Here is a 1,153,433-nt window from a genome sequence, read left to right as displayed (position 1 = left end):
AGGCACCGGGAAGGGGGGGTTAAGGGTAGGGAAGAGAGAGGGTTAGGTTTAGGCTGCAGGGATGGGGAGGTTACGTTTGTCACTAGGGGGGAGTTTAGGTTTAGGCACCGGGAAGGGGGGGTTAGGGGTAGGGAGAGAGTGAGGGTTAGATTTAGGCTGCAGGGATGGGGAAGTTAGGTTTTTCACTAGGGGGCAGTTTAGGTTTAGGCACCAGGAAGGGGGGTTAGGGGTAGGGAGAGAGAGAGGGTTAGGTTTAGGCTGCAGGAATGGGGAAGTTAGGTTTGTCACTAGGGGGGAGCTTAGGTTTAGGCACTGGGAAAGGGGGGTTAGGGGTAGGGAGAGAGAGAGGGTTAGGTTTAGGCTGCAGGGATGGGGAAGTTAGGTTTGTCACTAGGGGGGAGTTTTGGTTTTGGCACCGGGAAGGGGGGGGTTAGGGGTAGGGAGAGAGCGATAGGTTTAGGCTGCAGGGATGGGGAAGCTAGGTTTGTCACTAGGGGGGAGTTTAGGTTTAGGCACCGGGAAGGGGGGGTTTGGGGTAGGGAAAAAGAAAGGGTTAGGTTTAGGCTGCAGGGATGGGGAGGTTAGGTTTAGTCACTAGAGGGGAGTTTAGGTTTAGGCACCGGGAAGGGGGCGGTTAAGGGTAGGGAGAGAGAGAAGGTTAGGTTTAGGCTGTGGGGATGGGAAGGTTAGGTTTAGTCACTAAGGGGGGATTTTAGGTATAGGCACCGGGAAGGGGGGGTTAGGAGTAGGGAGAGAAAGAGGGTTAGGTTTAGGCTGCAGGGATGCGGAGGTTAGGTTTAGTCACTAGGGTTTTTTTTAGGTATAGGCACCTGGAAGGGGGGGGTTAGGGGTAGGGAGAGAGAGAGGGTTAGATTTAGGCTGCAGGGATGGGGAGGTTAGATTTAGTCACTAGGGGGGAGTTTAGGTATAGGCACCGGGAAGGGGGGGTTAGGGGTAGGGAGAGAGAGAAGGTTAGGTTTAGACTGCGGGGATGGGAAGGTTAGGTTTAGTCACTAGGGGGGATTTTAGGTATAGGCATCGGGAAGGGGGGGGTTTGGGGTAGAGAGAGAGAGGGTTAGGTTTTGGCTGCAGGGATGGGGAGGTTAGGTTTAGTCACTAGGGGAGAGTTTAGGTTTAGGCACCGGGAAGGGGGGGGTTAGGAGTAGGGAGAGAGAGAGGGTTAGGTTTAGGCTGCAGGGATGGGGAGGTTAGGTTTAGTCACTAGGGGGGTTTTTAGGTATAGGCACCTGGAAGGGGGGGTTAGGGGTAGGGAGAGAGAGAGGGTTAGATTTAGGCTGCAGGGATGGGAAGGTTAGATTTAGTCACTAGGGGGGAGTTTAGGTATAGGCACCTGGAAGGGGGGATTAGGGGTAGGGAGAGAGAGAAGGTTAGGTTTAGACCGCGGGGATGGGAAGGTTAGGTTTAGTCACTAGGGGGGATTTTAGGTATAGGCATCGGGAAGGGGGGGTTAGGGGTAGGGAGAGAGAGGGTTAGGTTTTGGCTGCAGGGATGGGGAGGTTAGGTTTAGTCACTAGGGGAAAGTTTAGGTTTAGGCATCGGGAAGGGGGGGTTTAGGGGTAGGGAGAGAGAGAGGGTTAGGATACTGACTTACAAGTGTCGGAATCCTAACCCGGTCAGGATGGCGTAATCAGGATTCTGACATTGGGGATCTAGAGCACCAGCATCCCGTACCCAACCCGAATAGACAAAATATGAATACAAATAATGCCAACCCACCTAGGTGGCACAGAAACCATAGGAGGAATAACTTTACAGCCTACATATAACCTTCCTAAAAAAAAATCAATATATAAAAATGTAATAATTATTTTTCATTCTTGGCTTCTTTTCTACTGCAGCTGGTTTCAGTGCACAGAATGGGTGAGTTTTTCCTGCCACGTGTAACAGCTGTCAAACATTACTCTTAAAATAGATTTGTATTATAATAGATCTTGTCAATATAAATTGTACCTGTGAAAACTGTTAATTTTATGCACATCTCGGATCTTCTTTGTTGACTGAATGAATCAGTTTTTCTGTTTGTCCACTGACACATGAATGTTGCCACTAGTGATGTATTGGATTCGGCAATGACTGAGCCTGTTAGGAGCTTGCAGAGAAAACTGCTTCAAAGTGAATACTGAACTTATACTCATCATCAGCAAGGAAAATATAAACTGCATAAAGAACGGTGTCCAGGGTACTTCCCATTAAACTTGAAAAAATGACACTGCTCCTACATGAGGATAGAAGTAGTTATACACAGCTCTAAAAAACCCAATTAACAAACAGGAATATCATGTTCATTACATAACCACAAAATATTACAACCATGAGAGCAACCAACATTATCTGTAGTAGAGATGACCATGGGGAATTGTCACCAGCCCAACGTAGAGTGTGGTGAGTTTCCCAACTAAGGCAAAACACAAGAATAATTTACTCTTTACAGAGAAAAAAATATTAAAGGAGGGGGGGGGCGCTTTCCTCTTATTTCTACTTCACAACAATTGTTACTTATAAATTAGTAATTCATATTAATCATTAATCATAGTAATTCATTAATGAATCAAATAATTATCTGTATGGTCTAGTAATTCACAGTGCGGCACAGAGTAAACCCTAAGTGGGCCCCACTTTCTAAGTGCATCACCCCACTACCTCAGGGGTGTTGTCCAGACTGCCTAAGGCTATTGCCGTGGTGCAATGCCCCTTGTTTTGTTTTTTATATTCTAAATATAATCATGTCATCATATTCCAACACTCTCTTCCATGGAAAGAGAACACCAGTTATATGGTGCTGGTGGCTATGCAGTTGATAGCAAAGATTATGGTACTGTGTGGCATGTAAATGGAAAAGACATTTGCACTATGTGGCAATTGAATGGCATGTTGGGCGATCAGGAGGCATGTAAGAAACATCTGTTTGACATGTGGGGAGGTCAGAGTGGCATTTGTGGTAGGTCTGAGTGGCAAGTTTGGATGTGTGAGTGGCATGTAAGGAGGTCTGAGTGGTATGGGGGCATATGGTAGGTTTGATTGGCACATCGGGTAGTCTGAGTAACATGGTGGTCCTTTGAAGAGGTCTGACTGGCATGGGGGCTATGTAGCCTAATGTCAGATGTGGGTGAGATTTGGAGTACTTGGCAGACAGGTGGCGCTATTTTAGTGCAAGTGGCAGGTCTGAGTGGCATGTTGTAGAACTTTGGAGCAACTGAGGAAAATATGGGTATATTTTGGAACTAGTGATGTGGGGGTGCCAAGGTTTTTTCAAGGTTGTTTTTTATTCTTTACATTAAAGGTGCAATTATTTTGGAGTTTGGAGGCTACACATGCAACCCTTGAAATATGCATGCCCTTTACCCAAATGATGCCCATCTAGCAGCTTGCCATACCTCTCTGTCTTGAAGACTGGACATGGAGGCCCCAAAACTGAGTAGATTGGTGTTGGGAGCTCTAAAACGTCTACTACTGCTAGAGTTCAATTTTATCTTAATCTGGCTCAGTACACACATGTTTGTGCTTTACAGGCTTTTCAAATACACTGATATTGTGGACTGGGGCAATACCTCGGCGGGAATACTGTAGCTGTGGTTTTACTGTGGGGGCATATTGTAGCTGTGCTATACTGTGGTGACATAGGATCTGGTTGAAAGGTCGACAATCAATAGGTTGACACTAAATGGTTGACATGCAATAGGTCGACAGGGACAAAATATTGATAGGTACAAAAGGTTGGCAGGGTTAAAAGGTTGATAGGTTCAAATGGTTGACACACAAATGGTCTACACAAACATGGACGACACATGTTTTTATGGCATTGCTGTAGGTCTATATTGTGGCTGGAGCACTACTATGGTGGCATACTGTGGTGTGGGGCACTATTGTAGGAGCCCATTGTGGTGTGGGTCACTACTGGAAGGGCATATTGTGGATGAGGCACTACTGTGGTGGCATATTGTGGTGTGGAGCGCTACTGTAGGAGCATATTGTGGACTGTGGCAATACTGTGAGGGCATATTGTGGATTATATTTCTTTGTTTCTTTTTGTGGAAACATTTTTTAATAAAAGTAAGGAATTTTATTTACATTAATAATAGTATTATTCATAAAGTTTGATGGAGAAGGGGGGAACACGCTCCAAAAACTCTCCCACAGGATGCTAGTAGACCTGGGGCCAGATCTGCTCAATGGCACACCGTGGAAGATTTGTTTGTCATATAACCGAGAATAATAAGTAAGGCAATACATAGTGGAGGTTTTCCTACATTTATTCTTTAGACAAACACAGTGGTATGCAGTCTAAAAGCATCATTGAACTGAGGGGGTCATCCAGACCCGCTCACGAGCGCAGGACGCTCGCAAGCGGGTCGATGTTACCCCAATGCGCATGTGCACGACGGAGGGAGCTCCATCGTGCGCATGCGCGAGACCCGGACAGCGACAGGCAAGCTGTCGCTCTGGGTCTCGCACCAAAGGGGCCGTGCTGTCGATGGTGACTGACAGCACGCCCCCTTTGGTGGGCGTGCCGGGGGCGTGGCTACCAGATGGAGGCGTTCCCATGGGAACGCCTACCGTCTGGGTCCGGCCCCACTGACATCACTAGTGATGTCAGTGGGAGTGATTTTGGCTCTGATAGAGCCAAAATCACTCCAGGGCTTGCGGTCACCGAGACCCTACTGCAGGGTCTCGTTGCAAGCCCGATGGTCGCGATGGTCTTGACCATCGCGACCATCTTTTTGGCCACTCGCATATGCTGTGGGTGGTCATCCACAGCTATGCGAGCAGCCAGGAGGCCGCTCCATTTTTAGGTAGGAGGGCACTGATTCAGAGCGAGCGCTCTGGTCAGAGCGTCCGGCTCTGAATCAGGTCCAGAGGCCCTGATTCAGAGCCGGACGCTCTGACCAGAGCACTCGCTCTGAATCAGGGCCATCCTATTTAAATGTGGAGCGGCCTTTTGGACGCTCGCATAGCTGTGGGTGGTAACAGACCATCGCGACCATCGGGCTTGCGACGAGACCCCGCGGTAGGGTCTCGTGGCCGCAAGCCCAGGAGTGATTTTGGCTCTATCAGATCCAAAACCACTCCCACTGACATCACTAGTGATGTCAGTGGGACCGGACCCAAACGGTAGGCGTTCCCATGGGAATGCCTCCATCTGGCAGCCACGCCCCCGGCACGCCTACCAAAGAGGGCGTGCTGTCAGTCACCATCGACAGCACGCCCCCTTTTGTGCGAGACCTGGAGCGACAGCTTGGCTGTCGCTGTCCGGGTCTCGCGCATGCGCACGACGGAGCTCCCTTCATCATGCGCATGTACATTGGGGTAACATCGACCCGCTTGCGAGCGTCCTGCGCTCGCGAGCGGGTCTGAATGAGACCCTGAGTATTTTAATTTTTTTATTATTAATATTTATGTATGTCCTGAACGTTGAATTGGGTACCTCAGATATTTACCTAGATGTTTTTATCTGAAGGTATTTTTGCATTGTTGGACTTTTTGAATAAACATTATTAGTATTATTACTTTCATCCCTGGTGGCCTGACACATTCTCCTCTGACTGATTCATTAACAGAATGCATTAAAGTGACTGAAAAGCAGTTTATTAAAGAATTTAGAAAGACTTCACGAGGAACCTGATCTCTGTGAGTGCTCCTGTGTCTATGTGTGTGAATCTCAAAAGATCGACAGCAGCTGGCTGAAGCCATTTCAAGGTACACTGACAGGGCGATGGCATTGAGAAAGGGCCCTCTTTAATGTGGTACTGACAGCTTTTGGCTTCTGATGTTCTTATGACTCAGAAAACTCTTTGAGCGCCACAAGGGAGATAAACCAAGTGGCATTTGCCTAGTGCAATATCTTTTATTTTCAGTTTGTATTCAATGGAAGAAACTCACACAAAGAGGCTTCATGCAGATTAGTTTTGGCCTTTGCTGCACCAATAGTCTCTGCTGAATTCATCCTGTTACACATTTTGCAGATACACCTGACACAAGAGATGTGATATAGTAACTGAATTTTATTAGCATGTATTCATATTGGTTGTTACACTGCCTGTGTTTATATAGAGAGCTAATTAACAGAAGCCCTCTACCTCTATGTTCATTTAGTGCTTGCTGGCTTAGCGAGCGAGATTATTATCTATTTACCACACGGCTCTGTTAGTCTATTATAAAATTTCATTAAAATGTGAATTCTGCTGGTTGAATATTTCTGTGAAGTCTCATGGGACCTGTAGTGGTGTACATTTTCCTTGTGTTTCACCTCATAAATGTTCTATTGGGAGATGTTTACTGACATGTGATAGGGTTATTAAACCATAATCAGTGGCATTTATAGGCAGTTTAGATGTGTGATATGAGGAATCAATATTACTGCTCCACAGAGTCAAACCAGTACTAGTCACAGTTTTGTGAGAGAAATGATTAATACATATACTATATGAAACGGAATACAAAAGCCATTGCTTTAAAAACTATTGGAAAGAAAATAGTTTGCGTGCATAAATATAGAGTTTTATAATTCTACTCAGGGGCGTTTCTAAAGAGAAGGGGGCCCATGTGCTTTCTCCAACACGGGCCCCCTCCTCTCCATCCGGCGGTCATCTGCGCACTAAGCAGTGCGCGGCCAACACTGCATTTATAGACTCTGGGCACTAGAATGTGCCCAGAGTCTATAGCACATGCACAGGTCACCGGGAAAATGGGCATTTTCCCTGTACAGCGCATGCGCAAACGACGGGAAAATGGCCGCAGAGGCCATTTTCTAGCCATTTTTACTGGCGCAGACACCGGAACTGACGTTGGACTCCGTAGGGGTAAGTTTTATGGGTGCAGGTTGTGCGGTGCGGGCCCCCCCTGCACCCAGGGGCCCGTGAGTGACCCGCACACCCTGCACCCATTATAAATATGCCCCTGATTCTACTGTGCCTCATTTGATTATTGACTTTTCTTTATACTGAGGTTAAGCTCAGAATGCCAGTGCCGTAATCCCGACACCACTCAGAATCCCGGTATCGGCATCCCGACAGTAAGTATTGGGATTAGAGGGAAGGTTTGGGGTTAGGGATAGGCACTAGGGGGAGAGTAAGGGTTAGGCACTAGGGAGGGAGGGTTAGGTTTAGGCTGCAAGGGGGAGGTTAGATTTAGGCTGCGGGGAGGGAACGTTAGGGGTAGGGGAAGGGTAATATACTTACCTTCATCTGCATCCATTGTGACCCAATCGGGATGCCGGCATCAGGATTCTTACCGCTGAGATTCCGAGTGCCGGCATCCCAAACCCAACCCCTTTATATTAACCTAGCAGCTCCACTTGTAGATTGAGGCACAATTCTGGGCCTATTTATAAATACTGTGATGAGCTTAAAATCTGAAGAAAATGCCTGTTTTTTCATTAAAATTGTGCCACCCATAGTCCTATTTATCAATAGGTTACACTGGTCCAGCCTTAAGCTATATCCAGGGCCGTTTCTAGGGGCAGGCGACCCGTGCAATCGCACGGGGCGCGCTGCCTCCTACCCCTGCTGCAGAAACAGCCTGTTAACTGCCGGGCGCCCGCTGAGATTCAGTTACCAGCGGGCGCCCGGCAGAGCAGCCGGAGACGGAGATGGAGACGGAGGCTCCTGCTTCCGGCTTCCGGCTCCGGCTCCCACAATGTGCACTATGGGAGGACGTCATGACGTCTTTCCCATAGTGCAGAGAGAGGAGCAGCCGAGCGGAGCGGACGCCAGAGCGGGGCGAAGGTAAGTATTACTGTTTTGTTTTTTTTTGTGTGCAGGCAGCCTGGACAATACTTGGGGGGAGGCACTACCACTGGGGGCACCCGGGCACTACTACTGGGGGCACTTCTGCTGGGGGAGCCACCACTACTGTGGGCACCTGGGCACAGCTACTAGGGACATTACTCTGAGGGCACTTCTACTGGGGGAGACACCACTACTGGGGGCACCCGGGCACTACTACTAGGGTAATTACAAGGGGGGCACTTCTACTGGGGAGACACTACTACTGGGGGCAACCGGGCACTACTACTAGGGACATTATAAGGGGGGCACTTCTACTGGCGGAGGCACTACCACTGGGGGCACCCGGGCACTACTACTGGGGAAATTACTCTGGGGGTGACACCACTACTGGGGGCACCCGGGCACTACTACTGGGGACATTACTCTGGGGGCACTTCTACTGGGGTTATTGCTTAGGAGGCACCACTACTGGGTGCATTACTCAGGGGCAAGGGGCACTTCTACTGGGGGCACTACTACTTGGGGCTTTTCTACTTGGGGCACTATTACAAATGGAGCATTACTATTGGGGGCACTAATACAGGGGCATTAATACTGGGGAATTTATAAAGGGGACACTACTACAGGGAGCATTACTATTGGGGGCAATACAACTGGGGACACTACTACTGGGGCACTACAACAGGGACCATTACTATTGGGGGCATGACTACAGGGGGCACTACTAATGGGGGCTCTGCATAAGTTACACTACCACTGTGGGCACTGCATAAGGGGCATAAATACAGGGGACACCGCATATGGGGACAACTACAGGGGGCACTGCATAATGGGCACTTTTGCCTGAGAGCCAGTGGGGGGGGAGCCTAAGACCTGTCGGGATGGAATGGCAAGGGAGGGGGCTGGAATGAAGTGTGTATTATGTGAATCATGTTTTTTCAATGTGTTTTATGTGGTTCTGGATTTAATAATGTATTTGAGGTGGATGTGGTTTTAAAACGTAGTTTATGTGCCTCTGGCTTTTCCAATATATTTTATGTGGAAGTGGTTTGTTGCAGTGTATTTTATGTGGATCTGGCTGGGCTCGCTCCCAACGCGACTAAAACCGGGTGTGATGCAAGGTCATACTTCTGCAAATGTCACACCAAAGGCATGCACACAGAAATGCGGCGTGGGCTTGTGACAGCTAGGTCACACCCCATTTTTTGAGCGCGCATGCTGTCTATCTTTTGTTTAGCTACATATATTTTTCAGCGCTTTGCCTCTGACAGGTTAGACACCCCTGTACTCAGTAGTCACGGTGGCTGTCATTCTGTGGTCTTTCTAGATCACGCTCCCTTACTGTGATACCACACCCCCTCACGATGACGCCACGCCCACTCCACAATATTACTGCTTCGAGGGGGGGTGGGGGGGGCGCATTTTGACTGCTCGCACTGGGAGCCTCAGACCCTAGAAACTGCCCTGGCTATATCCCAAAGTTCAACGACATCCAAATAGACCTCTGTGTGGACAAAGAACTGAATCTGTTCATCAAATGGCAATAAGCTTTTCTGTTCATCGTAAATTAACATCATCTCATCTCAGGATGGTACAAAAATTCTTTATATACAGTCGGCGACAAGTTTTTGCAGAACAAAACAATTTATATCATAACTTCCAGAAAATATACCATATGAGGGTGTACAACATTTCACTTGTGACAAAGAAAAATCAATATTCACATTCTATACAATTTCAGAGAACAGAAAAACACTTAAGATGGTTTGTAACGAGTAAAAAACATCCTGAAGCACTAGGAGGCTAGGAGGCTCAAAAGACTGAACCACATCACACAGTATACAAACGCCCTGGGTTTGAATCGGGATGGAGGTTAATTAAAGTGCTGGAGTTGACACTTACTATCCTTCAAATATTGCATGGTCTGTTAATGTTAATTATTTTATACATATACATCTGCTAAGAAGCATGGTTAAAATATGGAATGACAGTGGACTAGTGTGTCCCCATAGATGATGCCAACACAAAAACAAAGTTATATATGTTATAAATGATGAGTGTATAAATTGAATTGCTGATCTATGTGTATAATTTTATGAGTGTTTTTCTATATACTTTTATAATAAATATTTTTACTATTATTACACGTATTGCAGATAACAGTAGTAGGTGAGCATATCCTACGGTGACACAGATGAGACCACTCACATAAAGGTTTCTTAAGTATCTTTAGACAGAATCAGGATGCCTCCTGTCAGAATACCAACAGGGCATCCCGATGGTTTGTATCCCGACAGGGGTAAGGTAAGTATACATGCCCTCCCCCCTTTCCCCCCTAACCCTAACCTAACCCTCCCCCCTTAGTGCCTAAACCCCCCCAGTGGTGCCTAACCCTAACTCTCCCCCCGAGGGATGCCTAACCCCAACTTCCCCCCCAAAACCTAACCCAAGCCCTGCTACACTCCCTAAACCTAACCCTCCCCCCGAGGGATGCCTAACCCTAACCTCCCCCGCAAAACCTAACCCAAGCCCTGCTACACTCCCTAAACCTAACCCTCCCCCCGAGGGATGCCTAACCCTAACCTCCCCCGCAAAACCTAACCCTAACCCCGCTACACTCCCTAAACCTAACCCTCCCCCCCCCGTAGCTAACGCTAAGGGCTTCCTGGACTTACCTCATTCGGGCTGGCGTCCTTCGGCGTTCCAGCGTCGGAATTTAGATAGGCGTCTGTATTTTGACGCCTATCTTAAGTCCCTTGTCGGTATTCCCATGTTGGTATCGAAACCGGCGGCATCGCGACCACTGGTCTCATACCTACATTCCCTTTACACACCCGTGTCCGATGTCATTGTGGAATCGTTATCACTGGGGACTTCGACTTGACCCATATGTACTTAACTCCAAAAAGCGATGCTTTTCGAGTTTAGCCACGGTAGTTTACACTATCTTCAGATGGTGTAAACTACTGTTTGCCTATGGGGGCTCCCGGTGCAGGATAGAGATATTTCGATCTCTCCTCTGCAGCCCCGGCCAGTCCCGGAAGCTGACGCTGAGCAAGTTTTAAAGGAGATGCAACAGAGGTGTCCACAGAGAATGGTATGACCTGATGAAATGCCCGGACTGCTGTCTCTACAGGTGACACAATGCCTCTGCTGCAGATGTCAGAATGGAAATCAATAAATTACAACTCTAAATATGCATCTTTTTCAAGGTGCAGAAGTAGTTGTTGAAACTTGTTAAAAAAAAATAGGAAAAATTCCTAACATAGAAATAACAATAAAATGACATAAATATACTGTACATTATTATCATCATATAACATTGAAATTACAAAACCATTACATACTTCCTTCAAAGTAAGAAAAATCCAAAAATAAAATACAAAAAGAGATCCAGGGGTAAATTTATCAAAGGTCGATTTGACTTTCGTTGTGAAATTTGATTTAGCTCACCTCAAACCGATTCAAATCCCTCTGAAATCCCCTTATTTACGAAGATTTGATTTGAGAACTCCCCAGGCCTGGGCTGACTAGCGATCAGGACTGATGCTGCGGCTGGGGGGCCCAGTGATAGGGTTCCCCTGGCTGTGGCATCAGCCCCCTGCTAGAAAGGGTCCAGGGCTGGTTCTGGAACTTACAGTGGAACCCTACGTGATTTTTTTCCCTGTAAGTCCCAGAGCCCAGTGCTGGTTGTATTAAGTACAAATCGAATTCAATTTGGTTCAGTTTGGAACAGTGATTTGCTGTTCGATTTGACATGTTCATGTTCAAAACCGAACTGCAAATCCCTGTCTGAACATGAACTGCTACATGCTTTCACTTTCAGTATGAGCAGTTCGTTCTCACACAGATACATGCAGACATCAGTGAGATGCCTGCATGTATCTGACTGTAAACAGCTTATTAATAGTTACATTTTGAAAAAAAATTACATGTGGTGTCCCCCCAAAACAGAACCAGCCTCGAACTTTTTATAGCTAGTCTTGGTTGACTAAGTGCACAAAAAAATTGCGTAGGATTCCCCTGTACTTAGTACAACCAGCACTGGGCTCTGGGAACCAGTCCTGGTTCTGGAATTACAGGGAAAAAATTGCATAGGGTCTCCCTGTAATTCCCATAACCAGCACTGGACCTTTCTAGTGGGGGACTGATGCCACAGCCAGGGGAGCCCTATCAATGGGCCCCCCAGCCGCAGCATCAGCCCTGACTGCTAGTCAGCCCAGGCCTGGGGAGTTGGGCACCCCCCCAATAAAGGGCCCCCCCTCTCCAGGGCTCCCCTGGCCTAGGCTGATAGCCCGAGGCTATCCCCGCCACCCCTGGGCGGTGGGTGGTGGGTTGATTGTGTAAATGTAGTGTAAAAATAGAAGAATAAAAACATTGTTTTTAAAGTAGAACTGCAGATCCCAGCAAGCCTCTTCCTCCTTTGAAGGTCCATATCTGAGCGTTCATTGGCTGAGAGAGGTCAGCTTCCGCCTCTCTCAGCCAATGAATGGCTCCCTCCATTGGCGAGCCGCAGGGTAACTAAAGTTTATACTGTGGTTCCCATCATTGAGTTCAAATGGAGGAAGCCGTTCATTGGCTGAGAGGAGAGGGCTGACCTCTCTCAGCCAATGAACGCTCAGACACGGATCTTCAAAGGAGGAAGCCGTGTCTGAGCGCTTAATTCGGGAAGTAATAACCATCCTTGTTAAGTATGGTTATTACTTAGTGCGTGGTTCGTGTTATTCATTTTTTTTTTTTAAGAAGACCTTGGATGCTTACAGGGACAAGGGGACCACTCCAGATAATGTAGGTGAGTATGTGTGAATGTCTATGTATGTATGTATTAAACTTATACTGTGTACGGTGTGTGTGTTTAATTCAACATTTAATTACAGGTGAACTACAGGTACCAGTGGGCCCTTAATGCCCCGCATGCTGGTACTTGTGGTTCTCCAAGTACCAGCATGCGGGGGAGGCTTGCTGGGACCTGCAGTTCTACTGTAAAGACAATGGGCCTGATTCAGACCCACTCGCAAGCGGCTGTCCGCTCGCAAGTGGGTCGATGGTGTGCACTGCGCATGCACACGATGGAGGGAGCTCCGTCGTGCGCATGCGCCAGACGCGACGAGCGAAGGACTTTCCTTCGCTCGTTGTGTCTGATCAAAGGGGGCGTGCTGTTGATGTTGATTGACAGCACGCCCCCTTTGGTGGGCGTGCCTCCCAGACGGGGGCGTTCCCAAGGGAACGCCTACCGTCAGAAGCCGGCCCACTGACATCACTAGTGATGTCAGTGGGAGTGATTTTGGCTCTGATAGAGCCAAAATCACTCCGGGCCTTGCGGTTCAGAAACTCAACCGCAGGCTCCGGCTCGCAGTGGCGATGGTCGCGATGGTCAAGACCATCGCGGCCATCAACCTGCACGCTCGTATAGGCTGGGGGTGGTGACCCACAGCTATACGAGCGTCCAGGAGGACGCTCCATAATTATGGAGGACGGCCCTCATTCAGAGCGTGCGCTCTGCTCAGAGCGTCCGGCTCTGAATGAGGGCCAATGTTTTATTCTTCTATTTTTACACTACATTTACACAATCAACCCACCACCCACCACCCAGGAGTGGCGGGGATAGCCCCGGGCTATCAGCCTAGGCTAGGGGTGCCCTGGAGAGGGGGAGCCCTTTATTGGGAGGGTCCCGAACTCCCCAGGCCTGGGCTGACTAGCGATCAGGACTGATGCTGCGGCTGGGGGGCCCAGCCGCAGCCGCAGCATCAGATAGGGTTCCCCTGGCTGTGGCATCAGCCCCCTGCTAGAAAGGGTCCAGGGCTGGTTCTGGAACTTACAATGGAACCCTACGTGATTTTTTCCCTGTAAGTCCCAGAGCCCAGTGCTGGTTGTATTAAGTACAGTGGAACCCTACGCAATTTTTTCCCTGTACTTAAACAACCAGGACTGGCTTTCAAAAGTCCAAGGCTGGTTGTGTTTTGGGGGGTACCTCACGTAATTTTTTTTTAACATTTAACTATTTGTTTGCTTTTTACAGTTAGATACATGCAGGCATCTCACTGATGTCGGCATGTATCTGTGTTAATTCGACCTGCTCATGCTTAAATCAAAAGCATGAAGCAGGTCTATTCACTTGGGGATTTGAAGTTCGATTTTGTGTTCGATTTTCACGATGTTCGATTTGAGGTCGATTTGACTAAAATTCGATTTGAAATTGGATTTTACATTCGATTTGGCCTTTAGTAAATGCCCAAATGTAAAATTGAATACAAATCGAATGCAAATCGAATGCCAAATCACTCAAAATGCAAAATCGAACCTTAGTAAATTTACCCCCAATGTTCTATGAATTCTTTTGAGAATTTGTATTATACTTACAAAACTTAAACCTAGTAGGTTTAGCATATAGGATAATTAGGTGTTCTCCCTTTTTTTTTTTTAATGCAGTGATTTATATATTTGCACCTTGAAGACCTATCCTTTTTTCACTTTTTCACCATCTCAGGATGACTTTAGCTTACCTCTTGCATGGAGCATGACCCACTGCCCAGGTAAAAACTGTAGTGACTAGTGAATACACATTACAATTAGGGGCCTATTTATCATGCATTTTTTTCATAACATTTCTGCCTAATGTTATCAATTGATGCTATGTGCTGACAGCAGGGCCATTTCTAGGGGCTGGAGCTGCCAGTGCAAACAGCCAAAATGCACTCCCACCTAAAACAAGCTTAAGATAGTAAGTTTGTGGGTGCTTTTGGCATGCGCGCACCAGAGTGGGGCGTGGTCTGCCGATCAGGGCGTGGTTGCACATTAAGGGGCGTGGTTGCACAATAAGGGCCGTGGCCTCAATATAAAAAGACTACATTATGAATGCATAACATTAAAATAACCATAGGATTATTTAAAACTGTTAAAATTTTCAAGGCACACCATCTGTCATTGTCCCCACAGGAAAAAAACCACATTGCTCCCCAATAGAAGAAATAACATTGCTCCCCACAGAGCTGAATAACATTGCTCCCCACAGAGATAAATTACATTGCTCCCCACAGAGATAAATAACATTGCTCCCCCACAAAGGGAATAACATTGCTCCCTACAGAGAAAAATAACATTGCTCCCCAGAGAGATAAATAACATTGCTCCCCCACAGAGATATATAGCATTGCTCCCCCACAAAGGAAATAACTTTGCTCCCCCACAGAAAAAAGCACATTGCTTCTTTTGTGTCCCCAGCAGCCAGCCCCCCTTCTGTGTCAACAGCCAGCCAGTACCCCCTTCTGTGTCCCCAGCCAGCCAGCACCCCCTTCTCTCTCCAGCTAGCCCCACTTCCATCTCCAGCCAGCCCCCCTTCTGTTACCAGCCAATCCCCCTTTCTGTCTCCAGCCAGCCAGCCCCCCCTCTTGTCTCCAGCCAGCCACCCCTCCCTTCTATCTCCAGCCAGCCCCCACTTCTATTTCCAGCCAGCCCCCTTCTGTCTCCAGCCAGCCAGCCCACCCTTGTGTCTCCAGCCAGCCCCACTTCTGTCTCCCGGATGAGGCAGCCAAAAAAGTCAACAAGAATAATGTAGGAACTTTTGGTTCTCTAAGTGCCGGCTTACTGAGACCTGTAGGGCACCTGTAAAGAACAATATTATCATACCATAAACCCCGTACCCACCGCCACCAGCGGTGCTGGGCATATCACTGGGCTTTTAGCCCAATGCTGGTTGTTGATCAGGAGTGGGGATGCAATTTAATTATTTTGGGGATCCTCACTTTCCAAGGAATTCCAGCACTGTGCTGACTAGTTTAGGGGTGGTTAATGTGATGGCAGGGACCCCCACACTGAGTGGCATATCCAATTGGGTGCGAGGTTTAGCGAAGTAAAAAACCTTGCGCCCTTCGCGTCCAATTTTGGATTACCGTTGGTACTTACATGTCCGGGGGTCTCCGGTGGTCTCCGCATCTCCCGGTGGCCTCCCCTCCATCTTGTCACTGGGAAGGGGGCTGCTGGGAGTCCCGGGGACTGCTGGCAGGCTCCAAGGGTGATGGGAGGCCCAAGGGCTGCCGGGAGGGTCTCGGTATGAAATACCGCCAGACATGCGTATTCAAATCCTGATGCTGGAAGACCGGCAGTGAAGATCCGACAGGTGGGTATTTTAACTATTTACTAACCTACTCCCACCCTAACCCTAACCCTCCCTTAGGGGTGCCTAACCATAACCTCCCCCCAAGTGCCTAACCCTAGCCTGGTGTTGGCTACTGTTAAATAAGGGAACCCTATGCTGTTTTTAATTGTTAAAGGGGAGGGCGGGATGTTAATCAGCCAGTGCCTCCCCGGCCATTGACCTCACCGCACGTCACTGGAATCTGACACTAAAGTATTTTTTAAACTTTTTTTGATAGTTTACCTTTGGGAGACTGTCCCAAAGGTACAGGGGAGGTTTCCGAGGTTTGCACCCCAAAACCACAATTCTGCACTTTTTGTCGACACCTATTCATAGGCGAAACTTTTTTGAGGTTCCATTGCATTGAGTTCCGCACCGACGAAAATTCTCCGGAATTGAATACGGAGGAAACTTTTTGCATGGCGAAATGATGTCACTTGCGATACTTTAAAAAACGGCATTTCACACCTAATTGAATACGGCCCTTAGAGTCTGATAAATAAGTATTTCTTGCTATTGGAACTAATATAACTGCTTTGTCAGTATGCTTATTGTTTATTATTAAATTCTTTGGCTTTGCGATATGAAAAACAAAATACTAGTTTGCAGCATACAGCACCGGACCAGGGTCACAGTGCAGGAGCACGGAGACCAGCTGACCGGGGTCCCAGAGGACTTCACCGGCGCACTGATCACTGGGCAGGTAAGTGTAAGCTAAACAGGGGAGGGGAGGGGGGTCACGGTGGGGCGGATGACCTAAGGTCTGAATGTGGTCCTAGTGGGATCATATGCAGCTCTCATTATTAGGATAATGTGGCCTTGTTTTGTCCTCTTACTATTAATCCTGATGCAAGAGTGAGCACAGTGTAGTCACACGTCTAGTAACAAGATATTCCATGACTGGATGGTAATGTTGTTTCATCTGCTAAACTCGCCAGCCAGAGATTACCCTACAGTTTGTGCTTTGTAAACACTTCATACAATATATCTGATCTGCTGTTGTCTCCTTACCTGTGGACTCCGCAAAGAATCTTTAATGTAGATTTACTAAGGAGCTGTTTGTCAAAGCCGCTAATCATTGTTGGTTTTTAATACAATGTAGTTTTAACATAGCATTAGAATAAGGGCGGGATGTACTAACATTGTGTGGTACATCCTGCCAGACATCGCATCCCTACTGATCGCATATTTACTGACATATGCGATCAGTACAGCAAAGGACAGCTCTTACGATAAGAGCTTGTCCTTTGCGATCAGCACTGCGCCCTAGACTTCCGGGTTTATGACCCAGGACTCCATCTGCACATCCGCAGAGTGATGCGGCGGCCGCGGGGCATGCTGGGAGGGATCAAATCGGTTCCCTCATACCAGCGCAATGCGGTAGAAGCCCATAGGCTTCTATAGGGTCCGCATTTGAGCCCCAGCGGCCACACAATAGTATATATGGAAAATGCTGTAAAACCCCGAAAATGGGGCTTTATTGCATTTTCCATTTAGTACATCCCGGCCAATATGTTAAACAAGGCTTTTAAAACTATCCGTCAAAGCCACCCATTATTGGTGCTTTTGAAAAACCGCTCCTTAGTAAATCTGCACATTGGAGTCTGTACCCTTCTGAATGTATTAAAAGTAAATGCCCATTTCAGTAACTTACCGTTGAAGCATTAGCTTGTGTTGTAGATATAATAATATTGCTGAAAAAAACTCTATTAAAGCACACTATATGCCGAAATTATCTTATGCTGAAGCTACACTATTTTCTTACACGAGTGATAGTGATATATTTACTAGTGTGAGCTTTTAGAAGTGGAGATGTTGCCCATAGCAACCAATCAGATTCTACTTAACATTTATCTCATACCTGCCTACCCTCCCAATTCCTGCGGGAGACTCCCGGATCAAGGCACAGTCTCCCGATGCCCCGGAAACTTAATTAAGTCCCCCGCATTCCTCTGCTGTCGGCAGTTGTAGAGCACCTTCTCTAGCTGTAATAGCAGCCGGCGGCCACCAGGGGGAGAGCATATGAAAGAGAGGTGTCCGGAATTGTAGAGCTTCAGCAACATGGCTGCCACCCTTCTGCAGTGAGGGCACTATTTACCCTCTCCTCTAGTTATCCCTGCTCTCTGCTGCTGGACACAGGGACATGACAGATGCTGTATAGCTGTGCTACAGGTATAGCATAATAATGTATTACTGTACTGTATGTGTTTGAGTCTGGCACTATGCATGTGGGGTGTGTATGGTGGTACTGTATGAGTAGGGGGCTGTATGTTGGGCACTTTGAGTTTGTGGGTATAGTTGGTGTATGTTGATCACTGTATGGGGGTGTATGATGGGTACTGTGTCAGTGTGGGTATGGGGTGTGCATGCTGGGCACTGTATGGTATATGTATATACTGTATCAGTATGGGAGGTCTATGCTGAGTGTAAGTATGGGAGTGTCCATCACGAGTGATGTCAGGGGGTGAGCTTCCGGCTCTAATATAGCCGAAAGCTCACTGGGGCTTGCGGGAAGAGACCCTACCACAAGGGTCTTGTCGCAAGCCCCGATGGTCGCGATGATCGAGACTACTGCGGCCATCACCTGGCCGCTCGCAATAGCTGTGGGTAGTCACCCACAGCTAAGCGAGCGGCCAGGAGCGTCTGGCTCTGAATCAGGCCCAGAGTTTTCTATACAAATGAATCCTAATTAAGGAACCTAGATTTTTTTGTAGCAGATTTTTTAGATTAGTCTGCACAGACTTCTGGTAAATAACTAGTTCACATTAATACAATTGTTTTATTGTATGATGATATTGTATTTCATTGTTTCTATTAATCTTATATAAATAACTATTTTTTAGTTTACATTGGTGTTTTGACTCAAGATTCTGCCATGTCCAGTGAGTAATACAATTTGCATTTATTTTTATTTAAGTGCAACACCTTCAGTATAGATTCAACTATAGTAAATATACCCCACAGTGTATATTATGTTTTTTCTCTTCTCTGAAAGTAACTGTACAAAGAAGTTTTGAGTTTAGTGAATTTCCCTATCTTTTCCTTAGGATAACTTATGGCTGGATAGAAAAGAAAGCCTTGTGCTATTTTGAATCAGTGTCCTACAAAAATGCTGCTTAGCAAAGAGCTTGCAATTATCCACTTGACTAGCTACACCATGCGCCTGTTGTCTGCCATCTTGGTAGTGAGATTGCTTAAATGGTTGTTGCTGAGCTTGGCCATAGAAATAGATAAACACTGACTGAACACGGCAGGCTCAGATGTCATGCACACGGGGGGGTGATTTAATTAAAAGCAAAGAGAAACGGATTACTAGTAGCATGCCAAAATGGAGAGCTCAGGAGAATGTCATTATTGACTAGGCAGCCGAAGCTCACTCACTGGCTTCAGTAGCCTATTAGTAATTCAGCCAAAATTTGTGTCTTCCATTTTCTAAAGTTTTATAGATATTTCCACATACATAGTAACATTAGAAAGATCAATAAGCTGCACTGAATTATAGCAATGTGAGTAGGCTGCATGCTGGAGTAATATAAACTTCTGTTAATTATTTGGTCAAAATTTACTAGGTTGCGGGTTCTAAACCCTGGCGGTTTGGTGGTGGTTTGGCGGCGGTTTTGCTATTCCACAGAATTACTACTGCAAAACCGCCATCAAAACAAATTTTAGAATAGAATAGAACAGAGCTATCATTTAGAACCCGCCGTGAAACCGCCACCAAACCGTCGGTGTTTAAAACCCGATGCTTAGTAAATTTTGCCCTTTGACTTTATGTATATTATTTTAGTTTGATCTCTATTAGCTTACTTCCGAACTGTACCGATTTTGGCAGGACATCCCAAAAGGATCTCAGAAGATGTGTGGCTTGCCGCTTGTAGGAAAAATGGGAGATTACATCATAGTGGACATTTTGGTGCAGCACGAGGCAGAGTTGGGGGTATATTTTGTCTCAATTTTGCGTACATTTTGGGAGGTATGCTTTAGATTTATGGGCATATACTGCATATACTGCATGATGGGCATATACTGCAGGCTGTTGCATGCTACACTTTAGAGTTGAGCTAGAATGTGCTCACCATAATTCTAAATCAAGGTGTGACTACATTTTATCCACTGCAGTGCAAAAAAAAAGCAAATTTTGCATTCACTTCCTGGATTTTCTCCCAGCTGTAAATTTGCCCTATGGTGTTTATCCTGGTGTCACTATATTGTGTGTGATATTGTCAGGGCCGGATTAAGGTCTATGGAGGCCCCTGGGCAGCAAACTTGTGGGGGCCCCTATATACCACCGTTTATTGTCACCCTAGGAATTCTTTTTTCTTTCTATTCACCTTAATGCCCCCAGTAGTAATGCCCCTCTTGCAATGTCCACTGAAGAAGTGCCCCTTATGCAGTGTCCCCAGTAATGGTCCCCCCTATGCTGTGCTCCTTATGCAGTGCCACCTGTAGTAGTCCCCCCCTATGCATTGCCCCCTTTAGTAGTGCCCCCAGTAGTGGTCCCCCCTATACAGTGCCCCCAGTAGTGGTCCCACTTATGCATTGCCCCCAGTAGCTGTCCCCCCTATGCATTGCCCCCAGTAGTAGTCCCCCCTATGCATTGCTCTCAGTAGTAGTCCCTCCCTATGCATTGCCCTCAGTAGTAGTCTCCCCTATGCATTGCGCTCAGTAGTAGTCCCTCCCTATGCATTGCCCTCAGTAGTAGTCCTCCCTATGCATTGTCCCCAGTAGTAGTCCCCCCCTATACAGTGCCCCCATTAGTAGTCCCCCCGTATACAGTGCCCCCATTAGTAGTCCCCCCTATACAGTGCCCCCAGTAGTAGTGCCCCCTATACAGTGCCCTCAGTAGTAGTCCCCCCCTATGCATTGCCCCTAGTAGCACCCCCCCATACAGTGCCCCCTTGAAGTGGCCCCCCTATACAGTGACCCCTGTAGCGGCCCCCCTATACAGTGACGCCTGTAGCGCTCCCTCCCTATGCAGTGATAGTGCCCCTTATCACACACACACAAAAAAAAAACTTACCTGAATCCCCGCTCCTGACGCAACCACCGCTGTCTGCTCCAAGTCCCAGCTCTTTTCCTGCACTACAGTATGGGAGAGACATCATGATGTCTCTCCCATCATCCGCTGCGGGGGAGCCGGAAGGCGGAGCTCATGAGTGAGCTCCAGCCGACTCCCTCAGTTGACGCAGCAGCCAATGAGAGTCTGTCTGACTCTCATCGGCTGCTGTAACATACACACAGAGTCCGTTGGCGGCTGTGTGTATGTCACTGTGTAGTGTGGCCGCGCTCCCTGCGGTCTACACTACACTAGCGGAGGGGACACTAGCGGCAGGTGCAGACAGCGGCCGCTAATGGGGGCCCCTCTGTGTGTGGGGGCCCAGGGACGACCGCCCCTGTCGCCACCCCCCTTAATCCGGCCCTGGATATTGTTTTATAGTCCTGTCACTATTTATTTAAAACAAACTACAGCATTATGTAAGGAGGTGCGGTGTGGAGCGGGATAGACAGCTGCCTGGAGGATGATGTTGTAACTGGATACAGTGCCAAAGGAGATCCATCAAGTAAGTTGCTGTTGTTTCTCCAATGGGAGGCCAGAGCAGCAAGCTAGTTTGAATGCAATACAGGTCTTTTGAATTTGGCACCATTGCAGGAGGAACTGCATGAGTCAGATGATAGAGAGGGAGATGGCAAAATCTCTCGAAGACACAAAGAAAAAAGGAATCACCTATTGCAATAAAGAAAACACTAGAAAGAAGAACATGGATGGTGGGCAGCAAAAGCAAAACACTGCAATCAACATGAGAAGAGCTGGCCAGGACAGGTTAGTTGAAGAAGACCCAAGAATAGAACATTGAAGCCCTGGAGCCATCACAGGGCTCTTGAAAAACAGCTGACAGTCACCTTTTACTGCCCAGATGAAGCCAAGGTGAGTAAAGGTAACAAGGCCCACCTGAAGAGCAATGCTGACATCTGTAGGTAAGGGCTAGCAGAGGGGCACACAGGAAAAAGAGCTATCCCTGGGGTCTTCTGTGCCCAACAAGGTCAGCCTATTGGGTCATCCCCAGTGGAGGACCTATCTTTCTATTAGTTCCCAATGATTATGAGCACTAGTCTCCAAGGGCTCATAGTAGGAGATGCACATTTGTGCACAAGACCTTGCATAATAAGTGGCATTAAGTCCAATTGTTGATGGCTTTCGGCCCTGTGTGTTTTCCCTAGGTTATGTATTAGGCCTTCAGTTCTGCTGCACATCAGAACACTAGGCTTTGACCCTTTTTAGCAGTGATCATCATTTGTATTGGGATAGATGTCTATGGTGGGGGTTTTCTGTGTCCTGTTTCAGAGATGCAGTGGACAACCATCAAGGTAACCAGAGGGGATGTAGTCGGCACCCCGGCGTGTGAGATGCCAATGTTCTGAATACCGGCACCAGTATCCCGACCGCCGTCATCCCGAAGGTAAGTATCACGGTGTTAGGGGGAGATAAGGGTTAGGTAGCGGGGTTAGGCATTAGCGGGAGGGTTAGGATTAGGACTCGGGTAGAGAGTGTTAGGATTAGGGAGCAGGGAGGGGGAGGTTAGGTTTAGGTACTATGGAGGGAGGTTAGTTTTAGGCACCAGCAGAGGGGGTGCTAGGTTTAGGGTACGGAGAGGGGGTGGTTAGGTATAGGGACTGGGGGGAGGTTAGGGTTACGCACCAGGGAGGGTTAGGGTAGGGGTTATGATAGGCATTAGGAAAATACTTACGTTCCTTCCTATAGGTGTCAGGATTCTGGCTGTCAGGATGCCGCTGTCGGTATTATGCCCAGCGGCATCCCAACAGCTGAGATTTCATACCCAACCCAACCAGACTTATACTAGTGAGTATTACTGGTTGTATTCTCCTTGTAGACCAGGTTGTATGCTAAGACAGACCTAGTGTTTCCCAGTAGGCTGGTTAACACTGTCTAGTGGGTGCTATAGAGGATGTGAACACTTGATAGGTGAAAATAGGTGTTGAGAAACTTGCGCCATGGATGATCTATACTGGTCCCGGCAATAGGTAAGTAGTCTTTGGGATATTCCCCATGCTGTGGATGGGTTACTAATGTTAGGGCCTAATAGTCTTTTCTATTCCTAGTGTTGCCTGAACAGTATTCTTGGTGGTTTATGTAATACCCTGTATTTTGCAGGCATTGGCGAGTCTCGTGTGAAACTGCCCGATGTTTTAAAGTAGCAGACCTTTAAAAGGCAAATGAAGTGATGAAGAAATTGGTTGAAAATCAAACCGGTCACAGACTAAAAGTCTTGAGCTCTGACAATGGAGGAGAATATCGCAACATGGATGTGGAGTTCTTCGTAAAGAAGCATTGAACATCAACTAACCATCTATCTCGTACACGCTGGAAAGGAGTGAACATGCAAATCATACATTAGCGGAGAGAGCCAGATGTAACCTAAACAAGAGTTTTTGGGTGGAAGCAGTGTCTACAGCAGTTTATCTGAAGAATTGTGTTCACACAATTTCCTTAAAAGAAAAGACACCAATGGAAGTGTGGTTTGCAAGAAGACCTAGGGCGAGATGCACTAAATGGAAAATGCGATAAAAACCCTGTTTCCAGGGTTTTATCGCATTTTCCATATGTACTATTGTGTGGCTGCCGGGGTTCCGATGCGGAGGGTAATGCCAGCCTATGGGCTTCTACCGCATCGTGCTGGTATGAGGGATCCGATCAAATCCCTCCCAGCATGCCCACGTCCACCGCATCACTCTGCGCATGCGCAGATGGACTCCCGGGTCATACACCCGGAAGTCCACAGGGCGGTGTGGATCGCAAAGGACAGCTCTTATCGGAAGAGCTGTCCTTTGCTGTACTGATCGCATATGTTAGTGCATATGCGATCAGTACGAATGTGGTGTCTGGCAGTAAGTACCGCACTATGGCCCTCATTCAGACCCACTCGCGAGCGGCTGTCCGCTCGCAAGTGAGTCGATGGTCCCCACTGCGCATGCGCATGACGGAGGGAGCTCCGTCGTGCGCATGCGCGAGACTCGACGAGCGAAGGACTTTCCTTCGCTCGGAGTGTCTCATCAAAGGGGGCATGCTGTCGATGGTGACTGACAGCACGCCCCCCCACGCCTCCCAAGGGAACGCCTACCGTCTGAAGCCGGCCCCACTGACATCACTAGTGATGTCAGTGGGAGTGATTTTGGCTCTGATAGAGCCAAAATCACTCCTGGCCTTGCGGTTGAAAAACCCAACCGCAGGCTTTTGCTCGCAGTTTCGATGGTCGCGATGGTCAAGACCATCGCGACCATCATTCTGCACGCTCGTATAAGCTGTGGGTGGTGACCCACAGCTATACGAGCGTCCAGGAGGACGCTCCATATTAATGGAGGTGGGCCCTGATTCAGAGCGAGCGCTCTGGTCAGAGCGTCCAGCTCTGAATCAGGGCCTATGTTAGTGCATCCCGACCCAAGTGTTAAACATCTTTGAGTTTTTGGGTGTACATGTATATGTGTATATCCTCAAGGAAAGAAGACACATACTGGGTTCAAAGTGTATAATGCTTGGAGACTAAAGGGTACAGACATTTGTAATGCAGAAAAGACTGCTGATCTTTTAGTTGGTTTAAACCTTTTGGAAGCCACTTTATATAAAGGTGGCTATAGCATTTGGACTTGCATGTACTAAATGAAGGGACTGGTAAATTACATTTCTGTCTGTTTATTATGCAAGCATTCATGCATAGTATCTACTGCATCTGTCACAGAATCCACTGCAAACAATAGTTGGCCTGCTACAGAAGTAAAAGGGCAATATATCTACAGTTTTTAAGTAGCAGAACAATACTAGCTAAAAAAAAAATCTAAAGGGAATACAACTTTTTCTTAAGCAGTCTCTCTAGCTGCTTAAACAAACTGTGCATAAATTAAATTCGTCCAATGCTATCGAAAGAAAGCCGAATATTTGGAATAGAATAGGTAATTAATTAAATATATTTTATCCCACATACAAAGCTCATTAATGTGAAATTTGACTGTGTCAATCAATGTTCCAAAATCTGCACATACAGTGAAAGGGTTATGTAAGCCAGAGCATGTTGCTAGGCATGAAACAGTGCAGTTCCCTTATTTGGACCAGAAGAGGGCAGTGCTGCTTCAGCTCAATCATTTTGTAGAGCTGTATTTTTGCTGTTAGTCAACCACCAATAAAGTAGATGATGAAACTTGAAGAATGACTAACAAAGCTCCACATTTATAGCCACTTTAATTCTATTTTTGTGAAAACCTGTTTTCTAAATTGTTGTTCATACAATTTTTTAAGCATACAATACAACAAAAGCTGACTGGGACCTGACGGACACTTTGGTGCCCTTAAGCACCTTCATCATGGGGCTAACTATCTCAGCCTGATTTGCACGTACATGCACTTTTTTGTGACATGATGGCATTTATGACACTTTACTATGTGATTTGATATTTACCCCATATTCTTCTATTTACTTACATATATATATAATTTGTGTGTACATATGTGTGTATATATAGATATAGATATATGTGTATATATATATACACACACACAGTATATATATGTATATAGATAGATATATATATATAAATAATTAGACTAATGAAAATGCTTAAGTTAGTGCATTAAAATGTTGATAAGCAACCCTAGTGTCTGAGTGATTTGTTCCTTAAGTGCTGCCAGCATCTGCCTGTCTCTACTTTGTTTATATAACCTGGAGGGCAACTGGGTTAAGTTCATCTGCTTCTAACAGTGATTGCCAGTACACAAACAGTTATACTGTATATAAAAATACAGAGAGGTCCACACTCATGTCGTAAATCTCAAATACCTGCTGGGGTGTCAACCCAATCAGGACCAATCGGTCTATACACAGAAAACAATGGATATAAGGGGTGCACTCACCAGTCTTCTTTAAAAAGATCAATTTATTACATACCAGCAAAAGAGAGATGGAATGCATTTTATATGCAAGTAGTAAATGAAACCACAGAGTCTGTGGTCTGCCTCTGGACAATCATGGGTTAAGGTTTTTAGTGAGATAATGGGGTGAGGAGTTAAGAGGGGGTCAGCCTATTGAATGGTGTTGTGAGAGGAGTTTCAGGGCCATTTTGTGGAGTGATTCAGAATCCATTTTGGTGTGTTTTCTGGCTTGGAAATCGGTTGGAGCAGGTGCTGTTTTGTGGATTGAATAAATCGTTTCTGATACTTTTCGCTTATTGCTTTTCTTTTATTTACTATCAAACTAGTGATTTCCCTCTTTTCTCCTTCTTTTTCCTGATACCCCCTTTTTCTTTCTCTGCCCTCCTTTTCTGTGTTAGCTGCCTTTCCTTCTATCTTTCTTTTCGGTGTAATTGTATTGCTGGTGTATGCTATGGGACATAGCCCACAGCACCGCATTTCCCTGGCCGCCCGTTACCTGGACAGTGTTTATAGCAGGGAGGGTGCTGGGATGGCTCCGGTGGCCAGTGGTCGCCCGCGGGTCACCAGCTGTGGGGTAGCGGTGGGCCCGTCTGCACACGGAGCGGCTGTGGCCATGCGCATGGGTAAGGAGGATCTCATTCCTCAGATTCGCGGCAATCGCACGGGCTCAGGGGGTGGAGGGTGGCGGGCTGTGACGCAGCTCGACCCGCTGTTTCTGGCTGCCATAGCAGGGTGTCTTCAGTGCGCAGTTCACCCTGAATGTCTGTTATGAACTCGGGTGGCTCCGGCTCTGAGTCCTGGCTGGGCTCAGGGGACTCATTAGAGCCAGAGTCGCCCGAGGCGGGGTCCCTCCACGTCCGTTTTAGGAGTCAGAGGTCATCTGTCTCCTGTGTTGGCAGCAGACTAGTTTGGGAGCTGGCCACAGTACTGTTGGGGGGGCTGCATTCCTGGGCTCTGCAGTGGGTCCTGTGGGAGTATTGGGGGATAGGGTGCTGACATATGCGCAGGTGGTGGCGGGCGCTCCCCTCTTTCTGTGGAACCTTCTTTGGCACCTTCTCCCATCCCTTTGGCGCCTGGCGGGTTTGCCCTGCATCCGCAGCTGCGAGTGCGGCATCAGCTGCCCCCTCCCCCCTTTCAGTTCTGATGTCTACCATGGCTTCTGCTGTGGCGCTGCTGCTCGGGGGATCACATGTTGCACCACTCATAGGGACATCTGTTCCGGCTTTAGATTTGCAGCAATTGGGGATTGAGCTGGCACCACTGGTTGTGCAATTCCTGCAGATTTTAGTGACGGCTTTAGGTTTACAGGGGTCTCTAGTTCCCGCGGGGGGTTCAGTGGCTACTTCTGGGGGGGCCCCTGCTGCTGCTGATAGTGGCATTGCTCTTGCATCTGCTCCCTCAGGGGACAGTTTGGTATGTGCTGTGCCGGGTTCGGTTGCTCCCTTGTCCATTTCTATTCCAGATGCTGAGGCTGCGGTTCCGGAGACTGGCGTTCCCGCCAGGGTTGGGGTGGTGACCGAGGAGGCTGGAGATGGTGTGCGGGCAAGTGGTTCTGGTGAGTCGAGTTCTTCATCAGATGCGGATTGGGAAACTAACTCCGCTTGGGCTGGTAGTGCTAATGCAAATTCATCGGATTTATTGTCAGAGGTTGCTCGGCACAATTCTCAATGGGGATCCCGAAAACGTAGGCATAGGGGACGTAGGCCCAAGAAAGGCCATTGGTGATCGTCATCTTCATTCACGGACTCCTCTTTGGAGTCGTCAAAGGATGACAAGGTGACATTTAATGGCGACGGAGGCGTCGGTCTTGTAGCCTTAGCTTCTCTGATTTGAAGGACCCAGAGGAGGCGGTCCATTGTGCCAACACGGCCGACCTCCGGGGTCTTCGTCCGAGAATAATGGAGCACATTCGTGTGGGTCGTTATGTCGATGTTTTTGCTTTGACCTCTAAGGCCTGTAAAAGCTTGGCGGCCATACAGAAGGAAAAGTGTGAAGACTCCTATAAGTGTTACATGAATTGGTTTAGTGGGTTTTGTGTTTTTATGGCGTGTTACTTGCGAACGCAGACCGACGGGCACATGAATTTGGTCTGATACTTACACCTGATCCATAGCCTGTATAGATCGGCTAAGGGTGAGGTGTGGCGAACTTACAATGAGGAATTCCGTCACAAACAACAGGCGGTCGGTCATAAAATTTGTCTCCAAAGATGTAGAGGTGTGGTTGGATGTGACTAAGCCTCAGCGGGTTGGAGGAGAGGTAGTGGCAGTGAAAAAAGTACAGCCAGCTGGGAAAGCGGGGCCGTCCACTGCGGGTGCAACGACGAAGGGGCGTTGCTTCGTGTTCAATAATGGTCATTGTCCCTTTGGGTCGAAATGTCGGTTTCGACACCAATGTTTGCGCTGTGGGGGAGCTCACCCGGGAAAAGACTGCAGTCGGACAACAACTGCCTGGGGTGGGGTCCCCTCGTCGGCTAGCCAGCCTGGGGGTTCTAGCACTAAATAGGGCTCCCACGCCGGTAGATGTAGCCGCCATGTCGCGCTGGCTTGACATCTACCCCAGGCGTTCTGAAGCGGCTTTGTTGCGGGATGGTTTTCTTCATGGCTTTCATATCCCAATCATTGGTGAGGTTCGCACGAGGTCGCAGCAGAATTTACATTCTGCGATTGACTTTCCCGCGGATTTGCGGGAGAAGGTCATGAAGGAGGTCAGTTTAGGGAGAATGATTGGCCCCTTTTCGGAGCCGCCACTGCCGGATTTGGTGATGTCTCCGGTAGGGGTTGTTCCAAAGAAGATTGAAGGGAAATTTTGACTTATCCAGCATTTGTCTTGGCCTGAGGGTTTTTCGGTTACCGATGCAATCCTGGACGACCTATGTCGAGTGACGTATCAGTCATTTGATGAAGCTTTAGATATGGTTCGGTCCGTTGGGGTGCTCATGGCCAAGATCAATGTGGAATCTGCCTTTCAGCTGTTGCCTTTGCATCTGGATTGTTTTCGGTTCATGGGTTTTTGGCTGCAGGACGGATTGATGCCTTCCCATGGGATGTTCAATTTCGTGCGATTATTTTAAAAAATGTAGCACGTTCTTGCACTGGTGTATCACGAGCCAGATGGGGGAGCTGGGAGTGGGAAACCATTTGGATGATTTCCTTTTGGTGGGTCCCTCTGGATCACCTCGTTGTTCTCAGCTTTTAGCAGAGGTCCTTTCGTTGTTTGCGGAGTTCGGCATGCCCATTGCCTGTGATAAGACCGAAGGTCCTTTTGCAGTTATGTCCTTTTTTCGGGATCGAGAACGATACTTTAAAAGGGGTGTGCCGTTTACCACAAGAGAATGTGAACAGCTTCACGAGGTGCTGGTGTGGGCTTTCGCATCCAGTAAAGTTACTTTATGCCAAGCTCAGTCTCTATTGGGACTTTTGAATTTTGAGTGTCGGGTGATACCTATGGGAAGGGTGTTTAGTTGTAAATTGGAGCGGACTATGTCGCGGGTGCAAAAACCGCATCATTTTATCCGGCTTTCGGCGGAGCTTATGAGGGACCTCAGAGTTTGGGTGGAATTTGTGTCTGCATTCAATGGGGTATGCATTTGGATGTCGCCAGGGAAGTCCAATTGCGTGATCCAGTTGTTAAAGGATGCAGCTGGCTCCTTGGGTTTTGGGGCTTACTTGAACGGCAGATGGCGCGCTGCCCCTTGGCCTGAAGAGTGGATGACCAGGGGCTTGACGAGGAATCTTCTCCTTCTAGAGCTCTTCCCTATCATGGTTTCCCTAGAACTCTGGGGGTCCCTTTTGAGTAACTGCAGCGTTATTGTTTGGTGTGATAAACTCGGCGTTAATTGCGCCATGAATAGGCAGCGTGCTGCTTCTTTGCCGGCTTTATGTTTGCTTACCCAAATTGTTTTGCGTTGCCTACAATTTAATATACTGTTTCGGGTGCAACACGTCCCGGTGGAGCAAAACAAGATCGCAGACGCATTGTTGCGGTTTGATTGGGTGCGTTTCCGTAAATTGGCCCCTGTGGCTTCGCAGGTCGGTGAGTCATGCCCATCCTATGTCTGGCAGGTTATCGAGCAGGCATGGAGGGGCTAGCTCATCAGTCCCTGGCTCAGGGGACTATGTGAAGTTATCAATCTTCCTGGTTGGAATGGCGGCGATTCACAGCTTGCACAGAAAACCGATGTAAGACCAATCGGAAGCGTATTCTCGCTTTTGTATGAGTCAGGCAGGTCCAGAGCCATGGCGGCTAAGGTTTGAGCGGGTTTGTCACATTTTTTTCAGATTAAGGGTCTGGAGGATCTTTCAAATACTTTTTTAGTCAAATAGAAAGAAAGGTGTCTGCGCAGTTGTCTATACACAAATACCAAGGCTGTTGAATAATCATATAAATTTATTGCACATATAAATGAACTGCAGTTCAATATAATAACATTATATCATCACATATAAAATAGCTCTAGGGTGTAACTATTGGCACATTGTGACTAAATGTTGATACAATAATAAATGCCGTCCCAAAACAAATATTATGAACAGTAACAGATAATTGTTTCAGATAATTGTTGTTTGCCTCTAGACATTGAGAGGGTGTAGATATATTAATATGTATATGGGTATCTATTGTATAGTCACCAATGAAGACCCCAAAAGCAGAGGCTGGTGTCCCCGATATCCAGGCTAATAATATTCACAGCGCTTGATGTTGAAGTGGAATATCAGGAGGTCTCCTGATTCAATCCGTGATCCCCTGTCTCCCTTCTGGCAATGAAATCCTCGTGAGTACCCTAAATGGACGCCGCTCCAGCGGCTCCTCACTTGAAAAGAGAGGGTTCATGTGTATAGTGGATCCCAATGCAGCGCTGCTCCAGCGGCTTCCGACTCCAGTGTGTGGGGAGAGAACAAAGTCCGGCTGCTGGTACAGCACACTGCATTAGCACTGTGGACCCCAAAGTTGCGCCGCTCCAGTGGCTAGTAACTCTGGCATGTGGAGGTGAAGGTAAGGTCCGGCTATTGGTACAGCACACCGCATTGTTGGTCAGAGTGGTAAGGGGATGGTGCCTGCAATGAGTCGCTCAGTAACCGCTGACCCAGAGGCAACCACTGGTGGAAGTGTAGATGTATATGGCTGGTGTGCCAAGAGGCTGGAGGGGGGTGATAAATGAAAAGCAGTCCACTGCGATCCTTCCTTGATGCGTTTCTCTCCTATAACAGGAGTTTTTTCAAAAGGTCAATACTGAACAGTAGTTGAGCAGTCAAGCGCACCTATTTATTCTTTGGCTCTTCCCACTATTTTAGTCAAAGAGGTTTTGAAGGGTTGGGCCAGGTTAGCCCCCGTCCTACCGGACACATGTCGCCCTATTGCTTTGAGTCTGCTGGCACGGTTATTGCAAGTGCTGATATCCATTTGTGTTTCCGATGTGGAGGCTTGGTTATTTAGTGTGGCTTTTGTCATGGCCTTTCATGGGGCGTTTCGGTAAGCAAGGCCTGCTATCTCTTATATTTTCTGATGTTTTTGTGGAAGATTCAGCCGTGTTGTGTCGCATTCGGCGATCTAAGACGGATCAGTTGGGAAGGGGTCGCTGGGTTTCCATGTGGGCATGCACGAACGCAGAGGTTTGTCCAGTGGTGTGGGCCAGGCTTTAACGAGATCATTGTCCATCCACAAAGGGAGCGTGGTTACAGCATGCAGATGGTTCCCCAGTGACCCATTTCCAATTTGCTTGGGTGTTAAAGCAGAGCATGGTGGGTGATTTTGGTACCCAGTCATTTAGAATCGGGGCGGCTACATCGGCTGCAGCGTCAGGTTTTTCCATCGATCAGATTAAAGCCTTGGGCCACTGGAAGTCTGCGACATATATATCGTACATCAGACTTTGCTATAATTTTTTGTTGATCCTAACTTGAAGACTAGCTACTCGCCATCGGGGGTCTTGAGGAATTTTGTTTAACCACTAGTTTTAATTTCGGTTGCATGCCCGCTGGTGGAGTGTTTGTGTTTTGCCTCAAGTCAAGTTAGGATCTCATCCCCGCCCCCCTCTCCTCTCACTGTCCTAATTTTCTGTTTTCTCACTTCTTCCTTCTTTGCTAACTTTGTATAATGATTTGTTTATCTCATTTTATAGGTGCTCATGTTGGTGTTTGTCCTGTCTGTATTGTGGGGCATTCCTTTGTGTTTTGGGCCGACCGGTCCAATTTTGCGCAGTGTTTGGATTTGTTCCCTGTGTTGGATAGGGTTAGGTGGTTGGGAGTACAGGGCATGCTTTGGGCTTTGTTATTGGAATGTTTACGTAGGTCCATTAGAACTTTTGGGTTTCCCTTGGTTCTTGTCATTCATTTGGGGGGCAATGATTTATCATCCCGTACATTTTTGGATCTGAGGTTGTCCATTTTGGCTGATCTGGAAGCGATTGTGGCGATGTGGCCTTTTTGTAGGGTTGTGTGGGCCGAGATAATTCCTCGGCGGGTTTGGAGGAATTGTGTTTCCCCCGGGGCTCTGGATGTGGTGAGAAGGAGGATCAATGTGGTGGTCGGACGGACTGTTTGGAGCCTTGGGGGATTAGTCATTCCACATTCTTTATCAGGTTGCGGGATATCCATCTGTTCAGGTTGGATGGTGTGCATTTGAATGCTGAGGGTTCTTTTCTTTTTATTGAGGACTTAGCTAGGGATATTCAGGGGTTGGTAGAGTATGGTATGGTGGTGGTGCGGTTTTTGAGGAACCACTTTTGTCGGGAAAGAACAGTTGAAGTCGCTATCTGTATTTTGCAGCTTGAGGTGCTCTCCCTTCCAATACATGGCTTACGCTGATTATACCGTACTGGGGTCAGCGGCAACCACCTGCGCCACCATACTGTGTCTATCCTTTCCTTCTTCTACCTTTATTTAGTTAGTTGAAAACCTAACTAATAGGTTAAATAGTTAATAATTCAATAAAGCTGACCTTTCTTTTCTATGTGTCTTTATTTTATTATTGTTAAAGTGTTAAGATGTTTTACTCATTTTGGTAGGAGGGAGCACATATCAGACGATGGGGAGTTTAGAGAGACGGAATGCATTTTATATGCAAGTAGTAAATGAAACCACCGAGTCTGTGGTCTGCCTCCGGACAATCATGGGTTTAGGTTTTTAGTGAGATAGTTGGGGGAGGAGTGAAGAGGGGGTCAGCCTATTGAATGGTGTTGTGGGAGGGGTTTCAGGGCCATTTTAGTGGAGTGATTCAGAATCCATTTTAGTGTGTTTTCTGGCTTGGAAATCGGTTCCCACCCGCACTCCCTTGGATTTTGTTTTGTTAGGTGTCAGCTTTGTTATGGTGGGAAAGAACAGTTGCAGGCGCTATCGGTCTTTTGCAGCTTGAGGTGCTCTCTCTTCCAATACAAGGCTTAGGCTGATTATACCCTACTGGGGTCAGCGGCAACCACCTAAGGTGGGCCTTATGTTGTGTCATTGGGGGGAGGTGGATACCTTGAGGATGGTAATGGACTGGCTGCTCGCCTCCCATTTGGAAGATCTGAATGTGTGTGCACAATTATTTTTTACATGTTTTATTTACAGGTGATGGGGACAGCCATGGGGATCAGGTTCGCCCGAGCTATGCCAACCTCTACATGGGAGAGGTGGAGGAACATCTAGTGTGGAACAGTGGCTTTGGCACAAACCTGGTCTTCTATGGCTGTTACATTGATGATTTATTTTTCATTTGGGAAGGGGATCACAACTCTGCACACAAATTTGTTAGTTTTCTTAATCTTAATAAGTACAATCTTAAGTTCACACACATTTCACGAATATTGGACCAACTTCCTGGATCTGACCCTTGAAGTCAAGAATGATAAAATCCATACATCAAACTATTCCAAAGAGGTAGGAAGAGACGCCTATTTACATTATAACAGTGCACACTATCCTCCGTGGAAGAGGAATATCCCTAAAGGCCAGTTATTCTGTCTGAGACATAACTGCTCAGAAATGGGGACTTTCGAAAAACAGGCTGGTGATATGATGAATTCCTTCCAACAGCGGGGATACCCTGATAATATCATGAAGAAAGTATTTGAAGAAGTTAAAAGCACAAATAGAAATAGTCTCTTAGAACAAAAATGAATAACTACAACAAAACAAGACAATAAAGACAAACTTGGGGAAAGGGAAGTAGCATTTACAGTATATCCACTTATAATCACTTTTTTAAAATTACAAATATTGTACAGAAAAATAACAACATCCTACGACAAGATCGTGTATTAAATGATCTGATTCCAGAAAAAAACATTTTTATTTAAAAAAAAAAAAAAACAAATCACTGAAAACCTTATTAGCACCAAGTTTCTTAAAACCTATAGACACCCTAAAAGAAAAATTGGTAGTATTCCATGGCTACAACCTAAACCAAAAGGTTTTTTCAAATGTGGGGGAAATAAGTGTCTAACCTGCAATCATGCAATGAACAAAACGGCCTCTTGTGTCTAATTCCGAAACTAAAATTTATGAAATTAATAGTTTTATCAACTGCAATATGAGATTTGTTTTATATATGCTGGTATGTGACTGTAACTTGAAATACATTGGCAGAACTACAAGAATGCTTAGAACTAGATTCCTAGAACATCGCAGGAATATCATCAAGAAGATACAGTCACACAGTGTGTCAAGACATTTCTGTGACCACCATAATGGAGATCCTAGCTGTCTAAAATTGGTAGGAATTTATTTCATCCCACTCACTAAAAGAGGAGACAGATATAGAAATCTGTGTAAACAAGAGGTGTTCTGGATGTACCAAATGAATTCTATATATCCAGAAGGACTTAATGAAGCAGTAGAACTGAATTGTACTCCATTTCGGAGTCAGATGACTCACTGTGTGCACCAATATGTAAATGTGTGAATATATACGAATTGAAATGTTATTCTGAAGGAATTTTTCTTAATTCAACTACATTATGGTATATGTGTATGATGCTAAAACCCTGAAGATGTTCAAACCTTTCAAATGTGGACTACATTTCCCATAAAACATAGTTCCAATATTGAGCCAATCAGTGATAGGCTTGGTGACCCCATGTGATCGGAACTCCAGGAAACGTTCCCCTGGCAACTAACATACAAAAGTGAATGAAATGAGCTGCAATCACGTTTTCTGGAGTATGTGGTCACATGGGCTCACGAAGGTGAACGGGGTCACATGTTCCTTTGAACATGTGATCACGTAGACCAATGAACACAGGACATTGCCATTTCCTTGACAATGGGATTATATACAGTCTGAATTGCACCTTCTTCCGAAGTCAAGTGATTCACAATGTGCATCACGTGACCGGGAACGCAGCTACAGAAAGATATGGTAAATATGATTCTAATATTCAAAATGTTTTTCCGATAAACGGATATACTTAATTATACATATAAGTCTGTCTCCTAAATATTTTTAGAATGTTTTTATTAATAGATGGAATAGATGGATGAAATAGATGGATGATTGTCTCCATGTGTTAATGAGCAACACTAATTAGAAGTGTATTTAAAGACCCTCCAGGACACTCTACTACCACCTTTGAAAAAGCTGCCACTTTTAGACAGTGAAACGCGTCAGTTGACTCAGCCTTTGCCTTCAAGTGACTTTGTGACTTGCCTACTACAAGCCTGGACCAACTTCCTGGATTCACCACTAGGATTTTACCACTTTGGGACTCTGGGCCTGATTCAGACCCACTCACGAGCGCTGACCGCTCGCAAGCGGGTCGATGTTGGGCCAGTGCGCATGCGCACGATGGACCCGGCTCCGTCGTGCGCATGCGCGAGACCCGGATAGCGACGGGCAAGCCGTCGCTATGGGTCTCGCTACAAGGGGGGCATGCTGTCGATGGTGAGTGACAGCACGTCCCCTTTGGTGGGCGTGCTAGGGGCGTGGTTGGCCAGACGGAGGCGTTCCCATGGGAACGCCTACCGTCTGGGGCCGGCCCCACTGACATCACAAGTGATGTCAGTGGGAGTGCTTTTGGCTCTGATAGAGCCAAAAGCACTCCTGGGCTTGCGGAAGACGAGACCCTACCACAAGGGTCTCATCACAAGGCCGATGGTCGCGATGGTCTTGACCATCGCGACCATCTTTTTGGCCGCTCGCTATAGCTGTGGGTGGTCACCCACAGCAATGCGAGCGGCCAGGAGGCCGCTCTAAAATCAGGAAGGACAGCCCTGATTCAGAGCGAACGCTCTGTCAGAGCGTCCGGCTCTGAATCAGGGCCTCTATTTTTGGTTCCTGCACTGGATTTGTGCACCGTCATCTGAGGACTCCGAGTGCTGCATATGGTTATTATGCCAATAGGCACATTCCTCTATAGGTAACAGGACTTGGTAACTATACATACTCATTGGAAAGTCCCTTTCTCTTGAATGAGAGTGGTGTTTTCTGCATCGTGACCAATACGCAGTATGCATTTGGAAGTATACATAGGAACAGGCTCCAATATTTAACACTCACGAGGGGGAGACGCATGTTTGCTCATATTGTTTTATGCAATTGCTTATTGTTGTATGTAATTAATGTTTTTATATTAAATTCATCAATTCTGATTATTATATGCAATCATCCATCATAGCGCTACACAATTATCATTTTTTTCTTCGTTGTAATACACTATAGCACCATCTTTGGCCAGTGTTTTATGTGCCAGTCTATTTTATTTTTATATAATAGTTTTATGAAGAAAGAGTTTTGCTTGCTATATGAGTACGTGTGGAATGTGAGTCTGTATAGATTTTGCACATATGTCCCCAGTGAGCACGATTGTGTGAGTATATGGGCGTTGGATATGTTTGTGCTATATACAGTATTCCTTAGTGTACCAGCTGCTGTCTCAGGAAGGATATGACTGTGAATGTCGTATTTGTGTGTAACATTCAGCACTCACATATCACAGGGCATAAGTGTGTCTGCACCATGCATTAGTTCAGTCAGTAGTAGAGTGGAACTGAGTTATTTGTCTTGCTGGATGAAGGAAAGCTTAGCAAAGCCTTGTAGTTATTATGTAAACATTACGATCTTAAAATGGAAGTCAGTCTTACAGGAGGTCAGGTAAAGAGTACAGTGTGCGTGGCTGCAAAGCAAAAATAACACACAACAATCTGATTCAGTTCATAAATCTAAATTTATTCTCAGGCATTATTAAATGTTTTAGCTTTCTTACAATTTGCAAAAATTCCAATCATAGAGTGTTCACGGAAGCAAGCAGCTCATTTCAAATAAAACGGCATAGTAACATAGGCAATATAAGGATTTCCCAAAATAAGGACTTTCCACAAAATATTATTAGGTTGTGATACACCACATAACATTGTTGTTATGTGTATAACATACTAGGGGTGTGCACCGGCCACTTTTCGTGTTTTGGTTTTGGATCTGGATCTTTCTTCGTGTTTTGGATCTGGATTGGTTTTGCCAAAACCACCCTTCCGTGTTTTGGGTTCTGGGTTTTGTGTTTTGGATCTGTATTTTTTTTAAAAAAAGCATAAAAACAGCTAAAATCACAGAATTTGTTGGTTTCTCTGCTCCTATGCTATTATTAACCTCAATAACCTTAATTTCCACTCATTTCCAGTCTATTCTGAACACCTCACACCTCACAATAGTGTTTTCATGTCCAAAAGGTTGCACCGAGGTAGCTGGATGACTATGCTAAGCGACACGAGTGGGCGGCACAAACACGTGACCCATCTAGGAGTGACACTGCAGTGGCAGACAGGATGGCAGTTTGAAAAACTAGGCCCCAAACTGTACATAATGCAAAGAAAAAAAAGAAGTGCAAGATGGAATTGTCCTTGGGCCCTCCCACCCACCCTTATGTTGTATAAACAGGACATGCACACTTTAACAAATCAATCATTTCAGCGCCAGGGTCTGCCACACAACTGTGGCTGAAATGATTGGTTCGTTTGGGCCCCCACAAAACAAGCTGGCAATTAATGTGTCCCTGCACAAACTGGCTCTACGGAGGCAAGATGTCATCCTCATCCTCCTCATCCACCGATTCCTCACCCTCTTCAGTGTGTACATCCTCATCCTCACAAAGTATTAACTCGTCCCCACTTGAATCCACCACCACAGGTCCCTCTGTACCTTCTGGAGGCTGGTCTCCCTGGAAGAGCTGATAATTCATTTTGATGAACATCATCTTCTCCACATTCTGTGGAAGCAACCTCCTACGCCTTTCGCTGACAAGGTTCCCGGCTGCACTAAACACTCTTTCGGAGTACACACTGGAGGGGGGGCAACTCAGGTAAAATAGAGCCAGCTTGTACAGGGGCCTCCAAATTGCCTCTTTTTCCTGCCAGTACAGGTATGGACTGTCTGACATGCCTACTTGGATGCTGTCACCGATGTAATCCTCCACCATTCTGTCAATGGTGACAGTATCATATGCAGTGACAGTAGACATGTCAGAAATTGTTGCCAGGTCCTTCAGTCCGGACCAGATGTCCAAACTTGGTCCTGCCTGCCCTGCATCACCGCCAGCGGGTTGCTTAGGATACCTAAGTTTTTTCCTGGCAGCCCCAGTTGCGGGAGAAAATGAAGAAGGAGCCGTTGACGTGTCACGTTCCACTTCAGCTGACAGTGTGTTCACCAGCAGGTCTTTGCACCTCTGCAGGCTTGTGTCGGCCGGAAAGAGAGACACCACATAGGCTTTAAACCTAGGATCAAGCACGGTGGCCAAAATGTAGTGGTCTGATTTCAACAGATTGACCACCCTGGAATCCTGGCAAAGCGAATGAAGGGCTTCATCCACAAGTCCCACATGCCGAGCCGAATCGCTCCGTCTTAGCTCCTCCTTCACTTTCTCCAGCTGCTTCTGCAAAAGCCTGATGAGGGGAATGACATGACTCAAGCTGGCTGTGTCTGAACTGACTTCACGTGTGGCAAGTTCGAAGGGCTGGAGAACCTTGCACAACACAGAAATCATTCTCCACTGCGCTTGAGTCAGGTGCATACCCCCTCCTTTGCCTATGTCATAGGTGGATGTATAGGCTTGTATGGCCTTTTGCTGCTCCTCCATCCTCTGAAGCATATAGAGGGTTGAGTTCCACCGCGTCACAACCTCTTGCTTCAGGTGATGGCGGGGCAGGTTCAAGAGTGTTTGCTGGCGCTCCAGTCTTCGGCACGCAGTCGCTGAATGGCGAAAGTGGCCAGAAATTTTTCGGGCCACCCAAAGCGTCTCCTGCACGCCCCTGTCGCTTTTCAGAAAATTCTGCACCACCAAGTTTATTGTGTGAGCAAAACATGGGACGTGCTGGAATTTGCCCAGATGTAATGCCCGCACAATATTGGTGGCGTTGTCAGATATCACAAATCCCCAGGAGAGTCTAAGTGGGGTAAGCCACTGGGCAATGATTTCCCTCAGTTTCTCTAAGAGGTTGTCGGCGGTGTGCCTCTTACTGAAACCGGTGATACACAGCGTAGCCTGCCTTGTAACGAGCTGTTGTTTATGAGATGCTGCTACTGGTGACGCTGCTGCTGTTGCTGCGTAAGGTGATACATCTACCCAGTGGGCTGTCACAGTCATATAGTCCTTAGTCTGCCCTGTTCCACTTGTCCACATGTCCGTGGTTAAGTGGACATTGTGTACAACGGCATTTTTCAGGACACTGAGGACACTTTTTCTGACGTTTCTGTACAGTCTCGGTATCGCCTGCCTAGTGAAGTGGAATCTAGACGGGATTTGGAACCGGGGACACACTACCTCCATCAATTGTCTAAATCCCACTGCACTAATGGCGGATACCGGACGCACGTCTAACACCAACATAGCAGTCAAGGCCTCAGTTATACGTTTTGCTTGAGGATGACTGCTGTCGTACTTCATCCTCCTCGCTAAGGACTGTTGGAGGGTCAATTGTTTAGTAAAAGTAGTGGTGTTCCTACTTCCTCTCTGGGATGATGAACGACTCCCAGCAGCAGCAGCAGCGGCAGCAGTAGGCGTAGCAATGCAGGATCCTCCAGAGGAATCCCGGATAGGAGAGTCAGTCATGCCAGTGACATGGCCTGCAGGACTACTTCCGATCCTGACTAAGGAGGAAATTGACGAGGAGGGAGTTGACGGTGTGGTTTGCAGGCGCTTGGATACAACAGGACAACGGGATTTAGGTGTCCCTGGACTGCTTACGGTCTTAGCCAAAGTTTCTGAACTTGACAGTAACTTTTTATGAACGCGCTGCAGGTGCCGTATAAGGGAGGATGTTCCTAGGTGGTTGACGTCCCTACCCCTACTTATTTCACCTTTACATATGGTACATATGGCAAGACAGTTGTTGTCCGGATTTGGATAGAAATATTGCCAGACCAAAGAGGTGGAATGTTTGGTCTTCTGCCCAGGCATGACCGTGATGGGCTTTTTCATCCCACGGACAACAACTGTCTCCCCCGGAGCCTGATTTAAACAAACCACATCACCATCAGAATCCTCCTCGCCAACTTCCTCCTCAGCGCCAGCTACACCAGTATCCTCATCCTGTTGTACTTCAACAGTGACATCTTCAATTTGCATATCAGCAAGTGGACTGTGGGTGCTCCTTTCAGCACTTGCAGGGGGCGTGCAAATGGTGGAAAGAGCCACCTCTTCCCGTCCAGTGCTGGGAAGGTCAGGCATCGCAACCACCACCACACTTGGACTCTCCTTGGGGATTTGTGATATCTTCTTAGAAAGCACAGTTCTTCGCTGTGCTTTTGCCAGCTTAACTCTTTTGATTTTTTTAGTGGGAGGAGGGCTTCCATCGTCATGTGAAGCTGAACCACTAGTCATGAACATACTAGGGATCGACCTTAGCCGTTCCTTGCCACTCCGTGTCTTAAATGGCATATTGGCAAGTTTACGTTTCTCTTCAGCTGATTTAAATGTCTTTTTCAAGGTCATTTTCCTGAACTTTGCCATTTGGGATTGTATGTGCCCTCTACTATGACATTGGGCATCGGCCTTGGCAGACGACGTTGATGGCATGTTATCGTCTATGTCATGACTAGTGGCAGCAGCTTCAGCACTAGGAGGAAGTGGTTCTTGATCTTTCTCTATTTTATTTTTATCGGAGAAAGTTTGGTCCTCCATTTATGTTATATCGATTTGATATATACGTGCGGCTAAACACAGAAAATAATTTTTTTTTTGGTTTGGACTGGAGTGTACTTTGGGGGTTACAGCACCCTTTAACGGTCAAGCCAGCCGGCCCTTTACTTATGACACAGGCGCACTCTTGGCACTACTTTGTTGATGCACGTGCGGCTACTGCGCACACAATTCACAAACACAGAAAATAATTTTTTTTTTGGTTTGGACTGGAGTGTACTTTCGGGGGTTACAGCACCCTTAACGGTCAAGCCAGCTGGCCCTTTACTTATGATACAGGCGCACGCTTGGCACTACTTTGTTGATGTACGTGCGGCTACTGCGCACACAATTCACAAACACAGAAAATAATTTTTTTTTTGGTTTGGACTGGAGTGTACTTTCGGGGGTTACAGCACCCTTAACGGTCAAGCCAGCCGGCCCTTTACTTATGACACAGGCGCACGCTTGGCACTACTTTGTTGATGCACGTGCGGCTACTGCGCACACAATTCACAAACACAGAAAATAATTTTTTTTTTGGTTTGGACTGGAGTGTACTTTCGGGGGTTACAGCACCCTTAACGGTCAAGCCAGCCGGCCCTTTACTTATGACACAGGCGCACGCTTGGCACTACTTTGTTGATGCACGTGCGGCTACTGCGCACACAATTCACAAACACAGAAAATAATTTTTTTTTGGTTTGGACTGGAGTGTACTTTCGGGGGTTACAGCACCCTTTAACAGTCAAGCCAGCCGGCCCTTTACTTATGACACAGGCGCACGCTTGGCACTACTTTGTTGATGCACGTGCGGCTACTGCGCACACAATTCACAAACACAGAAAATAATTTTTTTTTTGGTTTGGACTGGAGTGTACTTTGGGGGTTACAGCACCCTTTAACGGTCAAGCCAGCCGGCCCTTTACTTATGACACAGGCGCACACTTGGCACTACTTTGTTGATGCACGTGCGGCTACTGCGCACACAATTCACAAACACAGAAAATAATTTTTTTTTGGGTTTGGACTGGAGTGTACTTTCGGGGGTTACAGCACCCTTAACAGTCAAGCCAGCCGGCCCTTTACTTATGACACAGGCGCACGCTTGGCACTACTTTGTTGATGCACGTGCGGCTACTGCGCACACAATTCACAAACACAGAAAATAATTTTTTTTTTGGTTTGGACTGGAGTGTACTTTCGGGGGTTACAGCACCCTTAACGGTCAAGCCAGCCGGCCCTTTACTTATGACACAGGCGCACGCTTGGCACTACTTTGTTGATGCACGTGCGGCTACTGCGCACACAATTCACAAACACAGAAAATAATTTTTTTTTTGGTTTGGACTGGAGTGTACTTTCGGGGGTTACAGCACCCTTAACGGTCAAGCCAGCCGGCCCTTTACTTATGACACAGGCGCACGCTTGGCACTACTTTGTTGATGCACGTGCGGCTACTGCGCACGCAATTCACAAACACAGAAAATTATTTATTTTTTGGTTTGGACTGGAGTGTACTTTCGGGGGTTACAGCACCCTTAACGGTCAAGCCAGCCGGCCCTTTACTTATGACACAGGCGCACGCTTGGCACTACTTTGTTGATGCACGTGCGGCTACTGCGCACACAATTCACAAACACAGAAAATAATATTTTTTTTGGTTTGGACTGGAGTGTACTTTGGGGGTTACAGCACCCTTTAACGGTCAAGCCAGCCGGCCCTTTACTTATGACACAGGCGCACGCTTGGCACTACTTTGTTGATGCACGTGCGGCTACTGCGCACACAATTCACAAACACAGAAAATAATTATTTTTTTGGTTTGGACTGGAGTGTACTTTCGGGGGTTACAGCACCCTTAACGGTCAAGCCAGCCGGCCCTTTACTTATGACACAGGCGCACGCTTGGCACTACTTTGTTGATGCACGTGCGGCTACTGCGCACACAATTCACAAACACAGAAAATAATTTTTTTTTTGGTTTGGACTGGAGTGTACTTTCGGGGGTTACAGCACCCTTAACGGTCAAGCCAGCCGGCCCTTTACTTATGACACAGGCGCACGCTTGGCACTACTTTGTTGATGCACGTGCGGCTACTGCGCACACAATTCACAAACACAGAAAATAATTTTTTTTTGGTTTGGACTGGAGTGTACTTTCGGGGGTTACAGCACCCTTTAACGGTCAAGCCAGCCGGCCCTTTACTTATGACACAGGCGCACGCTTGGCACTACTTTGTTGATGCACGTGCGGCTACTGCGCACACAATTCACAAACACAGAAAATATATTATTTTTTTAGCACTTGGGGGGAGCACCCCTGATGGACAGAGCACCCCCTGGACAACACTACAGCACTCCTTTAGGACTGGGACACTGCACAGGACTTTGGAGTGGACACAGCCCCTATGGAGAACTGACTGCACAACACAGTCCAGCCAGCCCCTATGGACTTTGAAGTAGTGGACACAGCCCCTATTAACAACAGCAGCACAGCACAACACAGCCAGCCCCTATGGACTTTGAAGTAGTGGACAACAGCAGCACTACACTACACTACACTACACAGCCCTAACTCCCACCCTCCCTCTTCACTGTCCACAGCCGAGTGAGAAAATGGCGCCGACGCGGGTACCTTATATAGGATCCAAAACCCGCGAGACTCGGAAGGCGGGATGATGAAGTTTTGCCTCGATTTCAGATCCGAGTCAGGCGGGAAAAGTCGAGCCTGACTCGGATCAGACTCGGATCGGGGGGGCTCGGGGGGGTTCGGATTTCAGAAATCCGAACCGCTCACCCCTATAACATACTGTACATATTATATACATAAGCTTGGTATACGTACATGAAATAATACTCTCCAGTATAACCTACGTAGTATAGTGTGTAATAAATAGGCTCTTTAATGGAATCATAACACATTTTATAATTGGATTAATATTTGGACAATGGCCCTCATTCAGAGCCGTACGCTCTGAGCAGAGCGCACGCTCTGAATGAGGGCCGGGCTCCATTTTCATGGAGCGTCCTCCTGGACGCTCGTATAGCTGTGGGTCACCACCCACAGGCTATACGAGCATGCTTTGTGATGGCCGCGATGGTCGAGACCATCGCGACCATCGAAATTGCGAGCCGGAGCCTGCGGTTGAGGTTTTCAACCGCAAGCTCCGGAGTGATTTTGGCTCTATCAGAGCCAAAATCACTCCCACTGACATCACTAGTGATGTCAGTGGGCCGGCTTCTGACGGGAGGCGTTCCCGTGGGAACGCCCCCGTCAGGGAGGCACGCCCCCGGCACGCCCACCAAAGGGGGCGTGCTGTCAATCAACATTGACAGCACGCCCCCTTTGATCGGACACAACGAGCGAAGGACTTTCCTTCGCTCGTCGCATCTGGCGCATGCGCACGACGGAGCTCCCTCCGTCGTGCGCATGCTCAGTGCATAACATCGACCCACTTGCGAGCGGACAGCCGCTCGTGAGTGGGTCTGAATCAGGCCCAATATTTCTGCACTTGAGGAATTAAAGACACATTTCCCCCTGTCCCCACCACTAACCCCACATGTGCCCAGGACAGACCTGCAATTACCAAGCAATTGTTTTTGAAGGGTGTGATGCTAAGGGAGTGACATATCCAGAAACCTATTGTTTTCCAAATAAGTAATTTGTAATGCTGGGCATACACTGCCAGATAAAATGTCTGTCAGACCGACAGACATTTTATCTGGCAGCCTGCCAGCCACAGATGTCGCCGGCATACACTGTGAGAGAAATCTCACAGTGTATAGCCCGACATCTGCGCTCCGCCCCCGGGGGAGGAGACATTTCCCTGTTCCTTCTGTTGAATCGTGCAACTGAACCTTTAGTACATTCCTGCCTATAAACCTCTAAGATTCACCTGCCTAGAACCTCTAAGACAAAACCTGCCTATACCTCCTAAAACCATAAGGTGTCGCTAATTAGCGCTGTGTTTTAAATATACCATTAATAAGACTCTAAGACAGTGGAATAGCGGTCCAACGCGCTAAAGATTATTATTCAGGTAAAAGTACAGATGTTACCACGCTATGATCTAACAATGAGCGCAAACTAAATTGTACAAACATTTAGGTCATAAGGTACAGTCAATACATACGCGTGCGCTCTGGGACCAGATACCGGCATCAGTAATGAAACCTTCGTCGAAACAGCATAACAGGACCACCGCAGACTGGCATCTCGTTTCAGAGCACTCACATATATACCCGTACTGGGATAAGCAATACAATAGAATACGTTGGCAGGTTCTCATTGGTTCCTCTTCTTGCTTCTTCCGTTACGGTACAATTCATAGGTCAATGCAAAGACTCAAACCAGCCTCTAACAGCCTGATTGTGTCCACTTTCCCGCTGCATAATAAATCTAGTCTAAACTATGGCATACAACATTTCAAGGAGTTATTCTCTCTATCATTCATATTTCATAGCCGCATGTTCTGATCTCCTCACCGATGCCACTGGAACGCTGTGGGAAAAGAGTAGATCAGTACGGCACCAATCACGGTCCATTTGCCATTTACTAAACCATAGTTACATAAAACATTCATTTCTTCATATGCTGACATTGCGATTAAACCAAATAATACTCATTCCTTTCGTGCTGCGGGACCATTGCTTTTAAATGTGTATGCGGGGAGAAATGACATTAAATTGTGTTGTGCGTTTGACGGTCTGTGGGGCACTTAGCGACCAGCACTAAGTTGGAAAGGCTTCTGTGTATGTGTGTGAGCATGCCAGTATGGGTTTGGGAAAGATCACTAAAAAGCTGGCTGTGCGTCTAAATAGCTATTTTGCGTTGTCCTATGTTTAACATGATGTGCAGGGCTTTTTGCTACATCGCGTATGTGTTAATGTGAATGCAGGGGAAAACACCACTACTTTGCTACTGCTCAAATATGTTTGTGGTGATTTTAATGTGTTGCAAAGTTATTTTATGTCTGCTAAACACCGTCGGTAGGTGTTTGGGGAAGATTGTGAAAAAGCTGTTCGTGCTACTTTTTAGCAACTTTGCTACTTTTCAAATATAAGTCTGTGATGATTTTAATGTGTTGCAAAGTTATTTTATGTCTGCTAAACACCGTCGGTAGGTGTTTGGGGAAGATTGTGAAAAATCTGTTCGTGCTACTTTTTAGCAACTTTGCGTTGTGAGTAGCAAAATTGCTACTTTTAGCAATTTTGCACTGTGGATTGTGTACTATGTATTTTTGACAAAATGGCGCTTGTGTAAGCTTTCTTTTCTAAAATGGAGTCTTGCTGCCATTCACAAGATGGTGTCTTGAGGCCAGTCGCAAAATGGCGTCGTCGCGATTAAATTTTAAACTGAACTTGTCTCAGCCAATTATTCAGCTTCGACACTTCCGTAGGAAGGAACACAGGAAATGTCTGTCTGTCGGCTGCGCTGGGCATACACTGCCCGATGCGGCCGACAGTTTAACGGGAAATATTGCATCGGACGGGCATGCTGGACAATCCAGCATGCCCGACCGAGCAATATTTAACCCTCGGTCGCCCCCCCCACGCTACAATTATCGCGGCGATCCGCCGATATCGGGCGGTTCGTCCCGATAATTGTAGCATGTATGGCATGTATGGCCAGCATAAGTCATTGTTTCTCTGAACAAGTACTTTGGGATTCCATACACTACATTTATTTATACTTGCCAACTCTCCCTCATTGTCAGGGAGACTCCTTGAAATAGTAGCAATCTCCCTGACTCCCTGAAGAATCTAGCAATCTCCTTGATTGCACCGTACCCCCAGTATGGAGCTTTTTATATATATATATATATATATATATATATCCAGAAAACCCGGCACTCCATGTAATGTACAGCAAATGCTCTGGTGCACTCCAAGGTTGTAAATTACAGCCACATGTAGATAATTCAATTGAGAGACACTCTGGAGACTTTCAATAGTGAATAAAAAACATCCTTTAATCCTACGTTAGCACCATAATTGCTCTCACCTGTAGGACGCCTGTCTGGCATCTCGTCGGCAGGTGTCCTGCAGGTGAGAGCAATTATGGTGCTAACGTGATATTGGTGGGGGTATTTAAGTATGTTGTTTTACGTGTTTCTTCATTCTGCTTGTCCCTGACAATGGGGTAATACCCGAAACGTAGGATTAAAGGACGTTTTTTACTTACTATTGAAAAGTCTCCAGAGTGCCTCTCAATTGAGTTATCTATCTATCTATCTATCTATCTATCTATATATATATATATATTAGGGGTGTGCAACGGCCACTTTTCGTGTTTTGGTTTTGGATCTGGATCTTTCTTCATGTTTTGGATCTGGATTGGTTTTGCCAAAACCATCCTTCCGTGTTTTGGGTTCCAGGTTTTGTGTTTTGGATCTGTATTTTTTTTTTTTTTAAAAAGCATAAAAACAGCTAAAATCACAGAATTTGTTGGTTCTTCTGCTTCTATGCTATTAATAACCTCAATAACCTTAATTTTCACTAATTTCCAGTCTATTCTGAACACCTCACACCTCACAATAGTGTTTTTATGTCCAAAAGGTTGCACCGAGGTAGCTGGATGACTATGCTAAGCGACACGAGTGGGCGGCACAAACACATGGCCCATCTAGGAGTGACACTGCAGTGGCAGACAGGATGGCAGTTTGAAAAACTAGGCCCCAAACAGTACATAATGCAAAGAAACAAAAGAGGTGCAAGATGGAATTGTCCTTGGGCCCTCCCACCCACCCTTATGTTGTATAAACAGGACATGCACACTTTAACAAACCAATCATTTCCGTGCCAGGGTCTGCCACACGACTGTGGCTGAAATGATTGGTTCATTTGGGCCCCCACAAAACAAGCTGGCAATTAATCTGTCCCTGCACAACCTGGCTCTATGGCGGCAAGATGTCGTCCTCATCCTCCTCATCCACCCATTCCTCACCCTCTTCAGTGTTGTGTACATCTTCATCCTCACAGAGTATTAATTCGTCCCCATTGGAATCCACCACCACAGGTCCCTCTGTACGTTCTGGAGGCTGGTCTCCCTTGAAGAGTTGATAATTCATTTTTATGAACATCATCTTCTCTACATTTTGTGGAAGCAACCTCCTATGCCTTTCGCTGACAAGGTTCCCGGCTGCACTAAACACTCTTTTGGAGTACACACTGGAGGGGGGGCAACTCAGGTAAAATAGAGCCAGTTTGTACAGGGGCCTCCAAATTGCCTCTTTTTCCTGCCAGTACAGGTACGGACTGTCTGACATGCCTACTTGGATGCTGTCACCGATGTAATCGTCCACCATTCTGTCAATGGTGACAGTATCATATGCAGTGACAGTAGACATGTCAGAAATTGTTGGCACGTCCTTCAGTCCAGACCAGATGTCCAAACCAGCCCTTGACTTATGACACAGGCGCACGCTTGGCATTGCTGCTGTGTTGATGCACGTGCGACTACTGCACATACATTTCGCACACAAACACAGAAAAAAAAGAATTGTTTATTTTTTGTGGAGTGCACTTTGAGGGTTACACCACCCTTTAACAGACTTATGGGGCACAGGCGCACGCTTGGCGCTGCTCCTTTGTTAATGCACATACAGTGCACACAATTCACAAACACATAAGAAAATGTTTTATTTTTGTTGGAGTGCACTTTGGGGGTTACACCACCCTTTAACAGACAGACGAACGCTTGTCGCTGCTGCTTTGAGGATGCAGGTGCGGCTACTGCGCATACATTTCACACACAAACACAGAAAAAAAGAAGATTATTTTATTTTGTTTGGAGCGCACTTTGGGGGTTACACTACCCTTTAACAGACAGACACACGCTTGTCGCTGCTGATTTGAGGATGCAGGTGCGGCTACAGCCCACACAATTCACAAAGATAGAAAAAAATAAGAATTTTTTATTTTTTGTGGAGCACACTTTGGGGGTTACACCACCCTTTAACAGACAGATGCACATTTGTCGCTGCTGATTTGAGGATGCAGGTGCGGCTACAGCCCACACAATTCACAAAGACAGAAAAAAAAAGAATATTTTTTTTTGTGGAGCGCACTTTGGGGGTTACACCACCCTTTAACAGACAGACGCATGCTTGGCGCTGCTGCTTTGAGGATGCAGGTGCCGCTACAGCCCACACAATTCACAAAGACAGAAAAAAAAAATATTTTTTTTTGGAGTGCACTTTGGGTGTTACAGCACCCTTTGACGGACAAGCCAGCCGGCCCTTTAATTATGACACAGGCGCATGCTTGGTGCTGCTCCTTTGTTGATGCACGTGCAGCCACAGTGCACACAATTCACAAACACAGAAAATAATTCCTCCACCATTCTGTCAGTGGTGACAGTATCATATGCAGTGACAGTAGACATGACAGAAATTGTTGGCACGTCCTTCAGTCCGGACCATATGTCCAAACCGGCCCTTGACTTATGACACAGGCGCACGCTTGGCGCTACTGCTGTGTTGATGCACGTGCGGCTACTGCGCATACATTTCGCACACAAACACAGAAAAAAAAGAATTGATACATTTTTTGTGGAGTGCACTTTTGGGGTTACACCACCCTTTAACAGACTTATGGGAAACAGGCGCACGCTTGGTGCTGCTCCTTTGTTGATGCACGTGCAACCATAGTGCACACAATTCACAAACACAGAATTTTTTTTTTAATTTTGTTTGGAGTGCACTTTGGGGGTTACACCACCAGCCAGCCGGCCCAGTGGCAAACGCAGGATTTCTAGAGGGGGGTTTCAAAATGCTTGATTTTTAGAGTGAATGTGGACAGTCCATGAAGAGGGTATAATTAGAACTTATCCAGCTTTAATATGCGTCATACAAAGTATATTGTGTGTCATAATTCCAGCATATAGAGGACCAGCAATCACAGAAGCCATTATATGCAGCAGTAGAGCCATCCTGCCTGAGCTAAATGGTTTTATTTTAGATGTGGGCACCATTCCAGAGTATTAGAGCAAGCCCGGGAGTCTGGGGGAGCAGCAGAAGAAGCTAGCACTGCCCTGGACATATATGTACATATTGGGCTCTATAGCAGCATATCCCTAATGCTGGGCATACACTCTACAATTATCTGTCAGATATCTGTCAAATCTGTCTGGTGGGAAGGAAAATCTGGTCCATTTTCTAGTTTTTGGGAGCAAATTTCTATTGTTATTTGCTCCCATACATTACCAGATTTTCATTCCAACCAGCCAGATTGGACAGATATCCGGCAGATAATTGCATAGTGTATGCCATACTTGCTTACTTTTGAAAAATAGTTTCAGGGAGATTATAAAAATAGAGGGGGCGTGGCCAGCTCTGCCCAAAGGGCGTGTCTATCACCACCTATGGGCTTATCATTTGCCACTCATTGTAGTAGAGATTGGCTCCTTTTTACAATACTAGATTGTCAGACCCAAATGCTAACATGAGAAAGGGAAGAATGTGGGTGCTGAATATCACAGGCATTACCTGCCCTCAGAAAGGACACTCACTGACAGCCATGGAATGAATGGCTGTCAGTGAGTGCCATTTCAGAGTGCAGTTAATATCTGTGACACTCCCCACCCAGCCACTATGGACCCCTTGATGCAGTTCCCTTATATTTTAGCCACCGTGGTGGGGAGAAGAGAAGGGCCACCACTGCATGCCTGCCACCACATCCTCCGTCGCCGCCAAGCACACTGTCCAACACTGCTAGCCGGCCACACTGCAAGGGGCTGGCTGGCAAATCTTAGCCTGGGGGGCACACACACAGTACTAGCCCACAAGCTTCAAAAGTAGTAGCACACAATGACACAAGGAGGTAGCATCATGGATACAGGTGATAGATGGAGGGTAGTAGCTGGGGCACAGGTGACAGATGGCGGTAGTAACAGGAACACAGGTGACAGATGGCGGTAGTAGCAGGGGCACATGACAAATGGCAGTAGTAGCAGGGGTATAGGTGACAGATTGTGTTAGTAGCAGGGGTATAGGGGACAGATGGCGGTAGTAGCTGGGACACAGGTGACAGATGGGGTGGTAGCAGGGGTATAGGTGACAGAGGGACACAGGTGACAGATGGGTGTAGTAGCAGGGATATAGGTGACAGAGGGACACAGTTGACAGATGGGTGTAGTAGCAGGGGTATAGGTGACAGAGGGACACAGGTGACAGATGGGTGTAGTAGCAAGAGTATAGATGACAGAGGGACACAGGTGACAGATGGGTGTAGTAGAAGGGGTATAGGTGACAGAGGGACACAGGTGACAGATGGGGGTAGTAGCAGGAGTATAGGTGACAGAGGGACACAGGGAACAGATGGGTGTAGTAGCAGGAGTATAGGTGACAGATGGGTGTAGTAGCAGGAGTATAGGTGACAGAGGGACACAGGTGACAGATGGGTGTAGTAGCAGGAGTATAGGTGCCAGATGGGTGTAGTAGCAGGAGTATAGGTGACAGAGGGACACAGGTGACAGATGGGTGTAGTAGCAGGAGTATAGGTGACAGATGGGTGTAGTAGCAGGAGTATAGGTGACAGAGGGTCACAGGTGACAGATGGGTGTAGAAGCAGGAGTATAGGTGACAGATGGGTGTAGTAGCAGGAGTATAGGTGACAGAGGGACACAGGTGACAGATGGGTGTAGTAGCAGGGGTATAGGTGACAGAGGGACACAGGTGACAGATGGGTGTAGTAGCAGGGGTATAGGTGACAGAGGGACACAGGTGACAGATGGGTGTAGTAGCAGGGGTATAGGTGACAGAAGGACACAGGTGACAGATGGGTGTAGTAGCAGGAGTATAGGTGACAGAGGGACACAGGTGACAGATGGGTGTAGTAGCAGGGGTATAGGTGACAGGGACACAGGTGACAGATGGGTGTAGTAGCAGGAGTATAGGTGACAGAGGGACACAGGTGACAGATGGGTGTAGTAGCAGGAGTATAGGTGACAGATGGGGGTAGTAGCAGGAGTATAGGTGACAGAGGGACACAGGTAACAGATGGGTGTAGTAGCAGGAGTATAGGTGACAGATGGGTGTAGTAGCAGGAGTATAGGTGACAGAGGGACACAGGTGACAGATGGGTGTAGTAGCAGGAGTATAGGTGACAGAAGAGTGTAGTAGCAGGAGTATAGGTGACAGAGGGACACAGGTGACAGATGGGTGTAGTAGCAGGGGTATAGGTGACAGGGACACAGGTGACAGATGGGTGTAGTAGCAGGGGTATAGGTGACAGAGGGACACAGGTGATAGATGGGGGTAGTAGCAGGAGTATAGGTGACAGAGGGACACAGGTAACAGATGGGTGTAGTAGCAGGGGTATAGGTGACAGAGGGACACAGGTGACAGATGGGTGTAGTAGCAGGGGTATAGGTGACAGAGGGACACAGGTGACAGATGGGTGTAGTAGCAGGGGTATATTTGACAGAAGGACACAGGTGAGAGATGGGTGTAGTAGCAGGAGTATAGGTGACAGAGGGACACAGGTAACAGATGGGTGTAGTAGCAGGAGTATAGGTGACAGAGGGACACAGGTGACAGATGGGTGTAGTAGCAGCAGTATAGGTGACAGATGGGTGTAGTAGCAGGAGTATAGGTGACAGAGGGAGACAGGTGATAGATGGGTGTAGTAGCCGGAGTATAGGTGACAGATGGGGGTAGTAGCAGGAGTATAGGTGACAGAGGAACACAGGTAACAGATGGGTGTAGTAGCAGGGGTATAGTTGACAGAGGGACACAGGTGACAGATGGGTGTAGTAGCAGGAGTATAGGTGACAGAGGGACACAGGTGACAGATGGATGTGGTAGCAGGAGTATAGGTGACAGATGGGTGTAGTAGCAAGAGTATAGGTGACAGAGGGACATGGGTGACAGATGGGTGTAGTAGCAGGAGTATAGGTGACAGAGGGACACAGGTGACAGATGGGTGTAGTAGCAGCAGTATAGGTGACAGATGGGTGTAGTAGCTGGAGTATAGGTGACAGAGGGAGACAGGTGATAGATGGGTGTAGTAGCCGGAGTATAGGTGACAGATGGGAGTAGTAGCAGGAGTATAGGTGACAGAGGAACACAGGTAACAGATGGGTGTAGTAGCAGGGGTATAGTTGACAGAGGGACACAGGTGACAGATGGGTGTAGTAGCAGGAGTATAGGTGACAGAGGGACACAGGTGACAGATGGATGTGGTAGCAGGAGTATAGGTGACAGATGGGTGTAGTAGCAAGAGTATAGGTGACAGAGGGACATGGGCGACAGATGGGTGTAGTAGCAGGAGTATAGGTGACAGAGGAACACAGGTAACAGATGGGTGTAGTAGCAGGGGTATAGTTGACAGAGGGACACAGGTGACAGATGGGTGTAGTAGCAGGGGTATAGGTGACAGAGGGACACAGGTGACAGATGGGTGTAGTAGCAGAAGTATAGGTGAAGAGGGACACAGGTGACAGATGGGTGTTGTAGCAGGGTTATAGGTGACAGGGGGACACAGGTGACAGATGGGTGTAGTAGCAGGAGTATAGGTGACAAATGGGTGTAGTAGCAGGAGTATAGGTGACAGAGGGACACAGGTGACAGATGGGTGTAGTAGAAGGGGTATATGTGACAGAGGGACACAGGTGACAGATGGGGGTAGTAGCAGGAGTATAGGTGACAGAGGGACACAGGGAACAGATGGGTGTAGTAGCAGGAGTATAGGTGACAGATGGGTGTAGTAGCAGGAGTATAGGTGACAGAGGGACACAGGTGACAGATGGGTGTAGTAGCAGGAGTATAGGTGACAGATGGGTGTAGTAGCAGGAGTATAGGTGACAGAGGGACACAGGTGACAGATGGGTGTAGTAGCAGGAGTATAGGTGACAGATGGGTGTAGTAGCAGGAGTATAGGTGACAGAGGGACACAGGTGACAGATGGGTGTAGAAGCAGGAGTATAGGTGACAGATGGGTGTAGTAGCAGGAGTATAGGTGACAGAGGGACACAGGTGACAGATGGGTGTAGTAGCAGGAGTATAGGTGACAGATGGATGTAGTAGCAGGGGTATAGGTGACAGAGGGACACAGGTGACAGATTGGTGTAGTAGCGGGGGTATAGGTGACAAAGGACAAAGGGACACAGGTGACAGATGGGTGTAGTAGCAGGGGTATAGGGGACAGAGAGACACAGGTGACAGATGGGTGTAGTAGCAGGAGTATAGGTGACAAAAGGGACACAGGTGACAGATGGGTGTAGTAGCAGGGGTATAGGTGACAGAGCGGCACAGGTGACAGATGGGTGTAGTAGCAGGGGTATAGGTGACAGAGGGACACAGGTGACAGATGGGGTAGTAGCAGGGGTATAGGTGACAGAGGGACACAGGTGACAGGTGGGGGTAGTAGTAGGGACACAGATGACTGCTTGCACTGATAATAGCAGTAGCAGAGATTGGTTGGGGGTAGTAGAAGTGATACATTTAATCTGTGGGGGGTGTAGGTAGTAGCAGCAGCACTGACAGACATCAAGTGGTGGGGTGGTAGTAGTGGTAGGTGGGGGTAGTCGAAGGGACACAGAAGTGAGCTCCGATTAATAAAAGTAGTAGGGTCACACAAATGACAGTGGAGTATAAAGTTGTCAGTCAGTACCTGTACTTCTTCTTGAAGCAGGGATGCACCGTCCTTCATTAGGCTATATGAGTCTGTGTGGGGCAGCTGCAGGGGGTGATTGTGCTCCTCTCTCAGCCTCTCAGGATCTTCCACACCAGTAGAACTTTGCCTACCCACATCCCCTCCCATGTTCTGCGGCAGCTGCCGGGACTGAGCACCACAAGAACTGCGGTCTGTCACTCTGAATCCCCACCTCCTGTAGGCTTTGGTCAGGAGGTGGTGGAGACAATACTAATTACCCGCTGTTGCTGAGACAATGGACAGAGTGCCGCATGGGCTGCACACACACAGTCCGAGATCGCATGCACCTATTGTGTAGGATACTAGGTGGCCCACAGCAGTGCAAGATGGTGCGAGCCAGGTGAGCACAATTTCCCCTGCAACCCGGCAGAGTCCGCCCCTGGGACCTGGGTATTTGCGGTGGAGGGGGGCCGAAGACAGGAAGAGCGGGGCAGCTGGTAGAGGCAGTGTGAGTCAGCCGGGTACTGCTGGGGCTAGGACTAGATGCGCCGCGGTGGTGCTGGCATATCTTCGTCTCCTGTTAGGCCCCGCCCCCTGCATTTCCAGACTTGCGCATGCGCAGTCCGGATTTTCACAGAGTGCCTGTAAAACTGGGAGAAGTAGTATGATTTGCAGGGCAGTGGGAGGCTTAATTAATAATCGGGAGACTCCCGCTGAATTCGGGAGGGTAGGCAAGCCTGGTGTATGCCCAGCATACCAGTGAATGTTTTGCAGATGTCCTAGTTGGTGCAAAGGTTATTTATTACTGACTGATACGTATTAAAAGGAGGGGGGGTTTCCAGGCAGACGGAAACCCCCCTGCGTTTGCCTATGCGGCCCTTTACTTATGAGACAGGCACACGCTTGAAGCTACTTTGTTGATGCACATGTGGCCACAGTGCACACAATTCACAAACACAGAAAATATTTTTTTATTTTGTTTGGAGTGCACTTTGGGGGTTACAGCACCCTTTAACGGACAAGCCAGCCGGCCCTTTACTTATGGGACACAGGCGCATGCTTGGCGCTGCTCCTTTGTTGATGCACATGCAGCCACAATGCACACAATTCACAAACACAGAAAATATTTTTTTATTTTGTTTGGAGTGCACTTTGGGGGTTACAGCACCCTTTAACGGTCAAGCCAGCCCTTTACTTATGACACAGGCGCACGCTTGGCGTTACTTTGTTGATGCACGTGCGGCTACTGCGCACACAATTCACAAACACAGAGAAAAAAAATAATTTTTTTTTGGAGTGCACTTTGGGGGAGCACCCCTGATGCACAGATCACCCCCTGGACAAAACTACAGCACCCCTCTAGGACTACAGCCTTTATGGGACACTCCACAACACAGTCCAGCCAGCCCGTATAGACTTTGGAGTGGACACAGGGCCTGATTCAGACCCACTCACGAGCGCTGAGTGCTCGCAAGTGGGTCAATGTTGCCCATGTGCGCATGCGCACGACAGAGGCCGCTCCATCCTGCGCATGCGCGAGACCCGAATAACGACGGCCAAGTCGTCGTTATGGGTCTCGCACCAAAAGGGGCGTGCTGCCGATGGTGATTGACAGCACGCCCCATTTGGTGGGTGTGCCGGGGGCGCGGCTGCCCAGACGGAGGCGTTCCAATGGGAACGCCTACCGTCTGGGGCCGGCCCCACTGGCATCAATAGTGATGTCAGTGGGAGTGCTTTTGGCTCTGATAGAGCCAAAATCACTCCAGGGCTTGCGGCAGATGAGACCCTACCACAAGGGTCTCGTCGCAAGCCCGATGGTCGCGATGGTCTTGACCATCGCGACCATTATTTTGGCCGCTTGCTATAGCTGTGGGTGGTCACCCACAGCTATGCGAGTGGCCACAGGCCGCTCCAAAAAGTAAGAGGGACGGCCCTGATTCAGAGCGAGCGCTCTGTTAGAGCGTCCGGCTCTGAATCAGGGCCACAGCCCCTATGGACAACTGACTGCACAACACAGCCCAGACAGCCCCTATGACAGCAGCACAACACAGCCCAGCCAGCCCCTATGGAAAACAGCAGCACAACACAGCCCAGTCAGCCTCTATGGACAGAGTGGTCACAGCCCCTATTGACAACAGCAGCACAACACAGCCCAGCCAGCCCTAGCTCCCACCCTCCCTCTTCACTGTCCACAGCCGGAGTGAGAAATGGCGCTGACGCGGGGACCTTTTATAGAATCCAAAACCCGCGAGATCCGGAAGGCGGGATGATGACGTTTTGCCTCGATTTTCAGATCCGAGTCAGGTGGGAAATGTCGAGCCTGACTCGGATACGACTCGGATCGGGGGGGCTCGGGGGGGTTTGGATTTCAGAATTCCGAACCCGCTCATCCCTAATATATATACACACACAGTATATATATATATATATATATATATATATATGTAACCCCCCTTAATATTACAGAAAGGATATAAGGTTACTGCTATTCACTTGGATATAAGTGCCTCCACCCAAACTACTATAGGGTGTCTGGGAAACCCGGTAAATTAATGGTGTGATGCACAATGGTAAAACATGCAATCCTAGTGTATGTGTACAGTCATTTAAGAAGCATATGACATATAGTAATGCTTTATTTTAGATTTACCACCGGAGTCCTTTCTTCTTTTGTAGGAGGCCGCCGACCGGGTTCCTTCCTGACTTACAAATAAGTAAGTATAGTTCAACAATTAACAATTACCAGTTCTTAGGCCCTCATTCAGAGCCGTTCGTTAACAGCAGTACGCTCGTTGCGTTCCGATGTTGACTAACCGCGCATGCGTCGGTGTTACACTGCGCATGTGCGTACGGCAGATTGCGAGTTTTTTTTGTCTCGTTCGTCAAATAGCGTACAGGAAGTGACATGTCAAATGTGATTGACAGAACAGGGCGTTTTTGGGTGTTGACGGGGAGGAGATGGAAAAACGCAGGCGTGGCGAGGCGTTTTTGGGGCGTACATACATTAACAAATGCGAACGTCAAATGTGTTCGTACCAACTCATACGTCACTGGATGATCCTCTTTCCCTTCAAAATGCTCGCACAGCTTAGGGTCTGGATTACTCGACCACATTGGCGATGGCCAACTCCTCCGTCCTGGCACTCCTCGATGTAGCATCGATTAATCACGGCTTGTCAGAAAATCAATTGGTGTTGGATTGAAAACCGGCTTGGTATGTGTTTGGAAATCAGTTTTTTGGGTTAGCACAAAACCGAACGCAGGTGGAAATCATAGCTGCTAATGTCAGGATTACACAATCAATTTGCGTGCATTTGTGGGGGTTTATTTTGGGCTCAATTTTTGGTTTTTGGACTATTGTAACAATAATGTCATCATGTTTAGGGTTTTTTTGCCATTTTGTTTTTGCCAGGTGAATTTGCATCCTTAGTTACATTTTTAAACGTTCCTTAAAGAGCCCTTTTTTTTTCCATGTAAAATGTTTTTGTTGAACGTTGTTGCCTTGTGGGCCCGGATTAAATGTAACCCATTTTGACAATAATGTCAGAATACAAAGTCGTACATTTTATGTAAATTTATTGCTATCCAAAAAAAAAAACCATGCACATATTTAACACAAACATTTTTTGCAGTGTTCATTCCACAATATTTAATAATTGTGCAAACATAAAATTTTTGGTAAACGTAAAGCAAAAAATTAAAAACAATTCACAAGAAAGGAGAGGGAAGTTTTGGCCAGAAAGGAATATGAGGCAAGCACAGAAAGAGTGTGGGAAAAGTAGCCAATGCTGTCAACGTTTTTTCCCCCGTTTGGCTGGGGGAGGGAGGGCGCCAGACCGGGTCCGGGATGTCATCGGGCTGGCCCGTCCAGAGGCAGATGTTGTGGCCTCTGGACTAGGCACAGGGCTAGGCACATTTGGAGGATTGGCTGATGTTGTGCCAGAGGTGGAGGATCCTGATGTTCCGGCAGGAAGGGAGGTCGGCTCCACCATGTGCTGGCGAACGAGCTGCTCCAGGGCATTGGCGATGCGGATGTTGGCCCTGGTATTTTCCGCCAGGGCCTGACCAATGGTCACGTTGGCTGCAGCATTTTGCTCCAGGGCCTCAGCCACCCGTACCAGACTGGCGTCCATCCTCTGCAGAATCTCCGTATGGAAATCCGATTTAAAATTGAGTTCTGTGAGGAGGGACACTGCCTGCGAGGGGGACTGCCCTGGACTGGCTTCTGCAGGGTCCTCAGCCGGTTGTACTGGTTCCTCCCCTGCAGAGCCAGCAGAAATTCTGCGGCCAAGGCTCCCCTCTGGAGCAGACTCATCCGCCTGTGTCTCTGTTGGAAAAATGAGAAAAGAGTCACATTAGAATCTACATATTGGCACAATAACATTTCAGAGTTGGTGACATCACATTATTTACCTGGGACAACATGAGGAGCCGCAAAGTCTGGCATGTTCGTATCCATGTTGGACACGCCAAACACCTCCACAGGCTGCACACACCCCTGTGCCAGCTCTTCTAAATCATTTAACTCCAATGACACAGGGGTGGGACCCCCACCTGTCCCCCTTGCATGCCTAGCCCTGTCCGCCAGTTTTTGCTTCAGGCGATATTTGAAGTCGGCCCATCTGTGGGTGAAATTGGAACCATTATCCTTTTGTTTAAAATGGGTTTTGGTTTTAGGGGGGGTCAAGTGTTTACTTACCGCCGTTTGACATCCCGGGCTAGACGGACATAATCACCCACCCTATTGACAGCAACAGCTACCTCTTCCCACATTCTCAACTTCTGGCTTGCACTCATATTCCTGTCTGCCTGTGGCAGGATGTCCACACACTTCTGAATCAAAACCTCCATCTCCTTTCTTGTGAATTGTGGCTGCCTTTTCTTTTTGCCAGCTTTGCCCGGAATACTGGGCCCGGCAGCCTCTTCCATGTCATCCTCCTCACCTATTTGTTTAAATTTTGAGAATTGTCAACTTCACAACTTGCACAATATTATGTTTCTAATTAATCATTGAGTCAAAATGCCTGAAATACTTACCGCCAGACTGTTGTCCATTGTTTCCCTGGTCTGTAGCCATGTCTGAGCTCCAAACAAGAAATACACCAGAATGTTTGGTTTGGCTCGTGACGTATTTATACATGCGTCCTTATTTTTCGGCCGCATCATTGATTGTGCGTTCCTATGATCCCTCCTTAATTTGTGCGGGAAACGAAAAACTATTTATGGCTTGGGGCATCTCGAGTCGAGGTGGCGTTTTTGGATTGTTGGAGGTTACATTGGTCGGAGTTGATTGTTGGCGGGTTTTGGAGTTTGCGTTGGTGGAAGTAGTTTTTTTTTATATATTTTCTTTTTTTTTTTCCATTCGCATTTTTTCTGTTGGATTTCTTTTTGGGGTTTCTTGTTTTGGTAAGTTTTTGGAAGTCTAACTTTGGTTCAATTTGTGTCTCCTTCTGTTTCTGAATTTTCTAACGTTTTTTTGGCGTCATTTCATCTCTCTTAGGTTTTTTTTTGGCTCTGCCCCAAAGACCTTTTGATCCGGAATCTTATATATTATCTCTTGGTAAGTTCATTTGTTTAATTGTTTTGTAAATGTTCATGTTTGTCTTTACGCAACTTTGTGTGGCCTTACACTTGTAACCTTTGTTTTTCTTACTCAGAAATGTTTTAAAAATGTATTTTTTTTGTAGCTGCGTATTTTGTAACTTGTATTTGCGAACTAATTAGCGCATTTTTAACAGTTTTTATTGTGACTTGTATTTGCGAACTAATTTGCGCATTTTTATCAGTTTCTATTGTGACTTGTATTTGCGAACTAATTAGCGCATTTTGAAATGCTTATTCATCCCGTTAAATTGTTTGTGTTTTCCCTTTAGCATTTGTTGCTTACATTTGTCCCCAATTTGATGTAGTGTGCGCAATGTCGTTTTGCTCTTTGGGCAAATGTGTGTTTCTCCCCTTTTATGTTTTTTCTTGCACAAAATTTTGAAACAGAAATGCCCAGCATAAAATGATGTATTTTTATTTTGTGATTATTTCCAGTTTGCACGTATCATGACAATACCCCGGCATGTAAGCATCAATGGATGGTATCATCAAGCTAAGTTATTTTTTTTTGGGGGGGGGGGGTTAAAAAGCCTTACATTCAAATCTTGCCATTTCAGGTTGATCTGGGTCGGATTGTTCTGGCCATGCTCCCGGAAGCCGACCAACCTCAATCTCGTCCCAGGCGTAGGCAACATAGGCATGCAAGGCCCCAGATATTTCGAACACGTGTCACCCTTTTTGGAATGCCCGATGATGAGGTTTTAAGATGCTACCGTCTTCCTCCCAAAATCATCATAGACACTCTCTCATTAATAGAGAGTGATCTTGATCGGCAAATTGACAGTCCTACAGCAATACCACCACTTACGCAATTTATGGCGGTGTTACATTTCTGTGCCTCAGGATCGTTTCAAACAAAGGTGGGAATAGTGGCGGGCATCTCACAATCCTCCTTTTGCCGGATCCTGAGGGCAGTGATGGAGGCACTTTTCCAGCACCTCCATCATTTTATTCAAATGCCTTTGGATATGGGTGCCCTTAGTGTGGCCAAGGCCAATTTTTACCAAATAGCTGGCTTCCCACACATCATAGGGGTTGTGGATGGTACTCACATACCACTTCAGCCTCCAGCACGGCTGGAGGCCATATTTCGAAACCGGAAACACTATCACTACCCTGAATGTAATGGTGGTATGTGATGCCTCCCTCCAGATCCTGTCCCTGAATGCAAAATTACCAGGAAGTGCACATGACTCCTTCGTCATCCGGCAATCAGGGATATGGCACAAATTAACCAACCTACAAGCTGGTGATGCGTGGCTCCTGGGTAAGTGGAGACCTTTAGTACATAACAATGTTAAGCTTCATACAGAGTGATCCTGATGTTGTCTATTCTTTTTCACAGGAGACAGTGGCTACCCTTGCACGCCCTGTCTGCTCACTCCTTATTTGGCTCCCACACCAGGGCCACAAAGTGAGTTTAATGCCGCACTTACAGCCACCAGGCAAGTGGTGGAGCACTGTATCGGCCTTTTAAAAGGCCCATTCAGATGCCTCCACCGCTCTGGTGGCGAGCTCATGTATTTGCCGGATATGGTTTCGAAAATTGTGGTCCTGTGTGGGATATTTCACAACATCGCCATAAGGAGTGGTGTCCCAATGCAGCCAGAGGATGCCTTACCTGAGGATGGCCCCCCCGAGGTTGGTCGGAGGTCAGTATGTGGGGGGGCCATACGCGATGATGTGGTGGCCAGATATTTCAGGTAATTATTGTCAAAACAACAGTGTTTATACCCAATGTGGTACGGCTTGTTTGAGAACATCTAATTAATTCTTTTTTTTTCTCCATCTTCTGTTTTTTTCAATAATCTTTGGGACTCCAACAATGACTACTTCCTGCTACCCTTAAAAAACCTTTATGTGGCAATTTTGGGGATATATTATGGAACCCATATTGCAACGCCATATTTGTGGAATCATGTTGGCATGGTCCTTCGTCAACCAGTTCTTGATTTGTTGTGGGTTTTTCTTGAGTTTTTGGTATGTGTTGTATTTATGATTATCACTGTGTGTTTTGTTTGTGAGTGACCACTTTGATTTTGGAGTTATATTGTGAATAAATGTCTTGAGAGTGTAATTTTGTACCTTTTTTTGAACGTTACAAGCAAGTGTAACCAGGTTCACACACGTTACATTTGCCTAAGGGGTAATCCAGTAATGACGCAAGTTGAGCTAAAATGTAATATGTTTTCAGGGTCCAAACCAACACCCAAAGGAATCCTGTACAATCAGTTGGCTTCGTAATATCGGCCTAAGCAGCTTGCACCCCAAATAGGAACCTGTAAAATGTAGTAATATCTCATTTTGACTACACCAAAAAAGGGAAATGAGATTGTTACTGTTAGGTGTTTCTTGTGCCTGTTTTCCTTAAAAATACAACACACAATCTTAGTGACAAAAATTGCAAATCCTTGCTGGAAAAGTCTACTTATGTCAGTGTAAACAATCTCTGATTTTGAAACAACGAATGAGACAGAACGTTAATTTGAAAATATAAATTTATTTACATTTAGCAAAAAAAAAAAAAAAACTAGTCCCTAAGGAGGACCGACATATGGTCAAGGACCACCAGCAGACCGATTATAGGTTCCCGCATACGGGCCAAACAGCCGGCTAATTCAGCCCTACGCCTCTGTTCCTCTGTGGATTAGAAAAGTGTGGGGATTAATACAACAATAATGAAACCACATTAAAAAACAAGCCAAAACAAACAAACCAAAACTAAAAATATTTTGAAACAAAGCATAATTACACCATTAAAACCCAGCCCCCCAAAATGGTGTAGCCCAAAAATACACGTCCAAAAAACAAATTCCGACAGGTGTGATATGTGTATGGTGAAATCAGCAGTAACAGGTAAAGGCAACCCGAAAATTCCCCAAAAGTCTACCAAAAAACACAAAAAAAGGGAACGACACACGATTACATACAAACAGTTTGTGGCGAAAAAAAAAATAATCAAAAACACCGTTAGAAAAAACGGCAGCTCCAGAAGGCACTCCGTCGTCTTCCTCGGAGGTGCCTCCATTCCCCAACGATCTGGGCGGGGAGATTTCTGAATCCGGGGAGGGGGTAGTTCGAAGAGGGGTGGTTGGAGGAGAGGGGGAATTGGGACAGAGGGGAAGGAGCCCCGAAATATCCGCCACAGGGTCTTGGCAGGCTGGGGAGGAGTGGGAAATAGGGGAATTTGGGGTTGTGGAGGGTTGGCTGGGGGTTGGGGAGAGTGGGCGTGAGCGCCGTCTGGGATGACGATGACGCCGTAGTCTTCGCTGTGCCCCTAAAAGATGTGAAACAAATTGTGGTTAGTTTCAACCCAAATCCGAGAAAAACACTATTTTATGACACAAAAAATCGAAAAACATGGCCATGCAGATATGAGTACAATGAATAAATATGACATACATGAAAACATGCCCATGCAGATATGAGTACAATGAATAAATATGACATACATGAAAACATGGCCATGCAGATATGAGTACAATGAATAAATATGACATACATGAAAACATGCACACGCAGTTAGGGCCACAAAGATAAACATGAAAACCACAGTCCCTAAAACTTACTTTCAGCGATCTGCATGCGAAAGCATGCCAGCAAGCGGGGCGTCCGCCGTTGCAGGTCCGACCACCTGCGCTCCAGCTGCCCGATCTGGCGGCATGAGCCAAAGGAGAGCAGGCGGCCCCGTACCTCCGCATATGCGGAACGCTTTTCGCGATTGGTGATGGGTGGAGGCTGGCTGGTGATCCGCCTATCCATCACCTCCGTTAGCACCAGCAGCTCGCGCCTGGTGAATGCCGAGGCTCTCATGATGGCAATGGTGTATTTGTTAAAAATCATTTTTAATAAAGAGCCAAAAATAATTTTGATTGGCTAATGTATTTGGGTAATTAACAGGACCAATTCTATTGGTTAGTGTATGAGTCATGTGTTCGACAGGGCCAGAAATCTCTTGAGAGTTATGATAGGCTTGATGCAGTGACATGCGTAAGCAAATTTAAATAAAGAAATGAACCCCGGGAAATATGCGGGGAGAAAAACAAATAGAACAATTGTTTAATTGGGGCTAACATGTATTTTGACAAATAAAAGCGAATGTTTAATCTGTACGTATTATGCGGGTAAACACAAACACGGACAAGATTAAAGTTTATTGCATTGTGTTAAAAAAAAAAAAAAAAATTAAGCTAATTGATATATTGATTGGCACGATACGATTGAGGGAGGTAGGCAGAATAAACGTGCAGTTAATCGAAATCTGACAGTCCCACTTCCGGGTTGTACTTGTGCGTGCGTTCCCTTCAAGCCATTTCGGGGATGTACGCTCGCTATTTGGCACGCTCGTTAGTTAGAGGAGGGGTCGGTTGAGTTTGGGGAGGATGTTTGGCTGCGTTCGAAAATACGAGCGAGTGCTTGTATTTACATATTTTTTTACGTACGCCGAACGTACGAACGGCCACTTGCGTCCGGGTCTGAATGAGGGCCTTAGTCTTTATAAGATGATAAATCAAATACATACACAGATATTACACTCTTGCAATATAGTATCGATTAAAGATTATAATATTGTTCTCATCAAACATTTCTATAGAGTCCTTTACCCTTATCAAGTTCTGTTGTACCTAACAGGGAATGTCTCTTTTAAATATCCCGTGGTATTATGTCACTTTGTTAACTGAAAACACAAAGTCTTGTTTATGTCTCCCTTGACTGATGTAAAGTCTCGGCAAAAATTATACTTTCTCCGGGATTATCTTGCTCAGCAACTCATAGGTATAAAGTAATTCAACCTTCTTGAAATTAAAATACTCCCCTGTGGGAAATGGGGCAGAGCCAGAGTAGTAAGCGATATGATATATCAGTATTTCAATAGTTATAGGATGCTAGGGAATATTACCAGGAACTTTAAACTCCCACCTCTCTGAAACGATAAATCCCCGGTGGCAATACTGGCTGGTTTCATGAGTCGGTATTATTGGCTGCTGTTGGAAAGAGAATCAGTGTAATCTGCTAAATTGTTATTAAAGATTCTTCTTAATGTTGGCTGTGGACTCCTATATTTCCTGTACACAATAGTCTGCTCCCTTGTATATATTAATCCTCCGTTAATATAACGCCTGTAATTTATGAGATTCTTAGATTAAAGGATAAGAGTTAGTTTTGATTCAAAGTTCCTTGCTTAAAACTGTGGAACAGTATATATGAATGCCCTGTGGCTGCTTTACCTCAGGGGCTATAATATCCGCCTTCACTGTCAATGTTCCTTGCTTATAACTGTGGAACAGTCTATATGAATGCCCTGTTGCTGTTTTTATCCTGGGACTATATATATTTCTCCTTCACTGCCATGAAATATATATGTGGGTGTGAAGGAATGAAGTACTCACTCACTACCACTGCAGCACTGCTGGGTATAGTGAAATCGCCTCCTGAGTCCTTTCATACACGTATATCTTGGAGCTGCTGCTGCTGCTGCTCTAGCATTTCAAAGCCCCACCTCTGACTCCTATTGGCTGCTGGCCGATCCCCCTGTGACCATCACAGAGAGTTCCCTGTGACCACTTCCGCCACCTCTCTGTGCGGCTAATGGCTGGGGAAGGTCTTCCTGTCGCTCCCTCGTCCTCCGGAGCCGGACCTCACCAGCGCACCTTGCTGCTGACACTGCGGGTCATCCCTGGCTCCCACACAGAAGCCCCACGCTGGCACCGCTATCGCCGACCAGAGCGCTTATGCCCGTAAAGGTCAGTGCGATGCGGTCACTGGAGGGGGGAACAGCAGACTAACTCGGTGGCGCTAGCGCAGCCCTTAAGTACCTTCTCACTAACGCCGCGCGACCTCTCTGCCTTCCCGCTCTCCGCGCGAGCTCCCTGTCTCCCCGCTCGCGCTGCATCTGGAAGCTTCCAGTACTCGCGCTCCCTGTGTCAAAACAGCCCAATGTAGGTGTTCTAAAAAATAGTCCTCACTGCTTCTGCTGTGGCTCTATCCATCCCCTCACATGGGGCTGCTCGATTAGGTAAAGTTTTCCGTAGGACACAATTTCCACATGACTTACAGTAATTCTCGACTTCCGCTCGCATATTAGGCCAATAAAACCTATCCACCACTAATCCATAAGTTTTTTCTATTCCTAAATGGCCATGGTCATCATGCAGGGCATGCATCACTGTCTTCCTATACTTATAGGGTAGCACTATTTGAGATTTCTTGCTTTTTTCCATCTTGGGATCAATTCTGTATAGGAGTCCATTTTTTATTAATAATCTGCTTCGTTGCTTTCGTAACAATTTAGCTTCCCGGGATGTATTGGAAGAATTTGTAGATATAGCAGCATGTTGGTTCAGTTCTTCATACAAAGGTCCTATCTCAGGATCTTTCAGTTGTTCCCTTTGTAATTTCCTATGATCCACCTTGGGTACTCCTTCTAACTCATCTACACTCAACCAGCAATATGAGAGAGGCAGAACTTTATCAGATGCCCCCAGACTGCTCACCATTTCTTGGCAATTTTCAATGTCTATTCTCATGTTGTGGCACATTCCCTTGACATCCCCAGCTGGCACTTCTATCCATTCTTCTCTTAACTTCTCAGCCACTTGATTTGGGATTCTGGACAAAAAGTTAGCATCTGTGTTATTAACACCAGGCCGGTATTTCAGTTTAAAGTCGTAGAGGGCCAATGCCGATAACCACCTATGCCCTGTAGCATCCAGTCGGACAGTGGTTTGAATGTAAGTTAACGGATTATTATCCGTGTGCACCACAAAGGAAGCACCATATAGATAATCATGGAATTTGTCCACAACACACCATTTTAGTGCCAAAAATTCAAGCTTATGAGTGGGGTACCTTTTCTCACTGGGTGACAATCCCCGACTTACAAATGATACTGGCCTTAACTGGTCTTGTTGGGTCTGGTATAATACCCCGCCTATCCCGTCTTGGGAAGCGTCCGTATGCAAAGTATAAGGTAGCAGGGGGTCAGCATATGCCAATACAGGTGCCTTTGTTAGACATGTCTTAAGTTTCACAAACGAATCTTCGCATTCTTGACTCCATCTGTTCCCAAAGGGCTTGTTTGGCTGGTAATATAATTTGAGCTCTCGCAGAGATCTCTTTTGAGAATTACCTGTGGGTGGGTACCCCTTAATCAGATCTGTCAGAGGTTTGGCTATTTTAGAATAGTTAGGTACAAATCGGCAGTAATACCCGCAAAATCCCAAAAAAGAACACAGTTTTTAGTTTTGTGGGTATGGGCCAGTTATTCACAGCTTCAACTTTGGAAGGATCTGTGGCTATTCCATGCCTGCTGACGATATGGCCCAAGTATTTCACAGACTCTTGACACAGTCGACACTTATCTAATGACAGTTTTAACCCTCCTTCTTCCAGTCGGTCAAGGACTTTCAATAACCTTTGGTTATGTTCTTTCAGTGTATGTCCAAAAATTATTATGTCATCTAAATAAACAATGGCTTCCCTATAGTTCATGTCTCCCATGATCCGATCCATTGTTCTTTGAAAAGTGGCTGGAGCTCCCTTGATACCCTGGGGCATCATCAAGAATGAAAAAAATCCTAGGGGGCATATAAACGCGGTTTTCTCCCGATCTTTTAGGCACATGGGTATTTGATAAAACCCACTTCGAAGGTCCAACACAGAGAACCAGGTACTCCCTTATAAGCAGTCTAAGGCTTCATCAATTCTTGGCACCACATATTGGTCTGGCACGTCCTCTGATTCAACGTCCGGTAGTCAACGCACATGCGTACGTCACCAGCGCGCCTTGCTGCTGACGCTGCGGGTCATCCCTGGCTCCCACACAGAAGCCCCACGCTGGCACCACTATCACCGACCAGAGCGCTTATGCCCATAAAGGTCAGTGCGATGCGGTCACTGGAGGGGGGAACAGCAGACTGACTCAGTGGCGCTAGCGCAGCCCTTAAGTACCTTCTCACTAACGCCACGCGACCTCTCTGCCTTCCCGCTCTCCGTGCGAGCTCCCTGTCTCTATGGTCGCGCAGCATCTGGAAGCTTCCAGTGCTCACGCTCCCTGTGTCAAAACAGCCCAATGTAGGTGTTCTAAAAAATCGTCCTCACTGCTTCTGCTGTGGCTCTATCCCTCCCTTCACATTCTTAACAATAAATATATACACTTACATATGCAAACCTTATAATAATAATAAATCAATGTATACATATCCTACCCCTATATATATATGGGTATCAATGTGTTAAAATGCACCAAGGAGCCAGACAGCACTTTTGATGCATTTAATGTATATCAACCCTAATATGTACTTATTCTAGTTTACCCTAGTGTCAATAGAGCTACAATATCTCCCCCTGGTAATCTATGTCATTCCAGTGAGTAGATTACCATCACCTAATATCATTCTAGTGACTACTATTAGCAATCCCTATCCTCCGGTCTCCCTTTAAATGCAATCTGACATCATCAAAATCTGCAGGTGGAATTCGGCGGGAACGTTCTCGGAAGGGTGTTTCATTCGTCAACTTGATTTGATGCTCTGCCCCTTTGGCTACTCCCAAGTCCCATTCCCCTAAAGAGAAAACGGATTTTCATTTTTCTAACTCACATATTAAGTATTCCATATCTGGGAGGAAAATATCGCTATGGCGGAAACAGTCAGCAAACCCACTCTGTCCATCACACTCTACACCTCCCATCCCTGTCTGCACCTTCCATGTATTAAGTGAAGGTGTTGTCTCATTTTCTTGACACCATTCAGCAAGCCTGTTATATATGTTGGTGTTAGTCCCAATTATAATAGGAAGTTCACTTCTCCCTCCTGGGATTTCTGGGCATATTAGGGCAATAAACGGTATCTGAACTTCTTTGCCATCAGCACTGGTCACTTCCAATATTACTTGGACATACCCTAGATAAGGCTATTTCTCTGTACTTAACCCCTAAATTACTAGTCCGGTTAAGGGCTTGATGGGGATTTCAAACATATGTTCCCGATACCATGATTCAAATATTATAGACACCTGGGAGCCACTGTCTAATAATACATTACAAGGGCTCCCATTCACTTTTGCAGACACAATTGGGGTGGGTCCTAATAAGCCTTCTGGTAGAGCGCCATTCCACCAAGTGTTCCCCATAGCACATGTACTAATTTCTAGGGGGCCTGTGAGGGGGTCACAGACCTCCCCCGTCCGTTTCCCAGCTCCCTGAGATCTCTGTCCTGTTCAGGATTTTCATGAAAATTATCATGCACAATATTCTGGGGGCATTCATATGACAAATGTCCCCTCATTCCGCACCTGTAGCACCCCCTATTTATAGGCCAGATTCCTCGGCCCATTCCTCTACTTGAAGGGATAGGAGTATTCACCCCTCACCGTGTTTGATTGGCACTTTGTGAAGCTATAAACCTATCTATTTTTGCGTTCTGCTCTTCCATCATTTTAAGTATTCTTTCCTCAAAGGACGTGGGTTCTATGGCGGGTACTACCACTTTTACTTTTAATCCCAGTGAATTATTAAAATCTCATAAAATTGAGGAATCAACCACCTTCAACTCCACCCCAAGTCCAAAAAACAAAAAATATATATACAGATTGCCTGGCATCCTCCACCTGGCGCCCAGGAACAGGCCTTTGTGCATGTTGGAAAAAATGAATTATCGCTGAATCTGGAGCTCTTCACACATGTTCTACTTACATCTTTTCAATCTCAGCAGTGCCTCCAAAATGTAACCCCCCTTAATATTACAGAAAGGATATAAGGTTACTACTATTCACTTGGATATAAGTGCCTCCACCCAAAATATTATAGGTTGTTTGGGAAACCCGGTAAATTAATGGTGTGATGCACAATGGTAAAACATGCAATCCTAGTGTATGTGTACAGTCATTTAAGAAGCATATGACATATAGTTATGCTTTATTTTAGATTTACCACCGGAGTCCTTTCTTCTTTTGTAGGAGGCCGCCGACCGGGTTCCTTCCTGACTTACAAATAAGTAAGTATAGCTCAACAATTAACAATTACCAGTTCTTAGTCTTTATAAGATGATAAATCAAATACATACACAGATATTACACTCTTGCAATACAGTATCGATTAAGATTATAATATTGTTCTCATCAAACATTTCTATAGAGTCCTTTACCCTTATCAAGTTCTGTTGTACCTAACAGGGAATGTCTCTTTTAAATATCCCGTGGTAATATGTCACTTTGTTAACTGAAAACACAAAGTCTTGTTTATGTCTCCCTTGACTGATGTAAAGTCTCGGCAAAAATTATATTTTCTCCGGGATTATCTTGCTCAGCAACTCATAGGTATAAAGTAATTCAACCTTCTTGAAATTAAAATACTCCCCTGTGGGAAATGGGGCAGAGCCAGAGTAGTAAGCGATATGATATATCAGTATTTCAATAGTTATAGGATGCTAGGGAATATTACCAGGAACTTTAAACTCCCACCTCTCTGAAACGATAAATCCCCGGTGGCAATACTGGCTGGTTTCATGAGTCGGTATTATTGGCTGCTGTTTGAAAGAGAATCAGTGTAATCTGCTAAATTGTTATTAAAGATTCTTCTTAATGTTGGCTGTGCACTCCTATATTTCCTGTACACAATAGTCTGCCCCCTTGTATATATTAATCCTCCATTAATATAACGCCTGTAATTTATGAGAACCTTAGATTAAAGGATAAGAGTTAGTTTTGATTCAAAGTTCCTTGCTTATAACTGTGGAACAGTATATATGAATGCCCTGTGGCTGCTTTACCTCAGGGGCTATATTAATCGCCTTCACTGTCAATGTTCCTTGCTTATAACTGTGGAACAGTCTATATGAATGCCCTGTTGCTGTTTTTATCCTGGGACTATATATATTGCTCCTTCACTGCCATGAAATATATATGCGGGTGTGAAGGAATGAAGTACTCACTCACTACCACTGCAGCGCTGCTGGGTATAGTGAAATCGCCTCCTGAGTCCTTTCATACACGTATATCTTGGAGCTGCTGCTGCTGCTGCTCTAGCATTTCAAAGCCCCGCCTCTGACTCCTATTGGCTGCTGGCCAATCCCCCTGTGACCATCACAGAGAGTTCCCTGTGACCACTTCCGCCACCTCTCTGTGCAGCTAATGGCTGGGGAAGGTCTTCCTGTCGCTCCCCCGTCCTCCAGAGCCGGACCTCACCAGTGCACCTTGCTGCTGAAGCTGCGGGTCATCCCTGGCTCCCACACAGAAGCCCCACGCTGGCACCGCTATCGCCGACCAGAGCGTTTATGCCCATAAAGGTCAGTGCGATGCGGTCACTGGAGGGGGGAACAGCAGACTGACTCAGTGGCGCTAGCGCAGCCCTTAAGTACCTTCTCACTAACGCCACGCGACCTCTCTGCCTTCCCGCTCTCCGCGCGAGCTCCCTGTCTCCCCGCTCGCGCTGCATCTGGAAGCTTCCAGTGCTCGCGCTCCCTGTGTCAAAACAGCCCAATGTAGATGTTCTAAAAAATCGTCCTCACTACTTCTGCTGTGGCTCTATCCCTCCCCTCACATTCTTAACAATAAATATATACACTTACATATGCAAACCTTATAATAATAATAAATCAATGTATACATATCCTACCCCTATATATATATATGGGTATCAATGTGTTAAAATGCACCAAGGTGCCAGACAGCACTCTCGATGCATTTAATGTATATCAACCCTAATATGTACTTATTCTAGTTTACCCTAGTGTCAATAGGGCTACATATATATATATATATATATATATATATATAAAAACCAGATATATACATTCAAATGGGATAATTAGTATACTTTCCCTACAATGGTTATTAGTAGGGATGTGCGCCAACCCCCGTGTTTTAGTTTTGGATCTATATCTCCTCGTGTTTTGGATGTGGATTTGGTTTTGCCAAAACCGCCCTTGCGTGTTTTGGTTTTGGATCTGTATTTTTTTTCAAAAATTGATAAAAACTGCTAAAATCACATCATTTGGTTTTTTTTTGTTCCTACAGTATTTCTAACCTCAATAACATTAATTTCCACTCGTTTCCAGTCAATTTTGACCACCACACAGCTCACAATATTGTTTTGATCCAGTTTAGGCCCAAAACTTGCACCAAGCAAGCTGGCTGGCTAAGCTAAGCAGCAGCAGTGGGCGGCACAAACACGTGGCAGTTCAATTTCAAACATGGCACATAAGGTAACATATGTTTTCATTAATCAAGAGGCCTGAGGGAGTTGGAGTATGTATGTAGTTGAAGGCAGGGACAGGAAGGGTTGATTGGTAGTAAATTTACAAAAATATTTTTGATTCCGAAGCAAATGTATGAGGAAAAAGGGGAGAGCATGGGTGAGCAATATGTCCAATGTTTTGCCCACAAAATCAACTTAGTGTTTCAGAAATTTTTTTTAAATTAAAGGGGCATGCTGTCTGTGGCCATAAACATTTCTGGACATTTTTGGCATTCAGCAACCGCATGTCAAAGATTGTAGCAGCAGTGGCAGTTCAACTTCCAACATCAGGAAACAAATGTTTTTGTTATTCAAGAGGCCTGAGAAAGTTGAAGTATGTATGTAGATGAACGGAGGGAAACAAAGATTTGGTTAGTAGTAAATTTTTGGAATGATGTGCTGCAGATGATGTAACAGGGAGGAGATTACTAGATGATTAAGGTTTCTACCTCTAATTTCTCTGGCTTTACAAAGGGTACAGATGACTTGACAATTGTTGTCCGGATTTGGGTAGAAATAATTCCATACATAAGAAGTGGATTTTTAGTCTAGTGCCCAGGAATGACAATGGGCTTTTCCTTATCATGGGCAATAACTGTTTCTTCCACTGGTGCCTGATTTACACAAGCAACATCCTCATCAACAACATCCTTATTAGCGTCAGCAACACAAATATCCTGCTCATCCTGGTGCACTTCCACATAAGCATTCTCGATTTCTATGTCAGCATGTTCACTTTTGCTTACATCATTATAAGAGACAGAACCACCAGTCATAAATAAAGGCCAAGGCCTTATCCTTTCCTTGCCACTTCATGTGGTGAAAGGCATATTGCCAATTTTAGGTCTTTCTGCAGCTAACTTTTCCTTTGATGTTTTTTTCTTTGCCACTGTAAAAGATTGAAAAGAAAAGAATAACACACTACGCTACCACTTAGTGTCACAAGATTTTTTATGAGCAAGAAAAGAATAACACACTGCACTACCACTTAATGTCACAAGATTTTTTATGGCTTAGAAAAGAATAACACACTGCACTACCACTTACAGTGTCATAAGATTTTTTAATGAATAAGAAAAGAATAACACACTGCGCTACCACTTGCAGTGTCACAATATTTTTTTACGAATACACTGCATTTTCCACTTACAGTGTCGCTTTATGTTGTACGAATACACAACATTTTCCACTTAGTGTCGCAATATTTTTTATGAATACACTGCATTTTCTACTTACAGTGTCACAGCCCCTGTCGCTGGATGGACATAGAAATCCCTAGATGGACAAAGCAGCCCCTGCCCTGGATGGACACAGCAGCCCCAGGATGGACACAGCAGCTGCTGGATGGACACAGCAGCACCTGTCCCTTGATGGACACAGCAACCCCTGGATGGACACAGCAGATCCTGGATGGACACAGAAGCCCCTGCCCTTGATGGACACAGCAGCCCCTGGATGGACACAGCAGTCCCTGCCCTGGATGGACACAGCAACCCCTGGATGGATACAGCAGCACCTGCTCTGGACAGATACAGCAGTCCTTGGATGGACACAGCACATCCATTCACTACACTCTCCACAGCCGGAGTGACATGGCGCCGATGATCAGGTACCTTTATAGTACCTAAAACCCGCGAGAATCCGACAGTGGGAGGATGATGTTTTTGCCTCGTTTTGGGATCAGAGTAAGGCGGGAACTCCAGAGCTGTGCTCAGATCTCGGCTCGTAACGTGAAGTTCGGATGGGTCTGGTTCTCCGAGAACCGGACCCGCTCATCTCTAGTTATTAGGCACAATGATCCCTATGGCTACATGCATTTTCTGAAAAGTATCAGTGTGTTTTCATCAACAAATAGCTCTTACTAACTGCTGTGGGGCTCATTTACGATGATGTAAATCAATTATATGACACAGCTCTCAGATGTAGCACTATACGTCCATTTTAACACGCGCTCATAGGGGTTGTTTTCACAATCTCCCTGAAAAGCTCTTTCAAAAGTAGGCAAGCATGCATTTATTTCCATTATTCATAGTATTCTCTTTGGTCTACAGTGAATTAGGTTTCTCTGTCTAATATTAAAAAAACCTGTCCAAAAACAAATTTATATTCGATAAAGTGCTCAGTGACAAAAGGGCCTGCAAGATTTTATATATATATAATATAATTTTGGGGTTCCTCAAGTTGACATCCCCGAATGCCACAGACTGAAATCATGGAACTGAGATTTAATGAATATGATCTGTTCCTCCTGCTGGGTCTACATCAATAACATCAGGTCACCTAGTGAGACAGAAGCAAATAATAAATGGAGCCAAATAAAAATAGGGAAAATCAGCTTTAAACTTTCCCAGGGCCCAGCACGGCAGGCAGCTCATTAGAGTCTTTTATGTTAGAAAGATAATCCCGAAAACTGTCAAAACCAGGGGCAATTGGTCCTTAAAAAATATTGTTTCTTGGTAACATAAGTATACATAGGTCTTCCAAGTAAAGAATTATATTATTTATTAGATCCTTCTGTAGTAGGGCAGCTATAGATTAAGGTGATTATATGTTTAAGCACGTAATGAACTCAGTTATTGTGTTTTCTCCACATTCATTTTTCAGAACCTATAGCTCTATGAATTGCACTGTAAACTATGGTTATGTTCTAAACATAGCATAGTAATAAACTAACTATACCAATACTGTTATACTGTGTATAGGCCCCCATACATCAACAATCGAGTGTGGCAATTCTGCAATTTGCAATCGATTGTGTATAAAAATCTGCAATGTATGGGCTTTATCGCAACCAAAAGTGATTGGAATTGGTAAATCAGATTGTCCAACATGTTGGATTTCACAGATGGATTGGAGCTGTAGAATGCTAGTGTATGGACATGATCAGCAGATTTGCAGACCGTTCCTAATAAAATTATGGGCCTTTCAAGATTGGCAGATTTGTGTTTGCTGAAAATGATCTGCAAATCATTGATAAAGATCTGTAATGTATGGGTGCAGATTGCTAGATTGGGAAATCCTAACATTGGGCAATAAATCTTCAAATTGTTCAATTGTGGTTTTCAGATTGCTGATGTATGAGGGCCTTAACTTTCTTTTCCATGTCCTTCTACATTATCACAAATGAAGGTATATTTCACCTACAAAAGATTTATTGCCTGTCTGTTATTTTTACTTAATACATTCATTTTATGTTTTTTATTTTGTTTTGTACTTTCTAACAGGGCTGAAACTATATGGCCATTCAGCAACACCTGTCAGTTTTCTGTTTATACTCATTCTCACTAGTAAAGGCCCCCATACGACAGCAATCTGAAAACCACAATTGAACAATTTGAAGGTTTATTGCCCGATCTTAGGATTTCCCAATCTAGCATCACAGATCTTTTTCAGAGATTTGCAGACCATTTCAACAAACACAGATCTGCCAATCTTGAAAGGCCCAATCATTTTACTAGTAATGGTCTGTAAATCTGCTGTTCATGTCCATACACTAGCAATGCCTATGCTTTGTTGCTTAATTGGGTGTTATGGCCACCTATGTATCAATGTATATTATCCATGTCCTTGTCCTTCATTGTATTGTATTTTACTGTAAGTCACTTTTTGGTTATGTACCTTGTAAGGCGCTGCAGAACACTTGTGGCGCCATATAAATAAACAATAATAATAATAATCTACAACCCCAATCCATCTGTGAAATCCAACATGTTGGACAATCTGATTTAACAATTCCAATCACCTTTTGGTTGCAATCTGCGATTTGTGAAGCCCATACATTGCAGATTTTTATACACAATCGATTGCAAATGGCAGAATTGCCACAATCGATTGCTGATGTATGGGGGCCTTAACTTCATCTTCCCCTCTATCTCCTTGCCACCCCTATCTCCTAAACAAGAGAAATGTTCCCTGCATAGGCAGGCCAAGTGGACTATTTGTTGGGGCACTCTTAACTTACTGCAATAAATGAAATGGATTATGATATGATGAATTAATAGTAAAACATCGATTTTATTGATATTCTCATTAAAATATTAGTGCTATATAGCACTGTATGACGAAACAAAACATCCGACAAAAACACTAAACATACAATAATCTAAAATTATTAATCCTGGCTGAAAAAATACAAATAGATTGTTATAGCAGGAAGAGAATGTGGGCGAAATAATTAATGGGTAATAATCATCTCTTGTATGTAGAGATGAAAAACTCTGGCATGCACATACAGAGATTAAATCATTAATCAGAGATGCAGTAATAGCAATAAATATTCTGACTCCCACTAGCAGTAAGAAAAACAACAATACATATTGTGTTCACATATATGCTGGTGATATTTGCACAAAAAAACACAAATTAATCCAATGCATACCAAGCAGATAAATCTCGTTTAAAGCATACCAGTGCCTGAATTCATTGCATCACCGGTCATCAATTAGTCACAATCAATGTTGTTAAGATATACACAATAACCATGCATCTGATGTGCAATCAACAGTGAAAAAAATGTGGGACACATAGGATAAATCACAACACTGGTTCAATGTGTTCCCAAGAAATGAACCCTTATATCATCTGCTGATATACAAAATTCATTGCATCACAGGTCATCAACTAGCCGTAGTTCAAAAGAAGTTTGAAATGCTTAAATCAACCCTGTATTGAATGACTAATAGACATTTGACATGATACATAAAATGTGTAATATACCAGGCTGAAAAAAGATAAAGTAAGACACATAGAGTGTCTCGCCACTTCTGCTTTCACTCAGGATGGTGCTGGCCGAGTGATGAGAGAGTGGGGAGATCAGTGTCTATAGAAACAACAGTAAGGTGGTGTTTGTTAAGGATCTGTTGGGTGTTAGGTGAGCTCTGTTACCAAAGGCATTGCAGAACCCAAATGCGCCCCAGATCAGTCAGATCACCACCAGAGGGGATAGAAAGATACCTGTCCAGTCATGTGATATCTGCCAGCAGGAGATTGCCTGTGCTGTGCTGCATTCAGCCGTCCGGTCACCTGTGGAGAGACTCTCTGTCCACACTCGGTATGAGGTATAGAGTGTGCAGCGTCTATGATGTGTCGCTCGGTAGCGGTCACCCTATCTCCTCCCTGGCCGTCTCCCCCTTTATCTGGCCACCTGCTCAAGCACCTTCAGTCACATCCTCCTTTATTTAAGTCACACATTTCAAACTACCCGGGACACTTATCTGATGGCAGTCAAACCCCATACACATGGAGCTATCTGCTCCTGCAAATCAATAATACGAATTCTAACTATATAAGGCACAATATACTTTTGTAAAAAAATAATCAGCATTGCAGCTGAGCAGATCTATGTAGTGTATGGTTGCAGGGGATTGGCTGTGTGCTACACACTACATACATCTTTTCAGCTGCAATCGTTTATACTGACAATTATGAATAAGGTGGTACGTGCGCTCCTGGGTAGTGTTGGTATAGGTCTGACCTACACCAACACTACCCAGGAGCGCATGTACCACCTTATTCATTTCTGACCTTCAGTAGGATCCGTTACACCCTATTTTTCCAATATACTGACAATCACAAGTAGCTTCATATAGTTAGAATTGGTATGCAATCGGGAAGCCGACTGCCTAAATACCGGCAGCCGGCTTCCCGACTGTCATATCCCGGCAAGGGTGAAATACCGGGCGTCTAGATGTAGACGCCCAGCATTTCCCCGACGCCGGGAGACCGACGCCCGGACAGCCACGGGGGGGGAGGGTTAGGTTTAGGGCTCCCGGGTGGTCTTAGGGTTAGGCACCCCACCGGGAGGGTTAGGCTAGGGGGAGGAAGGGTTAGGGTTAGGCACCCTGGGGGGGGAATTTAGGGTTAGGAACCCCACCGGGGGACTTAGGTTTAGGCAGCAGGGAAGGGGGTGGTTAGGGTTAGGCACTTAGAGGGGGGATTAGGGTTAGGCACTTGGGGGGGAGGTTAGGGTTAGGCACCCCTAAAGAGGGTTAGGGTTAGGGGGGTTAGGTTAGGTTAGACAATACTTACCTATCCACGATTGGGATTTCCAGCGCTGTCGGGCTTCCGCTGCCGGGATCTCTGCTGATGTCGGGCTGCCGGGAATCGAATTCCGTTAGAATTTGCAGGTTTCCATTGCAGGAACAAATAGATCCATGTGTAAGTTGTCTGACTGCAATATTAGCGGTGATAAGTTTGAGTCCCAGATATGACAGTATTGAAACAATGTGTGTGTTAATGATGTTTGTAATTCAAGGTGCCCATAAGCACTTATAGGTGCATTCCTGCCAGTCAATATGAGGTTCAAGTTCTGGGTATGATTGCTAGGAAATGTGTGATTTAAAATATAGGGTGATGTAACTGAATGACAAAATGCTATCAAGTTAAGTACATCAACAGGTAAACCACTGTAAACCACTGCTTTCCCTCACAGCCATTAGACTGCACCTTTTATCAGTCACACTGTCCCAACAGCAGTTGTAAGTTGGTGGGGCTGACAGGAACATAGTCAAACATTGACGCTGCTTCCACTCAGACACTACGTAGACAAGCCTGTCCCTCAGAATTCAGCATCAGAGCAAGAAGTAACTAGCCTGTAGTACAGCAACAACATAATGAGGGAAATGTAGGAATTAAAAAGTGAAGGGCATTCACAAAATGTTCAAAATGGGAAACAGTTACATGTAATGCATACAAATCATCAAGTCAGCAATAGCACAGGGTATAGTCAATGTACTGTATGACTATATACTTTGCTCTACATCACTATTTTGTCCATCTGTCTTCACAGAGGGCCCTAATGGGTTTGAAATATTGACTATGCCCTGTGCTGCTGCTGCCTTGATGATTTGCATGCATTAAATTAAACTTTTTAAATTTTGAAACAAATGGTGAGTGCCCTTCCCTTATTGCATTAATAAACAAACACATTATACATATGTGAAACCCTACTGGTACTGTGGTACACAAACATGGAGTACCTGAATACTGTCTCTCACCTCTTCACGGTGACCCTTCTTTGCTCCGGCTATGGTGTGGGTATGGCATCCATGACCAGCAAGGCCCCCAAATACTCGGGTGCTTAGCACAAAGTACCTGATGGAGGGAACACATGTGGACAACAGGTGCAGTGCAATAAAGAAATGTTGGGCGCCAGACCATCTCATGAAGCAATAACAGGAAAACTTTATTTAAACTCCTCCATATCCTCCAGCACAGTAAGCGTAGAGGTTACAAGCTCTACTTCGCCAACTTCCTCACAATTCTTGCACCAGATGGTAAATGCTGTATTTTACGCTTAATGGTTACAGAAGATTAGTTACATTCCACTCCAAAAGAACACCTCCAGCGCAGACTTAAACATATGACACAGCAGTGAAATAGTAGCACATACCCGGTGTTGCTGGGCTCAGTAGTTCTACGCATGTCAGTCCAACAAAAACTTCATACAGCATACAGGGGACTCCAGATTCGAAGTTCATCGCACTCATCTCTATCCTCACGAGAGACTGCTAACGTGCGGCACATCCCATTAACACAGGGACCCTCTCTCCTTCCATCACCCTGCTACACTTTCTTCAGGCATACTAACGTCCGGCATTTCCCAGAACTCTGCCTCTAGTACAAGTCCCACTATCCAGGGACCTTTCATCTGACATGCTGGCAACTTCATGCAGACCATTAACCCTTTCACTGCTGGGCTTCTCTACTTCAGCACATGGTTACACAGGACTCTTCCCTAGGACTCCCCTCTAGCCACACTGCCATTTTGCACTGAGCCCTCCCTCACTATGGGGCACTTCTCCATGGGCTATCAACCAGGGATCCAGCATTACACATCAGACACTCGCCCTCTCATCACATGGGCTGTCTCTTCACAGGAGATCTCTCATCTTCCACTGTGGCACCAGGCAGCACTTGCCCTGAGATCCTCTGCAGTGACTTCCTCACTGAACAGGCACTCTGCTTCCAGCTGCTACCTCTGCAAAACTCCCCAATCCTCTTCTTAAAAGGGGTTCAGTATCAGTGGGACTGCTTTTATCCGCAGCTCCCTTGCAGGACTGTGGGGAGGGGTGACTCCCCCCCTTGTCTGTACCCAGGGGCTTCTCTAAGGCTCCTTATAGCCTAACTGCTTCTCGCAGGGGACCCTTTCTGTATTACAGGGGCATTCCCCTGTACATATAACATGTGGCTCATGGCAGCTTGCCATGCACCCTCCCCTGAACATCAGGGAACCGCGGGACCTCTCTCCTCCCGTCCCGCGGCCCCAGCCTAAGATGGCCACCCTTCTTCTTCTCCCTAAGGAGCTTTTCGCGCTCCCGTGAGGCCACGCCCCCTTTTCCCTGTGAGGCCACGCCCCCTTTGTAGCCTGCTTCCTCCTGTCCTCCTGGTGATTGACAGATGATGTCACCAGGAGGTGGGGCTTAATTATGGGGGCGGAGTTTAAGCCTGGCTCTGCCGGGTATTACATTAATCCCCCTCTAAAACTAGGCACTTCCACTATGCCTACTGTAGCGAAACTGGCACGCACACATACGCACATTCATACCCGTTCACATCTGACTCACACAGGCATACAATAGAAAAACATAGATCACATATTGAAAACACATAAAAAAATACACAACAGAAACATAGCATATCAATATAGAAATCACAGGAGCATGTAAAAGGTTCTGAGGCAATCCAGATATTAGGACATCACCCACAATGCAAAATATGACCAGCTCCCCCTCTTAAACTAACAACGTGAGTCACCGGTGTCCTTCTTAGCTGAACTGCTAGGTTACTGCAAACGCATGACAATTTTTCAAACACAGAGAACCTGCCTTCGCCTGCCCTTGTCTCCCCCCGCCTGGGTCAAAAGAGGCAGGTGGCTCTCATGGGCCCCTCCCAATAAACAAATTTCCCAAATTAAGCGGGGACTTCATTCCCCTATGTCCCTTGGTATCTGCGGACACTTTGAGATGGCCAAAGAAAGTGCCCCCAATGGTGTTGCTCCGGCTGGGTGCACTGCACAAAGTCTCGAAGTCCCACACATGTGCTAACTCCGCCTCCACAAATTGTTGCCATATGCCCCACGTTGGGTGCCAAATGTGAAACCCTACTGGTACTGTGGTACACTTACATGGAGTACCTGAATACTGTCTCTCACCTCTTCACGATGACCCTTCTTTGCTCCGGCTATGGTGTGGGTATGGCATCCATGACCAGCAAGGCCCCCGAATACTCGAGTGCTTAGCACAAAGTACCTGATGGAGGGAACACATGTGGACAACAGGTGCAGTGCAATAAATAAATGTAGCCTAACTGCTTCTCGCAGGGGGCCCTTTCTGTATTACAGGGGCATTCCCCTGTACATATAACATGTGGCTCATGGCAGCTTGACATGCACCCTCCCCTGAACCTCAGGGAACCGCGGGACCTCTCTCCTCCCATCCCGCAGCCCCAGCCTAAGATGGCCACCCTTCTTCTCCCTAAGGAGCTTTTAGCGCTCCCGTGAGGCCACGCCCCCTTTTCCCCATGAGGCCACGCCCCCTTTGCAGGCGGTTTCCTCCTGTCCTCCTGGTGATTGACAGATGATGTCACCAGGAGGCGTGGCTTAATTACGGGAGCGGAGCTTAAGTCTGGCTCTGCCGGGTATTACACATATATATTGTGGCAAGATCAGGTCAAGGGGTACCATTTCTTAGGGTAAATGGTAGCACTTCTCTTGCAGCAGTTGATTAAGAGTACACCAGTCCAGTGCTTTGGTACAAGTACCTACAGCTAGTTTTATTTTGCAGCACAAAATAAAAAAAACAAATAAAGCCTGGCCTGTCCAGCAGTATATACATATATTTACAGATTATTCTTCAAACAAATTTCTGTCACCAGACAGGAGTGCCACTGATGCCCCTTTTAATAAACGAATTAAAAAAAAAGAGAAGAGGGGTTTCCTTCTATAGTGCACCTACCCCCAGGTAACATACAATAATTATCCGTTCTGTGTATTGATTAATCTAATTAAAAACATAACCTTTATTCATTTAATCTCTTAAAATAAATAATTTTTAATTGCAGTGAAAAATCTATCTTAGAAACCAACAGTAGTGTGTATAGTTAGAAAAAGTGATTAAAATCTTTCACTTAAAAATAATTACCTGAATACTGTCTCCCCAATACTGTCATACCCAATTTCCTATTCAAACTCCTATGAGAGATTATTACCGTTCGACTAGTAGATAAGAAATGTATTATTTATTCCATTGTTACCATTCTACTAGTTGATAAGGCATCTGTTATGTACTCCTTATATGAGATGTCTTATTTATTTCAATTATTTCATAGTAATTTAGGTATACAGTATATGGAGCCCCCATATACAGTATATACAGTATAGTATATACAGTAATTTAGGTATACAGTATATGGAGCCCCCCTGGAGTATACAAATCCAGCCCCCCCTACCTTCAGCTGGGGGGGCTGGATTTGTACCTCTGTCTCTCTTCTTGGAAGTTGCAGGTTCCTAAGCTTTCCATCCTCTTCAGAAGCAGTTTGCTCGGAAACCTGACATATGAACTTCCCTCCTCGGACAGTGTTGTTTCTCGGCTCCTTGGAGTTTGTCTTTGCTGCTTCAAGCTCTTCAGTTGTCGCCCTTTGAGCCCTTGGGCTCTGCTGACATTTGTTGGCTTACATGGATGACCGCTTTCCTGCTCCCGGCGAGTGTTTCTCTGGGGCATGTTGTCATGTCCCTCCCCATGGGGTTGTTTCACTGGGACCGTACTGTCCTTTGAATTTCCTTAGGCTACCTTCCTTTGGTGGTCCCTCAGGTTTCTCATCACCAGGACTGTTTGGTTCCTGCACTCAGGCACCTATTTTTCTACAAAGGAGGCCTCTTTTATTGTGCTGGCCCTCCGGATCTTTGGGGTTCAAACTCGAATTCTTAGTGGGAAGGCCCTACTTTATTCCAGCATGATTTTATAAATGGGACAGGCCAGATTCCACATGAGACTTAGCCAGTTGGGTCCGTTTGATGTTCCGTTACACTTGTGTGATGGCGGTCCTTTCTGTTCCATCTTTACAGTCAGATTTTTTCACCGGATTGTGCTTCTTGGGTGGCTCACCAGTGGTGCCTCGGCTGAGCAGCTTCATAAGAGAGGCCTTATGGTCCTCCACCCATTCTTTATTCTGGTTCTGTTCATTTGCCATCTTCGCTACTGTGGTTTTTGGCGAAGGGGTTCTCAGCACAGCTCCAACGTGTCTCCTCCCATAATGGGATAGCTTTGGGGTGTCCCCTATGGTTCGTCAAGAAGAAAAGAGAACTTATGTCTTACCTGGTTAAGTCCTTTTCTTCAAAATCCATAGGGGACACAGGCCACCCACCCTGACGCACCGTGCTGGCAGGAGTATTTACTGTGCTTCCAGTCCTCCTACATGAGGGTAGTGGAACAAGAAGGAGTGAAAAAGTTCCCACTTGCATCTGTGACCAGTGGCGTAACTAGGGTATTTGGAGCCCAGGGCAAATTTGAAAAAGGAGACCCCCCCCATGTGCGCGCGCGGCAAAAAAATGGGCATGGTCACTTAAAAATGGGGCGTGTCAACATGACACACCCCTTTATTTTCAAACTGAACATTCCTATCCATATGCACCTTAACCCCAGTAGTACCCCCAGTATGCAGTTGTGGTCCCTCTCATGCAGGCCCATAGTAGTGCCCCTTATACAGTAGCCCCAGTAGTGGTCCCTCTTATACAGCCCCCAATTAGTTCCCCTTACTCAGTACCCCCAGTAGTGGCCCCCCCAAATGCAGTGCCCCACGTAGTGTTCCCCCTTATGCAGTGCCCCCAGGAGCAGTCCCCACAATGCAGTGCGCCCAGTAGCGGTATCCCCTTATGCAGTGCCCTTTTATATAGTGCCCCCAACAGTAGTCCCCCCCATGCAGTTTTCCCAGTAGTGGTCCCCTTATGCAGGCACCATGTAGTGATCCCCCCTATCTAGTGCCCCCTGTAGTGGTCCCCGCAGTGCCCCTAGCAGTAAGCCCCTTATATAGTGCCCCCAGCAGTAGTGTCCCCCCTCCCATGCAGTGCCCCCAGTAGTGGTCCCCCTGATGCAGGCTCCCAGTAGTGACCCCCCCCCTATCCAGTGGTCCCTGTAGTGGCCCTTCCTATTATTGCCCCCATTAGTGGTCCCCCGAGTGCAGTGCCTCTAGTAATACTAGGCCCCTTTTAGAATGCCCCCAGTGGTAGTCCCCCCCAAGTAGTAGTCCCCAGTAGAGTAGTCCCCAGTAGAGTAGCCCCCCCCCAGTAGAGGTCCTCCCAATGGCACCCCCAGTAGATGTCCCCCCCAGTAGATGTCCCCCCCAGTAGTAGCCAACCCCTCCCCCGTTGTGCATATAGGTTTAAAATAAATAAATATATATATAAAAATATACTTACCTGATTCCACGCTGCTCCAGTCCGCGATGCCGATGCCGCTTCCGCCCTCCAGTCCGCCCGGGCTGCCGCGCTCAGCATTATGGGACTGACGTCATGACGTCAGTCCCATTACCCACTGCAGGAGCCGGACGGAAGTCCGGCTCTTGCAGTGGGTGCTGCAGCAGTCAATGAGAGTCTATCTGACTCTCATTGGCTGCTGTTTAACACACGCATCGCCGCCAGCGCTGGCGGCGATGCGTGTGTTATGCACAGCCTGAGCCCGCCTCCTGGCGCTATTGGACAAGCGCTCAGGGGGAGGGAACGGGCTCAGGCGTGCATCACAGGACCGGCGCTGGAAGCCTAGCGCCGGTCCTGTGCAAATGTGTAGCGCTGACCGCACTCATTGCGGTCGGCGCTACACTGGCTAACTAGGGCGGGCGGGCCGGTACCGTGGCCGGCGGCGCCCCCCCGCGCCGCTGGTCCAACGGCGCCCCCCCGCGCCGCTGGTCCAACGGCGCCCAGGGCACGAACCACCGCTCGCCCTGCCCTAGTTACGCCACTGTCTGTGACACACTATAATTTATCCAAAGATGAATATATGGCTTTAAAAAGGTTGTCTGAAAATAATAACTTGATCTTTCGTCCGGCAGATAAAGGTGGAGCATTGGTTGTGCAGGATTTGAAAGCTTACTGCATGGAGATTGAAATACAATTTAGTGATGATAAAACCTACTGTAGACTGACATAAGACAATTTTTAAGAATAAACTTCAAACGAAGTTAGATGAAGCTGTTTTTAATAATGTTATTCCAAAGAAATTATGGGATGCATTGTTATCAGATTATCCGGTTGTACCGCTTATTTACACTTTACCTAAAATCCACAAGTCTGCCATAAAGTGACACGGTCGTCCGATCATATCGGCAAAGAATTCATTATTTCAACCTACAGCTGTCTATCTGGACTCTCTTTCCCAACCTTGTGTGCAAAGTCATCCTAATTTCCTTCTGGATACTACAGCATTATTGAATAAGCTCTGTAAATTACTGCCCCTGGGGGAGATGTAAGAAGCCCTGAAGCGGTATCAGCGCACATTATGTGCGCTGATACCGCTTCTCCCCGATGCATAATCAGGGGTCTTGGCGGTAAATGACAGAGGCGCTATGCACCCCTGTCATTATCGGCGCTGCTATCTACAAGATAGCAGCGCCGATAGCCTGAGCCATGTATGAATGGTCAGATTGCCTGACCATTCGGCCCACTGTAGCTGTCGCTATCGACAGCTACAGCCTGGCACTGCCCTATCTCCACAGCAGGGACAGCGCTGTGCCTGCTGCGGTGGCTGCCGGCTCCAGGCTGCGCGCAGGGATCTCGCGATACTTGCGAGATCCCACGCATGCTCAGTGGAGCCAGCCGGGACTGACACACATCGCATCAGCACTAGGCTGATGCGCTGCAGTCTCTAGTGAGTAGCGCCGGAGGGGGAAGTTAACACTCCCCCTCTCTGGCCGATGAGATGTTCATACATCTCATCAGTAGTGCTTCCTGCTTCACCTCGGTAAAGAGGCGAAGCGGGAAGCGTTATAGCGGCACGTTAAGTGCCGCTATCATACATCTACCCCACTGAGTGGTGAGATATGGATGTGCAGTGTAGATGTTAATAGCCTCTACACTGTTGTTCCTCACCAAGAGGGTATTATTGCTGTAAAACGTTTTTTGGAAAACCATCTATGCTGGTCCTAACCTTGATTGGGTACTTAAATTATTACCTATGATACTAAGGATTTATTTTTATATGCTGGTAAATTCTTCTTACAGACTAGTGGTTGTGCTATGGGATCCTCAGTGGCCCCGGATTACGCTAATATGTGTAGTGTCGAGCAGGATGTCTTTTTTAGTGCTACTATTGCCTCTCAGATATCATTTTATACTCACTTTTCTAGACGATTTATTGATATTTTAGCAGGGCAGTAAGGAGACATTTATCGAGGTTATGGATCAGCATAATTCAAGAAATGGTCCTATTAAGTTCACATATATCATGAGCAATATTAAGATCAATTACTTGGATGTTAAAATTATTAGGTACGGTCAAGGTGTAAGTACAACGCTATTTACTAAAGTGACAGACCACAATAATTTATTGCAATATGAAAGTTTTCACCCAAAACCTTTAAAATTCGGACTACCCTATTCTCAGTTCCTTCGGGTAAACAGAATTAATACTGATTCAGTAGTAACTGAGGCTCAAAGATGTTATCAACATTTGTGAAAAAGGGATATAGCCAGAATGTGTTCTTGCAGGCTAATAATAAGGTATTGTCATTAAGTAGAGAAGAATTGCTTGGTACTAACCTGAAGAAAACTAAAACTGCCGCTATGCCTTGGGTTAAATCCTTTAAAATTGGCAGTGATTGCATTAATACGATTTCTAAGAACTACTGGCCCCTAGTTCAGTCAGATGTTGATTTAAAACTGTCTGATGTAAAACTTATGCCATGTTATACTAGAGGGCGGAACCTTTGAGACTATGTTGTGAAGACCGATGTTACCCCTTTTTTAAATAAGAAACCTGAACACTTTCTAAAGACTCTAAAGAATCAAATGGATATATAGGAAATTAGATGGCACTACACAGCAAAAGCTGCAGCCTACGCCTTACTGCAAAACCTACCCTGTGGGTCTCAAACAGGATTAGCAAAATAGAAAAAAATGAGTAAGAGATGGTGACGCTGCTCTTGGTTTCACAAAGAAGGTAAATAGATAGAGAACGTAATGGGGAAATACTTATCTGAGAATAAATTTCCCTCGTTATTTGTGGTCTTCATACATGGATGGTTAGTCGTAACATGCGAATGAAACAATAGTACATGTGTAGTTCCTTCTATACTGACATTTACTTATTCTTTTATATAAACAAATGGGTAGGGCCGTAGCTAGGGTAGTGCGGCCAGTGCCATCGCACAGGGCACCACAGGTGCCTGTCAAATTTCTGTTTATTATCATTCTTGCTTGTAGCTTCCTCTTATTTCATCCCCAGCATATCCTGGCCTCTCCTATCTCTTCCCCGGCTCTTCCCCATGAAGCCATGGCCCTTTTTTTAGTGCATTATGTCCCTTTGAAAAATGAGGGGGCGCCAATGTTCTTTCTGGCACAGGGCACCAAAAAGTCTAGTTACGGCTCTGCAAATGGGCTCACCCCAACTCCAACTTAGAAATATTACTTTCTAACCACTGTAAGGAATGGTTGTTTTAGATGTGGGTGTACCACTTGTCAATACCTTATAGCGGGAGATATTTTTCAACACCCCCACTTCGGCAAAACCTTTTATATTAGACATCATCTGACATGTGTATCCAAATAATTTGCCGCTGTGGTTTGATGTTTAAGGAAAGGATGACAGCTCATCGGTCTACTATTAGGGCAGCTATTAGTTCTGGATCTAGCAACCAACCTGTCACCAGACATTTCGTAGAGGCAACTCCTAGTTTGGCATCTTTAAAATATCATATGATCGTTCAGGTACCAGCCTCAGTGAGAGGTGGTAACCGTGGTCTAAAATTGTAACAATGTGAGACAAGATGGATTATGAGACTGGGCACGCTAGTCCCTAAAGGTCTCAATAACCATCTGGGGCTTAATTATTTGACATGATATTTTAATTAGGTTGGTAATGTATCTTTAAAAAAAAAAAGTTCCCTGTTGAGGATCTATATGGGATTGTTTTTACAATATGATAAATATGTACAGTTATTATTATACGATGTGATTATACAATGTGTGTATTATTTAAGTGATTAAGTGACTTTTGTTAGAACAATAGTGGAGTAGCGTTCTTTATATAAATATATATATATACTGTATATATAAATAAATACACTGTATATATATAGCGTGATGACATCATCGTTATGCGCCGCTGACTAGGTGTGCAGTCTGCTGTCAGTGAGGAAGCCTACAAGGTGCATATTCTATTTAAGTTAAGCCTGTTTTGTATTTCTTTATCCCTGATGACAAAGTAAAGAATTTTGAAACTTTGAAAACCAAAGCTGGTGTACGTGGATTCATTGAAGCTACGAGTGCCGCACAATTACTGGCTTTGTATGCATCCTGAGGGCACTGGATATACTCATTTCTTGTTCACTTATTAGTTTATGTACTCTGTAAGGTGCTGCGGAACACTTGTGGCGCCATATATAAATATATAATATATAAATAAAGTAAAATAAAAATCATAATAATATTGCAGTGATAATTGGAAGTGGCAACCCATTTGGTTAATGAATATAATAATATATATATATAATATATTGTGGTGACAGGGGTGGTCTCTCACCTGAATTGGCCACATTTCTGTGGGATCAACTCCCTCCAAGGGAGTCTAGAGTGAATCCTGTCCAGTTTGCAGCAGCAAGGGAGATTTGGAACTCCAGGTTTTCACAGTTGCACAAACCCGGCTGGAATCATCACTGGAGGACAGGAAGAGTTTAAAACTCTCATCCGCCTGATGCTCTGTGCACTGATGCTGGCAAGCTTCCAGTTTAGTAGGCCAAAGTTCTCAATACTGAGTTTCAAGGCTCACATACTGAGTTTCAATTAACCACTGCATTGCTGGGGGAAAAAAAGCAGTATTTTCTTTTTCTGTGTTAAACCTTAATAACTATTGTATTGCTGAAAGAAAGAGAGAGATTCATTTTTGGGAAATACTGGCTTGTTATCTAAAAGCACCTAGACTTGTACATACACCTCCCACTGTAAAAATGGAGGAAGATTTTCGCACTATAGTAAATTTGTAGGCCTCTCACCAAAAGACAGAGGAACAAATGTTGCAGCTGGTGACCCTGTCAGTGGGCACGTCAGATGCAGGGCATTAAAATAATATGTCTTCCTCAGATGACCCACAGGCGTATTTGCTGATATTTGAAAGGGTGGCACAGTACTTAAAGTGGCAAGCAGATTCTTTGGCTGATAGACTTGCCCCCTAACTCACTGGTGAGGCTCAGAGAGCCTATGCTGTTTTGTCCTTTGCTGATGCGGAGAAATATGACCTAGTCAAAACTGCCATTCTGACCAGGTCAAGTCTCACTCCTTCTGGGAAAGCACAGCGCTTCCATGTATGGGCCCTATTACCAAGGGTCCCAATTCGGAAGCAGGTGGCAGAACTCGCCAGTTGGTTCCAGCCAGAAGACTGCACTGCCACTCAGATTGTAGAGATGGTGGTTATTGACCAGTGTATAAGAACCCAAGGGCGGAATCTGCAGCGCTGGGTCATACACGATGATCCTCAGAATTTAGAGGAATTAATAACAGTATTGGAGTGGGAAATATGACAAACATGGCAGAAAAAAACCCAGGGAATGGCACTCAATTGGCCTGTGACTCCGACTGCCACCCCTCCTCAAGAAAACACCACTGGAGATGCCAGGGTCGTTTGCTATGAGTGCAGAGAGCCAGGTCATGTAATACGGGACTGTCGGAGCCTATGGAGTGTGGGGTTGCTAGTATGGGTACTAGGTACTACCCACTTTTTGCATGATGGTACCCCTGGATTCCAGACCCCTGTTAATGTGGGAAACTGTGTTACTGAGTGGCTGAGAACCCAGCTATTATAGACTCAGGGAGTGAGACAACCCTGATCTCAGAGGCTGTCCTGCCCAGGCCAGTGGAAAAGGTGCCAGGGTTAGTTGAAGTAGTCTGCGTTCATGGATCCACAGAAAACTACTCCCAGGTGTGAGTGAGCCTCACCTTAAAGGGGAGCACTTATGAGGTGGTCACCACGGTTGGTCCTAAGCTCCCCTATCCTATCCTATTGGGATGCAATTTCCCAGGATTTGTTGAGCTCATAAAGGAACCACAGAGACAATGCCAATATACAGTCTCCAAGGCCCTACCTGAGAAAAGGGAGAAGAGTGAAAAAGCACGGCCATTCCTCTTTGATGAAGGAACATCTGACTCACCAATATTAATTGGGGATAGCCCCAGTCCAGATTGGGATACATTGTCGGCTGACATAGACCTGCAAAGTTTTGCCTGAGATCAACAAAATGATGCTGCCCTCGGGAATTTCATGTCTAGTGTCATAGAAGTTAATTGCATCGCAAAAACTGCTTTCCCACTGGAGGGCACTCCATATTTAGTCCTTAAAGCCGATCGACTATACAGGGCAGTATTCAATATGAGCCGAGTCGCGATACATTTTCGCAGCCCGGACTTTTTGCCTACTTCGCCTGTTTGGCAGGCGGAAAAGTATTGCGCGCTTGCACACTTTACCCTGTATTCAATATGAAAGTATGCGAAAACGGCACCCGACGAAACTGAAACAGGCAGAAAGTGCTGTCAGATTTGGGGAAATCAGTCTGACACCCCCCAAAAGATGCTCTGACATGGGGGTTCCCTATGATTTGGCTTGCTGAAGGTATTTTGGGTTTTTAAACGGGCTCAATAGCTGCTAAATAGCGTTTTTCCATACGTGGTGCAGAATAGTATTCAGGATAATTTTTTTATAAAAATAACTATTCCCAGCAAATTTGGGGTACTTGAAAATGGGGGTCTGCATATTTAAAAGTTGCTAAAGCGTACTTGTAAAAATCGTGAAAAATCCACCTGCCGCAAGAACCTGCAATCAAAAAAAAACTTGGAGCATATTTGGGGTTTCCAGTTTGCAGCAGCAAGGGAGATTTGGAACTCCAAGTTTTCACAGTTGCACAAACCCAGCTGGAATCATCACTGCAGTACAGGAAGAGTTTAAAACTCTCATCCGCCTGATGCTCTGTGCACTGATGCCGGCAAGCAGCCAAATTAGTAGGCCAAAGTTCTATAGTGCCAAGGACTCATGTTTGGCTATGCTGGAAGAGCATGGCAAATTGTGGCTGCAGGCCATTACAGAAAACTGTATATTGGCATAATTTGCTGTATATTTCTCTTTAATTTCTGAGCGGTAGTCCATATCAAGACGGACATCTACTTACAATTTCCAGAAGACTGCGCTTCTTTGGACCACTCAATTGTTTTTTGCATTGTAGCAAACTGACCTCTAAGCACTGGAAGTGATGGGACATTTACTTTTGTTTGTTTACTTGTGTTATATGCCTGTGTGTCCAGGTCTAAGCCTATGCATTCTAAAGTGCAGTGTCTGATGCTATTAAAGACACTGCTTTACAGAGTACCTGCCTGTCTTGAGTCCTCATTCTACACCCACTGTAGATGCCCCACCTATCCATAATGCACTGATTATTGGGAGTGCCAATCCATTTGGCTATTGAATATAGTTCATCAAGACAAGACTGCCTCAGTGTCTGCACTCCGGGTCATACTTACAGCTAGTATTCCTTGTGTTCCTGCTGTATCTAGATCCTGGTCCCTGCAACCTGATATCCTTTTGCTTCTCATGTCAAAAATATTGGTTTCGATAAACACCTGATGAAGTCCTATTAAGGATGAAATGCGTTGGGTTATTTTATCTTTGGAAACTTCGAAGTTCACAATTGTGAGCGGTTCATCTTAGAGTGCTGATGCGGATGTTAAAACCTAATTACAGTCAAAATATTCCATCTTTTGTGAAAAAAATAGTTTTTTAATGTAAGCTGGTTCAACATTTATTTCGACTAATTGTTTTTCTGTGGAATAAATATCTTAGAATATTAATGGTGGCCTTTGGGCCTTATTTGTCTGGGTGATTTTCTGGTGCGAGGGTCTATTGCAGAGCAATCAAAAGGAAGGATTGAATATTCGGAGGAATATATACCAGATTTTCCAATTACCTACAGAGAATACTGAAGTGACCTATTTCAACTACACAGTGGCGCCGAGAGGGGGGGGGGAGTGGGTACAGATTACCCGGGCCCGGAGCATAGCAGGGGGCCCGACTGCTGGAAGCACACTGACGGTTTTTTTTTCAACTTTTTTTTTTTGTAATAGTCCCTTCTTAAACCAACCATCGCTGTCAGTGGATGCCGGGTGGCGGCCGGGGAGGGGGGGGTCCAGTTGTCATGGCCATGATCGCACACTGTCTGTGTCAATTGTACATAGACAGTGTGTAACTGTTTACACGCTGCAGCCGCGCCGCTGCGGAGCACTCGTGAGATGATGATGTCATCATGTCGTGAGGCTCTCATCACCAGAAGGCAGCGCAGCTCCGTATGGCAGCGGCGGGCGGGGCCTGAGGGGATTACACAGATAGAAGAGGTGAGCGTGGGGCATGGTGCGAGCATCCATGTTCGTGTGGCGCAGGGAGACAGCACCTACAAGGGAGAGGGTGACTGGTGTGAGACTGGCTGCACTGAAGGGAAGAGCCTGAGCGCGCCACCGCCACTGACTGTCTCTGCTGTGCTGTGAACCTGTCTGTGAGTCTCAGAGTCACTGTCTGTGACTGTCCATCAATTGCATATTAGATATATATATGTATATATTTAATATATATATACAGTCAGGTGCATAAATATTGGGACATTGACAGAATTTTCATATTTTGGCCTCTATTCACCACCACAATGGCTTTGAAATGAAACAAACAAGATGTGCTTTAACTGCAGACTTTCAGATTTAATTTGAGGGTAATTACATCCAAATCAGGTGAATGGTGTAGGAATTACAATGGTTTCTATATGTGCCTCCCACTTTTTAAGGGGCCAAAAGTAATGGGACAAACTAAACAATCCTAAATCTAACTTTCACTTCTTAATACTGTGTTGCAAATACTTTGCAGGCAATTACAGCCTGAAGTCTGGAACGTATAGACATCACCAGACGCTGGGTTTCATCCCTGGTGATGCTCTGCCAGGCATCTACTGCAAATGTCTTCAGTTCCTGCTTGTTCTTGGGGCATTTTCCCTTCAGTTTTGTCTTCATCAAGTGAAATGCATGCTCAATCAGATTCAGGTCAGGAGATTGACTTGGCCATTGCATAACATTCCACTTTTTAGCCTTAAAAAACTCTTTGGTTGCTTTTGCAGTATGCTTCAGGTCATTGTCCATCTGCACTGTGAAGCGCCGTCCAATGAGTTCTGAAGCATTTGACTGAATATGAGCATATAATATTGCCCGAAACACTTCGGAATTCATTCTGCTGCTTTTGTCAGCAGTCACATCATCAATAAATACAAGGGAACCAGTTCCATTGGCAGCCATACATGCCCACGCCATGACACTACCACCACCATGCTTCACTGATGAGGTGGTATGTTTTGGATCATGAGCAGTTCCTTTCCTTCTCCATACTCTTCTCTTCCCATCACTCTGGTACAAGTTGATCTTTGTCTCATCTGTCCATAGGATGTTGTTCCAGAACTGTAATGGCTTTTTTAGATGTTGTTTGGTAAACTCTAATCTGGTCTTCCTGTTTTTGAGGCTCACCAATGGTTTACATCTTGTGGTGAACCCTCTATATTCACTCTTGTGAAGTCTTCTCTTGATTGTTGACTTTGACACATATACACCTACCTCCTGGAGAGTGTTCTTGATTTGACCAACTGCTGTGAAGGGGTTTTTCTTCACCAGGGAAATAATTACTCTGTCGCCCATCACAGTTGTTTTCCGTTGTCTTCCGGGTCTTTTGGTGTTGCTGAGCTCTCCGGTGCGTTATTTCTTTTTAAGAATGTTCCAAACAGTTGATTTGGCCAGACCTAATGTTTTTGCTATCTCTGATGGGTTTGTTTTGATTTTTCAGGGTAATGATAGCTTGCTTCACTGATAGTGACAGCTCTTTGGATCTCATATTGAGAGTCGACAGCAACTGATTCCAAATGCAAATGTCACACCTAGAATCAACTCCAGGCCTTTTACCTGCTTAATTGATAATGAAATAACGAGGGAATAGCCCACACCTGTCCATGAAATAGCTTTTGAGTTGATAGTCCCATTACTTTTGGCCCCTTAAAAAGTGGGAAGCACATATAGAAACCGTTGTAATTCCTACACCGTTCACCTGATTTGGATGTAATTACCCTCAAATTAAATCTGAAAGTCTGCAGTTAAAGCACATCTTGTTTGTTTCATTTCAAAGCCATTGTGGTGGTGAATAGAGGCCAAAATATGAAAATTCTGTCAATGTTCCAATATTTATGCACCTGACTGTATATACACAATATATATATATATATATATATATATATATGTATCCCTCCAAGATGCAGCATTCCGAGCAAATAAATACACTGCAGACAAGGCTGAGAGATCAACGTTTCAAAACCTGTAATATCTGTATTTTCATCAGGTCCTGCTGAAAATACCGATATTACAGGTTTTGAAACGTTGATCTCTCAGCCTTGCTGCAGTGTATTTATTTGCTTGGAGTGCTGCATCTTGGAGGGATACATGCAATTTTGAATGTGTGCAGGCAACCATGGGGGGGGGGCAGGATTTCTCTTGGCAGCCCTGCAACTACAGGGACATACTTTCATCTATCATATCATCTATCCAGGATGGATTTGTCTTGAGACTTTACTTACAAAAGAACTATCATATTTTTTATCAAAGTGTTACATACAGCTAGGAGGTTTTACAATAATACAAACCATATACTGTTGTTTACTAGCGCCCTTTCTTTTTTCCTTTTCTATGTTATTTTAAAGGCTCATCTAACAGGGGGCCAATAGAGAGGTACAGTTGATATCGTATACTGTGATTTAGAATTTACTTCACTTATTACTATATTAGCGCATAATTAGGGGCATTTATTTTATATATATATATATATATAATATAAATAAAATATATATATATTATATATTATATCTTGGTATATATTATATATATACCAAGATAGATAGACGGCAGGCACTCATTACTTGCAAAACTACTTTAGTAGTATGTATACTTTTTTCAAGTTTGGAGTGCTGGCATCCTGGTGTGTAAAAGTCAGCTGTTTGCTGACCATTCTGGAGGACACCTGCCGAGTACATGCATGTGGAACCATTGAGTGCCGGACATACCTAACTGCTATATATATCCCACCTGTCGCAAAATGGGTGTGGTTACATTTCACGGGGCATGTCACAACTCACGGGGACCTGGCCTTGCGGCACGCTTCCATATTCTACTATAGTATCCTGACCGAGCAGAGCGCCAGGAGGCGGTGCTGCTCGGGAAGGATTACCGGTCCATCATGTGAAACGGGTGCTGCGCTACCGCCACCCCTTCCCTCCCCCTGAGCTCATACCATGAACTCCAGCAGGACGGTGGAGGGCGGGGACACCTCCAAAGTCTGGAAGGTGACTTCCGCCTTGTGCAGCGGCAGCCTCACTCCTTGAGTCGGCCCCCTGACGCCATTTGCCAGAAGTGCCAGATGGCCAGTCCAGCCCCTGTATGTATATATATATATATATATTAATTTATATAAAACAAGAATGACGGGCGGCACTCTGACCGACTTCAGTAAATGACAATAGGGTCCCGAAATTAGAATCAGCGTTTCAAAACTCTAATTGTTCTTTCTCTTCAAAGAACGATTAATGTTCTGAAATGTTGATTTCTTCCTTGAACCTTTTTTCGGTCAAGGTAAGTGGAGGGCACCGACCGCAGTCACACATTTTTTCAGCAGAGGAGTACCGGCTCCAATCCACATATATATATATATATATATATATATATATATATATATATGAGTGGATCAAAAACTATCCGCAGTCTGGCTGTAGAATTTATTTTAATCATCTTTCAGAAGAGACAAATTCATTATTTTTCGACATAATCTCCCTGCTTTTCAATACACTTTGTCCATCTGTCAACAAGCTTTCGCATTCCCTCATAAAAAATGTTTTAGGCTGAGCTGCGAGACACGAATGCACCGCTGTCTTCACCTCTTCATCAGACTTGTATCTTCGTCCTCTTAGGGCTTCTTTCAGGGGACCAAAGAGGTGATCGTCCGATGGGCGAGATCAGGACCATAGGGATGATGCTTTAACACCTCAAAACTAAGTTTTTGGAGAGTGTCTACAGGATGAACAGCGGTGTGCAGATGCAACAACACCCTTGGATAACAGTCCTCTGCGTTTTGTTTGAATTTTAGGCTTAAGGTCATCAGTGAGCATCTCACTGTAACAAGCACTGTTAATTGTTGAACCTTTTTCCTGATAATATTCCAATTCTGGCCCTTGAGATTCCCAGAAAACCATAAGCATCAATTTTCCAGCTGGTGGTTGATTTTTGAACTGTTTCTTTGTCGGCGATTGAGGATGTTTCCATTCCATACTCTGCTGTTTACTCTCAGGTTCATAGTGATGAATCCACGTCTCATCAGCAGTAATGATTCTTTTTAAGAAATTTTAATTTTTCTAAAGAAGTATACACACTAGATGATATGCTCCCTGAGTGATATCGTCTAGTGTGTCCCTGGCAGGGTGTGCTCAATGTCGTTCATGACATTGAGCACACCCGCTGAACGATATCATTAACGGTATCGATAAGCGTCTGGCTCTCTCCCCCATTCCCCAACATGCAGCAACCTGACAATATCGTCAGGTTGGCCTGCATGTTTGCCCGATGAACGGTAAAGAGGAACGACCTGCGGGAACACGCATCATTCATCGTTCTCGTTCATCATTTAGGTAAAAAAATGGATGATAAAGTGAATGATAACGATATTGTTATCATTCAGTCTTCCACTTTAATCGCCCAGTGTGTACGCACCTTAAGAGTATCGGTCCAAATTTGTTTGCAGATGTCCAAACGCTTCTGTGTGTGCTCTTCCGTGAGTTGTTTCGTTACCCATCCACACAAACCTTTCGAAACCCAAGTCTGGCTGATTTGCAAATGATTTGCAACATAATCCACTGTCACTCGTCTATCCAACAGAATCAGTTCATGTGCACGCTCAATGCTCTCATCAGTCGTGGATGTGGATGGGCGTCCGGCTCCTTCTTCATGGCTTACACGTCTGCGATCTTCTTTGTACTTCTCTATCCATTCATACACACTTCTTTGCGACAAAACACTGTCTCCATACTGTGCATGGTCTTCGATAAATATCGGCACCAGACACCCGTAGACCACAAAAAACAAATCTCTGCACACTGCTCTTCTATTGTGCAAATCACAAGTGGGGCAGCCATTTTTTCTTGCACTGCAGTCACAAATAGACTGACGTAACACATTCAAACCTGCACAGCAGTGACTGGGGAGACATCGACCTAGTACGGAAAGCGTTAATAAGACAGTGCGCTCAACAGAAATTTTAATATAACTGGATTGCATATAATTTCAGCTGTTTCTCCTGACCAGGTTTCTCAGTCACTTTCTGCTCAGGAAGTGAATACTGTACATTGTATTGGATTATTTGTAAACAGAATTGTAGAAGACACAATGTCGCTCATACCATATCTGGTGAATTTAGCCAGAGACATTTCTTGTGAGTATTTGTACTCAAAGCTGACAGCACTAATAAACAACGCTGACTTCAGACACAGGAGTGAGATCCACCAAGCAAATGTGACCCAGCTAAAGGAAGAACTGCTGGAGGTGGTCCAGGACATCACTGCTGTAGACAAGAGATTTAGGCCCTCATTCAGAGCCGCTCATAAGCGGCCGTACGCTCGTAGCGGTCCGATGTTGTCAAACCACGCATGCTTCGGTGTAACAGTGCGCATGTGCGTACGGCTGATTGCGATAATTTTTCCAGTCGTTCGTCGAATAGCGAACAGGAAGTGACATATCAAATGTGATTGACAGAACAGTCCGTTTTGGGGCGGTGACGGGGGTGGAGATGGGAAAACGCAGGCGTGTCGAGGCGTTTTTTGGGCGTACATAAATTATCTCATGCGAACGGCCAATGTGAACGGAAAAAGCCATACGTCACTGTCTGATCCACTTTCCATTCAAACTGCTCGCTCAGCTTGTGGTCTGGTATTCTCTACCACAATGGCGATGGTCTCTTCGTCCCTCCTGAGTCTCATCGATGGTTTTCCGATTTATCAATTGAGACCACAAAAACAATCAACTTAGAATTGCAAACAAGCTTGTAATGTGTTTAGCAAATCGTTTTTTTTTTCTAGCACAAAACCATACGCAGGTGAACTACTCAGCTGCTAATTTCTGGATTAGACAATCAATTAGTTTACCAATTTTTGCATTAAATATGTGTTTTTGGTTTTTTATTTTTTTATTTTTTATGCAACAATATTGTCAGTATGTTTAGGTTATTGCTTCATTTTTAAGGGGCCAAGAAAAATGTTGTTTTTTTTAGGTTTGCAAAGTGTTCTTTAAAACTCCTAAATAGATTTTAACCCTTTGGTTTCGAAATCCAAAATAATGTTTAGATTTCCCTTCTATTGTTTTTGAATTTTTATGCAGGATTACCTATTAACCAGTTTTGGAAAAATTTCACAATACAATTGAGCAGATTTTACAGATGTTTTATTTTTGATACACATTTTGTTTTTAATGTGTAATTTGCATATTTCACACCTGAATAACGTAAATAAAGATAAAAAATAATAACAAAACACACAAACACAAATAGTGGCAGTTGGCCAACACAAAATAACACAAATTAAAAACAATTCACAAGAAAGGAGAGGGAAGTTTTTGCCCTTAAGGAATATGGGGCAAGCACAGAAGGATTGTGTGAAAATTAGCCAGTGCTGTCAGCGCCTTTTGCCACGTTTGGCCGGGGTAGGGAGGGAGCCTGACTGTGTCCGGGAGGTCCTTCGGCTGGCCTGTCCAGAGGCAGATGTTGTGGCCTCTGGACTAGGCATAGGGCTAGGCACATTTGGAGGGATGGCTGTTGCTGTGCCCGAGGGGGAGGGTCCTGATGTTCCGGCAGGAAGGGAGGCCGGCTCCAACATGTGCTGGCGAATGAGCTGCTCCAGGGCATTTGCAATCCTGATGTTAGCCCCAGCATTGTCGGCCAGGGCCTGAGCAATGGTCACGTTATCCGCAGCATTTTGCTCCATGGCCTCCGCCACCCGTAGCAGACTGGCGTCCATCCTCTGCAGAATCTCCGTGTGGTGATCCGATTTAAAATTGAGATCCGTGAGGAGGGCCACTGCCTGCGAGGGGATTGCCCTGGACTGGCTTCTGCAGGGTCCCCAGCCGGATCTATTGCTTCCTCCCCTGCAGAGCTAGCAGAAATTCTGCGGCCAACGCTCCCCTCTGGAGCAGACTCATCCGCCTGTGTCTCTGTTGGAAAAATGAGAAAAGAGTAACATTACAATCTACATAGTGTCACAAACACATTTCTGAGTTGTTAACATTACAACATTTACCTAGGACAACATGAGGAGCCGCAAAGACTGGCATGTCCGTATCCATGTTGGACACGCCAAACACCTCCTCAGCCTGCAAACACCCCTGTGCCAGCTCCTCCAAATCATTAAGCTCCAATGACACAGGGGTGGGACCCCCACCTGTCCCCCTTGCATGCCTAGCCTTATCAGACAGGTTTTGCTTCAGCCGATATTTGAAGTCGCTCGATCTGTGGGTGACAAAGTTGGCGTTATTCCTGCAGTATTTGGCCCTGTAACCAATTTTTTTTTTAATGTCGTTTTTACGTACCGGCGTTTGACCTCCGGGGTTGTACGGACCAACTCACCCACCCTATTGACAGCACTGGCTATATCATCCCACATTTTCCACTTTTGGCTTGCACCTATATTCCTATCGGCCTGTGGCAGGATGTCAGTGCACATTTTGACTAAAACCTCCATCTCCTTTCTTGTGAATTGTGGCTGCCTTTTTTTTTGGTAGCTTTTGTTGGCCTACTAGGCCCAGCAGCCTCTGACATGGCATCCTCCACTCCTTGTGTATAAAACATATTTTAATTTGTGATGTCAAACGTTCACAAAACTAAGGTTTAAAATAATCCTATTACCCCAAAAATCCAAATACTTACCGTGCGCCTCTTGGCCATTGCTTTGCTGCTCAATAGACATTTTTGTTTTTGAAGTCTCACTACAGCAGACCGTTTTCGGATTTCCGTGATGTATTTTTTTACCTGCAGCCGCATTACTCGTCCGCATCATTGATTGTGCGCTCCTATTGTCCGTCCTTAATTTCAGCGGGAAAATAAACACTATTTATGGCTTTGGGTGACTCGAGTCGTTATGGCAGGTGGCGAATGGTGGATTGTGGTTGTGGATTTCGGAGTATTTGGCGTTATTTGGAGTTTGTTGGCGAATTTTTGGAGTTTTTTTTTGTTTATTTTGGGACAGTTTATTTTTCTTTCCGTATGCTTTTTGCTTTTTGGATTTTCATTTTTGGTTCTTATTTGAGTAAGTATTTTCTAAAAACTCCTTTAAAACTAATCGTATTTGTTTTTGAAAAGTTAGTACTTATGTTTTTCTTTTTTTTCTTTTACCAGTTATTTTGGCATTGCCCCCGTGAAGTTTTTTGACTTTGGGTTATTTGTCATTTTTTGGTAAGTCATTTTTAATGCCTGAAGTTACAGTTTCGATGTGTTGGTGTTCGCATATGTTTGGCTAAGTAATTTGTAATTGTTTCTTTAACCAATCCTGTCTTAACACGAAATATAGCGTACTCTTTGGCGTAATATTGTTTGAGTTGTATGTAATTTTGACCTCCTTACAAAATTAACTCTCTAATGTCTCCTTATTCCCCATGTAAAAATGCGAACTATTTAGCGCACTAATGTCTCCTTATTCCCCATGTAAAAATGCAAACTATTTAGCGCACTGTCTCCTTATTCCCCATGTAAAAATGCAAACTATTTAGCGCACTAATGTCTCCTTATTCCCCATGCAAAAATGCAAACGATTTAGCGCACTAATGTGTATTTGGCTTAAAAATTGGACAGTCTTGTTTGTCCACTAAATGTAGCGTGCATTTCCTAACTAATGTGTGCTCCCTTCTATCTTTTAACGCATTTAAAAAAGTGTTTGGATTCAAATCTGACAAACAAAATTTCTAAAACTAATTTCTATTTTTGAAATGTAGGTTGTTGGACTCATGACAATACCCCAGCCTGTAAGCATCTTTGGATTTTTGGCAAAAGATAAGTATATTTTTTGTTTACCATTTGACTCAAACATTAACTACCTGGCTTACCATTTCAGGTTGATGTTGGTCGTATTATCTTGGCCATGCTTCCGGAACCCGACCAACCTCAACCTCGTCCCAGGCGTAGGCATCGTAGGCGTGCAAGGCCCCAGATATATAGAACACGTGTCACCCTTTTTGGACTGCCCGATGATGAGGTTTTAAGATGATACCGTCTACCTCCACAAATCATCATAGACACTCTCTCATTAATAGAGAGTGATCTTGAACGGCAAATTGACAGTACTACAGCAATTCCACCACTTACGCAATTAATGTCGGTGTTACATTTCTGTGCCTCAGGATCCTTTCAAACCACGGTGGGAATAGTTGCCGGAATATCCCAATCCTCCTTTTCAAGGATCCTGAGGGCGGTGATGGAGGCCCTTTTCAAACACCTCCATCATTTTATTAAAATGCCATTGGATATGGGTTCCCTTAGTGTGGCGAAGGCAAATTTTTACCAAATAGCTGGCTTCCCACACATCATAGGGGTTGTGGATGGCACTCACATACCACTTCAGCCTCCAGCAAGGCTGGAGGCTATATTTAGGAACCGCAAGCACTATCATTCACTGAATGTAATGGTGGTATGTGATGCCTCCCTCCAGATCCTGTCCCTGAATGCCAAATTCCCCGGGAGTGCACATGATTCTTTCGTCATCTGGCAATCAGGGATTTGGCCTAAATTAGACAACCTACAAGCTGGTGATGCGTGGCTTCTGGGTAAGTGGACACCTTTAGTTGAGGGTAAGTGGACACCTTTAGTTGAAACCAATGCAAAGCTTGATACACAATGATCCTGATTGTTGTATTTGTTTTTTCACAGGAGACAGTGGTTACCCTTTCACGCCCTGGCTGCTCACTCCTTAATTGGCTCCCACACCAGGACCACAAAGTGAGTATAATTCCGCACTTACAGCCACCAGGCAGGTGGTGGAGCACTGTATCGGCCTTTTAAAAGGCCGATTCAGATGCCTCCACCGCTCTGGTGGCGAACTCATGTATTTGCCGGATATGGTTTCGAAAATAGTGGTCCTGTGTGGGATACAACATCGCCATAAGGAGTGGTGTCGAAATGCTGCTCACTCCTTATTTGGCTCCCACACCAGGGCCACAAAGTGAGTATAATTCCGCACTTACAGCCACCAGGCAGGTGGTGGAGCGCTGAATCGGCCTTTTAAAAGGCCGATTCAGATGCCTCCACCGCTCTGGTGGCGAACTCATGTATTTGCCGGATATGGTTTCGAAAATAGTGGTCCTGTGTGGGATATTTCACAACATCGCCATAAGGAGTGGTGTCCCTGGCTGCTCACTCCTTATTTGGCTCCCACACCAGGGCCACAAAGTGAGTATAATTCCGCACTTACAGCCACCAGGCAGGTGGTGGAGTGCTGTATCCGCCTTTTAAAAGGCCGATTCAAATGCCTCCACCGCTCTGGTGGCGAACTCATGTATTTGCCGGATATGGTTTCGAAAATAGTGGTCCTGTGTGGGATATTTCACAACATCGCCATAAGGAGTGGTGTCCCTGGCTGCTCACTCCTTATTTGGCTCCCACACCAGGGCCACAAAGTGAGTATAATTCCGCACTTACAGCCACCAGGCAGGTGGTGGAGTGCTGTATCCGCCTTTTAAAAGGCCGATTCAAATGCCTCCACCGCTCTGGTGGCGAACTCATGTATTTGCCGGATATGGTTTCGAAAATAGTGGTCCTGTGTGGGATATTTCACAACATCGCCATAAGGAGTGGTGTCCCAATGCAGCCAGAGGATGCCTTGCCTGAGGATGGCCCCCCCGAGGTTGGTCGGAGGTCAGTATGTGGGGGGGGCCATACGCGCTGATGTGGTGGCCAGATATTTCAGGTAATTATTGTCAAACATTTACTTAATTGTCACAATGTCGACATGTACGATTGTAATGTGCCTTTTTAATATTTTGATACTTTTTTTTTCTTGTCTTCCTTTAAAATCCACCAAAAACCGATGCCTACTACCTGCTCCACTAAATTGTGTACATGTTGCCACATTGGATCAAACTTTGGGAACAATTATTTCATCGCCTCATTTGTGGATTTATGTTGGCCTGCTACTTATTTCAACAGTTCTTGATTGTTTCTTTTGTTGTTTGCTTTTGGTGTTGGTTGTTTTTTGTAGTGTCTTTTCACTGTGTGAATTGCTTGTCACAATTCACTTTCTGTATGTGTTTGGTGTGTATTCAATTTATGTTTGCCATTAAAAAGACTGTTTTTTATAAAATTACAAGCACGTGTAACCTGGCACAAAAAATGCCACCTTTCGTAATGCCTAATCCTGTAATGTGTGAAATGGTTAAGTCTTTGAACATGCTTTGTGTCTTTCAAAAAACAACAAAGGTATTATGTTGAATCAGTAGGTTTTCTAAACTAGGCCTAAGCAGGTTTCATTTTCTATTTACATTACCCACCCAAAGAAAAACAACAAAATGTTTGAATTTCTACAAAACTATTGGTATGGTGAGGTGTTTAATGTGGCAGCTTACATACTTACTAGCGCTTTGTACAATCTAATTTACCTTACTTTAAAGAACATGATCAAATAGTCGACTTATGGAAGGTTAAACAATGTAATATTTTCAGACAAGGAATGAGACTCGATAAAATACAACGCAATTTTATTTTCAAAAAACAGTTTGGGCATAATACAAAATTATACAAAATTCAACTCCGAAGGACCGCCGCCATGTGGTCAAGGACCACTAGCATCCCTATGACGTGGCCACGCAAGGCGGCCAATCCCTCCTGCATAGAATGCAGCCGCCTCTGGTCCTCTGTTGGAAAAAAAAGGGATCCTTAATAAAATGACACCTTACATTAGAAGTTTACAAAACAAACTAAACAAAAACATCTAGTTTAAACAAAGATCCAGTTGTGCTGAAAAAAAAGTACTGGCAAATGCAAAGATGGTATATAAATACTAAATTAAAAATGAACATACAAAAAGGCGACCACAAAAAGGACGAAGTACCCTTGGTAGGGTAAACAATAAATACCCAAGTATGAGTGTTTGGACATGTGTGCTATGTATCAGTGGAAAATAACAAAGACATTGTCTATCAAAATAAAAATGTCTCCAAAAAAAAACCCCACAACTTTTAAAGGGAAACATACCGGTCATTGGGATTGCGGGTCTTTAAGGCCCTCCATCCTCCTCCTCCTCGGAGGTGGGCCAGTGCTGGTGGTTAGACGGAGGGGAGATTTCCGATATGGTGGACGGTGATGAAAAGCGCCGGGGGGGGGGAGGGGAGGGTGAAGAAAAGAGAGGGGGGGGTGGAGTGGAGGGTGAATTTTGGGGGTGGTGCAAATTGGGAGAGGGAGGGGCCTCAGGTAGTGGCCAGTCAGGGGTGGAGGGGGAATTGGGGGAAGGTTGGGGAGATGCGTTTGTGCTTGGAGTCGGCGTCAGGGGACGAGCCCGGCGTCTTATTCGGCGGCAAGCCCGGATTCTGCGTTCAGCCCCTAAATGATGTTTGAAAAATGTTTAGTCTTTTTTTGGGGGGGGGTTTGGCCACAAATTTAGAACTCCAAAAATGTAAAAACATTCAAAAAAAGGAAAACATGCACACGCAGATAGGGCCACAATAAACAAACAGGGCTAGACTGAAAACATGCACACGCAGGCCTGTCCACAAACAACAAACAGGGCTAGACTGAAAACATGCACACGCAGATAGGGCCACAATAAACAAACAGGGCTAGACTGAAAACATGCACACGCAGGCCTGTCCAAACACAACAAACAGGGCTAGACTGAAAACATGGACACGCAGATAGGGCCACAATAAACAAACAGGGCTAGACTGAAAACATGCACACGCAGGCCTGTCCAAAAACAACAAACAGGGCTAGACTGAAAACAAGCACACGCAGATAGGGCCGCAAAAAACCCCCAGAAAATACCAAAAAAAAAAACTTACTTGCAGCGATCCGCAGCCGCAAACAGGCCAGCAAGCGTGGCGTGCGGCGGCGCAGATCCGACCACCTGCGCTCTAGCTGCCCGATATTTCGGCGTGAGCCGAAGGAGCGCAGGCGGCGGTGAACCTCCGCATAGGCCGTTCGCTTCTGGCGGTTGCTGATGGGGGGAGGCTGGCTGGTGATCCGCCTGTCCATCACCTCCGTTAGGACCAAAAGCTCCCGCCTGGTAAACGCGGAGGCTCTCATGATGGCAATGATTTATTTTACACCGAACAGTTTTAATAAAGGCCAGAGAAAAAATTTGATTGGCTAATGTACTTGGTAAATTAACAGGAAACATTCTATTGGTTATTGTATGAGTCATGTGTCCTCCAGCCTCAAAAATATAATGTGAGTTATGATAGGCTTGATGCAGTGACATGCGTAAGCTAATTAAAATAAAGAAATGAAAAAAATAAAATATGCCTATCACAAACACAGGAAACCAATAGGATCATTGGTTAAAACATGTATTTTTGATAAAGTAAACCATTGGTTAAACCGTAAGTATTCTGCGGGAAAAATTACACATACGGAAAAGAATAAAGTTTATTGAAAATTGAAAAAAAAACGGATTGCAAACATGTGAAGAGCAATTAAGCTAATTAATATATTGATTGGCATGAAACGATTAAAGTATGTATGCAGAATGAACGAGCAGGTAATCGAAATCTGACAGGTCCACTTCCGGAATCATCCAAAAGCAACCAAAGAGGAGACGAACGGTCGCTATTTTGAACGGTCGCAAGCTAGAGGAGGGGTTGGGAGAATATGGGGCGGAAGGTTAGCTACGAGCGAACATACGAGTGAGCGCTTAAATTTAAATTTTTTCGCTCGTACGGCGGACGAGCGGACGGCCACTTGCGTCGGGTCTGAATCAGGCCCTTAAACCTCTGTTAATTGTCCTAATAAAACTTAAGTTTTAGGGCAAATTGTGTTGTTTAGTTATATATTATAAAAACATATTGAGTCTAACTGTGTAGTAATTATATTTATATAAATTAATAAATATTTATAAAATGTAAGCAATTGAAGTACAGTGAAATACCTGAAATAGTTTAGGTTATAAAGTAAAAAAAGAATGCAAATTTCAGAGCAATATAAAAAGGATTTTTCAGAGAACACTTAATGGGTTAAAAACTTACAGCTGTTCTGCAGCAATGAAACAGGGGCTTGCCTGTGCCTTGAAGGACCACGAGTGGACTACTGAAGACCGGAAAAAGGTTTTAGGGACTGATATATCAAATTTTTTAATCTTTGGTTAATCACACAGGGTTCTTTTACACCGCTGGGTAGGTGAAAGGATGGTTCCTCAGAGTGTGGGGCTAATTCGGCGAGCAGCAGCTTGTAATAGCTGCCTCTTCCTGGTATTTTTAAAGGGCAATGCTTTTAATAGCAAAACACCCCATGTTTTTCTATTAAATGCATTACTCTTTTAAATTTAAGGCTTAAACATGCCTAGGAAACAGCGGCTCTTACAAGACTGTGCTTATTAAATAAACCTCTTTGACACCAGCAGGATGCGTGATAGTCAGCTACTTGCACAGAGTGACAGGCACTCTGAGCTAAAAGGGCTACCACAGCATTTTACAGCACGATGCAATGCCTGGTGTTTCAAGGGTTCATCCTACAGCAAAATAATGACCCAAAATATACCTATAATATGCCGGGGAGTCGATAAAATCCTTGGTGGGCCCCACTGATTTGTATCCACGCCCTCTATCATGGGAGGGCAGGGCCTACAGCGATGGCGACATGCACTATAGAAGTGCCAGGCTGCAGTACAGCTGTAATACACTGTGGCATAATGTAACGACACTACAGTATGGCATAATGTAGAGTCAGTACAGTAAGTGATAATAAACATCTAGGCAGTGTTGTGGGAATAGGTGCAGGCACCACAGGGTTAATATTGCCTAGTTACTTTGTTGAGAAGGGCAATTGGCCCTGCAAGTTGCTGCGATTCCACCTTGTTTGCGTACGATGGGCATTTGTCATGGTTTCCTGACAATCTTTCTATGCCATCATAAACCTTTTTTCTTTTTCTTTGGAATTTCAATAACAGTGGTTGGCCCGTTTGAATTCCATATTGCTGGGTGGTGTCAGATAAGTTAACTTAGTTTGTTTTTAGTTGCCAGTATTCTGATTAACATAACAGATGTGCCGGTAGGACGTTAATGTAGGGGCAGTACAGTGTGGCATAGTGTACGGGCACTGCAATGTGGCATAATTTGGAATCACAGTGGCATAATGTGGGAGGCACTATAGTGTGGCATAATGTTAGGTTCATTACAGTGTGGCATAATGTGGGGGGGCACTTACAGTAAGACTTAATATAGGGGCACTATAGTGTGCCATAATGTATGGGTACTACAGCGTGGTATAATGTGTTTATATTTCCTGACAATGGAAAAAAATATGGACATGTGGAGCACATTTTAAAATTTGAATGGGGGATACCAGTGGTCTCTCCTGCCCAGGCTATTACAATTTCTAGTTAAGGCTTTGCTGGTCCCACTGGTGTGGGCATCAGGCAGACAGGAGGAGGCAGACCCAGAAGAGCCAGAGACAAGCTAAGAGGACGAAAGGAAGGGCAAAAAGCGGCATCGAGGTTGGACCTGATTAAGTATATTAGTACATGTGTAGTGGTCTCATTTACCCACATTTGGGCAGCATTGCAATGGTTACTGGGTGGCTCACCACTTCCTCTCTAACTCCTCCAAGCACACCACTACCTCCCTGACCCCTCCATACTCACCACTACCTATCTGCACTACCTCCTGACCCCTCCATACTCATCACTACCTATCTGCACTACCTGCTGACCCCTCCATACTCATCACTACCTATCTGCACTACCTCCTGACCCCTCCATACTCACCACTACCTATCTGCACTACCCCCTGACCCCTCCATACTCACCACTACCTATCTGCACTACCTCCTGACCCCTCCATACTCACCACTACCTATCTGCACTACCTCCTGACCCCTCCATACTCACCACTACCTATCTGCACTACCCCCGGACCCCTCCATACTCATCACTACCTATCTGCACTACCCCCTGACCCCTCCATACTCACCACTACCTATCTGCACTACCTCCTGACCCCTCCAAACTCACCACTACCTATCTGCACTACCCCCTGACCCCTCCATACTCATCACTACCTATCTGCACTACCTCCTGACCCCTCTATACTGACCACTACCTATCTGCACTACCCCCTGACCCCTCCATACTCATCACTACCTATCTGCACTACCCCCTGACCCCTCCATACTCACCACTACCTATCTGCACTACCTCCTTACCCATCCATACTCACCACTACCTATCTGCACTACCCCCTGACCCCTCCATACTCATCACTACCTATCTGCACTACCCCCTGACCCCTCCATACTCATCACAACCTATCTGCACTACCCCCTGACCCCTCCATACTCACCACTACCTATCTGCACTATCCCCTGACCCCTCCATACTCACCACTACCTATCTGCACTACCTCCTGACCCCTCCATACTCATCACTACCTATCTGCACTACCTCATGACCCCTCCATACTCACCACTACCTCCTGACCCCTCCATACTCATCACTACCTATCTGCACTACCTCCTGACCCTTCATACTCATCACTACCTATCTGCACTACCTCCTGACCCCTCCATACTCATCACTACCACTCTGCACTACCTCCTGACCCCTCCTCACCAAACACTATCTCTCTGCACTACCTCCTGACCCCTCCATACTCACCACTACCTATCTGCACTACCTCCTGACCCCTCCATACTCACCACTACCTATCTGCACTACCTCCTCACCCCTCCTTACTCACCACTACCTATCTGTACTACCTCCTGACCCCTCCATACTCATCACTACCACTCTGCACTACCTCCTGACCCCTCCTCACCAAACACTATCTCTCTGCACTACCTCCCTGACCCCTCCATACTCACCATTACCTATCTGCACTAGCTCCTGACCCCTCCATACTCACCACTACCTATCTGCACTACCTCCTGACCCCTCCATACTCACCACTACCTATCTGCACTACCTCCTGACCCCTCCTTACTCACCATTACCTATCTGTACTACCTCCTGACCCCTCCATACTCATCAATACCTATCTGCACTACCCCCTGACCCCTCCATACTCACCACTACCTATCTGCACTACCTCCTGACCCTTTCATACTCACCACAACCTATCTGCACTACCTCCTGACCCCTCCATACTCATCACTACCTATCTGCACTACCTCCTGACCCCTCCATAATCACCACTACCTATCTGCACTACCTCCTGACCCCTCCATACTCACCACTACCTACCTGCACTACCTCCTGACCCCTCCATACTCACCACTACCTATCTGCACTACCTCCTGACCCCTCCATACTCACCACTACCTATTTGCACTACCCCCTGACCCCTCCATACTCACCACTACCTATCTGCACTACCCCCTGACCCCTCCATACTCACCACTACCTATCTGCACTACCCCCTGACCCCTCCATACTCACCACTACCTATCTGCACTACCTCCTGACCCCTCCATACTCACCACTACCTATCTGCACTACCTCCTGACCCCTCCATACTCACCACTACCTATCTGTACTACCCCCTGACCCCTCCATACTCATCACTACCTATCTGCACTACCCCCTGACCCCTCCATACTCACCACTACCTATCTGCACTACCTCCTGACCCCTCCATACTCACCACTACCTATCTGCACTACCCCCTGACCCCTCCATACTCATCACTACCTATCTGCACTACCTCCTGACCCCTCTATACTGACCACTACCTATCTGCACTACCCCCTGACCCCTCCATACTCATCACTACCTATCTGCACTACCCCCTGACCCCTCCATACTCACCACTACCTATCTGCACTACCTCCTTACCCATCCATACTCATCACTACCTATCTGCACTACCTCCTGACCCCTCCATACTCATCACTACCTATCTGCACTACCCCCTGACCCCTCCATACTCACCACTACCTATCTGCACTACCCCCTGACCCCTCCATACTCATCACTACCACTCTGCACTACCCCCTGACCCCTCCATACTCACCACTACCTATCTGCACTATCCCCTGACCCCTCCATACTCACCACTACCTATCTGCACTACCCCCTGACCCCTCCATACTCATCACTACCTATCTGCACTACCCCCTGACCCCTCCATACTCATCACTACCTATCTGCACTACCCCCTGACCCCTCCATACTCACCACTACCTATCTGCACTATCCCCTGACCCCTCCATACTCACCACTACCTATCTGCACTACCCCCTGACCCCTCCATACTCATCACTACCTATCTGGACTACCCCCTGACCCCTCCATACTCACCACTACCTATCTGCACTACCTCCTGACCCCTCCATACTCACCACTACCTATCTGCACTACCCCCTGACCCCTCCATACTCATCACTACCTATCTGCACTACCCCATGACCCCTCCATACTCACCACTACCTATCTGCACTACCTCCTGACCCCTCCATACTCACCACTACCTATCTGCACTACCTCCTGACCCCTCCATACTCACCACTACCTATATGCACTACGTCCTGACCCCTCCATACTCATCACTACCTATCTGCACTACCCCCTGACCCCTCCATACTCACCACTACTTATCTGCACTACCTCCTGACCCCTCCATACTCACCACTACCTATCTGCACTACCTCCTGACCCCTCCATACTCATCACTACCTATCTGCACTACCCCCTGACCCCTCCATACTCACCACTACCTATCTGCACTACCTCCTGATCCCTCCATACTCATCATGACCTATCTGCACTACCTCATGACCCCTCCATACTCACCACTACCTCCTGACCCCTCCATACTCATCACTACCTATCTGCACTACCTCCTGACCCTTCATACTCATCACTACCTATCTGCACTACCTCCTGACCCCTCCATACTCATCACTACCACTCTGCACTACCTCCTGACCCCTCCTCACCAAACACTATCTCTCTGCACTACCTCCTGACCCCTCCATACTCACCACTACCTATCTGCACTACCTCCTGACCCCTCCATACTCACCACTACCTATCTGCACTACCTCCTGACCCCTCCTTACTCACCACTACCTATCTGTACTACCTCCTGACCCCTCCATACTCATCACTACCACTCTGCACTACCTCCTGACCCCTCCTCACCAAACACTATCTCTCTGCACTACCTCCCTGACCCCTCCATACTCACCATTACCTATCTGCACTAGCTCCTGACCCCTCCATACTCACCACTACCTATCTGCACTACCTCCTGACCCCTCCATACTCACCACTACCTATCTGCACTACCTCCTGACCCCTCCTTACTCACCATTACCTATCTGTACTACCTCCTGACCCCTCCATACTCATCACTACCTATCTGCACTACCTCCTGACCCCTCCATACTCACCACTACCTATCTGCACTACCTCCTGACCCCTCCATACTCACCACTACCTACCTGCACTACCTCCTGACCCCTCCATACTCACCACTACCTATCTGCACTACCTCCTGACCCCTCCATACTCACCACTACCTATTTGCACTACCCCCTGACCCCTCCATACTCACCACTACCTATCTGCACTACCCCCTGACCCCTCCATACTCACCACTACCTATCTGCACTACCCCCTGACCCCTCCATACTCACCACTACCTATCTGCACTACCTCCTGACCCCTCCATACTCACCACTACCTATCTGCACTACCTCCTGACCCCTCCATACTCACCACTACCTATCTGTACTACCCCCTGACCCCTCCATACTCATCACTACCTATCTGCACTACCCCCTGACCCCTCCATACTCACCACTACCTATCTGCACTACCTCCTGACCCCTCCATACTCACCACTACCTATCTGCACTACCCCCTGACCCCTCCATACTCATCACTACCTATCTGCACTACCTCCTGACCCCTCTATACTGACCACTACCTATCTGCACTACCCCCTGACCCCTCCATACTCATCACTACCTATCTGCACTACCCCCTGACCCCTCCATACTCACCACTACCTATCTGCACTACCTCCTTACCCATCCATACTCATCACTACCTATCTGCACTACCTCCTGACCCCTCCATACTCATCACTACCTATCTGCACTACCTCCTGACCCCTCTATACTGACCACTACCTATCTGCACTACCCCCTGACCCCTCCATACTCATCACTACCTATCTGCACTACCCCCTGACCCCTCCATACTCACCACTACCTATCTGCACTACCTCCTTACCCATCCATACTCATCACTACCTATCTGCACTACCTCCTGACCCCTCCATACTCATCACTACCTATCTGCACTACCCCCTGACCCCTCCATACTCACCACTACCTATCTGCACTACCCCCTGACCCCTCCATACTCATCACTACCACTCTGCACTACCTCCTGACCCCTCCATACTCATCACTACCTATCTGCACTACCTCCTGACCCCTCCATACTCATCACTACCTATCTGCACTACCCCCTGACCCCTCCATACTCACCACTACCTATCTGCACTACCCCCTGACCCCTCCATACTCATCACTACCACTCTGCACTACCTCCTGACCCCTCCATACTCATCACTACCTATCTGCACTACCTCCTGACCCCTCCATACTCATCACTACCACTCAGCACTACCTCCTGACCCCTCCTCACCAAACACTATCTCTCTGCACTACCTCCTGACCCTCCATACTCATCACTACCTACAGTACGTCGCCCGCAAATGGACGAAGTGGAGGTTGGTGAGTGCAAAACAGAAAAAAAAGCATGACATTACAACCATCCCATGGGTCACGAGTGTATAATGTAACATATTAATTTCATTACTATTATGACATTAAGATTTGCAAGTATTAAACGTTGTAATTATTGTGTCATGATACAAACACGCTGATACATAATGTAGAAACTTTTACAAAACTTGCCATCCAAAATTCCCTTAAAAACCATGGCCCTCATTCAGAGCCGTACGCTCTGAGCAGAGCGCACGCTCTGAATGAGGGCCGGGCTCCATTTTCATGGAGCGTCCTCCTGGACGCTCGTATAGCTGTGGGTCACCACCCACAGGCTATACGAGCGTGCTTTTTGATGGCCGCGATGGTCGAGACCATCGCGACCATCGAAATTGCGAGCCGGAGCCTGCGGTTGAGGTTTTCAACCGCAAGCTCCGGAGTGATTTCGGCTCTATCAGAGCCAAAATCACTTCCACTGACATCACTAGTGATGTCAGTGGGCCGGCTTCTGACGGGAGGCGTTCCCGTGGGAACGCCCCCGTCAGGGAGGCACGCCCCCGGCACGCCCACCAAAGGGGGCGTGCTGTCAATCAACATTGACAGCACGCCCCCTTTGATCGGACACAACGAGCGAAGGACTTTCCTTCGCTCGTCGCGTCTGGCGCATGCGCACGACGGAGCTCCCTCCGTCGTGCGCATCCTCAGTGCATAACATCGACCCACTTGCGAGCGGACAGCCGCTCGCGAGTGGGTCTGAATCAGGCCCCATGTTTGCATTGTTGAAAATGGAATAATTTAATGTAGTCCCTACTGGATGTACCTGCGCTTAAGCATTAAGATCTACATCACATGCATTGTTAGGTGGCCTAAATTTCTAGGAACAGTGTTTTTGTACAGTACACATATGTTTACTTATCATTATTTTTCTCTTTAGTTACATAGGATGTGGCATCAAAATCTGTTCTAAGAAAGTAAAAATATTGACTTTCAATAACAGAAAAAATAGAGCGAATATATTGTAGAATTATCCCTTTAATTAGAAAAGCTGGGTTTTCTTTTTTGCAATTACATTGCCCGAGTTGTATGTAGAAAATGAGAAAACATCTGGATACGAGTTTGGCCATTGCGAGTTACGGGAATGCGAGAAACATGCGAGTTTACATGTTCCCGCACCCTATTACATGTGCGAGTTTACATGTTCCCGCACCCTATTACATGTGCGAGTTTACATGTTCCCGCACCCTATTACATGTGCGAGTTGAAAAAAAATGTGAGTTTAGAATTAAACTCACATTTTTTTACAACTTGCACCCTATTACATTTAGCTCTTGATCTGACATCATTAGATCAGCTCACAGTGCAGTTATGTTGTCTTTTCATGTTTGTATTGCATTAGTTGTATTATAACTGCATTCCTTTCTTTTTTGTTTATAGTTTTACCATTAAATTCATCAATTTATCCTATTACTACAATAAAGTCCATTATTCAGATCTTTACATCTAGATTGGATTATTAAAAAGTAGTAATGGTTATGCTGTCTCCCTAATTATATAGACCAAAGGGAAGCATATATTGAGGAAAGAATAAAATCAGTAATAATATATCAGCAGATTTTAGACAATTGGATTGTTTACTGCAAGAACTTTTGTTCTTTAACAAAAGCCCTTAGTGATGACGCCAGAATATCTGATCAATAACGTATAAAGGTTTTCTTAAGGCTTTGTAACAGGTGAAGGAAAATGCCCTCCGGGAAACTAACACTCCTACCTTGAATTAATATGTAGAAGCTGTGATGTCACATTTTGTCCTGTGTGAGATGTTAGCAGCACAATATTGACAGCAATAAAAATGTGCTTACAACAAGAATTTCTGTGCTGTATAGCCTGTGCACAGTACTGTACATGATAAAGGTTTAATTCCCCAGGCTAAATATGGGGTGCGGAATCTGAGGTGATATAGTGTTATTGTGTCTGGACTGGAGATGATTTATTTAAGCTGCCAATAAACCTAAAATACAAGTTCCAGTCAAGAAGACCAAACCAAGATTACTTGATGTGTTGATGTTTTTTTTCCTGTCCTGTGGGCAGCACCTACCCTGCCCCACAGTCCCCGCTTTTGGCTACGAGGGTGACTGGAATGGACCCTGCTGCCAGAATCGCTGCTACAGTGTCACCCAGACCATCCTGCATATAGAGCCCCTGGAGCATACCGAGGATGCTCCAGGCACTGGCACCCCACCGCATGAAGTCATGCATACAAGGGGGAAAGGGGGGGCACAGGGCATAAGTCAGCCTGTTTATAGTGCTATACCTTAAAATGTCATAAAATATCTATTTTTTATTGTTTCCAGCCATTTCATGCACTTTTCTAAAATATCTCAAAGTGGATCAAATTCAGGACCTGATTCTGTAAGGATCGTAATTGCAAAGCTGCTCGCAGGCTATAGATATGATGTATGCACTCAGGCAGCTTTGCGATTGCGATCCTTTGCAGATACGTAATGCACAGGAGGCATCACGCCCCCTGTGCATTACTTATCCGGGCTGCATTCTTCAACGCAGCATCGGTTAATCTGCGTACCATCGGCCGGCTGTGGTGACCGATAGGGTCCCACAGCCAGCCGCCGCAGTTTAGAGGAAGAGGCCAGGAAATCTCCGTCAACCGACGGAGATCCTGGCCTCTTCCCTCCCTCCCAACAGGGGCGACACACCTCCGTGTCAGGTAACGGAGGCTGTCGCCGCCCCCTCCCCGCCCCCAAATGGCAGCAGACTGTCAATCACTGACAGTCTGCTGCCAGTTTGCAAGCGGACCCGCAGACCCATTCTGCACATGCGCAGAAAGGGTCTGGCACCTGCGCAGATTCCCAAACATCGGGAATCTGCGTTCAGCAGTGCACTAGTGTGCACTGCTGAATCAGGTCCTCAATTTGATTATTATTAGACTTTTTTCATATGTTGGTGCCACATACTTTGCAATATTATGCGAATTTCACAATATGAAGGGTGATATGATAAGACAGGTAAATTGCAGTGTATAGCAAAACAGCCTTTCCCCCTCATAAGAACTCAGACTTGCCTCAGAAGCAGGAGGGTGGCGACAAGGACGGGGCCTTATGATTCACGTAATTAAGCCCTGCCCCCTCTCTGTAAATGACAGTGACTGGCTCAAATTTTAATAGGGGGTGGGGCCAAATGACACAATTCATGAAGAATCTCATCATTAAGCCCCACCACCTACATGGAGACCCGCGATCACCGCGGAAATGCTCCCCATTCTGTCCACTTCACTAGGAAATGGGCAGAAATGTGAGAGAAATACCTACCCTTCCGGGGGTGCGGGGGATTACCTGAAAATTCGAGAGCCTCCCGTGAATTCCAGGAGGGTAGGCATGTATGTAAGAACTAGGTGTCAAACATATATTTGGGGCTATCCATTAACAGCACCAACCCAGGGGCAGTGCTATCATTATGTGGACATGGATGGTCACCAGGGTGTAGAGGTGCTTACATCACTGAATGGGTTACATAATGCTAGGAGGGGAGGGGAGTTGGAATAGTGCTGTCACGATCTTACTAATTCTTTCCATATTCTCCTATGTCCCGGATGACAAAGAGCCTGCACTGCATTATCGCATCCAGCTGGCTAAGAGGTCTGTTCATACTGTTCCTGCTCTATGCTCTCAGTGTGTTTACTCAGCATGCTAGCACTCAGGCTGCACACCAGTTTCCTCCAAAACTCAGTAAGGGCACAGCCATGTTGGATTCAGTCACATGACTCTCCTCCACCACTCAGAGTGCTGCTCCCAGACCAGCTGATTGCAGCATCCAATCCCTGAGGATTCACCCCTATAAATTCCATTTTTTGACTGACCTCCATTGCCAGTAGAATGTCGCCTCTGCTGAAGTTACAGCTCTGTGCTAAGCTCCCACCTAGGTACTCTGTATCTGAATGGTTCCAGTCCGTGTAATTCCAGTTCTAAGAGTGGTTGCAAGTTTCCATTCTATCTGTGCTCCAGTCTGGATTATCCACTGAGACTTGTTCCTAACTACAACCATTGGTCCCAGACGATATCTCTAACTATCGGTCCCAGACGATATCTCCAACTATCTGTTCCAGCCAATATCTCCAACTATCGGTCCCAGCCGATATCCCCAACCATCGGTTTCAAACCAATCCAGTACTGCAATTCATCATCGTCCCCAAACTAGCCTGTCTGCTCATTACCTTTATGCACAGGACTCTGCTAGCCTGTCTGCTCATTACCTTTATGCACAGGACTGTGGCCCTCATTCAGAGACGCTCGTTAGCGGCAGTACGCTCGTTCCGAGCGATGTTTGCACATCTGCGCATGCGTACGGTTTTTAGTACGCATGCGCGAACCAGTCAGTGCGGCCAAAAATCGTTTGTACGCTATATAGCGAGTGCCTGCTATTTTGAGTGACAGAATGAGGCGTATGTGGGTGGTAACAGGGGAAGGTGCTTGAAAATGGGGAGTGGAGATCCGAACGCAGGCGTGCTTAAAGGTCAAAACGGGCATATTATGGGTGTGCATAATTAATACAGCAGCGTCATTGACCACGTCACTGGGTTATTTTATAGCCAGAACTGCTCGCAAATTTGTGGTAGCAAACACCAACCACAAGAATAGCGAGCAGTTCATACGCTGGTCGATGTACTCGATTAATCTAATAAATAGCGGACATGACGTATGGTGCGAGTGGCCAGGGGGCGTTTTTAACAAATAAACGAGCGTATGTTTTGCTCGCTCGTTCAGACTTAGAGGTGTGAACAGACTGCAATTTGCGAACGGATCATTTGAATAGCCACCCCTTGTTTTTGAACGAACGACCGCAAATAGCGAACGGCTCTGAATCAGGCCCTGTGCTAGCCTGTCTGCTCATCACCTTTATGCACAGGACTGTGCTAGCCTGTCTGCTCATCACCTTTATGCACAGGACTGTGCTAGCCTGTCTGCTCATTACCTTTATGCACAGGACTGTGCAAGCCTGTCTGCTCATTACCTTTATGCACAGGACTGCGCTAGCCTGTCTGCTCATTACCTTTATGCACAGGACTGTGCTAGCCTGTCTGCTCATCACCTTTATGCACAGGACTCGGCTAGCCTATCTGCTCATTACCTTTATGCACAGGACTGCGCTAGCCTGTCTGCTCATCACCTTTATGCACAGGACTGCGCTAGCCTGTCTGCTCATTACCTTTATGCACAGGACTGTGCTAGCCTGTCTGCTCATCACCTTTATGCACAGGACTGCGCTAGCCTGTCTGCTCATTACCTTTATGCACAGGACTGTGCTAGCCTGTCTGCTCATCACCTTTATGCACAGGACTGCGCTAGCCTGTCTGCTCATCACCTTTATGCACAGGACTGTGCTAGCCTGTCTGCTCATTACCTTTATGCACAGGACTGTGCTAGCCTGTCTGCTCATCACCTTTATGCACAGGACTGTGCTAGCCTGTCTGCTCATTACCTTTATGCACAGGACTGGCTCATTACCTTTATGCACAGGACTGTGCTAGCCTGTCTGCTCATTACCTTTATGCACAGGACTGTGCTAGCCTGTCTGCTCATCACCTTTATGCACAGGACTGCGCTAGCCTGTCTGCTCATTACCTTTATGCACAGGACTGCGCTAGCCTGTCTGCTCATCACCTTTATGCACAGGACTGCGCTAGCCTGTCTGCTCATCACCTTTATGCACAGGACTGTGCTAGCCTGTCTGCTCATCACCTTTATGCACAGGACTGTGCTAGCCGGTCTGCTCATCACCTTTATGCACAGGACTGGCTCATTACCTTTATGCACAGGACTGTGCTAGCCTGTCTGCTCATCACCTTTATGCACAGGACTGTGCTAGCCTGTCTGCTCATCACCTTTATGCACAGGACTGGCTCATCACCTTTATGCACAGGACTGTGCTAGCCTGTCTGCTCATCACCTTTATGCACAGGACTGGCTCAGCACCTTTATGCATGGACTGCGCTAGCCTGTCTGCTCATCACCTTTATGCACAGGACTGCACTAGCCTGTCTGCTCATCACCTTTATGCACAGGACTGCGCTAGCCTGTCTGCTCATCACCTTTATGCACAGGACTGCGCTAGCCTGTCTGCTCATCACCTTTATGCACAGGACTGCGCTAGCCTGTCTGCTCATCACCTTTATGCACAGGACTGCGCTAGCCTGTCTGCTCATCACCTTTATGCACAGGACTGCGCTAGCCTGTCTGCTCATTACCTTTATGCACAGGACTGCGCTAGCCTGTCTGCTCATCACCTTTATGCACAGGACTGCGCTAGCCTGTCTGCTCATCACCTTTATGCACAGGACTGCGCTAGCCTGTCTGCTCATCACCTTTATGCACAGGACTGCGCTAGCCTGTCTGCTCATCACCTTTATGCACAGGACTGCGCTAGCCTGTCTGCTCATCACCTTTATGCACAGGACTGCGCTAGCCTGTCTGCTCATCACCTTTATGCACAGGACTGCGCTAGCCTGTCTGCTCATCACCTTTATGCACAGGACTGCGCTAGCCTGTCTGCTCATCACCTTTATGCACAGGACTGCGCTAGCCTGTCTGCTCATCACCTTTATGCACAGGACTGCGCTAGCCTGTATGCTCATCACCTTTATGCACAGGACTGCGCTAGCCTGTCTGCTCATCACCTTTATGCACAGGACTGCGCTAGCCTGTCTGCTCATCACCTTTATGCACAGGACTGCGCTAGCCTGTCTGCTCATCACCTTTATGCACAGGACTGCGCTAGCCTGTCTGCTCATCACCTTTATGCACAGGACTGCGCTAGCCTGTCTGCTCATCACCTTTATGCACAGGACTGCGCTAGCCTGCCTGCTCATCACCTTTATGCACAGGACTGCGCTAGCCTGTCTGCTCATCACCTTTATGCACAGGACTGCGCTAGCCTGTCTGCTCATCACCTTTAAGCACAGGACTGCGCTAGCCTGTCTGCTCATCACCTTTATGCACAGGACTGGCTCATTACCTTTATGCACAGGACTGTGCTAGCCTGTCTGCTCATCACCTTTATGCACAGGACTGTGCTAGCCTGTCTGCTCATCACCTTTATGCACAGGACTGGCTCATCACCTTTATGCACAGGACTGTGCTAGCCTGTCTGCTCATCACCTTTATGCACAGGACTGGCTCATCACCTTTATGCATGGACTGCGCTAGCCTGTCTGCTCATCACCTTTATGCACAGGACTGTGCTAGCCTGTCTGCTCATTACCTTTATACACAGGACTGCGCTAGCCTGTCTGCTCATTACCTTTATGCACAGGACTGTGCTAGCCTGTCTGCTCATTACCTTTATACACAGGACTGCGCTAGCCTGTCTGCTCATCACCTTTATGCACAGGACTGCGCTAGCCTGTCTGCTCATCACCTTTATGCACAGGACTGCGCTAGCCTGTCTGCTCATCACCTTTATGCACAGGACTGTGCTAGCCTGTCTGCTCATCACCTTTATGCACAGGACTGTGCTAGCCTGTCTGCTCATCACCTTTATGCACAGGACTGTGCTAGCCTGTCTGCTCATTACCTTTATGCACAGGACTGTGCTAGCCTGTCTGCTCATCACCTTTATGCACAGGACTGCGCTAGCCTGTCTGCTCATCACCTTTATGCATGAACTGTGCTAGCCTGTCTGCTCATTACCTTTATGCACAGGACTGTGCTAGCCTGTCTGCTCATCACCTTTATGCATGGACTGTGCTAGCCTCTCTGCTCATCACCTTTATGCACAGGACTGTGCTAGCCTGCCTGCTCATTACCTTTATGCACAGGACTGCGCTAGCCTGTCTGCTCATCACCTTTATGCACAGGACTGCGCTAGCCTGTCTGCTCATCACCTTTATGCATGGACTGCGCTAGCCTGTCTGATCATCACCTTTATGCACAGGACTGCGCTAGCCTGTCTGCTCATTACCTTTATGCACAGGACTGTGCTAGCCTGTCTGCTCATCACCTTTATGCACAGGACTGCGCTAGCCTGTCTGCTCATTACCTTTATGCACAGGACTGCGCTAGCCTGTCTGCTCATCACCTTTATGCACAGGACTGCGCTAGCCTGTCTGCTCATCACCTTTATGCACAGGACTGCGCTAGCCTGTCTGCTCATCACCTTTATGCACAGGACTGCGCTAGCCTGTCTGCTCATCACCTTTATGCACAGGACTGCGCTAGCCTGTCTGCTCATCACCTTTATGCACAGGACTGCGCTAGCCTGTCTGCTCATCACCTTTATGCACAGGACTGCGCTAGCCTGTCTGCTCATCACCTTTATGCACAGGACTGCGCTAGCCTGTCTGCTCATCACCTTTATGCACAGGACTGCGCTAGCCTGTCTGCTCATCACCTTTATGCACAGGACTGCGCTAGCCTGTCTGCTCATCACCTTTATGCACAGGACTGCGCTAGCCTGTCTGCTCATCACCTTTATGCACAGGACTGCGCTAGCCTGTCTGCTCATCACCTTTATGCACAGGACTGCGCTAGCCTGTCTGCTCATCACCTTTATGCACAGGACTGCGCTAGCCTGTCTGCTCATCACCTTTATGCACAGGACTCGGCTAGCCTATCTGCTCATTACCTTTATGCACAGGACTGCGCTAGCCTGTCTGCTCATCACCTTTATGCACAGGACTGCGCTAGCCTGTCTGCTCATTACCTTTATGCACAGGACTGTGCTAGCCTGTCTGCTCATCACCTTTATGCACAGGACTGCGCTAGCCTGTCTGCTCATTACCTTTATGCACAGGACTGTGCTAGCCTGTCTGCTCATCACCTTTATGCACAGGACTGCGCTAGCCTGTCTGCTCATCACCTTTATGCACAGGACTGTGCTAGCCTGTCTGCTCATTACCTTTATGCACAGGACTGTGCTAGCCTGTCTGCTCATCACCTTTATGCACAGGACTGTGCTAGCCTGTCTGCTCATTACCTTTATGCACAGGACTGGCTCATTACCTTTATGCACAGGACTGTGCTAGCCTGTCTGCTCATTACCTTTATGCACAGGACTGTGCTAGCCTGTCTGCTCATCACCTTTATGCACAGGACTGCGCTAGCCTGTCTGCTCATTACCTTTATGCACAGGACTGCGCTAGCCTGTCTGCTCATCACCTTTATGCACAGGACTGCGCTAGCCTGTCTGCTCATCACCTTTATGCACAGGACTGTGCTAGCCTGTCTGCTCATCACCTTTATGCACAGGACTGTGCTAGCCGGTCTGCTCATCACCTTTATGCACAGGACTGGCTCATTACCTTTATGCACAGGACTGTGCTAGCCTGTCTGCTCATCACCTTTATGCACAGGACTGTGCTAGCCTGTCTGCTCATCACCTTTATGCACAGGACTGGCTCATCACCTTTATGCACAGGACTGTGCTAGCCTGTCTGCTCATCACCTTTATGCACAGGACTGGCTCAGCACCTTTATGCATGGACTGCGCTAGCCTGTCTGCTCATCACCTTTATGCACAGGACTGCGCTAGCCTGTCTGCTCATCACCTTTATGCACAGGACTGCGCTAGCCTGTCTGCTCATCACCTTTATGCACAGGACTGCGCTAGCCTGTCTGCTCATCACCTTTATGCATAGGACTGCGCTAGCCTGTCTGCTCATCACCTTTATGCACAGGACTGCGCTAGCCTGTCTGCTCATTACCTTTATGCACAGGACTGCGCTAGCCTTTCTGCTCATCACCTTTATGCACAGGACTGCGCTAGCCTGTCTGCTCATCACCTTTAAGCACAGGACTGCGCTAGCCTGTCTGCTCATCACCTTTATGCACAGGACTGGCTCATTACCTTTATGCACAGGACTGTGCTAGCCTGTCTGCTCATCACCTTTATGCACAGGACTGTGCTAGCCTGTCTGCTCATCACCTTTATGCACAGGACTGGCTCATCACCTTTATGCACAGGACTGTGCTAGCCTGTCTGCTCATCACCTTTATGCACAGGACTGGCTCATCACCTTTATGCATGGACTGCGCTAGCCTGTCTGCTCATCACCTTTATGCACAGGACTGTGCTAGCCTGTCTGCTCATTACCTTTATACACAGGACTGCGCTAGCCTGTCTGCTCATTACCTTTATGCACAGGACTGTGCTAGCCTGTCTGCTCATTACCTTTATACACAGGACTGCGCTAGCCTGTCTGCTCATCACCTTTATGCACAGGACTGCGCTAGCCTGTCTGCTCATCACCTTTATGCACAGGACTGCGCTAGCCTGTCTGCTCATCACCTTTATGCACAGGACTGTGCTAGCCTGTCTGCTCATCACCTTTATGCACAGGACTGTGCTAGCCTGTCTGCTCATCACCTTTATGCACAGGACTGTGCTAGCCTGTCTGCTCATTACCTTTATGCACAGGACTGTGCTAGCCTGTCTGCTCATCACCTTTATGCACAGGACTGCGCTAGCCTGTCTGCTCATCACCTTTATGCATGAACTGTGCTAGCCTGTCTGCTCATTACCTTTATGCACAGGACTGTGCTAGCCTGTCTGCTCATCACCTTTATGCATGGACTGTGCTAGCCTCTCTGCTCATCACCTTTATGCACAGGACTGTGCTAGCCTGCCTGCTCATTACCTTTATGCACAGGACTGCGCTAGCCTGTCTGCTCATCACCTTTATGCACAGGACTGCGCTAGCCTGTCTGCTCATCACCTTTATGCATGGACTGCGCTAGCCTGTCTGATCATCACCTTTATGCACAGGACTGCGCTAGCCTGTCTGCTCATTACCTTTATGCACAGGACTGTGCTAGCCTGTCTGCTCATCACCTTTATGCACAGGACTGCGCTAGCCTGTCTGCTCATTACCTTTATGCACAGGACTGCGCTAGCCTGTCTGCTCATCACCTTTATGCACAGGACTGCGCTAGCCTGTCTGCTCATCACCTTTATGCACAGGACTGCGCTAGCCTGTCTGCTCATCACCTTTATGCACAGGACTGCGCTAGCCTGTCTGCTCATCACCTTTATGCACAGGACTGCGCTAGCCTGTCTGCTCATCACCTTTATGCACAGGACTGCGCTAGCCTGTCTGCTCATCACCTTTATGCACAGGACTGCGCTAGCCTGTCTGCTCATCACCTTTATGCACAGGACTGCGCTAGCCTGTCTGCTCATCACCTTTATGCACAGGACTGCGCTAGCCTGTCTGCTCATCACCTTTATGCACAGGACTGCGCTAGCCTGTCTGCTCATCACCTTTATGCACAGGACTGCGCTAGCCTGTCTGCTCATCACCTTTATGCACAGGACTGCGCTAGCCTGTCTGCTCATCACCTTTATGCACAGGACTGCGCTAGCCTGTCTGCTCATCACCTTTATGCACAGGACTGCGCTAGCCTGTCTGCTCATCACCTTTATGCACAGGACTGCGCTAGCCTGTCTGCTCATCACCTTTATGCACAGGACTGCGCTAGCCTGTCTGCTCATCACCTTTATGCACAGGACTGCGCTAGCCTGTCTGCTCATCACCTTTATGCACAGGACTGCGCTAGCCTGTCTGCTCATCACCTTTATGCACAGGACTGCGCTAGCCTGTCTGCTCATCACCTTTATGCACAGGACTGCGCTAGCCTGTCTGCTCATCACCTTTATGCACAGGACTGCGCTAGCCTGTCTGCTCATCACCTTTATGCACAGGACTGCGCTAGCCTGTCTGCTCATCACCTTTATGCACAGGACTGCGCTAGCCTGTCTGCTCATCACCTTTATGCACAGGACTGCGCTAGCCTGTCTGCTCATCACCTTTATGCACAGGACTGCGCTAGCCTGTATGCTCATCACCTTTATGCACAGGACTGCGCTAGCCTGTCTGCTCATCACCTTTATGCACAGGACTGCGCTAGCCTGCCTGCTCATCACCTTTATGCACAGGACTGCGCTAGCCTGCCTGCTCATTACCTTTATGCACAGGACTGCGCTAGCCTGTCTGCTCATTACCTTTATGCACAGGACTGCGCTAGCCTGTCTGCTCATCACCTTTATGCACAGGACTGTGCTAGCCTGTCTGCTCATCACCTTTATGCACAGGACTGGCTCATTACCTTTATGCACAGGACTGTGCTAGCCTGTCTGCTCATCACCTTTATGCACAGGACTGTGCTAGCCTGTCTGCTCATCACCTTTATGCACAGGACTGGCTCATCACCTTTATGCACAGGACTGCGCTAGCCTGTCTGCTCATCACCTTTATGCACAGGACTGCGCTAGCCTGTCTGCTTATCACCTTTATGCACAGGACTGCGCTAGCCTGTCTGCTCATCACCTTTATGCACAGGACTGCGCTAGCCTGTCTGCTCATCACCTTTATGCACAGGACTGCGCTAGCCTGTCTGCTCATCACCTTTATGCACAGGACTGCGCTAGCCTGTCTGCTCATTACCTTTATGCACAGGACTGCGCTAGCCTGTCTGCTCATCACCTTTATGCACAGGACTGCGCTAGCCTGTCTGCTCATCACCTTTATGCACAGGACTGCGCTAGCCTGTCTGCTCATCACCTTTATGCACAGGACTGCGCTAGCCTGTCTGCTCATCACCTTTATGCACAGGACTGCGCTAGCCTGTCTGCTCATCACCTTTATGCACAGGACTGCGCTAGCCTGTCTGCTCATCACCTTTATGCACAGGACTGCGCTAGCCTGTCTGCTCATCACCTTTATGCACAGGACTGCGCTAGCCTGTCTGCTCATCACCTTTATGCACAGGACTGCGCTAGCCTGTCTGCTCATCACCTTTATGCACAGGACTGCGCTAGCCTGTCTGCTCATCACCTTTATGCACAGGACTGCGCTAGCCTGTCTGCTCATCACCTTTATGCACAGGACTGCGCTAGCCTGTCTGCTCATCACCTTTATGCACAGGACTGCGCTAGCCTGTCTGCTCATCACCTTTATGCACAGGACTGCGCTAGCCTGTCTGCTCATCACCTTTATGCACAGGACTGCGCTAGCCTGTCTGCTCATCACCTTTATGCACAGGACTGCGCTAGCCTGTCTGCTCATTACCTTTATGCACAGGACTGCGCTAGCCTGCCTGCTCCTTACCTTTATGCACAGGACTGCGCTAGCCTGTCTGCTCATCACCTTTATGCACAGGACTGCGCTAGCCTGTCTGCTCATCACCTTTATGCACAGGACTGCGCTAGCCTGTCTGCTCATCACCTTTATGCACAGGACTGCGCTAGCCTGCCTGCTCATCACCTTTATGCACAGGACTGCGCTAGCCTGTCTGCTCATCACCTTTATGCACAGGACTGCGCTAGCCTGTCTGCTCATCACCTTTAAGCACAGGACTGCGCTAGCCTGTCTGCTCATCACCTTTATGCACAGGACTGGCTCATTACCTTTATGCACAGGACTGTGCTAGCCTGTCTGCTCATCACCTTTATGCACAGGACTGTGCTAGCCTGTCTGCTCATCACCTTTATGCACAGGACTGGCTCATCACCTTTATGCACAGGACTGTGCTAGCCTGTCTGCTCATCACCTTTATGCACAGGACTGGCTCATCACCTTTATGCATGGACTGCGCTAGCCTGTCTGCTCATCACCTTTATGCACAGGACTGTGCTAGCCTGTCTGCTCATTACCTTTATACACAGGACTGCGCTAGCCTGTCTGCTCATTACCTTTATGCACAGGACTGTGCTAGCCTGTCTGCTCATTACCTTTATACACAGGACTGCGCTAGCCTGTCTGCTCATCACCTTTATGCACAGGACTGCGCTAGCCTGTCTGCTCATCACCTTTATGCACAGGACTGCGCTAGCCTGTCTGCTCATCACCTTTATGCACAGGACTGTGCTAGCCTGTCTGCTCATCACCTTTATGCACAGGACTGTGCTAGCCTGTCTGCTCATCACCTTTATGCACAGGACTGTGCTAGCCTGTCTGCTCATTACCTTTATGCACAGGACTGTGCTAGCCTGTCTGCTCATCACCTTTATGCACAGGACTGCGCTAGCCTGTCTGCTCATCACCTTTATGCATGAACTGTGCTAGCCTGTCTGCTCATTACCTTTATGCACAGGACTGTGCTAGCCTGTCTGCTCATCACCTTTATGCATGGACTGTGCTAGCCTCTCTGCTCATCACCTTTATGCACAGGACTGTGCTAGCCTCCTGTCTGCTCATCACCTTTATGCACAGGACTGGCTCATTACCTTTATGCACAGGACTGTGCTAGCCTGTCTGCTCATCACCTTTATGCACAGGACTGTGCTAGCCTGTCTGCTCATCACCTTTATGCACAGGACTGGCTCATCACCTTTATGCACAGGACTGTGCTAGCCTGTCTGCTCATCACCTTTATGCACAGGACTGGCTCATCACCTTTATGCATGGACTGCGCTAGCCTGTCTGCTCATCACCTTTATGCACAGGACTGTGCTAGCCTGTCTGCTCATTACCTTTATACACAGGACTGCGCTAGCCTGTTTGCTCATTACCTTTATGCACAGGACTGTGCTAGCCTGTCTGCTCATTACCTTTATACACAGGACTGCGCTAGCCTGTCTGCTCATCACCTTTATGCACAGGACTGCGCTAGCCTGTCTGCTCATCACCTTTATGCACAGGACTGCGCTAGGCCTGTCTGCTCATCACCTTTATGCACAGGACTGTGCTAGCCTGTCTGCTCATCACCTTTATGCACAGGACTGTGCTAGCCTGTCTGCTCATCACCTTTATGCACAGGACTGTGCTAGCCTGTCTGCTCATTACCTTTATGCACAGGACTGTGCTAGCCTGTCTGCTCATCACCTTTATGCACAGGACTGCGCTAGCCTGTCTGCTCATCACCTTTATGCATGAACTGTGCTAGCCTGTCTGCTCATTACCTTATGCACAGGACTGTGCTAGCCTGTCTGCTCATCACCTTATGCATGGACTGTGCTAGCCTCTCTGCTCATGACCTTATGCACAGGACTGTGCTAGCCTGCCTGCTCATTACCTTTATTGCACAGGACTGCGCTAGCCTGTCTGCTCATCACCTTTATGCACAGGACTGCGCTAGCCTGTCTGCTCATCACCTTATGCATGACTGCGCAAGCCTGTCTGATCTTCACCTTTATGCACAGGACTGCGCTAGCCTGTCTGCTCATTACCTTTATGCACAGGACTGTGCTAGCCTGTCTGCTCATCACCTTTATGCACAGGACTGCGCTAGCCTGTCTGCTCATTACCTTTATGCACAGGACTGCGCTAGCTGTCTGCTCATCACCTTTATGCACAGGACTGCGCTAGCCTGTCTGCTCATCACCTTTATGCACAGGACTGCGCTAGCCTGTCTGCTCATCACCTTTATGCACACACAGGACTGCGCTAGCCTGTCTGCTCATCACCTTTATGCACAGGACTGCGCTAGCCTGTCTGCTCATCACCTTTATGCACAGGACTGCGCTAGCCTGTCTGCTCATCACCTTTATGCACAGGACTGCGCTAGCCTGTCTGCTCATCACCTTTATGCACAGGACTGCGCTAGCCTGTCTGCTCATCACCTTTATGCACAGGACTGCGCTAGCCTGTCTGCTCATCACCTTTATGCACAGGACTGCGCTAGCCTGTCTGCTCATCACCTTTATGCACAGGACTGCGCTAGCCTGTCTGCTCATCACCTTTATGCACAGGACTGCGCTAGCCTGTCTGCTCATCACCTTTATGCACAGGACTGCGCTAGCCTGTCTGCTCATCACCTTTATGCACAGGACTGCGCTAGCCTGTCTGCTCATCACCTTTATGCACAGGACTGCGCTAGCCTGTCTGCTCATCACCTTTATGCACAGGACTGCGCTAGCCTGTCTGCTCATCACCTTTATGCACAGGACTGCGCTAGCCTGTCTGCTCATCACCTTTATGCACAGGACTGCGCTAGCCTGTCTGCTCATCACCTTTATGCACAGGACTGCGCTAGCCTGTCTGCTCATCACCTTTATGCACAGGACTGCGCTAGCCTGTCTGCTCATCACCTTTATGCACAGGACTGCGCTAGCCTGTCTGCTCATCACCTTTATGCACAGGACTGCGCTAGCCTGTCTGCTCATCACCTTTATGCACAGGACTGCGCTAGCCTGTCTGCTCATCACCTTTATGCACAGGACTGCGCTAGCCTGTCTGCTCATCACCTTTATGCACAGGACTGCGCTAGCCTGTCTGCTCATCACCTTTATGCACAGGACTGCGCTAGCCTGTCTGCTCATCACCTTTATGCACAGGACTGCGCTAGCCTGTATGCTCATCACCTTTATGCACAGGACTGCGCTAGCCTGTCTGCTCATCACCTTTATGCACAGGACTGCGCTAGCCTGCCTGCTCATCACCTTTATGCACAGGACTGCGCTAGCCTGCCTGCTCATCACCTTTATGCACAGGACTGCGCTAGCCTGTCTGCTCATTACCTTTATGCACAGGACTGCGCTAGCCTGTCTGCTCATCACCTTTATGCACAGGACTGCGCTAGCCTGTCTGCTCATCACCTTTATGCACAGGACTGGCTCATTACCTTTATGCACAGGACTGTGCTAGCCTGTCTGCTCATCACCTTTATGCAGAGGACTGTGCTAGCCTGTCTGCTCATCACCTTTATGCACAGGACTGGCTCATCACCTTTATGCACAGGACTGCGCTAGCCTGTCTGCTCATCACCTTTATGCACAGGACTGCGCTAGCCTGTCTGCTCTATCACCTTTATGCACAGGACTGCGCTAGCCTGTCTGCTCATCACCTTTATGCACAGGACTGCGCTAGCCTGTCTGCTCATCACCTTTATGCACAGGACTGCGCTAGCCTGTCTGCTCATTACCTTTATGCACAGGACTGCGCTAGCCTGTCTGCTCATCACCTTTATGCACAGGACTGCGCTAGCCTGTCTGCTCATCACCTTTATGCACAGGACTGCGCTAGCCTGTCTGCTCATCACCTTTATGCACAGGACTGCGCTAGCCTGTCTGCTCATCACCTTTATGCACAGGACTGCGCTAGCCTGTCTGCTCATCACCTTTATGCACAGGACTGCGCTAGCCTGTCTGCTCATCACCTTTATGCACAGGACTGCGCTAGCCTGTCTGCTCATCACCTTTATGCACAGGACTGCGCTAGCCTGTCTGCTCATCACCTTTATGCACAGGACTGCGCTAGCCTGTCTGCTCATCACCTTTATGCACAGGACTGCGCTAGCCTGTCTGCTCATCACCTTTATGCACAGGACTGCGCTAGCCTGTCTGCTCATCACCTTTATGCACAGGACTGCGCTAGCCTGTCTGCTCATCACCTTTATGCACAGGACTGCGCTAGCCTGTCTGCTCATCACCTTTATGCACAGGACTGCGCTAGCCTGTCTGCTCATCACCTTTATGCACAGGACTGCGCTAGCCTGTCTGCTCATCACCTTTATGCACAGGACTGCGCTAGCCTGTCTGCTCATCACCTTTATGCACAGGACTGCGCTAGCCTGTCTGCTCATTACCTTTATGCACAGGACTGCGCTAGCCTGCCTGCTCATTACCTTTATGCACAGGACTGCGCTAGCCTGTCTGCTCATCACCTTTATGCACAGGACTGCGCTAGCCTGTCTGCTCATCACCTTTATGCACAGGACTGCGCTAGCCTGTCTGCTCATCACCTTTATGCACAGGACTGCGCTAGCCTGTCTGCTCATCACCTTTATGCACAGGACTGCGCTAGCCTGTCTGCTCATCACCTTTATGCACAGGACTGCGCTAGCCTGTCTGCTCATCACCTTTATGCACAGGACTGCGCTAGCCTGTCTGCTCATCACCTTTATGCACAGGACTGCGCTAGCCTGTCTGCTCATCACCTTTATGCACAGGACTGCGCTAGCCTGTCTGCTCATGACCTTTATGCACAGGACTGCGCTAGCCTGTCTGCTCATCACCTTTATGCACAGGACTGCGCTAGCCTGTCTGCTCATCACCTTTATGCACAGGACTGCGCTAGCCTGTCTGCTCATCACCTTTATGCACAGGACTGCGCTAGCCTGTCTGCTCATCACCTTTATGCACAGGACTGCGCTAGCCTGTCTGCTCATCACCTTTATGCACAGGACTGCGCTAGCCTGTCTGCTCATCACCTTTATGCACAGGACTGCGCTAGCCTGTCTGCTCATCACCTTTATGCACAGGACTGCGCTAGCCTGTCTGCTCATCACCTTTATGCACAGGACTGCGCTAGCCTGTCTGCTCATCACCTTTATGCACAGGACTGCGCTAGCCTGTCTGCTCATCACCTTTATGCACAGGACTGCGCTAGCCTGTCTGCTCATCACCTTTATGCACAGGACTGCGCTAGCCTGTCTGCTCATCACCTTTATGCACAGGACTGCGCTAGCCTGTCTGCTCATCACCTTTATGCACAGGACTGCGCTAGCCTGTCTGCTCATCACCTTTATGCACAGGACTGCGCTAGCCTGCCTGCTCATCACCTTTATGCACAGGACTGCGCTAGCCTGTCTGCTCATCACCTTTATGCACAGGACTGCGCTAGCCTGTCTGCTCATCACCTTTAAGCACAGGACTGCGCTAGCCTGTCTGCTCATCACCTTTATGCACAGGACTGGCTCATTACCTTTATGCACAGGACTGTGCTAGCCTGTCTGCTCATCACCTTTATGCACAGGACTGTGCTAGCCTGTCTGCTCATCACCTTTATGCACAGGACTGGCTCATCACCTTTATGCACAGGACTGTGCTAGCCTGTCTGCTCATCACCTTTATGCACAGGACTGGCTCATCACCTTTATGCATGGACTGCGCTAGCCTGTCTGCTCATCACCTTTATGCACAGGACTGTGCTAGCCTGTCTGCTCATTACCTTTATACACAGGACTGCGCTAGCCTGTCTGCTCATTACCTTTATGCACAGGACTGTGCTAGCCTGTCTGCTCATTACCTTTATACACAGGACTGCGCTAGCCTGTCTGCTCATCACCTTTATGCACAGGACTGCGCTAGCCTGTCTGCTCATCACCTTTATGCACAGGACTGCGCTAGCCTGTCTGCTCATCACCTTTATGCACAGGACTGTGCTAGCCTGTCTGCTCATCACCTTTATGCACAGGACTGTGCTAGCCTGCCTGCTCATCACCTTTATGCACAGGACTGTGCTAGCCTGTCTGCTCATTACCTTTATGCACAGGACTGTGCTAGCCTGTCTGCTCATCACCTTTATGCACAGGACTGCGCTAGCCTGTCTGCTCATCACCTTTATGCATGAACTGTGCTAGCCTGTCTGCTCATTACCTTTATGCACAGGACTGTGCTAGCCTGTCTGCTCATCACCTTTATGCATGGACTGTGCTAGCCTCTCTGCTCATCACCTTTATGCACAGGACTGTGCTAGCCTGCCTGCTCATTACCTTTATGCACAGGACTGCGCTAGCCTGTCTGCTCATCACCTTTATGCACAGGACTGCGCTAGCCTGTCTGCTCATCACCTTTATGCATGGACTGCGCTAGCCTGTCTGATCATTACCTTTATGCACAGGACTGCGCTAGCCTGTCTGCTCATTACCTTTATGCACAGGACTGTGCTAGCCTGTCTGCTCATCACCTTTATGCACAGGACTGTGCTAGCCTGTCTGCTCATTACCTTTATGCACAGGACTGCGCTAGCCTGTCTGCTCATCACCTTTATGCACAGGACTGCGCTAGCCTGTCTGCTCATCACCTTTATGCACAGGACTGCGCTAGCCTGTCTGCTCATCACCTTTATGCACAGGACTGCGCTAGCCTGTCTGCTCATCACCTTTATGCACAGGACTGCGCTAGCCTGTCTGCTCATCACCTTTATGCACAGGACTGCGCTAGCCTGTCTGCTCATCACCTTTATGCACAGGACTGCGCTAGCCTGTCTGCTCATCACCTTTATGCACAGGACTGCGCTAGCCTGTCTGCTCATCACCTTTATGCACAGGACTGCGCTAGCCTGTCTGCTCATCACCTTTATGCACAGGACTGCGCTAGCCTGTCTGCTCATCACCTTTATGCACAGGACTGCGCTAGCCTGTCTGCTCATCACCTTTATGCACAGGACTGCGCTAGCCTGTCTGCTCATCACCTTTATGCACAGGACTGCGCTAGCCTGTCTGCTCATCACCTTTATGCACAGGACTGCGCTAGCCTGTCTGCTCATCACCTTTATGCACAGGACTGCGCTAGCCTGTCTGCTCATCACCTTTATGCACAGGACTGCGCTAGCCTGTCTGCTCATCACCTTTATGCACAGGACTGCGCTAGCCTGTCTGCTCATCACCTTTATGCACAGGACTGCGCTAGCCTGTCTGCTCATCACCTTTATGCACAGGACTGCGCTAGCCTGTCTGCTCATCACCTTTATGCACAGGACTGCGCTAGCCTGTCTGCTCATCACCTTTATGCACAGGACTGCGCTAGCCTGTCTGCTCATCACCTTTATGCACAGGACTGCGCTAGCCTGTCTGCTCATCACCTTTATGCACAGGACTGCGCTAGCCTGTCTGCTCATCACCTTTATGCACAGGACTGCGCTAGCCTGTCTGCTCATCACCTTTATGCACAGGACTGCGCTAGCCTGTCTGCTCATCACCTTTATGCACAGGACTGCGCTAGCCTGTCTGCTCATCACCTTTATGCACAGGACTGCGCTAGCCTGTCTGCTCATCACCTTTATGCACAGGACTGCGCTAGCCTGTCTGCTCATCACCTTTATGCACAGGACTGCGCTAGCCTGCCTGCTCATCACCTTTATGCACAGGACTGCGCTAGCCTGCCTGCTCATTACCTTTATGCACAGGACTGCGCTAGCCTGTCTGCTCATTACCTTTATGCACAGGACTGCGCTAGCCTGTCTGCTCATCACCTTTATGCACAGGACTGTGCTAGCCTGTCTGCTCATCACCTTTATGCACAGGACTGGCTCATTACCTTTATGCACAGGACTGTGCTAGCCTGTCTGCTCATCACCTTTATGCACAGGACTGTGCTAGCCTGTCTGCTCATCACCTTTATGCACAGGACTGGCTCATCACCTTTATGCACAGGACTGCGCTAGCCTGTCTGCTCATCACCTTTATGCACAGGACTGCGCTAGCCTGTCTGCTTATCACCTTTATGCACAGGACTGCGCTAGCCTGTCTGCTCATCACCTTTATGCACAGGACTGCGCTAGCCTGTCTGCTCATCACCTTTATGCACAGGACTGCGCTAGCCTGTCTGCTCATCACCTTTATGCACAGGACTGCGCTAGCCTGTCTGCTCATCACCTTTATGCACAGGACTGCGCTAGCCTGTCTGCTCATCACCTTTATGCACAGGACTGCGCTAGCCTGTCTGCTCATCACCTTTATGCACAGGACTGCGCTAGCCTGTCTGCTCATCACCTTTATGCACAGGACTGCGCTAGCCTGTCTGCTCATCACCTTTATGCACAGGACTGCGCTAGCCTGTCTGCTCATCACCTTTATGCATGAACTGTGCTAGCCTGTCTGCTCATTACCTTTATGCACAGGACTGTGCTAGCCTGTCTGCTCATCACCTTTATGCATGGACTGTGCTAGCCTCTCTGCTCATCACCTTTATGCACAGGACTGTGCTAGCCTGCCTGCTCATTACCTTTATGCACAGGACTGCGCTAGCCTGTCTGCTCATCACCTTTATGCACAGGACTGCGCTAGCCTGTCTGCTCATCACCTTTATGCATGGACTGCGCTAGCCTGTCTGATCATTACCTTTATGCACAGGACTGCGCTAGCCTGTCTGCTCATTACCTTTATGCACAGGACTGTGCTAGCCTGTCTGCTCATCACCTTTATGCACAGGACTGTGCTAGCCTGTCTGCTCATTACCTTTATGCACAGGACTGCGCTAGCCTGTCTGCTCATCACCTTTATGCACAGGACTGCGCTAGCCTGTCTGCTCATCACCTTTATGCACAGGACTGCGCTAGCCTGTCTGCTCATCACCTTTATGCACAGGACTGCGCTAGCCTGTCTGCTCATCACCTTTATGCACAGGACTGCGCTAGCCTGTCTGCTCATCACCTTTATGCACAGGACTGCGCTAGCCTGTCTGCTCATCACCTTTATGCACAGGACTGCGCTAGCCTGTCTGCTCATCACCTTTATGCACAGGACTGCGCTAGCCTGTCTGCTCATCACCTTTATGCACAGGACTGCGCTAGCCTGTCTGCTCATCACCTTTATGCACAGGACTGCGCTAGCCTGTCTGCTCATCACCTTTATGCACAGGACTGCGCTAGCCTGTCTGCTCATCACCTTTATGCACAGGACTGCGCTAGCCTGTCTGCTCATCACCTTTATGCACAGGACTGCGCTAGCCTGTCTGCTCATCACCTTTATGCACAGGACTGCGCTAGCCTGTCTGCTCATCACCTTTATGCACAGGACTGCGCTAGCCTGTCTGCTCATCACCTTTATGCACAGGACTGCGCTAGCCTGTCTGCTCATCACCTTTATGCACAGGACTGCGCTAGCCTGTCTGCTCATCACCTTTATGCACAGGACTGCGCTAGCCTGTCTGCTCATCACCTTTATGCACAGGACTGCGCTAGCCTGTCTGCTCATCACCTTTATGCACAGGACTGCGCTAGCCTGTCTGCTCATCACCTTTATGCACAGGACTGCGCTAGCCTGTCTGCTCATCACCTTTATGCACAGGACTGCGCTAGCCTGTCTGCTCATCACCTTTATGCACAGGACTGCGCTAGCCTGTCTGCTCATCACCTTTATGCACAGGACTGCGCTAGCCTGTCTGCTCATCACCTTTATGCACAGGACTGCGCTAGCCTGTCTGCTCATCACCTTTATGCACAGGACTGCGCTAGCCTGTCTGCTCATCACCTTTATGCACAGGACTGCGCTAGCCTGTCTGCTCATCACCTTTATGCACAGGACTGCGCTAGCCTGCCTGCTCATCACCTTTATGCACAGGACTGCGCTAGCCTGCCTGCTCATCACCTTTATGCACAGGACTGCGCTAGCCTGTCTGCTCATTACCTTTATGCACAGGACTGCGCTAGCCTGTCTGCTCATCACCTTTATGCACAGGACTGTGCTAGCCTGTCTGCTCATCACCTTTATGCACAGGACTGGCTCATTACCTTTATGCACAGGACTGTGCTAGCCTGTCTGCTCATCACCTTTATGCACAGGACTGTGCTAGCCTGTCTGCTCATCACCTTTATGCACAGGACTGGCTCATCACCTTTATGCACAGGACTGCGCTAGCCTGTCTGCTCATCACCTTTATGCACAGGACTGCGCTAGCCTGTCTGCTTATCACCTTTATGCACAGGACTGCGCTAGCCTGTCTGCTCATCACCTTTATGCACAGGACTGCGCTAGCCTGTCTGCTCATCACCTTTATGCACAGGACTGCGCTAGCCTGTCTGCTCATCACCTTTATGCACAGGACTGCGCTAGCCTGTCTGCTCATCACCTTTATGCATGGACTGCGCTAGCCTGTCTGATCATTACCTTTATGCACAGGACTGCGCTAGCCTGTCTGCTCATTACCTTTATGCACAGGACTGTGCTAGCCTGTCTGCTCATCACCTTTATGCACAGGACTGTGCTAGCCTGTCTGCTCATTACCTTTATGCACAGGACTGCGCTAGCCTGTCTGCTCATCACCTTTATGCACAGGACTGCGCTAGCCTGTCTGCTCATCACCTTTATGCACAGGACTGCGCTAGCCTGTCTGCTCATCACCTTTATGCACAGGACTGCGCTAGCCTGTCTGCTCATCTCCTTTATGCACAGGACTGCGCTAGCCTGTCTGCTCATCACCTTTATGCACAGGACTGCGCTAGCCTGTCTGCTCATCACCTTTATGCACAGGACTGCGCTAGCCTGTCTGCTCATCACCTTTATGCACAGGACTGCGCTAGCCTGTCTGCTCATCACCTTTATGCACAGGACTGCGCTAGCCTGTCTGCTCATCACCTTTATGCACAGGACTGCGCTAGCCTGTCTGCTCATCACCTTTATGCACAGGACTGCGCTAGCCTGTCTGCTCATCACCTTTATGCACAGGACTGCGCTAGCCTGTCTGCTCATCACCTTTATGCACAGGACTGCGCTAGCCTGTCTGCTCATCACCTTTATGCACAGGACTGCGCTAGCCTGTCTGCTCATCACCTTTATGCACAGGACTGCGCTAGCCTGTCTGCTCATCACCTTTATGCACAGGACTGCGCTAGCCTGCCTGCTCATCACCTTTATGCACAGGACTGCGCTAGCCTGTCTGCTCATCACCTTTATGCACAGGACTGCGCTAGCCTGTCTGCTCATCACCTTTATGCACAGGACTGCGCTAGCCTGTCTGCTCATCACCTTTATGCACAGGACTGCGCTAGCCTGTCTGCTCATCACCTTTATGCACAGGACTGCGCTAGCCTGTCTGCTCATCACCTTTATGCACAGGACTGCGCTAGCCTGTCTGCTCATCACCTTTATGCACAGGACTGCGCTAGCCTGTCTGCTCATCACCTTTATGCACAGGACTGCGCTAGCCTGTCTGCTCATCACCTTTATGCACAGGACTGCGCTAGCCTGTCTGCTCATGACCTTTATGCACAGGACTGCGCTAGCCTGTCTGCTCATTACCTTTATGCACAGGACTGCGCTAGCCTGTCTGCTCATCACCTTTATGCACAGGACTGCGCTAGCCTGTCTGCTCATCACCTTTATGCACAGGACTGCGCTAGCCTGTCTGCTCATTACCTTTATGCACAGGACTGTGCTAGCCTGTCTGCTCATTACCTTTATGCACAGGACTGCGCTAGCCTGTCTGCTCATCACCTTTATGCACAGGACTGTGCTAGCCTGTCTGCTCATTATCTTTATAAACAGGACTGTGCTAGCCTGTCTGCTCATCGCCTTTATACACCAGCCTGTCTGCACTATTTTCTTGACTCATCCTCAATGCGCCAAGCTCTCTGCCCATCTGCAGTTTGTGTCAGCTTCTGTGCACACACCCAGTGAGCTTCAACCTTTCTGTCTGTCCCCAGTCTATGTCAGCCTCTTGCCCATACCTAGTCTGCATCAGTCTATCTGCCCTTTCGATGTGTGGCAGTCTTGCTCCCTCCTCTATCTGTGCCATCCTTTCTGACCTTTGCACCAGCCTCTCTGCCCTTGCTCTCTCTGCTCCAGCCTGTCTCCATCACCTTTCCCCTTACTTACCTATAACTGTTATTTCACAAGTAGTGCAGTAGTCCTCGTCCTTCCACCTGTCTACACACGGCGACCTGTTAGTCTCCAGGGAAGCTCTGTATGTACAGTATGTACACATACAGTGCTTCTTTGTCTGCTGACGTGGGTATTTGTTTTGTTGTGAAGCCCCTGGATGCCTACTGGAGAAGAGGACCGACCAGCTCCATGGAGTAAGGGTAAGTATGTAGTGTGAGTGTGCGTGATTGAGTGAATGTGTGATAAAGCGTTAAAAAAATCTGTGTCCATGCACTGTTTTTTTTTTTTTTTTCAATATTTTCTTCAGAGTGGGGGTACAGCGGCACTTTCAGCCCTGGGCAGGTTGATCTTCAGGAGGGGTGAACCCAAATTATTTTGGGGGTCCCCACTTTGTGAGGATTGCCAGCCCTGGGCTGACCAGTTTGGGGCTGGTGAATGCTTTGGCAGGGGAACCCTACGCTGTGTGTCTCTCTGTTATGGCATTACCACCCAGTTGGTTCAGCCCGGTGCTGCTTATAGGAAAATTAGGGGAACTCCACACCATTTTTTTCCCCAATTTTCCTGTACCAAAATGGGCTCAGAGTTCCAGGTCTGGTTATGCTTTTGGGGAGGGGGCCCCACACCATTTTTTATTTCAAAATTACTATTATTTTATTTATTATATTGCTTTTAATCCTAAGAAGCATGTACAGATCATAGTGATCTGTGCAGTGCTTCTTCCCAAACACGACTGCCTCAGGAAGGTCTGTTGTTTGTTTGGTTGATTTATCAGTTAGTATTTGGTATGATTTTTGTTAGGTTTTTAAAGCTGACTGATAGTAAATCTGTGGATCCTGTAGTCGTCTATGTAAAAGTATTGATGTTTGGTCAATATTCAGTTTTATCGTCTATTTTATAGTCTGTTTTGCCTTTAGTAAATCTTTGATTTGCAAAAAAACAAATGAAAATCGACTATAAATAAAACAAAAACCTAAAATCGACCTTAAAGATACTTCCGACTGTAGCTTGTTCAGAGTATTTTTTAGCGCTGTCTACCTTTCAGCACTGTCATGAAAATCCACATCTTGGATTTTGCCTATCTCTTCTCATGCTTGTGTCCAATGTCTCCTGACTACCTCCTTATCCTTGCTCCCTTTGGCTACGTACACACTGCAAAACATCTTTTATGCATATTAAAACACAAAAATGCATGTAATTCGCTTTGCTATTATTGATACATTTATACATTTAACATGTCTTTAAATGCATTTAGAAGTGTATCCAACTTGCATTAAAAATGCATTTGTAACAGAATAGAAAGTTGTTACCTTGCTGAAGTCAGATGCATCTGAAAATGTATACTATACAATATGTAAATGTATCTTATCCACAAAATTGTGTTTACAATGTGCTCCAATTGAGATTAAGGCCAGATACACATTATAACGATGTGTATCGTAGCTGACCTGCTGCCCAATCTAACGATATAGCCAGCCATACACATTGCATGATGTGATGTACGACCGCCCGATATATCATTATCTCGCCCAACTTACTTGCATGGCATAGTTACCCAGGTCAGTCCATCTGATGTGCAGCACATCAGCTAGAACGAGCCAAAGGTCACTGTGCGCAATTGTGCTTACACATTGTGCGATCCGCACAATATGTCATTTCGATTTGCCTCAAAACGATATATCGTGCCGATACCGGCCTAGGGTGCATCCACCCACCCTAATATAACTTTTCAATTGGTCTGATGTTCATTCAATACACTGAAATGTAAAATGCATTACAGCACAACACAAGGAAGTAGGAACTGCATAAGAGCCTTGTACTGTATGTCAGGTCTCAATGTGCACTTATTTTTATTTTCAAAGCTGCTTAAAAGCACTTGAATAGGAAATGCATCTTACATGCAGAATGTTATGTCCCATGTAGCCTGAGGCTGTTTTGTTTGCTCTTCTTGGGCCTGATTCTGAGTTAGACACAGATGCGTCCAGTCTTGTGTTTTTTGGAGTAGTCGCATCTGCAACTTTATGCTAATACCACTACAAAGCCCTTCCCTGGTGTACATCTGTGCGTCCCAATGTCTATACATGCTACATTGCCGTCTGGTGCATCTTTAGACACACCATCAGTCACACCTATGGCAGGTGCAGTTTCTATGTCTGAGTATGGCCCCCTGTGTGAGCGATGAAGCATCTTTGTATGCAACCACATACTCCCATACGATGCAGCATCTCTGCGCATCTGAATAGCCAGCCTCCTGTCACTGCCCTGAATGCCCAATACATGTTTAATACATTTCAGAGACTGTGCATTTGAATCTGTACTATGCTGACTGTGTGCGCTGATAATCAGAACACATGCGCAGTGTGACTTAGATGCATGCGTAGTAGAAAAACATTGCTGCACCATGATAATGCGCACATGCAGATCCGGTCCTGTCATGTTGCCCCAAATGTTGCAGCATGATTGACATGCTGCTGGCGTTTGGGGGGCGGTAACAGGGCGGAGACACAGCTTCACTGCATGATCTTACCGGACATCCTGAGTAACCTGAAGGTTAGTCAGATGTCCGATGTTCACGCAGTTGATCTGATGTTGCGTCATTTAAAGAAGCAATCGGATCACAGAAACTGACATTGAACGTCTTTTTACTTAAGACACCTCCTGCGGATTTTGCTTATGTTAGCACAGCCGCTGCAGACAAAGATGCAGTGGCTGTGGTATAGCGTCCATATCTGAATCAGGCCCTGAATCCCCATCAGGGAACAAAGGCCCTCATTCAGAGCCGCTCGTTATCAGCAGTACGCTTGTTGCGTTCCGATGTTGACTAACCGCGCATGCGTCGGTGTTACACTGCGCATGTGCGTACAGCAGATTGCGAGCTTTTTTCGACTCGTTCCTAAAATAGCGTACAGGAAGTGACATGTCAAATGTGATTGACAGAACAGGCCGTTTTAGGGTGTTGACGGGGGTGGAGATGGAAAAACGCAGGCGTGGCGAGGCGTTTTTGGGGCGTACATACATTAGCAGATGCGAGCGTAAAATGTGTTCGGACCGACTCATACGTCACTGGATGATCCTCTTTCACTTCAAAATGCTCGCACAGCTTAGGGTCTGGATTACTCGACCACATTGGCGATGGCCTTCTCCTCCGTCCCGGGACTCCTCGATGTTGTTGCGATTAATCGCGGGAGGGCAGAAAAGCAATTAGTGTTGTATTGAAAACCGGCTTGGTATGTGTTTGGAAAGCAGTTTTTTGGGATAGCACAAAACCGTACGCAGGTGGAACTCAGAGCTGCTAATGTCAGGATGACACAATCAATTTGCGTACATTTGTGGGGGTTTATTTTGGCCTCAATTTGGTGGTTAGGGCCTATTGTAACAATAATGTCATCATGTTTTAATTTTCTCACCATTTTATTTGTGCCTCTTGAATTTGCCTCGTTATATGAATTTTTAAACGTTCCTTAAAGAGACCTTTTTTTTTTTGGCCAGTTTTTGCCTTTTGGGCCAGGATTAAATGTAACCCATTTGTACAATAATTTCACAATCCAATGTCAGATTTTTTGTTTCAATTTATTGCTCAAACAAATAAAAAAACAAATAAAATATTGGGGACATATTTTTTGGCCAAAGATATGTTCCCAAATCAAACAAATTGGCCCAACATAACTGTTGACATAAACATACAACAACAAAAAAAAAAAACATTTCACAAGAAAGGAGAGGGAAGTTTTGACCAGAAAGGAATATGAGCCAAGCACAGAAGGATTGTGGGAAAAGTCACCATTGCTGTCACCGTTTTTTCACCCGTTTGGATGGGGGAGGGAGGGCGCCAGACCGGGTCCGGGATGTCATCGGGCTGGCCTGTCCAGAGGCAGATGTTGTGGCCTCTGGACTAGGCACAGGGCTAGGCACATTTGGAGGATTGGCTGATGTTGTGCCAGAGGTGGAGGATCCTGATGTTCCGGCAGGAAGGGAGGTCGGCTCCACCATGTGCTGGCGAACGAGCTGCTCCAGGGCATTGGCGATGCGGATGTTGGCCCTGGTATTTTCCGCCAGGGCCTGACCAATGGTCACGTTGGCCGCAGCATTTTGCTCCAGGGCCTCAGCCACCCGTAGCAGACTGGCGTCCATCCTCTGCAGAATCTCCGTATGGAAATCCAATTTGAAATTGAGTTCTGTGAGGAGGGCCACTGCCTGCGAGGGGGATTGCCCTGGACTGGCTTCTGCAGGGTCCTCAGCCGGATGTACTGGTTCCTCCCCTGCCGAGCCAGCAGAAATTCGGCGGCCAAGGCTCCCCTCTGGAGCAGACTCATCCGCCTGTGTCTCTGTTAGGAAAAAAGAGAAAAGCCTCACATTAGAATCTACATATTGGCACAATAACATTTCTGAGTTGATGACATCAAAAGATTTACCTGGGACAACATGAGGAGCCGCAAAGTCTGGCATGTCCGTATCCATGTTGGACACGCCAAACACCTCCACAGGCTGCACACACCCCTGTGCCAGCTCTTCTAAATCCGTCAACTCCAAAGACACAGGGGTGGGACCCCCACCTGTCCCCCTTGCATGCCTAGCCCTGTCCGCGAGTTTTTGCTTTAGGCGATATTTGAAGTCGCCCCATCTGTGGGAAAAAATGGAAGCCATTATCCTTTGGTTTAAAATGGTGTTTGTTTTTAGGGGGGGCAAGGGTTTACTTACCGCCGTTTGACATCCCGGGCTAGACGGACATAATCACCCACCCTATTGACAGCAACGGCTACCTCTTCCCACATTCTCCACTTCTGGCTTAGACTCATATTCCTGTCTGCCTGTGGCAGGATGTCCACACACTTCTGTATCAAAGCCTCCATCTCCTTTCTTGTGAAATGTGGCTGCCTTTTTTTTTTGGCCGCTTTGGCCGGAATACTCGGCCCAGCAGCCTCTTCCATGTCATCCTCCTCACCTATTTGTGTAAATTTTCAGAATTCACAAAATCACAACTTGCCCAATCTTATGTTTCAAATTAATCATTGATACAAAATGCATGAAAGACTTACCGCCTGACTCTTGGGCATTGTTTCCCTGGTCTGTCGCCATGTCTGAGGTCCAAACAAGAAATACACCAGAATTTTAATGTGTTTTCGTGACGTATTTATACATGCGTCCTTATTTTGCAGCCGCATCATTGATTGTGCGTCCCTATGATCCCTCCTTAATTTGTGCGGGAAACGAAACACTATTTATGGCTTGGTGTGTCTCGAGTCGAGGTGGCGTTTTTGGATTGTTGGAGGTTACCTTGGCTGGAGTTTATTAATTGCGTATAAAGGAGTTGGCGGTTGGAGATTCTTTTGTTGGGTAGATTTGCGTTTTTATTTTCCGTTCTCTTTGTTGGTTTATATTTTTTGGACCTCGTTTCTTGATTTGGTAAGTTTTGTGAAGTCTAACTTTTGATCAATTGTTGTTTCATTGTGTTTCTTCTTTTTTTAAAATTTTGGATCCATAATTTCTTCTATTTTAGTTTTTGATTATTTTCGAACCAAAAGACCTTTTGATTTGGACTCTTATATATTTGCTCTTGGTAAGTCCATTTTTCATCTTGTATTTGCGAACAAATTTGCGCATTTTTACTACTTACTCTTGTGACTTGTATTTGCGAACTAATTAGCGCATTTTTAATACTTACTCTTGTGACTTGTATTTGCGAACTAATTAGCGCATTTTTACTACTTACTCTTGTGACTTGTATTTGCGAACTAATTAGCGCATTTTTAATACTTACTCTTGTGACTTGTATTTGCGAACTAATTAGCGCATTTTTAATACTTACTCTTGTGACTTGTATTTGCGAACTAATTAGCGCATTTTTAATACTTACTCTTGTGACTTGTATTTGCGAACTAATTAGCGCATTTTAAAATGCTTACTCTTGTGACTTGTATTTGCGAACTAATTAGCGCATTTTAAAATGCTTAATAATCATTTTAACTATTTTGAGGTTTCCCTTTCGCTTTTTGTGCAAACATTTCAACCCATTTTGATGTACTGTGTGAAATGTCGTTTTGCTGTTTTGCCAAATGTGTGTTTCGCATATTTTAAGTTTGGTCTAGCACAAAATTTAGAAACAAAAATGCACAGAGTGAAATGTGTCAAATAATTTTTGTGTTTAATTTCAGTTTGGACGTATCATGACAATACCCCGGCATGTAAGCAGCAATGGATGGTATCATCAAGCTAAGTTGTTTTAATTTACTTTTGGGGTGGGTCAAAAGCCTTACATTGAAATCTTTGAATTTCAGGTAGATCTGGGGCGGATTGTTCTGGCCATGCTCCCGGAAGCCGACCAACCTCAATCTCGTCCCAGGCGTAGGCATCGTAGGCATGCAAGGCCCCAGATATTTCGAACACATATCACCCTTTTTGGAATGCCCGATGATGAGGTTTTAAGATGCTACCGTCTACCTCCCAAAATCATCATAGACACTCTCTCATTAATAGAAAGTGATCTTGAGCGGCAAATTGACAGTCCAACAGCAATACCACCACTTACGCAATTTATGGCAGTGTTACATTTCTGTGCCTCAGGATCGTTTCAAACAACGGTGGGAATAGTGGCGGGCATCTCCCAATCCTCCTTTTCCCGGATCCTGAGGGCAGTGATGGAGGCACTTTTCAAGCACCTCCATCATTTTATTCAAATGCCTTTGGATATGGGTGCCCTTAGTGTGGCCAAGGCCAATTTTTACCAAATAGCTGGCTTCCCACACATCATAGGGGTTGTGGATGGTACTCACATACCACTTCAGCCTCCAGCACGGCTGGAGGCCATATTTCGAAACAGGAAACACTATCACTCCCTGAATGTAATGGTGGTATGTGATGCCTCCCTCCAGATCCTGTCCCTGAATGCTAAATTACCCGGAAGTGCACATGACTCCTTCGTCATCCGGCAATCAGGGATATGGCACAAATTAAACAACCTACAAGCTGGTGATGCGTGGCTTCTGGGTAAGTGGAGACCTTTAGTACATAACAATGTTAAGCTTGATACACAGTGTTCCTGATGTCTAATCTTTTTCACAGGAGACAGTGGATATCCTTGCATGTCCTGGCTGCTCACTGCTTATTTGACTCCCACACCAGGCCCACAAAGTGCGTATAATTCCGCACTTACAGCCACCAGGCAAGTGGTGGAGCGCTGTATCGGCCTTTTAAAAGGCCGATTCCGATGCCTCCACCGCTCTGGTGGCGAGCTCATGTATTTGCCGGATATGGTGTCGAAAATTGTGGTCCTGTGTGGGATATTTCACAACATCGCCATAAGGAGTGGTGTCCCAATGCAGCCAGAGGATGCCTTACCTGAGGATGGCCCCCCCGAGGTTGGTCGGAGGTCAGTATGTGGGGGGGCCATACGCGATGATGTGGTGGCCAGATTTTTTAGGTAAGTTTTTACAAAACAACAGTGTTTATACCTAATGTGTTTGGGTTTGTTTGCGAACCTCTAATTTTTTGTTGTTTTTTTCACCATCTTCTGTTTGTTCACATAATCTTTGGCACTCCAACGCTCACTACTTCCTGCTACCCTTACCAAACCTGGATCTGGACATTTTGGGAATATATTATGGAACCCATATCACAACGCCATGTTTGTGGAATCATGTTGGCATGGTCCTTCGTCAACCAGTTCTTGATTTGTTGTTTTTGGTTTGTTTTTGTTTGGTATGTGTTGTATTTGAGATTATCACTGTGTGTTTTTTTTGAGAGTGACCACTTTGATTTATCAGTTATGTTGTGAATAAATGTTTGTAGAGTGAAATGTTCTTCCTTTTTTTGGACGTTACCAGCAAGTGTAACCAGGTTCACACACGGTACATTTGACTAAGGGGTAATCCAGTACTGTCGCCAGTTGAGCTAAAATGAAATATGTTTTCAGGTTCAAAACCCACACCAAAAGGAAGCCTGTACAATCATTTGGCCTAAGCAGCTTGCACACCAACTAGGAACCTGTAAAATGTAGAAATATCTAATTGACACTACACCCAAAAAGGGAAATGACATTGTGACTGTTATGTGTTTCTTGTGGCTGTTTTACATACAAATACAAAACACAATCTTACTTTAAAAAAATGGAAATCCTTGCAGGAACAGTCTACTTATGTCAGGGTAAACAATCTTTGGGTTTGAAAAAACGAATTAGCCGGAACGTATGTTTGAAAAATACAATTTATTTTGAAAAAGAAAAACCAAAAATAAAACTATTGGCGAAGGACGCCAGACAGACGGTCAAGGGCCACGAGCACCCCAATTATATGTTGGCGCATCTGGGCCACACAGTCTTGTACTTCTTGACGACGCCTCTGTTCCTCTGTGGGTGAGAAAAGTGTGTGGATTAATACAACAATAGGGAAACCACATTAAAAATTAAAAAAAACAACGAAATCACTCCAAAAAAAAAAAAAAAAAAAATGGGGGCTGCAAAAAATACAAGGCCTATGTACAAATTCCCCCAGGTGTGATATGTGTATGTTGAAATCAGCAGGAACAGGTAAAGGCAATCTGCTAAATCACCAAAAGTCGACCCAAAAACCCAGATTAAATACAAACAGTTTGTGCTTAAAAAAAAGGCTAAAGAAAAACATACCGGTTGACAAAACGGCAGCTCCGGAAGTCCCACCATCGTCCTCCTCGGAGGACCCTCCATTCCCCAAAGATCGGGGCGGGGTTATTACGGACTCCGGGGAGGGGGTAATTGGAAGAGGGGTGGTTGGAGGAGAGGGGGAAGTGGGACAGAGGGGAAGGAGGCCCGACATTTCCGGGAGAGGGTCTTGGAAGGCTGGGGAGGAGTGGGGAATAGGGGAATTATTGGGGGTGGAGTGTTGGCTGGGGGTTGGGGAGAGTGGGCGTGACCGCCGTCTGGCCGGACGGTGACGGTGTAGTCTTGGCTGTCCCCCTAAAAGATGTCAAACAAATTGTGGTTAGTTTCAGCACAAATCCTGGCCAAAAAACAATTTAAAATCACCCCCCACCAACAAAAAACATGCAAATATGAGGAGAATGAATAATTATGAAATAGAGGGAAAACATGGCCATGCAAATATGAGGAGAATGAATAATTATGAAATAGAGGGAAAACATGGCCAGGCAAATATGAGAATGAATAAATAGGACAGACATGAAAACATGCACACGCAGTTTGGGCCACAAAGACAAACATGAAAAACAAAATACATAAAACTTACTTTCTGAAATCTGCATGCGAAAGCATGCCAGCAAGCGGGGCGTTCGCCATTGCAGGTCCGACCACCTGCGCTCCAGCTGGCCGATGTTGCGGCGTGAGCCGAAGGAGCGCAGGCGGGCCCGTGCCTCCGCATATGCGGAACGCTTCTGCCGGTTGGTGATGGGTGGAGGCTGGCTGGTGATACGCCTATCTATCACCTCCGTTAGCACCAGCAGCTCGCGCTTGGTGAATGCGGATGCTCTCATGATGGCAATGGTGTTTTTCCTAAAAATCATTTTTGATAAAGTGGCCAAAAAATTACTGATTGGCTAATGTATTTGGGAAATTAACAGGAGCAATTCTATTGGTTAGTGTATGAGTCATGTGTTCGACAGGGCCAGAAATCTCTTGAGAGTTATGATAGGCTTGATGCAGTGACATGCGTAAGCAAATTTAAATAAAGAAATGAACCCCGGGAAATATGCGGGGATCCAAAGCAATAGAACAATTGTTTAATTGTGGGTAACATGTTTTTTGAGCAATAAAAGCGAATGTTTAAGCCGTACGTATTCTGCGGGTAAACACAAACACGGACAAGAGTAAAGTTTCTTGCATTGTGTTGAAAAAAACAAAAAACAAAAACTAATTGATACATTGATTGGCATGATACGATTGATGGAGGTAGGTAGAATAAAGGAGCAGGTAATCGACATCTGACAAGGCCACTTCCGGTTTATACTTGTGCGTGCGTTCCCTTCAAGCCATTTCGGGGATGTACGCTTGCTATTTCGCACGCTCGTTAGTTAGAGGAGGGGTCGTCAGAGTTTGGGGAGGATTTTTAGATGCGTTCGAAAATACGAGCGAGCCCTTGAATTTAAATATTTTTGTACGTACGCCTAACGTACGTTCGCCCGCTTGCGAGTGGGTCTGAATCAGGCCCAAAGTCCTGGAACCCCTGCCAGATCAAGTAATGAAAAATGGGGCCAATTGGGAGGACTACACATGAGAGTTCTCTGCACACCGGGCCTGATTCAGAGCTGGGAATAGAGTAAGATAGAGCGGGTAACTGTGCATCTTGGTAACACAATGCTGCACGGTAGGTGGGGCAGATGTAACATGTGCAGCGAGATATAGATTTGGGAGGGTCTGATTCAGCAAAGATCGATATTGCGATTACGCACTGCACTCACAGAGACTATACAGACCCATCACAGAGTGATTGACAGGAAGTGCCGTTTGGGGGGTGGTGGCGGGGGGTCGGCAAAACGCAGGTGTGCCAGTGCGTTTGAACGCCATTGCAAGGGCGTGCATAAATTAGCTACTGCGATGCCATATGTAGCTTGGGCTTGCACTGCTTGCTATGAGGTTAGCAATTCCCGAGTAAGGACAGACCTTGTGCAAGTGTGCGTGAGGCTCCGATTGTACTCGATGTTACCAATAGTTTTGCCGTCTTTCTAATTATTACGGATGTGTAAGGTAAAGTGGGCGTCCTTATGTTAGGCTGCATATGGCATTGCAATTGCAATCATTAGCATATCTTCACAGTGAGGCTGCTTGCGTAATCGCAATAGCAATCCTTGCTGAATCAGGCCCTGAGATCTAAATTGCAGTGTAAGAATAAGGCTGTCCAGCATTTGTGGGCTACATGCAAAAACAGCCAGTATTTACCCTGCATGCAAAAAAATTGTACGTATTTGCACCCCTTGCATTGCCACATGGTTTGCACAGGTACACAGTTACTTGCTATTTCTTACTCTTACTTCAAAAGGTAAGCTGCAGGGTCTTGACAAGACACAGGCATGGAGTTAGGATGGACACAGGAACAGGGCAGAATCCAGCAGGACACAGTGGACTGAGACTGGGAGCAAAGATATACAACGGCAGGATACTGAACACAGGAACATAGGTTAGGAAGAGAGGAACTGCACAGCGTGCAGCGACCACGTGAACATCCACTAGGAAGAAAACTTAGTAATATCACCAGCAGACAGGAACAGACTTGAATCGCTAATGAAGGGAGAGGTCTCCTGTGATTGGTCACTTTGGCTGAGGTCAGGTAATGAGACTACCAACAGGTGAGTAACTGCACGTAGCAGCCAGAGTCCAGGTAGTTAGGATAACCACTGAGAACCAATCAGGAAAAGAGCCGCAGCGGCACATGTAACACCTATATGCTGGTTTCTCTGAAGAAACTGAGCCTCCCTAGGCTGTGGGACTTCTGTGCAAGGACTTGGTGGAGGTGGAACTAGTTCCACCTACCATTAGAGGTGACGGAACTCAGTTCCACCCCGTTCCTGCCCACTTTAACCCCTGCCTATAGCAATCAATCAGATTCTAGCTATCAGTTTTCTATTGCATCCTAGAAAATTATAGAATATAATTTCATTTTCAGACGCTTTAGTAAATTTACCCCAAGGTGTGAGGTGACAGGTTCTCTATTACAATTGGTTGTTGAAATGGACCTGGGCAGGGATTCAGGAATACTCAGTAACTGAAACCTGTTAACTTGTATAAGGTTCCATCTGTAACTGTTGGGCCTAGTCCTGGTACTCTACCAAGTTTAACAAAACACGCTGGGGTTTCCATGTGCACAGGCTGACCAGGTGCAAGTCATTTATACAGTGGGCCTGACTCTGAGGTGTGCACACTGCCGATGTCAGACGTAGTAGAGTGGTTTTATTGCTACTGTGCGTACGTCTAAGTCGTACCACTCATGCTTGCCAATTGTGTCCGCACAGAGTCGCAGTTGTAATTTCAGGTGCGCGCAGGGAGAAGTGTATTGAAAATGTAATGGTCATTCCTGAGCAGTGACAGGTAGGTGCTTTAGTGAACATATGGAGATGATCTATCTTATGTGCAGGTTATGGGAGTGACTCAGGCATGTCAGTGAAAGTGCTCAACTGCTTACATAGGAGGCCATACTTGGACAGAGAGATTTTACCTACAATAGAGCTGGTGCAAGTTTCAATGGTGTAACTGATAGTGGCGTCTAAAGACCACCAGGTGGTATTACAGTGTGTATGGATGCTTAAAGTGAGTGTCTCAGCCCTTGCACATTCATACGCACGGATGTACACAAAGGAAAGACTTTGTAATGGTAATTGCAGAAAGTTGCAGAGAGGTGACAGCCAATAGGCACAACTGCGGGCACTTTGGAGTCCATCTCTGAACCAGACCCAGTGTAATGCCGCGTATCCACCAGGCAATTTAAATAAGCAATTGAATGATTACGACATCGTAATCATTCAATCGCTCATTAATCATGCACTATAATGTCGGAAACGACTAGCGATGCACGCTCCCGCTGGTCGTTTCTGACATCTATCATCACCTGAACATGCCGGTCAATCTGCCGATAACGACAGATTGGGCATGTTTGGGTGTGAGGGAGGGTACCTGCACTGAATGAAATATGAAATAGGCACTACATGGGAAGAGGAATGACTGTATGATTACAATGCTGTAATCGTACTGTCGTTTCTCTATCTGCTAATGGATATGCACCTTAAGAATCTGTCGTAGCTGGACTTTGATCGCTGCCTGTAATTGGTCAGAGCACCATGCACACCTGGTTCCACTTGCAGCTGAAGATTACATTTGTCAGTTGGTACAGTATCACTGTACTCTGGGAGTATTTATCATGTACAGGAGTGCCAAGTAAAGATCTAACCATCTCTGGAACATTTCTCTAGAAGATGCTTTGCTGAGCAGACTGCTCTTACAGCTAACTCATTCTACTGTGGGTACCTGGGGCTACTGTACTTATAACCTGCAAATGGCATTATCCATGAACAGCTGCTGGGTATGGTGTGTACAGAGAAGTGCCTCTTCACCTTGGATGGTGTGAGCTGGAAAATTGTCCAGCTCAAACCATCCAAAGTATGAGTCCACTGTCACCAGCTTACACATGACAAATCAGCAGGAAGTAATCTTATTCTACTAGTGCTAGTTCCCTTTCCCAGCAGTTTGTTAACAAAAAACAACCCCACCACACCCCTTCCAGCCTTGATGCTGGTAGCACGCGTTCCATCTGCTCTGCCTATGCTACCCCTTTGCCTGGTGTAGACTAATTTAATTCACTCTGTACAAGGGACTGTTTGGTCGCAGAACACGGGACTGTTTGTCATCCTGTCTAGGCTTTGACCTGCACCACCTTGCAGTGTGGCTGAACTTGCCACAAGCATTGCAGCATTTAATGTATGCTGGACATTTAGAGTAGTCAGAGTAATGGAGGACACCACAATTCACACAGTGTTGTATGTGGCTGTGCTTGATGTTGGATGTTGCATACATAAGCTACCTTCCTAAATTCCTGTACATTTTTGCTGAATTGTTGATGCAACCTACATATGTGAATGGCAGATTCTAAAGGCAGTCCCTTTTTCCCATAACAGGTGTGTACATGTGGTGTTGTTACATATGCCACATACTAGTCTGTACCTTAAATGTTCATCGGTGAATGCTCTGTAATCACATTTTAATGCTAATAATTTTAGCCTGGGCACCAGGGGCGCCACACAACGTTTTTAGGTTGGGGGGGCCAAAATATAATTTCATTTAGGAGCCCCAATATAAATATTTATATATATATATATATATATATACACACATAAATATATGTGCTGCAAGGGGGGGTCAGAGGTGTCACGAAGGACAGATTGGGGGTTCTGCGAGGGGGGGTATCAGGGGCACCATGGGCGGGTTGGGGTGCCAGGCACATGGGGGTGTTCAGGGGTGCTGTGAATGGGGGAGGTGTTTGGGTCCAAGGGGGAGAGAGAATTATGAAGGGGGAGCTGAGGGGTAAGAAGGGAGGAATATATAAAGTGGGAGGGGAGAAAGCCACAGCACTGGTCTCAGAGGAGGGGGCAGCCTGCAGTTACTAGCCACTGTAGGGTCGGAGCTAAGTGGAGGGGGGAGAGGAGGTGGGCAGAGAAGGGCTGTGGGGAGGCAGGAGGTGGAGCAGCTGGACAGGGAAATATGTTTGGGGTTTTTTTGGGGGGGGAGTCACATCCTAAGCCTTCATAGCACAAGCTGCAGCTGGTCCCTCGGAGCCCCTTGCCCTGAGTGCGGTACGCCATTGGTGAAGTCGTGGATTATATGAAAATATGCAGTAATTACAATTTCTAGATGCATTTAAACAAACATAAATTTATGGTAAATTTTAGTTAAATATAAAAACTTTCTTTGTCATTAGGTTATAGGTAATCAAGGTAATATTGGAATGTTCTCTGTTAGAATACAATGTAAGAGGAATACTCAGAGTTGAGGGAGACGTAAGATGTGAAATCGCTTGTGAGATACTCCTTATGTCAATGGTTTGGTTTTCTTCTGCTTTTGTTATTAAATTTACACAGTACATCATAGACACTTGCTATCAGTGCAGGTTGTGTTTGTTGCATTTGCCCAAACACACCTAAAAACAATGTCATGCAAGTCTGGTCCAGAATGATGTGGTCATCAATGCTGGCTCAGTATGATTGACTTGCATACTTGCCTACTCTCTCAAAATGTCTAGAACCCCCCCCCCCTCCCCTCCCCCCAATTTTGGGGAGTGCTCCTGCAATTCTGAGAGAGTAGGCCAACCTCCTGGGAAGTGGGCATTCCAGGGGCTTTATGACATGATTTGTAGTGAAACTTGTCATCATAGCACCAGCCCCTGCTATCTGATGATGATGGGGGGCGGGGCTGTGATGATGTGATTCACAGCTCCACACATCCTGCTCTTTCCCTTCCCAGAGGGCATAATTTAAAAGTAGCAAAATATTCTAATTAGTCAGTCATGTATTATCACTACAGAATAAGGCCGGTATCCAATTAGCCACGGTAAATTACCGCGGCTAATTACCTTGGCCGAGGCTATCCAATTATCCCTGATGCTGGCACTTATCAGGGATTTTGTTTTGCCGGCCTCAGGAAGGCAAAACCAGATCCATGATAAGAGGCTGTTTTTCTCCTGTGGTGGCAGTGATAATACATATGTCTGCCACTTTTCATGGATCCTATGTGTTTTCGTGAGGAAAACAAAGTTTTCGGACGTAAAAACAGAGTTTAATTGGATAGCAGTCGACGAAAAAGACACAAAAGTATGCAAAGAAAACCTTGTTTTTTGCGTCCAAAATTTTTTCGCAACTCATTGGATACCGGACTTAAAACAACTGGCTAAATAACTATTCGGCATCATATGTGTGGCACAAAATTTATTACCATGACACAAATTTCTTGTGACCAAATATGTCAATCATTTCACTTGATTTGTATGATTTAATAAGTGGAATTTTGCAATCTTGTTATTTTTCTTACGAAATTTTGTATTTTCTTTTGTTTGTTAGGAACTAGAACCACATATTTAGCATTAGGATCAAATATAAAAATAATACAATGAACAATATTAAAAACAAGTAGGGAGCAGAGGACAATGAAGCAAAAGAAGAGAAAGGGAGGAAGGATGGAAGAGGACTGGAGGGTGGCTGTGTACCATTAAATAGCTCCAATTACAATTTGAATCACAGGAGGCTGCTGAAGATTAATAAAGTTGTTGGAGGAAGGCATGAAAATTAAAGCTAATAATTAAATTTTATATAACTAATACAGGTGGTTTATTTATCACTCAATGGTTTTGCCACAGGATTTAAAGATAAAATGTTTTAAATGAATACTTGCCAAGCATTTGTTTTTTTAAAAACCTGCTACTTTAAATCCCACAAACAAATTGCAAAAAGCTGCAAAAAGATTTATAAATAAATCACCAAAAATCTTCAGAATACTATTGTTTGCCTAGGATATTACAAAGAACACAGAAACAAGTCAGGTATTACTCTGAGATAACTCTAAGGCTGGGTAATTAAATATTAGCTCATACTAGTATATTTCAACAGCTAATAGTTGTTATGAGCAGTGGCGCATAGAATCTCCGTATATTTAATCATCGGCTATGTGAATTGTGCCGTGTTTCACTAGGTGCGTACATAGAAAGTTTTTTGCAATAAGCAGTTCAATTTAGTAAGTACACATGATCGCGTGTTACAGCATATAATATTTCTGTGACCGGCGGCAGCACGTGGAATGCCTACACGCGTTTCGCCAAGCGGCTGCTTAGTCAAGGCAGTGCCCCTTGGCAAAACGCGCGTCAGTGTTCCACGTGCTGTCACTGGTCACAGCAATATTATATGCTGTAACACGCTATCATGTGTACTTACTACATTGAACTGCTTATTGCAAAAAACCTTCTGTGTACAGAGCTTGTGAAACACGGCACAATTCACACAGCCGCTGATTAAATATACGGAGATTCTATGTGCCACTGCTCATAACAGAGCTATTAGCTGTTGAAATATACTAGTATGAGCTAATATTTAATTACAATGTATGCTGGGATATTTATGTTGCTTAGAGTTGGAGCACCATTAAAACACTCAGCACATATATCAATAGAGGGATTATGGAATTATTCCCATTAATACTGATTATTATACTACCAGATATCAGAAACATATTACTCATATTTGCCAGCTGAATCCTTGAGTCATTGAAATTGCAACAATGAAGATACTCTCTAACGACAAATAGCAACATTGTAGTCATTCTAGTGAACAGCAATTTTATAATACATAACACAATTGACCATATAATATATCAAGCCATTTATTAATAATAAATAAAAGGCAATAACATATACTGAAATAACGGAATTAATGGCTGAAAAGGTCAAAGAAGTGCATGAAATGAAATAAAACATAATTCTAGCCCGAATCAGAGTATTTGAAAATACATAATTATTATAAATAAACACAAGAAGGTAGTACACTAATAAAGAGGTGAACTGACCGATAACAGTCGAATTTTATCATTTTGGTAGCACTTTTTCATACTTATTCACTTCTTCCTGTATCTTTACTATGTTTTAATACTTTGCCTAATTATTGGACTATGCTTTCTTTTTTAATATCAAGAATAAAAGTTATATTTTATGTAATTCCAGATAACATTGTTTTGATCAATAATATATAAACCCCATGAGTGCACCAAATATATATCTTGCTTTTCTTTTCTGGAAGATCTACGTCAGCTTCTAGAGACATATTACGGCTACACCAGGGCAGTAAATCTATGGGTCAATGGGGCAGATGTATGGAGGTCTATGAAGTGATAAAGAAGAGAGTGATAAACGACAAGCCAATCAGCTCCCAACTGACATTTTTCAAACACAGCCTTTAACATGACAGTAGGGAGCTGAGTGGCTGGACGGTTATCACTCTGCACTTTATCACTTTTCAGAGCTTCATACATCTGCACCTATATGTGATCCAATTTCAGACTTTAGCATCAGAATTGCAATGGAACGAGGAAGCTCTCATAGCCACATTTGGGAATGGAGTTTCTGACAGAGTTAAAGATGAATTGGCAACCCACGATCTCCCATCTAAATTGGAGGCCCTTATTTCCTTGTGCATCAAAATTGACTTATGCCTCCAAGAGCGTTCTGGTATAAAAATCAAAAACAAGGTTTTTTTTCTACTCCTGTGAAAAATTCCACGCCTGATACAGAACCTATGCAAATTGGTAGGTCCAGTCTCTCGTCTGAAGATCGTCAAAGACGACGTCAGTTGAATTTATGTTTATATTGTGGTGAACTTGGATATATAATTTCTTCTTGTACCAAACGACTGGGAAATGGTCGCTCCTATCTCTCAGAGAGGGAAAAGATTAGGAGGAATACATCCGTCTTCTCAACCACTTGACTCTGTGATTCCTGTGAATCTTATTCTTGCCAATAAACATTGTTCTCTTTCTGTTCTTCTGGATTCTGGTTCTGCTGAGAACTTTATAACACAATGCTATGTCATCAAGCATGATATTACCACTGTGACTTTGTCCCATCCAATGTCACTGTCGGCTGTGGATGGCAGTCTGATTCCTCATGGCTCCATCACTGACTGCACATCAACTGTTAAACTCCAGGTAGGAGCATTGCACTCTGAAGAAATATAATTTTTCATCATTCCTAAGGATACCCATGCTATTGTACTCGGACTTTCTTGGCTACAGAAACACAATACCCTGGTCGAGTGGTCTACCATGCATTTCCTGTCTTGGGGTAAGAACTGTGCTAAAGCATGTCTGGAGAAAGTGGTTCCCATCCGGGTCTCTGATAACGACCATCTCAATACCATTCTTATCTGGCTGTTTTCAGCAAACAGGGGGCTGACATTTTGCCTCACCACAGGGAGTGGGATTGTCCAATAGAGTTACTACCTGGAAAAACGCCTCCCTGGGGTCGGACTTATCCGTTATCCATGCCAGAGACAAAATCAATGACCAAGTACATTCAAGAGAATCTTGCGAAAGGTTTTATTCGACCTTCATCTTCTCCTATCGGTGCAGGGTTCTTCTTCGGTAAGAAAAAAGATGGTGTACTTCGCCCCTGTATTGATTATAGGGGACTCAATGAAATCACCATCAAGAATCGCTACACATTACCACTGATCACAGAGCTCTTTGATAAGGTGAAAGTGTCTACGGTCTTCACGGAATTGGATCTAAGGGGTGCATACAATTTAATCCGTATTCGCTTGGGTGATGAATGGAAAACTGCATTCAACACTAGAGATGGGCACTATGAATACATTGTCATGCCCTTTGGTCTGAGCAATGCCCCAGCCGTATTTCAACATTTTGTGTACAAAATTTTTCGTGACCTCCTGTACCACTCAGTGATTGTATACCTGGATGATATCCATATATTTTCCAGTGACCTTGCTACTCATCATGACCAAGTGAAAGAAGTCCTCTGAAGACTTCATACTAACCAGCTTTATTGTAAGATCGAAAAATGTGTGTTCGAAATACCAGACATTCCTTTTCGAGGATACATCATTTCAGGTGCCAGCCTCAAGATGGATCCTGAAAAGGTTCAAGCAGTACTTTCCTGGGCTGAACTAACAATATTAGAAATGAACCTCTATATACCCCTGCCTGTAACTTCTAAAATCCTTCCTATAAACCTCTAAGGATGACGCTAATTTGCGTACACAGTCACACCATAAATAAAGACTTAGACATAGAACCTGTGGTTCCAAAGCACAAGTGATATTCAGGTAAAAGTTCAGACAGTTACACGCAATTGATCAAGACACAATTTAGGCGCAAAAGTAAATCATACAAACCACAAGTACAGTATACATATGCAGACGCTTCTGGACCCAGAGATAGGCTTCAGCAAGAGACCCCTCATCATTCAGCATTCAGCACGAAGACTCCCAACTAGTGTCCATGCACCCATACTTATACCCCCCCAGTATAAACAAGACAAAAGGTATGTCTGTTGCTGATGTCATTGGTTCTCAGAGGTGAAGCATCTGTTACAGTGCATCTAACAGGCTGGTTCAAACAGACTTTCCCTGAGGGGTCTTCCTCCTCACGCCTTCGTCAGCATCCTAACAGTTGAATCTAAAATATACATTTTGGTTGCTTGTAGGTTCTGCGGTCCATAACTCGAGAATGCATGATGCGATCTCCTCATCGATAGCACCGGGAAACTGTGGAAAGAGTACGCATCAGAACAACTCCAAGAATGCCGTGTTTATCTTGTATAATTCCTTAGTTAACAAATATCTTTATTTCTTAGCATTTAAACTAACTGAACCTTCTTGAATCATACACTTTAAAGCTTATTGAACCTTATGTATGAATATGAAATGTGTGGGTATTCGGGGTTTGATATAAAGACATATTAATGTGTGTATGAAGATGGGTGCATTTGATTCTAAAATTTTAGCAGTGTGGCATGCTGGGCTGGATAGTTCTACATGTCCTGTCAGCAAGCCCCCCCATCTTTCCTGTGTTCAAAGGAAAGATACCTCTTTTGTCCTCCTAGACTCTTTTGTGAAATGCAAATGTATTATCACCTCAAGCTGTGAAGTTTTTGGGACCATCCTGTCTAGAGTTCAGACAGATCCAATTGTGTATATCAATGCCTGGATTATACTACAATTGTCACAACTTTACTTTATCTGCATCCAGGGATTCCCAATTTGTATGTAAAACTACCCATTGTCTATTTCTATTTACTTTTACTCAGAAAGCTTGTTTTTCCAGTTGCCCTTGGTCTTAGCTCCTGGGTTATAACTTGAAATGACGTTGGTCATAAAAATGGCGTCTTGCAGATTCTTGTTTCTAAAATGGAGTCTAGCTGCCATTTGCAAGATGGCGTCGCGCACGCTTCAATTTTAAACTGATCTTGTCTCAGCTAATAATCCAGTTTTGACAGTCCACCCTTTGATAGCGAACAACATGCTATCACAATCTGCTATTTAAATTTAATTTATGCTTACATTTACATATTATTTAGTGTTATTATGGGATGGCACAAGATGGTTCTTAACCCATCAATAATGTGTCTCTGGGTGGGGACATAAAACTACTATTATACGCACACCGCGGACCTTGGAAGATCATGTGAAAGGTGTGGGAGTGCACCAATCTTATAATAGCAGTCTTGAAAGGGAATTGAGACTTTACATCATCTGAGGTGTTCTATGAATAACATTTCAATAATACATTCTATGCATGTCTAAATATAATACACTAAATGATTGTATTTCCTAGTTCAGGGTTGTAATGCAGTGCTACATTTACCTCGGTATACATATTGTCATTACTAACCACCATCATAGTTTAATTATTTCGTTTCAGTCTGTTTTTACATTTTCCATACTTCAACACAATAGGAACACACCGGATGCATATGCCAATCATTATGATGACCATCACTATAAGGATCAAGAATTTGCCTATGCTGGCGATCACTTCCTGGACCCATTCCCCTAGACCTGAGAACCATTTCACTGGGTTCAGCCATGACACCCATCCTTCTATCTTTTCCCCTACTTCAGCTACTGAAGCGTTATGGTTCTTGCGAAACTCCCACTTCAGCTGCAGAATTTCATCCATCTTATCACCTCCTTAGGATCGCTGGTATCATTAGTGACATAGGTGCAACATTTTACTCCAAATTGGGTGGCCAATGTTACGCAATACCCTCCAGTAACAGTAGTTAAATAATTCAACACTAGCCTGTGTTGCACCAGTTCTTTCTTGTACGCTTGCAATTCTTTCCCTGTATACCTAAATGTGTCATCGTACATCTCGGTGATATTATCTATTAATTTAGCAAGTTCCTGGACATATCTAAATTTAATGTACCCCGAGCGATTCTGGTGGGATCCAGTGCGACTAAAACTTGAAAGCCAGTTGTCTCACTAATTAACTGAGCGGCTTTATGCATATCACCAGGTACCATTTTTCTCTTGCCTCTGTGTTCATATTGTGTGTGAAGATATGGTGACGGTGTGTTTATGTATTCCCAACATTTCAACATGTGTGAGGGTCATAACTTCTGGAAGTATTCTTCCCAAATAACATAACAATTACAATACTAAAATTGGTCAGAATCTCCCCTGATTGGCATTGCAATCCGCCTGACTCCACTCCATCAGCTCCGCCATCAGCTCACATCTCCTTTATCGGTCCTCCATCACAGACACTGAGTATCCCCAAACAGATCATCATGACAAAAACTCTGGAAAGAAAAAGAACTAGGATGACTACAGCAGACCACTCCATTGCTGGAAGCACTGATCTACACATTTCTTTAGCTCAGATATCTCACTGTCACCTTTTTAATTCTTCCGACACAAGCTCGCAATCGACAGGTACATGTTATCGGCCCTGTCTCTGCCTTGTATCTCCACCGGTTGGTTAACCTCCCTATAGTGAGTGGAATGGACCCACGTATCTTCCCCGCCCACCCTTTGAGGATGCTGTATCGGCAGATACGGACCATTCCACCGATCAGTCAAACGACCTGAGCTAAAAAAAATTCTTCCAGATTTTGACATCATGACAGTTTGCATTAGACATGTTAGTTAATAACACTTTCAATTTCAGTTATTCTCATTCATCTTCGTGAGACCCTGCACAGTAACCTCATTATCATATTTTCACATGAGGCTGCCTGTTTGAACAGTATCTCAAAGGGGGGCAAATAAAGGAAAAGACAGTTTGGGATAATCTCAGTGTTTTTACCCATCATCTTACACATGTTCTTGGAAACGTCACCTGTAAAATAAGTCCCCCTATCATTTTTAATAATTCTAGGGATATAGTATCTGCATACAGGTTCCTGCAATTAAATCTTGTTATTAATAGCTACTGTTCTAAGTAATGCCTCTGCCACTGGGTTGGATAATATTCCGAGTAGTTGACCTTAGCCTGGCATGGCTGCCATTTATCCTTAGCAACCATGTGTCCTGTGAGTGGGAGATAAAGCACAACAGTTTAATATCATTTAAACATGACCTAAAATACAACAATAAATCGTCCACATTTTACATTAGAACAGATACATTGGCAACTGATTCCAAATGCAAATGTCACACCTAGAATCAACTCCAGACCTTTTACCTGCTTAATTGAAAATGAAATAACGAGGGAATAGCCCACACCTGTCCATTAAATAGCTTTTGAGTTGATAGTCCCATTACTTTTGGCCCCTTAAAAAGTGGGAGGCACATATAGAAACCGTTGTAATTCCTACACCGTTCACCTGATTTGGATGTAAGTACCCTCAAATTAAATCTGAAAGTCTGCAGTTAAAGCACATCTTGTTTTTTTCATAACAAAGCCATTGTGGTGGTGAATAGAGGCCAAAATATGAAAATTCTGTCAATGTCCCAATATTTATGCACCTGACTGTATATATGTGTGAATTAATATATATATATATATATATATATATATATATACACACACACACACAGTATGTGTGTGTGTAATATAAATATACACACACAATAGGGATGGCCACTGACCGTCGATGTTTTTCAAACCATCGATAGTCAACAAAAATATGGTTTAGCCCTGCTGAGGCACCGATGCTGCTCATCGATGGCAGTCCCCAACCGATGTTAAGGCAACATCGGTGGCTGCGGTCTCAAATAATCAATTAACTTTTTTATTGATGGTCTCCCCACTGACCATCGATGGTACACCTGTCAATAGCTACCAGTACAGTATACCATAAACATTGCTATTTTTATGGTATACTGTGTTAAAAAAAAAAAATAATAATAAAATCGTTTTAGATAAGTTTTAAAAAAGATGTTCTTGACCTAATTCAATCATAAAAAAAACAACAATTTTTTGGAAAAATTATTTGTCAGTTAAGTGGTTAAGCAATTAAGTATGATCCAAGGGCCTGATTCAGACCCACTCGCAAGCGGCTGTCCGCTCGCAAGTGGGTCGATTGTGTGCACTGCGCATGCGTACGACGGCGGGAGCTCCGTCGTGCGCATGCGCCAGACGCGACGAGCTCGTTGTGTCTGATCAAAGGGGGCGTGCTGTCGATGTTGATTGACAGCACGCCCCCTTTGGTGGGCGTGCTGGGGGCGTGCCTCCCAGACGGGGGCGTTCCCAAGGGAGCGCCCCCGTCAGAAGCCGGCCCACTGACATCACTAGTGGTGTCAGTGGGAGTGATTTTGGCTCTGATAGAGCCAAAATCACTCCGGGCCTTGCGGTTGAGAAACTCAACCGCAGGCCCCGGGTCGCAGTGGCGATGGTCGCGATGGTCAAGACCATCGCGGCCATCAACCTGCACGCTCGTATAGGCTGTGGGTGGTGACCCACAGCTATTCGAGCGTCCAGGAGGACGCTCCATAATTATGGAGGACGGCCCTGATTCAGAGCGTGCGCTCTGCTCAGAGCGTACGACTCTGAATGAGGGCCCAAGTTCTCAGTGTTCTGTGTTTCAGTGTTTTTCCAATAATGTGTCTGTTAGAATAGCTAGAAAGTGAGCAATCTCATAGCTTTCATTCAGACCATGTGGAGACAGCGTATTAAGGGCCTGATTCAGGTTGGTTTGCAAGGCTAATGTTTGCATTCTGCACATGCGTATACATCGCAGTGCGCGTGCGCGAACTGACTGCTGCGATCGGAAAACAATCGCAGTAAGCATGCAGTCCTATTACACAGTGATTGACAGGAAGTGACCATTTGGGGGTGGAGAGGGGGGGTGGTCAGGCGAACGCAGGCGTGCCTGTGCATTTGAACACCGTTACAGGGGCGTGCCTAATTAAGCCCCTGCGATTGTATACGTAGCCAGAGATCTAGTTGGCGACAGGAAGTTTAGCAGTTTGTGCGGCAGGTCACGGTCAACCACAACTGTGCGTATGGGTTCGATGTTACCGATGTTTTCGCTGACTTGCGGATGCATGTCATGCGAAGTGGGCAGGCTTTATACAGTGGTGGGCATCTTGGTATAGTGCTGCAGTTGCCGTGCAATTGCATTCATTATCATAATTTCGCAGCGAGCGGGTGCGTGCGAATGCAGCCATGCGAACCATCCTGAATCAGGCCCTAAGCTCAAAGATCCAGTCGTTTTCCCTCTGGGATAATAATAGCTAGATCACCTCCCTGTGGAGCTAGGGTAACGTGTTCAATAGCCCTGAACGTCATATTGTCCACTGAGGAATTATGATTCGTTAAAAAATGTCTGGAAACTGACTGAGGCGCCTATTCATCATTACATAATTATCACAAGTGATAATTATGTTTTAAACTCGCTGCGAGTTTAAAAAATGTTTTGGAGGCATTCATCATTCCTCCCTAACAAAAGTATCACTTCCCGAAAACTGCTCTTTTTGCGGAGTCAGTTTTTCGGAAAAGTGATACTTTCCCCTCTTACCACCGAGATATCCATAAGGATTACCTCACTGCCCAGACCCCCTTCACCCCCATAGCCACTGGTGTCCATCCTTAACCCCCCTCCTCCACTGCTGCTGCTCTACGTGACCCTGGCCGTGCTGCTTGTATCTTTTCTAGCCCCCACTTACCTCCGCGCCCAGTGTCCATTACCCCGAGGCCGCTGGTGTTCATCCCGCCCCTGTCCCTCCCCCCTTCCTGCGAGTGGCCACTGGTGTCCTTCACCCCCATCACAGCCCCGGGTGTTCATTCCCCAGCGCCCGGCATCTGACCCCCCTTCCCACCGCGGCTATCGGTGTACATAACCTACCTCGTGTGGACGCTGGGGAATGAACACCCGGGGCTGCGGGGGAGGCTTAGTTATGGGGTCGCCGGTGTTCATCCGTCTCCGCACCCACTGGTGTCCCTCACCCCCGCTGCCTTCCCCTTACAATCTGAATAGATCCCTTTTGCTGCACAAGCTGCCGTGTAAACGGTATGAGTTTATAATGCTGGCGGTCGATATGCCGACCGCCGGCATCTCCACTACAGAATCCCGGCGAGGGTTAATTAACCTACGCCGGGAGACCGGCATCCGGCATCCCGACCGAAGGGATGCCGGGCACCGAGCACGGACAGCTGAGGGGGGGGGGGGATTAGGTTTAGGGTTCCGGGGGGAACTTAGGGTTAGGCTAGGGGAAGGGAGGGTTAGAGTTAGGCACCCCGGGGGGAACTTAGGGTTAGGCACCCCCCCGAGGGACTTAGGGTTAGACGGCGGGGAAAGGGGGGGTTAGGCTTAGGCATTTAGAGGGGGGATTAGGGTTAGGCACAGGGGGGGGGGTTAGGGTTAGGTACCCTAAAGGAGGGTTAGGGTTAGGGGGTAGATTAGGTTAGCAATTACTTATCTTTCGGACGGTCGGGATTTCCTTCCACGTCGGGCTGGAGCGGCCATGGAGCCGGCGGAGTTACATACCGATCCCGTGTAAACTGCAGCTTGTGCATGTTATCGGATGCTGTACGCCATCACATGGTGGCAAATGGCATCACTGTCAAGTGCCGAAAAAAATGCTTTTTCGGAACTTGATGGATTTCAGAAAGTGTGGGGACTGTGAAAATTATCTGGGCAGAATTGTAACCAGGAGATATCTGTGAGATATCTTGTGTTACATGCTTAATGAATAGCCCTGAGCCTTAATTTTTACAAAAGTATGGGAAAATGTTCATTTTCATCCTCTTTTGTAAGAATTAAGTGATGATGAATAGGCCCCTGAGTGAGTAGACAACTTATTTTTAATATATCTGATATGTTCCTGTATCCGAAGTTTAAGTGGACGTTTGGTTTTCTGTATGTATTTTAGCCCACAAGGACACTCCACAACATAAATCACGGAGGTAGTATTGCAATTCACAGACACTCCACAACATAAATCACGGAGGTAGTATTGCAATTCACAAACTGTTTCATGCGGTATTCCTTTGTATTATTGTAATTAAAGAAACATTTTATGAGAGAGGGGGGTCCAGGGGTACTCACCACCCGATCCCCACCCATAATCTGGCTCTGTCTGCAACGTATCTTCAGGTCCTTCACTAACCAAACTGTTTGCTCCTACCTACCCACTGCCAACCAAACACGGGAGCTGGCTTCATTTTTAAGACTATGGGGCATATTTATTATAGTGTATTTGTGCCATATCCCCTGAAAACAGTTATTTTCAGGGGTACCAACTACCCGTAAATATTAAGTATCCCCAAGATGTAAGAAGGAGGGACCCTATCATATAGCTTTTTATGGGGGCTGCTCCAGAATGCGAATTGGGCCCTTCCTGCTAACGCCATCTTTAGATAGTATACATAAAAAAAAGTTAGTGGGCTGCGCTTAGTGGAAGTGGTGTTTAATAAGCAGCTGTAGGAGATACAGGGCACCCTAACCCTGTTATGGTAAACGTATAGAAAAAAAAAGAGGACTCCAGTCCAAACACTAGAAAGTGTGATACATGATATTAATTATATTATTGTGTCTCTTATAATATATGCACTCTTCAAAACAAATGTCATTTATTTATTAAATTGTATTATAGAGAATGATAAGATACTAAAATATATTAGCCTAATAACGGTATACAAACAATAAGCATATCACATACATATATCATCACGCTCTGGACTATCAAAATCACTTTCTTACCGCTCCAGTGCCTGTCCAGGATAGCACAGAGGTCCACTCACGCTGCACATCACTCCTGGCAGGTGCTGAGGTCTGTCTGTGCTGCTCCTGCCCCGTCCACTCAGGGTCCTGTTATTGAGCATGGAGATGGCTCTCCCCAGCCTCTTGCTCACAGCATGTCTTCCCAGCATGATGGCACACAGGCTGCACGTCAGAGTTCCCTCCTAAACAACAGTATGGGCACAGCCATGTTGGACTCCCAGACCAGCTGATAGCAGCCTCCAATCCCTGGGGATCCTCCCCTATAAATTCCATTTCCAGACTGGCGTCTGCTGCCTGTACAATGTCGCTTCTTGCTGAAGTTACAGCTCAGTGCTGAGCTCCCAAGTGCTCTATATATGAACGGTCCCAGTCTGTTTTATCCAGTTCCTATATCTGGTAAACAAATCTCCTATACCATCTTGCACACCAATCTAATTTTTACCACTGATACTTGTTCTTACAGCCAACATCGGTTACAGCCGATACCTCCAACCATCGGTCTCATCCGATGCTTCCAACATTGGACTCATATTATTAATTAAGTTCCTCAATTCATCTGCATCGAACTCTTATCAATTGACATAACAAGCGCATAACACACATAAAGGTATACTGTGGGCCTGATTTAGACCCGGTCGCAAGCGCTGAGTGCTCGCAACCGGGTCGATGTTTGCCCACTGGGCATGCGCACAACGGAGCCGGCTCCGTCGTGCACATGCGCGAGACCCGGCTAGCGACGGGTGCTTTCGGCTCTGTTAGAGCCGAAAGCTCTCTGGGGCTTGCGGCCACGAGACCCTACCACAAGGGTCTCATTGCAAGCCCGATGGTCGCGATGGTCTTGACCATTGTGACCATCAACCTGGCTGCTCGCTATAACTGTGGGTGGTCAGGAGGCCGCTCCAAAAAAAAAACAAAACGCCCTGATTCAGAGCGTCCGGCTCTGAATCAGGCCCTTAGTTCAATAGCCAGTTCCACTCTGAATGGGTTAAAGCCAGGGGCGCAGAGAGGAGGGGACGAGCAGGTACTGGCCGCCCCCCCACTCCCTCACAGCAGCCCAGCACTCAGCGTGTGCTGAGCTGCAGTGGGAGACTGCTCGTGGCTGCTGAGAAGTAGCCACAGCAGCCTCCTATGCCTATGGGGGGAGCAATCACAATGATCGCACCCCCCTTGGCTTTGAGCAGGGCTGAGGAGGCACAGCGCGCCCCCCCAGTTTTTGTTTTTTTACGGGAAGGGGGCATGGCCATGCTTCCCGTGATTAGGCCACACCCCCTCTGGCTCTTGGCAGGCCTGGTTAAAGCTGCCGGTATATGTGATACAGTGATCTTGTGACGTCACTATATAGTAAGTGAAAGCGGTTTGGCTTTTGCATGAAAAGTCCCAGGCCGAGTGAATATTCCACGCACAACAGATATTTGTACACGTACAGTAGGACGCGTGACATGCTGCCAGGCGTTTTACTGACCCTGGTCAGTAGATGTAGTTCCTCTGGTATAGTATCTCCACTCTGGAGGTTGGGATAGTCTCCTCCTGATAGCACGGATCTCCTATATAGTATTTTCCGATCTCCTGTAGTGTGTGGATAGTGAGCTGTGTCTATCAAGTTTCTAGAACACCGCGCTAATGCTAGCTATATGCTGAAAGCAGCTCCACTTTAAAAGTACATAAATAGATATATAATAAGGGGCATTTGTAATTATGTATTGGACAAATGTGTACGCAATACCTGTAAGGGACTGTGGACCTCATTCAGAGCCGGTCGCACAGAGTGTGCGGTCGGTCTGAATGAGGGGAGGACGTCTTGAATTTTCAAGACGTCCTCCTTTGCGGTGGTAAGGCTGTGGGTTAACACCCACAGCCTTACGACCGCCTAAGGTGATGGTAGCGATGGTCAAGACCATCGCGACCATAGGGGCTTACAACGAGACCCTAGGGTAGGGTCTCCCTTGTCGTAAGCCCCGGAGAGCTTTCGGCTCTGTCTGAGCCGGAAGCTCTCCACTGACATCACTAGTGATGTCAGTGGGGCCGCCCCCAAACGGTAGGCGTTCCCATGGGAACGCCTCCGTTTGGGCTGCCACCCCCCCGGCCCGCCTTCCAAATGGGGCGAGTTGTCAATCAACATCGACAGCTCGCCCCCTTTGGATCAAGACCCGCTATGACCGGCACTGTCGGTCGTAGCGGGTCTCACGCATGCGCACGACGGCGCCGGGGCCGTCGTGAGCATGCTCTGTGGGGGGCCATCGACCCGGTCCGAGTGCATCAGCGCTAACAACCGGGTCTGAATGACCCCCTGTAAGCTTCTAAAGGTCCCCACACACGGTACGATTTTTTAAAACAATTTGGCCATTTGCGATTGATTGGAACGACTAATTGTTTAAAAACTGCAGTGTGTATGCTTGATATCGATGCCGATGCGCGCTCTCGCTGTCTCTGATCGTGGTTGCTGATCTCTTGAACATGCAGAAAGATATCGACCTATCTTTCACAATTTGGCACACATCGTTTCGTGTGTATGCACAATGAACAAAGCGATGGACGATGATCGATATGTTGTCACTTTTCCTTGCTATTCCCCTCCTCCAATTTGAGCCAGACGACGAGGAGGATCAGCAGCGTGTATCGTCTGGGGAGAATTTGACAATTGTTTATAGTGAGTATAGCATCAATGTATTCCACTGCATCCCAATGTATTCCACTGCACCACCAATTCCACTGCCCCACCAATGTTCTGAACCCACTGCACCACCAATGTTATTTACCCACTGTACCACCAATGTTATTATAACGCCACTACCCCACCAATGTAATTAATCCACTGCACCACCAATGTTATTATTATGCCACTGCCCCACCAATGTTATTTACCCACTGTACCACCAATGTTATTATAACGCCACTACCCCACCAATGTAATTAATCCATTGTACCACAAATGTTATTATTACACCACTGCCCCACCAATTTAATTAACCCACTGCACTACCAATGTTATTACGCCACTGCCCCACCAATGTAATTAACCCACTGCACCACCAATGTTATTGTTACACAACTGCCCCACCAATGTTATTAATCCACTGCACCACCAGTGTTATTATTACGCCATTGCCCCACCAATGTAATTATCTCACTGTACCACCAATGTTATTATTACGGAATCGGTATGTAATACCGACAGACGTGATCCAGGCGGTCATAATCCAGACGCCTGGATCCCGACAGGGTTAACATATTGACATTTGGTGGTCAGCGTACTAACCCTCCCGCTCTCCCTACCCTAACCCTCCCTGGTGCCTGAACCTAACCTCCCCCCCAGTGCCTAATCCTAACCCTCCAACCCCTCGGGATGCCGATGCCGGGATTCTGACAGGCGTCGGTATTCTGGCACCGGTAAGGTAAGCATCGGCATTATTACGCCACTGCTCCACCAATGTAATTAACCCACTGCACCACCAATGTTATTATTACGCCACTGCCTCACCAATGTAATTATTACGCCACTGCCCCACCAATGTTATTATTACACCACTGCCTCACCAATGTTTTTTTTTAAACACCCACTAATGTTGATGTTAAATTTGGTAGTAAAATGCAATGTAATATTTTAAAACACAGAAAATTGATTTTTAATGTATTTAAAAAACATAACCAATAAACATATAAACATTTAAAAAATGTCAAACAGTAAAAACATTAAAACAGTAATAACATTAAAATAATAGGTGTATATAAACAGTTATTTCTCTCTTTTTCTACACAGACATGGCTAGTGAGAGAGAAAGGGAATTTGTGACTGGATTTCTAGAATTATACAGAAGCCATGAGTTCAGGGCCAGTGCAAGGTGTCTTGGCACCCTAGGCATAGCATCATCCTAGCGCCCCCCCCACACGGTTCTCTCGGATAGCTACACATATACAGTAGCTTATACAGTGTCCCCAGTAGTGCCCCTTATATGGTGCCCCCAGTAGTGGTCCCCTCTATGCAGTGCCCCCAGTAGTGGTCCCCACTATGCAGTTCCCCTTATATAGTGAGCCCAGTAGTGCCCCTTATACAGTGCCCCCTATACAGTGCCCTTAGTAGTGCCCCTTATACAGTGCCCCCAGTAGTGGTCCCCTCTATGCAGTGCTCTCAGATGTGCCCCTTATACAGTGCCCTCAGTAGTGCCCCTTATACAGTGCCCCCCAGTAGTGGTCTCCCCTATGCAGTGCCCTGTACACATAAAACAGACACACAGACAGACATTAAACATTATACTTACCTGAATCCCCGCTCCTGCGCCCGTAGCCGTCCGCTTCTCTGTCTCTCCCATCACCCACCACGAGAGCCGGGTTGCAGAGCTCATGAGTGAGCTCCAGCCCAGCTCCAACAGTGGTCGCAGCAGCCAATGAGAGTCTGTGTGACGGCGGTGTGTTTGTTACCGTGTAGTGCGGTCCGCACTACACTTACTGCAACCACGGACATGTTTTTTTTTTCTGGAGCCTAACCTCTCAAGGGGGTGCATAACCCTAAACCCCCCCGGGAGCCCCCTAACCTAACCCGCCACCTCTTACCCCGGCTTACCGATCGAAGGTGTCGGGCTCCCGGCGTAGGTCTAATGACAGTCGTCGAGATTTCGACGCCTGTCATTAGTACCACGCCGGGATTAGAAAGTCGGGAAGCCGGTGGTCAGGATTTAGACCGTCGGCTTCCTAACTACATCCCCCACACAGAGCGGATAATATATAAAACAGTCATAAGGGATAAAACAAAACAACTGGCAAGCACCACAAGGCTTACTGACGAGCCTCTGCCCCAGCCAATCTAGATGATTGGTCCCTCCCCATCATATTCTAATCACCCAACCACCTTCTAGCCCACAACACTGATGGGTCCAACCCCATCCCGCCTTACTCCCCAGCCACTTACCCTACTCCCCAACCCACTTACTCCCCCACATCCTCAGAGGCTCTCTACAGAGCCATGTTGGAGACGGACGAGTAGCCACCTCAATTATTTAATTTTTTTAAAGTTTATTTAAATTTTTATATTTCACGTAAAAGTATCAACAGGTTTTATCTCTCCCAACAGCTACTCTATGGTATATGGTGGTGATGAAGCAGATTGGACACGGTCACTAAACACATGGCGTAAGGACAGATTGTTGGAAGCCGGGGCCACAATGAGAACTTGCACCATGTGTTTCTTGGCCTATTCAATCCGTCGTCTGACCCACCATATATCATAGAGCAGCATATTTATTGGGACAGATCAAACTTGTTGATAATGCAATTTTTATATTAACATTTTAAGCCGTGTTGGTTTACATGTTAAGAAAATGCAACCATGTTGGTTGCCACATTTCAAATGTGCATCCATAAAGGTTGCCATGTTGCAAATATACAGCCATGTTGGTTGTTTATTTTTTATATTTTGTTTAAAAAAAAAAACATGTGTAGTGTTATTACTTACCTTAAAGTACATTCACTATGGCTTTGCAGGTGTCCGGGATGATGATGCCCAAAGCCTAGGGAAAATGAGGGTCTTCCAGGGACATTCCTGTAGCCAGGAACCTCAGCAGGAATGGCCCTTCGCATATTAGTATTCTGCCTCCAGATATAGGGGTCACAAGACGCAGCAACTCCTGGAAGATGGCGTCATCCATGCGCAGGTAGTTACAGTAGTCGTCCGGGTTGTTCCCCCCAATCTCCATCAGCAGCGGCATATGGGAGCGAATGTCCCTCCTCATCAGCCATTCTTTCGTCCAACAGGACCTCATCCTCCTCCTTTCTTCAACTCCCTCATCTCAGCTTCATATAGCCATAGGCTAGCAGAAGCTTATAGCCATAGGAATCCATCACCACAGAATAAAATGCAGGAAAAACACACTTTGTTAAAGGCAAGCCAAAAACAAAGCAGAGCATAATAGCAATGTATAGCGTTCAGCAGGTATAAACCAAGCCTCACTAGTCACAGAGCAGAAGTGCACAGACCTAAAATGGCGCCTGCTTTATATATCCCCTTGTTAATCCCTCCCATTATTTAAATTCCAGCAGATGCATTGTGACATTGTTTGCTCAAACAATATATTGTTAACGATTTGTAATCGTTAACGACCCATTGTGATGTTCTGGTTCTGTTGTGGACCCAGGGTGGTATAAGGAGCAGACACTGGAGCTGACTTAAAAATAAATGTGGAGTTTTTAATAAGTGGTTTGACAGACATGAAAGTGGCAAAACAGAAAGTCCGGGTTTAGCACTAAGCGCACTTGTGAACTGTAGTGATGCAATGGGAAAAAGTCCAGGTAGTGATAACATAAGGTAATCCAGTATTCCGGGGTTTGAGAGGCTGAAAATAATTGCAGACTGAAGTGAAATGCTGACTGAGGTGATTGGCAGGCTGAAGTGAATTAGCAGACTGAAGTGATAATGTCCAGAGGAAATGCAAGTGGAGGCAGGGTGCAAGGCAAACGACTGACACAGGCACTCAGGCAATAGAAGGAGGCAGGGGAATCCAGCAGGGTTTAGGAGCAGGTGCAGGTGAAGCAGGCTTAGGCAGAAATCCAACAGGCAGGCAGACTAGCTCAGGAACTCTCTCAGCTTGCGCTGAGAAACACGTTGTATTGGCAATGCAAAGGAGCTCTGAACGCCCCTAAATACCCAGTGCTAAGCCGTGACTGGTCAGAGAGTGAGCATGTGACACGCCAGGATTGGCCGACTAGGTCACATGGCTGAAAGCAAGATGGCGGCGCCAATGCCAGAGCAGAATGGAAGCACCGCCAGGCCTACCCAGCACAGAGTGACAATAGGCCCAGGTAGGACCACACACAGCCAATGCTCCCCGCCAGGCATCAGCACCACTGCCAGATGCCCCCCGCCACAGCATCCTCACAGGTAACACCCGGTGACCACCATGCCGAGAAACCCTGTTCGTGACACCCATCTATATCGTTTGATCGTTTGTACAATCGTTCCATGTGAAGGCACAATATTGTTTGTCTGGGAGTGTACAGGAGTTCAAGGAAATCGCAAACGAGATTGGATCATTTGCAAATCGTACCGTGGGCCTGATTCAGACCCGCTCGCGAGCGCTGAGCGCTCGCAAGCGGGTCGATGGTGCCCTAGTGCGCATGCGCACGACGGAGGGAACTCCGTCGTGCGCATGCGCAAGACCCGCATAGCGACGGCCAAGCCATCTCTATGGGTCTCGCACCAAAGGGGGCGTGCTGTCGATGGTGAGTGACAGCACGCCCCCTTTGGTGGGCGTGCCGGGAACACCTACCGTCTGGGGCCGGCCTCACTGACATCACTAGTGATGTCAGTGGGAGTGCTTTTGGCTCTGATAGAGCCAAAAGCACTCCTGGGCTTGCGGCAGCGAGACTATACCACAGGGTCTCGTCGCAAGCCCGATGGTCGCGATGGTCTTGACCATCGCGGCCATCTTTTTGGCCGCTCGCATAAGCTGTGGGTGGTCACCCACAGCTATACGAGCGGCCGGGAGGCCGCTCCAATTTTAGGTAGGAGGGCCCTGATTCAGAGCGAGGGCTCTTGTCAGAGCGTCCGGCTCTGAATCAGGCCCCGTGTGTGTACCCACCTTAAGAGCTTATTGTCTTCTATACATAAATATGCTAACTCCACACTGTAATTATGTACCTATGTGAATTTATATCCTGTCTATATTTATGTATTCAGTTGAGTTTTATCCCTTTAAACGTCACTACAGAACCAATGTGGCTCCTTATAAAGAAAGACAATAGTAATAATAATGTATGAGCATGGAGATAAGTAGAACATTCTATAAAGTTATTGGGACTGATGCAGAGTGGAATTTATGCCTGTTTGTGTGTCTGCACCAAAACTCAGAGTACACAAGTACAGCAATTCAGAGTCCTGTACTTTTCAAGCGCATCTATGCTTACAAATGCAGAGGTGTACCTGGGTTGTAACAGGGGTGTTTTCACATAGGCAAAAGTTGACGCAACAGCGGCTTCTGCAGCACTGGGCATAAGCCATAAGCATAAATATGCTTGTTTGGAGATGTGTCTTTTACATTAGTATAGGGTGGGTGCAACTTAGCTCTCACTGATGATGACAACTAGTAGCAAACCAAAGGCACAGGCATGGAGTGGGTGCACCACAAGATGCATGCAACTCTGCAGTGCAGTATGGGAGCTTTCCCGCCAAATCTGCATCAGGCCTACTGTGTTTTCATCAAGGTCATTATATTAGTAGTAATAAAGTATAAACCAAAAAAAGGCTGCTAAAATCCTTCTTTAGACATAAGCTCTGGAGAGTGATAAATTGGCTAGTGATAAACTACCAGCCACTCAGCTCCTAACTGTCATGTTACAGGCTGTGTTTGAAAAATGACAAGAGCTGATTGGCTGGTAGTTTATCACTCTCTAATTTATCACTTTCCAGAGCTTAGTACATCTGCCCACTAAACTGCTAGTTTTCATTCACATTTGCAATATGCACTACATGGATCTACGTAAGAGCTGGTTGACGTAGATAACTTGTTTAAGGAGTTGCTGGGCTCAGCGACACTGCAAGTCTTCACATGTACAGGGTGGAGAACATCAGGTGTCTGAATTCCACACAGTCTATTCTTCCAGTCATTAACATCTGCAACGCACAGACAGGAGGAACAGACTAGATTTTCTTTGGATGGATATACATCTGACACAAGAAGTACGAATAACATAATATATCAAGAACTAAACTAAATATGCACAGCTCCAAGATCATGAACTACATATTAAATGTAAATTAAGTCTATGAAAAAAACTGTCCCTAGTATATCTAATAAATTGTACTATCCGTTAGTTGTTTCTGGACTACAATTCCCATGATGCTTAATGGCTTGCTTAGCATCCTGGGAAATTTGATCCAGTATCGCCATCAACTAATGTAGCAAAAAGTTACAGTAGTGGATAGATCCCCTTCCGTATATGTACCCTGACGTCATCAGTAACTGTCCAACGTCATTCCTTACCATCCACTTGGACATAGAGGGAGCATATAAACCTCAGATGAGCGAAGTGAGCACTCAAGGGGACAAGTTTCTTCATTTGGTGGACTTTATGGGTACAGAACTGCACTTCCGCCCTCACTCACGTCACTTCCAGGGGATCTATACACGACCCAAAAGTTACCCATCCTTGCTGTAACTCAAGCATCTGACTCCTGTCTGCAGCATTGTGCTTGCTATGACCCAGCACAGAGCTTTACTCTCTGTCAGCCTCCAGCAGAGTGCTCTATCCACTGGCATAGAAGAAATGTTTCTAGTCACTGAACTGTCCCCCAGAGACTGAGCGTTGCTAAGATTTATGTGCTGACTGTTATTGGAAGGTTAAGCTGCATAGTTTTATAGGGCATTTGTGGCATGCCAGTGAACTAAAGTGTATTCCACCAACGCATAAAATCTATGAGGCAATGACAAATAAAACTATCTTCCAACACATTAAACACTAATATTTATGTAAGAGTAAACCAATTAATTGATTAGCACTAATGTCATTCTGGGTTCACATCCAGAAAGACTTAACTTGACGACTTCCAATGTGACTACACAAACTGACCTAGCTGCTACTCACTATAAAAGCATAATTAAAATATTCGTAACGTGCTATAGTGAAAAGAGTGGTTACCTGTTTTATAGTGCGGTGAGTGTGAATGAAATGTGTCTATTTTAGTGTAGTGTTATTGTATGTGTTTATATGTGCATGTTTTAGTGCAGAATGGGTATCTGTGTTTTAGTGCAGTGTGTGAGAGTAAAGCTGGTTTATATATGTGTGATGTTTTTCAAAGTTTGTAAAACTATTTCTATTGACATTGGCACATTTTTTCTATAGATGTGGAGGATGGCAGCCTTCTCTTAAGTTGTCTTTATCCCATGTTCTGCATTGTTTTGTACTGTTAAGGTGCCTACACACTTACCGATATTTTCCCCGATCTGCCTGATTCCGATGCATCGGAACGACAGATCTTGTAAAATATGCCCAAATCATGAGTCCCCACTCACGATCACGATGCGCGTCCCCGTTGGTCGCACATCACATCATCAGATCTGCCATGCTGTAGGGGAGATCTGCCAATCTGGGACACAATGCACTGGAAAAAAGTCCCGGATGCACGATGGATCGATTGAAGATGGACCAAATCGTGTGCAGAGCTGCCGGGGAGGAGTTTCAAGGGAAATCGTACACATCGTCGGATTGCGTGCAGATTGGAAAGTCTGTAGGCACCTTAAGTCTTTCACATTTTCTGTCACAGTGCCGCCGAATCCAGGTCCCTCTTACCTGGTCCGGCGATGCTGGGTTCTTGGCTGGTGTGGGACAGCGGGCGGGAGATCCCCGGCGCCCACTGTCAGCTGTTCTCCCTCTCCTCCTCTGGCGGATTTGTGCAGGCGACCACGGCATCCATAGGAGAGCGCGTGAGCCACTCTGCATAGGATTTAAAGGGACATGCACACAAGTTAGTGTAAACCACAGAAGGTGCCAAAATCAAGCCCTGCCTATTTAAGGAAGTCTAGGAGAGCATTCCTGTGCCAGAGTGTAGGCTCCATTACCATTCTCCAGCATTCCTGTGCATATCCTGACTATTGGTTCTGACCTTGGCTTGTTCATGACTCCGATTCTGCCTGACCCCTGGTTCCACGTTGATATCTGGTTCTGACCTCGGCTATTCCCTGTGACCCTTTTACGTCTGCTCCCTGGTACCATGTCGTCTGTTTGGTTCTGACCCGGCTAGTCGACTATGCTAACGTCTCCTTCATTCCAACTAAGTTTGCCAGCTCCTGTATCAGGAAACCTAACCTGAGGGCCGCGACCTGTGTGTCTGACACAGCCAAGTCCATACGTTCTCGCGAGGGTCCCTGGTGAAAACCGCCGCCACATTAGACTCTGCGCCTCAGGAATAGGTCTAGCCAATTCCCTGAATACGGGTAGCGTCCACAATCTGAGAGTTTGTGACAGAATACTCTGGCCCAAAAACATGGATGCTGCTGGTAACCCATCGCCCCGAGACTTGCTCGAGAATCTACTTGCTAGAGTTGTGAAACAAGATCAAGCTCAGATTATGCAGTGTCTGCAGACCCTAATGCAACAAGTTGGTACCGCTCAGCCAGCACCGGTACAATCAGCCCCACCTCCAACAGTGACTGTACAAGCAGCCAGTGCTTCTGCATCATTATGCATTCCGAATCCCACGAAGTTTGATGGGAACTCAAAAGACTGTCGAGGTTTCTTGAATCAGTGCTCAATTCAATTTGAGGTTCAAGCAGCAAATTTCCCGTCAGAAGGACAAAAGTGTCTTATGTAATCTCGCTGCTGTCTGGTCAGGCTCTGGCTTGGGCTTCTTCATTATGGGAGAGAAATTATCCTCTGGTTAACAATAGCGCAGAGTTCCTGAAGGTTTTTCGAAGGGTCTTTGACAAGCCCGGTCGAGTATCCTCTACGGGAATGGCTATTCTACAGCTGAGACAAGGCAATCAATCTGCAGGACAGTATGTGGTGCAGTTCCAAAACCTTGCTTCAGAATTGGGATGGAACAATGAATCCTTAGTTGCCGCATTTATGCAGGGTCTGTCCGATCAGATCAAAGATGTTCTTGCATCCAGGGAGCTGCCAACGTCTTTGGATGACCTAATCTCCTTGTGTATCTGGGTGGATCTTCGCCATAGGGAGAGAGCAAGTGAAAAGGAACAGTCTCATTGGTTTACTGTTAAGCTCGCTCCACGTTTCACGGCACCAGTGGAACCTCCAGAAGAGCCCATGCAGGTTGGAAAATCTCACCTTCCTGTTACAGAGAGAGAAAGTAGATTTAAAAACAGACTTTGTTTATATTGTGGGGAACCTGGTCATCTTCTCCCTGGCTGTCCAAAATGTGAAACAGGAAGGCCTAACTGATCGAGGGGTGGTCAGATTAGGTACATTTCAACACACCCCAAAGAATTGTGCAGTTTCCCAGTTCTCTATTAATGTGACCCTGGTCCTGGAAAAATTCTCTGAAGTCATTAGGGCTTTCCTGGACTCAGGTGCCGATGGCAACTTCATTACAGCTAAGAAAGTTCAAGAGCTAGGAATTCCTATTATGTCACTTCAAACACCTCTCAATATCATCGGGGTGGATGAGAATAAACTTCCTACAGCGACCATCCACTCTCGGACAACAGAGATTATCATGCAAGTAGGGGCTCTCCATCGAGAATCAATAGCATTCTACATACTTCCATCAGCCGAGAGTCTTGTCATCCTGGGTCTTCCTTGGCTTCACAAGCATTCTCCTGTTCTAGATTGGGAGGAACCTCAAATTCTGTCATGGGGTCCTCGAAGCCATGGCTCCTGTTTGTCATCCATCAAACCTCCCCAGCGAGCCATTCGGAGTTCAGTCCTCTCTCCAGAAGTTCAGCTTCATACCGGTCCTTCCAAGATGTCTTTAGTAAGAAAGCCGCAGAGACTCAGAGTATATCAGGAGAATCTGGAACGCGGGTTCATCAGGGAGTCCAAATCACCCACGGGTGCCGGTCTTTTCTTTGTCAAAAAGAAGGATGGAGGTCTGAGGCCATGCATTGATTACCGGGGCCTGAATGCTATTACCATCAAAGACCGGTTTCCATAACCTCTGATATCTGAACTTTTCGACCGAATTAAGGGAGCCAAGATTTTTACCAAGCTAGATCTTCACAGGGCCTATAATCTGATCAGGATTTGGGCTGGAGAGGAGTGTAAGACAGCCTTCAATACTCGTGATGGTCACTTTGAGTACCTAGTCATGCCTTTTGGGTTAAGTAACGCTCCAGCTGTCTTCCAAAAATATATGAATCACATCTTCAGGAATTTGCTCTATAAATACATTGTAGTATATCTAGATGACATCCTAATATTCTGAGAAGAAGTTGCCTGCATGTATGTGAAGTGCTGACATGACTTCGGGCCAACCAGCTGTTTTGCAAACTTGAAAAATGTTCCTTCGAGCAAAAAGAGCTAACGTTTCTGGGATACATTATTTCTTTTTCCTGCCTTCAGATGGATCCTGCAAAGCTAGCTGCCATTACTAACTGGCCTCTCCCTGTTGGGTTGAAAGCGATACAACGCTTCCTGGGATTCTGCAATTTCTATCGCCAGTTCATCAAAAATTACTCAACAATAGCAGCTCCAATTACTGTGCTCACCAAGAAAGGACAAGATACTCGGAGATGGTGTCCTGCAGCTGAAGAGACCTTTGTTCTTCTAAAACAGTGCTTTAAGTCAGCTCCTATTCTAAGACAACCTGACTGCGATCTGCCTTTCTTCTTGGAGGTGGACGCCTCCACGGTGGGAGTTGGGGCAGTGATGTCACAGAAGGATGAATGAGGCAAGTGGTACTCCTGTGGTTCTTTTCCCATAAGTTTTCTGCTCCAGAAAATAATTATGCAGTTGGGGATAAGGAGTTACTAGCTACTAAGCTGGCGTTGCAAGAGTGGAGATATTTGCTGGAGGGGCAAATTTCTGGTGACAGTTTACACAAACCATAAGAACCTCACTTATCTCAAGACTGCTCATTGCCTGAATTATCGCCAGTCCAGGTGGTCGCTGTTTTTTGACCATTTTAACCTGGTTATTACCTATCGTCCAGGGTGCAAGAATGTAAAAGCTGATGCCCTGTCTTGAGTATTCAACTTGGCCCAGGAAGATGAAGTAAAGGAAGACAAACTATTTTAAATCCTGGGTGCTTTGTTGCAGTTACTAAGATCAAGATCCCGCCAGGGAAAACATTTGTAGCACCCAAACTCTGATCTAAGGGCCCGATTCAGACTCACTCGCGAGCGCTGAGCGCTCGCATGCGGGTCGATGTTGCCCAAGTGCACATGCGCACGACGGAAGTGGCTTCGTCGTGCACATGCGCGAGACCCGAATAAAGCACTCCAGGGCTTGCGGCAGTGAGACCCTACCGCAAGGGTCTCGTCGCAAGCCCAATGGTCGCAATGGTCTTGACCATCGCGACCATCATTTTGGCCGCTCGCTATAGCTGTGGGTGGTCACCCAGAGCTATGCGAGCGGCCAGGAGGCCGCTCTAAAAAGTAGGAGGGACGGCCCTGATTCAGAGCGAGCGCTCTGTCAGAGGGTCTGACTCTGAATCAGGGCCTAAGTTACTCCAGTGGGCCCATTCATCACGTTTTTCAGGTCATGCGGGAGTGGGGAGAACTTTGGAACTGATCCTCAGGAGCTATTGGTGGCCAACGGAGCGTTGTGATGTGAAGGATTTTGTGGCAGCTTGTACAACTGTGCTCAGCATAAGGTGCCTCCTCAACTTCCTGTGGAGTTTTTATGTCCGCTTTCACTACCTGATCGTCCTTGGTCCCATATATCCATGAACTTTATAACTGATCTTCCCTCCTGTCAGTTGCCCAAGTGCACATGCGCACGACGGAAGTGGCTTCGTCGTGCACATGCGCGAGACCCGAATAAAGCACTCCAGGGCTTGCGGCAGTGAGACCCTACCGCAAGGGTCTCGTCGCAAGCCCAATGGTCGCAATGGTCTTGACCATCGCGACCATCATTTTGGCCGCTCGCTATAGCTGTGGGTGGTCACCCAGAGCTATGCGAGCGGCCAGGAGGCCGCTCTAAAAAGTAGGAGGGACGGCCCTGATTCAGAGCGAGCGCTCTGTCAGAGCGTCTGACTCTGAATCAGGGCCTAAGTTACTCCAGTGGGCCCATTCATCACGTTTTTCAGGTCATGCGGGAGTGGGGAGAACTTTGGAACTGATCCTCAGGAGCTATTGGTGGCCAACGGAGCGTTGTGATGTGAAGGATTTTGTGGCAGCTTGTACAACTGTGCTCAGCATAAGGTGCCTCCTCAACTTCCTGTGGAGTTTTTATGTCCGCTTTCACTACCTGATCGTCCTTGGTCCCATATATCCATGAACTTTATAACTGATCTTCCCTCCTGTCAGTTTCTCCAATGTCGCTCACTTTGTCCCATTGAAAAGTTTACCATCGGCACCGAAGTTAGCCAAGGCGTTTATAAGAGAAATCTTCAAGCTACATGGGTTTCCCAAAGACATTGTTTCCGACCGTGGAGTACAGTTTACTTCAAGGTTCTGGAGGGCGTTATGTAAATGCTTTAATATCAACTTAAGTTTTTCATCTGCGTACCACCCTCAGAGTAATGGTCAAACGGAGCGCGTAAATCAAGATTTAGAGAATAGCGTTCCTGCTAGGCTGTTCTAGCGGGGCGCGGCGCCCTGCCCTCCTTCTGGAAGGCAAAAAGCGCCCTGCCCTCCAGAAGGAGGGCAAAAAGCGCCCTGCCCTAACAGCCTGCGGGAGCAGTCTTCACCCGCGGGTCGCAGTGTCCCGGGTGAAGAAATGTGCGGTGACCCGGTCACCGCCGGAGAATAGACGCCGAGCGCATGCGCCCGGCATCTATTCTCCCTGTCTGCAGGGCTTGGGGGCTGCCCGGCGTGTCCATAAGTGCCGGGCATGCCCCCAAGAGTGACGAAAAGGGGACGCGTCTTATAGACATGCCCCCTTTTCGATAAACCACGCCCCGAACGTGCCCTCTCTAGCTCCAGCGCCCTGCCTCACGCCGGAGCTAGAGTGAACACTAAAGAAGTTCATTCAGATATATGTCCCAGCTAATCAAGACGATTGGGTTTCCTTATTGCCATGGGCGGAATTTGCTCACAATAATTTGAACCATCAGTCATTGGGGTACTCTCCATTATTCATTCAGTATAGGTTACATCCCATGATACCAGAAGTACCACCTCTTCAGTCAATATCTCTTCCAGCTGTTGGTGGCACAATGAGTCGGTTCTTCAGGATTTGGAGGGAGGTGAAAAATAATTTGTGTAAAGCCTCTTCCAGGTATAAGGGGGTGGCGGACAGGAAAAGAAGGAGGGGTCCTGTGCTGAACCTCGGTAATAAGGTTTGGTTATCCACTAAGCACTTGCGATTAAAAGTTCCTACCATGAAGTTTGCTCCCAGATTCATTGGTTTCTTCCAGATTGTTCAGGTCATCAATCCGGTGGCTGTTGCTTAAAACTTCCCGGTACTCTTAGGGTTCCCAATGTATTACATATCTCTCTTCTGAAACCATTGTTGCTTAATTGATATTCGAGACAATGCAACACTCCCACTGCAGTTCCAGTGGACCATCAAGAGGAGTATGAAGTTAAACAGATGATAGATTCCAGAATGTCTCAAGGTTCAGTTAAATTTCTGGTGGATTGGAAGGGGTACGGGCCAGAGGAATGTTGTTGGGTTAAGGCCTCAGATATTCATGCACCTCAACTCCTTCGTAGGTTCCATCAGAAATTTCCTGACAGGCCATTTGTGGGGTGTTCGGTCGACACCCCTAGAATGGGGGGTAATGTTACAGCGCCGCCGAATCCAGGTCCCTCTTACCTGGTCCGGCGATGCTGGGGTCTGGGCTGGCGTGTGACAGCAGGCGGGAGATCCCCAGCGCCCGCTGTCAGCTGTTCTCCCTCTCCTCCTCCGGCGGCTGTGTGCAGGCAGCCGCGGCGTCCATAGGAGCGTGGGACAGCGTTCTTGGCTGGCATGGGACAGCGGGAGATCCCCGGCGCCCACTGTTAGCTGTTCTCCCTCTCCTCCACCGGCGGATTTGTGCAGGCGGCCACGGCATCCATAGGAGAGCTCGTGAGCCGCATTGCATAGGATTTAAAGGAACATGCACACAAGTTAGTGTAAACCACAGAAGGCGCCATAATCAAGCCCTGCCTATTTAAGGAAGTCTAGGAGAGCATTCCTGTGCCAGAGTGTAGGCTCCATTACCATACTCCAGCGTTCCTGTACATATCCTGACTATTGGTTCTGACCTTGGCTTGTTCATGACTCCGATTCTGCCTGACCTCTAGTTCCGCATTGATATCTGGTTCTGACCTCGGCTATTCCCTGTGACCCATTTACGTCTGCTCCCTGGTACCGTCTCATCTGTTTGGTTCTGACCCGGCTAGTCGACTATGCTATCGTCTCCTGCATTCCAATCAAGTTTGCCAGCTCTTGTATCGGGAAACCTAACCTGAGGGCCGCGACCTGTGTGTCGGATGCAGCCAAGTCCATACCTTCTTGCGAGGGTCCCTGGTAAAAACCGCTGGCACATTAGACTCCGCGCCTCAGGAATAGGTCTAGCCAATTCCCTGAATAAGGGTAGCGTCAACAATCTGAGAGTTTGTGACATGTTCTTGTTTTATTTGTACAGTTTCTGCTTATGAACTTTTTAAGATGTTGCAAAACCCCTATGGTGCCATATAAATAAAGAATAATAATAATAATAATAATAATAATAAGAAGAAGAATCATAACAACAACAACAACAGTATGTTAACAGCACTGCCACTACATGAAAGCATATAGATATTGCATACCAAATATATAAACAGTACAGCTTATCTCATCTTCATAATGCTATTAACTCAGGGCCTGATTCAGAGCCGGACGCTCTGACCAGAGCGCTCGCTCTGAATCAGGGCCCTCCTATCTAAAAATGGAGCGGCCTCCTGGCCGCTCGCATAGCTGTGGGTGGCCACCCACAGCTTATGCGAGCGGCCAAAAAGATGGTCAAGACCATCGCGACCATCGGGCTTGCGACCAGACCCTGCGGTAGGTTCTCGCAGCCGCAAGCCAGGGGTGCTTTTGGCTCTATCAGAGCCAAAAGCACTCCCACTGACATCACTAGTGATGTCAGTGGGGCCGGCCCCAGACGGTGGGAACGCCTCAGTCTGGGCAGCAACGCCCCCAGCACGCCCACCAAAGGGGGTGTGCTGTCAGTCACCATCGACAGCACGCCCCCTTTGGTGCGAGACCCATAGCGACCATGTCGCTATGCGGGTCTCGCGCATGCGCACGACGGAGCTCCCTCCGTCGTGCGCATGCGCATTAGGGCACCATCGACCCGCTTGCGAGCGCTCAGCGCTCGCGAGCGGGTCTGAATTAGGCCCTCAGTCACTGCGTCTTTGGAAGCAGCTTTTGTGCTAAACTGTGCAAATGTTGCAGGAGGCATCTTCTCCCAGGTCTGGGAGGGGCAATGGCCACACTCTCTTGCAAATATTGTTTTTAAAAAAAAGGTACAATGCTCAGCTGGGAAAGTGGGCAGATTTGTCTCCCTCAGGCAGGGGGTAGGTCCAAGGGAGGCGAGATCAGTGCGATCGCCCACACCTCGTAACACTTGCAGGGAGAGAGAGGAGGCTGATACTGCTCAGCAGAAGAAGTCTTCCTGTACCCTCTGCAGCCCAACACACAACAGCATGTGCTGGGCTGGGTAGAGAGACTACTGCCACTGAGTAGCAGCAATCTTCTCTGTTTCCCTGACCAATGTGCTACTGGCAAAGGCTCGGGCCCAGGTAAGTAGTACGTGCTCCCTCCCCTCTTGGCGCCCCTGGGCGTCTTGTGTAAAAAGACGCCTCCTCCTGGGTTCTCTGATTCGCAGTTGCATCCAAAGACGCAGCATCAGATCAAACTACGTGAACAATGGAGATCTTAGTAACCCTTAGGTTACTCAGGATGCCCGTTAAAATCATGCTGCCGAGGCTAGTGAAGCTGCTTTTGTAGTTGCATCCACCCACTTCGGCATGCCCAGAAAACAGGGCCAACACTCCAGGGCCAACACTCCACGAGGTGGCTCCAGAAAGCGTTTTCTAGGACGCTTCCTGGAGCCACCTCGTCGCCGCCTTCAAATGCCAGCAGTATGTCAATCATGCTGCGGCATTTGGGGCACTGCGAGCGACATTACAGACCTAGATCATGAGCAGTGCAGCTTCTTCGCATCCACAGATCTCAAAACATCAGAGCTTTGCATAAACATCACAATTATGTAAATCTCTGAATTAGGCCCTAGGTCTCTTCTCCAAAGCAGCAATCATTTAAAAGGCAAAATCAGGTTAGCTTTGCCTTTTAAATTACTGCTACTTTAAAACATAAGTCTGACTTGCCGATACCTGCCTTTCACAGTGACGTGCGGTGAGGTAAATAGCTGGGGTGGCACTAGTTAGTATCAGAGCCAGATTTACAGATACATATATAAACCCGAGGGTTCATGTTGGCATTATACAATGCCCCCTCAGCAAAAGGTGCAGCAGTATATAGTGCTGGTAATTTGGTGTGTTTTGATGAGGGATGTGTGGAGTTTTGACTATAAAAATGATTTGAATAATACAAAGAAGATATTAATAATATTTTCTTTATTTTTTTCTTATCATTTTTATAGCCAATACTTTGGAGTATACCTTAGTATGACAGGAAAGGCTCTGACTCACCTGACTGCACATCACTGGCCTTTTGCCAGGGCCCAAACTAGGATTTTTGGCACCGTGGGGAAGGCCATAATTTGGCACACCACAAAAAGAATACAACATAGAGGACGAAAAAGGTGTATGGTTTTGTGACACAGTAATGCCCCTTGCAACACATTATGTCACAGTAATGCCTCTTATACATTAAACCACAGTAATGCCCCTTACACATTATGCCACAGTAAGGCTCCTTACACATTATGTCACAGTAAGGCCCCATCTCCCTTCTCTTACCTGCCAGGGCCGTGCAATGGGTGAGCTCGGGGTGGCGTGGGACGGGGCTGCCACATGCTGGGGAACTGTCAGTACTGCCTTCATTGTAATGTGGTGCCGCTCGCGAACCAATTAGAGCTCATGGACCAGCAGCCTCTGCTGATTGGCAGTTGGTCCGCGAGCACTGATTGGCTTGCGACCGGCACCACATTAGATTTACAGTGTCTCTGCCTCTGAAGGCCGGGATGCGGCTTCAAACCCATAAGAGCAGCTACCTAGCCTACAGGCAGCATCTCCCTGGCACCCCCTCAAGTCCGGCACCTGGGTCACATGCCCCCCTAGTTGCGGCCCTGCTTTTTGCAGACTATTACATTTACCCCATAGTGTCTAATCCAAGTGCAAAATCGATAATAAAGTGCAAATAATGCACACACAAAAAAGTTATTTATCAGTGTGCACATGCTTTAAGCAAGTTCCTCAAATGTGAAACATTATTTTTCAAGGCCCAGGATTCAGCATTCCAGGGATCCACACTTCCATTCAATCACAGGCTGCAATCGATCTCTTGTGATGCTAGTTGTACCTCTGGTAAGAATATTGCAGAAAAATTATATGAGTAAATGTATGTGTAAATAAAAAGTTACACTGTGACACAGCTGGGACCCCTAATTTAGATCCAGACTAGCCATGAAGTATTGCATAGACATAATGCACTCCTCTATAGACATAACAGCAAACAACATTTTTTACCAAGCAATCTATACCCTACGAAGTCAAAATTGCATCATTAAAAGTTGAAAGAAAGTGTTTGTTTGTCTTCATATATCTTTTACGTATGTGCCTATGAGCTTTAGGGAAATTGTAGTTCTATTTTCGTCTTGCTCTGATTTGCTCACAGTGATTTCATTGTTATCTCAGAAATAATCGCTCTAATTTACATGTGAATCAACCACAGCACGTATGGGTGAGGTTTGTGGCTTGTCACATTACATTTTATGGAAACGCATTATGACTGGTTGAGGTCAAGCTGTGAGTCAGTTACAGAACTGGAGCTACAGTAAGGGAATGGGATATATAAGCATGGAATATTATGCATCCAATTAATTTTATCCTGAATCTTATAACTAAAGCGAGTACACATGTATATTTGTAACATAGTTTACCCTGTGTATTGGTTTTTACTCTGTATGTTGTTGACTGATATCATTAAGTTGTGTTTTCACTAACAGCACATGCTGTATACTGTCCATTTGCCTATATACACTCATAATGCAAATAAGGAACAGAACATTGTAAGAAAACATTTGCAGTTATAAAAGCATACTTGTGGCTTTTAAGTTGCCCCTTCCAGCGTCGTCCAGGGGTTGGGTATTGGATGCCAGCGATTGAGATCCCGACTTTCAGAATCCTGACACCAGCATCCCGACAGAATACCGAAACCTGACGTTGAGTATCCTAACCCTCTCCCTACTCCTCCCTCCCCGCTGCCTAAACTTAACCCTCCCCCCCTAGTGCCTAAACTTAACCCTCCCACCCTAGTGCCTAAACCTAAACTCCCCCCTGCAGCCTAACCCTCCCTCCTAGTGCCTAACCCTAACCCTCGCCCTAGTGCCTAACCCTAACCTCTAACTCTCCCCCTAACCCCACTACTTACTGTCGGGATGCCGGCGGTCAGGTTGCCGGCACCAGGAATCTGAATGTTGGCAGGATTCCGGCGCTGGCATTCTGATCACCTGCATCCCGATAGTCGGGATTATGAGTACATCCCATCCAGTCGCAGGAGGACCTCACACTTCACTTGGAAAATGAGTAGCAGCCAGCAGCAGTCACTGATCTACTATCCCTAGAGTCCAGGAGAGACACCCAAAACAGTGAGTCTCACAGACTTTCCAGAATAGGTAAGTATGAATAAAACCTAATCATAACTAGAGATGTACGCCGACCCTCGTGTTTTGGTTTTGGATCTGGATCTCCCCTGGTTTTGGATCTGAATCTGGTTTTGGATTTTTTTCCTTGGTGTTTTGTTTTCGTGTTTTGGTTTTAGATCTGGATTTTTTTCTTAAAAACAGCTAAAATCACATAAAATAGTCCTATTTTTGTTTCTACAGTATAATTAACCTCAATAACATTTATTTCCTGTACTTTCCAATCAATTTTAACCACCTCACAATATTATTTGCTTCATCTAGTTAAGGCCAAAAGGTTGCATCCAGCTAGCTGGCTGACTAAACTAAGTGACACAGTGGGCGGCACTAACATGTGGCAGTTCAGTTTCTAATTTTGAACACAGATTCAGTGTGGTATACATTGTAGGTTGGATACACCAATAGTGCACTTACTGTGACAGCAGTGTTGGTAGAGCAGGGTTGCTGACGGTGTCCTCAGTATAAGGAATGGCAGTGCTGCGGTGCTGGCAGTGTCCTCAGTGAAGGGTACCAGTGATGTTGGCAGTGCGGGGGTGCCAGCGGTGTCTTTAGTGCAGGCTTGCTGGCTGTGCGGCAGTGCGGTGGTGTCAGCGGTGTCTTTAGTGCAGGTTTGCTGGCTGGGTCGGTAGTGCGGGGGTGCCAGCGGTGTCTTTAGTGCAGGTTTGCTGGCTGTGTCGGCACTGCAGTGCAGGGATTGCTGGCGGTGTCCTCAGTACATGGAATGGCAGTGCAGGGGTGCCAGAGGTGTCTTTAGTGCAGGTTTGCTGACTGTGTCAGCAGTGCAAGGGTGTTCTCAATGCAAGGGTGCCAGCGGTGTCGGCAGAGTGGGGGTGCCAGCTGTGTCCTCAGTGCATATGTGCTGGTGGTGTCCGAAGTGTGGGAGTGTCGGCAGTGTGGGGGTCGCTGACGGTGTCCTCAGTACATGGGGCAGAGGGCCTGATTCAGACCCGGTCGCAAGTGCTGAGCGCTCACAACCGGGTCGATGTTTGCCCACTGGGCATGCGCACGACAGAGCCGGCTCCGTTGTGCGCATGAGCGAGACCTGGCTAGCGACGGGTGCTCCGTCGCTCCGGGTCTCGCACCAAAGGGGGCGAGCGGTTGATGGTGAATGAGGGCTGGTGGGAGAGTGCCCAAAAGCTTATTAAAAAATGAAGTACACCAAACCTAGGAGTCACCATATAATTAGACTGAAAACAAAAGCACAACTCCTTTGCTAAGCTGAACTAGGGAAGCATTGCCTGTACAGCAACCAGTAACCAAACACACCTAGGTCCCATCATCATTTTTATCATATTTTTATATGTTAATTCCAGTAATGCATTCCAAGGTGAAAGAAACCATAAACTGTGGAAGGCCTGAAGCAGAGTCATGCAACTGTGTGAAATAAACTGCCTTACTATGCTACACGAGTCTAGCACAGGTCTCTCCCCCACCCCAGGCAGTGATTCCTTCTCTTCAATTCACCCCACACATTTTACATAACAGCGCAGTCTGTGTGTTACAGAGTACAGCCAAACTGAACTTATATGCAGGCAGCAGTCTGTTAGCACACGCAGGCAGGGGCGTATCTAGGGGTCCGAGCGCCCCTGGCAAAGTAAGGGACTGGCGCCCCCCCTTTGTCAGTTAGTAAACAGATATATATATATATATATATATATAGAAAATTAGGGATGAGCGGGTTCGGATTTCTGAGTTCCGAACCCCCCCGACCCAAGTCGGGAGCCGAGTCCGGCTAGGGTTTTCCCGCCTGACTCGGAACTGAAATCGAGGCAAAATGTCATCATCCCGCCTTCCGGATCTCGCGGGTTTTGGATTCTGTAAAAGGCCCCCGCGTCGGCACCATTTCTCACTCGGCTGTGGATAGTGAAGAGGGAGGATGGGAGCTAGGGCTGGCTGGGCTGTGTTGTGCTGCTATTGTCCATAGGCGCTGTGTCCACTCAGTCCATAGGGGCTGGCTGGGCTGTGTTGTGCTGCTGTTGTCCATAGGGGCTGGCTGGGCTGTGTTGTGCAGTCAGTTGTCCATAGGGGCTGTGTCCATTCCAAAGTCTATAGGGGCTGGCTGGACTGTGTTGTGCAGTGTCCCATAAAGGCTGTAGTTCTAGAGGGGTGCTGTAGTGTTGTCCAGGGGGTGATCTGTCCATCAGGGTTGCTCCCCCAAAGTGCACTCCAAAGTAGCGCCAAGCGTGCACCTGTGTCATAAATCAAGAGCCGGCTGGCTTGTCCGTTAAAGGGTGCTGTAAACCCCAAAGTGCACTCCAAAAAAAATAAAGACATTTTTTTTCTCTGTTAGAGAATTGTGTGTGCTGTAGCCGCACATGCATCAACAAAGTAGCGCCAAGCGTGCACCTGTGTAATAAATCAATGGCTGGCTGGCTTGTCTGTTAAAGGGTGATGTAACCCCCAAAGTGCACTCCATAAAAAATATGTATTTTTTTTTCTGTTTGTGAATTGTGTGCGCAGCAGCCGCACGTGCATCAACAAAGTATTGTAGCGCCAAGCGTGCGCCTGTGTCATAAGTAAAGGGCCGGCTGGCTCGTCTGTTAAAGGGCGGTGTAATCCCAAAAGTGCACTCCAACAAAAATAAAAAATTATTTTCTGTGTTTGAGAATTGTGTGCACTGTGGTTGCACGTGCATCAGCAAAGGAGCAGCGCCAAGCGTGCACCTGTGTCCCATAAGTAAAGGGCCAGCTGGCTCATCTCTTAAAGGGTGGTGTAACCCCCGAAGTGCGCTCCACAAAAACTAAACAATTCTTATTTTTCTGTTTGTGTGCGAAATGTATGTGTAGTAGCCGCACGTCCATCAACAAAGGAGCAGCGCCAAGCGTGCGCCTGTGTCATAAGTCTGTTAAAGGGTGGTGTAACCCCCAAAGTTCACTTAAAAAAAAAAGAAAAATTCTTATTTTCTGTGTTGTGAATTGTGTGCGCAGTAGCCGCACGTGCATCAACTAAGTAGCAGCACCAAGCGTGCGCCTGTGTCATAAATCAAGGGTCAGCTGGCTCGTCTGTTGAAGGGTGGTGTAAACCCAAAGTGCTTCAAAAAATAAAAAACAATTTTTTTTCTGTGTTTGTGACTTGTGTGCGCTGTAGCCGCAAGTGCATCAACACAGTAGCAGCGTCAAGCGTGCGCCTGTGTCATAAGTCAAGGGCTGGTTTGGACATCTGGTCCGGACTGAAGGACGTGCCAACAATTTCTGACATGTCTACTGTCACTGCATATGATACTGTCACCACTGTAGTAGGGATGTCAGACAGTCCGTACCTGTACTGGCAGGAAAAAGACGCAATTTGGAGGCCCCTGTACAAACTGGCTCTATTTTACCCGAGTTGCCCCCCTCCAGTGTGTACTCCGAAAGAGTGTTTAGTGCAGCCGGGAACCTTGTCAGCGAAAGGCGTAGGAGGTTGCTTCCACAAAATGTGGAGATGTTGTTCATAAAAATTAATTATCAACTCTTCCAGGGAGACCAGCCTCCAGAACGTACAGAGGGACCTGTGGTGGTGGATTCCAGCGGGGACGAATTAATACTCGGTGAGGATGAGGATGTACACAACACTGAAGAGGGTGAAGAATCGGTGGATGATGAGGATGAGGACGACATCTTGCCTCCGTAGAGCCAGTTTGTGCAGGGACAGATTAATTTCCAGCTTGTTTTGTGGGGGCCCAAACGAACCAATCATTTCAGCCACAGTCGTGTGGCAGACCTTGGCGCTGAAATGATTGGTTTGTTAAAGTGTGCATGTCCTATTTATACAACATAAGGGTGGGTGGGAGGGCCAAAGGACAATTCCATCTTGCACCTCTTTTTTTTTCTTTGCATTATGTACTGTTTGGGGACTAGTTTTTCAAACTGCCATCCTGTCTGCCACTGCAGTGTCACTCCTAGATGGGCCACGTGTTTGTGCCGCCCACTCGTGTCGCTTAGCATTGTCATCCAGCTACCTCGGTGCAACCTTTTGGACTAAAAACAATATTGTGAGGTGTTCAGAATAGACTGGAAATTTGTGGAAATTAATGTTATTGAGGTTAATAATAGCATAGGAGCAGAAAAACCCACAAATTCAGTGATTTTTAGCTATTTTTATGCTTATTTTAAAAAAAAATACAGATCCAAAACACAAAACCCAGAACCCAAAACACGGAAGGGTGGTTTTGGCAAAACCAATCCTGATACAAAACACAAAGAAAGATCCAGATCCAAAACCAAAACACAAAACACGAAAAGTGCCCGGTGCACACCCCTATTTATATGTGTGTGTATAATAAAAAATGTATTCAGATAAGTTTCTTACCATGCCCTACTTGCTCTTTACTTAATTTGTAAATCTTATTATCCTATATTTATCCAGTAAATGTATTATTGATATTAGTGACCAAAAAACAGGCTTGCTATCTTAGCTTTCCAGACTGAAATTGCCAGAATATTATCAGATTAATGTTTAACTGTTAAAATAATGATGAATAAATCACCCATATGGCAAAAATGCTGTATACAAAATAAAGGTGTCTAGATTTGTTAGGGTCATACTTAGAAGCCTATTGGTAGGTGTTGTAGCTGGCATTAGGGCTTGCTAACATATTTCCTATATCATACTTTCCAACTTTGGAGATTCTGATCATGGAACATGATATTGTCATAGTGCTTATTACCAAACCAACAGTCAATATATCTATTTATATATCAGATAACACACCACACACACACATTGTACACACATACAGTGCACAAACATACCTAGCACTGCACATACATATACATAACACACACATACTGTACATGGCACAGCACACACACACATTGTACACACATACAGTGCACACACATACCTAGCACTGCACATACGTATACCTAGCACACACATACTGTACATGGCACAGCACACACAAACATACACACATTGTACACACATAACAGTGCACACACATACCTAGAACTGCACCTACATATACATAGCACACACATACTGTACATGGCACAGCACACAAACACACACATTGTACACACATACCTAGCACTGCACATACACATACCTACCACACACATACTTTACATGGCACAGCACACACACACATTGTACACACATACAGTGCACAAACATACCTAGCACTGCACATACATATACATAACACACACATACTGTACATGGCACACAACACACACACATTGTACACACATACAGTGCACACACATACCTAGCACTGCACATACGTATACCTAGCACACACATACTGTACATGGCACAGCACACACAAACATACACACATTGTACACACATAACAGTGCACACACATACCTAGAACTGCACCTACATATACATAGCACACACATACTGTACATGGCACAGCACACAAACACACACATTGTACACACATACCTAGCACTGCACATACACATACCTACCACACACATACTTTACATGGCACAGCACACACACACATTGTACACACATACAGTGCACACACATACCTAGCACTGCACATACGTATACCTAACACACACATACTGTACATGGCACACAACACACACACACACACACACATTGTACACACATACCTAGCACTGCACATACGCATACCTAGCACACACATACTGTACATGGCACAACACACACACACACACACATTGTAAACACATAACAGTCCACACACATACCTAGAACTGCACCTACATATACATAGCACACACATACTGTACATGGCACAGCACACAAACACACACATTGTGCACACATACCTAGCACTGCACATACGCATACCTAGCACACACATACTGTACATGGCACAACACATACACACACACACACACACACACATTGTAAACACATAACAGTCCACACACATACCTAGAACTGCACCTACATATACATAGCACACACATACTGTACATGGCACAGCACACAAATACACACATTGTGCACACATACCTAGCACTGCACATACCTAGCACACACATACTGTACATGGCACAGCACACACACACATTGTACACACATACAGTGCACACACATACCTAGCACTGCACATACGCATACCTAGCACACACATACTGTACATGGTACAACACACACACATTGTAAACACATAACAGTCCACACACATACCTAGAACTGCACCTACATATACATAGCACACACATACTGTACATGGCACAGCACACAAACACACACATTGTGCACACATACAGTGCACACACATACCTAGCACTGCACATACACATACCTAGCACACACATACTGTACATGGCACAGCACACACACACATTGTACACACATACAGTGCACACACATACCTAGCACTGCACATACGCATACCTACCACACACATACTTTACATGGCACAGCACACACACACATTGTACACACATACAGTGCACACACATACCTAGCACTGCACATACTGTACATGGCACAGCACACACAAACACACACACATTGTACACACATACAGTGCACACACATACCTAGCACTGCACATACATATACATAACACACACATACTGTACATTGCACACAACACACACACATTGTACACACATATCTAGCACTGCACATACGCATACCTAGCACACACATACTGTACATGGCACAACACACACACACATTGTAAACACATAACAGTGCACACACATACCTAGAACTGCACCTACATATACATAGCACACACATACTGTACATGGCACAGCACACAAACACACACATTGTGCACACATACCTAGCACTGCACATACACATACCTAGCACACACATACTGTACATGGCACAGCACACACACACATTGTACACACATACAGTGCACACACATACCTAGCACTGCACATACGCTTACCTACCACACACATACTTTACATGGCACAGCACACACATACAGTGCACACACATACCTAGCACTGCACATACGTATACCTAGCACACACATACTGTACATGGCACAGCACACACAAACACACACACATTGTACACACATAACAGTGCACACACATACCTAGCACTGCACATACATATACATAACACACACATACTGTACATGGCACACAACACACACACACATTGTACACACATATCTAGCACTGCACATACGCATACCTAGCACACACATACTGTACATGGCACAACACACACACACATTGTAAACACATAACAGTGAACACACATACCTAGAACTGCACCTACATATACATAGCACACACATACTGTACATGGCACACCACACACACACAATCACATACCTGGGGCTAAGAGGAGGAGATTGGCAGCCGCGGCACCACATACTGGGGAAGATGTATTAAGCTCAGAAGCAGTATCAGCGCACGTTATGTGCGCTGATATTGCTTCTCCCCGATGTATGATCGGGGGTTTGGGCGGTAAATGACAGGGGCACTATGCGCCCTGTCATTATCGGCGCTGCTATATACAAGATAGCAGCACTGATAGCCTGGGCCATGTACGAACGGTCATACCGCCTGACTGTTCGGTCTGCTGTAGCTGTCGTTATTGACAGCTACAGCCTGGTACTAGCCTATCCCCACAGCAGGGACAGCGCTGTCCCTGCTGCGGTGGTTGCCAGCTCCAGGCTGCACTCGGGGATCTTGCAATATTTACAAGATCCCGCGCATGCTCAGTGGAGTTGGCCGGGACTGACACACAGCCTAGTGCTGACGCGATGTGGTCCCTAGCGGGTAATGCTGGAGGGGGGAGTTAACGCTCCCCCTCTCCGGCAGATGAGATGTTTATACGGTAGTGCTTTCTGCTTCGCCTCGGTAAAGAGGCGAAGCATTATAGCGGCACGTTACATCTACCCCACTGTGAGGAGGGAGAGGGAGCAGCTGTGACTGAGCATACGCAGCAACTCCCCAGCTCCCTCTGACCTTCTGATGCAGAGAGCCTGCCGATCCGAGCTCTCTGTAGTGGTAGCTGTGATCGCGGCAGCATTTGCCGCTTGTGTTGAGATGGAGACACAGCTGTCTCCATCTAAAAAAAAAAAAAGAATTGGACTCATCTGAGGGGGGGGGGGGGTTTAGCTGCGGGCGGCACTTGCCGGTGGGGCCGGAGGTCCAGGTGGAATGTCTAGAGTGCTGAAAGACATTACTCAGCAAGGGCAGAGCTTAATGACAAAACTCTCCATGGATCCATTCATTAAACCACCGGGCTGCTAACTTCACTGGGGAAAATGGAGGGATTGGAGAGTTGGTCTGAAAATTCGGGAAAGAAGGCAAGTGTGTAGAACCTGGGATAGCATATTAATATGTACAGAACATCTTTGACAGCAGCAGCTCTGAAAAAAAAAAAAAAAAGAGTACTTTTCAGTCTTGTAAGTAACGGCTCCCTTACTGTAACATACCTTAATTAGATATATACACATAGATACTGCATTAACAATTAAATATATGCACATGATAATTGCTCACCTATGCGCTGCTTCTTATATTTTTCTAAACTCACCACTCCAGTACTAAACACAAAAACACTACCCACGTCAGTACGTCTATCTTCTGGCTGGCATTTGACAAGTGCCTGTCTGTTGGATTACCCTTAGTAGTAGTAGTAGTAGTACTATCATTATTAGTATTATTATTATTATTATATGCTCCACAGAGAATATTTAAGTCCCTTTTTCATGGAGCTTAGGATTTAAATTCCCTAATACAGTACACAAGCATCCACAACCATTTTTTCATTAATATGGGTATGCACTCCTGATTCCTGCACTATCCAAATTAAAAAAAAAATAAACATTGAGAAACAGTATAGATGTCTATTACTGTCCCAAAGAAAAAAAAGAAAAATATTTTGCGCTTTTAAAATAGAAAAAAAAATTACTTGATGATGTTATTTTTAAGCCAATGTATTTATTTTTAAAATAAAAATCAATAACTTTTAATTTAAACACACACATTAAATACATTTTCTGTGCATATAAAAAAAAAGTTGATTTGGGGGTAATTTGAATAATGTGATTATTGAACATTTAAGCTAATTGGAAACTTCCAATTAGACATTATAGGGGATGTCCAAGGAGTTCTAAAGCAAGTTCCGACATATTTTACTTAAAATAGGGATTTTCCCTGACTTTGCAACTGCTCTAGGGCTTCAAAAAATAAAACGTGTTCATTCCTATTGAAATTACTGCATCTGAAATTCTCACACCAAATTGAATAGCAAAAACTTTGCACCTGCAGGAATAACCATGCAGCACGAGATTTTTTAAAAAAAATTGCGGGCTACTGAATGTGCCCCCAGACATAGACTTCATAGATAGATTTTTATTATTATTATTATTGTTTTGTTTTTTTTGTCAGTAGCCAATTCTGTGAACTGTGGGAGGAATGTCGGGCACCCAGATGGAACCCAGGGAAAACATACAAATTCCACACAGTTAGGACCCTGGTTGGAGTTCAGATCATACTTGCTGACTTTGTAAATCTCCTCCCCAGGAGAAGCCCGGAGAGGAGATTATGTTGACATTTTTGAGGGGCGGGGCCAGACTATATATACGTCACTAGGCCCCGTCCCACCACAGTAAAAGGCCTGCGAGCAGGGAGTGAGGATAAATGCCGCAATTCAATTCTTTCAGTCCTGCCCCCCTATTTGCAGGCCCGAAAATTCATAATAAAATCTCCCCATCCTGCCTACTTCACTAGCTAGTGGGCAGGATTTGGGACATATGCCGACTCTTCCGGGCAGGGCCGGCCGGCCCGTTACGCCAGGTACGCAGCTGCGTACGGCGCCAATCTTTAAGGGCACCGTCATCTCATGAGTCCCGCAGCTGTGCTGTCCCCCACAGCCGCCGGCATTACAATCAGTCACACTGACTCATTGTATGCCGATGCGCACTGCACAGCCTGCCAGTGCCTCAGGTGCTGCGCTGTCTGAACACCCCTGACCTCACCCAATTACAGTCCGGGTACCGAGCACGGCTGGAGGGGGAGGAGTGTGTCCTCTCTCTTCTCCTCAGCTCCTCCTTCTCTCTCTTCTCCTCAGCTCCTCACCCTGAGTGTGCTCTCTCTCTTCTCCTAAGCTTCAGGCCCCCCTCTAAAAATAGTCCCTTACCTGGGAGAAGACAGGACCAATGCATCAGTTGTGTGGCTAGTGGTTACTTCCCGGATTGTGCTGTGAGAAAATTCTGTATTAGCTGGTAGTGCACCCGGTAGTCACCAGGGGGTGCTGTAGAGATTTCTTTTATATCATTAAAAAACGAACATAAACTAGGTGCCAGGCCGGCTCACTTTTGTCATGATCTGCGCTGGCAGTCTAGCACCAGTCACCCACTATGATTCTGGAGCTCTTCATCTGTAGAGCTGGGGAGGCATGCAGGGGTCTTGACGACCCCACCTCCTCTCCTGCTCCACTAGCCTGCAGCATCTAAGCCAGGACACTCCTGTACTCCCCTCCCTTGCACATGGAACAAGGCAAAGGTAAGTTGTTACTTCCTTCCCCTTTTCTATTTTCTCTCCTTTCTGTGCCAGCCCTTCTACTCTTTTTCAGCCTATGCCAGCCCCTCTGTTCCTTTCCAGCATGTTAGACCCGGCCTCTGCACTTTTCCTGACTATGCCAGCCCCTGCCGTTTTTCTGCTTATGTTAGTCCTTCTTACATTGCCTGATTAAGCCAGTCTCTCTGTCCTTCTCCAGCCAATGCCAGCCCCACTGCCCTTTTCCTACCCATGCCAGCCTCCCTGCCCTTTTCCTGCATATACCAGCCTCCCTGCGCTTTTACTGCATATGCCAGATTCTTCCCTTTTCCTGCATATACCAGCCTCCCTGCCATTTTCTTGCATATGCCAGCCTCCCTGCCCTTTTCTTGTATATGCCAGCCTCTGTCCTTTTCCTGCATATGCCAGCCTCTCTGCCCTTTTCTCGTCTGTGTCAGACTCACTGCCCTTCTACGGTCTGCGCCAACGTCTCTGCCCATCCTTTCTGCTGTTCTGTCTGAACCAGCCATTATGATCTTATCCTGTCTGTGCTAGCCTCTATACCAAGTACCCTTCTGCACCAGCCTCTCTGCCCTTACCTGTTTGTGTCCACCTCTACCCTATTACTGTCTACACCAGCCTCTGCTGATCCTTGTTTGTGCCAACCTTTCTGTTCTTCTCATATCTGTGACAGACATTCTGCTCTTCTCCTTTCTGTACCAGCTGCTGTGCCCATCCCGTCAGTGCTTGTCTCTGCCATTCCCTTGTCTGTGTCAGCCTCTCTGCTCTTGCCCTGTCTGTGCCCACCTTTCTGCTTTGCCCTATTATTATACATATCCCTCCCAACCATCTTCTGTCATCTGCCCCACCACACATTTTTCTCCTGTACCCCTTTTTTTCTTGCCCTGCAAATTTTTCTTCCACCCCTTCTTCTCAACTTACCCTTTCTTTTATACTGAATTTGCCCTGCTAGTGGCTGATCAGAAGCAAATTGGATGAACGGAGCAACAATCGTGTCCAGCGCTACATTACCAAACTTGAAGATGGCAGGTAAGTGCAATTCTATGAGTGTAATAGTTTTTATTGAACAACTGAAGTAAGTTAGTAGTACATTTTTAATCTAAGGAATTGATTCAAATAACTCGCTCCCGCGAATCGGGCAAGTTGGTGCTGATTTTTGTTCACAGCCCCACAGCTGCATATAAAAAACATCAAGTCCAGGGGCATATAAAAAACATCAAGTCGTGAGAAGAGCGAGTATGGCTGCTGTTGCCATTATGTCTACGCCATTGCAATGGTAACTTGCCCCACTCACATATAAATGAACTGCATAAGAGTGGTACTGTACAGGCTAAAAAATGCTTTATTAATATATATATATTTGTTTGTTTTTTCTTTTTAAAGTCCTTTTCTTTTGTAAATTATATTAAAAAAATCCCTTTTTTTGTGTGTGAATCTGCTACTAATAAGCCAAGTCCAGGCTTTCAATACAGTGTGTATGTGTTACCCAACACAGCTAGGTCAGCCAAACATAGAGGGGACCTGGAATGATCGGCGAGGTGGTTAATGTACAATTGATGGTTAACCACCAAATGGTCAAGGGTTTTGGCGCCACAGAGCAGACGGCAATGTTTTCTTTTTTTTTCCTGTCCGGCGTAGGTGCATGGATCTTATCTCTGTCCCCTGGCCCTGCCACTAATTCCAGCCCTCATTTCTGATTGGCCCGCTATTAGGGCCACCCCTAACAGGCAACACTTACAACAGGCAATTGGGGTTGTTGAAGTCCTGAGAGAGGACACAGCCACGACAGTGGGGGCGGAGGAGGACAGCAGGGAAGAGTGATATAGATATATATATATATATATATATGCAAGCTACACCCCCACATCACTGGTCAAACCCTCCACATCATTAGTCACAATGCTGTGATGATAGTCACACACCCTGTTGCAGCGCATCATAGGCCCTTCATAAATTTCAGCTCCAGGCACATGTGGAGCTTAATCTGGTACTGCCTAGTGTGACACAGCTTAAAAGAGTCTGTGCCTGGCTGGAGGGGGAGGAGGTGTGCCATCTCCCCTCTCCTCAGCTCCTCCACTTTCCACGTTCAAACCCCAGCTGCCTGGCTGCCTCTCTGAGGCTTTGCTTGGACGCCGGGGATCTGATGTCACAATCTCGTTACCATCCTCGGCAGACTAGAACAGCATTGTGGGAAGATGCCTAATTGCTGCCTTGTGGATAGAGCTCAGGTGTGGGCTGATGTGAAGGCAGACCAGTTAGGCTGCTGTGGGAAACAGACCATGTGGGATTGTGGCGGCAGAGAGCCCAGTGAAGCTGAGCGAGCCATTGGGGGCCAGGAGGCCGCTGTCTGGACCTTGCAGAAGGCAAGGGGGGACCAAAAACTCTCAGACTGAGTGACATTGAGGCAGCTAAGCTGCAGGCTGAGGAAGCCAGGGCCTCTGTATACCTGGAGGATACAGGGAAGGCACAAAGACTGTGTTTGTAAGCTGAGGAAGCTATACCAGGCCAGGAGGCCAGGTCCAGTCTTGCATGTGGCAGGAAGGACCACAATCTCAGAGACTATGTTGGCAGACTAGCTGCTCCCTTATAGAGAGGGTTGAAGAAGTGAGCTAGTGCCCTAAACAAGGGCTAGGTTTGTTTGTTATTTTCTGTTTCCTGATTTCATATGCTGGAAGTAAAGCATCACCTTGTTTATTTCACCTGAAAGCTGTGCACCTAAACACTGCACCCATTCACCCTCTGCCGAGCTATTTAACCCCAAGACATCACAATATGGTTGAGAATGCAGGCAAAACGATTCTACGCACACAGGTCTACGCAACAAGAGCTGCGCAGAAAGTGGATTACAGCAGCTAATGGAAGTAATGAGGTTCACTGCACCTGCATGGTGGAAGGCTCATCAAGGTGGTGAGTGAAGAGAAAAGTTAAAGTCTGTTAAACAGAAAAGTTGTCTGCAAGTGTGCACTCTTCCTTTGGAGAGGAAGAAGAATTATTGCAAATGTGAGAAAGTGTTATTTCAAAGAAATGCAAGAGGTTATGACATTTGTTACAGCAGTGTTAAAAGGGGAGAATGTTTATTTTTCTGAAAGCACACAAAAGTGTTTGTCTTGTTAAGACAAGGTGTGTCTAATTATCTGGTCTGGACATTTCTTTTGCAGAGAACAGAGCAAGTGCTGTGTTGATTGCTGGACATTGTAGTTCCACAGAAAAGAAAGCAGGTGCTGTGTTATATTATGCTGTACAAGTGAAAAGTGCAAATATATACTGTGTCTGTGAAGAGAGCAGAGGTTCCTATTGAAAGGCTATTGAGACTGCTTGATACATGCTGGTAATTGTAGTGCCACATGAAGAAAAAATGTTTTGCTGTGTTAAAAATACTTGTGAAGACAAAGTGTGATACAGTGAAAACAAAAACAAGTTGTTACTGTGTATTTTTTGGGCCAAGAATCATGGGAAACAAAGAAATATTCTAAAAAGTTTAATTCTCAATCTAGAGAGATGGAAAACCCGGGCTGGAGTTTACAGTCTGAATGTGAAGAAAGTCAGTTACATGAAAGGGATTTAAAGCTGTTTTGTAATCTTCTCTTGTGAATCCTTTCAAGTTGATGGGGTAAACAGTGTTATTCAGTTGAAAGAGATATTTACAAAGCAGAATAAAGATGTCAGTGTATGGTGCAAGGTCCATCCAGAAAGGACTATATCAGCCTGGAGGAATTGACAGTATGCGTAAAGCTTTGAATGAAGGCAATTCGTATTATGCTGGGAAGGTTGATAACTTAATGGAACAATTGGTTGATGAGAAAAATGTTCATGAACAAGCTGAAAAGAAATTACGGAGTGAATTGTCCACTTTGAAAATGGCATTTGAGCAGCAAGAAATAAAAAAAAACCCATCAAGTTCTTAAATAGACAGACCTCAAATGGGCAGCTATGGCTGAACACCTTGAGGAAGCTCAACTTTTCAAAAGTGTTACAAAGTATGAGAATGATGTGCTCCTAGCCAAGAATGATGTATTAGAGTGAGATGTTGTGGAATTGCAGCAAAAGTGTGTGGTACTTCAGCAGGAAGTAGAAGAATTGAAAGAAGGTGTCCAGAAATTTCAAAACGATGCGGAGCGCACGCAAGTGAAAGTGGCAGGTCTGGCTCTGCTGTCGAGGGAGAAAGACTCTTTGATTGTGTCCACACAAGTAAAGCTTAAGGCTTGTGAATTGGAGAAGAGCTCTTTGGCTTTAGAGTTTTGTGAAGTGAAAGAGAAGCATTTCCAGATGCTGCAGACTCGTGCTCAGTGGGAAACTGACCGTGAAGGAAAAGAGATGGATATGGTCCGTCTTAAAGTCAGCTGTAAGGAACAAGTACAAACTCTCCACTCCAATTTAGCTGCAGTCAGAGCAATTTCAGAATGTCTGACGGAAAGAAATATGTTCCTGGAGGAAAGTTTGCACAAAGCCGCCAAGCAAAGTGAATATTTGGAGAGAGAGCTTAACCTTGCCCATGGCAGGGCTTGGAAGTTGCAAGAACAGAGTGAGAACCTGGAGAAGTGTTTACGAAGTACACAGAACCAGTTGCAAAGATTCCAAATAGAGAGGAATACCAAAGAACTGGAGTTGCAATGTGAATTAAACATGGCAGAGTCTGAAATAATTGTACAAAAGTTGAGAGTTGCTGAATTTGAAGTCGTGGAGCACAATCTGCTACAATCTGAGAGCAAGTTGGAAAGCACCATGGCGTAAATTACCCAGCTGGAAGAGCAGCTGTCTACGGCTCAAATAAGGTTCCACATGGTAGTGGGAAAATCAGAAGAGGAAAAGAAGTTAAATAACAAGCTGCAGTTGGGTCTAGACCTAAAATGGCGTCCGATGTCTTTGCTGAACCCAGTGTGGCAGAAGTACATAACCACAAGCAGCAATTGGTTCAAGTTGATCCTGAAAAGGCTGGCGCGCAGAGTAATATGCTACTGGTGCCAAGTGTCTTGTGTGATGAGCAACGGACAGACAATGAATTGCGGGAACTAAGTTAGATGTGACTGATGTCTTTCAGCAGCAGTGGGACCATTGAGATGTGCTCATTGGCGATACCAGTGTACAAGGGGGGACAGAAGTATCGGAGTTGGGAAATTCCCTAAAGGTCCGTCTTGAAAAAGTGGATGAGATTCCTTGCAGTGACTTTCAGCTTGCAGTGATAGCTGAGGGTATGAAGTCCTCCAAAAGGGGCACAGGTCCAGTTTGCAAAACTGTGTCCAAAGTTGATAATAAAGAACTGACTTATACAGATGGTGATCGCATGACCTGTGAATCAAAGGTACAGGATGTACAGAAGTCTATGGAGATAGTGATGGCTTCAAAGGATGAGACTCTCTTGTTGCCGAGTGTTCAGTGTGGTGAGAAGTTAACTAAATCACACAGTTTTGCAGGGCAAAGCAGAACCTTAGAGAAAGTTAATTCTGGGAGTCTCGTAAAGAATCATACTCATGTATGTGAAACAATGCCTTCATGCAAGCAGGATGTAATTTTGATTTGTCTATGAGGAAGGGGAGTGGCCTCACATGATAAAGCTTGAAGTAAGTAGTCCAGCTAAAGTGAATTGGAAAATAAAGACCTCTGTGGAGAGTGAACTTCAACCTGTGCTGGTGGAACATGTTGAAATTGTTCATTATATTTTCAAGGCTCAAAAATTGGGAGCACAAGAAAATCCAAGAGATATATGCCTTAATGAAGTGGCAGATAGCCATCAAAGCCATGAGATAAATTATGTGGATCAATGGAGTAAATATTCAAGTATCCTACATGGACACGGGAGTCCGGAATCTGAGGGTGACTCTGCCAGTACATTGTCAGTTGACATAAAGCCAAGATCCAGAAGTTGTGATACTGGTGACTCTCAGGATAATGTTAGCTCCTCTTCTTCCAAGGGGCCATCGGTGAAATATGCTAGTAGCCAATACAGGTCTTTAAGGCTGTAGGTTTAAAAGATGTGCCTTTAATAGGTTTAAGGCTGAAGAGTAAAGATGAAGTATGTCGCTTTGGAAAAAGGAACTTCAAGTTCTTGATGCCTGACGTGGTACCCAGGGAAGACCCTCAAGTACTGCATAAAGAAAGCAAGAAGTTCCATTGCTACCATAAAGTGAGGAAAAAAGTTCAGAGGAAAATAAATTCTGGAATCTGGAGGATGAGACCCCAGAGATCGAAAGAGTCTGTAGGACCGTTGATACAGTGGATTTCCCTCATGAGGAGAGTGAAGAGGGACTTCGCAATGAGAATGCCTCGTCCCATGTAGCTGAACCCAGGGGTTTCAAGCTGGTGAGGGGGATATGTGGCAGTATCACCAGAGGTGGCACTGGTGAGCAGCAGATTCTGTGTGGGGCAGGGGAGATCCGCCCACACAGACTAGAAAAGCATTGTGGGAAGATGCCTAATTGCTGCCTTGTGGATAGAGCTCAGGTGTGGGCTGATGTGAAGACAGACCAGTCAGGCTGCTGTGGGAAACAGTCCATGTGGGATTGTGGTGGCAGAGAGCCCTGTGAAGCTGAGCGAGCCATTGGGGGCCAGGAGGCTGGTGTCTGGACTTTGCAGAAGGCGAGGGGGACCAAAAACTCTCAGACTGAGTGACATTGAGACAGCTAAGCTGCAGGCTGAGAAAGCCAGGGCCTCTGTATACCTGGAGGATACAGGGAAGGCACAGAGACTGTGTTTGTAAGCTGAGGAAGCTATACCAGGCCAGGAGGCCAGGTCCAGTCCTGCATGTGGCAGGAAGGACCACAATCTCAGAGACTATGTTGTCAGACCTAGCTGCTACCTTATAGAAAGGGTTGAAGAAGTGAGCTAGTGCCCTAAACAAGGGCTAGGTTTGTTTGTTATTTTCTGTTTCCTGATTTCATATGCTGGAAGTAAAGCATCACCTCATTTATTTCACCTGAAAGCTGTGTGTTGGCCCTCATTAAGCACCTAAACACTGCACCCATTCACCCTCTGCCGAGCTAATTAACCCCTAGACATCTCAATATATATATATATATGTGTGTTAATATAACTGACACCTCTCTGCCCTGCACAATCCCGCCCTCCATTCTGTCAGGCCCTACCCCCAGTCTGCTTTTTTGACTCCCGTCGCCCACACACACACCCGTTGCTGTGGCGGACCACCCAGGGGGGCTTTAAAATGGGTCCCGCAAAGGTTTGGCTATGCCCCAACACTGTCAGACATCAATTCAGACCACTGTGCCATTGTGCTGCCCTTCCCGTTAAGTATTTTTAAAACCCATATATTACTTTAAGTCTTGCTGTCTACATTAAATGTATTCTGCTAAGCCCCAAATAATGCACCAAGTTGCCTATTCCTTACCCCAGGCCTGGGCAACCAGTAGCTCTCCAGATGTTGTAAAACCACAGGCATCTTCAGCATGCTTTGCTAGTTAGCTAACAGCTGATAGCTAACAGTATATTCTGGGACTTGTAGTATCACAACAACACCTGGAAAGCCACAGGATATCCAGGTCTGCTGTATACACAACACCAGTGACGTTATCTGTAATAAATGCAGGGTATGTGGTGTAAACGGGCATCTGAATCAAGGTAGTTACGCACTGCACCTTCGCACACATTGCATTTACTTACTAGATCCATAATTCCAGTGATTTCTTAAAAAATATGGTACCAACATCATATTGCCACAGATATTGCTGGATATATGGACCACGCACAGTGCCGAGTCTTTATTAACATATGCATTTGTGCTGGTGTTGTTTTTACAGGGGGGAGGGAACCCATGGAAATTGGCACATGAGACTCCTATCTTAAATGTCTGCTTTGCACCACTAGACAATAACTGTCATCTACACTGCACTAATATCACCCACAAAGTTATCCTGCTACATACTGTATTATGCCCTGTAAAACTTATTTTTATCCACAAAGCCTCTTATGAAACATATATCTGTACTGCAACAAACACTGCACATCACTCCTTCCACAATCAGAGAGCACTATCGTCATGGCTTGTCATTGGGCCTAATTCAGCTGTGCACACAAGTGCACTGCTGTACGCAGATTCCCGATTAACGGGAATCTGCATGTACGCAGAACCCATTCTGCAAGTGTGCAGAATGGGTCCTGCTAAGACGCACGCAAGCCCTTGAATGCCTCTGCCTGAATGACAGGCAGAGGCATTTAAGGGGCAGTGCGGGGGCTGCCAGCGTTCCCGAAAACTGGGTGTGTCCATCCCATTTTCTGGGAGTGGCCAGCCCAGTTACTGCATGGACATACGCAGTCTGCTGGGCTCACAAGCAGGCGAGCGCAAGCCGGCCACCCCGATGGTCGCGATGGTAATCCCAGCCTGCGACCTCCGTTGCAGTGCAGGGTTCGCAAATGCAACAGGGGGTGTCATACACCTCCTGCTGCATTTGCATTATTGCAAGGATCACAATTGCAAAGCTGCCGGTGTGCATACATCATATATCTATAGCCGGTGTGCATCTTTGCAATTGCGATCCTTGCTGAATCAGGCCCACTGTTCATTTGTGACTGTTCATATTCTAAGCTCCATCTCTCTCTGTGCCATGTAGCACGCACTGTACTTCCGTTATACTTTCTCTCTCTTACTGTAGCGTACACATTCAATACCAACCTAGACCTCCAACAGGTTATGCCATGGACAGTAGTTGCATACATTGCTGAATCATTCATCCCGCTTGAGCCCAGTGGGCACTGAAGGCCTCATATTACCAAGTTTTAACATTTTGCTTATTTTAGACAAACAGTTGGGTGAAGGAGACCCAGGCCATTATGTTGTTTAGGGGCCCTTGGGGTCTTTGTTTGGCTCCATGCAATTTCCCCCTCCATATTTCCTGTTGGACTGCTGTTAGAGTCGTTGATGTGCTTATTTCATAAAAGAATACATGCTGCTACTGTATATACATTTCCATCCCTAGATGACATTCAGCGGGAACATCCATGTAGCTGTAGGGTGGCTCAGTATTAAGGTGAATAAATTGCGCTACAAGGATACAGGAGGGGCGTGGCTTATCAGACAATGGGTGTGGTCTTACTAGGAATGATTGTGGCGTGTACAGAACAAGCTCAGTTTCTGCAGATCAGAGACATGGATTAATATTTCCTGCTTTCTCAATTGGTAATGCAGTAAACTTTGTATAGGAAATTGTGGGATATTATAAACACAATACACTGTAGCATTTGTCTATTTTGCTCGTATATTCTTATTTTACAGCCATGCTGCATTTCACAACAGTGTAACAAAATATGTTGGTGCTTTTTTTAATGCATTTTGTCCGTAATAATAATAATAATAATAATACCTTCTAGATTACCAGGCTATATCTTGTGACTGCTTGTACTACATATGTAAACACACAGCAGATAGATTTCCTCCATGTAGAGGCTTAGGGCGAGTTTGAAGAACAGGAAAGGGGGATACTAGAGGAGGAGGGGAACAAGACAATGTTTTCCAAAAATAACCTTTCAGTAACATCACAACATACTGTACATCAGTAACAGAAGAACAAAAGACATTACTATGTATAGAGGGGGTCACGAACTGTTTTACAATAAATTAAACAATGCTCCTTCTAGTATATGCAAGTCATTTGTCACTAGACTTCTGCTTTTATTATTATTATTCTTTATTTATATTGCGCCACAAGTGTTCCGCAGCGCCTTACAAAGTGCATAGACAAATAAGTGAACAAGCAACTTACAGTACAATACAATACAGGACAAGGTTTATATACATTGCTGCATTAGTGATATTAACACTCAAATCAACAACAGGGCATAAGCCACCAGGTGTTAGGCGCCTGAGTGAAGAGTAGATAGTATAAGGAGTAGCACAAGTTTGACGGTCCATCTGATCCAATAGTTTAATATTAACATCTTATTTGATTCTCTCTTTTATTCTTACTAATGGCTTTCACTTCACCTCTGTCTTTCAGACCATAGTGCATGTACTGTACTGTCTACTGTGGACATGTTGGCATCTGGCTACTTTGTAGTGTTGCTGCCTCCCCCACTACTGGCTACAACAGGAAGTTGTCACATTGTCTACAGAAGAATGGACATCAGGACAAGGGCAGAACACTCGGCTTGTTTTCTTTATAGAATTCCTGTAAATCCCAACATCTTTCCTCTCTCTGGGAATTCTGCTTCTTTTATTTATGTGTCTTTTGTTGTCTGATTTTTTTGGAATTTCTACTCACGTAGAGAAAGGGAAAACTGGATACTGTAGACAATTAATAAAGTATACCAGTTGCTAAAGGGAATGATCTATCTAACAAAAGTAGATCTGCTAAAATACATAGAGATTAGGCATGATACATTACGGATGGCAATTGCAACAGTGTACGCAGATCGGCCGATGGCGCGTACTGCACATGCGTATGTACTGCAGTGCGCGTGCGCAGGCCAGGATTGCGATAACACTGCGATCACGGACGCAGACAGAAACCCATCGCAGACTGAGTGACAGGACGTCAGCATGTGGGGGTGGTGATGAGGGAGTGGTCGGAGAAACGCAGGCAGAAGAATTGCGTGTGTAATCGCAGCTGCGATCGCAATAGTGATTGGTAATGAATCAGGCCCAATGTTCACTAATTCAGTCTTATGTAAGACCGAAATTCATCTTCACCCACTTTTTCAGAAATACTGTGTAAAATTCTGAAAGTATTTCATTTTTACATAGACTTGTAGATGGCTTCAAGATTTTTCTGCCATAGAAATGCACTCACCTAGATCCTGATTAGTGTAAAGCCCACATAAACCTAGGCCAGCAGCATTGTCAGAGTGCAGAGGTGGCAATAGGCTCAGGGGCTGCTTAGTGTAATGTTGATGTCATTCTTTAAAATATATTTATTTTCTTTTGCCCTGGTCTGGGTGTTCATCTCTCATTAGGGCCAGCTCTGGTATGATTCCCGGTGGCTGATCACCTCTCCATGGACATTCCATCCTTCCCTCTGGTCCTCCCCCTACTTACTGTACTCCTCTCCCCTTCACCACAATGACCTGGTGTTACCTGCGGAACCCCCTTACACACATCCGTAATAGATGTATACACTCCATTTAGTGTGCTTCTCTGCACACCTGAAGGCTGAGACACCTTCTACCTGGACTAGCACCCCTTATTGGTTTAAAGCATGGAGTCTGGTATTGTAAATGCAAAATAGTAATAGGCACAATTTTAGTTAAGTCAGACAAATACTTTGGGTTGATTTTTGGGGCGTGGGTCCCCTGGATTGCTTTGGTTGGTCTGCTTCAGGGCATCGCATTATAACACTTTTCCTTATTTGCACATTTTAAACATTTTTACTGTTTGTTTTTATTATATTTGTATATTAACTTTTCTATCCTATACATGCAGCAGCAGCTGCTGCTCTTATCTTTCTTACTTTACACTTCACTTTTCTCATTAGAGCGATGCCCTTGGGTGGCTCGGCTGAGCTGGTTTGGGGATGTCCTGCACTCTGGATTTGAACCCTTGTATATTAGGGACCTACCCTACAGAGGTTACCTGGATATGGTGGGTAGGCCCATAACCTTGGTCATAATTATGCTAAAAACCTCTACTTATTGCAAAATGTTATTGCATAATGTATTTATATATAATCAGTAATTTGGAGTTGTGCACCTGTGATCTGTCTTTTCTGTGCACACATCCGTAATACTTAGCAAGACTGCGAAACCATCGGTAACATCGAGTACAATCGCAACACACTTGCACAAGGTCCAACCTTACTCAGAAATTGCTAACCTCATCGCACGCAGTGAAAGCCCAAGTGCATATGCCATCGCAGTGGCTAATTTATGCACGCCCCTGTAACAGCGTTCAAACGCACAAGAACGCCTGCATTTTGCCAACCACCCCCCGTCACCACCCCCAAACTGTACTTCCTGCCAATGACTCTGCGATGGGTCTGCGTAGTCACTGCGATCGCAGTCCCGATCGCAGTGGAGTCTTTACGCACTGCGATGCATATGCATGCACAGAATGCAAAAATCGGACGATTGCCTGCAGAATCACAATTGCAATCGGTAGTGAATCAGGCTCTTTGTCAGCAGAATGTGGAGATCCTCTGACAAGTCAAATGCACTGTCATCATTTAATGGGTTGATGATTTCATGCTTAATCAACTACATGTGGTCTATGTGATGCTAAATATATATTTTGTGACATCACTGGGATGTTCAATATACTGTGTGGTGGACATTGGAATGTTCAATGTATTTTGTAGCATCCCCTGTAATGATCAATATAGTAACCAAAGAGCAAACCAAAGAGTTTTTTAAGGCTAAAATGTGGAATGTTATGCAATGGCCAAGTAAATCCCCTGACCTGAATCCGATTGAGCATGCATTTCACTTGATGAAGACAAAACTGAAGGGAAAATGCCCCAAGAACAAGCAGGAACTGAAGACATTTGCAGTAGAGGCCTGGCAGAGCATCACCAGGGATGAAACCCAGCGTCTGGTGATGTCTATGCGTTCCAGACTTCAGGCTGTAATTGCCTGCAAAGGATTTGCAACAAAGTATTAAAAAGTGAAAGTAATGGAGCATACACACGGTCAGATTTGTCAGACTTGTCAGATTTGTCAGATGAACGATTGAACGATTAAACGATCTGAACGACTTGAACGATTTTACCAAAGTTTTGAACGATTTGAACGATTGAACGATTTTTGACTGCATTAAAATGAATGGAATCGTCCAAGTCTGACTGCAAACCCATCAGATGTCAGATATCGTTATCTGACAAACGGGAACGCGCATCGTTGATCGTCCATCGTTCAGGCATGTCAGATATGAACGATTTTCCTTCAGATATGAACGACTGAACGATTTTTAAATCGTTATCGTTCATATCTGAAGGAAAAATCTGATCGTGTGTATGCACCATTAGATTTAGGATTGTTTAGTTTGTCCCATTACTTTTGGCCCCTTAAAAAGTGGGAGGCACATATAGAAACCATTGTAATTCCTACACCGTTCACCTGATTTGGATGTAATTACCCTCAAATTAAATCTGAAAGTCTGCAGTTAAAGCACATCTTGTTTGTTTCATTTGAAAGCCATTGTGGTGGTGAATAGAGGCCAAAATATGAAAATTCTGTCAATGTCCCAATATTTATGCACCTGACTGTGTGTGTGTATATGTGTATATGTGTATGTATATATATATATATATATATATATATATATAAGCGTATTGATAGGGGACCCCACACGTTTGTTGCCCAGGGGCCCCCACATACCTTAATCCAGCCCTGACTACTGGGGGCACTATATAATAGGCACTACTGGGGGCACTGCATAGGGGGACCACTACAAGCGGCACTATATGAGGGGCATTACTGGGGGCACTGTATAAGTGGCACTGCATAAGGGGCACTGTATACGGGTGCATTACTGGGGGCACTGTATAAAGGTGCACTACTGGCAGCGGCACCAAGAGGGGGGGGTGGGCGGGTACTAATTACCTGGGCCAGGGCTTGCTGGAGGGGCACGGGTCCGGCACCGCTCCCCCCCTCTCACATCACAGCAGCCCAGCACATGCTGTTGTGTGCTGGGCTGCACTGGGAGATTGCTCGCGGCTGCTAGGAAGCAGCCACAGCAGTCTCCTATGCCTGTGGGGAGAGCGATTAAGCTGATCCACTGGTTATGCGCCGAGCTGAGGGAGCTCATTGCCAGCGCTCAAACTTTTATTTCGCCAGCGTGCAAACTTTTATTCATGTATTTTTACCTAAGGGGAGTTTGGTCATGCCTCCTGCGATTAGGCCACACACCCCTTTTAAACGGGCCCGGCACGGCTCTTGGCGGGCCTGACTACTGGGGGCACTGTATAAGGAGCACTACTTGAGGCACTGTATTGGGGCACTACTACAGGGGACACTGCATAAGGGGCACTGCTACTGGGGACATAGCATGAGGGGCACTATTACAGTGGTCATTGCAAGAGGCAGTGGCGTCCTCACCTTTAGTTGCACCCGGTGCGGGTGTACAAGCAGGAGCGCGGCGTAGCCGCGCGCGCCGGGTAAAGGGGTGGGGCCTCATGACAAGTGGGCGGGGCCGCGCACCCGAACCCTGGTTTTAGCGTCTCCGGGGGGGTTCAGGAGGTGCGGGCTGCCCCCGGGGACCAGTGTGTTTGTAGTGCTGGCTCCTTCACTGTGACAGGAGCCGAGTGCTGCACCCCCCTTGTGACGCCACTGGCAAGAGGGGTACTACTACTAGGGGCATTAAGGCGCATATGGAATGGAAAGGAATGTTCCCAGAGTGACGAGAAACGGTGGTGTGTCATGTTGCCACGCCCCCAATTTTCCAGTGGCCAAACCCCTAGTGGCATGTTGCCACCGTGTGCCAAAGGCGCGCGCACCTTCTTGGGGGGGACTCAGTTTTTTTAACTTGCCCTTGGCTCCAAATACCCTAGTTACGCCACTGGCCGGAATATATATATAAATTATTATACATATAAAGAAACTATAGTTTCTGCATAATATTAAGAAAAACAGGCTGTGATAATGGTGCCAGACAGAACTGCCTACAAGTCTCAGTATTCTATGCCAGACATACACTATACAATTATCTGTCAGATATCTGTCCAATCTGGCTGGTTGGAATGAAAACCTGGTAATGTATGGGAGCAAATGACAGTTGATCATATGGTCTTAAACACTGGAAAATGGACAAAAAACAATTGCTCAAATTGGTTACATTTGTGTGTTTTAACCAATTTGTCTGAACGACTATTTTTGTCTGTTTTCCAGTGTTTAAGATCATATGGTTGAATGTCATTTGCTCCCATACATTACCAGGTTTTCATTCCAACCAGCCAGATTGGACAGATAGCTGACAGATAATTGTATAGTGTATGTCCAGCATAAGAATACTGAGACTTGTAGGCAGTTCTGTCTGGCACCATTATCACATCCCCTGGATTAGGGAGGCAGGGGGCTGGAATTTTTGTTTCTGTATGCAGTACTGACAGTACTGCACACACTGTTTATATCCAGTGACTTTTGCTTTTAATACATACCTTATATATTTAAACCTTATGTGCAGAGATAAGTGAAGTTGCAGCAGGACAGGCCAGTTCAGTGTTGATAGAATATTGGAGTGCAACTTGCAGATTGGCAGACCCTCCAACATGACCCGTTCCACCAGGAATTTCCACCTAGTTCTGATTGCAGCCACCTGTGTTGAAACACCTTTGTCATCAATTAGCTAGTTCAGCACAGGTGACTGCAATTTTGTACCTGATGGAACGGGTCATGTTGAAGGGTAGGGTTTGCCATGTTGTGGAATGGTATTTCAGACTGTATTTGTAAATCCCACATATCACAGAATTTATGTAAAATGATCTTATAATTGTTTTGAGCTTAAAGATGGTGAGTCAGGATGTCAAAGAGGAAAGTACTTTTTGTTGCGCTTTTACAAGCTTGGCCTATTTTCTGCCTAGGGGTCAGGGTGAGGTAAATTGTGCTGGGATTGCGTCAGTCATTGCAAGTTCAGTGTCTCAGAGCCGGAGGTGCCCATCCTATCTTAGAAGGTGCCACTTAACATGAATACTAGAAATTAAAAAGTGATGCACCTCGTACTTTTATAATGTTATTTAAATTTCCTCCTGTCACTTCTCTGCAGTGAGAAATGCTGAGCAATCTCTCCTACAAGATGAGCGTGATCGATCCAGAGGCATTCTGGAAATCTCCTGTTATGTAAAATCATAAGACATGAATGTAAGTCTGTCAATAGTGGCTTGGTGAAACGGAATAGCATGCACAGTTGACAAGTCCATCAATAAAAACATATTTTAATGATTGGGTTTTTTTTAAGTGGAACTAAAACATGAATATATTGTAATAAATTATTAAAAATACAGCTTTACTATGCAATGATTGTCAGAGTAGCTAAGTTTGTCAGGAAATAATTTACTTATATCTGACTACAGTATTAAGCTTATATATGAAAGCATAATTATTACAGACCTTCCAACATGACCCATTTAATTAGGTACAAAATACTCTGCTCCTGGACTTCCCTCTTAATTTATGATTGCAGCCACCTGTGGTGAAACACCTGTCTCATCAATTACCTAGTATAAAGGCCCCCATACATCAGAGATGGATTGCAGCAATCGTGCAATTTGCAATCGATTGTGTATAAAAATCTGCAATGTATGGGCTTCACAGATCGCAGATTGCAACCAAAAAGTGTTTGGAATTGTTAAATCTGATTGTCCAACATGTTGGATTTCACAGATCGATTGGGGCTGTAGACTGCTAGTGTATGGCCATGATCAGCAGATTTGCAGACCATTACCAATAAAATGATGGGCCTTTCAAGATTGTCCGATCTGTGTTTTCTGCAATTGATCTGCAAATCACTGAAAAAGATCTGTAATGTATGGGCACAGATTGCTCGATTGGGAAATCCTAAGATCTGGCAATAAATCTTCAAATTGTTCAATTGTGGTTTTCAGATTGCTGATGTATGGGGGCCTTAAGACAGGTGAACAGAGCATTTTGTACAGTACATCACGGAACTGGTCATGCTGGACAGTCTATTATTACCCAGTTTAAATTGCAGACTTTGGATTTGGAACTAAATGACTATTAAGCCTGCTATATGTGCAGCACATTGTTATTTCTGCAGTATTCTGCACTTTAAATTGATGGTAACCAGTCATAATGTATCAATTCACCTGAATGCATTAAATCACCTTTGGTTACTGAAAAGGTGTTGTTAAAGTGTGATCATTTATAACAGTTCCATTATATCGCTTAAGAGAACTAATTAGGTAAGTGGGTGTTTTCGTCTTCTGTAGAGCTTAATTTCATCTTGTACTCTACACTAGGGTGGAATAAATTTTGCTAATGCACAGTTAGCCATCTGAAAGACAAGGCAGCTTACCCATTTGACACTTTTAAATGCTTGAATACATACACTCCTACAGTCCTTAGTTTCACAGGACAGTCCCAATTTATGATCAGAATAAGGGGCCTATGTATCAAGCTTGATGAGAGATAAAATTGTGAGAGAAAAAGTATTAACCAATCCGCTCCTGTCATTTTTCAAACACAGCCTATAAAATGTAAGTTAGAAGCTGATTGGTTGGTGATTTATATCTCACAATTGTATCTCTCATCAAGCTTTGATACATAGGGTCCTAAATGTATACTACTGGGAAAGTGTGTGATCTTATCCAAAAGAGGCAAACCACAGGCAGACAATGGATAGCATGACTGTTTGATACACCTATAACAGACCCTCCGACATGACCCATTCCATTAGGTACAAAATATTCTGCTCCTGGACTTCTATCATAATTGATGATTGCAGCCACCTGTGGTGAACTCCTGTCTCATCAATTACCTAGCTCAACACAGGTGACTGCAATCATACAAGGTGGGAAGTCCAGGAGCAGAGTACATTGTACCTGATGGAAGGGGTTATGTTGGAGGGTAGGCTATAAGAGAAATAAAGTAAAACAAAAGCAGAAGCAGCTAGAGCAAAATGAAATACGTTTTAAGTATGAGCATCAAAGGAGATTACACCTCCTGCGACCAAGAAATGTATTATACCCCTTTTACACCGGAGCTAAAATCCGGGTATGCAGGGTTAACCCGGCCAGCTACCTGGTGTAAAAGGGGAGAGGGTTGGATCGCCGGGTCGGGTGACCCGGCAATCCAACCCAGGTAAATAGCAGGGTTTAACACAGGCGTAGCCCGTGAAACCCTGCTGTGAGAACAGCGCACTCCGGGTCACGATGACCCGGAGTGCGCTGCTAGCCGGCCGATTGGTCCGGCTTCAGTGGTGCTTGGAGATGACATCATCTCCAAGCGTCCACTTTCACGCCGGGAAAGCTGGGTCCAGACCCGACTCCGGTGTGAGCGGCGCCGACCTGGGAATATCCCGAGTCTGTGCCGACTAAATTCTGGGTCTGATCCGGATAGGAACTCTGGGCCTGATTCAGAGCCGGACGCTCTGACAAGAGCGCTCGCTCTGAATCAGGGCCCTCCTACCTAAAATTGGAGCAGCCTCCTGGCCGCTCGCATAGCTGTGGGTGACCACCCACAGCTTATGCGAGCGGCCAAAAAGATGGTCGCGATGGTCAAGACCATCGGGCTTGCGACGAGACCCTGCGGTAGGGTCTCGCTGCCACAAGCCCAGGAGTGCTTTTGGCTCTATCAGAGCCAAAAGCACTCCCACTGACATCACTAGTGATGTCAGTGGGGCCAGCCCCAGACGGTAAACGCCTCCGTCTGGGCAGCAACGCCCCCAGCACGCGCACCAAAGGGGGCGTGCTGTCACTCACCATCGACAGCACGCCCCTTTGGTGCGAGACCCATAGCGACGGCTTGGGTGTCGCTATGCGGGTCTCGCGCATGCGCACGACGGAGCTCCCTCCGTCGTGCGCATGTGCACTAGGGCACCATCGACCCGCTTGCGAGTACTCAGCGCTCGCGAGCGGGTCTGAATCAGGCCCTCTGTTCCAACTCCAAATCAGACCCGGAATTTTGGTGGAAAATGGGTATAAGAAAGCAAAGGACAGCAACACTTGCCTAAAGGAAACTTGCCACATCTAGCAAAGGTAACTAAATGAACTTCCTTTATCAAACACTGCTTATGTATGTGCATGATTCTCTGTTTCTGGATGGGTCAAGTTTTCTATATACAAGTGATGCCGTTGCTTTCTATTAATATATAATACCACGTAGAGACTTTCTAAAATGTGTCTGTCCTGTCTCCCTTCAGCTAACACACTCTTAAGGTGCCCATACATCTGCGACGGATTGTCATGATGTAGCGATGCGATCGGAAATGCCGATCCGCCAGTTGGAAATGCTGACCGGAAATAATCGATGTTCAGCTATCCGTCGCAGGATCGCTGAAATTTTGCATGTTAAATGTTTCCGATTTGACGATCATGATCATCTTTTGATCGCGATCATCATATCGGGGAAATCCAACAAGTTCGAATTCTGCGATCCTGCGATGCCGGGTTGCAGAATCGCAGGATCGTGGCAATCCGTCGCTGATGTATGGGGCCCTTTAGCCTTCATCATCATTATTTGAGGCCTTTACTTGGGTATACTGTAGTGGTGGTGGTATCCGGTCGATTGGTCGACACTGAAAGGTTGACATTCAGAAGGTTGACAAATTCTGAATTCCGACAGTCAAAGGGTCGACATTATCTTTATGTTGACCATCTTTCTATACACATGTTGACAAGGTTAAATGGTCGACACATTCAAAAGGTCGCCATTTAACATGACAACACTAAATGTCGACATATGTTTTTTTTTTCATGATTTGTAGGGTTAGGTTTAGGGTTAGGCTAAAATAAAAAACATGTTATCATTTAGTGTCGACATTTTAAATGTCGACCTTTTCAGTGTGTCGACCATTTAAACTAGTCAACCTAAATACATGTCTACAGAATGATGGTCCATGTCGACATATTGACTGTCGACATCTAAAATCAGTCAGAAGTAGGTAATGAAAACAGGAGGGAGAAGGGGCCTGCTCATGGAGCTTACAGTCTAAGGCTGGCCACACACTAGGTGATATATTGGCCGATATGTCGTTTTGAGGCAAATTGGAACAATATATCTTTCACATTGCATAGTGTGCACACTTAATCGCGTGTTCATGTGCATCGTTCATCACATCCTCACATCTGATGTGCTGCATGTCAGATGGGAAGATGCCATGAATGATATGGTGCACATTGTGCAGTGTGTATGCTCAACCAGAGGGTCAAAAGATATATTGGTCTAATCTTTCCTCTGATGACATCACCTGAACTGCCAGTGATCTACACGGTGATTGCATAGTGTGTACAAGAGGAAAGATTAATTGGATACAATCCTCTAACATGTAAAACAGTACCGTCGTTTGGAGGATTGTATAGTGTGTATAGTCTATATTGTTTGTTCTGGAATGAAGGGCGTCTTTTGTTAGTCGTACTGATGTGTACCACTACCTACAGTAGTCTTGGGATAGACAAACGGAAGACATAAGGAGTGAGCCAGTGTATGGGGAGATAAGGGAATTGGAGAGTCCAAGAGGGTGAGGTAGACTACGTGGTATCATGGTAAAGTGATGGATGGATATCCTTTTTTGAACAGGTGGATTTTCAGTGGCAGCTTGAAGCTATGTAGGCTAAGGGGATAGTCTGATAGAACGAGGGAAAACATTTTAATAATGGGAGCAACACTGGAGACATTTTGGATCCAGGAGTGAGAGGTAGTAACCAGAGGGATGGAAAGATGACGATCATTGGCCGACTGGAGTGGGCAGGAGGGAGTATGCAGGGAGATGAGGTTAGAGCTGTAGGGAACAGCGGAGTTAAAAAAAGGCCTTATATATGAGAGTGAGGAGCTTGAAGAGGGTTCTGTAGTAGAGGGGGAGCCAGTGTAGGGCTTGGCAAAATGGGGAGACAGATGTGGAGTGGTGGCAGAAGAAGATGAGTCTAGCAGCAGCATTAAGTACAGATAGGAGAGGAGTGAGATGGGAGCAGGGGTGGCCAGTAAGGAGAATGTGCAGTAGTCAAGACGAGAAATGATCAGTCAGTGGACGATAGTTTTGGTGGCATCCTGGGAGAGGTAGGGTCTGATGTGAGCAAAGTTGTGGAGCTGGAAATGACAGGATTGGGCAAGAGATTGATTGATTGAAAGAGGGGGTGAAAGAGAGAGAGGATACCTAAGAGTATCCGGACGGACCCGGCTCCGTCGTGCGCATGAGCAAGACCCGGATAGTGATGGGCAAGCCGTCGCTATGGGTCTCGTACCAAAGGGGGCGTGCTGTCGATGGTGAGTGACAGCACGCCCCCTATGGTGGGTGTGCCAGGGGAGTGGCTGCCCAGACGGAGGCATTCCCATGGGAACGCCTACCGTCTGGGGTCGGCCCCACTGACATCACAAGTCAGGTTAGCAATTTCTGAGTAAGGTCTGACCTTGTGCATTTGTGCGTGAGGCTCCGATGATACTTGATGGTACCAATGTTTTCACAGACTTGCAAAGTGTAATGGATGTGAGTAAGGGGAAGTGGGCGTCTTTATGTTGGGCTGCGACGGCATTGCGATTGCAAACAGAAGCATGTTTTCGCAGCGGGACTGCGTGCGTAAGAGCTGACAGCCACCACAGCGCAGACATTGACGAAAGTTTTGCACTATTTAAACGCACAATCAGTTTGTAATGTCTTACTTTTAAGCAGCCTTTTAAACAATAACACTACAGTATTACAGTACAACACTACTACAGTAGTTTCACTATAGTGTCCAGAGCAGACAGTGCCAAAAAATAAAAAAATATTATTTTCCAGGGATTGAACCCGGGACCATAATTCTTCCAAAGTGATCACCTAACTACTAGCCCACACGCCAGCTACAGTGAACCGAAGAGAGCGGCCTCATCCTTGTGCACTCCTCCCGCTGCTGGTTTTAATTATAAAAAACATTGTCATACTGTAATTCATCCCATCTCAGTGAAAGCTGTGCATACATCTCATTAATCTACAGTATCGGTTATACCATGATAACAACTCGGGCAACTTCTCTACTGTTCAGTTATGTACAAAACTGTATGTGCACTGATTTGCATCCTGTTATAAGATCTTACTGTATATACATTATGTGACATTAAAAATATTGGTTGTGCGAACATGCAAATGCTGTGAATGTGATATCCATCCAATTTAAGTTTAACAGTATGGCATTCAGTACAAGGCATTCAGTACAAATTACAACAGTGGAGCACTCGCCACCCAGCGGTTAAGCGCTGTATTACATGCCATAGCGTATCCTTCGTTGAAGAATACCACGGTACGCCACAAGTCCATGGCGTGACTCAGAGGCCTGCACGCTACACCACAAGTCCATGGCGCGACTCAGAGGCCTGCACGCCGACATGGGCCCACTCCTCTCTGGCCGGCAGTTCACTGAGCTGTGCGCGGCCAGCGCCGGAGTTATAGACTCTGGGCACTAGAGTGCACCCAAAGTCTATAGAGTATGCGCAGGTCACGGGGAAAATGGCCACGGCGGCCATTTTCCCTGTAGTGCACATGCGCAAATGACGGGAAAATGGCCACGGCGGCCATTTTCCAGTCGTTTCTACAGCGCCGGACCCCCACACTGACATGGGACTCCGGAGAGGTAAGTAATACTATGGGTGCAGGGTGTGCGGTGCGGGGCCCCCCTGGACCCAGGGGCCCGTGTGCCCCGCACACCCTGCACCCACTATAGATACGCCCCTGAAACTCCTGGTTAAGTCCTGCGCTGTCTAGTACATCTGGTGATTCCGCTGGTGTATACTTTTACTCTGCTTACCACCACCAAATAGTACACACATATCAACAATGTACAGTACCAGTACCTGCAGTATTGTGATTACTATTATTTTACTGCAAACCTCCTGGCTGGGACAGGCTCGTATCGGTACAAAAAAATCATTACTTATCACCATAATATGCTTTTTGGGGCCCCACTGACGCCAATGATAAATGTAATCACTGATACTACACCATTCCACCTTATAAATGTACCTTTAAATAGATCAAGGATGGAGCGTGCGGACCGCCAGCCGCTGCTAATTGGCTGTTGGCCACATGCTCCGATTGGCTCATGAGAGGTACCAGATTTGAATCATGGTGGTACTGTCTCTCTCTACTCAAGGGCTGCAACTGTGCTGCCTGCCGCTGTGGCACCAAATCCAGGTGGATGGCTGCTGGAGGCAAATGGGGAGCAGGGTGAGAGGCTGGGGGGAATGCTGGTGGATGGGGAGGTGAGCTGCTGGGGTGGGGGGACATAAGGAGCATAACTGTGTGGCATAATGTTAAAAGGGGAATTACTGTGTGTGGCACCATGTGTAAAGGGCATTACTGTGTGGCTTAATGTGTAAATGGCATTACTGTGTGGTATCATGTGGTATAATGTGTAGAGGGCATTAATATGTGTGGCATAATGTATAAGGGGCACTACTACTGCATGGATAATGTGTATAAGGAGTACTACTGTGTGGCATAACGTGAATGGGAACTACTGTGTGGTGTAACGTGAATAAAGGGCACTACTGTGAGGTGTAGTGTGACACAGGACTTTTTCAAAAAGTCAGTTTTGGACGAAACGCGTTGGGCCACGCCCCTACCACATACAGGACCGGTTCTAGGGGATGGGCTAACAGGACCGTCGCCCGGAGCACAGACCCCTGGAGGGCGCCACTGAGTCATCATAAAAAAAAAAAAAAGAACAATGTCTCTAAAAGAGACATCCTCCCAAGGGCGGATTGGGTCGCAGCAAGTCCCGTGTCCCCCAATGCCGGGCCAGCTTACAATGACTGCTGGGCTAAACAGCTCAAATCGGGCAGCGGTTAAGTATAATGGGCGCGGGAGGGCTGCTGCGCATGCCCAGCCGTAGCAGCACCTCCCATGGGCCTTTGCTATTTGCTGCGCTCCGACGGAGGCTAGCTCCGAGAGGCTCCATGCAGGGTTGTCTTAACAGCAGTGTGGGCCCTGGGCAAATCAATGCACTGGGCCCCTACCCACCCATTCACGGGAAAATAATGTAAATGGTCAATAAAATGAAACCCTCCTGCATGCCCATCAGGCCTCCCACACATGCAGAGAGACTCTGTCTGACTGGTCTGAAGCCAGCGGATGAAGTGAAACTGGGACTGAGGTGAGTACTTGCAGCTGTAGGGGGGCATGTTGGTGGGCCCCTACAAGCTTCGGGCCCTTGGGCAACTGCCCGACAAGCCCAATGGAAGAGATGGCCCTGGCTCCGTGAGCGGCTCTGTGAGGCTAGCTCCGGCAGCATGTTGTCCCCTCCCACCACCGAGTCTTACCTCCTGGTCAGCCCTCCTCCGGTCTTTGCATGGGGTGACAGTCACAGACAGGATCCTGTTCTGTGGTCCTTCTCAGAGAGGCAGGGCGGAGTGCACGGCCCGGCTGTCCCTGGCTCAACTCATCCGTTCCTGTCCCTGGCCGTCTCTGCCTCCTGCCTGCACAAGAAGAGACTGGAGCTCAGCATGCAGAGAGGAACGCTTGCCCTGCAACTTCCATCATGGAGGAACCACCCCAGCCACAGTAAAAGTAAGTTAAAATAGTAGTTCCAATATATAAAGTGTGTGTGGGGGAGGAGGGGGTGGTTAGGAGCAATAAATAGATGGGAGATGATGGATATAAATTATATATATATATATATATATATGGAGTGTGGGAGATTGTGGGTATAAAATATATAAGGAGTGTGGGAGATTGTGGATATAAATTATATAAGGAGTGTGGGAGATTGTGGGTATAAAATATATAAGGAGTGGGAGATGATGGATATAAATTATATGAGGAGTGGGATAGATGGTGGGTATAAAAGTGGTAAGGGTTGGGAGATGATGAAAAAACGGTAAGGGCAGGAGGGGAGGCTGCGGCACTTAAGTGTGTCACTATCGCACATCTTATTTTTTATTATGGCAGTGGGCTGCATACTGTTGTATTATATGCATTTATGTAAGTTGCACTTGCACATGTAATAATTATTTAGGTGACATGTACATGTGACCTAAACAATTACTGCATGTGCAAATGCAACCTACATAAATGTCATTGTGCATATTTTCTATAAATAACAAACACATAGGACACCTCACTATTATATATTGAAGGGGTCCTCCTATACTATATGTAATTATTTAGGTGATGGGCTGATATATATTGCAGGTGTCCTATGTGTTTGTTACTTATATATCATGCATAGTGATACTTGCGTAGGTTGTACTTGCACATGTTTTTGTTTCTAGATACTCTTGCACCTAAATGTGATGACTTGGGGGTGTTCCGCAAGGACATGCCCCCTCCCCAAATGGTAACAACGTCTTTCCGCAAGGAAACATCATCTATAAAAAAAATAATATATATATATATTTTTTTTGGGGGGGTGCAACTTGGAACTTTCGCCCTGAGCTCCACAAAGTCGAGAACCGGCCCTGACCACATATGTACATTTGACTATATCTAATTCTGGGCAAATCAGTTTGGACTTATCATGCATGTATTTGCTTTTAAATTGTAGGATGCTTGAAGTCCTTAGCTATCCATTTTTAGAATAAAATAGTATTGTACCACTCACCTTTCCATCATTAATCAAAAAACACCCATAACAACTGATTAACCCCTACACCACCTCTATGAACACCGGGACGGAGAGGAACCAGCAGGAGGCATACAGCAAGATTGGGTAAGTACACGTTTATCCTGCACACTAGTGTTCCTAACTTCCTGATACTGTGTTATATCATATGTTTGAGGTGGAGAGAAGGAAGAGGTGCACACAAGAATCATAACCTTCTTCATCATTTATATAAGAACACCCATCCTACAGCCATTGTTGCGATTTACTGTTTCCAATTAAAATTATGGATAACATGGGGAGACAATCTTAACACCTTACCGAAACGGTCTCTATAAGAACACCCTCCCTACAGACCAAAGTCTGGACCAAATACTACATAATATTGAGAACAAACAACTGCAATAAGGACAGTGGATTCACATATCTATTAAAGATATTTAGAACTACATAAATGCCCCAGAGCACACCACAACAATTTTTTACCTTTACATATGTTTACTAATATGTGGGAGGGATACTTCTAGTTGTGGAGCTGCTAGGGACATTACAGTCAAAGGCCCAGAGCGCTGTACTACCACCATTTAATTAGTATTCCCACAGTGAACACTATCTAATCCTCTACAACTGCTTAGCCAGGGCTTGGTCAATTGGGAAAATGCCATCACTTTTCTTTGTGTGTAACCTACAGTTTTAATAAATTATTTTGTATTTACACTGTCTTTTTATGTTCCTTTTTAATGCTTGTAATGTCAGTAATGTTTAAAGTTTGAAAAAGTTGAACAGAAGGAGGAAAAACAACAAATAATGTGCATAGGTGTTGCTTTCCCAATCTTCTTTTTTTTTTTTAAGTAGTCCAGAATGACCACCCTTCCCCTCATATGATTAAAACACACTGGCGTAACTAAGGAGGGTGCAAGGGGTGCACTTGCTATGTGGCCTGGCGGCTTAGGGGCCCCGCCAGCCCAGCAAGCATCCCCCTGCACCCTCTGTAGCAAGACATCAACTGCAACTGGGAACGCTGGTCTCTGAAGCGATCAAAGAAAAAAGAAACCTCTGATCGCTTCAGAGGCCAGCGTTCCCAGTGATGCAGTGCGCTGGTGACGTCATGATGTCACCTGCGATGAAAGGAGCCTGCGTCTGCTGGATCAGTTAGATCCAGTCAACAGCAGCATTTACGTGGGAGCACTGACGTTGTGGATCGGAGTGGTGCCCAGCGGCCAGCGTGAAGAGCGGTAAGTACTGCACAGGGAAGTGGGGTCTGTTCTACACTGGGAGGGGGCATTACTGGGGACCTACATAAGGGGCACTGCATAAGGGGCTTTAATACAGGAGGCATTGCATAAGAGGCTCTTATACAGGGGGCATTGCATAATGGGCACAACTACAGGCATTGCATAAGGGGCTCTAATACAGGGGGCATAATGGTCTCTAATACAGAGGCACTGCATAATGGGCACAACTTTAGAGGGCATTGCATAAGAGCCTCTAATACAGGGGGACATTGCATAAGGGGCACTACTACAGGGGGTACTGCATGGTGCATAGACCTATGGGGGTCCTGAGGACATTTTGCTATGGGGCAGAGCCATAACTAGACTTTTTGGTGCCCTGTGCCAGAAAGAGTGTTGGCGCCCCCCTAATTTTCAAAGGGATATAATGCACCCAAAAAAGGGCCATGGCTTCATGGGGAAGGACCAGGGAAGAGATAGGAGAGGCCAGGAGTTGCTAGGGATGAAATAAGAGGAAGCTACAAGCAAGAATGATAATAAACAGAAATTTGACTGGCCCAAACAGGGCCCCTTGACTTGTGGTGCCCTGTGCGTTGGCACCGGCCGCACTACCCTAGCTACGGCCCTGCTATGGGGCCCCTATGCCTCTGGTTACGCCCCTGCTAAAACATGCAGAACATTGAGAGGTTAATGGAAGGACAAATATTGGAGGTGCAGGTGCCTGCAGAGTGGGTGCCTATGCTAGCTATACTTGGCCTACTTTTGAAAAAGCATTTCAGGGAGATTGTGAAAGCAACACCTATAAGCGCGGAAGTAAAGTGGACGTGTACTGCGACATCTGAGAGGTGTGACATAAAATTGATTTATATATAGATGTAAATGAGCCCCAAAGCAGTTAGTAAGATCTACTCGTAGTTGAAAACACACTGATACTATTCAGAAAAATGCATCTAGCCATAGAGATCATTGGGGTAGATGTATGATAGAGGCACTTAACGTGTAGCTATACTGCTTCCTGTTTCGCCTCTTTACCGAGGCGAAGCAGGAAGCACTACCGATGAGATGTAAGAACATCTCATCGGCCGGAGAGGGGGAGCGTTAACTCCCCCCTCTGGCGCTAGAGACAGCAGCGCATCAGCCTAGTGCTGATGCCCTGTGTCTCTGTCCCGGCAGGCTCCACTGAGCATGCACGGGATCTCGCAAGTATCGCGAGATCCCCGCGTGCAACCCTGGAGCCAGCAGCAGCCCCAGCAGGGACAGCGCTGTCCCTGCTGTGGGGATAGGCTAGCGCCAGGCTGTAGCTGTCGATACCGACAGCTACAGCCGGCCGAACGGTCATGCGGTATGACCGTTTGTACATGGCCCTGCCGCTCGGCGCTGGTATCTTGTAGATAGCAGCGCCGATAATGACAGGGGGCATAGTGCCCCTGTCATTTACCGCCCAGACCCCCGATCATACATCGGGGAGAAGCGGTATCAGCGCACATAACGTGCGCTGATACCGCTTCTAGGCTTCGTACATATACCCCATCTTGCCTTATAACCAATGCAGGGAAATTATACTAAAGATTCCATTTAAATGTATGGGATGTCTGTTTTTTTTTTTTTTTTACATATAACAGCTTCATAATGGGGGTGCAATCGGGGAGATTGGTGGACTCTTCAGGGAGTCAGGGAGATTGCTTCTATTTCAGAGAGTCTCCCTGACAGTCAGGGAGAGTTGGCAAGTATGATATTGCTACCACACACCACAAACTTACAGGACCTACACAATCTACCGCCAGTTTGTAGACTAGACATTATACTTCTCACAACACTGCAGAGCACAACTTCTATGCATGACTGTATAGTATTTTCTACAGTATGTCATATATTAATATTATAAAAAAAAGCTATTCAAAAGTCATCGTGCTGAAAACAATGACCGACAGTAGCCGGGGTGTCTGTCACCAGCCTGAAATGTAAAAAAAAAACAACAACAAAGAACATTGGCTTATTCTTCTGACAGGAAGTTTTGACTGTGCCTTTGGAGATCCCTGATTAGGGTCTGATGACATACTCAGTGCTGGCTGCTATTGGTGAGGTAAGAGCAGGCTATGTGCTCAGTGTCTGATCCTCTCAGCCCAGCCCAGCCCAGCCCAGTACAATACACTTCATGTCAGACAGTTCTCCGCTCTGCACCCCGGGTACAGCTCCCACCTACTACCCCCCCCGAGCCGTCTCTCCGGGGGGAACACGTGGATGCACATCAGACACTCGCAGGATTATTACACCGCTGTAATCTTATACAGAAGTGCGGGCGACGGTTTGTGTTTCGTTTATTTAAAACACTGATTTTCATTTGCTATTGCATTTTTCCACAAATCCTCATGGGTCCAAAGCCAGGATTATTGTATTCATTGCAAAAGAAAACTTTTGGTGGAGAATTGAAATAGGACGCATGAGCCGGTGTAAGTGAGACGCGTTGTGTCGCATGCTAAGTGTACATACACCCTGCTACTACGGATTCATCAGACACGCCGGCTGGAGTTCCCTGCCTTGTTGTGTCTGTGAGTGACAGCAGACATGCCGGCTCTTTCCTGATGGGGCTCTTCGGGAGCTGCTCCGGCTGGACGTTGCTAAGGTAACTAGCACTGTATATGGGACATGTGTATATGGATGCTAGGCATGCCATTGTTTCATTAGGTACAGTAACTAGCACTGTATATGGGACATGTGTATATGGATGCTAGGCTAGCCATTGTTTCATTAGGTACAGTAACTAGCACTGTATATGGGACATGTGTATATGGATGCTAGGCTAGCCATTGTTTCATTAGGTACAGTAACTAGCACTGTATATGGGACATGTGAATATGGATGCTAGGTATGCCATTGTTTCATTAGGTACAGTAACTAGCACTGTATATGGGACATGTGTATATGGATGCTAGGCTAGCCATTGTTTCATTAGGTACAGTAACTAGCACTGTATATGGGACATGTGTATATGGATGCTAGGCTAGCCATTGTTTCATTAGGTACAGTAACTAGTACTGTATATGGGACATGTGTATATGGATGCTAGGCATGCCATTGTTTCATTAGGTAGAGTAACTAGCACTGTATATGGGACATGTGTATATGGATGCTAGGTATGCCATTGTTTCATTAGGTACAGTAACTAGCACTGTATATGGGACATGTGTATATGGATGCTAGGCTAGCCATTGTTTCATTAGGTACAGTAACTAGCACTGTATATGGGACATGTGAATATGGATGCTAGGTATGCCATTGTTTCATTAAGTACAGTAACTAGCACTGTATATGGGACATGTGTATATGGATGCTAGGCTAGCCATTGTTTCATTAGGTAGAGTAACTAGCACTGTATATGGGACATGTGTATATGGATGCTAGGTATGCCATTGTTTCATTAGGTACAGTAACTAGCACTGTATATGGGACATGTGTATATGGATGCTAGGCTAGCCATTGTTTCATTAGGTACAGTAACTAGCACTGTATATGGGACATGTGTATATGGATGCTAGGCTAGCCATTGTTTCATTAGGTACAGTAACTAGTACTGTATATGGGACATGTGTATATGGATGCTAGGCATGCCATTGTTTCATTAGGTAGAGTAACTAGCACTGTATATGGGACATGTGTATATGGATGCTAGGCATGCCATTGTTTCATTAGGTACAGTAACTAGCGCTGTATATGGGACATGTGTATATGTATGCTAGGCATGCCATTGTTTCATTAGGTACAGTAACTAGCACTGTATATGGGACATGTGTATATGGATGCTAGGCATGCCATTGTTTCATTAGGTAGAGTAACTAGCACTGTATATGGGACATGTGTATATGGATGCTAGGCATGCCATTGTTTCATTAGGTACAGTAACTAGCACTGTATATAGGACATGTGTATATGTATGCTAGGCATGCCATTGTTTCATTAGGTACAGTAACTAGTACTGTATATGGGACATGTGTATATGTATGCTAGGCATGCCATTGTTTCATTAGGTACAGTAACTAGCACTGTATATGGGACATGTGTATATGGATGCTAGGCTAGCCATTGTTTCATTAGGTACAGTAACTAGCACTGTATATGGGACATGTGTATATGGATGCTAGGCTAGCCATTGTTTCATTAGGTACTGTAGCATAAACGTTCAGGGGCTACTAGTCCTCCTCTCTTTGCCAGGCTGAGAGCACCCTGGCATATAACCTGGTACAGTCAGTGTGGGCAGCTGCATTCCTCTGTCTGTGGAAGTCAGCGCTGGTATCTGTCAAGTTTGTAAACTTGTCAGGAGACATCAGTATCCCAGGGAGCTTTGTTTAGGTTTAATGTCTGTATCTCTCAGTTCTGGTTTATTGTTTATAGATTTGCAAGAATAGGAAACAAGCAGACTCTTCATCCAACTACACTTTAATGTGGATCACACCGTATCGCAAATACCAGACATTCTTTGATATCTGTTGGACATCCCTAGACGTTTTTGCTAATCTAACTTTGTTTTACTAGCAGTAAACACACGATTGGTATAATCCTCACAAAATATCTCTTTAATAATTGGCTAGTGTCTGATTTTACTTCAGGCCTTTATTTTATTCACCTACAAAAGAACAAATACTTGACATAAATAAATCAAGGTTACCATAATTGTGATGATAGATAGATAGAGCTACTTTAAAATGGCTGCAGAGTGCAAGGAGAGTGAAAGGGCCTATCAAAAGTTGCTGTCTCCATGATTACAGCTTCTGATTGGTCCTTTTACTGACACCTAGTTGCACTGCATTAAATGGGTATATGAGATAACCACAGATCACCAAATAAAAGGTTGCATGGAGCAGCTCCCTAGCCTCCAGCCTCTGGGTAGAGGAAATATGTCATTTATATTTGCTGTGTTAATGCAGCTTTGAGCCATAAACGAGTGACGCACAAATTGGAAAGATGATTCCACCAAAAACAATACAAATATTTGTGGGTGGAGTTTGATTACATAACCAGAAGGAAAAAGTACACATGTAAACGAAAACTCTTAGGGGCCTATTCATCATACCTTAAAAATCGATGGAGGTAATTAGGTTTAGAACTCGCATGGAGTTCTACCTAATTAACGGAGGAATCCATCATTCCTCCTCTCCATCAGTATCTATTCCAAAAAGCTGTCATTTTTGCGATGACAGCTTTTCGGGAAATAGATAGTTTTCCCTCTCTACTCTTAAGTTACTGCAGCTGGAAACAGTGCTGCGCATGCGCTGTTACATCCGTAAACCCAGCGCATGCGCAGCACTACCTACGGCGGCGGTAAGTTTGTGTGCCCTTCCCCTTCGCTCACTTCCCCCCGACCCGCACTTACCTGCCGCGTAGCAGCCTCCGGCTCCGTCCTGCTGGTCTGACACGTGGTCTCCCAGCACACCACAGTACAGTTTAGGAAAAAACAAAAAACATTTTGTTTGAGTTTAGGTTGGTGAAACCAGGGATGAAATACCTAGCTGCAGTCTTAGGGGCATAGGCACTGTTTTTTGCCGCATATACATCGCTCACCACATCGCTGGGTCACATCGTCGTATGTTGTATACCCAACTGTAGAGCAATTGGGTAGTCTGTCATATCTGGTCAAATGTGGGAACTAATAAAGTGTTAATTATTCATCTAGTTGAACTCCATCCAAAAGTAAGAAGTTTTGGGCTGAGTTATTCTTTTAATATTTCTATTGGGAAAATCGGGGCCCTGTGACAATTGGATATTTAGATGTATTGGCTTGTTATAAGGACACAGAGACAGTAGGTAAAACTTGTATCATATTACCATAAAGAGCAAAGAGCCAGTAAGACATTATTTGTAGAATACAATTCATTTAAGAACTGTAGATGTCAGGAATAATGGGCATATTTACCAAAGTTATTTTATTGGAAAACGGCTGTTTTCCAGTGATCCTCGCAAAAGGTAAGTATCCCCTGAATGTAAAAAGGAGGGTCTGCACCGCGATATTTGCAGCGGCCCAATTATTTCCGACCACAAAAGCAACCCCCTATAGGTTTCTAAGGGGGCTGATAAAAACGGCCAGATTTGCCAAGCTGGCCCCGGAAGCTAACGCCATCTTCAAATGGACTACTGCATCACATTTCTTTTCATAAAGGGATCCATGGCCCCCACTGACTTATGTGCAGGTTGACAGCTGCATGTGCGCAGTATGTGCGCGGTAACTATCACTTTGCTTCTAGCCATTCGCCAGGACAGGGCTTTTATAGAAAAATGTGAGATACAGTACTATACAAAATATGTATGGGCATTCATCTTTAATTAAACAACACTGCACCCATACATTATTTGGCACAATGCCCAATCATTAAGAGAGCTATGAATAGCAACAGAAACCTATTGAGTAGTCCTCTATGAGCCTTCTGCCGTTTGCATGGTACATGTGATTGGAATACGATCATACGATCATCTACTCAAAACTCTCTACAAGGGCACTTAACACTCGGTAGCTGACGCCCTACTGCTTTTTTGAGTGTTATGATCGTTGCAGCGATGTTTATAAACCATGTTCTTATTCTGTATTGTCTTGTACTGTAAGTTGCTGTTTTACGAGTTTGCTCATTTGTTAATGTACTTTGTGATTGAGCAGCATGCAAAATGGGAAATAAGCTCAGAAAATGCCACAGACAAACATTGTTTTATTTTTATAAATGTAATACAATATTACATTTAGGAGCTGATGCAGAGTCGATCGTATACAAATTGGCGCTGCCCCTCCCCCCCCCCAAAAAAGTGTACATATTTGTGATATGTATTATATTAGTTATAACTTGGTGTTTGGTAGTGTAATAAGAAATAAAGTATTATCCGAATGTAAGAAAAGACACATGAAGGGACATCCCTGCAATGTGTTAGTAGTGAAGTGGTCGCTAATGCAATCACTTCACTTCTATTTCGGAAGCCAGCAGCGCCACTGCGCATTTATGGTCTTATAACCCAGCATGTGTGAGCGATCATTGCTGGGGAGGGATGCTACGGGTCTCTCTACCAGTGAATGTTGTGGAGTGTAGCCTTTAGACTACAATGGCTAATGCCATCTGAACATGGTGGTAACTACAGGGGACAAGCTTTGTAAATTCGGCATTTAAGCAGCCCCTATGAAACCTATGGGGTCTGCGTTTAGAAAGAAAATGGGGGACATTGGAGAAATCTGCTGTGGTCCCCCGTACGTACATTCAGGAGACACTTAGTGGTCTACTTACTAAGCTGTGTTAGGAGATAAAGTGAACGGTGATAAAGTACCAGCCAATCAGCTCCTAACTGCCATGTGACCCATGTCACAGGCTGTGTTTGAAAAATGGCAGTTAGGAGCTGATTGGCTAGTACCTTATCATCGTTCACTTTATCTGCTAACACAGCTAAGTAAATAGACACCTTAATATTTGTGGGTACTCCACGGGTGTTTTGGGGGGATATCCCGCAAATATACTTTGATAAACAGGCCCCATAATACAGAAATCAGCACAATAAATATGTAAGAATTCAGTTTCAGTAAGCTTAATCAAATATTCTATTCTTATTGTCTGTTGATTTCTTTTTTTGTAAAACATTTTTTGGACATTATCACAAAAAGGACAGTGAAAATAAAGAATAAAAGTGACAATAGCATTATAAAGTAACATTGCATCAATGAGTTAACAAAACCCCTACAAACATACAGAATGAACATTTACAATCAGTGACATAAGTGACATAGAAATCCTGTGTGAAAGTCCACTTAGATATCTAAAGATAAAGGAGTAAATTTACTAATGTGAGAGTTTTTAGGAGTGAGTTTTAGAAGTGATGTTGCCCATAGCAACCAATCAGATTCTACTTAACATTTAACTAGCAGCTTGTAGAAGATAACAGCTAGAATCTGATTGGTTGCTATGGGCACTTTTAAAACTCACTTCTAAAATCTCGCACTTTATAGTAAATTTACCCCAAAGAATCATTCAAGTGTCCTCAGCAATTTTCAAACAGTCAGCCTCTGTATATATGGCATGGTATAATACCAGAGTATTAGGAATAACGTACATGAATATAAAGATGGATAACCAAATATTAACAACTGATGAATATTACATCAATTATTGTTATCCAAAGAGATTAACAAATAGAAAAAAGGCAGAAAAAAACAAACAAATAGGGGGCAATTCAGTTGATTTTGCGTGGCAATTTCCCGTCACTTCAGACAGTGGCGTCAGAAGGGGGGTGCGGCCCGCATCGGGTGTCACCCTTCAAGGGGGTGACACCAAAAACAGCAGCATACAGACCCGTGGGCCGCACCTGCTGCCAGCACACCCCCTTCCTCTCCACCGAGGTCCTGCACTCCGCCGCCGCCGCCGGGAGTGACTTAGTTCTCTCTCCGCGGCCGGCGTCCAGAGCCACACACAGGCACAGAGCATTTCTATGTGCCTGTGTGTGGCTCTGGACGCCGGCCGCGGTGACGTCATCACTCGCGCGGCATGAGGAAGAAGGAGGTGCGCGCCCGGAACCCTCCTGGTGGAAGCCAGCCTGGAGTGGACATCCTGAAGATAGGTAAGTAGTATTGCACAGGGGAGGGGGCACAGCATAAGGGGCATTACTGGGGGTGTTCTGGGGGCACTACTGGGGGTACTGTATAGGGGGCACAGTATAAGGGCATTATAGAAGGCACAGCATATGGGGCACTACTGTCTGGGGGCACTGCATAAGGGGAGCTCCTGCGGGTTACTGTATAAGGGCACTACTGGAGTACTGTATAGGGGCACTGTATAAGGGCACTATAGGGGGCACTGTATAAGGGGTGCTACTGGGGTACTGTATAAGGGCACTATAGGGGGCACTGTATAAGGGGTGCTACTGGGGGTACTGTGTAAGGGCACTACTGGGGTACTGTATAAGGGCACTAGAGGGGGCACTGTATAAGGGGTGCTACTGGGGGTACTGTATAAGGGCACTACTGGGGTACTGTATAAGGGCACTATAGGGGGCACTGCATAAGGGGAGCTACTGGGGGCACAGCATCAAGGGCTCTAATACAGGAAGCATTGCATAATGGGCTTTAATATAGGAGGCATTGCATAATGGGTTCTAATACAGGAAGCACTGCATATTGGGCACAACTACAGGGGGCATTGCATAAAGGGGTATTACTAAAGGGGAAACTGCATAATGGACACTATTACTGGGGGCATTGAATAAGGGGCACTACTACTGTGGGCATTGTGTATAAGTGTCAATAACGTGGTCATTGTGTGAAATGGGCACTACTGTGTGTCAGAACATAAATAAGGGACACTACTTTATGGTGTAATGTGAATCTCTAGCACTATGTGCGGTGTAATGTGGATAAGATTGTGCTACTGTGTACCCAGAATATCGGGCGTGGCATCGACACGCCTGCCGGGTGCGCCTGGCATTCCGTGAGGAGCACAGTGTGACTGCTGGACTGGTAAGGGGGAAGAGTTCGCGGAGCAGCACTCCATGGTCCCGATTTTTTTTTTTTGTGGGGGGGGGGGGGGGGTGTCACCGTGCATTACAGTACCGGGTGACACCAACCCTAGTGACACCTCTGACTTCAGACAGGACAATATTCAACTATTTTGTGTCGGCGGGTGCCCACATTACTTTTCACGCGCGTGCAAGGCGGTTAAACCCGTCTAAAGTCCTGGTTAGAGCCCAAAACACTGACTTTTCGTGGATTTCTGCTCACCACCACAGCAAGCAGAAATATGAGCGCCCATGGCATTCGCAACCGTCGGCAGTAATAGCTGAATAGCAAGACGGGCATTGCGGCCACGCAACAATAATTAAAATGTCCCCATAGACAAAAAAGGGAAAGCTGTTACTATTACATTTCTTTTCATAACATGAGAATAGCATATGTCTGTGAGAAAAAGACATAAAACCCACAAATCAGGTTAGAGGCGGATTTCCCGCTAGGCAATAAAGGCACCCGCCTAGGGCCCGGCGGATAACAGGGGGCCCGTGGCCAGGGCTGTATGCAGGGCATTTCTGGCAGATCTCAGTCAAATCGAAAGTGTGAACCAGAGTGTCGTGCTGGCTGGCTAAAGAGACTCTGGCTGCTGCTCTGACAGCCTTCTTGCCTGGCGCCGGCTCCGGGGTGCAAATTGGTCTCTGTGCTTTGTTGTGCATGTGACCTCATGACGCACGAGTATAAGCAGCAACGTGAATGTGACTGCTGGGCGATCGAAGCTCCGCCCCCCTGGGCTGATATTGCCACGATTCGCGAGTGTATGAGATGGGGGCGGGGCCTAATGCCGAGACATTCCCGCCCCTGGCAGGAACATGATGAAGTAAGCAAGCAAGCCAAGCAGGTACTGTAGTGTGTGTATGCTCGCAGTCTTGATCTCTGTTTCCCTCCTTTTGTCTCTCTCACTCCTCTCTTTGTCTCTATCCCCCTCTTTCTCTTTTACCCTTTCCCCCCCTCTCTTCCTCTCTTTTCCCTCTCTCTCCCTAGGTAAGGGGCATAGAAGTGGCTGCGGGGGGGCGTGGAAATTTTATTGGTAGGGGTCCCCAGAGTTTAGTTGTACCAGGGCCTCCGCAAGCCTTAATCCGGCCCTGGCTGGGCGGCACTGATTGTATAGAAGATGCTCTTATATGAGGGGAGGTGGCAGGCAGTGGTAACCATCCTTTAATACTTTTTTTTTCACCCAGGGGCCATTAGTGACCGTTGCGTGCTACAATCAAGGAGGGACACACACACACTGATATATAAAGTGATCACCACTGGCCCTGAGCGTAACAAGTATTAAGGGATGGGTGCCACTGCCTGCTACAATCAGCATGGCCAGCTCGAGAGCAGTTCTTGTGCAGCGTTCGAACAGGTGCGCAATGCGACCGCCGAGACATATCAGGTAGAACACTGCTACTCCCAGGCCTCCATTTCCTCCAGAATCAGCGACAGCATTGCAGGCATCATGGCTGAGTCTCTCATTATACAAATTTCTGGCCTGGGCAGCCCTGGGCTCTAATGTGTAGATCAGACGCGGGCTATCCGTGATCTATAGGCGGCATGTCGTTATAGGTCACACTGCCACACGCTGTCCAGCCCGCGCACACAGTTTAGATGCAGCAAGTGACTTATTACTGAGGCTGCTGCGTGCCGGTGCCACGGTGGACTTGAAGGCAAGTGAGGGACCGGATGACCAGTCACTGATCCTATGGGTCACTATGCAGCTCCTCCTGCAACTTTCCCTGCAGGTGAGGTTACTCAGTTTTCTGGGAGGGGTTGGGGGACAAAGAATTAATATATGTTTTTTTTTCCTGTGGGGGCAATAGATTAATGTATGTTTATTTTTTCTTGTGGGGGCATTAAGTATGTAGGTTTTTGTTTTTTTCCCTGTGGGGCAATGATTTAACGTATGTTTACTTTTTCCTGTGGGGACAATTAATTTTTTCTTTGGCGGACAATGTGTGTGTTTTGTTTTCTATGGCAGACAATGGGCCTGATTCAGTTCGAATTGTGGACCTGATTCAGACCCGGTCGCAAGCGCTGTGCGCTCGCAACCAGGTCGATGGTAGGCCAGTGCGCATGCGCACAATGGAGCCGGCTCCGTCGTGCGCATGCGCGAGACCCGGATAGCGACAGGCACTCCGTTGCTCCGGGTCTCATACCAAAGGAGGCGTGCTGTCGATGTTGAGTGACAGCACGCCCCCCTTGGTGGGTGGGCCGGGGGTGTGGCTGCCCAGACGGAGGTGTTCCCATGGGAACGCCTACCGTCTGGGGCCGGCCCCACTGACATCACAAGTGATGTCAGTGGGAGAGCTTTTGGCTCTGTTAGAGCCGAAATCTCTCTGGGGCTTGCGGCAACAAGACCCTACCACAAGGGTCTCGTCGAAAGCCCGATGGTCGCGATGGTCTTGACCATCACGACCATCATCATGGCCGCTCGCTATAGCTGTGGGTGGTCACCCACAGCTATGCGAGCGGCCAGGAGGCCGTTCTGAAAAAAAATGCCCGGCCCTGATTCAGAGCGAGCACTCTGTCAGAGCGTCCGGCTCTGAATCAGGCCCTGTGATCGCAGCTCTGTAATCGCACGCAGTGCTGCTGTGTAAATATGTTAATGTCTGTAACCACTTAGCCAGCATAGAGACACCCACTACTGCTTTCTCAGATCTGTAATACCTCGCAGTCCTGCGTACACATCGGTAACATCAGCCCATCAGGCACAATTACAGCAGCTCTGACCTGTCTCAGAAATTGCAAGTCTTATCGCATGCAGTGAGTATTCAAGATACGTATGATGTTGAAGTGGGTAATTTATGCAAAAGCATTCAAACGGACAGGCACGCCTGCTTTTGTGCGCCCACTACCCCGTCATCACCTCCAAACGCTTACGGCCTGTTACGCACTCTGCAATGGATTCCTATGTGCGTGAATGATTGCAGTGCAGTGCATACCGATCTGCGTATGTGGTTGCAATTGCGATCCATGCTGAATCAGGCCCTGTGTGTACTTTTTTTTTTCCTGAGGCGAACAATATTGCTTGGCCTCTGTGGAATAATTTGTTAAATTAAAAACTAAGGAATATCTTTTTATGAAAATAGCTGGATTTGGGTGGAGGAGAGGGGAGCCCCAAAATTTATTGCACATGGTGCTAGTAGACCTGGGGATGGCCCTGACAATCAGTGAGGAAGGGGGGGGGGGCATTGATATAAAGAGCGGTCACTAATGGCCCTGGGTGTAACAATAAGTATTAAAGGATGGGTGGGAATTAGAGGGTAGGGGATATGATGCTAGCAAGCAGGGCCCTCTTCTATATCTCTCAGTTATTACCCTGTTTTGTTCTATAAATGTTTCCAATTGTAAAGCGCAATGGAATATGCTGCGCTATATAACAAACTGTTAATAAATATATGATGCAATCAGTGAAGGGGGAAAGTAATATAGAGTCTATGATTGAGAAGTTTAATAATGGGAAGGCGTGCAGTTGAGCGCGGAATGCTAACATGATGTAGGCGGGCCGCGATCCATATCTGAGTATATGATCAATTTGCATGAAGTCTGGCTCTGATGAGTTGTGAATCTTATGCGGCCCATACACAGTGCGATAAAGCAGCAGATCCGATTTGGCTGCTATATCGCACAGTGTATGGCCATGATATCGTACAAAGCGTTCTCCCGTGGGGTTGTACTCCGCATCCCCTGAACTTACTGCAGAATCAGGCGATCAGGGAATACGATATGCGATTCTATGCATTGCTATGTGGGTGAGGAAGGGGGGACTCGGCATATCGGGCGGTTGGCCACCCTATAGCACCGTGTGTGCGGACCGCGCGATATGTCGGACGTCGGATCCCCTGTCGCCTCGCACGGTGCCATCGCACCGTGTATGGCCGACTTTGTAGCGTAGCCTGGCCCATTTCTATGATAAATACAAATGTGAATCCTTGGTGTTTTAGCTCTACTATTTTGGAAAGAGCAGACTGAATAGGATAGCTATGGGCCAGGGCTCTTTTGAAGGTGGCTATTTTAACATACATTGATTGCACTTTCTATGAAATCAGGTGTTGAAAGTTTAAAAAACATATTTTGTCTTATATTTGCACTGTGTTTTTATGTGCCTTTTTAATATTTGCAATGTTTGTAATGTTTAAAGCTTTAAAATATTGTTTATAATGCTATGGATTGTTAGAGGGGGAATCGGTATGTAAAGCTGGCGGCTGTTTAGCCACTGGATCAAATACCGACAGCGGCAGTCCGACGGATCGAAATTACCCACTTCAAGGGAAGAATTTCAAGGGAATTCGTACAACTGATCTTACCAACTTTGAATCTATTACCGTGTATGGGGGCCTTAACAGCTAAGGCAGGTCAGACCTCACTCAGGTATTGCTGACTTCAGCGTACAGTATGAGGCTTCAGGCTGCGTATGGTATTGCAGTGACTAATTTATGCACACCCCTGCAACGCCATCCCAACACACTGGCACGCCTGCTTTCACCCGTCACCACCCACAAACGGTACTTAGTGTTCACTCTAGGTTCAGCAGAAGGCAGGGCGTCGGACCTAGAGCATGTCGGGCGCATATGCCCAGCATCAATTCACCGGCAGTGACCGATGCTCCGCCGTTTTCCCCTCCCGCGGGACACTGCGGGTGGAGGACAGAACCCTCAGGCTGAAACAGCCTAGCGGGAACGCTAGGTACTTCCTGTCAATCACTCTGCCATGGGTCTGCAGACACACTGCGCTTTCATTCCCGATCGCAGTGGCTAGTTCGCGCATGCGCAGATCGCTAAGATTGTCTGACTGCGTGCGTCTTAGCTCTTGCAATCCTTGCTGAGTCAGGCCCTGTGAGCAGCATCGCCGAGGGACCTTGGCGTATGCGTAGTGCGACCGTGACGCATGTACAGTCTGATGATAATTGCTCAATTGTGTAAATAACAGCATTGCATACATATATACAAGAGTAATAGAAAAAACTATTCCACTTGAGGGTGCGCGATATCATAGATTAACTAAGACACAGATGTAAAAAATCATTAATATTTAATAATATAATATAAAAGTACTAGTTCTTGGCTAGGCTTGCATAAAACCATACACCACACAATTCCAATAATACATATATATATAATTATAATGGAACAATATCCTGATATATCCCCACTTAACTATTGATAAACAATAACGTGCCTAGAAACCACTTGAGCAAGCAGCCGATCATATTCTTTCACAATCTCACTCTAGGTAGCAATGCTACAATGCTGCAAGGATTGTTCATATATCCTATCCAATATCAATTGATGATCTCTTATTCATTTATGGAGAAAATATGAAAGGTCCTTTATCAAATGAGGAATAGAACCTCTTAAGTGGCTTCTTCTTGTGGAAAAAAACAAAAAGCAGTTGGGTATAATGGTATCAACTACTCCGATGTAATAGAGCTCTCACTGGCCGTATCTCGTTTTCAATCCGACATCAGTCTTCAACACAAATACCATCCGGTAAGTATCCACAGATATGCCAGGGGTCAGGACTGGTCCAAACAATGTCCCTATATAATCGGGACATTGTTTGGACCAGTCCTGACCCCTGGCATATCTGTGGATACTTACCGGATGGTATTCGTGGAGACTCGGATGCTGGATGCGATTCCCTCTATACACGCTATACGCTAAAAAGATTAAACACCGGAGCCAGCCAGGAGTGTTTGATACAAGACTGAGTACGCCCATTATTATTCCATATAGGGCGATACATGACTTATGAATGATAGTAAATATCCATTACTCCTTGGCAAAATATGGCGGGTGTTGCGCTAACAGCGGTGAAGACTGATGTCGGATTAAAAACGGGATACGGCTAGTGAGAGCTCTATTACATCGGAGTAGTTGATACCATTATACCCAACTGCTTTTTGTTTTTTTCCACAAGAAGAAGCCACTTAAGAGGTTCTATTCCTCATTTGATAAAGGTCCTTTCATATTTTCTCCATAAATGAATAAGAGATCATCAATTGATATTGGATAGGATATATGAACAATCCTTGCAGTATTGTAGCATTGCTACCTAGAGTGAGATTGTGAAAGAATATGATCGGCTGCTTGCTCTAGTGGTTTCTTCTAGGCACGTTATTGGTTATCAATAGTTAAGTGGGGATATATCAGGATATTGTTCCATTATAATTATATATATATGTATTATTGGAATTGTGTGGTGTATGGTTTTATGCAATCCTAGCCAAGAACTAGGTACTTTTATATTATATTATTAAATATTAATGATTTTTTACATCTGTGTCTTAGTTAATCTATGATATCGCACACCCTCAAGTGGAATAGTTTTTTCTATTCCTCTTGTATATATATAATCTCTAACCGTTAAGTAGTAACAGATCTACTTTATTGGGGAGCAGTGTACTATAGATTATGATATTATTAACAATCTAACATCATCAGATTAATTTAATAGCGCCTGGAGACTGAGTTTGTGGTTAACTCATTTTTGTTCTGCATTGCATACATATCTGAATCAGGCCCCTAGTCAATAAAAGCATCCACAAATACAGTCGGACATCACCAGAAAGAGGTAGAATCTCTGATTTGTCTACATTGCTTTTGTAACCAGAAAAGGACCCAAAATGTAAAAAAACTGTGTGAGATAGAAACAATAACATGTCGTCTGCGGATAATGCTCCTGCAGATCAACTTCACCGACCAGGATCCCCTGCAATAGAGGAGATTGTCTAATAGCAATGGCTAATGGTTCCAACGCAATTGCCAAAAGGAGAGGTGACCAGGGGCATCCCTGCCTAGTGCCACGTTGTAGAGAAAAGGGAGCAGAGAGGTACCCATTGCACAAAACTGGAGAGGGTGAAGTGTAATATGTTTGCAAGTCAAAACCTCTTCACGGTGTCATATAAATGAGGCCATAGCACCATGTGAAAGACCTTCTGTGCATCCAATGACATAACAACTTTCTGTTTTTTGAATGATAATTGTATTGGATTGCAGAGAGGACTCGTCTAATATTTAGAACAGAGTGTCTACCAGATATAAACCTTGTCTGGTCTGGGTGTATAATGGTGGGCAATATCTGTTTAATTCCCCTTTCACACCACTGAAATTACCTGGTTTATTGCTGGCTCGCTGTGAAAGGGTCCTTGAAAAATAACCTGGGTCGAGTGCTCCACCAATCCAACCCGGGTTGCGTGCAGGGTTGGACACGGTAACGACCCGGATTACGGGACAGTATGAAGGGTCAGACCCGAGTCATCTAACACGGGTCATGCCTAAAATGAGCTGATTGGTGGCAATCACCACCCATTTTTTATGACCTCACAAGTTTAGCTGGGCAGACACGTGTTCAGTGTGATTGGGGTCTGACCTGAGTCTCATCAGGGACTGACCTGTGTTCAAAATCCCAGGTCAGGCACAGGATTTTGATGTGAAAGGGGTATTAGTCTTTCTGCCAGTATCTTTGTTAAAACTAGTTCACTTAGATTACAACCAGCTTTAGGGAGCACCATCTAGATAGAAGAATTAAAATATGTTGGTATGTTACTCTTTTCAAGAATATATGTATAAGTGTTGGGCAGATCTGGCGGGGAGAATATGCTAAAAATCAGCAGCAAGTCCATTGGGACCTGAGGCCTTTCCCTGTTTTAGTTGTGAGATAGCTTTTCAGATGAAATCTGTAGTATGGGCAAGTCTTCCCAAAACTGCGGACCTCCCAGTGAGGTTGGAGATGGACATGAATACAGGGTTGCATAATTGTCTTGCAGGACCTCTGCAATTTGAGCACTAGAGGATGTGGAAGATCCATCTGATAGACGGAGAGGGTGGACAACCATGGGTGGTCTCGCACCCTTTAGCAGATTAGTAAGATGTTTATCTGTCTTATTAACCAAATTGGTGATACCTATAGTCTTTATTGTAACGAGTTTCCATTTTCACAAAGAGACCATCAAATTAAGATGTGGATGCCAGGTATTTGACACTATTGGATTTGATTTAAACTTCTGATAAACGGAAGTGAGTTGTTGCTAAGCTGTGATTCAGGCACCAACTGTTTTCTGTATGCAGAACTATAGGACATAATGACTCTCCGCACCACTGCTTTGGACACCTGCCAAAACGTGGGATAAATTATTCAAACGTTATTTCTCCAAGGCCGCTTCTACTTTATTAGGAAATTTTAGTGATTGGGATAAGTGGGAAGGGAACCTCCTCTATTTGTAAGGATCTGTATCTTGATCAATGTGAAGTTCCAACGCTGCGCTTCAATTCTGACTCTCAAAGCCTCCACACTCACTGCCACACATGTAAATCTGAGGCAATTTGTACCCGAGGTAGTGTCATGGCGTGGGCATGTGTGGCTGCCAATGGAACTGGTTCCCTTGTATATATTGATGATTTGACTGCTGACAAAAGCAGTAGAATGAATTCTGAAGTGTTTCGGGCAAAATTATATGCTCATATTCAGTCAAATGCTTCAGAACTCATTGGACGGCGCTTCACAGTGCAGATGGACAATGACCCGAAGTATACTGCTAAAGCGACCAAAGACTTTTTTAAGGCTAAAATGTGGAATGTTATGCAATGGCCAAATAAATCCCCTGATCTGAATCCGATTGAGCATGCATTTCACTTGATGAAGACGAAACTGAAGGGAAAATGCCCCAAGAACAAGCAGGAACTGAAGACATTTCCAGTAGAGGCCTGGCAGAGCATCACCAGGGATGAAACCCAGCGTCTGGTGATGTCTATGCGTTCCAGACTTCAGGCTGTAATTGCCTGCAAAGGATTTGCAACAAAGTATTAAAAAGTGAAAGTTAGATTTAGGATTGTTTAGTTTGTCCCATTACTTTTGGCCCCTTAAAAAGTGGGAGGCACATATAGAAACCGTTGTAATTCTTACACTGTTCACCTGATTTGGATGTAATTACCCTCAAATTAAATCTGAAACTCTGCAGTTAAAGCACATCTTGTTTGTTTCATTTCAAAGCTATTGTGGTGGTGAATAGAGGCCAAAATATGAAAATTCGGTCAATGTCCCAATATTTATGCACCTGACTGTATTTCTTTACCTTATTGTGCTGAAACTTTGACATAGACCTGCTTATGGTCTTAAATTGTAGTCCAGTCCCACTGCGTTGTCTAACCTGGTTCAGTACTCTGATTGAGATGCAGGCCCCCACTGCATTGCCTAGTCTGGTTCTGGTCTCTATTACTCCAGTGTCACTATTTGCTGATATGCTTCTGGTCTCTATAACCCAGTCCCATTGAGATGTGAGACCTGCTTCTCTGATCGTAGATCAGTTCTACTGGTCGAATATCCAGTCTACTATATTTGAATAGTATAGTTGCCATTTTTAAATAATTTGCTAGTCTACTTGTTTATAGCCTGTTTTAATGTATCTGAACCCACACGGTACAGTCAGGCAAACTTTAGTGCAAAACAACCCCCATTATGGTATGGTTGCTCAACATGATTATAATGAATTGTTTTGTATTTTAAATGGTCATCTTTAAAAATAAATAATAATAATATATATATATATATATATATATATATATATATAATATACAGTATGGAAACATGGCAAGTATTGTATATTCAAAAAAGGGATAACTTATATAATGCGGTTTGACACTATTGAAAATCGCAGAGATTTCCAAGGAAAAACATTTCTAGGGACAAACCTTTCCAAAAATGGGCCTGTCCAGTGAAATAAAGTACAGTTGGGAACTATGGCTCTGCCACATTGCAACATCGGATGTGTTCCGGTTCTCTGTACATACGTGACATCTATTCATCAAAGGCCATCCTGTTTTTTTTTTTTATTTAAACAGAACAAAACCAGGCATAAAGGTGCTAGATGAATATGAGATTTTTAAAGAAACCAATGACTTCTGCTTGTTTCGCTGCAAACTCAGGGCCTGATTCAGAGCCGAACGCTCTTACCAGAGCGCTCGCTCTGAATCAGGGCCCTCCTCCATGAAAATGGAGCGTCCTCCTGGACGCTCGCATAGCTGTGGGTCACCACCCACAGCTTATGCGAGCGACCATCGGGCTTGCGACGGAGACCATGCGGTAGGGTCTCGCTGCCGCAAGCCCTGGAGTGATTTTGGCTCTATCAGAGCCAAAATCACTCCCACTGACATCACTAGTGATGTCAGTGGGGCCGACTTCAGATGGTAGGCGTTCCCATGGGAACGCCTCCGTCTGGCAGCCACGCCCACCAAAGGGGGCGTGCTGTCAATCAACATCGACAGCACGCCCCCTTTGGTGCGAGACCCGGAGCGACGGAGATCCCGTCGCTATCCGGGTCTCGCGCATGCGCACGACGGAGCTCCATCCGTCGTGCGCATGCGCTTTGGGGCAACTTCGACCCGCTTGCGAGCGGGTCTGAATGACCCCCTCAGTCACGTAGCTCTAGAGATCACTATAATAATTTTCCAAAAAGTTACATTGCCAGATATCACTGCTTCCTGTACCATACTTCCACTGTACATATAAACTTACCATAGCATTTATAACACTGCTAAGTCTTCAGATGTTCCGTGGCTAACTTCACAAACATTCTGAATTCTTTTGTAGTCAATACTATAATAAAAGAAAGAAAAAATACTGGGTTTGACCTCTCACAACAGTTCATGAAATAGTGTACTGTAAATAATAACTTAGGGCTTTGTGACTTCTGACGCTAGGGCCCAGCAATGCTCCTGTAAACATGGTTAGCAGTGACATGAGTACTGTATACTTTCATATAAGTGCTGTCATTTTAGCATATACTTCTAACACTGTCAAGCAACATCAGGTGTAAACCAGGTACATATACGGGATGTAGTTATCAGACCTGCGGGCTCGATACCGACAGAGGAATCCCAACAAGAGAACTAAGATAGGCATCGAAATACCGACCCCTATCTTAATTCTGACACCAGAACGTCGGAGGATGGCAGCATGAACGAGGTAAGTCCAGGGCACCATGAGCATTAGCCACGGGAAGGGAAGTTAGGTTTAGAGAGCGTAGCGTGGTTGGGGTTTTGGGGGGATATTAGGGTTAGGCACCCCTAGGGGGGAGGGTTAGGCACCACTGGGGGGAGGTTATTGTTAGGCACTAAGGAAGGAGGGTTAGGTTTATGCACGAAGGGGGGAGACTTAGGTTTAGGGACTGACGGGAAGGGTTAGGATGCGAGGTGGGGGAGTTAGGGTTAGGTTACAAAAAGGGAGGGTCGGGACTAGTGGGTGGGTAAGTATACTTACCCAACCCCTGTCGGGATACCAACCATGTGGATGCTGCTGTCGGTATTCTGACAGCCGGCATTACATACTGATTCTGCATATACTACTGCTTTCTCCTGTTGTAAAATTTGGAGCACATTCTACCTTTGCAGAGCAGGACGATTCTAGAGATACGTCTATCTCTGCAAGCTATGCAACATGCTTATTGGTCGCATTTTACGGCTGCATTTTTGGCAAAAAATATGTCTAACTCTACTGTACATCAGACCGTAATGCTTATCTGATCTTTTCATGTGTGCAAGTAGGTAAAATACGTCCATTCTCTGATCTACATCAATTGTGTGAAGCTTGAAGGTCATGAGTGGTCACACAATCAGAATATGCATTGTATTCTGTTGTGAACTAATGGGAACAGCCTGTTTTGAGGTCCCAGCAATGGCACTTGGAGTCCCGGAATCATTGTACACTAACACTTGCGGTATCAGACATCATGGCATACTGACACTGTGTTCATACCGACACGTGGATTCATAGAACTATGGTCACTGACACTTGGGGCTCAATCCAATTAGGTGCAAATTACTGCGAATAAATGCTGCTGTATGCCACACTGATGGTACCACCGGATTTGCACATTTCTGTTCGTAGCCCCATGGGGCTGTGAGCAAAAATGTGTGAGATCGGGCAGTGAGGGGTGCAAATTGCTGTGCTGTTGTCGGCATTTCTATGGCGTTGCAACAGCAATTTGCCCCCTTTGCACCTCATTGGATCGAGCCATTGGATTCCTTAGAAGACTATGGTTCACTTGCACTTAGAGTCCCTATATTGACACTTGGCGTTCCAGATCTATGGCACACTGACACTTGGGGGGCCGAGAATTATGGTACACTGACACTTGGAGTTAGAACTATGACACATTGTCACATGGGGTCCCTGGACTATGGTATATTGACATTTGGCATTCCAGATCTATAGTACGCTGACACTTGGGGTCTCGTAACAATGGTAAACTGACCATTGGGGCCCCAGCACAATGGTGCACTGATATCTGATGTTCCAGATAAAACACAGATAACAATTTAGGATTATTTTTCTTAAAAATATGCTAACATTTCTCTCACTGTGTAGTGTACAAGCTTGAAGCCTGCAGATTTAGCTGTAAACTTTATTTTCAACAATTACTTTTACCAGTAACATTTCTGTGTTTATGTTGCAGTTAATCAGATTATTTTAAATGCTCAATTATGGTTTAGCCCACATATAGTAAGCTCTCTTGTCTTATATGTTTATATTGTAAATATTTTATATATAGCACCAACAATTTAAGTTAGAGAATATGTGACTATAATCTTTTCATTTTGAGTTTCTTTCCAGTATCTCACTATTTCAAGAAGCTGCCATTAAGATTTTTGCTGTAATATGTTATAGTATGTAGAATTAAATTAAATTGAACATTGAAAATTGCTTGAATGACATGACAAAAAGAAGCAACCAAACATATAGTCATGTCACAATAAGCCTTCTCTTCCAGTATATTTCTTAGTAACTTACAGATTGGTTGACATACATCTAGCCTCCTGGCTCGTTAAATTAGGCGCGCCGTGCTATGGCGTGACTCGGTAGCGCTGAGCGTCTTTTTGTGTGTCTTTTTTACGTTCAAATGCATCTTATTCGCATAGCGATGTGGATAAGATGCTTAAGCAGCTTCTGCTGATTAAAATGATATGTAGCATGCCTATGTTCTCTGAGCGAGTGCGGGTGTATCTGCATGCGAAATGTTACGTTACAGTGTCAGCGGCTGTAACACTGTAACGTAGTGATTAGCATGCAGATACACCCGCAGTCACGCGCAGAACATAGGCATGCTGCATATCATTTTAATTAGCAGAAGCTGCTTGTGCAAATAAGACGCATTTGAAGGTAAAAAGACGCTGGAAAAGATGCTTAGCACTGCCGAGTCACACTGAGCTCCCGCATTATGTGTGGCGCGACTTGTAGCGCACGGAGGATAGATGTATGTGGGCACATCTGTAGTGACGTCTTGTAACATGCAGCTAACTCCTGAATATACATTCTGCCTGGTCTGTGATGTAGAGGTCGTGCATCATGAAATTCTGATTGCCAGCACAGTGATTTCACCTAGGCATAGGCTATAAAATATAGACTAGGTGCAAAATATTCCACAATTTGATGAAGCATTTGGATGTGATTGAGCATAGACATACCTCACAACTGTCCCAATTTTGGAGTGACAGGACGGAATAGCAGACCTCAAAGGGGTGGTACTTGCATGGAAATTGGTGAAGTTTAGCACAGCAGAGAGTGTACTTGTGGGGATCGGTGCTTATTTTGTCCCATTCGGCATGCCTTAGTGTTGGGAGGTATTTGTAGGTGGTGTTAGTGGAGGTGAATGTCCAGGGCAAAAGCAGCATTTCTAGAAGAGGGGTAAATTCTTGCTTTTGGAACATAACAGAAGAGCATTGCTGCAATAAACCGGTAGTAGTTTTTGGTGGCCAGATTGTTTTACTATGAATAACAAGTATGTAAACTTTTGTTGGTTAATCATTTATTCAGTACTTTAAATGTAGACAAAATCCAATTTCATTCTGCACTTATGAAGTAGTAATATTAGTGTATGTTATCCGGAGAGTAGTAATTACATACGTACAGAATAAATACAAATAGAAAATAAGACCAAATACCGAAAAAGACTTTCGTCATACAGAAGTGGAGCTGTGTAGTTGTCTATATATACAGAATAAAAGCATAATATAAACACATTTGTAGCATCACAATATGTAGTGTAGGATAGTGACAGCTGGGGGACGCCAGTGAGCAGAGTATGGCCTCCTATGTGAGCAGCTGTGCATTTATGTACGCAACTGCTTTCCGCGACATTGCCATATGACGTTCAGCCACCTCCCCTGTTACCTCCCAGTCACTGTATTAGGTCATTGGGAAAAGCATGTTGAAAAGTTTAGTATAGAGCACAGGTTCTCAAACTCGGTCCTCAGGACCCCCCCAAACAGTGCATGTTTTCCATGTCTCCACACTGAATCAAGTGAAATAATTAGCTTTACCTGTGGACCTTTTAAAATGTGTCATTGAGTAATGATTACACCTGTGCACCTGCTGGGTGACCTGCAAAACGTGAACTGTGAGGGGTCCTGAGGACCGAGTTTGAGAACCGCTGGTATAGAGAATAGTCAGTTGTGGTGTTGCCTATGTTTTGGAAGGAGCAGCAGAATTAAAAAAACAATATTCAATTCTCTGTACACCTCACGGTAGAATACGGTACCCCAACATTGCCAAGCTTCCTGAGCACCTCTATAGGATGCAAGAGAAATTTGGTGATGTTAGTGGTCAGAAATTGCCACTGCAAAGTTGATCTACAGCATCACTTTTTTCTCATCCGTTTCCAATACAATAGGGGAAAGCGGGGAAAATCTTGGCAACAGAAATAACCCTCTAAAAACATACTCTGATAGTGCATTATAAGTGATGCTTTTAATTTGGACAATTTTAGGCACAATTTGCACAAAAACGATACATCGGAACGATACATCGTTTAAAAACATGCAAATCGTGCAGTTTCCAGGAACGATAACGATCCGATGCACGGTCCCGCGGGCCGTTTTTCGTATCTTCACATCTTACATACTGCAGGTAAGAGCTGGCAATCACCTTAACGATGCACTGGAAATCATTGAGGACGCACGATAGGTCGTTAGTCACATTGCACAGTTTAGTAAGATATCGTCTGTCCAGGAGTGTTGGGGAATTGCCCAGGGAGTTCAAGGGAAATCAGCGGCGGGGTATCACCATGGAAACCCCGCTGCTAAGCGTTCATTGGCTGAGAGAGTTCATCTCCCGTCTCTCAGCCAATGAACGGCTCCCTCCATTGTAGTCAATGGTGGGAGCCGCAAGGTTATTAAAGTTTACCCCGCGGTTCCCACCATTTACTACAATCGAGGGAGTCGTTCATTGGCTGAGAGACGGGAGATGACCTCTCTCAGCCAATGAACGCTTAGCAGCGGGGTTTCCATGGTGATACCCCGCCGCTATGCTCTCATTCGGGAAGTACCGTTCTATAGAATGGTACTAAGTTCGTGGATCGGGTTTTCTTTTATTTTTTTGCCAAGTCCGGGGATGCCTACTTTGGAACGAAGAGGACAGAACCTCGCATAGGAGATGGTGAGTATGTTCTTTTTTCACAGGTCCCCTATGGATACTTTACCTGACAAGTGGACCGATGCTACAGGGTTACATAGGTGAGTATGTGTACATGTGTGTGTGTGTGTGTGTGTATGTATGTTTAATAAACTTATATTGTCGCGGTTGTATCCTGTGTTTTTTTGAAACATTTTTTTACAGGTGAACTACAGGTACTAGTGGGCCCTTAATGCCCTGCATGCTGGTACTTGTGGTTCTCCAAGTACCAGCATGCGGGGCAGGCTTGCTGGGACTTGCAGTTCTACTTGTAAAGACAGTGTTTGATATTCTTTATTTACACCACACCACACTATCAACCCGCTACACACCGCCACCAGGCTATCAGCTTGGGCCTGGGGTGCCCTGGAGAGGGTGACCCCTTTATTGGGGGGGTCCCCAGCTCTCCAGGGATGCCCGGCCTGGGCTGACTAGCGGTTAGGGCTGATGCTGCGGCTGGGGGGCCCGGTGAAAGGGCTCCCCTTGCTGTGGCATCAGCCCCCCGCTAGAAAAAGTCCAATGCTGGTTCTGGAACATACAGGGGAACCCTACAAATTTTTTTCCCCTGTATTTCCAGAACCAGGACCGGATCAGAGCCCAGAGCTGGTTGCGCAGAATACGGGGGACCCCTACGTTGTTTGTCCCCCGTATTTTGGCAACCAGCGCTGGTTCTGACTAGCCCGGTGCTGGTTGTGCTTAAGTACAGGGAACCCCTATGTCGTTTGTCCCCTGTATTTAAGCACACCCAGCACTGGATCACTAATGCCCGGGGCTGGTTGCTCTTTTTTTGGGGGGTGCACGCCATTTTTTTCTTTTTTTTTACACAGGTTTTTTTTTTTTTTTTTACCACAGCAGCACAAATGGGTCTCACGGACCCGTCAGTGCTCTGTGTCAATGACACAGATGCAAGTAGCACGGATCTCCTGGTCCATGCGTGCATCTGTGTCATTGAAATACACAGCAGCACAGACGGGTCTCACTGACCCATCTGTGCTCTGTGTCACTGTCAATCACACAGATGCATGTATCACGGATCTCACGAGTCCGTGCTACATGCAAATGAGCACCATAATGCTGATTGGCTGAGAGCCGTGACAGACGGCTCTGTCAGGCAATCAGCACTTTGCCCATTAAAGGCAAAGGCATTTTTTTTAAATGGCCGCTCGAGGCAAAACCTCGAGATCCGACAGCAGATCTCGAGGTTTTGCCTCGGGAGAGGGATTCGGGGCAGACAGGGAGATCCGAGCTTGGGCTCGGATCGCCCCTGATCCCCGAAGTTCGGGTGGGTTCGGTTCTCAGGGAACCGAACCCGCTCATCCCTAGTCTGAAGCATCCTAAGGACACTCCAGGTGTCACTGCTGGATAGATTCTGGCTGCAGGGTGCCATTCTCAGCACCCTGCTAGCCTGATGAAGCTGGCAGAAAAAAAGCTTTGAGGGCCAGACCAAATGGTTCCGGGGGCCTTATATGGCCCCTGGGCCTGAGAGTCCCTAGCCCTGATAAACCCTCCATACATATTGGGGAGGAGGAAGGTAAGTATCAACAATAGAGAGCACAATACACTCATTATTCTCACACAAAGTCAAGAAAATGAAGTACCCACATGATAATACCTTATAACTTAAACGTTCGTATACTCTTTGTTGATTTTAGTTCTGCTTTTAACACAGTCATTCCCGTCTCACTAACATCTAAGTTGTTTGACTTGGGGTTAAGTGGGCTTATTTGTAACTGGGTTTTAAATTTTTTAACTGACAGACCACAAGTAGTTAGAATTGGAGGTGCTGTGTCGGGGGAAGTGTTGATCAAGACTGGTGTTCCCCAGGGTTGTGTTCTCAGCCCCTTATTATACTCGCTATTTACCCACGACTGCGTGTCGACTTCTGATTCTATGAAAGTCATCAAATTTGCTGACGATATTGCAGTCGTTGGGTTAATTAGCGGGAATGATGAGTCCCATTATAGGAAAGAGATCAAAGATTTGGGTTTCTTGGAGTGGTGAAAATCAATTGCTCCTAAATGGTGATAAGACAAAAGAACTGGTAATTGATTTTCGTAGGAGATGTTTAGAGCAGAAATTGCCAGTGTCTATTAACAACCAGGATGTTGATACAGTCGAGTCTTTTAAATTTCTGGGTATCCAGGTTGCGGCAAATTTGACATGGTCTTTAAACACACTGTCCCTAATTAAAAAGGCGCAACAGCGCTTGTTTTTCCTAAGACGTTTGAGGGCTTCGGGAGTTAGTAAAGTAACTATGCTAAACTTTTACAGATGCTCAATTGAGAGCATTCTGATGTTTGGTATTATTATCTGGTATGGCAACTGCACAGCGAGTGAAAGGAGTGCACTGGAACGGGTTGTTAGGACTGCCAGCAAAATCATTGGCGTGCAGTTGACAACTATTCATGATGTTTATGGGCTTAGGGTTCTAAAGAGAACCAAGGGTACTATATCGGATCCAAGCCATCCATTTCATGAATTTTTTGATAAGCTCCCGTCTTTAAAGCGGTTCAGAGTACTTCGGGCACGTACGAGTCGCTTGAGGGTTAGTTTTCTTACATCTGCTGTGTGCATGCTGAATGCTACGAATGTATCTCTTTAGTTAATTTAACTTTACTATTGTCATGTAACTGTCTGTGATAACCTTTACCATAGATTGCTATTCACTGTTTTTATTTTAGCGTGTTTCTGTGCAATGTAATTTCGTCTGCCAAACTTGTTTTGCTGATGACAACAATAAATACAATACAATACAATATGAAATGTAGTAGCAAGTAGTAGGGATGTAGGTAGTCCTATTATTACATGGATCTACTGACAATTAGGTGTTATACTATAAATATCACTTCAAAGTTTATATTAGAACATTAAGATAAACCTATACATCCCTAAAAACTTAGAACAAAAAAAGCCTATGTTCAATTAATAGGCTACACGTTGTAGAACATTGGTAGATAAGGCACAAATTTACTTAATAGTTGGATTTCCTGCTAGCAATATCCATATAAACAGGTGGATGACACAAAATAAGATAATCACTTTTGTTATGTGAGCATATATCTATGATATTATAACCTGAGCTAGTCAAATGTTAATTACGAGTACCCAAAAATGAAATAAGTGTAAACAAGATGTTGTGATTAGTGGTAGTGGACGGTAATAGGAGAAAAAGTAGTCCGACTTTAGTATAATCCCTCTCTCTTCTGTCTTGCCACACGTCTGAGCATTCTATGGCAGATCAGAGAGCGGGATGTGGTTAATATAGCTACGGCCGGGATGCCGGCTGCCGGAATCCCGATCAGCGTTGGAATTCCGACAGCCGGCAACCCGATCTTAAGTATACTGGGGCCGGGTAGGTGTTATCCTCGGGGGGTAGGGGGAGGGTTCAGTTTAGATACCCTGGGGGGGGGGGAGTTTGGGTTAGGCTGCAGGAGGGGAAAGGTTAGGGTTAGGCTCCAGACAGGGGGGGTTAGGTTAAGGAACTAAGAGGGGAGGGTTAAGGTTAGGCACTAAGGGGGGAGGGTTAGGTTTAGGCACTTCCCGGGAGGGTTAGGGGGTGAATAGAGCAGGGGAACACTACTTACCGTTCCCCTGTCGGGATTATAGGCGTCAGGATGTCGCTGTCAGTCTATTGACAGCCGGCATCTTGACTGTTGGGGTAATACCGATTCCCAGAGAGCAGAGGGACAGAAGTCGGTATAGTGTTAGTGGAGTGTAATAGTATAAAAAGTAGGGATGTGCAGGCTCGGTTTTACTCGGATTTACTCGGTTCTTATCGCCACTTTACCGCAAATTCGGATTTATTATATTGGCTATCCAAAACACATGATAGACGATAGCCAATAAAATGCCGTTTAAAGATCCGAGTAAAACCGAACCCGCTCACCCCTAATAAAAAGTATTCTGACTTTAGTATGCCCCCGCCTCTTCTGCCTTGCTGTGTATCTGAGCATTCTACAGTAGATCAGAGACCAGAGGGATAGAAGCTAGTATAAAGGGATAGAAACTAGTATAAAATAAAGATAAGGAACTACTGCTGTAAGGACTGTAACGGGACAGCACAGGGAGGTCTCACTACATACATCAGACACAATTAACATAATTAAATATTACTTATATAGCACAGTATATTCTGTTGTGCTTTACATTTGGGAACAAACAGTAATAAAACAAGCCTGGGTAATAACAGACAGACATAATGGTAAGAGGCAGTGCCGGCTTCAGGTCTACTAGCAGCCTGTGCGAGAAATTTTGGACTAATTAATAGCTTTAATAACCGAAAAAAAATATTTTCTAGTGTCTAATTAAACAAATTATTCCGCAGAAGAGAAACAAACAAATACCAAGGAGTCCAGCCCCCACAGGGAAAAAAACACACAATCATTGTCCTTGACAGGGAAATAAACACACACATTCTCCCCGAAAGGGAAAATAAAACACAAACATTGTTCCCGACAGGGAAAATAAAACACAAACATTGTTCCCGACAGGGAAAAAAAACACACATTCTCCCCGACAGGGAAATAAACACACACATTCTCCCCGACAGGGAAAATAAAACACAAATATTGTTCCCGACAGGGAAAAAAAACACACACATTTTCCCCAACAGCGAAAAAACACCCACCTTGGGCCCCATATGAAAAAAACAACACACACACACACACACACACACACACACACACACACACACACACACACACACACACACACACACACACACACACACACACACACACACACGGGGGTTCATTTATGTTGGGATCCAATTAACCTACCAGTATATTTTTGGAGTGTGGGAGCAAACCGGAGCACCTGGAGGAAACAAACGCAAACACAGGGAGAATATACAAACTCCACACAGTTTGGGCCGTGGTGGGAATTGAACCCACAACCTCAGTGCTATGAGGCAGTAATGCTAACCATATATAGAGATGTGTCCACATAATCTTACCTCCGAGCATTACAAGCCGCGTTAAACATAACTCGTGAGTGCCGTGCAACTTGGCAGCGCCGATCGTCTTTTCATGCAACTTTTAACCTTCAAAGGCATCTTATTCACAAAGTGAATAGGACACACGAGCAGCTTCTGCTAATTAAAATGATATGCAGTATGCCTATATTCTGTGTTCAGCTGCTGTAACACTGTAATGTAGCATTTATAATGCAGATACACCCGCAGTTACACACAGAATATAGGCATGTCGCATGTGCTTCCTATTCACATCACTTTGTGAATAAGACGCATTTACAATAATATTCAGTTTCACTCACCAATAAATTCAGTTTCAGCCCCAGTCCAGGAGTTCATGCCAGCCAGTGGCACTTGCTTGCTGCAGCCTGGAGTGCTGTTCCCAACTTCCCCGGCCCAAGTCCACACGCTGCCCGGGCTGCCCTCAGTAGTGATTGTGACAGACTCACTGAGGTGATTCAATTGTTTTTTGGAATTTAGCTCCCATCTAAAGTGCTCGGGAGCTATTCAATTGATTTGCGTGAGGTGCGAGCAGAAATCTGCGTAAACTACCTGGCTTTGGGGTTGGTTGTGAGCACGCTGTAACTGCTGTGCGCCCGCTACTTAGCATGGGAGAAGCTGCTTAATGTGGCTAATCCCGCGCATTCTTGCTCACAAAATGGGCTGTCGCAGAAAATAATTGAATGGCTCCTGCACACTTAGGGGTAAATTTACTAAAGTGAGAGTTTTTAGAAGTGAGTTTTAAAAGTGATGTTGCCCATAGCAACCAATCAGATTCTAGCTATTATCTTCTAGAAGGTGCTAGTTAAATGTTAAATAGAATCTGATTGGTTGCTGTGGGCAACATCACTTTTAAAACTCACTTCTAAAAACTCTCTTTAGTAATTTTACCCCTCAGCCCGGGAGCTAAATTCCCGACTAACAATTGAATTGCCCCCTATAGTGTTCAGAAAATAAAGCTCTGCCTCAGTTGCTGACAGGTGGAAAATTAGTAACAGTAAAGAAAATAATTCTAGAACTAGGCCACTATAATTATAGAAAAAAATAATATATTAGAAGACTATAATTGATATTTATTTGCATCTGATGTGTGACTTATTTTATTAAATCTTCTTGACACTGTGAGCATACCTTCATTAAGTTGACATCTGATATTAGTGATGCCATGATGAGACTGACATCGGATGTCATCCTCTGCCAACATATGCCTGCCAATCAATACTTGCAAACACGCATCCGCATCCCCTAGAAGCAAGTTAAGCTGGACGAATTAGCAGGGGAGTGGTTCCATTTACAAGGTCTTTCTGCCGTGGACCCATGGGCCCGTGTGCACGGCCCACCCCACACCCATTATAAATGCTCCTATGACAAGGGGGGAAATTTACAGTCGGATGCATTTGCTACTGTAACCCAAGAGTAAAATGTGTTCTGCAGAAATGGCGCATTTACATGTTTGTTTTAAATTGCAGATATCTTAAGAAACGTGCAACTCAAAATAAAAAATGTAAATGCATCCTCATGAAGATATATTGAAAGCACATTTTTAGCTCTGAGCTCCAGACATCATTTATTAATATGGAAATAAATCATATTTTAATGCTTAACAATAAACAAAAAGTGAATAAAAGGCATTCAATAGTTGGTATACTGCATGATAGTGCCGGCTGGTATATGTGTGGTGAATTAGTTGTTTTATTTTATGTATGTATTGAGAGGACATCTGCGTACCTAATGCTGGGTACACACTGGCAGCCAATATATCGTGTGCCCGTCGGCCAGTGTGTACCAGCGATATGTCTGTGAATTACGTAGTTCACAGACATTTCGCAACGGCTGTGCTGCACAGCCGATGGCAGATATATCTGCATATATATCTGTCCATCATGCTGTGTGTACGGGCGGTCAGCCAACCACCTGTACATGTGCAGCAGAGGCCGCAGGGAGGGGGGCATGATGACAGATGATGGTTGTTCATTGTGTATGAACAATCATCATCTGCAGATACATCTGTTACTGTGTACCTAGCTTTACAGTCTTGGACTTAGAGACAGTGGGCCAAATGTAATAGGGTGAGAGTTTAGAAAAGTGAGAGTTTCTGACACTTTTTAAACTTTGCCAATTTAATAGAGTCCAAAAACAAAGTAACAGAGCGAACTTGCATGTTTTTTTAGACTTGAAAAACTCTCACGATTTAAAATCTCATTCAGATGTTTTCCCATTTTGAAGATAAAACTCAACCAATGTGAGAGTTTACTGCTAAACTCTCACATTTTTTAAACTCTCACTCTATTACATTTGGCCCAGTGTGTTTTCAAAGTGATGATGGAATGCCCAGAGAAATGAGGGTCTTGGCAATGCCATCTCATGTTATACGGCTTAACTCCCCTCTATAATGGAAGTCCGCCAGATTAGTGGTGTGGCCAATATGTGGGGTCAAGTTGTAGTGAGAAAGTAAATGCAGGACATACAGGGGAAATGTGTCACAGAGGGAGGATGGGCTACATGGGAGGAATGAGGAAGAAATATGTTACTATAGAGGTGGGGGGACTGTGGGCCTGATTCAGAGCCGGACGCTATTTGCGGACGGTCGTTCCAAAAAAGGGGCCGGCTATTTCAATTGAGCGCTCGCTCTTTGCAGTTTGTTGACGCCTCTATGTCTGAGCGAGCGAAAAATGCGCTCGCTATTTTGTAAAGACGCCCCTTTGCCGTTCGCATCACACGTCATCTCCGGTATTTATTAGATTAATCGGGTACATCGAAAGGCATCTGAACTGCTCGCAGTGCTTGTGGTAGGTTTTTGTTACTGCTATCACTGCGAGCAGTTCAGGCTAAAAGACAACCAAGTGACGTGGTCGATGACGCTCCTTTACTAATTATGCACTCCCATTAAACGCCCTTTTGACCGTTAGGCACGCCTGCGTTCGGATCTCCACTCCCCCGTTTTCAAGCACCTTCCCCTGTTACCACCCACAAACAGTACATTCTGTCAATCAAATTAGCAGCCCCTCGCTGTTTTGCGAGCGCACGATTTCCGACCGCAATGACTGGTTTACGCATGCGCATTACGACCCATACGCATACGCAGTTGTGCGAACATCGATCTGAGCGAACGAGCGGCCGCTTACGAGCGGCCGCTTACGAGCGGCTCTGAATCAGGCCATGTGTTACTACAGGGATAGATAACTGTGTTATGGGGCAGGTTGGTGGAGAAAGGTGTGATGTCACAGCTCTGGGCTACGGGGAGTATTGAGGAAGGAATATGTTACTATAGAGGTGAGGGGGTCAAAGGAGGTACTTTGTATTACATGGTATTATATCATGATGGAGGTGGGGCCTAATGATCCGAAGAGCCTTCCCTAAAATAATTATCTGCATCACCTGTCCGGGCTTCTCCTGGAGAAGAGCAACTGAAAGTTGTTACATATGCACTTGATTCACCCAGGGGGGGGGGCTATTTTGTCAGTCCCGGGCCCCACAATTTTTGATGGCAGCCCTGAATGTGATACCCTGTGTCAGGATTCAGCCTGGGATCGGCTGTTACAGCGGCGCCAGCGGCGAGTGACATGCTGAGTATTATCCCCGGGGCCCTTTTGACTTCTACGCAATCCTCAATATAGGAGTTCCCGTGGAGGCAGTCGTGGGCGCAGCCATGCTGTCTTTCTCACCTGACCGGACCCTCCACCAATGGTAGCCTTGCCAGCTCAGATATTCAACATCAGTCGCTACTGTTATTCTCCTGTGATATTCAACATCAGTCACTACTGTTATTCTCCTGTGATATTCAACATCAGTCACTACTGTTATTCACCAGTAATATTCAACATCAGTCACTACCAATATTCTTCAGGAATATTCAACATCGGTCACTATCGATACTATTCAGTGATATTCAACATCAATTACTACCAATACTTTCCTGTGATATTCAACATTAGTCACTACCAATATTCTTCAGGAATATTCAACATCGGTCACTATCGATACTTTTTAGTAATATAATAGTCAACAGCAGTCACTAACAATATTCTCCTGTGATATTCAACATCAGTCACTACCAATATTCTTCAGGAATATTCAACATCAGTCACTACCGATACTCTTCTAGGATTTTCTACATCGTCACTACCGATATTCTTCAGTATAGTTCTACATCGGTGATTACCGATATTCATTGATATTCACCAGCCACTCAGTTGTCTTTCTTATCTCCCTGTCATTTGCTAATTCCTGTGTCCCTGATCAGGAGGCCGCGACCTGCTCATTGTGCGCAGCTAAACATATATCCCAATTGAAGGGGTCACTGGTGAAAATCACCAATGAGTTAGACTCTGCGCCTTTGGTCAGGTCTCATCAACATCCGGAATTAGCCGATGAGGAAGTCGTATGTACTTCCTCCTCGTCTACTGCTGCCTCCCCATCTAGTCACCCCGACTCCCAGTCCTCTGACTGGAGACCTCAAGGGCCAGGTCATGACACCCTGTCGTGTATACGCTGAGCAGTGTATCTGGTGGATCTATTCTAAATTTGAGATATATATTTTAACTGCTACCCAGCTGCTTTTTCCTACTCACCTCACCACCAGAGCTAGTACAGTATATTGCTGCTGCGCATGCACGGCAAAATATATAATTAGCCAGAAATATTGTATTTGCAAATAACGATATATATCTTCTTTGTTGATTCATGCAATTCAGTAAATCAATGCGGAATCCCTAGTCAGGTAGCACATTTGCGCTCTGCACAGGACGATCTTCGTCCCTTGGGCCTGATTCAGAGGTGATGCAATAAGATTGCAGTGCTTACGTAGTTGAGACATTATGTGTAACTGCGCGTGTGCCAAAAGTCCTCTATGGCGCATGCGTTACACAGAGTGGCGTGTCAGTGAAAGCGGCTGCAATTGCAGACTCAGAACCACAGTCACAGAGGCCATGTTCAGGCGGAGAAACTGCACCTGGGGCTGGTGAAATTTTCCACGGCGCACGTAAATGTGTTGCGACGGTGGCGTGTAGAGAATCACCGGCAGTGTTACAGCGTGCGGAGCGCTGAAAGTAAGCAGTTCATGCCTTGCTCATTCAGGCCCTGGCTACAACCTCAGGGGGAAGCAAAAACTAACATCTGCATATTATCGCAGCTGCAATTACGGCAACAGAAGAAGAGAGGATGCAGCAGTGTGCACATCTGAATCAGGCCCCTTATGTGAACAGAAGGTAATAAACAGCAATTGGCAACTTACCAACGACCAACACCTGCTCTAAAACCAGCGGTTACTCACATATCAGACAATACTGTACACTGAAAGTTATTTTGCCATGATCACAATTACAACAATGAATTAATTACTAATACTACTAGTAATATAATATAGTTTTGTATGGTATAACCAGTGTTACTGTTCAGTTTTGAATATTATTAACTGTGAGTACTCTTTAACGTAAGAACAGTCTGGGTCACTATGCTGAGAATACTTGGGCTGTTGTAAGCTGTGATTCAGCTAAAAGTTCACAGCAAGTATAGTCTTTATGGATACAGTTAGCGGAAGAGCTGTCACAGGACCTCACAGATCTGATGATCTGTGATATGTTAGGAGCGACTTATAAGGTCTGGAAATTTTCTCACCAAAGTAGGTTACAACTAAATGAATTGTGTGAAGATGGTGTGTCAGTCCTGCAGTGAAGGGACAGGTTTTGCTCTGTAGTAGTGGACTGGTATATTATGTGGTAAATGTTTAATGTCATTTATTTATGAAATCACTGTTTGTTGTGGACATGGGAAGTGTTTTGTTTCCCAATGAGTGGTTGTGGTAGACTTCTCAGCAAAGATTACACATTATTGCACCTGTGAAAAAATAAGCAGTATAACTCTTGTGTTTCCTCATTTTCCCACTGAAAGCCTGTAATTTATTAAAATGTTTTTTGTTCCACTTCACTATCCTAATGTAACAAGAGTATTAATAACCCAGGTCTGCGATGAAAATGCTTTTTTAATGAATTTATGTGATACTTATAGATTTTTGGCTTCTGAACACGAAAATGACTCCCGACTTTGCATATCACATCACGTTTTTCTGCAGAACGTGTGTTTATGAATAAGTCATTTTTTTCATATTCTTTAAAGTAATAAATGTATTCTGCCTACATTTATTATAAAACATTGTCTTAAATTAATTCAGTCGGTAGTATAGAACGTTGCAATTCAGTTCTCACCATAAAACTTCCCCCCGCCCAGTGCCAGATTAAGGTCCACATGGTCCTGGATCTGAAATTTACAAAAGGCTTAAACCCCTTACTGTCTAAAGGAACATTGCACACACACAAAACAACTACAACTACAAGGCGAGCTGGCAAAGGTGGAACCAAATACAACAGATGCAACACAGTTTTGCCCTGTGCCGGCTCATTTTAACCCCTGCCTACCACCACATACATACCACACACACACACACACACAGTGCACACACAGTACATATACAGTATACATCACTCATACAGTGCATCCGGAAAGTAAAAAGTTTTTTTGAGATTTTTGCAAATTGAATAAAAAAAACCACTAAGAAATCACATGTACATAAGTATTCACGTCATTTGCCATGAAGCTCAAAATTAAGCTCAGGTGCATCCTGTTTCCACTGATCATCCTTGAGATGTTCCTACAGCTTAATTGGAGTCTACCTGTGGTAAATTCAGTTGTTTGGACATGATTTTGAAAGGCATACACCTGTCTGTAGGTCCCACACTTGACAGAGCATGTCAGAGCACAAACCAAGCATGAAGTCCAAGGAATTGTCTGTAGACCTCTAAGACAGGATTGTCTCGAGGCACAAATCTGGGGAAGGGTAAAGAAAAATATCTGCTGCTTTGAAGGTCCCAATGAGCACAGTGGCCTCCATCATCCGTAAATGGAAGAAGTTCGGAACCACCATGACTCTTCCTAGAGTGGCCGTCCGTCTAAACTGACGGGAGGTGACAAAGAACCCGATGGTCACTCTGTCAGAGCTACAGCATTCCTCTGTGGAGAGAGGAGAACCTTTCAGAAGGACACCCATCTCTGCAGCAATCCACCAATCACACATGTATGGTAGAGTGGCCAGACGGAAGCCACTCCGTAGTAAAAAGCACATGGCAGCCCACCTGGAGTTTGCCAAAATGCACCTGAAGGACTCTCAGACGATGAGAAACAAAATTCTCTGGTCTGATGAGACAAGGATTGAACTCTCGTCAATGCCAGGCTTTATGTTTGGAGGAAACCAGGCACCGCTCATCACCAGGCCAATACCATCCCTACAGTGAAGCATGGTGGTGGCAGCATCATGCTATGGGGATGTTTTTCAGCGGCAGGAACTGTAAGACTAGTCAGGATAGAGGGAAAGATGAATGCAGCAATGTACAGAGACATCCTGGATGAAAACCTGCTCAGAGTGCTCTTGACCTCAGACGGGGGTGACGGTTCATCTTTCAGCAGGACAGTGACCCTAAGCACACAGCCAAGATATCAAAGGAGTGGATTCAGGACAACTCTGTGAATGTCCTTGAGTGGCCCAGCCAGAGCCCAGACTTGAATCTGATTGAACATCTCTGGAGAGTTCTGAAAATGGCTGTGCACCGACGCTTCCCATCCAACCTGATGGAGCTTGAGAGGTGCTGCAAAGAGGAATGGGCGAAACTGCCCAAAGATAGGTGTGCCAAGCTTGTGGCATCAGATTCAAAAAGACTTGAGGCTGTAATTGCTGCCAAAGGTGCATCAACAAAGTATTGAGCAAAGGCCGTGAATACTTATGTACATGTGATTTCTTAGTTTTTTTTTTATTAAATTAGCAAAAATCTCAAAAAAACTTTTTACACTTTGTCATTATGGGGTATTGTGTGTAGAATTTTGAGGACAAAAATGAATTCATTCCATTTTATAATAAGGCTGTAACAAAATGTGGAAAAAGTGAAGCGCTATGAATACTTTCCGGATGCACTGTACAGTACAAGTGATTTAAAAAATTTTAGGCAGTGTCAAGGATCCAAACTACAAAGAAATTGTCAGGGAAATGCTTAATAGTTACAGAAACCTTTGCTGCAATATGAGTTTAAAGGTCCTTTTTTTGAATTCCCATATTGAGCATTTCCTGAATAATATCGGAGACGACAGTGAAGAATAGGATGAACGGTTCCACCAAGACGTTAAAAATGTAGAAAGAAGATACCAGGGTCGTTGGGATGTCAGCATGATGGCTGATTACTGCTGGATGATACACAGAGATGACACAGAAAAAGCTTATAAGCAAAAAGCGACAAAACAAAGTTTGAAGACAAAAAAACAAGATATTAACAATTTTTTCAATAATTATGGTTTTATTTCTATTATTGTTTGATTTTATTGTTATTTTATTATGTAATTAAGACAAAAACATAGTGATATCTACACTTCTTCGTATTTCACATTAAATATGTCAAAAACAATTAAACTTCTTGTTTTTTCTTAAAAATTTATGTAACCCGGGCGTGGCCTAGCTGTCCATCTGCACAGATGTGCTTCCCTAGAGCTCCTGCAATTCCCCTGGGATTTCCCACCTTTACCGGGGTTCACTACCTCTGGCTGGGTCTCCGGTGACCGCTGCTCTCACCTGCGTGCCCTGGGACCGGCCTCCTGCAAGCAGCGCCCTTCTAGCGGCACTCCCAGCATCGCAGTCTACCCCACCATCTGAAGCCGCGGCTTTTCCTGGACGGCTGGAGCCGGCGCCGCGGACTGGATGTTGAGCAGGGACCGCATCGACGCTGCAGATCTCGCTATTTTCTGGGGGCGGCTGGCTGCTGGAACTGCCAGGCGCGACCCCACATACTCCTGGAGGGCCCCTGGAGATACTCGCCGCAAGCCGCCATTTTGTGGATCCTGCTGCAGCTGCCCTGTCTACCGCTGGTGGTGGAGGACACAGAGGGCAACCAGGGGCACTTTTACTAACAATAGTGCAGCAGTCTGCCACTACCTGGGCTTCTTGTGACTTCTGCAACCTTACCCACACTGGAAGTCCCTCCTGCTGTCTGTGTTGGTATTACTGATCCAGACAACACTCACATCATCCAGCTGGAGCCTATCATCCAGGTGTGGTGCTGACTGTGGACCCAATCTCCCGCGATCTGTTCCCTATGGTTGGTGGTGACGGGATCGCTGTGGTGACCCTCGGATCCCCCACAGAACTACAGTACAGGAATACCTCTCCCCAGCGCACTCCTGGATGTTGCGACCGCAGACGGATCAGTGCCAGGAATCTCCAATTAAGGTATTCCCTACCTCCCTTCACACACCATAGGAGCGTATTGTGCTGCTTACTGCTTCCCTGCAATGAGTTTGCCAGAATAGCGAGTGGCACTCCAACAGCTGCCCTGGGGACTGTTCTACCTCTGCTACACCAACACAGCCTTTATCGGTCCCCCCCCCCTTCCCCCCCACACACTCATCCCTCGGACTCTTGCCTTCAGTCCTAGTGGATTGACTTCTCTTCTGTGATGTTTTTCTAGAGGAAAAGTCCTCTGACCCCTGGATGCTTAGATCCCATCCCCTCTTGTCGTTATTAATAACATATCATATTGGTGATAACCAGTTTTCTATTTTCCTGGAATCTTATTTTTCTCAAAGGAAGTAGTCCTCCTCCGTGGTTCCTGTTTTGGCCTCCAAGCAGATGTCCGCTGCCAGAACTCCCAAACAATGAAGGGTGATATCAAATTCGTCCGACCACTCAATTATCACCTCTTCTTTTGACCTTTTGGATACCCCAGTCACCCGGCCCTCTTGGAGATTCAATGAGACGCTATTAAAATACCTCACTTTCGAGCAAAGATCACAGATATTTTGAAGGACTATTTCTCCCTTAACGTGCCTGATTCTGGTTGTTCTCCAATGATCTGGGAAGCTCATAAAAGTGTCCTCCGGGGCCATATTATCAGCTATGCCTCACACAGGAATAAAGAACATAAACAACTCCTCAAGTCCCTTACGGAACAGGTCCATCAGTTGGAATCTCTTCATAAACGTAGAAGGTTAAACCATCGCTTCTATGAAAAAAGCAATAAGGCGGACACTTTACTAGCCAATCGCCTGAAGGCTCTTAAATCTCTTCTAGCAATTCCGGCGCTCAAGGATCTCTCTGGATCTCACCAATATAACCCCCTTAAAATGAACTCTATTATACTCACCTCTACAATCTAAAAAATCATGACTCTCCTCAACCCGCCCCGTCTCTTCCTACTTCTGAATATCTTTCCTCCTGTGTTACCTACCTCAGATTGATTCTGTCACTGCTGCAGAACTTCGTCTTCCCATAACTAAAGAAGAATTAATGAATTCCCTTTTAAAACCCAGAAACCCTCAAAAGCACCAGGCCCAGACGGGCTCCCCTTTTCACATTACAAGACCTTTCAAGGTTCTTTCACTTCCCACCTTATGACTTCCTTTAATCATGTCTTTGAGGGCAGCTTCATTCCTTCAGATACCACTAGAGCCAAAATCACCGTCATCCCAAAGCCAGGTAAGGACCCCCAACTTGTGACTAATTATCGCCCAATATCCCTTTTAAACACCGACCTCAAACTTTTTGCTAAAATCCTAGCAAATAGATTAAACCCTATCCTCCCTTCCCTCATCCACCCAGATCAGGTGGGCTTTGTGCCTACCCGCCAAGCACTTGATAATACCAGAAGAACAGTAATCCATCACATCAATACCCTAAAGTTCCCCTCTCTCCTTCTTGCCCTTGACTCAGAGAAGGCCTTTCACAGGGTCTCTTGGCCTATTATGACTGATACTCTACTTGGCTGTGGCTTCAAGGACAATTTTCTCCAAGCCATTAGAGCTCTCTACTTCAACCCTTCCACTTCTGTTTTAGCAGGAGGCCTTCTTTCAGACCCCTTCCCTATCTCAAATGGAAACAGACAGGGTTGCCCACTCTCCCCACTTATCTATGCTTTGATTATAGAGCCCCTAGCCTGTAGGATTCGAGCGAATACTGATATCTCTGGTATCTCTATTGGCAAGTCCTCATAAAAACTCTCTCTTTTTGCCGATGATGTCCTCCTCACCTTCACAAACCCTTTGATTTCTCTCCCAAATCTCTTCCAGGAATTATCTCTATATGGTCACTTGTCTGGCTAAAGGTAAACCACGATAAATCTGAAGCCCTGCCCATCCATATTCCTAGGGCATCCCTGGACCCCCTTCATCTTAATTTCACCTTTGCCTGGAGGACAGATTCTATTAAATATCTTGGAATCCATCTCACAAAATGTTATCACAGTCTGTTCAAAGCAAACTATCCTCCCTTATTCCGTGCAGTTGAGCAAGCTATTTCTCATTGGCATACTCTTTTTATCTCCTGGATAGGACGCATAAACAAAGTAAAAATTAATGTTCTTCCCAAACTATTATATCTCTTTCAGACCCTCCCCGTTCCTGTACCTCACCGTGTTCTCTCTTCTCTTCAATTACTCTATGGTAAGTTCATTTGGAACAACAGAAGACCTCGTATCCGCAGGGAGATTCTTTTTAAATGCTCAGTAACAGGAGGTCTCAGCCTTCTATCACTATCTAAATATTATCAAGCCTCCAGGCTCGGCCAATTGGCAGCTTGGCACTCCCCCAAAGGCACCAAATGATGGGTTGACCTGGAATCTGAACTTTGTAAAGTGACCTCCGTTTCCGATCGCTCCTGGCTTCTATGCAAACACAGGACCACCTCAGCTCTCTGTCCCCTCAGTTCTTCTCACTTTGTCTACTTGGGACTCTCTCTTTTCTAAATTTGCTCTGTCTACCTATATCCTTCACCCCAAACCCCCCTGTGGAATCCTCCCGCTTTTCCCCCTGGCAACTCACACCATGTGGCTACTACCTGGTCCGAGATTGGCATTACCCGTTTCCTTCATATCATTGGTAATTTTGCTCGGCAAACTTTCGCAGACATCCGCGAGATACATTCTCTCCCGCACCCTTATTTTTATCAATACCTCCGACTCCGGAATTTCGTTACCTCATCCATTCCATCCAATCAATATCTATGCAACACCACGGCGATGGAACGCCTTTGTATTTACAGTCCTGCTGATAAAGGCCTCATCTCTCGTATCTACCACACTTTCCTTATCAAGGAGCATCCACCTCTGGCGCCCCATAAATTTTCTTGGGAACCGGACCTAGTTATCTCTCTGGGGTAAGAAACTTGGGAGGTCATCCGCCTCAATATATCAAATTGCTATATCAGTGTTTCCATTAAGGAGAACTCATATAAAGTGTACACCCGATGGAATTTTGTGCCGGAACGTCTTAACGAAATATATCCCGCTTCTTCCAACACATGTTGGCGAAACTGCGGTCAAGTAGGCTCCTTTTTCCATATTTGATGGAAGTGCCCTAATATCGTTCCTTTTTGGTCGCTTGTTCAATCACTTATTCTATAGTTCCACTATGCCCCCCCTCTCCCTGACCTCTTTGCTCCTGTGTGCCCGGTCTGCCAGCTATCCAAGTTTGACAATAAATTGATTATGCACATTTCTTGTGCCGCTAAATATCAGATTGCTAGGGCCTGGAAAAACCCTTCCCCTCCAACTCAACAGGAGCTCCTTAATTGTGTTTGGTTTGTGTCCAAAATGGAGTACATTACTAGTCTTCAAAACAATGGTGTAGACAACTTTCACAAAATCTGGTCCCCGTGGTATAGGTTTAACAATGCAACCCTTCCTGGTCTATCTTAAACACCTATTCTCTATCTTGGTCTTAGCCTAATATAATTATTTATTTATTTTTCCCTTCTGCTGCCCCTCTCCCCCCACCCCCCCCTTATTTCTATATTTAGTTATTTTTTTCTCTCTCCTTTTCCATGGCCCATTTCCCCTCTTTTCCAACTTTCTTGCCCCCTCAATCCTCCTCGTTCTTAATTTTTGTCCATTAACGTCTTTTTGACAAGTTTTTGTAGTTCTATTATTCATTTTTTAAATTTGTTTCTGGGATTCAAGGTAACAATTTGACATATTTCTCACGATAACTGGAGTTTTTAGGCTCCCATAATCAATTCCTTGATTTTTATAATATTAATTGTTACTACTTTAGGTTTTAAGTTTATTGCATTGCTTCTATTCCTCTATGTTTAACAAATGGAAGGAAAGAGAGAAGGACAAAAAATATATAACAGAAATTTGGTTTGAAGAAGTTCATTTGTATTTTTCCTGTTACAATCTGTAACATTCGATTGTTTAATTTTCCGCTCTTTGATGACTCAGGATGTATATGTCTGTTTTTGTAATATATTTTTGTCTCATGTTTTGATACATAAAAAGATCTTAAACAAAAAAATGTATGTAACCCCCTTATAGGTAAATGTGATGTGGTATTATTTTTTAGTATACTATTTCTTGATGTACACAGGAGTATAATTAAGAATATAAAAGTATTATTAAAAAAGCTTTCAATACCTTAATTAAATTTCGCAGACCTGTGTCATTAGTGGGGTAGATTTAGTTTGTTTGGTACCCAAAAAAATGGAAGAAAACACGACAACTTTTCTGGATTGAGCAACATACATATCAGAGGAATGTTCTCTAAGGAAGACACGGGATTCACCTCTGATTCAATAAAACATATTATAAAATGTAGAATAAATATGTTATTCTGACTACTCAAAAACCTCAGACATGATGATTGCTAGAGGGAGTTGCATCTCTGCGCCTTACTGTTTTGAACCTTTACGTGAACAACCCAACTCCACCCTAGAAGGTCTTACTTATGGTTGTAATTGATACTTTCTTCTTTCTTATTTCATCTTTCTTTTTCCTTTGTGTCGTTTCCTACTACATTGTGTATTTTGATTTAGATATGCTTCGGAATCAATAAAACTATGCTTTAAAAAAAATGTACAGCTCAAAATACTGGCACAACTGAGACAAATTTGAAATTACGTTATTATGAGCAATTGCACTTACATCCATCTCTAAATTACTGTACCTCTCTTAAGGAAAGTTATTGGCGCTTGGGAGTAGTTTTAATATTTGCGGTTTGTCAAGGATTTGAACAATGGATTTAAAACGGCTTTATGGGAGTAGACTAGTCACACTATGGGGGAGATGCATTATTATTGCACTCATCACGCAGCTAAATCTCTTCCAGGAAGTTATGATGCCAAGTGTTCTCAGCAGTCAGGTGCTGCTGGACAGTACATATACCGGCACCATATGAGAAATAACCAAGAGCCACAGAAGTGTGCTTACAGTTTTTTCAGTAATAGCTGCTGGATTTCCGTAACCTTATTGTTGCATGGTGATGGCTAAATTGTTACATCTTTGCAGTTACTGTAGAGAAAAATCACTTTTCTCTACAGTAACTGTTTTAATAAACATGATGCTCTTTGTAAGTGTCAAATTGCACAGGATCTAGCGCATTTGATCCTTACCGCCATATAATACATCTCTCCCCAATGGCTCATAAATTAAGCTCAAAAACCATCTAGGAAGGACTATGCTTAATCCCATACATGTCCCGCTATTTTTCCTCTTGTAATAATTTGAACTTTCCTTTTCCACCCCACCCCCCATTCACTGTATGTTTACTTTCTGATCTTTCACATTTCTTTTTCGGTTTGGTCTTGTCTACAATTTTTTTGTGTTACTCAGTTGCATATGGCTATTTACTGTAAATAATGAAATGCGATGGCCACCATATGACTGTGTATTAGTAGGTTTCATCCCTGTATTAATGTGCATACTGTGATTTAATAACACAATCTATGTTGACATGTTGTTTATTGCAATATCAGTCATTGTTATGTGCACTGTTTATTTGAAAAATTAATAAAGTTTAAATAAGCTATAAAACTTTTGATTAAAGTAAACTTGAGGATGGTACAGATGTGTCCTCATACATCTAGCCTGCTTGCCCGTTAAACAGTCCTTCTAATCGCCCAATGCCGTGGCGTGACTTGGTACCGCTGAGCGTCTTTTGTGCGACATTTCACCTTAAAATGCATCTTATTCATGCAGTGATGCAAATAGGTAGCACAAGCAGCTTTTGCTGATTAAAATGATATGCAGCATGCCTATGTTCTCTGTGCATCTGCGGGTGTATCTGCATGTGAAATGCTACGTTACAGTGTGACAGCAGCTGCCACTGTAACGTAGCATTTCACATGCAGATACACCCGCAGTGTAACACTGTTACAGTGTTACAGCCGCTGCCACTGTAACGTAGCATTTCACATGCAGATACAAATGCAGACGCACATAGGCATGCTGCATATCATTTTAAACAGCAGAAGCTGCTTGTGCTAGCTATTCGCATCACTGCGTGGATAAGACGCATTTGAAGGTAAAAAGAAGCACAAAATGCTATCAGTGCTACCAAGGTACATGAAACTCATGCGTTATGTGTGGCGCACCTTGTAGCGCCTGGAGGATGGATGTATGTGGACACATCTGTAGTTATATATTTTAAATAAGTACCAGCTTAAATAATGTCCTGGAAATACTGTAGTCTGGTAATGAGGATTCTAAATGAGGATTTCTAAATTCAATCAATGTGTACCTCCCCAGCGCTGCCTTTTTCTTACATGTAATTGCTCCTTTTACTCTACACTTAAAAAGAGCATTGGGACAAACTTGCCTACTTTTGAAAAATCTTTTCAGGGAGATTGTGAAAGCAACACCTATGAGCGCGGCAGTAAAGTGGATGTGCACTACAACATCTGAGAGGCGTGCTATAAGATTGGCTTAAAGCCGCATGTAAATGAGCCCCAAAGCAGTTATACCCCTTTTACACCAACGTCCCGGGTCTGACCCTGGTTTTGTAACACGTTTCCAACCCGGATCAGACACGGGATAGAACCCCTATTACACTGCGGCGGGTCGGCACCGTTCACACCGGAGCTGGGTCAGCACTGATCCGGCTCTCCGGCGCAGGTGAGCAACGCTTCTTACCCTCCGCGACCCCCTTACCTTACTCCGAAGTGGTCCGGAGGCACAAAGGACAGGTGAGGTGTGCTGCTCTGTTCTGTTTGGCCTGGCAGTGGGCGCTTAGAGATGATGTCATCTCCAAGCGCCAGTGAAGCCGGCCAATTGGGTGGCAAGCGGCGCGACCCGGGTCATTTTGAACTGTGTCGCACCGTTTGCACTGCAGGGTGACATGGAAATGACCCATGCTCAACCCTGCAATCCAGCTGGGTCAGATCCCCGGGTCGCTGGGTTGATCCGTTTACACCGACAAAAATCCAGGGTTGATGTGTGTTCACGTGCATCAACCCGGGATTTTTGAAGTCAGTGTAACAAGGGTATTAGTAAGATCTATTTGTTGATGAAAAAACACTGATACTGTACTTATGAGAAAATGCATGTAGTCATAGGGATCAATGTGCCTTATAACAAATGAAGGGAAATTATACTAATGATCCCATTTGGATGTATATACCAATGAGGGAGATTGTTAGACTCTTCAGGGAGTCTCCCTGACAATCAGGGAGAGTAGGCAAGTATGGCATTGGGATTATTGAGATGTAGGCTGCAGTTCTAGGAGCCACAGCTGTGCCCAGCCAATAATGTTCTCCTCAGGCTGAGAAAAGTTTAATGTCTATTATAATATGGGATCTGATGCATACTGTAGTTGAATGTACTCCAATTTGCATAGCGTATGCTTTGTGAATTCTCAGAAAATGAGCGCACACAAATGCAGCTCTGCAATGTTTGGATGCATCAACATTTATGGGAAAATGTTTCAGGCAAACACTTGAGCATTAGAGGCCTGATTCTAAGGTGGGAGTAAAGCAAAAGAGGACAAATAACTGTACATTTTGCACTGCAAGGGGCCCACAAATGCAGGACAGCTTTATTTTTACACAGCAATTTAGATCTGAGGGCCTGATTCAGAGCCGGACGCTATTTGCGGATGGTCGTTCCTAAAAAGGGGCCGGCTATTTAAATTGAGCGCTCGCTCATTGCTGTTTGTTGACGCCTCTATATCTGGGCGAGCGAACGAAAAATGCGCTCGCTATTTTGTAAAGACGCCCCTTTGCCGTTCGCATCACACGTCATCTCCGGTATTTATTTGATGAATCGGGTACATCGAAAGGCGTCTGAACTGCTCACAGTGCTTGTGGTAGGTTTATCCTACCGCAATCACTGCGAGCAGTTCAGGCTAAAAGACAACCAAGTGACGTGGTCGATGACGCTCCTTTACTAATTATGCACTCCCATTAAACGCCCTTTTTACCGTTAGGCACGCCTGCGTTCGGATCTCCACTCCCCCGTTTTCAAGCACCTTCCCCTGTTACCACCCACAAACGGTACATTCTGTCACTCAAATTAGTAGCCCCTCGCTGTTTTGCGAGCGCTTGATTTCCGACCGCAGTGCCTGGTTTGCGCATGTGCATTACAACCCATACGCATGCGCAGTTGTGCGAACATCGCTCTGAGCGAACGAGCGGCCGCTTACGAGCAGCTCTGAATCAGGCCCTGAGTTTGGACCCCTCCCAAATCTAAATGTCTATGAACATTTTAAATCTGCCTCACCTGCATGGTAACTTTGTAGCATGGTTTTACCAAGGTGCACAGTTACTTGTTCTTTTTTGCTTTTCTCCCACCTCAGAATGAAGCCTAAAGGTGCCTATCCACTAGACGATTAAAATGAGAGATTGAACGATAACGATATCGTTCCATAATTGTTTGCAGATCGTTTAAAAAATTGGTCTTTTAGACATCTATCATCGTGCAAACATGCTGGTCAACCTGACGATAACATCAGGTTCAGCATGTTTGCAGATGATTGATTGTGCCTACACTCAACGACTGCTCGTTCAGTGTAGGCACAGCACAGACTGACAAACGACTGCACGATTACAATGTCGTAATCGTGCAGTCTATTGCCTGACTTCTAGTGGATAGGCACCTCTAGATTTCCCAATTCCCTCATGTATGGCTAAAGAGAGAACATGCTTAATTGTAAACATTGGCCCTCATTCAGAGCCGTACGCTCTGAGCAGAGCGCACGCTCTGAATGAGGGCCGGCCTCCATGAAAATGGAGCGTCCTTCTGGACGCTCGTATAGCTGTGGGTCACCACCCACAGGCTATACGAGTGTGCATTTTGATGGGCGCGATGGTCGAGACCATCGCGACCATCGAAATTGCGAGCCGGAGCCTGCTGTTGAGGTTTTCAACCGCAAGCTCCGGAGTGATTTTGGCTCTATCAGAGCCAAAATCACTCCCACTGACATCACTAGTGATGTCAGTGGGCCGGCTTCTGACGGGAGGCGTTCCCGTGGGAACGCCCCCATCAGGGAGGCACGCCCCCGGCACGCCTACCAAAGGGGGCGTGCTGTCAATCAACATTGACAGCACGCCCCCTTTGATCGGACACAACGAGCGAAGGACTTTCCTTCGCTCGTCGCGTCTGGCGCATGCGCACGACGGAGCTCCCTCCGTCGTGCGCATGCTCAGTGCACACCATCGACCCACTTGCGAGCGGACAATGGGTCTGAATCAGACCCATTGTCTGTTAAATAATTTTATGCACAATATAGCTGTATTACGGTGGGCATCTGCTTATTCTGCAGCGATTGCCGTGCGTATGCATTCATTAGCATATTCTCGCAGCAGCCGGGTGCGTTCGTCTGCATCCGTGCGTTCCTTGCTGAATCAGGCCCTGAGTCTGAATCTGTATAGGAAATGCTACGATGTAGCAGCCACCATCGATATTGATATCGTTCGATCTCTCATTTTAATCGTCTAGTGGATAAGCACCTTTAGGCTTCATTCTGAGGTGGGAGAAAAGCAAAAAAGAACAAGTAACTGTGCACCTTGGTAAAACCATGCTACAAAGTTACCATGCAGGTGAGGCAGATTTAAAATGTTCATAGAGATTTAGATTTGGGAGGGGTCCAAACTCAGATCTAAATTGCTGTGTAAAAATAAAGCTGTCCTGCATTTGTGGGCCCCTTGCAGTGCAAAATGGTTTGTCTAGATGTACATTTATTTGTCCTCTTTTGCTTTACTCCCACCTCAGAATCAGGCCTCCAATGCTTAAGTGTTTGCCTGTAGCAGTCTTTCTTTTCACCAAGTGCTGTTGTACTCAATGTTGCATATTAAATTAATCACTGCAGTCTTGTGAAAGGGTTTTGCGGCATTGCGTTGCATCTAAAATGCACATTTATGCAAGAAAAGACACTAAACCGCCCAGTGCAGCTCACTCACCCCAGGCGACTCGTGCCGCATGGCGTGTTGAGGCTAGGTGTATGAGAACACATCTGTAAGGGCGATGATCCTTTTGGCTTTCTGTGTATCACTTGTCCAGATCTGGGTGCCTATCACTGCAGTCTTATGAAGGATACACTGGATAACTTGTACAGTATGTGAAAGTGAAGTGTAATAGAAAAAAATATATATGTAATATGGGAATACTGTGTATAAGATTCATGTTACTGTACAGTGGAAAACTTTTTAATGGCTTATAAAATTACACCAAAATGTACATTAAATTGGATACTAATCCATTATAATTTATTCGTTATATACAGTTTTTATTGTTTTCCACCAGCAAATCCAGATTTGCTCTGTCCTACTGGTCAGCCCAGTACAACATTATTGGCCTGTTCCAGATATGTACGCTAATGCAGTCGCAGCTACAGACTCATTTGCAGCGGATTTGCAAAAATATGCAAATGTCGCAGACCCCTGGGATATGTATTGAGACGCCCACTGGTGTTATCGCAAGTCCAAGCAACTGCGTTCACATACGCAGCCGCTGTCGCAGAATAATCAATAATCGGCCATCTGAGTAGCCCATCGGACCTGAGACGTCGTAACTACTTAATCTGCCTACGGGATCACAGACGCAGGTTATGACATGCCCTAAAATCGGCCGGACATGCCAGCGTTTTTTGCTGTTACTCCCCATTACCTCCCCCAAATGACCCCTAACTGTCAATCACTTTGCAAATGAAAAGTTGCTACAAGCGACTAAGGTAATATACCTTGGCGCATGCGCAGATGGCCGATAATCGCTCAACTGCGTGAACATCGGAAAAGCGTACATCTCTGAATCATGCCCAATGCCATTATGATCATCCTTTAGCTGAAAGTATCCAACTGCTGTAACTCCCAGACATCATCTCTGCGCGATTTTACTATCTTTTTAGGTCTGGTTATTATCAGTGTTACAGCCCATGTCACATCAGCAACTTTCCTTGGAGATGAAACTTTGCCACCTGCAGCCTTGATGTTATTGAAGAGACTTTACTGTGGCTAATTGCACATAGTAAAACGTCACCACATGCTACAGGAGGCTCTGTTTGTTTTTATCTGTAGAATAACATTTATCAGCTTCAGTGCACATATAGGACCTCATTCAGACCCGCTCGCTAGTTGTGGCCGCTCGCTCCCAGCGTATAGAAATTCAGCTAAGTGGCGTCAAGGCAGGTGATTGCACGGCAAGGCATAAGCACACCCACTATGTCTGGGTGAGCGATCATCTTTTGTTTCTATACGCCCACCAGCCTGTCTTTAGCCGCCCACTTGCTAACGTCATCTCTAGGAAGTATATACAACCATCGGTACATCGGGATCTATCGAATCTGACCGCAGCGCTTGCGGTTGTCTGTACCCTACCACAAGCACTGCGAGAAGTTCAGTGTAAAAATCAACTAGGTGACGTGAACTATGATGCTGCCTGTTAATTATGCACGCCCCAGAAATGGCGTGAAAACACTCTGCCACGCCTGCATCCGCAACTCTACTTCCCCGTTACTACTGGCCTGCCCCTGTTATCACCCACAAACGGCCTCTCCTGTCACTCATTCCACTGGGCTGTCTTTGCTGGGCGAGCAAGAAATTTGCGATCGCTCCTACCAGTTTGCGCACGCGCACTGGAACTACACGCATGCTCACATTAGTGAACATCGTCTACAACGACCGGCCGCTTGCTAGCGACCGGCTCTGAATGAGCTCCATAGTCCAGCCTAATTTGTCAAATACAAATTAAAATAGTTTCATCCAAGCCAGACAGATGTCTGGTTCTGTTAAAGTATATGCCTTTGCCTTTTAAATGACTGCTACTTTAAAACATCGGAAGTCTTGCACGGAACTCACTGATGCAGTCCGCAGGCAATTACATTTACCCATTAGATCGGTATCTAATTAGACGCAATCAGCGAAAAACAGGTATTATCGGCAAAAGTTTTCCGCCGTTAATCCCTGTTTTTCGATGACCTTTCTTTTCCCCATATACAATTTTTTCGGACAAAACAATAGGATATTTTGGCTGAAAACACATAGAATCTGTGATAACACGGACTTGTTTTCGCCATTGCGGCAGCGAAAACATGCCAATTTTTGTGGATTTAAAATGAAATATTCCATGATAAATCCCGGTGTCGAGCGGCACTTCGGGGCTAATTGGATAGCCCCGCAACGATCCAGAGCTACTTTAGCACTGCCAATAGGATCCCGGCCTTAGTCTGATATAAACTAAATGCATGATGAAGACGCATTGTAACCAATAAATGGTTTCCTCGCATGGAACTGACACCAAAAATTGTTACATCCATTTTTTCCTGTGACCTGCTTATAATTCCTTATCAGCATATCAGCCGCATGTCATTCTCAATGGCTGGACATGGCCCTCTCTATATGTCACTGTCAAACAATGTTTTAAACCATTGCTGCAAGGAGATAAGAGGAGATTCTTCATGGACATCTGATAACACTTTGCCTTCTGACCCTGAAATTCCTCTCTCCACAAGGGTATTTTTACAGGGCAGAAGAGATACCATTTCCAACCCCCTCCTCCACCTTTAAAAGTCACAGAACTTCAATCAGACTACAAGAACATATTTTATTATAATGGACCTTATCTGTCCCATTTATATCTTAGATAGCACTTTACTTTGAAACATTGCTCCCTTATTATGGTCTACAGACATTCCAGTGTCATCTATTACATATGGGCTAGAAATGCATTGATCATTCACTTCCTAACAATAGTGCTGTGCATTAATTTTCTTTATAAATTTGACAATTTGTTTTAATTAATATGACTATGCATTCTAAAGACGGTCTAGTTTCTCCAGCAGATGCCTGTCACGTATCAACAGATTCTTGTTCTAGGAAACCTGGACGTATTAAACTAGTTAGATAGGTATATGATAGATAGCTACTGTTATGAAATGAGAATAAAACTATCTATCTATCTATCTATCTATCTATCTATCTATCTATCTATCTATCTATCTATCTATCTATCTATCTATCTATCTATCGTAATTTAATTTGATTAATTAGAGATAGAGAAGCCCTTTACACAGTTTCATAAATCCACCAGATAATGTATAATCCATAATAAATGACCATATACTATGAGGTTATCCCTGTAGTGTAGTTGCCAGCAAACTGGGATTATTAACACAATTGAAATAAAGAATAAAATATAAGTGAAAGGCGCAAGTGTCCTGGTAACAATGAGTAAGATTCCCCAGTGGTAACCTTGTGTCCGGCACCACCTGTGCTTACTTATAAACGTTAGGACCTCAGGAAATACCTCAATAGAGTCATGTATATATGTATGTCTTTTACTAGTAGTTTTAAAACTAGTAAAGCACATATTCAGATGTTTCCTCATACATCTAGCCTCAATACGCCAGGCATCGCGACTTGCCTGGTGAGAGTGAGTCATCTGGTCCCGTGCTATCGTTGAGCATCTTTTTTTTTTTTTTGCCAAAAATGCATCTAAGTCGCAATGTGATGCAACTAGGATGCACCAGGAAACTGTGCTGATTAATTTGATATGTAACACTTATATCTTTGGCAAAAAAAGACTCCCAGCGCTAGCAGAGTCTCCCAAAACCTGGCCTGCTAAGAGAGGCTTTTTGGGAAGACTGCAGTAACGATGTGTAAATGTACATCTGTAATTGTGTATGAGACAAGAAACCAGTGTACAACCACCGCTGTTACTACCGTTTGCAAGTGGTGCTTTACCGGTCTGTTTGCGTTCTGGTTTCTAAAATGCATTTTGTTCTATCTACACGCAATTGCTGCTGCTAAACTCATTGTGGAATTTTAGAAAGTGTTTTAAAAGTTAAAGTGAAATTGCTTGTAACAAATGCAGGTCACTCTGGTATTACTAGCATTTAAAACAGTATGACAACAGTGGGTAAGTTATGTGGGGTACACACTGCAGCCAGGGCCGGATTGAGGTATGTGGGGGCCCCTGGGCAACAAACTTGTGGGGGCCCCTATATACCACCGTTTCTTGTCACCCTAGGAACATTTATTTTACCTTTTTAATCACCTTACTGTCCCCAGTAGTAAGGCCCCTCTTGCAATTCCCACTGTAGTAGTGCCCCTTATGCAATGTCCCCAGTAGAAGTGCCCCCAGTAATGGCCCCCTCTATGCAGTGCCCACTGTAGTATTCCACCCTATGCAGTGCCCCCTGTAGTAATGCCCCTTATGTAGTGCCCCTTATATAATGCCCCAAGTAGTGGTCCTCCTATACAGTGCCCCCAGTACTGCCCCTTCTATAGTGCCCCCAGACCCAGTATTGGTCCCCCCTATGCAGTACCCCTTATGCAGTGCCCCCAGTAGTAGTCCTCCCTATGCAATGCCCCCAGTAGTAGTCCCCCCTATGCATTGCCCCCAGTAGTAGTCCCCCCTATGCATTGCCCCCAGTAGTAGTCCCCTCCTATAAAGTGCCCTCAGTAGTAGTCCCCTCCTATACAGTGCCCCCAGTAGCAATCCCCCTATGCAGTGTCCCCAGTAGTAATCCCCCCTATGCAGTGCCCCCAGTAGTAGTCCCCCCTATGCAGTGCCCCCAGTAGTAGTCCCCCCTATGCATTGCCCCCAGTAGTAGTTCCCTCCTATACAGTGCCCCCAGTAGTAGTCCCCTCCAATACAGTGCCCCCAGTAGTAGTCCCCTCCTACACAGTGCCCCCAGTAGTAGTCCCCTCCTATACAGTGCCCCCAGTAGTAGTCCCCTCCTATACAGTGCCCCCAGTAGTAGTCCCCTCCTTTACAGTGCCCCCCAGTAGTAGTCCCTCCCTATGCAGTGCCCCCAGTAGTAGTCCCCCCCTATACAGTGCCCCCAGTAGAAGTCCCCCCCATGCAGGGCCCCAGTAATAGTGCCCCCCTATGCATTGACCCTAGTAGCGCCCCCGCAGTGCCCCCATAAAGTGGCCCCCCTATACAGTGACCCCTGTAATAGTCCGCCCCTATGCAGTGCTCCCAGTAATAGTCCCCCCCCATGCATTAACCCTAGTAGCACCACCATGAAGCGGCCACCCCCCGATGCAGTGCCCCTTACACACACACAACAAAAAAGACACAACTTACCTGAATCCCCGCTCCTGACGCGACCGGTGGCTCTTCTCCTGCACTATGGGAGAGACGTCAGCGTCATGACGTCTCTCCGATCATCAGACGCTGCGGGGGGAGCCAGAAGGTGAAGCTCATGAGTGAGATCCAGCCGGCTCCCTCCGTTGACGCAGCAGCCAATGAGAGTCTGTCTGACTCTCATCAGCTGCTGTAACAAACACACAACTGCCGGAGGCGGCTGTGTGCATGTCACTGTGTAGTGTGGCCGCGCTCACTGCGGTCTACACTACTCTAGCGGAGGGGACACTAGCGGCAGGTGCAGACAGCGCACCGCTGCTAGAGGGGGCCCCTCTGTATGTGGAGGCCCAGGGACGACCGCCCCTGTCACCCCCCCTTAATCAGGCCCTGACTGCAGCGAAGCAGTGGATGGCTGACCGCCCAGCAATTGAGCGACCAATTTGGTAAGCATACACACTTACCAATTGGCAATGTCTGGGCAGACATTTGCCGATCCAGTTTTGATGTAATTGTCGTTGGTTCCTGCGGCCAGCATAACGGGTCAGTCAGACGTTCCCCCATATATACTGGCAGAAGTGTACGATATCTGCAAGATATATGGCATCTGACGTGCTACGCGGCCAACACCATATATCTATGAACAAAGTTGTCCGCAGATATATTGTGAGTACACACATGCAAGATGCACTGAACAATATATATCTTTTGTCAAATTGGCTCTGGCGTCTCAGGGCCTGATTCAGACCCACTCACTAGGATGCGTTCGCACACAGCCATCAGCTGCCAAAGTAGGCAAATCCCGCGAACGCTAGCAAGACATTAGCACACGCACTATGTCTTGCCTTGCGATCGCTGTATGTATTTAGACGCCCACCAGCCTGTCACCACACGCCCACTTTCCCTTAGTAACACACGTCATCTCCAGGAAGTGTATGAAACAATCGGTAACATCGAGTAACATCGGACCCATACGCAGCACTTGTGGCTGACCATACCCTACCGCAAGCACTGCGAGTGCTGCAGTGTGTAATTCAGCCATGTGACGTGTATGCTGACGCTGCGTCTTAATTGTGCATGCCCCTGAAACGGCGTACTTAGGCACAGACACTCCTGCGTTCGCACCACCACACACCCGTTTCCATCGACCACCCCGTCACCAGCCACAAACGGCTCCTCCTGTCACTCATTCTAGCGGAGCGTCTGTGTACAGGGTGCAAACGCTTCACGATCGCACGGACTACTTTGCGCATGCGCACTGCGTCGTATACGCATGCGCAGATTGCAAACCTTGTCAGGCTACATGCGAACGCAACCTAGCAAACAGGTCTGAATCAGGCCCTCAGTACCAGCGGCCATTCCGTTCGACTATAGGGTTACTCAGAAGTCTGATAATCGAATGATCTGCGACAGAGCCGTGTCTTTGCAGTTGCTTGGATATGCAAAGCCGCCGGTGGGCGTACATCTCTGGTTTTACTAAGTACAAGTCAGCGATTGTTCATTACTAACATTTCATAAAAGCAATTTTGCATTAAACCATAACAACAAATAAGAATTTTACTTTCATTGTTTAACTTGCTGAAAATAAATCAAAGCTAATTGTTGCACAGGCTTAATGCAAATTATCCTCTGTAATTACAGTCAGGTGCATAAATATTGGGACATTGACAGAATTTTCATATTTTGGCCTCTATTCACCACCACAATAGCTTTGAAATGAAACAAACAAGATGTGCTGTAACTGCAGACTTTCAGATTTAATTTCAGGGTAATTACATTCAAATCAGGTGAACGGTGTAGGAATTACAACAGTTTCTATATGTGCCTCCCACTTTTTAAGGGGCCAAAAGTAATGGGACTATCAACTCAAAAGCTATTTCATGGACAGGTGTGGGCTATTCCCTCATTATTTCATTATCAGTTAAGCAGGTAAAAGGTCTGGAGTTGATTCTAGGTGTGACATTTGCATTTGGAATCAGTTGCTGTCGACTCTCAATATGAGATCCAAAGAGCTGTCACTATCAGTGAAGCAAGCCATCATTAGGCTGAAAAATCAAAACAAACTCATCAGAGAGATAGCAAAAACACCGGAGAGCTCAGCAACACCAAAAGACCCGGAAGACCACGGAAAACAACTGTGGTGGATAACAGAAGAATTATTTCCCTGGTGAAGAAAAACCCATTCACAACAGTTGGCCAAATCAAGAATACTCTCCAGGAGGTAGGTCTATATGTGTCAAAGTCAACAATCAAGAGAATACTTCACAAGAGTGAATATAGAGGGTTCACCACAAGATGTAAACCATTGGTGAGCCACAAAAACAGGAAGACCAGATTAGAGTTTGCCAAACTACATCTAAAAAAGCCATTACAGTTCTGGAACAACATCCTATGGACAGATGAGACAAAGATCAACTTGTACCAGAATGATGGAAAGAGAAGAGTATGGAGATGGCAAGGAACTGCTCATGATCCAAAACATACCACTTCATCAGTGAAGCATAGTGGTGGTAGTGTCATGGCGTGGGCATGTATGGCTGCCAATGGAACTGGTTCCCTTGTATTTATTGATGATGTGACTGCTGACCAAAGCAGCAGAATGAATTCTGAAGTGTTTCGGGCAATATTATTTGCTCATATTCAGTCAAATGCTTCAGAACTCATTGGACGGCGCTTCACAGTGCAGATAGACAATGACCCGAAGCATACTGCAAAAGCGACCAAAGAGTTTTTTAAGGCTAAAAAGTGGAATGTTATGCAATGGCCAAGTCAATCCTCTGACCTGAATCCAATTGAGAATGCATTTCACTTGATGAAGACAAAACTGAAGGGAAAATGCCCCAAGAACAAGCAGGAACTGAAGACTTTTGCAGTAGAGGCCTGACAGAGCATCACCAGGGATGAAACCCAGCGTCTGGTGATGTCTATGCGTTCCAGACTTCAGGCTGTAATTGCCTGCAAAGGATTTGCAACAAAGTATTAAAAAGTGAAAGTTAGATTTAGGATTGTTTAGTTTGTCCCATTACTTTTGGCCCCTTAAAAAGTGGGAGGCACATATAGAAACCGTTGTAATTCCTACACCGTTCACCTGATTTGGATGTAATTACCCTCAAATTAAATCTGAAACTCTGCAGTTAAAGCACATCTTGTTTGTTTCATTTCAAAGCCATTGTGGTGGTGAATAGAGGCCAAAATATGAAAATTCTGTCAATGTCCCAATATTTATGCACCTGACTGTAAATGACCTTCAGCACCACATTTGTTTCTTAATGGTTTTCCAAAATGCAACCACGTGCAAAATCATTTATCATACTGATACAAGATCTGAAAGCATACTTGGAAACTTTTGGGAACAAGTGCAAACGCCGTGGTGATGTGATCTGTATCATTATGACTCCGCCTCCATGGCATAATCACTGCTAGGATGCGATCTGGGAGAATTCCCTGCTCTCATAGGAGTCAAAGAGCACTCCCCTATATTTGGGAGTCTCTGGGATCTTCCGGGAGAGTAGACAAGTGTGAATGAAATTCTGTATATATATCCTGCCCAGGGCAGCCAGCCACACTAGCATGCCATTGTGTCATAGCGCTACATGAGCACCTCCCTTGAAACTGTTTTCGTGCATTTGGGTATTCCCAGGCCACAGCATTGTAACGATGGAGATTTGCTGAGGTATATAAAATCCAGCAACAGAGGTTGATGCAGCACATTTTTGGGAGGGCGACACGTGTATCCTACTATTATACACAACATTGCTGGGTATCTTGAGCAACCATGAAGAAGTATTGAAATAGACCAAGCTACTACAGCTACTTAGGGGTTAATAATAGTTGCTAAAATGTTAGGGGCATCTTATTTAAACATTTCTAAAGAAGCCAGCCTTCTATGCAACTTCTGCATTTATACAGTTGAATATTTCATTTATGGCTCCCCAGAAGTTCTATTGCAGACCTGCTGTGAAAGCAGAGAGTTATACAACACATGTTCTTTGGGCATCAAATAATTTTAAATGTTTTCATAATAGACAGGGAGAAATTCTGCTCATGTAAATATGCAGCCATCTCGCTTAACTAGAAACACTGGAAAGCATGTCTAGATTTGTGTCTGGCTCATGCAGAGTCATGCACAGCAGCTAGGGTGAGTGACAGCGGAAAGACAGATATAAGTGGTTACTAGCTAAGCACATGTCTTAGAGAGCGTTGTGCATTACTGCTGTCACCGCGTCCATGCTGTGTGGCTAGGAAGACTCGTTACACAGAACATTATAATGTTGTTCAATGGGATTAGGGCAGAGGCGTCACTAGGGTTGGTGTTACCTGGTGCTGTAATGCATGGTGACACCCCCCCTCCACCCAAAAAAAAAAAATTGAGACCAAGATGCGCAGCGCCGCAAACTTTTCCCCCTTACCTGTCCAGCATTCACACTGTGCTCCTCCCAGGATGGCGGGCGTAATGATGCCACGGCCGGTATTCTGGGTAGCAGTGCTTAAAGTGGTCCTAGAGACGTGGTGGAACGACCGCCCCTTCCTCAGCGATTTATCAATAAAAGGACAGCATGCGCCTAAGGCACGTGGTGCATAAAAGGGGCGTGATCTCGAAAGAAAATGGCATGTCCATACAATACTATCCAAATACAAATTACACCGCACAGTAGCACAATCTTATTCACATTACACCGCACATAGTGCCCCTTATTCACATTACACCATAAATTAGTGTCCCTTATTTATGTTACGACACACAGTAGTGCCCCTTTTACACAATGCCCACAGTAGTGCCCTTTTTACATAATGCCAACATTAGTGACCCTTATGCACAATGCCCATAGTAGTAGTGCCCCTTATGCAATAACCCCAGTAGTAGTGCCCCTTATGCAATACCCCCAGTAGTAGTGCCCCTTATGCAATGCCCCCTGTAGCTGTGCCCATTTAAGCAGTTCCCCCTTAAGTAGTGCCGCTTTATGCAATGTACCCTGCAGCTGTGCCCAATATGCAATGCCCCCTGTATTATAGCCCTTTATGCAATGTCTCCTGTATTAAAGCCCATCATGCAATGCCTCCTGTATTAGACCCCCATATACTGTGCCCCCAGTAGTGCCCTTACACAGTGGTCCCAGTAGCGCCCCTTATGCAATGCCCCCAGGAGCTCCCCTTATGCAGTGTCCCCAGACAGTAATGCCCCTCATGCTGTGCCCCCAGTAGTGCCCTTATACTGTGCCCCCTATACACTATCCCCAGTAGTGCCAATATGCAGTGGCCCCAGTAACGCTGCTTTTGCTGTGCCCCCACCCCTGTGCAGTACTACTTACCTTCCTTTACTTAGTCCAGGCTGGCTTGTCTGGGCGGCGGGCACGCACCTCCTTCTTCTCCTTCCCAGAAAGGAAAGGTATATTTCCCCTTCAGCCGGCGTGCCGCGTGCCTGATGACGTCACCGCGGCCAGCGTCCAGCGCCACACACAGGCACAGCGAGATGCTCTGTGCCTGTGTGTGGCTCTGAACGCCGGCCGCGCCGTGGTGAGAGAATTAACTGACCCGCAGCGGGGTCGGCAGGGGGTGTGGTGGTGCCGAGGAAGGGGGTGTGCGGCAGCGGACGTGTCTGTGGATGGGGTGCGGCCCGCATGTGTGTGTGTGCTGCTCTTTTTGGTGTCACCCTCTTGAAGGGTGACACCCGGTGCAGGCCGCACCCCCCTAGTGACGCCACTGGATTAGGGACCAGGTTTATTTTTCTTTTTAAAAATGTTCTAAACATTTAAAATAATGTAATGCTTGGGAAAATGCCATGGATTGTATATGCTCCATTTACAAACAAGATCTTATTTGGATTAACTGTAGTTGCTTTAGAGCAAATAGAACAGGCCACTAGGGTTTGGATGAGTCTACTGTTGTTGCCATGTGGGTTAGGTATTATCAGAGGGATAATATAGAACATTGGCAATGTGGTTACCATTATGGTGGGTGCACACTGGGCGATATTAGTGAGCGACTGCACGATTACGACATCGTAATCGTGCAGTCGCTCAGTAATCGTGCACAAATCGTGCACTTTTATGTCGGAAACAACCAGCGATGCGCACTCCCGCTGGTCGTTTCCGACATTGTCCATCGCCTGAACATGCAGCACAATCTGACGATAACGACAGATTGGCATGTTCAGGAATGATGGAGGGAGCCTACACTGAACGACTGATCGTTCAGTGCAGACACTACAGGGGATCAGGAACGACGGTACGATTACAATGTCGTAATCGTACTGTCTTTCCTGATCGCCTAGTGTGTATGCACCTTTAGGGGAGTTGAGGGAAGGAGTTAAAAGTTACCCTGGCCCAGGTCTCTGAAGGTGTAGGAGTAACCATGCCTCCCCGTGATGCCACAACCTCTCACTCACCTTGCTTTCGCCACAGCAAAATGTAGGAATGTGCACCCCAAAGGGGCATAGCGGTGCCACCTCCATTGTCAACATGGCTTCTTTTCTGACAAGGACACTGTCTATGGAATTTGTATGTTCTCTCTATGTTTAAGTAGAATTCCTCCAAGTGCTCTCTCACAATTCATTTACATACATGTATCTTAATATTTGGGTGGTAGCTCATTGAGGCTATAAGTTGCAGTGGAACAGTGACTGAATAGTTATAATTTATTACATGTTAGTCTGGGTGTAATTTGTTTGTGCTGTATAAATACAGATGACCTCCCTTCAGTGTATGGTGTGGTGTAAGGTGTATTTGGAGTGATATGCCTCCCATTGCCCCAGGTTAGCTCTCCAGGGTGTGGGTAATACTTGAGAAGGGGGTCCCTGCCAGGGGCGGATTGAGCCACAGGGAAAGTGGGAAAGATCCTGCTGGTCCGGTCCCATGCTCGTCAATGTTGTAAGGTCCCTACAATCCATCTGAAAGGGGCTATAAAAATTCATATTACTATCCGTTTTATAGCATTTGTTCTTTTTGGTAGAGTCCAGTCTCATTTTTATATTATTCTTTTATTTATTTTTTTGTATTTATTATAAAGAAAATAGGGGTTGGATACCTGCGCACTGAGATTGAATTTGAGTTATAGCGAGCTGCAGTATACAAATAATAGCTGACTCTATTATAAAACAGTTAAATAAAGATAAGGAATATATTGCGCTCAGCTCTATTACTTGTGTCTATGTCAAACTATAAACTTATGGTATAGTGTACAGTATTGAAAGGTGTTATCCGTACTAAAGATATCCTTGTTGTATTAGAGCAATGTATTTATCTTTTCAAATACTGCAAGGTATAGAAATGTAAACAAAATGAGGTAAGGAATATTCAATGCACTAAAGTCTCTAAATGTCCTGCTGTTCGACAAGATGAGATATATGGAAATAAACCTGTTCAATATAAAAAAAAGAAAATTGCTAGACTAATATGAAATCAAAAGACAAATAAATGAAACAATAAATGAAAAACCTTATAAACATACATAAGATGGATGCAATATCAAAATGGCATAATGTCAGTAGAATGCCAGGAGAACTCCCAAACATACGATAAATTGCTCACAAGAAACAGTTCAATGTTGGACAGTTTCCTACTAAGTTCCAGTGAGTCCAGTAAATAATAAATAACCTATTGGACAACAACATAATGTAGAATTCTTTTCATCATTCGTTTCTATGATTTACAGTTGCATATGATTAGTTGTATATGATTTACTGACATACATTGACGTTAAATACAAAGTATTTGTGTGTATATATATACACCCCACAATCATTTTAATCCCCACAGCCAATTATATGATTACTTTTATTGCAATTCCACGATCATAAGAAGGATAGTAGGGGGGGCATTACATTCAACATATAAAGACAGGTTCAGTATGACAGGTTCAGTATGATAAGTTTTGCTGTTTATATTTATATTTTTGTATATTTTCAGGTTAATTATTCAATGTACTCTCTATTTCATTTTAGTTGTGTATGTCTATTTCTATTTTTCAACTTTTTGTTTTATTAATTTCTATTTATTTTATCTTATTTTATTTTATTCTTTATCATCTTTTCATGCAATGTATCCATATTAATTATTATATATGTATATGACTTATCAGGAACATTAAGTCAGATATCCACATAGGTCACCTCGATTACCTGATTGATTCTGTAATTATACACAGCTATTAAGTGATTACACTTCAATGGAAGACCAATCAGAGTCTCACCTAATTGTATATGACCAATCATTGAGGAGAGTTTCCTTTTAATCCCCAAGAAACTGATTCCTATCATTCACATGAACTCCTGGAAAAAGGCTCCAAAGGCTGAAACGCTTTGGGGGCCCACTATTACCCAGACACGGAAAGGAAGAACATATCCCCATACGAATCTATTGCTAGCACCTACCAATCGTGTGACTGCACCACTCTCACGTGTTACAACCCGGAAGTAGACGGATCAGAGGCACATAGGACAGCGTTATCACGAGACCAGACGCAGAAGACCCCCGAGAGGGAGGAAGAACCTGCGCCGCAAGGCAGCACAGCCGGCTATAGGAAGGAGCGGCTATCGGCAAGGCGCAGGAAGGTAAGTCTCCAATGAGGAGGGGGTGCACGGGGAACGGCTTCAGCGAGCCAGAGCCGTTGACATCTCCTCCCCAGACACAGCAGCTACTCCAGTGTGTACTGCGGGCAGACGTCTGCTCACAGATGCGCTGCCGGCACAGACACCAGGAATAAACAGCTTGTGTGGAGTTTCACCCTTCTATTGCCATCCTATCCGTACTACCTTCTCGAGAAGATCACCCTGGGCCAGCAGCGCTATGTGTACTTTGTATCAACAGCGGGACGCCGCTATTCATCCTCATCATCTCATACATTTATTCCCTTCATATGCCACTTCTTCTCTGTGAAGAAATCCAACTTATCAGACTTATTGGAACTTAGTAGGAGACTGTGCAACATTGAACTGTTTCTTGTTAGCAATTTATCGTATGTTTGGGAGTTCTCCTGGCATTCTACTGACATTATGCCATTTTAATATTGCATCCATCTTATGTATGTATTATAAGGTTTTTCATTTATTGTTTCATTTATTGGTCTTTTGATTTCATATTAGTAAAGCAATTTTCTTTCTCTTATATTGAACAGTTTTATTTCCATATATCTCATCCTGTCGAACAGCAGGACATTTAGAGACTTTAGTGCATTGAATATTCCTTAACTCATTTTGTTTACATTTCTATACCTTGCAGTATTTGAAAAGATAAATACATTGCTCTAATACATCAAGGATATCTTTAGTACGGATAACACCTTTCAATGCTGTACACTATACCATAAGTTTATAGTTTGACATAGACACAAGTAATAGAGCTGAGCACAATGTTTTTATTATAAAGTTTATTTCTATATTAACTTTCATTTTATTTGTTTATTATTTTTGCATTTCTGGTTTCTTTTTTCCTTTTTGTTCTTCCCCTTTTCTAGTTTTTATACACATAATCCACATAACTGCAGTTAGCAGTACTCATTTGTTAGCACTTCACGTATTTAGAATTTATTTATCGTGGTGACAATTAAATTGGGAGCTGCTCATTTCTAACAGGGAGCGCTGGCAATTAATTGATTTGATTGTTGGTAGTCCTTCCTACTAGTAACCTGGCTTATCAACCCCCCTTTCCAGACTCCAGAACATACTGTACCCTCTGCCCTGGCCTCCAGAATATACCTTATCCTCGGACCCCAGGGACATACACTAGGGCAGTGGTGGGCAATGAGTGGGCCTCCAGCTGTTTTTGAACTACACATCCCTTCATGCCCTGCAACAGTTCCTGCATAGCTAATTAGCAAAACTGTGGCATGGTATGCAGGCATGTGTAGTTCAACAACAGCTGGAGGGCAGCTTATTGCCCACCCCTGCAATAAGGACAGTTCAGAGAAAAGCATAACACCTAGGCAGTGAGCTTGTGAGGAAGAGTTGACTGTCGAGTTATCAACAGTGATAGAGATATCAGGTTGGTAACAACTATTGGCAGGTGGAAACATTATTTATTCTGTTTTGGAAAGATTAAGTTTGAGGTGGCGAGATGACATCCAAGATGAAATGGCAGAAAGGCATTCAGTAATTTGGACCAATACAGATGGTGACAAATCTGGGAAGGATAGGTAGAGTTGAGTATCATCCACATACAGATGATACTGTAATCCAAAAGAGCTGATAAGTTTGCCAAGAGAGGTGGTATAGATTGAGAAAAGCAGAGGATCTAAAGCTGGGTAGACATTAGACGATGTGTGCGTACACACTGGACAATATCAACGATTTTTCGTGCCGGTCCGTCAGAAACGGCCAAATCGTTCAAGATATTGTCTATTGTGTAGGAGCCTTAAGACTGAACCTTGCGGTACTTCAACTGATAGAGGTTGCGAAGAGGTAGAGTTAGAGAAATGAACACTGAAAGAGCGTTTTGATAAGTAGGATGTGAAACCGAATAGAGCTGTATTCTAAAGACCGAGGGTTCATAGACTTTTTATGAGACGTTAGTGGTCAACAGTGTCAAATGTAGCAGATAGATCTAGAAGAATAAGAAGTGAGTAATGGCCTTTAGACTTAGCAGTGACCAAATCATTTACTATCTTAGTCAGTGCTGTCTCTGTGGAGTGTTGGGTATGAAAGCCTGACTGAAGAGGTCCAATAGGTTGTACAAATGAAGAAAGTGTGTGAGGCGAGTGTAGGTAAGTCTCTCAACTAGCTTGGAGGGGCATGGGAGCTGAGAGATGGGACGGTAACTTGAGAGAGAGAAAGGTCAGATTTATTTTTATTTAGAATAGTAGTAATCACTGCATGCTTGAATACTGACAGAAAGATACCAGTAGAGAGAGAGATTTTAGTTAAGTTTGGGATGAGAACGGGAAACAGAGCTCTACTGATCTGTGAGGGTATAGGATCAAGACTAGAGGTAGTAGAGTATGAGGATGAGAAGAGTGTACATACTTCATCTTCATTTGTGGGATCAAATAAGGAGAAGGTGCAAGAGGGATCAGGAAAGAATTGAGAAGGCTGCTGACGGAGGAAGAGCATAACATTTCATTTTAGATCTTATCAATCTTGTCCTTGAAATTGGAAGAAATATCTTGTGCACTAATTGTAGATGGTGGATTGGGTGCAGGAGGTATAAGAAGTGATCTAAATGTATTAAAAAGTCTTTCAGGATTAGAAGCTTGAGCAGAGATGAGAGTTTGGAAATATGTTTGTTTGGCAGTGTCCAGAACCTTACGATAAGAGTGGTAGATAGTCTTATATTTGAGGAAGTCACTTGGAGTACAAGACTTAAGCCGCTGATGTTCTACTTGACATGATAAATTTTTGTTGGTGTTTTGTTGCTTTAAAATTCTATGGTTGACATCTAAGTCTACATGGAGTGTAGAGGGTAGGTGAAGCAACTTCATTCAGGGCTAATTCTAGAGTTTGGTTAAAGTGTGATACAGCAATCTCAGGAGAAGTGAATGTAGAAATTGGTGAGAGTAGTAGTTCCAGAGAGATGGAAAGTTTTTAAATATTAATAGCGTTAATATTTCTACGGAAGCTTAGAAGACTTCAGTGACACTGAGGGCCTGATTCAGAGGCGCTCGCAAAAAGCGAGCGCTCTCTCTGAATCAGGGCGGCTGCATGTTTTTTTTTGTTCGGCCTCCTGGCCCCTCACTAACCCACAGTTTTAGCGAGCGGCCAGATGATAATCGCGACCATCGGGCTTGCGATGAGACCCTTGTAGTAGGATCTTGTCGGACGCAAGCCCCAGTAAGCTTTCGGCGTAATGTCAGTGGGGACGCCCCCAAACGGCAGGCGCTCCTTCGGGAACGCCTCCGTTTGCCCAGCCACCCCCCCGGCCCGCCTACCAAAAGGGGCAAGCTGTCGATCAACATCGACAGCCGCCCCTTTTGGATGCGAGCGCCGTAACGAGTGATTTCTCGCTCGCTTCGGGGCACTGCCTGGCCATCGACCCTCTTGCGAACGGGTCTGAATCAGGCCCTGAGCTTGAAGTTATGGAGGAGAGGATGCAGGTAATAAGGTTGTGATCTGAGAGAGGGAAATGAATATTAATGAAATCAGAGACTAAAAATTGTCTGGTGAACACAAGATCCAGGCAGTGGCCATCCTGATGAGTAGATGAGACTGTCCACTGGGAGAGGCCAAGAGAGGAGGTTAGAGAGAGTGGTTTGGAGGCACAAGGAGATTGTGGACTATCAATAGGACTATTGAAATCACCCATGTTGATAGTTGGGATTTCAGAGGATAAGAAGTGAGGGAGCTAGGTAGAAAAATGTTCCAGAAATTGTTAGGTGTCCCTGGTGAGCGATAGATGGCAGCAACACGCGGGTTGGATATGGTATGCTCAGGATTGGGACGGGCAGAATCCTGACGCTGGCATCCCGGCATAGTTAGGATACTGACACCTATTGGTAAGTATCCTATCCCTACCCCTAAACTTAACCCTCCCTCCCCAAAGCCTAAACCGCAGCCTAACCCTCCCCCCCCCCCTTCCGCAGCCAAACCTCCCCCTAGTGCCTGATCCTAAAGCTATCCCTAAAACTCACTGTCAGGATGTCAGCGGCCGGGCGCACGCTGACATTTTGTTACCAGTGGGCTCCTGGCTCCTTCCCCATAGCTGCAGCCAGAGGCTGGAGTTCACTCCTGAGCTCCGGCTTCCGGCTCCCCCCACGGGTACTATGGGAAAGACGTCATGACATCTCTTGCATGGTTCCGCGGACCCGCCAGTCGGACAGCAGCAGATGCAGGAGCAGGGCTTCAGGTAAGTATTGTCTTTTTTTTTATTTGTGTAAGGGGCACTACTAATGGGGGCACTACTAATAGGGGCATTACCACTGGGGTCACTATAACTGGGGTCACTATCACTGGGGGCATTACTAATGTGGGCATTACTACAGGGGGCATTACTACTGAGGCATTACCACTGGGGGCATTACTACAGGGGGCACTACTACAGGGGGCACTTCTACAGGGTGATTTACCACTGGGGGCATTACTACTGGGGGAATTACTACTTGGGGCATTACTACTCTGGGCACTACTAATGGGGGCATTGCATTGGGGGCACAGTATAAGGGGCACTACTACTGCTGGCACTGCATCAAGGGCACCACTACTGTGGGTTCTGCATAAGGGGCACTACCACTCTAGGCACTGTATAAGGGGCACTACCACTACAGTGGGCATTATTTGTATTAGGGACACTACTACTGTGGGCATTGTGTATAAGAGGCACTAATGTGTGTCATAACATGAATAAGGGGCACTACTATGTGGTATAATGTGAATCAGGGGCACTATGTGTGGTGTAATGTGCATAAGATTGTGCTACTGTGTGGTGTCATTTGAATTGGGGATACTATTGTGTGACCACGCCTCTTACTTTTTTTAGACCACGGTGCGCGCAGTCCCTTTATTAAATAAGCGCTGGGTGGTGTGGGGGGGGGGGGGGGTGTGAGTTCCATCACTTCTCTAGGACCACTTTAAACACTGCATATGTATCATATGTGAGTGTGTGGGCCAATATTGAGGGAATCATGACACAAACAAATTAAATGTGATGACATTGAACAGAGGTAAAGATGGCCTTGCTCAAATTGGTACATCCTGTATCTCTTGCACATGATTTTTGCAAACACTAACCATTGTGCGAGTCTCTAGTTGTAATGTAGTGCTTTTACATAACATGAAGAAGTGTCTCTTTTTATGTAATGCCTAGTATGCTACATAAGTGTAAAAAAAATGTTTTACAGTGATTTTTTTGCGGACTCCAAAGAGAGGATAGCAAACCAGAACGTCCAGTATGCAAATGTGGGGACAGCTTGAGGTGTCCTGAGTGACTGCATACTTAAAGCTGCACTACCACCTTCATAAAGGATTTTACCAATGGGCTCCTTCCCGTAGCTGGAGCCGCAGGGGTTTTTACAAGTAGCTATTTTTAACCTGACATTCCTTTGCTGCTGTGTTTACAAAGTAAGTGCAATTATTTGCGTTGCTATGACATCACTCTCCCTATCTGTGTGAATCAACCAATCAACACAGTGCACTTCTGCAAAACAGTCTGACAAGATGTTAATCACTCTGTGTCTGCTCTATTAGGGGCACACCACCCTCCTGACATAAGCAACATGCTGCAGAGAAGTGATAGAGCATGACAGACTTACTTAGTTAAGTATAAGCACTCCAGTCTTTAAATTATTTAGCTCTGTAATTATTGTAGCACAGATGGTGTAATGGTTAGCATTACTGCCTCACAGCGCTGAGGTCATGGGATCGATTCCCACGGCCCTACCTGTGCAGGGTTTGTATATTCTCCCTGTGCTTGCGTGGGTTTCCTTCGGGTACTCTGGTTTCCTCCCACACTTCAAAAATATACTGGTAGGTTCATTGGTTCCCAACACAAATTAATCCTAGTGTGTGTGTGTGTGTGTGGTAGGGAGCATAGATTGTAAGCTGCACTTGGGGCAGGGACTGATGTGAATGGCCAAATATAGGTCCCTGGTGTGTGTTCAGTAACATAGCATTTAGTTATCATTATTACAAAGCAATTCAGATCAAATTCTCAAACATATATAATATTTGCAAAGTATACATACCATGGGATAAACTTGCTAACACACATGGTTTTGTGTTTTATATTATTGTCCCTATAAATCTAGTGGCCTAAACCACTGAAGACATTATGGCTTTTAAAAGAGCTGTATGTATGCAGGGCCCATACTTTCCTACACTCTCGGGAATGTTGCGGGAGGCTCACGATTTTTCGGGTAGCCCTCCGCACCCCCGGAGATGTAGGCAGATCTCCCGCCTCCTGCCCACTTCCTAGTGAAGCAGGCAGGATAGGGAGATTTAATGGGGAATTTGTGGGTCCGCGTGGAGGGGCGGGGCTAAACTATTTGCATAATTTAGCCCGCCCTCTCATCGAGGACCCGCGAATCGCGTGTTTTCCCTAGAAAGGAGCAGGGTCTAACTATGTCACCAGTCTGGCCCCGCCCCCCGAACTGGCCTGCAGCAGCTCTCCGGGCTGCTCCCGCAAAGGATGTATACAAAGTTGGTAAGTGTGGTGTAGGCATATTGACGGAATTGAGTGCTAATCACAGGCAAGTATACGCTGAGATACGTTGGCTATGAGATGGCTCTCTTGTGGCAAGGATAGGGCCGATGCAGAAGCGCACTGATAGTGGTGACTGCTACTTTCACAAGCAGATGTATAGGGGTTGTGTGGCCAGACAGCGATCTGCATTTATTTCTGAGCACGCAATGCAGCTGAATCAGGCCCTCTATGTAAAGTGGAAGCATAGTAATACTATGCCCAATAAGAGAGATTCCCTACCAAATATATGCTCTCTGCATAATATATGGCACTATATAAAGCATATTTCCCAACTTTTATATACTCTCCAGGAGAAGCCCGGAGAGGAGATGCTGATTATGCTTGATGGGGCGAAGCCACAATCTTCACGTCAGTAGGCCCCACTCAGTAGGCCCCACCCCTTGAGGCATAATGCCGCAAATCATAGATCTATGAAGAGGAGGAGGGGCTAAAATGCATCCATTTTCATAGAATGACATCATATTGGCCTCACCCCCTTCCGATGGACCTGTGATTCCCAACATTATTTTCCCAATTCTATACACTTCTCTAAGAAGTGGGTGGGATGCTAAAAGTCCACTCTTCCGGGGACTGGGGGAATTACCTGAAAATTCAGGAATGGTGATCAGGTGAGTATTATATAAAGGATATTAATAATAACTAAATACCAGAGAACACCAACAATTTTATATAGTTAAAAATGTACCTGGGGTGTGTCCAGTGCTTTGTGTTTCATTTTATACAGTAGCATGTCAGGCCTGCAGGAAGACTCAGCAATTTAAAACTGTACAGTATGCTTTATGCAACTCAGAAACTGCAGTTCTCTAATGCTGTTACATGATATATGTGTAGTAAATTTGGGGAACTGATTATACTCAGGACCTACTTCAGATTTGGGATAGAGCAAGTAGCTATGTACTATCCTAGACAAACCAGGGGCGGATCTAGACTCTTGCTTTAGGAGGGGTGGTGTGTGTGTGTATATATTCTGCATTCAAACATGCCCTTGTCTCCCCCATTCTTAAAAAAACTACCCTTGATCCTAACATTCTTTCCAATTACCGACCCATCTCTCTTCTCCCTTTTGCTTCCAAACTCCTTGAGTGTATTGTTTACAACCGCCTTACCACCTTTCTTTCCTCCCACTCCCTCCTTGATTCATTTCAATCTGGCTTCCGTTCTCTCCACTCCACTGAAACTGCCCTCACAAAAGTCAGCAATGACCTCCTTGCTGCCAAATCCAAGGGCCACTGCTCATTCTCCTTGACCTCTCTGCTGCATTTGACACTGTAGACCACCCTCTCCTCCTGCAAATCCTTCACTCCCTTGGTTTACGTAGCACTGCCCTCTCCTGGCTTTCCTCCTACCTCTCTGATCATTCCTTCTCTGTGTCCTCTCATGACTCCTCTTCCCTCCCACTTCCACTAACAGTAGGAGTTCCCCAAGGTTCTGTTCTTGGACCTCTCCTTTTCTCCCTATTTGCATCCTCTTTAGGTGAACTCACAACCTCCTTTGACCTCCAATATCATCTCTATGCTGATGATACTCAAATTTACCTTTCCACCCCTGAGTTCTCCCCCTCGCTTCTTACCCGTGTCTCCAACTGTCTCTCTGCTGTCTCTTCATGGATGTCCCAGCGCTTTCTTAAACTTACAGTAACATGTCTAAGACTGAGCTGATCATCTTCCCACCCTCTTCCATTACCTCACTTCCCACAATTTCATTATCTATTGATGTAACAACTATCGCCTCTAGCCCCAAAGTGCGCTGTCTTGGAGTTATCCTAGACTCTTCCCTCTCATTTAAACCACACATTCAGCACCTCTCGCAGTCCTGCCGTTTCCACCTAAAAAATATCTAAAGGATTAGACCCTTCCTCACCCGGGATGCCACTAAAACCCTCACCCACTCACTGGTCGTCTCCAGATTGGACTACTGTAACCTTCTCCTAGCTGGCCTCCCAGTCTCTCACCTCTCACCACTACAATCAGTTCTCAATGCTGCTGCTCGGCTCATCTCCCTCTCCAGACGTTCTACATCTGCTTCCCCTTTCCTTCAAACCCTACACTGGCTCCTCTTCCCCTTCTGATGCCAATAAAAGGTTCTTACACTTGCATACAATGCCCTCACCAAATCCTCTCCCACATACATTTCTGACCTTCTCTCCCTTCACACTCCCGCCCGTCCACTTCGCTCAACAAATGCCGCCTCTCTTGCCAACTGATCACTTCCTCCCACTCCCGCATCCAAGATTTTGCCCATGCTGCTCCCTACCGTTGGAATGCTCTGCCTCTCCCTATCAGACTCTCCACCTTTCTACAAATCTTCAAATGGGCTCTCAAGACCCACTACTTCATCAAGACCTTCCAGCTCTCATGCTAACCCACCTCATGCTCTTTCCTCCCTATCTTCCCCTTCTGTGTCACGCCTGTCAGTCTGCCCCTCCCCTTTAGAATGTAAGCTCTAACGAGCAGGGACCTCTTCCCTCATGTGCTTCTCTTTACATTTTCTTCGATTCTTTACTCCCCATAAAAGCACCTAACACGTGACTGCCAACTCCCTGCTGCTTATCGTGAATGTTTAATCGCTATTGCAGCAATGTATATAAATCGTGTCCTTGTCCTGCACTGTAATGTACTGTAAGTTACTTGTTTCTTGTTCACTTATTAGTTCTATGTACTATGTAAGGCGCTGCGAAACACTTGTAGCGCAATATAAATAAAGGATAATAATTATATATATAATACACACATACACACACACACACACACACACACACATACACACACATATACATACAGACACATATATGCACACAGACCATCTGTCTCAGCCCCTCCTCCCACACATGCCCCGGCAGCCTACCTGTCCCTGTCACTATGACGGTGGGGAGCCGACGCGGCCCAGGGGGGCCACGTCGCACTGGATGCGTGGTCACGCCCTCTTAAGGAAAATACACCCTTTTTTGCAGTGCGGTGTGGCATGTGATGTCCCAGGCTCCCGCTGTCAAAGAAAGACCTATCCCTTCTGTTGTTGTTGCCGGGTCCCATATCCGGAGCTGCACTGCTGCAGCATCAGTTCTCTGTACACAGTGGCTGTGTTACGGGGGGCGCCCTGATCGCCCCCCCCCCCCCGTATCCATCATTGGGACAAACCATGTTGCAATGCAAGGGGCGCAAATACATACTTTTTTTTTGCATATGGGGTAAATACTGACTGCTTTGCATGTATCCCACAAATACTGCACAGCTTTGTTTTTACACTGCAATTTAGATTCTCATTTTTGACACACCCCTCCCAAATCTAATTTTCTCTGCACATGTTACATCTGCCTTACCTGCAGTGCAACATGGTTTTACCAAGAGTCACTTGGCTACATACCTTTGAGATTACTCGTTCGATACGATGGTTCGATTGACCTGACTCCCAATCGGAAGTCCCGACCACAGTGCCGATACGCGTGTACAGACCTATACAATCATACTTCCAACCTTCGATAATAAAATGATTCTACCAGCCACGGAGGCGGCACTGCTGCTGGTGTAGAATCGCAAGAACGGTGGAAGGTGCGTACACACTGCCCTTTTGGCCTGATCTCGCCCGGTCAAACCAGATGAATATTACACTGCGGATTAGATGTGATCCTTCAATTCGACCAGTTTTCTTCCGACAAAACATGATCGAAGGTGCGTACACACTTTTGCAATATCGTATGAATGGTTCGAAATCGAAAAAGAGCGGGCTGATGGTTCTATAGGTGTGAACACAGCTTAACTCTATTCCCAAATCTGAATCCGACCCTCAGGACCTCATTCAGAGCCGGACGCTATCAGCCGTTCGCTCGTGCGCATTCGATTGTTTTAAACCACGCATGCGTCCGGTTCTCATTGCGCATGTGCGGCCGGATCATTGTGGTCATTTTTCATTCGCTCGTGTACACAGCGAACAGGAAGTGACCTATGTAATTTGATTGACAGAATGTTCCGTTTATGGGTGGTAACGGGGGTGGAGATGAGAAAACGCAGGCGTGGCAAGGCGTTTTTTGGGCGTACATGTATTATCTTGTGCGAACGTCCAATGTGGACGCTATTTTGTACACGTCACTGTGTGATCCAATTTATATTAAGACTGCTCACTCAGCTTTGGGTCTGGTATAGTCTACCGCAATGACGATGGTCTCCTCGTCCTTACCCGGACTCATCGATTGGGTTTGCGATTAATCAAGTGAGGCAACAAAAACAATTAACTTTTAATTGCTAAACAGCTTCTAAGAGGTTTCGCAAATAGACCTTTTTTAGTAGGTAAAAACCGAACGCAGGTGAACTACTCAGCTGCTAATTTCTGGGGCATACAATCAATTAGCTAACAAATGTTTGGGTTTTTTGAGTGCTTTTTACATATTTGTAAGTGTTTATTTTGTAGACAAACAATATTGTACGCATGGTTTTTTTTTTTTTTTTGGACCAAGAAACCAATCGTCCTTTTTTTGGGATAATTGTTAATTAAAACTCATAAATTGATTTTAAGTAACCCTTATTTTTTAGGCAAAATATGAAATGTTTCTATTTCCGTTGTACTGTTTGTAAGTTTGTTAGAGGGATTACCTTTTAACCAGTTTGTGAATAAATCAAGAATAGATTTTTGCAATTTTGTTTCCAAAGTGTAATAAGTTTTTGTTTATTTTTGTGTCAAGTTTTTTTAAAAGTAAACATAATTTTTTTCAAGGGACAAAATCTAAAAATCATTTTGCACACACACCCACAAAATAAGTGGCATTTGTACAGAATTAAAACAATAAAAACAATTCACAAGAAAGGAGAGGGAGGTTTTTGCCATGCAGGAATATGGGGCAAACACAGAGATGGATTGTGGGCAATTTAGCCAGTGCTGTCATCGCCTTTTAGGCCGTTTGGCCGGGGGTGGGAGGGAGCCTGAACGGGTCCGGGAAGTCCTTCGGCTGGCCTGGCCAAAGGCAGATGTTGTGGCCTCTGGACTAGGCATAGGGCTAGGCACATTTGGAGGGATGGCTGTTGTTGTGCCAGAGGTGGAGTGTCCTGATGTTCCGGCAGGAAGGGAGGCCGGCTCCAACATGTGCTGGCGAACGAGCTGCTCCAGGGCATTTGCTATTCGCACGTTGGCGACAGTATTTTCCGCAAGGGCCTTAGCAATGGTCACGTTGGCCGCAGCACTTTGCTCCAGGGCGTCTGCCACCCGTAGCAGATTGGCGTCCATCCTCAGCAGAATCTCGGTCTGCTGATCCGTTTTACCATTGAGATCAGTGAGGAGGGCCACTGCCTGCGAGGGGGAATGCCCTGGACTGTCTGCCACAGGGTCCCCAGCCGGATCTACTGCTTCCTCCCCTGCAGAGCCAGAAGAAATTCTGCGGCCAAAGCTCATCTCTGGAGCAGACTCATCCGCCTGTGTCTCTGTGAGAAAAAAGAGAAAACAGTAAAATTATAATCTAGATATTGTCAAAAAAACATTTCGGAGTTGGTAACCTTACAACATTTACCTGGGGCAACATGAGGAGCCGCAAAGTCTGGCATGTCGGTATCCATGTTCGACACGCCAAACACCTCCTCATCCTGCACACACCCCTGGGCCAGCTCCTCCAAATCTGTGAGCTCAAGTGACACAGGGGTGGGACCCCCACCTGTCCCCCCTGCATGCCTAGCCCTATCAGCCAGTTTTTGTTTAAGCCGGTATTTGAAGTCGCTCCATCTGTTGGTTTAAAGTTTGGCATTATTCCTGCAGTATATTGACCTGTAAACACTTTTTAATAAAATGTAGTTTTTACGTACCGGCGTTTGACCTCCCGGGTTGAACGTTCAAACTCACCCACACCATTGACACCACTGGTTATGTCGTCCCACACTTTCCATCTCTGGGTTGCACCCATATTCCTTGGTGCCTGTGCCAGGTTGTCATTGCACATTTGCACCAAAACCTCCATCTCCTTCCTTGTGAATTGTGGCTGCCTTTTTTTTTTTGGTCTTAGTTTGCCTACTAGGGCCAGCAGCCTCTTCCATGGCATCCTCCACACCTTTTTTTTTAAAATGTTAAAAAAGATTTTTAGTAAAATGTTTTAAAATGTAATGTTAAACATACTCATTTCCCCATAAAAATAAAAAACACTTGCATGGTGCCTGTTGGCTAGTACTTTGCTGCTCTGTACTCATTTTTTTTGGTCAATGTAGCAGACCGATTTTGGCCTTCAGTGACGTTTTTATACATGCGTCAGGATTATTCGGCCGCATCATTCCTTGTGCGCTCCTATTGTCCGTCCTTAATTTGAGCGGGAAAATAAAGCCTATTTATGGCTTGGTGTGACTCGAGTCGAGGTGGCATGTTTTGAGTGTTGGAGGTTTAGTGGTGGAGTTGATTGTTTGCGATTGGTTTGAAGAAGGAGGACTGGTTTATTTTGATCTCTTGGCTTTTTTTCTTCGTTATTTTCCGTTAGCATTTTTTTATATTTTTCGGCTTTTTTGATTTGCATTTTTGAGTAAGTATTTTACAAAACCACCGTAAAAAAAAATAGTAAATAGTTTACATTGGTTTCTAATTTTTTTTTTTTTACAGTTATTTTGGCAGTGACCGAGTGAAGTTTTTGAACTTTGGGATATTTGTCTGTTTTTGGTAAGTGTTTTTGGTTTCATGATTTTACAAATTCGATGTGTTGGTCTTAGCATATGTTTCGCTAAGTAATGTTTTTTGTTTTCTGTGAACAATCATGTCTTACCACTAAATGTAGCGTACTATTTAGCAAACTAATGTATCCTTATTCATCTGTAAAATTAGCGTACTATTTAGCGAACTAATGTATCCTTATTTAACTGTAAAAGTAGCGTACTATTTAGCGAACTAATGTATCCTTATTTAACTGTAAAAGTAGCGTACTATTTAGCGAACTAATGTATCCTTATTTAACTGTAAAATTAGCTTACTATTTAGCGAACTAACGTATCCTTATTTAACTGTAAAATTAGTGTACTATTTAGCGAACTAATGTATCCTTATTTAACTGTAAAATTAGCGTACTATTTAGCGAACTAATGTATCCTTATTTAACTGTAAAATTAGCGTACTATTTAGCGAACTAATGTGTTTTCAATTTTTCTGTGTAAAATCATGTCTTCCCACTAAATGTAGCGTACTATTTTGAGAACTAATTTTGACTCCCTTCTCTATTTTTTAGAATACAAATTTTTTTAAAAATCCTAGTTTTTGAAATTAATATCTGTAAAAATTTCAAATTTTGAAATGTAGGTTGATTTTCCCATGACACGTCCCAGGCCTGTAAGCATCTTTGGTTTTCTTGGAAAAGATAAGTATATGTTTCTTAACACATTTGTCTAAACCTATAACTACCTTGCTTAACATTTCAGGTTGATGTTGGTGGTATTATATTGGCCATGGTTCCAGAACCCGACCAACCTCAACTGCGTCCCAGGCGTAGGCCTCGTAGGCGTGCAGGGCCCCAGATATATAGAACACGTGTCATCCTTTTTGGAATGCCAAATGATGAGGTGTGCGCTACCGTCTTCCGCCACAACTCATCATAGACACTCTCTCATTAATAGAGAGTGATCTTGAACGGCAAATTGACAGTCCTACAGCAATACCACCACTTACGCAATTAATGTCGGTGTTACATTTTTGTGCCTCAGGATCCTTTCAAACCGCTGTGGGAATAGTCGCTGGAATTTCCCAATCCTCCTTTTCAAGGATCCTGAGGGCAGTGATGGAGGCCCTTTTCAAACACCTCCATCATTTTATTAAAATGCCATTGGATATGGGTTCCCTTAATGTGGCGAAGGCTAATTTTTATCAAATAGCTGGCTTCCCACACATCATAGGGGTTGTGGATGGCACCCACATACCACTTCAGCCTCCAGCAAGGCTGGAGGCTATATTTAAGAACCGCAAACACTTTCACTCGATGAATGTAATGGTGGTATGTGATGCCTCCCTCCAGATCCTGTCCCTGAATGCCAAATTCCCCGGCAGTGCACATGATTCCTTCGTCATCCGGCAATCAGGGATTTGGCACAAATGAAACAACCTACAAGCTGGTGATGCGTGGCTTCTGGGTAAGTTGACACCTTCTGTTGAAATCAATGCAAAGCTTGTTACACAATGGTCCTGATGTGTTTTTATCTGTTTTCACAGGAGACAGTGGTTACCCTTGCACGCCCTGGCTGCTCACTCCTTATTTGGCTCCCACACCAGGGCCACAAAGTGAGTATAATTCTGCACTTACAGCCACCAGGCAGGTGGTGGAGCGCTGTATCGGCCTTTTAAAAGGCCGATTCAGATGCCTCCACCGCTCTGGTGGCGAGCTCATGTATTTGCCGGCTATGGTTTAGAAAATTGTGGTCCTGTGTGGGATATTTCACAACATCGCCATAAGGAGTGGTGTCCCAATGCAGCCAGAGGATGCCTTGCCTGAGGACGGCCCCCCCGAGGTTGGTCGGAGGTCAGTATGTGGGGGGGCCATACGCGATGAAGTTGTGGCCAGATTTTTTAGGTAATTATTTCCTCATAATGTTTAAAAATGCCACAATGTAGACATGTAATATTTTAAAGTACACTTTTAACTGATTTTTTTTTGTTTTGTTTTTAATCCCTAAAGTGACCATAAAAAACCATGCCTACTACCTGATCAACACAAATGACTTTATGTGGACACATTGGATATAACTTCGGGAACAATGATTTCTTCTCCTCATTTGTGGATTCATGTTGGCATGCTCCTTCTTCAAACAGTTCCTGATTTTGTTTTTTTGGGGGTTTTGGTGTGTTTTTGACGTGTGTGTGTGTGTTTTGAATTTTTGTATTTATTGTGTGTATTCACTTGGTGTTTATTATTTGTGTGTATTAAAATGTTATTTTACGTTCACCAACGATTTCCATCGTAAATTACAACCAAGTGTAACCTGTTTCTAAAAATGCAAAGTTGCTTAATGCCTAATACTGTAAGTTCTTTTTTGTAAAAGTTGAGTACCCTCCTTTGTTGCTAAAAACAAACACCAAAGGTATTATGGTGAATCAGTATGTTTGCAATTTTAGGCCTAAGCAGGTATCTTTAAATTTAACATTACCCACACCAAAAAAAAAATCACATTTTGAGGTTACTTCTCCAAACCTATTGGTATTGTTATGTGTTTAATGTGCAAGCTTACATACTTACTTGAGCTTTCGACAAACACATTTACATTTCTTAAAAAATCATGGACAAATAGTAGACTTATGTAAGGTTCAACAATCCACTGGGGCAGGGACTGATGTGAAAGGCCAACTATTCTCTGTAAAGCGCTGCGGAATATGTGTGCGCTATATAAATAACTGGTAATAAATAAATAAATAAATAAATCTAAGATTTACACACAAGGAATGAGACTAAAATAAATCAAAATAAATTTTATTTTTTTAGACATTTTTGGAGTGAAACAAAATAATTAGTGGCACAGGCGCGCCAAAATGTGATCCAAGGCCACAAGCATGGTAACTACATGGCCCCTCAAATTCAGCAAACCTGCATAAATTTCAGCGTTACGCCGCTGGTCCTTTGTGGGTAAAAAAAATGGGCGGATTACTAAATTGGCACCTTAATTTATATGTGAAAAAACAACTAAAAAATACAAAAAAAGGTGACAAAAAACTACAAAACAAAAGGAATGCCAAACGAAAAGATTGTCGAAAAACAAAGCCAAAAAATCTATGGCAAAAATAACATAAAAGAGAGTTACAACTACGCAAAAATACAACATTTGTTGGTACCGTAAACAAGAAAGACACAAGTATGAGTGTTTGGACATGTGTCATATGTGTGAGGGGAAAACATCCTAGACATTGTTTCACAAAGATATATATCAAAAACATTAGAAATACTTTACAATTTTGAAATGCACAGGCAAAAGGACAACATCAACCAAAATCAAAATAATGAAAAAACAGCCATAGTTTTAAAGCGAAACATACCGGTCCTAATGGTGCCTGGTCCTGGAGCCCCAAAATCTTCCTCATCAGAGGTGGGCCAGTGCAGCAGGGATGGAGGAGGGGTGATTTGGGATGAAGTTGAGGGTGAGGGAAAGAGAGGGGGGGGTTGAGGGGAGTGTGAATTGGGAGGGATGGGAATGTGAGGAGAGGGAGGGGCCTCACGGTCGGTCAGGTCTGGGTTGGAGGGGGAATTTGGGGAAGAATGGGCAGAGGAGGTTTGGGTGGGAGTGGGGGATAGGGGACGTGCCCGACGTTGGTGACGTTCTAGTCTGCGCTCAGCCCCTAAATGATGTTGAAAAATTTCGATTAATACATATTTCATTTTTTGTTTCAACAATTTACACACCAAAAACAGGGCTATACAGTAAACATGCACACGCAGGTATGTACAAAATAAAGAAACAGGGCTATACAGTAAACATGCACTCGCAGGTATGGCCAAAATAAAGAAACAGGGCTATACAGTAAACATGCACACGCAGGTATGGTCAAATTAAAGAAACAGGGCTATACAGTAAAAATGCACACGCAGGTATGGCCAAAATAAAGAAACAGGGCTATACAGTAAACATGCACACGCAGGTATGGCCAAAATAAAGAAACAGGGCTATACAGTAAACATGCACACGCAGGTATGCTTACATTTTAAATATAATTTAAAAAAACACTTACTTTTCTCTATTTGCTGACGCTAATTGGCCAACAGGCGTGGGGATCTGCGCCCCAGATCGGACCACCTCCTTTCCAGTTGGTCAATATTCCTGCGGTAGCCGATCGTACGCAGGCGGCGCCGCACCTCCGCGTAGGCCAGCCGCTTGCGGAGGTTAGTGATGGGGTGCGGCTGGTGTGTGATTCTCCGGTCCATCACATCAGTGAGGACCAGGAGCTCACGTCTACAAAAAGCTGCGGCTCTCATGATGGCAATGATTTTTTTTACACAAAACAGTTTTAATAAAGGTCCTAGAAAAATTTTGATTGGCTAATGTACTTTGTAAATTAACAAAAAGCATTCTATTGGTTATTGTATGAGTCATGTGACCTACACCCTCACAAATATAATGTGAGTTATGATAGGCTTGATGCAGTGACATGCGTAAGCTAATTTAAATATTAATAAAAAAGATGAAAAATCGGGCTAGAAAAAAAACGCAATACAAGAGTAGCATTCAAACAAACTTCTAATTTTGAAAAACCATCCCCTTGGTCCAACCGTACGTATTCTGCGGAAGCAATGACACACACTAACAATAATAAAGTTTATTGACATTGAAAAAAAAAAAAGGATTGCAAACATGTGAATAACAATTAAGCTAATTAATATAGCGATTGCTATTAATCAATTCAAGTATGTTTCCTGAATGAAATAGCAGGCAATCGAAAACTGACAGGGCCACTTCCGGATTTGACTTGTGCGAGCGTTCCCTGCAACCAAAGCGGAGACAGACGGTCGCTATTTCGAACGTTCCCTAGCTAGAGGAGGGGTTGGGAAACTATGGGGCGGAAGATTAGCTGCGAGCGAACATATGAGCGAGCGCTTGAATTTACATTTTTCCACTCGTACGGCGGCCAAGTGAACGGCCACTTGCGTCCGGGTCTGAATCAGGCCCTCAGTTCTTTCATACCAAATTCTGCATACTTGAGGGGCTGGAATTCAAAAGGAATCTCTCTTTTTTTATGGAGTGGTTTGTCTGTGTCATCTCACTCAGATAGGAAGAACAAAAGGATAAATGTCCTTGACTTAATATGTCTTGCCACATGAAGTGAGGAGAAAAGGGATTATAAAAACTCCAGTTATCTGATCAGACAGTGACTGCTGGCCACAACAAGGTCTATGTCTGCTCAAGTTACTTTCTATGTCGGGTGGCCAACCCGCGGCTCTTTCTTTATTGTGCTGCGGCTTGTAACAACGGCACCCGCAGACCCCACGGGGGCCATTGCTACGCCACTGCAACTGTTAGCGCTGGCCTTTGAAGCGATCAGAAACTAAAGAAGCCTCTGGTCGCTTCAGAAGCCAGCGTTCCCAGTGACGATGTGAGGAGCCTGCGTACCTGCTGGATCCAGTTAGATCCAGCAGTTAGCGGCAGCGGTAGTGACAGGGGGAGCGGTTCCCAGAGTGAAGCCGTGCGTGAAGTCAGGTAAGTACTGGGGGCACTGCATAAGGGGCACTCCTTTAGGGGGCACTGCGTAAGGAGCTTAACTACAGGAGGCACTGCATATGAGGCAAAACTAAAGGAGGCACTGCATATGAGGCACAACTACAGGGGGCACTGCATATGAGGCACAACTACAGGGAGCACTGCATAAGGTGCACAACTACAGGGGCACTGCATAAGGGGCACAACTACAGGGGGCACTGCATAAGGGGCACAACTACAGTGGTCACTGCATTATGGGCACTACTACAAGAAGCACTGCATATGGGGCATGACTACATGGAACACTGCATAGGAGGCAAAACTACAGGGGGCACTGCAAAATGGGCACTACTACAGGGGGCACTGCATAATGGGCACTACTACAGGGGGCATTGCATAAGGAGCACTACTATAGGAAGCACTGCATAATGGGCACTACTATAGGGGTCATTGCATAAGGGGAACTACTACGGGGGTGTGACACAAGGTTATGGTCCAGCAAATGTCATACCAAAGGTGTGCGCACAAAAATGGGGCATGGCCTTGTGGCAACTAGGCCACTCCCCATTTTTGCGCTCGCGCCTTAGGTGCCTGCATGATATCGGCTCTTTAACTTGACTAAATATAGTTTTTGGCGCTTTGCCTCTGACTGGTTGGCCACCCCTGTTCTATGCCATATAATCTATGGTGTTACTTGGCAGATATTAGATTTCTATGTTCCTTCCCCCCCACCGGACCCGGCATCTCCAAGTGTGTATGCACTTGCCGCATGCCGGGTCTCGTCGCTGACGATTTTGCGCTGGGTACACATCGTCTAATGTGTACCCAGCTTAAGGGAGAGAGAGGGTTCTGAGAATGGCTCTAGCAGGGTCATATATGCTGGACATCGGGCTGTATGATGCAGTATGTCATATATTTTTCTGCATGGTGCTGGACATTGAACTGTGTGATCTCAGACATTGGGCTTTATGACATGGCTGATAGTGGTCTGTGTGGCATTTGGGATTTGGTCTGTGTGATATGTCGGACATTGGTCTGTGTGGTATGTCGAATATTGGTCTGTGTGATATTTTGAACTTGGTTTAATTGATGTCAGACGTTGTGCTGTGTGTTATGTCAGACATCGGTCTGTATGAAATCAGACATTGAGCTGTGTGATATGATGGACATTGGTCTGTGTGATATGATGGACATTGGTCTGTGTGATATGATGGACATTAGACTGTTTGATATGTGAGACATTGGTCTGAATGATATGTGTGACGTTGGTCTGTATGATATGTGAGACATTGGTCTGTATAATATGTTGTATATTTAGCCTAATTCAGACCCGCTCGCGAGCGCTAAGCGCTCGCAAGCGGGTCGATGTTGGCCAAGTGCGCATGCGCATGATGGAGGCAGCTCCGTCACGCGCATGCGCGAGACCCGGATAGCGACGGCCAAGCCGTCGCTCCCGGTCTCGCTACAAAGGGGGCGTGCTGTCGATGTTGAGTGACAGCACGCCCCCTTTGGTGGGCGTGCCGGGGACGTGGCTGCCCAGACAGAGGCGTTCCTATGGGAACGCCTACTGTCTGGGGCCGGCCCCACTGACATCACAAGTGATGTCAATGGGAATTCTCTCGGCTCTGATAGAGCCGAAAGCACTCCAGGGCTTGCGGCAACGAGACCCTACCACAAGGGGCTCGTCGCAAGCCCGATGGTCGCGATGGTCTTGACCATCGCGACCATCTTCCTGGCCACTCGCTATAGCTGTGGGTGGTCACCCACAGCTATGCGAGCGGCCAGGAGGCCGCTCTAAAATTACAATCTGCGGGCCCTGACTCTGAGCGAGCGCTCTGTCAGAGCGTCCGGCTTTGAATCAGGGCCATTGACCTGTATGATGCCTGTGTGATATATCGGAGTTTGGGCTGTGAAATGGTGGACTTTGGATTATATAAAGTTTTGAATATTAGTATTTCAGTTTACAATTCTATATAATTTTACAAATTGCTGTGCACCACATTCTGTCCTGTACATGACATTGGGGGAGATGTATCAAGCCTTGAAGAGAGATAACTGCCATTTTACAGTCTGTGCTTGAATAATGACAGACGGAAGGTGATTTGTTGCTACATTATTTCTCTCCAAGGTGTGATGCATCTCCCCCACTAAGAAAATCTGCAAGTTGCTAGGTGTTTATGAATTCACAGATGTGTCATCACACGCTGAGCATCTTTACGTCATACTGTGCGAGACACCTGACTGAGACACACCCAGACGAGTAGCCCACCAAATTTTTCTTTACATTTTGCATCTTAGTTACATACTGTATGCAGCGAAAAGCCACTCACAGTATACCAGTGACGGTAGGCTGCTACTTTAATGACATAGGAATGGGTATAATACGTACAAAGAAGCAGATCAAGCACAACAGAATTTAGCATAAGGAAAAGCCACGGTTCTTAGGACCTGATTCAGAGCCGGACGCTATTTGTGGACGCTCTTTCTAAAAAAGGGGCTGGATATTTAAATTGAGCGCTCGCTCTTTGCGGTGTGTTGACGCCTCTATGTCTGAGCGAGCGTCCGAAAAATGCGCTCGCTATTTTGTAAAGACGCCCCTTTGCTTTCGCATCACATGTCATCTCCGGTATTTATTAGATTAATCGGGAACATCAAAAGGCATCTGAACTGCTCGCAGTGCTTGTGGTAGGATTTTCTTCCCACTATCACTGCGAGCCGTTCAGGCTAAAAGACAACCAAGTGACGTGGTCTATGACGCTCCTTTATTAATTATGCACTCCCATTAAACGCCCTTTTGACCGTTAGGCACGCCTGCATTCGGATCTCCACTCCCCCGTTTTCAAGCACCTTCCCCTGTTACCACCCACAAACGGTACATTCTGTCAATCAAATTAGCAGCCCCTTGCTGTTTTACGAGCACACGATTTCCGACCGCAATGACTGGTTTGCGCATGCGCATTACGACCCATACGCATGCGCAGTTGTGCGAACATCGCTCTGAGCGAACGAACAGCCGCTTACGAGCGGCTCTGAATCAGGCCCTGAGTATCAAAGCCCTTTTACACAGATTCAGACTCAGTCGCACACAGGTGTACAAATGCTGCAAGCCCCAGTGGTCAGTGTATGCTAACAGTGTAGTTTTGTTGCTACTAGTTATTTTAATTACATGAATAAGACACACATTTTGATAGAAAAAGACCCTCTGCGCTGGAGCACCAAGAGGGGCAGTTTGGTGTGACTTGAGCGATAGGGTACAGTGACACATCTGTACAGTATTTACTAAAGGCACCACCAGCATATGTACTGCAGCACTGGTGTAGCTAAATATCTTGATCTAGCTTATGAAGATTTGAGGTAAAGCATACTTACCGACATTTGGCCAGCCCCCTCCAGGAGGGGGCTGCCAGATCGATGCAACAGGGTGGGTGCATAGGCAAACGCAGGGGGGGTTTCCATCTGCCTGGAAACCCCCCTCCCCAGCCAACACCATGACAATAGAAATAGTAATATAATGGAATTTTACTAGCGCTGTATGTTCTTCTCAGTATCATAAATTAGATAATTAGCACCACCTGTGGATCTTTTAACATGTATCAGCCAGTAATAAATACGCCTGTGCACCAATTAGGAGATTTGGAATACATGCACTGTTAGGGATGTGCTTCTATAAAGCCCAATATGTACATATATGTTCAGGGCAGTGCTAGATTCTTCTGCTGCTCCCCCAGACTTGCTCCATTGCTTTGGAATGAAGCCCACATTTAAAATAAAACCATTCAGCTCAAGCAGGATGGGCCTACTGCCGCATTTAATAACTTATTATGATCACTGATCCTGTATATGCTGGAATTATGACACACAATACACTTTGTATGATGCATATTAAAGCTTGATAAGTGGTAATTATGGCCTCTTCATGGACTGGCCACACTCTAAAATCAAGCATTTGGAAACCCCCCTCTAGAAATCCTGCGTTTGCCACTGGGGTGGGGACGGTATAGGCAGGCGTCATCGTGGCCCCGCTTTATAATACCAATATTACCAGCATTATAAAGCAGGGTGCAGGGCTACGATGATGAAATGCAGCGCAAATCGCTTTATCGCACCCCTAGACCGCCCACTTTCGCGGCGATCGTGGGGGGGTCGCGGGGGGCCAGCCGCCATTCCAGGGAACTTGCCTTCTCTTGCGGGGTGCTGGGAGCTGCACTCGTTTTTTGGGAGGCTGTCCCAGGAGAGTAGGCAAGTATGAGGTAAAGGTGTCAGATCTTATACTCACAAGTAGATGACAACAATAGTGCTTGATGTAGGTGTAGCTGTCAGCCATCTGCGTTTTCGACAGTGCCCCAGCTCCCTGGTCCTTTGTGTGCAGACCCTCACTCTCAGCATGCAGACTTGTCCCATCCTGCTCCTTACTGTAGCTGTAATCATGTGACAGCTGCCATTAAAATTCTCACTAACCTAGGGCCTCATTTATTAACGAGTTTTATTATTCACATAGAGTGATAAAACTCGCTGCATATGATAAATGGTGCTCCAGCCAATCAGCTCCCAACTGTCATTTTTCAGACAGATGACACAAAAAGTTTTATCACTCTCTGTGAATGATAAAACTCGTTAATAAATGAGGACCTAGTCTCCAGCCAGGGCCGGCACTAGGCTTTGCTGCGCCCAGCTCCGTAATGTGTTGCTGCCGCTTCCCTCCTCCGCTCCCTCCCCCTGAGCTTACATAATCAGACTAGCGCCGGGAGGGAGGATGGGCGTTTCCTGCGCCCGCCGAATACAATGGCACTCCGGGCGACAGGCCGGCTTGCCCATGCCTGTAGCCGCCACTGTCTCCAGCACACCTGTTAATTACATTCATCTTGTGTACCTGTGTATTACCTGGCCTATACTTTCCCATCTTGACCTGCTGATTTGATACTGCACATGCAGTAATGGTCACTTGGTTCAGATTGGCTCATTATTTAAATGCTCTTCCAGTTTTCATTGTGGAATATATCTCTAGCAGACGAAAGCCAGCTGACTAACTTTTCTAGGACAAGAAACAACAAAAAGTATTCCCCCAGCACTCAGAATGAAATCAGCAATAAGATTTGAAAAACTACATGGTGGTAGATAATTCAGAGATCTCAGTTGCATATATTTGCAAAGATATGGCTAAGCCTCCGGGCCGCGTCACGGCGTCTCTGATACCGGAGGTCCCTATCACTTGGTCAGAATCTGGGGTGCAGAACCCCAAAAAAGCCGGCGATAGCCAGCCACCCCAGCGAAGCACACCAGTGAGAGACTAAAGTGTTAATATAGGATTAAAGGAAAACCTATGTGTTAATAAGTGAAAGTGTAATTAAAAGGCTAAGAAAAATATATATATATACACAAAATATATTGGAAAGTGTAAAAGTGCTAAATAAAGTGTTAATGTGTGCCTCACCAGAGCAGCGGTGCCCCTTGGGGTTGGTGTGGCTGGGCTGCTCTGGTGAGGCACACATTAACACTTTATTTAGCACTTTTACACTTTCCAATATATTTTGTGTATATATATATATTTTTCTTAGCCTTTTAATTACACCTTCACTTATTAACACATAGGTTTTCCTTTAATCCTATATTAACACTTTAGTCTCTCACTGGTGTGCTTCGCTTGGGTGGCTGGCTATCGCCGGCTTTTTTGGGGTTCTGCACCCCAGATTCTGACCAAGTGATAGGGACCTCCGGTATCAGAGACGCCGTGACGCGGCCCGGAGGCTTAGCCATATCTTTGCAAATATATGCAACTGAGATCTCTGAATTATCTACCACCATGTAGTTTTTCAAATCTTATTGCTGATTTAATTCTGAGTGCTGGGGGAATACTTTTTGTTGTTTCTTGTATAGACTGACCCCTCCCTTACATGCACCTGAGTGATATTACTGAAGTGATTGAGCAGCTTCCAACTTGTATAACTTTTCTAGGACACCAGCCTACCACACAAGGGCATATGTATTGTCAGTTGCAGCAGTTTGTCAGTTATAGTGAGGACCAAATTCCCTTGTGTGAGACCGTGGTGAAAAGGTAGATGCAAGTAGCTTAAAGAACCTCTGATAATGTCATAACCATATGACCTGGTGAGGGTTAGGCTGCAGGGGGGGGGGGGAGGCAGTTAGGGTTAGGCTGCGGGAAGGGACTTTCAGGGTGAAAACCACTAGTGCATTACACTCTGTGTCTCTGTTCAGGTAGCGCTATACCTATCAGAATCCAATACTTCCCATGCAGATTGTGACGGTAATTCAGTGTGCTGCTAGACAAGCTTTTTCCGAAAATAAAATGTTGCTGCTGTACAAATCGATACCGTACTTCCTTCCTTAGTGTATGGTAGTAAACAGCCACACAATGCTCACTTGTGCATAATAGTGACAGTGGTCCACAGACCCTTAGAAAGTTATGTCAAGCACAATGGACCTCATTCAGAGGCGGTCGTTAGTTGCAAGCGGTTGCACTGAATCAATGCGGCTGCTTACATACTGAGCCGCCCCTTTGGTAACGAGCTCCGGAGCGACAGAGTTTCTCTGTCGCTCCGGGGCTTGCGCAGGCCAAACCATCGAGTCGTTAACGAGCACATCGACGCACGCGACCGACTGAATGAGGTCCACTATCCCAAATCCAAGTTCCCTACACTACTGACCAAAATTATATTTGGTGTTTTACAGAAGTCATTTCTAAAGGACAGATCAAGCATTGGAGAGAGATAAAGTGAATGCAGTTGTTAAATATATTTTGTTCATACACAACACCCACAAAGCAATTCATTTTAGCTCCCAGTGGCAAAGGGTTAACAATAATATGAGTGGTGCTTTGAAAAATAAAGGTTAAAATGTTGGACAGACTGCAGGCTCTGCACTGTAACACAAAAGGAAAACTCCAGGGTATTCTTTTAACCTAGAAGAACAATAGCTCTAAATAGGTATCTATTTATAGCCCCTGTACAAAATGTTAATAGTGCTATGAGCATTCTTCCAGATGTTATTCAATTGAAAATTCTATATGCAATCAGTACCTTTATATTCATCACCTTCTATGAAGATTGGTGATCTGATATTCTATTTTGAGAACCACTCGCAGGCAGCGATTTAATGGGAAGCTAGCATATAAACTGCATTTTATTTGGAAGAACTGCATAGTTATTTATTTTGTGTAGATAACATTTCTTCATTGTTATTGTAGGAGTTGCAGTTTCATCTTTGTCATTTTATTTCTAAATCTCAATGTGGTGCTGTACTGTACAGTCACCAATTATCTGGGAGTGTTATCTGCTCCCCAGGTGCGGAGCGTTTATATAGCAGTGTTGTGGAGGACAGGGTCTAAAGACATACAGACATACAGCCATACCAAATCAATAAAATAGAGGGAAAAACATTATCATGATTATTGCTTATTACTATAGGATCAGCATATTACACAGCACTAATACTATATGGCCTAATCAGACCCGCTCGCGAGCGCTCGGAAGCGGGTCAATGGTGCCCTAATGCGCATGCGCACGACGGAGGGAGCTCCGTCGTGTGCATGCGCGAGACCCGCATAGCGACAGCCAAGCTGTCGCTATGGGTCTCGCACCAAAGGGGGCGTGCTGTCGATGGTGCCCTTTGGTGGGCGTGCCGTCTGGGTCCGGCCCCACTGACATCACTAGTGATGTCAGTGGGAGTGCTTTTGGCTCTGATAGAGCCAAAAGCACTCCTGGGCTTGCGGCAGCGAGACCCTACCGCAGGGTCTCGTCGCAAGCCCGATGGTCGCGATGGTTTTGATCATCGCGACCATCTTTTTGGCCACTCGCATAAGCTGTGGGTGGTCACCCACAGCTATGCGAGCGGCCAGGAGGCCGCTCCATTTTTAGGTAGGAGGGCCCTGATTCAGAGCGAGCGCTCTGGTCAGTGCGTCCGGCTCTGAATCAGGCCCATAGTGTCCTCTCTGAAGAACATTATAATATACTACTAATTCCACCACTATAATCTATCAAGCACATATGGGAATAATTATTTGTGTATAGAGAACAAGACATTGAGGCTGATGCAGAGTTTAACGTATACCTGTTTGCGGCGCATAACTCGCATGAATTCACACTGCGCATGATGACCGAAGAGACGGAACTGGGTCGCATGAGGAATTCTCACATAGGTAAAGTTCAATGAGGGTGGGTTCATACAAATGAGTTCTATGCAAACCTGGACGTAAATTGAAATATTCCAGTTTGGAGGGGTATAGGGCAGGTGCAGCACACACTGATGACGACTTGTAGCAAACAAGGTGCAGGCGCAGATGTGGCTGTATCTAGAGATGCATAGAGCTCTGCATATGGCTGATTATATGCCTCATTTCCATGGACACTTCTTTTCATCGGTGCTCGCTCCATCTATTTCCAATTCCAACAGAATGTAAACTGAAATTAGTCTGGCTTTAGTCATTTGCAGGTTCAAGGTAGAGCATAAACAACAAGAGATTCACGGCTCCTGATAATCAAACATGGTGCTAAAACAGAGTACTGCCATGTGTCATTAACACAAAGTGGTTTCATATAAAAATACTATATTTGTTTTACCATTTATCCGTAATAAGCACACAATTCAACATACATTATAAAATGTATCTAGATACTAATAATATAAAAATCAACTATTTTGATTAATGATCAACATGAAAAGAACTACAGCTGATAATTAGTAAGTATAGCTTAGAAATGCCTCACTAAAATAGCATATATAAGCAACATCATTTAGTGGATTATAATAACCATTGAATTCTCTGGGACTGTTAGGATAGTACTCCTCTGATGTTATTTGAGTTTCTCAGGCTTAGGTGTTATATATTGGCTCAGTAGCTCCTTGTCCGGTATAGAGGGTAAAGTCCTCCGGAGATTGATATGGTTTTCAAGGGGTGAAAAAGTTCTTATATAGAATGAAACGCGTTGATGAAAGAACAAAAGGAATCCCTGTCCCAATTACCACACTACAAGCCAGGATACCGAACCCATGATACTCTCAGATCGTGCATTACAATAAAATCTCTCTTGTGTCCACACCAGAACGGACTACTGAACAGTGCACTCAGGGCCTGATTCATTAAGGATCGCTATTGCTAGAGCGTATGCAGACGGCCAATTGTTGCATACTACGCATGCTTATGATTCGCAAAACGGGAAGGCACCACTGGGATCACACAGACCACAGAGATCCATCGCAGAGTGATTGCAGGCAGTGAGCGTTTGGGGGTGATGACGGGGAAGTGGTCGGAGAAATGCAGGTGTCTGTCCGCTTGAACGCCGTTGCTTGGACATGCATAAATTAGCCAGTGCGATTGTGTACGTAGCTTGAGAGCCCACTGCGTGCAACGAGGTTAGCAATTTCTAAGTAAGGTCAGGGCTGCTGTAATTCTGCGTGAGGGGCTGATGGTCCTCGATGTTACAGATGGTTACAGAGGTTTGTAAGGTGTTACATATGTGATATAGCATCTCTATGCTGGCAGTGCGACGGCATTGCGATTGCATTCATTAGCATATTTTCGCAGCAGACCTGCGTGCGATTATGGAGCTGCGATCGCAAGAGCTGTCCTTAATGAATCAGGCCCTGAGTTTCTTACCAGCCGCTGCCAAGCAAAGTGACACTGATTGCAGGCAAGTGACTTCACCCTTTTAAAGCCATAGCAATCTGGAGGACATTACCCCTCTACTGGCTAACTAGGTGGTACTGTGCCAACATATATAACCTAAGCCTGAGAGACTCAAATAACACCACCAAAGTACTAGTCCTAGCTAACATCCCAGAGAATTGATAGGTATCATCATTCACTAATTTATTTTATGGTCCTTATATAGGCTAATTTATTGTTGCATTTTAGAAAAAGCCACATTTACTACCTAACAACTATGGTTATTTTCATGTTGATCAAATAATCAATGCACTTGGTTTTTAGATTATTAGTAAATTAATACATTTTATGTGTTCTATTTTGTGCTTATTACGAATTAATGTTACAGCTTATTTTTTATAAGGAGCCTCTTTGTATTCATGACATATGGCAGCTTCCTTGTTTTACTAGTATGTTTGATAGTCAAGTGTAGGAAATATCTTTTGATGTTTCTGTTGTTCATCCTTAACTTTTAGTAGTCTTTTCTCACAGCAGACAAGCGACTATTAAACAAGCAGCAGAGACTAATGGTAGTTTATTCAACTCGCAGTACTATATTATTTGATTGTTTTAGTTCAAGATGGAGCATAGCCTTAAAAAGTTTTATGGAAACTTTAGACTACTTCCTAGGAGCCCCTAAACCAAACATTCCAGGAATGCATCTAAATCACAATGTGACAAGGACGCACCAGCAGACTGTGCTGATTACTTTGATATGCGTCACTTGTAAATCTGTGTGCGACTGAGTCTCTGGGCCAAATGTAATAGGGTTCGTGTTTTAGTCAAAATCCAATTCGTGCCTTCTCGCATTTTTTGAAGGTGCGAGTTGGTGCCGGGACTCGCAAATGTAATAGCATGCGACCTTATGAGCTCGAGCCTACTACACTATGCGAATCTGTGCGAGTATTTCCCTATGTAAACTCACACCTTTTAATGCGACTAGCATTAAAAGGGTTCGAGTTATACAGAAGGCTTCACAGATCAGCGCGATCCGTGAAGGCTTCTGTCTGTGTGTTTAAAATTAAAAGACGTGCACACCCTCCCCAGAAGCATGACCAGCCAAGGGCTCTGTGCTGGTTTATAAAATACAGGGGCCAAAATGTGTAGGGGTGGCCCTGTATTTTAAGAACCAGCACCGGGCTATTTAAAGCCTGTCCTGTTTCTAAAAATACAGGGGCCAAAATGCGTAGGGGGCCCCGTATTTTAAGTACCAGCACAGGGCTTTTCTGATACGGTCCTGGTTGTGGAAATACAGGGGACAAAAGAGTAGGGGTTCCCTGTAATATCCATAACCAGCAACAGTCTTTTTCTAGCGGGGAGGGGGTAATGCCAAAGCCAGGAAAACCCTTTCGTCAGGTTCCCCGGCCAAAGCATATCCCCTGACCGCTAATCAGTCAATAAATGGGTCCTCCACTGCAGGGCACTCCAAGCTTAGGCTGATCGCTCGGGGCTATATATCTGGCACCCGTGGCCGATGGGTTCTGGGTTGATAGTGTATATGTGGTGTAAAAGTTAGAAGTTTAAATATTGTCTTGTGCTGTGGAACTACAGGTCCCAAGAAGCCTCCCCCGCATGCTGGTACTTGGGAGAACCACAAGTACCAGCATGCGGGGCATTATGGGCCCGCTGGTACCTGTAGTTCCACAGCAAAAGAAATATTAAAAAAAAGACAAGACACACAGTAAAAGTTTATTAAAACATACATGCACATGCACACTCACTATCACACATACTCACCTAGTATCCCTGAAGCCATCATGTCCCCTTGTCCAGTAGGAATCCAAAGGGTACCTGAAAAAAAAAAACATACTCACCTCTCCTATGCATTGTTCATGTCTTCTTCAGTCCATGTAGGCATCCAGGGGGTAAAAAAAAAACCCAGAGAAATCCTGAAACCATGCCGGACAGGAGGAAAGGTATGTTTACACATACCCTTCCTTCGCGCGAATGACCGGGGTCCACGTGAGCCCAGTCATTGCAAGAGCCAACAGCCAATCAGCAGGGGTCTCCGTCTGAGCTGCCCGGTGATTGGATGTGCGCGGTCAGCCTGTCTGCTGTCAGCCTGTCTCCTACATAGACTTCAGTAGTGTGAAATCTCCATTTATATCTATGGTGGGAACCGCTACATTGTATCCAATGATGTAACCGCAAGGTTACTTGAGGTGTACCAACTATTGTTGAGCTGCTAAATGATAGTCGCAGCAAAGCAAAAACAGATTCAGTTGGAATAGATTTGATTGGTTAATTGAAAAACTAAGTCAAACATCAGCCTGCCAATGCTTTATGTTTTGTGTCATTGTTTAAACCAGAAGTGTAGCACAACCACAGAACAACAATGAACTGTAGCCACACTCCCCTGGCCAGTTTACTGGTTATTTATAAGGGATGCCAAACACCCACATTGTACCATGAAAAAGCACCATAAAACAAATACAATCTATTTATAAGGTAAATATTGCCCAATGAGGTCCTATTAACTAGTATACTTTAAGAAAGATACATTTTTGAAAATTGCTAATAGTACAGGAATGGTGAATTGTGGGCTATATAGTCGGCATCCTGTGTTGCAGCCAGAAGGGAAGAGCTATCAACTGTCTCTTCAGGAAATAAAAAGTTAGGCCGGCACGGGGCAGTTTCCAATGCAAGGTGTGATACTCAGTCTGGTAGATTTGTTTGGGTTATCAATCAATGGGTCTTGTGATCGAACAGAGAATAATGTTAGAACAAAGTGTATACATGTTGTAAACAAGTGAATCACAATGCAGTAAGCATATATGTAAGTAGTGAGCTCTTCCATAATTCTTACCGTTGATAACCATTAACCAGAATTGGTTTTTATAGACCCTTTGCATATATTGTGGGTAGGGGCACAGAGTATAATTGTGTTAACTAGTGGCCTAATGCTAAGTGTCAACCTAGATATATAAGTACCTTTCGCAATTTGTATTCATATAGTGTGCCACCTCAAAAAATATTTACCTTTCGCAATTTAGCTAAAAGTACTAGAGAATGTCACATTTCTTTTTTGTGCGCTGTTAATATCCCTTGAGAATCACCAAACTGACTATTTCAAGATGTTGTCTTTGTCACCAGTTGAATTTGTAAGCTGCAGCTAAGGCTTCTGTTGTACATAAATGCATTATGTCACAGATCTTTGAGTAAAGGGAAGCTCTGCAACTCTGTTTTTCTGTAAAGTAAATAAAAAAACACGCGTAGGCCCCGATGCCAAAAGGTGTAGGAGCCGGTCATTCAGTCCTGGTTTCCTGCCTGCCATGGGAAACAAGTGGCTTGAGCTTGTAACTACGGAAGTGGCTTGTTTTTTCCACCTCTTAGTAGAGTAGAACATAGAGAGACTGGATGACATAATCACTGTATGGCAGAACTCTTTCACTGCCACAAGGACAAGAAAAGGGAGCACATTGCCAGTTGACCCGGTGTAGAAGGGGTTACGTGAACCATTTAGTCTCTTGAGCATTTTCTTTATTCTCTCACTTCCTTCCATTTATTTTCCTGTCTTAGGGAGAAAAACGGATACGCAGAAGCCCAGCCAGGACATCCTTAGCTTGCTAATAAAAGTGTTGTCATCCTTTGCTCACTTACTTATTCAATATATAGGAGTATGTTTTTTCACTAGGAGATAAGGAGCTAAATTTACTATACAGCGCTTCTTCAGTAGTTTTGGCCGTTATTCAATAAAAAAACCAGCTGGCTATATTTACCCCTTTCAATCCAGTGGTAAAAACTGCTTAAGTTGCAATGTCTTTGAAAAGCGTTGAAAACTAAATTTAGCCACAGGTTCTTAAGTCATTTGTAAATTATGATATATAAGATTTATCTGGGAGAAGAGGAAGTGGATTTAAGTAGGTGTACCCCACCTCAAGGCCACCTTTGCTGCTCTCTGTCCCTTATATCATCATCACAGAGCTCTATGGTCCAACCATGTCCTTATATATATTATATAAACTATTTCTGAAATATTCTAGTACTTGAAGAAATGCAGTTTTCAATATCTGAATTTTCCATTATAGTCTATACAGATTATTTTACATGACCATTTAGCAGTTCCACATGAGCATTTTGTGATCTACATCATCCTAACTAAAACCAATCCATACTGTTGTTACCAACTTTTGATGTCTTGCCTGTGGGAGAAGCCTGGAGAGGAGCTGTAGCTGATTGGGGATGGGGCCAGACACTTTGCGTCATTAGGCTACGCTCCCTGGCAGCATAATGCAGCAAATTGTTGGTCTATGAAGAGGGTTCGGTGCCAAAAATGATGCCATTCTAATATTGGCCCTGCCTCCTCACCATGGACCCGTGACTTCTGCCATTATGCCCTCCCATCGTGCTCATTTTCAGGAATTGGGTGAGATCCGGGAAGGCCGTTTATACTTCTGGGGTGTCTCCCGGACGTTCCAGGAGAGTAGGTAAGTATAAAACTATCATCTTACCTAAAACCAAATTAAGAGTGTCCTACTGTACATAGTTAATATAAAAATGTCACCTTTGATGGTGTTCAGGACATACATCATTCATACAGGAACAGATCATTTAGTAGTAGTGCGTATAGTAGAAATCAGATGTTATAAAGGGGTTGTCTTCAAAATGTCTTAGTCGTAATGTCGACATTCATCATATTGCCGTTGACCATGTCGACATTCATTATGTAGACTCTGATGAAATCTAGGCATGTTAGAATGTCGCCATTTGGTTCTGGTGGCCCAAATGTGACTTACCTTCTCATGGCAGCTGCAGTGACATCTTCCAGGTCCTGGCGGTCGTGTGGCTGTCACTTTCAGGTCCCGAGTGAAGTAGGCACTCTGGGGGTGGCGATGAGGCGATTTGTGTCATCATGGCCCTGCCCATTACTTCATTATGCCGGTAATGGTGGCATTGTGTAGCGACGATGATGTAGTTGCGCCCCCGAGCCGTCCACGTATGGTCTAATTATTGCGTAGTCCTAACACAGAATTATCTCTTAAGCAGCCTTTATTCTGTCTTTTAATTTACTATAAATATGAGTGGTACTTCTTTTGGATAGCTGCAGGTCAGACATCCACTGATGGGAGGGATGGTTGTTATTTCAACCATTCTAGTGCAAAAGTCAGATCCTGTTAGATAAACGTGTCAATGAATAAAGCCCAGTGCATGTCCATGAAAAGGTCACTGTGCAAACACTGGGCGCTGTCATACATCATTGTAGCTGCATACTGTTGACTGACCAATGCACAATCCTGACAGATTCCTAAACCCATTAACCCATTCTCCAGCAGGGGCGATGCACTAACATTGCAGACACCCACTGACTGCCTGCAGATAAAACTGTAAACACTCCATTTCTTGTTCTCTGCACTGGCACCAGATAAAAGAATAGGCTTTATCAAGCAGTGTTTCTCCATATGAAATGCTGGTACGTAGGTCTATATTAGTAGCACCCCTAAACAAATTTAGGGATCGGTAAAAAGAACAATACAGTGTTCTTTTAATCTATGGCCAATAAACCAGATTACCTTTCCCTTTGTCAACATGATAAACCTTTCACTGTCTGCCTCTCTCATGCAAAGAGAAACAAAGTAGATTTTATTTATTTAATTTGGCAATAAAAGAAGGTGTTTGGTATGATTATATTGTTTATGTCACGTGTGCATGAAGAAATTGTATTAAGAGTACTAATTACTAAGAGCAGTTATACTTTTATTTCAGTCATCTTTCACAATTGATCACATCATCCGTTTCCCACACTGAGGGGGTCATTCAGACCCGGTCGTTAGCGCCGATGCGCTCGGACCGGGTCGATGGCCCCCCACAGAGCATGCGCACAACGGCGCCGTCTCAATCCAAAGGGGGCGAGCTGTCGATGTTGATTGACAGCTCGCCCCGTTTGGAAGGCGGGCCGGGGGGGTGGCAGCCCAAACGGGGGCGTTCCCATGGCAATGCCTACCGTTTGGGGGCGGCCCCACTGACATCACTAGTGATGTCAGTGGAGAGCTTCCGGCTCTGACAGAGCCGAAAGCTTTCCGGGGCTTACGACAAGGGAGACCCTACCCTAGGGTCTCATCGTAAGCCCCGATGGTCTTGACCATCGTGACCATCACCTTAGGCGGTTGTAAGGCTGTGGGTGTTAACCCACAGCCTTACCACCGCAAAGGAGGACGTCTTGAAAATTCAAGACATCCTCCCCTCATTCAGACCGACCGCACGCTCTGTGCTACCGGCTCTGAATGAGGTCCTGAATCACAGTAATACATTTACCTGTGTGAGCACAATAGATTTGTTAAAACAATCTTGATTTGCTAATAGTATATTCCTTGCATTCATGGTTACATTGGTTTGGTTATTACACTGTGACTCTTTTTAAAGATTCCTGCATTTCCAACACATTGGCTATACCTAGGAATACTGGTATTTAGAATAAGTATATTTACTGTATGGGGTAAATTTACTAAGATTCGAGATGGTCCCGATTTTCAAGGAGATTAATCTCGCTGGGAACTCGCCAAAATTCAGGTGATTTAATCCCTTGTTATTTACCAAATTTACCAACAGGCAATTTCAGGCTAAACGAGTTGGCTGATGGTGAAGCAGAACGAGATATCTCTCCCGAGTATCTTATTTTGCAGGAGATTGCTCACCCGAGGTTGCAGTGTTTTCTCTCTGCAAATCTCTCCCGAGCTAGCAGTCTGCACATATGAGTGAGATATGTGTTGGCTGCTTGTGTGTTAAGACTTGTTAAAAAGGGTTAAATGTTTTTTTAAAAAATGACGTGAGGTTCCCCCCCCCCAAAAGACTAACCAGCCCCGGGCTTGGCAGCCTGTCCTGGTTCTTAATTTACAGGGAAAAAAATGTGTAGGGTTCCACTGTAAATTTACGAACCAGCAACAGGCAGCAGGGACAGAGCTGATTTTAAATATACGGAGATAAAAAATGGCGTGAGGTTCCCCGTATATTTAAAACCAGCCCTGGACCCTTTCTAGCAGGGGGCTGATGCCACAGCCAGAGGTGCCCGTTCACCGTGCCCCCCAGCCGCAGCATCAGTCCTGACCGCTAGTCAGCCCAGGCCAGGGATCCCTGGGGAGTTGAGTACCCCTCCAATAAAGGGGTACCCCTCTCCAGGGCACCCCTGGCCTAGGCTGATAGCCTGGGGCTATCCCTGGCACCCTAGGGCGGTGGGTGCCGGGTTGATAGTGTATGTGTAGTGAAAAAGGTCTATTTCACCCCCTAGCGCTTCCCCAACACCACATGCAAATAGGTGATAAGGCAAAAAAATTGAAAATTTATAATCACCGTAAAACAACTCCACTTGTTATGGGACCATATAACCATAAAAAAGAGTCTTGCAGTCTCTAGTAATAATAGGACTTGAGTTTTCTTATCCTCCAATATTTTAGTGCGCTGGTCACAGCAGAGTATCACATATGGGGATAAAAAAATACAGACATAGTGTAGATCCAAATAAAATAGAATGTAATTTTAATTATAAGTTGCACTCACAAATAACAAGTAAAAAACGAACATGTAGAAATCCATACAGCATGGCACAGCAGCAGCATGTACGAGAACTCCCTCCTTAGATTCCTTAGATGGTAGAAAACGGAATTGCAAAGATGACTGCTCCGGATGCAGTATTATGCCACAAGGTAACACAGGTACAGCCAAGCCTCCTCCAGTGATGGATATCGTCCTTAGAGCCCACGCTTAACGCGTTTCAGACCTCTTGGTCCTTCCTCAGAAGCGTATTAGTGGCTCATCCATACAGCATATAATTACCCTACCGAATTAACCTAACATGCTAACACATTGCCGCTAATCGGCAGTCATTAGTGTGTGCGCATGCGCACTCGTAAACGTGTCCCTGAAGTAAGATGGCCGTGCGTTTCACCCAGCAGGAAGTCGTCATATCATGCGTTCCACGACCTCCGCGAACCCGGAAATAACAAATTCCTTGCGTTCCAAGCTGCTTATAACGTGGAACTTCACACGGGGATCAGATTTAAACATCCAATAACCTCCATATAGCTATGAGTAATGCATATAATGCGTTCCAGAAACATAAAATATAAAAATTCATGATCCTCATGATTATCCCATCCCACGATAAGGATGACCTCCATATTGATTTAAAACGTCTTTACTCATTGATCCCATCAGGGAGACGGCATAGTGTCCATAAATAACGTCCATATATAGATGAAAAATATACATATATAAAAGAAGCAAAAAATAAAAATTAAAACAAATAAAAATTGCAGAGAATTAAAACGAGTAATAACACATATAACAGAATAATATCAATGTAAAAAACACTTCAATTCGAAGTCACCATTCAATCCCCTGGGTACAAGGGTCTTTAATTGATGAATCCATTTCATCTCGGATTGGGCCAGCCTTTTCTCTAGATCTCTAGTACGCCATTTAGGCATAATGACCTGTATGCCTAAAACATTCTTTATATGGCATTCCTGTGAATTATGCAATTGTTTAAAATGTTTAGAGACTGTATGGGTCTCCAATCCTTTACGTATATTATAAATATGTTCTGACCATCTCGTCTTTATGCACCGGCTCTCGCGCATGCGCAGTGGGGGTCCGTCAACCCGCTTGCGAGCGCTATGCGCTCGCAAGCGGGTCTGAATCAGACCCTGAATACATACAACCATAAGTATTAATAAAAATAAAATAATGTAATAGTGATCCCGGCTGCGATCCCATTAACCAAAAATAAAGTATTGACACGGAACCCCAGATGAAAGACCCACCAACACCCCACTAATTAATCTAATGAAATTGGTTGGTCCTGCGCTGCTAGTCTGGTTAAATACCACGTTGAATTTTTAAGACTGTGGTGGACTTGTAGTCTTACTGTTAATGGCAGGGTGTTTACGTAAGACTCCCAGGTCATGAATATTCTGCTCTCATATTCCTAAACAAAAGCATTTCTATCCAATCCATCCTAAATAGGTTATTCATTTTTTTGAGAAACAAAGGTATTTGGGGGGGATCTGCAGCAATCCACCCCTGTAAAATAGTCTTCCTCCCTGCAGCACTAAGCGCTAGCAAGAGTTTTTTCCCTGCTTTTGTAATTCTGAGATCTGGATTAATAATCCCTAATATTGCCCATTACCTCCTATCAACTTTTATGTTTCTTTGGATAAGGCTTTGCAGTAACAGTTTATCATACATGTGCATTATGGCCTGTTTTGTTTTCCATTCTTCTGCAAGTCTAGAATTGTACTGTGATGTATTCCTACATCACGCTGAATCAAATTGTTCCTCCCTCCCAATTTCCATGCGGGAAAAATGAATACTATGTGTAGCAGCTATTGATTCTCACTTTATTATAAGGTATTACCTGAACTTCTACTATCCTCTTCATGAGATGATTAATGAGTTTTCTCAGTTTTCTTAGCACTGTTTTAGAAAAGATCACTGTCGGCAATATTTTGACATATCTTTGCCCGGACATGTCTCCACAGTTACATGCCTGCTTTTCTGTTCAGTTAGTTAATTATATTCAGGAAGTGGTGATATTTATAGGAACATGAGATGATTTCAGTAGCTGGGAGTATATTAACATTTTATCATCAATATATAAGAAGATTATAAAGTCAGGGGGATTTCAAGAGAGGATGGGGCCCGTCTGCAGTCTCTGTCCGGGGCCACCTCTTCTCCGGCGGCCGCACTGGTAGACTCTGGGCACTAGAGTGTGCCCAGAATCTACAGCGCATTCGCAGGTCACCGGGAAAATGACACCGTGGGCATTTTCACGGTGTTTTCCCTACTGCGCATGCGCAAAACCCTGGGAAAATGGCAGCAGTAGCCATTTTTCAAGCTATTTTGACCGCTGACACTGGCGCTGTCATGGTAAATAATAAAACTATGGGTGCAGGGTGTGCTGTGTGGGCCCCATGGACACAGGGACCCATGTGCCCCACACCCATTATAAAAATGCGATTGTATAAAGCATATTTGCAGACTTTCTAGCTGCCCCGTCTGGCATTGGCATAGGTGGGTGGTGTGGGAGGTGTGGCAGCGCTTTGCCTCATTGTGGCCCCACCCCTGCTATTCAGTGCTGATATTACAGGCTTTGTAATGAGGGGGCGGGGCTACGATGATGCAAACGCTTCATCGCCTCCCTCAGGCAGCCCACGTTTGCTCAATAAGTGGATGGCTGCTGTGTGGGCAGCTATGGGGCGTTGAGTGCGAACATGTGGCATCCATCTCAGGGGGACTTGTTTACTCTTACGGGGCGGCCGAGAGCGGCACCCGATATTCGGGACCCTCCCAGCTCTTCCGGTAGAGTAGGCAAGTATGATATACAGAGGAATTGACAGCAGGAATTAACCGACTGGTCCAACTAGTCAGCCCATGTCAGTGATTTTAGTTCTTATTACTTTCATGGAGAGAGCTTCTGTTTGTTTTCATCATCTCACACCTCACCTGAGGAGATTGTTGTATGGAGCTTCTTCTAAATATTACATTAAGGTTACTCTGTCTCCCTTCATTCAATTTCAGAGTATATTCTCTCCTTCTAGAAGAGTATGGTAATCAAAGCTTTACATAGTATCAAGGGATTAGGCTCAACGTATAAAAGATGAGTCTCCACCAGGTAATACAAAATAACAAAGCTGTATGGGGTAACAACCCAAATATACACTAAGGATACTGGCGATATACCTTCCTACCTATACCTTCTAAAACCTGCCTATAACCTCTAAGATTTACACTATTTGCGTATGCAGTCATACAGTAAAATAAAGACCTTAGACCTTGAACATGTGTTTCCAAAGCACAAAGTATTATTCAACCAAAGGACAGATAATACAGGCTGTGATCTAAGTACAATTTAGCGCAAAGAAATTATACAGACCCAAGATACAGTCATACATACGCAAGCGCTCTGGGACCAGATTCCGGCATCAGCAAGAGACCGGGCATGCGCCCGGCGTCTATTCTCTGGCGGTGACCGGGTCACCGCATGTTTCTCCACCCGCGGGACACTGCGTCCTGCGGGTGAGAACGGCTCCCGCAGGCTGTTAGGGCAGGGCGCTTTTTGCCCTCCTCCTGGAGGGCAGGGTGCTTTTTGCCCTCCAGAAGGAGGGCAGGGCGCCGCGCCCCGCTAAAACAGCCTAGCGGGAACGCTATAAAATATACATTATCGTGGAGAACATAAGGGATAGAATGCATCATTATCATTAAACACATTTCCCTTGCAAACAGTCCTATTTCAGGCTCTTCCATCTGGTACATGCAAGTTTCTGGTTGTATTATAATTTCTTTGGTGGAACTCAATGTATAACGATACCTAAAGCTTCTCCCATTAGATATAATTGAGCGTAACAGATCATGATTCGTAGATTCAATATCAGCTCTCAGTGAGAAAGTCATTGTCTGATTATTCCCCGTCACTTCCCAATTCCCTGGTTTATTGGGGCTGGTTATGTTCAAACACAAAAGTGATCTATCTGCTTGGAATTGGTATAATTTGAAATGAGGTGGTCTGGATGAGAGGAATTTTCCATCCAAGATTTTCCCTTTTTGCAATTCTAAAATTTTCGTGGTATTCAGTGGAAATGGCACCAACCCTACATTATGTTGACCCTGTGGCACATGTGAGCACACCCAACAATCAGTTTGATTTAAAACTTTGCCTGTCATGCTAAGATAATCCTCTAGAGGATACCCACACCAGTACGGGTTATATTTAGGTTGATACCTTTGGATACAGTTCTCATCAACTAGGGACCCACAAAACTCACAAATACAGGAATCTTCAGACGATAAACCTCCACACCGTTCCCGAGTATCTGAAATAACAGCTCTTTTAACAATTACAGTACTAAGATTGGTCAAACACTCCCCTGATTGGCATAGCACTCTTCCTGACATCACTCCATCAGCGCTGCCATCAGCTCCCATCTCCTCTATTGGTCCCCCGACACAGAAACCGGACATTCCCGAACCAACCAGGATGGTGAACACTCTAGAAGAGAATATGAAAATGAACACAGCAGGCCAGTCCAGTGTCACAACAAAGACCTTTTACATTTTACCATCCAGATAGATTAATTCTGAACTAACTAGTTTGAACTTTATTTTGATATGTCAGGATGTGGAAAAAATATCCTAATTGATTGGCCAGCTTTCAGAAGTGATGACTATATTTACGCAGCACGCTATAGTTGATTGGTCAAAAATACAATTACAGGAGTTGTACTGTAATCACCAGTACCCCTCATCTCTAGAGTCTGAAGCACATGGACAATGCAACAAAGAAACAAGGGGTCTTTAATATGTTGCTTTCATGAAATACAAATAAAGAAATATCCATATGCAAATTAAGAATTCCTCTAATAAGTATTAACTTTCGGGTTATTCAATTTAAATGTAGGCGTTATTACATTATCACAATGATAAATGACCTCTGTTAATGTTTTATACATATCAATATATGCAATGTAATGCATACAAGCAAGTTACAGCCTCAGAGAAAGTGAAATGAGAAGGTAATTGTGTCTGCAGAGCTCTGGAATCAATACCTAGTTACTTAATCTGCCCATTACACAAATTGATACAGATGTCCATCTGTCAATTAAACCGGCAGAAAATTGGCTGTGTGTGGTCATCGACCGGCCACACTACCTGGACCCTAGCTTGCTGTGACTGAGTTGCTTGAGTTTATCAGGCTGACTTTCATACTCCACCATCTCCCCACTATCAGTTATAATCTCCACAGGAACCAAAAAGAAATAATTCAAAATCATATTAGCAATTATTATGCTACAGTCTGTACCACGATTAATTGCTGTTAATCATTCATCTTTTACTTTTTTTTAGCCATATTTAGTTTTTATACAGGCAAGACCTAACATTCACCTACATTTCATTAGCTTAAAGCATTCATCAACATTTATTGACTATACAATTTTAGTATTTACTTTATAAATTTGCACATGCAACACCTTTTGCTAGTATACAGTATATATTAATATAGGTTTATTATTTAACCTAAACTTTGATGCAAAGTTTATCAGCTGCTGTAGAACATTATTTTGACATTTGTGTATCCCATTTATACATACAGTATATTTACTTTTTTAGTTGTATCTCTAAGTAATATATATGTAGGGAGGGGATCAGTATGAGTTACCGCCGGACGCATGCCCGGCGGTTCTAATGCTGACGCTGGAAGACCGGCGGTACTAATTCCGACAGGTAAGTATTTTCCTATTCACTAACCTAACCCCCCCCAACCCTAACCCTCCCTTAGGGGTGCCTAACCCTAACCTCCCCCCCAAGTACCTAACCCTAACCCCCTGTAAGTGCCTAAACCTAACCCCCCCTTCCCCGCAGGCTAAGCCTAAGTCTCCCGAGGGGGTGCCTAACCCTCCCCTCCCCCAGGGGGTGCCTAACCCCCCCTTCCCCTAGCCTAACCCTACCAGGGGGTGCCTAACCCTAAGTCCCCCCCCGGGAGCCCATAACCTAGCCCTCCCCCCCGTGGCTGTCCGCACCCGGCTTACCTTCGATCGGGATGCCGGGCGTCGGGCTCCCGGCGTAGGTAAAGTGACAGGCATCAGGATTTCGACGCCTGTCATGAGACCCTTGCCGGGATTAGACAATCTGGATGCCGACAGTCAGCATTTAGACCGTTGTCATTCCGACTTCATACCATAGGGAGGACTATGCACTTGCAGTTCTACGGAAACAACAAAAAAATTTTTCAGGACGACAATCCCACCTGTCATGTTTCCATGGCAAATCTGGGCTGGTATACAGAAAATTCAGTAATCTGAATGTACTGCCCAGCTCAGAGTCCAGATCTTAACCCCACAGAGAAGCTCTGGGACGAACTGGAGCAATGGGTGCGTTCTAGGAAGACTCGACCTCGTTCAGTGTCACAGTTGGTCACTGTACATAAGGCGGAATGGCTGCCCCCTACATACACACATGGGGGGGGAAGTAGAACACGGGGTGCACCCCCTCCTCTTCCCCACCCTGTCCGGAGCCTCTATTACCCCTCTCCATAGCCTTGGGGGCACCAGTGCATGATCCCCCCGCAATACACACAGCCACTTCCTGCACACAGATACATAGGACATGTACATACTGCACAAGCACTGATCACAAGAGGGAGGTAGATTGCCAGCTCTTCAGTGATCAGTGCCTGCGCAGTATGTACATGTCCTGTCCCCAAGCTCTCCTCACATGCACAGCAGCACTGTACTACCAGCATACACACTGTTACTAATGTAGCCACCATCATTACCTACAGGATGTGCTGCCAGCCTGCAGGAGGAGGAAGCCGGCGGGGAGGAGTCGGAGGCACAGTGCAGAGGTGGGAGGTTCAATAGAGAAGGCTAAGATTGGGGAGGGAAGCACAGCGAGAGTCCAAGGGAGCGGGGAGTGGCAGGCGGACACAGGGATTCTGGGAGCTGTAGTTCTCGCATCCATCTACAGGCAGTCGGTCTGTACCCAGCGGGGTTAGGAGGCGCTTCCAGCAGCAATAGTTTGATGAGAATCTGCCAGTGGCAATTGGTTCAGAAGATGCCACCAGTGGTGATGATTGGCTGCTGCGGCACTGCACACTGCAGGAACCGCTGAGTTTTGAAAACTGGTTCCCCAACTTCCGCTGTAGCGCGTAAAACTCTATGGCGCGTATTTTGTGATCACATATATATATATATAACAGCCAAATCTCCAGCACTCACTAAGAAAACAAATCATCTGGTGCTTGCTCCGGTGCCCTCCATGGAGTATAATCCCACACGCAGTCGATTAAACAATGGCGGCACTCTGGCATCTTTCAGATGCAAATCAATCTTTATTCCAACGTTTTGGGACAATGCCCCTGATGACGGGCATTGTCCTGAAACGTTGGAATAAAGATTGATTCCTTTTGCATCTGAAAGATGCTAGAGTGCCGCCATTGTTTCATCGATATATTATACATATTATATATATACATATAAATATATATATAATATATACAGTGTGTGTATGTATATATATATATATATATATATATATATATAATATACACACACTACCAGATGTCCGGTTCTAAAGTGAAAAGATGCAGCATGTATTACTAAAGGGATCGGCATATGCCCGGTCACCTCAGTCTGTCCCCGCTCAGGCCTGAACCCTCTCTATCCACTGCTCTGCTTTGTTGCATCTCACCCCCCTCTCTGCTGCTCTCTCCCGCTCCTACACTCCTTCCTGCCCCCATCCTGCTGGCTTTGTCTCTCCGCCTGGTTTATCCCACCCAGTCCCGGCGGCACAGTCATCTTCTCTGGTACTAGTTCATTCCCGTCTCCTTAACAGTGTGAGCCATTGGGTCGTGTTCCAACTGTGCATGCATGTTGGAGACAGGACAGACCTTAGCAAATTTTTTTTTATATATATATATGGCATGCACCAAATAGAGTCATATTTAAGAGTGTACAAGTGGTAACAGTATGTATATGATATTGCTTGTACCAAAAAGAAAAAGTAGTGATGCTTATCTGTTTATCTGTCAAGCGATTCCTAGATAAGTAAATACCCTTCTATAGACAGTCTGGCATGTGTCTCATTTGAACATGGATGATGCCATCACGGTTCCGGTATATCGATACGTATTCCATACAATACCCATTGAAGGAAAAATATATTCTGGTTTTAGGATAATGCTTTCTCTCTGTACAGATTTTGAGGAATTTTAGCGAGTTGTGTGTACAATCTCTTTCAATGCTATCATATTTTTGGGCCACTTGGCCAGCCCATATGTCCAGTAATATCATGCCCATCTACTGTCACCTGGCATTTTGGGGGCACTGCATAAGGGGCACCACTACTGTGGGCTCTGCATAAGGGGCATTACCACTGTAGGCACTGCATAAGGGGCACTACCACTATAGTGGGCATTGCATAAGGGCATCTACTAATACTGTATGGAAATAAGACTGACAAGAGTGCACTGGGAGATGAGACTAAAGAGGAGTTGACTTCTCTAACTTCAATGAAGGTGCCTGCTTTCATAGAGTTCACCTAAGTCCTAAGTAAAGATTTTATTATATTCATATCTAATATTTCCATTGGAGGTATTCAAAGGGAATTATGAAATAGGATTAGAGTGCTTTAAATCGCCTATTAACTTTGTTAGAATTATAACGTGAAGCATATGGGTAAGTTTATGGGTACATTTATAATAAAAGTGATGTAATGTGAAAGTCACTAATTAAGTGAATATGTCAATTTCAAATGTTGGCATTATATATAGTTACGGTAGATAATTCTATGTACATTGTGGAACATATAATCTATAAAACAAGTTTCAATCATGCTTTGTGATGTAATATGCCATATAATTAGAGTAATTGTTTATGGGGTTTGTTTGCACATAATTGCATGTCAGTAAATCACAGGTCGAACAATCGTACACGGCACAGGTAATCACTTCTGCTTAGTTGGATGTACAGGTGCTGAATCTCTTGTTAAACTAATTATTAGCTCTACGCTCCAATTGTTTATTGTCAATTAACATTCAGTGATAATGATGTTTATCCTATTATATTTCTTACATTTGCCTTTTTTTTTTTTTAGCTTTCTTCTATAGCATTTCCACCTCACGGTTATGGGATGTGGTGAAAAGCAGGACAGCGAGCAATGGAAGTTATAAATGGCGATATAAAGAGCCACTCTGATGTAATCCTCAATGGTTACATGAACAAAAGCTTTCAGGTTTACCCCAAGGAGAATATTACAGACAATATGGCAATTTGTGAACTTGATCACTGTGACGTGGGTGGGGTTTCCACCCAGCTTGAGACAGATCATAACACTCATAGATATGAAAAGAAAGCTAAAGGAACCCGCATCTGGAGCTTTGTGAGTAGACGGAGAGCCAACTCGGGGCGTAGCAAGAGGCCACAGTCTATGATACTCACAAGTGAAATTAGTGAGCCCAAGCCTAAGCTGTCTTTCATGGACAAAGTGAGATCTTTTAAAAGATTACGTTCTGCAACTTTCTCCAAGAGTTCAGTAGTACAAAATTCCAAGCCAAAGGCCCAAAGTCATCAATCAGAGGATATAGAACTTACTATCCCAAGTGCTTTGTTCAGAACAAGGAAATATGTGGATGGACAAAGACCATACAGACATTCCTACGCAGGTTACATTGATGACCTAGACTCCTCTTTTGAAGATGTAGAATTAAATATTAGCATCTCTGAATGTATCTCCACTGAGAACAAGTGGTTAAGGGATATCAGTGTTGGAATGAATGGCAAATCTGAATTCATAGACAATGAAAGCATGGCTAGCAGTCGTAGACATGCACTTATGAACACTAAGAGCTCAACTATTGCTGAAGGAGAGCTCCAAAGAAGAGGACTTAAAATTCCACCAGAACATCGCAGGGGCAGGAGTTCATATATGTGGAGCTATCTAAAGGGTATTTCACTAGCCAACAAAGATAACTCGAAGGGGCTTGATAAAATTCCACGTAATGCATTCCAAAATATAGAGAACACAACAGAACATTTTTTCTCTGCTGAAACACAACAAAGGTTTGAGGACAGTGTTGATGTGGGTAAAACATCTGATACTGCCAGTGGAGGCAAATCCAAAAACTTAAGTGGAGTCTTTAAGTTTTTCAGTAACATGGCAGTAGCAGCTAGAAAATGGAGAGGCTATTCCAGGTCATCTACATCAGAGGATCAGGTTTCTCAATCAACTCCACACACTCCCAGATCACAGAACTCCTCTGTCAAAGAACCTCTGGTCATTGAAAATGAGAATGCCTTGACTTTTCCTTCAGAACTCCCTCAGTCTCCAAATTCAGACTGGTGGGAAAGTCATGCCCAGGATAATCTATCAGTACAGGACACATCACCCCTTCCTGCAGAAAATGTAGAGCCAGGTGACCCAGTGTGCGAGGTTACACAAACAATTGATGATACAATACATTTAGACAATACCTGTAGCATGGATGAAGTTCATCAAGGTTCCTTGCAAGCAAAATTTTTATTGTTGCAGGCTGTGGAACATCATAGTGCTGTTGGTTCTCATATAAGCTCTGACACTTCCTCTGATAATTCTCAAGAAGAAACTATAGATGAATCACAGCTGGATGGTGTTTTTGAGAGAAATCCTGAAAACTCTTTTATGTCTCAATCAAGTCTCCCTGAAACACATGATGATGATGTATTTGAATGCAGTGAATCTCATTTTAGTTTGTCAACAACATCATCTTGTGAAGAGGTAATGTTTTATTAAAACCCTTGTCAATCTCTATTTTTTATTATATTTTATATATATATATATATATATATATATATCAGAGTAAGTCCTCATTTATTCATTAAAGGGATCTATCTGTCTGTCTATCTATCTATCTATCTATCTATCTATCTATCTATCTATCTATCTATCTATCTATCTATCTATCTATCTATCTGTCTATCTATCCATATACAGAGACAGGAAAAAACCCTGACATAATGCAACATATCGGGTGCAATATGTCGTCAGGTAGGATAACATATCCAAACATCAAGATAATTTAAAAAATAGGACACTCACCAGTCTTCACTGGATTGTTGGCTGTTATGGAGGTTATGACCAAGGAGTGAAACATCAACCATCTTTTTATTTAGGTGATTATACCTGTACATGGTGAATAATTAATATTTTTTTTTTTTAAAGAGAAGAGTGTGAGTGCCCCCTATACTTTGAATAATAATAATAATAATAATAATATATAAAATCCACATTATGTTAGCAATGTAATTCAATGTCTGGGTGCAAAGACACAGTAGTGATATGAACTGCTTCCATCTCTGAATCAGGCCCATAGGCAGAAATACACTATTTTTGTGTGCGCCTCTTTTTTTGTAATGTATGCATATTTTTCTACTAACTCTACTTCATCCACATTGTTATATATTATATATTAGACAAATAAATTCTTATTTAAATCTTCTTTTATACCTATTTAAAAGTCTAATGTTCTCCAAGTTGTAGCCCAAAAGGAACTGTAAATCATACAGATTTACTTCAGGCAGTATATTATAAGGGCACAGTCATATATATATATTAAGGCTGCATCTAAAAAAACTGATTTCTCCATAGAGAATTCCGAAGGGGGGGTCAGGATGTTTAAGGGGCTACACCTCAAAAGCTATAGGTGGTACTGAGTTGAAATTTGGTAGGGGCGGGTAGAACTGTCGCACGGTGCTGCATGCCAAATTTCAGGGCATAAACATAAAAAATGAGGATTTGGGAGTAATCTAAAGCTCCAACTGTCACATTTTTCTGACATTCTCAATTAGGACAACTTTTCGCTGTAGTCAATGGAGGTTTTTTTGGGAAGGCAAAACTCAGGGTAGGTGGCAAATTTAGACTTGGGGTTTGTTTTATTAGTAGCTATTGAGCCAGGGTACGTGCTTTTTGGGGTTCAGGTAAATTAGAAAGTTACAGTTTTTAAACTATTACCTCAAGAATGCGCCATTGTAGAGATAGGACTTTTCAACTTGTTGCGCAGCCTCAGTAGGAGCCTCCAGCAGGTGTAGTCATAGTGGCTTCACTTGGGTGCAGCAAGATGGCCGTCGTTTGTGGGCGGTAGCGGGGGCTGGGACCGGTGGCAGGAAGCCAGCGTTTGCTGTGGCCGGGATGCAGGGGAGAGGGGGTAGGGGTTAGCGGGCATTAGCTGCGGGACGGTAGCGGGCGTTAGCGGCAGCAGTGCGGGCGGCGGTAGTGCAGGCGTTAGGACCCGGGGAAGGTAGCAGCACACAGAATGCAGGTTCGGATCTGGTAGATCCATGATACCTGCTTCAGTGTTTAATTTAAAAAAAAATGGCGTGGCCCGGCCCCCCAGAAAACAACCAGCACCGGGCTTTGGAGCCCCAGTACTGGTTGTGCTAAATACAGGGGACAAACGACGTAAATACGGGGAACCCCTGCATCATTTGTCCCCCATATTTTGGCAACCAGGACTGGTTCTGAAAAGCCTGGTGGTGGTTGTACTTAATACAGGGGACCCCCACGTTGTTTGTTCCCTGTATTTAGCACAACCAGTACTGGGGCTCCAAAGCCCGGTGCTGGTTGTCCTCTAGGGGGTCTTCTACGACTTTTTTTTGTTTTTGAACACATTAAATTTTTAACAGATGCGTAGATGGATCTCACTGCTGCATTTGTGCATCTGTGACTTATTAATTTGATTTTCTCAGGTGCATACGCACTACCAGTGAGCCCTCTGTCGCCCACTGATGCCCCCTTTGCACTGCACCGCTGCCACTGCTCTGCACCACCGCTGCTGCCGCTACCCCACACGCCTACAGCTTTCTCGCACTCTGCACCTCCCAAACCAACCTCCTGTGTGCTGTCCACTCTTCCACCTGTGTTAGTGTACCATTTTGTTGCCCTTCTCCCCTGCAGATGGCCCGTTTTGCTCATCCAAACCCTGATAGTTAACATATTTTAAAAAAGCTATGAAATTCCATACACAAAAAACCTTACAGTTTCACATGTCCCATTAATGCTGCTTAGACATGATCTGAAATTTCACAAAACCTATTGATTTTCTGCTACTCAAACTTCAAAAAGCAATGAAATTACGATCATTAAGGCTGACGCCTTAATGGACATGTTCCTTGCGCAATACAGATATGGTATGTCATCACACCCTGTGTGTATTCCAATGAGCACAAATTCTGTGAATTAGCAGCTCCACCATCTTGTGAGTGACAGCAATCTTATTCTGTGAGAGTGCTGAATCTGCAGTTAACCACATGGTATGATGGCATACCATATCTGTATTGCGCAAGGAACACGTCCATTAAGGCGTCAGCCTTAATGATCGTAATTTAATTGCTTTTTGAAGTTTGAGTGGCAGAAAATCAATAGGTTTTGTGAAATTTCAGATAATGTCTAAGCAGCCTTAATGGGACGTGTGAAACCTTAAGGTTTTTTGTCTATGGAATTGTAATTATGGCAGGAAGAAGCTGGAATACAGTTGACCCCGAGTTGATCACAGTTTGGCCGTAATTGCGTCATCATTATCAGTGCAGACTTGTACCAGCCCTAACTCTGGTGCAAACGATCAGTCTGAAAACTGGTGTGTTTATGCTAATGTCCAGCTTTGCATAGCGCCCTGTACTTACGTATGCTAGTTCTGAACATGCACAGTGTGAAAATAGGCAAGATACACTCCACAAATGTGCCTAGATCCAACTATTCATCAGCCCACATATGGCAGAGCTTCAATACCTTAAAACCTTTTTTTTTTTTTAAAAAAAACAGATTTTTATTGTGGCTTTAGACAATACAACGTGTATTGGTGCATACACATGGTCAGATGTGTCAGTTCAAAATTTTCGTTGAACGATTTCATCAACGATTTGAACGATTTCATCAACGATGAACGATTTCTGGCAGTATTAAAATGAATTAAATCGTCCAAATCTGTCTGCAAACACAGTCGATGTCAAATCTCGTTATCTGACATGCGGGCACGCGCATCGTTGGTCGATGCATGCCCTACATGTCAACAATATGAATGATTGAACAATTTTTACAATTGTTATCGTTCATATCTTTAAGAAAATCTGACCATGTGTATGCAGCTTATGTTGCATCACAAAGTGTATCAGAAAAGGATACTATTTCTGCCCATACATAGGGCCATATCATAATTGTAGACTGTTGTCAGGAAGCCACATAACAGTTATTATAAGATGAAACATGTAAAACATACTGTAGCAATAAGGCTCTATGCGTGATATACAAATGAGTGCATTAGAATGTAACTGCCTGCACTATCTACTAATAGTAAAAGTAAACAATCTTAGCAACATCAGCAGCTACTACTGCTCATCCAAAGCTCAAAATGAAGATCAGCAGTCCATCCACGAGGACATATTGTTTAGATATGAGGTGTATGGGGGAGTATATGTAATAAGTGTATGTTTCCCCAAAGAGAAGGTCAGAATGGGAGTAGGCGGACATGGCTAAAAGTTGGGTTTGCAGAGGGTGGTGTGTTGGAAGCCTTTGTTGAGGGCCTGCTTAGTTGTCAGTGGTAAGTTGTAAATGCATTTCCCCTAGTCCTGAAACAATGTTGGTGTCAGGGTTTATTTATTAAATGTTGTTTTCGGCCAGTCCATTTTAACAAAAATACCAATCTGGCCATATCTAATGTTGATTGGGTATTGTGAATCTGCTGTTGATTTACGTACAACAGCGCCAAAATGAACAATCATTCTTTTGGCTTGGCTGGGAATTCTGGTTTGCTCAGTAGGAGGGTAAAACCTAAGATGTTGTTGCCACAGCTGGTCATCTCACCACAGAGCTGTGGTATATTTTGACCAGAAACTATGTAATAGGTCCGTGTCAATAGCAGTTCACTTCGGGTCCAAATTATGGTCTGAATTTTTAAGGCATTTCTTGGTAGCTACTAGCTGAAGTGTTAGTGTGTATGGAGAATATCTGCTGCCTCTAAGCTTGGGAACTGTGTACATGTAAAACAATGAGATGAAACTCAAAGAACTTATCTTACATGTCTTCAAAATAGAGGACTCAGCAGCAGCAGTGCGATATCTCCAAAATATTGCAGCTGCTGAGCCCTCTAATTTTAATAAATTTAAAATAAGTCCTTTGAGTTATCTCATTGTTTATTATGTGAATCATTGCTGTTTTAGTGATTATTGTTATGATCTGTGGCATCACATTTATTTAGTGTGCCTTACTTTGTTTGAATTTATAGTATCTATCTATCTATCTATCTATCTATCTATCTATCTATCTCACTGATCCTCTTCAATCACCATAATAAAGCATGAGGATTTAGTTCATATTTTGATCAAAACATTTAAGCTTTCAGCCTGCCATCAAAGTACCGCAATTTTCTGCATATCCTACTCTATCACTCAGAATTAGAAAGCTAACAATTGCTATCACATTAGAATTAAACTTAAGATGTACTTCTTGGTTTGAAGCTCATCTGCTCACAGGCTTACCTATATATATCTATAGGAATATTTGCTGAAAGTGGCCTTATGTTGTAGGCATGCCACGCCATCAGAGTCCCTGTAATGGACACTGTAGATCTTAAATCAGGACAGTTGGCTGCGTTCTTCTAACTGTTCTTGCAGTGTTCACTATACTAAGAACAATTACTATTTATCATTATTCTGGACTATTGGGGACCTATTTGGATAAGGCATAGGCACTATTCAGCTTTTGAAAGCTTAGTGTAAATGTAAACTCTAGACCTTCATCCTCCCATCCAGCCCCAATATTAAATGAAAAGCTCCCATGTTTAATATAGGCCTCAATCCCATCAACCAGCCCCAACACTGAATTAAAACCATTTACACATTATAAATTGGTCTATTTTCAGTGGTGTCACTATGGGGCTGCGGGTCGCACGGGTGACACCATCCAATTAGGTGACACCAAAATAGCAGAGCTGTTCTACTATCTTGGTGTCACCTCCTCGGATTGTGTCTCCAAGTGGCGAGCAGCGGTGATGGCGTGAGTCATCGACTCCACACCCCCATGTCCTGAGAGACTGGGGGCTTCCCAGCAGTTTCCGGAGCACTGGGCAAGCCCCCAGCATGACGACAACAGGGGTGTGATACGCGGCCATGCCCCTGAAGCAGGCCAAATATGGGGGACTCCAGGCGACGGCCCCTTTCATGCACAGTGACACCTTAGCCTATTTTCCCTGGTGAGCCATGACATTACTTTATTAGTACCCACATTTAAAATATGATGCCCCTATAATATTTATAGACCCAACCCTCCATTATATTAACACAGGTGACACAAAATATAATATAAGCTAGAAGCCAGGCACATTTTAAAACATTTTAATATGGTATCTACTTATAAATAATGTGTCACACATCTATCCTACACCTTCTTATTTACCCCTTCTACAGACAATACACTCCCAATCAATCCACATCAGAATTCTTCTGTTTACTCTTTAGTCTCCACATGAAACCCCCATTTTCAGTCATGTTTAACCCTTCATTCCTACATCATCATTATCTCTTTATCATTAACTCCTGTATCAAATACTGTATACTGCTGCCTGTCTTGGCTCCAATCGAGCAATATCATTCGGCACAGCTCTTTCACTAATAGGGTCCATACATCATCAATCAATTGGGGCAATTCTGCATTTTGCAGATGATTGTGTAAAAAAATCGGCAATGTATGGGGTTCACCGATTGCCAATTCCGACCAATAAGTGAATCAGGTTGTCCAACATGTTGGATTTCATCGGGACTGTAGCTTGATAGTGTGTGGTAATGCAGAATATTAGTATTTTACTAGTAAAATAAGCACTTTCATGATTTGCAGATCTGATCTTTGGATGAAGACAATCTGCAAATCGGTGCAAAGAATCGCCTATTGGCGGATTGGAGAATTGTTAAATAGGAAAAAAAACAAAGAATCTGTGAATCTTTTTTGTGTAATTGCTGATTTAAGGGGCCCATACTGTACATTTGAGGAGCATTTCTCTGATTCCCCAATCTGTTCTGACGATCCCTCGAGGAAATGCTCAATGTTAAAAATCCTCGATTTGCTGATTCCAACCTTTTTTGGGTCGGGATCACGGAATCGAGATCTTTCAACATGTTGAATATTCCCGATTCCATGACCCTGCCCTCAACAGATTGAGGAATTGTCTCAGTCCGTTGTAGATGGGGCTATTATGGGCTCCATTAGTTGCAATCCTCAGATCTGAGAAAGTGCAAATGTTTTAATTCTGAAGGTAGATACACTGTATTAGTGCATTCATACTTATGGTCTTTCCTGCGTTTTTTATTTTTCACAGTTTAGAAAAACTTGTAATCAATACTTAGTGGCGTAAGTTCATGCCAGGCGCCTGTAGGCAAAATAGATGGTGGTGCCCCCCATCCCCCATAAGCTCTGGCTTGCTTCAGCCACCCCGTGTGTCTCTAGTTCCAGCCAGCCCCCACTGTCTCTCCTGCCATACAACAGTGTCTCTCCAGCCAGCTCACCTCTGTCTCTCCAGCCAGCCCCCACTGTCTCACCTGCCAGCCCCCCTTTCTCTATCTCTTCAGCCAGCCCACAATGTCTCACCTGCCAGCTCCCCTCTCCCTTTATCTCCAGCCAGCCCCCACTGTCTCTCCTGGCAGCCCCATTTGTCTCTCAAGCGAGCACCCCTAGTGTCTCTCCAGCCAACCACCCTCTGAATCTCCAGTCAGCCACCATTGCCGGCCCTCCTCTCTCTGCCAGCCAGCCATTGTGTTTCCAGTAAGCCCCCATTGTCTCTCCAGCCAGCCCCCCATTGTGTCACCTGCCAGCCCCCCTTTCTCTGTGTCTCCAGCCAGCTAGCAGCAGTTATAGATTGATTTATCTGTGTGCCCATGCTGCCTGGTGCCCCCTGACAGCTGGCTACCGGAGGCTGGTACCTCTGCTGCCTCAGGGAGTTCCGACACCGTCAATACTCCTTGTCCTACAAGTTTTTCTACAATAAAACGCAAGCAATGTCCATGTGGTCAATTTATTATGAATTATTTTCTAGATAGATTTGGCTGCTCTCTGTGATTTTAATTAGAAAATTGTGTGAAACACACAGCACACAATTGTTCTAGCAAAGAAAAAAACTACATCTTTTATTTACTTTTTTACATTAATGTTGAATTTCAGTTCAATTTTCTGAAACTATACAAGTGTAATTCACTTGTACATGCATTTCAGGTATCTATCAGTTTCCAGGAATAGAGGACCTGGCAGACCTGGGGCAGTAAATGAATAGGTTTTCTCTATGTATTGCAGACAAATGTAATCAAAATAACTTTCTAGCATATTTATAGCATTTTGAAAAAAAAGTCCATGTGGGGTGGGTGGGTGTATGTGAACCTACTTACTGTGCCTGCGGCAGAATAATACCTCTCAAACGTCCCATTGTTTGAGTGGCTCATGAACTATTTCGTCCCGATTTTTCATATTGTCAGTTCATGGAGAGTGCCACAGATGGGATGCGGTCAGGATACTGGCGGGCGCTATCCCGCCCGCCGATATCCCGACACATCCCGACATGGGACTAAAGATAGGTGTCGAAATCCCGACACCTATCATTAGCCCCGCTACTAAATCCCGACACCTGGCATAACGAACGAAGGTAACTCGAGTGTCTTAGCAGCTAGCCGCGGGGGGAAGGTTAGCGTTAGGGACCCCTGTGGGGACTTAGGGTTAGGAACCCCCCCTCCCAGGAGGGTTGGGCTAGAGTAGGGAAAGGGGGGGGTTAGGGCTAGGCACCACTAGGGGTGTGCTAGGGTTAGGCACCCCCCGGGAGGGTTAGGTTTAGGGTGCAGGGAGGGGTTAAGTTTTGTCACTAACGGTGGGATGTTAAGGTTAGGCACTAGGGGGGAAGTTAGGGTTAGGCACCACTAAGGGAGGGTTAGGGTAGAGAGAGGGGTGGGTTAGAGTACTTACCTGTTGCAGTCGGGATTTTGACCCGTAGGGCTGCCGCTGTCGGTTGCATTACATACCGATTCCCCACAGATACATGGTAACTTTTTTAGACTCATTTTCTGTAGACACCATGGTCCTTATTCAAAGTTAGGAGCAAATGAAAAAGAAAGGATATTTTTTCTCCCTGGAACAAACTATGGGCCTTATTAAATTAGAGGAGAAAAGTCAGAATCCGCGGAAAAGTATCGCCGATGACGTCATTTCGCCAGGTGGAAAGTTTCCGCCGTATTCAATTCCAAAGACTTTTTGCGTACGTAAAAAGTCAATGCAATGTAATCGTCAAAAAAGTTTTGCCTGTGAATAGCAGGCGGAAAAAGTGCAGAATTGTGGTTTTGAGGTGCAAACTTCGGGAAACCCCCCTACACCCTTGCGACAGTCCCCCAAAGATAAACTGTGTCAATAAAAATACTTTAGAACACCCCAAAAAAGTACTTTCATTTTGCGGGGTGAAAAAGTTCAAAGTTAGGGGACAAACTTAAAAACTAGCAAAATAGACTTCTGAGGTGTCCCCTAGTATAGGGCAGGTGTGTTTTTATGATTGCAGGTGCTTGCGGAAGGTGTTTTTTTTTAACTTAATTTAAATCTTCACTTTGGCAACTTAAAAATATGCTAGCCCCCATTTTTAAGTACCCCAAATTTGCTGGGAGTACTTATTTTCTCAAAAATTCTCAACTGTTTTTCTTGTGTGCACATTTTTGTACTGTGTAAGTCGCTGCGGAACCTTTGTGGCACCATATAAATAAAGGATAATAATAATCGGGGGCATCTATAGTGTTCCCCAATGTTAGTGCTTCTTTTGGGGGGTGTCAGGCTGAGTTCCCCATTTTTGACAGGACTTTTCACCTGTTTCAGTTTTGCCGGGTGCCGTTTTCACGTCCTATCTAATTGAATACGGCAAATAGTGGGAGCGCGCCTGATACTTTTCCACATGCAAAACACGCGATGTAGGCGAAAAGTCCGGCATGCGAAAAAGTATCGCGGATGGGAAACTAATTGAATACGCCCCTATGTTGCAATGGAAATTAAAATGCATTTATTTTTTTGTTTTGCATGCAGGGCAAATCCTGCGCAGCGCTGTTTATATTCTGAAATTTAAAATGAAGCTAGACCAGAGCCGGATTAAGATGTTCTAGGGCCATACGCAGGATACTAGCTCAGGGCCCCCACCTGTGCCTCTTTGTGTATGTAAAGTACAGTTGTGTTCTCATACATTGTTACTCAAGTCTCACCAAATAGCCCCTCTTTGGTGCGCCAGTCCCGGGTGACTCGGTCACTCGGAGCGTCTTTCTTTCTCAAAATGTGCATCTTATTCGCATAAATAAAACAGCTAGGAGTGACAAAACCTACATTGCTAGATTACTCTGATCAGTTTGATGTTGTAGAGCTGAAACAAGGAAGAGGAGGACAGCTGCTGCAGATTGCTAATGGGGACACCTTCATCATTAGCCCCCTCGCGATGTAATGTGATATGGGGACAGGGCTTGCCATATTGGCTCCGCCCTTTCTGCCGATGTCAGTGGGAAACATTCCGTCAGGGGGGGTTACTAGGTACTCAGAAACCCCCCTGCATGAGCTAGAGAGGAGGCTGAGAATAGGGGGGCTGTCAGTGGGGATGCAGGGGATGTGCTGGTGCCAGGCTCCGTCTCTTAGTAAAGTCTTGTACAAAAATCTGGAGCTGCGTCCCCTCACTTGTCTTCCTCAGAGCCCGAGGACAGAGCCCGGGGACACCCACTAGTGCTGCTAAATTAGCACTGGCAGCCCCAGTGCCGGTGGTTGCAACAGAGACCTGGTACTAGCAGCGACCAGTGGAGTCATGTGTAGGGTTAGCGTAGCCTGAACAGCGACGGCTGCTGCAGATTAGAGACATACCTCTTTTATTTTGTTTGATGGACTCTGCGGCGCCCCCTCCAGGGGACGGCGCTCTAGGCAGCTGCCTAATTGTAGCTCTGGCCCTACCTGGCTAGGACAAACCCCTCCCCAACTCTAAATCTCTCTGTACATTTTAAAAACCCACCCTGCAGTGCAAAATGGTGTTGCCAAAGTTCAGATAGCTCGTTTATTGCTCCTTGTTGATCTGAATAAGGCCTGAATAAGGAGGTAGCCCTAACATAAAGCTAAATGCTGTTGCTCCTATCTCCAATGTTGTAGGCTTGAGCCTAGGTATTTGCTTCTGTACATTACAGTGGCCTGTCAAAAATTGTTTGTAAGTGGTAATTTTCATTGTTATATATGTTTTGTCTAGAAATGCAAAAATATGCAACTTTCATCTATAGTAAATGGATGCAGCCGTTTTGTCATGTGCACGGTTGTGAAACTGTAGCCTATGGGATCCAGTGATATCACAGAGACAGAGTTGCTGATGATGTCACTGGTTCCTTGTGATAGGCTTCATTCTCCTGAATATTGTCTCATCCCACAAAATGGCTGACTCAGATGTGTGCAGATAACATGTGCACTTTAAAAGCTCAATTATTGAAAAAATTGTTTGAAAATGTTAGTCTTTACAAAATAATCAAATTAAGAAACTCTTACTATAAACCTCCCCATCTTCTGCCATGTTGTATGGTACTGCGTAAACATAACAATTTGTTATTTATCTAGATTGCAGTACAGTACAGCACTGTCTGTGTACATAGGCTTTGCCGATTGTCAAGTTCCTGTACAGTGTGACTAAAATGAAAAACGATTTTTCATTATTTGCAATAACTATCAGGGGTAATCTGTAAAGCACCTGATAGTTCATTCACTTGATTGCTGTACTGGCAGAGAAAGGAATAACATTCTCAGAAAACGAACAGAGCATCCGGCAATTATGGAGAAGTGATGTCCTGAGGAATCACAGTACAGGGATGTATTACTGTTTAAAATTACTTCTTGATCACCATGCATCACAGGTTTTCATTTCATTGCAGCAAATTGCCAATATTATATTGTTATTTCCTGTAAAGAGATATGTGCCTTTAGGTCTGGAATGTATTGTGAAAATGACACCATGAGTAACACTGATTCTTACCCATTTAATATTAAGGGTACATATTCAGCTCAGAAAAGCATTGTAGCACCATCTACTGGTCCTTGTCAGTCTCAGCAATTTAGAGGATTTGCTGTTGGACCGTGTGTTGCAATCAATATCCAGACTGTAGAGCTTAAGGTAATGAATAATGAATGCTTTGTAAGCCTAACAGCTAAAATCCAAAATGTAAATGCATGAATTTAAAAGGAAAAGTACGTTTGATTTTATATAAAAATGTGATCTAGACAGTAGCCTGTGTACAATAAGGAATTTTACTTTAATTCCAGGGGGTAAATGTACTAAAAAGCATTATACCACATCACCAGCAGTTATCTCCTTCATACTACAGGATTTACTAACTAATACCCCTTTTACACCAAAATCCAGGGTCTGACCCTGGAATTTGAACACTGGTTAATCCCGGGTCGAACTCGGCTTCAGACCCCGTTCACACTGCAATTCGACCCGGGTTAGACCCGGGTTATTCCCGGGTTTGCCCCGTTCACACTGAACCCAGGTAATCCCTGCTTTTCCCTATAGATGTCATTAAAAATTGACTTTTTTAAGGGCTGACAAAGATGAGGTCACAAAAGGCTACAAAAGAGAGGGGTGGGGACTGCTTACAGCTTTGCTACAGGTTGCTGTTCTGGCTGTGGCAGGCTGTGTATTAGCCTGTGTTTGTGGCTGCTGGTCAGGCTGTGGTGCAGCCTGCAGTTCTGGCTGTGGCAGGCTGTGTGCCTGCCTGCTTTTCTGGCTGCTGGTCAGGCTGCTGTGGTGTAGAAGGATAGGCAGGCAAGCGATGGCTTCGTGTGTCTCTCTCTGCAGGGCACTGACAAATTACATCACCTGCCTGTGCCCCAGAAGCTCCAATCAGCATCTTTCAGAGCTAGCCGGGTCAAATAAGCAGGGTAGCACCCGTTCACACTGCCTCATGACCCGGGAACAACCCGTGTTCAACCCTGCTCTCAACCCGAGTAATTTTTTCTGGGAGACGTTCACACAGAGCATCGACCCGGGTCGACCCGGCAATAACCCGGGTTATTCAGTTGGTGTAAAAGGGGTATAACGTGGAGGATGAGATCACAACCTGCTATTGATGCATGACTGTTTCAAAACCTCTAAATCGCGTGCAGTGTCGGACTGGGGCATAAAGGGCCCACTAGGGAAATGCAATGGAAGGGATCTACTGAAGGGGGGTGACCAACCTTTGGGTAGGTGTGGTCATCAAATAGGGAGGTGTTGCCAACGAAATTAGAGATTAAAAGATTGTTGTTTGCAATGTATTAAGCATCACAAACTCTGCTGCCGTAAATTCCGCCAATTACCGGTTACATATACGTATCCTTTGTGATAGAGGGACTTCTGGGTGTACAGTTGTGTCCTCATACATTGTTACTCAAGTCTCACCAAATAGCCCCTCTTTGGTGCGCCAGTCTCGGGTGACTCGGCCACACAGAGTGACTTTCTTATTCAAAATGTGCATCTTATTTGCATAAATAAAACAACTAGGAGTGACAAAACCTACATTGCTAGATTACTCTGATGTGGTAGAGCTGAAACAAGGAAGAGGTGGACAGGAAGGTAGAGAGGAAATGTAAGGGACAAAGGGCTCTATATACTACAATCCGCATTTGTGATATTACCGACTGAATTCACATTGCGAATTCAGGCAATATCACAGGGAATTACTAAAAATCCCTTGCAGGGACAGAGCTTGCGATAAAGCTCTGTCCCTGCGAATCCCCTCCGCACGCTTATCATGGTATTTTCGCAAAAAATACTGTGACAAGTGCCAACGCATGCGCCAACCGACCGTCGCTAAGCCCCGCCCCCCGCAATTGAGGACCCCCCGTGACCCCCCCTCCCTTAATTACACTTACCTACGGTGATTGGTGCTCCATTGATGTCCTCCGTGGCTCTGGTCAGAAGACATCCCATCCTGCCCTGGGACCCAGTCAGGTGACAACCGGGCACCAGTGCAGGCTGGGAGACCAGCTGACTGTCTAGTGTGTACCCGCTATGTCGCTGACGATGTGCACTCCCACAGCGACATCCTCCGTCCCACCTGTTTGCAGGTCCAACAAGGGATATCATTAGCGAGGGCCGCATGGCCCCCACCGTCGCACTGTCGCTGTCGGGAATTGGCAAGTGTGTATGCACTTGCCGATGCCGGCTTCCCCGCCAGGTCCCGCTGCTAAAGATGTGGGGCACACTGGACATTGTCTAGTGTGTACCCAACTTTAGAGCTCCGCAGGATAGCCAAGGCTGCCTGTCACATATGCAGCTCCCCTCCTTCCCTGCAGCCTGAACGCCCTCTGTCTGTACAGTGAGCCTGCACAGGCTGTCACTGCTCAGTAGGAATGGCAATAGGAAAAAACTTGATTATTTACATATTTTTAGTGAAAAAAATATTAAGGGCAAAGATTAGCTATAAAATATTGAATTTTTCCCCTCTTTGCACTGAATTGGGGCTGGCGGGTGGTTGCCTGTGATAACTGAGTCTGTGTCAGCTGACTGACCTGAGCAATGAACGTCAGGTCAGTGTCACCTCGCTTCTCCCTGTCCTATGTTTCGCAGTGTCTGAGACAGAGACAGATACTGACATCACTATACATGCCCCTTTGTTCCTTATCAGCAGTGCCAATCTTGCTTTTAGCCACCCTCACTCAGTCCGAGTCCCAACAAAGTGAAGGGGCCAGCACCGGATACATTTTAAATTTTAAAAGTATTGGACAAAAACATTGAAGGGAAAATCGAGCAAAACATTAGCAATCAATTGCCATCACTACTGCTCAGTAGCTGTCCGTCAGCAAGAACGGGCCCGATGTAAGACACTAGCTCAGGCCTCCCATTCCTACCAAGATTCAATTACACAAAATGCCAATATTAATTATACACATATACATGAACACAATTCTATTTATATCTGTATCTCTCTTATCTAGTTACAGTCAGGTGCACAAATATTGGGACATTGACAGAATTTTCATATTTTGGCCTCTATTCACCACCACAATGGCTTTGAAATGAAACAAACAAGATGTGCTTTAACTGCAGACTTTCAGATTTAATTTGAGGGTAATTACATCCAAATCAGGTGAACGGTGTAGGAATTACAACGGTTTCTATATGTGCCTCCCACTTTTTAAGGGGCCAAAAGTAATGGGACAAACTAAACAATCCTAAATCTAACTTTCACTTTTTAATACTTTGTTGCAAATCCTTTGCAGGCAATTACAGCCTGAAGTCTGGAACGCATAGACATCACCAGACGCTGAGTTTCATCCCTGGTGATGCTCTGCCAGGCCTCTACTGCAAATGTCTTCAGTTCCTGCTTGTTCTTGGGGCATTTTCCCTTCAGTTTTGTCTTCATCAAGTGAAATGCATGCTCAATCGGATTCAGGTCAGGGGATGCTCCCGTCCTCAGGCGAAGTTCAGTGGGGACCACTGAACTGTAGGACTGTCTGGAGAATGGAGGAGATGGGCTTATCATTAATCCGCAGTGTAATGCATTGGTGTTTGATCCCTGGGAAGGGGGCCAGCAAACGTGAGGCGGGCATTAGTGTACTGTGGTGCAGTCCCACTGGTGGTGGTGAAGGGATCACCGGAAGAGTAGGTTACCCTTCTGCATCCTATCCACTTCCTATTAAAATGGGCAGGATGGGGAGCATAATGCAGCGATTTGCGGGTCCAGGAGGAGGATGTGGGGCCAATGTGACATGATTCTATGAGGATTGCATAATTTTACTGCTCCCCCTCTTTTTAGACCTGCAATTTGAGGCATTATGCTGTGAGGAGGTGGGGCCTAATGACGAGAACTTATCGGCCCCATCAGCAATTAACTGTATCACCCCACCAGGCTTCTTCCGGAGTGAAACATTTTAAGGTCAGCAAGTAAAGTATGTGTGGAGAGCATGAATACATGGAGAAATCATCCTGAACTTCAAAAAAGTATTAAATTAAGATTGGTACACACTGACAGTTGATCGGCCAATATATCTGGTGGCCGTCGGCCAGTATGTACCAGCGATATGTCTGTGAACAACGCGTCGGAATCGGTATGTAATGCCGGCAGTCAGGATGCCTCCTGTCAAAATTCCGACAGCGGCATCCCCATGGTTGGTATCCCGACAGGGGTCGGGTAAGTATACTTACCATCTCCCCCTAACCCTCCCTTCTTGTAGCCTAACCCTCCCCACCCGCACCCTAATCCTCCCCGTTAGTGCCTAAACCTAAGTCTCCCCCCTTAGTGCCTAACCCTAACCCCCCCACAGGGTTCCCTAACCTTAACCTCCCCCAAAAAAAACCTAACGCTAACCCCGCTATGCTGCCTAAACCTAACCCTCCCCCCGCGGCTAACAGCTAAGATGCCCCGGACTTACCTGGTTCGGGCAGGCGTCTGTTTGTGTTCCTGCGTCTATTTGTATTCCGGCGTTGGTATTAAGATAGGCGTCTGTATTTCTACGCCTATCTTAAGTCCTGTGTTGGACTTTCAACGTTGGGATTCAGACCAGCGGCATGCAGATATATCTGTCCATTGGGAAGTGGGTGTGGGCGATCAGCCAATCGCCCGTACACATGCAGCGGCAGCCGCGAGGAGGTGGTTGCGGTGCGACCCCCGGCCAGCGGGACCCGTGGCTGCGTGGAAGATAATGCTCGTTCAGTGTGTATGAACGACCATCATCTACAGATATATCTTTGCAGTGTGTACCCACCTTAAGATAGCAAGTGGCCACAATGGCAGTAGGTCATTTATAAGGTGTCACAGGGTAGAATTATGCAACTTTTATTATTTTATGAATGAAAGATGTTAGCCAGCATACAATAAAAGTGTTTAGAGTATTTTGGAGTACTTTTAAATGTCTATATAGTGTTTTGTAAGTGTGCATATAGAAGTAGTAAGATATTTTATAAAAAAGTCCTTTTCCATCAACAATATACTGTACATCTCTCAGGTTTTTACCTCAGAAAAAAGCAACAATACCTAAAGATGTGTCCTCATACTCTATTGCCGCAGTCATGCCAAACAGCCCTTCTTGGCCTGCCAGGTACCGTGCAATTCGTCTTGTGCCGTGCGTCTTTTTCACTCAAATGTGCGTCTTAGTCTCAATGCGACATGACCAAAAAAACCGCTTAACAAAACTGCACTCACTATTTTGATATGCAGCACTTGTATATCTGTGTGCGACTGAGTATGAACCTGTTTATGAAGAGTAAAATGCAGTTGCCAAGGCTTTTTTTCACACCATGGGCAGAATTCAATTAGAAGCGATAACTCATCGCCAGTGAATTTATCGCACTTACCTCTGGTTTTGGTTCAATATTTTTGCCTATTCCAGCAATGCATGCCTCCGTTTTTCGCCAAATCCTATTGCAAAACAGGCGAAAACATATACATGCGATCATTTTTCATGGCGAAACCTGCAAAAATTTCTCCACATTTTGAGAAATCATTCTGTACCCCAAAACAAGCCTAACTGACATATTAAATCAATATAGAAGTGTATTAATGGTCGTAATAAAAGTATTTTGGGTTCTTAAATTGTGTCAGTTAGCTGTTATATGCATATTTGTATACGTATTGAAAAATGATAAAAAGCTATTTTTTTATTTTTTTTTTAGAAAATAACTGCTGGACGTAAATTGTGGGTGCATTAAAATGGGTGCAAGTATATTTTTGTGTCTTTAAAGTGCACTTTTTTTTTTTTTTTTAAATACACCTGTTGCATCCACCTGCAATGTTTAAAACACCTGTCCCATCCATACAGCCCCCCGAAAATACCAGAAGAAAAATAACAGCGCTGTGGACAACCCAAAATACCAGGCCTACTACTTTAAACCCATTTTCCACTACTTTTATTTTTTTTTGACTCAAAATTGACATGTCTTTATTGACCACATTAAACTAAACTTTTTGGCTAATTTATCATTAGGGTGAGGGGTATCCAAAAGGTTATAAAATAAATCCCCACATTTTTAGCCAAAAATATGGATTTTGCATTTTTTTTTTTCAACTGCTCTGAGATGGTGAAAACTTATCGCCGGTTTCTGTCTATGCAATTATCGCACAGGCGATAACTGAATTGCTCTATTTCTAAATTATCGCAAAATCGATAATCTATCGCGCAAAACGGGGCTTATTGCTTCTTATTGAATCCGGACCCAAGTGTCATTGTACAGATTCAGTCTCAGTCGCATGCATATATACAAGTGTTGCATATCAAATTAGTCATTGCAGTCTCGTGCCTCAACGCATATTCCAGCAAAAAAGAAGCTACTCAAAAAAAGTGTGCCCCCTTAGTCTCAGAACGAAATAATAATCACGGAAATAATAATTACTTTTGCAATACTACTATTTGTTATATTTTTTCCTCCTTAATTATTTCTGTAGTGCAGAGTCCTCTCAATATTTACTTAACTGCAATCTTTAGTTTGGGATTGATCATACATAGGGCGGGATGTACTAAAGTGAAAAATGCAGATTTCGGAGGGTTTACCGTATTTTTTATGTGTACTAAGCACAGGATTGTGATGCATTCCGGTGCGTCGTCCTGGTGGATAACGCCTATTCAGGTGGCGTTACCCAATAGAAGCCTATGGGCTACTTATCGGGACCCCCCCCCACCTGAAAGGGATCCGATTGCAGCGCTGGCATACTTCTGCGCATGCCTGATTTGAAGCAAAGATTTATTTTCACATTGGAGATGAAAGGATGACATTTAACAGTAATGGTAAAATATATAGAAACATGGTGAAATCGTGATAAAGATCAGGGTTAGCAGACAAGCTAAAGCAGGTGTTTTGTGTTGTGGTGTATTGTTGATGAAGTAATTGCATGGAACAATACTAACATTTCTCAATAGTTTATTGGCCGAGAGCCAGGACAAAGTCCAGAAGTCTGTTCAGGTCCCGTGGTTTAGTACATAAATAATACAAATGTACTGATTTGAATTAATAACATTATTTAATGTACAGTTGACTATACAAGTATATTATTGTTATTAAAATAAAACAAAATTTTAGTTCTTGTTTGAAACCTCATAATTTTTGTTTTGTAAAATGCTCTAGAAAGTCCCATTTTAGCTTCATCGGAAAACAAGAAAATGTAGGTTCACTTATCAGCAAGCTTGGAGATCACAACAGTAAGCTTCTAGCCTAAGTGCTGACTGACTGATAGAGAGATGCTAGGAGGATGTCCCACAGCCCTGGAGCACTCACTTCTATTATCTCTGGTCTTGTTAGGAGAGGTAGATGGAGATTCTGCTCTGGAAATAGATTTTCTCACCCAACTATTTATAGAACTGCAGCATACCTTGTGCCAAGTATAGAAGATGTTTGTTACATACGTACAAATACTGTATATCATACAGCAGACGAATGCCTGATTCCTATACCTTAGACACGAAATATCATCTAAATCATACTGAAACACTGTCTGTTGCTCAATTACATAATAGGCTAGTATTCCAGTTTGTCGACAATATATGTGTTGTTATCCTAGTTAGGGATTATCAGTACTGATAGTTATTTAATTTACTGTAAGAAAGTGCACTGGGAATGTTTGAAGCTAAAACTATCGCTTTCTGTCTCTTATTGGCACTGCTCATCTTTTCCTCTATTTCTTCTGAATCCATCTGTTTTTCCCTTTGGAATTTTAAACTTAATATTTTGCCAAATGTTTTCCCCTATCCTGTTCAGATAGCCCTACTATGAGAGAGAATATCCCTGGACATACTGTATGTGGGAGTAAAGAGTTGTGAAAACTGGTTATTACAATATCTTTGTACTAGCTATGCTTATATTAGTGTGATGTTTAAATTCAGTTATGTCCTCTGTCTTCTGTAGGAACATTGGCACAATGGACTTCTTGATATTTCAAGAGAGGAGGAAATGCCGATCCCATTTGGGGTCTCTGGGTTGAGTCAAGGGCAGAACACAGATATTTTGCAAGCAGCATCTGAGGAAGATGTGCCCATACCTAGTAAACATGATACAGATGCCAATGGTGTCTCCGATAACGACACTAGCATTGCAAGTGATTCAGACACTGAGGAGAAAAGCAATGGGTTTGGCGAAACTGTTCCTCTATCATCTGGTCTTATAACCAGAGATCATAATATCCTCCCGGTGAGAGTTCCAGTTCCTTTCTCCCTCCAGGAGTGTCTCATATATTTTATATTGTTTTTTATGCATTATTAAATGTATAATTTGAAATATTATCTTGTATTTATATTAAAGAACAGAGACATTCCATAGCCATGTTTACACAAACAGGGCCTGATGCTGATGGCTTTAGTTGAGTGAATATTTGCATCTGCGCATTTGCGAAAATTCATGAAAGCCTCCATGTACTACACATAGTATACGCAAACTGGTGCTGTGTTACACAGAGTATACGCACAAAGGTGCTGTATTACACAGAGTATACGCACAAAGGTGCTGTATTACACAGTATACGCACAAAGGTGCTGTATTACACAGAGTATACACAAAAAGGTGCTGTATTACACAGAGTATACGCACAAAGGTGCTGTATTACACAGAGTATACGCACAAAGGTGTTGTATTACACAGAGTATACGCACAAAGGTGCTGTATTACACAGAGTATACGCACAAAGGTGCTGTATTACACAGAGTATACGCACAAAGGTGCTGTATTACACAGAGTATACGCACAAAGGTGCTGTATTACACAGTATACGCACAAAGGTGCTGTATTACACAGAGTATACACACAAAGGTGCTGTATTACACAGAGTATACGCACAAAGGTGCTGTATTACACAGAGTATACGCACAAAGGTGCTGTGTTACCCATAGTATACACACAAAGGTGCTGTATTACACAGAGTATACGCACAAAGGTGCTGTATTACACAGAGTATACGCACAAAGGTGCTGTGTTACCCATAGTATACACACAAAGGTGTTGTATTACACAGAGTATACACACAAAGGTGCTGTATTACACAGAGTATACGCACAAAGGTGCTGTATTACACAGAGTATACGCACAAAGGTGCTGTATTACACAGAGTATACGCACAAAGGTGCTGTATTACACAGAGTATACGCACAAAGGTGCTGTATTACACAGAGTATACGCACAAAGGTGCTGTATTACACAGAGTATACGCACAAAGGTGCTGTATTACACAGTATACGCACAAAGGTGCTGTATTACACAGAGTATACACACAAAGGTGCTGTATTACACAGAGTATACTCACAAAGGTGCTGTATTACACAGAGTATACGCACAAAGGTGCTGTATTACACAGAGTATACGCACAAAGGTGCTGTATTACACAGAGTATAGGCACAAAGGTGCTGTATTACACAGAGTATACGCACAAAGGTGCTGTATTACACAGAGTATACGCACAAAGGTGCTGTATTACACAGAGTATACGCACAAAGGTGCTGTATTACACAGTATACGCACAAAGGTGCTGTGTTACACAGAGTATACGCACAAAGGTGCTGTATTACACAGACTATACGCACAAAGGTGTTGTATTACACAGAGTATACGCACAAAGGTGCTGTATTACACAGAGTATAAGCACAAAGGTGCTGTATTACAGAGTATACGCACAAAAGTGCTGTATTACACAGTATACGCACAAAGGTGCTGTATTACACAGAGTATACACACAAAGGTGCTGTATTACACAGAGTATACGCACAAAGGTGCTGTATTACACAGAGTATACGCACAAAGGTGCTGTGTTACCCATAGTATACACACAAAGGTGCTGTATTACACAGAGTATACGCACAAAGGTGCTGTATTACACAGAGTATACGCACAAAGGTGCTGTGTTACCCATAGTATACACACAAAGGTGTTGTATTACACAGAGTATACACACAAAGGTGCTGTATTACACAGAGTATACGCACAAAGGTGCTGTATTACACAGAGTATACGCACAAAGGTGCTGTATTACACAGAGTATACGCACAAAGGTGCTGTATTACACAGAGTATACGCACAAAGGTGCTGTATTACACAGAGTATACGCACAAAGGTGCTGTATTACACAGAGTATACGCACAAAGGTGCTGTATTACACAGAGTATACGCACAAAGGTGCTGTATTACACAGAGTATACACACAAAGGTGCTGTATTACACAGAGTATACTCACAAAGGTGCTGTATTACACAGAGTATACGCACAAAGGTGCTGTATTACACAGAGTATACGCACAAAGGTGCTGTATTACACAGAGTATAGGCACAAAGGTGCTGTATTACACAGAGTATACGCACAAAGGTGCTGTATTACACAGAGTATACGCACAAAGGTGCTGTATTACACAGAGTATACGCACAAAGGTGCTGTATTACACAGTATACGCACAAAGGTGCTGTGTTACACAGAGTATACGCACAAAGGTGCTGTATTACACAGACTATACGCACAAAGGTGTTGTATTACACAGAGTATACGCACAAAGGTGCTGTATTACACAGAGTATACGCACAAAGGTGCTGTATTACACAGAGTATACGCACAAAAGTGCTGTATTACACAGAGTATACGCACAAAGGTGCTGTATTACACAGAGTATACGCACAAAGGTGCTGTATTACACAGAGTATACGCACAAAGGTGCTGTATTACACAGAGTATACGCACAAAGGTGCTGTATTACACAGAGTATACGCACAAAGGTGCTGTATTACACAGAGTATACGCACAAAGGTCCTGTATTACACAGAGTATACGCACAAAGGTGCTGTATTACACAGAGTATACGCACAAAGGTGCTGTATTACACAGAGTATACGCACAAAGGTGCTGTATTACACAGTATGCGCACAAAGGTGCTGTGTTACACAGAGTATACGCACAAAGGTGCTGTATTACACAGACTATACGCACAAAGGTGCTGTGTTACACAGAGTATACGCACAAAGGTGCTGTATTACACAGAGTATACGCACAAAGGTGCTGTATTACACAGAGTATACGCAGAAAGGTGCTGTATTACACAGAGTATACGCACAAAGGTGCTGTGTTACCCATAGTATACGCACAAAGGTGCTGTATTACACAGAGTATACGCACAAAGGTGCTGTATTACACAGAGTATACGCACAAAGGTGCTGTGTTACCCATAGTATACACACAAAGGTGTTGTATTACACAGAGTATACGCACAAAGGTGCTGTATTACACAGAGTATACGCACAAAGGTGCTGTATTACACAGAGTATACACACAAAGGTGCTGTATTACACAGAGTATACGCACAAAGGTGCTGTATTACACAGAGTATACGCACAAAGGTGCTGTATTACACAGAGTATACGCACAAAGGTGCTGTATTACACAGAGTATACGCACAAAGGTGCTGTATTACACAGAGTATACGCACAAAGGTGCTGTATTACACAGAGTATACGCACAAAGGTGCTGTATTACACAGTATACGCACAAAGGTGCTGTATTACACAGAGTATACACACAAAGGTGCTGTATTACACAGAGTATACTCACAAAGGTGCTGTATTACACAGAGTATACGCACAAAGGTGCTGTATTACACAGAGTATACGCACAAAGGTGCTGTATTACACAGAGTATAGGCACAAAGGTGCTGTATTACACAGAGTATACGCACAAAGGTGCTGTATTACACAGAGTATACGCACAAAGGTGCTGTATTACACAGAGTATACGCACAAAGGTGCTGTATTACACAGTATACGCACAAAGGTGCTGTGTTACACAGAGTATACGCACAAAGGTGCTGTATTACACAGACTATACGCACAAAGGTGTTGTATTACACAGAGTATACGCACAAAGGTGCTGTATTACACAGAGTATACGCACAAAGGTGCTGTATTACACAGAGTATACGCACAAAAGTGCTGTATTACACAGAGTATACGCACAAAGGTGCTGTATTACACAGAGTATACGCACAAAGGTGCTGTATTACACAGAGTATACGCACAAAGGTGCTGTATTACACAGAGTATACGCACAAAGGTGCTGTATTACACAGAGTATACGCACAAAGGTGCTGTATTACACAGAGTATACGCACAAAGGTCCTGTATTACACAGAGTATACGCACAAAGGTGCTGTATTACACAGAGTATACGCACAAAGGTGCTGTATTACACAGAGTATACGCACAAAGGTGCTGTATTACACAGTATGCGCACAAAGGTGCTGTGTTACACAGAGTATACGCACAAAGGTGCTGTATTACACAGACTATACGCACAAAGGTGCTGTGTTACACAGAGTATACGCACAAAGGTGCTGTATTACACAGAGTATACGCACAAAGGTGCTGTATTACACAGAGTATACGCAGAAAGGTGCTGTATTACACAGAGTATACGCACAAAGGTGCTGTGTTACCCATAGTATACACACAAAGGTGCTGTATTACACAGAGTATACGCACAAAGGTGCTGTATTACACAGAGTATACGCACAAAGGTGCTGTGTTACCCATAGTATACACACAAAGGTGTTGTATTACACAGAGTATACGCACAAAGGTGCTGTATTACACAGAGTATACGCACAAAGGTGCTGTATTACACAGAGTATACGCACAAAGGTGCTGTATTACACAGAGTATACGCACAAAGGTGCTGTATTACACAGAGTATACGCACAAAGGTGCTGTATTACACAGAGTATACGCACAAAGGTGCTGTATTACACAGTATACGCACAAAGGTGCTGTATTACACAGAGTATACACACAAAGGTGCTGTATTACACAGAGTATACTCACAAAGGTGCTGTATTACACAGAGTATACGCACAAAGGTGCTGTATTACACAGAGTATACGCACAAAGGTGCTGTATTACACAGAGTATAGGCACAAAGGTGCTGTATTACACAGAGTATACGCACAAAGGTGCTGTATTACACAGAGTATACGCACAAAGGTGCTGTATTACACAGAGTATACGCACAAAGGTGCTGTATTACACAGTATACGCACAAAGGTGCTGTGTTACACAGAGTATACGCACAAAGGTGCTGTATTACACAGACTATACGCACAAAGGTGTTGTATTACACAGAGTATACGCACAAAGGTGCTGTATTACACAGAGTATACGCACAAAGGTGCTGTATTACACAGAGTATACGCACAAAAGTGCTGTATTACACAGAGTATACGCACAAAGGTGCTGTATTACACAGAGTATACGCACAAAGGTGCTGTATTACACAGAGTATACGCACAAAGGTGCTGTATTACACAGAGTATACGCACAAAGGTGCTGTATTACACAGAGTATACGCACAAAGGTGCTGTATTACACAGAGTATACGCACAAAGGTCCTGTATTACACAGAGTATACGCACAAAGGTGCTGTATTACACAGAGTATACGCACAAAGGTGCTGTATTACACAGAGTATACGCACAAAGGTGCTGTATTACACAGTATGCGCACAAAGGTGCTGTGTTACACAGAGTATACGCACAAAGGTGCTGTATTACACAGACTATACGCACAAAGGTGCTGTGTTACACAGAGTATACACACAAAGGTGCTGTATTACACAGAGTATACGCACAAAGGTGCTGTATTACACAGAGTATACGCAGAAAGGTGCTGTATTACACAGAGTATACGCACAAAGGTGCTGTGTTACCCATAGTATACACACAAAGGTGCTGTATTACACAGAGTATACGCACAAAGGTGCTGTATTACACAGAGTATACGCACAAAGGTGCTGTGTTACCCATAGTATACACACAAAGGTGTTGTATTACACAGAGTATACGCACAAAGGTGCTGTATTACACAGAGTATACGCACAAAGGTGCTGTATTACACAGAGTATACGCACAAAGGTGCTGTATTACACAGAGTATACGCACAAAGGTGCTGTATTACACAGAGTATACGCACAAAGGTGCTGTATTACACAGAGTATACTCACAAAGGTGCTGTATTACACAGAGTTATACGCACAAAGGTGCTGTATTACACAGAGTTATACGCACAAAGGTGCTGTATTACACAGAGTATATGCACAAAGGTGCTGTATTGCACAGAGTATACGCACAAAGGTGCTGTATTACGCAGAGTATACGCACAAAGGTGCTGTATTACGCAGAGTATACGCACAAAGGTGCTGTATTACACAGAGTATACGCACAAAGGTGCTGTATTACACAGTATACGCACAAAGGTGCTCTATTACACAGAGTATACACACAAAGGTGCTGTATTACACAGAGTATACGCACAAAGGTGCTGTATTACACAGAGTATACGCACAAAGGTGCTGTATTACACAGAGTATACGCACAAAGGTGCTGTGTTACCCATAGTATACACACAAAGGTGTTGTATTACACAGAGTATACGCACAAAGGTGCTGTTATGATCGGGTCAGACAGTATCGGAACTGTGGTGGAAAACTAATGGGCCTTCCTTGGTGGTGACTGGGTGGTAGCTAGTAGTGCACTCAAAAATGGTCGGCTCAGTGGGAGAGTTTTGACAGTGGTGCAAGCGAGTCACCGCAAGCAGCTGCATTCACAGACAAACAGCCACAAACCTCCCTGCTAGCCGCCAACCCCCCCCCCCATCCCAGACAAACGCTCACAGCGAGAGGGAGATGATGCGAATCGCGTCATCATGATAATCTCAGCACTGTGTATCGGGGGCGGGGCAAACATGATGTGATTTCGTGGCCATGCCCCACACTCTGCCCCTATTGACGGATAGTATCCCCGGCTGCTCCCCCCCTCTACCGTGCCACGCCCCCCTGCTTGTCCGACCTGGCTGCCCCCTCCCGGGGGCAAGTATGAATTAAATACACGTGTACATGTAACTGTGACCCCCAAACACAATATATTGGGCTAAAGTTATCTTTTTTATATCTTGTATCCAATATACTTCAAACATTGCATATATAATATTTAAGACATTTGTGATGTTCTGGGTACAGTGTATGTATATATATATGTATATATATATATGTATATATATACCAACTTGCCCTGTATCTTTTCCTCGCTGCTGTTTTACAGAATACCAAACAGGAGGAGCCGCACCAAACACCACACACAAAGGAAAGATTGTCTCTTTATAATGGATAGCAAAGCTCAGTAATATTTCACTTTGCACAACATATTAGAATGTATTTTGATTATGGTTTTTCTTGTTGAGATAAGTGCCAAAAATAACATTTTTTTCACAAGACTTTGTAAACATTAGTCTCTTAGAGAAAAGAGACTCCCATTGAGAGGAGATAGGTGTGGTGACTGTTAGACGTTAACCAGATAAACATTTAGAGAATAATGAAGCATAGTATTTCCTCTGTAAGGCATCTGAAACGCCTGGGTGCAATAGCTGAGGGCTGCAGACGTAGTGAACTTTATAGGTTGCTCCATCAGACGACAACGTGCCTGAAAGTGTAATGTCCTCACTTTCTCATTCATTACTCCAGCCTCTGCGACTGCCTCCCACTCCACTCACCGTGCCCCCTTCATTCAAGTTCCCACTCGACAGATGCATGTCGCTACCTCTATCCCAAAGCACCCCGTCTGGGCTTGACCAAGTTGGATGGATGAAAAGAAAACTAATGAGCACATGTGAAGGTATGTCACATAGGGCACCAACTGCAGTGGAAAAGTAACTCCAAAATCATTGCGGTGACATATATAGTATATAGTGATGCTACATGATGTTGCTCTTTACAAGTAAAATCACTGTCATTCACATAATTAAGGATAACTTGTTCTTTGAAATACTCCTCATACATATCTGCACTCACAAATGTTTATTTCTTAGGATGTTTATTGTGCAGATATTAATCTTGTGAGCACATTACGTATTTGATAGGTGGATGAAGTTATAGTAGTGAGCAGCTGCTCTAGGTGTACTGAAAGTCCCTGTCTGGAGCTGCCTGTATTCAAGGAACAGATAAATTAGTGGGAATTGTGTTCAGCATCAATTCCCAAACACAATAGTAGGTGTCAAGTGGAGATTAGAGCATTATTTCCGCAGATGGAGACTGAACACTGTAAACAATAACGGCATTTGGGTTTTTGGACGAACCAGTTGTGAATAATAAGATAACAGTATATTCTCTCTTAGGAGAAGATGATGTAGGCTCAAAGACTCTGGAAGTCCGGAGAGACAACAGAAAGGGGAGAAGCAGATGGAAGGCCTTAAATCCTGGATCACATCAGCTGCCGGTACACCAGGTATGATAGTATGGCATGTGTAGGGCTGTAATACCTATTATTACTTCATAATGTGTATTCTTCCATCAGCAAAGCATGTCAGATAATATCATTAATGCATACATACAAATTCATTTTTCAAACAATTATTTTGTTTCACTTGATAATTAGCTGACACATTAGGAAGTAACTACATGAGGAATCATTTGCTTTTGCATGTCATATGTAACACAACTAAATTTGGGTATGGCAGGGACATCTGTTTTAGATGAAATAGGGGGTTAAGAAAGCTGTTTTGCCATAATAGCTGATATATATTCTTTTTGTATACATATAATTTTATATGAATGTATTGTATGGCGTATTATCTTGTATGAAACAAAGCTGGGATGGATTGCCTTCCATTCACAATTACCAATTGTTTTGTCAAGACTTCTGATTTAAATAAAGTTGTGAAACTGCCACATGAAAATGGTACATTGTTCTGTGCTACATATCAGATGTCTTCCGATATATTAACTATTAGGATGGTGATTAAATCATATAATGTATCTATTTCAGCCACCCATTGTGCTTTCAGCATTTGGGAGAGAGAGCTTTGTAAATAATAAATCAAGAAATAGAGGTGATCTGTTCATATTAATATAGTGCTCATTTTTCCACTCTCATCACATGTTTGGAGGGTCCTTTCACATTGTCTAAGTTGTATGAATTCCTTTGGGTTTCTTATTAATTAACCGATCTACGTTTTAATTATCCTACTTTATGAACTCTAAATTCCTGTATAGTTCCAGTGGTGTCAGGATTTATTTAACAGTGTTAAATTTGCATTACAATATATTTATTTATCTTCACAATGTTTGTAATTAATTTATGGAAATCTTTGCTGACACCCACAGAGGTAAGTGATGATTAGACCCAGCGAGAGGTACTGCATTATTGTTGTGATATAAGAAACATTAAGCAGTGAAAAGTTCTTTGGTGTATGACTAATGTGCAGGATTTCCTGGGGAAGACACATTTTCTTAACAATTGAGAGGACAAAGGTTCCTTAAAGGGGTTAGTTAGCCTTATACAACGGATAGATTATGATTCACTCATCAAGCAGAGGACTGAGCTAGAGATCACAAATACTATATGGGAAATGGTGTTCGGTTCCCCACTTTATTCACTAACGAGTACAGTGACAGTTACCAATGGGTTTGTCAGGACTTGCTGATATAAATAAAGTTGTGAAACCCCCACATTAAAATGGTGCATTGTTCTATGGCTCCACTTGTCTTGGGAACTTGTTGTAAGTGCTTTGGAAAACACATGATGGTACTATATACATATTATATACATTGGTGGAGAACAGGAAAAAACTCCCATACATAATAAAGGGTGCATAACCTATCTGCATATGTACCCATTTCACCACGAATGTCACACAACATTTTGTATGTTTGTAAACAATATCTCTGTCTCACACACACACACACACACACACACACACATACAACGTGTGAGCGCCATGTGACTTGGTAGCGCCGAACGTCTTTTTGTGTGACTTTTTTACCTTCTGATGTGTCTTATTCACACAGATGCAAAAAGGACACACAGCAGCTTCTGCTGATCAAAATTATATGCAGCATGCCTATATTCTGTGTGCGACTGCGGCTGTATATACATGCAGAATACTACGTAAGCATCTAGCTGGGAAAGTAAAATTCTTCTTTTTTTTTTTAACTCTGGGCCTACAGTATGTTTTTGGTGGTGAGGTCACGGAATGTGATCAGGATGAATAGACGAGTATGCATTGCTAATGCCTACAGAAATGAAAGTGTTAAGAAGACAGCTGTCGTGGTCTACAACAAATCATTGTACAGCTGGGTTCCCACTAGCTGTGGGGTAGAAGTGCTGAACCTTCATAAAGCTGGGGTGAGGAGAAGCTATTTTTGAGAGCGATTAGTGTGACATATCCTAAGGGGGCAAACCATTGAGATAACTACATCAAACAGCATCTCAGCTGCATACAAATAGATCAGGTGCACTGTAGTGTGGGAGTAAGACCAGAGATTAACTCTAGTGCACGGGCTGGCAGCACATTGCGCGGCATGCCCAGCCAGGGACACAGGTTTATGAACGTAAAATCAAATTATTTCAGCATTTCTTTTCATAGAGCTGTAAGTGAAAGAGGGAAATAAATTCCTTTGAAGAAAACTAGGCTTTGAAGATAGCTGAGGGTTAGCCATGTCTTCTAAATACTGCTGCAATGACTCAGAGCTCAAGTCCTAGTTTTGATTTCCCATTAATTGGGCACACATAGAAAGAAGATCAATTAAAAAAGTGGCTTCAGCTGAATATTTCCCTAAGTAAATCTGGGGCATATAATTTTTTAAGTGGATTTTGATAAAGAGTCCATTTACACGTGATCAAGTTCCGAGTGCACTAAATTCAGCCCACCTGCTGTCTCTTGTGCGTTACTGTAACTCTTGTAAAATCTGTTTGATGAGGGTCTTTGTAATGGGAATCAATGCAATAATTACAAGCGCTCCTTATGAAAGAAGTGGAGGTCATGGATTCGTAAATAGTTAAGTGGTGTTACTCATTACCATTAATTAACATCTCAGTACATGCAGTCTCATGGCTGCAACAGTTGAGGGCTTAATTACATACATGCACTTACACTTTGTTTTACACTTGATACATCTGTATTTCCAGGAGGTGTAGTGACCCCAGTGGAATTATTACACTGACTTGTAGAGCGTGGGCGTTAATGACCTGATTACAGCAAGAGGAGAATTCTGTGTCATTGAAGATTTATGACTCTCATTGATTCTAATCATGTCCCAAAGACGCGTTTTTTCTTAGTAAGAAGCCCTATCACACGAGAGAGTAGCAGTCACATTTCACCATAGCCTAGAATTACTGATTGGGTACAGTCATTCAATCACACTGCGATATACCCATCTAGTTGTAAGTAAGGCTATAAAGAACATTGATAAAGATGATATTATGACTCTAATGATGGGTATACACACCTATACAATCATCGGACTGTTCAATTTTGAGAGAACGGCCGTTTGATTGCATAGTTGTGAACGCTGTCCTGATGCAGGAGCGTTAGCCGATAAACGGCTTTTAAAGCTCCTGCAACGGTCGGGATCGGGAGGTCGCATCTTATGTACAGTTTAATATTTAACGGTTCGACCTCCCGATCCCATAGAAGCCCGTACACATTGTGCTATGTCTGCACAGTGTGTACACGGCTGACGGGGTCACACTGGGGACAGACTGCATGGCTGATCGGGACAGTTTTACCCGATCAGCCTGCAATCGAAAAAGTGTATACCCAGCTTTAGGCTGGTTAGCCAATGGCCTTGTGTTAAATGCTAATAGTACTGCATCTCAATAGCCATTGCATTTTATGTGTGTTGTTAAAGAGTGCTTACGGGAGGGTTAATGATGTAACTGGAGCATACAAAAAGCACAAACGCTTTCAATTGCAATTGCTAGTGGGTATCGGATCATTGAAGTCATTGGGTTCCATTCTAATACCTATTTACATGCTTTGGAGTAAGGGATCCAGGGTCATTTATGAACTGCAAAAGTGCAATTCTGCAGTACAAATGTTTTTTTTGTACTGCCATGTTCCTATTCTTAAAGAACAGCACCTAGTTTTATGAGAAGACATATAGATTTGGAAGCCAAGTTTATGGTGTTTGCTGGGATGAAATACGGAAGGCGTAGGTAGATCAGGAGCATTGCTTGCCGAGTATGGCTGCGTACTTTGTTGCACAAATATGCAAACACTTGATTTTGGAATGAGATTGCAGAAGAGGCTCCAGTTATGCTGGGTACACACTGGCCGATAATATTGGCCATTCAATTGAACGGCCGATATATCGTGGGTGCGTCGGCCAGTGTGTACAGACGATATATCTGTGAACGACGTTGTTCACAGACATATCGCATTGGCTGTGCAGCACCGCCGATGGCAGATATATCTGCACATCGTGCTGTGTTGACGGGCGGTCAGAGGCCACGAGGATAGGGGGCGTGACGTGACCCCCGGCCAGTGGGACCCACAGACAGATGACAGATAATGGTTGTTTAGTGTGCATGAACAACCATCGTTTGCAGATATATCTGCAGATCGACTGATCTTTTAGGTGTGTACCCAACTTTACAGTAGTCTTCCCTGTCTTCTAGGAGGGCACAAAGCCTTTTTCTCCCAGCAAAAGGACTTGATTTTTCCTTGTGGTGCTGGAATTACGGTTTTGTACTAAACTTTTATTGGGATGCATTTTGCATTTCTGTGGGAAAGCTTACTCCTATGTATACTTTCACTAATGTGATAAATACAATGCAACACTATACATACAATAAAGACAGTCTCAGTCACACAAATCACATAAATAAACATAAACTGAGCTGTATTTTTGGAGAAAAGCTGAAACTTTGAATGGATCATTAATATTATTGTTTATATAGCGCCACCATATTACGCAGTGTTGTTCAGAGAATGTTTCTTATTCACATTTGTCCCTGCCTCATTGGAGCTTGTTTATGATATTACAGAGTGCATGGTATATTTCTGTGAACAGTTTAGCTGATATCAGTTTCCCCACAATTTACATTCCCCTTGTAATATATGAAAGCCATCACTATTGTCTGTGCTTTTTAGTCACACTTTAACTCAAAGAGAAACATCATTTTGGTATGATTATCCTAAGTATTTAGCTGGCAAATGAAAAAGAATTTGTAAAATGATCCTGTAGAATCTTTTTTCCTACTCCTGACAGGTGTACATGTTTACATTAATATGATAGAAGTTCCTTATTTTAAAAAGCAAATTGATTTGTTTGAGAGATTGTCTCTTTCTATTCCCACAGAGTAAATATGAGTACACACTATATTATGGGAATATTGTATAATCTTTTTTTAAAATGAGATTCAAAGAGCTTAGCTCCATTCTGCAATAGATTTAGAATTGATTGAACCAAGCTATAGTACTGTTTGGTTTTGTGTCTATGCGTTTTCATTTTGCCTGTCTATCTGTCTAACTTCGAAAATATGAACTCACAAAGAATATCTAGGAGAGCTTTATTTACTAAGTACAGTACAAGCTGGCACGTGGCACCCACACAATTTGTGGTAGTGGTATACAGTATGCGCACTTACATAACTGGATGCAATTTAACATGTATGTGTGTGTATTGATCTAAAAAGGCAAACGTATAATTGTTCAGAACAGACGGTTAATTCGGTCAGACAGTGACTACATCTGTCCTTGTATGTGGTCGTTGTCCAACCACCCTGTGGGTGCCCTGTTTTATCTGGTGTAGATTGAAAGATAGCTGACATTTGCCCTTGAACCCAGATCTTTGCACAACCAAGAGTAATTTCTTCCTCTCAAAAGCCAGGCAGCTGACTCTCAAGCATAGCTTTCTGATATTACAGGGTCATGGTCTGATTTCGAATTTTGCCAAATGAATCCTGACCTTAACCCTCCACCCCAATGAAACATAAAATTAGGGACGAGAATTGATAGTTCCTGCAATGGTGAAGATCCAATATTTACTCACTATCCCAAGTTTTTTCTGATGTTCTACTATTTTATAGGGGCTGGGCACAGACAGGCTCGGATGATGGGCTCCTGCGCCTAAGCCCATACATACAGGATATGTGCACCATTACTTAAATCCCCCTGTATTTAAAATATGCATTGCTCTGCATGCCATACCCAGGACTTGAACTCTCAACCTCACATATCACAGTCAGAGACTTAACACACTGAAGTATCTGCTCCTGTGTAGGAAGCCTAGTAATTCTATGTATATGATATTAGTTGTAATAGTAATTTAAACTATTGCAGCTAAGCAGATGAGTGTGGCTACATACTACGTAGATCTACTTAGCTGCAGTGGTTTAAACTGACCATTACAAGTAGCTTCATATACTTAAAATTACAAGGCTTCCTACACGGGAGCAAATAGCTCCATGTGTTAGGTGTCTGACTGTAATGATGTGTAGCTGGCCGATCCTAGGGGCGGCGGGACCCTGCATCAGCAAGTGCATCCACCCTTGCACAATGCAGAGGGCAATGGCTCGATGTAGGATGCCATGCTGCGTTTGGCTGCATGGCATCGTACACAATATCTTCTGATTGATCGTGCAGCCAATCAGAAGACCTTGCATGCTACCGCGGCAGCGCGCAAATTGGGCATACACACTTTACGATATGCCAGATCTGTCTTTCCGATTTGCCCGGAAACGACAAATCGGACCAATATAGTTCTAGTCTGTACCCACCTTTACTGATATCTCAAGATAAGTGTATGAATATGGTATGGTAGGTTTCGTCCTCAAATCCCTTGCTTGGAGTGTTAAGTAACTAGTTTACTTCAAACAAGTTGAAACAATGGTTAACATTGAAAACCATTCATGTTTCAAAACCAATGTTTAGGACTAAACATTGTTTTTTGACCAGTATTAAAAACATTAGTACTACCGAAAGTTTCCTTTCATTGTCCCACCCTACCCACATTTTTAGTAAAATCCTAAACTGTAGATTGTACCCAGGAACTAAGGCTAATCCATAAATGATTTTCTTTGAAAACTACTTCTATGTTCATGAGTGTGGCTCCTGTCTTCTGAGGAAAGGGTAGGTTTAGAAGTTTCCTGAAACTCAGCTTTCATTTGACATCAGCCATTAGTTTATTTGTTATTTGTTATTTTATCAGTGAAATAAAATAACATGCCTTATGCATATACTGTATATGTCACACGGGAAGCAATCGGGAAGCCGACTGCCTAAATACCGGCAGCCGGCTTCCCGACTGTCATATCCCGGCAAGGGTGAAATGCCGGGCGTCTAGATGTAGACGCCCGCATTTCCCCGACGCCGGGAGACCGGCGCCCGGCATCTCGATCGTAGTGATGCCGGGCACCGCGAACGGACAGCCGCGGGGGAGAGGGTTAGGTTTAGGGCTCCCGGGGGGGACTTAGGGATAGGCACCCCCCGGGAGGTTTAGGGTTAGGCTAGGGGGAGGGAGGGTTAGGGTTAGGCACCCCCGGGGGACTTAGGTTTAGGCAGCGGGGAAGGGGGTGGTTAGGGTTAGGCACTTAGAGGGGGGATTAGGGTTAGGCACTTGGGGAGGAAGTTAGGGTTAGGCACCCCTAAAGAGGGTTAGGGGGGTTAGGTTAGTAGATACTCACCTTTCCACGATCAGGATTTCCAGCGCTGTCGGGCTTCCGCTGCTCGGAACTCTGCTGATGTCGGCCTGCCGCTGACGGTATCGAACTGCCGGCCGTGCGGCCGGCGGTATTTCATACCCATTCCTGTCACACAGTAGTAATTCACACTTAATAAATGACATGGGGTGGGAGGGAGTCCGTTATGCAGAACAGAGATGGCACTGACATACCTTTGCTCCTGAATGCTGAACTACTCATTAGATATACTCCAATACAAACTGTAGATTCCAGCACTATAGCATTTTATGGGCCGTATTCAATTCTTTTCGCACGCGCAATACTTTTTCGCATGCCAGACGTTTCGCCGACATCGCCAGTTTTGCATGAGAAAAAGTAGCGTGCGCGCTACCGCTATTCGCCGTATTCAATTCCAAAGGATGCGAAAATGCGTCCCGGTGAAACTGTTGGCAGAAATGGGGAAATCACTACCATTGGGGATCAATCTAGGTGTCCCCGATTAGCCCTACTGAAGCTATTTGGGGTACCTAAATGCTGTCAATTGCTCCAAAATAGCAGCTTTGCACAAGTGGTGAAGAATAGCATTAAGCAGTTTTTTTTCTGTGAAAATAAGTAGTCCTGAAAATGGGTGCAAGCATAGTTACAGTCGCTAAAGTCAAGTTTAAAGTGCCGCAAAAAACACACCTTCAGCAAACACCTGCAATTTAAAAAAAAACTCCCTCATACATGCAGATCCTCCAAAAGTCTATTTCGCTAGTTTTTGCGTTTGTACCCCCACTTTGTACTTTTTCGCCCCCATTTTCAAAGTGCTTTTTGGGGTGTTCCTCTTTTTTTTATTGCGTTTGTGTTACGCAGTTATCCTTTGGGGGGCTGTCCAAAGGGTGCAGAGTGGTTTCCACACCTTAACACCCCAAAACCACAATTCTGCACTTTTTTCCGCTGGGAAGTCATAGGCGAAATTTTTTTGCCTATTACATTGCATTGACTTTCCGCATACTCGAAAAGTCTTTGCAATTGAATACGGCGAATACTTTCCGCCTGGCGAAAAGCCGCAATAGGCGATACTTTTTCGCCGATCACGGCTTTTCGCACGTAATTGAATACGGCCCGATGTGTAGATGATTGTTTCAGTGGGAGCAAAAATAAATGGTGATGACTAGAAAATGACCCAGAGGTATCTACAAAATCAATTGAATGATTCAAAGTAATAACATAGAAATTAATGTATTTAACCTTTTTATGCACATGTATCCAGGGATGAGGGAAGGTCTTCTCCCTACCTGGTTTCCCTAAATTAAAAGGCACCCACATGAGAGGGATCCCGACACCGGCAGCCCGAACAGCGCAGATCCCTCTAAATAAACCACCTAACCCTCCCCTCTCCCCACCCTAACCCTCCTTTAAGGGTGCCTAACCCTAACCTCCACCCCTAGTGCCTAACCCTAACCTCCCTACTGGGGTGCCTATACCTAACTCTCCCTCCCCGCACCATAAACTTAACCCTCCTGGGGGGATGCCTAACCCTAACCCCCCCTTCCCCTAGCCTGACCCTAACCCTCCCGGGTGGGGGTTCCTAACTGTAAGTTACCCCGAGAGTCCCTAAACCTAGCCCCCCCCCGCGGCGTTCCACTCGCGACGCCCAGCTTACCTTCGTTCTGCATGGCAGGTGTCGGGATTTCGGCGGGTGGATAATAATAGGCGTCGGGATTTCAACGCCTATCATTAATCCCCTGCCAGGATTTCAGAGTCGGGAAGCCGGCAGTCCGCATTTCTACCACCGGCTTCTTGACTACATCCCACATAAGTAGTCAAATTATATGGTCCCATAGTAGCTATAACCAGTTATCCCCAGATAATGTTACACTGCACTATGGGACACATACTGTATGTGTGGGGCTCTCACATATGACTCGCTTTCAAATGAATTAGCCCCTTAACAGCTATTGTCTGGTGGTCACCGGTGCTACAGTTCTATAGAAACATTTTGTTTTCCACAGATGGGTGGAAAGCACATTGTGCCCTTTCACCCTCATAGCGTACCTCATACAAGTGTGGGAGCCGATGTCTGAAACTGGGGAGGCTAGTCTTTCAAATTATGTGCCCTTAGTAGTTATTGTCTGGTAATCACCAGACATTGACTGAACAGTATGCAAAAAAAAAAATAATTCCACACATAGGGGGAGATCTAAAGCTCATATCTCCCCCATCTTGCAGGAGATGTACTAAGCCTTGGAGAGAGATAAAAGTACCAATCAATCAGCTCTTGTCAATTCACAAGCTGTTTTTGGCAAATGACAGGAGCTGATTGGTTGGTACTTTACATGTTTTCGCTTTATCTCTCTCCAAGGCTTAGGACATCTCCCCCCTTGTGTCAAATAAAAAAGGGGTCTGCTAATTTAATGCAATAGATTTCTAGTTTAAAAAATGATCGTGTTGTTGGGTTACAATATTATTCCTATGCATAGTAAGCATTAAATTGAGACAGCAAAAATTAACAAAAAGACCCCAAAAAAACAAATAAGTGAGAATTTTTTTTTTTTTTGGCGATACCTACTTTACACATAGAGGTAAATTTACTAAAGTGAGAATTTTTTGAAGTGAAGATGTTGCCCATACCAACCAATCAGATTCTAGCTATTATCTTCTAGAAGGTGCTAGTTTAATGTTAAGTAGAATCTGATTGGTTGCTATGGGCAACATCTCCACTTCTAAAAACTCTCATCTTAGTAAATGTACCCCTAGTCTCTGTTCTCCACCTGTTGTTCTCAGCAGTTTACTCTCCTGGAATTTGCATGAAACTCTCTGTTAGCACAGCTCCTGATTCTGAGTCGCACGCCGCTGTGATTGCCTTAACGTTTTTTTGCCGTAGTTCCATCTGCGGCTTTATGGTATGCTAGTAAAAGCCCAGCCCCTGGTGTACAGTTATGCTTGGTGGATCTTTAGACGCCACCATCGGACACAACATCGAAACGTGCACCAGCCCCATGCTAGGGGCAGATTCTCCATCAGATTATGGCCTCCAATGTAAGTGATTAAGCATCCAATGCAGCCAGCATTGGACACGTCCGCGACACTCCTATAACAGACCCATAAGAAAGTGCCACCTCCCAGGAATGCCCAATACATTTCTGAGAATGTGTGACTCTGTGTGTACACAGCATGGGATGCATGCACTGGGCAAATTCTAAGCCACTTACACGTATGCACAGTTGAAAAGTATCGACCATTCGGGGGAATATTGGCATTGTGTCCAACTTAGAATCGGGGCCATAGTTTCCTAGATTTAATACTCACAAAATACAGCCTTTCATAGCTAAAACAGAGCCAAAATCTTCCTGTTTTTCAATATACCTGATATCTCAGCATATATTGTTTAGGGAGTGCAGTGGAGAACAAGTCTCTGCCTCAGATAAATCATCTGTTTGACACATTTAGGTAACCAACTGCGGTTATGACCTTTGCTGAAGTATGTGAGAAAATGCATACCTTTCTGTATTTGGTTACAGTGATAGATAGGAGCACAACAGCGTGACAATTAGAATTTCTCTTACAATTACCCTTAGAAAGGCAACAAGTATCTGCCAGTGTTGTAAATCTGCACTAAGGGCCTGATTCAGATTAGTACGCTAGTGTAAACGGGGCCCCACTTACCCCAGTTTCAGTCTCCCTGAAGTGCCAGGTGCTGTACTCAGACAGTCTGGGTACAGGGCTAAAAGTGATACAGCACAAAGTCCAGTTAACAGCTTAAGGTCAGATGCCAGTAATGGGTAAGCCGAGATAAAGTAAGCCAGATCAGGGGCAGGCAAGGGCTAAAGGAGATCCAGTAACAGGATGAGGTCAGAGCAGGAAATGGGCAACAACAGAATCCAGTTACCATCCAAGGTCAGGGCTAGGGGCAAGTGGGAGCAAAGTCCAGTGAACAAGCCAAGTTAAGGAGACAGAGCAGAATCCATCAGAAACAAAGAATACTCACAGGAACACAGGTTCAGGACACAGGGTCAGCAGAAGCTATTACCAAAACAGGAGAGGAACCTTTAAAATGCCTGGAGAGAGTATAGAGGTTCAGCCCTGAATCACAAGATCAAGAACTAAGTAGCGGCACCTGTACTGTTCCCTGAAGTAAAAGAGAAGCCATTGCCTAGCAATGAGCACCGAAGCTGAGAGAACTGCAGCGGCACTGGCTGAACATCGCAAGCATCTGTTGCTTAGCAACGGACTTTAGTATTGCACGACCACCGCAAGTCGTACATAGTATTAGAGTGACCACTATGGTGGGATGTCAAGGTCCCTCCAGTTAGTAAGGATTTGCTATCATATTAAAAATGACTGTTTAATATCATCACTCTGAAAATAATTTGTGCCATTTGTGCAGTTGTGCCATTTGTGCAGTTCTATAGGGCTGATATAATTAGAAGTATTTTTATATTCTTTAATAAATCATATTCCATAATAATATAATATTCCTATAGAATGCATGGGACATCACAGGGAAGAAAAAACTATAACCTACCAGGAAAAGAAATACAGTGTAGCATCACATTGTTAAATTGCTTAATAGATAGACCTGTTGCTGCCTGCATTTTATTATTGTCCAGGCACAAGGTCAGATCATCTCATTTGCACCAGCATTTACAAGGTGATGAAATGAAGGCTTTGTTTCCTAGGGATAACAAAACAAATGCGATTTAATGTCTTACACAGGAATCATGCTGTAATTTATACCACAGAAACAAATGATAATGAAGGAATGAAGAATATGGGTTCAAAAGAGGGTCGTGTATGAATGATGTAGAATGTGCTGCGTTGTGTACACCACTGTTTGTGTCTGTTTCTATTTTGCCACTGCACAATGCATCTGAGCCGCACTGTGCATGCATCAAGGTACATTACTGTAGTCGTACGCAGCCAGTGTGATTGACAGTCAGGGAGCGATTAGGGGAGGCAACGGTGAGTGTCGGCTAAAAACTCAGGTGTGTCTCAGCCATTTCGGGGGCGTGTCACATCCTGCGCCTGCGATCCCATACGCAGGTAACATGGCTCTGGCGTGTTAGTTACGGCGGCCATTCTGAAGTGGAGTTCTGCGCATGTGTAGAATGAGTCCTGTGTGTTAGAAGGCAGTATCCCCGAGCCGCAGAATGATTGACATGCTGCACCGTTTGGATGTGGAGAGGGGGTGGCGCCAGGCTGTATTCCGGGAAATGGGGGCGTTTTGCTCTTGTATACTGGGAATGCCGAGGCCAGGGTCTGCGTCATAGAGCGCAGTTTTCCTGGCCTCGTAAGCAGCCAGGAGCCGGCCAGGCTGAGTAGGCTTTGGCTTACACAGCCTGGCCAAAGCAGCAAAACGTTGCGATGGTGATCCGAGGCAGCATGTACAGACGCTGCTCTCGGATCGCAGATGCTTGAAGATGGTGTCTATTTCCTACATACACCTCCTGCTGCATTTGCATTATAGTTGGACGGTGTTGTACAGCCGCTTCCTTGTGGCTGTGCAATACCGTCCACATCTGAATCAGGCCCTAAGTTAGAATAAAATACAAAGTTTTAACGTTTTTCTTACCTGGGGTGGGATCTTTCTCCAATCTCCCAATCTATAGTGGTATCCAACAACCCAGTGCTGCTCTTTATGCTATTGGAAATGGCCTGGTCTGACATTGAGATGAGTTATTGATGCCCCATCTTGTAGTCAGATTGAGAGAATGCTGCAAGCGGGTGTATTTTATATTAACAAGCAGCAGCAATATGAGAAACAAATGCAGATTGTCAAGGGTGATATAAATATAAAGAAAAAATTATGTACATAATTCAAAGAAGTCACTGGTTTCAATTCTCTTTTGAATCCAGTGACTATCTCCCAGGTAAAATAGACTGGTCGGTACATAGTAAAAATATGGAGCTGAAGGCGAATATACGCTGTATATGCAGAATTCATACACATGTACTTTGTGTTAAAATTGTACAGTGAGAATGCTTGGCAGAAAGACGTTCCTTCTCATACTGACTTGGAGTCTTTGCTATCTTATTTCAAAAGAACTATGAAATTGTTGCATTCGGCTGCACTACAAGAGATAGGTGTTAAAACATTAAATATGGCATATATCTCACAATTACATTGGATATATATATGGTTGCAGATGAGAGAAGGAGATGTCCAAAATGGCGAGCTCACCAGGCTGACTTCATGCATCATTTTTGGAATTGTAAAAAAATTTCCAACATTGTACCCTATATTGACAGTGACAGTGACCTTAACAAGGAAGGTTGTACTCAGAATGTGGACGTCCCCATCTCCTCTTCGGTTGGAGACTCTCAAAATAGAATTATTAGATATCTTATACATGGATAGATGGGCCGCTCTCCAGACGCAGAAGATAAGGTTAAGAAATTCTACAAGTAATGGGTTCCTATGTAGAATCTCTAGAAGATGTGACACAGTCCAATATTATGAAAGCATTTTAATCTAGTGAGTGAGTTCTTAGACAATTGTGGATACTGTGGATTGTGGATACTGTGGTTGACTATGGGCCTGATTCATCAAGGATTGCAATTGCAAAGCTGCATGCAGGCTATAGATATATGATGTATGCACCCAGGCAGCTTTGAAATTGCGATCCTTGCAGATATGGTAATGCAGCAGGAGGCATCACGCCTCCTGTGTATTACTTATCCGAGCTGCGTTGTCCAAAGCAGCACCGGATAATCTGCGTAACATCGGCCGGCTAAGTTGACCCATGGAGTCATGCAGCCGGCCGTGCAGTTGAGAGGAAGAGGCCAGGAAATCTCCATCAGCCGACAGAGATCCTGGCCTCTTCCCTACCCCCCAACAGCAGCGACACACCTCCGTTTCAGGAAACGGAGGCCATTACCGCCCCCTCTCGCCCACAGACGGCAGCAGACTGTCAATCACTGACAGCCTGCTGCCAATCTGCGAGCGGGATTGCATACCCATTCTGCACATGCGCAGAACGGGTCATGCGCCTGCACAGATTCCCGAACAGGCCCTTTGTGTCTAGCTGTGGTATTGTCACTGTTCCTACAACATGCAGTGTTTCTGCTAGGGTCTCCCATTTGAAGCTACCCCCATACGTTCCTACTCCCCATTTACTTCTACGTTTCTCATATCCTTGGACCTTAGTCCCTTGGGGCTCCGTTTTGCAGTTTGTAATTTATTGGTGGAATTTTGAGACACTGATGACATTTTCTAAATATTTTTGTTTTGATTGTTTTTATTCTAATATTAGATATTAGATATACATAGCCTTGTTTCTCTTCACATACTGATGTACATTTTAATTACCAAGTTACTATGGTTTTTATGGTTTTTTTGTGCCTGTTCTGAAAATTACACAAAACAAAGAAAGAAAAAAAAAATCAACTGTGCACACCCCACTGTAGCTAGCTGCCTATTATTATTATTATTATCCTTTATTTATATGGCGCGACAATATATTCCGCAGCGCCTTACAAAGTACAGAAACAAATGAGCACACAAGACAGCAGTTATTAACAGTACAGACAATTCAGGACAAGTACATGATTTATAAACAATGCTGCATAACACCTAACTAAGCAGCAGGGTGTCAGTAATCAAGTTTTAGGTTCCATTGTAAATTAAAGTAAAAGTAAGGCAAGAAGAAGCACGTGAGGGAAGAGGGCACTGCTCACGAGAGCTTACATTCTAAGGGGAGGGTCAGACAAACAGGGGTGACACAGATGGGCTAGATAGTGAGGAAGGAGCATAGAGTAGTGGGTTAGGATGAGTGCTGAAAAGCATTGAGGAAGAAATGGTTCTTGAGAGCCCATTTGAAGATTAAGAGCCAGGAAGCCAAGTGATGGAGGAATTTTGAACGAAGGCCAGGGAGACAAAAAAAGGCAGCTAATCGAAGAAGTTGGAAGAGGCAAATGTTATGAGTGTCGAATGGAAAGAATGAGATGGAGGGTTCAGAAGGTAAGACTTGGTAGGAGTGATCCAAGGATAACAGGACCCCAAGACCACCACCCTGGAAACCTCCAGGCCAGGGTGTGTGAGAGAATGTGAGACCCCCAAAGGAGATAGCTGCAGGAGCAGTGGTGTCAGATGGGTAAATCCAGGGTTTGGTGATGGCAAGGAGAATCAAGGCGTTGCAGATGAAGTGCTCATGAACGGAGACCAGTTTATTAAAGACAAAACTGGCTTTCCAGAGGGAACAGGAGAGAGGGACAGAGTTAAGAGGCGAGAGGAGAATGAGATAATTAAGGTTGATGTAGTGTGGAGGTGATATTGATCTAGAGCAGGAGGATAAGGAGTGTGGGGTTATGTGGCTGGTTTCTGAATGAGGAAGGGTGACAGCAGGTGGTGGGTCAGGCGGAGGTTTAGTGTAGTGTGGGGGGGGGGAGAGGACAGGTAACTTGGAGAAAAGAGGGTGCAGGGTTTGGTGGTGGTGCAGCAGGACCATGGTGGAAGAGAAGTGAATAATACTGGAGTTGTGGGAGATGCAGTGGAGAGACTTATATGTGATGAAGAGAGACAGTGGAGGGGGAGAACGTAGAGGGGACTATGGATGGAGAAAAGAGGTGAAAACTGGTGGTAGAGGAGAAAATAATGTAGCAGTTGAGTGAGGGAGGAGTAGAAGAAAAGAGACATAGTGTAGATGAGGCAGTTGGGGGGGAGGGAAAAGTCAGTAGTAGTAATGAGTGTGAGATGCAGGAGCAGTACAGGTCAAATGTCAAAATAGTGCTTCCATTGTCTATAAGACAAAATGGAGGCTTCACCTACTCCAACAAAAGTTATACATACGGATGGGTCGACATACATTTAGCCTCCTGTGCATTAAACAGCCCTTCTAGATGCGCAATGATGTAACATGACTCAGTAGCGCCGAGCGTCTTTTCGTGTGTCTTTTAACCTTCAATGCGTCTTATTCTACTACTGATACTCTCACATGTCTCACTCTGGTCCAAGCCTGCGGTCCCACTCTGGCTGGCTCCTGCTATCTCCGGTCCTACTGCAGTTCAAGCCTGCGGTTCCCCTCTGACTGGCTGCTGTTCTCCCAGGTCCCTCTCCGGTACAAGCCTGCGGTTCCACTCTGGTTGGCTATTGTTCTACCTCCAGTTCCAAACTGGTTCAAGACTCTGGGTCTTCTCCAGTTACTCTGCTGCTCTACCTCTGGTCCCCATCCGGTTCAAGTCTTCGGTTCCACTCCGGCTACTCTGCAGTTACCTCCGGTCCCAGTCTGGTTCAAGCATCCGGTTCCACATCTGCAACCTCTGGTTCTTATTCACTTCATCTATTGTCTAAGTTTGCGAGTTATTCTGCAATTCCAGCCTGCTTGTATTCTGAAGTCTCCTGGGCATCTCAAAGACTCTCGCAGTGCTTCCATTGCCAAGTCTTCTGCCACAGTGCCACATCTACTAGCTAGTCCCCTGAGTATATCTCTCCTGCTCATTGCAGATTCAAGTGGACTTTTACCTCACTGTACTTCAGTTTACTCCTGCCCTGCATCATATTGTTTTCACTCTGAGACTCATTACTCACCATACCATTGGTATCTCTATAGATGGTGGTTGTTGCCCTGTGGGTCCTCTTCTAGAGTGTTGGGGTTTGTGTTGAGTCTCTGCTACAAACGTTTATTCTGGTTGTTGACCACTGGGTGCTGGATCTAAGTTCCTCTTTGAGGATTTAGGCTTCAGCGACCCAGCTATGATAATCGATCTGCATTATCTGTTAGCAAATTCCAGGCAAGCTCCCGGCTACCGCTTACCTGAATTACTCGCAGTACTGTGCCCTGAGTTCTCAAACACTGGTTCTAGATCTTTATCCCTATATCCATATAAGGAGTTGAGCTCCCAAATTTGATGCTTTTTGCATGTATGTTTGCGCTTCCCTTTATCGAGCAATCCTATTGGAAAAGGCACGATAACACATTTGCCTTATAATTCTTCCATTGAAGACCGAAAAGTGCAGGCAAAAAATGGGGAAATCAGCCTTTACCCCCAAAAAAGGTAAACTGAGTTAGTGGACATAAAACAAAGGGTTTGGGGTTCTTCAATTGTGTCAAATTGCCGTTATATGCTATAGAACGATAGGTATTAGATAGATATAGAGATAGATTTGTAGATATGAGATAGGGCGATAGTTAAGAGAAATATGTGTGTGTATATATATATATATATATATATATATAAATAGCTTACGTTATACTTTGTTCACTGTCTTCACAACACAATGTAAAGATAATCTCATTCACTTTAATGTAAAGTGGTGATATCTGTATGGTTAAAGACTGAGTCACTTTGTGGGAATCTAGATCCATGTCAGTTGCCCAGGAAGCATAATTATTGCTCTGCGGGTTTATCAGGGACTGGGAAAGTGCCTTATCATGCTTCTCTGTTTCTTACATAGCATTTGGTTCATAGTTATAGTTGAGGGATATTCAGAGTACACAGCACAGCTTTGAATTTACAATCTCTTCTGTGTTTTCCTGGGGAATCCTTCCAGGCCTTTGTGCCAGATGGGATGTACAGACACGTCCCTGCTAAGTCAGGGATAAGAAGCCTGGTCAATTTTTAAACAGTTACATAAAACCATGAGAGGATTGGAAAAAAAGATGACAAGAGCTTGTAAGAAGCAACATAGAAACACAGCATGATAATTCCTTCAAGCTTGCCCTAGAGCTGAAATAATATCACAGGGATCCCTGCTCCTTCCCCTTTTCTCCGACTAAGGCAGTCTCAGATGCTGGTGTGTCATCATCTGTCGGGGTGCAAATCTCCCATCGGCTGCACACTGCTTTGGTTTAGCATGGCAGCATTACAGATCTCTAATACCGTAGCAGTCTCTCAGTCTTCTAGCTTTATTTTTGCAAGATTCAGGAGCCCCCACCCCACCACCTACCTGGCCAGCTATGAAACGCTGCAGCTGCGGACCCCGACCTCCCAGTCTGCAGCGGCTCCCGCTACCACTGCTGGGAAACATCTCCCCTCCGTTCCCCGGTTGCACTTGTAACTGTACTTACAAGTGTCACCGGGGAACAGAGGGGAGACACTACCCGGCAGCAGCATTGCAGCGGGGAGAACACACAGCACAGCAGCCAGAGCCTGAGAAGGGACCAGGAGCGAGCCAGAAGAGGACCTGCTCACGCTGAAAGCAGGTAAGTATATCCCGCTGTACGCCGCCTGAGAGTGGCATAAAGTAACACCATCAAATTCCGAAAATACAGAATTTTCGGAATTTGATGAATAGCCTAATTTCTACATCCCCATGCTAATGTACTAATGTATGGGGAGTGTGGAAATGAACGCAGACGCACACAACCAGGAGATATCAGTGATATCTCCTGTGTTAAGTGAGTTAATGAATACTAAAAAATGGTAATTAAGGAAAAATGTCCTTAAAACCGTTATTTTAGTGTTGATGAATAGGCCCCTTAGTGAGTAAATTCAAAGAATTGAGCTGAGCGCAGATTAATAACATTGGGAATGGAAGCAATCAAATTGCAAAGATAGACAGATATGACAAAGCTATTCTTTCTTGAATACTTGTAAGAAATATATTTTCTGTTAGTAGATTTAAAACATATCAAATATACATTTTCCCCTGTCCATACTGAAATGCTTCCAAAACTAATAAGGTTCATATGTCCCTGTTCCTTACTATTTTTACTGATATGGGTTGATTGAACAGAGCAGGAATTATATGACACACATTGTATATATGAGTGCAAGACCAACATAACACACAAATAGCGGATTCCAAAGAGGAAACTTTTATACAATTTGATAAAACTTAGGCCCTCATTCAGAGCCGCTCGTTAGCGGCAGTACGCTCGTTCCGAGCGATGTTCGCACATCTGCGCATGTGTACGGTTTTTAGTACGCATGCGCGAACCAGCCAGTGCGGCCGAAAATCGTTTGTACGCTATATAGCGAGTGCCTGCTATTTTGAGTGACAGAATGAGGCGTATGTGGGTGGTAACAGGGGAAGGTGCTTGAAAACGGGGGAGTGGAATTCGAACGCAGGCGTGCTTAAAGGTCAAAACGGGCGTTTTAAGGGAGTGCATAATTAATACAGCAGCGTCATTGACCACGTCACTTGGTTTTTTTAAACTCAGAACTGCTCGCAAAATAGCGGTTGAAAAAACCAACCACAAGAATAGCGAGCAGTTCATACGCTGTACGATGTACTCGATTAATCTAATAAATAGCGGACATGACGTATGGTGCGAGCGGCCAGGGGATGTTTTTATCAAATAAACGAGCGTATGTTTTGCTCACTCGTTCAGACTTAGACGTGTGAACAGACTGCAATGTGCGAACGGATCATTTGAATAGCCACCCCTTGTTTTTGAACGAACGACCGCAAATAGCGAACGGCTCTGAATGAGGGCCTTAGTTCTTAACTTGTCACTTCTTGATTGTTCCATCTTGGAGACAGTTGTCTATCCTCTTATAATAGAAAATGTTTTAAAGAATAAACTATGGTATAATTTGTCCTAGAATTTTTGTTTTTTAGCATTCTTCGTCTGTACATACAGTATAGTCTTTCCATTTTACTGACACAGAGTAACATATAGTAGCTCCAGAATTGGCCACAGGACATGGTCATTATGCTATTTTACTTTCATCTTAAATATTCATATATATTAACTTGCACACAGGGCTGGTGCAAGGTTTCTCAGCAACCTAGGCAAAACTGCAGCCTACTGAACCACCTCTCACCACTGCTAGAAATACCCACTTCCCAGCCTATCAAGTGAAAGTGAGGAGGCATCATCTTAGTTCCACAGCTGCCACCCTCATTTAGTACCAAAAGAATGTCTCTCTCAGAGACATCCTTAATATTGTGATGGGCAGACTCTGTGGCGCCCCCAGATCCCGGCGCCCCTAGGCAGCTGCCTAAAGCTGCCTAATGGTAGAGCCGGCTCTGCTTGCACAACATGTAGAACAATAACACTCTCATACAATTGTGTGATGTATAAAGATTACGACAAATAGGAGCATTGCCAACAGTAAAGGAATCCAGAATTGTTTACATCTGGGTTTTTTCCATGTAGAGTAGTTAAGCTAGTTACACACTATACAATTATTGGGGCGATTTGCCAATAATCGGGTGATCGGCCTGATTTATTGTATAGTGTGTATGAATGATCGTTTCAGTGTTTTACCGATAAACGGTTAGAAAACATCCACAAACGCATTCCTTTGATTATCCGATCTGTCGGTCAAGACCGAAAATCTCGGCCTCAATTTCCTGATATCGAGCAGTGTGTGTGTATTCTCAATAATCTGCCCATATTCCTTATGTTCTTCTGTCACTATGTCATCCATTTTCCACCACATCATCAGTGTGGTGTGGTAGAAAATCGGTAGCTTCTAATAAAAAAATGCATAATGTGTAGCACAAATATTGGGGCTTTCAATTTGGCTAAAAATCGCCATGTTGCCCCGGTCAAAAAAAACTAGACAGTGTATACCTAGCTTTAGAATGGAATAGCCAGTAACGTAACTGACTTTGCCCACAAATAAATTACAATATAATTTCAAGAGGAGATTAGTGAAAATTCTCCTAGCACCAATGACAACTTTTTGTGCAGAGCAAGCACATGTTACTGTTATGACCTGTGTGCAAGAAAACACCAGAAAATGCGGTATGAAGGTAAGAATTCCTGTCAGGTTAGTCATTGTAGTGTCAGAATATCAGTTTGCATCCTCTTACCCATTTTATGATTTATTACAAAAGACTGCATTATCTCCTACCCTATTTTTAAAAGTAACTGCTTGGAAGTTAATGTTTCAGGAGACACTATGCAAGTCTAATGCAATGGTAAAAATACAAGAAATTCTCACATTTTTCTGTATTAAATCTCTGGAGATAGCATGAGAGTTTGGAGAAATTATGAAAACTTGTATTGACATTTGCGTTTTTTTCATGTGGTTTTTACAGCGAACAAAAACCCCTCACAAATGTTCATTTTTAAAGTAATTTGCCTTTATTCCAATTCATTGAATGATTGACAGCTAACAACAGGCGGTATTGTATGAAGATAATTGTTTAGATTTTGAGGTTTTTTTTTCATCCAGTTACCTACACTAGATTAGGCTGCAGCTCTGCACAATAGTATAATATTATAAAATATCTTAAAATACAATTTACAACAGCTTTTCTAAGGACTATTATGAGAAGACAAAAACATTTGAAGCACGTGATAAGTGATTACACTGTGAAATGTGTTGAAACCTGTCTGACTGATGTTAATGTCTTTCTGGAAACTATTCTTTTGCTATATAGGTATTATATATTTACTATTTTGTTTAACTTCTTTATTTAGCTTTTGCTTTGTATGCTACCTCTCTATTTTGTTCTTGTTAGTAAAAAGAGGTGAAGGTTTTTAATAATTAGGATTAAGCTTTCTGGGATTGGAGAGTCCCAATGTAATTACTGTTCTTCCAATGTAATTACAGATTTAAATATCTGATGCCCTGTGGTGTTGAGGGTAAAGTGAACATTTTTTACACAAATGCTGATGCAAAGTTGTGAGTGAACAATTTCAGATTTGCAGATATTAAGTACAAAATACTAAAGGTGATCACAAGCAAAGTGTAATACTTTTGGGACAGTGATGCAGTATGCAAGTATATAATATATAGCACTATATTCTGTATTGTTAGTGCATATAGCACAGTTCCATCTACTTTTAGAGACATCATTATCAGGCACCTCCCAGTCAGCCATAGGATGCACCAGTGCAGTGCCTCTTGCTATAAATCAGTGTTAAAAAGAATTCACTGATGTTGTTCTATTAAGATTCTTCATTGCATGGTTATAATGTTTTGGGTCTGCTAACATTTTTCTATCAGGTACATAACAGGGAGACATACAGTAAAACAAGAATTTTAACAAATTAAAATATTGTGGATGTTTGAGGAGCAATTTATAATTGTTGGTCATAATCATACTTGTGGACATTCTGGCTGCCCCCTCCAGGCATGGCAGGGACATGACGCTACTTTGTGAGCGGTGCGGGGGGCGTGGCCACACAATTGCTTCGTCGTGGCCCTGCCCCTGCTACACAATGCCGAGATTACAGACATTGCAGAGCAGGAGACGGGGCCACAATGATGTGATGCAGCGTTGCGGGGTGTGTGTATAGGGGTGCAGGGGTAGTGCGGAAGTATGCGGTCGGGTGGCAGCCGGCAGGGAGACTTGCTCACTTTCCGGGTGGCTAAGAGCGCCATCCGATTTTCGGGAGCTTCCCAGCTGTTCCGGGAGAGTACGGCAAGTATGGTTATAAAACTATTGCACAACTCGACTGTCTTCATCATTGATTATTGAAATTTCAATGATCCATTTCTTATTTGTAACTATTATAATATTGTATTGTTAGAATTAGTCGGATATTTTATTGTGTTAAGAATTTCTCTTTATTATTTTATTTGCAATACTTTATTGTCTTGTATTTTAATTTTGTGTGTACTGTAATGTCACAATAAAGGGTTATAAAAAAATACAAGTCACCATCTGATACTGTATGCTATATTTTGCTAGGCATTGACTTTGTTCTCTTTTTCGATGCTCATTGATGCCTTTATGTACAGTATATCATATGGTGACTGTCTCAATAAAATTTGTTTAAAAAAGTTTTAATTTTTTTTTAAATTAAACCATTGAACAGGTTGCATCAAGTAGTTCTATGTGCCAAAACAACTAATACTGAAATATACAGTTTTAGGGGTCAATCCAATTAGGTGAGAGTTGCTATTTTCTCTTCGAATTCGCATAGTCAGACTGAATTCGTATCTCTCCATTCGCACCTCCCAGAGGGTGAGAGATGGAAAGGAAAATCTTTATTTTAAAGGTTAAAATGTCGGGACACTGTGCTGAAACCCTTGGACACCCCCCCCTAATGACTAATTAGGCAATTGGAAGTTTCCAATGAGCTTTATTAGTTCAAGGGAGATGTCCTCAAATTACCCCAAAATAAACTTTTACATTAGTTTAGGCACCCCAAATTTAATTACAATATTTTTAAAATTGAAAAATAATTGTTTTTTATTTCTTTATTTAATTTTTTCAAGGTGACCTCAAAGTACCCTAAAATCACTTTTTCCTACTTTTTTTTTTGCATATTTCATTTAATTCTATTGAGATTAAATGAAAAAAGTTTGTGTTTTATAATTTTCTTGCATTTAAAAAACAACAACACAAATCAGCCATTTAACACCATTTAAAAACCTATAGTACCTTCCTAATGCCAACAGACAGCCTTTTATATGGTCCTCCTAACAAAATTATCCATTTTGGGGGGTCCAGGATGGTCTCCCCACTTTTTCATGCAATTCTCTCAAATCTCATTTGGCAGTCAATTTGCACCCCTCTGCTGCGGGTGGCATTTCTAATTGAATTGAAGAATTCTCAGGAGCGCGCTTCGATGCAAAGTCTGCGAGTTTCAAGAAACAAACTCGCAATTTGCACTTAATTGGTTTGACCCCTTAGAGTGAATTATAATAATAATAATAATAACAATAATAAATTATGTATCTTTATTATCCTGTGGGGAAAATGACAAGATGTATATTCATAAATTTGAAAATTGCCAAGTCCCCATTTTATCATGAAGAAATAATTATTTTCTCCCCTTTTATTTAATTTTGTTCATGCGCATATTTCTTCTGCCTCCTACTATTAATTAATTGTATTACAATAAGAAAGTCTTAGAAATAATACTCATTCCTCACATTAGAAACATAATTTGTTTTTTATGTACAGTTAAACATAACGGCTTCTACATGACACTGTATATACACTGTAAAAAAAATAGTAAAGGGGAATGTATTTTTCTTACACTATTGACTTCCTGTTCTGCAATACAGTTTCCTGCTGTGTTTTTCAATAGTCTATTGTAAGTTTTTGTAAGCCACAACAGGATACTGTTGTGCAGAATTGCAACTTTTTCTTAATACTGTGGAACAGCTGATAGAATGTTAAGCGCACAAATGTTCTAAGCAGGAGATTCGGATCTATCTATCTACCTACCTATCTATCTATCTGTCTGTCTTTATCTATGTACTAGTAAATAGACCAGCGTACAGTATGCTGGGCCATCACAGTCCCACCCCCATCCAGTCCTCACATTCTCACTGCTTTCTGTTGCGCTATTTGCTGCTCTGCATCCCTTCACCCACTGCATACTCACGTCCCCGAGGGTCCTCCTCTCCGGCTAAGATGTATCCCATCTCTCTAGCAGTGGGAGCCGTTGCAGGAGTGGTTGACAGAATTATCTATCTATCTCTCTATATAGTTTTCTAACTATCTATAGATATAGGTATTTATTTTATTCATAATTACTTGTCATTAGCCTAAGGTCAATGTCTACATCAATAATTAGGTCCAGGAACTGAATTTTCCACTACAAACTGTTGGAGTTGTCATTGTCTATCCTTGTAAAATCTTCATGTTCAAGATTTTAGGGGCTGATTTATTAAAGGTATCACTCACAATTCTTTTTCCAAAAGCAGCAATTTCAGCATGATTTATCTATTACTACAATTTACCAAGTGCAAACTGCAAGATTTATCATAGAAAGAAGCCCCAGATTGATAAACAGGTGCTAGAAACATAGCAAATCGCTGCAGTATGGCAAAAAGAATGTTAATTTTCTGGGCAATAACAAGACTATTAATAAATAGGCCCTTAGTATGTTACTTGAAAAACACAAACAGGGTGCCCAATTAAGACTGTGGCCACTAGGCTGAATCTGCTTCTTTTTTGTCTGAAAGCTATTTCAATGCCAATTTCCATGCCCATACTGTAGATGATAGTTATTTGTTTTGAACAAACAAGAGTCACATAACAGATCACCAAGAACATCACATCAGCAGCACAAGGCAGCTTTTTCTACCTTCCTTGTGGTCTAGGATCATTGTTGTGCTGCATGAATCATATTTTATATTTACTCTTCATACATGTTTTCCTTAGAAAGGAATCGCATGCACTGGAAATGGAACAATAGAACAGAGGCTTGCATGCTTTAGGTGTTACCCTAGTTCTTGGAATTATTTTTTTGGGGAGACTGGGGATGACCGCTACTGGAAAATATAGAAAGGGTGCTGCATTTCCTGCACTAAATATCCACTATATAAAGAGAGGCTACTTATTTCTACACTGCGTATCCATTCCACAATAATCTTTTATAGGGCAAAGCCCATCATACTCATACCAAATTGTCATCTCATTAATTGGAGCATCTGATTCAGTTTTGCCCCTTAATAAAGCTGATTATCTCATTAGTCTGTATACTTTCACCGACAGTGAGTGATGGATTAATATGCTCATTGAAGGCTTCCTATGCAGTCATGCATTGTGCTTTTCAGTGTGTTGCGCTTCTGCTAACGAGTATGACTGCTTCTATGAGCTCAAATGTAGTTTGTAATGAAAATTTCCATAAGCGTGATCGTCAGCATGACATGGTTCCATGCCACGGGGAACACCACAGGGGCACAGATGTTGCCCAGATACACGATCATTGATTGTTAGAGAATAAAGATGGAGCACATTCACTTACTCCATTAAAATTGTTATTGCAGTAGAAGAGTAATTGCAGGATATGGCTGTAGCTGATTTCCATTAATCATGAAAACAAGATTTTCTTTTTATTCATGTATCTACTTTCCACCCAAGGCAATGATAAAAAGATGAACATTCATTCTCAGCCAAAATCTATGATCAACGTGTGCTATAATATTCTGTCTCAAAACTGGTTTGTGTAGGAGACTGCATGCTCTTTACTTGGATTAAAAACACAGATTGTCATGTAAATTGAGGTTTGTCAGTTGGCAGATAAGGAACTCACAGGACTACATTTACCTCAGTTCCAAACTCTACTTCACAGCCTGAATTTTAAGTAGAAGCCCACACAGCTAAAATCTTCATTCTACCAGCAAAAATGCTCGTACATGTCTTCAAGTGTATACCCTTTTGTAAGAAATAATGTAGTTGGTTTGTTCTGTGTTATTCAGTTAGTGTGTATCTTGCATTTAATTGGTATCAGGATCACAAGTGCAGAATGATTAATTTAATATGTAATAACTGAATGAATGATATTGAAATAGTTGGAACTGGTAATAGAGTCAGAGGTGGTTGCAATCATAGGCGCCAGAATGGGAAGGGTTGGTAAAAGGGGTGGCTTGCCCCCCCCTCCCTCCAATCATTGCAGAGGCGCCAGTGGAGTGGCGGCCGTGGACAGTCAGGGGCTGTGCATTATAGCAATAGGCTGCACTGCCCCTGCACTGCACAGAGGAGAAGGTGTAATGTGCTGTCTTTAAGTTAATGACCGCACAGTACACCTCTTCCTCCATGCAGTGCAGGGGATGTGCAGCCTATTGCTATACTGCAGAGGCTCTGCCTCCTGCTGCTCCACTATGGTGCCGCCTACTCCTGCCTAGTGGTCCTGCCCTCCCCATTTTTCGCGATGCCGGCCTCCTCCTCCCCCGTGCTACTGACCCACCTCCATCCAGCAACAGGTAAGTTGGAGGGAGATCGAAAGGGGGGGGGGGGGTGCCAAAATGAAATTATATCTTGTTGTCCCCCCCAACATAGATTCGTTCTGATGCCCCCGATTGCAATGCAGATATTTGCGGATTTGAGCATTATATTTGTACTGAGCATGCACCGGAATTGATTACCGATGGCTGTCGCAGTGAGAATGTAGACGCAGAGTGAGTGACAGTCAGTGAGCGTTTATGGGAGGTTAACATGGTGTCATGGTGACACAGGCGTGTCCCAACCATTTTGTGAGCATGTTTTGCCAGCGACTGTGTCTGTGTAGGCAGTTGCATTGTTTCCGGCAGCCTAAATCCACCGGATATTATGAGCAGCCATAGGTTTGCCTAGATGTTCGATGGTGTGACCTATGGTATGACTTTCTGTGCCAGCATCGGATCAGTGACGCCACCGCTAGGCATCTCTGTGAAAGTCCCCGAGAATCCACCTCTGATCAGGCACAGCATATAACCTTGTACTAAGAGATTGTTGTAATGGTAGTGTTTAATAAGATAACATGTGAAATGTCAATTAAAACGTAAAGTATAAAAGAGCATAAATATATTGTTTCAATAAAAAGCTATTGAATTGCAATGAGTGATATAATACAATAATAGAACTTTATGACAACAGCAATAAATTAAATGTTCTTAGCATATATGCATGTAAACAGGTAAATAAATATGCTTAGTATAAATTATAGCACATACTGTATAGGTACAAAACAGATCCAATGTTAATGCTGATCTAGCAATAAAACCTTTTCACAGTAGTTGTCCCAGTATATTGGGAGTGTAAGTATCCATTGTCCAAATAAAAAAGAAAGAAATATTGTTTATTTAGTTTAAAAAGTCCTGTTGCGTGCACCTCAGTTATCTGGGAATTAGAAGGGAGTTGCAGCCCATTGGGGATCCTGGTGCGTGATGACATCAGGCCTGGCTTGAGGCTGAAGGGAGGATGATATACAAGGAATATGTTACTATCCATGGTGTGGTACATAGGTATATGGCAGTGGTTCCCAAACTGGGTGCCTTGGCCTCAGTTTGATGGTTCAGTACCAAATTAAATGATTTTTAGTCCGTGTGATAGGCATAATCAGTGCTAATGGCTGCCAATCAAAAAGTGTGTGGAGAAAAAGAAGCGCAGCCCTGTCAACCACCACATAACTGAACCTAAGGGTGACAATTAAACACAATTCACTTTCAATTTCTTAAAAAGGGAGACAGAAAATATCAGTACAGAGCTATCAACAAGCAGCTGGTTCAGTGGAGGTGTCAACTCCTAACTATACAAAGAAAACGAAAGAATATATATATGAACAGCGCTAGGAACTTAATGTTACAACATAGGTATCATGATATGCTAATGCAAAAAATAAATATATCAGGAAGGATGTATGGTTTCAAATAGGAGAGAATAAATAGGATCTATAAGATCTCAGTACATTATAATTAAGAACTTATATCTATACGGCTTGATTGAAAAATATCTCAATTTAATGTATAAAATATGTTAAAAAGTACATTCCATAAGTATTACATTTGACAATGGAAACAACATAAATAAAAAAACAATTGAATATTATAGAATAATAAAAATAAAAAATTCTGAATAAATTGAATAAATGAATAAATAAATTAACGACGGGTGAGTTCAGAAAATATACTGAAAAAAATTAATAATAATCCAAAAGAAATCCGAAGGAAATATCCATATGAATCGATGGGTGAAACTGTTTAAATAAAAAGTTAATATGAGAATTAATCTCAAAAGATAGTCTCGCTTGAGGTGATATTCACTATAGCAACAATAAAGAAGCAGTCACTGGTCTACACGTGTGGATTCGGAATAATATCCAGCTTTTATAATTACCAGACTTCATTAAATGTGCACAGCCTGATGGTAATGCAGATATTCTTGCACTGGCATGTTGACGTAAGAAGAAAAAAACTGGAAAGTGATAAATGGTGCTGGTCCGGAAACAAGTCCACATAGAAATCCAAGTGTTGTATAATAGCAGGGTTCCAAACGCGTTTCGCTGTGGTTGGTCCCACAGCTTCCTCAGTAGCAATATCCACACTGCTTCAATGTGGGGCTTTATATACCCCTGTACACACATTGATGATAATAAGCTGTGACTAACAACAATAACTAATCAATCAAGCCGTATAGAAAATCCAAATTAATTGTCTCTCATTTATCTAAAAACACATAAATACATAATAACATCCCCTAAATAGCTTAAAACTTGTAAAATAAATCAAATCTGAATATTAACAATCACCTGGTTTCACTCAGAAACGGAGCATGGCATCCGGTCACGTGATATCCACAGAAATCACGTGATTCAGTATGATGCATATTGCTTGTGTCTAACTTCTATTCCAAGATGCGATGATTAGGTCACGTGATGTAAACATACACCACGTGACTCAACTCCGAACCACTCCGTGTTTAAGGTGTAATGATGGAATCACGTGATGTAAACACACACCATGTGATTCAACTCCGGACCACTCCGTGTTCCATGTTGATGCACGGAGATTGTTGTACGAGTACATCACTGAGTCACGTGATGTAAACATACACCACGTGATAAGGCCGGCTCGGATACATATTATCAATATATTGATTAGATCGGTGTCTATAGAGAACACCCAAATCACCCTGTTAAGTAGAATATATAGATAATTATTCCTACATACATCTAATATTCACTAGGTGATCTAAGTATTTAATAGAGAAGATCAATTAGAATTGCTCCCATCATTATTCAGTATCCTGCATCTTGGAATAGAAGCTAGACACAAGCAATATGTGTCATACTGAATCACGTGATTTCTGTGGATATCACGTGACCGGATGCCATGCTCCGTTTCTGAGTGAAACCAGGTGATTGTTAATATTCAGATTTGATTTATTTTACAAGTTTTAAGCTTTTTAGGGGATGTTATTATGTATTTATGTGTATTTAGATAAATGAGACAATTAATTTGGATTTTCTATACGGCTTGATTGATTAGTTATTGTTGTTAGTCACAGCTTATTATCATCAATGTGTGTACAGGGGTATATAAAGCCCCACACTGAAGCAGTGTGGATATTGCTACTGAGGAAGCTGTGGGATCTACCACAGCGAAACGCGTTTGAAACCCTACTATTATACAACACTTGGATTTCTATGTGGACTCGTTTCCGGACCAGCACCATTCATCACTTTCCAGTTTTTTTCTTCTTACGTCAACATGCCAGTGCAAGAATATCTGCATTACCTTCAGGCTGTGGACATTTAAATGAAGTCTGTTAATTATAAAAGCTGGATATTATTCCGGATCCACACGTGTAGACCAGTGACTGCTGCTTTATTGTTGCTTTAGTGAATATCACCTCAAGCGAGACTATCTTTTGAGATTAATTCTCATATTAACTTTTTATTTAAACAGTTTCACCCATCGATTCATATGGATATTTCCTTCGGATTTCTTTTGGATTATTATAAATTTTTTTCAGTATATTTTCTGAACTCACCCGTCATTAATTTATTTATTCATTTATTCAATTTACATTCAGAATTTTTTATTTTTATTATTCTATAATGTTCAATTGTTTTTTATTTATGTTGTTTCCATTGTCAAATGTAATACTTATGGAATGTACTTTTTAACATATTTTATACATTAAATTGAGATATTTTTCAATCAAGCCGTATAGATATAAGTTCTTAATTATAATGTACTGAGATCTTATAGATCCTATTTATTCTCTCCTATTTGAAACCATACATCCTTCCTGATATATTTCTTTTTTGCATTAGCATATCATGATACCTATGTTGTAACATTAAGTTCCTAGCGCTGTTCATATATATATTCTTTCAATTTCTGCTGAATTTCAAGAAAGTTTTGGCCCATGTGTGCTGTGGAAAAATGTTGATACTCTAGGGCGCCGTGATTCGAAAAAGTTTGGGAACCACTTGTATATACTGTAGGTTGGAATTAGTTCTCTTGGAATACGGGTATGGTTGTTTGATAGTTGAACATATAGATTGGAATGTTTGGTTCAGTATTCTTAGTTGTAGACTAGCAGCTGCTTGTCAAGTTTTTGGTGGTGTTAGTAGATCTAGACTTGTAACTCTTGTGTCCCTATATTTAGTAGAGATGTGCGTTTCGGTTTTACTCTGATTTACTCGGATATGTGCGGTTCTTATCAACAGCATTATATTGGCTACCCGGCTGTCACGTGTTTTGGATAGCCAATAAGATAAATCCGAACTAATCAGAACTTGTGGTAATTTGGCGATAAGAACCGAATAAAACCGAACCCGCACATCTCTAATATTTAGTCGTGGTTTGTGCTTGTTTATGAATATTCTGGAGTGGAGTTGTTCTGTTTATGGTACAGGTTGAGTCTCCCATATCCAAAATGCTTGGGACCAAGGGTATTTTGGATATCGGAATATTCCGTATTTTGGAATATTTGTATACAATATTGAAATGTCTTAGGAATAGGGCCCAAATTTAAACACAGAATGCATTTATGATTCATATACACCTTATACACACAGCCTGAAAGTAGTTTTATACAATATTTTCAATAATTCTGTGGTTCAAACAAAGTTTGTGTACATACATGAAATTAATTTATGTTTCATATACACATTATACACAGAGCCTATAGGTAATCTTATACTTTATTTTAAATAATTTTGTGCCTTAAAACAAAGTTTGTGTACATTGAACCATCAAAAAGCAAAGGTTTCACTATCTCAGTCATGCTGAAAATATTCCGTATTTCAGAATATTCCGTATTTCGGAATATTTGGATATGGGAGACTCAACCTGTATATCAGTGGAGATGAGTGCATTTCCATTATTTGAATCATATCGTTCTTTAGGTATTTAATCCCCATGTGGAGAGAGAGCTCTGCCATGTTGATGATATTGCTACATAACCAGGGATTCTTGAGTGGTCTCAGTACTGGTCTGGCCCTTCCCTGCTTAGCTTCCAAGTTCGGAAGTGTTTGGGTGTGGCCAGGGTGGTATGTATGTAGATACCATATTTGGTCTTGCTCTCCCTCCTGGGGGTATTGAATATATTCTTTCAGGAATTCTGAAAATTCGAAGTCGATGTTTAAGCCTTTTGGCGCTAGGTTAGGTATTCAGTTTATACATCCATTTGGTTTCTTCCTGTGACATGGATCTTATATGGTCTCTTAGTTTCCATGCTGTTTTCACTTTCTATAAAGTTAGCTGTACTGGGATCAACCTTTGAGTTATTTTCAGAAATGGTTGGAGACACTGCATGTGTCGACTTTCTTCTTGATGTTCCTTAAATGTTCGCCTGTAAGTAGATTAAGTTTCCTGGCAGTTCTACCCACATATTGTAGGCCGCATGGACAGGTAATCAGGTAGATTACCCCCTTGGTATAACACGTTCCCGTGGACTTCAATGTAAATTCTTTTGTTGGAGCAGTTTGTTTTTGTTTTATTGTTCTGGCCACGCCCAAACACTTCCGAACTTGGAAGCGGGAAAGGCCAGACCAGTACTGAGGAGGGAGACCACTGAATAATCTCTGGTTATGTAGCAATATCATCAACATGACAGAGCTCTCTCTCCACATAGGGATTAAATACCTAAAGTACGATATCATTCAAATCATGGAAATGCTCTCATCTCCACTGATATACCATAAACAGAATAAGTCCACTCCAAAATATTCATAAACAAGCACCAACCAGGACTAAATATATGGACACAAGAGTTACAAGTCTAGGGGATCTATTTACTAAGCTGTGTTAGGAGATAAAGTGAACAGTGATAAGGTACTAGCCAATCAGCTCCTAACTGCCATTATTCAAACACAGCCTGTGACATGGCAGTTAGGAGCTGATTGGCTGGTACCTTATCACCGTTCACTTTATCTCCTAACACAGCTTAGTAAATAGACCCCTAGATCTAATAACACCACCAAAAACTTGACAAGCAGCTGCTAGTCTACAACTAAGAATACTGAACCAAACATTCCAATCTATATGTTCATCTATCAAACAACCTGTCTCTAACAACTTGTCTCACACATACCCATATTCCAAGAGAACTATTTGCAACCCATATACCTTTGTACCACACCATGGATAGTAACTTATTCCTTGTATATCATCCTCCTTTCAGATGAGTTCTTTCCCACACCCTTACCCATGATAACTCGTTAGAAAGTTTTAAAGTAACCATTTAGGTTTAAAGCAAGATTAATCATAAACATACAATGTCGTATGTCTATAATTGATATACTATGTAACAAAAGACTGGAAGCATTAAGAAACATCAGAGGTATCCCTGCCTCAAACGATTCCTAAAGGAGAAGCCTAACCCACACTTGCATATAAATCAGATTGACAGCCCCACATTACTACGAGCCCTGACAAAGTCCGACAGACGGAAGCTGGTGAAACGTGTTGACCATGCCCCCTCTGTGCAGTGCATTGGAAGACACCGGCCGATGAGGAAGATAGTGCACACTCACCGCCGAACATCTCCTCCTAATCCCTGCACTTGACAGGAAGCAGCGGGAGCAGGAGGTAAGAGGATCCCACACCAACAGGCATAACTACCACTCGGCACACATAGACCGGGGAAACACCTTTACTCTCATACCTAGCAAAGCCACAGTAAACTTTGACTTACACAAGGCGGAACTCTCTGCCCACAAGCCAGGCCTGAAGTCATCATGCACCGGGATCCCCGATGGGCTGCAACTCCCTTCTAAGTCCCAGATACCTGAGGTTCTCCCAATATACCAGGACAACTACTGTGAAAAGGTTTTATTGCTAGATCAGCATTAACATTGTATCAGTTTTGTGCTATAATTTATACTAATTTTTATTTACCTGTTTACGTGCATATATGGCAATGCAAAGAGAAAAAGGAAGAAAAAAGTACTCCTACAAAGGGGCACATTTTGCCCCTCAGTAGAGGAGTACTTTATTCTTCCTTTTTCTCTTTGCATTGCCATAGATTCATTGCTCCTAGGGTGCACCCTCATTAAGATAATTAGAACAGCATACCATTTATTTTTCACAGTGTATACTACATACCTCTTCTCAGGGCAGTGTGCAATCCCTTCCCTCCTCCTTTCCTTCCCCTTTTTCCCCACAAACAATATAATACGTGCACATATGCTAAGAACTTTTAAATTATTGCTATTGTCCTAAAGTTTTATTATTGTTTTATATCACTCATTGCAATTCAATAGCTTTTTACTGAAACAATATATTTATGCTCTTTTATACTTTACGTATTAATTGACACTACCATTACACCAATCTTTTAGTCCAAGGTTATATGCTGCGCCATACTAGACACACTACTATACCTACCTTGCTGTAATGAAATGTCCATCTTGATTCAGTTTATGGCCCTTCACCAGGGCCGGATTAAGGGTCACATGGGACTGGAGCTGAAAATGTTCAAAGGCCTATACAGAGAAGGGGAGGAGCTGTGACCGGTGCTACGTGGGTGTGGCCAAAGTCACGTGGGCGTGTACACGCGCTAAACTATCAGCTCCACTGTCTCCTTTAAATACATAAAAATAGAAAAATTACATAATTTTGCGATAAAACTAGAAATAGAATTTTAATACTTGTGACTTATGGCTAACTATGTGGTCATCATCATGCTGTTATGATGATGGGACTATTTTATGTGGAGACCTGGAGCTGTAGTTCCATCGGCCCCATTGTAACTCTGTCCCTGCCCTTCACAATACTTTATTCTAATAAAAGTTTAACAGTGGTTTACTCTGATTGGCAGTAGCTGTTTTGTGAGCTGAAGTAATATTCATTAGAATGCAGCCTATCAATTCATTAGGCAGCTAGTGACTCATGAGAATTAATATTTGTTCATCCCACAAATTTACTGTCTCCTCTATGTGTGGGTGACAGGTATACTTTAGCATGAAGAAATGTTAGTGGGGTCTGTCTGTTTAAGAACCTGTGCATTCTAATTCAGGATCAAGTGCATTTAAAACACAAGTGTATTTCCTCTGCATATTCTCATAATGTTATTGTATAATTGTAATTACTGCTGACATTATGTATGTAAAGTGCATTGACTGCAGAGTATAGTATAGGAAGATGTATCCCGGTTCAGTCAGGCAGACCTGTGAGAATGCGGCTGTTTTCAGCCTGCATCGTCTATACTGCAGCCCACGCAAGGTACCTGCCCCAGGCACTGTTTTAATGACAAAAGTGCTGAACGGGCATGGAGTAGAAATTATCTTTTCTACAAAAGAGGGATAATCCAAAGTGACTGGCGGGGAGGTGTGAGCCTGATCTAGAGATGTAATCTGACAATTCATATCCGCAATGCAACCAGAAAAAACTCATTACAAGAGCCAGTTTGCTAGATACAAATAGTTTAACCCTGTTGCTGTCTGAGTGAATGTTTACATACATGTCAATAACATATGGGGGAGTGTACATTTAATAGTATTAAGTAGTAAGTCAATATTTATGTCCAGGATCCATTTACATTGAATACAGTATTTTAGGTAATTTTTTTTAGAAAATGAGAGAGTCAAAGGGAACATCTGTGACCACTAGAGGTCGCCAGTGATTGTAACCATTAAACATATTATAAATTAGTTCCTTTGTGAGTTAGGGCTCTATTTATTAACATTATTTTTACTAAAATAAAGTGAAAAAGGGTGTTTTCACACCCTTTTCACATTATTTTAGTATCACCTATAGTTATTACAGGGCAATTGGAGTAGAATTTGTAAAATTCTACTCCAACCCCTAAGCATCACTTATTTTTAGTAATCAGATCGCATTTCCCATAATTGTAATGGGAAATGTGATCCGAACCAAAGTTACTAAAAATAAATTGTAAAAAAATATCGGGGAAAGCCCTGTGATAATAACGCCACCTGGAGGTGGCGTTATCCCGGGTCTCCCCCAGTTACCGGCCTCCTAGTCTTCTCTAAAAGGCAGAGCCGGGAGCCGGTCCCAGTAATCAGCTGTGTGGTCTAAACAGACCGCAAGCTGATTACTGTAAAAAAAAAAATTGGCAAACATTTTTTCTACTTACCTGACTCCAGGGACCGGTGATCGGGCCTTCGGTGATGTCTCCCCTCCGGTCAGCTGGTCTCCCATAGTGCATTGCGGCCCTGTCATCAGGTGATCGGGTCCCAGTGCAGTATGGGAGATCACCTGACTGGAGGCATGGAAGACATCACTGGAGGCCCAGATTATGCAGGTAAGCGTAATTAAGGTAGAGGGGGGGTCGCGGGGGTGGGGCTTAGCACCGGGGGGGCGGAGCTCAGCATCGGGGGGTAGCAGCGGCGGCCGGTCAGTGCATGCGCGAGCACTTTGTCACAGTATTTTTTGCGAAAATACCATGACTAGTGTGCGGATGGGATTCGCAGGACAGAGCTTTATCGCAGTTTAGTAAAACCCTGTGATATTGCCTGAATTCAATATGCGTATTTTAGTAAATAGAGCCCTTAGAGAGTATTGTGTAGAATTTAGGCAGTTTAAACATACTCCACAAAAAGGATGTACAATAGCAAAGCTTAAAAGTGACTTTAAATTGAAATTGAAACAACTTTTACTCGTTAGAGGGGGTAAATGCAAGGTAGAAAGACTGTCAAGTAAATCTATGCGGGCGCTGCAAAGGATAGCCTTTCTGGAGCAGCTGTATAAAAGGAGGCTAGTCAACCTCAGAGAGAGAACATGCAAAACAGGAAAACAGCGCTGGATGTTGAGAACATATTATGAAAAACAAGCGGAACGGATTGTGTTAAAATATAAGAAAAAACTATTAAAACACGGCTGATATTAAAATCATACAGATAACTCATAGATAAATACTGATATGAAATTGTAAATAAATCTCTATAGCAACAAAATTGGACAACACAGGTTTAGTGCTGTAATTGTAAACATCTAGTTCAGCAAACACCTTTTCCTAGTTTTAGCCTCAATTGTATGGCAAGAAGTATTAGTGCAACACTTGAATGCAGTGAAAAATGACAGTCTCGTATAGTTATCACTTAAGTCCAACCAAGGGAATTAATAGCAGAGGTTACTTCTGCAAGATGGTAGTCCCTTGTAACGGATGAGCTTTGTGGATACGCTAGCTGCGTTCAGGCTGGAAGTTGGTACATTGCAAGTGGAGCAGAGTGTGCCACGAGAGTTGAGAGAGGCTTGGTCCAGGTGTGTAAAGATGGTATGGAGAAATCCCAATAGTTAAAGAAATATTAAATGCAGAAAAGGTACTGACGCGTTTCCCTGTATGTCCCACAGCTTTATTACATTCTGCTCCACTTGCAGTGAACCAACTTCCAGCCTGAACGCAGCTAGCGTATCCACAAAGCTCATCCGTTACAAGGGACTACCATTTTGTGAGCCGGAGTTAAGGTGGGTGGCAGGGTTTTATCCTCTGCCACATGCAGGGAGCCTGGCACCCTACATGCCAGTGTACTCTGCTTAATGGTCAGGCTGGTGCTGGTTGCTTGGTTGGTACTTTATCTCTCTCCACTTACTCTCTCTCCAAGCTTTGATAAAGCTCTCCCATAATGGCAATGTAGTACATTGATACAATTGATGAATGTAGAACAATGTTAATATTAGAATCACAAAGAATTACACATTTTTTCAGTGTTTGTTTTTTGTATCAACATCTGTATCATCCATTCTGAGATCCTTGTTAAATTGTTTTGCATGTAGAAACTTATGCTGGCGATAGAACTGCTATAGTCGGTAGTGACCCCATGAACTTCAGTTATATATATATTTTCTTTTTGGATGGCTACTAACCCGGTCTGTTGGCATTATCCTACTGACCTCTTCTGGATTCCTTTTTTGGAGATTTTTTGAGAAACAGAAAGGGGAACATTGTTAACCACCATTTTTGCCCACTAACAGGTTCAGAAAATGTGTAATTGTTGTGGCGCATGTCTGTCACTTCCAAAAATCCCACAACAGAAGCTAATTCCTGGCGAAAAGTTGCCTTTGTTCTGTTTCTGCCTGTCAGGGAACATTACACCTAACCTTCCACTGATAGCAGTGACAGGTTTACCTGGAAGACAAGATACACAATTGTTTGTGACCATGAAGAGTAAGATACTTCATAAATATGCATTTAATATTAATTCTGTGCAATGTACTACTTGCAAATATTTCTGGCTGGACAGGTTGTTTCACATACAGTAATTTAATAAAAACCCTGAAGATAAAATATACCATTTAGTTTTATCCATTTAGTTTTATACTTCAGTTTAGTTAAATTGGGATTTATCTTCCTCTGTTCCAACACCCCAAAAATGTCATCCCGCGGCTTCTGCAGTGGCCAAGTATTTCTAATAGAGTGTAGCATAGCTTGTCTCTGTTTCTTTCCTGGTAATTAATGCTACTGTGAGTGTACTATACACCAATCTGTGAGTGCTTACCCTAGGAGACTGCAAGTAAGATATTGTATAAGTGTGTGTGTACATGTATGTCTATACTAGGGATGTGCGCCGACCCCCGTGTTTTGGTTTTGGATCTGGATTTGGTTTTGCCAAAACTGCCCTTGTGTGTTTTGGTTTTGGATCTGGATTTTTTCTTTCCTTCAAAAATTGATAAAACTGCTAAAATCACAGAATTTGTTTGTTTGTTTTTTGTTCCTACAGTACTATAAACTTCAATAACATTAATTTCCACTCAAGTTTGACCACCTCATAGCTCACAATATTGTTTCCATCCGGTTTAGGCCCAAAATTTGCACCAAGCTAGCTGGCTGACTAAGCTAAGCGGCAGCAGTGTGCGGCACAAACATGTGGCAGTTCAACTTCCAACATGGCACATAAGGAAACACATCTTTTCATTAATCAAGAGGCCTGAGAAAGATGCAGTATGTATGTAGTTGAACACAGGGATATGACGGGTTGATTGGTAGTAAATTTTATGTAATTTTTTTTATTCTGAAGCAAATTTATGAGGGCGGAGGGGAGAGAATGGGTGAACAATATGTCCCATGTTTTGCCAACAAAATCAACTTGGTGGTTCAGAATATTTTTTAAAATTAAAGGAGCATGCAGGAGATGCTTTCTGTGGAAATAAATATTTCTGGACATTTTTGGCATGCAGCTGTGGCAGTTCAACTTCCAACATGGTACATCAGGAAACAAATGTTTTTATTATTCAAGAGGCCTGAGGGAGTTGGAGTATGTATATAGTTGAAGGCAGGGAAAGGAAGATTTGATTAGTAGTAAATTTAATTTCATTTTTTTTTATTCCAAAGCAAATTTATGAGGGAGGAGGGGAGGCATTTACAAAAAAATATTTAAATCATTAACATACATCCTTGCCCCAGAAGAATCCTTGAGCGCTATGCCTGCAGCTGCTGCTGCTGGGAGTGGATTTTCATCCCAGAAGGGGCCCAGGAAGATTACTAGTAGTACTATAAAAAACAATTAACTGTTAAACAATCCTTTGCAAGGGGGAGCAAGTATGAGAAGTCACCCAGTTGCACAGCGGATAACTGACGCCATAACATCTATGCTGGTATTAGATGTACGTCCAATTTCCGCTAATAATGCAGTGGGTTTTAGACAGTCAATTGAGGTCCTGTGTCCCCGCTACCAACTCCCATATAGATTCCACTTCACTAGAAAAGCAATTCCCAACCTGGCAGCAGCCCCTTGATAAACAACATAGCACCCCTTTATGGACAGCAAAGCACCTCTGCAGAGTGCTGACGGACCACCTGCAGAGTCACAAATACGTAGATGATAAACTGTGGTCTGGCCGGCAGTGTCACCGAACAACGATAGCGTAGCTAACACACACAAAAAAACTGAAAAGATCTTTATTTTAAATTTTTTTGTGGAATGATTATTTTATTTAACTTTTTTATTTTTTTTTACACTGGGGAAGAGCACCCCTGGATTGAAAGAGCACCCCCCTGGACAACACAGCATCCCTTTATAAACTGCAGCTCTAGCCCCTTGATGAACAGGACTAAACAGCAGCACCCCTTTATGGACAACTGCAGCCCCAGTCCCTTGATTGACAGGACAACAGTTACACAGCAGCACCCCTTCATTCAGGAACGTTTAAGTTCTGTAGGGGCCCCTGGGCAACAAACATGTGGGGGCCCCTATTAAATATGGACGAAATGGGGACCATATCGCTCATAAGCGGTACATTGACAAACAGCATAAGCTAAGCTTAGCGCTGTTTGTTAAATACTCAAAGGAGGACATAATCCCTTTAGTGAGTGCTAAAGGGGTTATGTCTCATTGTAAACTAGGGCCCATGGCTCCACGTGAAAAAAAAAACACAGGCACACACACGTAAAAAAACACAATATACACCCACAGGAAAAAAAAAAATCACATATAGACACCTACATGTAATATTACTCACCAGTTTCTCAATCTTATTCACATTACATCACATAGTAGTGTCCCTTATTCATATCATGACACACAGCAGTGCCCCTTTTACACAATGCCCTCAGTAGTGCCCGTTATACACAATGCCCACAGTAGTAGTGCCTCTAATACACATAATGCCCACAGTAGTAGTGCCTCTAAAACAATGCCCACAGCAGTAGTACCCCTTATGCCCTCAGTAGTGGTGCCCCCAGAAGTGGTAGTACCTCTTATGTAGTGTCCCCAGTAGTGGTGCCCCTTATGCAGTGCCCCCAGTAACCATGCTCCCAGTAGTAATGCCCCTTGTGGTAGTGCCCCAATAGTAATGCCCCAGTAGTGATGCCCCCAGTAGTAGTGCCCCCAATAGTAATGCTCCCTGTATTAGTGCCCCAAGTAGTACTGCCCCAATAGTAATGCCCCCTGTAGTAGTGCTCCAGCAGTAATGCTCCCAGTAGTAGTGCCCACTGGAGCAATGCCCCCTCTAGTAATTCCCCCTGTAGCAATGCCCCCTGTAGTAGAGCCCCCTGTAGTGAAATAAAACACAATACTTACCTTAAGCCCCACTCCCGCGTTCGGTTGGCGCTCCTCTGAATTATGGGATAGACATCATGATGTATCTCCCATAGTGCACTGCACACTGCGGAAGCTGGAGCTCAGGAGCCCCTTGCCCTGCAGTGCCCTGTGCCATGGCACTGGTCACACCACCCTAGTTACGGCCCTGATAAATACTGTGTATATATATATATATATATATATATATATACACACACAAGGGGTGTCTATGTAAAAACAATAGACCAGGCGGCGCTCATCTGGACTTGAAAATTGCAAACGTGGTTTATTTAGGCCTAAATAAACCACGTTTGCATACTTTCAAGTCCAGATGAGTGCCGTCTGGTCTATTGTTTCTACATAGACATCCCTTGTATGTTGTTCACTTTGGGAAGGCACCACGGCAGTTGCAACCCCCTGTACCAAGAGTTCCATTCTACATGTATCTATCTTTCTATCTATCTATCTATCTATCTATCTATCTCTATATATATATACTGTGTGTGTGTATATATACATATATATTGCACTCGCTTGCTTTTCAAACTGCAACTCCTTTGAATACAGGGACTGTTGGTTCCAAAATGTTGCAATAATTTGTTAAGCTGACCACCACTTCACGGTCATTCCCATCTGGCCAGTCCCTACACTGTTTCTCATATAAATGATCTTGGTCTGCCACCTTTGGCTCAAGCTTACATACATTTTAAACATGAATATGGGTCCTGGCTTAAAGAGACAGGACCACACCCAGGGATATCAGTTAACCTGGGGAAAGACAAAAAAAGTTTGTCTTACATTTGAAAAACGGTGCCCTAGCAAGTGTGACCACAAAATTTGTATGATATTTTTTATGTAGATGGTGTGGTCACATACCAAGGGCACCCCAGATGGTTTAGTGCCGTGGATTAAGCCTGTCATTTATTTAAATTTTGTGGTCACACTTCCTAGGGCACCCTGTTTTTCAAATGTAAGAGAAACTTTTTTTGTCTTTCTGCTATTTGTGGAGCATACCAGCAGTGAGCTCACATCCGCAAGGGAGGTGGTGGAATACAACATCTGCTCTACACTTACAGTGGAATGTTTAACATCATGTTTTAATGTAAGCCATTGTACAATATTTGTAATTTATAATAATAAATACATTTTGGAATCTTCTAATGAGAGGCATTTGGCCATTTTCTTGGGTGACATTCTGGTGAGCAGGTGTATTTTCAGGACCACTCATTCTGAGATTATCAAGTGTAACTGGAGTTATGGACTGAAAAAGTCTTCTCATAAAATCATCTGAACCATCACACAAAAGATTTTATATGTGAATTTACTAAGTTTGCATTATTATACATTAGCGCCTTCAGGTATCTCTTATCATTTTTATTGTCTGGAGCCCACTAACAGGGGTTTCTCTTGAGGTGCTGCTTCTAGGTTTTAGCACGAGATAAGGGATAATTTGTTATATATATATATATATATATATATATATATATATATATATACTGTATATGTTAAAAACTGTGAAGACGGCAGTGTGGCCACATTGGCTCTTTTATGCATATGTGGTGGGATTGCCCCATGATATCTAAATGTTAGGATGAAGTCATATATTTGATGACTAAGGTGATTGGTATCTCCCCTTCCAAGGACCCATTACATATGCTACTCTGTAAACCCTCCAGATCCCTTTTTTTTACATATTTTTAATGCAGCTAAACTATTAATTGCTGTGAACTGGAAGCAAATCAAAGCCCCGTCAATGCAAGCTCTTATTAACAAAGTGTGGTTCTTAGCCTCCATGGAGTATATAACTGCTCTACTCAATGATACTATATTAAAATTTCACGAAATGTGGGACCCTTGGTATTCCACATTTCACAGACGGCTACCCAGATTACAGTGAAGCTGCTCTTCACAGGGTTCTGTAGTGCATTGTCTGTTGACTTTTCCCCGTCACCCCTTTTTCCCTTACCCCTTATTTTTATTTCACTTTTTGAACAGTTTATTTTATTTTCAGCTATGTCAGTTTTGATAATATAGATTTAAAATTTAAAATCATTAGTTGAGTAATAATATTGCTTTATATGTTACCTATCAGAAAAAAAAATTCTTTGCATTTCTTTGTACACAATTTATAATTGGCTGCGGTATCGTTGAATTTTCGGTCATCTCTTATGATAAAGAGATTTAAAAAAAAAACTGAAGACAAAGGTGCCTACTAAGTGTAGTATTTAAGTGTAAATTTTGAAAGAAAATATATAAAAATATATTGTGTGCTTGTACCATAGCTAATATTTAATGTGCCTATCTGTGATTATTTGTGCATGGATGATAATTACATCAGACATCTGCAACAATGGTAATCTCAGAAGGCATCCACATCACATATCTACATAAAATATAGAAGTGACCAATTGTAGTATAAAATAGTAAATGTAATTATATACTAGCTGATGTACCCAGTTTGACCCGTGTAGACTTTAGACATTTACTGTATCTATTTCCATCTCACCACTCCAATAACACATTAATCCTTCAACTCTATAGTAATGCATCACTGCTATAGTGAGACATTACCCTCCCTTACATGTGTAGTAATACATTCCACTCCCTCACCTCTGTAGTAACACATTATCCTCACTCACCTCTGTAGTTGCAACACATTCCCTTCCTTCACCCCAAAGTAACACAATTGACATTCCTCTCCCTTGGCAGCACTTGGGGTGACAGTTGATGTTTAAATACTGAACTGTGCCACAGCCACAATGAGTCAGTCAGGACATTCCACAGGGGGAGAACTTAAGGCACACATCCACTAGACGATTGAATTGAGCGATTGAACGATAACGATATAGTTATCGGTCAATCGTTCAGTAATCGTTTGAAAATCGTTTGCACATAGTTTAAAAAAATGTCTAAAACGACCAGTGATGCGTGCTTCCGCTGGTCGTTTAGACATCTATCATCGGGCAAATATGTTGTACAACTTACGATAGCGTCAGGTTCAGCATGTTTGCAGATGATTGATTGTGCCTACACTGAACGACTGCTCGTTCAGTGGAGGCACATCACAGACTGACAAATGACTGCACGATTACAATGTCGTAATCGTGCAGTCGTTTTCATGTCTTTTGGTGGATGTGTGCCTTTAGCAGTCGTATTTTTAAAAATCCATTCTTAGTGGGCATTTACTTCATGGAAGGAATATTCTCCCTAATTTCATATTTCTAGGTCCAGGGCTCTGGGCTGGGTGTTGATCAGTCAGTCAGGACATTTGATTAAATATATATAATATATATAAATAAATATATATATATATATATATAAATAAAAAAATAAAAACAGAAAACCCAGCACTCACCATGTTTAAACACTCACAATGATGTATAAATAAGTAAATAAATAATGGGGATTTAGTTCATGGATTGATCAATGCATTTAAGCCCGCAGCCCACATCACGGGACCCCACTTTCTGCAGGTCCTACACTATCTGTCACACTGATGGAAACCTGTTAGCTGCTATCACATAGTTTAGACTGAAAAAATGTTACCTGGTTTAAAGCTCACCTGCCAGCTAATGGCTTTTAAAGGTAAGGCAGTCACCTGACATAGCTTCTATCACACTACCAAAAAGACAGCTGACACAGGTTAATATAAACGAGTTTGCACATAGGGTGCATGGGAAAGCTATGATCACAAATGGTTAATAAAAATTAACCGCATAAACAAAGTCAGAAATCCACTGCACTCGCCACTCCTAGATTTGGGGTGCAGACCTGCACTCACCATTCCCAGGACTGGGGTTTATTTAAGCAATGTGGTCACAGGCCACTTGCACCCCAGTCCTGGGAATGGTGAGTGCAGGTCTGCACCCCAAATCTAGGAGTGGCGAGTGCAGTGGATTTCTGACTTTATATATATATATATATATTTTTTTTTATTTTTTTATTTATTGTTTAGTGCGATAAAATTCTTTACTTGTGCATCTGTAGTAGTATTGTCTTGTGCATGATGACATTCTAAAGTCTTCAGATGTTTGTGTGAAAGAAACGTGAGAGCCAGTGATTGTGTGTGAGAAATAAACTCTGCATCCACCCACATGTTCGCCAGTACATGGTTCATTCATCCACTCAACAATCCAATCCCCCCCCTCCCCAAATTAGAATTTCTACTCTCCCTGCGCCTCACTTGTACTTGTGTACCATACCACTCTACACACGCTATGTGTACACTTTACACTAGGCAACAACTACAGTAGGTCAGTGTTGCGGCTTGTCTCTGTATGTCTCGTTAAACTCATAAAAGCATAAAAGTGGATCCAATAATGTGTGTAATAAAAATCCTTTAGAGTTGGATGCCAGTGTAATTTTAAACCTCCTCTCAGTGCTGGCTCCTGTCCCAGCTTTTGGCCAGCATGCAGAGGGGGAAGTGAGCTGGAAGCTCCCCGGCCTGTACCATGACCATCAGTAATTGTCCCTGTGTCCCAGCACTCTGGCTGATGGCTGATCACTGCTAGTGTGGGGCGTCTTTTACTGCCGAAATGTGATGCAACTAGAAAGCACCAGGACACTGTGCTGATTAATTTGATATGTGACATTTGTATATCTCTGTGTGACTGAGGGGCCTATTCCATACTTGCCTACCTTTTTTTTGTCCTCCCTGGGAGAAGCAGGTGGGTTGCGACGGGGGTGCAGCCTGATGTTTTGCATCATTAAGCCCCACCCCAGGTATTCATCTTGCTGCAGGGGATACTTAAGTATCCAACTTGCAGCAGGGAATACTTTACACCGGAGCAATTCATCATTTCTCCGGTGCGAGGACAGCTGCTCCTAAAAGCAGCCGCCCCCATGATTAGTAGCGCAGCTACAGATGTAGCTGCGTTACTTACTTCTCCCCCGTCGGCGCGTCTACGCACGTGCTACCCAAGGTCATGCTTGCGCAAAGCCGCCTGGGAGTCCGTAAGGAGGCGGCAGAGGGATCCGCTCGCATCCCTCTTCGCATCCCCGGAACTCCTTCCCATAGGAATGAGTGGCGTTACTCAAGCAAGCGCCATCTGAAGATGGCGTTTGTTCTCACAAGCAAACTTAGAAAACTTACAGTTTTCGGAGTTTGCTGAATATCAGGTGGTCCTATCGGACCCCTGATGATGAATGGCTTGGTAACCTAAATATGCTAGCATTTCCACATAGTTATCAGGCAATTTATTGTTTGATGAATAGGCCCCTAAGACTGGAAACAGAACTTGGTGTGTAGAAAAGCTGTGGCCACTGCATCATAGCACTTTGCATGTTAATTGGGAGACTCAGTCGCACACAGATATACAAGTGTCGCATATCAAATTAATCATCACAGTCTCCTGTACGTCCTAGTCACATTGCATTGCGACTCAGATGCATTTTCAGCAAAAGAAAAAACGCCCTGTGCTAGCACAGTCTCACGGGACCAGACGCTCCGAGAGGGGCTGTTTCGTTCGACTGCAGCAAAGACAAGTGAGGACACATCTGTATTTCTTGCATAACCTGTGCAACTAATCTGACAGAGTGATTGATAGGAAATCATTGTATAATGCCATTCGCTGTCCCAATGGTATGGCGTGAGTCCAAGGACCACTGTACTGACTGTTATTTTATCTAACTAGCATTGCTGGGCATTCCAGTAGAACTAAGGGCCTGATTCAGAGCCACTCGTATGCGGCCGCTCGTTCACTCCGAGCGATGTTCGCACATCTGCGCTGGCGTATGGGTCATAATGCGCATGCGCCAACCAGTCAGTGCGGTCGGAAATCGAGCGCTCGCAAAATAGCGAGTGCCTGCTAATTTGAGTGACAGGATGAGGCGTTTGTGGGTGGTAACAGGGGAAGGTGCTTGAAAACGGGGAGTGGAGATCTGAACGCAGGCGTGCCAAACGGTCAAAACGGGCATTTTAAGGGTGTGCATAATTAGCAAAGCAGCGTCATTGACCACGTCACTTGGTTGTTTCTTAGCCTTGACTGTTCGCATGATTGCGGTAGGAAAATCCTACCAGAAGCACTGCGAGCAGTTCAGACGCCTTTCGATATACTCGATTAATCAAGTAAATAGCGGAGATGACATAGGATGCGAACGGCCAGGGGGTGTCTTTACAAAATAGCGAGCGCATGTTTCGTTCGCTCGCTCAGACATAGAGGTGTCAACAGACCGCAAAGAGCGAGCGCTCAATTTAAATAGCCGGCCCCTTTTTCTGAACGTGCGAGCACAAATAGCGTCCGGCTCTGAATCAGGCCCTAAGCACACTATCAAATATCCCGAAGTGTCTTAAGCGATAAAACCTATAGTATACCTCATGGAGAAGGGCTGTTTGTTCCTGTACCTTGTGTGTACAAGTAAATTGGGGACATCAGAGGAAAGCGAGTCAGAAGTTACAGTGGAGTACCCCAAAACTTAAGACAGATCACTTCACATCATAGAACAGTAAGAACTAAATGATTTGGTTCGTGGCTTTAAACTGTAAAACAACAAGCTGAATTTTTGGGTTCTAGGTTGCAACAGTGGCTCAAGATTGACAATTTCACATTTTAGAAAAAGAAACTTTTCTTTGGCCACATTTTATGTAAAAAAAAAAAAATCAATGTGTGTGTGTGCATTAGTAATAACGGTTTAATGACTGAGGGCCTGATTCAGCAAGGATCGCTATTGTGCTAATAAGCACGCAACGCAGTTGCTAATATCAGCGGTGATATGCAAGTGATTGCATTCGCATTGTGATTGCAGCCTAACATAAGGGCGCCCACTTCCCCTTACTCACATTGGCATACTTTAGCAACAAAGTGAAATAATAGGTAACATCGAGCAACATCAGACACATACGCACAATTGCACAAGCCCAGACCTTACTCAGGAATTGCTAACTTCCACGCATGATATGAGATCTCACACTGCGTATGGCATCGCAGTGGCTAATTTATGCATAACGCTGCAATGGCGTGCGAACACACTGGCACGCCTGCATTTCCCTGACAACCCCCCATCACCACCCCCAAGCAGTGCCTCCTGTCAATCAGTCTGTGAGGGGTCTGAGTAGCCTCTGCGATCGCAGCCCCGATCGCAATAGCTAGTTCGAGCACGCACACTGCGATGCATACGCATGCGTAGAGCGCATCAATCAGCCGATTAACAACTGCGATCCTTGCTGAATCAGGCACCGAGTTTGGTGTTCAGCACAATCTAGTGAGTGGCGACTGTTTACTGATTCCTCGAAGAGTAGTCTGAAGTTACTTCATAAGGGGAACAAATTCCCTTCAGTGCCTCTGGCCTATGCAGTGGACATGAAAGAAACGTATGAAGGTATGGCAGTGTTGTTGGAAGGAATCAAGTATAAGGATCATGGATGGAATCTTTGTTGTGACTTAAAGGTAGTTGCACTGATGTTAAGTTTGCAAGGTATAGTCACAAGGTACTGCTGTTTTCTGTGTTTATGGGACAGCAGAGACCCTAAAAATCACTTTATCACAAAGAAGTGGACAGAGAGAGAAGCCTATGTTACTCCTTTGGTTGAACCGCATAAAATCATTTTACCTCCGCTTCACATTAAGTTGGGCCTAATGAAGAATTTCATGAAAGCTCTGGATTTAGAAGGCCAGGCTTTCAGTTATATGAAGGAAAAGTTTCCAAAGTTAAGCGAAGCAAAGCTAGAAGAAGGCATATTTGTTAGTCACCAAATAAGGAAACTGCATGCGGATGAAATATTTAACTCTAAATTGAGTCTGCTGCTTGGTCTTCCCTCACGGCTGCTGTGCGTGAATTCTTAGGGAACAGAAAAGAGGCCAACTACATGTCCGTCGTGAATTAACTATTAGACAACTGCAAGAATAAGGGTTGTAGAATGTCACTTAAAATTCACTTTTTACAATCCAATCTAGACTTTTTCCCTGACAACCTGGGTATAACAGGGGACATTTTCACCAAGACATTCTGACAATGGAGCTTTGCTACTAAGGACACTGGAACCCTGCAATTATTGGGGACTACTGCTGGTTCCTTTTTATAGAGACCAATGAGACAGTGTACAAATGTAAAGCATCAACATCCTATTTTCCTACAACAAAGTGACTTTACACTTTATCTTTTATTAACAATTACATTTACGGCTAATTTGGATCGTTAATAATTTATGTAGTTTAATTTCTGCAATTTTTAAGCATTTATGATATTTTATTAGTATTTTAGAAATGAATACAATGAGAATATTACAATTCTATAGAGATTAATTGAAATTTTCAATTATCTTACTTTTTTCAGGTATAGATATTAGCGCTTTTGTTATTTGTGTGTATTTACAAAAAAATTTGATTCTTCCACTGAATTCACCATCCCTAAATGGAATGGCCGGCGGTTCGATTCCCGTCATCGGCAGCCCGACAGGAGCAGAGTGCGACGCAGCGGAAGCCCGACAGCGCTGGAAATCCCGATTGTGGATAGGTAAGTATCCACTAACCTAACCCCCCTAACCCTGACCCTCCTTAGGGGTGCCTAACCCTAACTTCTCCCCCAAGTGCTAACCCTAATCCCCCCTCTAAGTGCCTAACCCTAACCACCCCCTTCCCCGCTGCCTATACCTAAGTCCCCCGGGGAAGTGCCTAACCCTAAGTCCCCCTCGGGGGTGCCTAACCCTAACCCTCCCTCCCCTAGCCTAACCCTAACCCTCCTGGGGGGGTGCCTAACCCTAAGTCCCCCCAGGGAGCCCTAAACCTAACCCTCCCCCCCCCCCGCGGCTGTCCGCTCGCGGCGCTCGGCATCACTACGATCGGGATGCCGGGCGCCGGTCTCCCGGCGTCGGGGAAATGCGGGCGTCTACATCTAGACGTGCGGCATTTCACCCTTGCCGGGATAAGACAGTCGTTAAGCCGGCTGCCGGTATATAGGCAGTCGGCTTCCCGATTGCTCCCCCCCTAAATTAGGCGAAAACACATATTCCCATGCAAGATGCAGAGAATTTTGTACATTTTAATGAGTAGTGTTATCGATCCTGAATCTTATTCCTGTGATGTGCGCAGCTGTCAGACATTGTGGATAATTGAATTGCCCCCCATCTAGCTTAACTACCTCATAGCCCTAATTCATATCTCTCATTCTGGCTGGAAACAGTAACATGTTTTTTTACTGTCTTTTGTTTTTGTACAACATTATTCTAAAGTGTTAAATGTTTGTGTACATGAGCAAATGAGTGCATGCATCAGTGCTAGTAACTCTGTGTTAGGACTGGGGCTGTGGGTTGTAGCAACAGATAGCATTTCTTAGCAACCAGCTTCTAATTAAAGAGTGTGGGAGTACAGAAAGCAGCTGAGGAAAAGTTAAAAGAATAGTGTTCTGTTAAAACAAGAAGTTGTGACTGTCTACACACAGAGAGCTGATAGTACCCCAGCAGTTCAGGCAGCCATGGACGCATCCAATAAAGGTCACTTGGAAACCAGAATCTGCCCTGTGCAAATGGCTGTCTTTGTATGGTTTCAGTCACTTTAACCCATTAATTGTAATAAAGGAATGTTTTATGCTGCCCATCCACTACACGACATAGAAACGACAGCACGATTACGACATTGTAAGATTACGACATTGTAATCGTGCTGTCGTTTCTATGTCTGTGATGTGCCTACACTGAACGAACAGTCGTTCAGTGCAGGCTCGTCAATCATCTGGTAACATGCTGAACCTGACGTTATCGTCAGATTGACCAGCATGTTTGCCCGATGATAGGTGTCCAATACGACCAGCGTGAACGTGCATCGCTGGTCGTGTTAACCATTGAACTCCACGATTTGCGGGCGATTACCAAGCGATTGAGCTATAATGACGGTCGTTATCGCTCAATCGCTAGGTTTAATCGCCTAGTGGATGGGCAGCATAACTCCAGCAGCTGCATGAACCATTGACAAAATCATACTGCTGCCAGCAGTGACTGGGAACTTGATAGCTTTTATTCCCTATTAAGATGCTTTTTATTAATATACAGTAGCTTTATTGGGCCTGATTCAGAGCCACTCGTAAGCGGCAGCTCGTTCGCTCCGAGCGATGTTTGCCCAACTGCGCATGCGTACGGATCGTTATACGCATGCGCGAACCAGTCAGTGCGGCCGAAATTCATGTGCTCGCAAAATAGCGAATGCCTGCTAATTTGAGTGACAGAATGAGGCGTATGTGGGTGGTAACAGGGGAAGGTGTTTGAAAACGGGGAGTGGAGATCCGATCGCAGGCGTGCTTAAAGGTCAAAACGGGCGTTTTAAGGGAGTGCATAATTAATCCAGCAGCGTCATTGACCACGTCACTGGGTTATTTTAACTCAGAACTGCTCGCAAAATAGTGGTTGAAAAAACCAACCACAAGAATAGCGAGCAGTTCATACGCTGGTCGATGTACTCGATTAATCTAATAAATAGCGGACATGACGTATGGTGTGAGCGGCCAGGGGGCGTATTTTTCAAATTTACGTTTGCATGTTTTGCTCACTCGTTCAGACTTAGAGGCGTGAACAGACCGCAAAGTGCGAACGGTTCATTTGAATAGCCACCCCTTTTTAGGAAATGAACGACCGCAAATAGCAAGTGGCTCTGAATGAGGGCCATTGTTCATTGTGCTGTATAACATTTTAACAAAACAAAACCATACACAGTACAATTACAGATCAATCAGTCAGTCTCAGACACTCAATAAATCACACTGACACTCAACCACTTACTACACTAACAAAACTATTTAACAAACCCTTTTACTATACACTTATCGTAGTAAAACAGTACCATATTAGTTATTAATACTACATAAGTATACCTCCCAACTTGCGAGTGGTGCACCCAGGTGCAAAAATATGATTTGGGCTCCCTCTCTTCTAGGCTCCATGCTTATTTTATAATATGCTACACGATAGTGCGCTATGTGACCGCCAAACATTAGGCAGCATCCCAGTGTCTAATAGTAATCTGTGCCCACTTTATTCCAATAATAATATGTGCCCCCTTTAAACTCACCAGTATCTGATGTCAGCAGGCTTGCTTGGAGGCTCCACAGATGGGTCTGCTGGCAGAGAGTGATAGGCAAAGGGTGACAGGTAGAGGCAGTGGGCAAAGGGAGAGTCAGATGATGACAAGGAGAGGCAGAGAGTGTCAGGCAGAAGATGACAGGAAGAGGAGGAGGGTGATGGGCAGAGGGGGAATGGGAAGAGGCAGAGGGTGATGAGTAGGGTGACAGACAGAGAATGGTGGGTAGGTAGCAGAGGGTGATGTGCAGAGGCAGAAGGTGACTGGCAGAGGATGACAGGGAAGGCCAGATGGTGGCGGGGAGAGGCAGAGTGTGATAAGCAGAGATTGATGGACAGAGGGTGATGGGGAGAGGCAGAGGGTGACAGGGAGAGGAAGAGCGGGACCTGTAGTCCGGGCGGTGGCGGATAGACTGGTCAGAGATTGGGGACTCGAAGAGGCCCTCTACTCCCACCTGCAGCACTCGTGAGATCACCAGGCTCCCCCTATTCTCAGTAGGCAGCACATGCGCAGCAGCAGTCTAGCTCCAGATTGTTGATAGTGGCGGAAAACAATAGGGGAATGGGCCTTGAAGAAAAAAAAGACAAACAGAAATATTTATTGATTTAATCTGTTTTTAAAACTGCAGTCTTCCAACTTTCAGCACAAATCCTCAATGCCACATGGTGCTTGATGGACGAACACTGAGAACACCCGGAGCTGCCCTCTCAGAGATTGCTTTTGAATGAGGTCTGGCGTTTGGCAACCATGAAGAAAATAACTGCCAAGATTAGTGTAATTGGCTTACTTTGCAAATGCTAGGGATGCTTTTCGGGGAGTTTGGATCTTTTGCTATAATTTTGTCCCAAAGATATTCCATACTCTCTTTGTCTGCCTTATGCAAGGGATAATATGTTCTACAAAAATTGTGCAGTTGCAAACCCAAAATTTGTGCAGTTTAGAACACCTTTCTTACTACTATAGAGGTAATAATTCCCTCCAATCAGGTCTCAGCACACTGGGCCTAATTCAGCCTTGGGAATAGAGTAAGATAGAGCAAGTAACTGTTAACCAGGACAAACCATGTTGCAATGCAAGGGGTGCAAATACATACATTTGTTTTGCATGTGGGGTAAATGCTGGCTGCTTTTACATGTAGTCCACAAATGCTGGACAGCTTTATTTTTACACTGCAATTTAGATTTCAATTTGGGCACACCTCTCCCATATCTAAATCTCTCTGCACATTTTACACATACTTGCCAATCCTCACGAAATGGTCAGGAGCCTCCCAAAAATCGGGTGTCGCTCCCGACCCCCTGGAAGAGTGGGCAAGTCTCCCGGCCAGCGCAACCTGCCTGCTTAAGTGGCTAGTTCAGGGGAGCTGATGATGCAATTCGCGCTGAATCGCGTCATCGTGGTCCCGCCCCCAGCTACACAATGCCGGTAATCTTCACATTGTGTAGTGGGGGCGATGATGCAATCATGCGCCCACGCCCCTTCCCACCCTCGAAATCGCATCACGCCCCCTTCCCCCCCACCGCTGTTCCGTGCTGGTTGCCTCCTTCCGGAAGAGGCAGCCAGATTATCGGCAAGCCTGATTTTACATCTGTTCCACCTGCAGTGTAACATGGTTTTACCAAGATGCACAGTTACTTGCACTATCGTACTCTATTCCCACAGCGGAATTAGGCCCACAGTCCTCTGACCACTGATGGTCAGACTGTGATTGAGGCTGATCCAATAGCAATATGGCAGCTTACCTCCCAACTGTCCCGATTTCAGTCCCGTTCACAGGCACTGTCCCACCCATGGGCTGCGGTGTCCCGCGGGCGGGGGGAAGTTGGGGAAGACACTCACACCGCTGCTCTGCACAGCTATACACATTGCCAGCTCTGTTTGAGGCTAGTGGCCTGTCCAGCAGCTCCCTGAGCGCTGGAAAAGCCCCCAGCATGATTAAAACGGTGTTGTGACTTGCGGGCACGGCATTTCCCGCGAGACCACGCCTCTTGTCAATAGGCCATGCCCCCTATTTTCTGTGCACGCAAGTGTCCCTCCTCGCAAGAATGAAAACCTGGGAGGTATGTGGCAGCAGGAATAACAGGCCCTGCAGCACACTTATTACAAACACACAATACTCAGCACTCCTGCAATCTCTGCACAACACCTCAGAGGTGCTCTCCCAAATGGATAAGTGCAAACAAAGTAGGGTAGATGAGCAGCACCTCAGTATAACATCAGCAACAAATCAAGGTTCCCAGTCCTCTTACTAGTCCAACGTACCTTCCAACTGGACTACAAAGAGGTCTGAGAACCTTGATTTGTTGCTGATGTTATACTGAGAGTGACACCCATCTACCCTACTTTGTAATTATATGTATTATATATAATCTATATATCAGGCGGTACTCAGGAATTCTCAGAATTAATGAAAGACGGTTGACACAGATAGTTGGATTGACGTTTCAGAGAGTGACCTCTTTTAACTGGGGGTTCCTGAGTGCCGTCTGATTTTGCACATTACATTTATTTTATAGGAAAGGCACCTGGACACATTGCATCATTTGAACCAGGAGAGTGCCAGGCAGTTTGGATATATTATGTATTATAGATATGCCCTCTCAGACACACACCTCGTTCACTTAAAAACACACACACACACACGCAAATAAACACAGCTGCCATCATTTATTAAAGACACCCTCATTTACACTTCCACATACCTGTCCTACATCATTTACACCTCCACATACCTGTCCTACATCATTTACACCTCCACATACCTGTCCTACATCATTTATACTTTCACATACCTGTCTCATATAATGTGCACCTCCACATACCTGTCCCACATCATTTACATCTCCACATACCTGTCCCCCATCACTTACAGCTCTACATACCTGTCCCACATCATTTACATCTCCACAAACATATCCTGCATAATTTACACCTCCACATACCTGTCCCACATCATTTACACCTCCACATACCTGTCCCACATCATTTACATCTCCACATACCTGTCCCACATCATTTACATCTCCACAAACATATCCTGCATAATTTACACCTCCACATACCTGTCCCACATCATTTACACCTCAACATACCTGTCCCACATCATTTACACCATCATATACCTGTCCTACATCATTTACACTTCTACATACCTGTCCTACATCATTTACAATGTCACATACCTGTCTCACATAATGTACTCCTCCACATACCTGTCCCACATCATTTACATCTTCACATACCTGTCCCACATCATTTATACCTAAACATGCAACATGAAAGGGGCAGACTAGATAGGCCAAGTGGTTCTTATCTGCCGTCAAATTCTATGTTTCTAACATACCTGTCACACATCATTTACACCATCATATACCTGTCCTACATAATTTACACCTCCACATACCTGTCCCACATCATTTACACCTCACCATACATGTCTCACATCATTTACACCTCCACATACCTGTCCCACATCATTTACACCTCACCATACCTGTCTCACATCATTTACACCTCCATATACCTGTCCCACATAATTTACACCTCCACATACCTGTCCCACATCATTTACACCTCTACATACCTGTCCCGGAATTGGTAAGACATATCGCCGGACCTAAGCCCGGCGGATGAAATACAGATGCCGGAAGTCCGGCAGATGAAGATCCCAACGGCGCCTGGTAAGTATCCTAACCCTCCCCTCCCTTAGGGGCTCCTAACCCTAACCTCCCCGCCTAGTGCCTAACCCTAACCTCCCCGCAGGGGTGCCTAAACCTAACCCCCGCTCCCTAAATCTAACCCTCCTGGAGGGGGTGCCTAATCCTAACCTCCCCCTGGGGGTGCCTGACCCTAAACCCCCCCTTCCCGTAGCCTAATCCTAACCCTCCCGTGGGGGGTGTCTAACCCTAAATCCCCCCAGGAGTCCCTAAACCTAACCCTCCCCCCCGCGGCTAACAGGTCCCGACTCCCGGTTTGCCTACATTCCGTATGCCGGGCGTCGGGATTTCGCCGTGGGGCAGATGATAGGCATCGGTATTTAGACACCTATCATATACCGGGATTTCACAGTTGGGAAGGCTTCCTGACTGTATACCACTTGTCCCACATAATTTACACCTCATCATACCTGTCCCACATCATTTACACCTCACCATACCTGTCCCATATCATTTACATCTCACCATACCTGTCCCATATCATTTACATCTCACCATACCTGTCCTACATCATTTACATCTCCACATACCTGTCCCACATCATTTACACCTCCACATACCTGTCTTACATCAATTACACCTCCATATACCTGTCCTATATAATTTACACCTCCATATTCCTATCCTACATCATTTACACTGCCACATACCTGTCCCACATCATTTACACCTCCATATACCTGTCCTACATAATTTACACCTCCACATACCTGTCCCACATCATTTACACCTCCACATACCTGTCCTACATTATTTACACCTCCGCATACCTGCCCACATCATTTACACTTCCACATACCTGTCTCACATCATTTACACCTCCACATACCTGCCCACATCATTTACACCTCCACATACCTGCCCACATCATTTACACTTCCACATACCTGTCCCACATCATTTACACCTCCACATACCTGCCCACATAATTTACACTTCCACATACCTGTCTCACATAATTTACACCTCCACATACCCTCCCACATCATTTACACCTCAACATACCTGTCCACATCATTTACACTTCCACATACCTGTCTCACATCATTTATACCTCCACATACCTGTCCTACATCATTTACACCTCCACATACCTGTCTCACATAATTTACACCTCCACATACCTGTCCCACATCATTTACACCTCCACATACCTGTCTCACATAATTTACACCTCCACATACCTGTCCTACATCATTTACACCTCCACATACCTCCCACATCATTTACACCTCCACATACCTGCCCACATCATTTACACCTCCACATACCTGTTTCACATCATTTACACCTCCATATACCTGTCCCACATCATTTACACCTCCACATACCTGTCCCACATCATTTACACCTCCACATACCTGTCCTACATCATTTACACCTCCACATACCTCCCACATCATTTACACCTCCACATACCTGCCCACATCATTTACACCTCCACATACCTGTTTCACATCATTTACACCTCCATATACCTGTCCCACATCATTTACACCTCCACATACCTGTCCCACATCATTTACACCTCCACATACCTGTCCTACATCATTTACACCTCCACATACCTCCCACATCATTTACACCTCCACATACCTGCCCACATCATTTACACCTCCACATACCTGTTTCACATCATTTACACCTCCATATACCTGTCCCACATCATTTACACCTCCACATACCTGTCCTACATCATTTACACCTCCACATACCTGTCCTACATCATTTACACTTCCACATACCTGTCTCACATCATTTACACCTCCACATACCTGTTTCACATCATTTACACTTCCACATACCTGTCTCACATCATTTAACCCATTATTAAGCTGTTAAGAGAAATTCACCTGAAAACTAACATGTCTTTATTGGCCAAATTATGCTATTTAAATGCCTCCAAGTGGATGTTTATTCCTTGGGAGGGGTGTACAAAACACAATTTCCTCTGAAGAGCCCTCTGTGTATACATTATGAACTGTCACATAGCGATTTAACACTACTGGTTTCCTGCACCAGTTTTATAGGAGCCTCACCTTTATACTTTGTGATGCCAGGGAACCCTGTTCCTGACACTATGTAACTCTAGTCTGTAACTTTTTTATTGCCTCCATATCCCTCCTCACATGCAGTCCTGTCCTCAGTAACATAAACACACAGGTGAACAGGTCTCCCCCCTCCCAAGATTAGCTCATCCTAATTATGTCCATCTGATTGGCACCAGGATAGTGTATCCTTATTCCCAACCACAGCCTACACACACACTTAAGAAACTGAGGAAATCCCCTCAACCTCTTTGTGATCATACATAGCCCCTATAGATTGTAAGCTCTCATGACCAGGGCTCTCCCCTGTCTACTCTATGTAATTATGTAATCTTAAATTCTGAAATTATGTAATTAACATTTACATTTGCATTCATGTGTATGAGCGTTAGTGGTTAGTCTAACAGATTCCACTTAAAAGTGTACAGCAACTGGTTGTTTACTACAACTCCCATCTTGTGGGTCATGTGTATGGCCATCTGTGTAACTGTCTATCCTCTTAGACTGTAAACTGTGTTAGACCACCTTCACTGACATCTACGTGGATTAATCTGTGATCTTTCAAGTGGGGCAGCCAATTTTCCACAGCCAATTCCTGGGGTAAAGTCATTTTTTAAAGTAAACGCAAACAGAGCGTTTAGATTCGTTATGATTTCACACACCTTACTTTGTATAAAGCCGCTGTTTGTTGAGTATTAAATCCAACCACAAAGGTGTCTCTGAAGGTTTTGGGAATCAATTGACCCCCTGTTGCCACTCACGCTCCTTGCATTGCAACAGTGTGTGTTTGCCTAACAGCCAATGAGGAGCCAGCGTGGGTACCACTCTGGCAACGGGTGATCTATCACCATGGAAACTGCAGAGCCAAGACATTTCATAGAGATGTGCTGCAGTTAATCTTTATCCCATCAGTGCCGGGAGGAGGGAGCACTTGTCATTGTATTTCAGCTGGCTTTTCATTCTTTCAGCAACTAATGAGTTAAAAGAAAAAACAGCAAGCGAACAGCCAGATTGGTGAAAGCTGCAATATCCAATCAACTCAACTTTAATTAAACCTTTCTTGTTGGCCTGTGGCTAAACCCTGGCCAGTGGAGGGGGTGTGGGGAGCCGTGTTGTGAGTTGGTTTTCCTGGGATTTCTCTCTATCACGGAGGTTTCCTTTAGTCGCACATCACTTCATGAGCTCCTCGTTATCCCCCATATCCCCTCAATGTGAGAGCCGCTCAGCAGGACATTTCAATGCAGAACTCAACAAGAGGGACGCAGAGGTGGGAGGGGGGACGGCAGCATCTGGCAGGTAAACAGAGATGTCTGTGTGTGGGTAGTAACATTCAGCAGGCAATTCTTTCAAGGGGAAAGTAAAACACAGCTGCCCTTGGTGTTCTTTCTCTGGGGATCCGAATTCGGAACAAAAACCAGTACAACTAGGTTACACAAGCATAGCTTCCAAATACTCATATTTTGAACCCAGTTCCTCCTGTTGTAACCTCCATCCATGTTGTAACTCTTTTGAGTTTAAGATATAGAGCGTTATGTTTTTTTCCCTTTGTTAGCACCAAAGTGTTTTTTTTATAGTGTCTCCAGGGAAAGATACAGAAGGAAACACATTTTTTTTTAATTACAGGTTTTTTTTTATTACAGTCAGTGCTTATTCATTTAATAGCTTTCAGCCAAATATATACCAACTCCGGCTCCCAGACTGTGGGGTATATTTACTAAAGTGAGAGTTTTTAGAAATGGAGATGTTGCCCATGGCGACCAATCAGATTCTTCTTAACATTTAACCAGCACCTTCTAGAAGATAATAGCTAGAATCTGATTGGTTGCTATGGACAACATCTCCACTTCTAAAAACTCACTTTAGCAAATATACCCCTGTGTGTTAAATACAATGCCATCTTTCTTAGACTGGTCATGTGTGTTTGTCTATCATTGGAAAGTGAAGATTGTGCTAGTTCAACTTCACTTACCTTATACAGTGTTTACTCTATGACCTTTCAAGTGGGTCCTCCAATTCTCCACTGACATATCTGATTATATAGTCTGGGATCAAGGGTGCACATGCCAAAATAGTACATTCCTCCAGACATTCTTATTTCTGAAATCTGTTAGACTGCATAATTCTGTATATACAGTATATAGACAAAAGTGATTGGACACTGACAGCAAAGATATCAATGAGATTTTATTGACATCAGTACTTTGTAGGTCCACCACGTGCAGTGATTACTGCAGACACCCTTCTTGGCAAACTGTCCACAAGTTCCTGGACAACAGCAGGCGGTATGTTCTGCCACTCTGCCTTAAGTACAGTGACCAACTGTGACACTGAAGAAGGTCAAGTCGGCCTAGACCCACCCGTCGCTCTAGTTCGTCCCAGAGGTTCTCAATGGCGTTAAGATCTGGACTCTGAGCTGGCCAGTCCATCCGGGTTACCAAATTTTCTGTATATCAGTCCAGCATCGCCCTCTAAACATGTCAGGTGGCATTGTCGTCCTGATAAAAATATTTATTGTTTCCATAGAATTGTAAGTGAATGGATCTCCCTACAAAGTGTTCTTGTCAAAACCGCCACATTAGTGGCTATTTGGAACTCATGTGCAGTGGTATGCATGGTATGCATTTCGCTTGCGCTGAGGTGTCCAATCGCTTTTGTCTACATAGTATATGATTGAAATAAGAGATTCTCTTCTGACCATTTGCTGTATGCATCAGTGTGATAGATTGACGGATATAGCAGGACTAATTTTATCCATATAAAAGATGGAAGTTTTCCTGATAATTGCCATTCACCTTTATTTTCCTATAACCATTATTCTTTTCTGCTTCATGATCTTTATTATAGTCTGTCTTGGGACAGGTGTCTCTGCAACAGCCAACATCCCAGTAATTATCCTATTGATTCTGCCTAATAAAGACTTCAAATTACAGAAATGCATTCAGCCTGTAATATTTAATGGGTAACACCTGCCCCACATGATAATACAGCCTCTGAAAATTGGAAGGTATGACATAGTAACAGTGAAATTGTATATTTTTGATATTGAGGTGAAATTCTTAGGGTGGAATTTATTTCAGTGCGATTTGCTGCTGAAAATCACATTAGCATTTACTACAGTACCGTCTTCACATATACCTCTTTTCCACCAAAAGCCCGGGTCCAACCTGAGTTTTCAGACATGGGGCCTGATTCAGACCCGCTCATGAGCGCACTGCGCTCGCAAGCGGGTCAATTTTCCCCCACTGCGCGAGCCCTAGCGAGCGACGCCAGCTCCGTCGCTCCAGGGCTTACTACAAGACGGGGCTCGCCCCGTTTTGTAGGCGGGGAGGGGGGGGTGGCTGCACAAACGCAGGCATTCCCTTAGGAACGCCTGCCGTTTGTGGGCGGCCCTACTGGCATCACTCGTAATGTCAGTAGTGGACTTCCTGCTCTATTAGAGTAGGAAGTCCACTCGGGCTTACGGGAGCCGAGACCCTCCCGCACGGTCTCGACGCAAGCCCAATGGTCGCGATAATCGCGACCATCGAGAGGCCGCTCGCACTGGTTGTGGGTGGTCACCCACAGCTTTGTGAGCGGCCAGGAGGCCGAAACAAACAAACAAAAAAAGCCTTTATTCAGAGCGAGCACTCGCAAACAGCGAGCGCCTCTGAATCAGGCCCCTGGTTCCATCCCAGGTCAGACCCAGGCCAGACACCATTTACACAGTACCATTGATTTGGGTTATTCTCAGGTCAGTCCCGTTCACACTGAACCTGGGTCTGTTCTGCTAAACTTGTGAGGTCATAAAAAGTGGGAAGTAACTGCTCCACAACCACCAATCAGCTAATTTTAGGGATGGCTCAGGTCCTATAACCCGGGTTGCGCTGTTTACACTGCACCATTACCCAGGTCCATCCTGGGTCCGACCCTGGTAGCTACCTGGGTTGGATTGCCGGGTCACTTGACCCGGGTTATTTTTCAGGGACCCTTTTACACTGAGCTGCGACCCGGGTAGACCCAGCAAAAACCCAGGTTTATGCTCTGGTGTAAAAGGGGTATTATTTTCCCTCACACTTTGAGCCGCATTCAATTTGAGCGGACCCGCGATACTTTTCCACCTCACGGACTTTTCGCCTACAATGTGTGTTTTGTAGGCGGAAAAGTATTGTGAGCATGCCCATGTATCCCCGTATTCAATTTGAAAGTACGTGAAAACGGGACCCGGCGAAACTTAAACAAGCGGAAAGTACTGTCAGATTTGGGGAAATCAGCCTGACACCCGCCAAAAGATGCTCTGGCATGGGGGTTAGCTATGGTACCCCCTGATTTGACATGCTGAAGGTATTTGGTGTTTTTAAACGGGCTCAATAGCTGCTAAATAGCGTTTTTGTTTAAGTGGTGCAGAATAGTATTCAGGAGGTTTTTTTGCAGAAAATAACTTATCCCAGCAAATTTGGGGTACTTGAAAATGGGGGCCAGCATATTTCAAAGTCGCTAAAGTTAAGTTTAAATAATCTTGAAAAATCAACCTGCCGCAAACACCTGCAATGAAAAAAACACAAGGGGCATACTTGGGGACCCCCCCCAGAGTCAAGTTCGCTAGTATTTAACTTTGTCTCCCAACATTTTTTTTCTCGCCCCCAAATTCAAAGTGATTTTTTGTGGTGTTAAGTGTTTTTTAAACATTTTTTGACACAGTTTACCTTTGGGGGACTGTCTGAAGGCTGCACAGGGGGTTCCCGCAACGTTGCACCCCCAAACCCCAATTCTGCATTTTTTTCCGCCTACTATTCATAGGCGAAACTTTTGTACCTATTACATTGCATTGACTTTCCGCCTAGGCAGAAAGTCTTTCAAATTGAATACGGCAAAACTTTTCCGCCTGGCAAAATGACGTAATTGGCGAAACTTTTTAGCGGATTCTGGCTTTTCGCCTCAAATTGAATACGGGTTTAAGAGAAAATTAGCAAAGATAATGGCAGTGAAGTGCCTTTGCCCGACGATATCACTTACAGGGGTATTCAATATGGAGCGAAAAGTCAGTTTTTGCGATAATTTCGCACCGATGACGTCAATTTCAAAGACTTTTCGCAGGTTCGAAAAGTCTTTGAAAAAAACAGGGATAACTTTTCACCACTGAATAGGTGGCAAAAAAAAGTGCAGAATTGGGGTTTAGGGGTGCAGGGTTAAAAAAAATAGCCTGCATCCCTGGGAGTGTAATTTTAAAATAAACTGTGTCAAAAAAAGTTTTTAAAAAAAATAGGGACACCCCAAAAAAAGTATTGAAATTTTGGGGTGAAAAAAAAAAATGGGAAAAAAGTGTTTAAAAATAGGGAAATAGGTTCAGGGCTATTCTGCAAATATGCTTCAGGTGTTTTCTAGAATAGGCTATTAGCTGCAGATGCATATTTGCAGAATTTTTAAATAAAGACTTTAGGGACTTAAAAATATGCCAGTACCCATTTTCAAGTACCCCAAATTTGATGGGACCACTTAAAAAAACGAAAAAAAAAACCTAAGTGCTCTTCTGCATCACTTCATCAATGTCGGGTAAAAAACACCTGCAGCCACTATTTAAATCCCCGGCTTTCATTTGCAGGCTAAACCGGGGGTACCCATAGTGATCCCCCATGTTTTTACAGTTTTAGGGGGGTCCTACAATTTATTCCAGGTCAATTTCGGTTTTTTTCGCCGATCCTACTTCGCCGGGTCCCGTTTTCGTAGCTTTCAAATTGAATACGGGGATAAAGCGGGCGCGCGCCCAATACTTTATCCCAGGAAAATCTCCGATATGGAGCGAAAAGTCCAGCACGGACTTTTCGCTCCCATATTGAATACCCCTGATAGTTGCAATCACACTAAATTAAATTCCCTCCTTACATTGTTAATTGGGAATAGTTCCAGTTTAACCCGTTCAGGGCCAGAGACTTGAGCAGAGGCGTCACTTCAGGTAATGCTAGATTAGGATCTGACCCGAGATTTGGAACATGGGCCTAATTCAGACCCACTCGCAAGCGCTATGCCCTCGCAAACGGGTCGATGGCTGTGCAGGAAATCACTCGCTCCGGCACTCGCATCCAAAAGGGGCGGCTGTTGATGTTGATGGATAGCTCATCCCATTTGGTAGGTGGGTCGGGGGGGGGGGAGCCTGGCCAAACGGAGGCGTTCCCGAAGGTCACCCACAGCTATGCGAGCGGCCAAGAGGCCGTTTTTTTTTTTAAAAAGCGGCCGCCCTGATCAGAGCGAGCGCTCGCTTTTTGCGAGCGGCTCTGAATCAGGCTCATAGTTCCAAAACCGGTCAGACCCAGGACAGACCCCTTTTCCACTGCGGTGGCGATCCGGGTTAGTCCCGGATTGGCGCCGTTCACAAGTGGAACACTTCTCCCAGCGCTTGGAGATGACATCATCTCCAAGCGCCAAGAAACCCGGAAGTCCACATGCTGTAAACGGGACCCAGGTCGGACGACCCAGGCTTACCCGTTTACACTGCAGGGTTTCACGGGTCGTTCCCGTGTTAAACCCTGCAAGCTACCTAAGTTGGATTGCTGGGTCATTCGACCAGGGAATCCAACTCTTGCCCCTTATACACCTAGCAGTAATCCAGGTTGACCCTGCAAAAACCCAGGTTTTAGCTGTGGCGTAAAAGGGGTATAAATGTGTTCATAATCCATCCTATGTAATTTTATCACATTTAGACCAATCCCATATATATTAAAAACTCCTTGATTTGATACGTCTTGTTTTTTTCAACATTTTCAAATACTTAATCTTTGTATTACAGGTCGCTTGCCAACATAATTATCTCACCTTAAAATCTATATGGTAAAGTTTGTGTGTATTTAGCTTTTTTTTTTTCTATTTAGTGTGGTTTTTTTTTTTAAATCCCCAATAGGGGAGCAACATTTGAGGGTGTTGCAGCAGACCTGAGCTACGTGTTAGCCTACCTAGGTCAGGCTTTCCCAGTTCTGGTATACAGTACCCATAGCAACTCATGGTTTAATGTTTCTTTAAGTGAGTTAATCTGCTTATCTCAGTAATTATCAAATGTGCTTCCACAAAAGGAAATCCTTAAAGTATGAACTGTTAAGGGTACTCAAGGACTACAAGGACTATAGCTGAGATACTGACCTTTTTTAAAGCAAGATAGTGATTACACCATAACGTTTTCTTTCTAGCCCTTGTGGTGGTCCCACGTATGGGATGTAATAGAAATCACCATGACTGACAGGCCATAAGGATGACTGAGCCATTGCTCTATCTGTGCCAGGTACCCAACCCTATTTCACTGAATCCTCTTAATCACACTAGTTAGATGTGGTGGGTGTTGTTCCCTTTATGACCATACCAATATATATTTTGGAAATGTGCCAGTTTCACTGGGAATAATTGATCTGGTCTTAAGTTTGTCCAAGCAAAGTTTATGTAGTTTCAGATACAATTTGATTGTGGTTGCCACATTAAAACCTATAATAGTGGATCATTTACAGTGTTCAAGAAAAAGTATGTGAACCCGGGGAAGAGTGGCAACAGTGCGGAACGTTATTTATAGACAATTTATCTTACTGTGGACTGATGTACATCTAAACTTTCAGAGAGGCTTTTGTAACCTTTTCCAGCTTTAATTCTACATTTTTGACTGGTTTTTATAGGGCAGGGCAACTCTAACCAACGCCTCCAGTCTTGTCTCATTGATTGAACAACAGGTTAGCTAACTGCTCACGCAAGTTAACTGCCATTAGCTTAGGGGCTCACATTATTTCTCCAATCTGTACTTTGAATATTAAAAAGATGTATTCAGTATGGGAAAGAAAATGACTGTAATTTGTATGTTGTAAATTTAAGCAGAAAAGAGATATGCCTGCGCTCAGTTTTACCCATATCATACATGGTACCAGCAGCATGGCAATATTAATGCCATAAATGTATACAAAACAGAAAAACTTTTGCTATCGGCGCTAACAATAATATACTGCAAATCTCTATGTGTGTGCAGCAAATAAAACAAAGGGGATTTTGTCATGATTTGATCAAAGCATTTAAGCTCCTCCTAGGGCCTGTATAGATGTGCCCCTCTGTATGTAGGAGGTGAGAACATGTAACTGCAATGTAATGATGTGCTGGGCATATATGCTAGTGTAGGGACCTGCAGAAAATGGGGTCCCTTGATGCTAGGCTGCAGGCTTAAATGCTTTGATCAAATCATGACAAAATCCCCTTTGTTTTATTTGCTGTACACACATAATTTTGCAGTATATTATTATTAGGGCCGATAGCAAAAGTTTTTCTGTTTTGTAAATTCAAGCAGACTGTGTTTGATCAAGATCAAATCACATTATAGTATATGACCAATTGATGTAGAAATCCAGGTAATTCCAAAGGCTACACATATAGTACTTTGACTTGTCACCATATATTTAAACTTTGTGTATGTAGTGATATACTGTAGTGCCCAGGACCCAAAGCAAACTGATAATATTACTCCAGCACTACTGAGAGAGGAAACTTAAAACCAGCACCTTCTTACCTGGCCATTTCTAAATGCGTAGGAAATGGTTATCCATCTGTAAGAGCACAACTTTCTTCTAATGTACTGTATGCTTGTGGCTGGTGAAGTGTGGGACAGTGCTCAGTTAAAACATTTTGAAGATTCTAAACCCACCTAAACATCTCTGTGTTTTAGGTTTCAAGTCTCCATAATCTACTGCACATGTGCGGGTCTCTGGAAAAATGGCACCTGCGCCGTTTCCCTGGGGACAGCAGTATTGCACATGCGCGATTCACTGGGAAAATAGCCGCCGACATTTTCACAGTGATTTTTGCTGCTCTGCAGCATGGGCTCGGTAAGGATAAAACTATATGGGTGCAGGGTGTGCGGTGTGGGCCCCCCTGGACTCAGGGGCCCGTGTGCACCGCACACCCTGCACCCATTATAGATATGCCCTTGGGGGCAGGAATATTGCCCCTTCTTTCTAAAGGTAACTGTAACACAGTTTGCTCTAAAGCAGGGACGTGCAGTCAAGGTAGGCAGGTCATACTCCTGAGATTTGATTCGAATAATACAAAGAAGATATTTATAACTTAGAAACATTTTCTTTGTTTATTGTAATAATTTTTAGAGTTAACACTCACCAGCTATGTGGAGCTCCCTGGTACTGCAGGGAGACGAGAGATTAGGCAGCAACATCTCAGCCGCTTCTGTATAGTCAGACACTGCTTGCAGAGATGGGGTGGGGCCACACCACAGGCAGTAAGCTGCACAGAAAGAGTGCTAATAGAGGCATGCCTCTGAGTAAGTGGGGTGTGCCTTGAGCAATGATGGACACCTTGGATGTGTCATGTGACCAGGAAGTACACTGCAGTGTTTAGAGATCAGAGTTCAGTCAGCAGCAGCAAAAGAGAAGACACAGTGATGCAGGTAAGAGAATCAATAGACCCTGAAGTTTAGTGTAGTGAGGGGAGAGTTACAGTGAGGCTCCCAGCATTCAAATCCATCTCCATGTGTGCCTCCCCAGCCATTGACCTCACCACACGTCACTGCTCTAAAGAGGGTTGTACCTCAAAGATTGTGTGGTTCTGCTTTATAAATAGCTAGACCCTACAAGTCACAGGCGATTCAAAAGAGGAGCGGGACCACGTGCAGAAAGAATCTTATGCATGCCCCTCTCTCTCTGTCTCCAACACATGTGAAAATCTCCAGGAAAATGGCCCTGGTGACATTTTCCTAGTGATTGCTGTACTGTGCATGTTCATATCACTGGGAAAATGGCTCAGGCACAATTTTCTCAGTGATCTCTGCGGTGCTCAACGGACAGGTGAGTATAATTTATGGCTGCAAGGTGTGCAGTTTGGGGTTCCCTAGACCTAGGGGTCCGTGTGCCCCACACATCCTGCATTCATTATAGATATGCCCATGCTACAAGTACTCGTATCTCCAACTGTCTCCCTGCTATCTCTTCTTGGATGTCCCAATGTTTTATTTAAACTTAGTGTGGCCGGAGGCAGGCCACACGGGGTTAATGGCTGCCACAGCACTGAAGAGGTTAACCCCCGTGCTGTGCCGCCATTTTTAAAAGGACAAAAAGGCGCCGGGCGCCCATTGTAAATGTATACTCTGCGCTAAGCGCTGAGTGTTGATAAGTGTGGTCTTAATGTTTTATACGCAGCGGCCTGGACTTGCTGCACTGGGGGAGTGTAGGTAGAGTGTGTCATGGCCGCTGCGGGACAGGGAGAGCCAGCTCCCACTGCGACCAGCGCTGAAACAGTTAAAGTGGATGGTTTAAAAGCACACTGCACATGGTTCATAGTAACCTGTATTAATATACACATATTGTGCGGTAGAGCACTGCATCTGCAGTGCATTGGTGTATAAAGTAAAGTAGTATAGTCTATGACATGATGGAATATATTTTTGTGTGCAATATAGGTTTAAATGCACTTATAGAAATGTAAAATGTCCTGACCTTTGGAGACAACCTGCTGGCTAGACATCCTCACCTAGGGATGGATATGGTAATTACCCTAGCCTGGCAGTGACTGAAGAAGCCTTTCCTTTGAAATGCGGGCTAGGGAGACTCCTGTGTGTCTGTATACGATACCAAGCAAATGTGTAAAAGATAAATTGTTTGTGTTTAGGAAGCTTCTACGTTGTGTAAGAGCTTAGAAGGTGTAAGACTCACAAAGCCCAAACTGGTTTAGTCATAGACATGTGAAGAGACGAATGCAATAGGAATTTGCATTATATATACCTTTTCAGAAACAGTATATGCTAACTCCGTTTGTGCTTAGGAAACCAAATGATTTTGGGTGGTATTAAGGAAATTGATTTCATTTCTGTGAAATGTAAGACGTATTTATTTATGTTTTGTGAGAGAGCCTGATTGGCTAGAAGGAACACAGGGTGGATTTGCCCCCCTTTGATGTTCTGTGTAAGAATGACATAAAAAGAGGGACTGTGAGCCCTTGTGTGTACAACCCTGTAACTTCTTTGAGGAGAAGAGCTGCTGATAAGATTCCTGTATATGGTACATCCTTGTGAATCCTGTGTGGAGAAGAATTGCTGTAACATCTTGTATTGTATGCTGAAATTCCCCTTCAATCCGAAGGGAGGGTCTTTTTTAAGACTGAGAGCGATAAACACCTTTGCCTTTAAATTTTATTACATCTGTATCCTGCGACCAACAGAATTGCGCAAAACGCTATTCCGTTCTCCTGCTGTTCTGTGTAAGAGCTCCGTGTCTCCAAGTTCAAGCCCTCTGCCAAGCTACCGTGCAGACTTGGTCCATTGCGAGGGAGCTGGTGGGAACAGCCGACACCAAACAGGAGGTGTGTCCGCAGTTGGTCAACGCATACGCAGCAGAAGTGGTTTGTATATCCCAGGCGGCTTTTCGGTCACCCGACGAGAGAAGCCGAGTTACTCAGGAGAGGAGTAACTGCAGTTCAGGAGAACGCGCAGGATGGCTGATTACAGCGGAATGTCCAAGAATGATCTTGAGATGGTGTGCCAGGAAAAGGGCATTCTACTCCCTTACAGTGCAACCGCAAGCGACATGAGGAAGGCACTCAGGGGCTGGGAGGAGTTGCATCAGACGGAGGTGGAAAGTGTGGCCAGCGTAACAATGGACGCCCCTCAGAACGTGGTGAGAGCTACAAGTCCCGCCCCCTCTTGCAGCAGTTATGTTTCTCAGCATTCCCCAGCATGGCAGGGATCCCAACGAATGGATACCCTAGCGGAGCGGCTAGCGGAATTGGGAGAAAAGGCAACTGAACAAGAACGTATGCTCATCATTCGGATGTGGTACCCCAAGCACCATTGCAGACTGCTATACCCAGATCAGGACGTATACAGTTTGCCAAGTTTGCAGACAGCAAAGGGGACATTGATGGACATTTGCAAGTATTTGAAAGGACTTGTAAACTACACGATTTACCCAAGCAGGAGTGGGTCAGACACCTGATGCCCACACTGCACGGAGAGGCCCTGGAGGCCTATCGAGGAGTGGCCACCGAGGACTGCGGTGACTATGATGAAGTCGTAAGGGCCCTCCTACAGCGATACTTTGTCACTCCTGAGTCCTACAGGAAAAAGTTCTGGGGCTTGCCCAAGAACCCTACCAGCACCCATGAGCAGTTCGCCACCCAGCTGAGGCAGTACGTAGTGAAGTGGGTGAAGGGATCTGGTGCCACTACCTGGGACGCACTGATTGATCTGCTATGCCAAGAGCAGTTCTACCGCAGGTGCGCCCCAGAGGTGAAGGAGTGGGTGCTAGACCGGGAGCCACTAAGCTTGAAGATGGCGGCCCAGTTAGCGGACAAGTATGTGACAATTCGGCCAAAAGGGCAGAAGAGCCCGACTAGTAGCCGACCCCAATGGACTGTACAACCAGGGGAACACCCCTCTTCTGCTCATCACCCCCCAAAGCGGGCATCCTCCAACCCAGGTGCTCTTGGCCAGCAATCGCCCTGCCCTGTCCCTGCAAATCATCAGAGACCACCGAGGCCCCGACTGGTCAAGAAGTGTTATGACTGTGGGAAAATCGGATATCTGAGGATGAACTGTCCCACACCCCAAGCACCCCAGACTCGTGCCCCATATCCGAGTGCTGGAGCCCGGCTTGCTTGCCTGACCCGGGGAGGTGAGCCCAAAGAGACTGTTCTTACTCCAGTCCAATGGAGTGTGGGGAGAATCAGGTGGACTCTACGGAGAGAGTCACCTGCATGGCCAAGGGGCCACCCCAAAATATGTGGCAGCACCTGCAGATGGTCCAAGTGGGGCCCCTGCAGGGACAAGGATTAAGAGACTCTGGGGCCTCAATCACTGTTGTGAGCCCCTGCCTAATTGATCCTGCCACAGTACTGCCAGGTCGCACTGCCAAAGTGACCGTGGCAGGCGGAATGGAGCAAGAGGTACCTGTGGCGAGAGTCTACCTGGACTGGGGAGCTGGCCCAGAGTTGAGGGATGTTGCCGTCATGGATGGCCTTCCAACCGATGTGGTCCTGGGGAATGACCTTCGTGGTGGAATCGTTACCACGTTTGCTGACGCCATGGCCCGGAGTCAAGTTTCCAGATCACAGTCTACATCAATTGCACCAGAACAACCCAGCCCAGAGGAAAAGACCACAGCGGCTAGACAACTGCCAGCGCAGCTTACCACAGCATCATCCAGCCCAGAGGAAAAGATTACAGCGGCTAGATCAGCACGACTACCGAGCATGCCTTTTGCCTCTGGTATGCCTACGTCCCCTAGCAACGCAGAGGATGTTGGTTCCAGCTCGTTGGATCCTGTGAGGGTGCCCAGTGATGCTCCTGTCCCTAGTGGCTTGCCAACTCCGGCGGTGAGTATGAATGACCACACTGACTTCCCTTTGACTGACCTCAACCAAACTGACCCTAGCGATCCCAACCCATATCCCCCTGTAGATTGTCCCTACTTAGAAGGAAGTAAGGGCCCCAGACAGGAGTTCAGGGAAGCTCAGCTTGCGGACCCATATCTGGAAGGCATATCGTGCCAAGCTGGCAGCGGCCTTCCAGGGATAGCGGCAGTGAGTGTGTTCTGGCGGGAAGGGTTAAGGTACAGGATAGCCAGGAAGGTAGAAGGGGATAGGCCAGTTAGGGAGCAAGGTCCCCTGCTTGTGCCAAGTAGATCGGGGAAGATATGCAGCCTACCCATGGTGGATTCCACATGGAGCTCAGAGGCTGGTGATCTGTCCGCCATCACTGTGGAACAGGTAGCGGACAAGGTGGTGAGAGAAGGCCTAGGTGACATGGTAGGTTCCCCTAGTCATAGGTCATTGGAGGAGGATGGTAGGGCAGGTCTGTCAGGTAGCGCAGACAGATGCCCGGTGGAGATGACAGAGGTGCAGTGCCCAGGGTTTAGAGTGGGGGGAGAGAGTGGTAGGCCCAGACCAGTGGGGGTGGAGGCAACCAGAAACTGTCCCCGTCCCACAACCCCAAGACAGGTTCTGACCTTAGAAACTGTAAGGCCCTACGGACGAGTTGCCCCTGACCTTAGTGCTGTAGTGACACCCCTTACAGAGCTGACCAGGGAGGGACTTCCCAAGTCAGTGGACTGGATACTCGCTTGTGAGTTGGCATTCCTGTCATTGAAGGAGGCTATGATACCAGCTCCAGTGCAGATGACACAATTTCAGGACCAGGACTTTGTTGTACGAACTAATGCGTCATTGCACGGACTGGGAGCAGTACAGAGCCAGGAGGAGCCATATGGGCAGGAGCACCCTTTGGCTTGTTTGAGCAGGATACTGCTACAGTGGGAGGTGGGGTATGCCACAATTGGAACACAGTGGTTGGCAATTGTTTGGGCATTGGACCACCTTCAGCACTATGTGTGCGACTGGTCCCCCAAAAGGGAAACTGACAGACTGTTGTGGTGGAGCCTTGGACTTCAGTGTGTCTATTTGGACATTGTGCACAGACAAGGAAAGGCCCACTGCAATATGGATGAACTGTCAAGGCCGGAGCCAAAGCCCCCCAGGTAGCTTCCCTGAACCCCCCAAGAGACTGCGGGGCCAGGAGCCAAATCGTTGGGACATGGCCCTCTGGTGTCCTGCTTGAGGGGGGGGGGAGAAGTGTGGCCGGAGGCAGGCCACACGGGGTTAATGGCTGCCACAGCACTGATGGGGTTAACCCCCGTGCTGTGCCGCCATTTTTAAAAGGACAAAAAGGCGCCGGGCGCCCATTGTAAATGTATACTCTGCGCTATGCGCTGAGTGTTGATAAGTGTGGTCTTAATGTTTTATACGCAGCAGCCTGGACTTGCTGCACTGGGGGAGTGTAGGTAGAGTGTGTCATGGCCGCTGCGGGACAGGGAGAGCCAGCTTCCACTGCGACCAGCGCTGAAACAGTTAAAGTGGACGGTTTTAAAGCACACTGCACATGGTTCATAGTAACCTGTATTAATATACACATATTGTGCGGTAGAGGACTGCATCTGCAATGCATTGGTGTATAAAGTAAAGTAGTATAGTCTATAACATGATGGAATATATTTTTGTGTGCAATATGGGTTTAAATGCACTTATAGAAATGTAAAATGTCCTGACCTTTGGAGACAACCTGCTGGTTAGACATCCTCACCTAGGGATGGATATGGTAATTACCCTAGCCTGGCAGTGACTGAAGAAGCCTTTCCTTTGAAATGCGGGCTAGGGAGACTCCTGTGTGTCTGTATACGATACCAAGCAAATGTGTAAAAGATAAGTTGTTTGTGTTTAGGAAGCTTCTATGTTGTGTAAGAGCTTAGAAGGTGTAAGACTCAGAAAGCCCAAACTGGTTTAGTCATAGACATGTGAAGAGACGAATGCAATAGGAATTTGCATTATATATACCTTTTCAGAAACAGTATGAGTGGGAGTCCAAAAGCGCTAACCTGTGACCAGTGACGGCCTAGGCGAAAGGCGTCCGGTCACACTTATCATTGACTAAAGTAATCATCTTTCCACCCTTCCACATAACCTCACATGCCACAATTTCATTATCTATTGACGGCACAACCATCTCCTCTAGCCACCAAGTGCTTTGTTTTGGGGTTATCCTTGATTCCTCCCTCTCCTTCAAACCCCACATTCAGGGGGTCATTCAAGGACGGTCGTTAGAGCCGATGCGCTCGGTCCGGGTCGCTTGCCCCCCACAGAGCATGCGCACGACGGCACCGGCGCCGTCGTGCGCATGCGTGAGACCCTCTACGACCGACAGCGCCGGTCGTAGCGGGTCTCAATCCAAAGGGGGCGAGCTGTCGATGTTGATTGACAGCTCACCCCGTTTGGAAGGCGGGCCCAGGGGGTGGCAGCCCAAACGGGGGCGTTCCCATGGGAACGCCTACCGTTTGGGGGAGGCCCCACTGATATCACTAGTGATGTCAGTGGAGAGCTTCCGGCTCTGACAGAGCCAGAAGCTCTCCGGGGCTTACGACAAGGGAGACCCTACCCTAGGGTCTCGTCGTAAGCCCCGACCATCGCGACCATCACCCGAGCGGTCGTTAGAGCTGTGGGTGTTAACCCACAGCCTAACGACCGCAACAGAGGCGGGCGGTCAGGATGCAAGTGGCTGCCCAGTTTCTGAGCGACCGCTTGCATCCTCCGACCGCCTCTGAATCAGGCCCTCAGTACCTTTCACAGTATTGCCTTTTCCATCTCAAAAATATTTCCAGGATCAGACCCTTCTCTTCCTGGATGCTACTAAGACACTCATTCACTCACTGGTCATCTCCAGACTGGACTCCTGTACCTCTTCCTATCTGGCCTTCCTGACTAATCTGTCCTCAATGCTGCTGATTTTCCTCTCCAAGTGTTCTACAGCTGCCTCCCCCTCCTACAAGCCCTACAATGGCTCCTTCTCCCTTTCAGAACCCAATTCTAGTTTCTCACACTCACTTACAAAGCCCTCACCCAATCCTCTCCCATTTACATCACTGATCTCATCTTCCTTCACACACCTGCCCTCCCTCTTAATTCCTCAAACGCATGCCGCCTCTCCTGCCAACTGATTACTTTCTCCCACACCCATCTCCAATAATTTTGCCTGTACTGCTCCTCTCCTTCTCTCTGTCAGGCTCTACACCTCTCTACTAATCTTCAAACGGGCTCTCAAGATCCACTTCTTCATCAAAACCTTCCAACCCATTCCTCCATGTTCCTTCCCCACTGTCTACCGAAATCTGTGTTACCCCTGTCTGTCTGTCTCTCCCCTTTAGAATGTAAGGTCTCACGAGCAGGACTCTCTTCTCTCATATGCTTCTCCTATCCTTAGGCTGGGTACACACTATAACAATATCGGCACAATATGTCGTTTACAGGCAATTGGAATGACATATTGTGTGGATTGCACAGTGTACGGCCGATTGTGCGCTCCCGCGGGCCGTATACAACATTTTCTGGTTGGCCATGCTGCACAGTCAATCATAACATATTGTGTACAACCCAAATGCTTATGGATGCAGCCACTGAACGATATATCACGCTATATCGTTCAATGTGTATGGGCGACTGCAATGTTGTTTAATCTGTGGCTTTGTCGGCCGGGAAACACATTGTTCTGATGTGTACCATTAATATAATATCATTTACTATTAACTCCCCACAACGACACCTCTCACTTGGTTGCTGATGCCCTGCTGCTTAATTCAGTGTTATAAATTATAATCGCTAATGTAGCAATGTTTATAAATCATGTCCTTGTCCTGCATTATTCTGTACTATTAATAACTTATTTACCTTTGTGCTCATTTGCTTATGTACTTTGTAAGGCGCTGCGGAAACCTTATGGCGCCATATAAATAAAGTATAAGTACAAATAAAGACAAGATAATTTAAAGATATGAATGTTATGTATAATTTAAAAAAATTATATTTTATTTTTTTTGTACTTTTTTCCATTCACCAAAAAAAAAACAACAATACAACCTAAGTACTCCCATCCTACAAGAGGCATTTTGAAGTAAATAAAATTAAACTTTATTTATAAAAACAACAACAATAAATTGCCTCAACTTACAAGCAGTCACCAGTGTTATATAAATTATACTGGTAGTCTGTGAGCTCACTTTGATTGTCTGATGTAAAATAACAGCTATTTTTTTAAGTCTGTGTATGAGTTTATTATTAGTTTACTTTATAGTTATATGGTTCAAGGGGGCAGATGTATTATAGTGGCACTTATCGTGCCGCTATAACGCTTCCTGCTTCACCTCTCTACCGAGACGAAGCAGGAAGCACTAATGACAGTGCTGATGCGCTGTGTATCACTCCTGGCCTGCTCCACTAAGCATGCGCGGGATCTTGCAAGTGATGAGCCTTCAAGATTGGCCGATTTGTCTTTCCTAAAAATGATTTGCACATCATTGAAAAATATCTGTGATGTATGGGCGCAGATTGGAGGATTGGGGTATCTTTAAATCGGGGGAAGAAAATTGTAGAAACTGTGAATCTTTTTTTTTCTGTGATAGCTGATGTATGGGGCCCTTTCCTCCCTGCAGTGCAGGCTTTATTACCTACATACAGGGCTGTAACTAGCTATGAGTGACTGGTGCCACCACACAGCGCTGCCCCACGGCCCTTGCTCCTGGCTAGCAGGATGCTTTAAACTGCACCCTGCAACCAGGATTGCTGCTGCAGCACCCTCGGAGAATCCTGTGGATGCTCCAGTCGGGCACCCGTACAGTATATGCAGCTGATCAGGCATCCTGAGGAATCTCAGTCAGTGTTGCACCTACTGGAGCTTACCGGTCACGCCCCCTCTGTGTGGCATAATGACATTGCTCGCTCCAGGGCCCTGTTTTACGGCTCTGCCTACATGCCTCCCACTCTCATCATCTAATGCAGCAGGGATGGGGCCCGTGGAATCATTTTGGTCTGGCGCTCTGAGCTTTTTTTTGCTAGCCTCATCTGGCTAACAGGTTGCCTAGAATGGCACCCTGCAGCCAGAAACTATGCAGCAGTGCCGCCTGGAGCGTCCATATGACGCTTCAGACAGTCACACCTCTGCCTTACAGCTCCCCAGAACAACCTCAGGATGCTCCAGGCATTGCTGTTATCACCTGCAATTGTGGCCCCGCCCCATGTGATGTCACATGGAGGGGGCGTAGCTTGCACCGAGCCCGCAAATAATGTTATATATATCTAAATGGCCCTTGGCAGAAAAAAGGTTCCCCGCCCCTGATCTAACGCATCACTGATCATCCTAGGCATTGTTCTCATTATAATGGGGTTCACTATAATATTAGTCCCTGGCTTGCTTCTACTAGGGGTTAGTTGGCAAACTCGTAGAGGAACAATGTTGCCCATTTTTTAATTATTGTTTGGTTGATCCTATTAAAAGCGCTGGATCTGCACTTTATGGAGGACAGTCAGAGGTATTAAGCTTTTATTAATGAATTTAACTTGGAGCAGATCCAGCTATCATAACAAGACCAGATTCTATAGGAAATCGTGAAGTTCCTGCTGCAAGTTTGTAGTGCATTGGTGATTGAAGTCATCATTGGACACTGCAACTTATACAAATAGCTTTTGTGCTACATCACCTGCAGATGTTGATTTTTAGTAAGAAGGGCAATACTTTTAACTGCAATACAGCAATGATCCTCACTGTATTGCAAGCTTACTATAAGAAGATACTTATATCTATTACAGTATCTATGAGGTAGTCATTCTGTGTGCATTATTGGAGGATTCATTATTATTCGTTGAAAGTGAAACCAAAAGATAATGCAATTGATATATTAATGTAAACAGGTGTATTTATGTGTTTGATATTCTGATTATGAAGCTGCCTTTTAGCTAAGCCGTGCAACTTTTTTAATGACCTTGATGCATTTTTATTACGTTTTTGCAGTCAGTAGAACTAACCTTTTGAAACTGGTTTAAGTGAATAATAGTAATTGGATAATGCTAACTTTGTGCTGACACTATCTACGCATCACTGAGTAGGCAGTTAATTAAGACTTCTGAGGGCATTTCCAAGATAATGCCAAGTGTTAAGGGATGGTAATAGTTACTTTATTTAGCCATAGTTAACTCTTGTTCCATCTAAAACCACAACAACACGCATTAACATATAAGTGGTTAAAATAAAACCTACACATATACATGAGTCCTGTAAGTAATAGTAATACTGAAGAGAATTAGGCCTACAAACCAATACTGTAGTTTGCAAAGAAGACATCTCCATACATATATGTGTCTGTGTGTGTATATCTATCTGTCTGTCTATCTTTCTTTCTGAAAGACAGGAATCCATATACTGTATAAAGAATTGTGAAAAAGGGCACTCACCAGGTAGTAATGAAAAATTAAAATCACAGCTTTATTGTAGACTTTCATAGTCATATTCATAAAAAGTTGACGTTTCAATCCTTTATGGGACTGTCATCAGGACCTAGACACTCCTGTGACGGTCCTATAAAGGATTGAAACGTCCACTTTTTATGAATATGACTATGTAAGTCTACAATAAAACTGTGATATTACTGTTTAATTACTACCTGGTGAGTGCCCATTAATTCAATTATATATTTATATATATATATATATATATATATCTTTCTCTCTAAGTATATATCTGTAAATATATCTCATGATGTGAAATAGTACCACTGTCTCGGAAGAAACATTGTTTTAGATCAGTTTTGCGACACATTGAAGCTGTCTGCATTATACACAAATGATGTGTAAATAACTTAATTATTGTAACAGAGATTCCAGCGATGTGGAACTAGTGAGCAGAGACAAAAGTCACACATTATATTCCACTCTGTACAATACGGTGCAGTGGACAGAGCACAATTGGAGCTTCAAAGGAGCTCAAATAAGGATCATCGATTTCTATGAGGAAAACACAATTTATACTGGCTTAGGCAGCCTGCGGCTCTTTCGCTGATGTGGAGCTGAAAGTTCCAGTATGGGAGGCCATGATGGGACTTTATTTTCTTGGATTTGTAATTTCATTATCCATTGCAATTATCCAATGGTGCCTCGATAGTATTGGATTTATCTAAACGTTGCATTATCCATATACTACCATTATCTTGAGTTACACAAATATGTTTTTTGTCAGAAAGTGCATTCCGGTATTTGCATAGAGGTAAAAAGAAAATTATTTAATGCAGGGTTGTAACTAGGATTTGCATAAAATGTAACATCTCACCCCATTTTATACCTTTCTGCCTTGCACAGGATAATTATACAAAAATGTAAAATGTGAAGTTTAAATATACCATCTACTGATAAAAAATAACTTCATGGGCCACCTGTTTATTTTCAGGTTTTGTATCTCCTTAAGCTAGCTACACACTGTCAGATCTTTTTGATCGGGGCGAGGAACGGAGAGATTTTTCGGCAAATTGAAAGTCCCAATATCTGTGCTACACGTTATACAATTTTTTTTAGAAGTTACCGATTTTCCACCACACACTGATTTTGCATATGTCCGCTAACAGGGAGGATGACATAGTGACAGGAGAACATAAGGAATATGGGCAGATTATTGAGAATTACACACACACTGCTCGATATCGGGAAATTGAGGCCGAGATATTCGTTCTTGACCGACAGATCAGATAATAGAAGGAATGCGTTTGTGGATGTTTTCTAGCCCTTTTATCAGTGAAACGCTAAAACGATCGTTCATGCACACTATACAATAGATGGGGGTGATCACCCGATTATTCGCAAAGCGGCCCAATAATTGTATAGTGTGTAACTAGCTTATAATTTTTTACATTTTTTTTTCTTCTTTTCTATTGTTTTTTGTTTTTAAGTTATAAATTCTTTCAAAAGATGTGTTTTTGTGACTGCAAAGTGTCAGTGTGTGTTTCTGGCCTCCTTGGCAGTGAGGAAGTTAAGCGACAGGCACGTTGCCAAGCAAATGGGCTACAATTACCAGCTTGATTTACCCTGTGAGCAGGGGATTTGTTGAGAATGGAGAGCTGGGTACATTTGGATTCACAGAGGAGAAAAGATAATTTCACTGGACCTATTATGGGGGAGGTGTCATTAGATCACATCTGGCAGCGACTGACACCTGAGCTGGGTCATTATCCCATCAGTGAAGGAGCAGGCGTCAGGTATGGACTCTGGCCAACCATATGAATACAGTCGCAGTGAAGAAAAAAAATCACAGTCGTACACAATATACACAGCAAGAACCTGTGCTAAATGAAGACCAAAATAATATGCATTACATTAACTGTTTAACTGCTAGAAAGAGTAGCAAAAATATTGTTTCAATACTGTAGATTTTTGTGGCACCTTACATGGGATTGGTATCAAATCCGACGCCGGAAGACCGGTAGCAGTGAAGATCCCAACAGGAGATTAAGGTAAGTAATACAGGTTGAGTCTCCCATATCCAAATATTCCGAAATACGGAATATTCCGAAATATGGAATATTTTCGGCATGACTGAGATAGTGAAACCTTTGGTTTTCGATGGTTCAATGTACACAAACTTTGTTTAAGGCACAAAATTATTAAAAATAAAGTATAAAATGACCTACAGGCTGTGTGTATAATATGTATATGAAACATATACATAAATTTCATGTACAGTATGTACACAAACTTTGTTTGAACCACAAAATTATTTCAAATATTGTATAAAATTACTTTCAGGCTGTGTATATAAGGTGTATATGAATCATAAATGCATTCTGTGTTTAGATTTGGGCCCTATTCCTAAGACATTTCAATATGGTTTACAAATATTCCAAAATACGGAATATTCTGATATCCAAAAGTCTCCCATATCCAAGCATTTTGGATATGGGAGACTCAACCTGTACTGACCCTAACCCTCCCTTAGGGGTGCCTAACCCTAACCTCCACCCCTAGTGCCTAAACCTAACCCCCCTGTCTTCGCAGAAGAAACCTAACCCTCCCGGGGGGGTGCTTAACTCTAGCCCCCCTTTCCCCTAGCCTAACCCTCCCTAACCTAAGCCTCCCCCCCCTGCGGCTGTCCGCGCCCGGCAAACCGGTTGAAGGTCGGTGTCACGGCTGCCGACACTTGAGACTCCTCGGAGGAGGCAGGCCTACTAGGCACAATAAACTGGGGTGGCTTTAGGAATGACCTTTTCATGAAATCTCGGTAGAACAGAATAAAAGTAAATAGAATTTATTCACAGGAAAAATATAATAGCAACGTGTCACATATAGTCTCAACAACACTGAGGTTCACATAAGCAATAATGAGTATAGGAGAAAACCCCCTATATATAGTCTTTAACACAGAAGAGCTGATATGGTAGGGAACCCCGAGTCCAGTATGAGGCTAACACCTCAGGATGGTATAGAGGAGCTTCACCAGGGTGGAACCCTGTAGTGATGGAGATCCGGAGCAGAGTGAGCCTTGTGATGCGGTGAAAGATGGAGCAGGGTTGAGCCCTGTGATGCTGTGAAGTTGAAGCAGGGTTGAGCCCTGTGATGCGGTGAGGTCGGAGCAGGGGAGCCCTGTGATGCTGTGAAGTTGAAGCAGGGTTGAGCCCTGTGATGCGATGAGGTCGGAGCAGGGTTGAGCCCTGTGATGCGATGTGGTTGGAGCAGGGTTGAGCCCTGTGATGTGATGAGGTCGGAGCAGGGTTGAGCCCTGTGATGCGGTGAGGTCGGAGCAGGGTTGAACCCTGTGATGCGGTGAGGTCGGAGCAGCGTTGAGCCCTGTGATGCGGTGAGGTCAGAGCAGCATTGAGCCCTGTGATGCGGTGAGGTCGAAACAGGGTTGAGCCCTGTGATGCGGTGAGGTTGAAGCAGGGTTGAGCCCTGTGATGCGATGAGGTTGAAGCAGGGTTGAGCCCTGCGGTGTAACTAGAATCCAGAGAGGGGTTGAGCCCCGCGATGCAATGAAGGTTGAAGCAGGGTTGAGCCCTGTGAAGCGGTGTGGTTCCAGAACAGGGTTGAGCCCTGCGGTGTGAGCAGAATCCGGAACGGGGTTGAGCCCCGCGATGCAGTGATGATAACTGTAACGGTGCAGTTGACAACTGTAATGAAGATGGGTTTGATGTCCACAGGAGTAAGAGACAACAGGCAAAGTAAATAGTGCAGCAAAAGGTGAAACCACTGCAGTGGAGTAAAAGTAATACTTAGGCAATGGCTATGCTGAGCTCTGTAGTGCGGCTGGTAACTGGCATCAGAAGTTTAGCAGGAACATGAGCGGAGATATAGCAAAGTCCACAGCAACCCACAGGCACATCAGGGATCTGGTAGGAGTCCAAGAAAGACCTAAAAGTAACGTTGCACAGACACTGAGACACAGTTAGTAACAGGCTTTATACTAGAAGTCTGTGATCCATAAGAAGTTCAGAACATGTGACCCAAATGGAATCAGGTTTGAAATAATGAGCAATCTAGGAATCCCACAACCTGACAACACCTTGGAAACAGATGATCATTTTAACTCTCAATTCCCTGTATGTGAAGAACGCCAGCAAGTAGGATAGCTCCTCCAACGACCACAAAGGAACTTTGGACAAAGTCATCTATCTGTATGTACTGAAATAGTCACAGTCCTGACAGTCGGGCTCCCAGCGTAGGATAATGATAGGCGTCGAGATTTCGACGCCTATCATTAGTCCCCTGTCAGGATTACACAGTCGGGAAGCCGGCAGTCGGCATTTCGACCGTCGGCTTCCTGACTGCATACCCCTTACATATGTGCTATATGCTGATTCCACAGTCTGGGGCTAAGTTACAGCATGTTGCAAGTAATTGTTTCTGCATTGTGTGCACGGAGATATATGCGGATATTTGCCTGTACTGAAAGTTGTGTGCACCACTGTGGATGGCCCGGTCTACCCTGCACCTGAAAGCAGACTTGTTTGTTCGTCATAAGGCTTGCACACCTAGCAACCCCAGGTGGGTATTAGCAGCAAGCCACTCAACAATCCGCTGCTGGTAGGGAAAGTTAAACTTTTGATTTGCTTCCCTGCTGACTAGACACCATAGCTGCGCATGTGCGCGTGCAAGCTTGAAGGGTGGTCATGTGCACGCTTGTGCTTAGCTGCTTTGCTGATCAGATTTCTCTTCAGCGCAGGAGATGTAGGACGCTGTGTCAGTTGCTGTGACTGACTCTGCGCCTCTCTACTGTTAAGGTGACAGTGGACCCTAAAACATCCTAAAAAGAAGAGTGGAAGTTTCCTCTTCTTCTTCCTCAGTGGAGTTAATTATTAAAAGGAAAAATATCCTCTAACATTTCTACAACTCAAAGGCAGATTTTTACCTCAGATTATGAGGTGGGAAATGACTCAGATAATTTTGATTTAGTGACTCAGATAGGGAGGTCACATTTTGTGATTTCTTATGGTGAAATGAAAGCCAAAAGTAAAAAATTCCTATACACTTATGCTGTCTCTCACAGGGAAGCCTTTATAGGCAGACCACCAAATTTCCCTGGTATTGCCCGTAGCAGGCAGACTTTTAAGGTACTTAGCAGGCTACACTCTCCTGCCCAAAGCAGGCAGAACTAGGGAGGTCAATCCCTGGCCGTTTTTTCAATCCCAGGATTCGGGATTGAAAAAACATCAATCCCAGGATCCCCGGGATTGGCTTCGTTTTAAAGAAAAATTGGCCGCCGCCCATCCCCACGGTGATTTACCGGGCGGCTGCCGGCGTGGATGGTGCTGTGTAGAGGGTTGGTGGATGGGAGGGCAAGCGCTGCAGCCGGCACAAGGCAGAGCACAGAGGTCATGCGTCCGCCCGCGCCCACCCTCCCAGTGCACCAGTAAGGGGAGCAGGGAACTGGGAGCCGGGCTGTGGTGACTAGGAAGGGAGCTGGGCTCCATCCCTAATCACCGGAGGGAGGCCAATCCTTAATCCGGGATTAGAAGATTTCAATCCCGCCCATTTTTAGGCCCAAGTTCTGGCATCCCGCTGATCCTGGGATTGGCCTCCCTAGGCAGAACTCTCTGGCCCGTAGCTGGAATTTTTCTGAGACCTGTTCCCAGTATTAAGGGACCTCCAAGCATGTTTTACAGGGTCCACCTCATATGAGGTCAGCTTCTCCTGACAGACATCCGCAGGTAGTGGACTGGAAGTCTGAGGAGGTAGTCCATTCAGCTTCCAAAAGGGGAGAATGAAGCAGCATACAAATGGCTAGAGTAGTCCTAGCAGGTAAACACCACCAGCTAAGCTGTAATTCACATGCAGGGCCTGGTCAGAAAATGCTAAGATGTTTAAATTCACTCAGATTACCTTTTGTTTTGTTCTAATTATGGAGTGGATTCTCCACAGCCATGCAGGTTTATCTAATATACCTGCTTTATTCACTCCCGATGTAGATTCTTCCCTTACTTGGAGATAAGGTAACTCCTGACACTAATGATAAGACCTTACATAAGAATCAGTACTAAATTACAGATGCCTCTGGTCCTTTATTCTATGTTCTGGACAAGGCTGAAAGAGAAGGTGAGTCCATCTCTTCTGCTGAGTCTCTGGTAGCTTCTAAATTTACTTTGCTCAAGGCAGTCAGTAGAGTAACCTTGATTATAGGGCAAACCTATAATCGCAGGGCACATTGGCTTTCTAGGGCCAGTCACTTAGGCCTTGCTCCTAAAGTTACTGATTTTTCTTTGTAAGCTAGGCAGTGTGGTCCCTACCTCTCTTTGCACCCAGTGCAGGGAGCTTGTACTGCGCGCAGCGGTGCTGCGCGCAGGCAAATAAGGGGTTGTGGCCTCGCGGGTGGGGGCATGGCCTCACTGGTGGGGTGTGGCCTCGCAGCCCAAACCCCCATTTTTTGTCACATCTGGGGTGCTGGAGGTGTAGGCTGCCCACGGGGAACAGCTTGTGTGAAGTGTCGGCTGCCTCACTGTGGTAGGAGCTGAGTGCTACACGTAAAACAGCACCCGGCTCCTGTCACTTAGTGGGAGCCAGCACTTTGGTGTCACCCCTTGGCTGGTGACACCCGGGTGCGGCCCGCACCACCCTTGTAATGCCAGTGAAGCTAGGAATTCCTTTGCCGACCACAAGCCTAAAACTCATGAGGTCAGGAAGTAGCTCTTTCTCCAGGTGGATGGAGCAGTAGAGTCGGGGGCCCACACCCAAAACTTCTTCACATATAGGTCTGCAGAACGCGGGACTACTCCCTCCAGCTCTTGGTACAATCCAGGCAGAGTACGGCCAGTGAGTAGGTTGTTGAAAACTATTCAGTTTGGCCTAAATATGCCTATAGTCCATTTGCCTCATCAGGGGCCAGCCCATTATGCAAAAAAATTGCAGTTCGCATTTAGATGCCACTTTGCAAACGGCCTTACTGCAAGGCAAAATATAATTCAGAGCTTGCCAGAAAGGCTGGATAAGTCATATCTTCCCAATCCTAGAACAGATCAGCTCAGTTCATCCAGTGCTAAATGTAAAGGCTCTGAAAAGTTTTCTAAAACACAAAATGTCCCGTATGGACGGTTTGCAGAAACTTCCTTTTCTTCTTACCAGATATTGTAAAAGATAAATCTCAAGGATTTTTTCCACACTATTCCGATTCACCCGAATCACAGACCCCTGTTACGATTCATGTGGAGAGACCAGCTGTGACAGTGGACGTTGATGGTGTTTGGCTTAGTGAATGCCCCTTAATTCTTCAATAGAGCAATGAAGGCAGCCATATCCCACCTTCTTCAGCAAGGCATACATTGCATGGTGTCTATTTAGACAATATCCTTTTAGTAAGATCAGGCATAGATACACTGAGAGCACAATAGACATAGGTCTGTCTCTTTTGGTAGAATTATGGTTTACTAACAACAACCAAAAGTCAATTCTTACCCTGTCCGCTCAGATTCAGTTTAACTTTATAGGATTTCTCATAGATTCCTTTTCACTCAGTATTCCTCTGGACATTTGGAAAGAGATGCATAATGTCCTTTCAGTCTTTTTATGCAGGCAGACATTATCCCTCCGGGACCTGGAAGCTATTCTAGGAAAGATGGTGGCCCTTTCCCCAGGGTATTTTCATGTGCCTCTAATTTGCAGAGCTCCTTAAAGATTCCTCATGGCATTAATTCAGAACCATTGCTACTGGTCACACATCTGTCACCAAGTAATTGAAGATATACAGTACAGAGCTGAACACCTTTACCTATTCCGGCTCCAAGGCCCCTCATTCTACCTCCTCCTTCAGTCCTCTACGTCTGACCCTTCCCTTTGGGGTTGGGGCGATGTTTCCAAGGACACAGCAATCGGGGGAGAATGGTCTACAGCAGAATCCCTCCTGCACATCAACGTCCTAGAACTGAAGGCAGCAAAACTGTTTATTCAGTCCTTGGCTCCCTTATTAATTCACAGTGCTCTAGTTAGTCTTTGTCTGGACAATACCACAGCAGTTTCCAATATAAACAGGATGGGTGGTACCCACTCTTTGTCTCTTGCAAGGAGGCATTAGAAATGCGGCATTGGGCCAGACGGGATGTAGTTAGGAAGCCGACTGTCAAATCCCGGCAGCGGTCTAATGATAGGTTTTGAAATCCTGATGCCTATCTTTATCCCTACGCTGGGAACCCAATGCCTGGCATACCGAACGAAGGTAAGCCGGGCAGGGAAGGAGGGTTAGGTTAGGTGCTCCCGAGGGGAATTTAGGGTTAGGCACCCCCCTGGGAGGGTTAGGCTAGGGGATTGGGGTTAGGCACCCCCCCGGGAGGGTTAGGTTTAGGCTGCGGGGAGGGGGGGGGTTAGGTTTAGGCACTTACAGGGGAGAGGTTAGGGTTAGGCACTAGGGGGGTAGATTAGGGTTAGGCACCCCTAAAGAAGGGTTAGGGGGAGGGAGAGGGTTAGAAATAGTTAATTTACTTACCTTGTCAGGATCTTCACTGCTGGTCTTCCGGAGTCGGGCTTTGAACCACAGGACTTAGGTCCGGCGGTAAATCATACTGATCCCGGCCAGGCAGAGGGACATTATTCTTTCAGCCATCTACTTTTCAGGAGAGACAAACAAACTGGCAGATTTGCTGTCCAGATGGAGTCTATCTTTGGACAGAGTGTCTATAAAAGACATCTGTCTGAAAATAGTCTAAGCTCTCAGTGCCGCAGTGATAGATGTTTTTACCTCTACTCCGAATACCCTGACTGTTTTATTTGTTTCCAGAGTCTGGATAAAGGGTGCATGAAAGATTGACGGGCTGTCTTTCCTATGGACGAACATTCTTTTCCTTATGCATTTCCCCCACCAACTCTTCTGTTAAGAGTTTTGCACAAAATCAGGATAGAACAGGTTCCTTGGATCATCCTGGTTTACCCAGAGTGTCCGTCCAAACTTTGGTTTCCCCTCATTGCACATCTCTGTTGGGGTGTCCCACAGATAGTTTCCTAGGCATCCCAGACGTTTTACAGAACCTTACTTGCTCCATGTGGATGGCAACATTACTAGGCTGTTGGTGGATTTACCTCTAGCTATATAGACAACAGCTCTTATTAATGCTTACTTGAGACCAAGGACAAAAGCTAGATACACTGCAATGATTAAATAGTGTATTTCTTGGTGTTCCCAGATCTCTGGCTATAACAGTGCATCTATTTTCCAGTTACGCCTAGATATTTTGACCCAAAAACTTGGTCTTGGGATGGCTTCAGCCACCATCAGATCATATGACTCATCACTCAATCTTTCGATTGCAGGCTTCACAGATAATAGAATTTCTCTACGTTTTGTCCTAGATATTCTAAGACTTGGGATATTGATCTGATCTTGTCATACCTAGCTGCTTTCAATGCTTCAGCAAGCTTGCTCTCCTTATTGGCTCTAGCTTTCATAGCTTGGGGAGTAGAACTCACTTTAATTGATATATCCGACCCATGTCTTACTCAGATACCACAAGGGTTTCATATAATTCTAAATGGTCACACAAAAACTTCTATTTTGGATAATTCTATTGTCGAATTTGATATCGTCAGAGAAGATACAGATCATAATCTTTGTACAGTCTCTTGTCTTTCTAGCTACTTGTCTCTCATGGCTCTTTATTTACAATATATTAGACAGTTATTCATCACCTGCAGAAAATATTCAGCCCTGCTATGCCCTCTACTATCCGAGGTTTAATTGTCTCAGCTATGAGAGGTGCTGGTATTTACACATCTCTTTTTTTAAGGTCATTCTATGCGAGAGCTGTGTCTACTAAGGCTGCCCCAAAGGGCTTGTCTCTCCAGGCCTTTATGCACACGGAATGTGGTCATTATCCCGATCGCTGGGATTCCGGTGGTCAGAATGCCGATGCCGGAATCCCGACACATGTCAGAATCCCAACGCCGGCATCTTGACGGTAAGTAGCGGGGTTAGGGGGAGAGTTAGGGGTTAGTGTTAGGCACTAGGGGAAGGGTTAGGCACTAAGGGGTATGGTTAGGTTTAGGGTAAGGGAAGGGGTAGGTTAGGTTTAGGCACTAGGAGGGGAGTTAGAGTTAGGCACCAGGGACGGAGGATTAGGGTAGGGAGAGGGGGAGAGTTAGGATACCGACCAACAAAGTGTCGGTATTCTAACCTTGTCGGGATGCCGGTGTCGGGATTCTGACCGCCGGGATCCCGAGCTCGGCCTCCATACCCAACCCATACACACAGGCCATTGATCTTCTGCCAGAATCTTAGTCAAATTCTATTGGAGGACTTCTGATTTAGATAACATCAAGTTCCTTTGCGCAACCATCAGATACGTGGTAATCTACCCACTTGCTGTTGCTAGGTGGCAAGCCTCCCAATGAACAAACTGTAGTATGCAGGAATATACTGTATGATCTGAAAACTTTATTTATTCTAATTAATAGGACTGCCACCTAGAAACAGCTTCCATCCCTTCCCGCTCTGTTGCTGTTGGTTGTCTTTGCTTTGGAACTTTGGTTATAGTTAGGGGTGTGCACCGGCCACTTTTCGTGTTTTGGATCTGGATCTTTCTTCGTGTTTTTTGATCTGGATTGGTTTGGCCAAAACCACCCTTCCGTGTTTTGGGTTCTGGGTTTTGTGTTTTGGATCTGTATTTTTTTAAAAAAAAGCATAAAAACAGCTAAAATAACAGAATGTGTTGGTTTTTCTGCTCCTATGCTATTATTAACCTCAATAACCTTAATTTCCACTAATTTCCAGTCTATTCTGAACACCTCACACCTCACAATAGTGTTTTTATGTCCAAAAGGTTACACGGAGGTAGCTGGATGACTATGCTAAGCGACACGAGTGGGCGGCACAAACACGTGGTCCATCTAGGAGTGATACTGCAGTGGCAGACAGGATGGCAGTTTGAAAAACTAGGCCCCAAACTGTACATACTGCAAAGAAAAAAAAGAGGTGCAAGATGGAATTGTCCTTGGGCCCTCCCACCCACCCTTATGTTGTATAAACAGGACATGCACACTTTAACAAAGCAATCATTTCAGCGCCAGGGTCTGCCACACAACTGTGGCTGAAATGATTGGTTCGTTTGGGCCCCCACAAAACAAGCTGGCAATTAATCTGTCCCTGCACAAACTGACTCTACGGAGGCAAGATGTTGTCCTCATCCTCCTCATCCACCGATTCCTAACCCTCTTCATTGTTGTGTACATCCTCATCCTCACAGAGTATTAACTCGTCCCCACTGGAATCCACCACCACAGGTCCCTCTGTACGTTCTGGAGGCTGGTCTCCCTGGAAGAGTTGATAATTAATTTTTATGAACATCATCTTCTCCACATTTTGTGGAAGCAACCTCCTACGCCTTTCGCTGACAAGGTTCCCGGCTGCACTAAACACTCTTTCGGAGTACACACTGGAGGGGGGGCAACTCAGGTAAAATAGAGCCAGTTTGTACAGGGGCCTCCAAATTGCCTCTTTTTCCTGCCAGTACAGGTATGGACTGTCTGACATGCCTACTTGGATGCTGTCACCGATGTAATCCTCCACCATTCTGTCAATGGTGACAGTATCATATGTAGTGACAGTAGACATGTCAGAAATTGTTGCCAGGTCCTTCAGTCCGGACCAGATGTCCAAACTTGGTCCTGCCTGCCCTGCATCACCGCCAGCGGGTTGCTTAGGATAGCTAAGTTTTTTCCTGGCAGCCCCAGTTGCGGGAGAAAATGAAGAAGGAGCTGTTGACGTGTCACGTTCCGCTTCAGCTGACAGTGTGTTCACCAGCAGGTCTTTGCACCTCTGCAGGCTTGTGTCGGCCGGAAAGAGAGACACCACATAGGCTTTAAACCTAGGATCGAGCACGGTGGCCAAAATGTAGTGGTCTGATTTCAACAGATTGACCACCCTGGAATCCTGGCAAAGCGAATGAAGGGCTTCATCCACAAGTCCCACATGCCGAGCGGAATCGCTCCGTCTTAGCTCCTCCTTCACTTTCTCCAGCTGCTTCTGCAAATGCCTGATGAGGGGAATGACCTGACTCAAGCTGGCAGTGTCTGAACTGACTTCACGTGTGGCAAGTTCGAAGGGCTGGAGAACCTTGCACAACACGGAAATCATTCTCCACTGCGCTTGAGTCAGGTGCATACCCCCTCCTTTGCCTATGTCATAGGTGGATGTATAGGCTTGAATGGCCTTTTGCTGCTCCTCCATCCTCTGAAGCATATAGAGGGTTGAGTTTCACCGCGTCACAACCTCTTCCTTCAGGTGATGGCGGGGCAGGTTCAAGAGTGTTTGCTGGTGCTCCAGTCTTCGGCATGCAGTCGCTGAATGGCGAAAGTGGCCAGAAATTTTTCGGGCCACCCAAAGCGTCTCCTGCACGCCCTTGTCGCTTTTCAGAAAATTCTGCACCACCAAGTTTATTGTCTGAGCAAAACATGGGACGTGCTGGAATTTGCCCAGATGTAATGCCCGCACAATATTGGTGGCGTTGTCAGATATCACAAATCCCCAGGAGAGTCTAAGTGGGGTAAGCCACGGGGCGATGATTTCCCTCAGTTTCTCTAAGAGGTTGTCGGCGGTGTGCCTCTTACTGAAACCGGTGATACACAGCGTAGCCTGCCTTGGAACGAGCTGGCATTTCTGAGATGCTGCTACTGGTGACGCTGCTGCTGTTGCTGCGCAAGGTGATACATCTACCCAGTGGGCTGTTACAGTCATATAGTCCTTAGTCTGCCCTGTTCCACTTGTCCACATGTCCGTGGTTAAGTGGACATTGGGTACAACGGCATTTTTCAGGACACTGAGGACACTTTTTCTGACTTTCTGTACAGTCTCGGTATCGCCTGCCTAGTGAAGTGGAATCTAGACGGGATTTGGAACCGGGGACACACTACCTCCATCAATTGTCTAAATCCCACTGCACTAATGGCGGATACCGGACGCACGTCTAACACCAACATAGCAGTCAAGGCCTCAGTTATACGTTTTGCTTCAGGATGACTGCTGTCGTACTTCATCCTCCTCGCTAAGGACTGTTGGAGGGTCAATTGTTTAGTAAAAGTAGTGGTGTTCCTACTTCCTCTCTGGGATGATGAACGACTCCCAGCAACAGCAGCAGCGGCAGCAGTAGGCGTAGCAATGCAGGATCCTCCGGAGGAATCCCGGATAGGAGAGTCAGTCATGCCAGTGACATGGCCTGCAGGACTACTTCTGATCCTGACTAAGGAGGAAATTGACGAGGAGGGAGTTGACGGTGTGGTTTGCAGGCGCTTGGATACAAAAGGACAACGGTATTTAGGTGTCCCTGGACTGCTTACGGTCTTAGCCAAAGTTTCAGAATTTGACACTAACTTATTATGAACGCGCTGCAGGTGCCGTATAACGGAGGATGTTCCTAGGTGGTTAACGTCCCTACCCCTACTTATTCCACCTTTACATATGGTACATATGGCAAGACAGTTGTTGTCCGGATTTGGATAGAAATATTGCCAGACCAAAGAGGTGGAATGTTTGGTCTTCTGCCCAGGCATGACCGTGATGGTTTTTTTTATCCCACGGACAACAACTGTCTCCCCCGGAGCCTTATTTAAACAAACCACATCACCATCAGAATCCTCCTCGCCAACTTCCTCCTCAGCGCCAGCTACACCAGTATCCTCATCCTGTTGTACTTCAACAGTGACATCTTCAATTTGCATATCAGCAAGTGGACTGTGGGTGCTCCTTTCAGCACTTGTAGGGGGCGTGCAAATGGTGGAAAGAGCCACCTCTTCCCGTCCAGTGCTGGGAAGGTCAGGCATCGCAACCGCCACCACACTTGGACTCTCCTTGGGGATTTGTGATATCTTCTTAGAACGCACAGTTCTTTGCTGTGCTTTTGCCAGCTTATCTCATTTGATTTTTTTAGCGGGAGGAGGGCTTCCATCGTCATGTGAAGCTGAACCACTAGTCATGAACATACTAGTCATACTAGTATGACACACACTAGTCATAGGGAAAGACCTTAGCCGTTCCTTGCCACTCCGTGTCATAAATGGCATATTGGCAAGTTTACGTTTCTCTTCAGATGATTTAAATGTTTTTTTTAAGGTCATTTTCCTGAACTTTGTCATTTGGGATTGTATGTGGCTTCTACTATGACATTGGGCATTGGCCTTGGCAGACGACGTTGATGGCATGTTATCGTCTATGTCATGACTAGTGGCAGCAGCTTCAGCACTAGGAGGAAGTGGTTCTTGATCTTTCTCTATTTTATTTTTATCTGAGAAAGTTTGGTCCTCCATTTATGTTATATCGATTTGATATATACGTGCAGCTAAGGCGCACACAAACACAGAAAATATTTTTTTATTTTTGCTGGAGAGTAGTGCACTTTGTGGGTTACACCACCCTTTAAGAAATGAGCCAGCTGGCTCTTTACTTATGGGACACAGGCGCACACTTGGCACTGCTCCTTTGTTGATGCACGTGCGGCTACTGCGCACACAATTCACAAACACAGAAAATATTTTTTATTTGGTTTGGAGTGTACTTTGGGGGTTACAGCACCCTTTAACGGTCAAGCTAGCCGGCCCTTTACTTATGACACAGGCGCACGCTTGGCACTACTTTGTTGATGCACGTGCGGCTACTGCGCACACAATTCACAAACACAGAAAATATTTTTTTATTTGGTTTTGGAGTGTACTTTGGGGGTTACAGCACCCTTTAACGGTCAAGCCAGCTGGCCCTTTACTTATGACACAGGCGCACGCTTGGCACTACTTTGTTGATGCACGTGCGGCTACTGCGCACACAATTCACAAACACAGAAAATATTTTTTTATTTGGTTTGGAGAGTACTTTGGGGGTTACAGCACCCTTTAACGGTCAAGCCAGCTGGCCCTTTACCTATGACACAGGCGCACGCTTGGCACTACTTTGTTGATGCACGTGCGGCTACTGCGCACACAATTCACAAACACAGAAAATATTTTTTATTTGGTTTGGAGTGTACTTTGGGGGTTACAGCACCCTTTAACGGCAAGCCAGCCGGCCCTTTACTTATGACACAGGCGCACGCTTGGCACTACTTTGTTGATGCACGTGCGGCTACTGCGCACACAATTCACAAACACAGAAAATATTTTTTTATTTGGTTTGGAGTGTACTTTGGGGGTTACAGCACCCTTTAACGGTCAAGCCAGCCGGCCCTTTACTTATGACACAGGCGCACGCTTGGTACTACTTTGTTGATGCACAAGCGGCTACTGCGCACACAATTCACAAACACAGAAAAAATATTTTTTTTTTAGCACTTGGGGGGAGCACCCCTGACGAACAGAGCACCCCCTGGACAACACTACAGCACCCCTTTAGAACTGGGACACTGCACAGGACTTTGGAGTGGACACAGCCCCTATGGACAACTGACTGCACAACACAGTCCAGCCAGCCCCTATGGACTTTGAAGTAGTGGACACAGCCCCTATTAACAACAGCAGCACAGCACAACACAGACAGCCCCTATGGACTTTGAAGTAGTGGACACAGCCCCTATGGACAACAGCAGCACAGCGCAGCACAGCACAGCACAACACTACTCTGCACTACACTACACAGCCCAGCCAGCCCTAACTCCCACCCTCCCTCCTCACTGTCCACAGCCGAGTGAGAAAATGGCGCCGACGCGGGTACCTAATATAGGATCCAAAACCCGCGAGACCCGGAAGGCGGGATGATGACGTTTTGCCTCGATTTCAGATCCGAGTCAGGCGGGAAAAGTCGAGCCTGACTCGGATCTGCCTCGGATCGGGGGGGCTCGGGGGGGTTTGCATTTCAGAAATCCGAACCCGCTCACCCCTAGTTATAGTATTTCTTTGTTATTGCCTTTCCTTTAGACCCTCTAAAAGAGCAGAGGAAGGTGCAGAAACCGGTCCAGAAGGACATTAAGAAATCATATCCATCCTTCAAAGTTCTGCCATGATATAGAAGGGTGAAATTCAGTTAAAACTTTCTACTGTTACAATTCACACTTCATGTACTTTCTAGATTCTGGGTTATACCATCTATGGTTTATAGCATTTTCCTATTTAATTAACTTAGTGTTATGTATGTAATGCATCATTGGTGACTATGGGGCCTATGTATCAAGTGGGATGTAGTTATAATCCCAAAAGTCTTGATGCTAGCACTTAAAATACCGGTGCCGGAATCCTGACACCTGTCAGAAGCATCCTGATGGGAAGTTCTGGGGTCAGAGGGAAGGTTAGGGTTTAGGATTAGGCACTAAGGGGGGAGAGTTAGGGTTAAGCACTAGGGGCGAGGTTAGGCACTAGTGGGGGAGGGTTTGGAGTAGGAAGAGGGGGAGGGTTAGGATGTTGACCAACAGTGTCGGTATCCTAACCCTGTCGGAATGCCGGCGTCGGCATCCCATACCCAGCCCGTATCACGGTGTGACTTACATAAAATTATGCTGTTTCTGCATAATTTTATGTATTGTAGTTATGTACTAAAAGCACAATGCAGGAGGTTTCACAGAAATCTCCGGCAAAGTGCTAATTAGCATTTAGATCTCAGTCCCTATTATAATCAATGGAGACTACGATTGGACCCCTATGTAGCTTTTCGGAATTTATCCCCGGTAGTTTACACCATCTTCAGATGGTGCAAACTGCTTTAAGACTATGGATCTATCAATCTCTCTCTCACAGCCCCTGGCCCGGCGACGAGAACTGACGCTGTTAAAGATTTCCACAATTTGCCGGGGATATAATTCACAGGAACAGCAGTTACCGCAACCGCTGTCCCTGCAATTTCCTCTTTGTACATAGCAGGGATATTTTCATTAAAAATGAGAAAATCTCCTTAAATATGGATAGATAATAAACATAGCAGTTCTTCGATTATTAGTACATAGACCCCTATGTTTTCTTCGTCACTAAATATGATCAGCAAAGCAGCTGGGCGCGAGCGTGCACATGACCTCCATGCACGCTCTCGTATGCACAATTTTGCTGTCTGGTTGGCAGGGAAGTGATTTAAAAGTTTCACTTTCCCTGCTGGCAGCAGATTGTCAGGAAGCTTGTTGCCAATACCCACCAGCTGTTGCTAGGTGACAATCCTATTCCCTAGAACAGATAACATTTGCAGATCATAGATTCCTGCAAACTACAGTTTATTTTATATATCCTGCAATTCCGTAGCCAAGCACTCACTGAACTTAGCCTATTTAATACTCCTCACCACAGCCTAGCTATGCCCCATCAGTCACACGTGGAGACACGACTGATATGTAACAGCTCTACATCGCCCATACCTGGATCCGGAGCATGTGCAGGGCAAAACCATGCAAACACGCTCTGCAAATAGACTTATGTACAACTCTGTATCAGCCCTCGTCATTTTTGTTTTTGCTAAATTTAAGCATATATTTTAGATTTTTATTAGATACTGCTTTAAGTAGTACATAATAACATTAAATGCAGTAGTTGTTTACAGTAGTTATTTTACTAAAAAACAATACAAGAGGCATGCATTCTTGTCAGTAAGTTATAAATACCTGAAATCTGTTGGAAATACTTCATACGTTCAGCATTTACTAGCATGGTGATGCGCTCTGCTATTTATTTTGGCAGCAAAACAATTGCATACAATTCCATATTCACTGTAATAATGGTCAATGTTTTTAATGTGCGGTTTTTCCATTAATTGAATGTAAATAAATGATAGGTTATCTTGTTTTGCTTCTTTGTGTGAGCTCATATGCAGTGAGAAGGTTAAAATCTGCAGAGCCACATTTTACATCACGGCATCTGATAAAGTGATCGTGCATCAATCAGCAGGTACAAATCCTGCAACAAAAGGGACTCTTGAGACTGAAGTGGATAATATATCATCCCATAAAAAGGAAAAAACTTAATTACAAGATGATGCTTAAACTATGGTCAAAATTTAAAGAGCAAGTAAAGTCAAAATTTGACATTTATAATATATATCAATGATGTATTACTTAACTGAAGTTATTACATATTTAGGTGTTCACCTATTTTGATGTGTTTTTTGTTGTTGTTGCAACATTGCACGCAATGTATTGCCTTTAAACAAAAAAAAATGTCAGGTTAGTACCACACTTGCCTACTCTCCCTGAATGTTCGGAGGTTCATGAATTTTTGGGGTACGCTACCCTCTATCTTTTGGGGAAATGGTCGAGGCCGATGATGGGATTCGCAGCGCTCATGTCTGCCGCACTTTGCCTTAGGATGTCCTCTCCGGACCGGAGGCCCAAAATGTATGCAGGTATGGTTAATGCTGAACAGTGCCATACCATGGTACTTCGACAGTGGGTGTGGCCTAATGTCACACTTGGCACCTCTCCAGACACCCCACAAGCTGGATAAAGGTGTCACTGGGGCAGAAATTGGGCCGCCGCCTCAGTATGGTCCTGGAATTGAACAATATAAGTTTTATTATAAGCCATTTTTTGCCTTCAATGCCTTTTCCTGATTGTTCTGCCTGTATTACCAAAGACAAGAATTAACATGTCCTACTCCGACACAATGACAGAGGCCGCTCGTATCCTGTGCATCCTGTACAAACTGCTAGTCATTGTATTTATATAATTGTTTGCTATTTTACTTTACCAAATAGATGGCTGTAATAGCTGATAGGCTGAGCATGGTTACCCCTTACTACTAGGAGAAACCACTCCATCAGCCATTCTTACAACCGTAACTTACTCCACTGTATTCTACAGCCACCAGGGTCTCTACATTTTCAGTGCTAATAGCTGTGCTGGTGCCGTGACTGACTTATGCGGCCCATACACGGTGCGATAGGCACCGTGAGATGCGACGGGGAATCCGAAGTCCGACATATCGGGCGGTCCCCACACATGGTGTGATCGGGGGTGGCCCTGACGCGATATGTCTGTGACCGGCGTCGGTCACAGACATATTGGGGATATACACACGCCAACACGCTCACAGTATAACGGCCATCCTGGAGAAGCTAATTATTCTAGAACATCTTGTATTCGTATACTTTAATGTTATGTCACATACACTGGGATTTCAAATGTGTTTCTTAAAACTAATAAAAACTCATAACAAACACATTTGATTTGCTGTAGAGATGCATTTTTTTAAATATATATTTTGAAATATTTTGAAGAGCGGCAAACACAAGTATAATGGGCCTGATTCAGAGGTGGATGCTAATGTATGTGCGGCTATGAGGTTTTTGCAGAGTCACAGCAGCCGTAATATGCAAATTCTAGTTTCAAACTTCCCCTTGTGCATATGACAGACTGTGCAAGCTCTGAGACGTCCACTTTTAATGCTTGTGCAACTTCGCCAGGGGTTGTAAACACTCCATCATCTGCACTTACCACAGCCTTAGGCTGGCGCAGTGTCTCCCTTGGAAAATCCTCTAAACATGTCTTCTGTGGTTGTGGCTCTGCGCTTGAGAACCCAGCAGCGTTTACTGATACGCCCTTGAGACGGCCTATTATTTATTTCAAGTCATGCCCCAGTAACCGCTCAATTCCTATGGCTGTCCGTTGCAAATTGAAAAGTGAGTGTTCTTATACGCAACCATAGTCTCTGCGTACACTCAGTGGCGTGCATGCCACTATTACTCAACTGCGCAAACATCGGCACTGCAACTACCTCTGAATTATAGATTTTGTCAACATGAAAATTACCTTGACCATGTCAGCATTAATTTATGTCGACACAAGTGAAATGTCGATATGAATAGAATGTCAACAAAATATCCCTGGTAGTCTAGTGGTGACTTACCTGTACAATGGGACCTGCGGTTCCAGCAGTGTCTTCCGGGCCCGGTAGTGGAGTCATGATGACTTCCAGCGTATCCTACGTCACTTCCAGTGGTAATTATGACTAACCCTTACCCCTAGCACTACCCCTAGTGCCTACCTCTAACCTCTACCCTCCTGCAGCCTAACTTTAACATTCTGTGCAGAATGTCAGCATTTCATATGTTGACATTGTGAACATGTTGACATTCTGCACATGCCAACATGTTTTACTGTCAACATTTCAACAATGTCGACATCATAACTGTCGACATTATGAATGTCGAAATTGCAAATACAGCCCCTTCATTACACGCATTACTCTTGTGCAGACTTCTGTTTCATTGGTTGAAGTGTGCTGTGTATAGAATGACATCTAGGCATACTTACCTATACTCCCAGAAGTCGTAAGGAGGCTCCAGATTTTTTGGGTAGCCCCCCCCCGCACCCCTGAAAGTGTAGGCTGGTCTCTCGCATCCTGCCCACTTCCCAGGAATTCACAGGTATGTTGGGAGGGGACGGGGGCTAAAAATTATGCAAATCACCTAATTTAGCTCCACTTCCTCCTCGTGGACCAACAAATCGCGCTCTTTTCCTGATGTGGGCGGGGCCTAATGACATCTACAGTCCGCCCCCGAAGATGTTTGCAGAATCTCCTCTCCGGGCTGCTCCCGGGGAGGAGTTCTGCAAAGTTGGTAAGTTTGAATCTAGGGGATTCTGTTGGGAGTAAATCAAAAAAAGCAGGTAACTTTGCACCTGGACATACTGTGTTGCATGCAGGGTAATGATGGCTGCTTTTGCATGTAGCCCACAGATTCTGGACAACTTGATATTTACACTGCTAGGCCTCCTTCCTTAGCCATAGACCCCCCCCCCCCAATGCTACCCCACAAGCAAAATAGTGCACGTTACTGCTAATACACTTAATTTATACTAAGGAGCTGATGCAGAAGTGGTCGCAGATGCATCCGCGGCTGCATCTTTTGTCTGTCTGTGAATTGCAAATGCAGCTGCAATCCCCTTCCCTGGTGTATATCTGTGCGTATTAATGTGCAAGGACAGAGACGCCCACTTTGAGCATCTATAGATGCTGTAATACCGCTTGGTGCATCTTTTGATACCACCATTGGATGCACCATCGAAACTTGCACCAAACATATGGCAGGTGCAGATTTTTTGTCTGAATATGGCCTCCAGTGAGAACGATTGAGCGTCTGTGTACGCAACCACTATCAGCGACACGCCCATAACACGCCCATAGGATGGACCATGTCATCTATGTCTGTTTAGCCACCCAGCTCTTTTCCAAAACCGTCGCAATCGCAACAACACCCTTTGTGAATTGTGTGCTACTCTGAATCAGGCCCTAACACACAGGCTGCCCTACCTTTCCTAGCGTTTGCACCTTGCAGACATAGCCATCTTCACCATCAACCACTATCAGCAAAGACCCCCGCCACATAACATGTCCATAAGACAGACCCTCTCTGTGCGTCTGTTTACCCACTGCCCAGGAACGCCCAGCACAGTGACGATTAGATGCTCCTATGAGAATACTGGGCCTGATTCAGAGAAGGATGGTATTGCAGAGCCGCACAGAAGGAGCTGTGCAATACTGTCCAACAAAATGTAAATGTAGCAGGAGGTGTTTGGAGGAAATAGACACCTCCTTGCGTCACAGCACACATGACCAAGATCAAAGACAGGGAGGCCGTACAACTGACTGAGCGGAGCGAGGGGTACAGAGAGAGGACAGCCAGGTGACCAAATGAGACCAAACTCTGATACCACTCAAGACACCAGAGGAGAGACTGATAATATACTTTATTGTCACAACACCTGGAGCAATGATGGCAAAGTAATATGGATGGTTTGTCATTATGCTGTGGAAGACACTATTTCACTTATAACATGTTTGTCCTTTGTTTTGTTAGTAGTTGTAGATACCAAAATTCTAATATAAAAAGGCTTACTTCATTTGCGACATGGCATCTGTATGCCTGGCCATGGAATGGGTATGGATGGCGGTGGACGGGGTGGTGGCAGACGGGATGGCGGCGGTCAGAAGACCGACAGCGGCATCCCGATCTGCAAAATCCTGACAGGAGCCGGTAAGTATACTTACCCTCCCCCTATCCCCCCTAACCCTCCCCCCAGCGGTGCCTAACCCTAACCTTCCCTTCCTGCACCCTAAACCTAACCCTCCCGGGGTGGTGCCTAACCCTAACCCCCCACTCCCCGTAGTCTAACCCTCACCTCCACACAGGGGTGCCTAACCCTAAACCTCCCCCCGGGGGTGCCTATCCCCGTCCCCACTAAACCTAAGCCGCATACTTACCTTCGGGATGCCGGCGGTCGAGATGCTAACGTCGATATCTTCATCCTGTTCGGGATAGCGACGTCGGCATCTTCATCCTCTTTGGGATTCCGGCGTCTGTATCCACGTCCAGCATCCCATCCGCCGGCATCGTGACTACATCCCCCTGGCCACAATGATTTGCCCATGCTTCACTGTTTCGTTTTTGATGAGGCGTTTGAGATAGGTAATACATTATTATGGCATTACTCTAAAATGAGAATGCACCTAAGTAAAATAATGTTGATTTATAGGCTGGACAAGTGCATGGGGGAATGTGCTTTTGGTCAATAAATGCGAATCAGTATGAATGACCTGACGACTGCAGACCGACAGCAAAAATCTCGGCAGGGGATTTAGGTAAGTATAACTAACCCTACCCCCCCTAACCCTCCCTTAGGGGTGCCTAACCCTAACCTCCCCCCCTAGTGCCTAACGCCAACCCCCCTAAATGCCTAAACCTAACCCCCCTGTCCCCGCAGCCTAAACCTAAGTATCCCGGGGGGGTGCCTAACCCTAACCCCCCACTCCCCGTAGTCTAACCCTCACCTCCACACAGGGGTGCCTAACCCTAAACCTCCCCCCGGGGGTGCCTATCCCCGTCCCCACTAAACCTAAGCCGCATACTTACCTTCGGGATGCCGGCGGTCGAGATGCTAACGTCGATATCTTCATCCTGTTCGGGATAGCGACGTCGGCATCTTCATCCTCTTTGGGATTCCGGCGTCTGTATCCACGTCCAGCATCCCATCCGCCGGCATCGTGACTACATCCCCCTGGCCACAATGATTTGCCCATGCTTCACTGTTTCGTTTTTGATGAGGCGTTTGAGATAGGTAATACATTATTATGGCATTACTCTAAAATGAGAATGCACCTAAGTAAAATAATGTTGATTTATAGGCTGGACAAGTGCATGGGGGAATGTGCTTTTGGTCAATAAATGCGAATCAGTATGAATGACCTGACGACTGCAGACCGACAGCAAAAATCTCGGCAGGGGATTTAGGTAAGTATAACTAACCCTACCCCCCCTAACCCTCCCTTAGGGGTGCCTAACCCTAACCTCCCCCCCTAGTGCCTAACGCCAACCCCCCTAAATGCCTAAACCTAACCCCCCTGTCCCCGCAGCCTAAACCTAAGTATCCCGGGGGGGTGCCTAACCCTAACCTCCCCTCGGGGGTGCCTAACCTAACCCTCCCTTCCCCACAGCCTAACCCTAACCCTCCCTTCCCCACAGCCTAACCCTAACCCTCCCTTCCCCTAGCCTAACCCTAATTCCCCCCCCCCCCCCCGAAGCCCCTAACCTAACCTGTCATTAGTCTGCATTTCGGCCATCGGCTTCCGGTCTGCATCCCAATAAATGGCGTTTTCGGCATACCCCAATGCAACTGAGTAGCAAAGTAGCATGTGTCTTACATAACTGTATGCAATTAAAAGATGGTTATAAAGTTGAGAACAGTCTGTCCAACAACCTCAAATCAATGAAAGTTCAAAGGATATGTGGCACTTCTAACCAGCAGGTCGTCCGTGACCAAATGGCTTCTGTGGATGAATGAAGCTGGTAGTACCAGAAAAAGTAACTGTAATAAAATAGCAGATGCTTAGCTAGATAGATTAATAAGATAAGCAAGGAAATAAAATAAAAGTATAGATAGGTAGGTAGAAAAGCTAAATACAGAAGTTTGAAAAAGATACATGGAAATTAAACTTGGTTCATTATTTAAATGTGTCTCAAATTAAAGTGATTGTTTAAAACAGTGTATGTGTTTTATACATACATAGTACCCAAAGACTGCAAAAAAAAATAAATCATTTGTACATTTTAAATCATATTGACTGCCATCATCAGAAGTGCAACTTTCTTTGGCTGCATTGCAATTTCTAAATACCACTATAAGCATGAATTTTACAATGTATCTAACCATGAAGTATTCTGTACTTTCATATAAAAATATATACTTTTCTCTTTATTAGTCATATGATAAATTAATATACATTTTAATACAAAAAAAGAATAACAAAACTATATATAAAACTTCTAGAAACCACAGAAAGCATAAAATACGTGTACAATCACAGTTCCTGGTGTACTCATTTGAGAAGAGGACCTCATATAATATTGTGTACATGGGATTATTATGTTGAATAAATAGCTTTGTGTATTATATGGCAGTGACTCTATTGTATAGTGTTCTCTAGAATGCTCACTCACCGTCTCTGGAATCTCTGTATTCTATATAGGTCCCTAAAATATCTGACATTGTTGTGACTCTGAACAGTAGTGGTGGTGGTGGTGGTCGTGGTGCTGCTGTATTTTAACCTAGGGCTACCAGAACCTGTATTCAGACCTTGGTCCTTACAAGCTGCATGAGTAGTCGTGTAGCTCTAGATGCCTTATGTGAAGGTCTCTCCCCCTCTGCAATATCTGACAGCTCACTTGGCATACTACATAGTCAACAAGAGTTTCCTATTATATTGGAGACACAACCAATTACCTAACATTATAAGCATTTAAAAACAGCATATAAATGTTACACATGCTATTAACACTTTTTATGTGTGTGAGCTATGCAGTCTATTACATTAAGTTATAGCATAGTAATGCATTGAAAATGCTCCTTCCCATTCTAATAATCTAATAACACATTCAAATATTTAAAATGCATTCGTGGGAACAAGTCATTCATTCTATTTTAATGTGCTTTTGTTGGTGTTATTTAGTTGATAAAAAGCACAGTAACAATAACTGATGTTCAGTGCATTAATGTAATGATCGTTGCAATAGGAGGGGGGAAATGCAATCTGCAAGAGCTGCATCTATGAGGCAATAGACAGTGTTGTTCAGTAGGGTGAATTAATGCATAGTCAGTTCTGGAATAAGTCAGTTGGGCCCTATGTTTCAGCCGAAAGTTGTTTCGGCTTTTCACTTAAACCAGGAAATTGTCTTTCCTGTTTTTCCTTCTTCAGCTACTTCATGGGACCGGGATGATCTAGCTCTGCTCGATATCATCTGCTTGTTCTTTACGATGCACATAAATGTGGTTGGCCGACTACAAAGCAGACCATTGCACGTTGGATCAGCTCGGTCATCACTCAAGCTTATTCTAGTGCGGGATGACCGGCAGTGGACCGGGTGTCAGCGCATTTCACAAGGGCGGTGGCAAACTCCTGGGCGACACTGGGCTACGGAAGAACAGGTCTGTCATGCAGCTACCTGGTCCTCTGTCCACACGTTTGCTTGTTTTTACAGTTTTCATGTTTTTGCTTCTGGCGATGCCCAGTTTTGGTGTACAGTTGTCTGGTCAGGCAGCTCTAAAAGTTTAACTGGGTCACTGCTACTCTTTTCTGGACTCTTTAGGGAAGTACTGACATTGTGGGATTGCGGTGGGAGGGGCTTGGTGTTGAGGCTACTGTTTGTTTTGGGTGCTGGCTCTGACCCCGGCCTGCAGGCGCGTGGTCCTGTGTCCCACGGCCTGCTTCAGAGAAAAGGATTCAATGGTAAGTAGCCAAAAATCCTTTTTTTAGTGACACTTGGGAAGGAATTCCATTGTTTTGGGGCGCCTGATGGCAGTTTGTGACCGACGGAGCTATTCAGTTGTTGCTCCGATTGGGTGTGAGTGCCTCGGTCATCACGCTTGTCAACACCCATATGCATCGTGTTTAGCCCCATAAAGTGGCTAAACCCTGTCTATAATACTGTGCAGCATGTCCAAACAGCAGATTTCTGTATGCATAAATCTGGGCACTTGTGCCCGATCTGAGCAACAGTTGAATGGCTCTCTCAGGTGCCCATGATTGGCATGCGCCCACATAACAATTGAATTTCCCCCTTAGTAAGAATATTTATGACACTTAAATAATGATATCGCATGTTACTACCTTGCTTCTTTATCTTTTGCCAAAGGTTGATATGCTTGGTTCTTTCTCGAGTGTTCTGATTAGCTGGAGTAAATCTGTGGTGTCTCCTGTGCTTTCCACTTTTTCTCAACTATCCCTGTATACTTCCCCGTTATGGTGGTGTACACAATTTAAATACCTTGACATTACCATCTCTCATGATGTCACTAATTATGTTTTCCTGAATGTTGTACCCCAAATTGAATTCCTGAAACATAAAACGCATGTCTGTCAGAAGTTGGTCACGGGCAGAGTGAATCTGGTGAAGATAGTTGTTCAGCCTAAAATGCTTGATGTTCTATAACACTCCCTAGTGTATCTCCCCCCTTCTCGATTTACTAAGATTGCTAGATGTGTGACATCTTTGTTTGGATGTGCAAGCGTCCCCGTATTGCATATAAGACTCTTTGTGGACCTCGTGGTGAAGGTGGGTTAGTCCTTCCAGATTTTTTACTTTCTTACCTGGCTGCACAATTAGTGCAGTTGTGGTATTGGATGGGTGAGTCAGATTATAGAGATGCTCACTGAGTGCTACTTCAGCAGGCCAGTTTTTTTTTACCCCATTACAGTTTTTTTCTTGCAGGATTTCCTCTATCAGGCTACCCTTCACTGTTGGATCAGACACGGAAGGTATTGTTAGCAGCATTTAAGGTCCTTGGGACTGTTGGTATATATTCATGTTCTCGTTTATGGGGGGAATAAAACCTTTTCTGAATTGTTTGGTCTGGAGGGTAGTTCTCTTTGGTTGTCTTCAGGGGTATTTACTTTGGGTCAGATGTTTTGCTAGGGGGCTTTATGTGCCTTTATCCAGCTAAACACTGATTTTGGTTTCCCCCAGTGTATGTTTTATTGTTATCTTCAGCTCATACATGCGTTGTGTGGGATGGGGGCAACGCTGCGTGGTGGAGTTACCTTTACGTACTTTGATACATACTCTCTTTTCTACAAAACGTATCTGATATACTTATTCCTCCTTTTGTCAGCTTCGGTGGTTTGCCGGTATTAAGCTCTAAATGGGATTCTTATATGGGTCCCCTTACGGATGAGGACTGGAGCTTTGTTCTTGGTTCTCTTTGTATTGCTATGGCGTATGCCAGATTTCAGCAGATACAATTATAAATACTCCATAGAGTGCATTACACTCAGGTACATCTGGAAAGACTTGGAGGTTCCACTTCTACTTTCTGTCCTAATTGTGAGGCAGTTGTGCTGATGTTTAGGCATCTGCTTTGGTCCTGTCCTTTAATTGCTAATTTCTCGTCTCAGATGCTGGGTTGTGTGGCTACTTCTGGAAATAGATTATGCCTGGTCAACCTGAAAATTAGCTTGTTCGGTATTGGTCTTGCCGATGTCCTAAACAGTTACCTGCAAACGTATGTCATTAATTCACAAAGTGTGTATTGCCAGGAAGTGGATGGCTTCACAAGGCCCTTCTCTTCCTTCCTGGATAGGTCTGTTCAACTCCATTGTTTCATATTAACATTATATGGAACGTCTGTTAGAATTTGACATGGGTGTGGTTCCTGTGGCAGACCTCTAAATATGCTTTGGACCCTGATGATTATCCAAATTAAGAGATATTTACCCTGTCTCCTTGGTTGTTCCCGTTGCCTCATTACATATAAGTAGGTTTGCACCACATTCTGGGTTTGTTCTTTATTGCCTGTTTCTTCATTGTAATTTTTTTCATATATGTACTGTTTTACTTTGTTGTTACTTATGTTTACTCAGTATCTTAGTCAAAATGTGCACTGTTCTTGTGCTGTTATTATTGTACATTGTTTTTTTTCTTGTGTTTGTTTATATGTATATGTGTGTTTTTACCATTTCAAATTCAATAAATATACTTGAATATACTTTAATAAAGAAAAATCATAATAATAATGATTTTCATTCATTCAAACAGTGACTGATAGTAACATGCAGTGTGAAACTCTCAGCCGAGGATCTTGCATGCACTGACGGTCTTTATTATGAAGTTCTTGCTCTCGGGCCTTTTATGTTGTTATTAACTCCAAGGGGTAAGATTCGAGCTTGATCGATATTTGTTTTATTTTTTATCTCGATTTGCATCGCCGAGTCTCGGGTGATTTTCCCGTCTTTCATCTCGCAAATTTACTAAGAAACAGACCCACGTGGAACCAGCCAATGAACGTCCGCTACATGTAAAGCGGCTGCTGATTGGCTAGGGGCCCATGAGAAATAACACATGATTTTGGTCATCTGTCATTTCGCGAGGTGTAAGTATATGTAACAACATATACATTCACCTGTTCGGCATGGTTCGCGTAAGTCGTTTTTTTGTTTTGCCAAGACCCTGGATGCTACAGAGAGTGGCACCAGAATGGAGGTGAGTATGGGATCTTTTATCCAGGGAAATCTGTGGAATCTACATGGGAGAAGAGGACAGACTGGCTGGTACAGGTAAGTATGTGTGAGTGGGATAGGTGTATGGAATAAAGTTTTACGAGATACGGTGTGTGTGTACTGTGGTTTTTTAACTATTTATTTTACAGTGGGGGTACGGGTGCTGGCCGCCTGCTGGCACTTGTAGTTCCACAAGTGCCAAAGGGCAGGCATGCTGGCACCTGTAGTTCCACTGTAAAATACAATAGTTTTCTTCTATTTTACACTTTATTACCCCCCGTACCCACCCTCCAGGGGTGCGGGGAAGAGTCCCGGGCTTCAGACCAAGCCTGGGGTTTCGGGAGAGGGGGGACCCCTTCTTGTAGATGTTCCCACCTCCCCTAAGTAGTTTAAAAAAACAACAACCTATTTTTAATATTTACAGGCGAAAACAACTGATCTGTGTATGTTTCTGGCAAACTCGCAGCTACGGAGGTGAGTGTTTAAAACATCAATTTGGCAGAGAGTTTGCTGTCATCTCACCTGCGATTGTCTTCTCGATTCTTGGTAACTTTGCGAGTTGTATATTTTAGGTGAAAAGTACTTCCAAGTTTGTCCGATGGTGATAAGATTCAAGTTTGCGATCTCACCCAAGTTTTACAAGTGAGAAGAGAGAACTCTCTCCCAAACTCATCAGAGTTTGCCTTTTAGTAAATTTGCAAGATGAAAAACATGCTTAAACTCACCCGAGATTGTCATCTCGACCAATCTCAAATCTTAGCGTGCTGATAACTGATCATATTGGGTGTTCTTTTTTTCGGCAGTGCCCAGCATAAATAGATAGTCTTCTCAGCTGTCTTTAGGTGATATGGATGCCCTGGCTGGTCTCCCCACTTCATCCTCCACTGGGAAGAACTTTTTTTTTTAATAAAGATGGACCTCGTAACCATTTTCTTGCTGTTCTTTAGTTTTTAATTTTTGTGTCTTGCATGATGTATAGCAGAAACAGTTAGCAAGGGGTAATAACCAAAAGCAACCCACACATATTTAATTGGTGCTTCCTCATCTATTACAAGTGTATACTAAAAGAACCCATAAGAAACTTCAACAGTAGAATAGTACCAACAATCCCTCCCGTGCCTGAGGATTTGTATGGGACAAATATCGCCACCGATGAAAGATTAAATTTTTTTCTGTACAAGATTGGTCCAACTCTTTAGACTCCTTTTCGGCCAATCCTCCACCCATATCTAAGGCCATTTCTATGCACTACAATTTTCTAAGAGTAACAGGGCTGTCTCGTTGGTTGTACCAATTTCCAGAATTGTCAATAGATGATTTACTTAATGCATTAGAAAAATCCTGTCATCTCATACCATCTAGTTCCTACAAAGAACTATTTTTGAATATATGTCATAGGTCATATATAAGCCCTCACAGAAGTTTATTGATGGGGTCTTCCTCTTCACACAGATGTTATAGATGCCAGGGAGAAAATGCAGATATAGTTCACTGTCTCTGGGCATGCCCCCTAGTGAGAATCTTCTGGTTGGGTGTCAGAAAGTTTGCAATTGAACACCTAGTGAACTTTTTACCCTTTACTGCGGAGTGGGCCATAATGGGCATATTGCCAGCAGATCAAAGTGTATCTAGGGGAGGGCGTAAACTTCTTTTGGAAATAAGTGCTGCAGCAAGGAAAACTATCCTTCAGATGTAGATTCAGCCTGAAACCCCTCCTTTCTCTCTGTTTCGAGAGAAGTTGTTCTATCTTTTCAGGATGGACTGGATAGAGGCATCCTTGGAGAGGGAGACCAGGGTTGGTAGGTTTTTTGAGATGTGGGAGAGCTATGTGACCACTCTGCCACTGAGTACAAGGCAGCTGCTCCACAAGTTTTTTTCTCCCACATCATGGTTCGAACTAAGAATGGTGGATAATGACGCGCCGATATTGATGTAGAGGGGAGGGGCCTCTATCCGCATGGTGGCAAGATTCAATTATTAAAATCTGATAGATAATTTTTCAGTTTCTATATTATCAGAGATATGTGTTATGTTATATTGTTGAAATTTTGTATGGTACGGTATCAAAATTATGCTAAGTGCTGTACAATGATATCTGTTATGTATAATTGTGCAAAACTATATAATACTTTTATTTATGTGCTAAAGAGTCATAATAAAAAATTTTTTAGAAATAAAATATATCACCACCGATCAACAATATTGATTGTGATCGGCTAGAAAATTGCATAGCTACCGCTCACGTTTAATCGCAAATTTTAATTCTCCCCTCTGGGGTCTACTAGAGGGGCGATCCAGGTGGGGGGTGCGAGGGTAGACGGGGACATAGCATCGGGAATCACATCATTGCGGCTTTGATCCATGCTGCTCAATGTCACAGTTTGTGCAATGAGCAGAGGGGCACGTGCTCACATTGACTCGATTCACCATGAATCCCACATCAAGCCCCAGTTCTGGAAGGCTGGTCTACTCAACTGGAGGTACAGGAGAGCTATCCAAAATTCCAGTAGAGTAGGCAAGTATGGACTCAATTATGTGACAGCCTATATGGTCATATGCTCTCTCTTGCTTCCCAGCCAATAAGGTCAGTAATGCAATTCGGATGGGGGTATCATCCACTGTGAGTACGTGGTAGTTTCACGTTATTACTGTAATTAACAAAATATTTGTACACAATTTAATTAACTCATCCTTTAAAGTAAAGCTCACACATTAACATACATGTGATTTCTGGAAATATGCAATTTACATGTATTGTATGTATGCTGTATATAAAGATTCACATGCTATTGGGTGGTAATCAGCTACCCAGTGATATTGGGGTCTATTTACTAAGCCTGGGATGGAGATAAAGTGAACGGAGGTCAGGCACCAGCCAATCAGCTCCTAACTCAAACACAGCCTGTGACATGTCAGGAGCTGATTGGCTTATCTCCGTTCACTTTATCTCCAGCCAAGGTTTAGTAAATAGACCCAATTGACTGCTGGAACCACCGTGTATCCTAGTTAAATAGGAGGCTATAGTATGGCGATAAGATAGGGTTTTTCTTTTTAAGTAAATGAACCCTTTAGTCTGTACAGTATTCACTCATGTTTATGTAGATCCTTTGTCTAGTTACTGTTACCTGGATCATCGATGATCACTGATATTAGATGATGGTCAGAACCAGTGGCGTAACTACAGCCCCCGCAGCCCCCGCGTGGCTTGGGGGCGCGGAGGCTTGTGGGGCGAGGTGGCTGCCTGCAGATTCCATGCGGACTGGCCGTCCGCATGAAATCTGCAGAAAACAGCCCTCCCAAAATTGCCGCCGCCTAGGAGGAGACATATGCTAGAGGTCCTACTGTCACCCAGGCAGGGCGGTAGTGTGGACGGCACATAAGTGCCGTCCGCACTACATTACTAGCAACAAACACACAGCCGCCGGCGTCGGCAGCTGTGTGTTTGTTTTAGCAGCCGATGAGAGTCTGTCAGACTCTCATCGGCTGCTGCGCCCACTGCGGGAGCCGGGCTTCCGGCTCCTGCAGTGCGTGATGGGACAGACGTCATGACGTCTCTCCCATCATGCAGAGCGGGTCGGCCCGGGAGGACGCTGCACGGAGGAGCATGCCGGAGCGGGGATCAAGGTAAGCGGAGTTTTATTTTCTTTGTGTGTGTGTGTGTTTCTGGCCGGGCGGGGGGCACTGCTGGGGGGACTACCACTAAGGGCACTGCTGGGGGGGAGGATGGACTACTACTAAGGGCACTGGGGGGGGGGGCGGACTACTGCTAAGGGCACTGGGGTTGGGGGACTACTACCACTAAGGGCACTGCTGAGGGGGAGGACGGACTACTACCACTAAGGGCACTAGGGGGGACTACTACTAAGGGCAGTGCTGGGGGGGAGGACTACTACTAAGGGTACTGCTGGGGGGGACTACTACTACTAAGGGCAGTGCTGGGGGGGGACTACCACTAAGGGCACTGCTGGGGGGGGACTACTACTAAGGGCACTGCTGGGGGGGACTACTACTAAGGGCACTGCTGGGAATACTACTAGGAGCACTGCACACTGGTGGGACCACTACTGGGGGACACTGCATAGAGGGGGATTACTACTAGGGGCACTGCTGCGGGGACTACTACTGGGGGCACTTCTGGGTGGGACTGCTGGGGTGGGACTACTACTGGGGGCACTGCTGGGGGGGCTATTACTGGGGGTGTTACTGTGGGGGGACTACTACTGGAGGCATTTCTGGGGGGGGACTACTACTGAAGGCATTGCTGGGGGGGCTACTACTGGGGGCACTGCACTGGTGGGACCACTACTGGGGGCATTGCACTTGTGGGACCACAACTGAGGGCACTGCATAGGTGAGGATTACTGGTGGGGGACTACTACTGGGGGCATTGCTGGGGGAGGACTACTACTGGAGGCTCTGCTGGGAGGGACTACTACTGGGGGCACTGCTGGGGGTTAGGACTGGGGGAACTATATAAGTGGGTCTACTACTGGGGGTATTATGTAAGGGGCACTGCATAGGGGGACCACTACCTGGGGCCCTGCATGGAGGGGGGGGGGGGTGTCAGAAATTTTTTTGGCAGGGGGGAGCAAAATTTATAGTTACGCCACTGGTCAGAACTTATGTCGTTATGCTTTTTCAGTTTCCTGAAACTGCAAAAAAAATAAATTGTAAATTACAGATCATAACTAGCAAGAACTGAGGACCTAATTCAGCGTTTGCTCGTAGCTGCCGATGGTTCGCATTGCGTGCATGCGTGTGTATAGCAGTGCGCGTGCTTGAACCAGTGCAAAAGCTCGGGAAGCGTTCGCTCGCTGCACATAGACTGACAGGAGAAGCTGTTTCTGGGTGGTGACAGGGGCTGGATATTATAAACGGGGGAGTGGAGGTGTGAACGCAGGCGTGCCTGAGTGTCCTAACACCATTTCAGAGGCGTGCATAATTAACAGGCAGCATCATAGTACACATCACCTGGTTGTATTTCACACTGAAGTGATCGCAGTGCTTGATGTAGGGTATAGTCAACCTCAAGCGCTGCATTCGCTTCCTATGGTCCTCTATGTACCGATGGTTGCATACACTTCCTGGAGATGACATGCGCATGTGGGCGTCTTAAGACAGGCTGGTGGGCGTCTGCATACACAAAGTGATCGCACGCCAAGACATAGTGGGCATGCTTATGCCTTGCCTTGCGATCGCCTGCCTTGCTGGGTGTGCGCTGAATTTGCATACGCTGGGTGTGAGCGTATGAATCTAGCAAATGGGTCTGAATGAGCTCCTGAATTGGCAGCAAGCCATGAGGTCCTGTATGATTTCTGTGAGCAGTATTTCATGGTAAAATACACCACAGGGCAGGATATTACAGTACAGAAGCAGGGTTAGCTCATGGGCCTCTCAGTATATTGGATTGTGACAAAAATTAACCATAGTGTGTCTGCATGTGCACCTGTGTGTTAAGAGGACTTAGAATGTGTGCTCAAATGAGGCAGGGACTGATGTGAATGACCTATATTCTCTGTACAGCGCAGTGAAAAATTGTGATGCTATATAAACTATAGTAATTTTATATATTGATTTGTATATATAGGTGGTGAGAATAGGGCCGGAAGGGGTCCTATGGGCACAACCCTATTATATCTAATCTGAATCTGCTTCTGGAAAAGGCTGGGGACATACAAACAGAGCTGCCGGCTAGAATACTTCTGTTACCAATGGATAATAATAATAATAATATTGTAATAATATTTAGGTAAATAAACTAACATGATCTGTAGGTTATATTAGTAACTTACTAGATGTATAGGCAGATGACTGTTATTGCCACAGCGCATAGAACGCTGACAGATATAATTATACCGTGTTCTGTGCAAGAATGAAACACATTTAGTTAATACATTTATTACATTTACAGTGCAGCCGGGATTCTGACTTTTTCGGTTTTCTGGCGCCGGTATTCTGAGCGTCGGGATGCCAACTACATCCCGTAAAACCATATAGTCAAACATATATCATTACTCAGCTAAGTGACTAAATTAATTGTTAACTACTGTATGATAGATATCAATCCAAAAAATACACACGAAAAATATTAGAATAAAATGGTTAAAAAAGAAAATATTGTTTGTTAATTGTGTCAGATAGAATAAAACTGTATTAAAGGAAAAAAAGGTAAAAAAATAGATGATATGATGACATTTAAAAAAAAATGGTACAGTATTTAGAAAAGAATGTAAACTGATAAGTCAGAGAAAATAAAGAGTGTGAGAAGGAGGGGAAAGAGAGCGAGACAGAGAGAGGGGGGAGGGGATGTGTGTGTGTGTGAGAGAGAGAGAGTGAGAGACATACAAAGCAAAAGGGTCTCCTTCAAACACCCAAGAAAACCCCTCAAAGCTAGGAGGCAATGTGGTGATAACGCAGAGGGAGACAGATGTGACATTGCAGCTGTTATTGAGGGGGGTAAAGCCAGGGAGTAAGGGGCCACAAGCATCGCTCAGGATGGATCGACAGAACCTGGCATGGACCAGCGGCAGAGAGGGGATGGTGAGTCCAGGTAGCTGCTGCTATCTCTACCCTTCTCTCTGAGAGGCAGCGCAGATCTACGGGGCTAAGCTCCAGCCATTTTATACACATCATTTCTGGCTCTACAGAACATGGAGATGCATCTCTGTGCAGAGGGAGGTTGCTAGACTCTTCATCCCATATTGAGGTATCAAGAGCATGCACCAATGTAAGGACACTTTGCTATGTTTAGGTACCTCTACTCGCTTTGTTGCTTGTCTGTTTTTGTGATGCTGTTGTAATAATTCCTCCACTATCGGTGCTGTGGGCCTCCTCTGGCTCTGAATGGGTTATTCTACTATTTTGAGGGGACCTGTTCCCATTGTACAAACCACTCATCCAAAGGATGATGCTTCACATAGCCGTGAAACTGACAGCTGCAGCTAAAAATAGAGGCAGCTCCACTGGGCTGCTGGCAGTGCTCGGCTTTCAGGGCTTTGTGTGTGAAGCAGCACATACCATGTAGAGTTAATAAATGCTGCAAAGGGGGAGGTAGCAAATGTGTAAAGGTGTTGGTATAATAAGATTCCTGGCTTGTAATTAGGTTTTTTAGTATGACAGATGTTAGTGTGTACAGTAGATACAGATATGACTGATATTGGTGTCTATATACATGTACAGTAGCCATGCATATCACATAAATAATCAGGAATAAAATACTGGTTTGTGATAGTGGTTATTCACACTGGTCTGCAGATGTGTATACAGTATGTAGCCAAGCAGAGTGATCTCACATTACGGTACAGGCTATTGCTTGCTTGTATACTGGATAGGATGTCATAGGGTGGCAAATGATGTCACGGGTTGTGATGTGCTCATATAATTTCTGCTATGTAATGTGGTGACTACACATAGTTCAAAATCTCTAGTAGTGTGTATGCAATATTACATCTGTTAGGTACATAGGAAACATTGTGATCATTTCAGACCCCATCACAAGATCACACTAGAGGCCTTTGTTTGCAGCACTTACATCACATTTAGAGAATATTTCATATTAATGCTGTTTGCTTCCCCCCTAAGACAGAGGAAATATGGGAACTTTACATTTCTTCATTATAGCCAGGCAATGCAGGCACTACTTTGTAGATAACAGATGTAGGTTATACTCTCTCACACAGTCTCAGCGCCTGCCCACCTTACTTCTAGTGTGAGCTCCTGTACAAACATCTGTTGCTAGGAGGAATGCTTCCCTCCAGGACATCATCCATTTCACTGTTACCATAGCTGTCCTAGTAACAGGATGAAGGTCCATGCAATTCTCACTTCTTCATGATAGAGGGCCTGATTCATCATGGATCACAATTACAATCACGTACGCAGACCGGTCGATGGTGCATAGCATGCGTATGCACCGTAGTGCGCGTACATCAGTTAGCATTGCGATCACCTATGCCATACCTTCCAACTGTGCCGCAGTCCCATTTTTCTGGGACTGTCCCGCCCGCGGGTCACAGTGTCCCGCGGTGGGGGGGAAGTTGGGGAGAGCACACCCACAGCGGGTGTGCAGAAGGTGAACAGATGCCTAGCGTAGGGAGAGCCTGGGGGGGCTGCCCAGCATCTCTGAGAGTGCTGGGCACACCCCCTATAGTGACGAAAACGGGGGGAAGCCACGAGGCTCCGCCCCGTTTCCAGTTGGCGTCGCCCCTTTTTGGAAGCCACGTCCCTTTTTCGCGTGCCCTGTCCCTCCTTCCCATACTGAAAAGTTGGGAGGTATACCTAAGCAGATACAAAGCCATCGCAGAGTGAGTGACGTCAGGTCAGCATTTTTCTGGTGACAGGGGAGTGGTTGGAGAAACACAGGCGTGCCTGTCCGTTTGAACGCCGTTACTTGGGCGTGCATAAATTAGCCACTGCGACAGCATACACAGCTTAAGTACTCACTGCGTGCGATGAGGTTAGCAATTTCTGAGTAAGGTCAGACCTGCTGTAATTGTGCGCGAGGGGCCGATGTTTCTTGATGTTCCCGATGTATATGCAGGAGTGCATGGTATTACGGATGTGTGTAAGCGGTAGTGGGCGTCTCTATGCTGGCTTTGAGCTTCTCTATACTAGCTTTGCGATTACATTCATTAGCAAATTTTCGCAGCATACCTGCATGTGTAATCGTAGCTGCGATCGCAATAGTGATCCGTAGTGAATCAAGCCCAGAAAACAGTGCGTCTTCTGTAGTAAAATAAGTGTTGTAGTGTCTTCTGGGCCTAGCCTAGCGTTAGTCATTAAACAGTCGCAAATGGTGATTACTGCTTTGGTTAGTACATAGTAGTCTTTGCTGATGAATGGTCCAAAAGTGTATTTGGGTTAGTCCTCTAACATCAGATGGATTTTTTATGTTCTAGCCTACAATTTAAAATCCTCAGTAATGCATTGTATATGCTTGGATGTTATCTAGACACCAAACACAGTTATGATAATTGTGGGTGTCATTAAAACGAGTGATGTGATATCGATGTAAGAATCTAAAAGAATGTAAGATAAATCAGCATAAACTATACTCTATTGGCAAAGTGTTATGATCTGAGGTTTAGGATCTGCATATGGATTCTGGAGAAGTAGCTGCTTTCAGCCATAATACACTTTATTGGTTTGATAATATAATCCGTAGTGAACGGGATTGTACTGATCTCACACAGAGTAATGTGTAAATAATCCACAGGGATTTGGCAAAATGCTTGTCACATTTTTAGACCCTTTGTACAGATTATTTTGCTTTCGCAAATGCAACTACATACGCATATCAAGAGATTATTAGCCATTGTGCATGCGTATACACTGCACTGCGATCGCACTGCAATTACGCACACACAGAGGAATCCATCGCAGAGTGAGTGACAGGCTGTGAGTGTCTGGGCGTGGTGACGGGGGGAGTGATCGGAAAAATACAGGCGTGCCTGTCCATTTCAACTCAGTTGCTTAGGATGTGCATAAATTAGCCACTGCGATTTGCATACGCAGCATGAGTACTCACTGTGTGTGACGGGTATTGCAGTTTCTGCGGCTGGCCAGACCTGCTGTAAATGTGCATGACGGGCCGATGTGTGTCGATGGTACCGATGTATATGCAGAAGAGCGAGGTTGTACGGATATGAGAAAGCAGTAATGGTCGTCCCTATGCCGGCTGAGCTTTGGCAAGCATTAGCATACTTTCGCAGCTGCGTTCCGTACGAAATCGCAGCTGCGAACACTGCTGAAGCAGGCCCCCTATGCCTTAACGACTGTTAATTGCACTTAACGCCCCATTCTAGCACCCATTAGAAAGTGGTTTGGGTAATAAGGGATCTAATTGAATAGCCTCAGACGATAAAGCCCCAGGCTACCTTCCTGTTTCACCCATGCTAATTGAATTCCCCCCTTAGTCCTATAACTATTTAATATCATATTGTATATAACAGTGTTTTCAACTATATGCATAGCATGTGCCATTTCTTTACACTTACTGACCAGCACTTGCACCGCGTCTCTATGAATGACTTTGTACACACACCCCAAAAAAGGTTTGTTTTTTTATGGACTAGAGAAGATATGGAGCTGAATATTTGTTATACTTTCTTACCCTCCTGGAATGTCTGACATACTAAATTATTGGAGCATCTCTCTAGGCTCCTGATATAGTAGAACTGCCTCCCAGATCCTGCCCGCTCCCCAAAAATGTGCTCAGTTTGGGGACTTGATGATGCAGTTCATGGTAAATGCGTCATTGAGACCCCTCCACACACACAAGCACACAGTGCAGCTTGATGGCAGAAATCACGGCAAGACCACCATGAAGCGATTTGTGATACAGTGCACTTGTATCACCCACCTGGACCTCCCCTCTGTGATCTCCTGGAGGAGAAAAAGAAACTGTCTGCACGTATGATATTTACTGACACTGAAATGTAACATTGCTCAACATTGCATTTTGCCAAAATGACAGGACTGCGTCTGTGTGACTTACTAGCTATGATATCTTAATGATATCTTAGCTTTGATTTTAAATTGATATGAAACAAATGTCAAAGTTCCACTGGATGTTTGGTAAATTACCAACATAATCAAGAATTTTAATAATTAGTGAATATTTGCTAACATTGCATTTAGGTCCAGAAATCAGTCACTTGCTTTCAGTGTCATTGGGTCACTCACTGAGCATTGGACAGATAAAAGCTGTTAATGCTTATTTGGCATTTGAAATGAGCTAGATTCATGTATGTTTATATTTATTAATAAAAGTGTTCCACGGACATTGGCATTATTACAAATCTAGGGTTTTGCAATTATTATGTAAATACTAGTTTATTGGACTCAGGTCACCTCAGTCTCCGTCCCAGAACACGCCCTTCTCTTTGGCCAGCCCTCCCCCCTCTGCTGTTTAGCGCCCCTCCACCCACTCCCACCCCACAGCCCCGTCCTGCCACTCTGCCCCACCCCCATCCTTTCATCTTACCCCCCTCAGTTTCTAAATTACCCCGAGGGTCAGTCTTCCTCTCTGACGTCTGTCTTCCCCCTCTCAGCCATTTGGGTGCACCCAGGCTTTCACTGCACTCTCATTGAGGAGACAGGAGTGATCATATAGATATAAAAACTTTAATGAATGCTTTTATGAGTAATAGGCAAAAATAAATCACAGCATAAACCTGCATCTTTTACGTAGATTATGTTACTGCAAAGGAAGGGAATACTATTTCTGGAAAGAGATGTGTATAAAGTGAGGTGTGGTTGTTGTCACAGACACAGAAACCTCAGAAGTGTAGAGATGAGTGAAATGTCGAACACGTGAAACGTTACACAAGTTGAGTTTTGAGGCAGGACAAGATTTTTTCCACAGGTGTAAAATACCATTGATACACATGTCCCTTCCAATTTTGTTTTGCGTGTCAGCATGTTCTATACTGTAAATAAATAAATAAAAACTGCCCCTCTAAATTGTCAACCAGCTCCAGCTGGACAGCCTGAGCTGATTTACTGTACGCTATAACACAGAAATTATGTGTGGGTCAACCTGCTACAGTGAAAACTAACCCCATGGTAATGCAAAATATATACTTTTATTATTTCTTGGTCCATTGTAGTACAATTTAAAATAAAATCATCTCTTATTTTTGATCAGTTGTAGTCCAAGTAGAAAAAAATGACACTCACTTACATGAACAATAGAGACATGGCTCTAACTGGGAGTGAGACAGACCTGTTCACCAGCAGGGGCGCCGAGAAGTGAGTTAGAGACATGGCTCTGACTGGGAGTGAGCCAGACCTGTTCACCAGCAGGGGCGCCAAGAAGTGAGCGGAGCGGGTACTAAATACCCGGGCCTGTGCCTGCTGGAGGGGCCCGGGTCTGACGGCTCCTCCTCCCTCCCTCTTACCTGTTAGCAGCCCAGCAAACGCTGCTGTTTTGCTGGGCTGCAGTGGGAGACTGCTCGCTGCTGCTGCGGAGCAGCAGTTTCCTCTGCATGTGGGGGTAGTGATCACACTGATCGCGCCCCCCCCCTGGATTTGCGTCGGGCTGAGGGGCTAACACCAGTCCCTCCTCAGCGCACAGCAAAAAATATAATTTTTTTTTCCTACGCAGACATGGCCTCGCCTCCAGCGATTAGGCCACGCCTTCTGGGCCCGGGCCGGCTCTTCACGGCCCTGTTCACTACCAGCCAATTACAACCGTCTAAAATTGGAAATGTTTGTAATTGGCTGGTGGGAAAGGGGATCGCCAGCTTTGATTATTGTGCAGTGGAAGTTGTAATGTGCAGGTGGGTAATTTTGTATGGTCATTATTCAGGTTGTTTTTATCCAATTTGGCTTACAATGGATCAACAAAGATGATTCTATTTTTTATTTTGTGCAGTCATAGGGATTTGTTTATTCAACTAAACTTTTAATATATACAGAGAGAGTATTGTGATGCTGGCACTCGCAATAAAGCTGTAATGGCGTCTGGTGGCCTCCTAATTACCCCAAAACCAACAGAGAAATAGTAACATCTAATAGATAAGTGGGCGGCACTCTAGGCGACTTACAAAGAAAACTCTAAAACCTGTGTGAAGTAAATCAATGTTTCAGAACTTGTATTGCCTCTTTTGTCTTTTGAGAGAACCAATACAAGTTCTGAAATGTTGATTTGCTGCACACAGATTTCAGAGTCTTCTTTTTAAGTTGTCCAGAGTGCTACCCGCTTGAATATTATATATATGTAAACATTTGTGTGTGGACCCCCGTGTTTTAGTTTTCCCAAAACTACCCTCGGGTGTTTTGGTTCTTTTCAATTTTGTTTTTGGATTTCTTTTAAAATGTATAAAAACAGGTAAATTCATGTAACTTGGACCTGTTTTTGTCCCTATAGTGTTATTAACATTAACAACATTCTTATCTAGTCATTTCCATTCAATTGTGGCCACCTCACAGCACCTGTAATCACGGGGGAGGGACTTAAATGAAATCCAAAACGCAGAGTTCTGAATTGCGAGAAAACTCATTTTGTTAAATGCTCAGGGGTTAGGGACCACATGAGTGGTAAACTTTACACCTTTGGGGTCTCCATCTTCTTTTGTTACCTCGGGCACCACAGCCCTGGGGGTCAGGAAGAATCTTGGTGCTTTTAAGCACTTAGCTGGTAACCTCAGCTGTGAGGGACCATGCTGTTTATTTGCAGCCTTCGCCCCAAAGAGTCACCAACCCTCTGACCAGGGTGGTACCAGTTTTCTCCCGCTTATTATGGAAACCAGCCCATGCTGCCTGTTTCAGTTTCTTGTTATTACACAGAGCACTGTTTATGCATACATCTAAACTTTAAAAATTAAGGGCTGTATTTAGAAAAGGTGTAAAGTCCCTTTCTATTGCTTTTAGCAGGAGAAAAGGCTTCTTGCTATTTAAAAAGGGCAAATTGCCAGATCTTTGCTGCTTTGCACCACGCTTCATTCATAAGTAACGGCCAACTTATTTATTTATTTATTTATTAACAGTTTCTTATATAGCGCAGCATATTCCGTTGCGCTTTACAATTGGAACATTATCAGAACAAAACTGGGTAATAACAAACAGATATAACTTATGACAATGGGTGTAGTATTTTAGGTCAGAATGAGAATGATATGGTCGTAATGTCGGTGTGCAGTATGTACGACATATTGACATGATAGAATGTCTCCCTAATGTTGCTGGTGCCCCAGCGGTCACTTACCTGGTCCTGACGTCTCCAGCGGCTCCATCGCGGTGTCCGGGTCCCGGTAGTCAAGTGACTGTCACTTCCGGTGCAGATCTCTGAAGAAGCGGCAGTTTTAGTAAGTATTTTAACCTTGCCCCTAACCCAGGGGTCTTCAACCGTTAAGACAGTGTGGGCCACATTAAAAAATTCAACGGAGCCCGAGGGCCACTAAACTATACTGCGGTATTTAGACTCTGCCCCCTCCTCACACAATTATGTCCCATAACTGCCCAATTCTATAATTTTAATTAGGTCCCAGAATGGCCCCCCTCTTCCCACAATTATAATTATGCCCCATAACTGTCCCTCCTCCTCCATTAATTATGTCAGATAGTTGCCCCCATCCTCAAACAATTATGTCCTATAACTGCCCCCCTCTGCAGTGCCCCCCCAGTGCCCCTTATCCAGTACCCCCAGTAGTGGTCCCCCCTATGCAGTGCCCCCAGTAGTAGTCCCCACTGTGCAGTGGCCCCTGTAATGATCCCCCTATGAAGGGCCCCCAGTAGTGCTCTTTACATAGTGCCCCCAGTAGTAGTCCCCTCTATGTAGTGCCCCCAAGAGTGTCCCCCTATGCAGTGCCAGTGCCCCTTACATATATAGGACAAAGAAAAAAAAAACACACCTGAATCCCCGCTCCTGCGCCTGTTGTCATCTGCTGCTCCATCCTCCCAGTCCACTCTGCACTGCGGAAGCCAGAAGATGGAGCTCATGAGTGAGCTTGAGCTTGGCTCCGGCCGTGGGTGCAGCAACCAATGAGAGTCTACGAGTGTACTACCTGGCGGTGCTGTGCTTGTTACTGTGTAGTGAGGACCACACTCACTGCAGTCCGCACTACACTACCTAAAACAGACCTGGACCACGCCACTGGTGAGGAGGTGACATTAGGGTGTACCTGTGCACACCATCGGTGGGTCATGGGGAAAACCCCTGCCCTAACCCCTCCCCCTAGTGCCTAACCCTAACCTCCCTCACCCGCACGCTAACCCTTACCTCCCCCCGAAGCCTAACCCTAACCTCCTACTGCAGCCTAACCCTAACTCTTCTGGCAATGCTTAACCCTAATTGTCGGTATTCTGTGAATGTCAACATTTCACATGGCGGCATTTCAGATGTCGACATTCTGAGTATATTGATATGGTGCCTGTCAACATGTTGAACAATGTCGACATTCTGGGTTTCTAGCGCATGCACAATGGGCCTTCCGCTGTACCTGTTGTGCGCTTGTTTCAGAAGACACATGTGCAGTGGACAACAGGCAGTCTTTTGTGTATGCGAAACATGGTTAAAGATACCAGTTTTCTCCTTGCTGGGACAGACTTGTATCCAGCCCAACGCTATAAAAGATACTGCGGTACTTAAGAAGCACAAAATGGCAATTTTTATGTCGCTTTTCTATTAAAATAGACCCCTAAAACTTGAAAGTCCTGATTTGAGTGCTCTGTTTCCACATCTATCAGAGCAGAATGGCTGCCATTTGCACCTGACACGGACATGCTGCAATGAATGAGTGGAAATTAAGGGGGTAAGGGGAAACCTAATGCTTCAAAAATACTAGACACTCTCTCTTGGATGTAACCACACCTCCTATGTCATGTGACCCAGTGCCGGGGCCGTCGCTCAGAGCGCAGGATGCCTCACTGCCGTAATCCCCATTTTCCAGGCGCCTGCTGTGATGTATATTAGCAACTGTGTGCCGGAGTGTCCTGAGTGCTGTGAGCTCCGCCTCCCCTGACACCCGCACAGCGCACTGGCTGTAGGAAGAGACATCACCTCAGTGACCCAGTGTGAGGAGCTGTTGGGCGCGGGGAGGCGGCGGCTAGTTACGGCACTAAGGGGTCTATTTACTAAGCCTTAGTTGGAGATAAAGTTGACGGAGATAAGCCAACCAACCAGCTCCTAACTGTCATTTTTCAATCACAGCCTGTGACATGGCAGTTAGTAGCTGATTGACTGGTGCCTTGTCTCAGTTGACTTTTTCTCCATCCAAGGCTTAGTAAATAGACCCCTGAGAGACCAGAGTCTCTTGTCAGTGTTGGCCGGGTGAGCATTGTGCAGTCCTGGGGGGGGCATTGGCAGTGTCAGAGACATTGTCTGTGCCAGAGTAGTCACATTGGTCAGGTGGGTGCTGGGCATTGCATCTGGGATGTGTGTGTGTGTGTGACATCGAAGTCCCGTGAGAGTGAGGGGGGATATAGTAATATGAAATAACAGCATTCCAAACTTGGGAGGTACTGTATGTACTGTAAAAGGAATTTCCTGTAAATGTGTAAGGTCGGAATCATATACAATGCTGCCTATAGGAAATGTGGACAATACTTGCCCCATAATGTATACAATTAATGTATAGACAGGTTAAAATGTTGACATGGACAATATGGGTACAATAAAAATATAAACATGGTCAGAATGTCAACATACAAAATATAAACATGGTCATTATGTTGACATTTAAAATATAGACATGGAAAAAATGTCGACATTGAAAACATAGACATGCCTATATAATGAATATTGAAATTTTGATTGTCTACATTTTGATTGTCGGCATTTTGACTGTCTACATTTTGCTTGTTGACATTTATTTTTTAATTGTTGACATTTTTACTGTGGGCCTGATTCAGAGGCAGAAGCAAGTGGTGTTGGTGCAGCATCTTCGGTAGCAGTGGAACTGAGAAGGTATGTAAATGCTGGAGGTGCCCACCTCCGGCTTCTCAGATCCACTGCATGCATCCGAAGACGCACCATCGTGGCCAACATCGGACAGCAGGTTGCTCAGAATGCCCACTGCTACTAAGCTGCCGAGGCCAGTGAATCTGGGTCTGAAGATGCAGTTGCTGGTTTCGGCACACCTCAAATACGGTGCTGAAACACGTCCTCGTTTTCTGGAACACTTCCTCCACCCCATCACAAAATGGCTGCAGACTATCAACTAACCAACTCTGCAGCAACACTGCGCCCGATTATGCAGGACCAGGTCTGAACATGCGCAGTACGGCTCCTGCGCATGCGCAGTTCTAAAACCATTGGTCAATTGCGACCAAATCTGCCCCATGTCTACATTTTAACTGTCAACCTAATGACCCTGTCAACCTCATATCCATGGAAACCTTTTGGTTGTCTACATTCTTACCATGTCGACATTTTGGTGATGACCTAATGATTGTCTAGATTTTCGCTGTCTATATTTTGAATACATCCCATATAAGACATCTATTGTTTTTGCAAAACTTACATTTAACAAGGCTGCAATGAGGCATTAGTGCCTTGCAACATGCATCTTTGCCTATTGCTGTAATGAGAATGCCTCAAGGGGTGATATGGATCAATGATCCCTATGAAGTTGTTCATGTAGGCATATGTGCTTATATAGGACAATCTGTGCATGAATAAATGCCTCTTTCTATTTGGGCCACGTATGTATGTTTGAGAAACATGGTTAGCTATTTATGATAAGATACAACTGACAATTAGTATTTTATCATCCCTGCACATTTCCTATTGTACAAATATCTCATTAACCTATTTAGATTGTCGAAATAGGTTTTAAATCTCTATGATTTCTGATTTTGCAGTACTATATGTTTTCTGTTTTGGGAAAGACATTTAAGGGCTTCTGTGATCTTGCCTAAAACTGTGTTTACTTAAATACTCTTGGGGTCAATCCAAGTACCTGCGACTACGCCGTGGGTGCGAGTTAGCCGGGCAATAGCTGCACTTTATGAAAGCCTGAACTCAAATCTGCTCACAACCCCATTGCTTATTTATATAACCTACACAAATGGCCCCAAATACTTCTTTTATGCATACGTGTGTATGTTTTGTTTCTAATCACCACCCACTTTCCATAATATAATGTGCATGCATTTTTTTTACGTTTCAATGTGTAGAATTATTATAGTAACCCAACAAGGTATACCATTTAAAAAAATAGCCAACCTATTGCATCAAATAATGGGATCCCAATGCTTATCAATGCTAGGATGGCATTTCCACTTCCGATATCTGAACTTATTAAAGCTTTTTGTAGTGCATGGTGTTTTTGTCTAGTTATCATTAGACAATAACTACTAAAGGAACACGTGGTTTCTATAAGAGGACTCTTTCAGACAATCATGCCCTCAAGTGTGTAAGTGCCAAGAGGAAGGAGATCCTGTGCATGAAGTGACCTCCCCATCTGCCGAGTCTGCTGGAATTTCTGCAGTGCAGGTTGACAAAGACTTCCAAGAGGAAATCATTTGCAAGTGGGATCTCTTCTCTTTCAAATAAGGGTACCCATGAGTTGATTGAAGCGAGGATGTGAGAGATTGCTCTTCATCCTTGGATGTCATAATGATTTCTGTCAAAGTAGGGTTTCCTTATGTCAGAAGGTGTAAGGATATGTAAGTTTACATCGGGGTAAGGGTTGTTAAAATCTGTCCGGCAAGTTTGCGCCTTCAGCTCCCTACTATATTCATTGTTCACCCATGACTGCGTATCGTCTTGGCAATCTGTTAAGATGGTAAAATTTGCAGATGGTATTATAGTCGTTGGGTAGATTAGTAATGAGGATGAGCGTTTTTACAGGAATGAGGTAGTAAACATTTGGCGGAATGGATCAGGAATAATCATTTACTCCTAAATGCCGCTAAAACTAAAGAGCTAGTGATTCACTTTAGGAGGGAAAATAAATTGCCTAAGCTACCAGTAGTGTTATTCTGGTACACACTGGAGCTATCAGCGATCGATCCGACTTCACTGACGATTTCCTTTGAGCCCAGAACAAACGTTATTGAGCGTACACACACTGCAATCTGGTGAACGACCAAACGATATATCGTATCGTTTCGTTGCTAGTAATTTATCTTTGCTCCTGTACACACTAGAACAGGGATGGGAACCTCGGGGGTCGTATAAGGCCCTCGGAATCATTGGTCTGGCCCCTGAAGCTTGTTTTTGCTAGCCTCATCTGGCTAGCAGAGTGCCTAGAATGGCACCCTGCAGGCAAAATCTATGCAGCAGTGCCTCCTGGAGCATCCTTAGGATGCTTCAGACGGCCACACCGCTGCCCTTACAGCTCCGGGCATTGCTATAATCACCGGCGATTGTGGCCCCGTCCCCGTGTGATGTCACATGGAGGGGGCGCAGCCTGCACCAGGCCCGCGAATAATGTTCTATGTATCAAAATGGCCCTCAGCCGAAAAAAGGTTCCCCACCCCTGCACTAGAACAAACGTCATTAGGATAAAGGCATGAAGGTGACGTCAAATCAGTCCGACATATCATTTGTTGTCCGGTTTGCCGTACATACTGCACGATAGGCACAAAATTGCTAGCGATATCGCCAGATTTGATGTGCAGCACATCATATCTGGCAACCGTCGCTTGCGACCATGGGAGCGCGCAATCATGTGTACACACTGAGCGATGTAGGCGATATGTCATTATGAAACGCAAATCGTCCCGACATCGCTCTAGTGTGTACCTAGCTTTAGATGGCCTAACCATTGAGTATGACATGGTCATTGAATACTATGTTTTTATTAAAAAAGGCACAGCAACGCATCTTTATATGTGTAAAGGTGACCTGTGTGAGTAGAGGAACTGTTTTAAACTTCTATCAATGCATAGTTAAGAGTGTCTTGACTTATGGTATAATTGTATGGTTTGGCAACTGTACTGCAGTCGAGCGAGGTGCACTTGAACATCTGGTTAGGACTGCAGGACTGTCAATAGTGCACTATAGGCCTGATTCTGCAGCTATTGCAACTGTGTAGGCAGATCAAATGCTTGTTAGCCATTGCGCATGCGTATATAAGCCGCACTGCATGTACCAGGCGATCGCACTGCTATTACGTACACAGATAGGACTCCATCTCGGGCGTGCATAAATTAGCCACTGTTATGGCATACGCAGCTTGTGTACTCACTGCTTGTGATGAGACTTGCAGTTTCTGCATATGATCAGACCTGCTGTAAATATGCGTGATGGGCCGATGTGCTTTGATGGTACCGATGTTTACACAGAAGTATGAGGCAGTGGGCGTCTTTATGCTGGCTGAGCTGTAGCAGGCATTAGCATATTTTCGCAGCTGAGTTGCGTGCGATTACGCATATGCAATACCAATTGCGATCCCTGCTGATTCAGGCCCAAAGTGCCCCATTTAACAACTATGCACTTGCTAAAGGGGTTATGTCACCCTTTCTGGATTTAACAAACAGTGGTAATCTAAGATTATTTGTTATTTAATTTGGCAAATCATTCTGTCTTGTTAAATGACTATAAAGATGTGTTGTAGTGTTGTGTATAGATCTTTCAATGGTTGTGTAGAGATCCCCTTCAATAGATGTACCTGGAAGTGACGTGAGTGAGTGCGGAAGTACGGTTCCATGCCCATAAAGTCCATCAAAAGAAAAAACGTGTCCACTCGCCACGCTCCTCTCGCCACAGGTTTAAATTTCCCCTCTGTGTCCACGTGGATAGTAGGGAATGACGTTGGACTATAACTGGGGGATCTATCCACTAGCCACTTTCAATGCTCTCTGCCCTTGTATTTAAACTTCTGCAGTGTTTTGGCTGGAAGGGACAGGTCTTAATGACATCTTTGTGTACTGGCATGATGACATTATCAAGTCTCACCCATTCTCAGATTCAAGGTACAGCATTGTGGGCAGCATGGTTGACACAGTGGTTAGCATTAATGCCTCACAGCACTGAGTTCTATTCTGTTCATTGACAAACTCTGTGGAGTTTGTATGTTCTCCCTGTGTTTGCTTAGGTAGCCTTCAGGTGCTCTACTATATTCCTACACCCTGGGGTGCCAATGGGGTGGGAGGAGCAGGTATCCGGGCCTGCTGGAGGAGCCCGGCGGGACATCCTCTCTCCCCAGTGCTGAACTAGTGAGAGAGGCTGTTTCAGTCTTCTTTACCCCTGCGTGATGTGCTTGGGGGAGCGATCCCCCCCCCAGACACCGGCGGCCCCCTGTGCATATTGAAATTTTCTTCTTTGTAAGGAGGGCGTCTGGCCACACCTTCACGAGGTGACCACACCCCCTCCCAGTACCAAGGTATGGTGGAGCTGTTGGCAGCCCTGCTCACACTCCAAAAACATACTGGCAGGTTTATTGGCTGCTATCAAATAAATCTGATTGGGAATAAAGATTGCAAGCTCCACAGGGGCAGGGACTGATGTTAATGAATTAATCATTCTCTGTAAAATGTTGCCTAATATTTGTGGTCTGTATAAATAACTTAAAAAATGTATAAACTATAATCAACATTTAGGTAAGTCTAATGAGTGTTCCTTAGAAGCTAAGAGATTAGCTGTATATTCTTTTTTTTTTCAATCCAGAACGTTAAATTCCCAAAGTCATATGTGTTTGTTTTAAAATGCAACATTTATAAAATAAGATTTATTTTTTTTATACTGTACGTGTTCTAGTGTCATTCTAGAATTACTGGTACTGATGACATACTATTAAATATAAGCATAGCTTTTAATTTGTTGAAAATACATGCTAAAAACATAACCTCTAAGGCAGGGATGGCCAACCCGCGGCTCTCGAGCCTCATGCAGCTCTTTTGTGCTTCCCTTGCGGCTCACGGCTCGGCAGACTCCACTGGTACTGAGAACGCTGGTCTCTGAAGCGAATAGATACTAAAGAAGCCTCTGATCGCTTCAGAGGCCAGCGTTCCCAGTGATGCAGTACAGTGATGTGAGGAGCCCCTGCGCTTGCTGGATCCAGTTAGATCCAGCAGGAAGCGGAAGCGTCGGAGAGAGTCGGGAGACCTGACGGCGTGGAGCGGTGCCAGCATGAAGACGGGTAAGTTTCTTCATAGGGGTGTGGGCGGGGAGGGGGAGCTAATACCGGGGCCCTACCATAGGGGGCACGACTACAGGGAGCATTGCAAAAGGGGCACAGCTACAGGGGACATTGCTTAATGTGCACAACTACAAGGGGCACAGCTACAGTGGCATGGCATAAGGGCCACAACTACTGGGGGCATTGCTTAATGGGCACAACTACAGGGGGCATTGCAAAAGAGGCACAACTACAGGGGGCATTGCATAATGGGCACAACTACAAGGGGCATTGCAGAAGGGCCACAACTACTGGGGGCATTGCTTAATGGGCACAACTACAGGGGGGCACTGCATATGGGGTACAACTACAGGGGGCACAGCATAATGGGCACTACTGCCTGAGAGCCAGTGGGGGAGGGGGGGCAGCTTGAGAGCTGGGGGGATGATACCTGCTTTCAAGCTTATGGGGGCAGAGTGGGGCTGTTGAGATAACTCTGGGAGGAGGGTGGCTGGAGTGACACGAAGGGCCGCTGCACTGGCATGGGGGGGCTGCAAGGACACATGAATGTGGGCTGGAATGGCAAGAGAGGGGCCTGGAGTAACACATGGAGGAGCTGAAGTGTGTATTACAGTATGTGAATCTTGCTTTTTCAATGTATTTTATGTGGTTCTGGATTTCAAAGTGTATTTTATATGGATGTGGTTTTTAAAGCATATTTTATGTGGATCTGGCTTCTTTCAGTGTATGTTATGTGGATGTGTTTTTTTAAATGTATTTTATGTGGATCTGGTTTGTTTCTGTGTATTTTATGTGAATGTGGCTTTTTCAATGTTTTCTATATTGCCCTGGCGTTTTCTTTCACTTGAACAGTGAACAAATTATATTGGGAAGTTTATGTAAATTGTGTATTTTCAATGTGCTGGGCTCACCCCCAGTGTGACTAAAAATGAGGGTGTGACACATGGTAATGCTCCTGCGAATGTCATGCTAAAGGCGTGCGCACAAAAATAGGACGTGGCCTATGACAGCTAGGCCACGCCCGATTTTTTGCACGCACGCATGCTATTGGCTCTTTAACTTGACTACAGATATTTGTGGGCTCTTTGCCCCTGACTGGTTGGCCACCCCTGCTCTAAGTGGTAAATTTACTAAAGTGAGAGTTTTTAGAAGTGGAGATGTCGCCCATAGCAACCAATCAGATTCTAGCTATTATGTTCTACAAGGTGCTAGTTAAATGTTAAGTAGAATCTGATTGGTTGCTATGGGCAACATCTCCACTTCTAAAAACTCTCACTTTAGTAAATATACCCCTTAGTGTCAGTTTCAGAAGGACTTGCGGCTATATTTACGAAGCAAAAAGTCGCTGCTTCTTGGCAGGTTCCTGGAAAATTTAAAGCGGCAATAACATTCAGTGGAAAGCATTTACAAGAATGTTAGAGCTGCTTTAAATCTTCCGGCACTTTAGAGATGTCCATGGCTGAGCACAGGTAACTTAATTAGTACCTCAGTCAATTTGATTTAACCACCTTATAGCATGGATACCTCTAAAACCTGAACTGTTGGGGAACCTTGAGGACCGCGTTTGGGAACCTCTGTTTTAGTGTGAAAAATGTCCAGGGCTGTTTCATATACACCGAGGGTGACACAGGGAAAACTTTTCTGTGTTTGTCTTTTCTGTGTTTGCTGGCTATGAGGGAAGATGTCACTGCTGTGTGCTTATTACTGTATGCAGCACACTCATTTAGTGCTCCAGAAATATAATGCTATCATATGCAACATGGAGATTGTTTTTAAATCAAGTGATTTTTATTGATTTCAAATTTTATACAAAACAAAACAGATATGTCATACTAGCAAAATCACACATAAGTCACGACAAAGAATAGTACAGAATAGAGTACTAACACATATAACATGGTTAACATATACACTAATAGTAAATATTTGAACGTCACAGTAGTGAAATATGTTTGATTAAATGTAAGCAAATATAAAAAATCCAAAATGGTAATGACTGGTATGAGAAAACACAGCGGCTACTTTGAAATATATGGAATCTACATAACAATATAAAAGTAATCAATTAGCCATCTGCCCTACAGGATCAATAGTGCCTCGGTTCCTCTGCCCAATCTGGATAGGCACCATCTATCCCATTTTTTATGATACTTAGGCAAAGAGTTGCGACTTTTGGATAGATAGCGCTCATAGGGCCTGATTCAGACCCACTCGCGAGCGGCTGTCCGCTCGCAAGTGGGTCGATGGTCTGCACTGAGCATCGACCCACTTGCGAGCGGACAGCGACGAGCGCCAGACGCGACCCACTTGCGCCAGATGCGACGAGCGAAGGACTTTCCTTTGCTCGTTGTGTCTGATCAAAGGGGGCGTGCTGTCGATGTTGATTGACAGCACGCCCCCTTTGGTGGGCGTGCCGGGGGCGTGCCTCCCTGACGGGGGCGTTCCCAAGGGAACGCCTACCGTCAGAAGCCGGCCCACTGACATCACTAGTGATGTCAGTGGGAGTGATTTTGGCTCTGATAGAGCCAAAATCACTCCGGGCCTTGCGGTTGAAAACCTCAACCGCAGGCTCCGGCTTGCAGTGGCGATGGTCACGACCATCGCGGCCATCAAACTGCACGCTCGTATAGGCTGTGGGTGGTGACCCACAGCTATACGAGCGTCCAGGAGGACGCTCCATAATTATGGAGGGCGGCCCTCATTCAGAGCGTGCGCTCTGCTCAGAGCGTACGGCTCTGAATGAGGGCCATAGTTAGCAACATCATTAACCAGAGCTCTCAATTTCAAAAGATCAGGTGGGTCTGATGCAAACCAAATTCTAGCCACTATGGGCCAAATTCAATTCAGTGCGATGTTGAATAGCCGCGGGAGGGAGCTCCCGCAGCTATTCAATTCAATGTGCTGTTAGCGTTGTCGGGAATGGGTTAAGTCTGAGAAAATGACTAAAGTGCTGTGCGCCCGGCACTTTAGTCATTCTCTGACTAAAGTGCCGGGCACACGGCTGTTAGCGCCGCGCTAAGCTGGCAAACAGCTGCGAGCCAGGCACTTTTGTCGGATTTCTCCTCGCATCCCCAGGGGAGTGCAAGAAGAAATCCTTTAGCCACCCAAACAGCGCGGTGTATTGAATAGCTGCGAGAGCTCCCTCCCGCAGCTATTCAACATTGCACTTGCCGATGTGTATGAATTTGCCGATGCCTGCAACCCCGCCAGATCCTGTGGCACAGGAGATCGTGCTGGGTACACATCGTCTAATGTGTACCCAACTTAACTCTGGGCTGGGGTAAAGAAAAAACAATTTCCATCTATTTTATTGCCCATATTAATGGACATGAATAATAAAGTAATTTATATATACTGTAGTACATTAGTTTCTATTCCAGTTAACCTTCACAAAAATTATTGATATTTTATATTTCTCTTTGTTTGGATTATAAATTGTTAGTTTAATGCAGCATAACTGGATAAGTTATTATTATTTTAGAACCAACAGATATTGTATTCTGATTTGGTGTAGTTTTATATTCTTGTCTTCTGAATTACAAGAAGTAGTGATTGCGATACCTGGAAATACAGAAATGAATGCAATGTAGCCAGTATGTTATTGTGGTACAGGAATGATGATAAGCAGCATGCATAGAATGTAGGAAATATCAGTTTGAGCTGTCCCAAACTTCTCCCTAAGCACTGGGCGATGTGGACATTATATAGGGGTGGCCATTATATGTATGTTGTGCAGTAATGTACACCTTATTCTAGTCACAGGATTATATAAACCACCCTGAAGATTAAAAATCCATATAAAATTGTATTAGTGTAGATTTTTTGAAAAGAGTACATTTTCTTGTTCTCTATCTGGGCTGAGGCAGCTTTCCTCTGTAATGACTCTTGTTTTGTTTCTGCATATTGATAAGGGATGCAGTAATGAGGCAGACAATAACAATATCGACATTCGTACCTTCGATACCACAATGTCGACAGTTATGATGCACTCACCGGAACGCAGTCAAATGAAAACTGGGACCCAGAAAATGCCGCTGCAGCCATCGGGAGCAGCTGGGCCACCAGGTATCATATGTCAACATTTTTTCATGTTGACATTTCACCAGTGTCAACATGATGAATGTCGACATGTCATACCACACCCGTTTTATAAACGTATGTGTGAGGATATTGGGTGGAGAACTTGCTGGTAGTAGGCACATAAGAGCTGGAGAACCATGTTGTCTACTCTTGATCTATTTGAACGCTCTCTCCTAATCTGTTGAAATTGATCACTACACTTTGACCATGTCCTCTACGTTCAGGTTTCTCTATGCTAGAGAAGTACTGGGTATATGCTGTGACTAATCTTGCACATGATTCACCTAGTGCTCAGCTTCGAAAACTAGTTGCCATTGTTACCAAGAGACATACCTCAGTTATGCCAATTACTATACTACTCCTGTTTCTTACATAACAAAGGACCTGATTCAGAGTTGCACGCTATTGCACAGTACTTCGCAGTATAAACAGGCCCCTCCTGCCGGATTCTCTGATCCGCTGCTACGTCCGAAGATGCAGCATCAGATAATTCTGCGTGAACATCGGTCATCTGAGTAACCTTCAGGTTACTCAGGATGGCCAGTGTTTTCGTGCAGCTAAAGCCAGTGAAGCTGCGTACAAGGACGCAGCCACTTGCTTCAGCGAGACCACCATGCCCCAGTTTTCTCGGACGCTGCCTGAAACCACCTCCGCTCCAAACTCAAATTGCTGCATCCTGACGATCAGGCTGCAGCGTCCGAGCAGTGCGAGTGAGTTCACAGAAGGGAATCTGCACATATGCAGTACAGATCCTGCCCAGGCGCAGAACTACAGACATCGGAGTTGTACGGAAACCATCAGGTTTGCGTACAACTCGTTATCAGGCCACAAGTGTGTTAATATTCTTTTTCACTTTGTTACTTTTCCATAAATAGAGAGTGTAGATAAAGTACGGTGAGTCATTGTTCACAACTTTCTAAATAATAGATGTTTTGACTGTTTCCTTTTTTTACTGTGTGAGCTATCTTTTTAATTACTTTTTTTTAATTGGATATTCAAAGTAAAAAAATGCAATAACCAAACATACGTTTATAAAAATGTAAGTACTATTTTAATAAACAATATAAAAATCCACTAACACGCATCATGCACCCATGCTTTTATAGACATGTGTGAGTGCACAGTAATTGTTCCCTTGTGGGTCTGCCACTAGTCCCAGAATACAAAAATGTTGTTACTATTATACTGGTTTTTTTTTAAAAATAAAATATTGTACAAATGGAATAAGCCATTAAATGTTTCCCCATGACATAAAAATGCAGCGTCTTGTCTCATCCCTGTAGATAAATAAATATGCTGTTTAATTGACTGACCTGCTTTTTGCTCTTGGGCCCATAAGCTGCTTGTACAAAACCTGCCTACGCAGCAGTTCTGCCGAACATGCCCCTCTGTCATTACTTGGCCTACAAAGGCAACCTGATTAGAGAGTTTGTCTGCTGTTGCAGTAGATATTCTTGTCTCAACCTGTTACTAGTTATTTCTTATGCAGTGCTTTCCCATAGAGAAACGCTGAATATAATTAGAGTATTTCTATAGTGGGAGTCGTGACAGGATGTTTCCTGATTAGACCAGCTACAGTTATCTCATGGGTAGTCGATGTAATTGGAAGCATTGTGGGGGTATATGACCTTTGGTTACAAAATTGCTGAGCTGCAGTGGAAAGTGTTTGCTGCAAATGGTACTTTCCATAAAGTGTTGTAATTACTTCAAACCGATTTATTAAGGCTGCATTTCTGGCTTACAGGAAAGTTGTGCAGGAAAGTCATACATTTCCTTATTTCTTCTACTGTACAATTCTGACATTGTATACATTACTCCTCGCCCAGATTATTTATACCTGTCACTACCTGTCTTGTACATAGTAAAATGGAGTCAGTGAATTTTTGTGTACAGCAAGACAACACTGATCTGACACACACACACCTCTCCCACCTTTTCCGTCATCTAATGCTATTCACGTTCTTTATCCCACTCAGTTTTACACTTTGCACCCCCCTTGCCCCTCTCACACAAATATCTCCCCCTTGTTTTCCTTGTGTCCATGTACTCCTCCCCTGCTGACATAAAGCGATGCTGTGTATGCACTGCAGCAACTTCATCCATCTTGTAATGCCCACTGTTGCCTTGAAAAAAAGGATTAATCGCCATCCTTGGTCCCAGCTCCCTGATTGACAGCTGAATCCCTATGCCTCCTGCTTAGCATGCGTCCAGCCCGCCTCGCATGACACTGCCTCTCTCACAGCACCAGAAGCAGCTTCCAAGTCTGTGAGGGCTCAGCTCATGCACAGCCCTATCTGCACGGAATCCAATTAAAAGGCAGAAGAGACACTGAGATACAGGCAGCTCTACACTCTCTTCTTTCTGCATTTTCAAGTCCCAGCAGACGTCCCCTCTCTCTTCGCTCCATAAGTGATTGGAGCAAAGACGTAAAAAGACAAAAAAAAAATTAAAGAGGGGAGGGGGGACAAATTACGGTGAAGGGGGGAAGAAAAGCCTCATGTCCCCTTTCTACTCTATCATGGTGGATGTATGGACAGTTTTGCAGAGCAAAGGTTGACACCTCAAAATCTTCCAGCCCCTCGGCTTGATCATTATAATGTATTGCACTGCACTATGACCTTGGATGTCCAAACTGTGGTGGTTTTTGCAGTGATTGTGGTTCTGCTGCTGGTGAACGTGATTCTCATGTTTTTCCTGAGCACTCGTTAAACGGATTTCTCCCTGTGAGCTGTCGGCAGGAGCCTGCGAGAGAGAGAGAGAGAGAGAGAGAGTGTACAGTACCAAGCTCGCAATGCTACCGAGCATCACCATGGACTCACTGTGATATGTATGACGATGCTCTATTATCTCTGCCTAAACCTTTTTTTGTGTGTGTCATATTTAACCCTTTCACTGACTGAGAGGCTTTTCAACACATTGTCCAGCAATGCATTGTCACCTATTTTACGGTGAGGCTTAAAACTTCCTAGCTGGGTGAGGTTTCAGTGTTCTGTCTTATATGTGGAAAATAGGAATGAAGAATGTAGAAAACTCCCTATTACATTTATCCGTATAAGATAAACCATTTTTTTGAAGCAGCGGGTGATAAATTGCCATTTAGATTGTCACCATTTGTTTTTAAGTCAGTCTTCTGTCAAGTCAATCTATTTAGGTGAAACTGTGCGTACATGCGATGCAATATTGAATATTGAAAAGAAAAAAATAAGATTGAATGGGGAGTTATTAATGATGTAAATGCTGTCACAGGCAAATTAGGGTCCTAAGCGACAATTGGCAATTAATACCTATGTGGAAAGTTAAACACAACATAAAATGGTGAGAAGCACTTGCAGGGGAAAGGAACACAGGTGGAAGATATCATGCTCTCATGTATAGCAAAATCACTGTAAGAAGTCACAATCATTTGTGTGGAAATAATTCATACCAAGTAAAAGACAAAGACTGGGTCCTGGTGATAAAGGGCTCTGGTGTTTTATCAGCTAAAGGCGATTGGATCTAGAATTGGGTTTTTATTTAGAAAAGCGATGCAGAGCTTTATCTTTGCTCTGTACACAGCGGGGCCGCACAGGGTCTGTGACTCGAATTCAAAATGCAAGTCTTATCAGCTCCCAAACCTACAGTACTCTCTGCTCTGCTTTTTGTTTTTTATAAGGTAGCGTTTAAAGTAAGGAGACTTTATGACCCTTAAAAGAGTGCTTGCTTTATTTTGGTATTGGTAGATGTTTTGTCCACCAGTTGGTATGTCTTACTGTGTTTGCATGTAGCCATTGACAGTACTGCAAAGCTTTGCATGTCATAAGTTGTAGTCTCCATTTGGTACAATTCATTATCTGCATTTTTGGAACAAAGGGATTATCATGTATGAATATTTATGGAATGATGGCAAAGAGAGAATCAAACTTACTTTTGCAGAAACCGTGTAACTAACATAGTTACGTAGTACTTATTTAGGCCACTATGTATCAAAGTGCAAGAAGCCACAAGTGCTAGTAGTGTTATTGCCTTCAGGAGCCCATGCCATGCAAAGGGAAGGGTATTTAACAAGGATCACAGCGGTACAAGCATCAGCACAATTCTGTTACCGCCATCTCAGTATGGCGATAATGCTTCAAACTTAGAAAATACCTTATTTTTTTTCAATGCTTCATTTATTTATTTATTTTTACATTTTTTATTTATTTTTAACTGTTTTTCATTACATTCAATAAGTAAAAGTGAAAGCGCAGGTCACTCCTGTCCTCTGAGTTAAACCCTACTTCTTGTGGCCATATATTTTATTGCTAAATTATGGTCATATGTGGTTTTATATTGCTGCAATAAGCAGCATTAGAAAGCTATCCTTTCGCCACATATCAGTAAATAGACTCCTTAGGGACAAAGAATACAAGAATAAGAAATTACTATGCTTGCAGGCATTAAATCTGCAGCTCATTTTCAGTCAGATGTACATATTTATCAGTTTCCCCTGATGTCCTGGGACAGTTATGCTATTTAAAGGATTGAAGCAGAAAAATTTTATCTTTTACAATGTTATTTTTTTTTATTATTTAAAAGGGGACAACTGCATGTTGCTGTCTTTCCTGTTCTATATAATGGGTGCAATTGTCCGATTGTAGTTTGTACAAGTGAAGTTTTATTGACAGTCCGTATTTAAAATCCAATGGTCATATCAAATTGGAGAGTGTTTTGTTCTATGCCTTATTAGATATAAATGTTCAGGCCAATCTGTATCATACCATACCATGGTCCTCAGCAGACACATCTCATCCTATACTCTCCATAGCTTAATAAACCGAAGATGAAACAATCTCTTTCATACACTCCATCTCTTACAATCATTAGCATTCGTTTTGTATGCACATTACCCAATGCACCCAGGGCCGATGCTACCTCTACATTAGCCTAGACCAGTGTTTCCCATCTCCAGTCCTTAGGGACCCCTAACAGTGCTCAACCTGCAAATCTTTTAAAATGTGTCAGCCAGTAATGAATGGGCCTGTATTCCAACTATGAGATCTGTAAAACATGCACTGTTAGGGTTCCCTGAGGACTAGAGTTGGGAAACACTGGCCTAGACAGTCTCCTAAGGTGCCAAGATTTAGACGGCATCAAAAACATTGAATGAAATTCGGTTACAACTGTGGACGTAGAGGGCAGCTGCTGCTTATTAATACAGCACCTTGCACTCTGTAACAAACTGCTGGCAACCCTGCTCCTAAAGTGCACTAAACCTGTCAGATGCACCAGTCTAGCAGTCCAGTGTTCTGACGTAATGTGTAAGGTATATGTAAAAAAAACCAGAAGATGGCTTGTTTAGTAAACCATACCGCACTCCACCACTTTCTCTTGCCTCACGGCACTGAGATTCACTCTCACACTGCTTGCTTTACTCTTACTTGGTTTATATCGATTTCCCTGAAAATGAAGTACCAAATTAAATATGATTAGCTTTGTCCAAGTGTCAGGGCCAAGCAGGAACATTTGCACGTGTAGTGGCCGGTGTGAGAGGTCTTAGCTGACATATTAGTATAAAGATAATATTCATAAACAGCAGGATGTCAGTTTTCTCTCTGTTTATTGCTCCCTCATTAAGGACAGCAGCCATTGCAGATGCAGCCAGGCCTTGAGTTTTCTTAGCTAACTGTAGTCATGGTAATAAGTTGCCAGCTATCAGATCTGGAAAGTGTTCAGCAGTAAAACATCTTACACTTGCTGCAGCTTATCTACCGGCGGCTGCTACTCCCTTATTGCCCAAATTGAGGCTTGGAGGACTGTGTGGAGGGGGGAGGGGGGGGGGTGTGCATATGTAGCCCGCCAGTATTTCACTTGCAACTTAGGGCGCAGATCTTTATTATGGGGGTATAGAAATTCTGGCTGAAATATGTAAGGGCAAATAGTGTCAAAAGTGTACGCAGTCAGTGCTGATGGGAGGTTCTGTTGTTAGAGCTCTGCTATTGGGTCTGTCGGATAGTGTTATAAAATGTATTAATCAGTTTTCATTTTTGTCATTATTAATATATCGTTTGTAATGGTTGTCGCTGTCAATATTAGAACCAATTCTATTTCCAGTGTGTGGGGTTTTAGCTCCTTATTAATTTCTTTTGATCCATTTTACATATTCTTTATCTTTGATAAATGCACAGTGGTCAACTTATCATATCTGAATTAAGCAAGAAAATAGTAGATGTTCATTTGGATGAGTTGGGGCTGACCGTCAGTTTGGCCACCACTGCTCTAAATAGAGACATTCTGCAGACTATGGTAATATTTTTGTAGTCCTAACATTGTGACCCCAGCATAGAGTTTCTGCTGTCTTTTCGCAGCTAGATTAGCCTGTAGACACAGCTCTGTGTCTGCTCCATGGTAAGAGTTCTCAAACTTTCCCTCATTTTATAAGCGATAATCTGTACCATAAGATGCTTGTTTTTTCCTGCTAGGCGCCATGAAGCACAGAATTTTCCATAAAGTACTCCAACATACCACTGACTCAGACCCCTAATTACTCCAAAATTCCCCCACTTGCAGTTACACACCCACTAGCAACAAAACACCCCCACAACCAACTCAGTCTCCCACTTACCTTATCACTTGGGAGCTTATTCTGAGTTGCACACAAGTTGGCAGTAATTACACTTGTCCTGTCTGCATTGACATTAATTGGGATATTCAGCGATATGCTGAGTTGCGCCCATCTGTGCAACCAAAATGCGCCTACCTGTATGTTTGTTGAAATTGCCGCTATCATTATCAGCACCGCTTCAACATGCCCTCTCTCACCTGAGCCTACATGCAAAATCTGCGTTGCAGCCCAGTTATTCCCATTCAGCTGCAAGTGGAGTTGGTGCTGAGATCATGATTCATACGACTCCGTATCACCTATAGATACGTGCAGTCAGCTACAGAGCATGCACAGTGCATGTAAATTAGACGGTGTAAACCTCACTCTGTGACCCGCACAGGACTTAGGGGACCTACATTATTCTCCCATTACATTCGGTTTTATTTTTTGCTTTACAACATAAAGCAAAACTTTAGTCAGAGCAGGGGCATGAGGTATATTGTATATAGCAATGCACTAGGGAGCATGTTGCAGCTTTTTCTCTCTCTGCCAAACAATCATTCTCCTGCATATGCTAGGTACACACTACGTGATATATCCTTCAATCAGCTGACGAATGACCTATCGCATAGCGCATCGGCAGATGTGTAGAGAAGATATGTCTGCGAACGACGACGTTCACAGACATATCGCATCTGTCCTGCAGCACAGCCGATGTGGATATATCAGCACTTCTGGCTGTGTGTACTGTACAGACGACCCCCCGACCGCCCGTACATTTGCTGCAGGGACTCACAGGAGACTGACATCTCAACTGGGTGGGCAAATTTAAATACCTGCCCAATTGTGATGTCAGCATAGACACATGGAGTGGCTTGTCTTACCAGTCTGCCGCTCGGTCTGCCGATCCCTCTCGCCCAGGTGTGTATCGGCCTTTACAAAACTACATTAGATTGATCTTGAGGAGGGCCATGTTATTTGAAGGCGTTAGACATACCTGTATATATGCTTTATCTTGTGCCCTGATGACAGTAGCACTCACCTGTGCATACGCACACATGTCATTGTGAGATTTGGGAACTATGTAACACCTCTTATTGTGTCTTTTGTCACATGTTGTTTTATTTACAATGGCGTGCAGACTGAGGTTAGAGAAACATTCATGGGCAGGTTACATTCATTTTATGTAGCTGTCTCAAGATGGTGCCTGTATTTTATTCTCACAATAGTAAAAGCATGTATTCTGCTTGGGAGAATGTTCTAATGTTTGAGATGCAGAGGTGTATGACACAAGTACTGTAATTGTTTATTTACCATTGCTAGGTTTCTGGCTGCCACCTGTAATCATATTTTTCCTTCTTCTTAAAGTCAGTTCATTGCAAATGTGCAGCCAGTTAACTCTTTCATTGCACTTAGAGCTTGTAATATATTACACTGGTTACACGACTGAACTTATTGCCGTTCATGAGTGCAGTGAAAGCTGGGGCTAGAATGTTGGCTATAAGTATTTTCTTCAAGGATATGTGTACAGCTTTTCCCCCTCACAGAAACCTGTTGCCATGGCAATCTGCATCTCCCTATAGACACTGCAACACAAGGTAGCTCAAGAACTGCTCATAGCATCTGCACAGGGGAGTATAGAATGCACCAATTCTGTCATTCCAGGGTTCACCTCAATCCCTGGCTTGTCAGCAACAACATTAGTTTCCTTTTGGCTCCCCGTGCTTTTCTTCTTTGATTTTATTTTAACCTTTAGAAATGGGCTAATGTGAAACAACATAAATTACCAGAGTGAATGGATTACAATAGCATGCATACCTCTATAGATTTCTAGGCACAATACAACTGGCCAGTGTGACTTCTTTTGACGGTTCCCAGTCTCTTCACTTTTAAAGCAATGCAGTCATGATTTTTAAGTGATGAAATAAACCAGCGTTACCTTGAATCAGAACCTTTGTGGTTTGCTCCTAATTCATCCCCCTATTATGAGAGGAGGTTGCTAGAAACTGTTATCAGGAGATAGCAGAAGAATATAGTCAGGTGACAGTAGACTGAGGTGCTCTATCATAGGCAATCAGCTGTGGCTAGGTCCCCTGCAGCTAAATGACCCTGACGTCATCATGTACTGTCCACGAGGACATCTATTTGGAATAGTAACCAGTGGCAAGCAGAGAGGAGCGAGCCACCATGCCCGAAGCATGGCGAGTGAAGCGAGCCCGCAAGGGTACATGTTTCTACTGTTGGTGGCGGATACTACATTTGAGACGAAATAACAGCGCTGTCACAGCATGGAATCGCACTTCCGTCCTCACTCATCGTCAAGTCCGGGTCGATAAGATGAAGGGGATCTAGGCTCAACCATAGGCAATCTGTCTTGGCTTCATAGAGCATTGTAACAAATTATAAAGAGTAACTACAAGGACATTTGGAATTAATGTTTGGACTGTCTTACATCAGTTAGATTTGTGATGGATAGTGCCCTCTATTTTTGCTTAAGCTTGTAGTACTTACATCATGTGGGACTTCAGCAGGTATAGAGACAATTTTAACAATATAATTCCTGTTACATCAGTGGCACTAAGCTAGTGGCTTTAGTCAGTACTGCTCAAATCTACTTGGACAGAAACACAGGAAATATGTATAAGTGGAGATCTCCATTTGTTCTCATTCACGAAACAATAATCATGATTTTCTTTTCAAATAAAATGTTGATTGTAGAGGGTTTTTTTATCTTCCAGATTTAGGGCCTGATTCAGAGCCGCTCGCTCTGACAGAGCGCTCGCTCTGAATCAGGGCCGGGCTTTTTTTCCTTTTTGGAGCGGCCTCTTGGCCGCTCACATAGCTGTAGGTGACCACCCATAGCTATAGTGAGCGGCCATGATGATGGTCGCGATGGGCTTGCGACGAGACCCTTGTGGTAGGGTCTCGTTCATTGCAAGCCCAAGAGAGCTTTCGGCTCTAACAGAGCCGGAAGCTCTCCACTGACATCACTTGTGATGTCAGTGGGGCCGCCACCAAACGGCAGGCGTTCTCATGGGAACGCCTCCGTTTGGGCTGCCACCCCCCCGGCCCGCCCACAAAAGGGGGCAAGCTGTCAACTCGATATCGACAGCACGCCCGCTGTGGTGCGAGACCCGGAGCGACGTATTGCCCGTCGCTAGCCGGGCCTCGCGCATGCGCACGATGGAGCTGGCTCCGACGTGCGAATGCGCTGTGGGCCACCATTGACCCGGTTGCGAGCGCTCAGCGCTTGTGACCGGGTCTTAATCAGGCCCTTAGACCCATGATATATATGGATTAGTGGGAATATATTTATTTAATGTTTTGCATCAGTTACAATACAATAATAAACATGTTTATATCCATGGAGTGTCCCAGATTTCTATATAGGAAGTAGGAGTGCTAAATCGGTCCATGCTTAGCTGTGCCTTTATCCTTTACTTCTTTCATTACTTCTGTTTCTCTAACTTATGGTGCTCGTATGTGCACTGCTGAATGCAGCTTCCCGATGGTCGGGAATCTGCGCATTCGCCTGATCCATACTGCGCATGTGCAGTACGGGTCCTGTGTGATCGCATGCAGACTGGCAGCAGACTGTCAGTAATTGACAATCTGCTGCCATTTGTGGGCAGAATGGAGTGGCGACGGTGCTTGGTTTCCCAAAACAGAGGCGTGTCTCTGCCATTGGGGGGGAGGTCAGGGGTCAGGATCTCTGTCAGCTGATGGTGATTTTCTTGCCTCTTTATTGTAACTGCGGCGGCCGACTTGCATGACCCCATGGGTCACTCAGCCGGCCGATGTTATTGCAGATTATCCGTTGCTGCGTTCTTGCAATAGTGGAATTGTAAAGTTGCTTGTGTGCAATTCCGTCCTGTGCTGAATCAGACCCTTAGTTTACCATTGCTGTGCAGTAATACCAGCGAGGCAGTATCTTGGCTATGACCATACACTCTGATGCCTGAAGTGTTTATGTGACCAGGCTGTCTAATACAAATTCTCTTACATTGCATGATGTTGATCTTCCTATACCTGAAGTAAATAGTATATTTCCGGACCCCTGCTATCTTATGACAATCATAGTAGATCACATTTTTGCCGTAACAGTTCCTGGGTTTGCTGCTCTGAGAAAAGTGTACATGTAATAGAGCACCATTGTACAGAGTAGTGGAGTATCGCTCTCAGAGTCCACTTCCCCACATACACTCTGGCTACTGTATTGTATTTAGTATGCACAGTGTTCTGCAGTAAGATAGACTTAGCAGTTTGCCTTTGTTATCTATACTTTTTCAGAATATTAATAAAGTCTTACATTAATTTCATTGTGTCTTTCAAGTAATCTTTAGTTTACAATAATATAAGTTTGTTCCAGTAATAGAATGGGCAGTACACAGTATCTTAATGTACAGTACGTCCTACACTACACCGCAAAACCTGTACATATTTCTGCATAGCAGGGACATTGTAGTAAATGGTCATTAGCTGTCAGAGTAGCTGTTTTATATGATTACCCTCAATTATGCAAATACTTAACCAGTTATCACGTTATATCTTCCTGTATGAGTGATATGTTGGAGTACAATTGCATAATGTAGTATATTTGTTAAGTCATTTATTTGGGATACAGAAAATGCCTCCGGTCAGTGACATAGCATAATATCTGACACAAGAAAAGATAGTACAGGCGACAGGTTATGTACCAACTCTAGCAGGTTCATAGATTTGTTTTAGCAAAAAATAAATGTAATGCTTTTTATCTTGAATAAAACAAACAACCAAAAAAAAACTAATTGGAATCCTAGAGAATAAAAGAGTTTGTGCAGAACAACATGCTGTGATGGAGTGGGATAACCGTGACAGTCTGCCCTATTGTAACTTCATTCAAATACATAAATGTTTAATATTATATTTCTTCATCTTTATTTTAATAACTAGCACAAGTGCCTCATTGTTGCAAATGAATATTGCATAACTGTATTCAGCATATGTTAGATATTGAGGTACTGGTATATATATAAATGTAGCATATATAAAGTTGGTCATAAATTGCTTATGATAGAGCGATCCAGCTCTTCAGTCAAGGAAGCATAATCATGTGGTGGACATTGGTGATATCATGTGTCATCGCTACTAGAGTTTAGTTGGATGACAATCCTCATTTCATGCAGTGGTTTTCTATCTGTATTTCATAGTTATTATTCAAGTTTTATAACCTGAGCAGAATCCATTTATCAGAGTTAAAGCTGTTTATGTAGTATTAATTATTTTATTCAGGTAGTCAATTGTATTTGGAAACTATTTTGACAAAAATGTGATCAGACGAATATACCACATGGCTGTTGTTAAAGCTATGAGCATGTATAAAGTGGCAGCCACAAGCACAGTACCTATGTAAGCTTATGTGCAACATGCTAGCTACAAATCTTATTTTCTGGCTGTAGTTGGGAACTGCAGTCAGTGATTATATAGCTGCATTGGAGATCAGCTGCTGTGAAGGGTTGGGTATGATGTGTCAACAGTCATAATGTTCACAGTGATTAAATGTTGGCATTTTAGAATGTTGACATATCCTCCCTGGTGGCCCAGCAGTGCCTTACCTGCTCCAGGTGGCTGCAGTGAAGCTTCCTTATCTGGGCGATCATTACTTCTGGGTCAGGCCTCCGATCCTCTGGCGTTCAGGTGAGTATTTTTTGCTATCCCTAACTCTAACGTTTATGGGGACCCCAGGGCAACTAACTTGTGTTGGCTCCCACCAATAAAATTGCCCCACCTTCCCACCATCACCATTTTATGGCCCCTGCCCCAATAGTTACCTTACCTTGGACTGTGCTCCTTGTCTGGCACCTAAAGAAGCACCATCAGCTAAAAGATTATGGCCATGGGGAGGCCTCCAATGCGTGAGAGTTCCTGGATGACCGCTACGTCAACCCCACCTATAGATAGTAATAGTGTAACTTGTCATATCAGAACTGCAATACAATATAAATGGATGTAACCTCTTTAGGAACATTACACGTCAGTAAATTACAGACATGGTAGAACGATGACACTGAGCAAGAATAAAGCAATTCACTGTTTCAAGCAGTGCCGTAACAGGGCTTCCAAGCGCCCTGTGCCGGACCCGTCCATGATGTTGTGTAGAGGGAACAAGGCCGCCTGCACTGGGAAGTGCAGCAGCGCCCAGAGCATCCTCAGGACTCTCTACATGGCTATACTTAGAGGCAGCAGGGTGAATGGAATGCTTGGAGCATTCAAAGAACATTGCAGATTGTACTGCCGCAGTGATAGTGGCTGCAGTATGCCGTTTCAGGTACCCTGCTAGCCCGAAGCAAGGCTTGGTAAGTTGTAGGCAGAGAAAGGCAATTTAACACCCAATAACACTGTAACCAATATAAGCACACAGTATCAGAGTCAATGACTGGGTCTTGGGGGCAGGGCAGTTCAAGAAAGGGTGGGGACCAGTGTACAGTCTGTGCAGGCAGCCCTTTTTGCAGGCACATGTCACTGGTAGACTTTAGCTAGACTCTAGGCCTGTACCTGTAGTACACATTTGCACATTTCCAGTAATATTGTACTAGCACCATGTTCCCGATGATATCTGCGGTGCCGACAGAGGTAAGTATTGTGAGTGCATGCAGGGTGTGCAGTGTGCATACCCTGCAACCATTATAGATATGCCCTTGCTCCATACCCCATCCATCTCTCCCTCTCTTCTTCTCTCTCTTTTTCTCCATCTCTGCATCCCTTCTTTCCCTCTCTATCCCTCATCTGTCTCTCTAGATCTCTCCCCCTCGTTTTCTCTACCCCTCTCTTACCTTCTTTACCCATATGTGCACCACCAAGGGGCATTGTGTGCATGGTGTCCATTGCACTTGGGCTAGATGGACACCATACACAATGCTAAATGACAGGCATAGAGGCTTTCCTCCCATTGTAGTTCTCTGCAGTCATGCACACTATTGACACATTAGAAGACGCTGGGCAAACAAACTATATTTGCTTTTCATTTTCTTTTTTTTTACATATAATTTTTTTTTCATTTTAACTTTAGAACAGTGTTCCTTTCAATATTTAAATCATATTGTTGTCTTCTTGTGACTTTGGACAATCACTTTAGAGGAAAGGGCTCTGTAACCTAATGTAACTAAGAAGACGTATGCTCTCAGGGCCTGATTCAGCATGGATTGCAAGTGCGATTACACACGCAGACGGCTGATTTGTGCATACTGCGCATGCATATGCATCGCAGTGCGCTTGGCAAAGGCTCCACAGAGACTACGCAGACTGATCGCAGAGTGATTGACAGGAAGTGAGGGGGTGGTGATGGAAGGGTGATCGCCGAAACTCAGGTGTGCCAGCGCGTTTGAACGCAGATACAGGGGGCGTGCAGAAATTAGCCACTGCGATGGCATACACAGCTTGAGCTATCACTGCGTGCGATGAGATTAGCAATTTCTGAGTAAGGTCAGGGCTGCTGTAATTCTGCGTGAGGGACCGATGGTACTCCATGTTACTGATGTTTGTGAAGGATTAGTGGGAGGCAGTGGGCGTCTCTATGGTGGCAGTGCGACGGCTTTGCGATTGCAATCATTAGCATATTTTTGCAGCAGACCTGCGTGTGAATACGAAGCTGTGATCTCAATAGCGATCTTTACTGACTCAGGCCCTCAGTTTGTAGAGCAATATGCTTGGACAATCACTAGAAAAATCCTATTAAATGCTGTATGTTACAACAACCTTTTTTGTATCAATTTTCAAAATGTCCCTGTCTGTCTCCCTGCGTCCATTGTAAAATATTTGAGCGTGGCTCGGCAGAACAACAGTGCCTGAAAATATTGTTCCTTACTTAAACTAGAATTTTCTATATAGTAAGGAACACATTAGTACATAGTAAATATATACTTTTGCAGATGGGGTTTCGCAATTGCATGCAGCTCCAGCTGTTGTGGGGAAGTAATATATCAGCAACAATTGAAATGAGCGAAGGTTAGAGATTTAAGGATGTTGTCACAGATGCAGTTTACAGTGAGAAATATTGTACCACTTTACAAAAGCAGCCATATATATATATATTATTATTTTTTTAATACCAGAAGTATGTATTTCCATTGCATTTATTCAGGATTCATTTTAGGAGAGCGTGTATCTGTGTTACGCATTTACTTTGTGCGTCATGCATGACTGAATGTTGTAGCTGTAATTTGGCCCACTCAGTGTTCTACTTTACTGTAATCTATAATCCCTCATACAGAGATAAAGGGTCTGATGCAGAGTTGGTGTATATTGCTCAAAAGAATCGTGCACTGAAAACAATGCGTCTGCTCTCCCATATGCAGTGTTCTCACCGCGTCTCCGTGTGTAGCATATACACCTGGTTTGATGCTAGTCATGCGTTTGTACCTACCGTATACTGGGCCTGATTCAAAGGTGCCGCAGTGTGACTGCACCTTAATGTAATGCCACAGCCGATGGTTCTCGTAATGAGACGTGTCCGGCTGCGCAGCTAATCCTCCGCTGTGCATATTAAGACGCACCATCAATCATACCGTCGGAGATTGCACCAGTCTGAACATGGCCAGAACTGTGTCAGTGCAACTGTGTCTTAAGACGGAGTCACTGAACATGACACCTGTTGGGCAAGCCACCAATGCTGTTGCCTCCCAGAAATGCCCACCGATATTGCTTGGTTCTTTCTGCAATTTCAGTCTGCAGTAACCATTGGGGCTCATGCGCACTGTGACTTGGATGCATCCGGCATGGACACTGCATGCACCTCTGGATCAGGCCCACTATGTGCAAAAGATGAGCCTCCAAAGATGGGAATTTTCACTTAAATCCTGTTCTGCATCATCCGCAATTTGCATGAACATGACCTCTCTGACCTTTGCTTAAGTGAGAATGTCCCGTCACGACCCAGTCCCTGCTCCCCAATATTAAGTGTAGATGCCATTGAAATGGATATGACTCTCCATTGCTCGTACTTGCTTGTGTCCATTTTCAGGGTTTGTGCAGAGCAAATTCATACACTATATGCTTCACAAACTGGCTCATGTTCAATTCTACATCAGCTTGAAGTGTGTAGTTAGCAGGGCCAGATTAAAGCTCGAGGGGACCCAAAGAGCAACTAAGATGTAGGGGCCCCCTTCTAGCCACATGAAGCCCACCAACCACCCCACTCCACCGCCCAAGCCAAACGGAGCCCTACTGCCTCTACATCCTCCCCCCGATTACTTACTTGCTGTCACCTCCTGATTCCGGCAGAGCTGTTCTGTAGTCCCCTCATCAGCGTCAGTGTCAAGTCATGTGACGCCGATGAGGGGACTCGAGAGCTGCCTTGTGCTGTATGCAGCTGGCCCCCATCTGGGAACAGGTGCCACTGTGTGAGGGGCCCCTGTGTGTGAGTGATTGACAGGAAGTGGTCGTTTGGGGGTGTTGACGGGGGGCGGATTGGGGAAATGCAGGCGTGCCGGTGCGTTTGAATGCCGCTACAGGGGCGTGCAGAAATTAGCCACTGCGATGGAATACGCAGCTTGAGCTGTCGCTGCGTGCGATGAGGTTAGCAAATTCTGAGTAAGGTCAGACCTGTTGTAATTGTGTGTGAGGCTCCGATGGTACTCCATGTTACCAATGGTTTTGCAGACTTGCAATGTATTACGTTTGTGAGTAAGGGGAAGTGTGCGTCCTTATGTTGGGCTGCGACAGCATTGCGATTGCAAACATTAGCATATTTTCATAGTGGGTCTGCGTGCGTAATCGTAGCTACGATCGCAATAGCTATCCGTAATGAGTCAGGCCCTCTGTGCAGTATAAATGCATACCAGACTGTAAGCTCTCACAAACACGGTCCTTTCTAGACTTGTCTCACGTTTCCATCTTCTTCATCAACCGTGTTTGTACTTGTGATTACATTTTGTATCATTTGTAACTGACTTACTGCTTTTGAAATATATGTGGTGCCCTATATTAGTAATAACTAGCGACCCACCCCGGTTTCATATGGTAGCAATTTTGAATTTACGGTGACAGTCTTTTTTTAACTTATAAGGTCTTATAAAGTGTGCCCTGTAGATGGCATTAGTCAGTTCTTCTCCTGTTTTGACGTGACATGCAAAAGGGCCACGTAAAGTTGTCTCTGCTAAGGTCAACTCTGTCCATGTTAAGTGTAAGCCAAGAAAGCACTCGGACGTCTGTTTTTTCATTAACTTGCTTCACTAAAATCGTCACTGCTTGACTCCCTTTTGTCATACATTGATGTTTCGACCGCCTAAATCTTCTACGACAAATACATCCCACCCGTAAAGGGTATGAAGCCTAGGTGAAACGGGGTTGGAGCTAGGTGGCACCCCTATTTACGTCACTATGGGGTCGTGCCCAGCACTCTCCGAGATGCTGGGCATCCCCCAGGCACTCCCTACGCTACAGAATAGATGTTGTGCACATACGCACGGCATCTATTTGACCTCTGCTTGCCCACTCCCTGCTATGCAGAGCTGCGGTTTGTGCTCCCCCAACTTCCCGCCCAGTGGGACAGTCCCAGAAAAAAAGGACTGTCCTGTTAAATGCAGGACAGTTGGGAGGTATGCAAATACTCTATAGAATAGTGAAAACTCCATCAAAATCCATCCAGTGGTTCTCAAGATTAGACCGAACAAACAGACAAACGACTGCCAGGGACATTATGTTATACTATGTATAGATAATAATGACGATGATGATGATATGGACATTGCATGGATCTGTTATGCTACTTTTCCCAAGAATATGTTTTGGGGGTTTTTAGCATTGTAGTTGTTAATACTGTAAATAGGGCCTGATTGAGAGATGGATGGAATTGCAGAGCGGCACACAAGCGGCTGTGCAATTCCGTCCATCTTAAAGGCAAATACAGTTGGAGGTGCATCTGCGCGAACCCAGCACTGCGACTGAAGTCGCAGCCTGGCATCACCATCAGTCGCGATTGTTGTCCTTTGTGTACTTCTGGTTTTGAATGTTGGTTTTTCCTCTTCAGTTCATTAAATGGTTTAAAAAATGTACATGCAAAAATGCAACACACTACATTTTAGCATACTCACTGCCACTCTTCTGTTTCGCAGGGCATAACTGATATTTAATATTTCATCCATTATTTTATCTTTTTTTTTTGCCGTATTACCAACTTATAAATAACTAGCGACCCGTCCCGACTTCGTACGGTAGCAATTTCATCTCGCCACAACCTACAGCTGCAACATCTCACCACAGCCCCCTGCTTCTCACCACAGCATCCTGCTTCTTACTCCTGCTCCCTGCATTTCACCAAAACATCCTATATTTCACCACAGCCCCTTGCATCTCACCACAGGTCCCTTCTTCTCACTCCTGCTTATAACCACATCCGTCTGCATCACACCACAGACCTCTGCATCTCACCACAGCCCTCTGCTTCTCAGTCCTGCCCTCTGTATCTCATCAATGTCACCAAAACCCCCACTGCTGGTGCCCTGCAGCTGGCTGGGGCCTGGCCACTGGGATGTGCTGCGAATGGAAGGAGCATCATGCAAAATAAATTTGTATTGCAGCTACCATAGGCATTATCAGCAGCATGACCCCCAGGGCTGGGGCACCTGTGCATATATTCACAGCCACCATGTGCACCCCTCCTGGGCTGCCGAAATATGGCGATGAGCAATATCCTCTGCAAAATGTACCCTGTATTTTCTGGGCTTCCTGTTGAACTTCCTCGCTGTGGTGCCTCTGTCCAAGAACAGCGCTGACTTCCATGGGAGGTGCCTCCTGTACACCGAGGGCGTGTGGCTGAGCGGAAACATCACACTGAAGATAGAGCACTTCACGGTGTAAGAGTGGTGGCCGGAGTCCACCTGCAGGTTCAGCTTAGGGATGGACATTGGACCTGATGGTTACTAGCCATCAATGTTTTTGTTCAGATGGTAGTGTGTCTACCATTTGTTAGTGGAAGTCCGATGTTTGCCACCATTGAAATTCCTGATAGCTATACTTCCTCTGGCTCCTTCCTGGCTACTGTATCTTCATCAGGGCATCTTCATGGAGTCTGTCTCTCACTCTCTGTCTGCCTAAGACGTAACCCTGCTCAGTCCCTGACTCCATTCCCTCTCTAGGCTGCTGCTAAACAACAGGGCACATTGCTATCTCTGATTGACTCTCAATGTCTCAGTCACTCACACAGCACAGTAGTTTTTTCTGTGACTTGCTTCATTCCAAGCCTCAGTTTCATATGCTCTGTTACTGGTTCAGCACCCTGGCCAGCTCCTATACAGCAGCTTTGTGCAAGATTTTTTTCTGTCACTTGCTTCTCTAAAATTGTCACTGCACAGCTCCCTTTTGTCACAGATGAATGGTTCATACACAAAAACCTTCCTCGACCAATACTAAAATTAATTACAACAAGGTGCTCATTTTAATCTCAAAGAAATTGATTGACATCTTGTAATAGATTATGATTAATAGATCATTGGATATATATATATATATGCATATATAGTGATATAGATAATTTATTCTACCAGTACAAACCTTCGGGGGGCCTGGAGCACTTAGGACAGGGAGGCCCACCCCCAGTCCTCCAACTCTCCCCCTCTTTGTCACACATCCGTCTCACACCCACTTGTCTTCCGGCCCAACCCTACTCTGCATCAAACCCGTCCCCACTTGAAGTCAGGCTCGGCCCCACTCGTTGTCCTGCTCTGTGTAAGTGGATCATCATGGATAATCCATACATGTGTTCTCTACCTTCCTCAGAATGTGAACTCTCAAGTCTTTCACATTCTGAGGAAGTTAGAGAACACATGCATGGATTGTCACTGAGACACAAGACACAACCCTGAGGAAGTCATTCTAGACAAAACGTGTTGGGTGTATTGTATATGCAGGATGGACAGTGACGTAACTAAGGGGGCTCGAGCGGGGCTCGTGTCCTGACGTCTCTCCCATAATGCAGAGCGGGCCGGCCCGGAAGAATGGAGGAGCGGACGGTGGCGGGCGCAGGAGCAGGGATTCAGGGAAGTGGGTTTTTTTTTACGTGTGTGTTTTTGACACTGCTACGGGGGACTACTGGGGGCACTAATGGAGGCACTGCATCGGGGGGACTGCTGCTGGGGGCACTGCATGGGGGGGACTACTGGGGGCATTATATAAGATGCACTGCATAGGGGGGTGCACTGCATAGGGGGGACCACTACTGGGGGGCACAATATAAGGGGCACTGCATGGGGGGGACTACTACTGGGGGCACTATATAAGGGGCACTCCATAGGGGGACCACTACTGGGGGCACTGCATAGGGGCGACTGGAGGGATTACTGGGTGCACTGCATAGGGAGGACTACTACTGAGGGCACTATATAAGGGGCATTCCATAGGGGGACCACTACTGGGGTCACTGCATAGGGTGAACTACAGTGGGGCACTGTATAAGGGGCACAGCATAGGGGGAATCACTACTGGGGGCACTTTATAAGGGGCACTGCTGGGAGCCTTCATAAGGGGGACCACTACTGGGAGCACTGTATAAGGGGCACTACTCGGGGCCTTCATATGGGGGACCACTCCTGGGGGCACTGTATAAGGGGCATTACTGGGGGCCTGCATAAGGGGGACCACTACTGGGGGCCTGCATAAGGGCGATCACTACTGGGGGTACTGTATAAGAGGCACTACTGGGGGCCTGCATAAGAGGGACCACTACTGGGGAGCACTGCATTCTGGGGGTGCTGTATAAGGGGCACTACTGGGGGCCTGCATAAGGGGGACCACTACTGGGGGCACTGCATAGGGGGACTGTATAAGCGGCACTGCATAGGGGGCACAGTATAAGGAGGCACTACTGGGGGCACTGTATAATGGGCACTACTACATGGGGCACTGTTACTGGGGACATTGCATAAGGGCCACTCATACAGTGGGCATTGCAAGAGGGGCACTACTACTCGGGGCATTAAGGTGCATATGTAATGGAAAGGAATGTTCCCATAGTGACGAGAAAGGGGTGTGTGTCATGTCGACGCCCATTTTTTTTCGTGCGCACATATAGGGGGGGGCATTTTTAATTTTGCCCTGGGCTCCATATACCCTAGTTACGCCACTGAGGATGGATGCAATTGGGAGTTACTGCTGTCAGGAGCTCATGCCTTAAGGGTGAGACGGCAAGTGGATACCATCTTATTTCTAAGAGTGGCCTTAAACTGCATGAACTGTATGTTAAAAAAGATTATTTTTAATATACAGTTCTGATTATTTTAAAGATTATATTTTATACAATAAAAACTATTGGAATCACCTTTACGGAGAAGCACATAATTGTTTTGTTCGGGTGTATGCGGTGCGAGGGTCTTATTTCAGGATTCAAAAGGGGAAACCATATCCATTTAGTCCTCCATCTGGAATTTAAAGAAGTTACCCAGTGATAATGTACAAAGAAGTCTTAACTATTAAGGTTCATATGATACATATGAAATATTGACATTGAACTATACTTGAAATAATTTCAATAGATACCTACTGTAAGTTGGCGTGCCCTTTGGAATAAGTGTACACTGTTTGTTGTTTATCTGGATTCTGAGCTGACAAAGGATCATCCAAGGGGAGCAGCCAAGTTTATAGAGATTTTAAAGTTTTTATAAATTGTTAAAATTTTGATTACATTAGAGCAGGAGAAAGGTTTATTTGTAATATAAATTTATACACACACGTTTTACAAAATTGGCTATAAATGAAATGAATGAGGGTACAGACCACAGTACTGCATCACATAATGTGAAAAATATCATATCCTACCTCATACATTACAACCTTAGAGCTTCAAGCTGCCCCTTTGCTTATAAAACAATGATTAGAACTTTGAAAAATTGACCGAAAAGGAATCGAGTCATCTCCTTCCAAGGGTATAACCTCACCTCAGCAAACATCTAGCTCTATTTTTGACTAACATAGTGGAACAATCATGTAACTGCATTAGACAACAAATACTAAGGAACAGTGGCCCTGATTCAGAGCCGGACGCTATGACAGAGCACTCGCTCTGAATCAGGGCCGTCCTTCTTAATTTTTAGAGCGGCCACCCACAGCTATAGCGAGCGGCCAGGAAGATGGTCGCGACCGTCGGGCTTGCGACGAGACCCTTGTGGTAGGGTCTCGTTGCCGCAAGCCCTGGAGTGCTTTCGGCTCTATCAGAGCCGAAGGCACTCCCACTGACATCACTTGTGATGTCAGTGGGGCCGGCCCCAGACGGTAGGCGTTCCCATGGGAACGCCTCCGTCTGGGCAGCCACGCCCCTGGAACGCCCACCAAAGGGGGCGTGCTGTCACTCACCATTGACAGCACGACCCCTTTGGTGCGAGACCCAGAACGACGGCTTGCCCGTCGCTATCCTGGTCTCGCGCATGCGCACGACGGAGCTTGCTCCATCGTGCGCATGTGCACTGGGCCACCATCGACCCGCTTGCGAGCGCTCAGCGCTCGCGAGCAGGTCTGAATCAGGCCCAGAGGCCCTCATTCAAAGGCGATTGCAAGAAGCGAGATCGCTCTCTCTGAATGAGGGCGTCCGCTTCTTTTTTTAGTGCGGCCTCCTGGTCGCTAGTTAAGCTGTAGGTTACCACCCACAGCTTAGCGACCAACCAGGGTGATGGTCGCGATGGTCAAGACCATCGCGACCATCGGGGTTTGCGACAAGACCCTAAGGTTGGGTCTCGGCAACCGCAAGCCCCAGGGAGCTTCCTGCTCTGATCGAGCAGCAAGCCCCCCACTGACATCACTGCTGATGTCAGAGCGGCCACCCACAAAACGGCAGGCGTTCGCTTGGGAACGCCTCCGTTTGTGTAGCCACCCCCCCCTGCCCCGCCTACAAAACGGGTCGAGCTGTCGATCACCATCGACAGCCGCCCCTTTTGTAGTGAGCTCCGGAGCGAGAGAAATTCTCTCTCGCTTCGGGGCTTGCGCACGCGCAATGCGGCCACTGCTCGTGCACAGGGCCTAAACATCGACCTGGTTGCGAGCGCTTAGCGCTTGCGACCGGGTCTGAATGAGGTCCAGAGTTCCATCTGCCCCTTGGCAATTCATTCTAATTTGATGTAATATGTTTCAATTGAAAATATTTTGGAGTAAAATCCCTAGCTACACTTAAGCTGGCCACACACTAGACCAACTTACGTCCAACCATCCAACTAGTTGATTGGTTGGAATGAAAATCTGGTAAGGGATGAAAGCAAATGACAATCAGCACTTTGCTCCTAAACGCCGGAAAATAGACAAAAACTGTTGTTTGAACAAATTGTTTAGATCAAACATTTAACAAACTTGTCTGACGACCATTTTCATCTGTTTTCTGGCATTTAGGAGCAAATTGCTGATCATCAGTTACTCCCATACATTACCAGATTTTCATTCCAACCAGACAACTAGTTGGATGGTTGGATGAAAGTTGGTCTAGTGTGTGGCAAGCTTAAGTATACAGTACAGTATGTGGACCTGTCGTCCTTTTATATTTTACTGATGGAGAGACAACTTGTGTAGCATGAAAACCGATGTGTCTTTGTTAATGTGTAAATACTTTTCACAAATACTAATAATCTTCTCTCAGTCTCAGTTATGAGACAAGATATTACATAGGGGAATCTAACATACTAAGCAGGTACTAGGATTGTTTGGAAAACACTTTCTAGAGTATACCTATATTAAGAAATGTGCTTCCATTGGTGTCATGAACAACTGAAAGCCAAGTTTCTTTCCCATCCCATCCAGAAGTATACGGGAACATGCCCATCTGATATATATAGTGAATAAACACTGATATTGTATGAGGGACATCCCTCATTGCTCAATTTGAGTTAGGTTGCTGAAAAACTTCATTATATTGTAAGCTATACAGTCCACCTGTATGACTTATACTGCAAGTATGTGCCTTTACTTAAGGAATATCTGATGGGTAGATATACACCATGTTTCATTTATTGCCATAAAGGTGGGCACCATTCTCTCAGAATCCCACACTACTAGACAAAACCCTTAGTGAAAGTTGGGGTTATCTTTCACTAGGGCAAACAGTGATTGTACGGAGCAGAAGTGATATAAAACGAAAGCTGTATCCAAGAGCTTTAGCATTGTTCCCAAAATAGGGGCAGCGTTTCTTCAGTTCTATCAGATGTTGGAAGCACCTAAGGCAAATGAGAGACATTTGTTTGTACAAAACGTGAGCCAGTGTACTTTACCACAAGTCTTATTTTACTGTAGGAAATTATTTTGACTTGAAGCAAGGAGGACTGAGGATGTTATAAAAGCAGGATATATTTTTGCCTTCAGTACTTAAGCTAAATAAAATAATGTCAATAATATATCCTGCCACATACCAATATGATTGCTAAATATGTCTGAACACTATACCCTGAGCAGCCCCAATAAACAGTCTTATGGTGCATACACATGATCAGATATTTCCTTCAGATATGAACGATAACGATTTAAAAATCGTTCAGTCGTTCATATCTGAAGGAAAATCGTTCATATCTGACATGCCTGAACGATGGACGATCAACGATGCGCGTTCCCGTTTGTCAGATAACAATATCTGACATCTGATGGGTTTGCAGTCAGACTTGGACGATTCCATTCATTTTAATGCAGTCAAAAATCGTTCAAAACTTTGGTAAAATCGTTCAGTCGTTCATCTGACAAGTCTGACAAATCTGACCGTGTGTATGCTCCATTATTTATTTATTATCATTTGTATCACAGTAAAGGTGCATACACACGTAACGATTTTGTAACCAATGATTTTTCTGAACGATTTTATGAACGATTTTCTGTCAGATTTTTTAAAGTGTAATGAACGATTTTTTGAACTACAAACGATTTTTGTAACTTCCCTTAATGAAAATCGTTCAGTTGGTCAGTCAGAATAAACTACAAACGGGAACGCGCATGAACGATTCAGAAACTGAACGCTTTTTTCAACGATCGAACGATAACGACGTCATTATAGTTCATTTGTTAAAAAAATCGTTACGTGTGTATGCACCTTTAAAGTGTTCTGTTATAGTATGGATTTGGAATGTAGATGCTTGCCTTAGTTACTTTCTTGTTTACCACCCCTCCTGCCTGATAAACACAAAATTGTTTTACTTTGACACTTCCTACATATCAGCTTGAGCAGCATCATATGTTGAATTTCTATTTTGGTCTGACATGCTAATTGGGAGAGAACACCATTGGATCACAAGGAAGAACTGAACTATCTAGATTAACCCCCCTCACTATAAATATGTTGCATGGTACAGTATGATGAGAAACTCTACTTCATTTTCCAATATCCAAGATATGATATGTTTAGCTATTATTGTTAATTACTGCATTATTGTGATGAATAATCTAGGAAATTAATCTGATTGCCATATGTTGGGTTTGGAAGACAGTTTTCTCCCACTTGAAGACAAATATACACTTTCTCTTATGTGGGATTCTCCTTCAGTTGACTCTGAGACAGACAAGTTTGTGGGGTGGGCATACTACATTCTGAATCATATTCCTTTCCTCTCCATTTGAATTCTACGTCGTCTGTCTCTGCTCTATCCACGGTACTCAGTATCTTTTCAGGAGCATTGCCTTTTATTGTTACGTTGTGCATGGTGTACGTATATGCATATATTTGCTCCATGTTCTTTCCTTGCCTCAAATTTCTTGTTGTATCTGACATGCTTAATAAGTAATATTATAATTTTCTTTATTACATTTTTTTGTATCAGATCTGACACCTACATTCTACACTTAACTTTCTCTCCTGGACTTTTTTGCTTCTTTTGACCACATAAATACCCCTCTTATCCTGCAAATCCTTCTCTCCATTTGCCTTCTTGACATAGGGTCTGATGCAGAGGTGGACGCAAATTGGGTTTGTGCCGCGTCTTCGGTTTCAGCTAATCTGAAAAGATATGCAAATGCAGCGAGAGCCGTCTTTTGTAAAGAGGCGCCCACCGACTGCTTCTCGGTTCCGTTGCTTGCGTCCCAAGATGCTGTATCGGACAAACATCGGGAACACTGGTTGCACCATTGGACCTCTGTACATGCGCAGTTGCCCTTCCTTTCATTTACTTGTATGTAAAGATCCCTTCTGCACATGGGCATCAGAATTTTGAAAAGAACAGAAAAAGTTGACTTCTTTGAAAGACCGCCTGAGACAAGTCACAAACAATGACTGGGATTGCTCCTTATGCCGTCTGCTAAATTAAAAACCAGAAATTGAAAGGTTTTACTTAGTAAAAGAGTAACAATTTACATTTAACCTTACACCTCAGAAAAGACTATAATGTTTTACTTAAGTAGGCAAGAAGTTATTTGATTGTACAGTGCATAATTGTTTATTGCCTATACGCAGATGGATAATTTAGTACATAGCTGTATGGACAATCACTATCTCTAGAGGTTGCTGTATGTGTCATTTCTCAATTATAGCCACATTGATCATGTCATTGCAGGGGAGTTTGTGTGCGCACTTTGTATAATATGCATAAGTGCCTTTATCCACCAGAAAAATGTTCATTTAATAAACTAAAGGTAGATGCAGAAATCCAATCTCTGCCAAATTCCAACAGAAAATCATATAGTTCCTATACCCTCCTCTATATCACCTCATCCCTAAGCTATGTATAAATCCACATTGTCACTGTAACCTATAAGTGCAGGGTAATTTTCCCTCTTCCCCGCACCCAGTGTCTTTATTGTTTTCATCTGAACTTACCTTATTGTGATACAGAATAACATAGCAATGTGCAGGAAGCAGTATATGTGGCTGTATAAATTAGGCACAGACGTGTGAGGGGTGAGAGAGTTGTGTATACAGCCAGATAATTGGCAAGGGTTGTTCCCACAGTACCGAATACAAGCTGTAACCCTTTACCTTAATATATGACTCCAAAATGTGCCTAGAGTTCAATAATGGCATTCCTATTTATCTTCCTAATAAATCATAGAATTTTAATCTAACTAAGTAATTGGATTGGGGAATAAATCTCATGTGATTCGCATGTTTGTTTATAATTGATTTACATAAGAAAGTGCGATGTGCCAGCATTGAGGTAATTGTAATCTACACCTGTCACAAAATGGTAGATAGAATATTTAGTGATCACTAAGCTATATATTTGGTGTCTCTAATTCTCAGCTAATAAACGAATGGTCTCCTTCATGATGCAAATGCATGTTCTTTTGACCTGCTCACTGTATTTCTATTGATAAGTAAGCAGTGCCCAAGAGGCATGCAGCCTTGCAGATATGTGTTTTTGTGCTTTCCAAAATGGTCAGGTTTCCAAGTTGTTTGTATGAGGAGATCATCTTTTTTCTCATGTGAGTCTGGATTATAAAGCGAGCAGCTAAACTCATTATGGCTTGAACTTGGTATGGACACTTGGTGGCTTACTAGCGAACTATTTTATAGATTCCTGCTCTGTGTACAGTCTTTGTGCAGCCACAGGAGGCTCTCATAATGATTCAATTGGCGCTCGTACTGATTCAGCACTCTCTTCAGAAATGTTTTCCTAAACGATATTCTTATTGCAATGACATTTTTATTTCCAAATGCAAACGTTTTCTATCTTCAAACCGATAAAGATTAAGGAACTGCTTTTCTTTTGTTTTATTTTATGAGTGCATGTTGCAGATTTTTCATGGACATGAGTACAGGAATTCATTTGTATGCAATATGCTACCGGACATCAACACGATGTCTGGCTGTGCACATTACCACATTTTAAAGTAAGATATCTTTGCACATTTATCTGCGCAAATTTATGGGGTGTAAGGATACTGAATTTGAACCTCTATACGCTCCTACCTATACCTTCTAAAACCTGCCTATAAACCTCTAAAATTTACGCTATTTGCATATGCAGTCATACAGTAAAATAAAGACTTTAGACCTTGAACATGTGTTTCCAAAGCACAAAGTATTATTCAAGTAAAGAACAGTCAGTTACACGCTGTGATCTAAGTACAATTTAGCGCAAAGAATTATACAGACCCAAGATACAGTTATACATACGCACGCGCTCTGGACCAGATACCGGCATCAGCAAGAAATCTCTGCTGGGGTCACAACACACACATTTATACCCTTACAGAAACAGACAACACAATAGAGAGGTTTGTTGCTGATCCCATTGGTTCCCAGTGCGGGTGCATCTGTTACAGGGTATTTAACAGGTTGATTCAAATGGACACAGGTCAGCCTCCAACAGCCTATTGTCTCCTCTATTCCCCCTGCATGCAAATCTAAGCTGTTAGTTTCACAAAATACATTTTGGTGCTTTATATCTCTACGGTCCATAAGTTGAGAATGCATGTTGCGATCTTCACACCGATGATACCGGAAAGCTGTTGAGAAAGTGCAGATCAGTATAATACCAAACACGGCTTACTTATCACGTATTAAACCGTAGATACCAAAATAGCCTTTATTTCACAGCATTTGTAATAAATGAATAAAACTTGGATCTTATACTTTAAAGCTATGGAACCTTTTATGTGAGTGTGCATTATGTAAGTATTAGGGATATGGGAAAAGACGCTAGTTAGGTTTATCTGATTTGGGGCAGGATATTGTGCATTCGCTAATGTGCGTCATGTTAGCTCAACTGCTTAATGTGTGGTGTTTATGCATAAGATTCTATTTTTGATGGATTTAATATATATATATATATATATATATATATATATAGTGTTCCCTCTAGCTCCGGCTGCAGGCAGGGCGCCGGAGCTAGAGAGGGCAATCTTGTGCGCGCGCCGAAGAGAGGGTGTTGTTATCAAAAGGGGGTGTGTCTACCCTTTTCGTCATACTTGGGGGCGTGCCCGGCGCTTACGGACATGCCGGGCAACCCCCAAGCGCTGCAGAAAGGGAGAATAGATGCCGGGCGCATGCGCCCGGCGTCTATTCTCCAGCGGTGACCGGATCACCGCATGTTTGTCCACCCGCGGGACACTGCGTCCCGCGGGTGAGAACGGCTCCCGCAGGCTGTTAGGGCAGGGCGCTTTTTGCCCTCCTCCTGGAGGGCAGGGTGCTTTTTGCCCTCCTCCTGGAGGGCAGGGCGCCGCACCCCGCTAAAACAGCCTAGCGGGAACACTATATATATATATATATATATATAATTTCTTGCTAACATTTTCAAACTGCAATGCAAATGTGTTATGGGTGGTGCCAGCCTGTCTGACAGTGAGTTTAAAAGAGCAGATTTCTTACCATTGTTCATTCAGTCAAATTCAAGTGTCTGGGCCATATTACAATTGCCACAGCTACACCTGTCCACATGTGGGGTCTCTCCATTTACATGCAGAAACACCCACAGTTCCTGGTGTATTGTTTTTTTCTAATTCCTTTTCTCAGGAAGCTGTGTTTCTAGTTGCTAACTTATACTGTGTTTGTTTTGGTATTTCTCTATGCAAGGTTGTCCCCAGAATGGGCCTGTCATGGCTTCTAAAAAGATAATCAAAAAACATTTCCATCTGTACTTAGCTTGTGAGTTGTAACTTAAAATGGCTCTGGTCGCAAAATGGCCTCTTGCAGATTCTTATTTTTAAGATGGAGTCTGGTTGCCATTCGCAAGATGGCGTCGCTCCAAGCTAATTTTACACTGATTCTATCTCAGCCACTAAACCAGCTTCGACAGGTGCGTACTGTGGGCCTGATTCGGACCCGCTCGCTAGATGAGTTCGCATGCAGCCATCAGCTGCCAAAGTATGCAAATCCTGCGATCGCACGCCAAGGCATTAGCACGTCCACTATGTCTTGGCGTGCAAACTCGGTGTGTATTTAGCCGCCCACCAGCCTGTCTTAAGATGCCCACTTTCCCTTAGTGATACACATCATCTCCAGTGAGTGTATGCAACAATCGGTAACATCGAGTACCATCGGATCCGTATGCAGCACTTGTGGCTGACCATACCTTACCGCAAGCACTGCGAGTGCTTCAGTGTGTAATTCAACCATGTGACGTGTACTATGATGCTTCGTTCAGACACGCCTGCGTTCGCACCACCACTCCCCCGTTTCCATCGACCAACCCCTGTCACCACCCACAAACGGCTCGTCCTGACACTCAATTGAGCAAGGTGTGATCGCTTTGCGATCGCATGGACTGGTTCGCGCACGCGCACTGCATTGCATACGCATGCGCAGATTGCAAACATCGGCAGGCTACGTGCAAACGCAGCCTAGAGAACGAGTCTGAATCAGGCCCTGTGTTCGAAAGCACTTCGCTGTACATCATCCGTAATTAAATCACCATTAAGGTGTATTAAAAATATAATAGTAGTAAACTGGACCTGGCAAATGGCAGGTCAAATCAGCCTTCCCCCAACACCGTCATACCCCAGTTACCCCAGCCGGTATGCAGTCGGGAAGGGATGCAATCGGGAAGCTGGCTGACATTATACCGACAGCCGACTTTCATATCCCATCGAGGGTGAAATGACCGCCGTCTAGATGTAGATAACGCTCATTTTACCGACGCCGGGAGATCGATCGCGGGGGGGGTGGGATGGTTAGATTTAGGGCTCCCTGGAGGGTAGGGTTAGGCACCCCCCCAGGAGGTTAGGGTTAGGCTAGGGGGAGGGATGGTTAGGGTTAGGCACCCCCGGGGGGAGGTTAGGTTTAGGCAAACCCCCTGGGGGGCTTAGGTGTAGGCAGCGGGGAAGGGGGGTTTAGGTTTAGGCACTTGGGGGGGAAGGTTAGGGTTAGGCACCCCTAAGGGAGGGTTAGGGTTAGGGGGGTAGGTTAGGTTAGTTAGTACTTATCTGGGGACGATCGGGATTTCCACCGCTGTCGGGCTGCAGCTGCCAGGATCTCTTCCTCTGTCAGCCTGACGCTGCCAGGATTCAAACTGCCGGCCATGCGGCCGGCAGTATTACATACCAATTCCGTCGGGAAGCCGGCGGACCTAATCCCGTCAGCCGGCTTCCCGACTGCTTTATCCCGGCGATGGTTAATTGACAGGTGTCTAGATCTAGAAGCCTGTCATTTTAACGACGCCAGGGGACCGCCACCCGGCATCCCGATCGAAGGGATGCCAGGCGCCGGGAGCGTACACCCGCGGGGGGGGTTAGGTTTAGGGCGCCCGGGGGGGATTTAGGGTTAGGTACCCCTCCGAGAGGTTAGGGTTAGGCTAGGGGAGGGAGGGTTAGGGATAGGCACCCCCGAGGGGGACTTAGGGTTAGGCAACCCCCTGGGGGACTTAGGTTTAGGCGGCGGGGAAGGGGGGGTTAGGTTTAGGCACTTAGAGGGGGGATTATGGTTAGGCACTGGGGGAAGGTTAGGGTTAGGCACCCCTAAGGGAGGATTGGGGTTAGGGGAGGGAATTAGGTTAGTCTACACTTACCTTAGGGACGATCAGAATTTTCACACATGTCGGGCAGCCGCTGTCGGGATTCCAATCGGTGGACTTGCGTCCGGCGGTAAATTATACCGATTCCCCCCAGCCATGGCTGTCTTCTCTCTTTTCCCTGTGTTGCAGTTTCAGCCGTTAGTGGGGAAGAAGGAAAGACGTGTGCCTCTGCTGAGGATTCGCATGCCTATCTCAGGACATGCCATTCCAAAGATAGATATATATATATATATATATATATATATACTTTTTTTTTTTATTATTTATTGGGCCCCTCTAAGCATACACAAAAAAACTGAGCAATAAATCTATTTAAAGGGATTTTACACCTCCTCCCCCTCCCATCCCCACCCTTTGGACCAATATTTTGTTATTAGTTAGTATCCTGGTGCCTGGGTACCTGGTGATATTAGTGGAGACCTCTGCTGGTTTGCATCCTTAATGATGTCTGAGAGTAGAAGAACCCGATTCACAGCTAGGATTAATAGCTGGCTCCTGGCTGGATGTCTGTGGCACTATTCCAGTCAGGAGCCATCTGTCATTCCAGCCATCCATCAGAGCTGACCTGCAAAAGTCCCCTTTATATTTTTCTGATAAAATTTGAAGTGGTGTTTTGTTTTGTTTTTAAGAACGTATATGTTCATTTCATCCCTACTTTAATGGACGGTACACAAGGTCAGACTTGGAGACGATCAGATAACGATAACGATCGTTATCTGATTGTCCTGCATGTGCTGGATGTTCAATATCGGACAGCCAGCAACATGCACCAACCCCCAAATGACATAACGACCCGTGAACGACGATTGCGGGTCCCTATAGCAAACAGGCTAACCTGGTTGATATTTACCAGGTTGGCCTGCATGCACAGGCGATGGTCGATATCGATATCGACCATCTGTGCCCGCGCATCGACCATCGTTTGGTCGTTTGAGGGGTTAAAATAAAGAGCGATATAAACGTTTAAGCGATATCGTTATCGTTAATATTGTTCTTTTTATCTGACCCTGTGTATGCACCATAAGTGAGCATTTTTGAAAACAGTATATACAGTACATTTATGTGGCACTTTTTACTATTGCAAACCAGAGTTGTGAATAAAAATGTCCATCACAGCATCAGGTCCATCCACCCACACAAAGAACCATACACAGTGAGCAGCACTAAATAAAATTATAAGCTGCAATATTTACACCTTAATATTTTGGGCAGTAACTAAGGTTTTGCCAAGCATGTATCAAACAATGCAATTAAATCATTGCAATGTAACAGTCTGCCTATCACAAGCTGTATTAATATAGTTTAAATGTGTTGGCTGCTAAAATCTGTGCTTATATTTTAAAATGAACCAAGTTGTCAGTAGCATCAAAGGGATCTTGTGATTTAGGTTCCTGACATCTGGATTGCTGCATCTACTTTTTCCTCGTGTGAAGGGGAAACCCAATGACATCATGGCAGTGCAGGAGAGACCTGATGTCTTTTATAACATTTATATTCAAACACGTAACAAACTATTGACAGGACATGCATTTTCTGTTTAATATACCATCTAAATCATTTATCGGGTTTGGAAGGTAAAACCCACCCTTTAATTCACGGAGGGAACTGTGCAAAAAGTGGGCAATGGGATCTCTTATGTTTATAGTATGAGGAGAATTGTGTTTTACTACTCTGACCTGAATTCTTTCCCCATCTTAAAACTTATACATTACACTGTTCATTCTTGAAATTTTTTGCAATGTATCTACTCTGAAACTTGTTTCTTACTAATTAAATGGTAGAAGCACTGTATATGCTCAAGGACACCTAATCGCATTGTATATCGGGGTTTTGTTTTCCTAATTTCATACCAAATTGTCAGTTGGCTTGTACTCTGTTAAGTTAGCTGATTCCCCTGTGGTTTAGCATACTGAATGTTACACAAATGTATAGAAAATTATTGTACATTAAATATTCAATTGCATTCAAGTTTAACTTTTTGCAACTCAGAAATATTTGCTATCCTAATTTAAATTAGACTTCTATAATATAATGATAATAATGATGATTATGATAACAATAAAGTCTCAGGAAAAGTTGTTCTTATGCTCTCAGAGTGGTTATGTGGCCCCGCTGGTATTAGACGTTCGTTATTCCTGCATGACATAGCAGATTTTGTATGCTGCTCCTATCACTTGATGATGGTTATGCTCAACATGCAGGAAACAACATTGAAAATATGTCAGTAGCAAGATAGCTGACATTGGCTCCTTCCATGCAGTAGTTTTTTTTGGTAATAACAATATTTTTAGTCTAATACCATGCTGATAGGTCACTTGAATTGTATTCCTTTTATTTTGGGCTTAAGTGTGCAAATTAGTGTATCGCTGTATATTTTGTGTATATTTTTCTTTCCAATAAATTGCTAATTTAATTTGCAAGTAGCCAGTTTGGATATTTTGAACATTCCTTTGCCAGCTTCACTCTCCTTATCAAGTAGTAATCAATTTAGATTGTGATACGTGAATTTAGATTTTTCCCTAATACTGGGCCTGATTCAGCATGGATCGCTATTGCGTTACCGTACGCAGACGGACGATTGTTGCATACTTCGCATGCGTATGCAGTGCCCGTGCGTGAGTTAGCACTGCGATCACTCACGCAGATACAAAGCCATCGCAGAGTGAGTGACGTCAGGTCAGCGTTGGGGGGTGGTCAGAGAAACGCAGTAATTTCTGAGTAAGGTCAGACCTGTTGTAATTGTGCATAGGGCCAATGTTACTCGATGTTCCCACTGCATACACAGGAGTGCAAGGTATTACGGATGTGTGAAAGTGGTACTGGACATCTCTATGCTGGCTTTGGGCATCTCTATAATAGCTTTGCGATTGCAGTCATTAGCATATTTTCGCAACAGACCTGCGTGCGTAATCGCAGCTGCGATCGCAATAGCGATCCGTAATGAATCAGGCTCCAATGAATCAGGCTCATTGTACATTGCTTTTCCTGCCAATGCCACTTTAAATAACTATAATAACTTTAACAACTTAACTTTTTTTTTTTATCATGGCTACTCTTGTTACTTATCCTGGATTCATTTGTCGGTGTGTGGATTTATTCTGTGAGCAAAGCAAGCTACTTATTGAAAACATAAACATTTCTCTAATTAGGATACTGTTATGTAATTTGGAGCCCTGTGTCCTTACAGAATACACCACAAGTGACATGTATTACCGTCCAACAAAATAATAGTCCCCAAAGATTGTTGCTAAATATCGCACTGTCATACACAGGATCCTGTAGTGTGTACGGCCAGCGTAATATATTGTTCCATCGCTTTGTGCCGTTGCTGGGTATACACATCATATAGAGCAGATGTTATTAAGAGTTATTAAGAGTTATGTAACCCTATATTATCATTGCAACATAAATAATATGCTTTGATCTTAACTAGCGTCTAACACAACGATGGACAGTAGGTGGTCCTAGGGTCGTATCCGGCCTTCTGAGCTTCCATGTGCAGCTCCTGACGGTTATCTAATTGGCAGTATCTGATCTTACTCGTACACCAAGACCATTAGTTTACCTACTATTTTGTTTATCTTACTGGGCATAAACATTTTGAATAAGTCTTGATTTCAATTACTGCTAAATCACTTCTCTGGTTACTATTTACATCATTTTAATGAAAGAACATAAATTTGTTTTCTAATAACTTATGAGGAGAATGTGCTGTTTTCCTATACTGGTTAGCCTACACTTCAAATCAATACTTTGTCAAACTTTTTATCCTAGGGGACCCCAATTAGGAGACTAAAAGGACAGCACAGCATGGAGAGGATGGTAAAGACAGTTATAATTAATTACACAAAGATAGCTCAAGAAGGCAGTTGCCCCGGTCGATTTATTACCACCAGAAGTGAAAGGGTTTGTTTGGAGAGCCCAGGCCTCTCAAGCTGTTGATAGATCACATCACCTCTCTGGTAATAAAACATTACAGGGAAGGATGGGGAATATGACAAATGGAAAGTCAGCTTGTGGCGAGCCTCACGGCTTTGTGGTGAACACGAATTACGTCTTTAAAATTCAAGAGATGCAAAATTAATGCCAATGAATATACTAAAGGAAACGTGTTACAAGTATCTGCCCCGGGAATTGACGTACTGTCAGCCTACAATCCAAGCCTTACTTTTAATTGTTATGGGCTGGCTGTAGAATTGGAAATGAAGCTCTAGGGAGGACAAATAATACATAGACAGCCAATACATTGTTTGCAGAATCGTCAGAACTTCATGCTTGCCAGATCACTAACAAACTTATATATGTTGCTTACAAGAGAAGGGCAGAAACGTTTGTAATGTTTGAGAGGCTGTACTGTCTTATTAACTATATTGGTTATGGTGAATGACAGAATAAATCTTATTACGATAAGAAATGAAGGCGTTCTAACCTTTCATGGGCGTGCATTGCGATCTCCTTTGCAGCCTTAGCCGCAAACAGATTTTACCACTTCACAAGACTGCACTGAAGAATTTGATATCAACACTTGTATGTCTGTGTGCGACTGATTCTGAATAGCACCATTGCCAAGTAACTTAGCTTAGTGGTAGAAATAAAATTGTTCCATATTATCCAGTAAATGATTGATTGGGGTTATATCTGGTGACTGACGTGTCTTTCTCAACAAACCATTGGATGACCATTCTAGCTCTGTGGATTATGATCTTGAAAGACATCCTGACATGGGACGGAAACTGTATGAATGACCGCCGGACGTGAGTCCGGCGGTTGAAATCCCGACGCCGGCAGCTTGAACAATGCAGATCCCGACAGGGCAAGTAAGTACGCTATTCCTACCCCTCTCCCCCCCTAACATTAACCCTCCCTTAGGGTGTCTAACCCTATCCTCCCTCCCTAGTGCCTAACCCTAACCTCCCCCCAGGGGCGCCTAAACCTAACTCTCCCTGGGGGGGTGCCTAACCCTAACTTCCCCCCGGGGGTGCTCAACCCCCCCCCCCTTTCCCTTAGTCTAACCCTCCTGGGGGGGTGCCTAATCCGCCCGGCTTACCTTCGTTCGGTATGCCGGGCGTCAGGATTTTGGCGGGTGGATAATGATAGGCGTCAGGATTTCGGCGCCTATCATTACTCCCATGCCGGGATTTCACAGACGGGAAGCCGGCGGTCTGCATTTCGACCGCCAGCTTCTTGACTACATACCGATGGGATAACTGACCACCCAGTAACATTAAATAGTAACTGGTACTATCTGAGCCCTCTGATTGAATGACTGCAATTAAATGAAGCCAGAAAATTGCTCCTCACAGCATTGTAGAGCTATAAAACCCCCTCAGTTGAATACAAGCACTTACAGCGTTAGCATTATTATTCATTTTTTATTTAAATATATTTTATTAGGATCACAATAAGTAACAGCGACCAAGACAAGTAAACATCACAAATACAGAAGTAATATATATATTGAGTGTCAGGTACATCCAAATTTAAACACACTAGTGATCCAGTTTTATACGTAACACAAAGAGTGAGGAAAAATAGAGCTTTGGCATTCTTTAAGTTAGCATAAGATGTACATTCAACTTTTTGTCAGGAACATGTTGAATGATGATTCATTTGATCATATCACTTTCCTCCACAGCTTAGTAGCCCATTACCTGTGTTCTTTGCACCACTAAACTCCCAAGGGTGCATTCATGGACAGGTTATGTGCTATGATATCCGATTCTGTGTTGACAGCAAGTTGAGCTGTCTTCGGGGTCTATGTACTAAGCCTTGGATAGAGATAAAGTGAATGGAGTTACAGTACCAACCAATCAGCTCCTGACATTTTTCAAACACAGCCTGTAAAGCAACAGTTATGAGTTGATTGGTTGGTACTTTATTTCCTTCCATTTTATCTCTCTCCAAGGCTTAGTACATATTACCTGTCTTCCAATGTGAATATGGTCTGTTCTTGCAGCTATGCTAGTGACAATTATAGGCAAACCAGTGTAGTTCAGCATTTTTATAAATGACTTATGCCACATACTGTACAGTATATCTCAGCAATGTACATTTCATCAGAGGGCCATTCCCAGTATATGTACATCCATACAGAATGTTTAAAAATATCATCTTTCAGCAACTCTTCTGTTTCCTATTCTTATTTGTCTTCTCCAAGGCTGATCAGGCTGGGTGGGACCTGTCAATTGCAAGCAAACAAATATACGCGCACTCATTCCTCAATGACGGCCCTCATGTACTGGTAGCAATCAGTTTATATGCTATATTTGGTGCTACAAATATATTAATTGGGTTGTATAACATCGTGACACATTTGCAGAGTTATATGTCAATTAGTGACACATATCTGAAGCTAAATCTTAGTGAGAGACAGAAAAAGTCCTGTGCCTTCCTCTAGCAGGAGATTAATATTAGATGATATGTACAGCATGTGATTTCTTAGCGAACAGTATCACTTCTAAATCTTTTAATATTGTGTCATTGTAAGACAGATGGATCTTTACTATGTAGAGATAAATAGTGCCTTTGACTTACGGCATTATTTACCTGCTGATGACACCTTCAGACCTTTGTGCGTTGTGGACAATGCTAGCTATATTACAATGTGTGAAAATGTTTCAAGTGATTAACAATTGTACCACAGCTTGCAAAATTTTATATTTTCAGTTTAGAACTTTGCAAAATAAAACAAAACAAATGTTGTATTCACTATTTTTTTTTTATCCTAAAGAAAAGCTATTATGACTAGGTACTGGGTCTACCGTTTACAATTATAGGCTAGTCTCTGGTACCATCTGTACCAATTACAGTGTTAAAGTGAGTTTCTGGCTAAGATTTCGGTTAAGGTTTCCAGAAGCCAGAGAATACACATGCTAAACTACTAGTGCATCATTGAGTTAAATAACTCATGTATTTATGCTAAATGTTGGGCAGCTACTGTGTGTTTCCTTCTTTGCAGCAAAGTAATACAAGAGTTTGATAGATTGGTCAGCAAGTCTCCTAGGTAAAAGAACTGCTGTATACAGGAAGAGTTTGGTGGAGCCATATCAGGGCCGGCTCCAGGGATCGGAGCACCCTGTGACGGCCCTTAATAAGGCGCCTTTACATTGCACGCGGCTTGGCCACGCGCGACCTAAATGGGGGCATGGCCTAATTACCATAGGCCATGCCCCCTACGTGACGTTATTTGGAGGCGTGACCGCATGGCATGCCCCAAATAATGTCAGGCTGGGGATAAAGCCCAGCCCTCTGTCACTGGCTGGGATTCCCCCAGCCCTCTCCTGTCAGTGAATGGATGCCGCACGCATACGCGCTGCATCCATTCACACTCTGGGGGTCCCCAACCTTCCAATTTGACCACCCGCGTGCCACTTCGGCTGAAATCAGGATGCTGGGGAGGGGTGCGCCCTCTACGGGTTGGCGCCCCTGTGTGACCGCACCGGTCGAACACCCCTAGAGCCGGCCCTGAGCCATATACAGAGGCATGGTCAATGATAATTTTTATCTGGATGCAAGACGTGCTTTACCGTTTTAGCTGTATCATGTCCATTCAGTACCGGTATGAGAACTATTATCCATACCGCTTGGGGTGTTCAGTTTTCTGGACAGAGGGGATTTTACATAATTAAGAGGACACTGAGCCGTATTCAATTTGAGCCGAACCGCGATACTTTTCCGCCTCCCGGACTTTTCGCCTACATCGCAGGCAGAAAAGTATCGCGCGTGTGCCCGCGTATGCCCGTATTCAATTTGAAAGTATGCGAAAGCGGGACCCAGCGAAACTTAAACAAGCGGAAAGTCATGTCAGATTTGGGGAGATCAGCCTGAGACCCCCCAAAAGATGCTCTGACATGGTAGTTCACTATGGTACCCCCCGATTTGACTTGCTGAAGGTATTTGGTGTTTTTAAACAGGCTCAATAGCTCCTAAAAAGCGTTTTTCTATAAGTTGTGCTGAATAGTATTCAGGAGGTTTTTTTGCAGAAAATAACTTATCCCAGCAAATTTGGGGTACTTGAAAATGGGGGTCAGCATATTTTAAAGTTGTTAAAGTAAAGTTTAAAAAATCGTGAAAAATCCACCTGCCGCAAGCCCCTGCAATGAAAAAAATACATGGGACATACTTGGGGACCCCCCTAGAGTCTAGTTTGCTAGTGTTTAACTTTGTCCCCCAACATTTTTTTTTCACCCCCAAATTCAAAGTGATTTTTTGGGGTGTTCTTAATTATTTTATTAAACATTTTTGACGCAGTTTACCTTTGGGGGACTGTCTGAAGGCTGCAATGGGGTTCCCGCAAAGTTGCACCCCAAAACCCCAATTCTGCACTTTTTTCCGCCTGTTATTCATAGGCGAAACTTTTCCGCCTATTACATTGCATTGACTTTCCACCTAGACGGAAAGTCTTTCAAATTGAATACGGCGAAACTTTTCCTCTTGGCGAAATGATGTCATCGGCGAAACATTTCCGCGGATTCCGGCTTTTCGCCACAAATTGAATATGGGCCACTGTCTACAGTATACTAAAACAGATATAAAAATTAACTTAGACTTTGAAATCATGATTAAATTGTACAGAAGAAATCCTCATTGTAGAAATAAACAATTGATGATTGTATATGTGTTTATCACATATTAAGTAAATAGCAATAATATTAATTTATTTGTTTTCCTTACTGATATTTGTAACTTACTGGATAACGGATAAGGGATTCCTTAATATAGAGACGTATATTGTAAATTCCCTCCTAAAAATGTCCAAGCACCATTATAATGTGAGATAGAACGGGTTTTATTTCTAATGTGTATGGAATCTGGTGAGTTCTATAAGATAGGGGCAGCCAGTGTTTAAAACTAGGGGGTCTATTCATTATGTTAATTATCGGGGTTCACCCTGATAATTAACATACTAAATCGCCATAAGCGCTGGAGCAATTCATCATTGCTCCGGCGCGGAGACAGCTAATCCAAAAATCTGCTGTCTCTGCAATCGGCTTCACTGCTCCTTTCTGAGCTGTCAGACAATGTGCATGCATGACCTACAGGTCACGCATGCGCACAAGAGCCCCGATGTCTGGCGGAAGGAGCCGGACAGGGGCAGAGGGATCCAAAAGGATCCCTCTTCGCAAACCGGGACTCCTTCCCACAGGGAAGGAGCGGGTTGCGAGCGGGAGCACTCGTCATCTGGAGATGGTGAATGCTCCCGCAGTTAAGCTCAGAAAATATTGTTTTTTCTGAGCTTAATGAATCTTGTCCCCATACTAGTGTATGGAGACAGCAGGCCATTCCGCGAGAGAAAGGTAAGTAGGAGATATCTGTGATATCTCCTGTTTTACCTTCTTGATGAATGGCCCGATAACGTAATTTCTACAATTGTAGGTGAAAATGTTAATTTTCACCTGCTTTTGTAGAAATTAAGCGATTAGGTCTAGCAAAGGTCAACTATATGCCATTGTAAAAAAAATATATATATCTAAAAACTGTTATGACTAAAGTGTTGTTGTTTTTTTTATAACTACATTCTTAGTTTTGCAAAATGCTATGTTTTAAATGTACACACAAGAAAACTTTAGAGGGGAGAAGTATAAAGCCTTGGAGAGAGACAAAGTGGAGTAGTTGCCCAAAGCAACCAATCAGTGTCTGTCTTTTCAAAGACTGTGCTAGATACATGACAGAAGCTGATTGGTTCCTTTGTGCAACTTCTTCACTTTATCTCTCTCCAAAGCTTGGTACATCTCCCCCTATCTGTTAACCTATTCACTAATTTTGATTGGCAGAAGGGCAAGCACCCATGTTCATCCATGTTCCCACTCTACCAGATAATTGACCCTCTAATAGAGTAACAATGTGTGAGTGCATGTTCTGGACATTAGAGGAGGAGGAGGGGCCCTCAGGCAGTGGGGCCCACCGGAGATTTCCCCTGTACCCCTGTGGGCCAGTCTAACCCTGGTTAATTGTCATTTTGAAGATCTCTCCTGGACTCATATGAAAGTAGATAAGCCTCCTGGATCCCATTCACTTCCCCAGTTACAGCCCATATTCAATTAGAAGTGAAAAGCCGAGATCTGTGAAAAAGTATCGCCAATTGCGTCTTTTCGCCTGTCGGAAACTTATCTCCATATTCTAAACTATCCGGTTTTGCGTACGCGTAAAGTCAATGCAATGTAATAAGTGAAAAAGATTCGCCTCTGAATAGCAGGAGAAAAGAAGTGCAAAATTTTTTCTTTGGGGTGCAAAGGTGGGGAAACCTCTCAGCACCCTTGGGACAGCCCCCAAAGGATAACTGTGTCAAAAAATTCCAGGAAAAAAGCAAAGAACACCCCAAAAAAAGTACTTTGAATTTGGGTACGAAAAAGAACAAAATGGGGGGTACAACTTCGCAAACTAGCGAAATAAGGTTCTGGGGGTGCTCTAAGAAGCGGCCAAGTGTTTTGGCGATTGCAGGTGCTTTTATGAGGGAGGAATTTCACTTTTATTAATACTTCACTTTAGAGACATTACAAGATGCTATCACCCATTTTCAGGTACCTCAAATTTGCCAGGACTACTTATTTTCTACAAAAAATACTGCTTTATGCCATTCTTTACCACTTGTGCTAAGACGCTAATTAGAGGCAATTGTACCAACTTAAGTACCCCAAACAGTTGTATTACAGCTAATTGGGCACTACTACATTGATCACCAATGTTTCTGCATCTGTTTGGGGGGTTCAGGCTGATTCCCCCTATTCTGACACCACTTTTCACCTGTTCTGACTTCGCATGTCGCCGTTTTCGCGTCTTTTGGAATTGAATAGGGCAAATAGCGGGTATGCGCATGATAATTTTGAGCTGCCAAAATACGCGATGTAGGCAAAAAGTCCGTCAGTCGAAACTTTATTGCGGGTGCAAAACTAGTTGAATATGGCCCTAAATTGGCAATCTGGGGACTTGACAACGAGATTTGCAGTGAATCACATCATCATGGCCCTGCCGTGCATTGAGCAGCACTTGGATAATCCATAGAGAAAGTAGGCAATTATGAGATTCATACGGTGCTAAAACACACACACAAGCATACATGGAGTGAATGTTGATGTGTAACCATTTTCTCAATGAAACTTTCAAATATTTAAAAATAATATGAATAAACTATCATTTGTACAATGCATTCATTAGGTATATATAGACATGGTCTTATAGCATTCATTGGTCTGTTTGTTTTTTGGTTATGCATTCGGACGCCCCAGTAGCGAATGGGATGAAACAAATGCGAGGTGGTCCAGTTGGATACTGGGCAGGTTTTAGAGGGGTTGGACCTCTCGTTGGTGTACGCTGGGCAGAACTTTGTCTTGGGGAGCCTGTTCTGAGCCTTCCACTGGATGGATTTGGATGAAAACTTCACAGAGGGGTGGCAATTGGTCTGGGATGCCTAACTTAATAACTTGGAGATTTAAAGGTGCCAACGCTGGGTACTTCAGCTAGTTATACATATGTTACATTATACTGCATTCACTGGTCTATGGTGTATTCACTACAGTGCATAACTATCAGTACTTACCAGGGTCGTAACTAGGGGTGTGCGGCTTACCCTGGAATGGCTACCTGCAGCCAGCATCACTGTAGCTTAGACAGGCACCCTGCCATAATTACAGCTGCTCGGAGTGTCTTGAAGAGGCACTACTGCAGCTTCAGGTGCCAGCGGCCCAGCCTCCTTATGCGCAACGTCATGCACTAAGGGGGCGGGGCTGACACAGGGCGCTCAGTGCCCTAGTTATGGCTCTGGTATTTACAATATATATTTATAAAGGGTCCCAGATCATGCACTGTAGTGTCCATGTTGTTTGCAGGCTATGGGCCTGATTCACTACGGAACGCAATTCTGCCTATACACACGCACCGAAGATGCTAATATCGGCGGTGCTATTTAAATGTGTGCATTCACATTGAGAACGCAGCCAGATATAAGGACACCCACTTCCCCTCACTCACATCCGTATACTAGGGCAACATAGCGAAACCATTGGTAACATCGGACCCATAGGCACACTTGCACAAGCCCTGACCTTACTCAGAAATTGCTAATATCCATGCACGCTATCAGTGCTTTGACTACCTAATTTTTTGGGTATCTGTCTAAAGGCCCCCATTCATCAGAGATTGATTGCAGCAATCGTGCAATTTGCAATCGATTGTGTCTAAAAATCTTTCCCTTTTTCAATTGATTGCAGATTGCAGAATGGTCACAATCGATTGAAAAAGTGAAAGATTTGTATACAAAATCAATTGCTAATTGCACGATTGCTGCAATCAATCTCTGATGTATGGGGGCCTTTAGAGTGATAAAGAAAATCCAGAATCCCCTGTCTGGGTGATCAGAAGGGATTTAGGGGGAGATTTAATAAAACTTGGAGAGAGATAAAATTGGAGATAAATAGCACCAACCAATCAGCGCATAACTTTCATTTTTCAAACACATCCTGTAAAGTGACAGGAGCTGATTGGTTGGTGCTATTTATCTCCTTATTCTGTTATCTTTGATGAGTTTTCCATATGTTAGAAATACAGTATGTTTTTGACCTCTATATCAAGCCAATACCTTGTGGCAGGTTGGGTAAAAGAAGCCTTAATTTGGCTGAGGTGGGAAGCCCAAAATTAAATCTAGACATTCAGGAAACCACTTGGTTAAGTTTTTTATTTTTTTAAAGCATGATTGTTATCTTTTATTGTTAGGCACCATAAGGTGTATACTGTACCTCAATGTACTCGAGTTATACATAAAAACAAACCATAAATACAATGTACAAAGGATACTTCGAAACATTTTGGTAAAACTGTAGCCAAGGAGTGACAAGTAACTCATGCACCTATCATTATTGCTCCATATGGGGCACAACGCCTGGTGCAATTCCTGTGATTGTGCACTTTTTAATCAATTGTGCAACTTTTGTCTTCAGTTTTGCTTCTTTTTTTTTAATTTTGCATCTTCGCATCTTAGCTCACAATTAGTTTACTAGGTGCTTAGGAGTAGTATTTTTGTAGCAAAGGAATTGGTACAGTATGAAGTCGCAGGTTAAGCATAATGATGAATGGTGCTGGTCAAACCTATTGGATCTGTCTTTTATATTATTATACTGTAGATTGTATACTTTTTCCTCAATTTTGCTACTTTTTCTTCAAATTTATCTTAGGCCCTAATTCAGATATGGATGTAGCAGCAGAATAGCTGCATCTTTATATATGGTAATGCTGTAGGAGGCATTTGGGGAAATAGACACCTCCTGCTGGCTTATATGATCTGCAGATGCGTCCAAACACGCAGCATTGGATCACACTATGTGGACATTGGTCATCTGAGTAACCTTCCGATTACTCAGGATGCCCAGTGTTTTCACACAGCTGAAGCCAGTGAGGCTGCGTACAAGGTGTGTTGGCCCCATTTTCTGAGACACTGTTTGACACCGCCCCCAAACGACGAGCGAGCTCACAGAAAGAAATCTGCACATGCACAGTACAGATCCATAGGAGTTGTATACAAATCATCAAGTTTGTGTACAACTCAGAATCAGGACCTGATTCTGAATCAGATGCAATGCCAATATTCACACATATGGTCAATGTTTTTCAACTGTGCATGCATCTAAGTTCTAAAAAGTAGTTCTGTTCATGTGTCCATTGGACTGTGTGTACAGCGTCACAATACCAATTGCACGGACTCAAATGTATTGGCCGTTCCTGGGAAATGCAAAAAGATGGTCTGTCTTATTGGCATGTTATGAGAGTGTCACTGTGGATGTGAACTTAGGGCCTGATTCACTACCGTACGCAACTGCGAATATCAGCAATCTGCCGATTGTTTTGCACTGTGCATGCATATGCATTGCAGTGCATGTGCGCGAATCGGCCACTGCTATGGGGACTGCAATCGCAGTGACTGTGCAGACCCATCACAGAGTGATTGACAGGAAGTGCGTTTCTGGGTGGTGGCAGGGTGGGGGGGTGGTCGGTCGAACGCAGGCTTGCCAGTGCATTTGCACACTGTTGCAGGGGCGTGCATAAAGTATCCACTGCAAAACCATACGCAGTCTGAGGTCTCATAGCGTGCGTGGTTGTTAGCAATTTCCGAGTAAGGTCAGAGCTTGTGCAAGTGTCGAGAGGCTGCGATGGTACTCGATTGTACCGATGGTTTCACTATTCTGCTAAGTATTACGGATGTGTGCAATGTAAAGTGGGCGTCCTTATGTAGTGATGAGTTTGCATTGCGATCGCAATGGATTTGCATACTATCGCAGTTGATCTGCGTGTGTACGCAATATTATGTTCTGTACTGAATTAGGCCCTTAGACACTTATTTGCTCACATTGGAGGCCATACTCTGACAAAGCATCTGCAACTTGCATTGAACTAGTGCAAGATTTGATGGTGAAACCGGTGGCTGCATTGCACCAAGCGGTATTTCAGTGTCTAAAGACGGACATGGCTGTTTCCGACTCAGTATCAGACCTATAGTGTACTAGGTATTTAGGATTAGTGTTATGGTGTGGCTAAGTTCCCAAGTACGTGGTGCGCTAAACAGGGTGGACACATCTATATAGGAGACAGGGTAGAGCATCTCGTTGCAGCTAGAGTCAACAGGCGGTGATGATTTGCAGGAGAACTCCCAACTGATCTCAGTGATCCTGTACCTATCTTATGGATGTGTAAACATTTCCAGAGTCACTGAAGTGGAGAAGGAAATAAGGGACATAGGGCCTGATTCAGAGCCGGACGCTCTGACCAGAGCGCTCGCTCTGAATCAGGGCCCTCCTACCTAAAATTGGAGCGGCCTCCTGGCCGCTCACATAGCTGTGGGTGACCACCCACAGCTTATGCGAGCGGCCAAAAAGATGGTCACGATGGTCAAGACCATCGCGACCATCGGGCTTGCGACGAGACCCTGCGGTAGGGTCTCGCTGCCGCAAGCCCAGGAGTGCTTTTGGCTCTGATAGAGCCAAAAGCACTCCCACTGACATCACTAGTGATGTCAGTGGGGCCGGCCCCAGACGGTACGCCTCCGTCTGGGCAGCCACGCCCCGGGCACGCCCACCAAAGGGGGCATGCTGTCACTCACCATCGACAGCACGCCCCCTTTGGTGCGAGACCTGGAGCGACGGAGTGCCCGTCGCTAGCCGGGTCTCGCGCATGCGCACGACGGAGCTCCCTCCGTCGTGCGCATGCGCACTAGGGCACCATCGACCTGCTTGTGAGCGCTCAGCGCTCGCGAGCGGGTCTGAATAAAGCCCATAGAACACTGGTTGTAAAGATAGTGCAGGAGTAGGAAAAAGGGAAGAGGGCTCTGACTGAGAGCTTATATTCTTCAGGGATGGGGTAAATAGTTGGAGGATGAACTACAATGGGGTCAAGGTGGGAATTACTGTAGGAAGGAGTGAGAGATTGATCAAGATGAGTGCTGATAGGTTTTTGTTAAAAAACTAAGAGTATCTTAATGAAATGCCTAGGCAGCAGACTTGTGGGACAGAAGAGTGGGTGATGTAATTGATTGTGAGCGAGGTGGGGGAGTTGGAGCGAAGCTGGAAGGGGCCAAAACAATGAGTTCTGTCTTAGCCACATTTAGTTTCAGAAAGCACTCGGACATCCAGGTTGGGTTGGCAGAGAGGCCGTTATAGACACAAGAAAGGTTGGAGGGAGACAGGTAGTTTTGGCCAAATTCTCTCTTTTGGTTCTGGAGGTATCAGCAGTTAGGAGGTGTCTCAGAACTGCTTTATGGGCCTCTCACAATGAGTTCCAGTCAGTCAAATTGTCGACACAAGAATGTCAGCAGGTTCTGAATGTCGACAGTCAGAATGTCAACATGGACGCTAGGTCAACATGTAAATTGTCAACATGTTCATAATGTCAACAGTTACCATGTTGACACCAGAATGTCGACAGTATGGTTTTTTGTATTATTTTTTCGGTTAGGTTTAGTGTTAGGTTTAATTTTAGGGTTTGATGTAGTGTTAGGGTTAGGCTAAAAGGAGAAAAAAACTGTATGTCAATATTCTGTTGTCAACAATATGAACTTGTCGTCATTTTGACCATGCTGACATTTGTGAATGGGGTCAGTTTGCATGTCGGCCTAATGGCCATGCTGACATTTAGACTTGTTGGCATCCACCTGGACAGCTCTGTTGAAAGCAGCGAGTCTTGTAATTGAAAGTCCTCTGCCAAGTTGAATAACATGCAGACCCTTTCACTTCATAGAGGGTAGAATGAAAGCCAATTCTGTAGTACGTTATACAATGTTTCTTTGCAAGCCATTGGCAGTCACCTGATTGGCTGTAAGACATCTGTAATGGGTTTTAGTAAAATGTGCATATTCCCACTTGTCTGGTTACAGAACTGAGGGCCTGATTCACTACCGGCACAAACCTATCAGTACTCAACTGCGATTAAGCACGCAATCAGCTGATTTGTTGCGTTCCACGTAAGCATCACAGTGCGCGTGCACGAACCGGCCGCTGCGATCGCAGTGACTACGCAGACCCATCGCAGAGTGATTGACAGGAAGTGCTGTTTGTGGGATGTGATGGGGGAGTGGTCGCGAAACCCAGACGTGCCAATGCGTTGTATGCCATTGCAGGGGCGTGCATAATTATCCACTGCGATGCCATATGCAGCTTGAGTACTCAAGCTGCATATGGCAGTACCGAGGTTAGCAACTCCTGAGTAAGGTCAGAGCCTGTGCAAGTGTACATGAGGCTGCGATGGTACTCAATGTTACTGATGGTTTTGCAGTCTTCCTAAGGATTACGGATGTGTGTAAGGTAAAGTCGGCGTTCTTATGTTGTGCTGCAATGGATTATCATACTATCGCCATGAGACTGCGTGCGTAATCACCATTGCAGTTGCGATCCGTAATGAATCAGGCCCTGAGAATCCACCTGGATGTAGGCTTTGAGGCTCTGCAGGATAAATAATAACAAACAGCCTGGTTAAATTAGTTGCTGTTCTTCTAGTGATTACCAACAGCTAATCAGAGCTCACAGAACTTCAGTAACTCTGATTTGCTGTTCTTCACTGTAGGACACCTAACAAGATCAATCAGTGCAGTACAGTTGGCTGTCCTTATTGCATTTTCTTACTGATGAGTGGTTGCATCAGTACATAATGACAAGGCTGAATAAAGGTGCTGCATTATACAGTTAGGTAAAAACACTGATATTTTGTTATTTTAGCTGTTTCCAGGACATATTCAAGTTACAGTTATATAATGAATAGTTTTAAAGTCCAGACTATCAGCTTTAATTTGAGGGTATTCACATCCAAATTGGAGGAAGGGCTTAGGAATTACAGCTGTTTAATATGAAGCCCCCTCTTTTTCAAGACACCAAAAGTGATTGGGCAATTCACTCAAAAGCTGTTTCAAAAAGGCCTGGACCTCTGCGGTAGACAACGGTGATGGATGATTGCAGGATCCTTTCCATGGTCAAGGAAAGACCCTTCACAGCATCCAGCCAATAGAAGACTTTAGGTGATCAAATACAAGGTGCAAACCATTCATAAGCCTCAAGAATAGAAAGGCCAGATTAGACTTGGCCAAAACAAAATCTAAAAAGCCAGCCCAATTCTGGATCAGCATTCATTGGACAGATGCAACTAAGATCAACCTGTGCTAGAATGAACGGAAGAAAAAAGTATGGAGAAGGCTTGGAATAGTTCATGATCCGAAGCATATCACATCATTTGTAAAACACGGGGGAGGCAGCGTGATGGCATGGGCATGCGTGGCTTCCTCTGACAATGGGTCACTAGCGTTTATTGCTGATGTGACAGAAGACAGAAGCAGCCGGATGAATTCTGAAGTGGATAGAGATATACTGTCTGCTCAGATTCAGCCAAATTCAGCAAAGTTGATTGGACGGCGCATCCAAGTACAGATGGTCAATGACCCAAAACATACTGCAAAAGCAACCCTGAAGTTTTTCAAGGCAAAGTGGAAAATCACCTGATCTCAGCTTGATCGAGCATACATTTCACTTGCTGAAGACAAAACTAAAGGCAGTAAGATCCACGAACAGACAACAACTGAAGACCGCTGCAGTACAGGCCTGGCAAATCATAACAAAGGAGGAATTCCAGCATTTGGTGATGTCCATGAGTTCCAGTTTTCAGGAAGACAGTGCATGCAAAGGATTCTCGACAAAGTATTAAAATTAACAATTTCAAATCCATTGTTGTGGACAAAATGATGAAAAATGTGTCAGTGTCTAAATGTATATGGACCTAACTGTATCATACTTGCCAACTCTCCCTTTTTGTCAGGGAGGCTCTCTGAAATAGTAGTAATCTCCCTGACTCCCTGAAAAGTCTAATAATCTCCCTGATTGTATCTTACCCCCATTATGAAGCTGGTATATATAAAAAAACAGAGATATATAAATTCCAATGGGATCATTAGTATCATTTTCCTTCATTAGTTACAAGGCACAATGATCCCTATGGCTACATGCATTTTCTGAAAAGTATTAGTGTGTTTTCATCAATAAATATATCTTTCTAACTGTTTTGGGGCTCGTTTACATGTGGATGTAAGTACATTTTATGGCATGTTTCTCAGATGTAGCAGTACACGCCCACTTTACCGCCGCGCTAATAGGTGTTGCTTTCACAATCTCCCTGAAATGCTTTTTCAAAATAGGCAAGTATGATTACTGCATAAAATTAAGCTGCATTGCTTATTAGTAAGATTGGGCTTCTTTGTGACTGGGGTGCTTTGTTTAGTAATTATATGTGAACAGGGGTGTATTTATAATGGGTGAAGGGTGTACGGTGCACACCCTGCACCCATATTTAGTTATACTTACCTTTCCACAGATTCCGGTGTCCTGCTCTGCAGCGCGGACCAGCAGAGCAGCAAAAAATGACAGGGGAAATGGTGGCGGACATTTTCCCTGTGACTCGCGCATGCACAGAAAAGATGTCCCCGGGAAAAGGCACGGGTGCCATTTTCTTGGAGGCCCGCGCATGCGCTGTAGATTCAGGCATGAAGCCAGAATCTACTGCGCTGACAGAGAGAAGGGGGCCCAAATAAAGGCTGCCGAAAATGCGTCTTAGTCAAAATGAGATGCGACTAGGACACATCAGAAGACTGTGCTGATTCATTTGAAACGTGACACTTGTATATCTGTGTGCGACTGAGTCTGTAAACAGAACTTGTCACATATCAAATGAATCAGCACGGTCTCCTGATGCGCCCTAGTTGCATCACATTGCTACTTTGACACATTTTCGGCAGAAAAAGATGCAAAAAAGATGCCCGGCGCTAGCAGAATCTCACGGGACCTGGCGCGCCGAGATGAGGTGTTTGGCGTGACGACAGCAAAGATGTGCGAGGACACATCTGTATGTGCTGTGTATTTAGGGCTGCATACTTGTTGAGTACTGTAGCTCAGGGCCGCCAATAGCCAAGGCGGGCCCTGGTAATAGGGGGCGTGGTCTAATCTCGGGAGGCGTGGCCACGTCCCCTTGCTGAAAAAATAAAAAAGATTTGCAGCGCCGGGGAGGGGGGCGCTCTGAGCCCCCTCAGCCCGGCTCAAAGCCAGGGGGGGTGCGATCAGTGTGATCGCTCCCCCGCACAGGAATAGGAGAATGCTGTGGCTGCTGCTCAGCAGCCACGAGCAGTCTCCAACTGCAGCTCAGCACACGCTGTGTGCTGGGCTGCTGTGAGGGAGGGGGGGGCGGCGCCGGGCCCCTCAGGAAGCCCGGGCCCGGGTAATCTGTACCCGCTCCCCCCCCTCTCGGTGCCCCTGCTGTAGCTGCACACCTTGCTGATCATAGAGGATTGCTTGGAGTGGCGATTACTAGGGTCTGCATACCAAGGTGCTGTATAATATGATAGTATGACTTAGCTGTAACCATATACACTACCTCAGGATCATTTTCATGAGAACCACAGAGCTAGACTGCAGGCAGGTGCCGAAGCAGCAGGCACTGACTCATAGACAAGGATATATTGCTGTTACTACAATTTGACAACAAATCTGCTTGATACACAGACAACAATGAACTGTTAGATAATGAAAAACAGCCGCAACAAAGACTCCCGGGGAATATCTGCTAGGCAGGGACATCTCTGCAGCAATCCTGGCGCAGCATGACACCTGGGAGTTCTTGTAAGGGGAGCCCTAGGCCTATAACACAGCATGTACCTGCAGTAATGAAGCAAACAGAGAGGTTACACTGCTGGAGGAATTCAACTCCTATCAAAGAATAGAATAGCAAGGCTGCTTTGATTCAAGCATCACCTTTATAGAACATAATGGATGTCCAGTCAGAGCTTTTATTTACTGTATGCGGAGCATAAGAACGCTGGGAGAAAGACCGCTTCATAAAACCGGTAACTTTATCAGAGTTATATCAAGAGGCGTAATAACCAGTTGTCAAGATGTTGCAATAGGATTTGCTGTGCACGATATAAAAGTATATTAATGGCTATAGTATCTGCTTTCTGTTGTTAGTAACTGCATATTTAATTATAGTAGTTATATAAAAAAAAAAATAGAAATTCTCATTATTTCTACTAAAAATGTTCTTTTCTGCATATGTGAATTTACCAAGATTCCTGTTATGGTTTCCCCATGATCATGGAATTTTTTTTTCTGTACAACCAAGGGAATGTTTGCACTCATGTATCTTAAGGCCCCCATACATCAGCAATTGATTGCGGCAATTCTACAATTTGCAATCAATTGTGTATAAAAATCTTTCCCTTTTTTCAATTGATTGCAGATTGCAGAATTACCACAATCGATTGAAAAAGGGAAAGATTTTTATACACAATCGATTGCAAATTGCAGAATTGCAACAATCAATTGCTGATGTACAGTATTGGGCCTTTATACTCATACACACCAGACCCTCTAACATGACACGTTCCACCAGGAACCAAATACTCTGCTCCTGGACTTCCCACCTAATGTATGATTGCAGCCACCTGTGGTGAAACATCTTTTTCATCAATTAACTAGTTCAACACAGGTGACTGCAATCATACATTAGGTGGGAAGTCCAGGAGCACAGTATTTATTATCTAGTGGAGGGGGTCATGTTGGAGGGTAGGACACAGGGGAGACTCTTGTTTTCGCACAGGCCTAATATTGTCTAAAAAACTATCCCTATGATAAAGGTATAAAAAAATGCATATATTCATCATGATTTATACAGTAAATATTAGTAGAAAACATATATATTTACAGTCCCCCATTCTCTTTCCTGAAGTTCCCTCTTTCTCTTCCTCCCTCCATCCAGTCATCTTCTCTACAGATCTCTTCCCTCTCTACCTACATCCTCTATCTCCTCCCTGCCTGCTTTCTCTCACCACTTGCTGTATTTTGCTCCCTCTACCTTGATAAAAAACGGGGATAACTTTTCACCATTGAATAGGTGTCGAAAAAAAGTGCAGAATTGGGGTTTAGGGGTGCAGGCTTAAAAAAAATAGCCTGCACCCCTGGGCATGACATTTAAAAAAGAACTGTGTCAAAAAAAGTTTTAAAAAAAATAGGGACACCCCAAAAAATGAATATAAAAATTGGGGTGAAAAAAAAATGTGAAAAAATTGTTTAACAATAGGGAAATAGGTTCAGGGTTATTCTGCATGTATGCGGCAGGTGTTTTCTAGAATAGATTTAGTGGCAGGTGCACAATTGCAGAATTTTTAAAAACTTACTTTAGGGACATCAAAATATGCTAGTACCCATTTTCATGTACCCCAAATTTGATGGGACCACTTAAAAAAACGAAAAAAATAACCTAAATGCTCTTCTGCATCACTTCTTCAATGTCGGGAAAAACACCTGCTGCGGCTATTTAAATCCCCGACTTTCAATTACAGGCTAAAACGGGGGTACCCATAGTGATCCCGCCTTGTTTTTACAACTTTAGGGGGGTCCTACAATTTTTTTAAGGAAAATTTCTTAACTTTACGCAAATCCCACTTCGCAGGCTCCCGTTTTCGTTAGTTTCATATTGAATATGGGGATAAGCGGGCGCGCGACCGATACTTTAACGCAGGTAAAAGCTCCGATATGAAACGTAAACTTCGACAGCGAAGTTTACGTTTCATATTGAATTCCCCTCATAATGCCTATCCCTTGATGATCTGCAGGTCTTTAGAGCTTACTACTTTTTACTTTTTTAAAAAACATTTTAAAACTGTTATATTTAATATAAATAAAGTAAGTATTTACATCCAGGTTATGTGTATAGTACAATAGCATTTGGCATTTTTCACTCTTTATTTTACATCATGGAATCAAAATGGTTTTATATTTGAATTCGTATCACTGATTAACACACACAAATAATCTATAATCATACATTTTTATTTAGTTCTACAAATGAAAACAAAAAAGGCTATAACTGAATACACTAGTATTCACTTTTGCCAATATACATCTACATTTACCCTGATGTAGTAATTTGCCTTTAGAGTTCATATAACCAATTATTGGAGTCCATTGGTGTACAGTTTAATTGTAAATTAAGCTGAAGGTGTAAAGGTTAGCATTACTGCCTCACAGCCCTGAGGTCATGATTTTGATTCCCACCACGGCCCTACCTGTGCAGAGTTTGTATATTCTCCCTGTGCTTGCGTGGCTTTCCTCTGGGTACTCCGGTTTCCTCCCACACTCCAAAAATATACTGGTAGGTTAATTTACTCCCAACACAAATGAACCCTAGTGTGTGTGTGTGTGTGTGTGTGTGTGTACATGTGATAGAGTGTAAGCTCCACTGGAGCAGGGCCTGATGTGAATGACCAAATATTCTCTGTAAAGCGCTGCGGAATATGTGTGTGCAATATAAATAACTGGTAATAAATAATAAAATAAACACACCCCAATCAGAGTAAAGTTAGGTACACTCCTGAACGATGGTGCGACCTAGCAGCAATGCAATGTAACAATTTATTGCATCACCATACACACTGCACAATCAGCCGTACAAAGAGGCAATATATTGATACATGCTTCATGCAATAACACCACGGCACCTATGGGATCATCCTATCTGACGTGCAGAACATCCAATGGGACAATGCCTTGAACGACGTGTGTAAACGACAGATTGAGAGTACACACTATATGATGGTCATGCAGATTGGTCAAAAGTACCAAGATTGCACAATATATTGTATAATGTGTACCCAGCTTAATGTAAAGAAGCTTTCACAGACATGTAATATCTCCTAGAGCACTCTGATGTCTCCTAAATAAATTGAGAGAATATGGTACAACTGTAAATATGATTAGAAAGTCTGTCTACTAAAACTGAGTATGCTTGTGAGGAGAACATGTGTTTTGAAGATACCAAAATGTAAACTCAACAGGATTATCTACCATGGCAGATAAATAGGACTTATCAGTGGAATAAAAATTAGTCAGAAAGCTGCACTTTATGGGAGTGTGACAAAAAGGAAGTTATAAACTTACAGTTTCCCAGGAAGCATAAGGATCTGATGAGACCATAATTGATCTGTTTGACCTAAATGCTAGGCGCTGTGTTTGGCACAAGCTTAGCATTGCACATCATTCCAAGAACACAACATGAAGCATAGTGGAGGTAGCATAATATCTGGCAATGCTTCTCTGCTTCAGGGACTGCAAAACTTGTCAAACAGGCAAAATCGATGGGGCAATATGTAGATAAATCTTTATGACAACCTGCTGTAGTCTACAAGAGACCTGGAATGGAAGAAGATATATATCCCAGTAGGTGACCCAAAACATCCTACATTGCAGTTACTTTCAGATAATGTCCTGCAATAGCCCAGTCAAAGCCCAGACCTAAATCATTTTGAAAATATGTGGAATTATTTGAAAACTGTTATTCATCAATTTTTCATAGATTTCTTTTTTTGACAGCCTGTGATAATAAGCAGCCTGAAACCCTGCAATTGCTTCCAAATAAATGTATTTTCCATTACACGATGTAAGAAAATAGAACATAAAGCAAGCAAAGGGGGTAAATACTGCAGCTGTTGATGTAGATTACTTTTACTTCAGTTCATAAGTGTCCTCAGTGGACTAAGCAAATATATGTCTGCTCATTGCATTCCTGTATGAATGTATATTTGCATGTATTTAGCTTATAAAAGGCACACTGGGCATTTAAAAGCAAGTGCAAAAATGAAAAGGCACTCCAGAGTACATAAATAGAGCAAGTAGAGGGGCGGAACCCAGGAGAACTCATCATTTATTCATTGTATATTCATTGGTGCCTGGTGGATTCAGCTAAGAAAGAGACCTGCAGATCACATCTGCAGAGTATATACTGTACATTGTTGTTGCATTCTATTGCTTGCTGTCTCTTTAAAATACATGTATCTAAACCTATTGGTAAAGTTTTCAGCCTTCTAATTAAATGAAATTGTGTCTGGCTTCATGTTGAATACATAGTTACTTGTAATTAATTAATGTGGGTAATTAATTATTGAAGACTGACTGTTAATTTGTGGCAGCATGATGAAATGAACCCATTAGAGGTACATTCTTTTTTTTATATGTAAAGGGTATATTTACAGACCCAAACAATGACCTCCACTTTTGTTATGTATTTAATAATTGTTCAAATAACCCATATTATGGTGACAAAGACAGTATCACAACGTGCTGTACGAACTAAAATATACAAAAAGGCAAGCTCGCTCTGGATACTAGAGAATGCTAGTGCTTGTAGTTCTGTATGTGTTCTTACAAGCACAAATTATACCACTTTTGTTTCAATAAATTACTTTGACTCAATAGACAGGAATGATGTTTCTATATCTGAATATGTTTGCTGTAATAGCTGTGTATTATGCCTGCATGTATGGCCTGATTTAGAGGTGCGCGCTAACTGCGTGCAATGCCGATGGTCACATAGTTGAGCGATTATTTGCTACTGTACATGCGCAAAATAATCTTGAAACCGCTATAGTGCATGTGTAACCCTGTGTGTACACACAGGTGTGCTGTCGCATACGGGACAGCTGGTATAAACACTGGCGAGGGAAAACCATGGGCATTCCTGGGTGGTGACTGGGAGGTGGTCTGACGAGAACTCAAAAAAAAAATTGACATGTTGACATGTTATGGGAGTGTTGTGAGAAGTCAGTAAAAACTGCATTCTCAGACGCAGTGCCGCAGCCACAGAGACCATGTTCAGATGGAGACACTGCAACTTCCAAACGCCTGGTGCAAGTGTCGATGGTGCACGCCATGGTGCCTGGATGGTGGATTGTTCAGAGACACCGGTAGTGTTGCAGCTGCATGGGAATTGAAAGTGTGCGTCTCAGGGCTTCCACATACCGGCGCATGATAGTACACAAGGGGAAGGCTGAATCTAGCATTTGCATATTGTCACTGCTGTGGCAAAGTGAGAAAACGCAGACACAGCGGCGACTGCGTGCATCTCTTAATCAGGCTTAGGGTACAGTGCTGTTGTGTAATTATCCTATCTCTAAATTCCACATATAAATAAAGTAAAGACAGGCAACATGTAACTGTCCAAATTGTGAGTATGTGTTACTGCAAGACCCGTGAAGGCCTTGTCAGTAACTAGATGAGAGTGTCTGCTGCGATTTCTTGTACCATCGAAACCGGACAGCTGAGGGTACTTAAACCTCTTTTGCAGTAAGAAAACCGGCATACAGTGCACTGTACTTGCCAATTATTAACCATGCTGGATATGCTATATGCAACTATTAAAAACAGGGACTCTTATCTGTACCCAGAGAAATTATCTTTCCTGCCTAGTTCTCACCACTGCATCATTCATTGTAATTTACTGGGAGAAGGGAGGAGAGTAGCTCCAGAAAATTCTTCCTTCTTCTGTCTGAAATTTTGACTGCGTATTGTAGTGACACATAAGTTGGCAAGTGAAATCTGATAGTTTACTTACTGCTGGGACCTGAGCCCATGCCAGAACTGTGTGGATGACTTCAGTGCCGTAACAGGGCAGCTGTGCGCCCTGTGCTGGCTCCGCCCCTGAAAGCATGATGTGGACGCAGAGTGTGCGGGGTCATTAGCACCGGGAAGTACAGCACTATAGAGGCTATATAGGCTGCAAGGTACATGCCTGCAGCATCTAAAGGATGCTCTGGGCGGCACTGCAGAAGCGACACTGACTGCAGGGTGCTATTTTAGGCACTCTGCTAGCCAGATTCAGGGGCCATGGGACAGTGATGGTATCGCCCACAAAGCACTGCGCTCTGTGCGATGGCACTGCTTGCACACCCCTAGCTTCGGGCATGGCTGGCTCTGTTAGATGGCTGGCAGGCATTGGCAGGGGGATGGCTCCTATGATCAGCCCTATCAGGATTTTCGCACCCTGGACAGTCACATGAAATCACATGAAGAGAAGCCGGGGAGAGATGAGGGGTTTCCCCCCCCCCCCCCCGTTCTGCACCTGAGCACAATGCACTGTACTTGCATGGTTTACATTGGCATATATAAAGGGGAATGGTATATGCTGGCGCTATATAAATAACTGTAAATAAATAAAATATACTGTATTTGTTCTAAGCATCGGGGCTCATTCAGGCAACTTCTTGTTCACCTGTTTTAAATTCTACAGTATATCTTTACTGATACAGTATGTATTGTAGACACCTTAGGGACTATCTTCAGCATAGAGAGAGAAATAACATTTCTGTGGAATGTAAAAGTAAGCTTTAACGGGCTGCCAGATACAGGAAGCCTTGTCTTTTTTTTTTTTTTTTCAGAAAATCCCTTTTCTCCCTTTTGTAGACTTGCAGATGACTCCTTTTTGTGTTTAATTACTATGTGATCTTAAAACCAGATGGCAAAATATCTTAAAGAAGAACTGGGATGTGATGGGGCATTCCTACATAGCAAAAGCTCAGTGAGGGCTATATACAAATGCGGACCTTGATGTCAGCCAGTGTGATAATAGTGATGACTAGAAGCAAACCAGTCTACACACATAGATGGGGCTGCATCTCGAGATGCAAACAGCTCTGCATGTATATGTTTCATGTGCTCCTCTTTTGTGCAATGTACGCCTCTATTTAGTATCAACTGTGTCAGTCCCATTTTGTATATTTGTTGAGATTCACTTCTCCCAGCTGCATAGTGTAAGCTATATTGTTCTATTGGACACAATAGACCGCAAACTGAACAGGCCATTGGAGCAAAACATTGTCATTATTATTAAACATCTTATTTGTACTAAGTTTGTTTGGTGCGCTTGGGAGCCAAGATAGCGTAACTGCTCCCAGTGTTGTGCCCCAATGGTTGGAGCACAGACCAGCCCCTGGTGCTGCCAGACGTCACAGCTTTGTGTACCATCACTGAGAATGTCTTCTCAGTAAATGGGTTTTAAGTACATTGCTGCTGTCATGTGGAAATACAGCATCACGTTTTCTCCTGCAAAAAAATGAGGAATTGGCTGCAGTAAAAAGGATAATGCGAGTTTGTCTGTGATACAGTGTACGAGTTGCTCTGTATTTCAGCTTAGTAAAGGGAATAGCTAAATGTGCACATATTTAAAATGTCTCAGTTTACGTTATAAGAGAATTATGAAACAGTTCTGCTTCATTGCTGATATCTGCAACAGTTAATTTTTTTGTAGGCTAGAGCAGCAGGCACTCGTCATAAGTAGTGCGATCAGACATCTGCAAACTGATTAAAAGTATTTCTCTAGCGCTGCAAACGAAGTAATGCAACCTCGCATTATACATTTTTTATGAGTGTCATGCATTAATGTGATTTCATAAACAAAACCCAGTTTTAGCAAGAAAAATGCATTTTTCAAATTGATAAAATCATCCTGCTCTTATTTAGAAATTAATTTCTGATGTGTAAAGAAATTCGCTTCTGTCCCTGTCTTGATCCGGTTTGTATAAGGTGATATAGGCAGGGGTTAAAATGGGCTGGAACTGCGTTCCATCAGTCCTATTTGGAGACGGAACCTGACCGGCTCCTCCGGCCCTCCTTACCCGGCCAGTCAGCCCGGCGCCGCAGGGAGGCTCCATCTGCCGGATGCCTGCTGAGATTTTGTTACCAGCGGGCGCCTGGCTCCTTCCCCACAGCGGCAGCCGAAGGCTGGAGTTTACTCTGGAGCTCTGGCTTCCTGCTCCCGCAGTGTGTACTGTGCACTATGGGACAGACGTCATGACATTTCTCCCATAGTTCCGAGGAGCGGCCAGGCGGATAGCAGCGGGAGCGGGGGTTAAGGTAATTTTTTTTTTGTGTAAGGGGCACTACTACAGGGGGCACTACAACTGGGGGAACTACTACAGGGGTCATTGCTACTGGGGGCACTACTACAGGGGGCACTACTACTTGGGGAGTTACTAATGGAAGCATTACTGCTGGGGGCATTACTAGGGGCACTACTAATGGGGGCATTGCATAAGGGGCACTACCACTACAGTGGGCATTGCATAAGGGGCACTACTGCTGTGGGCATTACGTGTAAGGAGCACTACTACTTCTGGGGGCATTGTGTATAAGGGACACTAATGTGAGCATTGTGTAAAAGGGGCACTACTGTGTGTCATAACATGAATAAAGATATTACTATGTGGTGTAATGTCAATCTGGGGCGCTATGTGTGGTGTAATGTGAATAAAATTGTGCTACAGTGTGGTGTTGACCAAAACCCTTTCTTTTGAGATCACACCCCTATTTTTGAGACCACGCCGTTTTTCTACAGCAAGCGCTGTCCCTTTATTACATAAGCTCTTCTTGAGTAAAAGCCACCTCTCTAGGACCACTTTAAGCACTGGTCTTCTGCTTAGTGATGCTGGCACTTCTATGAATGTGATAATTGCTTTCCTTTGGACATCCCAGACAAACAGCTTTTATAAACAGCTCTATCGGATATCATGGACAAAGTGGAAATAAATACAGAAGTTGAGTATTTCTGTAGTGTAATGTTTCAAATGTTGATGGATTCAGTAAGAGAAAATATAACAGAAATATTTTCAGTGGCATTCAGTTAAATAAGACGTACTCATTGCTGGAGATGCCTCATTCGACAATGGGTAATGTGTATTGTTCCAAAACAATGGGTGTTTCTAATGGATTTAGTACAGTATTTAATTTTACAGCGGTGCTCAATATTTAGTTGCGAGGAACCCAGTGTTGTCAGTCAGTGTATTTTGCTGTCCTTTTCATATTTGTGTCCATATATCATGTATGCATAAATGGCCATGTTTGTCTTTAATGCAGATTAGCAGGGAATCCTAATATTTTAGCCAGCTGTGTACTCCATCCCACCCCCCCTCCGAGTTTTGTTATCATGTCAAATGGTTTATGTTCTGTTGGCTCTGTGTAAATGAAATTATACGTTCTTAGAAAAATGACACATTTAGGTAGGGAAATGTATTCAGCTGAAACGACCAGCTGGCGCCTACAGGACAACACGGAAGAGTCACTTTCATAAACCAACACAGCATACAAAATATGCTCTGCAAAATATATGAACTTCCAGTGACCACAAAACATCCTCTGTGGTGTGTATTGCTTATAATGCTCCCCCCCCCCCCCTACGCCCCCTGAAAGGTGGAGGCACAATGTAAGGTATGTGCCCATGTAGAAATGGATGCTGGAGAGAGATTTTGCCAATCATTGTCTTTCCCACAGTACAAGCCGCAGATTGAATTCCAGCACGCTCTAGTAAATGGTCTTGCGTGAGAATACAGAACAGTTATTGGCTCCGCTGCCTCGAGGCTGCCGGCACAAAATCAATCCATATGGCCATGTTTTCAGAGTGGTGATCATTTTGTTAAAACGTGTTGTGAAAGACAGTTAATTACAAGAGGTAAAATAAGACTCCTGCTGCATCATAGCAGTTTTTAGCTGTCACAGCTTTTATTCTGGGCATTTTTTGTGCTAACTAAGTGTTAACCTAAGGCTTGATACGTTATTGCTCACTCTACCCGCAATTGTTATGTGGAGTAACTCTAATTTCCCCTTCCGCAACATTTCTTACATTGATCTCCACATCTCGTTAAGTTGTTGCCATTGAGTGGCAGAGATATAATAATAATATTTATTTAGCACTTTTCTCCCAATAGGACTCAAAGTACTTTATACTTGCATTTAAAAAAACACATTATATAAAATAAGCTTAACAGAAAAGAGAACTAAGCATTTGGGTTGTATTGTTTTAGGAACTAAAGGGACATTAGTGAAACAGGTGAGTCTCAAGTCTGTTTTTGAAGAATTCTAGAGTGGAGGCCTCACGAACTGTGCGAGGAAGCGAGTTCCACAGAGTCGGAGCCGCAAAGCTTAAAAGCTCAACCCCCAAATTAATTAAGGGAGAGTCTAGGTACTGCTAATAGTCCTTCATCTACAGATCACATTAAGCGAGTGGGGCAGTAAGGAATCAGAAAATATGGATTCTAATGGGGTTTTTCACCTTCAAGTAACATTTCTTCTTCAGGGTCCATAGGCTCCACAGGAGACTTTGGGGTGTAGGTGATGGGAACTATTCCAGGCACTACGCAGTTAAAGCTTTTCAGCTCCCAGGATGCATAGGGTCCACTCTCCCTACACCCCGCCCCCAAGCCAGAGAACCTCAGTTTTGTTGGTGCCCAGCCGGAAGTCGGGTCACCATTTCGCAGGGGGGCTGTTTAAGCAGCCCCTAAAGCTTATTTTATTCATTTTCTTTGTTTACATTTTACAAGAATAGAGGGCGCAGCAGCAGACCGTCTGCGGGACGTCTGCGCTGCCACTCCATCACCCCTCCAGGTACCGAGACGCCAGTACTGATCTGGGGATCTCGGCGGGCGTTCCGGGGTTCAGCGCTAGCCAGGGTCCACGGAGAGGACTCAGACTGCACCCGGAGATCAGGGGACAGGTAAGGCGGGTCGCCGCTCGTGGTGACCCGCGCGTTATGGCAGTCGATCCCTCCGATCTCAGGGGACAGACAAATTGGTGCGGTAAACCAGCATCCCAGGGGTTAATAATCGGCCAGGGGAGACGGCTTCCCTGTTTAAGCAGCTCCTCGTCTCAGCTCAGCATGCCTTTCCACTGCGGTCTGGCTTCCCTGAGCTACACTCCTCCTTTGAGGTCTCCGGCGGCCATTTTCTCAATGGTGCAGTCGCAGTTCTCCCAGGACAACGCGTGTCCGGTCCTCCTGCATACCTCTCCCCAGGGTCAGCGTACTCTCCCCAGGGCCAGCGTATGTAGCGCTATTTCCTACCAGACACTGCGTTTGTGTAGTTGTACAGTGCCGCTTTGCAGCGTCTTTCCTGCATTGTATGTGACTTGTGCTAGCGCTATCTCTATACCCGGTCTCTCGCTCTGCCCTAAATACAGGTGTTGTTAAGGGTAGCTCACACCTGACCTCAGATATACTGTGTGTGTGTATGTATATATATATATATATATATATATATATAAAATTCTATATTGCTGAGGTCTGTCACATACTGTTGTGTGCTGCACTGTGCCATATTTTGGCAACAGGTTCCCTGTTAGTATCTATACTTACTTGCGGTTGCTTTGTACACAGTGTGCTATTGTGCGTCATTTACCCCGCAGACATGTCTGACAAGGGTAATGGACACATTCCTGTACTTTTGTAGCAATCTTGCAGATTATGTACAGCAGTTTTCAGTGAGGAGGATGTGGTTCAGGATGGACTATGTATGAGGTGTTAATCTGCCGTGTTCCTCGAACCCCCTGACATCAGTACAGGAGCCCCCTTGGGCGGTTTTCTCTCAGATGCTGGCCTCCATTGTGGACCACCTGGCGGTCCGGCTGCTGTTCCTACTATGGAGGTACCACAGCAGCCCGTTCCTCCCTCACAGGGACTACCACTGATGATGCAGATCCCTCATGTACCACAGCAGGCGGTCATTCCCACAGTGGGATTACTACAGGGTGGACCATGGGTGGATGTTTTCTCCACCTCAGTAAAGAGTCTGGCTACAACCTCTATGGCTATCCAGACCATGTTACAGAGTGAGAAATCTGTACGACCAGCTAAGCGTCCTGTGTTGTCATCTCAGTCCACACAGCTGTCAGAATCTGAGATGTCATCTGATGACGGAGAGGTGGCTGATGCCTCTAACCCCGTCTCCCCCTGGCAAGGATTAATATTCTTGCCTTGGTGCGTGGGGTCAGATCCGCATTGGTTATAGAGGACAACGAACCAGCCCCTATATCCAAACACCCTCTGTTTAAACAAATAAAGGTGTCTTCGGCAGTATTCCCTCTGTCAGATCAGCTGGTGGATCACATGGCTGAGGCCTGGCAATCACCTGGTAGGAGATATCAACCTCAGAAACGTTTGACCTCATGTTACCCATTTCCTGAGGCTCATTGTAAGAAGTGGGAATCACCCCCTGCAGTGGATTCACACGTTACACAGTTAATTAAAAGTGCAACGTTACCTATGCCTTCCATTTCTTCCTTAAAGGATCCTATGGACAGGAAGGTGAAAACTTGCATAAAGTCTATATACTCTCTTTCAGGAGCTCTTGCCGGCCATCCATGTCTATCTCCTGGGTAGCTAAGGCTATACAGACTTTGGCTGATACACTTGAGGACTCCTTGGAAATTCCAGAGGATTAGGTGTCACTGGTCGGCCATATTAGGGATGCGGCTACATATATCGGTGAGGCCGCTCTGGATGCTAGTCTACTGACATCTAGGGTCTCAGCTGCGGCCGTGCCTGCTCGCCGTTCCCTGTGGCTACGTTATTGGAGCGCTTCTAAGAAAGGCCTGCAGGCCTTAACCTATAATGGGGAGATTTTGTTTGGTCCAGACTTGGACAAGATTGTTGACACCTTGGCCAAATCCAGATCTGCATTTCTGCCCTCAGCATCTGCTCCTGCAAAGTCTCGAAGCTCCTCCTTTAGGTCCTTTCGTACCCAAGGAAAATCCAAAGGGCAGTCCTTCCCTAGGCAGTCCCCTGCCAAGAAGCCTGCCAAGCCTATGAAACAAGCCTGGAGCACAAGACACCCAGCCTCCAAACAAGGAGCATAAACTCGCAGCCTGACGGGGTGGACCTCCCTCTGGGGGACGACAGAATAGGAGGCCGACTTCTTCAGCTTGCCCAGTGCTGGTGTCAAACCACCAAGGATGCTTGGGTAAGAGAAGTGGTCTCTCAGGGGTATGCCCTCTCATTCCTTCAAAGGCCTCCCCACCAATTTTTCTGCACAGGCCCTCCTTCCGACAGGACAAAGGCCTTGCAGATCCAGAAAGCCATACACTTTGCTGCAGATAGGGGTAATTGTACCAGTTCCGCTATCTCAACGAGGGACTGGATATTATTCTACTCTCTTTCTGGTTCAGAAACTGAATGGGTCTCATCGGCCTATGCTCAACCTCAAATCTCTGAACAAGTTCCTCAGGGTGCCCAGGTTCAGGATGGAAACCTTACGATCCATTATACTGGCTATGGAACCTGGGGATTACATGATATCACTAGAGATTCAGGATGCATACCTACATGTACCCATAATGCTTTCTCATCAGCGTTATCTGCGGTTTGCTATACTGCAACAACACTTCCAGTTTTGGGTGCTGCCCTTTGGCCTATCCACGGCTTCAAGGGTATTTACCAAAATTATGGCTGTCATGGCAGCCCACCTGCGGAGTCAGGGTATCCAGCTCCCACCATATCTGGATGTCCTCCTCTTGTTGGCGAGTTCTCCAGAAGTGCTTCACCACCATCTGCAACTGACAGTTGCTTGTCTATAAGCACATGGGTGGTTAATCAATTGGAAAAACTCCTCCCTAATTCCCTCACAGAGGATGGTTCATTTGGGAGCCCTTCTGGACTTTCACCAGCAGAGAATCTTTCTAACTCCAGAAAAGATCTCCACGCTGCAGCTGCGAGTATACGCAAATGTCTCCATAGTCGCCGGGTGTCACTCCACTCGGCGATGCAGGTTCTGGGATCCATGGTGTCCACATTCGACATGGTGGAATATTCTCTGTTCCATTCCAGGCCCCTGCATGGGCTGATCCTCTCCAAGTGGAACAGATTACCCCACCGGATCAGAGCTCAGATGACGGTACTCTCTCCAGAGGTGCGTCTGTCCCTCTCCAGAGGTGCGTCTGTCCCTCTCTTGGTGGCTACGGACATCTCATCTAACCAAGGGTCACCCTTTTTGTATCCCAGATTGGATACTCCTAACAATGGACGCCAGTCTCCAGGGATGGGGCGCAGTGACCGGTCCACACTCCTTTCAGGGCCTTTGGACAACGGTAGAGGCATCCCTGCCCTTCAACATTTTGGAACTTCGGGCTGTGTACAGGGCCTTCATGATGGCAAAGCACATGCTTTATGGAAAGCTCGTGCAGGTTCAGTCCGTCAATGCCACCACAGTGGCTTACATCAACCAACAGGGAGGCACTCGAAGTCGGGCAGCAATGACAGAAGTGTCACGCATTCTGACATGGGCAGAATCTCATCTCCCAGCCATTTCGGCAGTGTTCATTCTGGGAGTTCTCAATTGGGAAGCGGACTTCCTCAGCTGTCACGATGTGTATCCAGGGGAATGGTCTCTTCACCAAGGGGTGTTTCAACTCCTAGTGGACAAATGGGGTCTCCCAGAGGTGGACCTCATGGCTTCCCGACACAATCACAAGTTACCAGTGTACGGGTCCAGAACAAGAGATGCCGAAGCAAGCCTGGTGGATGCTCTGTCAGTAAAATGGACCTTCCGGTTTCGTACCTATTTCCTTCAGGTTCCCTGCTTCCTCGAGTTCTTCGGAAGTTCAAGCAAGACGGAGGCACAGTCCTGTTGGTGGCTCCAGCTTGGCCCAGACGTTATTGGTACTCACATCTTCGGAGTCTCCATCAACACTCCGTTTCTGCTGCCTGTTGTCTCAGGGTCCTTGCCTTTAACCAGACTTGTAGCGTCTGTCTTTGACTGCGTGGCTCCAGAGACATCCCTCCTAAGGTCCAAGGGATTCTCTAGCTCAGTCATCACGATGCTTAGAGTGCATAAGCCTGCCTCCACCAGGATCTACCACAGAGTGTGGCGTACATATTTCCAGTGGTGTCGTACAAGAGATTACGACCCTCAGGTGTTTTGAATTTCCAGAATACTGGCATTTCTTCAAGCTGTATTGGACCTCGGCGTACGCCTGGCCTCATTGAAAGTGCATGTCTCTGCACTGTCAGTGTGGTTCCAACGTAGAATTGCTCCGCTTCTGGATTTCCACATCTTCCTACAGGGTGTCCTCCGGATTCAACCTCCCTTTGTCCCACCAGTGGCTTTGGCAGTAGTTCTTCGGGCCCTCCATGGTCCTCCATTTGAACCACTAGATTCAGTGGAACTTAAGTGGTTGACAGCTAAGACTCTTTTTCTTCAGGCTATTACATCTGCCAGAAGGGTGTCAAAATTGAGAGCTCTCTCCTGTCGTCCTCCTTTTCTGATATTTCACCAGGACAAGGCGGTGCTTGCCCTGAGATCCTTCCCAAGGTTGTTTCCAGTTCCCATATTAATCAGGAAATTATAGTACCGGCCTTTCTATCACCAGATCTCTCGGCAGGTGAGGCCTCAGGCTTTATGTGGACCGTACCAGTTCTCTTCGGAAATCAGACTCCTTGTTTGTGCTCTATGGATTTCACAAGAAGGGATGGCCAGCCAATAAACAAACATTGGCTAGATGGCTTTGTATGACTATCTCAGAAACTTACACTCAGCTGCCTTTTCCGACTTCTGTTAAGGCTCATTCTACTCGGTCTGTGGGTCCCTCATGGGCAGCTCGCCGTGGTGCCTCGGCTGTCCAGCTTTGTAAGGTGGCCACGTGGTCTTCTGTCCAGACCTTTCTAAGGTTCTATGCATTTGATACCTTCACCTCTTGATGCTTCCTTTGGAGCGCCGGATTCTACTCTCAGCGCAGGAGCATCCCCATCTTTAAAAGAACTGCTTTGGGACATCCCCAAGGTCTCCCTGTGGAGCCTATGGACCCTGAAGAAGAAAATGAGCATTATGGTAAGAACTTACCTTTGTTAACTCTCTTTCTTCGAAGTCCATAGGGTCCACAGGGCACCCGCCCTGACGCACCTGGCTTCATATGGGCTATGTTGCTGGTCACGGGTTTTCCGTCTCCTTCTGTCTGAGATTGTGATTCTTGAGTGTATCAGTCTTCCTTCTCTCTTATCCTGCTCCGGCCTTTGGCTTATTACCAACTGAGGTGCCTCTAGCTCGGGGGCGGGGTATAGGGAGAGCGGACCCAATGCATCCTGGGAGCTGAAAAGCTTTAACTGCATGGTGCCTGGATTGGTTCCCATCACCTACACCCCAAGGTCTCCCTGTGGACCCTATGGACTTCGAAGAAAGAGACTTAACAAAGGTAAGTTCTTACCATAACTCTCTTTTTTATTTGCCTTGTATATGTCCTCCAGCAAGTTCTGCTCAGCATATTGCTTTATCTTTCTTGCTGCACTTTTACATTTTCTTTATTTATATTATTAGCAGAAGAGGTACAGTAATTTATAAAGTACACAAGGAGAGGAGATGATAATTAGCTTAAATTATATTATGCGTATAAACGCCCCCATACACGATGCGATATCAGGGTGGCTGACCGCCCGATATGCCGGCACCCCCTCCCCCACCCGCATAGCGCTGCATGGGATCGTACATCGCTCCTCCAGATCAACTGAACATGCAGAAAGATCTGGAGGAGCGATGTACGATTCCATTGGAGCGCGCACTGGACGATATTATACCCACACACGGAACAATATAGCAGCTATATCGTTCCAATCCGTCGGATCGGCTGCTATATTGCACCATGTATGGGAGCCTTAACATTGCGTCAATGTGCCTAGATTTCTGTCAAAGTGCATCAAAATATCAATCTTTGTGGAGGTGCAGAAGTGTGCACAGTTCAGTCAAAGAAGTTGGGCAGAGTCGGCCTGTTTTTTGCTAAGCAGGTCAAAAACAAGATTTCATTTTCCTGAGCAAGGTTATTAAAACCAGAAAAATCGAGGGAGACGGTGCACTATAAGAGGGACATGACCATAGTCACTGCAAAACCGTTTGAATTTTGCACCAGCTCAAAGCTAGCAGTCTCCAGGTTTTATCCCCTTCTGTGGAGAATCATATATACCACTTCTCTATACACCTAGATGCACTTGTAAATTGTGGAGCCTTCTCCCAAAAGCAGAGAGAGGGCCCTCATCTTCACGTGTGCTGGCCGGAGTATAGACCAAGGCGTTTTTCAGATGGCATCTAATGTTTTTGCAAATTTACCTGATTGTATATTTTTCATAATGCAGAAGTCTCTGGTTTGCAAGGAAACTCCAGCCCTAAATAATAAGTGAAGCTCAGGGTCACACAGCTGATGTGTGAATGATCTTGGAGCAATTTGATGGGCCTGTCACAAGCTTTACCTGGTCCTCTTGTCACAGGCACAGTGGCTATGACAGCCTCTCCCTCAGTTTACCGTTTTTGAGCTGCGTTCCTGCCACTTCATATTTATCCCTCATTGCACCAGAGAGACTCTCCGCTTCCGATCAGTGATTCCCAGTGACACCAGTGAATGAGTGGCCTGCAGTTTGACAGCATGGAAAATAGGCACATTGTCACCTCACGGGTGCAGGCATGGGCTTTCTCACTGCGCATATACACCAGGGCTGGAAGCCAGGGCGAAAGGATGAGAATTAAAGAAACTTTGTTTATATTCTAATAATCTGGTACAATGCAGGAAGACTATCACTGTAATAAATACCTTACCATGGCTTATGCGGCCCACACACGCGGCGATTTTACACACGATATGCACAATTTCGATCGATCGCAACGATCAATCGCGCATATCGTGTGTGTTTTGGCATGCTGTACGACGGCGAAGCGCGTCCCCGCCGTCGTACATCGGCATCGTAGATCTTATGGAAAAACCATAAGATCTGCGTTCCTTCATGATGTTAAATAGGTAAACGAAGCATCTTGTAAGATGCATCGTTTACCATTCACAGCAGCATGCGATGCATCGGGCTGAATTTGAAAACGTACCGAGGTGCCGGACGTTTTCACATTGCACCATGTATGGGCCGCATTACTCTGATCTTTCCACATTGACAGATCTATCATAATACACAATGGGGTTGATGTATGAAGCTCTGGGAAGTGATAAACAACCAACCAATCAGCTCCCGACTGTCATTTTTCAAACACAGCCTGTAACATGACAGTTGGGAGCTGAGTGGTTGGTTGTTACTCTGCACTTTATCACTTTCCAGAAATTCATACATCTGCCCCAATTTTCCATACTGTTCAAAGTCACAATAATATTTGCACATTTAGCATCACATAGAGCTAGACAGCCACTGGTTAAATGAATTCATTTTTCATTTCTTTAATCCTTTTAAGTTATGTATGTGTGTGAGCCTGGCCGAATGTTTAAGGTCTAATTGCACTGGCTCTTGTTCTTCTTTAGCTCCTGACATTTCCACGACCCTGTTTGCAACATTTTCAAATCCACCGTTTGTTGTACCAAAGAGGTTAAAGCCTCCAACTTTCTTGGCCTGAATTTCTAAATATAGATCAGGGTAGGCAGAGGAGCGTAGGAGGCATCATACAATCAGTGACTCACACAGCAGCAGCAGTTGCCTGAAAGTCTCCTACAGTGCCTACAATAATTCAGGAGCAAAGCACTGGCAATGCTTAAATGATGTATTAGTGCTGGTTACGCATTTCATTGGATTGCAAGCAAAAAATGTCAGAACTCCGACCCTCTGTGCAGCCTGTAGATGTGCATTATGTACAAAGCAAGCAAGTGGTCTTTGTAGCAGAGTTGCACTGTGTGAGTCAGACTGTGATATACCATCATTGACTGATCATAGCAGGATTTCTTTATCACTGATAAAGCAGATGCTATTATCTGAAAATCACTACATCAGCTGCCTAAAATCTGCATAGTAGCTTTACAAATTTAGTCCAGAAAGTGCTGTGCACAGTGCCCTTTATCTAGTGAAACAAAGATAAAAGCAAGTCAGACAAGTGCGCTGTACTTGTTGCTTCCTAGATTATAATGACTTTCAAAAGGAAAGTGGAATGCAAGTTATGTTAATTAAATGGGGAATCTGAAGGTGCTAACTTAAAAATGTTCATGAGATGGAAGTCACAGGCAGATACCGAGGGTCTTATACAAATGCAGTACAATGCACAGACACAGCTAGAATGTTATAAAACTATTTGTTGCTCTATGCCAGAGGTTCCCAAACTTTTTTGAATTGCGGCACACCTAGAGTATCAGTACTGTTTTCATGGCACCCCTAAGCCAAAAGTCTGTTATTGGGAAACAAACGTAGTAAAAGGGTCAGTTATGTGGTGGTGGACAGGTTTGCGCTTATGTTTTTTCACATATTTACATTACATTGACCATAAAATGATTTATTTGGTGCTGGACCACCAACCTGAGGCACCCCTGCAAGTGTCCAAAGGCACCCCAGGGTGCGGCGGTGCACAGTTTGGGAACCACTGCTCTATGCATTTATCCTAAATGGGCTCCTGTTTGTTTGTTGTTTTACGGAGGAAGCAGAATGCAGCTCTTTATATTTGGTAGAGTAATGGAGCGTACACACTAGACGATATGCTCCCTGAGCGATATCGTCTAGTGTGTCCCCGCCAGGGTGTGCTCAATGTCGTTCATGACATTGAGCACACCCGCTGAACGATATCATTAATGATATCGTTCAGCGCCGGGCTCTCTCCCTCATTCCATAACATGCAGCAACCTGACGACATCGTCAGGTTGGCCTGCGTGTTAACCCGATGAATGACGATGACGAACGACCCACGGGAACGCGCGTTATCGTTCACCGTTTTTGTGTTAAAAATGGACGATAAAGTGGATGACTGAACGATCGTGATATCGTTATCATTCAGTCGTCCACTTTAATCGCCCAGTGTGTACGCACCATTAGCTGGACATGAGGGGATCGGGGGATCTGAAGCTGAGTGTGGAATGCTCAGAGCTATGTGACTGATTACGAAACGAAGTGAAAATGTTACATATTGCTGTGCTAGATAAACTAATGAACTTCCAGGGGATGTAGATTGAACATGTAGGAAAGTGTTCAGTTTTGCAGTTGCCAGTAGGGTCTTTTTAGCCCCACTTACAGGTCTCTAAGTATTGTAAGCCTGCAAAATGTTGTATCAGCCTTAAAATGCAGAATGGTGTATATGCTGGGCACTCAAAGCAAAAGTGATTTATTGTTACTCAGACTGCTGTACCATAGGAAACCATATGTATTTTTCATTACCCTTGATATACTGTAATAGTGGCAATGTCTGTGATTTATTTTTTTCTTTGAGTTTTGGAAGAAAATTTTGTAAGGGGGGCGGGGTACATTGTGATTAACAGTAATGAAAGTATGTGACAAGTCATTATAGTGTCAGTCTGATACGATGGTGTTTTCCATATAAGCTGAGCAAGCATATAAGAGGGAGTGTTACGGAGGGGCCTCCAGTGGGCCAACCTCCTTGCAGCAGTCTTCCAACAGGATATACCATTGCATAGCGAAGGGAAGCTCCATGATATTCCATTCAAGTGGAGCAGATGTTTGAGAATTTAAATGGGGGACTAGAAATTGTGTATAATATATTCTTAAGGAGGGAGACAGGTTTTTAAACAGGTGGTTATTTGGCATCTGTGAACATGTAAGATGTGCCATATTAGCCTTTGTGCGTGCTTGGAGGGTCAGGAATAGGTTGTATAGTAGGAGTAAGGGAACTGGTTTATGTACATTCAATGGAGATCTTTGCATATTGGAGTTATGGGCCGATGTATCAATTATCGGGCTTTTAACCCATAAAGTTTAATTTCTTATCACAAATCGCAATGATAAGAAATTATTTTTTACAAGTATGTATTAAAATTGTACAGCTGGAACAGCCGTATGAAAACGGCTGTCCTGATGACTTTTTTTGCTGCTTTTGATGGCTATCAACTCTCGATGGTTAACAACTATTTATGGTATGCCACTGATGTTCAATGGTTTTACCAGTTGATGGTTCCTAGTCGATGGGTTCATGCCATTGATGTTAAGCACCGATGACACCATCGATGGTTACCATTGATAGATAACCCACCAATGGCCTTCCCTAAGATGCTTTACCGTAGCTGTGAAAGTCATCCTCCTCAGATGGCCACTGTGTAACACTGTGATTGGTGCATGCAGAGGATCCGGAGCTCCAGGGAACAGGTGGAGATGTAAGTAAAAAAATAAATCATGTAGCTAATAATTTTAATTAGATTATTTATTTATTTTATTTTAATACTCGAGTGCCTGCTATGTTGCAGACCGCTCGATAGAGCAGTCGAAAAGTAGAGGAGAGGACAGAGCCAGTGGAGGGATCTGAAAAGATCACCCCCAAATGTTGGACTCCAGCAGCTCAAGATGCTGTAATCGATTGCAGGAAAACTATGGGCCTGATTCAGAGCCGTTCGCTATTTGTGGTCGTTCGTTCAAAAACAAGGGGTGGCTATTCAAATGATCCGTTCGCAAATTGCAGTCTGTTCCCACCTCTAAGTCTGAACGAGCGAGCAAAACATACGCTCGTTTATTTGATAAAAACGCCCCCTGGCCGCACGCACCATACGTCATGTCCGCTATTTATTAGATTAATCGAGTACATCGTACAGCGTATGAACTGCTCGCTATTCTTGTGGTTGGTGTTTTCAACCGCTATTTTGCGAGCAGTTCTGAGTTAAAAAAAACCAAGTGACGTGGTCAATGACGCTGCTGTATTAATTATGCACTCCCTTAAAACGCCCGTTTTGACCTTTAAGCACGCCTGCGTTCGGATCTCCACTCCCCGTTTTCAAGCACCTTCCCCTGTTACCACCCACATACGCCTCATTCTGTCACTCAAAATAGCAGGCCCTCGCTATATTGCGTACCAACGATTTTCGGCCGCACTGACTGGTTCGCGCATGCGTACTAAAAAACGTACGCATGCGCAGATGTGCGAACATCGCTTGGAACGAGCGTACTGCCACTAGCGAGTGGCTCTGAATGAGGGCCTATGATTTTTCTTATTTATTTTTGTGTGATACATGCTAATAATATCACAAGAACCACTGTGTTCTATACTTCCTAAGATATTATGCAAATACATCGGTGCCAGATTATTTGTATTGAAATAAAGTTTTAGGTTTAGGACCCCAAAGCCACCCTACCGTCTGTCCACCCAGATTAACTTTGTCATTTTACGTTACATGGCCTGTTGATCTTTTTTCAGCACTGTGTCAATTGGATGCACCTGGAACACATATGGTAGTTTCAGCAGAGCATTCATTTTTACGAATATATATAATTGTAACAATTATTCACCTTTGTGTTACAGTTGTATATGTGGTAACAACATAATTTCAGATCTGAGCCCCTGCTGGGGATTCTTTCTTTTGAATGCTTCAATATATGCTGTGTGCAAAAATATTCGGAATGATCGCACGGCACCACGGCAGCCAGGCAGCATTCATCCCCAAGTAGGGGTAGTTTTAAATCCCAGCAATGGTTTATAGACTGAAAATGTCCTGTGCCTTCATCTATCAGTCTGAGAAATGGGCGTTGCATTGCGTTGCTAGTCACATTGTCCATTCAAAGCCACAGTAGTCATGTTGTATTTTTACATGTGTTCCATTTAAAGGTAAGGACAATAAATGAATGTGAAGTGAGGTGAGAGGAGAGAATAAGGTGTCAGCTATGTGCAGACTTGTTGAGTGCCGGAGCTGATTTGTCTCCTCTGCACAACACACTTGGCTAGTGTTGCAGACTGTCTCCACAATGGCCTGGCAGTATAAGTGCTGTTATCTCCAGCCTGCAGGCTCGTCCACGGGAAGGTGTTCATTACATATTCCTTGTTCCTTTCAATGTCCTATTCTCTGCATGTCCTGGGCCATCAGTTAATGCCTCTTTTATTATGAAGCATGACAAAGTCCAGACAGAGCAGGCCAGAATTACTTACAATGTTATTTAGTTACACACACATTTGACAATATAATTACATTCTTTACAGCTGAAATGTTCTTGGGCTGTTAAAGTAATAAGGGATGGAAATGTCTGGATGTGAATAAAGTGAAATTACTTCTGATAATAAATTGAACGTGTCTTCAGTATGCAAACCTTGGTGCCCTCAGCGATATTTTTGGATGTGCCTGGTATTAGCCAAGTTTCATTTGACGACAATGCATTTTTTGTTACTTTTGAATATAATTTGCAGAAACTGCTGCTGGTCAGGAGCCTCAGTACACGTCACTTATTTGGAAATAACATAATTATTTCTGCTCCAGATACGCATTTCCAATAGGTATTACTGTGTATAGCAAAGGGAATAAATCTGATGTTTTAGAGAAGTTCTTGTTTAAGCTTTATTGAAGCCTAATAGCAATTGCATATTTCTCAAGTAAAATAAATGATAAAAAGCCTGAGTGCAAAGCTAAGTACACACAATACTATATATCGTACAATATATTGCAGCGGTGTGGATCGGAACAATATATCATACACATCATATAGTGTGTATGTCCGATGCACCGTTAACGCCAGTTGTTCATCACATCGTCCCATCTGCACAACAGATGGGACAATCTGTTCTGCACAGCAGATGGGACGATGCAATGAACAACGCGGTGCTGTTACATGCATCATGCAATGACACATCGCCCAGTCGTACATCAGATTGTGCAGTGTGTACAGTGTGCTCTGTGTTTCATTACATCGCATCACACCATCGCTGGGTACATACATCATATAGTGTGTACCCAGCTTAAGTATATACGATGTAGGACTAATGCATGCATATACATGTGTGTGTATATCTATGTACTGTGTGTCTATATTTATATATATATATATAGTACGGTGGGTAAAATTAAAATTGAACACATCAACTTTTTTCTCAGTAAATATATTTGTAATGGGGCTATTGTAATGACATTTTCACCAACTGTCAACAACAACCCATGCAATCCACACCTGCAAATAAATCAAACCTTAGATGTCCATAAATTAAGTTATGTAATAATGTTAAATGACACAGGGAAGAAGTATTGAACACATGAAGAAAGGGAGGGGCAAAAAGGCATGGAAAACCAAGACACCAGCTGAAATCTATCAGTAATTAGAAAGCAATCCTACCCCTTGTCAGTGCAAATTAATATAAGCTGGTTCAGTCCCAACTGATGGCCTATAAAAAGGTGTCACACAAGAAACATCTCTTGATGGGTAAAAGCAAAGAGTTCTCTCTAGACCTTCGCAACCTTATTGTTGCAAAACATACTGATGGCATTGGTTACAGAAGGATTTCTAAACTTCTGAATGTTCCAGTGAGCAGGACCCGCAGGCAGATGACAGATGATGATTGTTCAGTGTGTATGAGCAACCATCATCTGCAGATATATGTTGGGGCCATAATCCGGAAGTGAAAAGAACATAATTTCACCATAAACCGGCCCCGAATAGGTGCTCCTCGCAAGACTTTCTGAGGAGTGAAAAGAATTATCAGAAGAGTTGTCCAAGAGCCAAGGACCACTTGTGGAGAGCTTCAGAAAGGCCTGAAATTAGCAGGTACAATTGTTTAAAAAAATACAATAAGTAATGCACTCAACCGCCATGGCCTGTATGCACGCTTACCACGCAAGACTCCATTGTTGAAGAAATGTTGAAGCTCGTTTAAAGTTTGCTGCACAACATTTGGACAAGCCTGTGAAATACTGGGGGAATATAGTCTGCTCAGATGAGACCAAAATGTAACTCTTTGGATGCTGTAATACACACCATGTTTGGAAGAGAAATGGCACTGCACATCACCCCAAAAACACTATGCCAACAGTGAAGTTTGGAGATGGGAACATCATGGTGTGGGGCTGTTTTTCAGCATACGGTACTGGCATAGTTCATATGATTGAAGGAAGGATGAATGTTGATATGTTTTCAATACTTATTTTAGCCGTTGTGTGTGTGTATATATATATATATATACAAAGCCAGTTGGCGAAATCGCACACACTTAAAAAATTTACCATTTCAGGGTGCTGAAGGTAGTCACATAGGTAGATCATGTAGCAGATTCTTGCTTCCATTAAAGCAACATAGAGACTAGCACACCACCTTCGAATATATCCATTTCTTAAGTAGAGTAAAACATTAAAACAAAGCCATATCATCTTGCACAGCAAATAACGCATGTCACATATGTATTTATAGGCATAATACTCATCATAAGCCCCGTGACGCTAATACATCCATTAGTATTTGAGCCTGTCCCGATGGCCGTTTCTGCGGCGAAACACTCATGGTGCTCATGATGAACGTGGTTCGCCACCGAAACGGCCGTCAGGCCAGGGGCCAATACTAATAGATGTATTAACGTCACAGGGCTATGATGACATGCATTAATTGCTGTGCAAGACGATATGGCTCAGTTTTGATGTTGTACTCTACTTAAGAAAAGGATATATTCTAAAGTGGTGTGCTGGTTTCTTTGTTGCTTTATATATATATATATATATATATATATATATATATAATACATTTCTGTGAAATGCATCATTTGCAACATAAAAGATAACCTCTTTATTTATTGCCAGTTTTTGTTATATGAACCTGCATATTATGCTTTGCTTTGCAAAAAAACACTTCATCAGTCACCTCAGTCCTCTCCCTGGGGGAGTTTACAATCTATTTTCCCTGTTACACGAACACACAAACTAAAGCTGGGTACACACTGGCAGATATAACGGCCAATCAATTGATCGGACAATATATTGTGTGCCCGTTGGCCAGTGTGTACCAGTGATATGTCTGTTAACAACGTCGTTCACAGACATATTGCGTCGGCTGTGCTGCACTGCCAATGGCAGATGTAGATGTCAGCCGACCGCCCGTACACTTGCAGCAGAGGCCCTGGGGAGTGGGGCACAACGCAACCCCCTGGCCAGCGGGACCCGCAGGCAGATGACAGATGATGGTTGGTCAGTGTGTATGAACAACCATCATCTGCAGATATATGTGCAGATCACTTGATCTGCAGATATACTGTATCTTTTAGATGTGTACCCAGCTTAAGAATAATTTTGCCAGCAGACAATTAACTTATCAATTGTGGTGGGAACCAGGGCACATGAAGTAACCCCAAGGAAGTATGAGGATAACATGCAAAGTCCACAGAGATAGTGGCCTTGTTGGAACTGAAACCATGTGCAGTGAGGCAGCAAGTCTAACTACTGTCCAAGTCATATAAAACAGATGGAGAAAAGGAAAAACCATAACATGTTTAGGTCAAATATAGAGACCCAAATTGGAGAGAACATTGAGAAAGAAAATCCGAAGGACATAAACAGATGACCAAATTTTAACAACAATGAAAAGCTAATAAACATCAAAAGCAACATGTGACTACTGTATCTTTAAACAGAATTAAAACCTGTCCAATTAAATCTACAGCACATAAATCGTTAGGCCAGAAGCTATATTTTTTTACACCAGAACATTTAATTTTGTTCATTGTATCAAACAGTACATTGTACCTAATTTTATTAACAATAATGAGAGGATATTATTATTATTTTACATTTGTGATGATTGCATTGAGAATCTGCTTTCCTCAGAGGTTCAGTTTTCAACAATATAATTTCCAGATCCCTCAGCACAGGGGGCAAGTGGCAGCAGGTATTGGAGCCAGCTTATGGATAGTTGTCCTACTGCTATGTACTTGGCTTCCGTTAATTCTTACAGAAACGTTGTCAAACTGAAGCTGTTCTCGAAAGTCAGACATAATTAGTTAGGTCCATATATATTTGGGCACTGACACAATTGTTGTTATTTTAGCTGTTTACCAGAGCATTCAACTTACAGTTATATAATGAATATGGTTTTAGGGGCCTATTCACTATCACTAATGGGTCTGTTACACATGTGGTAACACCAGTTTCCATTCATTCATTATTATCAAGTTTTTGGAGTTTGCTTGCAAGAATCGACGTCATCTTCAGATAGTATTGTTTCTCAGAGCCCCGCTGCTTCCTATGGGTTTATAAAGAGGCATCCCTCCACCTCCTTCTAAGTGAGGGACCTACAGCCGTGCGCATGCATGACTAAAGTTACTGATCGCAGACCTGAGCAATGCTGAATTGCTCCGGTAATTAACCATCCATGGGCATGAATCGCGTCAAGTTGTATATTTAATAACCTGGCCCAGATGTTGAATAGTGTAAAGTGTAGACTATCAGCTTTAATATTAGTGTATTCATATCCAAACTGGAGAAAGGGTTTAGGAATTACAGCTTTTTAATATGAAACCCCTTGTTTTTAAGGGATCAGGTGTAATTGGACAATTGACTCAAAAGCTGTTTCATGTATAGGTGTGGTCTATTGTTTCATTACTTGATCAGTTATGCAGGCAGAAGGTCTGGAGTTGATTCCAAGTGCGATATTTGCATATGGAAGCTGTTGCTGTGAACCCTCAACATGATGTCAAAGGAGCTCTCAATGCAAGTGAAACAGGCCACCCTTAGGCTGCAGAAACACACTAGTGAGCTTAGTTACACAGAAAGGTCTGGACGTCCATGGAAGACAACATGGTAAAGAAATACCCCTTCACAACATCCAGTGATGTGAATAACCCTCCCCTGGAGGTAGGCATATCATTATCCATAAAGAGAAGTCTTCACAAAAGCAAATACAGAGGGTTCACCACAAGGTGCAAACCATTCAAAAACCTTAAGAATAGAAAGGTCAGATCAGACTTTGCCATAAAAAAGCCAGCCCAATTCTCGTACAGCATTCGTTGGGCAGAAGAAACTAAGATCAACCTGTACCAGAATGATGGGAAGAAAAACAGTATGGAGAAGGCTTGGAATAGTTCATGATCTGAAGCATATCACATCATCTGTAAAACACAGGGGAGGCAGCTTGATGGCATGGGCGAATGCGTGGTTTCCTCTGACACTGGGTCACTAGCGTTTATTGCTGATGTGACAGAAGCAGCCTGATGAATTCTGAAGTGGATAGAGATATACTGTCTGCTCAGATTCAGCCAAATTCAGCAAAGTTGTTTGGACGGCGCATCCAAGTACAGATGGTCAATGACCCAAAACATACTGCAAAAGCAACTTAGGAGTTTTTAAGGCAAAGAAGTGGAATATTCTGCAGTACCTGAGTCAGTCACCCGATTGAGCATACATTTAACTTGCTGAAGACTAAACCAAAGACAGAAAGACCCACAAACAAACAACAACTGAAGACAGCTGCTGTAAAGGCAAAGCATAACAAAGGCGGAAACCCAGCATCTGGTGATGTTCATGGGTTTCAGGCAGTCATTGTCTGCAAAGGATTCTTGAAAAAGTATTAAAAACTGACATTTTATTTATGATTGTTAATTTGTCCAATTACATTTGAGCCCCTGAAAATAGGGCACTGTATCCAAAAATGGTGGCAATTCCTAAACGTTTCGTACGATTTGTTTTGTTCAACCCTTCAATAAAAGCTGAAAGTCTGCACTTTAATTGCATCTCCATTGTTTAATTTCCAATTATCTATCTATCTTTGGGAGGAATCCCCATAAATTAGACTTATTTGTAGTGCTTGGGCTCTCAGGAACAGTGAAGCTAGCGTATTTAATCTGGAGTCAAGTAGTAAAGCTCTTGGGATTTGAACCGGATTCAAGCTGCAAGCTCCACTGGCCCGTCCTTGTATTACAGATTAAGGGAGGCTGTGGAGGGCTGTGACATTATCAAGTGCTGCCTTCTGTCCCAGAGATAGTTAGCTCTGCTCGGCTGCACTGCCTTGACTGTATGTCTTCTCTTTTCCTGCTGTGTTGCAGAATGAAGTGATGGGGAGCTGACACCAAACTGCTCTGTGCAGGGAATGTAAACAGATAAACACAGAGAGAACTTCTATCTGCTGAATGCCCATCTCTGTCCTTTTCTAGCCATGACAATTTCTATGCAGCATCTTTATGACGAGGGAATGATCAGTGTTCCAAGGCCACTACGGCACATCTATTTAGCCCCATATAGGTCATTTATCCTTCACATAGCTTACATCATATTAGCTCTCAAAGCAATTAAAGTTACTAATAGAAATTACTAATCTTTGTTAAGTAAACAAGGAACAGAGATTTGTATGATTTTTTTTTTTTGCAAAACCATGAAGCTATTTTTAACAACAAATACATCTGCATCTTTCTTGATTTCCAAGTAAATATATTTTGTTTCACAGTATGCCATCAGTTTGATAACTAGTACCGGTGTCTAACATCTTATTCATATATAGGTGGGATAAAGATTGAGGGGCCATTGCGGAGCTTAATGCAAGTCACCTGCAATTGCTTCAGCATTGTGAGAACATGATTCTGCAGAGGTGTTGTTGCCCCATCCATACGCTTGGTTTCTTAGTTGTCAATATTGTCATTGCTCATTTGCACCAGCCCTATCATTGCTGGATGATCTGGAACATGTGACCTGCTGTACGGTCTGGAAACCAGCCTGACGCTGCCTAGTGATCCCTCTGTGGCCCTCCTGAATGCCCCTGTCCTGTCTGCTAGTATTCATCAGGACAAATTGGTAGTGCATATTTGCAATGCGCCAAATTCTTTAATAGCTAAACATTGGAAAAACTAGGCTGCACCCTTGCTTACAGCTCGTCAGGTCTGTATATATTTTGTAAATCGAGAAAGGAATTGGTGGAAAGGAAGCAGGAGTATTGATGGGTACAAACAGCTCTGCACAGCCTGTAATTCTGTCAACATACGCTCCCTGAACTTTGCCTATGTGCAAACACCTTGTTACTACCCAGTTTTGGATATGACTGCAACAGCCAGAGTGTACATGTTATACAGCGTAACCAATGTCGCCTTCTCTCTGTCACAAATATATTATATTGCCAATATTTAATAGTACATGCTTTTGTCATTGTAAATTCACTTCTGGTGCAGTGAGTTGTAAAACCTTTGAAGTTGCACTGTATACACAACTGTATTAGTTACACTGTTCCCCTGCTCACTGGACATTTTTAACAATCAGTTTATTTAGCAATAATTTTGTCAATATTATCATATTATAACTGTGCCATCTCATGTATACAGTTTCCTTACACTATGGTGTATTTCTGCTACATGGGCACCTATTGTTCATGTAAGCTGGTGGTAGAGTTCCTCCTTTTCAGGTATGTTCTGATTGGGATTCTAGCAGTGTCTATTAGGTTAGACCGGACATTGCTGCTGCAATCACTTTTCTCCTGGCTCTTGTCTTGTGTTGTGTATTCTGTAATATGTCTCCATTGTTGTGTACTAAAAGCTGATCACCTTGTATAAACAGAGCAGCTCAAGTGACTGAGCATAAGTAACACTAGATACCTCACTTGTTTTGCAGCTGATCAGCGGTGGATCTATTGTAAGTGCTGAGGCAGCATGGGATCACGTCACCATGGCCAACCGGGAGTTGGCGTTTAAAGCCGGAGACGTCATCAAGGTCCTGGATGCTTCCAACAAGGACTGGTGGTGGGGTCAGATCGATGACGAGGAAGGATGGTTTCCAGCCAGCTTTGTGAGGGTGAGTAATCTCACAAACTGTTATTACCCCAATTGTGTTCAACACGTAGGGAATTGTAATGCTCATAATGATAATAGATATATCAACACGTATATCAGCCTGCATAACATATCAGCTCCTCCAGAATGAAACACGTTAAAGATATTGTCATCCTTTAATAGCCTCAAAGCGAACAGCTGCCTGCCTTTATCCCAGGAGCACAATATTATATATAGCTTCAAAACTCTATGACGTGTGTACCTGCATAGATACAGTGCTCCTTTATTGTACCACCGCCTTAGAACACTGGCCAAAACTGGGAACACTGGGAATTCCATTGTAAAGCAGGTGAGGAATCAAAACATTCTAAAGCACTTTGTCAGTATGCACAGCGATGAGGATGTCAGTAAGTGAGTGTGGTGGTGGTGTTATAGAGAGCGATGTATGAGGATGCAAAAACATGACTTTAAATAAGACTAAGGGGTATATTTACTAAAGTGTGAGCTTTTAGAAGTGGAGATGTTGCCCATAGCAACCAATAGGATTCTACGTAACATTTATCTAGCACCTTATAGAAGATAATAGCTAGAATCTGATTGGTTGCTATGGGTAACATCTCCACTTCTAAAAACCTGCACTTTAGTAAATATAAACCAGTACTACTGTATATCTGACATAAGTAACACTGATTACCTTATATATACATCTTCCTCTGTATGATAATTTATTGCTCTGACGTCTCTGACATACCTGTGCGCTGGGGGATTTCTCCTGTATGTAGGAACAGTACAGATGGTGCTGGAAGTTGTACAGCAGCTCTCTCACATCTCTGTGTCTCCACTTTCTGTGGCAGCAGTGACCTGGTTAAGCTTCTGTGTTGCCAAATCCCAAAAGAATAGGCTTCTATTTTTGGAAAACTCTAAGGATTTAACCAAGGATTTCCATATTTATTTTTGTTTCCCTGTCGAGATATCACGTCAGCAGCTTAGGCATCATAAGTAAGCGGTCACATCTCAGCACTGTTTGAATTGCAAATTAGTAGGAGCCACAAACATGAGTTGAACTCTGGTGCACAGGGCCCACAATTAACCCAGTCCACTATATATTATGTATTACTCACATTTTATAGTCTAATCACAATATATATATATATATATATATATATATATATTTAGCTAATTGAGTTGGTACCGCTATTAATGGTTTTGTTGTTTGTGGTGCAGACATACGCAATGTGTATTTTAGATAGATAGATAGATAAAGATAGATAGTCCGTCTGAATATCCAAGGACCATGCACTGAGCCAGAGGTATAAATAGCTTTTGGATTAAAAATATTTTACTGTTTTTACAATATATATTCCTCAGAATACAAATATTCTTGCTATGTGTCTATAAGGGAAGCACAGTATATATAATTTGCTATCCGGTTGTTGGATCGATGAAACAGAGATCGACAATACAAAAGTTATATTCTAAATGGTAGATTGCTATAATGTATAGATACGCTAGGGAGAGCTATCACATCAATGCTCGTTAATAATAATTAACAAGAACTAAGTGCCTTTATTTACATTTTTAATACTGTTCCAAATTTTTTTTTCATGGGAGACGCAATGAAAAAATGTATAATTTACAGATTGAAATGCCAGCTAGTGAACAGATACCTACCCTTGGAAGTCAAGCTAGACAGAAATAATTTGGTGAACCTCTACCCTTAACCCAATTTAGCTATAATAAAACCAGTACATTTATGTGCTGATTTATTCCCTCAGTCCTTCGCCCGGCTGGGTTTAATAGAGTTTCCTTGCTGCATAGATGGTTAAAGATGCTGCTTAATAAAACTACACACTAAAATAAAAGGAGATTCAGGCGTCCTTTTCATAATGTTATTCCCACTTCTCATTTCTTGATATATTATGTTCTAAAAATAACCAGCGGTTTCTTACTCCCCAAAGCAGGGTTCAATTCCCCCGTGGGGGGATTTGAGTCCTGTGAAATCTAGCACTCACTGTGAAAAGACAGCTGGCTCTTTGCTGGTACATAGACATAGTAATTAGCAAAAAGAAAGAAAAAGTGCTCATTATTTTTGAAGCGATGACTGAGAACCCAATAAGAAAGGTTAATGCTTGGAGAAGAACTATGTGATCCCGCCTCGTCTTCCTAAGCACAGAGAGCACTGATTCCCTTTGACACCCATGAGTGTTTCTGATCAAACTTTACAACAAAGAAAAACATAAATGCAATATGTCTCACAATACAACATGCCTATATAATTCCCCGGCTTGAAAGAAATAAAAATGGGTGTACAAAAAGTGCTGTAACCAAGCAGACATGTTTCAGTTTACATTTAGAGTATTGCAATTTCCATGGGCATGATTAAGGGATTCGGCTGCCCTTGGTTATAATACTCAAAGTCCCCCCCACCAATAACTAATAGACCCAAAAAGCACATGCTGCACCCTGTAGGATGGTTCATAGAAAGGAGTCCTTTCCAGCCCCATAAGTACGTGCCAATCTCCTGTCATCTCCCAATTCGTCACTGCATCAGCTGGCACCACTTGTTGCAGGTAATATCTCACCAGGGATGCCCCCAAAACCCATGACTGTTTGGTTACAGCCTGATCAGTCTATTATTATTTTTGAATTACTATTAACATTTATTTTTATAGCGCCAGCATATTCTGTTGCACTTTACAATTGGGAACACTTTAAGAATACAAGAGAATCTGCGTTCAGCAGTTCACTGCTGAACGCAGATTCCCGATGGTCGGGTATCTGCCCGGGCGCCGGACCCGTACTGCGCATATGCAGTACGGGTTCTGCATGTTCACACGCACAGCGACAGCAGACTGTCAACGATTGACAGTCTGCTGCCATTTGGGGGCGGCGACGGAGGATGTTTACATGCTACTGCATGTACTATGTATGAGTTGTAGAATATCTAGTTTTTCTTGCTTATACATATAGAGTCAAGATTTCTGGGAAATTACTTTGGATTTGTGTTGTTTTCGTTTTTAGGGAAATTGATCAGTTGTTCAGCCAGTCCTCATCTTGTCTACTGTATACGAAATTTCAATTTACAGGGGACCTTCTTTGTATACATGTGTTTGGTTCTCGTTTATTATGTCAGTAGTTTTTTTTTATAGATTGTCCATCCAGCTGGTGCACCCACTGTTAGGGACCTCGCAAGTGTCCCTGACTGTGGGTGCAACTCTGCTGTAGTCAGAGCGCTGAAGTTTGAATACCTTGTTCACTTTAGTGCCACCTTCGATTGTACTTACTCAAAAGGGGCTACCGATCACCTACCACTATAACACAACTGAGCAGGCTCAGCAACCTGATTCCAACTCAGTTAATTGGTCGCCCCCTGCTTCTGCAAAGAACACAGTTGTAGCGTGACCTCTATCCCAATTGCGCAGGCTCGGTGTCACAGACGACCACACAGTCCCCTTAGACGCCGCCTGCTTCCAGCAATTATTAATAGATAAAGCATAGTCCTAGTGGTCTAATAATCTCTTCAAAGATAGGGTTTTGGAGCATATATGAAATAAATGAATAAAGAATACTTTATTTACAAAAGAAGTACAATGCTTAGTTAAAAAGAATAGATAGACAAGGTACGTTGTAGCCACCAGCGCCCCTGAACTGCTGCTCAGTCCACACTCTAGGTCAACAATCCTTTAAAGTACATATACATAACATGAGTGGTCCACAAGCGCTTGTGGGCCACTCATTTTATGTATATGTAGTTAAAAAGAATGTTACAAAGAAAAATGGTTACAAAGTTACATACATGTATAGCAATTTACAAACAAAATAGACTGGGGAACAGATAAGACGTAGAAATCTTTTCGGAAGGAACAGTAAGGAATGCAGGTTAAACTTCAACACAACATTGATCCCTCAGTTTGAAACCAGCACAAAGGGTGCTCATACCTTTATGAGCTTTCGTTCCCCCTCTTTTGATGGCACCACCAAATATTTGTTAACTGTCTGACCAGCTAATTATATCTGTGACCCTCCCAGGCTGGTTAAGTCCATTTCAACTTAAAACCAAATAATTCTTCATAACTTCCCCTGCGGAAGAATTACCTAAAATAATTAACCAGCTAATTCAGTAGTGGATATGTATTTTTTTTTTAATGCCATTTGTAGCTACATTATTGTTATCCTTCATTCATATCTTACATACTTATAGATGATAGAGGATCTTTTTTTCAATAGACAAGCTCTCTATTTTTCAAATTTTTTTATTTTGCTGGCGCTTAACATTATAGGGGTTACCTCCGGTGATAACCTCTCTGACGAAATTCTGCAAATTGTTCCTTATGGTTTTGTATGGAGATGCCCACATATATCTGTACCGTTACACCTCTGAGGATGGCTTTAATAGACAGAAAAGCTGAGAAATAATTATTAAAATTATTATTGCAATCATTATCCCATAAATCTCTAAAATGAATGGCACTACTGACACAAAAATAAATGTTATTTTTTGAGGGGTTAGATATAGCATTTATATTGTAAATACCTTATATTAAAATATCAAAGCTTTATTTAAAAAGACAAAATACAAACTTTTACTTTCTATTTTCGTTAAAATAGTGGAATTAGTAGGTCAAGCTGGTTTTCCAATGTCATGCATGATCCGAGCCATGCTGTCTTCTCAGTGACTTTTGATATGTTTCACCAATGTAGCTGAGTATTTCCTTGACAATAAAAAAAATGCTAAATCACATTAGTATTTTTTTATCGGCCTGCTATAAGACCATACTTTTGGCCACAATAGTCATTATGATGATAAATGTATATTTATGAAGCAGTGATAACCTCACACTCTGGCTTTTTTGCCGGAGAAAGGGTTATCATCGTTTCCTCCTATTTAAGGAGAAATATCGCTCTATTTTCCCAGTGTAACAGAATCACCATAGCCTGCTTTGGGGACTGTGATCTCCAGAGTCGTAACTAGATTTTTTGGTGCCCTGTGCCAGAAAGAGCATTGGCGCCCCCTCATTTTTCAAAGGAACATAATGCACCCAAAAAAGGATCATGGCTTTATGGGGAAGGGCCAGGGAAGAGATAGGAGAGTCCAGGAGATGCTGGGGATGAAATAAGAGGAAGCTACAAGCAAGAATGATAATAAACAGAAATTTGACAGGCCCAAACAGCGCCCCCTCACCTGTGGTGCCCTGTGCGATGGCACCGGCCGCAGTACCCTAGCTACCGCCCTCGTGGTCTCTGTCCAATTTATCAAGTGGTGGAAAGCTTTGCTTTCTCTGCTAGGTAGTGCCATCTTGAGATGGCATCACCTAGTACTCTTCATGGTAAACCTGCAAAGTAACACTGCCTGGATGGCATTCAGCAGTGTAAACCTTTGCTGCTACTGTTAGCAGCAAAAGTGGTAGTGATAGGGGAGCTGTCAGGGCAGTTGAGCAATGTTGAACTTTTCTGGTAGATTTGGGTGTATGGCATGTTAGATAGTTTATTTGTCCTGGGCCATTGGGTTATTAATGAATAGATCCTGGAATCCTATACACCTTTGGCATTGTTTAAATTGTATTTCCTTTCATATATAGGGGCATATCCAATTAGCCGCAAAAACCTGTGTTCGGCAAAAAGTGTTCACAGGTGCGAATTTTCGCACAAAAATGCGTACGGTGCAATCCTATTGCCGAAGTTTTCGCATGTGCAAAAACTCCATAGATAAAAAGCTGTATTCACCATCTCAGAGCAGGTGAGAAAATTAACAAAATCCCTATTTTTGATAACAAATGTGGGGACTCGTTTCAGAAACCCTTGGACACCCATCCCCCCCCCCTTCCCAATTTGGCCAATAATGACATGACATTTTTGGGGTGAAAAAATGTAAAGTGTAGAAAATTTTAAGTAGTGGGTCTGGTATTTTGGGGCTGTATGGATGGGCCATGTGTTTTAAACATTGCACGTGGCTGTACCAGGTGTATATTTAAAACAATTTAAAAGTGTACTTTTAGAACACAAAAATATACTTGCACCCATTAGGACCACGAATACACTTCTAAATTGATTTTCTATGTCAGTTAACCTTTTTATGGGATACAGACAGAATTCTCCAAGTCTGGCTGTACTTTTTTGCTGGTTTCTCCACTAACAGTTTTCGAGTAGGGATGTGCAGGCTCGGATAGGTTCGAGTTTGCACGCCGAGTTCGGATTGTTCCCTCCAAAAAACGGGACTCAGAAAGAGGCAAAACGTCATCTTGCATGGACAAACATCATCATTCCTGGAATGTTTGTCCATGCAAGATGACGTTTTGCCTCTTTCTGAGTCCCGTTTTTTGGAGGGAAAAATCTGAACTCGGCGTGCAAACTCGAACCTATCCGAGCCTGCACATCCCTATTTTCGAGCAAACGCATTTTTGCGTCTTTTGTAATAGGATAGTGCGAAATACGGGAGCGCACATAGACAAAAGACGCAAAAATATTGCACCAAAAAACGCAAATTGTACGAAAACCTCTCCGATGTTAAGTTTTCGTGGCTAATTGGATATGGCCCCTAAAATCGGGATCAGTATGATTTACCGCCGGCCCGGCTGGGGTGAAAATCCTGAAGCTACAAAAGGTAAGTATCGCTAACCTTTTTTTACCCCTTACCCTAACCCTTCTTTAGGGGTGCCTAACCCTAACCTCCCCCCCCAAGTGCCTAACCCTAACCCCCCTCTAAGTGCCTAATCCTAACCCCCCCTTCCCTGCTGCCTTAACTTGTCTCCCGGGGGGGGTGCCTAACCCTAACCTCCCCCCCGGGGGTGCCTAACCCCCCCTTCCCCTAGCCTAACCTTAAGTACCTCCCCCGTGAGCCCCTAATCTAACCCCCCCCCTCCCTCCACGCGGCTGTCTGTGCCCAGTTTACCTTTGATCGGTAAGCCGGGTGTCGGACTCCCGGTGTAGGTGTAATGACAGGCGTCGGGTTTTTGACGCCTGCCATTAGTACCTTGCCAGGATTAGACAGCCAGGAAGCCGGCGGTCGGGATTTTGTCTGTCGGCTTCCCGACTGCTTCACCTAAAGTCTATGGGGTCTATTTTTGAAGCCTTAAACAATGCAGAAATGGCTTTTCCTTATGGTTTAGTCAATTTTAAGTGTCTGGATTATTTTACAAATGCCTAATGCAGCGATGTCAGATATATCTGTATTATACAAACTAATTCAAAAGACCACAGTCTCCATAACTATACTTAGATACTGTGGTCTGGGCCAACTTGTCAAGCTCAGCTTTTCAGAGCTTGGCCCATATAGCCTATACCATCTTCAGATGGTGCTAGCAGCTCATCCTATAGGCTGCAGTTTCTCCAGAGAGGGATCTTCCAATCCTTCTCCGGCAGCCTAGATTGTGTATATAAGTGGCCTGATGGACCACGCATATACAAACGCACATGCATGTACACTGTGTAAGCCGGATCAAAAAAGAAAGTAAAGTAATAGCAACAGCTATTACTTTATTATACAGTCTTCGTAGGAACAGACTCTTATTAGAGCTATTGTCGTGACAGTAGGTGGTTGATATATTGATGTGCAATATGTAACAATTATAGGTATTATACAATCAGTGTCTTCTAGGGCAGGAAGGGCCCACCTGGGAAAGCAGTGATAGGGGCCAAAGCTTAAGGTGTGGCCAGCCCCCATAGGGGGTTGGCCAGCCACAACAGTGGGATTTGGACCTCCATTAAAGAACACATGCAAGGAACAGGGCCCCTTTATAAAAGAAGAGCAGGGCCGTAGCTAGGGTAGTGCGGCCGGTGCCATTGCACAGGGGACCACAGGTCAGGGGGCACTGTTTGGGCCTGTCATATTTCTGTTTATTATCATTCTCACTTGTAGCTTAATCTTATTTCATCTCCAGCATCTCCTGGCCTCTCCTATCTCTTCCCTGGCCCTTCCCCACGAGGCCATTCCCCTTTTTTGGGTGCATTATGTCCCTTTGAAAATGAGGGGGGCGCCAATGCTCTTTCTGGCAAAGGGCACCAAAAAGTCTAGTTACGGCTCTATAAAAGAGGGGTGTGTCAAGAACACCCACTTAGATTGTCAGGAGGGCTAATTTTGGTGTAGTTTCCCTAGAAGCAAACCAGGCACCCATATTCATCCATGATTCTGCTCCACCCCTAGAGGAGTGGTGGGGCCCTAAGGCAGTGGAGCCCACTGGGGATTTCCCCTGTACCCCTGTGGGCCAGTCCAACCCTATATACAATTCAAGGCTAAAATGCAAAGGGGCTTAAACAGACCCCTAAATCCTTCCCCTTCCTCAGTTCTGTCACTCAACTCTTTAAAAGCAAAAGAAAAACAAGCAAGCATTTTAACGGAAAGGTTTTATATGAACATGTAACTTTAATTTCAGTGTTTAACACTACAATAAAGGTACTAAGTATGTACCCTCATACACTGTGGCCCGGGCAACTCACCTGCACAGAGCATTTTTTCTCGCTCAAGATGTGCGTCTTGCTCGCATTAATTAAACAACTGGAAGGGACAAAACTACTTAGCTATATTGCGCTGATCAGTTTGATGTACGACATATCTACATCTGTGTGTAAATGAGCCTGAATCTGTATACGAAGTGCTACAATGCAGTAGCCACGGCTTTTTCCATGTTCAAAACTAATTCCTGTTCACAGTTCACTGTATCTGCAATGCGAATAAGATGCAAAATGTAACGAAAAATACGGTACGCTACACCTCTCGGAGTTGCTCAGAAATACCCGGATGTGTTGTGCCATATGGCGTGTAGACGCTAGGTGTATGAGGACACATCTGTATTTACTATTTTAAACTACTACAATGTCTATTAAATCTATCTTATCCATCTTACGTGCATTGTATATAACTGGTAGCAGAGAAAAAAAAATACATAAACCTATTGCTAGAAATATGTATTAAATCATAAAACATTACAGCAGTGCAGCTTGTTTTTAAATACTTGAAAGTCACAAATGAAATTGTACACTTTAAAACAAAAAAGTGACTGGGATATTGTTTGAAGGGGGATTTCTATTTAAATTGAGCTTGACGTTCATTGACCTTGTGGTTTGGCATTGCAGTACTGGGCTATTGTGTACAGTGAGTGGGGTTGGCAGGAATGTGCACCCAGGTCTGGTCTGGGCTGTGTGTAAAGAAAAGGATCAATTGTTCCCTCCTTGAGCTGAGTCTACTAAATATTCAGGATGCCCCATTAAGCGCATCCCATCCAACTGGAGTGTTGAATTATTAGTAGAAGATACAGCAGTACTTGTAAAGCAGGACAGAATGAAAGAAACAGCTCATTATGTTGGGCGAAGAATATGGTTTTGTGAAATTACATCTGTTATGTACTCAATTGCTTTAAAGGGACACCAGTTTTTTTGGGGGGAAAGCTGCCACTTACTTTTTGTGTGCAAGAGTCCTGTCAAATGTGCAGTACTGCATTAATATCTGACAAATATACAGTATACTGTAACATCTGACCATATATACAGTAACATCTGACCATGCATACGGTAACATCTGACCAGCATACAGTAACATCTGACCATGCATACAGACAGTAACATCTGACCATATATACAGTAACATCTGACCAGCATACAGTAACATCTGACAAATATACAGTATACAGTAACATCTGACCAGCATACAGTAACATCTGACCATGCATACAGACAGTAACATCTGACCATATATACAGTAACATCCGACCATACATACAGTAACATCTGACAAATATACAGTATACTGTAACATCTGACCATATATACAGTAACATCTGACCATGCATACGGTAACATCTGACCAGCATACAGTAACATCTGACCATGCATACAGACAGTAACATCTGACCATATATACAGTAACATCCGACCATACATACAGTAACATCTGACAAATATACAGTATACTGTAACATCTGACCATATATACAGTAACATCTGACCATGCATACGGTAACATCTGACCAGCATACAGTAACATCTGACCATGCATACAGACAGTAACATCTGACCATATATACAGTAACATCCGACCATACATACAGTAACATCTGACAAATATACAGTATACAGTAACATCTGACCAGCATACAGTAACCTTTGACCATACATACAGTAACATCTGACCATGCATACAGTAACATCTGACAAATACAGTATACAGTAACATCTGACCATATATACAGTAACATCTGACCATGCATACGGTAACATCTGACCAGCATACAGTAACATCTGACCATATATACAGTAACATCTTACTATGCAAACAGTAACATCTGACAGTATACAGTGTACAGTGTACAGTAACATCTAACAATATATACAGTAACATCTGACCATGCATACAGTAACATCTGACCAGCATACAGTAACATCTGAGAAAGCATACAGTAACATCTGACCATGCATACAGTAACATCTAACAATATATACAGTAATATCTGACCATGCATACAGTAACATCTGACCATATATGCAGTAACATCTGACCATACATACAGTAACAACTGCCAATATACAGTATACAGTAACATCTGACAATATACAGTACCATCTACCCATGCATACAGTAACATCTGACAATATATATAGTAACATCTGACCATACATACAGTAACATCTGATTATATATACAGTAACATCTGACCATACATACAGTAACATCTGACCATATATACAGTAATATCTGACCATGCATACAGTAACATCTGACCATATATTCAGTAACATCTGACAATATACAGTATACAGTAACATCTGACAATATATACAGTAACATCTGAACATGCATACAGTAACATCTGACAATTTATATAGTAACATCTGACCATGCGTACAGTAATATCTGACCGTGCGTACAGTAACATCTGACCATACATACAGTAACATCTGACCATGCATACAGTAACATCTGACCATATATGCAGTAACATCTGACAATGCATACAGTAATATCTGACCGTGCATACAGTAACATCTTACAATATATACAGTAACATCTGACCATGCGTACAGTAACATCTGACCATGCATACAGTAACATCTGACAATATATACAGTAACATCTGACCATGCATACAGTAACATCTGTCAATATATACAGTAACATCTGACCATGCATACAGTAACATCTGCCATGCATACAGTAATATCCGACCATACATACAGTAACATCTGACAATATATACAGTAACATCTGACCATGCATACAGTAACATCTGACAATATTTACAGTAAAATCTGACCATGCATACAGTAACATCTGACAATATACAGTAACATCTGACAATATATACAGTAACAACTGACCATGCATACAGTAACATCTGACCATGCGTACAGTAACATCATACATACAGTAACATCTGATCATGCATAAGGTAACATTTGAGCATGCATACAGTAACATCTGAGAATGCATACAGTAACATGTGAAAATGCATACAGTAACATCTGACCATGCGTACAGTAACATCTGACCATGTATACAGTAACATCTTACAATATATACAGTAACATCTGACCATGCATACAGCAACATCTGACAATATATACAGTAACATCTGACCATACATACAGTAACATCTGCCATGCATACAGTAACATCCGACCATACATACAGTAACATCTGAGAAAGCATACAGTAACATCTTACCATGCATACAGTAACATCTGACCATATATACAGTAACATCTGCCATGCATACAGTAACATCCCACCATACATACAGTAACATCTGAGAAAGCATACAGTAACATCTGACCATGCATACAGTAACATCTGCCATGCATACAGTAACATCCGACCATACATACAGTAACATCTGCCACGCATACAGTAACATCCGACCATACATGCAGTAACATCTGAGAAAGCATACAGTAACATCTGACCATGCATACAGTAACATCTGACCATACATACAGTAACATCTGCCATGCATACAGTAACATCCAACCATACGTACAGTAACATCTGAGAAAGCATACAGTAACATCTGACCATGCATACAGTAACATCTGACCATACATACAGTAACATCTGCCATGCATACAATAACATCCGACCATACGTACAGTAACATCTGCCATGCATACAGTAACATCCGACCATACATACATACAGTAACATCTGAGAAAGCATACAGTAACATCTGACCATGCATAGTGGTTAAAAAGTAAATATTTAGCCTGACCAGTATGACTAAAGAATAAATACTGTGAGGCCAAATCATAATTGCACTTAAGTCAGGCGCAATTATACTCCCATTGCTTGATCTGAGCTAAATGTGGATATTCATCCGTATGGTGAGTTGTACGCACCTCTGCGATCATACAACCCATATCTATTTGATTGGTTTTATAGCCGTCATCATTATCAGTGAACACTTCACCAGAATTATACCTGGTGCAAGATATCTGTCTAAAAAAACGGATCTCTAAGTTCTGTATAGCTCACAATTACCACTACATCAGTTAACTTACAATGGGGCAGATGTATTAACCGCCAAAGTGGCATCAGGGCACGTTATGTGCGCTGATACCACTTCTCCCCCATGTATGATTGGGGAGCTGGGCGGTAAATGTAATTATCGGGGCCCCTGTCATTATCGGCGCTGCTATATACAAGATAGCAGCGTCGATTTGCTGGGCTATGTATGAACGGTCAGTTCGCCTGACCGTTCCGCCAGCTGCAGCTATCAATATCGACAGCCGCCATTAACCTATCCTGCACTTTCCCTGCTGTGGCGGCTGCTAACTCCGGGGCTGCACGCAGGATATTGCGATGCTTGCGAGATCTTGCGCATGCTCAGTGGAGCCATCCGGGAGTGAGACACAGCGCATCAGCACTAGGCTGTGTGCTCAGCCGTGAATCACTCCCTCACTCTGGCAGATGAAATGTTCATACATCTCAGTGTTAGTGCTTTTTGCTTCGCCTCGGTAAAGAGGCTAAGCAGGCTCATTACAGCGGCACAATAAGTGCCGCTATAATCTGCCCCATTGTATCATTGCCATCCAGTTACATCCCTTCAGCTGTGAGTTAAGACGAGATGTGACTGACTTGAGTACGACTCTGAGTCGCTGGTAGATATGTACACTTGTCTACAGAGCAGGGGCTGTACAAAAACATGCAAGATCCATCAACTTTGCTTCAGCCCCCAAAAATGTCCCTAAAAATGCCTATATCTCATTTTAATACTCTTGCTCTGGAAAATGAAATATTGTACTTGCAGTCCTTTGTAATACATAGCACACCTATTCCATACTTTATAGCTTTGTGCCATCTCGGCTCATTGTTTCACAGCAGCATTGATTACTGCTAGCATTCAATGCAGGAGAAGCAACCATGGTACTATAATCAGTAATGCCACAATTTGTCATAACATTCTATGTCACAAGTATGTTTTTTTTAATGTTAAAAAATACTGATAATGTGATGGTATTTGTTCACCTGGTGCTGGGGCAAGTGCAGGATAAACACAGGGGAGTGTCACCTTTGCATGTCACTTAGGGTTACCACCTTTTTACTTTGATGTAAAAAAAAAACCTGTGAGAAAAACCGCATAGGGGTTACAACTATTTTGTTTGTCAGAGCCCCATCATGCATCTTATGTGCCATTAGTGCCCCACAAGACCTTATGTGTTCCATCAGACTCCTTCACATACCTCTTAATGTGCCATATGCCCCATTATATGCCATTAGAAATTCCATATTGCCCCTTATATGCCATCTGCTCCATATGCCCCTTTATGGCCATCAGTGCCCTCATATGCCCCTTTATATTCAGAGCTCTTTGTTGCGATTTAATTTTAAACCAGCCACAGCACGGACAGCAATAATACATAATATCCAGGGCCAGATTAAGCCTTCGGGGGGCCCAAGTTGCTTAAGACAGGGGAGCCCTCCCCCTCTAGTCAGCACTGCCCCCTGACTGTGCCCACTATGTGTGTGCCTCCTCCTCCTGCACCTCCATGAGGCTGTAGCTGAGGTCCTATCTGCACTCCTGTAGCAGGGACAGATTCCAGAGCTTCGTCTCGGCAGCACGGGGAACGAATCTATTTCCAGCAGAATCCACCAACAGGCTCTGTACTTGGTGTGTGGCCAGCGGGGTGTTTGTGCATCTAAGCGGAGGTGGTATAGTGCAGTGCGGCAACCCTTGGGGCTGTAGCAGGGTCCGGGGAGCCCAGCGTGCGTCCGTACATATTTTGACACCGAAGGAGAGAGATACACGTGGCAGTAGAGCATTTCGGAGGAGAGGCCTCCACAAAGAGCTGCAGGGTGGCGATGATGTTAGACAAAGATCTTCATATACACATTATTCGATGTTGTGGATTACTAGCCATGTGGAAGATTGACTGATATACTGTTTGATTATTTATGTTCATGTGTATTTTCATTCTGAAATTTGGAGTCCTTCTCTCTTCTTTATGCTACCAGTGTCTGCTGCTCTAAAGGGATTTCTACTTCAGGGTCCATAGGGGGTCCACAGGGTTGACCTTGGGGTATAGGTTGGGAACCAAATCCGGGCACCACGCAGTTAAAGCTTTTAGCTCCCAGGATGCACTTGGGTCCACTCTCCCTATAACCCCACCCCCAGCCAGAGGCACCTCAGTTTAAGTTGGTGCCCGGCCGGAGTCGGGTCACCGTTTAGTGCAGTGGGGAGCTGATTAACAGCCCCTAAGCTATATATTTTTTTCTAAATACAGAGTTTTTTATTTTTACTTTGGACTTTCAGAGCGGCAGCGTCGGACTGTCCATAGGACGTCTAAGCTGCCGCTCCGTCACCCCGCCGGCGCTGAGACGCCAGTACAGATCTGGGGATCTCAGCGGGACCCCAGAGTCTGTACTAGCCGGACTCTGCGGGCGCCCAGGACTGCTGCCGGATCTACGGGGAGCAGGTAAGGTCGCGGATCACCGCTTGCGGTGATCCGCGCATTTAATATGCAGTCCTGTGCCTCCGGTCTCCGGGGACAGACCGGAGGCGCCGGCAGTGGCGGCGGGCCCCCCATACCCCGTGTGTCCACTAGACCACCAGGGACTTACTGATCGGCGCTGGGAGCCGGCGTCCCGGGAGGTTAATAGCCGGCCAGGGGAGGAAGCTTTCCCTGTTACAGCGGCTCCTCCCCTCAGCTCAGCGCGCCTTTCAGTATGTATAGTCTGGCGTCGCTGAGCTGCTTCCTCCGTGGGCCACGCTTCTTCTGAGGTCTCCAGCGGCCATTTTCTTGTGGTGCAGCAGCAGAGCTCCGGAGATGGCAGTGAGTCCAGTCCCCCTGCGTACCTCACCATCAGGTCAGTGTACACAGCGCTGTAGCCTTCCCAGACACTGAATCTGGGTAAGTTGAATACAGTGTAATAGTGCAGTATATTATATGACATGTTTATGTATATATGTATATATCTGCATGGTATGTGACTTATGCTAGTGCTGACTGTCTGTATTTAATTCTCTCAGCTGTCAGTGTATATCTATCCCTTTTCTTTATCTGCCCTAATACAGCTGTACTTAGGGTGGTTCTGAGATCTCACATTTATATACTCGTTGATATTTGTGAGGTTTGTCACATACTGTTGCGTGCTGCACGTTGCCACATTTTCGTTGGAACTGTGTGTTGCATACGCTGAAAATGGGTCCCTGCGGCTAATTTTAGTCAGTCAGGACCAGTATAGCACTGCTTGATATTTCCGCCAAGATTGGTCAGATATGTTTGACCAGGAGATAGAGCGTTATACGGCACCCATTTTTGCTATCCTGCAAGTCATGTGCTGCAGGTGTTAGTGCAGAGGATTTGTTTCATAAAGGGTTCTGTGTGTGGCGTCATCTGGTGCTGGCTCCTTTCACGACCCCCTTGGGCGGTTTGTTTTCTCGGGATCCTCTCAATTGCGGATCGCCGGGTGGGCCCCATTGTTGTACCTCACCTGGGGGTTACTTCACCATACTGCCCTTTTCATCTCAGGGTATCTCGCAGTTTCTTGCACTCTTCCCCTGTGACACAGACTACTGCTCCCTGCAGGGGGTTTTCGCAGTATATGAATTCCCCCTGGTGCCACCATAGTCTGTCATTCCCCTTGCAGGGATTCCCACGGCCACCCTGGGTGGATGTTGTTTTCTACGAAACGCAAAGTGGCGTGGTTGACGCCCTGTGGTTACTTCCCAGTTGGCTCTGCGTGAACTGGATACTGTTTTGGGCTCTTTCCCTCTTACACGGGGGGAAGTCTATTTCAAGTATTATTATCCCTGCTTTGGGCTGGTGGCAGGTCCATTCTGGTTAGAGTGAATGTTGACCTGCACCTGTATCATACACCCTCAGTATTGCGTGCCTTCTGGTTCCCTGTTGCTGACTAGCGGGGGGATCGCATGGCTGGACTCTGGCTGTTGTCAGTTATGAGGTATTACAACAGTGTTTGGCCTCCTGTCCCAAATTCCCTGAGGGTCATCACGAGCCCCTCATGGGGTGGATGGGCGTGTTACTCGTCGGATTACAGACGTTACTACGCATCCCATTCCTGCGTGGTCGGATTCTTCTGATCCGTAGGTGGTAACTCTGCCTGAAATCAGTATACTTGCTTTCAGGGGTTGTTACCCATCCTACCATGGCTATAGCATGGTTGGTTAATACTATTGCATACTGAGCTGATGCATTTGTAATGTTTTTTCCCCACCAACACGTCTGGGGTTCAAATGTATTTGGTCGCTCACGTAATATATGCAGTTGTCATAGGTGGACATGCCTATATTGGATACCAGTCTCCTAACTTTCAGAGTTCCGGCTGCGACGGTATCCTCCGTAATACCCTATTGCTGCGCTCTGGGAATGCAGAGGTGCAGATACCATCTATAGGGTAGATCTTGTTGGGTCCTGACCTTGACAGTGGCAGTACAAATTTCCCGCCTTCAGCTATGCCCACTACAGGGCCTCAGACTAAGTCTATTAAGTCTTTTTGTCCTCTGGGTCAGCCTAAAGGTCTGTTTCTTCAACCGAGCTGGCCTGGACTGCCAGCCGATCCTGCTTCTGAACCTACGGATATATCGTCAGCATGACGAGACAGGCCTACCACTGGGAGATGGCGATTTTCTCAGTTCGCCCGGTACTAGTGTCTAGTTGCCGCGGCTACGTGGGTAGGAGGGTACGCCCTCTCTTTGCTCAGGCGGCCTATTTCCATGTGATGGTACGCAAGCCCTTATTCGGACCCGAACAGGGCCTTACGAATCCAGAAAGCTATACAGTTGTTGGGGTAAGCGGAGCTAATTGGGCCATCCCCACTTTCTCAGTGAGGGACTGGTTGTTCTGCTTTCTTTCTGGTGCGGTGGCTGAATGGTCCTCTTTGGCCTATTCTCTGTCTCAATTCCCTGAACCAGTTCCTAAAGCTACCTGGGCTCAGGAGGCAATCCCTATGCTCCATAATACTATGTTTGAAACCTGGGGACTTTATGGTATCACTGGATATACAGGACGCGTGCCTACGGGTACTTACAGAGACCTTGCCTCAGCATGGACTGAGGTTTGCTGTATCACAGCACTTACGGTTTTTCGGGCTCTGCCTGTTGGGACTGTTCTCAGCCCCACGGGGGTTTACCAGCGTTTTGGATTTTCTGACAGTTCTTCTGTTCAGTATATCCCAATGCTCCTGTACCTGGATGGCCTCCTGCTCTTAGCAGGATCACCGGGGTACTTTACAGCCGGGTCAGGTTGACTGTGGCTTCTTCAGGGTGCAGACGTTTAATCAATGGGGAAAAAGTCCTCCCTGCATCCCTCTCTGGGTATTCTTCACCTAGGAGCCCTGCTGTATTCTCAGAATCTGAGAATTCTTCTGGAGTAAGACGGCATCTCCACTCTTCCATTAGGAGTACATGGATGTCTGCGCAGTCGACATATGTCTTTGCACTCTGGGATGCATGGTCCACTATTCAGTGTCTGCCTTTGGAAGGGTGGAATGGGCTTAGTTCCATTCCAGGCCTTTCCATAATTGGCTTATCTCCAGATGGAACAAGTTTTTTCTGTCTGATCACTGTTCAAACGATGCTGCTCTCCCCGGAGGCAAGTCGGTCCCTTTTCGGGTGCCTATGACCATCTCGTCCAGGGTATTCTTTGCTAAGGACAGTGGCCCTCATTCAGAGCCGTACGCTCTGAGCAGAGCGCACGCTCTGAATGAGGGCCGGCCTCCATGAAAATGGAGCGTCCTTCTGGAAGCTCGTATAGCTGTGGGTCACCACCCACAGGCTATACGAGCGTGCATTTTGATGGCCGCGATGGTCGAGACCATCGCGACAATCGAAATTGCGAGCCGGAGCCTGCGGTTGAGGTTTTCAACCGCAAGCTCCGGAGTGATTTTGGCTCTATCAGAGCCAAAATCACTCCCACTGACATCACTAGTGATGTCAGTGGGCCGGCTTTTGACGGGAGGCGTTCCCGTGGGAACGCCCCCGTCAGGGAGGCACGCCCCCGGCACGCCTACCAAAGGGGGCGTGCTGTCAATCAACATTGACAGCACGCCCCCTTTGATCGGACACAACGAGCGAAGGACTTTCCTTCGCTCGTCGCGTCTGGCGCATGCGCACGACGGAGCTCCCTCCGTCGTGCGCATGCTCAGTCCAGAACATCGACCCACTTGCGAGCGGACAGCCGCTCGCGAGTGGGTCTGAATCAGGCCCAGTGTCTGGTTCGCATCCATTTCAGTGCAATTGGATGTCTGTCGATTCCACCCTGTCAATTAACTTGTTGGAACTTTAGCCTGTCTTGGGCCTTCACTCTGGCATAGCCCTTGTTTCCCGGTGAACCTGAAAAAGTTCAGTCCGACAGGGTCAGAACAGTGGCTTCCTTTTTAGCAATACTGTTCGTTGGGTGGCAATGTCAGGTATGTCATACATTCGGACATTGTCTGAGGGTCTCCTCCCGACCATCTCGACAGTGTTCATTTCAGGTGCTCTCCATTGGGAAGCGGGAGTCCTCAGCCGTTACGACGTGCATCCCGGGGACTAGTCTCTTCCCCAAGAGAGGTTTCATCTCCTGGTGAGCAGGGGGGGGGCCCTCCTGAGGTGACACTCATGGCCTTCTGACTCTATCACACTATGGTGTTACAGTCCAACTCTGGGGATTCTGAAGCAACCTTCAGTGACTCTTTGTCGGTGAAGTGGTTCTTCCAATTTGCGTACCTGTGTTCTCCAGTCTCCATTCTTCCTCGAGGGAAGTGTTTCAATCGAGACAGAGATGCTTTCCTGCTGGTGGCTCCTGATTGCCCCAGATGTCAGGGGTAGTTGGTTTTTCGGAGTCTCTCCATCGATACTCCATTCCTGATGCTTCACTACCCAGACCTGTTGTCTCAGGGTCCTGGGGTTTGCCTTGGACCTGGGTCGTTTGTCTTTGACTACGTCCCTACAGTGGTCTTACGGCTTCCCTGGCTTTGTCATCGTTGGAATGATTGGAGCACATGGATCAGCTTTTGCTGGGACCTACCACAAACTGTGGCAGCCATAATTCTTATGGTATTATACCTATCGATACGATCCTCTGGTGTCCAGGATTTCCAGATATTCTGGCATTCCTTCCGGCTGGCTTGGGTTTCACCCTCGGCCTGGCCTTCCTGACAGTGCAGATCTCTACACTGTCAGTATGATTAGGATATGGAATTGCTCCGCTCTGATATCCAGTTCATCCTTTGGAGTGTTTTCTGGATTATCCCTCCATTTGTCCTCCCTAGGGACTCCTTGGGAGTTAGGAGTGGTTCTTCGTTAACTCCGGGGAAAGTTAATGGAACCGCTGGTTGTGATAGCCATTACATGGTCTATTGCTTTGGCTTTCTCTCTTTCTATCAGGGAGTTTATATCAACCAGGTGAGTGTCGGAATTGGGAGCGTTCTCATGTGGCTCCCTCTTCTGGAGGGCATCTTGTCAGGGTGTGAGTTGCTCTCACCCTGTGTTTCTTCTTAGTGATTTTCAGGTTCCATATTATTCTGGAACTTATGGTGCAGCCATTCAGTCCCCAGTCCTCTCAGCTGGTGTGGCCTCATTGACTGTGGTCCGGCCTCTGTGGATTTATGTGATCCATTCATGTTCCTGACGGAAATCGGACTCCTTATTGGTGGTCTGAGATTTCTGGTTTTAACAGGAAAGGATGGCCGGCCTATGGCCATATGTTGGCTGGACGGCCTCGTATGTCTTCTTCAGGGGCCTACCCATGGGTAGGCCTTTCTGTTGTTGCTGCTTGTTTTTTCTCGGGCCATGTAACCCTCGTGGGTGGCTCGCTGTGGCACCTTGGCTGTTTTGCCTTGCTAGGTGGCCACGTGGTCTTCTGTCCACACCTTTTTAAGGTTCTAGGCATTGTTTTCCTTTGCCTCTCAGGATGCTTCCTTTTTGGCGGCGGATTCTCCTCTCAGCACAGGAGCGTCCCCTCCCTTGGTTGAACTGCTTTGGGACATCCCCAAGGTCAACCCTGTGGACCCCCTATGGACCCTGAAGTAGAAAACAAGAGATATGGTAAGGACTTACCTTTGTTATCTCTGTTTCTACGAAGTCCATAGGGTCCACAGGGCGCCCACCCTGACGCGCCTGGCTTCAAATGGGCTGTGTGACTGGTCACCGGTTTTCCGTCTCCCATTTCTGTGAGTATGGTTATCGAGTGTTCCAGTTTTCTCTCTTTTTCTCTCCTCCTCCGGCCTTTGGCTACTTACAAACTGAGGTGCCTCTGGCTGGGGGTGGGGTTATAGGGAGAGTGGACCCAAGTGCATCCTGGGAGCTAAAAGCTTTAACTGCGTGGTGCCCGGATTTGGTTCCCAACCTATACCCCAAGGTCAACCCTGTGGACCCTATGGACTTCGTTGAAACAGAGATAACAAAGGGAAGTTCTTACCATATCTCTTGTTATGTGCAATATTGTTAAAGGCAACACAGTCTTATTACTAATGCTGGGCATACACTATACAATTATCTGTCAGATATCTCTCCAATCTGGCTGTCATGATCCGATGCAAATGTTCCTCTGTGGAGCACGATAAGCCGGGGGTTCGGGTGACCTGGGAAGTGACTGGACTAGGTCTCCTAGTTGCGGCCGAACCCAGGTTTGGCTAGACCTGCCCAGAGGCGCGGAGTCTAACTCACTTGGTGGTTTTCTCCAGTGACCCCTCCAATTGGGATTTGGTTTTCCGCTGCACCAAGTGAGCAGGTCGCGGCTCTCTGGACAGGTACCTGGGAATGGCAGAAGACCGGAAACTATATTTAACGAAGCAAATGCTAGAGCACAGGAGGTAAACTGGATGCTTATATATTGCAACGCTGTTAGGGATCCTAATCACAGGCTAGCATAGGAATACTGGAAAGTGTACTGAGAATCACTGAGAAATCCAAGTGCTGATTGCATAGAACAACAGAGGAATATATTGGGAATTGCTAGAAATGTTTGGAGCTGATTTGCAGAGACAAGACACAGAGCAAAGAACACAAACATATACTGGAAAGCTATAAATGTAGGTGTTGACTGCACAGACAAGACACAGAGAGAAGTGTACACAGGCACATGTAGTAATCCCAGTCGCAGGCTAGCTTGGAAACACAGAAAAATGTACAGGAACTGCAGCAGATTCTGGAGCTGATAAAACACAGTGAAACACAGAGAGAAGACAGGATTAAACTGGGGAAGCTAGTAATGCTAGTACTGGACAAAGGCAATTACTAGGAGAGTGCTGGGAGGTCCAGCTGTGAGCTAATTAGTACTAGCAGGTAATCTGACAACTCAGTGACACAGGGTAATAGCCACAGGAAAGCTGCAATAGAATTAGCAGCACATATACAAAGACACACAGGAAAGAGACATGAAACACTGAAGTACTGTGAGAAAGCTAAAGTCTCAGACTAAGGGTTAGCATGGAAGCTAATACAGGAAACTGGAAAACTGTGAGCAGGCTGAAGCAACACGCTGAAGGAATTAGCACAGAGCAACAGTGGGAGTATCACAGGCACTGGAAAAACGAAGTTGAATAGCAGTTACTTGTTCCTGGAGTCAGACTACAATACCCCTGGGTGGCTGATCATTGGATCAGAGGATCAGCTGAGTGACCACAGGACTATCATTGGGAGAGACTAGTCAGGTGATATGAGCCAACATGGCTGCGCCCATGCCCGGCACCCCGGAAACCAGGACGCACGCATGGAAGCCCTAGCGGACCCCAGGGAGAATACTCAGTCACCACTCACCTCCACTCCCAGCGTCTGGACACCTAAGCCCAAGGACACCAGCGCAGAGGTGAGTAGCGGACGATTCCAGGCCGCATCCTGACACTGGCTGGTTGGAATGAAAACCTGGTAATGTATGGGAGCAAATGACAGTCGATCATATGGTTTTAAACACTGGAAAATGGACATAAAACAATTGTTCAAATTGGTTAAATTTGTGTGTTTTAACCAATTTGTCTAAACAACCATTTTTGTCTGTTATCCAGTGTTTGTGAGAAAATGATTGGTTGTCATTGGCTCCTACACATTACCAGGTTTTCATTTCAACCAGCCAGATTAGACAGATATCTGACAGATAATTGTATAGTGTATGCCCAGCAAAAGACTATTACCGCTTATTGATTGCAAGAATTAGAATACATATCAATATAGTTGATGTCTCTTCCGTTTTTTGCCAGATTAAGGCATGTACAAATAGACATATTCAACTACAACCATTTGTCACCAATTTTTTCCTCTAGATAGCCCTCAGTAACTTGGAATGTACTAAATAAAATTGCATACCGATATAAGTGGTTGCTGCTAGAAAAGCACGTACAATGGACTTAATTAACTACAACTACCTGTTAATCATTTTGTATCCCCTAGGTCGGGCCTGGCCAACCTGTGGCTCTCCAGCTGTTGTAAAACAACACATCCCAGCATGCCCTGCCACAGTTTTAGCATTCCCGAATAACAAAACTGTGGCAGGGCATGCTGGGACTTGTAGTTTCACAATAGCTGGAGAGCCAGAGGTTGACCAGGCTGGAAGCGGTATGAAATACCGCCGGCCGCATGGCCGGCAGTTCGATTCCCAGCAGCTTGAGGCAGACAGCTGGAGAGATCCCGGCAGCGGCAGCCCGACAGCGCTGGAAATTCCGATCGTACCTAGGTAAGTACTTACTAAACTAACCCCCTAACCCTCCTTAGGGGTGCCTAACCCTAACCTCCCCCCTGTGCCTAACCCTAAATCCCCCTCTAAGTGCCTAAACCTAACCCCCCCCTTCCCCGCTGCCTAACCCTAAGTCCCCCGGGGGGGTGCCTAACCTAACCTCCCTCCGGGGGGTGCCTAACCCACCCTCCCCCTAGTCTAACCCTAACCCTCCCGGGGGGTGGCTAACCCTAAGTCCCCCCGGGAGCCCTAAACCTAACCCTCCCCCCCCCCCCACACGGCTGTCCGCGCTCGGTGCCCGGCATCCCTTCGATCGGGATGCTGGGCACCGCTCTCCCGGCGTCGGAAAAATGACAGGCGTCTAGATTTAGACGACTGTCATTTAACCCTTGCCGGGATAAAGCAGTCGGGAAGCCAGCTGTCGGGCTTACGTCAGCCGGCTTCCCGATTGCATCCCGGCCAGGCCTGCCCTAGGTGATATTCAAAGCTTTAGAACTAGATGTTTATATTCTTTCATTTTCCGTTGTATATATGTACTTGGTCATAATAGCCCTTATATTTTTTGCTGAAACTAGACATGTGTAATTTATTTGTATAATTTTAGTCACGATGATGTTATAAAATTGAAATACTCATTGACAGTACATGACTTGACACTGCCATACTTTGCTGACCGGAATCTATTTGATGAAGTTAATATATTATCATTTAACTTCCTTTTTCTAAGTACTTTTCGCCATATTTAAATTGTTTGTTTATTAGTGTATCGACGGTATCATCAGTTACTTATTTTATAGAGTATGTTTTGAATAAGAGGTATATTTTAATAATTACAATCATAGATTCATTAACATAAAGAGTGCTCCACAAAGGGAATTTTCTTTGTCTGTGCAAAACCCAATGCAATATAGTATTATATCAGTTCCCGGGAGCACCACCAATATAGTAATATTTTTTAGGATATTATCCAAAAAAAAACATAACATTGTTGGTATACCAGTATTGATTTAGAGTGATTATAGATATAATAGTCCAGTGCATAAATCTTTTCCCCAATCCCCTTCCCTTCAACCCAATTATATATAACTTTGGCCATATTCAGCCTATTGGCTTGTGTCAAAAAGTGGAAGAATCTGTAAGGGGACTGTTTTTACTGCATCAGAAGTTAACATGAATTCAGCAAGTGAGAAAGATCAAGTTATATAACTTTACTTGATATTGTGGCCTGTGACAGGTAGGAAATATTCTGTAAAAGAGGTGTGGTGGCTAGTGGATGTGGTGGGGCATAAGGCAACATGGATATTTGTCAGGATCTCCAACTCAACTGTAATTACTGTGGCTGACTTTCAATTAGCCACATAACCTGAATAAATTGCATGTGTCAGTAATAATGTCACTATCTACAGGCTCCAATTATGTAAACATAGCACTGTATATTAGAGAGACTTCAGTGCCACAACCCTATTTCCTTAACTGACACACTCATTTTGTTTTGAAGCTCTGGGTAAACCAAGAGGATGGCGTGGAGGAAGGGACCAGCGAAGTGCAGAATGGACACCTGGACCCAAGTTCCGACTGCCTGTGTATTGGCAGAACCCTCCAAAACCGGGATCAGATGAGAGCCAATGTGATCAATGAAATTATGAGCACAGAACGTCATTACATCAAGCACTTGAAGGATATCTGTGAGGTAAGCGCATAGCTGGAACCCGATTGGCAACCATTCTCACACAATGTTTTCCATATTATCCACTATTTGAACCTTCATTGAACACGAGTTTAACCAAAATGTCTATTTTCCCCAATTATGCATTGGGCACACGTTTGAGACAGCCATTTTATGTGCTGGCAAAATACATGGAAATTCCCCCTGTCATGAAGTGCCTCATCCCTCAGTGATGTCACTAGTAGAATTTTGATTTTAATGACAAAATAGCTTATTTTACTGTGCATAGGTTAAAGGATCATGGGGTCATACAATTTAAAATCTTTAATCCCTCCTTCTCTTAAAAACCTGTTAGTTGCTCACTACAGTTTCTTTGTTAAATCTCATTTATCAGTTTGAGCAACAATAAAAATGCCATTCAAGCTGCCCATATTTATTCCACCAGTTTTAACATGACTAATTTACTTTCAAAACGCAGCGTGGTGGTGGCTTTTAGTTTCAGTAGTGATTAAAATGCTTCACAAAACATCTCACCAGGCTTCCCAATTTCCAAACAACGCACCACTGTGCATCAGATGGAATGTAAAAGTGTCATATATTTCCAGTCATTCATATTGAGTGGGTGTTATCATACGCACCACTTCATATTTTTTTGCTGGCTTTTCTGTTTTACTTTTCCCCAGGTCTCCTGTTTGTAATGATAATGCGACTTTTGCCCTTACTAGGCTCACTCACTCACTGTCTCTCTCAATGGATGTGTATATATATATATATATATATAGATATATACACAAAACGGTCCCATTTTTATTAACCTTTGGGATCATATCACTCAAAGCTTAAAATATAATGAGCTCAGCCCTTCTTGGAATAAGTACACTAAATCCCGACAGACTTAAACTGTGAAGCCTTCCTGTTAGGTTGCTTAAAACTGGCCCAGTTTTTGCTGATAAGGCCAATTCAATCAAATTAAAGAGGGATCTTTCATGTTGTTTGCTCTGTGAGTCCTCCTGAGACCTTGTGCTCAATTTGAAGGCACTTTGTTCATTTAATGTAGGTTGTTACACTGGCAATAAATATGGATTAAATTTATGATACCCATACCACCGACTACCCTCTAGCTTACACTTTCCCAAACCAATAGATGCAACACTATAGCGTACATATATTAGTTACTAGTAATTGCATAAGTTATTGGTTGCTTCCATATACAGTAATATTTCCTGTCCTTGTTTTTCTGTAGCGACAGTGTGTGTGTGAGTGTGTGTGTGTGTGTGTGTGTGTGTGTGTGTGTGTGTGTGTGGGTTATATAACAGTCTCTGCTGAAAGTTAAATGTTATTGGGCTATCTACATCAATCAGCATCTGCTTATCTATTCATTATCAGTGTCATAGAGAGACATTCTGAGATGCAGGTAATGCTTCTATTTGCCCTTGTTTCCCCAGGACTACCAGTAAAGCACACCCAGTTATTGCAGGGTGACAATTATTATTATGATGACTACAAGCTCTGTATGTTTAACATTTTATTTATATGTGTGGTTTCCCTGGGACACACTTTGCTTCTGCCAGGAGAATCATTGATTTCTTAGGCTTCATTTCCTAAAATGCAGAATGTTGATACATCTGGATTAACAATGGCCTAATACAGAGGGGTACGTAAACCCCACGTGTACGCGCATCTCCAGTGTTTTTAGATCTGCACATGCGCAGAAGCCACACTGCGCATGCCTGCACATCTGGAACTGCGATGTCGTTCGCAGTGCCCCAAACGCCATACCATGATTGATATGTTGCTGGCTTTTGGGGATGACAAAGGAATCGTTACAGAAAATGGGGGCATGTCATCCCCGTTTTCTAGGCATGCCAAAGCCAGTGGATGGATCATTAGACACACCCTCACTGGCCCTGGCTGTGTGATTTAACCGGACATCATAAGTAACCTGAGGTTTACTAGGATGTCCGATTGTCACGCCGTTGATCCAGTGCTACATCCTGGGACACAGCAGCGGATCACAGAAGCCGGCAATGGGCGTCTTTTAACTCGAAGGCGCTGCAGTGGTGCTAACAGAGTCGATCTCTGAATCAAGCCCAGTGTTGGTGGAAATAGACACAGCTATTGTACTGCCCTAGACACCCAAACGGAAGCACAGGATGCAGTTATAGGGGGAGATGTACTAAGCCTTGGAAAGAGATAAAGTGGAGAGAGATATAAAGTACCAACCAGTCAGCTCCTAACTGTCACTTTACAGGCTGTGTTTGAAAAATGACAGGAGCTGATTGGTTGGTTCTTTAACGTTCTCCTCCTTATCTCTCTCCAAGGCTTAGTACATCTACCCCATAGACTGAGAAAAATACATTGGTTACTGTATAGGTGTCCTGGGTACAATAGACACTCTACTTCTTCCTGTGCAGGGCCACAACTAGGGGGGGCTTGAGGTGCATGTGCACCGGGGGCGCCGCTGCACCTGCCACCAGTGTCCTCTAGCCCGGTGCTGCAGAGAGGCTCCAAGCCCGCTGAGATTTTATTACCAGCGGGTGCCCGACTCCTTCCCTGCAGCGCTGCAGTAGCCAGAAGCTGGAGTTCTTTCCTGAACTCCAGTTTCCAGCTCTCCCCAAGGGCACTATGGGAGAGACGTCATGACGTCTCTCCCATAGTTCCGAGGAGTAGCCGGGCGGACCGGACGGCAGCGGACGCAAGAGAGGGGTTTAAGGTATGTATTGTTTTTTGGGGTTTTTTGTGTAAGCGGAACTACAGGGGCACTACTGCAGGGGCATTACTATGGGGACATTACTATATGGGCACTACTACAGGGCATTACCTCAGAGGGCATTACTATAGGTGCACTGCTGAAGGGTGCATTACTATAGGGCACTGCTGCAGGGGGCATTACTATGGGGGAATTACCAGAGGGGGCACCAAATTACTGTCTTGCCCCGAGTGACAAAAATACTAATTTCAGCCCTGTTCCTGTGCATCCATGTAACTTTCATAATCTCTCAGTTTCTTTGTTCTAATGTATCTTTGTTCTTTATTGGATTACTTCGTATTCATTGGTAAAGGGAACAATCACTTCTTGTAGATGTATTGTTTAAAGAGTGATTCCTGATAGCTCCAAAGATTTTTTTGTAAACATATTTTATTAAAACCACCCAAGATATTAGTAGCTGTTCTTAATACATTGTGAGTTGGCTCATGTTGCTAACATACCTTCCAATGTTTCCGATGCATCAATTGGGACAGGTGTTGTAACCATGTCATGATAAAGGTACTGCGCCTCCCTTCCCTTGGAGAAACCCATTCATTCATTCACTGGTTTATATATAAATAATAATCTCTAAATGCGCTGTCACGTGGCAGCTGGTAAGAGGTTGTCAGCCTATAAGGGGATAAGAATAAATAAATATCTGAAAACCAGCGCTGACTAGCAATATATCTATATTATACTATACTTTATAATTTTGTACTAGTCCATTGACTATGATGTCGCCATAATATATTAATATGGAGATAATTTTTCAAGGTGTTACGTGGCGTTTTTATATTTTGGGATATCATGATTTCTTGCTTTCCATCTAGGAGGTTTTTTACTTACAGTATTTCTACAATGTATCATGATCCATAGGTTTAATATAAGCCTTATCTCTGTACATTTTGTATCAATTTTATTTATTTAATTTTTATTTTCATATTTTATTTATTTTCATATATATCTCATATGTATTTTTTTTATTTTATTACACTCCATTTATGGTAATCATTTAGATATTCTAGTAATTTTCTACATACATCTTTTTAAGTTGTTTTAATTATATTCATATCAACAATATTGCTATATTTATTCTTTTTTTCATCAGCTGGGTCCCATGTGTGTACTGAGTGGGTTACAACTGTTTTTAATTACCTAATTGCTATCGCCTATTTAAAGTCCTGGACTAGAGAGAGGGGTATACTTCTGAGGAAACAGCCGGTGATTTCAGGATTGAAAAACGCGTTAGGTTTTTTACCCCCGCACACTGGTGCACCCGGGACTATCACTGCATCCCCACTGAATTTTCAGCCGACTCCGTTACTATTACATGATGGGATTGCCTACCTTTCATCAAGCACATTCTTTGTGCTACAGCAGTTTGTGGACATTAACGCTACACCACGGTCTGCGACTCCACCTGTGAGGACACAGATACGGACACACGCCAGGCACTGTGGATCCCTTTGCCAGATGATTTAGGAGAGGCCTCTCCCAAGATCCACATTGTGTCAGCAGCAGTACGGTACCATTCCTGTCCTAAGTACGGAGTCTGTGTATAGTCATGGACTGGTGGATTTAGATACATATCCCCAGACGCGACTCATAATAGAGATTATTTATATAATTAATTGAACATATTTTTCCTGCAATAAGTCCACCACTTGTTTTGCTGTGGACATTGATCTCATTCTATATCATTTAAGGACAAATCAAACAGAGCCCAGATTTGTTTCTGCAAAAACCTTGGACAAAGAAAAATATATACATATATATATATATATATATATATATATATATATATATATTATCTATATATATATATATATATCAACATTTATTCATTGGGAGAAAAAAATTTTTATTGTTTGCATGCAATTTTTTGTCTGTTTTCCTGTGGCCACAGTACTTTTTTTTATTAATTGATTCATTTCTTTTTGGTAATTTTTTACATATTTGATACAGTGTCTATTTATTATGTATGTTATTTGTATCCATTCTTCATGATAATTTTTTTATGAATTATTAAATACACCTTAGTGACATTTTAGCACTCCCAGTTCTTTCTGTATTTTCCATAGGTTTTATAGGGGTCAGCCACTCCTTCCTGGTGAGCTGCTTTTAGATTCACCAATTGATTTTGTTGAAGCGCCTACCCTCTCTTTCCTTTTTGTTTACATGTCACAGTAAGTCTGACTACCCCCAGATGTGTCCATATACATCTAGCCTCCTTGCGCATTAAACAGCCCTTCTAAGTCGTGGCGTGACTCGGTAGCGCCAAGCGTCTTTTTGTGCGATTTTTTTACCTTCAAATGCACCTTATTCACACAGTGATTCAAATAGGTAGCACAAGCAGCTTCTGCTGATTAAAATGATATGCAGCATGCCTATATTCTTTGTTCGTCTGCTACGTTACAGTGTTACAGCCGCTGACACTGTAACATAGCGATACTGTGTGAATAAGACGCATTTGAAGATAAAAAGTTGCGTGAAAGATGCTCGGCGCTACCAAGACACAGAGCTCCCGCGTTATGCGTGACGCAACTTGTAGCGCATGGAGGATAGATGTATGTGGACACATCTGTAGTACCTACGTACTTATAAACACTGTGTCTGACATGAGATTTTAATGCAAGAGATTTGTGTGCTTCTGAGTGTTTGTATTGGGTGCTGTATTTCTTTGACATCCATTTTCATGGCGTATTCCAATTGAGTCATGGTCCACATGTAGAAACTCCATTGACGTGAATGGGCCCTAACTGCATTCAAATGGAGTACAGAGCAATGATAAACCCCTAATATACTTCCCTAAGGAGAAGGAGATTCCCTCTACCATCATCCAATTACATCATTACCGTTGTAGGAAATTGCTTTTATTTGGTTGGATAAGGAGATTCTTCTCTCATTCTGTGAGTACAGCACTTAGCATCACCCTTTCAGTTATTTTTTTTGTTTGGCATCTCTTTGGATTAAAAGAAGAACATCTGGTTTAAATTTTCTTTTGTATTATAAAATAAGGTGTTTTCCCTTTGGAAGTGGAATTCATTACAAATTAAGGCCATTTCCCATTGGATTTCAATTTTTCACTTTGGAATAAAAAATAACCTGCCTTAGATTTCCCTTTGGATCACAAATTAGGGACATTTCCCTTTGGAGTACTCATGTTTCCCTTAATTTACTACCTCAAGGATTTTGCCCATGCTGCTCCAAACACTGGAACTTTCTCCCTATCAGACTCCTCACCTGCCTTCCCCTGTAGATTGTTATGATGAGCACTGCCATCTTTTTATCATGTGCTCTTTCCTAGAGATGTGTCCTCATACATCTAGTCTCCTTGCTTGTTAAACAGCCCTTCTAGTCGCGCCGTGGCGTGACTTGGTAGCGCCGAGCGTCTTTTCATTAACTATTTCCCTTCAAATGTGTCTTATTCGCACAGAGATGCGAATAGAACGCACAAGCAGCTTCTGCTGATTAAAATTATATGGCATGCCTATAGTCTGTGTGCGACTGCGAGTGTATCTGCATGCGAAACGCTACGTTATAGCGTTACAGCTGCTCACACTGTAATGTAGAATTTCACATGCAGATATAACCGCAATCTCACATAGACGATAGGCATGCCGAATATCATTTTTTTTTAGCCTAAGGGGACATGGCCACGCCTCTCGCGATTAGGTCACGCCCCCTTTACTCGGCCATGCGGCCGGCGGTAATACATATCACACCCATACTGTTGCAAGTGCAGATTCACCAGCACTCTCCTACATCTAGAGCTGGTTAGTTATACTGCATCATTATTGTATCATCACTGCAGCCATTGGATTCATGCTGTTTAGCAGTGACACCTGGATAACAGTGGTACAACTGCATTGGTACCCCTACATTATCGTACGGGACAAATCAGATTTGTCACGCCCCTTCCCCATGAGGCCAAACCCCTTTTTCAGGCAAGCATCTTATGTCCCTATTTGAAAAAATAAGGGGGGATGGGGCACCGCCAGAGGTCTTTCTTGACCTGGGAACCAAAAAGCTCTATACAAATACAGCTCTGCTGTATTGTTTCCTGTTACTATATAAAGGGCTAATGTGGCACCATAAGGCAGTGGTGTCAAACTCGGGCCCTCCAGCTGCAGTGGAACTACACATCCCAGCATGCAGTGCCACAGCTTTACTATTAGGGCATGCTAAAACTGTAGCAGGGCATGCTGGGATATGTAGTCCCACAAAAGTTGAAGGGCCCGAGTTTGACTCAACTGCCGTAAGGTATATATCCGCGGACTATCTGCATTATCTTGTATGCAGTGGAGTAACTGTCTTTGTAAATGGATATCATTTGAGCAATAAACATCTACTTGCTTCAAGACACTGGCATCCTGTGACCGCCAGAATAGCGCAAAACGTTATTCCGTACTCTGGTTGTTTGGGGTTGATCCCATTGTCTCCAAGCTCAATTCCTCTACCAGTGCAGACTGGTCAATAGTGAGGGACCACTGGGAATTAGCCGACACCAAGCAGGAGGTCATGCTCCTACAGCAACATGACTTCACTCACCTAGTAGTAAGCGATAGAAGTGGTTTCAGGTGCAGATGTAAAAACCTGCGTGGAACAAGCCGTTCCAGGTGCCGGTGTAGGAGCTCAGTAATGCCAGCGAGTTACCTGCCCATAATGCAGTGGGAGGAGTCAGTAACAGGTGGTTTCTTATGGTAAGAGGAAATCTGTAGGAGTGGTAAAGCAAGCCCACTCAGGTTGGTCAAGGACGAGTAACCTCCTCTACATCCAACAAACCTTTGATCACCTGGCAAGTAAGACCATCCTGTCACAAGGCTAAACCATGCAGTTTTTTAGGTGAAAAATGTAATAAGGTGGTGGTCTTAAAGTGTGAGCTATTGGGACTTCTCTCTCCTCCATGTGCATATACATCCAGTCTGGAATCCTGCACACCTAGATGCAGAATGACTTTCTCAAAAGCAGTTTTAAAAGGTGGATTATGTAATGTAATTGTAAGAGGTGGATAAATAGGCGCATTTGTGCAAAAAGAAATGTTTTCCCGTCCGCATAATTGACAATTTCATTTGGTAAAGGGCTCTCATCGTACTTAACGACATTCTGGCAGATCCTTCCGGGAGGGGGCTGCCAGGTCGGTGCAGCAGAAGGTGTGGGGGCGGCTTAACTGGGTGTTGCGGGGGGCGTGCCAGCATGTTCGCTCATCGTGGCCCCGCCCCGCTTTGTGATGCAGATATTACCGGCATTGTAAAGCAGGGGGCAGGGCTACTATGACGTGATTTGTGCTGGCGTTGGGGGGCCATGAAGGGGCGGTGGTCATTCCGGGAGATGGCATACTCTTGCGGGGGGCCGGGAGTGGCACACAATTTTCTTAAGGCTCCCGGCAGTCCTGGGAGAGTAGGTAAGCAGTATGGTTCACATTTGTAGAGAGGAGACTCTCAAAATATTATGAACTGATCCTTTGCATGCATTCTATCTATTGTATGGTAGTGTGTATATTGTAGCCCTATAGACCTAATGGCACTGACAAATAGCAATCTCTCAGCGCTCATGCCCAGTAAACTTAGCACTTAACATCATGGAAGTTTGTGTTGTTCTCCTGAGAGTACATAGGATGGTACTTAGCGCTGGATGTGGACAGCCTGTCAGTTTCTGCAGGCTCTTTTTCATGTCTTACTGAGCAAACAGCCCTCTAACATCTGCTTGTCAGAATGCTTTGAGAATGAATGGGGTGCAACATAATATGTCTAACATGTTTTATGTGAGTAAATGTTCCAGGATAAGCCTTCCATATTCTCTCCCCTCCAATTGTTGTACATCACTTAGTGTCCACGTCCTAGTGCAGTTACACTGAGAAACAGGTCAGCCTTGTGCAGTAAAGCAATACAGATATCCATCCCATAAAGTCCAAGTTACTTTCTTATTACCAGGGCAATGCTTATTTTTGTATTTTAGTATCATTTATTTAATTCTTGTTGCTGGGCTTTCCCTAGCTTACGTGATTGTGTAACTATCTTTGCCATCAGTGACCTTGCCCTGTAGGGCCCTTAGATTTGTCCTTGACCTTGTTTTTAACCTGCAGATAGTTTCAATGTACAGTATATCTTGTTTAAGCATTTCCCTGAAATTGGTAAGAGTGTCTTTAAGCAGGGCTCTAGTTATAGCTTATGCTGCTCCAGGTACTGTAATAGTGCATACACACGGGACAATCGTCAACGATAACAATATCGTTGAATGATCTCCTGGGTGTGCTGGATGATCGATATCGCCATAAGTGAGAATAAAATTGGTCAAACTGTTAGGTACTAATAGGTAAACCAGAACACTTATTTTATCATTAGACATTCCCCTTACCCAACTAAATCCATTTTCTGCACAACCAGGGAAATAGTGGGCCAGCATGTTGGAGTCTGTGGAGGTTCACACTTTGCTCCAGCCAATGAGTGGTGGTGGCGGATGAAGGGCGTTACCTGTTGTTGAGTATGGGTTAGATGTGTTCTAACCCAAAATGTAAAAAATGCTTTTATTTGCAAGATCACATTGCCTAAATGAGAGAGAGAGAGAAGTTCAGAGGGTTCATTCCTTGCTTTGTGGCAGGGCATAAAGCCCTTCTCTCCATGCAAAAGGACAATCCTTAATGTCTCCTCACGCTCATGATTAGTTCAACCATAAAAATGCCGGCAGTGTTTTAGAAGACAAATAGAAATATATTAGTAAGCAGAAGTAATGTTTTGCTCTTCCCACCATACACATTTCCAGGTTTATCTACAAAGTTAGGCACAGATTGATTTTCTGGGGGCTACTCTGTAGACCTGGAACTGAGCTAGGCAGACAAGTAGATGTGCTTGCTCACTTAAAGAAGGATTGCCTGAAAAAGATCATTAGTTTTAAGAAAAAAACAACAGCACATGAAAATATTGGATGCAAAGGGAACAAGAATTGTGTCATGGTCCCGCCCCGCCCCCTGCAGTGTAATGTCGCAAATCGTGGAGTTTGATCATGCGGGTGGGATCTGCTCTCCTGGGAAAACATGTCCTGGAAATTTAAAGCAGACAGCTGTAAGGTTTACTGTCCAACATAGATGCAGTTACCGTTGTTGTGGACCTGTCTTTTTGCCATCTGACCCGGTTATTGGTTGTAGTTTTAGTTTTTAACTCTGTCTCAATATTGACCCTTGTTTTTATAGCTGCCTGCCATGACCTTTTGCAAGGACACTGACCCTTTGTTCTTCAGAAAACCATCACGGCATCATGGTACATGTAGTTTGCAAATTGCTATTATGCTAGCTAGTTATTTACCATATGTGCCAAGCAGATAAAGGTGTATGGCAGCATAAATTAGTTGTATGTTTGTTTCATTAACTTTTTTTATTTTTATAATTGAACTCCCCAGTATAATAATGGAAAAGAACAAATCTGCTTTTGGGGGCCCAGTGCAGCTATGACAACGGGGCCCTATGCCTTTGACCACATTGGCGCACATATTCATTAGAGCATAGTGACACTCTATATGTACATGTGGACCATGTGAATGTGACACTTCACACGAATGCTTGCTCCCAGCGAACTCTTAATTCAGTTACAAATGTCAACTCTCGCTACTTGCAGGGAGGGCATGCAAATTGGGATAAGGGCATGAAAAAGTGGGGAACCCATCCTGGCAAAAAAAAAGTAATAACTTCTTAAGGATTCTGTTGTATAGAAGACTGTTAATGGGCATAAGGAAAGGGGAAGCAGTCAGGTAGCCGATGGACGGAATCCCGACCATCGGCTTCCCGACTGTCTAATCCCAGCAAGGGCTAAATGACAGGCGTCGAAATACCGACGCCTGTCATTTTACCTTCGTCGGGAGCCCGACACCCGGCTTACCGATCGAAGGTAAGCCTGGCGCGGACAGCCGCGGGGGTGGGGGGGAGGGTTAGGTTTAGGGTTCCCGGGGGGGACTTAGGGTTAGGCTAGGGGAAGGGGGGGTTAGGGTTAGGCACCCCCAGGGGGAGGTTAGGGTTAGGCACCTCCCCGGAGGACATAGGTTTAGGCGGCGGGGAAGGGGGGGGTTAGGTTTAGGCACTTAGATGGGGGATTAGGGTTAGGCACTTGAGGGAGGGGGAGGTTAGGGTTAGGCACCCCTAAGGGAGGGTTAGGGTTGGGGGTAAAATTAGGTTAGGAAATACCTTAGACGATCGGGATTTCCTCCTCTGCCAGGATGCCGCTGTCGGGATTAGAACCGCCGGCCATGCGGCTGGCAGTAAATCGTATGTATTCCTAAGGAAAGTACTGGAGGTTTTTAAATGGTGTCTAATGGCTGATTTGTGCATTTTTGAAACGAATGAAGCAAAAAATGCAAAAAACTAATTTGAAAAAAAAGGTGATTTTGGGCCAAATGTAATAGGGTGAGAGCTTAGAAATTGTGAGAGTTTAGCAGTAAAACTCTCACACCAAGGGGCATATGTATCAAAGCTTGATGTGAGATAAAATTGTGAGATGTAATGTATATCACCAACCAACCAGCTTCTAACTTACATTTTGCAGGCTGTGTTTAAGAAATGATAGTTTGGAGCTGATTGGTTGGTGATATACTGTATATTTCACAATTTTATCTCACATCGAGCTTTGATACATATGCACCTAAATCTTGAGAGTTTTTTGAGTCTGAAAAGCATGCATGTTTGCAAGTTTGCACGTTCTGTGACTTTATTACGTTGGCTGAGTTTAAAAATGTGAGAGTTTTCTCTCACATTTTCTAAACTCTCACCCAATTATATTTGGCCCTTTGTGTCAATTTGAAACTACTTTAACTTTGAACAAAAAAAAATAGAGCAATTATTTTTCTTTTAAAAAAAAAACTGTAATTACAATTGAAAAAGTTGATTTGGGAGTAATTTGAGGCCATTTTTTTTAAACACCCAAAAATTACATTCACTTATTGGGCCAATTAAGCTAATTGAAATTACTAAATGCCTAGTTATTCATTAGGGTGGCTGTCCAAGGGGTTCTGCACTGTGTCCCAACATTTCATCTCACACCCTCTGGAAAAAATGTGAGTTTGGAATTAGATTGCAGTGCGAGTTTGCTGTGAAAACGACTCATAGCTAATTGGATTGAATGTTATAGTCAGGCTGACATCATTTCAGCACATGCTAAGTCAGCTGATGATCACTCTGCTCTTACTCAGTACAGACTGGACACTGTATGCCAAAAAATGATAAACAATGAAGACAGTGTCTCTATCAGTGGGAGGACGGGGCTGCAGCCTTAATACAACCCTGATAGCGGAAGAGAAACGTGATCAAACTATCTGATTTACTGTAGCATAGTGGTCGTATAGAGCTAAATATTATTCAGATAATTGGAAAATATTTTATCCAGCCAAATTTTGTATGACAATAAGCCACTGACATCACCTAACGCCTAAGCTAACTGCCCTTGTGTGACGACGTAACCAACTAACCACAGTCAAGATACTTCACTCTCCCACCACCCCTCAACCTTTTTCCAGGTACAAGTGGTTAAATAGAAATACCGTATACATTTCCACCCAAATACCATAGCATATTTTTCGGTACACATGCTTCTTCAGGTTACATTATTACAGAATATACTGTACTTATGAAATTAGATAAAAGATTAAATTGCACAGGTATCGTCCCCAAAGAAATCAAACAAATGAACTGTAGGAATAAATACAATACTGCAGTGCGGCTATTGACTGTAGTTTATTTTGTTCTTAGAAGAATTACAGTACAATGCAGATCAGTTGGCTTATAATGTTTCACCAAATTGTTTAAAAATTAGGGATGTGCAGGCTCGGATAGGTTCGAGTTTGCACGCCGAGTTCGGATTTTTCCCTCCAAAAAAACGGAACTCAGAAAGAGGCTAAACGTCATCTTGCATGGACAAACATCATCATTCCTGGACAAAACAGGAATGATGATGTTTGTCCATGCAAGATGACGTTTAGCCTCTTTCTGAGTTCCGTTTTTTTGGAGGGAAAAATCCGAACTCGGCGTGCAAACTCGAACCTATCCGAGCCTGCACATCCCTATTAAAAATATGCTGTATAACTTTATGTTTCAAGATATCCTTCCAATGCATATTTAGCCTTCCAGGTAACCAGAATTCAAATGACTACGATTCAAACTAAGTTTACTGCAATCACTTAATAATCAAAATATAAAATATGTATTGTATTATAAATGTCCTTCAGACACAGATAAAGTTTGTCGGTATGCCAACATATAATATTGTATTGTATGGTCATTGGGCCTGATTCAGATAATTACGTAAAACCCAATGGTTTATGTACAACTACATATCCAATTTTTGTGGGTCTGCGTATACGCAGGATCCATTCTGTGCATGTGCCGAACAGGTCCAGCGCGAACACTCGCAGACCCCCCTTAGCCGCAGCATGCTTAACATGCTGCAGCATTTGGGGGGTGGAGCGGGCACCGCAACCAGGACTGCTGTACAAAATATGCTTGCGGACTATTGCTGATGCCTCAAGAGAGATGTTCCAGGTGCAAAACACGCATTAATAGGGGAATTCAATATGGAGCGAAAACTCAGTTTTTTGTGTTAATATCGCACCTATGACGTCATTATCGTAAGTTTTAGTTTTACACTGTATTGAATTTCAAAGACTTTTCGCAGGTTCAAAAAGTCTTTGAAAAAAAACGGGGATATCTTTTCACCACTGAATAGGTGGCGAAAAAAAGTGCAGAACTGGGGTTTAGGGGTGCAGGCTTAAAAAAAATAGCCTGCACCCCTGGGAATGACATTTAAAACATAACTGTGTCAAAAAAAGTAAAAAAAAAAAATAGGGACACCCCAAAAAATGTATTAAAAAAATCGGGTGCAAAAAAAAAAAAATGGGAAAAAATTGTTAAACAATAGGGAAATAGGTTCAGGGCTATTCTGCATGTATGCGGCAGGTGTATTCTAGAATAGAATTATAGCGGCAGGTGCACAAATGCAGAATTTTTAAAAACTGACTTTAGGGACTTAAAAATATGCTAGTACCCATTTTCATGTACCCCAAATTTGATGGGACCACTTAAAAAAAACGAAAAAACTTTGCAACAAAGTATTAAAAAGTGAAAGTTAGATTTAGGATTGTTTAGTTTGTCCCATTACTTTTGGCCCCTTAAAAAGTGGGAGGCACATATAGAAACCGTTGTAATTCCTACACCGTTCACCTGATTTGGATGTAATTACCCTCAAATTAAATCTGAAATTTCGATACGCTGGGAGCGAGCAGCCGCTTCTATCGAGTGGGTCTGAATCAGGCCCTGAGTGTGACCTAAAAACGTCCATGATACCCGATCATAGTCGGATCCCAGAAATCAGGCCATTACCGGCGTGTTAGAAGATGGGCAAATCACTGCATACTTGGCAATCTTCTGAGATCACTAATGAGCCCTGATGATGCTGGCCTTTTGGCCAAACAATCAGATCTTGTCCATTTTGGCCACCCACATGTGAATGGCCAAATTGCAATGATGCACACATTATATAAACATATACAGTAAAGGACTGTGTATAAGTTTCATGCTGTAACAACTGCATTCGAAAATGCATTTTAAACACCGTAAGATCATTTTGATGTAATTGAAGGCAATTTCAATACAAATTATATTGATTTCAGTAGTTTTTTGTTTCCGCACAAATACAGATACTTTACTCACATTATTTGTGCATATGCTGGCATCACACTCTGATGAAGGCTCTTTGGTATATTAGAGACAGGTGTATATTATTGACTCAGCCATCCACAAAGAACAAGAGAGGTATTCCTACTTAGAGGAAGATATTTGAGCTATCATGTGGCAAAGATTCAAATGTACAGAAATGAGGGGAATGCAGTTATGTATTGAAAGGCTAAAATAAGAGCCTATTTAGTGCGTATTAGATTGTGCGTAGACAAGAGAATGTTTTGTAGGCTCTGACGTACATATTGTGTGTGTGTTTTTTTTCCACCAGCCTATGCTGTTTAACTGCCTCATTGCTGCTTATCTGTGTTTAAGCTTTTTGGTCTGGTACTGTGTTATTGGAACAAGCAGGCTGGGATATGTGGGACAGAAAATGCATGAAATTGAAAAGGACAAGCTTGAGCGTAATGTCCCCGAGTTGTGGCTAAACTGAGTTAAACGATGTAGTTGACAGGAGTCAGAGTTATTGTGTATCATATGCTTCAGCGCTTCTGTCATAGAGTTTAAAGTGGACATGTGTGTGTATGCCTGTGTGACCAGCCTGTGTCACTGCAGGTTGTAGTAGAAAAGCTGATTGTTGTATCTACTGGTTTTAAAAAACCTTGCTGATTCTTTCATGTTGCTGTTTGTCTCTTTACAGTTTATGGCTGAACATTTCCTGTGTTTTTGGTGATTGTATTATTTTTTATATCTGCACAGATATGAGTAAGATGCTGGTTCTTTGATGGCTAAAATCCAATAGATTACTAAATCTGCTGTGGCGTGGTATTTCTTTTAATCCCTGTGATTGCATGCCAGGATCCCGTGTGGCACTATGGCGCTATCATACCAATTACAGGTGTGACGAGAGAGCATCACTCTCCTTAGACGTTAATACATTTGTAGTGGATCTTTGAGGTTTCTTTCCCGAGAAGCTTGTCCTTGGTTCATACGGAATGTTAGCTTCTATGTGGGATATTAGGAGTCGCTATGAGATGCCAGCGGTGAAAGCAAAAACGCTGAAGATCCCGACTACGGCTGGTATGTATCCTAACCCTCCCCTCTCCCTCTCCCTCTCCCTCTCCCTGACGTGGGTGTCATGGTCACGTCACATTCTAGTTTTTGTATGTGGGCTTTCATATTAAATTAATTGAACTGCTCTTGTTACATCGATATTTTATATTTTGTAAAAAAAAAAGAAAATGCCACCTCATAAGGGAATGACGGTTTCAGAAAGGTTTTGTAATGTAGTAAATAATCTGTCCCTAATCCCATCTGTGTGCAGTAACTTCATGTAGGAAATCCTGCCGACCTTACACAGACTGCAGGAATAAGAAGGATGGAGCACTCTAGTGGTAAAGCAAATAATGATTTAGGGGTCTATTCATCATTACTTAATTTCTACAAAAGCAGGTGAAAATTACCATTTTCGCCTACTTTCATAGAAATGAACTATCGGCGCTATTCATTATAAAGGTAATGCGGTTACCTTTCAACCTTGATCTGGCTCACTGTCCCCATACACTAGTATGGTGACCAAATTCATAAAGCTCCAAAAATACATATTCTTTAGATGGCATATGTTCCCGCACCCTGCTCCTTCACTCTGGAAAGGAGTCCCAGGTTGCAAAGGATCCTTTCGGATCCCTCTACTCCATGCAGTGCTAAATTTCACTGCTATGGAAGTAGCAGTGAAGGGGATCTCGGTGACAGCTGATTATTGGATCATCTGTTTCCGCACCAGAGCAGTGTAGTATTGATCCGGTGATTTTGTATCCACTGCTGCTACGAGGTTACAGTGACTCAACCCATAGTGCATATATTTGTGATAGTTTGTTTTGCAGCTATTAATTAATTACATACAGACATGCATACATTATATTTGTTGTCATGGTCTTGCCATTATAAGACCTCTTCGCAGATTACTTGGCAGATTACAGTGCGCCATTTTCTACTTCAGGGTCCATAGGGTATCCACAGGATACCTTGGGGTATAGGTGTGACGTCAGTCGCAGGGCACCAAAGAGTTAAGCTTTCAGCCTCCCAGGGTGCACTAGGTCCCCCTCCTATACCCCGCCCCCGAGCCAAGGCACCTCAGTTTAGTTTGGTGCCCGGCCGGAGTCGGGTGCACCTGTTGGAATGGGGGCTAGAAGAGCCCCTGAAGCTTTTTCTTCATGCAGCTATGGCTGCACATCTGGATGAACAGCATGGACAGTCAGTCCTGACGTCCATGCTGTCTTCCCTACACCCCGCCGGTACCAGAACGCCGCTACTGATCCGGGTATGCTGGTGGGCATCTGGGGTCACAGCTAGCGGTGACCCCAGATGTTCCGGACCATGGCCGGATTCAAGGGGGACAGAGGTAAGCAGCGGGGTCCCGCGGTGGGTCCCCGCTGATCACATGGTCCTAAGTCCCCAGGCAGGGGGCTCCCTGGGGACTGGCTGCAGCGTGGAGCCAGGCGACCAACCTGTGCTTCCACTACCCCCTGGGACAGCGGACCGCAGCAGAGCGGTAGCGCTGCGGCGTCCCAGGGGTTAAATGCATGCCAGGGGAGCGCGCCTTCCCTGTCTCACAGCCGGCGCCTCCCCCGCTGCACACAGCCCTCTCTGCACTCTGCTGACTGGCCCTGTGTTAGCGCTCCTCCCCCAGGCCAGCCTTCTCTCTGCTCCTCGGCGGCCATCTTTTCAGAAGCATGGTGAACGCTGCTGGAAGCCTGCATTGGAAGCATCGTGGTCTGGGTCCCCCCGCATACCTCTCCTCCGCTGTGGTCAGGTCTGTGTATGCAGCGCTGTGTCCTACCAGGCCCTGTGTCTGTGTAGTTGAGTGATCAGCGCTGTTAGTGCAGGAATTGATTTTCTTTGCATTGTATGTGACTGTGCTAGCGCTGCTGCCTGTAACTTTTCTTCACAAGACTGTCAGCTTTATTACTGTCCCTGTTCTTTCTGCTAAGCCCTTGCGGTGCGGTGCTGCAGGGTGGTCTCTCGCCTATTTAATATATAATTGGTGAGAGGGGTCACATACGTGGTGCCATCATGTCTGAAAGTGATTTTCCCCTCCGGCTACAGTGTACCACGTGTAAAGTACCGTTAGCGGAGGGGGAGGGTAGCGCGGAGGGCCTTTGCCGGCAGTGTTTGTCCATGGCGCGGCCTCTTACGGTTACAGCACCGGTACAGGAGCCGCCCTGGGCTTGTTTCGCTCAGGCGCTAACAGCTTTAGTGGGCCAGTTAGCTCCGCAGCCCGCGTTTACTCCGATGGGTTTGTCCCAGCAGTCTGTGGTGTCGTCACCCATGCAGGGTTTCCCACGACAATTGGTGGTACCCCACAGTCTCCCTATTTCCCCGCTCCCGGTTTCTCAGGAGCCAGCGTGGGTTAACTCCCTGATGAGTTCTGTACAGCACTTGTCGGATGTGTTGCAAGGGGAGTCTGTGATGCGGCCTCATAAACGGCCGGTGGCGTCTCTGTCCGCTCCTTATGAGGATGACGAAGGGACGTCTGATGATGGGGATATTCTGGATCCTTACGATCAGGAACCTCTCCATACTAAGGACGCTGATGCTAAGTCCAAAGTATATATTCCTGGACTTATTCGGGCGGTCCGCACAGCCTTGGTGATTGAGGACGAAGTTCCCCCAGCGGCTAAGTCTAAGTATGCCTTTTTCAAAGACGTGAAGGGCGATGCCACAGTCTTTCCTCTTTCGGGTCAGTTGGTGGACCATTTAGAGGAGGCGTGGAAACAGCCTGGCAAAAGATACCAGCCGCAGCGACGCCTGGCGGTGGCTTATCCGTTTGCGGATAATTATTTTGCTAAGTGGGAATCCCCTCCACAGGTGGATTCTCACGTGACCCGTCTTGTCCGTAGTGCCACATTGCCGATGTCATCCATGTCCTCCCTTAAGGATGCTACGGACCGCAAGGTGGAAATCTGCCTGAAGTCCGCTTATTCCCTTACAGGGGGGGCAGCACGGCCGGCTATGGCCATTTGCTGGGTTGCCAGAGCGATGGAGCGCTGGGCGGATTCATTAGAGGCTTCTTTTGATTCCGACTGTCCGGCCGAACAGGCGGAGTTGGTTGGTAATCTCCGTGATTCGGCCACCTACATCAACGAGGCAGCTCTAGACATTAGTACTCTGGTGTCTAGAATTTCTTCAGCAGCGGTAGCTGCTCGTCGCACCTTGTGGCTACGATCCTGGAAGGCGGACGCAGATTCCAAGAAGGGTCTGGAAGCGTTGCCGTTACCGGAGAAGTTCTCTTCGGTCCGGATCTGGATAAGATTGTGGCCACGCTGGCGGCAGCCAAATCGGCTTGTCTCCCGTCGGCCGCTGCTCCTTCTGGTTCTGGACCATCGTCCTTTCGGTCATCTAGGGCCCAGGGCAGGCCCAAACCACAGTCGTTTCCTCGTCAGGCTGGCCCTAGGAAATCGGTCAAGCCCCGGAAGCAGGCATGGAGTACCAGACGTCCGGCCCCCAAGCCAGATGACAAGCCTGCGGCCTGACGGTCCGGGCCTCCCTTTGGGGGATCCCAGGGTGGGAGGCCGCCTGCTGCAGTTCGCCCAGTGTTGGTCGGTCACTACGACAGACACTTGGGTTCTGGAGGTGGTCTCCCACGGGTACGCCCTCTCCTTCCGGCACAGACCCCCGGCTCGATTCTTCACCACGGGTCTACCATCAGACCGGAACAAGGCTACGGAGCTGCGGAAGGTATTGCACACTATGCTCCAGGCTGGAGTTATAGTGCCTGTTCCATTCTCCCAGAGGGGCCAGGGTTTCTATTCAAATCTTTTTTTGGTACAGAAACCCAATGGGTCGTATCGTCCGATTCTCAACCTCAAAGCACTCAACAAGTCTTTGCGGGTACCGAAGTTTCGGATGGAGACCCTACGGTCCATCATTCTGGCACTGGAACCTGGGGACTACATGGTGTCATTGGACATACAGGACGCTTACCTGCATGTCCCTATTCTTTTGCGCCATCAACAGTTCCTCAGGTTTGCAATCCGCAGCGACCACTTCCAGTTTCGGGCGTTACCTTTTGGCCTGGCGACAGCACCACGTGTTTTCACCAAAGTGATGGCGGTCATGGCGGCTTCTCTGCGGCTGCAGGGAGTCCGCATGTTGCCTTACTTGGACGACCTGTTATTGGTGGCGGGTTCTCCAGAGCTCCTGTTACGCCACTTGGACCTGACCATTGTCCTGCTGCAACGGCACGGCTGGCTAATCAACTGGCAGAAGTCCACTCTAATCCCGTCTCGGAGGATTCTGCATCTTGGAGCCTTATTGGACTCGGGACAGCAAAAGATCTTCGTGACGGAGGAAAAGATCTCTGCTTTACAGTCAAGGGTGCGCAGTTGTCTGCACAGCCGCCGGGTGTCTCTACACTCGGCGATGAGGTTACTGGGCTCCATGGTGTCGGTGTTCGACATGGTGGAATATGCCCAGTTTCACTCCAGACCTTTGCAGCACCTGATCCTGTCAAAGTGGAACGGGCTGCCTCAGTCTCTGAAGTCCCAGACAATTGTGTTCACCCCGGAGGTTCGCCTGTCCCTTGCTTGGTGGTTACAGACGACCCACCTCAGCAAGGGACGTCCGTTCTGGGTTCCAAATTGGGTCCTGTTGACAACGGACGCCAGTCTTCGGGGCTGGGGAGCAGTTTTGGGTCCACATCTGTTCCAGGGCAGGTGGACGCCGACAGAAGCGGAGCTTCCAATCAATATCTTGGAACTCCGTGCGGTCTTCAATGCTCTCCAGCAGGCACATCGGTTTCTCCAGGGTCACCCGGTACAGGTCCAGTCGGACAACGCTACCACCGTGGCCTACATAAACAGGCAAGGAGGAACCCGGGCGGCTCTCGTAGAGGTGTCTCGGATCCTGGTTTGGGCGGAGCGCAATCTTCCGGCCATATCAGCGGTCTTCATCCCGAGAGTGCTCAATTGGGAGGCGGACTTTCTAAGTCGCCAGGACGTTCATCCGGGGGAATGGTCCCTGCACCCGGACGTTTTTCAACTACTGGTGGACAGATGGGGTCTTCCAGAGATCGACCTCATGGCGTCCCGGCACAACAACAAGTTGCCGGTGTACGGGTCTCGCACAAGAGACGAAGGGGCGACTCTGGTGGATGCTCTGTCCGTCCGGTGGACGTTCCGGTTCGCATACCTGTTCCCTCCGGTCTCCCTTCTTCCACGGGTAATCCGGAAATTCAAACAGGAAGGAGGGACGCTCCTGTTGATAGCTCCCGCGTGGCCCAGACGGCACTGGTTCTCAGACCTTCAGGGTCTGTCCGTGGACAGTCCTCTGCGGTTGCCGCTACGACCGGACCTCCTGTCTCAGGGTCCTTGTCGTCACCCGGACCCGACTCGGCTGTCTTTGACGGCGTGGCTGTTGAGACGGCCATGCTGAGGTCCCGGGGGTTTTCCAGCTCTGTGGTGCGTACCATGTTGCGAGCTCGGAAAGCGTCTTCCGCGAGGATATACCATCGCGTGTGGCATACGTTCTTCCAGTGGTGTCGACCGAGAGGTTATGCACCGCGGGAGTTTCGTCTGTCTCGGATTTTCGCCTTCCTGCAAGCGGGACTAGATCATGGGCTTCGCCTTGCTTCTTTGAAGGTACAGGTTTCGGCCTTGTCTGTCTGGTTTCACCGTAGGATTGCTACAATCCCGGATGTGCGCACCTTTATGCAAGGTGTTGTCCGCATTCAGCCGCCCTTTGTTCCACCTGTGGCGCCTTGGGATTTGGCTGTGGTCCTGAGGGCTCTCCAAGGACCGCCGTTTGAACCACTGGGATCAGTGGATCTTAAATGGCTAACAGCTAAGACTGTTTTCCTTCTGGCCATTGCTTCGGCCAGACGTGTTTCTGAGTTAGGGGCTCTTTCTTGTAGACCCCCTTTCTTGGTTTTTCATGGGAACAGGGCAGTACTCCGCACTCGGCCCGAGTTTCTTCCCAAAGTTGTTTCCCAGTTTCATGTTAACAAGGAAATCGTTGTTCCGGCCTTTAACTCACCGGGTCTTTCCGTGGGTGAGGCCTCTTTGGATGTTGTGCGGGCCTTAAGGACTTATGTTGACCGCACTTCTTCGTTTAGGAAGTCGGACGCTTTGTTTGTCCTCTATGGCTTCCGTAAAAAGGGTTGGCCTGCTTCAAAGCAAACTTTGGCAGCCTGGATCCGTATGGCTATTTCTGAAGCTTATCTTCATGAAGGCCTACCGGTTCCTCCTTCTCTGAAGGCTCATTCCACTAGGTCTGTGGGTCCTTCGTGGGCAGCTCGACGTGGTGCCTCTGCAGTCCAGATCTGCAAGGCTGCTACGTGGTCCTCTGTCCATACCTTCGTGAGGTATTACAGGTTTGACACCTTCGCCTCTCAGGATGCTTCCTTCGGGCGGCGGATTCTCCTTTCTGCACAGGAGCGTCCCCACCCTTAAAGGATACTGCTTTGGGACATCCCCAAGGTATCCTGTGGATACCCTATGGACCCTGAAGTAGAAAATATGAGATATGGTAAGAACTTACCCTTGTTATCTCTTTCTACGAAGTCCATAGGGTTCCACAGGACTCCCGCCCTGTCGCTCCTGTGCTGCAGATGGGCTTTGCTCTGGTCACCGGTTTTCCGTCTCCCTCTGGTGAGAATGTGATTCTTGTATGTGTCCAGATCTTTGTTCTCTCTCTTCCTTCTCCTCCTCCGGCCTATGGCTTGGTAACTAACTGAGGTGCCTTGGCTCGGGGGCGGGGTATAGGAGGGGGACCTAGTGCATCCTGGGAGGCTGAAAGCTTAACTCTTTGGTGCCCTACGACTGACGTCACACCTATACCCCAAGGTATCCTGTGGAACCCTATGGACTTCGTAGAAATAGAGATAACAAGGGTAAGTTCTTACGATATCTCATATTATTTTTCTGTTATGAGTAGGTGGACCCAATGCAAGCCCCTGGTTACAGCTCTTTATATGGCAATGCAAGTAGAAATGTTGTCTCAATATATTTCCATTAAATTGTTTCCTTGGGCATGATGTAAATAAGGCCTCATTTTATTCAATGATGTGAGTAATTGTATTCATCCTCTTATGTTTAAGGCATTGAACACAGTTCACTCATGCCTCACATCAGATTTAATATAATGTTGCTGGAAGAAATTTAGCTGTGAGCACCTAAATGCTTTTATAATATAACTTTATATATACAGTATGCATCAATAAAATGCTTTACAAGGATGCTGAGTAGAGAAGTTAGTAGTTGGGTTAAGATCCATTAAGACAATTTGTCAAATTTATATAAGAAGTAATTTGCTGCGAATAAACATTTGACTACCAACACGAATATTGTGATATGCCTCACTGACAAAAGTGGACTATTGTAATTCAAGACATTGAACCTTACTATGTTAAAGTATACCCAACTTAATGACATCACTATACATAGAAAGATGGTATCTGTAGTATTTAAATTAAAACTGTATACTTTACTTCTCCAAGCAGTGGAGGGTAGCACAATTTTTGCCAGTACTCTACACAGACCTAACCTAAAGTGCATAACTGCCTGGTGAGCCCCCCAGGGCATCCGATATCTTTAGCACGTAATTCTTTGTACCATCCTGTATTTAAGTATTTGGACTACTTTATGTAGTCTGTAATTCTGTCTGCATCTACTTTTCTCAAAGGCACTTTCCATTGCTACATCTCTCCTGTAGCAAATGAAATAAATTAAGCCTTGAAAGTTGATGCAAACAATTCCTACAGGTGTCCCTGTTTTGTTTCTACAGGGGAACACACTGAATGAAGTATAGCTGAGATCACTCACTGTTCGTCAGGTCCTCCTACTGGCATTGCAGTGAGTCCAGGAGTCCGGACCAGCAGGAGTCCGGACCAGCCATTAGCCAGTTTGTTGATCCACCTGAATTTAAATGTAATTTAAGTCTGCGGTCGTCCAGTCCACCAATTGATCCACCCCTTAGATTCACCCTGCCAGGCCTGCCCATGACACTGATGCCCTGACTGCCTCAGCCTGCTTGTCACAGGCGCAAAGCACAACGAGTGCAGCTCTCAAGGTGCTCAGAAAGCAAGCCCGCGGGGAGGGCACCTCCCAATGTTCATCCCGCGGACTTGCTCCGGCTTGGCTGCGATACTCAGAAAGGTGGTAGTCACGATATACCCTGAGGTGTTTAACACAGTAGGCACAAATGCTGAAGGTACAGTAGAGCTGAGTACACATAAGGGTGGGACTTTGGTAGCGTGCCACAACGGATGCGTTAGCACTCAGATCCGTGCCACAATGGATGCGTTAGCACTGTTTGTACAGCGCGTAGTGAGCAATAAGGTTTACAAAGGTGTTGGCACTGTTTGCACAGCGCTTAGGAGCTCATTCAGACCCACTCGCAAGATGCGATCACTCGCTTGCAAAAAGGGGCCGGATATTTAAATTAAGCACTCGCACTGCGTCGCGTAAGGACGCCCTCTATGTCTTAGGAAGCTATGGCAATGAGCACTCGCTAGTGTATAAAGACGCCCCCTTGCCACTCGCAACACACGTCATCTCCGGGAATTGTAGGATTAATCGGTAACATCCAGAGCCATCGGAGATTCTCGCAGTCCTTAAGGTTGCCTTTCCCCGCCGCAAGCACTGCGATCAGTGCGGGCTGAAATACATGCAGGTGACGTGTACAATGACGCTAGTTTGCTAATTATGCACACCCTTTAAACAGCGTTTTGGCGGCCTAACACGCCTGTGTTCGCACATCCACTCCCCCGTTCACAAGCCCCTTCCCCTGTTACCACCCAGAAACGGCATTATCTGTCACTCAAAGTAGCGACCTGATAGTGGCTTACGAGCTACCAAAATCAGATCGAAAATACTGGCTTGCGCACACGCACTGCGAATTATACGCATGCGCAGCTGGGCGAAAATCACTCAGAGCGAGCAGGTCTGAATCAGGTCCTTAGTGTGTAAGGATATAAACATATGTGCTGGCACTGTGGGAACAGAGGCCCTGATTCAGAGCCGGACGCTCTGACAGAGCGCTCGCTCTGAATCAGGGCTGGGCTATTTTTTTTTAGAGCGCCCTCCTGGCCGCTCGCATAGCTGTGGGTGACCAAGCACAGGAAGATGTTCGCGATGGTCAAGACCATCGGGCTTTCGACGAGACCATTGTGGTAGGGTCTCGTTGCCGCAAGCCCCAGAGAGATTTCGGCTCAAACAGAGCCGAAATCTCTCCCACTGACATCACTCGTGATGTCAGTGGTGCCGGCCCCAAACGGAGGCGTTTACATGGGAACGCCTCCGTTTGGGCAGCCACTTCCCCGGCCCGCCCACCAAAGGGGGCGTGCTGTCACTCAACATCGACAGCACCCCCCCTTTGGTACGAGACACGGAGCGACGGCTTGCCTGTTGCTATCCGGGTCCCGCGCATGCACACGACGGAGCCGGCTCCTTCGTGCGCATATGCTCTGGGCCACCATCGACCCGGTCGCGAGCGCTCAGCGCTTGCGACCGGGTCTGAATCAGGCCCAGTGTATTGTGCAATGAGAGGCATGGATGTGTTGGCACTGTAGGAACAGCTAATGACATGCTTTGAGATATTTGCAATAATCCTAGAGCTCAATACAGACAGCAAATGTAACAGAGTACACATACTGATGATAAATGCAAACAGGTGGAATTGGTGCAACCAAATACTCTGGCGCTTAGTTTAAGACCACCACCATACTTCACCAGGATTCTCCACGAGAGGATATGGACTTTACTTAGTGAAGGCCCAGGTCACAGCCCAGCGTAGTTGGTTCCCAACTTGAAAGAAACAGAGTACTTAGCTGGTATGAGAACTCTGCCTGTAAACACAGTGGATGGAAATGCGGGTAAGGATGTGCTGTTGTTGAGGAAACCGAACACTGGAGTTTAAACAACACTGGAAGAAAACTATACTGAAGAGTATAGTTCTGGAGCGGGAGCACCTATTGATACTCAGGCACTGGAAGACTGCACTGAGCAGATTCTTATAGTGGCTGGCTGATGGGTGATTTCCTGCATGAGCCATTGGTGCTGGAGGTTAGTGGTAACACCTGAGAGAGTGTTATGTAATCTCCAGCCTGAAGGAGAGCCCAGCTGGGTCCTGTTAAGGATTCTAATTTGGAAGGCCAGCAATCAGTGGCCTGCTGAGTGTTGGAGGCAGGCCAGTGGTGTCCATGACTTCTTGTACTGTCACAAAACTCTGTGGATTACTTGATTACAAATCCCCTGTCTGTATAAAAGCAATTTGGAACAGACTGTTATTACACACTCTGCAGCATTATTTGTGCAATATAGAACTGTAGGAAGTAGTATATTTCCATTATAATGGCAAGAAAAACTGTAAAGAGACTTTGAGCTGCAGGTTTGACAGATAAAGTGACAGTAAGAAAACCATTGCTAAGATTGCAAAATAAGAAAAAGAAACTTGCTTTGGCCATTAAGCATCGCCAGTGGACTACAATCTTTTGAAGACTGGAAGAAGGTCCTATGAACCGATTATATTTGACATTTTTGGTTCATCATGCAGGTTTTTTGTAAGCTGTTGAGTAGGCAAAAAAATGGTTCCTCAGTGTGTGATACCAACTGTTAAACACAGAGATGGAAACATGATGACCTGGGGCTCTTTTGCTGGATCCTGAGTCGGCGACTTACACAGAGTGATTGTCACCCTGAACCCAAAGGGCTACCACAGCATTTTGCATTGCCATGCAATACCCTCTTATTTATGCCTAGTTGGATATGCAAGTATCACATATCAAATGAATCGGCACAGTCTCCTGGTGCATCCTAGTTGCATCACATTGTGACTAAGATGCATTTTCAGGTGAAAAAGATGTGAGAAAGATGCCTGGGAGATAGCAAAGTCTCACGGGACCTGACTCGCCAAGAGGGGCTTTTTGCGCGACTGCAGCAAAATGTATGAGGACACATCTGTACTGTATGTCATTTGTTTGTAAAATGTAGTATGCATGCTTTAGTTTGCTAGAATTTTATACTTTTGGGGCGTGGCCTGGAGTACCTAGGAGAAGGGAGTGTTTTGCCAGCTCCCCTGCTTATATCCTTTAAATATCCTGTTTTTCCTGGCTGTTTCTCCACCAGACTGGATATTACAGTGTTATACTTTCACGAGACTACCAGGGGTTACGAGGTGGGGTGTGTTTCGCGCTGCCTCTCAGTCTATTTCCTGGAGTTTGCAGTGGCCAGATCCTCTCCCACTGGGGCTTGCTGTCCCTGTCTCCGGGCTCCCAGGGCTGTTTCTTGATACTACACTTACCTGTGGACTCCATCCTGGGGCCTGGCTGCGCCCTGCGGAATCCTGTGTGTGACTCCTGCTGGCTCTCGTTTAGGGCGTGTTGGATGCGGACATCCGCCATCTTGTCTTTTTGGACGGTGGCTGCGACTCTCCTTGCACACTAACATCTCTGCTGCTGCGGCTGATGTGCTCCGTTGCCTGGCTTCTGCGGTCATCTGGATATCTCTCCTGGGGTCTCTCCTGTATGTCAGCTGTCTGCTGCCTCCCATTTGTCGGTGTCCTTGTAGCTGTGTGCTGGTAAGCTCTGGTGGTGTGCTAGCCGCCACCATCTTGCCACTGATCTCCCTTCTGATTGCTACTTAAGGTTCCCTGCTTTGCTGGAACTCCTATACTGGTGACCGAACACCTCAAAGATGGCTAGCTCTCTGTAGCAAATTATCCAGGCTATTAATACCTCTACTCTTAGGCTTTTTACTAAGCTTGAAGATATGATGACTATATCTCTGAGTTCTGTAGCTGCTGTCCTCATGTCTTTTACAACAGAGCATTTTTTGGATTTATCCTGTCCAAGGTCTGTGCCTACTTCTGAGTCTGATGCCCTCTCAGTTTTTGGATGTCTCAATTCTATTGTGGTTCTTCCAAAGATCCGTTCTTTCCTTTTACCAGACGAGTTGAAGTTCCAGGATTTATCCTTAAAGTACTCCATGATCCGTTTTGTTTACCCTCAGATGGCAGGGAGCTTACAGAATGTATTGCTATCATACTATATGTTATGTCCTTGAGGGGACGGGGTCGGGACTGATTCTACAATCTCACAAGAGGCCGAGGCTGGTCGGATTAAGATTAATATTTGAAACCCAATATTTTATTTTGTTTACATTGTTTGGACATTTCTTTATTATCCAGTTGTTTGAAGCATCTAACTATTCTGTCTATTTTGGTTTATATATACAGTATATTAGTATAATGGCAAGCATTCTATATGGATGAAACACCATTTGTTTAGAATGTGGGAAAGCCAGGATATACCTAGCTCAGGGTCATTAGTTTATTGCTCTCGCCAGTTACATGGTTTTTGTTATCCTATATTTGCATGGATGGAAGGGTGGTTTTAAGGTAGTTTAGTGTAGAATGGGGGGGAAAAGTTAGGGATCCAGGTATACCTTGGTTGGGGTTAGGTCATATAGGGTGGGGGTTTATGGGGAGAGTTGTTTTTGGGTTTCATTTCTTTTTCTTTATTTATGTAGTTTTGATCTCCTGGCAGATGTGTTTTCTTATATTTGATATTTTATAATGTTTTGATATGCAATTGACATATCTAGAAGTGGCAGGATATTTGTGTACTCTCATCCGGTTATATGGGCCCGAAAGGCACCTTCGGGTTCTTAATATCTTCTGCAGATATGATGTGGATAATATTGCATATCCTGTTTTTTATATAATGTCAGTCATTTTTGTGCACTGTCCTATGCCAATATATATTGTACAGTATGTCGCATTAGTTTCCTTATAACTGCAACATTATATATGTTTTATTGTACTATTTTAGTATGTTATGCAGGGCCAGTGGCACCATTAGGCAGCTTTAGGCAGCTGCCTAAGGGCGCCGGCCACTAGAGGCCGACGCTGAGTCCACAAAAAAAAAAAAAAGAATAAGGGATGCCTTTTTCGTTCCTTGCAAGCCTCTGGATCTCCCCCAGGAATGCACTCTCACCTGTCAGTGCGGTTCGGTAGAGTCAGCACTCAGCAGCAGTGGTGGCCCCTTTCTGTCTCCTGCATTTCCCTCCTTTGCTGCCAGCCTGTAATTCACATAGGAAGCTCCGCCCCCCACTAAGCAACATAAGGAGGAACTACTACTGCAGCTGAATGGAGCCAGGTAAGTAGTCCTGCAAGGGGAGTGTGTGTGGATGAAGGAGCCCTGGCAGGGTGACTGTGTGTATGGAGTAAGGAGTTCTGGCAAGGGGAGTTCGTGTATGGATTAAGTAGTCCTGGCACGGTGAGTGTGTGTGTGTGTGTGTGTGTATTAAGAAGTCCTGGCAGAGCGAGTGTGTGTGTAAGGAGTCTTGGCAGGGTGAGTGTGTGTGGATTAAGGAGTCCTGGAGGGTGAGTGTGTGGTGGTGCTGACATACAGTAAATTGGAGTACTTATTGCCCTTATGTTTGTACTAATTGCATGGGGCAATTTAGGCTAATCCAGCAAGATATATCAATTACTAATCGTCTAATTAGGAGTATTAACTCCAACATATTTTTACACATTACCCTAATTCTTCAGATGCTCTCTCATTTGCAAAAGACTGATACTAGGTCCTGCAGTGCACATTGTGTAATAGGTCCTTTTCATTTGTAGTACAAACAGCAGAGGCATCCTCTCTATTTCTCCCACAGTACTATACATGCATGACCCTCTCATCTGTGGTCCAATGCTTTACAAATCACAAGGGTTTTAAAGGTATAAAATTAAAAGTAATTTTTTTTTTTATTGTTTATTGATATTATTGTAAAAGAGTCTCCCAAAGTTTTTTTTTGCCTTTCTGTCTCATCTAATCCATGTAGTTCATGTCTACAAAACGTCTGGGAGCACCACCAATTGCGTATGGTACAGCAGTCATTTGCATGTGACTCGCCTGTATATTGGTCTATTAACATACTCTGCAATTATTTTCTTACTAGTGCGGATCCCATTCCTTTTGAATAATATATTAGGGCACAGATGTGTAGAATAAATACAGTGCCTTGCAAAAGTATTCACCCCCCTTGGCTTTTTACCTTTTTTGTTACATTACAGGTTGTAATGTATTTATTTTTTTAATCTGAAATTTAGGTTATGGATCTGCACAAAATAGTCTAATTTGGTGAAGTGAAATGAGAATAAAATATATATAAAAAAGAATCTTTATAAATAAAATTCTGAAAATTGCCATGTGCATATGTTATCACCCCCTTTGCTATGAAGCCCCTCAAAAGTTCTGGTGCAACCAATTACCTTCAGAAGTCACATAATTTGTGAAATGAAGTCCACCTGTGTGAAATCTAAGTGTCACATAATCTGTCAGTATAAACACACCTTTTCTGAAAGGCCCCAGAGGCTGCAACACCACTAAGCAAGAGGCATCACACCATGAAGACCAAGGAGCTCTCCAAACAATTCAGGGACGAAGTTGTTGAGAAGTACAATTCTGGGTTGGGTTATATAAAAATATCCTAATATTTGATGATCCCCTGGAGCACCATCAAATCCATCATCATCAAATGGAAAGAACATGGTACCACAACAAACCTGCCAAGAGAGGGCCTCCCACCAAAACTCACAGACCGGGCAAGCAGGGCATTAATCAGAGAGGCAGCACAGAGACCAAAGGTAACCCTGAAGGAGCTGCAGAGTTCCACAGCAGAGACTGGTGTATCTGGGCATGTGACCACAGTAAGCCGTACACTCCATATTGCTGGGCTCTATGGAAGAGTGGCCAGAAAAAAGCCATTACTTAGTGATAAAAATAAGAAGACGCGATTTGAGTTTGCCAAAGGCATGTGGGCGACTTCCCAAATGTATGGAGAAAGGTGCTCTGGTCAGATGAGACTAAAATTTAACTTTTCGGCCACCAAGGAAAACGCTATGTCTGGCGCAAACCCAACACATCCCATCACCCCAAGAACACCATCCCCACAGTGAAACATGGTGGTGGCAGCATCATGCTGTGGGGATGTTTTTCAGCAGCAGGGACTGGGAAACTGATTTGAGTCGAGGGAAAAATGGATGGTGCTGAATACAGGGATATTCTTGAGCAAAACCTGTTTCAGTCTGCCTGTGATTTGAGACTGGGACAGAGGTTCACCTTCCAGCAGGACAATGACCCGAAGCATACTGCTAAAGCAACACTCGAGTGGTTTAAGGCAAAACATTTAAATGTGTTGTAATGGCCTAGTCAAAGCCCAGATCTCAATCCAATTGAGAATCTGTGGTCAAACTTGAAGATTGCTGTACACAAGCAGAAACCATCCAACATGAAGGAGCAGGAGCAGTTTTGCCTTGAGGAATGGGCAAAAATCCCAGGGGCAAGATGTGGCAAGCTTATAGAGACTTATCCAAAGCAACTTGCAACTGTAATTGCCGCAAAAGGTGGCTCGACAAAGTACTGACATAAGGGGGGTGAATAGTTATGCACGCTGAAGTTTTTTGTTATGTTGTCCTAAATGTTGTTTGATTCACAATATAGAAAAAAACACAACTTCACAGTTGTAGGCATGTTCTGTGAATGAAATGATGCACACCTTCAAACAATCCATTTTAATTCCAGGTTGTGAGTCAACAAAACATGAAAAATGCAAAGGGGGGGGGGGTGAATACATTTGCAAGGCACAGTATGTATTGGGGCACTGATGTGTGGCACATGGTGCAATATGGTGTAATTCACAGCTGTGTGACATATTATGAATTGGCGGCAGAGTAATTAGGTACATTATGATTTTGGTGTTTTGCTGTGTGGCATATTCTGTATAGTATAGTGCGAAATTGGGAAACTGCTGAGTGGCATATTATAAACTAGGAACACTGATGCGTGGCGTATTATGAATTGGACGGAGCAGGGGCGGTTGGTGAAATGTTGCCTAGGGTGCCCGTAAACCTTGCACCGGCCCTGATGTTATGTATAACTTTAAACTAATAAAAAATAAAAAGAGTTCTATTTCAATCCAGCATTTGCCCATATAGATATCATTTGTTGACTTTTTGTCATTAGATATTATGGATGCTATTCTATTGTTGTAAGGGTTGAGATTTAGGGATGAGTATAATTAGGCTTGCCATATCATCCCTTTAATTCGGGACACATATGAATTACACAGATTCTGTGGCTGGCTGACTTCAAGTCTCCATTTCACCTGGTTTTAATCAAACATAGAACCTGTATAATTCACGTGTCCCGAATTAGATATGGCAAGTCTACATATAATCCATTTCTGTGCCCTGGAAGTGATTCGGCTTAGGACGGAATTGCACGCAAGCAACTTTGCAATTCCGACCTTCTAATATGCAAATGCAGCAGGTGCATAACTCGATCCCAGCACTGCGACCGAGCTTACGCAGGCTGGCCGGCTTGCAAGGCAAAGGAAATTGTATCTGTGGACGCAGCCCCTGGCCTTGCCACGCCCAGAAAACGGGGGCCAACAGATGTTACAGTAAAAATAGAGCTCAAAGGGGCATTCCATACCTCTCTCCTCACTACATCATGTGCCATGTGACTGTGGCTGCTATAGGAGTCACATAACACTGGAAATTCTCCAGAATTGTCAATAGCAGTCTAAATGAACAAACCAAGAGATAAAGGTAAAATATCATTCTTCTTATGGCCAAGTACAGTGAAACCATTATTTGTGGTGTTGTTGATTTGATGTGTGAATGTAAATGTGGGCTTGTTACCGTGCAAATATATACAAAAAAAATAGATGGCAAAAGAAAGTTTTACATGTTTTTGTTTTTTTTGAAAACTTTAAATCAGTTTAAAACTAAATGTTTTACTTATTAAGCACTTAAAACCAAAAATCATACTGCTAATATTTATAATGACAGTTTTCTGTAACACATCCTGAGTGTATCATTCCTATAGACTTTTGATAATGTAAATAAGTTGCTCTTCTGCGCACTGAGCTCGTGGTTTGTGGCAAACCTCAAGGTGTCCCCAATCCTCAAATAGCATATAGTAAAGGTAAATTAGGTGCAGCGCTTGGCCTATTATGATGATTAGGTGTATTAATTAGATTTTCTTGATTTATAAATGGTGGTATGTGCCAATGACATCAATTAATCTAATACTGATGTTAAGATAATAACAGGACCAATGGATATTAATGCTAATGATATTTACTTCAAATTGACAGATAATGTATTCATTATATGATCCAAATAAACTTTTAAGGAAAATATATGATGCAAGAAAAAAGAAAAATACCGAAATGAGAGTAAAAAATAATTATTACAAATAAAGATAAAGGATAAAAATATCAATAATGTTCCATTCAATAATCAAATAGATCTGTATATCTTTGATTGATTTGCCCAACGGATTTGATAATGTAAGAAAGGTATAACCCAACTTCCTTTGCTTTACCAGTGTAGAAACACCTCAGCGTGTCCCAGCCTCCTGCTGCTCCCTGACCTTTCTTTGCCTGTGTATTCATCTGCTGGGGATCCCATGGCTAATGGCTTCTGCTTTATTGCCATGTGAAAGTGTGAACTAGCAGCCAGCATAATTAGAAACCGCTGCAGAGGTCAGAGCAGCCTCACAAGCTGGTGTCTCCAGGACATTTCAATATTGAATCTCATTCCATGTGACAGTAAGACTAAAACACAGCTCCAGAGCAGTTTATTTTGGGTTGTTGGCTGCTGGATGGAAGGTTACTTAACACAAATATTCTTACTCCAGACTCAGAGGTCTCTGCACTAAGTGTCATTGGTTATTGTTATACTATAGTGTTTTATGGGGATGTAGTCAGGAAGCCTGTGGTCGAAATGCCGAACAACGGCTTCCCGACAGTGAAAGCCCGGCATGGGACCAATGATAGGCGTATAAATACTGGTGCCTATCATTAGCCACATGACGAAATCCCGACGCACGGCATACCGAACGTAGGTAAGCCAGGCATCGGGATATCATAGCCGCGAGGGGGGAGGTTTAGGTTTAGGGACTCCTGGGGGGACTTTGGGTTAGGTTCCCCCCCCCTCCCCCCGGAGGGTTAGGGTTAGGCTATGGGAATGGGGGTTTATGGTTAGGTACCTCCGGGGGGAGGTTGGGATTAGGTACTAGGGGGGGGAGGTTAGGGTTAGGCACCCATAAGGGAGAGTTAGGAGGGGGGAGAGGGTAGGGTTAGGGTAAATGCTCACCTCAGTCGGGATCTACATCTGCCGGCCTCCTGGCGTCGGTATTTCATCTGCCGGGCTTATAGGCATATACTCAAGAGTCCCAATTTGAATCTTTGTAGGTATCCTTTATGTTTGAACTGTTTGAGCACTCAATGAACTACATGGTAAACATTAGAAGATTGAAAATAGTGGCGGAAAGAAGAAGAAAAGGTTAAAAGTGGGCAACCAAGTAAACTAAGGGTTGTCACGCTGGGCGGCGGGTTTTGGAAAGCCGAGATCTGAGGCTGTGGGAGGAGGCGAAGGCGAGGGGACTGGACGTATGATCTCCGTATCCAAAAGTCTTGGTCGTTGGCTAGACCTAGTCAATGGTGCGGAGTCTAACTCACAAGGAGGTGTTCGCCAGTGACCCCTCCAAGCGGGATATGGGCTTGTGCGGCTCCCTGTAAGCAGGTCGCTGTCCTTTGACTTGGTGACCAAGGCCTGCAGGGAAAAAGAGAATCAAAACACCCGTGGCCCAAGGGTAATGCCTGGAATAGGCACGTGGGGAGTGGGATAGAACTCCTGGCTGGAGAAAGGCACTTGAGGTGCTGGCTAGAGAGGTGTGGAGATTTATTGGTAGGCTGAGGTAACAGCTGGATATCCCACGAAGTATATATCGGATTGCTGGCCGGAGATCATGCACTAGGGTTCAATGAGACAAAGGGTTAACCTGCACACAGGCTGTGATGGTGAAAGCACTGCGATGAGATGAAGGGTTCACTTGCAAACAGGGTGTGATGGTAAAAGCTCTGCGATGAGATGAAGGGTTAACTTGCACACAGGCTGTGATGGTAAAAGTACTGAGGTGAGATGAAGGGTTAACTTGAAAACAGGCTGTGATGGTAAAAGCACTGCGGTGAGATGAAGGGTTACCCTGCACACAGACTGTGATGGTAAAAGCGCTGTGATGAGCTGAAGGGTTAACTTGCACACAGGCTATGATGGTAAAGCACTGTGGTGAGATGGAGGGTTAACTTGCACACAGGCTGTTGCTTAGTAAAGGCACTGTGGAGAGATGGAGGTTAAACTTGCACACAGGCTGTTGATTAGTAAAGGCACTGTGGAGAGATGGAGGTTAGCTTTCACACAGGCTGTTGATAGTAAAGGCACTGTGGAGATATGGAGGTTAAACTTGCACAGAGGCTGTTGATAGTAAAGGCACTGTGGTGAGATAGCTTAGAAGCTCTGGAAGAAACACACTGGAAGCACGGGGACCTGGAACGAGACTCCTCTAGTACACTAGCGGCGACAATGATTGTTCAGGCAACTACCTGGAGCACAGGAGCCGGATATATACCCCTGGAAGCTTGCTGATAGGCCCACAGCATCAGCTGACCAGCCGGGCCACTCAGTGAAGGAAGTACTGACATAGGGAAAGTGTCATGGCGGCGCCCATGACGGAAACTGCAATCCCCGCTCACCGGGTCGCCTGACACCACAGCTACAGGGTGAATGCTCAGCTCCTCCCACGTCGCCGCGCCAGCCGCCCGACTGCCCGGGAAGTCAGAGGAAGCCGACGGGACGGTAAGGGACGGCCGATCCCCGGCTGAACTCTGACAAGGGTGTATTTGAAAATTTGTGTTATAGCAAAAACATACCACTATTACAGAGGGTCCAAAACCTGACAATAATCATTTTTAAAAGCCAATCCCTGCAATCAGGCAACATATGATTTGTCAAAAATACAAATACAAAAACAATACTTTCTTCACTCTCATCACTGTCCACAGTTGCTTTGTGCTCCTCAAGAATAAGTGTGACAGTCTTTCTTCATTAGTGTGGGACTAGCACTGTGCAAGCAGGGTAGAATAAATACAGAGATATACAGCATGTAAAGCTTCCTGTTCTTAAATAGATGTATGACATTGAGCAAAAGCTATTATTTTCCGTTTTCGGTTACTGCAGACTCAGAAAGGTATCTTGCAATAGGCTTAAAGGCAATAAATCTATTGTGTATAATAAGAAAGATTGCACTCAGGACCACAGATTTATATTAAATATCTACACTTTTATCTCCTGAAATATTGACATGAATTGTGAATTTTACTAGTTACTTTTTTTTTTTTCAGAAATCACCTGGTTATTAGTTCTACTACTAGATATGTGCGCTCACTCTCAGAGCAATCCCTACCAAGCTGACCTATGAACAACATGAATATCCTAAACATTATTTCACTCAGCTTCATAATAATGAGGCAGAATATTAGTGTGAATAGAAGGTGTTACATGTACTTGAATATGAGTTTAGTACTCGTAGTACTCTGCAAAAATCAATAAACTTCTTGCATACTTGTGCGGCCAACACCAGGGCCGCAACTAGGGAGGGGCTGAAGGTGCACGTGCACCGGGTGCGCCTCTGCACCCGGCGCCAGTGTCCTCCAGCCCGGCACCGCAGGGAGACTCCAAGCCGGATGCCCGCTGAGATGTTATTACCAGCGGGCAGCCGGCTCCTTCTCTGCAGTGCCGTGCTAGCCGGAGGCTGGAGTTCTCTCCTGAACTCCAGCTTCCGGCTCTCCCCACAGGCACTATGGGAGAGATGTAATGACGTCTCTCCCATAGTTCCGAGGAGCAGCCGGTCGGACCCGACGGTGGCAGTCACAGGAGCGGGGTTTAAGGTAAGTATTTTTTTTTGTGTGTGTATGTGGCACTACGGGGGCATTAACAGGGGGACTACAGTGGAATTACCTACAGGGGCATTACCAGGTGGCTCTACAGGAACATTACCAGGGGGCACTACAGGGACTTCATCAGGGGGCTCTACAGGGGCATTACCAGGGGGCACTACAGGTGGCATTACCAGGGGGCTCTACAGGGGGACTACAGTGGCATTACCTACAGGGGCATTACCAGGGGGGTCTACATGGGCATTACCAGGGGGCTTTTGCAGGGGCATTACCAGGGGGCACTACAGGTGGCATTACCAGGGGGCTCTACAGGGGCATTACTAGTGGGCATTCCTATTTGGTCACTACAGGGGCATTACCATATGGGCACTACAGGGGCTTTACTATGGGGACATTACATTACCATATGGCCACTACTACAGGGGCATTACTATAGGTGCACTGCTGAAGGGGGCATTACTATGGGGGCACTGCTGCAGGGGGCATTACTATGGGGGAATTACTGGGGGGGCGCCCAATTACTGTCTTGCCCCGGGTGACAAAAACCCTAATTTCGGTCCTGCCAACACCAAAAGTAAGATATATAGGCTTGATTTACATTAATCTGGAGTATGGACGTTCATAGTAAGGAAACAGTAGATGCTAAATTCCAAACCTAAAGGGAGCAGAGTGAAGGTCTAAAGTGAGGAACACACAGCAAATGAACAATGCTGGATTGCAAGCAGAGCATGATAGAAATGCCTAGTGCCAAAGTGACCACTGCGGCATGAACAAAGGATGTCAGGCCACCATTATTTAGCCAGTCTATCCTTTTCTGAAAATCAGAGGAATATTAATACAATCTTTATCTCAGAAAATGTCTCAGAATTAGTATAATTCAAACAAAGAGCAAGTAAAGCCAGTATTTGGCATTAATGTATACAGTATCACAGGCTGTGTAGGACTGAACTGAACAACATCTCTAAAATAAGTGAAGGGTCTCAGCCTTTTATACTGAGTGAATTTCCATTAAAATAGTGTCCTAAAGATGCAAGAGGGATTTCAACTGTTTGTACTGGAGGAGAGTGGCAATACTATACAGAACTGCAGTGGGAAGTTAGATTAATGCTGAATAGGATATTCTACCTTTATTGTTTAAAACTCGGAATTGCAGTTTGAGGTTCTGTGGCTCTTCCATGAAGCAAAGACCAGCATAAGAAAAGAAAGGATGTTGCACAGAAAACTCTATACAGTACTTGACAATATTTTTGACATCCCCTTTGGGAGATCCTGTAGGGTAGATCCACTGGGTACAGGGCGCCGCCATCCTATTTTATTTCCACCATGCGCAATTTGCTGAGTACCTACAATATCCAATGTACACACAAATTGATTATACGCATGTAGTTTCAAAGATTTCTAAATTGGATTCACCTTGCCCTTAGTTACGAATTAGAAACAATTGCACAAAGAGGGAGGCAGTGTGGCCAGAAATTGTGGGGCCCAATACAAATAAAACAGATTGGGTCCCTGTCTGACGCTCCCCTCCGCCTCATCTCCATCTCCACCCTCTTGACCCCATTAGCCTCTCCTGTGGGAGAAAGTAAGATACCAATACTAAGCCATAATACCTTTATACCAGTGTTTCCCAACTCCAGTCCTCAGGGATTCCTAACAGTGCATGTTTTACAGATCTCCTCATTATCATAAATGAAATAATTAGCACCACATGAGGAACTTTTCAACTAGGAGATCTGGTAAACATGTACTGTTAGGGGTCCCTGAGGAGTCCTCAGGGACCCCTAACAGTACATGTTTACCAGATCTCCTAGTTGAAAAGTTCCTCATGTGGTGACACTGCTCTATACATATAGTTACTGTAGTTTGTATGAAAAAGGCATCTTGCAGGGATGCAGGCAGAGGGAACACAGAGCCTGTGCATGAACACATACTTACACGTAGTTAGGAGGCACATTTTTGCAGGGATTCAATTTGGCCTGGGTGTGGCACTACAAGATGCAGGGGAGACACTCGCTGGACTTGAAAAATAAATTCAGAATGTTTTCATTAACAGAAAGTTTAGACACAACACAACTATAAAATACTGTGACCCTTTTAGTAACCACTACCATCCCTACTCCCCATCATAAATGAGCTGTTCCATGTTTCCAGGTGGCCGGACTACAGGCATTCTGGGCCTCATATTGCTGTGCACCCGGTACCCACCTGATGGCAGTCCTGAGTGTTTTGTGGTTTGCTAAAAACCCTTTTGTATTTAAGATGATACAGTATCTTTTAATATTCTTTTAAAAAGTCATATGGTATACAATAGCAAAATACTTTCTATTATTCAAAACTAAATTGACATGTAGTCACTCCATGGCCCTCATTATCCAAACATGGCTTTACCACATCTACTGGACAAGCCTTTTCCTATGCTCTACGCTGTATATTCAATTCTGTCCTTAAATATTCAGTACACATCTTCATCTTCTGTACCCTTCTCCAATGTCACTTATACAAAGAGGCTGTTATGTCATCTTTCATCATATGAGTTTCTGTCCCTGTTATTGTATGTGCTACTTATGATCATAGTTATACTGCACATTTATTGGGTATACACTTTTTTTTTGTATTCCTTTCTGCTTTGTTAAATCACTACAATTGTAAATAAACTTTTCTGCTGTTCTACCAGTGGCACTGGTGCCTTGTAACCTTACATATACATTATGAGACTTATGCAGAGTTAAATACAAGTTGGCTGTAATTGCCCCCACATTTGCCCCTGTGCTGAGTGGTGTGCATCTCTGTGGCCGGACTGCCCCTATCTGAAGGCTTGGTTTCCTAGCCATCATCATTATTAGTGCTTACTTACACTAGCCCTATCACTGGTGCTAAAGAGCCGTCTGAAAAAAGGTGGATTTCTGCGCGTGCACAACTCTGCATAGTCTGTACTTCCATGGACACGTCCTCTCCGACCTCTGCCTGAGTGAGATGTGACTGGATATGCTAATCATTGTAGCATGCAGGGCAAAATATGTTCACAAACTGATCTGACTTCACCTCTGCATCAGACCCAATATGTCTATACCTGATGTTTTTACATGAGAAATATTTTGGTAATTTTAGTACAATGTAGACCCTTCATACATGATATTTTGGTATACAAGGGATCGTTTTGATCTTTATAATGACAGCACTGACTTTTTATACCTAGAAAATCTGCACATTAAATGTATACATCCCAGGTTAAAGCACAGCACAGATTCATTTTAACTCAAAATATGTTCTGCATCAAGTTCGTTTCTAAATCAAACATTTATTAGCATTAATGTTATTACAATATTAATCTTGTATTTTATTGCTTTTGTATTTGTGTGCTTGTGCTTAACATACGCACCCACACATATACATATTTATATTGATGCTATTTTGCCTTTCTAACAGGGCTATCTAAAGCAGTGCAGGAAGCGGAGAGACATGTTCAGTGATGAACAGTTGAAGGTCATCTTTGGGAACATTGAGGACATCTACCGGTTCCAGATGGGCTTTGTCAGAGATCTGGAGAAGCAGTACAATAATGAGGAGCCACATCTCAGTGAAATAGGACCATGCTTTCTAGAACACGTAGGTTTAAATGTTCCATCTTGTATGCAAAGCTACATTTGTTTAATCAAGGTGCAGTGCAGTTAAAATGGGTGATATTTTCTGTTTGCAAAGGTAAATATTTTATTTCTTAATAGATCCTAAGGAGTTTTACAACACTTAAGTTTGTTTCAATGTTGACTTTTGTAGTCACCATTTTTCCCATGACACTAAATTATCTTTATTGATCACTGAAACTTGCTGAAGACATTCCCCCTGCTCATATAAAAGTGGTCCTATGAAAAATCACTTTGATGTAAGGCTTCCTTTACAGTAGACCAACGTTCCTCATTACAAATGATATACCGTGTTTTGAATCCCAACATATTTAATTTAACAAGATATATAAATATACACATACACTAAAGGACTCCTTAACTCACTGCTTGTTCCATAAATAAACCACAAACTCTTTGCTATCTAGAAATGCTGTTTAAGTGCTTGCTGCCTCTGTAGGGATACTACACACCATCCATCACAGCTCAGTCAATCTATTACTCTTTAGACAAAACACATTCATTTATTGCCTGGAGCAGGTGTGCGGGGATAATGTTCCACTCACTGATACTGAACTGGTTACATTGTTAAGTGATGGATATTTTGTTTTTATGTATTGTACAATCTCCATAGTACATTTCCTCCTGTGAGATCTGGCCAGCCTAGAGCACCCTGGCTTTGTTAGGGAACATTTTTTGTATGTATTATATGTGGCCTCTCACCTGTACAAAGGGTGTTGTTTTTTTGAAAGGTTTGCTTTTGATTTGTTTTGCGTATAAATATTTATTTTTAGAACTGAAAAAATAACATGATGTCAACATAGTCACTACATTAGCTGTCACTAATGTGAAATTTAGGCATAAAATTTGTTGCACAATGCTGAACCTGGTAGAAAAGGGGTTAAAGATCTCTACAGGTTTTGCGGCTTCCGAAAATGGCTCTGAGTCTGCTATCTTGACACGGTCTAAATGACAGCAGCTGAGCAGTAAAATGCGCCAGACCAGCGTGCAGAATGAACATTACACTTCAGATGACTAAATGCCCGAGGGTTTCAGCCTAGTTTAACGTGCTGTTACATAAGCCACACAGGTCTGGCCTTCATCATCTGTGAATATGTCAGGGAACGTCAAGAAAATTATAATTCCCCTTTTTTTAGATTTTTATCTACAATGAATAGATCACTATTATGTAAGAGCCTTTTGGGCACAGTACTGTTTTGCAAGAGCAGTCTGTATTCACTGGCATGACACTTCATTTCTAAACACATGTGTATCCTCTGCCTCACCTTGTATAGTCCAGTGATATGTTTGCATGCTCACCATGGAGGAAGACTTGTTGTACATAATAGCACTAATTTCAGAAAATGTTTCTTAGAAAAATATTTGAGGCAAGGAGCAACAGCTTCTTAGAATAGATTTAATACATTTGTATCTTTTCTCTCTGGGTCTGGTGACAGATCTGTGAAGCGTTCAGCAGAGATTGCATTAGGACTGATAAGAAAGTAGAGAAGGGATATTGGATTATAAAGAAGGAATGGTGCATTAAATTCATACACTGAATGGGAATATTAACCGTAAATCTGCAGAGATTGAATTTGTTGATTTACCATATATGATCCCTATGATCTTAAGTACGTCATTTTATATTCCTCTGTATAAAACACAGATTGTAAAAGTTCTGTGTGACACACAGATCAACAATAATAGTCTTCCACTGTATTACTGATCGGTGCTGGCTTTCCATATGGTCCATGAGAGAGCGTAACAACATTGGCCTAATATCAAAATATTTTTGTGTGTATAGTATTGTTTAGTAGTGACTTAAAACATAGATCATAGATAATTCTCACTTAATAGGCCGTCACTACACAGGCCTTAATCCCAAGTGTTTTTTTTTTTATTATTATATAATGTATCCTAGCAATTTGCCACTTTGCTGAAGTCATTTTATCTAACTTATGCTAATGTGAAAATCCATAGGGCTCATGTGGGGGTTTGTGCACCTGACAGCTGAAAGCAGCACCGCCCATTCATTTTACACCAGCTGCCGAAACCATCATCATTAGTATCGGCACTTGCACCAGCCCCATTCTAGGAGATCCCTCAGAGACAGGCTTCCCGTCCCCATACACATGACTCACACAGAGCATTACATACACAGCAAGACACTCCCACAAGACAGGGCGGTTCCATTGATGCTGCCCATATTGTAGTATCAGGTGTGGGAAGGATAGGCTATAGTGTAGTATCAGGTGGGGGAAAGATAGCCTTAACTGTAGTATCAGGTGGGGGAAGGACAGGCTATAGTGTAGTATCAGGTGGGGGATGGACAGGCTATAGTGTAGTATCAGGTGGGGGATGGACAGGCTATAGTGTAGTATCAGGTAGGGGAAGGATAGGCTATAGTGTAGTATCAGGTGGGGGGAGGATAGGTTATAGTGTAGTATCAGGTGGGGGAAGGACAGGCTATAGTGTAGTATCAAGTGGGGGAAGGATAGGTTATTGTGTAGTATCAGGTGGGGGAAGGACAGGCTATAGTGTAGTATCAGGTGGGGGAAGGACAGGTTATATTGCAGTATCAGGTGGGAGAAGAACAGGCTATAGTGTAGTATCAGGTGGGGGAAGGACAGGCTATAGTGTAGTATCAGGTGGGGGAAGGGCAGGCTATAGTGTAGTATCAGGTGAGGGAAGGATAGGTTATAGTGTAGTATCAGGTGGAAGAAGAACAGGCTATAGTGTAGTATCAGGTGGGGGAAGGACAGGCTATAGTGTAGTATCAGGTGAGGGAAGGATAGGTTATATTGTAGTATCAGGTGGAAAAAGAACAGGCTATAGTGTAGTATCAGGTGGGGGATGGACAGGCTATAGTGTAGTATCAGGTGGGGGATGGACAGGCTATATTGTAGTATCAGGTGGAAGAAGAACAGGCTATAGTGTAGTATCAGGTGGGGGAAGGACAGGCTATAGTGTAGTATCAGGTGGGGGATGGACAGGCTATAGTGTAGTATCAGGTGGGGGATGGACAGGCTATAGTGTAGTATCAGGTGGGGGATGGACAGGCTATAGTGTAGTATCAGGTAGGGGAAGGGCAGGCTATAGTGTAGTATCAGGTGAGGGAAGGATAGGTTATAGTGTAGTATCAGGTGGGGGAAGGACAGGCTATAGTGTAGTACTATGTAAGACGCTGCGGAACACTTGATGCGCCATATAAATAAAGGATAATAATAATAATAATAATAATAATAATAATATTAGGTTGGGGAAGAACAGGCTATAGTGTAGTATCAGGTGGGGAAAGGACAGGCTATAGTGTAGTATCAGGTGGGGGATGGACAGGCTATAGTGTAGTATCAGGTAGGGGAAGGATAGGCTATAGTGTAGTATCAGGTGGGGGGAGGATAGGTTATAGTGTAGTATCAGGTGGGGGAAGGACAGGATATAGTGTAGTATCAAGTGGGGGAAGGATAGGTTATTGTGTAGTATCAGGTGGGAGAAGAACAGGCTATAGTGTAGAATCAGGTGGGGGAAGGGCAGGCTATAGTGTAGTATCATGTGGGGGATGGACAGGCTATAGTGTAGTACTATGTAAGGCGCTGCGGAACACTTGTGGCGCCATATAAATAAAGGATAATAGTAATAATATCAGGTTGGGGAAGAACAGGCTATAGTGTAGTATCAGGTGGGGGAAGGACAGGCTATAGTGTAGTATCAGGTGTGGGGAAGGACAGGCTATAGTGTAGTATCAGGTGGGGGATGGACAGGCTATAGTGTAGTATCAGGTGGGGGATGGACAGGCTATAGTGTAATATCAGGTGGGGGAAGAATAGGTTATAGTGTAGTATCAGGTGGGGGTAGGACAGGCTATAGTGTAGTATCAGGTGGGGGAAGGATAGATTATAGTGTAGTATCAGGTGGGGGTAGGACAGGCTATAGTGTAGTATCAGGTGGGGGGAAGGATCGGTTATAGTGTAATATCAGGTGGGGAAGGATAGGCTATAGTGTAGTATCAGGTGGGGGAAGGATAGGTTATAGTGTAGTATCAGGTGGGGGATGGACAGGCTATAGTGAACAGAGGGTTTTGATAGAGAGCCTCAAATACTAAAGGTCTGGGAAATGTCTATGTAAAGTATATATATGCTGCTTGCTGCACTGAGATTAACGTTAAAAGAGTTTGTCACCTTTCAGATATATTGATTTCCACATAGTACCTTTTGCTGTTCACCAGGATAGATTTTACAAAAATAACTCTCACTGTTTGCAAATGCACTGATTTGCCCTGATAGTCAGGCAGCATACAGGTATTACAGACATTAAGCATTTTTGGATGAGCAGAGTCTGTACTTACTTGTGCTTTAGCCACCAATCTGACAAACCAAAAATGTTAAAATCTACATTGGGGCCCACAGGCTTTCCTCATCCTCAATCATTGTTTGGCACGTTCCTAGTTGCTGGGGTCAGTGTAGCATACTGTAGAAGCCAACTTTTTTTCTTACCCGCCCAAGACAGTTAACAAAAAATTGATGTTTTTGGGGTGCTCTGCGCCCCGGACGTGAACCCCTTAGTGTTAGGGACTGCTAGCAACAGAGAAGCCGTGACATGTCCTAGCAGCTTCCCATGTATTTGCAAATGCATGCAACTAATATCTCTGAATTTCTATTACCATATAATCTTCATATATTGTTGCAAGTGTAATTCAGTGAGCTGTGGAACAATAGGGGGTTAATACCCCCCCCTTTTTCTACTTTCCGCCCAGATGGCCCCTGTGCGGGGTAAGTAACGGGGCCAATCATATAATTTTGATAAATTGTTGCATCACACAGAGGGGACAGGGATATGACTATGCACACCCTCAACAATTTAACTAGGAAGTGAATTGGATGCTGGAGGGTGACCTCCATGTCTGTATGCATCACTGGTCATTATTACAGTGTATCCGGAGTGCTGCACCCACAATTTTACTAGTTAAGGACAAGCTTCTTCCTTTTAGAATTACTTTAATACTTCTGTATCTCGCCTATAAAGCCAGCTGCTGTAATTTCTGGCTAGAGATTAACAACACTGTGGCTGCACAGTAACAATCACAACCATTTTTTTGGTTGGGAGAAGTATACCTCGCTTAGGGGAAAAATCAGAGCTCAGAATAAGTTAATTTATACTGTACATTGATGTTCATGCAACTACTGTATGCTGAAGAGTGCTATCTATGGATAAGGTGTCACAGAGGATTTTTCCTGTGTCAAGTAGAGGTCAATATAGCCAGTTAAGAGATGCTACCTCACTCATCCATTCATTACTGGAAGCTTAGGAAAGATGTATTAGTCTAGGTGGCTGCATAGAATTCTGTACAAGCTGTATTTAGAGTCTGCCTGTCCAGACAGTGCTTCTTATATGGTAAGGATGCAAGGAAATAAGGTATCATTCCTAATTCCGTAGCTACATATGGTTGGACTTTAACATTTACATCAAGGTGTTTGCAGAAGATGTAGTCAGTAATAGGCAGTGTTAAAGAGCAATAAAAAGCAGTGGTCCTTAATGAGCGATCATTATGTCTCATTTTTCATTCTGATGAGACAGATTCCATATGCTGACAGAGGGTACAGGCATGCCGGGACTGGACAGGTCAAAGCATTTGCATTTAATCAATGTGCCTCATTATGAGGTATTAGCTGATGGTGGAGAGATAGATCATTCTTCTTAATATCATTGGACAACTCAGCTATTCTGTAGTGAACCTGTGACCATCATGTGTCTCACATTTCCTATTTGGTTAGAGAACTAACAGGTTTTTTTTTGTTTTGTTTTCATTTGGTTTGAAGGGCAGATCTGAAAGGGTAATTTGCTATTGTCAATGTGTACAGCACCCACTATTTCAGAAATTTAAAGCCACACACATGACAGCTCTGTGTAACACAACTGTCAGGTTGTGCAACACAGATGACTGTGATAGTCATAGATGGATATTACAATGGATCTATTGCTGCCTGCAGTGTGCACTGACTGGGATAACAATGTGAGAATTCTTATACATGTGTGAGTACTAGCAGCAGAGTTGTTCTTCACACTAATACCGCTTTTATACCTAAATTCCGGGTCTGACCTTGAGGTTGGAACAGGGTTCCAAACCGGATCAGACCCAGAATTTAGCCGCCGCTGACCCTGGTTATTCACGAGTCGGCGCCGTTCACACTGGAGGCGGGTCTGCAGTGACACGTATCTTCCGGCGTGGAAGTGGACGCTTGGAGACGTCATCTCCAAGCGCCACTGAAGCTGGCCATTCAGCCGGCATGCGGCACGCTCCAGGTCATCGTGACCCGGATTGCGCTTTTACACTGCAGGGTTTCACGGGTCATTCCCGTGTTAAACCCTGCAATTTACCTGGGTTGGATTGCCCGGGAATCCAACCCTGTCCCCTTTTACACCAAGGAGCTACCCGGGTTAGCCCTGCAATAACCCATTTTTAGCTCTGTATTCCACAGAGAGCAAACTGGTGCCCATAGGAATCAATAATACCTGGTAATATGGTTGCACTATATTCCTATAGAATTAGGCCATAGACCAAAAGTGCAATCCTATTCTGCATCATTCAGTACAATCAGAGAATTGTATTCATGCACATCTGTCACTATCTCAGTGGAGCCGTGTAATTGCGCTATTATCTAGGTAGGCAAACCACATATCAGGGACAATTATAGCCAGCAGATAGCTAATCTACCAGTATGTCTTTAGACCACAGGTTCTCAAACTCTGTCCTCAGGACCCCAAACACTGCATGTTTCCAGGTCTCTTCACGGAAGTGCAGTAATTAGCTCCACCAGTGGAACTTTTAAAATGTGTCAGGGAGTAATGAATACACCTGTGCACCTGCCAGGTGATCTAAAAAACGTGAACTGTGTGGGGTCCTGAGGGCCTGATTCTGACCCGCTCGCGAGCACTGAGCGCTCGCAAGCGGGTCGATGGTGCTCCGTTGTGCGCATGCGCGAGACCCGAATAACGATGGCCAAGCCGTCGTTAAGGGTCTCGCTCCAAAGGGGGCGTGCTGTCGATGGTGATTGACAGGACGCCCCCTTTGGTGGGCGTGCCGGGGGCGTGGCTGCCCAGACGGAGGCATTCCCATGGGAACGCCTACCGTCTGGGTCAGGCCCCACTGACATCACTAGTGATGTCAGTGGGAGTGCTTTTGGCTCTGATAGAGCCAAAAGCACTCCTGGGCTTGCGGCAGCGAGACGCTACCGCAGGGTCTCGTCGCTAGCCCGATGGTCGCGATGGTCTTGACCATCAGGACCATCATTTTGGCCGCTCGCTATAGCTGTGGGTGGTCACCCACAGCTATGCGAGCGGCCAGGAGGCCGCTTCAAAAAGGAGCAGGGACGGCCCTGATTCAGTGCGATCGCTCTGTCAGAGCGTCCGGCTCTGAATCAGGGCCTGAGTTTGAGAACTTCTGCTTTAGACCAATGGATCTGTTGGCAGCAACGGGCAGCGTTCCTGAACACTGGGACGTGTCGGCCCTGTTTTCTGGGCTTGCGGAAGCCAGTGGCTAGATCCTTGGATGCAGCTTCACTTGTCCCAGCTGCATGATTTTGCCAGACATCCTGAGTAACCTGAGGGTTATGTAGATGTTAGATGGTCACGCAGTTGATCTGATGCTGCACCTTTGGACACAGAGAAGCTGACAGTGGGCGTCTTTGTACTTAAGACTTCTTGTGCGGCTTTTGCACATTTTAGCACAACCGCAGCATACAAAGTCGCATCGGCTGTGTTACAGTGTACATCTCTGAATCAGGTCCATAGTTAAGCATACACTGCAGGGCCAGGACATAAGAGCTTGTACAATGTCATAGGGTTCTTCCTTGTTTGCTGTGTGATAATGACTGTATGATCTGATATAAAGTATTCCATTTGTACTCTCTGGTTGATCCTGCAGCAAGATGGGTTCTGGATCTACTCCGAGTACTGCAATAACCACTTGGATGCCTGCATGGAGCTCTCCAAGCTGATGAAGGACGGCAGGTACCAGCATTTCTTTGAAGCATGCCGACTGCTGCAGCAAATGATCGATATTGCTATTGATGGTTTCCTTCTGACACCTGTGCAGAAGATCTGCAAGTACCCGCTTCAGCTGGCTGAGCTACTAAAGTACACAGCACAGGACCACAGGTATAATGCACAACTAGATCACATGAGCCTTTTCAGTACCATACATAATTATATAAAATAGAATTAGGGTCTGTTTTAATCACCCATCTGCTCAACAACATGGGAGCATACACAGCAATTGAGATCCTGCAGCCTTGTCAGGATTACTTTATCCCAGCTAACATATCCATTTGCATAGACCTCACAGAGCTTTCTACTATCTCTCTGCCATTCATTAGGAGTCAGTGCTGGCCTCTAGTTAATCATACACCAATGGCAGCTGCCCTGATGCATTCCTCTAATTAACGTGCTTTGAAGCCCAGTGGAATAAAATGAATACATAAGGTTGAAATCAATAACTTGGCTGCAGTATCTTTCCTTGAGAAGATGGATTACCCTTCTCACTGCTCTCACAGCAGATGCCTTTTGTCTCTCTTTATTATAAAGCAAGAGAAGAAATGTGAGAGGTCTGTCTTGTATTTATTAGTTTTCCTGTCATACATGGGGCTACCTTTTCTAATCATATTTTATTTATTGACGATCACAGCTCTGTAATGATAAAAAGAGATAATCTACTGTCTGTTACTACTGCTGCTCGGCCGCAGGAAATGCTCGCAGCCTCGCACTAGTATTTGCTGTATTTAATAGCCTCTTGGCAGCGTTGGGGATCCCTCCCACGTGGCATAATGCATCTTTTTGTAGCCAATCAAAGTAAAACATTCTTAATCTCACAAAAGCTGACTTGTTTATTTTACAAATACAACACAAATCTTGATAGAGGCGGAACATCGTTGCATTTATCAGTCAGCTACTCCTGAAGTAAGTAATAGTTTCTGTTATATCATTTATAATGAATCACCTTTTCAGTTTTAATATAGGATTTGTCAGTGTTTGTGCTATGGAGATGTAGAAATAGGCACAAGAAGACAATATAAGCGGCCAAACACCCCAGTTGTAACTTATCTGTGTTTTCGCCGGTCTGGTTTGATGTCTGTAGGGCAGAAAGATCAATGAGTTAATATGAGAAGCCGTCTCAGATTGAATGGGACATGTGTAATAGAGGCTGAAATGATGAACTGAGGCACTCGCCAACAGTGACAGGGCATTCTTCTTACCAGTTCTCTGCTACGCATTCTCCTTCTCCAAAGTGTCAGCAGTAAGAAATGTTTAAATTAAAAGCTGCACTGCTGTGGTGGAGTGTGCTAGGCATCATGTAGTAGGCCGGACATCAATAGGACATTGTTTTTACTTGTTGATATACAGATGTGTCCACATACATCTACACTACAAGTAGCGTTACACATAATGTGTGAGGGCCGTGCGACTTGGTAGCGCAAAGAGTCTTTTCATGCAAGTTTTTCCCCTCAAATGAGTCTAATTTGCAAAGCGATGCGACCAGGACTCATAAGCAACGTCTGCTGATTAAAGTGATATGCGGCTGTATTCTGTGTGCGACTGCGAGTGTATCTGCATGCGAAATGCTACGTTACAGTGTTAGCGGCTGTGACACTGTAACGTAGCATTTCGCATGCAGATACGTCTTCAGTTGCACACAGAATATAGGCATGCTGCTTATCATTTTAATCAGAATAAGCTGCTCGTGCGTCCTATTCGCATCGCTTTGCTAAAAATACGAAAAGTCACACGAAAAGCCGCTCGGCACTACCAAGTTGCACCACAGCATGACATGGCTAAAAGGGCTGTGGAACGTGCAATGAGGCTAGATGTATGTGGGCACATCTGTAAGTCCCATTCTTCATACCTACATCAGGTATATAAATGGTGAGACCTGATGGCTTATTTAATAGTCTTAAACAGTTAATTAGGTCTCATAATTTATACAATTATATATAGGGCCTGATGCTGAGTACAGCTGTTTATAGAGCGTATCTAGCGTGTTTTAGCTGTGTGCGTGTTCCGTAACCAAACATACACAAGTACAGGCAATAAAATGTTATGCACGTTTCACTGGCATAACTGGGCAGTAACTGGGCATTCTCACGTAAGAACAGTTTGATGATAGAAAGAGTTGGATGGAAGAATAAATATGCCTGCTACCAGACGTATTATTTGTACAAAGCATAGGCTATTGCAAGTGTGCCCTGATGATGAGTATAAAACTAGGTGTACGGATAAGGGGCAGGTGCACCGAAAGACTGCTGAAAATCTGCATAGAGGTGAATAAACACAATAATGGACAGTTTGCGTTCTGCTCATTATCCAAACCATAGACTTGAAGCTTTACAGCACGTAACTTAGAGAAAAGAGGTCAGATATGCTGTAACGCACAGAAACCTGACGTTTCTTTATTATTCTGAATAGCATTTAAATTCTAAAAAATAATAATATATCATGGGTTTCAGCACCTATCTCTTATTGTGCAATGTTATTTAATAAGCTTCATTGTGTACTATTTTCTGCAAAACAAAAACGTCATAGACATAGCAGATAAGTACAGCGCTTAGAGAGAAAATATCAATACTAGGGGTAAATTTACTAAGATGGGAGTTCTATTAAGAAGTGATGTTGCCCATAGCAACCAATCAGATTCCAGGTATTATCTTCTAGAACAGTGTTGGCTAACCTTGACACCCCAGCTGTTGTGGAACTATATATCCCAGCATGCCCTGCCACAGTTTTAGCATGCCCTAATAGCAAAACTGTAGCAGTGCATGCCGGGTTATGTAGTTCCATAACAGCTGGAGTGTCAAGGTTAGCCAACACTGTTCTAGAAGGTGCTGGATAAATGAGAAGTAGAATCTGATTGGTTGCTATGGGCAACATCACTTCTTAAATAGAACTCCCATTTCAGTAAATTTACCCCTAGTAGCAACACTGAAGAGTCATTGCTAAGTGTTGAAAATAAATGGTCTGTACCCACCAATGTGGGGCAAAGTACTGAGGGAACAGACAGAGGGTCTCATTCAGACCCGGTCGTTAGATGCAAGCGGTCGCTCTGATTGAGGGCGGCCACTTGCATCTTGAAGTGCGGCCTCCTAGTCGCTAGCTAAGCGACTGACCAGGGTGATGGTCGCGATGGTCAGGAACATCACGACCATCAGGGCTTGCGAGGAGACCCTAAGGTTGGGTCTCGGCACTCGCAAGCCCCAGGGAGCTTCCTGCTCTGATCGAGCAGGAAGCTCCCCACTGACAGCTTTCAGAGCCGGAAGCTCTACACTGACATCACTAACAGAGCCGGAAGTCCTCCACTGACATCACTCGTGGAGCCGCCCCCAAACGGCAAGCGTTCCGTCGGGAACGCCTCCGTTTGGTCGGCCACCCCCCCCCGGCCCGCCTTCCAAACGGGGCGAGCTGTTAATCAACATCGACAGCTCGCCCCTTTGGTGCGAGACCCGGAGCGACGGAGCGGCCGTCGCTAGCCGGGTCTCGCGCATGCGCACGTCGGAGCCGGCTCCGACGTGCGCGTGCCCAGTGGACAAATATCGACCCGGTTGTGAGCGCTCCGCACTTGCGACCGCGTCTGAATGAGGCCCAGAGTGTGTGCGTCACTAACCTCCAAGCATTCCATAAATAGTTAATAAAGGCGTTACAGAGTATTATTATTATAAATGCCATTTAAAATGTAAAAGATCTTGTGTTTGTAAAATAAAATGGAGGACGGAATTGGAATTCTTCGTCACAAATGCATGATGGTTGTCACAGGTTTGTGCACTAATATGGTTTACCCAAACTTCCTTCCCTAATTCCATTCCTCGTTAGCAATCTGCTTGGGGGTGGGATGTACTAAACGGAAAACGCGGTTTTCCCGCATTTTTCGTATGTATCATCAGCTGGCCGCCGGGTCTCCGATGCGGAGGGTAATGCCAGCTTTTGCTGGCGCTACCCTATAGAAGCCAATGGGCTTCTACCGCATCGCGCTGCTATGAGGGTTCCGATCGGATCCCTCCCAGCATGCCCCGCGGCCGCCGCGTCACTCTGCACATGCGCAGATGGACTCCCGGGGCATAAATCCGGAAGTCCTAAGCACAGAGCACATTGCAAAGGATAGCTCTTATCGGAAGAGCTGTCCTTTGAGCTACTGATCGCATATATTAGTACATATGCAATCAGTAGGAATGCGAGGCATGGCGGGATGTACTTCGCAAGATTAGTACATCCTGCCCTGAATCTGGTGTGTGTTTCTCTCCAGCACCGTATATTGGGCCTGATTCAGTAAGGATCGCTATTGTGTTTACAACTGCAAATTCTCACAAAACGCACCAGGGAAAATATGCTAATTCACCGCAGACATAAAGACGCATACTGCTGTGGTCTCACATCAGTCCACTGGCGCTCTTCTGTGTAAACTTCGGTACCATCGATGCACATCGACCACTCCCGCAGCATTTTCACCAGGTCTGATCTGCCTCAGACACTGCAAGTCTCTGTTCACACAATGGGCTCTCAAGCTACGTATGTCACCGCAGTGGCTCATTTATGCACGCCCATGCAACTGCATACAAACGGACAGACATGTCTGCGCTTTTCCTACCACTCCCCCGTCACCATCCCCAAATGCTCACAATCTGTCACTCACTCTGCGATGGATTCCTCTGTGTGTCTGTAATTGCAGTGCGATCGCAGCACACTCACAGTGCGGCTTGTACACATGCGCAAAGGCTAACAATTGCTCGATTTGTGTACGTAATTGCATTTGCGTACACTACGGATTCAGGTAAATTGGCTGGTGTTTGTGGCTATTGCATAACAAGAATCACATAAAACTCCTTTATGTCATCCTTTCATATTACTGACCAAACACATATACATTTTCATCATATATTCAGCTATATTTATATTTTGAACCTTAAGGGTCAATTCTTTTTTAACATATTTTGGACATAATCACTCTTTTCATTGATATTTTTCGTATCTATTTTATTTGAAACCGCAGAAACACCACTATACCTGCTGAGTCCTGACTAGGGGCCTGATTCAGACCCGGTCGCGAGCTCTGAGCGCTCGCAAACCGGGTCGATGGATGCCCACAGCGCATGCGCACGATGCAGCCGGCTCCATCGTGCACATCCGCGAGACCCGGCTAGCGACGGGCAATCCGTTTCTCCGGGTCTCGCACCAAAGGGGGTGAGCTGTCGATGTTGAGTGACAGCTCGCCGCGTTTGGTGGGCGGGCCAGGGGGAGTGGTTGCCCAAAATGAAGGCGTTCCGGAGCTGTTAGAGCCGAAAGCTCTCTGGGGCTTGCGATGAACGCGACCCTACCACAAGGGTCTCGTCGCAAGCCCGATGGTCGCAATGGTCGAGACCATCGCGACCATCATCCTGGCCGCTCGCAATAGCTGTGAGTGGCAACCCACAGCTATGCGAGCGGCCAGGAGGCCGCACCATAAAAAAAAAAAAAGACGCCCTGATTCAGAGCGATCGCTCTTTCAGAGCGTCTGGCTCTGAATCAGGGCCTAGGTGCATCCGTGCAAAACGGAGATGTTGTTTTGTGACACAAGATTTTTAGAATGAGATAAAGTAGTGCACTATGATAAATAGAGCCCTATGTACAGTACAGTATAGTGCTGCATCTTTCCATTCAGCAACTCTACGATTGGCTTTAGAGGATAAACTGTTATGCAATATTAATAGTTCAGGCTGTGTAAAAGCTACAATGTAAACTTATCATATATACCATTATTGAGAAAAATCAGTTATAAATCCTGCCCCTCCCTCTCTGTGACATAAATGCCTTAGGTATTATTTAAGTTATCTTTTGGTGTACTGTAGGCAGACATTTCCGGGCATTAATCTCATGTGATCATTAATTGCCAATGTACTGAAAGCTGGCAGCTTGATGTCTCAAGGCCCCTATACATGATGCGATATAGCAGCCGATCCAGGGGCAAAACTATGGGAGACAATGGAGGCGTTTGCTGCCAGGCTCCAGCACTGAAGGGGCACCTCCTCCATTGTCCACAACATATTCACCCCACTTAGGGCTGTAACTATGTACAATACATGGCACCCCTTCCTGGCACCTGAGAAGCCACCATACACTAGTGGAGAGCTCCATGTCAGACCATCAGCTGCTGCCTTCGTCTATCTATAGCCTGTCTGCATGTGAATTGCTACATTACAGTGTCAGCGGCTGTGACGGGGGGCACAAAATTATAACTTGCCTCCGGGCATCTGGGATGAACTTCCGCCACTGAGCTGATCCGATGGATTGGTACGATATCGCTGCAATATCGTACTGTGTGTGGGCATGATATCAGACAGAGGCCCTGATTCAGAGCCGGACGCTCTGACAGAGTGCTCGCTCTGAATCAGGGCCGGGCTATTTTTATTTTTGAACGGCCTCCTGGCCGCTCGCTATGCGACCATCGGGCTTGCGACGAGATCCTTGTGGTAGGGTCTCGTTGCCGTAAGCCCCAGAAAGATTTCGGCTCTAACAGAGACAAAATCTCTCCCACTAACATCACTCGTGATGTCGGTGGGGCCGGCCCCAGACGGAGGTGTTCACATGGGAACGCCTCCGTTTGCGCAGCCACTCCCCCGGCCAAAGGGGGCGTGCTGTCACTCACCATCAACAGCACGCCCCCTTTGTTGCGAGACCCGGAGTTACGGAGTGCCCGTCGCTATCCGGGTCTCGGGCATTCGCACGACGGAGCCGGTTCCGTCATGTGCACTGGCCCACCATCGACCCGGTTGCGAGCACACAGTGCTTGCGACCGGGTCTGAATCAGGCCCAGAGTGCGCTCCCATGAGGTCGTACATCACACCTCCATATCTTACTGCATGTTCACTTGATCTGAGGATGCGATGCAGTGCTATGCAGGTGGGGGAGGAGTGCCGGCATATCTGGTGGTCGGTCAGCGGATCGCTCTGTGTGTGGGGACCGCCCGATAGGTCGGCCATCGTGGCGCAAGGTGCATATTGCACCGTGTATGGGGGCCTTTAGAGAGCAAGCTCCTGCTAGTACCTGGTTTGTTCCACATTTTGTAAATTGAAGCATTACTTCAATATAGAAATAAACATAAAGATTATGAAACATAAAGATTATGATATCAGGTCAATAGAAAATATGTTGGTGTCATTATACAGCATTTGCAATATACAGTAACTACAGTAATAGAAGATGAGTAGCTACTTTGTAGGAATCCCAATAGCGTATTATTGCTAAATCTTTGTATAGCGGATTATTTTAGACCGTTATGCTGGATTCAAACTCTGCAATATGTCACTCAATCAGCCGACAAACGGCATATCGCATAGTGCATCGGCGGGTGTGTACAGAAGATATGTCTGTGAACGACGTAATTCACACACATATCGCATCGGCCTTGCAGCACAGCCGATGATGGTTGTGAGTACGGGAGACCCGCCAACCGTCGGTACACTTGCTGCAGGGACCCACCGGCGCTGACATCTGTGCTGGCAAATTTAAATGCTGCCCATTTGTGATGTCAGCGCAGATGTATCAAGCGGCAGATTGGGAAGTGTATATTGGCTTACCAATCAGCTGCTCGGTCTGAGAATCCCTGGGCCAGCGGACAAGTCGCCCAGGTATGTACCCAGCCTTAGACACATAAAAATATGTAAGTCAAGTTAACACCAGATTTGCCCATAGCGTGTCTTCTCTTCCTTATTATATTTGAAGAGATTCTATACTTCTGTATTCATAAAAGAGAGTAGAGGCTTACTATTCTCCACAGGCTCACCTTCTGCCTTTTTCACCTTCTTTCTAATAATTCCAGTGTCCTTAATTATAAGGTAAATCATATATCACAACATTCTTGATTTAGACAGGACAGATACGATTTGAGGGGACCAGAGTCGGACTGGCCCACAGGGGTACAGGGGAAATCCCTAGTGGGCCCCACTGCCTGAGACTCTATTGTGCTTAATTATTATACATATGTTACATTATACTGCATTCCCAGGACGATGGTGTATTCACTGCAGTACATTGCTGTTATCAATCTGGTACATCAGTATTCTCTCTCTCTCTCTCTGCCATTCATATATATATATATATATATATATATATACACACACACACACACACACACACACACTGGTGGCAGAAATTGCGGACTCATTTTGAAATTTCACTTCACGCAGTGCAATGATTCATAAATCAAATGAAAGGAAATTTAATGCTGAATTCAACACAATAATAAGGAGGTCAAATATTTGCATTACAAGAAGGGAAGTTATGCTACTTTCAGTCAGACAAAGAAGCACAGATGCGTGAGATTCAAGAAGCGGATTGTAGTAACAGCTACTACCAGCCAATCGGAATCGTTGTTCTGAGGACCAATAGCTGTCGTTTATGAGCAGGTGCAAGGTCATGTTCAAAGGTGGGAAAGGTCAGTTTGGCGGTTTCATTTTGCAGAATAAAGTTGGTTACTGAAGTGCAATTACGGTTGGATGTTTGTGTGTATTGTTTAGCGCTATTGACAGTGTAAAAAATAAATACAACAATGTTGTCCAGGCAAAGTGGTGACTGGTCACCCAGGAAGAGATCCAGGATTGTGGTGTTACGTGAAAATGGTCTTTTGTATGCAGCAATTGCGGGAGAAGTTGGTGGGAATGTAACAATGTGAAAGTTTTGTTTACGCTATTAGGAAACACAATCTATACAAAACAAAGAAGGAAAAGGCCGGAAAAAGTGCAGCTGTTGATGATAGGAGAATAAAACGAATTTGCGTCAGGGACAGATGGATGTTATCTGCAGCCATTAGCAGTGAACTGAGTGCAACTAGTGTTTTTGTCAGTGCAAGAACGGTATGGAGAAGACTAACGGAGGTTGGCCTAAAAGGTAGGATTCCCCGAAAAAAGCCATTGTTGAATAAAAAATAGTGGCAGAAACGAATACAGTGGGCAAAAGATCACATTGCATGGACAGAAGGTCAGTGGAAACAAGTGATATAGAGTGACGAAACTAAGATATCGATAATTGGTAGTGATGGGAGAAAATATGTGAGACGTCGCTTCGGGAAAAAGGTACATCCAGATTGCATTCAAGCGACAACAAAAAATCCTACAAGTGTTATGCTCTTGGCATGTATGACAGCAGATGCTGTAGGCCGCCGTTATGTCATAGATGGCACACTGAACAGCAGAAAGTACATTGACACCATCCTACAACCAAAACTTCTACCTTCTATCAGGGATCTTTTCCCAGATAATGCCCCATTTTTTTTCCAGCAGGATTCAGGGCCTGATTCAGAGCCGCTCGTAAGCGGCCGCTCGTTCGCTCCGAGCGATGTTCGCACATCTGCGTATGCATATGGGTCGTAATGCGCATGCGCCAACCAGTCAGTGCGGTCGGAAATCGAGCGCTCGCAAAATAGCGAGTGCCTGCTAATTTGAGTGACAGGATGAGGCGTTTGTGGGTGGTAACAGGGGAAGGTGCTTGAAAACGGGGAGTGGAGATCCGAACACAGGCGTGCCAAACGGTCAAAACGGGCATTTAATGGGAGTGCATAATTAGCAAAGCAGCGTCATCGACCACGTCACTTGGTTGTCTCTTAGCCTGAACTGTTCGCATGATTGCGGTAGGAAAATTCAACCACAAGCACTGCGAGCAGTTCAGACGCCTTTCGATGTACTCGATTAATCTAATAAATAGCGGAGATGACGTAGGATGCGAGCGGCATGGGGGCGTCTTTACAAAATAGCGAGCGCATGTTTCGTTCGCTCGCTCAGACATAGAGGCGTCAACAGACAGCAAAGAGCGAGCGCTCAGTTTAAATAGCAGGCCCCTTTTTCTGAACGAGCGAGTGCAAATAGCGTCCGGCTCTGAATCAGGCCCTCAGCTCCCTGCCACACTGCACGGATATGCAAACAGTGGTTCACGGAGAATAACATACAGGTGCTGGGATGGCCAGGAAACAGCCCAGACCTGAACACCATAGAACATTTGTGGTTTTGTTTGAAAAAACTGGTACATATGAGGCGTCCATCCAATAAAAGACAATTAATTGAGGCTATAATTGTCTTATAGCACCACATAATAAAGAAGGAACAGCTCCAAACATTGGTTGGCTCAATGCTACGTCGCTGTGCTGCTGTCTTGAAACGTAAAAGATACCCAACGAAATACTGATAGGACAGTAACATCATAAGTACACAGGGATTTTCACCCTAAGTGTTGTTTTCACTGCATAACTTCCCTTGTAATGCAAATATTTGACCTCTGTTTATTGTGTTGAATTCAGCATTAAATTTCCTTTCATTTGATATATGAATCATTGCACTGCGTGAAGTGTAACAGTTTTTATAAGCATTTGAAGTTGAAAAACATTCAAATTTCAAAAAGTGTCCGCAATTTTGGCCACCAGTGTGTGTGTGTATATATATATATATATATATATATATATATATTATAGGGTCCCAGTCCATGAACTCTCTGCTGTTTAGCCAAGCCTCTGTGGTGGCTCGCCACTCCCTCTCTGGGCACTGACCACAGCCTTTAAGCATGGGCGTAGTTAGCATAGGTGCAAGGGTGCAGCTGCTATGGGGCCAAGCAGGGCCGCCGCCAGGGGGGGACTGCCGGGCCCGGAGTCCCGGCCCCGAAGAAAGCGGGGGCCCAGGTGACAGCAGTGCAGAATATATGAATCGACAGCCGGGAGACACAGCGCCACCAGCGGCAGCGTCATATTTCAAATACCGTCAGGGTGCTGTGTCTCCCCGGCTGTTGTTTCATATATTCTGCCCTGCTGTCTCCCGGGCCCGCTGAAGAAACAAGGTAGGAGTCCCTGCCCTGTGCCCCTCCACCTAGTGCAGCAAGCCTTCCCTGCCCTGTCCCCCACCCCAGTCCAGCCTTCCCTGCCCTGTGCCTCCCCCCTAGTGTACCTAGCCTTCCCTCGCCCCCCCTAGTCCAGCCAGCTTTCCCTGCCCTGTGCCCCCCAATTAAGGTCCAGCCTTCCCTGCCTTGTGCAGCCCTAGTCCAGCCTTCCCAGCCCTGTGCCCCCATGCCCATCCTGCCTTCCCCACCACAAACTTTGAGAATTTTTAAACTGGGTTATGCACAATTGACGTCCAACCCCCCCCGTGTAGCTCGACCCACCTCTGTGCCATCCCCCGGGGGGCCCGGCTTTCTTTGTCAGTACCGGGCCCCATGATTACTGATGGCAGCCCTGGGGCCAAGAGCTGAGGGGGCCGATCTTCCTTGTCAAAGTTATATACATTTTTCAGTACTGGGTGGTGCATAGGGGCCCTTACACACTTTTGCTATGGAGCCTTCAAATGCCTAGTTACACCCTTCCCTTTAAGTATGGGCCCCTACCACTGCATTCCCTTGGTAGGCCCTTCATGCCCCAGTCCGATACTGGAGGGGACCGTGTCACGGCTCAGGACTTTTATCCCAATTCCAGAACAGTTGGTAAATGTATTTTAACAGGTGCCCCTTAAATGCCACATGTTTTTAGAGGAGAGGAAGGGACTTGGGGGCAGCTAAGCATTTCAGAAGTGCTGGGCACACTCCCAGCAGACAGGGCACACCCTAATATTTCTCGGCCGTCCCCAATACCATGTGAACATGCCTTATTTTTGTGAGGACATGCTCGTGGACAACCAAATGTTGGGAGGCTTGCATATACAGATTCCCTGGGCCAAATGTAATGGGGTGAGAGTTTAGAAAATGTGAGAGAAAACAGTCACATTTTTAAACTCGGCCAATGTAATAGTCACAGAACAGGCACACGTGCATGCTTTCCAGACTCAAAAACTCTCAAGATTTAAACTCTCATCCAGGTGTTTCCTGTGTAGAAAATACCACTTGATCAATGTATTAGTATGAGAGATTTACTGCTAAACTCTCACATTTTCTAAACTCTCACCCTATTACATTTGGCCCCCTGTCTGAAATTTCTTGCAGAAATGTAATAATTCAATATATGTTTATTAAGTTGGGTGTAACAATATATCCAGTTTGGAAGTATTGTTATCTGCAAAATATTAGATGCTTTGCAAAATAAATGTGTGTGTATGTATCTGACAAGAGGTAATTGCAACAAGGTAATGTGTAATATACAGTATTCTCATTGATGTATTTGTTGCTTTATTTGAGTTTCTTTAATTATTCCATTAATCATTTGAATGGTAGTTAGAATATACAATAATCTTCTTATAGAAAAATAAAATAAAAGGTGACAGACACCTCTCAGAGACGAAGGATAAGACTAACTAAAAGACAAAAGCCTTTGAAGCTATACTGAAATATATCAAAGTAAATAGATATTAATATATTCATTATTCATACAAGACGTAAATAGGGCACTGCACAAAAAGAAACCTCAGCATTCTGGGTAGTACAGTACATGCAGCTTCCATACTAGCAAAATAGTAACACTGTACTAACGATACTGGATCAGAACCTCTATACACACCTGCCTATACCTTCTAATATCCTGCCTATACCTTCTAATATCCTGCCTATACCTTCTAAGGATGACGCTAATTTGCGTATGCAGTCATACCGTAAATAAAGACTTAGACGTGGAATCTGTGGTTCCAAAGCACAAGTGTCATTCAGGTAAAAGTTCAGACAGTTACACGCAATTGATCTAGACACAATTTAGGCGCAAAAGGAAATTATACAAACCCAAGTACAGTATACATACGCAGCGCTTCCGGACCCGGAGATAGGCTTCAGCAAGAGACCCCTAGTCATACAACATTCAGCACGATGACTAAGAACCAGCGTTCGAGCACACATATTTATACCCCCCCAGAATAAACAGGACAATAGTGAAGTTTGTTGCTGATGTCATTGGTTCCCAGGGGAGAAGCATCTGTTACAGCACATTTAACAGGCTGGTTCAAATAGACTCTCCCTGCCTCTAACAGCTGGGGATCTTTCTCTTCACGCGATAACACCGGAATACTGTAAAAAGAATACGCATCAGTACAAAACCAAACACGACTTGTTTAGCATGTATAATACCTTAGTTATCAAATACCTTTATTTCTCAGCATTTAAACTAACTGAACCAACTTAAATCATACACTTTAAAGCTTATTGAACCTTATGTGTGAATATGTAATGTGTGGGTATTCAGGGTTTGATATAAGGATGCTAGTTAACTTGGGGCAGATGCATGCGCATAAAGCTAATAAAACAGCGGTTTCATACAAAGTCCTATGCATTCGCTAATATGCGACTAGTTAACAGCGCAATTGTGCGTATTAATGTTTGTATGAGAAATGGTGACATATGCAATCGCATGGTGCTAATAGTATCATCGCCACATGTACTAAAATGTGAGTTTATCTAAAATGGCGCCTAGGCGGCCATTCGCAAAATGGCGTCTTGCGATCTCATTTCCAAGATGGCGTCTTGTGGCCAGTCGCAAGATGGTGTCGCCGCGATTAAATTTTAAACTGAACTTGTCTCAGCCAATTATTCAGCTTCGACAGTCCACCCTTTGATAGCAAACAACATGCTATCACAATCTGCTATTAGAATTTAATTTAGGCTTACATTTACATATTATTTGGTGTTATTATGGGAGGGCACAAGGTGGTTCTTAATCCATCAATAATGTGTCTCTGGGTGGGGACATAAAACTACTATTATATGGAAGACAATGTGAAAGGTGTGGGAATGCACCAGTCTTATAAAAGCAGTCTTGAAGGGGAATTGAGACTTTACATTATCTGAAGTGTTCTATAAATAACATTTCAATAATACATTCTATGCATGTCTAAATATAATACATCAAACAATAGTATTTCCTAGCTCAGGGTTGTAATGCAGTTCTATATTTACCTCGGTATACATATTGTCATTTCTGACCACCATCATAGTTTCATTCTTTCATTTCACTTTGTTTTTACATTTTCCACACTTCAACACAATAGGAACACACCGGACGCATATGCCAATTATTATGATGACAATCAGTATAAGGATTAAGAATTTGCCTATGCTGGCGATCACTTCCTGGACCTATTCCCCTAGACCTGAGAACCATTTCACTGGGTTCAGCCATGACACCCGTCCTTCTATCTTCTTCCCAACTTCAGCCACTGAAGCATTATGGTTCTTGCGAAATTCCCACTTTAGCTGCAGAATTTCATCCATCTTCCGGTCTATCACCTCCTTAGGGTCGCTGGTATCATTGGTGACATAGGTGCAACATTTCACTCCAAATTGGGTGGCCAATGTTACGCAATACCCTCCAGTAACAGCAGTTAAATAATTCAACACTAGCCTGTGTTGTACCAGTTCTTTATTGTACGCTTGCAATTCTCTCCCTGTATACCTGAATGTGTCATCGTACATCTCAGTGATATTATCTATTAATTTAGCAAGTTCCTGGATATATCTAAAATTTTATGTACCCCGAGCGATCCTGGTGGGGTCCAATGCGACCAGAACTTGAAAGCCAGTTGTCTCACTGATTAACTGAGTGACTTTATGTATATCACCAGGTACCATATTTCTTTTGCCTCTGTGTTCATATTGTGTGTGAAGATATGGTGACGGTGTGAAGTTATGTATACCCAGCATTTCAACATGTGTGAGGGTCATAACTTCTGGGACTACTCTTCCCAGGTAACACAAACCTTCGGAACTCGGGGAGAGCCATTTATACGCTTTTCTTCCACAGTTGAAATATACATTATCAGGGAGAACATAAGGAATGGTATGCATCATTATCATTAAGCACATTTCCCTTGCAAACAATCCTATTTCTGGTTCTTCCATCTGGTACATGCAAGTTTCTGGCTGTATTATTTTAGCACAATAACCATTTGGCACCTTACCAATCATTTCTTTGGTGGAACTCAATGTATACCGATACCTAAAATGTTTCCCACCAGACTTAATGGAGCACAGCAGGTCATGGTTTATGGACTCATTATCAATTCTCTTTGTGAGAAGGTCATCGTCTGATTATTCCCCGTCACTTCCCAACTCCTGGGTTTATTGGGGTTGGTTATGTATAGACACAAAAGCGATCTATCTACTTGGAATTGATAGAGTTTGAAATGAGGTGGTTTGGATGAGAGGAATTTTCCATCCACTGTTTTCCCTTTTTGCAATTCTAAAATTTCCGTGATATTCAGCGGAAATGGCACCAACCCTACATTATGCTGTCCCTGTGGCACATGTGAACACACCCAGCAATCAGTTTGATTTAACACTTTGCCTACCATGCTATGATAATCCTCTAGAGAATACCCACCCCAGTACGGATTATATTTAGGTTGGCACCGTTGGATACAGTTCTCGTCAACTAGGGACCCACAAAGCTCACAAATACAGGAATCTTCAGACGATAAACCTCCACACCTTCCCCGAGTATCCGGAATGACAGCTCTCTTAACAATAACAGTACTAAGATTGGTCAGACACTCCCCTGATTGGCATTGCACTCCTCCTGATTCCACTCCATCAGCATTGCCATCAGCTCCCGTTTCCTCGATCGGTCCCCCATCACAGACACTGGATATCCCCGGACTGACCAGGATGGTGAACACTCTAAAAGAGAATATGAAAATGAACACAGCAGGCCTGTCCATTGTCACAACAAGACCTGCAAATTTCTCTCAGTTCAGGTATCTCACTACAACCTGTTCAATCCTCCCGGAACAAGCTCGCGATCGACAGGTCCATGCTATCAGCTTTGTCTCCGACTTGTTTCTCCACCGGCTGATTGACCTTTTTGCTGTGAGTGGAATGGACCCAGGTATCTCTCTCGGCCACCTTCAAAGATGTAGTACTTGTCAGCAGCACCTGGTACTGACCTTCCCACTGATCAGTCAAACAACCTGAACGCAAGAAATTTCTGATCATTACATATTCTCCTGGTTCAACATCATGACAGTTCGTTCCAGGCATATCATTAGACAACAATTTCAGTTTCTGCTGCTGTTGCTTTAACTGCTTACTCATTGATATAAGATACTTCACAGTTACCTCGTTGTTACCCTTTAGATCTTCCTGTGGACTTATAATCAAATGAGATTGTCTACCGAACAATATTTCAAATGGGGACAGATTCAGAGGAGGTCTAGGATTGGTCCTTATGCTATGTAGGACCAAAGGTAATGCTTCTGGCCATCCTAGTCCAGTCTCTGTCATGATTTTACTTAACTTATTTTTAATAGTCCCGTTCATCCTCTCTACCTTGGCACTGGATTGCAGTCGGTAGGGGGTGTGAAGTCGGCTATTAATACCCATCAGCTTACACATATTTTGAAAAACATCACCTGTGAAATGGGTACCCCTATCACTCTCGATGATTTTTGGGATACCGTACCTGCATACAAATTCCTGAACTATTTTCTTGGCAGTAAACGCAGCAGTATTAGTGGCCGCTGGGTAGGCCTCAACCCAGCTAGAAAATACGTCTGTGCACACTAATACATACTTAAGGTTCCTGCAGGGTGGTAATTGGATGAAATCAATTTGTATCACCTGGAAAGGTCCATCAGTCGGTGGAATGTGGGACGGTACGGTAGGGATCGCTTTCCCTATGTTCTTTCTCAAGCAGGTCAGAAAGGACATTGCTATCTTCTCTGCTTGTGAAGAAAAATCTGGTGCGCACCAGTATGCCCTCACCAACTTGCACATACCCTGTTTACCCAGATGAGTCAGACCGTGTGCTGCCTCAGCCAGGCTGGGGTAATATGCCTTGGGGGCTACTGGCTTACCATGTCCGTCCCTCCAGAGCCCAGAGGACTCTTGCCCACATCCCTTGGACTTCCAAATGGATTTTTCCTGAATCGAACACAAATTTTGCATCTCAATTAATTTCAGCATATCAATAGTTTGGAATTACATAATTGTTTCAGTTGGAGAAAACATTTTTAACCCTGCTGCCCATTTTGCAGCTTCATCAGCTCTATTGTTGCCCAGTGACACCGGGTCATCCTCATATGTGTGGGCTTTGCATTTAATTACTGCCACTGCTTTGGGCAGTTGGATTGCTTCTAAAAGATGTTTTATGTGTCGGGAATGTGCAACTGGTGTGCCTGCTGCTGTCATAAAATTTCTCAGACGCCATAGAGCCCCAAAATCGTGCACCACCCCGAACGCGTACCTCGAGTCAGTGTAAATGTTAGCAGATTTACCTGCTGCCAGTTCACATGCTCTAGTCACCGCTACTAACTCTGCCACCTGGGCTGAGTGAGGAGGACCGAGAGGTTTAGCTTCTATGATGTCTGTGTCATTTACAACAGCATAACCTGTACATAATTCACCTGTGTCTGTTTGTCTATGACAACTCGGATCCGTATAAAAAGTTACATCCACATTCTCTAAAGGTGTGTCATGTATGTCAGGTCTAGCAGTAAAGGTCTGATTCAGATATGTCATACAATCGTGCGTATCATTATGTCTGCCGAACTCACCTCCCGCCAGCAACTCCTCTCCTTCCACCCTTTGTACATCATGTTGTACATATGGTAGGTATGTTGCCTGATTCAGCGTATTGCAACGTTTAACAGTAATATTTGCAGGAGCGATTAAAGCTAGTTCCCATTTGGTGAACCTAGCCGAGGAGACTTGTCTGGTTTGAGCTGAGTTCAGCAGAGCAGATACAGCATGGGGAGTGTAGACAATCATATCGTGGCCCAATACTACGTCCTCACTATTACTCACCAATAGAGCGGTAGCTGCTACACTTCTCAAACAGGTGGGGAGTGATCTTGCTACCGTGTCCAATTGGGCACTGTAGTATGCTACGGGCCTACTGGCATCACCATGTTTTTGTGTAAGGACACCAGCAGCACAACCATCGGCTTCCGTACAATACAAATCAAAAGGTTTTTCATAATCAGGTATTCCCAATGCAGGAGCTCTTGTCAGACTGTCCTTAAGATTAAGGAAAGCCTGTTCTGATTCCTCTGTGTGTATGACACGATCGGGCTTTGAGGAAGAGACTAATTCCTGTAAAGGTAAGGCCAAAATAGAAAACCTAGTATCCACATTCTACAGTATCCACACATTCCCAAGAAGGTACGAATTTGCTGTTGATTCTGCGGCAGTGTCATGTTTTGTATGGCCTGGATTCTATCTGTTGTAAGGTGTCGTAACCCCTGGGTTAGGCAGTGTCCAAAATATTTTACTCTGGATTGGCACGGCTGTAGTTTGTCCTTAGCCACCTTGTGTCCTGTTTGTGAGAGATGAAGTAACAAAAGTTTAGTATTATTCAAACATGACATAAACGAGTCAGAACATAGCAATAAATCGTCCACATATTGAATTAGAACAGATCCATTGGCAGGTTGAAAAGATTGTAAACAGTCGTGCAATGCCTGGGAGAAGAAGCCTGGGGCTGTCTATGAAACCTTGGGGTAATCGTGTCCATGTGTATTGTAAACCTCTGTATGTAAATGCGAATAGATACTGACAGTCAGGATGGAGAGGCACAGAGAAGAAAGCAGAACAGAGGTCAATGACAGTGAAATGGGTTGCATTTGGTGGGATCTGCATCAAATTGACAGCTGGATTTAGCACTACAGGGAATTGGCTCTCTACTACCTTATTAACACCTCTAAGGTCTTGTACCAGCCTATAACCCTTCCCACCACTCTTCTTTACTGGGAAGATGGGACTGTTGGCTACACTAGCTGTATGGACTAAAATTCCCTGTTGTAATAATCGCTCAATTATTGGAAAAACCCCTAATTCTACCTCCTGCTTTAGTGGGTCCTGGGGAATTTTTGGAGCTTGCCTTCCGCTTTTTAAATTTACCATTACTGGGCTTACGTTTGCCATTAATCCATTGTCCTGTCCATCTTTAGTCCAAAGGGAATCTGGAATTAGGAACAACATTTCATCTACCTGTGATGGAGTTTCATTTAAACCTGTAGAGTGATACATTATCCTTTGAGGAGAGTCTAACATATCCCGCACCTCGTATACCATTCTCTCTGGGATATCTAAAAATACACCATCAGGGGTGCAATATATAACACATCCCATCTTACATAACAAGTCTCTGCCCAGTAGGTTAGTAGGAGCCGCAGCAGCCAGGAGAAAAGAATGCCTGGTATGCAACGGCCCAATAGTAACCTCTGTGGACTTTGTTAAAGGATAATGTTCCACTTTACCTGTTACACCCATTGTTGGTACTGTCTCGTTGGTCACCTGCAAATTAACGGGAGATTTTATCACCAACCTGGTCGCCCCTGTGTCTACAAGAAAAGGATATTCAGTACCAGCTACATCAACCATCATGACAGGTTCTTCCCTAGTACTTCCCGTTAACCTGACCATCTGTAGACTACAGGTATGACCTGACCCCTAGCGTTGGCTACCATTCTCCAATAAAGCATTTACGGCTACAGTTGTAGCTGGTGCCTGCTGAACATTTGCTGGCCTCTGTGCATATCCCTTATGGGGATATCTAGGTCTTCCCTGATGTGGGATCCCTACTCCTTTTACTGTACAGTTTCTACTTAAGTGTCCTGTTTGTTTACAGTTAAAACATGTTCGTGTTTCGGGTGAAGACATGTGGTGTTGTGAGGTTTGCGCAGAGGGTAAAGGTGGTGGATATGGGTAAGAATATTGAGGATAAGGGTATTGTGGGGGATAAGAAGTTGGTGGATAGCCTGGGACCTGGTGTTGCATCGGGTTAGTGGGATAGAGTTGTTTGTTGTTGAGTGGGGTTAGTGAGAGCACATACTTGTTCAGACGTAAGTGTGTGTGCAAGTGTGTCTGTTGGCTGTGATGTTACCATCATTCCCTCCAGAGCTTGTATACTGACAGCCATTAGTTTTCGCTCTGGGCTCTCTCTTTTTGGAGATGTTTTTATCATGTTCAATGGCGGTTTCTATGAGGGTATCTATTGTGAGTCCCCGCCAGCCAGGCTGTGAGGTCTGAACCCGAGTTTTTAAACTCTCTTCCCCTGTGGTGAGTGTTATCTTTAATATCCTCTATCCCAGTGTACTGGGTGATAGCTTGCAGAGCCCGATCGCAATAATCTTCTGCAGTCTCACTCTCTTTCTGCTTAATGGTGAAAATTTAGTTCCAGTTAACTACTGGAAAATATATACCCAATTGAGTTACAATGCGGGAACTGTTACCTTGGTTTACTTGGTCTGTTAAGGGAACGTCACCATCCAATACACAATCCGTGATAAATTTTGTCACGTCGGTATTGCGTGGCAGACAGGCCCTTAACACCACACGCCAATCTTTATTAGTGGGTTCATGTGAACTACCCAAATTTCTCAAAAATCTTTGACATTTGGCTAATTCCTTTTTGGGATCGGGGAAATCATTTATGATGGAATTTAGTTCTGCTCTTGTCCAAGGACAATGCATTACTACTTCCCTCGTGGGCACTATACCGTTAGCGTCTGCATTTCCATTTGGAACAGTTATTGTCCAAATGGGATGCAGACCGGTAGCGCTGCTACCTTTGACCTGAGTACCTGGCTGGGGGTTTAGTCTGCTGCTGCTGCGTATGGTATGAACAACTTCCTCTACGGGTGCAGAGGACACTAACACTTCCCTTGCTGTTACCAATGGAGATGGAGGCATCACTCGTGATTGTGGTGATGCAGCATCTATCATCTGCACAGCATGGGAAATGGCAGACATTACAATAGGCTCATCATCCGCGTCATAAACATTTTCTTTATAGTTGCTTAAGAGAGGGTACAAGTTGCTTGTTACATTTTTATGGGTATTTTTGGTAACTGTACTTGCACCTCCATCCACATAAGGTGGGGGAGGTGAGCGTGAACTGCTGGCAGTACTCTCCACGACGCTACCTTGCCACACGTGCGCGCCATTTTGCGACTCGCCCGTATGCAATTCAGCGTAGCGGATGTATTTTCTGGCAAAGTGCTCACGACGCTGGTTTGCGTCGTTTGCACATTTTTAAGCCACGCATCCCCTTCATGCTGCCACAGTTTTAAATATTCAAAATATTTAACCTTTTTTTCTCGGGAGCGCATCAAACTGATGTGATACCGGACATTGTCTAACACATTTTTATCAAAACTACCAATTCTGGGAAACGGTCTAACTCTCTTCCTCGTCATATTAAACCATAAATCACAATACCTTATGGCATAAGTACCGTACTTGGTATGCATGATACGACGGGCCGATCCGATCGGTGCCTCCATTAGCAGCACATCATTGCCTAACATCTCTACTGTTTGCGTGGCTCTCATTCTGAGACAACTCCTACGCTTTTCAATAAAGATTTAAACCGGTGAAAGACAATCAAGATACTTTCACTTACCTGTGGACGATTTAAGTCGGCGGCGCCCACACACCTGGATAAGATTTAGTAAGACAACTTCCACACCTATATAAGATTTGAAAAAGGCAACTTCCACACCCGGATAAGATTTAGTAAGGCAACTTCCACACCTATGAGAGTTTATATGTCGGCTACTCTCACACACATCTCTACAACAAAGACAACATGTACACCTGCTACTGTGTATAGAACGGTAAAGCTGCTTACCGAGCGGCAAGACTAATCCTTGCACCTAGCCCTTAAGGATCATACGATACCCTTAACTTTGCTCAACAAATATTCACTGTTACACACTTTTTTCCTGCGCAGAAAAATACACGATAACCCAGATATTTGTAATAGAAAAAAAATGTAAACCTCAATGGCTTTGTTCAAACACGTGGCAGCACAACCAGAAGTACGTATACGCTATTGTGCGACCAGTCGCATACACATTAATGTGACTACCACACAACCGTATAATGGCTTTTTAACTGCGTACACAAAAGTGCGTCTTTTCCTATGCGCAAACCTGCGACTTAGCCGCGTACTCAGTACTGCGACACCCCTTTAAACGTAAGGTTCTATCAACAGAGGAAAACAAACTTTTTCCTCTCTTGTCCCTGGATTCTAGTCAGCTTCCTTGATTCACACGGAGATGGATAGCGATCTTTCAGCACAAAGCGATTGCAGGCAAACCCTGCATGTGGCCACTCCACCCTTTGCTGAAATATCGATAGACGTATGTACCATGTGAGCAGGTAAGTGACTTCACTACGAGCCCCCAACTAACGATACTGTATCAGAACCTCTATACACACCTTCCTATACCTTCTAATGTCCTACCTATACCTTCTAATATCCTGCCTATACCTTCTAAGGATGACGCTAATTTGCGTACGCAGTCATACCGTAAATAAAGACTTAGATGTGGAATCTGTGGTTCCAAAGCACAAGTGTTATTCAGGTAAAAGTTCAGACAGTTACACGCAATTGATCTAGACACAATTTAGGCGCAAAAGGAAATTATACAGACCCAAGTAAGGTATACATACGCAGCGCTTCCGGACCCGGAGATAGGCATCAGCAAGAGACCCCTAGTCATACAGCATTCAGCACGAAGACGAGCACACATATTTATACCCCCCCAGAATAAACAGGGCAATAGGGGAGTTAGTTGCTGATGTCATTGGTTCCCAGGGGAGAAACATCTGTTACAGAACATTTAACAGGCTGGTTCAAATAGACTCGCCCTGCCTCTAACAGCTGGGGATCTTTCTCTTCACGCCCCCTGCAACATCCTAACAGTTGTTCATGAAATATACATTTTGTTGCTTGTAGGCTCTGCGATCCATAACTTGAGTTTGCATGATGCGACTTCCCCACCGATAACACCGGAATACTGTTAAAAGAATACGCATCAGTACAAAACCAAACACGACTTGTTTAGCATGTATAATACCTTAGTTATCAAATACCTTTATTTCTCAGCATTTAAACTAACTGAACCAACTTAAAATCATACACTTTAAAGCTTATTGAACTTTATGTGTGAATATGTAATGTGTGGGTATTCAGAGTTTGATATAAGGACGCTAGTTAACTTGGGACAGATGCGTGCGCATAAAGCTAATAAAACAGCGGTTTCATACAAAGTCCTATGCATTCGCTAATATGCGACTAGTTAACAGCGCAATTGTGTGTATTAATGTTTGTATGAGAAATGGTGACAAATGCAATCGCATGGTGCTAATAGTATCATCGCCACATGTACTAAAATGTGAGTTTATCTAAAATGGCGCTTAGGCGGCCATTAGCAAAATGGCGTCTTGCGATCTCATTTCCAAGTCGCCGCGATTAAATTTTAAACTGAACTTGTCTCAGCCAATTATTCAGCTTCGACAGTACATTGCCATGGTGGACCCAGAGTAATCCATAATTCCAGATGAGTATATTTATAAAGTGGGGTGTTTTGCACCTAATATTAGTAGCGCTTTAAATTTTGAGCTCAAACTCGCTGAGAAACACCAGCATGCAAAAGCCGCCGCTTTGTAAATATACCCTGTCTGCTTGATCAGCCTTCTTTTAAATGTATGAACTTCTCATATGTAATGCAGTGTCATAATGCATGGGGCTATTGCACAAAACACAGACTAGCTATCAAGAGGGCTGCTCAGGTAAGGGCTGGCACTGAGAAAATACACCACTTCAGTGGTTGTAGGTGTCTTCCACTTTCCTTTCCAGAGTAGGCAGTGTATGAGATAAGTTGCCATTTGTACAGCACCACACTATGTGCCCTAGTCTTCTACGCTAAATATTGCGAAACTTCCCTCCAAAATTCATACATCAGGCCCATATAATTACCCACACCTAAAGTAAGTGTGTGTTGCTCTTGTATCTACAGCGATTACAGATACGTGGCAGCAGCTCTCGCTGTCATGAGGAATGTCACTCAACAGATCAATGAGCGGAAGAGGAGACTGGAAAATATTGACAAGATCGCACAGTGGCAAGCGTCAGTCCTGGACTGGGAGGTGAGGAGACGGCCTTTTAAGTGTATTTGTGGGATTAAACCGCAGAGGAACAGTTTATCTCTATAATAATCAGTGATTTTATTGGAAATTTGTTTTCTTGCAACTGGATTGAAGATTAGAACCTTTTAGTGAACATCACTAGCTAAACTTTCATAGACAAAAACTTCTATCCTTTCCTTGTTTATACAAGGCAGATTACACTTCATTCAAATAAAAAAACTTTTTGTTTCTAAATCTCCTCTTGATTACATCGTGTCACAATATTCCTTCTACCCTCTCACAATTCCATATATTTCCATTAATAGATATACAGTAATGTCCTCACTTTCACAGATAGCCAGAATTTACTATAAGACAGAACAAAATAAGCACTAAATGTAAAAAGCATATAAAAAGACAGGCTATAGTTATGTTATGCTTAATATGCTGCATTGTATTTTATAGCTGTTTTCTTAAAGAGATAATGAAAAGACACAATCAGGAGTTAAGAAATTCATTAAAAGGGATATTTATGCTTAATAGAGAAACAGCCCCTCCAAGTGATGGAGAATTAGATTTATGTAATATTTTAAATGTATTAAAGCCTGTGTGTATTATTGTCTGCCGATGTTAGACTGTGGTATGCATATGTTAATTAGTCATAACATGGTTTTGGAAATCAATAATTTAATTGGGCTGGCATGTGATATGCTGCTTCCCAAGTAAGAGGGTAAACGACCACAGGATTTGGTGAGGTATTACCATGCCATTGCAGGTTGCTGAATATTGTCTTCTACTATTGTTGCACTAAGAGCTTGTTGAGAGCTGTGGGGGAGATGTACTAAGCTCTGGAAAGTGATAAAGTAGAGAGTGATAAACTACCAGCCACTCAGCTCCTAACTGTCATGTTACAAGCTGTTTGAAAAATGACAGTTAGGAACTGATTGGTTGGTAGTTTATCACTCTCCAATTTATCACTTTCCAGAGCTTAGTACATCTGCCGCTGTTCTGCATTGAATACAGAATGTATATTTCCAGTGCGAAGAAACTATTTCCAAGCAAAAGCAATTTTATAGTGCAGTCTGGCTTCAGTATTTTCTTATGAGTTATGTGAGATTTGAAGCATTTTATAAGAATTCCTTAGAGAGGCAGCTGTAAATCTAAGGAATCAGAGATCTATCAATTTATAGATGATTAGTTTTCATTGTATAGGAGAGCAGAGGTGACCCTGATGGGGTGCTGTCACATCCGATAGCCCTGGAGCTGCTTGATTGATATTCTTAAATTACAGACCTTCATTTCCAAGGGTCACCCTGTTCACTCTCCTGTTTTATATAGCTATATTTAACCACCTTAAGTGACACAAGAGGATGATGGTACGATTCTCTGTCATGGTGGAAATTTAAAGAGAATACCAGGACCAATTTGCGCATGCTCAGAGCATGAATAAATGTAAGTTATATGCAGTTTGAAGATGTGTCCGGAATAAATCATTTCATGGAGTGTAATAACAAGAATAACTTGATGCATTTAGCGGGATGTAGTCGGCATCCCGACATGCGGGATGCCGACGGTCTGAATACCGGCACCGAAATTTCGACAGGTCAGGATCCCGGCACCAGTATCCCGTCTGCCAGCATCCCGAAGGTAAGTATCGGGATGTTAGGGGGAGGTTAGGGTTAGGTAGCGGGGTTAGGCATTAGGGGGAGGGTTAGGCACCGGGTAGGGAGTGTTAGGATTAGCCACTAGAGGGGAGGTTAGGTTTAGGCACCGGGGAGGTTTAGGGTGCAGGGTGGGGGGAGGTTAGGTTTAGGCACTGGGGGGGGCTAGGGTTAGGCACCGGAGAGGGATGGTTAGGGTAGGGGGTTAGAAAAATACTTACCTGTCTTCCCTATGTGTTTCGGGATGCCGCTGTCGGTATTCTCACCAGCGGCATCCCTAGAGCCGGGATTTCATACCCAACCCGCATTTCGCATCCAACACACAAGAGATAGTGATACTGTAATAATTATTTGTGTATTTTTATTGTCATTGAATAGTGTTGGGCAGCACAGACGGTGTAATGGTTAGCTTAACTCATATAATAAATTAGAAGTAACAGGATTTATTTTTCCGTCTAAAAGCTGAGAGCTTCAGGTTGAGTACTTTACTACAATGTATAAAGATTCAAGGTGACTCGTACTATCTTTATTACCTTCAGCGGAAGTGATGCTGGGCATTGTGTTGTAGAAGTTATGACAGCATTCCTAATTGTGGTACTCAGGTATTGTCAGTCTTCATAAATTATAACATTACGTTGAATTACAGCAGTTATTTAGGTGGTAATGTTCGATGTACTGTAGCTTACAAGGTTGCTTGGAGTCATTGAGAAGTTCTACGACCATAATGTATTTTTTTTTAAATATATTGGCTATGAAGTTATTTTAATAATATTCAACTGGAAAGTAAGAAAAAGCTACCTAAAATAAAAGAGGTAAATCTGTTTTCAGTTTAGTTCATTTACTCACTGTTTTAGGTGTCTTTTTAGTGCCCAAATACCTCTTACACTTGTCTGAAAGAAAATAAAAAATTGCATTGTGGGAACATGTGGAAAATGGCAGCTGTTATTTTGCACTTCCATACATATTCTGCTTAATCCCAATTGCAAACAAGTTTAATTGTATAGAATGTACAATTATGTATGAAGGAAATACAAAAATTCAGTAGAAAAGAGAAGCATCTCCATGTGCACAAAAGCTTTATAATCAATAAGTTCTGACATCACATCTTCTAAATTTATATTGTACATAAATAATATGTATATTGTTGTGTAATAAATATTGCATATTGTATCACTTATTCACAATATGTGAAGTCAGTTATTGCAAAGTTTACTGCATGCTGTCTGGAATTTGAAGTTCACTTCTGATATCCCAAATATGGTGGCAGCTTGGGTTTCTAACTGTATAAGGCAGAATCACTACGCATCGTTTATTGGTTTAATGCCTTCATGACACAATTACAGTAGCCAGAGATTTTTCAACAGCGGTAAAGCTGTTAGTTTGTCATTTACTATAAAGATGACTCTACATCATTTCTGCAGTTTCCTCTTTTGTCTTTTTCTTGTTCCAAAACATGTACACTAACACCTTTCCTACTAAAATATGTATTGCAAAACAATGATTACAGGGTTAATATGCCAGCCAATGCTGAATAAGTTTTCCCTTGGAAGACCCCGGCATCTCCAGGCTTGTATATATGACGTGTTCCCAGCGGCATATGTTATCTGACTAAGCCAGTCCCCTCTAAATAAGGAGTCACAGCTGTGTGCTTCAGTGCGCCCCGAATAATCCTCCGCAGAGCTGATAGGCAGCAGTGACTGGCAGCTGAGAGACCCGGAGAACCTAATTGAAACCAAATTAAATACTCTGCTGCAGAAACAAGTTCAGCGGGCGTACGTTATTGGTTGCCTTGTCTAAGGCTGATTATATTAACACCATGTTGTGTGGCAGCAATTTACTATTCTCAATTTCTATGTCACTTCCAACAAATGGCTATTTTCCTAGATGTATTCTCTGTGATTTCACTGGCAGGTGATAGAGTCTGATATGTTTTGTCCAGTTGTAAAGTATACCTTTAATACTCCCACCATGCAGTCCCCAATTTTTTTTCTGCAAAGTACAAAGATCAGTAACCAGTCGATAACAGCCATACTATCCTCGGGTTTAGCAGCCATTTCCAGCAGCAAAAAGGTTAACCAGTTTTGTGCATAATAAAAAAATGCCTACATAGCTGTCAACTCAGATGCTTTCATGTGTGTTCAGATTCTCCAGTAAGGCATTGAAACTCACATTTAAAAGTCCTTTTTTCATGCCTTCTCACATCAAACGCTGGTCTGCAAACCGTGCATCGTGCCGCTAAGATGCTGTTCTGGAGACAGGGCCAGCTTGATCAGCAAATCTCTTGAGGAAAATAAAGTCAGAGACTACAACAGGGTTTTCAAACAACAGAAAGCATCAAAAAGGGAGCCTGGTGGAAAAAAAAAAGACGTTGCTTTTGCTTTCCCTCCCATCTGATCTCCCCCTCGCCTGCAGTGCTAATCAGTCTGTGAGTCCCTAATTAGAACACAGCTATGCCACTCACTAAATCAGGAATTACTGCACCCACTCCACAAGTAAATAACTCCCTTTCATACAATGCAGCTGAACAGTGTTATTAGCAATCGAAACCTTCTAATGATTTAGTTCTTTATATTTACCAAGCTGTTACTTCCGAGGCGTTGAAGCAACCACCTCTGGGGTGGGATTTTAGGAAGAGAAAATGAGAAGGGTAACAACAACAGAAAAATCCAATCTCAAGCTAAGTCGTAGACTGTCCCCTTCTCTATAACGATATATACACTGGTGGCTATAAACGGTATTCCCATCCCGTGGGCTATAGTTTACATTTTGCTGTATTATAAGGTATGATGATGGATGAGCAATTTTATTATGCAGAGTTTGGAGCAAATTAAAAGAAGGGAATACAAAATGATAAACCTTGTTGCAATGCAAGGGGAGCAAATGCATTTATATTACTTTGCATGCAGGTAAATTACAGGTTGCCTTTGCATGTAGCGAACAAATAGTGGGCAGCTTTGTTTTTACAATGAATTGTAGAACTAAAGCTAGCTACACACTGTCTGGGGTAAATTTACTAAGATGGGAGTTCTATTTAAGAAGTGATGTTGCCCATAGCCCATAGTGCCAGAGAGAATTGGTGCCCCCCCCCCCCCCCCATTATTTAAATAGGGACATAAGATAGTGCATCTGAAAAAGGGACATGTCTTCATGGGGAAGGGCCAGGGAAGAGCTAGGGGAGGTCAGGAGATGCTGGGGATAAAAGAAGAGGAAGCTACAAGTGAGAATGATAATAAACATGAAAATTGACAAGCCCAAGCAGCGCCCCCTGCCCTGCAGTGCCCTGTGCCAAGGCACTGGTCGCACCACTAGTTATGGCCCTGGCATAATCTATACCCCGCCACCCTCTATGCCCTACTTTACATGTTGTAGATCTCTTCTGTCCCTCTCCTGTTGAAGCCACTGGAAGCAGAAAGCATAATCGAGCAGCAGCTGCCTGTCAGGCTGGCACCCCCATGACTGCTGCTGTCAGTGAGGAGGAGGTAGGGCTCTATTGCTGCAGAGCGTGGCCCCTAGGAGGAGGTAACTACAGTTTGCTGGCCTGGCCACCCTCCCTGCTCTCAGGGATTGCAGTTGCTGAAACAGCTGCAATTCGAGATCCCCCGCTGGTGCCCCTCCCTAGCTATGGTTTGTGGAGTGACAAGTGCAGCCACCAACCAAAAGAAAAATTAAGCTGGATAAAAAACCGACTCTATCTATTCTCCTTTGGTATCTTCCTGACAACTCATTCGGCTGTCATTTAAGTGAAGCTCCAGAACCACCAATGTAATTAATTGTAATTGGCAGTTTGTGGTCTCTCTTAAATGACAGTCACTCAAGAGGAGAAAACTGTGCTCCCTGTCACTGCTGCCTGTATAAAGTGCTACACTATGCATATGCAAGGATGCACAACGGGATGCGCAAGCTCTTGTAACAGTTAAACATACAAAATGTCACATAGTTGAGTTAAATAGGTAATTAAAGTCGTCTACCTATTTAGCATGAATCTTATTTTTGTGAGCAGTAACTCAGTTATCTTTTGGTAATAGAGTTATTTGGCTGCAAGGTCTCAGCTGGGAGGCATTTGTATTTCAGTGTCCAATCTGCAGTTCCTGAAGAGAACATAACCTGATCATTGCGTCAGAGTCCTCGCTTCATGTACATGATGGCAGAGGGATTGCACTGCGAACGAGCAGTTGCATAGTGCTGATAGGAGGGGCATTTCTTATCCACAAACAGCACTTATGTTATGTGACTGTGGATGCACGGTAGCAGCAAACTGTAACATAAAAAAATAGTTAAAGTTGGAAAATCCATGAAAACATCAGGTTATAAGTATGAATAAAACCAATGTGGAAATCTAACAACTGGCAATAATGCTAAATAGAAGAATAAATTACACTATCAGTTGAATGCAGGGGCGTATTAAGAGAGGAGGGGCCCGTGTCCATTTCCCGTCAGGGGCCTCCTCCTCTCTCCCCGATGGCCGGCAGCGCACTGACGAAGCAGTAGACTGTGCCCAGAGTCTACTGCTCATGCGCAGGTCACCGCGATTTCCCTACTATGCATGTGTCAAACGCCGGGAAAATGGCTGCTGCGGCCATTTTTCAGGGGTTTTGTGTAGCGCTGCTACAGCCGCCGCGGGACTTTGGAGGGGTAAGTATAAGTAATAAGGGGGCAGGGTGTGTGTGGGGGGGCCCCCTCTGGACCCAGGGACCCGTGTGCACCGCACACCCTTCACCCATTATAGATACCCCCTGGCAGAATGTGACCTTAGTGGTCATTTATGTGATCACTTTAGTCATTTATTAACTACTTATATATCTGGAATATAACATTACAAAGCCAAAATAATACATTCCAGATTCAAATGTTGGTAATAACCTACTAAAGTGTTTGCACATATTGTGAATAAAAGATTTGTATATAAGTGATGTCTAAAATCAGAAAAACTGCTTTCTTAAGGCTGTGATAGTACTTTAGCAGTATATGTGCCAACTATCAATCTTCTGTGCAGGAGAGTTTAAAGCAAGCATCACTTTCTACAGTTCAAGACAAGTGTAGTAGGGTGAATCAGCCAGTGAAAAAACGCTACCAGTGAATTAACATTTTCAGGTTTAAAGTATTACAATAAGCATTAATATTCTCAGATAATCATTATCAAGCGTCTAATTTATAATTTTATGCTTTGAAGTCTTCTCGTGTTAACTAGGTTCTAATTGGATCCTGAAGTCACATGACTACTAGATTGCAAATGCAAATGGATTTCTGTTTCTGGTTTGAATGAGTGAACTGCTTTGCTCTCAAAATACTAAGATAATGTGCTGCCTACTTTGTACTAATAACTTTATAAAATAACACTGCACAGTGTTTATATCTTAATGCATACGGGTAAAGGCTTTAAAAGGGTTACAACAATTTGATACTCTGAGGTGAAAGACTACGTGGGTAGCAGGGACGTGCAGTCAGGGTAGGCAGTCATACTCCCTCCCCTATCATACTCCCTGTCATACTGTACATGTGTGCCTCCCCAGCCATTATCCTCACCGCATGTTACTGCTGGATAGCCTTGGATAAGGTGAGAGGGGGGTGTTCATTTACTGGATACCATTGTCAATTTTTTTCCCCATAAATTAACAAATAATTTATTGGGTTTTTATAGATTATTGTTGTTTATTCCTTAAAATCAAGGTTAATTTAGGTTAATTTGTGCCAAATGGAAAAAAATATAACTAATTAACATAATATTTAATGTAGCCAGTAATTGAAGACATATATTCACTGTGTTCAATGACTGGTTAATATCTGTTAATTTATTGGGTTATAGTTTCCCAGAGGTATTACATTCTAATAGGCCAATTTCCTTTAACAAAGATGGATTTTGGGGACCAATATTTTGCCAAAGTCTACAAGTGGTTTAGGTACAGCGAAGAAGCACTGGGCCTGATTCAGAGGTGGCGCAGCGCAACTGCTTCATTATGCGAAAGCAACAGCCGATGGAATTCGTATGGAGATGCCCACTGATTGTGGTGCTAATCCGCTGCTTTGCATATTAAGATGTACTATCGACCGCACCATCGAACATTGCACCAACCCTATGGAGGTGCAGAATCTCTGTCTGAATATGGCTGCCGGAATCCATACGTGACAACAGACACAGGGCCTGATTCACTACAGATCGCTATTCTGCTTATACGCACGCAACTCAGTTGCTAAAATCAGCAGTGACATGTAAATGTTTGCATTCGCATTGCGATCGCAGCCTGACATAAGGACGCCACTTCCCCTTGCTCACATCCGTATACTTGGCCAACAGAAACAATAGAGTAACATCGGACAGTTAATGAAGCCCAGACCTACTCAGGAATTGCTTACTTCAGCGTATGCTATGAGGCCTCAGGTGGCATCTGGTATCGCAGTGGCTAATTTATGCACCCCCATGCAACGGCGTTGAAACACACTGGTGCGCCTTCGTTCGACCGCCCGCGCCCCCCCCCCCCCCCCGTCACCACCCATAAACGGCACTTCCTGTTAATCACCGCCATGGCACTGAGTACTCTAATGAAGAGAATATAGATGGAGGCTAACATATGGTCAAAACTTTATATATTAACAACTATGTTATTGTAGAATATGAGGAAAATTTTTATCCAGGAATGGTGAAGGATAAAATCCATAACCAAGGTGAAAGAAGCACTATGACCATGTTGGGTCTAACTTCTTTAAAATGGCCTTTGAAAGAGGACCGGATATGGTATGACATGGTGAAGGAAAAAATCATTACTCCAAGTATAACTGGTTCAAGAGGATATGGAGTGTACAGTGCTCCAGAAATACTTATATAGGCAAAAATATACTTAATAGAATTTAAATTATCGACTTGTAGTACCTTATACTTCGATTTAATATACCATCGAAGCAGGGACGTGCGGTGAGGTACTGGCTAGTATCAAAGCCATATTTACACACACACATATGAATCTGCCCCACTTGCACAGATCTCACCCCTCACACAGATCTCCCCCCACACACACAGATTCCCCGTAGCACAGGTCTCCCACACAAATATCTCCCTCTAGCACAGAAGATCCCACCGTAGCACAAAAGATCTCCCACACACACACACACACACAGATCTCCCTCTAGCAGCGGACCCAGGGGTGTATCTATAATGGGTGCAGAGTGTGCGGTGCACACGAGCCCCTGGGTCCAGGGGGGGTCCGCACCGCACACCCTGTATCAATACTTTTTTGTTTTATACTTACCTCTCCGAAGTCCCACGGAGTAGCGCTACACAAAACGCTTGAAAAATGGCTGCCGTTGCCATTTTCCTGGTGTTTTGCGCATGCGCAGTAGGAAATCACTGGGAAAATGGCTGCCGTGCCATTTGCCCATTGACCTGCACATGCACAGTAGACTCCGGGCACAATGTAGTGCCTGAAGTCTACTGCTGCTGTCAGTTCGCTGACGGCAGCCGGGGAGAGAGGAGGGGATCCCGGAAGGTGGAGTGAACACAGGCCCCCTCCTCTCTTAATACACTCCTGAGCGGACCCTCCCCACCTTTTTCTCCTTTGCGCGTTTCCTCTGTCTGCATATGCCAATTTCCTTCCCTCCTCAGTGCTGCTGCTGAGCTCCAATGCCTGAGTACTTCCTGGACTGGTCACCTGATCATCAGAGGTGTCCATCAGAGCTCAAGGCACGCATCCCTCACAGTGAGGCATGCCTCCATTAGCTCTTTTTCTCTGTGTTTTATTAAATGCTTCGTAGCCCAGTCCCCGGATCCAGGCTATAGAGGTGAGGCTGAGCTCTTACTGCCTCATCTCTCGTCTCTCCCTGTATTTCCAGGGAGTGCTGCAATTTTAGTGAGTTTTACCTATAAAAATGATCAGAATAATACAAAGAAGATATTTATAAGTTATAAATATGTTCTTTGTATTATTCTAATCCTTTTTACAGTCAAAACTCTGCAGTCTGAAAGGGATTATGGCAGGGGAGGCTCTGCCTACCCTGCATACTTACAGACTTTGTAATAATCCTTTCCGGTAGCAGCCTGGTTCAGGGGGCAAATTAGACTGTCAACGTAATTAGGCCCCATCCCTTTCTCCTGAAAAGTCTGTGAGGAGGGTGGGGCTAAATTATGCAAATCGTGTTGTTCTGCCCCGCCCCCTCGCGGAGCCGGGACTACCCCATTAAATCTCCCTATCCTGTCCGCTTCACTAGGAAATGGGCAGGATGCGGGAGATCTGCCTACACTTCGGGGTTGCGGGGTGATACCCGAAAATCGGGAGCCTCCCGCGACTTCCAGGAGTGTAGGCAAGTATGCTACCCTGGCTGCACGTTTCTGCATCGAAGTAAATTGACCTGTTGCCTTTTATTAAAGTAAGTTACATTGCTCATTCACTGGTGTTCATTTCCTGGCTTTGTGCGTTCAATCCCTTGTAATTTCTGCAACTCTCTTGTTTTTTGATTGTAAACTATTGTAACTACAATATTTAACCACAACGTCTTGAAAAAGTAAACATAGTAATGATGATGGTACATATCTCAAATTTGAATTTATGTTGTATCTGCTAAATACACCATCCAACAAGAGAATTCCCTTAATTGTTCATTCACTGGACGATTCACCCTAATTGAAAGAAAAATATGTTTATTTTTGTTCAGTTGTCACAGTTATATATATGAGTAAAGTTATATACAGTGTGTTCTGTTATAGAAATTAAATTGCAGCACATCACTTCCGTCTTCTGGTCATGTCCTGTGTCAGTTTCCATGACAGCACATAGACCTTATGTAACGGCAGTTATGTCGCACCCTCCAACGTCACAGGAGTGTCGGATTCATTATCACAATAAAACCAGCAAACTGCTTGGATCACTACTGCAATCTAGCCTGCCTTAACAACAACTGGCACAGACAAAACCAGAGGGGAAAGCAAGCTCTCAGAATCCACCTCTAGAAAAGGAATGCTGTTTAAATAATAAATAAAAGCTATTAAGCTGTCATTTAGAGAACTGCAGAGGCACTCGTTTATATATACAGGTTTGGGATGTGAAAACATGAAAGAAAGCACATTAAATGCAGACAATGGTTGCCTTCACCAAGCACATACTCCTAGGGGTATATTTACTAAAGTGCAGGTTTTTAGAAGTGGAGTTGTTGCCCATAGCAACCAATCAGATTCTACCTATCATTTATCTAGCACCTGCTAGGAGATAATAGCTAGAATCTGATTGGTTGCTATGGGCAGCAACTCCACTTCTAAAAACCTGCACTTTAGTAAATAAATATACCCCTGCAGTCACTGTTAGCAGCACTGCTATTCCAGGTAAATGATAAAGGAATGCCAGGTAGTTGAATGTGTTATAGTAGATTATAGACAATGGAAAATATTCTGTGTAGCAAACCAGGCAGTCCATGCATTTTGGATAGTAGATTCCACACTTGTACATAGAATAAGAATATTTCGGTGAAATTAAATGGTGATATATGCATTGTAAAAATACACAAAAGTGACACAGTTTGCCTCTAAGATTTTCTACCTCTCTGTCAGGTCCGGTGCAGTTTTTCTTGGTGCCATAGGCAAAGCTTAAGTCCAAATGCACTGGTGACTGATGTACAATAGAGTGCTTTCCAGGCTCCTTAGCAGTATCTTGCAGTGACTACAAGATATATTAACGCCACTCACACACAGTATCAGTCCCCACAGTCGCACACACATCAGTTCCCACACACGCCAGTCTCCACAGTACATTATTACCCCTACCATACACATACACTCACCAGTCCCCACTATATATGCATGCCCCTCCCCCAACACACACACAGACCAGTCCCAAAAGTATATTAATGCCGCCCCACACATGCCAGTCTCCACAGTACATTATTACCCCTACCATACACATACACTCACCAGTCCCCACTATATATGCATGCCCCTCCCCCAACGCGCACACAGACCAGTCCCAAAAGTATATTAATGCCGCCCCACACATGCCAGTCTCCACAGTACATTATTAACCCTACCATACACATACATTCACCAGTCCCCACTATATATGCATGCCCCTCCCCCAACGCGCACACAGACCAGTCCCAAAAGTATATTAATGCCACCCCACACATGCCAGTCTCCACAGCACATTATTACCCCTACCATACACATACACTCACCAGTCCCCACTATATATGCATGCCCCTCCCCCAATGCACACACAGACCAGTCCCAAAAGTATATTAATGCCCCCCCACACATGCCAGTCTCCACAGTACATTATTACCCCTACCATACACATACACTCACCAGTCCCCACTATATATGCATGCCCCTCCCCCAACGCGCACACAGACCAGTCCCAAAAGTATATTAATGCCGCCCCACACATGCCAGTCTCCACAGTACATTATTAACCCTACCATACACATACACTCACCAGTCCCCACTATATATGCATGCCCCTCCCCCAATGCACACACAGACCAGTCCCAAAAGTATATTAATGCCCCCACACACATGCCAGGCTCCGCAGTACATTATTACCCCTACCATACACATACACTCACCAGTCCCCACTATATATGCATGCCCCTCCCCCAATGCACACACAGACCAGTCCTAAAAGTATATTAATGCCCCCCCACACATTCCAGTCTCCAATGTACATTATTAACCCTACCATACACATGCACTCACCAGTCCCCACTATATATGCATGCCCCTCCCCCAATGCACACACAGACCAGTCCCAAAAGTATATTAATGCCCCCCGGAGATGTGCGTTCATACTTGGATGGATGTACATATCTGAATCAGGCCTATAATTTTTATGTTTGTATTGATCCTAAAATACCTGGAGACTATTGATTACAATAAGTTTTGGAATATATTTTTTTCCTGTGGCCACAGGAATTTTAGGTTCTTGGGTTATGTTGTTAGAATTAAACAGAATGGTCCATACATATATTTGGTGATAGATATTTTATTTGCATTATGTTGAATAGTGATTGACAGTCTGCTGCCACGCGCAGCTGGAAGAAAGAAAGACCCGGCAGGAAACACCTCCTCTAACAGAGACTCTACCGAAGGTCCAATTGCCTGGCAGCAGTAGGCAGAGGCAGTGCAGAGCGCACCTCTAACAGGAGCATTCGGGAGAGATGAGGAGATTGAGAGGGTGCAGAGGAGAGAGGATCGCATCCTCCGGTCAGTCCGCAACCTCCCTCTTTTTTACGGTCTGCGGCACGGCATATTGTAATGAGTCAGCACGACTTATTATAATGCCGCTGACTGCGGGTACCGCCGCTAGTTCCTTTCCTTCTGCGGACCCTTTGTGACACCCTATAAAGTACTGATAAAAAAAATCATAATGATATGGTCATTTTGAGGTACGGGGCACTAGTTGATAAGCACCACCTTACATTTCAGTCTGTAGCCAGTTTTCATTTGCATTTAGCAAGACTCTATTTATTGGAGTTCTGCTCAACACTTGAAATAGCGCATGTGTGCGTTTGATGTGCTTTTCATGTTGTTTTAGGAGCTTTCAAAGCATTCAGCATGAGAAGAAGGGCAAAGTGAGGAAATCAGGGAAGGGAAGGGGGAGAGAGCTACTGGATGAGAGGAGAGGGAGATTGGTGATGACCCACAGGGAGCAGTGATGCTATAAGGAGAAGGGAGATAATAGATCATGGATAATAATAGAATAAGAAATGTGACATACTGTAGCAGGATCCTGTTTTTATAGGGAAGTTCATACATCCGATCCACCTTGTTCACTTTCTATTAAATATGCTGCAACTTGCCTAGAATACAGACTTAGAACAGGTACTGACCTGCATACAGAACAATATACTGTAAGTGGTGTTTGGTGAATGTTTACAAACAGAGTTAGGGACACAACTTCCAGATAAGTTTTGTCAGTAATTAATCAAATAACCAATACCAATTAATGCACTTTATAAAACATCATGGTTCTCAGCTAGATATTTCAAAGTGTTTATTGCTGCTTGGAGACTGATGACTTGTTTCTGTATATGACAGGGTGATGATATCCTGGACAGAAGCTCAGAACTAATCTACACTGGGGAGATGCAATGGATTTACCAGCCGTATGGACGCCAACAACAAAGAGTATTCTTCCTATTTGATCACCAGTTGGTTCTCTGTAAAAAGGTGACAGAACACAGTACTGTGTATAATGTGTTTTGCTATATGTCATTGTCACCAGTCAGAAACTGGACAAGACAAGGTAAATTATTTCCAAATAATGTGCCATCATAATGGAGCTATGCTGCATTGTATAGGCCACATCACTGCTCTAGATCTCATTAGTTGAATATCATTATGAAAATGCCATCAAAACGTATTAGATAGTACTTGCCATTATACAATAGTGCTTCGCTAATCTAAGATGATATGGATAAAGCCATTATTATACACATTTCTTAGTGCATCGTATTAATCAGAACCACCTTGCCAAGGTACTTTTAATATTGAAATCATCTCATGTGGTACTGTAGGCAGTGTGGCACTTGACCTGTTGCCATATTTTAACTCCCATCATGCCTGCATGTCGTGGGACATAAAACATTACTATCAAGCAGGCTTTAAATAGCGTGCAGAATTTTAAAGAAAAAAAAATTTCCTTGGTAAGACATACTTTTATATTACCTATAAGGACACTATATAAATATAGATGTTATGAGCCTAATGCAGAGTGTGGGTAGGACAACAGGCAGGTAGAGTGTCATGTGTTACATTGCTCTGCACATGCCCATTATAGTGTGTATAAATAAATATATAGAGAGCAGGGTATGATGTCTCATTGTGCCAGGGACAGAGTGACGTTAAAAAGCCCCAATACAGCCATAATACTAAAATCAGGGGAATGGAGGTAATGTACTAAAAATGCTCCCCAATCATTCACAGACCTGTTTGAAATAAGGGAAAAACCCTCTTTCAAATTATGTGACCCATGAATAGTTATTCTTTGGTGATCATGTCCCCTCTCTCAAATTATGTGGCCTCTTAGTGGTTATTGGGCCTGATTCAGAGATGACACAATGCCGATATATTTACTTAGTTGAACGATTATCCGTAATCTGCGCATTCGCCCAAGTCGCACTGCGCATGCATCAAGTTCCATTTTCGTTGTCGCTTGCAGTGAGGATTTATTTGCAAGTGATTCACAGACGGGCTGTTTATGGGTGGCAAAGGGATGGTGGCAACTCGAACGCAGGCATGTCGTGACTGTTTTCAGGGCATGTCAACCGTACATAGTAAAAATGGCTTGGCTATCTCAGTTCCTGCGGCCATTCTGCACGACCATTAGCGTTACTTGGAAGTCTTTATATGCAGTCGCTTGGACTTGTGAAGTCGCCGGTAGTAGTCTTCATACAAATCCAGGCTGCTGCAACATTTTCATATTTTCACACAGCCAATGCGTACAGATTCACAGCTACGGTGGCGTTAGCATCCATCTCTGCATCAGGCCCTTTGTTAGATGATCAGGAGGCAATATCACCCAGCACAACTCTAACTCTAACCCTCCCCTCAGTGCCTAAACATATCTCCTAACACTAAGGCCCGTATTCAAATAGTTTCGCACCCACAATATTTTTTCGCCTGCCGGGCTTTTCGCCTACATAGCGTATTTTAGATGCGGAAACTTATCGGGCGCGTACCGGCGATCCGCCCTATTCAATTCCAAAAGACGCTAAAAACAGAGACACGCGATGTCAGAGCAGGCGAAAAGTGGTGTCAGAATCAGGGACATCAGCCTGAACCTCCCAAAATTTGGAAACTTTGAGGATCAATGCAGTAGTGTCCGATTAGCCCTAATGAAACTGTTTGGGGTACTTAAGTTTGCACAGTTGCCACTAATTAGCGTCTTTGCACAAGTGGTGAAGAATGGCATAAAGCAGCATTTCTTGGTGAAAATAAGTAGTCCTGTCAAATTTGGGGTCTTGAAAATAGGTGCAAGAATATTGAAAAGTTGCTAAAGTGAAGATATAAGAAACGTAAAAAACGCACCTTCAGCAAACACCTGCAATCAAAAAAACACCTCACCCATATTTGCAGACCCCCCAAAGGTCTATTTCGCTACTTTATAAGTTTGTACCTCCACTTTGCACTTTTTCGCCCCCTTTTTCAAAGTGCTTTTTTGGGGTGTTTCACTTTGGATTTTTTGACGCCGTAATCCTTTTGGGGGCTGTCCCAAGGGTGCAGAGTGGTTTCCCCACCTTTGCACCCCTAAATATTATTATTATTATCCTTTATTTATATGGCGCCACAAGTGTTCCGCAGCGCCTTACATAGTACATAGAACTAATAGGTGAACAAGAAACAAGTAACTTACAGTACAATACAACAAGGATAGCGATTTTGCACTTTTTTTCACCACCTATTCATAGGCGACTCTTTTTCGTCTATTACATTGCATTGTGTTTTCGCGTATGCGAAAAGCGGAAGGAATTGAATACGGAGATAAGTTTCTGCCTGGCGAATTGTCGCAATTGGCGAAACTTTTTTGCGGATCTCGGCTTTTCGCTTCTAATTGAATGCAGGCCGAAACCTGATACTTACCGTCAGAATTCCGACCATCGGGATTCTGAAGCCAGTATTCTGATGACTGTCGGGATATTCCCGACATCGCCAGGACATCCCATTAATAAAACCCCACCCTACAGAAAGAATTGTCCAGAAAAGCCCAGATCTCCCCCATCCTGGGATTAACAAAGACAGTGGTGCCCTCATATGATGTGGTAGTACTATACTGTATGTATACTTTTCATAATGGCGTGCCTTGTTACTCTGGCACATTAATCTGGCACATTTTATATGTGAAGCTAGTGAACAAAAAACAGACATTACCATTTTCAGGTGGAGATTTTATTATGAAGCCCTACACCAGTGGTTCCCAAACTTGTTTGGACCACGTCACCCTAGAGTAACAGCATTGTTTTCATGGCACCCCTAAGCCAAAAGTTTGTTATTGAGAAATGTAGTAAAGTAGTAAAATTAAGTAAATTGTCCTTACCTGTCATCCTTAGGGTCAGTTATGTGGTGGTGGACATGTTTTACATTTCTGTTTGTCCACATATTTGCATTACATTGACCATAAATAATTTGATTTGGTGCTGGACCACCAACCTGAGGCACCCCTGCAAGTGTCCAAAGGCACCCCAGGGTGCCACGGTGCACAGTTTGGATACCAGTGCCCTACACGTACAATCCAGATTTTTGCTGGGAAAAGGGATTAATGCCAATACAAGAGCCACAAAGTATTTGTTGATGGTGGTTATAAACACAGGCATACTTAGGTTAACCAGACTCATAGCTACTGGTGCTACTTGCACATATATATCGCGATAGTTGTAGCTTTGCTTACAGTATATATTAATTTCCTGCTTTTTTGTGACCCTCAATCATGCCTTTGGAAAGTAATTGCAGCCAATCTGCATTAGCTCATATACTGTTTGTCTGTGTTTTTTCTCAAATACCCTAAAGATATTATGTAACATTTGAAGATTAAACCACCAAACAGTATTATTGTGTTTGTACTGTAATTATCAAATAAGCATTGTAAGTGTTTCTGCCAGCACTCCCCAATGCGTGATTAAGTCAGATTATACCTACAGTATACAAAGCTGGGGACTTGCAGCGACACAAAGAACTTCATTCATACCCACACTATCAAAACTAGCTATAATATAACATAACACATGTGTAGTGTGGTAGACAGCAGCATTAGTCAATAGAACTGAGAAATAACGTAAGATGCAATGCCTTTCTGAGCACACTTATAAATACATGAGCCAGTTACAAGACTAGAACCATACTAGCACCTATAGAGTTTATTTTATGGAACAAATTTCTCTCTTTGCTAACTTTACGTGAAACGTATTTTGGAGAGCAGTCACTTAATATACAAATATGCATATGTTATACACATAATAATTGCACAAAACAATACTATACTACACTGATGATCTGTAATGAATGCAAAAAACTGCTACATATCAGTACGGGCTTTTATAAGACCAGAGCTTCCACTTATATGCATGACAAATGTTATGTTACCAAGGGAGGTATGCATGAACATTAAATTGATATTAAAGTGAACGTTTCCTCATGGAGTAATACTATTCAGCCTCCAACTCTGTAAATCATACTGTCAGCTTGATAAAAGGCCACCCACCCTGCCTGCTTGTAGTTATTACGGTGAAACATTTTGTAGCGTATAATCAGTATGTATAGTGTTGTTCTACCCAATGTTATTTAGCCCATGCATCAAGTGCTTAATACTAAAGGTTTGTCAATACTAAAGGATGGTCAGTTACTTTTTGTGACTCAAGAATACTGTATCTGTGTGTGTCAGGAGCGTATTAAGTTAGGAGGTGGCCCATGTGCAGTCTCCATCCTGGGCCACCTCGTCTCTACCCAACAGAGCAGTAGACTCTGAGCAGTAGTAGACTCCAGCGTTGTGCCAGAGTCCACTGCGCATGTGCAGGTCTCCGGGGAAATGGCGCAGCAGCCATTCTCCCAGTGATTTTCCTATTGCACATACACAAGAGACAGGGAAAATGGCCACTGCGCCATTTTCCCGGTGATTTGCGCAGCACTGCTGCCACCGAAATTGGACTCCGGAGAGGTAAGTTTGAAGAAATAGGTGCATGGTGTTCAGTGTGGCCCCCCTGGACCCAGGTGACCTTGTGTACCACACACTCTGCACCCATTATAGATACGCGAGTACTGGGTCTTTATTCCTGCATAATGAGCAGCAATGGCTTATATCTCCACCTTCTGTTCTCAGATTGATATATTTGTTGCTTCTTCCCCGCTCAGCTATGTCACTTAGCCACCCTGCTATCTGCTAAACCTTCTTCACCATGCCTGCCAGTGTCTGAAACGGCAGAAACCTCTATTCCATATGGTGTCTTGCATCCACTTGGATCTGCTCCATATAATTGCAGCTTACGCTTCCCTGACCTCCCCAAGAGAGGATTTTCCTTCTTTCCATTTCCTCTCTTTATCCTGACCAGTCCGGCAATAGACATTTCCCATCAATTACATCCAAGCAACTTCTGATACTGTACACAGTATATAATTAAACTGACCTGTGTGAGGTGACAACCGTGATTGAGCTGCAGTTATCAGTGATGCTTCCCTGCTATTCATGTAGTATTCTCTGGATCAGCAGCTTAGCACTGGCCAACCAGCTGTCCCTCCTACAGGAGTAAGGAGGTGTAATAATGCATGCATTGCCAGTGTTTATCAGATCAGGAATTGCCCAGATATGTAACATTACTGATCTCTTTCACTATGTATTATTTGTGCATCATTATAATGTGAAATTTAGTAGAATACAGTAGGTGAAGTGTACTTGCCTTGTGACAGATAATGAACTTTAAATACAAAATAAAATTATGTAATCCTTTTATTTGGTATTCTTACTGGTGCTTTGTATATATATATATAAATATAACAATGTTGGTACATTTTAAAGAATTACACCCATTTTTATTGTGATATTTCACATTACACAGTTGCTAATACGATAGTGTCCAGCTTATTATTGCTTTTACTGATGGAAATAAAAACTTACTGTAGCTGTTTTAACACATCTTGACTGCAGGATATTAATTTGAAGTAAATTGTAAAATAAGTTATTAATTGGTCTTTCACAGTACTCTCTATTTTGTAAGTGTGACCCTGCGTCTTACCTGTATGCGGCAGAGGCGGTGGCACATTGAAGTGCTGTACTTAAACCCAAAGGCAGCAGAAATATTAAACCACAATACTTTGGAAATCAGTTTACCAGCATTTTTTTGGGTGCCAAAGTTAAAATTGCTATTCTTAAACAGTATTTTTAAAGGAATAATCTCAGTAGCAATAATTTTTCTCCATAATTTACAATTTGATTGCATGATGGAATTACCTGCACCCTCACCCTTACCTATTTACCCTATTCCAATCTGGCTGTAATGGGAATTACCAAGATATACTGTAGTACAGGGCATACCTCCCTGAGTCCCCACAGACTCCTGGGAGAACAGGTTACCCTCCAACATCCCACCCAGGTCCTAGTGAAATGGACAGGATGGGGGTTGGGGCATGGTGACACAATTCTCAGCGAGCATTGGCTGCTTCCTCTGAGCAATGCTGTGTTTTGCCAACTGCACTAGTCACTTCCATTTCCCCTCCAGGAACTCCTGGATTGGCGTTAAATAAAATAGGTATCATACAGGGCATACAGCCCTCATGTGTCTGATAATCTGATATGGTGGATCTGGACACTGACATCTCCATGGTGCATTTGGCTGTACTTTTCTCAGTATTATGTGTTACATGTAACAGCACGCTAAAGCATAGAGCTATAATGTAGCATGTAATATTGCGGCAGGAGATGAGTGTCCAAAGCCATCATGTCAATTTTAGGCAGAGGTGCAATTCCTGTGTACTCCATCACTGTCTTATCGTACCTTGCTCCCAGCAGTGAATAGAGTAAATAGGTAGGCATTTCCACACAAGCTGTCAGTACTTTGGTGAAGGCAGGAAATAATTCTTTTGTTGGAAGTTACCCTTTAATCTTAATTTTATTAGTCTCTTTAATCTAAACACATACTAAGATTTTTTACTTTTTTGCTTGATCATTGTGTGAATGCAAGTAACTCAAGTTTTCCTTTGTTATCCTTTTTTTTACTTAAATCTAACAATTGCTGTATTTAAAAATAATAAAACACTCTTTAGCCTATTTAATTTGAGTGTTAAATTGCTGTATAAAGCTTTATCATCGCTTTTGAAGACTATATTTATAATTATCAGCTTGAAAGTGACAACAAGCATATGTTGATATGACATAGAAACAAAGACATCCTCACGTCATAAACATGTAAACTGCTGAAGATTATTAACAACATATTTAAGAAATACATCGAGATTAAACAATGTGAGCGATGCTTATTAAAAAGCTAAGATGGTCTTTGAAGTGGAGATACTGTTTGACTTGAAACTTTATCCCCCCAGCTGTACAATTATTCCATTATGAATAATGACATTCTTACAAAACAGTTTTTAATCAGAAATATATTACAGAAGAGCAGCCCTGCAGTACTGAGCTACTGATTTGTACTAAAGATTGTTGGAGTTTAGTCCTTTTCATATTATATAACATTCTGTCAGATAACCATGGAGTTTCTTGTGGTAACCCACCATTGTACTGCTCACAGGACCTGATCCGGAGGGACATCCTTTACTACAAGGGTCGGATGGACATGGATAAATTTGATGTCATAGAGGTGGATGATGGACGGGATGAGGACTTCAATGTGAGTGTGAAGAATGCCTTTAAACTGCATAACAAGGAAACAGAGGAAATGCATCTTTACTTTGCCAAGAAGCTGGAGGAGAAGCTGAGATGGCTTCGTGCCTTCCGGGAAGAGAGGAAGATGGTGCAGGAGGACGAGAAGATTGGTAAGAAGCTTGTGTTTGGCAGACTGAATACTCTAACTGTAATATTTATGTGTCTCGTGGGTCAACATCGTATTCTTTATCATTAATTTTAAACCAAATTTATGTATATTTAATGCCACTAGTACAGTAGCAATCGCATAGGTAGAGCTTCACAAAATGACTGTGGGACAAGAGTATGAAGATGATTAACTACTAGCTGGGAGGCCCTGCCCTGCTACTTAATATTGCAAGATACACTAAAGAAAGTGTGGACTGTTGAAATCAATGTTGGGTAAAACAGGCCCCAATGTAGTGTGCAGCTTTCATATAGCACAGTCGTCTCTTTTATAAACAATTGTAACAAATGAATAATAATTTGAAGGAGAACATCCATTATTTACAGGAGGGATACATTATTTTATCAACATACAGATGTGTTCTCCTACATCTATCCCTTATGTGCCATATGTAGCAAGATGCCTGGTGCATTTCCCGTGCTGTGTACTTGTTTCCTCAATTTTATACTTTTTCCTTCATTGTGCGACCTTTTCCACAATTTTTCATCTATGTTTGCCTATAGTGTACTAGCTACTTAGGATTAGGTTTTCTGTCACAGAGGAATTAGTAGAAAGTCGCAGATAAAGCATCTTTTTTTTTTTTTGCCTTTTAACACAGACTGCATATTTTTCCTCAGTTTTCCTACCTTTTCCTCAATTTTGCCTCTTACTTTGCTTATTTTATATTGCACTAGGTAGTTAGAATTAGTATTTTTGTAGCAAAGGAATTGGTATAAAGTATCAGATTAAACATAACGATGCATGGTGCAGGTCTCTCGTATTAAACCAATCTTTTTCCTATTTAACCTGGACAGGGTACTCTTTCCTCAATTTTGCTACTTTTTCCTTCGTTGTGCTACATTTTCCACAATTTGGCATTTTAAATAGTTTACAGTGTACTTGGTACTTAGGATGTGTTTTGGCATGGCTAAGTCGCAAAGTATGTGGTCCAATAAAGGGGTCTATTTGATGCGATTTGAGGATAACTGTATGTGGGCACATCTGTAGGCAAGGTGTAATGAATTCATTTTGGGGGATTGTTAACCTTGTTTATATGAAGTGCTATGTGACACAATTAGTTCAGATAGATACTATTGTACTAACAAATGCATTCTAATGGACTTTATTGGACATTATTAAATAGGTTGCATTTTTTGAAGCATGTGGCAATGAGAAGCGTTTGAGTAGTTGCTTTGCTACATCACCATATATGTCTGAAACAAAGGGTAACAAACTAAATAACTTGCATCAAACTTTCAAAAGGCAGCTTGCTGCTTATTACATGCCTAATGGAACGTACAGTCTCTTCTGGTGTGGGCCTCTGTAAGCACAGGAGAACTCCAACTAACTGCTGGCTAAGTAATATAAATTCAGCCATTTAAGATGCATTTACCAATAGCATAGTTATGTCTATATGCTGAGGGGGAGGCATCTCCAGATGCATCCAGCTCTGCACCAGTGGCATCAGTGCTAGGCTAACGTCCGGTGTACTACACCCAGATAGGAGAGAAGCACCAAAAAGTTGATTTACATTTGTTTTGATAAAAACAATGCATTCGCAATTTAAATAACAAACTCTCTATAATACAGCAGAACAAACCCATAGAATCACATAATGTTGCATGATTAACCTACAGAGGTGAAGCCATGATCAGCTGTCAGAAGCGACGAGCTAGTTTTGATCGGCCAATATATCTGCCAGTGTGCACCCAGCATAAGAGTTTGTACAATAATATTTACAGTTAGGTTTGGTCAGATGTGAATGACACAATATGTAATGCACATAAGTTACGTGACCACTTACCCCCTCTTTGCTTGGACTTAGTTAAAATGACTGTTTTAGAGTAGCTGCAGAAACCAGCATGATCTGTCAGAGGTTACAGCAGTGCTCTGTCTCTTCCCTTTAGGATTTGAAATCTCAGAATATCAGAAGAGGCAAGCGGCAATGACTGTGCGGAAAGTGAGCAAGCAGAAAGGTATGACCTCTGAATGACACCGCTGGTGGAGCAGGCTGCATTGCAGAATGTTGCTCAAATGATTTATAAATCACACTTTTTCCACTTAAGTTAATGGCTGTAGCTTGTGAAATTATGGATTAGCTCCACAGAATATACACAAAAGTCTACTCAATCTGTATTTCATATTAATACAGGTTGATATACTGTATTTTTCTGTCATTCTGGTTATGAAACTGTAAAAACCAGTGTTATTTTCTTGTTCAAAGCTATAGCCTTGCTCATGTAGCCTTAAAACGCCATGCAGCGTGAGTGAGCCGCCAAGCCCCGTGCAATTCTGCTAGTTCTGGGCGTCTTCTTTTGCTAAAAATGCATGGAAGTCGTAATGAGATGCCACTAGTACACACCATGAGACAGTGCTGTTTAGCTTTATATGCAACACTTGTATATCTCTGTGCGCCCGAGGGTCTGATGCAGCAGCCTACGCAATTGTACCTACGTACGCAGATCTGCCGATTGTTCAGCGCTGCGCATGTATCGCACTGTGCACTATGCAGATAGGAATCCTTTGCAGGGTGAGTGACAGGCTGTGAGCGTCTGTGTGACGGGGGAGTGGTTGGAGAAACGCAGGCGTGTATGTCCATATAAACGGCGTTGCATGGACGTGCATAAATTAGCCACTGCCATTGCATACGCAGCTTGGGAACTCACTGCTCGCGATGTGACTTGCAATTTCTGCGACTGGTCAGACCTGCTGTAATTATGCGTGACTGGCCGATGTGCTTCGATGGTACCGATGTATACGCAGGACTGTGAGGTATTACGGATTTGAGAAAGCAGAAGTGGGCGTCTCTATGCTGGCTGAGCTGTGCCAGGCATTAGCATATGTTCGCAGCTTCATTGCGATCCATACTGAATCAGGCCCTAAGTCTGTAAAGGGAAGTTAGCGTGAAAAAAAAGCTGTGACCATTGAATCGTAGCACTTTGCATACTGATTCAGGATTCAGTCGCACACAGATATACAGTGTCACATATCAAATTAATCAATATAGTCTTCTGGTGCTTCATAGTTGCTTCGCATTGCGACTAAGATGCATTTTTGGCAAAAAAGACGCAAAAAGATGCCCGCCGCTAGCCGAGAGGGGCTATTTTGGCGTGACTGCAACAAAGACGAGTGAGGACACATCTGTATACATTGGTCGAATAGTTTAGAAAATAGTTTAGTTTAGAAATGCAACATATATTTACATGGAGCTAAAGTAGGGCAAGGCAGCATTTTCTTGCATATATTGCACAGTAAGAATAGAATGAACACCAGGAAAGCACTGGCCTGTTATTGCTGCTTACTGTTGTCAAACAAATTCTCTGGTATAGCTAGCTCCCTTTTGTTGGCATTGTTTATAGACTTCTCTTTACTCTCTATCATTAGTTTCTATAAGTAAAACAGTCATAAAACAAGCTATTTGTTACAGACTTCAATAGTAGCTGCTCTGCTTGTGCTGTCACCATGCCTCATGTCATCACCTTTTAGGGATGCATTCTATTAGATTAACTGCTTAAATTGAATTGTATGTCCCTCTGGCACTAAAGGGTTTAAGTATCATCAGCTGTCTATGCAGCACTTTGGAGTGTAATGACACGCATGATGCTTAAAGCAAGTGAACTCTGCAGACAAACCGCAGGACGTTCCTCTGAGTGAGCACACGTGACAGCACGTTACTAGTAAGTATGCCTGCTGCTCTTATTGAACAAATGGGCTAAAACTGCTTGGCGTTCTCCTGGCGGCAGCAACTCCTTACAGGCACAGAGCAATCAAATCTTCTGTTAATAAGTAATACAGTATAGCATCATCAGCTAAGTGTTCCCAATAAATATGCACACATCTACCATTCTTTAAATCAGAGGAAGATGGGTAACCTGTTAGTTCACAGATGAGGCTCCTGGGGATCTGAGATTTCTAGTTCAGAGATTTCTAGTGTTTTTTCTATGTAAAGCCTACCGTGCTTTACATGTAAAAAAACACTTTCAATAAAATGTAAATATAAAAGAATAGTTTTGTAGCAAGTTTTGAAAAAAAAAAAAAATGCAAGAATGACCCAGAATTTAACATATTTTTAAAAGCATTCTCAATTTCTTAACAAATAAAATAAAAAAGGATACGGTTTCATTCTATGGCTCACTTCTCCTTGCTATCTATAGAATAGGGCTTAGCCATTGCAGAAAACACAGCATAAGTACATATTTATCAAGTTATGATATAAATTGGTAGCACAATGGCACAGTGGTCAGCACTGCAGTCTCACAGCACTGGATCCATGGGTTTGATTCTAGCAGGGCCCTATCTGTGTGAAGATTGTATGTTCCTTGTATTTGCTTGGGTTTCCTCCGGGTGCTCCAGTTTCCTCCCACAGTCTGAATTGGCTTCTGACTAAATGAATCTAGAAAATGTAGACTGTAAGCTCCAGTGGTGCATGGACTATGGGTGTAACCAGGGGCATTTCATGCAAGTGTTATTAGGTCCGAACAAGAGACCTAACCCAAAGGAAGCTATGTGCCTTACAGTACCCAATATCACTTCAAGATAAACTAATGCAAGCAGTTACAAATATGTGATTTATCTATTAACATTTACTTACATTGCGCCAGCATATTCTGTTGTGCTTTACAACTGGATATGGAAAGTAATGAGGATATATGAACTGTATATATCATTTAGACTAATGCAATTAGAGATGTGCTCTATAGGGGACTAACTGTGGATGGCACTGTGGGGGTTATGACTTTATGATGGTGAATAGGCTCCATTACAGTACTGTTGCAGTGCGATAAATTTCCAGCTATGCTTCTGGCAAGAACTGATGGGAATGATTATATATGTTCTGGTATACCGTAGTTTGTGAAATGTATATGTAGACAATCTGCACAGATTAACACACTGTCATACCTTACATAGGATATTTGAAAATAGAGACTCCCCCACAGTAGTACAGTATATGTGAGCTGTATCATCTTACTCTGAGATATTGCTTGTATTATTTCTACAACTTAACTTTCTCTGTAACAAATATCTCCTCATTTGCAGAAATGACATTTGCAACAACTGTAGAGCTATGGTATATAATGTAAACATTCCATTTAGGTGGCTGTAAAACGATTAGGCTGCTATTTCCCATTCCGCCCTGCCTCTGTAATAAACCTCTTGTGCTGCGCATTATGTTGGGGTGTTAGGGACAATCCCAGTGGCTCAAGCTGCAGTTTTTCTTATTTTTGTCTCCATGATGTGTTCTCAGACACTCAAACAGCTTGCAATATTTATTAGGGAGAAATGCTCGGGCAGCTGCTCACTGCATGAAAACAGGAGGCACTTGGCGCTCACATGTTCAGGAGCGAGGAACTTGGCAGTGCGAATTGTATCAAATGAAACTTTCATTTGCTACTGGGAAAAACCAGGCGTCACTTGTGGAGGGTTTTTTCCTCTTTCTTTCTAAGAGAATGCCCCAGTTATTCTCTCTGGAGCCATCAATTGTTTATGCTGAGAAAAAAACACACCAGCAAAAGCAAATATAGCTCCGAAATCTTCAGAGTTACGTAGCTTGCTATTTATTAGATGAGATATTACCTTTAAAAGGGATGCAGATAAAATAAAATACCGACAGCCGGGAAGCATTCTGTCTAGATCCCGACGTCTAAATCCCGACACAGGACTAAAGAGAGGCACCGAAATTCCAATGCCCGTCTATATCCCGACACCAGAATCTCGTCAGACAGCTTCCCGAACGAAGGTAAGCCGCTCTTAGCCGTGGGGGGGAAGGGTTAGGTTTACGCACCCCCTGGGGGGACTTAGGGTTAGGCACCCCTCGGGAAGGGTTAGGGCTAGGCTGCAGGGAGGGGGGTTAGGGTTAGGCACCTCTGGGGGGGAGGTTAGGGTTAGGCTGTGGGGAGGGAGGGTTAGGGTTAGGCACCTCCGGGGAGGGTTAGGTTTAGGGTGCGGAGAGGGGGGGGTTAGGGTTAGGCAAAACCGGTGGGAAGGGTTAGGGTTAGGCACCCCCCACTAAGGGAGGGTTAGGGTTGGTGGGAGAGAGGTCGGGTTAGTGTACTTACCTGCCCCTGTAATTCTGGCGTCTGTATTTCACGCAGCGGCTACTCAGCCATCGGGACATCATACCCAACCACCTTTAAAGATTTATGTGTATTTACCAGTCCATCATTAGTGACAAGAAGGCTTGTGGATTATTACTTTTTCTGAAAGCATAATTGTCTTAGTGTTTCCTCAGAGAACACTAGAATCCGTATGGTTTGCCGAGTTTTAATTGGTGCTTGTTTTAGTTACTGTACAATGATGAACCTCAACAGGTGTGTGCGACCTGTGCTCCTCCCAGCACTTGTTGTATGACATACTGACATCATGTGCTATGTTACTGATCTTTGGGGCTGATTCAGCATGCACGCAGGTGCAATGCTGAACAAGATTCACAATTATCGGGAAGCTGGGAGTGCGCAGTACCTATTCTGCAAGTCTGCAGAATGGGTCCTACGTAATCGCACGCAGCCCCTTTGATGCCTCTGCCTGATTGACAGGCAAAGGCATTTAAGGGGCGGGGGTGGTTGGCCATGTATCCGATGGCCGCGATGGTGATCCCAGTTTGCGGCCTTGGTCGCAGTGCTGGGATCGCAAATGCAACAGGGGGTGTCATACACCTCTTGCTGCACTTTCTTATTTGCAAGGATGGAACTACAAAGCTGCCTGCATGCAGCTTTGCAATTTCGTCCACTGCTGAATCGGGATGCGGGATACCGATGGTCTAAATACTAGCGCCGAAATCCAGACAGCATCGGGATCCCGGCACTAGTACCCCAAACGCTGGCATCTCGAAGTTGAGCATTGCCAGTTAGGGGAGGGTTAGGGTTAGGCACTAGGCTTGGGTTAGGGTTAGGCACTGGGGAGGGGGTGTTAGGATTAGGGAGCTGGGAGGGGGAGGTTAGGCTTAGGCACTAGGGGGGGATTAGGTTTAAACTCCGGGGAGGGAGTTGTAGGGTTAGACTTACCTTGTTTCCTTATGGGTGTCGGGATGCCACTGTCTGTATTATGACCAGCTGCAACCCGACCGCCGGCAATCCATACCCAACTCGTTGAATCACCCTCTTTGACTCTAAAACATAATCAGAGAGCATTTCATTACTATTACAATACTATAATTTGGATTTTATTTAATAACTGAATTGCACTTTTGTTGCAAAGTCTATGTTATTATTAAAATGTATTTTGTTATATTCTGGGATGCCTACTGTAGTTGTCACACGTTGTCCATGAAGGTTTGTATAAAACACAAGCAACCTGTTAAACTGCTCTTTGCTATGAAGTCTGGTTTCATCCCCTCCCCTTCCAGTAGTTTGTGCTGAGCGATAAACCTAATCAAAAATGTGTGACAGAGACAAGGCAGCATAGAAAAAAGCATTTAGGAACACAGGGCCTGATTCAGAGCCGCTCGTAAGCGGCCGCTCGTTCGTTTCGAGCGATGTTTGCACAACTGCGCATGCGTATGGATCGTAATACGCATGCGCGAACCAGTCAGTGCGGCCGAAAATCGCTTGTTCGCTAAATAGCGAATGCCTGCTATTTTGAGTGACAGGATGAGGCGTTTGTGGGTGGTAACAGGAAGGTGCTTGAAAACGGGGAGTGGAGATCCGAACGCAGGCGTGCTTAAAGGTCAAAACGGGCGTTTTATGGGTGTGCATAATTAATACAGCAGCGTCATTGACCACGTCACTGGGTTATTTTATAGTCAGAACTGCTCGCAAGATTGCGGTAGGAAAAACCAACCACAAGAATAGCGAGCAGTTCATACGCTGGTCGATGTACTCGATTAATCTAATAAATAGCGGACATGACGTAGGATGCGAGCGGCCAGGGGGCGTAGTTTTCAAAAAAACGACCGCATGTTTTGTACGCTCGTTCAGACCTAGAGGCGTGAACAGACCGCAAAGAGCGAACGGTTCATTTGAATAGCCACCCCTTTTTTCTGAACGAGCGAGCGCAAATAGCATCCGGCTCTGAATGCGGTCCACAGGACCTAATTAAGATTTGGGAATCGAGTAAGAAAGAGCAAGTAACTGTGCATCTTGCACTGCAGGTGGGGCAGATTTAAAATGTGCAGAGAAATTAAAGGTGCCCATCCACTAGACAATTAAGTTGAGCGATTGAACGATAACAATCGTTCAATCGTTCAGAAATCGTTTGCAATTCGTTTGCAAAAATGTCTAAAACGACCAGTGATGCACGTGCCCGCTGGTCGTTTAGACATCTATCATCGTGCAAACATGCTGGACAATCTGACGATATCGTCAAGTTCAGCATGTTTGCAGATGATTAATGAGCCTGCACTGAACGACTGCTCATTCAGTGCAGGTTCATCACAGACTGACAAACGACTGCACGATTACAATGTCGTAATCGAGCAGTCGTTTTCATGTCTGCTAGTGGATGGGCACCTTTAGATCTGGGAAGGGTGTGCCCAAACTGAGATCTAACTTGCATTGTAAAAATAAAGCTGTCCAGCATTTGTGGGCTACAGTACACGCAAAAGTGTTTGCTAGAGATGTGCGCTTACCTCCGTGCTTTGGTTTTGGCTTTGCAAAACCACCCTTAAGTGTTTTGCTTTTGGATCTGGATATAAAAAGTTTTTAAAAACCGATAAAATCATTTTTGCAATCCAAAACCCGAAATTTGGATTTAAAATCCGAATTCCAAACCACTGGAAGATCAGAACCGTGACTCAAATTTGATCCAGATCTTCTCAGGAGATTAGATCCGCGACTTGGATTTGTCCTGATTCATGAAATTCGGGTGGATTTGGATTTCTGGAAAACCAAACCACACATTTCTAGTATTTGCACCTCTTGCAGTGCAACATAGTTTGTCCATGTACACAGGGCCTGATTCAGCAAGGAATGCAAGTGAGAGAACGCACGCACTCGGCCGATGTTTTTGCACTGCACATGTGTGTGCATCACACTGCGCGTGCGTGAACTAGCTAGGGCGATCGGGTGAGATTATGCAGACTACACGCAGTGTGTACGCAGACCCTTCCGATATTGATTGACAGGAAGTGCAGTTTGTGGGTGGACGGGCGAATGCAGGTGTGCCTGTGCGTTGGGATTCCGTTATAGGGGCGTGCATAATTAAGGCAGTGCAGCGGCATGCACAGCCAGATGACTCGATGCCCACAGGAAGTGGGCAAAATCCTGCACAACATCAGGTCAACCTCTAATGTGCGTATGGGTCCGATGGTTCTCGATGTTACCGATGTTTTTCCGCTGTCTTGCGGACTACTCAGGCTTTGAGTAAAGGGAAGTGGGCGGCATTGTGTAGTGCTAGGTGTCTGCATCTTATGCTGCGGTTGCCGTGCGTATGCATTGATTAGCATATACAAGCAGCGGCCGAGTGCGTGCGTGTGTGCGCACACTTGTGTTCCTTGCTGAATCAGGCCCACAGTTACTTGCTCTATCTTACTCTAGTCCCAAATCTGAATCAGGCCCACATTGCACTCCCACTATTTTGGAACTTCAAGTCTCAGAATGATGGGACAACAGATATAGAGCAACAGGTTACATGTGTTGTCTACAGAACTACTTTGGTGTTTCCTGTCCATTATACCTAAAAACAAAAGTAAGTTTGAATAAACATATTAAGAAATTCTCTGTAAATACATTTTAATTGAGTAAAATACACACTTCCCAATTATTCAAAAAATGTTTGTTAAAAAGAAAAAGTCCATTCAAAAGACGGTTTCTTCTTGATCAAAGGGGTTCAAGTATAAGGGGAAAAATAAATACTAAAAAAGGTGCAGGTCAACGATAAGTAAATAACATGAGCTTTCTCTGATGGCCGTATCAATGGCCGTATCATCCAACCAATCAAAACGTGGGAAATATTTATAACCATTTCCACATGTATCTGTTTCGTTGGCTTTTCAACTATTTAGACCAGTGGTTCCCAGACCGTGTGCCGTGGCACCTGGGGTGCCTCAGGATGGTGGTCCAGCACCAAATCAAACTGTTTATGGTCAATGTAAGAGGCAAAAACATAAAATATGTGGACAAACAAAAGTCCACCACCACATAACTGAACCTAAGGATGACAGGTAAGCACAATTTACTTCAGAATTTCTCAATAACAAACTTTTGGCTAAAGCTGGCCACACACTAGACCAACTTACATCCAACCAGCCAACTTGTTGATTGGTTGGAATGAAAATCTGGTAACGTATGATAGTAAATGATGATCAGCAATTTGCTCCTAAATGCCAGAAAACAGATGAAAATGGTCGTTCAGACAAGTTTGTTAAATGTTTGATCTAAACTATTTGTTCAAACAACAGTTTTGGTCCATTTTCCAGCGTTTGGGAGCAAATTGCTGATTGTATTCCTTACCAGATTTTCATTCCAACCAGTCAACTGGTTGGACAGATAATCTTTAGATGTGTGGCCAGCTTTAGGGGTGCTGTGAAAAAAAATGTTGATACTCTAGGGTGCCATGATTCAAGAAAGTTTGGGAACCACTGATTTAAACAATCAAACTAAAGCTGGGTATACATTATATTGGCCGATCCTGCAGTCAGCGATTGATCGCAACGGCCAACGTACAATGTTTACACCCAAGGGACATGTGTCCCTTTAATGTATGCAATTATATGTGACCAAGTGTAGGACTTTTACTGCTGGAGCAGTTCTGCTAAAGCACAGGTCTGTTGTTTGCATATAATTAACACAGGCTCTATATTAACAATACAGCACATGCCTTCTGATGCCTTGTGTTGCATATTAATATTTTACACACTCCAAGCTAAGAAAACACCTAATTAATTTCTCATTGCATAATTGCCTATTAATGCGTTGCCTGTATGTTTCTGTCCCCAGTGACTTCTTTAATATGTATACCCTCAAGTTATACCTAATGATAATAGAGCACCAAAAATAAAACTTTGCAAACTTAACAAAACAAATTTATTTTAGATATAGAACTTTTGACCATTGGAAATCTTGCTCGTAGTGTTGTGAAATTCTACTTTAATAAAATCGTTGTGGGTAATCTCATTATTTTTTTGATAGGTACATTTTCTTTTATTTTCTGTTTAAGCAGCTACAGTGCCAGCAGGGCATTTATGCTAATACTGTACACAGAGTCAGACTGTTGTCCCCAACCAACCATAAACCGACCTAAACATGTTAGGTCTTAAAGGGTATAGTGTGCCCTAATATAGGCAATAATAAAATTTATCAGTTTATATAATGGCAAAGCTGAGTAGTCTCAAAACCTTCAAGCATTCCCTGAAAACTTAACTATTCAGGCAAGCTTAGCAAATTTCAGAACCAACAACATAGTCTCTATAAGCTATCCTAGCCAATTACATCCCCTCTATACACTATAACAGTGGTTCTCAAACTTGGTCCTCAGGACCCCAAACAGTTCCCGTTTCCAGGACACCCAGCAGCTGCACAGGTGTATTCATTACTCACTGACACATTATAAAAGATCCACAGGTGGAGCTAATTATTTCACTTGTGATTCTGTGAGGAGACCTGGAAAACATGCACTGTTTGGGGTCCTGAGGACCGAGTTTGAGAACCTGTGCAGTATAACCATTGCATATTTTAGCATTCTTCACTTTCACATCCTGCTAACCCTACACCAACATTCCTGTGTGACTGGATCATACAACCAGTGGTGTCACTAGGGGGGTGCGGACTGCAGCGGGTGACACCATCCGAGGGGGTGACACCCAAACAGCAGAGCTGCTCTGCAATTTTGGTGTCACCTCGTCAGATGGTGTCACCAAGCAGTGGTGATGGATGATGAGCGCATTTGAGAAAGCTTCCAGTGAGACAAAAATGGTGACACGCTGTCACGCTGTCACACCCCTAAAACATCATACACAAGGGGGGTGGATTTGTGAACACAAGGCCAGACAAACTTTCGCATGAACGAAGAGACCACAGTAGCGTGCTGGGTGATTGCATACAGTCCACCAAGAACCTCTGCAATCTGGCTGGACCACTATGCAATATGTAGCATTTATCATTGTGTATCAATTCTTAAATCCATATGGATTGTAAGATTGCGAACAGGGCCATCTTCCAGAAATCGGTATGAGATGCCGGCATCTGAATAGGCGCCGGTTCAAATATCGACGCTGGAAGCCCGAATGGTGCAGAATCCCGGCAGGTGGAGGTAAGCACCCTAACCCTCCATTAGTGGTGCCAAACCCTAACCACCCCCTTCCCGCACCTTAAACCTAACACCCGGGGGGGGGGGGGTTCCTAAACCTGACCTCTCCCAGTGGTACCTAGCCCCCCTCCCCGCAACCTGACCCTCCCCGGGGGGTGCCTAACCCTAATCTCCCCCCGGGGGTGCCTAATCCTAACCCCAACATCCCTGGCTAACTGCACATACTTAGTGTTGTCCGGACGTTCAGCATTCCGGTAGTCAGGATGCCAATGCCAGTATCCTGATGTCATTCAAAGTATCAGCGTTGGCATTATGCCGGACGGCGAGTTTACATCGTCGGTTTTCGACTGCCGGTATGCCGTCCGCCGGCATATAAACTGCATCACCTCTTTGTCTGTCATTACCCAGTCTTGTTTTATTACTATTTTGTTTCCAATTGTAAAGCGCAACGGATTATACTGGCACTATATAGAAAAGTTAGTAAATAATTATATTATTGCTCAGAGCTATCTAGCTTTACTCTGAGGGGTATATTTGCTAAAGTGCGGGCTTTTAGAAGTGGAGATGTTGCCCATAACAACCAATCAGATTCTATTTATCATTTATCTAGCACCTTCTAGAAGATAATAGCTAAAACCTGATTGGTTGCCATCGGCAACATCTCCAATTCGAAAAATCTGCACTTTAGTAAATATACCCCTGAGAGTCAGCTGATTTTCTTGTTAGAGCAATTTCCCTACAGTATGTGCATTGAACAAAATTAATGTAAGTACTCTCTTTCATCAGGGCCATAATTAGGGGTGTGCAAGCAGTGCCACGGCACATGGCGGCACTGTCACTGACCCACGGCACCTGCATGTGGCTTGCAGGGTACCTGGAACGACACTATGCGGCCAATAGTACTGCTGCTAATCCACCCAAAGCATCCAAGAGACGCTCTGGGCAGGCAGCCTGTGGAGGGCTCTCTGGGCAGTGCTCTACATCCTAGAGAGGGCGGCTCTGGCACAGGGCAGCATAGAGCTGTGTTCCAGCCTTGTCTTTTATAGTAAGGAACAGATCACCTGCAGGCCCAATAGCAGGAACTTCTGATCCAAAAGATATTGGAATAGCTTCAATATACATTTTCTGCAAAAAGCTGTGGTAAAATGCACCTAGTGTAGGAAGTTACACTGCATTATTCTACATCTGGATTATACTGATTTCAGAACCTGTTTAAGTGATATTAAATTAATCAAAGATCATGTCCTGCTGACATATTTCCAAGTTAAAGAGTAAAAAACAAAATACAAGTACCAGTTAAAAAATATGCAATGGGTCCTTTATAGTTTCCCTTTGTGCTGCTGCTGAACCCTGCTTCATTGTTTGGTGTGTGCATGTAGCAGGGTGCGTAGACAAAAACACCAAAGTACCAGACTGCCGTGTGCGCGAGCTGGTGTTCTGAGACTCCAAAATTAAACTCTGCTCAGATGGGAGGAAACTTTAGTGTAGTAGGAAGTAAAGTGCATAATGGTGTCCAGTGGTGGAAGAGGCAGTGGGAGATGGCTTGGTAAGGGCTTGGTGAAATTGTATTCTATCTGGATACCTTTTTAGCCCTTTCAAAATTTTGATATAGGGCATCCAAAGTTCTAGTTATGCACCTGTTTAAAAGTAAAGTGTTGAAGAGTATGTCAATGCCCTTTTATGCAAAAGGCAGTTACTCAGTAATGCAAAAATGGGTCAAAAAGCTCACTCCTAAAATAGAGGTGCTACCCTTCAACCTTTCTATGCAGACTTTGGCATACCCTATATTTAAATGCCACAATGCATGGAAATTCACATCTATAAAATAGTCAAGCATCCAGATACGTTCTACCCAATCAACCATATTGAATTTAATTCTCCCCCCTTTTAAGATACATGAAAACCCTTTTGCAACAATAGCAATCTTATCCTGGTTGGGTAAGATAGCCACAGTTCAAAAAATTGTCTTACCTAAATTATTATACTTATTTACAGTGCATCCAGAAAGTATTCACAACGTTTCACTTTTCCACATTTTGTTATGTTACAGCCTTATTCCAAAATGGAATAAATTCATTTTTGTCCTCAAAATTCTACACACAATACCCCATAATGACAACGTGTAAAAAGTTTTTTTTAGATTTTTACAAATGTAATAAAAAAAAACACTAAGAAATCACATGTGCACGTAAGTATTCACGGCCTTTGCCATGCAGCTCTAAATTGAGATTAGGTGCATCCTGTTTCCACTGATCATCCTTGAAATGTTCCTACAGCTTAATTGGAGTCCACTTGTGGTAAATTCAGTTGATTGGACATGATTTTGAAAGGCATGCCCATGTCTATACAGTCAGGTGCATAAATATTGGGACATTGACAGAATTTTCATATTTTGGCCTCTATTCACCACCACAATGGCTTTGAAATGAAATAAACAAGATGTGCTTTAGCTGCAGACTTTCAGATTTAATTTGAGGGTAATTACATCCAAATCAGGTGAACGGTGTAAGAATTACAACGGTTTCTATATGTGCCTCCCACTTTTTAAAGGGCCAAAAGTAATGGGACTATCAACTCAAAAGCTATTTCATGGACAGGTGTGGGCTATTCCCTCGTTATTTCATTATCAGTTAAGCAGGTAAAAGGTCTGGAGTTGATTCTAGGTGTGACATTTGCATTGGGAATCAGTTGCTGTCGACTCTCAATATGAGATCCAAAGAGCTGTCACTATCAGTGAAGCAAGCCATCATTATGCTGAAAAATCAAAACCAACCCATCAGAGAGATGGCAAAAACTTTAGGTGTGGCCAAATCAACTGTTTGGAACATTCTTAAAAAGAAAGAAAGCACCGGAGAGCTCAGCAACACCAAAAGACCCAGAAGACCACGGAAAACAACTGTGGTGGATGACAGAAGAATTATTTCCCTGGTGAAGAAAAACCCCTTCACAACAGTTGTCCAAATCAAGAACACTCTCCAGGAGGTAGGTGTATATGTGTCAAAGTCAACAATCAAGAGAAGACTTCACAAGAGTGAATATAGATGGTTCACCACAAGATGTAAACCATTGGTGAGCCACAAAAACAGGAAGACCAGATTAGAGTTTGCCAAACAACATCTAAAAAAGCCATTACAGTTCTGGAACAACATCCTTTGGACAGATGAGACAAAGATCAACTTGTACCAGAGTGATGGGAAGAGAAAAGTATGGAGAAGGAAAGGAACTGCTCATGATCCAAAACATACCACCTCATCAGTGAAGCATGGTGGTGGTAGTGTCATGGCGTGGGCATGTATGGCTGCCAATGGCACTAGTTCACTTGTATTTATTGATGATGTGACTGTTGACAAAAGCAGCAGAATTAATTCTGAAGTGTTTCGGGCACTATTATATGCTCATATTCAGTCAAATGCTTCAGAACTCATTGGACGGCGCTTCACAGTGCAGATGGACAATGACCCGAAGCATACTGCAAAAGCAACCAAAGAGTTTTTTAAGGCTAAAAAGTGGAATGTTATGCAATGGCCTAGTCAATCCCCTTACCTGAATCCGATTGAGAATGCATTTCACTTGATGAAGACAAAACCTGAAGGGAAAATGCCCAAAGAACAAGCAGGAACTGAAGACATTTGCAGTAGAGGCCTGGCAGAGCATCACCAGGGATGAAACCCAGCGTCTGGTGATGTCTATGCATTCCAGATTTCAGGCTGTAATTGCCTGTAAAGGATTTACAACAAAGTATTAAAAAGTGAAAGTTAGATTTCAGGATTGTTTAGTTTGTCCCATTACTTTTGGCCCCTTAAAAAGTGGGAGGCACATATAGAAACCGTTGTAATTCCTACACCGTTCACCTGATTTGGATGTAATTACCCTCAAATTAAATCTGAAAGTCTGCAGTTAAAGCACAACTTGTTTGTTTCATTTCAAAGCCATTGTGGTGGTGAATAGAGGCCAAAATATGAAAATTATATCAATGTCCCAATATTTATGCACCTGACTGTATAAGGTCCCACACTTGACAGTGCATGTCAGAGCACAAACCAAGCATGAAATCCAAGGAATTGTCTGTAGACCTCCGAGACAGTATTGTCTCGAGGCACAAATCTGGGGAAGGGTGCAGAAAAATATCTGCTGCTTTGAAGGTCCTAATGAGCACAGTGGCCTCCATCATTCGTAAATAGAAGAAGTTCGGAACCACCAGGACTCTTCCTAGAGTTGGCCGGCCATCTAAACTAAGCCATCGTGGGACAAGGGCCCTAGTCAGGGAGGTGACCAAGAACCTGATGATCACTCTGTCAGAGCTACAGCATTCCTTTGTGGAGAGAGGAGAACCTTTCAGAAGGACAACCATCTCTGCAGCAATCCACCAAGGAGAGTGGCCAGACGGAAGCCACTCCTTAGTAAAACGCACATGGCAGCCCACCTGGAGTTTTCAAAAATGCACCTGAAGGACTCTCAGACCATGAGAGACAAAGATTGAACTCTTTGGCATGAATGCCAGGTGTCCTGTTTGGAGGAAACCAAGCACTGCTCATCACCAGGCCAATAACATCCCTACAGTGAAGCATGGTGGTGGCAGCATCATGCTGTGGGGATGTTTTTCAGCGGCAGGAACTGGGAGACTAGTCAAAATAGAGGGCAAGATGAATGCAGCAATGTACAGAGACATCCTGGATGAAAACCTGCTCCAGAGCGCTCTTGACCTCAGACTGGGGCGACGGTTCATCTTTCAGCAGGACAACGACCCTAAGCACACAGCCAAGATATCAAAGGAGTGGCTTCAGGACAACTCTGTGAATGTCCTTGAGTGGCCCAGCCAGAGCCCAGACTTGATTACAATTGAACATCTCTAGAGAGATCTGAAAATGGCTGTGCACCGATGCTTCCCATCCAACCTGATGGAGCTTGAGAGGTGCTGCAATGAGGAATGGGCAAAACTGCCCAAAGATAGGTGCGCCAAGCTTGTGGCATCATATTCAAAAAGACTTGAGGCTGTAATTGCTGCCAAAGGTGCATCAACAAAGTATTGAGCAAAGGTTGTGAATACTTAAGTACATGTGATTTCTTAGGTCTTTTTTTTTATTATTAAATTAGCAAAAATCGCAAAAAAAACTTCTTACATGTTGTCATTATGGGGTATTGTGTGTAGAATTTTGAGGACAAAAATTAATTTATTTCATTTTGGAATAAGGCTGTAACATAACAAAATGTGGAAAAAGTGAAGTGTTGTGAATACTTTCCGGATGCACTGTAGACTGATTCCAATGTCTAGTCCAATAGCATATGCTTTTGTTTCTCTTTAGTAAAAAAAAATATTCTTCAGGGTCCATAGGGATCCACAGGGATACCATGGGGGTAATGTGGTTGGAGAGATCCAGGCACCAATCAGTTAAAGTTTTCAGCTCCCAGGATGCCTCTGGTCCTCCTCCATATATACCCCGCTCCCAGCCACAGGCCTTCAGTTGTTCGTTTGGTGTTGCAGGATTCAGACTCACCGTTGCAACAGGGGACTGCTCAGGCAGCACTAAGCTTTTATTTTATGTTTTATTTTATTTTTAATGTTTTTGGGTTGGCACTACTGAGCGTCTGAATTAAAACGCATGTACTGCGACTCCATCTACCTTTGCCAGGCCGCAAGACCAGTAACCAGGCTGGTGATTTCTGCAGGTCTCGGCTGAGCTTGCTAGCAGCAATGCTGAGACCCGGACTGGAACCGGATGCACAGAGATGTCAGGTAAGACGATTCCTCGCTTACGGGGCGTCTCACACGGTAGTCCTTGCTTCCAGCGCAGGAGACGCACCGGAAGCCGCTGCAGTCAGGCCCCGGGGCGTCCGCATCCTCACTAGACCATCAGGGTCTTATCGTCTGACGCTGGGGATCTGCAGTAGACGCTTCTGCTGCCACGAGGTCAGCGTACCTGGTAGGTTGATGCGGCTTAGGGGAGGTAGTCGCTCCCCCAGCATCTCCTCCCCCGACCCAGACGCAGTTCCTTCAAAGGTTTTTGCGCGTTTGGGTCGCTCCTCCTACCCGCCTCGTGTATATGAGACGCTCACAGTCCACTATTTGTGCGCTGCTGTAGCTGTTGGTCTCAGGAGGTTTTGGGTCAGTTTCCCTGTATACCTCTCCTATGGGCCAGGTATATAGTGCTCTATTTCCTACCAAGCATTGTGTTTTTAGTAGTTGATTCAGAGCCCAGTGCAACTAAATTTGCATATGCATTATATGTGACTGTTTACTAGCTGCTGTGTTAATACTGCCTTTTATTTTTGACTGTCAGTTATAACTATTACTATTTTTCACCTCATCCCTCTGTTAAAGGTATGTGGGGTTTTTCTTTATACGTCACATTTATTTGTGAAGGTTGTCACATTACATTGCATTGTTACCTTTATAATTGATATGTGAAAAAGTAAAGTAAATCAGGAGGAGGAGGCCCCTGTGCTGGTTTCATGTAAAGCCTGTTTGGCGGGCTTGTCCTCTCAGTACTTTATAAAGGATGGTTTGTGTGCTGTCTGTTATACAGAACCACCTCACCAGTCCAGTATACCAGTCGCTGTACAAAAGCCATCTTGGGTGTCCTTCTTGTCTCAGGTTATGAAGCAGTTTGTGGATTATATGGCTACTCCCATACTGCCTCCTTGTATGGGGTACCCACAGCATGCTGTGTTTGCACCTCCTACACATTCTTCCTGGATGGATGCTTATGCCCACTCAGGTCAGAGAATGGCTCAGTCAGCTGTTGCAAGCAGACTGGTAGTTACTAAGGCACCTAAGCAAAAGTTAATCTTTTTAGCAGTCTTTTCAGCATATGGATTCAGATGCATCATCAGAGGAATCAGATGATGTGCAGGGTTCTTCTCCAGGGTCTAGCTCGGGAGAGGATGACCATCCCTCCACAGTGGATATTCCTTCTTTGGTGAGGGTGGTTACATCAATCCTAAATATTCAGGATAATGAATCAGCCCCTAGTAAGAAGGCTCCAGTGATTAAACACTGGAAGGTGGCCAATACGAAGTATCCTAAATCGGAACAGCTCACTGAGCTTATGGAAGCATGGGGTAACCCAGATAAATGGTTTTATGTGAATAAAAGATTAACATCATTGTATCCTTTCCTAGCTTCAGAATGTACTAAGTTGGAGGTACCTCATATTGTTGATTCTAACGTGACGCACTTAGTAAAATACTACGTTGCCTATTCCATCAGCATCTTCTCTTAAGGATTCTACAGATATGAAAATTGAAACATGTCTTAAGGCAATATTTTCATCATCGGGAGCTGTTACTCATCCAGCAATGGCTGGAGCCTGGGTAGCCAAAGCTGTTGAAGAATGGACGGGGGCATTGGAAGACTCTATACCAGATGCTACCAGAGAACAGATGATGTATATCTCCCTCATACGGGAAGCAGCCTCCTATTTGGGAGGAGCTGCAGTAGATGCTGGAATTTTAGCTTCTAAAGCATCAGCAGCTTCAGTAGTGGCACGCAGGGTCTTGGTTAAGATCCCGGAAACCTGATACAGGATCAAAGAGGCTCTGGAAACCCTACCTTTTTTATGGAAATATACTTTTTGGAGCAGAGTTAGATAAGATAATAGCTACTCTGGCGGCTTCAAAGTCTGCAGGTCTGTCATCTACAGAGACAGTAAAATCTAGGCAGTTTTCTTTTTGGTCCTTTCGTCCTCAGTGACAAATAAAAGAACAATCTTCCTCCAAGCTATCTAGTTTTCTCAGGACATCCAGGGGACAAACTAAGAGATCTGCGCTGGCCAGATGTCCAGCTTCTAAGCCGGATGACAAACCCAAGGCCTGATGGGGTGGGCCTCCTCCTGGGGGATCCCAGGGTGGGAGGCCAACTTCTTCAGTTTGCTGATTACTGGTATCAAACAACAACAGATGTCTGGGTGAGAGAAGTGGTCTCTCAGGGGTATGCTCTCACTTTCCGGAAGCAACCTCCCCAGAAGTTTTTTTGCACAGATCCTCCATCAGGTGCGGTCAAGACCTTTGCCCTTCAGGAGGCCCTTCACTCCTTGCTGCAGGCAGGGGTAATAATCCCGGTTCCTGTATTGTAACAAGGAAGGGGTTGTTATTCCAATCTATTTTTGGTTCAGAAACTAAATGGGTCTTATCTCCCTATTCTAAATCTAAAATCGCTCAACTCTCTATGGAAACTCTCTGGTCAATTATTTTGGCAATGGAGCCTGGGGATTTTATGGTTTTCCTGGACATTCAGGATGCGTATCTGCATGTTCCTATTACGCCATCCCACCAACAATTTCTATGGTTTGCTGCCCTACAATAACGTTACCAATTTCAGGCACTGCCCTCTGACCTATCAAGGGCCCCCCGGGTATTTACCAAGATAATGACAATCATGACGGCCTTTCTCAGATTGTCAAGGAATCAGAATACTACCATATCTGGATGATCTTCTGATATTGGCACAAATTCCAGTTATTTTACAATACCATCTTCAACTGATCATAGCCTGCCTACAAAAGCACGGCTGGATCATCAATTGGAAGAAATCCTCTCTTTCTCCAACACAGCAGATGGTACATCTGGGAGCACTTCTGGATTCTCAGCTACAAAGGTTGTTTCTACCGGAGGACAAGATTGCGGCCCTATCATTGTGAGTACGCAAACTGTTATGCAAGTGAAGGGTATCCATTCTATCAGCGATGCAGGTTCTGGGATCAATGGTATCCACCTTCGACATGGTGGGGTATGCTCAGATTCATTCCAGGCCTCTGCAAAGATTGTAACGGACAGTATCAGCTAATAAGGTCATAGAGGATCCTTCTCACTCCAGAGGTTCGTCTCTCCCTCTTGTGGTGTCTGATAAAGGATCATCTAGACAAAGTGCGTCCATTCTGGATTCCAAATTGGGTGCTTCTCACCATGGACGCCAGTCTTCACGGATGGGGGCAGTGACAGGTCATCACACCTTTCAGGGAAGATGGAGAATCTTCAAATCAGGAAAGTCATCTGCCAATAAACATTCTGGAGCTGCGAGCAGTATACAAAGCACTGTATACTCCTCCACGGCAGGCTGGTCCAGATCCAGTCCGACAACGTGACTACAGTGACCTATCTCAATCATCAGGGAGGCACGCGAAGTTATGCAGCCATGAAGGAAGTGAGAAAGGTTTTGATTTGGGCAGAACGTCATCTTCCGGTCATCTTGGTAAATATTCATACCGGTAGTCCTCAATTGTGAAGCAGACTTCGTAAGTCATCAGGACATACTGTACACGCCGGGGAGTGGTCTCTCCACCCAGGAGTGTTTCAGCTCTTGGTGAATGGGGTCTACCAGACATAGACTTCATGGCATCACGTCACAACCACAAGGTCCACAGGTATGGGTCCAGGTCCAGAGATGCATCAGCAGCATTCGTGGATGCACTGGCAGTAAGATGAGACTTCAAGCTGGTGTATCTCTATCCTCCAATCTCACTCCTCCCAAGAGACCTCAGGAAATTCAAGCAGGAAGGCGGGACAGTAATATTAGTGGCTCCGGCTTGGACCAGACGTCATTGGTTAACCGACATACAGAATCTATCCATAGACAGTCCGTATCCTCTTCCTCTATGGCAGGATCTGTTAACGCAGGGTCCTTGTCGACATCCGGACTTAACTCGTCTGGCTTTGACTGCGTGGCTTTTGAATCTTCCATCTAAAGTGCCAAAGGTTTCTCCAGCTCTGTGATTCAAATGATGCTTAGGGCACGAAAGCCTGCCTCTGCCCGCAACTATTACTGGGTTTGACTTTCTTTTGGTCAATGTGTTCCCACAGGAAATACGAACCTAAGTTGTTTAGAGTTTTCCGGATACTGGCTTTCTCCAGGCTGGTTTAGACCTTGGTCTTCGCCTGGCCACTTTGAGATTGCGGGTTTCTGCATTGTCAGTCTGGTTCCAGAGAAAGATTGCTACAATACCAGATGTTAGAACTTTTTTTAAGGGAGTTCTGCGAGTTCAGCCTCCTTTTGTCCCACCGGTAGCACAATGGGATCTATCTTTGATTCTTAAGGGGCAACAAGCTCCCCCTTTTGAACCTCTGAACTCTGTAGACTTGAACTGGTTGACAGTGAAAACACTTTTTCTCCTCGCTATCTCTTCTGCACGCAGACTCTCTGATTTGGCAGCGCTCTCTTGTCGCTACCCATTTTTGATTTTTCACCAGGATAGAGCTGTTCTTCGTTCAAGGGAGGGTTACCTTCCTAAGGTAGTGTCCCGTTTTCATGTAAATGAAGAATTGTAGTTCATGCTTTTCAGGCTCCAGATCTTTCTGTAGGTAAATCCTCCCTGAACGTAGTTCATGCTCTCCATATCTATATGGAGCGTACAAACTCTGTTAGAAAATCAGATGCTCTTTTTGTATTATATGGTGTTCACAAACGAGGGTGGCCAGCTAACAAGCAGACCCTGGCTCGATGGTACATATGACTATCTTTCAGGTGTACACACAGGCTGATCTCCCTGTCCCAAACATGCTGACAACACATTCTCCTTGGTCTGTAGGGCCATCGTGGGCATTTTTACTCGTGGTGCCTCTGCTGAACAATTATGCAAGGCAGCCACATGGTTTTCTGTCCACACTTTTCTTAGGTTCTACGCCTTTGATATTTTTGCCTCTCAGGATGCTTCCTTTGGGCGACGAGTTCTCCTTTCTGCTCAGGAGCGTCCCCCACCCTTAGGGGAACTGCTTTAGGACATCCCCATGGTATCCCTGTGGATCCCTATGGACCCTGAAGAAGAAAATAAGAGATTGATAACAATTTTTCTTCGAGGTCCATAGGGTCCACAGGGCACCCATCCTGATGCACCTGGCTGCATTGGGTATTTTTTCTTTCGGTCATGGATTCCCTCATCTTGTGTGAGAGTGCTTCTGGTGTATGATTATTCTTTCTTCTCCTCTTTCCTTCTCCTGCCTTAAGGCTTATTTAAAAAACTGAAGGCCTGTGGCTGGGGGCGGGGTATATATGGAGGAGGACCCGAGGCTTCCTGGGAGCTGAAAGCTTTAACTGTTTGGTGCCTGGATCTCTCCAACCACATTTCCCCCTATGGTATCCCTGAGGCCCAAAGGATCTCGAAGAAAAATAGTTATCAATGGATAAGTCTACCATAACTCTTATTTTCCTATTTTCTGTAATACCATCTTACTTCTATTATAGATAATTCACACAATTTAGAATCTCTACAGTCTGACAAAGCTTGGGTACAAATGGAAGAGAAAGCTCTAAGGTCCACTATTTAGACACCTTCTCTGGCTCCTTATAAACCTAGTCCAGTCACTACATGATATATATCCCTAGTGTGACCCATGGTCTTAAATCCTGGGCCAAGAAATGCTTCCAGAAATGTATTTGCCTTTAGGTTCAAAATTGTATCCAGTTAAAATATTGGAATAACTCATTCCTGATCTGCTGCTGAAGAAATGAATGGAGGCAGGGATTCACTTACAACTTATATTGTGGATCAACACTGAAATATTTCTCTGAATTTAACCTACAAAATTACCAATCCAAAAAAATAATCTAGCAAACTCCTCCAAATTAAACACCTTTTACCATCTTTAATAATAAAATAAAAAAACACTAACCTCCAATCCTGAGGGAAGAATAGGATAAGAAAAAGGGAGAGATATGTATGTGTGATGCAGTAGCTGTATAAGATGTGAATTTGTATAATAATGGTTGTGAGACTGTAATGGATTTTATCATTTATCAAGATCAGATATAGAATAGTCACTTTGCTTTCAGTTAGGTGGGTCTTTAGGAGACTACCCTTCTGTGTACCTTCCAAGATGGTATACCCCACTATAATGGAGGACCCTGCCAGAGGTAGGATTCCAGGTTGTTCTTTAGGAACACCTTTTGGCATAAGCTCCTATTTCAGGAGTTTATGCTCCCTCTTTTTAAGGTATTCAGAAATTGGTTAAAATGCCAATCTTCCTCAGTCTGGGATAGTGTGTACCTCTGTAAAAGTCACAAATAATATAATTATGTAATGGAAGCCAGGATAATTGTCACATTGAAGTCTGCAAAGTTTCAAGCTGCGGTTAGTGTCACACTCTGGCAGCGTCCCATCAGTGTTCACCACATTCTGGTTCTTCTGGGATGCGCTTCTCTACCCTTGCCGGTAGCTGTAGTGCAATGCCGCTGGTGTGGCTGGAGGGTGTTTATGGTCTGGCGGGATAGTGCCGTGTCGCTTTCCTCTCCCATTCCCTTGTTCCTACTGGATCCCCTGTCGGCGGTGTTGGCATGTGTCTGGGAGTCAGGGTCCATTGCTGCGGATGCTAGAGCATGCGTCTCCTGCAGCTGGAAATTTCTGGTTCCCGGTCACGTGATTGGCCATAGTCTCATGATGTGCAAGAATTCTCTCCTCTGAAGCCGGAGGGTCCTTGATAAAGGCACCGCTGCTGAAATGCGTTGGATACAAACATAGAACAAGATGAACAAGCACTCTGATATTGTGCTGTAACACTACTCACGAGCCAGCTACCCCTACACTCCCTCCAGCCGGAGAGGAGAGAATTCTCGCACATTGCGAGACTACGGTCGATCCAGGTAGTCCCAGCCGAATAATTATTATGTGATACAAATTGGGCAATTTATGGGGATAATCTTTATTTGACATGTATTTATTGAAAATCTGCACATGAATATAAGATTTGTATTGATTGATGTTTTACCCAACATTTGATGATGGCTGTTGAAATGATAAAATGTTAAATTATGTCCTATTATAGGATAACTATAACACTTTTTTATGCATGCCAAGTATTTTTATAGAGTGCTGCTCTACAACACTGTAACTGATGTGTTTCTCTTGTAGCTGGAGTCAGTTGTCCCCGCTCCGTCCCTCCAGCATACCCGCCACCTCAGGAGCCAGGGGCCATCCAAGGACAGTATATGGTGACCGATGGCATATCACAGCCACAAGTTTTCGAGTTCACTGAACCCAGGAGAAGTCAGTCCCCGTTCTGGCAAAACTTCAGCAGGTTGACGCCTTTCAAAAAATAATACAGAAATATAAATATATAAATATATATTGAGAAAGGAATATTAAAATTTAAAAAAAAAGAAATTATATTTATAGATGGACCTTTTTTCGGAAAAGCACTGTTGCAACTATACTATGAAAGGACCAAAAAAATAAAAATAAAAGCAAACAAGACAGGAAAACGAACTTTAAACTGTTTTTTTCCTTAAATAAAAAAAACAAAAAAAACATTTTTTTTCCCCGTCGGACAACAGGAACTGCTCTGCTTTTGAAAAGCTCCATGAAGCAATGTCTCTCTCTGAAGAGTTCATTCATGGTCACAAGACTTTAGACGTTTCTTTCCTTGGACTCTGGGACCTCTCTTGCTTTCCGTGTTAGTGACCACTAATGTTTCTGGGGTGTCTGGTTACCAGTGGAAATTGCACATTTTGCTTATAAGAACATTCTCTCTAAATCAGAGGGGAAAACACAGTGGTTAATGGAGAGCGCTCTAAAGAAAATACACATCCTGCTTTCATTTCATGATATTCACACAACATATTGCAACACCTGCAGATCCAGCGGGATTGTCAGCTCATTGCTTTGTCCCTCTGGTCCTGAAGGAGTTGTCCTTGCCGCATTCGCATCGCCTACATGAGCGCAACCGTTCTGGCCAATTCTCAACAAAGCACTGCTGCACAAGAGACGAATGGGGGAGCTTACAGTCTAGTTAACGGCTATATGAAATTAGATGCAGAGTTTTGAATGTGGAGTGGAAGGACAGCACCAGAAGCTGCCTGTGCCATTTTTAATTACTCTTCTTTAAATTTGTTTTTATTCAGAAGGTATACAGAAGCAGGAACAGAAGAAAGTAGCTTCTCGCTTGTATATCGATCCTCCCACTAACTTAGTAGTGCCAGAGCTCTGTAGTTACCAGTGAGTCCGCTAGGTATCTATTGCTTTACCTGTTCTGTAGATGTTCTGGAATATGGATGAAAATCATCAAACAGGGATTGCTACATTTTATCACTTTGGGAATATTCATTTTCTGTACTTTCCAAAGATTTTTTTTCTAATTTTAGTTGATTTGCTCCCATACAACTCTAATATGCTATCACTTCATTTTTCTAAGTGAACAAACCGGCACAAATTTTATTTTCTATTGCCACTAATTGTTGTTTTTATTTGGGGTCACTGTGAGCTTTGTAACTAAAAGACCATGGTAAAACATCTGCTGCTTGATATCCTTACACTCTTGGTATACTTAAATGCTGCATGCTTGTTCTGTGCAGGTGATGCCCAAAGCCATGTTTGAGTGGGGAATCCAGCCACGCAGTAAGTGGAATAGTTCCCTGTCAGAATGGCAATAACGTCTGTGGTGTTACATCCCTGAGGCTCTTTGTGTACTGTGTAGAGCACTTTAGCTGGAAGGGCAGCAGCGCACTGTAATAATGGCTGTCAGTCCTGGTGCTGGCTGGAGGTATAAATATGTTATGACAAGTATTACATAGTGATTCACTTAGTATCCTATAGGCTTCTCTGTAAACTGACATTTGCAAGTACTTTTAAAGCTGTTACTTTCTCTCTGTTCCTCTCCCCCTATAACACTAGTCATCACTGTAACGCATCTCCCTATCTGCCTTGCTTTTTGTTTAACTGGTAATGATATTATTTTGCTACAGTATGTCGTTTAGTATATTTCTCCTGTCTGCTATATTTTCCTTAGGCTCTTGTATTTAATATGCTGTGGAACACATATTCCCATGCTGCAGACTGTATAGACTCATTCATTTAAATGGGTCTGTATGTCCCCTGAGTATAGAGGAAGACCGTGTCAGAGCATATTAAACAGTTGCCTTTGTTTCATCTCTTACATTGCTTTCCCAAGGTGCGTCTGTCCTTTTGTTTGTAGAATCTGGCTGGGCTGGTGTCTCTGTTCCCCATCATCTTGCTACACTCTCTTCCTGGAACACTTTGATGATTGAGTCTCCAAGCTCACAACTGCCAGCTGTGCCCACCTCTCACTGTGCCGTAAGATCCCTGTGCCAGGTTCTTTGGGACTGGCGCTTTATAGACCACCAGCAGGAAATAAAAGCAAATGCTATTATTCATGCTTCAATCATGACATTTGAAGGTGCATCCACTCTTACTGCTGGTTAAAATAATTATTAATAACAAGGTGGCTGATTATGGTATTTTTTATTTTTAGTTTAATATAATCAATCTAAATATTAGGTATAATGTTTTAGAAGCTAACACATCAATTGTCAGTCTAACCATTTATAAATCCACTTGTTATATGCAGTAATGCAGGGCTGCCAATGGTTTTTATGGCATGAGCAGTGCGTCTATAATAAATACACGTTAGCAGGCAATATTCTATCATAGGGATATCATCATAAATGGAAACCCTGAGGGCTTGTCAAGCTGGACATCCTCATAGTCACAGGAGATCATTCACTACGGCAAAATGGAAGCTCAGCAGCACAAATGTCTATGACCCGCTGTGTGCTAGATTTACGCCAGGTGAATCATTCAGTGGCGAAAAATAGCCACATTTGTAAAGGAGCAGGCAGAAAGGAGGAGTTGGACAGAGTGAAGGCATCCCATCCGTTAGCTTCGTTTTACAGAGCATACAAAAACGAGATTTCATTTTGTTGAGCGACATTATTGGAATGACTTAAAGGGGTAGAGAGAGTTTGGTTTCAGGGGCATCCTTGCCAGGCACGGCCAATCACTCTTTACACGAGGACTTCAGTACGAGGTCACTGCTCACTGAGATGGGGATTCATCCTGTACTTTTAATGCAATAAAACACTATTCATGCACAATATAAACATAATAATCACATGCATTATGACCCCTCCCAAGTACACTATGTAGACAAAAGTGATTGGACACCCCACGCGCAAGTGAAATGGTCCCCTGCATACCATTCCAAATGTTCACTAATGTGGCGGTTTCCACAAGAACACTTCGTAGGGAGGCCCATGCACTTGCAATTCTATGGAAACAAGAAATGTTTTTATTAGGACGACAATGCCACCTGTCATGTTTCCAGGGCGACGCTGGTCTGGTATACAGAAAATTTGGTAACCTGGATGGACTGGCCAGCTCAGAATCCAGATCTTAACCCATTGAGAACCTCTGGGATGAATTGGAGCGATGGGTGTGTTCTAGGCCGACTCGACCACATTCACTGTCACGGTTGGTCACTGTACTTAAGGTGGAATGGCAAAACATACCGCCTGCTGTTGTCCAGGAACTTGTGGACAGTTTACCAAGAAGGGTGTCTGCAGTAATCACTGCACATGGTGGACCTACAAAGAACTGACGTCAATAAAATCTCTTTGATCTATTTGCTGTCAGTGTCCAATTACTTTTGTCTATATAGTATATCTGCATCAGCTACAGCACTATTAGGCCTTGGCTGGTTTCGAGGGTGGGTTCCTATGTTATAGTGAAAGTCATTCACACACTGGCCAAAGAATATCTTAGGACCTCCTACCCATTATACCAATAGCATAAAAGAAATAAATACATTAACAATTTTCTAAAAAAAATTTACTAAATAAAAACAACTTAACTATTTTATGGCATTATATTTACAAATCTAAAAATTACCTGCCAACTTACTACATATGGCTGACGCAATTTGGCTTGCTTATGATTGACCACTTGTGATTAACCATTTGCGATTGGCTGGTAGTGGAAGTGAGTACCATTTACTCCTGGTAATTTTACTATATTGTGGGTCTAGTTTTGGGGGGTTTTCTAATGTGTGCTATGATGAAGACAGAATACATAGAACACTGCACATGGGACTCTTACATAACAGGTGGCCAGTGTGTCTACAAATGCTCTTCTCCACTATATGGGTCAAATTAAAAGTCTTTGGCAGCAAAGTGCGTTACTAGATGTACTCTGCCAAATGTAATGGAAACTTCACACACAGTAAAGTGATACATATAATAAAAACTGTTCTGATGTCCCCTCACTCTCATCATTTATTAAAGCCATAAATAAGATAAACCAAGTGATATTTTATGACACAAATGGAAATATTTATTTTATTGAAAGGAATTGAAGGTTGGACTCTGATGGGAAGTATATAGTGTACTTCCTAAACACTTTTTGCACACTTAGAGATGCACTATCAGTGGTGTTTTGCCGTGCGCTTTGGCTGTGCTTTATTAATGAGCTCCACAACATACAGATATGCACTGATTTCACACCCAATCAACTGATGACAATCATATGATCAGCAGGCATTGCGAATGTTGTGTGGGCGTCACTGACACCAGAGGGGGCACATGTTATTTGTTATGTGGATTAAACACTATATACCTAAACCAATATAAGATTTCCAAACTGTACAATTTTTGTATAGATTTAATATAATATTTCCTATGTTCATTCAGGTATATAACAGTGATTACTGTTTCCAGATCAGAGCACAACTAAGACATTTTGAATCTATTCCCTTTATGTATATATACTATGTAGCTTTTTTCAATACACCAATTTAAACTGGAATGATGGTGAAATATAGGGCCTGATTAAGAGGTGGACGGAAATCCTGCCGCTACTGCAATTCTGTATGCAGTGGTTTTGCGAAAATATGCTAAATCCGCAGCTGCTAAGATTTGTACAAAGACATGGATCCTCTGAGCAACAATAGGGTCAGCCGACCGGAGACTTTGCAACTGCGTATACAGACTCAGTCGCAGGCTGACTCTCCCCCCTCCCCCGTTACCTCCCACAAATAATCACTGACTGTTAGTCAGTAATCAGACTTGCTGCATGCGAGGTACAAAGGAATTGCTGAACTCCATAAACATCGGCATTTCGTCCACCTCTGAATCATACTGCAGTATATGCTCAGCTACTCTAGTCTGTTGGCAGCTGTACTGCAGTATTGAAATCAGTGTGATATAAAAGATAAGTGACCTATATGACTGTCTTCCCTTTACTGACATGTTGTCCCTCAAGTTCTTGACTACTTCTTAATATCAGTTAACAGAGCAGCCTTAACATAATACTAAGCTGCTAAAGCACTGTGTGCAGGGCCCATAGTAAGCTTTCTATACAGATGCAGTGTAGCATAAACTATGTGCTTAGCAAAAAATGAATATCACAGTTTGCACATAAATATGCTAAGATAATGCAGACTACACTACTTCCAGAGGTTGTGTCTGTGATGTTAGCAGTTTTCTGTAACCTATTACAGTACGATCTCTAGATTATAAATGCAAACATTGCAATAAATTGTGATAAGAATTGGAGAATATATAAAGGGAATATAGTGTGGTCAGTAAGAATGAATGCACCTTCCAGCCAAAATAGCAACAAGCTTACATGAAAATATACATTGGAATCTCTACCTCTCTGCTTAACTGTCCTGGTATTAGCAGCCAGCAGTGGAAGCAGACATGTACTGTATGTATCAGAGCTGGTAATTGTATAGAAATACAAGCATATCTACTGTATAACTTAGAGCCCAGTTCCCTATAAATCCTCAGTGACAGACTACCTTTTAGAAGGGCATTTTTCTATTTAGTTTTATTCCCGTCTACAGTATATCTACATTGCCTTACGATTCTAATTGATTGCCAGGTAGGTGCAGGTCACCTCATTAGGGCAATAAATATGTATTTCTGGAAAATTGTGCCCGGGAATTTTCTGTAGTTAGGTTTACCATACAGAGTGTGCCCAGTCTTTCTGCTGCCCGAAGCAGCAACTGTAATGGCACCCTGTGCAACTGACACACGGACTCCTACATGTACTGTACACTATAAAACAAATATTTGCACTTTATCATTTGGAGCTACTGACAGAGCAGGAGCCACTGACAGATTTTTCCTGTAACAACTTTCATATTTTAAAATTCTGTATATTTTACTGCCCGCTATATCCGCTTATAACTGTAAGGCCAGGTACCACCTGGTCGATTGCCTTTTGTGTAAAAATTCCAAATTTAAATGCAAGTGAAATCACATGTCAAACTAATTGCAGCCCTAGCCACACTGTCCTGATGGCCTGATTTTTATTTCTACTTTGTATTGTCTCCTTTACCATCTCAATATAAAGCTGAATGAACAGAAAAAATCCCAGCTATATTAATAAAGATATCATTTATTTTTTAGAGCCATGCATTCTGGTATCAGGGGTGGAAATCATACTTTACCATGGTTTCTAGCCCTCACTCATATAGCCTGGAGAGAAGGAGTCCAGGGGGTAAATTGGCTAATCAGCATGTTATTTACTATTATTTTGAATATTTACTAATCAGCTGGTCATCAGTAGCTTTGACCGATGGATTTAAAACAGCAATAGGATTAGCATTTATTTCTATTGGCGTTTTAAATACAGCTGTCAAAGCTGCAGATGATCGACGGCTTTGACAAGCTGATAATTAGTAAATATGCTCCCATTCAGGCCTGATTGAGAGGTGGACGCTAATCCCGTTGTGGCTGCGTTTTTGTACACAGTGGTACTGAGAAATTATGCGATTGCTACAGCTGCTGTCATTTGTACAGATCTGCCCAGCCACATTGTTGTCCATAGCGCAGCAAATCGCGCTATGCGTGGCACGAGATGGACTCCCGTGATCGTAGACGCGCATTCACGTCTCCATAGGATATAATGGGAGATGCACTCCTGCAATAGTCCAAATTAAATTGGTACTTAAGTCCTGATTATATAGCCACCACATTAGCTGGAAGCGCCCATATGCACAAGCAGCCATTTAGAAGCAGCTAAATAATGTGTATATTTGCACCAGCTCCCCAGCATCTACAAGAGATGCACCTCCTGACAGATGTATCTGTATTCACCCTTATATGATTCTCAATCACATGAACACACCTGTACTGTACTTGGCAACTGATTTCCCTTCTCCAGTCATAAGTGTAAGATGCGTAAACATTGGGATACGATGTGTGCGTACATTTTTGCATACATACATACTATGAAAAGGTATGTATTGCACAAATAAAACACACCATACATGTCTACTCTCCCAGAATGACCAGGAGACTCCTAGAAGAGTAGATCACACTCTGGAATCCTGTTTACTTTCCCCATTTATAAGTCTGATGAGGTGAGAGCATTTGCTAATTTATGACAAAATACTAGTGCTGCCAGATAGATCAGACATGACCAGCCAGCTAACAAAAAGTATGGTGGTCGCTCATATCAGCTTAATGACATTGCACAGGTGCTTGTAAAGGGCGGGGTTTACACTGAACCGCAGACCAGCCAGCTAGGCTACTAATAATTTCATTATTTACCAGCTGCCTGTTGATTAAAGTAAAATTGAGAAAAAGGTTTATGAAATTATTGAATCAACTCAATAATTATATTTTTGCACATTTTTAAAATTATAAATTTCTTTAAAAATAGGTCTGATAATTTCAACATATTCAGACATAGCAAATCAGCCCCAAATCTTCTTCACACATTTACTTCATTCCCAGATTTGCCTTTTTGGATCTGCTTAATGATATGTGCAATTTGTTTATTTAGTGACAGAGGAATATTTGATCTTCTGCTTTGATAGCATATTCTGCGGATTCTCTATAACAGTATTTGGAGACGGTAACTGCGAATACTGTACCCAGGATGGCAATCTATTTTTACAGTAACCAACGCACCTCTGAGCCAGTGCGGTTCTTGTTCTGCCTTCCTGTTGCTTTCACCAGCATATTCACTGCTTCATAATGTGTAAAATCATCATTGCGCATTAGACAATTATATATTGACATAATATAACAGCTGTAGCTATTTCAGTCTAAACATCTATACAAATGCTATTGTTTTAACGTGCCAAAATCGTATTGTGCCACAGATTACTGATACAGGTAAACTCTGGGGAATGAGCCCCCAGTTCTCTGCTTATTATTTGCATTTTAATACCATCATTTACTGTAAACACCCATGGTTTAAAGCAGAGAGTCACATTAACCCATATGCTTTTTTTTAGCTCGATATTTTAGGATCAGGTGCACCGTAGAGTATGGTAGTGAAGCAGGGTGTTTTTCCAAACTTGGTGCTATTTTTAGGTGTTAATTATTGTGGTCTGTAGTTGTAGATCACTGAACCAGCCTCCAAGTGTACTATGACTCATTAGTGGTAAATGCTATTGTGTTATTTTATGTGAAGCCCTGTGCACGTCTTACACACATACTCAGCTGTTCACAAAATGTTTAGGAAATCAGTGGCACTCCACCTACAACTATCACCATTACTTGTTGGCATTTAGGCATTCTGGGACTTTTAGTTCCTCAACAGCTGGCGAGTCATGTGTTGTCTAAGCCTGGTATAGAAATACAAGACATTGCAGCCCACTTGGATACAAGAAGAGGTATTCTCCAACATCAAGTCGCTGTTAGTCAGACTTGTGCAAGCTACTGTATGATAGCACTATTATCAAGGACATCTATTCCCATGCCTACGTATAGTTACATTTTTGGGGGGATTTTTTGACAAGGAGCAGTTTGCGAATGTTTTCTTAACTTAAATTCTTGCCAGAAAGAATCAAAACAAAATGTAATTACATTTTCAAGTGAATCTAATGTATAAATGAACAGTTTAATAACATTGTAACATTCCTACCGTAAATGACTCTATAATAAATCTAGCCCTTTGTTTCATTTTTCTAAATGTTAGTGTTGATGCTACATATAGACTTCAATGGTTTATGAAGTTTAACTAAATTCAAGTTTTAGTTTTAACAACACACTTTACTGTAGTTATTGGTTTTCAGGCCTAAGACGTAGGTTAGTAAGATCAGTGTGTAGCACACACAGTACCAGGGCTCTTGTCCTACCTGCCTTTGCTTATTTCATCCCTGCATTTCAATTTGTCTAGACAGGGATACATATTGAAAAAATACCCAGATTAAAACCCTACTCTCTTTAATCCTTATGACAAGCATAAATATAGCTATAAATGTGCGTACAGATAATTTGTGTGTATAAATGATCTTGTTGACATTTGGTGGCACATAGGTTGTGGGTATGACAGCATTGCGGCAAACTATCCTGACCACTAGTGAAAGGAAGCAAAATCCTGCACAAGTTAATGAAAACACTTTATCCATCCATGTGCCATGAGAACTTCCCATGTTATATGAACTCTGCTCACCTCAGGCTGCCTCATCATTTCATGGTCCTAAATCCATCCAAAGACTCATTCTACCAGTGCCAAAGCCTTCAGATGTGTCTCCTGTCCTCTACTGCTCTGGTGATGTATGATATTTCCACCAGCTTAGTCGTTGTCCTACTGCTCATTCACCAGCTTTGCCGAAAGCAGCAACAAGACCTCCCTGAGCCCCTGCTTCTTGTATGGTGATGTTTTGCTGGAGTTATTGACAGGCAGCCTTTCAGGGTGGGCCATCAGCCTCCAGCAATGTTATTCCTGCAGAGTCATAGTGTCACAGAAACCTGCAAGTCCTAAACCTTTCTAGTATTCATTCCTGTTTACAAGAATGCACAACTTGTACAGGATATTTAAAAACATCACACCTGAAGCAGTTCATGAAAATGTAGTGTAAATGTTCATTATCTAAACCTTCTGTCATGCAAGAGACCATGTTTATAGTTCATCCATGGTCACCACTGTGTTTCACAGTCAGTTTCCTCATATAGGCAGCTTAAGCTGTGTTCTGTAGTGAATGTGAGAGAGATGAGGCAGAGTTGTGTCTGCAATGGAGCATAGCTTATTTTTTTAAAAATGGTTGCACCTTTCTGATGACTGGCCCCTGTATATAATGAAGATCCAAAATGAAATGTTATATCATGAACCATTCCATACTCACACCCATTGTAAATATGCCTACGTATAATATAACATTGGAACAAATTTATTTCAGCTTTCGGATGTCTATTTTAACATCCTCTGTGTTATTGATTCTTGTACTTGTGTTTTTTATTATTTTGTCTTTCTCACATGTTTCTGTTTGATAAATGCTCAGATATATTATTATTTGCAGCTACATTTCAGGGAACTTATAATCTCTCGTAGCTACAGTAAGTTCTGCATGAAATCACACTTAAGTTATCTTTTGTTTTAATTATTTTATTGCTCAAAAGAAACACAGGTGGAATTGAACATAGATCAATATCATTGTGACGTTTTTCAGTACGCAGAAAAAAAGGTGATCTGCACTTCTTGTTCTAAGCCAAAAAAAAACCTTGACTTCACTGCTCGGTTTTATTCGAAGTCAGAACAAAGAGGTTTGTTATTTAGCTACTGTTTCCAAATGTTTTGTCTCTTCTGTTCTGTTATACAGTAAAGGGTTGTTTGACACAGTCAAACAAGTGTAAAAGTTTTGTGTAAAGGAAAACAAAAAAATGTTTTAGAGTATTGTCAGAAAACACTGAGCCTTATGAGAAAAAAATATTTATGGATAAATAAAAAAAATGGAAAAAGGCATTTTTAAAGTATTTTTAAATATTTTATTTATGTAAAAAAAATTAAATGTGTTGGATCCTACTGCTCTAAAAAGAATATGTGCATCCTACAATGTTTTTTAAATGTCACTAATAGCCCAGCTTCAATGCCTAGGCATCTGTTTTGTACAAAATAAATTGTTTGTTCATCTGTTATGTACCTCAAGACGATTACAGATATTGTCTGTCACTTAAGCTTCCAGCCTGTCAGTGAAGAGCAAAAACCCTTTTCAGATATGGCTTGAATATACATTTCTACTAAATGATGAGTTGGTATGTGGGAAGCATGCACATTAAAAGTACATGCCAGTGGACCCAATATCCATGATGAGTCAGTTCACTCTTGTGCTCCATAGCAAACATATTCACAACTGTCCTTCAATGGCTCATAGGATTGTCCGCTGTTGACTTATCCAAGATGTCAAATAGAAGCCACCAGCTCTTGCATCATAGTCGCTGCTTCATTTTGGACACCTGTTTCGTTACTCAGGAAACTGGGTGCCAGATAATGATCTGTATTGAATGCAAGAGCTGTTGTCTTCAGTTTGACAGCTTCGTGGGTGGGCATTGTGATCCCAAAGTCTCCCTGACTGCCGGGTCCCTGAGCAACCCATGGTAACATACTGTTGTTTATTAAATATGAATGCCAAGCATTTTATTAAATGTTTTATATTTGCATGTAAGACAATATGAGGAGACATTTTGGAGACCTACTCTTCCTTTTTGACTCAACTGCTTCCCCTGAACGACGTCTTACCGTGTCCTCACATACACACTCGCATTATGAAAAGAAACACTCTTTGATCCATTCAAGCAAGATGGAATCTCAGGAGGAACAAGGGAAACTGTAAGCTAGTAACCAGTAGCAGGTGCTCGCTGCTGATAGCCCCTGATTACCTACTACTTTGTAGTCCTAGAAGAGATAGAGGAACTCTGTTAATTACCTGTTAACATAATTATTCCTTTGAGTTTCAGTTTAACACCTAGAAAAAAAAGTTATTTTAATAGACTTTACATTTATTTAGATGATTATAAGTATTGTTTAAGGAATTACATCTCAGACACCCTTTGACTCACAAAACACCTATGCATGTATCACATTTCTTAACCAATGAGTCTTGGTTGCCTAATGACAGACTTTTCAAGCATGTTATCTAACCACTGCTATTAGAGTAATTAGTGATATTACAAGCTACAATTACTTTGCGCTGTGAGGAGAGATGTGCCGTGAGTGAATGATCAGCATGCAGATGCCGATGCATAGGTGGATATTATTATTAACATTTATCTATATAGCGCCCTACAATTGGGAACAAACAGGTATAAAACAAAACTCGGAATTGAAATGTATATGGTCTTATGAACACAACATACAGTAAATTGCACTAAGAATTAAATATCGGTGTTTAAGTAGTTGCAGTTATCTAAAACTAGATGTGTTTTCAAGCAATTCTAAGGGAACATTATTCTGAATGACTAATTATCCTGGGCCCCCAAATATAGCAATAATATCCTTGGGAATATGTTTAAACATAAACCTTATGCTCCGTTTGCCACCCCAGGGATACCCACCTTTAATTCATAGGAACCACCACTCATAAAAAGAGAAAAAGTAGGAGCTGAGACTTTACATTATCCGCCAAAAAGTCAGACGTAAAGAGGTAGGTTGATCAAAAGTTCACAGCTCCTTTAGATCCAACAGCCATGTTCAGCTGCTAGACCCACTGAGCTCAACTATCAATGCTGTGTCATCTACTTTCAGCTGCTGGACCCACTGGGCCTAAATATTGCTGTATTTATCATCTATTCCTCTGCTGAACCCACTGATTCCAACAGTCACGGCCATTACCATCTCTATTTAACTACTGCACACACTGAGCCTAACTGTCACCATTCTTACCATATGTAGAGTAACTCAGTTATTGGACCCACTAATGGCTATTTCACACATGACGGATTTGTTCGTTCGGCAAAAAAACATGTTTTATTTCGAACAGACGGATGACTTCCTTTTACATGCAACGGATTTTATTCGAATGCAGTGTGGAGATGGGGTGTAACTTTTAAAATTAATATGATATGTATATTCTATTGTAAATATTATTTATAGAAATAAAGCATATAGCAGTGTTATTTACTTTATAGTACATCAATGAATATACAGCAGACTTCTTAATTGTCATCCAGACATTTATTTTTGACATGAAAATGTGTAAATATCAACACTATAGAATATATAATACAATTTTACAGAAGTAACAAACTTCAAGAAAACGCTAATAATATAACGTGAACATAGACAAACATAATGGAGTCAAGCTTGTAAAATGGATGGGCAAGTGAGTGGAGCGCCAGACATGGGACCATAATTTGGAATAACATTGACCTGTTGATAGTGTAGAGTGTGGTTGTTGTCCTTGAGATTGTGGGTATCATTGAAGTTGGGACCTTGGTGTAGGCTGATAGGTCATTAGGTTAAGCTGTAAGGCTCTTCGGTTTTCCAGTTTAATATTGGAAATTAGTTGAAGAGACTCCCATTTGAAATTGAAGTATTTCATCCTCATCAAACTTCTCCAGTGCAGGAATGATCCCTTGGAAGAATGATAAGTGCTTGTTTGGCTTCTCACCTTCCAGTGCCTTTAATATTTTAAGCTCCAGTTCATCTGTCTTACGCCGGCGTATTTGCATACAAGGTTCCACATGTGGTGTCCCCCCTGCTGGGGTTGCAGGAATTTGTTGTTCGGCATCACCATGTATTCGAGGTTGGCTGTCAAGACTGAGATCGTCATCAGCTGCGTTATCTTCCCCAGCATCATCATCAAAGTTCTCAACTGTATTCCTTTCGATGTATAGTTTTCACAGAACTGGAGTTGGTCATTATAAACATACTTCTTATGTTTGAGTAGCCTGCACTAGATTTTTTTGCTTTCTTGAACTGTCTTGCTTGATTTTGCAAAGGCATCTTGAGCATTAGATCATCTCATGACTTCCTTGCCTGTAAACAATGGAAACTTGTTACAGTTTCTTACAGTACATAGCTCATCATATTCCATTGTGCATCGCAATTTGAAACAACAGTGATAAAACAAAAACTGGGTTATAGCATACATACATATATGTGTATATATATATATATATATATATATATACACACATATACAGTACCAGTCAAAAGTTTGGACACACCTTCTCATTCAATGGTTTTTGTTTAAATTATTTTCAACTTAGTAGATTAATACTGAAGACATCAAAACTATGAAAGAACACATATGGAATTATATTGTAAACAAAAAAGTGTTAAACAAATCAAAATATGTTTTATATTTTAGATTCCTCAAAGTAGCCCCCTTTTGCTTTGATGACAGCTTTGTACACTCTTGGCATCAATCAGCTTCATGAGGTAGTCTCCTGGAATGGTTTTGAATTAACAGGTGTGCCTTGTCAAGAGTCAATCTGTGGAATTACTTGCCATCTTAATGTGTTTGAGACCATCAGTTGTGTTGTGCAGAGGTAGGGTTAGTAGACAGTGGACACCACTATTTGACTACTGTTGTAATCCATATTATGGCACCAACCACTCAACTCATTAAAGAGAAACGACAGTCCATCATTACTTTAAGACATGAAGGTCTTATACGGAAAATTTCAAGAACTTTGAATGCATCCTCAAGTGCAGTTGCATAAGCCATCTAACTTTATGATGAAACTGGCTCTCATGAGGACTGCCCCAGGAAAGGAAGACCCAGAGTTACCTCTGCTGCAGAGGATAAGTTCATTAGAGTTACCAGCCTCAGAAACCGCTACTTAACAGCACCTCATTTTAGAGACCACATAAAGGACCTCATTCAGAGGCAGGCGCATGGAGCGATTGGACGTAGCGAGTGATGTTTTTTTCAACTGCGCATGCGTGTACCTGGCAGTACGCGTGCGCAAGCCTGTCTTCCCGACCGCAATCCTCTTGCTTGCTAGTCACTACGAGGTCGTAGCTGTGATTGACATTTCGTGCCGTTTGTGGGTGGTTACAGGGGAAGGTGCTTGTGAACGGGGGTGTGGTGGTGCGCACGCAGGCGTGGTTGACCTTAAAAATGGCATTTTAAAGGCGTGCATATATTACTAAGCGAGTCATCACACATGTCATCTCGTTGCAATAACGACGATACTGCTTGCAGAGCTAAGAGTAGCCCAGGGTCTACCTTAAGCATTGCGAGTGCTGGCGATGGTTACTGCCTCAACCGATGTTTGTAGGCAATTAACAATGTAACAGGTGTTAATCGTGCTGACGTAGGTTGCCGCCTGTGACCGACTCTGAATTAGGCCGTAGAGATAGGAGGTGTGCTTTCATTGTTGTGGGTGTTCCCACGCTTACGATGTGCTTTGTGACTGAGCGCTTGTTTTGCATATTCTCGGTCACTTTGGGTGCGACCGATCGCTGCCGAGCGACCGCCTCTGAATGAGGTCCAAAGTCTTCACAGAGTTCAAGTAGCAGACAAATCTCAACATCAACTGTTCAGAGGAGACTGCGTGAATCAGGCCTTCATGGTCATATTGCTGCGGAGAAGCCACTACTTAGGATTAACGACAAGAAGAAGAGAATTGTTTGGAACAAGAAACACAAGGAAAGGACATTAGACCAGTGGAAATCTGTACTTTGGTTTGATGAGTCCAAATTTGAGATTTATGGTTCCAACCCCATGTCTTTGTGAGATGCAGAGAAGGTGAGCAGATGGTTTTGGCATGTGTGGTTCCCACTGTAATGCATGGAGGAGGTATGGGGTGCTTTGCTGGTGACACTGTTGACGATTTATTCAAACTTCAAGGCACACTTAACCAGCATGGCTACCACAGCATTCTGCAGCGCCATGCCATCCCATCTAGTTTGCGCTTACTAGGACCATCATTTGTTTTTCAACAAGGCAATGACCCCAAACACACTTCCAGGCTATGTAAGGGCTACTTGACCAAGAAGGAAAGTGATGGAGTGCTACGTCAGATGACCAGGCCTCCACAATCACCCGACAAAGACACAATTGAGCTGGTTTGGGATGAGTTGGACCGCGGAGTGATGGAAAAGCGGCCAACAAGTGCTCAGCACCTCTGGGAACTCCTTCAAGACTGTTGTAAAACCATTCCAGGAGACTACCTCATGAAGCTGATTCAGAGAATGCCAAGAGTGTGCAAAGCTGTCATCCAAGCAAAAGGGGGCTACTTTGAGGAATCTAAAATATAAAACATATTTTGATTTGTTTAACACTTTTTTGTTTACAACATAATTCCATATGTGTTCTTTCATAGTTTTGATGACTTCAGTATTAATCTACTACTGTATGTTGAAAATAATTGATATAAACAAAAACCATTGAATGAGAAGGTGTGTCCAAACTTTTGACTGGTACTGTACATATTTGTTTACTAAAATTTTGCCACACATAACATTACTAGGATTAAAACAATTTAAAAAAATTATTTTTATCCTATCCTAGATCTTGGTAATCAACTTTAGTTACATGAAGACCTCTTCCCATGCCTTCCTTGCAGCATTTCTATGCTGGTAGCTCTGCAGTGTTTTGTTTCATAGCACAGGTCTTGTCTCTATTAATGATATTTCAATATCAATCTCCATGTCCACACTCATCCTTGGCACAGGAAACAAGCACTGACACAGGAAACAAGCATTGACTACAAGGCCACCGGATGTCTGAAATCTGTGTGTGAAAGCATGGATAAAGTTATGTGAGGCACTAAGTTCTGGAGACGCAACAGCAGCCGCCCTAGTCAGTTTTTGTCACGGCTGTAACTCGGCGACTGTGCTATGTTCGTGCAGTGTGAAAGCCCTAATGTATTTGTAACTTTCACTGAAATTAAACAATGGAAAAAAAACATCAGTTATTTTGCCGGACGGACAAATTCATCATGTGTGAAATAGCCCTAAGACTGACTGTCACTGTTACCATATCTAACTCAGTAACTGGACCCACTGAGCCTGTCACCATTATCACCATATCTTTAGCCGGGTACCCACTGGAGCGATATTAGCCCAATATGTTGTTTCCGTCCAAATCGGAACAACATATCAGGGGGTTCATTCCGTGTGTACGGCCAATCTGCACACTTCCACGTTTGATAGTGATATCTTCCAGTCGGCCGTGCAAGGTAATGAAAGATAGAACGAGGGGTCATTCCGTCCTTCATTACATTGTTCTGATGTGTACCACAGATACCTATGTTGGCCCATCGGCTGCCATATCGTCTGGGTACACATGGCTCCAGTGTGTACCCAGCATTACTCAGTTAATGGTCCCACTGAGACTGACTGACACCATTGTTCCTATATCTAACTCAGTTACTGGACCCATGGAGACTTGCTGTCACCGCTGTTCCTATATCTAACTCAGTTACTGGACCCACTGAGACTGTCACCGCAGTTCCTATATCTAACTCAATTACTGGACCCACTGAGCCTGACTGTCACCGCTGTTCCTATATCTAACTCAGTTACTGGACCCATGGAGACTGGCTGTCAACGCTGTTCCTATATCTAACTCAGTTACTGGACCCACTGAGACTGTCACCGCAGTTCCTATATCTAACTCAATTACTGGACCCACTGAGACTGTCACCGCTGTTCCTATATCTATCTCAGTTACTGGACTCACTGAGCCTGACTGTCACCGCTGTTCCTATATCTAACTCAGTTACTGGACCCATGGAGACTGGCTGTCACCGCTGTTCCTATATCTAACTCAGTTACTGGACCCACTGAGCCTGTCACCGCAGTTCCTATATCTAACTCAATTACTGGACCCACTGTGCCTAACTGTCAGTAATTTGGCCAAATATGAGATTCTTTAAAACACTTGTACACTTCTAATCATTCAATGATTTTGGTAATATTCTATCACATACAGTAATTTCTCCATTCGCTCACAGACCAGGTCCTTTAATCATGCCTTAGCCAAATACACTACCTGGACGTTCTAACTGTCTTTTTATTTAGTCATCCTGCAATAGTGTGTGGTACATTATATGTAAAATCAGCCTGCTAAACATAAAGGGGTCAATTCAATCTGAATTGAGGGGAAACGCCACCAGTGGCCCTGCAACTTGCCCTACTCGCAGCCCGATCTCACCCAGTACTCATGAATTTTTTTACACAGCTCCATGGGGTTGCAAACAAGAATCTGGCAGTACTGTAAACGCAGCATATAGTAACACTTACTGGCTGACGCGACTATGCAGTGCCTGATTGAATTGATGAGTCACTTTGAACACCGGCTAGGCTGCTCATGACAAGGTGACGTGAATTATTGGAGTTCAAACGGGGCATGATAGTGGGTGGATGGGACATTCCATTTCCGAAGTGTTGTGCAGTCATTCAACATTCCTTGATCTACGGTGTCACGTGTACCTGGAAGGCATTACCACCCAACGTGGACAGCGCAGTGACCGACCACGGCGGCTGGCCAAAATTGTTGGTGTAACAGACAAGCAACACTGGCTCAAATCACATCCATATTCAATGCAGAAGGTACCAGATGCATATCCAGCGGGTCAGTGCAGCGTTCTATAGCTTCCATAGGATATGGGAGCAGGAAGACCCACCAGAATGCCCCTGTTAACACTACGACAATGGACTCAGCACCTCACCTGGGCTGGTGACATCGCTATTGGACCCTGGAGGACTGGCAACATGTGGTGTGGTCCAATGAGTCATGGTTCCAGGTTTTTTAGGCAGATGGTAAGGTTCAAGTGGGCGCAGACCAGGGCCGGCTCCAGGGGTCGGAGCACCCTGTGCCGGCCCCCTCCAGAGCACCCTATCTTCGCAATACGACTGAAAATGGGATCGTGGCCTAATTACCATAGGCTACGCCCCTACGTGATGTTATTAGGAGGTGTGTCCGCCTCCAAATAATGTCAGGCTGGGGGGAGAATCATTAGCTGGGCTTCCACCAGCCCTCTCCCTTCACTGGATGCCACGCTCATGCGCGCAGGATCCATTCAGAGTCTCCGGGGTCCGGCACAGCTGCGGCAGTGGGAGTCCCCAACCTCCCGATTTAACCACCAGTGGGCCACTTCAGCCCACGGATGGAACGGCGGGACAGTAATGTCCCGCTGAAATCGGGATGTTGGGGAGGGGTGCGCCCTCTATGGGTGGCGCCCTAGTGCGACCGCTCAGGTCGAACACCCCTATAGCCAGCCCTGGCGCAGACCCCATGAGTCCAGGGACCCCAGTTGATAACAAGGCACCGTGCAGGCTGGTGGTGGTTCCATAATAGTGTGGGGTGTGTTCACATGGGTTGGGTTGGATCCGCTGGTCCGCCTGAACATGCCACTGACAGGTTACCACTGCATTGTAATGCTTGATGACCATTTGCAGCCCGTAATGAATTTCATGTACCCCCACAATGATAGAATTTTCCAGCAGGATAATGTACTGTCATAGGTCCTAAGTTGTACAGAATTGGTTCGAAGAGCATTCTAGAGAGTTCAGACAAATTGTGCGGCCACCACATTTGCCTGACATGAACCCAATCAAGCATGTATGGGTCATGGTGAAAAGGTCAATTCACACCCAAAATCCTGCACCTACAAATATCAGGGAGGTGTGGGAAGCTATCCTGGCGGCATGGGTCAACATCTCTCCAGAGGAACTTGTGGAATGCATGCCACGTCGAGTTGCTGCGCTTTGCAAGGACAAAGGGGGTCCTATACAATACTAGACATCTATCCCATGACATTTGGCATTTCAGTGTATTTTTAACACCACCACTTTCTTACTGAGATACTCAGCAATAAAAAATTACATTTTAGTCAATTGTGCATACCCATCATCCTTAGGTTCAATTATGTGGTTATAGACATGGTTGCACTTCTGATTGTACACTTATTTTATGAATGGCAGCCAGCAACACTAGTTTTGCATGTCACATTTACCATAAATAATTGGATTTGTAGTGGACCACCAACCTGGGGCACTCCTTCAAGTGTTCAGGGTGTCACGCAGTGGCATATCTATCATGGGTGCTGCACCCAGGACCTAACTGCCTCGTGTAGTGCACCGGCTTCCTATGCTTCTTGTGCGGCACTATCTTGTTGGTGATGTATTCAGAAATCTGGTGCTGCATGCACAGGAGTTAGCAAAGGCTCTGGGAGGGAAGGGCGCTACACACGTCCCCACGTTCTTTATATGCCCCTGGTGCCACCCACTTTGGGAACCATTACCTTCTAGAATACAAGTAAGCTTAGCAAATCTACTAGGGATCACGATGATTAGAGGCACATGTAGAATACATGCACTAGACCAGAGGATCCTAAACGCGGTCCTCAAGGCTCCCCAACAGTTCAGGTTTTAGAGATATCCATGGTTGAGCACAAGTAACTTAATTAGTACCTCAGTCAATTTGAGTTAACCACCTGTGCTCAACCATGGATATCTCTAAAACCTGAACTGTTGTGGTGCCTTGAGGACCACGTTTGGGAACCTCTGCACTAGACCATAGGATCTCAAACTCGATCCTCAGGACCCAAAACAGTTCATGTTTTCCAGGTCTACTCACAGAATCAGAAGATCACCTGTGAATTTTTAAAATGTGTCAGTGAGTAATGAATACACTTGTGCACCTGCTGGGTGACCTGGAAAACGTGACCTGTTTGGGGTCCTGAGGACCACTGTACTAGATATATCAGTAGCAAAAACTGAATACTACTTTGACAGTATTCATTAAAAACCAATCCAAAACATGAGTCTTGCAAAATTCTCACAGATCATTAATAATTTATTTTAGCTCTCTCCCCATCAGAAGCCCACTGCTAGCAATGGCAAAATCCTGCCTGGCAACACTTCCTACACCAGCACATTCAATGATTACTTTGCAGGTTGTGCAAATTCCTTATGATGGGCATACACTCTACAATTATCTGGCAGATATCTGTCCAATCTGTCTGGTGGGAAGGAAAATCTTGTCAGTTTTCTAGAGTTTGTGAGCAAATTTCTATTGTTATTATTACCAGGTTTTCATTCCAACCAGCCAGATTGGACCGATATCTGACATATAATTGTATAGTGTATGCCCAGCATTACTGGTACCAAAACTCCTATACTGTACATTGTTTAAACACAATCAATGTAACAACTACCCTATAGCAAAATATAGTCACAAGCTCACAGTTACTCAGCCGCAGGCAGCTGTGTGTATGTTACAGCAGCCGATGAGAGTCAGACAGACTCTCATTGGCTACTTCGTCAGCTGAGGGAACCAGCTGGAGCTCACTCAAGAGCTCCGCCGACGTCATGATGCTGATGTCTCTCCCATCTGTGCAACAGAAGAGCCGGCACTCGCGCCAGGAGCGGGGATTCAGGTAATTTTTTTTTGTCTTTGTGTGCGTGTGGGGCAGCACTGTCACTGCATAGGGGGGAGTGCTACAGGCGTCCCTGTACAGGGCGGCCACTTCATGGGGGCACTGTATTGGGGGGGTGCTACTAGGGGTAATGCATAGGGGGGGAGGGCTACTACTGGGGGCACTATACCAGGGGACTACTACTGGGGGCAGAGCATGGGGGACTACTAGTGGGGGCGCTGTATAGGGGGGACTACAACTGGGGGCACTGTATAGGCGGGACTACTACTGGGGGCACTGTATAGGGGAGACTACTACTGGGGGCAGCATGGGGGGACTACTACTGGGGGCACTGTATAGGAAGGGCCTACTGCTGGGGGCAGAGCATGGGGGGACTACTACTGGGGGCACTATATAGGGGACTACTACTGGAGGCACTGTATAGGGGGGGACTACTACTACTGGGGGCAATGCTTTCGGGGAAATACTACTGGGGGCACTATATAAAGGTCACTGCATAGGGGAGACTACTACTGGGGGCACTGTATAGGGGTGGACTACTACTGGGGGCAATGCTTAGGGGGGAACTACTACTGAGGGCAGTGCATAGGGGGAACTACTACTGAGGGCAATGCATAGGGGGGACAACTACTGGGGGCACTGTATAGGGGGACCACTACTGTGGGCACTGCATAAGGAGCACTGCATAGGGGAGACAATTACTGGGGACATTGCATAAGGGGCACTTCTACAGTGGGCATTGCAAGAGGGGCATTAAGGTGAATAGAAAGAAAAAAAAATCCTAGGCTGGCGAGAAACGGTGGTATATAGGGGCCCCCACAAGTTTGTTGCCCAGGGACCCCCACAGACCTTAATCCGGCCCTGCTGATTCAACACCATAACAGGACTTTTCTGCTCCCTGTGCTGGCCACACCCCCTGAGCGCATTATATCCTGCAGAGGGGGCGGGGCTATCAGCGTTTGGAATTACAACAGTGACCGGAGCATCCTCAGGATGCATCAGGATCTGTAACAGCTGCAGAGTGCATGTCTAGAGCTTCCTCAGATGCTTCGGGTGGCACTGCAGTAGCGATTCTGGCTGCAGGATACCATTTTAGGAAACCTGCTAGCCAGATGCAGGGGCCATGGGCGTGCGGCGGTGCCACCCACAGGGCTCTGCGCTCTGTACTGTGGCACCATTCGCACACCCCTAGTTAAGGCACTGTACTGATTAGTGCAAATTCCAGTAATTCTTGATTATATGGCTTGATCCCAATCTGTGATTCAGTTTGCATATAACAATCCTGATAGCCAAAATATATTCCAAACCTGGACTTGCTCTATAGAACAAATTCCTGCGTAACTCCTATGGCCAGAAACTGCATGCCACAACATATAATGGGGATGTAGTTTATGGTACAGCTCCTCAAGTTCAACTCACCACAGGTAATACATTTTAATATTCAGTTTTGTTTTGCTGTATAAGTACAAGACACACCACTGTGATATGCTATCTGATCACTGCAGTCCAAACCAAACTTCACTTTATCTGTTTGTCTTTCAAATACTTTGTGGACAAGTTACCCAATTATTATACCCAACAGAATTCTTAACCCTCCAGCTAACAGCACTTATCAGAGAGATCTACATTTGGATGCCTAGTAATGGCTCCTACAGTAAGGAATCAGGACATTCTGCTTATGATTTATGCAAGACATGCTTGAAAATGACAGCTGACTGTCCATGTATTTCTTCTTGGTAAAATGCTTGAATAAATAAATGCACCATCTCCTTGTCCCCATTCTTTTTTCTGATTCTCCATAAGGACAGGCAGGCAAAATGTAAGATGCATCTATTAGCCCAGAGGTTTCCAAACTCCTCCATTATAGTCAAGGTTTTAAGGATATCCATGCTAGAGCACAGGTGACTTTATTAGTACCTCAATAAATTTGATTTAACCATCTGGACTCAAACATGGATATCCTTAAAACCTGGCCTGTAATGGCAGAGTTTGGGAAACTCTGCATTTGCCTAAAATGAGAAAAATCTTCCTGATTGCAAAGGTATCTAGATATATGGCATACAATGTGGTCCTTGCTTGTTGCTCAGAAAGAGGTAACTCTGGCTTAAAAGTGTGTGTACACTACACGAGGTGTGTAAGCAGTGTCTGGTGGGGCGGCGCCCCATATCCCCCAGGTGCACTTACTTACCCTCTGCGTCCTTTCTGTACACCTCCAGGTGTACTTGTAGTCTCCCGTTGTGTCCTCCTGGTCTCCGTTCCGCACCTGTACCGTGCAGTCCACACTGCCCAGCGAGACTTCCGGGTGACACCCAGGCTCAGCGGGGGTAACAGCGGCTCTACTTGCTCCGTCGCGAGGAGACTTCGGATTCCTTATTAGGTATCTGGCGGTATCCTTAGTAGATGGGGGCTATAGATGTGAAAAACTCGGATGCGTATCGGCCTTCTGGGCCTTTCTCAAGGAGTGAAGGTGTGCGCCATCTTGTGTGTGGAGTCCCTATATAAAGGGAAGTCCTGATGAACACCATCTTGGTTGTGGCATCTGTACTATCTTAGTGGTATACAATAGTCTCCCTAATATCTGGTGCCCATCTTTATTGAGGGAACCTTGTACTCGGGATCCCTTAAGGTGTCTTCTATGTTAATGATGGAATAGTGATGCTCAGCGGCCATCTTGATTAAGGGAAAGACAAGTTTATGAATCTTATTACTGGTATTATGCTTATTCCTTAACAATTACTGCTTTGATCTCATTATCTACATTTAATCCAAGCGGTCTGAGGGCCTGATTCAGAGCCGGACGCTCTGACCAGAGCGCTCGCTCTGAATCAGGGCCCTCCTACCTAAACTTGGAGTGGCCTCCTGGCCGCTCACATAGCTGTGGGTGACCACCCACAGCATATGCGAGCGGCCAAAAAGATGGTCGCGATGGTCAAGACCATCGCGACCATCAGGCTTGCGACGAGACCCTGCGGTAGTCTCGTTGCCGCAAGCCCTGGAGTAATTTTGGCTCTATCAGAGCCAAAATCACTCCCACTGACATCACTAGTGATGTCAGTGGGGCCAGACCCAGACGGTAGGCGTTCCCATGGGAACGCCTCCGTCTGGCAGCCACGCCCCCGGCACGCCCTCCAAAGGGGGCGTGCTGTCAATCAACATCGACAGCACGCCCCCTTTGGTGCGAGACCCATAATGACGGCTACCCCGTCGTTATTCGGGTCTCACGCATGCGCACGACGGTGCTCCCTCCGTCGTGCGCATGTGCACTAGGGAACCATCGACCTGCTTGCGAGCGCACAGCGCTCGCGAGCGGTTCTGAAACAGGCCCTGAATGTTTTCATGGTGAATATCCATTTGAGTTCTTCTCTATTCAAAATTCTTTCAAAATCCCCACCTCTCCAATTTTTTGTGATGGTACATATCCCTGTAAATCTCAGTCCTTTGGGATCTTTATTATGTGTCTCTTTAAAATGTAATGACAAATTGTGAGTGTCAAGACCTCTTTTCACATTCCTAATGTGTTCTTACATTCTTATAAGAAATACATTGGTTTATTGCTTCTAACCCTTAACAACCTTGTATAGCTTACTTAACTTAAGCTAATAAATAACGACACAGACAACAAGAGCTTGGGTAAAAGGTCACAGCTTTTATTTATAATTAATTAACCTAACCAGGGTGGCAAAGAGACGCTGCAGGCTCAGTTCCTGCTTTTACTTTGCTCAAAAACTCAGGGAATGACTGACACGTCCCCCCTCTAGACGCACTAACGCTGCGAGGGTCCCACTTCCCCCTGGGCCAATCCGAGATGCTTCCGTACAAAAAGCGCCCGGGTCCCCCCGTGCGGAGCAGGATAAATTCGCCAGGTTCATCGAGGGCAAGTGCCCCCACAACGTATCTTACGCCACATAAAGCCACTGAGCTGCAGCGTACTCCCTCCATGCTGCGCCTCCCCTGAATTGGGAAGAAAAAGTTAGTATGACACAACATAAACAGTAACGGGTGGGTTGGTGGGTTTCAAAGATCCAGGAACCAAGAGGCTGTCTATTTTCACACAAGCCAATATATACTGATCATCTGACCACTCCTTCAAGCAATATCATTGGCTCACCCAACCAGCTGACCAGACAGCCTTATAATCTGCCCAGCAACAAGGCTGTCATCAACAGCCATACAGCAAAAAACATAGTATTCTTAATTATTCTCACGCTTATCCAGCCTTCGCATACTATAAGAAATACATTGGTTTATTGCTTCTAACCCTTAACAACCTTGTATAGCTTACTTAACTTAAGCTAATAAATAATGACACAGATAACAAGAGCTTGGCTAAAAGGTCACAGCTTTTATTTATAATTAATTAACCTAACCAGGGTGGCAAAGAGACGCTGCAGGCTCAGTTCCAGCTTTTACTTTGCTCAAATACTCGGGGAACGACTGACACGTCCCCCCTCTAGACGCACTAACGCTGCGAGGGTCCCACTTCCCCCTGGGCCAATCCGAGACGCTTCCGTACAAAAAGCGCCCGGGTCCCCCCGTGCGGAGCAGGACAGATTCGCCAGGTTCATCGAGGGCAAGTGCCCCCACAACGTATCTTACGCCACATAAAGCCACTGAGCTGCAGCGAACTCCTGCCAAAGCCAGACTCCAAAGGAAACTGGCCCGCCACCCAACACGACCTAGCCCAGAACAAGAATTCCTAAATAAGGAAACTGAATCCAAGTCATCAAGATGCCCTCAATCAGGATTAAAAATAAATAAATAAAATACAGAGTTAAATCTCCAACTAAAAGCTATGACTCACAACCAAGCCACCCAGTGACACCGCATGACAGTCTTCTGACACATTCACCTTCTTCCTCGTCCTGTCTAACACACCATGCTTATACACCACTCTCCAAGTCAAACTATGCACCATACAGATCACACATCCTCCCATTTGTCTTTAAGCCCTACAAAACCTCTCACCAAGAACGATCACCTCGTACCTTTCTGCTGTCGCACATCGTTGCTCCTGACAGGCAACCCTCCTAGTCAGGCACATCCTATTTAGTCACCTGAGGACACAAGAAACAAAAGCACGAAACTCTACACCAAACCGCGCACATCATTCACAACCCAAATTGTCAACTGCTGCAATCACAGTGAGCAACAAAGTTCCATACCATGAGTATCACACTAAACCATCCCGACACAACTTTAAGAAAACACATAGCAACTAAATAGCAGGGATGCATAAGAGGGAAAACAAGTAACCCGAGTGAAGGGGAAAAACTAAAAAACCTACCCGTGAACCAAATTGGGCCGGATCAAGGCTCCCAGGAGGAAAAATTAAAAAATCCCTTCACCACCCCTCAATTGTTGAATGCTAGTCGTTCAACGATTGGTTGGTAAACAACGTTTCAGGTTGTCGCCAGGTGCGCAACTAGTTCTAGTCGCAACTGAATACATGTCTCATAGGCAGCCGTTCGCACGCCCGAAACTCTTCAGGAAATGCCATCTCAATCGCTGCGCCACTTTTGAAGAAATTGAGTACTCTAAACTGAAGCATAGAAACTGCCCCAATCAAAACTTAGACCAAAAAAAACCCCGCAGAAAACTGACATGTAGTATGTAGGATTAGGGGTGTGCACCGGCCACTTTTCGTGTTTTGTGTTTTGGTTTTGAATCTGGATCTTTCTTCGTGTTTTGGATCTGGATTGGTTTTGCCAAAACCACCCTTCCGTGTTTTGGGTTCTGAGTTTTGTGTTTTGGATCTGTATTTTTTTGAAAAAAAGCATAAAAACAGCTAAAATCACAGAATTTGTAGGTTTTTCTGCTCCTATGCTATTATTAACCTCAATAACCTTAATTTCCACTCATTTCCAGTCTATTCTGAACACCTCACACCTCACAATAGTGTTTTTATGTCCAAAAGGTTGCACCGAGGTAGCTGGATGACTATGCTAAGCGACACGAGTGGGCGGCACAAACACATGACCCATCTAGGCATGAAACTGCAGTGGCAGACAGGATGGCAGTTTGAAAAACTAGGCCCCAAACTGTACATAATGCAAAGAAAAAAAAGAGGTGTAAGATGGAATTGTCCTTGGGCCCTCCCACCCACCCTTATGTTGTATAAACAGGACATGCACACTTTAACAAACCAATCATTTCAGCGCCAGGGTCTGCCACACAACTGTGGCTGAAATGATTGGTTCGTTTGGGCCCCCACAAAACAAGCTGGCAATTAATCTGTCCCTGCACAAACTGGCTCTACGGAGGCAAGATGTCATCCTCATCCACCGATTCCTCACCCTCTTCAGTGTGTACATCCTCATCCTCACAGAGTATTAATTGGTCCCCGCTGGAATCCACAACCACAGGTCCCTCTGTACGTTCTGGAGGCTGGTCTCCCTGGAAGAGTTGATAATTCATTTTATGAACATCATCTTCTCCACATTTTGTGGAAGCAACCTCCTACGCCTTTCGCTGACAAGGTTCCCGGCTGCACTAAACACTCTTTCGGAGTACACACTGGAGGGGGGGCAACTCAGGTAAAATAGAGCCAGTTTGTACAGGGACCTCCAAATTGCTTCTTTTTCCTGCCAGTAAAGGTACGGACTGTCTGACATGCCTACTTGGATGCTGTCACCGATGTAATCCTTTAACAGACAGACGCACGCTTGTCGCTGCTGCTTTGAGGATGCAAGTGCGGCTACAGCCCACACAATTCACAAAGACAGAAAAAAGAAGAATATTTTTATTGTTTGTGTAGCACACTTTGAGGGTGTCACCACCCTTTAACAGACAGACGCACGCTTGTCGCTGCTGCTTTGAGGATGCAAGTGTGGCTACATCGCACACAAGTCACAAACACATTAAAAAAATAGTTTTTTATTTTTTGGAGCAATTTGAGAGTTACACCACCCTTTAACAGACAGACGCACGCTTGTCGCTGCTGATTTGAGGATGCAAGTGCGGCTACAGCCCACACAATTCACAAAGACAGAAAAAAAAAGAACAATATTTTTATTGTTTGTGTAGCACACTTTTAGGGTGTCACCACCCTTTAACAGACAGACGCACGCTTGTCGCTGCTGCTTTGAGGACAGTATCATATGCAGTGACAGTAGACTTGTCAGAAATTGTTGGCATGTCCTTCAGTCCGGACCAGATGTCCAAACCAGCCCTTGACTTATGACACAGGCGCACGCTTGGCGCTGCTACTATGTTGATGCATGTGCGGCTACATCGCACACAAGTCACAAACACATTAAAAAAATATTATTATTTTTTTTTGAGCACTTTGAGGGTTACACCACGCTTTAACAGACAGACGCACGCTTGTCGCTGCTGCTTTGAGGATGCAAGTGCGGCTACAGCCCACACAATTCACAAAGACAGAAAAAAGAAGAATATTTTTATTGTTTGTGTAGCACACTTTGAGGGTGTCACCACCCTTTAACAGACAGACGCACGCTTGTCACTGCTGCTTTGAGGATGCAAGTGCGGCTACAGCCCACACAATTCACAAAGACAGAAAAAAGAAGAATATTTTTATTGTTTGTGTAGCACACTTTGAGGGTGTCACCACCCTTTAACAGACAGAAGCACGCTTGTCGCTGCTGCTTTAAGGATGCAGGTGCGGCTACAGCCCACACATTTCACAAAGACCGAAAAAAAAAGAACAATATTTTTATTGTTTGTGTAGCACACTTTGAGGGTGTCACCACCCTTTAACAGACAGACGCACGCTTGTCGCTGCTGCTTTGAGGATGCAGGTGGAATCTAGACGGGATTTGGAACCGGGGACACACTACCTCCATCAATTGTCTAAATCCCACTGCACTAATGGCGGATACCGGACGCACGTCTAACACCAACATAGCAGTCAAGGCCTCAGTTATACGTTTTGCTTCAGGATGACTGCTGTCGTACTTCATCCTCATCGCTAGGGACTGTTGGAGGGTCAATTGTTTAGTAAAAGTAGTGATGTTCCTACTTCCTCTCTGGGATGATGAACAACTCCCAGCAGCAGCAACAGCACTAGGAGGAAGTGGTTCTTGATCTTTCTCTATTTTATTTTTATCGGAGAAAGTTTGGTCCTCCATTTATGTTATATTGATATATACGTGCGGCTAAAGCGCACACAAACACAGAAAATATTTTTTTATTTTTGCTGGAGAGTAGTGCACTTTGTGGGTTACACCACCCTTTAAGAAATGAGCCAGCCGGCCCTTTACTTATGGGACACAGGCGCACGCTTGGCGCTGCTCCTTTGTTGATGCACGTGCAGCCACAGTGCACACAAGTCACAAACACAGAAAATATTTTTTTTTTTGGTTTGGACTGGAGTGTACTTTGGGGGTTACAGCACCCTTTAACGGTCAAGCCAGCCGGCCCTTTACTTATGACACAGGCGCACGCTTGGCACTACTTTGTTGATGCACGTGCAGCTACTGCGCACACAATTCACAAACACAGAAAATATATTTTTTTTGGTTTGGACTGGAGTGTACTTTGGGGGTTACAGCACCCTTTAACGGTCAAGCCAGCCGGCCCTTTACTTATGACACAGGCGCACGCTTGGCACTACTTTGTTGATGCACGTGCGGCTACTGCGCACACAATTCACAAACACAGAAAATATATATTTTTTTGGTTTGGAGTGTACTTTGGGGGTTACAGCACCCTTTAACAGTCAAGCCAGCCGGCCCTTTACTTATGACACAGGCGCACGATTGGCACTACTTTGTTGATGCACGTGCGGCTACTGCGCACACAATTCACAAACACAGAAAATATTTTTTTTTTTGGTTTGGACTGGAGTGTACTTTGGGGGTTACAGCACCCTTTAACGGTCAAGCCAGCCGGCCCTTTACTTATGACACAGGTGCACGCTTGGCACTACTTTGTTGATGCACGTGCGGCTACTGCGCCCACAATTCACAAACACAGAACATTTTTTTTTTTTTGGTTTGGACTGGAGTGTACTTTGGGGGTTACAGCACCCTTTAACGGTCAAGCCAGCCGGCCCTTTACTTATGACACAGGCGCACGCTTGGCACTACTTTGTTGATGCACGTGCGGCTACTGCGCACACAATATATTTTTTTTGGTTTGGACTGGAGTGTACTTTGGGGGTTACAGCACCCTTTAACGGTCAAGCCAGCCGGCCCTTTACTTATGACACAGGCGCACGCTTGGCACTACTTTGTTGATGCACGTGCGGCTACTGCGCACACAATTCACAAACACAGAAAATATTTTTTTTTTTGGTTTGGACTGGAGTGTACTTTGGGGGTTACAGCACCCTTTAACAGTCAAGCCAGCCGGCCCTTTACTTATGACACAGGCGCACGCTTGGCACTACTTTGTTGATGCACGTGCGGCTACTGCGCACACAATTCACAAACACAGAAAATAATTTTTTTTTTGGTTTGGACTGGAGTGTACTTTGGGGGTTACAGCACCCTTTAACGGTCAAGCCAGCCGGCCCTTTACTTATGACACAGGCGCACGCTTGGCACTACTTTGTTGATGCACGTGCGGCTACTGCGCACACAATTCACAAACACAGAAAATAATTTTTTTTGGGGTTTGGACTGGAGTGTACTTTGGGGGTTACAGCACCCTTTAACGGTCAAGCCAGCCGGCCCTTTACTTATGACACAGGCGCACGCTTGGCACTACTTTGTTGATGCACGTGCGGCTACTGCGCACACAATTCACAAACACACAAAAAATATAAGTTTTTTAGCACTTGGGGGGAGCACCCCTGATGGACAGAGCACCCCCTGGACAACACTACAGCACCCCTTTAGGACTGGGACACTGCACAGGACTTTGGAGTGGACACAGCCCCTATGGAGAACTGACTGCACAACACAGTCCAGACAGCCCCTATGGACTTTGAAGTAGTGGACACAGCCCCTATTAACAACAGCAGCACAGCACAACACAGCCAGCCCCTATGGACTTTGAAGTAGTGGACAACAGCAGCACAGCGGAGCACAGCACAACACTACTCTGCACTACACTACACTACACTACACAGCCCAGCCAGCCCTAACTCCCACCCTCCCTCTTCACTGTCCACAGCCGAGTGAGAAAATGGCGCCGACGCGGGTACCTTATATAGGATCCAAAACCCGCGAGACCCGGAAGGCGGGATGATGACGTTTTGCCTCGATTTCAGATCCGAGTCAGGCGGGAAAAGTCGAGCCTGACTCGGATCGGACTCGGATCGGGGGGGCTCGGGGTGGTTCGGATTTCAGAAATCCGAACCCACTCTCCCCTATGTAGGATAAGATTGGCCTGTAAACCACCCTCGTGCTCTAAGTGAAATGTAGAATGCAGGGTAAGATTGGCATGTAAACTCTCCTTGTGTTCACTAGCAGGGCACCACATCTGTAATGCACCACAAGGCGTACCGGGCAAATGAACCTCTGGATGTTAAGAAACGGAAACTATCCACCCCCACCTGTATGGTCTCAACTGTCCAATGAAAACTTGCAAAGCACCACTAATCTCCTGAAAAACAATGGGCCTGATTCAGAGCCACTCGTAAGCGGCAGCTTGTTCGCTCCGAGCGATGGTTGCCCAACTGCGCATGCGTACGGATCGTTATACGCATGCGCGAACCAGTCAGTGCGGCCGAAATTCATATGCTCGCAGCGAATGCCTGCTAATTTGAATGACAGGATGAGGCGTATGTGGGTGGTAACAGGGGAAGGTGCTTGAAACGGGGAGTGGAGATCAGAACGCAGGCGTGCTTAAAGGTCAAAACGGGCGTTTTATGGGTGTGCATATTTAAAACAGCAGCGTCATTGACCACGTCACTGGGTTTTTTTTAAGCCAGAACTGCTCGCAAAATTGTGGTAGCAAAAACCAACCCCAAGAATAGCGAGCAGCTCATACCCTGTTCGATGTACTCGATTAATCTAATAGCGGACATGACGTAGGATGCGAGCGGCCAGGGGGCGTAGTTTCCCAAAAAACGACCGCAAGTTTTGTTCGCTCATTCAGACCTAGAGGCGTGAACAGACCGCAAACAGTGAATGGTTCATTTGAATAGCCACCCCTATTTTCAGGACGAGCGAGCGCTAATTGCGTCCGGCTCTGAATCAGGCCCAATATCTTTAAACAAAATCCCTGATGAAACTAAACACTCCAAAAATTGCAGCTGGAAAGTTCAAATGTAAAAGTAAAAGTTCAAATGTAAAAGTGAGGCCTAACACCCTCCTTGTAAACTCTCCTTGTGTTCACTAGCAGGGCGCCACATCTGTAATGCACCGCAAGGCGTACCAGGCAAATGAACTTCTGGATGTTGAGAAACAAACTATCCACCCCCACCTTTATGGTCTGTAATGCACCACAAAAACTACAAAGCACCACTAATCTCCTGAAAAACAATATCTTCAAACAAAATCCCTGATGAAACTAAACACTCCAAAATTGCAGCTGGAAAGTCCCAATGCAAAAACGAGACCTCACACCCGTCAGAAGCCACCTGCCCGTAACCACTAGCAAAGCCTCAAAACTGTACATCAAAAAAGCCCCCCGGAGACGACACGAACGGGGAAACCATTCACCCAACATGTAATAACTGACTGGGTATGTACATGAATACCCTCAAGCTTACAATAGATGAGATCCCCGCTGCGCCGCCACCGCAGAGTCTTTGGAGCCGCTCCGCTACGACTGGCTCCAAACAAAGAATTAAAGCAAATAATGAAAAACTTAGCCTCCGTAGATGGCTGAGCCTATAAGCTCTCCAAAATTGCCAGGCAGACGATTACCCCCTTGGTATCATTAGGACAAGAGACCGAAGCGCAATTTGTATGTAGAAATATAATATTCTGAACCTAAACGCACAAAACTAAATGACAAAGCAAACGCAAAAGGAACGAGTTTCGGTTGTAGATGGCATGAGCTGCACCCAACTCAGCAGATTAGAAAATAATTAATCCTCAGTCGCACTGACCAGCCTTATTTGGCCATGAAAATTGGGAACGGCTCCAAAAGCAACAATTATTCGAAAAACCTGTATCGTAATAAACCACGCTGAAAAATTTCCCTCCAATTGAAAACCCAAAACACCTGGCCAGCCAGATGCATTGGCAAACAAATTGCAGCAACAATTGCCGCTGAAATACTAATTAGTTCACCATTAAATTCAACAAGAAACCTTGTCCAACAACAAAGTGCTTGCTCAAACTGTGTAAAACTATAAATCAGCCGCATTTAAGCAAACAACTTACAAACCCAGTACCTCATTTTTTTTTTATTTTTTTTTTAAATGTTTCCACTGAGGCTCAAAACCTTAAATGTCTAGTGTGATATGTGGTCCATTTCCCACTACGCTACAAAACCTACCAAACAACCATAACCTGCTATCGTGACCATCTCCAACCTACCAACCGGACACAAAACCTACCATCATATCACGCACAACTGGAACACCCAAAACACGGAAAAAAGGTGACTGTGCCAAAAGATGAGGTCCAAACAGACGTCACTCCTTCCCGCACCCATGAAGAGAAATCCATATGGACGATGTGCTACACCAACCTGGTCAGTGCCGTCCTGAACATGCGCAAGTAAGAAAAATGGATTTCTCGATATAGGTGCCGGAAACCGCACCGCCCGAAGGCAAACATTATTTTGCTAATTCACCTGAACACCCTAAAACCCCACACATTGAAACAGAATACATGGAGGAAACACAAGCAGGAAGATATCCGGCCAAGGTGGAAACCGAACCCACAACCTCTTCGCTGGGAGGGAGGAACGCTAACCACCACACCACCTGTGCTGCACAGAGATAAACAGCCAAACAAAAAGGCGACTGAGCCCGACTAGCTCCCTTAGGGCTAACCCCTGAGACGGGAGGTAAAAACACCTATACACGTAGGCTATCCTTGGACAGGAGCTACCCCCGCAAGTGCGGCATGAGGGCAAACGACAGCCCAACCTACAACGCATCGGGGACCATAACTGGTGAAACATATACCTTATAAACCAGGATTACCCCCATTTCGAAGAAGTAATGCAGAGGAAGCCCCATGACCAAGGAGGGTCGAAATTGCTACACCCCTTGTACCCCAAAAGGTATAACCACCCTACCACCATGGTTCCGCCCGCATTGGGCATCAAAAATCGCCCCATGCCAAATTTCTGGACTAGACAAAGAACCCAATTTATTATATTCCCAAAAATTGCGACACTTGCCGAAGTCGCCTGATTCCACACTACCCGTGTTCCGCACTCAGTTCGCCAAATAGCCCATGGCACAGAGGAGCATGTATGACATCCCAAAATTGAACCAGAAAAATCAGCAAATTTACTTCTGCGGATCCTTATTCGCTGAAGCGCAAAGAGCACAGCAAAAGCTGAATTCACACAATGAACAGTACCCTTGTTTCCTAACCCCCATAACTGCATCATAAACCTCCCTGTAATTACCACCTAACCCCCTGTCTAACCCCTGCGCAACCCTCCTGTCAATCTTACGCGAGCGCGCCAGGCAAACGTTAGATGAAAAACAAAAACTGGAGTCATAACAAAATTTGCGACACAATCATACTCGCCAGCACCAGGTGGACCCAGAACCTCCTCTACCATGCTTCTGCGAGGCGCCATCTTTGATGTTTTAACGCGGAGGAGCCGCCAGCTCGACCGCCATAACCATTTCCAAATGCACAGGATCACTAGAGTCTTCTCCCAACACTCTTCCGTAATCCAGGGCCATCTCGACACGCACTGGAACAGCAGCCGTATAAACTACTGCATTGACTTGAGGAACCATTGCTGAGTCCGGCTGACCTGTAACTTAAAGCAAAGAGGTGAGCCGGAGAAGGGGGTGGAGGCATAGGGAGGGAGGGGGCAGGGGTTGCAGGAGCAGGGGTGCAGGCAGGGGGTTAAAGGGAACCAACCGGGTAGTGGGAGGATGATGGATGAAAAAGGAAGATGGGGTACAGGGAGAAGATACATAAAAGAGGGGCAGGGTCCCTAATAGAGAAAATTATATGCAGGTGGGAATGAATTTAAAAGGAAAGATAGCCAAAGGCAGTAGAGCAGCATATAAATGAAAAAATGGGGGGGGGGGGGGCGGCTTCTTGTGTGAGTAAAAGGAGGTGTGAGGAAGAGAGGGAGGCGTAAAACTGCCGGATGTGGGGGATAAAGATAAAACAACAGGAGAAGGGGACGTTGAGCGCGGCGGGGTATAGCTAAAACTGACAGCGCAGATGAGAAAACGGCCTGAGGATGAACGCTGGGGCTGGATAACACTACTAAGAGGGAAAAGAGAAAATGGTAGGGTTTTTTTTTTTTTTGGGGGGTGGGAAACAAACCAGAATATTAATGATACATGCATGATAGAAGTGTGGCCGGATGCTGCGCAATGACGAGCGGTGCTGAGGAGCACAACTCTACAAAATGGCCACTGGGGGTTAAAATGGCGGCCGGGACCGCTGCAGGGACAGGGTCTGGGTAACATGAACATGTTTGGGGAGGGCCAGCAGCACCTCCATGCTGAGTGACGGTGCTGGCCGCCAGGGATGTAGCGGGGTATAAGCAGAGAGCACAGCGGGAGCTCCCGCTGGGGAAGCGGGACATGTGGCAGACGGAGCTGCTGAGTCGGAAGACCGCAAAGCCCCGGGGAAGCGGATGGTAAGGGAGGGAGAGGGTAGTGCCTGAGGGTGTCGCAAGAGCCCGACAGCGGAAACTCCCGCTGGGGCCACATGGTGAGAAAGCTGACGGGGCTGCATTCGGAAAGACCACGCAGCCCCAGATAGCAAGGTAGGAAAGGGAGGGGGGCGGGAGACAATGAGAGAGCCGCGGGGGCCCGACAGCGGGTGCTACCACTGGCGCCGGCTGGAAAGTGATCTGCCAGTCAGACCGTACACGAAGCTCGGGGGAGACAGAGAAATAAAAGGGGGGGGTGGCAATGAAGGTGCTGTAATACATGTAAAATAGTGACTGAGGATGGGGGGGGTGTGGCAGGGTTATAGTGTGATGAAAGGGAATGCAATGAGGGAAGATTACAAAGGGGAAAACTGAATAAAGGTGAGAATACAAAGTGGACAGCCTATTATAACAGCAAAGCTACTCAGCCTGATCTTGTTTCAAAGATCCAGGAACCAAGAGGCTGTCTATGTTCACACAAGCCAATATATACTGATCATCTGACCACTCCTTCAAGCAATATCATTGGCTCACCCAACCAGCTGACCAGACAGCCTTATAATCTGCCCAGCAACAAGGCTGTCATCAACAGCCATACAGCAAAAAACATAGTATTCTTAATTATTCTCACGCTTATCCAGCCTTCGCATACTATACTCAGTTTCCTAGTGGTGCATCCTATGTATTGTAGGCCGCAGGGGCATTCTGCCATGTATATCACACAAGTGCTGTTACAGGTGATATGTTGTTTGATTTAATGTATAACCTTGGTTTGATTTGATTGGAATCGCTCTATTCGTTTCGTAGTGATGTACCGATTTTTACAGTACTGACAGTTGCCACATTGGTAAAAACCTGCTCTTATTTAGGTCTGGTATAAAGTGGTTTGTGTTAGTGTGTCTATCTTATTATGGTTTCTCATGAGTTTTTGTTTCAGGCCTTTCGCTTTTTTGTATATTATCTTAGGATGAACTGGTAATATATCTGCTAAAATTTCATCTTCAAGTAATATGTGCCAATGTTTGCCCAGGATATGCTTCAGTTTGTTTGTGTCCTTGTTGTATTGGATTATGAAGGCTGTTTTGCAGAGGTTTTTTTTCTCTCCCTCTTTCTGCGAGTATGTAAGTAATGTGTCTCTCTCTATTCCTTCTACTTTGCAAAATGCTATATCTACTGTGTCTAGATTGTATTTTTTTTCTAAGAATTTTTCCTTCACTTCCTGACCTTGGTTCTGGTATTGTTCCAATTGTGAGCAGTTCCATCTTATCCAGGTGAATTGTCCTAATGGTATGTTTTCTAACCAGTTTCTATGATGCCCACTGTCTGATTGACTAAAACTATTGACATCAACAGGTTTATTGAATGTTTTAGTATGTATTTCGTTATTGTCTATGTAGATTGTAATGTCTAAAAAATTGACACTGACCTTACTGAATTCTGTAGTGAATTCCAAATGGCGATTATTGTTGTTTATATGTTGTAAAAATTCTTCCAATGATGTCCCATCCCCTTTTCATATGAATAGGATGTCATCTATATATCTTTTCCAGGGGACACGATTTGCGCCAAACTCATGCCCTGACCATAGGCTCACGAATAAATTTGCGTAGCTCGGCGCAAATCTAGTCCTCATCACGGTACCTGTGGTTTGACGAAAGTACTGTCCCTCGAACCAAAATTAATTATGTTTCAGGATGTATCTGATAGCTTGTAAAATGAATTCAACCTGTTCTGATTGCATCGTGTCGTCTTTAGATACATAGTATTGCGTAGATTCTATCCTGTGTTCGTGATTTATTATGGTATACAAGGAAGTAACATCACTGGTGCATAACCAGTAGTCCTCTTCCCATTTGATGTCTTTAAGTGTCCTTAATATATCTGTTGTGTCTTTGAGATGTGACTGTTGTTCTGTAACAAGGGGCTGTAGGAAAGTGTCTATGTATCTGGATAAATTGGAAGATATGGAATTTATGCCTGAAATGATCGGACATCCTGGTGATTTTTCTTTATTTTTATGTACTTTTGGTAAGTAATAGAATACGGGAGTAACGGGATGTTGGTTATTAAGATATTCATGCTCTTTTTTGGATAATATGCCCTTGTCTAATCCTTCTTGTAGATGTTCATTCTCCTTCTGTTGTTAGTATCTTCTATTTGATCTATGTCTCTTGTGACTAATTTCTCAAAGGTGTCTATCAAGTGACCCTTTAGGTGTTGTGGGTAAAATTGTGGTCTGGGTTTTAAATTTGTGTGTTTGAACCTCTGTTCTTCCATATTCCTTATATCAGGTTGGCTGTGATAGTATTTTGCCAGGGTAAGTTTCCTTATGAATTTGTGTGTGTCAAGATAGACTTGAAATTTGTCTATATTGGCTGTGGGGGCGAATTTGAGTCCTTTATTCAGAAGTGTTTCTTGGGTATTGCTTAGTGTGATGTTACTTAAATTAATGATTCCACTGTTCTTGATGTGTGTTTCTGTCTTTTTGGTTCCTTTATTAAGTCTTTTCCCTCCTCTGACCCCCCTTCTGAAGTGTCCAGCTTTCTTTTCTGTGTGTTGTATAATTTGCAGGGCTGGTGACCTGCTTCCTGTTCTAAAAAAATCTCTCCCCATTTTGTGTTCTCTATATTAGTACTGTCTGTTTGCTCTCTTGTGTTATTTATGGCTGTCCCTATTGATTGGCGTGCTAATGTTTCATACAAATCGTCTCCTTCCAGACTGTATGTAGAGAATGAGGTATGTGTGCTGCTGCAATCCAATTCCTCCTCTTGTTCTTCCTCCCTTTTGTATTAAGTCTGTAATGGGGGTTGATCCTCTATCGTTCTGTATTTTAGTTTTTTGTGCATGTAGTTTACTCATATATTCTTGATAGGTCAATTTCAATCTCTTATATATGGGGGTTCTATTGGGGGTTCTGTTGTATTGTCTTACGTATTCTTTGGTTTCCCTTGTGTTATTGTTCCCCTCTGTCCTTATCCTAGGTGGTGATTTTATTTTGCTCTAGTCCTCTGGAAAAGATATATAGATGACATCCTATTCATATGGAAAGGGGATGGGACATCATTGGAAGAATTTTTACAACATATAAACAACATTGATCGCCATTTGGAATTCACTACAGAATTCAGTAAGGTCAGTGTCAATTTTTTAGACATTACAATCTACATAGACAATAACGAAATACATACTAAAACATTCAATAAACCTGTTGATGTCAATAGTTTTAGTCAATCAGATAGTGGGCATCATAGAAACTGGTTAGAAAACATACCATTAGGACAATTCACCTGGATAAGACGGAACTGCTCACAATTGGAACAATACCAGAACCAAGGTCAGGAATTGAAGGAAAAATTCTTAGAGAAAAAATACAATCCAGACACAGTAGATATAGCATTTCGCAAAGTAGAAGGGATAGAGAGAGACACATTACTTACATACTCACAGAAAGAGGGAGAGAAAAAAAACCTCTACAAAACAGCCTTCATAATCCAATACAACCAGGACACAAACAAACTGAAACATATCCTGGGCAAACATTGGCACATATTACTTGAAGATTAAATTTTAGCAGATATATTACCAGTTCGTCCTAAGATAATATACAAAAAAGCGAAAGACCTGAAACAAAAACTCATGAGAAACCATAATAAGATAGACACACTAACACAAACCACTTTATACCAGACCAAAATAAGAGCAGGTTTTTACCAATGTGGCAACTGTCAGTACTGTAAAAATGGGTACATCACTATGAAACGAATAGAGCGATTCCAATCAAATCAAACCAAGGTTATACATGAAATCAAACAACATATCACCTGTAACAGCACTGGGGTGATATACATGGCAGAATGCCCCTGCGGCCTACAATACATAGGACGCCCCACTAGGAAACTGAGTATAAGAATGTAAGAACACATTAGGAATGTGAAAAGAGGTATTGACACTCACAATTTGTCATTACATTTTAAAGAGACACATAATAAAGATCTGAGGACTGAGATTTACAGGGATATGTACCACAAAAAATTGGATAGGTGGGGAAAGAATTTTGAATAGAGAAGAACTCAAATGGATATTCACTATGAAAACACTCAGACCGCTTGGATTAAATGTAGATAATGAGATCAAAGCAGTAATTGTTAAAGAATAAGCATAATACCAGTAATAAGATTGAAAAACTTGTCTTTCCCTTAATCAAGATGGCGGGGGTCTTTGGCTGCGCGCGTTGTTGTGCGGGCCTGTTGTCACTCTGCGCTGGTAAGGCCTGGCGGCGTCTCCGTTCCGTTTGGCATGGGCGCCGCCATTTTGCCTTCTGGCCATGTGACATGGCTCGCCAATCCTGGTGAGTCACATGTTCCCTCCGGCCAGTAACAGCACGGCATGGGGTATTTAGGAAGGGTCAGTACCTTCCTTCTTTGCCAGTGCAACGTGTATATTAGCCTAGCTGAGAGGGAGTTCTCTGTGCTTATCCTGTTCCTGTGTAATTCGCTGTCTGCCAGTCTGCCTGTCAGCTCCTAGCTTCCACTGGACTACCCTGCTTCCTCCACCACCCTTGTCCATACCTGAGTGCCTGAGCCTGCTGACATCCTGCTCAATTGCCTTAGGGCCTGATTCAGAGCCGCTCGTAATCGGCAGTACGCTCGTTCCGAGCGATGTTCGCACTTCTGCGCATGCGTACGGTTTATAATACACATGCGCGAACCAGTCAGTGCGGCCGAAAATCGTTTGTCCGCTATATAGCGAATGCCTGCTACTTTGAGTGACAGGATGAGGTGTATGTGGGTGGTAACAGGGGAAGGTGCTTGAAAACAGGGAGTGGAATTAAGAACACAGGCGTGCTTAAAGGTCAAAACGGGCGTTTTATGGGTGTGCATAATTAAAACAGCGTCATTGACCACGTCACCTGGGTGTTTTATAGTCAGAACTGCTCGCAATATAGTGGTAGGAAAAACCAACCACAAGAATAGCGAGCAGTTCACGATGTACTCGATTAATCTAATAAATAGCGGACATGACGTAAGATGCGAGTGGCCAGGGGGCGTATTTTTCAAATAAACGTCCGCAAGTTTTGTTCGCTCGTTCAGACATGGAGGCGTTAACAGACCGCAAAGAGCGAACGGTTCATTTGAATAGCCACCCCCTTTTTCTGAACGAGCGAGCGCTAATTGCGTCCGGCTCTGAATCAGGCCCTTAGTTCACTACCTGCATACCTGGCTATTATTTTCCTGCATCACTACCTGCATACCTGGTTGATTATTCCAGTCTCACTACCTGCACACCTGGACAGTTCTAATTGTTTCTACTTGGACATTAACCCATTACTCCCACCACAGAACTCTAGTGCACGTTTATATATAACTGGACTTTTATTTACTGCCATATTTTTTGTCTGCTCAAGCACATATTAAAAAACCTAGTTTTTTATTCAAACCCGCTTCTGTGATTGCTCCTGCTACCACCCCGGGTCCACAAACAACCCAGAACAAAACACAAGGACCACATTGCATGCCATATACCTAAATACCATATTTACCAAGGAATTATCCTAAAATCAGCCATTAACTATCAATGGTACGGACATTCATCCAGAATTTGTACGTATAATATACATTATTTATGGACATATATTCATTGTTTTAAAGAGAGGAGCAGTGTGACTCCTAATAAATATCAGAATACAGACACAGTCTTAGCTTCATTTGTGCGTATACAGAATATTCATTTCATTTAAGCGCAGTACCCCTCTCTTTTTTATCATTACCAGTTACACGGTTTGGGTTACCTTATAGGTACCGCTGCTGAATGAACATACATCCCCCTTTTATAAGGTAGAGTTCAGGTAGGCACTACCAATAATATCTCCGTGCATCTGAATAGCAATCGCTCAGTCATTGCCTAGGAACGCCCAGCACATTACCACTATATTTCTAATACCGTGCATGTCAATCACAGCTGCGCCTCACTGTGTAATACATGCACTCACACGCAGTCGCAGAAAATTATTGATCTCTGACTCACAATCGGGTCCTCTGTCTTTCTCGAAAAAGAATTGGCTGGGTATAGTGTCCAAAGCAACAGTGGGCCTGGTTCAGACCCGGTCGCTAGATGCGTACGCTCGCTCCCAGCGTATGCAAATTCGGAACACACCCAGCAAGGCAGGCGATTGCACGGCAAGGCATAAGCACGCCCACTATGTCTTGGTGTGCGTTCACTTTTTGTATGCAGACGCCCGCCAGCCTGTCTTAAGACGCCCACTTGTGCACGTAGTCTCCAGGAAGTGTATGCAACCATCGGTACATCGGGTACCATCGGGAGCATTTGCAGCGCTTGAGGTTGACTTTACCCTACCACAGCACTGCGGTCACTTCAGTGTAAAAACCAGCCAGATGACATGTACTTTGACGCTACCTGTTAATTATGCACGCCTCTGAAACGGCGTTAAGACGCTCAGACAGGCCTGCGTTCGCACCTCCACTCCCCCGTTTCTAGTGGCCTGCCCCTGTCACCATCCATAAATGGCTTGACCTGTCACTCATTCAGCTGGGCTGTCTATGCTTGTCGAGTGAACGCTTCCCGATCTTTTGCAGTGGTTCGTGCACACGCACTGCGAAGCATGCGCGCAATGCAAACCATCGGCAGCTACGAGCGAACGCTTCTTAATGTCTGGGTCTGAATCAGGCCCAGTGTCCAAATCTGTTTGCAGTGAACATATAATAGGCTCTGAGGGCCTGATTCAGCAAGGATCGCACGCAGGCACCTTGCAATTGCGATCCTTGCAGATATGGTAATGCAGCAGCAGGTATCATGCAGCATCGGAAAAACTGCGTAACATCGGCTGGCTAAGGTGATCCATGGGGTCATGCAGCCAGCCACCGCAGTTTAGAGGATGAGGCCAGGAAATCTCAGTCAGCCAACGGAGATCTTGGCCTCTTCCCTCCAACCCAACGGCGGTGACACGCCCCCGTTTTGGATAACGTGGGCTGTCATCGCCCCCTCCCTGCCCTAAAATGTCTGGAGACTGTCAATCACTGACAGTCTGCTGCCAGTTTACGTGCGGCCTCGCAGACCTGTTCTGCACATACACATTACGGGTCATGCGCTTGTGCAGATTCCAGAACATCGGGAATCTGCGTTCAGAATCAGGCCCTGAGTTACCTGTATTACATCACAGTAAAACATCACTTTCACATTCAGCTACTACATTGTTTATAAATAACAGAAAAGATAGAGGACCTGGGGCAGAAACGTGCTACTTTATTCATAGACCACTACTTCTTTATAAAGCAAATTGTCAATCCAGCTCCAATTTCCCACCATCACAATTTTCACATTTATACAGCTTTTTATTTCCTAGCCTACTCTATGAAATATGATATTTTGGAACATATAGGATTATCTTTTGGTAGTTGATAAAATAGACGAAGGCTTGTACAGCAGTATGATCCCTCATCTCTGATATGACATTTATAAATGTCAATCTTCAGTATGGAGCCGTCACATATGATGTTTTGAAACGTGACTTTGTGGCAAGAGGTTAGTTTGTACAGTTACCTTTTATGTGCAACCTTATCAAAAGCTGTTGCTAAAATCATATAAACAATATTCACCTTCATTATAGAATCTACTCACTATAGAAAGCAATTCAATTAGTTGGACATTGCTGATCTGTTCTAAAGCTGCTCTCTGCTGTAGCCAGTTCAAATATTTTCATAAAGTAATATGAGTCCACTTTTTCTGCAATAAATGTCAGACATACTGGTCTATAGTTATTAGAGATGTGCGCCGACCCCCGTGTTTTGGTTTTGGATCTGGATCTCCCCTGGTTTTGTGATATAAACAGCTAAAACATACATAATTTGGGCCTGTTTTTGTTCCTACAGTATTATTAACCTTAATAACAATCATCTTCAGGCATTTCTAGGCATTTTTAATCACTTTACAGCTCACAATATTGATTTCACTATTGTGTACCAATATAGGCCAAAGGCTGCAGCGAGCTGGCTGGCTAAAGTAAGCAACAGAGCAGCAGCACAAACGCATGGCAGATTAAAAAAATATCAGACATCTATGAAACATTGCCACACAGCAGTGGCAGACTGGATGGCAGTTTAATAAACTCATAATGTCAGTCGGTAATGCCCCAAATTGTGCCAAATGTAAAGGAAATAGGTGCAAGATGGAATTGTCCCTCCCACCCACTCTTATGTGGGATATTAAAAAGGACATGCACAGTTTCACAAACCAAGCAGTTTAGCCACTAGGACTGAAACTTTTGTGGCTTAACTCCTTGGTTTGTTTGGGTCCCCACAAAACAATTTTTGGAAGGACTACCTTCAATTATTAAGGAGGAGGTTGATGATGAGGGTGTTGGTGGTGGAGATTGCATGTTATGGTCCAAACTGCTGGTAGCTGATACTATATTGCTTGTCATTAATTTACAAATTAGAATTTTGTTAAACAAATTGCGTGAATTCGCTGCTGACGTAACAGGGAGGAGGTGCCTAGATGGTTAACGTCCCTTCCTCTGCTAACTTTGGCTTTACAAATGGAACAGATGCCTTCACAACTGATTAAAATAATTCCACACCCAAGACGTTGCTTTTCTGGCTTTCTTTTTATCATTAGCAAGAACTGTTGCCACTGGTGGCTGATTTACGCAAACTACATCCTCATCATCCACATTAGCGTCAGATAGGACACAAATTTCCCCCTCATCCTCCTTTTGCACTTCCTCCACACTATGATCCTCATTTTTTTATTATTTCACCATGTAATACTAGCACAGCCATCATGGTGTCAGTGATCCGCTGTGAAACTGGGTGACAGCTGTTATACTTACTTCCTCTATCAAAGGACTATTTAATAGTCAATTGTTTTTTTTTAATTACTAGTAGTAGTAGTCTTCTTGGTCCCTTTCTGGGATGAAGATCCACCCCCAGCAGCAGCAACAGGCGTAGCACTCACGGATCCTTCTGAGGAATCACGGATAGGAGAGGAATCAGTCATGCTTATGAAATTGGATGCAGGACCAATCACGAATGAGCATGTTGATGATGATGCAGGTGTTGGTGGTGGAGATTGCAGGTGCTTGGATCTATTTGATGAATGCGCTGCAAGTGACGTAACAGGGAGGAGGTTCCAAGATGGTTAAGATCCTTACCTCTACTCACTGTTACTTGGCAATGGTTACAAATGGCTTGGCAATGGTTGTCCAGATTTGGGTGGAAATAATTCCACACATGAGAAGTGGATTTTTTGGTCCTCTGCCCAGGCATGGCAAAAATGGGATTTTTCCCACCATTGGCAACAACAACTGTTGTCTGATTTACAGTTTTTACACAAACTTCCTTGCCATCAACATATTCATCATAATCAGCATCCTCATCATCCGTGTTGTTATCGCCAACTACATAAATATCCTCATCCTCCTTGTGCAATTCCACAGAAGCATCCTCGATTTCTACGTCAGAAGAAGGCACACAAATGGTGGAAGGAGGATCCTCTTCAAGTACAGTATTACTAGAAAGGTCAGGTTCACACATGGCAACAGCGGACACACTTGGACTCTCCTCCGTGATTTGTGATTTTACAGAGTGCACAGTTGGTTTCTTACTCGTCTTAACAATTTTTTGTACCTCTACAAGCAGAGGGCTTAAATCATCACTAGAACCACCAGTCATAAATAATAAAGACCTTTCCTTGCCACTTCGTGTAGTGAATAGCATATTGCCAATTTTTTGTTTCTCTAAACCTGACTTAGCTTTACATTTTTTTTTGCTTTAACAGGGTAAAAGTAAATTTTTTTAGCCTGACTTTTTGGCCTGACTTAAGCCCTGGTACATCGGCCTTCATAGATAACGTTGACAGTCTTTCATCATCATCACGACTGCTGCGGCAGCTACAAGACTAGTACGTGATCTTGCTCTCCGGTAAGGTGACTGTCCTCCATACTCACTACGCACACAACCGCACACAAAAAAAAATTGTTGTTTTTATTTTTTGGGCAGCAGCACGGCACCCCTGCGCAGCTGCGCCGATGACAGTGACAGCCAAGTGCGGCTAACACGCATACAAAAAAAATATTATTTTTGGGGGGGGGCCAGCAGCCCTTGACAGACAGCAGCACAGCACCCCTGCGCAGCTACACCAATGACAGTGACAGCCAGGTGTGGCTAACACGCACAAAAAAAAATGGTTAATTTACTTTTTGGGCAGCAGTCCTTGACAGACAGCAGCACAGCACCCCTGCGCAGCTACGCTGATGATAGTGACAGCCAGGTGTGGCTAACACGCACACAACATTTAAAAAAAATTTTTTGGGCCAGCAGCCAATTGATAGACAGCAGCACAGCACCCCTGCGCACCTACGCTGATGACATGTGTGGCTAACAAGACACACAATTTTTTTTTTTTGTTAACACTGGGGTGAACCCCTGAAAAGAGGCAGCAGCCTCTTAACAGCCAGCAGCACAGCACCCCTGCACTGATGACAAGTGTGGCTAACAGTCACAACAGCCAGCGAGCCCCTATGGACAGGACAACGACAGCCAGCCAGCCCCAATGGACACGACAACAGCCAGCCAACCCCTCTATAGACAACAGTAGCTAGCCCCTATGCCCAGCGTCAGAGTGCAATTAACAATAACAACAGCACAGCTCGAGGCTCCCTCCCTCTTCACTCTCCACAGCCAGAATGAAAAATGGCGGCGAATCATGGGACCTTTATAGAACCCAAAACCCACGAGAATCCGACAGGGGGATGATGACGTTTTGCCTCGTTTTCAGATCCGAGTCAGGCGGGAAAACCCGAGCCGACTCGGGATCTGCCTCGGATCCCCGTAGTTCAAGTGGGTTCGGTTCTCAGGGAATCGAACCCGCTCATTTCTAATAGTTATATGGTTCAGAGAGGTTTAACCTCATTACTCTAGATCGCAGGTTCTCAAACTTGGTCCTCAGGACCCCAAACATTGCATGTTTTCCAGGTCTCCTTACAGAATAACAAGTGAAATAATTAGCTCCACCTGTGGATCTTTTAAAATGTGTCAGTGGGTAATGAATACACCTGTGCTCCTGCTGGGTGACATGGAAAATATGCACTGTTTGGGGTCCTGAGGACTGAGTTTGAGAACCTGTGCTCTAGATCAGAGGTTCTCAAACTCAGTCCTCAAGACTCCAAACAATGCATGTTTTCCAGGTATCCTCACAGAAACCCAATGGAAATAATTAGCTCCACCTTTGGATCTTTTAATATGTGTCAGTGAGTAATGAATACACCTGTGCACCTGTTGGGTGACCTGGAAAAGACAGAGGGGGTCATTCAGACCCGGTCATTAGCGCAGATGCGCTCGGACCAGGTCGATGACCCCCACAGAGCATGCGCATGACGACACCGGCGCCGTTGTGCGCATGCGTGAGACCCGCTACTACCGACAGCGCCGGTCGTAGCGGGTCTCGCTACAAAGGGGGCGAGCTGTCGATGTTGGTTGACAGCTCGCCCCGTTTGGAAGACGGGCCGGGGGGGTGGCAGCCCAAGTGGGGGCGTTCCCATGGGAACACCTACCGTTTGGGGGCGGCCCCACTGACATCACTAGTGATGTCAGTGGAGAGCTTCCGGCTCAGACAGAGCCGAAAGCTCTCCGGGGCTTACGACAAGGGAGACCCTACCCTAGGGTCTCGTCGTAAGCCCCGATGGTCACGATGGTCTTGACCATCGCGACCATCACCTTAGGCGGTCGTTAACACCCACAGCCTTACCACCGCAAAGGAGGAAGTCTTGAAAATTCAAGACGTCCTCCCCTCATTCAGACCGACCGCACGCTCTGTGCGACCGGCTCTGAATGAGGTCCAGAGTTTCATAACCTCTATTCTAGATGTGCTCCATAGCACTGCCATTATCAATATGCATTCTTTTGATTTATTTACAATATCACAGCAATATCTTGGGCCTCATATGAATGAAACACTTTCTTTTTAGGCAAGATTGACCAGAAGCACCTTTTATTCTCATTTTAGCAATCTGTTCGTACATACATTTTAAAATTCATACACATTTTTTTGTTACTATCCAACTGAGCATCTAGATGATATACAAATATTAAGTCTCATGTATGGATTGCAATGTATGTGGACCCATAACGGTTAAATCTAGCTAATGCATACATTTTTCTGCCAATCATATTTCAAGGTGTAAACATAATTTTCATTAATTTTAACTTTTGCATTTTTCTGCTAAAATGCTGCTTGTTTTAGCTTAAGCTATATCTCCATTTAGTCACACAGTAAGGAGACATTTGGAATTTACATGTGAGACTTTTGTGTGCTTGAATGTTTTCATTACATTGGTTAACATACACCTAGAAATTCTTTACCAAAATGTTTACCAATATAAGCATAGGACACACTGATACTGAATCGTGCGCGACAGCGTCCATGTGCATCTTTTCTCGGTATTACTTCTGCGACATTATGCAAATGCTGCTTCTAGCTCCTCTTGGTGTACAGCCATGAGTCTGAGTGTGCAAGGACTGAAACGCCCACTGTAATACTGCTTGGTGCGTCTTTAGACACATCCATCGGTCGCACCATTGAAACTTACACCAGCCTCAAGCTAGGTTATTCATATTATGTCCTCCAATGTGAGTGATTATGCTTCTGTGTTTTCAACCACTTCAGCAGAACACCAGCGACATTCGTATAACACGAAAGAAAGCTGAATTCCTACTGTATAAAGTAGTATAGAACTAACCCGGCCCAGAGCATCTAATTCGCTGGCCATGGTGCTGAATAACATCTTACATTTGTCTCCTGCTGTCTGAGAAGTTCTATATTTCCTAATCATATGTTATAATTAACCATGCGCATGGATAATAGTAGGAATGTGACCAGTAGCATTGTATCATATGACATAGGAAAACAAGTATGACTAATAGATGTACAGAATGGCTGCATTAAAGCATGAAGTCTGTCTGTTCTTATACTACAAAAACTCATTGTCATATTGGTGTTTATCTGACTACGTCTGCCGTCACCATGCACAGCTTCTTGCAGGCCAAGTGTAGACTGTCCCTGTTGCTCTGCCTGAGAAGCGTGCAAAAGAATCAATGTTCAGTTTGGCCACACACCAGGGTTTCACTATAATATTCCATAACATTTCACAGTGTAATAAACAAGCAGAAGAGCTGCATGGAAATGTGGTTCACTAGACCCATGAAATCTGTTTCAGCTCTGGATTGTCGGCATAAATAAAAAGTGACTTTCCTGGCTTTATCCTTTGAAGCAGGTAATAGAAAGAAGGCAGGAGTAATGCGGGTAGTGTTATAATGTACAAGTGTCATTTGGGGTTATAGAAGGGGGTGAAATCATTGGTGTATTTATAATGGGTGCAGGATAACCGTGGAAATGGCACGGGCTACATTTTTTCAGATCTGCGCATGCACAGTAGAGCGGTCACTGGGAAAATGGCGGAGGCAATGTTCTAGTAGTTCAGCGCATGTTCAGCACATTCTGTCACATTGTCAGAGTCTACTCAACTCAATGCATCAGACTCAATGCATGGGTCTGCAAGAAGGTGGGGGGAGAGGCGCACGGAGTCTGCACATGGGCCCACCCCTCTCATTATGCATGCCTGGGTAATAAGCCACTGGAGCTCCGTTATTCAATATCATAGTAATCTACAGTAATATATGAGAGTGATGTTCCTGTCTGTGAGATCAGGAGCAAATATACTGTACAAAGCAGGGATAACCCCTTTTTGTAGCATTTTCACCAAACTAAAGGATTGTTACTGCTAAAATGTAAGAAGAGGCAGAACTTGGAGACCAGAGATTTCTCTAGTGGCGTGTTTGGCTTTTGTTAATGACGTCACCGCCACCATAGCTGGTTATATAGGCACTTACTGTAAGCTGCGAAAAGCTGAGTTTTTTATCGATTGTCACCTAACACATATCTGACTATGGCGCTATGTGTTATTGATCGTTCCCCAACCGCCTCTGGACATCTTTGCACATGCTGGTTCTTTTGCATTGAGATCTTGCAGTTTTGTGGTAATAGGCTGCTGCAAGCACAGGGCTGATGCGATATATCTTGGCAATCTCTATCTTGCTATGAGTTACTACTATTGAAACAGGATGTCTCTTGGCGCTGAGAATAGGGGCATACTAATACATTAATACAAGTATTTCCCATTTATTTGCTGAATTGTGGATAGTACACCACCTGACTGATATACCTTTAATCACCTTTAGGTGACTGTAATGCTCTCCCTTTTGCTTGCTGTCTCTCATTTCTGGTCTGTGGAGATCTGGCCATATCCTGCACTATGTCATGTCGAACCACAAATGTCTCCAGATCACATCACTTGTTGGAAGCTCAAACTACTAGCTATTGCATTGTAGATATTTAGGTATTTGACAGACATTAAAACATTGGGCCTGATTCAGAGGTTAGGAGCAAACTAAAACAGGCGTAAAGAAGGAGTAATTTGCTCCTGAACAAACCATGTTTCTTTCAATACAAGGGGTGCAAATGCAGTTATGTATTTTTGTTTGCAGAGAAAATACTTTTGTATATGCAGTAGTGAACAAACACTAAATGGCTTTGCTTTTACCCTGTAATGCAGAATTAAGCTAGGACACACCCTTGCCAATGCTAAATCTGTCTGTATTAAAAATGTGTCCCATCTGCAGTGTGACATAGTTTTGCCAAGGTGCAAATTCTTATCTTATTTGATCATAACTCTGCATAGGCATTAGGCCTTAATGTTTCTCTAGGAAACCTAAGCTTTACAATAACATATATTATGAACCTAAGGGCTGTTCTGCAAGAAGAATATTGTATGGCTCATTCCTCCCATGATGAACATTCTGCATTCTAGATGCAGCAAAAGGAAGGTTCTCACCTTGGCCTCTGGTACCTATCCTGCTATTGCTTCACTCCTGAATCCCTTTATCGCCTCATCCTGTCTGTCACCAGTTTTTGGAAAACTAATTGCAGAAGGGAATGCAGCGGGACAAGAATCACCTGCACTTCCTCATGCAGTCAGTGTAACAACAGCATGATGGCTCATAGTGATAGGAAGACTGGAAGAGAGAATGAAGGATGGTTTCTTTACCTCCCCAGCACCTCTACTCACACTATCAGGTACCACAGTACAAGTACAGTAACTGCAGGAGGAAACCCAGGTGATTGGTGATTTATCAGCAATCAATCTGTGCTGTGATGGAATTACACGACGTGGGATATAGGTGGAGAAGAAGTTTTGCAAATGCCACCACAGATACAGAAAGGGAAAGCAGGCTATGAATATTATTGAAAGAAAAACATGAAAATGTAGCGCTATGATGGATGATTGCAAATAATAATCAAAATTGATAAATTTAATATAAAAACATAGATTACATACAACAATAAGCAATTGCATAAAAACAATTTGAGCAAACATACATCTCCCCCTCGTGAGTGTTAAATATTGGAGCCTGTTCCTATGTATACTTCCAAATGCATACTGCGTATTGGTCACAATGCAGAATACACCACTCTCATTCAGGAGAAAGGGACTTTCCAATGAGTATGTATAGTTACCAAGTCCTTTTACCGATAGAGGAATGTTCCTATTGGCATAATAACCATATGCAGCACTCTGAGTCCTCAGATGACACGGTGTACAAATCCAGTGCAGGAACAAGGAATAGAGGACCTCATTCAGAGTTGGTCGTTGTGGCCGCTCGGTCATACGCCACCAATGTTCGCGTGGAGTTTGGATTTTTCCCTCCATAAAAAAGGAACTCAGAAAGAGGCAAAACGTCATCTTACATGGACGAACATCATCATTCCTGGACTTTTGTCCAGGAATGATGATGTTCGTCCATGTAAGATGACGTTTTGCCTCTTTCTGAGTTCCGTTTTTTTGGAGGGAAAAATCCGAACTCCACGTGCAAACTCGAACCTATCCGAGCCTGCACATCCCTACTAAACATACACATTGGCAGAAATGCGCGGGCTTAACACGCTGCAAGTGGGAGTCTCAGTTTATAAATCGGTATTAGGATAAAGAGTAAAGACACAAATGCGACTGCAGCAAAAAAAGCAGCTGTGGTTACGTCTGCATCCATCTCTGAATCAGGTTCCATATCTCTATGTGACCAGAGTACGTAAGATGCCTGCAAATAGTGCAGGGGTGGGGAACCTTTTTTCTGCCGAGGGCCATTTTGATATATATGTGTGACGTCACACATGGGCGGAGCCACAATTGTTGGTGATTACAGCAATGCCTGGAGCATCCTGAGGATGCTCCAGGGAGCTGTAAGGGCAGCATCCTAAGCTGTAAGCTGTAAGGGAGCATCCTAAGGACACTTCAGGCAGCACTGCTGCATAGATTCTGGCTGCAGGGTGTCATTCTATGCACCCTACTAACCAGATGAGGCTACTAGATAAAAGTTCAGAGGGACAGACCAAATGATTCTGCGGGCCTTATACGGCCCCCGGGCCTGAGGTTCCCCATCCCTGCACTAGTGCATTGATCTGCAGGTAACGCAGCTGCATTCAGGCCGTGCAATTCTGCTGTAAAACAGTGGCATGCAAGAGGTTAATGGGTACATAGCCCAGAGCCAGTGTCAATAGACCAGGAGGGAAGATGTGCTTAGCAGCTTTTCATTACTGTGATCTAACATTAAACAGCAGTTCATTATCTTGAATCAATGGCGCACATATGCAGCCAGAAGCATTTCATTACTTCCCATGCACTGAAAGCATAACATCGCTCCATTAGAATACTTCAAGGGCTCTATGATTTGATGAAGCAAGGAGACCACAGAGAGATGCTCTCATGTGTATAAAGGGATCTTATACCTTTCTTACAAGGATCTATGTTTTCGCTTATAGTATTACTAATAATATTTTAATATGGGATTTCTAAAGAAGATCGTGTTATTATAACACACTTTAGTAGAGGTAGTAAAACCATTTTATAACCACACATTCAATATATTTCCAAATGATTTTGCTTTTGTGTGGCTCAGATATAAAAGAAAGTGACCAGTTGCACCACTATCCTTTACACAGGGTGCATCATATTTCCTCTAATCTCCCTCCCTCCTCCAGCTGACTTTGGGCCTGATTCTGAGTTGGGGGCACAGCAGGAAGAGCAAGGGCTTTATTTATGAAGGAGAGACTTGTGTAAGACGTTGCTTCCCAGTGGGATGCAGGGGAAAATGTAAAATTAAACACGCAGTCACCATAAAGCACACCGGGCATTACACTGACTGCGAGCGCCATTTAAAATTTTCACCTGTAACCCGCCGGGAAACAGCGGCTTACAAAAACCGCTGCTTTGTAAAAAAAAAACCCAAGTATCTTTGCACCTGGACAAACCATGTTGCAATGCAAGGGTGCAGATACGGGATCAGGCTCGGTGACAGGGGGGTACAAAGGGTACCCCCGTCCTGGGCCCCAAGTCTCAGAGGTGCCCCGAGGTTCAGGGGACCGCGTGCATAATTTAAATTAATTCAATTGATGAATTAAATAAGTTAAAGAATGGCCGCCAGCGCAAGACACAAATAGACAACAAAGAAAAGTGCCTCCTGCAGTTATTCTCTGGCTGCCCCCGGGCAGCCCCATCACCTGGTCTGGTCCGGCTGTGATGATGTTACAACGTCATTACAGATCACGCTGCACCGGTCCTTCCTTCCCTGGTCTGTCCCTGCCGCCGCGGCCACCGCTAAGGAAGAAGCAGGGAGGAACACAGGCAGCCTGCCGCCAGGCACAATTTCAAGCAGCATGCTGCAGCAGACATCCACCCCAGTCCCACCTATGTGACAGATCACATTGACAGGCAGCAGCCTGCATAGAGTGGTAAGTTAAAGTATATTTGTTATATTATTCCAAATAAATATGCTGTGTTGCTCCATGTATATGTATATATATATATATATATATATATATATATAGTGTATATATTGTGGCAGTATCACCAGAGATGGCGTTGGTGAGCAGCAGATTCTGTGTGGGATTGGAGAGTACCTCCCACACAGGGTTGAAATACTGAGCTCAGGTGTGAGCTAATGAGAAGGCCGAGCAGTCAGGCTGCTGGGGATAGTCTAGGTGAGACTGTAGCAGCCAGGAGAGCCCAGTGAAGCTAAGCGAGCCATTGGGGGCCAGGAGGCCTGAGTCCGGATCTTGCAAGAGGCAAGGGGGGACCATCAAACTCTCAGACTGTGGTACTATAAAGCAGCAAGGCTGCAGGCTAAGGAAGCTATATCAGGCCAGGAGGCCAGGGTCCAATTCTGCACATAGCAGGAAGGACCCCCATTTACAGAGACTGTTGGCAGACTAGCTGCACCCTTATAGAGAGGGCTCAAGAAGTGAGCTAGATGCTCTAAACAGGGGCCAGGTTGTTTTGTTATTTTCTGTTTGTTATTTTCTGTATCCTGAATTCACAAGCTGGAAGTAAAAGCATCGTTTATTTACTTGTAAACCGTGTGTGGACCCTCAATATATATATATATGTGTGTATTTATAACGTGTGTGTTTGTGTATTTATATGTGTGTGTGTATTTGTGTGTGTGCATTTGTATATGTGTATTTATGTGTGTGTATTTATAATGTATGTGTATTTATAACATGTGTGTGTGTATTTATATGTGTGGGGAATGTATGTGTATGTGTGTGTATTTATAACGTATGTGTGTGTATTTGTGTATTTATATATGTGTGTGTGTATTTATAACGTCTGTGTGTATTTATATGTGTGTATAATGTGTGTGGTGTATTTATATATATATATATATATATATATATATATATGTGTGCGTGTGTATTTATAATGTGTGTGTATTTATATGTATGTGTGTACTTATATCGTGTGTGTATTTATGTGTGTGTGTGTGTGTATATATATATATATATATATATATATATATTTACGTGTGTATGTATTTGTGTGTATGTATCTATGCATTTATAGATGTGTATGTATATATAGATGTGTGTGTGTGTATATATATACATATTACATACACATATATAAATATACAGTATATATGGTGAAAAAACTCAGTCACGCGGGTAAAACGCTTGCTCTGCCTCTTTTTCTCATGACACCACGCAGATTTATTTTATCTCTGCATAGACTCAAATACTGAGAGAAGGTTTAATGGGCCATTGGAACATGCAGTGGAGGGATGTGTACGTGGGGGGTGTCTGTTGACGGGGGCCCCAGAGCTTTCAGTGTACCGGGCTCCAAGATTTCTGTTGCCGGCCTTGTACGGGATGCGGTGAGCATCCCGGCAAGCGGGATGCCGTCTGCTGGAACCCCGTCATCACAATCCCGAACGGCGAAACAACACCAGCGCCGAAATCCCAACATGACTCTGGATACGGACGTCGGGATCCTGGCAGATGGCATCCCGATCATAAGGACACCGCGGAAAGGTGAGCATCACCCACAGGGGGGATGGATGGACGGACTTAGTTTTAGGCGTCCTGGGGGGTGTTCGCTTTAGGCTGTGGGGGGGGGGGAGGTTAGGGTTAGGCACCGGGCAGGGGCAAGGTTAGGTTCAGGTACCATCTGGGTGGTTTGGGGGTTAGGCACTAAGGGGGGAGGGTTAGGCACTTACCGAGAGGGTTAGGGTGCAGGGTGGGGAGGATTAGTTTTAGGGTACAGGAAAGGAGGGTTGGGGGGTAAATAGGACAGGGGAACAGTACTCACCGTTCCCCTGTCAGGATTTGAACCTTCGGGATGCTGCTGTCAGTGTACTGACAGCTGGCATCCTGTCCATCAGGATGCCATCAGATTGATACAATCCGAAATTAATTGGTTTGCTTTTCCTATTACCTGTTCAGTTTCATTACCTGAACCCTCTGGCACCTTCTCTTCATTTAACCCCACAAATGAAGATGCAGTATCTACACTCTTCTCATCCGCCTACTCTACTACCTCTCCTCTTGATCCTATACCCTCACAAATCAGTAAAGCTCTGTCTCCTGTGCTCATCCCAACCCTAACTAAAATCTATAATATCCCTCTCTCTACTGGCATATTTCAATCACTGTTCAAGCACATTCTGAAAAAAACTAAATTCTGACCCTAACACTCTCTCAAATTACCGTCTGATCTCCCAGCTCCCATGCCCCTCCAAGCTACTTGAGAGACTTGTATACACTCGTGTCACACACTTTCATAACTCACACAACTTATTGGACCCACTTCAGTCAGGCTTTCATTCCCAAAACTCTGCACAGAGAGCACTGACTAAGGTATTGAATGATCTGGTCACTTGCAAGGCTAAAGGCCATTACTTACTTCTTATTCTTCTAGATCTTTCTGCAGCTTTTGACACTGTTGACCACTATCTTCTCATACAAACACTACAATCCCTAGGTCTTAAGGACACAGCCCTCTCTTGGTTCTCATTGTACCTATCTAAACAATCTTTCACTGTTCGTTTTTCTGATTCTGCCTTCTCTTCGCTACCTCTACCAGTTGGAGTACCTCAAGGCTCAGTCTTATATCCTCTGCTTTTCTCAATCTATACCACTTCTCTTGCCAAACTAATCAGCTCTTTTGGATTTCAGTATCATCTGTATGTGGACAATACTAAAATCTACTCATCCTCCCCAGATTTGTCACCATCTGTATTTTTTTGTGTCACTGAATGTCCTTCTGCCGTTTCATCTTGGACGTCATCTCGCCACCTCAAACGTAATATTTCCAAAACAGAATTAATTATATTTCCACCGGCAAATAGTAGCTACCAACCTGATCTCTCTCACTGTTGATAGCTCAACAATCAACCCTACCCCACAAGCTCGCTGCCTAGGTGTCATCCTTGTGTCCGAACTGTCCTTTGTTCCCCACATTCAATCTGTCTCAAAATCATCTTACATAAGTCTAGAAAACATATCCAAAATATGACCATATCTTACACACTGTCACACGCCGGCCTGGAGACCCCAGAATCAGACCCCGTCGCTTACCTGTGCGGGCGCTGACCCGCGCTGTCTTCCGGCTCCTGCGCTGTACACTCCTTCCTCTTCTCCCAAGGCAGTCTCCGCTGTTGTCCTCTGGAGGGTCCCGCTGCTGTGCTGCTCCCACGCCGGCTCCTGCTGACCGCTGGTCCCCGCTGACTACCTCCAGGAAGCGCTGTCCTCCGGTCCATGGGCGCGGCCATCTTGGATTGCCCATGTGACCCCATTACCACCAATGAGGAGCCTTCTCCTTCTCTCTTAGCCTGTCAGCTCCCAGTGTCCACTAGAAAAGGATCCCCAATGCTCACACAAGTTGCCAGTGCAACTAGTTTCTTAGTTTAGCTAAGCAAGCCTTCCCACTGCGCTCCAGCTGCTCCACGTAGCCGCTCAGCTACCAACGTCTACCCACGGCTAACCAGCCGCTCCACGTAGCCGCTCAGCTACCAACGTCTACCCACGGCTAACCAGCCGCTCCACGTAGCCGCTCAGCTACCAACGTCTAACCAGCCGCTCCACATAGCCGCTCAGCTACCAACGTCTACCCACGGCTATCCAGCCACTCCACGTAGCCACTCAGCCACCAACGTCTACCCACGGCTATCCAGCCGCTCCACATAGCCACTCAGCTACCAACGTCTACCCTCGGCTATCCAGCCGCTCCACGTAGCTTCCTAGCTACCTCGTTACTGCCGCATTCCTCAAACTCCTGTCAGTTCGCTGCACCCTCTCATGCGGAGAAACTTCATTAAGCCAAGTCTCCTCCAGCGAGCGTCTGCGCCAAGTAATACAGATCCAAGGCCCAGTCCGGGAACACAGCTCCTAAATTCCACACTTGTGACACACAAGACAATGCAAAAACACTAATCCATGCACTCATTATTTTCCATATTGACTATTGCAATAGTCTCCTTACTGGTCTTCCCAAAAACAGTCTCTCACCACTACAATCCATTTTGAATGCAGCTGCGAGGCTGATCTTCCTCGCCAAATGTCTGTTGCTATGCTCTGCCAGTCCCTCCATTTGTTATCGGATTTCTATCGTTCTCAATAAAAAATACTTTTACTTACACATAAGGCTATTAACCAAACCACACCAACATACATCTCTACACTTATCCCAACCCGACCTCTCCGCTCTGCAAAAGATCTGTGTCTCTCATGCACAGCTCCCATTCACCATTATAGGACTTTTTGTGGGCTGCACCCACTCTGTGGAATGCTCTCCCATGCACAATAAGACTTTCCTCTAGTCTCCAAACCTTCAAGCGTTCCCTGAAAACTCACCTCTCACAAGCTTATCAGATTTCAGAATCGCCCACATAAACTTCATAGCTTCCCTATCTATTTACATCTCCTCTTACAGTCCACACATCACCTCACACGTTTTCTTTAATCACTTTCACATCCTCCTGTCCTTTAGGCCAACAATCCTGAGTGACTGGATCATGCAGCACACCAAGAACCTCTGCAATCTGGCTGGACAAATATGCAATATGTAGCACCTATCCTTGTATCAATGCATATTTCCCTATAGGGGATGCCGGCGCTTGGGATCCTGGCAGTCAGAATCCCGATGCCGACATTCCAACAGGATTACAATACCGACACTTCCATCACTATTCTAACCCTCCCCCTCTCCCTACCCTGCTCTGTTCCACTGTGGCGATCTTACACAGTGACAAGATGGTGCTGCTTATGCGCAGATCAAGTGGCAGCCATCTTGAAAAAGGGAAAGATACTTCCCTATAGAAACAACATGGAGACTGCACAGTAGCACATTCCGTATTTCAATATATGTATTGTGAGGTTGACAGAGCTTTACAATGACAAATCTTCAGGCAGTCTTATTAAATAAACCCATTTAGAAACATAAAGTTGGGAAATATGCTCAACAGTGCATGTTTTCCAGACCTCCTAGTTGGTGCACAGGTGTATTCATTACTCACTGACACATTTTCGAAGATCCACAGTTGGAGCTAATTATAGGGCTAATTCAGCAGTGCACACAAATTGACATATCAAAGGTATAGTACATGTAACTTGACATGTAGATTTAGCACATGTAAATTGACTTATCATAGGTAGAATGCAGAATGGGTCCTTTTAACATGCACGCTAGCCCTTGATCAACGCAGTATCCTGACATATCACAGGAATTACACATGTAAATTTACATATCATAGGTATAGCACATATAAATTGACATATAGGTATATTATATGTAAATTGACATATAGTTATAGTACATGTAAATTGACATATCATAGGTATAACACATGTAAATTGACATATCATAGGTATAGTACATGTAACTTGACATATCATAGGTATAGCACATGTAAATGATATATCATAGGTATAGTACATGTAAATTGATATATCATAGGTATACTGTAGTACATGTAAATTGATACATCATAGGTATAGTACATGTAAATTGATATATCATAGGTACAGTACATCAGGGACAAACACAGAATTTTTATTGGGGGGTTTATATATATAATATGTGTATACACATACATACATATATACAGAGTATTACCGACACATATAGATATACACACACACACACACAAAAATAAGTAAACATATATATATATATATATATATACACAGAAAAGCTAACCTGTGCTATAATCATACACAGTTGAACCCTTCAGTACGTCCTCTGTTAGTAGGACTACTTTAAAATAAATACAAAACAATTACTGCTGGGGCACTTCAATCAGACTCTATAAAAATGATAAATACAGTCTTTATATTCCTTATGTTGTATAATACAGTTCCTTCAAGGCTTAAAGGTTCCAATTATTTTTCTTTTGAAGATGTAACTCGCCGATATTCTTGCTTTTTTCAAAACTGGTCAATAAGTTCGTATAATAGAGCTTGTTTTAACGTCCTCCTTGAGGTTCTGCAAAAGATACCCTCATACCAGAAAAGACCCAAAATAGACCCAAAGGCCAAAATTATTAATAATTCTTAATCATTAAAATAGACTTTTATTAAAATTTCTGCAATATCAGATGGACAGAAGATCTTACATGCATACGGTGATTTGTCAACAGCCACTACATAGATAAAATTGATATCTCTACACCTTCCAAATTAGGGAAATGCTTTAAGTGTAGTGTCCACCTTTCCACATAAACCATACGCGTTTCGTCTTTTACCAAGACTTCTTCAGGGGTAGATCTCAGAATAAATGTGCATACATATGGTCATAGTGTGACAGTGTTCTAGGCGATTCTCAGAATCAATTGATATGTGACCTCACAGCTGATGTATATATTTTTATATATTTGATCTCTTAATCGTCGAAAAGACTATACAAAACTTGTTAAGCCCTTATACCTCTCTGTTCCACTGCTACAATATACATACACATGTCACACATACCTTATACACACACACACACATACTGTATATACACACACATATGTCACATATACATTACAGACAAACTTACCTTGCAGCAGATCTGATGGTTACAGGACCTGGCAGGCTGGTACCATGTAATTAGACCCCTCCCCCTCATGGCAAAATGACTCAATTATAATTAAATTGCATCATATTGGCTCCGCCTCCTCCATATTGACCCGCGAATCAATGCAAATTGCCGCAAGGGGGGCGGGGCTTAAGAACATGGTTCCTGCACTCCAGTCTGTCAGAAGGGGTTTCTGGGTACTCAGAAACCTCCCCTGCGTGCGCTACTGTACATGTAAATTGATATATTATAGGTATAGTACATGTAAATTGACATCATTGTAACAACCACACTGAACGACAAACTAGGTAGGATACAGACAAGGGGCAAGGATTGGGTAGCTCACTGTGGGGTCTATTTACTAAGCCTTGGATGGAGATAAAGTGAATGGAAATAAGGTACCAGCCAATCAGCTCCTAACTGCCATGTCACAGACTGTGTTTGAAAAAATGACAGTTAGGGGCTGATTGGCTGGCACTTTATCTCCGTCGACTTTATCTCCAGCCAAGGCTTAGTATATAGACCCCTGTATCTTGGCAGGCAAGTGGAGGAGAGTCACAGGGACATAAGACATTTCAGCACTCAATGAACCTGTACCCAACAAAGGGCCGCATTCAATTAGCTTTGCGTAATCGATAAAGTTTCGTATGCTGGACTTTTCACCTACATCGCGTATTTTAGCTGCGGAAACTTATCATGCGCATACCCGCTATTCGCCCTATTCAATTCCAAAAGACGCAAAAACAGCGACACCCAAAGTCAGAACAGGTGAAAAGTGGTGTCAGAATCGGGGTAATCAGCCTGAACCCCCCCAAACAGATGCAGAAAAATTGGAGATCACTGTAGTAGTGCCTGATTAGGCCTAATAAAACTGTTTGGGGTACTTAAGTTGGTACAATTGCCTCTAATTAGCGTCTTTGCACAAGTGGTGAAGAATGGCATAAAGCAGAATTTTTTGTAGAAATTAAGTAGTCCTGGCAAATTTGGGGTACCTGAAAATCAGTGCAAGCATCTTGTAATGTCTCTAAAGTGAAGTATTAATAAAAGTGAAATTCCTCCCTCATAAAAGCACCTGCAGTCCCAAAAACACTTGACCCATTCTTAGAGCACCCCCAGAACCTTATTATGCTAGTTTGCAAATTTCTCCCCCCACTTTGTGCTTTTTCGCCCCCAAATACAATGTACTTTTTTGGGGTGTTCTTTGTTTTTTCCTGGATTTTTATGATGTAGAGTTGTCCTTTGGGGGTTGTCCCAAGGGTTCTGAGTGGTTTCCCCACCTTTCCACCCCAAAATAAAAATGTTGCACTTCTTTTCTCCTGCTATTCAGAGGCGAATCTTGTTTTTGCCTATTACATTGCATTGACTTTCCGCGTGCGCGGAAAGCGGGTGGAATAGCGGGTGTAATAGAATACGGAGATAATTTTCCGACTGGCGAAAAGTCGCAATCGGCGATATTTTTTGCGGATCTCGGCTTTTCGCTTCTAATTGAATACGGCCCATGCAGAGCCAGTGTCACTGAAGGAGACAAAGAGCACTAGGGATATTTAATAAACAAAATTATCTTTTTCTAATTTTTCCGAGTTAAAATTGTGAAATATATATCGCCAACCAATCATTTCCAAACTATCATTTCTTAAACACAGCCTGCAAAATGTAAGTTAGAAGCTGATTGGTTGGTGATATACTGTATATCTCACAATTTTATCTCACATCAAGCTTTGATACATATGCCCCAAAAGCTGGAAAATTTGATATTTATGTTTTCTTCATATTTAAGTGCAGTGAAAAGTATGGAGAAATCTATGTTTTCTCTAACAGTTTCTGCCATTGTCACCAATGGGACTTTTCTCCAGATCATATTCATATAACGGTGTTTGGAGATAAATATCTAATTTTTTTAAACAAACTTATCACCATCTCCAGATGGTGATAAGTAGCCTTTCCCCTTCAGTACCTGAGCTATCAGCACTACATTCCCATACACATATAATGGGCCTCTGTACCAGATGGTGATAAGTAGCCTTTCCCCTCAGTACCTGAGCTATCAGCACTACATTCTCTTACACATATAATGGGCCTCTGTACCAGATGGTGATAAGTAGCATTTCCCCTTCAGTACCTCAGCTATCAGCACTACATTCCCATACACATATAATGGGCCTCTGTACCAGATGGTGATAAGTAGCCTTTCCCCTCAGTACCTGAGCTATCAGCACTACATTCCCATACACATATAAAGGGCCTCTGTACCAGATGGTGATACGTAGCCTTTCCCCTCAGTACCTGAGCTATCAGCACTACATTCCCATACACATATATTGGGCCTCTGTACCAGATGGTGATAAGTAGCCTTTCCCCTCAGTACCTGAGCTATCAGCACTACATTCCCATACACATATAATGGGCCTATGTACCAGATGGTGATAAGTAGCCTTTCCCCTCAGTACCTGAGCTATCAGCACTACATTCCCATACACATATAAAGGGCCTCTGTACCAGATGGTGATAAGTAGCCTTTCCCCTCAGTACCTGAGCTATCAGCACTACATTCCCATACACATATAATGGGCCTCTGTACCAGATGGTGATAAGTAGCCTTTCCCCTCAGTACCTGAGCTATCAGCACTACATTCCCATACACATATAATGGGCCTCTGTACCAGATGGTGATAAGTAGCATTTCCCCTTCAGTACCTGAGCTATCAGCACTACATTCCCATACACATATAATGGGCCTCGTTCAGAGGTGGATCCAGCAACGATTTCGGACACAAACAGCTAATGTTTTACATCTGCATTTGTGTCTGAGTCGCACTGCGCATACATCCTGATTATTACAGCGGTGGATCGGAAAAAAATTTGGACGCAGAGAGAGGCAATTTTGGGGGCATTTTTGGGGTGTAACAGGGGGGTGGCTAGTCAGATGCAGACGTGTCGTGGCCAGGGACTGCATCCTAAGACGCAGTTACACCGGAATCACGTTCCTTGTTCTGACACATTCTAAACCTCCATAGGGCTGCTCTTGTGTCTGACATCGGTGCAGGATTTTGCGATGCAGCAGGTGGGTGGCTCAGTAGGAAGCCCATAGGTTGTGGCATTAGAATAAAGCTGCAGTCGCGCTGCTGCAATAGATCAATATCGATAGAGCCAGGAATGTGCTTCTACAAACTAGGATTATAGAACCCCATTAGTGGAAGGATCAGGAGGCAATCCACAGATTTTAAAAAGGAATATTTATTTTGTGAAAAGTGCAGGTATACTAGTTAACTATATATATATATATATATATATATATTTATTTCAATCCCGGCACTCACTCATTGAAATTAAGTGGAAAGCGTGGGTTTTCAGATTTTGGCCTCTATTCACCACCACAATGGTTTTGAAATGAAACAAACAAGATGTGCTTTAACTGCAGACTTTCAGATTTAATTTGAGGGTAATTACATCCAAATCGGGTGAATGGTGTAGGAATTACAACAGTTTCAATATGTGCCTCCCACTTTTTAAAGGGCCAAAAGTAATGGGACTATCAACTCAAAAGCTATTTCATGGACAGGTGTGGGCTATTCCCTTGTTATTTCATTATCAATTAAGCAGGTAAAAGGTCTGGAGTTGATTCTAGGTGTGACATTTGCATTTGGAATCAGTTGCTGTCGACTCTCAATATGAGATCCAAAGAGCTGTCACTATCAGTGAAGCAAGCCATCATTAGGCTGAAAAATCAAAACAAACCCATCAGAGAGATAGCAAAACATTAGGTGTGGCCAAATCAACTGTTTGGAACATTCTTAAAAAGAAAGAACGCACCGGAGAGCTCGGCAACACCAAAAGACCCGGAAGACCATGGAAAACAACTGTGGTGGATGACAAAATAATTATTTCCCTGGTGAAGAAAAACCCCTTCACAACAGTTGGCCAAATCAAGAACACTCTCCAGGAGGTAGGTGTATATGTGTCAAAGTCAACAATCAAGAGAAGACTTCACAAGAGTGAATATAGAGGGTTCACCACAAGATGTAAACCATTGGTGAGCCACAAAAACAGGAAGACCAGATTAGAGTTTGCCAAACAACATCCAAAAAAGCCATTACAGTTCTGGAACAACATCCTATTGACAGATGAGACAAAGATCAACTTGTACCAGAGTGATGGGAAGAGAAGAGAAGGAAAGGAACTGCTCATGATTCAAAACATACCACCTCATCAGTGAAGCATGGTGGTGGTAGTGTCATGGTGTGGGCATGTATGGCTGCCAATGGAACTGGTTCCCTTGTATTTATTGATGATGTGACTGCTGACAAAAGCAGCAGAATGAATTCTGAAGTGTTTTGGGCAATATTATATGCTCATATTCAGTCAAATGCTTCAGAACTCATTGGACAGCGCTTCACAGTGCAGATGGACAATGACCCGAAGCATACTGCAAAAGCAACCAAAGAGTTTTTAAGGCTAAAAAGTGGAATGTTATGCAATGGCCTAGTCAATCCCCTGACCTGAATCCGATTGAGCATGCATTTCACTTGATGAAGACAAAACTGAAGGGAAAATGCCCCAAGAACAAGCAGGAACTGAAGACATTTGCAGTAGAGGCCTGGCAGAGCATCACCAGGGAGGAAACCCAGCGTCTGGTGATGTCTATGCGTTCCAGACTTCAGGCTGTAATTGCCTGCAAAGGATTTGCAACAAAGTATTAAAAAGTGAAAGTTAGATTTAGGATTGTTTAGTTTGTCCCATTACTTTTGGCCCCTTAAAAAGTGGGAGGCACCTATAGAAACCGTTGTAATTCCGACACCGTTCACCTGATTTGGATGTAATTACCCTCAAATTAAATCTGAAAGTCTGCAGTTAAAGCACATCTTGTTTGTTTCATTTCAAAGCCATTGTGATGGTGAATAGAGGCCAAAATCTGAAAATTCTGTCAATGTCCCAATATTTATGGATCTGACTGTATAATATACATACACACACTGTATACATATACACACATATATATATAGATAGATAGATAGATATATTAGGGGTGTGCACTGGCCACTTTTCATGTTTTGTGTTTTGGTTCTGGATCTTTCTTCGTGTTTTGGATCTGGATTGGTTTTACCAAAACCACCTTTCCGGGTTTTGGATCTGTATTTTTTGGGAAAAATGCATAACAGCTAAAATCACAGAATTTTTTTCTTCTTCCTACGCTATTATTAACCTCAATAACATTAATTTCCACTCATTTCCAGTCTATTCTGAACACCTCACAATATTGTTTTTAGGCCAAAAGGTTGCACCGAGGTAGCTGGATGACTATGCTAAGCGACACGAGTGGGCGGCACAAACACATGGTCCATCTAGCAGTGACACTGCAGTGTCAGACAGGATGGCAGTTTGAAAAACTAGGCCCCAAAGAGTACATAATGCAAAGAAAAAAAAGAGGTGCAAGATGGAATTGTCCTTGGGCCCTCCCACCCACTCTTATGTTGTATAAGCAGGACATGCAGACTTTAACAAATCAATCATTTCAGCGCCAGGATCTGCCACACGACTGTGGCTGAAATGTTTGGTTTGTTTGGGCCCCCACAAAAGAAGCTAGCAATTAATCTGTCCCTGCACAAACTGGCTCTACAGAGGCAAGATGTCATCCTCATCCTCATCCTCATCCACCGATTCCTCACCCTCTTCAGTGTTGTGTACATCCTCATGCCCGCTGGAATCCACCACTACAAGTCCCTCTGTACTTTCTGGAGGCTGCTCTTCCCCGAAGAATTGATAATTAATTTTGATGAACCTCCTACGCCTTTCGCTGACAAGGTTCCCGGCTGCACTAAAAATGGTTTCGGAGAACACACTGGAGGGGGGGAAACTTAGGTAATATAGAGCCAGTTTATACAGGGGCCTCCAAATTGTCTCTTTTTCCTGCCAGTACAGGTACGGATTGTCTGACATGCCTACTTGGATGCTGTCACCGATGTAATCCACCATCATTCTTTCAATGGTGACAGCATCATATGCAGTGACAGTAGACATGTCAGAAATTGTTGGCAGGTCCTTCAGTCCGGACCAAATGTCCAAACTTGGTCCTGCCTGCCCTGCATATCTAAGCTGTTTCCTGGCAGCCCCAGGTTGTGGGAGAAAATGAAGTAGGAGCTGTTGCTGTGTCACGTTCTGCTTCAGCTGACAGTGTTTTCACCAGCAGGTCTTTGCACCTCTGCATGCTTGTGTCTGCCGGAAAGAGAGACACCACACAGGCTTTAAACCTAGGATCGAGCACAGTGGCCAAAATGTAGTGGTCTGATTTCAACAGATTGACCACCCTCGAATCCTGGCAAATGGAATGAAGGGCTTCATCCACAAGTCCCACATACCGAACGGAATCGCTCAGTCTTAGCTCCTCCTTCACTTTTTCCAGCTGCTTCTGCAAAAGCCTGATGAGGGGAATGACCTGACTCAAGCTGGCAGTGTCTGAACTGACTTCACGTGTGGCAAGTTCGAAGGGCTGGAGAACCTTGCACAATACGGAAATCATTCTCCACTGCACTTGAGTCAGGTGCATACACCCTCCTTTGCCTATGTCATAAGTGGATGTATAGGCTTGAATGGCCTTTTGCTGCTTCTCCATCCTCTGAAGCATATAGAGGATTGAGTTCCACCGCATTACAACCTCTTGCTTCTGATGATGGCAGGGCAGGCTCAAGAGTGTTTGCTGGAGCTCCAGTCTTTGGCACGCAGTTTGGGCCACCCAAAGCATCTCCTGCACGCCCCTATCGTTTTACAAAAAATTCTGCACCATCAAATTTATTGTGTGAGCAAAACGTGGGATGTGCTAGAATTTGCCCAGATGTAATGCCCGCACAATATTGGTGGCGTTGTCAGATATCACAAATCCCCAGGAGAGTCTAAGTGGGGTAAGCCATTGGGCGATGATCTCCCTCAGTTTCTCTAAGAGGTTGTCGGCAGTGTGCCTCTTACTGAAACCAGTGATGCACAGCGTAGCCTGCCTTGGAACGAGCTGGTGTTTCTGAGCTGCTGCTACTGGTGACGCTGCTGTTGTTTCTGCATACGGCGATACATCTACCCAGTGGGCTGTCACAGTCATATAGTCCTTAGTTTGCCCTGGTCCACTTGTCTACATATCCATGGTTAAGTGGACATTGGGTACAACTGCATTTTCTAGGACACTGAGGACACTGTTTCTGATGTCTCTGTACATTCTCGGTATCGCCTGCCTAGTGAAGTGGAATCTAGACAGGATTTGGTACCGGGGACACACTACCTCCATCAATTGTCTAAATCCCACTGCACTAGCAGCGGATACCGAATGCACGTCTAACACCAACATAGCTGTCAAGGCCTCAGTCATCCGCTTTGCAACAGGATGACTGCTGTCGTACTTCATCCTCCTCGCAAAGGACTGCTGGATGGTCAATTGCTTAGTAAAAGAAGTAGTGGTGTTCCAATTTCCTCTCTGGGATGATGAACGACTCCCAGCAGCAGTAGGGGTAGCAATGCAGGATCCTCCAGAGGAATCCCGGATAGAAGAGGAGTCAGTCATGCCAGTGACATGGCCTGCAGGACTACTTCCGATCCTGATTGAGGAGGAAATTGATGAGGAGGGAGTTGCTGGTGTGGTTTGCAGGCACTTGGATACAACAGGACAAGGGATTTAGGTGTCCCTGGACTGCTTACGGTCTTAGCCACAGTTTCTGAACTTGACAGTGACTTTTTATGAACGTGCTACAGGTGACGTATAAGGGAGGATGTTCCTACAGTAGGTGGTTAAAGTCCTTACCCCTACTTATTACACCTTTACATATGGCAAGACAGTTGTCGTCTGGACTTGGATAGAAATACTTCCAGACCGAAGAGGTGGATTTTTTGGTCTTCTGCCCAGGCATGACGATGGGCTTTTTCATCCCACGAACAACAACTGTCTCCCCCAGTGTCTGATTTCAACAATCCACATCACCATCAGAATCCTCCTCGTCAACCTCCTCCTCAGAGCCAGCTACACCAATATCCTCATCCTGTTGTACTTCAACAGTGACATCTTCAGTTTGAATATCAGCAAGTGGACTGTGGGTGCTCCTTCCAGCACTTGCAGAGGGCATACAAATGGTGGAAGGAGCCACCTCTTCCTGTCCAGTGTTGGGAAGGTCAGGCATCGCAAACGACGACACACTTGGACTCTACTTGGGGATTTGTGATATCTTCTTAGAACGCACAGTTGTTTGCAGTGCTTTTGTTAGCTTAACTCTATTCATTTTTGTAGCGAGAGGAGGGCTTCCATCGTCATGTGAAGCTGAACCACTAGTCATGAACATAGGCCAGGACCTTAGCCGTTCCTTGCCACTCCGTGTCGTAAATGGCATACTGGCAAGTTTACGTTTCTCCTCAGACGATTTAAATTTATTTTTTTGAGTAGTTTTACTGAACTTTGGCTTTTTGATTTTACATGCCCTCTACTATGACTATGTCATGACTAGTGACAGCAACTCCAGCACTAAGAGGAAGTGGTTCTTGATATTTCCGTATTTTATCCTCCAAATTTTTGTCCTCCATTAATTGTATGGAGTGCATTGTTTTCATGGAATGAATCACCCCTGTAAAAATTATTTGTATGAAGGCCAGCGTACCCCTACACCACACAGGGCAGCCCCTGTAATAATTATTTGTATGAAGGGCAGCGTACTCCTGTACCACACAGGGCAGCCCCTGTAAAAATAACATGTATGAAGGGCAATGTACCCCTACACCACACAGGGCAGGCCCTGTAAAAATAAATTGTATGAAGGGCAGCATACCCCTACATCACACAGGGCAGCCCCTATAAAAATGATTTGTATGTAGGGCAACGTACCCCTACACCAAACAGGACAGCCCCTGTAATAATTATTTTTTTTATGAAGGGCAGCATACCCCTACACCACATAGGGAAGCCCCTGTAAAAATTATTTGTATGAAGGGCAGCGTACCCCTACACCACACAGGGCAGACCCTGTAAAAATTATTTGTATAAAGGGCAATGTACCTCTACACCACAAAGGGCATTCCCTGTAATAATTATTTTTTTTATGAAGGGCAACATACCCCTACACCAGATAGGGCAGCCCCTGTAAAAATATTTGTATGAAGGGCAGCATATCCCTATACCACACAGGGCAGCCCATGTAATAATTATATTTTTTATGAAGGGCAGCATACCCCTACACCACACAAGGCAGCCCCTGTAAAAATTATTTGTATGAAGAACAGCGTACCCCTACACCATAAAGGGCAGCCCCTGTAAATAAAAAATATTATGAAGGGCAGCATACCCCTGCACCAGACAGGGCAGCCACTGTAAAAAATATTTGTATGATGGACAATGTACCCCTACACCACACAGGGCAGCCCGTGTAAAAATATTTTTTTTTATGAAAAGGAGCGTACCCCTACACCACACAGGGCAGCCCCTGTAAAAATATATTTATATGAAGGGCAGCGTACCCCTACACCACATAGCGCAGCCCCTGTAAAAATTATTTTTTTTATGAAGGGCAGCGTACCCATACACCACACAGGGCAGCCACTGTAAAAATTATATGTCTTAAGGGCAATTTACCTCTACACCACACAGGGCAGCCCCTGTAAAAATATTTTTTTTTATGAAGGGCAGCATACCCTTACACCACACAGGGCAACCACTGTAATAATTATTTGTATGAAGGGCAGCATACCCCTACACTACACAGGGCAGCCCCTGTAAAAAAAATTTTTTTATGAATGGCAGCATACTCCAACACCACACAGGGCTGCCCTGTAAAAATTATTTGTAACAAGGGAAACGTACCCCTACACCACACAGGGCATCCCCTGCAATAATTATTTGTGTGACGGGCAGTTTACCCCCATACCAAACAGGGCAGCAGCTGTAAAATATGTTTTTTTTTATGAAGGGCATAGTACCTCTACATCACACAGGGCAGCCCCTGTAAAAATTATTTGTATGAAGCGGAACGTATCCCAACACTACATAGGGCAGCTCCTGTAATAATACAGTATCCCTACACTACATAGGGCAGCATACCCCTACACCACATAGGGCAGTTCCTGTTAACAAATTTTTTTTATGAAGGGAAGCGTACCCCTACATCACACAGGGCAGCCCCTGTAAAAATTATTTGTATGAAGGGCAACGTAACCCTATACCACACAAGGCAGACCCTGTACAAATTATTTGAATGAAGGGCAACGTACCCCTATTCAATACAGGGCAGCCCCTGTGATAATTATTTTTTTTGTGAAGGGCAGCATACCCCTACACCACACAGGGCAGCCCCTGTAAAAAATATTTGTATGAAGGGCAATGTAAACCTACACCACACAGGGCAACCCCTGTAAAAATTATTTGTATGAAGGGCAGTGTACCCCTGCACCACACAGGACAGCCCCTGTAATAATGTTTTTTTTTATGAATGGCAGCATACCCTCATACCACACAGGGCAGCAATTGTAATAATATAATAATAAATTGTATGAAGGGGAGTGTGCCCCTACACCACACAGGGCAGCCCCTGTAATAATAATTTTTTTAATGAAGGGCAGTGTACCCCTACACACCACAGGGCAGCCCCTGTAATAATTATTTTTTTTATGAAGGGCAGCCTACCCTACACCACACAGGGCAGCCCAAATAAAAACATTTGTATGACGGGAAGTGTACCCCTACACCACACAGGTCAGCCCCTGTAAAACTTATTTGTATGAAGGGCAACGTACCCCTGCATCATACAGGGCAGACCTGTAATAATTATTTTTTTTATGTAGGGCAGCGTACCCTTACACCACACAGGGCAGCCCCTGTTAAGAACATTTTTTTTATGAAGGGCAGAGTACCCCTACACCACACAGGGTAGTCCCTGTAAAAATTATTTGTATGAAGGGAAATAAACCCCTACACCACACAGGGCAGTCCCTGTAATAATTTTTTTATGAAGGGCAGTGTACCCCTACACTGCACAGGTCAGCCCGTGTAATAATTATTTGTATGAAGGGCAGCGTACCCTTACACCACACAGGTCAGTCCCTGTAATAATTATTTGTATGTAGGGCAGCGTTCCCCTACAACACACAGGGCAGCCCCTGTAATAATTTTTTACAGAAGTGCAGCATACCCTTACACCCACAGAGGGCAGCTCCTGTAATAATTATTTGTATGAAGGGCAACGTATCCCTACACCATACAGGGAAGCCCCTGTAAAAATTATTTGTATGAAGGGCAGCATACCTCTATACCACACAGGGCAGTCCCTGTAATAATTATTTGTATGAAGGGCAGCATACCCCTACACCACACAAGGCAGCCCATGTAATAATTATATTTTTTATGAAGGGCAGCGTACCCCTACACCAAACAGGGCAGCCCCTGTACTAATTATTTGTATGAAGGGCTGCGTTCCCCTACACCACACAGGGCTGCCCCTGTAAATAATTTTTTTTTATAAAGGGCAGGGTAACCCTACACCACACAGGGCAGCCCCTGTAATAATTTTTTTTTATGAAGTGCAGCATACCCCTACACCACACAAGGCAGCCCCTGTAAAAATTATTTGTATGAAGGACAATGTACCCGAACACCACACAGGGCAGTGCCTGTAATAATATTTTTTTATGAAGGGAAGCGTACCCCTACACCACACAGGGAAGCCCCTGTAATAAATATTTTTTCTATGAAGGGTAATAAACCCCTACACAACACAGGGCAGCCCCTGAAAAAATTATTTGTATGAAGGGCAACGTACCCCTACACCACACAGGGCTGCCCCTGTAAAAATTATTTGTATGAAGCGCAATGTACCCCTACACCACACAGGGCAGCATCTGTAATAATCATTATTTTTATGACGGGCAGCGTACCCCTACACCACATAGGGCAGCCCCTGTAAAAATTACTTGTATGAAGGGCAATGTACCCCTACACCACATAGGGCAACCCCTGTAAAAAAAATTTTTTTTATGAAGGGCAGCATAACCTTACACCACACAGGTCAGCCCCTGTAATAATTATTTGTTTGAAGGGCAGCATACCCCTACAATACACAGGGTAGACCCTGTAAAAATTATTTGTATGAAGGGCAGCGTACCCCTACACTACACAGGGCAGCCCCTGTAATAATTATTTGTATGAAGTTCAGCATACATCTACACTACACAGGGCAGCCACTGTAAGTAAAAAATGTTGTGAAGGGCAATGTACCCCTACACCACACAGGGCAGCCCCTGTAATAATATTTTTTTTATGAAGGGAAGCATACCCCTACACCACACAGAGCAGCCCCTGTAATAATTATATGTATGAAGGGCAGTGTACCTCCACACCACAGGGCAGCCCCTGTAAAATATGTTTTTTTTAATGAAGGGCAGCGTACCCCTACACCACACAGGGAAGCACCTGTAAAAATATTTTTTTTATAAACGGCAGCATACCCCTACACCACACAGGGCAGCCCCTATAATAATTTTTTTTTTATCAAGGGCAGCGAACCTCTACACCACACAGTTCAACCCCTGTAAAAATTATTTGTATGAAGGGCAACGTGCCCCTACACTACACAGGGCAGCCCCTATAATAATATTTTTTTTTATGAAGAGCAGCACTCCCCGACACTCAGCTACCAACGTCTACCCACGGCTATCCAGCCGCTCCACATAGCCACTCAGCTACCAACGTCTACCCACGGCTATCCAGCTGCTCCACGTAGCCACTCAGCCACCAACGTCTACCCACGGCTATCCAGCCGCTCCACGTAGCCACTCAGGTACCAACGTCTACCCACGGCTATCCAGCCGCTCCACGTAGCCACTCAGCTACCAACGTCTACCCTCGGCTATCCAGCCGCTCCACGTAGATTCCTAGCTACCTCGTTACTGCCGCATTCCTCAAACTCCGGTCAGTTCGCTGCACCCTCTCATGCAGAGAAACTTCATTAAGCCAAGTCTCCTCCAGCGAGTGTCTGCGCCAAGTAATACAGATCCAAGGCCCAGTCCGGGAACACAGCTCTTAAATTCCACACTTGTGACACACAAGACAATGCAAAAACACTAATCCATGCACTCATTATTTTCCATATTGACTATTGCAATAGTCTCCTTACTGGTCTTCCCAAAAACAGTCTCTCACCACTACAATCCATTTTGAATGCAGCTGCGAGGCTGATCTTCCTCGCCAAATGTCTGTTGCTATGCTCTGCCAGTCCCTCCATTTGTTATCGGATTTCTACCGTTCTCAATAAAAAATACTTTTACTTACACATAAGGCTATTAACCAAACCACACCAACATACATCTCTTCACTTATCCCAACCCGACCTCTCCGCTCTGCAAAAGATCTGTGTCTCTCATGCACAGCTCCCATTCACCATTATAGGACTTTTTGTGGGCTGCACCTACTCTGTGGAATGCTCTCCCATGCACAATAAGACTTTCCTCTAGTCTCCAAACCTTCAAGCGTTCCCTGAAAACTCACCTCTCACAAGCTTATCAGATTTCAGAATCGCCCACATAAACTTCATAGCTTCCCTATCTATTTACATCTCCTCTTACAGTCCACACATCACCTCACACGTTTTCTTTAATCACTTTCACATCCTCCTGTCCTTTAGGCCAACAATCCTGAGTGACTGGATCATGCAGCACACCAAGAACCTCTGCAATCTGGCTGGACAAATATGCAATATGTAGCACCTATCCTTGTATCAATGCATATTTCCCTATAGGGGATGCCGGCGCTTGGGATCCTGGCAGTCAGAATCCCGATGCCGACATTCCAACAGGATTACAATACCGACACTTCCGTCACTATTCTAACCCTCCCCCTCTCCCTACCCTGCTCTGTTCCACTGTGGCGATCTTACACAGTGACAAGATGGTGCTGCTTATGCGCAGATCAAGTGGCAGCCATCTTGAAAAAGGGAAAGATACTTCCCTATAGAAACAACATGGAGACTGCACAGTAGCACATTCCGTATTTCAATATATGTATTGTGAGGTTGACAGAGCTTTACAATGACAAATCTTCAGGCAGTCTTATTAAATAAACCCATTTAGAAACATAAAGTTGGGAAATATGCTCAACAGTGCATGTTTTCCAGACCTCCTAGTTGGTGCACAGGTGTATTCATTACTCACTGACACATTTTCGAAGATCCACAGTTGGATCTAATTATGGGGCTAATTCAGCAGTGCACACAAATTGACATATCAAAGGTATAGTACATGTAACTTGACATGTAGATTTAGCACATGTAAATTGACTTATCATAGGTAGAATGCAGAATGGGTCCTTTTAACATGCACGCTAGCCCTTGATCAACGCAGTATCCTGACATATCACAGGAATTACACATGTAAATTTACATATCATAGGTATAGCACATATAAATTGACATATAGGTATATTATATGTAAATTGACATATAGTTATAGTACATGTAAATTGACATATCATAGGTATAACACATGTAAATTGACATATCATAGGTATAGTACATGTAACTTGACATATCATAGGTATAGCACATGTAAATGATATATCATAGGTATAGTACATGTAAATTGATATATCATAGGTATACTGTAGTACATGTAAATTGATACATCATAGGTATAGTACATGTAAATTGATATATCATAGGTACAGTACATCAGGGACAAACACAGAATTTTTATTGGGGGGTTTATATATATAATATGTGTATACACATACATACATATATACAGAGTATTACCGACACATATAGATACACACACACACACACACAAAAATAAGTAAACATATATATATATATATTAGAGATGTGCGGGTTCGGATTTACTCGGTTCTTATCGCCATTTTACCGCAAGTTCGGATTTATTTTATTGGCTATCCAAAACACGTGATAGCCGATAGCCAATAAAATGCCGTTTTGAGATCCGAGTAAATCCGGGTAAATCCGAACCCGCTCATCTCTAATATATATATATATATATATATATACACAGAAAAGCTAACCTGTGCTATAATCATACACAGTTGAACCCTTCAGTACGTCCTCTGTTAGTAGGACTACTTTAAAATAAATACAAAACAATTACTGCTGGGGCACTTCAATCAGACTCTATAAAAATGATAAATACAGTCTTTATATTCCTTATGTTGTATAATACAGTTCCTTCAAGGCTTAAAGGTTCCAATTATTTTTCTTTTGAAGATGTAACTCGCCGATATTCTTGCTTTTTTCAAAACTGGTCAATAAGTTCGTATAATAGAGCTTGTTTTAACGTCCTCCTTGAGGTTCTACAAAAGATACCCTCATACCAGAAAAGACCCAAAATAGACCCAAAGGCCAAAATTATTAATAATTCTTAATCATTAAAATAGACTTTTATTAAAATTTCTGCAATATCAGATGGACAGAAGATCTTACATGCATATGGTGGTTTGTCAACAGCCACTACATAGATAAAATTGATATCTCTACACCTTCCAAATTAGGGAAATGCTTTAAGTGTAGTGTCCACCTTTCCACATAAACCATACGCGTTTCGTCTTTTACCAAGACTTCTTCAGGGGTAGATCTCAGAATAAATGTGCATACATATGATCATAGTGTGACAGTGTTCTAGGCGATTCTCAGAATCAATTGATATGTGACCTCACAGCTGATGTATATATTTTTATATATTTGATCTCTTAATCGTCGAAAAGACTATACAAAACTTGTTAAGCCCTTATACCTCTCTGTTCCACTGCTACAATATACATACACATGTCACACATACCTTATACACACACACACACATACTGTATATACACACACACATATGTCACATATACATTACAGACAAACTTACCTTGCAGCAGATCTGATGGTTACAGGACCTGGCAGGCTGGTACCATGTAATTAGACCCCTCCCCCTCATGGCAAAATGACTCAATTATAATTAAATTGCATCATATTGGCTCCGCCTCCTCCATATTGACCCGCGAATCAATGCAAATTGCCGCAAGGGGGGCGGGGCTTAAGAACATGGTTCCTGCACTCCAGTCTGTCAGAAGGGGTTTCTGGGTACTCAGAAACCCCCCCTGCGTGCGCTACTGTACATGTAAATTGATATATTATAGGTATAGTACATGTAAATTGACATCATTGTAACAACCACACTGAACGACAAACTAGGTAGGATGCAGACAAGGGGCAAGGATTGGGTAGCTCACTGTGGGGTCTATTTACTAAGCCTTGGATGGAGATAAAGTGAATGGAAATAAGGTACCAGCCAATCAGCTCCTAACTGCCATGTCACAGACTGTGTTTGAAAAAATGATAGTTAGGGGCTGATTGGCTGGCACTTTATCTCCGTCGACTTTATCTCCAGCCAAGGCTTAGTATATAGACCCCTGTATCTTGGCAGGCAAGTGGAGGAGAGTCACAGGGACATAAGACATTTCAGCACTCAATGAACCTGTACCCAACAAAGGGCCGCATTCAATTAGCTTTGCGTAATCGATAAAGTTTCGTATGCTGGACTTTTCACCTACATCGCGTATTTTAGCTGCGGAAACTTATCATGCGCATACCCGCTATTCGCCCTATTCAATTCCAAAAGACGCAAAAACAGCGACACCCAAAGTCAGAACAGGTGAAAAGTGGTGTCAGAATCGGGGTAATCAGCCTGAACCCCCCCAAACAGATGCAGAAAAATTGGAGATCACTGTAGTAGTGCCTGATTAGGCCTAATAAAACTGTTTGGGGTACTTAAGTTGGTACAATTGCCTCTAATTAGCGTCTTTGCACAAGTGGTGAAGAATGGCATAAAGCAGAATTTTTTGTAGAAAATAAGTAGTCCTGGCAAATTTGGGGTACCTGAAAATGAGTGCAAGCATCTTGTAATGTCTCTAAAGTGAAGTATTAATAAAAGTGAAATTCCTCCCTCATAAAAGCACCTGCAGTCCCAAAAACACTTGACCCATTCTTAGAGCACCCCCAGAACCTTATTATGCTAGTTTGCAAATTTCTCCCCCCACTTTGTGCTTTTTCGCCCCCAAATACAATGTACTTTTTTGGGGTGTTCTTTGTTTTTTCCTGGATTTTTATGATGTAGAGTTGTCCTTTGGGGGTTGTCCCAAGGGTTCTGAGTGGTTTCCCCACCTTTCCACCCCAAAATAAAAATGTTGCACTTCTTTTCTCCTGCTATTCAGAGGCGAATCTTGTTTTTGCCTATTACATTGCATTGACTTTCCGCGTGCGCGGAAAGCGGGTGGAATAGCGGGTGTAATAGAATATGGAGATAATTTTCCGACTGGCGAAAAGTCGCAAACGGCGATATTTTTTGCGGATCTCGGCTTTTCGCTTCTAATTGAATACGGCCCATGCAGAGCCAGTGTCACTGAAGGAGACAAAGAGCACTAGGGATATTTAATAAACAAAATTATCTTTTTCTAATTTTTCCGAGTTAAAATTGTGAAATATATATCGCCAACCAATCATTTCCAAACTATCATTTCTTAAACACAGCCTGCAAAATGTAAGTTAGAAGCTGATTGGTTGGTGATATACTGTATATCTCACAATTTTATCTCACATCAAGCTTTGATACATATGCCCCAAAAGCTGGAAAATTTGATATTTATGTTTTCTCCATATTTAAGTGCAGTGAAAAGTATGGAGAAATCTATGTTTTCTCTAACAGTTTCTGCCATTGTCACCAATGGGACTTTTCTCCAGATCATATTCATATAACGGTGTTTGGAGATAAATATCTAATTTTTTTAAACAAACTTATCACCATCTCCAGATGGTGATAAGTAGCCTTTCCCCTTCAGTACCTGAGCTATCAGCACTACATTCCCATACACATATAATGGGCCTCTGTACCAGATGGTGATAAGTAGCCTTTCCCCTTCAGTACCTGAGCTATCAGCACTACATTCCCATACACATATAATGGGCCTCTGTACCAGATGGTGATACGTAGCCTTTCCCCTTCAGTACCTGAGCTATCAGCACTACATTCCCATACACATATAATGGGCCTCTGTACCAGATGGTGATAAGTAGCCTTTCCCCTCAGTACCTGAGCTATCAGCACTACATTATCTTACACATATAATGGGCCTCTGTACCAGATGGTGATAAGTAGCCTTTCCCCTCAGTACCTGAGCTATCAGCACTACATTCCCATACACATATAAAGGGCCTCTGTACCAGATGGTGATAAGTAGCCTTTCCCCTCAGTACCTGAGCTATCAGCACTACATTCCCATACACATATAATGGGCCTCTGTACCAGATGGTGATAAGTAGCATTTCCCCTTCAGTACCTGAGCTATCAGCACTACATTCCCATACACATATAATGGGCCTCTGTAACAGATGGTGATAAGTAGCATTTCCGCTTCAGTACCTGAGCTATCAGCACTACATTCCCATACACATATAATGGGCCTCTGTACCAGATGGTGATAAGTAGCATTTCCCCTTCAGTACCTGAGCTATCAGCACTACATTCCCATACACATATAATGGGCCTCGTTCAGAGGTGGATCCAGCAACGATTTCGGACACAAACAGCTAATGTTTTACATCTGCATTTGTGTCTGAGTCGCACTGCGCATACATGCTGATTATTACAGCGGTGGATCGGAACAAATTTGGACGCAGAGAGAGGCAATTTTGGGGGCATTTTTGGGGTGTAACAGGGGGGTGGCTAGTCAGATGCAGACGTGTCGTGGCCAGGGACTGCATCCTAAGACGCAGTTACACCGGAATCACGTTCCTTGTTCTGACACATTCTAAACCTCCATAGGGCTGCTCTTGTGTCTGACATCGGTGCAGGATTTTGCGATGCAGCAGGTGGGTGGCTCAGTAGGAAGCCCATAGGTTGTGGCATTAGAATAAAGCTGCAGTCGCGCTGCTGCAATAGATCAATATCGATAGAGCCAGGTATGTGCTTCTACAAACTAGGATTATAGAACCCCATTAGTGGAAGGATCAGGAGGCAATCCACAGATTTTAAAAAGGAATATTTATTTTGTGAAAAGTGCAGGTATACTAGTTAACTATATATATATATATATATATATATATATATATATTTATTTCAATCCCGGCACTCACTCATTGAAATTAAGTGGAAAGCGTGGGTGCCCTCCATGGACCACCGGGTCCCATATAGCAAACCAAACAATAATGGCGGCTCTCCACGACCGATGATAACTAGATAATGTTTAAACTAGGAACCTAGATTAAACTTCATCTAATTATCATTGGTCGTGGAGTGCCGCCATTATTGTTTTGTTTGCTATATAATATATAATTTTTTTTTTGGTATTGTGTGTGTATATATGTACAGTATATGTGTGTGTATAATCAGGGTCGTTTCTAGAGAGGAGGGGGCCCGTGTACAGTCTCCATTACGAGCCCCCTCCTCTCAGTTCAGCGGCGGCAGCGAACTGAGTGCAGTGCGATCAGCGCCGCACTTATAGACTCTGGGCACTAGAGTGTGCCCAGAATCTATAGTGCATGCGCATTTCGCCAGGAAAATGGCCGCGGCGGCAATTTTCCCTATGCTGCGCATGCACAAAAGGACAGGAAAATGGCTGCTGAGGCCATTTTCAAGCTGGACCCAGGGGCCCGTGTGCACCGCACACCCTGCACCCATTATAAATATGCACCTGTATATAATGTATTAAGTGGTGTGTGTATGTATATATATGTAGCATGAGGGCACAGTATATATAATAAATAGGATGGTGCAGCATATATATATATATATATATATATATATACATACACAGTCAGGTCCATAAATATTGGGACATTGACAGAATTTTCAGATTTTGGCCTCTATTCACCACCACAATGGTTTTGAAATGAAACAAACAAGATGTGCTTTAACTGCAGACTTTCAGATTTAATTTGAGGGTAATTACATCCAAATCGGGTGATCGGGTGAATGGTGTAGGAATTACAACAGTTTCAATATGTGCCTCCCACTTTTTAAGGGGCCAAAAGTAATGGGACTATCAACTCAAAAGCTATTTCATGGACAGGTGTGGGCTATTCCCTTGTTATATCATTATCAATTAAGCAGGTAAAAGGTCTGGAGTTGATTCTAGGTGTGACATTTGCATTTTTAATCAGTTGCTGTCGACTCTCAATATGAGATCCAAAGAGCTGTCACTATCAGTGAAGCAAGCCATCATTAGGCTGAAAAATCAAAACAAACCCATCAGAGAGATAGCAAAACATTAGGTGTGGCCAAATCAACTGTTTGGAACATTCTTAAAAAGAAAGAACGCACCGGAGAGCTCGGCAACACCAAAAGACTCGGAAGACCATGGAAAACAACTGTGGTGGATGACAAAAGAATTATTTCCCTGGTGAAGAAAAACCCCTTCACAACAGTTGGCCAAATCAAGAACACTCTCCAGGAGGTAGGTGTATATGTGTCAAAGTCAACAATCAAGAGAAGACTTCACAAGAGTGAATATAGAGGGTTCACCACAAGATGTAAACCATTGGTGAGCCACAAAAACAGGAAGACCAGATTAGAGTTTGCCAAACAACATCCAAAAAAGCCATTACAGTTCTGGAACAACATCCTATTGACAGATGAGACAAAGATCAACTTGTACCAGAGTGATGGGAAGAGAAGAGAAGGAAAGGAACTGCTCATGATTCAAAACATACCACCTCATCAGTGAAGCATGGTGGTGGTAGTGTCATGGTGTGGGCATGTATGGCTGCCAATGGAACTGGTTCCCTTGTATTTATTGATGATGTGACTGCTGACAAAAGCAGCAGAATGAATTCTGAAGTGTTTCGGGCAATATTATATGCTCATATTCAGTCAAATGCTTCAGAACTCATTGGACAGCGCTTCACAGTGCAGATGGACAATGACCCGAAGCATACTGCAAAAGCAACCAAAGAGTTTTTAAGGCTAAAAAGTGGAATGTTATGCAATGGCCAAGTCAATCCCCTGACCTGAATCCGATTGAGCATGCATTTCACTTGATGAAGACAAAACTGAAGGGAAAATGCCCCAAGAACAAGCAGGAACTGAAGACATTTGCAGTAGAGGCCTGGCAGAGCATCACCAGGGAGGAAACCCAGCGTCTGGTGATGTCTATGCGTTCCAGACTTCAGGCTGTAATTGCCTGCAAAGGATTTGCAACAAAGTATTAAAAAGTGAAAGTTAGATTTAGGATTGTTTAGTTTGTCCCATTACTTTTGGCCCCTTAAAAAGTGGGAGGCACCTATAGAAACCGTTGTAATTCCGACACCGTTCACCTGATTTGGATGTAATTACCCTCAAATTAAATCTGAAAGTCTGCAGTTAAAGCACATCTTGTTTGTTTCATTTCAAAGCCATTGTGGTGGTGAATAGAGGCCAAAATCTGAAAATTCTGTCAATGTCCCAATATTTATGGATCTGACTGTATAATATACATACACACACTGTATACATATACACACATATATAGATAGATAGATAGATAGATAGATAGATAGATAGATAGATATATTAGGGGTGTGCACTGGCCACTTTTCATGTTTTGTGTTTTGGTTCTGGATCTTTCTTCGTGTTTTGGATCTGGATTGGTTTTACCAAAACCACCTTTCCGGGTTTTGGATCTGTATTTTTTGGGAAAAATGCATAACAGCTAAAATCACAGAATTTTTTTCTTCTTCCTACGCTATTATTAACCTCAATAACATTAATTTCCACTCATTTCCAGTCTATTCTGAACACCTCACAATATTGTTTTTAGGCCAAAAGGTTGCACCGAGGTAGCTGGATGACTATGCTAAGCGACACGAGTGGGCGGCACAAACACATGGTCCATCTAGCAGTGACACTGCAGTGTCAGACAGGATGGCAGTTTGAAAAACTAGGCCCCAAAGAGTACATAATGCAAAGAAAAAAAAGAGGTGCAAGATGGAATTGTCCTTGGGCCCTCCCACCCACTCTTATGTTGTATAAGCAGGACATGCAGACTTTAACAAATCAATCATTTCAGCGCCAGGATCTGCCACACGACTGTGGCTGAAATGTTTGGTTTGTTTGGGCCCCCACAAAAGAAGCTAGCAATTAATCTGTCCCTGCACAAACTGGCTCTACAGAGGCAAGATGTCATCCTCATCCTCATCCTCATCCACCGATTCCTCACCCTCTTCAGTGTTGTGTACATCCTCATGCCCGCTGGAATCCACCACTACAAGTCCCTCTGTACTTTCTGGAGGCTGCTCTTCCCCGAAGAATTGATAATTAATTTTGATGAACCTCCTACGCCTTTCGCTGACAAGGTTCCCGGCTGCACTAAAAATGGTTTCGGAGAACACACTGGAGGGGGGGAAACTTAGGTAATATAGAGCCAGTTTATACAGGGGCCTCCAAATTGTCTCTTTTTCCTGCCAGTACAGGTACGGATTGTCTGACATGCCTACTTGGATGCTGTCACCGATGTAATCCACCATCATTCTTTCAATGGTGACAGCATCATATGCAGTGACAGTAGACATGTCAGAAATTGTTGGCAGGTCCTTCAGTCCGGACCAAATGTCCAAACTTGGTCCTGCCTGCCCTGCATATCTAAGCTGTTTCCTGGCAGCCCCAGGTTGTGGGAGAAAATGAAGTAGGAGCTGTTGCTGTGTCACGTTCTGCTTCAGCTGACAGTGTTTTCACCAGCAGGTCTTTGCACCAAAATGTAGTGGTCTGATTTCAACAGATTGACCACCCTGGAATCCTGGCAAAGCGAATGAAGGGCTTCATCCACAAGTCCCACATGCCGAGCGGAATCGCTCCGTCTTAGCTCCTCCTTCACTTTTTCCAGCTGCTTCTGCAAAAGCCTGATGAGGGGAATGACCTGACTCAAGCTGGCAGTGTCTGAACTGACTTCACGTGTGGCAAGTTCGAAGGGCTGGAGAACCTTGCACAATACGGAAATCATTCTCCACTGCACTTGAGTCAGGTGCATACACCCTCCTTTGCCTATGTCATAAGTGGATGTATAGGCTTGAATGGCCTTTTGCTGCTTCTCCATCCTCTGAAGCATATAGAGGATTGAGTTCCACCGCATTACAACCTCTTGCTTCTGATGATGGCAGGGCAGGCTCAAGAGTGTTTGCTGGAGCTCCAGTCTTTGGCACGCAGTTCGGGCCACCCAAAGCATCTCCTGCACGCCCCTATCGTTTTACAAAAAATTCTGCACCATCAAATTTATTGTGTGAGCAAAACGTGGGATGTGCTAGAATTTGCCCAGATGTAATGCCCGCACAATATTGGTGGCGTTGTCAGATATCACAAATCCCCAGGAGAGTCTAAGTGGGGTAAGCCATTGGGCGATGATTTCCCTCAGTTTCTCTAAGAGGTTGTCGGCAGTGTGCCTCTTACTGAAACCAGTGATGCACAGCGTAGCCTGCCTTGGAACGAGCTGGTGTTTCTGAGCTGCTGCTACTGGTGACGCTGCTGTTGTTTCTGCATACGGCGATACATCTACCCAGTGGGCTGTCACAGTCATATAGTCCTTAGTTTGCCCTGGTCCACTTGTCTACATATCCATGGTTAAGTGGACATTGGGTACAACTGCATTTTCTAGGACACTGAGGACACTGTTTCTGATGTCTCTGTACATTCTCGGTATCGCCTGCCTAGTGAAGTGGAATCTAGACAGGATTTGGTACCGGGGACACACTACCTCCATCAATTGTCTAAATCCCACTGCACTAACAGCGGATACCGAATGCACGTCTAACACCAACATAGCTGTCAAGGCCTCAGTCATCCGCTTTGCAACAGGATGACTGCTGTCGTACTTCATCCTCCTCGCAAAGGACTGCTGGATGGTCAATTGCTTAGTAAAAGAAGTAGTGGTGTTCCAATTTCCTCTCTGGGATGATGAACGACTCCCAGCAGCAGTAGGGGTAGCAATGCAGGATCCTCCAGAGGAATCCCGGATAGAAGAGGAATCAGTCATGCCAGTGACATGGCATGCAGGACTACTTCCGATCCTGATTGAGGAGGAAATTGATGAGGAGGGAGTTGCTGGTGTGGTTTGCAGGCACTTGGATACAACAGGACAAGGGATTTAGGTGTCCCTGGACTGCTTACGGTCTTAGCCACAGTTTCTGAACTTGACAGTGACTTTTTATGAACGTGCTACAGGTGACGTATAAGGGAGGATGTTCCTACAGTAGGTGGTTAAAGTCCTTACCCCTACTTATTACACCTTTACATATGGCAAGACAGTTGTCGTCTGGACTTGGATAGAAATACTTCCAGACCGAAGAAGTGGATTTTTTGGTCTTCTGCCCAGGCATGACGATGGGCTTTTTCATCCCACGAACAACAACTGTCTCCTCCAGTGTCTGATTTCAACAATCCACATCACCATCAGAATCCTCCTCGTCAACCTCCTCCTCAGAGCCAGCTACACCAATATCCTCATCCTGTTGTACTTCAACAGTGACATCTTCAGTTTGAATATCAGCAAGTGGACTGTGGGTGCTCCTTCCAGCACTTGCAGAGGGCATGCAAATGGTGGAAGGAGCCACCTCTTCCTGTCCAGTGTTGGGAAGGTCAGGCATCGCAAACGACGACACACTTGGACTCTACTTGGGGATTTGTGATATCTTCTTAGAACGCACAGTTGTTTGCAGTGCTTTTGTTAGCTTAACTCTATTAATTTTTGTAGCGAGAGGAGGGCTTCCATCGTCATGTGAAGCTAAACCACTAGTCATGAACATAGGCCAGGACCTTAGCCGTTCCTTGCCACTCCGTGTCGTAAATGGCATACTGGCAAGTTTACGTTTCTCCTCAGACGATTTAAATTTATTTTTTTGAGTAGTTTTACTGAACTTTGGCTTTTTGGATTTTACATGCCCTCTACTATGACTATGTCATGACTAGTGACAGCAACTCCAGCACTAAGAGGAAGTGGTTCTTGATATTTCCGTATTTTATCCTCCAAATTTTTGTCCTCCATTAATTGTATGGAGTGCATTGTTTTCATGGAATGAATCACCCCTGTAAAAATTATTTGTATGAAGGCCAGCGTACCCATACACCACACAGGGCAGCCCCTGTAATAATTATTTGTATGAAGGGCAGCGTACTCCTGTACCACACAGGGCAGCCCCTGAAAAAATAACATGTATGAAGGGCAATGTACCCCTACACCACACAGGGCAGCCCCTGTAAAAATAAATTGTATGAAGGGCAGCATACCCCTACATCACACAGGGCAGCCCCTATAAAAATGATTTGTATGTAGGGCAACGTACCCCTACACCAAACAGGACAGCCCCTGTAATAATTATTTTTTTTATGAAGGGCAACATACCCCTACACCACACAGGGCAGCCCCTGTAATATTTTTTTTTATGAAGGGCAGCATACCCCTACACCACACAGGGAAGCCCCTGTAAAAATTATTTGTATGAAGGGCAGCGTACCCCTACACCACACAGGGCAGACCCTGTAAAAATTATTTGTATAAAGGGCAATGTACCTCTACACCACAAAGGGCATTCCCTGTAATAATTATTTTTTTATGAAGGGCAACATACCCCTACACCAGATAGGGCAGCCCCTGTAAAAATATTTGTATGAAGGGCAGCATACCCCTATACCACACAGGGCAGCCCATGTAATAATTATATTTTTTATGAAGGGCAGCATACCCCTACACCACACAAGGCAGCCCCTGTAAAAATTATTTGTATGAAGAACAGCGTACCCCTACACCATAAAGGGCAGCCCCTGTAAATAAAAAATATTATGAAGGGCAGCATACCCCTGCACCAGACAGGGCAGCCACTGTAAAAAATATTTGTATGATGGACAATGTACCCCTACACCACACAGGGCAGCCCCTGTAAAAATATATTTATATGAAGGGCAGCGTACCCCTACACCACATAGGGCAGCCCCTGTAAAAATTATTTTTTTTATGAAGGGCAGCGTACCCATACACCACACAGGGCAGCCACTGTAAAAATTATATGTCTTAAGGGCAATTTACCTCTACACCACACAGGGCAGCCCCTGTAAAAATATTTTTTTTTATGAAGGGCAGCATACCCTTACACCACACAGGGCAACCACTGTAAGAATTATTTGTATGAAGGGCAGCATACCCCTACACTACACAGGGCAGCCCCTGTAAAAAATTTTTTTTTATGAATGGCAGCATACTCCAACACCACACAGGGCTGCCCTGTAAAAATTATTTGTAACAAGGGAAACGTACCCCTACACCACACAGGGCATCCCCTGCAATAATTATTTGTGTGACGGGCAGTTTACCCCCATACCAAACAGGGCAGCCGCTGTAAAATATGTTTTTTTTTATGAAGGGCATAGTACCCCTACATCACACAGGGCAGCCCCTGTAAAAATTATTTGTATGAAGCGGAACGTATCCCAACACTACATAGGGCAGCTCCTGTAATAATACAGTATCCCTACACTACATAGGGCAGCATACCCCTACACCACATAGGGCAGTTCCTGTTAACAAATTTTTTTTATAAAGGGCAGCGTACCCCTACATCACACAGGGCAGCCCCTGTAAAAATTATTTGTATGAAGGGCAACGTAACCCTATACCACACAAGGCAGACCCTGTACAAATTATTTGAATGAAGGGCAACGTACCCCTATACAATACAGGGCAGCCCCTGTGATAATTATTTTTTTTGTGAAGGGCAGCATACCCCTACACCACACTGGGCAGCCCCTGTAAAAAATATTTGTATGAAGGGCAATGTAAACCTACACCACACAGGGCAACCCCTGTAAAAATTATTTGTATGAAGGGCAGTGTACCCCTGCACCACACAGGACAGCCCCTGTAATAATGTTTTTTTTTATGAATGGCAGCATACCCTCATACCACACAGGGCAGCAATTGTAATAATAAATTGTATGAAGGGGAGTGTACCCCTACACCACACAGGGCAGCCCCTGTAATAATATTTTTTTTAATGAAGGGCAGTGTACCCCTACACACCACAGGGCAGCCCCTGTAATAATTATTTTTTTTATGAAGGGCAGCCTACCCCTACACCACACAGGGCAGCCCAAATAAAAAACATTTGTATGACGGGAAGTGTACCCCTACAACACACAGGTCAGCCCCTGTAAAAATTATTTGTATGAATGCAACGTACCCCTACATCATACAGGGCAGACCTGTAATAATTATTTTTTTTATGTAGGGCAGCGTACCCTTACACCACACAGGGCAGCCCCTGTTAAGAACATTTTTTTTATGAAGGGCAGAGTACCCCTACACCACACAGGGTAGTCCCTTTAAAAATTATTTGTATGAAGGGAAATAAACCCCTACACCACACAGGGCAGTCCCTGTAATAATTTTTTTATGAAGGGCAGTGTACCCCTACACCGCACAGGTCAGCCCGTGTAATAATTATTTGTATGAAGGGCAGCATACCCTTACACCACACAGGTCAGTCCCCGTAATAATTATTTGTATGTAGGGCAGCGTTCCCCTACAACACACAGGGCAGCCCCTGTAATAATTTTTTACAGAAGTGCAGCATACCCTTACACCCACAGAGGGCAGCTCCTGTAATAATTATTTGTATGAAGGGCAACGTATCCCTACACCATACAGGGAAGCCCCTGTAAAAATTATTTGTATGAAGGGCAGCATACCCCTACACCACACAGGGCAGCCCCTGTAATATTTTTTTTTATGAAGGGCAGCACACCCCTACATCACACAGGACAACCCCTTTAAAAAATCTTTGTATCAAGGGCAGTGTACCCCTACACCACACAGTGCAGCCCCTGTAATAATTATTTTTTTTAATGAATGGCAGCATACCGTTACGCCACACAGGGCAGCCCCTGTAATAATTATTGTATGAAGGGCAATGTACCGCTAGACCACACACGGAAGCCCCTGTAATAATTATTTTATTATGAAGGGCAGCATACCCCTATACCACACAGGTCAGCCCCTGTTAAAAAATTTTTTTTATGAAGGACAGCCTACCTCTACACCACACAGGGTAACCCCTGTAAAAATTATTTGTATGAAGGGCAATAAACCCCTACACCACACAGGGCAGCCCCTGTAATTATTATTTTTTTATGAAGGGCAGTGTCCCCCTACACCACACAGGACAGCCCCTGTAATAATTATTTTTTTTATGAAGGGCAGCGTACCTCTACACCACACAGGGCAGTCCCTGTAAAAATATTTTTTTTTATGAAGGGCAGCGTACTCCTATACCACACTGGGCAGCCCCTGTAAAAATTATTTGTATTAAGGGCAGCGTACCTCTACACCACACAGGGCAGCCCCTGTAAAAATATTTTTTTATGAAGGGCAGCATACCCCTACACCACACAGGGCAGCCCCTGTAATAATTATTTGTATGAAGGGCAGCGTACCCCTACACCACACAGGGCAGCCTCTGTAAAAATTATTTTTTTATGAAGGGCAGCGTCTACTTGCACCACACAGGGCAGCCCCTGTAATAATTATTTTTACTATGAAGGACAGCATTCCCCTACAACACACAGGGTAGCCCCTGTAAAAATTATTTGGACTGAATATAGTATATACATCACAGGACAGCACCACTGGACTGGACTGGACTGATACTGCAGGTCACCCCCAGACTGATACAGCAGCAGCACAGCACCACTGGACTGGACTGATAGAATAGAGCAGGTACCCCCGCTCAGACTGATACAGCAGCACAGCACCACTGGACTGGACTGATACAGCATAGCAGGTCACCCCCAGACTGATACAGCAGCACAGCACCACTGTACTGGACTTATACAGCAGAGCAGGTACCCCAAGACTGATACAGCAGCCACTTTCCCACAGACACTAGACACGTCTTCTCACTACTCTCTCCAGGACTGGAGTGAAGATGGCAGGGCGGGAGGCATGCAATGTGCAAAGTCTGGGTCTCGCAAGACTCCGATACCTGGATGATGACGTTTTGCCTCGTTCTAGGACTCGGTTCCCGGCTCAGATCGGGGGGACCTGGGGGGGTTCGGATTTCGAAAATCCTAACCTGCTCATCCCTAATTATATTTATATATATATATTAGGGGTGAGCGGGTTCGGATTTCTGAAATCCGAACCCCCCCGAGCCCCCCCGATCCGAGTCCGATCCGAGTCAGGCTCGACTTTTCCCGCCTGACTCGGATCTGACATCGAGGCAAAACGTCATCATCCCGCCTTCCGAGTCTCGCGGGTTTTGGATCCTATATAAGGTACCCGCGTCGGCGCCATTTTCTCACTCGGCTGTGGACAGTGAAGAGGGAGGGTGGGAGTTAGTGCTGTGTAGTGTAGTGTAGTGTAGTGCTGCTGTTGTCCACTACTTCAAAGTCCATAGGGGCTGGCTGTGTTGTGCTGTGCTGCTGTTGTTAATAGGGGCTGTGTCCACTACTTCAAAGTCCATAGGGGCTGGCTGGACTGTGTTGTGCAGTCAGTTCCAAAGTCCTGTGCAGTGTCCCAGTCCTAAAGGGGTGCTGTAGTGTTGTCCAGGGGGTGCTCTGTCCATCAGGGGTGCTCCCCCCAAGTGCTAAAAAAATAATATATTTTCTGTGTTTGTGAATTGTGTGCGCAGTAGCCGCACGTGCATCAACAAAGTAGTGCCAAGCGTGCGCCTGTGTCATAAGTAAAGGGCCGGCTGGCTTGACCGTTAAGGGTGCTGTAACCCCCGAAAGTACACTCCAGTCCAAACCAAAAAAAAAATTATTTTCTGTGTTTGTGAATTGTGTGCGCAGTAGCCGCACGTGCATCAACAAAGTAGTGCCAAGCGTGCGCCTGTGTCATAAGTAAAGGGCCGGCTGGCTTGACCGTTAAGGGTGCTGTAACCCCCGAAAGTACACTCCAGTCCAAACCTAAAAAAAAATTATTTTCTGTGTTTGTGAATTGTGTGCGCAGTAGCCGCACGTGCATCAACAAAGTAGTGCCAAGCGTGCGCCTGTGTCATAAGTAAAGGGCCGGCTGGCTTGACCGTTAAAGGGTGCTGTAACCCCCGAAAGTACACTCCAGTCCAAACCAAAAAAAAATTATTTTCTGTGTTTGTGAATTGTGTGCGCAGTAGCCGCACGTGCATCAACAAAGTAGTGCCAAGCGTGCGCCTGTGTCATAAGTAAAGGGCCGGCTGGCTTGACCGTTAAGGGTGCTGTAACCCCCGAAAGTACACTCCAGTCCAAACCTAAAAAAAAATTATTTTCTGTGTTTGTGAATTGTGTGCGCAGTAGCCGCACGTGCATCAACAAAGTAGTGCCAAGAGTGCCCCTGTGTCATAAGTAAAGGGCCGGCTGGCTTGACCGTTAAAGGGTGCTGTAACCCCCGAAAGTACACTCCAGTCCAAACCAAAAAAAAATTATTTTCTGTGTTTGTGAATTGTGTGCGCAGTAGCCGCACGTGCATCAACAAAGTAGTGCCAAGCGTGCGCCTGTGTCATAAGTAAAGGGCCGGCTGGCTTGACCGTTAAAGGGTGCTGTAACCCCTGAAAGTACACTCCAGTCCAAACCAAAAAAAAATTATTTTCTGTGTTTGTGAATTGTGTGCGCAGTAGCCGCACGTGCATCAACAAAGTAGTGTCAAGCGTTCGCCTGTGTCATAAGTAAAGGGCCGGCTGGCTTGACCGTTAAGGGTGCTGTAACCCCCGAAAGTACACTCCAGTCCAAACCAAAAAAAAAATTATTTTCTGTGTTTGTGAATTGTGTGCGCAGTAGCCGCACGTGCATCAACAAAGTAGTGCCAAGCGTGCGCCTGTGTCATAAGTAAAGGGCCGGCTGGCTTGACCGTTAAAGGGTGCTGTAACCCCCGAAAGTACACTCCAGTCCAAACCAAAAAAAAATTATTTTCTGTGTTTGTGAATTGTGTGCGCAGTAGCCGCACGTGCATCAACAAAGTAGTGCCAAGAGTGCGCCTGTGTCATAAGTAAAGGGCCGGCTGGCTTGACCGTTAAGGGTGCTGTAACCCCCGAAAGTACACTCCAGTCCAAACCAAAAAAAAATATATTTTCTGTGTTTGTGAATTGTGTGCGCAGTAGCCGCACGTGCATCAACAAAGTAGTGCCAAGCGTGCGCCTGTGTCATAACTAAAGGGCCGGCTGGCTTGACCGTTAAGGGTGCTGTAACCCCCGAAAGTACACTCCAGTCCAAACCAAAAAAAAAAATTATTTTCTGTGTTTGTGAATTGTGTGCGCAGTAGCCGCACGTGCATCAACAAAGTAGTGCCAAGCGTGCGCCTGTGTCATAAGTAAAGGGCCGGCTGGCTTGACCGTTAAGGGTGCTGTAACCCCCGAAAGTACACTCCAGTCCAAACCAAAAAAAAAATTATTTTCTGTGTTTGTGAATTGTGTGCGCAGTAGCCGCACGTGCATCAACAAAGTAGTGCCAAGCGTGCGCCTGTGTCATAAGTAAAGGGCCGGCTGGCTTGACCGTTAAAGGGTGCTGTAACCCCCAAAGTACACTCCAGTCCAAACCAAAAAAAAAATTATTTTCTGTGTTTGTGAATTGTGTGCGCAGTAGCCGCACGTGCATCAACAAAGTAGTGCCAAGCGTGCGCCTGTGTCATAAGTAAAGGGCCGGCTGGCTTGACCGTTAAAGGGTGCTGTAACCCCCAAAGTACACTCCAGTCCAAACCAAAAAAAAAATTATTTTCTGTGTTTGTGAATTGTGTGCGCAGTAGCCGCACGTGCATCAACAAAGTAGTGCCAAGCGTGCGCCTGTGTCATAAGTAAAGGGCCGGCTGGCTTGACCGTTAAGGGTGCTGTAACCCCCGAAAGTACACTCCAGTCCAAACCAAAAAAAAAATTATTTTCTGTGTTTGTGAATTGTGTGCGCAGTAGCCGCACGTGCATCAACAAAGTAGTGCCAAGCGTGCGCCTGTGTCATAAGTAAAGGGCCGGCTGGCTTGACCGTTAAAGGGTGCTGTAACCCCCAAAAGTACACTCCAGTCCAAACCAAAAAAAAATTATTTTCTGTGTTTGTGAATTGTGTGCGCAGTAGCCGCACGTGCATCAACAAAGTAGTGCCAAGAGTGCGCCTGTGTCATAAGTAAAGGGCCGGCTGGCTTGACCGTTAAGGGTGCTGTAACCCCCGAAAGTACACTCCAGTCCAAACCAAAAAAAAAATTATTTTCTGTGTTTGTGAATTGTGTGCGCAGTAGCCGCACGTGCATCAACAAAGTAGTGCCAAGCGTGCGCCTGTGTCATAAGTAAAGGGCCGGCTGGCTTGACCGTTAAGGGTGCTGTAACCCCCGAAAGTACACTCCAGTCCAAACCAAAAAAAAAATTATTTTCTGTGTTTGTGAATTGTGTGCGCAGTAGCCGCACGTGCATCAACAAAGTAGTGCCAAGCGTGCGCCTGTGTCATAAGTAAAGGGCCGGCTGGCTTGACCGTTAAAGGGTGCTGTAACCCCCGAAAGTACACTCCAGTCCAAACCAAAAAAAAATTATTTTCTGTGTTTGTGAATTGTGTGCGCAGTAGCCGCACGTGCATCAACAAAGTAGTGCCAAGAGTGCGCCTGTGTCATAAGTAAAGGGCCGGCTGGCTTGACCGTTAAAGGGTGCTGTAACCCACAAAGTACACTCCAGTCCAAACCAAAAAAAAAATTATTTTCTGTGTTTAGCCGCACGTATATATCAAATCGATATAACATAAATGGAGGACCAAACTTTCTCCGATAAAAATAAAATAGAGAAAGATCAAGAACCACTTCCTCCTAGTGCTGAAGCTGCTGCCACTAGTCATGACATAGACGATAACATGCCATCAACGTCGTCTGCCAAGGCCGATGCCCAATGTCATAGTAGAGGGCACATACAATCCCAAATGGCAAAGTTCAGGAAAATGACCTTGAAAAAGACATTTAAATCAGCTGAAGAGAAACGTAAACTTGCCAATATGCCATTTACGACACGGAGTGGCAAGGAACGGCTAAGGTCGATCCCTAGTATGTTCATGACTAGTGGTTCAGCTTCACATGACGATGGAAGCCCTCCTCCCACTAAAAAAATCAAAAGAGTTAAGCTGGCAAAAGCACAGCGAAGAACTGTGCTTTCTAAGAAGATATCACAAATCCCCAAGGAGATTCCAAGTGTGGTGGTGGTTGCGATGCCTGACCTTCCCAGCACTGGACGGGAAGAGGTGGCTCTTTCCACCATTTGCATGCCCCCTGCAAGTGCTGAAAGGAGCACCCACAGTCCACTTGCTGATATGCAAATTGAAGATGTCACTGTTGAAGTACAACAGGATGAGGATACTGGTGTAGCTGGCGCTGAGGAGGAAGTTGGCGAGGAGGATTCTGATGGTGATGTGGTTTGTTTAAATCAGGCTCCGGGGGAGACAGTTGTTGTCCGTGGGATGAAAAAGCCCATCACGGTCATGCCTGGGCAGAAGACCAAACATTCCACCTCTTTGGTCTGGCAATATTTCTATCCAAATCCGGACAACAACTGTCTTGCCATATGTACCATATGTAAAGGTGAAATAAGTAGGGGTAGGGACGTCAACCACCTAGGAACATCCTCCCTTATACGGCACCTGCAGCGCGTTCATAAAAAGTTACTGTCAAGTTCAGAAACTTTGGCTAAGACCGTAAGCAGTCCAGGGACACCTAAATCCCGTTGTCCTGTTGTATCCAAGCGCCTGCAAACCACACCGTCAACTCCCTCCTCGTCAATTTCCTCCTTAGTCAGGATCGGAAGTAGTCCTGCAGGCCATGTCACTGGCATGACTGACTCTCCTATCCGGGATTCCTCTGGAGGATCCTGCATTGCTACGCCTACTGCTGCCGCTGCTGCTGTTGCTGCTGCTGGGAGTCGTTCATCATCCCAGAGAGGAAGTAGGAACACCAATACTTTTACTAAACAATTGACCCTCCAACAGTCCTTAGCGAGGAGGATGAAGTACGACAGCAGTCATCCTGAAGCAAAACGTATAACTGAGGCCTTGACTGCTATGTTGGTGTTAGACGTGCGTCCGGTATCCGCCATTAGTGCAGTGGGATTTAGACAATTGATGGAGGTAGTGTGTCCCCGGTTCCAAATCCCGTCTAGATTCCACTTCACTAGGCAGGCGATACCGAGACTGTACAGAAACGTCAGAAAAAGTGTCCTCAGTGTCCTGAAAAATGCCGTTGTACACAATGTCCACTTAACCACGGACATGTGGACAAGTGGAACAGGGCAGACTAAGGACTATATGACTGTGACAGCCCACTGGGTAGATGTATCACCTTACGCAGCAACAGCAGCAGCGTCACCAGTAGCAGCATCTCAGAAACGCCAGCTCGTTACAAGGCAGGCTACGCTGTGTATCACCGGTTTCAGTAAGAGGCACACCGCCGACAACCTCTTAGAGAAACTGAGGGAAATCATCGCCCAGTGGCTTACCCCACTTAGACTCTCCTGGGGATTTGTGATATCTGACAACGCCACCAATATTGTGCGGGCATTACATCTGGGCAAATTCCAGCACGTCCCATGTTTTGCTCACACAATAAACTTGGTGGTGCAGAATTTTCTGAAAAGCGACAGGGGCGTGCAGGAGACGCTTTGGGTGGCCCGAAAAATTTCTGGCCACTTTCGCCATTCAGCGACTGCGTGCCGAAGACTGGAGCGCCAGCAAACACTCTTGAACCTGCCCCGCCATCACCTGAAGCAAGAGGTTGTGACGCGGTGGAACTCAACCCTCTATATGCTTCAGAGGATGGAGGAGCAGCAAAAGGCCATACAAGCCTATACATCCACCTATGACATAGGCAAAGGAGGGGGTATGCACCTGACTCAAGCGCAGTGGAGAATGATTTCCGTGTTGTGCAAGGTTCTCCAGCCCTTCGAACTTGCCACACGTGAAGTCAGTTCAGACACTGCCAGCTTGAGTCAGGTCATTCCCCTCATCAGGCTTTTGCAGAAGCAGCTGGAGAAAGTGAAGGAGGAGCTAAGACGGAGCGATTCCGCTCGGCATGTGGGACTTGTGGATGAAGCCCTTCATTCGCTTTGCCAGGATTCCAGGGTGGTCAATCTGTTGAAATCAGACCACTACGTTTTGGCCACCGTGCTCGATCCTAGGTTTAAAGCCTATGTGGTGTCTCTCTTTCCGGCCGACCCAAGCCTGCAGAGGTGCAAAGACCTGCTGGTGAACACACTGTCAGCTGAAGCGGAACGTGACACGTCAACGGCTCCTTCTTCATTTTCTCCTGCAACTGGGGCTGCCAGGAAAAAACTTAGGTATCCTAAGCAACCCGCTGGCGGTGATGCAGGGCAAGCAGGACCAAGTTTGGACATCTGGTCCGGACTGAAGGACCTGGCAACAATTTCTGACATGTCTACTGTCACTGCATATGATACTGTCACCATTGACAGAATGGTGGAGGATTACATCGGTGACAGCATCCAAGTAGGCATGGCAGACAGTCCATACCTGTACTGGCAGGAAAAAGAGGCAATTTGGAGGCCCCTGTACAAACTGGCTCTATTTTACCTGAGTTGCCCCCCCTCCAGTGTGTACTCCGAAAGAGTGTTTAGTGCAGCCGGGAACCTTGTCAGCGAAAGGCGTAGGAGGTTGCTTCCACAGAATGTGGAGAAGATGATGTTCATCAAAATGAATTATCAGCTCTTCCAGGGAGACCAGCCTCCAGAAGGTACAGAGGGACCTGTGGTGGTGGATTCAAGTGGGGACGAGTTAATACTTTGTGAGGATGAGGATGTACACACTGAAGAGGGTGAGGAATCGGTGGATGAGGAGGATGAGGATGACATCTTGCCTCCATAGAGCCAGTTTGTGCAGGGACACATTAATTGCCAGCTTGTTTTGTGGGGGCCCAAACGAACCAATCATTTCAGCCACAGTTGTGTGGCAGACCCTGGCGCTGAAATGATTGGTTTGTTAAAGTGTGCATGTCCTGTTTATACAACATAAGGGTGGGTGGGAGGGCCCAAGGACAATTCCATCTTGCACCTCTTTTTTTTCTTTGCATTATGTACAGTTTGGGGCCTAGTTTTTCAAACTGCCATCCTGTCTGCCACTGCAGTTTCACGCCTAGATGGGTCACGTGTTTGTGCCGCCCACTCGTGTCGCTTAGCATAGTCATCCAGCTACCTCGGTGCAACGTTTTGGACATAAAAACACTATTGTGAGGTGTGAGGTGTTCAGAATAGACTGGAAATGAGTGGAAATTAAGGTTATTGAGGTTAATAATAGCATAGGAGCAGAAAAACCTACAAATTCTGTGATTTTAGCTGTTTTTATGCTTTTTAAAAAAAAAATACAGATCCAAAACACAAAACCCAGAACCCAAAACACGGAAGGGTGGTTTTGGCAAAACCAATCCAGATCCAAAACACGAAGAAAGATCCAGATCCAAAACCAAAACACAAAACACGAAAAGTGGCCGGTGCACACCCCTAATATATATACATATATATAACTGTGCAGAGTTTGTATATTCTCTCTGTGCTTGCGTGGGTTTTCTCTGGGTACTCCGGTTTCCTCCCACACTCCAAAAATATACTGGTAGGTTAATTGGCTCCCAGCAAAATTTAACACTAGTGCGTATGTGTGTGAGTGTGTATTATGGAATATAGATTGTAAGCTCCTCTGGGGCAAGGACTGATGTGAATGGCCAAATATTCTTTGTAAAATTTGCTTCGGAATATGTGTGCGCTATATAAATAACTGGTAATAAATAAATAAATTATATATATATATATATATACACATACACACAGTATAATATATATATATATATATCTATAGATAGATAGATAGATAGAGAGAGAGAAAGATATGCTGGAGAACAGGGCAGCTGGCAACCCCCCTCCCCCTGCACAGTGGCCATCAGACCCACTCCACTCCCTGCAGCCCACCCTTCCGCATACACTAACAGCGGCCATAAGTCACAAACACCCCCCACAGCCCACGCCTCATACACCAACGGTGGCCATTAGATCAACCCCCGCAACCCGCACAGGCAGCCGCCGTCTGATCCCCTCAGCCCCCTATTCCCCATCGCAGGCTCCCCCTACCTTCTCCCCCAGCAGTGTGAGCGGCCTACTATATGGCCGGCCACCACTCCACAATCCCTGCCCAGCCAGCAGCAACCTGCCTCCGTAGCCCAGCAGCAGCCTGCCTCCGTAGCCCAGCACTTGCTAAGATCGTGAGGGAGGCTGATGCTGCTGCTGGCCGGACATGCTGGGCCATGGAGCGGCAGGAAATAACTACATTTGGGAGGGAATAATGCTACTGACACCTGCCAATAGCCCCCGCACAAACCCCCCCTGCACAGTGGTCGCTTACGCCATCCCCCTGCACAGCGGCCACTGCCATCAGCCCCTTGCACAACAGCCTTTCGCAACACAAAAAATACCCCTCTACTCCGGAAGCTGCTACAAACACCCCCTCCTCGCCCACATGTCCACATGCCCATCTTCAGCTGCCGTCACTGACCACGCTGCCCGCTATGCCCAGAAGTCACCTAGAGGTAAAAAAACTCCCCATAACTTCTGACATCCGCGCTCGCTCTCACAGTCCTCTCCGTCAGCACCCTCGCTCTCACAGTCCCCTCCGCCGACACCCTTGCTCTCACAGTCCTCTCCGTCAGCACCCTTGCTCTCACAGTCCTCTCCGTCAGCAGCCTCGCTCTCACAGTCCTCTCCGCCGACACCCTTGCTCTCACAGTCCTCTCCGCCGGCACCCTCGCTCTAACAGTCCTCTTCGTCAGCACCCTCGCTCTCACAGTCCTCTCTGCCGGCACCCTCCCTCTCACAGTCCTCTCTGCCGCCACCCTCGCTCTAACAGTCCTCTCTGCCGGCACCCTCGCTCTCACAATCCTCTCTGCCGGCACCCTCACTCTCACAGTCTGTTTTCGCTTTGCCTGTCCCAGCAAGAAATTTCTATTAAATATGGAGAAAATAAAAATGCTTTGTTGAGCGAAATTTTTTTTCGAGAAATATATGTTTATTAAATATCGCCCTAAAGCACTAATAGTGCCCATGATGAACATGTTAGCAGAGGTTGTTATTATTCACCAGAACAAATCTCTTCCTTCATACACAGTCAGTAGGCACACACTGGGAAACTCTTTGTGGTAAAACTATTTAAAAAACAAAACAAAACCGCAGACCCTCCAACATGACCCATTCCACAAGATACACTATGCTGGGCTCCTAGGACTTCCCTCCTAATTTATGATTGCCGTCACCTGTGGTGAACTAGTTAATTCAGTGGAAAGGTGTTTCACCACAGGTGGCTGCAATCATAAATTAAGTAGGAAGTCCAGGAGCAGAGCATTTTGTACCTGGTGGAACAGGTCATGTTGGAGGGTCTGCATACAGACATGACAGGTATTCACATGAATAACAGCATTACTTCAGCATCTCACATCTTCTTCTTCTTCTTCTAGAAGATTCCTATAACAACTGAGTACATAACTGTAGACAGAATGATAACACACTAAAGGCTCATACACACTAGACCAGTGGTTCTCAAACTCGGTCCTCAGGACCCCAAGCAGTGCATGTTTCTTCTTCAGGGTCCATGGGGTCCACAGCCAATACGTTGGGTTTATATGGTCCAGACACCAAACAGTTAAACAAGCTCTCAGCTCCCAGGATGCAGCGGGTCCTCCCCCCATATACCCGGCCCCTGGCCATAGGTAGTCAGTTCTTCTGTTTGGAGTGGTTGATACCACATGCAGTGGGACTGCAGGAGCAGTCCCGCATGAAACAAAAAAAAAGAGAAGGCTATCCATCTGAGCTGGCGGCACATGCTGACTGAAGGGAGAACCGGAAGCAGCTAAGCATCTGGCGGACGCCCGTGTTGCGGCTCCACCTACCCCCTCCGGTGCCGCAACACTGGTATGAAGCCAGTGATTTTGGTAGGGGTGCAGGGCCCTGGACCGCAACCGGAACAGGGGATGCAGGTAAGGTGGTGTTGGCGGACGCTGACGACGGGACCACGTGGCGGTCCGGTATTCGGCGGCTGAGACTGGCCGGAGGCACGCTGCAGTGAGGAGCTAGGTAGACTGTCTCCTGCACTAGACCACCGGGACGTGACGGATCCTGACAGCCGGGGACTAGTGGCGGCGGCCAGGTCAGTGTGCCGGGTGAATCCATGCAGCATAGAGGAGGTTTGCTTTTCCCCGGCGGCCCCTCCCCCCAACCCTCACGCTGGCCCAGTCTAAAGGTTCCCACATCTGGGTTGCTCCTCCCAGCCTCCCTCTATTTGAGTCAGGCAGAAACCACTCTCATGTGCTTTCAGTGGCTGTACACTCAGGCGGCTGGATCAGTCTCCTTGTATACCTCTCCCACGATGACAGGTTTTACAGAGCTCTCTACCCTACTAAGCCTGGGGCTGTTCGTAGTGACAAGAGCTTTGATTGCATATGTTCACAAGGGTGTTTTATGCATTGCATGTGATTTATATGCTGTGTGGGGTACTGCTTTTTATGTCTGAATAACTGTCAGTTTATAACCTATCACTGCTGTTTTCTCCCTATAACCATCTGCTACAGGTGTGTGGGTAGTTGGGGTGAAACAAGATCACATGTGTACTCAGAACTTGACATAAGAAAACATTATGTCTAAGGAGTCTGAAATACAGGTGGCTGAAGTCCCTGTGCTGGTGTCTTAAAGTGGGGTTATCCCCACAAGATTTCATACAAAATGGAATGTGTGGTAACTGCTTTAGACAATCACCGCATCAGTCAAGTTTACCTCTGGACCAGAACCCCCTTGGGCTTCTTTTTCCCAGATTATGGCACAAGTGGTGGAATGTTTGGCTGCCCCAGCACCCCCAGTATGGGGTTACCCGCAGCAGATGCAGCCCTCTATGGTGATGCCCTCTATGTTTCCATCATGGATGGACATGTATGCTGGTCAAGGCATGGCATCATCTTCAGCAACCACTACAAGCTGCTAGATCTATGCAGCCTGAGACCAGAAGGCATTTGGCCCCCACGTAGGCCAGGCCACGGAGAGGGGCAATGACTATGGTACATCCTCGGAGGAGGAAGAAGTACATGATTCCTCTCAGGAGTCTATCTCCGGAGAAGATGAGGATCATTTTTCAGTGGCTGATGTCCCTTTTTTGATTAGAGCAGTCAAAACTGTACTGAATATAGATGAGGGTCAAGGCGGAGTTCCCCAAATCGGAGCTCTTGTCGGAGCTTATGGGGGAAGCATGGAGTTGTCCGGGTAGGAAATTCCATTCTTCTAAAAAAGTGGCAGCCTTATACCCATTTCCGTCAGAAGAGTGTGCTAAATGGGAAATCCCGCCGTCTGTAGATGCACATGTGGCACACAGCTGGTAAAGAGTGCCACACTGCCCATACCATCTGCATCATCTCTTAAAGATTCCACGGACAGGAGGCTTGAGGGTTGTCAATTTTCTCGCTCTCGGTAGCGGCCACTCGTCCAGCTATGGCTACGACTTGGGTTTCCAAAGCCATTGAAGAATGGATGAAGACACTGGCAGAATCTCTACCAGAAGCATCCAAGGAACAGCTGGAGATTATTTCCTATGTCAAGGAAGCAGCATCTTATCTGGGAGATGCAGCATTAGATGCTGGTATACTGTCTTCCAAAGCATCAGCGGTCTCGGTCGTTGCATGCAGGGTCCTGTGGTTAATAGATTGGAAGGCGGATGCGGGGTCGAAAAAGGCCCTAGAATCCCTTCCGTTTACGGGAGGTATTATCTTTGGCACAGAATTAGACAAAATTGTGGCTATGGTGGCAGCCTCTAAAATGGCTGGCCACCCTTCAGCATCTGTGACCAGACCTAGATGGTCGTCCTTTTGGACTTTTAGTCCTCAGGGTAAGGCCAGAGGTCAGCTCTCAGCGAGATTTGGTTCAGCAAAAAAACCGGGGTCTAAGAAACCCTGGCCGAACAAGCGTCTGGCTTGCAGAGCCCTGGATAAGCCGGTGGCCTGATGGGACGGGCCTCCCCCTGGGGGCCCTCAGGGTAGGAGGCCGACTTTTTTGATTTGCAGATGCCTGGCATCTAATGACAACAGATGCCTGGGTTCAGGGAGTGGTCTCCAGGGGGTACACCATGACATTCTGGAGAAGTCATCCCCAGAGATTCTTTTGCATAAACCCAGTGGTGGGTTCTGCAAAGGCCTTTTACCCTTCAACAGGCTATACAATCCCTGCTGATGTCGGGAGTCATTATCACGATTCCAGAGAATCAATTACGGAAAGGCTTTTATTCCAGTCTATTTTTGATTCAAAAGCCAAATGGGTCCATCAAGCCTATTCTAAACTTAAAGGGGCTCAACACATTTATCCAAGCGCCCAAGTTTCGTATGGAAACACTGCGGTCGGTTGTGTTGGCAATGGAACCAGGGGCTTTTATGATGTCCTTGGATATCCAAGATGCGTATCTGCATATACCAATCACCCTGCCCCACCAGCAATTTCTACGGTTTGCGGTAGGGGGCAAGCACTTCCAGTTCCAAGCTCTGCCATTTGGCCTGTCAACCGCTCCTCGAGTGTTTACCAAGGTTATGGCGGTTATGATGGCATGTCTCAGACGCCAGGGCGTCAGGATTCTGCCATACTTGGAAGATATCCTGTTACTGGGACAGTCTCCACGGGAGTTGCGGAATCATTTGGGACTAACAGTGTCCTGTCTACACAGTCATGGCTGGGTCGTAAACTGGAAGAAGTCGTTGCTTCTCCCGGTGCAGCAGATGATTCATTTGGGGGCACGCTTAGACTCAGTGGTTCAGAGGATATATCTGCCGGAGGACAAGATTGCAGCCCTGCAGTTGGGGATACGCAGATTTCTTCACAACAGGCAAGTGTCTGTACAGTCAGCAATGCGGGTGCTGGGGTCGATGGTATCCACCTTCAGTATGGTGGAATATGCCCAGCTTCACTCCAGACCATTGCAGCAGTTGATTTTCTTGTGCTGGAACAGGGAGTACCGCTCAATCAAGTCTCAGATAATTCATCTCTTACCGGAGGTTCGGTTATCCCTGTCATGGTAGTTGCGGACAAGCTATCTCAACCAGGGTCGCCCATTTTGGGTGTCAGATTGGATACTTCTCAAGACCGATGCCAGTCTTCACGGCTGGGGGGCAATGACAGGTCTGCACACGTTTCAGGGGAAGTGGACAAAGGCAGAAAGTCTTCTGTCCATAAATATCCTGGAACTAAGGGCAGTATTCAGAGCTCTACTTCAGGCTCAGGGAATACTAAAAGACAGACCTGTTCAAATTCAATCTGACAATCGCACCGCGGTAGCCTACCTCAATCATCAGGGAGGCACACTGAGTCAGGCGGCCATGACAGAAGTATTAAGGATTCTGGTTTGGGCAGAGCGTCACCTCCCGACAATATCAGCCGTGGTTATACCAGGGGTCCTAAATTGGGAAGCAGACTTCCAGAGTCGGCAGGATGTAAATGCCGGAGAGTGGGCTCTGCATCCACAGGTATTTCAGAGCCTGGTGGACAGGTGGGGTCTTCCAGAGATAGACCTCAAGGAGAAACCACAGGGTACCCAGATACGGATCCAGGACCAGGGATCCGATGGCCGAGTTTGTAGACGTGCTGGCAGTAAGATGGCATAACAGGCTAGGGTAACTCTTTCCGCCATTTGCTCTTCTTGCCAGGGTCATCAGGAAGTTCAAGCAGGAAGGCAGTATGGTGATACTAATAGTTCCAGCGTGGCCCAGACGCCATTTGTTCACCGATCTACAGTGTCTCTCCATAGACACTCAGTGGCCTCTTCTGATAAGGCGAGATCTGTTAATACAGGGTCCCTGCTTGTATCCGGGTCTGCCTCATCTGTCTTTGACGTCATGGCTCTTGAGGCCTCCGTCTTGAGGAAAAAGGGATTTTCTGATTCTGTGATACAGACAATGTTGAAGGCATGTAAACCTGCTTCGGCCCGTATTTATTATAGAGTTTGGCACTCGTTTTTTCAGTGGTGTGAACTGAGGAAATATGACCCTGAGGTTTTTAGGGTCTCTAGAGTGCTTTCCTTTCTTCAGACTGGGTTAGAAAAGAGGCTTCGCTTGGCCACCTTGAGGGTTCAGGCTTCTGTTCTTTCAGTCTGGTTTCAGAGGAAAATCGCTCTACTGCCGGATGCGAGGACGTTTTTTCAAGGTGTTCTAAGTTCAGCCTCTCTTTGTTCCCCCGGTAGCCCCGTGGGATTTGACGTTAGTTCCCAGGGCTCTACAGGCTTCACCGTTTGAGCCCCTGAAATCAGTAGACCTCAAGTGGTTGACAGCGAAGACAGTGTTTTTTCTCGCTATCGCCTCTGCCCATAGGGTCTCTGATTTGGCAGCTCTTTCCTTCCGCTCTCCCTTTTTAATATTCCATCGAGACAGAGTGGTACTTCGTAATAGGGTGGGATACCTTCCGAAAGTGGTATCCCGTTTTCATATGAATGAAGAAATTGTGGTCCCAGCTTTTCAGACTACAGGCCTCTCGGTAGGTGAGGCTTCTCTGGATGTTGTCCGTGCGCTAGGTATTTTTGTGGATCGTACCAACAGCATGAGGAAGTATGATTTTCTTTTTGTGCTATATGGCGTGACTGGTCAGCCAATAAGCAGACGCTGGCCAGATGGATTCGTATGGCAATTTCTCAGGCATACACACAGGCCAATCTGGTAGTGCCAGACTCAGTAATGGCATATTCTACACTGTCAGTGGGACCTTCGTGGGCGGCCCGCCGGGGTGCCTCTGCTGAACAGTCGTGCAGGGCAGCCACATGGTCTTCCGTCCACACCTTTGTCAATTCTATGCATTTGACACCTTTGCCTCTCAGGATGCCTACTACGGGCGTAGAATTCTCTTTTCTTCCGAGACCCAGGAGCGTCCCCGTCCTTAGGGGTACTGCTTTGGGATATCCCCGTATTGGCTGTGGACCCCTGGACCCCGAAGAAGAAAATAAGAGTTATGGTATAACATACCTCCGTTAACTCTTTTTCTTTGAGGTCCATGGGGTCCACAGGACACCCACCCTACCGCACCTGGTGTTCTGGGTATCTCTATAATCTCCCTCTTCTGTGAGAGAGTGGTCAGAGTGGTCTGACAGAGCGCTCGCTCTGAATCAGGGCCGTCCTTCATTTTTACAGCGGCCTCCTGGCCGCTTGTATAGCTGTGGGTGACCACCCACAGCTATAGCGAGCGGCCAGGAAGATGGTCGCGATGGTCAAGACCATCGCGACCATCGGGCTTGCGACGAGACCCTCGTGGTAGGGTCTCGTTGCCGCAAGCCCTAGAGTGCTTTCGGCTCTATCAGAGCCGAAGGCACTCCCACTGACATCACTTGTGATGTCAGTGGGGCCGGCCCCAGACGGTAAGCATTCCCATGGGAACTCAACATCGACAGCACGCCCCCTTTGGTGCGAGACCCGGAGCGACGGTTAGCCCGTCGCTATCCGGGTCTCGCGCATGCGTACGACGGAGCCGCCTTCATCGTGCGCATGCGCACTGGGCCAACATCGACCCGCTTGCGATCGCTCAGCGCTCGCGAGCGGGTCTGAATTAGGCCCATGGTTCTTTACTTCTTATCTTTTTTGTCTTCTCCTGATTGGACTTGGTAACAAACTGACTATCTATGGTCGGGGCGGGGTGTATGTGGGGAGGACCCGGTGCATCCTGGGAGCTGAGAGCTCGTTTAACTGTTTGGTGTCTGGACCATATACCCCAACGTATTGGCTGCAGACCCCATGGACCTCGAAGAAAGAGAGTTAATGAAGGTATGTTATACCATAACTTTTATTTTTCCAGATCTCCTCACAGAATCACAAGGGAAATAATTAGATCCATCTGTGTTAGTGAGTAATGAATACATCTGTGCACCTGCTTGGTGACCTGGAAAGTTTGACCTGTGTGGGGTCCTGAGGATCGAGTTTGAGAACCAGTACACTAGACGATGTGCTGTATGGGTGTACACACTGAACGATATCGTTAAGTGACATCATCCTCCCACATCCCTGAACAGGCACTTTCTGATGATATCGTAAGACTGACCTGCATGTTTGCATCACAGCAAACATCGTTAATGACCCGCGGGAGCATGCATAGTTGGTCGTTTGGTGCATAGACACTGGACGATATGAATGATATATCGTTGAATGATATCGTTATCGTTCATTTTTAATAGGGGCATATCTATAATGGGTGCAGGGTGTGCAGTGCACACAGGCCCCCAGGTCCAGGGGGGCCCGCACGGCACACCCTGCATGCATATTATCTACACATTACCTTTCCAATGGCCCACGCTGGATGTGAGCACTGCTCAAAATGCCGGAAAATGGCCGCTGCGGCCATTTTTACTGCGTTTTGGGCATGCGCAGTGAGGAAATCGCCAGGAAAATGGCGGCCATGCCATTTCCTCCAGGGATCTGCACCTGCACAGTAGACTCTGGGCACACTCTAGTGCCCAGAGTCTACTGAAGCTGCGGTGGCCGGCCAGCCTCGTTAGTTGGTGGCCGGCCACCGGGGAGAAAGGAGGGGGCCCCAGATGGGGAATGCACACGGGCCCCCTCCTCTTTTAAGCTGCCCCTGACTTTTATCGTCTAGTGTGTATGCCCCATTACACATTATGTAACAGCGCCATCTGCTGTCCCTCCAATGTAATCACTCAAACATTTTAAGTCACATGTGGGGCCTATTCATCATCCCTTATTCTTCACAAAAGCATGTGATGAATAGCCTGGTAACCTAAATGTTTTCACATTGGTTACCAGGCCATTTATCATTTGATGAATAGGCCCCTTTACTTTTTAATAACATCTTCAGCATACTTTATTGTCAATTTTTTTGGTACAGGCTCACACAAGTTAGTTGCTTTGGGACCCCTACAAACCCTAATCAGGCCCTGCATAAAGGCTCATGCACTGTGGTGCTGGATGAATTTGTATTGCAACTGTAAAAAACTACAATAACTGTCCTAATGTTGCCTTAGGCTATCTCATATTATAAACTGCACTCTCACTGGTGCTCAGTGCTATTTTTCAGTAGGAACAAGCAGGAACTCAGGCCCTGATTCAGAGCCGAAAGAGCGCTCGCTCTGAATCAGGGCGTTTTTTTTTTGCTTGGAGCGGCCTCCTGGCCGCTTGCATAGCTGTGGTTGACCACCCACAGCTATTGCGAGCGGCCAGTATGATGGTCGCGATGGTCTCGTGGCCGCAAGCCCCAGAGAGCTTCTGGCTCTAATAGAGCCGGAAGCTCTCTTACTGACATCACTGGTGATGTCAGTGGGGCCGCCCACAAATGGCAGGCGTTCGCTTGGGAATGCCTCCGTTTGTGAAGCCACCCCCCGCCACGCCTACAAAACGGGGCGAGCTGTCAATCAACATCGACAGCCGCCCCTTTTGTAGTGAGCCACGGAGCGAGAGATTTTGAAAAGTAAAAAAGATTTTTTTATTCAGAATCAGATGGCTCCACAAGGTCTGAAAATTTTTCTTTTTCAAAGTACAGTAGTGTCCTTCACATTCAATACAGTTTTTGCAGCGTTTCAACAATGATTCAAAGACGTGCAGTAGACTGTTTTGTGACATCACTTTTAGTGTTGCAACTTTGGCATTTTTCACTTTATGATCTGTTGAGAACTTCTCTCCACGCAGTTGTGTTTTTATCAGGGTTGGGAATGCCCAGAAATCACAGGGCGGGCTATATAGCTTCATACAAATGGGTTTTCAGGACGGGGAACCCAGTGCTGTAGGATCATACCGTGCACAACACAGAACAGCAGAAGCATGACTTGCATGACTTTACACGCCGAAGGAAACACGCAGAATTTTTTGGGTTGAGGCGAATTTGCATGTTTCCATACACTGGACTGTTGTTTGGATTCTGGATCATAATGATGAATCCACGATTCATCACGTCACAATCGATGTCAGGAAATCGGGTATCCTCGACGTCTTTCGCACTGTGTTCTTGCACGATTCAACTCGTTGTCGCATCTGCTCTCCTGTGAGATTTCAGGGTAATAATAATAATAATGATAATACCCACCTGGCACACACGATGCATTTTCAGATCCTTTGTCACAATATGCTGAATCCGTTCGAATGAGATGCCAAGTGAGGCCAAAAGTTTGCATAAAGTTACCCCTTGTCATTTTGCAACATCTCTGCAGCTTTGGCAATGTTGACATCTGTAACCGCGGTGGATGGTTTCCCAGAACGCGCTTCGTCAGTCACTCGCGTATTACCCTCTTTGAAATGCTTCCACCACCGAAATACTGCAGCACGGCTAATTGTTTCTCCACCGTATGCTTGCCGTAACATTTCATGAGTTTAATTTCTGCTTCTTCCAAGTTTAACACAAAATTCAATTGCACATCTCTCACGTAATCTTGACCCCTTGTGGCTGTATCTCTGTGTCTGATACTTCATGTTTCATGTCTGTTTCCAGTGCTATCCTGAACTCTTGTTCAGCATTGTTACACAGCATTTAGCATACCTGCATACTTCAACCATTGCTATACTAAACTTTTGCTCAGTATTGTTCCACAGCTTTCAGCATAACTACACACTTCAACCAGTGCTATCCTAATCTATTGCTCAACATTGTACCCAGCATTTAGCATACTTCAAGGGTATTTACCAAGTGTTTTCTGCTACTTTTTCAAGTCTCCTGCAGACCTGCATTTTCCCAGGGGTATATTTACTAAAGTGTGGGTGTTTAGAACTGGAGTTGTTGCCCATAGCAACCAATAAGATTCTACTTATCAGTAATCTAGCACCTTCTACATGTGCCTGTGTCTGCTGTTCTCTGCCTGAGCTCTGGAACCCATTTGTCTGCAGCCTGTCCATGACTATGCTAAAACTGGGACTTTTATTTATCTGCCTGACCACTGCTGAGTCACATATGTATATAGTTTATCGATTTCTCTGCCTGCATGCCATTGACTGTGTTTTGTATTTATTTGTGTACTCTCCAGCATTCGAGGGCTCTGATACCCTGGCTTCACATGTGCTTTATATAATAAACCTTTTGTGTACATGTAACAATTAATCATTAAATTGTAAGCTCCATTAAATTGTAAGGACCCTCTTCCATCGTGTGCTTTTCCTTACCTCACTAATACCATCATCTCCTTCCAACAATGGCAACAAACCTTGGTTCAGCCGATGCTGCTGATTAGGGTATTATGACTGCTGATGCAACAATATTTATAAACCTTGTAGTCCATGTTCTGAAATATTTTGTACTGTAAGGGGTAAATTTACTAAAGTGAGAGTTTTTAGAAGTGAGTTTTAGAAGTGATGTTGCCCATAGCAACCAATCAGATTCTACTTAACATTTAATTTGCACCTCCTAGAAGATAATAGCTAGCATCTGATTGGTTGATATGGGCAACATCACTTTTAAAAATCACTTCTAAAAACTCTCACTTTAGTAAATTTACCCCCAAGTATCTTTTTTTCTTCTTGTTTTGATTATACTGTTTCTGTTTATGTACTTTGCTATGTGCTGTGGATCCCTCGTGGTCCCACATAAATAAAGGTAATAATAATAATATTACTAATAATATTAACTCTCTAGACTCATACCAAGTACTGTTCTGAGAAGCAGGTACAGTATCAGGGGCGTCTTAGGAGAGGAGGGGGCCCGTGTGCACTCCCCGTGCGGGGCCCCCTCCCCTCTCCCCGGTGGCCGGTAGCCGACTGACGCGGCTAGCCAGCCACCGGAGCATTAGTAGACTCCGGCTATTTTCCGGCGTCCTGTGCATGCACAGTAGACTCTGGGCACACTCTAGTGCCCGGAGTCTACTGCGCATGTGCAGAACACCGGAAAAATGGCCGCGGCGGCCACTTTTCCGGTGTTCTGAACAGCGCTGACATCCGTCACGAGACCACGGACAGGTAAGTTTAAAAAAATATGGGTGCAGTGTGTGGACTGCACCCATTATAGATACGCCACTGTACAATGTACATCATTGGTCTCAAAACACACTTTTCCTCTTGCCCTGCACCTCATCCCGCCACCCCCTTTCATCTTCCACTGCTCCCGTCCTCACCTCTTACCATCCTTCTCCTCCTCTTCTGCTGAAGTCAATAGAGTCCTGCTAGCCAACGATTAGAAGCAAAGTGCAGAAACCTAGGCATGGCAGGTAAGCACAATCTACTGATTTTAATTATTATTTCCTTCTAACGCTGCTATCGCTGGTGTAAACCCTGACAGCAGTAAAATTTGCAAATTTTCACCAGTGAAGGCTTCACAAGTGTTATGGTGGAGCTGGCTTTTTCAGTGTTTTTTTTTTATGTGGATCAATTCCCACTATGGCCCTAACTGTTGGAGTTTGTATATTCTCCCTGTGCTTGGATGAGTTTCCTCCAGGTACTCCGGTTTCCTCCCACACGCCAAAAATATACTGGTAGGTTAATTGGCTCCCAGGAATAATGAACCCTAGTGTGTATGTGTGTAAGTGTACATGCTGTAGGGAATATAGATTGGAAGCGCCACTGGGGCAGGGACTGATGTGATCGGCCAAATATTCTATGTAAAGATCTGCTGAATTTGAAAAGGGTAGTGTATCTCAAAACCACGTCCCATGTTTGAGTGAACATGACCCTTTTTTGGTACGCGCCCCTTCGGAGCGCACAAAAGTTCCCTTTGCGCTAACAGACCCTCTGCCCCCTGAACTCTAGAAATATATATATAACATATCATACAAACTCGGCACTCACATGCTTTTCAAACTGCAACTCCTTTGAACATAGGGAATGTTGGTTCCAAAATATTGCAATAATTTGTTAAGCTGACCACCGCTTCACGGTCATTCCCATCTGGCCAGTCCCTACACTGATTCTCAGATAAATGAACTTGATCTGCCACCTTTGACTCAAGCTGCATACATTTTAAACATTAAACTGGGTCCTGCCTTAAAGAGACAGGACCACACCCAGGGCTATCAGTTAATAAGCACCTGGAAAAAGGAAAAAAGTTTGTCTTACATTTGAAAAACAATATTGCAATATTTTGGAACCAACATTCCCTATGTTCAAAGGAGTTGCAGTTTGAAAAGCATGTAAGTGCCGAGTTTGTATGATATTTTTAATGTAGATGGTGTGGTCACATGCCAAGGGCACCCCAGATGGTTGAATGCCGTGGATTAAGCCTGTCGTGTGTATATATATATATATATATATATATATATATATATCTATCTATCTAAAGCTGGGACCTCCCATTACCAGATCTCTAGTTTGGCTATGACCCTGATGGCAGCACAGACATTGCCCCAGCTCATAATAGTGCTATCCACCTATTGATGTGATACCGGAGCACCCTCCACAATGGATGATAAATGTACAGTGTGCCAGACCGTAAAGAGAGGAGGAAGTGAAGAAACAAACAGAGACAGGAGAGAAAAAAGAAGGAGGAAATCCTAAATGGTGGAAACCATTCAAAAGGATGAGGTAACTGAACCTAACTCAAATAGGGATGGCGCATTTTGTGAGGCAAGCCAAGGGCCCAAAACCTTGTCAAAGAATTTGGAAGAATTATTAAGTATACTAGTCATATATTCTATACAATTGTGTATACCAGATCCTAGAGATTATTGAGTTAATCGATGAAGGAGTCAATTGTTTCCACATGTCCTGCATCCTATCCCCAGGAATGCGTAGCAAAAAAGAGCCAGAAGGAGCCCAGTCCCAGAGCAGTTCAGCGATGAATTAGAAGATGGGGCTTTGGGGTATTGTTGGTTTGTAACACACAGCACTACTTTATCATGGCAAAGGAGCTGAGTCACCATCAGAAAAACAGACATAATCCTTCATACTGTAGATCCTCTCTTTCTATTAATTCTGAAAGAGTTACATCCATGAGGAGAACTTAGCCCTAATTACTTTATGAAAAAAATAACTGATCTCAGAAATGTATAAAAAATATACTATGTTAGTATAACGGACCTGGGTCACCTCAGTCTTTGCTCTCCCCCTCCCCTGCACGGCCCTGCCCCCCCTTGGCTGTCCTCATCTCCTCTCTGATGTCCTCCCCTCTCGACTCCATGCTGACCCCCCCCATTGCTCCATCCCAACCCTCCCCCCTGTGGTTTTGTCCTGAGCCCCCCTCCCTTACTCACATACCTACCCCAGCTTGCAGTCCTTCTCTCATAAGGCTGTCTTGTCTCCCTTGCAGTGTATTGCATATACCTACAGTATGTAATTAAAGTGTGGTAATAGACATTTCAGATTAAAACATTTTTGCCAAAAGTCCATAATTTTAGATTTGTCTCTATAAATTTTGGTCCATAGAAAGTATTCAGTTTTTTAATATTGATTAACTGCACGAGATCAAATCCTATATACTGCATCTTACATGTAATTTGTAAAACCTATGCTATTGATTTAAGAGACGTATGTAAAATTCAGTAAGGTACAGTATATAGTACTTGAGGAAACATGACATAATTGTATTACTATGATGTTGAGACTAACTCACTTTATTGGGTCAGATCAATTGTGGGTGATACCTGCAATGTACCATTACAACACCAGCAATGGAATTGCTCCTAGTCCACCGCGATTTTGCCCCAAAGTCATGTATAAGCAAGCATAAAGAAATACACAATCTTGGGGCTACCATAAGTACAGCATACAGTATGTGCACACTGGATTGCATGCCTTCCCGGCAACTTTATCAACACCTATTATGTTTCAAGCACAGTGTCACAATCCTGGCTAGTTTTTACCTTTTGTGACTTACCTCTGCCAGCTGCTCCATGGATCTGTGTTTGTAATTCTCCTGGGACATCTGCTCTGGCTGAATCATGCTGGCTGTGACATCTCTGTGTGTGCAGTCTGCTCTCCTCCCCACACTGATTAATCACCTGGACCCTGCTCTGTCTGTGAGCATTGCTAGTTTTAATTGGAATCACAGGTGTGGTCCTGATTCTCAAGGGCTGCAGAGATGATTACTCCCTCTGCATGTTGTGCTTTGCTCCTCTCAAAATGCCACTGCCAGACCACCTGTCTGTATCCACCAATCGCTGCCAGACTCTAGGTATATAGATCCTCCTCTAATAGCACTCAGTGCTTGAACATCTTGTTACGTCCCATGGTGTACAACTTGTGCTATAGCTGTACCTCTGAGTACCAGTATGTCCCAGGCTCCTGCTGGTTCCTAGACCAGTGCTATCCGTAAGCCTGCTGCATTCAGCTATCCACGCTACCAGCCTCTCACCTACGGCTCCCAGGCCGCTCCAAGTAGCTTCCACGCTACCAGCTTCTCCACACAGCTCCCAGGCCGCACCAAGTAGCTTCCATGCTACCATCTCTCACCTGCAGCTCCCAGGCCGCTCCAAGTAGCTTCCACGCTACCAGCTTCTTCACACGGCTCCCAGGCCGCACCAAGTAGCTTCCACGCTACCATCTCTCACCTACAGCAGAAAAGTAAATTACATATATTAGTCTCCTTCTAAGTCTCCCCTGGGAGAATATTGATGTGGATAGCCGCGATCGGCATCCAAGTAAGGATAGATTGTAAACAGCTCTTTTTGTTTACATCTTGTGACCAAGCACCGGGAAACCGGAAGTCTCGCTAATGGTTTTTGCATAACATCTAGTGACTGCCTTTTTTTTTGACTAATAGGTCTGCCTCTCAATTACATATGTATGTATTTATATATTTATGTTCTATATGTATATATGTTAGAAACTATTAATGGTTTTTATGTATGGTACTTCCTAATTGAAATTAGGTGCTAATTAACAACCCCATTAGAGGGGTATAAAAGCACCAGTCTGGACATTTAGCAGATACCTTTGATAAAGCAGCACCTAGATGCAGTGAAACGCGTCAGTACTTCTGGGATCATCACCCCCAATATTCTTACCTCAATTTGGACACATCCACCTGGACTTTACATCTTTGCCTTTAAGCAGCCCTTAGGACCATAAGGATCAAGCCACTAAGGAAACATACACCACTGGCCATAGCCTGCCCTTTGCTGCCCATGGACACCAATACTTTGAACAATTCATCTTAAAGGGACATCCTTCTAGCGGCAACCAGGACTACTATCCAGCAGACAGTCTCCACGCATTATATTGGCATTCCCTACAAGGGCTTTACATGAACAGGCTAATACAGACTTGAGGTTGTGGGTGAGATCACATGCTATTAAATGTTCAATGTTTACTGTGTATGTCCAACTGGAAACAGTGATAACATTTTTATTAATTATATGTATTAAATATTTCAATTTTATCTAGTACCATATTTTATTCATGTAATACAATCAAAATACTAGCGCTACTATCCTTTGTTCTATTTTCAGGAGGTGTAGGACTTCCCCTGCTGCATTTGCAATCCCAGCACTGCGACCGAGGTGGATATCGCTGGGCTGTCCACCTGGTGCGTAAGCCTCAGCTTATTCAGGCTAGCCAGCTTGCGAGGCAGGAAAACTGCATCCATTGATGCAGTCCCTGGCCATGCCACTCCTGGAAAATGGGGCCAACACACCCCATTTTTGGGGACGCAAGCTGTCCTGGCCCCAGCACCTCCCCTTAAATGCCTCTGTCAATCAGACAGAGGCATAACAGGAGCTGCATGCGACCATGCAGGACCTGTTCTGCACATTTCGCAGAACGTGTCCTGCACACACGCAGATTCCCGATAACTGGGAATCTGTGTTCAGCATTGCACATATGTATACCTAGTATACCCAGTATCTGTTTGTATTGTATTTGTTTTATTTACTCTTTTCTAGTTAAATATGCTTTATGTAAATTGTACCCTACTTCCTTTTTTTAGTTTCCTATTTTGCTTGCGTCCCATGAAACAAGCTATTTTTTTATATTGATGGAAACTCAAAACACATTTATGAAACACTATCTACTCCAATATCGGAGAAATAAATGAGAATTTAAATATTACCGTTTTGGATTACATATATCTAGCAAGACTTGTACTGCACTACCTCACCCACCATAGAATATCACAATGACCATCCTACAATGCAATGAACATCACAGTGACCACCATATAATACAGAGATCATCACAATGACCTACATATAATACACAGAACATCACAGTGACAACCATATGATACATAGAGCATTGCACTAACTGTCATATAATTAAGGGACCATTACAGTGATTGCCATATAATGCAGCAAGAATCAGTGCCTGCCATACAATACAAAGAGTAGTTGTTGTATAATACAGCAAGCATCTGTGACTGCTATATATTATATCAGTGGCCACCAAATAATAATACGTAGAGCATCAGTGGCCACCATATAACACAGAGAGCAGCAGTGACTGCCATACAATACAAAGAGTAGTTGTAATTGTTGTATAATACAGTAAGCATCTGTGACTGCTATATATTAGACTATCAGTGGCCACCAAATAATATGTAGAGCATCAGTGGCCACCATATAACACAGAGAGCAGCAGTGACTGCCATTTAACACAGAGAGCATCAGTGATTGCCATTTAACATAGAGAGTAGTTGTGACTACCATATAAAACGGAGAGCATCTGTGACCAATATATAATACAAAGAGCATCAGTGTTTATGCAGAGAGTAGTTGTAAATACCATATAATCCAGAGCAGTACTCAAAGTGTGCTGGTATACAACAGTATATACCCACTGAGCACTGAGATTTTGTTACCATTGGGCACCCAGCAGCTCCCTAACTGCAGCCGGAGAACGGAGATCACTCCTGAGCTCTGCATTCAGGCTCCCGTGGTGGATGCTGGGAGAGACGTCATGACGTCTTCCCCAGAGTGCCAAATGTGAGGAATGGTCAGATGGCAGCGGGTGCAGGAACAGGGCTTCAGGTAAGTACTGTTTGTTTACGTGTCTGTGTAAGGGGCACAACTACAAGGGGCACTACTACTGTGGGCAATGTATAGGGGGCACTACTACTGTGGACAATGTATAGGGGGCACTGCTACTGTGGGCAATGTATTGGGGACACTACTACAAGGGGAATTACTACTGTGGACATTGTATAGGGAGCACTACTACTGTGTGCATTGTATAGGGGCACTACTACTGTGGACAGTGTATAGAGGCACTACTACAAGGGGAACTACTACTGTGGGCATTGTAGAGGGGGCACTGCTATGGAAATTCTATAGGGGCACTACTGCAGTGGGCATTGTATAAGGTGCACTACTACTGTGGGCATTGTATAGAGGGCACTACTACTGTAGAAATTATATAGGGGCATTACTACTGTGGGCATTGCATTGGGGGCACTACTACTGTGGGCATTGTATAGGGGCACTACTACTTTGGACATTATATTAGGGGCACTACTATTGTGTGGCATAATGTGTATAAGGGATACCACAGTGTGGTACACTACACTGATGAAAAAGGGACATGTGATAAGGTCACAACACCTTTTGAGTGACCATGCCCCCTTTTCCGGCACGCACATAAGTACAACCTTAGATTTACTATACCCCCACTTTGACCACTTATCCAGAGAGCATCAGTAACTGCCATATAATTCAGAGATCATCAGTGACTTCCATATAATGCAGAGAGTAGTTGTGGCATCATATAATACAGAGAACATCAGTGACTGCCATATAGTACAGAGAGCATCAGTGACAACCATATAGTTCAGAAAGCTTCAGTGACTGCCATATAGAACAGACAGCATCTTTGATCACTATTTACTACAGAGCATCAGTGACCGCCAAATAATACAGAGAGCATCAGTAACCACAATATAATACAGAGAATAGTTGTGACCGCAATACAATACATAAATACCGCAATACAATACATAAATGTTACCAGTTGTTAATATATATAATACAGAGATTGCCAGGTTTGCTAAATTAGCCTTCATGTGAAACGCTCCATCGATCGTACCATTTATCTGAATATGTCTTCCTATGTGAGTGGTTGAGTGTCTATATACTCAACCGCTTTCAGCAACATGCATGCAATACCACCATATGATGCATTGTCTCTGTGTGTGTCTTTTTAGCAACCCCCCCACTTTTGCCTCCCAGCCAGCACCCAGGAACGTGCCTTACATTTCTGCCACTATGTGTCCACCATCTGTACTGTGACTCTGTATGTAGAAAATCAGGATGCTTGTGTGGGGCGACTCAGATGCATGTGCAGACCAATAAACAACGGCTGTTTGTGTGTATATCAGAATAGCGTCTGACTCAGAACCAGGCCCTGTATCTTTAAACAAGAATATATGGTTGCTCAGGCAATATACAGAGTAGAGCAATAGGGATTTATATTTGTATATTTACCAGGTAGTTTAGCACAGAACTCAAAATAAAACTTATATTAATTGAATATGTGATGTGACTGCTGCTGTGCATAGGTCGGTCACTCACACACAGTGGCATCTAGTGAGAGAGACAATGAAGCACTAGCTCTGGTCAAGCTCCTCACCTGAATGCCATGGTGGGCTACTAGAATACAGATGTGTCCACATACATCTCTCCTCAAATCGTAAAAAATAACCCCATGGACTCTGTGACTTAGCTGGGCAAGTGTCTCGTCTGAGGCTTTTTCACAACATATGCATCTTGCTCGCATCACTAATGCAGCAGACATAAAAAGCCGGGGTGCCCTAAATACTGGCGCTGGGATTTCATGTAGCTTCTGTGTGTGTGGTTTAGTTGCTAATCTCGGTTAGAGGGTAAAATACAGAGGCCCGATACGAGAGATGCTTAATCTACAACTTTATGCCCATTCCTTTGCCAAACAAATACTGATCCTAGCTACCTAGGGCACTACCAGCAAATTTGTATGTGGCTACAATATGAATAAGATGTAAAATTCAGGAAAAAGTATAAAAGTACGGGAATCGCTACCTGTGGTGAAATGTCTACGTCAGTGATCCCCAACCTCGGTCCTCAAGGCACACTAACAGTCCTGGTTTTAGTGATATCCATGCTTAAGAACAGATGGTTACATCAAAATAACTATGGTACTAATTAAGTCACCTGTGCTCAATTATGGCTATCCTTAAAACCTGGATTGTTAGTGTGCCTTGAGGACCGTGGTTGGGAACCCCTGGTCTACGTTGTACCAGGCCTCTTGCACAAAAAGAATAGGTGGTTGAGGACACATCTGTAACTCTCCACGCAAGGCCCCACCTCCCTCCTCTCTGCATACTGTGCGTACAACGCTATGAGACAGGCAGCCGCGTCACCGCCATGAAGGGGAATTGTAGGTAGAAGAGACAGAATTAATTGTAAATGGTTATCTTGATTGGATAATATAATCGGTCTGTATGAAGCGACTAGCGCAGGGATTTTATTAGGTTTAGGAATCATGATAGTGTGGGTTTTGCTAAAACCCAGAGAAGATGACTTTTATAAATATCTTATCAATAACGGGGTATTACTAAATTTGGGGATCTTATAATAATTTCCATACAGTCCATCTGGACAAGGTTATTTGTTATTAGGAAGGTCAGAGATAACCCCAGCAAGTCTATGTCATTAATGTCTTTATTTAAAGAAGACTTGGGTAAACTGGTGTCCTGGAGTATATGCTGATGCAGAATCAGGACATCTGATTGGGTCATTTAGTAAGAGTGACAGAATCTGATTGGGTCATGTAGTAAGAGTGACAGAATCTGATTGGGTCATGTAGTAAGAGTGACATTCAGATATAAGGTCAGAGGTTGAGGTGTATCTTTTATTACTGCATTTGTTATTAATTACACAAATATGTTGTTTTTTCTTCAAGCTTTATAAGCCATTGTCACCAGTAATCATCATGATTTTCTGTTCTGTTTCTCCCATTTGTATAAGGTAACTGTCTGTGTGTGGGATCAGACATATAGCCTATGTATGATATAGGTATTAAAAGCTTGACTCATGGTCTCTTGGAGAACTGAAAATGTATGAGTATATTCCTTGTGTCCTCTTCGTCTGATATATAATGACATGACCCCTTAGCGCTGCTAGACGGGTACACACTAGGATGATATCTGCATGATATGTCGTTTCCAGGCAATTTGGAACGACATATCATATATACCGTTCCGTCATTCATTGGATTGCCCAGTGTGTACGGACAATCTTGCTTTGTCTGGGATGAAGGGAATTCGGCCCGATCATCGTGACTAATGCCTGTTATCCTAGTGTGTAACTGGGCCTTAGGGCCATATTCGATTAGCCGCGGGAGTTCACCCGCAACTAACTGCCGGCCCAAAGTCCCGCGGCGCGGGGATTAGCTATTCAATGAAATAGCTTTTTCCCCGCATTGTAAAATCGTGACTCGTGTGCGTAAACACACTGATTCCGCAAAAACTGCGGAATCATTGTGTTTTTCCCTCGCGCACGAGGCTGATTAAGCTGTTATTACGCGGATTTTACCTCACATCTCCATGAGGTGCATGGTAAAGTCCGACTGTGAGGACTCTCCCCTAATTGAATTGGATCAGCGCGACAGTTAGTGGCGCGTGAACTCCCGCGGCTAATTGAATATGGCCCATAGACTTTCCCCCCCCAAAAAAGCTAATTTTGCAATAGCTGTTGTATTATACATAACATTTTATAAATACACCACTTGGTGGCACTGTTTCTCCATAACACATTCATCTCAGAAATACAAATGTTTTATTTTGCAAGGACTGAATATCAAACATTTACTTGTTAGTCACTGCCCTTCTCTTTCTTTCTTGGGGGCTAATTACGATCTCGCCAATGTTCCCCATGAAGCATGTTATTTTAATGATACTGTACAGGAAAAGAAAGGTTTAGTGATTACATACAGTAAATGTTTCATTACACAAATCATACTGACTTTTGCAAAGACTAAATCATTCAGGTTTTATATTTTGAATGGATATAATTTGTTTGTCTAATGACAACAGTAAAATAACTTGTTAATGCTACAGTAATGCAATACAGAGCCACAGCGATATAAATTGATAATTCTGCAGCTACGATAGTTTTAGTGAATCAACAATGTTTTGTAGTGTTAATATGCAGACAACAAGCATATATAGCAATGTACTATTAATTCTGTTTCACAATATTATGATTTTCCTATCAATTATATTTTTATTTAATTTTGTTCAATTGTACTGGAACTGTGTTATTGTCTGTGCTTATAGTACAAAGCTAACATGATCTTCATCTCGATTCTACTCTGCAAATTCTAAAGAGCAACTAAATAAATAGAAATGTACAGCACCATCATAATCTATATATAACAGCAGTTACTGTAGCAATTACTTCTAATCCATTCTATGAAATAGAACTCAAAATAACATTACATTTATTAGAAAAAAAATGGTAATTTTACTTAATATTTACTTATTGACATTTATTTATATAGCACCAACATACTCTGTAGCAATTTTCCAATTGGTGACAAACACAGGGGGACATTTATCAAATCTTGGAGAGAGATAAAATGGAAAGAGATAAACTGTAATTTTCTAGCACATCCTGTAAAATGACAGTTAGAAGCTGATTGGTTTTCGCAGGTGCAAAAAGTCTTTGTCAAAAAACGGGGAGAACTTTCACCATAGAATAGGTGGCGAAAAATAATTCAGAATTGGAGTTTTGGGGTGCAGACTTTAAAAACGTACCCTACAGCCCTTGGAATGCCCCCTAAAAGTTATCTGTGTCAATGTTTTTTCAAAAAAAGTAGTATAGGACCCCCCAAAAACAGTGGTTTCGTTTTGGGGGCAAAAAAAAAAAGTACGGGGACAAACTTAAAAACTAGTGAAATAGAGTCAGGGGGGGTCCCCAAGTATGCTTCAGGTGTTTTCTAGAATGCGGGTTGCTGCAGGTGGATTTTTCAAGAATTTTTAAAGTTCACTTTAGGGACTTCAAAATATGCTTGCACCCATTTTCATGTACCCCAAATTTGATGGGACTAGTTATTTTTCCCCCAAAAAATGTGCCAAATGCTCATAAATGCATAAAAGCATAAAAGCACCTGCCGACACATTTAAAAACCCCAAATACCTTTAGCACGCCAATTCGGGGGTACCCATAGTGATCCCCCATGTCAAACCATCTTTTGGGGGGTGACAGGATGATTTCCAGAAAATTCACAGGACTTTTCGATACTTACCTTTTCGCCGTGTACCATTTTTGCCAATTCCGAATTGAATACGGGGATACGCGGGCAGGCGCCCGATACTTTATCCCCAGGAAAACCTGCGATAATGGCGAAAGTCCGACCTCAGACTTTTCGCCTCTAATTGAAGATGGCTCAGGAAACTGATAAACTTGTCTGAAGAGGTGAGTATTCAGCAGTGTGGCAGTGCTGTAACACTGCTGCCGAGGCCACGCCCATTGAGCGCATGATCTCAGGGTGACCTGAGCGGCTATGCTTACAGACGGCAGGGTACATGGCATGTTTGGAGCATCCATAGGATGCTCTGAGTGGCACTGCAACAGTGATACTGGCCAGTGACGGAACTAGAGAGTGGTGGGTCCAGGTACAAGAATATGCTTTGCCCCCCCCATTCCTGGCACCCCGCACCCCAAATTCCCCTCCTCATGTCATGTCACTGCCCAGTGTCTGACTGGGGCATGAAGGTCGCAGAGGGGAATGCAGACACTGGGGCCCATGCTTAGAAGCTTGGCTAGCCATTACTGAGTGCATGATCTGGGCCCTTAATCAGGGGCGGATTGGGATGGAAAACCAGCCCGGGAAGTTTCTGGAAGCAGCCCTAACGGGGACGTGGATCTGTGGAGCAGGCGGTAGACTCCCTATTCATATGGCCTGATTCTGAGTCGGATGCAGTTGCAGTCATTACAAACCCCTTGCATTGTGTACAGCCGTGTGTCCAAATGTGCAAGGCCTGAAACGCCCATGTACAGCATCTACAGACTCTGCAAATATGTTTAGTGCATCTTTAACCGCCACCATCGGTCGCACCATCAAAACTTGCACCAAACCCTGTACGTTACCACGGTCAGCAGCACGCCCCAGACAAAAGTAGAACACATTTGATCCCTTCTGGTCCCCAGGATAGCTGCACCAAAACAATAAAGCAAACTTGGCTAAATTTAGAATGTATCAACCACAACACAACAAAAAGCTGGGCGCTAATCAAAATTAGGTAAAAATAGATATAATTATCATATAGCAGCACACACCTGTAGGTTTGTGTGATCCTACTAAAAAACAAACTATCCGAGGATAGTTGAAAATACAACTGAGATCGCTAGAATGATGTTGCACTAGTGTTTTAAATTTAGTCAAAAAAGATTGGGATACCTTGACATGACAGAAATTAAAACCAAGACGCCAGTAATCAATTCAAAATAGTTTATAAAAAGCACATAATATCAATAACAATATAAAACATGTAATCATGCATATGATTATGCATGCATAAGGTGGGGAGTCCTAGCCTGCAGGCACGAGCAGCCCAACGATCCCGGCTTGTGTGGCTTTGGGTGATTTAGAGTGAGATGATCAGGAGTTTGACACTAACATAGAGTTGGGATAAGGGTGGTGTAGAAGTAATGCTGGGGTTCCTTGATATCTATATTTGGACAAGTTGGGGGTTCTAATCTCCACTACTTTATGCAATTCAGTTATGTGTAATAAATTGTTTATATATCCATGCAGATTTTGTCAACAAAACGGTCTCTGGGGTTCTCCATCTGTTGATTGGATATAAGATGCACCCATATATAACATCTACTATGATGAGAGAGTTTAACCAACAAATACATAGTATAGTATTTATTTAGAAAAGAATGCAATTCTAGTTGAGAATTAAAGATGTTCATCTTTTTCATTAATCACCATCAGCGGGATTGATAGTGTAGAGGTAAGGATACAACTGTGGAGATCTAAACCTCTTTAAGATCGGGGTTCAAATCCTGATTTAGAATTGTTCTCTCTCTATATTTTTTTATTGTGTTTTTACTTTCTATTATATATTTTTTGATATAGGATTTATCCCTTGATTGTTAATGATACAATTTGATGTAGAATATATAATATAAGATAATGTCTATTTAACCTTGACGCCAATATACTAATGTTTTATAATGTTAAAGTTGTTTTAGATGTTGAAAAAACTCTTTTCATGCTTTTATTGATTAATGACCATTCGAGTCACCTGTAGGAGCAGGTGCAAGTCCTTGTTCCTAACAAAATCAAGGAAGACAGGTATAAATAGAAGAGATTTGGAGTCAAAGGTATCCATGCTCTTTGATAAAACCTCCTAAAACAGAAGCGAAACGCGTTACGATACCTACTATTGATATTGTCACTACCTTGCCGGACTATTCCTCACCTCAGCTGGAGGTCTTAATATACAGAGTGGGAGCTGTACACTTACAAGTGGAGACAAAATCCCTAATACCTGGATCGCAAAGGCGGCTGGATAAAGGCGGTCATGGGCTGACTGAATTCTTGCCTTCAAAGCCACACATGCCGTGATCGTTGGGTTGATCGTGCCTGCAGGCTAGGACTCCCCACCTTATGCATGCTAAGTACCGCTAGTGATAGCGAGTCTCCCATTATTACAGCTTGAGAGGTCTGATTTATAAGAATTCACAAAAGGACCCTATATACAAGTCCGGTGGGAGCTATGTGACTTTATTACAATACATTATTATAATCTAATACAGTACCTTGTGAGGAAATCCTTTATATTGCTGACTCAGGGCCTGATTCAGACCCGCTGGCAAGCGCTATGGTCAATGGCTGTGCAGTGCGCATGAGCGGCGTGCGCGAGTCCCATAGCGAGTGAGAAATCACTCGCGTCGGTGCTCGCATCCAAAAGGGGTGGCTGTCGATGTTGATCGACAGCTCGTCCCATTTGGTAGGCGGGTCGGGGGGGTGGCTTGCCAAACGGAGGTGTTCCCGAAGGAACGCCTGCCGTTTCTGGGTGGCCCCACTGACATCACGAGTGATGTCAGTGGGTGAGCTTCCGGCTCTATTAGAGCCGAAAGCTCACTGGGGCTTGCGGGAACGAGACCCTACCACAAGGGTCTCGTCGCAAGCCCAATGGTTACTATGGTGGCGACCATCACCTGGCCGCTCGCAAAAGCTGTGGGTAGTCACCCACAGCTATGCGAGCGGCCAGGAGGCCTGATTTTTTTTTAAAAAGTGGCCACCCTGATTCAGAGCGAGCGCACGGTTTTTGCATGCGGCTCTGAATCAGGCCCTCAGTGCTGTGTCTATTTATACAGCTATCCAAAGATTTCTGGAGTGGTCTTCATATATTTATGCATTTATCATATGCATGATTACATGTTTTATATTGTTATTGATAGTATATGCTTTTTATAAACTGTATTTTGAATTCATTATTGGTGTCTTGGTTTTAATTTCTGTCATGTCAAGGTATCCCAATCTTTGTTGACTAAATTTAAAAAACTAGCGCAACATCATTCTAGCGATCTCAGTTGAATTTAGAATGTACATCTATTTTTTTCAGTACACCTACAAAAAACATTAACACTCACCTCATTTTAACAGTGCTCTGGTGGTGTCTGTGCAATTCAGCAAATTCCCCAAGACACTGAAATACTCATTATGAAAACCATTATTAATTCTCTGACGCAGTCAGAACAGTTTAGCAGAGAATTGGCCCCTCACCTCCTTGCTGGAGGCGTATTGTGAGGAGTGACTCACAGATATCAGCAAAGGACCATGGCAGGAGCTGTGGCTACTGGGCATGTGCAGCAGCTCCCCTCAACCATTTCATTAACACCATACAATGATCCTCTGCGCATGCGCAGAACCTCAGAACGCTGCCCAATCTGACCTCCGATTGCGAAAGGCGACATAGTTATGATACGCCACTGAGGGGAGCACAGGATACTGCCCCTGTGTATCTAACAATTCAGAACTCAAGGCACAGCAAATAGTTACAGGACAACAACATTACAACATAATGGGGCTAAATTCAATTATTTTCGCCCACGGCTGATAGCGGCAAGCGCTCAGTTTGGGGCGCATAAAGCCGCAGGAGGACACATTTCTTCACACAGTCTCCCGGCAGGAGGGCAGGAGTATGCGATAAGTTAGCAGTTTGGCCGCCCAAAGCAGGTCTATAGATGGGTTCAGTTGTTTTACGTGGATAAACCCTGTCTATTTGGGCATGACATGTGCCCAAAAACAATTGAATATAGCAACCCGATCTCCCGTCACTTTAGATGGGGGTTAGGGTGCGATAAAATTCCCCTGATAGGAAACTATAGGAGAAAGCACAGACTACAGCATGGGGGTCCCCTTAGTGATATACACTTACTACAGCCTGTATAGACCAACAAACAGTTCTATTTATTACCAAAGCCCCTATATACTGACACACAACTCTATATACCACAGTCCCTATATACCGATACACAACTCTATATACCACAGCCCCTATATACTGACACAACTCTATATACCACAGCCCCTATATACTGACACACAGCTCTATATACCACAGCCCCTATATACTGACACACAGCTCTATATACCACAGCCCCTATATACTGACACACAGCTCTATATACCACAGCCCCTATATACTGACACACAGCTCTATATACCACAGCCCCTATATATTGACACACAGCTCTATATAACACCAAAACCCCTGTATACAGATGCAAGCCCCTACACACTAAAATCCAGTTGTATATATAACACAACCCCCTATATAACACCACAGCGACCTATATAACACAGCCACCCATATAACACTACATGCCCTTATATAACACTACATCCGCCCATATAACACAAATCCCCCTATGTAACACAGCCCCTTTATAACAGCAGTAACAGTCACCTGCTGTACTCACTCACCAGCCACAGTCATGATGCTGCCAGGCTGCCGGCATTGAAGATGAGAAGATTCTTTTCCTCTCTGTGTTACAGCTGCACCTGACTCTGAGAGACCCCGAGCCCAGATACGGGAAGAGATAGATCCCCTTCCGTAGATGTACGATGATGTCATCTGCCAGTGTCCAACGTTATTCCCATCCAAGTGGACATAGAGGGGAATATATTCATGTGGTGAGCGAAGCGAGCCACTGTGCCCGCAGCGTGGGCACAGTGTGTAAGGCAGGGGATGGGCTGTGTACTTGCTTCAATACACAGAGTGGAGCTCCGCCCCCCGCTCACTCAGCAGACAGGGCTTATGGCCCCCACACACCAGAACGATATCATTCCAACCAGCCAACTAGTTGGCTGGTTGGAACGATAATTGTCCTGTGTGTGGGAGCAAACGATAGTCAGCCGTTTGCTCTCACACGCTGAATAAATCTATCTATCTATATATCTATATAGATATATGGATCAGAATGGGATTGAAATGCCGGCAGCTGAATTCCCGACAGCAGATGCCCGATGGAGGAGATCCCGACTGGGGTAGGTAAGTATACTAATCCTCCCTTCTCCTCCCCCTATCTCTCCCTTACGGGTGCCTAACCCTAATCTCCCCCCCCATGGGTGCATAAACCTAATCTCCCTTCCCTGCACCCTAACCCTCCAGGGGGGCTGCCTAACCCTAATCTTGCCCGGGGGGTGCCTAACCCTTACATTGGGTTACCTTTGCAGTTCTCACCATTGACTTTAATGGTGAGAGATGTTCATTGGCTGAGAGGCGGAGGGCTCGCATCTCAGCCAATGAACGCTCAGCGGCGGGGTTTCCATGGTGAAATCCCGGCACTAAGCTCTCATTCGTGAAGTACCGTTCCTAAAGAACGGTACTTTAGTTCGTGGCTCCGCGATTTCTGGAATGCCTACTTTGGAACGAAGAGGACCGAACTTCGCATACTGTAGGAGAAGTTGAGTGTGTTTTTTTTAACAGGTCCCCTATGGATACTCTACTGGACAAGTGGACCGATGCTACAGGGATCCATAGGTGAGTATGACTATATGTGTGTGTACATGTGAGTGCATGTATGTTTAATAAACTTATACTTTGTATGGTGTGTGTATCCTGTGTTTATTTTAATATTGCTTTTGCAGTGGAACTACAGGTACAAGCGGGGCCCGTAATGACCCGAATGCTGGTACTTGTGGTTCTCCAAGTACCACCATGCTGAGGAGGCTTGCTGGGATCTGCAGTTCCACAGCAAAGGACAATATTAGTTCATCTATTTTTTACACACACCATATACACAATCAACCCGGCACCCACCGCCCAGGGGTGCTGGGGATAGCCCCGGGCTATCAGCCTGTGCCTGGGGTGCCCTGAAGAGGGGTAGCCCTTTATTGGGGGGTCCTCAGCTCCCCAGGGATCCCTGGCCTGGGCTGACTAGTGGTCAGGGTTAATGCTTCGGGTGGGTGGCCCAGTGAAAGGGCTCCCCTGGCTGTGGCATTACCCTCAGCTAGAAAAAGTACGGTGCTGGTTCTGGATAATACAAGGGGACCCTACTCATTTTTCCCCCTGTATTACCAGGAGCGGATCAGAGCCCAGTGCTGGTTGCACAGAATATGGGGAACCCCTACGTCATTTGTTCACCGTATTTTGGGCCTGATACAGGGCTGCTCGCTGTTTGCGAGCGCACGCTCTGAATCAGGGCGGGGAGTACTATTTTAGTTTTTTTCCCTGTCTGCTCGCTAAGCTGTGGGTGCCCACCCACAGCTATTGCGAGTGGGTAGGAGATGGTCGCGATTATCGCGACCATCAGCATTGCGAGGAGACCCTAAGGTAGGGTCTCAGCACTCGCAATGCCAAGTGGACTTCCAGCTCTAATAGAGCCGGATGTCCACTACTGACATCACGAGTGATGTCAGTAGGGATGACCACAAACGGCAGGCGTTCCTTCGGGAACGCCTCTGTTTATTCAGCCACCCCCCCTACCCGCCTACAAAACGGGGCAAGCTGTTGATCAACATCGACAGCCGCCCCGTTTTGCTGCGAGCCCCAGAGCACCATACGTGTGCACTAGGGCACCATCGACCCGCTTGTGAGCGGGTCTGAATCAGGCCCTTTGCGAGGTCACTAAAGCCCGGGTGCTGGTTGCTCTCAGGGCTGGCCCGAGAGAATTTTTTTTGGTAAGCAGATATAGATTTTGGTGACCCTCAGTGGACTTTCATCTCAGCTCACTTATTATACCCCCGACCATGGAGCCCCTCACAGCCCAGCACCCCTCATCACCGCCCCAGTCATCGCAGCCCCTCACAGCCGCCCTCATCATAGCCCCTTTCATCACAGCACCCCTCATCACTCCCCCCCATATCCCCCTCATCACAGCCCCTCATATCCCCTCTTCACAGCCCCTCAACAGCCCCTCTTACTCCCCCTCATCACAGTCCACCCAATCACAGCACGCCTCATCACAGTCCCTCACAGCCCCAGTCATCACAGCCCCTCTTACTCCCCCTCATCACAGTCCACCCAATCACAGCACGCCTCATCACAGTCCCTCACAGCCCCAGTCATCACAGCCCCTCTCACTCCCTTCATATCCCCTCTTCACAGTCCCACCATCACAGCCCCTCTCACGCCCCCTCATCATAGTCCCCTTCATCACAGCCCTTCCATCACAGCACCTCTCACAACAGCCCCTCTCACTCCCCCTCATCACAGTCTCCTACATCACAGCACCCCTCACCACAGCCCCAGTCATCACAGCCCCTCTCACTCCCCTCATCACAGCCCCTCATATCCCCTCCCCCACATCCTACATAGTGCCATACCTCCCACATTGTGTTTTCCGCTGCCCCCTATCCCACATAGTGTTTCCCCCTGCCCCCATCCCACATAGTGCTTCCCCCATCAAACAAGTTGTTTCCCTCCATTCCACATAGTGATTTTACCTCCCAACATTCCACATAGTGTCCCCCTATCCCACAAAATGCTTTTCCCCTGCCTCCACTCCCACAACCCAGGGTCCTCCCAGGCAGGCTAAACTTACCTGTAACACTGGCAGGAAAGTGAAAGGCACCCACCCAGGCCAGGGCTGTCTCCCAGCTGTACCGTCATGTCTCTTCATGTCTGAGTGACAACACTGCCGGGGACTGTACAGGCTGAGCACTGGTGTGGGGGCGGGGCTGCCTGATGACTGAAACAGAAAGTGGCTGAGAGATCTGATGAGTCATAAGGCAGCCCCACCGACACCCCAGTGCTCACTCCTGTCCACTGTCCAGAGTCCAGTCCCCGGCGGCAGACGCTGATGCTGGCCGGATCCCCTGTGCTAGCCCTGCATGTAGCTGAAGCCCCTTCCACCCCAAGGCTACATTGCATCGGCCAGGGCGCTGATGGCAGTGACCACAACCTGCACCCGGCACAGCCCGCCCCTTTCTGCTCACTTTCCCATCCATCACAGTCACTCCTCGGATTCTTTCTAGCGCCCTTCACAGGACGGCACCCTACTCAGCCGCGTACCCGGCGTAATGGTCGGCCGGCCCTGGTTGCTCTTTTGGTGGGAGGGGTCTCGACGTTTTTTTTTAAACAGCAGCACAGACGGGTCTCACTGTTCCCGTCCGTGCATCTGTGTTTTATTTTTTTACAGACAGATACATGCATCACGGATATCCCTGATCCGTACAAGCATCTGTTTGCTATCCTGCACGATCTGAAGATCGACAAATCTTTGAATCGTGCACGATAGATCTTGTGACACATCATGCAGCTTTTGCTGCACATCGTGTCCTGGAGTGCCGGGGAAAGTTCAAGGGAAATCGGAAACGATATCGGATCGTGATCACATCGAGTAGTGCCTAGGCACCTTAAGTCCCCCCGGTGGTTCCTAAACCTAACCCCCCCATCCCCGGGCTAAGTGTTGTATTTAACCGGCAGGAGGGCGATCAGTCCGGCGTCGGGATTAACATAGGCGTCGGAGTTTCGACGCCTATGTTAAATCTCTTGCCGGGATTCCGCAGTTGGAATTGAGACCGCCGGTCTCATAATTACATCCCTATGGATCATATGTATGTATGTATATTTATGTGTGTAGCCCATTTAGTAATGATCGCATTTGCAATGCGATCTGGACACCATATTAGCGCCTATGATCGCATTGCAAGATGCGATCATACTGCCTGGATGTATGAAGTTCCACCTGCAGAGACAGCGGTCACTTCTCTCATGTGCTTGGATCCTGCGCATGTGCGGTCTGCAGACCACGCATGCGCTGCGGCCATTGCCAAGGGATGTTTCCTATGGAACCCTCTTCCAGACAGATTTGTGATGTGTAGCCCATAGGCTACAGTGGCTTACGCCATCTTCAGAAGGCTCCTGCTGCGCGCAACAAGGTTTTGAAATGTTTCGCATTCCGGAACTTAATAAATCTGTCAGTATTGCAACCCCTATAGAAACTAATGGGGTGTGCGTTGCCGACGGAAATGGAGGGACAGCAATAGATATCGGAGAATACTTAACATTTGTGGCTATCCCCCGAAAATGGTTTTTGGGGAATACAATGCAAATATTGAATGATAAATGGGTCCCTATATGTTTTATGACCCTCTGACTTCTACTGCACCCGGCCACCCTCCCCCCGATCATCACGGCTCCGTACCCGCCGATCCATCCCAACTCTCCTCCCCTCATTCGGCACTGTACATAATATATATATATATATATATATATATATATATAAAATCAGTCATAAGGTGCAGCACTCATCTATTAAAACATAATAAATACTGAAGATAGTGCATTAAAGGCACTGAAACATTGATGGCATTTACTTAACATGTGGAGTGACTTCTTTTTATTAGACAAGTACCGCACCTTATGATTGATTATTTGATGTTCTGTGAAGGCACCGTCGGCAGTAGTTGCTTGTTGTTTGGAGTGCGGACCACACATATATATATATATATATATAATACAGCAAAACAGCGGCACTCTGAAGACTTAAAAAAAAGGTGCAAACAGGTGTCCTTTTTATTCTACGTTTCGGGTTCACCCCCTTCCTCAGGAACACACACAGTGTGTGTTCCTGAGGAAGGGGGAGACCCTGAAACGTAGAATAAAAAAGACACCTGTTTGCACCTTTTTTTTAAGTCTCCAGAGTGCCGCTGTTTTGCTGTATTATGCGTTAAGGGAGCGATCTCCACTGCTGAGGGCACCTGGAGCAGGTAAAACAGACCTACAGCGTGGTCTGCGGAGTGCCGGGCTTTTGGAACAGATTATATATATATATATATATATATATATATACACATAGAGCTCCTTCCTATACCCCTTTTACACCAAAATCCCTGGGTCTGACACTGGATTTGGAACACATTTCCAACCCGGATCAGACCCGGGGCAAACCCTTTTTACACTGTGGCACCGACCCGGGCTATGCCCAAGTCGGCACCGTTCACACGTGGCCCGGGTCACATCTGACCCGGCTGCCCGGCGAAGGTGAGCAGCGCTTTTCCCCTCCCTCCCCCCTCCGCGACCTACTTACCTTATCCTGCAGTGGTCCGGAGGCAGGGAGAGCGGGTGGGGTGCGCTGCTTCGTGCCGCTCGGCCAGGCTCTGCTTGCAGCGGCTGCTTGGAGGTGATGTCATCTCCAAGCGCCACTGAAGCCGGCCAATCAGGCGGCATGCGGCATGACTCGGGTCATCGTGAGCCAGGCCGCGCCGTTTACATTGCAGGGTGACACAGGAATAGCCCACGCTCAACCCTGCAATGGAACAGGGTCGGATCCCCGGGTCACTGGACCCGGGTTGATCCGTTCACACCGACGAAATTCCCGTGATTATGCACGTTCACGTGCATCAACCCGGGATATTTCAGTCGGTGTAAAAGGGGTACTAGAAAGCAATACGGCCCGCAGGGAAGGAAAAAATGGGCGGCACTCCTCCGTAGTAAGCAAAAGATAATTTGTATTGATTACATAGTGCACATTAGTGAGGTTGACGTTTCAAGACCACGCAGGGTCTTTTCATCAGGACAAGTGCACTTATATAGAGATCCCAAAACAAAGGACACTATAAAAGTGTAAATTAATATGTTTATACTAGGGGTGTGCACCGGCCACTTTTCGTGTTTTGTGTTTTGGTTTTGGATCTGGATCTTTCTTCGTGTTTTGGATCTGGATTGGTTTTGCCAAAACCACCCTTCCGTGTTTTGGGTTCTGGGTTTTGTGTTTTGGATCTGTATTGTTTTGAAAAAAAGCATAAAAACAGCTAAAATCACAGAATTTGTAGGTTTTTCTGCTCCTATGCTATTATTAACCTCAATAACCTTAATTTCCACTCATTTCCAGTCTATTCTGAATACCTCACACCTCACAATAGTGTTTTTATGTCCAAAAGGTTGCACCGAGGTAGCTGGATGACTATGCTAAGCGACACGAGTGGGCGGCACAAACACGTGACCCATCTAGGCGTGAAACTGCAGTGGCAGACAGGATGGCATTGAAAAACTAGGCCCCAAACTGTACATAATGCAAAGAAAAAAAAGAGGTGCAAGATGGAATTGTCCTTGGGCCCTCCCACCCACCCTTATGTTGTATAAACAGGACATGCACACTTTAACAAACCAATCATTTCAGCGCCAGGGTCTGCCACACAACTGTGGCTGAAATGATTGGTTCGTTTGGGCCCCCACAAAACAAGCTGGCAATTAATCTGTCCCTGCACAAACTGGCTCTACGGAGGCAAGAAGTCGTCCTCATCCTCCTCATCCACAGATTCCTCACCCTCTTCAGTGTTATGTACATCCTCATCCTCACAGAGTATTAATTCGTCCCTGCTGGAACCACAGGTCCCTCTGTACGTTCTGGAGGCTGGTCTCCCTGGAAGAGTTGATCATTCATTTTATGAACATCATCTTCTCCACATTTTGTGGAAGCAACCTCCTACGCCTTTCGCTAACAAGGTTCCCGGCTGCACTAAACACTCTTTCGGAGTACACACTGGAGGGGGGGCAACTCAGGTAAAATAGAGCCAGTTTGTACAGGGACCTCCAAATTGCTTCTTTTTCCTGCCAGTACAGGTACGGACTGTCTGACATGCCTACTTGGATGCTGTCACCGATGTAATCCTTTAACAGACAGACGCACGCTTGTCGCTGCTGCTTTGAGGATTCAAGTGCGGCTACAGCCCACACAATTCACAAAGACAGAAAAAAAAAAAGACTATTTTTATTGTTTGTGGAGCACACTTTGAGGGTTACACCACCCTCTAACAGACAGACGCACGCTTGTCGCTGCTGCTTTGAGGATGCAAGTGCGGCTACAGCCCACACAATTCACAAAGACAGAAAAAAGAAGAAGAATATTTTTATTCTTTGTGTAGCACACTTTGAGGGTGTCACCACCCTTTAACAGACAGACGCACGCTTGTCGCTGCTGCTTTAAGGATGCAGGTGCGACTACAGCCCACACATTTCACAAAGACCGAAAAAAAAGAACAATATTTTAATTGTTTGTGTAGCACACTTTGAGGGTGTCACCACCCTTTAACAGACAGACGCACGCTTGTCGCTGCTGCTTTAAGGATGCAGGTGCGGCTACAGCCCACACAATTCACAAAGACAGAAAAAAGAAGAATATTTTTATTGTTTGTGTAGCACACTTTGAGGGTGTCACCACCCTTTAACAGACAGACGCACGCTTGTCGCTGCTGCTTTGAGGATGCAAGTGCGGCTACATCGCACACAAGTCACAAACACATAAAAAAAATAGTTTTTTATTTTTTGGAGCACTTTGAGAGTTACAACACCCTTTAACAGACAGACGCACGCTTGTCGCTGCTGCTTTGAGGATGCAAGTGCGGCTACAGCCCACACAATTCACAAAGACAGAAAAAAAAAGAACAATATTTTAATTGTTTGTGTAGCACACTTTGAGGGTGTCACCACCCTTTAACAGACAGACGCACGCTTGTCGCTGCTGCTTTAAGGATGCAGGTGCGGCTACAGCCCACACAATTCACAAAGACAGAAAAAAGAAGAATATTTTTATTGTTTGTGTAGCACACTTTGAGGGTGTCACCACCCTTTAACAGACAGACGCACGCTTGTCGCTGCTGCTTTGAGGATGCAAGTGCGGCTACATCGCACACAAGTCACAAAGACAGAAAAAAAAGAACAATATTTTAATTGTTTGTGTAGCACACTTTGAGGGTGTCACCACCCTTTAACAGACAGACGCACGCTTGTCGCTGCTGCTTTAAGGATGCAGGTGCGGCTACAGCCCACACATTTCACAAAGACAGAAAAAAAAAGAACAATATTTTAATTGTTTGTGTAGCACACTTTGAGGGTGTCACCACCCTTTAACAGACAGACGCACGCTTGTCGCTGCTGCTTTGAGGATGCAGGTGGAATCTAGACGGGATTTGGAACCGAGGACACACTACCTCCATCAATTGTCTAAATCCCACTGCACTAATGTCGGATACCGGACGCACGTCTAACACCAACATAGCAGTCAAGGCCTCAGTTATACGTTTTGCTTCAGGATGACTGCTGTCGTACTTCATCCTCATCGCTAGGGACTGTTGGAGGGTCAATTGTTTAGTAAAAGTAGTGATGTTCCTACTTCCTCTCTGGGATGATGAACAACTCCCAGCAGCAGCAACAGCACTAGTAGGAAGTGGTTCTTGATCTTTCCCTATTTTATTTTTATCAGAGAAAGTTTGGTCCTCCATTTATGTTATATTGATATATATACGTGCGGCTAAAGCGCACACAAACACAGAAAATATTTTTTTATTTTTGCTGGAGAGTAGTGCACTTTGTGGGTTACACCACCCTTTAAGAAATGAGCCAGCCGGCTCTTTACTTATGGGACACAGGCGCACGCTTGGCGCTGCTCCTTTGTTGATGCACGTGCAGCCACAGTGCACACAAGTCACAAACACAGAAAATATATATTTTTTTGGTTTGGAGTGTACTTTGGGGGTTACAGAACCCTTTAACGGTCAAGCCAGCCGGCCCTTTACTTATGACACAGGCGCACGCTTGGCACTACTTTGTTGATGCACGTGCGGCTACTGCGCACACAATTCACAAACACAGAAAATAATTTTTTTTTTGGTTTGGACTGGAGTGTACTTTCGGGGGTTACAGCACCCTTTAACGGTCAAGCCAGCCGGCCCTTTACTTATGACACAGGCGCACGCTTGGCACTACTTTGTTGATGCACGTGCGGCTACTGCGCACACAATTCACAAACACAGAAAATAATTTTTTTTCGGTTTGGACTGGAGTGTACTTTGGGGGTTACAGCACCCCTTAACGGTCAAGCCAGCCGGCCCTTTACTTATGACACAGGCGCACGCTTGGCACTACTTTGTTGATGCACGTGCGGCTACTGCGCACACAATTCACAAACACAGAAAATAATTTTTTTTTTGGTTTGGACTGGAGTGTACTTTCGGGGGTTACAGCACCCTTTAACGGTCAAGCCAGCCGGCCCTTTACTTATGACACAGGCGCACGCTTGGCACTACTTTGTTGATGCACGTGCGGCTACTGCGCACACAATTCACAAACACAGAAAATAAATTTTTTTTTGGTTTGGACTGGAGTGTAATTTGGGGGTTACAGCTCCCTTTAACGGTCAAGCCAGCTGGCCCTTTACTTATGACACAGGTGCACGCTTGGCACTACTTTGTTGATGCACATGCGGCTACTGCGCACACAATTCACAAACACAGAAAATAATTTTTTTTTTGGTTTGGACTGGAGTGTACTTTGGGGGTTACAGCACCCTTTAACGGTCAAGCCAGCCGGCCCTTTACTTATGACACAGGCGCACGCTTGGCACTACTTTGTTGATGCACGTGCGGCTACTGCGCACACAATTCACAAACACAGAAAATAATTTTTTTTTTGGTTTGGACTGGAGTGTACTTTCGGGGGTTACAGCACCCTTAACGGTCAAGCCAGCCGGCCCTTTACTTATGACACAGGCGCACGCTTGGCACTACTTTGTTGATGCACGTGCGGCTACTGCGCACACAATTCACAAACACAGAAAATAAACTTTTTTTTGGTTTGGACTGGAGTGTACTTTGGGGGTTACAGCACCCTTTAACGGTCAAGCCAGCTGGCCCTTTACTTATGACACAGGCGCACGCTTGGCACTACTTTGTTGATGCACATGCGGCTACTGCGCACACAATTCACAAACACAGAAAATAATTTTTTTTTTGGTTTGGACTGGAGTGTACTTTGGGGGTTACAGCACCCTTTAACGGTCAAGCCAGCCGGCCCTTTACTTATGACACAGGCGCACGCTTGGCACTACTTTGTTGATGCACGTGCGGCTACTGCGCACACAATTCACAAACACAGAAAATAATTTTTTTTTTGGTTTGGACTGGAGTGTACTTTCGGGGGTTACAGCACCCTTAACGGTCAAGCCAGCCGGCCCTTTACTTATGACACAGGCGCACGCTTGGCACTACTTTGTTGATGCACGTGCGGCTACTGCGCACACAATTCACAAACACAGAAAATAATTTTTTTTTGGTTTGGACTGGAGTGTACTTTCGGGGGTTACAGCACCCTTTAACGGTCAAGCCAGCCGGCCCTTTACTTATGACACAGGCGCACGCTTGGCACTACTTTGTTGATGCACGTGCGGCTACTGCGCACACAATTCACAAACACAGAAAATATATTATTTTTTTAGCACTTGGGGGGAGCACCCCTGATGGACAGAGCACCCCCTGGACAACACTACAGCACCTCTTTAGGACTGGGACACTGCACAGGACTTTGGAGTGGACACAGCCCCTATGGAGAACTGACTGCACAACACAGTCCAGCCAGCCCCTATGGACTTTGAAGTAGTGGACACAGCCCCTATTAACAACAGCAGCACAGCACAACACAGCCAGCCCCTATGGACTTTGAAGTAGTGGACAACAGCAGCACTACACTACACTACACTACACAGCCCTAACTCCCACCCTCCCTCTTCACTGTCCACAGCCGAGTGAGAAAATGGCGCCGACGTGGGTACCTTATATAGGATCCAAAACCCGCGAGACTCGGAAGGCGGGAAGATGACGTTTTGCCTCGATTTCAGAATCCGAGTCAGGCGGGAAAAGTCGAGCCTGACTCGGATCGGACTCGGATCGGGGGGGCTCGGGGGGGTTCGGATTTCAGAAATCCGAACCCGCTCACCCCTAGTTTATACACAACAGGGAATAAACCCATCATTAATTACATTATAAAAAATTACAAGAAGATAGAAAATAAATATATATCCTTTATTGTTCAAACATATAACCAAACATAAAAAAAAAAACATTATCTGACCACTTCTGGCTAAACTGGTTATAAATATTGCTAACCTAATACTCCTACGCCTGCTTTTGGTGGCATACTGAATGCCCCGATATCAACTACAGCTGCTGTTAGTACATAACAGCTGCGAGTAGGCCCATCAGCCATCTATGGACTAAAATACAGAGCGAGAAGTTCTGCGCTATTTCACACTGCAGGGGTTCAGCGATTTTTTTCATTAAGTCTTTATTAGTACATATGTGATCACATGATTGCAGCGGTCAGAGGACACAGATCGTTGCGGTAGGCTTTAGTACATCCTGGCCACTGTATGCAAAAAACCCCAGCTTTGTTAAACTTTATTTTTTTGCCTACCTAGTCCTGCTGCTGCAAAGGGAAATGTCTGCCACACTAGGTGCCTGGGTCGATCACGAGGTCGTGACGTGAACATGTCACATCCCTGGCGCCCAAGAACATTAGCCAGCGCAGCCTCACTACGGTTGATATGAATGGAAGGAAGCCGAGAGGGGAGGACCGGAATTTAAGCCGGAGAGAGGGGCTGAGAGAGTGTCCCCTCCCCCTCCGGCTGGGCCATTCAAGGCAACAGGACTCCGACTGCAGTGCTAAGGAGCTGGCCCATTCACGTCACTCAGGCTCAGCCACCCTGCCAGCCAGAAGCAAGAGAATGAGGCAACGTCGGTGCCCTACGCTCTGTGCCCTGGTACCAGTCTCACGGGATCGGTATCGGCGGTTTAAATCCCAACGCCGGAAGACCGGCACCAATGAAGATCCTGGCTGCGCTAAAGGTACCGTAAGTACTAACTAACCTAACCCCCCCTTAACCCTAATCCTCCTTTAGGGGTGCCTAACCCTAACTTCCCTCCCTAGTGCCTAACCCTAACTCCCCTCTAAGTGCCTAAACCTAACCCCCCATTCTCCGCTGCCTAAACCTAACCCTCCCAGGGCGGTGCCTAACCCTAACCACCCCCTGGGGGTGCCTAACCCTAACCCCCCCTTCCCCTAGCCTAACCCTAACCCTCCCGGGGGGGTGCCTAGCCCTAAGTCCCCCCCAGGAGCCCCTAAACTAACCCTCCCACCAGCGGCTGTCCGTGCCCGGCGCCTGACTTACCTTCAATAAGGATGCCGGGCGTAGGTAAAATGACAGGCGTCGGGATGTTGACGCCTGTCATTAGACCCTTGCCGGGATTAGACAGACTGGAAAGCAGCCCGTATAAGTTTGAATGGAGGATTGGAGAGGGATCCTCCTGATGATACATACTCAGGCTGATGGTGGCAGTAAGCGCACAGTTGGAGTTTGTGTCTCGAATAGATTGTTCCTAAATTTGCGTGAAAATTTTCATTGTCATGTTGCTAATTTAGGCAATAATATCATATCCCATCCTCATGTGGGATAAGCACAGACGGTGTAATGGTTAGCGTTGCTTCCTCACAGTACTGAGGTCGTGGGTTCGATTCCCACCACGGCCTTACCTGTGCGGAATTTGTATATTCTCCCTGTGCTTGCGTGGGTTTCCTCCGGGTACTCAGGTTTCCTCCCACACTCCAAAAATATACTGGTAGGTTAATTGGCTCCCAACACAAATTAACCCTAGTGTGTATGTGTGTACGCATGTGATAGGGAATATACAGTCAGGTCCATAAATATTGGGACATTGACAGAATTTTCATATTTTGGCCACTATTCACCACCACAATGGCTTTGAAATGAAACAAACAAGATGTGCTTTAACTGCAGACTTTCAGATTTAATTTGAGGGTAATTACATCCAAATCAGGTGAACGGTGCAGGAATTACAACGGTTTCTACATGTGCCTCCCACTTTTTAAGGGGACAAAAGTAATGGGACAAACTAAACAATCCTAAATCTAACTTTCACTTTTTAATACTTTGTTCCAAATCCTTTGCAGGCAATTACAGCCTGAAGTCTGGAATGCATAGACATCACCAGACGCTGGGTTTCATCCCTGGTGATGCTCTGCCAGGCCTCTACTGCAAATGTCTTCAGTTCCTGCTTGTTCTTGGGGCATTTTCCCTTCAGTTTTGTCTTCATCAAGTGAAATGCATGCTCAATCGGATTCAGGTCAGGGGATTGACTTGGCCATTGCATAACATTCCTCTTTTTAGCCTTAAAAACTCTTTGGTTGCTTTTGCAGTATGCTTCGGGTCATTGTCCATCTGCACTGTGAAGCGCCGTCAAATGAGTTCTGAAGCATTTCACTGAATATGAGCATATAATATTGCCCGAAACACTTCAAAATTCATTCTGCTGCTTTTGTCAGCAGTCACATCATCAATAAATACAAGGGAACCAGTTCCATTGGCAGCCATACATGCCCATGCCATGAAACTACCACCACCATGCTTCACTGATGAGGTGGTATGTTTTGGATCATGAGCAGTTCCTTTCCTTCTCCATACTCTTCTCTTCCCATCACTCTGGTACTAGTTGATCTTTGTCTCATCTGTCCATAGGATGTTGTTCCAGAACTGTAATGGCTTTTTTAGATGTTGTTTGGCAAACTCTAATCTGGTCTTCCTGTTTTTGTGGCTCACCAATGGTTTGCATCTTGTGGTGAACCCTCTATATTCACTCTTGTGAAGTCTTCTCTTGATTGTTGACTTTGACACATAAACATCTACCTCCTGGAGAGTGTTCTTGATTTGGCCAAATGTTGTGAAGGGGTTTTTCTTCACCAGGGAAATAATTATTTTGTCATCCACCACAGTTGTTTTCCGTGGTCTTCCGGGTCTTTTGGTGTTGCTGGGCTCTCCGGTGCGTTCTTTCTTTTTAAGAATGTTCCAAACAGTTGATTTGGCCACACCTAATGTTTTTGCTATCTGTCTGATGGGTTTGTTTTGATTTTTCAGCCTAATGATGGCTTGCTTCACTGATAGTGACAGCTCTTTGGATCTCATATTGAGAGTCAACAGCAACTGATTCCAAATGCAAATGTCACACCTAGAATCAACTCCAGACCTTTTACCTGCTTAATTGATAATGAAATAACGAGGGAATAGCCCACACCTGTCCATGAAATAGCTTTTGAGTTGATAGTCCCATTACTTTTGGCCCCTTAAAAAGTGGGAGGCACATATTGAAACTGTTGTAATTCCTAAACCGTTCACCCGATTTGGATGTAATTACCCTCAAATTAAATTTGAAAGTCTGCAGTTAAAGCACATCTTGTTTGTTTCATTTGAAAACCATTGTGGTGGTGAATATAGGCCAAAATCTGAAAATTCTGTCAATGTCCCAATATTTATGGACCTGACTGTAGATTGTAAGCTCCACTGGGGCAGGGACTGATGTGAATGGCCAAATATTCTCTGTAAAGCGCTGCGGAATATGTGTGCGCTATATAAATAACTGGTAATAAATAAATAAGCAAAATTGGCCCCTTAGCTCATAGTATGTCACTGCCAATTACAGATAGATATTATAGTTCTATAAAACATTTTGCAGATGTTGACATTTTAACCATGTTGACATTATCAATGTTGACCTGCTTACAACACTGTGAATGTTGTTATGTTAACCACATACATAGTAACTATGTGAACGCCAAAGTGTTTATTAAGCTTGAGCCTTTTTTAATTTCTGGCAGCGTACCTGCTGTACATTGGATTATCGGGCTGTCCATATTTGTGACATCTGGCAACTCTGTGACCACAGAATGTGGGATGCAGGTTAGTACTCAGTGGCAAACGCAGGATTTCTAGAGGGGGGTTTCCAAATGCTTGATTTTAGAGTGAGTGTGGCCAGTCCATGAAGAGGGCATAATTACCACTTATGCAGCTTTAATATGCATCATACAAAGTGTATTGTGTGACATAATTCCAGCATATACAGGATCAGTGATCACAGTAAGCCATTAAAATGTGGCAGTAGGGCCATCCTGTTTGAGCTGAATGTTTTTATTTTAGATGTGGGCACCATTCCAAAGCATGGGAGCAAGTCTGGGGGAGCAGCAGAAGAACTTAGCACTGCCCTGGACATATACAGTATGTAAATATTGGACTCTATAGCAGTGCATCCCTAAAGCTGCATACACACACAACGATTTTTTTAACGATTATCGTTAAACGATATCGTTTAACGATAAGCGTTTGAAAAAATCGTTCACCTTCTGAGTCAAACGATGAACGATAATCGTTCATGTGCGTTCACGTTTGTAGTTTGTAGTTCAGTCAGACTTGTCAACTCAACGATTTTTATTAAGGGAATATGCAAAAATCGTTTGTAATTCAAAAAAATTGTTCATTACACTTTAAAAAATCTGACAGATAATCTGACAGAAAATCGTTCATAAAATAGTTTATAAAATCGTTGATAACAAAATCGTTGTGTGTGTATGCAGCTTAACAGTGCATGTTTTCCAAATACCCTAATTGGTGCACAGGTGTATTTATTACTGGCTGATACATGTTAAAAGATCCACAGGTGGTGCTAATTATTTAATTTATGATACTGAGAAGAACATACAGCACTAGTAAAATTCCATTATATTACTATTTCTATTGTGGTCATGGTGTGGGCTGGGGAGGGGGGTTTCCAGGCAGACGGAAACCCCCCCTGCTTTTGCCTATGGTACTTAAGTGATTGCCAGCTATTTACACAACATTAGTACTTCAAACATGATAATAAATGTGGTTTGTAATGTTTTAAAAGTTACACAGCATCTGCAAAACAAAACACCTCCAACACCACTTCTCACAAACTCTTCACACACTCACACCACAGTCACACACAAATAATGACAAGACAAATATTAAAAGGACACAGGACATAAATTAAGACAGACTTTTAAACAAAACAATATTTAAGATTAAGACAACTTACAAAACCAATCAGAAATTGCAAATATATAAACTATCTTCTCCAACCACAGTGCAAACTCTTCCCAATAAACATGGCACCAATGCACATGGTTTGGTGGTTTGTGGGAGTATTTATTAGGACATGGTAATGACATAGGAGCATGTGTGAATTTGGACCAATTGGAAATTTTGTGAACGTATTGTGATTTGCATGTGGTTAGATTAGATTTGTGTTGCGTGTTCAAGTGCATTCACCTTTGGAGAATTCATGTGTGAGTTTCAGCAAAACCGGGATTTGCAAACTCATGTGTGATTTTGGACCAATACAAGTGAACTCGCACATGCCACAACATGGTGATTATCTCTATCGAATGCCAATAGTCAGGCATATACGCTTCTCAGTATATGTGTGGTTTGCAGCAGAAAACGTTCTGGGGAATATACTAAGAACACAATTCTTAGTAAATTTCTCCCTAAATGTGCCACCGAAGAATCTACACCAGTTCTCAAACTTAGGGCCTGATTCAGACCCACTCGCAAGCAGCTGTCCGTTCGCAAGTGGGTCGATGTTGTGCACTGCGCATGCGCACGATGGCGGGAGCTCCGTCGTGCGCCTGCGCCAGACGCGACGAGCGAAGGACTTTCCTTCGCTCGTTGTGTCTGATCAAAGGGGGCGTGCTGTCGATGTTGATTGACAGCACGCCCCCTTTGGTGGGTGTGCCGGGGGCGTGCCTCCCTGACGGGGGCGTTCCCAAGGGAACGCCTACCGTCAGAAGCCGGCCCACTGACATCACTAGTGATGTCAGTGGGAGTGATTTTGGCTCTGATAGAGCCAAAATCACTCCGGGCCTTGCAGTTGAAAAACTCAACCGCAGGCTCCGGCTCGCAGTGGCGATGGTCGCGATGGTCAAGACCATCGCGGCCATCAAACTGCACGCTCGTAAAGCTGTGGGTGGTGACCCACAGCTATACGAGCGTCCAGGAGGACGCTCCATAATTATGGAGGGCGGCCCTCATTCAGAGCGTGCTCTCTGCTCAGAGCGTACGGCTCTGAATGAGGGCCTTAATCCTAAGGAACCCAAACAGCTCATGTTTTCCAAGTTTCCTCACAGAACTAATATCCTTATCACTGATGTCATCAAGTTAACAATATAAAATATTCCCAAATACAGCAAGAAAATTATTTATTATAGCATTGGAAATAATATCATTAGAAAACTATATGAACATATGGTATTATATATAAGCATATTCAATATCAGCGACTGTGGTGTCTGAATGTTACCATACACTTTTCTTTATTTTCTTGCACATTTCTTCAAATTTTTTAAAAATTTTCTGCCTTTTACAAATATTTCCTAATTGGGGAGGTATTGTAATACTTATCAATAAATATATATCAATATTACAATAAGTATATACAAGTATTATACACACAAGAAATCACTCTGCTAAGTAAATTTATTAAATGGTGTCTTCCTTAGTAATAATAATAATAATAATAATAATAATAATAATAATTAGGCTCAGATGTGTAAACATATATACTTTTACTGTTGCATTTTAATATGATACATATAAATCCCGCATATTTAAAACAATTAAAAAGATAATTTCAATGGTGCAAAAAGATACTGTTACAAATATTCCAATTAAAGGACAACAATGTTGCAATGTATAATAGATACAAATTCAAAACACATACACGGCAGAAAGAGTTGAATGCATTAAATCTAAGAGAAAATCCTTACATGTGTATATTCACATACAAGTAATTTTCCTACTTCTTACTTGTAATCCTTTCAGGTGATAGGGAATTGTAATAACAGCACTTCTACTTCTGCAGAAGGAGTGCTCAAACTTTTGCTGTGTCCCAGCAAAGTTGGTATATGGCCAACTTTATCAACTCTAAGTTGCAGGTGAATAGCTTTTTATTAGCTTTTAGTTATACAGTCTTAGACAGCGGGGCAATTGAATCAAAGGGGTCCTGGCCTGGCCGACGGTTCAAATCCGACAGCGGAAGCCCAGCAGAGGTGAATATCTGAACGCTAAATAAGGTAAGTACTGCTATCCCTACTTCCTACCCTAACCCTTACCCTCCCTTCGGGGTGCCTAATCCTAACCTCCCCCCCAAGTGCCTAACCCTAACCCCCCTCTAAGCGCCTAAACCTAAACCCCCCTTCCCTGCAGCCTAACCCTAAGTCTCCCGGGGGTGCCTAACCCTAACTTCCCCCCGGGGGTGCCTAACCCTAACCCCCCCTTCCCCTAGCCTAAACCTAACCCTCCCGGGGGGTGCCTAACCATAATTCCCCCCGGGAGCCCTAAAACCTAACCCTCCCCTCCCGCGGCTGTCCGCGCCGGGCTTACCTTCGTTCGGAATGCCGGGCGTGTCTAATTACAGGCGTTGAGTTTTCAATGCCTGTCTTTAGTACCTTGCCGGGATTTGACAGTCAGGAAGCCGGCGGTCGGGATTTAGACCGTCGGCTTTCTGACTACATCCCCTGGCCTGTCTCCTCACTGGCAGTTTTAATCCTGAAAACTGGCACTTGTAGCTGCTGCTAGGATAATCGGATAATCCTTCAGCCTGTTGGAGCAGGCAACTGAGTGTTGCAGTTGCTACTGCAGTGGTAAAGGAGGAGGGCTGTGAGGGTCTAGTCACAGTATCTAATAGCCCCAGCAAGTCCATCGTTATAGATCAGCACTTGAAATCAGTATAACCATGACCTGGCTGCTGTGTAGTTTAGAGGCAGAATTGTGACATCAGCATACAGATTTGTGTGATCACTGGAACACTCACACACAGTCTGTGCAACTGAAGGTCTGCATAGCTATAAAACACAAATTATAGACCCGCCATTCGTGCTGCTGTATTCCCCCATTCATGCTTCTCTGTCTTCCCTCATCTGCGCTGCTCTGTATTCCCCTATACTTTACATGCCACACTGTGTTTCCCCATCTATGCTGCTCTGTATTCCCCCATTCTGTACATTCCACACTGTATTCCCCCATCTGCGCTGCTTTGTATTCTCCCATACTGTACATGCCACACTGTAGTCCCCCATCTGCGCTGCTCTGTCTTCCCCATCCATGCTGCTCTGTATTCCCCCATCAGTGCTGCTCTGTATTCCCCTATCCGTGCTGCTCTGTATTCCCCCATCAGTGCTGTTCTGTATTCCCCTATCCATGCTGCTCTGTATTCCCCCATCAGTGCTGCTCTGTATTCCCCCATCAGTGCTGCTCTGTATTCCCCTATCCGTGCTGCTCTGTATTCCTCTATCCGTGCTGCACTGTATTCCTCTATCCGTGCTGTTCTGTATTCCCCTATCCGTGCTGCTCTGTATTCCCCCATCAGTGCTGCTCTGTATTCCCCCATCAGTGCTGCTCTGTATTCCCCTATCCGTGCTGCTCTGTATTCCCCTATCCATGCTGCTCTGTATTCCCCTATCCATGCTGCTCTGTATTCCCCGATCCGTGCTGCTCTGTATTCCCCGATCCGTGCTGCTCTGTATTCCCCTATCCGTGCTGCTCTGTATTCCTCTATCTGTGCTGCTCTGTATTCCCCCATCAGTGCTGCTCTGTATTCCCCTATCCATGCTGGTCTGTATTCCCCCATCAGTCCAGCTCTGTATTCTCCTATCCATGCTGGTCTGTATTCCCCCATCAGTGCTGCTCTGTATTCCCCCATCGGTGCTGCTCTGTATTCTCCTATCCGTGCTGCTCTGTATTCCTCTATCCGTGCTGCACTTTCTTCCCCCATCTGCAACGCTATGTTGTTCCCAATATGCACTGCTCTGCCTTCCCCATCTGCGCCACTATGTCTTACCGCATCCGCGCTGCTTTGTCTTCCCACATCCACGCCGCTTTTGTACTCTGCTTACCTACTGCAAAGGTGTGGCCATCTGCTACCAGGAGTGAACTAAATATCCCTCTCTGGTGAAACTGTAGCCAGACAAAAGCAAACAGATGGGAGATGTTGTACCCTGCAGTACAACTAGCCTTTCCTCTGCTAAACCACCAATAAACCCACAACATTTCCCTAACCCTCCCCTTGACATCCAAACATCAAGCCCTGTCCATCATAACTAATCTGACTTTATAGATTAACCCTTTATTGATAGACACAATTCCAAGCATTTCAGCATACACAGTCATCCTGTCATGCCTCCTTCCACCAATTTTAGATCCAGTGTGCCCAACCCATCCCCAAAATTGCTAACCTCTGTCCTATTCCATCCATGACCATTAGACGCATCAGGGTGCAGTAGAAAGGTTTTGCTTTGGAAGGTTTTAGTAATACACTTGAATTGCACATGACATATAGACTCATCTGGCCCATGAAATTGTGTTCTGTTGGGGCATGTAATTGGTGATTTATTTGTTCACTGGTGCTTATGGCAGCATGAATTGTGAATGCATCCCTTGTTATATAACCTTACGTACATGATGGCTGAGATGTATGCGCACTCACATCTCCAACACCTTTCCTGTGATTTAGCTACACATACAGTAAGCCATGTAATTGATTTGTCACTTCTCGGAGGGGCTGTATTACATTACATGGGGCATCCTCCTCTTTTTTGACACAGGACTCTGCTGGTAATGAGGGAAACATTATCTATCAGAAACTAAATTAAAGTTCTCAATTTTAAAAAGTACAGGAAAAAAAACACATGAATCAGCCCCAAACAAGTTTTTAATGCTGCTGGGAATTCTGGGTAACACAGAGCTACATATTTATTTAAATTGTCTCCATCTTTTACTCACGGTTAAGGCAGCCATTTTGCGGTCGGGGCAGGGGCGGAGCCATGCGATTTCATCATTTTGGCCCCGCCGATATTGCAGGCAGTGTGAAGCAGGGGCCGGGGCCAAAATGACACGATTCGGTGTGAATCGCGTCACAGGCCCCCCGCTGCCGGCGATTTTCTTCTAATTGCGGTGGGTGGCAGGAGGGGTCGACAGCTGCCGGGAGACTTGCCTGCCTTCCCGGGAGGTTGGGAGCGGAACCCATTTTCGGGAGGCTTCCAACCAAATTGGCAGGGTAGGCAAGTATGTTCTGCCCTCCCCCGGATGAGAACATCTGTCCCAATTCCAGGAGAGCTTAGAGATATGTCCAGCTAAAGGTTGCCCCTCCAATGCTACATGTGTGATCAGAAGTTTGTAGCAGCATTTATGGGGTATTTTTCAGAGAGGGCTTGGCCCCAACACTTTGGAAGCACTGAACATGCCCTAACAAGACGGGGGCCCTACCCCACATTGTGCTCATGTATGCTGTCCCAATTTGGTTAAGCAATAGTTGGGAGGTATGCAGAGGCATGAGGCACTTGGATCACTTTCAAGTTAGTGTTTTATGTAGGCTGTTAGGTGGCCATAGGGTTTCCCAAAACATTTCTGAAAGATACCTCCTGGATGTTCCCCATCTTACCACTTCCTGTGTATGGTGGCTCCAAATGAAAGGAGTAATTGAAAACATCATGACTAGGTAACCGCTGCACTACTCTAAATAACAAAAGAAAGGAGAACTGCGCTATCTGTATCACCTGAAGATGTGAAAAATGGAAAATCAAAAGCGTGTTGACAAATTTTGTGTAGATGCAGCTATCTTACAAAATCAGAGGTCAACTGATATATATAAAATCAAAAACAGCGTGGAAATAGCGCAATCTATATAATGTTACAGATAAATATCAAGCGTATTGAACAATAAGATTATGAAGCAAATATACAATTAAACAATGGCAGATATAAATAAAATGGTGAATTTATTCACATGATACATAGTAAAAATATGGGTCTCATATTGAAGAAACCATCATATGTATGAGTAATATATAATATACATTGACAACAGACCCGACAGAATTGAATAATAATAAAAATGGGTATACCAATAGTCAATAAGTCCAAGTAAAAAAGGTGCACATGTATCCTAAGGATAAATGGATTTGAAAAAGCACACTGGAACACAATAAATAATATTGATGACCTAACCTGCAGGTAGGTGGATGCCGTGAATGATGTCCAATCGATAGAAAAAAACCCTATTCACTGGTGGTATCCTTTGGTATCCGGAAAATAGTGCAACTTAGTGGGATCCACTAAGGGGTTCCTATTAATCCTGTGTCCTTATGGAGGGGTAAGAATTTAGGACAGACGGCTCAATCAATCATTTTCAAGATATTCCAAAAGGTGCTTGTTTGAGAAATGATCCAGGTTCTGTGTGCACTGAGTGGCTAACGCGTTTCTCTGTATCCTACAGCGTCGTCAGAGGCTAAATGACTTGGTCTCTACTTCCTTGTAAAAAATACCCTTCTGAATAATTAGCAATGATTTGCACATATTCACATTACAAGTTAATTGGGTAATGATTAAAACTGAAAAATTGAATCAGCCAAATGCATATATACAAGTGGTACACACAAATAATATGGACATAGACAACAAACATATCAATACAAAAAAAGAACACATACTGTATACATGCGTATAGAGGAGAAATAAATATACATGCAAACCCCTCAATTCTTTGTAGGGAGATGTTACTGGTGATATTAGACACCATGCGCGGCATGTTCATTTCCTAGTAACTATGGAAGCGGATGACGAATATGTCACATGGGAAACTCTCACTAATGGTAGAGAGGTTTAACCAGGTTTGACAGGATAATTCCTTAATGAATATAAATGCACGTGGTGCGTAAGTCACGTGATGAGCGATCGTCATTAGAAGACAGTCCAGTTCAGTTGTTTCCTGATAGCTATGGAAACAGATGGAGTATGGATCACATGCGGAGCTATCACCAATAGTGAAAACTGACATATTGTGTCACGTGAATGCATCCAAACCTAATAGCGAATTCCTTTTAGCTTATAGCACGTGATATCTACTCACATATGGGAATTCTTTTGTGTAATAATATAATAAATAGCTATTTTCATGTTTTGTTTTGAATATCATTTTTCCTCCCATACAGCAAAGTATAAAAACAGGCCAAAAATAAACATATATAGTTTTCATATTTTTCGATTAATGTATACTTTGCATAATCATGAAATCTTTCCATAGAATTGTATATCTGTTTCTAAATTATCTGATAGAAAATGAATCTACTGCTACTTGCTCAATCTGATAAAAATATAAATGTAAATCTAAATATAGTAAACCTATGAATAAATTGTGTGAGATATGATCTACAGAAATCCTGTCATATATATAGAAAATATACAGTATTATAAAAATACATGAATAAATGATAATAAAGGTGTCGAGTGTATGTTGGGTGTATATACATAAAAAGAATTACCTAAAAAGGCCTAAAGGAAAGGGAGGAGGGTGTGAATAGATTTGGAGGACGGGAAGGGGGACCTTCCGTGAAACAGAGGGATAACGAGGAATGTGGATAATGGGGCCGGATAGCCCCTAAAATCCACTGTAATCATCTCTCAGATCTACCGTATGGAATTTAATTCAACCGCTTCATTCAGACCATCTGGAAAAATGGTGTTCAATCTGAACATCCAGTAAAGTTCTTGTTGACAAAGGCGTGAATATCCATCTCCACCCCTACTAGTTCCCGGAATGTGTTCAATCCCAAGAACTAGTAGAGAAGAGGGATTACCTTGATGCTTCTCTAAGAAGGTTCTTGGAACACTATGGTTCATTATACAATTGGTGTGTTCCAAGAACCTCTTCTTTAAGTGACGTGTGGTTCTTCCCACATAAAAGCAGGGGCAACTACAAGATAATAAATAAATGACAAATTTTGTCACAGTTTATAAATTGTTTGATTTCAATTTCCATGTTTGTCTCTTGTATCTTAAAGCTCTTTTTATCATTTGATACATGGCCACAGGTGATGCATTGTTGCTTCACACACTTAAAAAAACCCTTTGGAGCTGCTGGTAACCAGGATTTAGAATCGTAACTTTCAGAATGAAATGTTTGAATATGACTTGGTGCTAAGATATTTCTCAGGTTGATATTCTTCCTATAGATAATCATTGGTTCGGATGGTATACAGTTATATAGTAATGGATCACATCTGAGTATTGAATAATTTTTTCTGATAATATTTTTGATGTCTCTGGAGCAATTACTAAACTTGGATATGAAAAGTAACAACTCATCATCGGGGTGTTTTTGTTTCTCAGCTTTTTTAGACTCCATAGTAATACGTTTTTGTTGATCTAAATTATTAACCTCTTTAAGTGCATTCCTTAGAATGTGTTCTGGGTATGACCTATCTTTAAAGTTACTTATCATCTCAGCGGCTTGTACATCAAATAGATCTTTAGTAGAACAGTTTCTTCTAATTCTGCAGAGCTGTGCTTTAGGTATATTTGTTTTCCAAGGTTTGTAGTGCCCACTATGGAAATGTAAATAGTTGTTAGCATCTGTTGGTTTTTGAAAATTTGAGGTAATAATTTTGTTATCCACAATTTGAAGGGTCACATCCAGAAAATTGATATTACATGCATTGAAAGTGTGGGTAAAGGATAAATTATATTCATTATTATTTAAATAATTAACCGCTGCACTACAATTATTGATAGTTGGTCTGAACTCTGACCCCTCTTCCACCAGTTATTACATTTACTGAGAGTTCCCTCACACCTACGGAGCATGTCAGAGACAGGATGGACTATGCCCATTATTATATAGACTAGCAAAGGGACACCTCAGTTGCCTGCCTGATGCACAGATTATTATCTATATTAACATAATAAGAACGTTGTTTCTGTCTGTTTGTTCCAAGTTAGCGCAAAAACGACTGAAACAATTTTCATGAAAAATGCATAAATTTGCAGTGGAATCTCCTAGAAATAATCTCCACTTTGTTCAATCTTAGCAATAACAAAATCAAAATGTTTTGACATGATCAATGCAAGAGATAGGTGTGGCACCTTGCGCAAGGCTGTTATGGCGTTGGGGGTAGAGGTGCTTTGGGCCCGCGTTATATAGGATAGGCTACATAGCATGCACACAGTGACAGTGATGTGAGTGGTTGGTGAAGGCGCTGCTGCCACCAATCTGTGTAGCAATGCTGGTCACATGGGCCAATCCCGAGACAGGGCCCCTATGCAAAGCAATACAACTAGAATACCTCAAATAAAAAAAATTGGCAAAAGCAATTTTGTTGTGGGTGAAGCCACAGGCAACAAACGGCTAGTATTTTTATATATTACTAAGATAAGATCTAAAATATTTCCAGTATTGGGACATTTTTAAAATAGGAGAATGTCTCCAGCATATTGGAAAAGGACATTCCTAAATATTCCTCAAATAAGCTTTAAAGAATATTTCAAAAGTACGTATAATACTTGAGATTGGTTTCTAGTGTCCATTAACATACGACGCTATCAGCCAATTGTTGTGTTATTTTGCATTTAGCCTATTTCTATGCTGGCTGGAGGCTGGAGTCTATATATATAGTATGTGTGTATGATTGGTGGTAATAATGATATACAGAGATGTCACAGTCATCTAGTCTGTCTGGACATTATGACATCACAGAATCTAGTCACATGATGCACTGAACTGCTGCCTCGGAATCCTCACTTCTTGAGTTGGAGACTGTAAGATGTGTTTTTGGAGGACTCTATAATAGCAAGTTGCCTACATTCAAAATGTCAGATTTGAGGCCAGTATCTCCTGGCAATTTTATTACAATTGGAGAGGCTTGGACAGAAGACAAACACTGTGCTGGGGACCTGGATACTGCAATGAAAGACTCCATGTATGATCCAGTGCTGCCTTTCTCAGAGCCATCAGATACTGAGGCAGAGACTGGTGAAGATGCCACTGCAGAGGCCAGGAAAATGTCTGAGCCAGAGGAGGAAAGTTCCAATGACAACCCTGAGAAAGGGTCCAGGCCAGAGACCAGGACGAGAAGAAGGAGAATAATCAAATGGATGCAATCCATGCTGTGCAGCATCTCAAGGGTGGAGGACTGTGCCAGTAGCATGGAGGATGGAGAAAACATCGACAAGGACCCTGGTGAAGACGGACAGCCAATGCCGAAGTTCTATAGGAAGCCAAAAAAGTATTCGTTACAATGGCTCCAATTAAAACTTGGCATTACCAGGGGGCACCACTGTAAGCATTATCAAGAGGTGTAGTGAGCTGGTGGTAGACAGTCTGGTTCCATCAATTTGCTGCCCACCAAATGACTGTCTGTGAGAGAGCTGCACATCAGATGGGCCTGTTATACCTAGGTCTGTGCTCTGCTGGAAGCACTATAATCGCTTCATCCCTATTCAAGGAAATTACCGCATCCAGGCAGAGAGTATTACAGTTATATCTGCATATAACTGAGCATATTTTAAGCCTTTTATGGCACTTATTAATTCAGCTTATTGTTGTTATTTTATTTACTATAACTGTATAAATAATATTTTCTATAAATAAATTACAAAATTCTTCAACTTAATAGCAGTCCCTCTTTTTTTATACTAAAATCTCTCTCTCATAAAATTGCCTCTATAATGATCTGTGTGGCTAAAGTATTTGCCTCCCACCAGACCAAGAATGAACAGTGTTGCCCTGCAGAGATGTGCAGCCAGGAATGCAATAGGAAGACAGGAGGAGTGCTGTGTACTGGCTGTACCTGCTGCATGAGTTTATGGCTCGTGCAGAGTGCATGTCGGAGCCTGGCCAGCTGCGACGGGACTACAAGCCCCAGCATATCCTTCAGCAGGCTACATCAGTCTAATGTGTGCTGTGAGATATTGCAGACATTATCTAGGTGGTATTAGGAGGCACAGAGGAATAATGGAATAACAATGCTGTATACCAGCACTTTCAGTGCGATATATTGTGGTTTACAAATAAATTCCCTGACAGATGACTTTACATATAAAGGAGTTGTTCTTTTGGAGCGACCTGTGTTCTTTATTCATACATTGGAGATTATTGGTATACTGAAGTCCCATTTCTTATTGCCACATATCACGTCCATATTAAACAAAAAGAGGCTGGGGGTTGTTAGAGATGGGCGCACATGCACAAAATCAATACATTAAAGTTTGACTTTTATTAGTTATTATACTAAAACTTCCATTCACTGGGAATGGTACAGTGAAAAATAGAGGTAAGAAGTTAATTAATTGAATTGATAAACATACATATAGATTAGTGTATAAAGATAGAAAAATGTGAACAAATAATGTATAAAAACCAGGGTCCACTTTTTCAATTTCCCAGTATTACAAAAAGCAATGTACTATGTTGAACCAGAGCCAAATTATATGTAATATGTATATTTCAATATATCTAATAACTTACATATAAATGCTCCTTGTTGGTCATAGAGCTAAATTAATAAAGGAATTCACTAATATTGGTGGTAATAATATCACATCTAGTTGAGTGGCTTGTGAAAACTTCAGCAATAATGTCCTCCTTTACTATAAGGCATAACTGCTGGTTCAATCCTTTAAAGGTCAGACTATCACATAACAATACTTATTATCTTTTGCTGTCTCATATGTCACAATTTATTCACTTAATATAATACACATTGGTTTGTGAGCATAGAATAGCGTCACACTGATACTGCTGTATTATATCAGTTTTATTCTGACTGATCGATTCATATGAAGCTCAGAGATCACTTTAAGCTGTGCTGCCAACGAATAATGTTACTGCAATGTTATCATCCCTACAAGAAACAACAAAAAGTATTCCCCCAGCACACTGAATGAAATCAGCAATAAGATTTGAAAAACTACATGGTGGCAGATAATTCAGAGATCTCAGTTGCATATATTTGCAAAGATATGGCTAAACCTCTGGGCCGCGTCACGGCGTCTCTGATACCGGAGGTCCCTATCACTTGGTCAGAATCTGGGGTGCAGAACCCCAAAAAAGCCGGCGATAGCCAGCCACCCCAGCGAAGCACACTAGTGAGAGACTAAAGTGTTAGTACGAGATTAAAGCAAAAACTATGTGTTAATAAGTGAAAGGTGTCATTAAAATGCTAAGAAAAATATATATACACAATATAATAGAAAAAAATATAATTTGAAGGTGAGAAAGTGCTAAATAAAGTGTTAATGTGTGCCTCACCAGAGCAGCCCAGCCACACCAACCCCCGAGGGGCGCCACACCCCAAACTCATTACCAAAACTGATAACTATATAAAATTTGGGTAATAATTGGCCAATATAACTTCACATGATAATGGCACATACAAATATACCTGAATTGAGAGCCAGCTTACCTTGGAGTCACCCCGAAGTCCTCCTAATGGCACTACAAGAACTAGCATGCCCTCCTAATGCTGGTCCCATCTATGCCTCTCAGTACAGAAATATATGTTGGTAGCTGCTCAATCACTTCAGTAATATCACTCAGGTGCATGTAAGGGAGGGGTCAGTCTATACAAGAAACAACAAAAGTATTCCCCCAGCACACTGAATGAAATCAGCAATAATATTTGAAAAACGACATGGTGGTAGATAATTCAGAGATCTCAGTTGCATATATTTGCAAAGATATGGCTAAGCCTCCGGGCCGCGTCACAGCATCTCTGATACTAGTGGGGAGCACTGGGAGGGGGGTTGATGAAGAGGTGCACTGCAGAGCATGGGGGTGCCCAGCAATTAGGGACAAGGTTCTGCAGGGTGGATGTTGGGGCTTGCACTGCCAGGAGCGCTTGCAGGGATATAAGGGCTGTCTGGGACCTGTAGTGCCACAGTTGAAAGTAGCAGCGGGGGATGTGCTATTAGCGGTGCAGCATCTAGGATATATACCTTTTTGTATTGTCGATCATTTATTTATCAATCTATTAACTGTCAACCTATTTCATTTCGATCTAGCACTCGTCGATCTTTGATATATCGATCTATTAACTGCCAACTATTTGGTGTCGATCTTTTATATGTTGATCTATTAACTGTCAACCTATTTATATGTCGATTTAGGAAGCGTCGATGTATTGTTACTGTCAGACTTTACATTGTCTAACTATTAGTTGTCGATCTAAGTACTGTCGCCCTTATATACCGGTCTATCTTAGATATTCGATATATTACATATCGATCTATTGTCACGTTCGACTATATTACAGTCTGACTAATGTTACTGTCGATCTATTGTAAGTCGATCTACACTCCCTATCTAAATAGCGTGGTCGACCTATTTATTGTCTATCTAGACATGGCCGATCTATTAATCCACACCCATGAATAGCGTTGTTGCAATGTTAACATCCTCCCCGATCAGGTAGCATTATTTCCACAAGCAAGTAAAGTCCCTATATACAGGCGCTAGTATAAAATGAATAAATAAATAAGGTACCAGTCATGCAGCTGTGGGGGGTTGTGTCAGAACTCCCAATAAAGTTCACAGGAACTTGAGAAAAATGTGTAGACTATTCACAGCGCAAAAACTCAGTACCCTCAATTCAATATATAAAAGATATTTTAATATTAATGTAAAATGTTATAATATAATTGGACATATAAATACAATGAAAAACAGATAAAAATATAACCTGTAAAGAGATCAAGACCAAAAAACAGTGCTGAGAGCAAATTGTGCTTGCATGCATAAATGAATAATGGGTCAATAAATATAATCCGGGTAGGCTGGAGAATTGGAACCTTCTGCCCTCACTGGAAGTCTCCTGAATTGCTTATCCCGGAATGACAGTATATCCCAATAAATGGTGAATGGGTCAGGTGTATAATACTTGAAGCTGGACTTGCAATAGGAGAGTCCTGTTGTCACAATTGGTGTCTGCGAGTTACCTGTCTCAGGTGGTGATCGGGTTTCAATGGAGTCTGGCACAGATGATGTAGATAGCTCTATTTACAAGACTTGTGTAGCAGTGAAAACTGCCTTTGATGATAAATGACAGAAACTGGAGGAACTGGCAGTAAGACTTGTTGAATTGAACTGATGAACTAAGAACTTGACTCTGGACTGGAACAACGTGGACTGAACTGATGAGCTTGGAACTTGACTCTGGACTGGGACAACGTGGACTGAACTGATGAGCTTGGAACTTGACTCTGGACTGGAACAACGTGGACTGAACTGATGAGCTTGGAACTTGACTCTGGACTGGGACAACGTGGACTGAACTGATGAGCTTGGAACTTGATTCTGGACTGGAATAACTTGGATAGAACTGATATGACAGGAACTTGACTCTGGACTGGAATAACGTGACAATGGCTGAAGGGAAATCAGGTAATGCTGAGACGAGGGTTAAACAGGGTGATCCGGAAATGCTGTGACAAGGTTGGAACTCAGGTGCAGGCTGGATTGGATAATTGGGAATAACAGGTTTCAGGAAGGAATGGGTAGGTTTGGGAATTTTAGGTTCAGGGAGGGAGTAGGTAGGTAAAAGGAGCAGGAGTTGATCCACAGCAGGAAGCAAGGCAGGGTGACACAATGCAGGTTTACAGAGTGCCAGGGACCAACCAGGAGTAGGACTAGCAGCAGAGCACAGGCCAGGTATTGCTGTAACAGGACGACTGGATGCCAGGTATTACTATAGCAGGTTTTCGGGATGCACCAGGGGTTGCTGTGAGCAGGTATCCCCTATACCCCACTCCTCCCCAGCCTTCCAAGACCCTCTCCCGGAACTGTCGGGCCTCCTTCCCCTCCGTCCCACTTCCCCCTCTCCTCCACCCACCCCTCTTCCAATTACCCCCTCCCCGGAGTCCGTCATTACCCCTCCCCGTTCTTTGGGGAATGAAGGCTCCTCCGAGGAAGAACATGGCGGGACTTACGGAGCTCCCGTTTTGGCTCCCGGTATGTTTTTCTTTCACATTTTTTTTAACCACAAACTGTTTGTATGTAATCATGTGTCGTGCCTTTATTCGTGCTTGTTTGGTTTACTTTTGGTGATTTAGCAGTTTGCCTTTACCTCTTCCTGCTGATTTCAACATACACATATCACACCTGTGGGATTTGTACATAGGCCTTGTATTTTTGGCAGCACCCCCTTTTTGTTTTTTTTGTTTTTTTTTAGGTTTAGGAGTGATTTCGTTGTGTTTTTGTTTTTTTAATGTGGATTCCCTATTGTTTTATTAATCCACACACTTTTCTCACCCACAGAGGAACAGAGGCGTCGACAAGAGGTGGACGAATGTGTTGGCCAGATGCGCCAACATGTCATTGGCATTCTTGTGGGCCTTGACCGGCTGTCTGGCATCCTTCGCCAGTAGTTTTTTTTGTTTATTTTCGTTTTCTAAATAAATTTTTTTGTTCTAATATACGTTCTGGTTCATTCTTTTTTTCCAAAACAAAAATAGTTTTCCCTGACATAAGTAGACTGTTCCTGCAAGGATTTCCCTTTTTTAAAAGTTAGATTGTGTTTTGTATTTGTATGTTAAACAGCCACAAGAAACACATAACAGTAACAATGTCATTTCCCTTTTTGGGTGTAGTGTCAATTAGATATTTCGACATTTTACAGGTTCCTAGTTGGTGTGCAAGCTGCTTAGGCCAATCTTCAAAATCCAAAGGTTTGGACAGGCTTCCTTTTGGTGTGGGTTGGGAACCTGAAAACATATTTCAGTTTACATCAACTGGTGTCAGTACTGGATTACCCCTTAGTCAAATGTAAGGTGTGTTAACCTGGTTACACTTGCTGTTAACGTCCAAAAAAAGGAAGACCATTTCACTCTCCAAACATTTATTCACAACATAAATGAGAAATCAAAGTGGTCACTCCCCAAAAAAAAAACAGTGATAATCTCAAATACAACACATACAAATAAAATATTTAAATTAAAAAAACAATCAAGAACTGGTTGACGAAGGACCATGCCAACATGATTCCACAAACATGGCGTTGCGATATGGGTTCCAGAATATATGCCCAAAATCACCAGATCCAGGTTTGGTAAGGGTAGCAGGAAGTAGTGAGCGTTGGAGTGGCAAAGATTTTGTGAACAAACAGAAGATGGTGAAAAAAATAAAAATAAATTAGATGTTCGCAAACAAACACAAACACATTAGGTATAAACACTGTAGTTTTGGTCAAACTTACCTAAAAAATCTGGCCACCACATCATCGCGTATGGCCCCCCCCCACATACTGACCTCCGACCAACCTCGGGGGGGCCATCCTCAGGTAAGGCATCCTCTGGCTGCATTGGGACACCACTCCTTATGGCGATGTTGTGAAATATCCCACACAGGACCACAATTTTCGACACCATATCCGGCAAATACATGAGCTCGCCACCAGAGCGGTGGAGGCATCTGAATCGGCCTTTTAAAAGGCCGATACAGCACTCCACCACTTGCCTGGTGGCTGTAAGTGCGGAATTATACTCACTTTGTGGGCCTGGTGTGGGAGCCAAATAAGGAGTGAGCAGCCAGGACATGCAAGGGTATCCACTGTCTCCTGTGAAAAATAAGAGACAACATCAGGAACACTGTGTATCAAGCTTAACATTGTTATGTACTAAAGGTCTCCACTTACCCAGAAGCCACGCATCACCAGCTTGTAGGTTGTTTAATTTGTGCCATATCCCTGATTGCCGGATGACGAAGGAGTCATGTGCACTTCCTGGTAATTTTGCATTCAGGGACAGGATCTGGAGGGAGGCATCACATACCACCATTACATTCAGGGAGTGATAGTGTTTCCTGTTTCGAAATATGGCCTCCAGCCGTGCTGGAGGCTGAAGTGGTATGTGAGTACCATCCACAGCCCCTATGATGTGTGGGAAGCCAGCTATTTGGTAAAAATTGGCCTTGGCCACACTAAGGGCACCCATATCCAAAGGCATTTGAATAAAATGATGGAGGTGCTTGAAAAGTGCCTCCATCACTGCCCTCAGGATCCGGGAAAAGGAGGATTGGGAGATGCCCGCCACTATTCCCACCGTTGTTTGAAACGATCCTGAGGCACAGAAATGTAACACCGCCATAAATTGCGTCAGTGGTGGTATTGCTGTTGGACTGTCAATTTGCCGCTCAAGATCACTTTCTATTAATGAGAGAGTGTCTATGATGATTTTGGGAGGTAGACGGTAGCGTCTTAAAACCTCATCATCGGGCATTCCAAAAAGGGTGACACGTGTTCGAAATATCTGGGGCCTTGCATGCCTACGATGCCTACGCCTGGGATGAGATTGAGGTTGGTCGGCTTCCGGGAGCATGGCCAGAACAATCCGCCCCAGATCAACCTGAAATTCAAAGATTTCAAAGTAAGGCTTTTGACCCACCCCAAAACTATATTAAAACAACTTAGCTTGATGATACCATCCATTGCTGCTTACATGCCGGGTATTGTCATGATACGTCCAAACTGAAAGTAAACACCAAAATGACTTGACACCTTTCACTCTGGGCATTTTTGTTTAAAAATTTTGTGCTAGACCAAAGTTAAAATATGCCAAACACCCATTTAGCAAAACCGCAAAGCGACATTTAACACAGTACATCAAAACGGGTCGAAATGTTGGCTCAAAAAGCGAAAGATAAACCACCAAAAAGTTAGAATGATTATTAAGCTGTTTAAAATGCGCTAATTAGTTCGCTAATACAAGTCACAAGAGTAACTACTAAAAATGCGCTAATTAGTTCGCTAATACAAGTCACAAGAGTAACTACTAAAAATGCGCTAATTAGTTCGCTAATACAAGATAAAAAATGGACTTACCAAGAGCAAATATCTAAGATGCAAAATCAAAAGGTCTTTGGGGTCGAAAATAAACAAAATCTAAAATAGAAAAAATTAGGGATCCAAAAATTACAAAATATACGAAACACAATGAAACAACAACTGAACAAAAGTTAGACTTCACAAAACTTACCAAATCAAGAAACGAGGTCCCAAAAATATAAACCAACAAAGATAACGGAAAAAAAAACGCAAATCTAACCAACAAACGAATCTCCAACCGCCAACTCCTTTCTACGCAATCAATAAACTCCAGCCAAGATAACCTCCAACAATCCAAAAAAGGCCACCTCGACTTGAGACACACCAAGCCATAAATAGTGTTTCGTTTCCCGCACAAATTAAGGAGGGATCATAGGGCCGCACAATCAATGATGCGGCCGCAAAATAAGGACGCATGTATAAATACGTCACGAAAACACATTCAAATTCTGGTGTATTTCTTGTTTGGACCTCAGACATGGCGACAGACCAGGGAAAAAATGGCCAAGAGTCAGACGGTAAGTCTTTCATGCATTTTCTATCAACGATTAATTTGAAACATAAGATTAGGCAAGTTGTGATTTTGTGAATTCTGTAAATTTACACAAATAGGTGAGGAGGATGACATGGAAGAGGCTGCTGGGCCCAGTATTCCGGCCAAAGCGGGCAAAAAAAAAAGGCAGCCACATTTCACAAGAAAGGAGATGGAGGTTTTGATCCAGAAGTGTGTGGACATCCTGCCACAGGCAGACAGGAATATGAGTCTAAGCCAGAAGTGGAGAATGTGGGAAGAGGTAGCCGTTGCTGTCAATAGAGTGGGTGATTATGTCCGTCTAGCCCGGGATGTCAAACGGCGGTAAGTAAACCCTTGCCCCCCCTAAAAACAAACCCCATTTTAAACCAAAGGATAATGGCTTCCATTTTTCCCCACAGATGGGGCGACTTCAAATATCGCCTAAAGCAAAAACTCGCGGACAGGGCTAGGCATGCAAGGGGGACAGGTGGGGGTCCCACCCCTGTGTCATTGGAGTTGATGGATTTAGAAGAGCTGGCACAGGGGTGTGTGCAGCCTGTGGAGGTGTTTGGCGTGTCCAACATGGATACGGACATGCCAGACTTTGCGGCTCCTCATGTTGGCCCAGGTAAGTATTGTGATGTCACCAACTCTGAAATGCTATTGTGCCAATATGTAGATTCTAATGTGACTCTTTTCTCATTTTTCCAACAGAGACACAGGCGGATGAGTCTGCTCCAGAGGGAAGCCTTGGCCGCAGAATTTCTGCTGGCTCTGCAGGGGAGGAACCAGTACATCCGGCTGAGGACCCTGCAGAAGCCAGTCCAGGGCGTGCCCCCTCGCAGGCAGTGGGCCTCCTCACAGAACTCAATTTAAAATCGGATTTCCATACGGAGATTCTGCAGAGGATGGACGCCAGTCTGATACGGGTGGCTGAGGCCCTGGAGCAAAATGCTGCGGCCAACGTGACCATTGGTCAGGCCCTGGCGGAAAATACCAGGGCCAACATCCGCATCGCCGATGCCCTGGAGCAGCTCGTTCGCCAGCACATGGTGGAGCCGACCTCCCTTCCTGCCGGAACATCAGGATCCTCCACCTCTGGCACAACATCAGCCAATCCTCCAAATGTGCCTAGCCCTGTGCCTAGTCCAGAGGCCACAACATCTGCCTCTGGACAGGCCAGCCCGATGGCATCCCGGACCCGGTCTGGCGCCCACCCTCCCCCATCCAAACGGGCGAAAAAACGGTGACAGCAATGGCGACTTTTCCCACACTCCTTCTGTGCTTGGCTCATATTCCTTTCTGGTCAAAACTTCCCTCTCCTTTCTTGTGAAATGTTTTTAATTTATTTTTGTACGTTTATGTTAGCAGTTATTGATTATTTATTTTTGATAAAAAGTATCTTTGCCAGAAAAAAACAAAACAAAATATTAGGCCAATTGGTTTGTGTTTAACCAATAAATTTATGTTAAAAATCTGACATTGTATTGTGACATTATTGTACAAATGGGTTACATTTAATCCTGGCCCTAAAGGCAAAAAAGGACACCAAAAACCATTTCATTTTAAAAAAAAAAGGCCTCTTGAAGGAACGTTTAAAAAATCACATAACGATGCAAATTCCACATTAATAAAAAAAAAGGGGAGCTAATTAAAACATGATGACATTATTGTCACAATAGGCCATAAACAACAAATTGAGGCCAAAAAACCCCCCCAAAAATGTACGCCAATTGATTGTGTAATCCTGACATTAGCAGGTATGATTTCCACCTGCGTACGGTTTTGTGCTATCCCAATAAACTGCTTTTCAAACACATACCAAGCCGGTTTTCAATACAACACTAATTGCTTTTGTGACCACCCGCGATTAATCGCTGCAACATCATGGAGTCCCGGGACGGAGGAGAAGGCCATCGCCAATGTGGTCGAGTAATCCAGACCCTAAACTGTGCGAGCATTTTGAAGGGAAAGAGGATGTTCCAGTGACGTATGTGACGGTCCGAACACATTTGACGTTCGCATCTGCTAATGTATGTACGCCCCAAAAACGCCTCGCCACGCCTGCGTTTTTCCATCTCCACCCCCGTCAACACCCAAAAACGCCCTGTTCTGTCAATCACATTTGACATGTCACTTCCTGTACGCTATTTTAGGAACGACAGAAAAAAAGCTCGCAATCTGCCGTACGCGCATGCGGAGTGTAACACCGACGCATGCACGGTTAGTCAACATCGGAACGCAACGAGCGTACTGTTGGTAACGTGCGGCTCTGAATGAGGGCCTTTGTGTCTAGTTGGAGTAATGAATTTAGTTCAAATTGATTGAAAATTATATATTTCCGCCACATTCATGTAAGCTCTTTCTCCATTCCTAACAGATCATTTAGATATTCTGTTTGCCTATATAGTTTTAAATATTTTTTAGGGAAATGGCCTGGACTGCACACCCTAGCTCGTTATAATGGGATGTGCTACCTAGCTGAGACAATACTACAAAAAAAAAGAGAGACCAGATGCACCATATAACCATTAATAATTATACTTAATATGCAAGGTTTTGGCATAAATTTGGCCAAAATTATGAACTTACCACCAGTGTCAAGGTAACCTCATCGGGTAAGTGCCTAACATTATGGGGGTTCATGTCTGGGCCACTTTCACTTACCTAACACCTCAAAACTTCACTGCTATTTTTTATTTTATTTTTTTTGTGATGCCCTTGGGTGGTTTGGCTGGGACGGTTTGGGGGTGCCAAAACCTCGCATAGTATGTATAATTATTAATGCAAAGTTCATCCCAGTCGCTCGGAGGCAAGTTACAGTGGTGCAACTGACCTTCCCCCCCCAAAAAAAGGAAAGTGAATATGTTGCATATATATCCATCTATATATATATATACACGCATGCGCAAATAACGTCAATAGGAAATGATCATTATCAGTAGTAGGACCTGATAATTAAGCAATATGGATCTTTCCCAGTGTCTCCCCTGGTAAAGGACAGCTCTTTTCGGAAGAGCTGTCCTTTGCGATTTTAACAGCAATTGTTCAAGCATATGGCAATTCTAAATGCCCCTATGATTGCGATGAGTGGTGGGATGCTTAATGCATCCTGCCCACATTAAGGGTCATCATTATACCTATTTGCAGACCAATGCCCCCATTTGTTAATGATAGCAATTGCAATGTGATCTGGGCATGACAGTACCGCCTATGATCACATTGCAAAATGCGATCATAGCACCGGGATGTACCATCCGGCACATGCAGGGACAGGGTCTCTGAAAGGAGCCCATCCCTGCAATGTGCCTGGAGAGCTACCGGGGCTGCTTCACATGCACATGCACGGCCAACATTAGCCAGTTAATTATGCGTGGTGTAGCCCATAGGTTACAGCAGCTAATGCCATCTTCCGAATGTTGGTAAATTTTGCCATCATGGGGGAAGCGGCTGCCAGAAGGAATGGGGAAACTAAATATTTACAGTTAAGTCCCTAAAACAGGTGTTTTCAGGGATATAGCCGCAAATATAGAATGATAAATGGGCCCTCGAGCAACAGTGCTTTGATGTGACTGATAAAATGTAGACACATGATTCACACATGGCATTAATGACAGCTCTCTCACCCCTCACACACATACAGCACTCCAGCCATACAGATCCCCCCCACACACAGATCTCAACCTCCCTCACACAGACACTCTCTCCCCTCTCACTCAGAGACCCCCCCAGAGAGCTCTTTACTCCCCTCCCTCAGCTCCCCCGTTACACACACACAGCGCTTAACCCATACATAGATTCCCTCTAGTAACACAAATCACCTTCCTTCTGTACAGAGACGTCCTCTCCAGACCTCACCATAGATGTCACCTAGTCATGGGGGGGGGCAATCATCTGCTGAGGTGGCTGCAAGACATTAAAGAGATCAGTGCTTCCATACTGAGGGTGTGATGTGGGTATGGCCGCAGCATCAAGTGCATCACTGGGGACTGGTACGCCAACTGATGCCTGCTATAAGTGCTGGAAGCCATTTCCAGGTGCTGTCCAAGAACATACGCTCGTGGTGCCCTTCTCCATCACAAGTGGAGGATGAATCTGAGCTAGGCGCAGGAGTGTCCTTTTGAGGAGATTCTTAAAACTGGACCAGGGCTGGTTGGATATGATTCTTACTCATGAATGACTGTGCCTTTAAATGGAAAAGCAGCAAACAGGAGCCACAGGAGTACTGGATGATCTTCATATCTCAGGAAGAGCGGACTAGGAGAAGCCACAAGGTCCACTTACAGGAGACAACAGGAGGTCAGGAGACTCTGAACTGGAGCTGACAGAGGAACCCGGCACCTGGCAGAGTGGGACACAGTATGGACTGCACAGGTAGCGGGTTAGAACACAGAGGTCTGTGGGGTCTGTCGGGGACAGTGGAGACAGGAAGTACCAAAAGATACAGTCCACCAGGAGCGAGTAGTACAAGCTGGTATCAGCAGAACTCTGGTTGATAACCTGAGGAGCACAGAGAACTAGTACACAGACTAGCTGTGTTAGACTTTGCACTGGCAACCTCTGAACTCCCAAGAACCCTTTTTATACCCAAGGCTGGACGGCTATTGGCTGCCAAAGTCAGCTGAGCATTACCATCACCAGATTGGTTCATACTGATCATGTGATCAAACCCAAGATTGGGGCGCCCAAGATGGCATCGTCAGACCAGACCCCAGGCTGCCACATCTCCACAGACCCAGGAGCTCAGTATTACCTCTGGGAGACCTGCCCACCAGATGGACCTCACCAGAGCACCCGGACTGGTAATTCCTGGACCCTCCGTGGTACTCCCAGGCTAACTGTGACATTTGGGTTCCAAAAAATCAAGTGCAAGATGCATGAGATTTGTTTAGAGTCACCAGAAGCTGCATCCTTCATCCAGCATGTAGAAGACATACTTGCTTCAGACTGGTCCAGCTGCTTCACAAAGTGGTTTGAGCACATGCAACTTAATATATGGCTTCATCTGGGATTTTATGTGGAGCTACATTTAATAAAAGCTGGAGTAAATTTCCTCCTTTTGTTACTGCCATACTCTTCACAAGGTTTTCTCTTCCTAGTTTTTGGAAATTGTGTAAAGATTCCAGTTTCTAGGCACTTTATTAGATGTTCCCTCATTATTTTACAGTTGTAGCTGCAGGTGGGAACGTCGTTGTTGAAGAGGAGCTCCACAACAGTTGCTATGGCATATACTGCACAGTTCTCTGTATTTCCGGCTGTTGCTCCACGTCCAGGATTTTGATGTTTTTCAGTGTGTCTTTTGGAACAACAGTTGATAGAGGTCTTGCAGTATTTAAGAGCACAGGAGGAAAACTCTGACTGTTGATAATTGTCTGCAACCTGTATCTGACCATTCCGAAAACAGACACGAACAGTGTCTGTGACCCTTATCTGGGTGGATCTGTACTGCTGGCCCAAAGACAGGGTTGCAGGAGCTATACATTCCACCCCATGTGCATTGCAAGCCTTGTGTATTAAATTGTCGCCGCAGTATTGACAGAGTGGCATCAATGATCTCGGCTTTCAGAGCTCCGAGTCTATGTGCATGTGTTAGCCCCAAATGAGGCAGCCACATATTCTATAAATGTGCCAGAAAATACTTCAATTAGAAAAATATAAAATACATTTGAAAATAAATGTGAATATGTTTCTACATACTAAACCAATGTTACTTAAAGGTGATGAAGATATATGCACAGCATTTACCCATTGCTTAGGACACTAAGAAAATAGGTGTAGTGTGGTACCAGGGCCGCCATCAGGGGAGAACTGCCGGGTCTGGAGTCCCGGGCCCGAGCACTCAAGGGACCCGCCCGGCACCTGCTACTGCCGCCTACCCGCTACTAAAGCCCTGGCCCACAGTTGCAGACAGAGACAGCCAGGCCCGGTGGTGTGGGCCCAGCCGCTCCTACCATTACTCTGCAGCTGCCTGCTACTATCTCTCAAGCCGGGCCCCCCCAATGCCACTCAATACAGTGAGTGACATGAGTCAATGGCTCACCCAGCCGCACCGCGCTGCCCTCCGCTCCACCTCTAGCATTGGCCAGCATGCCCGCAATAAAGTTGTTATGATAATGTTGAAAAAGTCATGGTGTGACCTCATGACGTCACGCCACTGGATAACAGAGGAGCCGCGGCGGGCGGGCAAGTAGTTGTATGAGCCGGCGTCTGGAGCATACAACGGGAGAACATCTTCTAGAAGAAGGAACGAGATAGGTAGGTTAAGTGTGTGTGTCCTTTGTATCCTAAAGCGTGTGTATTCAGCCTGTCAGACAGTGGAGACAGAATGATGCTGCTGAGTCTGAAAGAACCAGACGGTCCTGGTGCTCCATGGAATTCTCACCTCCCATGCTGGCATGCTGCAGCTATTTTAAATATGCTTACATTTTTCAGTGCTCTACACTCTCTAATAATATAATGCTCTTTCAGCATTTTTTTAAATTATGTATGAGTAAGGTAGCGGGAGAAGGGGGTTTGTGGGGGCCCTGTCTATTTCATCAGTCCCGGGCCCCACAATTTCTGATGGCAGCCCTGTGTGGTACTACTTATCTAATCAATGTAACAGTATAGTCAAAGTATTTGCTAGAAGCCATTGGGAATAGTAAATAAATCAATGGTATTAAACAAAACAAATAGCATGAAAGAGACATTCTGGTACAGTATTTGTAATCCGGTCCTAAAGAACGTGGATGTTTTACAGCAAACCAGAAAGCCGAGCGCTTGTGATACCTGCAGCAATGTGTAAGTAGTGTAGCAGATTCTGTTGCACTGGGGGAGAAAGATTTTTATAACACCGCACAGACTCCACTCGATAACCACCTTGAAAATACAACATGGATAGATATTCTATCTTAATACTTCATGTATCAAGGAAGTGTGCTACCTACTACCATTGATTATGGATGCAACAAAGGATGAAAGAGGGGTAGTATAGAGGTGCACTAATCGAGTAATTTGTGATAAATTCCTAAAAATTAACTTTTATTAATTATATTAAAATGTTATATAATCCCTCTGAAGATTCGTGGACGGCGAAGTATTAAAAATAAAGATTGAAGAAAGAAATAAGAATTAAAATGATATGCCAAGGGTCGTGTCACTTGTTAGGGCAGATTCTCCTGTCTACAAGTCAATATCTATGTCTGCAGACAGAGTTTATGCATTTGTGTTGTGAGATCTCTTTTAAATGTACATGTGGCTCAAAAAATATTAAATATTGTACTGTCCAAATTCCTTGTTGACTTATTTATTTATATCTCATTGACAATAAACACAATGATAACTCTATGCTACCAGTGAATGTCATATGCAGTTACTAGCACATCTCTCCTGGATAGATAATAGCAACTTAGCTACTATCTAGATGTATCCAAAAATGTTGCAATCTGATTCTGCAATATTGGCAACTAATGTATCAGTCTATCTCCACTGTACTCTGAATGTTGGTAAGGAATATATCTGATCTATTATTATTGTATATTACCTGTTATTAATTAAACAGAAAAAATATGCTGACACAAGTTATAACAAGCTTCACCTTCCCATCAGGGAATATGATCAGATATAAATTATTCCTTATATAACATATACCTTTATTTGCACATTAATTGTTTTAGTGCTGTAAGACTGTTTAGGTATATTAATACGTAATTAATCAGAGTACATTACATCAGTACACATAAATATGGTACTACAGTATCATTCTATGCCTGTTATTATATAGCCAGGGGATATAGATTAACACAGATGGTGTCAAGCATCATCTTCTCACTCAGGAAGTATAGACTGATATCGATTATTTCATATCTAACATATGCCTTTATTGGTATAATCTGCAGAATCAGATTGCAACATTTTTGGATACATCTAGATAGTAGCTAAGTTGGAATTTATCACAAATTTCTCGATTAGTGCACCTCTATACTACCCCTCTTTCATCCTTTGTTGCATCCATAATCAATGGTAGTAGGTAGCACACTTCCTTGATACATGAAGTATTAAGATAGAATATCTATCCATGTTGTATTTTCAAGGTGGTTATCGAGTGGAGTCTGTGCGGTGTTATAAAAATCTTTCTCCCCCAGTGCAACAGAATCTGCTACACTACTTACACATTGCTGCAGGTATCACAAGCGCTCGGCTTTCTGGTTTGCTGTAAAACATCCACGTTCTTTAGGACCGGATTACAAATACTGTACCAGAATGTCTCTTTCATGCTATTTGTTTTGTTTAATACCATTGATTTATTTACTATTCCCAATGGCTTCTAGCAAATACTTTGACTATACTGTTACATTGATTAGATAAGTAGTACCACACAGGGCTGCCATCAGAAATTGTGGGGCCCGGGACTGATGAAATAGACAGGGCCCCCACAAACCCCCTTCTCCCGCTACCTTACTCATACATAATTTAAAAAAATGGGGGGGGGGGAAGTTGGGGGAAGCATACACGCTGCTCTGCTGTGCAGAGCAGTGTGTATGCAGAGCATGAATAGATGCTGTGCGCATGCGCAAGGCATCTATTCACAGCATGGAGGGGAAGCCCGGGGGCAACCCAGCATCCTGGAGTTTTTGGGCACGCCCCTTAGTGATGTAAATGGGGAGTGCCAATAGGCCACGCCCCTTTTATGGGTAGGCCACGCCCCTTTTTGGGAGCTCGCGCGCCTTCGGCGCACGGTTGTCCCTATTTGCAGCCTGCAAATGTTGGGAGGTATGGCTTACATAATCAGTTGCAAGCTGCAGCTACTGCAGGAACTCATGTGAGCAGTGGCATATCTATAATGGGTGCAGTGTGTGCAGGGCACATAGGCCCCCGGGTTCAGGGGGGCCCCGCACCACACACCCTGCACCCATGTAACACCCTGTGTTACATAATTAATTATTTTACAAAACACAGAAGACCCACATATATATATATATATATATACACAAATAAAAAAGGGTGAAGTAGCGGCGCCTTCAGTGTAACAACTTTTATAGCAGGGATATTAAGACCAAGTCCATAAGGTCCGAACACACAGTCTATCCTTGCAGTGTCTTCGTGTAAATCCCACGATGTAAATCTCAAAGAAAACAGAAAAACAAAACAAACATAGTGTAGTCTGAAATGATATAAATATATATATATACATTCAAAAAGTGCTGTCGTGCAAAAGTGGTGACATAGATAATAGCCGTGTGTTAGAAACACTCCACTCGTCTGTATACAACAAAGCTCCAGCACCCCGAGTATATAAAATAGCCTTGTACCAGCTGTTTACTTGTCTTATGTCAAGGTAATGGGTATCTTTCTTTTGGTCCTTTTCTAGGTCCAGGAACTAAGTCCAAATGCACATGCAAACATAGAGAAAAAAAGGAGGGCCTCCAATAGTGTAATAAGTTTAACACATACACTTTAATGAAGACAACAACAAAAAAAACTCGTACAATATAGCAACATTAAAAGGGCTTATCTGTCCAACAATGTGGAGGTGTAGCAGGAGGTACTACTAAGTACTGCTCAATGCGTTTCGTCCCTCTGTGATCTCTGGGGACTTCCTCAGGAGTGGATACACCTCCACACTGTTGTATGCACACGAGTGGAGTGTTTCTAACACACGGCTATTATCTATGCCACCACTTTTGCACGACAGCACTTTTTGAATGTATAAATATTAGGGGTGTGCGGGTTTTTCTGCTCCTATGCTATTATTAACCTCAATAACCTTAATTTCCACTCATTTCCAGTCTATTCTGAACACCTCACACCTCACAATAGTGTTTTTATGTCCAAAAGGCTGCACCGAGGGAGCTGGATGACTATGCTAAGCGACACGAGTGGGCGGCACAAACACGTGACCCATCTAGGAGTGACACTGCAGTGGCAGACAGGATGGCAGTTTGAAAAACTAGGCCCCAAACTGTACATAATGCAAAGAAAAAAAAGAGGTGCAATATGGAATTGTCCTTGGGCCCTCCTACCCACCCTTATGTTGTATAAACAGGACATGCACACTTTAACAAAGCAATCATTTCAGCGCCAGGGTCTGCCACACGACTGTGGCTGAAATGATTGGTTCGTTTGGGCCCCCACAAAACAAGCTGGCAATTAATCTGTCCCTGCACAAACTGGCTCTACGGAGACAAGATGTCATCCTCATCCTCCTCATCCACCGATTCCTCACCCTCTTCAGTGTTGTGTTCATCCTCATCCTCACAGAGTATTAACTCGTCCCCACTGGAATCCACCACCACAGGTCCCTCTGTACGTTCTGGAGGCTGGTCTCCCTGGAAGAGTTGATAATTCATTTTGATGAACATCATCTTCTCCACATTTTGTGGAAGCAACCTCCTACGCCTTTCGCTGACAAGGTTCCCGGCTGCATTAAACACTCTTTCGGAGTACACACTGGAGGGGGGGCAACTCAGGTAAAATAGAGCCAGTTTGTACAGGGGCCTCCAAATTGCCTCTTTTTCCTGCCAGTACAGGTATGGACTGTCTGACATGCCTACTTGGATGCTGTCACCGATGTAATCCTCCACCATTCTGTCAATGGTGACAGTATCATATGTAGTGACAGTAGACATGTCAGAAATTGTTGCCAGGTCCTTCAGTCCGGACCAGATGTCCAAACTTGGTCCTGCCTGCCCTGCATCACCGCCAGCGGGTTGCTTAGGATACCTAAGTTTTTTCCTGGCAGCCCCAGTTGCGGGAGAAAATGAAGAAGGAGCTGTTGACGTGTCACGTTCCGCTTCAGCTGACAGTGTGTTCACCAGCAGGTCTTTGCACCTCTGCAGGCTTGTGTCGGCCGGAAAGAGAGACACCACATAGGCTTTAAACCTAGGATCGAGCATGGTGGCCAAAATGTAGTGGTCTGATTTCAACAGATTGACCACCCTGGAATCCTGGCAAAGCGAATGAAGGGCTTCATCCACAAGTCCCACATGCCGAGCGGAATCGCTCCGTCTTAGCTCCTCCTTCACTTTCTCCAGCTGCTTCTGCAAAAGCCTGATGAGGGGAATGACCTGACTCAAGCTGGCAGTGTCTGAACTGACTTCACGTGTGGCAAGTTCGAAGGGCTGGAGAACCTTGCACAACACGGAAATCATTCTCCACTGCGCTTGAGTCAGGTGCATACCCCCTCCTTTGCCTATGTCATAGGTGGATGTATAGGCTTGTATGGCCTTTTGCTGCTCCTCCATCCTCTGAAGCATATAGAGGGTTGAGTTCCACCGTGTCACAACCTCTTGCTTCAGGTGATGGCGGGGCAGGTTCAAGAGTGTTTGCTGGTGCTCCAGTCATCGGCACACAGTCGCTGAATGGCGAAAGTGGCCAGAAATTTTTCGGGCCACCCAAAGCGTCTCCTGCACGCCCCTGTCGCTTTTCAGAAAATTCTGCACCACCAAGTTTATTGTGTGAGCAAAACATGGGATGTGCTGGAATTTGCCCAGATGTAATGCCCGCACAATATTGGTGGCGTTGTCAGATATCACAAATCCCCAGGAGAGTCTAAGTGGGGTAAGCCACTGGGCGATGATTTCCCTCAGTTTCTCTAAGAGGTTGTCGGCGGTGTGCCTCTTACTGAAACCGGTGATACACCGCGTAGCCTGCCTTGGAACAAGCTGGCGTTTCTGAGATGCTGCTATTGGTGACGCTGCCGCTGTTGCTGCGTAAGGTGATACATCTACCCAGTGGGCTGTCACAGTCATATAGTCCTTAGTCTGCCCTGTTCCACTTGTCCACATGTCCGTGGTTAAGTGGACATTGGGTACAACGGCATTTTTCAGGACACTGAGGACACTTTTTCTGACGTTTCTGTACAGTCTCGGTATCGCCTGCCTAGTGAAGTGGAATCTAGACGGGATTTGGAACCGGGGACACACTACCTCCATCAATTGTCTAAATCCCACTGCACTAATGGCGGATACCGGACGCACGTCTAACACCAACATAGCAGTCAAGGCCTCAGTTATACGTTTTGCTTCAGGATGACTGCTGTCGTACTTCATCCTCCTCGCTAAGGACTGTTGGAGGGTCAATTGTTTAGTAAAAGTAGCGGTGTTCCTACTTCCTCTCTGGGATGATGAATGACTCCCAGCAGCAGCAACAGCAGCAGCGGCAGCAGGAGGCGTAGCAATGCAGGATCCTCCGGAGGAATCCCGGATAGGAGAGTCAGTTATGCCAGTGACATGGCCTGCAGGACAACTTCCGATCCTGACTAAGGAGGAAATTGACGAGGAGGAAGTTGACGGTGTGGTTTGCAGGCGCTTGGATACAACAGGACAACGGGATTTAGGTGTCCCTGGACTGCTTACGGTCTTAGCCAAAGTTTCTGAACTTGACAGTAACTTTTTATGAACGCGCTGCAGGTGCCGTATAAGGGAGGATGTTCCTAGGTGGTTGACGTCCCTACCCCTACTTATTTCACCTTTACATATGGTACATATGGCAAGACAGTTGTTGTCCGGATTTGGATAGAAATATTGCCAGACCAAAGAGGTGGAATGTTTGGTCTTCTGCCCAGGCATGACCGTGATGGGCTTTTTCATCCCACGAACAACAACTGTCTCCCCCGGAGCCTGATTTAAACAAACCACATCACCATCAGAATCCTCCTCGCCAACTTCCTCCTCAGCGCCAGCTACACCAGTATCCTCATCCTGTTGTACTTCAACAGTGACATCTTCAATTTGCATATCAGCAAGTGGACTGTGGGTGCTCCTTTCAGCACTTGCAGGGGGCGTGCAAATGGTGGAAAGAGCCACCTCTTCCCGTCCAGTGCTGGGAGGTCAGGCATCGCAACCTCCACCACACTTGGACTCTCCTTGGGGATTTGTGATATCTTCTTAGAAAGCACAGTTCTTCGCTGTGCTTTTGCCAGCTTAACTCTTTTGATTTTTTTAGTGGGAGGAGGGCTTCCATCATCATGTGAAGCTGAACCACTAGTCATGAACATACTAGGGATCGACCTTAGCCGTTCCTTGCCACTCCGTGTCGTAAATGGCATATTGGCAAGTTTACGTTTCTCTTCAGATGATTTAAATGTTTTTTTCAAGGTCATTTTCCTGAACTTTGTCATTTGGGATTGTATGTGCCCTCTACTATGACATTGGGCATCTGCCTTGGCAGACGACGTTGATGGCATGTTATCGTCTATGTCATGACTAGTGGCAGCAGCTTCAGCACTAGGAGGAAGTGGTTCTTGATCTTTCTCTATTTTATATTTATCGGAGAAAGTTTGGTCCTCCATTTATGTTATATCGATTTGATATATACGTGCGGCTAAACACAGAAAATATTTTTTTATTTTTGCTGGAGAGTAGTGCACTTTGTGGGTTAAACCACCCTTTAAGAAATGAGCGAGCCGGCTCTTTACTTATGAGACACAGGCGCACGCTTGGCGCTGCTCCTTTGTTGATGCACGTGCGGCTACTGCGCACACAATTCACAAACACAGAAAATATATATTTTTTTGGTTTGGAGTGTACTTTGGGGGTTACAGCACCCTTTAATGGTCAAGCCAGCCGGCCCTTTACTTATGACACAGGCGCACGCTTGGCACTACTTTGTTGATGCACGTGCGGCTACTGCGCACACAATTCACAAACACAGAAAAAATATTTTGTTATTTGGTTTGGAGTGTACTTTGGGGGTTACAGCACCCTTTAACGGTCAAGCCAGCTGGCCCTTTACTTATGACACAGGCGCACGCTTGGCACTACTTTGTTGATGCACGTGCGGCTACTGCGCACACAATTCACAAACACAGAAAAAATATTTTGTTATTTGGTTTGGAGTGTACTTTGGGGGTTACAGCACCCTTTAATGGTCAAGCCAGCCGGCCCTTTACTTATGACACAGGCGCACGCTTGGCACTACTTTGTTGATGCACGTGCGGCTACTGCGCACACAATTCACAAACACAGAAAAAATATTTTGTTATTTGGTTTGGAGTGTACTTTGGGGGTTACAGCACCCTTTAACGGTCAAGCCAGCCGGCCCTTTACTTATGACACAGGCGCACGCTTGGCACTACTTTGTTGATGCACGTGCGGCTACTGCGCACACACTTCACAAACACAGAAAATATGTATTTTTTTGGTTTGGACTGGAGTGTACTTTGGGGGTTACAGCACCCTTTAATGTTCAAGCCAGCCGGCCCTTTACTTATGACACAGGTGCACGCTTGGCACTACTTTGTTGATGCACGTGCGGCTACTGCGCACACAATTCACAAACACAGAAAATATTTTTTTATTTGGTTTGGACTGGAGTGTACTTTGGGGGTTACAGCACCCTTTAACGGTCAAGCCAGCCGGCCCTTTACTTATGACACAGGCGCACGCTTGGCACTACTTTGTTGATGCACGTGTGGCTACTGCGCACACAATTCACAAACACAGAAAATATTTTTTTTTTTGGTTTGGACTGGAGTGTACTTTGGGGTTTACAGCACCCTTTAACGGTCAAGCCAGCCGGCCCTTTACTTATGACACAGGCGCACGCTTGGCACTACTTCATTGATGCACGTGCGGCTACTGCGCACACAATTCACAAACACAGAAAAAATATTATTTTTTTAGCACTTGGGGGGAGCACCCCTGATGGACAGAGCACCCCCTGGACAACACTACAGCACCCCTTTAAGAATGGGACACTGCACAGGACTTTGGAGAACTGACTGCACAACACAGTCCAGCCAGCCCCTATGGACTTTGAAGTAGTGGACACAGCCCCTATTAACAACAGCAGCACAGCACAACACAGCCAGCCCCTATGGACTTTGAAGTAGTGGACACAGCCCCTATGGACAACAGCAGCACAGCACAGCATAGCACAGCACAACACTACTCTGCACTACACTACACTACACTACACAGCCCAGCCAGCCCTAACTCCCACCCTCCCTCTTCACTGTCCACAGCCGAGTGAGAAAATGGCGCCGACGCGGGTACCTTATATAGGATCCAAAACCCGCGAGACCCGGAAGGCGGGATGATGACGTTTTGCCTCGATTTCAGATCCGAGTCAGGCGGGAAAAGTCGAGCCTGACTCGGATCTGCCTCGGATCGGGGGGGCTCGGGGGGGTTCGGATTTCAGAAATCCGAACCCGCTCACCCCTAATATATATATTTATATCATTTCAGACTACACTATGTTTGTTTTGTTTTTCTGTTTTCTTTGAGATTTACATCATGGGATTTACACAAAGACACTGCAAGGATAGACTGTGTGTTCGGACCTTATGGACTTGGTCTTAATATCCCTGCTATAAAAGTTGTTACACTGAAGGCGCCGCTCCTTCACCCTTTTTTATTTACTTTATTTAGTTGATTTGTTTGAATAGATCACACTTTGGAAAGTGCGGCAGCCACCTTAAATAGGGAGTGTTTTTTGAGATATTTTATGTGGTTTATTTTTCACTATTTCTTTTGATCATATCACATATACTGTTTAATGAGCTTTGTGCGCCACTTATACCATTTTATATCTCATATATATATATATATATATATATACTATAAGGTTTAAGTAATAATAATCTATGTGTGTTGAAATGTAATATATGAGTGTGATTACGACAGGTTTATGAATACACCGTTATGGAAGGCAATAGTGATCCTGGACACCCTTGATATAATGAAAATGTATATGGCATTGTTAAATCTATCAGTGAAGGCAACTCTCCTACAGTACATGGTTACTCATGACGCCACACGGCCATATCGGTAATTAAGGTGCCAAAGTTAGTAAGGATCCTGGAAGGTTCTAGAAATGGCATGCGCTAGGTACAGAGGGGAGGGGCTTGTGGCAGGCTGAGGGGAAGGCTATAAATAGGAGAGAGCTAGTGTCAGTTGGCAGATTGGAGTTGCCCCTCGTGAGCCCTCTGATCTAAGGCCGCAGCGCTGTGCTGAGGTAACCTAATGAGGGCGGCAGTAGCGGCTGTGAGGCTGGATTAAAGGAGCCAGTGAGGGCCAAGAAAAGCAGGGAGACTCTGGTGAGGAGGGTACCTGCGGAGGAGTAAAGCAGCTGCGTGTGGTCCCGGCAACGGTCCGGACGGCAGTCGGGAAGCGTGGCTGTGCCTGATAAGCAGTGGAAGCTCTCAGTCGGCTGAGAGGGGTGGGCTGCTGTGACATACCCCAGAGACTGATAGGATCAGCTGGGGAGGAGGCGGGCTCTGTAGCAGTATCGCTTCACCAGCAGTCAGTGAGTTCCCAGCTTACAGGAGGTGGTGAGCCCTTTTTGAAGCATTATCATTCCTATTATTATTGCTGACCCCAGCACACCCAGCACCTAGTATTCTCCTCAAACAGAGGGGCATACAGATATGCCCAGCTAGATTGTTGTCTGTAGTGCAGTATCTCGCGCCATGTATCAGAGACATGCATTCGTGTCTCCATAGCTTAGAATGGAGATGCACTCCCACGATCGGGGATGCGCCATAGCCATAGCGTACCGTAGCACATACTGTGATGCGTGTGCACATTTTTGGCGCGATCAGCCACAATGATCATGGGCGCATCTGTATATTAGTTAAACCAAGTACTGTTAACATCAGCATTAAAGAAGCCCTGAAGCCCAGTCTGCAATAATCTATACTTCAGTGAGGTAGAGAAATCACTTGTATTGGAGTAACATGAACCAGCAAACTACTGATATCTAAATAAATCACCCCTACTCTGGAAGTCAGTAAATGTGCATATGCATTTGTGTATCAACATGGTGCACCTACTAAATTTCCTCTGGGATTTAAATTGAGGGGGAACAAAGCTCGTAGTCCAAAGTGAGAGAAACATAGAGCAGTTGGCATACAGGAGGATTGCCTTCATTTTAAAGTATTATTGAGGAATGCCTTATTTAAATGCGTTGGAGGTATTTTTCTACAATAGGGAAGGAAGGTCAATTTATTAACCCATTGTCCGTGAGTGTTCATCATCTAATCCAAAATATTATAACAAGTCAGGAACAGGAATTTTAAACAGCTAGCAAAGTCATAAACTATGTGAGTGCTATCAGATTCAAACCTCTTCGACCGTAGTTACCAGGAGAACCTACCGGGCCCTATAGTACAGTTTGCAGTCCATGATTATAGCCCAGCAAAATTTATATAGTTTTCTAAGTGACATATGTTAGTTGGTTATTTACGGTATGCAATCGGGAAGCCGGCGGACGTAAGCCCGGCAGCCGGCTTCCCATCTGCTTTATCCCGGCGAGGGTTAAATGACAGGTGTCTAAATCTAGATTCCTGTCATTTTACCGATGCCGGGAGACCGGCGCCTGGCATCCCGTTCGAAGTGATGCCGGGCGCCGCTGCGGACAGCCGCGGGGGGGAGGATTAGGTTTAGGGCTCCCGGGGGGGGGCTTAGGGTTAGGCATCCCCCTGGGAGGTTAGGGTTAGGCCAGGGGGAGAGAGGGTTAGGGTTAGGCACCCCCGGGGGGGACTTGGGGTTAGGCACCCCCCGGGGGACTTAGGTTTAGACAGCGGGGAAGGGGGGGTTAGGTTTAGGCACTCAGAGGGGGGATTAGGGTTAGGCACTGGGGGGAAGGTTAGGGTTAGGCACCCCTAAGGAGGGTTAGGGTTAGGGGGGTTAGGTTAGTCGATACTTACCTGGGGACGATCGGGATTTTCAGCCGTGTCGGCCTGCCGCTGTCGAGATTTGAACCGCCGGACTTGTGTCCGGTGGTAATTCATATGTTTTCCGTTATTTACCTACCATAGTCAGTTTACCTTCAAAAGACTATTAGTGTTGTGAACTCATTCAAATGCCATCATTATATATCATTATATATGAGATACCCAAAAAAGGAAAAGGAACATATCTTCCGCTGAATGTCGTCTAATTAGAGAACAGTATCTTTGTATTATTCTACAAAACCTGATTGCAGTGAAATACCAGTGTTAACATTGTATTCTCTATGTCGGTTTCACTATTGTATATTATTGTATGAGGTGTGTATACAAAAGAAAAAATATACCATCTTTGTATTGTTACTGTACTTACCTGTTATTTCTGAAGCATTGCGGTATCCGAAGCAAACCCTGGAGGGAACAAAATCGAGAAGAGTGTGAGTTACTAACATTGCTGGGGAGATATACAAACACATGTTGGTTTAATATTTAGTACACTGTATTATCATTTGGGTTTTCCCAAGTAGACCCACAACACATTATAAATACTTGGGTGAAGCACTGATCAGAACGAGAGTCATATCATTTAATAGATGTTGTGGGGTAGTAACCTAGTGTCCCTTTACAAGGGGAAATAAAAGGGGGTTACATCCATATTATTTTAAACTCACCTGTCCGTGGTCCCGCGTCGGGTGTCAGCACTGCTCAGAACACTGGAAAATGGCCTCCGCGAGCGGAGTCTACTATTGCTTTGGTGGCTGGCCAGCCGTATCAGTCAGCTGCCGGCCACTGGGGAGAGAGGAGGGGGCGCTGCACGGGGAGTGCACACGGGCCCCCTCCTCTCTTAAGATGCCCCTGCATGTGAGTCTTCCTGTATTTTTAAAGTGGCAATCATTCTAAAGGAAAACCAAGCTCACAACCTATTACATAAGCCCCCAAGTTCGGATCAAGCCTCAGCCTAAGGCATTTGGATCATCTCCTTAATGTAGAGGGTGAGGGAGAGTGGATAAGATGGTATACTAAGTCATTAATTAGTACGTGTGTGAGCGTAGGAATGGTAGTTTTTACAGTCAGACATATGTAATGTGCAGAGTATTCCCTACATATTCTATACAAGTAATTGTATTAATGTTATGTATGTTTTAAAATATCCACATAGACTTGATTTGTGTATGTCACTGATATTGAACATGCAATCCTCCAGCTGCTGTAGAACTACACATTCCAGCATGCTCTGCCACACTCTAGCTATTAGGGCATGCTAAATCTGTGGTAGGGCTTGCTGTAATGTGGTGTTCCACAGCAGCTGGAGGGCAGCATGTTGAATAACCCTGATGTAGGCCAAACAAGCCACAGAATCAAACAGTGGATAGGAGAGCAACATAAGACATTCTAATCCTGAAATTGATTTATATGAGTAGTCTGGTAAGCCAGACTGCAGAAGAAAACATGATTGATGATGATTGGCAATAAAAATAATTTGAAATAAATAAAAAAAAGGTGCAAAGGAAAAAATATCCCACCCCGCCAATATTACAAAATAGCTCTAAGCACCAATAGTCATAGGGCCTGATTCAGAGTTGGGAATAGAGAGAGGTATCTCTCTTAACTGATTATCTTGGTGAAACCATGCTGCACTGCAGGTGGGGCAGATTTAAAATGTGCAGAGATTTAGATTTGGGAGGGAGGTGTCCAAACTGACATCTAAAGTGCAGTGTAATAATAAAGCTGTGCAGTATTTGTGAGCTACATGCAAAAGCAGCCAGTACTTACACTACATGCAAAAAATCTATGTATTTATACCCCTTGCATTGCAACATAACTTGCCCAGGTACACAGTTAAGTGCTATCTCTCTCTCTATTCCCAACTCTGAATCAGGACCATAGCACAGTCTGTGAACAGCTGATGTAAGGGAACAAGCAGTGTTGTGAGGTCCGCCAAAAAGCTGCAACAAGCATGAGGCTATGCCAGGCTTAAATCATCCCACTGTAATAATCTCATGTTATTAATCTATATTTTCATATAATATTTACAATAAAATATTCTTACCTTAGACTCTAGTATCAGCAAAATGCGTTAAAGCAATGAAAAAATGCGCATATATAGCTCTACAAATATATAACTGGCATACAGCTCACTCTCATCCAATAACTGATTGTACTGTACCAAGCAGGTAACAAAGAAAAAAAGATAGAACCTTTGGCGCTATTTAGAAAAATTAGAGTATGTACATATGAGAATTTATCCTAATTAGATATATTAAGAAAACTTGCAGCAGTGGACTTAGTATAAGCTTGTGACTGCATAAATACTGTTATGAATCCCTGGGTTGATTCACTGTGTAAGAATGGTTTTGTAATCAGAAAAGAGGAACACAAAGTAGCTGAAGAAGACTGGGTAGGAAAGTAGTCATATGGCTAAGTTGCTGCCTAGAGGACTGATGTATACTTGGCTCAGATGCGGCCTTATAGTCAAGTTGCAGCCTTGAGGGCTGAAATGTATTTGGCTGGAATGCGTCCTTGTGGCCAAGTTGCAGCCTTGAGGGCTGATGAGTATTTGGCTGGGGTGCAGCTTTGTGGCCAAGTTGCATCCTTGAGGGCTGATGTGTACTTGCCTGAGGTGTGGCCTTGTTGGCAACTTTCAGCCTTGAGGGCTGACGTGTACTTGGCTGGGATGCGACCTTGTGGCCAAGTTGCAGCCTTGAGGGCTGATGAGTACTTGGCTGGGGTGTGGCCTTGTGGCCAAGTTGCAGCCTTGAGGGCTGATGAGTACTTGGCTGGGATGTGACCTTGAGGCCAAGTTGCAGCCTTGAAGGCTGATGTGTACTTGGCTGGGATGCAGCCTTGTGGCCGAGGCAGTCATGAGTCTTTTGCTCAGCTGCGGCCTAACACCCATGATGTGGCTGAGACAGCCGGGATAAAGTAACAAAAGTCCACTCAGACACAGCAGTGCAGCTGAAACTGCTATGAGGCAAATAAAACAAAGTCCACTTAGACACCACAGTACAGCTGAGGCTGTACATATACACGCTAGACAGGAGGTACTGGAACACACCACGAGCATGATCTCCACACGGAACCAGAAGATACGTGCTGAATGCTGTAGCCAGCATCTGAGCAGAGAATCAGCAGAGGTGAAAAAGGAGAGGGATCCAATCAGGACAGGGCAGAGATGACGGAGCAGCCAGGTAGGAGGATCTCACAGAGTAGCAGCCCGGCGTCCTGGTCTCTTAGCAACTGGCCTGAGAGGACCGCCCGGAGTACTGTTGTCAAACAAGATGCAGCGGCGGCTTGTGACAAACACTTAGAGAACTAGTATGAAAATAGAATTCTCCATGCAGTTGTTTAATAATATTGTGAGATAGCAGAAATTATTAGCCAGGATTCAGTACTTAGTTAAATACACATATTATTTAATGAAAATCACACATGTATAAAAAAAATGTTTGCACTTCAATTGCATATAATTTAATTCTGACTAAAACCAGTTGACAACTATGGAAAGGAAAATAGATAGCACTGCTGCTGCTAGATAATAAAAATGCCTAATTGATCCACATAGCAAACTTCTCTGAATCACAAAACATTTATTACACATATAGTAAAATTGACATAATAATAGATATATCTCTAGAAAATAAAATTCAACCAAATTGTTGCAATTATTGTGACAGCTTGGTATAACTGGAATAAATGTATCTATAAATAGATACAATTGAATTCAATTGCTCACCGCTCAGTATGACAACTGTGTTTAGTATCCAATCAGTTCATTTAGAAAGCATCATATATGCTGATGTTTTCAATACACCAAAGCTCCTTGTGTTGGAATAAGAACTTGTAAAAATGTGTCTCCTTATATCCACCGAGGTGACTCTTCCCAGAGTGAAATGTCAAATGTCAATCCCCCTTCAGTAGGGAAGCCAGCTATACGCATGTGTCTTTGTCTGGCTGGGATCTGTAGTGCGCCAGTGTTGTTTCTGTGAGTAGATATGTGGCACTCTGTGTGTTGGGTAAAGTCACTGGGATAGTGTCCACGTAATAACAACTTGTTTGACAACAGTCACCTCTGGGTGACAGGACAGAGTAGCAGCTGTGGACAGGATACGTACTTGACCTGCATCGTGGTCTGGCAGTGGTCTCGTGTCCTCACTGATGATGCGGATGTTGCCGCTTGCTCTCTTGGCCAAAATATCAGCTGATTGGGCTTGTGTTGTGGTAGGCAGGGTAGCGGCTGTGAGCCGGGCACGCACCTGACCGATGATCCGATCTGGAAGCGGTCTCGTGGTCCCACCGGTGGTATAATCACCACCGCTCTCTATCACGTCCTGAATTACAGCTGATTAGGCTCTGGGTGAGCCAACATCACTCTGCACAATAGTGAAGTAAGGCGGTTGGTAGCAATAGGAGTCAGTTCCAGATGTTAAAAGCACTTGGTCACTTGATCTACAGTGACCAAGTGCTTTTAACATCTGTAATTGACTCCTATTGCTACCAACCGCCTTACTTCACTATTTTTACAAGTTCTTATTCTAATACAAGGAGCTTTGGTGTTTTGAAAACAAATGTGCATATATGCTGCTTTTTAGATGCAGTTGTTATACTGAGCGGTGAGCAATTGAATACAATTGTAACTATTTATAGATACATTTATTCCAGTTATACCAAGCTGTCACAATAATTGCAACAATTTGGTTGAATTTTATTTTCTAGAGATATATCTATTATTATGTCAATTTTACTATATGTGTAATAAATGTTTTGTGATTCAGAGAAGTTTGCTATGTGGATCAATTAAGCATTTTTATTATCTAGCAGCAGCAGCGCTATCTATTTTCCTTTCCATAGTTGTTTGCTGTTTGTGTCGGATTAGCAACTGACACTCAGGTATGCAGCACTGTTGGTAGTATAAGAAATCTATTGTTGGTTTGAATTGACTATTACAATTTACAACTCCACATCTTCAATGACACCATTTTATACCAATCAATTTGTGATTTAGGGAGCGCCGGTATGAACTGAGATCTTTAGTCTTTTGACAAGACCTCAGTTCTCCTATAAAAACTAGGGGTGAGCGGGTTCGGATTTCTGAAATCCGAACCCCCCCGAGCCCCCCCAATCCGAGTCCGATCCGAGTCAGGCTCGACTTTTCCCGCCTGACTCGGATCTGAAATCGAGGCAAAACGTCATCATCCCGCCTTCCGTGTCTTGCGGGTTTTGGATCCTATATAAGGTACCCGCGTCAGCGCCATTTTCTCACTCGGCTGTGGACAGTGAAGAGGGAGGGTGGGAGTTAGGGCTGGCTGGGCTGTGTAGTATAGTGTAGTGTAGTGCAGAGTAGTGTTGTGCTGTGCTGTGCTGCACTGTGCTGCTGTTGTCCATAGGGGCTGTGTCCACTACTTCAAAGTCCATAGGGGCTGGCTGTGTTGTGCTGTGCTGCTGTTGTCAATGGGGGCTGTGTCCACTACTTCAAAGTCCATAGGGGCTGGCTGGACTGTGTTGTGCAGTCAGTTGTCCATAGGGGCTGTGTCTACTCCAAAGTCCTGTGCAGTGTCCCAGTCCTAAAGGGGTGCTGTAGTGTTGTCCAGGGGGTGCTCTGTCCATCAGGGGTGCTCCCCCCAAGTGCTAAAAAAAATAAATATTTTTTCTGTGTTTGTGAATTGTGTGCGCAGTAGCCGCACGTGCATCAACAAAGTAGTGCCAAGCGTGCGCCTGTGTCATAAGTAAAGGGCCAGCTGGCTTGACCGTTAAAGGGTGCTGTAACCCCCAAAGTACACTCCAAACCAAATAAAAAAATATTTTCTGTGTTTGGGAATTGTGTGCGCAGTAGCCGCACGTGCATCAACAAAGTAGTGCCAAGCGTGCGCCTGTGTCATAAGTAAAGGGCCGGCTGTCTTGACCGTTAAAGGGTGCTGTAACCCCCTAAGTACACTCCAGTCCAAACCAAATAAAAAAATATTTTCTGTGTTTGTGAATTGTGTGTGCAGTAGCCGCACGTGCATCAACAAAGTAGTGCCAAGCGTACGCCTGTCTCATAAGTAAAGGGCCGGCTGGCTTGACCGTTAAAGGGTGCTGTAACCCCCAAAGTACACTCCAAACCAAATAAAAAAATATTTTCTGTGTTTGTGAATTGTGTGCGCAGTAGCCGCATGTGCATCAACAAAGTAGTGCCAAGCGTGCGCCTGTTTCATAAGTAAAGGGCCAGCTGGCTTGACCGTTAAAGGGTGCTGTAACCCCCTAAGTACACTCCAGTCCAAACCAAATAAAAAAATATTTTCTGTTTGTGAATTGTGTGCGCAGTAGCCGCACGTGCATCAACAAAGTAGTGCCAAGCGTGCGCCTGTGTCATAAGTAAAGGGCTGGCTGGCTTGACCGTTAAAGGGTGCTGCAACCCCCAAAGTACACTCCAAACCAAATAAAAAAATATTTTCTGTGTTTGTGAATTGTGTGCACTGTGGCTGCACGTGCATCAACAAAGGAGCAGCGCCAAGCGTGCGCCTGTGTCCCATAAGTAAAGAGCTGGCTGGCTCATTTCTTAAAGGGTGGTGTAACCCACAAAGTGCACTACTCTCCATCAAAAATATAGAAATATTTTCTGTGTTTGTGTGCGCTTTAGCCGCACGTATATATCAATATAACATAAATGGAGGACCAAACTTTCTCTGCTAAAAATAAAATAGGGAAAGATCAAGAACCACTTCCTCCTAGTGCTGTTGCTGCTACTGGGAGTTGTTCATCATCCCAGAGAGGAAGTAGGAACACCACTACTTTTACTAAACAATTGACCCTCCAACAGTCCCTAACGATGAGGATGAAGTACGACAGCAGTCATCCTGAAGCAAAACATATAACTGAGGCCTTGACTGCTATGTTGGTGTTAGACGTGGGTCCGGTATCCGCCATTAGTGCAGTGGGATTTAGACAATTGATGGAGGTAGTGTGTCCCCGGTTCCAAATCCCATCTAGATTCCACCTGCATCCTCAAAGCAGCAGCGACAAGCGTGTGTCTGTCTGTTAAAGGGTGGTGTAACCCTCAAAGTGCGCTCCACAAACAATAAAAAAATTCTTCTTTTTTTTCTGTCTTTGTGAAATGTGTGGGTTGTAGCCGCACCTGCATCCTTAAAGCTGCAGCGACAAGCATGCATCTGTCTGTTAAAGGGTGGTGTAACCCTCAAAGTGCGCTCCACAAACAATAAAAAACTTCTTTTTTTTTCTGTCTTTGTGAATTGTGTGGGCTGTAGCCGCACTTGAATCCTCAAAGCAGCAGCGACAAGCGTGCGTCTGTCTGTTAAAGGGTGGTGTAACCCTCAAAGTGCTCCAAAAAATAAAAAACTATTTTTTTTATGTGTTTGTGACTTGTGTGCGATGTAGCCGCACGTGCATCAACACAGTAGCAGCGCCAAGCGTGCGCCTGTTTCATAAGTCAAGGGCCGGTTTGGACATCTGGTCCGGACTGAAGGATGTGCCAACAATTTCTGACAAGTCTACTGTCACTGCATATGATACTGTCCTCAAAGCAGCAGCGACAAGCGTGCGTCTGTCTGTTAAAGGATTACATCGGTGACAACATCCAAGTAGGCATGTCAGACAGTCCGTACCTGTACTGGCAGGAAAAAGAAGCAATTTGGAGGTCCCTGTACAAACTGGCTCTATTTTTCCTGAGTTGCCCCCCCTCCAGTGTGTACTACGAAAGAGTGTTTAGTGCAGCCGGGAACCTAGTCAGCGAAAGGCGTAGGAGGTTGCTTCCACAAAATGTGGAGAAGATGATGTTCATAAAATGAATTATCAACTCTTCCAGGGAGACCAGCCTCCTGAACGTACAGAGGGACCTGTGGTTGTGGATTCCAGCGGGGACGAATTAATACTCTGTGAGGATGAGGATGTACACAACACTGAAGAGGGTGAGGAATCGGTGGATGAGGAGGATGAGGACGACATCTTGCCTCCGTAGAGCCAGTTTGTGCAGGGACAGATTAATTGCCAGCTTGTTTTGTGGGGGCCCAAACGAACCAATCATTTCAGCCACAGTCATGTGGCAGACCCTGGCGCTGAAATGATTGGTTTGTTAAAGTGTGCATGTCCTATTTATACAACATAAGGGTGGGTGGGAGGGACCAAGGACAATTCCATCTTGCACCTCTTTTTTTTCTTTGCAGTATGTACTGTTTGGGGCCTAGTTTTTCAAACTGCCATCCTGTCTGCCACTGCAGTGTCACTCCTAGATGAGCCACGTGTTTGTGCCGCCCACTCGTGTCGCTTAGCATAGTCATCCAGCTACCTCGGTGCAACCTTTTGGACATAAAAACACTATTGTGAGGTGTGAGGTGTTCAGAATAGACTGGAAATGAGTGGAAATTAAGGTTATTGAGGTTAATAATAGCATAGGAGCAGAAAAACCCACACATTCTGTGATTTTAGCTGTTTTTATGCTTTTTAAAAAAAAAATACAGATCCAAAACACAAAACCCAGAACCCAAAACACGGAAGGGTGGTTTTGGCAAAACCAATCCAGATCCAAAACACGAAGAAAGATCCAGATCCAAAACCAAAACACAAAACACGAAAAGTGGCCGGTGCACACCCCTAATAAAAACCAGTTGATAAAAATAAAATTAGTGAGTGTTTCAATAATAAATATTCATGGACTTCCAGAAATGAATAATATTGCATCCGTTATCAAAGGAAGCTGTGAAAAAAACCCTGGCAAAATGCACGTCGGCACCGCTCACAGGGTACCTCTGTGCGCACGGAGGACCCCTGCACCACTGACCACTGTCCTGCTGGGAACAATATCGGTACTACAGACCAGGTCTTTCTCTTCTCTCACTGCTCTATCACCGGCCGCTGCTCAGCGATGACACACTGCACTGCTTGGCAACAGTATACAGCCCAGTGGCGTAACTATAAATTTTGCTCCCCCATGCCAAAAAAGTTTCAAGCGCCCCCTTCCCCGCCCAAAGATCAAACACACCCAAAGACAACGTTAAAGGTGTGTGGTTACATGATACAGTAACGTGCCTTACACATTATGACACACTAAGTAATGCCACTTATAACACAGTGTACCACACCGGAATGCCCCTTACAACACATTATGCCACACAGCAATCCCCTTACACATGTCACACAATAATTCCACGTATAACACATAATGACATACAGTAATGCCCTTATAACAAATTTATGCCACGCTGTAATGCCCCTATTTCACATTATGCCACACTGTAATGCCACATACAACAATTATGCCACACAGTAATGCCCCTAATAGCACATTGCGCACACAGTAATGCCAAATACACATTATGCCAAACAGTAATGCCCATTACATCCCACCCTGACAGATCTACTTCACCAACCCTCCTCTCTGCTCCTGCCAGTCTGTCACCTCAGCTCAAGACAGGTTGCACAGATTTTATGTCCGTGTAGAACCAGATTATTGGGAACATAGTTTATAACCTGTAAACTGCGTGTATCAAGTTAGTGCCCCTTATACAGTGCCCCTATACTAGTGCCCCTTATGCAATGCCCCCCTGTAATAGTGCCCCTTATGCAATGCCCCCTGTAATAGTGCCCATTATGCAGGGCCCCCTGTAGTTGTGCCCATTAAAGTAGTGCCTCCTGTAGTTGTGCCCCATATGCAATGCCCCTTATGCAATGTCCCCTGTAATAGTGCCCCTCATGCAATGCCCCATGTAGTTGTGCCCATTATGCAGGGCCCCCTGTAGTTGTGCCCATTAAAGTAGTGCCCCCTGTAGTTGTGCTCCATATGCAATGCCTCCTATACTAGTGCTCCTTATGCAATGCCTCCTATAATAGTGCCCATTATGCAATGCCCCCTGTAGTAGTGCCCATTAAAGTAGTGCCCTCTGTAATTGTGCCCCATTTAGTAATGCCCCCTGTAGTTGTGCCCCTTTTATTAGTGCCTCTTTTAGTAGTGCCCCCTGTAGTTGTGCCCCTTCTAGGAGTGCCCTCTGTAGTTGTGCCCCTTTTAGTAGTGCCCCCGTAGTTGTGCCCCTTTTAGTAGTGCCCACTGTAGTTGTGGCCTCTCCTGTAGTTGTGGCCTCCCCAAACCTCTCTCTCCTTCCCCTCCCCTTCCCTCACTTACCTGACTTTGCGCGCTGTCATCCGCATTGTCTCTCCCGCTGCCACGCTGACTGGATCTAAATAGATCCAGCAGACGTGGCCGCGCAGGTTCCCCAAGTCGCGGGTGACGCTATGACATCACCCGCGCACTGCATTACTGGGAACGCTGGCCTCTGAAGTGATCGGAGGCTTCCTTAACTTCCGATCATTTCAGAACCCAGCGCTCACAGTTGCAGTGGCGTAACCACTGCCCCCGTCACCCCCAAGCTACCCGGCGCCTCCAAGCCACCGCGGGGGCTGCGGGGGCAGTAATTACGCCACTGATACAGCCAAGGACCAGCGCCGGCAGCAGAAGCAGCTACTTTACTTACTTTACTGTGTCTCCACTTTGGAACTCTCATCCCCAATCCTATGCTACACAAGATTAAGAAAAGCAGATTCCAGTGTACATAAGAAGACAGGTACTACCTTCCTTTGTCATTGATTTGTACTATATTGGGGAATACCTGTTACCCTATTAATCTATCTATCCCAGCATACTGAGCAATGCCCCAGAGATTAATTTAAAATTAAGACTAGCATATTTAAATTGACAGTTGCTTTTTGGTCTTGGTGCTTTTTTACTCTGTGTGTTTTCACAATAATTTGTTATTCTTTGTATATATTTTCGCCGATACTTACCGTTGTGGTAAATATCATCACTAATCACTATTCCTGCATGTACATTTGTCCTCACTTTATATAGTATTTTTCTTTATATATGTAAATCCTGGAATGTTCTATTCCAGACCTTAGCTCATATGCAATACTTCCAGATTTTGATTCCTGTATTTTTAAATATATGAAATAAAGATTTGTATTTTTATGATATTTTTGAAGTGTGTCTCTATAATAGGAGTACTTTCTGCTTTTTTTTTGCTATTCTCTATACTACTAGAACATCTTCACTCCCAATGCAGCTTCTGTACTGTCCTATTTTTGGATTCTACAGATACTACAAATACCTTTAAGAAATTCTCAGTGCCCAACACAGTAATGATGTTGCCATTATGTGTTTTTTGTTTGTCTTTTTCATTCTAAAATTGGACTTGGTCTTTATTTATTTATAGTTTAAACCAATAAAATGTATCATTATATGCTTGCAAAAAGGCCAGTCAGGGGCGAATAGGTCCTATGTGGTGCTTGTTTGTGAGTTGGAAGTGTTATGTTATTATTTGATCACATTATTTTAATTCTTGTTTGTTAAACTGTATGTTTGAGCAGAGTTACTGTATGTGTCTGAGCTTAAACACTATAGATTCTGGAGAATTTCATATACTTAAAATCCAATTTTAGCCATTCAGCAGGCCCTGCCTATTACTCTGTCCCTGTTTTGCCGGGAAATATAGTCTGTTTCCAGTCTGAACTCTTGTAATGATGGACGTGCAAAAAAAAAGGTTAGTGTTTTTAGCATTATGATGATGATTATGATGATGATTATTACTTTTTTATATTAATGTATATTTTTAGGTTTTTGTGTTTCCAAAAATATGGCGGGCGCGCAGTCTCCTACTTTGCCAGAGGTGCTCAGAACCCTAGATACCCCTTTGCTGACTGCCTAGTAACTTTAATAGATAGGGAGAAGCCCTACAGGCTTTTGAAAAACAAAAATACATAATTGCTTTTAGTTTACGTTCTTGCAATTCGGTAATTGATAATTTTTTTGCCTAGGTTTGTGTACATTTTATTGACTGTGGGCCTGATTCAGAGCCGGACGCTCTGACCAGAGCACTTGCTCTGAATCAGGGCCCTCCTCCATTAAAATGGAGCGTCCTCCTGGACGCTCGTATAGCTGTGGGTGACCACCCACAGCATATGTGAGCGTCCAAAAAGATGGTCGCGATGGTCTTGACCATCGCGACCATCGGACTTGCGACGGAAACCCTGCAGTAGGGTTTCCCAGCCACAAGTCCTGGAGTGATTTTGGCTCTATCAGAGCCCAAATCACTCCCACTGACATCACTAGTGATGTCAGTGGGGCCGGCTTCGGACGGTAGGCGTTCCCATGGGAACGCCTCCGTCTGGCAGGCACGCCCTCGGCACGCCCACCAAAGGGGGCGGGCTGTCACTCACCATCGACAGCACGCCCCCTTTGGTGTGAGACCCAGAGCAACAGCTTGGCTGTCGCAGTCCGGGTCTCGCGCATGCGCATGACGGAGCTCCCTCCGTCGTGCGCATGCGCAGTGGGGAACATCGACCCACTTGCGAGCGTACTGCCGCTTGCGAGTGGGTCTCAATGACCCCCTGTGTCAGGAAGAATAATCAAACTAATGCCGATATCTGAAAACTCAAAGTCTTCTGAAAAAAATAGAGCATAACTTGTTTGAATACTTCATTAATAACAAAACAAATTACTGATATTAATGTTGGAATGAGGCCTGCATGAGAAGTGCCCAAATAGTCTCAGCACCACAGGAGTAAGAAGTGTTGGAAATGTGTGTACAACTTGGTGTTTTAGCAGAGTTGTGTACACACCAGAGGATGTATAAAGAATCCAGGGGACTAGTTCAGTGGAACTTAACCAGGTTGTTTGGTTTACTGTGAACAGCCATACTCACTGTTACACTGGATGTCCAGAGCATGAAGTGGAGCTTGTAGTGGAGTGAGGCTAGGTAACTTACCAGCCAGTGATTGCAGATTTTAAACTAGACTTTTTGGTGCCCTGAGCTAGAAAGAGTATTGGTGCCCCCCCCCCATCCTATTTTTGAAATAGGGACATAAGACACATGCCTAAAAGGCGTGTGGCCTCATGGACTGCCATCAGAAATTGTGCAGCAGATTGCTAAGTAAGGCTCTGACTCCCATGTAAGAGGTGATGGGTTTGGGTCTCGGGTATGACAGTATTTTGAAATGTGTGTGTTAAATAAAAGAGGATGTGACTGAAGGTGCCTGGGTAGGTGGCCATATGGAGGAGAGGAAGATAGGGGCGGCCAGAAGATGCTGGAGATAAAAGAAAAGAAAACTACAAGTGAGAATGATTATAAACAAAAAATAGATAATCCCACCATTCCCTTTCTCACCATTCCCAGCTTTCAGGATCACATTATACATGTTTTTCATCTTGATGTTTTGAACACCGATACACACATTGGTGACACATGTAATACAGGTATGATGTCCTTTCAGCCTCATGATTTATGTAAGACATAAAAGAGGCAAAACTGAGAACTTTAAGAGGAAAATGTTAAATTGTGAGTAATAAAATGGATGAAGGGCAGGTCGTAAAGTGCTAGTAAGATAGACTTTGAAATTACATTTTTGCCCTTTCCATCGTGTGCATATCTCTCTGCACCTGCAGATGGCTTTTGTTAGCATGCTCTTTGTTATGCTTCAAGTGGACAATTAGGCATATTGCTGAAATTAGAAATGCATTGGAGGCTCGCATATTTTGCAGATCATCAGGACCGGATTAAGGTATGTGGGGGCCCCTGGGCAACAAACATGTGGGGGCCCACATTAAATGTGACGAACTGGGGGTATGCACAATGGGGACCCCAGTAGTCTCAGTGCCCACAGTGGTAGTGCCCCGTATGCATAGCCCACAGTAGTGGTGCCCTTTATGCAGTGCACCCAGTAGTATTGCCCCCAGGAGTGGTGCCCCGTATGCAGTGCCCCTATGCAATACTCCCATTATTAGTGCCCCCCGTAGTCATGCCCCCTGTAGTTATGCCCCCAGTAGTAATGCCCACTGTGGTTGTGTCCCAAATAGTAATGCTCCCTGTATAACTACCCCCAGTAGTAATCCCCCCTGAATAATGCCCCCATTAGAAAAGCCAATTGCACAGAAAAAAAAGCTAATACTTACCTTAAGCCCCGCTCCCGCTGCCGTCCACGTCCATTCCGCCCGACTGCTCCTCTGCACTATGGGAGAGACGTCATGACATCTCTCCCATAGTGCACTGTGTGAGCCAGAAGCCGGAGCTCACGAATGAGCTCCAGTGTCCGGCTCTGGCTGCCACTGTGGGGAGGGAGCTCAGCACCCGCTGGTTACAATCTCAGCGGGCACCTGGCAATTGGTGCCTCCCTGCAGTACCAGGGTTAGGTTGGCCGGAGGAGGCGGAACTGGTTCTGTCTCCTCTAGTTCACGTTAACCCTGATGGGTGTGGGGGCCCAGGGACGATCGTCCCTGTGGCCCCCCCCGTTAATCTGGCCCTGCAGATCATAAAATAATTTTAGTTACTTTTATAGCCATTGATTAATGCCTATCCATAGAGCAGTTCTAATTGTTTTTCAAATGCACAAATAAACATTTTTGACTGGATAATATAAAGAACTTGGTGGAATGCATATACACACAGTCAGGGGTGTAGCAAGGGTGGTTCCAGTGGAGCATGAGCTCCGGGCGCCAAAATAGACAGAGGGCGCCATCCAGGATTTCCGGAATTCATGGGGTGCTGCACTGTATGACCAGGACCTCAACTAGGGGGGGGGGAATTAGAGGTGCACATGCACTGGGTGCTGGAATCCAGGGGGTGAAATAGGGCTGACTCAGCCCCTGCACATCCCGCGCAGTCTTGTAGTGTGCAGTGATTTGGGGGCTGCAGATTCCATGTGGACTAGCCGTCCGCATGGGCTCTGCTGAAAATGGCCCTTCAAAAATGGCCGCCATCAAGTAGGAGACAGATGCAGGTCCTACTGGACCTCTAGTGTCTGTTAGGCCAGCGCATCTTCTCCCGCGAAACCCCCTGGCAACGAGCATGAAACCCCCTGGCAATGAGCGTGAAACCCCCTGGCAACGAGCATGAAACCCCCTGGCAATGAGCGTGAAACCCCCTGGCAACGAGCATGGAACCTCTGGTAATGAGCATAAAACCCCTGACAACGAGCAGGTAATTTTAAAGTATTTAGAAGCCTTACTGTGGGGAATAAAATGGCATCAGGGGCAAATATGTAAGTGGCACTTTGGTAATAGGCATTACAGTGTGTGGCATAATGTGTAATGGGCATTACGGTGTGTGGAATAATGTAAGTCACTATACCAGGGACGTCTGACTAGTGCACTGCCTTATGGATGAGCAAGGAGAAAATTCAGGTACGGGAAGGGAGGAGGCGCAAAATTACTGCCTTGCACCAGGTGACAGATATCCTAGTTTCGGCCCTGGTATGACGGCCACCTCTTAGTGTTATCTCGGTTTGTTTGCTCTATATCCTAAATAAGTTACCAATCTGTGATCCGTTTTTACATTTCATGCTTCCTCAAGCTGTCCAGATTGCCTCCCCTCCGGCCCTCCCTTCTCTCTGTGATCATCTTCTGTCACTTCCCCTTTCCTGTCAGATTGATTACATTTACTTCTCGCCTCTTTAATTCCCTCCCCTCTCTTCCCTGTGATCGGCTCTTTACCCCTCCCTCTCCTTTCTTATTGGATTCTGTCACCACCCCTCTCCTTCTATTGGATTATGTCACCACCCCTCTCCTCTCCACTTCTTATTGGCTTGTGTCACTGGCCCTTCAGTATTCCCCTACAGGCTGGCTATAGCCCACTGGCACAGTTCAGTATGGGGGGAGGGGGAGTGTGGGGGGTGGGGTGGGGGGGTCGCTAGGACATGCACTTTCTCCGGGCGCCATTATGGCTCCATGCTACTCCTCTGCATACAGTAGATCAAAAATACAATGCACTGAGTAAATGTTGCAGGAGGACACTGAAAAAAATGAATGAAACTCTTTGAAACGTGCTCACTTGCACTTTATCTTTCATAGTATACATAATTTTCTGCCCATGTGACTTATACTACGTAGGTAAAATTACCGGGCTTTTCAGAGAAAGCATGAAGCATGGCACTACACCGCTCTACCATAAGAGTTGCCCTCACAGGAAAATCCAGGGACGGACGCTCTCCAGGCATTATCCGGTATATGGACATAACTTGGCTTCCTTGAAACATGTACTATTATTATTAGGAGGTGGCGATTGTGTGGGAAAATTGTTTAAACTGGAAATAAAGTGGACTTATGATCTTAATACTACTGTACCAAATGGCCTTAATGATGAAATGTCCTGGAATATTTTTCATTAATTAAAATTAATGAAAAATATTCCAGGACATTTTATCATTAAGGCCACAGTAGTATCAAGATCATAAGTCCACTTTATTTCCAATTGAAACAATTTTTCTGCACAATCGCCACCTCCTAATAATAATGGTATCCATACCTAGGTTGATATTGTAGTCATATAGATGTTATATTGGACTACATTATATGCTATATAGTTTTTTATATTACATACTATAGCTATCGCTAATAGAAACACAACCATATATTAACGTTTCATCTTTGCTGTGGTAACAGCCGCACAGTCCATTAATTTAATTAGTGTAAGCTTTGCTTTATCTTCATATTGTTACATTGTTTTTAATTGCATTTTATTGCCATGTGCGGCATTTCATTAAACAATGACGCCACAGATAGATCTTATTTAAGGTAAGAAATGCATATTTAACTATTCTACCTTGTTAAAAGGACTTGTGTGTCCTGAATTGTTGGCATGCTTCTGGATACATAATACATTGTGGGCCCCATTTCACAACGGTCTTTATTACCAAAGGCATATTTTGTTTAATATTGCAGTGATACTAATAAATATGCCATTGGCATTTAACATCACTTACCCCTCTGACGAGTTCCAGTGACGTCCCCCTCCTCGGCAGTATCACCCACGCTGTTGCTGGCAGCCGATCACTACCAGCGATGGGCTATTTTGTCATGTGCATGTGCAGCAGCCAGTCTACGCATGTGCATTACACTTTAAGCCTGTGGGGACTCAGAAGGCTTCGCTGGAAGGCTTCACTGAAGCCGGAAAGGCTGTTGCTGGGTCCCCACTGCCAGCAATGGGGACTGTATCACTATTGTCATCTATAGATGGTGTAAGCGGTATAGTGACAAACAGAAGTAAGGTAAGCTTACTGCTGTTTCATAAATACTAAAAAGGAGAGCATAACACCTTTAATGAGTGCTAAAGGGATTATGAGGTCTATGTACTAAGCCTTGGAAAGAGATAACGTGGACAGAGATAAAGTATCAACCAATTTAGCTCCTAATTGGCATTTTACAGGCTGAGATTGAAAAATGACAGTTAGGAGCTGATTGGTTGGTACTTTATATGTCTCCACTTTATCTCTCTCCAAGGTTTAGTACATCTGAGCTCTTCTGTTTTTCTTTATATATATATATATATACAGGACCGGATTAACGGGGGGCGACAGGGGCCGGTCGTCCCTGGGCCCCCACACGTAAAGGGCCCCCACACCCGGCTCCACAAGGAGGCTCTATTTGGCGTGTGCCCGCTCAGATTTTGTAACCAGCGGGCGCTCGGCTCCCCCTCGCAGCGGCAGTCAGAGCCGGAGGCTGGAGCTCACTCATGAGCTCCGGCTTTCGGCTCCCGCAGTGCACTATGGGAGAGACGTCATGACAGCCGCACGAACCGGAAAGCAGTGGGCATGGGAGCGGGGCTCAAGGTAAGTATTATTATTTTGTTTCTTTTCTGCAAGCGGCTTTACTACTGGGGGCAATACTCGGGGGGCATTACTACTGGGGGCAATACTCGAGGGGCATTACTACTGGGGGCAATTATACTGGGGGCAATACTCGTGGGCATTACTACTGGGGGCATTTATACAGGGGGCACTACTACTGGGCGCAATACTTGGGGGGCATTACTACTAGGGGCATTTATACAGGGGGCACTACTACTGGGAGCAATACTCAGTGGGCATTACTACTGGGGGCATTACTACTGGGGCATTACAATTGGGGGCACTACCACAGGGGGTATTACTCGGGACATTACTACTTGGGGCATTACTACTTGGACAATACTACAGGGAGCATTACTATTGGGGGCACTAGGGGCATTACTACTGGGGCATTTATACAGGGGGCATTACTACTGGGGCACTACAACAGGGGGCATTACTACTGGGGCACTACAATAGGGGGCATTACTACTGGGGACATGACTACAGGAGGCATGACTGCTGGGGGCACTAATGTGGGTATTGCATAGGGGGCACTGCATAAGGGGAACCGCTCCTGGGGGCACTGCATAAAGGGCATCACTACTGTGGGCTCTGCATGAGTTCCCTATTGTGCATACCCCCAGTTTGTCCACATTTAATAGGGGCCGCCACTTGTTTGTTGCCCAGGGGCCCTCACAGACCTTAATCCGGCCCTGTATATATATATATATATATATATATATACAGAACTGTGCAAAAGTTATAGGCAGGTTTGAAAAAAATGCTGCAACCGGTTTCATCTAGCTTTCAGACTTGTTCAAGGGGGAGTCTGAAAGCCAGATGAAACCGGTTAGGAGCTCCATGATCTTATCTTACCTGAACCTACCTAATACTCTGAGGGCCTGATTTAGCAAGGAATGCGGTTGCTTATACGCAATTGGTCGATTCCATTGCTCTGCGCATGCATATGCATCGCAGTGCACGTGCGTGAGCCAGACACTGTGATTGGGACTGCGATAGCAGGGGATACGCAGACACATGACTGAGTGAATTACAGGAAGTGCCATTTGTGGTTGGTGACGGGGGGGATTGATCAACCAAATGCAGGCAAGCCGGTGCGTTTCTACGCCATTGCATGGGCGTGCATAAATTAGCCACTGCGATACCAGACGCCGCCTGAGGTCAAATAGCGTGCGCAGAACTAAGCAATTCCTAAGTAAGGTCTGGGCTTCATTAACTGTGCGTATGGGTCCGATGTTACTCGATGTTACTGATTGTTTTGTATGTTGGCCAAGTATACGGATGTGAGTAAGGGGAAGTGGGCGTCCTTATGTCAGGCTGCGATCGCAATGCGAATGCACACATTTACATGTCACCGCTGATATTAGCAACTGCATTGCGTGCCCATAAGCAGAATAGTGATCCGTAGTAAAGCAGCCCTGATTATGATAAGAACCTTGCACTCAGCACTTTGGGCCTGATTCAGACCCACTCGCGAGCGGCTGTCCAAAATCACTCCAGGCCTTGCGGTTTAGAAACTCAACCGCAGGCTTCGGCTCGCAGTGGCGATGGTCGCGATGGTCAAGACCATCGTGACCGTCAACCTGCACGCTCGTATATGCTGTGGGTGGTGACCCACAGCTATACGAGCGTCCAGGAGCACGCTCCATAATTATGGAGGTGTGCCGTGATTCAGAGCGAGCGCTCTGGTCAGAGCGTCCGGCTCTGAATCAGGGCCTTTGTTTTTATCTTTGCATTTTTTAGGAAAATATTTGATCAAATGCTTTGAGTATACCAATTAGACCGCCAGGATTTTTAAAATTGTTTTGCTGTCATTTGTTTTTTTCTTTATAAATTAGTTTAAATAAATTTATTTTTAACTTTTCAATTTCTTGCATTGTGGTTGGTACCAAATACAGTAGATGAGCTATTAAGTCATTTGAAATTTTTATAGGTTGTTCACATGCACCAACCACATCAGCTGATTTATGTGATACATTAAGCAATTTATTTAGAAGGTTTTAACCCCTTCTTTGACACTACTAACCTCATTTTGGTCCCCCTGTATTGCACAGACACGTGATGCACTTTACATACTTGGCTTGCTTTTCACTTGAAAGCATTTATATCTTTATCAGCATTTTCAGATTGTAGACACCGTTCTAGCACTGACACTTTAAATATCTTGCACATGATACCTTATTGAACATAAGGTTATTCTTATATTATATTGATTTTAAGCAGTGTTTGGTGCTGGTTACCAAGTCCACTGTTCAATATGAATACGTATATAATTATATATATATATATATATATATATATATATATTTGCACATCTGTTGTTTCTGCCTATGTTATTAGAACGTAACCATACATCTATAATTGTGGTTTTGTTTTCCGGAGTCTTTACGAAGGAATTGTGTCTATTGCTCCATACTTGGAAATAAACCATTTTCAGGGTGTTCTAACTACATGCTGGTAGCAGATGAATTGCTAAAACATGCTCTTTCTTATAATCCCTTTTTATTACACGTCCTTAATATATGTCAGCATGCTCCCATACAGATATAATTTTACATAGTTTGCTACCTAGGCTCCATCATGTGCAGTAATGAAGAGGATACATTGTCCCATGGAGTCCTGGTACCAGGTGACAGAGAACAAAATCTCACTTCTGCCTTAATATAGCCACCTGTACCCTATTGCTGATCAGTATGTTTTACAATCAATAACTGTAATCATTTCTAATATTAATCTGAAAACGCCAAGGATGGAGTTGTCCTGTGACCACAGCCAAAGACATGGTCATATCAGTAGCATCACAGGATTCAGCAAACAAACAGGAAGTTCAGCATTTCCAAGGTCTATGGAAGCTTCTTTATTTAGGACGGACAAGGATGGGGCAGGAAGACATCAATATGTTCTTGGATAAGGTCCTCTGGGAAGGGAAGGAAGGAAAAACACAATTTGACCGGTAAGGGTTTCTAAAAAAAGGACACAGTGTTTATTTATAAATCTGGTGGGAAACCTTGAGGTGAGAGATAGAAGCTCACGCTACATGAGACTAGTTTACAGAAGCTTCTTAACATAGGCTACTGTAGCGTGACAGCCGGGCTCTATAGTGGAGCTGTGTGGGTGCATACAGTAGATATTTACTTCCTACTCTCAGCCCTTTCACACATTCATCAATCATACAAATATAGTATCATTCCAGGTCTAAAAATACCCCTACAGGCTATACTGTGTTCTGCATTGCATTGCCCCCTTAGCCATAGCATGTGAGTGTTTACCCGTGATAACTAATGAGTATTGATTACGTGCATATTGTACACTTATGTTTATGCATGTGTAAGAGGGATCTTTATATTGGAAGAGACACACTTATTATTTGTTATACAATGGTAAACGGAATAAAGCTAATACCATTAATACCATCTTCATTACAGAAACCCCCCCATAAAATTACAATGTGCCTGCAATATTTAAAAGAGCTGTAGAAAATGAAAAGTCATGTTGTTGTAACAGTATACCTACCGGAGATACATAAATAACAAGAACTCATGAGGTTGTTAAAAAGTATCTAAGAATACAGTATAAAGGGGGTCTATTCATTAAATGAATCCCCAGTGTCCGGACGAAGGGAGCCCGACAGGGGGGGTTTTGGATCCCTTTTCACAACCTGGGACTACTTCCCATAGGGTAGAAGCGGGTGTGCGTGTGAGGTTCTGAATTTGTTGTGGACCCGGGGTGGTGATAGAAGCAGACACAGGAGAAGACAAATGAAAAAGTGGGGTTTTTAATAAGGGACTGAGAAGACATGGGAGTGGCAAACAAAAGTCCAGGTATAGCACTAAAGTGCACTTGATAACTGTTGCGAGGGTTAATGAACAAATGTCCAGGTAGTGACAGGCAGAACAGTCCAGTATAGGTATGGTGAGCTAAAACAGAATGCAGGCTTGATGAGCTGTAAGTAAATGCAGGTTTGGTGAGCTGTAGCTGATGCAGACAGAGGTAGTGAAATCCAGCTGGGAATGAAATGAAACAAGGTGCAGGGAAACAGCAGGTTCAGGTACTCAGGCAGGTAGAAACGTATATGGAGGAGGTAGGGGAATCCAGCAGGGTTTGGAGCAGGTTAGGAAAAGCTGGCTTAGGCAATGAATCCAATAGACAGGTTTAAGCGCAGGAACATTCTCTCTCAGCTCTCGCAGAGAAACACGTTGCACTGGCAATGCAAGGGAGCTCTGAACTCCCTTAAATCCCCAATGCTCAGCCGTGACTGGTCAGAGAGGAGCATGTGACACACCAGGATAGGGCAACTAGGTCACATGTCCGGAGGCAAGATGGCGGCGCCCATGCCAGAACGGAACGGAAGCACCACCAGGCCTAACCAGACCAGAGTGACAGTATGCCCCCACAGAACCACGCACAGCCAATGCTCTTCGCCAGGCACCACCACCACCGCCAGACGCCCCTCGCCATAGCGTCCTCACAGGTATTACCCGTCGAGTACCATGCCAAGAGACCCTGGGCGTGACAGTGCGGGAGCAAACGCCATCTGAAGATGGCAAATGCTCCCGCAGTCAGGCTCTGAAAATATTGTATTGTCAGAGCTCGATGAATTTAGGTCCCCATACTAGTGTATGGGGACAACAGGCCCCATCAGAAGAGAGAGGTAAGCAGGAGATATCTGTGATATCTCCTGTGTTACCTTTATGATGAATGGCCCAATAACTTAATATCTGCAAAAGAAGGTGACAATGAGCATTTTCACCTGCTTTTGTAGATATTAAGTGATAATGAATAGAGCCCATAGACACTAGTATAAGAATTACTAACAAACACATGTATTTTGATGCCAATGGCTAAGGCCTCTTAATTTTCCAATAAATTGTTCGCAGTAGAACAGTGACGCACAGAGATCAATATCTAGTTGTTTGCTCTGGACAAAGTCATTGGGATCCATTTACTAATACTGCAAGTAGGTGCAAAATGTATACTAACCCACAGAAGAAAAAGGCTTTCATTGTCTAGTGTCCCTTGCCCAGATAAACGATGACTGGTTGCTCTGGTTGACTTAAAATTTTACACCTACAAATGTTAGCAAATAAGCCCTACAGACTGCATGCAGAGAAAAATACCAAACAAAACCCATCTTTGATTTATATGTAAATATTCAAATCCACTTCACTCTATAACCCAATTCCCCCTCCTTAAATACTTTCCATCTGAAGTGACTTAAAACCTCATTGGGCCCTAGGCAGGATCATGTTTTGGGACCATCCCCTCTCCCTTTATGATTTGCTACATAATGCATTGCTGGAGGGGGCATATTGATGTGATTAACTATGAATCATATCATCACACCCCAACATCTCATCCATTTCACTAAGAAAGTATGTGGGATGTGAGAGGATAGCCTGCTCTTCTGGGACTCCTGGACATACCAGGAGAGGAGGCTAGTATTGTAGATACAGTATCTATGATAGGAGAGGTTAAGTGGAACAGACACTCACATACAAAGGGAAGAAATTAAACATTAATGCCCACATTATGGAGAAAAACGCAAAGACAACTACAAATGGGGACAAAATAGAAAGATGGAGGTGCACATGTAGGTTACAGAGAGATGTACAAAGAAGGGGAAAGAAAAAGACATCCACATACAAAGAGGAGACTGATGCACATATACAAGTGGGGAGGGTAGACAGAAGCAAAGGGGGACACGGGGAGATAAAAAGATATCCACACAAACTACTTAAACACAGGAGTAAGCATTGGAACAATGAAGTAAGGAGGAGAGGTGCTCAGACATTGCACATCCACTGGAGGAAGAGTGGAAGTGGGATCAGGTGGCGCATATGTGCATTGTGCACAGTAAGGGGCGATAGCCCTATGCTGCCTCTAATAGGAATATACTGATTAAATATCGACATCTTAGAATGTCACCATATCGTTCCTGGTGGCCTAGCGGTCACTTATACCCCTTTCAGACATACTGAGATTCCCGGGATTTTGGCCTGCCTCGGCCAAATTTCCCGGGTCTCATGTCTGTGTGAAAGGTACCCGCCCCTGCCGCCCCTGCAATCGACCAGGTTTTTTTCCCAGGACTTAAGTCCCGGGAAATTACCCTGCTTCTGTCTGAATGGTGCTACCCAGGAATTTACTACTCCCGGGCAGCACCAAGCAGCTTTTGCATGTAGCTGACAGCGCAGGACGTCCTATCGGATGCTCAGCGCTGCTGCTTTGAGCTGACAGCGCAGGGCGTCCTATAGGATGCTCAGCGCTGCTGCTTTGAGCTGACAGCGCAGAGCGTCCTATAGGACGCTCAGCGCTGCTGCTTTGCTTGAGCTGACAGCGCAGAGCGTCCTATAGGACGCTCAGCGCTGCTGCTCACCACCCCCAGCATCGGCCTGCTGTGCCACAGCGGGCCGTCCGCACTCCCGCTGGACCACCAGGGAATTAAAATAAATGTTCAAAAAATGATAATTAAAAAAAACTGCATTACGATTGGCCGGCTTTTGGCTGGGAGGAGCAGACGGCAGAGAAGAGGCAGGTAAGCAGAAAAACCCTGCTCTTGTCTGAAAGGGGTCTACCTGGGAATTTCCCAGGTAGACACTGTAGTGTGAAAGGGGGGTCTCGACCAAATACACGGGAATTTGCACAGGAGAAATTCCCGGGTCTGAGCAGAAAATTTCCCGGGTTGTATGTCTGAAAGGGGTATTACCTGCTCCTGACAGCTTCAGCAGCTCCAACACGGCTTCTGGGTTCCGGCAGTCATGTGACCGTCACTTCCACGTCAGACCCATGATGCTCCAGCATTCCAGTGAGTATTCCTCCCCTAACTCAACCTCTAGTGTCTAACATTAAACTCCCCCTCCACAGACTAACCCTAACCTACCCTCCCTGTAGTTCCTAGCCCTAACGATATTACATTCTGAGCATATCGACATTTCACATGTTTTAACAATTTCAACATAACTGTCGATGTTGTGGTGTTGACATTATGTATGTCAACATTGACTACATCTCCTACCAGAAAACACCATTTCCAAGGTCAGGAGAACATATTTTGAGTTTATCCAACCAGGGCTCAGCACATGTTCATCGGGCCCCTGGTGCTCAGCCTCATGTGGATGAGGCTATTCATGTTTGGTTTGTGTCTTAGATTAATCATGACAGTGAACATTGGGAATTTGTTTTAGCACTTTTATTTGTAAGTAACGCTGTTTAGCTTGTATTGCACTGACTAAAATGGCCATGCGCATCTCCATACAGCAAGCAATGTGTCCACCCTTTTATTTCATGTGTATTATCACTCATTGCATTCTTACTGCTCTGCAAAAGGACATACATTCATAATGTCGTAATACGTCCTTAAGAATGTCGACATTCACAATGTTGATATTCTAGCAATGTTGAGTTTATGTCAATATTGACATTGAGAAAATCGACATGTGACATGTCAACTTGCCATTCATGTCAACATTTGGAATGTCAACATTCAGAACAGGTCGACATTCAGATGTCGACATTATGAAAGTTGACATACTGAAAATTTAAAAATTATACACATTGTGCAAAGGTCCACGGGGACTTTCACTCTCAATATTCTATTTCTCACAATCCATCATCTGAATAGGTTCCTACGAAGCTCCAGAAACTATATTCAATATAATTCATATTTTCACTTAAAACTGAAGATTTACGGGGAAATTAACTTTCTAAAATTCTATTTGCAAATTGTAAATTGCTTCAATTCACAGGAACCCAGGTCCAACTTGCTTCGCTCACTTCTACTCAGCCATCTACAGTGTCTGTGGAAGAATTAAGCTGCATAAGTGAGCCTGTGCGAGTACGAAGGGTGCTTAAATGTAAAAAATTGCTATTTAAGTAAGTTTTATAATTCATTAGACATCCAGTAGCAGTGGCTCCCCTGCAGAAGAAAGAGAGTTTCTAATAAGGTTGCTAGGGCCACAAGCAGGGGAATAGAGCCTGCAGTGAATGTGTCTGCAGCCTCTGCAGAATCAGTCTCTTCTCCTCAATCCACACAAATCCACCCGCCAAATACATAAGCAGCAGGATACAATTGTGAGGGTAGGGTAAATGCAATTCCCTAGTTAGTACGGAAGTTTTCCATGCACAATGGCAGAATACAGTGGTGGAACTAGAGAGTGGTGGGCCCAGGTGCAAATATATGATTTGGGCCCCCCTATGCAGTGCCCCCAGTAGTGGTCCCCCTATGCAGTGCCCCCAGTAGTGCCCCATATACAGTGCCCCCAGTAGTGGTCCCCTTATGCAGTTCCCCCAGTCAGAGCCGAATTTAGACCTCATGGGGCCCTAGGCAAGATTCCAGTTTGGGGCCCATAACAATCCATAGCACTATATTTGAGTTCCTGATTCATGCCCCTTACATCATATTTTTGTTTTTCCTCCTTATATTCAGCTTTTTAAAGCTTTAAACATTATGGATATTAAAACATTAAAATGGAAATAAAATATTTTATATGCTTCAAAGCAGTGGTCGAAGTGAGAAATTTGAAGTGGGGATATGGAGGCACTCAGAGGCGCGCACAAAAAATGGGTGAGGCCACATGTCACAAGGGGAGTGGCCACTCAAAATGGGGGGTGTCAACCTCTATCTATAACCCTTTGCACCTCTCACTCCCTCCCCTCTCCTTGTAATCTTCTACTTCATCTTCTTTTCTCATGGGTAATGGGTGCTCAAACAACTGAATTTCCCCCAATAGGCTTTGCATAAAAAAAAAAAAAAAAATACACATAGACTTTGCATGAAAACAAAAATGCCCACATTGGCACCGATAGGAAAATTTAGAAATACATAGGTCCCCACAGGGAAAAAAATTAAAACATATAGGCTTTACATGAAGAAGTTGAGGGGGACACACATTGACACCAATAGGAAAATGTGGGGTACACGGAGGTGGTGGGGTGCACAGGGGTGATGGGATACACAGATGTAATGAGGTACACAGTGCTGGTGAGGCATACAGAGATAATGAGGCACACAGAGATAATGCGTTACATATAGGTGGTGGGGTACACCGAGGTGGTGAGGGACACAGAGGAGGTGGGGTACAGAGAGTAGGTGAGGGATACCGAGTAGGCGAGGGACATTCGGGTGCTGGGGTACACAGAGGAGGTGAGGGACACCGAGGAGGTGAGGGACATTCGGGTGGCGGGGTACACAGAGGAGGTGAGGGACACTGAAGAGGCAAGGGACACCGGGATGGCGGGGTACACAGAGGAGGCGAGGGACACCAGGGTGGTGGGTTACACAGAGGAGGTGAAGGACACCGAGGAGGGGAGGGGCACAGGGGTAGTGGGGTACACAGAGGTGGTGAGAGACACAGACATTGAGGGGGACACCAGGGTGGTGGGGTACACCGAGAGGGCGAGGGACATCAGGGTAGCGGGGTACACCGAGGAGGTGAGGGACACCAGGGTGGCGAGGTACACCAAGGAGGCGAGGGACACAGAGGAGGCAGGGTACACCGAGGAGGCGAGGGAAACAGAGGAGGCAGGGTACACTGAGGAGATGAGGGATACAGAGGTGGTGTGGGACACAGGGATTGCGGGGTACACAGAGGAGGTGAGAGACACAGAAGTGGTGATGAACACTGAGGAGACAAGGGACACCAGGGTGGCGGGGTACACCGAGGGGGCGAGGGATACCGGGGGCGGGGCACACCGAGGAGATGAGGGACACAGGGTAGTGGGGTACACTCTGTAGAGGAACAATAACTGTATAACTGTGAATCCTGGTATTACTCACCAGTTGCTTCCGTACAGAGCTGAGGAGGAGGCTGTCTGACTGTGAATGAGGGCTGTAAAGGTGTAGAGGGATCCATCTGGAGTAGTGATGAGGACTCGGAGGGAAACAGGGAGCAGTGCAGGAGACAGTGGCTGAGTGTCAGCAAATGCTGTACTAGGGAGGGGGAAGCCCCAGCAATTAAGTGGCCCCAGCCAGCAACACCAACACTACTCCAGAGCACTGCTGTGCTGCCCCGTCCCATGCTACCCTGACAGCCCCTCATACAGCCCACCGCAGCACCTGGCTAAGGCTCTCTCAGCTCACTCTTGCTATGCTGTAGAGCCCTTCATGGTTCCGCTGCAGACCTGTGTCAGCCTGTCTCCCCCTTGAAAAGTCTCTGCCTCACTCACCCACGCTGGGGAGCCGTGCATGTGCAGTGTGCAGCGGCCTGACGCTGCTAGCAGAGTGGCTGCTGGGGCGGCCCGTAATATTGGATGATGGATGGGAATGACAGGGTGGCGGGCCGTGGACCCGGTGACCGGGTGACGGAGGCGGAGCACACTCTCCTTTCCTCATGCGCAGGCGGCCACAAACACAGTCCCTCCGAGAGAGCTCCATTCGGGGCTCTCTGGGACTGGAGGCAGGCTGCGTGATGTCATGATGTCACGCGGTACTCACGCAGTGCTCCTCTGGGAGCACTGCGATTAGTGGTTTCTTCGGGCAAAGGGGTCCATCCACGGGCCCCTGGGTCCCGCCGGGCCCTAGGCAAGCGCCTAGGATGCCTAGCAGGAAATCTGGCCTTGCCCCCAGTAGTGCTCCTTATACAGTGCCCCCAGTAGTAGTCTCCTCTATGCAGTGCCCCAGTAGTAGTCCCCCTATGCAGTGCCCCAGTAGTAGTCCCCCTATGCATTGCCCCCAGTAGTAACCCCCCTTATGCATTGCCCCCAGTAGTAGTCCCCCCATAGTAGTCCCCCCTATGCATTGCCCCCAGTAGTAGTCCCCCCTATGCAGTGCCCCCAGTAGTAGTCCTCCCTATGCATTGCCCCCAGTAGTAATCCCCCCTATGCATTGCCCCCAGTAGTAGTCTCCCCTATGCAGTGCCCCCAGTAGTAGTCCCCCCTATGCATTGCCCCCAGCAGTAGTCCCCCCTATACAGTGCCCCCAGTAGCGGCCACCCCCCCATTCAGTAACCCCAGTAGTGGCCCCCCTATACAGTGCCCCTAGTAGCGGCCACCCCCTTATACAGAGCCTCCAGTAGTGCCCCCCCAATGCTGTGCCAGTTCCCGTGCCCCCTTACGCACACACATAAAAAAAAAACCAAAACACAACTTACCTGAATCCCTGCTCCTGCCGCGACCGCCGCGGTCCGCTCCTCCTGGCACGCTACTATGGGAGAGATGTCATGACATCTCTCCCATCACCCGCTGTGGGGGGAGCCAGAAGGCGGAGCCCATGAGTGACGCAGTAGCCGATGAGAGTCTGTCTGACTCTCATTGGCTGCTATAATAGCTGGCGGCTGTGTATTTGTAACTGTGTAGTGCTGACCGCTCTCACTGAGGTCTGCACTACACTTGTGGGGCCCGGGGGACACTAGCGGCGGGTGCAGCAGTGGCTATGGGCCCCTGCACCACAGTGGGCCCCGGTGCAAGCCACCGGCTGCACCACTGCTAGTTCCACCACTGGAAGAATATGACTTATAGACTGCCATACCACTCCGTAATAGCGAAATAAAGATTTATGGTGAATATGCAATATTTACAGCAAAGGATAGAAAATGTGAAAGAGCAAAAAAGGTGCAGAACGGACTTCCTCCTGCTGCTCTGGCACCCGATGTATGTGCAAAGATCAGCTGCAGCTGGGGGGACTGGTGATCAGTCCTACTGGACCATACTCCGCAGGTTGTATGGGGAGGGGGATGGGTTCTTAATGTCACAGGAGGCATGGTATTGGTCCACTTTATAATTATTGGGGAGTTATTTTATATATATTATATATTCCACAGACAAAAAGCCTTATGGTTTCCCATTAAAGCTTCTTACACATGATCTGAAATGTCATAAAACTGCAGGAACTCTACCATTCAAACTAAAAAAACAATGAAATTCCAATAATTAAGGCTGATGCTTTAATGGACGTGTTCCTTGCACAATACGCACTGGGGGTGATTCAGCAGAGGACGCAAATGCTATTGCAGCTGCTAACATGGTAGCAGCTGCGATAGCACTATAATGGTAATACAGCAGGAGGCATCACGCTGCATCCAAGGATGCATCGGAAAATCTGCGATCCCATTGGCTGGCTGAGTGACCCATGGGTCATGCAAGCCTGCTGCAGTAGATGCAACAATGCGGCCAGGAAATCTCCATCTGCTGATGATGATCCTGGCCTCTTCCCTCATCCCAATGACGGCAACATGCCTCCGTTCTGGGAAATGAGGGCCATCATTACCGCCCCACCCTGCCCTCAAATGGCAGCAGACTATCAATCACTGACAGTGTGCGATTACGTAGGACCAGTTCTGACCATGTGCAGTTTGTGTCATGCGCATGTGCAGATTCCCCATTATTCGGTTGTGCATGCAGGCACACATCTGCGTCCTCTGCTGAATCACCCCCACTGTGGTTAAATGCAGATTCAGCACTCTCATGAAGTCAGATTGCATCACTCACAAAATGGTGGAGCTACTAATTATCAGATTTGTGTGCTCATTGGAATACACACATACAGTCTATGCAAGTGAGGTCTGAGCAGTTATGTGGCACACACATCCCACTCAGTGCCACGCTCATCCCACTCTCACTCAAACTGAGTCACCACAACCATCCCACTGGGCTCCAACATCCTTGCCACTCCCTATATCATCTCATTCAGTATCCACATTCAGCTCCCACAAATATCTACCCTCATGTGCATAAATATTGGGACATTGACAGAATTTTCATATTTTGGGGCCTATTCATCAACACTAAAATAACGTTTTTAAGGACATTTTCCTTAAATAACGTTATTTTGGTATTCATGAACAGACTTAACACAGGAGATATCACAGATATCTCCTTGCTAAGTTCCCCTGCGTTAATTTCCACACTCCCCATAGATTAGTATGGGGATGTGGAAATTGTGGTATTCATCAAATTCCGAAAATTATCAATTTTCGAAATTTGATGCAGTTACTATTCGCCTCTGTGAGGTGGCGAATAGCAGAATCCACTTACCTGTATCTGCATGTGCAGGTCCCCCGACGAGTCCCTCCGGCGCTCTGCTCTGTCCTCAGGCTCCGGAGGCTGGTCTATCATGTGTGCTCCCCAGCAGAGCACAAGAAAGTTTAGAAAAAAAAAAATATTTTTTTTTTCTAATCTGTCATGTGGTCTGCTGGGAAACCACATGACAGACCAGCAGGACGGAGCCGGAGGCTGCTGCGCGGACAAGTAAGTCGGGGGGGGGGGGGAAGGTGAGCGGAGGGGGGAGGGGGGTGGGGGAGGATCGGGGGGGTACGAAACTTAACGCATCTGTAGGCAGTGCTGCGCATGCGCTGGTTTTACAGATGTAACAGCGCATGCGCAACAGTGTTTCCAGATGCGATAAGGTAGTGTAGGCAGGGAAAAGTATCTATTTCCCGAAAAGCTGTCATCGCAAAAATTACAGCTTTTCGGAATAGATACTTATGGAGAGGAGGAATGATGAATTCCACCTATAATTAGCTAGAACTCCATGAAAGTTCTAAAGCTAATTATCTCCAGAGAATTTTATTATTATTATTGTTATTATTATCCTTTATTTATATGGCGCCACAAGTGTTCCGCAGCGCCTTACATAGTACATACAACTAATGGGTGAACAAGAAATAAGTAACATACAGTACATTACAGTACAGGACAAGGACACAACTTATATACATTGCTGAAATAGTGATTAAAGCACTCACAATAAGCTGCCGGGAATTGGCGGTCCCGTGTTAGGTGCCCTAATGGGGAGTAGAGAGTAGAAGAAAATGTAAAGAGAAGCACATGAAGGAAGAGGTCCCTGCTCGTGAGAGCTTACATTCTAAGGGGAGGGGCAGACAGACAGGCGTGACACAGAAGGGGAAGATGGGAAGGAAAGAGCATGAGGTGGGTTAGGATGAGTGCTGGAAGGCCTTGATGAAGTAGTGGGTCTTGAGAGCCCGTTTGAAGATTTGTAGAGAGGTGGAGAGTCTGATGGGGAGAGGGAGAGCATTCCAAAGGTAGGGAGCAGCACGGGCAAAATCTCAGATGCGGGAGTGGGAGGAAGTAATCAGTTGGCAAGAGAGGCGGCATGCATTAGTTGAGCGAAGTGGGCGGGCGGGAGTGTGAAGGGAGAGAAGGTCAGAAATGTATGCGGGAGAGGATTTGGTGAGGGCTTTATAGGCGAATGTAAGAACCTTGAATTGGCGTCTGAAGGGGAAGGGGAGCCAGTGTAGGGCTTGAAGGAGAGGGAAAGCAGATGTAGAACATCTGGAGAGGAAGATGAGCCGAGCAGCAGCATTAAGAACCGATTGTAGTGGAGAGAGGTGAGAGACTGGGAGGCCAGCTAGGAGAAGGTTACAGTAGTCCAATCTGGATATGACCAGTGAGTGGATGAGGGTTTTAGTGGCATCCTGGGTGAGGAAGGGTCTAATCCTGGAGATATTTTTTAGGTGAAAACGGCAGGACTGTGAGAGGTGCTGAATGTGTGGTTTAAACGAGAGGGAGGAGTCTAGGATAACTCCAAGACAGCGCACTTTGGGGCTAGAGGAGATAGTTGTGCCATCAATAGATAATGAAATTGTGGAAAGTGATGTAGTGGAAGAGGGTGGGAAGATGATCAGCTCAGTCTTAGACATGTTAAGTTTAAGAAAGCGCTGGGAAATCCACAAAGAGACAGCAGAGAGACAGTTGGAGATACGGTTAAGGAGCTCAGGGGTGAGCTCAGGGGTGGAAAGGTAAATTTGAGTATCATCTGCATAGAGATGATATTGGAGATCAAAGGAGTTAATGAGTTCACCCAAAGAGGATGTATATAGGGAGAAAAGGAGAGGTCCACGAACAGAACCTTGGGGAACTCCTACCTTTAGTGGAAGTGGAGGGGAAGAGGAGTCATGAGAGGACACAGTGAAGGAACGATCAGAGAGGTAGGAGGAAAGCCAGGAGAGGGCAGTGTCACGTAGACCGAGAGAGTAAAGGATTTGCAGGAGGAGAGGGTGGTCTACAGTGTCAAATGCAGCAGAGAGGTCAAGGAGAATGAGCAGAGAGTAGTGGCCCTTGGATTTGGCAGCAAGGAGGTCGTTGCTGACTTTCGTGAGGGCAGTTTCAGTGGAGTGGAGAGATCGGAAGCCAGATTGAAATGAGTCAAGGAGGGAGTGGGAAGAAAGAAAGGTGGTAAGGCGGTTGTAGACAATACGCTCAAGGAGTTTGGAAGCAAAAGGGAGAAGAGAGATGGGTCGATAGTTGGAAAGTATGTTAGGATCAAGGGTAGGTTTTTTAAGAATGGGGGAGACAAGAGCATGTTTGAATGCAGAAGGGACAGTGCCAGATGATAGGGAGAGATTAAGGAGGTGAGCCAGATGGGAACAGGCAGAAGGAGACAGGTGGGAGAGGAGACGGGAAGGGATAGGGTCAAGAGTGGAGGTGGAAGGGGGGGAGGACCGGATGAGGGCCATGACTTCCTCTCCAGAAGCAGGGGAGAAGGATGTCAGAGTTGGTGAGACAGAAGGGGAGGGGTGGTAAGGGCAAGGAGGGGGAGGAGTGCTGAGGGTCAGATGGGATATGATGTCCTCACGTATGGAGTCAATTTTAGATATAAAGTAGGTGGCAAAGTCGAGGGCAGAGAGCGAGGAGGGAAGGCAAGGAGGGGAAGGGCAGAGTAGGGAGTTGAAAGTGGCAAAGAGACGCCAGGGGTTTGAGGACTGGGAGGAGATGAGGTTCTTGAAATATGTTTGTTTGGAGAGAGACAAGGCAGCACTGTAGGAAGAGAGAATAAATTTGAAATGGAGGAAGTCAGCCTTAGAGCGTGACTTTCTCCACTGACGCTCTGCAATTCTTGAACACTTTTGTAGGTATCTGGTGCATTTGGAATGCCAGGGTTGTGGTGTGGATCTGCGAGGGTGAGTGGTTATTGCTGGAGCAACAGAATCAAGAGCAGAAGTAAGGGAGGAATTGTACAGGGAAGTAGCTTGTTCAGGACAGGAGAGAGAAATGATAAGGGAGAGAAGAGAGTCCAGCAGGGAGGAAAAGGCAACAGTGTCAATAGCCTCAATATTACGCTTAGTAATTGTAGCTTTAGGAGTTAGAGGAGGGGAAGGAGAGAGGGATAGGTTAAAAGAGAGAAGGTGATGGTCAGAGAGGGGGAATGGGCAATTGGAGTAATCAGAAATATCACAACGGTGCGTAAAGACCAGGTCAAGTGAGTGCCCACTCAAATGGGAGGGTGAGGAGGTCCATTGGGCGAGACCAAATGAAGAGGTGAGGGTAAGGAGTTTAGCTGCAGAGGATTCTGTGGGAATGTCAATAGGAATATTAAAGTCACCTAGGATAATGGAGGGAAGGTCTGAGGAGAGAAAGTGAGGGAGCCAGGAAGCGAAGTTGTCAAGGAATTTGGAGGGAGAGCCAGGGGGACGGTAAATGACAGCTACTCTGAGGTTTACTGGTTGGAAGAGGCGTATAGCATGAACCTCAAATGTGGGGAATGTAAGGGATGGTTCAGAGGGTATTAGCTGGTAGGAGTAACTGGTGGCTAGAAGGACCCCAACACCACCACCATGGCGACCCCCAGGCCGGGGGGTGTGGGAGAAGGCGAGGCCCCCAGAGGATAGAACAGCAGGAGAAGTGGTGTCAGAGGGTGAGATCCAAGTTTCAGTGATGGCTAGGAGATTCAGAGAGTTGGAGATAAAAAAGTCATGGGTGGGGACCAGTTTATTACAGACTGACCTGGCATTCCAGAGGGCACAGGATAGAGAGATAGCATTTGTGGGGGAGATGTGAATAAGATTATCCGGGTTGCTGTAACGTGGTGGTAAGCTTAATTTGGAGGACCAATATGAAGCGAGTTTAGTGATGGTGCGGGCACCTGAGCTAGAAAGGGAATATGTAGGAGGTGGGTAGGGAGAGAGATGTGGATGGCAGTGGGGTAAAGTGACAGGGAGAGGAGTGTAGGAGGAGGGTTTGGTGGTGGGGTAGTAGGACAGAGGGGGGGTAGAACAGGAAGAAAGTGGAGTAAAGGGAGAGGAGTGAAGAGTAGGCAGACAGAGGAGGGGGGAGAAGGGGAGGAGGAGGTGGAAGAGATAAGGAGGAAAGGATAAAGGTGGAAGCAGGGGGCAAAATAGAGGATTAGGTAGAGACTGAGTGAAGGAGGGAGTTGACGAAAACCTTGTCATGGTGTTTATAGGTAAACAAGAGGAATGAAATTTGGAAATGTAAATGAGGTATGAGTGCAAGAGATTTGTAGGAATGCAAGTGAAAAAAAAAACAGTGATGTATCAAAAAACAGTGTATCAATATGTATGCAGATTAAAAGATTGTTATAGGGAGGATTAAAAGTGGGGTTCAAATGTGTGCAGAATATGAAAAATAATGCAGAATGTAAGCAGATAGAGGATGTGAGGCTAGGCAAGAGAGCTGAGATAAAGGACAGTGTTTCAAAGTAGATAGATGTAAACTGACATGGCAAAAAGTACGATAAGCATTGAATTGTATGCGAGAATCAGAAAGCCAGCATTATTAATAGCAATAGAAGTGTTCTTGCCGTGATTGTACAGGGAGTCTAGTTGTAGTCTGAGTCTTTAGATTGTTGAGGTTTGTTGCTTGATGGACCTTTTCTCCTTCTGTTTCTCCTCGGTTTAACGCAGGTCTAACGCTAGTTATGCACTTAAAACACTGCACTTAGAAAAGCTGCACCCAGCCAAGGCTTTAGCAGCCAAACTACTGACACTTTAAACAGAGATGCAGGCAAGTGTGGACACTATTAATGAAAACCCCCAATTGGCCAGCCAGAGAAAGCTAGCAATAAAGATGGCTTAAGTCAACAATGACCACATACCATACATCTAAGGCTACAAATAAATCAAGCATTCATTTTAGTCAATAGACTGAGAGAATCCTTAAAACAATTTAACTATTTCAAATCATAAGGCATTAGAAACTATAGCATAAGGATTCAGTAAAGAATAAGCTAGCTACCTATGATTATAATTAATAAAGGAGGCACAGGAGGTGAGAAACTTTGCAGTCACAGTCAACTTCAGTTACCTATGATTATAATTAATAAAGGAGGCACAGGAGGTGAGAAACTTTGCAGTCACAGTCAACTTCAGTTACCTATGATTATAATTATAATTAATAAAGGAGGCACAGGAGGTGAGAAACTTTGCAGTCACAGTCAACTTCAGTTACCTATGATTATAATTATAATTAATAAAGGAGGCACAGGAGGTGAGAAACTTTGCAGTCACAGTCAACTTCAGTTACCTATGATTATAATTAATAAGTTCAGTTACCTATGATTATAATTAATTAATGTTTAATGAATAGGCCCCTTTGGCCTCTATTCACCACCACAATGGCTTTGAAATGAAACGAACAAGATGTGCTTTAACTGCAGACTTTCAGATTTAATTTGAGGGTAATTACATCCAAATCAGGTGAACGATGTAGGAATTACTATGGTTTCTATATGTGCCTCCCACTTTTTAAGGGGCCAAAAGTAATGGGACAAACTAAACAATCCTAAATCTAACTTTCACTTTTTAATATTTTGTTGCAAATCCTTTGCAGGCAATTACAGCCTGAAGTCTGGAATGCGTAGACATCACCAGACACTGGGTTTCATCCCTGCTGATGCTCTGCCAGGCCTCTACTGCAAATATCTTCAGTTCCTGCTTGTTCTCGGGGCATTTTCCCTTCAGTCGGATTCAGATCAGGGGATTGACTTGGCCATTGCATAACATTCCACTTTTTAGCCTTAAAAAACTCTTGCTGTTGCAGTATGCTTCGGGTCATTGTCCATCTGCACTGTGAAGCACTGTCCAATGAGTTCTGAAGCATTTGACTGAATATGAGCATATAATATTGCCCGAAACACTTCAGAATTCATTCTGCTGCTTTTGTTAGCAGTCACATCATCAATAAATACAAGGGAACCAGTTCCATTGGCAGCCATACATGCCCACGCCATGACACTACCACCACCATGCTTCACTGATGAGGTGGTACTGTATGTTTTGGATCATGAGCAGTTCCTTTCCTTCTCCATACTCTTCTCTTCCCATCACTCTGGTACAAGTTGATCTTTGTCTCATCTGTCCATAGGATGTCGTTCCAGAACTGTAATGGCTTTTTTAGATGTTGTTTGGCAAACTCTAATCTGGTCTTCCTGTTTTTGAGGCTCACCAATGGTTTACATCTTGTGGTGAACCCTCTATATTTACTCTTGTGAAGTCTTCTCTTGATTGTTGACTTTGACACATATACACCTACCTCCTGGAGAGTGTTCTTGATTTGGCCAACTGTTGTGAAGGGGTTTTTCTTCACCAGGGAAATAATTCTTCTGTCATCCACTTCCGGGTCTTTTGGTGTTGCTGAGCTCTACGGTGCGTTCTTTCTTTTTAAGAATGTTCCAAACAGTTGATTTGGTCACACTTAATGTTTTTGCTATCTCTCAGATGGGTTTGTTTTGATTTTTCAGCCTATTGATGGCTTGCTTCACTGATAGTGACAGCTCTTTGGATCTCATATTGAGAGTCGACAGCAACTGATTCCAAATGCAAATGTCACACCTAGAATCAACTCCAGAGCTTTTACCTGCTTAATTGATAATAAAATAACGAGGGAATAGCCCACACATGTCCATGAAATAGCTTTTGAGTTGATAATCCCATTACTTTTGGCCCCTTAAAAAGTGGGAGGCACATATAGAAACCGTTGTAATTCCTACACCATTCAACTGATTTGGATGTAATTACCCTCAAATTAAATCTGAAAGTCTGCAGTTAAAGCACATATTGTTTGTTTCATTTCAAAGCCATTGTGGTGGTGAATAGAGGCCAAAATATGAAAATTCTGTCAATGTCCCAATATTTATGCACCTGACTGTATATAATTGCTAAAACCAAACTCACTGTTACACCCAATTCACACATCCCATTCCGCAAAGCCAACCTCAGTCCTCACATCTCAGTCAAGACCCACATCACAATTGCCATTCAGCTTTCTAAATACCTACTCAGTTCTGACATCTTATTAACTTTCCATCTCACACTCATCACCCTATATTCCACTCACTCTCCACATCCCCAATCAGACCCCAGCTTACAATAGTCCTTGCATCCCAATCTTTCCCCATTACCTCCATTCCTAGTGAATTGCCATTTCCATTGTCAGACTCATTCCCCACTTAAATCAAACATTACTTAGCCAATGTGTTGAATCGAAGACAGAGTGGCGTGGGTGGGAAGACAGAGCAGTGCAGATGGGGAAGACAAAATGGCACAAAAGGGGGAAGACAGAACGAAGAAGATGGGGGAAGACAGAACAGAGGAGATGGGGAAGACAGAGCAATGCAGATGGGGGAAGACAGAGCAATATGAATGGGGGAAGACAGAGCCAAGCGGATGGGGAAAGACAGAGTAGCACAGATGGAGAAGACAGAGTGGCATGGATGGAGCAAGACAGAACAGCGCAGATAGGGGAAGACAAAGCGACATGAATGAGGGAAGACAGAGCAGTGTGGATGGGGAAATACAGAGTGGGACAAATGGAGGAAGACAGAGCAGCTGGGAGAAGACAGAGCGGAGCAAATAGGGGAAGACAGAGCAGAGCAGATGAGAGAACACAGAGCGGAGCAAATAGGGGAAGACAGAGCGAAGCAGATGGGGGAAGACAGAGCGACATAAATGGGGGAAGACAGCAGTGTGGATGAGGAAAGAGAGTGGCACAGATGGGGAAGACAGAGCAGAGCAGATGGGGGAAGACAGCGGCGTGGATGGGGGAAGACACAGCGGCGTGGATGAGGGAAGACATAGAAGTGCAGATGGGGGAAAAAAGAGCGCCGTGAATGGGGGAAGACAGATTGGCATGAATGGGGAAGACAAAGCCATTACTTAACTGTTCACGATGTCACGGCAATAGTAGTATTTTGAAAAACTGCCTGAAAAATAACTTTAGTTTGACGACATTTTATTTTTTTACACCCAAAAATACCATATAATGAATTGACCAACTAAGCTAATTGAAAACTTCCAAATGCTTAATTAGTCATTGGGGGGGTCCAAGGGGTTTTGCACTGTGTCCCGACATTTTTACCTTAAAATGAAGATTTTCCCTAGCTTATCACACCCTCTGAATAAACACAATTTTTCTCTGAAAAAAAAAATGTGAGTTTGGAATTGGATGTAACTGCAATTCACAGTGCCAACTCGCACCTAATTGGATTGCACCTTTATGTGTATTTAGGGCCTGATTCAGACCCGGTCGCTATGCTGCGCTCGCTCACATTGAGTGATTTTTCTCAATCTGCGCATGTGTATAAGTCGCAGGGCGCGTGTGCGAAAAAATCAGTGCGATAGGAAAGTGCTCGCCCGTAGCCGCAGACGGGACGCTATTTTGAATGACAGATAGTGCCGTTTGTGGGTGGCAACAGGGGAAGGTGCTTGTGAACAGGGGAGTGGATGTGCGAACGCAGGCGTGTCTGACTGTCAGAACGGAGTTTAATGGGAGTGCATAATTAACAGCCAGCGTCATTGTACACGTCACCTGCATTTTTTTTTACACTGAAATGCTCGCAGTGCTAGCGGTAACCTAGGTTCTCCCACATGCACTGGGTATGCAGCTGATGGTTACTGCTTGTGCCGATGTCTGCAGTCAATTAATAGAGTAGCAGGTGCAAATAGCAAATTGGATGTGTAAATTAGCTTTTTTTTTTTCATTTTGTTTGTAATTTGGATTTTGTGAAGGAAGCAAATGCCTAAAAACTTTGATTTATCAAACAATAGTCCATATATTTGTAAAGTTCACAATTTTTTTTTTTGGTTGGTTTTTAAAGTGATAGTGTTTTTTGGTTCTGGAACTGCATCCCAGCATGCCATTCAAGAGTAAATACATGTTTTTTTTTTACAATACTGTTGCAGTCCAGGGCCGGATTTGTTGTACCATTTTCTTTTCTGGAATTTAATGTTGGAAGAAGGTACATAAAACATTTCATCATTGAAAATTAAATTTTGTTTTTTTTGTTTTTTTTTTACATTCAAAATCCATAATAATAATAAGTTATATTTTTGACAAATGCATCATTGTATTTTTTATTTTGTTTACACAACAAAATACAAAAAAACCCCATTAAAAATACATGATTTCTGGGCGAATTTGGTTTTAGGAATTACCATCAGAAAATGAAGATGTGGACACACTTGCAGATGTGGGTGAGGAAAGTGGGTCTGTGATGCCACCAGATGTGCCTCCTCCACCTTCTACAAACACATCACCTCAAAATGTGGAAGGCCCATCACATGGAATGATACAATATCAAGATAAAGCTTATGGGCCTTCCAGGGGCACTAACTAGATTACAATTTTGGACATACATAAGGAAAGTTGTGGGTGAAATAAAGTAAAGATCAAACAGATTTTTTTTTTCTTTGCAGCCGACTCCGAAAAGCTGAATTTACGGATCGGGGGGGGGGGGGGGGGGGGACGTCACTGCCCTGCTGTGAGCTCGGTCCAGCCAAAGCAGCGCACTGGTCCCCCTCACCTTCTTTTGGGCCAATCAGATGTTCAGGACTTGGGTAAGGGTGGCAGTGGAGGATGGGGGAGGCACAATTGATGGAGGTTGTGCCATCACCCCATCCATTTGAAGGCTTTCAGCCATGTCACTTCCTATAAAACGGAAGAAATTATTATTATTTTTTTAAACAAAAACAAAAAAATACAGATAGAGAGACAGGTGTATGCAAATTATTACCAGACTCAGCATGTGGGTCATCTTGTGGAGGGTCCTGATGGTTGATTTTTGCCTCCTCCACTAACCTCCAATCTAAGGCCCCCAAAAGTAGATGTTGCCTTTTGGTCAAAGCCAAGGTGTCATGGAGGGGACCTCCTGGCCCATTAAAGTGTTTTCTCCATAAATTCAGCTTTTTTTTAAAGTCAGCTGCAAAGGTCACTCCACCTTTTGAAAAATAATACATTTTGGTATTAGTTATATAGATATATTGACCATTTGGCTTAAAAATTTGTAAATTTTGAAAATTTGTTTTGGTAAACAAGAATAAAAAAAAAATATTGTCGTCAGGATACAAAATAAAGTGTCATTTATAATAAACTTACTTTTTTCGCAGAAAAGATGCCGACAAATTAGTGTAGTGCTTCCAGTTGATGATCTTTGAAACTTTCACCCAGATATTTTGTTTTAAAGCAGAAGGTATGTTACGTCCAAAATTGAATCTGGTTAGTGCCACCTGATGAGGGTATCCATTAACAGACAAGGTTTATCTTGACCTTGTATCATTCCATCTGATGGTCCAGCCACATTTAGAGGTGATGTGTGGTTATTTGCTGGTGGAGGATCATCAGGTGTGGCCTCAGGCACACTTTTCTCAAACACATCTGGAAGTGTGTCCAATACTTCTATTTCTGTTGATATTCCCAAACCAAATTCATCCAGAAAATCATGTATATCATTCAAGCAGTCCTCTACATTGGCCACCTCCGAATCCATGACTGCTAATGTGCACCATGCCCACGCAGTGCACTACCCTTTAAAAGCGCCCCTCACAATTCCTAACACTTTCTCAAGGAGATGCGTACTGTTGGGAGTGCCCTATTGGCCGCACAGGATAGGTGTTGTGTTGTTCTAGATGTATTAAATCAGCAAATGTCCTGTGTTTCTCTTCAATTTTGGAATGGCCCACCAATCAGACTGCATCCTTTTTTATATAAAGTTTGCACACTGTAATATGTGTCATTGCCATCATGAGATTCTCCTGTTTTAGTAGGCGGGAGCTCCGCATTCTAACGAATGTAATGGTCCGGCGCCTGGGGCCCGTGGGCCTGCATGTGTCCAATCGCCTCAAAATGCAGGCATACGCGGAGGTAAGGAGGAGGCTCCACCACATGGGATCAAGATACACAATCGTGCAATTGGAGAGAAGGCGATCTGATCTCTGGAGGCGGACGCCGGACCTCCTTGAACAACTACGGGCGGAGATTCGCCAAAGTAAGTAATGAGTTTTATTTGCCTTGCGTGGTGTATGCTTTAGGTTGTGTATGCATCTGCGTGTGTGTGTGTGGTGTGTGTTTGTTTGTGTTATATTTACTGATTGTGATGGACTGTTTGTTTGTATCATTAAAAGGTCTGCATCAGTTTTGTTGTTTTATTAAAATGGCTGCCCACAAGTTAAATGTCCTAATTTCATTCTTGTGTTGTTAAAATTTGCACAACTGTTGTAGTCATTAGGTGTGTGTATTGGTGTTTGTGAGTGTGTGTGTGTGTTGGATTATTTAATACTCAACATGGGTTCAAAGTAGGGGTGAGCGGGTTCGGATTTCTGAAATCCGAACCCCCCCGAGCCCCCCCGATCCGAGTCCGATCCGAGTCAGGCTCGACTTTTCCCGCCTGCCTCGGATCTGAAATCGAGGCAAAACGTCATCATCCCACCTTCCGAGACTCGCGGGTTTTGGATCCTATATAAGGTACCCGCGTCGGCGCCATTTTCTCACTCGGCTGTGGACAGTGAAGAGGGAGGGTGGGAGTTAGGGCTGTGTAGTGTAGTGTAGTGTAGTGCTGCTGTTGTCCACTACTTCAAAGTCCATAGGGGCTGGCTGTGTTGTGCTGTGCTGCTGTTGTTAATAGGGGCTGTGTCCACTACTTCAAAGTCCATAGGGGCTGGCTGGACTGTGTTGTGCAGTCAGTTCTCCATAGGGGCTGTGTCCACTCCAAAGTCCTGTGCAGTGTCCCAGTCCTAAAGGGGTGCTGTAGTGTTGTCCAGGGGGTGCTCTGTCCATCAGGGGTGCTCCCCCCAAGTGCTAAAAAAATAATATATTTTCTGTGTTTGTGAATTGTGTGCGCAGTAGCTGCACGTGCATCAACAAAGTAGTGCCAAGCGTGCGCCTGTGTCATAAGTAAAGGGCCGGCTGGCTTGACCGTTAAAGGGTGCTGTAACCCCCAAAGTACACTCCAGTCCAAACCAAAAAAATAATAATTTTCTGTGTTTGTGAATTGTGTGCGCAGTAGCCGCACGTGCATCAACAAAGTAGTGCCAAGCGTGCGCCTGTGTCATAAGTAAAGAGCCGGCTGGCTTGACCGTTAAAGGGTGCTGTAACCCCCAAAGTACACTCCAGTCCAAACCAAAAAAAAAATTATTTTCTGTGTTTGTGAATTGTGTGCGCAGTAGCCGCACGTGCATCAACAAAGTAGTGCCAAGCGTGCGCCTGTGTCATAAGTAAAGGGCCGGCTGGCTTGACCGTTAAAGGGTGCTGTAACCCCCGAAAGTACACTCCAGTCCAAACCCAAAAAAAAATTATTTTCTGTGTTTGTGAATTGTGTGCGCAGTAGCCGCACGTGCATCAACAAAGTAGTGCCAAGCGTGCGCCTGTGTCATAAGTAAAGGGCCGGCTGGCTTGACCGTTAAAGGGTGCTGTAACCCCCGAAAGTACACTCCAGTCCAAACCAAAAAAAAAATTATTTTCTGTGTTTGTGAATTGTGTGCGCAGTAGCCGCACGTGCATCAACAAAGTAGTGCCAAGCGTGTGCCTGTGTCATAAGTAAAGGGCCGGCTGGCTTGACCGTTAAAGGGTGCTGTAACCCCCAAAGTACACTCCAGTCCAAACCAAAAAAAAAAATATTTTCTGTGTTTGTGAATTGTGTGCGCAGTAGCCGCACGTGCATCAACAAAGTAGTGCCAAGCGTGCGCCTGTGTCATAAGTAAAGGGCCGGCTGGCTTGACCGTTAAAGGGTTCTGTAACCCCCAAAGTACACTCCAAAACAAAAAAAATATATATTTTCTGTGTTTGTGACTTGTGTGCACTGTGGCTGCACGTGCATCAACAAAGGAGCAGCGCCAAGCGTGCGCCTGTGTCCCATAAGTAAAGAGCCGGCTGGCTCATTTCTTAAAGGGTGGTGTAACCCACAAAGTGCACTACTCTCCAGCAAAAATAAAAAAATATTTTCTGTGTTTGTGTGCGCTTTAGCCGCACGTATATATCAATATAACATAAATGGAGGACCAAACTTTCTCCGATAAAAATAAAATAGGGAAAGATCAAGAACCACTTCCTCCTAGTGCTGTTGCTGCTGCTGGGAGTTGTTCATCATCCCAGAGAGGAAGTAGGAACATCACTACTTTTACTAAACAATTGACCCTCCAACAGTCCCTAGCGATGAGGATGAAGTACGACAGCAGTCATCCTGAAGCAAAACGTATAACTGAGGCCTTGACTGCTATGTTGGTGTTAGATGTGCGTCCGGTATCCGCCATTAGTGCAGTGGGATTTAGACAATTGATGGAGGTAGTGTGTCCTCGGTTCCAAATCCCGTCTAGATTCCACCTGCATCCTCAAAGCAGCAGCGACAAGTGTGCGTCTGTCTGTTAAAGGGTGGTGACACCCTCAAAGTGTGCTACACAAACAATTAAAATATTGGCCCTCATTCAGAGCCACTCGTAAGCGGCAGCTCGTTCGCTCCGAGCGATGTTTACCAAACTGCGCATGCGTACGGATCGTTATACGCATGCGCGAACCAGTCAGTGCGGCCGAAATTCATGTGCTCGCAAAATAGCGAATGCCTGCTAATTTGAGTGACAGGATGAGGCGTATGTGGGTGGTAACAGGTGAAGGTGCTTGAAAACGGGGAGTGGAAATCAGAACGCAGGCGTGCTTAAAAGTCAAAACGGGCGTTTTATGGGTGTACATATTTAAAACAGCAGCGTCATTGACCACTTCACTGGGTTTTTTTTTTAGCCAGAACTGCTCGCAAAATTGTGGTAGCAAAAACCAACCACAAGAATAGCGAGCAGTTCATACTTTGTTCGATGTACTCGATTAATCTAATAAATAGCGGACATGACGTCGGATGCGAGCGGCCAGGGGGCGTAGTTTCCCAAAAAACGACCGCAAGTTTTGTTCGCTCGTTCAGACCTAGAGGCGTGAACAGACCGCAAACAGCGAACGGTTCATTTGAATAGCCACCCCTATTTTCTGGACAAGCGAGCGCAAATAGCGACCGGCTCTGAATCAGGGCCATTGTTCTTTTTTTTCTGTCTTTGTGAAATGTGTGGGCTGTAGCCGCACCTGCATCCTTGAAGCAGCAGCGACAAGCGTGCGTCTGTCTGTTAAAGGGTGGTGACACCCTCAAAGTGTGCTACACAAACAATTAAAATATTGTTCTTTTTTTTCTGTCTTTGTGAATTGTGTGGGCTGTAGCCGCACTTGCATCCTCAAAGCAGCAGCGACAAGCGTGCGTCTGTCTGTTAAAGGGTGTTGTAACTCTCAAAGTGCTCCAAAAAATATATATATTTTTTTAATGTGTTTGTGACTTGTGTGCGATGTAGCCGCACTTGCATCCTCAAAGCAGCAGCGACAAGCGTGCGTCTGTCTGTTAAAGGGTGGTGACACCCTCAAAGTGTGCTACACAAACAATAAAAATATTCTTCTTCTTTTTTCTGTCTTTGTGAATTGTGTGGGCTGTAGCCGCACCTGCATCCTTAAAGCAGCAGCGACAAGCGTGCGTCTGTCTGTTAAAGGGTGGTGACACCCTCGAAGTGTGCTACACAAACAATTAAAATATTGTTCTTTTTTTTTCGGTCTTTGTGAAATGTGTGGGCTGTAGCCGCACCTGCATCCTTAAAGCAGCAGCGACAAGCGTGCGTCTGTCTGTTAAAGGGTGGTGTAACTCTCAAAGTGCTCCAAAAAATAAAAAACTATTTTTTTAATGTGTTTGTGACTTGTGTGCGATGTAGCCGCACTTGCATCCTCAAAGCAGCAGCGACAAGCGTGCGTCTGTCTGTTAAAGGGTGGTGACACCCTCAAAGTGTGCTACACAAACAATAAAAATATTCTTCTTCTTTTTTCTGTCTTTGTGAATTGTGTGGGCTGTAGCCGCACTTGCATCCTCAAAGCAGCAGCGACAAGCGTGCGTCTGTCTGTTAAAGGGTGGTGTAACCCTCAAAGTGCGCTCCACAAACAATAAAAATATTCTTTTTTTTTTTCTGTCTTTGTGAATTGTGTGGGCTGTAGCCGCACTTGCATCCTCAAAGCAGCAGCGACAAGCGTGCGTCTGTCTGTTAAAGGATTACATCGGTGACAGCATCCAAGTAGGCATGTCAGACAGTCCGTACCTGTACTGGCAGGAAAAAGAAGCATTTGGAGGTCCCTGTACAAACTGGCTCTATTTTACCTGAGTTGCCCCCCCTCCAGTGTGTACTCCGAAAGAGTGTTTAGTGCAGCCGGGAACCTTGTCAGCGAAAGGCGTAGGAGGTTGCTTCCACAAAATGTGGAGAAGATGATGTTCATAAAATGAATTATCAACTCTTCCAGGGAGACCAGCCTCCAGAACGTACAGAGGGACCTGTGGTTCCAGCAGGGACGAATTAATACTCTGTGAGGATGAGGATGTACACACTGAAGAGGGTGAGGAATCGGTGGATGAGGAGGAGGAGGATGACATCTTGCCTCCGTAGAGCCAGTTTGTGCAGGGACAGATTAATTGCCAGCTTGTTTTGTGGGGGCCCAAACGAACCAATCATTTCAGCCACAGTTGTGTGGCAGACCCTGGCGCTGAAATGATTGGTTTGTTAAAGTGTGCATGTCCTGTTTATACAACATAAGGGTGGGTGGGAGGGCCCAAGGACAATTCCATCTTGCACCTCTTTTTTTTCTTTGCATTATGTACAGTTTGGGGCCTAGTTTTTCAAACTGCCATCCTGTCTGCCACTGCAGTTTCACGCCTAGATGGGTCACGTGTTTATGCCGCCCACTCGTGTCGCTTAGCATAGTCATCCAGCTACCTCGGTGCAACCTTTTGGACATAAAAACACTATTGTGAGGTGTGAGGTGTTCAGAATAGACTGGAAATGAGTGGAAATTAAGGTTATTGAGGTTAATAATAGCATAGGAGCAGAAAAACCTACAAATTCTGTGATTTTAGCTGTTTTTATGCTTTTTTTCAAAAAAATACAGATCCAAAACACAAAACCCAGAACCCAAAACACAGAAGGGTGGTTTTGGCAAAACCAATCCAGATCCAAAACACGAAGAAAGATCCAGATCCAAAACCAAAACACAAAACACGAAAAGTGGCCGGTGCACACCCCTAGTTCAAAGTTCAAACATATCTGTTTAAATCTAGCAGATGTCTGTCAATTTGAGTGTCAGGCTACAGTTTACGCAGTGTCTGTGGATTATTGTAACATGGGTGACACAGGTGTCTGCATGTAATCCTCTGGTTGTTTAATTTTGTTTTTTAATAAAAAAAAGGCCTCATCCATTTGCTCTGCTAAACCAGGGATATCTGGATATCATGGTTTAATAAACATATGTAATTCTGCACACCCTGAGTCTGTTTTTTAATAGGATTAACTTTAACAAAATACACTGTTGTACTTGTATAATTCGACCACATTCATACTTTTTTTTATTATTATTATTATTATTAATAAAATTCTTAAAAAACTCTTAGGGTTAGGTCAAAGACCCCTCCCCCCAACCATCAGACCTCCCCACCCCTGAAGATGCCTCCCACACCCACTCCTCCTCACCCATCCCCGAACCTGCCTCCCCCACCCACTCCTCCTCACCTATCCCTCATGATGCCTCCCCCACCCACTCCTCCTCACCTATCCCTCATGATGCCTCCCCCACCCACTCCTCCTCACCCATCCCTCATGATGCCTCCCCCACCCACACCTCCTCACCCATACATCATGATTCCTCCCGCACCCACTTCTCCGGAAGTCAGAATTGGGCTGCTTCTGCCCAAGAAGTGCTGGCCCAAGTAGATGAAGGTACATTAGTCACATATGCAATTATGCAATGTATATCAAATTTAAGAACCAGAAAAGAATGCAATGTGAATGCAGCATTGACCTCAGTAGCCAATGTTAAACACTGCGCAGTACTATCTGTCGAAGGGAGACACACAACTTATTCATGGCTATGGTGGGTGGGTTTTATGTCAAACTGTTATGATTTAATAACAAAAACTTAATTAATAATTTTTCTTTTCCTTTATATCTCAGTGGAACAAGAGGTGACATTTAGGGACGTACTGAGGAGGGAGGTGGCCACAATTTCCGATGTGTTACAGTTGATTTTGGAGGCCTTTAGACGCATTCAAAATGCTATATAATCATTTTTGTTCTGTTAAAATAAAAATATTTTTTTTTGCCACCCAAAAATGTGTTGTGCAATTATTATAAGGTAAAATATTCTCTAAGTAAAATCATAATAAAGTAGAATATGTTGGCCTAGGTATGTTTTTTTTGTGTGAACAAAAATATACGGTATGTATACAAATATTGATATATATATATATATATTGTGACACAGTCAGATTAGGGGGTCCCTCTCCTGGGTAGGGGACTCCTTCCTTACACACACAGCAGCCAGGAAACAGTACGCCAGACTGGATTCGAGTACAAGCTGGTCGGCGCCAGTCTTTATTGTGCAAAACAGAAACAACAAAAAGAAACCATAAACATAAATCCTAGCCCTGGCTGGGCTCTAACTTTACAGGTGGTTCCCTCACTACCAGAACCTGGCAGGGCCTAATGCCCTCACCAGCAACAAAGGCACAGCACAACACTCACAGTTAGGTTCTTCAAGTGTCTCTGAGCAAACTACCTGCCTGCTCTCCCAGGTGAGACACTCAGCCCTAAACAAACTAGGCTTATATTGGCCACTCTCAGGTGGAAACCCTAACAAGCCTGTTACCAGGCTGCAAGGCCCAAAACCTGGAGTGGCCGTGGGTGGAGCCCTCCCTCTCCTCTCACCCACAACCTCCAGGTCCCAAACCGGCTTTTCAAAAAGCCGAGACTCAAGCCTGCTACACTGCAGACTTTCTCCTGGGGGTTTAAAACACATAAGACAGGAATCTGGGACAAATGTACCTGCCACAGACCACTTTACCAGTGATCCTATCACATATCCCCCCCTTTGTTTCGACCTGTGGGGCGGAACAACTGAAGCCCCCAAACAATGAACACGTGACAACGCATCTGCATTGGCCAGCTGGCTTCCTGGCCTGTGTTCCACTGAAAATTTAAAAGTTTGTAACGCCAAGAACCATCTCATAATTCTCGCATTACTGTCCTTATTTTCAGACATCCACTTCAGAGGGGCATGGTCAGTGATCAATTTGAACTTTCTTCCGACCAAGTAGTACCTGAGAGCCTCTAATGCCCACTTTATGGCCAATGCCTCCTTCTCCACTGTGGCATAGTTTCTCTCATGTACATTCAACTTTCTGCTTAGATAGAAAATAGGGTGTTCCTCACCCTCCTTGTTCTGGGACAGGACCGCTCCTATACCTACTTCTGATGCATCGGTTTGTACTATGAATTCCCTGTCAAAATTAGGAGTCATCAGGACTGGTTGGGAACACAACACTACTTTCAACTCCTGAAAAGCTTTCTCTGCCTCAGGACTCCATTCTACCATGACTTTTTGTTTGCCTTTGGTCAGGTCAGTCAGTGGGACTGCCATGGTGGCAAAGTTGGGTATAAACCTCCTGTAGTACCCCGTAATTCCCAAGAAGGCTCTCACCTGCTTCTTATTCAGAGGCCGTGGCCACTTTTGTATGGCATCAACCTTATTGAGCTGAGGCTTTATCAGGCCTTTGCCAATGGTGTATCCCAGATATTTTACTTCCTCCATGCCTAGACAACACTTTTTTGGGTTGGCTGTCAAACCTGCCTTAAAGATGGAGTCCAACACTGCTTGTACCCTGGGTAAGTGAGACTGCCAATCAGGACTATGAATGACCACGTCATCCAGATAAGCAGCCGCATACCGTCTATGGGGCCTTAGAATCCTGTCCATCATTCTTTGGAAGGTAGCAGGTGCCCCATGTAGCCCGAAGGGCAACATCTTGTATTGAAACAAGCCCTCTGGCGCTGAAAAAGCTGTCTTTTGTTTGGCGCTCTTGGTTAACGGTACTTGCCAATACCCTTTGGTTAGGTCAAGAGTGGTTAAATACCTTGTCGTCCCTAGTCTCTCAATCAGTTCATCCACTCTTGGCATCGGGTAGGCATCGAATTTTGAAACACTGTTCAACTTTCGGAAGTCATTGCAGAAACGCACACTCCCGTCGGGCTTTGGAATCAACACAATGTGACTTGACCATTCACTATGTGATTCTTCCATAACCCCTAACTCTAGCATATTTTTAATTTCTTTCGACACCGATTCTCTTTGTGCTTCTGGTAACCTATAGGGCTTTAGATTAACTTTAACCCCTGGGTCAGTGATTATGTCATGTTTAATGACTGAGGTTTTCCCAGGTACGTCAGAGAACAGCACCCTATTTCTGATCAGAAACTCCTTGACCTCTTGTTGTTGAATTGCCGACAGAGTTTTTGCCACTGTCACTTCGGGAACTAAGGGCCCTGGATTTACTGGAGGGGCTCGGATTGCCGACAGTACCGTTCTATCTTTCCAGGGCTTTAACAGATTTATATGGTATATCTGTTCCGGCTTTCTTTTCCCCGGCTGGTAAACTTTGTAATTGACCTGTCCCACTCTTTCTAAGATTTCAAAGGGCCCTTGCCATTTAGCCAAAAGTTTATTTTCCACAGTGGGAACCAACACTAACACTCTATTCCCAGGAGCAAAGCTGCATAAATGAGCATTGCGGTTGTATACCCTCTGCTGTGCCTGTTGAGCCTGTTCCAGGTGCTCTCTCACTATCGGCACTACCGCAGCAATTCTCTCCTGCATTTGAAAAACATGCTCAATCACAGTTTGTAAGGACTAGACTGCCCCTCCCATGTCTCTTTGGCAATGTCTAGTAACCCCCTTGGGTGTCTCCCATACAACAAGTCGAAGGGTGAAAACCCGGTGGAGGACTGGGGAACCTCCCTTATGGCCAACAATAAATACGGCAATAAGTAATCCCAATCCCTACCATCCTTGTTGACCACTTTCCTAAGCATGTGTTTTAACGTCTTGTTAAACATCTCGACCAACCCATCAGTTTGGGGGTGATAAACCGAAGTTCTTAACTGTTCGATTTTGAACAGGCGGCATAACTCTTTCATGACTTTTGACATAAACGGTGTACCCTGGTGAGTTAGTATCTCCTTAGGTATACCCAGCCTGCTAAAGACATGAACTAGCTCTCTGGCAATGGTCTTGGTTGATGTATTGCGCAACAGGATCGCTTCCGGGTACCTGGTAGCGTAATCCATTATGACCAGAATATACTGGTGTCCCCTGGCAGACTTCATTAAGGGTCCAACCAAATCCATCGCTATTCTCTCAAACGGCACCTCTATAATAGGCAATGGGACTAGTGGACTTTTAAAATGTGGTCTGGGAGCATGATACTGACACTCAGGGCAGGATGCGCAAAAGTCAGATACCTCTTTATGGAGCCCGGGCCAGAAAAACCTCTGCATTATTCGCTCAGTGGTTTTCTCTACCCCTAGATGGCCTGCCGTTATATGACCATGGGCCAGATCCAACACTGTTCTTCTGTAGGCTTTGGGAACTATTAGTTGTTCCACAATATCTTCCCCCTTCTTAGTCACCTGATATAACAAATCCTGACACATTGCCATGTGGGGATAGGACAAAGGACTATCAGGGTCTACGGGTTTACCATCAACTACTTTTACATTCTCCCTGGCTTTTACCAAGGTAGGGTCATTCAACTGCTCCACGGCAAAGACCTCTCTTCTGACCTCTAAATCAGGCAGACGATCAACTGGCCCAACAACACTTCCCACCTCAGTGGGAGGCACATCAGTTGCCGGGCCACCGTCACGCTCCGCATTCTCTAGTTCGCCAATCATAGTAGAAAAAGGGAATAACTCTGACTCAGAAGAAACTCCCTCCTCCACTACATCGACAACCTTCTCAAGTGGGTCGGGGTTGTTCACTTCTGGAACAAAACGGCTTTTCCACAACTTCCAGAAGTGAGCAAAGTCTCTCCCCAATATTGCATCATACATCAGACCATGCACCAAACCCACAGAGACTATAGCAGAGCCACATGGTGTCCCGATGTTCACCTCAGCAGTAACATAATATTGAGTATCCCCATGTATGCAGGTCACACCAACAGTTTTCCCCTTATGCCTCAAGGGGTTCAGAAACACAAATCTCAGGTGCACAACTCCAAATTATTAATGATATATATAAATGCAATAAAATTTTGCAATCATTAGAGGTTTTTAGCATAATCATGGCCAAGCTTATGGGCCTACCCACCAATATCCAGGTAACCTCTTTCGGGTAGGTCCCTAACATACCAAGGTTCAAATCCAGAGCGCAGGACCCCCCAAAAACTGCCCCAGCCAAGCCGCCCCAGGGCACCAGCATAGTAAGAAAAGTGCAGTGTAAAGAGATAGTTAAGAGCAGCTACAGCTGCATATAAAGAATGAAAAAAAAAAAAAAGGTGAAGTACATATATATTAAACACACAGAGAAGGGTTAAAATGTGTTATAATGGAAAATGTGTTATAATGCAGTGCCCTGAGACAAACCAGCCAATGCATTCCAGGGGGACCCATGCCCCAAAAATGAACCAAAATTGCACCACAGTATATAACTTTTAGGACTTACCTAGAATTGTGCCTAATACAGTGTTGCATATACATTACCATACTACATGCTTTTAAACCAATAAGGTAGGGTGCTAGCCCAGAATGAGGGCGTCTCATTTCCCTCAGAAGTGCAGTAAAGCACATTAAATGGAGCATATGGGAAAGATTTCTGGACTGCACAACCTGACTCTATATATAGTGGGAGGTGCTACCTGATGAGACTAATTGCAGGCACAGAAACACAAATCTCAGGTGCACAACTCCAAATTATTAATGATATATATAAATGCAATAAAATTTTGCAATCATTAGAGGTTTTTAGCATAATCATGGCCAAGCTTATGGGCCTACCCACCAATATCCAGGTAACCTCTTTCGGGTAGGTCCCTAACATACCAAGGTTCAAATCCAGAGCGCAGGACGCCCTCATTCTGGGCTAGCACCCTACCTTATTGGTTTAAAAGGATGTAGTATGGTAATGTATATGCACACTGTATTAGGCACAATTCTAGGTAAGTCCTAAAAGTTATATACTGTGGTGCAATTTTGGTTCATTTTTGGGGCATGGGTCCCCCTGGAATGCATTGGCTGGTTTGTCTCAGGGCACTGCATTATAACACATTTTCCATTATAACACATTTTAACCCTTCACTGTGTGTTTAGTATATATGTACTTCACCTTTTTTTTTTTTTTTTCATTCTTTATATGCAGCTGTAGCTGCTCTTAACTATCTCTTTACACTGCACTTTTCTTACTATGCTGGTGCCCTGGGGCGGCTTGGCTGGGGCAGTTTTTGGGGGGTCCTGCGCTCTGGATTTGAACCTTGGTATGTTAGGGACCTACCCGAAAGAGGTTACCTGGATATTGGTGGGTAGGCCCATAAAATTTTATTGCATTTATATATATCATTAATAATTTGGAGTTGTGCACCTGAGATTTGTGTTTCTGTGCCTGCAATTAGTCTCATCAGGTAGCACCTCCCACTATATATAGAGTCAGGTTGTGCAGTCCAGAAATCTTTCCCATATGCCTCAAAGGGTTCACCAGCTCAGCTTTCATAAGTGTCACCAAGCTACCAGAGTCTAACAGTGCCTCTACTCGGTTGCCATCTACAGTGAATACACACATGTGCTTATCAGTCTCAGCCTGCCGGTCAGCCGTACAGGCTGTCTGTGCAAAGAAAGACCCCCTGCGGTAGACATGAGCAGTATCACATTGCATAGGTTCAGTTGTAAGTGAACAGTTAGCGGCAATATGGCCGAAGCCACCACATCGGAAACACTGAGTCATATTAATGTCTAGTCGTTTACGGGGCAAGAACCTTCCTGGCCTGGCAGGCCTGTCTCCAGGTTCTACACCCTCAGTCTTAGGTACATTCCACCGCCCAGCACCCTTCTCCCCTGGAACAGTCTTACCAGTGTCTGTGGGAGTTCGCCGGTGCGCCATCGGGGCTCGGTGGGGCATACTCATCAGCTCCTCAGCCGCCACGTACCTCTCCACCAGCTCGACCAACTGGTCCGCGGACTTAGGGTCTGCATGGCTCACCCACTTGCGCAGAGTCGCAGGTAACGATCGCAGGTACCGGTCCATCACGACCCTTTCCACGATCTGTGGTCCCATTAGCGCCTCGGGCTGTAGCAATTTTGAGGACAGATGGACGAGGTCATGCATCTGTGAACGTGGAGGCTTGTCCCTATGGAACTCCCAGCGGTGGACCCGTTGGGCACGAACAAAGGTGGTGACTCCCAAGCGAGTTAGGATCTCCTGTTTTAGTTTTTTATAGTCCTTGGCATCAGCCAGGCATAAGTCGAAATAGGCCTTTTGTGGCTCCCCAGACAAAAAAGGTGCCACCAGACTTGCCCACTGCTCCTTGGGCCAACTCTCCCTTTCGGCCGTTCTTTCAAATGCGGTGAGATAGGCCTCCACATCATCGCCCAAAGTCATCTTTTGGAGGAAGTGACTGGCTCGTACGGAGTGAGTGGGGGTGGGAGGACCAGTATTAACATCTCTGGGTCGGGCGACCAGGTGCTGTATCACCTCTTTTATGGCCTGGCTATTTTCCTCAATGGAGACCTGTTGAAGTCTGTTAGTCTCCTGCTGAGCTGCTGTAGCTTCCTGCTGAGCTGCTGTACCTTGGAGCAAGGCCTTAATAATTTCCTCCATTTTGTCCTGGGGTGTAGGTTGGAAGCTGAACCTTGCCTCTCTGAGCATTGGCTGACGCCTCCTCTATGGGACTCCAAGGACACAGTGTTATTTCCACACTCACAAATTGGGTGTCTGTCCCTTTAATTTTTAAATGGAAAGTTTTCCTCTTGCTGCAACTTCAGTGTGTGTGGTGCCCGCATTCTCCACCAAATTGTGACACAGTCAGATTAGGGGGTCCCTCTCCTGGGTAGGGGACTCCTTCCTTACACACACAGCAGCCGGGAAACAGTACGCCAGACTGGATTCGAGTACAAGCTGGTCGGCGCCAGTCTTTATTGTGCAAAACAGAAACAACAAAAAGAAACCATAAACATAAATCCTAGCCCTGGCTGGGCTCTAACTTTACAGGTGGTTCCCTCACTACCAGAACCTGGCAGGGCCTAATGCCCTCACCAGCAACAAAGCCACAGCACAACACTCACAGTTAGGTTCTTCAAGTGTCTCTGAGCAAACTACCTGCCTGCTCTCCCAGGTGAGACACTCAGCCCTAAACAAACTAGGCTTATATTGGCCACTCTCAGGTGGAAACCCTAACAAGCCTGTTACCAGGCTGCAAGGCCCAAAACCTGGAGTGGCCGTGGGTGGAGCCCTCCCTCTCCTCTCACCCACAACCCCCAGGTCCCAAACCGGCTTTTGAAAAAGCCGAGACTCAAGCCTGCTACACTGCAGACTTTCTCCTGGGGGTTTAAAACACATAAGACAGAAATCTGGGACAAATGTACCTGCCACAGACCACTTTACCAGTGATCCTATCACAATATATATATATATATAGTCCAAATAGGTCCACACTCCCATCTTCAATAATAAATTGCTGGGGTGACACACCCATATGGGATCACAATAATCCTCTTCATGCAAAAGTAGAAAAAAAGGGGGGGGGGGTAGCACTCACCAGTCTTCTTAAAAACAGCTCTTTATTGCATCTCAGTAAAAATGTTACAACATTTCAAAATACGACGTTTCGGTCCTGTGCATGGACCTTTGACAAAATTTCATGCACAGGACCGAAACGTCGGATTTCGAAATGTTGTAACATTTTTACTGAGATGCAATAAAGAGATGTTTTTAAGAAGACTGGTGAGTGCTACCCCCCTTTTTTTTCTACTTTTATATATATATATATATATATATACACATATATATATATATATACACATATATATATATATATATATATATATATTTTCACATTTATTTGTAGATATATATAGGGATAATGATATATATATATATATTTTTGCAAATCTTGGTTGGTAGATATATATTTATCTATATAAATATATATATATATATATCTATATCTCTCTGTCTGTCATTATCAGATAGATAGATAGAGATACTGTGTATATATATATATATATATATATATATATATATATATATGAGAGAGAGATATGTAAATAAATAAAATTAAATAATCCTAAAAATATATATATATATATTTTTTTTAATATAGAGAGCTTGATAATATAATTTGCCAAACAAAGTTGGTGGAAGTCCAATTTACTAAATGCAGCACATGTAAACTGATAGTTTGAAAAAAAAAAAAAAAAAAAAAAGGTGCTGCGCTTTTACACTGATTGCAATTGCAGCATAAGCAATTAAAGGGTACATCGAAAGCTCTGCTGAGAATGCAACAAGGGCTGTGATCGCTTCCGATAGTCCTCGTACCGATGTTTATCAACACTTCCTGTAGATGACGTGGGCAGCTGGGCAGCTCAACGTACTCTAATGGGCGTCTGCATACACAAAGTGATTGCTCGCTATGACATGGTGATTGTGATTAAGCTTTGGTGAGCGATCGCTTCTCGTGTCGTCACTTGGGAAAATTTGCATACGCATCTAGTGACCAGGTCTGAATCAGGCCCTTAGTATGGATCTGGCATTATATATGTATTTAGTATGGATCTGGCGTTATATGTGTGTTTAGTATGGATCCGGCTTTATATGTGTATTTAGTATGGATCCGACTTTATATGTGTATTTAGTATGGATTCGGCTTTAGATGTGTATGTAGTATGGATCTGATTTTATATGTGTATTTAGTATGGATCTGGCTTTATATGTGTATTTAGTATGGATCTGGCTTTCTATGTTTTTTTAGGACCTGATTCAGACCCGCTCGCTAAGGGGAGAATGCTCGCTCAGAGAGATTTTCGCCCATCTGTGCATGCGTATAATTTGCAGTGCATGTGCGCAAGCCATTCGTTGCAATCTGCTTTTGGTAGCTCGTAAGCCACTATCAGGTTGCTGCTTTGAGTGACAGATAGTGCCATTTGTGGGTGGTAACAGGGGAAGGTGCATGTGAACGGGGGAGAGGTGTTGCATGTGAACGCCGTTTTTGCGGCCTGCCAAAACAGAATTTAAAGGGCGTGCATAATAAGCAAAGTAGCGTCATTGTACACGTAACATGTATTTATTTCAGCCCTCACTGATCGCAGTGCTTGCGGTGGGAAAGGCAACTCCAAGTGCTGCGAGCAGCTTTGATGGCTCACGATGGTCCCGATTAATCATACATTTCTCGGAGATGACGTGTGTTGCGAGTGGCAAGGGGGCGTCTTCAGACACTTGCGAGCGCACTTTGCCGTAGCTCGCTAACACACAGTGGGCGTCCTAACGCGGTGCAGTGCGAGTGCTTCATTTACAAATCCGGCCCCTTTCTGCGAGCGATCGCATCTTGCGAGCGGGTCTGAATTAGGTCCTTAGGGCCTGATTCTGACCCGGTCACGAGCGCTGTGCGCTCGCAACTGGGTTGATGGTGGGCCAGTGCGCATGCACACGACGGAGCCGGCACTGCATAGGCGGGGCTATTACTGGGGGCACTGCATAGGGGGGGACTGCTACTGGGAGCACTATATAAAGGGCACTGCATAGGGGGACCACTACTGGGGCACTGCATAGGGGGGTCTACTACTCAGGCACTATATAAGGGGCTTACTACTGGAGGCACAAGGGACACTGCACTGGGGCACTGAATAGGGAGGACCACTAAAGGGGGCACTGGATAGGGGGGACCACTACTGGGGGCCTGCATAATGGGGACCACCCACTGTGTAAGGTGCCCCACTAATGGGGCACTGCATAAGGGGGATTACTACTGGGGGCCTGCATAAGGGGGACCACTACTGGGAGTACTGTACAAGGGGCACTACTGGGGGCCTGCATAAGAGGGACCACTACTGGGGACATTGCATACTGGGGTTACTGTACAAGGGGCACTACTGGAGGCCTGCATAAGAGGGACCACTACTGGGGACATTGCATACAGGGGATCAGGGGCATATCTATAATGGGTGCAGGGTGTGCGGGGAACACGGGCCCCTGGATCCAGGGGGCCCCGCACCACACACCCTGCACCCATAATATTACTTACCTCTATGGAGTCCCACGTCAGCGCGGGGGTCGGCGCTGTAAAACGACTGGAAAATGGCCGTGGTGGCCATTTTCCCATCGTTTGCGCATGCGCATTAAAGGGAAACTGGCTGCTGTTGCCATTTTCCCGGTGACCTGTGCTTACATTATAGGGCCGTATTCAATTTGAGGTGAATAAAGATACTTTTTCGCCGATGACGGAATTTTTGCCTTTTTTGAGTTTCCTCCGTATTCAATTTGGAAGACTTTTCGCCTAGGCGGAAAGTCAATGCCATGTAATAGGCGAAAAAGTTTTGCCTATGAATAGCAGGCGTAAAAAAGTGCAGAATTGCGGTTTTGGGGTATAACATTGCGGGAACTCCCGTGCAACCTTAATACAGTCCCCTAAAGGTAAACTGCTTCAAAAAAAAGTTTACTAATATTCGGTACACCCCAAAAGAATTGTTTAATTTTGTGGGTAAAAAATAAAAAGGGGAGCAAAGTGCCAAACTATCTAAATTAATTCAGGTCGGGTCCCCATGTATGCGGCAAGTGTTTTCTTCATTGCGGGGACAAGCGGCAGGTGCAATTTTGCAGATTTGTAAAAATAACTTTAGGGACTTAAAAAATGCTTTGCCCCATTTTCATGTACCCCAAATTTGATAGGAATAGTTATTTTCCCCCCAAAAATAATCTAAGTGCTCTTCTTTACCACTTCTTCATAGCCGCAAAATTGCACCTTGCGCAGCTATTACAAACCCTGACTTCCTTCAGCAGGCAAAAATGGGGGTACCCATAGTGATCCCTCATGTCTGGACATGTTTAGGGGTGTCCCAGGCACATTTCCAGAAAATTCCCATTTTTTTCCGTAAATGGGGTGAAAGGTAATTTAAAAAAACAAGGATAATTTTTCAATTACATATAGCAGGTGAAAAAAGTGCAGATTTGGGGTTTAGGGGTGCAGGCTTAAAAAAACTAGCCTGCACCCTTGGGAATGCCTCCTTAAAATGAAATGTGCCAAAAAAAAAAAATCGGGACACCACAAAAAATTATTTAAAGTTTTGGGTGAAAAAATGCCAAACTAACGAAATTAATTCTAGTGGGGTCCCCAAATATGTGACAGGTGTTTTTTTCATTTGCGCAGAGTAGCGGCAGGTGTATTTTTGAAGAATTAAAAAATTACCTTTAGGGTCTTCAAAATATGCTTACCCCCATTTTCATGTACCCCAAATTTGATGGGACCACTTTTAAAAACGAAAAAAAAAACTTAAGTTCTCTTCTGCATCACTTCTTCAATGTCGGGAAAAATAACCACCTTCCGCATCTATTTAAAAATCTGAATTTCTTCTGCAGGCAAAAATGGGGGTGCCCATAGTGATCCCCGAGGTCTGGACATCTTTAGGGGGGTCCTACAATTATTTCCCGAAAACTCATGTATTTTTTCGCCGATCCAAGTTTCGCCTGTTCCCGATTTCACCTACTTTGGAATTGAATACGGGGAATAGCGGCACGCGCACAATACTTTTCCACCTGGAAAACAGGCGAAGGAGGCGAAAAGTCTAGCATGCGAAAATTCTGGACTTTTCGCCTCAAATTGAATACAGGCCATAGACTCTGGGCACACTCTAGTGCCCAGACGGGGCCCATGTCGGAGACTGTACACGGGCCTCCTCCTCTCTAGAAATACCCCTGCTGGGGGTACTGTATAAGGAGCACTACTGGGGGCCTGCATAAGAGGTGCATAGGTATGCACCTTGAAAAAGACTTGATAAAGTTGAAACGCGTTGGTGGAAGATGGGAGCAGACTACCAGAACCGTGAGTGGTGGGAAAGATCTCCATATTCAGCGGATGCATTTACAGGTTTTAATATCCGGACTGAAACTAGAGATGAGTGGTTCAGATTCTGTGGAATCCGAACCGCTCCAAACATTGGGGATCCGAGTTCACCCGAACAGCCTGCCTTACTCGGATCCCCGTTCGAGGCCAAGCCGCAGCCTCCTGATGTCGGATTCTTGCACGAGAATCCGACGTCAGGGCTCCTCTAGTGTAGGGCAGACCACAGTGATAGCGGTCTGCCCTACACAGACACAAACACACAGCCGCCAGTGGCAGCTGTGTGTTTGTTATAGCAGCTAATGAGAGTCACACAGACTCTCATTGACTGCTGCACGGAGGGAGCCGGTTGGAGCTCACTCATGAGCTCCGTCTTCCGGCTCCGTCCGCGCGTTGTACAGCAGAGCAGAGCGGACAGCAGCGGGAGCGGGGATTCAGGTAAGTTTTTTTTTTTTAATGTGTGTGTGTGTGTGTCTAAGGGGGCATTACTGGGGGGCATACTACTACTGGGGGCCTGCTAATGGGGGGCATAGTACTACTGGGGGCCTGCTAAGTGGGGGCCTGCTAATGGGGGGCACTACTACTACTGGGGGCCTGCTAGTGGGGGGCATACTACTACTGGGGGCGTGCTAATGGGGGCACTACTACTACTGGGGGTCTGCTAAGGGGGGGGCACTACTACTGGGGGCCTGCTAATGGGGCATACTACTACTGGGGGCCTGCTAAGGGGGGGCATACTACTACTGGGGGCCTGCTAAGGGGGGGCACTACTACTACTGGGGACCTGCTAAGGGGGGGCATACCACTACTGGGGGCATGTTAATGGGGGCACTACTACTGGGGCACTACTACTGGGGGCACTGCTACTCGGGGGCATACTACTCGGGGCATGCTAATGGGGGCACTACTACTGAGGGCATGCTAATGGGGGGCATACTACTGGGGGGCATACTACTACTGGGGGCACTGCATAGGGGGCCCTACTAAAAGGGGACTGCATGGGGGCACCACTACTGGGGCCATTGTGTAAGGGACACCACTGCTGGGGGCATTGTATAAGTGGCACTACTACTATGGGCATTGTGTAAGGGCCATTACTACTGTGGGCTTTGTGTATAAGGGTCACTACTGTGGGCATTGTGTAAAAGGGTCACTACTGTGGGCACTGTGTAAAAGGGGCACTACTGTGTGTCGTAACATAATTAAGAGACACTACTTTATGGTGTAATGTGAATCAGGGGCACTATGTGTTGGAATGTGAATAAGATTGTGCACTGTGACTCCTTGGGCCGTAGCCCACTGTGTATACAAGTACTGTGATTCTGCTGGCCGTACCCCACTAGGTGGGTGCATTACTTTTAATTTCTGCCACTGCTGTGTGGCAATGTTTCATAGATGTGCTTTAAATTGTGGTGTCTGTGCCACTGCGCCGCTGCTTTGTCGCTTAGTAACCAGTCAGCTCCCTGCAACCTTTGGCCAATAATGTTGAAAACAATATTATAAGCTGTGAAGTGGTCTCAATTGACTATAAATGACTGGAAATTAATGTTATTGAGGTTAATGATACTCTAAGAAGAAAAAAAGGACCAATTTATGTGATTTTAGCTTTTTTTGTCAATTTTTGTAAAAAAAATTCAAATCCAAATCTAAAGCCAGTCACCGCAGTTTGGCAAATCCAAATCCAAAGCTGGACGACGAATTAGAACCAAATCCAAATCTGGCAAAAGTGGTCGGGCGCACATCCCTAATTGAAACCACTGCTGTTGAATGTGTTGTCTGGTGTACAGGATACACCTTCACTACTGGTACGCTGAATATTCCACGGGGGTGAAATTGTTTTATATTTTATCACTTGAATAAATGGTATTTCACTTTATGTGATTATTAGCTTCTTTTACATATCCATAACCATGATGCAATGAATATGTGATTAAGTAACAACTGGAATTGAAATATAAACCGGGGAAATATATACAAGCCTAGAGACTAAATAATATGATCAACAAATAACCTGGAGAAAGCACCTGGATTTTCATTGTTTTTAGATAAGTTTATGTATTGGAGAGGTGGTGATCTCTTCTGAAAAACCTGTTTGGCTGCATTCAAATTGGAGCGCAGTATTTGTCTATTGATTTTTAAATGTTATTTGCAAAAACACAGTGGTTTGTTAGCAATAATATATATATATATATATATATATATATAGTCAGGTCCATAAATATTGGGACATTGACAGAATTTTCATATTTTGGCCACTATTCACCACCACAGTGGCTTTGAAATTAAACAAACAAGATTTGCTTTAACTGCAGACTTTCAGATTTAATTTGACGGTAATTACATCCAAATCACGTGAACGGTGTAGGAATTACAACGGTTTCTATATGTGCCTCCCACTTTTTAAGGGGCCAAAAGTAATGGGACAAACTAAACAATCCTAAATCTAACTTTCACTTTTTAATACTTTGTTGCAAATCCTTTTCAGGCAATTACAGCCTGAAGTCTGGAACGTATAGACATCACCAGACGCTGGGTTTCATCCCTGGTGATGCTCTGCCTGGCCTCTACTGCAAATGTCTTCAGTTCCTGCTTGTTCTTGGGGCATTTTCCCTTCAGTTTTGTCTTCATCAAGTGAAATGCATGCTCAATCGGATTCACGTCAGGGGATTGACTTGGCCATTGCATAACATTCCACTTTTTAGCCTTAAAAAACTCTTTGTTTGCTTATGCAGTATGCTTCGGGTCATTGTCCATCTGCACTGTGAAGCACCGTTCAATGAGTTCTGAAGCATTTGACTGAATATGGATAAATAAATATACGTACTGCTCTCAGCTTAACCTTAATCTAGGCTAGGAAGATGGTCTCGTGTGGACTGATATATAAACCGTGAGAATCAGTATGATTATGAAACAACGAGGGGTTTTAATGCAAAAAATGGGGGGGCATATACAATTCATATGTATATATCACAAAATGTACAAAAACAAATAAATTAATAGGGAAGGTGATAATATATATCACTATTTATAACAAAGACAAATAGATGGGTAGATAAGTGATAAACATTAATCAAATACAGTGATCAATAAAGATGGGCATGCATAGGAGATCATGAATGAGATATACTGCTGTTTGTACAGATGGTTCAATATCAAAGCTCAGAATGTGTCCAAAGTCATGTAGTTGGACAGATCGGTCTTTAGGAATGGGGTTGTAGCGGCGTCCCGCTTGTAATATGGTATAGTCTAATGTAGCGCTAGATGAGGTGCCCGGGTGAAACTTCCCGAGGAAGGGAGTACAGAGAGATCGGCAGCCAGGGGGTTAACTCTGACCGACTGCCGCTGACTCCCGTGCAGGTGCCGGCGGTGCACCTGTTCCCAGGCGTCCGCCGGAGCCGCAGTCCGGAACAGCTGCTGCCGTGGTGTGGGAGATGCTATAGTCAGACTCTGTGTAGCCAGTGACCATACGTCCCTCTCACATCAGAGACTTACCTCCCTTGGTACCAGTAGCAGTATTTCTCATGAAGATCTCTGAATGTAGAATAATTGTAATGATCTTATGGTGGATTAGTTGTCCTCCAACGCGTTTCAGCCTTTGGCCTTTTTCAAGGAGTTGTCTGTCAATGTATGGGTATGTTCCTTCCAGCATAATATAGGAAGGATCTTCTGATTAGATTGGTCTCATGTGAATCAAGTGTACCCTGATTGGTCCATATGCTAATTATGTCATTAGGCCAAGATGCTACAGGTGGTTATATGCTAGGCTTGATTTTAGTGGTAAATTTCTGGTTGCAAGTATAAGTGGCTAAGTGAATAGCCAAGTCCATGGGTTGTACAGCAATAAATGTAGATAAATGCATAAGGAGTAGCTCTTATTGATAATAGGATGATTAATAAATCCAACTTGTAGAGATAGTGCTAATGTACATATAGAAATCCCAAATTGAATAAAAAAATACATATATTAAAATGAAAATATTGTGAGTAAAAGTAAAAATGAAAAAATCTTGCGGCACAATAACGACCGGAAACTGACTGACTATCTATATGTCGCTGTTCGCATAAATGTTTATATCTGTGATATGAATAGTGTTTTTATAAACCTCTTATATTGAGCGCAAGTATAGACATATATGGAATTGAATATATATATATATATATGTATACGGACATGCACGTATATAACATATAAATATGTATATCTACAACAGCCTAAATCTATATATACGCATGGTAGCATAGGAGTCCATAAGATCATTACAATTATTCTACATTTAGAGATCTTCATGAGAAATACTGCTACTTCTGTGGCCGCAGCTCAGATAACCCCCACGTGACCATACCCAGAAGCGGAGGAGAAACACACAGAGGAGAAGGGCCCGATACATGACCAGACCAGGAGACCAGGCAGAACGAAGGGCAGACAAGCACTGCAGACCAGCACAGCCGGCAAGAGGAAGGAGCGGTCAGCGGCGGTACCAAGGGAGGTAAGTCTCTGATGTGAGAGGGACATATGGTCACTGGCTACACAGAGTCTGACTATAGCATCTCCCACACCACGGCAGCAGCTGTTCCGGACTGCGGCTCCGGCGGACGCTTGGGAACAGGTGCACCGCCGGCACCTGCACGGGAGTCAGCGGCAGTCGGTCAGAGTTAACCCCCTGGCTGCCGATCTCTCCATACTCCCTTCCTCAGGAAGTTTCACCCGGGCACCTCATCTAGCGCTACATTAGACTATACCATATTACAAGCGGGACGCCGCTACAACCCCATTCCTAAAGACCGATCTGTCCAACTACATGACTTTGGACACATTCTGAGCTTTGATATTGAACCATCTGTACAAACAGCAGTATATCTCATTCATGATCTCCTATGCATGCCCATCTTTATTGATCATTGTATTTGATTAATGTTTATCACTTATCTACCCATCTATTTGTCTTTGTTATAAATAGTGATATATATTATCACCTTCCCTATTAATTTATTTGTTTTTGTACATTTTGTGATATATACATATGAATTGTATATGCCCCCCCGTTTTTTGCATTAAAACCCCTCGTTGTTTCATAACATACTGATTCTCACGGTTTATATATCAGTCCACACGAGACCATCTTCCTAGCCTAGATTAAGGTTAAGCTGAGCGCAGTACGTATATTTATTTATCCATTTGCCTATTTACAGTGTCAGCTGTACCACTTACTGCAGCTCGCCAACCATACCCATTCTTAGTGCGCAGATATCCTACCTCCTCTTCTTCTAAAAGTAATTTGACTGAATATGAGCATATAATATTGCCCGAAACACTTCAGAATTCATTCTGCTGCTTTTGTTAGCAGTCACATCATCAATAAATACAAGGGAACCAGTTCCATTGGCAGCCATACTTGCCCACACCATGACACTACCACCACCATACTTCGCTGATGAGGTGGTATGTTTTGGATCATGAGCAGTTCCTTTCCTTCTCTTCTCTTCCCATCACTCTGGTACAAGTTGATCTTTGTCTCCTCTGTCCATAGGATGTTGTTCCAGAACTGTAATGGCTTTTTTAGATGTTGTTTGGCAAACTCTAATCTGGTCTTCCTGTTTTTGTGGCTCACCAATGATTTGCATCTTGGGGTGAACCCTCTATATTCACTCTTGTGAAGTCTTCTCTTGATTGTTGACTTTGACACATATACATCTACCTCCTGGAGAGTGTTCTTTATTTGGCCAACTGTTGTGAAGGGGTTTTTCTTCACCAGGGAAATAATTCTTTTGTCATCCACCACAGTTGTTCCGTGGTCTTCCGGGTCTTTTGGTGTTGCTGAGCTCTCCGGCGCGTTCTTTCTTTTTAAGAATGTTCCAAACAGTTGATTTGGCCACACCAAATGTTTTTGCTATCTCTCTGATAGGTTTGTTTTGATTTTTCAGCCTAATGATGGCTTGCTTCACTGATAGTGACTGCTCTTTGGATCTCATATTGAGAGTCGACAGCAACTGATTCCAAATGCAAATGTCACACCTAGAATAAAATCCAGACCTTTTACCTGCTTAATTGATAATGAAATAACGAAGGAATAGCCCACACCTGTCCATAAAATAGCTTTTGAGTTGATAGTCCCATTACTTTTGGCCCCTTAAAAAGTGGGAGGCACATATTGAAACTGTTGTAATTCCTACACCGTTCACCCGAATTGGATGTAATTACCCTCAAATTAAATCTGAAAGTCTGCAGTTAAAGCACATCTTGTTTGTTTAATTTCAAAGCCATTGTGGTGGTGAATAGAGGCCAAAATATGAAAATTCTGTCAATGTGTCAAAATTTATGCACCTGACTGTGTATATATATATATATATATATATATATATATATATATACATACTAGGGGTGAGCAGGTTTGGATATCTGAAATCCGAACCCCCCCGATCCGAGGCCGATCCGAGTCACGCTCGACTTTTCCCGCCTGACTCAGATCTGAAATCGAGGCAAAACGTCATCATCCCGCCTTCCGGGTCTCGCGGGTTTTGGATTCTATATAAGGTACCCGCGTCGGCACCATTTTCTCACTCAGCTGTGGACAGTGAAGATGGAGGGTGGGAGTTAGGGCTGGCTGGGCTGTGTAGTGTAGTGTTGTGCTGTGCTGTGCTGTGCTGTGCTGCTGTTGTCCATAGGGGCTGTGTCCACTCCTCCAAAGTCCATAGGGGCTGGCTGTGTTGTGCTGCTTTTGTCCATAGGGGCTGTGTCCACTCCTCCAAAGTCCATAGGGGCTGGCTGTGTTGTGATGAGCTGCTGTTGTCCATAGGGGCTGTGTCCACTCCTCCAAAGTCCATAGGGGCTGGCTGTGTTGTGCTGTGCTGCTGTTGTCCATAGGGGCTGTGTCCACTCCTCCAAAGTCCATAGGGGCTGGCTGGACTGTGTTGTGCAGTCAGTTGTCCATAGAGGCTGTGTCCACTCCAAAGTCCTGTGCAGTGTCCCAGTCCTAAAGGGGTGCTGTAGTGTTGTCCAGGGGGTGCTCTGTCCATCAGGGGTGCTCCCCCCAAGTGCAAAAAAATAAATATTTTTTCTGTGTTTGTGAATTGTGTGCGCAGTAGCCGCAAGTGCATCAACAAAGTAGCGCCAAGCGTGCCCCTGTGTCATAGGTAAAGGGCCGGCTGGCTTGACCGTTAAAGGGTGCTGTAACCCCCAAAGTGCACTCCAAACAAAATAAAAAAAATATTTTCTGTGTTTGTGAATTGTGTGCTCTGTGGCTGCACGTGCATCAACAAAGGAGCAGCGCCAAGCGTGCGCCTGTGTCTCATAAGTAAAGGGCCGGCTGGCTTGATCCGTTAAAGGGTGCTGTAACCCCCAAAGTGCACTCCAAACAAAATAAAAAAAATATTTTCTGTGTTTGTGAATTGTGTGCTCTGTGGCTGCACGTGCATCAACAAAGGAGCAGCGCCAAGCGTGCGTCTGTCTGTTAAACGGTGGTGTAACCCCCAAAGTGCACTCCAACAAAAATAAAACATTTTCTTCTGTGTTTGTGAATTGTCTGCACTGTACGTGCATCCTCAAAGCTGCAGCGCCAAGCGTGCGTCTGTCTGGTAAAGGGTGATGTAACCCCCGAAGTGCGCTCCACAAAGAATAAAAAATTCTTCTTTTTTTTTCTGTCTTTGTGAATAGTGTGGGCTGTAGCTGCACGTGCATCAACAAAGGAGCAGCGCCAAGCGTGCGCCTGTGTCCCATAAGTAAAGAGCCGGCTGGCTCATTTCTGAAAGGGTGGTGTAACCCACAAAGTGCACTAGTCTCCAGCAAAAATAAAAAATTATTTTCTTTGTTTGTGTGCACCTTAGCCGCACGTATATATCAATATAACATAAATGGAGGACCAAATTTTCTCCGATCAAAAATAAAATAGGGAAAGATCAAGAACCACTTCCTCCTAGTGCTGAAGCTGCTGCCACTAGTCATGACATAGACGATAACATGCCATCAACGTCGTCTGCCAAGGCCGATGCCCTGTGTCATAGTAGAGGGCACATACAATCCCAAATGACAAAGTTCAGGAAAATGACCTTGAAAAAAACATTTAAATCATCTGAAGAGAAACGTAAACTTGCCAATATGCCATTTACGACACGGAGTGGCAAGGAACGGCTAAGGTCTTTCCTTATGTTCATGACTAGTGGTTCAGCTTCACATGATGATGGAAGCCCTCCTCCCACTAAAAAAATAAAACGAGTCAAGCTGGCAAAAGCACAGTGAAGAACTGTGCGTTCTAAGAAGATATCCCAAATCCCCAAGGAGAGTCGAAGTGTGGTGGCGGTTGCGATGCTTGACCTTCCCAGCACTGGACGGGAAGAGGTGGCTCTTTCCACCATTTGCACACCCCCTGCAAGTGCTGAAATGAGCACCCACAGTCCACTTGCTGATATGCAAATTGAAGATGTCACTGTTGAAGTACAACAGGATGAGGATACTGGTGTAGCTGGCGCTGAGGGGGAAGTTGGCTAGGAGGATTCTGATGGTGATGTGGTTTGTTTAAATCAGGCTCCGGGGGAGAAAGTTGTTGTCTGTGGGATGAAAAAGCCCATCACGGTCATGCCTGGGCAGAAGACCAAACATTCCACATCTTTGGTCTGGCAATATTTCTATCCAAATCCGGACAACAACTGTCTTGCCATATGTACCATATGTAAAGGTGAAATAAGTAGGGGTAGGGACATTAACCACCTAGGAACATCCTCCCTTATATGGCACCTGCAGCGCATTCATGAAAAGTTACTGTCAAGTTCAGAAACTTTGGCTAAGACCGTAAGCAGTCCAGGGACACCTAAATCCCGTTGTCCTGTTGTATCCAAGCGCCTGCAAACCACACCATCAACTCCCTCTTTGTCAATTTCCTCCTTAGTCAAGATTGGAAGTAGACCTGCCGGCCATGTCACTGGCATGACTGACTCTCCTATCCGGGATTCCTCCGGAGGATCCTGCATTGCTATGCCTCCTGCTGCCGCTGCTGCTGTTGCTGCTGCTGGGAGTCGTTCATCATCCCAGAGAGGAAGTAGGAACACCACTACTTTTACTAAACAATTGACCCTCCAACAGTCCTTAGCGAAGAGGATGAAGTACGACAGCAGTCATCCTGAAGCAAAACGTATAACTGAGGCCTTGACTGCTATGTTGGTGTTAGACGTGCATCTGGTATCCGCCATTAGTGCAGTGGGATTTAGACAATTGATGGAGGTAGTGTGTCCCCGGTTCCAAATCCCATCTAGATTCCACTTCACTAGGCAGGCGATACCGAGACTGTACAGAAACGTCAGAAAAAGTGTCCTCAGTGTCCTGAAAAATGCGGTTGTACCCAATGTCCACTTAACCACTAATGTGAACCAATGCAGTTGTTGTCAGTGTCATTATTTCTTTTAGAAATTAAGCTTAGCATAAGAGGTTATAATGTTTTTCACAATAAATGAATGGATGCCTTATAAGATGCCAGTGGTGTCTCCCAGATTAGAGGAGGAAGCTGCAAAGTTTAGAGAGTGATAAATTACCTCGGAGTCTCTTCTCTTCCAGGCTAAATAGCTGATAACATGACCCCTCATGACCAACTTCAAAGACTCCCAAAACAACAGGGGAGAGTCCCAATGTTGTTGTCAACAAATTCTGACCACCGTGCATTAATAGGTTGAAATCTTCAGAAAACACCAAGGGCCCCATTTATCATTGAATATTTGAGGTATACTCCCCAAAAACACACGTTTAGTAAGAAATAGAGATATGTACAGTAGAGATAAGAAAGTGTTACTTTGTTTTGTTGTTATGGTGTATCTCAAACCGTTGTTTTCTCTAAGCCAACAGGTTAATTTCTTTTACGGTGGTTGAACAGAAAGGTCAGAGGATTATACCGTAGATGACCTTATGAAAACAACAGCCTGGATGAAAGTGTGCAGGAAGTCAACAGAGTTACAAGATCCGATGATATGACTATTGTATACTAATGGAACTTGAGACTTATATTGGTTGGAACCACACACATGCACCAATATTTTCAAGACTTTCTCCAGACTCTATTAAACTGAACTATACTGGTATTTTGGATTTTAGGGAAATTTTGTCATATGATATATAATGTATATATTAGTGATTATATAAATATCATTAGAATGTTTTTCTACTAATTTAGCTATGCAGTTTGATACTAATATTCATCGATGTTAAGCAAATATTCTACTGTTTTATTAGAAGGTACCCTTTCATATGATTCTCAAATGAATGTGCTTTAGTTACAGATTTTGAATAGTTGCATGTAAGATTGTGTGATATTTTCTGCTTTAAGCAATGAACCTTGATATAATACTGTGCCAATAACCATATTTGAGCCAATGCTGCCCCCTATTGTTTATATTATGACCTTATAAGGCATACAGCATCCGGTCTTTGTTAAGAGCCCTATAATTAGATGTGAAAGGCGGAAGTTTGTAGCCTTAATTCCTGACTTCCAGGTTGACATTGCTGGGATGTGCAAATCTGGCCTATTGAGTAGGGCGAGACTCCCGGATGTGATTGTGCTATAATGGACCATTATCAGAATTAATAGGAAATCAAAGCTCAGTACCAATAAGTCACTAATTTAAACTGTATACAAGAAAAACAATAATCACTGCGCTGGTATTGACATTTTGTAATCCAGTGGTTTCAAAAATATATAAACGTATGCTCTCTATTATGCAAACAGGAGGCTGGTTTCAATAATTCCACATATGTTTATTCAAACAAAAATTAAATATATCCACATATATCTCAGTAAAGAATCACATAAATAGCAACAATAAGATAATTTGTATTCAATTGTATAAAAGCATATAGTATAACATATTTTATAATATATGAATAATATTCCTATGGCCAATAATTAAATAATCACATCTCACATAAGGTCTTTGTATTGACTGGCAAGTCTGCAGTAAAATTTGTTAGTGTGTCTGGTTTAAAACAAGTAGCAAAAATTTTGCTTTTCATCAAGTAATCTGGCAAGCCGGTTAATTAATATGCACTTAGGTAGTCTGTATAGTACTAGTGTCCCAATATAAAATATAAAATTACCTCTGTCTCTATGATAGTAAATTGCATGTACCTCAGTGACATACTTAATCCTCTTCAACTAAAAACAAGATAAAATACCTATTTGAATTTATAATCTACCATATCCAGATATTGGACCTGATTCAGAGCCGGTCGCTAAGGTGCGATTGCTCGCAGCTGCTTCGAGCGGAAAAATGCAAAATGAGCGATCGCTCGCAACTCACAGCGAAAGCGGGTAAACACCCATCACACTTAAAACACACCTACTGGGCCATGTAACAGAACGAGCGACCAATAAACATGCAGCAGTCTGACGGACGCAGCCGTCACCCTACGCGGCCATCGCGTTTACTTGGCAGAGTCATGTGTTCTCATCTGATCTTTTGATGTTCCGTTTTTAATTACTTATAATGCGATTGCAATCAGTGTATAACTGCACCTTTGATTTTATTTTCATTTTTTAAATTTACTGATGCTGGAAATGGCAAATTTTAAAAACACAAACACACACACACACACTTTTGTATGTACAATTATATAATATCCATATATAGATACATAGATGTATAAGTATATAATATCTATATATCTATATATATATGTATATATTTAAATGTTAAATTAAAATGAACATATAGACAGATCGATAGAATGAGATAGATAAATTGTGATAAAAAAAAAAAATCTAATGGAATATCTTAACATATAAAACCACAACACGTTTTTTTTTTCAAAAGATAACATTTTTTTAAAGTGCCCTTTGGTTCCGGCTGATGGCCCCCAAAATGTTCACACAGTTGTGGCTATGATTGTGAGCTCCCTCCGAAGCAGATTCCACCATGTCTCCTCTTGTTCAACTGAAATATAAATAAAACAAAAAATTTAGTTTTTGATGTATTTGTTAGACAATCATAACAGTTTAAAACATCACCCACCCACCATAGCCATGAATATTTTGTGTGTATCCCTTCGCCGGCTAATAGTGCACAGTGCAGCACATTGGCTACTGTGGTTAATGCTGCTTTCACATGGCATTAGTTACAGGTTCCTAAATTTGTTATAGATAGCATTATGGCATCTGGAACATTTGGCTTCAATGCTTACACCATACAAACATATGTGTGATTTGGCTGACAGCGCCAATGGAGGGATCAGAGCAGGTATTATAGGTGATATAGTGTAAAGTATATGTACCTTCAGCACCATGTTGTTCCTCTACTGGGCCCGACACGTCTTGGGCTGAAGCTGCCCAATTTGAGCTCCCAGAAGAGTGTTGGGGTGAGGCGGCTTCAGGGGTGGTTGGGGAGGAAGGTTGGAGTGAGGCGGCTTCAGGGGTGGTTGGAGCACAATCTCTCCCCAACGGTCGGTCTCTCCTCATCTATACATTGCCAGCCAGTTGGGACTGACAAAAAATAAATGAAAGATCAGGGAGCTGATATTGAACACGTCCATCAGTCCCCACATTCTCGCTGCTCCGAAACCTTCCTTCTGGAATTGAAGATAAAGGAAATTAATGTTAAAATATAAATTTTTTTTAAAATACTATGTAAGCAAGTGTGATTTGCTATAAATATATATTTACTAACATGAACTATGTGTCTCTCTATGTAACATGGGAATCAGTATGTATTATGCTCAAATCCCGATGCTGAGAGCCCAGCAGGGGTGAAGATCCCGACAGCGGATTTAGGTAAGTAATGCTAACCCTACCCCCCTCCCTAACCCTCCCTTAGGGGTGCCTAACCCTAACTTCCCCCCCTCGTGCATAACCTTAACCACCCACTAGGTGCCTAAACCTAGGGGGGGGTGCCTAACCCTAACCTGCCCCTGGGGGTGCCTAACCCTAACACCCTTTTCCCTAGCCTATCCCTAATCCTCCCAGGGTGCCTAATCCTAAATCCCCCAAGAGCCCTGAAACTTAATCCTTTCCCCTCACGGCTGTCCGCGCTCGGCTTATATTCGTTCAGTATGCCTGGTGTCGGGCTCCCATCATAGGTCTAATGAGAGGTGTCGGGATTTCGACACCTGTCATTAGTACCCTGCCAGGATTTGACAGTCGGGAAGCAGACGGTCGGCATTTCGACTGTCCACTTCCTGACTGCATCCCGTAACACGGAGCACCAGAGCAATATAACAGTGGCATAGGATACGACACGCGATAATAATCTGTGTATGCTACACCTAAGTCTGCTGCTTTATTACTCACTATTGTGCTGTGCAGCTGTGTTGGGCTCTGGCCCATCAAGGAGTAGCAGACACAACATATTAGGACATGAAGCTCTTATATAATAGCCTGCATGGGATGGTAAATAAGGGCGGAGGTGCTGTTTTGGATCAGACTTTATGCTCTAGTTTTAGTTAGCTGGACGGCCTTTAAAGCAGTGATGGGCAACTTGTTACAGGTCAGCAGGCGCATGTGCGGCCCTACGTGCAAAACTTACCGGCTATAACCAGTTTCTTTCTAGAGATGTGTCTTCAATCCGCCATGCAGCACGATATGCCTGGCATGAGTGAGCCGTCAGGTCTTGTGCAGCTCTGCTAGTGCCGGGAGTCTTTCTGTGCTGAGAATGCAGCTAAGTCGCTATGCCATGTGACTAGGAAGCACCAGGAGACCATTCTGAGTAATAGGATATGTAACACTTGTCTATGTGTGTGCAACTGAGAATGTACATGGCGCTTGGTATGGAAAAAAGCTGCGGCCACTGCATCGTAGCAATTCGCATGCTGATTGAGAGACTCAGTCGCACACAGATAACAAGCATCACATATCAGATTAATCAGCGCTGTCTTCTGTAGTGTCCTAATGGCAGCACATTGTGATGCATTTTTTGGCCCAAAAAGATGCAAAAAAGACGCCCAGTGTTAGCAGGGGCTCACAGCACCAGTCACACCATGAGGGGCTCACAGGACCAGTCACACCATGAGGGGCTCACAGGACCAGTCGCACCATGAGGGCTCACAGGACCAGTCACACCATGAGGGGCTCACAGGACCAGTCACACCATGAGGGGCTCACAGGACCAGTCTCACCATGAGGGGCTCACAGGACCAGTCACACCATGAGGGGCTCACAGGACCAGTCGCACCATGAGGGGCTCACTGGACCAGTCGCACCATGAGGGGCTTCACAGGACCAGTCGCACCATGAGGGGCTCACTGGACCAATCGCACCATGAGGGGCTCACAGGACCAGCCGCACCATGAGGGGCTCACAGGACCAGCCGCACCATGAGGGGCTCACAGGACCAGTCGCACCATGAGGGGCTGTTTGAGGTGACTGCATCTGTAGCTAATAATGAATTGTGCTGTTGAGTATATTCCTATTTCTCTTACCTCCGATCTCCTCATCAGGGTCAGTACTTTTTGCAAGTGGCTCGCTCTCATCTGCCAAGTGGATAAATAAAGCAGGATCCATGAGTGGCTAAGTAACACTTACATACGGAATGTAATACTAGTTTATTATTTATCTTGCAGTAACATAATATATTGTTGTGAGCACTAATAACATGTTACACAGAACAATACATTGTGCCTCATATCACATTTATGGACAATTTACCTACAACCGGCTTCACACTCACCAAATGTTTTATCTATTAATGAAATGCTGGGCCTGATTCTGCGTCACACCCAAATATTCCCAAACAACCCGTATGGCCCATAGTGTGTTATGCAGAGTGGCAGTGCCAGCATAGACGTATAGTGTATAACATGTATTGGGCATACTTGGCAGGGATGTAACTAAGCCTCGGGCTCTGTGGGTGGCAAAGTTGCTGCCCCACAGTTTCTGCATCTGCCTGGACATCATGCGCTCAAGGGGCATGGCTGACACATTGTGCCAACGAGCCCTGTTACTGTGCTGGTTCTTCAGTAGAACTGGGAGGTGGCTATACAGATGCACAGAGAGTGCATTGTGAATACGCCCATGCAGAGGAGCCACTCATAAAATGAGTGACAGGTAGTCAGGGTTTGGGGAAGGTAATGGGGGAGGGGTGGTTGGAAAGATGCAGGCGTGGCAGACCATATAAATGCCATTTTATAGGCATGCATAAATGAGCTATTGCAATCTTCTTCTCAGCATTAGAGCTCTCTGCATCTCGGGGTTTGTTGCTGGTCAATGGTGCCAGATTATACACAATACCTGGATGGGGGGAGGTAGATAAGAATAAACCCCCCCTCCTTAAATATGTGCCTGAGACAGGGTTACTGTATAACAGGCACCAGCAGAGGCACTTTGGGAATATAATATCCCTGTCCCTGCATAGAGGTATAAATCATGGTATTATCGGCATCTGAGCGATGACAGGGGGTAACACAGTAAGCTGTGCATCTTTATGGCCAGATACACTAGTGTCTGTGAGTTACCAGATAACCAGACCACACAGCAGGAAAATTACACTACATCAACTACAAAGCATGAGACTATCTGCAGCTAATTAGCAGAGGCTTCTCCACGCACCAGAAGGTAGGTGGGCACCATACACTGAGCAGGCCATATAGGTGCACCAGGGATAAAGTGGCTTTTTTTTGGAACCCTAGTGTGTGTGGTACATGAGGTCTGGTGGAGGTATTCATTTTGTGTGCTGGGCTAATATTCATGACAGCGTAGCCTACCAAGTCACAAGGAACAAGGAACTCATTATTTAAAGTTTATATCTCCATGGACAATGAAAGCCATCAACAATTTGGTAGAGATCCCGTCTGCTGACAAAGTACCATAAGTGTTTGACTTATAACAAGCTCTAACTAAAATCTTGTACCCGATACACCCAGAGATGGACTGAGCTGTACATCGGACCACTAAGGCCTTGGACTCAATGATGGAACCTTCTGGTCATTTTAATATTCAGTTTAAATAAAGAACAACTCATCAGCTCTTTCTGAAAACTCCAACCTCATTGCTCCCTACGGCGTGACAGAAATACTGGTGGCCAGTACACACAAGCTTCAGTGTAAGATGCACAAGAGTCTAAAATTTACCTGCAGAATTGCAACCTCCCTGTGGAGATCCTCGTTCTCCGCCTGCAGCCTCAGCAGATCTTTCTAAAAAGAAAATGTTAGGTGAAGAGCGGTTACGTTACTGAGCAGAACAACGCGAAACACTTGGTCAAGGGAACATTTCTACAGTTAGACGCTCGGTGCCACAATGCAGCAACACAGTTCAGCCAATGAAACCAGATGTCTCTTCTCACACAAGGCAACAGAGGTGAGAATCCCCACATGAATGACAGGTTCTAATAGAAATATATATATATATATATATATATATATATATATATATATATTATATATATATATATAATACAATCAACACTAGTTCCACCAGTACAATAAGGTAATACAACCACCTAACGGGACATTTTCTGCAATGTCTGACATAGTCCTGTGATTACCGCACTCTGACATCATAGTGTTTGTATGACACAGGCCTGGCAGGGGCAGCGACAGCATGGCCAGAATGGGCCAGAAAACGGGTGATTGCTGGACCCCAGATAGGTGATATTCTGTGTAACTCCTGAGCACTCAGTATTAGTGGAATTAGCCTGTAAATCATACCTGCATACTTACTAATCTGCTCTCCAGGAGAAGCCCAGAGAGGAGATACAGGTGGCTGGTGATGGGGTGGGGGCTGACTATTTGCCTCATTAGGCCCCACATCACCAAAATGACTAGATTACATCTCTAGTCCCTGCCCCATCTTCACACACCACGATTCCAGATATTATTCTCCCCATCCTGTCCTCTTCTCTAGTACCCACTCTTACGGGTGCCAGTGGGTCTCCCGGAAAAATCGTGAGCCTCCCGCAGGTCCTGGTAGAGTAGGTAAGTATGCTCTAACTGATGCTACACATTAGTCCTCATCAGGGCTCTCACACCTATGACCAGCTCTGCACATATAACTAGGAGATTTATAGTCTCATTATAGATGTACACCAGGATAGCAGGCTACATATGTGTGGCTTTTTATTTCTTACATGTATAAATGTATTGTGTAACATCTCAGTCACTTTGTATGTATAATTGCATTATGCTTTGCTGCATTAGACAATGATGTGTACTGAGAATGTACAATGAATGTGTGAGTAGATATATGTGTGTTGTCTGTACCAATGAGGTCATGTCAACACAACACTTTGGATCCCTCTCCGGCTGCCTGTACTTGCACATACATGACGAGATGACCACGCATGAACAGTAGGTAATGCATCCCTTTACTTATCACTCTGTGCCGGTATGAGCTCTAATCGCAGCCACTCTCCCGGCAAGAAGATTATTATAAATTAGCAATGACAACAAATTTCTTATAATAGCCGGTTACAGGGCCCTGATGCCGCCAATCATCACATTTTCATTTACATTCCCAGGCCAGCTACAATGTCATTCATTACAAAAGACAACTAGGCCCAACATTGATGCCTGGGGAACCGGAGTATCACTATAGCCCAATGTGCTCTATGTATACCAATCCTGTGTTGCCCATACCCTCACTAGTTTCTGCCCATGTAAATATTTTCACCTTTAGCCCTAACTCTTTAAAACTCATGTACTAGAGACACTGGGCAGTGACTGTAACATGGCAGGAATTGGTCTTACACACGTACAAAGTCACAGATGAAGCACAATAGTACTTGGGGTAAGGAAAAGCTGCAGCGCTCACATCTGAGCCCTTTTTACAGAGATTGGGACTCGGGGCTAATTAATAAACATATTTTTCTCTTTACTTATTTTTTGCTGCCATATGTACTAGAAAGTATATGCTGGGACCGCCCATGTGATATAGGGCTGTCTCAGCCAATTCTCTGTAGATAAGCCTCACTTCTCTAAAGGAAGGTTTATCCCTAGTACGCATGTACTGACTCCTGCAGCGCTGCTGTCTCTGGTTCCTGGCCGACTACCACCCTATCCCTGCCTGACAGCGGCCTCCTCCTCCTCCACTCTATCCCTGCCTGACAGCAGCCTCCTCCTCCCCCACTCTATCCCTGCCTGACAGCAGCCTCCTCCTCCTCCACTCTATCCCTGCCTGACAGCAGCCTCCTCCTCCCCCACTCTATCCCTGCCTGACAGCAGCCTCCTCCCCACTCTATCCCTGCCTGACAGCAGCCTCCTCCCCACTCTATCCCTGCCTGACAGCAGCCTCCTCCTCCTCCACTCTATCCCTGCCTGACAGCAGCCTCCTCCTCCACTCTATCCCTGCCTGACAGCAGCCTCCTCCTCCACTCTATCCCTGCCTGACAGCAGCCTCCTCCTCCACTCTATCCCTGCCTGACAGCAGCCTCCTCCTCCACTCTATCCCTGCCTGACAGCAGCCTACTCCTCCTCCACTCTATCCCTGCCTGACAGCAGCCTACTCCTCCTCCACTCTATCCCTGCCTGACAGCAGCCTCCTCCTCCTCCACTCTATCCCTGTCTGACAGCAGCCTCCTCCTCCACTCTATCCCTGCCTGACAGCAGCCTCCTCCTCCACTCTATCCCTGCCTGACAGCAGCCTCCTCCTCCACTCTATCCCTGCCTGACAGCAGCCTCCTCCTCCACTCTATCCCTGCCTGACAGCAGCCTCCTCCTCCACTCTATCCCTGCCTGACAGCAGCCTCCTCCTCCTCCACTCTATCCTTGCCTGACAGCAGCCTCCTCCTCCTCCACTCTATCCTTGCCTGACAGCAGCCTCCTCCTCCTCCTCCACTCTATCCCTGCCTGACAGCAGCCACCTCCTCCTCCATGCCTGACAGCAGCCTCCACCTCCACTCTATCCCTGCCTGAGAGCAGCCTCCTCTTTCCCCATTCTATCCCTGCCTGACAGCAGCCTCCTCCTCCACTCTATCCCTACCTGACAGCAGCCTCCTCCTCCCCCATTCTATCCCTGCCTAACAGCAGCCTCGTCCTCCTCCATGCCTAACAGCAGCCTCCTCCTCCACTCTATCCCTGACCGAAAGCAGCCTCCTCCTCCACTCTATCCCTGCCCCACAGCAGCCTCCTCCTCCTCCACTCTATCCCTGCCTGACAGCAGCCTCCTCCTCCTCCATTCTATCCCTGCCTGACAGCAGCCTCCTCCTCCTCCACTCTATCCTTGCCTGACAGCAGCCTCCTCCTCCCCCTTTCTATCCCTGCCTGACAGCAGCCTCCTCCTTCCCCATTCTATCCTTGCCTGACAGCAGCCTCCTCCTCCTCCACTCTATCCCTGCCTGACAGCAGCCTCCTCCTCCTCCATGCCTGACAGCAGCCTCCTCCTCCACTCTATCCCTGCCTGACAGCAGCCTCCTCCTCCACCACTCTATCCCTGCCTGACAGCAGCCTCCTCCTCCTCCATTCTATCCCAGCCTGACAGCAGCCTCCTCCTCCTCCACTCTATCCTTGCCTGACAGCAGCCTCCTCCTCCCCCTTTCTATCCCTGCCTGACAGCAGCCTCCTCCTTCCCCATTCTATCGCTACCTGACAGCAGCCTCCTCCTCCTCCATGCCTGACAGCAGCCTCCTCCTCCACTCTATCCCTGCCTGACAGCAGCCTCCTCCTCCTCCACTCTATCCCTTCCTGACAGCAGCCTCCTCCTCCTCCATGCCTGACAGCAGCCTCCTCCTCCACTCTATCCCTGCCTGACAGCAACCTCCTCCTTCACTCTATCCCTGCCTGATAGCAGCCTCCAAATCCAAATCAAAATAAGAACCAAATCCAAATCCGGCAAAAATGGTCCGCCGCACATCCCTAATATACACTTACATACACACTCATAATATTAATATAAATATATATATATATATATATATACTGTATATATATATACTCTCTATACTGTGCCCACCTAAGTTAAATGTACATATACTGTGCCCTTCTATATATAGACCTGTGCATCTTTTTGCACATGCGCTCTGCAGGGGAGACTGAGAGGGGCATCCTGAAAAAAAGCCAATTGGCTTCTATTGGGTAACGCCATCTAAGGAGCGGGGTGAGCGCCGCGTGTGTGAGCAAATGCCATCTGAAGATGGCGAATGCTCCCACAGTCAAGTTCTGAAAATATTGTGTTTGCGGAGCTTGATGAATTCAGGTCCCCATACTAATGTATAGGGCCTGCGGGCCACATTGGGAGTGACAGGTAAGTAGGAGATATCTGTGATACTAGTGTATGGGGCCTGCGGGCCACATTGGGAGTGACAGGTAAGCAGGAGATATCTGTGATACTAATGTATAGGGCCTGCGGCCACATTGGGAGTGAAAGGTAAGTAGGAGATATCTGTGATACTAATGTATGGGGACAGCGGACCACATGGAGTGAAAGGTAAGTAGGAGATATCTGTGATACTAGTGTATCCGGACAGCGGACCACATGGAGTGAAAGGTAAGTAGGAGATATCTGTGATACTAATGTATGGGGACAGCGGACCATATGGAGTGAAAGGTAAGTAGGAGATATCTGTGATACTAATGTATGGGGACACCGGACCACATGGAGTGAAAGGTAAGTAGGAGATATCTGTGATACTAATGTATAGGGACAGTAGACCACATGGAGTGAACGGTAAGTAGGAGATATCTGTGATACTAATGTATAGGGCCTGCGGCCACATTGGGAGTGAAAGGTAAGTAGGAGATATCTGTGATACTAATGTATGGGGACAGCGGACCACATGGAGTGAAAGGTAAGTAGGAGATATCTGTGATACTAGTGTATCCGGACAGCGGACCACATGGAGTGAAAGGTAAGTAGGAGATATCTGTGATACTAATGTATGGGGACAGCGGACCACATGGAGTGAGAGGTAAGTAGGAGATATCTGTGATACTAATGTATGGGGCAGCGGACCACATGGAGTGAAAGGTAAGTAGGAGATATCTGTGATACTAATGTATGGGGACAGCGGACCACATGAAGTGAAAGGTAAGTAGGAGATATCTGTGATACTAATGTATGGGGACAGCGGACCACATGGAGTGACAGGTAAGTAGGAGATATCTGTGATACTAGTGAATGGGGACAGCAGGCCACATGGAGTGAAAGGTAAGTAGGAGATATCTGTGATACTAGTGTATAGGGACAGCGGGCCACGTGGAGTGAAAGGTAAGTAGGAGATATCTGTGATACTAGTGTATGGGGACAGCGGACCACGTGGAGTGAAAGGTAAGTAGGTAATATCTGTGATACAATTGTATAGGGACAGCGGACCACATGGAGTGAAAGGTAAGTAGGTAATATCTGTGATACAATTGTATAGGGACAGCGGACCACATGGAGTGAAAGGTAAGTAGGAGATATCTGTGATACTAGTGTATAGGGACAGCGGACCACATGGAGTGAAAGGTATGTAGAAGATATCTGTGATACTAGTGTATAGGGACAGTAGACCACATGGAGTGAAAGGTAAGTAGGAGATATCTGTGATACTAGTGTATGGGGACAGCGGACCACATGGAGTGACAGGTAAGTAAGAGATATCTGTGATACTAGTGTATAGGGACAGCGGGCCACGTGGAGTGACAGGTAAGTAGGAGATATCTGTGATACTAGTGTATAGGGACAGCAGACCACATGGAGTGAAAGGTATGTAGGAGATATCTGTGATACTAGTGTATGGGGACAGCGGACCACATGGAGTGAAAGGTATGTAGGAGATATCTGTGATACTAGTGTATGGGGACAGCGGACCACATGGAGTGAAAGGTAAGTAGGAGATATCTGTGATACTAGTGTATGGGGACAGCGGACCACATGGAGTGACAGGTAAGTAGGAGATATCTGTGATACTAGTGTATAGGGACAGCGGGCCACGTGGAGTGACAGGTAAGTAGGAGATATCTGTGATACTAGTGTATAGGGACAGCAGACCACATGGAGTGAAAGGTAAGAAGGAGTTTTATGTGATATCTCCTGCGTTACCTATATGATGAATGGCTCCAAAACTTAATTTTTCTACCAAAGCAGGTGAGAATGTTCATTTTCACCAGCTTTGTAGAAATGAAGTGATAATGAATAGCCCCCATAGTCACACACACATGTACAAATGTCCCAGTCCCCAGTGGTCTGTGTGTGCCAACAATGCAGCTTTGTCACTACCATTTGTTTTATTTATGTGACTAAGATGAACATTGTGACAGAAAAAGATGCTCCGCGTTTCCGAGTCGCCCTGGACCTGGATCGCCGAGAGGAGCTATTTGGTGCAACTGAAGCAACGGTATAAAAGGACACAGCTGTAAATAATGGTGATAATGAGAAATGAAAGTAATCAAAATTACATCTAATAAGAAATCAATTTACCTGAATCAGTATGATTGTCTTTTGATTTGCCAACCTGGTCAGCAGACCTGATATGATGCAGAATAGAAGGCCTAAAAATAAGAGACATAAGAAGATGTGTAAGTGTACAGAGAGTAAGTGATGGGCATTGGGGAGTGCGAGTGGGATGTAGTTATGAGACCAGAGGCCACGATGCCGCCGGTCTCAATAACGGCAAGGAAATCCCAACAAGGGACTTAAGATAGGCGTCTAAATATCAACACCTATCTTAATCCCGATATTGGAATGCCGAAGGACACCAGCCCGAATTAGGTAAGACCGGGGCGCCCTTAGCGTTAGCCGCGGGGGGAGGGTTAGGTTTAGGGAGCGTAGTGGGGTTACGGTTAGTATTCAGTCGCCGGGACTTCATACCCATTCCGTGTGAGTGATATAAGGGCTGTGTATTGGGGCCAGTGAGTATGTACACACACAAGTGTGACACCCATGATACGGACACCCCTAGGACTGTGAGGGTTTAATACCACCTTGGGCAAGGAAAGAGTTAATACATATCTCCCCAGCACGTGTGAAGCAAGGGGACAGCTGGTGCTGATTGGATGAGCCTGTCCTGTCTCTCAAGCGGTGGGTGTGGTCAGGTGCCCGCGAAGAAGAGGGTGAATTATAGAGGGCGTGCCAGGAGCTGAGGAGAAGTGTGGCATGCAGCACGAGGACAGCGGGCAGAGACCGTCAAGCTGCAAAGCTCTAGTGGAGTGTGGAGTAGCCGAGCCGGGAGCGTGGACGCCGGGGACACGCGGAAGATAGACCGGGTCAGGTGAGCCACAGCAGTGGGAAGTTGGGACCAAGAGCAGCACACCATTAAGGTGTCCAGCGCAGCAGCAAGAGCCGCTCGTGGAGGTACACAGCCACAGTGGCAACACGCAGTACAGGGTAATCATCCTCCCTGCGCCATACCACAGCAGCAGCCATCATAGGGTAACTTCAAAGCACCCTCATTTGTTATACTACTTATAAGAAAAGGCGCTGTCCTATTGTGATTTATAACTTTTTCTGCCAACCACAAGATGGCCACAGGCCAACAGCAACACTTGCTTTGAGTTGCCATGCTGCCAACCACAAGATGGCCACCGATTAACTGCAGTGTAGACATACAGCTCCAGCAGTGGAGAAGTTACATAGCCTTGCACCAGAGGTAACTACAGGAGTGGTGAGTGGAAGATTGATTGCACCACAGGCAGAGCTGCACTGACACTCAGTAGTACTGGACTTTCTCATACCTGTTGCAAATAGCAGAACCTCAGTGTTACTTTCACTTTCAGTATATAGGAGTTATCTGCTTCACTGACCAAGCTCTCCAATATTTACCCTGCATGTTTTCCGGATCACACCAAGACTGTCCTATTTCACAGCACAGTGATTCTTTGATACTTGAAAGCTGGAATACACTACTGAAAGGAGATAATATAGCCCTTCAACCTGGGATAGAACTGCGGGACACTTTACAGTAACAGTTGTTTAGGAATATTGAATAACCTGATTGCCTGAGAATTGAATGTGCTTATAGAGAGAAAAGTGGAATTAACATTCAGTGACTGAATTGCTGTACTGTGTACAGGACTTCCATATACACATTGGCGATTCTTCCCTCCCAGATTTAATACTAACAAACGTTACACTAAGTGGGACTAGTACCATGGTCAACTTAAACTGATCTATAAGAGCTCCACCAGCTGCAGCAGCGAAGACGGGTAGGAATACAGTGTTTTGTGTTTAAGGTCATCTGGACATTGAAACTGTTAGTTTAGTACTGACATCATTGAATTGTTTTCTTGTAGTGTGCAACCGTTTGAGATAAGAATGTATGCTCAATACTGAATTCAACTGTGAATAGTAACGTAAAAGTTGCCTTACATTGTATGGTCATACTGCCGAAGTATTATTACACCAATCCGTATGGTGCCGTGCAAATGCCATTGTTTTTATGTGCAATCTCATTATTGATGTTTTTCCCACTGATGCAATACAAAGGCTGCCTCATTGAATGCGGAGTGTTATTTATGCAAGTGCCCTGCCGACTCTCTAATAAACCTGTGTTCACAAAATAAAAACCACAAGCTGCCTCGTCACCCCTTCATGTGCTTCCAATACTCTCACCTCTCCGTAAGTCGAGTGAAGATTGAACCACAACACACAAGGTAAACTCTTTACTTACCACATAAAGTCAAGGTTACCACACAAGGACTTACCACAGACTACTGCCACTATGAACAGGAGGGCCATATTCCTGAAAGACAGAGTGGGAATTATCAATATATAAATTTACCGGCACATTCATTGCTTTTCTGGTGTGACAATTACAATGATATATGTCATATGAAGTGACAAGTAAACCTGAGTGCCTCTATGCCTCCATTACTGAGGTACAGCTACTGCCTGACCTGTACATGCCTCCCTCTGCTCCATCATGTCATGCTGTGATCTCTCTCTCTCATTACAGGATTGTATATTCATTTGTATATTGTCTTACATGCAGACAGGGGGTCTATGATATTTGGGATAAACACTCACCTTCTTATAGTCCATAGTACTACAGACCCTGCACCTGAGAGGAGGGAAAAGCACACATTGTAAGCTACATCACACTCAGTGAGTATAGTACAGTATATATATAATATATATATATATATATGTGTGTGTGTGTACACTGAGCTATCACCCTCCTTGTTCATAAATAATATCTAGATGATAGCACAAGATATTACCAGAAACAGGTGAAATTTATCATTCTAGGTTGGCCTTTAGAGATATTTAATTTGCTATCTTGATGTGTCCCAATACAGACCAATAATTGGGCTCACAAGACACACGTTCCCTGCCACTCACTCTATGCAAGGTGCCGACACCGGGTCTAGAGAAGGAGCCGCAGACCATCGCACTTCCTCCTCCATGTTTAAAAGGTGGTGCTACAGGGAATTATTCACTAAGCAGTGTCTTGTAAAAGCCGGTGTGTTTAAGCACAAAGGAAGGGCAATACTTTTAATACAGTAGCAAAACATAGTGGGTTTTGCTATTATACATCCCCCCACCCCCTTATTTTTCACATTTGGCCTAGGCTTAGAGGGATGGTTATTAATTGCTGGGGACCCAACACTGATGGGTTTTTATTGCTTCAGGCGGGTCATTAATTTGGGCAGGTTTGGAGGTGGTTTCTAGAACTGTTGCTTAGTAAACCCGGGGTATCTATGAACCGATGATCAATTGTATGTTAAACTCTGGCTTCTCTGCGGTTTCCACCTGTGTGGGGTATAGAACATCTGTGGAGTGCAAAACCATCAGAAAGCCACAAAATTAAATACCACTGCTTTGTAAATATATCCTAGTCGCCGCGGTGGATAGTTAACACCGGAGTAATTCATCATTGCTCCGGTGCGGGGACAGCTGCTCTAAAATACAATCATGGCTGACACCACACATGCATCTCTCCCATACTTGCCTACTTTTGAGAAAGCTTTTCAGAGAGATTGTGAAAGCAACAGATATGAGCGCGGCGGTAAAGTGGGTGTGTACCGCTACATCTGAGAGGCGTGTCATAACACTGACTTACATCCAAATGTAAATGAGCCTCAAAGTAGTCAGTAAGATCTATGTGTTGATGAAAATACACTGATACTTGTCAGAAAATGCATGTAGCCATAGGGATCACTGTGTCCTATATCCAATGCAGGGAAATGATACTAACGATGAAAGTAATATAACACCTACATATGTAATGGGGGTAAGGTGCAATCAGGGAGATTGCTGGACTCTTCAGGGAAACAGTGAGATTGCTGGTATGTTAGGGAGTCTCCCTGACAATGAGGGAGAATGGGTAAGTATGCTCCCTCCATATCATAAGTCTGGTGTCTAGTGCTCCCCAAAGACCAAAAATGGTGAGATGAGTACTTACAGGTAGGTGCCTCAATTTGCTGCTTTGCCAGCTGGGGTTTACGTGGGCTCTAAGAGAGAGAGAGAGAGAGAGAGAATAATGTACTTACAGCATTAATTATATGAGTCATTACACTGGGGCTATATTACATTGTTAGGTGTAAGCAGTGTGATACAGAATGACATTTACTCATCGGTGCCCCATGTTACAGGCATACGGGTATACTTAGTCTAACAAGGGTGTTCCACATGAGGCCCTCCAGCTATTATGGAACACAGAACTGTGACAGGGCTGGGAAGTGTAGTTCCACAACAGCTGGAGGGCCGAATGTGATATACTCCTGGACTAAAACAATCATTTACCCAGCTACTAGGAGAGGGTAATACAACCAATGCACATTGCTGCCCACCACACAACCATGGCAGCAGATGCTCTTAGTAACCCAGCTGTGTTATAATGACCCAGGTGCTAGGAGAGGGTAATACAGCCAATATACAGGACAGTGGGAGACAAAAATATACATCACCGTCATGTGACTAAGGGTCACAGAATCTGCCCTCTGTCCCTGTCACCCATCAGCTCATATGTAACGCCTATGATTTACCACCACTGGGGACCAATAATAATACTAATAATTTTAAGTAATACATAACCCTTTAGCTTAGTGAGACTTGGGCACAGACACCTCCCAACATTTACACCTACTAAATTGGGACAAAACACCACTCTCTATGCCCAGAAATTGCCCCTTTCAGCTGAGCTCTGCCCCTTCTGAGATCCATGAAAAATCCTAAATGTGCAAGTAACAAATAACAATAACAGCGCACTTACCTTTCTCCTGGTGCCTGGCCGGGGCATGGCTACTCCCTAACGCCTCCTCTCTACTCCCTACTCTCTATTCCCTACTCCCCTACTACTAATACTAAACTACATATAATATAAAAAATAATAAAAAGAAAACTGACTTAAACTAACACTAAATAAACCTCTATATACACTAAAATACTAATATACTAACTAGATATAACACTAAAACTATACTAAAAAAGAAATGCCTAAAACTAACACTAAGTAAAATAATAATAAAATAACTCAAACCTATCACTAAGAATACACTAAACAACCAACTCCAGACAACACTTCCTGCACTAGGGGGTACCACGCAACAGGATAACCTCTAGTGTGCTGTCCTGGTTTACCACTTATTGTGTAACAATGGGCCATTGTGATGTCATCACACAGACATTAGCAGCAGCCATACAGGCAGATATTTGTATGAAATAAAGTATCTGACTGTGATTAGAGGTGAACAGGGGTAGGATAGCATATCGCCCATCTACCCCAAATTACAAAGCCCAAAGGAGGCAATATTGCACCCAAATTGGGCAGTTTTGCAGACTAGGGAGGGCTTATTTTCTTCTATTGTCACATGTCTGAATGTTGTACAGAGGATCAGGCATTGCCAAGCACCATAGTAAAGTTATGGTAGGGTCCTGGCGATGCTGCTCCAGCCTCTTAGGACACACACTGTGCCTCAGAGGGAAAATTCGGGTGCCTCTTCTGATCATGTGCAGCCCTGTACTGGCAGGGGCACATCTAGGCTTTCTGTCACCTGTGGAAAGACTCAGCCCATCCCCGCGCAGAAAAATAAATGTATACAAGAGAGGTGATAGCTGTCATACAGAGCAGTAACACAGAGACAGAGTAATAACAGGGCAGCTGGGGCAGTTGCTTACGGGCCCCAACACGGGAGACCAACATACATAGCTACATCACCCGTGTGTTGAACCTCCCAACATAACCCTCTCTAGGAGGGACACAGTGCTCTGGTCCTGGACTTCCCTGGTAATTTATGATTGGTGGAGGCTCCAGAGGTGGGGCTGCAGTACAGTCCAAAATTCAAATAGGGGAGTCACACCAACTGCCAGTGAGTCCCAGCCAGTGATGTTTGGCAGCGTGTGAAATGACAGTTGGTGTGGCTCCCCTACTTGATTTTTGAACTGTGCTGCAGCCTCACCTCTTACCAGGGAAGTCCAGGACCAGAGCATTGTGTCCCTCCTGGAGAGGGTCATGTTGGGAGGTATGCAAGTGCCTAACCCTAACCCCCCTCTAAGTGCCTAAACCTACCCCCCCTTCCCCGCTGCCTAAACCTAAGTCTCCCGGGGGGGTGCCTAATCCTAACCCCCCTTCCCTTAGCCTAACCCTAACCCTCCCGGGGGGCTGCCTAACCCTAAGTCCCCCCCCGGAAGCCCCATACCTAACCCTCCCCCCCTGTGGCTGTCCACGCCTGGCGCCCGGCTTACCTTCGATCAGGATGCCGGGCTCCTGGCATAGGTAAAATGACAGGCGTCTGGATTTCGACACCTGTCATTAGACCCTTGCCGGGATTAGACAGTCGGGATGCCGACGGTCGGGATTTAGACTGTCGGCATCCCGACTGCATCCCATGTGGGGGGCATATGTGATATACTGTATATAAACTGGGGATTCTGTGTGGGATAATGGAAACTGGGGGACTACATTGTGTATAACACATTTGTGGTACTGGGAGTAGTTACACATAATAACATCGCCAGTATATATGCTGGGCATACACGGCCAGATTAAATGCCTGTCAGACCGACGGACATTTTATCTGGCCGGCTGCCAGCCGCAGATGTCGCCGGCATACACTGTGAGATTTCTCTCACAGTGTATTCGGCAGACATCTGCGCTCCGCCCCCGGGGGAGGAGACATTTCCCTGGAACACAGGAAATGTCTGTCTGTCGGCCGTGGCTGGGCATACACTGCCCGATGCGGCTGACAGTTTAACGGGAAATATCGCATCGGACGGGCATGCTGGATAATCCGGCATGCCCGACCGAGCAATATTTAACCCTCGGTCACCCCCCCCACACGCTACAATTATCGGGGCGATCCACCGATATCAGGCGGATCGCCCCGATAATTGTAGCGAGTATGGCCAGCATTACTGACAATTTTATCATTAGGTACCCACAGACATTAATCTGGCCCTGTAATTACCACCAATGCATCACTGCTGTAACTACAAGAGCAGATAAGCCCACATATGGGCAGTGACATACACCACTCCTATGTGCCATGTACCTAATATAACATAAACCCGCTCAGCATGCCAGTTGTGTGTAACACTTTCCACACAGACTGTTCTATACTGCTAAACACCCCCATTCCGGAATACAGAAAGAGCGTGTGGGGGTTGTGCACAAGTCTGAGCCTGAGTGATTGGCTTGGAGTCTATTTTACAGATAAGTGACGTCAATAAATGACCAAGCGTAACTGGTCTGGTATGCTTTGCTCTTATCAGTGACCCTTCAGTCCAATGCATTTTACATGGGACCGGCCCTGGGGGGGGCCAAATGTCACCCGTGCCTGGTGGAAAACTTTTCGCTGATGTTTGGTGACCCCATTATGAAATATAGTGATACAATGAGACAATATAGCAAGACAGAATACAAGGCTCATTGTGACCAGAGGTGGAGTGCAGAGCTATAGCACCTGGAGCAGGTACATGTTACAGTGCCCCGTCCCCCATACTATGTGGGGATGGGGCCAGGCCAGCATATGGAGGCAAGTTCAAATAGTAAATAAAGAAAACAATATCAGGAGCAGTGTGGAACTCAGGCATGAAGGACCCACTGAGAAAATGCAATGGTAGTTGGGCATAATGCCCTAATGGGCATAATATCCCAAACCTATATTTCCTATAGTGACCCCCCTAGCCTTATATTCCCTATAGTGACCCCCCCAAGTCTGTATATTTCCTATAGTGAAACCCCCTAGTCTGTATATTTCCCATAGTAACCGCACTAGTCTGTATATTGCCTATAGCGACCCCCCTTGTCTGTATATACCCTATAGCGACCCCCCTTGTCTGTATATTGCCGATAGCGACCCCCTAGCCTGTATATTTCCTATAGCAACCCCCTTTGTCTGTAAATTCCCTTAAGTGACCCCCTTTGTCTGTATATTCCCTATAGTGACCCCCCTTGTCTGTATATTCCCTATAGTGACTCCCCTTGTCTGTATATTCCCTACAGTGGCCACTCTTGTCTGTATATTCCCTATAGTGACGACCCTTATCTGTATATTCCCTATAGTAACCCCCTTGTCTGTATATTCCCTATAGTGACCCCCCTTGTCTGTATATTCCCTATAGTGATCCCCCTTGTCTGTATATTCACTATAGTTACTCCCCTTGTCTGTATATACCCTATAGTAACCCCCTTGTCTGTATATTCCCTATAGTGACTCCCCTTGTCTGTATATTCCCTATAGTAACCCCCTTGTCTGTATATTCCCTATAGTAATCCCCTTGTCTGTATATTAACTATAGTGACCCCCTTGTCTGTATATTCCCTACAGTGACCCCCCTTGTCTGTATATTCCCTATAGTGACCCCCTTGTCTGTATATTCCCTACAGTGACCCCGCTGTCTGTATATTCCCTATAGTCATGCCCTTGTCTGTATATTTCCTATAGTGACCCCCTAGTCTGTATATTCCATATAGTGACCTCCATATCTGTATATTCCCTATAGTGACCCCATAGTCTGTATATTTCCTATAGTGACCACCTTGTCTGTATATTCCCTATAGTGACCCCCCTTGCCTGTATATTCCCTATAGTGACCCCCTCATGTCTGTATATTTCCTATAGTGACCCCCCTAGTCTGTATATTGCCTATAGTGACCCCCCTTGTCTGTATATTTCCTATAGTAACCCCCCTAGTCTGTATACTTCCTATAGTAATCCCCTTGTCTTTATAGTGACCCCCTAGTCTGTAAATTGCCTAAAGTGACCCCCTTGTCTGTATATTCCCTATAGTGACCCCCTTGTCTGAATATTCTCTATAGTGACCCCATTGTCTGTATATTCCCTATAGTGACCCCCCTAAGTCTGTATATTTCCTATAGTGACCCCCCTTGTCTGTATAAACTCTATAGTGACCCCCTAGTCTGTATATACCCATATAGTGACCCCCCTTGTCTGTATATACCCTATAGCGACCCCCCTTGTCTGTATATTGCCTATAGCGACCCCCTAGTCTGTATATTTCCTATAGCAACCCCCTTTGTCTGTAAATTCCCTGTAGTGAACCCCCTTGTCTGTATATTCCCTATAGTGACTCCCCTTGTCTGTATATTCCCTATAGTAACCCCCTTGTCTGTATATGCCCTATAGTGACACCCTTTTCTGTATATTCCCTACAGTGACCCCCCTTGTCCGTATATTCCCTACAGTGGCAACCCTTGTCTGTATATTCCCTATAGTGACATCCCTTGTCTGTATATTCCCTATAGTAACCCCCTTGTCTGTATATTTCCTATAGTGACTCCCCTTGTCTGTATATTCCCTATAGTAACCCCCTTGTCTGTATATTTCCTACAGTGACCCTCCTTGTCTGTATATTCCCTACAGTGACCCCGCTTTCTGTATATTCCCTATAGTGACCCCCTTGTCTGTATATTTCCTATAGTGACCCCCTAGTCTGTATATTCCATATAGTGACCTCCTTGTCTGTATATTCCCTATAGTGACCCCCTAGTCTGTATATTTCCTATAGTAACCCCCCTTGTCTGTATATTCCCTATAGTGACCCCCCTTGTCTGTATATTCCCTGCAGTGACCCCGCTGTCTGTATATTCCCTATAGTTACTCCCCTTGTCTGTATATACCCTATAGTAACCCCCTTGTCTGTATATTCCCTATAGTGACTCCCCTTGTCTGTATATTCCCTATAGTAACCCCCTTGTCTGTATATTCCCTATAGTAACCCCCTTGTCTGTATATTAACTATAGTGACCCCCTTGTCTGTATATTCCCTACAGTGACCCCCCTTGTCTGTATATTCCCTATAGTGACCCCCTTGTCTGTATATTCCCTACAGTGACACCCTCATGTCTGTATATTACCTATAGTGACCCCCCTAGTCTGTATATTCCCTATAGTGACCCCCCTTGTCTGCATATTCTCTATAGTGACCCCCTAGTCTGTACATACCCTAACGTGACCCCCTTGTCTGTATATTCCCTTTAGTGATCCCCCTTGTCTGTATATACCCTATAGTGACCCCTTTGTCTGTATTTACCCTATAGTCACCCCCTTGTCTGTATATTCCCTATAGTGACCCCTGTAGTCTGTATATTTCCTATAGTGACCCCATTGTCTGTATATTCCCTATAGTGACCCCCTCTTGTCTGTATACTTCCTAAAGTGACCCACTAGTCTGTATATTCCCTATAGTGACCCCCCTTGTCTGTATATTCCCTATAGTGACCACCCTTGTCTGTATATTCCCTATAGTGACCCCCCTTGTCTGTATATTTCCTATAGGGACCCCCTTGTCTGTATATTTTCTATAGTGACCCCTGAAGCCTGTATATTCCCTATAGTGACCTCCTAAGTCTCGATATTCTATATAGTGACCCCCTTGTCTGTATATTATCTATAGTGACCCCCCTTGTCTGTATATAACCTATAGTGACCCCCTTGTCTGTATATTCCCTATAGTGAACCCTTTGTCTGTATTTACCCTATAGTGACCCCCTTGTCTGTTTATTACCTATAGGGACTCCCCTTGTCTGTATATTCCCTATAGTGACCCCCCTTGTATGTATATTCCCTATAGTGACCCCCCTAAATCTGTATATTTCCTATAGTGACCCCGACTGTCTGTATATTCTCTATAGTGATCCCCTAGTCTGCATATACACTATAGTGACCCCTTGTTTCTATATTCCCTATAGTGACCCCCCTAGTCTGTATATTCCCTATAGTGACCCCCTTATCTGTAAATTCCATATAGTGACCCCCTTGTCTCTATATCCCCTATAGTGAACCCCTTGTTTGTATATCCCATATAGTGACCCCCCTTGTCTGTGTGTTTCCTATAGTGACCCCCTTGTCTGTATATTCCCTATAGTGACCCCCTTGTCTGTATATACCATATAGTGACCCCTTTGTCTGTATTTACCCTATAGTCACCCCCCTAGTCTGTATATTCCCTATAGTGACCCACGTAGTCTGTATATTTCCTATAGTGACCCCCCTTGTCTGTATATTCCCTATAGTGACCCCCCTAGTCTGTATATTTCCTATAGGGACCCCCTTGTCTGTATATTTTCTATAGTGACCCCTGAAGTCTGTATATTCCCTATAGTGACCCCCACTAAGTCTCTATATTCTATATAGTGACCCCCTTGTCTGTATATTATCTATAGTGACCCCCTAGTCTGTATATAACCTATAGTGACCCCCCGTCTGTATATTCCCTATAGTGAACCCCTTGTCTGTATATTTCCTATAGGGACCCCCTTGTCTGTAAATTTTCTATAGTGAACCCTTTGTCTGTATATACCCTATAGTGACCCCCTTGTCAGTATATCACCTATAGTGACCCCCCTTGTCTGTATATTCCCTATAGTGACCCCCGTATTCTGTATATTCCCTATAGTGACACCCCTAATCTGTATATTTCCTATAGTAACCCTCCATGTCTCTATATTCCCTATAGTGACCCCTCTAGTCTGTATATTCCCTATAGTGACCCCCTTGTATGTATATTCCCTAAAGGTACCCCCTTGTCTGTATATTCTCTATAGTGATCCCTTTGTCTGTATTTACCCTATAGTGACCCCCTTGTCTGTATATGCCCTTTAGTGACCCCTGTAATCTGTATATTCCCTAAAGTGACCCCCCTAGTCTGTATATTTCCTATAGTAACCCCTCTTGTCTGTATATCCCCTATAGTGACCCCCCTTGTCTGTATATTTCCTATAGTCACCCCCTTGTCTGTATATTCCCTATAGTGAACCCTTTGTCTGTATTTACCCTATAGTGACCCCCTTGTCTGTTTATTACCTATAGGGACTCCCCTTGTCTGTATATTCCCTATAGTGACCCCCCTTGTCTGTATATTCCCTATAGTGACCCCCCTAAATCTGTATATTTCCTATAGTGACCCCCCTAAATCTGTATATTTCCTATAGTGACACCGACTGTCTGTATATTCTCTATAGTGATCCCCTAGTCTGCATATACACTATAGTGACCCCTTGTTTGTATATTCCCTATTGTGACCCCCCTAGTCTGTATATTCCCTATAGTGACCCCCTTATCTGTAAATTCCATATAGTGACCCCCTTGTCTCTATATCCCCTATAGTGACCCCCTTGTTTGTATATCCCATATAGTGACCCCCCTTGTCTGTGTATTTCCTATAGTGACCCCCTTGTTTGTATATTCCCTATAGTGACCCCCTTGTCTGTATATACCATATAGTGACCTCTTTGTCTGTATTTACCCTATAGTCACCCCCCCTTGTCTGTATATTTTCTATAGTGAACCCTGAAGCCTGTATATTCCCTATAGTGACCCCCCCTAAGTCTCTATATTCTATATAGTGACCCCCTTGTCTGTATATTATCTATAGTGACCCCCTAGTCTGTATATAACCTATAGTGACCCCCTTGTCTGTATATTCCCTATAGTGAACCCTTTGTCTGTATTTATCCTATAGTGACCCCTTGTCTGTATATTTCCTATAAGGACCCCCTTGTCTGTATATTTTCTATAGTGAACCCTTTGTCTGTATATACCCTATAGTGACCCCCTTGTCAGTATATCACCTATAGTGACCCCCCTTGTCTGTATATTTCCTATAGTGACCCCCGTATTCTGTGTATTCCCTATAGTGACACCCCTAATCTGTATATTTCCTATAGTAACCCTCCTTGTCTCTATATTCCCTATAGTGAACTCTCTAGTCTGTATATTCCCTATAGTGACCCCCTTGTATGTATATTCCCTAAAGGTACCCCCTTGTCTGTATATTCCCTATAGTGACCCCTTTGTCTGTATTTACCCTATAGTGACCCCCTTGTCTGTATATTCCCTACAGTGACCCCTGTAATCTGTATATTCCCTAAAGTGACCCCCCCTAGTTTGTATATTTCCTATAGTAACCCCTCTTGTCTGTATATCCTCTATAGTGACCCCCCTTGTCTGTATATTTCCTATAGACACCGCCTAGTCTGTGTATTCCCTATAGTGATCCCCCTTGTCTGTATATTCCCTATAGTGACCCCCCCAAGTCTGTATATTTCCTATAGTGACCCCTCTTGTCTGTATATCCCCTATAGTGACCCCCCTTATCTGTATATTTCCTATAGTGACCCCACCTTGTCTGTATATTTCCTATAGTGACCCCCATAAGCTGTATATTCCCTATAGTGAACCCCCAAGTTTGTATATTTCCTATAGTGACCCCCTTGTCTGTATATTCCCTATAGTGACCCCCTAATCTGTATATTTCCTATAGTAACCCCCCCTGTCTGTATATTCTGTATAGTGACCCCCTAGTCTGTATATACCCTATAATGACATTCTTGTTTGTATATTCCCTTTAGTGACCCCATTGTTTGTATATACCCTATAGTGATCCCCCTTGTCTGTGTATTCCCTACAGTGACCCCTTTGTCTATATTTACCCTATAGTGATCCCCGTAGTCTGTGTATTCCCTATAGTGACCCCCCTAGTATGTATATTTCCTATAGTATCCCTCCTTGTCTGTATATCCCCTATAGTGACCCCCCTTGTCTGTATATTTCCTATAATGACCCCCCGTGTCTGTTTAATTCCTACAGTGAATCCCCATAGTCTGTATATTCCCTATAGTGACCCCCTAGTCTGTATATTTCCTATAGTGACCCCCCCTTGTCTGTCTAATTCCTATAGTGACCCCCTTAGTCTGTATATTCCCTATAGTGACCCCCCAGTCTTTATATTTCCTATAGTGACCCCTCTTGTCTGTATATTCCCTATAGTGACCCCCCCTTGTGTGTATATTTTCTATAGTGACCCCTGTAGTCTGTATATTCCCTATAGTGACCCCCCTAAGTCTGTATATTCTATATAGTGACCCCCTTGTCTGTAAATTCTCTATAGTGACCCCCTATTCTGTATATACCCTATAGTGATCCCCATGTCTGTTTATTCCCTATAGTGATCCCACTTGTCTGTATATATTCTCTATAGTGACCCCTTTGTCTTGTCTGTATTTACCCTATAGTGACCCCCTTGTCTGTATATTCCCTATAGTGACCCCCGTAGTCTGTATATTTCCTATAGTGACCCCTCTTGTCTGCATATCCTCTATAGTGACCCCCCCTTGACTGTATATTTCCTATAGTGACCCCCCTTGTCTGTATATTTCCTATAGTGACCCCGTAGTCTGTATATTCCCTATAGTGACCCCCTAGTCTGTATATTCCATATAGTGACCCCACTAATCTGTATATTTCCTATAGGGACCCCCCTGTCTGTATATTCTCTATAGTGACCCCCTAGTCTGTATATACCCTATAGTGACCACCTTGTTTGTATATTCCCTATAGTGACCCCCTAGTCTGTATATTCCATTTAGTGACCCCACTAATCTGTATATTTCCTATAGGGAACCCGCTGTCTGTATATTCTCTATAGTGACCCCCTAGTCTGTATATACCCTATAGTGACCCCCTTGTTAGTATATTCCCTATAGTGACCCAATTGTCTGTATATACCCTACAGTGATCCCTCTTGTCTGTATATTTCCTATAGTGACCCCCTTGTCTGTATAATTCCTATAGTGACCCCCTAATCTGTATATTCCCTATAGTAAGCCCCTTTTCTGTATATTTCCTATAGTGACCGCCCTTGTCTGTATTATTCCTATAGTGACCCCGGTAGTCTGTATATTCCCTATAGTGACCCCCCAGTCTTTATTTTTCCTATAGTGACCCCCTAGTCTGTATATTCCCTATAATGACCCCCCTTGTCTGTATATTCCTATAGTGAACCCCTTGCGTGTATATTCCCTATAGTTACCCCCTTGTCTGTATATCCCCTATAGTGACCCCCCTTGTCTGTATATTTGCTATAGTGACCCCCGTATTCTGTATATTCCCTATAGCGACCCCCCTAATCTGTATATTTCCTATAGTAACCCTCCTTGTCCGTATATTCCCTATAGTGACCCCCCTAGTCTGTATATTCCATATAGTGACCCACTTGTATGTATATTCCCTATAGGTACCCCTTTGTCTGTATATTCCCTATAGTGACCCCTTTGTCTGTATATTCCCTATAGTGACCCCCGTAATCTGTATATTCCCTAAAGTGACCCCCCCTAGTCTGTATATTTCCTATAGTAACCCCTCTTGTCTGTATATCCCCAATAGTGACCCCCCCTTGTCTGTATATTCCCTATAGTGACCCCCCTTATCTGTATATTTCCTATAGTGACCCCACCTTGTCTGTATATTTCCTATAGTGACCCCCATAGTCTGTATATTCCCTATAGTGACCCCCCTAGTTTGTATATTTCCTATAGTGACCCCCTTGACTGTATATTCCCTATAGTGACCCCCCTAATCTGTATATTTCCTATAGTGACCCCGACTGTCTGTATATTCTCTATAGTGATCCCCTAGTCTGCATATACACTATAGTGACCCCTTGTTTGTATATTCCCTATTGTGACCCCCCTAGTCTGTATATTCCTTATAATGACCCCCTTATCTGTAAATTCCATATAGTGACCCCCTTGTCTCTATATCCCCTATAGTGACCCCCCTTGTTTGTATATCCCATATAGTGACCCCCCTTGTCTGTGTATTTCCTATAGTGACCCCCTTGTCTGTATATTCCCTATAGTGACCCCCTTGTCTGTATATACCATATAGTGACCCCTTTGTCTGTATTTACCCTATAGTCACCCCCCCTAGTCTGTATATTCCCTATAGTGACCCACGTAGTCTGTATATTTCCTATAGTGACCCCCCTTGTCTGTATATTCCCTATAGTGACCGCCCTAGTCTGTATATATCCTATAGGGACCCCCTTGTCTGTATATTTTCTATAGTGAACCCTGAAGCCTGTATATTCCCTATAGTGACCCCCCCTAAGTCTCTATATTCTATATAGTGACCCCCTTGTCTGTATATTATCTATAGTGACCCCCTAGTCTGTATATAACCTATAGTGACCCCCTTGTCTGTATATTCCCTATAGTGAACCCTTTGTCTGTATTTATCCTATAGTGACCCCCTTGTCTGTATATTTCCTATAAGGACCCCCTTGTCTGTATATTTTCTATAGTGAACCCTTTGTCTGTATATACCCTATAGTGACCCCCCTTGTCTGTATATTTCCTATAGTGACCCCCCTTGTCTGTATATTTCCTATAGTGACCCCAGTATTCTGTATATTCCCTATAGTGACACCCCTAATCTGTATATTTCCTATAGTAACCCTCCTTGTCTCTATATTCCCTATAGTGAACTCTCTAGTCTGTATATTCCCTATAGTGACCCCCTTGTATGTATATTCCCTAAAGGTACCCCCTTGTCTGTATATTCCCTATAGTGACCCCTTTGTCTGTATTTACCCTATAGTGACCCCCTTGTCTGTATATTCCCTATAGTGACCCTTGTAATCTGTATATTCCCTAAAGTGACCCCCCCTAGTTTGTATATTTCCTATAGTAACCCCTCTTGTCTGTATATCCCCTATAGGGACCCCCCTTGTCTGTATATTTCCTATAGTCACCGCCTAGTCTGTGTATTCCCTATAGTGATCCCCCTTGTCTGTATATTCCCTATAGTGACCCCCCCAAGTCTGTATATTTCCTATAGTGACCCCTCTTGTCTGTATATCCCCTATAGTGACCCCCCTTATCTGTATATTTCCTATAGTGACCCCACCTTGTCTGTATATTTCCTATAGTGACCCCCATAGTCTGTATATTCCCTATAGTGAACCCCCTAGTTTGTATATTTCCTATAGTGACCCCCTTGTCTGTATATTCCCTATAGTGACCCCCTAATCTGTATATTTCCTATAGTAACCCCCCCTGTCTGTATATTCTCTATAGTGACCCCCTAGTCTGTATATACCCTATAGTGACATTCTTGTTTGTATATTCCCTTTAGTGACCCCATTGTTTGTATATACCCTATAGTGATCCCCCTTGTCTGTGTATTCCCTACAGTGAACCCTTTGTCTATATTTACCCTATAGTGATCCCCGTAGTCTGTGTATTCCCTATAGTGACCCCCCTAGTATGTATATTTCCTATAGTATCCCTCCTTGTCTGTATATCCCCTATAGTGACCCCCCTTGTCTGTATATTTCCTATAATGACCCCCCGTGTCTGTTTAATTCCTACAGTGAATCCCCATAGTCTGTATATTCCCTATAGTGACCCCCTAGTCTGTATATTTCCTATAGTGACCCCCCCTTGTCTGTCTAATTCCTATAGTGACCCCCTTAGTCTGTATATTCCCTATAGTGACCCCCCAGTCTTTATATTTCCTATAGTGACCCCTCTTGTCTGTATATTCCCTATAGTGACCCCCCCTTGTGTGTATATTTTCTATAGTGACCCCTGTAGTCTGTATATTCCCTATAGTGACCCCCCTACGTCGGTATATTCTATATAGTGACCCCCTTGTCTGTAAATTCTCTATAGTGACCCCCTATTCTGTATATACCCTATAGTGATCCCCATGTCTGTTTATTCCCTATAGTGATCCCACTTGTCTGGATATATTCTCTATAGTGACCCCTTTGTCTGTATTTACCCTATAGTGACCCCCTTGTCTGTATATTCCCTATAGTGACCCCCGTAGTCTATATATTCCCTATATTGACACCCCCTAGTCTGTATATTTCCTATAGTGACCCCTCTTGTCTGCATATCCTCTATAGTGACCCCCCCTTGACTGTATATTTCCTATAGTGACCCCCCTTGTCTGTATATTTCCTATAGGGACCCCTTAGTCTGTATATTCCCTATAGTGACCCCCTAGTCTGTATATTCCATATAGTGACCCCACTAATCTGTATATTTCCTATAGGGACCCCCCTGTCTGTATATTCTCTATAGTGACCCCCTAGTCTGTATATACCCTATAGTGACCACCTTGTTTGTATATTCCCTATAGTGACCCCCTAGTCTGTATATTCCATTTAGTGACCCCACTAATCTGTATATTTCCTATAGGGAACCCGCTGTCTGTATATTCTCTATAGTGACCCCCTAGTCTGTATATACCCTATAGTGACCCCCTTGTTAGTATATTCCCTATAGTGACCCAATTGTCTGTATATACCCTACAGTGATCCCTCTTGTCTATATATTCCCTATAGTGACCCCCTTCTCTGTATATCCCCTATAGTGACCCCCCTTGTCTGTATATCCCCTATAGTGACCCCCTTTTCTGTTTATTTTCAATAGTGACCCCGCTTGTCTGTATAATTCCTATAGTGACCCCCGTTGTCTGTATATCCCCTATAGCGACCCCCCTTGTCTGTATATTTCCTATAGTGACCCCCTTGTCTGTATAATTCCTATAGTGACCCCCTAATCTGTATATTCCCTATAGTAAGCCCCCTTTTCTGTATATTTCCTATAGTGACCGCCCTTGTCTGTATTATTCCTATAGTGACCCCGGTAGTCTGTATATTCCCTATAGTGACCCCCCAGTCTTTATTTTTCCTATAGTGACCCCCTAGTCTGTATATTCCCTATAATGACCCCCCTTGTCAGTATATTCCCTATAGTGAACCCCTTGTCTGTATATCCCCTATAGTGACCCCCCTTGTCTGTATATTTCCTAAAGTGACCCCCGAATTCTGTATATTCCCTATAGCGACCCCCATAATCTGTATATTTCCTATAGTAACCCTCCTTGTCCGTATATTCCCTATAGTGACCCCCCTAGTCTGTATATTCCCTATAGTGACCCACTTGTATGTATATTCCCTATAGGTACCCCTTTGTCTGTATATTCCCTATAGTGACCCCTTTGTCTGTATATTCCCTATAGTGACCCCCGTAATCTGTATATTCCCTAAAGTGACCCCCCCTAGTCTGTATATTTCCTATAGTAACCCCTCTTGTCTGTATATCCCCAATAGTGACCCCCCTTTGTCTGTATATTTCCTATAGTGACCCCCTAGTCTTTGTATTCCCTATAGTGATCCCCCTTGTCTGTATATTCCCTATAGTGACCCCCCCCCTAGCCTGTATATTTCCTATAGTGACGCCTCTTGTCTGTATATCCCCTATAGTGACCCCCCTTATCTGTATGTTTCCTATAGTGACCCCACCTTGTCTGTATATTTCCTATAGTGACCCCCATAGTCTGTATATTCCCTATAGTGACCCCCCTAGTTTGTATATTTCCTATAGTGACCCCCTTGTCTGTATATTCCCTATAGTGACCCCCCTAATCTGTATATTTCCTATAGTAACCTCCCCTGTCTGTATATTCTCTATAGTGACCCCCTAGTCTGTATATACCCTATAGTGACACCCTTGTTTTTATATTCCCTATAGTGACCCCATTGTCTGTATATACCCTATAGTGATCCCCCTTGTCTGTATATTCCCTACAGTGACCCCTTTGTCTATATTTACCCTATAGTGACCCCCGTAGTCAGTGTATTCCCTATAGTTACCACCCTAGTATGTATATTTCCTATAGTATCCCTTCTTGTCTGAATATCCCCTATAGTGACCCCACTTGTCTGTATATTTCCTATAATTACCCCCCGTGTCTTTTTAATTCCTACAGTGAACCCCGTAGTCTGTATATTCCCTATAGTGACCCCATAGTCTGTATATTTCCTATAGTGACCCGCCCTTGTCTGTATAATTCCTATAGTGACCCCCTTAGTCTGTATATTCCCTATAGTGACCCCCCCAGTCTTTATATTTCCTACAGTGACCCCTCTTGTCTGTATATCCCCTATAGTGACCCCCTTTGTCTGTATCTTTCCTATAGTGACCCCCCTAGTCTGTATATTCCCTATAGTGACCCCCTTGTCTGTATATTCCCTATAGTGACCCCCCTTATCTGTATATTTCCTATAGTGACCCCACCTTGTCTATATTTCCTATAGTGACCCCCATAGTCTGTATATTCCCTATAGTGACCCCCCTAGTTTGTATATTTCCTATAGTGACCCCCTTGTCTGTATATTCCCTATAGTGACCCCCTAATCTGTATATTTCCTATAGTAACCCCTCCTGTCTGTATATTCTCTATAGTGACCCCCTAGTCTGTATATACCCTATAGTGACATTCTTGTTTGTATATTCCCTTTAGTGACCCCATTGTCTGTATGTTTCCTATAGTGACCCCACCTTGTCTGTATATTTCCTATAGTGACCCCCATAGTCTGTATATTCCCTATAGTGACCCCCCTAGTTTGTATATTTCCTATAGTGACCCCCTTGTCTGTATATTCCCTATAGTGACCCCCCTAATCTGTATATTTCCTATAGTAACCTCCCCTGTCTGTATATTCTCTATAGTGACCCCCTAGTCTGTATATACCCTATAGTGACACCCTTGTTTGTATATTCCCTATAGTGACCCCATTGTCTGTATATACCCTATAGTGATCCCCCTTGTCTGTATATTCCCTACAGTGACCCCTTTGTCTATATTTACCCTATAGTGACCCCCGTAGTCAGTGTATTCCCTATAGTGACCACCCTAGTATGTATATTTCCTATAGTATCCCTCCTTGTCTGAATATCCCCTATAGTGACCCCACTTGTCTGTATATTTCCTATAATTACCCCCCGTGTCTGTTTAATTCCTACAGTGAACCCCGTAGTCTGTATATTCCCTATAGTGACCCCATAGTCTGTATATTTCCTATAGTGAACCGCCCTTGTCTGTATAATTCCTATAGTGACCCCCTTAGTCTGTATATTCCCTATAGTGACCCCCCCAGTCTTTATATTTCCTATAGTGACCCCTCTTGTCTGTATATCCCCTATAGTGACCCCCTTTGTCTGTATCTTTCCTATAGTGACCCCCCTAGTCTGTATATTCCCTATAGTGACCCCTCTTGTCTGTATATTCCCTATAGTGACCCCCCTTATCTGTATATTTCCTATAGTGACCCCACCTTGTCTGTATTTTTCCTATAGTGACCCCCATAGTCTGTATATTCCCTATAGTGACCCCCCTAGTTTGTATATTTCCTATAGTGACCCCCTTGTCTGTATATTCCCTATAGTGACCCCCTAATCTGTATATTTCCTATAGTAACCCCCCCTGTCTGTATATTCTCTATAGTGACCCCCTAGTCTGTATATACCCTATAGTGACATTCTTGTTTGTATATTCCCTTTAGTGACCCCATTGTCTGTATATACCCTATAGTGATCCCCCTTGTCTGTGTATTCCCTACAGTGACCCCTTTGTCTATATTTACCCTATAGTGATCCCCGTAGTCTGTGTATTCCCTGTAGTGACCCCCCTAGTATGTATATTTCCTATAGTATCCCTCCTTGTCTGTATATCCCATATAGTGACCCCCCTTGTCTGTATATTTCCTATAATGACCCCCCGTGTCTGTTTAATTCCTACAGTGAATCCCCATAGTCTGTATATTCCCTATAATGACCCCCTAGTCTGTATATTTCCTATAGTGATCCCCCCTTGTCTGTCTAATTCCTATAGTGACCCCCTTAGTCTGTATATTCCCTATAGTGACCCCCCAGTCTTTATATTTCCTATAGTGACCCCTCTTGTCTGTATATTCCCTATAGTGACCCCCCCTTGTGTGTATAGTTTCTATAGTGACCCCTGTAGTCTGTATATTCCCTATAGTGACCCCCCTAAGTCTGTATATTCTATATAGTGACCCCCCTTGTCTGTAAATTCTCTATAGTGACCCCCTATTCTGTATATACCCTATAGTGATCCCCATGTCTGTTTATTCCCTATAGTGATTCCACTTGTCTGGATATATTCTCTATAGTGACCCCTTTGTCTGTATTTACCCTATAGTGACGCCCTTGTCTGTATATTCCCTATAGTGACCACCGTAGTCTGTATATTCCCTATATTGACACCCCCTAGTCTGTATATTTCCTCTAGTGACCCCTCTTGTCTGCATATCCTCTATAGTGACCCCCCTTGACTGTATATTTCGTATAGTGACCCCCCTTGTCTGTATATTTCCTATAGTGACCCCGTAGTCTGTATATTCCCTATAGTGACCCCCTAGTCTGTATATTCCATATAGTGACCCCACTAATCTGTAAATTTCCTATAGGGACCCCCCTGTCTGTATATTCTCTATAGTGACCCCCTAGTCTGTATATACCCTATAGTGACCCAATTGTTAGTATATTCCCTATAGTGACCCAATTGTCTGTATATACCGTACAGTGATCCCTCTTGTCTATATATTCCCTATAGTGACCCCTTCTCTGTATATCCCCTATAGTGACCCCCCTTGTCTGTATATCCCCTATATTGACCCCCCTTTTCTGTTTATTTCCAATAGTGACCCCCCTTGTCTGTATAATTCCTATAGTGACCCCCGTAGTCTGTATATCCCCTATAGTGACCCCCCTTGTCTTTATATTTCCTATAGTGACCCCCTTGTCTGTATAATTCCTATAGTGACCCACTAATCTGTATATTCCCTATAGTAAGCCCCCTTTTCTGTATATTTCCTATAGTGACCGCCCTTATCTGTATAATTCCTATAGTGACGCCCTAGTCTGTATATTCCCTATAATGACCCCCCTAGTCTGTATATTCCCTATAGTGAACCCCTTGCCTGTATATTCCCTATAGTGACCCTCTTGTCTGTATATCCCCTATAGTGACCCCCCTTGTCTGTATATTTCCTATAGTGACCCCCGTATTCTGTATATTCCCTATAGTGACCCTCCTAATCTGTATATTTCCTATAGTAACCCTCCTTGTCCGTATATTCCCTATAGTGACCCCCCTAGTCTGTATATTCCCTATAGTGCCCCACTTGTATGTATATTCCCTATAGGTACCCCTTTGTCTGTATATTCCCTATAGTGACCCCCGTAATCTGTATATTCCCTAAAGTGACACCCCTTAGTCTGTATATTTCCTATAGTAACCCCTCTTGTCTGTATATCCCCAATAGTGACCCACCTTTGTCTGTATATTTCCTATAGTGACCCTCTAGTCTTTGTATTCCCTATAGTGATCGCCCTTGTCTGTATATTCCCTATAGTGACCCTCCCTAGCCTGTATATTTCCTATAGTGACCCCTCTTGTCTGTATATCCCCTATAGTGACCCCCTTAACTGTATCTTTCCTATAGTGACCCCCATAGTCTGTATATTCCCAATAGTGACCCCCCTAGTTTGTATATTTCCTATAGTGACCCCCTTGTCTGTATATTCCCTATAGTGACCCCCCTAATCTGTATATTTCCTATAGTAACCTCCCCTTTCTGTATATTCTCTATAGTGACCCCCTAGTCTGTATATACCCTATAGTGACACCCTTGTTTGTATATTCCCTTTAGTGACCTCATTGTCTGTATATACCCTATAGTGATCCCCCTTGTCTGTATATTCCCTACAGTGACCCCTTTGTCTATATTTACCCTATAGTGACCCCCGTAGTCTGTGTATTCCCTATAGTGACCACCCTAGTATGTATATTTCCTATAGTATCCCTCCTTGTCTGAATATCCCCTATAGTGACCCCCCTTGTCTGTATATTTCCTATAATTACCCCCGTGTCTGTTTAATTCCTACAGTGAACCCGTAGTCTGTATATTCCCTATAGTGACCCCATAGTCTGTATATTTCCTATAGTGACCCGCCCTTGTCTGTATAATTCTTATAGTGACCCCCTTAGTCTGTATATTCCCTATAGTGACCCCCCCAGTCTTTATATTTCCTATAGTGACCCCACTTGTCTGTATATCCCCTATAGTGACCACCTTGTTTGTATATTCCCTATAGTGACCCCCTTGTCTGTATATTCCCTATAGTGACCCCCTAGTCTGTATATTCCATTTAGTGACCCCACTAATCTGTATATTTCCTATAGGGAACCCCGTGTCTGTATATACTCTATAGTGACCCCCTAGTCTGTATATTCCCTATAGTGACCAAATTGTCTGTATATACCGTACAGTGATCCCTCTTGTCTATATATTCCCTATAGTGACCCCTTCTCTGTATATCCCCTATAGTGACCCCCCTTGTCTGTATATCCCCTATATTGACCCCCCTTTTCTGTTTATTTCCAATAGTGACCCCCCTTGTCTGTATAATTCCTATAGTGACCCCCGTAGTCTGCATATCCCCTATAGTGACCCCCCTTGTCTTTATATTTCCTATAGTGACCCCCTTGTCTGTATAATTCCTATAGTGACCCACTAATCTGTATATTCCCTATAGTAAGCCCCCTTTTCTGTATATTTCCTATAGTGACCGCCCTTATCTGTATAATTCCTATAGTGACCCCGGTAGTCTGTATATTCCCTATAGTGACCCCCCAGTCTTTATTTTTCCTATAGTGACGCTCTAGTCTGTATATTCCCTATAATGACCCCCCTAGTCTGTATATTCCCTATAGTGAACCCCTTGCCTGTATATTCCCTATAGTGACCCTCTTGTCTGTATATCCCCTATAGTGACCCCCCTTGTCTGTATATTTCCTATAGTGACCCCTGTATTCTGTATATTCCCTATAGTGACCCCCCTAATCTGTATATTTCCTATAGTAACCCTCCTTGTCCGTATATTCCCTATAGTGACCCCTCTTGTCTGTATATCCCCTATAGTGACCCCCTTTGTCTGTATCTTTCCTATAGTGACCCCCCTAGTCTGTATATTCCCTATAGTGACCCCCTTGTCTGTATATTCCCTATAGTGACCCCCCCTTGTGTGTATATTTTCTATAGTGACCCTTGTCGTCTGTATATTCCCTATAGTGACCCCCCCTAAGTCTGTATATTCTATATAGTGACCCCCTTGTCTGTATATTCTCTATAGTCACCCCCTATTCTGTATATTACCTATATTGACCCTCCCCAAGTCTGTATATTTCCTATAGTGACCCCTCTTGTCTGTATATCCTCTATAGTGACCCCCCTTGACTGTATATTTCCTATAGTGACCCCCCTTGTCTGTATATTCCCTATAGTGACCCCCTAGTCTGTATATTACATATAGTGACCCCACTAATCTGTATATTTCCTATAGGGACCCCCCTGTCTGTATATTCTCTATAGTTACCCCCTAGTCTGTATATTCCCTATAGTGACCCCCTCGTCTGTATATTACATATAGTGACCCCACTAATCTGTATATTTTCTATAGGGACCCCCCCTGTCTGTATATTCTCTATAGTCACCCCCATAGTCTGTATATTGCCTATAGTGACCCCCTTGTCTGTATATTCCCTATAGTGACCACCCTTGTCTGTATATTTTCTATAGTGACCCCTGTAGTCTGTATATACCCTATAGTGACCCCCTTGTCTGTATATTCCCTATAGTGATCCCCCTTGTCTGTATATTCCCTATAGTGACCCCACAGTCTTTATATTTCCTTTAGTGACCCCCTAGTCTGTATATTCCCAATAATGACTCCCCTAGTCTGTATATTCCCTATAGTGACCCCATATTCTGTATATTCCCTATAGTGACCCCCTAATCTGTATATTTCCTATAGTAACCCCCCTTGTCTGTATATTTACTATAGTGACCCCCTTTGTCTGTATATTTCCTATAGTGACCCCCTAGTCTGTGTATTCCCTATAGTGACCCCCCTAGTCTGTATATTGCCTATAGTGACCCCCTTGTCTGTATATTCCCTATAGTGACCACCCTTGTCTGTATATTTTCTATAGTGACCCCTGTAGTCTGTATATACCATATAGTGACCCCCTTGACTGTATATTCCCTATAGTGATCCCCCTTGTCTGTATATTCCCTATAGTGACCCCGCTAATCTGTATATTCCCTATAGTGACCCCCCTAATCTGTATATTCCCTATAGTGACCCCTTGTCTGTATATTTTTTATAGTGACCCCTGTAGTCTGTATATACCCTATAGTGACCCCCTAGTCTGTATATTTCCTATAGTGACCCCTCTTGTCTGTATATCCCCTATAGTGACCCCCTTGTCTGTATATTCCCTATAGTAACCCCGCTAGTCTGTATATTCCCTATAGTGACCCCTCCTAATCTGTATGTTTCCTATAGTGACCCCCCTGTCTGTATATTCTCTATAGTGACCCCCAAGTCTGTATATACCCTATAGTGACCCTCTTGTTTGTATATTCCCTTTAGTGACCCCATTGTCTGTATATACCCTATAGTGATCCCCCTTGACTGTATATTCCCTATAGTGACCCTTTTGTCTATATTTACCCTATAGTGACCCCCTTGTCTGTATATTCTCTATCGTGACCCCCGTAGTCTGTGTATTCCCTATAGTGACCCCCCTAGTCTGTATATTTCCTATAGTATCCCTTCTTGTCTGTAAATCCCCTATAGTGACCCCCCTCTCTGTTTAATTCCTACAGTGAACACCTGTAGAATTTATATTCCCTATAGTGACCCCTATAGTCTGTATATTTCCTATAGTGACCCCCCTTTGTCTGTATAATTCCTATAGTGACCCCCTTAGTCTGTATATTCCCTATAGTGACCCCACTGTCTTTATATTTCCTATAGTGACCCCTCTTGTCTGTATATCCCCTATAGTGACCCCCCTTGTCTGTATCTTTCCTATAGTGACCCCCCTTGTCTGTAAAATTTCCTATAGTGACCCCCTAGTCTTTGTATTCCCTATAGTGACCTCCTTGTCTGTATATTCCCTATAGTGACCCCCTACTCTGTATATTTCCTATAGTAAGCCCCGTCTGTATATTCTGTATAGTGACCCCCTTGTCTGTATATTCCCTATAATGACCCCCCTTGTCTGTATATTCCCTATAGTGACCCCACTGTCTTTATATTTCCTATAGTGACCCCTCTTGTCTGTATATCCCCTATAGTGACCCCCCTTGTCTGTATCTTTCCTATAGTGACCCCCCTTGTCTGTAAAATTTCCTATAGTGACCCCCTAGTCTTTGTATTCCCTATAGTGACCTCCTTGTCTGTATATTCCCTATAGTGACCCCCTACTCTGTATATTTCCTATAGTAAGCCCCGTCTGTATATTCTGTATAGTGACCCCCTTGTCTGTATATTGCCTATAGTGACCCCTCTTGTCTGTATATTTCCTATAGTGACCCCCCTAGTCTGTATGTGCCCTATAGTGAACCTCTAATCTGTATATTCCCTATAGTGACCCCCCTTGAATGTATATTTTCTATAGTGACCCCCCTAGTCTGTATATTTCCTATAGTAACCCCCTTGTCTTTATATTTCCTATAGTGACCCCCTTGTCTGTATATTCCCTATAGTGACCCCCCCTTGTCGATATATTTTCTATAGTGACCCCTGTAGTCTGTATATTCCCTATAGTGACCCCCCATAAGTCTGTGTATTCTACATAGTGACCCCCCTTGTCTGTATATTCTCTATAGTGACCCCCTAGTCTGTATATACCCTATAATGACCCCCTTGTCTGTATATTCCCTATAGTGACCCCTTTGTCTGTATTTACCCTTTAGTGACCCCCTTGTCTGTATATTCCCTATAGTGACCTCCGTAGTCTGTATATTCCCTATAGTGACCCCCTAGTCTGTATATTTCCTATAGTGACCCCTCTTGTCTGTATATCCCTATAGTGACCCCCTTTGACTGTATATTTCCTATAGTGACCCCCCTTGTCTGTATATTTCCTATAGTGACCCCCATAGTCTGTATATTCCCTATAGTGCCCCCCCTAGTTTGTATATTTCCTATAGTGACCCCCTTGTTTGTATATTCCCTATAGTGACCCCCCTAGTCTGTATATTACCTACACTGACCCCCCCTAATCTGTATATTTCCTATAGGAACCCCCTGTCTGTATATTCTCTATAGTGACCCCTTAGTCTGTATATACCCTATAGTGACCCCCTTGTTTGTATATTCCCTATAGTGACCCCATTGTCTGTATATACCCTATAGTGATCCCCCTTGTCTGTATATTCCCTATAGTGACCCCTTTGTCTGTATTTACCCTATAGTGACTCCCTTGTCTGTATATTCCCTATAGTGACCCCCCTTTGTCAGTATATTTCCTATAGTCCCTTGTCTGTATAATTCCTACAGTGAACCTCAATAGTCTGTATATATTTCCTATAGTCCCTTTTCTGTATAATTCCTACAGTGAACCTCCATAGTCTGTATATTCCCTATAGTGACCCTCCTAGTCTGTATATTTCCTATAGTAACCCCCCTTGTCTGTATATTTCCTATAGTGACCCCCCTTGTCTGTATAATTCCTACAGTGAACCTCCATAGTCTGTATATTCCCTATAGTGACCCCCCTAGTCTGTATATTTCCTATAGTGACCCCCCTAGTCTGTATATTTCCTATAGTGACCCCCTTGTCTGTATATTCCCTCTAGTGACCCCCTTGTCTGTGTATTCCCTATAGTGACCTCCTTGTCTGTATATTTCCTATAGTGACCCCCCTTGTCTGTATAATTCCTATAGTGACCCCCTAGTCTGTATATTCCCTACAGTGACCCCCTTGTCTGTATATTCTCTCCAGTAACCCCCCTTGTCTGTATATTCCCTATAGTGACCCCCTAGTCTGTATATTCCCTATAGTGACCCTCCCTAGTCTGTATATACCCTATAGTGACCCCTTGTCTGTTTATTCCCTATAGTGACTCCCTTGCCTGTATATTTCCTATAGTGACTCCCGTAGTCTGTATATTCCCTAGTGTCCCCCCTAGTCTGTATATTCCCTATAGTGACCCCCTTGTGTGTATATTCTCTACAGTAACCCCCCTTGTCTGTATATTCCCTATAGTGACCCCCTAGTCTGTATATTCCCTATAGTGACCCCCTAGTCTGTATATTCCCTATAGTTACCCCCTTGTCTGTATATTCCCTATAGTGACCCCCCCTTGTCTGTATATTCGCTATAGGACAGGTTCTCAAACTCGGTCCTCAGGACCCCAAACAGTGCATGTTTTACATGTCTCCTCACAGAATCAGTGAAATTATTAGCTCCACCTGTGGATTTTTTACAATGTGTCAGTGAGTAATGAATACACCTGTGCTTCTGCTGGGTGACCTGCAAAACGTGACCTGTGTGGGGTCCTGAGGACTGAGTTTGAGAACCTCTGCCCTATAGTGACCCCCTTGTCTGTATATTCCCTATAGTGACCCCCCCTTGTCTGTATATTTCCTATAGTGACCCCCTTGTCTGTATATCCCCTATAGTGACCCCCTTGTCTGTATATCCCCTATAGTGACCTCCGTAGTCTGTATATTCATTATAGTGACCCCCCTTGTCTGTATAATCCCTATAGTGACCCCCCTAGTCTGTATATTCCCTATAGTGACCCCCTTTTCTGTATATTCCCTATAGTGACCCTATTGTCTGTATATTTCCTATAGTGACCCTTCTTGTCTGTATATCCCCTATAGTGACCCCCCCTAGTCTGTATATTCCCTATAGTGACCCCCTTGTCTGTATATTCCCTATAGTGACCCCCTAGTATGTATATTCCCTATAGTGACCTCCTTGTCTGTATATTTCCTATAGTGACCCCCCTTGTCTGTATAATTCCTATAGTGACCCCCTAGTCTGTATATTCCCTACAGTGACCCCCTTGTCTGTATATTCTCTCCAGTAACCCCACTTGTCTGTATATTCCCTATAGTGACCCCCTAGTCTGTATATTCCCTATAGTGACCCCCTTGTATGTATATTCCCTATAGTGACCCTCCCTAGTCTGTATATACCCTATAGTGACCCCTTGTCTGTATATTCCCTATTGTGACCCCCTTGTCTGTATATTCTCTACAGTAACCCCCCTTGTCTGTATATTCCCTATAGTGACCCCCTAGTCTGTATATTCCCTATAGTGACCCCCTAGTCTGTATATTCCCTATAGTTACCCCCTTGTCTGTATATTCCCTATAGTGACCCTCCCTTGTCTGTATATTCCCTATAGGACAGGTTCTCAAACTCAGTCCTCAGGACCCCAAACAGTGCATGTTTTACATGTCTCCTCACAGAATCAGTGAAATTATTAGCTCTACCTGTGGATTTTTTACAGTGTGTCAGTGAGTAATGAATACACCTGTGCTTCTGCTGGGTGACCTGCAAAACGTGACCTGTGTGGGGTCCTGAGGACTGAGTTTGAGAACCTCTGCCCTATAGTGACCCCCTTGTCTGTATATTCCCTATAGTGACCCCCCCTTGTCTGTATATTTCCTTTAGTGACCCCCTTGTCTGTATATCCCCTATAGTGACCCCCTTGTCTGTATATCCCCTATAGTGACCTCCGTAGTCTGTATATTCATTATAGTGACCCCCCTTGTCTGTATATTTCCTATAGTAACCCCCCTTGTCTGTATATCCCCTATAGTGACCCCCCTAGTCTGTATATTCCCTATAGTGACCCCCTTGTCTGTATATTTCCTATTGTGACCCCCTTGTCTGTATATTCCCTATAGTGACCCCCTTGTCTGTATATTCCCAATAGTGACCCCCCTAGTCTCTATATACCCTATAGTCACCCCCTATTCTGTATATTCCCTATAGTGGCCCCTTGCCTGTATATTCCCCATAGTGTCCCCCCCTGTCTGTATATTCCCTATAGTGACCCTTCCCCCTTTTCTGTATTATGTTAACTGACTTCCTCAAACATGCCCTTTCCCAGGGCCGCCATCAGGGGGGTACTGCCGCCACTCGAGTCACGGGCCCGGACACTGGCAGAACGGGAGGGGGCCCGGGCCTGCTTCTGCAACTGCGGCATAGTCCCCCGCACTACCCCCTTGAATGAAAAGGGAGTGGAACGCTGCTACCGCCTACCGGCATGCAGTGTGCACAACTTGATTAAGTAGACCTGCTCCAATCTGAGAAACCCCTCCCTCCCCCTTCCTTCATGATTCCCCTACTACCATCTTCTGTCGGTTTGAAATGGGGGCGGAGCCAATGTTAAGCCACGCCCCCCAAACATCCGTAAATCACGTAGTTCCTTAGGGGCGGGGCCTAATAATGCAAGGTGCCCGCCACCCATTAGCAACCAGCTGGTATTCTGAAGTGTATATAATAAATATGTTTGTGTTAGTGTGTATATATGTGTATGTACTGTATATGTCTGTGTTAGTGTGTATGTACTGTATATGTCTGTGTTAGTGTGTATATATGTGTATGTACTGTATATGTCTGTGTTAGTGTGTATATATGGGTATGTACTGTATATGTCTGTGTTAGTGTGTATATATGCGTATGTACTGTATATGTCTGTGTTAGTGTGTTTATTTGGGTATGTACTGTATATGTCTGTGTTAGTGTGTATATATGGGTATGTACTGTATATGTCTGTGTTAGTGTGTATATATGGGTATGTACTGTATATGTCTGTGTTAGTGTGTATATATGGGTATGTACTGTATATGTCTGTGTTAGTGTGTATATATGGGTATGTACTGTATATGTCTGTGTTAGTGTGTATATATGGGTATGTACTGTATATGTCTGTGTTAGTGTGTATATATATGGGTTTGTATGTCTGTATGTGTTAGTGTGTATATATGCGTATGTATATATCTGTATGTGTTTGAGTGTACATATGTGTATGTATGTTAGAGTGTGGATGTATGTGGATGTACGTATGTTAGCGTGTATATGTGTTATATATAACATGTACATGTGTGTTATGCTGTATATATTATATGTGTATGTGTGTGTTTAACAAAACACACACACACATATATATATATTCCAGAATTGACCCGGCAATCCAAGGACAAAGTCACATAACTTGCTGTGGTGCCTTCCTAAGGGGACTAGCCCCATATGTAGAAAATAAAATGAGGTGGCACTCAACAGACTTAGTAATAAAAGATAGCGTCCTTTATTCCAACGACGTTTCGGGGTGACCCCCCATCTTCGGGGAGAGGCTACACAGGAATAAAGGACGCTATCTTTTATTACTAAGTCTGTTGAGTGCCACCTCATTTTATTTTCTATATAATATATATATATATATATATTAGGGGTGAGCGGGTTCGGATTTCTGAAATCCGAACCCCCCCGAGCCGCCCCGATCCGAGGCCGATCAGAGTCAGGCTTGACTTTTCCCGCCTGACTCGGATCTGAAATCGAGGCAAAACGTCATAATCCCGCCTTCCGGGTCTCGCGGGTTTTGCATCCTATATAAGGTACCCGCGTCGGCGCCATTTTCTCACTCGGCTGTGGACAGTGAAGAGGGAGGGTGGGAGTTAGGGCTGGCTGGGCTGTGTAGTGTAGTGCAGTGTAGTGTTGTGTTGTGCTGCGCTGCGCTGCTGTTGTCCATAGCGGCTGTGTCCACTCCTTCAAAGTCCATAGGGGCTGCCTGGTCTTTGTTGTGCAGTCAGTTGTCCATAGGGGCTGTGCCCTCTCCAAAGTCCTGTGCAGTGTCCCAGTCCTAAAGGGGTGCTGTAGTGTTGTCCAGGGGGTGCTCTGTCCATCAGGGGTGCTTCTCCCAAGTGCAAAAAAAAATAATATTTTTTCTGTGTTTGTGAATTGTGTGCACTGTGGCTGCACGTCCATCAACAAAGTAGTGCCAAGTGAGCGCCTGTGTCATAAGTAAAGGGCCGGCTGGCTTGACCGTTAAAGGGTGCTGTAACCCCCAAAGTACACTCCAAACAAAATAAAAAAATATTTTCTGTGTTTGTGAATTGTGTGCGCAGTAGCCGCACGTGCATCAACAAAGGAGCAGCGCCAAGCGTGTACCTGTGTCCCATAAGTAAAGGGCCGGCTGGCTCATTTCTTAAAGGGTGGTATAACCCACAAAGTGCACTAGTCTCCAACAAAAATAAAAAAATATTTTCTGTGTTTGTGAATTGTGTGGGCTGTAGCTGCACGTGCATCAACAAAGGAGCAGCGCCAAGCGTGCGCCTGTGTCCCATAAGTAAATGGCCGGCTGGCTCATTTCTTAAAGGGTGGTGTAACCCACAAAGTGTACTAGTCTCCAACAAAAATAAAAAATTATTTTCTGTGTTTGTGAATTGTGTGCACTGTGGCTGCACATGCATCAACAAAGGAGCAGCGCCAAGCGTGCGCCTGTGTCCCATAAGTCTGTTAAAGGGTGGTGTAACCCCCAAAGTGCTCCAAAAAATAAAAAACATTTTTTTTTCTGTGTTTGTGACTTGTGTGCGATGTAGCCGCACGTGCATCAACACAGTAGCAGCGCCAAGCGTGCGCCTGTGTCATAAGTCAAGGGCCGGTTTGGACATCTGGTCCGGACTGAAGGACGTGCCAACAATTTCTGACAAGTCTACTGTCACTGCATACGATACTGTCCTCAAAGCAGCAGCGACAAGCGTGCGTCTGTCTGTTAAAGGGTGGTGTTACCCCAAAGTGCGCTCCAACAAAATAAAATAATCTTCTTTTTTTCTGTTTGTCTGTGAAATGTATGCGCAGTAGCCGCACCTGCATCCTCAAAGCAGCAGCGACAAGCGTGCATCTGTCTGTTAAAGGGTGGTGTAACCCTCAAAGTGCGCTCCACAAAAAATAAAAAATTCTTCTTTTTTTTTCTGTCTTTGTGAATTGTGTGGGCTGTAGCCGCACCTGCATCCTCAAAGCAGCAGCGACAAGCGTGCGTCTGTCTGTTAAAAGGTGGTGTAACCCTCAAAGTGCGCTCCACAAACAATGAAAAAATTCTTTTTTTTTCTGTCTATGTGAATTGTGTGGGCTGTAGCCGCACCTGCATCCTCAAAGCAGCAGCGACAAGCATGCGTCTGTCTGTTAAAGGATTACATCGGTGACAGCATCCAAGTAGGCATGTCAGACAGTCCGTACCTGTACTGGCAGGAAAAAGAGGCAATTTGGAGGTCCCTGTACAAACTGGCTCTATTTTACCTGAGTTGCCCCCCCTCCAGTGTGTACTCCGAAAGAGTGTTTAGTGCAGCCGGGAACCTTGTCAGCGAAAGGTGTAGGAAGTTGCTTCCACAAAATGTGGAGAAGATGATGTTCATAAAATGAATTATCAACTCTTCCAGGGAGACCAGCCTCCAGAACGTACAAAGGGACCTGTGGTTGTGGATTCCAGCGGGGACGAATTAATACTCTGTGAGGATGTACACAACACTGAAGAGGGTGAGGAATCGGAGGAGGATGAGGACGACATCTTGCCTCCGTAGAACCAGTTTGTGCAGGGACAGATTAATTGCCAGCTTGTTTTGTGGGGGCCCAAACGAACCAATCATTTCAGCCACAGTCGTGTGGCAGACCCTGGCGCTGAAATGATTGGTTTGCTAAAGTGTGCATGTCCTGTTTATACAACATAAGGGTGGGTGGGAGGGCCAAAGGACAATTCCATCTTGCACCTCTTTTTTTTCTTTGAATTATGTACTGTTTGGGGCCTAGTTTTTCAAACTGCCATCCTGCAGGCCACTGCAGTGTCACTCCTAGATGGACCATGTGTTTGTGCCGCCCACTCATGTCGCTTAGCATAGTCATCCAGCTACCTCGGTGCAACCTTTTGTGAGGTGTGAGGTGTTATCAAAATAGACTGGAAATGAGTGGAAATTAAGGTTATTGAGGTTAATAATAGCATAGGAGCAGAAAAACCCACAAATTCTGTGATTTTAGCTGTTTTTATGCTTTTTTAAAAAAAAATACAGATCCAAAACACAAAACCCAGAACCTAAAACACGGAAAGGTGGTTTTGGCAAAACCAATCCAGATCCAAAACACGAAGAAAGATCCAGATCCAAAACCAAAACACAAAACACGAAAAGTGGCCGGTGCACACCCCTAATATATATACACACAGCATAATTATTTTCCTGTATTTGCCCCTGCACTTGTTTAATACATTTTTTTTTTCCTTTGTAGTTGGGGTGCATGACTTCACGCCACTGGATGTCAGATGAGCCGCGGCGTGTGAGGAGCAGCACCAGCCAGCCCCGGAGGAGAAGAAGCCAGAAGGAAGAAGCACAAGGCGATAATGTAAGTCATAATTAATTAGACCTAGCAGTAGCGGGAGGGGGGTTCAGGGGCCCTGCCTATTTTGTCTGTCCTGGGCCCCACAATATCTGATGGCAGCCCTGCCCTTTCCCCTTCTTGATGTCCCTAATTGTGAGACTCAACCCCACTTCCTCCGGCCCAATCTGCATGTTCCTTAATATCTGCTCCTTGTCTGCCCCCCCTTTCCCCAGTCTGTAATTACCATAATCCCCCCTCCCCCTGCTTGTCTGTCCCTTAGGGTTCCCTTTCCCCTATCCATATAGTCCATTAGTGCTCCCCCCAGGGCCAGTAGTGTACTTACCAAAGAAGAAGGCCCCCTCCTTTGTTCCTGCCATGAGTGTGAGTCTCTGACAGCTACTCAGGGCCTCCTCTCTGGCCGGCAGCATGCCTGAGTCATCAGCACTTCCTGTGCACGCTGCTGCTGCTGCTGCCGGGGGTGAGTCATCATGCTGCAGCAGTGACAGCCAAGCTGCAGTAGTGACAGCCAAGCATAGTTGACTCGTCACCGTCTCTATCCCCAACCTAAGCCCCTGTACTGGCGCCCCCTTGTTGCAAGTGCACATTCCCCAGCTGATGACAGGAGGCGGGGACAGAAGTAGTAGCCTGAGATAGGACACAGAAAGAAGCCAGTTACTGTGACTGTCCTGTGTGTAAAGCTGCGTACACACACAACAATTTAGTAAATTAACGATTGTAGTAAACGATTTTCGTTAATTTTTTCAAGGGAAAAATGAACGAAAATCGTTTACTAAAATTGTTCATTTACTAAATACAATGAACGATTTTTTTGAACTACAAACGATTTTTGCATATTCCCTTACTGAAAATCGTTGAGTTGGTCAGTCTGACTGAATTACAAACTACAAACATGAATACGCATTTTCGATAATCGTTCATCGTTTTAAAGGGACCTATCAATTAGCAGATCTTTCTGTAAGATGAAAGACAAAAGATTTATCCCTTGAATATTCCTGGGGCTGCTGTGACAGATATCTGTCATGTACATGACAGATTTTTGCAAACGACGAACGAAGAACGATATTGCATGACATCATTCTGGGAGTGGATTTTTTTGTGTGTTTCTATTCATTTTCATTAAAAATATCGTTCGTCGTTTACCGCTTATAAACTGACAGATATTTCTAATATCTGTCAGCGATAAGCGATAATTGACCAACATGTTGGAGAAACAAAAGACAAACTTTGTCGGCCGCGGGAGTTTGCATTTTCATCATTCATAGCCTATCCATTAGCAGATAAATTGAACGACTGAACGATAAATCGTCCATCGTTCAAATTTATCTCCTAATGGATAGGTCCCTTAACTCAGAAAGTTAACTATTTTTACAACAATTGAACGATAAACGATATCGTTAATGATAATTGTTCAAAAAATCGTTGTGTGTGTATGCACATTAAAGGTGCATACACACGGTCAGATTTGTCATATGTGTCAGATGAACGATTGAACGATCTGAATGATTTGATGGATGATTTGAATCATTTGAACTATGAACAATTTTTGACTGCATTAAAATGACTGAAATCGTCCAAAACTGACTGCAAACACTTCAGCTGTCAGATATCGTTATCTGACCATCGGGAACGCGCATCGTTCATCGTTCAGGCATTTCAGATATGTTAGATTTCCCTTCAGATGTGAACGATTGAACAATTTTTTAAATCGTTATCGTTCAGATCTGAAGAAAAATCTGACCGTATGTATGCACCATTAGGTTTGGAGAAGATTCGGGACCAGGAGCAGATGGGAGCCGGGTAAACAGGAGTAGGCGGGGATAGGAGAAGGAAGTGCTGGGTTTTAGAGGTGGAGAGGGGCCGGGGACAGGAGGAAACGTGAGCCCGGCATTAAAGGCAGTGAGGTTCCTGCTGGGGCCAGTTGCGCTGCGGTGCTGGGTGCTAGCATATCCTCCCTGGGGCGTGCTCAGAAGTAGGCAGGGGAGGAGAGAGACACAGAAAGGGGTTGGGGCCACACATCTGCATTATTCCTACTGACCGGACAGTGCCATTCTGCAGGGACCAGCGGGAGGCCCAAAGTGCTGAAAATGCCGGCCCAGCTAGTGACTGGCTGTGAGGGTATCGGCGAGGGGGATCTACCTGTAACCATTGGCGAGGGAGGGGCGGCTCACCAGGGCTCCGCAGTGTGCCTGAGTAACCTGTCACTCTGCACTCTCACGCCACGCATCCGCAGTCAGCTCTGTGTAAAAAAAAAAAAAAATGACTAGTGCCTGAAGTTCCGGTATGTCATACCGTTGCATACCGGCACACTGCGAGCACTGATCTAAAATATAAACTCATAGCAAAAAATAGTAGTATATAAGGCCCGTATTCGCGTACTTTCATATTGAATACGGGGTAAAGCGGGCACGGCCGCGATACTTTTCCACCTACAAAACAGGCAAAGTAGGCGAAAAGGGCTGCTAAAAAGTCAAATTGAATACGTGCCCCAATCGGTAATCTTTTAAATATTTAAGGAAAATCCTAAAGCAGGGCCAGATCAACAGGGGCAGTCTTCTCTGGGCCCCCACACATTAAGCAACGGGAGACGGTACCAGATCCGCCTCCGCCGGCCCACCTAACCCCAGTGCCGCAGGGAGACTGTTTGCCGGGCGCCTGCTGAGATTTTGTTGCCAGCAGGCGCCCGGACCGGCTCCCTCCCCACAGCGCCAGCCGGAGGCTGGAGCTCACTTCTGAGCTCCAGCTCCCGGCTCCCACAGTGCAGTATTGGAGAGAAGTCATGATGTCTCTCCCATAGCTCAGAGGAGCAGCCAGCGGACCAGAGAGCGGCAGAGTATTAGGTGTTTTTTTTGTGTGAAAGCGGCTTCATTATAGGTGGCACTACTACTGGGGGAATTACTACAGGGCGCAATACTACTCAGGGAGCATTACTATTAAGGGCTCTACTACTGGGGGCATTACTAATGGGGGCATATATACAGGTGGCACTACTACAGGGGTAATTACCACTGGGGCATTACTAATGGGGTCACTACCATAGGGGCAGGGCCGGTGCTACCACTAGGCAAATATAGGCAGCTGCCTAAGAGCGCCAGCCAATGCAAGGTGCCTCTGGAGTAATGTGTAGTGCATACAGCACATAAGTGCAGCCCGCACTACACTGCTAGTAACAAACACAGCCGCCGCCGCCGGCACCTGTGTGTTTGTCTTAGTAGCTGAAGAGAGTCAGACAGACTCTCATCGGCGGCTGCGCCCACTGCCAGAGCCGGGCTGGAGCTCACCCATGAGCTCCATTTTCCGGCTCCCGCAGTGGGTGATGGGGGAGATGTCATGACGTCTCTCCCATCATGCAGAGTGGGCCGGCCCAGGGGGACAGAGGAGCGGACGCCGGAGTGGGGATTAAGGTAAGTGGAGTTTTTTTTTTAACGTTTTTGTCTGTCTGGCCGTGGGATCACTGCTGGAGGTACTGCTGGGGGGGACTACTACTGGGGGCACTGCTGGGGGGCACTACCACTGTGGGCACCGTCACTACTGGGAACACTGCATAAGGGCACTGCCACTACTGGGGGAACTGCATAAGGGGCACTACCACTACTGGGGCACTGCATAAGGGGCACCACTACTGGGGGCATTGCATAAGGGGCACTACTGCTGTGTGCATTGTGCAAGAGGCACTACTACTATGGGCATTATGTGTATTAGGGGCACTACTACTGTGGGCATTGTGTATATGGGGCACTACTGTGGGCATTGTGTAAAAGGGGCACTACTGTGTGTCATAACATGAATAAAGGGCACTAGTACTATGTGGTGTAATGTGAATCATGTGCACTATGTGCGGTGTAATGTGGATAAGATTGTGCAACTGGTATTTCATGTGGGTGCCTATATGTGGGTGTTTTTCATGTGGGTGTATATCGTGTGTTTTTTTCTTGTGTGTGCATGAAGTTTGTGTTGTCTGGGGAGACAGTGCTAAAGGGGTTATGTCACTCGCTAAATGTCTTACTTTATGTCGCTAAATTCAATACTTTACAAACAGCGCTAAGCTTAGCTTATCGCTGTTTGTCAATGTACCGCTTACCAGCAATGTGGTCCCCATTTCGTCCATTTTTAATAGGGGCCCCACATGTTTGTTGCCTAGGGCCCCCCACAGACCTTAATCTGGCCCTGTCCTAAAGTAATGAATTAAATGATGTTGGAGGTGTACCCCTGAGTTTTGGTAGGCATAGTAAACACTGGGAAGGTTTTGCAGATTGCAAATGAAAAAAGGAAAGGCTCTGTTTTGGGGACACGCTAGTGTAAACAATATAAATATTGTGATGTATTATGTTTTGTTTTAGGAATTAAAACATATTCTTTATGAATTTATTATAAAAGGGTTGGAGATGTTACCCCCTTAGTAAGTGGACGAAGGTGTTCCTCACACAAACAAGACAAAAAAGGTGAAAAATAAAAATTACAAATATTAAAATCAATAATTGCTCTTAAATATCCTGACTGTATAATTATAAGATTAATAATTATATCTGCACCTGTGTTGGATAATGTATATCTGTGGTTTAATGAATCTCTGCAGCTATAGTTATATATGACAATAATCGGTAAATTGTGTATTAAAATCCTTTTATTGGGAGTCACAGTGCGCCAGGATTTCTCGGGTATACAAAGGGGAGGGACTGTGTATTAGATCTCTGTGTGCATGTCCCCGTAATCTGGTAGGGGAAGGGATAAGTGTTGAGCAAGTATTATTATATATATCTGGGATGATCAGTCCCAAGGTAGATGTTCCAACTGTGGTAGGCGGGCATCCCTCAGCTCCACTTTTGGTCGTGAACAGCAGTGGGTGATGTCACGTAGTGAGATGAAAGTCAGTCTCGGTTATGCTAAAAAAAAGTCTTGGTGAGGCCTCACCTGAATCGTGTAGCGTCCGCTTCTTTTCTTCTGGTTGTCTCGATGTCCCGGACAATATTCTGGATGAGTGGCTTGCTCTCCAGCGTGGTCCCCGCAGTAATTCTCATGCTTCTGAGTGCCCGCATGATCCTTACCGAGGTCACAGTCAGGGTATATCGGGTTCCGGAGGCTGTACTGCACGCTCCACTCGCTGGGTGACCGGGCGGCGAGGAGACTTAGGTACGTCGGTGCTTCTCTTTGTCATGGGTATAATGGTAGATGCCATGGTAGTGGATGAAATGTATTGCGTGTCTGCCTTGCTGGCCTTCCTCAGGGAGTGAGTGAATGGTGGCCATCTTTGCCGTGGGTATTTATCTTGCCAGTTGTGATGTCACCTCCTTTGATATTGGCCTGTTTTTTACTAAGGTGATTAAAATTGTAGGGTGGTGTGTCTGGCTATGTATACGGTTCGTCATCAGGCTGGAAAGGAGTCCGTGGTCTATCCCTGTCCCTACTTAAACATACATATTGTATTCTCACATTTAGGAAAGGGGCACCCTTGGGGAGATGTTGCTGTGGGCTCATCACCACAAGAACCTCTTGGGGTTCTATTTTGGTGTGTATTTGATAATCATCCCACATTCTACATTCCTTCATGTTGTGTCTGGATTTTAATTCTTCTTTTAAATTAAATTAAATTGATGGTTTGAGATACGTTTTAAGTTATCTCTTTAACACATATTGCATCTTGAATTTGCGGATATAGAATCTGGGTATTATAGGGTCTGGGTAATCTGCTAATGCAGGTCGGAAGGTGCAACCTATTTCGGGGACAACCTGACCGTCCATTGGGGGGTGGTATAATGTCTGTGGATGGTGTATAGATAAATTGTCTGGTATGACTAATAGGGCTTGTACTGCACCCGTTAAGGCTGGGTGGTGGGATGTCCCATCCCTATACTTTGGTACAGGTTTCATAACATGATGCCTGTGGGTAGGAAAGATGGGTTAGCCTGTAATGACTGACTTGACCTCTTTGTCTACATTTAGACCGTGGGGCTGTAATAGTTTTGAGTGTTACCATCCATCTTAATTCTTCTTTGTTGATTTTTTTTAGAGAAATCACCCCCTCTCCAATTTACCGGTACTATCTGTATCCCCGTTAGTTGTAAGCTGCTGGGATCCTTGTTATGTTTCTGTTTGTAGTGCATTGACAGGTCTATACACGGCCTAAATTTAGACAATGGGGTCAAGTCAGTTGTTACAGGCTAACCCATCTTTCCTACCAACAGGTATAAGGATGGGAAAAAAACTTTGAGAAACGTGGGGCATAGTTTGCGTGCAATTGCTTGCCTGGAGAAGGTTTCTCTTGGTAGCGTGGTGTACCCTTAGGAGGAAACGGTATGATATGACAGCGGCTGAAAATCCAGACACTAGAAACCCGCATGGTGCAGAATCCCGACAGTGGTAGGTAAATACCCTAACCTCCCCCTTCCCCCCCTAACCTCCCTAGGGGGTGCCTAACTCTAACCCCCCCTTCCCACACCTAACTCTCACCCTCCCCGGGGGGTGGTGCCTAACCCTAATCTCCCCCCGTGGGTGGCTAGCCAGTTACTTACCCATCTGGACGATCAGGATTCCAGCAGTTCGAGTCGCTGACGTCGGTATCCTGTTCACCTTCAGGTTATCGGCATCTGCATATTACGGTGCGGTGGGATTTGGGCATCGGTATATCGACGTCCGGCATCCCATCTGCCGGCAATATGACTGCCGACAGATGGGATGCCGGACGTCGATATACCGACAACAGTGTACGTGATCGCCCATGACCTGGATAACCTCGCGTGACCACAAAACAGGAGATGCTGTCTGTGGCCAATAACATTTCTGGACATTCATATACTATAAAATTAAGAATGTCAGGCAGCAATGCCCCAAACAGCACATAATGCAAAGAAAAGAGGTGCAAGATGGAATTGTCCTTAGGCCCAGGGCTGCCATCAGAAATTGTGGGGCCCGGGACTGATAAAATAGCCAGGGCCCCTGGGTCCCCTTCCCGGGCTACTGCTAAGTCTCAAGAGTCATGGCTTACCTTATCTTCTTGAAGAATGCTCCTTCCTTCTGGCTTCCTCTCCTCCAGGTCTGGCTGGCGCTGTTCCTTGTGCACCGCGGCTCCTCCTCCTTCCAGCGGTGTGTCAAAAGAAATAAAAATTGTATTGAACAAGGGCAGCAGCAAACGCAAGATTTTTTTTTTGGGGGGGGTGTTCTTATATAAATATATATATATATATATATATATATATATATATATATTATATATACACATATGTGTCTGTTTATTAGACACATGTGTATATATATATATATATATATATATATATATATTAGGGGTGAGCGGGTTCGGATTTCTGAAATCCGAACCCCCCCGAGCCCTCCCGATCCGAGGCCAATCCGAGTCAGGCTCGACTTTTCCGGCCTGACTCGGATCTGAAATCGAGGCAAAACGTCATCATCCCGCCTTCTGGGTCTCGCGGGCTTTGGATTCTATATAAGGTACCTGCATCGGCGCCATTTTCTCACTCGGCTGTGGACAGTGAAGAGGGAGGGTGGGAGTTAGGGCTGGCTGGGCTGTGTATTGTAGTGTAGTGTAGTGCAGTGTAGTGTTGTGCTGTGCTGCTGTTGTCCATAGGGGCTGTGTCCACTCCTCCAAAGTCCATAGGGGCTAGCTGTGTTTTGCTGTGCTGCTGTTGTCTATAGGGGTTGTGTCCACTCCACCAAAGTCCATAGGGGCTGGCTGTGTTGTGCTGTGCTGCTGTTGTCCATAGGGGCTGTGTCCACTCCTCCAAAGTCCATAGGGGCTGGCTGGACTGTGCTGTGCAGTCAGTTCTCCATAGGGGCTGTGTCCACTCCAAAGTCCTGTGCAGTGTCCCAGTCCTAAAGGGGTGCTGTAGTGTTGTCCAGGGGGTGCTCTGTCCATCAGGTGTGCTCCCCCCAAGTGCAAAAAAAATATATATTTTTTCTGTGTTTGTGAATTGTGTGCGCAGTAGCCGCACGTGCATCAACAAAGTAGTGCCAAGCGTGCGCCTGTGTCATAAGTAAAGGGCCGGCTGGCTCGTCCGTTAAAGGGTGCTGTAACCCCCAAAGTGCACTCCAAATAATATATTTTTTTTTCTGTGTTTGTGAATTGTGTGCGCAGTAGCCACACGTGCATCAACAAAGTAGCGCCAAGCGTGCGCCTGTGTCATAAGTAAAGGGCCGGCTGGGTGCCATTAAAGGGTGCTGTAACCCCCAAAGTGCATTCCAAACAAAATAAAAAAATATTTTCTGTGTTTGTGAATTGTGTGCACTGTGGCCGCACGTGTATCAACAAAATAGCGCCAAGCGTGCGCCTGTGTCATCAGTAAAGGGCCGGCTGGCTCATCTGTTAAAGGGTGCTGTAACCCCCAAAGTACACTCCAAACAAAATAAAAAAATGTTTTCTGTCTTTGTGAAAGGTGTGCACTGTGGCTGCACGTGCATCAACAAAGGAGCAGCGCCAAGCGTGCGCCTGTGTCCCATAAGTCTGTTAAAGGGTAGTGTCTCCCCCAAAGTGCACTCCACAAAAAATAAACAATTCTTTGTTTTTTATGTTTGTGTGCGAAATGTATGCGCAGTAGCCGCTAGTGCATCAACACAGCAGCAGCGCCAAGCGTGTGCCAGTGTCATAAGTCAAGGGCCGGTTTGGACATCTGGTCCGGACTGAAGGACGTGCCAACAATTTCTGACATGTCTACTGTCACTGCATATGATACTGCCACCACTGACAGAATGGTGGAGGAATTATTTTCTGTGTTTGTGAATTGTGTGCACTGTGGCTGCACGTGCATCAACAAAGGAGCAGCGCCAAGCGTGTGCCTGTGTCATAAGTAAAGGGCCGGCTGGCTTGTCCGTTAATGGGTGCTGTAACCCCCAAAGTGCACTCCAAAAAAAATTAAAAATTCTTTTTTCTTCTGTCTTTGTGAAATGTGTGGGCTGTAGCCGCACCTGCATCCTCAAAGCAGCAGCGACAAGCATGCGTCTGTCTGTTAAAGGGTGGTGTAACCCCCAAAGTGCGCTCCAACAAAAATAGAATCATTTTTTTTCTGTGTTTGTGTGTGAAATGTATGCTCAGTAGCTGCACCTGCATCCTCAAAGCAGCAGCGACAAGCGTGCATCTGTCTGTTAAAGGGTGGTGTAACCCCCAAAGTGCGCTCCAACCAAAATAAAATAATCTTTTTTTCTGTGTTTGTGTGCGAAATGTATGCGCAGTAGCCGCACCTGCATCCTCAAAGCAGCAGCGACAAGCGTGCGTCTGTCTGTTAAAGGGTTGTGTAACCCTCAAAGTGCGCTCCATAAAAAATAAAAAATTCTTCTTTTTTTTGTCTTTGTGAATTGTGTGGGCTGTAGCCGCACCTGCATCCTCAAAGCAGCAGCGACAAGCGTGCGTCTGTCTGTTAAAGGATTACATCGGTTACAGCATCCAAGTAGGCATGTCAGACCTGTACTGGCAGGAAAAAGAGGCAATTAGGAGGCCCCTGTACAAACTGGCTCTATTTTACCTGAGTTGCCCCCCCTCCAGTGTGTACTCCGAAAGAGTGTTTAGTGCAGCCGGGAACCTTGTCAGCGAAAGGCATAGGAGGTTGCTTCCACAAAATGTGGAGAAGATGATGTTCATAAAAATGAATTATCAACTCTTCCAGGGAGACCAGCCTCCAGAACGTACAGAGGGACCTGTGGTGGTGGATTCCAACGGGGACGAATTAATACTCTGTGAGGATGAGGATGTACACAACACTGAAGAGGGTGAGGAATCGGTGAATGAGGAGGATGAGGACGACATCTTGCTTTTGTAGAGCCAGTTTGTGCAGGGACAGATTAATTGCCAGCTTGTTTTGTGGGGGCCCAAACGAACCAATCATTTCAGCCACAGTTGTGTGGCAGACCCTGGCGCTGAAATGATTGGTTTGTTAAAGTGTGCATGTCCTGTTTATACAACATAAGGGTGGGTCGGAGGGCCCAAGTACAATTCCATCTTGCACCTCTTTTTTTTCTTTGCATTATGTACTGTTTGGGGCCTAGTTTTTCAAACTGCCATCCTGTCTGCCACTGCAGTGTCACTCCTAGATGGGCCACGTGTTTGTGCCGCCCACTCGTGTCGCTTAGCATAATCATCCAGCTACCTTGGTGCAACCTTTTGGACATAGAACACTATTGTGAGGTGTGAGGTGTTCAGAATAGACTGGAAATGAGTGGAAATTAAGATTATTGAGGTTAATAATAGCATAGGAGCAGAAAAACCAACATATTCTGTGATTTTAGCTGTTTTTATGCTTTTTTTAAAAAAAATACAGATCCAAAACACAAAACCCAGAACCCAAAACACGGAAGGGTGGTTTTGGCAAAACCAATCCAGATCCAAAACACGAAGAAAGATCCAGATCCAAAACCAAAACACAAAAAGTGGCCGGTGCACACCCCTAATATATACATATGTAGGGGGCGATGCGGACCGGCACTCCTCTAACTTAAAGTAATTTGCCCAGGTGCCATCTGTAGAAAGTATACAAACTGTAGAAAAAAGGCATCGGCACTCATGTTCTTTTAAAAGTTCAATGGTGTATATTCAAGTAGATCACAGCATAATTATATATATATATATATCTTGATAAAAGTCATGTGAGACTGAAACGTTGAACAAGGCAGACACAGTTGTCAAGTTTGATTCTTTCATTTCATCAGACCTGTGAGTGCCGCCTTTCCCTTTCTACATATGTAAGTGGGTGTTCTATTGAACTTCCTGGAAGGCACCAAGGTAAGTAATTTATTTTGCATTTATGTGGAGTGCCAGCCATTTGACTATATATATATATATATATATATATATATATGTATATATATATACACAAATAAATTGCATTTCATTTTAATTGCTAACAAAACAAAAACCTACTGTCTTACTGTTATATCCGTGTGTATTGAGCTCGTCCTATGATGTTTTGAAGAGCCTGATCATCCAATGCTGAGCTGTGCTGTGCTGAGCTGTTTGGCAGTGCAGTAAATGCTGCACATTCCGCTCCTCTCCAGACATTATCCCTTATCCCCTGCAGCCCGCGTGGCGGCAGGCCAGTCAGTTTGCTTGCACTGAGAGACTGCACAGACGCAGGCTCCCACTTCATATCGTTCCTGGTGGACGACCGCCGGCTGCCCAGCACTGCTCTCTCTGTGGTGCTGGCATTATGACACGTCAATTGCTGCAGGTGCAGCTCGGTGGATCGGAAAATGCAAACTATGATGCCGGCGGGGGGCCCTCTCAGAGAGGGGTGCCCAGGGGTACTTGCCATCCCACCACCACTTAATCTGGCCCTGAGAGGAGGCAGCACTGAGATGAGGAACGGGGATGGAGTACGGGAGCCGGGGCCAGGGGAGGAGATGAGTCAGTATGGAGAAATAGTAGGCGGGGCAAAAGAGACAGGACGGAGCTGGGAAGAAATCATAATTCAGCACACGGAAAATAGGAGATTGGGCAAGAGGCAGGAAGGAGCACAGAAGGCTAGCCCCAGCCAACAGCCCAGACGGGGCCATCCCTAGGACACGCTGCAGCCAAGCATGGATTTGGCTGGAGGCAAGGAGGAAGGCAAAGAATGCTGCTTGACTGTTCCCATTCTGTTATAGGTCAGAGCGACCAGAAAGCATCTGCTGCCTGCCTCCAGCAGCCAGCCAGCTTTGTATATGTACAGCTCGGCTGCAGGCATCCCCGGCCCACTAAAATTGTACCGGCCCGGGGGGCAAATGGCACCCTGCCCCCTGGCCCATGAAAACAGATGGCACCCTGTATTTAATAATGAACGGTAACAATATCTTACTGTTCGTTTATGTAAAATGATTTCTCCAGGTGTAGGCGTCTGTTAAACAGTGCTCACATCACAGGCACTGAGGTCCCGGCAGTCAGGTCCAGCATCCGGAGATTTACCCAGAATTCCTAGCGGCCGCTCTGTACCATGTGATCAGGTCGATGTGTAGAGTCTGGCTGGGACAAACACGGACCTTCTGACAGGAATTATATTATTTGTTTCCATTGCTGCATGAAATGTAATACTGACACTACACATGTGCAATATATTCACTACAGTGCGCATGTGCCAGACAAGTAAAAAAAAAAAAAAGCACTATATACATATGAAAAATAGCGTAACTTTACCTTTTTTCATTAGCGCTCACTCCAAACAGGAAGATTGTTAATGTAAAATGAAAAAAAAAAAACGCGGAGAGGGAAAAAGGTATTTATCACTATGCTACTAACTCGTTTGTAAATGGAGCCCTATGATACACTAGCGCCTCATTAAGCTGGGTACACACTATACAATTTTCAGGCCCATCAGCCGTTAATTGTATAGTGTGCATGACGGGCGTTTCTAGAGAGGAGAGGAGGGGACCCGTGTGCAGTCTCCGACACGGGCCCCCTCCTCTCCGCCCGGCAGCCGGCAGCGCACTGAGCTGTGTGCGGCCAGCGCTGAAGTTATAGACTTTGGGCACTAGAGTATGCCCAGAGTCTATAATGTATGCACAGGTCATGCGCAAACAACGGGAAAATGGCCGCAGGGGCCCGTGTTCCCCGCACACCCTGCACCCATTATAGTTACGCCCCTGGTGCATGAATGTAAGAGAACCAATTTTCTCTCTGAAACTGGCTGGATCAGATGATTGGATCTTCCAGCCTGTTTAAATGATGCGATAAATGTTGGGTTGATACCTTGAACATTTTGGAGTGTGTATGCTCTGATGACCGACTGGCATTACATGGTCTACAGCAGGGGTGGGGAACCTTTTTTTCCTTCGAGGGCTATTTTGATATATATAAGATTATTTGTGGGCCCGATGCAGGCCATGCCCCCTCCATGTGACGTCACACGGGGGCGGGGTCACAATCGCCGGTGATTACAGAAATGCCCACTACTGCATAGATTCTGGCTGCAGAGTGCTATTCTAGGTACCCTGCTAGCCAGATGAGGCTAGCAGAAAAAACTCAGAGGGCTAGACCAAATGATTGCGAGGGCCTTATACGGCCCCCGGACCTGAGGTTCCCCATCCCTGGTCTACAGAGACACAATATTTCCATCTGATCATTAGGACAGATATTATATTAGTGAGGATCGGAAGGAACAATTGTATAGTGTGTACTCATGATATCGTTCTCTGGTATGTTTCCTCTTAAGAAATAGTATGATATAAGTTGGGTACACACTGGAGCGATGTCAGGCTGATATGCCACTTCGTAATGACATATCGCCTACATCGTTCAGTGTGTAGTGGCTGCTGGCGACTTCAAACCCAGCGACATCGCTAGCGGCCAGTGCATTGTTAATGAATGACGTAATGGCGATCGTTACGTCGTTCATTAAAGTCGTTCAGTGTGAACGCACAATCACTGTTCATGTGCATTCATTTATATGTTGAAATGAATACCCGTCGCTCCAGTGTGTACTCAGCCTTAGATTACATTGTAAGTGAAATCTGAAAGGTGTCTGTACACAACTTGCACAGGCAGAACAAGGGACAAAAGAAACAGGAATAAATACAGATCGGTCAGTGCAATTGTGAACTCAGGCAGATCTATTCCGTAACGTTAGCAGGAGCCTGTGGTGGTGCAAATACACACTGAGGGTGTCGGTCAACAGCACTAAAGGCCGGTACACAGTAGATGATGTCTAGATGTCTAGTGGGCCTTCGATGGACGATTGTCGCTGATGACGCGCGGGAGCGTGCATTGTCAGCGACATAGCCGGTACACACTGGCCGATTTGGACGATATGTCGACCGATCAGTTGGATCGGATGTCATATCGTCTAGTGTGTTACCCGGGTTAAAAATTCTGTTCTGACTGCTCAAAGATTCTCCACTGAAACTGAAAGGTGCTTTCTACACTGTATTTTTGGGCATATTTTTAAATAAATTATTTACTAATTTCATTCAAACACAAAAAGGAAGATAATACTTGCTGTATTATAGATAAAAATGTTTAATCGAAATTAAATATAATGACAAATACAGTTTTTGCTATCAGAAAAAGCGTTCATTGTGCTCATGGCCTGATTGAGTGAAAGTGTATCTTATGTATGCCTGACAAAAACATGGCGCATATGCTATTGGTTTAGAGCTCCGTATTTGTACATAATTTGATTTAAGTGTTTATTTTAAACACATATGTGGCTAAACTCAGCGTGAGACCCAAAGTTTGCATAGAGGGCCTGATTCACTACGGATCGCAATCCTGCATACGCACGAAGTTCAACTGCGATAGCAAGTCACTGCACTGCGTTAGCAATACAAACTCAGTACTACATAAGGATGCCCACCTTACCATACGCACATCAATAATGTTTAGCAGAATAGCTGAACCATTGGTAACATCGAGTACGACCTATAAGCACACTTGCACAAGCCCTGACCTTACTCAGAAATTGCTAACAGCCACGCACGCTATGAGACCTCACACTGCGTAGTGCTACGCAATGGATCATTTATGCATGCCCTAGCAACGGCATTGAAATGCACTGGCACACCTGCGTTCAGGGCCACCATCAGGGGGGGGGACTGCCGGGACTGGAGTCTCGGGCCAGGACCCTCGGGGGGCCAGCCCGTCCACTCCTACCCCCTGCTGCTGCGTAAGCCCTCTAGCTCCACGGCCATACACTCCAGGGGCCCGCCTGCTCCTAACCCCTGCTGCCGCACAAGCATAGGGAGGGATGTATGCCCTCCCGCTGCATCCTCCTTAACGAGCAGTAGCCGGACACTCGGGTGGCCCTGCCCGCTCCTAGAACAGCCACCGGCCCACACCATATACAAGGGGCAAGAGGCTGGATATACAAGGGGCAGGTAGCTGGATATACAAGGGGCAAGTGGCTGGATATACAAGGGACAGGTGGCTGGGAAAACAAAGGGGCAGGAGGCTGGATGTACAAGGGAGCAGGAGGCTGGATGTACAAGGGGGCAGGTGGCTGGACATACAAGGGGCAGGTGGCTGAAAAGACAAGGGGCAGGTGGCTGGATATACAAGGGGCAGGTGGCTGGGAAAACAAAGGGGCAGGTGGCTGGATGTACAAGGGGGCAGGTGGCTGGATGTACAAGGGGGCAGGTGGCTGAATATACAAGGGGCAGTTGGCTGGATATACAAGGGGCAGGTAGCTGGATATACAAGGTGGCATTTGGCTTGAAAGACGGGGGCAGGATGCTGGATAGACAAGGGGGCAGGAGGCTGGAAAGACAAGGGGGCAGGAAGCTGGAAAGACAAGGGGGCAGGAGGCTTGAAAGACGGGGCAGGAGGCTGAATATACAAGGGGTCAGGTGGCTTGAAAGACGGGGCAGGAGGCTGAATATACAAGGGGGCAGGTGGCTTGAAAGACGGGGGCAGGAGGCTTGATAGACGGGGGCAGGAGGCTGGATATACAAGGAGGCAGGTGGCTTGAAAGACAAGAGGCAGGAGGCTGGAAAAACAATGGGACGGCTTGAAAGATGGGGGCAGGAGGCTGAAAACACTGGGACAGAAAGTTGGCAGGAGGCTGGAAAGACAAGGGGGCAGGTGGCTTGAAAGACAAGGGGGCTGGAAAGACAATGGGCAAAAGCCTGGAAAGACAAGGGGGCAGAAGGCTGGAGCGCCATAAGGCAGGAAGCTCAGGTGACATGGGACAGGTGGTGACACAGGGATGAGGAGACTAGAATGATACGGAGTAGTAGGCTTGAATGCCACAGTGAGCTGGAGGTGAAACAGAACTGGAGGCAACACTGGGCAGGGGGCAGGAGAGATACAGGAGGCTAGAAGGGATATGGAGCAAGAGACACGAGGTGACACAGGGAGCAGAAGGCTGGAAGAGACACAGGGCGAGAAGCTGGAATGTTGCTGGAGGTGACATAGGGAGTAGGAGGCTGCAGGAAACATGGGGCTGAAAGTTGGAATGTTACAGGGATCTGGAGGTGACATAGGGAGCAGGAAGCTACAGATGACACAGGGTATGTAGCTGGAATGACAAGGGGATAGATGGGACATGGAGCAGGAGGCAGGAGTGACACATCACATGGGCAGGAGGGACACAGGTGGTGAGTCTGGTTGAACCTGTGTTGTATGATAATGACATTAATTATATTCCTACACAAACAGGCATCTTCCGGACAATGGGATTTCCTACATGAATAGTGAATAATGACTGAAGACACCGTCTGCTCAGGGAGGGCTGTCATAACGTCATGCCGCATCACTGAATAAGAGAGGAGATGCGACATGTGAGGACCGAGGAGCAGTTAGAACGGAATAAAGAAGAAGAGTGTGGTAACTAAGGTAAGTGTCTGGGGTTGTGAGGGGGGGGCTGCCGAACTTGGCAGTCCTGTGCCCCATCATTTCTAATGGCATCCCTGCCTGCGTTCACACAACCCCCCCCCCCCGTCGCCACCCACAGATGGCACTTCCTGTCAATCACTCTGCAGTGGGTGTGCGTAGCCTCTGCGATTGCAAATGATAAGGGCTGGTTTGCGTGCTGCGATGCGTATGCATGCGCAGTGCATAATAATCGCCCGATTGTATGCGCATTAGCAACTGCAATCCTTGCTGAATCAGGCCCAGAATACTATGATTTCTAAATTCACATTTGTAATGTAGTGATGACCCGGCAATATGTTTATAGGGATACATTTACTAAAGGTCGATTTCATTCAATTTTTATTTATTTGAATCAATTTCAAATCGATCTAAATTGATCTTGTGTTTCTGCCGATAAATCACACATTTAACCAACAGACAGTTTTTAATTTGTTTTTTTTTAAGTGTTTGTAAATGTGTGATTTATTCCCTGAAACACAAGATCAATTTAAATTGATATGAAATTGATTAAAATATATTTGAAATCTATTAAAATATTACTGAAATCGACCTATAGTTAATATACCATGTAATGTGTACATGTTTAACTTTGTTATTTAACTCTTCTTTGTACTTAATAGCAGTTGATATACTTTCTTTTATGTTTGTTTTATTTCATTGTTTATATTAATCATTAATAGCATAATACAACTGACTTGTAAACCAATACAAATGAGGTTTAAACAGAAATTAATCATTGTTTTTCAATGATGGCAGATTAATTTAAGAACTGGGCCACCATAAATACACAATCACTCATTCTAGGGACAATAATACAGAGCCTAATCTAATGGCTAGTACACAAAGCAATACAAATAGTGCTTTGTAGTATCAGCTGTACAATGCTACAATATTTATACATATATTACTATCCAGGCTGATTACTTTTAAGGCTCATACACACTTAACGATATCGCTCATGGAGCATATCGTTAAGTGTTTCCTTTGCACTGCCGGGCTCAATGTCGTTCCCAACATTGAGCATACACACTAAACGATATCATTAATTATATCGTTCAGTGACGGCACCCTCCCTCATCCCCGAACTTGCACAACCTGACGATATCGTCAGGTTGCCCTGCAAGTACATGATATGAAAGACATCATTAACGATCTGCGGGAGCGCGCATTGTTAACGATATCATGCATACACACTGGATGATATTGAATGCGATGAACTATAATGTTATCGCTATTGTCCAACTTATCGTCTAGTGTGTATGTGGCTTTCGACGTTATCTCCTGGCTGCTCCTGGCAGAGAAGTATAAACAATACTGGGTAAATTAATAAAGGGTCTGATTCAGCAAGGATCTTGGCTGCGATCGCGGCTGCAATTACGCACACAGTCTCACTGCGATGATATGCTTATCCATTGCGATCGCTATGCCGTCGCAGCACTACATAAGGACGCCCACCTTACCTTACACACTTCCATAATGTTTAGCAAGACTGCAAACCCATCGGTAACATAGGGTACAATCGCAGCCTCACGCACACTTGCAGAGGGTCAGACCTTACTCAGGAATTGCTAACCTCATCGCACGCAGTGAAAAGCCAAGCTGCATATGGCTTTGCAGTGGATAATATATGCACCCCCCTGCAACGACATTCAAACGCACTGGCACACCTGTGTTTTGCTGATCACCCCATCACCTCCCACAAACGGTACTTGCTGTCAATCACTCTGCTATGGGTCTGCGTAATCACTGCAATCGCAGTCCCGATCGCAATGGAGGGTTTGCGCACTGCAATGCATATGCATGTGCATAACGCAACAATTGTCGATTGCGTTCATAATCGCAGTTGCGATCCTTGCTGAATCAGGCCCAAAGTGCGGATTTACAAAGTGGCAGTATTGTCCATAACAACCAATTCAATTCTGGCTATCATGTATCTGGTACACTCTAGAAAATGATAACTAGAAATTAATTGGTTGCTATATGTAAACTAGCAATTTAGAAAATTGGACCTCCATCCTCTCACTAAGCACCCAGACACATGTTGCTTCACTCTTATTCCTGAGGCAGTGGTTTGAGTTTTTCCACCCTGGGCTATGGCTTTTGTGGCCTTTCCATGAAACCGGGTTGTCTTTGAACAACCTATTTAAGAGAAATTACCAATAATTATTCTATTTCTTGGTGTCTCCAACTGCCATAGATTTTTTTAAAATAAAATAGAACAACCAGCAGCCATCTGATTATTGTAAAAAAATTGAAATAATTTTATGAAGTATTTAATACAGGGCTCGACAAATTTTTGTAAAATCTAGGATCCATATTAAAAGTTTAGGAGCCAGGCCATCGTCCATTACCAAAATATATGAAAGCTTGTATAGACCACCACACATGCCCTTTCAGTGCCCCTCAACCCAGTAGTAAGCCCCCTGTAATAGTGCCCTCAGTAGTAAGCCCCTGTAATAGTGCCCCCAGTAGTATGCCTATTGAAATAGTGCCCCCAATAGTAAGCTCCCTGTAATAGTGCCCCCAGTAGTAAGACCCTTGAAATAGTGCCCCCAGTAGTAAGCCCCCTGTAATAGTGCCCCCAGTTGTAAGCCCCCTGTAGAAAGCCCCCTGTAATAGTGTCCCCAGTAGTAAGCCCCCTGTAATAGTTCCCCCAGTAGTAAGCCCCCTGTAATAGTGCCCCCAGTACCAGGTCCCCTCTAATAGTGCCCCCAGTACTAAGCCCCCTCTAAGTGTGCCATGCACACACACTAAAAATAAAAAATAAGAATACTTACCTTAGGCCACAGTCCTGCGTCCGCTGCTCTTCGGAACTATGGGAGAGACGTCATGACGTCTCTCCCATAGTGCCCGTGAGGGGAGCTGGACGCCGGAGCTCAGGAGTGAGCTCCGGCTGCCGCTGCGGGCGCCCGCCAAATGGAGCTTCCCTGCGGTGGCGGGGGGGGGCTTGGACAGCTCGGTTGCCAGGACTACAATCGCGGCGGCCGGATTTGTCAAGCCATGATTTAATAAATACAATATATTGACCTCTCGATGACCAATCCCACAGTTTCTAGAAGCTCAAAGAAGTAAACAGAAGTATTTAATACAAGAAACAACTTTAAATGGTGCTGACGTGTTCAGCGTCTAATTAGGGAGGAATAGTTGACTACAGTAGAAAGTGTCTCGGCTGCTAATTCATCATGGACCATTACTTCTAAATGTGGCTGCATTAGTCATACAATGGACCTTGATTTATTGTTCTCCAAACCTTGAACTGGCACTGGATTCAGTGATATTTATCATTATAATAAGTCAATATATCAACAATTTGGCATTTTATGTGATATTTAACATACTAATGCAGCAGAACAATTAGATCATAAGGTAAATAAAATGTATTTTACACAAAGGAGACTTACCACAGATGTACATTTGTAATAGACTTACAGTGATATTAATGTAAGGGATGTTGTAGTACAAAGAGCTGAGATCCGCCGCTGGTCCCACAGTTCTTTTTGTCATATTAATGTACTTTCATTTAATTATTGTTTTCTGCTGCGTACAAATGAAGCACATTAGTGTTAACCATATAGGGGTCCGTCCATTTACAGGTGGATGTTGGATGTACACTACTGGTCAAATGTTTTAGAATATAACTATTTTTTCATGTTTTTTCATATTTTATTAGTACTCTGAAATTAAACATAGAACAAATAAACAATTGGAGTTAAAAATAAATTATATAATCATTTTGCAGAAATAACGACCAAACACACCCGTGGCATTCTTTCTACAATGGAAATCAAATATATTCTTCGGGTAGTTCTTTCCAACACTGTTGCAGAAGTTCCCACAAATGTATTGCACTTGTAGGCGTCTTTGCTTTTACCCTACTGTCCAGGAATCCCTAACCAGCTCAATTAGGTTTAAGTCTGTAGACTGCGCTGCCCATTTCATGTTTTTAAGCCTGCCATCTTGTTCTTTTCCTGGAAGGTACAGTAGTTCTGACATAGCCTGGAGGCATGTTTTGGGTTATTATCCTGCTGTAATATGTAGCCTTCAGCAACATGGTGTAGGCCAGGGTGTATTGCATGGCACAAATGTTGTGGTCGCCTAAACAGGTTGCCAGTCATTCTATGCAAGTTTGATGTATAAAGGGGAATAACGGGAAAAGTGCAGCACAGGTAAATAGTGAAGGTGTTCTCAAATTGAGGAATTCAAACACATGTATAGATAAATGAAATGATTAATCAAGAAAGTCCCATAATATGTATCATGTAGTGACAAACTTGCTCCCAAGGAGTTAAATAGCTATGCTCAAAAAAAGAAAGGAAGAAAAGGTAACTTCCTTGATTGAATAAAAAACTGGATGGTGTATATCTGAGAGCGCTAGGTTAGGACTATGAATGCAGTGGACTAGAAATAGCTATGATAAGCAGTAAAAAACATACATTTATTGAAACAACATACATGAATCAAATAAGATAAAAATAGGAATAGATCTTGGATAGAGCTGTCCAAACAGTCCCTGGTGGACAATGATGAATAAAATGTCCTCACCCTTTGTGGTGGTTGCGTTGGGCTAGCTATGGGTCCCGGGCTGATAGCACGGCACCACCGCAACAAACGAATATGGGGAGCCCAAATGGGAGTGATGAAGAATCCAGCTCAGTCCACGCAATGGAGGTCGTCCGCACAGTGGCCTGATTCAGACCCGCTCGCGAGTGCTGAGCGCTCGCAGGCAGGTTGATGTTGCCCTAGTGCGCATGCGCACGACGGAGGGAGCTCCGTCGTGCGCATGCGCGAGACCCGAATAGCGACGGCCAAGCTGTTGCTATGGGTCTCACACCAAAGGGGGCGTGCTGTCGATGGTGAGTGATAACACGCCCCCTTTGGTGGGCGTGCCGGGGGCGTTGCTGCCCAGATGGAGGCGTTCCCATCAGTAGTGATGTCAGTGGGAGTGCTTTTGGCTCTGATAGAGCCAAAAGCACTCCGGGCTTGCAGCAGATGAGACCCTACCACAAGGGTCTCGTCGCAAGCCTGATGGTCGCGATGGTCTTGACCATTGCGACCATGCTTTTTGCCCCTCACATAAACTGTGGATGGTCACCCACAGCTATGTGAGCGGCCATGAGGCCACTCCAATAATAGGTAGGACGGCCCTGATTCAGAGCGAGCGCTCTTGTCAGAGCGTCCGGCTCTGAATCAGGCCCAGAATCAACAGCAATAAATGCAAAAGTGTTAGTGCAATTCAACGCGCAATCACGTTTGTTTGTACATAACAGATGTATTGAATTGCACTAACACTTTTGCATTTATTGCTGTTGATTCTGATTGACAAAATATAATTTGTTCTGCACTTAGCACTTTGGATTTAGCAACTGTTTATAGGTAGAACAATAATTAATAAATATTTCTGTGCTCTTTTTCTTATGCACAATCACTTTGTTTCTACATAACAGATGTATGGAACTGCACTAACACTTTTGTATTTATTGCTGCTGACTCTAATTGACAAAATATAGGGCCTGATTCAGAGCCGTTCGCTATTTGCGGTCGTTCGTTCAAAAACAAGGGGTGGCTATTCAAATGATCAGTTCGCAAATTGCAGTCTGTTCACACCTCTAAGTCTGAATGAGCGAGCAAAACATACGCTCGTTTATTTGTTAAAAACGCCCCCTGGCCGCACGCACCATACGTCATGTCCGCTATTTATTAGATTAATCGAGTACATCGACCAGCGTATGAACTGCTCGCTATTCTTGTGGTTGGTTTTTGCTACCACAATTTTGCGAGCAGTTCTGGCTATAAAATAACCCAGTGACGTGGTCAATGACGCTGCTGTTTTAAATATGCACACCCATAAAACGCCCGTTTTGACCTTTAAGCACGCCTGCGTTCGGATCTCCACTCCCCATTTTCAAGCACCTTCCCCTGTTACCACCCACATACGCCTCATTCTGTCACTCAAAATAGCAGGCATTCGCTATATTGCGAGCACATGAATTTCGGCCGCACTGACTGGTTCGCGCATGCGTATAACGATCCGTACGCATGCGCAGATGTGCGAACATCGCTCGGAACGAGCGTACTGCCGCTAGCGAGTGGCTCTGAATGAGGGCCATAATTTGTTAAGTTAATTTGTCATGTGCCTTCTATTATTAATATCACTAGAGAGAGTGCGGACACACTCCATTAACATTACAAGGTGTAATTATTGGGTAAAATTAAGTGACTTTTTACCCTATAGATCTTTCTTGGATTCATACAATGGGTACTATATTTCAACCGATGGCTCTATGAAACATGCTAAATTGTGTATTTTTCCTCTTTTTCAAGGACTTTATAACTATCATAATGTTTTTTTCTTTTCTTTTTTGCCTCATTTCATTCTATGCAAGTTGCCAGCTCATGAACCAGCAGAAGAGCCCCAGACTATCATGCTTCCTCCTCCATGTTCGACAGTTGGTTTCACAGGGATTTATTTAATAAGTAGTGGCTTCTAAAACACACCACGTCCCATTGTGTTTGAGCCTAAAATTTTAAAGGTTAATGCTTCTATTACCAAAACGCAGGGTATTTTTAAGATATCTTCCAGTTTTCAGTCGTCCACTGTCAATGCTGTGTGTCTCAGGAAAGTCATTTTTTCATTGCAGCTGTAAGTTATTAACCCATTACTTGTTCCCTGAGTAAAGGCCCCCATACATCAGCAAACTGAAAACCACAATTGAACAATTTGAAGATTTATTGCCCGATTTTAGGATTTCCCAAATTAGCAATCTGCACCCATACATTACAGATCTTTTTTAGTGATTTGCAGATCATTTGCAGGAAACAGAGATCTGCCAATCTTGAAAGGCCCATAATTTTACTAGTAACGGTCTTCAAATCTGCTGATAATGTCAATCTACAGCCTCAATTGATCGGTGAAATCCAACATGTTGGACCATCTGATTTAACAGGGCCACCATTCTTTCTCCTCCCCTTATTTCTCTGACCCCACCTTCCAGGCTGTAATTTTTCCGCTGCTGCCAGGGTGCCGTCACGATTTTGTGACCGTTCCTGGCGGCCAATTAGACTCAGCCTAGGGAGGAGGAGCAGGCAGCCATTTTCACATGCTGCAGTTATCCAGGAAGCCTGGTAAGTAAAGTCATCAGGTTCAAGTGCTGGTCAGTACTGCTGTCAAGCCTGTCATTACTGGATTAACCAGTTGCCTGGCAAATGGGTAATCCAGGCTTCAACTGTGCTTCTTCATTTATTGGTGCTGCTTTCGAATCCCCTGCTCTGCAGTAATTATTTGCTATACACCAATATGCGAGAGAATGACCATATACTGACATTATCCATCAATAGCCAGAGGGTATATTGACTCTTAGGGGTAAATTTACTAAAGTGAGAGTTTTTAGAAGTGAGTTTTAAAAGTGATGTTGCCCATAGCAACCAATCAAATTCTACTTAACATTTAAATTGCACCTTCTAGAAGATAATAGCTAGAGTCTGATTGGTTGCTATGGGCAACATCACTTTTAAAACTCACTTCTAAAAACTCTCACTTTAGTAAATTTACCCCTTAGTGGTGTATTTACTAAAGTACGGCTTTTATAAGTGGAGTTGTTGCCCATAGCAACCAATCAGATTCTAGCTATTGTCTTCTAGAAGGTGCTAGATAAATGATAAGTAGAATCTGACTGGTTGCTATAGGCAACAACTCCACTTCTAAAAACCTGCAGTTTAGAAAATATACCCATTAGAGTGTATTCATTTATCTATTTTCAACATTGAGTTTGCATTCTATATGTATGCCTAATTGTAGAGATGTGCGGGATCGAATTCCTGGAATCTGAACACACCTGAGCTTAGGGGTTATGAGTCAAACCAAGGCAGGGCTCAGGTCTTTCCGCCTCTTTCGGATCTCAAACCAAGGTAAAACATCATCTTCCCAGCTTTGGATCTCACTTGTTTTGGGTTCAATAATAGTTCCTCCCTTGTGGCTTGGATGCCATTTCACACAGGACGCCGGAGTGTTAGGGTGTGTGTGGTGGGCTGCAGTGCCACTGTGACTTTAGGGGAAATGTATTATAGTGGCACGCATAGAGCCACTATAACTCTTCCTGCTTTGCCTCTTTACCAAGACGAAGCAGGAAGCACTAACATCAAAATGTATAAACATCTCGTCTGCTGAAGTGGGAGAGTGAAACCTCCCCCACAAGCGATCCCCACCAGAGCGATCCCCGCTATCGCCCCTGTCATTTACCACCCATCCCCACATTAATACATGGGAGAGAAATGGTATCAGCGCAAATAACGTGCGCTGATACCACTAATCCCCCTAACACCCGTTCATACATCTCCCCCTCTGTGATTAAGGGCTGTGGGCTACTGTGTGTCACACTCAGTGTCATCATCAAAAGTGAAGGGCTGTGGGCTACAGCACTATGGCTGTGTTAGTGTTAGGCAAACCAGCATTATAAAATAAATGATAAAACGTGTGTTCGGGACAAGTTCAGGCACTGTTAAATAATAACTGTTAAATAATAACAGTATATGCAATTGGTACTAATAGCAATGTGAATCACAGTGTTTAAAGAAATAAAAATGTTTGGTATTCAGGCACTGTACTTAAAAATAATGTTCAGTTGGTACCTCCATTACTAATAGCACTGTGAATCGTAGTGTGTAAAAAAAATAAAAGTGTGTTTTGTTCAGGCTCTGTACTTATCTACAGCAGTGTTAAATAAAAATTAAATGTGTTCAGACACTGTGCTTAAAAATTCAACATTCAGTAGGTGACACCGTTACTAATAATGCTGTCAGTGGATCAGTCGATAGAAGAGCAGGAGAAGCAGCCCAGTACTAGTGCTGTGGCTGCTGCCAGTCGTGATAGTAAAAGCTAAAGAATCACACAAGGTGCCTCTTGTATCAGGGTGCACTCCTACAATTGTAAATTACTAAATTAATACAATAAATTCACTATACAAACATCAATATGGTGTGTTGATGAAATGAATAAATGTAAATAGCGCTGCTACCCAGCAAGTAATTCTGGATTACTTAGATGGACAATAGGGATATGATATGTGCATATAAATATGCACAATGGGTTCACGTTGTAGTTTAAACTAGAGAACACAAGATCAATAAACATGTATTTTATTGCACACAAACTGAGAGGCAGTCTATCAATGGGTTAAACTTAATATAAATTCAAACCACCAAAATGGAGTATAATGAGACATATATAAAAAATAAATATTGCAAGTAAAAGTAGTGCATAAAAAATCTCAATCCTATGGACCCATAATAGTGCTAGTCTCTTAGTAATTTAGCTGCACACAAGTCAGGCAATAATTGGCACAAGAAAAGTTTTTCCGCATACAGGCAGAATGGGGAGCTGGAGAGAGACCTTTAATGTCCGGAGGTAAGTATAATAGACCGATTGATTGACCTTTGATAACCTTGGACCCCACTGGTACAGATTTTGCAGTACCTAGATTATAGATCTCTAGTGGGTATCGTGGCCGCTTTTCATCTTTAAATAGACACCGCTTTGCAGCCTCAGTGGTTAGAATCACATGTGCCTTGCGGGAAAAAGCTCTCAATGATGGTATCCTGTGCAGCAAGATACTTTAGGTAACGGGACTTGATGAAAGAGGAGCGGTACATTCCCGATGTAGTTAAGCCGCACTCTGCTGTTTGCTGCCATTGCCGATGCTTGATGCTATATCTGCAGCTAGCCATCTGCTCAAATTAAAGTGGGGCCACGCTTTGCAATCAATGTCCGTAAATGGTAGTTATTGCCAAGTGGATGCTCTGCGTTAGGTGTCTATAGAACAAAAAGGTGATCCCTTAGATAGCACCCTGATGCGTTTCTCCATCTTGTTCCAGCTGACGGTTTCCTCAGAGGTATCTAAACTCTTTATTCCTTTTTTCTTGCAAGAAAGCAAGAACAAGACAGAAAAAGCGATTTATTGGGACACATTCAAACAAAATAATTCATCAAAAATAGTGATTGAGGATTTCATATATAATTTTTAATGGATTCTACCCCTAAAATAGTCCGAAGATTTCAAAATTGGAGTATATCAAAAACAATGTGTCAATAAAATAAGTATTAAATATTACCGGGTTCTGCAAAATATCAAATAGTTTCCCTTTAGGTACTAAAAAAAAGTCTTTATTGTATACGTTCCTATTATATAATAGGTGTGTGGTGGCAAGAGCAAACAATATTTGTTTTATTAGGGAAATCAATAGATTCCACTCGAAGTACCTCCTAATAACAATTCAATTTCTTAGTCATCAAATGTCTCTCATGTACGATCATTTTTTACCTAAACTAGATTAATAGCCATCAGTATATGGAAACAGGAATCAACAATAAACATAAATTGGTGTCATCCCTCTTTGGAATTACAATTAAATACAGATGTTAGTAGTTCAAGTGCAACACATCAAATATACTGTATGTAGAAATATCCTGTACTCTGTAGCACAGCATATATCTAGGCTCTTGAAAGTGTAGCAATGAGAACAAACTGTTTGGATACAGTCAGATACAATTGTGTTCATTTAAAACAAATTGAAACAGGGCCAACAGTGTCCAGTTCCAATACTTCTACTTTTCTGTTTCATGCAAATGCATCAGACATAGAGCCTGATAGTAGAGTAACTTATTATTGACATAATCTGTCAACAGTAGAAGTGCACCTTTGTTTATCATTTTTGTCATGTAGAACACCCGGACACTCTCTCATCTGACGTCAGATGCATAATAATTGTATGACGTTAGACCGTAGAAGTGACTTGGTTATACTGTATATTTCTTCTTACTCTAATAGCATTTTTTCCATTGTCTGCTGTCCACTAACTTTCTTTTCCTTTTGGTCTATAATTGTTCAGTTCAACACAATTCTCTCAGTCAGCCTGGAGGATTCTAGTTTCCCTGCAATGCGAACAGCAACAGGCAATCCCTACCAGTAGATTGAACAGTAGAGATGTGTCTCTAAATCTTCCTTATGTGAATAATTAGTTTCTCTACTTTCATATTCTATGTCTGATGCATTTGCATGACACAGAAAAGTAGAAGTATTGGCATTGTTTCAATTTGTTTTAAATTAACACAATTGTATCCGACTGTATCCAAACAGTTTGTTCTCATTGCTACATTTTCAAAAGCCTAGATATACAGTATGTCGTGCTAAAGAGTACAGGATATTTCTACATACAGTATATTTGATGTGTTGCACTTGAACTATTATCATCTGTATTTAATTGTAATTCCAAAGAGGAATGATACCAATTTGTGTTAATTATTGATTCCTGTTTCTATATAATGATGGCTATTAATCTAATTTAGGTAAAAAATTATCGTACATGAGAGATATTTGATGACTAAGAAATTGAACTGTTATTAGGAGGTACTTCGAGTGGAATCTGTTGATTTCCCTAATAGGTGAAATATACTGTAGGTGATCATTGTTAGATTAAACAACTATTGTTTGCTCTTGCCACCACACACCTATTATATAATTTGAACATATACAATAAAGACTTCTTTTTTAGTACCTAAAGGGAAACTATTTTATATTTTGCAGAACCCGGTAAAATGTAATACTTATTTAATTGACACATTCTTTTTTATATACCCCAACTTTGAAATCTTTGGACTATTTTAGGGGTAGTATCCATTAAAAATTATATTTTAAAGCCTCAATCACTATTTTTGATTAATTATTTTGTTTGAATGTGTCCCAATAAGACGCTTTTTCTGTCTTGTTCTTGATTTCTTGCAAGAAAAAAAGAATAAAGAGTTTAGATACTTAAATTTTGTGAGTACCACCAACTAAGAGCTGTATTACACATGCCCTTTCAGACAGCTAATATGTTGGAACCTATTAGATAATTATGTTTAAATTGATCTTGTGCAGATCCAACCCTTGTATATTAATGGTTTCCTCAGAGGGTAAGTATCTGGGATCTTTCAATAGGCTCCTTATATACTGGCTACAGCCAATCGTAATTGTGCAAAATCAAGTTAATTATCTCAATCAGATAAACGTGTGTCTCTGGAAAATAGTAACCATTATTATATCTTCTATTTACAAATAACCATAAGTATAAAAACAATATTAAATGAATCAACATCTCTGCAAACATAAGTGATAATATAATAAGGCATCGTTCAAAAGCATAGTAAAACGGCAACCTTATAAACAGTATATCAGGTCCCATCTACATGTTGGACCTAAACTGACACAATAACACATATATTTAAAACACAAAACATAGACAGAGCAAGTTATTAGTATGTCCTAGTGCTGTGACTCAGTTCATAGAGCGCTAGTATCACTAAGCTGGCTGACCCATGTTCGAACACCAGTGGTTTCATTTGGTTTGATGTTCCTTTTAATATTGTTTATATTTATTAAGATATCACCTGAAGTAGGAAATATACATATTTATTAGGGATGTGTAGGCTCGGATAGGTTCGAATTTTCCCACCAAGTTCGGATTTTTCCCGCCAAAAATCGGGTCTCAGAAAGAGGCAAAACATCATCTTCCATGGACTTTTGTCCAGGAATGATGATGTTTGTCTATGAAAGATGACGTTTTGCCTCTTGCTGAGACCTGATTTTTGGTGGGAAAATCCGAACTTGGCGGGAAAATTCGAACCTATCCGAGCCTGCACATCCCTTTTATATTCTCTAGTTAGAGTATTCACATCTACTTAGCTATAAAAAAAAAATTATTAAGCATTGACCATTGAACAATATAGACAATTTATTCCAAAGTCTTTGACACAGGAAATCCATTCATATGTATTCATCAAAACAAATATGTTAGATATTAATACATATTAATGATCGAAGAATAACGTTCTCATAAATCCACTGTTATTTCTCCTAATAAGATCTATTTGTTAATATGGGTTATGCGAAAGTACTAGGCTTATCAGAAATACCAGCAGCCTGGTATTAACCCTATCCTAGACCAGGAATGGAGTCCTGTATTAAATCCAAATAGAACAACTCATATATAAATCGCACAATTAATACCATAGATCTATACATTGCAATTACCTAAACAAGGGAACCAACCAATAGTGAGAAACTTCAGAAATAAAAATTTGCATTATCCCATAATTCCCATAATCCATACCAGCCCTCTTTTGGGACCAAAAGTAGAGTCTAGTAGTGACACTGGGTCTCGGATAGTGCACTCCCAACTAATAAATATTGTTCAATTCTAAATTTTCGTTCAGACCATTGGGTACCAGAGACCCTAAACTGAAAATTCAAAAAGCCTCTCATTTAAACAGGAGATTGAACCTATCACCACTCCTATTGGTGGGTGGTATATGTTCAATCCCCTGTACAGTTATTACTTCAACATCTACTAAAGATGGTCCAGAGGACACAAAGTTTAAGAAAGGTCACCTGAAATCTTTATATTTCATGACGTTAAAGGAAACATCACCTCTAATAAAGAGACTGTTTAGTGTCAAAAAATTTTAAATTGCCAACATGCCATACACCACACACAGTGGCAAGGAAAGGCTCAGGACATGGCCTTTGTTTGTGAGTGGTGGTCCTGCTCACCTTTGTTTGCGAGTGGTGGTCCTGCTCACCTTTGTTTGCGAGTGGTGGTCCTGCTCACCTTTGTTTGCGAGTGGTGGTCCTGCTCACCTTTGTTTGCGAGTGGTGGTCCTGCTAGTGTTACTGCTGTTTCATGCACTAGAAGAATGCCTGGGCCAAATGCAGTCAAGAATCTTCTTCTGTAATGTCATATAATGATGATGCTGCAACACCTTATCACTCTGAGAGCCTGATTCAGACCCGTTCGCAAGGCTGCATTCGCATGTAGCCTGCCGATGTTTGCAATCTACGCATGCACACAAGACGTAGTGCACGTGCGTGAACTAGTTAATGTGATCGGGAAGCGTTCACAGCCTGTACACAGATGCACTGCGAGTGACAGGATGTTACATTTGTGGGTGGTGACAAGGGGTGGTCAATGGTAATGGGGGTGTGGTGGTGCAAACGCAGGCATGTCTGTGCATTGGAATGCCATTTCAGGGGCGTGCATAATTAAGACGCATTGTCTTCGTACACATCACATGGCTGAATTACACACAGCAGCACTCGCAGTGCTTGCGGTAGGGTATGGTCAGCCACAAGTGGTGCATTTGGGTCCAATGTTACTCGATGTTACCGATTGTTTAATACACTTCCTGGAGTTGACGTATGTTACTAAGGGACAGTGGGCGTCTTGTGTCAAGCGGGTGGGCAAGACATAGTGGGCGTGCTAATGTCTTGCTAGCGATCACGGGATTTGCTTACCTTGACTGCTGATGGCTGCATGCAAATGCAGCCTAGCGAATGGGTCTGAATTAGGCCCTGAGTTTAGTAGAAGTGTCACCTTTAAAACAGACAAATCAGTGCCCAAAAAAGAACACTAAGGCTGAAGAACATACTATGTGTTCATAAATCCTTGAGAGAGTCTAGGGTGTCCACTTTAGATATGTGTGAGTCTGACAATTCTAACATGGTACTTGTAGAGAAGCCTCCTTCCACCAATTATGCACCCTCTGCAAATGTGTGGGATGAGCAGTACAAGATGGTGACATAATAGAAATTGTGGATTCTAGTGTGGAAGTGGGGATGAGGGGAATATTTGTGTACTATCTGACACTAATGAGGATGTTGATGATGAGGATGTTGATTGTGTAAGTCAGCCACCACTGGCAGCAGTTATTGCTTGTGATAAAAAGAAAGCCATTGTCATGCCTGGGCATAAGACCATAAAAGCCACCTCTTGGGTGTGGAATTATTTTAACCCAAATCCTGCCAACAGTTGTGAAGGCATCTGTACCATTTGTGAAGCCAAAGTTAGTAGAGGTAGGGACGTTAACCATCTAGGCATCTCCCTGTTACATCATTTGCAGTGAGTTCATGTAATTTATTTAACAAAATTATAATAATTTGTAAATTAATAACAAGCAGTCCAGTATCAGCTAACAGCAGTTTGGACCTGCACATGCAATCTCCACCGCCAACACCCTGTTCATCAACCTCCTCATTAATCATCGGAGGTAGTACAAAAAATTGTTTTGTGGGGGCTCAAACAAACCAAGCACTTCAGCCACAAAAGTATCAATCCTTGTAGCTGAAGTGCTTGGTTTGTTAAACTGTGCATGTTCTTTTTAATATACAACATAAGGGTGGGTGGGAGGACCCCAAGTACAATTCCATCTTGCACATCTTTTGTTTCTTTATTGGGCTGTATTTTGTGGGGCATTGGGGATGGTCTGTTTTGCTTAGACAAACATTTTTATTGGTTATTGCTCTAATATATTGTTACACATTTTTTAAATAAAATAATAATGATACCATGTTAATAGCCAAGGATTCCTGACAAGGGTTAGAGAACACAAATACAGTATTAGGAGGCTGAAATACTAGCCATACTACCCCCCCATCCCTCATAAATTTTCTTAGCCAATCAAATAATTAAATTAAACTAACTAATCAATCAATCATTCCTTTACCTGCCTTCCACTACATACATACTCCACATCCATTTCCCTGCACTGCCCTCGGGCCTCTGATCTAGTTCTTGATTAATGAAAACATTCTTTGTTTCTATGGGGTCGCATAGTTTATTAAACTGGCATCCTGTCTGTCACTGCTGCATGGCAATGGTAGAAATAGGGATTGGTTAAGACTGGGAATGAGAATATAAATATTTTATTTTATTACATTTTTTATATTAATTTTCATTCTGTAGTCTCTATTTCCTCTAAACCTTCTTCTCCCTATGTGAAAAGCAACCTGAGAATGAACATTTATTTATTTATTTTTTAATGAATAATCCTTTTAACCCTCACTGAGAGCCCATGGAACCCAACCAACAAAATGGGCTTCCTGTTCCGGGCACTTCTGTTTTTTTCAATAAAGTTTTACAGAACAAAAACACCTTTAATCGAACAAGCACCATCTTTGAGAAAGAATCTATTGATTTGAAACGCGTTGGATGCAGAAGAAGGGGCCACACAAGGGTAGGAAGCAAGACAACGGAACCCAGATGCCACAACACTCGCAGCATCTGACATCAGAAGTATCTGCCGTGGTTAAAGCATTACCACTTCCTTGCAAGACATCGACCTGCACTAATATTATGAGTACAGTCTCACCACCACATATACTATAGACCATTTTAGATTGTGCCTCAGGGCTAGTATTCCTCTACCTTTGCTGTCAGAAGTCAGGCAGCTCAGCCAGCCCATACCCACCCCTGGAATATATAGTACATTGGGCAGCTAATTTTATTTCTTTTTGGCCTAATGTAAGTCAGACTAAAATTATTATGTAGTATTTATCCTATTTTATGTAGTTTTGTGTGTGTGTCTATCTACAGTATCTATCTGTACACACTATACATATACATATATATGCCATCTAACCCAGACCTACACATACACATGGTGTATTATTCAGTACAGTGTCAGGGTTTCAGCGTTACTGTGATATTTGGAATATCATATTCCACTGTCATAATTGCCACAGCCCCTGAGAGGGGGGGGGAGTGGGTACTAATTACCCAGGCCCGGTCTTGTTGGAGAGGCCTTGGGAATTAGCACACACTGCTGTGTGCTGGGCTGCAGTTTAAAACTGCTCACTGCTGCCACTGAGCATATGGGGGGAGCAATCACACTGATCATGACCCCCTTCCCTGGATTTGTGATGGGCTGAGGAGCTCACAGTGCCCCCATCCCCAGCACTTCATGGAGCCACAAATAGGTTTTAAAAAAAATATCTAAGGGTGTGTGGGGAACTGCATAAGGGGCACCACTACTGTAGGCACTGCTTAAGGGGCACTACAACTACTGTGGGCTCTGCATAAAAGGCACCACTACTGGGGGCACTGCATAAGGGGCACCACTACTGGGAGGCACTACATCAGGGGCACCACTACAATGGGCATTGCATTTGCATAAGGGGCACTACTGCTGTGGGCATTATGTGTAAGGGGCACTACTGCTGTGGGCATTGTATAAGGGACACAAATGTGGGCATTGTGTAAAAGGGGCACTGCTGTGTGTCATACATGAATAAGGGACACTACTATGTGGTGTAATGTGAATCGAGTGAATCAAGATTGTGCTACTGTGTGGTGTAATTTGAATTGGGAATACTATTGTGTGACCACGCCCCTTTTTTTTCAACTCGCTTCGAGGGGGGGGGTGAGTTCCACCACTTCTCTAGGACCACTTTAAGCACTGCCTATGCTGTTTTAAAAAAAACATTCTGAGCAAACTCATTCATGTATAGTAATGATTATTACAGATATTCCAAGGTTTCACCTATTTTGTATAACTGTTTATGTGGGTGTTGTTATTTATTTTGTCAGTATACAAACATTCCAAAGTTTGATTTACTAATACTTTAAAGTTCTAAAAATGACACACATATTTTATAAAGAGACTTCTTTTTTTTTAAATGATATAACCTTCTACAATGCTGAAAGGTCCTTTGCAGAATGATATAGGACAGTGCTTCCCAGACTTTCTTGAATTATTGTGCCCCAGAGGTTCAGCATTTTATTTTCATGCCATCCCTAGGCTAAAGGTTTCTTATTGAAAAAATCTGGAAAAAAAATATTAAATTAAGTAAATTGTGCTTATGTTTCAGCCTTAGATTCAATGTCTGGTGGTGGTAGACAGGGTTGTGCTTCTGTGTATCCATATACTTTATGATTGGCAGTCACCAGCACTGGTTTTGCCTATCACATTGACCATAAATAATTTGATTTGTTACTGGACATAAACCCGTTGCAACCCAGCAGGTTTCCCAGCAGCACGGAATATATTGGCAAATGACTGATATGTTAGTGAGGACACGGCAATGTGTGACAGGGGCAATGATATGTTGTGAGGAGGGAAATGGAGGCAGCAGGAAGTCACAGACTGAGAGTTGTATAGTGGAAAGAGCAATGTCACACAGCCAGCGCATATTTTCTTGAAAATAGGTTCAGGAACTGTGGGTGTAGCTACTAGGGTTGGAGCTATAGAAAAACAATTATATAGACATTATATATAAATATATATATATACATATATATATAGTATTTAGAAAAGAAGGCACTCAAAAGGGCCATTCAAATAAAACTTACCTATAGAAAATTCATTTTGACCCAGGACATTACGTCATAGTTAATGAGATGTTCACATATTTTTCTTCATGCACAATTAAACGACAGTAGGGATAGAGGTCAATTGAAGCTTGGGCATAGATAATAAGGGATGCATGTGGCATCCTGATGGTCGGGATGGCAGGGCTTAGAATGCCAATGCCGGAATCCCATCAGGGGTCAGAATCCAGCACTAGCATTCCAACTGCTGACATCCCGTCGGTAAATATTAGGTTTAGGGGGAGGGTTGGGTTCAAGGATAGGGGATAGGGTTAGGCACTAGGGGAGGGTTAGGGATGGGCTGTGGGAGGGGGAGAGTTAGGCTGCGGGGGGAGGGGGTTGGGTTAGGCTGTGGGAGGAGAGTGTTAGGGGGAAGGCAACTTACCTCCAGGTGTCAGTATTGCAACTGGTCGGGATTCGGACATCGGCATCCTGATCTCCGGTCATGTGTGTGTCTGCATCATGTACCCAACCCAATCATAAATCTGCAGGAAAGCCGTATCCCCTTCATGTACACTGTATGAAAGTGTTGTTCATTTTCAATCATCAGCAAAAAGCAAAACTAAAACAGCTAAGGGTTACTCATGCTGTATTGACGTTTCCTGTGTCTCCTATGTAGATGCCGGTCATGGAGTGCGGAGTGCTAAATGATATATGCTCCCTGGCTGCCGATCGCTGGCTGTTAGTACTGCTGCCTCCCAGAGCGGTGTCAATCTCCTCCAGACAAATACAATTGGCAAATGCTGTCTGTTGGTCAGCTGGTGGGGAAGCTGAATAAGCCGGGAGTCCTGCACTGCCTCAGCAGTCAGCTGCTACCGTGTGCTGGGGCGCTTCAACAATCGTCACTGACGGCCTGCCAGACTAATTCAGCCAGCCCAGCTCTTGCAAATGAGCTCGCGGTCCTCCATGATTCAACCCTTCCAAAAAAAATTCTTGACGCAATCAATTCTGTTTATAAATGCCTACAGTCCTAAACAAACAAACTTAGTAAATCCTAAAAAAATAATTTGTAATAGAAAAGAGTCACTGACACTGTTTAGAAACAATTTTGAAGAAGCTAAAAATATTGCTATAAACATGTCTGAAAAGTGGAAGGCGAAGGCATCAAAAAGGAGAATTAGAGTAAAAAAACTATTTGATGAGTTGTGTGTAGATGAGACTAAATGATGCAGAAAGAGCCTTTAAAGTGAATATTTTCTATGGTTGGTTGGATATAATTGTGGCACAACAGTCTAATCGTTTTAGGAGTCTGGCACTGCCACTGTCAAAAAGTTTAAGCAATTCTACAGAGTACACTTGTGACAGCAACAGACAGGCCCAGCAACAGGAGGGGACTAAGGGTACACCTGACCCGGGCCCCGAGGCTCAAAGGGCCCCAAAGTTCGGAGGGGAAAAATGGGTCTTCGGGGTCTAATTGTAATTTACAAACTGATGGGCGAGGGGACCGGCACTGCACAAGTGGCCTAATTTAAAACAATCTATCAAGCGGCAGCTGCCCATCCACTCCCTGTCACCTGTAACCTGTAACCATGTGCATATATATGACTTTGCCGCTGGGACCTTTGCTGTTGTGCATCTGCCTTCCTCTCAGCAGTCGAGGTCCACCTAAGAGGAGCAGGAAGTGGAACAGGCAGCGCGACTTGTATACAGAACCTCCGGGTATTGGCAGGCAGTTGTTGCTTCAATCAACAACAAGCTACAAGCACTGTCCACACCCTGCAAACATCCATGAGATCGCCGCCTCAGTAATCAAGAGTGACACTGACTTCAGAAGCCTCTGGTAAGTGACAGAGTATTATTCCCCATCTCTCCCTTTCTCTCTCTCTCTCTCTCTCTCTCTCTTCTTTCCCCCTCTCCCGACTGAGCCCCCGGTTGCTGTTATTCACAGGAGTGCACATTTATATATACATTGTTAAATTCGTAAATAAACCTTTTAATATATTCCTTCCTATAAACCTCTAAGATTCACCTGCCTAGAACCTCTAAGACAAAACCCTGCCTATACCTTCTAAAACCACAAGATGTCGCTATTTTGATTATACCATTAATGAAATACCGAGACAGTTGAATAGCGGTCCGAAGCGCTAAAGATTATTATTCAGGTAAAAGTACAGATGTTACAACGCTATGATCTAATAATGAGTGCAAATAAATTGTACAAACATTAGGTCATAAGGTACAGTTAAAATACATGAAACGGTTATTAAAGATCAAAATACAATGAGCAATATGAGAAAGAGAGAGAGAGAAAGAGACATATTAAAATACAATGAGAGATATATCAATGTCTGCTGAGAGCACATGTTCAAGATGGCTGGTGATGGAGTGTGTGTGAGGGGGGGGGTTGGGAATGCTTCCTGCCCTATTGTCCAAACCGCATGGTCTACAAACAAACTCCATTATGAAGCTACCTCATTGAAATCTCCCATAATGCCATAGTTAGTTAAATATGCAAGCTGAATATCATATGCCAACACATCAGGCAAACACTGCACCATTTAATATTCCAACATGTACCACACAAGCTGATTCCAATATACAACAATACCATCCTACTACAGACCTCATCCAGTAGTCACTAGACCGTGGGGAGGGGGAAGTGCCGAAGCACATGTTTTTCCTTTGTTTGCAAGCCTCATGATCCCTAGGCAAACTCCATCCTGCACCAAGCTGCAACTCCGCAAATTATCCATCAATGACCACAACCACAACAAAGACAATATACCTATCTGACCCACACAACACCACAACTGGGCAGAATCACCATTTCCCTTGTTCACCCCACATGGAGGCAAGCCATCTCCAACAAACCGCGTACAACATACCCATCTGACTCACACAACACCACACGGCAACCACCCACGACCATTCAAAGCTGCCATCAATTCAACCTCCATGATACAACACTGACACCACCCTATGATCACATTCATGAGTATACAGCACACACAAAGCTCATCTCTCCAACCAGCATCAATCATTCACAAATGGGAAGGCAAACACAGAACACATGGCAAGGCCCCAACACAGAACACATGGCAGGGCCCCAACACAGAACACATGGCAGGCCCCAACACAGAACACATGGCAGGCCCCAACACAGAACACATGGCAGGCCCCAACACAGAACACATGGCAGGCCCCAACACAGAACACATCAGAGGATCTCAATCAACCAGCATCAATCATTCACAAATATCACAACAATTCCACAATCAATCCCTTTCCTGCATGCTAACAACAGACTATTGTACCCTACAGTGTAGATGAAGAGTACAGATTAGATAACATATCATCCACTGTATGCTAACACAGACTCATGAATATCCTTAAAACTACAAACCACACACCATGCTAAGCTAATAACAGATTAACACCTAACATAGCTACAGACACCCAAATAGGCTAAATATTGCACATTTTATACTCAGCTATAACAACCCAGAGGAACTGAGACCCATTCTTCCGTTGTCTGGTCAGGGAGTGTACCTCTCTCTTCCTTCTAAAATCTGCAAGTGCCTCTGCTAAACTGTGTTTTCTCAGGATGTGCATGCTATGTTCCCGCCCCCTTTTACCTGTGAGGTCATCAGAAAGGGAGTATCCTTTTGGTTATCTGAAACTACTGTTAATTAGATTCTACTCTCAGCTAGCTGGCTCTATTGATTAGACTGGAATAACCAGTCCTTTGGAGAAATCTGTTACAGGGCATTTATTGGACAATTCCAAATGGATACAAAAGGTCTCCAACCTCCTTTTGTATCCCCCAACATGCAAATCTAAGCTGCTATGGAAAACAACATTTCAAATAGATATTCTCTCTAACATTCATATTTCATAGCCGCATGTTCTGATCTTCATATTGATGTCACTGGAATGCTGTAGAAACAGAGTCGATCAGTATGGTTCCACACACAGTTCAATTGTCATTTACTAAGCCATAGTTACAGAAAACATTCATTTCTTAATTATCCTTTTTGCGTTACGGGACCATTGCTTTTAAATGTATGTATGCGGGGAAAGCACCACTGAATTGCCGTGTGCGTCTGAGGGTCGGTGGGGCACTCAGCGAGCAGCACTAAGCTGGAAGGGCATCTATGTGTGTGTGTGGCCATGCCAGTATGATTTTGGGAAGGATCACTAAAAAACTGACTGTATTCTGTTTAACATTGTGTGTATGAGTTGCAGGGAATTTTGCTACTTTTCAAATATAAGTCTGTGTGATATTATAAATGGGCCACATATACACACACATATATATATATATATATATATACATACACAAGCACACATGTATTTTTCTGATGTTCTTAAACTGCAAATTGCATTTAATTCTCATACAGGAAGGAGGCTTCCAGCTGTGCTGTCGGAGCCTCCCTGTTTAGTCTGCCTGTGTTTGAGGAAGGCTGACTATGTACCTTTTGTTTACAAAATAGTGCTGTGAGATTTTATTTCTAAGATGGAGTCTTGGCCCTTTACAAGACAGCATTGCGCAGATTCCAATTGCAAACAGATTCTGTCTTCGCCAATTATCCGGTTTTGACAGTCCACCCTTTGATAGCCAATCAAGCGCTATCACAACCTGTTCTGAATCTGTTTAGCCATGCATGAGAATATACCGTTCAATGTTATTATGGTATGACACGGTATGGTCATTTGAACCATTCAGATAATGCGTCTCCGGGAGGGACATGAAACTGTCCTTATACGCACACCGCGGATCCTTAAGGGATCATGGGAAAGATGTTGGGATGCACCTATCCTATAAGGAGAGCCTTGGAAGGGGTTGGGACTGCATTACCTAAGATGACTTAAAACAACATAAACGTTATATCCATGCATGACCACTCAAACTCAGGCTACATTATTATACACTACATATTGGACCGGCACTCCCCTGGTTTGGTATAGCACTCCTCCTTTCGACTCCTCTGCATCAATGCCGACATCAGCTCCCATTGTCTGTATCAGTCCCCTATCACCGAAACCAGGAATCCCCGAGCAACCCAGGATGGTGAAAACTCTGAAAAAGAATACAAAAATGAACACAGCGGACTGGTCCATTGCTGCAACACTGATCTGCAATTTCTTTAGCTCAGATAGCTCACAGTCACCTTTTAATCTTCCCGGCACAAGCTCGCGATCGACAGGTCCATGCTATCGGCCTCGTCTCCGCCTTGCATCTCCCCCGGTAGATTAATCCTCCCTGTATTTGGTGGAATGGACTCTGGCATCTTAGTCGGTCACCCTTTGAGGATGTAGAATTTAGTTAACATGTCGGATATGGTTCTATCCCCCAATCAATCAGGCAATCTGAACACAAGAAATTATTAGATCAAATGAATTTTTCTCCAGGTTTAACTTCATTACAGTTTGCTTCAGGCATGTTAGTAAATAACACTTCAATTCCTGTTGTTCTTACACATTGTCATGAGAACCTGCACAGTAACCTCATAATATTTTCACATGAGGCTACCTGGCAAACAGTATCTCAACGGGAGACAGACAGGTGGTCTGGGATGATCTTGAAACTAGTACCTATCACCTTGCACATGTTGTAAAATATATTACTTGTGAAATGAGTATTCCTTCCATCACTAATTCTAAGGATACTGTATTGATACAAAATTCCTGCAATAACAAAATTCTGTTATAAATGTCTATGGTTCTATTGTTTCCTTGTCCCCTGAGTAGGGCAGTACTTCAAATATTTAACCTTAGCCGGGTATGGCTATTGTATGTCTTTGGCAGCCTTGCGTCCTGTATGTGAAAGATAAAGCACAACAGTTTAATATCATTTAAACATAACAGTTCTATAAAGCTTTGACAAACAATACTGGGTTAGTCCCTGGGACCCTGAGGCTTTCGTGTCTATGTGCAGTGTACCTCTCCCTTATATGGAAGCAAGAGGGCACTGGTAGTTGGGGTATGGGAGGGAGAAAATAAACAATAGTTAAGCTACCTCACTCTGGATCTCTTACATTTTTATGGGTTTTCACATTGACTGTACCTACACCCTCATCCGCATATGACGGTGGTGGTGTGCGTGAACCATCTGTACTACCTTCCACAACGCTACCGTGCCGCACGTGCACGCTATTTCGCAGCTCGCACGCATTGCAATTCAGCGCTGCGGGTTTATCCTCTGGTAATGTGCTTGCGACGCTAGTTTGCGTCATTTGCACATTGTTAAGCCACGCATCCCCTTCATGCTACCACAGTTTTAAACAAAATACTTAATCTTTTTCTCTCTGGATCGCACCATACTGATGTGATCCTGGACATTATCTAACACATTTTTATCAAAACCACCAATTCTGGGAAACGTTCTAACACTCATTCTCGTCATATTAAACCATATATCACAATACCTTATTGCATAAGTACCGTACTTAGTTATGCATGATACGACGGGCCGATCTGATCGGCGCCTCCATTAGCAGCACATCATTGCCTAACATTTCTACTGTTTGCGTGGCTCCCATTCTGAGACAACTCCTACGCTTTTCAATAAAAATTTAAACCGCTGAAAGACAATCAAGATACTTTCACTTACCTGTGAACGATTTAAGTCGGCGGCGTCCACACACCTGGATAAGATTTAGTAAGGCAACTTCCACACCTAGATAAGATTTGAAACAGGCAACTTCCACACCCGGATAAGCTTTAGTAAGGTAACTTCCAAACCTATGAGAGTTTGTATGTCGGCCACTCTCACGCACCTCTATACAACAAAGACAACATGTACACCTGCTACTGTGTTTAGAACGGTAAAGCTGCTTACCGAGCGACTAGGCTAACCCTTGCACCTAGCCCTTAAGGATCATATGGTACCCTTAACTTTAGGGAATAAATTACCCCTATCAACAATACACACACTGTTACACACTTTTTCTCTGCGCAGAAAATAAACATTTAACCCAGATATTGGTAGATAGAAAAAAAATGTAAACCTCAATGGCTTTGTTCAAACATGTGGCAGCAGAACCGGAAGTGCGTATACGCTTATTGTGCGACCGGCCGCATACACAATTATGCGACTACCACACAAGCGTATAATGACTTTTTTAACTGCGTACGCAAAAATGCATCTCAGCCGCATACTCAATACTGCGGCACCCCTCTAAACATAAGGTTCTATCAACAGAGAAAAAAAAAAACTTTTTTTTTTCTCTCTTGTCCCTGAATTCTGATCACAATAACCGGCAGTACGCTCTCAGCAACACTGTGGTAATGAGAGACTAATGCGTCTCTCAAAAGGCGCCTCCACCCTTTTGCTGAGAGAGGACTGACCGATTGTTATCGTGTATCAGATAAACCGATGCGAGCCCCCACTGTTAACTTCGTAAATAAACCTTTTAATATATTCCTTCCTATAAACCTCTAAGATTCACCTGCCTAGAACCTCTAAGACAAAACCCTGCCTAAAAACCTCTAAGACAAAACCCTGCCTATACCTTCTAAAACCACAAGATGTCGCTATTTTGATTATACCATTAATGAAATACCGAGACAGTTGAATAGCGGTCCGAAGCGCTAAAGATTATTATTCAGGTAAAAGTACAGATGTTACAACGCTATGATATAATAATGAGCGCAAATAAATTGTACAAACATTAGGTCATAAGGTACAGTTAAAATACATGAAACGGTTATTAAAGATCAAAATACAATGAGCAATATGAGAAAGAGAGAGAGAAAGAGACATTAAAATACAATGAGAGATATATCAATGTCTGCTGAGAGCACATGTTCAAGATGGCTGGTGATGGAGTGTGTGTGAGGGGGGGGGGTTGGGAATGCTTCCTGCCCTATTGTCCAAACCGCATGGTCTACAAACAAACTCCATTATGAAGCTACCTCATTGAAATCTCCCATAATGCCATAGTTAGTTAAATATGCAAGCTGAATATCATATGCCAACACATCAGGCAAACACTGCACCATTTAATATTCCAACATGTACCACACAAGCTGATTCCAATATACAACAATACCATCCTACTACAGACCTCATCCAGTAGTCACTAGACCGTGGGGAGGGGGAAGGGCCGAAGCACATGTTTTTCCTTTGTTTGCAAGCCTCATGATCCCTAGGCAAACTCCATCCTGCACCAAGCTGCAACTCTGCAAATCATCCATCAATGACCACAACCACAACAAAGACAATATACCTATCTGACCCACACAACACCACAACTGGGCAGAATCACCATTTCCCTTGTTCACCCCACATGGAGGCAAGCCATCTCCAACAAACCGCAGACAACATACCCATCTGACTCACACAACACCACACGGCAACCACCCACGACCATTCAAAGCTGCCATCAATTCAACCTCCACGATACAACACTGACACCACCCTATGATCACATTCATGAGTATACAGCACACACAAAGCTCATCTCTCCAACCAGCATCAATCATTCACAAATGGGAAGGCAAACACAGAACACATGGCAAGGCCCCAACACAGAACACATGGCAGGGCCCCAATACAGAACACATGGCAGGCCCCAACACAGAACACATGGCAGGCCCCAACACAGAACACATGGCAGGCCCCAACACAGAACACATGGCAGGCCCCAACACAGAACACATCAGAGAATCTCAATCAACCAGCATCAATCATTCACAAATATCACAACAATTCCACAATCAATCCCTTTCCTGCATGCTAACAACAGACTATTGTACCCTACAGTGTAGATGAAGAGTACAGATTAGATAACATATCATCCACTGTATGCTAACACAGACTCATGAATATCCTTAAAACTACATTTTCGTTTTATATGTATGTGACCACTGGAAGATACCACCACATATCCAGAGGGAAGTGGAGACAAGGGATAGACCATTCTTCTAGAACCTCCTGATAAAGCAATATCATTACGTGCATGATTTGATATCATATATGGTACGCATATTTTATTACCCTGTCTATGAAATATCTGAGTTATTCTAAATAATACACTATGAGGCGCTTTTTTCCCACCTTTTGTCTTACATAAATCTTTTTGGGACTTTGCAACAACGGTCCCATTGGAGAAAAGGAAAGCTTCCACCATAAACACGGGAGTGTATAGAGGGAAGAAAACCTATAAGGGGTAATTATTTGGACATTCAGAATTGACATTTGGAGTAGTGCCGTTATTAGTACCATTTGTTTTGACATATATATATATATATATATATATATATATATTTACATACACACACATTATATATATATATATATATATACTGTGTATATATATATATATATATATATATACTATATATATATATAGCCACCTATCCAGCCCTGCACTCTGACATTTCCTCTTCCCAGCCCTCTTCTGCGTGTTGCAGCCCTCTTTTGCCTGCCTCAGCCACCATATTAATCTTACCTTGTTTCGTGAGTTAGCGGCTGCTGCTCCTCAGGCGCCATGGCTCTTCTCTCCTAGTCCTTCATTGGTGCGCGGTGACGTCATGACGTCATGCACGCTGGATAAACTTTATTGTGCATCGGCACTGCAGAGGATATGGACGTCGGACAGCAGGACCAGGATCTCTCTCACGGCGGGCTCCTTTCAGTAGTGGCAGGTTGGGGAGCGGAACGCCTGGTGGCCCCATATACAGGGGCTGGCTGGCAACTTTTAGCCTGGGGGGCAAATGCATGCAGGCGGCCCTGGCAGAGGAGTAGCGTGTAGCCAGGGTGCCCGAAGAACGTGCGTGCTACGGCGCCGCCCCCCCTCAAGTGTTCTAGGGAAGAGGCGGGTCCATATGGGATTAATGTAAGGTAAAAATAAAGATATGGGGCAGCCCCCTGTCGTAGTGCCCATATGCAGTGACCACGTGTGCCACAGGAGAGGACACCCTTATGCAGGCCTCCAGTAGTGCCCCCAGTAGTGATCCCCCCCTATGCAGTGCCCCTTGTGCCCCCAGTAGTGGTCCCCCCTGTTCAGTGCCCCCTGTGCCCCCAGTAGTAAGCCCCTTATATAGTGCCCCCAAAGGTACCCCTTATGCAGTGCCCCCAGTAGCAGTCCACCCCCCCATGCAGTGCCCCCAATAGTGGTAACCATTATGCAATGTCCCTTAAATAGTGGCCCCAGTTGTAGTCTCCCCCCTATGCAGTACCCCCAGTATTGCCCTTTATATAGAGCCCCCAGCAGTGGTCCCTCGCAGTGCCCCCAGTGGTAGTCCCCCCCCCCTATGTAGTGCCCCTAGTAGTAGTCCCCTCCCTCCCATGCAGTGCCCCTAGTAGTAGTCCCCCCCTTGTAGTTCCCCCAGTAGTAATCCCCCCCTGGTAGTGCCCCCAGTAGTAGTAGTCCCCCTTTGTAGTTCCCAGAGTAGTAGTAGTCCCCCCCTTGTAGTGCCCCCAGTTGTAGTAGTCCCCCCCCTTGTAGTGCCCCCAGTAGTAATCCACCCCCTGGTGGTGCCCCCAGTAGTAATCCCCCCCTGGTAGTGCCACCATAGAAATCCCCCCCTGGTAGTGCCACCATAGAAATCTCCCCCCCTGGTAGTGCCCCCATAGTAATCTCCCCCCCCCCCCCAGTAGAGAGAGACTTTATAAAAAAAAAAAAATCCACTTACCTGAAACTCCCGCTCCTGGTCCCGACGCTTCCACCGGCTCCTCTGGCCTGGCCGCTTTGCATTATGGGAGAGACGTCGTCATGACGATGTCTGTCCCATTACCCACTGCGGGAGCCGGAAGATGGCTCCAGCAGTGGGAGCAGCAGCAGCCGATGAGAGTCTGACAGACTCTCAGCGGCTGCTGATTACAGCAAACACACAGCTGCCGGCTCCGGCGGCTGTGTGTTTGTGCTGTGTAGCGCTGACCGGACGGAGTGCTACACACGCGGTGCAGTCTGTGTCACAGTGACACAGACTGCACCGGCCCGCGGCCCGCATGATGCTGCGGCCCGGGGGGCACATGGCACCCTGCCCCCCGGCCCAGCCCGCCACTGCCCATATACATAATTTGCGCAGGCAGTAGCGGCAGCAGTGAGTGTAGGACTCTTACACCTACACTGACTGTAGCGGCGGCGGGCAGGAGCGGGCCGGGCCCCCCTTCTCTGTCTTAGTGTCTGGACCCAAGACAGTAGTCTCGTCGGTCACCCCCTGATGGCAGCCCTGAATACAACTGGTGCATATGCAGTTACAGGGATGGACGCAGTTGGAGATACGCCCAGTTCTGCAACCTGGCACATGCTGTATACTACTGTTCTCTATCCATACAACTGGTGCATATGCCGTTACAGGGATGGACGCAGTTGGAGGTACGCCCAGCTTTGCAACCTGGCACATTCTGTATACTACTGTTCTATATCCATACAGCTGGTGCTTATGCCATTACAGAGATGGACACAGTTGGAGATACGCCCAGCTCTGCAACCTGGCACATGCTGTATACTACTATTCTTTATCCATACAACTGGTGCATATGCCGCTACAGGGATGGACGCAGTTGGAGGTACGCCCAGCTTTGGAACCTGGCACATGCTGTATACTACTGTTCTCTATCCATACAACTGGTGCATATGCCGTTACATGGATGGACGCAGTTGGAGGTACGCCCAGCTTTGCAACCTGGCACATTCTGTATACTGTTCTTTATCCATACAACTGGTGCATATGCCATTACAGGGATGGACGCAGTTGGAGGTATGCCCAGCTTTGCAACCTGGCACATGCTGTATGCTACTGTTCTATATCCATACAACTGGTGCATATGCCGTTACAGGGATGGACGTAGTTGGAGGTACGCCCAGCTTTGCAACCTGGCACATTCTGTATACTACTGTTCTCTATCCATACAACTGGTGCATATGCCGCTACAGGGATGGACGCAGTTGGAGGTACGCCCAGCTTTGCAACCTGGCACATGCTGTATACTACTGTTCTTTATCCATACAACTGGTGCATATGCCATTACAGGGATGGACGCAGTTGGAGGTATGCCCAGCTTTGCAACCTGGCACATGCTGTATACTACTGTTCTATATCCATACAACTGGTGCATATGCCGTTACAGAGATGGACGCAGTTGGAGATACGCCCAGCTTTGCAACCTGGCACATGCTGTATACTACTGTTCTCTATCCATACAACTGGTGCATATGCCGTTACAGAGATGGACGCAGTTGGAGATACGCCCAGCTCATGCAACCTGGCACATTCTGTATACTACTGTTCTCTATCCATATAACTGGTGCATATGCCATTACAGAGATGGACACAGTTGGAGATATGCCCAGCTCTGCAACCTGGCACATGCTGTATACTACTATTCTTTATCCATACAACTGGTGCATATGCCGCTACAGGGATGGACGCAGTTGGTAGTACGCCCAGCTTTGCAACCTGGCACATTCTGTATACTACTGTTCTTTATCCATACAACTGGTGCATATGCCATTACAGGGATGGACGCAGTTGGAGGTATGCCCAGCTTTGCAACCTGGCACATGCTGTATACTACTGTTCTATATCCATACAACTGGCGCATATGCCGTTACAGGGATGGACGCAGTTGGAGGTACGCCCAGCTTTGCAACCTGGCACATTCTGTATACTACTGTTCTCTATCCATACAACTGGTGCATATGCCGTTACAGAGATGGACGCAGTTGGAGGTACGCCCAGCTTTGCAACCTGGCACATTCTGTATACTACTGTTCTCTATCCATACAACTGGTGCATATGCCGTTACAGAGATGGACGCAGTTGGATATACGCCCAGCTCTACAACCTGGCACATGCTGTATACTACTGTTCTCTATCCATACAAGTGGTGCATATGCCGTTACAGAGATGGACGCAGTTGGAGATACGCCCAGCTCTGCAACCTGCAAAAACAATTAATCTTTTCTTATGGAGCATTTTATGTCTGCGGTTTGGGGCCTGATTCAGACCCGGTCGCTAAGCTGCGCTCGCTCGTGGCGATTATCGCATATCTGCACATGCGTATGCATCAAAGTACGCATGCGCGAACCAGTCACTGCGGCCGGGAATCGTGCACTCGCAGTACACATTTGAACACTACTTTGAGTGACAGATAGCGCCGTTTGTGGGTGGTGACATGGGAAGGTGCTTTTGAACGGGGGAGTGGTTGAGCGAACACAGGCTTGCCCGACCATCAGAACAGAGTTTAATGGGTGTGCATAATTAGCAAAGTAGCATCATTGAACACATCACTTGGTTGTATTTGAGCCTGAACTGATCGCATTGCTTGCGGTGGGGTAGGGGCTACCTCAAGGTCTACGAGCAGCTCCGATGGCTCTCGATGTTACCGATTAATCAGACACTTCCTGGAGATGCCGTGTGCTACGAGAGAAAGGTGGGCGGCTTTATACACCTACGTACGCTCACTGCTGTCGCTCTCTAAGACATAGAGGGCATCCTTAAGCCACATAGTGCGATCACGGAATTTGCATACCCGACCCTTTTGGCAACCAGCGATCGCGGCTTAGCAAGCAGGTCTGAATCAGGGCCTTGGTGCAAAATGTTTCCAACATAACATTGGCCCCTCAGTATTTTATGGTACGTGGGCCTGATTTAGAGCAGTATGCAATCTGCACGCAATACCAATGCTCACATAGTTTAGCGATATTTTTGCAACTGCGCATGGGGTAAGCATTTCTAAAAGTTTGTATGGCTCATGCTTTATACAGAGTGTACAGACAGAGAAGATGGTGAGATCGAGATGGACGGTATCAGAAATATTGTGGACTAGTGATGGGTGTTCCTGGTCTGTGACTGGGAGGTGAACAGAAATGTATGCAAATTATGGGAGTGTAGTGGGCGTGTCAGTGCTAGTGGGTGTGTACACAGATGCACAGCTGCAGACATAGGAGGCCATGGTCAGACAGAGGAACTGCACCTGCCATAGGGCTGGTGCAAGTTTATTTTGTGCAACTGATGGTGGCATCTAAGGAATACTGGCGGTTCTAGGGGCAGGCAAGCAGGGCCGTCACCTGGGGCGCTGCGCCCTGAGGGCGTGGCCGCAGTCAGCCTGCTGGCACCTGCCTGTTTTTGTTCGCCGCTATATTTACAAGCTGCGGTGGTGCAGCCGGTGCGTTGCACTGGGGCCCGCCGCAGTGAAGGGGCCTGCAGCCGGCGGCATTAATGAATGACAGAATGACTCATTATACCCTGCCTGCCTCTGTGCCTCGGGATTGTTAGAGAGGGGCGGGGGTCATAAGTTCAAATGAAGGGTGATGAGATCAAACATCACCCTTTACATCAGCGCTGCTGCAGCTGTCTCTTTTAGCCGCAATGAATGCTAGGAGATGGGAGGAGGATAGATGGCCGCAGTGAATGCTGGGAGGAGGGAGGAGGAGAGACGACCACAATGAATGCTGGGAAGACGGAGGAGGATAGATGGCCGCAGTGAATGCTGGGAGGAGGGAGGAGGATAGATGGCTGCAGTGAATGCTGGGAGGAGGGAGGAGGATAGATGGCTGCAGTGAATGCTTGGAGGAGGGAGGAGGATAGATGGCTGCAGTGAATGCTGGGAGGAGGGAGGAGGATAGATGGCCGCAGTTAATGCTGGGAGGAGGGAGGAGGATAGATGGCCGCAGTGGATGCTGGGAGGAGGGAGGAGGATAGATGGCCGCAGTTAATGCTGGGAGGAGGGAGGAGGATAGATGGCCGCAGTGGATGCTGGGAGGAGGGAGTAGGATAGATGGACGCAGTGAATGCTGGGAGGAGGGAGGAGGAGAGACAACCGCAATGAATGCTGCGAGGGAGGGAGGAGGATAGATGGCCGCAGTGAATGCTGGGAGGAGGAGAGACGACCTCAGCTACAGAGAGGAGCCTTACCACCAGAGCCAGTGAGGACAAGCCAGACAGCCAACAAAGTATGTTTTGTAAATAAAAAATTCTATATCCAGCCTCTCTCTTTCCTTCCCGCACTCTTTCTGTCTCTCTCTCTCTCATTCTCTCTCTCTTTTTCTCTCTCTCGGGCAAACGGCCCACTCCAGGCAAACGGCGTTCCCCCCTTCCTGTGCAGCACATGGGGCTTTTACATTTTTTTTATTTTTCCACCCATGGCCATGCCCCCAATCAGGCTACACCCCCTGAACTCAGGGCGCCAATGGAAATTTTTGCCCTGAGCTTCGCAAAGGCTAGAACTGACCCTGCTAAGGACACACCAATCTGTATTACTGTGTGCATGGATGCTGAAAGTGGCTCAGTCCTTGCACATTCAGCTGCATACAGCAGGGAAATAGTATGTAGCGGCACTTACTGCTGTGTGCACTTCTGCGTCCATCTCTGATCATACTCTGTCTGATTCTCAAGAAGATGTCATTTATCCCATTTAAAAACAAATTAGGAAGTTTTAGTTACACAAGTTCTTTTACAACATCATGTCTACTTATGGGCAGCTTTCAAAGGGGGATAATGGGATAAATGTAATAGGGTCCGAGTTTTGAAAATATGTGAGTTTGCATTAGTAATGTAATACACTACAAGAACAGGCAAACTTGCACTAAACTCGCATCAACACTACTTGCACTGAACAAACACTCCGTCCAGATATTTTTCATGTTAAACATGCAACTCCCAGGGTGTAATATGTTGTGAGTTATAAACTCGCACATAAGGGCCTGATTCAGCAGAGGACAGAATTGCAATGCCACACGCAGGTGGCTTTGCAATTCCGCCTTGCAAAAATGCAAATGCATCAGGAGGTGTATGAGATCCCCTTGCTCCATCTGCGATCCCAGCGCTGTGACCGAGGTCACAGCCTGGGATCATCATTGCGACGGTTGCCCCTTTGGTCAGGCTGCTGAAGCTTACCACAGCCTAGCCGGGTCCTGTCAGCCTGTGAGACCAGGAAGTCTACATCCATGGACGCAGATCCTGGCCTTGCCACTCCCAGAAAACGGGCGACACACCCCTGTTTCCGAGAACGCAGGCCGTCCCCGCCCCTGCAAATGACTCTGTCTGTCAACCGGCAGAGGCAAATGGGGGCCTGAGTACGATTTTGTAGAACCTGTTCTGCACATGCGCAGATTCTCTATAATCGGGAATCTGCGACGAGCAGTGCACGCTGAATCAGGCCCAGAACTATTAGAAACAAACTCACAAAAGAATAGACTGGTTCCAAGACGGCAAGTTCAATGTGCGATTCGGGGGCGGGCAGGGTGACATCTGCCCCCCTGGCCGCTACAATTTTAAAGTTAGGGGCCGCCGGCATCACATGCTCGGTGGCCGGGAGACAGAGAAAAGATGCTTCCCTACCGCTCCATTTATGTTATTCATACACAAATGTGGGGTTCTCTACAAGGAAGTAGTTGAAAGGAGGCTGATTCCTTTCTGGGGACACTCATATATTCTTTTATGCATTTTTATTTAATAAAATATAACTTTTAATGATACAATTTAAAAAATATAAATTGCAGCAAGGTGCCTTGATTATAAGAAAAATAATAAACGATTCAAAAATGATACTTATACAGTGTTTGAGAGATATAAATCGTCTGTGGCTCAAAGTACATAATTTGAACACTCAATGGTGTGAAAATACAATAGGGGTGAATATAAACAATCAAAAATATATTACATTAGGCACAATAGAATTACTCCTCAATCGTTGTTCTTTGAATAGATTCATTCAGGAGGCTGAATAACAGGCAAACATATTCATGGTAAATCAGTGACAAATTTGTAGAAAGCTAGGCAATGGCATCATCTGTCAGTTTCAATGTGCAAGATTATAAATCCACAAAATTGTCAGTATGGTTTACCAACCCAAAAATGGGCAGAAAGTTTTATAATCGCCGATAATGATTACACATCATTGTATCTCATCTCACTAGTCTATGTACAAACATCTCTTAGTAGCAATTTGAAAAAAAATAGTTACACAATGTTATTCTTTTAATTGTACTCTTGTACCCATAACTAACGGCCCCCATACATCAGAGATGGATTGCAGCAATCGTGCAATTTGCAATCGATTGTATATAAAAATCTTTCCCTTTTGTGGCAATTCTGCAATCGATTGAAAAAGGGAAAGATTTTATACAAAATCGATTGCAAATTGCACGATTGCTGCAATCAATCTGTGATGTATGGGGTCTTTATGTGATAAGACACCCTACATAAAAGCAGTCCCCTATTACTTAATGGTGTGTAATGTCTCAAGTATGCTGCATAACCTAAATGTCTGCAGTAAGGTAAGATTGTCCTGTACTGAGCTGCTAATGATTTCTCCTTTCCAATCATTTGTCACTCAGATAGTGAATGATGGATGAGAGGATCATAGACAGGTGTTTTCAGGACAAGAAGGATAGAAAAAAGGAGAGACACCTCTGCTGTCTGTATAAGAAGTTAAACCCTAGAGTCCCCTGATGCTATAGCATTGCAGGGTAACTTCAGGGGACCAGATGAGAGGGTGTCTTGAAATACTTGATTGTTCAGTAGAAGGCACAAAGGAATCAGCCTCCTTTGCAGCCTCCTTTACTTCCTTGCAGATAACCCCACATCTGAGTTTGATGCATATCTGATTCAGGGGAGCACCACCAACATTTACAATACTACCGGTATTTAACTATTAATTTCCTCTCTTTGTATCATTGGTTAAACATGCGTATATTTTCAACTTTAAGCTAATTTTCTTTCTCCTGTGCGGTGGTGTTTGTTTCAAAACCCGTCATGTTATTCATACAATCAGAGCGGCCGGGGAGCATCTTCTCTCTGTGTCCCGGCCACCTGTCACATACCTGTGATGCAGCCGCAGCATTCGTCTGTGTTTGGCTTGGCAGAATGCTGATTGGTAGATGGCTCTAGTCCTATCCATCGATCACAGTGGTGGAATGTCTCCCCACACTGATTGGTGGATGGCTGGAGCTATCCACCAATCAGAATTTAGAAGGCTGCAAGAAGAGATGAGACAGAGGGACTGATTGCAGCAGGCAGGGTATGTTCTATGGTTGGGTCACCGCACAGATCTGAGGTCTCTGGGCACTATTTGCAATGAGGGAGGGAGGAGAATAGATTTGGTCTATAATTTTAATAAAAAGGGGAGGCATATTTTGGGTAAGATGCTTAACGAGAGGGTATCTGTGGCATTATATTTAATAATGGAGGTGCGTGTGTGTGCGTGTAAATTGGTGCATGTGCAGTGCTTAAAACATTGTGTGTGTGTGTATGCACGTGTAAATCGGTGCATGTGCAGTGCTTAAAACTTTGGCCAACTGTAAATATTGGCATAGTGTGCGACTATGAATCAAACCCTTTGTGTGCAATTAATCAAGGTCTCCTACTGGGACAGTGGCTCTGATTTGTCTCAGTGAAGAGCAATAGTAAATCGATTACTTACGCTGGGGTTCCCAAACTTTGTCCTCAAGACGCCCCAACAGTCCAGGTTTTCAGGATATCCAAACTTAAGCACTGGTGACTTAATTAGTACATCAGCCAATTTGCTTATACCATCTATGCACAAGCATGGATATCCTTAAAGCCTTGACTGTTAAGATGCTTTGAGGACCAAGGAGCTCATTCAGACTCGCTTGCTAGGTGCATTAGCTCGCACGATGTGTATGCAAATTGCCTAGGTAGGGCGATCGCACGGCAAGGCATTAGCACGCCCACTATGTCTAAAACTGCATACACACACAATGAGTTTGTTAGCAACGATTTTCTGAACGATTTTATGAAAGATTTATGAACGATTATCTGTCAGATTATCTGTCAGAATTTTTAAAGTGTAATTAACGATTTTTTTGAACTACAAACGATTTTTGCATATTAACTTAATGAAAATCGTTGAGTTGGCCAGTCTGACTGAACTACAAACTACAAACGTGAACGCGCATGAACGATGATGGTTCGTCGTTTTCACTCAGAAAGTGAATGATTTTTTCAACGATTGAACGATAAACTATATCGTTAACGATAGTAGTTCAAAAAATCGTTGTGTGTGTATGCATCTTTAGAATGCGATCGCATTGTGTCATGCAGACGCCCACCGGCCTATCATAAGACACCCACGTGCGCACGTCATCTCCAGGAAGTGTATGCAACCATCGGTACAACGGGTAACATAGGATACGATTGCAGTGCTTAAGGTTGACCATACCCTGCTGCAAGCACTGCGATCACTTCAGAGTAAAAACCAGCCAGGTGACGTGTACAATGATGCTCCCTCTAAATTATGCACGCCATTAGGACGCTCAGGAACGCCTGCGTTCGCACATCCACTCCCCCATTATTAATGGCTAGTCCCTGTCACCACTCACAAACGGCTTCTCCTGTCACTCACTCTGCTGGGCTGTCTATGCGCAGTGAGTGAACGTATTCTGATCTTTCGCAATGGTTCGCACACGTGCACTACGATGCGCAGAATGCAAACAATTGACTGGCTGTGTGTGAACGCTTCTTAGCGTCTGGGTCTGAATCAGGTCCCGAGTTTCGGAACCCTAGACCTACGCTACTGTGTATGTGCAAAAGGCTTGGGGAGAGGGATCTGAAGAATACTACTCAGTGATGTGCGGACAGGTGAGGCAGAGCCTTTCCTGTCATACTTAGGTATATGCCACAGTTCTTACTATAACAATTATAAGGAAAATATTTTAAAAAATTATAAATATTCTTTGTATTATTGTAATCATTTTTATAGTCAAAACTCTGGAGTAAAAAATGTATTACAGGTGAGGCACTGCATCCCCTCCCTACCTTTTGCGCACATCCCTGATCAAAACACACCAAATGTCCAGCACTATATACTGCTGCACCTTTGTATAATGCCCACATGTACCCTCTGGTTCATATATGTATGTGTAAATCTGGCTCTGATACTAGCCAGTGCCTCCCCAGCCATTTACCTCACCGCACGTCACTGATTACTAAATGTAGCCTAGAGATGGGGATAGCTATTGGGGCCAAGCTCTGAAAAGCTAAACTGGGCATTTTCACAGTACCCATTGAAAGCTAGGGGTACGGTTTCTGCCATTGAACACAAATGCCCTCACAATAAAATATTTCTGAACTTTTCTGAAAAAGGAACTTTAATAAGTAGGTTCCTTAATGTAATAACTAAGACCACTCAGAATTTACATTAACATTTTGTAAAAATAATAAAGAGAAAATGATGATAAAATATAAAACAATTTAGCAAAATATCCTATTACACAGTAAGGGCTCATTCAGACAAGTGTTTAAGGGGCCTATTCATCATAACTAAAATTTCTCTGGAGGTATTTAGGTTTAGAACTCGCATGGAGTTCTACCTAATTACCGGAGGAATTCCTCATTCCTTCTCCCTATAACTATCTATTCCAAAAAGCTGTCATTTTTGCGATGTCAGCTTTTCAGGAAATAGATAGTTTTCCCTCTCTACACTAACTTATCACAGCTGGAGTCTGTGCTGTGCATGCGCTGTTACATCCGTAAAACCAGTGCATGCGCAGCACTGCCTACAGCTGTAGTAGTTCTGTATGGAGTACTACTACTGTGGGCATAATGTGTATGGGGCACTACAACTGGGCTTTTCCCATGAGACCACGCCCTTACGCAGGGGGCGCTGAAATATGTTTTTGCTTACCAAAAAAATTGGGCTCGGGGTGGCCCTGGGCAAAACAGATTAAAACCGTAAAATAGTCAGAGACAACACAGAAGAGACCAATTCTCCCAGCAGATTTTTCTTTCTGGGAATATATAGACAGTTGACAACGTTGCAGCCATATTAATGTGAATATTCTACAATACATCCATGACAAAATAAACTTAGAGCTATTTAAAAACATCTTCAAATAAAAATTCAGGCATTCGATTATCATACAACACACATAACTCAGTGGTCTGCTGCTAACCACATGCCTTGTGACAAATCACTACTGTGACCTCACTAATGTCCTATTGTAGCACTAAAGCCCCACTACTTAGGGAGTTACATGACCTAAGGAGACTCATAACCTAATGGGACGCATATCCTAAGGGTATTCATTACCTAGGGGGACGCATACCTAAGGAAATTCATAACCTGAGAGGACGCTTACCTGCGGATATTCAGAATCCAATGAGTGATAACCTCTTCTACGATTTTATGCAGACAGGTAAGGATTTATCACAAACTAAATAGTAGATGGAGTAGTTAATGTTTTAAACTTTTAGTTATATCTTGCAATTAAGAGGGATGATCATCTTTAAATGCTGTTTTGTTTCATAATGTGACAATTTATGAGCAAATATTACCTGGTTTCTATGGATTAGAACGGTGGGTGAGATGATGGTGCCTGCAGAGGGTACAAGAGCTTTAATCATCTGATAGTAGGAATTGGGGGAATTTGGGCAGATCGAGGTGTTATTTGCTGATTGCAGTGAACTCATGAGTCTCTTATTGTGCCCTCATGCAAAATAGATAGTTTTGTCTTGTGAACAAAGGGCCTTAGGCCCTCATTCAGACCCACTCGCAAGCGGGCGCACGTACGTTAGGCGTACGTACAAAATTATTTAAATTCAATGGCTCGCTCGTATTTTCGTTCGCATCTAAAATTCCTCCCTAAACTCAGGCGACCCCTCCTCTAACTAACGAGCGTGCGAAATAGCGAGCGTACATCCCCGAAATGGCTTGAAGGGAACGCACGCACAAGTGAAACCGGAAGTGGCCTTGTCAGATGTCGATTACCTGCTCCTTTATTCTGCCTACCTCCCTCAATCGTATCATGCCAATCAATGTATCAATTAGCTTAATTGTTTTTTTTTTTTCAACACAATGCAAGAAACTTTACTCTTGTCCGTGTTTGTGTTTACCCGCAGAATACGTACGGATGGAACATTCGCTTTTATTGTTCAAAAAACATGTGAACCACAATTAAACAATTGTTCTATTGCTGTGGATCCCCGCATATTTTCCGGGGTTCATTTCTTTATTTAAATTTGCAAACGCATGTCACTGCATCAAGCCTATCATAACTCTCCAGAGATTTCTGGCCCTGTTGAACACATGACTCATACACTAACCAATAAAATTGCTCCTGTTAATTTCCAAAATACATTAGCCAATCAGAAATTTTGGCCACACTTTATCAAAAATGTTTTGTATGAAAAACTCCATTGCCATCATGAGAGCCTCCGCATTCACCAGGCGCGAGCTGCTGGTGCTTACGGAGGTGATGGATAGGCGGATCACCAGCCAGCCTCCACCCATCACCAACCGGCAGAAGCGCTCCGCGTATGCGGAGGCACGGGCCCGCCTGCGGTCGTTGGGTTCACGCCGCAACATCGGGCAGCTTGAGCGCAGGTGGTCAGACCTGCAACGGCGAACGCCCCGCTTGCTGGCATGCTTTCGCATGCAGATCGTTGAAAGTAAGTGTTATGTATTGTGGTTTTCATGTTTGTGTTTGTGGGGCAAACTGCGTGTGCATGTTTTCCTGTCTGTCCTATTAATTATTTGTCCTCATATCTGCGTGTGCATGTTTTCCTGTCTGTCCTATTAATTATTTGTCCTCATATCAGCGTGTGCTTGTTTTCCCTCTATTTCTGTTTTTTTCATTCTACTCCTTTTTGCATGTTTTTTGTTGCTGGTTTTTTTATTTTAATTTGGGCCCCGGATTTGCCCAGAAACTAACCTCAATTTGTTTGACATATTTTAGGAGGACAGCCAAGACTACGCCGTCACCGTCCGGCCAGACGGCGTTCCCGGCCACTATCCCCAACCCCCAGCCAACACTCCACCCCAAATATTTCCCCTATACCCCACTCCTCCCCAGCCTTCCCAGACCCTCTCCCGGAACTGTCGGGCCTCCTTCCCCTCCGTCCCACTTCCCCCTCTCCTCCACCCACCCCTCTTCCAATTACCCCCTCCCCGGAGTCCATCATTACCCCTCCCCGTTCTTTGGGGAATGAAGGCTCCTCCGAGGAGGAACATGGAGGGACTTCCGGAGCTCCCGTTTTGGCTCCCGGTATGTTTTTATTTCTCATTTTTTTTAACCACAAACTGTTTGTATGTAATCATGTGTCGTGCCTTTATTCGTGCTTGTTTGGTTTACTTTTGGTGATTTAGCAGTTTGCCTTTACCTCTTCCTGCTGATTTCAACATACACATATCACACCTGTGTGAATTTGTACATAGGCCTTGTATTTTTGCCAGCACCCCCTTTTTGAGTTGTTTTTTTTTTTTTCGGTTTAGGAGTGATTTCGTTGTGTTTTTGTTTTTTTAATGTGGCTTCCCTATTGTGTTATTAATCCACACACTTTTCTCACCCACAGAGGAACAGAGGCGTCGTCAAGAGGTGGAGGATTGTGTTGGCCAGATGCGCCAACATGTAATTGGCCTTCTTGTGGCCCTTGACCGGCTGTCTGGCATCCTTCGCCAGTAGTTTTTTTTGTTTATTTTCGTTTTGTAAATAAATTTTGTAGTTCTAATATACGTTCTGGCTCATTCTTTTTTTCTAAAACACAAATAGTTTTCCCTGACATAAGTAGACTGTTCCTGCAAGGATTTCCTTTTTTTAAAAGTTAGATTGTATTTTGTATTTGTATGTTAAACAGCCACAAGAAACACATAACAGTAACAATGTCATTTCCCTTTTTGGGTGTAGTGTCAATTAGATATTTCGCTATTTTACAGGTTCCTAGTTGGTGTGCAAGCTGCTTAGGCCAATCTTCAAAATCCAAAGGTTTGGACAGGCTTCCTTTTGGTGTGGGTTGGGAACCTGCAAACATATTTCAGTTTACATCAACTGGTGTCAGTACGGGATTACCCCTTAGTCAATTGTAAGGTGTGTTAACCTGGTTCCACTTGCTGTTAACGTCCAAAAAAAGGAAGACCATTTCACTCTCCAAACATTTATTCACAACAGAAATGAGAAATCAAAGTGGTCAGTCCCAAAACAAAAAAACAGTGATAATCTCAAATACAACACATACAAATAAAATATTTAATTTAAAAAAACAATCAAGAACTGGTTGACGAAGGACCATGCCAACATGATTCCACAAACATGGCGTTGCGATATGGGTTCCAGAATATATGGACAAAATCACCAGATCCAGGTTTGGTAAGGGTAGCAGGAAGTAGTGAGCGTTGGAGTGGCAAAGATTATGTGAACAAACAGAAGATGATGAAAAAATAAAAATAAATTAGATGTTCGCAAACAAACACAAACACATTAGGTATAAACACTGTAGTTTGGGTCAAACGTACCTAAAAAATCTGGCCACCACATCATCGCGTATGGCCCCCCCACATACTGACCTCCGACCAACCTCGGGGGGGCCATCCTCAGGTAAGGCATCCTCTGGCTGCATTGGGACACCACTCCTTATGGCGATGTTGTGAAATATCCCACACAGGACCACAATTTTTGAAACCATATCCGGCAAATACATGAGCTCGCCACCAGAGCGGTGGAGGCATCTGAATCGGCCTTTTAAAAGGCCGATACAGCGCTCCACCACTTGCCTGGTGGCTGTAAGTGCGGAATTATACTCACTTTGTGGGCCTGGTGTGGGAGCCAAATAAGGAGTGAGCAGCCAGGACATGCAAGGGTATCCACTGTCTCCTGTGAAAAATAAGAGACAACATCAGGAACACTGTGTATCAAGCTTAACATTGTTATGTACTAAAGGTCTCCACTTACCCAGAAGCCACGCATCACCAGCTTGTAGGTTGGTTAATTTCTGCCATATCCCTGATTGCCGGATGACGAAGGAGTCATGTGCACTTCCTGGTAACTTAGCATTCAGGGACAGGATCTGGAGGGAGGCATCACATACCACCATTACATTCAGGGAGTGATAGTGTTTCCTGTTTCGAAATATTGCCTCCAGCCGTGCTGGAGGCTGAAGTGGTATGTGAGTACCATCCACAACCCCTATGATGTGTGGGAAGCCAGCTATTTGGTAAAAAATGGCCTTGGCCACACTAAGGGCACCCATATCCAAAGGCATTTGAATAAAATGATGGAGGTGCTTGAAAAGTGCCTCCATCACTGCCCTCAGGATCCGGGAAAAGGAGGATTGGGAGATGCCCGCCACTATTCCCACCGTTGTTTGAAACGATCCTGAGGCACAGAAATGTAACACCGCCATAAATTGCGTCAGTGGTGGTATTGCTGTTGGACTGTCAATTTGCCGCTCAAGATCACTTTCTATTAATGAGAGAGTGTCTATGATGATTTTGGGAGGTAGACGGTAGCGTCTTAAAACCTCATCATTGGGCATTCCAAAAAGGGTGACACGTGTTCGAAATATCTGGGGCTTGCATGCCTACGATGCCTACGCCTGGGATGAGATTGAGGTTGGTCGGCTTCCGGGAGCATGGCCAGAACAATCCTCCCCAGATCAACCTGAAATTCAAAAATTTCAAAGTAAGGCTTTTGACCCACCCCAAAACTATATTAAAACAACTTAGCTTGATGATACCATCCATTGCTGCTTACATGCCGGGGTATTGTCATGATACGTCCAAACTGAAAATAAACAACAAAATTACTTGACACATTTCACTCTGTGCATTTTTGTGTATACATTTTGGGCTAGACCAAAGTTCAAATATGCCAAACACCCATTTAGCAAAACCGCAAAGCGACATTTAACACAGTACATCAAAACGGGTCGAAATGTTGGCTCAAAAAGCGAAAGCTAAACCATCAAAAAGTTAGAATGATTATTAAGCTGTTTAAAATGCGCTAATTAGTTCGCTAATACAAGTCACAAGAGTAACTACTAAAAATGTGCTAATTAGTTCGCTAATACAAGTCACAAGAGTAACTACTAAAAATGCGCTAATTAGTTCGCTAATACAAGTCACAAGAGTAACTACTAAAAATGTGCTAATTAGTTCGCTAATACAAGATAAAAAATGAACTTACCAAGAGCAAATATCTAAGATGCAAAATCAAAAGGTCTTTGGGGTCGAAAATAAACAAAATCTAAAATAGAATAAATTAGGTATCCAAAAATTACAAAATATATACGAAACACAATGAAACAACAATTGAACAAAAGTTAGACTTCACAAAACTTACCAAATCAACAAACGAGGTCCCAAAAATATAAACCAACAAAGATAACGGGAAAAAAAACGCAAATCTAACCAACAAACGATTCTCCAACCTCCAACTCCTTTCTACACAATCAATAAACTCCAGCCAAGATAACCTCCAACAATCCAAAAACGCCACCTCGACTTGAGACACACCAAGCCATAAATAGTGTTTCGTTTCCCGCACAAATTAAGGAGGGATCATAGGGCCGCACAATCAATGATGCGGCCGCAAAATAAGGACGCATGTATAAATACGTCACGAAAACACATTCAAATTCTGGTGTATTTCTTGTTTGGACCGCAGACATGGCGACAGACCAGGGAAAAAATGCCCAAGAGTCAGGCGGTAAGTCTTTCATGCATTTTCTATCAACGATTAATTTGAAACATAAGATGAGGCAAGTTGTGATTTTGTGAATTCTGTAAATTTACACAAATAGGTGAGGAGGATGACATGGAAGAGGCTGCTGGGCCCAGTATTCCGGCCAAAGCGGCCAAAAAAAAAAGGCAGCCACATTTCACAAGAAAGGAGATGGAGGTTTTGATCCAGAAGTGTGTGGACATCCTGCCACAGGCAGACAGGAATATGAGTCTAAGCCAGAAGTGGAGAATGTGGGAAGAGGTAGCCGTTGCTGTCAATACGGTGGGTGATTATGTCCGTCTAGCCCGGGATGTCAAACGGCGGTAAGTAAACCCTTGCCCCCCCTAAAAACAAACCCCATTTTAAACCAAAGGATAATGGCTTCCATTTTTCCCCACAGATGGGGCGACTTCAAATATCGCCTAAAGCAAAAACTCGCGGACAGGGCTAGGCATGCAAGGGGGACAGGTGGGGGTCCCACCCCTGTGTCATTGGAGTTGACGGATTTAGAAGAGCTGGCACAGGGGTGTGTGCAGCCTGTGGAGGTGTTTGGCGTGTCCAACATGGATACGGACATGCCAGACTTTGCGGCTCCTCATGTTGGCCCAGGTAAGTATTGTGATGTCACCAACTCTGAAATGCTATTGTGCCAATATGTAGATTCTAATGTGACTCTTTTCTCATTTTTCCAACAGAGACACAGGCGGATGAGTCTGCTCCAGAGGGAAGCCTTGGGCGCAGAATTTCTGCTGGCTCTGCAGGGGAGGAACCAGTACATCCGGCTGAGGACCCTGCAGAAGCCAGTCCAGGGCGTGCCCCCTCGCAGGCAGTGGGCCTCCTCACAGAACTCAATTTCAAATCGGATTTCCATACGGAGATTCTGCAGAGGATGGACGCCAGTCTGCTACGGGTGGCTGAGGCCCTGGAGCAAAATGCTGCGGCCAACGTGACCATTGGTCAGGCCCTGGCGGAAAATACCAGGGCCAACATCCGCATCGCCGATGCCCTGGAGCAGCTCGTTCGCCAGCACATGGTGGAGCCGACCTCCCTCCCTGCCGGAACATCAGGATCCTCCACCTCTGGCACAACATCAGCCAATCCTCCAAATGTGCCTAGCCCTGTGCCTAGTCCAGAGGCCACAACATCTGCCTCTGGACAGGCCAGCCCGATGGCATCCCGGACCCGGTCTGGCGCCCACCCTCCCCCATCCAAACGGGCGAAAAAACGGTGACAGCAATGGCGACTTTTCCCACACTCCTTCTGTGCTTGGCTCATATTCCTTTCTGGTCAAAACTTCCCTCTCCTTTCTTGTGAAATGTTTTTAAGTTATTTTTGTACGTTTATGTTATCAGTTATTGTTTTTTTTTATGAAAAAAAGTATCTTTGGCAGAAAAACTAAAAAAAATTATTATGCCAATTGGTTTGTGTTTAAACAATAAATTTATGAAAAAAATCTGACATTGTATTGTGACATTATTGGACAAATGGGTTACATTTAATCCTGGCCCTAAAGGCAAAAAAGGACACCAAAAACCATTTCATTTGTATAAAAAAAAGGCCTCTTGAAGGAACGTTTAAAAAAAAACATAACGATGCAAATTCCACATTAAAAAAAAAAAGGGGAGCTAATTAAAACATGATGACATTATTGTCACAATAGGCCATAAACAACAAATTGAGGCCAAAAAAACCCCCAAAAAATGTACGCCAATTGATTGTGTAATCCTGACATTAGCAGGTATGATTTCCACCTGCGTACGGTTTTGTGCTATCCCAATAAACTGCTTTCCAAACACATACCAAGCCGGTTTTCAATACAACACTAATTGCTTTTGTGACCGCCCGCGATTAATCGCTGCAACATCGTGGAGTCCCGGGACGGAGGAGAAGGCCATCGCCAATGTGGTCGAGTAATCCAGACCCTAAACTGTGCGAGCATTTTGAAGGGAAAGAGGATGTTCCAGTGACGTATGTGACGGTCCGAACACATTTGACGCTCGCATCTGCTAATGTATGTACGCCCCAAAAACGCCTCGCCACGCCTGCGTTTTTCCATCTCCACCCCCGTCAACACCCAAAAACGCCCTGTTCTGTCAATCACATTTGACATGTCACTTCCTGTACGCTATTTTAGGAACGACAGATAAAAAGCTCGCAATCTGCCGTACGCACATGCGCAGTGTAACACCGACGCATGCGTGGTTAGTCAACATCGGAACGCAGCGAGCGTACTGCTGTTTGCGAGTGGCTCTGAATGAGGGCCTTAGTCTGAGTTGGGTGCAGTGCCGATGATCACGCAAATTATTGATGTTTTTCAACTGTGTATGTGTCTTATTCCCTGAAAAGTTGCACAAGAAGTTCCAGACATGACTATGGCAAAGACTCAGGACCTCATTTAGATTCAGTCGTTGCGGCCGCTCGGTCGTACGCCACCGATGTTCGCTAAACTGTGCATGCGTAAAGTTAGTAATGCGCGTGCGCAAACTAGCTCTTACGATCAGAAATTTCTCTCTCCTTGAACACAGCTAGGTTGTTAGTTTGAGTGACAGAATGAACCGTTTGTGGGTGGTAACAGGGGAAGGTGCTTGAAAATGGGGGAGTGGAGATCCGAACGCAGGCGTGCCTAATTATGCGAACGGCATTTAATGGGAGTGCATAATTAACAAAGTAGTGTCATGGCACATGTGACATGGGAGGTTTTTACACTGACTTGATCGTAGTGCTAAAGAGAGGGTATGGTCAATCTTAAGCTCTACGACCAGCTCCGATGGTTCCCGATGCTCGCAATTAATCCTTATATCCCAGGAGATGACGTGTGTTGTGATCGAGAAGGGGGCGTTATTTAGTCTTACGGCAGCTTCTTACCCTCGGTCGTTCAGCTAACGATCTCATCTTAGGACCGCAACTTGTGATCGCTTAATTTGCATATCCGGCCCCTTTCCCCTACGACCGTGTGGCCGCAACGACCGACTCTGAGTGAGGTCCTCAGACTCAGGCCTGAAATGTTAAAATCATTTGCCTGGGGTGCAGAGTGTGTATTTTGAGAGTTGTTCCCAAGTTAGGATCACACAGCCCCATCAGCATAAAAAGACTTCAATTATACCAGACCTTGTAGTTGCTGTAGATTGGAGGCCAGTCTACAATTCCAGTAGGACACCTATATCACACCTTCTATGTGGAGTAGCCTATATCTTTATGCCCCATATAATGTAACAACAATGTAATAAAGATGAGACAAGACCCTTTACTATTAAGCTTTATTTAAGACAAATGAAGTTCACCTGTCATATGTCCTCAAATCTGGACTATCCTGCCAAAATTGGCAGAGTTGAGAGGTATGTCCTTCAAATATAGGGGGAGTTGCATCAAACTTTGGAGATAGATAAACTAAGAGATAAAATACTTAACTAATAGGCTTCTTTCATGTTACAGGTTGTATTTGAAAAAAAAAAAAAGACAGTTAGAAGCTGATTGGTTAGTACTTTATCTCTCTCCAAGGTTTGACACATCCTCTCCCTTAGTAATAAGGTATGACAGCAGCAACAAGTTGCTTGTGTAATGTTGTGGACCAGTCTCAGATTAGGGTCTATTTACTAAGCAGTGTTAGGAGACAGAGTGAAAAGTGATAAGAAAGTGATAAGGTACCAGCCAATCAGCTCCCAACTGTCATCTCACAGGTTGTGTTTGAAAAATGACAGTTGGGAGCTGATTGGCTGGTACCTTATCACTTTCTTATCACTTTTCACTCTGTCTGCTAACACTGCTTAGTAAATAGACCCCTGAGTCATATGACACCAGTAGGCATTACCTGCATAGGGTGCACAGGTAGAAGGAATAGGTAAGAACAATAGACATTATTTTAGTTCAGCAAAACAAACTGTAACACTTACAAATATGTCTGTTTTCACAGGAGGACACAGCGCAGCAGGTGGACAACATGACAGGACAGCACACTGTCCATAAGCGCTGCCTACTGCTCTGCATCCTGTTCCTTTTCTGTGGAGTGGAGCTAGGCTGTTGCCGTTGCCTCATAGCACCTGAGGACATGGCGGCATTAGAATGCCTTGAAAAAAATACGAAAACGTAGGTTATCCCTTCCTTCCATTTCTCCTAGCAGTGTCATTATATATATATATATATATATATATAAAGTTCCTCATGTGTCCACACTCACTTACAGGTAACCATCTAGCTGGGGTGCTACACAAAGCATTGGTGTAGGAAAACATCCATATTCCAAAAGATGTATAATAAACTGTAGGGGTGCAGTCCTGTGAGGACCGAAACGTCGGTGAATACTTTTGATGTGGTGGAATAAACTACCTTTGATACCTTTTTGACTAAAAGTCTGGTGAATGCACCCCTAACAAAACTGAAAAATACCAGGTGCCCTCCTAGATTAATGTAGGCAAGGATTTCCTATAGCGATCCATGGCAGCACCACAATTGTAAGGAAAAAATGAGGCAGCACTCCTAAATCCAATGGTGTTCAAAATATGTTTAAATAAACAAAATCATAAGGTACAGATGAAATCGACATTTCAAGGTCCTAAGACCTTTTCATCCGGACTGTACATTAACAAGCAAACGTGAACACAATGGTGCTTACCTTATAAAGGGTGAGCAAGTGAATGACTCGGATTGATGCAGCGCTGGACATCCCCGCAGCACGGCCAGCGGGACTTTCGGCGGAAGCAGGGGGATCCAAGCTCGTCGCCTAGCAACCACGGACGCCCGGCGAGCTGCGTCACCGGGAGGCAAAGCACTGCTGCAATGTGTATCAAATGAATAAAGCAAATGTAAATACTGTGCTCAGAATACAATAGTGTATCAAACATACTATGTGTAAGGTGGTGAGAATATAATGAAAAAAACATTAAAATAAGCACCATAGTGTTCACGTTTGCTTGTTAATGTACAGTCCGGATGAAAAGGTCTTAGGACCTTGAAACATCGATTTCATCTGTACCTTATGATTTTGTTTATTTAAACACATTTTGAACACCATTGGATTTAGGAGTGCTGCCTCATTTTTTACTTACAATTGACAGACTCAGACAACTACAGTTTTCATAGATTTTACTGGAAGATATCACTTTGATACATCTCTCTCCAAAGTGAGATGAGTGAGGTATCTTCTTTACTTAACAAGTAACATAACAGACACACACCAATTGCTGCAGAGATAAATCCAACTGTACTTAGTCGTCAAACCAGTCATGTACAGCAGTCATGGCATCGTCATCAGACGCAAAGGTCTCCCCATGAATGTGTTCCTTGAGCTTGAATGTCAGTAGGCGTCAGCTTCTTCATTTGCAGATATTTAATGACGACTCAAATCTTAGTTATCTGCAAAAATAAAAGAAGAATTATGCTGTTAATTTCCACAGTGTTCTACTAAGACCTCTAGTACTGTACATACATACAGCATATCAATACGGGGCGACATTTACTACTACGTCAGGACACAGACTTTTGAATCCACCCTCATATCTATCTATCTATCTATCTATCTATCTATCAACATATTTAAGGGGGGCATACACTACACGATTTTAGCAGGCGATTGAACGATAACGACGTCGTTATCGTTCAATCATTTAAAAATCGTTTATAAATCGTGCAGTGTTTGGTTGTTAACGATCAACGATGCGTGCTCCCGCTGGTTGTTTGATCGTCTCGTCAGTCGACTGAACATTCAGGTCAATTTCACTTGATCTATTAAAGATATGGTGCGTACACACTAGACGATATGCTCCCTGAGCGATATCGTGTAGTGTGTCCCCGGCAGGCTGTGCTCAATGTCGTTCATGACATTGAGCACACCCACTGAACAATATCAATAATGATATTGTTCAGCGCCGGGCTCTCTCCCCCATTCCATAACATGCAGCAACCTGACGACATCGTCAGGTTGGCCTGCATGTTAACCCGATGAACGATGATGACGAACGACCCGCGGGAACGCGCGTCGTCGTTATCGTTCATCGTTTTTGTGTTAAAAATGGATGATAAAGTGGATGACTGAATGATAACGATATCGTTATCGTTCAGTCGTCCACTTTAATCGCCCAGTGTGTACGCACCATTAGTTTGCAAATCGTTTGCAAATCGTTCAGACTGAAAGATAAAATTTCAAGGGACAAAATCAAGGGAAAATCGTTTAGAGATTGGACAGGGAGTAGATCGTCTAGTGGATGTGCCCCTTTAGATATATCTATGGATATATATACATATATTTCCAATGTATTTTCCATAAGATAAGTTTTATTGTAAAAGCCCTTTTGAGTGCCTTCTTTTCTAAATACTATATACTGTATATATATATATATATATATATAAAACACATAGAATCCGGCTCTCCTAGATAAACCACATACTATACCGCGTGCCCGCACAAGCTGTCAGCATGCATACAAGCCCTGTGTTGGTGCAGCACTCCTGGTCCCATGAAATAATCACGTAGTACACATTGTGGTAACGATTAACGTTTTAGTGCCTTTTAATGTGTGCAGCACTTTCATCAGAATAAAAATGTGTACTACGTGATTATTTCATGGGACCAGGAGTGCTGCACCAACATAGGACTTGTGTATATACTGTGTATATATATATATATATATATATATATTTGTTTTTCTATAGTGCCACCCCCAGTAGCTCCACCCACAGTTGAATGTTGAACCTATTGTAATGCTACAGTAATTGGGGCTGCGTGTAGTGGTCTCTGTTGCCTTGCCATTGAGCCTTATCTGATTGCATAGAGGAGACTTTCTGTTCTTACAAAATGATCTTCCTGCTTTTTCAGTGACCCGGAGTCTGGCAGCAGAAAACTCAAAGCTAGAGGATATATTTGACGCGGTCCTGTACACAGACATCATTGCCGAGCCAGAGCAGTGGACACGGAAGCACATCAGTGTGGAAGATTTTATTAAAAATAAGATACTGACCAGTGTCATGACCTGCGTCATCATCACAGCAGTCATCGCCCTGATTTTCATGCTGCTCACTATATTGGTGATGTAAGTATTAGGAGCATGTTACATGCCATACAGCGGGACAAGGCAGGTCAAGTAAAAGGGTTTAGATTCACAAATATAGCAGCACAACAATGAATACAAAGCAGACCAGACAAACTTCAAATATGATTGGTTAATGAGTTTTTTACTCTCAAAGTTGGGTTTTTAGAATGCAGTAGTAGAGAGTGCAAACTACAATACGCAAGTTGTCAAATTAAGATTTACAGTAAGAAGATTTAGTGAGTATGGAATTGGATAGGTGCCACAGCCATCTAATCAGGTTGGGCTGTACTCAGGACAGACACTCTCAGGCTGACCCTGCAGTTTGGCCTAAGCACACTGTGGCAAGGTCACTTCTGCAATTTGGACACATATGTGGATATCCAAATTGGACATTTATAGCTATTTAGGAGGCATGTAGTTTATATCCAGGCTGTTGGGATGCCAGCGCTCAGAATGCTGTCACCAGAATCCCGACACCAGTCAGAATCCTGGCGCCAACATCCCGACTGCCAGTATCCTGACAGTAAGTATTGGGGTTAGGGGGAGGGTTAGGGGTTAGGCACTAGGGGGATGGTTAGGTTTAGGCTTCGGGGAGGGAAGGTTAAGTTTAGGGGTAGCGTTAGGATAGATAGTGACAAGTGTCGATATCCTAACTAGAGATGAGCGGGTTCGGATTAGTTCAGCTTTTCCCGCCAAATTCAGATTTTTCCTGTCAAAAATCGGGTCTCAGAAAGAGGCAAAACGTCATCTTTCATGGACAAACATCATCATTCCTGGACTTTTGTCCAGGAATGATGATGGTTGTCTATGAAAGATGACGTTTTGCTTCTTGGAAGCTTATGTTGCCTAACGGATGATCCAGCAATATGCGGTTAATTATATAACGTAAAACTAGTTCCTGTAACTTTAGAACCAATGATTAGCTTATTAGGGATAACACCAAATATTTAGTCATAAGCATGTAAGGAAATCATTGGATTTATGTTTTTACATGAACTTTCTTGTAACTGTCTTACAGAGCCGGATTTCGCTATGCAACTGTTTATGAATAAAGAACATCTACAGCATCAAAGCAGTTCTAATCATCAATTCATTCTCAGTTAGAAAAAATGCACCAGCAAAGTGGTGCCCTACAACTTCACGTGGAATAACAACAAGGTGGAACTAGACCCCGCCCACCTACAGCCATGCCCCCAGTAATGGGGAGTAGAATTTATCAAGGCTGAAGTAAACACAAAATTGGTAAAACATCTACAACATTAAATCTCATATTTACATCAAACTAAAGCAACGAGTCCATCATTTTTCTAGATTTATAAATATTCATAAACCAGAACATAAACCAGTGGACGTCAACCGCTTCATCCTGTCAACAAATGAACATCTTCTAAAGGCATACTTGAAAGATGTTCGTTTGTTGACAGGATGGGTGGATCTCCCGCATCCTGCCTAGGAAGTGGGCAGGATGTAGGAAATCCACCCACTTTTAATGGGGTGAAGGGGACTACCCGAATAATTTGGAGTCTCCTGCAACTTCCGGGAGAATAATTAAGTTTGTTTCAAGGTGGCTAAAAAACATTCCAAAAATCAAGTTCACAAGAATTAGATGGAACTGCAGCAATATTATGTACACCAAGCAAGCAACCACCATCACACAGCAATTCCTACACAAGGAATATGACTGAAAAACTATAGACAATTCCTTAATGGTTTGAATTAAATATTTGAACCGTAGAAGTGCTTCATTATCAGCCAGAAAATATGATTATGAAAGCATGTAGCTCCTGATTCTGGGTTGGAAGCAGGTGCAGTGCCTCTGTGTCTTTATGCTAATGCCGCTACTAAGCCCTTCTCTGGTGTACATCCATGCATCCCAATGGGCAAGGACTTAGATGCCCCCTGTCAAAATCCAAAGACGCTGAAATACTGCTTGCATTTTGGATGCACAATCAAAACTTGCAGCAGCCCATTGGCAGGTGCAGTTTTTCCATCCAAGTATACCTCCTATTGGGCGTTTCAGCATCATTCACGACACCTCCAACACGCCTACAACATTCCCATAAGGTGCAACATCTCCATGCATTTTTTTGCCATCCCCGTTACATACTTGCCTACTCTCCCGAATTGGCCGGGAGCTTTCCGCAAATCGGGTGGTGCTCCCGGCCCCCCCGGAAGTGTGGGCAAGTATCCCGGCTGGCGACTGCCCTCAGTTTCACAATGCCTGTAATCTCGGCATTGTGTAGTGGGGGCATGGACGCGATTGCGTAGTCCGATTTCAGCTGCAGAATTTCATCCATCTTTTGATCTATTACCTCTTTGGGATCGCTGGTATCATTGGTGACATAGGTGCAACACTTCACTCCAAATTGGGTGGCCAAGGTTGCGCAATATCCTCCAGTGACAGCGGTTAAATAATTTAACACTAGTCTGTGTTGCACCAGTTCTTTCTTGTACGCTTGCAATTCTCTACCTGTATACCTGAAAGTGTCATCATACATCTCGGTGATATTATCTATCAATTTAGCAAGATCCTGAATATATCAGTGTACCCCGAGCGATCCTGGTAGGATCCAATGCTACTAAAACTTGAGAGCCAGTTGTCTCACTAATTAACTGAGTGGCTTTATGCAAGTCACCAGGTATCATATTTCTTTTGCCTCTGTGTTCATACTGTGTGTGAAGATATGGTGATGGTGTGTTTTTATGAATACCGAGCATTTCAACATGTGTGAGGGTCATAACCTCTGGGACTACTCTTCCCAGGTAACACAAACCTTCGGAACTCGGGGAGAGCCATTTATAAGCTTTTCTTCCACATATAAAATATACATTATCGGGGAGAACATAAGAGATAGAATGCATCATTATCATTAAACACATTTCCCTTGCAAACAGTCCTATTTCAGGCTCTTCCATCTGGTACATGTAAGTTTCTGGTTGTATTATCTTAGCACAATATCCATCTGGCACCTTACCAATAATTTCTTTGGTGGAACTCAATGTATAACGATACCTAAAGCTTCTCCCATTAGATTTAATTGAGCGTAACAGATCATGATTCGTAGATTCATTATCAGCTCTCAGTGAGAAGGTCATCGTCTGATTATTCCCCGTCACTTCCCAATTCCCTGGTTTATTGGGGTTGTTTATTTTCAAACACAAAAGTGATCTATCTGCTTGGAATTTATATAATTTGAAATAAGGTGGTTTGGATGAGAGGAATTTTCCATCCAAGGTTTTCCCTTTTTGCAGTTCTAAAATTTCCATGGTATTCAGTGGAAATGGCACCAACCCTACATTATGTTGACCCTGTGGCACATGTGAGCACACCCAACAATCAGTTTGATTTAAAACTTTGCCTATCATGCTATGATAATCCTCTAAAGGATACCCACCCCAGTATGGGTTATATTTAGGTTGGCACCTTTGGATAGAGTTCTCATCAACTAGGGACCCACAAAACTCACAAATACAGGAATCTTCAGACGATAAACCTCCACACCGTTCCCGAGTATCCAAAATAACAGCTCTTTTAACAATTACAGTACTAAGATTGGTCAAACACTCCCCTGATTGGCATAGCACTCCTCCTGACTCCATTCCATCAGCGCTGCCATCAGCTCCCATCTCCTCTATCGGTCCCCCGACACAGAAACCGGACATTCCCGAACCAACCAGGATGGTGAACACTCTAGAAGAGAATATGAAAATGAACACAGCAAGCCAGTCCATTGTCACAACAAAGACCTGCAAATTCCTTTTAGTTCAGGCATCTCACTATGACCTTTTCAATCCTCCCGGAACAAGCTTGCAATCAACAGGTCCACGTTATCAGCCTTGTCTCTGCCTTGTTTCTCCACCAGTTGGTTGACCTTTTTGCAGTGAGTGGAATGGACCCAGGTATCTTTCTCAGCCACCTTCAAAGATGTAGTACTTGTCAGCAGCACCTGGTACAGACCTTCCCACCAATCAGTCAAACAACCTGAACGCAAGAAATTTCTGATCATAACATATTCTCCTGGTGCAACATCAGTTAGTTTCAGGCATATCATGGGACAACAATTTCAGTTTCTGCTGTTGCTGTTTTAACTGTTTACTCATTGATATAAGATACTTTACAGTTACCTCGTTGTTACTCTTCAAGTCTTCCTGTGGACTTATAATCAAATGAGGTTGTCTACCAAACAGTGTTTCAAAGGGGGACAGATTTAGAGGGGGTCTAGGAGTGGTCATTATACTATGCACAGTGGCGTAACTAGGGTATTTGTAGCCCAGGGCAAATTTGAAAAGGGAGCCCCCACACCCCCCCCATGTGCGGCAAAAAATGGGCGTGGTCACTTAAAAATGGGGCGTGTCAACATGACACACCCCTTTATTTTCAAACTGAACATTCCTATCCATATGCACCTTAACCCCAGTAGTACCCCCAGTATGCAGTTGTGGTCCCTCTCATGCAGGCCCATAGTAGTGCCCCTTATACAGTATCCCCAGTAGTGGTCCCTCTTATACAGCCCCCAATTAGTTCCCCTTACTCAGTACCCCCAGTAGTGGCCCCCCCAAATGCAGTGCCCCACGTAGTGTTCCCCCTTATGCAGTGTTCCCCAGTAGCAGTCCCCACAATGCAGTGCACCCAGTAGCGGTATCCCCTTATGCAGTGCCCTTTTATATAGTGCCCCCAACAGTAGTCCCCCCCATGCAGTTTTCCCAGTAGTGGTCCCCTTATGCAGGCACCCTGTAGTGATCCCCCCTATCTAGTGCCCCCTGTAGTGGTCCCTGCAGTGCCCCTAGCAGTAAGCCCCTTATATAGTGCCCCCAGCAGTAGTGTCCCCCCCTCCCATGCAGTGCCCCCAGTAGTGGTCCCCCTGATGCAGGCTCCCAGTAATGACCCCCCCCCCTATCCAGTGGTCCCTGTAGTGGCCCTTCCTATCATTGCCCCCTTTAGTGGTCCCCCGAGTGCAGTGCCTCTAGTAATACTAGGCCCCTTTTAGAATGCCAACAGTGGTAGTCCCCCCCCCAAGTAGTAGTCCCCAGTAGAGTAGCCCCCCCCAGTAGAGGTCCTCCCAATGTCCCCCCCAGTAGATATCCCCCCCAGTAGATGTCCCCCCCAGTAGATGTCCCCCCCAGTAGTAGCCAACCCCTCCCCCGTTGTGCAGATAGGTTTAAAAATAAATAAATATATATAAAAATCTACTTACCTGATTCCACGCTGCTCCTGTCCGCAATGCCGATGCCGCTCCCGCCCTCCAGTCCGCCTGGGCTGGCGCGCTCAGCATTATGGGACTGACGTTATGACGTCATGACGTCAGTCCCATTACCCACTGCAGGAGCCGGACGGAAGTCCGGCTCTTGCAGTGGGTGCTGCAGCAGTCAATGAGAGTCTATCTGACTCTCATTGGCTGCTGTTTAACACACGCATCGCCGCCAGCGCATTTATGATGGAATTTAGCTCTGCTCTTGTCCAAGGACAATGCATTACCACATCCCTTGTAGGTACAACTCCGTTTGCGTCCACATTCCCATTCAGAACAGTGATTGTCCGAATGGGATGCAGACTTGCCGCAGTGCTACCTTTGACCTTATTACCAGGCTGGGGGTTTAATCTGTTGCTGCAATGTATAGTATTAACAACTTCCTCCACGGGTGCAGAGGAGTTTAACACTTCCCGTGCTGTTACAGATGGAGATGATGGCACCACTTGAGTTTGTCGTGGTGTCGCATCTAACTTCAGCACAGCATGGGAAACGGCAGACATAACAATAGGCTCATCATCCACATCATAAACATTTTCTTTATGGTTACTTAAGAGAGGGTACAAGTTGCTTGTTACATTTTTATGAGTTTTTTTCATGACTGTATCTGCACCTCCATCCACATAAGGTGGCGGTTGTGTGCGTGAACTACTGGCAATACCTTCCGCAATGCTACCTTGCCGCACGTGCGCACCATTTTGCGGCTTGCACGCATTGCAATCCAGCGCCGCGGGTGTATTTGCTGGCAATGCGCTCGCAACGCATCTGTCTGAGAGTGAAACTAAAACCTGTTCAGGATTCAGACAAATTCAATTGTGTAGATCAATGTCTGGGTTATATTACAATTGCCACAACTATACTTGTTTATATACAGGGATTCCCAATTTGTATGTAAAACACTCACAGTATTCTGGTCTATTGTCTATTCTATTTACTTTTCTCAGGAGGCTATTTTTCTAGTTTTTTTTGGTATTTCTCTATGCAAGGTTGTCCCCAGAATGGGCCTGTCATGGCTTCTAAAAAGATTATCAAAAACATTGCCATCTGTACTTAGCTCGTGAGTTGTAACTTAAAAAGGCGCCGGTCGCAAAATGGCGTCTTGCAGCTTCTTATTTTTAAGATGGAGTCTAGCTGCCATTCGCAAGATGGCGTCGCGCACGCTAATTTTTACGCTGATTCCGTCTCAGCCACTAATCCAGCTTCAACATCCGCACGGCACGCCTCCAAATAATGTCAGGCTGGGGGTAATGCCCAGCATTCCATCACTGGCTGGGCTTCCCCCAGCCCTCTCCTGTCAGTGAATGGTTGCCGTGCGCATGCGTGCGGCATCCATTCACACTCCGGGGGTCCAGCACCACCGCACAGCTGCGTCGGTGAGGGTCCCCAGCCTCCCGATTTCACCACCCGCGGCAACTGCGGCCCACAGGTGGAACAGCAGGACAGTACTGTCCCGCTGAAATCGGGATGCTGGGGAGGGGTGCGCCCTCTATGGGTGGTCGAACACCCCTAGAGCTGGCCCTGTGTATGCGCATTAGAAAAATCATTGGTCGTTAGCATATTATTACAATTTAAGGTAAAGCACAAAGAACTAGAGGTTCTGACATCCTCCATGGTTAGTGAGCCTATGAAGTCAAGAAGGATCTCTCCTCACTCAGAGAGTGTTTTGGGGGCCTATTCATCATCGGGGGTGTATGACCGCCAATGATGAAGTATTCACCTCACTGCGCGAATACTTAACACTGGAGCAACTCATTATTGCTCCGGTGCAGGGACAGCTGCTCCGAAAAGCAGCTGTCCCTGTGATTAGAAACACTGCTACAGAAGTAACTGCATTACATACCTCCCCCGAAGGAAGGCTTCTGTGACCTGGGGTCATGCATGTGCAAAGCTGCCAGGGAGTCAGAGAGGAGTGGCAGAGGGAAACCCGCTCGGATACCTCTTCACATCCCTGGAACTCCTTCCCATAGGAAAGAGCGGGGCTACAAGAACAAGCACCATCTGAAGAACATCTTCCCATAGGAAGGAGCGGGGCTACGAGAACAAGAGCCATCTGAAGAACTCCTTTCCATAGGAAGGAGCGGGGCTATGAGAACAAGCGCCATCTGAAGAACATCTTCCCATAGGAAGGATCGGGGCTACAAGAACAAGCGCCATCTGAAGAACTCCTTCCCATAGGAAGGAGCAGGGCTATGAGAACAAGCACCATTATTATTATTATTATCCTTTATTTATATGGTGCCACAAGTGTTCCGCAGCGCCTTACATAGTACATAAAACTAATAAGTGAACAAGAAACAAGTAACTTACATTACATTACAGTGCAGGACAAGGACACGATTTATATACATTGCTGCAATAGCGATTAAAGCACTCACAATAAGCACCCGGGAGTTGGCAGTCACGTGTTAGGTGCCCTTATGGGGAGTAAGGAGTAGAAGAAAATGGAAAGAGAAGCATATGAGGGAAGAGGTCCCTGCTCGTGAGAGCTTACATTCTAAAGGGGAGGGGCAGACAGACAGGCGTGACACAGACAGGGAAGATAGGGAGGAAAGAGCATGAAGTGAGTTAGGATGAGAGCTGGAAGGCCTTGATGAAGTAGTGGGCCTTGAGAGCCCATTTGAAGATTTGTAGAGAGGTGGAGAGTCTGATAGGGAGAGGGAGAGCATTCCAAAGGTAGAGAGCAGCACAGGAAAAATCTTGGAATGCGGGAGTGGGAGGAAGTAATCAGTTGGCAAGAGAGGCGGTATGCATTTGTTGAGCGAAGTGGGCGGGTGGGAGTGTGAAGGGAGAGAAGGTCAGAAATGTATGTGAGAGAGGATTTGGTGAGGGCTTTGTAGGCGAGTGTAAGAACCTTGAATTGGCATCTGAAGGGGAAGGGGAGCCAGTGTAGGGCTTGAAGGAGAGGGGATGCAGATGTAGAATGTCTGGAGGAAGATGAGCCGAGCAGCAGCATTGAGAACCGATTGTAGTGGAGAGAGGTGAGAGACTGGGAGGCCAGCTAGGAGAAGGTTACAGTAGTCCAATCTGGAGATGACCAGCGAGTGGATGAGGGTTTTAGTGGCATCCTGGGTGAGGAAGGGTCTAATCCTGGAGATATTTTTTAGGTGGAAATGTCAGGACTGCGAAGGGTGCTGAATGTGTGGTTTAAAGGAGAGGGAGGAGTCTAGGATAAGTCCAAGACAGCGTACTTTGGGGCTAGAGGAGATAGTTGTGCCATCAATAGATAATAAAATTGTGGGAAGTGAGGTAGCGGAAGAGGGTGGGAAGATGATCAGCTCAGTTTTAGACATGTTAAGTTTAAGAAAGCCCTGGGACATCCATGAAGAGATAGCAGAGAAACAGTTGGAGATACGGGTAAGGAACGAGGGGGAGAGCTCAGGGGTAGAAAGGTAAATTTGAGTATCATCAGCACAGAGATAATATTGGATGTCACAGGAGTTTATAAGTTCACCTAAAGAGGATGTATATAGGGAGAAAAGGAGAGGTCCAAGAACAGAACCTTGGGGAACTCCTACTGTTAGTGGAAGTGGGGGGAAGAGGAGTCATGAGAGGAGACAGAGAATGAATAATCAGAGAGGTAGGAGATCAGCCAGGAGAGGGAAATGCCACATAAACCAAGAGAGTGAAGGATTTGCAGGAGGAGAGGGTGGTGTACAGTGTCAATTGCAGAAAAGAAGTCAAGGAGAAAGAGCAGAGAGTAGTGGCCCTTGGATTTGGCAGTAAGGAGGACATTGCTGACTTTCGTGAGGGCAGTTTCAGTGGAGTGGAGAGAACGGAAGCCAGATTGAAATGAGTCAAGGAGAGAGTGGGAGGAAAGAAAAGTGGCAAGGCATTTGTAAACAATACGCTCAAGGAGTTTGGAAGCAAAAGGGAGAAGAGAGATGGGTCGATAGTTGGAGAGTATGTTAGGATCAAGGGTAGGTTTTTTAAGATTGAGGGAGACAAGGGCATGTTTGAATGCCAGATGATAGGGAGAGATTAAGGAGGTAAGTAAGATGGGAACAGACAGAAGGAGACAGGTAACAGAGGAGACGGGAAGGGATAGGGTCAAGAGGAGAGGTGGAAGGAGGGGAGGACCGGATGTAGTCCATGACTTCCTCTCCAGAAACAGGGGAGAAGGATGTCAGAGTTGGTGAGAAAGAAGGGGAGGGGTGATCAGGGAAAGGAGGGGCAGGAGTGCTGAGGGTCTGATGGGATATGATGTCCTCACGTATGGAGTAAATTTTAGATGTAAAGTAGGTGGCAAAGTCAGGGGCAGAGAGCGAGAAGGGGAAGTGAGGCGAGGAGGGGAAGGGTAGAGGAGGAGTTGAAAATGGCAAAGAGATGCTGGGGGTTTGAGGACTGGGAGGAGATAAGGTTCTTGAAATATGTTTGTTTGGAGAGGGACAGGGCAGCACTGTAGGATGAGAGAATACATTTGAAATGGAGGAAGTCAGCCTTAGAGCGTGATTTTCTCCACTGACGCTCACCAATTCTTGAACACTTAACCAGGTATCTGGTGCATTTGGAATGCCAGGGTTGTGGTATGGATCTGCGAGGGTGAGTAGTTGATGCAGGAGCAACAAAGTGAAGAGCAGAAGAAAGGGAGGAATTGTACAGGGAAGTGGCTTGTTCAAAACAGGAGAGAGAAAGGATAGGGGAGAGAAGAGAGTCCAGCAGGGAGGAAAAAGCAACAGTGTCAATAGCCTCAATGTTACGCTTAATAATGGTAGCCTTAGGAGGTAAAGGAGGGGAAGGAGAGAGGGATTGGTTAAAAGAGAGTAGGGGAATGCTCAGAGAGGGGGAATGAGGAATTGGAGTAATCAGAAATATCACAACGGTGAGCAAAGACCAGGTCAAGTGAGTGCCCACTCACATGGGAGGGTGATGAGGTCCATTGGGCAAGACCAAATTATGAGGTGAACGTAACGAGTTTAGCAGGCAGAGGATTCTGTGGGAATGTCAATAGGAATATTAAAATCAGCTAGGATAATGGAGGGAAGATCTGAGGAGAGAAAGTGAGGGAGCCAGGAAGTGAAGCTGTCAAGGAATTTGGAGGGAGAGCCATCTGAAGAACTCCTTCCTATAGGAAAGAGCGGGGCTACAAGAACAAGCGCCATTTGAAGAACTCCTTCCCATAGGAAGGAGCAGGGCTACGAGAACAAGTGCCATCTGAAGAACTCTTTCCCATAGGAAAGAGCGGGGCTACGAGAACAAGCGCCATCTGAAGATGGCATTTGTTCTCGTCGTCAAACTCCTAAACCTTTATGTTTTTGGAGATTGCTAAATATATGATGTCCGATAGGACCACAAATGATGATAAATGACCCGGTAACTTAAATATGCTACAGTTTCCGCATGGGAAACATTTTAATTTTCTAAAATGAATTGTGATTTTTATAAACCTACTGTATATGTGTCTGTTAATATCCATTCTTTTTTACTACTATGGGCGGTATTCAATTAGTTTCACACCCGCGATAAAGTTCCGTCTGCCGGAATTGCGTCTTTTGGCCGCAGAAACTTATTGTGCACATCCTCACTATTTGCCGTATTCAATTCTAAAAGACGCGAAAATGGCAACATGCGAAGTCAGATCAGGCGGAAAGTGGTGTTTGAATCAGGGAAATCAGCCTGAACCCCCCCCCAAAAGATGCAGAAACATTGGGGATCAATGTAGTAGTGCCCGAATAGCCCTAATAAAACTGTTTGGGGTATTTAAGTTGGTACAATAGCCTCTAACTAGCGTCTTTGCACAAGTGGTGAAGAATGGCATAAAGCAGTATTTTTTTGAGAAAATAAGTAGTCCTGGCAAATTTGGGGTACTTGAAAATTGGTGCTAACATCTTTTAATGTCTCTAAAGTGAAGTTTTAGTAAAAGTGAATTTCCTCCTGCATACAAGCACCCGCAATCCCAAAAACACTTGGCCCCTTCTTAGAGCACCCCCAGAACCTTATTTTGCTAGTTTTTGAAGTTGTCCCCCCACTTTGTGCTTTTTCGCCCCCAAAATGAAAGTACTTTTTTGGGGTATTTTTCAGGATTTTTTTTATGTAGTTGTCCTTTGGGGGGATGTCCCAAGGGTTCTGAGTGGTTTCCCCACCTTTGCACCCCAAAATAAAAATAAAAATTTTGCACTTCGTTTCTCCTACTATTCAGAGGCAAATCTTTTTTGCCTAGTACATTGCATTGACTTTCCGCGTACGCGAAAAGTGGGTAGAATAGAATACGGAGATACTGTAAGTTTCCAACAGGCGAAAAGACACAATCGTCAATACTTTTTCATGGATCTCGGCTTTTCGCATCTAATTGAATACGGGCCTATGTTTGGTAACAATTGTAAAGTGCTGCTGAGTTTACTATCGCTATGTAAATAAATGCTAATAATAATAAATGCATACAATCTATAAAACAAAGCAGCATTTCTGAATATAGAGGCTGATTCAGAAATGGATGCTAAAGGCACAGCCGCTGCATCCTTATACTTTATAATTATGTAATTATGCAAAAGCGGCAAGAGGAACACCCGTCACTTTGCAAATAATCACTGAACTATGGGCCTGATATTCAGAGCCGGTCGCTATTTGCGCTCGCTCGTCCAGAAAATAGGGATGGCTATTCAAATGAACCGTTCGCTGTTTGCGGTCTGTTCACGCCTCTAGGTCTGAACGAGCGAACAAAACTTGCGGTAGTTTTTTGGGAAACTACGCCCCCTGGCCGCTCGCATCCTACGTCATGTCCGCTATTTATTAGATTAATCGAGTACATCGAACAGTGTATGAGCTGCTCGCTATTCTTGTGGTTGGTTTTTGCTACCACAATTTTGCGAGCAGTTCTGGATAAAAAATAACCCAGTGACGTGGTCAATGACGCTGCTGTTTTAATTATGCACATCCATAAAATGCCCGTTTTGACCTTTAAGCACGCCTGCGATCGGATCTCCACTCCCCGTTTTCAAGCACCTTCCCCTGTTACCACCCACATACGCCTCATTCTGTCACTCAACATAGCAGGCATTCGCTATTTTGCGAGCACATGAATTTCGGCCGCACTGACTAGTTCGCTGATGCGTATAACGATCCGTACGCATGCGCAGATGAGCGAACATCGGTCAGAACGAACGAGCGGCCGCTTACGAGTGGCTCTGAATCAGGCCCTATGTGAACATCAGTATTGTGTTCAAATTGTGTGCGCCTCTGGGTCAGGCCCCATATGTGATGTGAATTTCCATGGATTTCACAATCATTCACCGAACTGCCTGACTTACCTGGTGGGGCAGGCAGTTGCAGAGCTGTGCTCTTCCCTTTGCTACTCTTCCCTCCCAACCTGTCACTCAGAGTGGAAGCTTGGCACTCAGACAAGGAGGGAGGAGCTAAAACTCAATGGAGCCTGGTAAGTAGGGATGGACATCGAAAGCCCACCATCAAATGATAGCTGAGTTTCCGCCATCGGAAGCTGCCACCGACTGGTGAAAACCCTACCATAGAAAGGAAAACATCAATGGTAGTGAGACATCAGAAGATGATGTCCATCCCTACTGGCAAGTAAGTGAAGATAGCTATTCTCTGAGCTGTATCTCAAGTTTTGTATATTTCCCTTTTGCATTTGCAGTCATTAAGTTTTACAATGAAAGTAATCTTCTAGGAGCAGTTTTAAAGTATAGGGATAAAAATAATTGTGCAGTAAATTGTATTATATTTTACCCTAAAGATGTAAATTAAAATAAGAGACGCGGACAGGACTACAACTTGGCAATATACAGTATAGATGAAATATAATGAATAATAAATTACAATGAATAATGGTAGCACAGCATTACAAAAAAAATCAAACAAACAAAAACATGTATACAAATCAAATCATTCAAACTTTGTAAATACAATTACAAAAGTATAATGTTGAAACCTGTACTGGTAATCAGGTTACTCTGGCACCTGCAGGGGCTGGATGCACAAGACGTCACAGACAGTGGGCCTAATTCAGACACGTTCGCGAGCGCTCGCAAGTGGGTCGATGTTGGCCCAGTGCGCATGCGCACGACAGAGGCAGCTCCGCCGTGCGCATGCGCGAGACCCGGATAGCGGCGGGCAAGCCGTCGCTCCGGATCTCTCCACAAAGGGGACGTGCTGTCGATGTTGAGTGACAGCACGCCCCCTTTGGTGGGCGTGCCGGGGGCGTGGCTGCCCAGATGAAGGCGTTCCCATGGGAACGCCTAAGGTCTGGGGCCGGCCCCACTGACATCACAAGTGATGTCAGTGGGAGTGCTCTCGGCTCTGATAGAGCCGAAAGCACTCCAGGGCTTGCGGCAACGAGACCCTACCACAAGGGTCTCGTCGCAAGCCCGATGGTCACGATGGTCTTGACCATCGCGACCATCTTCCTAGCCGCTCGCTATAGCTGTGGGTGGTCACCCACAGCTATACGAGCGGCCAGGAGGCCGCTCTAATAATGAAGAAGGATGGCCCTGATTCAGAGTGAGCGCTCTGTTAGAGTGTCCGGCTCTGAATCAGGGCCTGTGTGTTCACATCTACTAATATCTCTGACATTTTGGGCCTGATTCAGACTCGGATACATTTCCAAAGGTGGACACTTCAGGTCTCGCAAGATATCTGCAGTCTGTGCGCACGCTGTAGAATGTAATCACAGCCTGTGTATGCGCCGCACAATGCCAGCAAAGATGTGTAAGGTGTAATATGAGTAAAAAGCAGTTATGGGACTTTGGCTGTGCCACATGTTCCCATAATTAATTACCTATTACTGCTAGTACATGGTTTATTTCCATGTGGATAGAATATAACTGGTGGCACATGCTGGGGGGGGGGGATTGCTGAGTACTCAAAGAACCCCCTCTCCCACCAAACTAACAGTCTCTATTAGTTGCATGGAGCCCCACAGCCTTGAGTAGCGACTGACGAATCCATAGGGAGGGGGCAGAGCCAATATGATGTGCCCGGTCCTCATGCCCCATCTGCCCCTTACAAATCCTGAATTTGCCCCTGCAGATGACAGTAGCGTAGAAATGTATTTTGGATGTAACAAATGGCTAGTGATGCATGTTACTGAATATATACAGTATACACAATGGTATCTGCATAGATTTAGTTATAGCTAATGTGTAATGTGTACTGTACAAATCCATTATTTTCAGCAATATTTATCAAACCATACATAATGCAAAGACCCCTCCTATTAAGAAACAACTATAAAAAAACAGGAAAATAAACAAACAATTAGTGTCATGCCTTCAGCATAGGGTTTGTTATGTTGCACTAATTCACATTAGCAGCCCCACCTAGTGGTCAGGACAGCAGCAGTTTAAATCTGATCTATTTTGACCTTCTTGGCATTCCATAGCAGTCTAGCAATGCATTCTGGGTTAAATGAGCTGTAAGCAGCCATTTTCCTTTTTCACATGGTCCCAGACAGTCATCATTACATATGCTCAACCTGGTACAGCATCCGATGTTTTATCACATCACTTGTCATTACTTATCATCACATTACTTATCATTTCCATGCAAGTTCCTCTATTGAATAATAAACTCAGTTCTTCAGATTACATCTGACTGGATTATTGGAAGATAGAGTATTGGTTATGCTGGCTGCTCCAAATTTGTCAGACACTTAGTGCGGGGCAGTACAGTAAAACATTGGGCTCCCAGCGTGTGATGCATATATCTGACTTCGTCAGCAACATTTCTGTCAGCAAGTGGGACACATACCGACTCACAGATCTGTTACACTGCCAGCCAGAGCAATCTGCATATGACAGTACAAGAGTTTCTATACAGTCTAACCATGGAAGCTCAGCAATAGGAGTACCACCATTGACTTCACAGGAATTTCATACTGTCAGTACAGCCACCTGCATATGACAGCACAAGAGTTTCTATACAGTCTAACCATGGCAGTTCAGCAATAGGAGTACCGCCATTGAGTACACAGGAATTTCACACTGTCAGTACAGCCACCTGCATATGGCAAGACACCAGTCCCTGCACAGTCAAACAGCCTAACAACAGTCCCAAGACCCTGACTACTCAGAGACCTGCTACAGTGTCAGCTCAGTTATCTGCACATTACAATACAGCAGCTTCTACACTGTCAAGCATTTCCATTCCATCATCATGTCACAGAAAATGACATCTTCATACAAAACAAGGTCCCAAGTCTCTAGTTCCTCCAAATCTTTATCTGTCAGCAATGCAGCCATAATGGCACCCGCAAAAGCGGAAGCTGCAAAAGTGTGGGCCACCTTTGCTGAACAAGAGATGCAATTGAAAATAGAGAGGTCACGTCTGGAAGCAGAAAGATCACGTCTGGATGCAAAAAGGTCACGTATGGATGCAGAAACAGTTATGGAGAAACAACGCCTAGAAGCAATTAGTGACAAGCTCACTGCAGAGAAGGAGGCAGCAGCTGCTATCGCTGAAGCAGCATTCTTAGAATCTGCAGAACTTATTAATATAAAAATTAGAAAAAGCAGCTGGAAAATCAGGTTGTGTAAACAATGTAACAGGTCCGATGGTTTTAAGCAGTATTTATTATCAAGTAATAAAAATGTAACAGAACATAGATTCTTATGCCTCTAATATTACATGTTTTATAAAATAGACATTAAAGACACAAATTGTTGCAGAGTTTAAATTTGAAGTCTTATGACTCACATAGAGGGGTATTCAATATGAAAGGTTAACTTCCCTGGCGAAGTTAACATTTCATATCAGAGTTTTTTTCTGCGTAAAGGTATGGTGCGCGCTCCCGCTTATCCCCGTATTCAATATCAAATTAACAAAAACGGGAAACTCCGAAGTTGGATTTGCGTACAGTTACGAATTTTTCCTTAAAATAATTGTAAGACCCCCTAAAGTTGTAAAAACATGGGGGAACACTATGGGTACCCCCGTTTTAGCCTTTAATTGAAAGTCGGGGATTTAAATAGCCGCAGCAGGTGTTTTTTTCCCGACATTGAAGAAGTGATGCAGAAGAGCACTTAGGTTATTTTTTTTGTTTTTTTAAGTTGTCCCATCAAATTTGGGGTACATGAAAATGGGTACTAGCATATTTTGATGTCCCTAAAATAAGTTTTTAAAAATTCTGCATTTGTGCACCTGCCGCTATAATTCTATTCTAGAAAACACCTGCCGCATAAAGGCTATCAGAGACTGAGAGAATTAAGTGACCTACTAATGGAGCTTCATGTAGCCAAGTGTGAGGAAGACTAACCAGGACTTGACTTCCTCAACACAGCCAGAGGCATTAACCCTATAGTGCAAAAGCTACCTTACAATCTGCAGGAGCAATGGCTCACCCATGGTTCCAAATATAAGCAGCTGCACAACGTACCATTTCCACCATTCTCTGTTTTTGTGGACTTTGTGCACCAACAAGCTAAGACCAGGAATGAAGCTAGTTTTGCCTTTACACTGACTAGCTCAACCCCTATTCTACCTAACCCCCGCAAAATGTCACTCGCAGTTCACAAGACTAACGTGCATTATACAGATTCTTCCCACAGGTCTACCTATTCTACTCGTCAAGAGAACAAAGATAAAGATCCTGCCAAGCAGTGTCCCCTGCATAACAAACTGCATCCTCTCCTCAAATGCAGAGCCTTCAGAGAAAAGTCCCTGGGGAACCGCAAAGCATTCCTAAGAGAAAACGGCATCTGCTACAAGTGCTGCTCTTCTACAACCCACCTTGCCAAGGCTTGTAAGGTTAGTGTTAACTGCATAGAATGTCACAGCACAGAACACAGCTCTACACCCTGGACCTTCCCCATTGACTTTACAACACAGTTATGGTGACAGAGCATTGCGGGGAGCTCAGTGTGGAGCAAAGAGACACTACTGCAGTCATACTAGAGATAACTTCACAATGTACTGAAGTCTGCAAAGACACTATTAGTGGCAAATCTTGCTCAAAAATCTGTTTAGTCAGAATCTACCCCAACGGTCAACCAGAGAAAGCGTCAAACTTTACGCAATCCTAGACGACCAAACTAACAAGTCCCTAGCCAGATCAACCTTATTTGAGACCTTTAATATCAAAGGACCCTGCACTCCATACTCCTTAAGGACTTGTGCAGGGAGTTTCGAGACAATGGGGAGAAGAGCAATCAGCTATCAAGTCGAGTCCTTAGACGGAAATGCCTTCCCTTACCCACTATCACTGGATGCAATGAGATCCCTGATAATAGGTCTGAAATCCCTACACCAGACGCAGCTATCCATCATGCACATTTGAAATGTATAGCACATCTGATACCAGAACTGGACCCACTAGCCCAGATAATTCTACTCATTGGGAGAGATATCTTACGAGTCCACAAAGTCAGAAGTCAGAATAATGGTCCACACAATGCTCCTTATGCTCAAAGATTAGACCTAGGATGGGTGATGATAGGAGAAGTATGTCTTGGAAATGTACATAAACCAGCTACTGTCAACAGCATGCTTTCCTGTACTTTAGAAAATGGACGCCCTTCTCTATTTCAACCATGTGACAATCACTTCCTCATAAAGGAACTACCACACTGCACTGTCATAGACTCTCCTAGTGACAACCACATCTGTGACAGCTACCAAGAACATTTGGGGTGCACAGTCTTCCAAAGAACAAAAAGGTATGATCAAGTCGCAAAGTCCATAGAGGACAATCTATTCCTGGAAATAATGAAAAAGGAACTAGTCAAAGATGATGCCAACAGCTGGGTTGCACCTCTACCCTTGAAAACAGGAGAAGTATGTCTTGGAAATGTACATAAACCAGCTACTGTCAACAGCATGCTTACCTGTACTTTAGAAAATGGACGCCCTTCTCTATTTCAACCATGTCACAATCACTTCCTCATAAAGAAGCTACCACACTGCACTGTCATAGACTCTCCTAGTAACAACCACATCTGTGACAGCTACCAAGAACATTTGGGGTGCACAGTCTTCCAAAGAACAAAAAGGTATGATCAAGTCACAAAGTCCATACAGGACAATCTATTCCTGGAAATAATGAAGAAGGAACTAGTCAAAGATGATGCCAACAGCTGGGTTGCACCTCTACCCTTTAAAACACACAGACGGCGCCTACCTAACAATAGAGAACAAGTATTTAAATGCTTCTCTTCACTAAAACGCAACTTCCACTGGAAGTCAGAAATTAAAGATCACTTCTCTTTCATAGACAAAATATTTGACAACAGTCATGCTGAGATAGCGCCCATTCTTAAAGACACAGATGAATGCTGGTACTTACCAATGTTTGGAGTATACCACAAAAAGAAACCAGGTCAGATCAGAGTCGTGTTTGATTCCAGTGCCAAGTTCGAAGGCATCTCCTTAAATGATGTTCTCCTGACAGAACCAGACCTTAACAACAAAATCCTTGGAGTACTCATACGTTTCTGTAAAGACTCTATTGCCTTCACAGCTGACATGCAACAAATGTTTCATTGCTTCCTCATGAGGGAAAGTGACAGGAGTTTCCTAAGATTCCTTTGGTTCAGAGACAACGACCCCTCTAAAGATATTGCAGAGTACCGCATGAGGATACACATCTTTGGTAACAGCCCTTCCCCTGCAGTTGCCATCTAAGGACTCAGACATTCAGCTCAAGAGGGTGAGCTAGCGTATGGTTCTGATGTTAGACAACTTGTGGAAAAAGATTTCTACATAGATGACTGTTTAAAATCTATGCCAACAGATGAGACAGCAATCAGCCTCCTCAAGAGAGCTCAGGAAATGCTTGCCTGCTCTAATCTCATTCTTCACAAAATAGTTTCCAACAGCAAAAGTCATGGAAGCCTTCCCTTCTCAAGATCATACCAGTGACTTAAGGGATTTAGATTTAGGAACTGATTCTCCACCAGCCCAACGTAGCCTTGGACTCTTATGGGACTTAAAATCCGACTCCTTTACCTTCCAAGTGAACAGTGAGGAAAGACCCTACACCCGCAGAGGTGTCTTGTCTGTTATAAACAGCTTGTATGACCCCTTAGGATTTGCTGCTCCTGTCACTATCCAAGGTAAAGCCTTGCTCAGAGACCTAACCTGCGAGTCATCCGACTGGGACGCGCCACTGTCTCCTCAAAAAAGAGATTTGTGGGAGGAGTGGAAAAGCTCTCAGTCCACCTTAACCAACCTTTATATTACATGTTCATATCCTCCTGTGCCTTCTACAGAAGTACAAAACCAGAGACTATGTGTATTTTCTGATGCTTCAATCCAAGCATTTGCCGCTGTTGCATATCTTAAAACTGTGGATTTTAGAGGCCAGTGTCATATTGGGTTTGTCATGGGCAAAGCGAAGTTAGCACCACTTCCAGAGCATACCATACCCAGGCTAGAACTTTGTGCTGCAGTGCTAGCTGTGACAACAATCCATACCATGATCTCACATTGTCAACTTGAGCCACACAGATTCCAAAGATTCTCTACTTGGAAATCACTTCTTAGAGCAATTACCTGCCTAACTCATATAGCCCGTTCATTTAAACTGAATACATTTGTAAGAGTGACAGAATGTATAGGTTGGCATCACTGTCAAAATATTTACGCAACCAAAAAACTACAAATTCGCTCAAACATCAACACAAAAGGTATAGAGAGATACCACAGTGAGCAAAGTTGTACATGGACTTTCAACCCACCTCATTCTTCTCATATGGGAGGTACATGGGAAAGGATGATTGGCATAATAGAGTTCACCAACAAAGACTTATTCAAACGACAATGGAGGCAAGTTCAAAGCCTAGCAAACACCTTTTGGGACAGGTGGAAAAGACAATATATCTCTACCCTGCAGCCAAGGACCAAGTGGCAACTTGCCAAACCCAATCTAAAACCTGGAGACATTGTGCTTGTCAGAGATTGTCAGTCACAACGTAATGAGTGACCTTTGAGTATTGTCACCAAGACGTTCCCGAGCAAGGACGGAAAAGTTTGTAAGGTCGAGATCTGTAAGCAAGGAGAGACTAAGTTGTTTCACAGACCAGTGTCTGAACTGTTTTTACTGTTACCTACTTAGAGTTTAAATTTGTGGTATCAACGATACCAGATGGGGAGTGTCATGCCTTCAGCATAGGGTTTGTTATGTTGCACTAATTCACATTAGTTGCCCCACCTAGTGGTCAGGACAGCAGCAGTTTAAATCTGATCTATTTTGACCTTCTTAGCATTCCATAGCAGTCTAGCAATGCATTCTGGGTTAAATGAGCTGTAAGCAGCCATTTTCCTTTTTCACATGGTCCCAGACAGTCATCATTACATATGCTCAACCTGGTACAGCATCCGATGTTTTATCACATCACTTGTCATTACTTATCATCACATTACTTATCATTTCCACGCAAGTTCCTCTATCCAGGGCCGCAACTAGGGGGGGGCTGGAGGTGCACATGCACCGGGTGCACCGCTGCACCCGGCGCCAGTGTCCTCCAGCCCGGCGCTGCAGACAGGCTCCAAGCCGGACGCCCGCTGAGATGTTATTACCAGTGGGCGCCCAGCTCCTTCTCTGCAGCGATACGGTGTAGCCGTAGCCGGAGGCTGGAGTTCTCTCCTGAACTCCAGCTTTCGGCTCTCCCCACGGGCACTATGGGAGAGACATCATGATGTCTTCCCCCATAGTTCCGAGGAGCAGCCGGGCAGACTGGACGCGACACTGGATGCAGGAGCAGGGCTTAAGGTAAGTATTTTTTTTTAATAAGCTGCACTACAGGGGCATTATTATGGGGGCATGGACATTACTATGGGGCATGGCCAATACAGGGGCATTACTGTATAGGCACTATAGTGGTATTACTATTGGGGCATGCGCACTACAGGGGCATTACCGCAAAGGCATTACTATGGGGGCATGAGCACTAAAGGGGCATTACTGTATGGGCACTCCAAGGGCATTACTATGGGACCATGGGCACTACACGGGAATTACTATGGGGGCATGGGCACTACAGGGGCATTACTGTATGGGCACTACAGGGGTATTACTATGGGGGCATGAGCATTTCCACAGGGGCATTACTATGGGGGCATGGGCAATACAGGGGAATTACTGTATAGGCACTACAGGGGCATTACTAATGGGGCATAAGCACTACAGAGGCATTACCACAGGTACATTACTGTGGGGGCACTACAGGGGCATTACTATGGGAGCATGGGCACTACAGGGGCATTGCTATGAAAGCACGGGCTCTACAGGGGCATTACCACAAGGGCATTAATATGGGAGCATGGGCACTATAGGGGCATTACTGTATGGTGGGCACTACAGGGGCATTACTGTATGGTGGGCACTACAGGTGCAATACTATGGGGGTATTAACATATGGGCATTACAATATGGGCACTACTACAGGGGCATTACTATATGGGCACTACTACAGGGGCATTACTTCAGGGGGCATTACTATAGCAGCACTAATGCAGGGGGGAATTACCAGGGGGGGCGCCAAATTACTGTCTTTCCCCTGGTGACAAAAATCCTAGTTTCGGCCCTGCTCTATCGAATAATAAACTCAGTTCTTCAGATTACATCTGACTTGATTATTGGAAGATAGAGTATTGGTTATGCTGGCTGCTCCAAATTTGTCAGACACTTAGGGCCTGATTCAGAGCCGGACACTCTGAACAAGCACCCGCTCTGAATCAGGGCGCGTTTTTTTTAATTGCGAAGCGGCCTTTTGGACGCTCGCATAGCTGTGGGTTACCACCCACAGCTTATGCGAGCATCCATGATGATGGTCACGATGGTCAAGACCATCGCGACCATCGGGCTTGCGACGAGACCCTTGCAGAGGGTCTTGTCTGCCGCTAGCCCTGGAGTGATTTTGGCTCTATCAGAGCCAAAATCACTCCCACTGACATCACTAGTGATGTCAGTGGGGCAGGACCCAGACGGTAGGCTTTCCCATGGGAACGCCTCCGTCTGGGCAGCCACGCCCCGGCACGCCCACCAAAGGGGGCGTGCTGTCACTCACCATCGACAGCACGCCCTCTTTGGTGCGAGACCTGGAGCGACGGCTTCCCCGTCGCTTGCCAGGTCTCGCGCATGCACACGACGGAGCTCCCTCCATCGTGCGCATGCGCTCTTGGGCACCATCGACCCACTTGCGCGCGTACAGCGCTCGCGAGCGGGTCTGAATGAGACCCTTAGTGCGGGGCAGTACAATTAGAAATCCCTATGATTGTTTAATAAAACAAGTCGTGTTTGAAATCAACAAAATGAATGTGAGAGCAGGAATATCAGTTATGGGCATACAGAATCATTCATCACGTGCATTGTCGCGGGCAGTACCTCTCAGTCTATCCATTTTGTGATGACGCTATAAATATTTTTTTAATCAATCACTGGCCACAATTTTAAAGTGTCATTTGCACAAGGAATATCACACTGAAACATCATTTGAAATCTGAAATTATATAACACATTTTATTTACTAAATCAGCCCAATCTCCATTAAACAAGCAAACCTCCGATATATACTTTGTCTAGCACTTATCGGTGGGTAAAAGATTAGATCATTTGGGACATATTTGCCTGGGCTCTATGTGGGAGGAATTCAATTCTCGGCGTTGTCTCACTATAATGTTCGGCTGCGGATATTCCAGAGAATTACAGTAGCCCAATATCGCTAATTGTCCGACACACCTCTATAGTGAGCGATTGATGTGGCGTTGTCGATGGCTGTGTCTGCATTCTGACTATCCTAAAGGCATTTTGTGTCTGATTGATTGGTTTTACCTATTGAGAAATCAATATGATAGCTTCCATAGCAATATTTAATAAATAAATGTATATACAGTCAGGTGCATAAATATTGGGACATTGACAGAATTTTCATATTTTGGCCTCTATTCACCACCACAATGGCTTTGAAATTAAACAAACAAGATGTGCTTTAACTGCAGACTTTCAGATTTAATTTGAGGGTAATTACATCCAAATCAGGTGAACGGTGTAGGAATTACAACAGTTTCTATATGTGCCTCCCACTTTTTAAGGGGCCAAATGTAATGGGACAAACTAAACAATCCTATATCTAACTTTCACTTTTTAATACTTTGTTGCAAATCCTTTGCAGTCAATTACAGCCTGAAGTCTGGAATGCATAGACATCACTAGACGCTGGGTTTCATCCCTGGTGATGCTCTGCCCGGCCTCAACTGCAAATGTCTTCAGTTCCTGCTTGTTCTTGGGGTATTTTCCCTTCAGTTTTGTCTTCATCAAGTGAAATGCATGCTCAATCGGATTCAGGTCAGGAGATTGACTTGGCCATTGCATAACATTGCACTTTTTAGCCTTAAAAAACTCTTTGGTTGCTTTTGCAGTAAGCTTCGGGTCATTGTCCATCTGCCCTGTGAAGTGCCGTCCAATGAGTTCTGAAGCATTTGACTGAATATGAGCATATAATGTTGCCCAAAACACTTCAGAATTCATTCTGCTGCTTTTGTCAGCAGTCACATCATCAATAAATACAAGGGAACCAGTTCCATTGGCAGCCATACATGCCCACACCATGACACTACCACCACCATGCTTTACTGATGAGGTGGTATGTTTTGGATTATGAGCAGTTCCTTTCCTTCTCCATACTCTTCTCTTCCCATCACTCTGGTACAAGTTGATCTTTGTCTCATGTGTCCAGAACTGTAATGGCTATTTTAGATGTTGTTTGGCAAACTCTAATCTGGTCTTCCTGTTTTTGTGGCTCACCAATGGTTTACATTTTGTGGTGAACCCTCTATGTTCACTCTGGTGAAGTCTTCTCTTGATTGTTGACTTTGACGCATATACACCTACTTCCTGGAGAGTGTTCTTGATTTGGCCAACTGTTGTGAAGGGATTTTTCTTCACCAGGGAAATAATTCTTCTGTCATCCACCACAGTTGTTTTCCGTGGTCTTCCGGGTCTTTTGGTGTTGCTGAGCTCTCCGATGCGTTCTTTCTTTTTAAGAATGTTCTAAACAGTTGATTTGGCCACACCTAATGTTTTTGATATCTCTCTGATGAGTTTGTTTTGATTTTTCAGCCTAATGATGGCTTGCTTCACTGATAGTGACAGCTCTTTGGATCTCATATTGAGAGTCGACAGCAACTGATTCCAAATGCAAATGTCACACCTAGAATCAACTCCAGACCTTTTACCTGCTTAATTTATAATGAAATGATGAGGGAATAGCGCACACCTGTCCATGAAATAGCTTATGAGTTGATAGTCCCATTACTTTTGGCCCCTTAAAAAGTGGGAGGGACATATAGAAACCGTTGTAATTCCTACACCGTTCACCTGATTTGGATGTAGTTACCCTCAAATTAAATCTGAAAGTCTGCAGTTAAAGCACATCTTATTTGTTTCATTTCAAAGCCATTGTGGTGGTGAATAGAGGCCAAAATATGAAAATTTTGTCAATGTCCCAATATTTATGCACCTGACTGTATGTAGGGAAATTACTGTTTATGTTCAACATGACTTATTCTTATGTTTTCCTAAATATTTATACAAAAACAACATTAAAATAATCTAAACATATAATTTAGATTGGTTTCCCTTTTCGAAATATGTGTTAAAAAATAATCAAGAATAAATTGGTAAACGCACATCCCACCAATACGATGTAGCATTGTTCTATATACCTAAATGATAGTTTGGTCAGATAATCTATTCACCAAAGCAACACAAATAGGTAGATTAGGGTTTATGTAATAATATTGCAGGATGTTCACATGTGCTGTAATCTATAGCACCCAATTAGATTGTAGCTGTTTATCGTTTAGCACAGGTGAGAGGGATGCAGTCATAGGGGTATATTTAAGTGCAGGTTTTTAGAAGGGGAGAAGTTGGCCATAGCAACCAATTAGATTCTACTTAACATTTATGTAGTACTTTCTAGAAGATAATAGCTACAATCTTCTGATTGGTTGCTATGGGCAACATCTCCACTTCCCCACAGGTAACTTTGCAATTGCGATCCCTGCTATAATGCAAATGCAGCAGGAGGTGTATGACAACCCCTGCTGCATCTGTTTTCCCAGCAGAGGTCGCAGACTGGGATCACCATCATGACCATCGGTGGTTGATGGTCACGATGGTGGACGGCGCTGGGCCTCCGGCCAGCTGAGTAAGCTTCAGCTTACTTCGGCTGGCCGGCTTGTGTGCCCAGGACACTGCATTGATCAATGCAGATTCTGGGCTAGCCACTCCCGGAAATCGGGGTGTACATGCCCCTGTTTCCAGGGACAGCAGCTGCCCCCGCCCCCGCAACGCCCCGTAAATGCTTCTGATTGTCAATCAGGCAGAGGCATTCAAGGGTTAGTGTACGACTGTGCAGGACCCACTCAGCACACTCGCAGAATGAGTTCTGCAGATGCGCAGATTCCCGATCATCGGGAATCTGCGATCAGCAGTGAACTTGTGTTCGCTGCTGAATCAGGCCCAGAATCCGGACACCGGCATACAGACAGGGTTAGGATGCCAACACCTTTCGGTAAGTATCCTAACACTTTCCTTCCCCACTGCCTAATCCTAACCCTCCTCCCCTAGTGCCTAATCCAAACCCTCCTCCCCTAGTGCCTAAACCTAACCCCCCCCTAGTGCCCAACCCTTAACCCTCCCCCTAACCCCGCTATTTTCCATCGGGATGCCGGCTCCAGTATTCTGACTGGTGTCGGGTTGTGGTGCCGGCATTCTGAGCGCTGGCATACCGACAGCCGGGATCTACATACCCTTAGAAAAGTTCTACTCCATTATTATGAAGCAATCAATTGCACTAATTGTATAATAGACTGACACGTCTCTCCCAAGGCCAAACGTTTAAATTATACCCATCAACTAAGCACAGTGCAGGCAGCCATTTTGTATCCCAATCATATACCAGAAGACTACTGCCTGAAACCCAGTGTCATCACTGAAGCATGAGGTACAGAGTACACTAAAGTGTACCACTAACCGATATTCAGGATTTGCCTCATGTCTACCTGATGTTACTAGTTCCTAGTACATTAATAGTCTATATTCTCCTAAGCAGTGGTTGTGCTTACAAAATGGTGGATTTTTTTGAGCAGGGGTCACTGACACAATTTAATGTGGAACCAAAAACAAATATGAAAACATTTATTTTTATTCTCCACGTAAGAGTTAACGTGATAAGGGGCCTATTCAGCAACATTAAAATAATGTTTTTAAAGGACATTTTCCTTAAATACCGTTATTTTAGTATCTTAACACAGGAGATATCACTGAGATCTCTTGGTTAAGTCCGCCTGAGTTAATTTCCACACTCCCCATACATTAGTATGAAGATATGGAAATTATGGTATTTATCAAATTCCGAAAATTATGTATTTTCAGAATTTTATGGAGTTACTATCCGCCACTGTGAGGTGGCGAATAGCAGGTGAGACTTACCTGCTTCCAGCTGGTGAGGTCCCCTGGCGTCTTCCTCCGGCACTCTGGTCCGTCCTCTGGCTCCGGCGGCTACTCGGACACTGTGTTCTCCCAGAAAAACACAATAAAGGTTAGAAGAAAAAAAAAGTTATTTTTTTTTAAACTGTACAGTGTTCTGCTGGGAGAACATGTGTCTGAACAGCCACCGGAGACGGAGGGGCTGAAGTGGGCATGTAAGTGCGGGACAGAGGGGAGGTTTTCGGAAGGGGGAGGGGGGGACACACAAAATTACCGCAGCTGTAGGTAGAGCTGCGCATGCGCTGGTTTTACGAATGTAACAGCGCATGTGCAGCACAGATTCCAACTGCAGTAAGTTAGTCAGTGGTGTAACTAGGGTATTTGGAGCCCAGAGCAAATTTGAAAAGGGAGCCCCCCCCCCCAAACATCCAGATATGTGCACTTAAATATGGGGCGTGTCAACATGACACACTCCTTTATTTTCACGCTGAACATTCCTATCCATATGCACCTTAACCCCAGTAGTACCCCTTATACAGTACCCCCAGTATGCAGTTGTGGTACCTCTTATGCAGGCCCATAGTATTGCCCCTTATACAGTATCCCCAGTAGTGGTCCCCCTTATACAGCCCCCAATTAGTTCCCCTTACTCAGTCCCCCCAGTAGTGGTCCCCCCAAATGCAGTGCCCTATGTAGTGTTCCCCCTTATGCAGTGCCCCCAGTAGCAGTCCCCACAATGCAGTGCACCCAGTAGTGGTATCCCCTTATGCAGTGCCCTTTATATAGTGCCCTCAGTAGTAGTCCCCCCCCTATGCAGTGCCCTTTATATAGTGCCCCCAGCAGTAGTCCCCCCATGCAGTTTTCCCAGTAGTGGTCCCCCTTATGCAGGCACCCAGTAGTGATTCCCCCCCTATCTAGTGCCCCCTGTAGTGGTCCCCGCAGTGCCCCTAGCAGTAAGCCCCTTATATAGTGCCCCCAGCAGTAGTCCCCCCCCTCCCATGCAGTGCCCCCAGTAGTGGTCCCCCTGATGCAGGCCCCTAGTAGTGACCCCCCCCTATCCAGTGGTCCTTGTAGTGGTCCTTCCTGTTATTGCCCCAGTTGTGGTCACCCCAGTGCAGTACCCTAGTAGGCCCCTTTTATAATGCCCCCAGTAGTAGTCCCCCCCCCAAGTAGAGGTCCCCAGTTGAGGTTCCCCCTCCCGATTGAGTGCCCCCTGTAATAGCCCCCCCAGTAGAGGTCCTCCCAATAATGGTGCCCCCAGTAATAGCCCCCCCCAGTAGAGGTCCTCCCAATAATGGTGCCCCCAGTAGTAGCCACCCCCCCCGTTGTGCCCCCACCCCAGTAGAGGTCCCCCCAGTAGTATCCACCCCCCTCCCCCGTTGTGCCCCCAGTAGTGCTGACAGTTTTTTAAAAAAATATATATATAAAAACATACTTACCTGAATCCACGCTGCTGCTCTGGACCACGACACCGCTCCCGCCGCCGCCCGCCAGTCCTCCCGGGCTGGCGCGCTCAGCATAATGGGAGAGACGTCATGATGTCATGACGTCTGTCCCATTACCCACTGCAGGAGCCGGACGGAAGTCCGGCTCTTGCAGTGGGTGCTGCAGCAGTCAATGAGAGTCTATCTGACTCTCATTGGCTGCTGTTTAACACACGCATCGCCGCCAGCGCTGGCGGCGATGTGTGTTATGTACAGCCTGAGCCCGCCTCCTGGCGCTATTGGGCAAGAGCTCAGGGGGAGGGAACGGTTCAGGTGTGCAGCACAGGACCGGTGCTGGAAGCCTAGCATCGGTTCTGTGTAAATGTGTAGCGCTGACCGCACTCACTGCGGTCGGCGCTACACTGGTGGCTAACTAGGGCGGGTCGGACCATGGCCGGTGGCGCCCCCCCCGCGCCGCCGGTCCCACGGCGCCCAGGGCACGCGCCCTGCCCTAGTTACGCCACTGAAGTTAGTGTAGAGAGGGAAACTATTTCCTGAAAAGCTGTCATAGCAAAAATTACAGATTATCAGAATATATAGTTATGGGGAGGAGGAATAATGAATTCCTCTGGTAATTAGGTAGAATTCCATGCGAGTTCTAAACCAAATTACCTCCAGAGAGTTTTAAGTTACGATGAATAGGCCCCTGAATGATTAAAATAAGGAAACTTACATCAGTATATAAGTCCTAGTCATAGAGAGGGCTTGCCATAATGATTTGAGAAACAGTGGTATGTACTGTGCTGTATATATGAAGGGTCTAGATTAATAACAAAGTTCTGGTCTGATTCCAAATTGTTTAAAATGTATGTTCTGTAAACAGGTAAAATAGGTACATTACAACTTACAGCGTACATTGCTTTTAACAGGGCAGTAAGACAGTACAATTTCCCTATTCTATAAAACGGTATGCAGTCAGGAAGCCGACGTTCAAAATGCCGACCGCCGGCTTCCCAACTGTAGCAATCCTGACTGGGGACTAATGATAGGCGTCGAAATCCCGATGCCTATCATTATTCCTACGACGGGAGCTCGTCGCCAGGCATACCGAATGAAGGTAAGACGGGTGGCGGGCGTGGACAGCCGCAGGGGGGAGGGTTAGGTTAGGGGCTCCCGGGGGGGACTTAGGGTTAGGCACCCCCCCCAGGGAGGGTTAGGCTAGGGGAAGGGAGGGTTAGGGTTAGGCACCCTTGTGGGGAGGTTAGGGTTAGGCACCACCCCGGGAGGGTTAGGTTTAGGCTGCGGGGATGGGGGAGTTAGGTTTAGGCACTTACGGGGGGGTTTAGGGTTTGGCACTAGGGGGGAGGTTAGGGTTAGGCACCCCTAAGGGAGGGTTAGGGTTAGGGGGGGAGAGGATTAGGTATAGTTAGTTTACTTACCCATCGGGTTCTTCACTGGTGCCGGTCTTCCGGCGTCGGGATTTGAACCGCCCGACATAGGTCCGGCGGTCATTCATACCGATCCCCTATAAAACATTATTCCTAAGGTTTAGTTTAGAACATAGATCATATAATAATAATCATATTATTAGATTTTTTTTTAACATCATTGCTGTCTGACTGCTGGAAAATAGGGAAAAGTACTTTTACCCAATCCAAATCTGCATACATTTCTGCCCCAAAGAGAGGAAATATTGTATAAAAGGATATATTTACAAAGCACAGTATGTACATATATACAGTGCATACTGGTAAAACAGAGACATGGGGGAAGCACAGATAAGTAATGAGCGGGGAAATGAGGACGGGCAGGACAAATTGGGTAAAACATACAAATTAATGATGAAAAAGTCTAAGGGCCTGATTCAGCAGTGCAGAATGGGTATGCGATCTCGCTCGCAGACTGGCGGCAGATTGTCAGTGATTGACAGTATGCTGCCATTTGTGGGCTGGGCGGGGGCTGCAATGGTCTCTATTTCCCGAAACGGGATGGAGGGAATAGGCCAGGATCTCTGTCGGCTGACGGAGATTTCCTGGCCTCTCTCTCTAAACTGCAGCGGCCGCCTGTGTGACCCGATGGGTCACTGCAGCCGGCCGATGTTATGCATGTTATCCTATACTGCGTTGGACAACACAGCTTGGATAAGTAATGCACAGGAGGCGTGATGCCTCCTGCTGAATTACCATATCTGCAAGAGTCGCAATTGCAAAGCTGCCTGCGTGCATCCATCATATCTATAGCCTGCGTGCAACTTTGCAATTACGATCCTTGCAGAATCAGGCCCTAAGTACAAAATATCTACAGTCACAAAATATGTCTCCAGGGTCCCGTCCACTGGATCAATGTTCGGACCTATCTCTTACATATTATGTCCTGGCATGTCACCAGTTGGGGGTGACCATCGGAATGCCAACTACATCCATATGTGTTTAGTGTATAGTGTATTGAAGTAATTGAGAAACCGTATTTTCCATAGTTAGAGCCAAAGAGGTGTCAGAGAAGAAGGAAGATCCAATCAATACAATACCCACTGTTAAGTGGATACACAAAAAGAGTATACTATACAACTAATGAAGTTCTTTGCTCAATACGGCAGAAGGACCACACAAAGGATTGGCATAGCTTAAGGTATTACAATATAAACTATATAAAAAACTACCAACACAATATAAATTGGAATTATAAAAACCAAAGCACATTATACATAAGAGACACAATACATGAGTAAGAGATGAACGGTGCAAGAAGATTAATCTCATAATATAATCTCATAATAAATTTAGAGTGTCTAGGAAGAACAGTTCTCCCCATTTTGCTTATAATTGTCACATTTTACATTTTATTTATTTTGTTTTTGGGTGTGGTATAAAAAATCGACAATATAAATGTCGACAGTCAATAGGTCAACACCAAATAGTTGACATAATATAGGTCGATAGGGACAAAAGGTTGACAGTGCAAAAGGTTCACAGGTTTATATGGCCGACACAGAAATTGTCAACACATTTATTTTTTTGTAATTTAACCCTCCCTCTAGTTCCTAACCCTCCCCCTGGTGCCTAACCCTAACCCTCCCTCTTAGTGCCTAACCCTCCCACTGGTGCCTAACCCTAACCCTCCCTCTTAGTGCCTAACCCTCCCACAGGTGCCTAACCCTCCCCCTAGTGCCTAACCCTAATCTTCCCCCTAATACCTAAACCTAACCGTATTCTCCGGCAGCCTAACCCTAACCCTCCCCCAAGTGCCTAACCCTTACCTTAATCCTAACCTTAAAAATGTTGAAAAACCATAATAAAATGTGTAAATCATTTGTGTGTCGACCATATGTATGTTGACCATTTGAACCTGTTCACCTTTTAACCCTGTCGAACTTTTGCACTGACGACTTGTTGTCCGTCGACCTATTGCATGTCGACCATCAAGTGTCAACCCATTCATTGTCGTTCTGCTATCCGGATACCTTTGATTACATAGTACACAGAGTGTTGTAAAGTAAGAAAATATAACTGTATTTGACCTTTTCTGTATGATCAAAGATGTTGAATTTGAAGTTGAAAAAGGGACTTACTGAACGATTTAAGGATCTGTACTAGAGATGAGCGGGTCTGGTTCTCTGAGAACCGGACCCACCCGAACTTCCAGATCCAAGGCGAGAGCAGAGCCAGGCTCGGGTTTTCCCGCGTGACTCGGATCTCAAAACGAGGCAAAATGTCATCCTCCCGCTGTCGGATTCTGGTGGGTTTTGGATTATATAAAGTTCCCTGCGATCGGCGCCATTTTCACTCCGGCAGTAGAGAGAGAAGCTAGCAGACGTAGTCAGTCACTCAGTGTGTGTGTCTAGTCGGGGTCTTGGCCTGAAGGCTTAGGCTGGAGTATATAAAGGGGGACTTCCTTCAGTGGGTGCTGCAGCTGCTGTGTCACTTGTCCTGTCAATTAACTGTGGCTGCTGATGTGTTTTTGTCCTGTCCATCAGGCTAGGGCTGCAGTCCATAAAGGGGTGCTGTGTTATCCAGCGCACACATATTCCGCAGCACTTTAAAGAGAATATTTTGCCATTCACATCAGTCTCTGCACCCGTGGAGCTTACACTCTATATTCCCTATCACGTGCGCACACACATACACACTAGGGTTAATTTGTGTTGAGAGCCAATTAACCTGCAATTATATTTTTGGAGTGTCAGAGGAAACTGGAGCACCCAGAGGGAGTCCACGCAAGCACAGGGAGAATATACAAACTCCACACAATTATGGGTACTCTTTTCCAGTTTAAAAATAAGTGCTTTTTTTTGTGTGTGTGCTTTAGCAACTTAGTTGCGCTATTATTATACGGTGACACTGCCGCAGTTTATTATCTACGAATTTGTGACTCTGCAGGTGGTCTGCCCGCACTCGGCAGGGCTGCTTTGCTGTCCATCAAAAAGGGGTGCTGTCTGTGTTGTTCATCAAGGGACTGCTGTCTCATTCAGGGGTGCTCTTCCCCAGTGTGAAAAAAATGTAAGTTAAATTAAATTAATAATATCAATATATCAATCCACAAAAACAAAATATATATATTTTTTTGGGTGTGTATGCGTTAGCAACTTAGCTGCACTATTATTGTTTGGTGACATTGCCGCAGTTTGTCAACCACGTATTGTGACACTATAAATTGTGGTGCAGTGTGTTATTCTTATTCATAAATAATTAATCTTGTGACACTGTAAGTGGTCTAATATTCCACTTTTCACTTCTTTCCTCAATTGTGAATAAACTATTACTCTACACGACGACTACAAGACCACAACAAAGTTCCAAATTAACATGTGTTATATATAAAACATAATGACATCACTGAAAGTGGTAGCGCAGTGTGTTAGGGGCCTATTCATCATAACTAAAATTTCTCTGGAGGTAATTAGGTTTAGAACTCACATGGAGTTCTACCTAATTACCGGAGGAATTTATCATTCCTCCTCTCCATAACTATCTATTTAGAAAATCTGTCATTTTTGCTATGACAGCTTTTCAGGAAATAGATAATTTTCCCTCTCTACACTAACTTACCGCAGCTGTAATCAGTGCTGCGCATGCGCTGTTAGATCCGTGAAAGCAGCACATACGCAGCACTACCTACAGCTGCGGTAATTCTGTGTGCCCCCCCAACCACCCCGCCGCTCACCTCCCCCCCGTCTCCGACTTACCTGCCCGCTCCTGGATAAGTCCACCTGCGTTAATTTCACACTCTCCATACATTAGTATGATGATATGGAAATTATGCTATTCATCAAATTCCGAAAATTATGTATTTTCGGAATTTGATGGAGTTACTATCCGCCACTGTGAAGTGGCGTATTGTAGGTGACACTTACCTGTGTCAGCGTGGGCAGCTCCTCCTCCGCTCCCTCCGGCACTCCCTGGTCTCTCCTCCAGCTCTGTCTGCTGTTCTGACACTGTGTTTTTAAAAAAAAACTTTACTGTGTTCTGCCTGGAGAACTCGTGTCAGAACAGCCACCGGAGCCGGAGGAGAGACCTGGGAGCGCCGGAGGGAGCGGAGGATTACCTGCCCATGCAGATACAGATAAGTGTCACCTGCTATACGCCAATTCACAGTGGCGGATAGTAACTCCATCAAATTCCGAAAATACATAATTTTCGGAATTTGATGAATAGCATCATTTCCATATCCCCATACTAATGTATGGGGACTGTGGAAATTAACGCAGGCAGACTTAACCAGGAGATATCAGTGCTATCTCCTGTGTTAAGTCTCTTCATGAATACTAAAATAACGGTAATTAAGGGTAATGTCCTTAAAAATATTATTTTAGTGTTGATGAATAGGCCTCTTATTCTTATTCATAAATAATTAATCTTATCACACTAAGTGGTAGCGTAGGGTGTTATTCTTATTCATAAATAATTAATCTTGTGACACTAAGTGTTAGTGCAGTGTGTTATTCTTATTGATAAAATGTCTTGTGACACTGAAGGTCATTGATACCGCAGTGTAATATTTAAAATTGGTATAAATTGAAGTGTGTGCTGTACCCCACTTCATTCATGTTTGTTGATATGGAGAACGATCAGTTGAGAATTGAGAGGAGAGCAGGAACCACATACTAGTGCTGGAGCTGCCACCAGTACCAAAAGGCATGATGATACTAGTTCATCTACATCATTTACTAAAGCCGATGCCCAAGGGCCTACAGGGCTAAAGTCAGGGCATCTAAAATCAAGAACCAATCTTTTACAGTGGTAAAGAAGAAAACATCAAAGGGAAAGTTAGCTGCAGAAAGATATCAAATTGTAATTATCAATATGCCAGTTTCACCACATGAAGTGGCAAGGAAAGGCCTTGGCCTTTATTTATGACTGGTGGTTCTGCCTCTTATGATGATGTAGGCACATGTCAACATGCTGACATAGAAATCCAGGATGATTCTGTGGAAATGCACCAAGATGAGCAGGATATTTGTGTAGCTGATGCTAACGAGGATGTTGATGATTAGGATGTTAATGAGGATGTTAATGATGAGGATGTTGTTGATGAGGATGTTGTTTGTGTAAATTAGGCACCAGTGGATGAAACAGTTGTTGCCCATGATAAGGAAAGTCCATTGTTGCCCATGCCTTGACACAAGACAAAAAAACTTGGTTGTGTTGACTCATCTGCATCACCAGTGTTTTTTTTTTGGAAAGTTTAGTGTTTTCTTGGCAGATGCACTTGCTGGAGGAATGGAAGGAGAAGCCACCACTGCATCATGTGCCACTTGAGCTGCCAATTTGCTTACCAACAGCTCTTTGCATCTGTTCAGATCTGTGCCTGTTGGGAAGAAATACACAATGTCTTCATCCCTTCTGGGATGAAAATCCACTCCCAGCAGTAGCAGTAGGCATAGCACTCAAAGATTCTCAAGAAAGGCACAACGTAAGACTAAAACCTTATATCTTAAATCTTGCATTTGCTCTGTCTAGCTTTTCTACATATTTGTGGTTAAGTGGACAGTGGGTACAATGGCATTTTGGAGGCCACTAATTAAGTTTTTTTTAATGTCCCTGTACAGGTTGGGAAATGCTTTTCTAGTGAAGTGGAATCTTTGCAAAGGATTGTTTAACAGTCAATTGTTTTTGAAAGCACTATTAGTAGTCTTCCTGGTCTCTTTCTAGGATGAAAATCCACTCACAGCAGCAGCAGACATACCACTCAAGGATTCTTTTGGGGCAAGGACTGATGTAAATGAGTAAAATATTTTTTGTAAATGCCTCCCCTCTTCCCTCATAAATTTGCTTCGGAATCCAAAAATTTAATTACATTTACTACCAATCAACACTTCCTGTCCCTGCCTTCAACTACATACAAACTCCAACTCCCTCAGGCCTCTTGAATAATAAAAACATTTGTTTCCTGATGTGCAATGTTGGAAGTTGACCTGCCACATGTTTGTGCCGCCCACTGCTGCCACTTAGCTTAGTCAGCCAGCTAGCTTGGTGCAAATTTTGGGCCTAAACTGGATAAAACAATATTGTGAGCTGTGAGGTGGTCAAAATTGACTGGAAACGAGTGGAAATTAATGTTATAGAGGTTAATAATAGTAATGTAGGAACAAAAACAGGACCAAATTATGTGATTTTAGCTGTTTTTATGATTTTTTTAGAAAAAAATACAGATCCAAAACCAAAAAAACAAAACCAATCCAGATCAAAAAACACAAGGAGATACAGATCAAAAACCAAAGCACGGGTGTCGGTCTACATCTCTATATTTAAACCACACCCACATTAGATACACCACGCCTCTGAGAAATTTATTATGCTATTTTTTTCCGTTGCAGTTATTTGGTAGAAAATCGAGAGCCACATGCTTGCGTTTGTCCCACAGGCTTAAAGTTGCCAACCAGCCCCTGGTGCAAGTTTAATGTAAATCAGCATCTGAGGCCTATTAACATACTAGACGGCCATTTAGACTAATCAAACCCCTATATAAACCACTCCTACCTCCATTTCACCTGTGTGGGTGTAGCAATGGCAATTTTTCGGAACTCCTATGAGATGTACATGTCTGCCCTCCTCACTATTGAGGAGCTGGGCAGGAGGAGGATGCAGATGCATCACCGGATACAGTGCACTATTATGGTACATGCTAGACGGACCTATAGTTTGCGGATGGGCTTGGACTCCCTCTCAGATCGGAAGGTGGTGCAACTTGGTTTTGAAAAACTTATTCACATCTGAGAAGCACTTTTTACAGTTCTCTACACAGCGCTTTCAGGAACTAACTGCATTCAGTGCATCACATACCCCTTGTCATCAAGCCTTGTTGCAGGGCAGAGACGTGCGATGTGCATCAGCCTCTAGCAGTCTCTCATGCACTGTCACAATTGCATGCAGTAGTGCACAGTTTTTCTCATAGGAAAAACACAAATTGCTCCATGTTCTAGTCTTGCCTAGGGAAACTCACAGCAGGCTCTTCTTCTACATCCTCCTCATCCTCTCCTGACCGGCAGGTAACTTCAAAAACTGTTACATGACAATTTCTTATTATAGGTCCCTATGCCCTATTGTCGGGTACTATACACTCTGCTACCACAACAATTTGCTATGCAAACAAATATCATGTTTCCAATAGGATTTATTACTGACCATTAATCATTTCAGTGATTCCAGTCCGGGACTTTTAATATACATCTACAATGGTCCATTTGACTTATTGGGACTTTTTAGTCATATACTGTTTTTATACAGCTAATAAGTGATATTGATATATGGACTTGTTACAGTGTCTGTATTCTTTTATTTATTTGTATTAAACAATCTTATCAAACAATCTACTATGAGTGATTCTATTAATAACATTCAGAAGCTGCGGTTGCCATATTCTCTGCTTTTGCATTACTTCGGCGTTGGGTTGCACGCCTGCAACTGGCGGATACAGAGACTGCGGCTTCCCCCCCGGCTCCGAAAGTGACGTGCTGAGAAACTTAGTTATACAGGTAAGTGCTGCTGTTAGGAGAGAGACCCGCGGGGATTTGTACTGTGTGGCAAAATGTGTATGGAGCATTACTACTGTGGGCATAATGTGTAAGGAGCAGGGCTGCCACCAGAAATTGTGGGGCCCGACTCTGACAAAATATGCAGGGCCCTCCCCCCCTCCCCATGTATTTGCAGCTCCAGCCTGGCAGCGTCTTCCCTGCCAACACCCCTTCTGGCCCGTACAGATTTACCTTCTCCTGTGTCTTCTTGCTGCTCCTCTTCGCGCTGCGGCCAGATCCTCTGACAGTGGTGTGGCGCGCATGATGTAATGACGTCACGCATGCCTTGCCTCAATTAAAAAAAAAACTTTATTGTACCGGGCAGCTGTAATACCCCCTCATTTCTCTATCTCAGTGCTGCCTCTACATTCCCCCCCATCTCAGTGACACCCCCGTACATCTCCCCCTCTCTCAGCGATCTTCCCATATTCATTTCTGTCTGTCAGAGCCCCCCCACACACATTTACCTCTACATCAGTAACAACTAACAACCCCCTTCTGTCTGTCAGTGTCCCCCCCACAAATGCATTTAAATCTGTACGTCAGAAACACCTAACACCCCCCTTCAGTCTGTCAGTGCCCCCCCCACACATTTACCTCTACATCAGTAACATCTAACACCCCCCTTCTGTCTGTCAGTGCCCCCACACACACATTTACCTCTGTATGTCAATAACACCTAACACCCCCCTTCGGTCTGTCAGTGCCCCCCCACACACATTTACCTCTACATCAGTAACACCTAACACCCCCCTTCTGTCTGACAGTGCACCCACACACACACATTTAACTCTGTATTTCAGTAACACCTAACACCCCCCTTCTGTCTGTCAGTGCCCCCCCACACACACACATTTACCTCTACATCAGTAACACCTAACACCCCCCTTCTGTCTGTCAGTGCCCCCCTACACACACATTTAACTCTGTATATCAGTAACACCTAACACCCCCCCTTCTGTCTGTCAGTGCCCCCCCACACACAGTTACCTCTACATCAGTAACACCTAACACCCCCCCTTCTGTCTGTCAGTGCCCCCCCACACACATTTACCTCTACATCAGTAACACCTAACACCCCCCTTCTATCTGTCAGTGCCCCCCCACACACACATTTAACTCTGTATTTCAGTAACACCTAACACCCCCCCTTCTGTCTGTCAGTGCCCCCCCACACACACATTTAACTCAGTATGTCAGTAACACCTAACACCCCCCCCTTCTATCTGTCAGTGCCCCCCCACACACACATTTAACTCTGTATTTCAGTAACACCTGACACCCCCCCCTTCTGTCTGTCAGTGCCCCCCCACACACACATTTAACTCTGTATGTCAGTAACACCTAACACCCCCCCTTCTGTCTGTCAGTGCCCCCCACACACACATTAACCTCTGTGTCTAAAGGTAGGTATTACCATGTATTTAGGCGCTCCTCAACATAAATGCTGTGACGGAGTCGACCGTATAGATGACATAGGTCAGTGTAGACATAAAATAAAATTTATTAATGAATACAAGGTGATGCATGGAATATAAATGCATACAGTGAAGACGTGCTGTAGATTCAAAAGGGATGAGAATTCACAGAATCAGTTGATAAATACTGGGTGAGGCAGAAAAATGGTATCTGCCATGGACATTAGACATATGCAATAGGTGAATTATATATATTGTGGATGAATCAAGGCATGAAACATAAGACAAATGACAGGTCTGGTGAGTTCTGATTGCAGCAGGAAATGTGACTCCTGTTTTTAAAATAAGCACTATCGTGCAATGTACAAATAAATGGTAATAATTGTACACTTGGTAGTAGGCAAAAAAGTACAGGATATCATACCCGGTGGGTGATGGGGAGCCAGCGGGTGTTGAATTGCAGGGTGCCCGGGTTGCCCTGCAAGGCTCCTTACTCTTTACCCAAACGGAAATCAGATCCTGTGGAAAAAGTCCAGAGTCCTTGGAAGTGATTACAGGTGTAGCTTGCCGACGCGTTTCAAGATACTGGGTCTCTTCTTCAAGGCTGTAGCATACCTGTATTGCTGGGGGTCTTTTATAGCAGTCTCTGGGTATGAGGTGCACTTGCTAAAGCTTCCTCCTTGCCCCACTTCCGGTTTTGGGCGGAAGTGATGTCATCAGTACTTTAGATCTTCTTTTTAAGGAATCCTGGCATCTTTCTGTGCGGCCCAGGATAGCAATGTGTTGATTACCAGAGTATGTATCTTTATTGAAGGCTGTTGATGATGGTTATCATATCAATGTGTGGTTATGTTCGCCAAACCGGAAGTGCTCCAGCGGCCATCTTGGTAGAGCAAAAAAAAAAGATTTTTTTTTTTTTCCTTTTTTTCTTCCTTCTTTTCCCTTTTCCCCCGTTCTCTTCCTCTCTTTCTCCCTATGTCTCCTTTTTGAAAGCTGACATTTTGTAGGAATAGAAGAATGTGTCCATATATGTTATTGTTAGCTTGATTGGTGTTCTGTATTCCACTTGTAGATGACTTTTCTTGGTATGTGATGCCTCGTGAAAGGAAAGAAGGTGAGATTAGTTAGAGGATGTATCAGGTGACATGAAGTGGGGATGGGATATAGGGGTATAAAGGATGATCACAGAAACCATTTTATTTCGAAATCTGCATTTAAGCCTTTTGGTACAAGGGTTTGTAAATTGAATATACTTTTCATCTCTGTACGTGCCAGGTTTCTCTCAACATTTCTATCTCGCCAGGTGGGTTTTATCTGTTTGAGACCTGTGAAATATTTTATGTGATTGGCTGAACATTGATGGTGTGTACGAAAGTGATCAGACAGATTATGAGTCATGACCCCTTTCTTGATATTTCGGAGATGTTCTCCTAACCGAGTTTTGAGAGGTCTTGATGTTCTTCCAACATATCCTTTTTCGCAAGAACAGACAATCAGGTACACTACGTTGATGGAGTTACAGGTAATAAAGTCTCTAATTTTTAATTTAGAGCCATTCATCTCTATTTCTGTGCATTTGGTGGTTGTGTCTTTGATTTGTCTACAGGCTATGCACATGCCACAGCGATGAAAGCCTTTTGTCCTGATTGGGTTAGGGGGTTTTACTTCCAATGCACTTCTGACGAGATGGTTTTTTAGGTTGGGTGCTTTCCTATAGGTGAACTGGGGTTTAGTGGGAATTATGGGCTTCAAGACAGGATCTTCTTGTAAAAGGTGCCAATGTTTTCTTATGATAGATTCTATTTTTTTGTGGTCTGAATCATATCCCGTAATGACCATTGGAGTCTAGATTTTTTTGATTGTATATTTCTGGGTTGTTTGGTTTTCAGGAGATTGGATCTTTCTGTCTGTAATATGGTTGTGGCAGTGTCTTCGAGATCTTGTTTTTTGTAGCCCTTCTTTAAGAACTCTTTCTTCATTTCTTCTATTTGGAGTTGACACACATTGTTTTCACTGCAATTTCTTCTGATCCTGGTGAACTGTCCCTTGGGGACACCATTAAGCCAATTCTGGTGGTGTTCACTACTTTTCGGGATGTAGTTATATGTGTCTGTTGGTTTGTTGAAAGTCTTTGTGTGTATCATATTCTCCTTGATGTATACAGACAAATCCAGAAAGTGTGTTTTGTTTTTGCTTTTATTGAATGTCAATATTATATTCTTGTTATTGTTGTTAATCTGTTTGCAGAAATCATCAAGAGTTTCTTCTGTTCCTCTCCAAATGAAGAGGATATCATCTATATAACGATTCCAAGTTATCACATTGTTACTAAAACATTATTTTGTGTAGTTCTCGTTTCGCTCCCAGTACGCCATGAACAAATTTGCGTAACTGGGAGCGAAACGGGTACCCATGGCTGTACCCCGTTTTTGCAGATAATATTCACCATCGAAGAAGAAGAAGTTGTTTTCTAAAATAAATTGGATTGACTCTTTTATGAAAGCTTTCTTGTTTGTGTCATATTCTGTTTCGTTTAGGAACTCAGAGATGGCTTCTTCTCCTTGGGTGTGTTCAATGATGGTGTACAGGGATGTTACATCTGCAGTGACCAGGATCATTTCTTCTTCCCAGGATACCCCTTGTAGTTTCCTAATTGTGTCCGAGGTGTCTTTGAGGTAAGATGGATTTCTGACGACGAGAGGTTGTAGCAGGGAGTCTATGAAGGCGGAGAGGTTAGAGGTTAGGCTCCCAGTCCCTGCGATGATGGGCCTTCCAGGTGGTGACGTAATGCTTTTGTGAATTTTGGGCAGTACGTAGATGGTTGGAGTGACTGGTTCTACAATGTTGATGAAACCATACTCTTCTACGGTTATTACACCTTTGTCCAAATGTCTTGTGATGAGTTTTTGGAAGTTGTTCCTAATGCGTAGTGAAGGATCAGTTTTTAGTTTTTGATAGGTAGTGGTGTCCGATAGTTGTCTCAGGACTTCTTTTTTATAGTCCTCTTTATTGAGGATGGCGATTCCTCCTCCTTTGTCGCATGGTTTAATTACTATATTTGTGTCTTCTTTTAGGGATTTCATCGCTTCTCTTTCTTTTCTATTCAGGTTCTGGGTGTGTTGTTTGTGCTTTTTAATTGTTTTGAGGTCTTCAATAATCAATTTTTGGAAGGTTTCTATAAAGTTTCCTTTGATGTGAGCCGGATAAAAGGTCGATGTTTTTCTAAATGTAATGGGTCTTTCTTCTTCTGCCTCATTTACTACATGATTATTTGATAGGTCTTCATTTGGAGTGTTTAATTTTTTTAGTTCAAAGAATTTTCTCAAAGAAATTTTCCTGATGTACTTTTGTACATCGATGAACTTATCGAATTCGTCGTGTGATGTAGTAGGTGCAAATTTAAGTCCCTTTTTTAGCACGTTCTCTTCGGCTGTTGTGAGAACTCTAGAGCTTAGATTGTAGATGATTTGTCTTTCTTCTGTTGGTTTAATGATAATTGTTTCTTCAGTTTTCTTCTCCTTTTTCTTTTTATTTGTTTTTGGTTTCCCAGCTCTTGTGCCTCTTTTTCTTTTAGTTTTCCCCCTATACCTTATTTTTCTTTTTGTGTCATTTTTTATTGTCATTTTTTCTTTCCCTTCCTTTCTTCGTGAAAAGGGGGTTCATTCCTTATACGTGTTTCGTTCCCTTGGGAGGTGCTTTCTTCTTCTACCAATATAGAGTTTCCTCGTGGGTTGTGTTGATCTGAGGGAGTGGTTATTCTTGGCCATCTGTCTATAGTGATTCTTCTTTTGTGTGGACTTTTATAATTCCTATTTGTTCGAGATGATTCTCTGTTTGTGTTTTCCAGGTCTGAATTTAATTCAAACACTATGGGGATGTCTCCTTTTTCTCTCTTTTCAGAGTGTCTTCTATTTCTATTTCTGGATTTTTGTGGGGTGCTTTCTGAAGTGCTTTCTTTTTCCAGGTGTCTCACTCCTCTTCCGTGTAATCTATAGTGGCCGGCAGGAGGGGTTATTAAGGATTTTCTATTCCTCCTGCGTTCTGGAGTCCTTTTTCTGTAGGAATCTCTTCTACTTCTGTTTGGTGTGTGGAACCTTGATTTTTCATTATTTCGGTTTCTCCATTGCGGGGTGTAGGTCTTTATTGGGCTTGGAGTTCTTTGATACCTTTGAAATGACCTTTTATAACCAATGTTAAATCTGTTTTTTATTGTTGTCTTGTAGGGTCTTCTGTTTATTCTCAGACTGGGATAGTATGGCTCATTCTTATACGTAAACTGGTGAAAAGGTGGTGTGTGATGCAGTCTTTTTCTCCACTTAGGTGTGTACCTGGGATAGGGTTCTCTCCATCTTTCATGTTGTCTTTCATTTTCCTTTTCTTCTTTTTTTCTATCATTTTCTTTATTCTGATGTCTCCAATTAAGTGGGATATTTCTTGTATGTTTTTCGTTTTTTTTATAATTATTTGGGGGTATTCCTTCTTTTTGTCCATTTTTAATTTTCTTTGATTTTGTTATTCCAAATTTGTAAAAATCAAAGTCTCTTTGTAGTTTCCTTTGTTTCTTTTTCATTAAATCCTTTGTATTTTGTTCGATTTTGAGGCATATATCTTCATCTAAAGTTTTGAATGTAGAGAGGTGGTTAAATGGTTCTAGCAATGTTTTCAGTGTTTCAATCGTCTCCTGTGTATCTTTTAGTTTCTGTTTTCTCTCATTTATGATAAGATCTATTAGAGAAAAAGAACATGTATCCAAAATCTTGGACCATTCCTGAATAAAGTCCTCAGTGGCATCTGTGAAAGAGGGGTGTTTTTCTAGTCTGAGGCCTTTAGGAATAACTTGTTCTGTACGATATTTGTCCAGGGTATCCACCTCCCACCATAGTTTATTTTCTTTTAATAGCCATTCACTCATTTTATACATGGCTGTTTCAAGATTCTATGAATTTATTTCAATTTCTTCAGTGTTAAAGTTAATATTGAAGACTTCTTTGACATCTTCAGATCTTCTTGAATAATGATTCAGCATGGTGCTGCCTGGTTTCACTAGTCTAGGGAAATGGTAAATCAAAGACACAACCACCAAATACACAGAAATAGAGATGAATGGCTCTAAATTAAAAATTAGAGACTTTATTACCTGTAACTCCATCAACATAGTGTACCTGATTGTCTGTTCTTGCGAAAAAGGATATGTTGGAAGAACATCAAGACCTCTCAAAACTCGGTTAGGAGAACATCTCCGAAATATCAAGAAAGGGGTCATGACTCATAATCTGTCTGATCACTTTCGTACACACCATCAATGTTCAGCCAATCACATAAAATATTTCACAGGTCTCAAACAGATAAAACCCACCTGGCGAGATAGAAATGTTGAGAGAAACCTGGCACCCAGTATTTATCAACTGATTCTGTGAATTCTCATCCCTTTTGAATCTACAGCACGTCTTCACTGTATGCATTTATATTCCATGCATCACCTTGTATTCATTAATAAATTTTAATTTATGTCTACACTGACCTATGTCATCTATACGGTCGACTCCGTCACAGCATTTATGTTGAGGAGCGCCTAAATACATGGTAATACCTACCTTTAGACACATAATTCAGACTTTGGTTTTCACAAGGGAAAACCCATTACCATTCACGGCCCGCTTACCCTCAACAGGAGCGCCCGGTTTCACCAATACACCACAAAATCTGAGTACACATTAACCTCTGTCTATCAGTAACACCTAAAACCCCCCCTTCTGTCTGTCAGTGCCTCCACACACACATTTACCTCTACATCAGTAACACCTAACACCCCCCCTTCTGTCTGTCAGTGCCCCCCCACACACATTTACCTCTACATCAGTAACACCTAACACCCCCCCTTCTATCTGTCAGTGCCCCCCCACACACACATTTAACTCTGTATTTCAGTAACACCTGACACCCCCCCTTCTGTCTGTCAGTGCCCCCCCACACACACATTTAACTCTGTATGTCAGTTACACCTAACACCCCCCCTTCTGTCTGTCAGTGCCCCCCACACACACATTAACCTCTGTCTATCAGTAACACCTAACACCCCCGCTTCTGTCTGTCAGTGCCTCCACACACACATTTACCTCTACATCAGTAACACCTAACACCCCCCCTTCTGTCTGTCAGTGCCCCCCCACACACATTTACCTCTACATCAGTAACACCTAACACCCCCCTTCTATCTGTCAGTGCCATCCCACACACACATTTAACTCTGTATTTCAGTAACACCTAACACCCCCCCTTCTGTCTGTCAGTGCCCCCCCACACACACATTTAACTCTGTATGTCAGTAACACCTAACACCCCCCTTCGGGCTGTCAGTGCCCCCCCCACACATTTACCTCTACATCAGTAACACCTAACAACCCCCTTCTGTCTGTCAGTGCCCCCCCCACACACACATTTACCTCTACATCAGAAACACCTAACACCCAATTCTGTCTGTCAGTGCCCCCCCACACACACATTTAACTCTGTATGTCAGCAACACCTAACACCCCCCTTCTGTCTGTCAGTGCCCCCCCACACACACATTTACCTCTACATCAGTAACACCTAACACCCCCTTCTGTCTGTCAGTGCCCCCACACACACACATTTACCTCTGTATATCAGTAACACCTAACACCCCCCTTCTGTCTGTCAGTGCCCCCCCACACACATTTACCTCTACATCAGTAACACCTAACAACCCCCTTCTGTCTGTCAGTGTCCCCTCCCACACACACATTTAACTCTGTATGTCAGTAACACCTAACACCCCCCTTCTGTCTGTCAGTGCCCCCCCACACACACATTTAACTCTGTATGTCAGTAACACCTAACACCCCACCTACAGTCTGTCAGTGCTCCCCCACACACATTTACCTCTACATCAGTAACACCTAACACCCCCTTCTGTCTGTCAGTGCCCCCACACACTCACTTTTAACTCTGTATGTCAGTAACACCTAACACCCCCCTTCTGTCTGTCAGTGCCCCCCCACACACATTTACCTCTACATCAGTAACACCTAACACCCCCCTTCTGTCTGTCAGTGCCCCCCCACACACACTTTTAACTCTGTATGTCAGTAACACCTAACACCCCCCCTTCTGTCTGTCAGTGCCCCCCACACACATTTACCTCTACATCAGTAACACCTAACACCCCCCTTCTGTCTGTCAGTGCCCCCTCACACACACATTTACCTCTACATCAGTAACACCTAACACCCCCTTCTGTCTGTCAGTGCCCCCCCACACACACATTTAACTCTGTATGTCAGTAACACCTAACACCCCCTTCTGTCTGTCAGTGCCCCCCCACACACACATTTAACTCTGTATGCCAGTAACACCTAACACCCCCCTACTGTCTGTCAGTGCCCCCCACACACATTTACCTCTACATCAGTAACACCTAACACCCCCCTTCTGTCTGTCAGTGCCCCCCCACACACACTTTTAACTCTGTATGTCAGTAACACCTAACACCCCCCCTTCTGTCTGTCAGTGCCCCCCCACACACATTTACCTCTACATCAGTAACACCTAACACCCCCCTTCTGTCTGTCAGTGCCCCCTCACACACACATTTACCTCTACATCAGTAACACCTAACACCCCCCTTCTGTCTGTCAGTGCCCCCCACGCACACATTTAACTCTGTATGTCAGTAACACCTAACACCCCCACTTCTGTTGTCAGTGCCCCCACACACACATTTAACTCTGTATGTCAGTAACACCTAACACCCCCCTACTGTCTGTCAGTGCCCCCCCACACACATTTACCTCTACATCAGTAACACCTAACACCGCCCCTTCTGTCTGTCAATGCCCCCACACACACACATTTACCTCTGTATCAGTAACACCTAACACCCCCCCCTTCTGTCTGTCAGTGCCCCCCCACACACATTTACCTCTACATCAGTAACACCTAACACCCCCTTCTGTCTGTCAGTGCCCCCCCACACACACATTTAACTCTGTATGTCAGTAACACCTAACACCCCCCCTTCTGTCTGTCAGTGCCCCCCCACACACATTTACCTCTGTATATCAGTAACACCTAACACCGCCATTTCTGTCTGTCAGTGCCCCCTCACACACACATTTACCTCTACATCAGTAACACATAACACCCCCCTTCTGTCTGTCAGTGCCCCCTGTCAAAACCGAATAATTGGGTAGGACAGAATCTGTTTTGCCAATCAGGAAAACCTGCATGACGCCATCTTGTTAATGGCAGCAAGACTCCATTTTAGAAAGGAAAGCTTACACAAGCGCCATTTTGTCAAAAATACATAGTACACAATCCACAGTGCAAAATTGGTAAAAGTAGCAATTTTGCTACTCACAATGCAAAGTTGCTAAAAAGTAGCACAAACAGCTTTTTAATCTCCCCCTAACACCGACCGACGGTGTTTAGCAGACATAAAATATCTTTCCAACACATTAAAATCACCACAGACTTATATTTGAAAAGTAGCAAACTTGCTAAAAAGTAGCACGAACAGCTTTTTCACAATCTTCCCCAAACACCTACCGACGGTGTTTAGCAGACATAAAATAACTTTGCAACACATTAAAATCACCACAAACATATTTGAGCAGTAGCAAAGTAGTGGTGTTTTCCCCTGCATTCACATTAACACATACGCGATGTAGCAAAAAGTAGCAAATTAGTGGTGTTTTCCCTGCACTTCATGTTAAACATAGGACAACGCAAAATAGCTATTTAGACGCACAGCCAGCTTTTTAGTGATCTTTCCCAAACCCATACTGGCATGCTCACACACATACACAGAAGCCTTTCCAACTTAGTGCTGGTCGCTAAGTGCCCCACAGACCCTCAAACGCACAACACAATTTAATGTCATTTCTCCCCGCATACACATTTAAAAGCAATGGTCCCGCAGCACGAAAGGAATGATTATTATTTGGTTTAATCGCAATGTCAGCATATAAAAAAATGAATGTTTTCTGTAACTATGGTTTAGTAAATGGCAATTGGACCGTGATTGGTGCCGTACTGATCTACTCTGTTCCCACAGCGTTCCGGTGGCATCGGTGAGGAGATCAGAACATGCGGCTATGAAATATGAATGTTAGAAAGAATAACTTCTTGAAATGTTGTATGCCATAGTTAGATTAGATTTATTATGCAGCGGGAAGGTGAACACAATCAGGCTGTTAGAGGCTGGGTTGAGTCTTTGCACTGACCTATGAATTGTACCGTAGCGGAAGAAGCAAGAAGAGGAACCAATGAGAACTTGACAACGTATTCTACTTGGATGGTGACGTCCCCTTAACAGACCAAGTAAACTAAGGTAACATTTCCCGCATTGTAACTCAATTGGGTGTATATTTTCCAGTAGTAGTTAACTGGAACAAAATTTTCACAATTAAGCAAAAGGAGAGCGAAACTGCAGAAGACTATTGCGACCGGGCTCTGCAGGCTATCACCCAATACACTGGGATAGAGGATATTAAAGATAGCACTCACCACAGGGGAATGATAGTCACGGTACTCATGGACGGTCTGAAAGACGATTTAAAGATTCGGGTTCAGACCTCACAACCTGGCTGGAGGGGACTCACAATAGATAACCTCATAGAGTCTGCCATAGAACATGATAAAAATATCACAAAGAAGAGAGAGACCCAGAGCGAGAAACTAATGGCTGTCAGTATCCAAGCTCTGGAAGGAATGACAATAACATCACAGCCAACCGACACACCTGCACCCACACACACACCTGCACCTGAACAATTACATGTCCTCACCAATCCTACACCACAGCAAACACATCCTTACCCCACATATCATACACAACCACAGGCCTCATACTACCCACAAATTTCATACCTCCCACAATACCCTTATCCTTCACATCCTTACCCTCCCTATCCTTACCCATACCCACCGCCTTTCCCTCTTGCTCAAATCCCACAACAATCTTTTCATCCAACCCGTTCAAAACTATGTTTTAACTGTCACCAAGTGGGACACATAAGTAAGTACTGCAAAGTGAAGAACACCACACAGGAACACGAGTTTCCCATGGGTTCATAGGTAACCCCAGTATCTTCTCCCAGGCCTTATATGACTGTTTATAATCTTTTCAACCTATCAATGGATCTGTTCTAATGTAAAATGTGGACGATTTATTGTTGTATTTTAGGTCATGTTTAAATGATATTAAACTGATGTGCTTTATCTCCCACTCATAGGACACAAGGTTGCTAAGGATAAACGGCAGCCATGCCAGGCTGAGGTCGACTACTCGGAATACTATCCAACCCAGTGGCACAGGCATTATTTAGAGCAGTAGCTATTAATAACAAGATTTAATTGCAGGAACCTGTATGCAGATACTATATCCCTAGAATTATTAAAAATGATGGGGGGACTTATTTTATAGGTGACGTTTCCAAGAACATGTGTAAGATGATGGGTAACAACACTGAGATTATCCCAGATTGTCTTTTCCTTTATTTGTCCCCCTTTGAGATACTGTCCAGACAGGCAGCCTCATGTGAAAATATGATAATGAGGTTACTGTGCAGGGTCTCACGAAGATGAATGAGAATAACCGAAATTGAAAGTGTTATTAACTAACATGTCTAATGCAAACTGTCATGATGTCAAATGTGGAAGAATTTGTTATGATCCAAATTTTTTTTAGCTCAGGTTGTTTGACTGATCAGTGGAAAGGTCCGTATCTGACGATACAGCATCCTCAAAGGGTGACCAGGGAAGATACGTGGGTCCATTCCGCTCACTATAGGGAGGTTAACCAACCGGTGGAGATACAAGGCAGAGACAAGGCTGATAACGTGGACCTGTCGATTGCGAGCTTGTGCCGGAAGGATTAAAAAGGTGACGGTGAGATATCTGAGCTAAAGAAATGTGTAGATCAGTGTTTCCAGCAATGGAGTGGTCTGCTGTGGTCATCCTAGTTCTTTTTCTTTCCAGAGTTTTATTTTTTTTTGTCATGATGATCTGTTTGGGGATGCTCGGTGTCTGTGATGGGGGACCGATGGAGGAGATGTGGGCTGATGGCGGAGCTGGTGGAGTGGAGTCAGGAGGAGGAGTGCTATACCAAATCAGGGGAGTGCCGGTCCAATTTCAGTACAGTAAATTGTTGTGAAAATGTGAATAACAATAATAAGGAAGAACTGTATTACAATCCTGAGTTATGATGTAGTGTATAACAATGTAGCCTGAGTTTGAGTGGTCGTGCATGGATATAACGTTTATGTTGTTTTAAGTCATCTTAGGTAATGCAGTCCCAACCCCTTCCAAGGCTCTCCTTATCGGATAGGTGCATCCCCACATCTTTCCCATGATCCCTTAAGGATCCGCGGTGTGCGTATAAGGGCTGTTTTATGTCCCTCCCGGAGACGCATTATCTGAATGGTTCAAATGACCATACTGTGTCATACCATAATAACATTGAACAGTATATTCTCATGCATGGCTAAACAGATTCAGAATAGGTTGTGATAGCGCTTGATTGGCTATCAAAGGGTGGACTGTCGAAACCGAATAATTGGGTAGGACAGAATCTGTTTGCCAATCAGGAAACCTGCACGACGCCATCTTGTTAATGGCAGCAAGACTCCATTTTAGAAAGGAAAGCTTACACAAGCACCATTTTGTCAAAAATACATAGTACACAATCCACAGTGCAAAATTGATAAAAGTAGCAATTTTGCTACTCACAACGCAAAGTTGCTAAAAAGTAGCACAAACAGCTTTTTAACAATCTCCCCCTAACACCGACCGACGGTGTTTAGCAGACATAAAATAACTTTCCAACACATTAAAATCACCACAGACTTATATTTGAAAAGTAGTAAAGTTGCTAAAAAGTAGCACGAACAGCTTTTTCACAATCTTCCCCAAACACCTACCGACGGTGTTTAGCAGACACAAAATAACTTTGCAACACATTAAAATCACCACAAACATATTTGAGCAGTAGCAAAGTAGTGGTGTTTTCCCCTGCATTCACATCAACACATACGCGATGTAGCAAAAAGTAGCAACTTAGTGGTGTTTTCCCTGCACTTCATGTTAAACATAGGACAACGCAAAATAGCTATTTAGACGCACAGCCAGCTTTTTAGTGATCTTTCCCAAACCCATACTGGCATGCTCACACACATACACAGAAGCCTTTCCAACTTAGTGCTGGTCGCTAAGTGCCCCACAGACCCTCAAACGCACAACACAATTTAATGTCATTTCTCCCTGCATACACATTTAAAAGCAATGGTTCCGCAGCACGAAAGGAATGATTATTATTTGGTTTAATCGCAATGTCAGCATATAAAAAAATGAATGTTTTCTGTAACTATGGTTTAGTAAATGGCAATTGGACCGTGATTGGTGCCGTACTGATCTACTCTGTTCCCACAGCGTTCCGGTGGCATCGGTGAGGAGATCAGAACATGCGGCTATGAAATATGAATGTTAGAAAGAATAACTTCTTGAAATGTTGTATGCCATAGTTAGATTAGATTTATTATGCAGCGGGAAGGTGAACACAATCAGGCTGTTAGAGGCTGGGTTGAGTCTTTGCACTGACCTATGAATTGTACCGTAACGGAAGAAGCAAGAAGAGGAACCAATGAGAACCTGCCAACGTATTCTACTTATCCCAGTACGGGTATATATGTGAGTGCTCTGAAACCGGATGCCAGGCTGCGGTGTTCCTGTTATGCTGTTCCGACGAAGGTCTCATTATTGATGCCGGTATCTGGTCCCAGAGCGCACGCGTATGTATTGACTGTAACTTATGACCTAATGTTTGTACAATTTAGTTTGCGCTCATTGTTAGACCATAGCGTGGTAACATCTGTACTTTTACCTGAATAATAATCTTTAACGCGTTGGACCGCTATTCAACTGTCTTAGAGTTTTATTAATGGTATAATTAAACACAGCGCTAATTAGCGACACCTTATGGTTTTAGAAGGTATAGGCAGGTTTTGTCTTACAGGTTCTAGGCAGGTGAATCTTAGAGGTTTATAGGCAGGAATGTACTAAAGGTTCATTGCACGATTCAACACCCCCCACACACATTTACCTCTACATCAGTAACACCTAACACCCCCCTTCTGTCTGTCAGTGCCCCCCCCACACATTTAACTCTGTATGTCAGTAACACCTAACACCCCCCCTACTGTCTGTCAGTCCCCCCCACACACATTTACCTCTACATCAGTAACACCTAACAACCCCCTTCTGTCTGTCAGTGCCCCCCCACACACATTTAACTCTGTATGTCAGTAACACCTAACACCCCCCCTTCTGTCTGTCAGTGCCCCCACACACATACATTTACCTCTGTATATCAGTAACACCTAACACCCCTCTTCTGTCTGTCAGTGCCCCCCCACACACACATTTAACTCTGTATGTCAGTAACACCTAACACCCCCCCTTCTGTCTGTCAGTGCCCCCCACACACATTTACCTCTACATCAGTAACACCTAACGCCCCCCGTCTGTCTGTCAGTGCCCCCCCCACACACATTTACCGCTACATCAGTAACACCTAACACCCCCCTTCTGTCTGTCAGTGCCCCCCCACACACATTTACCTCTGTATATCAGTAACACCTAACACCCCCCCTTCTGTCTGTCAGTGCCCCCCACACACACATTAACCTCTGTATATCAGTAACACCTAACACCCCCCGTTCTGTCTGTCAGTGGTGCCCCCCGCCTCCCCTCTCCATTTACCTCTGTCAGCACTGCTGTGGGGCCCTCACTGCTGCCTGTCTAGGAGTCCGACTGTCCGAGTAGCGAAGCGCGATGATGGAGACAGGAGTGTGTTGCACTGTTGCTCTGGAGTTAGGCACATGCTGGGCTGATCGGCTGCTCTGAGCGTTCCTCCTTGTTAGGTGGCTGGTCCGGGGGAGGGGCCAACCGACAGTCACCACTAGCACAGAAACTTCAGGGAGTCAGTGACGGCTGCAGCGCGGATCGATTCTGCAGTGATAAAGACCCGCTATGTGCTGGATACCGGCAGGTGCATTAATCCCAATGGGCATCTCATGCATTGCTGGTAGCTCCGTCCCTGGGCAGGTGGGCCCCCTCCCTGCCCAGGCCCGGGACTCCAGACTCCAGACCCGGCAGTCCCCCCCTGATGGCGGCCCTGGTAAGGAGCATTACTACTGTGTGGCATAATCTGTATGGGGGCCATACTGTGTAATGGGCATTACTACTATGTGGCGTAATCTGTAAGGGGCATTACTACCGTGTGGCATACTTGCCGACATTCAGCTCCCTCCTCCCCAGAGGGAGCTGAATGCCTGCAAACAGTGGGAGGCGTGGCCGGGCAATGGGTCCGTGTTGGGGGCAGGGCCAGGGCCACACGATTGCATCATCGTGGCCCCGCTCCCTCCTCACTATACCTAAAATAAAGGCATTGTGAAGCAGGGGGCGAAGCCACGATGACGCGATTTGGTCGGGAGTGGCACCCGATATTCGGGAGGCTCCCGACCAAATCGGGAGGGTAGGCAAGCCTGCCGTGTGGTCATACTGTGTAATGGGCATTACTACTGTGTGGCGTAATCTGTAAGTGGTATAACTAATGTGTGGTGAGAGGGCCTGAATCAGCAGTGCATGCTAGTGCACTGCTGAATGCAGATTCCTGATGGTCGGGATTTGCGCAGGCGCCTGACCCGTTCTGCACATGTGCAGAATGGGTCTGCGGTCCCGCACGCCGACTGCCAGCAGACTGTCATTGATTGACAGTCTGCTGCCGTTTGTGGGTGAGGAGGGGGCGGTGACAGCCTCAGTTTCCCAAAATGGAGGTGTGTCACCACCGTTAAGGGGAGAGAAGCGGCCTGGATCTCCATTGGCTGACGGAGATTTCTTGGCCTCTTTCTCTCATGGTATGGCTGTGCAGCTGTACACGGATACATGCAGAGGATGTCACAGTCCTTGACTGTCTCTTCACTCAGGCAGGCTCCTCAGCCTGATTACACAGAATGTGTGGGGCCAGACACACTGAGCCTGCGAAAAAAATATTATGGAGACAGTGTCGCTGAACTAAATGGTGATGATTGATCATCACCCTTCATATTATCCAGGGATGGAACTTCAACCGTGGCTCCTGGAGGCAAGATCCCCCCCAAGCCCCTCCCCCTATCACCATTGGTGACAAGATTTTTTTAACCTGGCAACAAGATCCCTCACACTCAAAAATATATGTGTTATTCCTGTTTACAAACTAATGTTGTTACCTTAATGCTCCTTTATCATTACACAGACTAGTTTAACTGTCAAACTAATTACAGTTCACAAATACCAGTTAAAATATTTTTTGGATGGTTACACTTCAGTAAAGATAATGACAGCTTACTGTACCTCATTTTAAAACCCTATGCATACCTCCCAACTTTGCTGTGAGTCTGCCTGGAGGACCTCGATAAGAGGGTGGAGCCTTGGGAAAGAGGGTGGAGCCTAGTAGCACCTCTCAGACCTCCCTCCTTCCCATTGCTTATTGACAGGAGGGAATGGGTTACGCTTAGGGAGCCATGTGAGCATTGAAGGGGATGGGGACACAGGCTGGGCATAGCACACAGTCACAGTGCAGCATGCCCTGTATATACTGTGTTACTGTATAACCGGAGCTGATTAATTGAACTGTGTCTCTGCACTGACAGACAGGCAGTAAGCACTCTCTGCTGCTTCCCCCACACACAGAACATAGATGACTGCACAGCGCCATGTTTCCCCCCTAGCTTTTCTCCTGCAGTTGCCACTGGGTGCTGCGCTGTGATCATAGTGTGGGGGTAGTGCTTCCCAACCTCCCTCCCCATCACTGATGCACCCGCGCACCCTCAGGCGAGTGCTGGAGCCGGCACCGGCAGCTGTCTAATCACTGACAGCCTGCAGCGAGTATTCAGCCAGCTCATCACTCGTGCATTTTCGGTGGAGTTTGCGTTCCACCATTATTCAGACATGTCGGCAGGCCCCCTGGGTCCAGTCAGGCCCTAGGCGTCTGCTTTGGTTGCCTAGAGGTAACTCCGCTACTAAAGAAGTGTGAGGCCTCCTGCTGCATCACCATAATTGCAATATAGAGGGGGGGGGGCACGAATGCTCTTTCTAACACAGGGCACCAAAATGTCTAGTTATGGCTCTGCATACACTTAACACTAACACTTACTAGCACACACCACTTACACAACTCACACTCACAAATAACACTGGACAACACAACAGACAGATATTAGACAAGGACAGAAAAGTTTTACAAAATAAATATAAGAACCAAGACAAAGGGCACAATGACAACTCACTAAGGGCCTGATTCAGAGCCGGACGCAATTAGCGCTCGTTCGTCCAGAAAATAGGGGTGGCTATTCAAATGAACCGGTCGCTCTTTGCCGTCTGTTCACGCCTCTAGGTCTGAACGAGCGAACAAAACTTGCGGTCGTTTTTTGGATAAATACGCCCCCTGGCCGCTCGCATCCTACGTCATGTCCGCTATTTATTAGATTAATCGAGTACATCGACCAGCGTATGAACTGCTCGCTATTCTTGTGGTTGTTTTTTGCTACCACAATCTTGCGAGCAGTTCTGACTATAAAATAACCCAGTGATGTGGTCAATGACGCTGCTGTTTTAATTATGCACACCCATAAAACGCCCGTTTTGACCTTTAAGCACGCCTGCGTTCGGATCTCCACTCCCCGTTTTCAAGCACCTTCCCCTGTTAACACCCACATACGCCTCATTCTGTCACTCAAATTATCAGGCATTCGCTATTTTGCGAGCACATGAATTTCGACCGCACTGACTGGTTCGCGCATGCGTATAACGATCAGTACGCATGCGCAGTTGGGCAAACATCGCTCGGAGCGAACGAGCGGCCGCTTACGAGCGGCTCTGAATCATGCCCTAAGTAAACAATATCACCACACTCCAAATGCTAATCTGCTCCTCAGAGAAAAAAATCCTGAAGTGATACTTATATAGGGCCAATGAGGTCAAATTCGGACAAGTTTTCCAGGCATATGCATACACTGGTTTCAAAGGCAGCACACCACATGTAATGAAACTCACATTTTGATTTGTAAGTTTTTTGCGCCTTTTGACAGCAGCAAACCTGCACGCTGTTGCATGCAAGGTACAGATGTATCCATCATACATCTACAAGTCGAATTATACAATGGATGAGCGCCGTGCAACTCAGTAGCACCAAGCATCTTTTCGTGTGACATTTCACTTTCAAATGAGTCTTATTCACACAGCAATGTGATTCGGACACACAAGCAGCTTCTGTTGATTAAAATGATATGCGGCATGCCTATATTCTGTGTGTGACTGCTGGTGTATCTGCATCATACTTGCCTACCCTCCAGGAAGTCGCGGGAGGCTAACGTTAGGGTAACCCCCTGCACCCCCGAAAGGGTAGGCACTTCTTTCACATCGAGCCCACTTACTAGTGAAGTGGACAGCATGAGGAGAATATTACCGTGGATCGGCGGTCCATGCGTTGGGGGCGGGCACGATTATATGAGAATCGTATCATTTAGCCCTGCCCCTATTTTAAATATCCTGTGTTCACGACAAATTCCTACAAGGGGGCGAGGCTTAATGACATGACCTAGTCGGCCACGCCCCAAACTCGGCACACCTGCTTCTATTCCCCAGGCTTCTACCGGGGAGGAAAATATTAAAGTCAGCAAGCATGATCTGCATGCGAAAATTACTACATTACAGTGTCAGCGGCTGTGACTGTGTGAATATAACACATTTCTAGGTAGAAAGTCGCACAAAAAGACACTCAGCGCTACCGAATCACACCACAGCATGGTGCGACTAGAAGGCTGTTTTACGAGCAAGGAAATAAGATTTATGTGGACACATCTGTACATAGCCACCCTATAACTCGCATGCTATTACATACTGCAAGTTTCAGAACAAACCTACAACACACTTGCAGCGAGAGTTGGCGAGCTCAAACTCGCAAAATAACTCAGACCCTATTGCATTTACCCCAATGTCTCTGACAGGTGGAGACCATACATCATACTTGCCTACCCTCCCGAAATGGTCGTGAGCCTCCTGAAATTCAGGTGTCACTCCTGACCCCCCGGAAGAGCAGGCAAGTCTTCCGTCCAGCACAACCCACACACACACACCCTGGCGGCATCCGCTAAGTGGCTTGTTTGGGGAGGCTTATGACGCAATTCACGCTGAATCGTGTCATCATGGCCCCGCCCCGGCTACTCAATGTCGGTAATCTTTGCATTGTGTAGCGGGGGTCGCAATGATGCCCCCCATTCTGCCCTCGAAATCGCGTCATGCCCCCCTTCCCTCCCACCGCTGTGCCGAGCTGGCTGCCTCCTCCCGGAAGAGGCAGCCAAATTGTCGGCAAGCCTGCCAGACATGCCTGCTCTCCTTGGATGGGAGTGAGGCTCCCAAAAAATGGGTGGCGCTCCCAGCCACCCGGAAAAGTAGTTAAATCTCCCAGCCGGCCACCCTTGCGCTCTCCTGCGCATCACCCCAGACCACCACACCCACATTCCCATACACATCCCTCGCAGCGGGAGGGGTCGATGACACAATTTGTGCTGAATTGCGTCACCGTGGCCCCACCTCCTGCTTCACAATACCATTAATCTCAACAAGAGGGGGCTGGATAAAAAATGATGTGATTGCACAGTCATGCCCCTGCTCCACCCCATCGCTACATCATCTCCCCGCCACGCACGCCGCCGAAGAAGCCTGGCTGCCCCCTCCAGGAATGATGTAGCTGTATGTCGGCAAGTATGGTGGAGCCTGAGGAGTTAGGAACACCCTTGTTATTGAGATCAGTGGTCAAATGAACAGAGAACTATGGGCCTGATTAAGCAAGGATTGCAAAGCTGTACGCAGGCTATAGATATGATGTATGTACGCAGGCAGCTTTGCATTTGCGATCCTTGCAGATATGTTAATGCAGCAGGAGGTATCACGCCTCTGTGCATTTCTTATCCAAGCTGCGTTGTCCAATGCAGTATAGGATAAACTGCGTAACATCAGCCGGCTAATGTGCCTAATGGGGTCACGCAGCCAGCCACCGCAGTTTAGAGGAAGAGGCCATGAAATCTCCGTCAGCCGACTGAGATCTGGCCTCTTCCCTCCCTTCCAACGGCGGCAGCACCCCTCCGTTTCGGGTAATGGAGGCTGTTGCCACCCCCAAACAGCAGCAGACTGTCAATCACTGACAGTATGCTCCCAGTTTACTTGCAGCCTCGCAGACCTGTTCTGCACAGGGTCATGCGCCTGCGCATAATCCCGAACATTGGGAATCTGCGTTCAGCAGTGCACTAGTGTGCACTGCTGAATCAGGCCTTATATTTTAAAATAGCTAAAGCACACCATAGTCCCCCACGGGAAAAAACACACAATTATGTCCCCCACGGGAGAAAAATACACACCCACATTCACCACCACGGGAAAAACTAACACATTTTCCCCACAGAAAAAAAATACACTTTGGCCCTCACAGGAAAAAAAATAAAACACATTGGCACCCACAGTAAAAGAAACAAACACATTGGTCCCCACAGAATATAAATAAAACACAATGGTCCCCACAGAAATAGAATAAAACACATTGGCACCAACATAAAAACAAAGAAACACGCATTAATTATTGCTCCAGCTCCCCACAAAATACTTACCGGACCTGTCGGCAGAAGAGAAGAGAGAGGAGCTCTCAGTCCATACCTGGACTGAGGGCCTGATTCACTCAATACTGTGGGTGCACGTAATTCAACTGTGATAACAAGCCACCCCTGTGCGATCACAAACTTAGCACTACATAAGGACGCCCACTTTCCATACACACATCCGTAATACTTATCAAAATAGCGAAACCATCGGTAATATAAAGTAACATCGGACCCGTACACACACTTGCACAGGCCTCACCCTACCACAATAGAGAGTATGGCTACAAATCAGTGGGGCCCACTGGGGATCTCTCCAACTCCCTCCGCGTTCTAGTTTGAGCCCATTCACGACGTGGACTCAATAAATCACCTAGTCAAATAGTCGATGAAAGATGACCCTTTTATTATATACAAACACACACAGCACACAATAAGAGCAAAAATGCCACAAGAACAAAAAGGTTAATCACACTGCTACACATGCATAGTTATAGATGGAACGGAAGAGGGCTCCTTACCACTGGAAAGGGCTGCCATCAGAAATTGTGGGGCCCAGTACAAACGAAGCAATCCGGGTCCCCTAACCTCCTCAACCCACTGAGCCCCCCTCCCCATTCCACCTGCCCAAAGGATGCAGAGGTGCAGTATGGAGCTCTACACACATAAACTCACGAACACATCTACATAATACAGGAAATAAATAAAAAGCAATAAAATCATTAACAATGCCCTATGCTCATGATATCATGATGTCATGCATAGGAGATGGGGCCACCAGCACTGGGAAGTGAAGCACTGTCTGGAGCCTTCTGAGGATGTTCCGAGTGGCTGCACAAAGGCAGAGTGAATGCCCGGAACCTCCAAAGGACTTTCCGGATGGCACTGTTGCAGCAATACTGGCTGCAGGATGCCGCCCACAGAGCTCTGTGCGGTGGCACCACTCACAGACCCCTAGTTATGGCCTTGACCCTAGTGATTTATTAAAGGAAATGTGTGCTTACATGTCATCCTTGTAGAGGTGGATTGAGTCCCAATGGGGGCAAGGCAAGGTGCTGGACTAGACTCCCCTTCCCTGTGTCCTGTGTGTAATATATATATATATATATATATATATATATTGTAGATTTATGGGAGAGCACTCACCAGACTTCACAAATTTCCATCAGAGTTGTATAAAAAAAAAATCTAATTTTTAATCCATAAGCATAGTCGATGTTTCGGCTCCCACAGAGCCTTTGTCAAGACTGAACAGACAAAGAATCTCCCTTCATACAGACAGTATAAAAGTATGTGCATCCTTGGGTACTATTTATACCTGAGTTTAATTACAATTGGGATCACCTGTGTGACGCCACCGGTAGTGATGTCACACTAATCAAGTGGCTAGTGCAGTACTCTTATTCATACTGGAGCCCATACCGACAGGTTCTATTGTCCTACTCTCAATATACCCACGATATTTACCTCGTATCTATGTATCGGATCCTTATACAAGGCCCAGCTACTTACAAGAAATCACCTCCGACTTCTTACTGGAAGTTGCGGAACCGGAAGTGCCAAAACGGCATTCACCAGCGTGCTGGAACGCACGACCAGTGAGCCGCAAGCTCTGTCACTAGAGCCAAATCTGCACCTCTAGTGCTAGGCACACATTAATTGGCCACAGGTCCCGTCATAATAACCAAATCCACATCAACTAAGTTCTACCTAATCGCATTTGCCGCTATTAAGGTATTCATAACATCTCAGGTACAAAACCCTCCAATGGTGCACATACATCACATTAACACCATAAATACAAGACAAAAAAGACAAACATTTACTAAGTGTAGGCTACACCTCTATACGTTATCTTGTTATTAACATACAGTGTGTAATAGATTCAACACTCGCTTTTTTTGTGCCGAGTCATAACACCATGAGAGCCAATATCCTAGTCTCAAAATCTAAATAAACATAGATAAGGGGTTGGTTTCATTTAGCCCCTTAGGGGCAACCGTCTCAAGGTGGTGGATCCATCTGGCCTCACATTTCAACAAAATTAGTCCACGATCTCCACCTCTCTCCAAGGGTGGAATCCAGTCAATTATCATACACTTTAAAGTAGGAATTGGGTGTCCATTCTTCAGAAAATGAATCGCCACCGGCTTATCAGAAACTCCAGTGGAATATGCCAAACGAATAGAAGACCGATGTTGGTTCATCCGTTCACGGAATCTCCTCACCATCTTGCCAACATAAAATAATCCGCATGGGCACGTAAGGAAATATACAACATGGTCAAGTTGACACGTCAGACGCTTACGGAGGAAGATCTTCTTACCACTATGTGGGTGACTAAAGAATGTTCCAGACAGCATTGATCTACATGTAGTGCATCCAAGGCACTTAAAACATCCTTTCTTATTTGATAGCCAGTTGTCCATAGGCCTATTGCTCTGATGCATATTTGGACGAAGTAACAGATCCTTCAAATTTCTACCTTTTTTTATGCTCAGAAGTGGTGGTGCTCTCCCCAATTTCCTAAATGCCTGGTCAGTGGTTAACATAGGCCAATTTCTCTTAATCGATCTTTGTACCACCGAAAGATTAGTGTCACACCTGCTATTCAAAATAAATCTTGTTCCATCTTGTAAAGTTCTTTTAGGCAGGACTTGCCCCTCAGCGAATCGTTTTCTTGCCTTTATAAGGCTATTTCTGATTATCTGTTCCTTATAACCACGATCTCCAAATCTCTTACAACATTCTTGTATCTGTATTTCGGCTACCTGCCGATCAGAATTATTCCGTAGAATGCGTAAAAATTGCGAAATTGGTAAGTTTGACTTTAGTGAATTTGGATGATGGCTACTTGCCTACAGAAGCGTGTTTCTATCAGTGGGTTTCATAAAAAGAGTATATTCCAACCCAAAATTACTCTTAAATAGTGTGAGATCCAAAAAATTTGTGGATTTATCACTCAAAGACCATGTAAATCTTATAGGACTTGAGAGACTATTAAGGCTCGAGATTATGGTGTTAAAAGACTCCTCATTACCTAATCAAATCAAAAAAACGTCATCTATGAATCTCCTGTAGTAAAAAATTTGCTCCCCAAATTTGCTCAGTATATGTTCCCTCTCATATTGGTACATATAGATGTTAGAATAGGCCGGAGCCAAATTCGACCCCATAGCCGTCCCGGTCGTTTGAATGTAATAATCTCCTTAGTATAAGAAATGATTACATTCTAATACCTTTTTTAACAATTCCAACATAAATTGTATAGGGGGACCATTATAAGGTCCTTCACTCAACGCTCTTTCTACTGCCTCAATACCTTGTATATGTGGGATCACGGTATATAAAGAACATACATCAAGTGTTGCCAGCATATATTCAGATGGAAGTTCAGTTAACATCCTAAGGTCAGCTAGTAAATGGCCAGTATCTCGAAGGTAGGTGCTCGCATTCTGTACAATAGGTTGAAAATAAAAATCCAAAAATTGGGCTATAGGCTGTAATACAGAGCCCCGGGTCGATATTATAGGCCTCCCCGGTGGGTCCACTAATGTCTTGTGGATCTTCGGTAATGTATATAAAATCGGGCAAATTGGATAATCAACAGTCAGGAATGCGACCACCCCTTCATCAATCCAACCATTACCTCCACCAAAGTTTATAAGATCATCTACCTCTTTCTTGATCCTCACTACAGGGTTAAAATCAACTTTCAAATAAGTAGAATGATCTGACAATTGTCTCTTTATCTCTTTGTCATAGGAGGAGTAGTCTTGTAGAATGATCGCACCACCCTTGTCTGCACTCCTTATGACCAAAGAGGTATTATTACGTAAATCTTTCAAGGCTGTTTTCTCAGCCATAGTCAGATTCTCAAATCTCTTATCATTCGATCTAAAGTTATCATTCCAGTCAGTATTCACCAACCTTAAAAAGGTCTTCAAACTTGCATTGGACGAAATTGGATCAGAGTTACTTTTGTTCCTAAATTTACACATACTTTTCTTCACTTTAGGATCTTGTTTATTATCAAAATATTCCCTTAGTCTAAATTTACGGCCGATTTTAAATAGATCAACTGACCATTGAAAAGAGTCTGCTTTATGTGTTGGGATAAACGATAAACCCTTAGAGAGTAGAGAAATCTCAGCTTCAGACAAAATATGTGAGGATAAATTAAAAATTAGTTCCTTCCTCCCTTCCCCCGACCCCTTGGTCTTCCTCTTAGTGCCCCCCCGCCGCGGATGCGGTCTCCGGGTTCCCTGTTTGGACCTTCTACTTGAGATCTCGTATTGGGACCTAAAAAAGACGAACCTGAGGGTGGAAGGCTATCAGTGGTATCAGTTTCAGAAGATGAGTTAGATGTATAGTTGTCGAATCGATTAGCTCTAAAAAATCGTCTTTGTCTTACTCCTTGATTTGGGCGTATAGATCTATCCTCACCCAAGAGCCATCTATATACTGAATGCCTCTGATAATCCTGAGCTACACTGTCCAGTTTATTTCTTTTAAATGAGATTAGATCTGTTTTATATTTCTCAACTTGCGATTGGATCCGTTGCATCCAATCCTCAGATTTATCAGCGGTAAGGACCGGTGTAAGCTCTCGTTCAAAAGATTTTAATTCCACCCGAAGTTTCTGCAATTCAGAACCCACTTCCTCTATCACCAGTACCAATAGGTCTAGAGAACATTTGTTTAGCATGCAACACCACTTGACGCAGAAATTAGGATTCCTGCGTTCAATGGTGGGCGTGTTTTTGATCCTAAAACCACGTGGGATCTGTTTTTTTCGATAATACTCTGACAAAAACTGCCCATGCAGTATTAAGTCTACCTCACGTTTTTTTAAACGATTTAATTTGTGGAATATATCGATAGGGGTCTGGGAGGGTAATTGATCAAATTCAAGTTTATTGAATAAAATTTTATCAACCTCATCATCCGTGAGGCTAATCTGTATATTCTCTGCCTCACTCAAGGAATTCTCATCAAATCCTATAATCCCATGGGCCATCCTTATTAGAATATCACTAGAGCAAACTTTGGGAGCAAACAATAACACTCAACAAATAACACTAGTTAGAAAACTAACATTAGTTAAAAACATAGAATAACACTTTTAGCCTGAATCATAGAAAATCCACAAGCAGGTACATAGACCATATCAATACCTGCAAACTAGTTATCTATAAACCAATTCCTGTATGTTGGTAAATTCTGTCTCAGTCACAGGTAAATATTCCAAAGTAACAGAAAATCCTTTTGTTTAGACAGCAAAAATAAGCATCATAGATATAAATGCGGGTGCAGGTTTAGAGAATACTTATCAAGTCCTCCAATACAGTCCACTGGAAAAAACCGCACTCCCGGGCCTCAAACTTCAGTTTGAGGCCTGGGAGTGCGTTTTTTTCCAGTGGACTATATATATATATATATATATATATATATATATATATATATATACAGCATTACGTGCACGATATCTATAATCTTTGCTGGGAACCCATCTATTCACCAGACATTAGTTGATGGTGGTGAAGACTAATCTGTTCTGGATGCATCTGTACACTATTTTTGGATGCACATACCTTATAATACACCCAACTCAAAAAATGGATGAAAATCGCAGTTTTCGTGTGTACAATCTCATTGCTTCTTCACATGCAGCTCTAAAGAAAGTGATCTTTGCTTATGCAGCATTATGTGTATTTTCAAGATTTTGTGCAGATGCAAATACCTTTAGGACAAAGACCAGAATACACTGGCCCCACGGTTGACTCATTTTATTTCAGTGGCCAAAAAAATATTAAAAGGAAAAAAATGTATAAAACACAGATGATAACAATTATGTGGATAACTGAAGTTAAAACAACAGTCAGCCTTCAAAAATCAGCAGCATGACCATGTTTAAATATTACATACTGAACTTTGCCATAAGATAAATTGCATATTTCTCTATTTTACTTTGCTTGGGTGATTAATTAAGCAAGGACTTGCCAGCTTTAATTCACCACAGAAGTGTCCAATTGTTATGATTTCATATGTTTATCTGCTGTGTAGTAATTAAACTGGATTGTAAAATGTTGGCAACCTTCCCTCTTTTCCGTTTTTATGTCTACGAAGTTCCCCTAAATAATCATTAAGGTTCTTCTTTTCAAATGGTTGTGGCCAAGGGGCCTATGTATCAAAGCTGGGAGAGGGATAAAATTGTAACAAATAAATTGCCAACCAATCAGCTCCTAACTATCATTTTTAAAACACAGCCAGCAAAATGTAAATTGGAAGCTGATTGGTTAGTACTGTATCTCTCACAATTATATCTCTCTCCCAGCTTTGATATATAGGCCCTGGCAAGTCTTAAAACTGAATAGATCTCATTCTTTCCCAAATAAAAGTGACTATTCACGCTCATGTGTATACAAAGTACATTGGCCAGGGACTTTGCTGAGGTATTTCTATAATATACCTTATAATCTTATATACATGGAAATGTACTTTGTGTATTATTTAGATTTCACTGAGACCTAGGGGTAAATTTACTAAAGTGAGAGTTTTAGAAGTGAGTTTTAAAAGAGATGTTGCCCATAGCAACCAATCAGATTCTAGCTATTATCTTCTAGAAGGTGCTAGTCAAATGTTAAGTAGAATCTGATTGCTCCCATAGTATTACTTACCTCTCCGAAGTCCCACGTTGGTGCGGGGGTCCGGCGCTGTAAAGACGACTGGAAAATGGCCGCCGCAGCTCAGTGCGCTGCTGGCCACCGGACAGAGAGGAGGGGGCCCGTGTCGGAGACTGCACACGGGCCCCCTCCTCTCTAGAAACGCCCCTGTCTGACTGGTTTAAAATCTTTCTGATGTGAGCAAATTCTCTTATCAGGCTGCTCCTAGTCTGTCCAAGGCATACACTGCAATCAGTGTTTTATTTATAATCCTGAGGAAAAGATGTGTATACTGAAGATATGTCACAAGTCCTATTGCGTTTCCTGTACACCATCTTATACACGCAGACAGCAGGACGCTTTAGTTTGGACTATATTCATCCTGGCACCAGATCCATGTTTGTGTTACGCACCTTTCCTACCTTGACTACATGGTCAGTCACACACAAATGGGAATTTCTTCATCCTGGTTTATTTAATGTGTCTCAGACAGCCAAGCCCATCCTGTCCCATTCTGTAGAGTGACAAATATATATTTTATTAGCCACTCTGAAAAACCATCAACTTTTTTTAACAACTGTGAGCTAATCATAACAGACGCATAAAAGTTGTAGGCTACTGTATTTCCTGAGAGACAATTAAATAAACAGGAGGTTGATTAGAATTCTGGTAATGTGTGTATTATTTTAAACATTTATATTATAGTATATATATACCCTGGTTTTTGCCAGTGCACTATGTTTGAAAGGGACCAACCCAGGTCGGAGTCCTGGGTCCACGACCCTGCTCTGTACCAGGGGCGGGACCTGAGTCCCGGGAAATTCTTGGGTTGATAGACCAGTGTATTTCCCAGGTCATCAGACTGAAAAAGGTATAATTATTCTTGTTGTTACCCTCAGCATCTTAATGTGCTGGCTATGTCCAGCTGGCAGTCCAATCCATAATACATCTCCCTATGGTATGCAGTCGGGAAGCCGGCGGACCTAATCCCGACAGCCGGCTTCACAACTGTCATATCCCGGCAAGAGTCTAAAGACAGGCGTCGATATGCTGATGCCTGTCATTAGACATAAGCCGGGAGACCGACGCCCGGCATCCCAATCGAAGGGATGCCGGGCACCGAGCGCGGATAGCTGCGGGGGGGTTAGGTTTAGGGTTTATGGGGGGGACTTATGGTTAGGCACCCCCCTGGGAGGTTAGGTTTAGGCTAGGGGAAGGGGGGTTAGGGTTAGGCACCCCCGGGGGGGATTTAGGGATAGGCACCCCCCCGGGGGACTGAGGTGTAGGTGGCGGGGAAGGGGGGGTTAGTTTTAGGCACTTAGAGGGTGATTAGGGTTAGGCACTGGGGGAAGGTTAGGGTTAGGCACCCCTAAGGGAGGTTTAGGGGAGGGAATTAGGTTAGTCAATACTTACCTTAGGGACGATCAGGAATTTCACCCATGTCAGGCAGCCGCTGTCAGGAATCCAACCGCCGGACATGCGTAAATCATACCGATTCCCTCCCTATTAAGTACAATGAACACCCAGAATACTGCAATATAATCTCAGCAATGCGTACATCTATCAATTTCCTGGGGTTGGGTGTAGGATCCCGGCGATTGGGATCCCAGCGGTCGGGATGGTGGTTGTCATAATACCAACAGAGCCATCCCAACAGTCAGTCTGAACGTAAGTACCCTACCCATAACCCTCCCCCTATTCCTAACCCACCTTTCCTGCAGCCTAACCCTGACCCTCCTTCCCGCAGACCAGCCCTAACACTCCCTCTAGTGCTTAACCCCTAAACCTAACCCTCCCCCTAACCCTAATGCTTACCATCAGGATGTCAGCGGTTGGGATTCCGACTGCTGTTGGGGTTCCGGCACTGGTATTTGGAGCGCCAGCATCCCCACCACCGGGGGTGTGTGTTTTGGCTGGGACAGATACAGAATGGCAGTGGTGGCCACGGGAGGTTGGCTGGGACAGACACTGGCATGTGGGTTCATGCTGTGGTGGCCGCAGGTGAAGTTTACACACAGTGGCAGTGGCGACCGCGGGACGGAGGGTCAGTGGGGGCAGGCTCTGACGAGGGAAGTGATTCCACACAGAGGCAAGTCTAAATAACATATCATAGGGGGCGCTTATAAATTATTGAATGAGCATCCATATTGAAAGAAATTTTATTTTAAACTAGCATTTTGCTAGTTGTTACTAAAAAACTCAAAAGCATCACAATGCATATATACCATCAATCCACTAGAGATTTAGGAAATCACTCCAAATATCAACAGATACCGAAATTGGCAAGCAAAGTCAATTCTGTTTAGAGCAATTAGCATTCCCGCTAGGCTGTTTTAGCAGGACGCGGCGCCCTGCCCTCCTTCTTGAGGGCAAAAAGCACCCTGCGGGTGCCGTCTTCACCCGCGGGACGCAGTGTCCCGCGGGTGGAGAAATGTGCGGTGACCCGGTCACCGCCGGAGAATAGACGCTGGGCGCATGCGCCCGGCATCTATTCTCCCTGTCTGCAGCGCTTGGGGGCTGCCCAGTGCGTCCGGAAGTGCCGGGCACGCCACCAAGCATGTCGAAAAAGGGGACGCGTCTTATAGACACGCCTCCTTTTTATGACCACGCCCCCTTTTCGGATGCAGACTCGCCTTCGGCGCGCGCACAAAGTTGCCCTCTCTAGCTCTGGCGCCCTGCCTGCCACCGGAGCTAGAGTGAACACTAAGCAATATGTATTCACCCGCACGTAGTAGCTTGTGGTTATAAAACAATGGGGTGCTAATGCCAGCTCCTCCAGGGGGGTGTACTCTAAACCTGGTGAGAATCCTCCAACCCCTTTACCTATGCTGTAATGTGCCCTTGATGACATTTTTTGTTTTAGATGGCACCAGAATTCACCCCAACTGTTTGTGAAGCATGGTATTATTAAGATTTTTTTTTAAAAGTATGTTTATATGTTTTGACGCTGATTAAACATCTAACCAAAATAATAATACAAATTGTTTATTTAAGGGATAGAGATGCTCATTACACATATTAATGCAATTTTTTATATTTCTTAAAAATCCACATATCATTTTTCAGATTGACCATTTTTGGTTTAATATTTACCATCTGCGCACTTCATTCACCGTGCGGACTATTGGATCGTGAATGTTGACTTCATCTGTTATTTTCGGACCATATTTTGTCTTTAGCTGTACCACTCATATTTCTCGGTCCGTGTTGTATTTTTTCCATGGAGCCTGAAACCAGTATTTCAAGTTGTTTGATTGAAAAACTTGGCTGTCCTTTTTTCGCCAGCGTTGACTATCTTGGCTGCTTGCTGATCTTTCAGCTATTTCCGTGCTGCCCTGCAGAGTGCTTGGACCTTGTTGTGGCTCCTGTGGTCCAGTAGGTTCTGCACTAGTATCCATTTTTTTTCTCTATGTGTGTCAATGGTTTGTCTTTTTTTTGCACCTGAATGTATTTTTATTTATAGCAGATAACGTGCATACGCTCTTTGTGTGCGTTTGGACTTGGTGTTTATTTTTCAAGTAGGAATAAGATAATTGTGTGTGTCATTGTTTCCTTTCAGCTGTAGTACTGCAGCATGTTTATACCCTTTCTTTATTTTTTTCCCTCATGCAGCGAATTGCTTGATATTTGTGTTGATCCAGGATGGTTTATTTGTTTGGACTTGGTGTTCTTTCTGCAAGTGGGAATAAGGTAATATTTTTTGCTTTATTTGAAATTAATATTTTTTCATTTTAAAATGTATTTTAGGTTTTATTTTTTACATTTTATACTGTAAACATATTTTTGTGTGTGTTAATTGTTATGTTTGTTTTTCAATCCACAATTGCCTTTAAATCTACAAACTACAAGCACTTTTCAAAACATGGGTGAAAGTTGTCTGGTAATTGTTTAACAATTGACACACATTGAAAAATGTATGTGTGAACATTAATGTCTATATTTACATCAGTGTTTTTAAATCATTTTTCACCAGTATTCCTGGGCCATTTTTCTTATGGATGAATTAGAAGAAACTTCTTAATCTCCAAATCAATCACGTAACCTACCTTTACAACCCAGGCGAAGGGAGCCTATCTTCCGCACATGTGTTTGATTATTTGGAATGCCTGATGATGAGGTATTGGATTATTTTAATTTGCCACCTCATGTCATCCTAGATACTTCTTAAAATTGTGGAGAGTGGTCTAGAGTCACCAATACACATTCCTACAGCAATTCCAACACTGACTCAATTACTTTCAGTGTTACACTTTTGTGCTTCAGGGTCCTTCCAAACAACCGTAGCTGTGGTGGCTGGGATTTCTCAGCCATTGTTTAGTCAGATCCTGAGGCGCGTTACATCAGCCTTCATGGTGCTCCTCAAACAATTTATAACAATGCATTTAGCTGAGGAGTCCATAGCTGTGGCAAAGCAGCAGTTTGTTCCAATTGCAGGCTTTCCACACATTATAGGGGTTGTGGATGGCACCCATATACCTCTTGTTCCACCAGCTAGACTTGAACATGTGTTCCGTAACCGTAAACACTACCATTCAATGAATGTGATGATTGTATGTGGTGCCTCCCTCCAGGGCCGGATTAAGGCCCACATGGGCCTGGAGCTGAAAATGTTCAAGGGCCTATACTGAGAAGGGGAAGAGCTATGAATGGTGCTGTGTGGCTGTGGTCAGTCACCTTGGTATATACACCCCCTAAACTATGACCACAATGTCTCCCTAACTACATAGAAATAGAAAAATTGCATAATTTAGTTTTTTTGGGGGGGACGGGGGACTAGAAAAGCTATTTAAATACTTAAAATTTATGGCCAGTTAGGCATCTGGTAATCATTCTGCCATGTTGATGGGCCTATTTTTATTTGGAGGCCTGGAGCTGTAGCTCCATCTGCCCCATTGTTAATCTGGCCCTGCCTCCCTCCAGATTCTGTCCCTCAATGCCAACTTTCCTGGAAGTTCACATGATTCATATGTGATTTGGCAATCAGGGATCTGGCATAAATTATCTCAGAGGCACAGTGGAAATGCGTGGTTGCTGGGTATATTTTTTTCTGATTTTACAATGTATGTTAATGTTGTGTTTTTTATATCCTGTTTTTTTTTTCCATTCCCAGGAGATAGTGCATACCCTTGTTGTCCATAGCTACTCACTCTATTCCCATTCCCTAATCCTGGACCCCAAATCACATATAATATGGCACATACTGCCACCAGACAGATTGTGGAACGTTGCTTTGGCTTATTGAAAGCACATTTCCGGTGTTTAGACAGAACTGGTGGTGCATTAATGTATGATCCCGAAATGGTGGCCAAAATTATAGCGCAATGTTGTATTTTTCACAACATAGCCATACAGAGCCATGTGCCCAAGGACTTGGAAATCCTGCCAGATGAGGCTGAGGAGAAAGCAGAAGGCCCAGCAAGATTTGTGACCAATGTAAATATACGCCAAAAAGTGTGTGATCAATTTTTTAGGTAATTTATTGCCTCAGTTAATATTTTGTCATATTTTAAACAAGTGGTTTGTCTAAGGTTTTCAAAATGTCAAATCTTGACTTGCAAGATTAAAGTGTAAGATGCCAATACACCAGTGATCTGAAATACCAATCTGACAAGGGCTTTGCATTTTTAGAAGCAGGCACATGTTTTAGGACGCAACCAGGAACATATGTATCCAAGCTGTGATAGTGTGTTTTTTTATTATATTATCTTTAAAAATAATCTGATCCTAAGTATCATTGGGAAAACACAACCAGCACAAAAAAACTGTTTTAGTTTATTGGTTCTAACTTGGGAACACTATTTCAGCTTTTATACATATGCACCATAATGTAAAACATGCAGCCTAATCACAATTAGATTTTTGAAGATAACCTGTGATATTTTGGTTGTTTCCAGGATGTGTGCAATACATTTTTTACAAACTACAAACATCCAGCAAAGGGACATTTGTCTGGTGATGATTCCACCACCTAGATAAAAATTAGGCACTTTTCTAAAATTACCTACATTTATAAATAAACTACAACACACATGTATTGTGAATGAATGAAAACTTGGTTGGTTAGATGCACAAAACCATTCATTACACCAGTCTCCCGAGGTTTGTTGCAAAACTTCAAAAATACTAAAATTTGGATTCCTGTGTCTGGCCAAACTAGGAGTTTGGTTCTAAAATGGTGGAGTTTAGTGACGTTCTGCTGTTGTGACCATTTAAAAATGGAAAATGTGTGCAAAATAAACAATAGTGCCCATCAATATGATAAACCATCGATTACCTCTGATATATACAGGCATTACATTTAAAAAATTAACAGTGTTATATTAATTTCTAACAATTATGTTTGAGGACAAATCAGCTTCAATATAAGATTTGGAGTTCACAGTCACACACAGAAGCAACCATACACCCAAAACTAGTTAAATGTTAATGTTGTTTGTGATATATGCACCGCAGGGCAGGGGGCGATTTTTGGCCCATTCATTTTTACACTTTATTAGCATTATTACTTGTAGCTTCCATTTATTTTAGCCCCAGCATCTCCTGCCCTCCCCTATATCTTTCCAGGCCCTTTCCCACGAGGACATGGGCCTTTTTGGGTTGCATTATGTCATGTCCCTATTTTAAAATGGGGAGTAGGATGCCGCCAATGCACTTTCTGGCACAGGACAACAAAACGTCTAGTTACGTGTTTGATATGGGCAAAAATATTTAATACAAACTACACACCCCATGTGGCAGATTCTACTACTGACAATACAAATTGGTCCTGTCCTACTGAGTAGCCTAGTGATCCAGCCGGGCTCTAATTTGCTAGTGTTTCAACACACAAGGCGCTGGATGTCTTGTTTTAAAAGGCTTGTACTCCTTTCAGAAGATGCAGACCATTGGCACATTCAAGACTAATGTGGGTTAGATGTTAACTAATGGAAACTTTTAAAAGTGTAGATGTTGCTCATATAATAATAAAAAAAAATACCTATTAACTTATATAAGATAAATATAGCAAGGAAAGGGGAATGTTGGGAAGGGGGAACACAGCACAGGTAGATAAAAATATATTCTCAATTGAGAGATGAAATTAAGTATATATGAAAAATTAAATAATTCCTACTTATATGGAATAAGTGACTAAAGTGCTGTCTGGGAATAACTAGCTTGTACTGAAAGAAAGAACGAAAAAAGAAGAACAACTCCCTTGTTTGTGGGACACTGGGTCACATATTATATTAAAAATTAACTTTTATTATTTTATATATAAAAAATTCATGAAATGGAACTAAGACAGATATGAAACAAATTATTAAAAAAAATCCTTGAAAAAGACAAAACATACACCATTATATAGTATACTCACATATTTTATAAAAAAATGTATGTAAAAAGGTAAGCAATTTGTGGTTTAGTAACAATAGACAATGCTATTGCAATATAATATATTCGCTAAGTACATACCGACGGCATAACATGCAAAAAAATTCCAAATCAAAACAAACATGAAAAAATATATATTAAAAAGATCTAAAGTGCTAGTGCAATACAAAATACTCGCTATGTACAAACAAGCAGCATGTTTATATTGATTTGATTGTCCTAAATGCTATGCCGCTTGTTTGTACATAGCGAGTATTTTGTACTGCACTAGCCCTTTAGATCTGTTTAATATTTTTTTTTCATGTTTGTTTCGATTTGGAATTTTTTTGCATGTTATGCCGTCGGTATGTACATAGTGAATATATTAAATTGCAATAGCATTGTCTGTTGCTACTTAACCACAAATTGCTTACCTTTTTACATACAACTTTATAAGATGTTGGTTCCTATAAAAATGTTATGTCACTGATTGCTATGGACCACTTCTATACTTCAAAATATAATTATAATTTTTTTAAACAGGAAGCATTTTAAAAATTAAAAAGCATACTTTACAGGAAACGCACACCAAAAATGTTGTTTACATACAGAAATTGAAAGCATACTTACTGCATTTGCGGATAGTAGAGCGCAAGTTCTGCAACAGATCTGACTGCCTCCTACGAAGATCACTCCAATGGCATGCAAGCTGGACAACACTCCTGCATGAGCCAACAAGACGCAAAATACGTCTCCTTGCACACTTGTATGCACACACTTTTTTATGATTTGAAATAAAAGGGAACGACTGTCTCAATTTTGCATCCATGACTTTCGTGCACGGCATCTGTTCAATCGTGTAGGGAGAGCTTGGGGACTGCCGAGCATCTCGGAGAGTGCTGGGCACGCCCCCATAGTAACGAAAATGGGGGAATCAGTGAGGCTCCGCCCCATTTTTCATAGGCTCCACCCCTTTTCCCGAAGCCACGCTCCCTTTTTGTGCGCGAATGGCTAAGGTGGCTGAATGTTGGGAGATAATGGATCTGAGGGGGAGGGCTGCCTGGTGCCACAGTGGAAGATGGGAGATCTCCTGTGAAGAGACAGCCCATGTGTATTGAGGGTGAGTGTCTGTGATGTGAAATGCTGGATCCCTGGTTGACAGCCCCTGGAGAAGTGCCCCATACTGAAGTAGGAGTTGTTGCAAGATGTCAGCATGGCTAGAGGGGAGTCCTATTGAAGAGTCCTGAGTAATCAAGTGCTTATCATAACCCGGGCTTGTTACCCCTGCTGCTGGGTCATGTACCGTTCCTGTGTCCAGCGTGTTCGCTCCCTGAACTTGGTTTGTGCGTCCACTGTTATCCCAGTGAGATACAGGCTTCATTGTGTCTCGCCTGCTAGGCAGCAGCTCACATCCAGCCAGCCCCGGAGTACTGCTGTCCCGTTTACCTGATAATCCCAGCCAATCACCAGCCAGTCTGAGTCAGCCAGGATAATCTGACGCTGCTCATCCAATCCTGGCTAACTCCGGGTATATATTCCAGCTTCTGGCTCTCAGTCATTGCCAGTACAATGCCTAGCACAGTTCCGACTGAGTGAAGCTCAACTGTGCTCTGGTTACATTCATTTGTTATCCTGCTGGTGCAGTTCTGATTGCATCTGTTGCACTAACTTGCTTTACCATTCTACTTCTGTGTAATCAGCATCTCAAGTTGCACAAGTTGTTCCAGCTTGCTCCTGTGTACTGGTTCTGTGCCACACCTGTGCAAAGCATACACCTGTCTGCTCAGGTATCATGAGCTGTTCCTGCTTCCCTGGTTCCATTCCTGACTATTCTACAGCTACCATCCATCCCGGTGTTCGGTCTGTGTGCCTGATTCACTATGGATCGCAACTACGTATGCAATTGCGATTATGCATGCAGTTCAACTGCGATAGTATGCTAATTCATTGTAATCGCTATCCCATCACAGCATTACTCAAGGATGCCCACTTTACTTAGCACACATACGTAATGTTTAGACTGCAAAACCATCGGTACAATCGAGTACCATCACAGCATCACACACACTTCCACAAGCTCTGACCTTACTCAGGAATTGCTAACTTCATCGCATGCTATGAGTCCTCAGACTGCATATGGCATCGCAGTGGCTAATTTATGCATGCCCCTGCAATGGTGTCCGAACACACTGAGATGCCTGCATATTGCAGGCCACCCCCCGTCACCTTCCACATATGGCACTTACTGTCAATCACTCTGCGATGGGTCTGCATAGTTATTGCAATCGCAGTCCTGATCGCAGCAGCCAGTTTGCGCACTGCGGTGCATATGCATGCGCAGAACAAAACAATTGCCCGATTGTGTGCGTAATCGCAGTTGCGAATGGTAAAAAATCAGGTCCTGTGTCCAGTCCTGTCATCATTAGAGTGCTCCCAGACTACAGAGAAAACCCAGTCCAAGCCTGGAAAATACTTCTGCCAAGATCTGCCACTCAAGTGTCCTGGAATACAGAACCAAGTAAGAAGAGTGCTTTTATTATTATCAAGTAACAACCCAGTTCAGCCTGGTTAATCTACTGCTACACTTTTCTCTGCTATATGCATCATACCATCAACAACACCGACGTCCCTCGAGGTCTAGTGGGTACGATCCGCCATCTCTCTGCTGAGACCCAGGTTTGATTCCCGGTCAGGGAAGCATCTACTCACATGTCAAGAGGTCTTCTCAGGCCTGCCAGCTTTGCTAACACACCTCCCACTTCTCAAACACTTACCTGACCCTGGTTCCACAAACAAACACAATCGTGACAGTGCTGAAGTAGAGAAGCCCAGCTGTGAAAGGGTTAATGGTCTGCATGAAGTGGCAGAGTCCCTGGATATACAGGACATCATTATGCCTGAAGTAGGTGTATACAGGGTGATGGAAGGAAAGAGGGTTCCTGTGTAATGGGATGTACCGCACATTCGAAGTATCCCATGAAGATTGAGACGAGTGCGATAAACTTCGAATCTGGAGTCCCATGTATGCTGTATGTTGAAGCTGGAATATTGGCTGAGACAAGATCAGTTTAAAATTGAATCGCAGCGACACCATCTTGCGACTGGCCGCAAGACGCCATTTTGCGAATGGCTGCCTAAGCGCAATTTTAAATAAACTCACACTTTAGTACATGTGGCGATAATACTATTAGCATCATGTGATTGCATCTGTAACCATCGCCATAAGTTACGGCGATTCACCAAAAGCCCATTTCATGACTTTACGTAGTTTGGGTGCTCTGGATAAAGTGTATATTATTATAATTCCCCTAAATGATATATTGCATTAGCTAAAACAGAGCAAATGGCCATGTGATAACTAGCCTGTGTAGATAAGCTTCCTGGATAACGTCTGCTCTCACTCCAGGTGGCCCGGCTCGAATACACACCTTACATTAGCAAGCTTCCTGCAATGAAATACCTTCAAAGCCAAGAGTGTTATCTTAGGTTTGGGTCTTGTAGCTGGGCTAATTTGCATTCACACAAGAGTCTGGGAGAATAAAGAACTTTTCTTTTGAGCCTGGGAAAGGTGGGGGCTGCTGAGAGAGGGGGCATGTGGAACTATAAGGCTCAGCATTCCACACTGCTAGGTGTTCACTTAGTGAGATTTAAGTGCACCATTGCTCATACACACACTAATACGCACAATTGCGCTGGTAACTAATTGCATATTAGCGAATGCATAAGACCATGTATGAAAACACTGTTTTATTAGCTTCATGCACATGCATCTGCCCCAAGTTAACTAGCATCTTTATATCAAACCCCGCATACTCACACATTACATA

The 1,153,433-nt window shown here is 44.6% G+C and overlaps 1 protein-coding gene across 5 annotated transcripts; it reads left to right on the top strand.

The window, feature by feature from the left end:
• Window positions 1–226,272: 226,272 nt before the first annotated feature.
• On the top strand, window positions 226,273–726,931 carry ARHGEF9 (Cdc42 guanine nucleotide exchange factor 9). 5 transcript variants are annotated; one of them, XM_088445573.1, is made up of 14 exons: window positions 226,273–226,748; window positions 331,838–333,496; window positions 352,605–352,886; window positions 360,228–360,378; window positions 360,878–360,987; window positions 573,469–573,648; window positions 598,219–598,410; window positions 638,009–638,188; window positions 646,124–646,356; window positions 669,906–670,035; window positions 683,686–683,817; window positions 690,876–691,119; window positions 693,062–693,130; window positions 716,171–726,931. In XM_088445573.1, exons 2-14 carry the CDS (start codon window positions 331,901–331,903, stop codon window positions 716,356–716,358), a joined length of 3,687 nt encoding a protein of 1,228 aa, XP_088301699.1. In that variant the 5' UTR covers window positions 226,273–226,748; window positions 331,838–331,900; the 3' UTR covers window positions 716,359–726,931. The 5 variants fall into 5 exon arrangements, with proteins under 5 accessions (XP_088301699.1, XP_088301698.1, XP_088301700.1 ...); XM_088445572.1 differs by lacking the exon at window positions 226,273–226,748 and adding an exon at window positions 311,579–311,650; XM_088445574.1 differs by lacking the exons at window positions 226,273–226,748; window positions 693,062–693,130 and adding an exon at window positions 311,579–311,650.
• Window positions 726,932–1,153,433: the final 426,502 nt, after the last annotated feature.

The sequence above is a fragment of the Taudactylus pleione genome, unplaced genomic scaffold (genome assembly GCF_031769625.1).
Source record: "Taudactylus pleione unplaced genomic scaffold, aTauple2 ptg000381l, whole genome shotgun sequence".
NCBI lineage: Eukaryota > Metazoa > Chordata > Amphibia > Anura > Myobatrachidae > Taudactylus > Taudactylus pleione.
The sequence above is the reverse complement of the archived record's forward strand: the minus strand, read 5'-3'. Positions and strand labels throughout refer to the sequence as shown.

Coding starts and splice junctions, on each gene's coding strand:
- ARHGEF9 (XM_088445573.1), top strand. CDS start 331,901: ATGGAAGTTATAAATGGCGATATAAAGAGCCACTCTGATGTAATCCTC. Junction 670,036..683,685: donor CGTCAGTCCTGGACTGGGAG/GTGAGGAGACGG, acceptor TGTATATGACAG/GGTGATGATATCCTGGACAG. Junction 693,131..716,170: donor GAAAGTGAGCAAGCAGAAAG/GTATGACCTCTG, acceptor TTTCTCTTGTAG/CTGGAGTCAGTTGTCCCCGC.